General features: G+C 41.8%; 22 protein-coding genes and 12 long non-coding RNA genes across 50 annotated transcripts; 18 read left to right on the forward strand and 16 right to left on the reverse strand.

Annotated features, from left to right (window-relative positions):
- Window positions 1-47,436: 47,436 nt before the first annotated feature.
- LOC307022555 lies at window positions 47,437-52,878 on the forward strand. The gene is made up of 3 exons (XR_013803438.1): window positions 47,437-47,560; window positions 50,004-50,096; window positions 50,289-52,878. It is a non-coding gene; the product is annotated as an uncharacterized lncRNA (long non-coding RNA).
- On the reverse strand, window positions 52,203-69,001 carry LOC307022553 (syntaxin-12-like). 4 transcript variants are annotated; one of them, XM_079655382.1, is made up of 10 exons: window positions 68,809-69,001; window positions 61,465-61,601; window positions 58,505-58,574; window positions 57,824-57,923; window positions 56,123-56,260; window positions 55,953-55,996; window positions 54,486-54,591; window positions 54,314-54,386; window positions 53,063-53,145; window positions 52,203-52,984 (listed from the first exon to the last, which is right to left on the reverse strand). In XM_079655382.1, exons 1-10 carry the CDS (start codon window positions 68,934-68,936, stop codon window positions 52,892-52,894), a joined length of 972 nt encoding a protein of 323 aa, XP_079511508.1. In that variant the 5' UTR covers window positions 68,937-69,001; the 3' UTR covers window positions 52,203-52,891. The 4 variants fall into 4 exon arrangements, with proteins under 4 accessions (XP_079511508.1, XP_079511509.1, XP_079511510.1 ...); XM_079655383.1 differs by having other exon boundaries at window positions 61,465-61,605; window positions 68,809-68,946; XM_079655384.1 differs by having other exon boundaries at window positions 61,465-61,605; window positions 68,805-68,943.
- Window positions 69,002-89,060: 20,059 nt separating this feature from the next.
- On the forward strand, window positions 89,061-93,548 carry LOC307022554. Its single transcript, XR_013803437.1, has 3 exons — window positions 89,061-89,173; window positions 90,675-90,767; window positions 90,960-93,548. It is a non-coding gene; the product is annotated as an uncharacterized lncRNA (long non-coding RNA).
- Window positions 93,549-130,508: 36,960 nt separating this feature from the next.
- abcf1 (ATP-binding cassette, sub-family F (GCN20), member 1) lies at window positions 130,509-186,245 on the forward strand. The gene is made up of 25 exons (XM_079653135.1): window positions 130,509-130,729; window positions 132,330-132,379; window positions 132,471-132,548; window positions 133,883-133,997; window positions 134,076-134,110; window positions 135,420-135,512; window positions 159,032-159,088; window positions 159,182-159,256; window positions 159,330-159,425; window positions 162,022-162,144; window positions 162,263-162,363; window positions 173,329-173,414; window positions 173,700-173,839; window positions 176,067-176,215; window positions 176,292-176,375; window positions 177,362-177,486; window positions 177,821-177,933; window positions 178,716-178,890; window positions 179,517-179,588; window positions 180,118-180,188; window positions 180,266-180,298; window positions 183,104-183,272; window positions 183,359-183,423; window positions 183,511-183,583; window positions 185,879-186,245. Exons 1-25 carry the CDS (start codon window positions 130,669-130,671, stop codon window positions 186,043-186,045), a joined length of 2,406 nt encoding a protein of 801 aa, XP_079509261.1. The 5' UTR covers window positions 130,509-130,668; the 3' UTR covers window positions 186,046-186,245.
- mrps18b (mitochondrial ribosomal protein S18B) lies at window positions 186,227-191,330 on the reverse strand. Of its 2 annotated transcripts, none has more exons than XM_079653140.1 (7): window positions 191,232-191,330; window positions 189,203-189,368; window positions 188,289-188,386; window positions 188,142-188,210; window positions 187,489-187,555; window positions 187,345-187,404; window positions 186,227-186,490 (listed from the first exon to the last, which is right to left on the reverse strand). In XM_079653140.1, the coding sequence occupies exons 1-7, from the start codon at window positions 191,301-191,303 to the stop codon at window positions 186,294-186,296; spliced, it is 729 nt and encodes a 242-aa protein (XP_079509266.1). In that variant the 5' UTR covers window positions 191,304-191,330; the 3' UTR covers window positions 186,227-186,293. The 2 variants fall into 2 exon arrangements, with proteins under 2 accessions (XP_079509266.1, XP_079509265.1); XM_079653139.1 differs by lacking the exon at window positions 191,232-191,330 and adding an exon at window positions 190,784-190,969.
- Window positions 191,331-191,569: 239 nt separating this feature from the next.
- On the forward strand, window positions 191,570-207,309 carry ppp1r10 (protein phosphatase 1, regulatory subunit 10; the record flags this gene model as incomplete). 3 transcript variants are annotated; one of them, XM_079656276.1, is made up of 18 exons in its annotated part: window positions 191,570-191,875; window positions 194,899-195,007; window positions 195,118-195,204; window positions 196,120-196,255; window positions 196,341-196,392; window positions 196,484-196,570; window positions 201,584-201,724; window positions 201,810-201,915; window positions 202,025-202,122; window positions 202,202-202,329; window positions 202,690-202,852; window positions 203,350-203,493; window positions 203,599-203,845; window positions 203,956-204,031; window positions 204,286-204,495; window positions 205,246-205,369; window positions 205,459-205,818; window positions 206,254-207,309. In XM_079656276.1, the coding sequence occupies 17 exons, from the start codon at window positions 194,901-194,903 to the stop codon at window positions 206,412-206,414; spliced, it is 2,427 nt and encodes an 808-aa protein (XP_079512402.1). In that variant the 3' UTR covers window positions 206,415-207,309. The 3 variants fall into 3 exon arrangements, with proteins under 3 accessions (XP_079512402.1, XP_079512403.1, XP_079512401.1); XM_079656277.1 differs by having other exon boundaries at window positions 191,601-191,665; XM_079656275.1 differs by lacking the exon at window positions 191,570-191,875 and having other exon boundaries at window positions 194,886-195,007.
- A 7,441-nt stretch (window positions 207,310-214,750) lies between these two features.
- Window positions 214,751-217,331, forward strand: agr2 (anterior gradient 2). Its single transcript, XM_079655282.1, has 8 exons — window positions 214,751-214,892; window positions 215,415-215,536; window positions 215,627-215,690; window positions 215,776-215,828; window positions 216,006-216,082; window positions 216,537-216,600; window positions 216,938-217,021; window positions 217,099-217,331. The coding sequence occupies exons 2-8, from the start codon at window positions 215,428-215,430 to the stop codon at window positions 217,146-217,148; spliced, it is 501 nt and encodes a 166-aa protein (XP_079511408.1). The 5' UTR covers window positions 214,751-214,892; window positions 215,415-215,427; the 3' UTR covers window positions 217,149-217,331.
- Window positions 217,332-222,753: 5,422 nt separating this feature from the next.
- Window positions 222,754-225,813, reverse strand: LOC307021074 (zinc finger BED domain-containing protein 4-like). The gene is made up of 5 exons (XM_079652845.1): window positions 225,115-225,813; window positions 224,680-224,806; window positions 224,334-224,470; window positions 223,185-224,250; window positions 222,754-223,087 (listed from the first exon to the last, which is right to left on the reverse strand). The coding sequence occupies exons 1-5, from the start codon at window positions 225,385-225,387 to the stop codon at window positions 222,762-222,764; spliced, it is 1,929 nt and encodes a 642-aa protein (XP_079508971.1). The 5' UTR covers window positions 225,388-225,813; the 3' UTR covers window positions 222,754-222,761.
- A 5,637-nt stretch (window positions 225,814-231,450) lies between these two features.
- On the forward strand, window positions 231,451-237,278 carry LOC307021476 (uncharacterized protein). The gene is made up of 15 exons (XM_079653619.1): window positions 231,451-231,518; window positions 231,687-232,082; window positions 232,270-232,374; window positions 232,483-232,715; window positions 232,795-232,973; window positions 233,563-233,656; window positions 233,738-233,973; window positions 234,191-234,305; window positions 234,707-234,824; window positions 234,905-234,996; window positions 235,441-235,558; window positions 235,656-235,757; window positions 235,856-236,029; window positions 236,495-236,671; window positions 236,899-237,278. Exons 2-15 carry the CDS (start codon window positions 231,815-231,817, stop codon window positions 237,183-237,185), a joined length of 2,298 nt encoding a protein of 765 aa, XP_079509745.1. The 5' UTR covers window positions 231,451-231,518; window positions 231,687-231,814; the 3' UTR covers window positions 237,186-237,278.
- Window positions 237,279-245,127: 7,849 nt separating this feature from the next.
- LOC307021477 lies at window positions 245,128-899,399 on the reverse strand. 3 transcript variants are annotated; one of them, XR_013803163.1, is made up of 4 exons: window positions 899,382-899,399; window positions 247,731-247,925; window positions 246,207-246,367; window positions 245,128-245,377 (listed from the first exon to the last, which is right to left on the reverse strand). It is a non-coding gene; the product is annotated as an uncharacterized lncRNA (long non-coding RNA). The 3 variants fall into 3 exon arrangements; XR_013803164.1 differs by lacking the exon at window positions 899,382-899,399 and adding an exon at window positions 419,027-419,149; XR_013803165.1 differs by lacking the exon at window positions 899,382-899,399 and adding an exon at window positions 249,447-249,677 and having other exon boundaries at window positions 245,129-245,377.
- tspan13b (tetraspanin 13b) lies at window positions 251,640-273,348 on the reverse strand. 3 transcript variants are annotated; one of them, XM_079654328.1, is made up of 6 exons: window positions 272,955-273,348; window positions 263,314-263,481; window positions 258,122-258,202; window positions 256,248-256,355; window positions 256,027-256,137; window positions 251,640-252,285 (listed from the first exon to the last, which is right to left on the reverse strand). In XM_079654328.1, the coding sequence occupies exons 1-6, from the start codon at window positions 273,045-273,047 to the stop codon at window positions 252,211-252,213; spliced, it is 636 nt and encodes a 211-aa protein (XP_079510454.1). In that variant the 5' UTR covers window positions 273,048-273,348; the 3' UTR covers window positions 251,640-252,210. The 3 variants fall into 3 exon arrangements, with proteins under 3 accessions (XP_079510454.1, XP_079510453.1, XP_079510455.1); XM_079654327.1 differs by having other exon boundaries at window positions 256,248-256,361; window positions 272,955-273,344; XM_079654329.1 differs by lacking the exon at window positions 272,955-273,348 and adding an exon at window positions 272,114-272,322 and having other exon boundaries at window positions 256,248-256,361.
- On the reverse strand, window positions 319,858-321,453 carry LOC307023031. The gene is made up of 3 exons (XR_013803577.1): window positions 321,336-321,453; window positions 320,548-320,627; window positions 319,858-319,991 (listed from the first exon to the last, which is right to left on the reverse strand). It is a non-coding gene; the product is annotated as an uncharacterized lncRNA (long non-coding RNA).
- On the forward strand, window positions 393,160-814,925 carry LOC307021478. Its single transcript, XR_013803166.1, has 2 exons — window positions 393,160-395,228; window positions 812,263-814,925. It is a non-coding gene; the product is annotated as an uncharacterized lncRNA (long non-coding RNA).
- On the reverse strand, window positions 414,222-421,697 carry LOC307022030 (uncharacterized protein; the record flags this gene model as incomplete). Its single annotated transcript, XM_079654606.1, has 2 exons — window positions 421,510-421,697; window positions 414,222-415,715 (listed from the first exon to the last, which is right to left on the reverse strand). Exon 2 carries the CDS (start codon window positions 415,212-415,214, stop codon window positions 414,222-414,224), a length of 993 nt encoding a protein of 330 aa, XP_079510732.1. The 5' UTR covers window positions 415,215-415,715; window positions 421,510-421,697.
- On the reverse strand, window positions 467,912-470,852 carry LOC307023388 (piggyBac transposable element-derived protein 3-like). Its single transcript, XM_079656614.1, has 2 exons — window positions 469,080-470,852; window positions 467,912-468,926 (listed from the first exon to the last, which is right to left on the reverse strand). The coding sequence occupies exons 1-2, from the start codon at window positions 470,131-470,133 to the stop codon at window positions 468,196-468,198; spliced, it is 1,785 nt and encodes a 594-aa protein (XP_079512740.1). The 5' UTR covers window positions 470,134-470,852; the 3' UTR covers window positions 467,912-468,195.
- LOC307023110 lies at window positions 489,473-493,782 on the reverse strand. Its single transcript, XR_013803602.1, has 2 exons — window positions 490,113-493,782; window positions 489,473-489,890 (listed from the first exon to the last, which is right to left on the reverse strand). It is a non-coding gene; the product is annotated as an uncharacterized lncRNA (long non-coding RNA).
- On the reverse strand, window positions 578,741-581,319 carry LOC307022032 (uncharacterized protein; the record flags this gene model as incomplete). The annotated part of the gene is made up of 3 exons (XM_079654607.1): window positions 580,279-581,319; window positions 579,972-580,071; window positions 578,741-579,415 (listed from the first exon to the last, which is right to left on the reverse strand). Exons 1-3 carry the CDS (start codon window positions 580,716-580,718, stop codon window positions 578,741-578,743), a joined length of 1,215 nt encoding a protein of 404 aa, XP_079510733.1. The 5' UTR covers window positions 580,719-581,319.
- Window positions 584,956-588,714, forward strand: LOC307022880. 3 transcript variants are annotated; one of them, XR_013803499.1, is made up of 4 exons: window positions 584,956-585,002; window positions 588,005-588,086; window positions 588,193-588,352; window positions 588,651-588,714. It is a non-coding gene; the product is annotated as an uncharacterized lncRNA (long non-coding RNA). The 3 variants fall into 3 exon arrangements; XR_013803500.1 differs by having other exon boundaries at window positions 588,670-588,703; XR_013803501.1 differs by having other exon boundaries at window positions 584,959-585,002; window positions 588,019-588,086.
- LOC307022976 lies at window positions 589,113-589,605 on the forward strand. The gene is made up of 3 exons (XR_013803537.1): window positions 589,113-589,203; window positions 589,349-589,450; window positions 589,545-589,605. It is a non-coding gene; the product is annotated as an uncharacterized lncRNA (long non-coding RNA).
- LOC307021555 lies at window positions 597,938-599,721 on the forward strand. Its single transcript, XR_013803184.1, has 2 exons — window positions 597,938-599,401; window positions 599,622-599,721. It is a non-coding gene; the product is annotated as an uncharacterized lncRNA (long non-coding RNA).
- On the forward strand, window positions 604,430-606,265 carry LOC307022033 (uncharacterized protein; the record flags this gene model as incomplete). The annotated part of the gene is made up of 5 exons (XM_079654608.1): window positions 604,430-604,456; window positions 604,967-605,266; window positions 605,753-605,789; window positions 605,933-605,996; window positions 606,094-606,265. 5 exons carry the CDS (start codon window positions 604,430-604,432, stop codon window positions 606,263-606,265), a joined length of 600 nt encoding a protein of 199 aa, XP_079510734.1.
- On the reverse strand, window positions 612,429-615,409 carry LOC307022034 (uncharacterized protein; the record flags this gene model as incomplete). The annotated part of the gene is made up of 2 exons (XM_079654609.1): window positions 615,264-615,409; window positions 612,429-613,865 (listed from the first exon to the last, which is right to left on the reverse strand). The coding sequence occupies exon 2, from the start codon at window positions 613,752-613,754 to the stop codon at window positions 612,429-612,431; it is 1,326 nt and encodes a 441-aa protein (XP_079510735.1). The 5' UTR covers window positions 613,755-613,865; window positions 615,264-615,409.
- On the forward strand, window positions 672,502-674,917 carry LOC307022651. Its single transcript, XR_013803468.1, has 3 exons — window positions 672,502-672,693; window positions 672,823-673,158; window positions 673,470-674,917. It is a non-coding gene; the product is annotated as an uncharacterized lncRNA (long non-coding RNA).
- On the forward strand, window positions 730,893-735,019 carry LOC307021556 (zinc finger MYM-type protein 1-like). Of its 2 annotated transcripts, none has more exons than XM_079653762.1 (3): window positions 730,893-731,195; window positions 731,874-731,957; window positions 732,102-733,987. In XM_079653762.1, exons 1-3 carry the CDS (start codon window positions 730,961-730,963, stop codon window positions 733,178-733,180), a joined length of 1,398 nt encoding a protein of 465 aa, XP_079509888.1. In that variant the 5' UTR covers window positions 730,893-730,960; the 3' UTR covers window positions 733,181-733,987. The 2 variants fall into 2 exon arrangements, with proteins under 2 accessions (XP_079509888.1, XP_079509889.1); XM_079653763.1 differs by having other exon boundaries at window positions 730,912-731,195; window positions 732,102-735,019.
- LOC307021727 (uncharacterized protein) lies at window positions 756,725-762,844 on the reverse strand. 3 transcript variants are annotated; one of them, XM_079654108.1, is made up of 5 exons: window positions 761,587-762,844; window positions 761,278-761,457; window positions 760,964-761,172; window positions 759,121-760,870; window positions 756,725-759,015 (listed from the first exon to the last, which is right to left on the reverse strand). In XM_079654108.1, exons 1-5 carry the CDS (start codon window positions 761,849-761,851, stop codon window positions 756,791-756,793), a joined length of 4,629 nt encoding a protein of 1,542 aa, XP_079510234.1. In that variant the 5' UTR covers window positions 761,852-762,844; the 3' UTR covers window positions 756,725-756,790. The 3 variants fall into 3 exon arrangements, with proteins under 3 accessions (XP_079510234.1, XP_079510233.1, XP_079510232.1); XM_079654107.1 differs by having other exon boundaries at window positions 760,964-761,199; XM_079654106.1 differs by having other exon boundaries at window positions 760,964-761,457.
- LOC307022035 (uncharacterized protein) lies at window positions 851,550-856,213 on the forward strand (the record flags this gene model as incomplete). Its single annotated transcript, XM_079654610.1, has 15 exons — window positions 851,550-852,001; window positions 852,574-852,722; window positions 852,969-853,194; window positions 853,295-853,370; window positions 853,517-853,797; window positions 853,900-853,938; window positions 854,033-854,106; window positions 854,216-854,296; window positions 854,594-854,799; window positions 854,877-854,976; window positions 855,058-855,220; window positions 855,317-855,423; window positions 855,502-855,646; window positions 855,791-855,917; window positions 856,056-856,213. The coding sequence occupies exons 1-15, from the start codon at window positions 851,960-851,962 to the stop codon at window positions 856,211-856,213; spliced, it is 1,974 nt and encodes a 657-aa protein (XP_079510736.1). The 5' UTR covers window positions 851,550-851,959.
- LOC307022480 lies at window positions 857,380-861,421 on the reverse strand. The gene is made up of 7 exons (XR_013803415.1): window positions 861,198-861,421; window positions 860,816-860,876; window positions 858,902-859,578; window positions 858,751-858,796; window positions 857,936-858,027; window positions 857,677-857,787; window positions 857,380-857,551 (listed from the first exon to the last, which is right to left on the reverse strand). It is a non-coding gene; the product is annotated as an uncharacterized lncRNA (long non-coding RNA).
- LOC307022036 (E3 SUMO-protein ligase ZBED1-like) lies at window positions 880,893-883,170 on the forward strand (the record flags this gene model as incomplete). Its single annotated transcript, XM_079654611.1, has 4 exons — window positions 880,893-881,499; window positions 881,644-882,151; window positions 882,363-882,549; window positions 882,697-883,170. The coding sequence occupies 4 exons, from the start codon at window positions 880,893-880,895 to the stop codon at window positions 883,168-883,170; spliced, it is 1,776 nt and encodes a 591-aa protein (XP_079510737.1).
- Window positions 895,240-896,348, forward strand: LOC307022037 (uncharacterized protein; the record flags this gene model as incomplete). The annotated part of the gene is made up of 3 exons (XM_079654612.1): window positions 895,240-895,624; window positions 895,710-895,802; window positions 896,172-896,348. The coding sequence occupies exons 1-3, from the start codon at window positions 895,451-895,453 to the stop codon at window positions 896,346-896,348; spliced, it is 444 nt and encodes a 147-aa protein (XP_079510738.1). The 5' UTR covers window positions 895,240-895,450.
- Window positions 899,400-922,353: 22,954 nt separating the features above from the next.
- Window positions 922,354-927,029, reverse strand: LOC307021347 (uncharacterized protein). Its single transcript, XM_079653367.1, has 5 exons — window positions 926,764-927,029; window positions 926,159-926,477; window positions 925,649-925,703; window positions 925,148-925,301; window positions 922,354-922,958 (listed from the first exon to the last, which is right to left on the reverse strand). The coding sequence occupies exons 1-5, from the start codon at window positions 926,772-926,774 to the stop codon at window positions 922,832-922,834; spliced, it is 666 nt and encodes a 221-aa protein (XP_079509493.1). The 5' UTR covers window positions 926,775-927,029; the 3' UTR covers window positions 922,354-922,831.
- A 26,798-nt stretch (window positions 927,030-953,827) lies between these two features.
- Window positions 953,828-956,584, forward strand: LOC307022429 (uncharacterized protein). Its single transcript, XM_079655241.1, has 2 exons — window positions 953,828-954,195; window positions 954,322-956,584. The coding sequence occupies exons 1-2, from the start codon at window positions 953,830-953,832 to the stop codon at window positions 955,129-955,131; spliced, it is 1,176 nt and encodes a 391-aa protein (XP_079511367.1). The 5' UTR covers window positions 953,828-953,829; the 3' UTR covers window positions 955,132-956,584.
- Window positions 956,585-1,056,254: 99,670 nt separating this feature from the next.
- Window positions 1,056,255-1,059,709, reverse strand: LOC307022763 (uncharacterized protein; the record flags this gene model as incomplete). The annotated part of the gene is made up of 4 exons (XM_079655656.1): window positions 1,058,760-1,059,709; window positions 1,057,494-1,057,713; window positions 1,057,289-1,057,348; window positions 1,056,255-1,056,756 (listed from the first exon to the last, which is right to left on the reverse strand). The coding sequence occupies exons 1-4, from the start codon at window positions 1,058,929-1,058,931 to the stop codon at window positions 1,056,255-1,056,257; spliced, it is 954 nt and encodes a 317-aa protein (XP_079511782.1). The 5' UTR covers window positions 1,058,932-1,059,709.
- Window positions 1,059,710-1,114,630: 54,921 nt separating this feature from the next.
- On the forward strand, window positions 1,114,631-1,119,610 carry LOC307023389. The gene is made up of 3 exons (XR_013803693.1): window positions 1,114,631-1,114,975; window positions 1,116,500-1,116,694; window positions 1,119,133-1,119,610. It is a non-coding gene; the product is annotated as an uncharacterized lncRNA (long non-coding RNA).
- A 4,940-nt stretch (window positions 1,119,611-1,124,550) lies between these two features.
- On the reverse strand, window positions 1,124,551-1,132,096 carry LOC307022242 (uncharacterized protein). Of its 2 annotated transcripts, none has more exons than XM_079654933.1 (18): window positions 1,131,843-1,132,096; window positions 1,130,808-1,130,919; window positions 1,130,546-1,130,678; window positions 1,130,370-1,130,444; window positions 1,129,806-1,130,201; window positions 1,129,514-1,129,618; window positions 1,129,173-1,129,405; window positions 1,128,915-1,129,093; window positions 1,128,232-1,128,325; window positions 1,127,915-1,128,150; window positions 1,127,583-1,127,697; window positions 1,127,064-1,127,181; window positions 1,126,892-1,126,983; window positions 1,126,315-1,126,432; window positions 1,126,116-1,126,217; window positions 1,125,844-1,126,017; window positions 1,125,202-1,125,378; window positions 1,124,551-1,124,974 (listed from the first exon to the last, which is right to left on the reverse strand). In XM_079654933.1, exons 2-18 carry the CDS (start codon window positions 1,130,874-1,130,876, stop codon window positions 1,124,652-1,124,654), a joined length of 2,739 nt encoding a protein of 912 aa, XP_079511059.1. In that variant the 5' UTR covers window positions 1,130,877-1,130,919; window positions 1,131,843-1,132,096; the 3' UTR covers window positions 1,124,551-1,124,651. The 2 variants fall into 2 exon arrangements, with proteins under 2 accessions (XP_079511059.1, XP_079511060.1); XM_079654934.1 differs by having other exon boundaries at window positions 1,124,919-1,125,000.
- Between the last annotated feature and the right edge of the window lie 644 nt (window positions 1,132,097-1,132,740).

Raw genomic sequence — 1,132,740 nt, forward strand, 5'->3', positions numbered from 1 at the left:
CTTTTAAAATATTGAAGTTAGATGCATCAATCTGGTGCACTTTGAGAGCAAAATGAAGAGATATATGGATACCTCTCAACATCCATAATGAAACAACTGTAAACAGATTTACTTTTTCTTTATGGATATAAAAGAAAGTAAAGCTTGACTCCTACTGGCTGGTCAAATGATTCCTCGTCCCTGAGGCCACTACCAGTTTTTTGTGCCATTTTGCTGGATTTATTTGTCAATAGCGTTGCTGCACAAAGTGATAGCCCTCTAGTTTAAATCTAATACCCAAAAAGAAACGTATGGAGATGGGTTACTATTTAAAAGAAATTGCAAATCTTTTTGGGAACAGTGGGGCCGGGCCTCAAATCCTATAGGGGGGTCCGGGGGCCTGCTCCCCCGGTAAGATTATTTTTAAATGTTGGACTTAAATGCATCAATCTGGTGCATTTTGAGGGGGAAATAAAGAGACTACACCATATGAACAAAAATGTATACATTTAAATAATCATAAATCATAAGTACATGGCCATAAACAATAACATACAATATCCAATATGAAAAAACATTGAAACTTGTTTATTTATTTGTTTTTGGTTCATTTATAGTTGTGAGTGTGTCCTGGGCTCCTGAATCGGCCTCTCCTGTCTCCCTCCTCTCCCCCCGGCTCCTCTTTGAGGCAACAGCAAAGACTAGTTTTAGCTCTCAACAAGTTTATCTTACCTTTTTTCACCTAGTTAACATTTTGTTTGTATTATTCATGCATATTTTACAAATCACTAACCCCTCAAATGGAAATATGTGTTTACATAAATGGTGACCGAACCGTTTGAGACCCACTGAGATAACTTAAACTAAGTTAAACTATCTAAAGACTCAGAGAGTAATTTACCTCACCAGACCTGTAGTTATCAGCCTCTCAGTCTGACAGCAAAGGACTTTCCCTCCACCTTGTTGTTGAAACAGCTCCTTATATCCGTTAGCGCAGCTAGCTAGCACCAGATGCTAACAACAATACACGTAACCGGTGCACGCGCTTTCTCTCTCGCTTGCGCCACACATACACCAACACACACCCTCCCGAGCTTGAATGACACACAGAGACCAATCGAGGGCATTAGTATGATCTGTATGAAAGTGGCAATGTCGGCAGGCCACGTCATGTAGACAGCCAGTCACCCTCTGTGAGGCAGAGTCAGACCCACATTTGCGCTGCCTTGCGTTTACAATATATACGTATATTGCCGCGGCTGCCGGTATTCAGTAAGAAGTGGCCGGTACCACATGGGTAAAAATCAGAAGTGCCGGTACTGCGTACCGGTGAGTACCGGCCCAATTCAAGCACTGGGTGAGTGTATTGCAGTTTAATGTATAGGGAATGTATGGCAGCGAGTACAAGCAAAGTCATGTTAGTTACCGTGGTTGCTGTCCTGTTAGGTTTAGTACGGTCTATCCTTGAAGGTCGTAGGGGGGGCTGTTAGTGTGGTGTGAAAGTGGTTAGAGCTATTAGCTCGGGAGCACGCCGAGGCTACAGGTGCAGTTGCGGTTTGCTGGTCGCTTCGCTGAGGCCTACGGTATAAAGTGCGTAAGTACCCCGCCATAACTAGCACCTGAAGACTAGTTGGGGAGTTTAGCTAGTTTCCGTGAGGCAGTTAGAGGGACAGGCCGCGGTAGCGTATATGCTGTGTAAGTAGCGTAACGTGCCGCACAGTGTTGTCAACATGGGGAGTGTGGAGGATTTTTTTGAGGGCACCTTCAGAGGAGCAGCTGGACGTTCTCTCACGGGAGCAGCTGATCTATGTAGCTGAACATTTTCACTTGGATGTTGGGGATAAGAGAATGAAGGAGAACATGAGGGAGATTGTTAGAGCAAATCTGTTTGAGTTAGGTGTTTTCAAAGGGGGAAAAGCTACTGTTGGTCCTAGCAGAGACAGTGGCAGTACGTCTGGCTGCAGTGATACAGGCCTGACTTTTGAACAGAGAAAGGAGTTGCTGTTGTTGCAAACAGAAATGGAGAAGCTGGCAGTGGAAAAAATAAGGGGGAAGTAGAAATTAAAAGGCTTGAGTTAGAGGAGCGGAGGTTGGGTTTTCCTGCTGGTGGTGCAGGTCAGGCCTCTAATTTACCTGATAGAGCTACTCCATTTGACGTTGGCTGTAATTTGCGGGTAGTGCCTCAGTTTAGTGAACGAGACCCAAATCGGTTTTTTTCCCTGTTCGATCGTGTAGCTGAGACCAGAGAGTGGTCTGACGCTGAGGGGACCTTATTGTTACAGTGTGTGTTAACGGGTGAAGCCCAGGAAGCCTACTCTGCTCTGACGGTGGCAGAGAGCAAAGTTTATCGGACTGTTAAGACTGCTGTGTTGAAGGCATACGAGTTAGTCCCTGAGGCATATCGACAGAGGTTCAGGTCCTGGGAGAAGTCTAGCGGACAGACCCATGTTGAGTTTGCCAGGGATCTGGTTACCTTTTTCAGTAGGTGGTGTAAATCCCTGAATGTCGAAACGTATACTGCAGTATGTGAGTTGATGGTGTTGGGGCAATTTAAAAATTCTGTTCCCAGCCACATTGCGGTTTACATCAGCGAGCGCAAAGTGAAGACTGCTGCAGAGGCTGCTGCTCTGGCAGATGACTATGTGCTAACGCACAGGGGCGGTCGAGTTTACAGGGGCCAGGATGAAGCTGGTATGAGTCGTCCAGCAGGGAGATGGGAAGAGAAAGCTAATCCGCACTGGGGTAAACCTGGGCGTGAGATGTGAGGTCAGACACAGGGTGATTCGGAAATCTGTCATTTCTGCAGGGAGAGAGGGCACTGGAAGGCTGACTGTCCAAAAGCTAAGGCTAGCAGGGGGAACTGTGTAGGCCAGGTTAACTCTGCTGCTTGTGCTGTATCTGTGGTACCCTTACCTGTCATCTCTCTCTGTCAGCAGATTAATGAGCCATGCGGGTTGAAGGAACCACTGTTTCTGCGTTTTTTGTCAACCGGTCAGCGTACCGGTAAACATTTTGAGAGACACTGCATCGTATGACTCATAGATTCTGAGCTCTTTGTTACCGTTTTCGGACAAATCTAGAAGGGGGATTTTGTCCGAATGCGAGGTATGGGAATGCATGTTGTGCCTGTTCCTCTGCATTCTGTCGTGCTTAACTCTGGTCTGGTCCAGGGTGAGGTCGCCATGGGGGTCCGTCCTGTAATGCCGATTGGTGGTGTGGATGTTATCTTGGGTAACGGCCTGGCTGGCAGCCGTGTGTGGGCTGAGGGTTCACCACCTACCATGAAGTCATCTTCGCCCACTGTGACGGTGAACGCAGAGGAGAGTGTTAAGTGCTCTCCTGGAGTGTTTGTGGCTTGCTCTGTGACCGGGGATGCGAGCCGTGCACAGGGGGAGTCTGGGCAGGGTGAAGAGGTCATTGAGTTAGATTCTGTGGTTATTCCTGACTGGTTGTTGTCTGTATCCCGTAGTGAGTTGGTGGTAGAGCAGGAAGCGGATGTTTTCCTCAATCTGTTTTTGAGGCGGTTCTCTCCACCGAGGTTGGTAATGGTGTCACCAGGGGTTGTCAGCTGCAAGGGGGATTGCTGGTCAGGAAGTGGTGGCCACGTGGGAAAGGCTTCATGGGTGAGGCAGGGTATCGATTGTGGTTCCTGTCAGATTTCGGGAGGAGGTCCTCAGGAAAGCGAATGGGCACTCGGGACAGCGGGGGTTGCGTAAAACGTGTGGGTACATGTTGCGGTATGTCTTCTGGCCGGGTCTGAAGAGAGATGTGTCTCGGCACGTTAAAACATGTCAGACAGCTAAGCCGATTCAGCAGCGATCTGGGGTGCAAGTCTTTGGTTTGTTGCCAAGGGCTAGTTTGCAGTTTAAGGAAGAACATTCCGGGTTTTTCCAGGTGCTGGGTCAAGGGACTGACCAGAGTGGTTTTCTGTCCACGGGAAAATATCGGAGAAGAGCTCCTATCTATTTAGATGGTTAACGGTGTTCTCAGGAGAACTCCTTTCTTATGGGGGGGGAGTGTGACGACCCCTCCATTCCAAGTGAGGTGCCGTCTGTTTGTGTGTGTGGTTGTGTTGGTGTTCGCAGGTACAGGTGCTGATGAGCCGCACCTGTGGGCGGATGCCGTGCGGATGAGCTACACCTGGTCAAGCGGGATAAAGGAGGAGCCCAGCCGGTTGCGTGATCTCACTCTTCCGGGCATTCTCTCCGTGCCAGCCTCGGGGACCTGTGGCTGGTTTTTGCATTATTATTGTTTTTTGAGAATAAACAACTGTTATATTCTTACCCCTCGTCTCGTCTCCCTGCTTTTTGTTGCTGCCCAGGAGCCGGGTTGTAACAGTACTTAATTACCCTCATTTGGGATACAAGTTTTTAAGTTGATTACTCCAAAAATTAAGTTGTTCCAACTTGTTTTACCGCATGATTTAAAAGGAATTTTAAGTTGTATGTGCTTAATTACCATCATTGTGAACAACCATTTATAAATTAAGTTGCTTCAAATATATTGTATTAAATTGTTAGTTTTTTTTTTAGCTTTTTCCTTTTAGTTTTGCCTTTAAAGAAAGAAATTAATTGATTCCACAACAAAAATATTAGGCAATTCACTTTTTATTTTGAACTGCAGTTGTTTATTTCAACACATGATGTTTCAATCAGGAGAGACTTCATTTAGTTTGAACATTTATTGACACATGCCATATGATAAGGTGCATGAACACCTGAAATCACAGCTGACTGCAGGAGAGAGGAGAACCATTTTATAGTTTGGCTGCAGCACGTTGATTGGCTGCTGGAGAATGAGGTGAAATGTAATAGGTTAAAGAGAACGCCTGTGATGAGCTGATTATATGCAGCTGGGGAGTGAATGTATATACACCCAGTCTTCCTGAAAGAACTTGCGCTGAGCTTCATTTAAATCTTCAAAAAAAGAAGATAAATAACACATTTAAATTGCCCCACAAATAATAAATAAACACATTAGCCATATTACCATGGGAAATAGGGACACAGAAAATACATGCTGCCATCACAACGAAGTTAGAGGCCTTTGCATATTTAAAACCAGTGCCTAATATGTCAAATCTGTAAAGCTTTTGTAAAACTACTGTGACAAACTCTCAAAGGCCACCAATCTGCAGATTACACACATACACTTTACAAAAGATGTAACAAAGATGTTTACACTGCCGACAGTCATTATTTCAATCAGTATGAACACATTTAACTCAGAATGCTTGCTCATTCATTTGTTTCCCTCGACCACGATGGTTGCCATCGTATGGTCCGATCCTGCGGTGGACCGGTCACTGATGAAGGCGATATTCATGTCCTTTTGAAGCACATTCAATAATAGGTTAGCGCATAAGAGATAATGAATTAGGTAATTGCATACTTTTTAAACTGTCACTCTTAGCTAATTCAGAGCCATTATTACCAGCTGCTAAAGCAACGCTGGTATTGTTTTCACCTATTGAGTCTGCATGTGTGTGTTATCATGGAAATGTGGTCCTGAAGACACACAAAGGTGGTTTTGAGTACTTTGCCTAGTGTTTAAATGCACGTGGACAGATTTTGTCAATCACAACCGTGCAAGTTTTAGTGTATCTTCTCATCTTTTCTGCAGGTTCCATACACTATTTGAACTGGTTAAGTGAAGAGCAGAAGCCTCTTTTCAAATTGTACACAATCCTTTTCCCATGCCATTGCTGTCAGCACCTATGCTGAAGGTTGCTAAGATATTATTGATTGGGGTCGGGCCAAAAGTGCAATATGCTTCAAAATGTAACTGACAGAGAGCACTGCTTTTGTCCTGTGTTTTTACACTGTTCCCATGGATTTTATTTTATTTCAAGATTTTTTATTACGTCGCTAAACTCCTTGAAAAGGTCCTCTTCCTTTTCTCCAAGGTACACGACAAGGCAGTGGATGGCTATACAGTAGCTCTCTGCGTACTTCAATTGTATTGTGCTATTTTTGAAAAAGGAAAAAAAGATAAATGACCTAAATTAATATATTCTGAATGGGTGACATGCCAACAACTTGCATTTCAATGACAACTCTAAATAACGATCCTACCTCAAGAAGTATGTCCTTGATCTGCTTCACCAATATTTTCTTTTAATAAAAAGCGATATCACATTAGTAACCAAAGTATTTTTACTCTCACAGTAGCCTCTACTACTTTGTTTCCTCTCACAGAACTATTCACAGTTCAAAGGCTGCTCATTTTGGTCAAACAGCAATTTGCCTAATACAGTGCAACTACAAAGCTATCTACTGTATTTGAATGACAAAAGATGAAACTCACCTTAAAATATCCTTTGTATATTTCTATTTGTCTTAACTGTCGGAACTTGTCCAGGCATGTTAAGTGGGAGTGGACTGGAAATCCTTAACTCAAGGTGTAGAACAATTAAGTTATCAAGCCAATTGCATTACCTACTACTACTTGAATTTTGTTGTATGTCAATTAACGCAGAAATCAGAGTTCAAATTACACACAATATTAAGTTGATGTAATTACCAACATTATTACGTCAACACAACTTATAAATTAATGTTTGCAACTTAAAATGTTTATCTAAATCAATTAACTCACATTTTTATCTTGCAACCATGCATTTCATTAAGTGGAGGTGAAAGGTCGCCTGAAATCGTTTTTAGAGTGTACTACTTTGTAACCTCTCACATAACTATTCAGTTCAAAGGCTGCTAATTTTGGTCAAACAGCAATTTGCCTATACAGTGCAACTACAAGGCTATCTACTGTATTTGAATGACAAAAGATGACACTCACCTTAAAATGTTGTTTGTGTAGTATTTCTATTTGTCTTAAATGTCGGAACTTGTCCAGGCATGTTAAGTGGGAGTGTACTTGAAATCCTTAACTGAAGGTGTAGAACAATTAAGTTATCAAGCCAATTGCATTACTTACTACAACTTGAATTTTGTTTTAAGTCACTTAACGCAGAAATCCGAGTTTAAATCACACACAATATTAAGGTGATGTAATTACCAACATTATTACGTCAACACAACTTATAAATTAATGTTTGCAACTTAAAATGTTTATCTAAATCAATTAATCCAAATGTGTATCTTGCAACCATGCATTTAATTAAGTGGAGGTAAAAGGTCCCCTGAATGACTTTTTAGAGTGTAGACTCTCCATTAGCAAACTTTTACCTTTGTGTAAAAGTGTTTTGTGTGAAAACGTTATTTTGGTGTCTAAAAGTGAGGTTACATGTGTAGATGAATTAAATAATCCTTTACTCGTCTCACAACGGAAGCATCTACAGTGGCTATAGACATGTTTTTGCCATCAATTATTTTATCATACTGTGCTGAGACTTTGTCATAGATGTATTTATATGTGTGTCTGTGATTTTATACTGAATGTAAAGTAATTGGAGATACCTGTGAGAGAGAGAGAGGGTGTTTCTCAATCTCGAGTACGCTTGATTGGTAGTGTTAAAATGTGTTCTTTATTCTCGCGTCCAGGAGAGAAGCTTTAAAATGAGACTAAATGGAGTCTCTGAAAAGATTCAAATGGGATACTTTAATTAAAAAAGGCGCGGTAGTGTTACAGACAGAATATTGTTCCGTCAGACAAACAGCTGTGGTCCGGTTCTCCTGAGCAAGAAAGACAGCGGATCTCTCCCCCGGCGCTGCTATATATATCCTCTGCTGGCTCCTCCCCGCCAGCCGGCTCACCTCGTCTCCAATGTCCGTTATTGCATTTAAACAGAGGATAGGTTCTTTTCACATTCAATATATGCTTAACACGCCGTTTCTCCTCATATTCTCTTTCATCACTTTTCATTTAACACATTCTAAACGCTGTAATCAATACTCTAAACAATACTTCTCGGCTCGTTTGGTTGCCGGTCATTCCGGATGTTGTCACATGCTACTCGTCTGTAAACAATAATGTATTCAAATAAACTGTACCTTCATTTAATATTCAGCATGGTAATATCTCGACATCTATCGTTGTAGTGTTAAATCAGTAGGTTTCGGTTTTCACCACACCAAGTCATTTCGCTCCTCAATTCACCTCTTTAGGAAATCGTATATTAGCCACATGCTACATGCTAACCGTAGATGAAGGATTTTCAGAATAAAAGCTTAACTGCTTGTGCACAAGAATTTCTGGTTTTTCACTATAAAAGAGCGTTTGAACTGACGGTATGTTTAAGCTACATTATACCATCAAAACATTGATTTTAATTTCTAACAGTCCCTCCTTACACACCTAAAAGGTGTGTATAATACTGAAATCAATGAGTTCTTCATCTGAACTTTGCATATTACATATCTCATATTAACAAACATACAATCAAATGGAATGGTTTCACAGCCGGCTTTACAAAAATACAAAATAAATTCTTGTCTGTGTTCAAACATAAAAGTTGTCCCTTGTGCATAACTTCTAGTGTTTACATTCAATATCATTCTTCAAAATAGCAGCAATGGCTTGGTATCAGAACATTTCTTCCTCCCTCCTTTCACAGAAACCGTTCTCATACCACGCTCAGTGTTAAGGCACTTGTTTTTACAAAGTGAAAAGAAACAAACCATTTTAGAATAGCAATGATTTATACAACATGAAATCTACCATATTAGAATAGTATAAAGTAATAAAGTCAAATAAAATGGACTATCTTAGAATAGTGTAAAATTAATTGGAATAATAAAAATATTAAAAATATGCTATCTTGGAATAGTATGAAGTAAATTGAAATGGATTCACTCCATTTTAATTTTGCTCACTTCTTCACATGATTTCATCATTTAAAGAATCACATCGGCTGGACATTCATTGATCAATCTCATCTCCGAACATCCATATCATTTAAACTAACTCATCATTGTCATCCACATCTGTATACGGGGTGGGTCGTCTTGTTCTGCTAGCATTTGTAACCGTCTCCTCCTGAGAAATTTACCCTCCCTCCTTTCATACCATTTAAGGTATGAAAGTAATATGTTCTCTAGAGGGGGCCGTTGTGCGTTCTACTCTGGGGTACGGCATTCTAGACAGTCATTTCTGGGAGAAGATTTTGGTCAGTTACAACAGTTGTAGAGTTTCATCACTTAAAGGTTCCTACTCATTACCTTTGGGTGGTCTGTTCTAATGCAGTGATAAAGTCCCTGAAATGGTGTGAAAACCGGTGGAATATCAATAACTCATACTAATTTATTTTCAATTATGGTCTACTTAAATAGCTATGCTAACCCCTTTTACAGTGTGTGGAACCTTGGGTGCCCGAGCATGTGATAATTACTCCCTCCTTTAACAAGGATTTTAAAAACAGAAGTCATTTCATTAATGGTTTGTAGTTTAATTCAGGAATTTACACCTATGGCAGATATGTTTCTCCTTTAAATAACATCTCTAAATGTCAGGTCATCTGGTGAATGGATGACCTTTAGGAGCTGGTGGCGCTTGTCTTTTAAAACTCATACTCTGGTGCCGTGCGCTCCCTCTGAAGCTGCAAGTAAGATTTAAAACATCTGCAGGGTGGGTTGAGCGACCCCTTCTCCCTAAACGATGTTTGTTGTAACAAATATGTACCATCACAATGAGTGATCCAAGGCCCTGCATGTATTACTCCCAACTACATTAGTTTTTTTTTTTTTTAAATTAAACTTTGCTTTCGCTCTTTGCCCAGTGTCATTTTAAAACTCTACATCTTGGACGAAAAACAAATGTTATTTCCACCTTAATCTTCCCTCCTGAGGTAATAACCATGCTACAATGGAGAAATCAATACTCTAGATTGGAACACCATCTTTGGCTTGGTACTAGCTCTACCTTTAACATTTTCCATACAAATAAAGATTTGTCTGCTTTTATAGAGTGGTTACTAAAACCATCCCTTTAAACTGTAGGTCTATACTGTAACAAATTAAATCTTCCCCAAATTCACACATGAATAAAAAACTCTTAAAGAATAATTTGTTGATATGATGAAAAGATTGAATAATATGTTCTACCCTCAGTGTGTTTTTAGGGTTATTTAATAGTTTCCTCTTTTTTCTTTATAAATTCACCAATTGATTAATTCATGGCTGATAAATCTTTTTCTTTCCGTATTTCTCGTTGGTGAATAAGTGTGTTTATGTGTAAACTCACTCACTCCCGTTTTCCTTCTCTCCCCCTCTGGTTGTCGCCACGACCCCCTCACATTCTGCCGGACCATGCCAACTCCTCCGTTCTTTCCTCTCCTCCGTCCACCTTCTCCTCAGTCCATCCGCTCTTGGATCCTTCCGCTGTAACTCTTCTCAGTGTCCCATCTGCTTTGCTTTTCATCTCCTCCTTTACAGTCTCTACTTTGTTGCATGGAGGGCGTATTCCGCTCTCATGTCCCACACTCTGCTCTTGTGCCCAAATCTTGTGGCTCAGCTTGGAACTTCATGTCCTGTGGGGGACCGATGAGAGTGTGCCTTTTTATGTCACCTGGTTTTGGTTCTTGGTGCCTCAGGTGGAGATGGTTCTGGATGCAGCGTTGGAGTTGTTGGTTCAGCTCTGGTTCTCTGTCTGTTCTATGGAGGAGGAGGAGTCTTCCGTGGTGAGGTCTTTTGTCTGCTTGGACGATGGGGTCGTAGCGTTCTGACAGGTGGAGAGAGAGAGATCTCGGGAGGCATTACGTATAGTTAAATTCTAACACACTGAGGTAAAATAAATCCAACCTTTTCCACTCTATTTTCCTAACCATACTATCCATCTTAGTTGTTAAATGCCATCTAAACACAATTCATGTCTACTAATAATTTTACCATATCCCTAAACATTGCCTTCACCCACTGTAACATGTTTATTCCAATTAACTCTTTCAGGAAACCATTTTCTTCTATACATTTAAATACCTAGATGTTTCAAGCACCACATATTTCACACACTATAAAAGAACGTCTCCATATTTTCTCCATCACTTTAAATCTCACTGTTATTTAGAACCGTAGTAACTTTTGTGACTGGACATATCTGCAATGTCGCCACTATCTGCTGGGGAATCTTGTTCATAGAGTTTGTACGTACAAAGCTGTACTTGTGGGTTAGTAGCCTGTGTCTAACAATCATTTTCAATAATTGTGCTCAGGTCACCGATCGGTTGTTCATAGCTTAACAGGGGGTGTTTCTGGTACAGACTAAAACATGGATCCAGTGTATTTAGAGATTCCCCTAATCTGTAAATCCCCATCACTTACATATCCCAATCACTTAAACCCATCTCATCATTTGATACAAGAACTGCATATAAGGGGGTGAATCATCTTGATTATAACCGCCTCTTGTTTGGGACCGAGTATTTCTAACTCCTCCTCTTATTGCTCAGCTGATCTTTTGGCTCTGGGGATAAGTGAAAGTCTCTGAAACCCAGCTGGAGTCTTGTTAGTGATGTGGGCATTCTATGAGTGAACTAATGGATCCATGCCTTACATAATATTGTACTCCCCTTCCAACCAGAAAGGTGCCAAGTGTAATGAGCACAATCAACAATGCTATTCTGACTCTTATCCCTAGGGGACCCCACAATTGGTTTGGCTTTGTTCTCATCATCTCTATTTTAAACCTGGTTGTGTCCGTTACAGAATTTAAATAATGAGTACAAAAACAACATAACAAATTGGACTCTTTTTACAGATGTAAAACAAAAAATAGGTATTCACATTAATGTACAATCTATAAAAATCTATAGACAATTTGTCTTTTGAGCTGTTTCTATCTTTATCTTATTTCTATTTATTGTTTTGTTCCAGCTCTGCCAAATCAGTCCTAACTCCCAATAATGTTCTGGAAGTTGCCAGTGAAGGGTGACAATGTGTGAGGTGGTGTCAATTTGCTCCTTTTTCTTTACCTTTAAACCGGAGCGCGTGTGAAGTTTGTTACAACCTTTCACGCTTCCGTCCACCGGGGATGAGCCCACTGTCTTTTGTGAACTTTCACCCTCACCCAATCACCTGGCCGAACAGGAGTCTCTTCTGGTGTCTCGTCTGGTATCTCTGTAGTTTTCCTAGCCTGTGTAGACAAAACTTGCATAATATTACTCAGAGTTCTGACATATTCATCCACTTCTATTTGTCTAATATCTAAAACTGGACCACTCCCTCCTTGGAGAAGGCCCGAGCTTCGGCATACCTCTTGTTGACTACATGTTATTATTTATTAACTACAACGTCACTGAAATCAACATCTCTGTATAATCATGACACTCCCTCCTTTGAGCATAAAATGCTCAATTAATATTGCAATGATTACCCTATTCTGTACAGGACATGTAAAACTCATAACGTTGCATTAAATAAATATAACTTCTCCGTGTACCCACAAGGGGTACAAAAATATCGTATGATTTATGGTTTTCTGATGGTATAAATGCATATTCACTATAAAAAAATCAGCAATTAGCACTTCTAATAGTTTACTTGTTTCAATAATGGCTTTTGTAATGGTATTATGCGTCATCGTTGCTGCGAAAAACAATACCCCTGGTGTCGCTAATGCGTCTCAATAACTCTAGGATTAGAGGATTGGTTGACACTGCTGAACTAACATATGATAAAATAATATTTCTCCAAACTGGAGGGAAAATATGAACTATTCTCTCAGAGAGTGACCTGCATGAAGGGCTGGTGCCCCTCACTCAAATGAGATATTGCCTTACGCACAACACCACAAATCAGTAAAGTTACTCAAGAATAAATAAATAAAGACTGATTCTTGAAACTGTTAAAGCATCTGATCTGATTTTTACCCTTTCCTTGATATCTGCAGTTGAGCCTGGCCCTGCGTCTAGTCTCAACTTAGTTTGTTTTGGTGACATGTTCTCTAATTATTTATTAACCTATCAAAGATGAAGCACTAATCTTCTGACTAGCACCGTCGTTGCTGTTCGTCCGAACTTTAATTTTTTTTTTTTTTTTTTTTTTTTTCTTGCTCAAAGTTTTATTATTTTTATAGATTTTTTTTTTTTTTTTTTTAAGTTTAAGGTAAAATATTAATAAAGTTAATTAATATATAAAAATATGCTAAATTAAAATATGAAATGTTAAAATAAAGTTGTACCGTGTATGGTTTTGACTTTGAAATATGAATTTGGTTCAAAATCACAATGTTATGGTGTTTCCGCTATTTGGGTAATAATTCTGTACTACCACCAGAGTGCGCTATTTTAAATTCCAGCTTAATCCACTAGGGAATAGCTGTTTCAAAACTGACTCGTTTTTGACAAAGGAGAACGGTTGTTTCCTCAAAAATATCTTTAAAATAGGAATTTACACTATGGTTAAACAACACAACACATAACCGCCAATACACATTTGCCAGCAGAAGTACTTCCAATAGTTCTAACTCTAACAAGAAGTATGATGTTCTTTAGAAGATGGAATGCCCAGCCTCAGTGTGTTAAAGCAAACAGAGTACTTCAATTAGCATTTCATGAAATGGTGACTGCCGTGGCTCACCGTGAACATGAGGTCAAGACAAAATGGCAACTGGTTTTCCAACCTTTGACCTGAAGAACAAAGGGATTTGAGAAAACACCTGGAGTTGAAATTGGTGAGGTGATATTTTGTCTAGTAAATTCAACACACAACACTGTAGTTTAAAATAACATTTCCATTTAGTTTACAATGATAAATGGGCCTCATACCCTTACGTCATAGCCCTCTACCCATGTACGTAATTTTTTTTTTGACTTTAAGAGCCAGTATGGTCATTTCTTCTGTTTAAACACGCTATTTATGGGACAAATAGGACGCTAAGCAAACACAATTAGAAGAATATCGTCTATCTAACGCACGAATGTCGCACTTCCTGCCGTAATCCACAACGCAATGTCTTGAAAAACAGAATGGTGTAACCACTGAGAGCTTCAAACTGCTCAGGCCTTTTCCTTGAAATAGGACTTTTTTAAAACAGCCTCACGCTGTTTGTTACACAAAACACTCACTCCAATAACCTTAGCTTCAAACTTTGGCTGTGTCTTTCCCTCAAGCAGTCCCGACTGCTTAATGGCCTAAAACCATTCACGTAAAACGTAAAACGCCAAAAAAGACACATATAGTGATTGGCCTCTAGCCGACATGTACTAACAGACAAACGAATAGCATGCAGGGTTAAATAGAAAAAAAGAAATTGAACTCACCCTGCCTGTAACAAAGCAACGCCACGTGGTAGGCTACCAATATTTATCAATTTAGGCTTGTTTTAACTTAAATTGCACAGCTATTTTCAGGATCCGCTGGCCGCCGTCAAACACACAGAACTAACATTGTCCTACATTAACTATTGAAGAATTCGATATAACAGGTTTCTCCATACCTAGTTGATTTGAGCTCTCTGTGTGCTGAACGGATGCCAGCGGGTCCAGCAAGCAGCCTGCTGTAGTCTCTCCCGGTTTTGCGAGATCCTGGGCTAGCTCGCCAATTGTTAAAATGTGTTCTTTATTCTCGCGTCCAGGAGAGAAGCTTTAAAATGAGACTAAATGGAGTCTCTGAAAAGATTCAAATGGGATACTTTAATTAAAAAAGGCGCGGTAGTGTTACAGACAGAATATTGTTCCGTCAGACAAACAGCTGTGGTCCGGTTCTCCTGAGCAAGAAAGACAGCGGATCTCTCCCCCGGCGCTGCTATATATATCCTCTGCTGGCTCCTCCCCGCCAGCCGGCTCACCTCGTCTCCAATGTCCGTTATTGCATTTAAACAGAGGATAGGTTCTTTTCACATTCAATATATGCTTAACACGCCGTTTCTCCTCATATTCTCTTTCATCACTTTTCATTTAACACATTCTAAACGCTGTAATCAATACTCTAAACAATACTTCTCGGCTCGTTTGGTTGCCGGTCATTCCGGATGTTGTCACATGCTACTCGTCTGTAAACAATAATGTATTCAAATAAACTGTACCTTCATTTAATATTCAGCATGGTAATATCTCGACATCTATCGTTGTAGTGTTAAATCAGTAGGTTTCGGTTTTCACCACACCAAGTCATTTCGCTCCTCAATTCACCTCTTTAGGAAATCGTATATTAGCCACATGCTACATGCTAACCGTAGATGAAGGATTTTCAGAATAAAAGCTTAACTGCTTGTGCACAAGAATTTCTGGTTTTTCACTATAAAAGAGCGTTTGAACTGACGGTATGTTTAAGCTACATTATACCATCAAAACATTGATTTTAATTTCTAACAGTAGCACATATCTTCCGAGCGTGCTTCAGAAGCGAGGCAAGAATACTTCTGAAATTCGAAAAAGGAAGAGTGGAACAGGCGAGCAAGTGTGCAGGTGTGCGTCATATGAGAGGCTCGCCTTACATTTTTCGCCACAGATTAGGGGAAATTGGTCCGTGCGAAAAGCATTGTGGGGATTTTAAGACCGCGGAGTCTACACATGTGCAGCCTCGAAATTTCTCCAAACGAAGTACGCCTTGAAAGTATGCTTGAAATAGTGTTATAGTCACGACATTTAATCTATTGATTCGTGTTCAACAACACGCTTATCACCTTTTTTTCATGTCACACAAAACGATTTTAACAGCAATGTATTTCTATTGTAGTATTCTATAGTATGTTTCGTGCCTGCAACAGGTCTTTTTGTCCGGTCAGGTCTTGGAAGACCGGAAGCTGTGGTGTTATGACCGGCCCGTTGGCCACAACAGGAAACAAGGAGAGACGCTCAAAGTTTCCAAAAAACCACGGCACTTTATTGGCAACACCAAAAACAGGAGAGTATGGACGAGGGGAAAGGATCACGGTGGGAGTCCTTCTGCAGCAGGCTTGGAGAGTCAGGACCGCCACGTGACTCCGGGCAGCTGGGCTTAAATAGCACCTCGGCTCCGGCCAGGTGTTCCCGTTCACGCAGATTGGCCTCTTCAGCTCCTCCCCATCGCAGGACCTGCAACACACCTGCACACAGGCTCTGGGGCCGTCACAGTGTGGTTCATAAAAACATGTTCTTACTACATATCAAGCCACGATTATTGTTTTTATTTTAAATCGTATAATGTCTGACTTTTTTTGCCGTATGTGAGGAAAAGAAATGGGGCTCAGAGCCTCAGAATACTGAAATCTGTATTTTTTAAATATTTTTTTCCTTCTAATTTGTTAGTCTTTTCTAAATAACACACTGTTATTTACTCAACAATAACACACAATTATCCTTGTTTTTATTTATTTGGTTGATTCCATAATCTCTGGCTTTTTTGGCGTCCGTCAGGAACTGAATTTCAAAATAAAAATAACCGGAAACAGACGTAGGCCTATAAGGGACATTTCGAGCATCATTGCGATACACAGCCACTGAACTGATTACCCAAGATCCTCAGCTATGGTTTAAGCTCGGTATTTGGATGTTATAGCCGCAATGCACTTTGGGATATGGTGTTAATGCGATATGAAATCTGAAAAACATTTCGGAGTTTAGGATGGCCAAAGACACTACACTACCCATAATCCCCAGCTATCGTTTGGGACTACAGTCCCCGTGATTAATCTTCAAGCTCTGGGATTGGATGTTGGAGTGGCAGTGCGCCAAGGTTACGCCGAGCATCAAACAACTGTTTGAAATGGAACGAAACCACGGCAGACTATCCCAGACTGGATTTGAACGGGACCAGCAGATTCTGATTAATGATGTGAAATATAAACAAGTTTGAGTAAAATTCAGGGAAGGTGATTGTCAAGTTCCAAAAATCAGGAGAGATATTTGATAGTTGGTGCTTAAGAAGACTAAACATTTATCTGCAGATCCCTATAAAGTATATTGATTACTCATTATTCTCTACTAATAGTTAATTGAAGACTGTATATAATGGCTATTTTGCACATCCCTTTCAAGATTTCAAGATGTTCTAAGGTTTATTGACATATCATATACACAACTACTGTGTAGTTATGCAATGAATGAAAAACTTGGGTCACAGGTTCCTAAACAGTGCATTACAAGACATCTATCAATATGTGTGTATACCTTGAAGTATTATTTGAATTATTTGAAGGATTAAAGTAACGTGTTATGGCAGGAAAGTTCAATCTGGTATATTCATTTTAATGTCACCTCATATATAGAATGTGTGTTAAACTTGTGATTTCTGCATTGAGTGACTTCTGCCTAGCAGATACCAAGAAGAGGCCCCTAGGGTCTCTCTGTTAATTATCAATAGTCCTTGCAATCAACAGGGGAATTCCCGGATACATTTTCAGATATAAGGCAGTTAAGAGCTTATCAATAAAATGTATTCATTCCTAGTAAGCTGACTTTGGGGTGAAGGGAAGTTCAGGAAAGCCATTAAGCGATAAGAACAATTAAACTTCTGTTAATCTACCAAAACTCATGACTGTCAGGGGACAGGACATTCGGACCTATAACAAGGGTCACTTCATAGAGAATATGTGTGTGTATTCCTTACTGTGATCATATGTCCTGTATAATCATTTATCAACTGTTCCTGTATTGCCGTTTTATTTGATTCCTCTGTTTTTATTCTTTCATGTGTGGGTACTAGATGGCTACAAACATTGTGGAGAAATTAGCTTAAACATGTTTTATTACTCTATATGAAATGGAAGCAGCTTTTATGACAGGGACGAGAGAGCTGGGGGAGGGGACATTCTTCTTGAGATTTTCAGCATGTCAATAATCAGGGAAATCTACTTGTTTTAAATAGATGTGTGTGGTTGATTACTTTGTATTAATAATAACAGTATGTGTAAAGGAAGCTGGAAATATGCAATGTGAAACCTTTTATTTGAAATAAAGATTCTGCAGGGAATATTCTTAAAGAACAATAGCTCAAGTGTCTGGAAGAGCTGCAGGCTAAATGAGTGTGCGGTACTTTTTAACTGCTTGAGATCAGAGCTGATGTTTTCCTCTTGTTATTATTGTTTGAGGTTAAGGTAACTCACATGTGTTATTTGTATAATCCAACTATAAAAAACTATATCTTAAACCTATCTTTATAAAATGCCAAAAGTATGTGAAACTTGCAAGGAGGGGTTTGTTATCTTGAATGTAAGGGTCGCCTCTGGCTCGCGCTGATTGGCTGTCTTTTCTAAGTGGAGGACCCCTCGGGGGGGGGGGGGGGGGCTCCTCCTGGGGTTTTTGGATATAAGCCTGTGTTTTCTTTAGACCAGTCTCTTCTTTTCTTCAAACTGACCAGATCCGTAGGATTGGGGATTGGAGGAAGAGCAGGAAGTACTTCCTTTGTATTTGTATTGTTACTTTTTATCATTAAAACAAGATTATTGTTTAACTTGCATTCTGGTGTTTCTTAATCTCTTCCTTTTTTACGAATTTACCCAGTTTACCAAACGACACGCGGAGACGAGGTTGGTTTTAAACATCCTCCGATCTCCAACAACCTCCACCATTAAACTCTCATATTCTGTACATTTCTTATACTATCTACATACATCTTATAAGAGTATAATTAATGTGTATAATATCAGTTAAAATAAGTGCTTCAACATAGTTAACATAGCAGGAAAGCAATATATTAGAAGTTACATTTTTTTCTTATTTAAAAGAAGACCTTAATCTAAAGTATTATTTAATGTTTAAATAAAGGTTAATTCGTTTTTCTGTTCTGCACCTCCTCATATTAATATCTTTGTGCATCCTGCACTAAACTGTTTTATTATAGAGATCACTTACAGTATCTTCTTGATTTTTTATATTCTATATTTCTATCATTGACCTTCTAATTTCCCCCTAAGTATGTACTCTTAATATTTTGTTCATCGAATATAACACATTAAAACAATACATGACATGTCACTTGTTAGACGCTTTTATCCAAAGCGACTTACTTACTCAATACTGTTGGCAATCCCCACAGGAGCAAATTGGGGTGAAGTGTCTCAGGGACACAACGACAAGCTGACTGCAGTGGGATTTGAACCTGTTTGGGGAGAGATCTACTGGTACGTTTTCAGCAACCAGCATCAAACTTTTACAGCTATACAGCAACTCAATTTTGGAACAGGTAAATTATGATTAAAATACAAGGCCTGCCTAAATGGATATAGCACTTAAATGGTGCAATTTATCAAATACATATTGAAGAATTAACCTATAGAGTGAAAGGGATTTGGGGCAGTGTAATCTAGCCTTTCAACCACTTTTATCTTGTAAAATTATCTTTAAAGTTGCTTGTGTCTGAACTCTGTGTTACTGTCTGCGGCTCACACTTGTTTTTAAAGAACACATGCTGCGCCGTTTCATCTAAAATTCACATCTGCTGTTTTTAGAGCAGCAAAATAGGCATCAACTAGCACAAGCAAATTCACGCTTACTATTTTTAGCTACACAAACAAGTAAAGGATATATACAAATATACTTTATTATTGGAACAGATCCAAAAGTGCAACAGAAAAAAACTCACTCATATGTTATTTTAGGGGTTTCAGTGAAAAGAACACAAAAATATGACACAGTTACAGAATTATAACATTGTGATAAACAAGTTGCATAAATTATAGTACAAAACTGTACACAGTCTTTGTCCATCCACTTTATAAATATTCAGAACATTTTAGTAACATCAATTATTTAGTCATGCCATTTGTCTTTACCATAATGTCAGAAAGAAGTGTAATGTTTTAAATAATGTAAATAATGTAATTGTAAATAATGTCAAATATGATTTAAACACTGAACTAGATTGTTCAGCAGTCAGTGTGGGATATCATATCAAAGTCCAACTGAAATCAAATGGCTTATTTCTTGTGTGTTACAGCATACATACAGTAACTTGTCTGCAAATCATTAGTCCTGTGTTCTCTACCTAAAACAAATCTGAAACCAAAACAAGACAAGGGGGGGAGTGTGTGGGAAAGAAACTCCCTATAGAGAACCGCAGTGACGCGTCGTAAAACCCGGAAGTAAACTTCTTCCGGTTCCTTTGTCAAAAACCAATGCAAATTCTCCATAGGATTTTGGAAAATAGCTCGAAATAAGGTCTGTGGTTGACACACATTTAAGAGAGGGATCACGTTTTGTTCAGCGGGATAATCTCCACATGTCAACCCTACTTTTATAATTTTTGAATCATAAATCTAGTCTCCAGAAGCAAAATGCTAACGTTATGCTATAAACGAACTACAAGCCAGTACAGCAGCAGGGTCGCACGACTTCAACGTCACGCCAACTTAAGATCGTTTCAACTGACTTGCACTGAAACTGCACTTTAAATATATTAACATTTTAAACTGTATACCCCGGTTATCTAGGCCCTTTTTGTTTTGTTTAATGTGTACCACGTTTATCTAGGCCCTTTTTGTTTTGTTTTATGTATACATGTCACACTGTGGGAAACAATATTTCGATATTTCTGGATGTATAACACATGTCGAATTTTTGACAATAAAGCTGAATTTGACTTTCGCGTGCTTGCATATTTTAACACAGCTTTTCATTTTAGCCACACTGATTTAACTAGAAGTCATGGCTGTGTCAATTACCAGTCTGATATCGTTTTACAAAGATGACAAGAAGAGTGTAGATAGAGGAGAGAACCACTACAAGTCAGGACACGTAACAGTGCAGCCTAGATGAAGGTGTGCTTACCGGTGTTCTCAGGGCTAGCATGAGGGACAAGGTTTATAGTGTCGGTGAGTAGTGATAGCAAGAGTACCGTTAACCTAGAGTTAATTTATTCCCATTAATTCCCATCAACAAATCAATTGTATGTGTCACATGAAATCTTTATTAGGCAAGGCAAGGCAAGTTTATTTATATAGCACTTTTCAACACAAGGCAATCCAAAGTGCTTTACAAAAAATGAAAGACATTAAGAAAATGGCATTTAAAATCAGTCATTAAAAAGAAAAGCTCATAAAATAAACATTAAAAGAAAAAATACATGGATAAAAGTTACAGTGCAGTCTAAGAATAGTTCAATTAAAAGCAGCGACAAAAAGAAAAGTCTTCAGCCTGGATTTAAAAGTAGTAAGAGTTGCAGCGGACCTGCAGGTTTCTGGGAGTTTGTTCCAGATATTTGGAGCATAATAACTGTACGCTGCTTTACCATGTTTAGTTCTGACTCTGGGGACAGAAAGCTGAACAGTCCCTGAAGACCTGAGATATCTGGATGGTTCATAATTTAGCAGGAGGTCAGAAATGCATTTTGGTCCTAAACCATTCAGTGCTTTATAAACAGCAGCAGTATTTTGAAATCTATTCTTTGACACACAGGAAGCCAGTGTAAAGACTTCAGAACAGGAGTGATGTGATCCTCTTTCTTAGTGTTAGTGAGGACTCGAGCAGCGGTGTTCTGAATCAGCTGCAGCTTTCTAATAGATTTTTTAGTGAGACCTGTGAAGACACCATTGCAGTAGTCCAGTCTACTGAAGATAAAAGCATGGACATGTTTTTCCAAATCCTGCTGTGAGATTAGTCTTTTAATCCTAGATATGTTCTTTAGGTGATAGTAAGCTGATTTAGTAACTGTTTTAATGTGACTGTTGAAACCAATAACTAATTTAACCCGCTGACAAGAGAGCCCACCTCCGAAGATCGTGACTGGCTGAGGGACAGACTCGGGGGCAGGTTCTCAGGAATTTCTTGGCTTCTCTCCCCCGAGCCAGAAGAGGAACACTGCAGCTTGGAAACACTTACTGTTCCTGAAATTATCAAATCTGTTGGGCATCAGGGACCTGAGGCAATTGTGGCAAGCATGGCATTGTCTGAGGAGCAACAGAGGGCAATTCAGGTGGCTACCACTGGTCAGCGAACCGACCCAAACTGGCATTTGTTCAGGAAAGGAAGGTTGACTGCCAGCAACTTTGGAGCTGTCCTGAGGTCAAAGCGTGTGACTGCTTCCCTTATTGCCAGGGTGCTAGGGCAACAACAGGCCCTTGATGGTGTTTTGTCTGTACAGTGGGGGTCTATGAATGAATGTGAGGGCGTCAGGGCATTCACCACTGCAACCCTGATGCAGGTCCATGAGTCAGGTTTGTGGCTCTCCCTATCAGGATTGTTGGGGGCATCTCCAGATGGTCTGGTAGGGTCTTCCGCTGTGCTGGAGGTAAAGTGTCCCTACAGAGCCAGGGAAATGACAATTAGTGAAGCATTGCAAATCAAGGGCTTCTGTGTCAGTAAGGAAGGAGAAACATTCAGCCTGCGTGAGGAACATCCTTACTGGCACCAAGTGCAAGGTCAGCTTCACCTCACTGCAAGAAAGAAGAAGAAATAAAAAAATTGTGAATTTTTTTTAATTTACATTTACTCGCCTTTGCAATGTTGTGGTTGTTAGAGTGTTAGGTTTCCTGTCAGCTCGTCTGTTGGGAAGATATAAAATATTAGTTTCATGGAAGTCACACCGTCACATATAAGAGCATTAAGACATACAGTACATGGGCTAAAACAAAACATCTAAAGATATAACCTTGCACTTCGATAAGTCTCTGGAACATTTTCATTATTTTGACGTTTTTATAGATGAAAATTGAACTAAAGAAATAAATGGCTAATCCATATTGAAAATAGGTGTCAGCTGCTACACTAATTATAATAGTTATATTTCTTAATTAATTAAGATAAGATATTACTGTATTGATCCCAATTTGTGAAATGTTTGTGTTGCAGCAGCATAACAAGAAAAACAAAATATAAGTTATTATATATACAAAAGTATGTGAGGGATGGAATATTACATTGAATATAAATGTAAAATGTACATGTGATTTTATGTCCAAGAGAAGCTATGGAGCAGAGAGTTCTCTGCCAGCCAGAGGTGATTTGTTATTAGTTCAATATGTCAAACTGATTTCCCTGACTACAATCTTTAGTTACATTGTGAAACGTTATGCTGCTTGTACTAATTAGACTTATCATATAAGCCACACAGGTTTTAATAGGATGTATTCATTATCTTTACTTATGTTGCGGTCTTTTCAGCAGTGCCATCTCTAAAACGGAGATACAGTCACTACCCATCATTTACATTTCACCGTGACATGGACAAAAATGTAACGTCAGCTTACCTCATGACACGAATCCAGACTCTCCTTTGGAAAACATCGGCCGGGAAACGATAGAACAAGCACGTTTCATGCGAAGACCTGTGGCTGCAACCCGGAGCAAAGCAACAAACCATTGCGTAGCTAACTAGTAGCGCTAGCTTTAGCTAACGTTAGCTAACGAAACGAACTGCCGAGTAAAATTGGAAAACACTGGTAATTAATTATTCTATAATTTGTAAAACTATGGTGTTAAAAACGACAATTTCAAAAATGCAGATTCTAATGGTCAGATATAGATATACAGATACTAAAGATAGGCAGGTACTTGCTTTCAAGCAGAACACAGGGGAAAACAAACTTAGCCGGAGTGTTTACGTGTTCGGCGTAATGACGTAAAACGGCCTCGACAATTTCTGTAGTCCTATTCAGCCACTCGGTAACCAACCATCGTTTTTCAGACACGTAAACTCTTCAAAAATCCCCAGTGGGGTCACTGCTGATGTATTTAATGTCGTAGAACAAAACGTGATTTATCTCTTAAATTTGTGTCAACCACAGACCTTATTTCGAGCTATTTTCCAAAATCCTATGGAAAAAATGCATTGCTTTTTGAGGAAGGAACCGGAAGTGCTAAAAATGCTAACTTACTTCCGGGTTTTACGACGCGTCACTGCGGTTCTCTATAGAGGGAACACTTTTACACATAATGTACATGCACAAAAAACATATATAACACACTACAGGAGAGGGAATACCCCAGAAAGCACAATAAGGCCTCTTTAAAGTATATGGATTACATTTGATTTCAATTGGACCTTAAACACATCCCAACAATGTGTGTATTGTAATACTTTCAGAAATATGTACTGCATATATTTCAGGTGAACATGTCGCACAGGTGTGTAGCTACATTCCTGCAGCTGCACTTTGAGTCTCATGGCTGCTGTTCAGCAACAGTCAATGTAAAATCTTGTTATCTCAGATAGTGCTGTTGGAGTCTATATATTAATCTTTTAAGACCACAGTAACCCTTCTTTTATCGGACGTAATTATCTCGAGATAACAAACAATGGTCATACTGTGCTGTCAAAACTGTCCAGGCATTTAAAATCTGTTAAGATGGTGAACAACTTTGGACTTGATCAAATACTTTTAAAGGCATTATCTCAAGTTTACAGACACAATCTAGAAAATCAAGCTCTTGGCTCTTGTTTCATATTCAAATATCTATTCCTGCAGACATGTCTGCCTGGTCTGTTCTTAGTAACAAAATCACATTTATCTTTAGGAATGTCAATTCATTTTGATATATTGAAACGGCAGAACAATGTCAGCTAAAAGGTCAATTTACCTAACGAGCTCAGCGATCTAGGTGTGAAACTGAGGTCACATGATAACAGCTGGTTGTGATGTTCGGAAATAGTAAACCCCAGTCCCTGTTCAAAGATGTTCTCTAGCATCAGGTTTGTCCAACTGTCCACAACCCCTTGCAAAATTGCATTTTTGAACAGATGTGGAAGGATTTTGCCAAAATCCAACAATGAAACTAGAAGGTGGAGCTTTGAGACTAGATGATTTTGTAGCAAATATTTATATTTGGTGTGAATGCTGTTTACATTCACACCAAATTTAATAATCTTTTTGACCAAAAGAGCCATTTTGCTCCTTTTTCCCCCAAATTTTTTTGTCTGGAGCCGCAAAACATATTTCATAGCTTGATAGCTAATAAAGTTGTATTTATTCTTATATCAGACAAAAACTACAGTTTTTTTGCATTTATTAGGCTATTTATTACATTATATAAAACTGTTAACCTCTTATAAGAAACAAAGAACTCCTATAAGGAGAATTAAAAATAATACACAGTCCTACTTTAAAATAAATTAAACACAGCACTTGGGGAGTCCTCTGCACATTTGAAGGAAAAAAAATATTATTAAAATGGGCCCACTTTGAAATAAATAAAACATAAAGCTGCACCCTAAAAATAGTTAAAGGTAGGGTAGGTAAGAATGGAGAAACCAGCTCGAGTGCGCTAGAATTTGAAAATACACAACCGGAAAAAATAGGCCTCTTCCTTCAGACTTCCTCATAGAGCCCCTCCTCCAACACACACGAACGCGCACATGACCAATGAGGGCACGAGATAAATGTGTGCACAGATGGAAGGCTGACAGGCAGGTAGGCCATCCAGTTATTTTAGCCGGGCCGGCTCAGATGACTGGTCGTGCTTTTTACAGCGCTACGGCTTCCAGAGATTAATTTTTGTATGTATTTATTGTCAAAGCATTTAATATATTCATTGCTATCGGGATGTTAAGAGCATTCCATGGAATATAACAAAAAGTGTTTTCTGAAATAAATTACATACCCCATTGAATTATGACTGAAGATTGTCAGCTGTCTTCCTCTCCGTGTTGTTCCTCGATACGTAAAGGCTGCAGTGCAGCACCTTTGACAACTTCTCTCTACATATCAAACATACCGGTAAACCAGCATCGTTTGCTGTGAAAGTATATAACTCTGTCCACACAGAATTAAATCCTGTGTTCCTCCGGTACTTTTCTTTGATTTATCCAGAGTTCGCTCATCGAGCCGGGGTTCAGGTTATTCACCCGGAGGAAAAGGCGCTCGGCCGCTCGCGCGGGACCGTAGCAGGATGTGACGCATATTTTAGTTGACCTAATTAAAACCGTTTTGTTTTTTATTTATGTGTCACAGTATCACCTCAAAATACAAGATACGAAACATTTTCAACCATGCAACAAAATATAAATAGTCCTACAAATACTTTTATTTTATTTCCTTCTTATTTTTGTCTAAGCTCAAAGGAGCCAGAGCAGAGGGCTTAAAGGGCCGCATGCGGCCCGTGGGACGCGGGTTGCCGACCCCTGAGCTAGACACTTCATTCCAACGTTCAAATGATCACAAGACCTTCAGCTATTCCAAATTGACTTTTCTTTTTGATATCTTTTAAACTTTTTGAGATAAGTTAGTTTGGAGCTTGGTAGAGAGGCCTTTTGAGATTTTAACATTGGAGTGGATGGAGCAGCTCGTTAAGTCTAGAGTGCTTTGATCTCAAAATGTGCAGCAGTGCAGCAGGGCCTGAAATTCTCCCCCAAAAATATTTTTAAACTTGCCATAATTCCCAAACCCTACACTCCTCAGACATATGTTTTCATGAAAAACGTAGGAAAACCTCTCCTAGGTTGGAAAATGAAAAATAAATAAGAAAAAATATTAAACAAAATGCCTCTTGAGGGCATGAAGAGAGAAAAAGTCCAGCTAGCTCCCGATTGATTCCCATGTTAAATTGTTCCGGATCTTTCTTCAGAGCAGGGAGAAGTACACTTTAGATAAACTACTCCCATCTCCATATTTTACACACAAAACCCAAAAAAACAAATTTCAGTTCATTGGGGTTCCCTGATGCTCACGGTCTGGTAAAGAGCCATAGTTTTTTAACAGGTGGCAAAATTGTCAGATATAATCCCCAATGCATTCTTATGGGACTCAGTGCTGCAGTTGGTTATCATGGTGTTGCTGGGCAGATTGGAGCCCCACACACACACACACACACACACACACACACACACACACACACACACACACACACGTGAGTGACATCATCTGATCAGAGCAGACACCATGGAAACCTTTGATCTCTGGGTATACACACACAGGTGTTTGTAAACATTCAATCACTACTACTTACATTTAATATATTTATTTAACTCCTTCAGCCTAATTTCAGCTGCAGGAACCATTCAAATATCAAACTATTCAGCCTTTTCAACACATGATGGGAAACTTTCAACTTTTCAAAATATGTTATACTTTTTAAAATATTCAGCTTTTTAAAGTCTTTTTTTAACATGGAAGTTATTGCAATGCATTTGAGCTGTAACAATTAACTCTCTCTCTCTGCCTCTGAGTGAGTGAGTGTGTGAGGAACGGTTGGAGGAGCGTGGTATGAGTGAGTTACTAACTTTTTCACACGTTTTTCTACTAACATATTTCTTGTTTTATTTTGTAAGTTGTGTGTATTGTGTATATGGTTTAAACGTTTGATTGTTGGTGTTTTCTCGTGGTTTGGGTGTGTGTGGTGTGTGTTTGTTTGTGTGTGTCTGTGTGTGACGCAGTTGCGGCATGGACTATGCCCGGCTGAGCCGCAAACATGCTTTTCAAATTTCTCCGATGACACCGTGCTCGGTGGAGGAGTGCAGCCTGGCTGTGGGGGCATTAGTGGGGCACAGTAGCATCAGATCTGCGGCTCGGATGAACGGCGGGGTGGTGATATTTGTGGACACGGAGGGGAAAGCGAACAAGGTGGTGGAGACCGGGATCGTTGTCAATGAAACTTTCATATCCGTGTCTCCACTAACCATCCCTGCTACAAGGGTAATGATCTCGAATATCCCGCCGTTCATACGGGATGACTTCCTGGTGAGAGAGCTGTCTAAGTACGGCAAGATAGTGTCTTCCATCAGGAAGCTGTCCTCGGGCTGCAGATCTCCACTGCTACAACATGTTGTGTGTCACAGGAGAAGTGTCCTCATGATTTTGAGTGAAAGAGACGAGGAACTTAATCTGGTGTTAAGTCTAAAGTTAGATGATTTTAATTATGTAATGTTTGTAAACTCGGGGCCTGTCAAGTGCTTCGGATGCGGGGAGGAGGGGCACTTGGCCAGAGCGTGTCCGGGAAAAAAAAAAAAAAACAGGGGGAGGAGGAAAAAAAAAAAACAGGGGGAGGAGGAAAAAAAAAAAAAACAGGAGGAAGGGGAAAAAAATAAAAACCAGGAGGAAGGAAAAATAAATAAAAAACAGGAGGAAGGGGAAAAAAATAAAAAAATACAAAAGACACTCCTGCTGAAACAGCACCGGAGGGAACCCCCACTGAGGGGCCCCCGAAGCAGGGTGAGGGTCCCTCAAAGCAAGCTGAGAGTCCCTCAAAGCAAGATGAGAGTCCCTCAAAGCAAGATGAGGGTCCCTCAAAGCCCCGAACGAAGGCTGAGGGTCCCTCAAAGCCTCCAAAGAAGGCTGAGGGTTCAGAGCTCCCTAAGCAGGATAGGGAAAACTCTGGGGAAAAAAAGACTAATGGGAAAAGGAAAGAAAAAAGTGACCTGTGGTTGATGTGGGGAAAAAGGTAGTCCCGAAAGAAACAGTGGAGATGACAGAATTCTCTGCATCCGCTGCAAGCGAGGAGAACAGTGAAGTTCAAGGTTGTAAAAATAAAAGGAAAAACAGAGAGAAAGAGAATGGCTCTCAGGCCAAGAAAGTGGGTCCAGGCGAGGGAGAACCTTTATCGTTGGCTAGGCTGGACAGGTTTTATTGTTTTAAGCACCATTTGAATGTTTTTAAAAAGTGTGCTACATTGCCTGTTGGTTTCTCTGACCACTCCCTTGTATTGTGTGATGTTTTTATTGCCAACATAAAAAGCAAATCTGCGTATTGGCATTTTAACACTGCTCTGCTTTTAGATACACATTTTAGAGAGGTTTTTATTTATTTTTGGAAAGGTTTTAGAGAAAGGAGGGGGGATTTTAACTCATTGAAGCAGTGGTGGGATTGTGGGAAAGCCGACATCAAGCAGCTTTGTCTTCAGTACACTCTCAATGTTTCTCGTGACATCACCAAGTCTATGAGAGATCTGGAGATGGAAATAGTGGAACTGCAGAGCTTTGCAGAGTCCACAGGAAATCCAGGTTGTATTGAAGAACTCAAATCTAAAAAAAGCCATTTTGGCAGACCTGCTGGGTTCTAGAGCACAGGGTGCGCTGGTCCGGTCCCGATTCCAGAGCGCTTCCATGATGGATTCACCCACCAAATACTTCTTCAGTCTGGAGAAGAAGAACGGGCAGGGCAGGCTGATCCACGCTCTGAGGTCAGCAGGAGGACAGCAGCTGACAGGGAACAGCCAGATCCGGCAGAGAGCAGTGGACTTCTACTGCGACCTCTTCACCAGTGAGTACACAGAAGACGATGGCGGTTTTAATCTGTTCTGCAGGGGCCTACCAACGGTCTCTGACGAGACGAACAAAGAGCTGGACGGGCCGCTGACTGAGGAGGAACTGTGTGCAGCACTCAAGAGCATGCAGGGGGGGAAGGCCCCTGGAATAGATGGCCTCCCCCCAGAGTTCTACAAGACATTTTGGGACTTTTTAAAAGAGGATTTAATGGACCTTTTTAATGAAAGTTTTAATGACTCTTTCCTCCCTCTGAGCTGCAGAAGAGCTGTTTTAACCCTCCTTCCAAAAAAAGGCGACTTACAGGAAATAAAGAACTGGAGGCCCGTCTCTCTGCTGTGCACCGACTACAAGCTGCTGTCCAGGGCCCTGTCCTCCAGGCTGAGGAAGGTGATGGACCAGGTGGTAGACCGGTCCCAGACCTACTGTGTGCCCGGCAGGTCAATTGTTGACAATGTGTCACTAATTTGAGATATTTTGGAAGTCTCTGGTTCATTGGGTTTCGACACTGGTCTGGTTTCATTGGACCAGGAAAAGGCTTTCGACCGGGTTGAGCACCGTTACCTGTGGAAAGTGCTGGAGAGGTTCGGCCTCAGCCCTGGCTTCATCGCCAAGATAAAGGTGATGTATGTGCACATTGAGAGTGTGCTTAAGATAAATGGCGGTTTGTCCAGACCCTTTAATGTGACCAGGGGGATAAGACAAGGCTGCTCGATGTCAGGTATGATGTACACACTGGCAATAGAACCCATGCTACACAATATCCGCTCTTTTAATGAGGGCCTGGTTTTAATACACGTTTTATTTTAGCGGCCTATGCAGACGACATCATTGTTTTTATAAAAAATCAACAGGATGTTTTAAAGCTAGGGCAGGTAGTGGATACTTTCCAAAAGATCTCCTCTGCAAAGGTCAACTGGGCTAAGAGTGAGGCCCTAGCAGTGGGGGAGTGGACTGGTGGCCTCCCTCAACTCCCAGGTGGATTGACATGGAAGAGGGGTGGTCTAAAGTATTTGGGAGTCCATCTTGGAGATGAGGTCACACTGGGAAAAAACTGGGAAGGAGTTTTAGAAAAGGTGGAGGGGAAACTAAACAAGTGGCGCTGGCTGCTTCCCCACATGTCCTACAGAGGCAGGGTGCTGGTCATCAACAACCTGATAGCATCCAGCCTCTGGCATAAGCTCAAGTGTGTTGACCCCCCTGCTGGTCTTTAAAAAAAGATGCAAGGCAGTATTTTAAATTTCTTTTGGGATAAGTTGCATTGGGTTCCTCAGTGCACGCTGTACCTGCCAAAGGAAGAAGGGGGGCAAGGGTTGGTGCACCTGGAGAGTCAAGCAGCTGCTTTTAAACTACAGTTTTTACAAAGATACCTGACAGGAAACGATGATGTCGTCTGGAGGCCGGTAGCCAGCACCATTTTAAGGGGGGTAGCAGGCCTGGGTTTGGATGCGTCATTGTTTTTAACAAACTGTGATTTTACTCGTGTGTCTGTTTTGCCTCCGTTTTACAAAGGACTTTTTAAAGTATGGACACTTTTTTTAAATGGGCCAGAGTGGGTCCCACAGCATCTCTGTTCTGGCTCCTGGAAGAGCCTCTGGTGTGGGGGGCCCGGCTGGACGTCCAGGACGGCAGCAGACCTGCACTCATTGAGAGGCTTCAGTCCGTTGGGGTCGTGAAGCTGAGGAACATCGTGGATGCTGCAGGTCCTGGACTCCACAACACAGAGGCCGTGGCCTCTCTGCTTGGCCTGAAGTCGGCCCGCCACACCAGAACCATCCTGAACGAGTGGATTCAAAGGCTATCTGATGACGAGATGGAGATGCTGCGGGAGTATTCCAACAGGAAGGAAACCCCAGACGAAGGGGACCCTTTTCCGGACATTGGGATTTTAGCAGACCAGGATGGACCAGAACCCAGGAATCATGCAGACTTCCAAATGCAAAATGGGAAAGGTTTTTATAGACTCTGCACTCTGGCCCTGAACAAACAGAAACTAAGCGAGAGGAGGGACACGGTGTGGAAACAGAGGCTTAACGTCCCGGGGGGTTGTGAACCAGTGTGGAGGCTCTTCTACAAACCTCCACTGAACAAGAGGTCAGGAGACCTGCAGTGGAGGATCCTCCACGGGGCCCTGGGCATTAACGCCTTTGTGGCGAAGATAAACCCCACCGTGTCCTCCAAGTGTCCGTTCTGCACTCACAGAGAGACAATCACTCACTGCTACCTGGACTGTCACAGACTGAAACCTCTTTTTAATGTTTTAAAAACGGTGTTTTTAGACTGTGGGGAGGTTTTTACAGAGACTGCTTACAAGAAACGGAATGCAGGGAAGTGGGAACTGTTGAATTTTATTGTGGGGCAGGCAAAAATGTCGATCTACAAAAGCAGAAAAAACAAAATAAACAGTACAGCCGGTCAGCAACTCACTCACATGTTTTTATCTTTGGTAAAGGCACGAGTGAGTGTAGATTTTAGATTTCACTGTCTGATGAGAAGTATGGAAGAGTTTTTAACCCGGTGGTGTTTCACTACAGCTGTGTGCTCTGTGCTGGGGGAGGAGTTCGCTTTTAACTCTGTCTTTGTGTAACCAAAACAAAACAAGGGAATTTTCTCTCAATGTAAATAAGTAATTTAATTGTTTGTTGAAAATGTAAATAAAAGTGTTTTTAAAAAAAATCAAAAAAAGTTTTTTCTCTCTCAATTCAATGGGGCTTTATTGGCATGAAAGTTAAATTAAACAATGTTGCCAAAGCATCACAATGCAAAATAATTAACAACATTAACATACATTTCAAATGTTTACATATTATTGATGATATATATATATATATACAGTGGTGTGTGTGTGTGTGTGTGTGTGTGTGTGTGTGTGTGTGTGTCAGTCATTCACTCACTCACTGTCCCTCAGGTTGTGGCATGTGTATACATATTGGGCAGCAAGGTGTGCCTTGTCTCCTTCTCCTAGGAGTACTCTCAGTCTTGAGAGGTCATCAACCTCCTTGAAACCTGGGATTACAGAGTTCAGCTTGTTCCAGTAAATGCTCCTTACTTCGTTGAATGTTTGGCACTTCAGGAGGAAGTGCATCTCTGTCTCAGTCTCACCTGTCGTACAGTGACCACATATTCTGTTCTCTTTTGGTTACCAGGATCTTTTGGGTCTTCCTGTTTCGATTGCCAGTTTGTGGTCACTGAGCCTGTACTTGGTTAGGATCTGTCTCTGCTTTCTATTTCTGACAGTAGAGAGATACTCTGCCAGCTCATACTCTCTGTTTAGAGCCAGGTAACATTCTAATCTACTTTGGCTTTTAGTTTCTTCTTCCCAATGTTGTAAATAGTTGTCTTTACATTGTGTTATAATGCGTTTGACTGTGATTGGTGTTTGGAGAGCAGTGTTGTTGAGAGACTGGTTAGAGTGGCTCTGAGAGGGGGAAGCTAGCCTCAGCACCAGCTGACATAGGGGACTCTTCTCTGGGGTTAGCTCTTGGCTTTGGAGGGCTTTGGAGTGGAGGGTGTTTCGGGGGCTGGACCTAAGGTGGTTAAAGAATGTCAGTGTTCTCTTTTGAGTGTTGATGATCAGTGGGTATCTGCCTAATTCTGCTCTACATGCATTTGTTGGTGTTTTTCTCTGAACACGTAAGATGTATCTGCAGAATTCTGCATGTAAAGACTCTGTTGGATGTTTGTCCCAGCGGGTATAGCTCTGGTGACTGAGTGGACCCCATACTTCACTACCGTACAGCGCAATGGGCTGGATCACACTATCAAAGATTTTGAGCCAGATTTTAATTGGAATTTGGACATTATAAAATGTTCTCTTAATTGCATTTAGAGCTCTTCTGGCTTTTTCTTTGAGTGCATTCACTGCCATGTTGAAACTTCCTGATGCTGTTATGGTTAAACCGAGGTAGGTGTAACTCATACTATGTTCGATGATATGATTATTTATGGTAAACTGGTATTTGTTCTCCTGACATCTTGGGCATTTTTGGAAAACCATGACATTAGTTTTCTTCATATTGACTGCCAGGGCCCAGTTCTTACAGTACTGGTCTACTATGTCCAGCTGTTGTTGTAGTCCTTGTTCAGTAGGAGACAGCAGAACAAGGTCATCAGCATAAAGCAGACACTTCACCTCTCTCTCTAGGAGGGAGAGGCCGGGAGCAGCACAGTGATCCAACTGAACAGCAAGTTCATTTATTAAATAAAGTGGGACTTAAATTGCAACCCTGACGAACACCTCTTCTCTGGGTGAAGAATTCAGTTTGTTTGTCTCCAATTTTAACAGCACACTTATTCCCTAAATACATTGATTTAACCAGATCGTACATTTTGCCCCCTATACCACAATGTAGAAGTCTATAATAGAGCCCTTCGTGCCAAATAGAGTCGAAAGCTTTTTTGAAATCAATGAAACAAGTGAATATCTTACCATGTTTTGTTTGGTGTACATGTTTGTTAACTAAAGTGTGAAGGGTATATACATGGTCGGTGGTGCGGTGTTTTGGAAGGAAGCCAATTAGATTTTGACTCAAGATGGATTGTTGGTTAAGGAAATCTTGTATTCTTTTATTTAGAATACTACAGAATAATTTCCCCAGACAGCTGCTGACACAGATGCCACGGTAGTTATTAGGGTCTGATTTGTCTCCACTCTTATGAATGGGGGAAATGAGCCCTTTGCACCAGATGTCAGGAAAACATCCTGACTGCAATATGATATTGAACAGCTTTAACACTGTACCCTGCATCTCTGGGGTGCTGCATCTGAGCATTTCGTTTTTAATGTTGTCTGGGCCACAAGCTTTCCTTGGCCGGAGAGATTGTGTCTGTGTGGTCAATTCTTCCCAAGTCATTGGGAAATCAAGGGGGTTTTGGTTGTCTTTAATAGTTTCTTTTAATGTTTGGAGTTTGTCTTTTGTAATATATTGATTTGAATTCATTAGATTTATTGGTATTTCTTTGTACAAACTTTCAAAATGTTCTCTCCAGATGTCACCGTTTTGGATGGGTAATGCTTGTGGTTGTTTTGTGTTGAAGTTGCTCCACAGATCCCAGAATTGATTTTGATCAATGGCTTTCTCAATATCCTCAAGTTTCATGTGGGTATCATTTTGTTTTTTGTTCCTTATTGTACATTTATATTTGTTTAAAACGTCATTGTATCTAATGCGTAAGGCTGGGTTGTTTGGTTGCCGATGTTTTTCATTTGCTATTTTTCTCAGGTCTTTTCTGATGGTCTTGCATTCCTGGTCAAACCATTTGTCAGCGTTTTGCCTTTTAACAGGCTTCCGCTTTTGTTTTACAAGGTCAGCTTTAATAGCCGCCTTGTGAAATATCATATTGATATAATCAATGGCCATGTTTACACCATCTTTGGAAGGAACATATTGACTTTGGTCAAATAGTGACATGTCATTCATCAGATCAGGTGAGTTCAAGGCCATGGTGAATTTGTCTCCACTGTCTGGGGCCCATCTGTAAGTAGGATTTAATGTATACAGCTTACTGGGTTCCCTTGTTGTGTCACTCATTGGACCTGAGACTTTAAAGAACACATTGATTTGGTTGTGGTCTGAAAAGGGGGATTGCTGTCTGACAGTGAATGCACTGATAGTGGAGGGGTCCATGTCAGTGATTGCATAGTCTACTACACTAGACCCTAGAGCTGAGGAGTATGTGAATCTCCCTAAAGAGTCCCCTCTGAACCTCCCGTTCACCATGCACAGGCCTAAGGCCCGACAGAGATGCACTATCTCTTTGCCATTCTGATTGATTTCAGAGTCAAGGCTGTTCCGATGGCTGACGGTTGGTGTGGTAAACAGGGGGGGCTCACCAAATACATGGTGGCTGCCCTGTGGGTCTATGACATCACGTTCAATTCCTGTTCGTCCGTTCAGATCTCCAGTTAGAAGCACATTTCCCTGGGCCTGAAAATAGGCTATTTCTGAATGGAGAGTTTCAAAAATGTCTTCTTCAAAATAAGGAGAATCTACTGGGGGTATATAAATAGCACACACGTATAGATTCCTGTCAGTTATGCCCAGGGTTTGATCTAACCTTAGCCAAATGTGTGATTTACCTTGTTTTACTACTGAGATCTGATGGCAAAGATCTCCTTTATACCACACCAAGATCCCCCCCGATGTTCTGCCCTTGCGTATGTTTTTTGATTTTATAGAGGGCACCATTACTTCATTATAACCTGGAGGACAGTGAGTGAGCAGATCATTTTTACACCATGTTTCTGTTAATATAATTAGATCAACATCTTTGATAGATTCTAAGAACTCTGGATTCTCACTCTTAACCTCAAAGGTTGAGGAGTGGAGTCCCTGAATATTCCAACAGTTTATATGAAAAGAACGCATCTTTTTTTCAAAAACAAACAATCAAAATGAACCTGTATAGTGAGACAAATATATAAAAAAAATAAACAACTATTTTCACTAATATTGCTATTGTACTGATTACTACGATAACATATAAATGTAATGTCTTAGCTGGACAGAAGTCGGGTACACAGGGTGTGCAGCATCATCCTGATGTCTCCCAGTTCAGAGGTAGCAGGGGGAGGGAGGGTGGCAGCAGGCTGGGCTACAACTGCAGCATAGCTCCGCTGCTGTAGGCGGGGAGGGACACAAGGAGCAGCTGTTGCTGCATATCTCTGCTGCTGATGTTGTGCAGGTGTTGAACTGGGTGAAAGTAGCCTCCTCTGGGTGTGTTGGGGGCGTGGGGAGTGGGAGGTCCAGGCTGAGCTGTTGTGTCTCCTCACAGCAGGGGTGGTGATCCTGGGGTGGTGATGGGGAGGAAGCGGTGTGGGAGGGTCTATAAGGCCTCTAGAGGAGGGGGTGGGAGGACTGCGTCCCAGGGCTGCATCTTTGAGGGTCTTTGCAAATATCCCCACCCTCTCTCTGTGTAGGTGGAGTCCATCATAGAGGTCCCAGGGGCCAATGGTTGAGTGGAGGGCCAGGTGAACATTTGGTAAGGTGGCACATCCTTTTCTGATCTCCATATTAATGTCATGGATGACGTGAGGAGGGGTGTCTGTCCTTGGCAGCAGGGTGGAGACCACAATGCGGGTGTCGGGGAATTCCTTACTGGCCTGCTCCGCCATTTCCCTCACTGCCTCAGCAGTGTCCCTACGGAGGGTGTGCAGGTCATTTGTTCCCGTGTCGATCACCAGGTACTGAGGGCTCCTGAGGGTCTCCTTTTTCAACAGCTTCATGGCCTGGCCTGTGGTGCTGCAGTGTTTAGACAGCACCTTTTTATCAGGAAAAAGCTTTCTTGGGTCCAGGAACTTCCCGTTTGAGTCAGCCAGCAGGACCACTTGTGGGTCTTGTTCTTCCTGCTGAGTAGAGGGAGCCTGGGATGGGCAGAGCTGGCTGTGGGCAGCTGGCTGTGTGGGTGTATCAGGAGGGGCCAGGGTGTTGTTGGGCTGGGTGCTGAGCAGAGAGGGTGGGCCAGGGACACTGGCAGGAAGAGTCTGTGTCTCTCAACTCGTCATTGTGAGGACTGATGAGAGTTTCTCTGTCAGGTGCTGGACCTGCCTGGTGAAGCTCTTCTCTCTACACTCAGCATCCTCCCTCACCTTGGCTAACTGAACACGGAGCACACTGTTCTCCTGTTTGAGTGCCTCTACACTTCCTCTGAGGTCAGATGCCAAAGCCTCGTTGTTGCTCTTGAGCTGCTGGAGGTCCTCTTTAAGCTGCTGCAGAGTGTTGTCTGGGGGACCAGACTGCCTGGCCTGGGTCCGCTCTTTGAATTCTGCAAAGTCCAGCTCCAGCAGGGCCATACCCTCCTTCAGCCGATTGTTGGAGCTGGCCGGTGTGGGAGGGGCTGAGATGGACAAGGTGTTGGGGTTCTCTATTGGGCTCTCATCACCTTCGCTGTCAGAGGGGACATCAGAGGGGACATCAGAGGGGACATTGATCCTCTTTGTGTCCACCTCAGCTTTCAACAGGGGAAATGCCTCTTGGAATGACTCCAGGTTGGCTTCATTCTCTTGGACCATGACCTTTCCTTTGGTGTAGTATGTGCTGGTGAGCAGAGGGTCATCTTTGTCAAGGTGTTCATCTTTACAGATTTTTAATCTGCCTCCTGAGCCGATGCCCTCTCTGGATACGTATGCATAATTCCTGCCACTGGCGGCACATATCAGACCCGGGCCGGGGATGGGGCCATATGACCGGGCCCTTTAAACCCAATAAAGCTTGACAAAAATATCGGGAGTCCGGGGTGGTAATCTGACGCTCGTGCGTAAAAAGTCACTCAATCAGTAAGATTACAATTTAAAACAATGTTTGAAAGAGAAGTAACTAAAGAAAAGGTGTAATATTTAAGATTTCGTTTCTGCAAAGGGTATAGAAACGAAATATATATCAGAGATAATAATGATATAACATGACATAAAGTCCAACAAACCACAAGGACAACGAAAACATAGCCTAATAAAATGACTACATTTCTGACACACCATTCACCATGGACAGCCAGCCGCCACCATGAAAGCACAGCAGTGTAAAATTGGCATGGCGGCCCATACATTCACTTACAAGTAGGCTACTGTACAAATTCAATTTGAAGTGTACTAACCACTACTTGAAGGGCACTCGGCGAGCCTTGCGCTCCGCGAACTCGTCCACAATCCGCTGTATGTCCAATTTCTTGGCTCGGTCACTTTCGATGGACAGCAAAGCCAGTCAACTCAGTCTCTCCTGTCCCATCGTGCTCCTCAAATAGTTTTTGATGAGTTTTAATTTGGAGAAAGAGCGCTCGGCGGTTGCCACGGTGACAGGAAGAGTCAGAAATAAGATGAAGGCTGTGCAAACCTCACTGAATTTAGATGTTACTGCTGGGTTGTAAACAATGAGCATTTTTACCAGATCCGCGACAGATTTTAGTTTTTGTATTTGGTCCCTGAAACAGGTCCTGAAAGAAAGCAGCTGGCCAGGGAACCTGGCGGCGATGTCCCGACTGTAGTGCTCTCTAAGCCGCTGGGCAGCTTGGTGTAAATCCTCCTCCTTTGCTTGTAGTAGTGTGTTGGGGTGAATTGCCTCAAACATGTTCACAGTTGCATTTAAGCTGGTGAATCTTTGGGACAGTTGCTGGATGATTATATCGAGACATGCATTGAAAACGGTCACCCGAAAGTTGCTCTCTGCGTCAGTGAGGCGGCTGTCTTCAGAAAGTTCATCAAAGTGTCTCTTAACTTTCCTGGCCCTGGTTGTTTCAAACTGTGTTTGACTTCCCCATTTAGTAGCCAGGGCAAGAGTGGCGGACTTCGCCTCATCAAATTGTCCCCTATACTCCACCAAAACACTGATGGCATTTTACAGTAGAGTAGATGCTTTGAGAATATCCGCGTCTTCTGCTTGCAGTTAAAGTGAAGCACAATTTATGCTTTCCAAAATCTTGGTCTGCATGTGGACCAAAAATAGAAAGCTAAATTTGCTTATGGCATTCTTGAGTGCACTTGCTTCATTGCGCTCATCCTTTTTGTCACTGGTAAGGGATATTTTGACGAGGGCTTTTATAATGTCTCCATATCTGTGCCTTAACGCAACAAGCGCATCATGGCAAGATGACCAGCGAGTGGGACATAAGTGTTTTAATGTGATAGTTCTGCTCTCTGGCGTCATTAACTCACGCATTCACAATGCCCATCGTTTGATATATGTGACCAAACAAGTTGTAGAGCGTCTCTACAGTGTCATAGAACTGCTTCACTCCAGGGACATTTTTAACAGAGTCGTTGAGAGCTAGGTTTCTTGCTTGCACGCCACTCATATTAGCCGCCCCATCATAGCCCTGTCCGCGACATTTAGACAGATCTAATCCGTTTTTCTCTATAGAACCAAGGATTTTGTTTTCAAGCTCTGAAGCTGATGAACCTTCAGTCACTTCAAAACCCAAAAAGACTTCATTGATCTGTATATCTGTTGCAATATCCATGTCGTTCTTAACAACAGTTATGTAGCGGTAAACCTGACTCAACTGGTCTATCTTTGACACATCTTGCGTTGTGTCCATGATGACGGAATAAAATGGGGCTTCGTTTATTTCATCAATGATGTCAGCTTTCACACGTTGAGATAATATGTAAATAATCTCATCTTGAATCTGGTGACTGAGGTATTTCACTGACCCTTCTGGTCGGTTGATTAGCTCTTTCAAAACAGGGTCGTAGCGAGCCAATAATTATATTATTGACAAAAAGTTGCCAGCTTTTCCCTGACCTAGAACCTCTCGATGGCCCCTGAATGCCAAGTTGCTTGAAGCTAGAGTGAGAGTTACATTAACAATGCGCTCCACGACCTGTCTCCAAAATTAGGCGGCATTACGCACATTCCTCTCCATGTCAGCGTCTATTGTGCCGTTGGTTTTCCACTGCTCATATACTACGCATGCACCAAGGTGTATTTGAGTGGATTCATGCCTCTCAATTTTAGTAGAAATATGTTTCCAGTCTTTTATTCCGTTTACCCATGCATTGTTGTAGAACGGTGCCTTTCGGTTGGCAAAAAGCCAGCAAGGCTCACAGTAGCAGCAGTCCAATTTTGGGGAATAGCACATCCAGCTACGTGGAAATTTCATCCCAACTTTAGTGGTGGAAGTGTAATGGCTTTCTGAAAAGCAACGGTTATCCTTGTCTTTGGGAAATGGACCTTTGGGTTTGCATGGGCCCATTTTAAGGATATATCTTTTGATATTGGCGTCCTCAATGTTTTCAAAATAGTTTGCCCGATCAATCGGAAAACGCTCCAGAGGATAATTGCAGGACACATCATGATCCGTGGTCTGAGTTTCACCCGTAGGAGTAGCTTTTGGAGGAGACCTTTTGCTGCTTTCATTCCCAGTGTCCGGTACTCCTTCACCTTGCGGCGCAGCAGGTAAGGAGCCGGAGGGGGAGGGTTGCGGCTGGTCAAGCGTCAGGCCTGGCTCTCCTCTCGACGAGCAGCTAGCAGCTGCTGAGTCGTCCCTATTATTATTATTATTATTATTATTATTATTATCATTATCATCACTACAGCCGAGAGACAGAAAAGGAAATAAGCTAGGCGGCCGAGCTACACGAAGTAACAACAATCATGATATCAACATTTACCACAAACTCACATTTTCTTGCTGACAGACGTGTGTGTGTCCGTGATTGTAGCCTACCTGTAAATCTGGCTAACCCTCACTAACGTTGTTGGCGGGCTGGGGCTCGGGGATGAAACACGGCTGGCAGTGGCAAAAACTTCAGGTTCATCTCCCGCAGGAGGAGGAGTAGGGCGAAAAAAATATCCATCTAGCTTGGACAATTTGGCTTTTCCTTGGTCCTTTTTATCTTTTTCTTTGCGTTTTGTAGCTCCACTTTTGTGTTTATAACTGCTCATGCTTAGGTAGTGCTCTGTTGAATGACAAGTGATTGATGATGACGTTGACGTTCATTTACGTATGATGTTGATGGACGGCTGTTGATGACGATTTTACCCAAAATACATTTGGAGACAATAGAAGGGATTCACTTGCAATTTTTCATGTTTTAATGTTAAATGTGAGTGTGAAAATAGCAGCACAAGTTCAACTCATATTATAGGCTACAATGCTTTATACCTAATATGACCACGAACGTCAGTGCACTCAGTGGCGCGAGGCAGCAGGGCCCGCCGGCGAATATCTCGGGGGCGGAGCCTGCTACCTCGGCGACGGGCCCCCATTGGGTCCCGACCGTTCCGGGCCCGGGGAGCCCTGCCCCTACAGCCCCCCCTGAAGCTCCGCCCCTGATTCCTGCACAGAGTATCTTTCCAGATGTAGATGGAATCAGTGAAGAATATGAGGTTGTTCTTCTTCCTTCCTCCTTTTTGTTGGGCATAGTCAGTGAAGAGGACCTCTGGGTTTCCACACAGTGTCTTCTCCTTGTGTTTGTCCTTCGCATTTACACTCTTGCATTTAGCAGAATATTCAATCTCTCTTCCCTCTGCTCTGAGAGCTGAGAAGTTCTTTTTTGCCTGCTGGACAGTTTCCATGGCGACCACTTGTTTCGTTCCAAAGAGAGGCTAGGCTAATTAATTAGCTTACAAATACTTTTCTTTTCCTTTCTTTTTATCTTCATGAAATAATTCACAGTTTATAATGTTCCGCTACCTTCTTTGGTGCAGCTCCTTCCAACAGTGGCAGGTAACAGCTGGCAGCCCACAGCTAGCAGCCCACAGCTAGCAGCCCACAGCTAGACTGTTGACAGTTGTCAATTGGTAGTTGAAAGCTAGTTTGTAGTTTCAACTCAAAAATACATCCAAAAATTGCGTTTCTTCCTCTGGTTTCTGTCGATCAATGTCATTAACTCTTCTTTGGAGTTAATTCTGCAGATTTTCCTATAAAATGTCTCACTTTTTAGGTCCAATTTCGATTTTTTGTTCAGAACACGAAAATCGTGTTGGTGAACACGAATCAATAGATTAAATGTTGTGACTATAACACTAAATGCCGTGAGACTGGGTTGGGTAGCCTTATTGTTTAGCTCTGTAGCATACATGCTAGGAACGCCAACTATAATGTACTGACCGTACGGTAAATCACCCGGAGTATACTGTCTGAGTATTTCGTCTGTGATTGCCAGTGTTGGGACTAAAGCGTTACAAACTAACGAGTTACTGTAACGCAACTACCTTTTGCGGTAACTAATAACGTTAATAGTTACCTATTCCCATTCAGTAACGCCGTTATAGTTACTGTGATTGAACTGCACCGAATCTCCCTGCGGATGTAACTTACAGGCGAATACAGCGATGTCCTCTCACAGTACCATGGAAAAGTGAAAGTGACCAGAGAGGAGTGAGGATTGGTTAACGCGGGGTAACATTTCAGGGTAAGCCAATCAGAGACAGAGTTGGGCGGGACTTGCCTTATGGGGAAAATACACAGACATGCAACGCCTGCCCGCCCGCCCGCCCACCCACCCACCCACCCACCCACCCACCCACACACACACACACACACACACACACACACACACACACACACACACACACACACACACACACACACACACACACACACACACACACACACACACACACACACACACACACACACACACACACACACACACACACACACACACACACACACACACACACACACACACACACACACACGTATCAGCGAGAGCAGCAGCGCATTTACAACTTGGAGATTAATTATAAGCAGGGCTGCACATAACTGGTGCGCAGGTGCGCATGCGCACCTGCCGCCAAAAAAGGAGCACCGGATCATTTGAAAAAAGCGCATTTGCGCACCAACATTGAGAGAGACAGAGAGACATGAGAGAAGACAGAGATAGAAAAGAGAGGATGCGCACCAAGCAACATCTCCAGCTGCTCTTTTGAGAACCAGGGCAAAAAAGTTATGTGCAGGGCTGATTATAAGGCTGAAAACACCTCTTCTTAAATGTATCCACCACTATTGATTTTGTTTATGCTAAATGGCCAGATGCAGTGTTAATACTTTGTAACGCGTTACAGTAACGTAACTACTTTTTCCGGGTAAAAATTAGTGTAAAGCGCTACTACGGAAAATTTGGTAACCTAACGTAGTTTCTTCTTCAATTTGCCGCAACGTTACTTTTCCCAGGGACGAGTGACAGTGACACTGCCTACTCAGCTGCGTTCTTACGCATTAGGCACGAGCTCTCATTCCACACTGTACGTGATAGAGGCTGGCCGCTGGTGGTGGCATGAAGACTGAAGAGCAGTGATGGCAAGCGAGAAGCAGGTGCAGCCAACGCTAACATTAGAGGGATGGAGGTATTCCCATTACTTCAAACTTGTTGAAACTAAGGGGAAAAAGTGCTGTCCACCTGAAGTGGAGGGTTCTGTGTAATGTCCTTGCATGCTCTGCACTGTATATTTTCCTGCTTTTTGGTCCTTGGCCAATCATGAATGTTACTCGGATCTGGTATTGACATCTCTAGCTCAAGTATTATTTTTGTTTTGATTGATTCTAGGAATGTACCTATCCACAATAACGCATGACGGGGTATCTGTTCATTTCAGGTGACACAATGAAGCCTTCTGGGTGGATGCTATCCATTGAGGGACAAGTGGTAATGGGCCCACACCCATTTTTTTTGCATGGGGTAGCTGCTTTATTCAGCAGCTACTATGTCTTCAACCTTGAATATCCCGTTGGATCATGCACACTGGAGTTCATCCAAAGGTATTGTAACACTCAAACACATGATTAATGTCATCAGTAAGACTTATCATGCAAAGTTGTGTTTCACTATCTGGCTATTAAGTCTATGCCTTTCTAGATTAAATGCTTTGAGTATGAAGCCTGGAACCAATTATGCGAATTGGGACCACACCATCACTTGATGTTGCTGGGCTATCTTGTTAAAAAATTGACATAATGGTTTAATTCACATTTATAGTATGGCTTCAAAATTCGGATAAGTAAGTAAACCTTATGTTAGAGGTACCTGAGGCACTCTGCTAGGCTACAAATAAAGTTATTGTGAGAGGATGATCCAACAGGTTTGGACTAGTAACAGTCGGTGCGGGAAAAGACACAGGTGAACACCTTGATAAATGCTGCCTGCAATACATGAGTCTAATTAAAACTGAAACTTATCTTTGCTTATCAACAGGTGCTTCTTGGGCATCAACCCGGAGAAAGGCTCCAAGGCAAAGAAGCGAAGCTCCATTAACCCTCACGTGAGCACCCTTCACCGGAAGCTGATAGACTTAGAATGGTCTGCATAGACTGCATGGTGTGCGGGGACAAGTCCAGTGGGAAGCATTGCGGTCAGTTCACCTGCAAGGGATTATTTGTTTAAAGGATCCGTTAAGGGTTAATCTGTTTTTTATGGATAGTTGAGGTGAACTAGTTAATGTTCCTGTTTGTTTACTCTGTTGTTTACACTGTTGTTTATTTTGTCAATAAATATGCCAGTGGGCTTCCATTGATTTTACCTCATTTGTGCGTTTGGTGTTGTTTTTAATTGTACAATAAGATTACGTGCATTTTTGTAGTGCAGCTCCAGTACTTCCAGGAGGAAGCTCACACTTTGGTTTCCTGTTAAACTTGGACAGGAAACCATTGTATGAGCTTCCTCCAGGAAGTACTGGAGTTGGGGCTTACAGTTATGCACATGTATCATTGTAAATTCACAGTAAATTACTGGCTACTCCTGCATTACTTTCACAGTACACATTGTAAATTCACAGTAAATTACTGGCTACTCCTGCATTACTTTCACAATAGAAATGTAAAAGTACAGGCCCTTGTTGTAATGCATGTACAACAAAATGATGTAATTCCCCAGTAACATACTGTAATATCACAGTAATTGAAGCTGTGAAGTTACAGTATACAGTTGTACCTTTACAACAATGCATTGTAATATCATGGATGTGAAATTACAATACATTGCTGTGAAGACATTCACAGTAAATTGCTGTGAACCTTACTGTGAAAGTCATGCAACAAGTTGCCAGGTAATTATTGTGGATTCACAGTGGATATTTTTACAGTGTATGCACCCCCTGAGCCTAACGAGGAGGAGGATAAAGACGAGCAAGGTGTAGTTTTCACAGATGTGGAAGAGTTGCTTGGGACCACAGAAGGACAGTTTTCTCTTCCCCCGCATTTCAGGTGTGCTTCGCATACACTCAATTTGATCTCGGGCAATGACATCGACAAATGGCTGTCCTCCAACAGTGACTCAAAATGTGTGTACAGGAGTACAACGGCAAGTGCGCTGCTCTTTGGACAAAGGCGAGCCTCTCTATCTTGGCCTCTGAGATTGTCGATGAAATCTGTGGGGAAAAAATTATTGTGCCTACATCAACAAGGTGGAATTCCTTCCAAGATGCCCTGTCCCGCATCAGTGACATCCCGGCCCAAGATTTGAATACGCTTTGTACTAGACTGGACATCAGAGCCCCGACAGAGCGCGAACATCTATTCCTAAAAGAATACTGCAGTGTTTTGAAACCCCTGACAGTAGCACTGGATATATTGCAAGGGGAAGACAACTGCTACTATGGTACGGTAGTCTTCTACCAACCCTGGAGACCCTGATGTCCAGGACACTGGCACTCCAAAATGGACTGTCGAGGATGACAGCAAACCTACCGGGTGTAATTGTACAGGTAAGCCGATTCTTAATAGCCTATCTGAAAGTTAGTAGCCTAGGCATATACATCATATAGCCTACGATGTCTATGATATAAATGTATATGCCTATCCATTAACGGACATTTCTTGATAAATATTCTTAAGATAAATGCATTATGCTTCCCCTGATAGAGCTCTAGTGAGTCGTGTGTCTGAAAACTAGGCTTATTTCTTCTATATAATTTTGTCCTAGGCTATCAAGACGCGATTCGCACCGGTGTTGGAGAGCAGTGAAGCTTTATTGGCTGCCTTGACGTTGCCGAAATGTTAAGTTCGATGGATAGGGGGAGCGGAGCAGAGAGAAGCGGCGCGTGCGCTGCTCATCGCGGAGGGTCGCACTCTACCCCGTGATGAAGAGCCGGCTGATAATAAAAACCGAGAAGTTGCCGCACACATGAGGAAGAGGAAGACGCAATGTCCATTAGCGCAGACTCGGAGGTATTGAGTATGAGATCAGGCTCAGAGTTAGAAGTCCTCAACCGTTTCCCCCGAGTGAAAGCTGTGTCCATTAAATACAACACTGCCACTGTGTGCCAGACCATCCAGTGCACCGGTGGAGAGGCTGTTCAGCCTGGGAGGTATTGTGCTTACCCCCAGAAGAAACAGACTCTCAGATAAACGTTTTGAAAGACTGCTCCTGATGAGGTATAATCACACATTTTGTACTGATGTGGAATAGGTTGCCTGCCACCCATGCTGTAGACATAGCTCAAGCCTATGCCTAATATCCTCTTTTTTTATCTGCCATCATACTGTGAAGAAGGGCCAGCATATTCAGTGAACATAGCCTTTTAATTCTGAGGCCAGTCCTGCTTTAAGTTGTTCTTGATTTTATTTTGGCTAAAATGTCTTTGCTTCCAAGATGTATTATGCCATTTTATTTTATTTACACAAGCAATCGATATCAAGACATTTTGAAGTTATTATTTTTCTGTTGGATTTACATGAGGCATGTTTTATTTTGGGACACATGAGCCATTTTGAGGTTTTCATCATGTTGTTCCTAAGGAGCCTATTGATATGATTTGCACTAGCTTTGCACCTATTTTGGGGCTAGCCTGTTTAATGATTATGATTTTATATTGATATTGTTTGATATTATTGTTTAGTGGTGGTGTTGACGCCTATAGCCCAATGTTTTGTTAAGTGCTCTGTGGCATTTTTTTATAATAAGAGCACAAAAGAAATATCTGTCATGTCCTCCATAGTAGAACTTTATGTAAGCCTACACATTTAGGAACAGAGATGGGGTTCTGCCCAAAGTCGAGCAACATAAAAGTAACGAGTAACGTAAAAAGTTACTTTCCTTGGAGGGTAACTAAGGGATTACTTTTTTAAAGAAGTAACGAGTAACGAGCAAACACTACATTTTAAAAGTAACTTCCCCAACACTGGCCAGATGTGAGGTAAATTATTTCACTGTTAATTTGTTTGTGTGAGGCTGAAAATAGTTTGTTTGTCTTCATTGTCAGTCTGACAGTTTTTTATGTTTTTAATTGTTACTGCCAAAAGAGTGTAGTTCTTGTTTAATTGTTACACTGCCAAAATAGTGTAGTTGTTGTTAATGTGTGCACTGCCAAAAGAGTGTAGTTGTTTTTATATTTGTATATTGCACTACAAGTGTACTACTGAGAACTTGATTGTTGAGGCTACAATAAAGATGCCTGTCAAAATGTCTAAACATATCTTTTGTGTTTTATTGTTCCACAACATTTCATAATGATAATTTCTACAATGATGGGGAGTTGTATTTGTTCTTACTGTGCCACAGAACAACACAAAAACTTGTATTTTTATTGTTATTATTTTTAAAGTAAAGTAACTTGTTACTTTTATAATTTAGTAACTAAATAAAGTAACTAGTTACTTTTTTGAGAGCAGTAACTATTACTAGTTACTTTTTTAAAGTATCTTGCCCAACACTGGTGATTGCAGACATTCTCCAGCTATGAGATACACAGTGGCGTTTTTCTCCTGGAGGCCAAGGGAAGCAAGGCTTCCCCTGTTTATTCGGATTGTAATTATAATTTTAATAAATAAATAAAAACACTTCGTTTAGTTTCGGAAATTCTTTGTTCTGTGTTGCTGCCGGCCCATCTCTCCCCCATTCTCATTGAGTATTTTACAAAGAGTGAAACAACGCCCCTCTAGATGTTATGGTGAAACAGTAGATTGCACTCTCTGTTGCGAGAGGAGGCAAGCCGAAATTGGCTTCCCTTGGTGAAAAAAATGGAGGGATTGACCAATCAGATGAGGCTCACGTCATGCCCCTGCCAACCTGTGATTGGTCAGGGCCATGCCAAGGGAAGCCAGAGGCGGCTGGCTTCCCTTGCCTCACAATCCAATCAAATCGCATCAACTGAGTGGTGCAGTGACACGTTCTAAAACCCGGAAGTAAGCTGCGCTCGGTTTGGTTTCCCTCGACAAAAAAGCGATGGGATTTCTGCACAGGGTTTTGGAAAATAGATCGAAATAAGGTCAGTGGAAAACGAACCTGTTAGATAAATGCACGTTTTGTTCAGTCGGATAATATCTACATGTCTACCCTACTTTTATAATTTTCGAATCATAAATCTAATCGATAGAAGATAGATAGCGCCACTGCACCACTCTCACCGCCGTTAGAAAGTAGCAAGCAACTAAAGCAAGTGCAATTATGGAGGGTGGAGATTTTGAGTATTTAATCAAAAATAATTGTACTAAACTTCCGCTACAGCAGCAACAACAAATACAATCTGATGACAGGCCAGGCCAATGCCCAAACTGGAGCTGTTTACAGAGAGGAAAAAAGGAGCGAATCGGACGTAAAACGTTAAAGGTCTCCTGATTTAGTTTGTGAATGAATGCTTATTAGAGTTTCGGCTGGAGAGTGCGTGCGGACCTGTCGGTTAGATAACAGTCGTGTGTAAGTCCTGCATCTGTATGATACAAATGTGTGTAAAATGATACCGGGTGCTGTAATCACTCATCTGGTTACGTTATTACATTGACCACCACACCCCCGACCCAAAAGAAAGGACGTATTATTGGCTTCCCCTAATTTTTTCCCCATGCCACGCTACTTACTGCATGTAAGGCCATCTGCTCACATCGGAGTTTATATGTGGAAACGCTAGCAACTTAGTTAGCCCAGTTAGCACTGTGTCAATGGCTTAGCAGCCCGAAAAACGTTTGACCATTTACACAGTCGTGGACTCGTGGTAGATATACCTTGTTTGTTTTAAACATCATAAATACACAAACAACAATGAATACTTACAGGTTGTGTACCCGAATCTCCCGCTGGTCCAAACAAAGTAGGAACAGCATCGTTCTTCAGTGCCCTACACAGTGTTTTGTACAGTGTAGGCTACACTAGTGATGGCAGTTTGACACTGAAGCTTCGAACGGAGCTTCAACCCTGGACTTCCTATTCCATAGAAGGAGTGCTTCGAAGCTTGCTTCAAATCACGTGACATGTGACGTCCGAAGCAGCAACTGCTTCAAATCACGTGACATGTGACGTCCGAACCAGCAACTGCTTCATTTCCTGAATGAATCAACTCACTGGTTCGCCGTCCAATCAGGTGATTCAATGCACTGCCTCGTCTCGATTCTGAAAGGTGACAGGTTGAAACAGTATCAAATTTGAGCGCTTCAACACTTTATAACCGCTCTAAACAATGCGCAATGTGTGGGTTGTTGTCGTAGTTTGCATTGTTGCTGTTGAGTTGTTGTTGTCATTGCATTTGAATTGGATCATTATAGAGCACGCCAGGAAGAAAAATAGGTCGTTCTGGCTCGTGAAACACTTCGAAATGTGGAGAAGTTGTGAACAAAAAGACAATGAGTAATATAAAAACACTTCGATGGTTTAAGGAATTGATAGCCCAGTGGATAGAGCCGGCGGCCAGGATGCGGCGATATCCTCCGTGCAGCTGGTTCAAAGCTCGGAATAGTTAAACTTGTAATCATTGCTTTTCAACTTTAATAACTGATAAAAGGCCCTCTCCGCCCAAAAAAATGTCAAGCACTCTCTAGTCTCTTCTCAATAACCCAATACACACTATTATCAATCTTTAATTGCAAATAGAACATGATATTCAGTTTTAGTGTGTGTGTGTGTGTGTGCATCGAATATTTTTCAAGGCAAAGATACGTTAAACCCACTGCAGCCTTGCACTTCGCCAGGAGAGGTCGCTGTAACTGAAGCTTCGAGAAATGAACCTATTTCCGACACAATTGTCCAAGTGGTTCGACGCTTCATTCAAAGCTTCATTTTGCCATCACTAGGCTACACTGTACATATCCGGCATGAATGCTGAAAGGTTTGGGAAGCTTTGTTTCATGAAAGGCTGGCAGAGGGTGCGGCCATAGCTCTGGGCGTGGCTACTGGGTATCCCTACGTCACGATACCCAGGAAGAAAACATGAAATCTCCAACGAGGCGTTTTGGGGAGGTCTTTTCTGTGTTAGATTTGTACTCGCTACAGGGTGTACTTTGAGGGTTTTTGACTCTGCAGACCGTTTACATGCATAAAAACCTTCATAACACACAAGAGGGAGGGTAATAACCGGAAAAGCATGACATGGGACCTTTAATGGTCACACATGCAGAGCACACAGCATACACAGTGACATTTGGCCTCTGCATTTAACCCATCCTAGTACCAGGAGTCTAGTACTAGGAGCAGTTATGGCTACCAAAGGTAGGAATAACAGTTTTAAGGTGGTTTTATGGTCTTTTAAATTAACTTATGCAAGTGGCTCATTTAGTTTGGGTTTTATTGGGACGAGTGCAAGACGTGATTTTACCGTTGACGGAGGGAAACTCTCCCGACAGGCACGAGACCGGGTCTGTTACGAGCAATTTGCTTTTAAATGGCATTTTAAACAGACGTTTTTAATTGTGTTTTAAGCAACCTATTTATGTGTTTTACAGAGTTTAATACACACAACCGGCCCAGCAACCCGGGATATTAAGCGACCATTTCCCCGGCAGGATTGAGCTGAGTTGGAAAATAAGTCTGTGAAAGTATGCCTTGTTTTTAACTCTTTAATTTTATATTGAGTTGGTGAATGAGGCTGGCAACTAACATGTTATGTTTGTTTCCTTTTCAAAAGGAATAGGCCAGCCACTGTCCTATAGTGTTTTTTTGTATTTTCTTGTTCATTTTCTTCATGTGCAGTTTATGGCAATATAATCATTTTATTGTTTGTGTCTTAGGTTGCGTTCCTCTTCCTCGGCGGCGTAGGCCTGGGCCCGGGTGGAAAGCTGCCTGCCTTCAGTGTGACACTTTATTTTCTGAGTAAGAGCAGTGTTGGGTGTTTTGTCCCACATGGCTCTAAACAGCTCAATAGGCACACACTGTAGACACTAATTAGAAGAACACAGACTAAAACAGCAATGTACAGACGAATCAGATGATTAAACATGATCTTAAAATATATTTTGTTATTTATTTTTTGCATGTTTTTGTAATCATTATTTGTAATACTTTCTGCTGACACTAGGTGGGACTCACCTGCCCCTAATGACCAGTCGCCACTGTGTGTTCGGTGAAGCATGATATGCTTACAAATCCAATGTAGGATATAAACACGACTAAACTGCAATGATAGCAAAGCTGTGGCTTGGATTTTTGGGGTAATAAAGTCCAAGTCATTGCACTCATTGGTTGACAGCCAATGAGTGACGTCTGGGGAAGATGAAAAATGTAACTTAAACATTGTCGAGAAAATGCTGCATCTCTTGCAATTATTGACATAGAGGAGCCTTATTGTTTACCTTTTTAATATACTTTTTTGTATTTTTCAATTGCTTGGTTTTCGCGAAATTAGCCTGTTTTCCTATTAAAGTGTAACAGATTGATGCATCTCCACAGATCATCTTAAAGGCTTCGGAATCCCCCCCATTGTAGTTAAAAAACTGTCAAAACTAGGGCCCCCAAACAGCATCTTGCATAGGGCCCCCAAAAAGCTAGAAATGGCCCTGGCTGTTACCTTTAGTGTTAACTTCCTGTATGTCTTCTTCTGCTGTTTACTTCCTGTATATCTTCTTCTCCCGTTCCCATTAGTGTTTACTTCCTGTCTGTATTCTTCTGTTGATTTTCAGCAGACCATCACTCAGCGTGTTGACCTCTCTTTTCCTTTTCTTTACTTTCTTTACTGTTTAAAATCCAAAGTTTCATGCTCTCGAAAAAATATAAAAATGAATTATTTGTTTTTATGTATTGCATGGTCTTTCCTGATATATTAAAAAATAAATGTTTGTCCCTAACTGACGTTAAATTGACCGGACTTCTTTCGGCAGATTGATGACTGCAGTCTCCCTTGATCCTCCTTATCAACGGTCTGTTCTCCTTAGCAGTGGTGTGTTAGCGAGAATTAACAACAACTGATCAGAATGTAGTATTCAAATTAGCCGTGTAATAAGCATCTTTAATAACTGAAAGGTAGAACTTTTCAACAATAATTCTCTTTAATTGTTCTTACATTCTCCAGGCTGACCTTTTCAGTTTTACAATCTGGACAAAGTCACAGGAACATAACGAGCTGTACATTGTTGATTTTCTACAACATTGTGGCTGGGCCTGCTTCCAATGGCTAGGTCTTGTGAACAAAAATCAACCAGGACCGCCCGGCCCCCCGTGATTAAATCATGATTAACCCCAGATTATTATTGTGATCATCAGTTTGATTGTGATATGTACCTAATGTTGCTGTTGGGCAAGAGATGAAGATGATCTGGTAATGCTCCACTGTGCCACCATAGTCCACTTCATCCATGACACACTAGTTCACGACCCAATCAACAGTTCCCTGTCATGGTCTTGTTTATGTTTTTTCTCATTCAAACATTCTCCTTATGTCATGTCTGGTTTTACTTCCTGTCTTTTTGTTTTTTGTGATTTGTGTGTTTACCTGCACTGCCAGATATATAGTTGAAAGTGTGTCTGGGCATTGATGTGTATGTGTCTGTCAGCCATGCAGTATCCTACTGTTTTCAGTTTTTTTTTGCTATATCAAAACTGACATGACAGACAAAATTTGGAAATAAAAAGTAAATGCAGTAAGTTGCAGTTTAAATTTAAGAACCCCAGAGATTACATGTGGACACACAACTGATGACACCTCCAGACGTGTTTAAGACATTTATTATGCATACTGTCAAGAGTCATAGAAATCAATCTAAAAATGTGTTGTTTGAAGACGTGACTTTCATTGTTGAGATACTGTCATTATTTATGATCCATAGTGTACTTGGCAGAATATAATGCAGCGCTTTGTAGTATTTACAAACATGGATTAGATTGATATTGGTCATCTGTTAGAGCTTTACAACATGTATATTACAGACGTCACCACCAGGAGACATACAGGTCCCGTGTAATGCTACAGGGGATGCCAGGCACTCACACACTTTACATCATAAGAAACAAAGTTACACCCCTTAAATTAAAACAACACATGAATCCACTTTAACAAGTTGTGTGTTTCCTTTCTCGTTTTTCCTTTCATTGACAATAAGATACTTTTTTTTTTTAAATACAGTGAGAGCTAATGTTAGTGCAGTAAATAAGAAATGAATGATCGCTCCCCTTCATCACCTCAGTCCTTTATGTCAGTTTAAATAGGAGGTTTTTTCATTATAACATTTTATAAAAACAGGCGTGATCAGTTCAGATGCTTTGGACCATCCATCTGCACAGACCTAATCCTCGGTGATGTTCTCAACCTCTTCCTATTCTCATGATGCCGAGCAGGGACTTGCAAGTGGGAGGTGCAGAGTAAAATACAGAAGTGACACATCAGTTGTGCAGAATCAACTCACTTAGCCGCTTGCCAGATAATGATGGCAAGTATGACGAGCACTATGGAGCAAACCATGGCAATGATACACATCCTCTTCCGGGACTTTTGCTGTAGAATCAGAAGCAGAGACAGAGTGTTAGGGGCAGGGTCTCACCTCAGGGTTAGCACAGGGGGCAGCACACTCACCTGGTAGTGGGAGGCTCTCTGCAGCTGCTCTGTTCCTCGCTCCACATGAACTTCAGCATTCTCCACATTCGCCTCGATGCTATCTGCGAGCGGAACAAACAGCGAGGTCAGCTGGTGAAGTCAGAGGGCTCTTACGGTGAAAACAAACAGTTCAGGTCTTTACTTGAACCTTCCTTTCTTTTTTTTATAAATATTTGTATTAGTTTTCGCACAGATATCAAACAGACATTTTCAAGACATTACATGTAAAATACTGTGTTTTCCTAGTACAGTTGACCAACCTTCCTTTATTTTGGAATTTTTGTTATTCAACTTACAGTATATTCTTGCTATAGTGCGCTTCCACATTGCCTTCTTTTGTGATGGTACTTCTGTTAGAGTACAAGTGCTATTGCTTTGCTTAACAACAACAGCTTAATCAACCTTTACTTACCTTTTCATACTTTTGAATAAACTGCTTTTAAGTTATAATACTTTCTCAGGCGACGGAGTAACCATTTTAGTATGTGCATATTGGGGAATTCATGCAGTTTGAAACTGTAAGGAGCTGCTGGCTGTGTGAGAGCGGCCGGTTGACGTACAAAAAGCACATGGCGAAAATGTTTTAATAATTACTCTCATTGCCAGAATAATGAAAGAATCATAATTCAAATTATGAGAGACACCAATAAAACAACATGATTGGTCACCTTTGTTCCCATTATCCTGAGAAAGCATAACACATTTAGTTGAAGCGAATGATAAATGTCTGTCGAGAATAAAGGCTGCGCTAGTTTTAGTTTCCTAAACTTATTCTAATGTTGCGGCCTACGAGAAACAACCTAACTTTAACCTCACTGTAGAAGCTTTTTTCTATTTCTCTATACATTATTTCTGTGTATTCTGAAATTATTATGAATACACACAGCACACATTATTTTGAGTCTTATGCTTTTAAATCAAAACATTTGTTTTCCTCCTATTTACTCAGTATCATGTCTACATCATTGTGAGAAATATGAATACTTTGTCTGCTCTTTATATTCTGGTATAGTAAATACACACTTAATATCCTTCAAATTCTAGTGACAAAAATGGCCTGACATAATTATTCTTTATTCTGTAAACCTGTATGGCCACAGCAGCCAGTGTGGTAAAAGGTATATGCTCTCAAATGGTTTTACTTCAGTGGTGTGCGAGTTTAAAAGAAAATAAGTGGAACGGATGTGTTTGTGTGCATGGTCCCCTGGTGGTGTGTTCAGTGCCGCTCACCAATCATCTCTGCCTGATCGTGGATCATCACTGCCAGGTCCTTAAAGATCTGGTTTACATCCAAAATGTCCGACTGAAACACACAAACACACAGACATGAGGCTGGAGTCAGCTGTGGCAGGCGTGAAGGTAGACTAAGCAGAGGCAGGCAGCCATGGGATGTGAGGCTGACCTCCAGCTGTCTGATGTTGGTTTCTCTATCCTTGATGAGCTCCAGGTCCTCTTCTGTAATAGGTGCCTCCTCTGTCTGGGTGGTCATCTGACCCCAGTCCTCCTGGCTTTAAACAAACAGGAAGACACTTTTCAAAGAGAGTAACACGTTGGAATAATGAGCAGAAACTTCTTGTGTTCATGGACTAGAGCTGAGCTTCCTCGTGCAGTGATCATTGTACATTGCTGAGGCTCATTCTCTTTTTTTTTTACAATTCTATACATGAAAGAAATTCTACACAAACTGAAGTTATGTTAAGTACTTTATTATTAACACTTTCACACATTCTCTCACACTTTTTTGTTTGATAATTATGACTTTAATTATAAAACAAAAAAATGGTCAGAGCTCAAAAATGTTATGCCATTAGGATCCCCTAACCCTCTTCCATAAATCTGAGTTCACTTATTACTGGCTTGATTTTTGTATGGAAGACAAAATATGCATAAATAAAGTGAAATATAACATATTGCTTATAGAGGGGCAATTTCCTTGGACGAAGTATATCTTTCCCCTAAGAACTATCGTTGACTGCAAACAAAGACTTTTGTAACTTCTCTTTTGTGGAAAATTGAAACTCAATAGTATGTTCATGACCGCACATCAACTTTTAAATAACCAATTTAAACGCGTGGAGTGACATTTATAGAAGATAAGATATACTTTATTATCCAAGAGGGGAGGGCCAGAGTGCTACACATAGCTGCGTTCAACACATAACAGCACATGATATTAAAATGGAATTATTAGTTTTGATTTGTGTCATGCAGGAAGACTGGGTCGGCTATGTGTTGTCCCACAGACACGGTATTATTTCCATATTTATTTATTCTTTATTATAGTTTATTTATTTATTTGTATTATTATTAATCAAAAATGATGAAAAATTCATAATGGCCTCATTGTTTATACTTTTCTCAGGTTTTATTTTACAATTATTTAGACAAATTATTGAAAGCATTTTATATTTATCTTCCAAATGAAACAAACAGTTTCATGGGGGGGTGCAGAGGAGCTTTTTATTTTTTCAGATTGATAGACTTTGTCAATCAACCGTCCAATCACAGTTCTGTTTGGTGAATTTATATTTAGAAGGGTGGGGAATCTTTATTTCTTATTCTCGTTACCTGCATCTGTTCTTAGTTTGACTTTGTGATTGGTTTTAAAACTTAAATTACAATTTACTGGACTAATGTGATTTGTGAGGTAAATGTCACTACAATAGAACATATTAAAGATACAGCGAGGTCATTTCCTGCTATCAAAAATAATTAGACTGACTAAAATTAGAAGCTCACGTATATATTTTGTCTGTATTTTTATCAATGATCATTTATGAAATAATGTTTCAAATTATTAATATTATAGATATTATTATCTTGAAGACTTTGGGTTTCCATACAAACCTAATGAATGACAGTCACTTACTTATCAAAGGAAACGAGCCTCTCATCCCGAGAAGTGTCTTCGGCCTGTGGGGGAGGAGAAAATCCACTATTGCCAAAGTCATGTTAGCGAAACAAAGATGATCAAGTTTACACAGTTGACATGGATCTGACATTTCCTCCCTGGAGTCTTTATCTCCTGACTGTACTCACCGACAGGCGGGACCCGGCTCTGGCCCGAGCCACAGACTCCTTCTCCTTCTCCGCCGCGCTCCGCTGCACCGCCTGGAAGTTGTTGAGAGCCGCTGAGAAGTCGTTCATCAGCCGGTCCCTCTGGATCTTCTGCTGCCTCTGGACACCGCAGAGGGAGACATGAGGAGATCGGTTAGAAAGAATGTCCTTGAAAAATGTTTAACTGAATGCTCTGGCTTGGTAAAATGACAGGGAGGGGGGGCCGGGTGTGGCCTGCAAACGCACATTTTATAACTGGGCTTGCCTTCCTTATACTATCTGGGAATAGCTATAATCATAAATGGGGATATCACAAGGACTGATGCTCTCGTACCAAGTTGAAAATGTGAAACTACAGTTTGTTCTTACAGTACATAAGAAGCAACCAAGGCAATATCAAATGTGTTGGGTCACACTGAACTCACATGACGCACCCTATGATTCCCTGATACAGTACTACATAGTGAACAGATCCTTTTTACAATCAGCAGGAGGAGAGCTAGTTAACGTTAGTTCCTTAAAGTTTATAGAATGGTTCTATTAGGTAAAAGATACAAAATGGTGTTTGGTTAAATATATAATTAGCATGATGTGTTCCAGGGAGTGTTCTAAAATGTAGTTTTGTCGGAAAATACTCCTTTAAAGACTGTATAAATACAGTTGTTAAAAGGAGATGTTTTCCTAGCTAAATATACTAGACCCTAGAGAGGGCATAATGACCTGTAAATCCCTAAAAAACATTAAACAGAGTATTAAAGGAGAGTATTTCCAGCTACATGGCTGTTGACCTTTGGTCAAAGGGACTTTCTATCTCGACTTGGAAAGCTTCAGAACTAAATACTCACTCGCACTAAGCCTCGTCACATGGCCAGTGGTGGACAGGGAATTAGTGAAAGTAACTATATAGCCATACTATTTAATAAAACATTTAAGCTAACTATAGCTTAGATTTTCTCTCCATCCTTATGCAAGTAAAAGCCTACACTTTTTATATATGTTCATAGGCAACCTTTCATATCTCATCATAATCGTCTCTTGCATTCTCATCCTCAATCAATAGTAAAGGTTTCCCTCAATGTCTTCAAACAAACCTGTTTTATTAGTTCATGTGGAAATAGAACGCTGTTTCTTCTAACAAAACCGCTCTCTTTTGTAGAGCGTCATCACGGAACTATCAAGTACCCCCGAGGTGCCATTGAGCAAGGCGCCTATGATGATGTATTGTATCCTGAGACAACCGAATGCCACTGAGCAAGGCATCTTCCTCTACACTACTCCCGGGCACTGCGCGTTATAGCTGCACTATATAGGTCAAATGCAGAATCTGGGGACTTCTAGCTACTTGGCTTGGGAACTGAAGGGTTGCCGGTTCAAGTCCCGACAAGTAGCTGGAGAGGTGCCAGTTCACCTCGTTGAGCAAGACACTGCTGAAATCGGACAACCTGGCACCTCTCTAAACACATGCATTCCTATGCATGTGTGTATGTGTATTGTGTGTACTGTGTGTTTTCATCAAACGGAGTGAAGAACTCAATTTCCCCATCCTCTTCATCACCATCTTAATGAACATAAATTGTGGAGAGGTGTCATCATCAGTGCAGAGGCTGGAGCTTCCACTCTATCTCCAAAGCTGCTCATCCAGTAGTGATGCGTAATATCCTGATGTATTGAATCAACACATACCTGCTCTGAGGGGGAGATGGGCAGAGGGGTGGACCCCAACTCTTTCAGGTGCTTGTTGGTTTCTTTCGCCAGCTGGTTGGTGTAATGCTGTATCTGCTGCCTGTGGAAACATGTCTTATAGTTCATCCCTTTCAATGATCATAAACATTTGACATATATTTAACTCATGCTACCTCATTAGATTTAAATGTAAATGTTAACTAAGAAACTTAAGTTTTCACAGTTTGTAATGTATATAGTCTATGTTTGTCTGTTTTTGTAGTAGATTTGTATATAAAACATGAGTATTCTAATTGACTCAGTATTCTTTGTATTCTTCAGATACTCTAATGATATATAAAGCTCTGGAAAGAGACTACTCTTTTCTTGAATCTCTACAACTATTATATTTTTCTATATATGTTGCATTATGAACTTTCTGCTGCTGTAACAGAACAATTTTCCATTTGGGATAAATAAAGTCAATCTAATCTAAAAAGTGTAGTTCAAGCCACATCTGATGTGTTTCCTGGATGAAACTGTTGTTAAATTTGCATCCCTGATAACGTAATCATAGAGGTATGTGACCTTTTGGACAGTTTAAGATTATATTGGAGTATGACAGCTCTAAGGGCAGTTTCAACTGTCCATAACAGATGATTATAACAGGGGTGTGTGTGCGTGTGTGTCAGAGATACGTACAGTCGGTCCTGCAGCTGACTGGAGTCCTGACTCGTCCCCAGCTGGCCCACTATGCTCTTGATCTGAGCAGCTGTCAGGAGAACAACACACACTCTTTTAACAGAGGAACATATGTGTGTATGGAAATCCTGCAACACACTACAGTGAAGGAGCTACACTGTCCTGTGGAACAGTGCATGTGACAATGGCTTAAAACATCTTGTTTTGTATTAACGCTCATTATATAGAAAGTCATTTGATATGAGAGCAGACCAGCAAAACATTCTGTAATCAAACATGCTTCTGTTTTGTGGAATACTATAATTAAAATAAAAACTAAGTTAAAAATAAGATTTTGATTAAACTAATGCAGCATATTGTAATGACACACTGAACATGTTTCCTGTTTCCTCTCGAACATGTTAAAGGTCCCATGTAATGGCCATTTCTACTGATCATAGTTCCATTGTTGAGGTCTACTAGAATAGATTTACATTGTTCAATGTTCCAAACTCACATTGGTTTCTCATACAGCATCTCTGTATAGTATGTGTATTCACTCTCTGTCCTACACGGCTTGTTGGAGCTCCTGTCCCCCCCCCTCCCTGTGAGCCCAGTGGCCGTCTGCGAGACAGCGAGACACAGCGAAACCCAGCCCGAGCACACACACACCCGCAGCCTCATAATAATAATAATAATAATAATAATAATGGAGAGAGCTGTATCCTCTGGATCTAACTCACACAAAAAGATTCAAGTGTGTTACATGGGTCAGATTCAGTTTTGTCGTCATTATTTGACAGAATAGGTACACACATGCCTGAATGTACATTGAGACTTACAAAGAGATCAGTCCATAGAGTGATGCCAATGAGTGACAACACCAATATTCCCTGTCCTATGATAAATGCATTCTTACATTTAGCTGAAGTAAATAAAACATGTAAGCATCCTTATCAATTTCAGAAACTGTGTTTCCTTGGCGAATACAACAAAGCAGGAATTTGGTACCAAAACCACGTTTTGAAGATGCATCATTTGCTTTAAAAATGTTTTCCAATATATTTATTTAGAGCCAGCAAAATATGGGACCGGGATTGTTTCCACTCATCAATGATTGTATGTGTTTGATCAAATTGATGCCGACTTGACTTCAGCAGTTAGATCACCTTTGCCTGTCTAACTCTGCACATTCAAACAAACTACTCCAAATGAAGCCAATTCGAAAGTGAAGAATTTTCCTAATTGAAGGTTCAATTTTTAGACTAGAAAAAGTCATACAATGTGTGTTGTTTCTCAGAGAACAAGATGACATCATGAAATATGTTGTAGGTCCAACAGTCTGAAGCCCAACTTATTTAGATGTCAATGTAGAATAGTTTATATTCTATAATTGCAATCTATTTCGCTATAAATTACTGCTCTATTTTATTGCTATTTATCTATATTTTATTACAGTGTCCTTTAAGATTTTTTGTTTTATATTAGATTCTTTGTTTTATATTTTATGTATGCACCACGAAATCAAGTCAAATTCCTCATATATGTGAACCTACCTGGCAATAAACCCGTTTCTGATTCTGATAGAAAACAGAGAAGTACAAAACCTTACAGTGGAAGTATGAGCAACAACGGGATGTGGTTGGAATTGTGTCCTCCTGGATGTTCAGATGTATTCCATACACTGTGATATCAGCCTTCTGTTTGGTTCATATTCAGAATCCTATGAATTCTGGGTAGACTTCCTTAAGATCAGGGCCGGACTGGGACAGTAAGTCAGGCTGGGAATTATACACCCAGCCCGGCCACAACAAGTTTTTTTTGTGCCATTTTGCTGGATTTATTTGTGAATATTTACAGCGTTGCTGTAGCCCTAAATCTACCCAATAATAAAATAGGGGTTACTATTTAAAAAAATGTGCACATTTATTTGGGAACCTATCCATGGGAACATATTTTAAATGGGGGTGGACCTCAAGTCCTCTAGAGGGGTCCGGGGGCATGCCCCCCGGTTTTTTTAAATGTTGGAGTTAAATACATCAATTTGGTGCATTTTGAGAGGAGAATAAAGAGACTATATCTATGGAAACACCCATATGAAACTGATCTATAAAACAAATTGAAAGTTGTTTGTTTATTTTTGGTTCATTTATTTATTTTGGTTCATATAGACAAAATGGTCTATAGTTGTGAGTGTGTCTGTGCTCCTGAATCAGCCTCTCCCCCCAGCTCCTCTTTGAGGCAGCAGCAAAGACTAGTTTTAGCTCTCAACAAGTTTTAACAGTTTATCTTACCTTTTTTCATCTATGTACATCTTTCTCTTTTTATTCATGCATATTTTACTAATCACTCCCCCCTCAAATGGAAATATGTGTTTACATAAATGGTGACCAAACAGTTTGAGATCCACTGAGATAACTTAAGTTAACTATCTAAACCCTCGCGCTAGTGGAGCTTCGCAATCATGCCGCGCCACACTATGCGCCGCATAAGCGCATATGGTGCGCTGCATTTGCGGCTCCGTTGAGGCTCCCTCCGCGAGGTGAGGCCCCACACAGTCTGCGTGATCAGCCTGTAGGGAGGGACGGCCCTGTCGGCAGGCCACATCATGTAGACAGACAGTCACCCTGTGTGAGGCAGATCCACATTTGCGAAGCATTGCGTTCACATTACATACAAAAAAAAGAAAATCCTCAGGCCAGCAGGCCACTTAACAGGCCAGGCCATCGGGAAACCTCCCGGTCCTCCCGATGGCCAATCCGGGCCTGCTTAAGAGGCTATTCCAATCTGCATCCAGAGTGGATTTAAACTTTAAGCCTCTTGCAGACTTAATGCATTTTGAAAAGCCCTTGGTGCTCAGTGACTTTCCAAAGGAATTCAGATGTCCATACTTAGATCAAATATTGTATCTTTCCTGTTGGCCACAGCTTTTGCTCTCCTTGTATCAGGAAGAGCCACTGACGCTGCGATGGAGCACTTACTGTTCTGTGTGATCTTCTGGATGTTGGAGCTGCATGTCTGGATGAGGGTGTTGAAGTCCCGGGGGTCGGGGCGGTAGCTCTCTGCTTTGTCGTAAGACATGTCTGCCAGAGAGTGATGCTGCCTCAGGTGCAGAGCTCTGTCTGAACACAAACGGGAAGGGTTTCACAAGTTAGATGTAATTCAAACAAGCTTCTTCACTGCCATGTTTACTATAAGATTTAAATAGATCTGATTTGTTTGGGCCCATAGCCGCATTCACACGGCGGGACTTTCCCTGGTACTTTGGTTCTTTAGTTCCGTTAGTACCAATAATGTCGCGTTCACACCGCCGGGACTACTCAGTGCCGGGAACTCTTTTGGCCATTTTCAGTCCCTGCTAGAGAGGTGGTACGAACCCGGTGATAAAAGAGTGCCAATTTCTATTATATTTCTATTGGCTGGGCGAATTGCAAACCACGCCCCGTTAGTCTCTGATTTTTTTTGTTAGGCAGCCATTTTTTTCCTCGCTACAAAACCACATCCACACCTGAGCGAGTAGTTTTTTTGTACCTTAAAGCAGTTATGACCACACGTACTACATCACCGGAGCGGTGGAATGATGAGGAAGTGTCGGCGCTTCTGGCAATTTACTCTGAGGACGGGATGCAGCAGCTTCTACAGAAAGCAGTTCCCAACTCCAAATGTTTTGAGCAATGTTCACAAAAGCTACTTGAGCGGCGTGATGCCATTATTGTTATGTCTTGACTATGCAATAAAACAAACAAACTGGCGAAGCTTTATATATATATATATTCATTCCCATGCATCAAGGTTATTTTCATGTATGTAATTGTTTTTCCTGCACAGTGTAGAGTTTTGTTGTGATGAGAGGGATACAGGTATTTCATACAAAAAATGTGCTCCCTGGAGAATAGCTACATCAGAGGTGCCCAGTACGTCGACCGCGGTCGACCGGTCGACCGCGGGGGCAATGCTGGTAGATCGCGAGTCATTCATAAATTAAAAAAAATCCAGCTCCGTTAAAATAGACAAAACAGGTTTTGATCCCTCCTCCCTTGGCCTCCCTGCCACTTAATTCAGGAGTTGACTTGATTGACAGAAAAAGCGACCTATTGCTTTCCAGTCTGTTAACCCAGAATGCAAAGCGATACAAAATCAGTCAAGTGCCGGGAGAGACAAACAACAAAATGAGTGCGGGAACGAGCAAAAAGCTAAAGACATAACACTTCCACACAGAATGGGAGGGATAATCTTTTGTTGTGATGTCACATTCAAAGGTTATTTGCCTTATTTGTAAAGCAAGCGTCGCTCTGCCAAAGAAAGGTAACGTGGAGAGGCATTATCGGAGTGTACAAGGCATATGACAGCGACTTCCCTCCGAGTAGCGAGTTGAGAAAGGTCATGTATTATTGCTACACAAACATTATCTCTTAGTTTTAGTGTCGCCAACTCGTTTCTAACATGCAAAAAGACAAACAAATGCGTCTATGGTCGGTGTATTTTCGACCTTTCCAATCCAGAAGAGATCTCTCTCTCCCCCGTCTGTTTGCAAGGGGGCGGGGCAGTTTGCACACACGCAGCTGCTACATGCAGCAACACACGGAGGAGATGGTGGAGAGAAGCGCTCCAAGGTGTGGTTACATGTTACCCGTCTTGAGGTGGACAATGCTCGTCACCAAAAGTGTTTAGCATGTAAGGGCGGTAACACGAGCAATTTGTCTAAACATTTAGCAAAAGTGCACCACATTCAGACGGAGGAATGCACCGGGTTCGACTGTCTTTCTAGTAGCTCTGTAGCCCCATCCACGAGTAACGTTTCCACGTCAGGTGTTATGTATGCTAGCAGCAACACACGGGGTTAACTACAGTATACAAACATGGGTTAATGATTAGAGGTAACTGAGTTATTTATTTTGTTAAAGTTTCAGCTATTCTGTTTCCAGTTCTGTCATCACATTATTTAATAAGATTTGTTAAAACATTGTTGTTTCTTTTGATGTGAAATATTATTTATTTAATTCAAATAAAAAGCAATGTTAATTTTGTTCACAATTTGTTAAGTTAATTTAATAATATATGTATTTTTGAATCAAGTATTCATCTTTATTGTCTTCATTGTTAGTTTCCACATGCCTAAAACAACCTCAAACTAAATCTAAAAGTTGACGGCTAAATAAGAGCGTTTGAGAAATTGTGCAAGGCACACAGTGGTAGTCCGAATATTCGATTAATCGTTTCATTATTCTATAGATTAATCGATAATCAAATTAGTCGTTTGTTGCAGCCCTATTGTAGTTATCCCATGTAAAAATAAAACGTGTTATTCAGCAACCCTTGCAATTTGGGATTTTATTTTTGGTTGGTAGACCTCGGTTAGCTGGTCATTTCAAAAGTAGCTCACCAGCCAAAAAAGTGTGGGCACCCCTGAGCTACATAATTGATATCACAATTTAATCGGAGCTGATCACAAGTTGTCATAGACGATCCAGTCATCTCGATGAGCGTTCGGGCTGTGAATAAACAACTTGTGTTTTACTTTTAGGCTGTCTGAAGGTATGGACAGCTATCAAAGCTAGTATACATCACATTAAGAACGATGAACAAATGAAAGTCGGACACAAATATATAATTTAAATGATTTATTGAAGTTTGCAATGTTTTGAACAAGCATCCACACAGTCACCTAGGGCTGGGCGATATTGGTCTCTAAATGATATTGCGATATTTCCTGACTATATCGCGATATACGATATATATCGCGATATTCTGAAAAGTCCTCTAAAAAAAAAAAAACAGTCACGCCAGTATGATGATTCTAGTATTCCCTGCAACATATGTCTGCATTAAAAAAATCGACTAATAATGAAGAAAATTAACACATTTGTTGCAATAGTAATTTATGCACTAACTACATTACTACTTGTACTACAAAATTTGAATCATCAGTTCTTCCTAATTTTCCTCAATTGTTCATATTTGGTTTATTAAAATAATGATATTGTGGTCATTGTTCAAAAATGTCTGCTATTATTATGAGTAGTATTATTATTAGTATAATGCGCTTTCTGTCTTCCGGTCATTATCAGGAATTAGACATGTAATGGCTATGTATTAGATTAGATTAGAACCTTCATTCTCCTAAACTGCTGGGACATTTCCCTATAGCCAATACCTTTTATATTTTTTTACTCTTCACTTACTTGTCAGCATAGGTCGGCATTGATGTACAGTGCCGACAGAAGACCTTGTTTATATTGGCATCATATTGAGAGGTGCAGTGACGCGTCCTAAAACCAGGAAGTAAGCTGCTGGTCCCCTCGACAAAAAAGCAATGGGATTTCTCCATAGGGTTTTGGAAAATAGCTGGAAATAAGGTCTGTGGAAAACAAACCTGTTTGATAAATGCACGTTTTGTTCAGCTGGATAATATCCACATGTCTACCCTACTTTTATAATTTTCGAATCATAAATCTAATCGATAGATTATAAAAAGGGTTTTCGGACGCGTCACTGCACCACTAGAAAACAACTCCATCGATCAAGCTGGCTGAAACTTTCTCTCCCTCTTCTTCTCATGCTACCTGTCACTCTCCTTTAACTCCTCCGGTGACTTTCTTTTATTTGAAGATAGGTTTTTGCCCGGCGCTCACGGGCAAACGGGAGCCAGCGCGAGCAGGCTCCCGTTTGCCTTTCAACCAACAACGACAACCGCCTCACGAAACGCTATGTTGTAGCGTTAATAAACGAAACAATTTAACAACATTGCTTGTCAAAGTACCTATACCACTGGACAATTTTTTTTTTTTAAGCAATATTTTTAGTGGCCCGAGCGGGCAAGTGGAAAGTACGTTATGCTGGCCCGGGGTGTCTAAATAGTGCTTCCGAGCCAGCGGGCCATTTATAATGTCGAGCCCTGCTCTCTGTCACTGTGCATGTGTGTAATGTTTGTGTGCAAGTTAGACGGGGCCTGCGTGTGTGCCTGCGTGTGTGACTGTTTCTATGAGGGAGAAAGGAAAGCTCATTTTGGCCGTGGCAGGAAATAGATTTGACAACATAATACTCGATGTTCACGATGTGGTCATTTACGACATCGCATGGAGTGCAATCCACGATGTATCGTGTAAACTCGATATATCGCCCAGCCCTACAGTCACCTACTATGTAATGTTCGATACCTCCCTGTAAGCGTTACGACATCGGCCTCTCACCCACAACCTCACATACGAGTGCTGAATGTGCAGCAAAGTAATCTTAGGAAGGCAGATATAGCAAAAGATTAACGTAAACGACAAGCGAGGCGATCGACATGTTTCTTTCCTGGTAAGACAACAATGGGTCCTCAATGTACACGCCCCGGATTCCTATGACGAAAATAATAGAATGTCGCCAGTTGTCATGTCTCAACTTATACTGCAACACCGGTGTTGCAGTATAAGTTGAGTCATGACAACTGGCGACATTCTATTATTTTCGTCATAGGAATCCGGGGCGTGTACATTGAGGACCCATTGTTGACTTACCAGCAAAGAAACATCGTTTGTCGTTTACGTTCATCTTTTGCTATATCTGCCTTCCTAAGATCACTTTGCTGCACATTCAGTACTCGTATATGAGGTTGTGGGTGAGAGGCCGATATCGTGACGCTTACAGGGAGGTATCGAACATTACAAAGTAGGTGACTGTGTGGATGCCTGTTCAAAACATTGCAAACTTCAATAAATCATTTAAATTATATATTTGTGTCCGACTTTCATTTGTTCATCGTTCTTAATGTGATGTATAGTAGCTTTGATAGCTGTCCATACCTTCAGACAGCCTAAAAGTAAAACACAAGTTGTTTATTCACAGCCTGAACGCTCATCGAGATGACTGGATCAGTCATGACAACTTGTGATCAGCTCCGATTAAATTGTGATATCAATTCTGTAGCTAACCTCCAGGGATCACGTTTATTTTATGAAATACCTGTATCCCTCTCATCACAACAAGACTCTACACTGTGCAGGAAAAACAATTACATACATGAAAATAACCTTGATGCATGGGAATTAAAACACACAAACTATCTTCCGTGGCTATACTGATATGTCACAGTAACGGTAAACCACAGAAAAGTAAGTCCAGCGGGGCACAAGTTGAATACATATAATACGGTAGTTCTATTATGCCTTTAAGCCTATACGTTTAACCCATAAGAACCCGGACCCATTTCTACTTTTGGGGAAATTAAGGGGAACGTCATTTAGACTAAATAGACACATTTCTGACAAGTAACCCCCCTAGTGTCAAATATCTGGGCTTTAATGGTAAAGTAACTCTTATTTATAACTTAATTAACAAGGATGATGTTTTGGTTTGCATTTGTTTGAACATACTATGAATTGAAGAATAAAGCATATGTTAACTAAATATAATTGAATCAGCTAAATTAACTGACCAGACCATAATCATATTTCTAATTGTGCATATCTGTCACTCCGGGTTTACTGTGAATGTTTAGAGTTAAAGTCCCGATGTGACACCATGTGTCACAGCAATATTTATGGCATTTGTTTCATATCAATTTCATCAATAAATGTTTCCACAACAGGTTAAATGTAATCAGAATACCTTTATTCGTCCCACAGAGGGGACATTTACATTTGTTACAGCAGAAAAGAGCCGAAGACAGCCAATGACATGTCATGTAAGCATGTTTATTCTTAAATGGCTTGAATATTAACTTTAGCAACAAAAAACCTTTCCAAATCTAGCTAGTTCTGTCACATGTTTTAGCCTGACACATGGACATCTTGGACATGTTGTTATGGGAAGACAAAAGCAAATGACACGGACCATGACCCCAGACTGTTCAGTGTGTGTCACTTAGGGACTTCATGAGATAAAAAAGGCTAAAGCTGTATAAGGAACTTTCCAGAACATTAAAATGTCATGTGACACCCGTGTCTAAGCAATTCTGTCTGCCTTCCGTGTTCCTGTTGTTATTTACTTCCTCTCTGCCTTCTTCTGATGATTTATCTGTTAGTTTGTGTGTTTAATTCCCATGCATCAAGGTAATTTTCATGTATGTAATTGTTTTTCCTGCACAGTGTAGAGTCTTGTTGTGATGAGAGGGATACAGGTATTTCATAAAATAAACGTGCTCCCTGGAGGTTAGCTACAGAATTGATATCACAATTTAATCGGAGCTGATCACAAGTTGTCATGACTGATCCAGTCATCTCGATGAGCGTTCGGGCTGTGAATAAACAACTTGTGTTTTACTTTTAGGCTGTCTGAAGGTATGGACAGCTATCAAAGCTACTATACATCACATTAAGAACGATGAACAAATGAAAGTCGGACACAAATATATAATTTAAATGATTTATTGAAGTTTGCAATGTTTTTGAACAGGGATCCACGCAGTCACCTACTTTGTAATGTTCGATACCTCCCTGTAAGCGTCACGATATCGGCCTCTCACCCACAACCTCACATATGAGTACTGAATGTGCAGCAAAGTGATCTTAGGAAGGCAGATATGGCAAAAGATGAACGTAAACGACAAACGATGTTTCTTTCCTGGTAAGTCAACAATGGGTCCTTAATGTACACGCCCCGGATTCCTATGACGAAAATAATAGAATTTCGCCAGTTGTCATGACTCAACTTATACTGCAACACCGGCACTAAAGTACGGCAAGTCCTGCGGTGTGAAATCGGCTCATGATTGGCCAATTTTAGAAAACAGCATCAACACAGCTGATTTCAACTTACGGAAAAAGGGGGTATAAGTAAGTTTCCGTTATGTTTAAAGAAAAAAACATTACAAATACATGTTTTACTTTATGGTACACCAGTTTACTCACGATTGATACGTGTTACCTTGCCCGTTTACAGTTCAAGGAAAAGATGTCTGATTCAGACTCCATTGTTGTATTGCCTGAAGTGATTACGCTTGTGTAACTTGGTCTAAATAACAACTGTGTCTGTTAGCTTGCTAACAAGTTAGCTGGCTAATGTCCAATCATACAAGACGATCGAAATAAAAGAATACAGAACGTTGCGTTGACGTGTTTAGTTACCATGGTTTGTGTACACATTTGTGATCGACATACTAAGGCAGTTTCATTAAACCTCTTTATCTACGGTTTAAAATTGCCGTATGATACGTAGATGTAAATAACGGTACAACATTACGCTCAGCTGTTAGCTTGCTAGCTAACTTGACAGCTTTCAGTTGTTTAGTATGAACTGGCTATCGTCAAAAGGCTAAGCGTGTTGTTGACAGACTTAGATAAAGCTATATATTGTCAACAAGAGGAGATCGTTTTTGATATTAAATTAACGTTAGTACTTGCTTATTTTGGTGTTTGCTTATATTCCTCGTCCAGCCCTCAAAAACTGCTTTTCCTTTCCTGATCCCGAATCCTGGTTCTTCTTCTTCTGTTGGTTTATTGGCGGCTGGCAGCCTATCGTTTAGGCGCATTACCGCCACCTACTGAGCTGAAGTGAGGACCCGACAGGTGTCGTCGGTACCAGATGTGTTCGGGGTACCATGTGTTCGGGGGCCGTCTCTTACCAATGACGTCACGCATTGTACGCATTGTGATTGGCTGTACGGTAATTTACCCAGGGGGGTGCTCGGGGGCAAATCACATCTACAGATCATGACGAACCGAATTGAATTATTCCTATGCTCCTATTGTGTGAAAAACATGTTAAAAAAACATGAAAACGGAGCAATGGCTGTACGGCAACTAAAGAGGACCATCATACACGGTCAAATTCCAAACATTTAAACATAGCCTACACTTCATTCTTTACTTTGTCCGTTATGTAGAAGATGAACTACCTCTCTGAAAGGTCCCAATGTGTTCATTTTGATGGGCTGTCTTCTGAGTGGTTAAACATCACTAATGAATTTCTGACTTCTGACTGCTTTGGATATATAATTACAACACAATAAGATTTTACTATCATAGTGCACTGGGATTTGTGACAAACTGTAAAGCACTTACGCATCACTTTACACTGTAAACCAGGGCCGGCCCTAGACTTTTGGGGGCCCTAAGCAAGATTTTGTTTGGGGGCCCCCCTCACTCTAGCGCGTTCTCACTACACACAACACGGAACCAACTTTTGTCTTATGATGTTAGTATGAGCACACATATTGTACAAATAAGCATGTAAACACTAAAGTGGGACCTGAGAAGAGCAGCACAGTCTTTAAATTGACTACAAATAACTACCTAGGCTATAACTAATGACTATATAAACTCAGTGAACAGAAATATAGAAACTCCTCAGTCCTCAGTGACATATGTTTTGTTGTTGTGGCTCTGAGTCTGTACTCCAGCACATTATATTTGAAATGAAACAAGGACTATGAGGTTAAAGTGCATACTGTGACCAAGTATTAAATATGACTACTTTGTTGAAGTGTATGTTAATTTGTCCAATATTACATTTGATCCCCCATTTTAGGGGATCAAAAGTACTCTGACAAATGAACATAAACTTGAATAAAGTAGTCATATCAGATAGCACTGATGAACTGACAGTACAGAATAAAAAGACTGACAAAGTGACCATCACTGTTCAAAGATAGATATTTTTAATAAAAAACACTCAACACTAAATAGAATATATAAATAGATCCAAAAATACCTTTAAAGGATTAAATAATATGTGCAAAACAAACTGCTTAACAATGAAATGAAATGTAAAAAAACAAATGCAAATACAAATGTTCCTCTCGTACGTACAGTCAGAATTGTTCTCTTCTTGCTTTCCTGGAGGCAAAGTCATTGATGACCTGATCATAGGAGATCTGGCTGCCAATCTGGTGGTTTATGCTGATTATTGCCATTCCACTCAGGCGATCCTGGGCCATGGAGGACCTCAAGTATGTTTTTATCAGTTTGAGCTTCGAGAAGCATCTCTCTGCGGACGCCACTGTCACTGGAAGGGTACAGGCTATTCTCAGCGCTATCCAAAGATTTGGATAGATCTCACACAGCTCGTTTTCATTTAAGAAGGTGAGCATCTCCAATGTGGTCATATCTTCTTTGGGAAGCTCTGGAAGGCTTTGCATCTCCATGGCTAGCTCTCTCCAGTCAACGTCTGCCTCTTCGCCACAGGTCAATGTTTTTCCCAGCAGGGCACATTGGTCTGTAAGTGACTCATCATCCAGATTATGGAAGTTGTGAAGCACTCCAAACTTGTCTCTTACTTCCCCCAGGGACTTGAATCTGTCCTCCAAAGACTGGATGCCACAGTCCACCACAACATTAAAGAATCCTGTTTCCAGTCTCGTCATGGCATCAGCCACTGCCTCGTCAGCTGCCTCGTAGGCAAAATGCCTCTTTTTGCTCCGCAGCCTCTTTTCTTTCAGCACTGCCTCAACATTCATATTTCCACAGAGCTCTTTTGCTGTGGCCTGAGCATCTGTGAACCCAGTGGCCCTGTAGGTTACCAGCGATGCTTTGGTTTTGTCTAAGAGACTGACCGCAACATCCAGCTGCATGTTGACAGACTGAAGGAGCTGGCTAACTGTATTGATCTTTGACAGAATATCATACCAGACAACAGTGCAGATTTGGAATCTAAATGATCCAATTTCTTCTGCCAGGGATTGGGCCTCAATTCTGACCATGAGATCATTTGCGTTTTCCCTCACCTCTAGCAAAGCCTCCCTGACCTTATCCGTTTGGTAGCGCAACGGCTCGATGCTATTCACTCTGCTCTCCCACCGCGTCTCACTCCAGGACTTGAGAGTGATGTCCACATGTTTTTTCAGGATGGTCCACCTCTGGGGAGAACCTGAAAACAAGGTGTACAGCTTCTGAACATTACCAAAGAAGCAAGTAGCATCTATTGATCCTTTGGCTGAATCCGCCACCATCAAATTCAGTGTGTGGGCTGCACAAGGAACATACAGAGCTCGAGGATTCTTCTCCAACAGCCTGGCCTGCACCCCTTTATTTCTGCCCTTCATGTTTGCACCATTGTCATAGGATTGTCCTCTGCAGTCCTCAAAGGGGATCTTCAGCTCCTCCAGCCTGTTCAAAATGAGTGTAGACAAACCAAGCCCTGTGGATGCAGGGGCTATGATGAACCCCAGAAAGTGCTCCCTGATCTCAGTCCTTTTCTTCACACTCACTGTTCGAATTACAACAGTCATCTGCTCCTGGTGGCTGACGTCTGGGGTGCAATCCAAAATGATGGCAAAATACTTGGACTCTTTGATTTCAGCCACCATTGCTGCAAGTATTGTGTCACTGATACAGGACATGAGTTCATTTTGGATTGTTTTACCCAAGTATGTAGTGTAATTTCCTCCACTGTCAATGCGTCTGATGTGTTCTTTCAGAACAGGGTCAAACTTGGCAATTAGCTCAACTTCTTTGAGGAAATTCCCATTGTTGTGGTTATGCAGGGTGTCAACAGTCCCTCTAAGTCCCAGGTTCCTCTCTGCTAGAGATTGGATGATGGAAACCAACCGAATGAGCACCTCTCTCCACCTCTTCTTCTCTGCCTCCAGGAGGTACAACTCTGTTTTGTCTATTGTCTTCCCTTTTCTAAGACGGAGCTCTATTTCCTTCCAAGTCAACACACTTTTCACATGATCTGGGCTGTTGTCGTGTAGCTTCAGTAATGCGCCAATATTCACCCAGTCCTGTTGTCCCTCTGTTATGAGCTTTAATGATTTCTTGGAAAACAACTTGCAGCAAAAGTAGTACACTGAATCATTGTTCTTGGAGTATATTAACCAGCTTCGCTTAACTTTCTCACCATTTACAAGTGTTCTAAACATGTAATGATAATGAAAGCTTCTGTTGTTTGGTGTTTTCGGGAATACAAAATCTCTGTCCACCTGTACTGGCCCCCTAATCACCAGATCTGTACGTACGTGATCGTTAAGTACTGATGGCCACCCAGTTGGATCCATTGGTGAACCAGAGAGAAAAGGAGTAGAAGTTACAGAGGTAGGTGTAGTAGGCGTAATGGTACTGCTCTCAACTTCAATGGGTACAGAAATACCTATAGGGAAATTAATTTTAAAAAATAAGTTTTTGTTACTTGACATGTTTACAAGTTGATGTTCCTGGCAATGAACAACACAGTTGAATGATTGAACACAATAGTAATAATAATATTCATAATAATAATAATAATAATAATAATAATAATACCATGATTGATTGGACATATAGTGCTTTGCTTTTCTTGACAAACAAAGTTAAGGTCTCTTTGATGTAGGCCTAAACTTACCAGCATTGTCAGAGGTGGTTTCTTCAGTGATGGAAGTTGATGGAACTGCTATGGAATAAAGAAGTATATCATTGTTTAATATATGACTATAGGACTGTCTCTAGATCAGCTGTCTTTTCACCACGATGGCGCTGCTTTTGAGATAGCTCCAAAGTGCTGATCCAGAATCAGTCCTTAAAAACAGGTATCATCAAACTCCTGCCCCATGCATGACAGATATTTATTATAAGCAATGAACAGCGAGCTTGCTCAATAGAACTTCGACAAATGGCAATTGTAGCTAGCTCTATGGGCTTAATCTATACACTTAACACATCATTTACCAGCATTGTCTGAGGCGGTTTCTTGGATGACATCGGAGTCACTGGTGCCAACAGCTGACCTTGTGGTTTCACATTCACCAACAGCAGCGGTGGAGGTTGATTGACCTGCTATGGAATAAAGAAATATATGATTCGTAATGTAATGACTTAATATTCCAAATTCAGAAAGCTCTCACTTTGGGCCCATTTGAACTCACCAACAGTGTCCTCAGTGGACGTTGTGTGTGCTGGCACCTGCTGTGGGCTTCCAAAGTACTTCAGAAGTGCTCCTGAGGAGAGTATGTTAAAGAGTTAAGCTTTATGGAAACTGACTTGAAATGGAACATCAAATGGAACATACTAGCTTTATATAGCTAATTCAATATTCAGCCAATGAATACTTGCATTTACATGAACTTAGAACCCACACAATGATGTTTGGATAGTTCGATAGATAGATAGATAGATAGATAGATAGATAGATAGATAGATAGATAGATAGATAGATAGATAGATAGATAGATAGTACTTTATTAATCCCAGGGGAAATTGGTTTACTTGGTCAAAATATGAAACAAGCACATATACCTAGCTAACATTAGCTACGAGTGTGACTTGCTGCCTGAGCTAAACTTTTCTAAAGTAAATTAATCAGTAACGTTAATAGCATCGCATTATTCTACAGAAAGGCTGAGATAATAATGATAACTTGGCTAGTTAGCTAGCTGTAACGTTAGCTAGAAAGTAAGTAGTAGTAGTAAGTAAGTTAGAATACTCCCAAATCCAAGTTATCCAACTATTGTTAGTGGGACACAGGACAGGAGACAGAGCCATAATATGAAGTTACATACCTTTATTGTCTTGCCTTTTTTCTTCATTAAGTTTTCTATTTTTTCGTTTTTGATCACCAGAGGCGTATGTCCTTTTTTTGCCAGACATCATGCAAACTGAAGGCACCACAGTTGAGCGCTCAGCTTTTTGCCTGCCTGCTCGCTCAAGTTGTCACAGCGTTACAAATGTGCCACGAAACCAACCAATCGGAGAACTCGAGAAGGTCAATTCTGATTGGCTGGTCGTCTCCAATCATATCTTCTATCTGAGATAGATGAGAGTAACACCTACGCCACGACGATTGTTTTTGTACTCCAAATATTAAGCAAAATATGTCACATTATATAATGACTGTTACAGGTCATCATTTTGAGAAAAAGGCCTTCAAAGTTTCCTCTTCTCTGGATCGATCTGATTGATTATTAGCGGAGCAAATTATCAAAATAGTACGGAGGGAAGATATTTTCGTTTGGATTACTGGTCTGGGGGAAGCCCGCGAGTGTGTGTGTGTGTGTGTGTGTGTGTGTGTGTGTGTGTGTGTGTGTGTGTGTGTGTGTGTGTGTGTGTGTGTGTGTGTGTGTGTGTGTGTGTGTGTGTGTGTGTGTGTGTGTGTGTGTGTGTGTGTGTGTGTGTGTGTGTGTGTGTGTGTGTGTGTGTGTGTGTGTGTTTGTGTATTTTTGCATTTGTGTGTATTGTGGGAAAACACTCGAGAAACACCGGCTGTTGTTATGCCTGCTGTGACGTCAAGTTACTCCGTTCTCCGCTTTTAATTATGCCGTTACAAGCTTCAAAGTTGTATTTATCATCTGAATTTGCCGAAACAAGTTTAATATTCTGAAAGCCAATACTTTGTTTATTTGAAATCAGATGAAAACAAACTGTAACGGACCCTGCCGTGTTATCTATGATTACTATACACCTTACATTCATCATTTCAGCGGAGGGAGGGGAAGCGGCGCTGCGGAACAGCAGAGTGGCGAGTGAGAGCTGTCATCCTCCCTTTACAAGCTTCAAATGCCTGTAGCTAATGAGATTGAATCAGTGTTCGAATTACCCATTTGCTTTCGGGGGAGCCCTATTTATTTATTGTATTGCTAATCATATAGGCAGACCTGAAAGATCTATATGTTTCCTGCATTAGGTCAACATTGATCGCCAATAGCTTGTTTGGTAGGACATCTTTTTTTCTCCTCTCCGAAATCTCGATCGCTTTTTCGTTTGCCTGGCCCTTATGGTGATTATAAATCTTTTTCCGCAGGTTATTCTTTTAATCACTGCTGACTTTTCCCTGAATCCTTTCTTGTGAAAGGTGCACTCCGGTGGATTTTTCTGCGAGCGGCAGAGAGATCAATATACTTTTTGCCTCTTTGCAAATCTCATATCCACATTCATCAGAAAAGATGGAGTGAGTGGAATGAAAAGCCATGGATAGCTTTCATTCCACTCACTCCATCTTTTCTGTGTCCAGTTAAAAGGCAGGTCATGGGCATCGTCAGGTTTGCTAGTGCAGGTGGCGCCGGCGGCTGTGGCCGTTGTTGAAGCCTCTTCAGGCTCCGCATCGGCAAGCCTCTCCCTCGGTGTGGAGCTGTCAAACGCGACCCTAACGCCGCTTACAGCCGGCTAGCTAAAAGCTGTTCCGTTCACGTTGTCATTTTTAGAATCCTTCGCTTCTTTGCTTGTGAATCCAAAAGCTGCGAGGCTTGGCTGATTTCGTTTCGCCATATTTTTTATGAACATTTCAAATGTGCCGCCAGCATCGCCGCCGTAACCATAGCAACGTAAGTAGCGTAAAGAATGCAGCGCCGCCACGTACAGATGGCAACACCCAGAAATATTCACAAATATAAAACAAATATTCAGAAACTGTAATGAACAATGACTATTATTTATTTCAAGAACTGTTATTTACAGAAACTCAACATTTCTAATCTGTGTGACACAAATATGCAGCTCCCCCTATTTATCTCAAAGTCGGCCTTCAGGGGAGCTCCCTCCCTCTTCGGGGGAGCCAAGCTCCCCCTTGGCTCCCCCCCATTTCGAACACTGGATTGAATATAACAATCAAAAATAACAAAATATACACAGCTAGATCAGATCGCGTTTTAGATGCGACTTTAGAGTAGAGCAACGGTGTACTGAGATAAAAAAAAAAATTTAATTTAAAAAAAAAAAATTTTTTTTGCTAGGGGGCCCGTCAGTGGCTGCGGGGCCCTAAGCGGCCGCTTATGTCGCTTAATGGGTTGGGCCGGCCCTGGTGTTGAGAGATGTATCCATAGATCTCTTAATGTTGCCCTGAGACACAGAGTTCAACATTTTATGACTGAGCATGCTGCTCTCAAAACATGCTCAGACATAAAAAGTTGAACTCTTTTTTAGCCTCATTGTAGCCTGTGGCTTACTTAGAGTTTAAGCCTCGCCTAGCAAGCAAAGTTTCAATCACTCAATATTTTCATCAACACTACTCTGGATTTTAAAGGATTACCAAACTCTCTCTCCCTCTTCACAATGTTTACAGGTTCGCAATGTTTATAGGTTTGAAATGTTTATAGGTTATTGCAATGCGTAATGTTATTTCTCTGAAAACAAACATTTTTTATCTTATTTTATTTCTATACTATTCTAGCCTAAATTAGCTTCTACTTTTACCTGCATTTTGTACACTGTCCTGTTTTGCACTTTTCCTGTCTTGTCCCTGCACCCTGTCCAGTGTTGTCTTTATGTCAGTACCTACCAGCAACACATTTCTAGTATGTTGTAAAACTACATGGCGAATAAACAGATATTGTATCTTGTATCTTCCTCTAGGCCTACTGATTGCCTGCCTGGTGTTGACCGACGCGACGAGGTGTATTGCCTAAATCCTAAATCCAATCCACGGATTGGTTCCTAGTTGGAGGTAGGCCTAGTATGCAACACAGACCGTAGTTTATAGACGGTGCATAACTGCAGTCCCCAGCTCCAGTGCTTCCCTCCATGAAGTACTGAAGCTCAGACATTTGTTACCTGTGCAGCACACCTGAGATTAATCACTTCATCCAATACTGTTTGACAGTACATTTATGTGAGCTTACCTCTCTTGCTTCCCTGTGGTGGTTTTTTACTGCCTCTATTCCAGATTTGACATCCTCGTGATCCTGGTGCGCGTACGCCTCGAGGAAATTGCTAGTGACTGTTCGAGTGTTGTTGCAGCTAAGGTAGTTAACATTTCGATATGATTGTGTGACTGCGGTCTCGTCTAAATGGGATGCTCAACTACCTGACTGAATGGCTACACCTTTACAACATGCTCATGTTCATAATCTGCATACAAACTGAAAAATTCCTTTTGTTGGTTGCCTTTGTAATTTCTCCTTTCTCTGGTCTCCTTTTTTCTAGGTCATCAGAGAGGCCAACCATCCTCTTCAGTGTCAAGCAGCCAGGCTAACCATCCTCTTCAGTGTCAGGCAGCCAGGTTAACCATCCTCTTCAGTGTGGTGGAAAAAGAAGAGAGACCAATGCCAGATGAGAGAAGGGCCTTTGTGAACGCGTTGGTGGATCAAATGATGCAGCATGAGCGCAACCCAACCAGAGCCATGTGCCACAGCATCGTCCGATTAATAGTCATGAGCCACCCAAAAAGCTTTGCTGACATTAGCAGGCGAGGTGAAGTTGTTGGAGATGGATGCCCCTCTCTTCTCCAACAAGTTAAAACTAGAGTGGAATATAAAACTAGGAACAACACTCTGGCTCGACGCCGACGAAGCCAAGAGGGAAGAAGGAACACTGGAGTGGCAGGAGAGTCCAGACTGACGAGAGGTCCTGTCGACCAATACGGGTATGTGTAGGGGTGGACAAAATATAGATATTGTAATTATTGTACGTTGAAGGTTTTGAAGGTTACAGTAATAATAATTCCTTGCTTTTACATAGCTCTTTTAAGGACACCCAGTGCTTTACGATGGTCTTCTCATTCACACACTGAGAAGCGGCGAACATACAGCGCCAGTGTCCTCTCCATTCACACTCACACACTAATAGCGATCAGCAACCATGCAAGGCACTGACACGACCCGTTGGTAGCAATTAGGGGTTAAAGGGGCACTGCCATGCTAGACTAACTTAGGTTATTTGAATTGAATGTTTAAATTATGTGCGTAGATTTTGTATAATCGCCGTCAGTGTAACTGTGTCCATGATAATTGAAATGTTCCTACTCCAAAACCAGTCCAAATGATCGGCCCCAATAGTATTGATTTAACCTATGATTCCTATCCCTAGGTGTGTGAGGTGGTGCCCAGCAGACTTACCAGAGGGGGAGACCGAGGCAACGTTGGAGGATTCGAAAAGGGATCTGCGGAACATCTACTCAGGTATGCAATCTACTTTATTTTTGGTGAATTGACACCTAAATAAACATCCCACATTAAGCAAAAAGGCCACCTTAATATTCAGAATGAGTAATGATGAGAGCATGAAATTAAAGGTTTGACACTCAACATTTCCCAGAGGTGGGGACATTGAATTTAATTGTTGTTACTTGGGTACTCTCAAACATGTATTTGTATGTCTGTACACAGAGGAAGGGATGCGTGGGGCAGAGAGAGCAGAACCTCTGATGGTGAGGACCTACGTCATTCTGCGGAGGTACCTCAACAGAATGCCTGCTCCAGCGATGTTGGAGGTCAAAGAGGAATGGCCTTTTCTCTTTTCTCAGAGAGGGCTTTTCTCCCACTTTGGCCTCCTGACGGACGTCAACATACTTCAGAAGCTCCAAGAGGCCCTGGGTCAGAGAGGACAGACCATCCTGCATTTCTGCCAGAAACTGGACAACCCGAAGATCAGGGAAGTTCTGGCCAGCTATGATCCAGAGGGTTCGGAGAAGGCTGCCTGCATCTTCCAGCTCCTTATGGTCTACTTTAAGGAGCCTACGGAGAAACTGATGCTCGAAGTTGATGTACGTTATTTTTAATTTATTTAAAATGCTAAACGAGTGATTACATTAGGGGCGAGTGAAGCTCAGTTGGTAGAGCTGGTCTTTCATCGACCGTAGGGTTGGTGGTTCAAATCCTGGCTCTGACTGTCCGCATGTCGGAAGTATCCTTGAGCAAGACACTTAACCCCCAAGTTGCTCCAAATGGGCCGAGCTGATCTGTGTTGAGCTGTAGTGCGCGGATTAGCTGTTGCCTTAGCATCACCCAGGCGGGGGCTGCACATTGGTTTGCGGACGTCCATTTGTAAGCGCTTTGGGTGTCTTGAAAAGCGCTATATAAATGCAAGTAATTATTATTATTAGACCATTTATTATGTTCTGATTTACCTCTGACCAATGAACGATCTTCATCCTTGCATAATGTTAAATCTATGCTATTGTGTGTTACTTTGTTACAGACCTGTTCCACTGCTGCTGATGTAGTGAATACTGCAGCACTCCCAAGCACCCCCTGCTTGATCATTCAAGGTAATGTAATGTTCAGGGATGGGATTTTTCCTGTTTATACAGGATTTCCTGCTTTTCTGACCTGAATGGCTAGACTTCACTGCTGCTTTTATTCTTGTTATATAATTTAACTTAGGACATCCCTGTTCTGCTCCACCATCGATGAGGGATAGGATACTGAATGGTTACTCTAAAGAGCTTAAGTGTTCCTTTGCATCGAGGGGAGAATCTGACTGAAGGCCTTCCATCTCTCCTGCACTCCATTCAAGTCCAGTCTGTGAAACGACACTTACGATACTCTGACGCCACATGTTTCAGCGATTCGCGTTAGTTAAAATCTCTGGCCTGTTTCAATGATTCAGGGGTCTGACGAGTTGACATGTTCTCGTTCCAGCTGGGCTCGTAACCATCTACCCATAGAGGAATGAGGTTAAACCGCCTAGCCATAAAGGCAGAGGGAGGAGGGCTAGGGAGTTGCTTTGTCGTTCAGCCAGATTCTCCTATCTGCACAGAGACCTTTGATGCTTTTACAGTGACTGTTAAGTAGCCTACCTCACTGATGGTGGAGTAGAAAAGTGCTGTCCACCTGAAGTGGAGGGTTCTGTGTAATGTCCTTGCATGCTCTGCACTGTATATTTTCCTGCTTTTTGGTCCTTGGCCAATCATGAATGTTACTCGGATCTGGTATTGACATCTCTAGCTCAAGTATTATTTTTGTTTTGATTGATTCTAGGAATGTACCTATCCACAATAACGCATGACGGGGTATCTGTTCATTTCAGGTGACACAATGAAGCCTTCTGGGTGGATGCTATCCATCGAGGGACAAGTGGTAATGGGCCCACACCCATTTTTTTTGCATGGGGTAGCTGCTTTATTCAGCAGCTACTATGTCTTCAACCTCGAATATCCTGTTGGATCATGCACACTGGAGTTCATCCAAAGGTATTGTAACACTCAAACACATGATTAATGTCATCAGTAAGACTTATCATGCAAAGTTGTGTTTCACTATCTGGCAGAGTTGTGGACTCGAGTCACATGACTTGGACTCGAGTCAGACTCGAGTCATGAATTTGATGACTTTAGACTCGACTTGACAAAATCTAAAAAGACTTGCAACTCGACTTGGACTTTAACATCAGTGACTCGTGACTTCACTTGGACTTGACCCTTTTGACTTGAAAAGACTTGCTACTTTCCTCGAACGCAAAGATTAAAAAGTATGTTGACACGGACGTCTCTCTCTCTTTGCACCTGTGTGCATCTGTGTGCGGCACGACATCCAATCAAATTAGATCCACGTTGTTTCGATCTGACAGCATCCAACCAATCAAAGTACGGGACAACCAATGAAGAGGAACAAACTAAATGCGCGCGTCAGTTGGCAAAAATGATACCAAAGGTAGTTTCGTTTGGGTATAAAAATTATGAGGTGCTCAACAAAAAAAGAATTGCAGTATGTAAAACATGCGGGTCGAAGATTACAGATGGAGACGCGACAACTTCGAACTTCGTTCGACATTTGAAGTTGCACAAAGAACGGTAAGTTTTGAATGAAACATTAACACTAAACATTCGTTTTCAAAGATGAGCAACTCACCGAGTGGTAAGTGGTGTTCGTAGTTGTTTTTTTTTAAATATATCGGCGCAATATTTGGTTTCCATCCGTGTTATTTGCTATTGTGGAACTAGCTATGTTTTCAGATACCTCACCGAGTAGGCTATTAACTTGCGCTTGATATTTATCAAATTAAACACGACAGAAACTGTATTTCGCTAAGACACTCGTTTTGGAACATCAACGAACACCACTAACCACTCGGTGAGTTGCACATCTTTGAAAACGAACGTTTAGGGTTGATTTAAGGACCGCTTTATGAATGCCCGTACCTGAAGCATATGGGGGTGATTCTAAATTAACCAAAAGCTCTAGACTGGACCAATCGTCAAAATGTCGGAGTCAAACAGTCTCTTTCATCCTAGACAAACCAGAAATGGGTCTCAAAGTGCAAAATATTGAACTTATCCATACTTATATTGTAAAAGGATAGTTTAGGATTTTTTTTTAAGCGAGATTGTATGTGCTTAGCAGCTAGTCAGTGGATCATACACAGTAGACTGCTGCCAGCAGCAAAACTTAAGCAAGCCTAATCAAATCAAGGTCAGTTTAATGTACTTTATATTAAGAATATGTGTACCATTTTAGCTTGCTGCCAGACGATTTTTTTCCGATAGGAAAACTAAGTATATCTCACTCTCTCCAGCACACCAGATTCCATTGACAAAAATGGCCATTTTACTTTGCAGCACATGGGAGTTGCTAGCTGCTGGTCTACTGCTGCCTCATTGTGGTCGTTTATGTAATTTAGGTAAATCACAACTAAGCTGAACTATCACAGAAGACATAGAATAGCACAATTATACTTAATCATTGAGCCAGCAGTAGACCAGCAATTTCTGTGTGATGCAGGTAAAATTGCTGTTTTTGCCAATGGAATCTGGTGTGCTGGAGAGAGTGAATTAACAAGCATACTTCAGTTTCCTGTCGGAAAGGGCTGTTTGATGGCAAGGTACAGCAGTAAAAATATTATTAATATAGTAAGTGTACACTGAAAATGAAATTTATTTTATCAATGTAATGTTAAAACACACACACTCTTACAGTATACAATACAATTAATATTAACACAAAAATTAATATTAACACAATGTTAGCATTTTCTGACATCTGTTTTATATGCTTACCTGTTACAGATTTGAAGAATACCAGATGAATAAAAGCATCATAGATGACCCACAACAGCCTTCAATCTCACAATTCTTGGACAGTCGTGTAGGGCATTACAGCATGAGTCATCCACAGCAGAAAGCTATCACTAATGCAATACTGTCCGACTTGATTATTGATTGCAACTTTCCCCTGTCTATTGTGGAAAACAAGAGTTTTCGGCACTTTCTGACGGTACTTGACAGTAAGTACAGCCCAGTGTGTCGCAGAACATTGACATCAAAAACAGAGAGCCTCGCTGAGGAGAGACGTTCAAGATTAAAAACTCAATTGAGCAACACTGAGCATGTTTCAGTCACTGTGGACATTTGGTCTGACCGAAAGATGAGGGGATTCCTAGGTATCACTGTCCACTGGATAGAGAAAGAGACAGAGAGGATACAGCTAAAGACTAATCTCTTGGCCTGCAATCGCTTCAAAGGCTCACACACAGCTGAACGAATCTGTGACCAATTTGAGTCAATATGCGATGAATACAGCATCAAAGATAAATTGGACTACATTATTAGTGACAATGCGGCTAACATGCGAAAGGCATTCACTGTGTGCTTCCCCAGTGAACAAGAGGATGATGACGGAGATCATCTTGATGACCCTGATCTCTGGTGTGACTTAACCCTGGAAGAACAGCAAACGGTAGATGCTGCTATGGCAAAGAAACGGCGCCTGCAGTGTTTTGCGCATACGCTTCAGCTGGTGGTGGGAGACGGTTTGAAAGAAACAAAAGTGGCATGTCCTTCTCTTTCCAAGTTATCAAAACTTAGCTCACTGCTGCACACAAGCACAACATTCAAAGATGTGTTTGATAGTGAATTTGGGGAACAGAGAGGCATCCCTGCTGCAGTCAACACAAGATGGAACTCAACACTGAGGCAAGTAAAGGCAGTTCTCCACTGTGATCATATAAAGCTCTGTGCCGTTCTAGAAAAGGCTGGGCATAAGGAGTTGTCATTCACACCGCGAGAGTGGAATCTGTTGAAGGAGTTGGTGGACATCTTGAAGCCGTTTGGAGAAGCAACTGATTTGACACAGGGAGAGAAGGTCGTCACAATCAGTGCAGTTGTTCCATCCGTCTTGTCCCTCAATCACCACCTTGAGAAGCTGAAGCCTAAAGTGCGTTTCCTGAGTGGCCTGGTCAGAAGTCTCCAGGCATCCCTGAACAAAAGATTTCTTGGGATCTTCATTAATGTGAAAATGGCCAGGACTCAAGATGGGATCACTGCCCCCTTTTCAGACCCAGTCTACCTCAAAGCAGCCGCCTTGGATCCAGCCTTTTCTCTGCTGTGGGTGGAGCCCCATGTGCTGGTCAATCGTGACATCAAGGCAGAGGTGGCACAACGAGTTAAAGGTAAATACTATTGACTTCAATGCAACTTTTTTCCTCATAGTCTGATCTAATTGACAGCATCAATAATTGCATTTTTCAGTCTAACACTGTATCACCAACACCAATGGTAATAAGGGCTCTTTTGTTTCTGCTACTGTTGTTAAATGTTTTTCCAGAATTGATCCTGCAAGATGCTACAGAGACTGAGCAACCTGTGCTTCTGGTTGATGAAGAGCAAGATGACCTTGTAGAAGGAGAAGGGCTGTTTGCTGCATACCATAAGAGGCAGAAGAAGGATGTTGGGACCACTCCAGCACTACAGCTAAGTCACTACCTAGACATAGCCGAAGGACAGAACGCCCTTTTGTTCTGGGCACTGAACATGAAGACTCTTCCTTCACTCTTCCGAGTGGCCACCAGAGTCTTGGCAGTGCCTGCCTCTAGTGCTCCAGTGGAGCGAGTTTTCAGCCATGGTGGCATCATACTACGTCCCCATCGTGCACAAATGACTGACAGACTTTTGGCCAATTTGATCTTTTGTAAATGCAATGCAGCATAGGGCCCTGACATAGAAAAGCACAACTCTGTTCATTGTCATGTTCATGACACTTCCAATCCAGTCCCCTTCCAATCTCTCTCTCTCTCTCTCTCTCTCTCTCACACGCAGTCTCTCTCTCTCTCTCACACGCAGTCTCTCTCTCTCTCACACGCAGTCTCTCTCTCTCACCCGCAGTCTCTCTCTCTCTCACACGCAGTCTCTCTCTCTCTCTCTCTCACATGCAGTCTCTCTCTCTCTCACACACACACGCAGTCTCTCTCTCTCACACACACACACACACACACACACACACACACACACACACACACACACACACACACACACACACACACACACACACACACACACACACACACACACACACACACACACACACACACACACCAGTCTCTCTATGGATGCATGCCAATTGTTTATCAAGGGAGCAACAGGAACTGATAGAGGCATGAATGTATTACATGTAGATTATTTAGATAATTTTTTGGGAGCGAGGATATCTTTTATAAAGTGGTGACATGTTTGAAAAGGTTAAGGTTACACTTAGGTTTTGAAATGAGTTAAAAAGAGTGTTTGAACAATGTTCTTGCAAAAAAAGGTTTAATAAATGTATACAAATCTTAAAAGCATACATGATCTGTGTAAATATTATTTCCCTGTTGTTAAAAGGACTCGAAAGGACTCGAAACTCAAACGGTAGGACTTGGGACTCGACTTGAGACTTGTCGGTCTTGACTTGGGACTTGACTCTGGACTTGCCTGTCTCTGACTCGGGACTTGACTCGGGACTTGAAGGCAAAGACTTGAGACTAACTTGTGACTTGCAAAACAATGACTTGGTCCCACCTCTGCTATCTGGCTATTAAGTCTAAGCCTTTCTACAGAGGCCACAAAGTAGATTAAATGCTTTGAGTATGAAGCCTGGAACCAATTATGCAAATTGGGACCACACCATCACTTGATGTTGCTGGGCTATCTTGTTAAAAAATTGACATAATGGTTTAATTCACATTTATAGTATGGCTTCAAAATTCGGATAAGTAAGTAAACCTTATGTTAGAGGTACCTGAGGCACTCTGCTAGGCTACAAATAATGTTATTGTGAGAGGATGATCCAACAGGTTTGGACTAGTAACAGTCGGTGTGGGAAAAGACACAGGTGAACACCTTGATAAATGCTGCCTGCAATACATGAGTCTAATTAAAACTGAAACTTATCTTTGCTTATCAACAGGTGCTTCTTGGGCATCAACCCGGAGAAAGGCTCCAAGGCAAAGAAGCGAAGCTCCATTAACCCTCACGTGAGCACCCTTCACCGGAAGCTGATAGACTTAGAATGGTCTGCATAGACTGCATGGTGTGCGGGGACAAGTCCAGTGGGAAGCATTACGGTCAGTTCACCTGCGAGGGATTATTTGTTTAAAGGATCCGTTAAGGGTTAATCTGTTTTTTATGGATAGTTGAGGTGAACTAGTTCCTGTTCCTGTTTGTCTACTCTGTTGTTTACACTGTTGTTTATTTTGTCAATAAATATGCCAGTGGGCTTCCATTGATTTTACCTCATTTGTGCGTTTGGTGTTGTTTTTAATTGTACAATAAGATTACGTGCATTTTTGTAGTGCAGCTCCAGTACTTCCAGGAGGAAGCTCACACTTTGGTTTCCTGTTAAACTTGGACAGGAAACCATTGTATGAGCTTCCTCCAGGAAGTACTGGAGTTGGGGCTTACAGTTATGCACATGTATCATTGTAAATTCACAGTAAATTACTGGCTACTCCTGCATTACTTTCACAGTACACATTGTAAATTCACAGTAAATTACTGGCTACTCCTGCATTACTTTCACAATAGAAATGTAAAAGTACAGGCCCTTGTTGTAATGCATGTACAACAAAATGATGTAATTCCCCAGTAACATACTGTAATATCACAGTAATTGAAGCTGTGAAGTTACAGTATACAGTTGTACCTTTACAACAATGCATTGTAATATCATGGATGTGAAATTACAATACATTGCTGTGAAGATATTCACAGTAAATTGCTGTGAACCTTACTGTGAAAGTCATGCAACAAGTTGCCAGGTAATTATTGTGGATTCACAGTGGATATTTTTACAGTGTATGCACCCCCTGAGCCTAACGAGGAGGAGGATAAAGACGAGCAAGGTGTAGTTTTCACAGATGTGGAAGAGTTGCTTGGGACCACAGAAGGACAGTTTTCTCTTCCCCCGCATTTCAGGTGTGCTTCGCATACACTCAATTTGATCTCGGGCAATGACATCGACAAATGGCTGTCCTCCAACAGTGACTCAAAATGTGTGTACAGGAGTACAACGGCAAGTGCGCTGCTCTTTGGACAAAGGCGAGCCTCTCTATCTTGGCCTCTGAGATTGTCGATGAAATCTGTGGGGAAAAAATGATTGTGCCTACATCAACAAGGTGGAATTCCTTCCAAGATGCCCTGTCCCGCATCAGTGACATCCCGGCCCAAGATTTGAATACGCTTTGTACTAGACTGGACATCAGAGCCCCGACAGAGCGCGAACATCTATTCCTAAAAGAATACTGCAGTGTTTTGAAACCCCTGACAGTAGCACTGGATATATTGCAAGGGGAAGACAACTGCTACTATGGTACGGTAGTCTTCTACCAACCCTGGAGACCCTGATGTCCAGGACACTGGCACTCCAAAATGGACTGTCGAGGATGACAGCAAACCTACCGGGTGTAATTGTACAGGTAAGCCGATTCTTAATAGCCTATCTGAAAGTTAGTAGCCTAGGCATATACATCATATAGCCTACGATGTCTATGATATAAATGTATATGCCTATCCATTAACGGACATTTCTTGATAAATATTCTTAAGATAAATGCATTATGCTTCCCCTGATAGAGCTCTAGTGAGTCGTGTGTCTGAAAACTAGGCTTATTTCTTCTATATAATTTTGTCCTAGGCTATCAAGACGCGATTCGCACCGGTGTTGGAGAGCAGTGAAGCTTTATTGGCTGCCTTGACGTTGCCGAAATGTTAAGTTCGATGGATAGGGGGAGCGGAGCAGAGAGAAGCGGCGCGTGCGCTGCTCATCGCGGAGGGTCGCACTCTACCCCGTGATGAAGAGCCGGCTGATAATAAAAACCGAGAAGTTGCCGCACACATGAGGAAGAGGAAGACGCAATGTCCATTAGCGCAGACTCGGAGGTATTGAGTATGAGATCAGGCTCAGAGTTAGAAGTCCTCAACCGTTTCCCCCGAGTGAAAGCTGTGTCCATTAAATACAACACTGCCACTGTGTGCCAGACCATCCAGTGCACCGGTGGAGAGGCTGTTCAGCCTGGGAGGTATTGTGCTTACCCCCAGAAGAAACAGACTCTCAGATAAACGTTTTGAAAGACTGCTCCTGATGAGGTATAATCACACATTTTGTACTGATGTGGAATAGGTTGCCTGCCACCCATGCTGTAGACATAGCTCAAGCCTATGCTAATATCCTCTTTTTTTATCTGCCATCATACTGTGAAGAAGGGCCAGCATATTCAGTGAACATAGCCTTTTAATTCTGAGGCCAGTCCTGCTTTAAATTGTTCTTGATGTTATTTTGGCTAAAATGTCTTTGCTTCCAAGCTGTATTATGCCACTTTATTTTATTTACACAAGCAATCGATATCAAGACATTTTGAAGTTATTATTTTTCTGTTGGATTTACATGAGGCATGTTTTATTTTGAGACACATGAGCCATTTTGAGGTTTTCATCATGTTGTTCCTAAGGAGCCTATTGATATGATTTGCACTAGCTTTGCACCTATTTTGGGGCTAGCCTGTTTAATGATTATGATTTTATATTGATATTGTTTGATATTATTGTTTAGTGGTGGTGTTGACGCCTATAGCCCAATGTTTTGTTAAGTGCTCTGTGGCATTTTTTTATAATAAAGAGCACAAAACAAATCTGTTATGTCCTCCATAGTAGAACTTTATGTAAGCCTACACATTTAGGAACAGAGATGGGGTTCTGCCCAAAGTCGAGCAACATAAAAGTAACGTGAAAGTAACGAGTAACGTAAAAAGTTACTTTCCTTGGAGGGTAACTAAGGGATTACTTTTTTAAAGAAGTAACGAGTAACGAGCAAACACTACATTTTAAAAGTAACTTCCCCAACACTGGCCAGATGTGAGGTAAATTATTTCACTGTTAATTTGTTTTTGTGAGGCTGAAAATAGTTTGTTTGTCTTCAGTGTCAGTCTGACAGTTTTTTATTTTTTTTATTGTTACTGCCAAAAGAGTGTAGTTCTTGTTTAATTGTTACACTGCCAACATATTGTAGTTGTTGTTAATGTGTGCACTGCCAAAAGAGTGTAGTTGTTTTTATATTTTTATATTGCACTACAAGTGTACTACTGAGAAATTGTTGAGGCTACAATAAAGATGCCTGTTAAAATATCTAAACATATCTTTTGTGTTTTATTGTTCCACAACATTTCATAATGATAATTTCTACAATGATGGGGAGTTGTATTTTTTCTTACTGTGCCACAGAACAACACAAAAACTTGTATTTTTATTGTTATTATTTTTTAAGTAAAGTAACTTGTGACTAGTTACTTTTTTAATTTAGTAACTCAATAAAGTAACTAGTAACTTTTTGAGAGCAGTAACTATTACTAGTTACTTTTTAAAAGTAACTTGCCCAACACTGGTGATTGCAGACATTCTCCAGCTATGAGATACACAGTGGCGTTTTTCTCCTGGAGGCCAAGGGAAGAAAGGCTTCCCCTGTTTATTCGGATTGTAATTATAATTTTAATAAATAAATAAAAACACTTCGTTTAGTTTCGGAAATTCTTTGTTCTGTGTTGCTGCCGGCCCATCTCTCCCCCATTCTCATTGAGTATTTTACAAAGAGTGAAACAACGCCCCTCTAGATGTTATGGTGAAACAGTAGATTGCACTCTCTGTTGCGAGAGGAGGCAAGCCGAAATTGGCTTCCCTTGGTGAAAAAAAATGGAGGGATTGACCAATCAGATGAGGCTCACGTCATGCCCCTGCCAACCTGTGATTGGTCAGGGCCATCCCAAGGGAAGCCAGAGGCGGCTGGCTTCCCTTGCCTCACAATCCAATCGCGTTCTAAAACCCAGAAGTAAGCTGCGCTCGGTTTGGTTTCCCTCGACAAAAAAGCGATGGGATTTCTGCACAGGGTTTTGGAAAATAGATCGAAATAAGGTCAGTGGAAAACGAACCTGTTAGATAAATGCACGTTTTGTTCAGTCGGATAATATCTACATGTCTACCCTACTTTTATAATTTTCGAATCATAAATCTAATCGATAGAAGATAGATAGCGCCACTGCACCACTCTCACCGCCGTTAGAAAGTAGCAAGCAACTAAAGCAAGTGCAATTATGGAGGGTGGAGATTTTGAGTATTTAATCAAAAATAATTGTACTAAACTTCCGCTACAACAGCAACAACAAATACAATCTGATGACAGGCCAGGCCAATGCCCAAACTGGAGCTGTTTACAGAGAGGAAAAAAGGAGCGAATCGGACGTAAAACGTTAAAGGTTTCCTGATTTAGTTTGTGAATGAATGCTTATTAGAGTTTCGGCTGGAGAATGCGTGCGGACCTGTCGGTTAGATAACAGTCGTGTGTAAGTCCTGCATCTGTATGATACAAATGTGTGTAAAATGATACCGGGTGCTGTAATCACTCATCTGGTTACGTTATTTCATTGACCACCACACCCCCGACCCAAAAGAAAGGACGTATTATTGGCTTCCCCTAATTTTTTCCCACGCCACGCTACTTACTGCATACGGCCATCTGCTAACATCGGAGTTTATATGTGGAAACGCTAGCAACTTAGTTAGCACTGTGTCAATGGCTTAGCAGCCCGAAAAACGTTTGACCATTTACACAGTCGTGTTAGATATATACCTTGTTTGTTTTAAACATCATAAATACACAAACAACAATGAATACTTACAGGTTGTGTACCCGAATCTCCCGCTGGTCCAAACAAAGTAGGAACAGCATCGTTCTTCAGTGCCCTACACAGTGTTTTGTACAGTGTAGGCTACACTGTACATATCCGGCATGAATGCTGAAAGGTTTGGGAAGCTTTGTTTCATGAAAGGCTGGCAGAGGGTGCGGCCATAGCTCTGGGCGTGGCTACTGGGTATCCCTACGTCACGATACCCAGGAAGAAAACATGAAATCTCCAACGAGGCGTTTTGGGGAGGTCTTTTCTGTGTTAGATTTGTACTCGCTACAGGGTGTACTTTGAGGGTTTTTGACTCTGCAGACCGTTTACATGCATAAAAACCTTCATAACACACAAGAGGGAGGGTAATAACCGGAAAAGCATGACATGGGACCTTTAATGGTCACACATGCAGAGCACACAGCATAGACAGTGACATTTGGCCTCTGCATTTAACCCATCCTAGTACCAGGAGTCTAGTACTAGGAGCAGTTATGGCTACCAAAGGTAGGAATAACAGTTTTAAGGTGGTTTTATGGTCTTTTAAATTAACTTATGCAAGTGGCTCATTTAGTTTGGGTTTTATTGGGACGAGTGCAAGACGTGATTTTACCGTTGACGGAGGGAAACTCTCCCGACAGGCACGAGACCGGGTCTGTTACGAGCAATTTGCTTTTAAATGGCATTTTAAACAGACGTTTTTAATTGTGTTTTAAGCAACCTATTTATGTGTTTTACAGAGTTTAATACACACAACCGGCCCAGCAACCCGGGATATTAAGCGACCATTTCCCCGGCAGGATTGAGCTGAGTTGGAAAATAAGTCTGTGAAAGTATGCCTTGTTTTTAACTCTTTAATTTTATATTGAGTTGGTGAATGAGGCTGGCAACTAACATGTTATGTTTGTTTCCTTTTCAAAAGGAATAGGCCAGCCACTGTCCTATAGTGTTTTTTTGTATTTTCTTGTTCATTTTCTTCATGTGCAGTTTATGGCAATATAATCATTTTATTGTTTGTGTCTTAGGTTGCGTTCCTCTTCCTCGGCGGCGTAGGCCTGGGCCCGGGTGGAAAGCTGCCTGCCTTCAGTGTGACACTTTATTTTCTGAGTAAGAGCAGTGTTGGGTGTTTTGTCCCACATGGCTCTAAACAGCTCAATAGGCACACACTGTAGACACTAATTAGAAGAACACAGACTAAAACAGCAATGTACAGACGAATCAGATGATTAAACATGATCTTAAAATATATTTTGTTATTTATTTTTTGCATGTTTTTGTAATCATTATTTGTAATACTTTCTGCTGACACTAGGTGGGACTCACCTGCCCCTAATGACCAGTCGCCACTGTGTGTTCGGTGAAGCATGATATGCTTACAAATCCAATGTAGGATATAAACACGACTAAACTGCAATGATAGCAAAGCTGTGGCTTGGATTTTTGGGGTAATAAAGTCCAAGTCATTGCACTCATTGGTTGACAGCCAATGAGTGACGTCTGGGGAAGATGAAAAATGTAACTTAAACATTGTCGAGAAAATGCTGCATCTCTTGCAATTATTGACATAGAGGAGCCTTATTGTTTACCTTTTTAATATACTTTTTTGTATTTTTCAATTGCTTGGTTTTCGCGAAATTAGCCTGTTTTCCTATTAAAGTGTAACAGATTGATGCATCTCCACAGATCATCTTAAAGGCTTCGGAATCCCCCCATTGTAGTTAAAAAACTGTCAAAACTAGGGCCCCCAAACAGCATCTTGCATAGGGCCCCCAAAAAGCTAGAAATGGCCCTGGCTGTTACCTTTAGTGTTAACTTCCTGTATGTCTTCTTCTGCTGTTTACTTCCTGTATATCTTCTTCTCCCGTTCCCATTAGTGTTTACTTCCTGTCTGTATTCTTCTGTTGATTTTCAGCAGACCATCACTCAGCGTGTTGACCTCTCTTTTCCTTTTCTTTACTTTCTTTACTGTTTAAAATCCAAAGTTTCATGCTCTCGAAAAAATATAAAAATGAATTATTTGTTTTTATGTATTGCATGGTCTTTCCTGATATATTAAAAAATAAATGTTTGTCCCTAACTGACGTTAAATTGACCGGACTTCTTTCGGCAGATTGATGACTGCAGTCTCCCTTGATCCTCCTTATCAACGGTCTGTTCTCCTTAGCAGTGGTGTGTTAGCGAGAATTAACAACAACTGATCAGAATGTAGTATTCAAATTAGCCGTGTAATAAGCATCTTTAATAACTGAAAGGTAGAACTTTTCAACAATAATTCTCTTTAATTGTTCTTACATTCTCCAGGCTGACCTTTTCAGTTTTACAATCTGGACAAAGTCACAGGAACATAACGAGCTGTACATTGTTGATTTTCTACAACATTGTGGCTGGGCCTGCTTCCAATGGCTAGGTCTTGTGAACAAAAATCAACCAGGACCGCCCGGCCCCCCGTGATTAAATCATGATTAACCCCAGATTATTATTGTGATCATCAGTTTGATTGTGATATGTACCTAATGTTGCTGTTGGGCAAGAGATGAAGATGATCTGGTAATGCTCCACTGTGCCACCATAGTCCACTTCATCCATGACACACTAGTTCACGACCCAATCAACAGTTCCCTGTCATGGTCTTGTTTATGTTTTTTCTCATTCAAACATTCTCCTTATGTCATGTCTGGTTTTACTTCCTGTCTTTTTGTTTTTTGTGATTTGTGTGTTTACCTGCACTGCCAGATATATAGTTGAAAGTGTGTCTGGGCATTGATGTGTATGTGTCTGTCAGCCATGCAGTATCCTACTGTTTTCAGTTTTTTTTTGCTATATCAAAACTGACATGACAGACAAAATCTGGAAATAAAAAGTAAATGCAGTAAGTTGCAGTTTAAATTTAAGAACCCCAGAGATTACATGTGGACACACAACTGATGACACCTCCAGACGTGTTTAAGACATTTATTATGCATACTGTCAAGAGTCATAGAAATCAATCTAAAAATGTGTTGTTTGAAGACGTGACTTTCATTGTTGAGATACTGTCATTATTTATGATCCATAGTGTACTTGGCAGAATATAATGCAGCGCTTTGTAGTATTTACAAACATGGATTAGATTGATATTGGTCATCTGTTAGAGCTTTACAACATGTATATTACAGACGTCACCACCAGGAGACATACAGGTCCCGTGTAATGCTACAGGGGATGCCAGGCACTCACACACTTTACATCATAAGAAACAAAGTTACACCCCTTAAATTAAAACAACACATGAATCCACTTTAACAAGTTGTGTGTTTCCTTTCTCGTTTTTCCTTTCATTGACAATAAGATACTTTTTTTTTTTAAATACAGTGAGAGCTAATGTTAGTGCAGTAAATAAGAAATGAATGATCGCTCCCCTTCATCACCTCAGTCCTTTATGTCAGTTTAAATAGGAGGTTTTTTCATTATAACATTTTATAAAAACAGGCGTGATCAGTTCAGATGCTTTGGACCATCCATCTGCACAGACCTAATCCTCGGTGATGTTCTCAACCTCTTCCTATTCTCATGATGCCGAGCAGGGACTTGCAAGTGGGAGGTGCAGAGTAAAATACAGAAGTGACACATCAGTTGTGCAGAATCAACTCACTTAGCCGCTTGCCAGATAATGATGGCAAGTATGACGAGCACTATGGAGCAAACCATGGCAATGATACACATCCTCTTCCGGGACTTTTGCTGTAGAATCAGAAGCAGAGACAGAGTGTTAGGGGCAGGGTCTCACCTCAGGGTTAGCACAGGGGGCAGCACACTCACCTGGTAGTGGGAGGCTCTCTGCAGCTGCTCTGTTCCTCGCTCCACATGAACTTCAGCATTCTCCACATTCGCCTCGATGCTATCTGCGAGCGGAACAAACAGCGAGGTCAGCTGGTGAAGTCAGAGGGCTCTTACGGTGAAAACAAACAGTTCAGGTCTTTACTTGAACCTTCCTTTCTTTTTTTTATAAATATTTGTATTAGTTTTCGCACAGATATCAAACAGACATTTTCAAGACATTACATGTAAAATACTGTGTTTTCCTAGTACAGTTGACCAACCTTCCTTTATTTTGGAATTTTTGTTATTCAACTTACAGTATATTCTTGCTATAGTGCGCTTCCACATTGCCTTCTTTTGTGATGGTACTTCTGTTAGAGTACAAGTGCTATTGCTTTGCTTAACAACAAAAGCTTAATCAACCTTTACTTACCTTTTCATACTTTTGAATAAACTGCTTTTAAGTTATAATACTTTCTCAGGCGACGGAGTAACCATTTTAGTATGTGCATATTGGGGAATTCATGCAGTTTGAAACTGTAAGGAGCTGCTGGCTGTGTGAGAGCGGCCGGTTGACGTACAAAAAGCACATGGCGAAAATGTTTTAATAATTACTCTCATTGCCAGAATAATGAAAGAATCATAATTCAAATTATGAGAGACACCAATAAAACAACATGATTGGTCACCTTTGTTCCCATTATCCTGAGAAAGCATAACACATTTAGTTGAAGCGAATGATAAATGTCTGTCGAGAATAAAGGCTGCGCTAGTTTTAGTTTCCTAAACTTATTCTAATGTTGCGGCCTACGAGAAACAACCTAACTTTAACCTCACTGTAGAAGCTTTTTTCTATTTCTCTATACATTATTTCTGTGTATTCTGAAATTATTATGAATACACACAGCACACATTATTTTGAGTCTTATGCTTTTAAATCAAAACATTTGTTTTCCTCCTATTTACTCAGTATCATGTCTACATCATTGTGAGAAATATGAATACTTTGTCTGCTCTTTATATTCTGGTATAGTAAATACACACTTAATATCCTTCAAATTCTAGTGACAAAAATGGCCTGACATAATTATTCTTTATTCTGTAAACCTGTATGGCCACAGCAGCCAGTGTGGTAAAAGGTATATGCTCTCAAATGGTTTTACTTCAGTGGTGTGCGAGTTTAAAAGAAAATAAGTGGAACGGATGTGTTTGTGTGCATGGTCCCCTGGTGGTGTGTTCAGTGCCGCTCACCAATCATCTCTGCCTGATCGTGGATCATCACTGCCAGGTCCTTAAAGATCTGGTTTACATCCAAAATGTCCGACTGAAACACACAAACACACAGACATGAGGCTGGAGTCAGCTGTGGCAGGCGTGAAGGTAGACTAAGCAGAGGCAGGCAGCCATGGGATGTGAGGCTGACCTCCAGCTGTCTGATGTTGGTTTCTCTATCCTTGATGAGCTCCAGGTCCTCTTCTGTAATAGGTGCCTCCTCTGTCTGGGTGGTCATCTGACCCCAGTCCTCCTGGCTTTAAACAAACAGGAAGACACTTTTCAAAGAGAGTAACACGTTGGAATAATGAGCAGAAACTTCTTGTGTTCATGGACTAGAGCTGAGCTTCCTCGTGCAGTGATCATTGTACATTGCTGAGGCTCATTCTCTTTTTTTTTTACAATTCTATACATGAAAGAAATTCTACACAAACTGAAGTTATGTTAAGTACTTTATTATTAACACTTTCACACATTCTCTCACACTTTTTTGTTTGATAATTATGACTTTAATTATAAAACAAAAAAATGGTCAGAGCTCAAAAATGTTATGCCATTAGGATCCCCTAACCCTCTTCCATAAATCTGAGTTCACTTATTACTGGCTTGATTTTTGTATGGAAGACAAAATATGCATAAATAAAGTGAAATATAACATATTGCTTATAGAGGGGCAATTTCCTTGGACGAAGTATATCTTTCCCCTAAGAACTATCGTTGACTGCAAACAAAGACTTTTGTAACTTCTCTTTTGTGGAAAATTGAAACTCAATAGTATGTTCATGACCGCACATCAACTTTTAAATAACCAATTTAAACGCGTGGAGTGACATTTATAGAAGATAAGATATACTTTATTATCCAAGAGGGGAGGGCCAGAGTGCTACACATAGCTGCGTTCAACACATAACAGCACATGATATTAAAATGGAATTATTAGTTTTGATTTGTGTCATGCAGGAAGACTGGGTCGGCTATGTGTTGTCCCACAGACACGGTATTATTTCCATATTTATTTATTCTTTATTATAGTTTATTTATTTATTTGTATTATTATTAATCAAAAATGATGAAAAATTCATAATGGCCTCATTGTTTATACTTTTCTCAGGTTTTATTTTACAATTATTTAGACAAATTATTGAAAGCATTTTATATTTATCTTCCAAATGAAACAAACAGTTTCATGGGGGGGTGCAGAGGAGCTTTTTATTTTTTCAGATTGATAGACTTTGTCAATCAACCGTCCAATCACAGTTCTGTTTGGTGAATTTATATTTAGAAGGGTGGGGAATCTTTATTTCTTATTCTCGTTACCTGCATCTGTTCTTAGTTTGACTTTGTGATTGGTTTTAAAACTTAAATTACAATTTACTGGACTAATGTGATTTGTGAGGTAAATGTCACTACAATAGAACATATTAAAGATACAGCGAGGTCATTTCCTGCTATCAAAAATAATTAGACTGACTAAAATTAGAAGCTCACGTATATATTTTGTCTGTATTTTTATCAATGATCATTTATGAAATAATGTTTCAAATTATTAATATTATAGATATTATTATCTTGAAGACTTTGGGTTTCCATACAAACCTAATGAATGACAGTCACTTACTTATCAAAGGAAACGAGCCTCTCATCCCGAGAAGTGTCTTCGGCCTGTGGGGGAGGAGAAAATCCACTATTGCCAAAGTCATGTTAGCGAAACAAAGATGATCAAGTTTACACAGTTGACATGGATCTGACATTTCCTCCCTGGAGTCTTTATCTCCTGACTGTACTCACCGACAGGCGGGACCCGGCTCTGGCCCGAGCCACAGACTCCTTCTCCTTCTCCGCCGCGCTCCGCTGCACCGCCTGGAAGTTGTTGAGAGCCGCTGAGAAGTCGTTCATCAGCCGGTCCCTCTGGATCTTCTGCTGCCTCTGGACACCGCAGAGGGAGACATGAGGAGATCGGTTAGAAAGAATGTCCTTGAAAAATGTTTAACTGAATGCTCTGGCTTGGTAAAATGACAGGGAGGGGGGGCCGGGTGTGGCCTGCAAACGCACATTTTATAACTGGGCTTGCCTTCCTTATACTATCTGGGAATAGCTATAATCATAAATGGGGATATCACAAGGACTGATGCTCTCGTACCAAGTTGAAAATGTGAAACTACAGTTTGTTCTTACAGTACATAAGAAGCAACCAAGGCAATATCAAATGTGTTGGGTCACACTGAACTCACATGACGCACCCTATGATTCCCTGATACAGTACTACATAGTGAACAGATCCTTTTTACAATCAGCAGGAGGAGAGCTAGTTAACGTTAGTTCCTTAAAGTTTATAGAATGGTTCTATTAGGTAAAAGATACAAAATGGTGTTTGGTTAAATATATAATTAGCATGATGTGTTCCAGGGAGTGTTCTAAAATGTAGTTTTGTCGGAAAATACTCCTTTAAAGACTGTATAAATACAGTTGTTAAAAGGAGATGTTTTCCTAGCTAAATATACTAGACCCTAGAGAGGGCATAATGACCTGTAAATCCCTAAAAAACATTAAACAGAGTATTAAAGGAGAGTATTTCCAGCTACATGGCTGTTGACCTTTGGTCAAAGGGACTTTCTATCTCGACTTGGAAAGCTTCAGAACTAAATACTCACTCGCACTAAGCCTCGTCACATGGCCAGTGGTGGACAGGGAATTAGTGAAAGTAACTATATAGCCATACTATTTAATAAAACATTTAAGCTAACTATAGCTTAGATTTTCTCTCCATCCTTATGCAAGTAAAAGCCTACACTTTTTATATATGTTCATAGGCAACCTTTCATATCTCATCATAATCGTCTCTTGCATTCTCATCCTCAATCAATAGTAAAGGTTTCCCTCAATGTCTTCAAACAAACCTGTTTTATTAGTTCATGTGGAAATAGAACGCTGTTTCTTCTAACAAAACCGCTCTCTTTTGTAGAGCGTCATCACGGAACTATCAAGTACCCCCGAGGTGCCATTGAGCAAGGCGCCTATGATGATGTATTGTATCCTGAGACAACCGAATGCCACTGAGCAAGGCATCTTCCTCTACACTACTCCCGGGCACTGCGCGTTATAGCTGCACTATATAGGTCAAATGCAGAATCTGGGGACTTCTAGCTACTTGGCTTGGGAACTGAAGGGTTGCCGGTTCAAGTCCCGACAAGTAGCTGGAGAGGTGCCAGTTCACCTCGTTGAGCAAGACACTGCTGAAATCGGACAACCTGGCACCTCTCTAAACACATGCATTCCTATGCATGTGTGTATGTGTATTGTGTGTACTGTGTGTTTTCATCAAACGGAGTGAAGAACTCAATTTCCCCATCCTCTTCATCACCATCTTAATGAACATAAATTGTGGAGAGGTGTCATCATCAGTGCAGAGGCTGGAGCTTCCACTCTATCTCCAAAGCTGCTCATCCAGTAGTGATGCGTAATATCCTGATGTATTGAATCAACACATACCTGCTCTGAGGGGGAGATGGGCAGAGGGGTGGACCCCAACTCTTTCAGGTGCTTGTTGGTTTCTTTCGCCAGCTGGTTGGTGTAATGCTGTATCTGCTGCCTGTGGAAACATGTCTTATAGTTCATCCCTTTCAATGATCATAAACATTTGACATATATTTAACTCATGCTACCTCATTAGATTTAAATGTAAATGTTAACTAAGAAACTTAAGTTTTCACAGTTTGTAATGTATATAGTCTATGTTTGTCTGTTTTTGTAGTAGATTTGTATATAAAACATGAGTATTCTAATTGACTCAGTATTCTTTGTATTCTTCAGATACTCTAATGATATATAAAGCTCTGGAAAGAGACTACTCTTTTCTTGAATCTCTACAACTATTATATTTTTCTATATATGTTGCATTATGAACTTTCTGCTGCTGTAACAGAACAATTTTCCATTTGGGATAAATAAAGTCAATCTAATCTAAAAAGTGTAGTTCAAGCCACATCTGATGTGTTTCCTGGATGAAACTGTTGTTAAATTTGCATCCCTGATAACGTAATCATAGAGGTATGTGACCTTTTGGACAGTTTAAGATTATATTGGAGTATGACAGCTCTAAGGGCAGTTTCAACTGTCCATAACAGATGATTATAACAGGGGTGTGTGTGCGTGTGTGTCAGAGATACGTACAGTCGGTCCTGCAGCTGACTGGAGTCCTGACTCGTCCCCAGCTGGCCCACTATGCTCTTGATCTGAGCAGCTGTCAGGAGAACAACACACACTCTTTTAACAGAGGAACATATGTGTGTATGGAAATCCTGCAACACACTACAGTGAAGGAGCTACACTGTCCTGTGGAACAGTGCATGTGACAATGGCTTAAAACATCTTGTTTTGTATTAACGCTCATTATATAGAAAGTCATTAGATATGAGAGCAGACCAGCAAAACATTCTGTAATCAAACATGCTTCTGTTTTGTGGAATACTATAATTAAAATAAAAACTAAGTTAAAAATAAGATTTTGATTAAACTAATGCAGCATATTGTAATGACACACTGAACATGTTTCCTGTTTCCTCTCGAACATGTTAAAGGTCCCATGTAATGGCCATTTCTACTGATCATAGTTCCATTGTTGAGGTCTACTAGAATAGATTTACATTGTTCAATGTTCCAAACTCACATTGGTTTCTCATACAGCATCTCTGTATAGTATGTGTATTCACTCTCTGTCCTACACGGCTTGTTGGAGCTCCTGTCCCCCCCCCTCCCTGTGAGCCCAGTGGCCGTCTGCGAGACAGCGAGACACAGCGAAACCCAGCCCGAGCACACACACACCCGCAGCCTCATAATAATAATAATAATAATAATGGAGAGAGCTGTATCCTCTGGATCTAACTCACACAAAAAGATTCAAGTGTGTTACATGGGTCAGATTCAGTTTTGTCGTCATTATTTGACAGAATAGGTACACACATGCCTGAATGTACATTGAGACTTACAAAGAGATCAGTCCATAGAGTGATGCCAATGAGTGACAACACCAATATTCCCTGTCCTATGATAAATGCATTCTTACATTTAGCTGAAGTAAATAAAACATGTAAGCATCCTTATCAATTTCAGAAACTGTGTTTCCTTGGCGAATACAACAAAGCAGGAATTTGGTACCAAAACCACGTTTTGAAGATGCATCATTTGCTTTAAAAATGTTTTCCAATATATTTATTTAGAGCCAGCAAAATATGGGACCGGGATTGTTTCCACTCATCAATGATTGTATGTGTTTGATCAAATTGATGCCGACTTGACTTCAGCAGTTAGATCACCTTTGCCTGTCTAACTCTGCACATTCAAACAAACTACTCCAAATGAAGCCAATTCGAAAGTGAAGAATTTTCCTAATTGAAGGTTCAATTTTTAGACTAGAAAAAGTCATACAATGTGTGTTGTTTCTCAGAGAACAAGATGACATCATGAAATATGTTGTAGGTCCAACAGTCTGAAGCCCAACTTATTTAGATGTCAATGTAGAATAGTTTATATTCTATAATTGCAATCTATTTCGCTATAAATTACTGCTCTATTTTATTGCTATTTATCTATATTTTATTACAGTGTCCTTTAAGATTTTTTGTTTTATATTAGATTCTTTGTTTTATATTTTATGTATGCACCACGAAATCAAGTCAAATTCCTCATATATGTGAACCTACCTGGCAATAAACCCGTTTCTGATTCTGATAGAAAACAGAGAAGTACAAAACCTTACAGTGGAAGTATGAGCAACAACGGGATGTGGTTGGAATTGTGTCCTCCTGGATGTTCAGATGTATTCCATACACTGTGATATCAGCCTTCTGTTTGGTTCATATTCAGAATCCTATGAATTCTGGGTAGACTTCCTTAAGATCAGGGCCGGACTGGGACAGTAAGTCAGGCTGGGAATTATACACCCAGCCCGGCCACAACAAGTTTTTTTTGTGCCATTTTGCTGGATTTATTTGTGAATATTTACAGCGTTGCTGTAGCCCTAAATCTACCCAATAATAAAATAGGGGTTACTATTTTAAAAAATGTGCACATTTATTTGGGAACCTATCCATGGGAACATATTTTAAATGGGGGTGGACCTCAAGTCCTCTAGAGGGGTCCGGGGGCATGCCCCCCGGTTTTTTTAAATGTTGGAGTTAAATACATCAATTTGGTGCATTTTGAGAGGAGAATAAAGAGACTATATCTATGGAAACACCCATATGAAACTGATCTATAAAACAAATTGAAAGTTGTTTGTTTATTTTTGGTTCATTTATTTATTTTGGTTCATATAGACAAAATGGTCTATAGTTGTGAGTGTGTCTGTGCTCCTGAATCAGCCTCTCCCCCCAGCTCCTCTTTGAGGCAGCAGCAAAGACTAGTTTTAGCTCTCAACAAGTTTTAACAGTTTATCTTACCTTTTTTCATCTATGTACATCTTTCTCTTTTTATTCATGCATATTTTACTAATCACTCCCCCCTCAAATGGAAATATGTGTTTACATAAATGGTGACCAAACAGTTTGAGATCCACTGAGATAACTTAAGTTAACTATCTAAACCCTCGCGCTAGTGGAGCTTCGCAATCATGCCGCGCCACACTATGCGCCGCATAAGCGCATATGGTGCGCTGCATTTGCGGCTCCGTTGAGGCTCCCTCCGCGAGGTGAGGCCCCACACAGTCTGCGTGATCAGCCTGTAGGGAGGGACGGCCCTGTCGGCAGGCCACATCATGTAGACAGACAGTCACCCTGTGTGAGGCAGATCCACATTTGCGAAGCATTGCGTTCACATTACATACAAAAAAAAGAAAATCCTCAGGCCAGCAGGCCACTTAACAGGCCAGGCCATCGGGAAACCTCCCGGTCCTCCCGATGGCCAATCCGGGCCTGCTTAAGAGGCTATTCCAATCTGCATCCAGAGTGGATTTAAACTTTAAGCCTCTTGCAGACTTAATGCATTTTGAAAAGCACTTGGTGCTCAGTGACTTTCCAAAGGAATTCAGATGTCCATACTTAGATCAAATCTTGTATCTTTCCTGTTGGCCACAGCTTTTGCTCTCCTTGTATCAGGAAGAGCCACTGACGCTGCGATGGAGCACTTACTGTTCTGTGTGATCTTCTGGATGTTGGAGCTGCATGTCTGGATGAGGGTGTTGAAGTCCCGGGGGTCGGGGCGGTAGCTCTCTGCTTTGTCGTAAGACATGTCTGCCAGAGAGTGATGCTGCCTCAGGTGCAGAGCTCTGTCTGAACACAAACGGGAAGGGTTTCACAAGTTAGATGTAATTCAAACAAGCTTCTTCACTGCCATGTTTACTATAAGATTTAAATAGATCTGATTTGTTTGGGCCCATAGCCGCATTCACACGGCGGGACTTTCCCTGGTACTTTGGTTCTTTAGTTCCGTTAGTACCAATAATGTCGCGTTCACACCGCCGGGACTACTCAGTGCCGGGAACTCTTTTGGCCATTTTCAGTCCCTGCTAGAGAGGTGGTACGAACCCGGTGATAAAAGAGTGCCAATTTCTATTATATTTCTATTGGCTGGGCGAATTGCAAACCACGCCCCGTTAGTCTCTGATTTTTTTTGTTAGGCAGCCATTTTTTTCCTCGCTACAAAACCACATCCACACCTGAGCGAGTAGTTTTTTTGTACCTTAAAGCAGTTATGACCACACGTACTACAACACCGGAGCGGTGGAATGATGAGGAAGTGTCGGCGCTTCTGGCAATTTACTCTGAGGACGGGATGCAGCAGCTTCTACAGAAAGCAGTTCCCAACTCCAAATGTTTTGAGCAATGTTCGCAAAAGCTACTTGAGCGGCGTGATGCCATTATTGTTATGTCTTGACTATGCAATAAAACAAACAAACTGGCGAAGCTTTATATATATATATATTCATTCCCATGCATCAAGGTTATTTTCATGTATGTAATTGTTTTTCCTGCACAGTGTAGAGTTTTGTTGTGATGAGAGGGATACAGGTATTTCATACAAAAAATGTGCTCCCTGGAGAATAGCTACATCAGAGGTGCCCAGTACGTCGACCGCGGTCGACCGGTCGACCGCGGGGGCAATGCTGGTAGATCGCGAGTCATTCATAAATTAAAAAAAATCCAGCTCCGTTAAAATAGACAAAACAGGTTTTGATCCCTCCTCCCTTGGCCTCCCTGCCACTTAATTCAGGAGTTGACTTGATTGACAGAAAAAGCGACCTATTGCTTTCCAGTCTTTTAACCCAGAATGCAAAGCGATACAAAATCAGTCAAGTGCCGGGAGAGACAAACAACAAAATGAGTGCGGGAACGAGCAAAAAGCTAAAGACATACCACTTCCACACAGAATGGGAGGGAGAATCTTTGTTTGTGATGTCACATTCAAAGGTTATTTGCCTTATTTGTAAAGCAAGCGTCGCTCTGCCAAAGAAAGGTAACGTGGAGAGGCATTATCGGAGTGTACAAGGCATATGACAGCGACTTCCCTCCGAGTAGCGAGTTGAGAAAGGTCATGTATTATTGCTACACAAACATTATCTCTTAGTTTTAGTGTCGCCAACTCGTTTCTAACATGCAAAAAGACAAACAAATGCGTCTATGGTCGGTGTATTTTCTATCTTTCCAATCCAGAAGAGATCTCTCTCTCCCCCGTCTGTTTGCAAGGGGGCGGGGCAGTTTACACACACGCATCTGCTACATGCAGCAACACACGGAGGAGATGGTGGAGAGAAGCGCTCCAAGGTGTGGTTACATGTTACCCGTCTTGAGGTGGACAATGCTCGTCACCAAAAGTGTTTAGCATGTAAGGGCGGTAACACGAGCAATTTGTCTAAACATTTAGCAAAAGTGCACCACATTCAGACGGAGGAATGCACCGGGTTCGACTGTCTTTCTAGTAGCTCTGTAGCCCCATCCACGAGTAACGTTTCCACGTCAGGTGTTATGTATGCTAGCAGCAACACACGGGGTTAACTACAGTATACAAACATGGGTTAATGATTAGAGGTAACTGAGTTATTTATTTTGTTAAAGTTTCAGCTATTCTGTTTCCAGTTCTGTCATCACATTATTTAATAAGATTTGTTAAAACATTGTTGTTTCTTTTGATGTGAAATATTATTTATTTAATTCAAATAAAAAGCAATGTTAATTTTGTTCACAATTTGTTAAGTTAATTTAATAATATATGTATTTTTGAATCAAGTATTCATCTTTATTGTCTTCATTGTTAGTTTCCACATGCCTAAAACAACCTCAAACTAAATCTAAAAGTTGACGGCTAAATAAGAGCGTTTGAGAAATTGTGCAAGGCACACAGTGGTAGTCCGAATATTCGATTAATCGTTTCATTATTCTATAGATTAATCGATAATCAAATTAGTCGTTTGTTGCAGCCCTATTGTAGTTATCCCATGTAAAAATAAAACGTGTTATTCAGCAACCCTTGCAATTTGGGATTTTATTTGTGGTTGGTAGACCTCGGTTAGCTGGTCATTTCAAAAGTAGCTCACCAGCCAAAAAAGTGTGGGCACCCCTGAGCTACATAATTGATATCACAATTTAATCGGAGCTGATCACAAGTTGTCATAGACGATCCAGTCATCTCGATGAGCGTTCGGGCTGTGAATAAACAACTTGTGTTTTACTTTTAGGCTGTCTGAAGGTATGGACAGCTATCAAAGCTAGTATACATCACATTAAGAACGATGAACAAATGAAAGTCGGACACAAATATATAATTTAAATGATTTATTGAAGTTTGCAATGTTTTGAACAAGCATCCACACAGTCACCTAGGGCTGGGCGATATTGGTCTCTAAATGATATTGCGATATTTCCTGACTATATCGCGATATACGATATATATCGCGATATTCTGAAAAGTCCTCTAAAAAAAAAAAAAACAGTCACGCCAGTATGATGATTCTAGTATTCCCTGCAACATATGTCTGCATTTAAAAAATCGACTAATAATGAAGAAAATTAACACATTTGTTGCAATAGTAATTTATGCACTAACTACATTACTACTTGTACTACAAAATTTGAATCATCAGTTCTTCCTAATTTTCCTCAATTGTTCATATTTGGTTTATTAAAATAATGATATTGTGGTCATTGTTCAAAAATGTCTGCTATTATTATGAGTAGTATTATTATTAGTATAATGCGCTTTCTGTCTTCCGGTCATTATCAGGAATTAGACATGTAATGGCTATGTATTAGATTAGATTAGAACCTTCATTCTCCTAAACTGCTGGGACATTTCCCTATAGCCAATACCTTTTATATTTTTTTACTCTTCAGCATAGGTCGGCATTGATGTACAGTGCCGACAGAAGACCTTGTTTATATTGGCATCATATTGAGAGGTGCAGTGACGCGTCCTAAAACCAGGAAGTAAGCTGCTGGTCCCCTCGACAAAAAAGCAATGGGATTTCTCCATAGGGTTTTGGAAAATAGCTGGAAATAAGGTCTGTGGAAAACAAACCTGTTTGATAAATGCACGTTTTGTTCAGCTGGATAATATCCACATGTCTACCCTACTTTTATAATTTTCGAATCATAAATCTAATCGATAGATTATAAAAAGGGTTTTCGGACGCGTCACTGCACCACTAGAAAACAACTCCATCGATCAAGCTGGCTGAAACTTTCTCTCCCTCTTCTTCTCATGCTACCTGTCACTCTCCTTTAACTCCTCCGGTGACTTTCTTTTATTTGAAGATAGGTTTTTGCCCGGCGCTCACGGGCAAACGGGAGCCAGCGCGAGCAGGCTCCCGTTTGCCTTTCAACCAACAACGACAACCGCCTCACGAAACGCTATGTTGTAGCGTTAATAAACGAAACAATTTAACAACATTGCTTGTCAAAGTACCTATACCACTGGACAATTTTTTTTTTTTAAGCAATATTTTTAGTGGCCCGAGCGGGCAAGTGGAAAGTACGTTATGCTGGCCCGGGGTGTCTAAATAGTGCTTCCGAGCCAGCGGGCCATTTATAATGTCGAGCCCTGCTCTCTGTCACTGTGCATGTGTGTAATGTTTGTGTGCAAGTTAGACGGGGCCTGCGTGTGTGCCTGCGTGTGTGACTGTGTCTATGAGGGAGAAAGGAAAGCTCATTTTGGCCGTGGCAGGAAATAGATTTGACAACATAATACTCGATGTTCACGATGTGGTCATTTACGACATCGCATGGAGTGCAATCCACGATGTATCGTGTAAACTCGATATATCGCCCAGCCCTACAGTCACCTACTATGTAATGTTCGATACCTCCCTGTAAGCGTCACGACATCGGCCTCTCACCCACAACCTCACATACGAGTGCTGAATGTGCAGCAAAGTAATCTTAGGAAGGCAGATATAGCAAAAGATTAACGTAAACGACAAGCGAGGCGATCGACATGTTTCTTTCCTGGTAAGACAACAATGGGTCCTCAATGTACACGCCCCGGATTCCTATGACGAAAATAATAGAATGTCGCCAGTTGTCATGACTCAACTTATACTGCAACACCGGTGTTGACCTGAGGGGAGGGGGAAACCGGGGAGTTGTCGATGGTGAGAGTAAAACTGGGTTGCTTGGTGAGTGTGAGTTTTGAACCAATGAGGACTACCTCAGTTTTATCACTGTTGAGTTTTAGGAAATTTGAGGTGAACCAGGATTTGATTTCCTGTAAACAGGTACAGAGGGAGGGGGGTGGGAAGGTGGAAGAGGGTTTGGAGGAGACGTATAGCTGGGTGTCGTGCGCATAGCAGTGGAAATTGATGTTATGTTTTCGGAAAATCTGTCCAAGGGGGAGGAGGTAGATGATGAAGAGGATGGGGCCAAGGACAGAGCCCTGGGGGACACCGGAGGAGATGAGGGAGGGATGGGATGTGAATGATTTTAACTGAATGAACTGAGTACGGCCGGAGAGATATGAGTGAAACCAGTCTAGGGGTGTGTCAGATAAGCCAATGGATGTAAGTCGGTCAAGGAGGGTGGAGTGGGAAATGGTGTCAAAGGCTGCACTTAAATCAAGGAGGATGAGGATGGATAATTGTCCAGAGTCAGCTGCTATCAGGAGGTCGTTTGTGATTTTAATGAGGGCTGTTTCTGTACTGTGACGGGGGCGAAAACCGGACTGGAACTGTTCATAAAGGTTATTGTTGGTGAGGTGTGTCTGAATCTGTGATGCCACTGCTTTTTCTAGTATTTTAGCGAGAAAAGGTAGGTTGGAGATGGGGCGGAGGTTGTTGAAGATGTTGGGATCTAGACCAGGTTTCTTTAATAACGGTGTGACAGCTGCAGTTTTGAGGGCTGAGGGGACAGAACCAGAGGTGAGGGAGGAGTGAATAATGGCAGTTATCAGGGGCAGCAGTGAGGGGAGGGAGGCTATAACCAGGGAGGATGGGAGGGGGTCAAGTTGGCAGGTGGATGGCTTGGAATTCCGGATGATTTTGGATAAATCCGCAGCAGAGGGGAGTTCGAAGCAGGAGAGAGGTAGAGAGAGGGGGGGGTGGGGGACAAAAGGAGGTGGACAACTGGACGTGTGAGGGGTCAGTTGCTGGTGAATGGTGTCTATTTTTGTGTTAAAAAATGACATCAGGGAGTTGCAGTGGTCAGTGGAGTAAAAGTGTGGGGGGAGGGAATCAGGGGGGCGGAGTGATTTGTTGACCACTGAGTGCAGGGCCCTGGTGTTTCCAGCACCAGCAGTAATTTTTGCTGTAAAATATTGGGATTTGGCTGAGGAGAGGGCATCTTTGTATATGAGGATGTGGGTATGGTACATTTGTTTGTGTATGGTGAGTCCGGTTTTGCTGAAAAGCCTCTTCAGCTGACGACCTTCGGCTTTCAGCTGACGTAGGTGGGGGGTGAACCAGGGAGCAGAGTGGGGGAATGAAATCTTATATCTAAAAGGGGAAAAGCCGTGAGCATATAGGGAACCCCCCGGGGTCTAGACACTGGTGATGATGATGCTGAAGATCTGGATTTGAAGAGGAGATGGGATGAACAGGAGGTGTGATGAGGTCTTTGGATTAGCTCTCCTGGCTCTGGATATGATGAACGGAGGTGGGTGGAGAGGAGGCGGGCGGCAGCATGAACACCTGCAATCACAGCTGACTGCAGGAGAGAGGAGAACCATTTTAAAGTTTGGCTGCAGCACAGTGATTGGCTGCTGGAGAATGAGGTGAATGTAATAGGTTAAAGACAGCGCCCGTGATGAGCTGATTATAAGCAGCTGCGGGGCTATCGAATGTATACATACCCAGTCTTCCTGAAAGAACTTGCGCTGAGCTTCATATAGTGACAAGTGTTCAACAGTTCTTCCTGTTGACAGAAGATGGCACTTTTCTGAAAGGGAGCCAGCTGGCAGACACTGGACAGTGGCAAACCAACAGATGAAACAGTGTTTCCCCTAGGTTTACTGCCTTGGCAGGGTGCTGCTTGGGTACCCCGAAACATTTTTTCGGGGCCCCCGAATTTTTGTTATCCTCTGGAGCAGAGAGAGGAGCTGTGGATTATTGTTATTGATATCGTATAGTAACAAAGTATTTGTACATTAAAAAGTAATAAAGTACAGTGTTACACTGTACTTTATTACTTTAATTCAAACTGTATTCCCTTCTTATCATGTAGCCTACACTTCTTCCTTTCATTGATACATTTAAATCACCTGACTACAGCATATAACATACCTGCTGCAACCCTGTGCTGCTGCTGCTGCTGCTGCTTCTCTCTGCCTCATCGTCTATTGCTGGAGGCAGCTCCACCTCATCTGATCTCTGATATGAAAGCAATCATGTTATGATCATATTGAGCTATTGGTGTGAGTCTAACATTAAACCAGCAGTCTGCTTGTCATACATTGCTGACGATACATTTTAAGTGGCAATTTGTTGAATCACTGCTGCTAAATGCCGGTAGTTTCAAGCTAGCAAATCCTGCCTTAGCCTCACATCAACAGGTGTAGAAAGAACATCCAATTATCCTGAGCTAATTTACTGAATAAACCAACTCACATCTCCTGTCTTTTTTTTCACCCAATTCATTAGACTATTCTTCTGCTGGCATTTCATTGTTGTTTTCTGTCAAATTCAATACTGTAGTTCAAAACCGCGGTACCTGCTCACCATCTGTGAGCTATTTTTAGAATGTGCACGCTACGTTCGTTGTCGCGTTTGCGCGCGTCCACCTGGGCAGGCTGTTTGTGTCCTTCTCCCGTGACGATAACGGCTTGCGGTTAAAAAATAATAATAAACGAATTTGAAAATGGGGGGGGACACAAACGGGCAGACAGCAGAGCTGTTGTTATCCTCCTTTCCTCCGCTCTTGTCTCTGATTGTGAGTGTGTGCATTTGCGTGTGTGTGTGTGGGGGGAGAGGGAGCGGAGCCCCGCCCTTCAGAAACAGAGCGGAGGGAGAATGTGAATACGCAAGGCTGGACACTGAAACATGCACATTGGATAAATAACACAGGCGTTTAGTTTATTTAATAAAAAGAGCACATGTTCAATGTGAAACGTGACCGTAGATAGATGACTTCAGTTGCAATTTGGTGCTATATATATATTTATAAATAATATTTTTTTTTTTTAAAAACACCTTGAATTTCAGGCAGGGCGCGGGGCTCCGTTGGCAGGGCGCAACGCCCGGCCAAGACAATGGTAGGGAAAACAATGAACAGGAATCCATCTGAGAGGCTGAAAAGGATAACAAATAATGTCAGAATATATATATAAATATGATTTACAACAGTCATAAGGAAAATAAACACGTACAGAGCTCATACACATAGAGAAGAAGATATAGAATAAATATGTTTAACTACAACAGTCATAAGGAAAAGAAAACCCGTACAGAGCTACTAAGAGCTAATTACTAGCTAGCCGCTAGCTGTTAACTGCCGCGGCCGCCTCGTTCTTCTTCTTTTTCTTCTTTTCTTTAATGGCGAATCGCTTCCACTTGGAGCATATATCGCCACCTACTGTTGAGTTATTACATGTTCATTTTAGATCCTTGTCCTCAGACCAGTGCTTTTGAGGAATTTGAAGATCAGCTTGTTTGCTTCATTTCTTGATTTACTTTCATATATTGACTTGAAATCCATGTCCTTGACGTTGAGTTGTTCCAGTGCAGTTTTCAGAATGAATCTTTGTCTGTTATAATCCGGGCAGCTAAAAAATACATGATGTATTGTCTCTGATTGTTGGCAACCATCACAATTGCCATTTGGATGTTTTCCAATCAGATGCAGTGATGAGTTTAATCCAGAATATCCCAATTTTATCCTGCTGTTAATGCTCTGTTCTCTTCTACTACTCCCCCAAGTGCTTCCTGTTCCTACTTCCCTTTGTATCTGGTATAGATGTCTTCCTTTGGTGTTACTGTCCCATCGTTTTTGCCATTGTTGCTTGATAACCACTTTTGTAAAAGATGTGACTTCTGTTCTACTGATGGGTATCATAATATCAATCTGGTTTGCTTTCAAACCACATTTTGCCAGTTGATCCACTACTTCATTCCCTCTAATACCCACATGCGCTGGAACCCACACAAATTGAACAACAATTCCCAGATGAACTAACCTAAACATGATGTGTAAAATGTCATATAAAATATCCTGACGACATTCTGAAGAGAAGTTGTCTATACTCTCCAGTGCTGCACTGGAGTCAGAGCAAATGACCACTTGCATTGGCTGTATTTCTATGGGCTCAGAACAGTCTCATAATACACACATGCACACAGAAGGATTCACACTTGTATGTCATGATCCTCAAAAGGATTCACACTTGTATTTCCGGATCCACACTTGTGTTTTTCAATGCACACACAAATGTGTTCCGTTTCATATACATGTAAATAAAATCCAAATGCAGAAAAAAGTTTGTATTTTTGATCCTCACATATTTGTTTTCCGTTTAAATCCCCTGAACCTGCAAACACAAACCGCTTTCTGTGCACGGATCGCTGTGCATTCGTGTGTGGGTTTTTTGAGACTCCCCTGACGCTCACCCTATTCGTACTTGTAATTTTTTCTATCTATAGCCAATCAGATGTCTCCTTCTTCTAAGCCAATCACATGAGCGCGCCCCCACAAGGGTAGATTTATTGCGTTCATGACACTTCATATACGCATTTTGCGCTGTCCGGTCAGCTCGCTAAACAGAGGGCGGAGCATCAGGTGATCATGTAGAGTTGCGTGTCTCCGTCAGACTCAGCAGCTGATCTGATCTCTCTCTCGCGTCCGGTTACACTTCACTCGCGTTTATTTCCATATCGATCAGATCCAGCTCTCCTGATCGGCCTTTATAGAGAGCACCGATCAAACTATTAAGAGTGAATATCGGCCGATAATGACCGGCGGGGCTCCCCCCGTTGATAGTTCACTGACTAGCACTGGCTTCGTAGTGCACTGATCGATTAGGCTAAGCTAACCTGTAGCTGCTCCCTCTACACTCACAACAACTTCATACAGACGTAAATAAAGCAGCTGTATTCGCCATACAGGAAACACACATTTAAAACGGTTTTGTGTACACACAAGCATTCATCAATGGTTCGGAAAGTGGCAATGTACCTTAATAATATAAAGGCTTGTATTTGCGTGCATTTCCTGTTCGGAAATTGGCAATGTACTGAGAGTGGAGGTGTCCGGAGATTAGCGCCTGCAGGCAGGCTCCATGGACCTGTCCGCTCCGGACTGCGCAAAATGCGTACATGAAACGCTACGTCATGAACGCAAGAAATCTACCCTCGTGGGGGCGCGCTCATGTGATTGGCTTGGAATTGAGGAGACATCTGATTGGCTATAGATAGAAAAAATTACAAGTACGAATCGGCTGACCGTCAGGGGAGTCTCAAAAAACCCACACACGAATGCACAGCGATCCGTGCACAGAAACCGGTTTGTGTTTGCAAAATCAAAAATAATGTACAATGTAAAACTTTTTTCAGTATTTGGATTTTATTTACATGTATATGAAACGGAACACATTTGTGTGTGCATTGAAAAACACAAGTGTGAATCCTTTTGCGGATCATGAAATACAAGTTTCAATCCTTCTGTGTGCATGTGTGTATTATGAGACTGTTCTGAGCCCATATATTTCCTCTACCCACTGAAGTGCTAGAGAGATAGCCATCATCTCTACTGTATATACTGCAATGTGATCACTTTTACGCTTTCCCACTTTGACTTTTAATTCAGGAACATAAAATGCACAACTAGTTAGACCATTTTCTGCATTTTTGGATCCATCAGTAAATATTTGTATAAAGTGCCCATTTTGTTCATGTTGAACAGTGTTCACATAAGCCTGGACATTGATTTTGTTTTTCATTGAATGTATATATATTATCAATAATGATAAATCTACTATAGGTTGAGGTAGCAACCATGGTGGAACAGCTGATAACAACACCGTCGGACTAATATTCCATTCTTTAACTTTGAATTCCTTACATATTTCCGAAACACAAACACAAAAACTTTCTTTTTTTATTTTGTTACTTTCCCAACTTGTTTGTAGAGTTTGTTTAGTAGGGTGAGTATCTTTATGGCCCCGTAGATTTGCCCCGTAATTAACAATTAACTGTTTTCTCTTCAAAGAAATTGGTATTTCTCCGACCTCTACCTGAAGTGCCGACACTGGTGTAGATCTTACTACCCCACAGCATATCCTTAGTGCTTGTGCTCTATCTAATTTTTGAAGAGAAGAATATGCAGCTGAACCATACACTATTAGTCCATATTCTATGGCTGATCTTATTAAGGCTGTGTATACGTTCCTCAAAGCAGCTTTATCAGCCCCCCACTTAGTGCCTGCCAAGCACCTCATAACATTTAAAACCCTTTTACATTTATCTACTACTTTATCAATGTGAATACTCCATGTGACTCTCTCGTCCAACCATATTCCCAAAAAATGTAAATGTCTTCAGTTTCTTTAGATCTTGTCCATAAAGTTTTAACCTAACCTCCTCATCTATCCTTTTCCTCGTAAAAAATAAAGTTTCAGTTTTTTCCACCGACAATCTAAACCCCCATGTCAGAGACCAGCTTTCAATTTCCGTAATGGCTTCCTGAATCTTAGCTACAATATATTTTACATTTATGCCCCTTTTCCAAATAGCTCCATCATCTGCAAAATATTACTTACCAATATCAGATCCTACTTGACTGATGACACTCCCCTGCGGGGTTCCATTTTCAAGTTCATGCCTTCGAGAATATGAATTGCCAACTCGGACTCTGATGGCACGGCCAAACAAAAAATCCATAATCCAATTATATACATTACCTCCCAGACCCATAATGTCCAGTTTTATGAATAATCCTTCGTTCCACATCATATCTTAAGCTTTTTCCACATCAAAGAATACAGCTACAACACACTCCTTATTCGCTTGGGCTTTCCTGACTTCAGACTGCAGGCACAGCAGTGGATCTAAAGTACTCCGCCCTCTTCTAAACCCACTCTGATAAGGAGTCATTAGTTCATTTTTCTCAATGTAGTATGTTAGCCTTTCTGTTATCATTCTTTCCATAACTTTACACAAGTGCGATGACAGAGCTATAACTGCCTGGACTGGTTGGATCTTTCCCAGGTTTTCTAATAGGAATAATGACAAGAGTCTTTCCATATTATTGGCAGCTTCCCTTTCTCCCAGATCTTATTGTACATCTCCAGCAGCTTTCCTAATGCAAAATCACTTAATTTGGTCAACATTATATAACATACATTATCTTTCCCAGGAGCAGTCATTTTACACTTACTTAAAGAGCATCTTGCAGGTTTTTATTTTTTCTACATTTATGCTTAAACTTGCTTGAAAATTACAATTAAAAAAGTTAATGCAGGATTTGATATGTTTTACGAGACATAAGAGCAGGAATTCAGAAGGAAAGGAGCAATTTTGAGCTCTGGTCTTAAAAACGGCTTTTTTTTAAGGTCATACGTCAAACGCGTCATATTACATCACACAGGGGACACATCTCCGCTCTCTGACTGCGGGTATAGTAGAGTTGCGTTGAGTAGAGCGGTTGTGTTTTAAGGAGCTGGTATTTTCCGGTAGTTTTACATTGTATTTCACCATTTGTAATCATGGTGCAGTATTGTGTTTGTGCAGGTTGCACAAATACCAGCCTGTCAGGACATCGAGTCCACAGTAAAAAGGACCGGAGCTAGCGTTCGTTCCTGGGTGCGTTGTGCATCCACCTCCCTGCAGCACATACTCTCAAAGTGTGGAGTTTCATTAGGTAACGCTGTGGTGGCTGTACTGCTCCAGCCGTCTCCTTTGTGTTTCCCCCTGTCTGTGTTGTTTGTGTGTGCGTGGTGGCTGTCACTCCTGGCTCTTGGCTCAACCTCCACTCACCTGCTGCAATCAGCTGTGCACCCTCCCCGACTACACACCTGCTTTCCATCAAGCCATTTACAACGACATATCAACGGAGGCTCCACAACCTTTGTCCGCCAGATCGTCAAGTATCAGCCGTATCTCGCGTCTCTCCTCCGGTACACAGCACCGTAGTGTGGAGTTACATTAGGTAACGCGAGATACGGCTGATACTTGTGCATTAGTTTCTGTTATGGATCAGTATCAACAGTCCTGCCAGTAACGTTACTATATTATCAATGCTACTTTAGTTATAGCCTGATATATGATAGCTAACTTTACAATGTTGTGATGTGACGTTAGCTAACATTCTGTAGCTAACGCCGGTCACTCACCAAGATAGCTGCCCAGTTCTCCACTGGTTCTCCTCACACCACAGCTCAATTTCTCTCCGATGGCCGTTATTTCTTCTAATCCTTGGCTGCTCCTGGTCTCTTGGACGCCTAGAAGGCTCATAATTATAAGGTTGTGGTCCGTCATATGCATTCGAATATTCATGTTCAACTTCTTCTGTGTCTCCTGTGTCGAAACTAGCATTGGGATCCATGTTTACTAATACGTTACACCGGCCGCTCTCCCCCTTGTGTCCCCCGTGTTACGTCACACGCGGGAGGTCACGTGCCGAGGCTTTTTTGTGCGGAAGTGAACATTTCTTACAAAAACGATGCCAGATGTCACTGTAGTGTATATTTCTGTATATTTTTTTGAAAATCTAGTGTATTCATCATTTTCCTACACATTTATTCACAGGTGTCTTTAACCTGGAAGTTGCTCTTTAATGCTCTTCTCAACTCTTGAATAGAAAAAGGTATATTTACAACACTCTGCGACGAATGTCTTTCTTCATATACATTAGGATGTTTATCTAACACTTCCTGCCTCCTGATCTTACCTTCTTCTGTCAAATTTTCCAAAGAATGAACTTTGACAACATTTTTAGCTAGAATTTCTGCCTTCTCCATAGCACCAGTGGCAGTTTCCCCTCCATTCTCTAACACTGGCAGGTTACTCTGCTGTCTTATTCCCCTCATCTTCTTAACCATTCCCCATAATTTATCTAACGGCGTAGTTCTCCCAATACTTGAACAGAATCCTCTCCAACAGTCCCTTTTTGCTTAACAATGTTCCTTACCTGAGCCTTTTTATATTCTAATAAATTGTGTAGTGAATGTGTCTTTCTTAGCTTTCCAAACAGCCTGATTTTGTTTCGGATTGCATCATTACATTCTTTGTTCCACCACGGTACCATCTTAACACATTTACTAAGTTTACCAGTTTTATTCCCAATAGTTTGATTAGCGCTTTTAATTATATTTGAAGTAAATTGCTCATTTATTTAATCAATACTTCCTGCCATATCAATCTGATCAAATTCATTATCACACAATTTAGCAAACATCTCCCAATTTGCTTTAGCATCTCATGACTTAGTGCACTAAGTCGCCCGCAGGGGGGAAATTGGTCGCCCCCGTGCATGTTCTAAAAATAGCACAAGTCACCATGGAGCTCCGTCTAAAAAAATTATTGAATACATTTTTTTTTTTTTAAATGACAATATTGAATATAACATTTTAAAAGCACACATTTTGTATGCACATATGTAAGTGAAATGGAGATTTGGTGCGTGAAATTGAACTCTGATCCCAGATAGGTTCAGAGTTGAACTTTAGCTGAGACAAGATAGCATGAGCAGCTACGATCATGGGCCTCATCACCACACCGCAACACACACACACACACACACACACACACACACACACACACACACACACACACACACACACACACACACACACACACACACACACACACACACACACACACACACACACACACACACACAGAGAGAGCAGTGGTGAGGATCTCAGCCTGCAACTGACGTTCAACCAGAAAACATCGCTAACAGAGATCACAGCTCCTCATATCTTTTCAGAAACTGGACAAAAGTTAAACAAGTACAAACCACAGACTGTCTGTGTCATGGCGAATACAGTCACTGGTTTATTTATGTCTGTAGGCCGTTGTTATGAGTGTGGAATGAGCATATACAACGTTAGCTTAGCCCGGTCGACCCAATCTCCATTCAGAAAACAAGCATTTTAAAAGGTTTTTCGCCTGCAGTCTTTTCTGCAGACTTGTCAAGCATTAATTCATGGTTTTTACTAAACGGTATCAGTATGTTGTTCCTTCGGCATCATTTAGAAACGTGTATTACAATTTAATCACGGTAAAATATGTTCATTTTGTTGTAGTTGTAGCTCCCGAGCCAGCGCGTCTTGTTTGAATGATGCGAGTAAACACAGCTGGCAGCAGCGGTGAAACTCAAGCGATTAGAGCGAAGTCGCGTCCGGTGTGAACGCAGCATTACAACGACCCCTGATAGATCTCGCGAGAATGTGTATACATATAGATACATTTTCATAACAAAACAATGGGGTTGCTATAGCAATGGTAAATCATTGTTAATAATTATTGTGAGGAATAATTAACATTAACATGTGATCAGACAGTCCTTCACATACAGTAAATTAATATTTATTCTGATTATTATTAATAATAATATTATCATTAAAGGTGAACCGTGCAATTATGTTATTCAGGAAGTTTGTATCAAACAAGTAGCCCTTCGTATTACTCAGTACCCTTGAAGTAGCCCTCGGTGACAAAAAGGTTGGTGACCCCTGGTCTAGCTCAACCACATGACTTATATCAAACTTGATTATAATCGGAAGATGATCACTCCCAATACTGTTATTTGCCAATACTTCCCAACTGCTACTAGAAGCTAATTCACTTGTTACAAGAGTTAGGTCGATCGCAGACTCTGTTCCATCTCTAAAATTGAGTCTTGTACCTTGCCCATTATTTAAACAAACTAATTCCTTTGCCTCCATTAAGTCCTCCACCACCTGTCCATTGTAATCTGTTGATCTCCCTCACCACATTGTATTATGTGCATTAAAATCACCATATTATCTCATTTCCTTGGCAAAGACTGCCTAATTCCTCTATTTTGAGTTTATTACATGGATTATAAAAATTCAGGACACTAATTTTCCTTTTATTAATCCAAACTTCTACACCCACTATTTCTAAATCATGACTGTTCTTAAATGTTAGCCTACTATAAGACATGACTTCTCTGATAAAGATTGCACATCCCCCTCCCTGGCCATCATTTCTATCCTGTCTTATAGCAGTATATCCCCCAATTATGAAGTCCAAATGAGTCTTCAGCCAGCCTCAAATTTGTACTTATTAACAATCAATGCATCCTCTCCTATCACACACTTATGTGAACACTTTGTGGACCTTTCCTTTGCCTGTGGGAGTTTGGGAAAATCTTTTGAAGAGAACATACTTGCTGCTACTTGGGATTTCCTAGCTATGTTTAGTGAAACCTTTTCTGTTGCTTCAGCATATGAGACTTTATTTTGCACTTCGTATCTCTGCACCTCCTTGGCATTTTTCTGCATTTCACAGCCCTGATACGCAGCACTATGTTCCCCACCACAGTTACAACATTTCACCTTAGCACCTGCAGTACAACTACCATATTCATGTTCCCCCGCACATGTTGGACACCTGGGCTTAGTTGCTTTGCACTTGTCTGCCACATGCCTAAACCTTTGGCATTTAAAGCACCGCAGAGGTTTAGGGATAAATTCTCTTACTGGAAAGCTCATGCAACCGATCATTATCTTCTGTTGAATTGTTTCTTCAAACTGAAGAAGAACAGACAAACTATCCACTATCTTACCCTGATACCTAGTAGGAAGACGCTTAACTACAGTCACTTTTCCCCCTTTAATTTCCTTCTTGAGTTCTTCTATGCCGATTTCTATGGGAACTCCACTGATAACTCCAAGTATTTTCCGATTTGCTCCAGGAACATGGCATTTAATTCGAACTTCATTCAGGGTCTTCATTTTCAGTAACTTTTGCTGTTGTTTTGCATTAATCAATTCAACCAACATCCGTCCTTTGCTCAAAAATCTTGCTTGTTTTATCGATCCAATTTCTTTGTGAATTGCTTTAGTCAGGGCCACTGGATGTAGCTTAGCTGCGGATTGCTCACCAAACTCTACAATCACTTTCCACTCTTCATTCTCAATCCTTTTCTTTACTCTCTTCAATTCATTCTGTGAATCAGATTCACTAAGACTGTCACTTGACATGTCTATCTTCTTTCTTGAAGACTTTTTCCTTACTTCATTCCATCCTCCTTCTCCTTCAGATGGACTTTCCATATCCTCCTCTCCAGGACTCAAAGACGCCATTCCACCAGCTACTCTCAATCTCGCACTCACGTCAACGTTCACTCCAATCTCCGTCTACTCAGTCTCAGACCCAGCCAATCGGTCAGTCATGTGTGGAAATACAGCACGCCCAAGAGCTTCAGCCTCATGAGAACTCTTTAGTTCTCATGAACAGATCGCGTTCACACCGGAATAAGTCCCTGAGGGAGGATTAGGAAAATGAAGCCGCTGACGTCACTTCTTCTTCTTCTGCTTTGGGTTTACTGGCAGGCCGCAAACCACTTCACGGCGTATACTGCCACCCGGAGTCCCCGGCCGGAAGTCCCCGGAGTTGGGGAAGGCTACTGAAGCCTTCAGAGTAAATCGCTGAACGCCGACACCTCCTCATCTCCACCGCTCCCATGTCTTATTTTGGTGTTGCCATAAGTTAGTCTCTCTGCGTTTGTGCTAATGCTAATGCTAATGCTAATAATGCTAATGCGAGGATAATAAAATGGTGGCTTTTCACAAAACTTTTTGAGAGTTTTACGGGGCGTGGTTTGCAATCCACCCAGCCAATCAGACATAGGAACCTTTTTCTCCCATGAAAGTCTCTGCTCTCTAGCAGGGACTGAAAAGGGGGTAAAAAAGGTTCTGATGAACTCATTTTAGTTCCGGCTCTTTTTGGTGTGAACGCAACATTTCGGAACTATATCGGAACTAAAGTGGGAAAAGTACTGCGGTGTGAATAGGCGCTTTCACACCGCAGTACTTTTCCCACAAAGGTTCATGAGAACTTAGTTCATCAGAACTCTTTAGTTCTGATGAACTAAGTACAGATCACGTTCACACCGGAATAAGTCCCTGGTGGTGGATTAGGCAAATGAAGCCGCTGACGTCACTTCTTCTTCTTCTGCTTTGGGTTTACTGGCAGGCCGCACACAACTTCACGCCGTATACTGCCACCCAAAATCCCCGTCCGGAAGTCCCCGGAGTTGGGGACTGGCTTCAGTAGAAGCTGCTGGGACTCCCAGCAGCATCTACTGAAGCCTTCTGAGTAAATTGCCAGAACGCCGACACCTCCTCATCTCCACCGCTCCCATGTTTTATTTTGTATTGCCATAAGTTACTCTCTCTGCGTCTGTGCGCTGGGCTAATGCTAATGCTAATAATGCTAATGCAAGGATAATAAAATGGCGGATTCACAAAACTTTTATGGAGTTTTACGAGGCGTGGTTTGCAATCCGCCCAGCCAAACAGAAATAGGAACCTTTTTCTCCCACGAAAGTCCCTGCTCTCTAGCAGGGACGGAAAAAGGGGGTAAAAAGGTTCTCATGAACCCATTTTAGTTCCGGCTCTTTTTGGTGTGAACGCGACATTTCGGAACTATATCGGAACTAAAGTGGGAAAAGTACTGCGGTGTGAACGCGCCTAATGCGCCTATCTCACTTTCCCTCATCACTTGAGAGAACCAATAATTAGTGCTGGAAAGTAACTAAGTACATCTACTCAAGGATTGTACCATTTTACTTGTGTATTTCCATTTCAAACCAGTTTATACTTGTTTATACATTTCAGAAGCAAATATTGTACTTTTTACTTCATTTATATTAACACTCAGGGGCGGATCTAGACACATATTCATGGGGTGGCAAGAGGGTGGCATCCCCTGGTAGAAGTAAATGCTGATTTAATCGCAGTCATATCAATTACTGTAATGTTAACTTGGAAAGCCACAATATTTATTTTAACTGAATAACATTTGGTGACATTATTGTGGCACATCAGTAAAGCCTTAAATATAAATACTGTATATAAGGTGGCAGAATTAATTTAACCCTCTATGGCAGGGGTTCTTAACCTTTTTGACCTTGAGGCCCAATTTTTATAGTACAAAGTGGCCCGGGGCCCATTAAATATTAACACTGTATAGGTTTAATTGACCTCATTCTCGGTTTGATTTGTATTCAATAATAAACCAAATCCACTAACTGTTTAACAAGCAAAAACCTTATCAAATAAAATGACATGATAAAATGGGATCATCACAAATACTTTTATTAAACATGTGTATGTAAACCTACACATACTGTATCAAGACACCGAACAGGCTGATAATTCCTGGACCAAATCAAGCTGTGACAAGAAAAAATGTCAAGGATCAAGTCAGGCTTTTAAATAATAATAAAAAAGACCAATATTAGGATTTTACTTTAAATTAATAAAAAAAAAATATATATATATATATATATAAATAATCAATCAATCAATAAAAGGGGGTGATAAAATAAATGCATTCAAATAATATAAATCTATTTTTAAATTAAATAAATAAACTAAATGAAATTGAAATAAAGTGCAAATGAAACTATAGCCTTATAATCTGCAAAGCTATTTGAAAATTGCTTCAGCAGTCTCCATTTTTGCATGGCAGAACCAGAATAATCTTTATATCTGTGACAAATGAACAATGACACAAATAATAACAACAATGAACAACAATAACAACAATAATACAACTCCCTTTTTATCTTGACCTCTTAATGAGACACTTGGGCCTGCTTCTGAGACATAATCAGATCCAGTCTGGGTGGAATGGGAGAAAGGCTCACTCTCAGAGTAGACTCCAGTGTTGCTCTGAGTCTGTTTCGGGCTTTGGTCTTAGTTGTGGCCACAATGGAGAATCCTGATTCACACAGGTACGTAGTTGTGAATGGGAGAAGGAGTTTCACAGCCCTCAGTGCAAGACATGGGTACTCCTTTGAGACAGCAACCCAGAATGAGCCCAGGTCCAGTTTGCCCCACTGCAGCTTTAAAGTGCTGTCAGTGGAAACGTCCAGAAGCTGGGATTCCAGGTGTGAGGGCAAAGCAACATCATTTGCAGTGGGATCCACTGAAAATGGGTCCAAAATCCACATGTTTCCCTCTCTGGGATCCTCAGGAAAGTAGTCACCAAATTTCTCTGCCAGTTGTGAGAGGTGCTGGGAGACTGAGTCGCTGATCTTCACCTGAGGGGAGTTTTCCAAAATGTCAGACAAAAGTGGAAACATGTCCATCCTATTTTCCTGGGCCCTCTTGGTCCACAAAGCAAGTTTCCTCTTGAAAGCTTCAACTTTGTCTGCAACACAAAATATGTCGCTGTTTCTTCCTTGAAGTGAGGTGTTCAGTTGGTTCAGTAGTGAAAAAATGTCACAGAGGTAGGCAAGTTTTGCTGTGAACATTGTGTCAGCATAGTAATCTACAAGATTAGATTTTTTCTAATTAATTTTTTCTTTTTTCGAAGACCTCATTCCTCAGTTCAAACAAACGATTGAGGACCAGTCCTCTGGAAAGCCATCTCACTTCACTGTGATATAGCAGTTGGACATGATCTGCTTCTATGTCCTCACAAAGCTTAGCAAAAAATCTGGAGTTCACAGCATTGTTTTTAATAAAGTTTATGGTTTTCACACTTACATCCATCACCTGGTGGAGGTCTGGTGACATCTTTTTTGCTGCAAGGCTTTCACGGTGGAGAAAACAGTGTGTCCATTTAGCTTCTGGTGCACGATCAAGGATCTGTCTAATGACACCATGATGCCTGCCAGTCATTGATGCTGCACCGTCACTGCACACCCCGACACAGTTCTGCCAGTCCAGGCCGTTCTCAGTGAAGTAGTTATCCATGCAGCGGAAACATTCCTGAGCCGTAGTTCGTGTTGGTAGCTCTCCACAAAACAGTATGTCTTCGTGCAAACTACTGTCCCAGCGATAGCGAACAAAAACAAGCAGCAGTGCAGCATTCGTGACATCCGTGGACTCATCTAATTGCAAAGAAAAAAAAGGGCTGCTTTTTATTCTTTCTATAAGTTGATGCTGTATGTCTGATGCCATGTCCGCGATACGGTGACTCACAGTGTCGTTTGAGAGTGGGATGGTCAGCAGCTTTTTTGCAGCGGCCTCTCCGACCATCTCACGGCACATATCAACAGCGGCAGGCAGAACCAACTCCTCCGCTATGGTGAATGCTTTCTTACTCTGTGCCACACGTCTGGCTACGAGGTAGCTCGCTTTCAATGCACATTTAGAGTTGCTTGTCAGTGACACGACAGACCTTTTCTGCATCTGCAGCCCACTTTCCTTCCTCTTAAAATATTCCACCGGCTTTCCCACGAGATTCGGGTGCTTGGTCTCTAGATGCCGCTGTAGTTTTGAGGGCTTGAGGGCTTCGTTGGACAGCATTAGCCCACACTCCACACACTGGGCTTTTGGCACTGCCTCTGTTCCTCCATTTACGAAACCGTATTTAATGAAGTCGAGATTGTATTTCCGTAAAAACTTTGTCTTTTGGGTGGGGGGGTTGGCAGGACATTCGTCTTCATTTTTTCTTTTTAAAAACTTCTCAATTTTTGCCGCTTCATCTATGTGTATTGGCGCTTGTTAACAACTGAGTGGTAATAAAGATACATTGACAAAAAAAAAAACGCCACCACGTGGTCGAAAGCTGCACGCAGTCTCGCGGCCCTTGAGGCCCACAGGTGCAAAACTGAAAGTTTTTTGTGGCCCTCTGGGGGGCGCTGGCGGCCCAAGTGTGGGCCGCGGCCCTATGGTTAAGAATCACTGCTCTATGGTATGATGTTGCCTCCAGGCAACATACCCATTTTTTGCCTTTTGCATTCACACAATACATCTCAAATTATGATGCAATACTTTAAAAAAGAGGCAGGACCATAAGGAACCAATTAGGGGTGCACCGAATGGGAAATTCTTGGCCGAAACCGATACCGAAAATAGGAAACAGTTGGCCGAAAACCGAATGCCGAAAGGCCGAAAATGATTAATAGAAATATATATATATATATAATGTATACATTTTTTACCAATGTTGTTCAGCTACCTGATTATGGAAAAAGACATGATTATGGCAAAACTTAACTCAAATAATAATCACTATTATGGGTCCATAAAACATTTATTCAGCACTTTTGAATGCATACAGTACATTAATTCCAAGTCAAGTGCATTTTCTTTTCTCTGTAGGATAACTACAACAAAGCGCATTCAGAACAAAGCCAAATTGCTTTAAAACTGCATAAACATCTAGGCCAGGCCTACAACAAAATAGTGTAAATAAAGACTGTAACAGCCAGGCCTTCAACAACAACAAATGCACCTATAAGTTTGGTAACCTAACGTGTTGTTGTGATGACGTAATCAAAACGCGGCTACAAGCACGGCGCGCGACCATGCTCGCGGCTGGCTCACAGCCAACATGTCTCCCGCTTGGAGATATTTGAAAATATCAGAGAAAGAGGCGCGGATTGCGATTTGTAAAACGTGTTTAGCTGACATTTCTCGAGGGGGTGTAACTGCAAAGACTTTCACCACTTCGGGATTATTCCACCACTTGAAATCAAAACACCCGGACAAATATCCGGAGTATGATCAACGTAACCCTGTTCTCTGACATTCAGTGACATTTTTTCGATGCTAAAACCCTTTCGGCCGAAAGGGCCTTTTTAACCATTTTCGGCCGATAATTTTCGGTGGCCGAATATTCGGTGCATCCCTAGAATCAATAGTAGTGTTTGAATTTGTCCCATGACTCTCTGGCGGCCAATTTGAAGACCCTGTTTGCTGCCTTTCCAACAAGGATCAGCTCAGCCATTTCTCTCCAAGAAATGTGTCTAAAAACGTAATTTCCTGCGCATTTCTTGTCTGGAAAAAAATGTATTCACAATAATAGGCGAGTAAACCTTAATTTCTAATAGTTTAATATACTTAATTTGCTAATTAGGTAATGGAAACTTGTATAAATGCAAATGTTCCCTGGAGGCAACATCGTACCATTATGGTCAATTGTACCATTATGGATTCACCATGATATTGTGGTATTGTGTGTTTAGGTATAAACTGTTCAAAAGCATACCATTCATCATAGATCTCTACAATTTAACCAAGATACATTTGATGTTAAAGCCAACCCAACGATCTGTGCAAAGATGGGATAAGAAAAAGAAAGAAACATTGCAGGTTACCTGCCCAACTGTCGTGCATGCATACAATAAAAGTACGGGAGGAGTTGATCTTCTAGACTCGCTGATTACTCTCTACAGAACAAAGATCAGGTCAAGGAAGTAGCATCACAAGATCGTGTTGCACATGATGGATTTCACTCTAGTGAATGCGTGGCTCTTGTACCCCAGGGACTGCAAGGACTGTGGCATCCCCAAGAAAGAAGTGTACAGCCTGCTTAAATTCAAAGCTGAAGTTGCAAGTTGCCTTTGCAACAGGAGGAAAGTTTTGAAGAAGAGGGGGAGACCATCTCATAATGTTGACAGAGACCTGGCTGAGAAGAAGCACAGAGGTTCTTCCTCATCAGTGCCATCAACACATGTGCATCATGACCACACTGACCATTGGCCTGTGTGGGTGGAGAAAAAGGGCCGGTGCAAATACCCTGGCTGTAAGGGTAAAAGTGCAGTGATCAAAGTGTGTCACGTACCTGTGCTTCACTGCTGACAATAACTGCTTCATGAACTTCCACAATAGTGAGTCTATTTTGTCAAATGGCTCAATGAAGTTTGATGAAAGATGCCTTGGCTCTTTGCGTATTTATTCCTAAAGGTTGTTTCACAATGGTACAATGTTGCCTGCAGGCAACATTCAGACATGTAATCTTGTTAAAATATAAAAAATAACGATTTTCACATTTTAATTGGCAGACAATTTAACCTGTTGAGGCTATTTAGTATTTTCCATGTATTTTTAAATACATTTTGTTCAAATTTGAAACAATAACTCTCTTTTTTCATAATTTACCATTATGGTACAGTGTTGCCTCAAGGCAACACACCCCAAAAAGTACCCCCAAATAATTATTTATTTGAAATGTCTTTAGATTATGTTTATTTGGTCTATTATATGACAAAAAAACACTCCAAACATTTTGTTCATAAAATGGCATCATAGTGCGAACCATAGAGGGTTTTAATGAATTTTAACTGAACAATAACTTAATGATTTTGTCTCACTCTTAGACCAGCTGCAATAAGTATATTAATTAACTGTCTCGTCGATGTTTGTCTAAATTAATATGATATTAGCTGTCAATCACTGTTATGATTCACATATTCAGTGTTGTTATTAAATAAACTATATTTTTTGGAGGAGTTAATGATGAATGTTCCACAAGATGCTTGCTCACCCTCCTTCAAATTTTAAAGACAAGTAATTATTATCATATATCAAAATAATCAAAAGAACAGTTCACCGCCGCACAACTTCATTGCAAACAGTTACAACCTTGACTTTACATCAGAAAGAACAAACATTAAAGAAGTGACTAACTACATCAGTTAGGGTTAAAAAACGTGTATTCAGCTCAAACATAAACATCGCTGCAGTAAGTTATTTTCCAGTGGAAAGTCCTTACCTACTGGCCTAGTTAAATCAAAGTGGTTACTTTTTTTTGGCTGGGCAGTGAAGTTTTACACACCGTCTTATTTGACTTTCTCAGGACTTAAAACAGAAAAAAATATATAATTACACACGTAAGGTTCTTAACAGTTTATTATGCTCATTGAGTCATCCGTGAGCAGAGCATCAAGTTGGCATGCCTATAACAGCTGAATGTGGCGATTACCATCTTGCTCAGCAAAACGCCTCACAAACTTATTAAGATTTAAAGCGATGGTGCATTTTTATTCAATGCTGAGTACAGCCTGAAGAACATATCAAGGATTAAAAAACTAATGTCACAACAGGACTTAGAAAAGCTTGTCCATGCTTTTATCTTTAGTAGACTCGACTACTGCAATAGTGTATTCACAGGGCTGACAAAAAAATCCATCAGAAAACTGCAGCTGATTCAGAACGGTGCTGCACGTGTCCTCACTAATATTAAAAGAGTGGATCACATCAGTCCGGTTCTGAAATCTTTACATTGGCTTCCAGTCAGCCAAATAATTGATTTTAAAGTACTATTGCTAGTTTTTAAATCATTACATGGTTTAGGACCAAAGTATATTGTTGAACTCCTACATAATTACGAGCCATCAAGGTGCCTCAGGTCTTCTGGGACGGGTCTGCTATCGGTTCCGAGAGTAAAAACAAAACATGGAGAGGCAGCATTTAGCTATTATGCCCCGACAATCTGGAACAAACTACCCAAATCATGCACGTCCACAGAAACGCTTACTATTTTTAAATCGAGACTAAAAACATATCTCTTTGCCGCTGCTTTTAATTGAGCTCAGGGGCGGACTGGCCATTGGGAATACCGGGAGTTTCCCCGGTGGGCCGGTGCTGTGTGTGGGCCGGAGGGCCAAAAAATAAATAAATTAAAAAATGTAAAAAAATATTATTATTTTTTTGCCTAAATCCTACCGGCCCACATTTGTAAGTTTTCCGGCCACTCCCTTTCTTTTTTTTTGCTTACCTAAATCCTACCGGCCCACATTAGTAAGTGTTCCGGCCCAGCCCAGCCCAGTGGGCCACACCCCACTGTGCTGGGCTGGGCCGTTTTGATAGGCTACCTTTGTTCTATCTATCAGTTTCAATTTCACACATCAGGCCCGTAGCAGCTGTCACTGCGCAGTGAACGATCAGGAGTGAGTGACTGAGAGACCTAGCTGGCAGTTGCTTACAGATGGATAAGCAAGCTCCAAAGCGTAAAGGCGCTTTTGTATAGTTTGTATATACAGTATTGTAGCGAGCCCTGGGTTCAGAGGGAGGGGCTTGCATAGGGGAGGGGGTTGGCAGGGAAACGGGGTTCAGGGGGCGTGGCTGTACGGCTGTACCCGTAGGATAGAAAAGGGGGATAGTGACGTCTGACTCAGAGGTTGGTCTGTGGAGAAGAACGTGTTGCCCACATTCTATTACTGAGTTTAGGCTAGTTAGCTAGCAGGTTTATTGTTTTGGGTGCAGTCACCTTTGCCTCCACTTGCTGTTCAAATAAATGTTGAAAGAAAAAGTAAATCTGTTTACAGTTCTGTTTTATATGGGTGTTGAAGAAGAAGAATTGGGAGGGATGAAACCCTCTTTAATGGTCACACATGCAGAGCACACAGCACACACAGTGAAATGTGTTCTCTAATTATAACCCATCCTAGTACCAGGAGTCTGGTACTAGGAGCAGTGCGAAGCTATTGTACAGCGCCCGGGGAGCAATGGGGGAAAGGGGATGTCCGGTGCCTTGCTCAAGGGCACCACGGCAGGACAGGAGGTGAACTGGGACCTCTCCAAGTAGAAGTCCACACTCCAAATGTAGGTCTGGTTGGGGACTTGAACCGGCGACCCTACGGCTCACAGTCCAAGCCCCTACTGACTGCCATAGATTTAGTCCCTAATTTTGCTCTAAAAGTCCACCAGATTGATGCATTTAACTTCAACATTTTAAAAAAATCTTCCCGGGGGAACCTGCCCACGGACCCCCCTAGAGGAGGTGAGGTCCACACCCCCTGTTTAATGGTCTCACCCACATTGAGGATGCTTGAGGATGCTTCCTACGACCATGTTTTATTCCATGTGTCAAGTCAGGCAAATTGGGTCAAAATGTTATTGCATCAATGATCTGTTAACATTAAAATCACTAAATATATGCAGTAACTATTTTTGCTCTCGGCAACTCAAGGGCTCAGGTAATGTGATTACTATATGAATAATGGTCCAAAATAACATAAAATGCATAGGGTTTTTTGTTAAGTAACATACTTTCGTCGCCAGGCCAGCCGATACATGCCGCGCATTAAGTGGGCCTGTCTGTCAATTAATCCCCGGGCCACTTTCCCCCCCCTGTCCGCCCCTGATTGAGCTGCTCATATTCGCTCTCCAGTATGCCTTTTAAACATGTATTGTATACCTGTGGTGTTTATTTTAATTATTTTATTATATTTGCTTTGTAATGCCTGTTGTAAAATGCCATTATATATGTGTTTTTACTGTATGTATTCCTAAAAAGTATTTTAATTTGTTTTGTAAAGCACTTTGAATTGTCGTGTACAGAAAAGTGCTATATAAATAAACTTGCCTTGCCTTGCCTTGCCTTACGGCCAAACTTGACAGTCTCTTCTCTGTCATTGGAGACCGCAAATACCTCATTCCTTCCGTCTACTTGGATCCGAAATGCTTCTCGTTTTGCGCTGTCCCCCCGTTCAAAGGAAATCGCCGCCAATCATATTTCCAGGCTCGCGCCAGGGCCGGGGGAGGGGTTGCAAGGCGCGTCTTGTGCTGCATTCACTTGCACTCGGACATTAGAGACTTTCTCTCATAAATGCCCGATGAGCCACAACTTTTCTTTCAAAACTAAGCTGCCAACTGGGGTGGCAGCTGGGCCCCTGCTGCTGGGGCGGCAAGGCATTTTTCTGAGGTGGCAGCTGCCACCCCGTGCCACCCTGTAGAACCCCCACACACTCACATACAGTATATAAACACATGACATATTCTTTTTACAACACTGCATAATAACTCAATGTCACTCCTTATGTTTTCCTCTCTGTGTTTCATATATCTGGAAGTGACAGATAACAGGTTCAACCCTTTCATCCTCCAATATTACATCTGAAGCTACCTTTATAGCTGATTTTGCTCACTCAACTGCAGTTCATTTACAACAGCCAACAAATAAAAATATATAGTTTACTGATAAGTGATCTGATGTGTTTTCTTAATGTTTGTAATCTGGCAGAAGAAAAGCAAACCCAGCACATCCGTTTGGTCTCATTTGATTCTTATTATGAATTCATTTTTGGTGTGATGTTAGGATAAGATGGACCTTTATTGATTTCGTAGAGAAATTCAAATGTCAAGACAGCAACAGAATAAGACAGAAACACAGATAGTACACTTGGGATAATGAATAAAGTAAGATAAAATAAGAATAAACATGGAGTAATAGTATGAATCATAATAACAAAAATGAAATGAGTTAAAGTTAAACTCTGAATTTTAACATGTGAATGTTAATAGAGATATGTATAAAGGTTAAATATATATATACACACACAAAAAAAAAAAATATATATATATACACATGTGAATGTGCAGGTAGCAGTGCGGCAAAAGTCTTGTTTACATACAGTGCAAATATTATTCATATGAATTTTGTTGGCATTTCCCACCAGCATACAACAATAAAGTAGAGCCCACAGCCACAGGCCACCACAGACTGGTAGAACATCTGCAGCAGCCTGAAGGACCTGAGCCTCCTCAGGAAGATCAGCTCTGTCCCTCTCTAAAGAGAGCCTCAGTGCTGTCCCTCCAGTCCAGTTTATTGTTCAAGTGCATTGAATTAGCTCCAACTTTACCAGCTGTGATCACAACATTGATGCATCAATAATAATAATCCTGTAATATATAATATATGATTCTAAAATGGGAACCTACGCACAATAAAAAAATATTTGTACTTTTGGTATATTTTGATGCCAATACTTTTGTACTTACAAAATACTTTCAATGCAGGACTTTTACTTGTAACAGAGTATTTTTACACTGTAGTATTTGTATGTTTCCTTCAGTAAAATTATCTGAGTACTACTTCCCCCTCTGGGGACAGACATGGATAGGGATTTCTTTTTGTATTTCATTTCTAAGTGGTTGACCAATCACAACGGAGACGGCCAGCTAACCAATCAGAGCAGACTGGACTCTGGTTTCAGACAGAGGTTGAAAAGAGGTGCTGCAGCACAGGCAGTATGAACAACATAAAGAGCTTTTGAACATCCAAGTATGGAGACATGTCTCAGTAGAGACACTAAATACAAATATGAACCTGAAAATGAGCAGAATATGTCCTCTTTACGGGATTTAAAATGTAAATGTGATCAACACTCCGGTGCAGCAGGTGGTGCTAATGCGCCAATTAGTTGCATGCCAACCGTGGTAAACCAGGAATCAGAAGAATTAACCTGTGTTGATGACCCGGCATCACCCGGCATGTGCCTCACGTCGCTGGGCCGCATTACCTCTGTGGATGACAACACTTACTGAATCGAAAAAGGACATAGTTTTAGCTGAGTTATTTGAAAGATTCATAGTTATAAAATGCCTAAGAAAACGAAAGAAGGCGCAGAGTGGGTGGACGATGATGTGGCCCCGGCAGCTGGTGAGAGCAAGCTAACGTTTAGTTAGGAGTTAGCTAGCAGGCTAAGTAGCTACAGCTAGTGTTAATCATGCAGTGGTCCGCATACACTGTTACTTATGCCAAACTCCATTAAATATCTTGTATAGTTGCTCTTACATGCCAAGTCAAACATGTATATGTGGTCATACACAACTTGAACTCTTTCATGAATCTTCAGAATGTTTAATTCAATTCGGATGTAAGACATTTCATCTAGGCATTTCTTTGATTAAAATCCAGATGATACACCTGAAGAAGTAACGGTAAATAGCTACCTAACGTCATGATACACAGTGAAAAGCCTTTATATTAATATCACTCAAATGTCAAGAGGGAAAACAACACTTAATAAACATCTGGTTTAAAGAAATGTTGACTGTATGAATAGTTTAGCGTTTGCAATCAATAACAAATATAGTATTTGACCTTATTTTCAGTGATAGAGAAACCTAAATCACAAGTGAACGGCGTCATGTTTAACAGTGACTTGAACAAAGCACAGTTCAGCTAACGTTGCCCATTTAAAAAAAGTGATGCAATGCTTTTGTCTGCTCTGACATGTGACAGTGTGGCAATGTAGTCTCAGTTTGAAGGTAAAACACATGCTTTTAGACAAGAGCTGGAGTCCTGCATAGCAAATGTTACTCAAGTAAAAGTAGAAAAGTATGAGCATTAAAATATACTTAAATTAGTCACTGTGCAGATTGTCCATTTCAGAATAATATATATGATGTGTTTTATAACGATTGATCATGAAAGTGTTCTCAAAGCTGGTCAAGGTGCAGCTAGTTTGAATGACTTTGTATACTGCAGGGTAGCTTGTGAATTTACTCCAGGTGGAACTAAAGTCTGATTTAACACTTGATTATATTTCACATCATTCATCCACATCTGTAAAGTAACTAAAGGGATTAAATACATGTAGTGGAGGAAAAGTACACCATTTACCTCTGAGTTGTAGCAGGGTTAAAGTAAAACATAGTTCAAATTAAATATATTTACATTTTTAATTTAAATTTTACCGGCAGTGATGAACACATTAATGCATGAACAAAAATAATTGAATCAATTTATGAATATTATTTTAAAGTGGGACCTTACTTACTTACAATAAGTAATTTTACTTTTGGTGCTTTAAGTATGTTTTGATGCTAATACTTTATTACTTTTTACTTGTAACTAGTATTTTTCTACTGTCACTTAAATAACAATTCTGAGTTCTTCTTTCACCTCTGTATAAACAGATAAAATGTAAAATAAATGAAACAATGACTCGGAGGATAAAAGTGCTGAGTCACAGGTTCATGGTGTTTGAGTGTAGAACTCTTAGCTCTGGATACAGATGATGTTGGCTGACGTATTTCTCCGTCTTTGTTGACTGTTAAAAATTGTAATGGCTTTATTGAAGGTTCATTTAACTCGTCCAGTTACATTGTGTCTGTATTGAGTATACATTTTATAAAAGGGCAACAAGTTTATCTACGGATGTGAATGCTGTTCTATGAGGTTCACACTTCATACGTATATGAACCTCATAGCTTCCCACTGATTTTTTGAAATGTAAAGATTTTTTTTCTTACAGCTGAAAAAACTGTGAAAAAGGGCAAGAAAGATAAAAAGGGGAAAAAAAGTGTGAGTAATTATTTGTATCGTTTTTTAAATTATTACTCAGTTGTTAAATGCTCCGCCTCACTGGATTTGTTGTGCTCATGTTTTTCTCCAGTTCTTTGAGGAGCTAGCCACAGATGTCAAACCTGAGAAGGAAGATGAGGTGGCTGTGAAAGAAACGCAAGGAAAACAGGTAATCCTCCCTCTGACAGGAGAGGCAAACTGGCCTTGAGTCTTCAGCTATGATGTATGCAGCTCACTTTGATGGCAGTCCAAACAAAAGAGAAGAGGATCAGACGTATTTGAAAATCAATTTTTTAATTGTAAAGCAAAATATGTCATGTACAACAGCCCCAACAGCTGACTATAATTACCAAAGAAAGAACTAAAAGAAGAATTATTTCTGACAAAGTGTGGTCAATGAACTGTGAAACCGCTCTACCTGGAGCTCTGCATTTGTGCCCTTATATGTAAAGGAGAAAAAAGGGGGTGAAGGCCAGTAGGCAGTATTGGCTTCTCAAAACTAATTTAATCCATTAACTTAAACCGAAGCACAAAAAGGCAATAACATGATAATATAATGGGGCAAAAAAGATACAATTAATATGCTGTAAACAAGACATTTAAAGTCAGACATTTCGCCCAAAGATTCGAAATACGAGGAGCCAAAAATGTAAACTTCATTCAAATCCAAAACAAGTAATTGGTGAAAATGTAATGGTGGGCACTAGGAACCGGTGTGAGTACGTGTGTTTAGATGGATAATGATAGCATGTTAGCGCTCCACTTCTGTGCTGTTGATGGCAAGTTTGTTGGAATAAATAAACATACTGCATTTACGTACATCAAGATGAGTGTGTGGATGTATTTAAACACACTGGTTCTCAGTAGATATGGAAACCCAACATCTTCTATATCTCAAATAAATGAAAATATTTGAATAAATTATCTTTAATGCTAATGAAAGACTACAACTTGTGAAATAAATAAATAAATAATCAAATACAACTTTATACATAAATAAAATTAAGAAAAATACTATGATTAAAAAGACAAAATACTTTTTAAAGGCACTTTTTAACATTTCTAATAAAACATTTTTTTAAACACATTCAATGAGTTTAGTCATACTTTAAGACATTTAAGACTTTTAAAAAAATATTTTACAGATATGTTTATATCATAATTGCTCTTATTTATTTAATATAAAAGTTTCTGTAGCTTTATTAATAAAATATTCTGTGTAACTCTTATTTCTGTCTTATTGACCCCGGTTGGCTAAATGTGATAAATCTACAGGAAAGACAGTTTATTTGTCAATGCCATTACAAACTTTGGTTACATTAATTTAGCCACTGGCTCGTTTCCTATTGTCACAGCATATCTGATGCTTTCTACTATCATATTTATCCATATTTCCCGGGCATGCATTGATACTGGGTTTTTCTACTCAACATCGATGTTTTTAAAACGATTTCTCCACCAACTCCAAGACTTGCATCACATTTGATCTACTTGTTATCCCAGAAAAAGAAGAAAGACCGGCGGAAAGGAAAAGGCGGGAATGTAGCTGACGATGAGGACGTCATGCTGAAGCTGAAGAAGCTCTCGATGCAGGCCAGTGATGAGGAAGACGAGCCAGGTATGATGTTTGAACACTGACCCAGAATCAATGTTATTCTCACATGTGTACTTATTCAGTGGTTTTGTTTTCTTCCAGTCATCGCCCCCAGCAAAGGAAACAAGAAGACTAAGGTTCGTTCTTTACTTTTCATTCTGTCCTGACTCCTGACATGTTGCAGTGTAAAGTATCTGTTCCTCAGGGTTCGTACGGTCATTGAAAACCTGGAAAAGTCATGGAAATTCAAAATGCAAATTCCAGGCCCTGGAAAAGTTATTGAAAACAATATTTTGCCCAAAGTTTTGGAAAAGTCATGGAAATGTAACTAAAGTTGCGTCAAATATAATTTACATTTTATCTAATCGTCGAAATAATCTGCGGTCGCGAGCTGTTATGTGCCATCATGACGCGCATGGTGTTATTTTTTAATATATGAAGTGCGAGCTGTGTGCTCGAGTCTTCCTGCCTGTCGGGCCGGCTGAACTCTGCTGCTCCGGGATGAGGGTCAGCTACATTATCTACGGTGCGTTCGTTAACTGTGCGGAGTCACTGTGGCACAGACTGCACCGCTGTTGAGCAGCTGTTAGAACGGGCCGTTCAGGTGTTCAGAGCAGAGCGGCAGAGCGTGTCATTTCTCGCAATATCATTTAAGGAAGCGTTGAGCTAGCTAGCTAGCATACATTGTCACTATCTGCTAACGTTAGCTTTAGCCTTCGTTTTCTAATAGTTTTTTTCATAGGCTATAAACAGAGGACGTATAAGTATAGATATTGTACTAGAGTAAAAGTAGAAGTACTCAGATCTTGTACTTTAGTAGAAGTACTCAGATCTTGTACTTTAGTAGAAGTACTCAGATATTGTACTTTAGTAGAAGTACTCAGATCTTGTACTTAATAAAAGTAGAAGTACTCAGATCTTGTACTTTAGTAGAAGTACTCAGATCTTGTACTTAATAAAAGTAGAAGTACTCAGATCTTGTACTTGAGTAAAAGTAGAAGTACTCAGATCTTGTACTTTAGTAGAAGTACTCAGATCTTGTACTTAATAAAAGTAGAAGTACTCAGATCTTGTACTTGAGTAAAAGTAGAAGTACTCAGATCTTGCACTTTAGTCGAAGTACTCAGATCTTGCACTTAATAAAAGTAGAACTACTCAGATCTTGTACTTGAGTAAAAGTAGAAGTACCAGAGGAATACTCTATCACAGTAAAAGTCCTGCATTCAAGCGTGTAGAAGCTAGTAAGCCTACTATTTGATTTGTTTTAGATAGGCACAACATGTTTCATATGCAGACCTTATTTTCCTGTTCCATGTTAAAATAAACCATTTACAGTGGTCATTTTTTTTTGGTCATGGAAAATTAGGTAAAGATCATTGAGAAGTCATGGAAAAGTCATTGAAAATCATTGGTGAAAAAGTGTATGAACCCTGGTTCCTCCTGCAGGGTGGAAACATCTTCGCTGCTCTCAGTCAGTCCCAGAGCGACGAGGAGGAGGAGGACGCTGATTTGGACGAAGAAGATAAACCAGCAAGAAAGGTACAGTGCCTTTAGCTCATGGCCTCCAACAACCACAGATGAAATTATGCTACCTTGATTCATAGCTTTAACTACCTGAAAATGAATCAAACTAAGAAATGATGCGAACTGAAGCTCATGTAAAACATAATTTAAGCCGAGTTTCTTCTACACTTCCACAGTCCGAACCAGAGTAAACTAAGCCTGCAACACATTTTCCACAGCAGCGCATTACAGCATCACTCCTTCTGTTCTTACCCCTCATACAAAAAGACAACTTAAATGTACTCTCAAGGCCCTGACACACCAAACCAATTTTGTGTGTGTGTGTGTCAGTGCCAAACCCGGCCTGTTTTTTTGTTGCGTTTCCACTAGTGGTAGTTCGGCTAACGGGTGTTTTTTCACAGTTTTTCTGGCCCTCCAAACTCGTGGTTCTTTCCGGGCCAACAACCGGACTGAGTATGCTAAACTAGTGAGAGAATCGCTGGCAAGATGGCTACAACTACCACAAAATGAACAAAAAATTGAAAAATTGTGCCGAAGTAACAACATACTGATACCGGTTAGTAAAAACCATGAATTAATGCTTTGACAAGTCTGCAGACAGACGGCAGGCGAATAACCTTTTTTAAATGCGTGTTTTCTAAATGGAGTTCGGCTAAGCATTGAAGATGACGTCACTGCTCCGCCTACACTGCGTTACTATAGTTACTGCCCCAGTTCCTAAACTGTAATGGAAATGCAGCATAAAGTGAGCCTGGTCTACCAAGGCCTAACTGTACCGTACTAAGCCGTGCGAGGCCCTGCAGTGGAAATGCGCCATAAGGGAAAACAGCTTATATTAGCGGCACTAGAGCGTGCTGCCCAAGCTAAGCAGACCAGGCAGCAGCTCTTGGGTCTACGTAGGTCTGTGCCTACTCCCAGCAGGCCCAGGGGCCCATCTAGCAGCCGCACTCTGCCACTGGCTTACAGTGGTGGTCTGCGGAGGTCCCAGCGGTCCACTCAACCGTCTCCCAATGACTTGAGTGCCCCCGGTCGCCGGCCCTCTAAGCAGCCCCCTGCCCCAGAGCCTTACCGCCGCCCCCCAAAGGGCCGGGGGGCTAGGCCCTGAAGTCCCGGGGCCGGTCGTCGGCTGCTTTTCCCAGCAGCAGCTTAGCTACTGGTCTGCCTGTACTTCCGACCCTTGGGTGGTTTCCACCCTCACCCAGGGATACGAATTGCAGTTCCAATGCTGGGTCAAGATGACAGTTGTCAGCAACCCGGCAAAGGCCTTAGCTCTGGCCCAAGAGCTGTCCGTCCTCTTGGCCAAGGGCACAATCGAGCCAGTAGACCCCCTGCTTCAGTCCGGGGGGTTCTACTTGGCGTACTTTCTGGTGAGCAAGAAAGTCGGCGGATTTCGTCCAGTACTGGACCTCAGAGGAATCAATTCCTGAAGGTGCTGCCCTTCCACATGCTGACCACAGCAGATACCCTCCGTGTTGTCACACAGGGGGAGTGGTTCACAACCGTGGACTTGAGGGACGCCTACTTCACTGGCGGCACATATCAGACCCGGGCCGGGGGGCGGGGCCACATGACCGGGCCCTTTAAACCCAATAAAGCTTGACAAAAGTATCGGGAGTCCGGGTGGTAATCTGACGCTCGTGCGTAAAAAGTCGCTCAGTCAGTAAGATTACAATTTAAAACAATTTTTGAGAGAAAAGTAACTAAAGAAAAGGTGTAATATTTAAGATTTCGTTTCTGCAAAGGGTATAGAAACGAAATATATATCAGAGATAATAATGATATAACATGACATAAAGTCCAACAAACCACAAGGACAACGAAAACATAGCCTAATAAAATGACTACATTTCTGACACACCATTCACCATGGACAGCCAGCCGCCACCATGAGAGCACAGCAGTGTAAAATTGGCACGGCGGCCCATACATTCACGTACAAGTAGGCTACTGTACAAATTAAATTTGAAGTGTACTCACCACTACTTGAAGGGCACTCGGCGAGCCTTGCGCTCCGCGAACTCCTCAACAATGCGCTGTATGTCCAATTTCTTGGCTCGGTCACTTTCGATGGACAGCAAGGCCAGTCCACTCAGTCTCTCCTGTCCCATCGTGCTCCTCAAATAGTTTTTGATGAGTTTTAATTTGGAGAAAAAGCGCTCGGCGGTTGCCACGGTGACAGGAAGAGTCAAAAATAAGATGAAGGCTGTGCAAACCTCACTGAATGTAGATGTTACTGCTGGGTTGTAAACAATGAGCATTTTTACCAGATCCGCGACAGATTTTAGTTTTTGTATTTGGTCCCTGAAACAGGTTCTGAAAGAAAGCAGCTGGCCAGGGAAGCTGGCGGCGATGTCCCGACTGTAGTGCTCTCTAAGCCGCTGGGCAGCTTGGTGTAAATCCTCATCCTTTGCTTGTAGTAGTGTGTTGGGGTGAATTGCCTCAAACATGTTCACAGTTGCATTTAAGCTGGTGAATCTTTGGGACAGTTGCTGGATGATTATATCGAGACATGCATTGAAAACGGTCACCTGAAAGTTGCTCTCTGCGTCAGTGAGGCGGCTGTCTTCAGAAAGTTCATCAAAGTGTCTCTTAACTTTCCTGGCCCTGGTTGTTTCAAACTGTGTTTGACTTCCCCATTTAGTAGCCAGGGCAAGAGTGGCGGACTTCGCCTCATCAAATTGTCCCCTATACTCCACCAAAACACTGATGGCATTTTGCAGTAGAGTAGATGCTTTGAGAATATCCGCGTCTTTTGCTTGCAGTAAATTTGAAGCACAATTTATGCTTTCCAAAATCTTGGTCTGCATGTTGACCAAAAATAGAAAGCTACATTTGCTTATGGCATTCTTGAGTGCACTTGCTTCATTGCGCTCATCCTTTTTGTCACTGGTAAGGAATATTTTGACGAGGGCTTTTATAATGTCTCCATATCTGTGCCTTAACGCAACAAGCGCATCATGGCGAGATGACCAGCGAGTGGGACATAAGCGTTTTAATGTGATAGTTCTGCTCTCTGGCGTCATTAACTCACTGAGCAATGCCCATCGTTTGATACTGTGACCAAAAAAGTTGTAGAGCATCTCTACAGTGTCATAGAACTGCTTCACTCCAGGGACATTTTTAACAGTCGTTGAGTGCTAGGTTGAGATTATGAGCAGCGCAATGAACATAGTGGGCAAGGGGCTCCTTCTCGGCTATTCTTGCTTGCACGCCTGAATACACACCACTCATATTAGCCGCCCCATCATAGCCCTGTCCGCGACATTTAGACAGATCTAATCCGTTTTTCTCTATAGAACCAAGGATTTTGTTTTCAAGCTCTGAAGCTGATGAACTTTCAGTCACTTCAAAACCCAAAAAGACTTCATTGATCTGTATATCTGTTGCAATATCCATGTCGTTCTTAACAACAGTTATGTAGCGGTAAACCTGACTCAACTGGTCTATCTTTGACAAATCTTGCGTTGTGTCCATGATGACGGAATAAAATGGGGCTTCGTTTATTTAATCAATGATGTCAGCTTTCACACGTTGAGATAATATGTAAATAATCTCATCTTGAATCTGGTGACAGAGGTATTTCACTGACCCTTCTGGTCGGTTGATTAGCTCTTTCAAAACAGGGTCGTAGCGAGCCAATAATTCTATTATTGACAAAAAGTTGCCAGCTTTTCCCTGACCTAGAACCTCTCGATGGCCCCTGAATGCCAAGTTGCTTGAACCTAGAGTGAGAGTTACATTAACAATGCGCTCCACGACCTGTCTCCAACATTGGGCGGCATTACGCACATTCCTCTCCATGTCAGCGTCTATTGTGCCGTTGGTTTTCCACTGCTCATATACTACGCATGCACCAAGGTGTATTTGAGTGGATTCATGCCTCTCAATTTTAGTAGAAAGATGTTTCCAGTCTTTTATTCCGTTTACCCATGCGTTGTAGAACGGTGCCTTTCGGTTGGCAAAAAGCCAGCAAGGCTCACAGTAGCAGCAGTCCAACTTTGGGGAATAGCACATCCAGCTACGTGGAAATTTCATCCCAACTTTAGTGGTGGAGGTGTAATAGCTTTCTGAAAAGCAACGGTTATCCTTGTCTTTGGGAAATGGACCTTTGGGTTTGCATGGGCCCATTTTAAGGATATATCTTTTGATATTGGCGTCCTCAATGTTTTCAAAATAGTTTGCCCGATCAGTCGGAAAACGCTCCAGAGGATAATTGCAGGACACATCATGATCCGTGGTCTGAGTTTCACCCGTAGGAGTAGCGTGAGGAGGAGACCTGTTGCTGCTTTCCTTCCCAGTGTCCGGTACTTCTTCACCTTGCGGCGCAGCAGGTAAGGAGCCGGAGGGGGAGGGGTGCGGCTGGTCAAGCGTCAGGCCTGGCTCTCCTCTCGACGAGCAGCTAGCAGCTGCTGAGTCGTCCCTATTATTATTATTATTATTATTATTATTATTATTATTATCATCATCATCATCATCATCACTACAGCCGAGAGACAGAAAAGGAAATAAGCTAGGCGGCCGAGCTACACGAAGTAACAACAACCATGATATCAACATTTACCACAAACTCACATTTTCTTGTTGACAGTGTGTGTCCGTGATTGTAGCCTACCTGTAAATCTGGCTAACCCTCACTAACGTTGTTGGCGGGCTGGGGCTCGGGGATGAAACACGGCTGGCAGTGGCAAAAACTTCAGGTTCATCTCCCGCAGGAGGAGGAGTAGGGCGAAAAAAATATCCATCTAGCTTGGACAATTTGGCTTTTCCTTGGTCCTTTTTATCTTTTTCTTTGCGTTTTGTAGCTCCACTTTTGTGTTTATAACTGCTCATGCTTAGGCAGTGCTCTGTTGAATGACAAGTGATTGATGATGACGTTGACGTTCATTTACGTATGATGTTGATGGACGGCTGTTGATGACGATTTTACCCAAAATACATTTGGAGACAATAGAAGGGATTCACTTGCAATTTTTCATGTTTTAATGGTAAATGTGAGTGTGAAAATAGCAGCACAAGTTCAACTCATATTATAGGCTACAATGCTAATACCTAATATGACCACGAACGTCAGTGCACTCATTGGCGCGAGGCAGCAGGGCCCGCCGGCTAATATCTCGGGGGCGGAGCCTGCTGCCTCGGCGACGGGCCCCCATTGGGTCCCGACCGTCCCGGGCCGCCCTGCCCCTACAGCCCCCCCTGAAGCTCCGCCCCTGGCCTACTTCCACGTGTCGATTGCGTCCCACCACCGGAAGTTCCTGAGGTTTGCCTTTCAGGACCAGCATTATCAGTTCCGGGTACTTCCCTTCGGTCTCTCCCTCTCTCCAAGGGTGTTTACCAGGGTCGTGGCGGCAGCTCTCGCACCCCTGCAGGCACACGTCATGAAGGTCCTGCCGTACCTAGACGACTGGCTGGTTTGTGCGCCGTCCCGGTCCCAAGTGTCCCAGGATACGGCGCGTCTCTTATGTCACGTAGCCCGGTTCGGCCTGACAGTAAACACCGGGAAAAGCTGCCTGGTCCCCTCCCAACGGGTCACTTACCTGGGGTTGGTCCTAGATTCGGTCGCCATGAGGGCCTACCTGACACCTCGTCATGTGGACGACATTTCCCACCTTCTCCCCATCTTCAGACTGGGCAAGAGTGTGCCTTACATTCAGTTCCTCCGGCTCTTGGGCAGACAGACGGCTGCCTCAGCCATTGTGCCCTTAGGCCTGCTGTCGCTGCGCCCTTTGCAGATGTGGCTGAACAGCCTTCTCTTGGATGCCAAGTGGCACAGGCACAGGAAGGTCAAGGTGTCACACCAGTGCCTTCACTCTGTCACGCTGGAGAAACAGGGCCTATCTTCTGATGGGCGTGCCCATGGGTGCCATCCCATCCCGCCGGGAGACTGTCACTGTAGATCAGTGGTTCTCAAAGTTGGGGGCGTGACCCCCCTGGGGGGCGCAGCGGCATGCCAGGGGGGGGCGTGAGAGACCAGGAGGAAAAATGGTTATAACAAAATTGAAAACAATTCATAATTTGAAACATTATTGATTCTAAAATTGTGTGTGTGTGTGTGTGTGTGTGTGTGTGTGTGTGTGTGTGTGTGTGTGTGTGTGTGTGTGTGTGTGTGTGTGTGTGTGTGTGTGTGTGTGTGTGTGTGTGTGTGTGTGTGTGTGTGTGGCAGGCAGGCAGGCAGGCAGGCAGGCAGGCAGGCAGGCAGGCAGGCAGGCAGGCAGGCAGGCAGGCAGGCAGGCAGGCAGGCAGGCAGGCAGGCAGGCAGGCAGGCAGGCAGGCAGGCAGGCAGGCAGGCAGGCAGGCAGGCAGGCAGGCAGGCAGGCAGGCAGGCAGGCAGGCAGGCAGGCAGGCAGGCAGGCAGGCAGGCAGGCAGGCAGGCAGGCAGGCAGGCAGGCAGGCAGGCAGGCAGGCAGGCAGGCAGGCAGGCAGGCAGGCAGGCAGGCAGGCAGGCAGGCAGGCAGGCAGGCAGGCAGGCAGGCAGGCAGGCAGGCAGGCAGGCAGGCAGGCAGGCAGGCAGGCAGGCAGGCAGGCAGGCAGGCAGGCAGGCAGGCAGGCAGGCAGGCAGGCAGGCAGGCAGGCAGGCAGGCAGGCAGGCAGGCAGGCAGGCAGGCAGGCAGGCAGGCAGGCAGGCAGGCAGGCAGGCAGGCAGGCAGGCAGGCAGGCAGGCAGGCAGGCAGGCAGGCAGGCAGGCAGGCAGGCAGGCAGGCAGGCAGGCAGGCAGGCAGGCAGGCAGGCAGGCAGGCAGGCAGGCAGGCAGGCAGGCAGGCAGGCAGGCAGGCAGGCAGGCAGGCAGGCAGGCAGGCAGGCAGGCAGGCAGGCAGGCAGGCAGGCAGGCAGGCAGGCAGGCAGGCAGGCAGGCAGGCAGGCAGGCAGGCAGGCAGGCAGGCAGGCAGGCAGGCAGGCAGGCAGGCAGGCAGGCAGGCAGGCAGGCAGGCAGGCAGGCAGGCAGGCAGGCAGGCAGGCAGGCAGGCAGGCAGGCAGGCAGGCAGGCAGGTGTCAGTATCAATCAATGTTTATTTATATAGCCCAATATCACAAATGTTACATTTGTCTCAGTGGACTTCACAGTTTGTACAGAATATCAGTATGACAATACGACACCCTCTGTCCTTAGACCCTCACATCGTACAAGGAAAAACTTCCAGAGAAAACCCCACAGTTTAAAGGGAAGGGAGAAACCTCAGGGAGAGCAACAGAGGAGGGATCCCTCTCCCAGGACGGACAGACATGCAATAGATGCCGTGTGTAAATTGAAAAGATAATACATTTGCAACATAGGTAGTCCAAATGTTTTGAAATGCATGTGTGTATAATAAGAAGATGAATCCACGAGGATATCCATCCAGGACTTATGATCCAGGACCGCAGCCACGACTCAAGATCCAGGACTCGCAATCCATGACACAGGACCGCAGGATCATCCATGACTCCGGATCCCGGCGTATATAGACACCAAAAAGAAAGAAATTTGGGGAAGCTGGGTTAATCGGAACATGAGAGTACACAGGTATAGACAGAGAGAAGGAAGAAGTAAGATGTCCCCCGACAAACTAAGCCTATAGGTTATCTGACATATAAATTGTCAAAAAAGGTACATTCTCCGTTAGCTTACAAGCTCCCCGTTTGAGCTAGCAACTATTTTCTTCGCAATTTAGCATCATATTGGATAGGGGTTGAATTTGTCCTGGATTGGAATTTTTCCGATCATACCCCTAGGAGGACTTTGCAAAAATGTCCTTAAAATGGCTGAAAAACGCACATTTTTCCAAATGGCCGACTTTCTGGGGGGCGTGGCTCATGAAAAGCAATTTGAAATATGTGTGCAATTATAATAGCAATATCTATACAGCGTTTCATGAATATCGGAAAAAATATATGTGAGTAGTTTGTAGTAGTTTGTGACATGTAAATCGTCAAAAATTGAACATTCTTCGTTCGCTTACGAGCTCATCGTTTGAGCGATCAATTATTCCTTCGCAATTTAGCATCAAATTGGAAATGGGCTGAACTTGTCCTGGATAGGAATTTTTTTGATCATTCCCCTAGGACAGGGGTCGGCAACCCGCGGCCCTCGAGCCGCATGCGGCCCTTTAAGCCCTCTGCTCTGGCTCCCTTGAGCTTAGACAAAAATAAGAAGGAAATAAAATAAAAGTATTTGTAGGACTATTTATATTTTGTTGCATGGTTGAAAATGTTTCGTATCTTGTATTTTGAGGTGATACTGTGACACATAAATAAAAAACAAAAAGGTTTTAATTAAGTAAACTAAAATATGCGTCACATCCTGCTACGGTCCCGCGCCAGCGCCTTTTCCTCCGGGTGAATAACCTGACCCCCGGCTCGATGAGCGAACTATGGATAAATCAAAGAAAAGTACCGGAGGAACACAGGATTTAATTCTGCCTGGACAGAGTTATATGCTTTCACAGCAACAATTGCTGGTTTACCGGTATGTTTGATATGTAGAGAGAAGTTGTCAAAGGTGCTGCAGCCTTCACATGTCGAGGAACAACACGGGAGAGGAAGACAGCTGACGATCTTCATTCATAATTCAATGGGGTATGTAATTTATTTCAGAAAACACTTTTTGTTATATTCCATGGAATGCTCTTAACATCCCGATAGCAATGAATATATTAAATGCTTTGACAATAAATACATACACAAATTAATCTCTGGAAGCCGTAGCGCTGTAAAAAGCACGACCAATCATCTGAGCCGACCCGGCTAAAATAACTGGATGGCCTCCCTGCCTGTCAGCCTTCCATCTGTGCACAAATTTATCTCGTGCCCTCATTGGTCATGTGCGCGTTTGTGTGTGTTGGAGGAGGGGCTCTGTAAGGAAGTCTGAAGGAAGAGGCAGATTTTTCCTGGTTGTGTATTTTCAAATTCTAGCGCACTCGAGCTGGTTTCTCCTTATCTACCCCACCGTTAACTCTTTTTAGGGTGCAGCTATATGTTTTATTTATTTCAAAGTGGGCACATTTTAATTATATTTGTTTCCTTCAAATGCGCAGAGGACTCCCCAACTGCTGTGTTTAATTTATTTTAAAGTAGGCCTGGGTATTCTCCTTATAGGAGTTCTTTGTTTCTTATTAGAGGTTAACCGTTTTATATAACGTAATAAATAGCCTAATAGATGCAAAAAAACTGTAGTTTTTGTCTGATATAACAATAAATACAACTATTAGCTATCAAGCTATGAAATATGTTTTGCGGCTCCAGACAAAAACATTTTGGGGGGAAAAGCATCAAAATTGCTCTTTTGGTCAAAAAGGTTGCAAACCCCTGCCCTAGGAGGAGTCCGCATAAATGTCTTTAAAATGCAGGAAAAATGCAAATTTTTCAAAATGGCCGACTTTTTCGGAGGCGGGGCTAATGGAAAGCAATTTGAAATATGTCCGCAATCATAAGAGCAATGTGTATACAGCGTTTCGTGAATATCAGAAAAACTATATGCGAGTAGTTTGGAGTAATTTGCGACATGTAAATCGTAAAAAATGGTGTATTCGCTGTTAGCTTACGACCTCCACGATTGAGCTATCAAAAATGTTCTTCTCAATTTAGCATCATATTGGATAGGGGCTGAAGGTGTCCTCGATTGAAATTTTTCCGATCATTCCCCTAGGAGGAGTTGACAAGAATGTTCTTAAAATGCATGAAAAACGAACATTTTTGAAAATGGCCGACTTTGTCGGGGGCGGGGCTTATAAAAGCCAATTTGAAATATGTCCGCAATCATAAGAGAAATGTGTCAGCGTTTCGTGAATATTGGAAAAACTATACGCGAGTAGTTTGGAGTCATTTGGAGTAATTTGTGACATGTAAATCGTCAAAAATTGAAAGTTCTCCGTTCGCTTACGAAGTCCTCGTTTGAGCGATCAACTATTCCTTCCCAATTTAGCATCATATTGGATAGGGGCTGAACTTGTCCTGCATTGGAATTTTTCCGATCATTCCCCTTGGAGGAGTTCGCAAGAATTTGCTTAAAATGGCTGAAAAACGCACATTTTTCAAAATGGCCAACTTTCTGGGGGGCGGGGCTAATGGAAGGCAATTTGAAATATGTGTGCAATCATAATAGAAATATGTATACAGCGTTTCGTGAATATCGGAATAACTATATCCGAGTAGTTTGGAGTAATTTGCGACATGTAAATCGTCAAAAATGGTGTATTCGCTGTTAGCTTACGACCTCTACAATTGAGCTATCAAAAAAGTTCTTCTCAATTTAGCATCATATTGGATAGGGGCTGAACGTGTCATGGACTGGAATTTTTCCGATCATTCCCCTAGAAGGAGTTCGCAAGAATGTGCTTAAAATGCATGAAAAACGTACATTTTTCAAAATGGCCGACTTCCTGGGGGGCGGGGCTAATGGAATCTATTCACAAATATATCCGCAATTCTATGAGGAATGTCTGTGCCAAGATTCGTGAAATTCTGAGAAACTATATGTGACTAACACACATTAGGGGGCACTAGTGAGCAGTTTTTTTGAAAAATTACGTTTTTTACATTCTCGAAAAGGGCGTAGGCTCTAACGTGTGTCCCAAGTTTTGCGTCCGAAGCTCATTTTATGCTATCGTAATAAAAAAAAAATGTATAGGCCACGCCCACATTCTGAATTTGTTGCGACACTTTAAATCTGAGTTCATAGTCACCCCGAGAGTATGTGTAAAAAAAAAAAAAAAAAAGATTAGTCCATCCGCTCTTGAGTTATAAATTGGTGGTGTTTTTGGCCCCCCCTATAGTCCAAAATGAATGGTGTGCCTATTTCCCAAGACAGTTTGAACCTATCTCCCAAAATCTGTGATGTTTGAATACATTGTTGATGAGTTATGAGCATTTATTTCTAAGCCCCGCCTTTTTGCGAGAACGTTTTGATTGACGGCGGCAATATTTATCGTCCTAACATGCTCATTTTCTACGGTAATGTGTCTGACCCTCCACCGATGCTGTATACGAAGTTTGGTGTTGAAAAACTGAAAATTGACATTTAAGTGAATATTTAACTGTTTTGAACATTATGCTAATTTAGAAGAAAAGAAATGTAGGCGGAGCTTAGGGTTCCAAGAGGATTATTTGTAGAACAGGTCCACCCGGATATGTGTGCGAAGTTTCAGGTCATTCGGAGTTACGGTGCGACTTTGTAAATGTATTCCAAAATGGGACTTTGATAGGTGGCGCGAGCGAGCAAGTTGGAATATTTTAATCCATTGACTCCAGAATATCACATTTTTCACCGGTCCTGGCGTCCGTGCAAAATTATACAACTTTTTAAGCATCCTAAAGGCCTGAAAATAACCATTCCAATATGGAATAATAATAATAATAATTCCACCAATAACAATAGGTTTCCTCGCACTTCCTGCTAGGACGCCGTTGGGTCCTAGCGCTCCGTGCTCGGGCCCTAATAATAATTCCACCAATAACAATAGGTTTCATCACACTCTGTGCTAGGACGCCGTTGGGTCCTAGCGCTCCGTGCTCGGGCCCTAATTAAAAACCCAAAACTAATATTTTATGAGTAGCCTACTACTACAGTAAAGTTAAAATACAGATTATTTCAGTTCATCGAAATGTTGCACCTTAATGTCTATTTTATTATATTTTGTATTTATTTGAGTGAATACATTATTCAGTTTAATAATAATCAGAAAACCCCAAAAAATATTTTATGTTTTGTCATCATTTATTCTGCTGTACCGAAAACGTACCGAACCGTGACCTAAAAACCGAGGTACGAACCGAACCGAAATGTTTGTGAACCGTTACACCCATATATATATATACACAGTCACATTTATTTCACATGCAGGATGATTAAGAGGTATGACTTCCAGGAGCTAAGAGCAATGATGGCTCTTGGGAAATAACTGTCTTTGAGTCTGTTTGTTTTAGATTGTATCCACCTGTAGCGCCTGCCAGAGGGCGGAAGGTTCAACAGGTGAAAGCCGGGGTGTGAACTGTCCTTAACAATGTTTTTGGCTTTACTGAGACAGCGGGAGGTGTCTATGTCCATCAGGGAGGGGAGAGGGCAGTAACGAAGTTACTAGGTAATGTTTAAAACATAAAAACACATAACGTGTATATGATATAATGCAGTACTGTACGACCAATATATCCAGTATTTTAAAATAAACATCTCAAATTGGCTCAATAATGACAAAGTACTTTGTCAGCAATTCAAACTGAATAATGGTTCTTGCACCTTTTCCAAAGTCAAATTAAATTTTCAAGGTTTTCAAGCATCTTACAGCTGTTTATATATTATATACACACACTTATACTCAAATGATTATTTCACTACCTCACATTAAATCAGATGTTCTTTATGCTATAAACAACCAAGGACTTGGACAACCAAGGACTGTTGACCTCTGGGTGAGTGCTGCTTCCTACCTTGACTGGACTAACAATGGCTAAACCCAAACTGTACTGCTTTTTCCTTGCGTTATTCGCCGCCTCCCTACCCCCTCCTGTGCATAACAAATGCAAACCGCCACTACTATCATGTGTGATTATGAGGTCTCTACACAAGATGATTACGGTCATCCGGGACTCATAGAACTGTAGTTAAAGAGGTAACTATCGTTCTATTTCGTCCCTATTGACCGCCAGAGGCAGTGCTTTAGCACTGGATGACTTATACTAGGCCTGTCGCGATAATCGATAAATTGACTTATCGTACGATAAATAAAAATGGACTCGATAACTTTTCTGAGCTCGATAAATTGCCGTTTATATGCGTGTTTGTTTACATAAGGATGTGACCAGCATTTTAGCTAGGAGCGCTGTGGCTGCCAGCCATGCGCGCTGTGAGGGGCGGGGCTGACACACAGCCAGTTCAGGACAATCTGTGTGCACGTACAGCAGCATAGCAGCCAAATTAATAATATAGCGACAAGCGGGAGACAACCTGTGACTTACTCGCGGGGAATTTAAAGTGAAATGGAATTGGTTACAAAACATACACATCTCGATTCTCCGGTGTGGCAGTATTTTGGATTCAAGCCAAATCAACGAGGCCAACCTACAGACTTGAATGAGCCGGGCGGTGTGTCGCATTTGTTTAAAAAAGGTAGCGACAAAAGCAGGCAATACCACGCATTTTAAACTACACCTAAAACACAACCACTCCATTCCGTTTTCCCAGCTGGTAGCAAACACGGCAGCTGGAGATGGAGAGCCCCCACCTTCCCGACAGTTTACAATCAAAGATGCATTTGCCCGACAATGCAAACATGTTGGTGTTCCTTGCTCGAAAACTTTGAAAAACAGATTTGGATATGGCCTGTTGAGGCAGCTGGGTCTTTGTATGGACAGTGGACTGAACACATGAATGTTGTTTTCAGGAGATTTTTTTTGCTTGTGAGAAAATGTGTGCTCATATTGATTTATTTATATATAGAGATGGATAGATAGATGGATTGAGAGCTCTGTTTTCCAGCCTGAGTCTATTTAATTTATTGTTTTGGTTGTGTGTGATTTAATTAATTTATTATAATTTAATTAATTTGTTTTATTTATTATATATCATTTATATATTTTAATATTATTTCACATTTCATTTGCAATGTTGAATGTTCAATAAAAAGTTCTGTTTGAAAGGATGTACTAGAATTATTATTATATATTATCATTATGCCAGTGGTTTAAAATGGTCTTACAATGGTGCCGGCAATATTATCGTTTATCGCAATAATTTCCAGGAACATTTATCGTCCAACAAAATTATTTATCGTGATAGGCCTAACTTATACCAACCATGTCATGAAGAAACCAATACTCACCTAGCTGGAAGCAGTGGAGCTTGGCAACAGGACCACGCCCAAAGGATGGGGGGTGGCAACATTGACCCGGTAGAACCTGGAGAATGTGCCAGAAGACGCCCAAGACGCCGCGGCGCAGATGGTCTCCAGGGGCACTCTCAGGGCGGCCCAAGACGTTGAGACGCTCCTTGTAGAGTGGAATCTCACCCCTGATGGCAGGGGGCGGCCACTGGCCCCATAGGCATGTGCGGTTGTATCAACAACCCAGTGGGACAGCCACTGCTTGGAGAGAGAACAACCCTTCCTAGTGCCGCCATGGCAAACGAATAGCTGCTCTGACTGCCTTATACAGGCCGTAGCATCGAAATACGCTCTTAGGGCACGCACAGGGAACAGCAACTCGGGCGTGCGGATCTCCTGTGGGACGTTAAAGCGTGCCAGCTGGAAGGGCCGATTGGAGTGGGCAAGTGGAAGCACCTTGGGTAGGAACGCCACATTCGGCCTGAGGGCAACACCCGAGCCATCGGAGTTTCACCTCAGGCATGTATTGCTCACGGTGAGGGCATGCAACTCCCCAATTCGCTTCCCTGAGGTTATGGCAAGCAGAAATGCTGCCTTCAGGGACAGCCACTTAAGCCCGACCTGGGCCAGGGGCTCGAAGGGAGGAGATGATAGGGCATCCAGCACTAGGGGCAGGCCCCAAGCCGGGGCCCTTGGGGTGCTAGGGGGACGCTGCCGTAGAGCCCCTCTTAGAAAGAGGGATACCAACCTGTGGCGCCCCACTGTGGCGCCATCGACTCCGACATGTCGGGCAGAGATAGCAGCCATATACACCTTCAAAGTGGAGTGAGAACGTCCACTATCGAGAAGGGACTGCAGGAACTCTAAAACGGTGGCCACGGAGCAATGTCCCGGATTCTCAGCCTTACTCAAACACCAGTGGGAGAAGAGCTTCCATTTGGACTCATACTGTGCTCGGGTGGACGGAGCTCTGGCATTCAGGATAGTTTCCCTGACAGATGCCGTGAAACCGCTCAACAGTGGGTTGGGCCCTGCAGAGGCCAAACCCAGAGCTGAAGGCGGTGAGGGTTTGGAGGCCAAATCTGACCCTTGAGCTGTGACAGAAGGTCCTTCCTGTCAGGGAGACGCCATGGTGGGCTGCAGCAGAGACTGTGCAGCAGTGGGAACCAGACTCTCCCCGGCCAGTGGGGGGCGACCAGAAGGAGCCTGGTCCCCTGAGTCAGGACCCTCTGAAGCGTCTGAAGTATCAGAGGCAGCGGCGGGAAGGCAAACAGGAGAGCCTCCGGCCAGTCGTGCGCCAGGGCGTCCTGACCCATCGGGCTGGTCACCTCTGTCCAGGAGAACAAGAGGGGGCAGTGCCTCGACTCTTCCGAGGCAAAGAGGTCCACCTCGGCCCTGCGAAAAAGCTTCAGATTGTCTGCACCACTTCTGGGTGAAGCCTCCACTCCCCTGGTGGAAGTTTGTGCCGAGAGAGGAAATCTGCCACTTGATTTCGGTCTACTGGTAGAAAGACTGCTCAAAGGCTGGCAAAGCGGGGAGACGCCCAAGACAAGAGGCTCTGTGAAACCCGGAGCAGCTGTGCGGATCAGGTGCCCCCCTGGTGGTTGATCTGGGAAACCACAGACATGTTGTCCGTCAGTTGTGGTAAAAAAGTGCCTGAGCGCAAGCAGCACAGCACGAAGCCCTAGCACGTTCATGTGATATGCACCTTCCTGGGCGGACCACAGACCCTGAACAGTCCTGCCCTGCCACATTGCACCCCACCCTGAGAGACATCTACAGCAGTGGTTCTCAAACTTTTTTTGTCAGGCCCCCCCTTTGGAGAAAAAAAAGTTGGGCCACCCCCAACACAAATAGTCAGGCTCAGTGTCGGTGTCAGAGATTTATTTTGGGGCTGCTGTGGGGTAGCTTGACGTTTCATAGAGGGTTCTCAAACATTTAGGGTTTCCCATTAATGAACCGGGCGCTACAGTTGAATTTTCTACTGCAACGCTCCCCACGCAAATACACAGTGTACCCACGATTGTTACAATGAAGGCTCGATAATCAGCTCATGGCATATAGGCGTAAGCAGGGGAAAAGTGCTATTTTTATAGGTGGTGTGTGGACCTCACATAGGGGCTCCCCCGGGAAGATTTATTTTTAAATATTGAAGTTAAATGCATCAATCTGGTGTACTTTGAGAGCAAAATGAAGAGACCTATGGATACATCTCTCAACACCCATTTGAAACAGTACTGTAAACAGATTTACTTTTTCTTTATGGATACTTTATAGACCCTCCAGAGAAACGCGGGCAAAAATCCTTGATTATGCGGGCTAAATTCCTTGATTATGCGGGCTAAAATTCTTGATATGCGATTAAACATGCGGGGTTTTTATGTGATTTTATGCGGTGAAATTGCGGGAAGTTGCGAAATATGCGGAAAGTTGCGAAATATGCTAAATATGCTGGAAAAAAGAATAAAACATTTTTAAAATATTGGGCTGTCTTATTTATTCTCTCTCACACACAACCTGCCACTAACGTTAAACCCCTTTACTATTCAATTAAACACATTCAATGTTTATTTATTGCAAAAGCAATTGGGCTATTTTAATCTCACACACACACACACACACAACCCCCCTACACACACACACACACACACACACACACACTTCTCCGCCTCATTCTGTTTTCATTTATTCGTTCGTTATCTGACCAGCTTCTATCTTGTAGGCTACTCACTTCGTTTCTTGTAGCCCTCGAAAGGGTTTTGGAGACTGATGCCTCGGTGAACGTGAGTTTTTTGGCTTTCTTGTCCGCAGCAGCAGAAAGCATTTTCGAATGTTTGAATGAATCTAAGTGGGTCGTCACCGTCGATTTTCTCTTATGCTCCAACACACAGTTGCACGGGGTGCAGAATAGTTTCCCCCCACTTTTTGCCCGGTCTTTAGTATAAATGTTTGTCGGTAAATGAGATGGATTAGATTTTTTCATCTTGGTGTTTTCTCTATCGTGTGAGCTCCACGCGTTCACTCTATACAGTGTTGTTTACATTCTGTGATGCGCGAGCTGATGACGTCACGTCAAGACGAGTTAACTTTTTTTCCCCTCAACTTTGTGTGGAAAAATGCGGGGATTATGCGGCCTTTTGATAAATATGCGGCCTTTTAAAAATCTGCGCCATTTTGCTGATTATGCACTAAATTCTGCGATCGCAGAATCGCGTTTTATTCCTCTTTTACTGTCATACTATTTCATACCTGTTTTTCATTTATTGTCTCGTTTTTTAATAACTATAATGATCATATAAACGTGTGCCTCGGAAATAATTGTTTACATTAATGGTGACCAAAACATTTGAGACCCACTGAGATAACTTAGACTAAAGTTAACTTTTAGCTCACTGAGTCTGACAGGAGAGGACTCTCCTCCACTTTGTTATTGGAAAAACTCCTAGCCAGCCAGCCAGCCAGCCAGCCAGTCAGCCAGCCAGCCAGCCAGCCAGCCAGCCAGCCAGCCAGCAAGCCAAAAAATTCCTATCCAGGACAAGTTCAGCCCATTTCCAATTTGATGCTAAATTGCGAAGGAATAATTGATCGCTCAAACGATGAGCTCGTAAGCGAACGAAGAATGTTCAATTTTTGACGATTTACATGTCACAAACTACTACAAACTACTCACATATATTTTTTCCGATATTCATGAAACGCTGTATAGATATTGCTATTATAATTGCACACATATTTCAAATTGCTTTTCATTAGCCACGCCCCCCAGAAAGTCGGCCATTTGGAAAAATGTGCGTTTTTCAGCCATTTTAAGGACATTTTTGCAAAGTCCTCCTAGGGGTATGATCGGAAAAATTCCAATCCAGGACAAATTCAACCCCTATCCAATATGATGCTAAATTGCGAAGAAAATAGTTGCTAGCTCAAACGGGGAGCTTGTAAGCTAACGGAGAATGTACCTTTTTTGACAATTTATATGTCAGATAACCTACTGACACCTGCCTGTCTGCCTGCAACACACACACACACACACACACACACACACACACACACACACACACACACACACACACACACACACACACACACACACACACACCACACACCACACACCACACACCACACACCACACACACACACACACACACACACACACTCTGCTCCGCGCCGTTCCTATATGAGCGGGTTCTCAAAAGAAGGAAAAATTCAAAGCAGCCAGGATTAGGGTTAAACAATAATCTGCTTTAATGGTGGAAACAAACAAATACTTCACCTAAACACGAAGCACTCTGCAGAGTACTCCGGGCTCAGGTTCTACCACCGTGTGAGACACGTCTCAGGAACGGCCTGTCAAAAACAAGAGCCCCGATCTTCAAAATGATCACAACATTTATACACAGAGTTCACTTCTGAGCAAGCTAGACAGTGAGTTGGTAGTGTTTCATTGGTTGGTTTCCCTTCTGGGCGGGACTCCAGGTAGTAAGTCCGCAGTTGTTGATTCCATGTTGCTTCTGTGCGTGTGTGTGTGTGTGTTTGTCCCTCTGCCCTCAGGCAGATCCCCCAATCAATGATTTGGAGTCATGACAGAGGACTATTTGACAGGACACATACTCATTCCCCCTAAACATCTTCAACACACACAAACATCGTATCATGTATCTTATCACACAACAGTCACCTGTTTTTCTTTATGAAAGCCATATTTGTAAATATCCAAACGCCATCGTCCCATGACAGTCCCCGCATCAGTCAACCAACATAAGTTAATTGTTCTTGTGGCGTAATGGCTTCCCTGAACTTCCCTTCACCCCAAAGTCAGCTTACTAGGAATGAATAGATTTTATTGATAAGCTCAAAAGGACGTTTATCTCGTTTACTGCTGGGTGACCCAAGTCTCAAGGCCTGCAGGATGTGTAGGAGATAAATCATTAATTCTACAAGACTTGAACTGCCTTATATCTAAAAATGTATCTGGGAATTCCCCTGTTGATTGCAAGGACTATTGATAATTAACAGAGAGACCCTAGGGGCCTCTTCTTGGTATCTGCTAGGCCAGGGGTCTGCAACCTTTTTGACCAAAAGAGCCATTTTGCTCCTTTTTCCAAAACATTTTTTTGTCTGGAGCCGCAAAACATATTTCATAGCTTGATAGCTAATAAAGTTGTATTTATTGTTATATCAGACAAAACTATTTTTTTTTTGCATTTCTTAGGCTATTTATTACATTATATAAAACTGTTAACCTCTAATAAGAAACAAAGAACTCCTATAAGGAGAATTAGAAATAATACACAGGCCTACTTTAAAATAAATTAAACACAGCACTTGAGGAGTCATCTGCACATTTGAAGGAAAAAAAAATATTATTAAAATGGGCCCACTTTGAAATAAATAAAACATATAGCTGCACCCTAAAAAGAGTTAAAGGTAGGTAAGAATGGAGAAACCAGCTCGAGTGCGCTAGAATTTGAAAATACACAACCGGAACAAATATGCCTCTTCCTTCAGACTTTCTCACAGAGTCCCTCCTCCAACACACACGAACGCACACATGACCAATGAGGGCACGAGATAAGTTTGTGCACAGATGGAAGGCTGACAGGCAGGTAGGCCATCCAATCATTTTAGCCCTCGTGCTTTTTACAGCGCTACGGCTTTCACAGATTAATTTGTTTATGTATTTATTGTCAAAGCATTTAATATATTCATTGCTATCGGGACGTTAAGAGCATTCCATGGAATATAACAAAAACTGTTTTCTGAAATAAATGACATACCCCATTGAATTATGACTGAAGATCGTCAGCTGTCTTCCTCTCCCGTGTTGTTCCTCGACACGTAAAGGCTGCAGCACCTTTGACAACTTCTCTCCACATATCAAACATACCGGTAAACCAGCATCGTTTGCTGTGAAAGCATATAACTCTGTCCGCACAGAATTAAATCCTGTGTTCCTCCGGTACTTTTCTTTGATTTATCCATAGTTCGCTCATCGAGCCGGGGGTCAGGTTATTCGCCTCCAAGAAAAGGCGCTCGCGCGGGACCGTAGCAGGATGTGACGCATATTTTAATTGACCTAATTAAAACCGTTTTGTTTTTTATTTATGTGTCACAGTATCACCTCAAAATACAAGATACGAAACATTTTCAACCATGCAACAAAATATAAATAGTCCTACAAATACTTTTATTTGATTTCCTTCTTATTTTTGTCTAAACTCAAGGGAGCCAGAGCAGAGGGCTTAAAGGGCCGCGGGTTGCCGACCCCTGTGCTAGGCAGAAGTCACTCAATGCAGAAATCACAAGTTTAACACACATTCTATATAAGGTGACATTAAAATGAATATACCAGATTGAACTTTCCTGCCATAACACGTTACTTTAATCCTTCAAATAATTCAAATAATACTTCAACACACACACACACACACACACACACACACACACACACACACACACACACACACACACACACACACACACACACGCACACACACGCACACAAACAGCTCCTAAAGCATAACTAAATATCAGGCTACAGCCCTTGTATATTTTATTATGTGAAGCACTATATGGTTTCATGAAAAATATCTACTGTTTATTGGTAGATATCTCCTAAAGCCTACAAATAAAGTGTGAAATGTAGGCCTGTTACATATATTATTGAGCGATATATATTATACACACTGTTCTGCTTTCTGCACTGACCTCAGCAGCTTTTCTCACTGTAAACATCGCCTCACAATGAAAGCATAACCTAACATCCAGGGCAGACGTGATTAGTGAGTAAACAAACAAACGGTAAAGGGCAGAAAGTCTGATGGACATTTGATCATCTTGAATAACTTATCACAACGGGAACAGTTTGCAGAGCTGTGCTTCGTTGACATCCAGCCATGCGTCACGCCTCTTTTAAACATCACTTTTGGCTGAAATCGTCTCCGGAGAATACTTCAGTGTACCCTCGGTTGTAGCTCCTCCAGAGACAATCCTCTCTCCTCTAAATCAGTCTATCCTCGGTCACGGCTCCTCCAGACAGCCTCCTCGATAATCGATCCTTGACGAGCCTTTAGAGAAATTAGTTTTCCTTCCAGACGGCGCGCCGACATCCGTTTCCCGGTTGCTGCCGGAGGACCTGGGAGTCTGGGACGTGAAATTAGAGAAATGACAAACGGCTCATTTCCGAGGACTCGCGCGCGTCTGCTTGACGCCGGGACGACCGGCCGCCCTCCCTGACAGGCGCACGGACGCAAGGGCCCGCTCATCACTGCGCGCACAAGTGCGACCGCAGTTTTAATTATTATTAAACTGTGAATATTCACTCAAATAAATGCAAAATATAATAAAACAAACATAAACCTGTTAAGCCCGAGAGGCCCCGGTACCGGGGCCCTCCTGCAACATCTCGCAGGAAACAGTGTCTGAGGGCATGTTCATTTAATAAACTATGAATGTATTATATCCATGAAACGGGAAGAAACTCATCTAACTGATCTTTTTTTTCTTCTTCTTTTTTTTAAACCCCACAATGCTAACGCTGATCCTCTGAACTAGCAACGAGCGAAAAATGCTAACAGATGACTGCACCGAAATTCACTCAACCTTATTATTTATATTTTCACATCCAACAACACATCGTTTCACATCGTGAGGAGACACAGAATTGAGGAGTACCCTTCATTATCACTCAATTATACGAACTCTCAGAGATAATAACAAGAACAGACATCAAAACATATGGAGCTAGGTAGCTAAAAACGCTAACATGGCTCACCTGTGTGGTAGTCTGGTCAAAAGTGGTCTTCAATGGCATTAAAACGATAAAAACGTTGCTGAAGTTAATCCATAGGTTAATCCAATGTGTCTGTGTCCCCTTGAAATGATTTCTGATAATCCATGAGCAATAAACCTACTTTTCGGTTTTCAGATGTCAGACCTAGAGACAGCTTCACTCTGGTGCAAAACTGCGTTCGCGAAGCCCCCACCTTTTTGTTTTAGCGTGTGTGTGGAGAGATGCCCCTTCAATTCTATTGGCTCTAACGGTCAGAAAGAGATGTCAATCACCAAAATCGACCAATGGGTTCCAGAGAAACGGTAAAACCCCCATTTCCACCCAAATCACCTCAGAGGTGGAGTTTTTTTCTGTTAAACCTCTCTAAAAAGGTCAAATGTCACTTGTTTTGCATCAATCTTGATACAGGGTACTTATTATATTTTGTACTTTGGATTCCTAAAGCTCTTAGTCTACCTTACCATCATCCAAGGGTAGTTTTCACTATAAGTAAAAAAGAATTTTTGGACAGACACTATAATTTACAGTTTTTTTTTACTATGTTCAATCTGAATTTTCTTTAAAATAAAAAAACATCTATATTGATTCTGACTTCTCTACATCCAACTCACAGGTGTATAATTATTTTGAGAAAAAAGATTATTAATTTAACCCTTTTAGAAGGGAAGATATGGTCATTTGTTCTGAGAATGTCATTTTCGAGCCTGAGACCTGAAAAACAGGCTCAGGGCTAAACTGGTTAAAGTGCAGCATTTCGATGAACTGACATAATCTGTATTTGAACTGGCCTGTACTAGTACCTAAGCAGCCAGATGAACATTAGCTTGTCATTGTATTTTCATGCTTTTTTTAAAGAAAAATTAAGTTGTCCACATTGCTTGCCGAAAGGGCAGATCTGCTGGCACTAACAATGTCTCCTGCTGTGGAGAACACCCTCTCGCTAGGGACAGAGTTAGCAGATACAGCCAGGTAGCGCTTTGCTAACATGGCAACATAAGGATATTTAGCGTTTGTAATAGCTTTGGCTCGGTCTGAACTTTTTGCGAGTGGTGGAGGCTTAAATGCTATTGGGAGTTGGGTTTGCACTTCAGTCTTTTTTCTTTTGGTACCGGTGATATTCACGTTCGGGTGATACCTTTTCAAATGAGTGTGCAAGTTTGATGTATTGCCAGCCGAGTAACCAATTTTAGTTGAACAATGCCGACAAACAGCTTTGGTTCGCTCAAACTGTCTTTGACATTTGAACACATCCCTGTGACCAGCTCTCATAGTATTCCTCTCGTCCAATGAAATTACTTGGTCGCTCTATGACTCGTTGAACCCAATGGGAGCAAATTACACTGAATGCTGCGACGCAGCACCTGAGATTACTTCCAAAAAGTTTTTCACGTTCTAAAATGTTTACGTTTAACTTTATATTCGTTCGGTACACTTCGGTACACACGTGTACCGAACCGAAGGGCCCATACCGAATAATTTCGGTACGTATACCGTTACACCCCTACATATATATCATTATTATTATTATAAATACATACCTACTATTATTATTTATTACATTTCAGATTTTTTTTTTTTTCCACTTTATTCCTTATTCCTACATAAGTATGTATGCTGCATGTCTTATGTTGTGATATTTTTTGTTTTGATGGCACCTTTTAAAAGGGAGAAGTATTTCGTTCTCTCATTGTACATTTATAATAACATTAAATGATTCTATTCGTGTGTGTTAAATATGAGTAAAAAGTCAAATAAATGCTTCCATAATGTAGTGGTATAGAACTAGAACAAAAAATGGAAATAGTCAACTAAAGGTAAAATATAGCAAATGTACTGATTTACCTTCCACCTCTGGTTTGTAATGATGGAATACAGATGCCGTGTGCTCAGGCCTTTCTCATTCTATTGATCTAAACATCTTCTCTAATTACATGCATCTGCATTTCTTCCTTCAGTCGCCAGATAACGATGAGGACAACAAGCCTAAGAAGGGGAAGAAAGAGCAACAGAAGGTAAGAAAGGAGCACTGTTGTTAGCTTAGCACTTCCATCCAGTTTTCAGCATTGTCCAGGTAATCATCATGTGATTCATCTGTGTCCCTGTAGAAAGGAAGACCTGCTAAAGCATCACGCAGCGAAGATGAAGAGGAGGAGGACAGTGACGAATGTGACACCATGAAGGTGTGTTTGTCCTCCATAATCTGTCTATTGTCCTCCTCTGCTCTGGATCAGTGCTAACGGTTCTGTCTCTCAGTGTGCAGAGGATGTGATCGCAGAGCAGGCCCAGCAGCAGGACGACGACCCGTTAGCTAACCTCAGCAAGAAGGAGAAGAAGAAGATAAAGAAACAGGTGATAACATGTGCCGATGATGCATTCATTATGTGTGACTTACTCATCATGTTCACATTGACTCTGAAACTCATTGAGTGCACTGTTGGGAAGAGGAGATTCCTGGCTTTCTTATAGTTCTATTGTTTCTCAAACTATTAAGCAATATACGTCACATGACTGTTGGCCAGCCATGATTTTCAGACAACGGAATTCAGAGTTTGCATACATTATTTTAGTGTTTATTCAGAATAATCTGAAGACTGAAACCTAAACAGGGTGTCCGCGGGGTCTTAAAAAAGTATTAAAAGTTGATAAATCAATTTAGCAAAAATTAAGGCTATTCAAAAGTATTAAACTGCATTTTCCAAGGTATTAAGAAGTCCCAAAGCAACGACAACATGAAACACCCTTTAATTTACTGAAACGACATGTCGGGAAACCCCCTCAAGGCGGCCCCATGTATAGCGCGCCGTAAAATGCTGCTTCTTATTTTAAGTTTCGTTGCCTTGCTCCGCTCTGGGGGGGGGGGTCCCAAGGTGGGTAGACCGACATACGCAACGCTCTGGGGGTCCAACGGCTCCGTGTGGAAGCCCTATATGATCATTTTCTGATAACGATGAAATAGCCCGCCTCCCTCTCCCCACGTCTCTTGCTGCTGCTGGGCTGTCAGAAGAGGGGGAGGAAAAGAGAGGCAGGCACCGTTTATTAAATATTATTATACAGAGAACAGAGTCGTTATCAATTTGTTTTAAAGCTCAATAAATAACAAAGAAGACTTCTGATCTGCACTTTTCTAATTTTGTACAGAAGATTTAAACTTTAACGGACATGTTGACCGGCCGAACATTTTTTTTAACGGAAACTCTGCCGCACGGTTTCCTCGTCCTCTTCGGAGAGGTGGGTGTTTTTCATCTGCTGGTGGACTACCTGAGAGATATACAGCAGGAGAACACGCCGTCCACCGCGGAGAATAAACAGAAGGGCAACCATGGCAATCATGCCCCGGGGTCTTCTTCGCTGCTTTTGGTGTATTTTGTGGTGGCAGCAGCGCCACTTACAGGCCTGGCATATGTACTACAGCGTTTCCAGCATCTCCAGCGGTCTAGTGTGAACGGACACATTAATGAATCGAATGCGTGTGAACGGAATACTTTTTTGCCTTTGCGTATGCGTTTTACAGTATGCGTCCTCGTGGGGCCGGGGTCTAAGCCTCAAAGTTGCGATGAGGTCTTAAAATGTATGGAAAGGGTTTAAAAAAGGTCTTAAAAGGTATTACATTTGACCTCAGGATTTCTGCATATACCCTGCTAAATCTAATTCATCTAGATTTGTTTGCACACATGCACATGCACCCTCATTCTCACAATCGTATAAAGACAAATTCAAAGTTTAACTTGTGCATTTCATGTCATGTCGGAGCACATGCTTACGTGCACACCCAGAGCCATGTGAGCGCCTGTACTCACGTACGAAGTTACGTCTACGTTTTTCATAAATGTAATCTCTCTTTTTACTCTCAAAGTTCACCATGGATACATTTGAATGTAAAATGTTCAAAACGTTCTTCCGGTGTGAGCAACACACAAACCCATATGTTCTTATCTTTCTGTGTCATTACTATGACAACTAGAAGTCCTACCTGACCAATTTGAGCTGCGCAAGATCAGCATTTGTAGCAAGGTGTTCAGAACAAAAGCACTTTAAAGAAAGAATGTGCACAAAATAGAGATGATTGTATAAACCTAATAAGCCAAAGTATAATGTAATAAAAGTCCCAGGGGAAAATTGGGTTTGTGACATTTGCTTCATTTAAGATAAAATGAATACAAAATGTAAAAACAAACATAATACATTCTAGTAACAATGTGCTATAAGACATTTAAATAAATATGTTTGTATAAACATAAAAATTAAAAGTAAAATGTTCAATAAAAAAGAAGATCAAAATCTTGGGGGGAAAAATTACTATTAAAAACATAAGAAGTTCAAGAGAGAAGTTGAAATCAAATAAATAACAAGATGTTTAAATAATCATGAGAATTAAAATAAATTAATAAAAGATAAAATAAGTTTGAATAAAAATGTTCACATTGTATTAATATATATATGTGTGTGTTTGTGTATTACTTAGTAAACAATGGTGTATTAATAAAATGTATGGACTGTTTATAAGGGTTTGGTGGTAATGGTGAAGTCCTATATTGATTCACATGTTTACAGAGTTAAACAACTGGACGACTAGTCTCTTAATACAGTCCTGTCAATCATAGGTGTTCCAAATGTCACTTTAAAAGTAACATTTAGTGTGTGTGTGTGTGTGTGTGTGTGTGTGTGTGTGTGTGGGTGTGTGTGGGTGTGTGTGTGTGTGTGTGTGTGTGTGTGTGTGTGTGTGTGTGTGTGTGTGTGTGTGTGTGTGTGTGTGTGTGTGTGTGTGTGTGTGTGTGTGTGTGTGTGTGTGTGTGTGTGTGTGTGTGTGTGTGTGTGTGTGTGTGTGTGTGTGTGTGTGTGTGTGTGTGTGTGTGTGTGTGTGTGTGTGTGTGTGTGTGTGTGTGTGTGTGTGTGTGTGTGTGTGTGTGTGTGTGTGTGTGTGTGTGTGTGTGTGGGGCGCGCGCAGCTGGAGTACGAGCGTCAGGTGGCCAGTATTCGCGCTCAGAATGCTTTGGAGGGAGATTTCTCCATCTCCCAGGCCGAGATTTCCTCCAGACAGGCCATGCTGGAGAACGCCTCTGATATCAAGGTTCATACTCACCATCCTCTTCTCTGTTCTCTTAAATTCTCTTCGCTTACTTTCCTACATGCAATGCAGAGACAGTTTTACTCTCTGTTAGTGACGAGGTTTTGTTTTGTGCCTTCAGCTGGAGAAGTTCAGCATCTCTGCTCACGGAAAGGAGCTCTTTGTTAACGCTGACCTTCTGATCGTGGCAGGAAGGAGATATGGTTTAGTCGGACCAAATGGGTAAATATGTTTTAGTTATTTTCAAAGAGACTTCCATTCCTTTTCTTTTTTAAAACATGTAGCGTTAGCTAGTGCAGCGTTAGCTAGTTCAGTAGCTCCCGCAACAACACCGGGGGACCTCCGGGCGACGTTTGGGTCTACGTCAACCCTAAAAGCGGAGTTGCTGTAGACGCTAAATACCGTAGCTAAAAACCAATCATACAACAGCAACGATGAAATAGTGTAGCCAAGGCAGCAGAACTCTGAATATAGCTCTTGTTACTCACACACACACGCACACGCGCGCGCGCGCGCACACACACACTAGGGCTGCTCAATTATGGCAATAATCACGATTATGTTGGTCGATAATTAATATCATGATTATTAAATACGATTATTCATTGACTTTGAAAACATCCATTTATTGAACTTCAAAAACAAATAATAATTTCAACAATATATTTTTAACTGTTGGATACCCTGAACGTATAATTCAACTGAAAAACCAATACAAAAATTAATTAAATAAATGATATATTTAAATAAATGATATCAAAAATAATAAATACCAATAAACAAGATCAACAAATATTTTGGAGCGCACTTCCACAAGCTACTAAACATATATAAATATGATAAATAAATTAGACTAAAATTAATTAGGTCAAATATGTTGTAGTGCACTGTCACAACCTAGCAAAGCTAAATAATCGTTTTTTTCGATTATGTTGTTTTCGTAATTGTGGCAGGCCAAAATCGTAATCGCGATTAAAATACGATTAATTGCACAGCCCTAACACAGACACACACACACAGACACACACATACACACTTTTTGTCTAACACGCTAAGACAGTTCTGTGCTGTTATGCTGTTATGTTCAGTCATTGTTCTTATGTTGAACATGAATACATTTACTTTGTAAGTAATTATGGGACGTATTTCTTCTTTCATAGCAATTTTCCTTCATACTTTATTGCCGTGAAATAGGCAAATCTTAAATTCTATTCAAAGTGGTCTTAAAAAGGTCTTAACAAGTCTTAAATTTGAGCTGGCGAAACCAGCAGGAACCCTGTCAATAATCCAGACATCTTTAGAATAGGATCACAACCGATAACAAATCATTTAAACTTGTTAATTCTTATCTTATGTTACCTAGTTAGCATTCTTTCTTTCTATTTATGCATATTTTACTGATCACTCCCCTTTTAAACTTTTTTTTACCAATGACACATTGGAATGATTTCTTACTTTTAATTTTTTACAACTATATTAAAGGTCCCATGTCATGCTTTTCAGTCCCCTTGTGTGTTATGAAGGTTTTTCTGCATGTAAACGGTCTGCAGAGTCACAAACCCTCAAAGTACACCCTGTAGCGAGTAAAACTCTAACACAGAAAATACCTCCCCAAAACGCCTCGTTGGAGATACGTCATTGTCCATTGTTTACTTCCTGGGTATCGTGACGTAGGAATGGCCAGTAGCCGCGCCCAGAGCTATGACGCGATACGGCCATGCGGTACCCGGAACCAAATGGACCAATCCGTGGAGCCGTTACGTTACGTCCGCGGAGCCGTTACGTTAAGCCCCCGCTGATTGGTCCAAATTGACCAATCCACAGACTTCCTCACACACGGCAGCTCTGCTGATTTCTCCTCCCTGGCTGCAGGCTGATAACAGACCCATTTTATAGAACCACCAATAAAGGGTCAGGAAGGATAAAGGATCCCTGTTGTATTTATACTAGGACTGTCAAGTTAAAGGTGGGGTAGGTAATTTTGGAGAAACCAGCTCGAGTGCGCTAGAATTTGAAAATACACAGCCGGAACAAATCTGCCACTACAGAGCCCCTCCTCCAACACACACGAATGTGCACATGACCAATGAAGGCACAAGATAAGTTTGTGCACAGATGGAAAGCTGACAGGCAGGTAGGCCATCCAGTTATTTTAGCCGGGCCGGCTAAAATTATTGGTCGTGCTTTTTACAGCACTACGGCTTCCACAGATGACATTTTTTAATGGATTTTTTTGTCAAAGCACTTAAGATATTCATTGCTATCGGAATGTTAAGAGCATTCCATGGAATATAACAAAAAGTGTATCTCGAGCCGGTTCCTCAAACTTACCTACCCCACCTTTAATGCGTTAATACCGCATTAACACACATTTTTTTTAACGCCACTAATTATTTTAACGTGCGATTAACGCATGTATATTTGTCCTCGGCCCTCCCCGTAGTTTCAGAGCCCAAAGGCTTGATGTTGTTGTTGTTAATAGTTGGATGATGGGAGATTCTAGCAAGAGATATGGATACAGAAAAAGGTGTTTTAAACAGCAAGACAAGCACACAGCTGATGCTGACAGCCCCGCTCCTGCCGCTCGCTTGCGGCAGACCACGCTTGAAAGTTTGCCGGGGAGACGCCTGGACACGGCGTCTACGAGCAGCAACCTTTCAACAGCAATAGCTAAATGGGTGGCGGTGGCTACAGCTTGCAGGACAATTAACATTGTGGAGGACGAGGGGCTGTGTTAGATCATTTGGTTAGCATCCAACGTGTCGACTGCACATCACAGCGCATTATTTTGACCCACAGTGGGAACTTCAGTCTCAGGCTTTGACTGTTATGAAGACAGAGGAGCGGCATTTTGCCGACAACTGTAAACAGGCTTGTCTGTTTGAGCAACTGGCTCGGTGCAAAGAAGTAGACAGGGTTGGGAGAGAGTGAAAGAGAGAGAGAGATAGGTTCCAGGTTGTTGTATTGAAAATATTCAGGAGAATATTTGTCATTGTTCCAATGATAATAAACAAACATTTGCATAAAGCATATTTGTCCACTCATATGTTGATAAGAGAATTAAAAACATGACAAATATTCCTCTAAGGTACATTTAGAACAGATACAAATGTGCGATTAACTATGGACATCATGTGATTAATCGCGATTAAATATTTTAATCGACTGACAGTCATAATTTATACATCTTCTGATTGGATCATTGCAACTTTTATTCTGGGCTGTTGTTTACAGTCAAGGCTGGCTGGTTGATTATAAAAATAATAAATGTTTCATAAGATTTGTATAGGGCATTTCCAATTGCTCAAATATGCTTTACAAACAAATACAGAATATAACAACAAAATAAAGAAATAAATTACCTCTTTAGAAATTCACAGAAAAGGACATTTGATTTTGTATTTCTAAAACTCTCCCTACACCAGGGGTCACCAATCTTTTTTAGAATGAGAGCTACTTTCCAAAACTAAAAGAGTCATCATGAGCTACTTTTACTTTTACTCCTCTTTTTTGTGTGTTTTGCAGTGTATATATTTAGCACATTTTAACATTATTATATGCTTACCTTTAACCTTTGTGTGCTGTTTGGGTCTGTGGGACCCGTTTTCAGTGTTTACTAAAAGAAAATGTATGCAATTTAATTATTTGAACCTGCTTTATTTGGGGGTGGACCTCACATCCTCTAGGGCAGTGGTTCTCAAATGGGGGTACGCGGACTCCTAGGGGTACGTTGGGGGTACTGCAGGGGGTACGTGAGATTTATTTCATGTTAATAAAAATAAAAAATAGATAAATATACCAATTTTTGGAAAAGTAACGAAGTTTGGGCAGTGTGGGTTTTATATTAATAGACTAGACTTACACATATTTCAAAACGCGAAGTGTAATAACTGCAGTTAGCCTCCCCGTCAGAAGGACAAAGATCCTCAGTGAAGCACAAGCCCATGTTTCTCACTACTTTCTAAATACAACTTATTAAAAAGATCAGTTCAATGCAACTAATGTCGTCTTAGTGTTATTGCATGATGTTAAAATTGGTTTGCCATGAAGTTAGTGATGGATTGTAAACATTTGAAATGTAGCATTTAAGTGTTTCTCAGTTACAATGGTGTTGTTTTAATAAATCAGACACTGATGGTGCAGCGCTGTACTGTACCTCTTTATATAGGCTTTTTTCCCCTAACAAATAGTTTTTGCGCTGATCAGGGGGTACCTGGCTGAATTTCTTTTTCAAAGGGGGTAAATTATTGAAAAAAGTTTGAGAATCGCTGCTCAAGGGGGGTCCGGGGGCATGCACCCCCGGGAAGATTTTGTTTTAAATGTTAAAGTGAAATGCATCAATCTGGTGCACTTTGAGCACAACATGAATTTATGGATAGAGCTCTCAACACTCAATTTTCAATAATCCAAACATCTATAGAATATGATCACAACCAATAACAAATCCTTTAAACTTGTTAATTCTTCACTTATGTTACCTAGTTAGCATTCTTTCTTTCTATTTGTGCATATTTTACTAATCACTCCGCTTTTGAACTGTTTTTAGTTTTTTTTACTGTCCTATTGTACAGGGGTCCCCACCCCCCGGTCCGCGGCCCGTTACCGGTCTGCGGTGGTGTTACTGCCGGGCCGCGAAATAGCTGTGAGTTTATCGTAATATTTGCAGAATTATAAATATATAAAAATGTTTTATCAAAAAAAAAAAAAAAAATGTTTAATTTAATTTTATACCAGTCATATTATTTCATCCAAAACATACAAAATAAATCAAAATTGGTTAGCATAAGGTCTCAGCCTCTCGTGTGCAGATAAAGTTACAGGTGGTGCGCCAACAGGAAGTGGAGCAAACAGGAGACAACCGTTTAATCGCAGACTGTTATGTTTGTGGGGGAATGGCAGTGCATACATTACATACATTTGAGATATATTTCGAACTCGGACTTCATTTTAAGGACATTGCGGCCAGGGGTGTAGAGCTATTTTTTTTTTATTGTAAAGCCTCCTTCACTTCATGAAATGGCTGCAGCATCAGGAGGCAGCTTCTGAGAAGTGCAGCACCAGCGTGTACTAGTGTTGCACGGTGTACCGATACTTGAAAGGTACCGCGATACCCTGCCGTTAAAAACGTTACGATTCCTCCGTTTCATTAGTATCGGTACTTTAAGAATGACGGGGGAAAGTACTCCGGTGAGAAAGCGCCGTTTTAATAAGAGCCGTGTGTGTTCAGCGCTCTGCTTCCAATCCCTGCACTGCAGCCGTGCCTGCAGTCCCTCCCCTCTCGTGCACGCTCAAGTGCCTGCCCTCTCTTGTGCACGCGCTAGCTGCCAGAGCATGTGAGAAAACGAGAAGCATGGCTGCAAGTGGGAGTGCAACTGCCGCTGCGCCTCGGTTTGTTGACAAAAAAGACGCCAGAAGCGAAATTGATGTATTTTAGCTATATCTCTGACAGTGAGGGCAAGCCTACGGACACCACGAGGCCTGTCTGTAAGAAATGTATTAATTTTATTTAATACGAATTCTTGTCATTTATTTTATTTATTGTTCTCATTGTTTAAAATTGTGTGTTATGGTTCTGGTGTGAAATAAAGCACAATAATTACATGTAAGACTGTTTCCCTTTTTTAAAGAAAAGTATCAAAAAAGAATCGGAATCGCAATTCTTGACTTGGTAATCGAAACCAAAATGTTGGTATCGTGACAACACTAGCGTGTACACACCGCCTTCACTGTGTTCCCCACTGCAGGTGTGTGTGTGTAGAGGTGTGTGTAGAGGTGTGTGTGGTTGAAACGTTGCTACGTTTCAACCACACACACCTCTACACACACACACATTGAACGGCCCGATTATTCCCCCTATTACTCGTTGTATGAAGGAAATGTCCGGTCACAAAGGCGCATGATGTGTGTGTGTATGTGCTCTGCTCAGCTCCGCTGTGTGTGTGTATGTTCGGTGTGTGTCCAACAACGGCATTTGTTTTCAAATTACCATGAACAGTAATTTACAGAGATCTGGCTCTCACTCCATAGGTATGTGGGTGTTCCCAAAATAAGTTACCGTAATTTTCGGACTATAGGCCGCACCTGAATATAAGCCGCAGCAGCGGCATACCACTCTCGGTTCCACTTTTACTTTTGCGCGCTACCTGTCTCACTCTTTTCCGGCCTCCAGCTTTTCCTGCTGGAACCCGCCGCTTAAAGGTGGGGGTCCGCGGACCGGCCATAGAGCCCATAGAGTTAAAGGTGTTGGCCGTTAGCTGTAAAAATCCATAGATTAGCCGCACCGTTATATAAACCGCAGCGTCGAAAAATAGGGAAAAAGGCGCGGCTTATAGTCCGAAAATTACGGTAGTTTAATCTTAATCTCGATGTAGTGCTAAATGCTGTCGGAGTGCACCGGAACGACGTTATTATTGCTGGCAAACAAGCCCAGGGGTCTCACTGACATTTCAGTTATATCAATATGTGTACAGTGGTCCTAATTTGTTTTAATTGTATCCTGGTTTTAAACTGTTAATATGTTATGGATGCATATTGTTCTATTATTTGTTCAGGCTGTTACATACAATTAGCCACTGTTGCCACCTATATTAGGCTATATTATATGATATATTATATTAATATTTGTAAAGCGGTCCTAATTTTTTTTTTTTAATTGTATCATGGTTTTAAACGTTAATAGGTTTTGGATGCATATTGGTATTTCTTCAGGCTGTTAAATACAATTAGCCTCTGTTGCCACCTGCTGGTGAGTAAATATTGAAATCAGTTAAAATTGACAACAGGTCCGCACATTTTTTTTAATGTATCTACCGGTCCTTGGCACAATAAAGGTTGGGAACCCCTGCTATAGTACACATTGGAATGATTTCTTATTTTATTTTTTACAACAAACATTTTTTAATATGTATTTAATTGTTTATTTGGCAGGGACAATGCACAGTAGTGAACACTTAAGACATTCAAATGTGTCAAGTGTAACAGGGCCAGATTTAGCTTTGAGCTAATTTCATCCGCAGTCCCTCACATAAAACATTTAATGAAATTACATTTTACAAACATAGCAAAAAAAACACCATGATATGCAAAAAGAGCAAGAGCAGCAACCACGAGTATTTACCACATGGCAGTACACTATAGCAGCTACGACATATAAGGTGCAAGAGAAGATAAACGAGCTACATAAAGTGCAAGAGGAGATCCCCCTGTGTTAAAGTGCATTTAGCGGTGATTGCACGTTTGTTTGTTTCTCAACCATTCTTTGAGTTGACCTTTGAAGCTATTGAGAGTGGGACAATCCCGTATCTCAGTTGGGAGGCTATTCCACAAAGAGCTGCCTTTAATGGAGAGGAGATTTTGTCCAACAGTGGTCCGTCTGCGGTGGACTTCACAGTCTTCTCTGGTTTCTGACCTAGTGCAGCGTCCAGTGTGTTTTTTGTGGATGAATTCCCCTAAGGGAGGGCGGGGCAGTCCATGTAAACATTTATAAAAAAAACACATACTTTTAAAAGACTTAAAATGGTCAAAACTCAAGAAATTGTGTTTTTCCAGGATGGTACAGTGGTGGTATGAATGTGGCTTTCTGTCAAACACCTTGATAGGTCTCTTGTACAGCTGGTCTATGGGTTTAAGGCACAAGCAAACGACCAGTTTGTCAAACAGTATTCAATGTGGGATAGAATCATACAGTGGAGGTATGACTTTGCAGCATTGACAGTTAAGAAAGGTCTGATTTGTTTAACATTTTGCAAGTTGAATTGAATACTTTCTTAATATGTTTCTTAAAAGTCAAGTTCGAGTCCAGTATGACTCCAAGATACTTGAAGTGGGGGACTTGTTCTATTTCTGCTCCGTTTAAAAACACATTGGATCCTTCGATTTTGACTGGTCGTTTACTGAACATCATGCTTACTGTTTTTTTTTTGCATTTAACTAGAAGCAAATCTTGTTCAGCCAGTGTTGAACCTTGTCCAAAGCATTAGAGAGACAAGATGAGATCATTTCAGTGTTTTTCCCTTGTATAAAGATGACCGCATCATCGGCATACATTTGTACATTCAACTCAGGACATACATTAGGCAAGTCATTGATGTACAGAAAAAACAGTAATGGTCCAAGAATGGAACCTTGTGGTACCCCAACAGGGTTGACAAGGTAGGGGGATTTGGTACCGTTGACCAAAACACACTGTTTTCTGTTCAATACGTAAGACTTAATCCACTGTATTGAATCTGCCGAAAAATAGAAATGTGTCAGCTTTGTAAGGAGTTGTCAACAGTGTCAAAAGCCTTCCTGAGATCAAGGAAGACAGCACCTACATGTTTGTGTCCAACATACATTTAACCTTTTCCACAAAGACACAGTTAGCTGTGTCAGTGGACTGGTGAGCACGAAAACCAAACTGCATTGGGAGGGGTGGAGCGAAACCTTTATCTAAATGTTTGGTGATTAGTTAAATAATAAAGGTATGCTCTCTCTAGCTCGCTCGCTCTCTCTCTGTCTCGCTCGCTCACAGACGCTGTGTGCTCCTCCGTGGCAATGGCGGCTTGCGTAAATAATAACTTCGAAAAGGGGGGGGGGACATGTCTCCAGTGCGTCAAGTGCGATATACATGCAAGTTGCAACACACACAGAGTAAAGCTTTGCCCCTCATGTGCTGTATAGGCTGCACGACTAGGCTGTTCAATGGGGCTGATGTGTTGGGTAGATTCTGCCAGAAGGAAAATCACGGTCACACTCCTTTTTATGAAGTGTGCGGTGAGATGCCGCTCCACATTGCTTTTCTTCCCGACTGCAACGCTGGTCCCGCAAATCAAGCATTACATTACATTACATTGCATTTAGCTGACGCTTTTATCCAAAGCGACTTACAATAAGTGCATTCGACCAGGAAGATACAACCTTGAAGAAAACAGAATCATATAAGTACATCAGATTTCATAGAGCCAAACATTTCAAGTGCTACTCAACTGGCTTAAGATAAGCCAGCCCTTTATTAGTATATAAGTGCTTTGTTAGTAATTCGATCGCTCGAAGTGGAGTCGCAAGAGATGAGTTTTCAGTCTGCGCCGGAAGATGTGTAAGCTTTCTGCTGTCCTGATTTCAATGGGGAGCTCATTCCACCATTTTGGAGCCAGGATAGCAAACCCACGAGTTTTTGCTGATGGGAACTTGGGTCCCCCTCGCAGTGCGGGTGCAGCGAGCTGTTTGGCTGATGCAGAGCGGAGTGCACGTGCTGGGGTTGACGGTTTAACCATGTCCTGGATGTAGGAAGGGCCAGATCCATTCGCAGCATGGTACGCAAGTACCAGTGTCTTGAAGTGGATTCTAGCAGTTACTGGAAGCCAGTGAAGGGAGCGGAGGAGCGGCGTGGTGTGGGAGAATTTTGGAAGGTTGAAGACCAGATGAGCCGCTGCATTCTGGATGAGCTGCAGAGGTCGGATGGCACATGCAGGCAGACCAGCCAGGAGGGAGTTGCAGTAGTCTAGGCGTGAGATGACGAGAGCCTGGACCAGAACCTGCGCTGATTTCTGGGTCAGCTGGGGACGTATCCTCCTGATGTTGTAAAGAGTGTATCTGCAGCAGCGGGTTGTAGCAGCAATGTTTGCAGTGAAGGACAGTTTGTTATCTTGGATCACACCCAGATTCCTTGCAGTCTGAGTCGGGGAAACAACAGAGTTGCCGATGTTGATTGTTAGGTCAAGAGTGGGACAATCTTTTCCCGGAAGGAAAAGCAGTTCAGTCTTGTCAAGGTTGAGCTTGAGGTGGTGAGCAGACATCCACTGAGAGATGTCTGCTAGGCAAGCAGAGATGCGTGCGACGACCTGGGTCTCTGAGCGGGGAAAGGACAGAATTAGTTGGGTGTCGTCAGCGTAGCAGTGGTATGAAAAACCATGCGGGCTAATGACAGATCCGAGCGAGTTTGTGTACAAGGAGAAGAGGAGGGGACCAAGTACAGAGCCCTGAGGGACCCCTGTAGTTAATTGACAAGGGTCGGACTCGGACCCTCTCCAAGTAACCCTGTAGGTGCGGTCTTTGAGGTATGAGGTGAGGAGGGAAAGTGTAGTGCCTGAAACTCCAAGTTCTTGGAGAGTGCGAAGGAGGATCTGATGGTTCACCATGTCGAATGCAGCAGACAGGTCCAGAAGGATGATGACAGAGGAGAGGGAGGCTGCTTTAGCCGTGTGCAGTTCCTCAGAGACAGCAAGGAGAGCAGTTTCTGTTGAGTGACCTGCGTGGAAACCAGACTGGTGCGGATCAAGAAGGTTGTTCTGATGGAGATAACAGGCGAGTTGTTTAAAGACAGCACGTTCAAGTGTTTTAGACAGGAACGGTAGGAGAGAGACAGGCCTGTAGTTTATAACATCAGATGGGTTGAGAGTGGGTTTCTTTAGGAGAGGGTTTACTCCTGCCTCCTTGAGACTGTTTGGAAAGTGACCAGAAGTTAGAGAAGTGTTAACGAACTGGGTGAGAAACGCTAGAATATCAGGAGCGATAGTCTGAAGGAGGTTTGAGGGGATAGGGTCCAGAGGACAGGTAGTAGGACGGGCAGAGGTAATGAGGGTAAGAACCTCACTTGGAGAGAGAGGGGAGAAGGAGGTCAGCAAGAACGTGATTGGTCGATATTCATTGTGGGGGGAGGAGGGGTGTTAGATAGATATAGAGTTGTAGTAAGTAGATAGAGTTCGCTATGATTGAGGTGTCGTTTATGCATATGGGTAGATTCTTTTAATTATATTTCCTTTTTTTTGTTGTATTTTTACATTTTGGATTTGCTTGGCGAGTTACTTATTGAGGGCTTGTGATCGACGTGTTGGAGACCCCTGCCCTATACAGTAAATGAAAAAAGGAGGATTAGAATGATTTCCTCTTTAATTGTCACACACATGAACACAACAGAGAAATATATACCGTGCCCTTAACCCATCCTAGTACAAGGAGTTATGGGCAGCTCTTACACAGCTACCGAGGAGCAATATGGGGGATTGGTGCCTTGCTAAAGGGCATCTCAGCATTGCCCATTAGGCTCTCAAAGTACCAGTTCACTCTCTGTTCTTTTTTTTTTACAGAAAAATAAAATCGTAAGTGTAGAGAACCCACTGCAGGTTGTCTCGTGCTGTTGTTACCAAAGCATGTAATATTTCTGATGTTCCCTGCACTGAATCTGTGTTCACCCGTCTCGTGTTTCAGCAAAGGAAAGACCACATTACTGAAACACATCGCCAACAGAGCCCTCAGTATTCCCCCCAACATCGACGTGCTGCTGTGTGAACAGGGTGAGTGACCTCCATCATTCCTCTCCCCTCTGTCCATGTTGTAGTCTCCCACTGACTCTGTGTGTGTGTGTGTGTGTGTGTGTGTGTGTGTGTGTGTGTGTGTGTGTGTGTGTGTGTGTGTGTGTGTGTGTGTGTGTGTGTGTGTGTGTGTGTGTGTGTGTGTGTGTGTGTGTGTGTGTGTGTGTGTGTGTGTGTGTGTGTGTGTGTGTGTGTGTGTGTGTGTGTGTGTGTGTGTGTGTGTGTGTGTGTGTGTGTGTGTGTGTGTGTGTGTGTGTGTGTATATAGAGGTGGTAGCTGACGACACGCCGGCGGTGCAGGCGGTGCTGAAGGCGGACACCAAGCGCCTGAAGCTCATGGAGGAGGAGAGGCAGCTGCAGGCTCTGCTGGAGAAGGGAGAGGACAGCGTGGCTGACAGGCTGGACAAGGTGCAAAAACTCACCTAGATCCTTCGCCTTGTGCGTTCTTATGGTGTTGTTTCATGCAGGCCTTATAAACGTGGAAAGATGTATAACCCTCCTGTCCACTTGTAATGAATAACATGAATCCCAATTAGAATGATTGTATGAAACTACTGTGCATCATTTAAACACAGTGTATAAAAAACAATAGCATATGAACCCAACTTATAAAACACATTTATTTAATCATTGTACAGTAATTAGCATAACGTTCATCTAACATCTTATTGAACGTTTAAAACCTAAAAGTACTTTGGCTGATATTGCATTGGGTGGAAAATGCTTAATATCCACCATAACTTTCATTTGCGTTTTATGGTCTCAGTCGGTTGTTAACGTGAACGGTGCCTCACTTAAGATGTTGCGGTCGCAAAGAATTGTGCGACCGTATTATCTCCCCAGTGTATCCTACGCTTAAGGAGATAAAGGAAGCATTTAAGCTCCTTTCCTATCATCTAAAGAACTGTTAGAAAAATATCACTCGTCACCGGCTTGGTCTTCAATATCAGGATACATGTATTTATTATTCTTGCAAGAATGGAAGTAGTCATCACATACAAAGCTGCATGGGACAAATAGTTCCCTGAATAGTGTCCTTGACATGTTTATATACAAGAGAGTGTTGCAGTCACAAGATGCAGAATACCGGATCAAAGCAGTATTCAATGTTTAGTTCAGATTAGCTAAGGCCTGCGTAAGCAATAAACATGACAGTCATATGCCTATCTCCATAGAGGCTGAATCATCATGTTAATCGTTGTCACATAGCCAGTGGCGTAACAAGGTTGTGATTGGCCCCGGTGCAAATATTGTTTTGGCTCCCATCGCCCCAAACATAAGCGCTCACACACGCACGGACATACACAACCACTCAGAGACGCCACATGTAGGCTATCAACAACTGCCTGCCCTGGCCTCAGACCACCACAGCCTGACAACGGCACAGCGAACTAAGAAGAGGATTACACCTGTTTCCTTGATGTTTGTCTCTGGGGAATGGGCCGGAAGGCCTACATGGACATGTTGCTATAATATAGCTTTTATCTTGGCGCCGGGGGTCTCAATAGCGCCATAGAGTCCCCTAGCGGTTGGGGCCCTTGGGGGAACTGTTGGATCTCCGCCGCGCACAGCCAAATCCAGCATCTCCTCCTCCTGGCTGGCTGGAGAAGAAGGTTGCACGGCCACGGATACAGCTTCACTTGTGGAGCGAGATGGCAATGATGAATGTGGTAAGGCAGGTGAGCTATCGTTAGCCTCCGGCTCCGGATCAACATTGCTAACATTAGCGCTCGATTTCGAGGACGATGTATGACAAAAGAAACTGTCTAACTTTGTCAGTTTATCAAATCAAGTTTTATTTATATAGCACATTTAAAAGCGATTTTTGGTCGAGCCAAAGTGCTGTACATGTAATAAAAACACATTACTACAAATAGAAATATAAAAAACAAAAACAAAGGGAATAGTCAGGTGTCATACTCCACTCTGACTAGAAGGCCAGAGAGAAGAAGTGTGTCTTTAGTGTCGACCTCACATGGAGGGGCAGAGTGTTCCAGAGCCTAGGGCCAGCTGCTGCGAAGGCTCGGTGCCCTCTGGGTTTTGAGCCTAGCTGTTACATCTCCTTACATCTCCTACGTTCTCTCTTGTCCTTTCTCTTTTGAGCGCTGCTCTTGTGCTTTGGTTTGCTGTACATTATAAATGCAAGCTATTAAAAATGTTTATAATGCTACCGAACTTGCTGCTGCTGCTAGCTACAGTACAGGTTGATTAAACGGTTCGCTCGTCACGCAAGGTATCACATGACATGAAAGGGAGCAAGGCCATTGTACAGACAAATTACACATTAATTTAGGTTGCTTGGTTACTTTGAAGACTGCGTGAACCGGTCAATGCCATTGGGGCTGCACCGTCGATAGATACGCCACTGCACATAGCTATCATATGCCTAAAACAGGGTGTCCTGACGCTCTTCTAGGTAATCATACATCCTGTTACGTACACAGCTACATAGGGCCTTTGTTATCATGTGCTACTCTGATATTAGAAGAGTACATTCAGTATTTTCTTAACAAGAACAGAGCTAATCATGGCTGACACTGAGGTACTTCCCGCTCATACCCTCAGTTAGAAATCTTCCTGGGGACAAAAAACTCTTATGACTGCAACCCTCTGGTTTCTCTGCTCTCCTCTGCAGGTCTATGAAGAGATGAGGGCCATCGGAGCTGCAGCAGCGGAGCCCAAGGCCCGCAGAATCCTGGCCGGTCTGTCCTTCACCACCGAGATGCAGAACCGACCCACCAAGAGGTTCTCCGGAGGCTGGAGGATGAGAGTCTCCCTGGCCAGGTACAGCCTCACTAAAGTCATGGATGGAAGTGATCAGAAGTTCTGTTTCACTCACTGTTCACATGTGTTCCCATAGAGCCCTGTTCATGGAGCCCACACTACTGATGCTGGACGAGCCCACCAACCACCTGGACCTGAACGCTGTCATCTGGCTCAACAAGTAAAGAGCCACTTTTAATCTCCATCAAACCTTAGTGGTTAATATTGGTTGTTTTAAATCAGAAGGAATCATGTTGTTGGTCTGCAGCTAATCACATTGCTCTCTATGGCCTCCCAGTGTGGGCCAGGAAGTGCCCACCCCTCACTGAGGATATTTAGTTATGTATATCTGGTTCTGAAAGGGGATATTATACAAGCGTTGGGTGCTCCTTGGCTTCAGTCAGTGTAAAGATGAGTGTGTCAGAATCAGAATACTTTATTTATTATAATATAGACTTTTGGGTAACATGCTCCAGTTGAGAATTACAAAAATAAAATATAAAAAATATATATTTATACAAACACTAAGATTTAGTATGGATGGATGGATAAATAAATACAATTATGAATAAATACAAGATATTTATGTTGACATAAGCATTCAATAATATAATAAAGGTCTAAAAGATTAAATAAATTAAAATCAAAATAGTTTATGTAAAAATGTTCACATTGTACTACAATAATATAATTTATATACATTTGAATAAGATCCATCTTGCTTGGAACTGTGTAGACTGCTGTTGTTGCTAACTAGCCTTCATGGCTCCTGCATTTTTGGTTGGTTTGAGGCCCACCGTGGTAACCGATAGCAACCAAACAAACAGCCTGACCACCGACTAATAAGATAACTGGTAAACTAAGTTTTTGTTCCTACAGAATACATGCATGGATAAAATGACTGAATTGACCTTAAAGTGATAAGTAATAAAGAGAATGACATGTTTTGTATATCTCCTGACAGGACAGTAAAGAGAGCTCCTGTTCCATCACTGCAGCTCAGAATAACACAAGCCCAGCTTGGGCGATCATTTGAAATAAAAAGCTGTATACATGATGTGTGCATCATTGGATCATATGGCCGCTTCAACTTTTATACATTTATTAGAAATTCAAAATACTATATATTTTAAATGCTTTATTCAAATGATCGTCTCTCTTCCACAGCTACCTTCAAGGCTGGAAGAAGACCCTCCTCATAGTTTCCCACGACCAGAGTTTCCTTGACGAGGTGTGTACGGATATCATCCACTTAGACTACCAGAAGCTCTTCTACTACAGAGGGAACTACTGTAAGTATTATTTTTAGATCTATTTAGATGCCAAAAATGTCTTTATTGTTTTTCCTCACAATATTTCATTCAAAAATATTAACACAAATCTAACCTTTAATTGAGGCAACATAATTGAAAGAAACATTACATTCTTATCATGACACAAATAAAGAAATATTTTGCATCTTGTTTTGCTAATTTTTACTAAAGGGGTGCCAATAATTCTGGAGGGCACTGGATATTGTGTTTAAGATAACATCACTCTTTACTTATGCGATTCCCCTTTTAAAACGTAAGGGGTTCTTCTAGTTACTATTATTTATTTTGCAACTATTTTATATTCCTTTTTCAGTGACCTTCAAGAAGATGTATGTGCAGAAGCAGAAAGAGATGCAGAAACAGTATGACAAGCAGGAGAAGAAGCTCAAAGACCTGAAGGCTGGGGGCAAGTCCACGAAACAAGCTGTGAGTATCACTGTTCCCCCAGAGTGCAGCTTTCTAAACATGGAAGCCAAACGGCATGATTTACAGAGAAAAACAATCTTATGCCGACTGGACAAAAGCTCTGTTCCTTCAACAATCCCCCACTCTAAATTGTCACATTAGTCCGTTTGCCAGCTCATAGAGTCCTATTGTGAACCCAGAAATGTTGAGTACTCCAAAGTTTTATGTTAGAAATGTATAGTATTGTCCCCAGCACATAGAAACTGCCGGATGTTAACTTCCATATGTTGGGCAATTTAGACCATTAGCACAAGTTGAGTAAATTAGCATTAATTGCCATTATAGCATATGTGGACAATAGTTCAAAAATAAAGAGTGGTTTTGGTGATTATGAGGATGCAGAGTCCATTTCTGACAGTTTCAGTTTCAAAAATGTGAGTTTTTACCAGAAAGTGGCCACATTTTTACTCTCTGTGGGATGATTTTAATACATTATGGGTCGATTTTGAAGATTTATGGGACTATGGATGTTTTGAATTGGAATTGTGCAAATTGCCAAACATATGCAGGTTAGCATCCGGCAATTTCTATGTGCTGGGGACCCTACTATACATTACAAACATACAACTTTGGGGTACTCAACATTTCCGGGTTCACAGTGCTGGAAACTACACTATAAGCTTTACGACTTTGGCAAACTTACAGCATAAAACTCTGGAGTTATAGGATATGGCGTCACACTTTGCCATCCTCAGTTGGCCGCAATGATTAACCCTTCTGTTCTGTCTTGTGACTCCTCTCAGGAGAAACAAACAAAGGAGGCGTTGACCAGGAAGCAGCAGAAGGGCAAGAAGAAGGGCCCTCAGGAGGAGGAGAGCCAGGACGCCACGGAGCTGCTGAAGAGGCCCAAAGAGTACACCGTCAAGTTCACTTTCCCCAACCCCCCGCCCCTCTCTCCACCCATCCTGGGACTTCACTGTAAGAACTCGAACTCGATGCTCACAACCAGGCGTCGCAGTGACCCTATTGAACATTTCTAATAAATAATGACGGAAAAATCTTAAAGCAATTTGTTGTTATGAAGAATTAGAACTCTGAATAAGGGCGATCGGCTGTAGCTTTCAAATGATTCACAGTGTGACGATCTGAACTGCATGCTGCAGTATCCCGTGTGGTCAGGTTTTCTTGTAAACTTCTGATCACCTCCCTGGGGAACATGTTTTCCAACTCCAAATTGTATCTGATGCGGCGTTGCTTATTCAGTCTCCACAGTGTCAGCTGAGTGCCGTAGGTTGAGCCGTCAGAACACGGCCCCGAGAAATATGTCTGTCCACGGCAAAGACACAGAAACCAATTTAGTCAAATAGATTTTGTTTAAGCTGCACTGTTTTTAAAGGCCTTTCTCAAATCTTTTATTTGCTTTGTGTGTTGACATGAAAAGTGAGAGCACAGTCTCTGTTCATCTTTATTCTCTTTGCATGTATACATTCATCATCTCAAACCTTGGCTGTATATTAACAATCATTTTGAAACTTCTTCAGCCTCTTCCTTTAGATTCAGAAAGTGGTTCAACATTCTGACTCCATGCTCTTTCCTCTTTACAGGTGTTGACTTCGGCTATGAAAATAAGCCTCTCTTCAAAAATGTGGACTTTGGAATCGACATGGAGTCCAGGAGTAAGTTTCCTGCTTTATTTAATGGTTAACCTTTAAATGCTTTCTGGATCCTTGGGGATACAGTGATTTGAGTGAAATGTGTGTAATAACAGTGTAATAAGGGTGTCATGTTTGTGTTACTTGGGTGAAATATGGTTCTAATAACATGTAATATAGGTGAAACAGTTTAACATGGGTGTAATAGCGGTGTAATGTGGGCGTAATATAGTATAATAACAGTATATTATGGGTGTAATATTGGTGTAATAATGTAGCAAATAGTAATCAAGTAAATATTTAAATGTGATTGCCAATTTAAGGGTTAAGAACACCAAAACATGTGAAGGACGTCTACAATACAAATAAAAAAAGTTCAGTTTGCATTTTAACATAATTAAACATGGAAGTAGGTAAGTATTTTCTTAATGTGGAGATTATGGCAGAGAAGCAAGATCTTCACCATCATAGACAAGTTAATCTTCCAGTCTCCTCTTGCTGTGGTACGTTCAGGCTGCTGATACTTCACTTCCCTTTCTTCTGCTCCCATCAGTCTGTATAGTGGGACCCAATGGTGTGGGGAAGAGTACCCTACTGCTGCTGCTCACTGGGAAGCTGCAGCCTGTAAGTGTAGAGACGCTGACATTTGAATATTACTGAGATATCTGTGCTCCGGAGCTAACGGATGATCTGTGTTTCAGACCAAAGGAGAGATGAGGAAGAACCATCGCTTGGTGAGTAACTTCCTGTTGATCTCTGACTCTGTAAACTGTTGGCCATCTGCTCATCAGGGTTGGGAGGGTAAATTTAAATATGTTCCGTTAATATTAATAGACAATAAGCGTCCCTCTCGATGTGGCTTTTATATTGTGATAGATACATCTATCACAATATAAAAGTAATCCAACCTAATTCATTTGCGGTAATTTAGGATTACCTCGATATCAAAATTCCACGCAAAGTAAGAGAAATCAAGGGTTTTACTTTAGTGTATGATGTAAAACGATATAACTATGTGACCTTAGAAAAGAAGAAACCAAGATATTTAGGATCAGAAATGTTTCTTTGCTAGGCCTGCAAAATAGTTTAGTTTACAAATGCTGTTTTAGTTTAACACATGAACACAATATTTTTGTTTTATAAAGCAGCTGTTCACCTATTGTTGGTAAAGAAAGAATGTTTAATAAAGAGAATGAAAGTAGCCTAAATGAAAACCAAAAAGAAAGCGCAGGCCGTACATCTACCTATAATATTGACCTTTTTATTTTATCTTAAAAGGTATTGTAATATTGTAATTCTGCTAGTAATCCCCATTTTTAACAATGTAACAGTGATCCGGTTACGCCTTTTTTTTAATGTAACTGTAAGTGTGGGGGAAACTTCTGAAGCAATGGGAGTCAGGACTCAGAGAGACACGAGGAGAGCTGGAGCTTTGATGTTTGATGGCAAACACTGAAGGTTTATTTGGAGCCTCGGCCGGAGAATTTACAAGACAAGTCACGGGCCACGAGTTGTCCACACGGTAGAGATGAACCGTCCTGTAGCTCCAGATTTGAACTAGTTCAGAGTGTAATAATCAACATTCTTCAATAGATAGCCTAAACAGCTGAGGACACTGAATAACAATTGTTGCCTCTTATGGCTCGGGGTCAGCTACACCCCGAGAAGGATGTGCTCCTGGTTTCCCACAACAATACCTATCTCTGACAGAGAGTTGCCCGGTCACAAACTGGCAACCACAACAATATGCTAGGGCAGCCCCTCCTTAAGGGAGATAACGGCTGCTCAATGTTGGTCAGCTGTGTCAGAGGCGAAGGAGGACATGCAGGGCAAATGATTCCCCAACAGTAAGGAAATTCAGTTAGAATGTATCCTTATCACATGATCCTTTACATGCAACCCATTACTCCCCAGCCTGTGGGGAGTAATGGGTTGCATGTAAAGGATCATATGTCTCTGCTCTGACCCTCTCTCATTTTGCAGACTTAATACTCTGACAGAAAGTGAACAGAAATATTTACTGTTCTAGCATTGTTTTTCATAATGTTTTTGCATCGTAATTCTCTATCCATCCCAGGGGAAATTGATCTCTCCATTTTTGAATGAAATAAACATTAGCCGCCTTTAGCTTAGCGGTGGTGATGCGCAGCCATGCAACCGTAGTGGTTCTTTTATAGCCTCACGTTAGTAATTTGCTGTTCGTTTACGCTACAATTATAAAAGTGGTGTTATTAAGTGGAGATCACCCTGCTGAACAAAATGTGGAAATATCATGAACTTGCAAAAGATTACAATATTCCGAAAGGCAAACAAAGTCTCTCATATTTGCAGCCTGCAAACTGAAGCAGTAATGGATAACACAGGCTCTGTTCCCAATTGTATGTACACTTAAAAAAAAATCAAGGATGCTTAATACTTGCCGTAAATTGAAGTGTTCAGTGACGAATCATAATGAAATTAAACATAACTCAAAATTATACTGCCGCTGGGGCACCAGTAAGCAGATCCTACGCAGGAGAAATGAGAAGTCCAGGCAAGAATATTCTTTTAGCATTTATTTCCGATTGATCCAATATAATAATATATATAATGGCGTATTAACCTCGCCTTCCTGTGGCTCTCTTCGTGCTAACTCTGATATCTGTTCATTCTGGTGTGCCAATCCCACCACCGCCCAAAACTACCTTAAAAATAAAAGCATAAAGAATTACTTTAATTTCTACTGATCATAATTCCATTGTTGAGGTCTACTAGAATAGATTTACATTGTTCAATGTTCCAAACTCACATTGGTTTCTCATACAGCATCTCTGTATAGCATGTGTATTCACTCTCTGTCCTACACGCCTTGTTGGAGCTCCTGACCCCCCCTCCCCTGTGAGCCCAGAAGCCGTCTGCGAGACACAGCGAAACCCAGCCCGAACACACACACACACCCGCAGCCTGGCTGGGAGACTCACAGCCTCACCGCGGCCCGCCGTCTCAAGGAGGAGAAATCGGCGGAGCTGCAGCTGACAAAAGATTGAGTGTGTGTGTGTGAGGAAGTCCGCGGATTGGTCCACGGTCACTGTACCCAGGAAGAAAACAATGGAAAAAGATACATCTCCAACGAGGCGTTTTGGGGCAGCATAGACTGTTAGAGTTTTACTCGCTACAGGGTGTACTTTGAGGGTTAGTGACTCTGCAGACCGTTTACATGCATAAAAACCTTCATAACACACAAGGGGACGGGTAATAACCGGAAAAGCATGACCTTTAACTTAAATAATTACACTAATTAATACATTTACTATAAACAAAAACAGCAAGAAAATAAATGGTTGCCCATTAAATAATATAAATCAATTTATATATTTTTCTTTCTTGAACCATTTCTTATGTCAGACTACACAGCAATTTCAGAAAACAAGATATTTAAAATAAATAAAAGCAACGCTATGGAAAAACAGAATTCATTAAAAGTGTTTTTCTGGAACCTAGTTTATGTCCTATTGAACAGTTGATGAAGAGTTGTAACCGGGGTCTCTGGTGTCCTGCAGAAAGTGGGCTTCTTCAACCAGCAGTACGCTGATCAGCTGAACATGGAGGAGACGGCCACAGAGTACCTTATGAGAAACTTCAACCTCCCCTACCAGGACGGCAGGAAGTGCCTGGGACGCTTCGGCCTGGAGAGCCACGCCCACACCATCCAGATCTCCAAATTGTCCGGTATGAACATGGACCGTCAGACAACATGTCAGCTGACAGGATGTAAATATCTTCTGTAAACATTGTGTCTGGGTGTGTCTCCGCAGGAGGTCAGAAGGCCAGAGTAGTATTTGCTGAGCTGTCCTGTCGGCAGCCTGATGTCCTCATCCTTGTACGTGCCTGTGAGACTTATATCCACGCTGAACCCACAGAATACCTGGATGAATTCTACAACTGACTGACCTAATTTCTCTTATAGGATGAACCTACCAACAACTTAGATATTGAGTCCATCGATGCCTTATCGGAGGCCATCAATGAATATAAAGGAGGTGAGAAGCATGTGTTCTGTAAGACGTGTGTGACCATACTGGTTATTAGTGGAGAAACCAGTTAATAATAATAATAATAATAAATGGGACTTTTATAGCGCTTTTCATGAAACTCAAAGACGCTTTGACAGAGAATTTAAGAAAACACAACAAAAAAAAGACAAAGAAATACAAAAAGAGATAAACAAAACAGAAAAAATACGGTATTAAATGGTGTGGCATGTACAAGATAGAAATAGTAGTTATCTGGATGTAGGTCCAGAGCCCTCTACCTTAAGGCCCAGCAGGCAGCAGTGGTCTGTACTGAGGAGGGTTTAAGGTGATTGAGGGAACTTCAGGTTAACGCAGGTTTTAGTCCTACGATGGCGGTTCACTTCTTTTCGGGAGATTACCATCCTAATTTATGCTGCACACCTAACCTGCTCCAGTTATATTCCAGATAACAGCTCTCATGTCCTGCTGACCAATCAAAGCTCAGTGCACGGGTTGTTGAATAATATTACACAAATAAGAAGTTTAAGGCAATTAAATCATATTCCAGGCTCAAAGCAAACCATTTGATACCGCCAAATGCAGGATGGACAGCTGGCAGTAAATTGCAGACTGTGAATTGTTTTAATAATTGGACTGGCTGACCATCTAGAGATGGATCTGACTATTATTACATTTGAAAGTTATGATTTTAACTTTAATATCTTAGTCCTAATCACCTTTTTCCCCCAGCTTCCCTTCCTCTGTTCTTTCTTGCTTTTATCCAGGATTATGTGATTAGCTCATGGACATGTAACTTCTCCTAACTTGTCTAATATGAAAGTTTACTCTTAATTTGTGAATTATTATGCTGTCAGGGCTAGGATTGGTCATATTCTGTAAACCCCGCCTCTTTCATGTGAACCGCTCTCAGCGAGGCTGAGAAATCGTGGGTTAATTTACTGAGTTTATAACCAGCGTTGTAGCACTGTTTAATGTTTATTAAGCCAGGTAACACAATAACATCCTGGGTTTGTCATACTGGGCACTGGTTGGTTCCTGTTGAGTTCAGATAGTTTAAAAAATCAGCTCCTAAGTTCTAACCCTATCTCCTACTCCTTGACCTCTGAGTGAAACGTCACGGGGTTAAGGATAGTGGATAGGAGAATTCAAAAGGACTTAGGAGAAGAGACTGCGGTACTTTAGAGAATCCGAATGCACTTTCACTATCCGACGTGTTTATGATGCGCCAGCGGACGTCATTGTGTGAGTTTGCTGCTATGGGGAAACTATGGAAACTACAGTTTTCTATACAGCGGACTACAACATGGATGTATAATAAGAACGACGGACTCATCTAGAGACTGCACCGTGCTCTGATGCTTTATGAACTACAGAGAAACATATTCTTCATGACCAAAGTTGGAATTGAAATAAAAAAGTGAAACTTATGCTCATCACCCTCTCACTCCAGTCCACATTAATACAAATGATCCCAATACGTATGATTGTATGAAAATATCTTAAAATCAATACAAATGTATTTATTATAAACGTTAGTCTTTAACACCTATCACTGTGTATATCACCATTCAAACATCTTTTAAAAGTTGAACAAACCCCACACAGCTCAGTGAAATGTTGACTTTATTTGATCATTTCAGTAAAAACTAACGTTCATATTTCTCTTTTTGATTATAATACTGATGAACGTTCAAAACAAAGCACTTTGGCAACTTACCACATACGTTTTAAAATGCTTTATAAGCACCGTAACTTTCTTGATATAATTTCTCCGTCATAATCGTTTGTGTGACGTCAAATGCTGCGGCTGCAAGGCCTTGTGGGGCAGCATTTTCTCCTCTCCTTTCGGTTAGGGAGGTCCAGTGGTTCCTAGGCTAAAGGAGGTTATAAAGGAAGTTTGAAACCTCCTTTCCTATCATTCTAGAGAAGTCGAACGGCACTTATCATGGCTGCCACTGAGGGACTTCCAGGTCATTTCACTCGGTTAGGAAGGTTCCTAAGCTAAATGGACTATTCGACCGCAACCCTGGTGTTTTACAGTGTGTGGTTGAATTTGGAACAGCAAGGCAATGTTTTGTTTGAAAAGTATAAATAACCGAAAGAGTGAAAGTTGACTCCAAACCAAAGACATTCAGTCAGCAGCTGCAGAGCTGAACTAAAGGAGACTGGGTTCTGATCGTATGTCCTCAATTGAAGTTGTTTAAAAGCTTGACAATGCGAACAGACTGAATTAAAATGCTCAAGATCTTTAAAACACCGTCTTTCCTTCAGTACTAACAGATTTCCCCCCCCCCCCTGCAGCAGTGATCATCGTGAGCCACGACGCCCGGCTCATCACAGAGACTCAGTGCACCATGTGGGTGGTGGAGGACCGCTCCGTCGTCCAGATCGATGGAGACTTTGACGACTACAAGAGGGAGGTGCTGGAGTCTCTGGGAGAGACCATGGTCAACAAGGTCAACCCATGAGACCCTCGTCACATCCTCAATACACTTCATGTGGAGCATGTCCTCAGAGCGGCACGCATAATAAAACCTATCTATCCCCTTTATACTGGACTGTCACATCTTTAAGGCATGGTGGTGGAGTGTACATTTCTATAAATATCAAGGGAGGTCAAGATGTACTAAAGGAAAACAATAAAATAAAAACATTTTTCATGATGCAATTTTTATTTTGGTGTACATGGTCCAACAGACGAACACCCACTCAACAGTCACTTCAAATATGCCTTGTATGTCTTCTTCACTTTGGCCACTTCCTGCTCATCAGGTGTTATTTCACTGTACCATTTATACCAGGTGTCTCCAGAGGTTAGGGACGGGGGAGGTGGTGTGCACCCCACGGCATCATGGGAGTTGGAGTAGTCCTCTCCAGAAAACTCCACATATGGAATCTGAAAGGGCAGTAGGCCTGAAAGAGAGAGCAGTGTTTGAGTGCCGGCTTCTGTTATTTACAAAAAAATCTAAGTTTTGAAACCCTTCAACACAAAGCTGTATCTTAAGTCGCCTAACCAGCTGGAAGACATTCATGAGTGCGTGCTCCAACAGGTTTCTCCTCTCTGAATGTGTGAGGACTCCCGGGTTTCAGGAGAGACCTTTAATTACAATATCTATATTGGCTTAAAAACAAACACTGAAAATCCTGCTAAATCTGAATTACAAAGCATACTTTCCATCTCAACATGGATGGCCCCAGGACAGCAAAAGTCATTCAAATTGCAATAAAGACTAGTCAAATATCCAGCCGCAGAAAGCACGATATTTGGCAATGGCAAAATATCTAAATTAAGTATTGTGGAGCCGAGCATACAATCTTTTTTCAACAGACTTGATGAAAAATCCTTTTTTGGTGAAGATACTCTTTTCCCCCTTTACCATTAGGTATTTTTTCCAAATGATGCAGCCCTAGATGGGCAAATCAAAATAATATGAAAAATCAACTTTTCATAATTCTTTGGCAGTTATCAAGAAAATTGAACAATAATAACTAACAATCGCTGGTTGCATTATTGTTAATCATTAGTTTTTAAATACTGAAGAAACTTACAGAAGCACAAGATTGGACAACAACCTTCAATGATTTACTATGTCACCTTTTAGAGGTTATTTACAGACAAACAAGTATCTGGGAGAGAACTTTGAGATTTTAGCCTTTGCAGACCATTCACATGCACAGAAACCTTTAAAAACACAATACAGTGAAGGGAACACTTGAAGAAAAAAAAAGAATAGGACGTATTTAGAAAGGGGTCTTGTGGTACGTACCGTGATCTCTCGCCGTGCCGACTGCCTCATTTAGCTTCTTCTGCTGTTTCATACACACACCTGCAGACAGTCCACAAACACAACATGAGCAGTCTGGAAGAATAGACAGGATTCAGCAGCAACACACACTCACTGTGGACTCACCAGTGCGAGTGGGATCGTACAGCATCCCCGTCTGGGGACTGATGAACTGCTGCAGCAGCTTCACATTCTGTAAGAGAGGACAACAAAATAAAGCTCATTAATTGTAATATCAATCTCCCTGGGATCTCAACACCACAAAGTATCCACCAAATGTACATTATATACGCTGCATTTATTATCTATTTATGTTTTGACTATCAGCTTTTGGATTTTTCTGAATTTTCTAAAATAGTCAAGAAAATATTGAGAAGGTTGTTCAATAACATTAACAATCACTGGTTGCAGTACTAGTTTATTTCTTTAAAAATACTGAACAAACTTGACAGAAGCACAAACCAAGATGTAAAATGTTTCACTTTCTTGCTTATTTCCTTTATTCATTTTGAAGGGAAATGTGCCAGTTTATTTGAGAGAACAATGCAGCCAGAGGCATGAGATTAGAATAAAGTCATAAGGTATAATAAGGTTGTTATACATAGTACATTTATTGATATGTATTTAGCACTTTGTGTTACCTTTTGTATCTAAAGAGTGTTCAATATTTCAACAATTACATTTCCATGCAAACAGCATGTAGTTCAGGTGTGGTGAGGGATGTATAATAGAACCCAGTGTATCTTTGTTTATGGTGCTGTAAGGAGATGCTAACCCACCTGATGGTGGACCACGATGTTTGAATCCCGACACACCGGACACGGGTTTCCAGATACCTTGTCTCCTCTCTACACAAACAGAAGCAGTGTTAGGGTGATTTACACATGTGATGCTCAGACCTAATGAAAGACGGATTATCATATTACAATGCAGGTCTTGCGTGTCTTCTGTGGTGGGATTCCCCCTTTGTGGTTCCTCCTGTAGTCGGCCCACACTGGATTGGTTCCATACCTCTCAATGTACTCTGTCATGGGGAAAATAATATTGTAACAGCAAGTACAGGTAATAGTCTGTTTGCCAGCTCATAGAGTCCTGTTGTGAACCCGGAAATGTTGAGTACCCCAAAGTTTTATGTTAGAAATGTATAGTAGGGGTCCCCAGCACATAGCAACTGCTCAGACAATAGTTAAAAAAATATCTTGGCCAATTCTGACAGTTTTGGAGGGGTTTTGGGGGTTATCGAGAATGCTGAATCCATTTCTGGCATTGTCAGGATCAAACAAGTCAGTTGTAACCGGAAAGTGGCCATATTTGGACTCTCACTGGGTTGATTTTGATACATTTTGGGACTCTGGATCATTTGGATTGGACCTTTCAATATTTGATTTGGGTTTCCGGATGAATATAGTCCAGAGATAATAAATACAATTATTCTTCTGGGTAAAATACTTATTTAAAGTTGAAGCGATCCTATGGACTGGTTTCTTCTGTCTTTTCTTTATTCTATTTCTTTTTTTGAAAAGCTAATTCCTTGTATGTGTTATTACACATACAAGGAATTTGCTTTTCAAAAAAAGACAAATACTATATTGAAAGTGGAGAGCTGTGATAGGTAATAATAAAAGAACAGTAAAAACACTCATTAGATCAAAAACAAAAACACAAAAATGAATAAAGGTAGTAAAACTGATTCTGATTAATTTATTTGTGGTGAGATGGGAATATCATATCCCCTTTACTGTTGTTGTGTCCTTGTTTGTGTCTCTGGACTGTACTAAATAAAAACTAAGATAATAATAAACAATGAATAAAAAGGATGTGACAGACTGCTTTTAAGTACCTTCACACTCCAGATAGTCCCAGGGTCTGTCCTTGTAGCGGTACAGGGTCTCAGCCTGAGCAGCAGCATTATTCTGGAGCGATGCTGCCTGGCAGTAAAAGCGACTGGGGGGTGCAAATGGAGAGAGGGCCCCGTATGATCTGACAGGAAGCCTCTGCAGACATGACTGAAAGCAAGAGAAAAGCAGCTGAGCATCGTCATCATCACAACAACAAAAACCCTAAGAGCTTCATCTAAATGGTTATGGATGCATGAAGCCACTGACTGCCAATGTATTTAAGTCAAGACAACCATAATCCATTTAGAGACCCTATCCAGAACTCACTGCTTCATAGTGTGTTCAGGTTCTCCCTCTCTATAAGCATGAACAATGTTCACATAATGTACTTGCATATTGCAGCCTACTTGCACTACCTCACAGGATATATTTAAAATTAAAATGTCAAGCTACTCTTCCCATTTTTTTTTTTACGCATATAGAATCAGAATACCTTTATTCGTTCAACAGATGCGAAATGTACATTTGTTACGGCAAGTAAAGAGCCAAAGATAGCTTAATATCAATCAAGAAGCCTACATAAAAATAATGCATGAAAAAAAAACTAGAAATGACACAATTTACAAAATACACAGCGAATACACAGAATACAAAGTGCAGTATGTTTATATGTTCTGTAGATTGGTATATTTGGGAGTAATCTATTTTAATCAGTATATTGTTTAGATACTCCTGAATATTATTTTGTTACTGAGGATATGTTTATATTGTTTTTTACATTTTAAATTGTTCATATTAATCTTTGTTTTATTGTATTTTTAAGTAATATTGTTAATTTTGTAGATTGACTGTCCATTTGCTGCTGTGACACAATAATTTCCCCAACTTGGGATAAATAAAGTATCTATCTATCTATCTAATATATATCATATTGGCATACGTTTTTTTTAGTATATTTTGTATATTTATGTTTTGTGTAAATAATTTATTCATTTCTAAAATGTTAGTGTTTTCGTAATATTTTTCTTTGCATAACAGATATGTTTTTGACCTCCTCTTACAACTTATTTCCTTATGTTGTTTATGTTTGCACCAACAAACACCAAAGCAAATTCCTTGTAAACGTACCGGGCAATAACGTCGATTCTGATTCAAAAGGAAAGTGTTGGCAGTGCATAAGAGTGCAAACCAAACCAAACATAAACACATGGTATAAAAAACAATTGGACAAATTCGGCTGTCCTTTCGGACACCCTAGCTAAATGCATATTAAATAACCTGTAAACACGACCTACACATGGCTATCTTGCCTGACATTAAGCTGCTTTGACAGTAATACTACTCTTGTTTTCAATGCAATAAATGCTATTTGGCAATGTGCAACATGTCTTTGGTTTTACAGAGAGGGTATTGTTGAGAAAATCTTATCAAACACAGTAGCGCTACATTGGATTCAATTTACATGGCACGTTAGCTCACTGCGCGACAAACCTTTACCATATGTAAACCTTATTACAAACAGCGTAGACATATGTACATGAATCGGATGATCTGTATATCATCTGTACAGTAGATTAAAATACCTGATACTGCCGTAATTGTTGTAAAATTGAAGGCGAAAGACGGCACAGAATCTTCGCGATGCTTGTTAAGGAGGCAGCCATTTTTTTCTGTCACAGTTCTGGGTTGTAGGTGAAAGGTCAGCTATTTTGTAGTATTTTGTGTAAAATGTCATATTAAAATGGTATGATTCCTACGTATATTATTAATAAGTATGTGGATGTGTGTAAATCCACATTCTGTCCTTTTTAATTGTACTATATTATTAACATTATGAGTGACGCATGTGAGTATCAAGCATCGACAGACAGACAGACAGTCGCCATTTTGAAGAAATATAATGAACTAAATATATATACAATATGATAACCGAAATCCAGCTTAATCAACAAAATACGTTGAGGGTTTTAAGTATCTACGAAATTATACAAATATGCAACACTTTGAAGGTGAATCTGTGGAAGTAATCACAATATTAGTATCCATCACGTGTGATACGCCATTGTGCCCATGGTAGCTCAGTGAAGGACGGTTATCCACCATTTTGTTTCAGTGCTAACACAAAGGAAAACGTTGTTCGTGACGTAAAAAGCGTCACTTGGTATAAAACCCAAGTCCCTCCCGCCCGAGCTCATTCCTGGATTTGTTCAGAGGTAAGTGAAGTCAGAAAGAGAGCAAAACTTATTTATAACATTTTCTCCGTCTAAAAATGCGATTTTTTTATTGAATGTTTTAAACAACCAACAGAGGACTTTGATAAAGACGGAGGACGATGACATTTGTCGAAAGAGTCGACATTGAATGTGTGTTTCTTTGTGTGTTTTGCAGGTATGAATTTGCTTTGGCGAAGACTGATCCGTCGAGGACTTTGAACAACTCTACTCAAATTCATATTTTTTCTTCAAGTATTGGACATTTGATTACTATTTTTGCCTCAAGTTTGTTCCTGAAGGAAAGGCTAGCCTTTAACTATAACAGTCCCACCCATAAGAAGTATTTCAGTTGATATTAAAACCATGAAGGTTGACGATATATACTTGATGAAATAAGAGACATAAGTGCCTGAAAAGCACACTCTAATACACCCGAAACGCTGAGGATCTATAGTGTCAATAGTAAGTTGATTTTAAAGTTAAATTGAATCGAGATACATTTAGGTTAAAAAATCGACAAATTACTTAGCGGTAGCTGGTTAGCCGGTACCGTAAGTTAGCTTGTTTTTGGCAAACAATTTGAATATAGACAATGTTATAGTATGAGCTCACACAGGAAAGTGGACGGAGGCACCAGGCTCCGTTTCTTTGTGTGTGAGACGGAATGGACGGGTTGTACAAAAACGAAATAGTCAGTCTATTAATAAAATAACCATAAGCAATCTACTCATAAAGATTGCCGTAGGCATAGAAATTTAATTACTGCTTAATGAAGTCGGACTTTTTGCTTGCCAGGTTTGTTTAGTAGGGGCTGCTCCACGGAACGAATACCCACAACAATCTATACATAAAGATTGCGTTAGCTTGAGGATTGTGGACATATTCTATGAAGCACTGTGTGTTGACATGTCGAAAACCAAAGCACAGGGACTCGGCAATCTGTGGATAAAGATTGCAGGATGACTAGCGAAGTGGTCTCTCGAAGCACAAACAGTCGGAATTGTCAAACATGGCGGATTGGTTGTGGTTTGATTTTCGCCTTCGGACAGCTCCGGGGGCTGGCGGTGTTCTTGGAGCAACATTTGGGAGTTATTTTTTAAGAAAACCGAAATGCAGATAAAGTACATTTAGCTTTTTGTTGCATTGGTTGGTTCGGTAAATATCTGGTCCTCGCCGACTTGTTTTCCTTCACACCAGCACGGGTTTTGCCAGAAATAGGGAGAGCCATTGTTGCTTGTGTCGACATTGGGTCGTCGTCGAAGTGGTTAACGGAGGGAGGCTGTGATAGCCGCCCCTCCCCCTCTGACAGGAGCAGGCCTGTTTAAGCTATGACACATGACAGCTTAAGCGCGTGCCTTTTATAGGCTGCTTGAACTGCCCTTATATAACCAAGGGCGTCTAATATTGTTCTTTGATTCATTCAGTGTCTATATGATGAGTGTTCCTTAGTCATAGCCTGTTGTTGCTCAGCTATAACGAAAATACAGCAAATCTTTGTTTTCTTTCTAGAAGAGTAGTTTGTTTACAAAAATGTACCAGTTATATATATCTGAACACCCCAGTAGGACACAAATAATGTTCTTTCCCCCACTGAACCAGGGCCATGCTCAAAACAGATTTTGTGTATATGTGTAACTACTGTGATATTTGCAGGAATTGGGTTATTTGCAGTTTTTTGGAGGTCTGAGACTAGATAAAACTTCTACTACAGTTACACGGGTAAGACCTAACTGATTCCTCACATCATTTCCAATGAATTGAACTCCGTCAGAAATACAGGTTCTTCATACGTGTTGTGGCAGGGTGAAGGTTTAATCAGAAAACGCATAAAACATGCGGAAAATATGTGCATGCTTTATATGACACGAGCAATTCACTCATGAAGCAGTTTTATTATATTTAATCAGACCCCCTTTGTTAGGATACTTGTTTAATAATTTTAATTGAGATATACATAAAGACAAATTAACCCTTTGTTGGCTGTCTATTTGGGTCACTTTGGACTTTTTAAAGATAACAAGTACACTGATTGAATTGATTACACATCCAACACCTTTTATTCATTAGTTTGTTATCCGTCAGATTACCGTGTGACTATTTTTCACTCTTGTCATGTGATATTGCACTTACCATTCTATTAATTTGTAATGCATTTCTCTATTGTGTAAGTCCACAGTCAGTTCAGTGTCAGTGTGATCATAAGGCGTCCTGTAGGGGGCCGATAGTGTCCTGCTGGCAGTGATGTCCTTAAACATATCTGAGGATATAACAAACTCATTTTACGGTTTAAAAGCATTTCATTGTTCATACAGTTACCTTTACCCCATTTTAAATGTTTTGGGTTGTATAAGAATTATTTTTTAATTGTTTTCGTCATTTCATCTGATTTCTCATGAGGGTTTTATACTGAAGAAGTTTCTGTTCCCATTGTTTTTGTTTGACTTGCAGTTTTGCACAAATGTGAATGATTGTGATAGAAGTGTGGTATTAAAAATGTGATCAATCATTACCGGTAACATTTCTTTCACTAAGTCATATCTATTTTTATTCTAACCAAACTTCGACATTTCAACTTTTTTGTCTTTTTTGTGTCTTGATTCAATACATGTAGTAGTACATCATAGTTAAAGCTATTAATACATCGTATTAATTTACTTTATGATTAGGGAATCACTGTTCCATTTAGTGATAAGTTAAATAAAACAAGTGGATTTGCAGTGAATGTGTAACATTTTGTATGTCAGTAACATGCAGTTGTGTTCTGTGGTCGCTGCTGCCTCTTAAAGAGTCTGTACTGGAATAAACCGTGTTGCATCACTCTTAAATGAGATCAGTCTCCTCTACATGTCTCAGAGAGGGGACACTGCTCATCTGGTGAACTGCTCCAAGCGGGTGGCAGCAGCTGCTCTGTGGAGGTCTGGCTGCAGGAGCAACATGGAGCTGTAGCAGGGGGGAAACGCTGCTGCCTGTGAATAGTAATATGTATGTGGCCATGTCACTAAACTACCATGCTTATTTCTTCTGGCCTGATGTTCAAATTATTCATCAGATTGTCTGTCAGGGTGAGACATGTCGGCCAGCTCCAGTTGTTCCCTCCTGGTTTGAGTGTAGAGCATCAGTTTTTTGGACCATGTTGTTGGAGTGACTTTGATAAGCTCAGGTGGCTGGTGTTGGATTGAGCTGATTCAGTCTCAGTGGTGAGGGGAATCTGAGCCCTGTCAGATTGTTGGCATGAGAGATTGTTGTCTTGTCTAGTGTGACAGTTCCTTGTTGGAAACTTTTTGGAGCAAAACAAGTCTGAAATCCTAACGATAGGCTGGTTGTGTTTTTGTGACGTGTAGCTCCCCTTTCCATTTGGCAGGCAAAAAGTCCCTTCTAGAAACAGTCTGTCTATACCTTCCAAATATTTGCTGTTCATACTAGAAACTATAATACACCCATGCTGTGTTGCCATGTGTATTAACAATTTGATATGTGTTTTTCAGATATGGCAGGGGGACCCGTGGACCCCAGGGAGATCCTGAAGGGAGTGGAGTCTCTGTTGGGGAAGGATGGAGAGCTCCGCAGCCTGGAGGGAGTCCCCAAGGTGTACAGGTGAGCAACAGGAAGTAGCTCTGACACATTGCTGTGACTTTACTGTGGAACCTTCTCTTTTGAATCGTCTTCTACTCATGATATCCTAACACATGCTTCTTTTCATGCAGCCTGATGAAAGCTACTACTAAGATGGTCAGTAGGTGTATGTACCTGAGCATCCTGCTGCAGACCAAATCCCATGATATCCTCAACAGGTAGGCCTCGCTTCCACTCTGCATGCTGTATATATCAATGTATACGTTTGAAATGTTTCCATTCAATAAACTCTTAAAAAATAAAAAAGTAATACAGGGTGTCCGCAGGGTCTTCAAAAGTATTAAAAGTTGATAAATAAATGTAGCGAAAATTAAGGCGATTAAAAAGTATTAAGGGGTATTTTCCAAGGTATTACATGTTGTAGCTTGTTTTCAATAAGTACATAAATTGTCCAAAGAGGCTGTATTCTGCAGTTTGCCTGAATGTAATCATTGTGTAGGTGTGCAGTGTGATTCTGTGTAGTTTATTTATGGCATCCCGTTGGATTTGACGTCATCTGAACAGGACATTGCACGCTCACTGCTTGATAGCGCGCAAAGGTCCGTTTACGCCGGTTGTTAAACAACATCGTTATGGGGAAATGCAAGTTTGCGTCCAAATGGTTGGAAGATAAGGAGGAAGGACAATCAATACTGTATATAATCAATGTGAGGTAAAGTGTGTCGCCAATGTAACCGGTTAAAACTCAAAGTGGCGATGAGGTCTTAAAATGTATGGAAAGGGTCTTAAAAAAGGTCTTAAAAGGTATTACATTAGTCTTCAGGATTCCTGCATATACCCTGTAATAATATTTGTTCAGAGTTTTAAAGTGCTTGTAATATTTAGTTGTCTAAAAATGATTTGTTAAACATTCAAACAGCTGTTTTGCAGGCAATTCTCAAGAAACAGGACGTTATAGAATTGACTACATTAGTGGTTTCTTGAATCATTTCTTTTTTTTTTTTTAATCACTTTTTTATATATGTTATTTTTATGGCTTCCTCATGGCAATAATTCTTACACCTTCCAAACTTCTCCCTACACCAAGTGTTGCCCATCCTCCATTATTAATCATTTGTTCCCGTTTCCATCAGGTTTATCAGAGTCGGGGGCTACAGGATGCTCAACGCCTGGCTCACCTACTCCAAAACCACCAACAACTCCCCCGTGCTGCAGCTCATCTTGCTCACCCTCCAGAAGCTCCCTCTCAAAGTGGACCACCTCAAACAGGTGGGTGTTGGGCAGTAGTAATGTCTGCAGGACTCTGTTGAAATATAGTCTCTAACTTCCTGTTTGTGCCTTAATCTTCCCCCAGAACAACACCGCCAAGCTGGTGAAGCAGCTGAGTAAGACTGCAGATACAGAAGGTTAGTTTGCTTGCACATTAAACACGAAATGTATCCTGATATATCAGTAGTGTGTATTATGTATACTAATAAACCTGTCTGTCACCCTTAGAGCTGAGGAAGTTGGCGACCGTGCTCGTGGACGGCTGGATGGCTACCATCCGCTCCCAGAGTGTGTCCAGCGCTAACTCTCCTGCAGGTACACACCCATCATTTACCTGTCAAATGTCTGTCTGTGCTCACCATGGCTCCCATCTGCTATTACACTAATCATTTCCAGAGGTAGAAGAAGTACTCACATCCTGTACTTTAGTAGAAGAGCCTGAGTGTAGAAATACTTTGTTCAGGGTGTCCCCGGGGTCTTTAAGGCTATTAAAAAGTATTAACCTGTTAAACCCCAAGGTCCCCGTCGGCGGGTACTTTATTTTTTTTTTCATGACACCGTGTCTCAGGGGATCTTAATATTTAAGAAGCTATTAATGTGTTTTACCAGATTAACGGGAATAATCTCAGCTAACTGACGATAGAAACAATCTTTACCAAAACAAAGCACAAGTCTCATAAGAAGCATCTAAATGACCCCTGAGCGAAAAAATGCTAATCTATTACTGCACCGACAATCACTCCTAGCTCCCTTATTACTTATCCTAGGTGCACATCCAACACATCGTTTATGATCGCAAGGAGACACAGAGTCTAACGGTGCCCACCTCAACACTGAAAGATACAAACTCGTGACGTTCTCAACAAAAATGTACATCAAAGAAAAGTGGCTAGGTAGCCCACAACGCTAACATGGCTTACCTTCGTCTTTGTCTGGTCTTCAATGGCATTAAAACGATAAAAACGATGCTGTAGTTAATCCATAGGTTAATATCCAATGCGACTGTGTCCCCTTTGAAATGTTCTGATAATCCATAATCAATAAAACAGCTTTTCCATTGCTTGATATTAGAGCAGGATATTTCTCCCCTCTGCTGCAAGCTGGCATGCGCAGAGACACCACTTTTTTTTTAACATGAGTGTGTGCGGGACGCTTTCCCTTGGATTCTATTGGCTCTAATGGTCAGAAAGAGATGTCACATGTCAAAATCGAACAAGGGGGGCCAGAGATATGGGAAACCCACCCAAATGGCCCCAGAAGAGTTTTTTTTTGCTAAATCTGTCTAAAAAGGTCAAATATCACTTGTTTTGCATCAATCTTGATACAGAGGACTTATTATATGTTGTACTTTGGATTACTAAAGCTTTTAGTCTACTAACCCATCATCCAAGTACAACATATTTTTTGGACAGACACTATAATTTACAGTTTTTTACCATGTTCAATCTGAATTTTCTTTAATAAAAAAACATCTATATTGATTCTGAATAAATCGGGAAACCCCCAGGCGGCCCCATCCATAGCGCGCCGTAAAATTCTGCTTCTTATTTTAAGTTTTGTTGCCTTGCTCCGCCTGGGAGGCGGGGAGAGTGTTTTGGGGCGCCACTGATGGTGATGAAAGCTGGTTCGAGGGGCCCACAGACTCTAGAATCGCCACTGTCGATGGGGATCAAAGCTGTCCGGTCCCACATGCTAAGTGCTAGCCAGAAAGCCGCAGCGTTTAAGTCCCGACTCTCCCGATAGCCAATCCGTGCCTCCCCTGACTGCAAGTCGCTGACACGCACCGCTGCAGACTCTGCACGGAGGAGCAGCGGAGTCCGGCCGATGCTGCTCCTCCAAGGAAGAGACACATATTCACTAAGCCGAACTATATTCGGTCACAGTGATCTGCTATTTTAAAGTAAAGTACATATCGATCCTAAATATAGTCTATATTAAGAACGAAAAAAGTCTTAACATATATATCGTTTTTTGTTTTATCTCTTGGGAACAATACTACTTTCTAATGGTTTATTTTTCTAATAAACCTTGCATTGGGTTAGTCACACAATTCATTCTCTTGTGCTTTGTTCTATCTGAATTATGATTTTCATTTAATTTCAAACCTTTATTTATACAGATGAATCCCATTGAGATCATTGATCTCTTTTTCAAGGGAGACCTGCTCAAGTAGTTCCACATGAAACATAAAAACATAAATAGAACAACAAAAGGACATCATACAGCATCATTTACATAACTATCCACATAAACAGGTACCAATAGCTTCCGATTGAGTAGCATCCAACCGAGCTTTAAAAACATTTAGTGGCACCAGATTGCTCAGTTTCCATTTCATTTGCAGACTATTCCAAGACAGAGGAGCTGCGCATCTAAAATATGTCTTCCCTAAGATAGTCCCGGCAGTTGGCACATTTAATAAAACCACAGCATTTGATCTCAGGCAGTAGCCACTTACAATTTTCCGTGAGATCAGGGAGCAGATATAAGATGGAAGTTTCCCTAACATGGCTTTGTATATATAAAAATGTACCAGTGACTGAGCCTCCGTACAGTTAGTGAAAGCAAACCAGCCCTTGCATACAGGGTACAGTGATGGGTTAATGCTTTACAGTTTTTCACAAATCTCAGTGCACTGTGATACGCAGCATCTAACTTGACCAGGCAATTGGCAGGTGCATTCATATAGATCAAATCACCATAGTCCAGCACAGGTCAAAAGGTCACAGTGACTAGCCTTTTCCTGGCTTCAAGCGAGAAACAGGACTTGTTCCTGTAGAACAGGGGTGGCCAACCAGTCAGAGGTTAAGAGCCACATTTTTTCTATTTTACTGCAAAGAGCCACATCAAACACACAGTCACTGATACCGCTTGTTTCAGTTTTTTGTTTTCTGGAGACAAGATTTCAACCACGTCACTGATGCATTTTTGTGGAATTGGGATATATATTTTTTAAATCCTCTGGAGCAGAGAGAGGAGCTGTGGATTATTGTTATTGATTAATGCATCAGTGTTTGGTCAAAAACACTAAACTCACAACTTAAAATGAAAGTGTTTAGTTTATTTGATAAAAGAGCACATGTTCAATGTGAAAAGTGACAGTATTTATAGATTATTTGCAATTTGGTGCTATATATATTTAAAAAAAAAAAAAAAGATATATATTTTTTAAACACCTTGAATTTCAGGGGGGGGCGCGGGGCTCCGTTGGCTGAGCGCAGCGCCCCTCCAAGACAATGGTAGGGGAAACACTGGATAGTGTTGAATCAACGATAGGTTTCCCCCCCTCAAAGGTGATTGGTTCACTGCATCGCAGGTATTATTGTGATTGGCTCTCGGGCCAAATCAAAATTAGACGCGCTGTCATCCTCTCATACTGACACCTGACACCACACATACACGTAGGGAGAGCCGGGACGAAAGTAACACGGGACGAAAGTAACACGGGACGAAAGTAACACGGGACGAAAGTAACACGGGACGAAAGTAACGGAGCGATTTTATCCGAGCCCAAACAACTTTGACCGGCCAAATTACGTCCGAATTATCAGCATTCGATACTTAACAGACCTACTAAATATCAGGTTTAACTGTCAGGAGTAGTGTTGTCACGATACCAACATTTTGGTTTCGATACCAAGTCAGTAATTCCGATTCTTTTTCGATACTTTTCTTTAAAAAAGGGAAACAGTCTTAAATGTAATTATTGTGCTTTATTTCACACCAGAACCATAACTACAACACAAACTTTTAAACAATGAGAACAATAAATAAAATAAATGACAAGAATTCGTATTAAATCAAATTAATACATTTCTTAAAGACAGGCCTCGTGGTGTCCGTAGGCTTGCCCTCACTGTCAGAGATAGAGCTAAAATACATCAACATTTCGCTTCTGGCATCTTTGTTGTCAACAAGCCGAGGCGCAGCGGCAGTTGCACTCCCACTTGCAGGCTTCTCGTTTTCTCACATGCTCTGGCAGCTAGCGCGTGCACGAGAGAGGGGAGGGACTGCAGGTACGGCTGCAGTGCAGGGATTGGAAGCAGAGCGGTGAACACACAAGGCTCTTATTAAAACGGCGCTTTCTCACCGGAGTACTGTCCCCCGTCATTCTTAAAGTACCGATACTAATGAAACGGAGGAATAGTAACGTTTTTAACGGCAGGGTATCGCGGTATACCTTTCAAGTATCGGTACGCCGTGCAACACTAGTCAAGAGTCAGTGTCTCTCCCCCAAACTCACACATATAAAATTCGATATGAACTGAAGAGCCGCATGAAACTAGGCAAAGAGCCGCATGCGGCTCGAGAGCCACGGGTTGGCCACCCCTGCTGTAGAAGAAACCTAGCCTAACCCTCAGCTTTTTAAGCAGGTTATTGACATGAAGTTTAAAAGTGAGACAATCCTCAAGCCAGATACCAAGGTATTTGTAACAGGTAACCACTTCAAGTTTTATTCCTTGCGTAGTTACAATATCTAAAACAGGCTCTGGTGTCTTTTTAGTTTTAGAAAAGAGCATTACCTTGGTTTTCTCAACATTTAAAAGAAGCTTTAGTTCAGAGAGCTGAGTCTGAATAATGTTAAAAACAGCCTGTAATTTAACACCAGCCTCCTTAATGGAGGGACCTGCACAGTACATCACGGTATCATCCGCATAAAAATGTAAAGTAGCTTCAATGATAAGGCGTTATCACAAGCTGTTTAGTTGTGCTATCTTACAATCCATACTGTATATAGTAGATGTGAGGTGAAGTGTGTCGCCAATGTAACCGGTTAAAACTCGAAGTGGCGATGAGGTCTTAAAATGTATGGAAAGGGTCTTAAAATGTATTACATTTGACTTCAGGATTCCTGCATATACCCTGTTGTTACAGTAGAAGTCCTGCAATCAAAGTGTTACTCAAGTAAAAGTAGAAAAGTATTCTCATCAAAATATAGTGAAAGTAGCGACAGTAAAAGTAGTCATTGTGCAGATTGGTCCATTTCAGAATAATATATATGATATGTTTTATAATGATTGATCATGAAAGTGTTCTCAAAGCTGGTAAAGGTGCAGCTAGTTTGAATGACTTTGTATACTGCAGGCAGGGTAGCTTGTGAATTTACTCCAGGTGGAACTAAAGTCTGATTTAACACTTGATTAGATTTCACATCATTCATCCACATCTGTGAAGTAACTAAAGGTATTAAATACAGGTAGTTCACTAAAAGTACACAATTTACCTTTTCAAAAAATTGAAATACTCAAGTGAAGTATAAGTACCTTAAGTACAGTACTTGACTAAATGTACTTGGTTACTTAACACCAGTGATAATTTCTCTTGCAGATAAGAAGAAGAAGAAAGAGGAGGCCAAGGTGGCAGTAAAGGAGGTGAAGGAGGTGAAGGAAAAGATTGTGGTGGAGGAGGAGAAGAAGAAGGAGAAACCCAAAGCTCATGCTCCCAGCCACACCAAGATCCGCTCCATAGGTAAACCTGACGCTGAGCACTGAGGAAGTGAATTCTGTTTTTATAAGTTCTGTATGAGAGATGAAATATGTTGTGTGTTGAGTAGGATTGGAAATAGACACGCCCAACCCAGCCCCTGCTAAGAAGACGCCCGTCGCCCCTCAGCTGGGGGACAAGTACAACATCAAGCCCCCTGTCCTCAAGAGGCCAAGGTACTGCTGCCCCCCCATATCTGCTTGTCTGTTGTGTATTCTTGCAGCTGTCTCGTCGCTGCCCTCCGGTGGCGGATCAGACTACTGACATGTTTCCTTTATTTTTCAGCTCTGGTCCAACAGAAGCCCCGCCCCTGGAGAAGAAATACAAACCCTTAACCATCAACTCCGCCAAAGAGATCAAGATCAAGATCATTCCAGCTCAACGTACGTTCAGACACACAATGATATATAAAAGAAATGATAGTGATGTAGCTGTGCTCACCGCTCCTGTTTCTCCCTGCAGCCATGGAGTGCACCGGGTTCCTCGATGCTCTGAACTCTGCTCCAGTGCCCGGGGTCAAAATCAAGAAGAAGAAGTCTGCTCCGACCAGTCCAGCTGGGAACAAGGCTGTGTCCCCCACGTCTAACAAGGTACCGTCAGTCTGTATTCTGGCTATTGTCAGTCCACGCACTCAGAACATTTTCCTTCCAATTTCATTTGCAGTCATTATGGCCAATGTTAGTCCAAAATAGCCTCTGCACGTTTTTATTTTGTATCTAATAATAACATTTTCAGTCCAAAACATCAAGAATCATTGTCTATCATTTAATTTGTATTCATTATAGCCAAAATGCCTCAGAATGTTTTTATTTGAATCTTTTATGGTGATTGTCAGTCCAAAACTTCCTCAGAATTTGTATATATTTTATTTTGAAGGTATCATTTTAGTTTTTTTCACAGGTTCTCAGAAAATGTAACCAAACGTCCCTCTCTTCCTTCTTTGTTCTCAGGCAAACCCCTTTGACAGCAGCAAACCCGCTGTGTACTCTTCATCTCCGACTAAACCTTCATCTCCTGAAGGAGCTGCCTCCATCACGCCTGCGGATGACAACCTGGAGCCAGATCGGCCGGGGACCCCCGTCCCCTCGGAGGAGCCAGAGGCCTTTGACAACGGTCAGTCCTCCTCACACAGACTCACATGCTCTGTGATGTTTTTATATAGGTTTTTCTTTGGTTTAATTCAAAGGTCCAACGGGGTTCAAAGGGCTTTATTGTTATGTGTACAGTGTAGACATGCAAGGACACACTTAAGTTACCAGCTCCTCCAACAATGCAACATAAATATATATCAGACCTACAACTATATAAAAAGATCAATAGAAATAGTGCCAAAAATAAAGAGAGTAGAAATAAAATAGTGCAAGAGAATGCTGCAAGACTAATGCAGGAGAAGTTCAATATATGCAAGTAAAATAGGATAAGATGTAAATCGAATGTTAAATGAAATGCTGTAGAGTGCAATAAAATACTGCTTAATGTACAAATAGATAAATATGTGAGATGTAAACAGAGGAATTGCATGAAGTTGTGAAGACAAAGAGCTCAGGAGTTCAGCAGCATTTGTTCAGAATGAGGGTGTGCTCAATGTTATTGTGTCTTATTGTTTGTAGGTGAGACGCCTAACGCGCTGGCAGAACCTCGGGGGGAGGAGGAGAGTCTGACCAAGAAGGGCAAGAAGAAGAAGACGGTCCACTGGGCGGAGGAGGAGCAGCTCAAACACTACTTCTACTTTGACCTGGATGAGACAGAGCGAGGTGCGGCGCATGCTTCCTATCGCACAATGTCCAGTGGTGATTGCTGTAAAACACAGTTATTACAATATGACAAAATGATGAACCTAATTTTCATCTTACTCACAGTCAACGTCAACAAGATTAAGGACTTTGGTGAGGCCGCCAAACGGGAGCTGATGATGGACAGGCAGACGTTTGAGATGGCCCGCCGCCTCTCCCATGACACCATGGAGGAGAGGGTCCCCTGGTCCCCGCCGAGGCCCCTGACGCTGACGGGCTGCCTGGTCAGTGCCGGGGCCAACAGCACAGAGAAACTGACCCAGAGAGACCGCGAGATGTGCATCCTGCAGGAGATCTTCCTCACCAAAGACAGGTAGGGAACAGGATTAGATGCTTCCAGGCTCATTTGTTTAAAAAAGATGTGCTATAAAGTCAGGGGGTGAGTCGCAGTATTAATCACTTCCATCTTTCTCTTATCACTAGTGTGCCGGACAGTCCACATGAACCAGACCCAGAGCCGTATGAACCCATGACCCCCCGAATCATCCCACTGGATGAGGTCAGTACACACACACACACACACACACACGCACACACACACACACACACACACACACATACACACACACACACACACACACACACACACACACACACACACACACACACACACACACACACACACACACACACACACACACACACACACACACACACACACACACACACACACACACAGAGACAGTAACTAATACAAACACTGTATCTCATTAGACACATTGTGTAATGTGTGTGATACTGTGTCCGCTGCAGGACTCTTCCATGGGGGATGATGGCTACGCGGAGCCCATGGACACCACCCAGCCGGGCTCCATGGCCCCGGGCGAGAGCTCCAAGCTGCCTCCTGTCCTTGCCAACCTCATGGGCAACCTGAATAACAGCTCCCGCAGCCCGCAGACCAACCCCGTCAGCAGCCCTGTGGCCCCCACCGTCAACGTGCAGGAGCTGCTCACCTCCATCATGGTGAGAACCGTCAGGAGAAGCTTTCACATACTATTTTACAATCATGATCATGGTTTCCTTTTTTAACGTGCTAATCAAAATACAAATTCAATATGTAGTCTAGGAGTCTCCAACTCATTTTAGATTAGGGGCCACATGCAGCCACATTTTTCCTCAGGTAAAATCCCAGCATAATAACCTATTACCACAACTCAACCGGTTCGCTTTGTTTAGGAGCAAAAGACTACATTCTGAAGATGTTCACATTTAATGAACTATCTTTTTACAAACTTTATGAACAACCTGAAACTTCTTTAGAAAAATAAGTGCAATTTCAACAGTATTATGTCTCAGTTTATCCTTTACATATGTGCATTACGACGTACAGATCAGTGTAGAAAAACATCTAGACACAGGTACCTCAAACTGATAATGAAGATATAGTATATTACTTTCCAAACAACTATTTTACATTAACTTCCACATCTGTACAGTAATCCTCACACACCAGCATACAGACTAAAGTGGGGGCTATTCAGGAAGAAGGTGCCTTGTGAAGGAAATGTATGCATACAAAAAACATAAAAGTCGGGAAAATAGCAGTTAATGTCTTCTCTGTGATCTAAAGTCACCCGTGGGTCGGATTGGACCCTCTGCCGGGTCGGTGTTGGCCTAAGGGCCGTATGTTTGACACCACAGACCATCAAATATGTGCACAGTTGTGTTTCTAGCTGTATTGTGTATCTAATGTGTGTTTGTGTGTATCTTTAGGGTGCCTCTGGTAACCAATCGACTGAAGACCTGATCAAGCAGCCCAACTTTTCTGACAAGATCAAACAGCTGCTGGGCTCCCTGCAGCAGACCCAGAACCAGAACCCCAACGGACCTCCACCAGGTAAACTTCCCATCTAATTCTCCCATCTTTTCTTGCTGTCCCAGCATGCTTTGCTTGTTCTGTGACTCATCATTATTGTCTCTCTCTAGTCAACCCGGGTCTGCTGGGTCACGGTCCGGGTATGAACAACATGAACATGCACATGCCGATGCCCATGAATGGCGGATACCCCCCCAACAACCCCCCCGGCGCTCCCCGCTTCAACCACCCTCCACCTCCGCACAACCACGGCCCCCCGTTCAACAGCGGCGGGGGCCCGCGCATGATGGGGCCGCCGCCGGGCCAGGGCCGAGGAGACAACGGGAACTACTGGGGAGACGACTCCATGAGAGGAGGGCCGCCCAGGGGGGGCCACTTCCACAGAGGAGGGCGGGGCCGTGGGGGGGGAGAGCCGGGCTTCAGGGGCCGAGGACGAGGGGGGCCCAGAGGAGGACACAACAACATGAATGGTATGTGGGACAATTTTCTCAGATGTTCTCAGCACAAAACAACAAAGGCCAATTGCAAAAGGTCAACACAAATATTTATAGTAATGATGACTCGGCAACTTGTGCAGTGCAGAGTTCCCGTTAGCTGGTAATTACCGGACTATGACCGGTAAAATATGCTGAAGACCGGCAAATCTAAATCTCTCCGGTCAAAATGTCCTGTCAAAAATAATGATCCCTTTCGGGAAAACCCTCCCAGTAAAATAAAGGAAGATTCAATACAAAATGAATAAATACAATATAATAAATAACTAAAACAATGATAATAATACACTTACGCTGTCATTTAAATATGTCCACTGAGATGGCCTGATGTTTCCTGGTAGGGTGTTGCACAGTTTGGAAAAGTGTGAGTTTTTGATGTGATGCTAACGCTGTTCTCTCTCCTCTCGTCAGACATGTCCAAGAGGCCTGTGTGTCGTCACTTCATGATGAAGGGCAGCTGCCGGTACGAGAGCAACTGTGCTTTCTACCACCCTGGTGTCAACGGACCCCCACTGCCCCCAAACCACCCCGCCAACAACCAACACAACCAGCACCCGCAGCACGGACACTAGCCTGGGAACAATGGTTGGCCCCCGGAGGAGCCGTTCATTGATCAAACTGCAGCTCTGTGAGAGCAGAGAGACTGATCCTGCAGGGCCTCAGCTCTGACGCACTGTGTTTTTAGCGGCATCATTTTAACAGTGAGACTGAAACATGCCACCACTTGACCACTATGTGTGAGCTGCTTCATCAACATGGTCCACCAAAGGAGTGTCCTTAGCTCTTCTTCTCATTGTGGCTGTTGTACTGTGTACTTACCTGATATTGCTTCATATTCCTTCATGGGTCGGTTTGTACAGAAGTCGGCAAGTTTGACCTTTCTGTGTGACACTGGGAGCACTTTATAAAGAAAAAGGCCAATAGAATTTAGACACAGTCATGATTCCTTAAAATGGACCTAAGGAAGAATTGCACAGAATCGAAACTGCTTTCTTAACTTGAACTCTGCTGACCTTTGAGACTTTTTTCCAGCATTGAAGGTGATAAGATTAAGAAGAACGGCAGTGTGTGTGTTATCAAGCTTTCTTCTGTGCACTCGCTTCAGTCAGAGCATTAGATGGACGTGTGTGTGGCGGGAAAATCATGAGCTTCTAACATGAACGCTTCGGAAGCAGCTGCTGCTGCGTGTGCTCTGTGTTATCTGTGGGTCAGATATGTGGAACGTTTTCTGTGAAAACTTTAACCTTTGTGTCTCTTGTGGGACGGTAAGAATGTATTGGTTCTTGTTGCTCCCTCCACCCTCTGTGTTTTTTTATTTTATTTTGATGCAATCTTGAGACCTTTGGCCCTTTTTAGATGGGTTCATTATGAGATGATGATATGAATACCGAAATACACATTCATACAGTCATATTTTCAGTTGAATTTTTTTGTACACAGTGTATTGAATAAACGTCCAAACATAAATATGCCTTGTTTAATTTGAAAGTGGGACAGCTGGAAACAAGAAGCAGTTGGGATGAGTGGAAACATTCTGCAAAGAATAATTCCATGGAAAACAACTTTACAACATGCAACACTCGCATGCAATGGGTACATCGAAAGTGATCTCAATCATTACCTCTGCCCATACTGACTCTACTGTCAAATAGTTTATATACATTTTTGTATCATTTATTGGGGAAAGATAAAATATTACATTACGTCTATAGAGCAAGCTCTTCAAGATAGATTCTTAATGATTGCATGACTAACACAGTGTTTGTGTCCACCAACAGAGGGAGCCATGGAGCTGCTGGTCACAGCTAAACTCTAGAATGAAATAAGTAAGCAAAGTGGCTGAAATGTTCAATACTCCCCACTATATCAATATCAGAGTAGACGTCAGGAGTCTCTATGAATGAGTAATGGACCCCCTCAGGCCTTACAGTTTCACCTCTCATGTGATGTGTCTGCTCCCCCTTTCAGCTGTACAGAACAACATGTGACATTGGGCAAACAAAGAATTTTCAGGTCATTTAAGTTGAGGTTTATTTGAAATTGGTTAATCATCTCTAGATCTCAGCACTAAAGGGATAGTGTAAGGAATTTGTCTGCATCTAGCGTTCAGATTGCTAAATGAATCCCCTCAGTTTAGCCCTGCGGTTAGCCCACAGTGTGGTTTCTTTCTTACTGAACCATCATCTCCCTGAGGCCATCCTCACCTCAACTCTACTCATTCAGGCAGAGGCTGGAGTTACTGCAGTTGGTTATTGTGCCGAGAAATCAAATAGAAACATAAAAGAGGCTTCTTGGAGTGGTGCAAAAACGAGGCCTAAAACCTAATATTGAGTTAGGGATTTAAAATTAGATACCCCATTGGTATGCGCAGATCTAAGATCCAGTAGAAATGATAAAAAAGTAAAAGTCTGCTGCTTATTGTTCTACTAGGCCAAAATAGAGTCAAATAGTATATGAGAGTGAGAGTGTGTTAATTAATATATTTGGCAGTTTGGAGTAAGTCTGTAGATTTGTTTGTGTGTGTGTATTTCATGTATAGGCCTCTCACGAGAATTAATTTTGTTGGATACATTTTCCCGGAAATTATTGCGATAAACGATAATATTGTCGGCACCGTTGTATGACCATTTTAGACCACTGACATAATGATAATATATAATAATAATTCAAGTACATCCTTTCAAACTGCTCAACAACATCCTCATGTAAATGGCAATTTATCGAGGTCAGAAAAGTTATCGAGTTCATTTTTATTTATCGTACGATAAGTCAATTAATTGCACACAGGCACACAATAAAACAGTTGAAAAAAACATCTGTTTTGACTTTCATTAGTGAATGAAACTTTGTGCCCTTTATATTCTGTGTCCAATATTGTGTATTTGTATATATTGTTATATATATCCTATATATATGCTAAGGTCCCGCTACTGACACTATAGCAGTCATTTAGTGCGCATATGTGTAATTAAACCCATGATATCAAAATCTCACTCCAGACAGGTACCCAAAGTTGGCAACCCTGGTCTAAATGAGACTTCTAATCTTTTTCATGCTGAACGCTTTAAGCCTTTAGTTTAGCAGAGGTGATGTTGAGTCATTACAGTTTGTTTATTGCCTAATGTTAGCGTTTTACTTCTGGAGATTGCCTTTTTATGCTTCAGAAATGACATGAGTGGTGTTAATACTTTGTTCTAAAACGAAATGCATGAAGAACTGATGACATTCCATCTGCTTTGGCAAGGTTTACTACTAATATCTAATGTTAGCTTGCTCACACACATGATTTACATGGTTACATGATACCTGATTAGCTTCAGAATGTTAGAGTTGTGAACCTGTTATCCTCACAGGGCTGCTAACATGCTGCTCCCAGACAGGAAGTGGAATTATAAGAACATATAGGACTGTTTAGGAGGAAGTGACAATGCTGCAAAAGTTGTGATGTACTAAATTGAACAGCCCTGAAATCTGTTTAACCTTTAAGAATGTTGTAAGTTGTGTCACCAATGTTTAAAGACATATTTGTTTAATACATTTTGCTTTGCATTAAATGAATATATTGTCACAGAAGCAAAAATGAAGTAGTTACTGTCTCTCTGTGTGGTGTTTTTGTGTGTGTGTGTGTGTGTGTGTGTGTGTGTGTGTGTGTGTGTGTGTGTGTGTGTGTGTGTGTGTGTGTGTGTGTGTGTGTGTGTGTGTGTGTGTGTGTGTGTGTGTGTGTACGTGTAAGTGTGTAAGTGTAAGTGTACATTTACATGATCTGAAAGCAATAGATATGTGTGTTTAGTTAACACAACGTGTGTGTGCCGGTATTTCTCAGCTTTATCTAAGGTGAGTGCATGAGCAGCTGCATTGTGCTTCAGTTAAAACCAGGAAGTTGCATCCTATTCAAGCAGCCAGCCAATAGCATTGTGCGTGTGGGGGAACGGCGTCAGATCCGTGTTATCAGGGCGGAGTGCAGCTGCTCAGTGTGAGTGTGAATAGGAGCGGCCTTTCACCCTGCCCTCTAGTTCAAATATTGATCCTAGTGCTGGGACAACAGTGACCGGGAGACGCAGTGAAAGCCAACACAGACGGAGCGGGGGGTTAGGACACCTCAGCACTAACTGCTCCCACATCCTGGTTAGAGCTTACACCACAACACTGTTATTTATTCAGGGCTCCGGGACGTTGGGTTTCTCAAACAATGCAATGAGTGTCAAACAAGAAAATGCTTGATACTTGAAAATGCTTTAAGAAACACAACAGCCTACATCACACCTCTCCATAGGGAAAACGAATACTGTATACACTTAGGTAGTTTATGTACAACATATAATATGATGATAGTAAAGATGTGTGTCTTAAGTGTTTATTTATTGATATTCTTGGCGACAGTAGCTGAGTCTGTAGGGACCTGGCCTTGGAACCGAACGGGCCTCGGTTCTAGTCCCGATCGGACCAAAATAATAATAAGAGTGTGGGCTGGTAGCTGGAGAGGGGCCAGTTCGCTTCCCCAGCAAGTAAGGAGTAATGTTTTTATACTGTAGCTATGTACATAGACTTGCTCCTGTTTATTGTTTTAATTGTTATTTTAGTTCATTTAATTTGATTATGTTTATGCTTTCTTCCACCTTTAAAGATTGCCTGTACACTTACTGCTGCAACAAAATCATTTCCCAATTTGGGAGGGAAAGATAAAGTGCCTATCTATCTTTCTATCTATCTAACTTTCTTTCTATCCATCTATCTATCTTTCTTTCTATCCATCTATCTATCTATCTAACGTTGGTCAAAATCAACATTTGTTTTATATAGTGGTGGTCTAATGGATAGTGAGGTGGGCTGAAGATCGGAAGGTTGTGAGTTCAAATCCCGCCAGGAACACCACCACTAGTGTGCCCTTGAGTAAGGCACTTAGTCCTTAGTTACTCCAGGGAGAATGTCCCTGTAATTGGTAATTGTAAGTCGCTTTAGATAAAAGCATCAGCTAAATGAAATGTAATATAGCATAATATCTCAAAATAAAAATGTGCCTCAGGGGTCTTTACAGTCTTTACAGCATAAGTCATCCTCTGTCCTTAGACCTTCCCAGTGAAGGAAACAATCCCGAATGAACAACACATTTAATGGAAGGCAAAACTATTAGAGCTATGGAGAGCAACAGAGGTGGCATGAACAGGTAGATGTCAACATTGAAATAAACAACATCAGATCAACAGATGCTCTCTGATTGATTTGACTGATTGTCAATGACCTTTGGAGTTCAGTTCCACGTAACTGTAAAAAATAAAATAAATGTCCTTCGGAATCCACGCCCGCTAACGAGTCGTGTCTGTATGGTTGTTTCCGCAAAATAGCAGGCCTGTCCCTGCTATCATGTTACAGCTGATAGACTGGTGTAATTGATGACGTATTTTTGTAGGACGACCCGGAAGTTAGCATGGCAAGACTTCCTCAACATAAAGCAATTAGATTTTTCCATTGTATTTCGGTATATTGCAGAAAATAAACTCTGTATCGAACACACGTTATGGTACATTACATGTTTGTTCAGTAGGATAATCTCCACACAAATAACACAACTTTTAGATCAATCATCATTAAAAAGCTAAACTAACTAACTCGAGGTTGCACGGCTGCACATCACCCCCGCTAAGCGAAAGGCGGATTTGTGATGCCATGATGATGTTTAGTAGTTTAGTTTAGCAACTGGCTTTTTTAAGCAGAGAAGCTTCAGACATTCACCAGTGGCGTATTTATTGATGTATTTAATGTCCTAGACAAAAAGAGAAAATATTGTAAGCTTATGGTAACCACAGATCTTATTATGCTTCTAACCAAAAACATGCTCCAAAAAACATTGACTTCAAGAAAAGGGAACCGAAAGTGGTAAAATGCCTATCTTTTCTGGTTTAAGGAATCATTCCTGCACCACTCTATAGAATTGTCAATGAAAACCATCAATCCATCCATACATTCATCCATACATACATACATTTACATTATAGTTGAAAATGTATTATAGCTTATTACAGGGCTTAGTTGAATACTCGATTCTGATTGGTCAATCTGGACATTTCAGAGGCTGTTAATACTCCATAACATACCGCTGCTAAGCAATATAATGACGGTTTCTAAGGAAGATCAAGGGAGAGAAGGAAAGAGTTAAAAAGACAGAGCGTTGGACTTCAGAGAAATCAACAGAAGAACAGACAGGAAGTAAACACTAAAGGGAACAACAGTGTCACTACCCGATCTGCCCATGGATGTATAATAAGAACCTAATAATAAGCCTGCAGTTACGGTTTCATGTCATCTGTTTTTCTTTATACCACTACAAAGTACACACATATTAAACTCATTAACATCAATAACAGAGATAAATAAAGTTCATTTACCGTGCTTATTATTGTTGATAAATCAATATTCAACATCCCATAAAATGTGCACTTGTAAATATGAATCAGTGCTTGAACCCTCCATTCAAGGGGTTTTCCTGATGGATTAATAAACAACTAAAAAGCAGGTGGATGATTTTCTCACAACTGGCTACCCTAGCGATTTTATATTTATGATTGATAAATAAAGGATTTAATAATAATTGTTAAAAGTCCAAAATAACATTATAAAAACAAAACATCTTAATTTCAACATAAACCCTTATTACAGATGGCTTTACACAAGCAATACCATGTCTGAACACTTTAATCTTGAATATCTGTTAAGAACTCAGGCATTTAGGAGGTAGGACCCAATTGCACGACCCGGAAGACAGAGGTAAAGTATTGGAAAGATACTTTATTTTTCCAAAAGCAGGCAAGATGAACAAAAAAGTCACTATTGAATCTCAGGTTGAGATGACAAAAAAAATAAGAACAAAAAGAAAATCGCTCAGGTGGTGAGGAACAAAACTTTTCAATAGCACAAAAAGAGCATAGACCTGACTGTGGCAAGAGACAAGACCTTTCCATGGCAATACACCAAACGCATAGGCCTGAACATGACAAGAGACAAAAGCAAAGCACTGACCATGGCAATAGACAAAAACGAACTGACACTGAACACTGGGAGACAGGGGAATTTAAACACAGGGTAACAAGACACAGGTGGGAACAATCAGGGGCAGGGCTGACGCTGATCAGCACAGGAGACACAGAAGGGTTGACAGGTGAAAACAATCAGGAAATTAGACACACCAGGGAAACTAACGACAGACAGGAAAACATGACAAGGAGAAAAGCAAAAAACCCACTACCAGACACACAAAACTAAAAACGTGAGACAACACAAGAATCGTGAAAATATGTTAACAATATTCATATATTAAAATCATCCACCTGCTTTTTCTTTTTAGTTGTTTATTAATCCATCAGGAAAACCCCTTGAATGGAGGGTTCAGGCACTGATTCATATTTACGTGCATATAAGTGCACATTTTATGGGATGTTGAATATTGATTTATCAACAATAATAATGACGGTAAATGAACTTTATTTATCTCTGTTATTGATGTTAATGAGTATAATATGTGTGTACATTGTGGTGGTATAAAGAAAAACAGATAACATGAAACTGTAACTGTAGGCTTGAAACGTACCTTTATTTTTGTTAATCATTAATAATGGTAAGGACTACGTACCCTTGGCAACCTTCAACAAAAATAACAAAGTGATGAACAAATATTGGTAATATTGGTAAAGCTCACCAACACCTTTTGGCATGCGTTCATTGAGTGTAACAATTAATAAGCATTTTTAAGCATTTTGGCTGGTGAAAAAGTTGAATTCATTAAAAGAGTTGAAGTAACCAGAAAAAGTCCATTGAAAAATAAGAAGCAGATTCTTAATTCAAAAGACACAAATGAAAGCATGCGTAATCGGCATTAGATATAAGTTTATCATCCTTGTGTTTCCTGATTCCACTTCCACTGCGAAGCACTGTCCCTTCGTTGTCATGCCCCAGTGAGCAGAGAGGTGATGAGCGTCAGCCGAGGAGAGTCTCCACATGCTAACAGCAGCATGTTAGCGCCCCCCCCCCCCCTGCTGCAGGATACAGGAAACTGAGATACAGCTCAGGCACAAAACACCTGACAAATTCCCTGAGAGCACAACTTTAGATGCTATAATCTTCTAATCGGCAAGTTTTCGAAACATGTCTTATATATTATGGTCCTTGTCTGGTTATTGTAATCATTAATAATATATGTTATGCAGGTGTTATGGAACTTGGATGTCAAACTTTTTCATCCTTATGACTGAACCACTGTGTTGACTTTGCATTCAGTTGCACCTTTGTGTCTGAGCCAATCCCATGCAGCCTAATCATCACTAATGTGCTGACTGGTCCTTGGGCCAAAGCCAAGCATCCCTTCGTTCCAAAAGCTATCCCACAAAGATGAATTCAGCTGATTATTAATTATCCAGCACAGTGTCCAAATTGCCTCAAAATGTATATAAAGATGTATAAACCCAGACTGAGCCGCTCATTCGTATTTGCAGAAAACTGACTATTTGTTTCTGACAATTCCATTTAGAAATCTTTTAAGAGTGTGCTGCAGATGTGAAAACATACATTAATGGTAGAACAGAGAAAATGCAGGTTATAACTTGCTATACTGTTCTGATACATTCAACAACTTCAGAAAGATTTCAATCTTAGTTAAAAATGTGTTTATAACTTGCATTTGGAAGAAGACAGACAACATCAAATGCCTTAAAGCTAAAGCTTATATTATGTACAATATGCCCTCCCTGTAATTATGACTTATGCTGATTTCTTTATGTATTCTAACTTAAATATTTAATAGTGTGATCTTACACCAAGATGTAATGGCATGGAAACTTCAAATCACACATTTTCACAATGGAGTTTGGTTGGCAAACAGAAATACAATTTAAATCAACGTAGTATTCCGGTTAGGGGATGGTAAGAGGGCGGGACCACAGGGCAGCAGGTGTTTAAATACCAGGCAGGTGCGAGTGGAGGAACAGCAGATCCTGGAGCTGCGGCTGATACACACACACACACACAAACACACACACACACACCTGAGCCGTCGGAAACAGGTAAGACCCCGGGCAAACTCACTCTACAAATTGTTTTCACTTTCACGGCTGTGTAACTACAGCCAAGTCATTTTAATGTGTGTATATATCCACGTCTCTGACTGTTACTCAAACCATAGGCTGTAACTACTTTGTGATAACTTTTAATAACTTTATTTGGATGAATAGGCAAAGTGCAGGTTGGCATACTGCATCAGTGAATGCAGATGGAAAATAGCTAATAGCAAATTCTGGCATAAATCATCTCTTCTCTTTTGATGTATTTTCATTCATGGTCCCAGGTCAATCAAAACTAGTTTTGGGACAACTTCCACGGTTAGAGTCTGATAGTCATACTTTTTTCGATGTTTCCTGTCCATTACATATTTCAACAAAGTCATCTTTTATAATAGTGATTTTTCTTTCTCACCACTTTTTTTATCAAAGGGAAGGAAGATAAAGTGTATGCCTTTCCTGACAAAATGCCACTTTATACTGTTCCTTAACACAGTTTGACCTTTTACTCTTTCCATTTTGTTCCAGTAAGTCTATAAAGATGATCAAAGCTTTGTTGTCAGCACTCTTGGTCCTGGTGGCCGTGTCCTCCGCCTTTGGGAAATACATCCCCAAAACTGGGAAGAGGATCCCTCAGACTCTCTCCAGAGGTGCGTAGCATCATCTGAGCAAGTGAGAGTGAAAGAGAGTTTTATAAATGTTGAGTCGGTGACTTATCCATAATGTATCCATGTTGCCAGGTTGGGGTGATCAGCTGATCTGGGCGCAGACTTACGAAGAGGGTCTCTACTGGTCCAGGTCACGGTAAGAAAATAACAGTTATTAAAATGCTTTTCCTTTGACAGAGTTGATCTTTGATTCTGATGATTAATGGTATGACATGTTTCAGGAACAAGCCTCTGATGATCGTCTTTCACCTGGCGGACTGCCCACACAGCGCGGGTAAGTCTGACCCCGGATGTAGCACTTATCAATCTTATTAATCTCATTAATCACAGAAGAGAGCCCAACCTGTTTGGACAGCCAGCCGTCATGTGTTTGCTCAAGTGTGACGTCACATCCTGGTTGTACTTCAGGGTTGTGGAGTTTTAACTGTAACACAATGTGTTTCTCCTGCAGCACTGAAGAAGGTTATCACTGAAGACAACGACATCCAGAAAAGGCTGGATGAGGACTTCATCATCCTCAATCTCATGGTAGGTTACATCAGACATCACTGCTTTAAAAGGCGCATTCCACTGAATGTATATGCAAGTTTCCAAATATTTTTCTAACAACAATGTCAAACTCTGAGAACATATAGGTTTGTATTCACTTTACTGTAAACTTGGTGTTTATCTAGTATATTTGATATGCATCACTAAACTAGCTACAATTAGCTTGAAACTTTTGTTTAGTTATTGTTTGTTCAATAATTATCCAAAGTGAACAACCAACCTTTCATCACTTTGAAATGTAAATGTGTCTAAATTTGGATTGCTGCACATATATTATTGTGACATTAACTTTTTTAAACAGCCAGTGAGAATAACTCAAGATGGAAATACAAAAATATCATATAATAACTAACACTTTTCAACCATTGTTCCTGTGGCTCAGTCATTTGTTGACACATCTGTTTGATGATGTGTTTCTTTTTCTCTCCGACAGTATGAAACCACAGACAAACATCTCTCTCCTGATGGACAGTATGTTCCCAGAATCCTGTTTGTCGGTAAGAGCTGTCTTCCTATTAGCCTGTTATCCCGTTAGCATGTTAAGGTTGTGGATGAGGTTACTCAGCTTTTTCTGGTATAACTAAATCATTAAAGTCAAGGCAGTAAGTCATCCGGCTCCGACACGAAGCTGCTTTTGACCAACTTTGTCAGTTTAGTTAACTGTAAGTAGGTTTTTAGTATGCTAATAATGTTTGATTTATTAAAGCTAAGATTGCTTTGTACAGTAATAGCATCCAGCAGCGAAAGACATATTCCGATCCTTTACTCAAGAAAAGGTAGCAATGTATGACTTAAAGACTTAATTCAAATGAAAGTCCAATAATGTCTTTACAGACCCTTCAATGACGGTGAGGGCGGACATCAACGGACGCTACAGGAACCGCCTGTATGCCTACGAACCAGCTGACCTCACACTCCGTAAGTGCTAAGCTAACACACTGAGCTTCGTCTGTGTCCATGAATCAAAAATGTAATGTTTCCTGCCTCTCCCACAGTGAAGACCAACATGGATGCAGCTAAGAAGCTCCTGAAGTCTGAGCTGTGAGCCCAAGGAGTCACATGCGGTCCCTTCAGTTTACACGTGGAAAATTACGCACTGCAAAATTCCTTGTATTCAACTTCACTTGTTTCCGCCTTAAATTCCCTTTCTGATCCTTCCCTTTATTAATATTATTGCTGTACATCCAGAATGTCTTTTAAATAAATATGGAACTGTTCATTCGTACAATATGGGTAATGCTTTTTCATTTGCCAACACATTGCAGGGAATGATAACACTCAAGAGTAAATATGAATAATAAACTAAAGAATAATGCTAACTTAGTGTGCTAATGCTGCTACTACTACTAGTTAACAGGATAGGCTATAGATATATAATATAAATATATAATTCATGCACTGTTGTGCTAATACATCAATGAAATGTAATACTACAGATACTTATGCAGCAACTAAAATCCTGGATATGTTTATAACTTATTTGCCATATCATTGAATCCAGGCTATGATATAAGGGAAATATGAATGTAAAAGTCCCATCCTATATGGTGGTGCAGGGATCAGTCCTAAACTGGAAAATTTGTTTATTTCAGCACTTCCAAAATCCCTTGTTGCGAAATGTTTTTTTTTTAACTTGGTTCATAAAAAACGACAGTAAACCCTAACGTATATGTGCCTGACGCTGTGTTAGCTAAGTGGCTAAATGACACTTATAAACATCATCACTTTAAACATTAGCCGCCTTTAGCTTAGCGGTGTTGTCGCCGGAGCTTATTTTCTGCAGTATTCCTAAATCAAATGAAAAAAATCCCATTGGCCTTGTCTTGGGAGGCTAACTTCCAGATTGACCTACAAAAAAAAGTCATGACTGCACACTATGAAATATTTGTTAAGCCTCAAAGCTAGTTTGCAGTAAGTGGTGGAGAGTTTAAGGATCTATATTCCATCAGTAAGGCCTGCAGGGAACATTAGTGTCTTCAAGGTTACCTGAGGGCAGTGGACACCATATTTGACAGGAAGCAGTTTCCTGCTAAAGCATCCAGCTTTAGCTTCTTTTTTTAATTTTTTTTATCCAGTGCATCGTTCATATGGGGTTGAGTGGAGTGAGCTGCTGCTCCACAATGTTCAGTGAGTCTCTAACAGTGGGTGTTTAGACTATATACACCTGATTAATAAATCCATTGCTAATATACACCTATATAAACACATCGATTAGTATAGCTTTAAAAAGGCATCTTTAAATGTTCAGACTAAAAAAGAAACATAAGAAAAGTTTGATTTTTCATTGGCCCAGGAGTTCCCAATGGTACAGTAAGCCCACCAAATTCTGCAGGACGTATTCTAGACATGGCTTGAGCAAAAGCAAAGCAATCTGGGAAGTATGCCAAATTATTAACAATACAGTTGTTGTTCATTTGTTAAGCAGTATTGTTACGGTGTGTGTAGGAAGCAGGACGCAAATGCAGATTAAAGTAACAAAATAACTCCTTTATTTCAAGGCTAAACTCTTAACAAAGACTGAAAAGAACACTCACCGAGGAACAAGCCATATCACAAGACGAACCGGCAAAGACAGACAGAAAAACCAGAACTTAAATACACACAAGACTAATCATACAAACAAGACACAGGTGAGGAGGGAGGAGAAAACACAGGGACACCAGGTGAACACAATCGGGTAAATTAGACACACCAGGGAAACTAACGACAGGCATCATGATTAATGATATATTTACATGCTTAGACACATGCATACAATCGGCTCTGTACGCAGATGATGGGGCTATAGACAAGTTTACGCGCCAAAACACGGGTAGCGCCATGACACTACACAAATGCACTTCATTTCCGCCGGAAGTCTTTTGCACAGCGTCTGTCGGTGTAAACCGATGTAAACAGTCAGACGGGCACTGGTGTAAACACAGCGATTTCGATGCTAACAGTGATGCTAGCTTGGGAACACGATTCTACTTCTTTGACTGGAGATGGCGTTACTCTCCCCCACCCGAATTCAGTGCAAAACTGGGAGGATAACATGACGACGTGGCCCAGCATAAAACCAAAATAAACTGCCTTATTTAGGTCATGCCCACAGGAGCCAACAGTTGTCTGTTGTTTACATAATGCACAATTTACATGATCTCTTTATGCTGTGCAATATATCATATGTGCCTGTACTGTTTGAGTGAAAATAAAGTTTGATGTAATTTAATTTCATTATTGCACTGTTATTGCATTATTGCATTTCATTTGTTCCTTAGAGTGCTACAATTTCTTTTAACACAGTTCATCATTCATATTAAGCTCATACTGTACATAAATAACACTGAATGAATTAATTGTTGAGAGGAAACTAAAGAAATGGCTTCAACAAGAAAGATCACATGTTTAATCCTAACAGGTATTACAAATTAAAATATAAAAGCAGCCCACACAATTACATCACTATGAAAATATTCATATATAATATTAAAAAATACAATGCATGCAGTATTTGTTGTGTTTATCTGTATTTAATGAACAACATGGCTGGGTGCTGGGTGCTGGTTTGTGGTCGTAGCACTCTCTATCTAACCACTCGTTCAGGTGCTTTCTCGAGTGATTGCAACCAACTACCGCACACGTAGTTCCCGAACCACTTTTCTTCATGTTGTAATTGTTATATCCTCTTTGTCTCTGCGATATCAGTGCTTTGTCGGCACAACGGAGCTAGCTAGCAAAACAAACCCAGTCCGCCAAAACGGAAGTGCATTGCATCGAAGGGAGGAGTTCAGGATGTAGAGCGGAAACGGCTCAATAACTTGTGTATTTGGATGAGGGGAAGAAATGCCCCATACGTAATGGAGAATATAGCTAGAGCGATTACAAAAGTGGAGAGGTGGTCATATAACTGGGGATTCAAAATGTTAGAAAGCAAGTCATGCTACATGGTATTTACAAACAAACGCAAGATTGATGGCCAACAGCTAACACTATATGAGCGTCCAATGACAAAGGTGAATGAGTTCAAATACCTAGGACTGTGGTTTGATAGCAAATACACATGGAAAATGCATATTAATCAAGTGGAAACAAAATGCAAAAAAGTATTACATTTATTGCGAGCTGTAGCTGGATGCAACTGGGGCGCAGATAAACAAGCATTAATAGACATTTACAGATCAATTATGAGGTCCACAATAGACTATGGTTGTATAGTATATGGAGCAGCAGCAAAAACATCGCTTTTAAAAATTGATAGAATACAATATAAAGCATTGCGGCTGTGTATTGGAGCAATAAAGTCATCCCCTATTAATGCAGTTCTGATAGAAGCAGGAGAGACACCTCTGGAGATCAGAGGAGAGAAACTTGCTCTGTCATACTGGGTCAGACTACAAGGTAGTGCAGAAGAAAATATTTCAAACAGAATATTACAGGATTGCTGGGAATATGCAAAATTCCAGGGACGTGGGTTTGGCTGGACGAGTAAGGAAAGAACGAGGGCATATGGAGTAGAGAATATCACGTTTGCCAAAGCAACTCCATTTAGCAGTGTTCCCCCATGGCTGTTCCCAGAAGCTAACATAGATATGAATATCATAGAAAGGAAAAAAGAGTGGCAAATAAATGAAGTGGGAATTAAAACAAGCATGTATCTGAACGAAAAGTACTACAATTACCTACAAATTTATACAGATGGCTCTAAGAACAAGGAAGAGCGTGTTGGAGTTGGCATATACATCCCAGACTTTAAAATATCTATTTTAAAAAGAACATCTGATCAATTATCAGTGTATACAGCAGAAATGCTTGCTGTAATAATAGGATTGCAGTGGGTTGAAGAGGTCAGACCAGATAGGGTGGTTATATGTACAGATTCATTGTCCATATTACAAAGCATACAATCAACAACAACTACTAGAGAAGACATTCTCATAGAACTGAATCATAGCCTGTTAAGACTGCACAGAAGCGGCATAGATCTGCAGTTCTGCTGGGTGCCTGCACATGAGGGGGTGAAAGGGAACGAGTGTGCTGATAGATTAGCAAAAACTGCACTACAAAAGCAAATAAAACTACCAGTTCAACTTGGTAAAGGAGAAGGAAAAGCAGTCATTAAGAAGAAAGGGATGGAGATCTGGCAGAAAAGGTGGGAGAAAGACCAGAAAGGCAAGGACTATTACAAAGTACAAAATACATTTACAATTAATATTCATAAAGAAAGAAACAGAAGGGAGGAAATCATGATGGCTAGACTCCGAATAAATCACACGGCTTTGAACAGTACGCTGTATATCATGGGGAAAAGTGACAGTAACAAGTGTGGGAACTGTGCAGTAAAAGAAGATGTAGAACATATATTGTTAAATTGTGACATCTATAAAGCGGAAAGAGAACAATTAAAGGCTAAAGTCTTAGAGGCAGAGAGGGAGTGGAGTGTGGTTGGTGTTTTGGGAACAAAAGGAGAGGGAGTAAAAGCTACCAGAAAGGCACTGTTTAAATTTTTGAGTGAAACTGGGGTAGGAAAAAGAATTTAACATTAGGTCAGGAAAGAACATAGATTTGTTTTGTTTTGTTTTATTTATTTAATGGTTTTATTAATTTATTTTAATTTTATTTTGATTAGAACATAGGTTAATGAGTTGGAATGATGTGATGATGCATACTCATGTACAGTAGGTGGCGGTATGCACCTTTTAAGTTGTTTGCAATCCGCCAAAAGCAAGAGAAGAAGAAGAAGAAGAAGAAGAAGAACTAACGACAGGGAACCACAGACAGATCTAAACAAGACAAAACACAACGCAGACAGAAAACCAAAGACAGATCTAGACAAGACACAACACAGATAGAAAACCAAAGACAGATCTAGACAAAACAAAACACAACACAGACAGATTGTGACAAGTATTATCAGTATAGTGAACTCCAACAACAATCCACAGCTCATGGTTATCATTTTAACTTTGGTTTGACCAACATAGTGTATATTTAAGTGAGTTAAGCAGTGAAAATGCTTTGGCAAGGAATTTGTTCATAGAGCACATTGTGTTCAGTGTGTGTGTGTGTGTTCCACATCCTGGATGGGCGGGTTTACACTGTCAGCACTGAAGGCTTGTTCCTGTTGCTAGGTTACTGAGGCTCCACGCAGACTGTTAGTAGGCTTGTTTGAGACAAGCGAGATCTGCGCAGACCTGCGCAATTTCGATCAACGTCTTGCTCGTGCGTTGCATGATGGTTAGTCATTTTGTCCGACTTGATCGGTTATGGCTAGAAAGGATCCGTCTTTTGTAAAACTCTCGCGAGAGTTTAGCTGAATGTCACATAGCTGAATGTTTACGTTTGGCCGGCAGCCTTTCAGTTCGTTAACATCAGTGGGCCACAGCAACTAGTGATGGGATAATGATACCTCAAGGAGTGTATTGACACACTATACAAACTGTGTCGGCACTGTATTGATACTGCGCCGGTCACCCAATAGTGCCCCCTGCAGTTGTTAGAAAATCATTGCAGGTAAAGAAATTCCTTGTTTATGTAAATGCTAAACTGAGTTGGTATGTAAAATTTAGCAAATTTGAGTTACAATTCAGAGTTACAATTTGTGACTTATGTACACAATTTTGTTAACTTAACTGTTCAATCATATGAAATAAAATACTTGAGAAAAGAAGTGATTTGTTTATGCATTTTTATTGAGGAGCAACAGCTTTTGTAGTGTCTTTGCTCCAAGGCGATTTCTCCTCTTTGATACCAGTTCCCCCGCCTTAGAAAATACTCTCTCACACGGCACAGATGAACATGGTGAGCAGAGACATTTCAGTGCAAGTTCATGAAGGTGTGGATACGCTCTTTTGTTGCTCTTCCAATATTGCAATGGGTCTTGTTTTCTGGGTAAGTTGCTTTCTGCCAGGTAGCGTTGGACTTCTAGTATCGAATCAGCTGTGGCATTAGAGATCCTCTTGTTCTCCTCAACCTCCATGTCAAATGTTTCCCAGAGATTGTGCCCTAAAAAAAATATAATAATAATAATCACAAGTATATTATCACATGACAAAGTGCCACAGAAATATACAAATAAACAGAAAGAAATGTGTTTTCATACCTGAACTGGGTTCTGATCCATGTGAAGAGCTAGGCCCTTCTTCTGCTGGGTCAGGCTCTTGGCTCCTCATTTGGTCAGCACACTCCAACTTCAGTCTTTTGACAGCTTCAGTTGCCTTCAGTGAGCTGACGAATCCAATTGTTTTGAACCTAGGATCCAAAAGTGTTGCCAGTGTCATCACACTGAGTGATTCCATGCTAGAGATGCATTCTGTTAGCCGCTTTCTCAGATTTTCTGCAAGCTGTTTAGCAGCTGTTTTTCTCACCGTTGACGCTTGACGGTGAAGCTCAACGTGGACCATTTTCAGCATGGGAATAACCTTTGACCCAGAGACTCTTTTTTCCTCAGACAGTTCAGTTGTTGCTTGGTCAAAAGGAGCAAGCACCCTGAGCATCTCTTCAATGGTTTCACAGTCTTCCGTAGTCAGTGGAGTGATGTCCCTTTTTAATGAGGCCAGTGACACCCAGACTGCCTCCTTCTGCTCAGCCATTCTTTCAAACATGTGGTAGGTGCTGTTCCATCTTGTTGGCACCTCATTGATTAATTTATGGACCGGTGTTCCCAGCTGCTGCTGTATTTGAGTGAGCTTCTCTTTGGCAGTAGTGCTCGATCGAAAGTACGTCACTATTTGTCGTGTTTTGTTGCGTATTTCTGTAAGTGTTTCGACCTGATCACATGATTTCCTCACCATTAAATTCATGGTATGGGCTATACAAATGGTATGGCGTATTTGCAGCATCCGAGCCCATGAAATCATGTTTGCTGCTGCATCAGTGACAAGACACCTGACCTTTGCAGCTATGCCCCACTCCTCCATGAGGCTCTTTTTAACTGTGGCCATGTTTTCAGCAGTGTGTTTTTCAGGAAAATGCTGCACTCCCAAGACTGACGTATGGAGTTCATGGCTTTCTTTGTCCACATAGTGGCAAGTAACCGCTAGATATGCCTCCATATTCATGGATGTCCACATATCAGCTGTTAAACTAACAGCAACGGCGCTCTGGAGGTCCTTTTTTGTTTTCTCCTCTTCCTTCTCATACCTCTGGCTCACCAAATCCTTGATGGTCTGAAAATAACCATACAAATATTCTTATACCAAAATATAGTTATATAGTACAAAAACATAATAATAACCTTTCTTAAACATACCTTCCTGCTTGGTAGAACATACAAGAGTATGATGAGCTCCAAGAGCTCCCTGAATCCCTCATTTTCAACCAAGCTGAGTGGCTGACAGTCTTTGATGATCATGTTGACCACTGCCTCATCCACTGCTTGCTTAGGAACTGCAAGCCAAAAGGAAATATTTCGTTAAAAGCTTATTTAAGGTCTGTATTTTTTTTTTTTACAAACAATGTTAATCTAGCAGAGAAATGCAATAGAGGAAAACTTCCCTGATCGGGAATTGAACCGAGGTCACTGGGGAGTGAGCTCTGAATCTTACCCACTAGACCACCAGGGCTGTAAAGTGAATAAGGAGAACATGTCAACATACCTGGGGTATTCTCACGGGTATCTGCTGATTCTTCATCGCCACCATGCCGAGCTCTATAATGCCTCAGCATTGATGAAGTGCTCTTATTGATGTAAGATAGCTCCGTAGAACAGAGCCGACACTTCACCTACAATGACATAAACATTTAATTTATCAGAAAACTATTCAAACCACTTACCAGAACAGAGTAAAAACTAAGGTGGCGCACTGCATTCACTTGTCAAAGAAAAATGACAATGACATAGGGTATCTATCAGGATCTCGTAATAACAAGATAATATGAATAAAGCAACTGTAAGGCTATTTCACTGACTATCATATGTATCACAGGTGACGTTGTGACGACAAAGTGAATGCAATGCGCCACCCAAAAAACATATGGTATATAATGGAAAAACTAACAGTAAACAGTGCTCAAAGGAGAAAAAGATTTACCTTGTTTAGCGTCAGAAGATCAAAATTATTCCACACTGGGGAAAACTTCCTTGAACGATCCATTATAACGCAACAGCAAAACTCCATCCAACAAACCCACGACATGTTGATGCAGTTTGATACCTTATAAACACACTTTGGCGCAACAAATTCAACCGATACACTTCCTGTATCGGTCACGTGATTAGTTCTTAAAGAAATACACGCACCAATACGGGGTTTCACTCTTGGGCTCTCGGCACAGTGCTGACGCACCAGTGTTGCTCGTCCCATCACTAACAGCAACTGATGATGAGAAGCTAAACTATCTATTAATTATGTCAATTACAGGGAGTGTGGTTGTTGAAATAGGGTGTTAGCGGTCTTGCTGGTGTTCAAAGAAGAATGACAACACTGTAGATCACCAACACTATGGTTTATTTTTTATTCACAGGCAAGTCAACGTTGTCGCAGTAAAAGTCCCAAGATAGCTCCTGGTGCAATAAAATGTTCCCTTGCAGTGTTTTACTATTATGTCTGATGTTTCTCTATTAATATTGCTGCTGCATTAATGTGTATGTTGCATCATGTTACTGCTGTAGATGTGTTTCCGAGCCGCTCCGATTACAACGAGAGTTACAACGAGAACGAGACGTCATATTTACACTAGACGGATCCTTTCTAGCCATAACCGACTTGCTCTGGAGGCTCACTCACATGAGACGTTGAAATCTCGTGGGACAAAGACGCCCGCAGCCTTGAGAGCGAGGCGCCGCAGTTCCTCTCCACGGGCTGCGGAGGCGAAATGCTTGATGGGAAACGACTCGCTGGTATGTCGAGCTGAGCGCTCATTGGTGGTTTTTACCCCGTGCTGCTGATGAAGCTCTCCAACTGGCTCGGCAAAAGTTTGTTGTTGTTTTGTGTCAGTTTTACGTCGCCACTTCCTTTCACATTTTTCATCATTGTTCCACAATGTTTATCATCATGAAATTAATATCTATATATTTTATACTATACTTGCACTGCTTACCGTTTTCATACTTTATATATCTTAGCATATTCATACACACTGTTCATACTGCTCACAGGCTGCTGTGTATATTCCTACCCCTCACTGTTTATTCATCATTCAATTACCGTAATTCTATATTTTATTCTGTAGATTGTGTACATTACTTTTCACTTTACTGCTTGTTGCACTCCTGGTTGGAAGCTAAACTGCATTTTGTTGTCTCAGTACCTGTAATATGTGCAATAACAATAAAGTTGAATCTAATCTTGAGCGGGAACAAATGTATTTACTTAGTACATATCTGACATTAACGATTAAACACATGTGTGCATTCTTTATAAATGCAAACCGAGTCAAGCCGACTCCGGAGGTGGCGGTATGCACCTTAAAGTGGTTTGCAATCCGCCAAAAAACCGAGAGAAGAAGAAGAAGAAGTAGAAGAAGTAGAAGAAGAAGAAGAAGAAGCCGACTCGGAGCTGTCCGACTTCAGGCGAGCTTTTTGAGACCTCCCCCGGCTGCGATCGGCTATTCTCGTCTACTTTCGAGGCGAGCCGCAACGCGTCTCAAACAAGCCTATAGAGCTCCTGCGGATGATGTCACATATGCTGGTCACGTGACGAGAAACGAAGGGGGCAGCCATTTTGGCAGTAATCGCGTCAGTAAATTCATTGGCAGGCACTGGCAGACTGTCGAGGATGGTGGATAACTGCTGTGCACCAGGTTGCACAAATAGGCGTGGGAAGAAGAAAGGTGTATCTTATTATCGCATTCCAAAAGACGCGGAGAGGAGGGAAAAGTGGATCGCAGCGATTAAAAGAGCCAGGAGCCGTCTGAACAAGACTGAAAGATGGGACCCCCCGGCCGTTTGCTTTCGCTTATGCAGTGATCACTTCATATCAGGTGGGTGAAGGAATACAGTACAATGCTACAAAAAGTTTTCAAAAAGCAAAAATACAAACTAGTTTCAGACGCACTGCAGTAGCTAATAAACAAACATGCTAACGTGACACTGCCGTAGCTAGACAAGCTAATAAACAAACAATGCTAACGTGACACTGCCTATCAAACTGGAATAATTTAATACTTACCCTTGCAGTGATGATGCCGAAGTTTTTGGATGTAAGACTCCACAGTTGAATGTTGTTTACGAAGCCGGACTGACACCATTTGTAAGCCTCCAAGCTTTTGTAAGCTCTGAGGGAGTCTCCTGAGTACACTGATGGAAAGCTTACAAGATAGCTGTGGATGTCCGCGTAGCGCAAGTCGGGTACATCGTCTTCAGAGCAGGAGGTTATGCTCTTGAAAAGCACACCGGGTGCATTCTATGGGTCGCTTATATTTAATCTTTCTAATTTTGTACTATAAAGCCGAATTTCACTTGAATTAAAATGAGATGTATACTCGCACGGTAGGAAAACGCTGGCGCCGGTCGTCATGTTTACTGCCAAAATGGTGGCTGATAACCAAAAGTCACGTGACCGCAGGAGCTCTATTCTGTGTCCTGAGCTGCTAAGAGCAGGAGAACGTGGCACGAGGTGGTTGGTCAGGACTTCAACTAACATCCTGGGAGTCCTGGTTCAGAGGATGTTAGTTGAAGTCCTATGCTAAGGCAGATTCAGGAAAGGAAAACCAATGTCAAGTCAGCTTTTCTGTGTAGATATATCTGTAACATACTTATCCTTTCACGTTTTCACAGAGCTGATATCGTTTGAACGACAGTAAGTGAATGCATCACTATTCATGGCCCTACTCCTCATAATTCAGTTTAAAGCCAATTTATGACTGAGTTATTTGATTATGTTTCTGTGGTTTTGACTTCAAATGAACTATGTTAGATTTTGCTTGACATTCCACCAAAAACTAGATCGCAATCCCAAAACTATGAAGGGTAACAATTATTAAATCTAATGTAGCTCTCAGTCTTCTTTTATGTATGTAAAGATACTGACTGTTAAGATACTGAATACCAGAGGTGGGAGTAAGTACATGTGCAAGTCATGAGCAAGTCTCAAGTCTTGACCTTAACCTAAGTTTCAAGCAAATCCTAAGTCACTGTGGTGAGACTCAAGCAAGTCAAGTCATTGCTCAGGTCAAGCAAGTCAAGTCAAGTCATACGAAATTCTGATGAATAAGCCCAGTTTCCGCATTTAAATCAGTTAAAAGACAGTGGTTATGAAAATGGATTCAACCCACACTATGATCATATATGGCATTTGGAATTACACATATTTAATTAAAATGTCTGTTAACACTAGAACCGCCAACAGCGTCAGCACCTACATAGATATAATTTTCAAATCATTGAGTGGGAATGCTGTTATCAGCATTCCAACTAACTGTTATTCTACGCACAAAGTTTATTGTTATTATTCCGCCGGTATTTTGCCGCGCTTCTTCTCCCGCATTGAACATCGCAGAAACTCCGTTCAAACATCAAAACGTTCAGCTCGGTCGGGAATCAATGGCTATTACTTTTCTCATTCATAATTTTCATAATTCCAGAGATACATCCCATAATTCATCAAATCTTTAAAATTGAAGTCAATGGAGAAATTCTTCAGACTTCAACAAATCTTCATGCGATTCAACTGCTAACTGTTCATTCATACTTTCACTCAGAAACCTCATTCCAACTTTAAAATGTTACACATCTTTCAGACATTATTCTTGTAAAACAACTTTTAAATCGGATTCTTACTTTTAGAGATATTAAACATTGTTCAGACCTTGTTTTAGAGGTTTTCTTCACATTTTAACATTAACTGGAGTGTGTGATGTCACAGTGAAGGACAGCTTGAAATTCGCATTCATATATTTTTTTAAAACTGCCATAATTCCCAAACCCTACATTCCTGAGACATAATTTATTATGACAAACGTAGGAAAACATCTCGTAGCTTGAAAAATGACAAATAATTAAGCAAAGATAATTAAACAAAATGCCGCTAGAGGGCATGAAGTGACAAAAACATTCAACATCTCTCCATTAAAACCCATTGTAATTTCAGGCTCATATTTCCTCACAGCAGCAGTCACACACCTTTAGTTAAACTGCCAAAAAGGCCATATTATTAACCCGAAAGTACACAAAAATTACACTTCAGATACTCAACTTCCTTGACATGCTTCACGTTTTGAAATTTCACAGATATCTGTTACGGTTCTTCCACAAAACGTTCACATGTAAGAGGTGTATCTCTCATTCAGAACCATGCAAACCTTTGATCTCTTCAGAGCTCGTTAGCTCAACTATAAACACCTGTGTAATGGAACACGATGATGTCATCACTCCAACTGACATGCTCAGAGCAGCAGACTTCAGATAAAGGTTAATGGTACTGCCCTCAACAGCTCTACGTCAATTATGGGGTGTCATCATCATATGCCGAAGAGGGAGAGAAGAGAGAGAGAAGAGAGAGAGGGCGATCAAGAGAAGAGAGAGAGTAATGTAATAAAACACGGTTTTCTCATAACTTCAGTGAAAATACTCCAAACAGCCCAAAACTTCATAGGTTTGGTAAAGATGCAGCCTTCAACGCATCTAAGCGTATTATGGGGTGTCATCAAATGCCGTTGCCATGGCGACAGACAACTCGCCATGAAACAGGATGTCGCTGTAAGTCCAATCGACACGGTCCAATCGTCCCCCAATCTTCACTTGTATATCACCGGTCCAGCCTGTCCTCCTACAAAAAACGACCAAATAGGTCGATTGTTTAAGCAGTGTTGATCACGATATTACGACCCATAGCCACGTAGCTTTCCCATTATTCATTTCTAGCAGCAGTTTATTACAACCTTTTGTCACGTTTTGTCACGATCGTAATCCCGTGAACTTTAACCTTGCGCATCAATAAAAGTGCGACGAGCCAAGAAGATGAAGATGAAGAAGAAGATGAAGAAGAAGAAGGATTGTTAAAGAGCGTCAGAGCTTTACAAGTGGTAAATCTGATTTCTGTATTTCATTTGATTTGTTTACGCTTTTAATTAATCCTGTCGTTTTTCTACTAAGCATGTTTAACCACGATATTTCAGTTTTACGTTTTAGGGCTGGCCCGTGGCATAGGCAGTATAGGCGAATGCATGTTGTTAGCAATAGCATGGCTGTAAAGGTTAGCGCTTAGCGCTTAGCTTATATGCGCTAACGGATATGTATTGCAATATAAGAAGGTTCGTCTACAACAAGTTGTAGGGAGAGTTTTCTCCTTCGCACAAAAGGAGCTAAAATCTTGCGTAAAAACAAAACCCTTGGTAGCACGTGACATAACACATAACAATGGCAAAAGTATGTATATTCAGCTAACCAGACCAGGACATGATATGAACGTAAACAATGCGAAAGGAAATGGCACTTTAATAATAATAATAATAATAGTTGACATTTACATGGCGCTTTTTATAATGCACACACTTTTTCTTTCTTCGAAATGTCACCTAACATGTTGCATTAATGATAGTTAGGGTAAGTTCAACACTTGAATATCATCAGGTCATAGTTGTTTTACTACTTTAAACATTCGCTAATTCAACTTAAGTTTTGTGAAAGCATCACATCTAGTTAAAAAGAGAAATATATTTCCCTGTAATTACTGATTTACCTGGGACTTGATTGATTTTGGTGCCTGTAGTTTTATTTTGGCGAATGCTTATTTATGAAGCAACAATTAAATTACATGGTAGCACAGCTAATCTGAGTTCATCTGTTTGGTTTTTTTCAGGTCATCTATCAATTCAATTATATGAAGTAGCCTATTATCATAAAAAAATCAACGGTTCTTTTCAGAGCCATATTCCTCTTCCTACTCTCTTTCACCCCTCTCGTTTTCTTGTCTTTTGTTTTGTTTTTCTCCCTCCCTGTATGTCAGTTCATCCTTTGTTTGTTGTTGCCCTTTTTATCCTCACTTAAAAATGGCATCCAAGCAACTGAATGAATGGCTAGAGATAGGGAATGCCCTCGCAGATGAGTTGGCAAATAAGGCAAGTACAACATTATCCAAAAATGTATTATAACATTTACTCAAATGATAACAGACACACACATTACAAAGATGTGTGTGCAACAATTAAGGGAAATATATAATCTCTTTTATATATTTATATATTAAGATACCAAAGAAACCAAAGAAACCGAAGATACAGAAGATACCAAAGAAAATAACGCAAGGATCAAATGTTTCCTGGAGGAAGAGGGACCTGGATGGGAACATTATAGCCCAACATTGGAATAAGAATCGATCTGGTCTGTAAAATATAATCTAGTTCTAGTGTTTCATTAAGTTTTAATGTCGTTGGTCGGTCCTCAATAATGTTTCCCATATCATCGTACTTTGTTTTATGCAGTTAAACCTTCCAGCTCAGAAGTCCCCAGAGGTCGAGGAGACACATGAGATTCCTCTACAGGTCCCAAGTCTTGGTATGCACAATGAATTCTTAAATTATCCTTCAACTTGAAATGTAGGTAATTGTTTGTAGTATGTAATAGCTTTGTTCATGATACATTGTAAAGTGAAAAGCCATGTATGGAATATCTTTTTTAAATTAAACTAAATTCCATGATTTGTTTTATATTTTGTTATTTTAGATCAACATCTTCAGACACTGAGAAACCTGTTGGGTTCTCTCACTGTCCCTGCATCATCAGAAGAAACACCCACTGCATCAACATGGACCCAAAGACAGTTGAAACGTGAACAAAAATTCAGAGCTGCAATGCCAGAGCTCCTTCATTTGAAATTGGCTGCAGAGATTGTCACTACACGTTCCTGTCTCCAATGCAAAACTGCTGATGCTGTGGTCCGGTGCTTGGACTGTGTTCCACCAGGAACTCCCTTTCTTTGTCCGGCATGTGACCCTATTATCCATGGTAAACATGTCTTCCATGACAGGGAAGCCATGTTTGATGGGTTTTACAGACCTATTCCTCCCACATCCTTAGTGGTTGTGGATGAAAGTGGCCAATATGGACTCTGTGAACAAGGTGGGTTCAAATAAGGTATTACATATTCCCTTACCATGGTTTCCTAATGTGCACTACATATACAGCGGCATCATTTTCACCATGTCGGAAGTTTGCTTTAACAGTTAAAATGTCTCAATTTGTATTGACTACATTTCCTAACATGTCCTAACATGCATATGAATCTCTGAAATTGTCTTTGCTGCAGTGTGTCTGCTTCCAATTCCTCCGCCATCCCAAATCTGCTTCTGTGGTCCAAGCCAAGATTTCACCATCATCCCAGGAAAGCAGACCGTGTTGGTGACTATCAATGGTTTGTTGCCACCAGAAGACGATCAAGCAGAAATACAGGATTACTATTATACTTTTGTCCTACATTGCATAGATAGCTGTCAAATTGCACATTTATATTTTTTCTCAGGTCCATACAACGTTCGTCTGCCTTCTGTGTGCTGCCCAATTTGTTCCGCCAAATGGTCCCCGAGCATAGGTGACTTGCTGGGATACAAATACTGGCCAGCAACCGACAGCTGCAAAATTATTTTTAACTTTGATGTGTTCACATCATTCGAGCAAATGAAATTGGCCAGCCCAGCATTATCCCAGCAAGTATTTATAAAAATGCTTAAACATCGATCGTTTTCCACAGGAAGGGTAAGAATAAAATGTGGTTTTCAAGATTTTTGAATACCAAACTTTTAATTAACCAAATGAATACCATTCTTGTTTCCAGACAGGCAGAATCTGTAGCGATACCTTCCACAGAGTCTTTCGGGAGTTTGCCTTCTGTAATTACAGACAAGAAGATCTATGCCTGGTGGAGCCCTTTAAATGCCCAGCATGCACACCTGACATGCTGGCTATTGCTGTAGATGGCAATAGAAAGCATTATCGCTTCAAGAAGTCCAGAGGGTCAGTGAAATCATATTCTCATTTTAGTTGTTGTTTTATTGACTAAGCTGAATGTCTTTGCTGAAATGTCTAACTTTCCCCAACTCTGCAATTTCTTTTTCCAAAGTTTGTAGACCATCAGAAAACAATAGTTGGTTTGAAATTACACATAATTATATAAATCCAATTCATAAAAATTATTATATATGACGCCTGTAAAGTTAACTCAACTTTAAAATGTTAAATGGTTGACGTTAGTTGGATATGTTGGAGCTAAGAACCAGTTTTGGATATAATCGCTTCATGAAAAATGTATTAAATTGCCCAGGAACCTTTTTCTATGCCTTCCTCTGCCCTATTCCATGCCCATCAATATAAAGGATGTACTTTTATTTTTACCTTTTTACAAGAAGTCAGTAAACTTTTCACTAATGTTAAATAATGGTGGCAAAAGACTTTACACAGAATTACAGATCAAATTCACAAAGACCTTTTCCACATTTATGAAAATGTTATGGCAAAAGCAAATTGGCCACATTAAATAGAGGACACAATCAAACTTATGTATGTATGATAATGTTGCTTACAATGTCTTTCTCGAATTTCGCAGGACAGATGAACCGTCTCTATTTGATGGACTGTTCATTGCCCAGGACAGTAAAGTGTCTGCCTTTGTCGACAAAATCAGGAGCCAGATGACGATTGTAAGAATCTATTCAATCCCCTAACCCTTTATTTATTTTTCTTAGCACAGGGTTAAATGTAACAGATTGTGTCTATTTCAGAAAAGTGGTCGTGATGTTTGTGGACCGGCAACATTCACAGCTTGCAGAGAAACCTCACACAAGTCCAGGGCCAAGGTGGATGAGGAAGGACTGCAAATAGCTGTGTGCAGACATGGCATCTTACTACAAGGCCTAAATCACTACCGTGGTGAAATATATGCCTACCCAATGTTCCTGCAGAAGGAGCTGGCTGAAGTTGCGAATGCAACATTCTTTTGTATGGATGTTGCCTGCAGGTAGTTATAACTATTGCAAAATTGGAAGTGTTTGTGGGAAACGTGTTATCTATTTAATTCTTGCACATCCAGTAGATGTAAAGCAAAAAAAACATTCATTTGGATAAATGCTGATGTTGGTTACAAGGATTGTACTGGTAATTTTAAGGACCTGGTTTATCTTTTTACTATTATGCCATCATGCAACTGGAAAAGCTAATTGATTTTGTCATTACAGGTACTGGCCTTATTTGGAGAAGATGGCAGCAAAGTTGCCTGAGCTCCAACCACTTACAGAGATGAAACCTTTTCTCTCTGTAATGCACGCCAAGGCCCACACAGGCAAATGCGAGGTACAGTATGCAAGTTAAACATTTGTGTCACTAGATTCAAATGTTTTAGAAATTGTAGTGCACATAAGAATATCATGTAGTATATTCTATTCAAGCCTGTGGAATAATTGTAATAGTTACAAATGTTGACAAAATTGTTAAAAAACAGACTGTCACAAGGATAGGCTTCCAAAACCCATTATGTTTATTTTAGTAAATATATCCGCACTGTAGAAATAATGAATGAATAGAGCTTCAAATAACTGCAGTTGTGACATTGTAGTTCAAAGCATAATTCAATATCAGAACATTTTAACTTTCTGAAATTGTTCCTGACACTGATGATAACTAAAGATGTACAGTACAAGAAATTATAATATTGAACTAAATAGCTAGATCTCATTGTTTATGATTCTGAGCAGGTGAAGTGGGGTGGCAGAAGCCAGGAAGGTGCTGGAAATACTGTCGGCGAGGAAGTGGAACAGGTTAACAGCTTCCTCTCAAGGGCAGCTCTGACAACAAAATACATGACCAAATCAGGTTGGTAGAGGAAAACAAATAGTTTGAAGTAGTGCCACATTGTAAAGCTCATATGAATTTTCATGTTTTTGTGTTTACAGCTAGAGCAGATATGATAACCGTGCTGGCTATGCAATGGAACCACAGGAAGGTGGAGAATCTCCACAAGACACTCTCAAAGAGATTTGTCAAAGTAAGACGTCCATGCTGCATTTCAAAATGTATATTAAGACTATCCGAGTTTGTTGTTGTAGTAATTTAACACCATCCTTAGCTACATGTTGTTGAATTGAATGTATTCTGCAATCATTTCATTATGATGGCGCTGCCATGGCACACTGTTCTGCCAAGAGAGTCTCTGTTCTGTTTGTTTTTAATAAAGCACTATAGGTTGATTCATCTGAATTTCTGGATAATAATAATAATAATAATAATAATAATAATAATAATGTTAATCCTGCTTGATCTTGAAAAAAAAGGGAAACTAAGGTGATACTTGCCAACCTTGAAGAGAAGGTGTTTAGCATTTCATGTTGTTGTCTGGTCAGTTAATGTGCATAAAGGAATTTAGTAAAAAACAACCTTCTCAACCAACTGGAACGCATATTCACTTTTTCCTTTTAAACATTCTAACCAGACTACACAGAGAGCACAAACTGAAGTGGACAATCTTGAGAGTCTCAAGCAAGAGCTGAACATCTCCCTGGAGGACACGGAGCAGTGGGTGTTGGAGGTCAAGCAATGGGCAGCCACTGGTATGTTATATGATCACTGTGGTATAGATTTGGTTCCATATTTCCAAACATTTGGCTTCATGTTTTATGATTACACCTTGTTGTTTCTGTTTTCAAGAGAAACATGGAGCCCAGAGTAGCCAAGAGGAGCTCCAGAGAGAAATAGATGAAATTATTTATTCCCTCCGAAGAAAGAAACACGACCTCTATCGACAAAATGGTATTTATTATTACGTTATCTAGAAACAATATTTGTTTCTTGTTGTTGTTGTTTGTATTATTAATATTAGTTTATTTGTATTTTGTTTTACTTTACAGACAGCAACCAAACAAGGCAACGCAAACGGAGAAGACTGACAGAGCTCAAGAAGAAACTCAGAGAGAGGATACTGCAGTACAACACCATTGATGCCTGTTCAGAGAAAATTGACACAGAAGCAGCATGCGGTCTGTCTGAGGATGTCATTCTGCCCTGGGAGGCGCAAGGAGATGGTAAGAAACAACTTGTTTTTGTTTGCCCTAGATATTCCATAAATTCAGTTGAAGTACTAGAATACAATCACCAATGTAACACAGAGCTATCAACATAGGTGTCACAAATCATCATGATCACAACAAATCATTTTAAAATAATGATATTGAAAGGTCTGTATGATGTTGCCCTATCAAGTCTTAATAGTCTAGTCTCACTGGGACAGGCATATCTATGGAAACAGTAAAACCCTTCCTGACCACCCTGAACTGCATACTAATGTTGAATCTCAAGACATACTGAATGTAATTCTGCCAACATAGACAGAATTGAAAAAATTCAGCAAGCGGCGAGGTTGAATTTTTTTTTACCAGATTTTAAGGTTTTGGTCAATTTAATTAAAAAAGATTGAATACAAACTGATATTATTTGTTTTATTAGCCTTACCATTGTGGTTGTTATATTTTGTGTTTTTTCCATTATAGTGGTGAACCTGCGCACAAAGAGGCGACTTTTTGACCAGGTTATGCTGGTCAGGCGTATGGAAGAGGAGAAAGTCATCATTGTGAAGGAGATGACCCAGCATTGTCAAAATCTGAGGCAGGCACTGGACAAACTGGACCACCTCCTTCATCAGACAAAAGACGACATCAGGAACCAAAGTATGTTCCACAAATACCGATTTATAACATTTGCCACTGCCCCCCTCCCAGTGTCAAATGTCTATCACTGAATAGCATCTGTAATGATTGCATTTTTTCTGAATCACAAATCTTTTTAGCTAATATACAGCCTCGGAGTTAAACATTCAAATTGCTTATATGGAACCAACATCAATGCTAACTAAAAGTTGCCTTACATAGACTGTCATTTTGTCTTTTTATTTTAGTTTCTCCAAGCGATATAACAGAAGAGGGATACAGGGGACTGCACTGCTGTATTTTACACCATCAATATCTTCTGGAGCAGAAACTGAGCAGAGTCACCAGCACCTACAGCTGTATTGGCTCGGACTCGTCTTTTCTCATGATGGAGGAAGACATTGAAGACGGTAATGAGGACGACGAACAGGACGGTGATGAGGACGGTGATGAGGACAACGAACAAGACGGTGATGAGGACGGTGATGAGGACAACGAACAAGACGGTGATGAGGACGGTGATGAGGAAAACTAACAGGACGGTGATAAGGACAACAAACAGGACAACGAACAGGACTTAACAAGTCTATTGTGTTGTATGCATGTCAATGTATTAAAACGAGTATTACGATTGAATGGCTTGTTTATTACCTTTTTCTTTATATGATCCTGCTTTGCATTTACTATGTCTGGTATTCAAGTAAATGCCATTAGCAGTTATCAGTCACCTTCAGATCCGAGTTACCTCGAGGGCCAGAGGTTCCCCACCCCTGGTATAAGGTTTTGGTGATCACCCTTATTATCATCATGTCATTTAATCATGATCTGTTTAATTAGCCAATGCTTACATCCAAAGAATGTGTCTAGACTTTACTCCTACAGACACACACTAACAATACAAATTGAGCTAAGTAATACACTCACGAGCCACTTAATTAGGTACACCTTGCTAGGATGGGTTGGACCCCCATCTGCTTTCAGAACTGCGTTAAGTCTTCATGGCATAGATTAAACAAGGTACTGGAAGCATTCCTCAGAGATTTCACTCAATATTGACCTGATCGCATCACACAGTTGCTGCAGATTTGTCGGCTGCACATCCATGACGCAAATCTCTCGTTCACCATATCCCAATGGTGCACTGTAGGATTTGGATCTGATGACTGTGGACTGTGACATTTGAGTAAAATTCATTGTCATGTTCAAGAAACCAGTTGGAGAATATTTGAGCTTTGTGACACGGTGAGTTATCCTGCTGGAAGTAGCCATCAGAAGATTGGTACACTGTTGTCATAAAGGCATGGACATGGTCAGCACAACCCGGTATCACGGCAAGACGTGAACATGTGACGATTTACCATGATGGGAGACGTGAAGCTGTCACGATTTCGTCCCTTCAAACGTGACAATTACACAGTATTGTTAACGTGGCCCAACCAGTGGAGATATACCCGGAAATGCCAAGCAAATGCTACCCCGACGGTCGGTTGTTATTATTATCAATATTAATATAATAATGATTTCATTTGTAATAGTCACACTCAATTTCGCAAATGTTCTGTTGCCCCAGCTGGTCGGCACCTCTTTTAGCAGATACAAAGGCTATATTCATTTATTAAATCGATGTGTGTGGATGTGGAATTAACGGACGTGACGTTGCACGATTGCGTTACCAGGCAACAGCTTCGGTTCATGTTAATTTATAAACTCTTCAACTCGAACCGTAGTTATATTTTAAAACATTTTAGAAAGCCTCATGAAATATTTTAATGTACATTTTAATTTAAATGTGAAGGAATGTGTGTATAACAAAATACATCCGTCAAAAACAATACCGGAAACAGACGTAGGCAAGATCCTCGGTTATGGCTAGAAAGGATCCTTCTATTGTAAATATGACGTCACGTTCTCGTTGTAACTCTCGTTGTAATCGGAGCGGCTCGGAAACACATCTACAGCAGTAACATGATGCAACATACACATTAATGCAGCAGCAATATTAATAGAGAAACATCAGACATAATAGTAAAACACTGCAAGGGAACATTTTATTGCACCAGGAGCTATCTTGGGACTTTTACTGCGACAACGTTGACTTGCCTGTGAATAAAAAATAAACCATAGTGTTGGTGATCTACAGTGTTGTCATTCTTCTTTGAACACCAGCAAGACCGCTTTTCAACGATCACACTCCCTGTCATTGACATAATTAATAGATAGTTTAGCTTCTCACCATCATTTGCTGTGGCCAACTGATGTTAACGATCCTAACTGAAAGGCTGCCTGCCAAACGTAAACATTCAGCCACGTGACATTCAGCCGAACTCTCGCGAGAGTTTTACACAAGACGGATCCTTTCTAGCCATAACCAAGATCCTCAGCTCGGTGATTCATGGTTTAGCCGCAATGCACGTTGGGAAATGGTGTTTATGCGATGTGAAATCCGAAAACATTTAAAAAAAAAATAATAATACTTTATTCCGAGTTTGCTTGCTTTTCTCTTTGGAGCTAATCACATAACGGCATTGTAATACATGGTTCGGCTGCATTACATATTACATATCTGCCGTAGTTATCTATTTATAGAGCCCTGATGAGAAGACTTCTGTACAAACAGGAAGAACTGCCGCCAAAACTGAAAACGTGACGTGGATCACAAATATATCAGCCATTTAACAACATCTTAGATTTATTTTCACACAATATGTCTCCTTGCAATATCAACAGTAATTCGGCTGACTTTTATATTGGATCCAATTGGTAGATAGGCAGTATTTACACCATAACGGCGCACAGCTGATAAACGGGCACCTAGTGGTTAAAGCATGTTATTGAATTTTATTATTATTATTAACTAACAGAATAAGAGACCTGACAGGTGATGGTCAGACGTTGACCTGGCTGCACAGTCACAGAAGCTGGCTGTGTCAACTGTTCACACTTCACACCTGTACAAATACAAAAAAAAGTTATATGACAGATTATCCTGTTAAACAGCAGTATAATAAGTGTTGACTCACTTCCAGCTGCCAGCAGCAGCAGCAGCAGCAGAGAGAACATGATGATGATGACTCTCATTTCATTTCATTTCAAACCTTTATTTATACAGGTGTATCCCATTGAGATCATTGATTTCTTTTTCAAGGGAGACCTGCTCAAGTAGGTTCCACACGAAACATAAAAACATAAACAGAACAACAAAAGGACATCATACAGCACCATTTACATAACTATCCACATAAACAGGTACCAATAGCTTCCGATTGAGTAGCATCCAACCGAGCTTTAAAAACATTTAGTGGCACCAGATTGCTCAGTTTCCATTTAATTTGCAGACTATTCCAAGACAGAGGAGCTGCGCATCTAAAAGCTGTCTTCCCTAAGACAGTCCTAGCAGTTGGCACATTTAATAAAACCACAGCATTCGATCTCAGGCAGTAGCCACTTACAATTTTCCGTGAGATCAGGGAGCAGATATAAGATGGAAGTTTCCCTAACATGGCTTTGTATATAAAAATGTACCAGTGACTGAGCCTCCGTACAGTTAGTGAAAGCAAACCAGCCCTTGCATACAGGGTACAGTGATGGGTTAATGCTTTACAGTTTGTCACAAATCTCAGTGCACTGTGATACGCAGCATCTAACTTGACCAGGCAATTGGCAGGTGCATTCATATAGATCAAATCACCATAGTCCAGCACAGGTCAAAAGGTCACAGTGACTAGCCTTTTCCTGGCCTCAAGCAGAGAAACAGGACTTGTTCCTGTAGAAGAAACCTAGGCTAACCCTCAGCTTTTTAAGCAGGTTATTGACATGAAGTTTAGAAATGTGAGACAATCATCAAGCCAGATACCAAGGACTCTGAGAAGACGTGAGCTCCTGATCCCCTTTAATCTCCACTGACAGTCTCTTGTGAAGGCCTTATAACTGTATCACAATGGATATTACTGAGTTTGCATAGAACCAAACGTGTTCACGTGTGAATGTGAACATTAATAGAATATCACCTCCCATCTTCAGAGCAATCTGACTATTATAACATTAGCGTTAAGAAAGCTTAATTAAATATCTGCCACAACATAAGTAACTGGATCAAAGTAACAGTACAGTCCGCGGCATCACATCATAATGTATCATATATCTCCTTATCTGAGTCAGCTGAGCCGTATCTGGCCGTGCAACACTTACAGTGTCACATACTGTATGCAGAAGTATTATTTTAAGCAACACATTACGAAACACTCGAGTCAAATGTAATTAAAGTCAGATCGTGTCTTAGACGTGGCATATCATAAACCTGTTAATGTACGCATTCAAACACTTTTTCTTTTACCAGCTGTGTTCACCTTGCAGGTGCAGCTATGTGGCTTTTATCCTGGATAAAGTGTTTGAGTCATGGATGTTTAAAGTCTTCATATTTGTCTAATTATATAGTTGACTTTTCATTCAGGAAGTATACGCGCTGCGCTGTCAGTACGCTTCTCCATGTTTGTGATTGGTCGAATGCTCCAAATACTACCCCTTTTATGTGAACGCGCACCTAACTAGATAGGCACGGCTGGCTTGAGCGATCCACTTGATAACCCGTGTCGTAGTGCCGTTTAGCGAGAGGGCGTATGTTTTGGATTAGGCCAACCGGCTAACTCAAACATATCCAGGTTAGGTTGAACCAGTTTCGTGGTATACCCCCCAGGTCTTGTCCTGACTGAGCACAGGCACCTGTAGCCTTGGCTACTGTGCTCTCAGTGTTTTGTCTCCCTGTTCCTGCCTATTGGCGTCAGCTGATAGAGGTGTTGGTTTTATCTTGTTATGCACAATGTTGATTCTTCTCTCAGAACTAGCTAAATATGGGTCTGGGGTAGAGATCTTCAGAATTGGTTTGGCATCTTTTGTGTCAATTCGTGGCACACAACATGTCTTGTGAATAAACCATCAGTTTGCCATCAAAGTTCCTGCTCTCCTCGTGTCTCTCTGACTCCTGTTTCCATTGCTTCAGAAGTTTCCATCGCATATGAAAGATTTTCACATGTTTGTAAATTATTTTGGTTTCAGTGTGTGTGTTTCACATGGGTGAACAGTATATTTATATGTTATGGAATGAAATACAATGTCAGATTAGGGGAAAGTTAGGGGAGTGCATGTTAATGTGTCTGGAGGTGGCGTGTTCCAAAAGTGTTTGGGTTTGTCTGCCGTGTGTGGGCTGCGTTCCATTTCAAATTGCCGCCTGTACAATGTATGCACCAGTCTGTGATATGCCGATGTGCAGGCCCGCCCCTCCATACACGCCGATCACACAGACTGCGTCTGCCTCTCGCCCTCATCTTGTGGAGGGAGCCTCATCTGATGCGCAAATGCGGCGCAATTGAGCGCGCCACAGTTTCTGCTGCGAGGCTCCACTAGCTGTAATCGGCTTGGTGTGTCCAGGGTTTACACACCACCCCCCCGTCGACGCTCGCGAGGGCCTCATCACATCACAGCCCTGCCGATGTGATATAATGTATAGGACCTTTTTCCTCATGGGTGTCATTCACAACAGACCAATCATGACAGTTTTAGAGAATGAGTTTGTATGGATACACTTAAAACATATTTGTATTTGTCTTGGCTTCAGCTCACTGATAACATAAGAACACAAATAGGCACAACACTTACATAGATGTTTTTTTATATGTATTTTATTACTCCAAAATAGAAAAAAAAAAGTCAGCCATATTTAACTGGAAAAGTTTTCCTTCGGCTCCCAGGAATTTTTCCACTTCGCCCCACTGTAAAACAGAAACAGTCAATCAATCAATCAATCAATCAATCAATGTTTATTTATATAGCCCAATATCACAAATGTTACATTTGTCTCAATGGACTTCACAGTTTGTACAGAATATCAGTATGACAATACTGACACAGCAAAAAGTATTACTTTTTGGAATATGTAGTTCTACAGTATGTTGACAATGCTATTTCAAATGAGAAGATATACTAAGTCACTCAAAAATATCATGATGAAAGTGCAGTATAATGTATATATTTATATATAACACGTACATCATATATAATACAAGGTACATTTTTTATTTCAAAGTCAATGTTTCATTTGACCAATTCTTTGAATTTGCTGTCTTATCAATGCCCAAACATACAGCACTAAACTTAGACAACTGCCTGCAAGACTGCACACAGAAATAATACTACTTATTACTACTAACTATACTTATAGTATAATTGTTAAGAACAAATGTAACAAGTCAGTAATTACAAAAGAGATCAAATACCATCCAGCCTCACATATCAATCATTTAACCTTTAGTGATATTGATCAATGATAAACTCTATTGTATATTTTAATTTCTATTTCAATGTAGGCTACTTCCCTGCTTATGTGTTACAATCAGACAGCGTTTCTAGGGCGCGATGTCTGAATGACGAAGGGCAGAGAACTTGGATGTCTTACTTTACGGCGCAAACGTCTGATAGAGCCATTGATGACATGGCTCCCCACCCCCATGTGATCAACTAAATTCAATTTACTGCTGAGGAACCCAAAATGTTTAAGTTAGTGATCTCAGGGTTGATGAAGTTGGTTGGTAAGACTACTTTGTGGCCCCTGTTCTGCCAGACCCATCAGCTACACTGAAGGAAACTTCAGATTAGATACATACCATCCAGAGCAAGACTGCCACTGCACCAACACCTCGGTATGGCCCTGAGTAAAGAAACACAGATTTTAGGTAAACTTCATTTTTTTCAAATGTCATACATGTAAATACAAAAAGTCCAGTGAAATCAAATGATAATTTGAAATAATAGTAGGTACGATTAACTCAAACATATGAAGGACTGTAACATAGTCAATAGCATTTTCCCCATCAGTTTAATATTTTGGAATACTATTATTATTTAAAAAAATATTTGTACTGCCAAGAATAGGAATTCACCTACAAAGGATTACAAGAAAAAATGTAATATACAAATAAATGGCTGGACATGATGCATTAATGCGACATGAAGCATTACACAAGTACCTCAACCTTAAATTAATAATAAATTATTGTTACTGTCATTTCAATATTTACATTAGCAGTCATGCTTAAGACTGAAACACTCCTTTTAAACAAAGTATACGAAAATCCAATAAGATAAGACTTGGTTCCACGGAAACATTATTGTCATTGTTTATTTATTTAAAAATATTTTCTAAACAAACCTCCCTGATTCGTTCCCTCAGTAGTTTTTTGTAGGGGAAAGTGTCTGACCCTTGATGAATGGGACATTCTGCAAGGAATTAAAAGATGGTAATAAGTTGAAGTTCAGCAATAACCTCCTAAACATTGCCTAACATCACATTGTGCTCAATTAAACTGTTCAAAATGGCACTGAGACTTTTGATACTGCAAAGTCTTAAACAAAACAAAAGGTGGTGTATTCTAATTGTACCGATGATTGTTTTCTCTCTCTTTAACTAATTCAATGTGCAAAATCAAACACAGTTTCAGTCGATGTAAATAAGATAATTACTAATTAACCCGCACATACCATTAATTGCCACTTTATTCCTCGTTGGTCTTCTTTTCTGTGAGGAAGACACTGAGGAGAGAGCAGGAGTCAGCCCGGAGGAGAGAGCAGGAGTCAGCCCGGAGGAGAGAGCAGGAGTCAGCCCGGAGGAGAGGGCAGGAGTCAGGCCGGAGGAGAGAGCAGGAGTCAGCCCAGAGGAGAGAGCAGGAGTCAGGCCGGAGGAGAGAGCAGGAGTCAGCCCGGAGGAGAGAGCAGGAGTCAGCCCGGAGGAGAGAGCAGGAGTCAGGCCGGAGGAGAGAGCAGGACTCAGGCCGGAGGAGAGAGCAGGACTCAGCCCGGAGGAGAGAGCAGGAGTCAGCCCGGAGGAGAGAGCAGGAGTCAGGCCGGAGGAGAGAGCAGGACTCAGGCCGGAGGAGAGAGCAGGACTCAGGCCGGAGGAGAGAGCAGGAGTCAGCCCGGAGGAGAGAGCATGAGTCAGGCCGGAGGAGAGAGCAGGAGTCAGCCCGGAGGAGAGAGCAGGAGTCAGCCCGGAGGAGAGAGCAGGAGTCAGGCCGGAGGAGAGAGCAGGAGTCAGGCCGGAGGAGAGAGCAGGAGTCAGGCCGGAGGAGAGAGCAGGAGTCAGCCCGGAGGAGAGAGCAGGAGTCAGCCCGGAGGAGAGAGCAGGAGTCAGCCCGGAGGAGAGAGCAGGAGTCAGGCCGGAGGAGAGAGCAGGAGTCAGGCCGGAGGAGAGAGCAGGAGTCAGGCCGGAGGAGAGAGCAGGAGTCAGCCCGGAGGAGAGAGCAGGAGTCAGGCCGGAGGAGAGAGCAGGAGTCAGCCCGGAGGAGAGAGCAGGAGTCAGCCCGGAGGAGAGAGCAGGAGTCAGGCCGGAGGAGAGAGCAGGAGTCAGCCCGGAGGAGAGAGCAGGAGTCAGGCCGGAGGAGAGAGCAGGAGTCAGGCCGGAGGAGAGAGCAGGAGTCAGCCCGGAGGAGAGAGCAGGAGTCAGGCCGGAGGAGAGAGCAGGAGTCAGCCCGGAGGAGAGAGCAGGAGTCAGCCCGGAGGAGAGAGCAGGAGTCAGCCCGGAGGAGAGAGCAGGAGTCAGGCCGGAGGACACAGGAGTGAGGAAGAGAGTGAACTCAGTGTCAGTCTCGGTGGTAAGAGGTACAGACAAGTCTGATCCTGGGTCTGCGGCCATTTCTGCCTGTGTGGTACAAGGGCCCTCAGGTTCAACTGCCAAAGTCACTATTGAGAAGAAAAAAAAGTAGACGCATGGTGAATAAATGACCAAGTATAATCCGCCATATACATTTATAATCTGAGTAATTACAGCTAAAAATGAAACAGCGGAACATCAGTGATTCTGTGTTACAATGGCGTTTGTTAGCAACCAGGAAATGACACCAGTAAGGACAAACAGATGAGAATGCTGCGTGGGGTCTGGGTGCCGTGTTGGCGGGACGTTGGGGGGCTCGCTGCTCCGCCCTTTGAGGCTCGAGGAGCAGACAGTGTGAGCTGGATTACTGGTGTTGTTTCCTGGTTGCTGTGTGGGGTCTGCGAGACAGCGAGGAACTCAGCCTGAGCGCACACACACACACACACACACACTCACATCCAGGCTGTGAGTGTGTGTGCGTGTGTGCGTGAGGAGATCCGCGGAGCCTCGGCTGAGAAAAGATAAGGCTGAGTGAGTGTGTGTGTGTGAGCCGGTACGTCACTATGCCCGTTACGTCACTATACTCAGGAAGAAAAAAATAGAAAAAGAGCAGCATAGACAGGTATTTTCTGTGTTAGAGTTTTACTCGCTACAGGGTGTACTTTGAGGGTTTGTGACTCTGCAGACCGTTTACATGCAGGAAAAGCTTCATAACACACAAGGGGACGGGTAATAACCAGAAAAGCATGACATGGGCCCTTTAACTGACAAAACAAGACATAACGACATATTTGTACTACTTGGTAAACAGTGATTCACATTTTTTTACATTTAAAACCAGATAACTGAGCAACTAATTTACAAAACATGTTAACAGATAAATTGCTGAAATATAGCATGCAGATTTGTATACTTTACCATTAATTAGGCTTTCGTAAATCCTCTTTATGGTAACAAGTGCATTGTTACCATCTTCTGTCTCGATTTGCCATGGACAGATGCAATCGGCAAAAACCATTTGTGCCTCTCTTGGCAAGAAGGAGGATGGGACGCCGATCTAACATTTTCCATTTGTGGAGCTGGAACACAATGGACACAAAAAAACAAGAAATATTATGTACACAACAGCTCTAAACATCATCACACACCTAAAGCCATTATAACTCCATTTATTTTGCATAAGTGAAAAATGCACTGAGGTGATACGTGTGCACATTGAGGAAGGCACCCCACAATTAACCAGGTGTGATTTTAGACCCCTTTTAGGGGAGCCCCTAAAAAAGAACTGTAAAAAAAAAAGAAGTTTATCGAGCTCGGGTTCACTTTGAGTTTTTTTTACATGGGCATAGTTATTTTTATATGGGTTAGGGATGCCAGCGATTATTCTATTTTTCGAATATTCGTTACAGTCTCCATAATCGAAAATTATTTTTAAAATTCGATTTTATTTATATATATTTTTATTATTATTTATGTATTTCTTTTTTTTCCTGGCTTAGTTTCAATTCGGCGGCGAATAATCAATTAATATTCGCCAGGGCTGTCCGATTTTGATCATGGTCAGTTTCTGGCATCCCTAATATGGGTCCATTTAATTCTCACATTCAGATATCTGAATAAGCTACATTTAGCTTTGAAACATGTCAGCAAGCTATAACCTATATCATTTCAGGTTCAAAGTTCCGCATTAACAGCACTTCAGATGTAAAGCTGGTGTTACAGGGGAATTTTGAAATGACTGTTCGAACACGGCTCAAAGTCAGAGACTCTGGTAAGCTTAATGAAAGTGCTTTTAAGGGCCTCTTTATTAATACTAACTCTTTCCAGGTCTTGATTGTCTTTCAAGCACTATATTAATATGGGCTGGTTTTGATTCTGTGACATTCTTGGTTTTACCATTTATTCAAAAATGTATATGATATTTCATTTATTTTACTTTTGGAAACCATAGTCACATAATTATGTGTTTTCCATACCATGAAGTTCCAAAATAAAATATAAAACACCAAAATGCAGGTTTTTTTGTAAGATATAATTAGAAAAACATGTACATTGAAGCTCTGATTCTAGGAATTACCACTGGCCTGAACTATGTTACTTCTGGTTAAGAAATAATGTTTTACTAAAACTGGGTGCTTGCAAGTACAAACACTATCTAACATCAGTTCGAAAAAATGTGTTATGCCTTTACAGCTTTAAATACAACGGTGACAACAATTTTGCTTAACACATTACATGAAGTGCAGTAATCGTGCACTAGTCTGTACTTCTCACATAAACTTACTTAAGAAATTAGGATTATTTTTAAAAAGTAAATGAGGGCGACTGTTGGAAAGTATAAATCAATTCAGTAATTTAACAATTTGTATAAAAAGATTAAGATCAGGGATTATTTACACACTTTTTTATGATAACTGACATCTGCAAGAGAAAAAAGCTTACCAGTAAATGTGTCGAGTCATACACTTTGTTGACACTGTGGTTTTTCTTTTGCGTGGCCTTCCACTCCTGTGCAACCTTTTCTTTTTGCTTGGAGAGTTTCTCTTTGTAGGGTTGGATGGCACCACATTGTTTGCATTTTTTACTTGCTACTCCTATGCTTTGCCTGCATGTCTGGCACACTTTTTGAGTAGGCATCTGTAACAGAAACACAGATAATGTCAGGGAATACCAAAAATAAGAATACTATACTACAAATGTTTACAGGATTCATGTATTTTATTATATCGTGAAAAATCTTGTTAAAACAATGAACTCATGTTTTTTTATCTTTTAGATAGGATGAACAAAAATCACAAGAGTAAGGAAAACAATGTTATACAGAGTCAGTCACATGTTTAAATTGACTGTTATGGACAACCCTAATCTGTCAATATCTGGTTGATCCAAAAGTTGATGCTCCATCATCACAGAAAATAATACTAAAATCATCATTAGCAGGGGTGTATTGCTAATTCTATAAGTTCTGCACGTGTGCACGCGCAGTTGTGGCTTGTTTTGAAGCTTATGTAACTACTGTCAATTAACACTCCAGCCAGAATCAACAAAGAATGGTCTTTTATTAAGTCTGCATTATTGAATAAATGTGTGATTCTTACAGTAAATGCTGCACACAGCTGCGTGATAGTTAAGTGATCAGTGAAGGACCTTTATAAACTAACTCCCTCCTGCTGAGGTACAAAGGTTACTATATAAAAAGTGTGCACATGTATTTAGTATCCTATCCATGTGAATATGTTTTAAGTGGGGGTGGACCTCATGTCCTCTAGGGGGGTCCGGAGGCCCCCGTGAAGTTAAATGCATCAATCTTGTGCACTTGAGGGCAAAATTAACTAAATCTATGGATACATCTGTCAACACCCATATGAAACTTAACTGTATACATTTCAATAATAAAAAAAATGATAAGAATAATACTTTTTTTAAATGTATCTTTGTGCATATTTAACTATTTACTGTTTTGTTTTTTTATGCATTTGTTGTATGTCCAATAGTATGAATTGTAATGATTTCATCGATGTTTTAGATTCATTCGATTTTTTTTAGGGTGCTATGTGACGTTGAACCTGCGACCTGCAACCTGTGACCTATGAACCTGTATTTGTATACTACCAAAGGAGCTATTGAACCTAAGAACTTGAATTTCCGACTCCTATTGTGGAACATTACAATAATATAAAAGTGTGCCTTGGAAATATGTATTTCCATATATGGTGACCAAACTGTTTCAGACCCACTGAGATAACTTAGACTAAAGTTAACTGTGTAAACATTACATTAGGTACATTAGCCTCTTAGCCTATCCGTTATCATAGCTAGCTAGCACCAGATGCTAACAACCATCCCCGTTTTAGGTGCCGGAGCGGTGTTCCGGCAGTATTACACCCCTGGTCACTCTTCACTTAATAGATAAATAGTATTTAATATAGTTATAAAGAATGTGACGTTTGATAACATTTGGATCAACCGCATGAACCGATGGATCACATAACTTCCATGCTCACGTTAACGTTAGCTGATTCTACTTTTGGCTAATTTAGCTTTGCTATCATTATTCCTAGGTAAACATAGTAATCTTAGTCACTGTACTAGACGACAAAATAAAACAACATAATACATATCCCAAAATGAATATACTTTTGATATCTGACTACTCACGTTTATTAGCTTGTCTGGGAAATAAATGGATGTTGTCTGATGCAGTGACGAGTCCAAAACCCCGGTGAGTTAGCATTTGACCACTTCCGGTTCCCTCGCGTCAGAACCAATGAGATTTCTCCATAGGATTTGGGAAAATAGCTCGAAATAAGGTCTGTGGTCGACACAAATTTAAGAGGCGGATCACGTTTTGTTCTACGACAGAAAGCCGTGATTTTTGAAGAGTGTACGTTTCTGAAAAACGATGGTTGTTAACAGAAGTTGTCGAGGACGTTGTACGTCATTACGCCGCCTCCCGTTGATTTAAAACGCGCCCGTGGGTCGTAAAGGTATACAGGCTGACGCACCCGTTGATTGAAAACGCTGCTCTGGGTCGTATTAATGGGTCGGAAAACGAGGAAAACAATCGACCTATCTGGTCGTATTAGTTGGAGGACTTGTTGCACCGGTCCATGCCTCAACAGCTCTAGGCCAAATCTGAGGGATTAGCCAAATTAGTTCAGAAGTTTGCAGTTTAAATATTCTGCTGCTTTTCCAAGCCTTTTTACTTTCTTTTCTTCTCTCATCACACATTCAAGCCCCCAGTGTTCATTTATCATTTCAATCTAAATTCTTCACTTTCTTCTTTCACATTTCATTTCAATCTAAATTATTCACTTTCTTCCTACACATTTCATTTTAATCTAAATTCTTCACTTTCTTCTTACACATTTCATTTCAATCTAAATTATTCACTTTCTTCTTACACATTTCAATCTAAATTCTTCACTTTCTTCTTACACATTACATTTCAGCATAGCAGTTTAGCGTCAGGTTTTCAGCATAAAGCATTCCCACTAGGAATTTCTTAAGGAACTGCATTCTCTAGTTTAATTTGTTCCTCTTCATCATTTCCTTATAAACTAAGGACGATTTAAAACTCACTTAATTGGGTTCATTTAGAAATTGCTTCAGTTTATCATCATAACAGATCAAAAACTTCAGATTCATTTTACAATAAATCAAGGACTGATGCACTTCTACAAACAAAAACAACATAATTAAAACATTTAAACAAACTACTAAACGTAGATGAACTACATTATTCAACAGTTTACAGTAACTTCTGATAATAACACAGGGGAAATAAACGAGGCATCTCTTTTCCTCTCTCTCTCTCTCTCTCTCCTGGCAGCACGTCAGTATCAGGGTTAGTCAAAATGAATCCCTTGGCGGTTGTAGTGTTCATTTACCGTTTTGTCTTCTCTTTGCAATGCTTAATCGATTTGAAACCAAGTCTAACGTAGCTTAAACTTAACGTTAGCTTTCTAGCTAACACAACATATGCAAGTACCTTTCTCTGTGGGTTTTTTTGTATTGACAAATTAAGTTGGATGTTGTGGAGGTCATGTCACTGATCTTTATGCTGCAGACCCTGCATACCGCTGTTCTCTTCTTATTACCGTCGTCGAAAAAATAATCCTTGAATCCAAACTTCACTAGTTTTGGAGTAACGCTAGCCGCTGCCATGTTAACACTCCTGCCTTCTAGTAGGTTGCCAAGTTTGCACGCATGGCGCTATAATCACCCAAAAAACTAAATGTAATCTCAATACAAAAACAAACGCAAATATTTAATTAAAAAAAGTCAAGTCCTTTCAAGTCATCTGTCTCAAGCTTAAGTCAAGTCTCAAGTCATGAATACCAAGTCAAAGTCAAGTCTCAAGTCATGAATACCAAGTCAAAGTCAAGTCTCAAGTCATGAATACCAAGCCAAAGTCAAGTCTCAAGTCATGAATGCCAAGTCAAAGTCAAGTCTCAAGTCATGAATACCAAGCCAAAGTCAAGTCTCAAGTCATGAATGCCAAGTCAAAGTCAAGTCTCAAGTCATGAATACCAAGCCAAAGTCAAGTCTCAAGTCATGAATGCCAAGTCAAAGTCAAGTCAAGTCTTTTATTAATGTTAGTCCCGCAAGTCTCAAGTCAAAAAATATGCGACTCGAGTCTGACTCGAGTCAAGTCATGTGACTCGAGTCCCCACTTCTGCTGAATACTGACTTGGTATTTAAAACAACGAAAAATGAACTTATTGTGCTGAGCAACTTGTGCTTTGTATTTAAAGAAAATCTGACCTTTAAGACTGAATAATACACAACAATGTTCCCTATTGTTTTGAATTGAAACAATTTTACAGAGTAGAAACAGAAGACAAGAAGCCAGAGAAATCAGTGTTTTATTCAGATTTACAGTAAAAACGCTCAGACAGGTGCAGCTCTCATACAGGAGCTGATATCTTAATATCTGCAGAAGAATCATGCAGAAGGCCACACACACACACACACACACACACACACACACACACACACACACACACACACACACACACACACACACACACACACACACACACACACACACACACACACACACACACACACACACACACACACACACACACACACACACACACACACACACACACACACACACACACACACACACACAGTGTTACATGAGGCAGGCTGCATAAGTACTTTATAATACACAGCAGACGGCTATACACTATAGGGTCAGTGAACTAACTGTAAATGTTTCTGATGCATATCTGTCACACTGGAGGCAACGTGTGTGCTGTTCCTTCACACACAAACACTTCAGAACACACTCCACTCCAAACATAATAACAGCATGTTGCAGCCCTCAGTGGAAACACAACGATCAGTGTTTTATTTGCAAAGTCCATAAAAGGAGGGCAGAGGTGGAGGTGAGGGAGCAGCCGGAGCTCACTCACAGGAAAGCACTGGGGTTAGCTAGGGGGTCTTTCTGGTTCCTGTAGTGGTACGTCAGCCACACTCCCAGAATCTGAAACAGGACGAAGAAACAGTGAGACTGAGAGCAAAACAATACCCTCTGTGAGTTAGAGAATAACACTCAATGTTTTCTCTTGATCATGAGGAGACCCACACCCAGGGGCGCCGTAAGGGGGTGAAAAGTTAGGATGATTCTAAGGGCCCGTGACTGACAGGGGCCCCAAAAAATGTTAGAACATTAAGAAAAAATGTTTAAGTAACCTTTCATCTATTATCAATAATTAACATTAATATAACGTCATATTGATAATGTACTCACTAAACTTATGATTCATTTAACTTATTTTCTTCCAAAAGTTAATTATCCAAAGCATCAAACTATTTACATGTAATGGTTTGGTCCTGCCTCCAAACGCTGTGCAGCAACAGCCCTTTCTAGCAGAGAGAGAGAGACTAGTGAGAGCATGTGAGGAGGGATGATAGTACTTACGTGGGCGCCATGTCTCAACGACTAACAAAGTCAGGCTTTCAAAAAAGAAAAGAAAGGAGAGAAAGACAAGAGAGAGGGACTAAAGGGCGACAGTATGTCACCCAGTTTTTCAAAAGAAAAGGTGGGTGTGGTCCATGAGTGGTGGAAATTAGTCTGTTAGCTAAGCTTAGTCCATTGTAAATAATAATTGTAATGTTTTGCTGACATGAAATGTTTGTACTGTTAATATCTTCACAGAAAATTCAGAGGTTTTTCATTTCACTCTTTTAGCTGACATTTAATAAATGCAGGTACATTTTTAGCAGCTATTCATACTAAATCAGTTGTCCCTCCCCCTGGTGCCAGGACCAACAGATCCATATTTAGGCTCCGCAGCCCTGTCCCCCCATAAGGCTTTGCAGTCTTGCCATGCTGTCCATTGAAAGCCAGTTGGCTAGAAAGCTGGACTTCAAAGACTTGATCAGTGACTTTGCCTGTAAGAAGGCTAGGCGCTGGGCTCTTGGTGAGTAATGCTGAGCAAGGCCTCGTAATAACTGTTAAAGGGCAAGGCTATGGTAACGATATTGGATCACACAGAAGATGCATGATGTGAAAAAGACTGACAACAGGCTCTGATTTAGCACCACCATCAGGCCTTTTCACTTCCATTTCCGTTTTGTTGTCCGTTTACACTTTAATACCCGCTTATTTTGTAGTTGGTATATTTAATAAAAAAATCTGCTGCTTATGTTTTTTTTTTTGTTATAGCATTTTATAAATGATAATATTGGTGTTAATGTTCACTTTATTTTAATTTAAGAAGTCATGTATATTTAAGTTATATTTATTTTGATTTATGAATGGTCCATTCAAAAATGTTATTAAAAAGGCATGTAAACCATAAGAGATGACTATTGAGGTCTATTGTCCGGAATGTTAGTGTTATATCAAATAGGGAATTCTACTTTAGTAGAATGTTGCACGTCTGCACAGTGTTATATGTTCACCGCTCAGTGTCAGTAAATATTGTGCGGTTAGTATTGGACTACAAGATAGATGCAAGCCTGTCCAGGTAGAGTTATTTAAAGCATAAATGAGTCGGTTGGGTTCTGGAAGTGTAGTTACAGCAATTGTGCTTGGTTTAGCGTGGCCTGGGTCTGGTGGTGGGGCCCAATCGTGATATCTTTTCATGGGGCCCCAAATCCCTGGCGGCGCCCCTGCCCACACCCACAGTGAATGTATCTGCTAAGTAAGCTTTTTACATGGACACACATTATATAAACCACCATCTCGACATTGATATCAATGAATTTGTTGGTTTAGAGAAATTATTGTATTGCTTCTGTTAAGAAAACATTTTCCTTTCTACAGTGTTTCCATTAACCAGTCTTCAAACATTGACAGAGCCCGTTAGTGTTTACTTCCTTTCTGTCTTCTTCTGCTGCTGCTGTTCCCTTTAGTGTTTACTTCCTGTCTTCTTCTGTTGTTCCCTTTAGTGTTTACCTCCTGTCTTCTTCTGCTGTTCCCTTTAGTGTTTACCTCCTGTCTTCTTCTGCTGTTCCCTTTAGTGTTTACTTCCTGTCTGTCTTCTTCTGCTGTTCCCTTTAGTGTTAACTTCCTGTCTGTCTTCTTCTGCTGTTCCCTTTAGTGTTTACTTCCTATCTTCTTCTGTTGATTTATCTAACGTCCAGCGCTCGGTCTTTTAACCTCTGTCCTTCTCTTGTTTTGTTTGCTCTCCATCGAAGCATTTCGATAAATATAGATGGATAAATAAATAAAGCTACCAGGAAAAAGTAGTTCAAACTATTTTGAAAGTAGTTGGAATGGGATTACGGTATCAAGATACAAAAAAAACATATTTTTGATATTTATTTTCTTGTGTATTTATTTGCATTTCATTTGATATTGAGGTCATCCAAAAGTAACAGAAAGTAATAAGGTTAAATTACTTTGATATTTGATACTCAGATTCGGTTACCGATTAGGTTTTTTGAACATGAAACTAGTAATTGTAACGGAAAACATTCTTAAAGTTGTGTGTGTGTGCTTTCCTCCCTACTCTAACTACTGCTTCTTCTTACATCTGCCTTTTCTACTACGGTTCCAAATACTTCTAATAGCACCGCTGCTAATGCTCATTTAGTTTGACTGAGCAAAGCATGGAGTAACTCCTTAGTGTCATAGCCGTGGGAACATGTTTCAAATGGGGGGTGCTGTGGGAAGACACCAGGGCTGGTTCTGACCAATGTGCTGCTAGGCAAGATTTTAGCTGGCAATGAAAAACCTCTACAAAAGACCAATACACTGCAAAAAGAGAAATATATTGACATGGTGCACAGCTTATATAACAAGGCTTCAAATTTATTATATATTATAACATGTTTTAATTGGGGGGGTGGACTTCATATCCTCTAGGGGGGTCCGGGGGTACCCCCCCGGGAAGATTTTTTTAACATTTTAATGTAAAATGCTTCGATTTGGTGCACTTTGAGCGCCCAATTAGAAACTGATCTAGGGGGTACAACTCTAAACACCCATATGAAAAAGATCGGTTTGCATTTTATTAATCAAATAAGTAGGTATGTGAACATTTCCAATAATCTACCATAGCCAATAACAAATACATGTAACTTATTTTATTTGTGTTGTTCATTCATATCTTATTTTACCAGTTAACATTTATTTATTTATGTATATTTTAAAATCTCTCCAGTTTTAAACGATATTTTTGGTTTACTGTCCTATAGTATACATTGGAATGATTTCAAACCTGTTTTTATTTATCCTAATAATTATAAAGGTGTGCCTTGGAAATATTTGTTTACATAAATTGTGATCAAAACGTTTGAGACCCACTGAGATAACTTCGACTAAAGTGAACTATCTAAGCCCTCAGAGTCCTTTACCTCACTGAGCCTCTCAGTCTGACAGGAGAGGAATCTCCCTCCACATTATTGTAGAAACAGCTTCTTATATCAGTTAGCACAGCAGAAGCTAACAACAATCCCCGCCGGTACCGCAGTATCCCCTCTCTCTATCTCTCACTTTGGCTGTGAGCTGCGGGCGCCTGCTAAGCCAACATCCCCCACTTTCATCACTTACAGCGCCCATCGTACAGGGCAAATGGAAAATGTAACCGGGGTGAAAAGGGTGTTATCTTTACTTAATTATGAATGTTGTTACATCAAGGCTGAAAATTCGTTTTTTTTTTAATTATATCTTGTGGAAGTGCAGATCCCCTATCCTCCACCAGGGCGTGCTGCAGCACCCTCAGCACCCCTACTTCCCACGGCCCTGCTTAGTGTTGTAGGTGTGATGGCTCACCTCAGTAAAGCTGAAAAAGAGTCCGATGCCTCCAACGAAGCGGAGCACCTCTCCTGCATGCTCCTGGATCTTCTCTGCACAGAGCAGACACGAGTGGTTGGGGAAACACGCCTGCAGGACGACAACACACACAGCGAAGCAATGACTCAGGCTGCAGGGAGAGGGGATATTATGATCTTATATCAGTTCAACCCTCTGAACAGGTCCAGGATCAGACTCACAGCGTCACAGGTGCGGTTGGGCTCCAGCTGCCTGAAGCCACAGCAGTTGAGGCTCTTCTCCACGTCCCTCTGAGTGCTGCGGGAGTTATTCCAGCCCACCTCCAGCAGCTGGTCCTGCAACACACACCCACCCACCCACCCCCCCACACCCACCCACCCACCCCCACACCCACACCCACACCCACCCACACACAACTGAATCCAGTGTTATGGATGAATACTCAGATATTAGTGAAAGTAGTACACTGTAATACCACAGTGTACAAACATTCATTTAAGTACTTAAAAAAACAAACATAAAGTACCAAAACTAAAAGTATATTTTATGGAGAATGGCCATTTTTGTAGTTTTCATATTATTACATCAGAATACATTTGTTAATTTATACTATGTTTTAATAATATAAGATTTAAAATGAATTATTAACCAATGTTGTAGCATAAAGTAGAAATGCTCCAGTATTGAAAAAAAAATTGCTGAAACTTGTAGATAATGTGAATTCCAGATTATTTTTAAAGAGGCTTTTTGGGGGGGGGAAATATGTCATACATTAATTAATAACCAAAGCAGAAGCTTTTTCATATGTCCCAAACATATCTGGATCAATACAAGATATGGGCTGTGAGTAGTTTTGAATGTAGATTGGCAGAATAAGTATGTGTGATCCTCTCAGTCTCACAGCAGTTGAGGACCTTATTGTAGAGCCTTCTGTCTAATAGCTGCTGCACACAGACCTTTAAATAAGGATCAATGATCCGTCTGATCTAATGGTTTAGATGTCAGCAGCATCAGAAAGGCTTTAAACAGTGACCACAAATCACTTCCACTTCATTACTGACACCACAAATACAAGGAGAGCCACTTATTGTGAAGGGAAGATGATCTTCACCACTGCCAGCAATCTGTGCTGATGGTAGTGATGGATGATATCCCGAGGTGTTCAACAGGTTTTCCTGCTGACCGCTGCAGCTCTGTTCCTCTGAGACAGGAAGCCTGTATTAAAGAGCTTCCGTGTTTAATCACTTCTGGAATGAACCCCCTTCCTGTCGATCTGCCTTGTCCTCTTCTACTTCTCTTAGTCATTTCCTACATGACACACAATGCCTTTCAACAACTACAGGAAAACAGTTCAATAATCATGCTGCTAACAATCACAAGTTACATTTAGGGCCTCTGCAGGCTTCGAGAGTAACACATTACATGCAACTGGATTATGAAACCTAGATTTAAAAAAAAAAAGGTAACTGTATTCCCTAACACCAGCGTTTCTCAAAGTGTGGGGAGCGCCCCACTGGTGGGGCACAGAGATATGATAGGTGGGTCGCGAATGGACGTGATGAACGGGATTTTTTTTTTTATTTAAAAAAAAAAATGTTTTAATTAATTTGTTGGTCCTCAGGCCAGAATCGAACCTGGGTCCTTGCGGTACCGGCGCTGTGAAAGTCCACAGCCCACCTATGTAAGAGCCAGCGGCCCACCAAAGGCAGCGGCCCATCGGGAAAAGTCCCGAATCTCCCGATGGCCAAATCGAGCCTGCTCACACACACACAACTGAAACCAAAATCATTTACAGCGTTGCAGTCGAGAAGAAAAGCAATGTGGAGCGGCACCTCACCACTTCACAAGGAGTTTAACTGTGACACTTTTCAAAATCCCGTTTGTGTCCCCCCACTTTACAAATAGGCCTATTTTTATTATAATTTTTTAACACAAGCACACAGCCTCTGTGAGCGAGCGAGACAGAGAGAGAGAGCGAGAGAGCTAGAGAGCTAGAGAGAGCACACATTTATCTATTTAAATTTAATTTGATTTCTAGTACAGTTGTCAGTGCACCCAGCTGAATGTGATTCTTCTAGGCTGCTGTGTATCGTACCTGCTGCTCTCTGTTGATGGCCAAGCAGGCGCTGGAAACAGAGAACTGCACGATGAACACCATGAACAGGACGATCATGTACTGAGCTTCACTGTCAAGGAGCAACACACACACATGTCCAGCAGAAACAACAACCCTGCTCATACACACTGTAACTCCACGCCTGATTTAAAGCTGAGCGTCAGTTAGAGCCTGGCTGAGCACGGTGTGTAACACGAGGCCGTCTGGGTCTTATTGCACTGCATACATGAATAGATTTTCCAAATCACTGAGGGGAAGAGAGGGCACTGTCCAACATTAAAAAACATTCACAGATCCATAACATACGTACAGTGCTGCTCATATACATATCTACATATTTTGTAAGGGAAGTGGTAAGTCATGTTTGGTATAAAAACAGGAAACAGCTGGTCTGGCTCTGTCACCTGGCAACACCTGTGGCGCTCACCAATGACATACTGTATAACATAACATAACAACACTGTATTCTACTTTGTTTGATCCAAAAACACAAAGCTCTGAAAGAGTCATGTTAGATGGATGATGTGCATTTTGCGTTCGTATGTGATATTTAATATTTATATATACATATGACATTATAAGAGTAGCATTTTACTGTACACAATAAAAGATCTGATTCAGAGATAATTATGTTCACAGCTTTTTTCTTCAACCGAAAATGGTTCCTGTGGGTAATGTCCACAGTACTGATGTATTACATGTCTAATATATCTCATATATTGTAATGTAAAGCGCTTTGAGCCCTTGGAAAAGTGCTGAAATCAATTATCATTATTATTATTATTATTATTATTATTATTATTATTATTATTATCTCAAACTGTTATTCCACTGGTTTAATCTTTAGAGATCCATCGTGTTAAACCAATGTTTAATCTTCATCTGAATAGTTACTAAAGCTTTAAAATAAAATGTAGTCGAGTTACATACATTATATCCCTATTAAATGTAGTGCAATAGAAGTATAAAGTAGCATCAAATGGAAATATTAAATTAAAAGGGGACCTATCATGCAAATGCATCTGATACAGATTTGAATTTTTCTGACGTCAGAAAAGGGGTGCTCCGCCTATATGGGCAACTCTCCACCTATCAGGGGAATGGGGGGTTGGGCCACGGCCATTGCCATGGCCGCTCGAAAGCGCTAGAGACGCTGTAGTACATATGCCAGGCCTGTAAGTGGCGCTGTAGTCTGCCACAAAAGCAGAATCAGCCCTTGCAAAAACAGGGCTGGAAAAGAGCAAATAGAGCTAAATGAGGCATGGCTAAAATGCATGATCCGTTTGGTATTTTGAAAAAAAAAATGTTTTATATAGGTATGGCCCTACAATATATGTTTCAAATACAGCATGATAGGTCCACTTTAAAGTAACTTAAAATTGTACTTAAGTACAATAATTTAGTAAGTGTAGGTAGTTACTGTCCACCACTGGTCTTTATGCTAAGCTAGGCTAACCCTGTCCTGACTGCAGCTCTGTAATGAACTCTGTAAAAGCTGACATTTAGAAAAAATAACTTGTAATTAATTTGACTGATATTGCAATGTGATTTACGATATCGGAGGAGTTGATCATTTGTGCGTAATTTTCTAAAAAGGTACCAAACTATGAAGATAGATATGGTGCAAAATGCGAGAGCGTGTAAAACCTGATGTGAGCACTTGCAGAAAAAAGATCTGCGCTTCTGTGCATACATTTACACTTGTATAAAATATCCACGTATCTGTGAGCCAAATTTGAAGTCACAGAAGAAGAAAAAAAGTTTTTTAGCTTGTAGGAAAAAAATGAACTTAGTGATGAAATGTTCACTTGCAGAAAAATATATATTTTTTAAATATATTTTCCATTACATTACATTGCATTTAGCTGACGCTTTTATCCAAAGCGACTTACAATAAGTGCATTCGACCAGGAAGATACAAACTTGAAGAAAACAGAATCATAAAAGTACATCAGGGTTCATAGAGCCAAACATTTCAAGTGCTACTCAACTGGCTTTAGATAAGCCCGCCCTTTATTAGTATATAAGTGCTTTGTTAGTAATTATATCGCTCGAAGTGGAGTCGAAAGAGATGAGTTTTCAGTCTGCGCCGGAAGATGTGCAAGCTTTCTGCTGTCCTGATTTCAATGGGGAGCTCATTCCACCATTTTGGAGCCAGGATAGCAAACCCACACATTTTTGCTTATGGGAACTTGGGCACCCCTCGCATTGCGGGTGCAGCGAGCTGTTTGGCCGATGCAGAGCGGAGTGCACGTGTTGGGGTGTACGGTTTAACCATGTCCTGGATGAAGGAAGGGCCAGATCCATTCGCAGCATGGTACGCAAGTGCCAGTGTCTTGAAGTGGATTCTAGCAGTTACTGGAAGCCAGTGAAGGGAGCGGAGGAGCGGCGTGGTGTGGGAGAATTTTGGAAGGTTGAAGACCAGACGAGCCGCTGCATTCTGGATGAGCTGCAGAGGTCGGATGGCACATGCAGGTAGACCAGCCAGGAGGGAGTTGCAGTAGTCTAGGCGTGAGATGACGAGAGCCTGGACCAGAACCTGCGCTGATTTCTGGGTCAGCTGGGGACGTATCCTCCTGATGTTGTAAAGCGTGTATCTGCAGCAGCGGGTTGTAGCAGCAATGTTTGCAGTGAAGGACAGTTTGTTATCTAGGGTCAAACCCAGATTCCTTGCAGTCTGAGTCGGGGAAACAACAGAGGTGCCGATGTTGATTGTTAGGTCAAGAGTGGGGCAATCTTTTCCCGGAAGGAAAAGCAGTTCATTCTTGTCAAGGTTGAGCTTGAGGTGATGAGCAGACATCCACTGAGAGATGTCTGCTAGGCAAGCAGAGATGCGTGCGACGACCTGGGTCTCTGAGCGGGGAAAGGACAGAATTAGTTGGGTGTCGTCAGCGTAGCAGTGGTATGAAAAACCATGCGGGCTAATGACAGACCCGAGCGAGTTTGTGTACAAGGAGAAGAGGAGGGGACCAAGAACAGAGCCCTGAGGGACCCCTGTAGTTAATTGACAAGGGTCGGACTCGGACCCTCTCCAAGTTATCCTGTAGGGGCGGTCTTTGAGGTATAAGGTGAGGAGGGAAAGTGCAGTGCCTGAAACTCCAAGTTCTTGGAGAGTGCGAAGGAGGATCTGATGATTCACCGTGTTGAATGCAGCAGACAGGTCCAAAAGGATGATGACAGAGGAGAGGGAGGCTGCTTTAGCAGTGTGCAGTTCCTCAGTGACAGCAAGGAGAGCAGTTTCTGTTGAGTGACCTGCCTTGAAACTCGTGCGGATCCAGAAGGTTGTTCTGATGGAGATAACAGGAGAGTTGTTTAAAGACAGCACGTTCAAGTGTTTTAGACAGGAATGGGAGGAGAGAGACAGGCCTGTAGTTTATAACATCAGATGGGTTGAGAGTGGGTTTCTTTAGGAGAGGGTTTACTCTTGCCTCCTTGAGACTGTTTGGAAAGTGACCAGAAGTTAGAGAAGTGTTGATGAAATGGTTGAGAAATGGTAGAATATCAGGAGCGATAGTCTGAAGGAGGTTTGAGGGGATAGGGTCCAGAGGACAGGTGGTAGGACGGGCAGAGGTAACGAGGGTAAGAACCTCACTTTGAGAGAGAGGGGAGAAGGAGGTCAGTGTGTGGGTGAAGGGAGGGTCTGGTGACCCAGCGGTGAGTAAAGGTGAGTCAGAAAAAGAAGAGCGAATATCATCCACCTTCTTTTCAAAGTGGTTAACAAAGTCGCTTGACAGAAGGGAGGAGGGGGGAGGGGCTTTGGTCCATTACAACTGCAACTTGGTTATTACAACCTCTCAAATCAGTCATTACAACGTCACGAATCTGCTCTGTGGCAGTATAAATCGACGAATCTGCGGCCTTGACTTTTGCTACACTTCTTGCGATGAATGTGTCACAAAAGTAATTTTCACCTGTAGATGTGGGGGGAGGGAGGGGGGTTGGAGCGAAGGGGCGGAGCTATCAGAACGACGCAGCCCCTTTCAAACCAACGCAGCTCCCGTTCTAGCTCCTGCACGGGGCGATTTTAATCATACGAAGCCATATTCAATTAAAGAACTACTTCTCCAACCTTGTACTTTTCCGTGCCGTGGGTCATTGTTTATTAATGTGTTACAGCGGCATTCACCGACAGCTCCAACCCCCCTCCCTCCCCCCACATCTACAGGTGAAAATTACTTTAGCGACACATTCATCGCAAGAAGTGTAGCAAAAGTCAAGGCCGCAGATTTGTCGATTTATACTGCCACAGAGCAGATTTGTGACGTTGTAATGACTGATTTGAGAGGTTGTAATAAACAAGTTGTAATGGAAAATATATTAAAAAATATATATCTTTCTGCAAGTGAACATTTCATCACTAAGTTCATTTTTTCCTACAAGCTACACAACCTTTTTTTTTCTTATGTGACTTCAAATTTGGTTCACAGATACGGGGATATTTTATACAAGTGTCAATGTATGCACACAAGTTCAGATTTTTTTTTCTGCAAGTGCTCACATCAGGTTTTACATGCTTTCGCATTTTGCACCATATCTACCTTCATACAAACAAAGACATTTTGTTTAGTCCGTAGAATATGACTCTCCAGAGGGAACACTATGAAGCACAACAATCCCTAATTCAGAATAATATTCAAACATATTTTTCCCGTACAAATATTGCGTTTCTGAAATTGTGTAGCCCTTGTAGTACTCAGTGTTGGAATCAGACTATTATCATCAAAATATACTTAAAGTAAAAAAGAAAGTGCTCATTGTGCACATTGTTCCATTTCAGAATAATATGATATGTTTTATAATGATTGATCATTAAAGTGTTCTCAAAGCTGGTAAAGGTGCAGCTAGTTTGAATGACTTTGTATACTGCAGGATAGCTTGTGAATTTACTCCAGGTGGAACTAAAGTCTGATTTAACACTTGATTATATTTTACATCATTCATCCACATCTGTGAAGTAACTAAAGGTATTAAATACATGTAGTGGAGTAGAAGTACACCATGTACCTCTGAACTGTAGTGGAGTAAGAGTACAAAGTAGGACAACATTGAAATACTCCAGTAAAGTACAATTTCCTGTTAATTGTACATAAGAACATTACTTGATTAAATGTACTTAGTTACTCGTTTACACCACTATCGGTGAGCAGTAGTCTGAGCGGTGAGAAGGATACGAAGAAGAGCAGGACCTGGTGATGCTTCATGGCTCCGATCAGGCCGGCCCCAGCCACGAAGAAGAGGAAGACCCCCACGGCGATGATGCCCCCCACCACCTGGAAACTGGAGACCAGGCCGAACCACTTCCCCCACGCCGCGATGCCGATCATCAGCAGGCTCACCATCTGCAAAAATGTCACATATTGGTACAATATTTTATCCCTACATTCATTTAAATTGAATCCCAATATTAAATACAAATATTAAGTGCATCTTCAATCAGAAGAGGAATAAAAACATCTGGATTATGTTCATGTAACCTTTGTCCCGGTTTATTCAAAACCAGAATCAGAAATCAAAATAATATAGTAGTATACCAACATATTACACATCAATACTAAAACTAAAAGTAAGCTAAGTACACATACTGTATAACTAGGGATGCACCGAATATTCGGCGACCGAAAATTATCGGCCGAAAATGGTTAAAAAGGCCCTTTCGGCTTTCGGCCAAAGGGCGAACCCCCCATTCCCCTGATAGGTGGAGAGTTGCCCATATAGGCGGAGCACCCCTTTTCTGACGTCAGAAAAATTCAAATCTGTATCAGATGCATTTTGCATGATAGGTCCCCTTTTAATTTAATATTTCCATTTGATGCTACTTTATACTTCTACTCCACTACATTTAATATAGGGATATAAGTATGTAACTCGACTACATTTTATTTTAAAGCTTTAGTAAAAAAATATCACTGAATGTCAGAGAACAGGGTTACGTTGAGCATACTCCGCATATTTGTCCGGGTGTTTTGATTTCAAGTGGTTGAGTAATCTCGAAGTGGTGAAAGTCTTTGCAGTTACACCCCCTCGAGAAATGTCAGCTGAACACATTTTACAAATCGCAATCCGTGGCTCCTTCTCTGATATTTTGAAATATCGCCAAGCAGCAGACATGTTGGCTGTGAGCCAGCCGCGAGCATGGTCACGCGCCCTGCTTGTCGCCGCGTTTTGATTACGTCATCACAACAACACGTTAGTTGTTGTTGAAGGCCTGCTGTTACAGTCTTTATTTACACTATTTTGTTGTAGGCCTACTGGCCTAGATGTTTATGCAGTTTTAAAGCACCTTGGCTTTGTTCTGAATGCACTTTGTTTTAGTTATCCTACAGAGAAAAGAAAATGCACTTGACTTGGGATTAATGTACTGTATGCATTCAAAAGTGCTGAATCAATGTTTTATGGACCCATAATAGTGATTATTATTTAAGTTAAGTTTTTCCATAATCATGTCTTTTTCCATAATCAGGTAGCTGAACAACATTGGTAAAAAATGTATACATTATATATATATATATATATATATATATATATATATATATTTTTCTATTAATCATTTTCGGCCTTTCGGCATTCGGTTTTCGGACAAATGTTTCATATTTTCGGTATCGCCCAAGAATTTCCCATTCGGTGCACCCCTATGTATAACATTCTGGAAGACATATCTGCTATCTGCTACCATTGCAGTGCAGTAGGGAAATGTATTCAGATTCAGTTGACCAAATACAAGTACTATATTTAAAGGGGAAATCACAATAACCAGTAAAGGTTGTGCATTTCACAGAACAGCAGGGAAATATGCTGACATTTTAAAAGCAAACATGCTAATTGTTTATTATTTTCTACTGTCTACTTTTAAGATTTGATTAATATTACCTCTGCACTAGTTTATGAAAATGCCAACTAATGTATAAATCAGTCCGCAAAGTAATTATGAGTGATAGCTTTCTGATAGATTCAGTGGAGTAATAGTATATAAGTATATTATATATCATAAATGTGCATGAGTAGTATGGATATAAATCCTTTTATAAGTGTACAGGTTGAAATGTTCAGTGGTTATGTCCAGCATACTACACACATTAGGACCCATAGTGCCCTGTGAACCAGAGGGCTGTGATGGTTGTAGAAGAGACAGTAATAATAACTAGAGAGGAAGAGGAGGATTTAAAGTGTCTCTCTCCAGCAGCTGGATGAGGTGTTGAGCAGTGATTTTCACACTGTGCCGTATCACCCCAGTGTGCCGTCAGAGATGGGCAGGTGTCCGTAGGAAATTGAGCAAACTTAAATCGGTCAAAAAATATAAATTTAGTTGCTGCAAATAAGTTGCTGCAAATAAAGTCCAACAGTGCCAGGGTCCCAAGCAAGCTTAAACTCTAGGGATGTAACGATAGACTCAACTCACGATTCGATACGATTCACGATTTTAAGTTAACAAAACTATTTTCTCACGATTTTTATTTTTTCTCAACAGAGTGAGCTGCGGACAAATGATTTGACAAATATTTCTGTATTTATATAAACTGTACAAAACAACGTACATGTTGATACGGTGAGTGAAGCAGGTAGGACCCAAACGCAGATAACATTTGATAATACCTTTATTTCAAGGTCTAGAGTAAACTTGGAACAAACAAATCACTCTCCGGTGAACTAAGTCACGAACAAAAGAAGCACCAACACTGAACACAGGAGGAGACAAGACTAAATACACAGAAGGGTAATCACAGGACAAGAAACAGCTGGGCAGGGGAGGAGAAACACAAGGGCCACAGGTGAACACAATCAGATAACTAGACACACCAGGGAACTAATGACAAGAGGAAAAACACAGGGAAAAGGACCAGACAATAACCCAGAGGAAAACATGACAAGGAAAACAGCAAAAACACCCAAACCTACAAAACTACAACCGTGACATGAACCCAGGAGCGTGACATAACCCCCCACTCAAGGGACGGATTCCAGACGTCCCAAAAAACAAAGTCCAACAGGGTGGGTGGAGGGGGTCTGGAAGACGGGTCTCGGGCGGACGGCCCGGGGACAAGGCAGAAAACAAGGAGGGGAACTCGTGCGGACGGCCCGGGGGCAAAGCAGAGTCCAAAGTGGGGAACTCGGGCGGACGGCCCGGGGGTAAGGTAGAGACCATGGATGGGTCTCGGGCGGACGGCCCGGGGGCAAGGCAGAGTTCAAAGAGGGGAACTCGGGCGGACAGCCCTCGGGTAAGGTAGAGACCATGGATGGGGTCTCGGACGGACGGCCAGGGGGCAAGACAGAGTTCGAGGCGGGGGTCTCGGGCGGACGGCCCGGGGGCAAGGCAGAGTTCGAGGAGGGGCGAAGACCACAGTGGGCGAACTCAGGGGATCGGCCTCGAGGGCGAAGACCGGACAGCTCCGGAGGCCGGCAGGAGCCGGTGTCGGCAAGATCCCCCACGGAAGAGGACACAGGGCCGGCAGGACCCCCGGCAGGAGAGCAGTAGGCGGAACCTCCAACGGCACAGGACCTAGGGTTGGCGGGACCCCCGGCAGAAGAGCAGTGTGCGGGACCTCCAACGGGACAAGACATGGAGTTGGCAGGACCCCTGGCAGGAGAGTAGTCTGCGGGACCTCCAACGGCTCAGGACATGGGGTTGGCAGGACCCCCGGCAGAAGAGCAGTCTGCGGGACCTCCAACGGCTCATGACATGGGGTTGGCAGGACCCCCGGCAGAAGAGCAGTCTGCGGGACCTCCAACGGGACAAGACATGGAGTTGGCAGGACCCCCGGCAGAAGAGCAGTCTGCGGGACCTCCAACGGCACAGGACATAGGATTGGCAGGACCCCCAGCGGAACCTCCAATGACACAGGACAAGGGACTTGAGTGGAGACTCGAGAGGAAACTTGAGAGATGACTTGAGAGGGATCTTGACAGGGAACTTGAACGGAGACTTGAGAGGGGACTCGAGAAGAGACTCGAGAGGGAACTTGAGAGTTGACTTGAGAGGTGACTCGAGAGGTAGCTCGAGAGGAGACTTGAGAAGGCAATGGAGAGGAGACTTGAGAGGTGACTTGAGAAGTGTCTTGAAAGGGGATTCGAGATGGGACTCGAGAGGTAGCTCGAGAGGAGACTTGAGAGGGAACTGGAGAAGAGACGAGAATTGACTCGAGAGATGACTTGAGAGGGATCTTGAATGGAGACTTGAGAAGGGACTCGAGAGGAAACTTGAGAAGGCACTGAAGAGGAGACTTGAGAGATGACTCGAGAGGGGACTCGAGAGAGGGCTTGAGAGGGAACTTGAGAGGAGACTTGAGAGGAGACTCGAGAGGAAACTTGAGAGTTGACTTGAGAGATGACTTGAGAAGGATCTTGAGAGGGAACTTGAACGGAGACTTGAGAGGGGACTTGAGAGGGAACTTGAGAGTTGACTCGAGAGGTGACTTGAGAGGGGACTAGAGAGGGAACTTGAGAGTTGACTTGAGAGGGAACTCGAGAGGATACTTGAGAGTTGACTTGAGAGGGGACTCAAGAGAAGACTTGAGAGGGAACTCGAGAGGAGACTCGAGAGGGAACTTGAACGGAGACTTGAGAGGGGACTTGAGAAGGGACTCGAGAGGAGACTTGAGAGGGAACTTGAGCGTTGACTTGAGAGGTGACTTGAGAGGGATCTTGAGAGGGAACTTGAACGGAGACTTGAGAGGCAACTTGAGAGGTGACTCGAGAGGGGACTCGAGAGGGAACTAGAGAGTTAACTTGAGAGATGACTTGAGAGGGATCTTGAACGGAGACTTGAGAGGGGACTCGAGAGAAGACTTGAGAGGGGACTAGAGAGGGAACTTGAGAGTTGACTTGAGAGGGAACTCGAGAGGATACTTGAGAGTTGACTTGAGAGGGGACTCGAGAGAAGACTTGAGAGGGAACTCGAGAGGGGACTTGTGAGGAGACTCGAGAGGGGACTTGTGAGGAGACTCGAGAGGGGACTTGTGAGGAGACTCGAGAGGATACTTGAGAGTTGACTTGAGAGGGGACTCGGGTAGGAACTTGAGAGGAGACTGGAAAGGGGACTTGAGCAGGGACTTGAGAGGGGACTTGAGAAGGGACTTGAGAGGGAACTAGAGAGGTAACTAGAGAGTTAACTTGAGAGATGACTTGAGAGGGATCTTGAACGGAGACTTGAGAGGGGACTCGAGAGAAGACTAGAGAGGGAACTTGAGAGTTGACTTGAGAGGGAACTCGAGAGGATACTTGAGAATTGACTTGAGAGGTGACTTGAGAGTTGACTTGAGAGGGGACTCGGGTAGGAACTTGAGAGGAGACTGGAAAGGGGACTTGAGCAGGGACTTGAGAGGGGACTTGAGCAGGGACTTGAGCAGGGACTTGAGAGGTGACTTGAGAGGTGTCTTGAAAGGGGACTCGAGAGGGAACTCGAGGGGATACTTCAGAGGTGACTTGAGAGGGGACTCGGGTAGGAACTTGAGAGGAGAATGGAGAGGGGAATTGAGAGGAGACTTGAGCGGTGACTTGAGAAGTGTCTTGAAAGGGGACTCGAGATGGGACTCGAGAGGTAGCTCGAGGGGAGACTTGAGAGGAGACTTGAGAGGGGACTCGGGTAGGAACTTGAGAGGAGACTTGAGAGGGGACTAGAGAGGGAACTTGAGAGTAGGCCTGTCGCGATAATCGATAAATTGACTTATCGTACGATAAATAAAAATGGACTCGATAACTTTTCTGAGCTCGATAAATTGCCGTTTACATAAAGATGTGACCAGCATTTTAGCCTGGAGCGCTGTGGCTGCCAGGCGCGCTGTGAGGGGCGGGGCTGACACACAGCCAGGTCAGGACACTCCGCGTGCACGTGCAGAAGCGTAGCAGCCAAATTAATAATATAGCGACAAGCGGGAGACAACGTGTGACTTACTCGCGGGGAATTTAAAGTGAAATGGAATTGGTTACAAAACCTAACTACACATCTCGATTCTCCGGTGTGGCAGTATTTTGGATTCAAACCAAATCAACGAGGCGAACCTACGGGCTTGAATGAGCCGGGCGGTGTGTCGCATTGGTTTAAAAAAGGTAGCGACAAAAGCAGGCAATACCACGCATTCTAAACCACCTAAAACACAACCACCCCATTCCGTTTTCCCAGCTGGGAGCAAACACGGCAGCTGGAGAGCCCCCGCCCGACAATGCAAACATGTTGGTGTTCCTTGCTCGAAAACTTAGAAAAACAGATTTGGATATGGCCTGTTGAGGCATCTGGGTGTTTGACAGTGGACTGTACACTTGACTGTTGTTTTAAGGAGGTTTTTTTTGCTTGTGAGATAATGTGTGCTCATATTTATTTATTTATTTATTTATTTATTTATATATATATATATATATATATATAAAGAGAGAGCTCTGTTTTCCAGCCTGACTCTATTTAATTGATTGTTTTGGTTGTGTGTGATTTAATTAATTTATAATAATTTAATTAATTTGTTTTATTTATTATATATAATTTATATATTTTAATATTATTTCACATTTCATTTGCAATGTTGAATGTTCAATAACAAGTTATGTTTGAAAGGATGTACTTGAATTATTATTATATATTATCATTATGTCTAAAATGGTCTTAAAACGGCGCCGACAATATTATCGTTTATCGCAATAATTTCCATAAAAATGTATCGTCCAACAAAGTTAATTATCGTGACAGGCCTACTTGAGAGTTGACTTGAGAGGGAACTCGAGAGGATACTTGAGAGTTGACTTGAGAGGGGACTCGAGAGAAGACTCCGAGAGGGAACTCTGGGGGAGACTTGAGAGGGGACCTGAGCAGGGACTTGAGAGGGTTGGTTCGCCAACAGGAGATGAGGTGCTGGAGTCGGCCGGTATGCCGACAGGACACGGGGAGCTGGCGTCGGTCGGACAGCCAACAGGACACAGGGAGCTGGCGTCGGACGGACAGCCAACAGGAGACGAGGTGCTGGAGTCGGCCGGTATGCCGACAGGACACGGGGAGCTGGCGTCGGAGGGACAGCCAGTCCTATAGCCAAAACTGGAGTCGGGACCATGGTTTCTGGGCCCGGTTCAGTAACCGGAACTATGGCTGCTGGGGCCTGTACTGGAGCCTGAACCATGGCTGCTGGGGCCAGAACCAGGGCTGGAACCATGGTTGCTGGGGTCAGAACTGGAACCAGCTGGGGCCAGGGCTGGAACCATGGTTGCTGGGGCCACAACTGTGTGGGCCGGTTCTGTAGCCGGAACCATGGCTGCTGGGGCTCGGGCTGCTAGCCTGGCCTTGCGACTCCTTCTCTTCGCAGCCGCCTGAATACTCCGTGGACCTCCATAAGCCCAACGAGTTCCGGAATACGACTCCTGGACAGGAGCAGGAACTGGGGCAGAAGCATGGGTTGACTTCAGACGGAACCCACAGGGAGCTAGCATGCCTGGGGCTAGCAGGCCGGGAATCACACACCGGGAGGATCTTTGAAATCCATCCAGGTAAAAACTTCACCAAACCTGGTTTCTCTCTAGCCATCTGGCACGCCTCCGACAACACAGCCTCTCGCTGCTGAACTACGGGTGCTCTCTTCCATCGATCTGAGCAGTTAGCCAAAAAAAAGGAAAAGTTCAATACTTCCAGCTTGAACGGATCTGCTGGGCCCATTTCAAGGTTGGTGCTTTCTGATACGGTGAGTGAAGCAGGTAGGACCCAAACGCAGATAACATTTGATAATACCTTTATTTCAAGGTCTAGAGTAAACTTGGAACAAACAAAACACTCTCCGGTGAACTAAGTCACGAACAAAATAAGCACCAACACTGAACACAGGAGGAGACAAGACTAAATACACAGAAGGGTAATCACAGGACAAGAAACAGCTGGGCAGGGGAGGAGAAACACAAAGGCCACAGGTGAACACAATCAGATAACTAGACACACCAGGGAACTAATGACAAGAGGAAAAACACAGGGAAAAGGACCAGAGGAAAATGGCAAAAACACCCAAACCTACAAAACTACAACCGTGACATGAACCCAGGAGCGTGACACATGTTCTCATCAAAAGTGAACTGAAACTGTGCAGCTGTATTTTATCTTAACTAACAAAAATATACATAATTGGATTTTGAAAACAATCCCTTCAAATAAAAAAAATTAAAAAATTCCGTTTTCTTTTCCATATTTTACTGCACTCAGTGTATATTATATTTTGTGTATTATTATTTTGAATAGCTTTTATAATTATGCCATTTTCTATTTTTGGTCAGTATTCTCCTTTTTGTGTCTCTGTATGCACCAGAAAGGCTAATTCTCAGTATGTGTAAACCTACTTGGAAAATGAAACTAATTCTGATACGATACCTCTATATTCATATTGAGTGAGTTGAATAACATATGTACAGGAGTTTACCATTAATTTAGTATTAAACTTCCAAGAAGATGGTACAGATATATAAATTCAGAATGGTCAATGTTAATTTACTCTCAAATCCACAATCTCACACCAACACAAAACAACATCGCTGTTTCCTTATGCTTAAAATGGGTGGGGTGGCCCTTTAAAATGATTGAAAATCAGACCTTTTGGACCTTCAGGTGACACACACCGCGCTCGCAGGTGACACACACACACACACACACACACACACACACACACACACACACACACACACACACACACACACACACACACACACACACACACACACACACACACACACACACACACACACACACACACACACACACACACACACACACGTTGCAGGCAGAGGAAGGGCGTCCTCTGTAATTCCATAACATGTGATGGCAGGATTCAAAGACTTCAGAGCTGGGCTTATTAATAATGCATTAAAAGAAAGCAGGCAGTAGGCTATTTTTTGAAGATATATTTTCTCATGCACTGATCCCACAGTGAATCTCTGATTAAGTCTGCCCTCATCACTGGGATGAGGGTGAATAATGGCAGCAGGCTTATGATCCATATCTCAGCCTTCTCATATACTCACAACATAGAGGATGTTGAGCGCACACAGGCAGTGTTTCGAACAAGTGAATCCCAAGCAGCCCATCTTGATCAAAAAATAAATAAATAAACAAATATAATTAAGCCTCAAAGGGTTTCAAAAGGTATTCCGGCTCCAGGGGAAATGCAGAACAAAGGCTCGCAGGAATAAATCGTCGCTCGGCAGCATGTCCAACCTGGAAAGAACAGGGCTTTATGCGACCCGGTGCAGACCGGAAGTTATGTAACACGCCATCAAAATAAAAGCAAGTCATTTGTCGTTGAATTGCAATTCCTATGTTACCTTGAATTTAGGTAAGCTAACAATGAAAACAGTGACGAACATTGAGCATACTTTGTCAATTAGACCCTCCAGAAAAACGCGGGCAAAAAAAGATCCTTGATTATGCGGGCTAAATTCCTTGATTATGCGGGCTAAAATCCTTGATTATGCGATTAAACATGCGGGGGTTTTATGTGATTTTATGCGGTGAAATTGCGGGAAGTTGCGAAATATGCGGAAAGTTGGGAAATATGCTAAATATGCGGGGAAAAAGAATAACAATTTTTTTAAATATTGGGCTGTCTTATTTATTCTCTCTCTCACACACAACCTGCCGCTAACGTTAAACCCCTTTACTATTCAATTAAACACATTCAATGTTTATTTATTGTAAAAGCAATTGGGCTATTTTAATCTCAAACACACACACACACCCCCCCCACACCCCCCCCCCCCACACACACACACACACACACACACACACACACACACTTCTCCGCCTCATTCTGTTTTCATTTACTCGTTCGTTATCTGACCAGCTTCAATCTTGTAGGCTACTCACTTCGTTTCTTGTAGCCCTCGAAAGGGTTTTGGATGTTGATGCCTTGGTGAACTTCAGTTGTTTGGCTTTCTTGTCCGCAGCAGCAGAAAGCATTTTCGAATGTTTGAATGAATCAAAGTGGGTCCTCACCGTCAATTTCTCTTATGCTCCAACACACAGTTGCACGGGGTGCAGAATAGTTTCCCCCCACTTTTTGCCCGGTCTTTAGTAGAAATGTTCGTCGGTAAATTAGATGGATTAGATTTTTTCATCTTGGTGTTTTCTCTATCGTGTGAGCTCCACACGTTCACTCTATACAGTGTTGTTTACATTCTGTGATGCGCGAGCTGATGACGTCACGTCAAGACGAGTTAACTTTTTTTCTTCTCAACTTTGTGTGGAAAAATGCGGGGTTTATGCAGCCTTTTGATAAATATGCGGCCTTTTAAAAATCTGCGCCATTTAGCTGATTATGCGGTAAATTCTGCGATCGCAGAATCGCGTTTTTCTGGAGGGTCTAGTCAATACCCTGGGCTTAAATTATTCAGCAGCCTGGCCGTACACATTAATACTCGATAACTCTAGATTTGAGTACTTTGTTGACAAAGATATACCCAAATGAATTCATGAATCAATCAGTTTTGGTCTACAATAATTGTAATAATGGTGGCAAAGACGAAGTTTTCAAACAGCTGACCCTGAGTGTGGGGGAAATAAAAAGCAGCTTACGCTTTATTTTCCCAGTTGTAAGATCATTTGTTGGTCCTTTTCTTGATAAGAACCGTTTCAGCTAGTGCTGATTATTTAAATTCACACAGAGCTTGTCTTATTACAGTACATCTCTTTATAAAAAACAAGAGGGTATGTTGTTGTGACAAGAAACCTTGATTTTGTAACCGCAGGTGAACAACGAAGTTACAGCCTTCAGAACAGATGTTGTCACTGTCGTGTTGTTCAATAATACACGTGAGTTCAACTTTCACAATTACGTGTCTCTTTATTGCTAGCTCACATGCTACAACACACCTAGCTCAAATGCTCCGTTACCCTAACATGTCGTCTCCCTATGACGTCACTGAACCGTGCCCGTAAGGTTTCACTCCTATTGGCTAACACACACACATATATACAATAAAGGCCCGTCTACACTACAGGCATCAAAAAATCTTGAAGCTGCCTTTTGGATCTTCTCCAGCACAGCATACAGACGAGCGTCGTGCTCCTCCTGTGTTTGGCCCCACACCAGTACATCGTCCATGTGACAGACAACCCCCTCTAGTCCCTCGGTTACCTCAGTTGTCATCCTGTTTTGGAAATGCTCAGGTGCTGAGGCTATGCCGAAAGTCAGCCGATTGAAGTGGTATCGGCCAAAGGGTGTAATGAACGTTGTGTACTTGGCTGAGCCTTTTGTTAAAGGTATTTGCCAAAACCCCATGTTCGCATCCAACTTGCTGAATATTTTGGCTCCAGCCAGCTTTCCCAGTGTTTCTTCCACTGAAGGTAGAATGTACTTTTCTCGACACACAGACTCGTTCAGTTTAGTTAGATTCACACATATGCGAACAGCCCCTGTCTTTTTAGGTGCCACCACCATGCCAGCACACCAATCTGTAGGCTCCTCAACTCTGCTGATCACCCCCAGGTCTTCCATGCGGGACAGTTCCTCTTTGACTTTGTCCATCAGTGGCAGTGGAATCCTTCTAGGTGTCTTCAGAGAAAACGGTTGAGCACCTGGTTTTGGCATATGGCTTCCGCACCTCTCCAAGACAGCTGCATACTGTTGGGTAATTAGTCTTTAGCGTGTCCATAGTGACTTTGTCTAGTCGTGCCACTGGCTTCAGCGCTACACTGGTAGGCCTCCCAAGCAATGCTGTTTCCAAGCGTTGAATGACATACACATCCTCCATAAGTTCTCTCTCTCCTTTCTTCAGCAGCATACTAGCAAAGCCCACTACGTCTAAAGGATTTTTCCCTGGACCCCAAAGTGGCTTCCTTGGCTTTTGAAGAGCTGGTGGAGCTTTGTGCTTATAGACCTCCTTAAACACGGAGTGAGGAATGACTGTAACATCAGCCCCAGTGTCAATTTTGAACTGCACACTTTGGTTGTTAATGTCAATGTCTGCCATTAGTGCTGCGTACCGGTACGCCGAACCTGTACTGGACTTGTAAAAAGTTTCGGTTCAAGTCCGGTTAAAACCGGAACGTCGGGAACCGGTACTTACGTATATTCTCCTTTTTGTTCTAAACCATCTAAAACCTTCCATAGATCAAGAAATTTGCGCTGAGAAAAGACGAAAAACATTGTTTTGGCTTCTGATATGGCGGCCATTACTGAACTCACGAAGTCTCGCAAAATATCGCAACTGCTCGCGAGATCTGTGTGACGTCAAGGGAAGCTGGCTTAGACATAGTGGACACTGACAGCGTGGGATGCTGGTTGCCATATTTGGTAGTGTAGCTTACTGACAGCATGGGATACTGGTTGCCATATATGGTAGTGTAGCTAAGCTAACTCCTTTGTATGTATGGTGATATAGTGTCTGCCGAAAGAGCAACACTTCACCCAGACAATGTCAATATGCTGTTGTTCTTGAACAAGAACATTTAGACTTGTACTCTTGCATATTGAGTCTTGTATGTACATCACTATGTATGTCGTTTTTTTGTGTAGTTAGTAACACATGTAGAGTTCTAGAAAAGACATGGTGTAGACCAGGGGTCGGCAACCCCTGGCACGCGTGCCAGCATTGGCACGCGGCACCGTAACCAGTGGCACACTAGGAATAAGTGGAATAAGTGTGCAAAAATATTTAAATTGTATTTTCGGATCCTGAACGAGACCGCCGCCAGAGCGCGTCTCCCCGTTACCTGCAGAAGGAAGCCATGCACGCAACGCAGCCCCGTTCTCTTTATCTCCAGGTGACTTTCTGCCGCTTTCCTCCGTGGTGCAGTGCTGATCGTTTCACCACGGAGGAAAGCACTTCACTAATTGCCACATGCATGGCATTTTACATCCTTGGCTGGACACTCAGTCTTTACATGTGAAGGAGAACAACCAAAGTTATAACACTTTGCATCATTACCCTTGTTGTACTGTGGCTTGGCTTGGTAGCTATTAGCAGATTGAGCTTTGTTTTTAGCATATTTGCTACTGCTCTTAATCACTCTGTCCACTGATTTAGCGTCACATGCCTCAGTTCTATCGTCACCTCGCAGAGAAGATTGTTGCCGTTTCACCTCTTCACTCTGCCGAGCCATGGTAATAGCTTTTCCCAAGGTAAGGTCTGAGTCGAGTTACATCCGTTCAGACAGCCGCTTATCCTTCAATCCGACAACAAGCCTGTCTCGAATGAGTTCAACATGTAGCACGCCGTAGCTACAATGCTCCGCTAGTGCATATAGAGCTGTGACGAACGAGTCCACTGGTTCACCTTCTCCCTGTTTGCGCATATTAAACTTTGCCCGCTCATATATGACATTTTTCTTGACAACGAAGAAGCCTTGAAAGCCATCTCGCATACCTTGGTAAGTGTCTCTCTGAGCCACTGTGAGAGTCAATCCACGTAAAATATCATCTGCTTCATCTCCCATGCAGAATATCAATGTGTTGACTTGATTCTCTTCTGAGCTACTGTTCAGATTAATTGCCAGGCGAAATCTCTCGAACCGCCGTATCCATTTGGCCCATTCCAGCGGTCTTGAAAAGTCGAAAGGCTCCGGTGGCTGGAGGCTAAACGTAGCACTCGGTCCTGCCGCGGGTCGCGCTGCATCTCCGTTAGCATTCTCGTCTGCCATGTCCTCTTTCTTCCCTTTTCACCGTCAATTGGCTCCAAACAATACTTTTTCCCGGTCACACTCCACGTACTGTCGACAGGACTTCTGACACCATGTCGTGTTGTTCAATAATACACGTGAGTTCAACTGTCACAATTACGTGTCTCTTTATTGGTAGCTCACATGCTAGAACACACCTAGCTCACATGCTCCGTTACCCTAACATGTCGTCTCCCTATGACGTCACTGAACCGTGCCCGTAAGGCTTCAATTTCCCTGAATAAATGGATGAGAAGAACAATGACTGCGCATACTTTATTAGTTTAACAGGTTATGGGCCCAGGCAAAGTTGGACTCATGTTAGTTTTCCGGAAGAAGTTTAACGCAAAGTATTACACAGGACTTCTACAAACTATGTGGACCAATAAGTAAAGAAGTGGCGGGAGATATTACACGAGACGTATTACGTGAGAACCCAATGCTAACAAGCTAGTTTAGCAAGCTAATCGCTGTGCTAACAAGATGGCAAGCAGAGCAACGGGAGTTTTCGCGCCACAGCTTTTGTTCGATGGAACCGGTGATAAATATAACCTTTGTGAAATGTTAGAAATTAAAATCAATGTTTTGATGGTATAATGTAGCTTAAACATACCGTCAGTTTAAACGCTCTTTGATACTGAAAAACCGGAAATTCTTGTGCACAAGCAGTTAAGCTTTTATTCTGAAAATCCTTCATCTACGGTTAGCATTTAGCATGTGGCTAATATACGATTTCCTAAAGAGGTGAATTGAGTAGCGAAATGACATAATGAGCAGTGGCGTTTTCTCCTGGAGGCCAAGGGAAGCCAGGCTTCCCCTGTTTTTTCGGATTGTAGTCATAATTTTAATAAATAAATGAAAACACTTCGTTTAGTTTCGGAAATTCTTTGTTGTGTGTTGCTACCGGCCCGTCTCTCCCCCATTCTCATTGATTATTTTACAAAGAGTGAAACAGCGCCCCTCTAGATGTTATGGTGAAACAGTAGATTGCACTCTCTGTTGTGAGAGGAGGCCAGCCGAAATGTGCTTCCCTTGGTGAAAAAAAATGGGGGGATTGACCAATCAGATGAGGCTCACGTCATGCCCCTGCCAACCTGTGATTGGTCAGGGCCATGCCAAGGGAAGCCAGAGTCGGCTGGCTTCCCTTGCCTCACAATCCAATCAAATCGCATCAATTTAGTGGTGCAGTGACGCGTCCCAAAAAGCGGAAGTAAGCTACGCCCGGTTTCCCTCGACAAAAAAGCAATGGGATTTCTCCATAGGATTTTGGAAAATAGCTTGAAAAAAGGTCAGTGGAAAACGAACCTGTTAGGTAAATGCACGTTTTGTTCAGTCGGATAATATCCACATGTCTACCCTACTTTTATAATTTTCGAATCATAAATCTAATCGATAGAAGATAGATAGCGTCACTGCACCACTCTCACTGCCGTTAGAAAGTAGCAAGCAACTGAAGCAAGTGCAATTATGGAGGGTGGAGATTTGGAGTATTTAATCAAAAATAATTGTACTAAACTTCCGCTGCAGCAGCAGCAACAACAAATACAATCTGATGACAGGCCAATGCCCAAACTGGAGCTGTGTACAGCGAGGAACAAAGGAGCGAACCGGATGTAAAACGTTAAAGGTCTCCTGATTTAGTTTGTGAATGAATGCTTATTAGAGTTTCGGCTGGAGAGTGCGTGCGGACCTGTCGGTTAGATAACAGGCGTGTGTAAGTCCTGCATCTGTATGATACAAATGTGTGTAAAATGATACCGTGCGCTGTAATCACTCATCTGGTTACGTTATTACATTGACCACCCCCCCAAAAGAAAGGACGTATTATTGGCTTCCCCTAATTTTTTCCCCACGCCACGCTACTGATAATGAGTGGTGCAAACCGAAACCTACTGATTTAACACTACAACTATAGATGTCGAGATACTACCATGCTGAATATTAAATGAAAGTACAGTTTATTTGAATACACTATTGTTTACAGACGAGAGTAGCATGTGAAAACATCCGGAATGACCGGAAACCAAACCAGCCGTGAAGCATTTTCTGTATGTTTTAGAGTATTGATTACAGCGTTTAGAATGTGTTACATGAAAAGTGATGAAAGAGAATATGAGGAGAAAAGGGGTGTTAAGCATATGTTAAAGGTGAAAAGTACCAATCCTCTGTTTAAATGCAACAACGGACATTAGAGGCGAGGCGAGCCGGCTGGCGGGGAGGAGCCAGCAGAGGATATATAAAGCACCGAACGGGGGATTCGTGCTTCTCTTCTTGCTCAGGAGAGCCAGATCACAGCTGTTTTCTGCCGGAACAATATTCTGTCTGTAACACTACCGCGCCTTTTTTAATTAAAGTATCCCATTTGAATCTTTTCAGAGACTCTATTTAGTCTCATTTTAAAGCTTCTCTCCTGGACGCGAGAATAAAGAACATATTTAACAATTGGGACCCGGACGTGATCTCGTTTCACCGGGAGAGCAGTTGCAGTTTTCAAAGGAGCTTGAACAATGCTGGCAGACATACACTCGGGCCCATACAGAAAGGTAAAGAAGTACCTGTTTATTCAAAATCTTCAATAGATTACATAGTGAACAATAGGAGTGTGTGTCTGTCTGGTAAATTGGAGTCCTGAGAAAGACTGCCTAAATTTAATTTAAAACAAGCCTAAATTGATAAACATTGGTATCCTACCACGTGGCGTTGCTTTGTTACAGGCAGGGTGAGTTCAATTTCTTTTTTTCTATTTAACCCTGCATGCTATTCGTTCATAGCCGTGGGAACATGTTTCAAATGGGGGGTGCTGTGGGGATGACACCAGGGCTGGTTCTGACCAATGTGCTGCCCTATAGGCAAGATTTTAGCTGGCAATGAAAAACCTCTACAAAAGACCAATACACTACAAAAAGAGAAACATATTGACATGGTGGACAGCTTATATAACAAGGCTTCACATTTATTTAGTATTATAACATGTTTTAATTGGGGGGGGTGGACTTCACATCCAGGGGGTCCGGGGGTATCCCCCCAGGAAGATTTTTTTAGCATTTTAAAGTAAAATGCTTCAATTTGGTGCACTTTGAGCGCCCAATTAGAGACTGATCTAGGGGGTACAACTCTAAACACCCATATGAAAAAGATCGGTTTGCATTTTATTAATCAAATAAGTAGGTATGTGAACATTTCCAATAATCTACCATAGCCAATAACAAATACATGTAACTTGTTTTATTTGTTTTGTTCACTCATATCTTATTTTACCAGTTAACATTTATTTATTTATGTATATTTTTAAATCTCTCCAGTTTTAAACAATATTTTTGGTTTACTGTCCTATAGTATACATTGGAATGATTTCAAACCTGTTTTTATTTATCCTAATAATTATAAAGGTGTGCCTTGGAAATATTTATTTACATAAACTGTGATCAAAACGTTTGAGACTCACTGAGATAACTTAGACTAAAGTGAACTATCTAAACCCTCAGAGTCCTTTACCTCACTGAGCCTCTCAGTCTGACAGGACAGAACTCTCTCTCCACATTATTGTAGAAACAGCTTCTTATATCCGTTAGCGCAGCAGAAGCTAACAACAATCCCGCCGGTACCGTGGTATCCCCTCTCTCTATCTCTCTCACTTTGGCTGCGGGCGCCTGCATCCTCCACTTTCATCACTTACAGCGCCCATCATACAGGGCAAATGGAAAATGTAACCGGGGTGAAAAGGGTGTTATCTTTACTTAATTATGAATGTTGTTACATCAAGGCTGAAAATTCGTTTTTTTTGTATTGTGGAAGTGCAGATCCCCTGTCCTCCACCAGGGGGTGCTGCAGCACCCTCAGCACCCCTACTTCCCACGGGCCTGTATTCGTTTGTCTGTTATTACATGTCGGCTAGAGGCCAATCCCTTATATAGGTGTCTTTTGTTGCGTTTTACGTTTTACGTGAATGGTTTTAGGCCATTAAGCAGTCGGGACTGCTTGAGGCAAAGACACAGCCAAAGTTTGAAGCTAAGGTTATTGGAGTGAGTGTTTTTTGTTAACAACAGTGTGAGGCTGTTTTAAAAAAGTCCTTTTTCAAGGAAAAGGCCTGAGGAGTTTGAAGCTTTCAGTGGTTACTTTATTTCTGTTTTCAAAAAGACATTGCGTTGTGGATTACGGCAGGAAGTGCGACATTCGTGCGTTAGATAGACGATATTCTTCTGATTGTGTTTGGATAGCGTCCCATTTTGTCCCATAAATAGCGTGTTTAAACAGAAGAGATGACCATACTGGCTCTTAAAGTCAAAACATTTACGTACATGGGTAGAGGGCTATGACGTAAGGGTATAAGGCCCATTTATCATTGTAAACTAAATAGAAATGTTATTTTAAACTACAGTGTTGTGTGTTGAATTTACTAGACAAAATATCACCTCACCATTATTTCAACTCCAGGTGTTTTCTCAAATCCCTTTGTTCTTCAGGTCAAAGGTTGGAAAACCAGTTGCCATATTGTCTTGACCTCATGTTCACAGTGAGCCACACGGCAGTTGCCATTTCATGAAATGCTAATGAAAGTACTCTGTTTGCTTTAACACACTGAGTTTAGGCATTCCATCTTCTAAAGAACATCATACATCTTGTTAGAGTTAGAACTATTGGAAGTAATTCTGCTGGTAAATGTGTATTGGCGGTTTTGTGAATATTCTTGTTTGCAAATGTGTTTTGGCGGTTATGTGCTGTGTTGTTTAACCATAGTGTAATGTTCTTCCTATTTTAAAGATATTTTTAAGGAAACTAAGTTTCTCCTTGTTAAAAACGAGTCAGTTTTGCAACAGCTATTCCCTAGTGGATTAAGCTGGAAATTAAAATAGCGCACTCTGGTGGTAGTACAGAATTATTACCAAAATAGAAGAAACACCATAACATTGTGAAGTATAATTTTAAGTGTTATAAATAAACACATGCTTGATCGCCAAGACAGAATTGCAAGTGGTTTCTAATAATAAGAGAAGAAACTTTACATAATACTTTTTCAAACACCAATTTATTGAAGCTAACAGAAGTGGTGACATTAGCATAATTTCATACATTTCGGTATGCACTGTACACAGGAGATTTGGATTTGAACCAAATTCATATTTCAAAGTCAAAACCATACACGGTACAACTTTATTTTAACATTTCATATTTTAATTTTGCATATTTTTTATATATTAATTAACTTTATTAATATTTTACCTTAAACTTAAAAATAAAATTAAAAAATCTATAATTACATTTTTTTTAATAAAACCTTGAGCAAAACAAAAAAAAACAACAAAAAAAAGATTTAAAGTTCGGACGAACAGCAACGAAGGTGCTAGTCAGAAGATTAGTGCTTCATCTTTGATAAGTTAATAAATAATTAGAGAACATGTCACCAAAACAAACTAAGTTGAGACTAGACGCAGGGCCAGGCTCAACAGCAGATATCAAGGGAAGGATACAAATCAGATCAGATGCTATAACAGTTCCAAATCTTAGACAAAAGACATGGAACCACATGGAGAAACTGTTGGAACAATGGCAAACGAGAGGACTGTATCCAGCTGATGATCAACCAACACCAACGAAAGCCCATAGAAAAGCAGTAATTGACCATGAAAATTGAAAATACTTGCGAAAACAACAAGCATGGATCAAAGCCGGACAACCCCCTTGGTATGGACCTGCTAAAAGCGCTATAAACAGAGCTGAAAAAAGAAAATCTAGAGTTACAAGTCTGGTACTCCATCTAAAATATGTCAGCCAAGAATCAACGAACAGCATGTATGTGGCTCAAGGAGCAGAGCTCACAGCAAAGGAAGATAAGAAAGAAAAGACAGAAGAAGCTCTAGTAATCCAACCTTCAAAGCTCCTTCCAAGCCTGAAAGATGCGCCTCCTCCCTACATGACAGAAGAATACAGTTTCTTTCAACCCCCAATACAAGCTCCAACTCTAGGTGTTTTAGGAGGAGTATTGGAGTTGGACGGTCTCCCCACAGCTACACGTGTCAAAGACTTGGAGTATGAGGTAAGACTCCTATCTGGTGAGCTCAACAGAAGATTGGAAGAACTAGGCAGAAGAAAGGAATAGGAGCTCAACAGAAAGATGGAAGACCTCAGCAAACGTATGGAAGCACAACTCAAGAGAAGAGAAGGCGAAGGTTCTCCAGACACCACAACCGTAACTGAAGCTGGAAGACTCAAGAACTGCTCAACACTCACGCTACCGGTGATAGCGGCTGGAGAAGGAGGATTGAAATACCAATCATGGACTCACAGAGACATGGAAGCATTAGCGGCCAAACTACCTCCACTTACACAAGGAGGTCAGAAGTGGGTGAATGATCTGGAGAAATACACAGTCCAAGACCACCTGTGCTTGGGAGACATGAGGGCACTGCTTGGACGGATAGAAGGAAGACTAAAGACAAGAGCAGTGGATTCCAAGGCCAAATGCACCAACTCTCCAGATTACATTTTCTTCAACAAAGTCAGGTCGAGGTATTGGGCTGCCATTCGTCAAATCTACCCAACAACACGGAGTTTACATGCTCTCAACAGCCTGAGAAAAGAACCGGGGGAAGAAATGTATGCCTTCCTGAAGAGATGTGAAGGAGTGAGGGAGGACTGCACTGGAGAACGACATGACGTTTCACCGTCTGTCGTAATGCTGTGGAAGAACGCAGTCATTAACGCCCTTCCCCAATCAGTGCAGGCAAGCCTGGGAGATGTGGTGGCATTAGACGCTAAACCCATTGAAGAATGGAGACAACATCTCATTTACCACGATATGAAATACCAAGCAACCCAGAGATGTCAAAGACGTATAGGATTTCCAAACATGAACCAAATGCCACAGACAGCCTGGTATCAACCACAACAATGAGGAAGCTTAGAGGACCAGACCATCAGGTGATGCATCTTCAGCACTAGAGTATTTTGAAATCCAGCTACATAGAGCCACATATGTCACCACAGGAGGGAGAGGTTGAATGTTATTTAAAAGATAGTGAGTAGAATATTGCATTTACACAGAGCATCCACAGATTAGAAGTAGCAGAGTAGAACATTTAGCAGACTATTTTTGTAATTATGAGAAGGATACAGATTACAAGTGATGTTGTTCCCCCACACAGAAAACTATTGTGTCGACACAGCGAGTGAGGTCAAGACGATGGGCTTCCACCCAAAATATGCAAGGGGCGGCGATACACCTGACGTGAAGCTGTCCAGACCTGAAAACAGAAATTCTGCTGTGGTGAAGTCTGGCTACAAAGGGAGGTGTTCCAATAGGGTCGCTTGTCTCAAACCAGTGAAGAAGTCAACAAGAACCCAGCAGAACTAGAGAGTGACTGTTAGCGGGAGAACTGTGACGGAGCGACAGAGACTGGCCCAACATTTTCCAGCCAGTACATAGGTAGACCCCGTCAGAAGACCGGGGCTGTGTTTAAAGGGGAACTTCATTTATTCTTAGCCAGAAGTGCAGTTTTTAATCAAACAATTATGTGATTTATGGAGTCAGATTACATTTTTCTCATAAACACAATTTTATAATCGGTCTGAAGTATCTGTTTTAAGGCAGGAGCTGCAGATTAAATAACATAACACTGATTAAGAGCTTGGATGAAGAAGTTGTAGGGTTTTTGCAACAGTTTCAAGAATCAGTCTTTATTTATTTATTCTTGAGTAACTTTACTGATTTATAGTGTAGTGCGTAATAGTTGGGGGCCTAGGGGTGAAAAAAGGACCGTTTGGTTCAGATTCTCGCAAATTCGCCAAATTTGGCACAGATGTTGTCCATACCGTACTTAATCATTTTAAGATGGGTGCCAAGATTGGCGCCCCATGGTACTGCCATATTGCGCAATCCAATATGGCTGCCACCCGAAAAAAACAAAAAGGCCTAGAATCATAAATGATACCACTTTTTAGGGGTTTTCTGGGCCGTAAAATCTGATTCTGGTGTTATTTAAATGATTTGAGGTCAAGATTACCCCTCAAGGTCAAGTTTACTCATCAAAGTTAGTATATAAAGGTAATATCGGGGTAAAATTCAGTATTTCTGGTGCAACATGCCAGATTCTACCCCCATTTTTTTTTCTCATTATAAGCTATACTTGTATGTATCAATGTTTTATTTCACAATTCAAAACAATCTGATTCTGGTTTCATCTCAATGATATGAGGTCAAGTTTACCCCTCTAAGTTAACATAAAGGTCATTTTGTGTCATAAAAAATAAAATGGTATCATTATTTATTGGAAATAATGTTTTGCCATTTAACCTATTTTCAAACTTGTTTGAGAGACAAGGCAGGAGTCAAACAGTAACAACATGTGCTGTGTTTGCTGAATCAGCCTGCCAGTTAAACCAGGTGAAGGTAACCTAATGAGGCTGTACTGGTGATTCATGGTCCACATACAAAAGACAGGTAAGTTGTAATGTTAGCAAAAGTGCATGCATTTTCTGATAGACAACATAATGAAATTAGTGTGCTGTTATAGTTTCATGGTGTGAATACTGTCAAAGAACATGTAGTTGATGTTTTCAAGCTAGCTAACATTAGCTATATTAGCTCTGACTAACATTAGCTAACAATTGCTCAGAGATTAGAAGCTAGCTAGCTCAGTGATTGTTGGTGAATGATATCTTGCTGAGCTAAGGTTAATCTGCCTGTACACTTGCCAGCTAATAAGATAACTAATGTCATTTTGAGAAATTTCATTATTAATTCATTATTTTGCCCAAATAAAGTCATCAATAAATTAGAACAATGATATGAAGTGAATTAAATGAAGTCCTGGGGATACTAATATTGCTATCATTTTTGCATGTGCACTCTGCTCTCTGGTCCCAACCAACGTTGATACCAAACCTATGTCCTTGTTTTTAGGTGCCTGCTATGTCACCTATAAGACGGGATGGCAAGTGAAAGTTCTTTGTGTCGACGAGCCTACATCATCATAATGGACTAGAACAAGAGTGTCAAGTCAAGCATGTCTTCTATCAAAATTATGAACTGGGAACTCTGTTGTCTTTGTCAAATGGTCAAACCTGGAGAAAGCTTGACAACTCCAAAGACAGAGGGACTTGTATCACTTGAGAGGGATCTAAAAGACTTCAATGATATCAATGCCAATGATCTTCCTTGTAACGTCACGATTAGTCAGTTGAATGATGGTTCAGGCATTGCAGCAACTCTTACATTGCATAAGGCTGTGTATCACAAAACGTGCAGGCTTTATTGTAGTAGTTCTCGGGTTAAACGGGCGAGAGAGAAGCAAGACAAAGAAGCTGCCCCCAGTGCAGAGACTGGCCCTAGTCCCAAAAAACTCAGATCATCTGGGAATTTTCAGCAACAAGGCAATGTCAAATATTGTATCATCTGTGAGGGCGTGGATCCAGCTAACCTCCACAGGGCAACATCTGATGATGTAGATAACAAGCTAAAGAGTTGGGCGAAGACCAACAAAAACTTTGCTTTACTTGGCAGACTAGTTGCCCCAGCTTCTGATGCACATGCGGCTGATTTCCATACTCACCATAACTGTTATGTAAGTTTAAGAAACACCGCTATCGCTACTGAGAAACGTGATTCGGTGCGGCCTGCACCTTCGCCCTTCAATACGATCATCTGCGCTCAGATAATAGCCCTGATCGAACATTCAGAGAACACTTTATTCAAGCTCTCAGAGCTACGCAATATGTATCGAAAGTTTACGAGTGATCAAGGTCATCAATGCCAAGATGAAAAAGTGCCACACTCAACCCGATTCAAGGATCACCTTCTCAAGTTTCTACCTGAATGGGTTGAGGTTTCCAAGGAAAATAAAGGCCGGAAGGATATTTATCTATCTCACAAGTTTAAGGTTGCTGATGAGCTTGCCAAGACATATAGCGCACAAATTGGTCAAGAAGATGCTCTTATTTTCATGCGGGCTGCCATGATGATGCACAACTTTATACAGAGTCAACTGCCTTTTGATGGCTCCTTTCCTGCTAACTGCCTCACAGCTCCAGTTAGTGAAGAGATGAGGAGTTTCTTCAATGTAGTGCTCCAGGGCCCATCAGCTCTTGAGAAGATTAGTGAAGACAGCAATCTGAATGCAAGGGAGAGAATTGCATGCAACATCTCACAACTGCTTATCTACAATACTAGTAAGGGTACACACCACGCTGTGAAGACGGATACAATACGCCACAACAAGGAGCGAGAAACCCCCTTTCCCCTGTATCGTGGCCTCAGGCTGCATGGACATGGACGGAACAAAAAACAGATTGATATTGAACATGCTCAAGGCATGTCAGTATCATACAAACGGGTCATGCAAGTTAAGCGAGGTATTGCTCAAGCGGTGTGTGCTCGCCATGTCTTAGATGGAGTGGTACTACCAACCAACAGCCGTCTCAATGTCTTCACCACCCATGATGTGGATAATTTAGACAGCAAGGCTCAGGGCAACTTCTCACTTGATGAGTTCCACGGATATGCCCTTAGCGTGACCAACCATCTCTCGCATGAGAACCTAGGTGTGAAGCGGGATCCAATTAAGCTTGACCCCTCTGACACGTCGACTCCAAAGCTACCAGACTCTTACGTGATCCAGCCCCCAGTCCAACTTACTCAAACAGATGTCTTTGCACCAAAATATGGCAACAGCAAAGTCAGACCACCGCTTGATGTGCAAGGTGCCACGGTCAAGGATGAGGTATGGATGGCACACGTTAACAGTGTGCTGAAGCAAGGCACGTTAGCAGAGGGTGACATCATCACTTGGTCGGGATACAACTCTATGCTAGCCAGCGAGCAATCAGTGAAGCCCCCAGCTGAGATCGGCATCTACCCCCTATTCCCAGACAAGGCCGCATCCGCATCTTCAATGAAGCACGCGATGGAGCTGACGATGCAAGGCACAGAGTTCCTCAACCCAGGCCAGACTAGCGTACTCGGTGCAGATCAGCCACTATTTGCTATCATCAAACTGCTCCAATGGCAATACCCCAACACTTTGGGAGAAGACAAGTTGGTTGCCATGATGGGTGCGCTGCATATTGAAGACAAGATGCACCTAATGATTGGGAAGCTGCTGCTCGACTCCGGGTGGGCCACCATCCTCGCTAAGGCTGAGGTCCTGACATCCGGTCGCGCACAATCTGCGCTCAATGAGCATCACATCAAACGCACAAGGTATGCCCATCAAGTTTCTCTCATGTCACTTTATGAGCTCAAACAGACCGCCTACGCAGAGTATTGTGAGAGTATAATGGGCCCACCTGAGTCATTTGATATGTGGGATCAACGTTCACAAACTGTTCCCCAGTTCAAGTTCTGGTCAACCATAATGAAGCTGGAGCTTCTGATGTGTCGCTTTGTGCGGTCCCTGCGGGAAGGGGACTTTCCACTATATGTGCAAGCATGTGACGAACTTTGCGGCTGGTTTCACGCCCTGGACCACACAAACTACGCACGTTGGATGCCAGTCCATGTCCGTGACATGGTTCAGATAGCTGATAAACACCCTCAAGTACATGCTGAATTCATGAAAGGCAACTTTGTTGTGCAGAAATCAGCTAGAAAGTTCAGCCTCATGGCCAAGGACCAAGCACATGAGCAGTCCAACAAAAGCCTCCAGGCGCATGGCGGAGCCGTTGGACTCTATGAGAATCCTGAAGCCCTTACATTGTTTATGCTGGCTGGACCTGATTGCACACGGATAGTTGAGGAGTTTGAGGCCATCAATGACCCACCAACGTCATCCACTGCTCATCATGAGGAAGGACATAACTTGCAAGTAAAGTTTCGCAAGGATGTACTCTCGTTCATCGATGTGGTACAGCAGCTACGCAACCCCTTCCTTGCTACAAGCCAGGAGCTTATTGCACTCGATACACAGAATGTCATGGAGCCGGCAGTTGTTGCTTCTTTATCTCAAATCCATGAAGCTGGCCAGACCCTTCATGCAGCATATGTCAAGGAAAGATTGGAAATGGCTTCAGTACCAGTATCTCATACCGTCAAGCAGAAAAACATGCTAACATTCGCCAACCGAACTGGCCCCAAGAAAAAAGGTACAAAGGACGGTGGCATACAGAAGCAGAACATGGTTTTAATCACACAACTGTTCCTTTCACTCCAGTCACGTCCCAATGCTGACATGACAGACTTCTTTCAATTCGAAAATCAGAGAGAGCCACCGAGCCTGGCGGACAGAGGGTCTCTGCGATCTGGGACAAAGTCTGACATTCTTCAATGCCTCAATGCTAGCACAGGTCGTGCAGCTTCTGCCAAACAATCTACCGTTGTGGTGTTGGATATGGCAGCAGTCATCCACATGGTGCGCCCCACAACAGCAAAGACATTCAGCGAGTATGTCTTGCTCAACATTACACCATTTCTGGAGGCCCAAATGACAACTAGTACCCACCGCATTGATGCTGTATGGGACAACTACCCAGAGGAAAATAACCTAAAATATCTTACACAGAAACGGCGTGGGAATGGTTCACGGACAAAAGTCGGTGATGGTAGCACTCCAATCCCTAAGCATGAATGGAGTGGCTTCCTAAAAAACGAGGACAACAAAAAGGAGCTCTTCTCATTCATCAGCACACAGATCTCAAAGAATGACATGCGTGGAAAGCTCCTTCTGACTACCCACTTTGAGACTGTGCTCTCCAACATGCCTTGTGATGTCACAAAACTACAGAAGTGCAACCATTCTGAGGCAGACACCAGGATCCTCCTGCATCTGGCACATGCAGCAGAGCAGGGTCATACAACAGCCTTTGTTCGCACCGTAGACAGCGATGTTGTCATTTTGGCAATCCGGTTTTTCGAGACCCTTGGCCTAACGGAGCTCTGGGTGGGTTTCGGTACTGGTCGAAAATATCGTGACATACCAGTCCATACCATCTACTCTGATCTCGGTCCATCAAAGTCATTGGCACTACCCCTCTTCCACAGCTTAACAGGGTGTGACACAACTTCCCAGTTTCTTGGATGTGGCAAGAAGACAGCTTGGGCAGCCTGGAGAAGCATACCAGACCTCACCAACACACTAGTTGCTCTCACAAACACCCCTGACCTCTTCAGTCTTGAGTCTGTGCATATGCAGAACATTGAACGATTTGTCGTGCTCATGTACAGCAAGGGGTGTGGTGCAGCTGGTGTCAATGAGGCCAGACATTGCCTCTTCACCACTGGAAGTAGATCCCTGGAAAACCTCCCACCTACCCAAGCTGCACTGTTCCAGCATGTCAAGCGAGCGCTACTGCAGGCAAGTTTCTACTGGAATCAGGCAACCTCGGTCCAGCAGGAAATTCCTGACTTCAGTGAGTGGGGCTGGCACAAAGATGGCACTGGCACATGGCAACCACTGTGGACCACTCTTAGTGATGCATCAGCAGCATGTGACCTTCTTGTGCGCTGTGGCTGCCTCAAGGGATGCATGGGAAAGTGCAAATGCCACTGTATCGGTGTCCGATGCACAATCCTCTGCAAATGCGAAGGTGGGTGCCTTAATAATGAAGATGACAGCCAGTAACTCCACACCTTGCAAGGGATTGAGACACAAAGAATGTGAAAGACAACATTGTGATCTAACTTTTTGATTTTAGCAAGTTTTACGGAGTAACTATTTTGATTACATTGTCCCCTACTGTTGTTTACTGTTGTTGAAGTTGGACTTGTATTAGTTTGTTGTTTATAATAAACAATCTACTGTTTTGAGTTGTGAAACATTGATATATATACAACTACAACTTATAATGGAAAAAAATAACTTTTTGGGGGTAGCATCTGGCATGGCGCACCAGAAATACCGGATTTTACCCCAATATTACCTTTATGTACTAACTTTGATGAGTAAACTTGACCTTGAGGGGTAATCTTGACCTCAAATCATTAAAATAACACCAGAATCAGATTCTACGACCCAGAAACCCCCTAAAAAGTGGTATTATTTATGATTCTATGACTTTCCGTTTTTTTCGGGTGGCAGCCATATTGGATTGCGCAATATGGCAGTACCATGGGGCGCCAATCTTGGCACCCATCTTAAAATGATTAAGTACGGTGTGGACAACATCTGTACCAAATTTGGCGAATTTGCGAGAATCTGAACCAAAAAATCCCCTAGGCCCCCGACTATAAGGCAATATCTCATTTGAGTGAGGGGCACCAGCCCTTCATGCAGGTCACTCTCTGTGAGAATAGTTCATATTTTCCCTCCAGTTTGGAGAAAGATTATTTTATCATATGTTAGTTCAGCAGTGTCAACCAATCCTCTAATCCTAGAATTATTGAGATGCATTAGCGGAACCAGGGGTATGGTTTTTCGCAGCAACGATGATGCATAATACCAAGACAAGAGCCATTATTAAAAGAAGCAAACTATTTTTTGTGCTAATGGCAGATTTTTTTGTGAATATGCATTTATACCGTCAGAAAAACATACATCATACGATATTTTTGTACGCCTTATGGGTACATGGAGAAGTTATATTTATTTAATGCAACGTTATGGGTTTTACATGTCCTGTTCATAATAGGGTAATCATTGCAATATTAATTGAGCATTTTATGCTCAAAGGAGGGAGTGTCATGATTATACAGATATGTTGATTTCAGTGACGTAGTTAATAAATAATAACATGTAGTTAACAATAGGTCTCATAACAACAAGAGGTATGCCGAAGCTGGGCCTTCTCCAAGGAGGGAGTGGTCTAGTTTTAGATATTAGACAAATAGAAGTGGATGAATATGTCAGAACTCTGAGTAATATTATGCAAGTTTTGTCTACACAGCAGGCTAGGAAAACTACAGAGATACCAGACGAGACAACAGAAGAGACTCCTGTTCGGCCAGGTGATTGGGTGAGGGTGAAGGTTCACAAAAGACAGTGGGCTCATCCCCGGTGGACGGAAGCGTGAGAAGTTGTAACGAACTTCACACACGCTCCGGTTTAAAGGTAAAGAAAAAGGAGCAAATTGACACCACCTCACACATTGTCACCCTTCACTGGCAACTTCCAGAACATTATTGGGAGTTAGGACTGATTTGGCAGAGCTGGAACAAAACAATAAATAGAAATAAGATAAAGATAGAAACAGCTCAAAAGACAAATTGTCTATAGATTTTTATAGATTGTAAATTAATGTGAAAACCTATTTTTTGTTTTACATCTGAAAAAGAGTCCAATTTGTTATGTTATTTTTGGACTCATTATTTAAATTCTGTAACGGACACAACCAGGGATAAAATAGAGATGATGACAAGAACAAAGCCAAACCAACTGTGGGGTCCCCTAGGGATAAGAGTTAGAATAGCATTGTCGATTGTGCTCATTACACTTGGCACCTTTCTGGTTGGAAGGGGAGTACAATATCAAGTAAAACATGGAACCATTAGTTCACTCATAAAGAATGCCCACATCACTAACAAGACTCCAGCTGTTTTTCAGAGACTTTCACTTATCCCCAGAGCCAAAAGATCAGCTGAGCAACAAGAGGAGGAGTTAGAAATACTCGTTCCCAAAGGTGAGGCGGTTATAATCAAGATGATTCACCCCCCTATATGCAGATCTTGTATCAAATGATGAGATGGGTTTAAGTGATCGGGATATGTAAGTGATGGGGATTTACAGATTAGGGGAATCTCTAAATATACTGGATCCATGTTTTAGTCTGTACCAGAAACACCCCCTGTTAAGCTATGAACAACCGATCGGTGACCTGAGCACAATTATTGAAAATGATTGTTAGACACAGGCTACTAACCCACAAGTACAGCTTTGTATGTACAAACTCTATGAACAAGATTCCCCAGCAGATAGTGGCGACATTGCAGATATGTCCAGTCACAAAAGTTACTTATGTTCTAAATAACAGTGAGATTTAAAGTGATGGAGAAAATATGGAGACGTTCTTTTATAGTGTGTGAAATATGTGGGTATTTAAATGTATAGAAGAAAATGGTTTCCTGAAAGAGTTAATTGGAATAAACATGTTACAGTGGGTGAAAGCAATGTTTAGGGATATGGTAAAATTATTAGTAGACATGAATTGTGTTTAGATGACATTTAACAACTAAGATGGATAGTAAGATTAGGAAAATAGAGTGGAAAAGGTTGGATTTATTTTACCTCAAGTGTGTTAGAATTAACTATAGATAATGCGTCACGAGATCTCTCTCTCTCTCTATCTCTCCGCCTGTTAGAACGCTACGACCCCAACTTCCAAGCAGACAAAAGACCTCACCACGGAAGACTCCTCCTCCTCCATCGAACAGACAGAGAAGCAGAGCTGAACCGTCTCCACCTGAGGCATCCAGAACGACAGGTGACATAAAAAGGCACACTGTCATCGGTCCCCCACAGGACATGAAGTTCCAAGTTGAGCCACAAGATTTGGGCACAAGAGCAGAGTGTGGGACATGAGAGCGGAATACGCCCTCCATGCAACCAGTAGAGACTGCAAAGGAGGAGATGAAATGCAAAGCAGATGGGACACTGAAAAGAGTTACAGCGGAAGGATCCAAGAGCAGATGGACTGAGGAGAAGGTGGACGGAGGAGAAGACAGGTTGGAGGAGTTGGCATGGTCCGGCAGAACGTGAGGGGGTCGTGGCTTGACAACCAGAGGGGGAGAGAAGGAAAACGGGAGTGAGTGAGTTTACACATAAACACACTTATTCACCAACGAGAAATACGTAAAGAAAAATATTTATTAGCCATGAATTAATCAATTGGTGAATTTATAAAGAAAGAAAGAGGAAACTATTAAATAACCCTAAAAACACACTGAGGGTAGAACATATTATTCAATCTTTTCATCATATGAACAAATTATTCTTTAAGAGATTTGTATTCATGTTTGAATTTGGGGAAGATTTAATTTGTTACAGTATAGACCTACAGTTTAAAGGGATGGTTTTAGTAACCACTCTATAAAAGCAGACAAATCTTTATTTGTATGGAACATGTTAAAGGTAGAGCTAGTACCAAGCCAAAGATAGTATTCAAATCTAAAGTATTGATTTCTCCATTGTAGCATGGTTATTACCACAGGATAACTGTTAAGGTGGAAATAACATTTGTTTGTCGTCCAAGATGTAGAGTTTTAAAAAGACACTGGGCAAAGAGCGATAGCAAAGTTAAAAAACATTTAAACTAATGTAGTTGGGAGCAATGCATGCGGGGCCTTGGGTCACTCATTGTGATGGTGCATATTTGTTACAACAAACATCGTTCAGGGAGAAGGGGTTGCTCAACCCACCCTGCAGATGTTTTAAATCTTACTTGCAGCTTCAGAGGGAGCGCACGGCACCAGAGTATGAGTTTTAAAAGACAAGCGCCACCAGCTCCTAATGGTCATCCATTCAATCAGTGATGACCTGACATTTAGAGATGTTATTTAAAGGAGAAACATATCTGCCATAAGTGTAAATTCCGGAATTGAACTACAAACCATTAATGAAATGACTTCTATTTTTAAAATCCTTGTTAAAGGAGGGAGTAATTATCACATGCTCGGGCACCCAAGGTTCCACACACTGTTAAAGGGGTTAGCATAGCTATTTAAGTAGACCATAATTGAAGATAAATTAGTATAATTAGTTATTGATATTCCACCGGTTCTCACACCATTTCAGGGACTTTATCACTGCATTAGAACAGACCACCCAAAGTTACTGAGTAGGAACTTTTAAGCATAGGCGAAGTTTGGGGGGGTTCCCGGGGTGCCCGGCACCCCCTGGTGGCCGGAGTCTTTTTTTTTTTTTTTTTAGTTATGATGTACAGATAGTAGGTGGCCGAGATAAATATAACTCTGGAACGCTATATCAATAAATGCAAACTCAATAAACATAATAAATTGAAATCCACAAACATATTGTCTCAGTGTGTACTGCTGTCAGAGACAGAACATTACTCAAAAATGAGTCTACACAGACGATCTGTGCAGCTGCTGCGCCCTCACACGCTGCACGCACATGCGCACTTTGAGCACTCAAATTCCGACAAGTCGAGTCTGCCAGCCGCCAAAACCTGACAGGAGAAGACAAAAAAAATGGATATACGCAGGTTCTTCGCAACCAAAACAACTCCAGTTTCGGATTCAAGTTCCAGCGCCACCGTTGCTGCCACCCAAGCTGCACCTGCTCCGGACCCGCCAGTCCCGCCTCGCCCGTCGACCAGCCACCACATCTTGGCGCCGGTCGGCACCGCAGCTCCCGCCGCTTGCAATCCCTGTGAGACAGCCTCTGATGGCGGTCAACTTCCCAGTGACCTAGGAGATAAAAGTGTGGGCCCCAAACAGCCAGTGCTTCCCGTTTTCCCAAGACACAAAATTGGAGATAGAAATCGTTGCTTTTCTGCATTCTTTTATAACAAGCATCCGTGGCTGGAGTACTCGGTTTCAAGGGACGCAGTGTTTTGTTTTTGTTGCCGCCACTTTTCCAAGGAGATTGGAGAGGAGGAAGACACACTAGCTAAACAAGGCGGGCGATATTAGAGTAAGCTAACTGAGAGGCTGATAAAGCATAGCTCTTGTGAAAAACACAAGGCCTGCATGAGACTGTGGGAGGGCTACAAGGAAACTGAAAAGCATGGATCTGTCAGAGTCCACTTGTCAACCAGTCACCAGAACACAGTGGATAAAAACAGGGAGTATTTGACAAAGGTCGTGGATGTCGTTAAGCTGCTGTCTCAACTGGGCCTCCCTTTCCGTGGACATCGGGAAATACAATGGAGAAAAAAGGAAATACAAGAAAATAAAAATGAAAAAAAGCACACAAATACAGTCGATACAGAAACAGATAAAAGCAAGCCGGATGATGATGATGAAACAAAGGGAAACTTTTTGAGTCTGTGCGACTTCCTCGGCAAGTATGACCCAAGTTTCCGCAAATATGCAGGATGAGAAGTACTTTAATTGTACAAGTCCAGATTTTCAAAACGAGGTCATCTCTTTGTGTGCAGAGCTAGTCAGAGAGGAAATAGCAAATGCAGTGCGTGAGACTGTTTTTTTCACGGTTATCGCGGATGAGGCCAAATCATCAAAGTCTGAACAACTGTCTGTGTGTATCAGATATGCAGAAAAGCTACAGGTTAAGGAGCGATTAATCTGCTTCATTGACTGCTCTGCCTCCCGAGATGCTGCTGGGATTGTTGAGAGTATCAAGAAGGGGTTGGAGTCATGTGGACTGCAGGACGTCCCAATAGTCGCACAGTCGTATGATGGGGCCTCAGTTATGTCTGGGCATTTAACTGGAGTGCAGCAGCGTATCAAGGAAGATTACCCCTTTGCCATCTACGTACACTGCATGGCCCATAAACTTAATCTGGTTCTGGTGGAATCATGCACAGTCAACAGAGACATCAAAATGACGTTAAATGTTATTGATAAGCTGTACTCCTTGTTTTCAGAACCAAGCAACCACCACAGGTTTCTGGCGATGCAGAAAACACTCGAGATGAAGGCAAAGGAAGTTGGGCAACCCAGTGACACGCGTTGGGCGAGCAAATGGCGATGCGTCTTTGCGGTTAAATCACATTATGTGCCTATCACACGCTGTCTGAAGGAGATGGTGGATGAAGGAGAGAAATGGTCAGTGGAAGCAAGTGGGTTGTATAATCACATGACCACACCTGGCTTCATCGCCTGCCTCATTATCCTTGAGGACCTACTGCGGGTTGTGCACGTTGTTCACAAGAAACTTCAGTCCAAATCCACAACACTTGCAGATGCTGCCTCCACGATCAACAGTCTGAGAGCACACTTGAGGGAACGCAGAGGAGAGGAGGAAGGTTGGCAAGACATATATGGAGCCAGATCAAGCAGTTTGGCGAGGACGTCGGCATGCCAGTTGCCACTGCAGAAAGTGAACCCCCCTCCATGGCAAAGCGAAAAAGAAGTTCAAGACCCCCTTTGTTGCTTTACCAGTATGTAGTGGGGGCCACACTTGGGCAGCGCCAACGAGATGAAAGGAATGAGGAAATAGACGGACAATTTGAGGCTACGCCATCTACTGTCATTTATATCTCCCTGTGCTGGACAATATGATGGCCGAGTTGGACAGACGGTTTTCAGGTGAAGCCATGGAGCTTGCAGCGGCATGTGATGCTGTGATAAAGTGTGAGAAGAAAGGCATTGAACCACTTCTGAGAAAATATGCAAGCCTCAAGATCGTCCATCCACAGCTGGTGACAGCAGAAATGGACCTGATAAAATGTGCTGTCCAATCTCCCATTAACCTGAAGGACCTGCAAAACGAAGTGAGCAAGGAGAGCTATCCAAACTTCTTCCCATTACTCCAGCTTGCACTGACACTGCCCATTGGATCAGCGACATCAGAGAGAAGTTTCTCAGCAATGAGGAGGATCAGAAACTGGCTGAGAACTACAATGATCCAGGAGAGATTTTCTGATCTGGCCCTGCTGCACATTGAGGGAGATTTGACTGCAAAACTGTCAGTTGAGAAGATAGTGGACATCTATGCCAGCCGGAAAAAGAGGCGCCTGATGCTGCACTAGGTAAGCCATTCATTCAAATTATTTCGTTTTGTTGAGCTTAAATGCGTAATTGCGCAGCATCTGCATCCGGGGATAGCCAGCTGCAGTAAGCAGCAGACACCGCTCCACGCTCAAACCAAAATCCTCCAAATCCTCCCGTTTGCGTTGTGCTCACATGCTTCGGTCCTGCTAGCGGCCGCTGCTGACAGTTGTGGGGCAGAGACGCTGAATGCATGGAGATCATAATCACTAGATGACGGTGAACAAAAGTCATTACTTTGTTGGTTGGCTTTGTTTTCATCGCTGAAATTAGGTCAAAATGTGATAAAACTGCTGTGCTTATATCCTACAGTTATTAGTTAGTATGCCTATACAGTTCATTAAAAAGTGTGTGAGCATTGGGGAACATTGATCCTACAGACCTCTGTGTTATAGCCAGGGGTGCACATAACTTTTTTTGTGAGTTACTCAGATGAGTACCAGGAGACAGCGTTTGGTACTCACCCCATACGAAGCATGGTCCTCCTCAGTGTCTCCTTCACTGTCCTCTATTGACACTTATTGCATGCTAGATGATGAAGATGCACCTCCCTGTCTCTTTTTAAGCCTCCGATTTGCTTTCTCCAAAACTTCTTGCCAAAACTGTGAAGCCCTAGCATTTCCTGAGGCCAAGTGGAAGGATCAAATACTAAGAAATGATCACATGACTTGAAGTCATATCTGATTTCAGATGTGGGAAGTTACTAAGTACACTTCTTCAAGTACTCTACTTAAGTACAATTTTGAGATATTTTTACTTTACTTGACTTTGATCTAATTTAACCAGCTTTGAGAACACTTTAATGATCAATCATTACAACACATATCATATATATTATTCTGAAATCGACCAATCTGCACATTGACTACTTTTACTTTTGGTACTTTGGGAACTATATTTTGATGATAATACTTTTCTAATTTTACTTGAGTAACATTTTGAATGCAGGACTTCTATTGTACAGAGTAACACTCTACTTTTACTCAAGTACAATATCTGAGCACTTCTTATACCTCTGTCTTATTTAAAACTCTTCCATAACACCCTGAGTAAGTTTGCAACTGTGTGTTTTACTCCACTTTGTTGGAAATAAAATTGCAGCAGCTTGACCACAGAGCGTGAACGTTGTGATCAGCTGATTTTGCGCAGTTCTCCAGTGTGTGCGCGGGGCACAGAATGTGCACAGAGGAGTCTCCCACTGCAGCCAGTTGGCAGAGTTTTGGCACAATTCTGTTGTTCATACCGACGTTAACCCTTTCTGTCACACGGCGACCAACTCTGTAGTCCGGTGATCTAAGCCTCTGCCTCCTGTAAGCTTCACAGGTCCGTCGGTTATGTCCTGCGCGGCTCGGCCAGCACCCAGTTCAGTCAGCCACAGAAAGTCCGAAGATTTTTTGCAGGGAGCGAAACGGCAACGTAGCTGCTTAATGTCTTTGTTTTTTTTTAACATGTCTCGTAGTTTACTTGTTTAGATGTTTTGAGGTACGCAAAGGCGCGTAGTGACACAAGTGACGTTACGCAATTCAGATTTTTGCCGCGCATGCGTACCTGCGTACCAGTTATGTGCACCCCTGCCTAATTATAGCAGCAGTATGTGCCGCAGCAGCCGTTTTATTTTGCGGCGAGTTCCGCTGCCATAGTAATTTCATCTATTGGGCATATTAGTTATGAAAACACACCTGCAGTAGCCTGTAGGCTATCCTGATCAATTTTCATGTATGAATCCTTGTGTTGCAGCCTATAGCTATACATTACATTTGTAGTTATTTTTTGGCACCCCCAACCTTAAAGTTCAAACTTCGCCCATGCTTTTAAGTGATGAAATTCTACAACTGTTGTAACTGACCAAAATCTTCTCCCAGAAATGACTGTCTAGAATGCCGTATCCCAGAGTAGAACGCACAACGGCCCCTTCTAGAGAACATATTACTTTCATACCTTAAATGGTATGAAAGGAGGGAGGTTACATTTCTCATGAGGAGACAGTTACAAATGCTAGCAGAACAAGACGACCCACCCCGTATACAGAAGTTGATGACAATGATGAGTTAGTTTAAATGATATGGATGTTCGGAGATGAGATTGATCAATGAATGGCCAGCCGATGTGATTCTTTAAATGATGAAATCATGTGAAGAAGTGAGCAAAATAAAATGCTAAAATGGAGTGAATCCATTTCAATTTACTTTACACTATTCCAAGATAGTATATTTGTATTATTCCAATTAATTTTACACTATTCTAAGATAGTCCATTGTATTTGACTTTATTATTTTATACTATTCTAATATGGTAGATTTCATGTTGTATAAATCATTGCTATTCTAAAATGGTTTGTTTCTTCTCACTTTGTAAAAACAAGTGCCTTAACACTGAGCGTGGTATGAGAACGGTTTCTGTGAAAGGAGGGAGGAAGAAATGTTCTGATACCAAGCCATTGCTGCTATTTTGAAGAATGATATTGAATGCAAACACCAGAAGTTAAGGGACAACTTTTAGGTTTGAACCAGGCAAATAATTTATTTTGTATTTTTGTAAAATTAAGCCTATTAAACCATTCCATTTAGATTGTATGTTTGTAATGAGATATGTACTATGCGAAGTTCAGATGAAGAACTCATTGATTTCAGTATTATACACACCTTTTAGGTGTGTAAGGAGGGACTGTTAGAAATTAAAATCAATGTTTTGATGGTATAATGTAGCTTAAACATACCGTCAGTTTAAACGCTCTTTTATACTGAAAAACCAGAAATTCTTGTGCACAAGCAGTTAAGCTTTTATTCTGAAAATCCTTCATCTACGGTTAGCATTTAGCATGTGGCTAATATACGATTTCCTAAAGAGGTGAATTGAGTAGCGAAATGACATGGAGTGGTGCAAACCGAAACCTACTGATTTAACACTACAACTATAGATGTCGAGATACTACCATGCTGAATATTAAATGAAAGTACAGTTTATTTGAATACACTATTGTTTACAGACGAGAGTAGCATGTGACAACATCCGGAATGACCGGAAACCAAACCAGCCGTGAAGCATTTTCTGTATGTTTTAGAGCAGTGGTAACCAACCTTTTCAAGCCCAAGATCACTTTTTATTCCAAAATGTAAACCGAGATCTACCAATCCGATATCTTCCAAAAAAAACACTTAGGAGTAAGACTATTCATCGTCATATTTATTTGTTGCAATCAATTTATGTTACAACAGGCTCAATGTACGTGTAAAGATGCACACAAAGAAAGACACAGTTATGCACATTTATCTGTGCAATGTACAATATTCATATTTACGTTAGGCATATCTGTTCAATACAAACTATTAATATTTACAGTATCTGTTGAATGTACTATATTTAGTTTCTCAGTTCAATTAGTAATATTCACATGTACAGACATTAGCCTACAGTTCAATGTAATCCATATTAAGTTTCTCTGTTCAATGCACAATATATTTTCAATGCTCAAGTTGCTCTATCAGCCTGCCTTTAATGAGACTGCTGTGACTGCACATTATCTGTAAGCCTTTTGAAATCTGGCTGATAGTTAGTGATTGCCAGCTGGAGGCAGTCAGTAAGATGTGCGTCAGTCATACGAGTTCTATACTTGGATTTAATTATTTTCATTTGTGAAAAGGCCGTTTCACATAAGTATGTGGAGCCAAAGTAGGCCTTCAGTTTAAGCGCACATGACACAATCAGTGGATACCTCTCTCTACTCACGAATGACCAAAAGTCCTGATCTCTTGCTCTGGCCTTCAATTCAATGTTGCTTTGCATTCCAATGATCTCCATGATCTACCCATAGGTAATTTAAACACCTCCTGCATTTTAGCTGACAGTTGTTCAATGTCAACGCTGAGGAAAGGGTTTGATACAAAACCAACTACTTGCCCCATGTCTTGTACTGTAGCTCCACAAATCGAGCACCAAATTCTGATTTCAGTTTGTTCAAATGGGCGCAGAATTGTTCAGGATGGAAAGCCATTTTGTCTGTGAGGTTTTGTGACACCTTTTCAAGATTTGGGAAGTGTGTCAGCCTCGCATGTCTTAACTGAGTGGTCCACAAACTGAGCTTCACTTTGAATGCCTCCACTGCGCTAATCATGTGACCAAGCTCTCGGTCTTTCCCTTGCAATTCTTGGTTAAGTCATTGAATTTTGCAGTCAGATCGGTAAGGAACCCCAAGTCCAATAACCAAGTATCATCGGACAGCTGCTCATACTCCTCGTCCCTCGACTTCAGAAAACGGATGATCTCTGGCAGCAAATCCAGAAAACGCTGGAGGACCTTGCCCCGACTGAGCCACCTTACATCTGCGTGAAGGATCAAATCTCCATACACAGATTCGACCTCGTCCAATAAAGACTTAAATAGCCGGTGCTGGAGTGCTTTTGCACGAATAGAGTTGACAATCTTGACAACAACATTCATTACATGTGACATGTCAATTGCTTAGGCTCCCAATGCCTGTTGATGAATCACACAGTGATAGTTTACAAATGGTGGAAATTCTGGGTCTTTTCTGCACAGCGCAACAAATCCTGAACGAACACCGAGCATCGCTGGTGCCCCATCGGTTGTGAAGGACACTATTTTATGAATGGGAATCTTGTACTCATGAACATAGTCCTTGAATGCCTTGTACACATCCTCACCCCTGGTTCTTTCTTTCAATGGGATAAGGGCAAGAAAGGCCTCCTTGACAGTAAAATCCGTGAAAACCATTCGGACAAACACACCTAGCTGGGCTGTGTCTGTGGCATCGGTAGACTCGTCAAATTGAACTGAAAAGTATTCCGAGAGAGACAAGTCTTTTAATACTTTCTGGGATACATCTTCGGACAATGACTCGACTCTTCTGGCTACAGTAGGTGCACCAAGTGGTACACTTTTTATCCTTGCTTTTATGTCCTCTTTGTTTTTGAAATCCGCAAATAAGGCGTCAGCTGTGACGCTCATTGGTTTTTTGTGCTGAGCCAAAATATGGCTAATCCGGAGGGACGTTTCTGTAGCTGCTCTTTGCTGTAGGCGCGATGAAAAGCGACTGCTGTGCTTTTAGTCCTCTTTTCAGTTCATCAATTATTTTGGTTCTTAATGCGCTGTTGAGTGGATATGAGTCTTTGAATTTACCATGGGTGCTCGCATGATGGCGCTCCAGGTTGCCCCGTTTCGCCAAGGCTACCGCCTGTTGGCATATGAGGCATATAGTCTTCTCTTTCGCTGAAGTGAAAAGAAATTCATGCTCCCATTCCGGGTAGAAATAATACGTTTTTGATTTCTTTTTCGCCGGACCCTCAGCCATATCGATGTTGGTTAAATATTAGCAGAGCTTGGTACAGTTTAAGTTACTCCTCAAGATGACCTTTAAGATACGATTGTTAACCCCACCCACAATTGCATGCAGCAATTCATAGGTACGTCAACATATCTAATAACCAATTGGCGTTTGTAAAATTACCTGTGCGTGATTCAAATCAACAAACCAGAGCTAGGTCTAAAAAGATTGTTTAAACAACCAACCAACGAGAGCATGAACATTTTCTTTTTTTTTGGAAAATATTTTGTTTTGGGAAATATTTTTTGGGGAAAATATATATATATATTTTTTTAAATGCCAGGGATTGACAGTGAAGGCTTTGAAGATCGACCAGTCGATCGCGATCGACCTGTTGGTTACCCCTGTTTTAGAGTATTGATTACAGCGTTTAGAATGTGTTACATGAAAAGTGATGAAAGAGAATATGAGGAGAAAAGGCGTGTTAAGCATATGTTAAAGGTGAAAAGTACCAATCCTCTGTTTAAATGCAACAACGGACATTAGAGGCGAGGCGAGCCGGCTGGCGGGGAGGAGCCAGCAGAGGATATATAAAGCACCGAACGGGGGATTCGTGCTTCTCTTCTTGCTCAGGAGAGCCAGATCACAGCTGTTTTCTGCCGGAACAATATTCTGTCTGTAACACTACCGCGCCTTTTTTAATTAAAGTATCCCATTTGAATCTTTTCAGAGACTCTATTTAGTCTCATTTTAAAGCTTCTCTCCTGGACGCGAGAATAAAGAACATATTTAACAGAAACAAGATTCTTAGGCTGCCTACATATCCTGAAATTAAAATAAACTATTCTCCATGAACCCACGAAATAGTCCTGAACAGCTAGCAGAAGACAAATAATGCTGATTGCTATGCTGAGCTAATAAGACTGATAGATGATAAAAGCCTATCACTGATAAGACACGATGCCGCTGATGATGGCAAGAAGGCTCTAAGAATATTGAAAGAACATTATTCTGGAAAAAGTAAACCACGTATAATAAACCTCTACACGTCATTGACCAAGCTACACATGACAAACAGCGAAAGTGTTACCGACTACCTTATACGGGCGGAGAACCTTATCAGGTGAGACCATGAGCGACAGACTCAAAATCGCCATGATAATAGGAGGACTACCAAACACCTTTAAGCCACTGGCTGTTCATGTAACGCAGAATGAAGATAACGTTACATTCATAGACTTTAAAAGGAGACTGCGTGTATACGAAGAGGCAGAAACATTTAAGATAAAAGAAACCACAGATAACGTGATGAAAACTAATGTTAGACAAGGCAGAGGCCCCGGCAGGATGTCTGCTAACAATAGAAAATAAGAATATACTAACGTTATATGCTACAAATGTGGAATAAGAGGGCATAAGTCAAGAACATCTTACAGAAAAGTGTGGTGTGGTTACTGCAAAAATAACACACACAAAGAATCCCTGTGCAAGAAAAAAGGGGGACAAGATGGTGTCAGAAAAGTGAAAGAGGAGGAAAACAGCGAACAAGACCAATTCTTCAAGGCTAAGCATGCGAAGAGCGGGAGACCTCCAGACAACGTAGAGATGAGAGGCATCATGGTGGACGCTGGAGCAACATCCCACACCGTGAACAATATTGAAAAGTTTGACGGCTTTGATGACTCATTCCTTTCAGGGACATATTCAGTGGAGTTAGCTGACGGGACCAAATGCAGCGGAATAGCACAACGCAGAGGAATAGCGATCGTGTATCTGCTAACAACACTGGACGACAGCACAGAGCACAGCTACGGGATGCACTGTACATACCTTCATACCCACATGACATCTTCTCTGTGGCAAGAGCTGCAAATGGAGGAGCGACAATCACCTTCAAGAAAGGAGAAAGCCACATGGTTACCAAGGACAGTAGCAGGTTTGACATCCACAAGAGTGGACATTTGTATTACTTGCCAACTGTTAAAGAAAATGTTGAAAAATGTAAAGGGTGTCATGATATGCAAACTTGGCATGAAATGTTGGGTCATTGCAACTATGAAGATGTACAGAAATTACAAAGTGTAGTGACAGGCATGGAGATAAAAGGAACAGCAGTTAAGCCTAGTCAGTTATGTGAAGTGTATACACAAGGACAATTCACACAGACTAGAAATAGGGAGCCAGACAGAAAGGCTGAGAAACCCTTAGAGCTAGTACATACTGATTTAGCTGGTCCCATGTCCACACTGAGCAGGGAAGGCCACAGATATGCACAGTGATTTACAGATGACTATTCAGGCACCGTGATGGTATATTTTCTGAAGTCAAAAAGTGATACGGTGCAAGCCACAGAAAGGTTCTTGGCAGACATAGCACCTTATGGAGAAGTCAAGTGTATTCGTTCATACAACAGCACTGAGTTTACAAGCCGAGACTTTCAGGCACTCTTAACTAAAAATAGGATTAGACATGAAACGTCTGCACCCTATTCACCACACCAAAATGGTACAGCAGAGAGAAGCTGGCAAACTCTATGATATGAGCAGATGCCTACTGATAGAGAGTGGGTTACCAGACAAGCTATGGAACTACGCTATGCAGACTGCAGCTTTTGTAAGAAACAGGTGCTACAGCAGGCGCACAAAGAAAACGCCATACGAGTTGTTCACAGGCAAATAACCAAATGTATCCAAACTGCAAAAATGTGGTACAACATGTTTTGCTTACAAACAAGAAAAAGGGAAGCTAGACTCTAGATGTGAGAAAGGGGTTTTCATTGGCTACGATAAAAACAGCCCCGCTTATCTGGTGTATTACCCAGAAACAGAGAAGGTGCAAAAGCACAGGTTGGTGAAATTCACAACCAAAAGCGCAAAAGAAAAGGAAACACAAACATCTGAATCACACATAGAATGTTGTCATGAGGATGCACACTCCAGGGCCAGAGGCAAAGATATAAATGTGGAACATGTATCAAGTCATGGTATTCAGATGTGTGTGCCTGAGACTTTACTTGAAGAGACTGAATGTACAAAGTTAACTTTGGAGTACTGCCCTACTGAGTTAATGATTGCTGATGTCATGGCCAAGCCAGCTACAAAGCTTCAACTAAAGAGGTTTGCTCAAGACATGTTTGGCACTTAAAAGTGCAGGAGTGTATTCACATTGTTAAGGCAAAAGAAAAGCCTTCACCTCAAAGTGACTCAATCACCTCAGCTAGGGTCAGCTGAAAATCTCATAATATTGTAAAGTATTGATAACAATTTTTTACAACAGAGAGTTTATGACACATTATCACCTCAGTAGCGTTAAATATGATTCACCTCAGCTGAAATGCAGTTCTTTATCTTAAGTGAATCATACTGCGATACATCTGTGTAACATGTGCATTTCATGTTATAGTCACGACATTGAATCTATTGATTCGTGTTCACCAACACGATTTTCCCCTTTTTTTCGTGTCACACAGAACAATTTTTAAAAGCAATGTATTTCTATTGGTAGTATGTTTCGTGCCTGCAGCACGTCTTTTTGTCCGGTCGGGTCTTTGAAGACCGGAAGCTGTGGGGTTCATAAAAACATTTTCTTACTCAATATCAAGCCATGATTATTGTTTTTATTTTAAATCGTATAATGCCAGTCTCTACTGGGAACGTTTTCATTTTCCCACCATTAGAAGTTGCCAGTATTAAACACATTGGTGTTATCAAATGTAAAACATATAATTAATAAATGGGTGGAAATCGCTTGTGTCCATAATGCGCAGCAATAATATACCCACATGACAGCTCATTGTTACTTTGTAATTCTACTCCACTACAATTCAGAGGTTAACCTGGTATTTTTACTCCACTACATTTATTTGAGTTACTTTGCAGATTCTGATTAATGATGTGAAATATAAACAACCCTTAAATCAGACTTTAGTTACACCTGAGTAAAATTCATGGAAAGGTGATTGTCAAGTGCCAACAATCAGGAGAGATATTTGGTAGTTGGTGCTTGAGAAGACTAAACATTTATCTGCAGATCTCATAAAGTATATTCATTACTCATCATTCTCTACTAATAGTTAATTTAAAACTGTATATAATTGCTATTTTGCAGATCCCTTTCAAGATTTCAAGATTTTCTAAGGTTTATTGACATATCATATACACAACTACGGTGTAGTTATGCAATGAATGAAAGTCTTGGGTTACAGGTTCCTCAACAGCGCATTACAAGACATCTATCAATATGTGTGTGTACCTCCACCATTAAACTGTCATATTCTGCACATTTCTTATACTATCTACATACATAAGAGTATCATTAATGTGTATAATATCAGTTAAAATAAGTGCTTCAACATAGTTAACATTGCAGGAAAGCAATATATTAGACGTTAAGTACTTTGTCAGGCTTAATATTTATCTGTAGATAGATACCCCCAAAGTTTTTTTCTTATTTAAAAGAAGACCTTAATCTAAAGTATTATTTAATGTTTAAATAACGGTTAATTCGTTTTTCTGTTCTGCACCTCCTCCTATTAATATCTTTGTACATCCTGCACTAAACTGATTTTTCATATTCTATATTTCTATCATTGACCTTCTACTTTCCCCCTATTTTGTATTTTTATTTTGTTAGACCTATATCATGTCTCGGGTCTGATCTTGACCAAAACAGTACCAATGGGTGCAAATTGTGAACATAATACAAGGGTTAAAGTTTGATTTCTGCTGTGTCACTTCTTCAGTGTGCTGCTCCATGTTATTGGTTCTTTCCAGGGTCAAATCTGAGTCCAGCTGGTTCAGCTTGTTCGCCAGTCAAACAACAAGCTTGTCTCAAAAGAGTATGCCATGTAGCACAGTGTAGCTGCAATGCTTGGCTGGGACATAGGGCTGTGACATCAACACATTCTCACTCCCAACTCGTACTATAGTGACATTATGTCAGGATCCCTTGGCGTCACTATGAAACGCAGTTGGGGCCCTATAGCGTCGATTTTCAACTATCAGGGCGTCCCATTGACTTGCATAGAGCTCCCTGAGCGTTGGTAATAGACGAGTTGGGATCGAGGAGAAATGCTCTCCGCAGATCCATTCTCACAGCGTTTATCAGCCACACTTATTGTTTTTACTTCTTTATTTTAATTGTATAATGTCAGACTTTTGTTGCGGTCAGTTATGGGGAGAGTAGGGGCTTAGAAAACTGAAATCTGCATTGTTTCATCTTTTTTTTCCTTCTAATTTTGTATTCTTTTCTAAAACAAACACTGTTATTTACTCAACAATAAGACACAATTATCCTTGTGTTTATTTATTTGCTTTATTATATAATATCGGACTTTTGGAGTCCGTCAGGACCGAGGGTCGGACGGAGCAGCTCATAGTAGTTGCTTTAAAGAATTTTACACCCGGAAGTAAGTATTCTCTCCACTTTGCTTGACAAACCCCGTGATTAGTCCTCAAGCTCTGTGATTGGTACCCACATGCCAGCCAAGGTCAGAAGAGCTTTATTTAACAGCTGGTCTCATGTCTGTGACCCCTCCTGTTGTTAATTGATAAGCCTGAAACATGCACTTGTCAAGGTTCAGAGGCACATTTAGCAAATATGGCAGTAGCCATCGATCATTTTAAGATAAGATATACTTTATTGATCCCAAGTTGGAAACATTTGCGTTACATCAGCATGTCTAACAGTTGTAAATGTGCAGTGGTGTTTATTTTTAAATCATTTAGTATAATCACACACATTCTGTGTTTTATATTTAATAATTCTGTGTTCTTCATTTATTGAATACCTGACAAGGTCGGAGATGAAAAAGGTCGGAGATTAAAAACTTTAATTTCTTTCTCTTTAATGTTTAAATAAAGCCTAATTAGTTTGTCTGTTTTGAACATCCTCCTATTAATATCTTTGGAAATCCGGCACTAAACTGTTTTATTGTAGAGATCACTTACAGTATCTTCTTGATATTTTCTATTCTATATTTCTATCATTGACCTTCCACTTTCCCCCTATTTTATATGTAGGCCTACTCTTAATATTTTTATGTTTTCATCAAATATAACATATTCAACCAAAACATTCAATAATGTGCTTTTACCACTAGGTGGTGCGGGTTAAAAAACTGTCAAGTTTACAGTGTTAACACAATACAATATACTGCTGTTTCCAGTTTAGTTTATGATGGCTGTATTTTCTTATCCACACATATATTGTTTTGATATTTGTAACACCAAACCGACAGAAAAGATGGTCTTGACATGACCCAGTGGTCTAGTTAATAAAAAATATATGATCAAACATAATAAAAACAAACTCTTATTTTGAAAATACAGCTTCCTTTGTTCGAATGAGCTGCTCCGACCCTCGGTCCTGACCAAGCGGCAAACTCTGGGCCACTTCCGGGATGCGAATCAGGAAGTGCCTCAAACTGCAGTTCATCTAGTGGCCAGTAGGAGCAGTCTGCAGAAGGGAGCAATTTCCATAGACCCCAATGTTAAAATGCCCAACTTTACAGCAGAAATAAACATGTTTACATCGTGGTTTCAAAACATTTTATTCTCAGTATAGTTAGATTCCCCCTTCCTGTCTATGGATCCTGGAGTGAATCTTTTCTCAACTCATCTGTTTAATTAATATTCAGTCTTAAAGTTATGCATAAATTAGGGCGTGGTCACATTGAGTGACAGCTCCGTTCAATGACTGCTGCTGCTAGCTTCTTGTCTCTCTGCTAGCTGCTCCGTGAATCTAGCTACAGGGACACTGCATCAAGCCCCCAGGAAGTGCACCGGACTCATTTGTGGTGGCCAAACGGCGGTACTACACTTCCATTTGGTTGCCAGGCCCGGAAGCGTCTATCGTTTTTCCAACCCAGTTTAGATTTAACCACGCCCACTTCCGCATTACGCAAGGATCGACGTAGCTCTACGCGATAGCGTCATAGACTTCATCTTCGGCAGTTATAGCGGTCGCGTTAAAGCAGGATATTGAATAGTTGTTTTTTGTCTTTCCAAAGGATTTGTTGACTGAAAGTAAACGATCCTGTAATCAAAGCCATATCGAAGAGTCCTGAGATTGTATTACTGGTGTTTTATCATCTATAAATAGCCTGTGTGTATCCTGAAATTTCGTTTTCAGGACAAATGTTGGAGATTTGGAGGATGTTTAAAACCAACCTCGTCTCCGCGTGTCGTTTGATAAGCTGGGTAAATTCGTAAAAAGGAAGGGATTAAGAAACACCAGAATGCAAGTGAAACAATAATCTTGTTTTAATGATACAAGGTAACAATACAAATACAAAGGAATCACGAAGCACTCTGCAGAGTACTCCGGGCTCAGGTTCTACCACGTGTGAGACAGGTCTCAGGAACGGCCGGTCAAAAACAAGAGCGCGAACCAAAGGAAAACACAGGCTTTCATACTAAAACACAGGAGGAGGTGTGTGCGTGCTTTCCCCCAGAGGTCATCTTATTGGGAGAGACCAACACATGGCCTGTCGCACCCAATCAGTGCGACACAGCAGAAGAAACCCGGAAACAAAAAGTCTCTTTCAGTTTGACGAAGACCAGACACCTTTTGGTGTCTGGTACGAACCTGCTCTAAACAACAAGTTTCCTTATCTTATTTCACATCTTGCAGCCAGCACACACACATCCCCTTTATGGCCCTTTGTCCCTGAGTCCATCTTCCCGCCTCAGGTTACCACACACAAGTTAAAAGTATGTTTTAAGATATAGTTGTTATAGTTGGCTAAATATACGTAATACATGTAAATCACTTTCATATCAATAATAACGAGGAACACATTACCTATGCTCTTAAGCAGTATGAGAGATGCTTTTCAAATAGTCAAACTTCACACAGGCCTAATATAGAGAACACACTCATTTGTCCTACCGCCTTTCCATTTGTTTGAGCTATTGTTCACATCTTTACTTCAAATAAAAGGTTTCACATTGCATATTTCCAGCTTCCTTTACACATACTGTTATTATTAATACAAAGTAACTAACCACACACATCTATTGAAAACAAGTAGATTTCCCTGATAATTGACATGCTGAACATGCTCTCTCGTCCCTATCATAAAAGCTGCTTCCATTTCATAGAGTAATAAAACATGTTTAAGCTAATTTCTCCACAATGTTTGTAGCCATTTAGTACCCACACATGAAAGAATAAGAACAGAGGTATAGTTGAACAGTAATCATGTAGCACATATATTTACTGCAATGAAAACACACATATTTGCCCCAAGCATGTGTAACGCACACTCTTCTTTTATGAGGGAAACATTCCAGAGTCTTGGAGCTATCCCCAAATTAGGATGTCCCCTGCTCCCATCCTTCTCTAAACACAAAGACTTCACCTCAATATATTGGGGAGGGAAAATATACTTTGTCCCTTCAAATTTAACACACATGAATATATATAAGGTGACATTAAAATGAATATACCAGATTTAACTTTCCTGCAATAACACGTTACTTTAATACTTCAAATAATTCAAATAATCCTTCAATTCCCCCTTTTTGGTCTCGCCTCACGAGACCAACACACATAAGACGTTTGAAACAAAACTACTGTCATTCTTTGATACTGTGTCTGTCCCCCTTCATTAAACCTTTGGGAACAGAAAACAACCTCCAATGACAGTAAAGAAACTATCAGAGTGAGAGCCTGAGTGCCAGAAAGCAGCATCCTTGCGTGTTGTTGAATCATCAGGCCCCCCCCCCCTTCAGCGGAATACACCAACAACGGCAGCTGATAGGGAGGGGGAGATGCGGCCTTTCCTTCAAAGGTGGAACTGATGAATCTGATCAGAGAGAAGTAGACTCCTCTGTTGCCTCGAGAAGTCCCCCAGCCCGCTGACGCCTCCTTCCAAGTCGTCTGCTGTCGGGATGTCCGCGAGGTCCTTCTCCTCCAGTCCGCTGATGCCTGCTTCCGAGTCGTCTGCTGTAGGGATGTCCGCGTTGACGATAGCCAGGTCCATCCTGATGTCCTCCAAGGTCCTAGCCGGAGTGTTCCTCGCCGCACACTGGCTCCAGTAGTACCAGATGTCCCTCTTTGCTCCTCGGTGGACGGCATGAGATGTCCTCTGGGTCACTCTGTAGAGGCCGGAGAACCTGGGGTTGAGTCACGTAGGCCTGACGAACTCCGCTGTGTCGGCCTCCTGCTCCTCGGGTCCCCCTTTTGGCGTCAGCAACCTGTGTGGAGAAATCTGATACCCACCCCTCAAGTCTACGCTCAGGGCTTCTGGGCCCTCAGGTGTTTGACCCACCACTGGTAGGCCACTTCAGAATTCTAATACTTGGCCTGTGTCAACAAAATAAACCCCAACATCTTCAGGTGAACTAAATAACATATCTCAATAGCTCTGAATTCCTGACAAGCATCTGTGTTATTATAAATGAAATCCTTGAGATCCCATTTAAAATCTAAATATAATATGAACTGCTAATGTTTCTGGTAAAGAAACACACTAATGTTATGGATTAAAAACAACTAAAATCATGATACTGACAAAGTGAATAATTTCCAGGCGAGACTGCTTCTACCTGTCACTGCTTGGATATTATCAAGCTGAAAAATGAATACAGAAATCCAACATACTGTCATCAAATGTCTTTCTATTATGACTTTAAATTAAATGTACATCCCCATAATGATCTAAACAGTCTATGGCTTTTACTTCTTTACCAGGCTAGTTACAAGATGTTGTCTAAATTAAATTCTATCTCATTACATTACTATGTTTTAACTTAGCTGTAATATGTTCTTTCTACATTTCAAACCTCAGTTACTTTAATACCTGTTGAAATATTACAAAATTGTTTTCATTATCACCGTTCACCTTCTCATTCTCATTCTGGAATTACCTCTCACAGTAGCCCCTTGGCCACTGATTCTGCATCTGTGTTACCTGTTATAACTCAATCAATATTAGAAACATGTCAACATTAATCAAACATTATCTTATCCCCAGATATGGAGCAGGTTAAATCTAAAACTGTCAATCAATGGTCAGATTGAACATCTGAGTTGGAGCGGCAGGTTTCTTCCAGTCCCTAAATGAAAATATCCCACACTCCCCCTTTTTACACATGTATACATGTGTAACAAAATCCTGTATGGAAAGAAAACCTTCAGGTAACCAGTGGTTATAAGAAAATACCAAACATCATTCACAAAAGTATATCCATCATCTTTCACAGTAAACACTCCAGGGAAAATAAGTGTTCATTTCCAGCTGGCAGTCCTAAAAGAAACAGAATCTTTAGATTTTAGTTTGAGTTTTACATTTGCAAACCGCCAACTCCTGTGGGAATTAGAAACGGGTCACATGTGCGTTTTTCCAAATGTGTGGAATTGTAGGAAACCTGTGTTTCCCATGGAGCTCCAAAATAATGTATTAGTCCAAAGACATGCTCGGTTAGTTATTGTTTTAGAATCATGCAGTTACACTGATCACATGCAGAAATTCATTCACACTCACACTGTCAGGTTTTAAAGTCAAGTTTGGTCAGCCCCAGAGTCAGTCATTGATAGTGCTGTTCTCAAGTCACACTGTCAGTCAGGGTCAAAGGTCATTTGTTCTCAGTTTCATTGGCCATGTGTCGTGCTCTGCAGAGACTTTGATATTTCAGCATAGGCCAGTATCCTTTGTCTACAAAAATCAGTCATATATGGAGCGCCATCATTTATCAATTCACGATTACCACCTTAAGTCAGATATCTCTAACTTGTCATCGGGACGGCTGCTTCCCACATTTCCTGCAACTTGGTACAAAACTCACTTCATAATAGTACTACTACTACTGCAATTTATTTACACCTAAGTAGTATTAAAATGTCTAAGAAATCTAATTCAGAAACTTGTGTACATAACTATTATCTTAAGTCAAAACATTACTAGGATCTGTGTAGCTCTGCATTTCATAGCTCATTATACTCATTTATCTTCAATTCCGGTCTACTTAAAAACAATGTTAAACTCTTTAGCAGTGTGTGGAACCTTGGGTGTCCGAACATGCAACCATCACCCTTTACTTTACCAAGGATTAAAAACAGTTTCCATCCTAAAGCCCTCCTATGGTAATAACTATGCCACAATGGTGAAATCAATATTGTAACAAATGAGATCACTACTTTATTCACACATGAATAAAAATCTCTTGAAGAATGATTTATTAATATGATGGAAAGATTGAAGAATATGGTTCTACACTGTGCTACTCCAAAACACCCCCTGCTTAAAGTGTAGTGCATATTTCCCTCATGTCTCCCCCTTTAACCCTCAGTGTGTTTTTAGGATGATTTTCTCATTTTACATTAATAGTTTCCTCTTTACTGCTATTTTGAATTTACCAATCGATTAATTCATGGTTAATACCTCTTTTTATCTTTACTTATTTATCAAGTCAATTCAAGTTCTTTAAATGTGGTGTCTTCTATGTGCGTTTTGTGAATAAGTGTGCTTATGTGTAAACTCACTCATTCCCGTTCTCCTTTTCTCCTCCCCTGGTTGTCTCAAGCCGTGACCCCGGCCTCCTCACTTCCAATCGATCATGCCAACCCCTCTGATTCTGTCTTCTCTTCAGTCCATCAGCTCTTGAATCCATCCGCTGTAACTGTTTTAGGCAGCCTTTGGACCAGTCACATCTGCAGCCCACATCATGCCACTGTTCTTTGCACTGCTTTGCATTTCATCTCCTCCTTTACAGTTTCTCTGCTGCTTTATTGAGGGCGGATTCTGCTCTCATGTCCCCCACTCTGCTCCTGTGCCAAATCTCGTGGCTCAGCTTCATGCCCTGTCTGAGGGACTGATGAGAGTATTTCTGTATGTCAGCAAGCGGTTTGGTTCTGGATGCCTCAGGTAGAGACGGTTCAGCTCTGGTTCTCTGTCTATTTGATGGAGAAGGATGAGCCTCCTTTTGGGTTAGGTCTTTTGTCTGCTTGGAGGGACGGGGTCGTAGCCTTTCTAACTCAGAGGGGGAGTCCAGGTCCCGGGACGCATTATCCATAAGAAATCTAGCACACTGAGATTGAATCAATCCAACCCTTTCCACTCTGTCTCTTTCTAATCATACTATCTGTCTTAGTTGCTAAATGCCATCTAAACAACACCATTAATGTCTACTAATGATATTACAAAAACTCCCTCTATAAATCGTTTCATCCATTGTTACATATCTACCCAACCTGACTCTTTCAGGAAACCATTTTCTTCCATAAATTGAAATACCTGTTTCAAGCATCACATATTTCACACACTACGAAAGAACATCTCCATACTTTCTCCAATATTTTAAATCCCACTGTTACTTAGAACAATAGTAAACCTGCAGAGCACACTGATCAGATCACAGTAATATAATTTGACTCAAGTGTAGGCCTATGTCTACTTTCCATTTTACTTATTACTTTTGGTGAACATTTATTCATATTGTCTAAATACCTTGTCTATGATGTGCAAAAAGTTAGAGTATAAAAATGTGTTTTTCTCAATGTATTTACACTCCACGGATTCTTGAGTTTACTCATCTCCCGGTGTTGTCGTTCCTAAAAATGTTAGCAAACACAAAACTCCCACTACAACATTTATAGATAAATTGATCTAGCAAAATGAACTCTTTTCTAATTCAAAATGTGACAAAAGAACAATGATTTGTCTTTCAGAAGATGGTGGTCTAACAGAATGACTCTTGACCTCATGGGGTCAAATAGATTTAGCCATGAGGCGGCTGACTTTAAAATGAACTGGGACAAAGAAACCACATGCATGTGGGTACTTTATAGTTAAGACAAATACCATGAAATTCACAACGCAATGCAACGGTATCAATCAGTTCTCAAAGACTATATTTAAATAACAGCAAATCATTGTTTCTTATTTATTTCAATATATCTACCACTTCAAATCACACCTTGATCTGTTCATTTTCTATGTATTTCCTTCCAACTTCAGATCACTAGAGAAAAAAGCAAGCAGACACACTCCGGGCTGCTGCTGCTGCTCTCGAGAGGAAAAAGGGTGGGGGGAACTCTCACAGACAAATACTGACACCCCCTTCTCTCTCCCCTGCTGTGGCTCTCAGCCTCCTTTGGAAAAGGGGGGCTTCTTTCAACAATTAACACTTCTGCTATCCTTTTATTCAATTTTTCTGCTTGAACCCACTGTCCTCGTAAGCTCTTAACTCACGCTCCTCTCGTTAAAATTCTCCCTTCATTATGACTTCGTATCTATTCATCTGACTTAGGCTGTTTCTGTTACCAGTAAATATTCACAGACTTCATATCTATTGATCTGACTTACTGTCCTTGTTACCAGTAAATATTCACAGAAAAAATTCCCCGTACAGTCTATTCAGCTTTTATTGTCCGATGTTTATTTCAACAAGTTTAGCAAGCCTCTCAGCGCGCTTCAACACCGTCTTTCAACGATGTGAAGCTGACATGGAGCCGAAACTCAGGCCTACAGAACTCTTTATCGTGACATTTGGCTTTATAGATTCAACCCCACAGAACAAAGGATTAATGAGGTCCGGTCACTTCAAAATTGGTTTTCGAAGGTTGCGTTACTCTCCTTTGGATTTTACTTATAACTCAACTTCGATTCCTATGAACCTAAGAATTGTTATTCAGATTCGTCTCCCTGGATGCCGTCTGAAAACGGTCACTGGACGTCCCCCAACGAGTCTTCAGCCGTCTCCTTTCTGAAAAAAGTACGGGGCCTTTCACCTTCGTCTTACATACCTCATTGATTCACTTTTATGTTATATAACTTTCCTACCTATCTAAAATATGTATTTGTATATTCCACCGCAACAACTATGACACCGGAATATGTCTCTGACAACTCTAAAATTTAGTTCAGCCAATTACAGACCTTCGATAGAAACAGGCTTGTCTGCTCACCTTTCAATTGTAGGATCCTCGTTTTAGTTATCAGAGATTATTCTAGGCCTCTTCTCCGGACCATTCGTCTGCTTGCCGCTGGTGGTCTCTTCCCCGAAAACACCCCACTCAGACACGTCGGGTCACCACTTGTTGGAGATTTGGAGGATGTTTAAAACCAACCTCGTCTCCGCGTGTCGTTTGATAAGCTGGGTAAATTCGTAAAAAGGAAGGGATTAAGAAACACCAGAATGCAAGTGAAACAATAATCTTGTTTTAATGATACAAGGTAACAATACAAATACAAAGGAATCACGAAGCACTCTGCAGAGTACTCCGGGCTCAGGTTCTACCACGTGTGAGACAGGTCTCAGGAACGGCCGGTCAAAAACAAGAGCGCGAACCAAAGGAAAACACAGGCTTTCATACTAAAACACAGGAGGAGGTGTGTGCGTGCTTTCCCCCAGAGGTCATCTTATTGGGAGAGACCAACACATGGCCTGTCGCACCCAATCAGTGCGACACAGCAGAAGAAACCCGGAAACAAAAAGTCTCTTTCAGTTTGACGAAAACCAGACACCTTTTGGTGTCTGGTACGAACCTGCTCTAAACAACAAGTTTCCTTATCTTATTTCACATCTTGCAGCCAGCACACACACATCCCCTTTATGGCCCTTTGTCCCTGAGTCCATCTTCCCGCCTCAGGTTACCACACACAAGTTAAAAGTATGTTTTAAGATATAGTTGTTATAGTTGGCTAAATATACGTAATACATGTAAATCACTTTCATATCAATAATAACGAGGAACACATTACCTATGCTCTTAAGCAGTATTAGAGATGCTTTTCAAATAGTCAAACTTCACACAGGCCTAATATAGAGAACACACTCATTTGTCCTACCGCCTTTCCATTTGTTTGAGCTATTGTTCACATCTTTACTTCAAATAAAAGGTTTCACATTGCATATTTCCAGCTTCCTTTACACATACTGTTATTATTAATACAAAGTAACTAACCACACACATCTATTGAAAACAAGTAGATTTCCCTGATAATTGACATGCTGAAAATGCTCTCTCGTCCCTATCATAAAAGCTGCTTCCATTTCATAGAGTAATAAAACATGTTTAAGCTAATTTCTCCACAATGTTTGTAGCCATTTAGTACCCACACATGAAAGAATAAGAACAGAGGTATAGTTGAACAGTAATCATGTAGCACATATATTTACTGCAATGAAAACACACATATTTGCCCCAAGCATGTGTAACGCACACTCTTCTTTTATGAGGGAAACATTCCAGAGTCTTGGAGCTATCCCCAAATTAGGATGTCCCCTGCTCCCATCCTTCTCTAAACACAAAGACTTCACCTCAATATATTGGGGAGGGAAAATATACTTTGTCCCTTCAAATTTAACACACATGAATGTATATAAGGTGACATTAAAATGAATATACCAGATTTAACTTTCCTGCCATAACACGTTACTTTAATACTTCAAATAATTCAAATAATCCTTCACAAACAAAAGACGTTTTAAATATCTTATCAGAATAGCCTGTGTGTATCCTCAAATGTCGTCCTGAGATTCTATTACTGGTGTTTTATCATCTATAAATAGCCTGTGTGTATCCTCAAATGTCGTTGTCAGGACAAACAAAAGACGTTTTAAATATCTATATCTATATAGTGCAGAATATTGAATATAACCTTGACTATTACGGTGTACTTCATTTATCTGACAGCATTATTTAATGATACCTAGATATATACAGATGTTTGCTAATGTATCCCTCTTATATCCATCAGGAATTAATGATGAATTAACATTACCTCAGCACTGTATAAATGTGGTCGTCAGTCATATTGACAAAGAAGCACTATTATATTGAATATTGCATATTATGCTGTGTTTAAAAAGGACGGTATTTCGCTTGTGAGATTCAGATTTCGCGGGTGTGCCGCGTGAGACAGTGATGTAACCCAGAGCCCTAGAGAGAAAGAGTTACGACACTCTTTGATATCGCCGCCAGCCGGTCACGTGGTTTATGTATGCCGGGATAGTTCAAAACGCACTTCCGGGGCAATGCTTCTCTATGGCAAAAACAGCAGGAACATGGTCAAAATAGTCATAGATTAAACCAATGTGTTATTTTTTAAAGATTGCTTTCATATGTACATGATGTGGTTACACTTTGTATGGATTGGCACTATTTCCAAGTTTCGTTATTTTATTTTGTTATTTTGAGGGGAAAGTGTGGTAGCACAAGCAGGCTATGTTGATGTCACTGCCAGGGCAGTCACGTCCGTAGTATAGTTGCGCTGCGCTGTCATGTTCTTCTATGGGACAGACATGTAACGATCAACTATCTAAAAATAGCTGGTTAATTAAACGCACAAGGGGTTCTTGAATGAAATATTATATAAGGTAAACAGAAATAATAAACGGATAATCTGCTCTTCCCACAAAATAGTCCCCATGGAAATGTATTAACTGAAGTCTATATGCACACTATATGCAAATATTAATATGTTTGCATGATATTAGTTATTTTGTATTTTGATATCACTTAATTATACGTTTAATACATTTAAGTCAAGCTAAGGTACATGTGATGGTGGCTAGTTAGTGCTCTTACCTGTGAGGCCTCCTCCAAACAGCATAATAACCAGACTGTATCATTAAAACTAAGTACCAGTTCTAGATCCTTGACTTTAGACAAACAATTCAAAAGACAGCATGTATTTAAAGACCAATCTTTATTTGAATGTGCCTCTTAACCTGATACATTAGTTATACAGTAATAGTATTGACAATCTAAAAAAATTGAGCAACTCAACAGTCAACTTTATGTTTCTTATTGTCTAAAGCATTTGTTATTTTCATTTTCCCCCTCTCATATTCAGTGTGGACGGATTGAGACAGCGTGGTGTCCAGAAAGTTGCAGAGACTTCAGGGAGAAACCTCCGTGTGATGGACGTCCTGTCTGTTTGTTTGGAGAGGACTGAGGGTCTTTCCTCTGTGAGGAGGTCCAGGCCTGATGGAGGAGCCCATGCTGGGCAAAGCTGATACCAACTGCACAGGCCTAATCTGTCACTTTATTTGACTAAATGTTTTTACTTTAATAGTTTTACACATTCTGTCCATATGTGCTTTTTATTAAAAAAATGTTTGATTAAGTTTTGGTTCACATTTCAATAAATTGTATTTGTATTTGCACTCCTTTCGTCCATTATTCTTACTGAAGATTGGCCCCATTTATTTGTGACGTTGCAAACTCTGCGGTACAAGGCACAAGTGATGTGAAGCTCATAAAGCGAGGCAAATAGAAATAATCAGCTGATGGAGTGTAGATGTGGAAATGGGTGCATTCGATCAGCTGACTGTTTTTACAATAAAAGTAGTGTACTGGTCTTAAAATCTCATAGCATCAGCTTTTAATGTTCCTCTTGGATGTTATTCTTGACCCTCAGAGAAGGAGAACATTTCGTGTCTTTCAGGCATGTCCTTTCCTAACAAAAATGACAGGAAACATAAAACATATTATTGCAGAACAAGTGTGTTATTTATGAAAGCGGTGTGTTTTTGTGTTTAGGGGCTGTAGATATAATTATTTTGTAATTGTAATGTTTTTTTTTTTTATTCCAACAGTGAGCTACAAAGACGATCAGATTATGAATGAACAGTATGAAGTTCATCAACATTGAAATATATGTTATTATCAAAATAATATTTAACTGTTATCAAAACGTAGTGCAACTGTAGAAGCTAGCTCTGTTGTCTCACTGAAAGAATAAGTTTTACCACGTTTTTTACAGACAATATTGAGAGATAAATAGTAGCAGTTCTCACTATGTGTTAAATATATTTGCCTTTAATACATTAAATTAGAAAGCTGACAAAATCATATTGCTTGTTAACATCTAAATGTAACTTTTTGCACAGAAAAAACCCTCAACTTCACTAGTGTGTAGGTGATCTAGTATTGTTTAATGGAATGTATATCAGTGTATTAAAGTCAATACTTTCTTGATTCTTTGTACAGTATGAAAAAAATAGTATTTGTACCTGTGCTGAAGTTCACTGCTGTGAGGAGTCCAGTTCTGTCTCTCACTCTCTGATCCAGCCTGTCTGCATCACCTGGACACCTTAAACAAACAGATATATATGTAAAGTACCATGTGTACAAACAATATAACTGATTCTCTTCTGTTGAACATGTTGGATTGTGTATTGTCCGAGTCAGGGTCCTTTTTATTTTACTGTAACTTTGGAAGTTGTGTTACCAATGCTTGCTGTTTATTTGATACCCATTTGGTAATGCAATTCATAAAAACAACAAGGTTTGGATTTGTTCTTCAGATGACTGTGATGTTAACGTGTAAGCTCAATAATGAACTCCAGCTCAACCAACCATATTGTAATATCTATATAATCATCTTGAAATATGACATTAATAATTGTAATATACACACATCTTGTTGTGAGGTTGATTTCACATACACTACTTCGACATTAGCTTGTCTACATACTTGAGCATAGCCAATTTAAATTAACCTTAGCGATGCATACAGTTCCTACCTAAATAATAATCATCTCTCTAAGTTACAAGGATGACCTTATTTTATCAACCTCAAACAGAAGCCGTTTGTTGTACAGTATTATCCCACTTAACACTTGTCTATTTCGTTTTAACCTTTATAAATATAGTCTATGATTTTAACTTGGAGGCTACTATTAGCATCGTTAGCACCGATGTAGCTATCACTCGCTTACACGCTAACCCAAGCCGTAACATTAATTACGTAGCTGATTAAAATCATTAACAAATAAATAAGTACTCGAATTTCACTTACCGCAAAACCGCATTCATGCACCGTCTGTTTCAACCGCAGAGCGAGTCACAATAGTCCGATATATAAGCATGAAGAACAAACAAACACGGCCGGGGGCAAGTTGTGTTCCTTGGATGAGCTGAACAGGCAGAGTGCCTGTAGCTTCACGGAGCAGCTAGCAGAGAGACAAGAAGCTAACAGCAGCAGTCACTTCACAGAGCCGTCACTCAATGTGACCACGCCCTAATTTATGCAAAAACTTTAAGACCTAATATAAATAAAAGGGTCGTGTGAGAAAACAATTCACTCACAGATCCATAATCATGAAGGCGGAATCTAACTATATTCATAATAATATTTATTGCATCCATGGGTAGAAACATGTTTTTTTCTGCTGTAAAGTTGGGCATTTTAACATGGGGGTCTATGGAAATTGCTCCTTTCTGCAGTCAGTTCCTATCGGCCAATATATGAACTGCAGTGTGTGCCACTTCCGTGTTGGCGTCCCGGCTCTTCCACAGAGTTTGCCGCTTGATATAGACATGCTGAGGAAATTTAAATATCCCGCTGAATACCCGCATTCACCACACATACGCTTCCTCCTCCCGTGAGAACCACCCCTGGCATCCCGGTGACGCACCCACTAAAAAGCCTCTGGGCGCGCCGCGACAGGTGAATCTGCAAAAGAGGCTTGCAGAACCACACCCTCAAACCTTACACAAAAGTGGACATTTAATGACTGTATTTGCGAGGATAATACACATGCATCATAGATTTTTCATTTCATTCTAAACTACATGTCTTAACCTTTTCCCCTGCCCCTACAGTTTATAAGACACACTGAGATCAAACTGCGACTGTCACAGACAGATCAGCAGCGATTACGTTATTGAATGGTAAATATATATATAAAAAAACACTTTAATAATATTTACCAACAACTATTTACAAAAAAGCAACTATTTATAAAAAAGCAATACTATTTACAAAAAAGGGTTAGGGTAAGCAACTATTTACAAAAAAACCCCATCTGTTTCAGGGCCTGAAGATCGGTCCCAAGGGCAGCTGGAAACCAGTCCAGACAGGACTGGTGATGGCCACAACAACAATCCTGGAGGCCCAGCATGACCTGTTGAGACAAGGGCACAAATTTGTTCTCCCAAGCCGCTTCACTCAAGACTGCCTGGAAAACACATTTTCGTCCATTCGTCTGAGGAACTCTGTCTCAACACCTGTAGAGTTCCAATATGCACTGCGTGCTGTCACCTACGCCAGCAGCAGCAGCAACAGCCATGGCTGACATATGAGGCTGAATAAAAAAGTGCTTATTCTTTTTTTTAAAGTGTTTATTTTGTTAAAAATAAACATTTTGGATGCATGACCATGTTTTAGGCTCATCCTTCATTCAGTGCTGTAGAGTAGCCTGTTCAGTAGGCTATTATGTTTTTAAGACTGAATAATACCTTTGAGGAACAATCATTAAACTAGTGTGTATATTACAATACAAAGGAATCTATCCTAGCATGCCATCAAGCATTAAAAAGTAGCGCTAGGCTAGTTGTACAGTACAGATGAGTTAACACAGAACAGTACAAAAAAAAACTAAGGACAGTCAACATGTCACATAATGAAATGTTAGTATATCCCAAAATTCAATTACATATTAGATGAAATATTTATCACAAACGCCACCTCATTTCTACTAGTGCTAGCAGTTAAGTCATATCATACAGAAAAAGCCGACTTAGGATGGCTGACACGGTCAGGTTCAACAGATAAAAGCCAAAATAACAAAAAAAAAACATAATCAATCTAAATCCTGCTTGTTAGTTACCCAGCATCAATGATATATAAGCTGCTAGCGATTCATTACTGAAATCTTACCTTCAAAGCTGACGAAGTCGCGCTAGCTAACTAGCAGGCAATGCTAGCAAAATTGGTTGTAACAACCAAGATAAAATATAGATAATTACGCTGTGCATATACAAATGAAGACCAGTATAAGCATCATAAAGGGCCTCTGAGACAATATAGACAGTTGACCATTCAAAAGAGTTCGATATTTCAGCAACTTACCTCTGGAACTAATCGACGCGCCGTAATGTAAGTGAATGAGGTCCAACGCCCAAATGAGAATATTTGGAACTATTTCGATGTCCATACCCCAGAAGTAGGCTCCGCCATTTTTTACAACGGAGGTTTATGGGAGTGTCCTAACTTTTATCTCTCTATGACTCTGGTTTTTCCAACCCAGTTTAGATCCCACTTCCGCACTACGCAAGCATCGACGCAGCATTACGTCACAGCATCAACCTGGCGTTACATCCCTATGGTTACATCACTGTCTCAGGCGGTACACCCGCAAAATCTGAATCTGACAAGCAAATACCGTCCTTTTAAACACTGCATAATATGCAATACACAATATAATAGTGCTTCTTTGTCAATATGACTGACGACCACATTTATACAGTGCTGAGGTAATGTTAATTCATCATTAATTCCTGATGGATATAAGAGGGATACATTAGCAAACATCTGTATATATCTAGGTATCATTAAATAATGCTGTCAGATAAATGAAGTACACAGTAATAGTCAAGGTTATATTCAATATTCTGCACTATATGTCATGTCCAAGAAACTTATAGTGAAAGTTTATTCTTTATGTTAGAGTTGTCATGTCCCTTTGTCTTGTGCTTTATGTCTATGCCCTTAATTATTTCTTCCTCTCATTTCAGGCCTCCACGCTGCCCGCCCCCTTCTGTCTCCTGCGTCCTTGATTATTTTCCCCGCCCTGATTGTTTCCAACTGTGTCCCCTTTACCTTTGTATATATTGTGTTAGCTCCCTCCTGTTCATTGTCAGTTCGTTGTCTCTCGATGACCTACGTGTCGGCTTACCTCACGGACCTTTCACGGATCTATGATATAGATCACGATTCTAGTTTTCCTCGAAAGAGTGTTTTGTTTTCCTTATTTTTATTACTGTCCAAAATTCCAGTAAAGTCTTTATTTTGAAACGCTATCTGAGTCTGAGTTTTGAGTCGTGCAATTGAGTTCATGCCTCAGTGTTCACCCCTTGACACTATATAGATAGATATTTAAAACGTCTTTTGTTTGTCCTGAAAACGACATTCGAGGATACACACAGGCTATTTATAGATGATAAAACACCAGTAATACAATCTCAGGATGACATTTGAGGATACACACAGGCTATTCTGATAAGATATTTAAAACTTTTTTTTATTTGTCCTGAAAACGACATTTGAGGATAAACACAGGCTATTTATAGATGATAAAACACCAGTAATACAATCTCAGGACTCTTCGATATGGCTTTGATTACAGGATCGTTTACTTTCAGTCAACAAATCCTTTGGAAAGACAAAAAACAACTATTCAATATCCTGCTTTAACGCGACCGCTATAACTGCCGAAGATGAAGTCTATGACACTATCGCGTAGAGCTATGTCGATCCTTGCGTAATGCGGAAGTGGGCGTGGTTAAATCTGGGTTGGAAAAAACGATAGACGCTTCCGGGCCTGGCAACCAAACGGAAGTGTAGTACCGCCGTTTGGCCACCACAAATATTTTCATCTGAGTCCGGTGCACTTCCTGGGGGCTTGATGCAGAGTCCCTGTAGCTAGCTTCACGGAGCAGCTAGCAGAGAGACAAGAAGCTAGCAGCAGCAGTCATTGAACGGAGCTGTCACTCAATGTGACAACGCCCTAATTTATGCATAACTTTAAGACTGAATATTAATCAAACAGATGAATTGAGAAAAAATTCACTCCAGGATCCATAGACAGGAAGGGGGAATCTAACTATACTGAGAATAAAAAAATGTGAAACCACGATGTAAACATGTTTATTTCTGCTGTAAAGTTGGGCATTTTAACATTGGGGTCTATGGAAATTGCTCCCTTCTGCAGACTGCTCCTACTGGCCACTAGATGAACTGCAGTTTGAGGCACTTCCTGATTCGCATCCCGGAAGTGGCCCAGAGTTTGCCGCTTGGTCAGGACCGAGGGTCGGAGCAGCTCATTCGAACAAAGGAAGCTGTATTTTCAAAATAAGAGTTTGTTTTTATTATGTTTGATGATATATTTTTATTAACTAGACCACTGGGTCATGTCAAGACCATCTTTTCTGTCGGTTTGGTGTTACAAATATCAAAACAATATATGTGTGGATAAGAAAATACATCCATCATAAACTGAACTGGAAACAGCAGTATATTGTATTGTGTTAACACTGTAAACTTGACAGTTTTTTAACCCGCACCACCTAGTGATTAAAGCACGTTATTGAATGTTTTGGTTGAATATGTTATATTTGATGAAAACATAAAAATATTAAGAGTAGGCCTACATATAAAATAGGGGGAAAATGGAAGGTCAATGATAGAAATATAGAATAGAAAATATCAAGAAGATACTGTAAGTGATCGGGCTCTGGGAAAAACGATAGACGCGGCCCAATCCCCCAGGAAGTGCGCCGGACTCAGATGAAAATATTCATGGAGGCCAAACGGCGGTACTACACTTCCGTTTGGTTGCCAGGCCTGGAAACACTTTTTCCCATTGACTTACATGGGGAAAGAATGGTCTGTAAATCGTTGGATAATTTTTTTTCAACTAAATAAACCAACCAGTATGAACACTTGTATAGCCCTTATTAAAAACATTCGTTCCTCAAGTTGTAAAAATGTGCGAATAACATTATTCTGAGAGTTATTTCCCTCTGCATTATGAACGCGCCTCTAACCCACGGGGCCGCGCAGGGGTGGGCGATACCACAAAATCTGGATTCGATCCGATACCAAGTATTTCAGGGCAAGTATCGCCAATACCGATATCGATATCGATACCGATACTTTTTTAAATGAAAAGCGTCTTATGTACTTTCATATAGGGGAGAGCTGCATGACACGATTTTTGAGCTGAAATCATCATAAATAGACTAAATCTGAATTCATTTTCATGAATAAAGACAGGACATTTTTTATAGACAAATAAACGTTTTTACTTTTGCAAATTTAAAGTGCAAACATGAAAAAGAACAATACAAAGTGGCCAGAGTAGCGAACTGTCTTCTTGCACACATCACAGTTCGCTAAGTTTGAATTGAAAAAAAAAGAAAAAAGGATGCAGCACAATTGGTACCGGCAAATCTTGATATGAGCCTGAAGTGGCCAACAACTGATGCACCAAATGTTGCACGGTTATCTTAAAACATATCTGGGCCACTTTTGGTAAATATACGGCACACTTTTGGCGAGGATGCAACACTTTTGGCACAGGCTAATCTAGATGTGAGCCTGAAAAGTCCTGCATGTGACATAGTATAAATTGTGGATTGCACTGCTGTGTGATCCGAGATAGGGTTAGGGTATGGTCAGCAACCTTTACTATTTTAAGAGCCAATCTGCCCTCACTTCCATCAAATAAATGTTGTCTGGAGCCGCAAAACATATTTATACTACATTATACTTTACACAATATGTACAAAAACTAAAGTTTGTTGCATTTACAAAATTATAGAACGACTATAAAGAGAACTCTTGACATGTGTGTATTTACCCATTAAAACAAATCAAATCAACAAACTCTTATGAAGAGAAAGTTTGCAATAAATTATACACTTTCCAGAACTTTCTGCATATTTGTGAAATATTAATACAATAGAAATTGATCACTTACAAAATTATCCAACTTATTTTACTGAGACTTTTTCTTATTCTTAGTAAGTAAAGAGAAACATTAATGCAGGGTTAGCTCACTGAGCCGCTCTGGAGACAGATGTGACTTGTATTTCACTCATCGTAGGCCGGATACTCAAACTCTTTTTTACTTTCAGTGTCACAGTATCACCTAGATGTTCCCTTTGAATGTTTGTACCCTGCTTAAACACATATCAAAAAACTAACTGCTACTAATGTCCATGTTATTTATTGTCAGAGCTCCAGGGAGCCGCTGTAGATGGGAAAAGAGCCGCATGAGGCTCTGGAGCCGCAGGTTGCAGACCCTCGGGTTAGGGTTTGTAGGGACCAGAAGTTTATCATTGTGAAGGTTCCCTGATGCTAAAAAGAGAATTGTTACAATCAGTGTTCTTTTTTTAAATTATTATTTTGGGTAGGCCTATTGCTGCTTTAGACAGGCGCAGTGGAAAGAGACATATGCAGCAAAGCGCCTGTGAAATGTTTTATTGTAAATTAGCTTGCGACAGATGCAAGTAGGCAAACAGGCAGGCAGGTGAACGGGTAACGGGTAGATAGACAAGATGCAGGGAGGTAAGCAGGTTCTGGTCTATGATCGGGTGACAGAAGTTCAAAAGCAAAAACTCAAGACAGCTATATAGCAGCTGGAATGAAATGGCAAAGAAAAAAGGAGTGATTGGCTGATGAGAGAAGTGAGAAAAGGTGAGCAGGGGAATGATGAAGTCTGGTGAAAAAGTCTGAGGGCATCAGATGGCTCGAGTATGGCAGGTCTAGGGAGAAAGTTCATGGCCTGGGAGGTGAGCAGGGGCTTGAGACAGGGACAGATCGTAAAGCAGAGGGCATGGGATGAGAGAGTGTGGCTGGAGGAAGGGACTTGGAGGCAAACTGTGAAATTTTTTTGATCCTGAGGTTGACATTCTAACACCAATAAATACAAAATAAAACAATGTTTTAATTTGTCTTACATTTGGGTTAAATATTGTCATTTAAATAACTATTATCATTTTTATTAATAATGAATAACAATACCTTTCTTAAAGAAAACAGTTGTTAAGGTTTTTCTGACATTAACTTTTTCATCCCATATTTAAACTATGCTGCATTAATGGGAACTAGGAAGTCCCAATGTTGAGTTGTAAAAAGCCTATTCATAGCCTTCAAGTTCTTTGTTAGAAATACAGATTTTTTTAATTTTTTTGTTCAAATCAAATCAAATATTTTCAATACTACTATGGGTCTTTAGCCCTATTGTATTTGTAGTTGTATCTTCTTGCTGTCTTGTGGTTATGTATCCGCGGGAATTAGCATAATTTCAAGTTGGAGTTTTCCCATTTCTGGGGCCTTTTGAACGCAGCATATCTGACTTGAAGCAAGCGCGAAAAAAAAGCGCCATAGAGACCGAAGTCAGTTGGAAGGATTGTCGGTGGAAAACTGTGCAAAAGTGGAGTCGCGTTAAGTTTTAAATGAAATGATAAACATGACTTTCTGCTGGCAATCGGTATCTTACTAAGCTATATTCTCAGTCTCAGTGGAGCTAACTCAAGTTAAGCTAATATTCTCAGTTGGAGCTAACTCCAGTTAAGCTAGTATTCTCAGTTGGAGCTAACTCAGATCTTTATGCAAATATTTTCAGTTGGAGCTAACGTCAGTTAAGCTAATATTCTCAGTTGCAGCTAACTCCAGTCAAGCTAACATTCTCAGTTGGAGCTAACGTCACTTAAGCTAATATTCTCAGTTGCAGCTAACTCCAGTCAAGCTAATATTCTCAGTTCGAGGTAACTCCAGTTAAGTTCATATTCTCAGTTGCAGCTATCTCCAGTTAAGCTAATATTCTCAGTTGTTATGCTGTAATATTAGAGTTAGCTACAAACTGAAAATCCAACAGGTAGCCTAGTGAAGTAAAGAGAATCGTTTTTTTTTTATCCCCCAGCAATATCTTACTTGAAGCAAGTGTGAAAAAAAGGCGCCATCAAGATCGAAGTCAGTTGGAAGGATTGTCTGTGGAAAACTGTGCAAAAGTCGAGTTGCCGTAAGTTTTAAAGGAAATGATAAATATGACTTTATGCTGGCAATCGGTATCTTACTAAGCTATATTCTCAGTCTCAGCGGAGCTAACTCCAGTTAAGCTAATATTCTCAGTTGGAGCTAACTCCAGTTAAGCTAATATTCTCAGTTGGAGCTAACTCCAGTTAAGCTAATATTTTTAGTGGGAATGCTGTTAACAGCATTCCAACTAACTGTTCTTCTACGCCCGAAAAGTTTATTATTCCGCCGACTTATTTTGCCGCGCTTCTTCTCCCGCATTGGAAACTCCGTTCAAACATCAAAACGTTCAGCTCGGTCGGGAATCGATGGCTATTACTTTTCTCATTCATAACTTTCATAATTCCAGAGATACATCCCATAATTCATCACATTTTTAACATTTGAACTTTAACATTGCGCAGCTCGTTAAGGCAGAGTGCGTGATGTCAGAGTTACAGTGGAGGACAGTTTGAAATTTGCCTTCATATATTTTTTTAAAACTGCCATAATTCCCAAACCCTACATTCCTGAGACATAATTTTTCATGACAAATGTAGGAAAACATCCCGTAGCTTGAAAAATGACAAATAATTAAGCAAAAAATAATTAAACAAAATGCTTTTTGAGGGCATGAAGTGACAAAAACGTTCAACATTCCTCCATCAAAGCCCATTGTAATTTCAGGCTGATATTTCCTCATGGCAGCAGCCACACACCTTTAGATAAACTGCCAAAAAGGCCACATTATTAACCCGAAACTACACAAAAATTACACTTCAGATACTCAACTTCCTTGCCATGCTTCACGTTTTCAAATTTCACAGATATCTGTTACGGTTCTTCCACAAAACGCTCAAATGTAAGAGGTTCATCTCTCATTCAGAACAATTAAGCCTTTGACGTCTAGGCACCTCGTTAGCTCAACTATAAACACCTGTCCAATGGAACACGATGATGTCATAACTTCAACTGACATGCTCAGAGCAGCAGACTTCAGATAGCATTGTGCAAACGGTCCAGCCGTGAAGACATCTACGGGACAGTTTTGAGATTTCTTCAAATGCCGTTGCCATGGCAATGCTCGCCTTGAAACACGGTTTTCTCATAACTTCAGTGAAAATAATCCAAACCGCCTAGAACTTCACAGGTTTGGTAACGATGCAGCCATCAACACATCTAAGTGTAGTATGGGGTGTCATCAAATGCCGTTGCCATGGGGACGGACCACTCGCCATGAAACACGATGTGGCTGTAAGTCCCATCGACACGGTCCAATCGTCCCCCAATCTTCACTTGTATATCACCGGTCCATGCCTCAACAGCTCTACGCCAAATCTGGGATCTCACCATATGCCGTTGCCATGGAAACGCATCCCTCGCTATAAAACATGATGTCGCTATTACTCCTATGAAAATGTTCAAAAAGTGCTCAAACTTCACAAGTGTGCTAACAGTCCAGCCGTGAAGACATCTACAGGACAGTTTTGAGATTTCTTCAAATGTCGTTGCCATGGCAACACAATGCTCGCCTTGAAACACGGTTTTCTCATAACTTCAGTGAAAATACTCCAAACAGCACAAAACTTCACAGGTTTGGTAACAATGCAGCCATCAACGCATCTAAGCGTATTATGGGGTGTCATCAAATGCTGTTGCCATGGCAACAGATCATTCGCCATCAAGTTATTTCAGGAGTCTGCGGTTCAAATATTCTGCTGCTATTCCAAGCTTTTTCCCTTTCTTTTCTTCTCTCATCACACATTCAAGCCCCCAGTGTTCATGTATCATTTCAATCTCAAGTCTTCACTTTCTTCTTACACATTACATTTCAGCATAGCAGTTTAGCATCATATTTTCAGCATAAAGCATTCCCACTAGCAATTTCTTCAGGAATTGCATTCTCTAGTATTTATATGATATTCTACAACACTTTTTTTTGTACCTTAACTCCTTCCACATTTTTCCACCCTCAAAATCCGTTCAAACATCAAAATGTTCAGCTCGATCGGGAATCGATGGCTATTACTTTTCTCAGTCATAAATCTCATATTTCCAGAGATATATACCATAATTCATCAACATTGAAGTCAATGGAGAAACTCTTCAGACTTGAAAAATCTTCATGCGACTTCAACTGCTAACTGTTCCTTCATAGTGATGACACGATGATGTCATAAATCCAACTGACATGCTCAGAACGCCACCAAACATCACAGGATGGTTAAGACTGTGGCCCGGAACAGCTCTACTTCAAATCTGATGTTACATAATGTGGTGTTACCATGGAAACGCATCCCTCGCCATGAAACACGATGTTGCTGTAACTCCAATGGACACGGTCCGATCGTCCCCAAACTTCGCTTGTATATCACCGGTCCATGCCTCAACAGCTCTACGCCAAATCTGAGATCTTACCGTAGGCTGTTTCCATGGAAACGCATCCCTCGCCATAAAACACGATGTTGTTGTGATACTTATGCAAATGGTCCAAACACCACCAGATTTCAGATGACAGTTAATGGTCCAGCCCTCAACATGTCTATATACCATTAGTGAGTTTTCCTCAAAAGCTGTTGCCATGGCAACGCATCCCTTGCAATAAAACACGATATTGCTATAACTCCTATGAAAATTGTCAAAAAGTGCTAAAACTTCACATGTGTGCTAACAGTCCAGCCATGAAGACATCTACGGGATAGTTTTGAGATTTCTTCAAATGCCGTTGCCATGGCTACAGACCACTCGCCATGAAACACGATGTCGCTGTAAGTCCAATCGACACGGTACAATCGTCCCCCAATCTTCACTTGTATATCACCGGTCCATGCTTCAACAGCTCTACGCCAAATCTGAGATCTCACCATATGCCGTTTCCATGGAAACGCATCCCTTGCAATAAAACGTGATGTCGCTATAACTCCTATGAAAATGTTCAAAAAGTGCTCAAACTTCACATGTGTATTAACAGTCTAGCCGTGAAGACATCTACGGGACATGCCGTTGCCATGACAAGACAATGCCCGCCTTGAAACACAGTTTTCTCATAACTTCAGTGAAAATGCACCAAATGGCCCAAAACTCCACAGTTTTGGTAACGATGCAGCCATCAACGCATCTAAGCGTATTATGGGATGTCATCAAATGCCGTTGGCATGGCGACAGATCCTTCGCCATCAAGTTAGTTCAAAAGTTTGCATTTCAAATATTTTGCTGCTTTTCCAAGCCTTTTTACTTTATTTTCTTCTCTCATCACACATTCAAGCCCCCAGTGTTCATGTATCATTTCAATCAAAATTATTCACTTTCTTCTTACACATTACATTTCAGCATAGCAGTTTAGCGTCAGCTTTTCAGCATAAAGCATTCCCACTAGCAATTTCTTCAGGAATTGCATTCTCTAGTCTCAGTTGTTATGCTGTGATATTAGAGTTAGCTACAAACTGAAAATCCAACAGGTAGCCTACTGAAGTAAAGTGAGTCCCTGAACACTACACTAATTGTTTATCCCCCAGAAATATGTTTAATTCTGTGAATGTAAAACCCACACACCTCAAACTTTCATTATTCCTGTGTTATTTTCCAAAGATAATGTACACTTTTTAATATTGTAGTTAATCTCCTGTAAGCAGTTTGTTTAAATGTATCAGTCATGTTGTTGTTTTGTTTGTAGAATCATTTATTGATTTGTTGTAAAAACGAATCGGAACTGATCTTGATCACAATAATAGATACAATTCATACCAATTTTGGGAGGGAGTAAGGCATCACATGTTTTTATTTATAGGGAGTTAAAATAGCAAAAACCCTGTTACACATTTTGGTTTTGTCATGTAATTAGTTTGTATCATGATGTTTTTTTTACCATAACAGTCATACACTATGTTACAGAAATTTGAAGGTGGGCAGAAAATAGTGGTAGAGTGGCAAGTGCACTATCACCATTAAGGTAAGCTGTTTCCATGTGATACAATTCGCTATACTATATGAAGTATCAATGTTAAATGTTGTTTCTTCTTTCTTTTTCAGAGTACCTGGCTGTTAAATTAAACCAAATTACTCTTGGTAAAAAAAGACATATAAAATAATATTTTGTTTAACATGGTTTGCCACATAAAGAGTTAAAAAAGAAACTCTGAAAGGAGGCTGGAAGCACATCTACTCTTTCTCCCTCTGTGACGCAGGGAACTGCGTCACTATGGACTGATGGCTTTGGGCCGGGTGATTGTGCGCACCTGGGGCCCTGGGTTGTCCCTCCCCCCTCACCTGTGTCTAATTGTTTTCCCTCACCTGTGTTTGATTCCTCTGTGTATTTAAGTGCTGTCTTTTGTTGTGCTGGAGTCAGTGTGTGAGAGCTGCTGGTGGCCGCAGGCTTGGCACGATAGCAGTTTATTGTGGCTGTGTCATTGTGTGTGATCTAACATTGGGTTGATCAGTTAATAAATGCCCCGCCGGGTTATATTTTTGGATTCTCTGCCTCTTTCTCCTTGCTTGGTCGGGCCGCTCAATGGTCAGTCTCACAAATGGTGTGTCAGAAGTGGGATCTGACCAAGTAAGGAGAATTATGGGAGGAAAGAAGAGGGACCAAGGAGAGGAACCGCGGCTGGGGGTGGCTGTGCCTGGAACTGACCAGGGGGCCACAGCTGATGAGGCAGCAGGAGACGAGAAACAGGCAGCACGAGCTGAGAGACAGAACGGACGAGCTACCGGAGTAGCTAACGGAGTAGCTAACGGACGAGCTAACGAACTAGCTAGCGGAACCACGAGGGGTCGACGGAACCTGGGTTGGAGTAGGGGCAGACCAACTCCTTGCAACGGGACAGAGCAGCTTCCGGATGGCGGCGTTGGGGCCGGGTGGCTGGCTGGTGGTCCCGAAACCGAGACTATAGGACACTGCTTCCTGGGGAGAGGAGGAAGGAAATGTGACGCAGGGAACTGCGTCACTATGGAGTCCGGACTGATGACTTTGGGCCGGTTGATTGTGCGCACCTGGGGCCCTGGGTTGTCCCTCCCCCCTCACCTGTGTCTAATTGTTTTCCCTCACCTGTGTTTGATTCCTCTGTGTATTTAAGTGCTGTCTTTTGTTGTGCTGCAGTCAGTGTGTGTGAGCTGCTGGTGGCCGCAGGCTGGGCACGTGAGCAGTTTATTGTGGCTGTGTCATTGTGTGTGATCTAACATTGGGTTGATCAGTTAATAAATGCCCCGTCGGGTTATATTTTTGGATTCTTCTGCCTCTGCCTCCTTGCTTGGTCGGGCCGCTCAACGGTCAGTCTCACACCCTCATTGAGAAATTCTGGATCAGCTGCAGTCCGATTTTACTAGCGGGCATTGAACTTGTTGCTGTTGGGCAGCTGAAGGCAAAGCGCGTCCTCTGCCATGGCCAGAATTTTCTCAAAGTGCCGTCACCACTGAATTCGTCGGACACAGCACGCCATGCACTTCGCTGATCCTTAGGTCCCCAGATTGCGTCCTAAGTTGTGCAATCCATCCAATGGCTTTACAATGTTCTCTATTTTTAGGGACTGTCAGAAACAACAGGCTCACAGCGACAGCAACAGACCAAGAGGTAGAATCCTACATAAAAAAATGGCTTCACCTTGCGTGCGACCGAGATGGAGGTAGAAGAGAGAGAGGAATGAATAAGAGCTGTCCAAGAAACCCGTAAGTCAGTTACAATATCTATTTTGCAATATATGTATAATATATAATATAGAAATACATAAGGAATTGTATTTTGTTTCCGGTTTTGTAAGTTTGTTTGTAGTTTCAAAATAGTTTTTTTTGTTTGTGCATTCCTTATAGGCCTTAAAGAGTCAAGGAGGTCGATAAATTCATCAATAAAATATCCAGGTTGTTCCCGTGCGTGCCAAGGTCGGCAAAAGTTTGTTCATTTTGGTTGAGCAGGGTTAGGCTTAACCCTATGGTTCTACAAGTATTCTGTGCTAGTTCTGTTTTCAAAAGAAAATCAATCAAATAAATCTGAAATGTCACTGAGTCTGAAGAAGAGTTTGTTTATGTTTGGGGAGCTAAGCTTTTTTTTTTTTAATTGCGTGTTTTTTCAAAGTTGCTTTACTATACAGCTATTTTGTTTTTGTTTATTATTCTGGCATGGTTGGATTGTATCCCAGTTATTTTTTAAATGTAATGATGCAGTGGGTAGTTCACCAATATTAATAAATTATGATACAGTCATTAAAAAAAACGTTTTGTTCATCTGTTGTAACTTATTTGAACATTTATTGATGCAACTTTTCGGAGGCCATTTCGACATTTGTGTTTACTGTATGTTGAATATTGCTGTTGCAGAATCCACAGTGTCATCGATATTCAGTTACTGAGTCACCAAAGTGTTAATGGCTTTTTAGGGCTAGCTCTGGTTTATTTGGTTCATTCTTGGCTGACATGTGGCCATGCTTTGAACTGCATGTGGCACAGATCTGGTAAACATCACCCGACCATCAAAGTGCCATAATTCCATGCAGCATTTGGGCCGGATTAAGATACGGAATGTGGGCCGGATCTGGGCCAGAATTAAAACTAACCGTGGCCCAGATTAGGGCCAGTTCTGGTTTTTGTGGTTCGTTTTTTGTTGACATGTGGCATTGCTATGGCTTGCTTGTGGCCCAGATCTGGCAAACAGGGGCGGAGCGCCCAAGTGCCATCATTCCATGCGGTATATGGGCCAGATAAGGATATGGAATGTGGGCCAGATCTGGGCCAGAATGAAAACTAACCGTGGCCCAGATTAGGGCCAGTTCTGGTTTATGTGGTTCGTTTTTGGTTGACATGTGGCATTGCTATGGCTTGCTTGTGGCCCAGATCTTGCAAACAGGAGGTGAGCGCCCAAGTGCCATCATTCCATGTGGTATTTGGGCCGGATGAAGGTGTTTTGTGTGGGCCGAATCTGGGCCAAACCTTTTTTGCTATCTGGGTGCTGTATAGTTCTTAAAAGCATTTGTATTCATTTTGTTTCAGTAATTTGTTGATTGCATACCCTTTAATTTCATATCAGTGATGCAAATTAGTCGCTTTTCGGCACCTCCCGCTTTTTTAACGCTGATTTGGGTGACTTGTGTAATTCGTGGAGAACCGAAGAGTTTTCGTTTTGGGGGAGGGGGTCCGTCAGTCCGTCCGTCCGACTGACGGACGGACAACTTCTCACTTCAAAAAAGAAGAAGAAATCTAGATCGCAAAATAATTAAACAAGCGAGTGCCTGTTTTTCCTGGCCAAGGACAGGTTCATTGAACACAACACGAGCGTAACGTGTCTTCACCATAGGTCTTCACGTGGTTATGTCTCGTCTGAAAGGAGTAACGGAGTGCATTGGAACGCCACTCCAACTCTTCAAATATTGCAGTACCCATAAGGAGCCGTAGACATGCCGCAGTGTTTGCGAGGCTGTGTCTTTAGTTGTAAGCACAGTGGCGATCTGTTGTTATTTGCATCTGGTTAGCTAGTTATGCTAACGAATTTAAAGAGCTTTTCTACAACCAGGTGGAAGAGAGCTCTCTCCTGAGAGGCTCAAATAACCTCAGCTCAGTGAGGTTAAGGCACACCTTGATATGATCATTATAGCTATTAATGAGACATTAGAGACTCAATTATTAACAGGTATAAAATACTATATGACAGTAACAAAAAAAAATTGTTAAAAATAACAAGAATAGAGTTTGAAAGGGGAGTGATTTGTAAAATATCCAAAAAGAAAAATCTGTCAGTGTCAGATGGTATATTACGCTGTTTTTTTTCTGCTTCGAATAGTTCTCTCTTTTTTCACCATACCTGTGTTTGCATCACTGCATATGTACCTTATTTTTACATCTGATAAGTGAAATCAGTTGATTGTGACCTTATCACAAAAAGTCAGTGACTTAATACATCCTGCTTCCTAATAATGCATGCAATCGTCATGAGTCATGCATTAATTAATGTAATATTAATATATAATCTTAATCCTTATAAAGTTCCATCATGATTCTATAGACAATTATAGAGTTATATGTAATATAATTAGGGCCGGGACTTTAACGCGTTAATTAAGATTAATTAATTACACAAACATTAACGCGTTAAAAAAATTAACGCATTTTAATCGCACTTATTTTTGCCCTGCGGAACGTTTCTCACTGGATGAGTTTCAGGCGTACCGAATATACTGGAGCACCAACTAACGTTCATGACTTCAGACAACAACAAACCACAGTGAGCAATAGTCAAACATGAACGAAGAAGCTGATGAGAGCGCTTTGTTTGGCCCCGTGGATGGGACATTTTGTTTTAAAAACGGACGTGTTACCATAGAAACCAAACAATGGTGTAGCTGTATTAAAGTCCGAGTGGAAACAGTCGTGTGTAAATCTGATTTTGTCAGAAATCGGGAGAAATGCGGGAGAAATATGACCCCGGGAGGAAACCGGGAGAGGGCAGTGAAATCGGGAGTCTCCCGCGAAAATCGGGAGGGTTGACAAGTATGACCCACACCCAACCCACACTCAACCAGATGACTGGTTTCAGGGCCAGGATAACTAAGTCCACGTCTGAAAAAATAACCAGCTCACTGTTGCACTCGACTGTAGACCACTTGGAGTGGTAGAAGATAAGGGGCTGCAAAAGGTACTACAGATCGCATCGTCTGACACAACATATGAGCTGCCATGCTGAAAGACAGTGACAAAAAGAATCCAGCAGCTTTATGACAATGAAAAGGAAGATAAAGATAATTTATTGGAGAAAGCTGAATGTGTTGCCCTGACTGGGGATCATTGGACCTCGGTAAGCAATTCAAATTACCTCTGTGTGACGGCACACTTTATTGACATCTTCTCACTGTTCTCAGGTCAAATATTTATATGTGATTAAAAATGCGATTAATTTCGATTAATTAATTACAGAACCTCTAATTAATTAGATTAATTTTTTTAATCGAGTCCCGGCCCTAAATATAATATAAAGTCTTCTTAAAACAATATGACAACTCGCCTTTTTCTAAAAGATGATCACCAGTAACCACTTTTTTTTCCTTTTACAATATATTTTATTCTATTTAGGTCCCAATGTGGGGATAATAGGGAGCAGCTACGTACGACGTTGGGAAGAAATAGCCAGACACAGCATGGGAAGCAACCTGGGTCTCAATTGCCGTGTGTGGTGGTTTTGCAAGGGTGGTCTGAGGTGGAGGAACCTTCTTCCCTTTTTCTATCAGTCCTTGAGAGGAAGAACAGTCCCGGATGTCCTGCTCATCCACTGTGGCGGCAACGACCTTGGCAATATCAAAGGTGTGGAGCTTGCCACAGCGATGAAGCAGGATTTTGGATTCTAGCCTCAACAGGATATGTATATTTAACAAAAATAACTTTTAAATTTGACAGGGCAGTCCTCCTTGTAAGGATGTCTTCACTTACTTACACTATTTTTTTTAAATGTGTAATTGAATTAAACTGTTCACTCACATTCTGTGTTCTTCCTTTCTCTTAAACTTTAGTCCCCCTGTTTTGTTTCTGTCTTTCCCTCACTCATCTTCCCCAGCCTCATCCAGCTGCGGTGTGTCTGTTCTCTTTCTTCTCAATTTTGGATGTGGCCCAGGAGGAAGCGCAGCCACTTCAAGACACTGGTACGGGCCTGCATGCTGACGACACGACCGTCATCGGCCATATCACAGACGGCGACGAGACGGTGTACAGAGAGGAGGTCGAAAACCTGACATCTTGGTGCCAGGATAACAACCTCCATCTCAACCTAAGCTAAACCAAGGAGCTGATTGTGGATTGCAGGAAGCAGCAAAGAGAGGGACACGCCCCCATCGCCATCAATGGGACTACGGTGGAGAGAGTCAGCAGCTTCCGGTTCCTCTGGGTCCATCCCGGACACAGCTGCATCACGGCCTGGTACGGCAGCTGCACCGCCCTTAATCGTAAGGCTTTACAGAGGGTGGTGAAAACTGCACAGCACATCACCAGGACGGAGCTGCCATCCATGGAGAACCTTTACTCCCAGCGGCTCAGGAAGAAAGCCCTCAGTTTATGTTTATGTAAGAAATATTTTGGCACATTTGTTCCTATTGCAGGATATTTAAGTTTCCCATGTACTTTTTAAATTAATAATAGTATGTTCATCTTGATGTGTAACTTGTAATATTTTAATCATCTTAGTTAGAAATGCTGTTTCCACCCCAACCTCTGCTGCTGAATGATTTTATATATTGTTACTGAAAGTGCTTGTCTTTTTCATTTCATTTCAACCCTTTATTTATACAGATGAATCCCATTGAGATCATTGATCTCTTTTTCAAGGGAGACCTGCTCAAGTAGTTCCACATGAAACATAAAAACATAAATAGAACAACAAAAGGACATCATACAGCATCATTTACATAACTATCCACATAAACAGGTACCAATAGCTTCCGATTGAGTAGCATCCAACCGAGCTTTAAAACAGTTTAGTGGCACCAGATTGTTCAGTTTCCATTTAATTTGCAGGCTATTCCATGACAGTGGAGCTGCGCATCTAAAAGCTGTCTTCCCGAAGACAGTCCTGGCAGTTGGCACATTTAATAAAACAACAGCATTCGATCTCAGGCAGTAGCCACTTGCAATTTTCAGTGAGATCAGGGAGCAGATATAAGATGGAAGTTTCACTACCATGGCTTTGTATATAAAAATGTACCAGTGACTGAGCCTCCGTACAGTTATTGAAAGCAAACCAGCCCTTGCATACAGGGTACAGTGATGGGTTAATGCAGTGGTTCTCAAACTTTTTCTGTCAGGCCCCCCATTTGGAGAAAAAAAAATGTCGGGCCCCCCCAACACAAATAGTCAGGCTCAGTGGCCAACACAAATAGTCGGGGTGCTGTGGGGTAGCTTGACGTTTCATAGAGGGTGCTCAAACATTTAGGGTTTCCCATTAATGTACCGGTCGCCACAGTTGAATTTGAAACTACAACAATCCCCACGCATATACACAGTGTACCCACGGCTGTTACAATTAAGGCTTGATAATCAGCTCACGGCATAGGTGTAAGAAGGGGTAAAGTGCTATTTTTATAGGTGGTGTGTGGACCTCACACCACCTAGACCGGGGGGTCCGGGGGCATGCTCAACACCCATTTGAAACAGAACTGTAAACAGATTTACTTTTTCTTTATGGATATTTTACAAATCACCCTTTTAAACTTTGTTATTTGTTTACTGTCATATTGTATTTCATACCTGTTTTTAATTTAATCTCTTATTTTTTTATAACTATAATGATCATATAAAGGTGTGCCTCGGAAATAATTGTTTACATTAATGGTGACCAAAACGTTTGAGACCCACTGAGATAACACTGAGAGAGTCCTTTAGCTCACTGAGTCTCTCAGTCTGACAGGAGAGGACTCTCCTCCACCTTGTTGTTGAAAAAACTCCTTATATCCGTTAGTTTAGCTCGCTAGCACCAGAAGCTAACAACAACGATCTCCGGTACCGGTGCGCTCTCTCTCTCTCGCTCGTGCATGCACACAAAATGGCTCGTTCCACACACACTTAGAGCTGAGCTTTAATGAAACACAGAGACCCAGACGTAATAGTACTGTACTGTATCATATTATTTTCGAATAAATAATTTTTCAAATTATGATTTTAAAAAATAATAATTTTATAACCATTTTTCCTCCTGGTCTCTCGCGCCCCCCCTGTCATGCCTCTGCGCCCCCCAGGGGGGGCCCACCCCCCACTTTGAGAACCACTGATTTAAATGATGGGTCTTATCATTGTGGAGGGTCCCCGACACAATGCACATAGTCTGGAGCTTGCCGGGGTCCCGCATATGCTTTAATCCCACTTTTGTCCATTTGCCTATCAGTTTGTTAACGAAGTGGACAGAGGCTGTTTTTCGCCCCTAAAAGTTACTTTTAATGGTGGTTTTTGCATTTAAATCAGTGGTTCTCAAACTTTTTCTGTCAGGCCCCCCATTTGGAGAAAAAAAAATGTCGGGCCCCCCCAACACAAATAGTCAGGCTCAGTGGCCAACACAAATAGTCGGGGTGCTGTGGGGTAGCTTGACGTTTCATAGAGGGTGCTCAAACATTTAGGGTTTCCCATTAATGTACCGGTCGCCACAGTTGAATTTGAAACTACAACAATCCCCACGCATATACACAGTGTACCCACGGCTGTTACAATTAAGGCTTGATAATCAGCTCACGGCATAGGTGTAAGAAGGGGTAAAGTGCTATTTTTATAGGTGGTGTGTGGACCTCACACCACCTAGACCGGGGGGTCCGGGGGCATGCTCAACACCCATTTGAAACAGAACTGTAAACAGATTTACTTTTTCTTTATGGATATTTTACAAATCACCCTTTTAAACTTTGTTATTTGTTTACTGTCATATAGTATTTCATACCTGTTTTTAATTTAATCTCTTATTTTTTTATAACTATAATGATCATATAAAGGTGTGCCTCGGAAATAATTGTTTACATTAATGGTGACCAAAACGTTTGAGACCCACTGAGATAACACTGAGAGAGTCCTTTAGCTCACTGAGTCTCTCAGTCGGACAGGAGAGGACTCTCCTCCACCTTGTTGTTGAAAAAACTCCTTATATCCGTTAGTTTAGCTCGCTAGCACCAGAAGCTAACAACAACGATCTCCGGTACCGGTGCGCTCTCTCTCTCTCGCTCGTGCACGCACACAAAATGGCTCGTTCCACACACACACAGAGCTGAGCTTTAATGAAACACAGAGACCCAGACGTAATAGTACTGTACTTTATCATATTATTTTCGAATAAATAATTTTTCAAATTATGATTTTAAAAAATAATAATTTTATAACCATTTTTCCTCCTGGTCTCTCGCGCCCCCCCTGTCATGCCTCTGCGCCCCCCAGGGGGGGCCCGCCCCCCACTTTGAGAACCACTGGGTTAATGCTTTACAGTTTGTCACAAATCTTAGTGCACTGTGATACCCAGCATCTAACTTGACCAGGCAATTGGCAGGTGCATTCATATACACAAGGGTGTAACTTTGGTTTGAGAAGTGGAGGGGACACAAAACAGGGGTCCTCCACAATGAAACATTTTCTCAATTTAATTCCATTTCCTGCCTTTCTACAAATATATTAGGGATGGTGTTAACAAATCCAAGAAAAATGTGTAGTGCATATAATGAGTGTGCACACTTATCTAGTATCCTATCCATGTGAACCTGTTTTATTTGTGATGACCTCACATCCTCTAGGGGGGTCCGGGGGCATGCATCCAGGGAAGATTTTTTCTTCTTTAAATTGAATCTAAATGTATCAATCTGGTGCACTTTGAGGGCAAGATTAAGAGATGTAAGGATACAGTTCTCAACACTCATATGAAACAGAACTGTATATATTTCAATAATCAAAAAAGCCATTACAATAGGCTCACTAGCAATAACACATCATTGATAAATCATTGATATACTCCTCCCATATCTTTATCTTAGTCTGCATTCTTTCTTTTTATTTATGCATATTTGACTAATTACTCCCCTTTCAAACTGTGTTTTTTATTTTTGTACTGACCTATAGTACACATTGGAAGGATTTCTTAACTTATTTTATATACAACTAATATTACATAGATGGAAATATTTATTTGTTTATATTTGATTCGCACATACAGCAGCAGGTTGCAGCAAAACGTTTCTTTCTACTGACTTTTCTCCTGACTTGACAAAAATCCACCAGACTTCTAGAAGGTAAGTCGTATACGTTTGTTGCCTGTTAAGCTCCACAACACTTTAGGCTTTAGTGTGTTAGCTTTAGGTAGCAAAACACGGAGATATGCTTACCTTTAGCTGTTATTCTGATCAAAGTGTGTGTTCAATGGCATTAAAACGAGAAAACCGCTGGAAGAACTGGAAAACAGGCTCGGGGCTCAGTAAAGGCTGGCTTGACTTCAGTTATAATTCGTCTGTAAACACACTTTGGCAGCTATCCTAGTTAGCGTTAGTTTAGCTTGTGTTGGAGATTTGGAGGATGTTCAAAACCAACCTCGTCTCCGCGTGTCGTTTGATAAGCTGGGTAAATTCGTAAAAAAGTTTTAATGATAAAAAGTAACAATACAAATACAAATACAAACACAAAGGAAGTACTTCCTGCTCTTCCTCCAATCTCACGGATCTGGTCAGTTTGAAGAAAAGAAGAGGCTGGTCTAAAGAAAACATCGGCTTATATCCAAAACCCCAGGAGGAGCTATGCGGCTGAGAGACCCTAGGGGCCTCTTCTTGGTATCTGCTAGGCAGAAGTCACTCAATGCAGAAATCACAAGTTTAACACATATTCTATATAAGGTGACATTAAAATGAATATACCAGATTGAACTTTCCTGCCATAACACGTTACTTTAATACTTCAAATAACTCCAATAATACTTCAATCCCCCTTTTGGTCTCCCCCCCACGAGACCAACTCACATAAGACATTTGAAACACAACTAATGTCATTCCTTGCCACTGTGTCTGCTCCCGAACAGCATATACATCCATTAGAAGCTGGGATTTAGAGCACTCCAAACATTTGGGAACCGCTCCTCATAACAGTTTCTCGTGTCAGGGGAGGAAGATCAAAATACGCTAACAAACTGCGTCCTTGTCTGCCGCTTCATCATACTCATCCTCACCCTCTGCCCAAGCCAACAAGGGCATTTGGTACAGTGGGGGAGGAGCAGCTTTTCCTTCAATGGTGGAACTGATTAGTTTGACACACAAGGAGCGGATGCAAGGCACACAACAACAACCACATGTTATTAAAATGGCCATAAAAGTAGCTACAGAAATACAAAGAGACATTATTAAACCTTTCCATTGACCAAACATGTTAGCAAACCACTCCTCTAAGAAATTGTGTACCCCCGATTGTTCATGCATAGTTTTAGATAGGGTGCGAAGGCCTTCTAAAGCCCTTGTGACGGAACCGTCCGGAGCCGTGTTATTGGGAATAAATGTGCAGCACATCTCCCCAAACATTGCACAAACTCCACCCTTCTCTGCAAGAAGCATATCCAACGCCATCCTATTTTGCACAGCCATAAGGGACGTTGGACCCAATTGTTCAGCCAGGCCGTCTACCGCGTCCCTAGTGAGATTGGCCAATCGGAGTATGTTGTAATGTACATAGTTGATCCTTTCTACATTTTTGATAGGGGTCACAGGGAAGAAGGCAGAGATAATTGGCAAACTTTCAAACCCTGCAGCGATTTGATCCGCTAGTTTGTATTCGTTAGGGACCCCTCGTGGGATTCCGATGGAATCGATGTAGGTGGGAGAGTCGACAGACAAATCGAAGGAGCCCGGGGCGTGGCGTTTGGACAGCGCGTGTCTCCTACGTCGAGTGATTAGGTTGGTGTTAAGGGTGGCTTTAGGGTCTGTGGGCCCCAGTTTTTTGCCTAATAACATTAGGGGTGCCTGGAGGCGCACCATAGCACACAATCCCACAGATAGTTCGGGAATACGGGTGAACAGGCGGTGGCCCCCACAATAATAGTAGAGCCCAGCTCTGGCCCAATGTCCTATATTAGTGCTAGACAGGGTGAGGTTACACCAATCCGTAGAGACATTTCCTAGGTCAAAACGTGGGGACTTTTCAACCATGGAAAAACATGTGTACCCACCGGCGCCTATGTCAGGCGTAAATGGGCCTGTCCTAGTGTCATTATCAATTGGAGGGAAAAGTTTGGCTAGGGTGGCACAGTTAGGAGGGCTGGCCATCCTAGTCAGTTGTAACATACAGTTGTACCCCAAGGTATCTGTGGGAAACAGGGGCGCAGGGTCAGTGACTAATTGCGGGCGGGCCGTAGCACAGGCTAGGCAATCCCCTGCCATTTGTTCTTGGGCTGTTTGGGCAACCCATTTTAACCATAGGTTGTCATCTGTGTATCCTGTGGCCATTTGGATGACGTCTAGAGGTTGAAGTTGGCTATAATCCCCCGTGCATTTATCCGTACATGTAATTTTAGACAGGTATTTAATATTAGATGCTGCACGAGGAAGGTTTCGTTCCACCTTTGGTTTAACTTTAATTTCGAAGAGGCCTTGTGGCGAACCCCCCCCTGCATGTACCGCGAGGACATAAAGTCCAGCGTCGGAGAGCACTACATTTTTTAGCGTTATGCGTACTGGATTACAAAACCTGACAACGCATGGGACGTTTGGGTTTCTCCTAATCACTTTCATTCTATGTTTGAGGGATCTAACAATTTCCGCCGATCGGTAAGGTGGCATCTATCCCCAGTCATCAGGACCCGAATTTGCTAGGACACCGGACCAGGACTCGCAGGTGCACCCGTATGTGTATGTGACGGACACATAAGGGTCGCCTTTGGTCCTGTATGTACTGCCTCTGTAAATGTAAGGAGCACCTTTAACCGTATCTGTGACGGTTCTGTTACATACCGCAGGGGCTAAGCAGACATATTTGGCTAGGTAGGAATAGGTCCTGTCGAGGTCTCTGCAGGGGGCAATTTTGCACAGGTCGAGTTGTATTATTCCATCACTACCTGCATGGAGAGTGAAGGTTTGTCTAGGAGACATTGGGGTAACTACTGTCTCATAATGGCCCCGTTTGACTCTAGTTACGGATTCATTTGGCGGAGGAGTGGAGTCTGGGTGGTCAATGGAATCACATAAGATTAAAATAATGGTAACAATCACAGTAGAAACCAGGGCTAATCCTGCTAACCATTTCCAGTTACCATACATAGTTATATTGTGAGCTCCAACCCTTCTAGTGTCAGTATACGTCTATTCTAACCCCCAAGTTACTAAAAAATGCTGTGAACCACTGGGTCACTCAACCATGATTTTAAAGGTTACAATGTACATACAGCAGGGCGAACAAGTAGATTATTACTCCTAACACTAGTAGTGACCAACAAGTTATCAGGAAATTCAGGGCTCCTTCAGACATTTTCTATTCTTCTCTGAGAGGTTTTGGTCCCTGTGTCAGTATTACATGAGGTAAAAAGAAAGACAAATCCCTTAAATATAGATTTTTTAGAAAACAACTCCCTAAATTTGGGTTTATAAATGGGGTCTTCTTATAGGTTAATAAATGACTTTAACCTGTGGATTAAGATACCACTTCCCTCAAAAATGAGTTATTAAAATAACTTTACACTGTGGGTTAAGATACCACTTCCCTCAAAAAATGGGTTATTAAAAGAACTTTAAACTGTGGGTTAAGATACCACTTCCCTCAAAAAATGGGTTAGTAAATGAGGTGCTATGTGTAGCTTATAGCAACCTGATCAGAGGGGAGCGAGTTCCTCTGTCTTCCCGTGAAGTCCTGTGTCTTCGTGCTCCGGCCTGCTGATGGCGACTTCTGGGCCGTCTGTTGTAGGGATGTCCTTGTTGTCCTTCTCCTCCAGTCCGCTGATGCCTGCTTCCAAGTCGTCTGCTGTAGGGATGTCCTTGTTGTCCTTCTCCTCCAGTCCGCTGATGCCTGCTTCCAAGTCGTCTGCTGTAGGGATGTCCGCGAGGTCCTTCTCCTCCAGTCCGCTGATGCCTGCTTCCAAGTCGTCTGCTGTAGGGATGTCCGCGAGGTCCTTCTCCTCCAGTCCACTGATGCCTGCTTCCAAGTCGTCTGCTGTAGGGATGTCCGCGTTGATGATAGCCAGGTCCGTCCGGATGTCGTCGAGGGTCCTTCCAGGTGATTTCCCCGCTGCACACTGGCTCCAGTGGTACCAGATGTCCCCCTTTCCTTCTAGGCGGACAGCATGGGATGTCCGCTGGGTCACTCTGTAGGGGCCGGTGAACCTGGGGTTGAGCCACTTGGGCCGGATGACCTTCAGCCAGACGAACTCCGCTGTGTTGGCCTCGTGTTTTTCGGGTCCCCCTTTGGCATCAGCAACCTGTGTGGAAAATCCTGACACCAATCCCTTAAGCTGCTGGAAATAAGGTTTCGGACTCAGGACCTCTACTTCCTTTCCTACACTCAAGGCTCCTGGGCCAGGAAACTGATGGCCATGTGTCAGCTCAAATGGGGAGAAGCCTGTCCCTTTGTTTATAGAGCTCCTAATTGACATGAGAGCCAGAGGCAAGGCCTCTAACCATTTCATGCCTGTGTCCTCACATGCTTTGCTGAGTTTCTGTTTGATGTTCTGGTTCATCCTTTCTACCTTTCCCTGAGATTGGGGGTGATAGACAGCTCCAAAACTGTGTCTTAGTCCTAAAGACTGTTCTACTGTGCGAAGGTCGTGGTTCTTGAAATGGCTGCCATTGTCTGACCTCACTTTCCTAGGAAACCCATGTAGTGGAATGTAATGAGTGACTAAGAACTTGATCACTGAGTCTGCATCTTCTCTCCTGCATGGCATAGCTTCTGGCCAACCTGTGTATGCATCGACTACAACTAGTAAGTATCTGAACCCTCTTACTTTGTCAATCATGTCAGTGTAGTCAATTATGATTTCTTCTCCTGCCATCTTAGGTAAAGGAAACTTTCCCTGGTGCGGTTTTACAGTGGCTCTGATGTTATGGGTTAAGCAAATTACACATTCCTCTAGGTAATTAGCTATCATGTCAGGTAGGTAAGGGTGCCACCAGTGAGTCAGGTGTCTGTTCATTTGAGTTTTGCCGCAATGTGTTGGGCCGTGTGCTTCTTTAAGCATTGATCTTATCCATCCTGGGGGTATCACTGGTCTCCCATCTGGGGAGTACCATATCCCGTCTTTGTTGGTAGCTCCTCTGTCTAACCATACTGTCTTGTCTTGAGGAGACCCTCTTGCTTGAGCTTCTTTAAGAGTATCATCTGTTACTGCGGGCAGTAAGTCAGCAGATTTTAAGACCAGCATTTGAAACTGGGGCATATACCCTGCTTTGGCTTTGGCTGCCTTGTCTGCTGCATTGTTACCCCAAGCCAAATAGTTGTCCACCGTGCTGTGACCTTTACATTTAAGTAAAGCTAGTTTGTTGGGTAACATTACTGCTTTTGCAAGCCTTTTGATCTGTTTTTCGTGTTTGATGGGAGTATTGGTGGATGTTACAAATCCTGCTCGCATCCATTGGCGCATCTCCACATGTATGACACCATGAACATATGCTGAATCTGTATAGATGTTTACATCTTTTCCCTTTGATAGCTCTAATGCTGCAATGACTCCCATTACTTCTGCCAACTGTGCTGAGACTTTCCCTGTTACTTCTCCTGTTGATCTTTCCTCAAACTCTCCCTCAGCTTTTTGACTCACGACTGCGTAGGCCGCTTGGAGCCCTTTGGTGGGGTGTCTAAAACAACAGCCGTCTGTGAACAGGTTTTCTGCATGTGGCATAGGCTCGTCTCTGAGATCTATTCTTAGCTTCACATCCTGGACGATTCTTTCCTCACACCTATGGGGTTCTCCGCTGCCAATGGTGTCTGCGCTGTTAACTCCTTCATGTGTGTAGGTGATGTGTGCTTGCGTTAGAGTTTTCTCTAACCTGGTCTGTCTTGTGGAAGTCATTGTGAATGCACTTGAGTTCACAAAAGAGACAATGCTGTGTGTTGTCAGTACTGTCAAAGGGTGTCTCATCACAATGTGTGAAATTTTGTTTAAGATACGTGCTGTACCTGCTGCATGTCTTGTACATGGAGGTTCCCTGTTCTCCACTCTGTCCAGTGTAATACTAATGTACATCAGTATTGACCTACATCCCCCCCTTTTCTGAAATAGAACACCATTTACTGTGTTTTCATTTTCAGAAACATCAAGGAAAAATGGCAATGCATAGGATGCAGAGGCGAGAGAGGTGACCTGAGACATGGATTGTTTGAGAGAAATGAACGCAGCTTCTGCAGCTTGTGTCCAGTCCAGTGTGACAGTGAGATTGCGCATGCCTTTCTCATTGATCAGTGTCCTCAGTACAGCTGTTCTTGGGTTATACTCTGGGATATAGTGTCTGCTGTAGCCTGTGAGACCCAGAAAAGATAACATGTCTTTGACTGTCCTGGGTTTTGGGTGATGCAATATAACCTCCTGATGTGTTGCTGACATGCCCGTACCTGCTGGAGAGATAACTCTGCCCAAAAATGTCACCTCTTTACGGGTGCATTGTAGCTTTTTCTTGGAGACCTTGAACCCTGTTGCATGGAGGCGAACCAGTAGGTTCCTGGTGGCCTCCAAACAAGAGGCTGCGGAGGGTGCTGCAATGAGAAGGTCATCTACATACTGGATCAACACCACCCCCTCTGGTAATGAAACGCCATCTAGCTGTTCCCTGAGTATTTTGTTAAATATTCCTGGAGACAGACTGAAGCCTTGGGGTAGTCTCGTGTACTGTAGTTTTTCCCCTCCCATTGTAAATGAAAAAATAGGCCTCATTTTCTCCGCCAGAGGTATGCAGAAGAAAGCGTTGGCCAGGTCAATACAGGTGAACCAGGTATGCTCAGGTGTGATATTACAAATAGCCGTGTATGGGTTAGGCACTGGTACCAGAGCTGTAGTTGTAATAGCATTAATGGTCCTTAAATCATGAGCCATTCTGTACTCCCCGCTAGGTTTTGATACCGGGAGTATTGGAGTGTTCCACTCGCTTTGTGAGGGTTCCAACACCCCTGCTCTCTTCAGACCCTCAACTGCCTTGCTGATACCCCCTTTTGCCTGTGGTTTAACAGGGTACTGTGGTTGATATACAGGCATAGTGCTGCTCACCTCAAATGTTATTGGTGCAGCCTTTGAGCAGAAACCTACGTCATGAGAGTCAGATGCCCACAGGTCAGGTGGGAGGTCACGCAACATGTCTTCAGTAAATGAATGGTCAGTCTTTTCTCTACCGTGATGTCTCTCCACTTCGTGTCTCTCCATGAAGATGCATTCTTGTGTGCAGATTTTTAGAGCATAAGCCTTGTGTGAGGGAGAGTATGTGAGTGCTGCTATTTGTGTTGGTTCCCAATCCTCGACTTCTAGCAGTGTCTTTACCATAGGACCAAGTTCCCTAGCTTCATAGCCCCTCCTGATAGCTAAGGAAATGTGTGGTGTGGCTTCAGCTGACATACGGTACCAATAGAGTTGTTCATCAGTGAGTTCAACAGATGCCGCCACCCCCGCTTGTCCCACAAATAAATTGGTTGTGGCTACGTCCCAAATGGACATAGCCACCTCTGCGTCATACGCATATGCATACATTTGGTCGTCCATTCTATCATAATTCAGCGTCAGATGGGGAGGATCTGGAGGGGAACCATAAGGCCTGAGGAGGTTAATCCACGGCTTCCATTGTTGAAAAATGGAAAATAGTCCTGGTGTTTTGTCTTGGGGCCGGTCCAGCAACCCCCAATATATAGTGGCATGCTGAGTTGCTTCTGCTGCAGTGGATTGGGCCAACATCATTTGAGAAGCTGATTTTATGGTTGATAGTGAACAATTGAGGCGAGTGCCATTTGGGAATGATATTATTAGTCCGTCGGGGGAACAGAGGATGGAGGCGTTAGCTTTGATAAGAACATCCCGCCCCATGAGGTTAGCCGGACTTTGGGGTGCCAGAATGTACTGATGAAGAAATAGCTGGCCCGCTATTCTGGTGGTTAATGGCGTAGTGAGCGGCACCTGCTCTATTTCTCCCGAAAACCCTATGACTGAGACTGTATTACTGGACTTGGATGTGTTGAAAACGGGGGAGTTGATAGTTGAATATCTAGCTCCTGAATCAACAAGGAATGGTAATTTCGCGTTTTTTACAGTCATGTCCATGTAAGGGTCCGCCAGGCCCGTACATTCAGGGTTCCCTGGGCGACCTCATTGTGGTGGGTAACAGTCCTGTTCGTACTGGACAAACTGGCCATAGGGAGCAGCCATCACATTTGGTGCAACGTGACCCTGGTCATGGTGTTGGGCCTGTGGGGCTGCCTCTTGGGGTTTCTGGAAATACTGCATGTCTGCTCTGTACTCTTGTACATGCCCTCTCTGTCCCCCTTGTCCCCGCCCTTCCTGTGGAGGGGTTCCCTTCGGGCACAGCTTGTACCAGTGGCCGGTCTGTCCACAGATGAAACACGCCCTCTGTTGATATGGGTACACTCCTGGAGCTGTTTGAAACCCTCCTCTACCCCTAGCTCTGCCTCTGAACCCGCCCCTCTGTTGCTGAAAACCATTATTGTAGCCGTATTGGGGCTGGTTATAGAATGGACCTTGGTTGGGAAAACCCCCATTTGGGTTTTGCGGCCCCGGTGCCTGCTCTGCTGGCGCCACAGGATGAACAATCAGCTGTTTGGCACTTTTCTTCTCATTTTGAACTGTTTTACGGGCTATTTCTAGCTGAGTACGGAGTAGTTGCACTCTCAACTCTTCTTCCTCAGTTTTATTCTTCGTGAGTTGTTTGTTAAATTTGCCTAAATGATGGCCCAGATGACGCTCCCATGTCTGCGTGTTTAGTAGATCCACTTCTGGGTTGTCCTCCATAAGATCTTTAATCTCGGCAGGTACTGCTGCTAATATTGCTTTACGGAACATCTGCATATGTTGGTCACTATTTTCTGGACTATAGTCAGTAGCTACTATGTATTGTTGGTGTACTGTCTATCTCCCGACAGTATGGGTGGAATCAAGATGGACGGAAACAACTCCTAGGTTTGATAATTTAATCAAATCCAAATAGGTTGTTAACCTTAGAAGAAAAAAGGACAACAACAATACAACAATTAGGATCACACATATCCCATACAACTTAAATCAAATTCAATATAATAATCACACTTACTAGTGGCCTCTCCTGATTCCTCAATCTCAATGACGTTCATTTATGTATCCCCTCTACACATCAATAAACCCTGTGAAGCTCCACCCAGATTTACAGTATCACACACATAAACTGAACCCCATTAATTGAACCCTCATACACCCAGCACAAACATGAGTTTACAGCACACCTCCCACTTGGCACCCTGGTCGGATGACCCAAGGAGGCCACCAACCTAAATAACCTTGCTCTGGTGGTGGTGTCTGAGGAGGTTCTTCTCCTTAGTTCTCTACTTCGGAATCTTCCACGACCCCGAAGCCAGGTCCCCCCGCAGAGGCACAGGTTTGCCTTTTCTTTTGTCCAGGACTCTTGCCTCCCACTTTGCTTGACCCGTCGCTCGGCCTCTTCTAGTCAGCCATTTCTCTGCAGCTCGCCGGACCCATGCGACCACTCCACATAGCCTAGCCAGACTGCTGAACCTCTCTGGTTTTACCAGGTTCACAACAGCAATGCTTCGAAACTTTCCTTCCGGTCTTCTCTCTGTCAAGACTGAAGCTTCTTCCCTTTCGGAGGTTTCTGGGGATCCACCAACCTTAACTAGGGACTCCTCAGCCTCTGCGTCCTTTCCACTGGTGTCGTCAGGGATAGGGGTTTTGGTTGACTGGGCTCTGGTGAGTATTGCCGAGAATGCTTTTCTTTGAAGCTTGCCCACACTCTCTCTGGCACCAGTTGCCACCTCAGCGGCCGACTTCATGGGCCATTCTTCTAGCGGCCTCACCAGGAACTCTGGTCCCCTCTGCCACTCTGAGCCCTCTCCCAGGTCTTCAGGAGTTGCTCCTTTTGTTACGATGTCGGCGATGTTAAGTGGCCCTGGGATCCACCACCAGTCTGCTACTGCTCCAGCTTGGACCTGCTCTGCAGTCCTCTGCCTCCCACTTTGGCCTGACCTGACCCATGGTTTGAGGGAGAAGCCTCCGGCGCTCAGGATCTCTTCTACCCCCTCTGTGATTTCCTCCAGTCTCTTTTGGTCATTGTGGGATGTTAAGATATTGTCCACATAACTGTCCTCCTCCAGGACCCTGCGTTCTTCCACCATATGCGCGAACCTGGGCAGCCGAGCAGTCTCCCTCATTGCCAACTGTGCGATGCACCCAGCGGGTCGGTCGCCAATATTTACCCTGGTGATGGCGTACTCACCGATGTCCTCTTCTGGGGTGTCTCTCCAGAGGAACCTGTGCAGGTGGACTTCGCGCTCTTTTAGCCAGACTGAGTTGTACATCTTTCGGATGTCTCCTAGGACTGCATGCTCTCCCGCCCTGAATCGGAGTAAGACCGATCTGATGGGGTTCAGCACATCCGGCCCCTTAAGCAGAAGGTCGTTCATGCTGACCCTCCTGAACTGTTGACTGCTGTTCCAGACCAGTCTCACTGGTGTCGTCACTGAGTGGGGGTTCGGCGCGGCCATGTGGCTCACGTACCACACTGGTCCTCTCCAGCCGTCTATCATCTCCGTGGTGAGTTTTACTGCCGCGCCTCTCTCCACCATCTCGTGAATCTGACCTTTGTAGGCGGACTGCCACTCAGTTTCCTTCCTGAGCTGCTTCTCTGTTTTCAGGAAGGTGGCCTCCACTCCTCTTCTGTTGTTTGGAAGTGAGGCTGGGTCCTCGGTCCATGGGTAAGATGCGTCCCAGTGCGGAGTCAGGCAGTGTTCATCTTTGGCCATGTAGGACAGCCCCTCTTTAATCACTTCCAGCTCCCTTTCTTCTGCCAGGGTCATTTCCTTTCCTCCTGGCTGGCATGTCCCGCAGCGACACCCACCACACCTGGGTTCACAGGCCGCACCGATGCTGTCCCACTTCCACCGCTCGAGAACTTCTCTCCTTGTTGCAGTTGTATTCCTGGTCTCCGCCTTTACTTCCTGAGTCAGGCTCTTGGTCTCCTCTTCCCTCAGAATCTCAGGACTCTCAACTACTTCTCTGTACCCCACTGCAGCTGTCCTCATCGAGCGAGCGAAGTGCGTGTCAGACTGGTGCATTGCCACTTTTACATCCTCGAACAGACTGGGATGTGCTCCGCCCACGGTTTTACCCAGTGGGCCCTCCCATAAGACGAGGTCTCCAACTATCCTCAGTCTTTGTGGAGCGAGTCTCCCCTCTCTGTGACTGATGAGAAGCTCGACATGGTCTGGTCTCTTCAGTTCCTCCGTTGCAACCTCCGGAAAGAACCTCTTTAGCTGTTCAGGTCTGACGCTCCGATGCACTTTAGCGATCTCCTCCAGGCCATAACAAACCAGCTTGTGAGCCCTCACAGTACCTTTGGGGGTCTTGACTCTTACTCGCAGGAGGTACCTCTTCGTCTTGACTGTCACGGTCATTCCTCCAACTCCATGCACAATCAGAGTGACTTCTTCTCTGCTCAGACCGAGCCTGTCAGCCGCTGCATGAGTGATGTAGTTGGTGTCTGATGCGAGGTCAATCAGAGCTCCGATCTTTTGCCCCGCGTTGGCAGTGACTTCCAACAGCATCATGATGACAGGGTGCTCGGTCAGTCTATTTTCTTCCAGAAGTCCACCTTCATCCTTCCTAGCGCTCCTTGTCACTGAAGTCTTGTTGCTGTTACTGAAAGCTTTCATGATCTCCGCCGCCGCCTCTGGGGAACATTTGGACAAGGCTAGCTTTTGTTCTTCTGTTAGCTCCCTTACCCTCTCACTGCCTTTTCCAAGTTTCCCCTTTGGTAGCTGTTCCCATTTTGGACAGAGGAGGTAGTGGTGGTCCGAGGAGGTCCCCTCTTGGCAGTCTTCCCTGTTGCAGAGGAACCTGTCTGTGCACTCTTCTACCACGTCGTGACATCCAAGACAAACGCGGCATGCTCCTACCTTCTTCACAGCAGTCTTTCTCTCAGCCAAGCCAAACCCCTTGAACTTCTTGCAGAAGAATAATTTGTTATTGTGTTTCTCCTCTCCACACACGACGCACTCCCCTTCTGGAGTGTCCCTTCTGGTGGCTTTTGTGTAGGCATACTTCCTCTCGAACCTGTTTTGCGGCTTTTCCATTTTTTCAGATGTCTCTGTTATTTTCAGTTGTTCCAAGCTCTCTAGAATTTCTTCTTGCTCCTTCAGGAACTTCAGAAGCGCATTGAAATGGTTGACTGGGGTGACACCGTTTTCGGGCTTAGCCTTGAAGATGACCCACTCTCGCTTCACCTGGTCGGGCAGCTTGCTTTCTATAGACCTAATCATCAGCGGGTGGTTGATGGCTCCAGGGTTCCCGAGGTCTGTGAGGTCTGCCAAAGCCTTTTCCACAGCTTGGATGAGGTCTATCACCTTCCTCGGCTGGTCTCCTTTCACAGCTGGTATCTTCTCCAGTTCTGCGACGATCTGCAGTGCAATCGTGGACCTGTTCCCGTAACGGTTCTCCAGAACCCTGAACATGTCTTCGACTGTACTGTAGCTGGCCAATGTGACATCCTTTTTTACCTTCTCTTCCATGCTGTCTAGAAGCTGGAACTTCTTGACTTCAGGCGACCCGGACGGTTCTCCCTGCTTCTGCAAAGATTCCCAGTCCTTTTTCCAGCGGTGAAACTCCCTCATACTGCCACTGAACTTGGGAAGGCTTACCGGCTTGAGTCGTATCTTGCGGTGCGTGCCAACTCTGCTGCACCGCGTGCTTTGTTAAACTCAGCTTCCTTTTGACGCTTGAGTGCATTTTTTCTTGTCTCCAGCTGCCGCACTATCTCTTCCACATCTGTTTTAGCAGTCTCAGGAGCCCATCCCCTCCAGGTGCTGTGCACTTCTTTTAATTCCTTAATGAGTATTTCTAAATTATTTAGCTGCTTTTCGTAACTCTCATAGCTCACTAGGTCAATTTGTGTCGCTTCTGCCTCCTCATAGACGTTTTCAGCTTCCCCGACAGCAAACATCACTTTCCTTTCTCCATGCCTAGACCAAAGGTTTGCTTTAATCACTTCACTGATCTCTTCAAGCCTTTGGCTGGTTTCTCCATCTGTCTTTTCCACGTCTGCCCTCAGCTCTTCTGATACTTGGTCCTCGTCGCTATCAGCGTTCAGAATTAATTTCATCAGGTATTCACTGTTGGCCTCTGTGACTTTGGTGGCGGCCTTGTGGACTTCACCATATTCTTTCATCAACTCCTCCTCTGACATAGTGTTCACCATCTTTGTTACTGAGTTCACCTTACGACCTAGAGCCACCTTCGCCCTCGTCCGCAGGTCTTTCAGATGCTTCACTGTTTCCTCCCACTTAATCATCTCTCTGAATTTAAGGCTGAGTTTAGCTCAATCTGTCTTATCCTGGCTAGCTAGCTGGATACCTAGCTGGTTGGCTTCGTTTTCTAGCCAATAGCTTGGTGTCTTTGACTTGGATAGCTAGCTTGGTTTCGTATGCTAGCACCCTTCAGTGTGCTAGCTAGCTAGTTATTGTCTTCTTGCTGGTTAGCTTTGTTTCCTGGCAACCTTCAGTCTGCTGTCTAGCTACTGCTTCGTCTTTGCTATGCTACCGCTAGCTTCTTTGGCTAGATAGCGCCGAAAATAGCCTTGTCACTCACGTGTTCCAACCACGTTAGCTCCGCTAGCTTTGCTAGCCTCGGGCCTTCACTTTCCGCCGACCGTTGCGACCACGGGGTTTCCTAGTCGTCCGATCGTCAGCTCTACTTGCGGAACGGCGTCCCTCGGTGCTTCGCGAGCTCCGCTAGCTTCGTTAGCTCCGCTAGCTTCGCTAGCTCCGTTAGCTTCGCTAGCTCCGTTAGCTTCGCTAGCTTCGTTAGCTCCGCTCCGCTAGCTTCGACGGTCCTTGATAGCTTTGCTAGCCTCGGGCATTCACTTCCCGCCGACCGTTGCTGTAGTCTATCTTCCTAGCTGTCTCTCGCCATCGGTTGAAACCTTTATTCCTCCCGATGCAGTTAGTTAACAACTGTACTGTCTATCTCCCGACAGTATGGGTGGAATCAAGATGGACGGAAACAACTCCTAGGTTTGATAATTTAATCAAATCCAAATAGGTTGTTAACCTTAGAAGAAAAAAGGACAACAACAATACAACAATTAGGATCACACATATCCCATACAACTTAAATCAAATTCAATATAATAATCACACTTACTAGTGGCCTCTCCTGATTCCTCAATCTCAATGACGTTCATTTATGTATCCCCTCTACACATCAATAAACCCTGTGAAGCTCCACCCAGATTTACAGTATCACACACATAAACTGAACCCCATTAATTGAACCCTCATACACCCAGCACAAACATGAGTTTACAGCACAGTTGGCGTGACCTTAGCAACATGGTTGCTGCGGCCTCTCCAGGTGTGAACGTGAAAGATAGTGAGCCGTAACCTCCTCCCGTCTGTGGGAAATGTTCTCTCATTGCCAAGCTCAGCAAGCTGTGTATGTTGTTGGAAGAGATAGGCTGGTTATCGTTCATTCTTACTGTTCCTGATCTTTCCTCAACTTTCTTTACGTCATGGCTGGAAGTCTGTTGTGCTAATATCCTCCTGAAATCTCCAAGGCAGATTGTTTGTCCTACTGACATATCAGCAAACTTTCTCATCCAATGTCTCCCTCCCTCAGTAGGTAGCGGCATTTTGTCAACCAGTGCATGCACATCTCCTAGTGAGAAAGGGTGGTAAGCGGTATTCCCATTGGGGAGTGCCACCAAAGGAGCCTGTAATACTGGAGCAATAAAGGGAAAAGGTGTGGGGTCTTCTGAGGTGTGTTGGGATCTCAAACTCATACGGGGAAGTGCAAGGACCTGTGTAGCAGTCAGTTCAGAGATTGTTCCTGTCATATTTATGTACTTAACCTTGCTCTTGCACATCCTGCCGTTGACATCTCCCTGTTTTGCTCCAGAGGAACACTCACCACTCTCATCCCCCGATGCCCCTCCCTTGCTGGTGGAGTAATGGCCTGTTTGTGCCTGCCGTTCTTGGAACGGCAGGTCACTCAAACTGCCCTCGCCCTTGGGAGAACTTTCACTTTACCCTTCCCCACCTGTTTGTTGTTGGCTACCGCCCTCCTGCTCTCTATTCATTCTGTCCTGACTTACTTGTTCTATTTCTTCCTTCTCTCTTCTCAGTAATTCTTCCGCTTCCTGACAATGGACCCCCTCCCTATCCCGATGGTCCGCACCACCATAAGCTCTTTCCCTCTCCTCATATTTTTCTACAATGGCGATCAATTCTTCCGGTGTGGGGCTGCTCTCGCCCTTTTTAATGGAGATCTTCCTTAAAGGGGTTAGCGAAACATTACCCACTATTTGAAAGTTACCCCCCCTTACACCTGCTTGTTCTTGGGCTGACCCAGAGCCCACTTTTGTCAGTGTCATTTGTAGACTATCCCTGGGGGGTGCGTTCGGGACAGGGGAAGAGTAAGGAGGCGGTTGTGGAGATACACTGGATAAATCCGGATAAATCAGGGGGGATTGAATTGAGACATCCTGATCCCCTACATTTCCTGTCTGAGACCCCTCTCCTGAACTAGCCGTTCTTGCAGTGCACCCGTTATTTACAGCACTGCTGAGATTTCGTCTCCTCCTGTCTGAGGCAGAGGTGTCCTTTTGAGTCATATCCCTATAAAATGCGATACGTTCTGCAACATATTGATGTATGTCGTCATCTGTGGGTGGTGGTGTCAGCACGCATGCGTCCCTACTGTCCTGGGGGAACAGGAGAGTGCCAACGTCACTAGAGTGTTGAAACTCCCCCCCCTGTGTTTGGGCTGCTACCATGACTGGGGGGTTGTTGACTGGGGGGCGAACCACAATCATCCCCTTCCTGACAATTGCTGCGTTGTGGCAAATCCTCCTTAATTTATCAACCGCCTCTTTCTCTTCCTTTAGTTTCTGACGGGCAAATAATCCGGGCTTCTGCTCGTTTAGGTTACCCAGTTTCTTTACAAGCTGTCGCTCATACTGATTCAGAGCTGAGCCTAAATTTCCTAGAGTGTCATCCCCTCCCACTCTATCTTCTTTTATCATTTTATCATGGAGGAACCTAAGGTCGGCACAAACCTTCTTCTTGTCCCCCTGTTTTGTCCCACTTAGAATCAATCCCTCAATCTGTCCCCATTGTTCTCGGAAACTCCCGGGAATTGGGACGTCTAAATCACTTTTGTTGAACTGCCCTTCCATATTGACTTCGCGTGTATTTATCTGACTAGGTTAATATGTGTTCACTAGTCATTTGTGATATACAGGACAATGCTCGTCGTCACTCCTAATGTAGTTATTGTATTTATTTAACTTCCCTGCCCTTGTCTAGACGTGTAAATAGTTTGAGTGTATAAACACATGTATTTGAACTCCACCTTGAGTGATAAATGTAATAACAGAAAAGTACCAATAAAGCGCTTATATAGGAGCAGCGGACTGGCTTATTGAAAGCCAGTTGAGTAGCACTCGAAATGTTTTGGCACCTATAAACCCTGATTATAATTTAATGATCCTGTCTTCTTTGATTGTATGTTCCTGGTGAAACGCAGTTATTGTGAGTTGTTTTGGATTAAAGCGTCTTCCAGGTGTAACGCAATATTGCAAGAGATACTACAAAATACGTCCAGCAGATGGAGCCAACAAACTATACTATTAAGCAATACTCGAACCGCTAGTCTGTCCTTTCTGTGCCACACCTTGTTTGCCACCAGATGGCGGCACCCGACCAGGAATGAGCTCCACCTCACTGAGGGGAGAAATGATTTTGGAAGCAGCAGGCTCAAACTTTGCTTCTTTATCTGACCAGTAAATATTCACAGAAAAATTCCCCATACAGTCTATTCAGCTTTTATTGTCCGATGTTTATTTCAACAAGTTTAGCAAGCCTCTCAGCGCGCTTCAACACCGTCTTTCAACGATGTGACGCTGACATGGAGTAGTACCCAGGCTCACAGAACTTTTTATCGTGACGTTTGGCTTCATAGATTCAACCCTCACAGAACAAAGGATTAATGAGGTCCGGTCACTTCAAAATTAGTTTTTGAAGGTTGCGTTACTCTCCTTTGGATCACTTATAACATAAATAACTAGTCCCCCGCCCCGTCGAGCTGTGGATTCGTTATTTTGAGTGAGTCTGATATGGAGACTTAATACTACTAAGTGACTACTCCAGGCAGTCTAACTGTGGGGACTCGATACCTCCACTTCTCAAGCCAGGGACTTTAATGCCCTTCTGGCCCGTTAGGAACTTAATATCCTATTTCAACTGTGGGGACTCGATACCTCCACTTCTCAAACCAGGGACTTTAATGCCCTTCTGGCCCGTTAGGAACTTAATATCCTATTTCAACTGTGGGGACTCGATACCTCCACTTCTCAAGGCAGGGACTGTAATACCCTTCTGGCCTGCAGGCACTTAATATGCTATTGTAACTAAAACACGCATTTGCATTGTTACTATAAAAACACTGTAAACTTCGTCTGACAACCCTAAAATTTGGAATATGGTCAAATCACAGATTTCGAATTAAACTGGCATCTGTTTACCTGTTATTGTCAGAGCTCTGTTGTTAGTTGTCAGAAGAAGCCGAGATGTTTAGCCCTAGACTATTCCGTCCGCTTGCTGCTGGTGGTCTCTTCCCCGAAAACACCCCACTCAGACACGTCGGGTCACCATTTGTTGGAGATTTGGAGGATGTTCAAAACCAACCTTGTCTCCGCGTGTCGTTTGATAAGCTGGGTAAATTCGTAAAAAGGAAGGGATTAAGAAACACCAGAATGCAAGTTAAACAATAATCTTGTTTTAATGATAAAAAGTAACAATACAAATACAAATACAAATACAAATACAAATACAAACACAAAGGAAGTACTTCCTGCTCTTCCTCCAATCTCACGGATCTGGTCAGTTTGAAGAAAAGAAGAGGCTGGTCTAAAGAAAACATCGGCTTATATCCAAAACCCCAGGAGGAGCTATGCGGCTGCCCCCCCCCCCCCGAGGGGTCCTCCACTTAGAAAAGACAGCCAATCAGCGCGAGCCAGAGGCGACCCTTACATTCGAGATAACAAACCCCTCCTTGCAAGTTTCACATACTTTTGGCATTTTATAAAGATAGTTTTAAGATATAGTTTTTTATAGTTGGATTATACAAATAACACATGTGAGTTACCTTAACCTCAAACAATAATAACAAGAGGAAAACATCAGCTCTGATCTCAAGCAGTAAAAAGTACCGCACACTCATTTAGCCTGCAGCTCTTCCAGACACTTGAGCTATTGTTCTTTAAGAATATTCCCTGCAGAATCTTTATTTCAAATAAAAGGTTTCACATTGCATATTTCCAGCTTCCTTTACACATACTGCTATTATTAATACAAAGTAATCAACCACACACATATATTTAAAACAAGTAGATTTCCCTGATCATTTGACATGCTGCTTCCATTTCCCATAGAGTAATAAAACATGTTTAAGCTAATTTCTCCACACTGTTTGTAGCCCTCCAGTACCCACATATGAAAGAATAAAAGCAGAGGAATCAAATAAAACACCAATACAGGAATAGTTGATAAATGATTATACAGGACATCTGATCACAGTAAGAAATACACACACATATTCTCTAGGAAGTGACCCTTGTTATAGGTCCGAATGTCCTGTCCCCTGAAAGTCATGAGTTTTGGTTGATTAACAGAAGTTTAATTGTTCTTGTGGCTTAATAGCTTCCCTGAACTTCCCTTCACCCCAAAGTCAGCTTACTAGGAATGAATACATTTTATTGATAAGCTCAAAAGGACGTTTATCTTGGTTACTGCTGGGTGACCCAAGTCTCCAGGCCTGCAGGATGTGTAGGAGATAAACATTAATTCTACAAGACTTTAACTACATTATCTGAAAATGTATCTGGGACTTCCCCTGTTAATTGCAAGGACTATTGATAATTAACAGAGAGACCCTAGGGGCCTCTTCTTGGTATCTGCTAGGCAGAAGTCACTCAATGCAGAAATCACAAGTTTAACACATATTCTATATAAGGTGACATTAAAATGAATATACCAGATTGAACTTTCCTGCCCTAACACGTTACTTTAATACTTCAAATAACTCCAATAATACTTCACTTGCTAAGCTAACGTTAGCTGATGTCGGTATGCTGGGCTGGTGTAATGCGTAGGCTACTATTAATCACTGATGTGTGTAATGTCAATTTGCAGAAAATGAAGAGAAAGTCAACAGACATCTCCTTATTTTAAGAAGAAGATGAGTAAAGGAGAGACAGAGCTGGCAGGGGAGCAGCAGCATAGGGCTAGTGAGGATATGGCCATACATGCTAGAAAGTAGCTACATGTGGAACTCTGTTTTGTAAAAGTGAAACTAAAACCTAAATACAGTTTTATTAAAGTGATTGTGACCTTTTGAATCATTTAACGGTACTTCTACACTACAGGCATCAAAAAATCTTGGAGCTGGGCGTGTCTGAAGCTTGGCGATTTTTTGCGAGCAACCAATCACATGAACCTCCCGCCCCCGACATACAAAGCAATAGCAATGTTAAAACGAAGTAAACTGGATATAAACTCTCCAAACAGGCGAAAAAACTATCAGTTTCACCCACTGTCTCTGCCACCTCCCTCCATGCCTGGTTCCTCCGGTTTGTATCCCGGTAAATAGTTCCGGTCGTAAAGAACCGGGTGATTTGCTACCGTAATATCTTGTTTGGAATATGAGGAAATGAACTGCGGTCGTGATGCTTGCATTGTTGAAAGCATTTTTTGATGCCTGTAGTGTAGACGTACCGTAACGGTACGTCTACACTACAGGCATCAAAAAATGCTTTGCAAGCATCACGAGCATCTATCGGCATCAAAAGTTGAACAATGTTCAACTTTTGAGGCTCGATGCTTGGCATCAGCCAATGAAATCCCGTTTATGCAAATCCCGCCAGTGCAAGCGCAGCCAATCAAACCGCGTGCAAGCTGGGAGAGCCAGACCGCAGTTCATTTCCTCATATTCCAAACGAGATATTACGGTAGCAAATCACCCGGTTCTTTACGACCGGAACTATTTACCGGGATACAAACCGGAGGAACCATGCCTGGAGGGAGGTGGCAGAGACAGTGGGTGAAACTGATAGTTTTTTCGCCTGTTTGGAGAGTTTATATCCAGTTTACTTCGTTTTAACATTGCTATTGCTTTGTATGTCGGGGGCGGGAGATTCATGTGATTGGTTGCTCGCAAAAAATCTCCAAGCTTCAGACACGCCCAGCTTCAAGATTTTTTCATGCCTGTAGTGTAGACGGGCCGTTAGTCTTCTACACACTTTAGGTCTGCAGCTCCTTCAAAATGAAACGAGAATCTATGCAGTTTTTCCTCTTCTTGTGTTCTGAGGTTATGAGCCGACCATTAGTCAAGTTTGTTTTCATATGTTCTGTATGGTAATAAAAAAAAAAGGGTAACTAGTTTGTTTATAAAGTATAAATATACATTTTCAAAACAAATGGAATACAAGCTATATGCATTACTCTCACCACAGTGGCCTAATCTAAAAAAAATTGAAATATGTCTCGTCATCTATTTTCTGTCAAATGTTTTGAATTTGCTATAAAGGTCAATAATATATGGTGTTTTTGTGTTCAATCACAGTATGTATTTACCATTTTATACCCCTTGTGTTTTTGGGTCCTGTTGAAATAAAATAGTCATGTTTTAAAACTTGATTTAATAAAGTCATGTCAATCATCTTTGATCCCAGTGTGACACAAACACCTTGGCTCAGTCTAAAACCATTTATAACCTAGAGACATAATATAACTGAAGAACATGTTGTGTTGCTGTTGTGTATTGTATGTGTTGAGAATGCTGAACATTTTGTGCCTCACAATAAAGGAACTTATTTAAATTAAGCTGTATTTGTCTTTTTAAAAGGAAAGAACAACTAGCATATATAAGAAACAAAACAATAAATCACCTAACACATGTATACATAACACAAAACAAGGTAATTTTAAATGTTGTTTGAAGTAAAATGTTAACTATCCGTATTATATTCACTTCAGATGAATAGTATCAGAAAATGGTTTTGGTGGGCCACCCCAAGATTTTCAGTTGCCCCATTTGGCCACCCCTATGAAACATTTCTGGAGGCGCCACTCTGTCTGTCTGTCTGTCTGTCTGTCTGTCTGTCTGTCTGTCTGTCTGTCTCTCTGTCTCTCTCTCTCTCTCTCTCTCTCTCTCTCTCTCTCTCTCTCAAAGTCAGACAGGAAAGAGCTCTCCCTCTCCTTATTGTTGAAACAGCTACTAATCTCCGTTAGCTACGAGCTAGCACCAAATGCTAACAACAACCTCCGTAACTCTATGTCTCTCTCTCTCTTTCTCTGTCTCTCTCTCTTTTTATCTCTCTCTCACAAGATGCGCTCATGCCCCGCACACACACACACACACACACACACACACACACACACACACACACACACACACACACACACACACACACACACACACACACACACACACACACACACACACACACACACACACACACACACACACACACACACACACACACACACACACACACACACACACACACAGACGCTCCTCCGTGACAATGACCGTTTGCGTAAAAAAAATAAAATAATAAACATTTAAAAAGTGGGGGGGACACAAATGGGATTTTGAAAAGTGGGGGGGACATGTCCCCCCTGTCCGCAGTGGAAATTACGCCCATGCATATACATCAAATCACCATAGTCCAGCACAGGTAAAAAGGTCACAGTGACTAGCCTTTTCCTGGCCTCAAGCGAGAAACAGGACTTTTTCCTGTAGAAGAAACCTAGCCTAACCCTCAGCTTTTTAAGCAGGTTATTGACATGAATTTTAAAAGTGAGACAATCATCATATCAGATACCAAGGTATTTGTAACAGGTAACCACTTCAAGTTTTATTCATTGCGTAGTTACAATATCTAAAACAGGCTCTGGTGTCTTTTTAGCTTTAGAAAAGAGCATTACCTTGGTTTTCTCAACATTTAAAAGAAGCTTTAGTTCAGAGAGCTGAGTCTGAATAATGTTAAAAACAGCCTGTAATTTAACACCAGCCTCCTTAATGGAGGGACCTGCACAGTACATCACGGTATCATCCGCATAAAAATGTAAAGTAGCTTCATCAACATTTTCACCTAAACTGTTGATGTAGATGGAGAATAAAAGTGGACCTAAAACAGAACCTTGGGGAACACCATTTGCAATGTTCAACCACTCAGCTTCACCACTCACCCATCAAAATGAACACATTGGGACCTTTCAGAGAGGTAGTTCACAAACCACCCTCCTGCATAGCTGGACATGCCTATACTGGCTAGCCTCTGCTTTAAAATGCGATGATCGACGGTGTCAGATGCTTTGGAAAGGTCAATAAATAGAGCTGCTCAACTCTACTTGTTATCTAAAATACTTGCCACATCATTCACCACTTTCATTGTGGCAGTGATGGTGCTGTGTTGGTTTCTGAAGCCTGACTGATGTTTAGACAGGATTTCATTTGTACATAAAAACACCTTTACCTGTTCACTCACTAAGCGTTCAAGAACCTTAGCCAGAACTGACAACTTAGAGATTGGCCTATAGTTATTTAATAAGGTGGCCTCCCCTCCTTTTAGCAAAGGCAGGACATACGCTGACTTCCACAATTTTGGAATTGTGTTTGTGCTGAGGGAGAGGTTAAAAAGAGTAGTGAGAGGTGGAGCAATAAAATCTGTAGCTATCTTTAAAAAGAAAGGTTCTACGTTGTCCGGGCCAGCCGGTTTCTTAGGATCTAACTTGGTTAAAGCTTCACGAACAACATCAACAGTAAAAGGAGTAAAACTAAAAGGGTTTTCCAACTCACGTTTTTCAGAGTCACAGACTGTAGTGTTCACAGAAGCAGAGTTAGTGACAGAATCAAATAGAGAACCACAGGACACAAAATGCTCATTAAAGCAATTTAGCATAGTAGCCCTGTCCGATATAGAGCCAGATGCTGTGGTAATGCACGGAGGTAGCTCATTACGGATATCACCGGTGGATAACGATTTAATGGCTTTCCAACATTTTCCAGGATTATTCAGATTCTTTGTGGTTACTGACAGATAGTACTTTGATTTAGCACTTTTGATATGTGAAGTGAAGCTATTTCTTAGCTGCCTAAAACGCAGCCATTCTACCTCTGAGCCTGATTTCCTAGCCTTTGCCCAGGCCTTGTTTCTCTCATGAATGAGACTGGATTGTCTCGTCCCTTTACTCTAAATGTACGCAGGGGTGCATGTCTATCAATGATCTCCATAAAACCAAGATAAAAATAAGACCATGCAGTTTCTACACCAGCACACAGATCGATTTTTCCCCAATCAAAATCAAACAGATCATGAACAAAACCCTGCTCCACAAAATGTTTTTTGTCTCTCTTGATAATAATACGAGGTTTAACCTTTTCAACCTTAGTGTCCCTAATTGTGGCTACAACACAGTGATCACTCAGATCATTCGCAAATACTCCCACAGATGAGTATTTATGGGGAACATTAGTTAAAATGAGATCAATTAGGGAGGATTTATTAGGGGACTTAATGTTAGGGCGAGTAGGACTGTCAACAATCTGAGTAACATTTAAAGACATACAAAGTTTTTTTAAATCCTCTGACACTGCAGTTAAACATTTGACATTGACATTATAATGATTACACCAGAAAGTCACTCTTTGTGAGATTATTGTGAGATTATTATTTGTTCACATTTTTCCCAGCCACAAGATGATTTCATTCATTGGAGGCCTCAAAGCTGGGTGAAGGTATTGATGCACGGATCAATGCAATCCTTTACAACAGCATTCCACTATGGTTGGGGATGTCTGTAAAAAAAGGAGAAATAATCTTAAACAAAACAAGTGTCTCAATATAGGGAAACAAACTGACAAAAACATATCAATTAGATCAGAATCAGAATACATTTACATTGTTACAGCAGAAAAGAGCCTAAGACAGGCTAATGTTAATTAAAGTATGCATAAAAAAGTATTAAAGATTAAAAACAAGACATTATAATAAAAAAAGTTACACATTTTGCAAAATACACATCCTGTAACAGTTTGGAGGATTTAGCAGCCAGCTATATTACAGAGTTTTAGTGGCATATATATATACAAGGCCGTTTCTTCCTATAGGCGGACTATGCAGATGCATAGAGCCCCCGCGGCCACTAGGGGGCCCCCAAGCTGAACGTTTTTTGTTTGTTTTTTTTATTCATCCAAAAAACAAAAAAAGGATAATTCATACACACAAAGATGAACAAAATTAGTAGAAGCGGGAGGGCTGAATCATAGCTTATGGAAAGTAGCCTTCCCGTGCATCATCCTAATACAACATCGGCATTATTGCGTCAAAAACGTATAGAAATGAAGGAGTACAAAGAAATAAAGAAAACAGGAGAAAAAATGTAATAAAAGTTAGAGCAGGAAAACATTAAATGCATATATATATATGTATACAGTATATATATACGAAAACTAGATATAGGGTCATTTTCTGCACAGGTCAATAGCAGTTTTACTATCTTTTTTGGGAAATGAAAATACTATCTATAAATATATACATATGTACACATGTACTTGGCAAATTAATAATAATAATAATAATAATATATGCATTATTGCATATAAACATTGTGTTATTTTCAAGTGATTTTTTTACATTCATATTTTCACGCTGTGGTTTGGAACTGCTTTTGAATGTTATTAGGCATTTTGTTATGGAAAATGTTGTGCATAACCAGTACTGTTTTAAGCTGTTCTATGTCAACAGATTTTAATAGATTGAGGTTTTTTTTAAATATGGGAGTTGTGTGTTCATATTTACCAACACCACAGACTATTCGTAATACTTTTTTTTGGGATGTTATTATTTTTTGTAGATTTGTTGAGTACGTGTTTCCCCATATTTCGTAGCAGTAGTAAAGGTAAGGGAGAAATTATAAAGAGTATTTTTTCTTCAAGAATGTTCTTAGTATGATACAAAATACCTATTGTTTTTGACAGTTTAGTCTGTACATAATTTATATGGTGCTTCCAATTGAGTTTTTCGTCAACAAGCAGTCCTAAAAATGTACATGCACCAACTTTTTCTTTCTCGGTATTGCAAATCCGTATAATGCAGTCATTTCTACTCTCAAACTTTGTATTGAATAACATCTCATTTGTTTTGGCCACATTAAGGGATCATTTATTAACTGCAAACCAGTTACATAGTATTTCTAATTCTGCATTCACAATTTTAACAAGATCGCCAAGATTATGATGGGAGCAGAGAATTCAAAGTTCAGGTTCAGCCTCAATATATTTGAGGAGAATTAAAATGAGCCGTCTTTATTTGTAGGCAGCCAAGCCCCCTCCTGTGTTCGGTGAAGCATTATATGCTTAAAAATCCAATGTAGGATTTAAACACGACTAAACTGCAATGATAGCAAAGCTGTGGCTTCTGTTTTTGGGGTAATAAAGTTCAAATCATCATTGGGCTGTCAACCAATGAGTGACGTCTGAGGAAGATGAGAAATGTAAATTAAACATTGTTGAGAAATGCTGCATCTCTTGCATCTATTGACACAGAGGAGCCTTATTGTTTACCTTTTTAATATCATTTTTTATAGTTTTCAATTGCTTGGTTTTCGTGAAATTAGCCTGTTTTCCTATTAAAGTGTAACAGATTGATGCATCTCCACAGATCATCTTAAAGGCTTCGGAATCCCCCCCATTGTAGTTAAAAAAAATGTAAAAACTAGGGCTCTCAAACAGCATCTTGCATAGGGCCCCCAAAAAGCTAGAAACGGCCCTGTATACATGGTTGGTATTTAACAACAAGGGGTGTTGTACTGTGATATCAGTGGCGTTTTCTCCTGGAGGCCAAAGGAAGCCAGGCTTCCCCTGTTTTTTCGGATTGTAGTTATCATTTTAATAAATAAATGAAAACACTTCGTTTAGTTTCGGAAATTCTTTGTTGTGTGTTGCTGCCTTGTTGTCTCTCCCCCATTCTCATTGAGTATTTTACAAAGAATGAAACAGCGCCCCTCTAGATGTTATGGTGAAACAGTAGATTGCACTCTCTGTTGCGAGAGGAGGCCAGCCGAAATTTGCTTCCCTTGGTGAAAAAAAATGGAGGGATTGACCAATCAGATGAGGCTCACGTCATGCCCCTGCCAACCTGTGATTGGTCAGGGCCATGCCAAGGGAAGCCAGAGGCGGCTGGCTTCCCTTGCCTCACAATCCAATCAAATCGCATCAATTTAGTGGTGCAGTGACGCGTCCCAAAAAGCGGGAGTAAGCTGCGCTCGGTTTCCCTCGGCAAATTAGCAATGGGATTTCTCCATAGGATTTTGGAAAATAGCTTGAAAAAAGGTCAGTGGAAAACGAACCTGTTAGGTAAATGCACGTTTTGTTCAGTCGGATAATATCCAAATGTCTACCCTACTTTTATAATTGTCGAATCATAAATCTAATCGATAGAAAGATAGATAGCGTCACTGCACCACTCTCACTGCCGTTAGAAAGTAGCAACCAACTGAAGCAAGTGCAATTATGGAGGGTGGAGATTTGGAGTATTTAATCAAAAATAATTGTACTAAACTTCCGCTGCAGCAGTAACAACAAATACAATCTGATGACAGGCCAATGCCCAAACTGGAGCTGTGTACAGCGAGGAACAAACGAGCGAACCGGATGTAAAACGTTAAAGGTCTCCTGATTTAGTTTGTGAATGAATGCTTATTAGAGTTTCGGCTGGAGAGTGCATGCGGACCTGTCTGTCAGATAACAGGCGTGTGTAAGTCCTGCATCTGTATGATACAAATGTGTGTAAAATGATACCGGGCGCTGTAATCACTCATCTGGTTACGTTATTACATTGACCACCACACCCCCCTCCCACCCCAAAAGAAAGGACGTATTATTGGCTTCCCCTAATTTTTTCCCCACTCCACGTTACTGTGTGATATTGGTATTTATGGAAACATTTTACACTTTTCCTTCAAGTATTATACGTTTTAGTTACTTGTTGGGTACTTAACATGAATAATCACAGTTACTATCCTTTTACTCCATCACATTTCAAAGACAAATAGGCTATGTTATTTTAACTCCACCACAGTAATCCATCATCAGCTTTACTTTTTAGATAAAGATTTAAATCACAATTGATCATAATTCAAAATACATATATTTTTATATATTACCAAGTGGTTTCATTTAAAACCCACACAAGTATCATGCTAAATTCAGCTTTGTTGCTTGGATATCACTAGATCCTGTTACATCAGCGTAATATAAAAGTACATAACGATTGATGTGTACATTAGCATAATTACTAGCTAGCCGCTAGCTGCTAACTGCCGTGGCCGCCTCGTTAATATCAAACTCCATCATATAACAATCCAGTGCCATGCTGTCATGAACGCGCGGTGCTGTTACGTGTACGCAAATTGACGTGCTTGATGTGAACAAGCATTTTGGGGGAATGGTTAAGGTTACGCATGCACTATGAGCGCACATACCCAGGCACGCTGGGTAATCTGTGACGTTTCGCTCTCTCGAAAGTTGGGCCATTTTATCATCATGCGCTAATGAGCAACTCTCATAGGAATGAATGAGGCCCCGCCTCCCACGCTGTATCCAGTTCTTATTATACATCCATGACGCGGCCCGGAAACACTTTTTCCCATTGACTTATATGGGGAAAGAGTGGTCTGTAAATCGTTGGATCATTTTTTTTAAACTAAATAAACTACCCAGTATGAACACTTGTATAGCCCTTATTAAAAACATTAGTTCCTCAAGTTGTAAAAATGTGCGAATAATGTTATTCTGAGAGTTATTTCCCTTTGCATTATGAACGTGCATCTAACCCACGGGACTGCGCCGCCTGTACGTTCATGTTACGTGTTCAGCATGGTCCCGACCAATCAGAGCACACTGTACTCACAGGGAGGGTGGGGGCTGGAGCTATTGGAGCTAAAAGAGCCGTTAAATACGGTGGCCCCTGAAGTGCAAGACACCACAGCATTTCAGAAAACGCCACAGCATTTCAGAAAACGCCGCAGCATTTCAGAAAACGCCACAGCATTTCAGAAAACACGACAGCATTTCAGAAAACGCCACAGCATTTCACAAAACTCCGCAGAATTTCACAAAATGCCACAGCATTTCCGAAAACACTACAGCATTTCACAAAACGCAACAGCATTCCACAAGACGCCGCAGCATTTCAGAAAACACAACAGCATTTCACATTGGACGGAAAGGGTATTCCTTTAGGGAGAACACTTCTTGTTTGTGATTGGACAGAGCCAGCCAGAGAAGCACTGCTGTGATTGGTTGTTTTTGCTGCCAGTCAAGAAATGACGCTTCGTGATTGGACAGTGCAATATGTCCCAACCATAGACTGTATATATAAATGGACGTAGGGTCCGTGACGTCACCCATAGGATTCTGCAGAGTTGCCGAGAAGCCCTTAGTAGGCGGAGCCGGCCACTAACGGCTCGACAGTGACGTCAGAGTTCAACTCCCGCCTACTCCAGCCTGCTCCAAATAAGGGTAAAGAGGTGGAGCCGAGGCGGGACCTGCTGCCACCGAGCTGAAAGTTCCAGAGCTAGCTGAAGCTACCAAGCTAAGCTAACATGCTCCCCATCTGCACACTGCTGTGGCATTTTACGTTTCTAAGGTAAGCGGACATGAAACTATTCAGCAAAACTATAAATAATAATCTAAGTTATTGAGATTTTAGCATAATACTTCAGAATCTTAAAATCCCTTAACGTTTGTATGCAATTGTGCTAAATTCAACACTGGAATCAAGCAAATATTAATATGTTTGCATGAAATTAGTTATTTATATTTTGATATCACTTAATTATAGGTTTAATACATTTAAGTCAAGCTAAGGTACATGTGATGGTCGCTAGTTAGTGCTCTTACAGTACCTGTGAGGCCTCCTCCAAACAGCATAATAACCAGACTATCATTAAAACTAAGTACCAGTTCTAGATCCTTGACTTTAGACAAACAATTCAAAAGACAACATGTATTTAAAGACCAATCTTTATTTGAATGTGCCTCTTAACCTGATACATTAGTTATACAGTAATAGTATTGACAATCTAAAAAAACTGAGCAACTCAACAGTCAACTTTATGTTTCTTATTGTCGAAGCATTTGTTATTTTCATTTTCCCCCTCTCATATTCAGTGTGGACGGATTGAGACAGTGTGGTGTCCAGAAAGCTGCAGAGACTTCAGGGAGAAACCTCCGTGTGATGGACGTCCTGTCTGTTGGTTTGGAAAGGACTGAGGGTCTTTCCACTGCGAGGGGGACCAGGCCTGATGGAGGAGCCCATGCTGGGCAAAGCTGATACCAACTGCACAGGCCTAGTCTGTCACTTTATTTGACTAAATGTGTATACTTATACATTTAATAGGTTTACACCTTCTCTCCATATGTGCGTTTAATTTAAAACATTTGATTAACTTTTGGTTCACATTTCAATAAATTGTATTTGTATTTGCACTCCTTTTGTCCATTATTCTTACTGAAAATGTTAGATTACACATTCACATCTGACTGAAGATTGGCCCTATTTATTTGTGACGTTGCAAACTCTGCGGTACAAGGCACAAGTGATGTGAAGCTCATAAAGCGAGGCAAATAGAAATAATCAGCTGATGGAGTGTAGATGTGGAAATAGGTGCATTCGATCAGCTGACTGTTTTTACAATAAAAGTAGTTTCTTAGTGTACTGGTCTTAAAATCTCATAACATTAGCTTTCAATGTTCCTCTTGGATGTTCTTCTTGACCCTCAGAGAAGGAGAAAATGTTGTGTCTTTCAGGCATGTCCTTTCCTAACAAAAATTACAGGAAACATAAAACATATTATTGCAGAACAAGTGTGTTATTTATGAAAGCGGTGTGTTTGTGTGTTTAGGGGCTGTAGATATAATTATTTTGTAATTGTAATGTTTTTTTTTTATTTCAACAGTGAGCTACAAAGACAATCAGATTTTGAATGAACAGTATGAAGTTCATCAACATTGAAATATATGTTATCAAAATAATATTTAACTGTTATCAAAACGTAGTGCAACTGTAGAAGCTTGCTCTGTTGTCTCACTGAAAGAATAACTTTTACCACGTTTTTTACAGACAATATTGAGAGATAAATAGTAGCAGTTCTCACTATGTGTTAAATATATTTGCCTTTAATACATTAAATTAGAAAGCTGACAAAATCACATTGCTTGTTAACATCTAAATGTAACTTTTTGCATGGAAAAAACCCTCAACTTCACTGGTGTGTAGGTGATCTAGTATTGTTTAATGGAATGTATATCAGTGTATTAAAGTCAATACTTCATTTATTTAAACCAATATCTTTCTTGATTCTTTGTACAGTATGAAAAAAATAGTCTTTTTACCTGAGCTGAAGTTCACTGCTGTGAGGAGTCCAGTTCTGTCTCTCACTCTCTGGTCCAGCCTGTCTGCATCACCTGGACACCTTAAACAAACAGATATATATATAAAGTACCATGTGTACAAACAATATAACTGATTCTCTTCTGTTGAACATGTTGGATTGTGTATTGTCCGAGTCAGGGTCCTTTTTATTCTACTGTAACTTTGGAAGTTGTGTTACCAATGCTTGCTGTTTATTTGATACCCATTTGGTAATGCAATTCATAAAACAACAAGGTTTGGGTTTGTTCTTCAGATGACTGTGATGTTAACGTGTAAGCTCAATAATGAACTCCAGCTCAACCAACCATATTGTAATATCTAAGTAATCATCTTGAAATATGACATTAATAATTGTAATATACACACATCTTATTGTGAGGTTGATTTCACATACACTACTTCGACATTAGCTTGTCTACATACTTGAGCATAGCCAATTTAAATTAACCTTAGTGATGCATACACAGGGTATATGCAGGAATCCTGAAGTCAAATGTATTACCTTTTAAGACCTTTTTTAAGACCCTTTCCATACATTTTAAGACCTCATCGCAACTTTGAGTTCTAACCGGTTACATTGGCAACACACTTTACCTCACATTTACTATATTGATTGTAAGATAGCACAACTAAACAGAGTGCAGACAGACTACTGAAGCCTCCTTTCCACATGCACTTCAACCTCTCTGTGAAGGTCAGGTTTAATGCAGTATGCTGCTTTGTTGCTTCTGTACTCTGTGCTCTTTCATTCCAGTAAAACTCCTCAGAAACCATTAGAAACCAGTATTTGACCAATAAACAAAGCAATTGACAAAACTTTGAACTCTGAAATATGTTAAACTTTGGTGAGCTTCAGCGGGGTAATGCCATATAGGAGCTCCCTCACAAATACCCAGGGGTTAAATTGGGCTGGGGCTGTCCGGGGCTAAGCCCTGGCACATAGGACGATGCTCTGACGTCATCACACTCACACATTTTTCATATGTTTACAGAAAAGGATATATATGTTATGACTTTTCTCGTTCTTAATATAGACTATATTAGGGTCAATATGTGTTGACTTTACTTTAAAATAGCAGATCTCTGTGACCGGATATAGTTTGGCTTAGACCCCGGCCCCACGAGGACGCATACGGTAAAACGTATACGCAAGAGCAAAAAAGTATTCCGTTCACACGCATTCGATTCATTAATGTGTGCGTTCACACTAGACCACTGGAAATGCTGGAAACTATGTAGTACATATGCCAGGCCTGTAAGTGGCGCTGCTGCCGCCCGAAATACACCATAAGCAGCGAAGAAGACCCCGGAGCATGGTTGCCATGGTTGCCCTTCTGTTTATTCTTCGTGGTGGACGGCGTGTTCTCCTGCTGTATATCTCTCCGGTAGTCCACAGCAGATCAAAAACACCCACCTCTCCGCCTCTTCCAAGGAACGAGGGGACCGTGCGGCAGAGTTTCCCTAAAAAAAATGTTCCGCCGGTCAACATGTCCTTTAAAGTTTAAATCTTCCGTACAAAATTTAAAAAGTGCCGGTCAGAGTTCTTCTTTGTTATTTTTTGAGCTTTAAAACAAATTGATAACGACTCTGTTCTCTGTATAATAATATAATAATATTTAATAAACGGTGCCTGCCTCTCTTTTCCTCCCCCTCTTCTGACAGCCCAGCAGCAGCAGGAGATGTGGGGAGAGGGAGGTGGGCTATTTCATTGTTATCAAAAAATGATCATATACTAGGGCTTACACACGGAGCCGTTGGACCCCCAGAGCGTTGCGTATGCCGGTCTACCCACCTTGGGAACCGTTACCGTAGTCGTTTAGTTCCCCCCCCCCCACAAAGTGGAGCAAGGCAACGAAACTTAAAATAATAAGCAGCATTTTACGGCGCGCTATGCATGGGGCCGCCTTGGGGGGTTTCCCGACATGTCGTTTCAGTAAATTAAAGGGTGTTTCATGTTGTCGTTGCTGTGGACCTTCTTAATACCTTGGAAAATGCCGTTTAATACTTTTTAATACTTTTTAATAGCCTTAATTTTTGCTAAATTGATTTATCAACTGTTAATACTTTTTAAGACCCCGCGGACACCCTGATACAGTTCCTTCTTACATAATAATCATCTCTCTAAGTTACAAGGATGACCTTATTTTATCAACCTCTAACAGAAGCCGTTTGTTGTACAGTATTATCCCTTTTAACACTTGTCTATTTCGTTTTAACCTTTATAAATATAGTCTATGATTTTAACTTGGAGGCTACTATTAGCATCGTTAGCACCGATGTAGCTATCACTCGCTTAAACGCTAACCCAAGCCTTAAAGAGCAACTTCCAGGTTAAAGGCACCTGTGAATAAATGTGTAGGAAAATGATGAATACACTAGATTTTTTTTTTTTTAAACACAGAAATATACACTACAGTGACATCTGGCGTTGTTTTTGTAAGAAATGTTCACTTCCGCATAAAAAAGCCTCGGCACGTGACCTCCCGCGTGTGACGTAACACGGGGGACACAAGGGGGAGAGCGGCCGGTGTAACGTATTAGTAAACATGGATCCCAATGCTAGTTTCGACACAGGAGACACAGAAGAAGTTGAACATGAATATTCGAATGCATATGACGGACCACAACCTTATAATTATGAGCCTGCTAGGCGTTCAAGAGACCAGGAGCAGCCAAGCATTAGAAGAAATAACGGCCATCGGAGAGAAATTGAGCTGTGGTGTGAGGAGAACCAGTGGAGAACTGGGCAGCTATCTTGGTGAGTGACCGGCGTTAGCTACAGAATGTTAGCTAACGTCACATCACAACATTGTAAAGTTAGCTATCATATATCAGGCTATAACTAAAGTAGCATTGATAATATAGTAACGTTACTGGCAGGACTGTTGATACTGATCCATAACAGAAACTAATGCGCAAGTATCAGCCGTATCTCGCGTTACCTAATGCAACTCCACACTACGGTGCTGTGTACCGGAGGAGAGACGCGAGATACGGCTGATACTTGACGATCTGGCGGAGAAAGGTCGCGGAGCCTCCGTTGATATGTCGTTGTAAATGGCTTGATGGAAAGCAGGTGTGTAGTCGGGGAGGGTGCACAGCTGATTGCAGCAGGTGAGTGGAGGTTGAGCCGGGAGCCAGGAGTGACAGCCACCACGCACACACAAAACACACAGACAGGGGGAAACACAAAGGAGACGGCTGGAGCAGTACAGCCAACACAGCGTTACCTAATGAAACTTCACACTTTGTCTTACGGTGCCGTGTACCGGAGGGGAGAGAGAGAGAGCAGCGAAGGGAGGGGGGGAGAGAGAGAAGTAATACGGTTTCCTGATAAAGCTGTGGAGAGTATTTGCTGCAGGGAGGTGGATGCACAACGCACCCAGGAACGAACGCTAGCTCCGGTCCTTTTTACTGTGGACTCGATGTCCTGACAGGCTGGTATTTGTGCAACCTGCACAAACACAATACTGCACCATGATTACAAATGGTGAAATACAATGTAAAACTACCGAAAAATACCAGCTCCTTAAAACACAACCGCTCTACTCAACACAACTCTACTATACCCGCGGTCAGAGAGCGGAGATGTGTCCCCTGTGTGATGTAATATGACGCGTTTGACGTATGACCTTAAAAAAAAGCAGTTTTTAAGAGCAGAGCTCAAAATTGCTCCTTTCCCTCTGAATTCCTGCTCTTATGTCTCGTAAAACATATCAAATCCTGCATTCACTTTTTTAATTGTAATTTTCAAGCAAGTTTAAGCATAAATGTAGAAAAAATAAAAACCTGCAAGATGCTCTTTAACATTAATTACGTAGCTGATTAAAATCATTAACACATAAATAAGTACTCATATTTCACTTACCGCAAAACCGCGTTCATGCACCGTCTGTTCCAACCGCAGAGCGAGTCACAATAGTCCGATATATAAGCATGAAGAACAAACAAACACGGCCGGGGGCAAGTTGTGTTCCCTGGATGAGCTGAACAGGCAGATGTCCTGTATCTTCACGGAGCAGCTAGCAGAGAGACAAGAAGCTAACAGCAGCAGTCACATCACAGAGCCGTCACTCGATGTGACCACGCCCTAATTTATGCAAAAACTTTAATACCTAATATAAATAAAAGGGTTGTGTTAGAAAACAATTCACTCACAGATCCATAATCATGAAGGTGGAATCTAACTATATTCATAATAATATTTATTGCATCCATGGGTAGAAACATGTTTTTTTCTGCTGTAAAGTTGGGCATTTTAACATGGGGGTCTATGGAAATAGAGAGGCGAAGTCCCGCCCATCTACTTCCGACCCATGGGACCCCGGAAACGGAAAATTATACATTGAAGTCAATGGAGAGAGAAAAGTCATCTTTCGATCCAGTTTGAATTGTGCCACGAATGACACATATGATGTTTGTCAAATTAAAAGAAAATTTTGCAAGTAAAAAAAAAAAAATGTGTCGTAAAACTGTAAAGTTACACATTTTTTTGTGTGAAACCGCTCAGTGAACTACAGGTCTCTGGTCTCGCGTAATACGCGTCACCATCACAAAGATGGCCGTCACGTTAGCAAATTTCACCTGTTTCTTTCAGAATGAGGTGAAAAAGTATAAAACGAGGTGAAAATCACTACAAGTCTGGGCGTGTTGAGAGCTGTACATACACGAAAGGGGAGTTAGTCGGTTCTGTAAGAGCCAGCATGCGGGACCGGCTTTACAAGGTTTCAGTGAGTAATATGAGTGCAATGTTTAACGTTAATGTCAGCTAGCTAACATTAGCTAACAAGGTACACTAACGTGTTTTGTTTTAGCAACTAGTTTTCTCCTTAAGAACTTTGTGATCTCTGTATGCTGTGGATAACATTAGTGTTCACAAGAACAAGATACACTCCCGTGTTTTGTTTTATTTGCTCTGAAGATTGAAGCGGACAGTTTTATATCGACTACATCTCGTTGTGTCATTTGAGTTTATTTGCTGTGTGTAGATTCAAGGATTTTGGTTATTTTGTCAATTTGTTTGGTTATCTAGGCACAGCTGTGTGTGACTCCCTCTGGTACACTGGTATGTGTTTTCCTAATGTAGAGAGCATTGATTAATTAATAAACTACACACTGACTCTAGATCCTGACCAAATCCTTTTTTGTTGATCAAATGTTTTTCAAAAATGTATTGTATATTATATAACAGCTGCACATCACAGACCGGAGTCTCTGCTACTGTGGACCACGAAGGAGGCGATCATCATCATCCCCATCCCCAAAGACCCTGCATGGCATGGAATTCATCTCCTCCTCCTGGAACAATTCTACACCCAGCATATGCTCCCTGTGTTGGCCAGTAGAGCAGAGGACATTTAAATAAACATACTCTTAACACCCTCGGACTCTGCGTTGTGTTTCGTATGTGTGATGGGGTGTTATGCAGAGGGGAGGAAAACAGGACACAGCAGATTGGGATTGTGGTGGAGATGCTGAGCAGTTATTTAATTGTTGCATATAATTATTATTATTATTATACTGCATGCTTCTTAGTTATTCATCTTTTGCTGTAACATGGATCTGTATGTAACTCTATATTTACTTGTTATCTACCACACTTCCTTCTACATCATACACCATCATTATACATGGTGTATATAGGATATATATATTTGTATACATATCTGTAAATTGTATAATTTTATTTTTTGTATTTGGGATTTCTCTTTTGTCCACTCAAATACACGTGGCCCATTCTCTTTTCCATGTGGAAAATGGCAGCTGCATATTCTGCTTTTCTCATCTGGCTCCCTGTCTGCTCGTCTACAATGAGAAAATTATATAATTAATTACTAATAATCATTTAAACCTGTTATTACCAATATTTCACAAATTCTTCATGTAAACTTAAGAGCACAGCTGTATGTTGAGTGTCAACTTTGCTTGGTTCATCTTACTGGGGGGGGGGGCTGCTACATGGATGTCGGTGCAGTCCACAATAATTTTGCAGCTGAAGGCAGAATGAATTTATTATTGACTCAGAATGAAGCACAACTTCATGTCATACAATACATTGACTTTATTTGTAATTGTGTCAAAATATATGAATATTGATTAGCAAGCAGGACCTGCAGGAACAGAGAAGGGTGATGGATGGAGCTGGGAAGAGAGAAGAATAAAGAAAACAGATCAACTTTATTATCGGATATTAAAAATTCAATTTCAAAACAAGTTGCCGCTCCTACAGTTTTCTAGTATGTAAAGATGATTTCACATGACCAATGCAAAATATCACACTCAATACATGTGTGTCTCTGGGGGGTGCATTGTGCCTTTGATGTATATAAATAATATACCATAACCAAATACTATTACGTACAGTGGAAATCAGGTTGCCAGAGCAGGTCAGTCCAGTGTGCATGTTCCTCAGGGTCTCAGCAGTTACAGGTGAGGTAAAGAAAATAAAAGAGAAAAAGGTCAGTAACAACACTTTAAAGTAACAACACTTAATAATTATCTCTTTTAATAATTTTCTCTCAGTAATCACTCAACTACTGTCTTTCCAACAAACAGATTGACTCACTCTCACTATCATCACAATGAAACACGTCCAGAAGAAAGTCATGCAAAGCTGCCTGCCTTCCTTCCTTCGACTCTCCCTGAACTGCCTGATCTTTTAATGTGCAATGTTAACCATTTGTGCAGATAGCATTAAGTAGAAAATATGCTAATGTGGCGTTAGGCTACCTCCCGCCCCCTTAGCACCTGGTGGAGGGGGTGATAGGCTACTCTTCAAATGTTTCACAAAATACTTACCATCATGACTACTCTTACTGTTTAACATTTTGGTTTACTTCATGTTAAGGCTAATACAAATGACAAGGCTAAGTAATGTAATGTAATGCTAACTAACGTGCTCGCTACTAGCTAGGTAGCTAACTTGACTATGTTCCATGCAAAACATGTATATTACCTGATATGTTTGGTCCTGGTCCTTTCACCAGACGGGAAGCGACAGAACGAGCATGATCACTTTTGTGATTACAACCTGGTACAAAGCACACAGGCATCTTGTAAAAGTGAATTTATTGGAGCAATCTCTTATATTTATTGGAGGGAATAAATCAGTTATGAGATCTTTTTCTTCTTCTTTGCTTTAATTGCGAGTCGCAACCAGTCTTGGAGCATTATCGCCTATGACATCACTTACGCGACCCAGAATGCGATTTGGGATTTGTAGTCTTTCTAGTTGCGTATTTTTCATAGTCTTATATTTCAACAGTTTTACGACAAACTGTGACTTTTTTTACATGGAAATGATTGTTTAACATTGACAAACATCATATGTGACCCGCTCTATCGAAATCAGTCGGAAGCCGCAACGGCTCATTTCAAATTAAACGTGGATTTGCGTAAAAAACTATTTTTTCGGGGTTCGGGTGTTTTGTTTGATTTCAAACAAACAAAGTCTTGGCTTTCAGATTATGAAACTTTTATTTCCAAACTCATACGATAAATACATTCTTTAAGCTCGTAAAGGGAAGATGACAGGCAATCTGCTCTTCCGCAGCGCCGCCCCCCCTCCCTCCGGCTGACATTATGAATGTAAGCGTAGAGTAATCATAAATAACACGGCAGGATCCGTTACAGTTTGTTTTCATCTGTTTTCCAATTAAACAAAGTCTTGGCTTTCAGAATATTAAACTTGTTTTGGCAAATTCAGATGATAAATACAACTTTGAAGCTTGTAACGGCATAATTACAAGCGGAGAACGGAGTAATTTAACGTCACAGCAGGCATAACAACAGCCGGTGTTTCTCGTGAGGGTTTTCCCCGGGAAACAAACGCAATACACACAAACGCAAAAATACACAAACACACACACGTATACACACACACACACTCGTGAGCTTCCCCCAGACCAGTAATCCAAATGAAAATATCTTCCCTCCGTCGTATTTTTATCATTTGCTCCGCTAATAATCAATCAGATCGATGGATTCCAGAGAAGAGAAAACTTTGAAGGCCTTTTTCTCAAAATGATGACTCAATGACTGTCATTATATAATGTGACATATTTCGCCTAATATTTGGAGTACAAAAACAATCCTGATATCCAGTGGCGGCTGGATGAACATATTTTTGGTGGGGCTATGGAAATGGTGACAAAACCATACTAGGGCATTTAAAATCAGGAGACTAAATACGAACATTGTGTGTGTGTGTGTGTGTGTGTGTGTGTGTGTGTGTGTGTGTGTGTGTGTGTCATACTTGCCAACCCTCCCGATTTTTGCGGGACAATCCCGCATTTCTCCCGATTTCTGACAAAATCAGATTTACTCACGACTGTTTCCACTCGGACTTTAATATAGGTACACCATTGTTTGGTTTCCATGGTAGCGCGTCTCTTTAGCAGCGCGCGCAACTCAAAGTCTGAGAGGGTGAGGAAGATGACAACTGAACAAGAATCGACAACTCGACCCTCTGATCACTCCTTTCCTGTAAAATACAGGTCCAGCCCACACATATGCTCCATGGTGCTACAGGCATTACCCTTACAGCTACAATAAGCATGCAAATGTTAATCTACAGCTCCGGCGATCCACTAGCGCCGGAGTCTACACCTGCAGACGCAGCCATCCCCTACTGTAGCGTCACCTTGGATACGAGTCTAAACAGACACACAGGCCAGGGCGCTGAAAGGGCGCCCTTTGAGCATCAGATCTGACGACGCTGATTGGCTGAAATTATGTTTCGGCGGCATAGTTTACAGATAGCAACAGTCAGCTTGTTGGTTGCAGCTGCTCTGGCTGAGGGCTCTTTTCTACCGCCCGGACGAGAGAGGGTAATGATACTCGCTGCGGCCAGGCAGGAAACATGTCACTTATCAGTAACTTTAGACATCGTAAAACAATTTTAAACGAGATTTTATTGTAGATTATACATTTTACTGATACCATCTAGAGTGACCATAGACTGTATGTGACAAGCTTACAGTTAGTGACGTAACAACACCATAAAAGCTGGTGGGTTGAAAGCAATACGGGAGGTAAAAATAACTAGAATAATTGTGATTTATTTATTGTGGCTTTTATGTTTTTAGGTATAAAATGTTATGTAATTCAGGCTTATAGTTCACCCTTCTCTAAAAGCCTTCAACAATGACAATATTCATTGTAATTTAATAAATCCTTCCAACACACATTGTAAAAAATAGCCGACTGTAAGTTAAGAAATCATTTCAATATGTATATCTTCTGATGTAACAACAATAACATTATAAATAGTAACATAGCTGAACATGGTATTGCACATTTAGCTTTGAGTGTTACTGACCTGAGATGTTTTTATTAGATGAATTAAAGAGCCTGTGACACGAACCCAACAACTGTTGTGCAATGAAATAGTGGGCTACTAGTAATCTCGAAACGTCAGTTTAAAAAAGAAAAAGCGATACCGTTCCGATAAATATCAATAATTTCGAACATCGCGGGAAAATTCCTTCGACTCATTTTGAGGTTTTGGGGGAAGCCGGAAGTGACGTCAATGCGGGAACGCTTCACTGTGCGGCGAGAGAGCCAAACACGGACAAAGTGTGTTGTCATGCGTAGAAATGGTGAATTACTGAGTTTAGGCACGTTAATAACGTTTTAATGAAGTTGACTACAGTATATTCATATTTGTCAGTGCTTTCATGTCAATTCGGCGAACATAAACATAAATGATCGTGGTGAAGATGATGATTAAATTAGGATTACAAATCGGTAGTGAGAGCTGCTGAATTTCCTCCCGTCGGATGTGATATAAAAACAAATCGATTATTTTTGTAAACTCAAGTGGATGAAACTACATTTATTAGTGCTTTCATGTCAATTCGGCGAACATATGATACATTAAATGATCGTGAGGCTGATGATGTAAAAATCTTTAGTTTGAGCCGGTCTGCATTTCCTGATGAGAAAACAAACCTTAGCTTTTTGTAGTTGCAGTCAGTGGTGTAGTGGGCGTTGAATGCGGGGGTACGCCGTACCCCCACTTATTTGAAGCATGATTTCTTTTTTAAATAGTCTAATACATCTAAAATCATTGCCAGTGTTATCAGTTGCAAGTGTGTGTTTGTTGTAATAATGACGAAAACATAATAGACAGATTTCACAGTAATTATAATAAAAACGTAGCTCAAGCATTTATGCAACTTGATTTGAAGCGTGTGTGTGTGAGGGGCAGAACTGTGTGTGTAGGGTGACCAGGTGTCCCGCACTGTGCGGGACTGCACACACAGCATTTGTATTATTTGTCCCGCGTCCCACACATTGAAACTATGTCCCGCATTTGAGTGATAGTTGCGCAGAAAGGCCGGATCGGTTCGCTGACAGCCGGCACCGCCCTTTATTATTATATTGTCTAAACGGCATCATGTAAGTTGCGCTGACAGGCGACACAGAGGTCCCCAAGCCCCCCCCCCGTTGACAGTTCACGAGCGCGTCCATAGTGTCTCCCGTCCACCCACCACCCCGTCCACCCAGTTAAACATCCCCACTACACCACTGGTTGTAGTAGTACACCAACATGGATTAAACCTGTGTTTTATTTTACCACAATGTTGGGGAAATTAATGGATAAAATGCACAGATTATTATTATTATTATTATTATTATTATTATTATTATTATTATTATTATTATTATTATTATTCCCACTCCGATCGGGACACTAGGTCCACCGTTTCCCCGCAGCGAGGCTCCCCCCGTTGACAGTTTACGTGGGCTGCAGTGGCGGACTGGCCATCGGGACGAATCCCGATGGGCCGGTACCGAAGTGGGCCGGTCGGATAAGTCACTAGCACATCCCCCACTCCCCCCGTTGACAATTTACTAGTTGTACCGAAGTGGGCCGGTCGAGAGTCCCGGGCTGATTTTTAGTCCCAGTCCACCACTGGCTACATGACCGCATGATCGCCCATATTGACGCACGTAATTCCTAAACTTCTAACAGATACAAAATAAACCGATCCTTCAGCCTCATATGAGCTCTCAGACACGTTCAAAATTAAACTGTCATCGCTGTCTGAGCTTGCTGCTGTGTGCGCCATCGTGCGTTTACATGCAGATGCTGGGATCCTGAACGGTGCAGCTGGAGCGCTGTGCCCGCATTGACGTCACCCATAATTTGGCGGGACTTGAAGAATCCCAGAGAAGATCCAGGAAATGGTCAACATTGAAGGGCAGATTAATGGTTATCAAAGTACAAATATCCAAAATCAGTTCAGTAACGGTTTTCAAGGGGACAATATTTACTCAAATTGATGGGTTTGGATGATGGGGGAAAATCGTGTCACAGGCTCTTTAAGGTGACTGAGGCTTTTTAACATACAGGGATGCAAACTCATCAGGTATGAAAAAGGTGACAAGGATCCGAGCCCCCGGCTCCCCCACCCCACGGAATGACAGAGGATTTTAGCAGTCAGAACAACTAAAGCAGCAGTGTTAATAATAACAGAAACGCCAAAGAGTCACATCTAATATAAATATATAAAAGCATTTATTTTAAATTGTGTAGCAGTCAGTTTATAATTTTGGCAGCACTGTTGAGCATTTTGAAAATGTATTTTCATGCCTCTGTGCAGGGCTTAGTCTTTCTATCTTTATAGCCACATGGTGTAAAGTAACTAAGTTCATAAACTCCACAAGTAGGCTACTATACTTGGGCACAATTTTGAGATACTTGTACTTTATTTAAATATTTCAATGTTTTGCTACTTTGTTCTTCTACTCCACTACAGTTCAGAGGTACATGGTGTACTTTGACTCCACTACATGTATTTAATACCTTTAGTTACTTCACAGATCTGGATTAATTAAGTGAAATATAATCAAGTGTTAAATCAGACTTTAGTTCCACCTGGAGTAAATCCACAAGCTACCCTGCAGTATACAAAGTCATTCAAACTAGCTGCACCTTTACCAGCTTTGAGAACACTTTCATGATCAATCATTATAAAACATATCATATATATTATTCTGAAATGGACCAATCTGCACAATGACTACTTTTACTGTCGCTACTTTCACTATATGTTGATGATAATACTTTTCTACTTTTACTTGAGGAACATTTTGAATGCAGGACTTTTACTGGAACAGAGTATTCCTACACTCTGGGACTATTACTTTTACTCAAGTACAAGATCTGAGTACTTCTACTTTTACTCAAGTGCAAGACCTGAGTACTTCTACTTTTACTCTTGTACAAGATCTGTGTGCTTCTACTTTTACTCAAGTACAGTACAAGACCTGAGTGCTTCAACTTTTACTCAAGTACAAGATTTGAGTCCTTCTACTTTTACTCAAGTACAAGATCTGAGTACTTCTACTTTTACTCTAGTATAAGGTGACCAGATTTTCAAATTTAAAACCGGGGACAATTTGAGTTTTGCGTTCAATTATATTAACATAACCAATTTTCTTCACTGTTAAAGAAAAAAGGGGGACAATTCTGGTTCAATGTAATTCGAACATTTGAACTGTTGGATACAAACAGAAGGACGATAGCTCATATATGAGACTTCATAGGTCTTTTATTTTGAAACTGTATATCAGAATGTCCAGATTCTCTCTGAGTGATTAGATGGGGTGTCCTGCTATCACCTTGGAGTGAAATAAGTCTTTGATACCGGACAGTTTTTGTTTTATTCTTATCTAAAAACAGAAGAGGGATGATAGCTCATATATGAGACTTCAAAGGTCTTTTATTTTGAAACAACATATCAGATTGTCCTGATTCTCTCTGAGTGACTAGATGGGGTGTCCTGCTATCACCCTGGAGTGAAATAAGTCTTTGATAATTTTACAGTTTTTTTTTATTCTTGTATAAAAACAGAAGGACAATAGTTCATATATGAGATTTCAAAAGTATTTTATTTTGAAATTCTATATCAGATTGTCCTGATTTTCTCTGATTGATTAGATGGGGTCTCCTGCTATCACCCTGAAGTGAAATAAGTATTTGATTGACTTTGAATGACCCTTTGATTATGGACAGTTTCCATTAAATAATAATCAAAATATAGATGGACAACAATAGATCTAATTTCAGATTTTAAACAGCATACATTTTAAATAGTCACCCAGTGGAAATGTCAGATATGTCTTCATAACTGTATCCTTACATTTTACATTCACTCAGTTATAATGTTGTAGTTATACGTAGTTTGTTTTAAATTATTATCGATCACATTATATAGTACATATTTCTTAATTTAAGCTCCAGTATATATGAATATGTTTGGTGTGCTTTTTAGGTATATTTGTTATTGACCGAGTAAACGCTTTTATTTTGAAGGCAGCTTTTACAGGCCTCTACCGTAATGCATATTCGCGCACCGCAATATAACGTGCGGGCTGGCTTTTCGAAGTGGGGGCTGGCTGGACCACAGTCTGTTTACCCAGTGTTTCCTGACATGAAACGTTTGATTTCACCTTGCTATGTGTTTTTAACGTATACTAAAAAACGGGGACATTTCCGGGGACAGTTTCAACCGGGGACAGGCCATTACAAACGGGGACTGTCCCCGGAAAACGGGGACGTCTGGTCACCCTACTCTAGTACAAGATCTGTGTGCTTCTACTTTTACTCAAGTACAAGACCTGAGTGCTTTACTTTTACTCAAGTACAAGATTTGAGTCCTTCTACTTTTACTCTAGTACAGGATCTGAGTACTTCTACTTTTACTCAAGTACAATATATATATACTTATACCACCTCTGTTTATAGCCTATGAAAAAAACTATTAGAAATAGAAGGCTAAAGCCAACGTTAGCAGATAGTGACAATGTATGCTAGCTAGCTAGCTCGCTCAACGATCCCTTAAATAATATTGCCACAGAAAAACTTTTCAGTTCACATCACGCTCTGCCGCTCCGACAGGGAGCTCTGCTCTGAACACCTGAACGGCCCGTTCTAACAGCTGTTCACCAGCGGTCCAGTCTGTGCCACAGTGACTCCGGACGCACAGTTATTATTAACAAACGCACCCGTAGGTAATGTAGCTGCTGAAGCTAGACCATCATCTCGGAGCAGCAGAGCCTTATTATACATCCATGAGCAGAGCCGACAGGCAGGAAGACTCGAGCACACAGCTCGTACTTCATTATAATATATAAAAAAAGAACACCATGCGTGTCATGATGGCACATAACAGCTCACGGCCGCAGATTACTCCGGGTCCCAGCCCCCCCCATACCCCAAAAATATTTGTATTGCAGATCTACATGAATCACACAAACTACTTATTTTGGATTCAAAACGGCGAATTTCGCCGAAAGGTGACAAGTTTGCATCACTGAACATAGACAGAGAACAACTGAAACATAACATCTGAGATGTAACAACATAATACGCTTTTCGGGGATGCTTGGGATGTGAGGAGTGAGGGACACGGCTTAGAACGGGCGTGTCGCCTGGCAGGACAGGAGAGTGTGTGCACCAGTCTGCCTTGATCTATGAATTCATGTCCGTGGCACTCACTGCTGCCCACAGCTGTTTTATAGAAGGAAATTCCTTCACTTCATGAAAGTGTTTTAACCACACACACCTCTACACACACATGACGGGTGTTATTTTCCCCATAAGGAACAAGTCGCTGCAAATTATCCCGCTTATTACACGGCCACATTCTCAACAAAGTAACGACATGACTCCCAATATTAGCCTAATTGAAATGCTTTTATGGATTTAGAAAATGTTTTTATTGATTTAAAAAATAGTTGTATGTATTGATTTAAAAAATAGTTGTATGTATTGATTTAAATTGACATGCATCCGCTAAAAAAAATAGTCCGTTGTTACAGTTTTTTAAACAGTCTGAATGAAACGGCAGCTCTCAGCTGTGTATTTACACAACTAATGGCCCATCAACCACAGCTCTCTCCCCCCCTCCCCCCTTGATCTTTCTTCTCCAGCAGCTACATTAACGGTAGGTTACTCTGAGTGACAAGCTTACAGTTAGACACAACACTGTCATTGCAAGTGACCCTCAGTTAGTTGACTTTTATGTTCAACTGCTAAATTCGTTACTGATAAAAAAGGGCTTCTACTGTACCTAATTACCTTAACACTAGAACCGCCAGAGGTTTTTGTATAGGCCTACCTAAACCCGTCAAATCCCGCTATTAGAATGCAATTTTTAACAACATAGGGTGCTACATAACACACTTTCAGGAAAAGTCACGGACTGGGAGACTTTAATATTTTATTGAAAAAAAGTTACATTGCACACACACAACACACATCACACAAATTGACCCGATTGGCGGTTCTAGTGTTAAATAAACTCACTAATTAATGAAACCAGTTCAATACGCATTATTCTTATTCTTATCATTCTTTATGAGCGCAGAAATAGTCTTAAAATCAGATCTGTTTTTTAAATGAAATCTGACGGCAGGCAGTTAGCTCTGATCACCTATGATAAATGCGCCGCACCTAATCGCTGGCCATTCAGCCACAGACACTGTTCGATATGGGGGGGAGCTAGGGGGAGCTCCCCTGAAGGCTGACTTTGAGATAAATAGAGGGAGCCCAAAACAATCGTGCATATTTGTGTCACACAGATTAGAAATGTTGAGTTTCTGTAAATAACAGTTCTTGAAATAAATAATAGTTATTGTTCATTACAGTTTCTGAATATTTGTTTTATATTTGTGAATATGTCTGGGTGTTGCCATCTGTACGTGGCGGCGCTGCATTCTTACTTACGTTGCTATGGTTATGGCGGTGATGCCGGCGCGGTATTTGAAATGTTCATATTGATATTTTTTTAACTCTGGCTGTGTAATAAAAAAATATGGCAAAACGAAAACAGCCAAGCGTCACAGCTTTTGGATTCACAAGCAAAGAAGCGAAGGAGTCTAAAAATGACAACGTGAACGGAAAACAACTTTTAGTTGGCCGGCTGTAAGCGGCGTTAGGGTCGAGCTTGACAGCTCCACACCGAGGGAGAGGCCTGCCGATGCGGAGCCTGAAGAGGCTTCAACAACGGCCACATCCGCCGGCATAGTGACACCGTCTGTATTAGTAGAAGAGTGTTTTTATAGCAATTGATCGCATCCGCGCTGCTGCGCCAGTCAACAGAGCGTGCGTGTGACATATTTGGGTCATTCTATGAAAACGTGCCATTTTCCATTCTGAAAATCAGATTTTCAAAGTATTACTTTTATTGTCTTTAAGGACTTGTTTGGTTTGAGTAGACTCTTACCTGTCAGAAAAATATGTGGTGCCATCTCAGGCTATCTTATTATTTAATTATTTTCTGAAAATAATCAACATACAAATATGTGTTTTGTCAATCGCGTTACCAACACCAAATTGTATTGTAAAGTATTTGAAGTGACATTTCAAATTAAATCTGGTGTATTATGAAAGATACATCATCCCTGTTCACATTCAGAGTGTGTATAAATGAAAATAACAAGGAATATATTTTTTTTACATGGATGGATATGCTCAAACGCATATTGGCCAAGCCACTGTAAGTAATTTTTTAGGAAAAATCATGAAAAAGGTAATATGTTTAAAATCTTATCCAAAATCCTCCTAATGGGGAGTATTGTTATATTTTACTTAACCTTAAAATAAGATATTTATATTTGGCTCTTTTTATTTATTATATATTTAGAGTATTCTAAGAGTAACAGGTTTGACAATAGAATATTTTTTCAGGAGACGTGCTTATTTTAAGACTGTATGTAGGTGGATTTGGCAGGGGAAATTATTGAATCCATACATATAAAAAATGTTATTTAATCACAGGATCATGTCGATAACATTTCATCTCAGGAATATCTGACGAAAAACAGCAGAGCAGCCTCTCCTTAAGCAAATAGCTGCAAATAAGAAGTAACACAGGAACAATAACAGGTAAATAAACAGGATATCTGATGAAAAACAGATAACAACAAACTTAACAAACTGATAACATCAAACTTAACAAACAGGAAGAAACACAGGATCATAACAGGTAAATAAACACATAAGTAATGATTTAATTAGACTTAGTTAGTTCTGCCCAGATGTCTTTCTGAATTTCGACATGCCGACATGTGACGTTCTGGGGTGCAGGAATGAGCCTCACAATATCATCCAGTAGGTACCAAATTTGATCGTCGCGGGTGGGCCAGTAAAACCTGTTTTTTCCCAGACCTGCATGGTGCATGCACTTCACTTGTACATTGGCTTCATCTTTTGCCAAAATGATTCCAGGGTACAGCTCTTGATCATATGTAATGACGCACCAGCTTCCAACCATGTCATTTTGACTCCAGTCAATGTCCTGGGTTCCTTTGTGTGGCTCTTTTTGGGGCCTCTCAGAGATGACTGGTTGAGGGTTTGAGGGTCCAGGTTCCTCAGCCTGGATAATCTGGAATCCCCTCGACAGAGTGGGGAAGATGAACATTCTTTTTTGTCACATGTTCATTATTAAGTTGATGTGTAACTGTATAGTGGGGTACAGTCGTGGGTGAAGATGGAGTAGAGGAAGATGGACGCTGGCACTGCTTGTTCACCGCTTTCTCCTCACTAGCTCCAGTTTAAGTTGTTTTGTTTTGTTGTTGCTGTTACCTTTCAACGACTAACTTTTATATTTAGCTGACTGTATCCCTTCCTCTACCATCGCTACTGTGAAGTATCTCCCGGACAGCCTTTCAGCTATCCTGGTGCGGTTAGCCCTAGTGCAGCTGCCTCCACAGCTAGCCGGCTAGGACAGCTGCCTCCACAGTTAGCCTTCGAACAGCCTGCTGACTAACCTGCTTTGACACAGACTGCTTCTCCCAGCTTCTTCTCCTCCTGCCATGCTATGGATCAACATCTCATTCTACCAAACAGTCTTCAACCTCTGTCTATGGCTAACGGCTAGTTCTAGGCGAGAACCTGCGGCCACCGGCATGATGTCAAAGTATTCCATCCCGCAACTGCTGAGTCTCAACAACTACACAACCCCAACGTGTATCTCAGCCATCAAACAACTTGGAATACTACGCCGACCTCGTTACATCCACAGAAGCTCTCGTAGAAAGTTTGTTTACAACCAACCGTGCCCGCCTGTATCATCCATTCCTTCCATCTGGACCACTGTTGCACGTCTGCCGCGTCATCACAGCGCTGACGCTCTCGGTGTAAATTGCATGGGAAATGCCGCGAGACTACTACACACTGAGCTGTGCGGAAAACGTGGAGTGGATCATAGTTTACTGCGGACCCTACAGAAACCCAGCATTTCATCTACAGCCAAAATATAACTATTTAATGCACAATCCCTTACAAATCGGCATTCATACAAGACCACATCATGGACAAGGGAATAGACTTTATGTGCCTCACAGAAATGTTGCAACAGCCAAAAGTTTACTGTGCCCTAAATGAAGCCTGTCCCACTGGCTACAGCTACCTGGAAACATTTCGCAGCACTGGTCGTGGTGGTCGGCTTAGCAATAATACACAGAAAATAACTGGAACTGTCCCCCCTGCCTCTGCCTGTACTATTCTCATTTGAATGCCTTGGATTGAAATGTAAACCCCCCCTCTCACTGACAATACTTATCATCTAGGGGACACACACTGGACCTTGCAATCACAAACTCTGCCCCCATTAGTAAACTATCAGTTTACGATCTAGTTGTGTCGGATCACAAGGCCATCTCAATGGAGCTGCCACTGCTGCTACCCCACACCAAACCCAAGCGTCAAATCCGTTTCAGAAATCTGAAAAACATCAACCCGGACACCATGACCTCGGATCTAAAGCATCTCTCCACAATAACTCCAACATCAGTAAATGAATCTGTGGATTTTTACAATAAATCTCTGAGCAGTCTCTTGGATCTTCACGCCCCTGTCAAAACCAGAACAGTCACTTTCTCACGCTCAGCCCCCTGGTACACCTGCGAGCTGAGAAAAATGAAGACAGCGGGGCGTGTCCTCGAGCGGCGCTTCAAGGCTTCAGGCCTCTCTGTTCACAGACAGGCATACCGGGACCACCAAAATGCCTACGCAAAGTCCCTCAGAGACACACGGTCAAAATTCTACTCCACCATCATCAACAATAGCCCTGGCAACTCCAAGCTACTTTTTTCCACCATAAACCATCTCCTCAAACCTCAGACTCCGCTACACAAAGACACCACAGAGGAGCAGTTTGATCATTTCATCACATTTTTCAGGAAAAAAGTAGAGACCGTCCGCTCTCTCCTCTCAAACTCCGCTGCTCTGCTAGTCCTGACTGTCAGGGGATTTAAACGGAAAACAAATATGTGAGGATCAAAAATACATATGTAAAACTTTTTTCTGTATTTGGATTTTATTTACATGTATATGAAAGGGAACACATTTGTGTGCGCATTGAAAAACACAAGTGTGGATCCGGAAATACAAGTGTGAATCCTTTTGCGGATCATGAAATACAAGTTTGAATCCTTCTGTGTGCATGTGTGTATTATGAGACTCTTCTTAGCCCATATGATTATGCTTCAGTATTACACGTAAAAAGTATCCTGTAGTAATTGTAGTAACCCTTGAGAACGTAATAGCTCAAGGATTTCTAACAATATTTACATTTTTTTTTAAATTAAAAAACAGAACCTTATACTTTATAAACTCTATATAAGATATTGAAGCATAAAATACAATATTTCCCTTTGATTTGTAGTGGAGTATAAAGTGCAACGAAAAGAACATTCTCAAGTACCTCAACATTACACCACTGCTGATGCAAAAACGTGAACTTTAAAGAGACATTTTGAGGAAATTAAGTTCAAGAAAGATTTTTGCAAACGACAGAAGCGTATTTCAACTTTCATTTCATTTCATTTTTATTTGTCCCGCTCATGATAAGCAAAAACAAATGTACAATAATTGCCAAAAAACATGACTCTACCATTGAGCGAAAAGAAGCAGGGAGAAGAATAAAATCTTATGTGACCTGCCCCTTTCTAAAAAAAACAAAATAAATACAATTAGATGGTCTGCCCCTTCATAATAATAACATTTTTTTTTCACAGCCAAACATAACAGTATCTTAGAATACTAAGAGGAACACACAAAAAATATACTTATTTCCCACTTGACGGTTAACGGAAAGAAACCAAACAACACCAAAACATCAAACTTTGATGTGTTACTTAAGTTCATTGCATGGATGATGTCCGTGAGCAGAAGGCAGGCGTTCACCCTCATCAAGCACCGCCGATCCCTCGATGGAGATGGACAAGTTGGGAGGTGTGGCGTCTTCTTTTGCTGCACTTCATGGGGGACATGGAGCTTCATGGCACTCAGCATAACACTTGTCACGATCTGTCTGTGTTGTGTTTAGTCTTTTTCTGTCTTTGGTTTCATGTTTTATTTTGAAAAGTGTTCACCCCGTCTTGCCTGTTGCTTTCTGTCTGTTTTCCCTCCTACCTGATAACCCAATTGTGTTCACCTGGTGCCCCTGTGTTTTCTCCTCCCTCCTCACCTGTTGCTTTCTGTTTGTTTTCCCTCCTACCTGATAACCCAATTGTGTTCACCATGTTGCCCCTGTGTTTTCTCCTCCCTTCTCACATGTGTCTTGTTTGTGGGATTAGTCTTGTGTGTATTTAAGTTCTATTTCATATAAGGCTTCGCCCTCTAAGGCTATCGCTATTGGGTAATCCCACTGCACGTGTGCAGCACTGACATACTTAATCCATGCCCACCTATGAAGTGGGCCCCACTTACGGACTCACTTCCGTATAAATAGGAAGTAGTCCCTACAATCTGCTCCCACTTTTCTTCAGCACTCCGTTGCAGAAGCACTGTACAGGCACAAGCTCTTTTCAGAGCTGTTTACCAGAAAGCAAACATTCCTAGTGGTTCCCCTGGCCCCATCCTCCCTCTCCTCCGGACGGGGGACAGGGACAGGGCGGGGGCCCGGTGTCAACCCGACATATGAGTTACGACCGGAGCTCACGGTGTGAGTCCTGCCGGGGGTTGGAGCATGCAAACGCGGCTCTCACTCCCCAGGTGTCGTGCACTCATTGTGTCCGTCTCCCTCTGGCCCACAGACAATGGAGAGCGGACGCTCTCGCTGCTGAAGCCGAGGATGATTGGCTAGTCCGGGAGTCTTACTCTGTGGACCAAGCCCTTGATTTAGCGACTGTAACTCCACAGTTGCCTACACTCTTTTCGGGTTTGCTAACGGTAGCTACTTTAGCTTGATAGCTAGCCATGGCTCTTTCCCCACCCTCGGGTGCTATTTGGTTACTTCCCTACCTCCTTTATTGGTACCGATACATGTGTTAAATGTAGAATAGTTGTTAGGTTGGAGGCGGGAATCATAGCCATAGAAGCCCGGCTCCGCATCTTAGAAAATAACTCAGCGACAGTAAAGCCCATGTTAGCCGGTGCGGACCGGCAAAAGGTAGCTCCTCTTAGCCGTCCCCCGGCAACTCCCGAGCAGCAGGGAGATTGGGTGACTGTTCAGAAGGGGCATAACGCGAAACCCGCAGGTCCCCACCAACCCGTTCACGTATCCAACAGATATTCCCCACTCAGCGAGACACCCGCTGAGAAGCCAACTCTGGTTATTGGTAGCTCTATTATGAGACACGTGAATTTAGAGACCGAAGCCTCCACAGTCACATGCATCCCGGGGGCCAGAGCGGGCGACGTTGAGGCGCATCTTAGACTGCTGGCTAAAAATAAACGTAAATACAGTAGGATTGTTATTCACGTCGGTGGTAAGGATGTTCGTTTACGCCAATCAGAATGCCCCAAACTTAATGTGGCGTTGGTGTGTAGTTATGCTAAAACAATGTCGGACACCGTAATCTTCTCTGGTCCCCCCCCCAATCTGATCAATGATGACATGTATAGCCGCATGTCATCATTTCAGCGCTGGTTGTCTTGGTGGGCCCCAGCAAACAATGTGGGCTTCGTAAATAATTGGACAGCCTTCTGGGGAAAACCTGGTCTGATTAAGAGAGATGGCATTCATCCTACTTTGGAAGGTGCAAATCTCATTTCGGCAAACATTTCAGGGTTTTGTGGACTTAATCCATGATAAACCGGAGTTGAGACCAGGAGGCAGAGTCGCAGTCTTACACGCTTCTCTGCGCTCTCTCCTAGGCAGTCATCCATAGGAATCCCGAACCCGATAAAATACCCAATATTAACGGTGTGTGTGTCTGCCCAAGGACAATTTAAGGTAAAACATAATAGAGGTGTCATACATAATAACCTAATAAAAGTAAATGTAACAACTACTACAGTGCAACAAAACAGGAAGATTAAATGTGGTCTCTTATACATAAGATCTCTAGCATCTAAAGCAATAATGGTAAATTATTTAATATCAGATTATAATATTGATATATGCTGTCTCACTGAAACTTGGTTAAGACATGAAGAATGTGTCAGCATAAATTAGGCCACTCCACCCAGCCATATCAATACTCATATTGCCCGAGGCACGGGCCGAGGAGGTGGAGTTGCAGCAATCTTTGACTCAAGTTTACTTATCAATACTAAACAAAAATTTAATTATACCTCCTTTGAAAGCCTCGTTTTTAGTCTTACGCATCCGACCTGGAAAACTTTGCAGCCAATCTTATTTGTTTCAGAGTACCGTGCACCAGGTCCTTATTCAGAATTTTTATTTTTTATCAACTTTAGTACTTAAAACAGATAAAGTAATTATCGTAGGTGACTTTAATATTCATGTTGACGATGATAAAAATAGCCTTACTGTTGCATTTAACTCTATATTAGATTCTGTTGGTTTCTGTCAGAGTGTAAATAAACCAACCCACTGCTATAATCACACTCTCGACCTTGTTCTGACCTATGGTATTGAAATTGAGCAACTATTAGTCGAACCGCATAATCCTGCTTTATCCAACCATTTCTTAGTAACTTTTGAAGTACTGTTACTAGACTACAAAGCATTAGTCAAAAGCTCCTGCAGCAGAAACTCTGTTAGTGCTATAGCCAAATTTAAGGAAGAGATTCCACCAATACTTAACTCGATAGCATGTCTGCATGTAAGGGAGGAAACTTATACAAAATGTACACCACCCCAAATTGATCATGTTGTTGATAGTGCTACAGATGCGCTGCGAATAAAATTAGACTCTGTTGCTCCTTTGAAAAAGAAGAAAATAAAACAACATAGATTAGCTCCATGGCATAATGCCGAAACCCGCAAAATAAAGCAAAAGTCGAGACAACTTGAAAGGATATGGCGTTCCACTAAACTTGAAGAATCTCGTTTAATTTGGCATATTACTCTCAATGAATCTAAGAAAGCTCTGCGTAAAGCGAGAGCAGCCTACTACTCTTCATTAATAGATGAGAATAAGAATAATGCAAGATGTATTTTCAGCACTGTAGCCAGGCTGACAGAGAGCCACAGCTTGACTGAGCCTTCTATTCCCATAGCACTCAGTAGTAATGATTTTATGTGCTTTTTTAACGATAAAATGTTTACTCTTAGAAACAAAATCAATGACCTCTTGCCTTTGACCAGTATAGTATTATCAACAGCTCCCGGAAACGTAAGTTCTAATATTACACTAAATAGTAAACTAGAATGCTTTTCAGCCATAAACCTTGAACAATTAAATTCAATGATTCTCTCTTCTAAACCATCAACGTGTATCTTAGACCCGATTCCAACTAAGCTGTTAAAAGAAGTTTTTCCATTAATTAGCACTTCTTTATTAAATATTATGAATATGTCTTTATTATCAGGCTATGTTCCACAATCATTCAAAGTAGCAGTGATAAAACCGCTTCTTAAAAAGCACAACCTCGATCCAGAGGTTTTAGCCAACTATAGACCTATTTCTAATCTTCCGTTCCTCTCAAAAATTCTTGAGAAAGCAGTCGAAAAACAGCTGTGTGATTACTTAAAAAACTATGATTTATTTGAAGATTTTCAGTCTGGCTTTAGAACACAACATAGCACAGAGACAGCTCTGGTTAAAGTCACAAATGACATTCTAATAGCCTCAGACAAGGGACTTGTCTCTATTCTTGTCTTGCTCGATCTTAATGCTGCATTTGATACTATCGACCATGATATCCTATTGCAAAGACTAGAGCACTTAGTTGGCATACAGGGAACTGCTTTAAGCTGGTTTAGGTCCTATCTATCTGAACGCTCTCAGTTTGTACGTGTCAACGATGAATCTTCCATGCAAACCAAAGTTAGCCATGGAGTGCCACAGGGCTCAGTGCTTGGACCTATTTTGTTCACACTATATATGCTTCCGTTAGGCAATATTATAAGGAATCATTCTGTAAACTTTCATTGTTATGCGGATGATACTCAACTATATTTATCAATCAAGCCTGATGAAATTAATCATCTAAATAAAATTCAAGACTGCCTCAAGGACTTAAAAACGTGGATGACCTTACATTTTTTGATGTTAAACACGACCAAAACTGAAGTTATTGTACTTGGCCCGAAGAATCTACGAAACAAATTATCTAAAGATATACTAACTATGGATGGCATTAATTTGGCCTCCAGTGAGACTGTAAGGAATCTTGGTGTTATATTTGATCAGGATTTATCCTTTAACACCCACATAAAATCAATTTCAAGGACCGCCTACTTCCATCTACGTAACATTGCAAAAATCAGGCATATCTTGCCTCAAAACGATGCAGAGAAACTAGTCCATGCATTTGTTACTTCAAGGCTGGATTATTGTAACTCCTTATTATCAGGGTGTACAAAGAAGTCAGTCAAGTCGCTTCAGTTGATTAAAAATGCTGCAGCTCGTGTACTAACCAGAGTTAGGAAAAGGGACCACATTATTCCTGTTCTGGCTGCCTTACACTGGCTCCCTATAGAACACAGGATATAATTTAAAATTCTTCTTCTCGCCTACAAAGCCCTTAATGGGCAGGCGCCATCTTACCTTAAAGAACTCATTATACCCTACTGTCCTACTAGGGCATTGCGTTCCAAGAATGCAGGGTTGTTGGTTGTTCCTAGAGTCTCTAAAAGTACAATGGGAGCCAGAGCCTTTTCTTATCAAGCTCCACTTTTGTGGAATCAGCTTCCAGTTTGTGTTCGGGCGGCAGACACCCTATCCGTTTTTAAGAGTGCGCTTAAGACCTTTCTTTTTGATAAAGCTTATAGTTAGGGCTGATTAGATTCAGCCCCTAGTTTTGCTGATATAGGCTTAGTTTGTCGGGGAACATCTTACTTCTTCCTTCTCTCTGTCTATACCTGTGTACTCTCATGTTCCGATTAACCCAGCTTCCCCGAATTTCTTTCTTTTTGGTGTCTATATACGCCGGGATCCGGAGTCATGGATGATCCTGCGGTCCTGTGTCATGGATCGCGAGTCCTGGATCTTGAGTCGTGACTGTGGTCCTGGATCATAAGTCCTGGATGGATATCCTCGTGGATTTATCTTCCTATTATACACACATGCATTTCCAAACATTTGGACTACCTATGTTGCAAATGTATTATCTTTTCAATTTACACACGGCATCTATTGCACGTCTGTCCGTCCTGGGAGAGGGATCCCTACTCTGTTGCTCTCCCTGAGGTTTCTCCCATTTTTCCCTGTAAACTGTGGGTTTTCTCTGGAAGTTTTTCCTTGTACGATGTGAGGGTCTAAGGACAGAGGGTGTCGTATTGTCATACTGATATTCTGTACAAACTGTGAAGTCCACTGAGACAAATGTAACATTTGTGATATTGGGCTATATAAATAAACATTGATTGATTGATTGATTGATTGTGTGGAGGCCCCCTCGCAGCTTTTCGGTCCGGGCCCCTCTGGGCACGGGCGGACTGGCCATCGGGACGTTTGGGACGAGTCCCGATGGGCCGGTACTGAAGTGGGCCGGTCGGACGATGTGGGCCGGCCGGTAACTGGCAGGGCTCGACATTATAAATGGTCCGTTGGCCCGGAAGCACTATTTAGACACCCCGGGCCAGCATAACGTACTTTCCACTTGCCCGCTCGGGCCACTAAAAATATTGCTTTAAAAGAATTGTCCTGTGGTATTGGTATTTTGACTAGCAATTTAGTCAAATTGTTTCGTTTATCAACGCTACAACATAGAGTTCCGTGAGTCGGTTGTCGTTGTTGGGTGAAAAGCAAACAGCTGTTTGCTGCGGAGCGCAGCGCGAGCAGGCTCCCGTGAGCGGGAGCGCGCTCCTTTACGACAGACTATCGCGCCACCTAACCATTCGCCAAAATGTTTTTAATACCAGCGGTAACCGGCCAAGCGCCGGGCAAAAAACAATCTTCAAATAAAAGAAAGTTACCGGAGGAGTTAAAGGAGAGTGACAGGGAGCATGAGAAGAAGAGGGAGAGAAAGTTTCAGCCAGCTTGATCGATGGAGTTGGCTTCTAGTGGTGCAGTGACGCGTCCTAAAACCCTTTTATAATCTATCGATTAGATTGATTATTTGAACATTATAAAAGTAGGGTAGACATGTGGAGATTATCCGGCTGAACAAAACGTGCATTTATCAAAAAGGTTTGTTTTCCACAGACCTTATTTCCAGCTATTTTCCAAAACCCTTTTGAGAAATCCCATTGCTTTTTTTCGAGGGAACCAGCAGCTTACTTCCTGGTTTAGGACGCGTCACTGGCTGCACCTCTCAATATGATGCCAATATAAACAAGGTCTTCTGTCGGCTCTGTACATCAATGCCGACCGATGCTGACAAGTAAGTGAAGATTAGACAATATAAAGGTATTGGCGAAATGTCCCAGCAGTTTAGGATAATGAAGGTTCTAATCAAATCAATTACATAGCCATTACATGTCTAACTCCTAATGACAGGAAGGCAGAAAGTGCATTATACAAATAAAAATACTCATAATAATAGCAGACATTTTTGAACAATGACCACAATATCATTATTTTAATAAACCAAATATGAACAATTGAGGAACATGAGGAAGAACTGATGGTTCAAATGTTGTAGTACAAGTATGTAGCTTGTGCATACATTACTATTGGAACAAATGTGTTAATTTTTTCATTATTAGTCGATTTTGTTTTGGACGAATGCTCCGGGCCAGTGGTTACAATGGTGGGGCCAGTGATTATATAATGCCAGTGGCATTTTACCCTTAATGTCTACCTCTGCGGTAAGTCACTAGCACCGCGGCCTGTCATGCTATATTGCACGCACGGCTGCTTTACGTAGTTCCCAGCGTCTGTTTGTGCATTACAGAGAGCGCTCATTAGGGCAGCCTCTGTCTGCACAGCGCCTGTCACACGGGCTGTGTGAGGCTGTGTCACAGGCGTATGTCTCCTCTGGGGTGGATCCCGCGGAGAACATCAAAGCGCACGGCACCAGAGGAATTTCACGGAGGAATGTGTTAGAAATTAAAATCAATGTTTTATGGCATAATTTAGTTTAAACATGCCATCAGTTAAAATGCTGATTTATACTGAAAAAACTGAAGTTTTCGCGCACAATGTCTGATGTCAAGCTTTTATTGTGAAAATACTTCCGGTTAGTTTCCGCTTGTGATTAGAGTTTATTTTGAAAAGTTATTTCGGAAGGGATCTCCGAAATACCAACAGTAGCTTGACTTCAGGCTTTACGGAAAACACGATTTATAGCCGGTAAAATGTGTTAAATGAAAAGTTATGAAAGAGAATATGAGGAGGAGAGGCGTGTTTATGTACATGTTGAATGTAAAAGGTCTGAATCCTCTGTTTAAACGCAATAACGTGAGTGATTAAGACGTGGAGGACCGGCCCCCAGCTGCGCCAACCGGCTGACAAGGAGGAGCCAGCAGAGGAGATCTAGCAGCTGGAAACCAGGGGCTCGCTCTCTTCTCTTCCCTAACGAGGAGCGGATCAAAGCTGTTTGTCTGACTGAACAATATCATGCTTGTGACAAACCCGCGCCTTTTTGAATTAAAGTACCCAATTGAACTTTCACAGGCACTCAATTTAGTCTCCTTTTAAAGCTTCTCTCCTGGACGGGAGAATAACGAACACAGTTTACAATCTGGTGACCCAGACACGTGATTCCGCGGACCGAGGAGAGAAAACCAGCCGGCTGTTTCCTGGAGACGCTTGCAGCCATTCGACACAAAAGAGCTCAAATCAATCGGTAGGAAGATGCCTGTTATGACAAAGATTCTTCACTAATTAAACTAGACAATGTTAGATTTGTGTGTTTGACGGCAGCCGGCGGATCCTGAAAATAGCTGTGCATTTTAATGTTAAAACAACCCAAATTGATAAAATAATCACTCGAAAACCACGAGGCGTTGTTTTGTCACAGGCACGGTGAGTTCAAATTCCCTTTGTTCCATTAACCCTGCATGCTATTAACCATGTGTGAGTGTTGAATTTTAAATATAAATGTGTGTGGACATTGTACTTCGGATAGGTGCCTTGCTGTTTTCACGTAGGTGTCTCTTGTTACGTTTGTAGTTAGTCTATGACGTAAGGGTATATAGCCCATTTGACGATTTTTGTTAAGATCTGGAGACATAGCGAATCGGTTAAGGGCCGAGTAAGTGAAAGCCAGCAGGGCATAGCGAATTAACTCAGGGTTAAGTAACCGAAGTCAGTGCTTTAAAGAAAGTCCCTTTCAAGAAAAGGCTTGGTTAAGGTCTAAGCCTTTATCAGTGGTTAAAACTGTTCTGTTTTTAAATAAGATATTGCAGGTGGGTTACGGTAATCGGAATTACAACAGCAGTGCAGTAATAAGACGACGGTCTATTATTAGTTGCTGATAGGTCTCCATATTGGTCCCGGTTTGGCGTGTCCAAATAGCAACAGTTAACCAATAGTAGACTATAAAGTCAATTATTACGTGGACAGGTTTATAGCTTGTGCGTAAGGGTTCCTAACTTTAAGTGATGATATCAATAAAAAAAAGCCAATTTTCTCATAGTAAACTAAATAGAAATGTTATTTTAAACTACAGTGTTGTGTGTTGTATTTACTAGACAAAATATCATCCCACCATTATTTCAACTCCACTGTGAGAGCCACGAGGTGTTTTTTCAAATCCCTTTGCTCTTCAGGTCAAAGGTTGGAAAACCAGTTGTCATCTTGTCTTGACCTCATGTTCAAAGTGAACCACACGGCAGTCGCCATTTCATGAAATGCTAATTAAAGTACTCTGTTTGCTTTAACACACTGAGGCTAGGCATTCCATCTTGGAAGTACTTCTGCTGGTAAAAGTGTATTGGCTGGTTTTGGGCAAATGTGTTTTGGTGCTGTGTTGTTTAACCATAGTGTAATGTTCTTCCTATTTTAAAGATATTTTTAAGGAAAATAAGTTTCTCCTTGTTAAAAACAAGTCAGTTTTGCAACAGCTATTCCCTAGTGGATTAAGCTGGAAATTAAAATAGCGCACTCTGGTGGTAGTACCTAATTATTACACAAATAGAAGAAACACCATAACATTGTGAAGTATAATTTTAAGTGTTATAAATAAACACATGCTTGATCGCCAAGATAGAATTGCAAGTGGTTTCTAATTATAAGAGAAGAAACTTTACGTAATACTTTTTCAAACACCAATTTATTGAAGCTAACACAAGGAGTGACATTAGCATAATTTCATACATTTCGGTATGCACTGTACACAGGAGATTTGGATTTTAACCATATTCATATTTCAAAGTCAAAACCATACACGGTACAACTTTATTTTAAAATGTCATATTTTAATTTTGAATGATTTTTATATATGAATTAACTTTATTAATATTTTACCTAAAACTTAAAAAAAAAAAAAAAAATCTATAACTTAAAAAAAAAATAAAACCTTGAGCAACTAAAAATAAAAAAATAGATTTAAAGTTCGGACGAACAGCAACGAAGGTGCTAGTCAGAAGATTAGTGCTTCATCTTTGATAAGTTAATAAATAATTAGAGAACATGTCACCAAAACAAACTAAGTTGAGACTAGACGCAGAGCCAGGCTCAACAGCAGATATCAAGGGAAGGATAAAAATCAGATCAGATGCTATAACAGTTCCAAATCTTAGACAAAAGACATGGAACCACATGGAGAAACTGTTGGAACAGTGGCAAACGAGAGGACTGTTTCCAGCAGATGATCAGCCTGGACCAACGAAAGCCCATAGAAAAGCTGTAGTTGAACATGAGAATGCTGAATACCTACAACAGGAAAAAGCATGGATCAAAGCCAGACAACCCCCTTGGTGTGGACCTGCTAAAAGCGCTATGAACAGAGCTGAAAAAATAAAATCTAGAGTTACAAGTCTGGTACTCCATCTAAAATATGTCAGCCAAGAATCAACGAACAGCATGTATGTGGCTCAAGGAGCAGAGCTCACAGCAAAGGAAGATAAGAAATAAAAGACAGAAGAAGCTCCAGTAATCCAACCTTCAAAGCTCCTTCCAAGCCTGACAGATGCGCCTCCTCCCTACATGACAGATAGCGGCTGGAGAAGGAGGATTGAAATACCAATCATGGACTCACAGAGACATGGAAGCATTAGTGGCAAAGCTACCTCCACTCACGAAAGGAGGTCAGAAGTGGGTGAATGATCTGGAGAGATACACAGCCCAAGACAACCTGTGCTTGAGAGACATGAGGGCCCTGCTCGGACGGATTGAAGGACGACTTGAAGTGAGAGCAATAGATTCCAAGGCCAAATGCACCAACTCTCCAGATTACATTTGCTTCAACAAAGTCAGGTCGAGGTATTGGGCTGCCATTTGTCAAATCTACCCAACAACACAGAGTTTACATGCCCTCAACAGCCTGAGAAAAGAACCGGGGGAAGACATGTATGCCTTCCTGAAGAGATGTGAAGGTGTGTGGGAGGACTGCACTGGAGAACGACATGATGTTTCACCGTCTGTCGTAATGCTGTGGAAGAACGCGGTCATTAACGCCCTTCCCCAATCAGTGCAGGCAAGCCTGGGAGATGTGGTGGCATTGGACGCTATACCCATTGAAGAATGGAGACAACATCTCATTTACCACGATATGAAATACCAAGCAACCCAGAGAGAAAGAGACGAAGAAATTAAAACATTACAACTAAGACTCTTGAAGATACAAATAGCTGAGAAAGATACCGAAGCTAATAAAAACAAGAAAGCGGCAAGGCAAATGGCAGCTACATCAGAGAAGGCAGGGCAGATACCTCCAACAATTCAAGCTCAGGAAGAACCAGAGAATGCAGGGCAGACATCTCATACAGTTAAATCTCAGATAGTGCCAGAGAATCAGATGCAGAACCAACAACCAGGAGGTTTCCTAGGAGGCTGAGGCAGAGGAAAAGTTCTCCGGTTTGAGGGATGCTACATATGCAGTCAGCTGGGCCATTGGGCAAGAGATTGTCCACAACAACAAATGAAATACCCACCACATGCACCAAACTACGGCTCACCATGCAGTTTCCATGATGACGACGGAGGCAGGGGGTCCCAGAGATGTCAAAGACGTACAGGATTTCCAAACATGAACCAAATGCCACTGACAGCCTGGTATCAACCACAACAATGAGGAAGCTTAGAGGACCAGACCATCCGGTGATGCATCTTCAGCACTAGAGTATTTTGAAATCCAGCTACATAGAGCCACATATGTCACCACAGGAGGGAGAGGTTGAATTTTATTTAAAAGATAGTGAGTAGAATATTGCATTTACACAGAGCATCCACAGATTAGAAGTAGCAGAGTAGAACATTTAGCAGACTATTTTTGTAATTATGAGAAGGAAAATACATTACGAGTGATGTTGTTCCCCCACACAGAAAACTATTGTGTCCACACAACTAGTGAGGTCAAGAAGACGGGCTTCCACCCAAAATATTTAAGGGGCGGCGATACACCTGACGTGAAGCTGTCCAGACCTGAAAACAGAAACTCGATTCTGCTGTGGTGAAGTCTGGCTACAAAGGGAGGTGTTCCAATAGGGTCGCTTGTCTCAAACCAGTGAAGAAGTCAATAAGAACCCAGCTGAACTAGAGAGTGACTGTTAGTGGGAGAACTGTGACGGAGCGACAGAGACTGGCCCAACATTTTCCAGCCAGTACATAGATAGACCCTGTCAGAAGACCGGGGCTGTGTTTAAAGGGGAACTTCATTTTTTTCTTAGACAGAAGTGTAGTTTTTAATCAAACAATGTGATTTATGGAGTCAGATTAAATTTTTCTCACAAACACAATTTTATAATGGGTCTGAAGTATCTGTTTTAAGGCATGAGCTGCAGATTAAATAACATAACACTGATTGAGAGCTTAGAGGAAGAAGTTGTAGGGTTTTTACAACAGTTTCAAGAATCAGTTTTTATTTATTTATTGTTGAGTAACTTTACCTATTTATAGTGTAGTGCGTAAGGCAATATCTCATTTTGAGTGAGGGGCACCAGCCCTTCATGCAGGTCACTCTCTGTGAAAATAGTTCATATTTTCCCTCCAGTTTGGAGAAATATTATTTTATCATATGTTAGTTCAGCAGTGTCAACCAATCCTATAATCCTAGAATTATTGAGACGCATTAGTGACACCAGGGATATTGTTTTTCGCAGCAACGATGATGCATAATACCATGACAAAAGCCATTATTCGAACAAGTAAAATGTTTTTTGTGCTAATGGCAGATTTTTTAGTGAATATGCATTTATACCATCAGAAAACCATACATCATACAATATTTTTGTACGCCTTATGGGTACACGGAGAAGTTATATTTATTTAATGCAACGTTATGGGTTTTACATGTCCTGTTCATAATAGGGTAATCATTGCAATATTAATTGAGCATGTTATGCTCAAAGGAGGGAGTGTCATGATTATACAGATATGTTGATTTCCGTGACGTTGTAGTTAATAAATAATAACATGTAGTCAACAATAGGCCTCATAACAACAAGAGGTATGCCAAGGCTTGGGCCTTCTCCAAGGAGGGAGTGGTCCAGTTTTAGATATTAGACAAATAGAAGTGGATGAATATGTCAGAACTCTGAGTAATATTATGCAAGTTTTGTCTACACAGGCTAGGAAAACTACAGAGATACCAGACGAGACACCAGAAGAGACTCCTGTTTGGCCAGGTGAATGGGTGAGGGTGAAAGTTCACAAAAGACTGTGGGCTGATCCCCGGTGGACAGAAGCGTGAAAAGTTGTAACAAACTTCACACGCGCTCCGGTTTAAAGGTAAAGAAAAAGGAGCAAATTGACACCACCTCACACATTGTCACCCTTCACTGGCAACTTCCAGAACATTATTGGGAGTTAGGACTGATTTGGCAGAGCTGGAACAAAACAATAAATAGAAATAAGATAAAGATAGAAACAGCTCAAAAGACAAATTGTCTATAGATTTTTATAGATTGTACATTAAAGTGAAAACCTATTTTTTGTTTTACATCTGAAAAAGAGTCCAATTTTTTGCATGTTATTTTTGTACTCATTATTTAAATTCTGTAACGGACACAACCAGGGATAAAATAGAGATGATGACGAGAACAAAGCCAAACCAATTGTGGGGTCCCCTAGGGATAAGAGTCAGAATAGCATTGTTGATTGTGCTCATTACACTTGGCACCTTGTTGGTTGGATGGGGAGTACAATATCAAGTAAAACATGGAACCATTAGTTAACAGATTAGGGGAATCTCTAAATACACTGGATCCATGTTTTAGTCTGTAGCAGAAACACCCCCTGTTAAGTTTATGAACAACCGACCGGTGACCTGAGTAGAATTATTGAAAATGATTACAGTTGAAACAGGCTACTAACCCACAAGTACAGCTTTGTATGTACAAACTCTATGAACAAAATTTCCCAGCAGATAGTGGCGACATTGCAGATATGTCCAGTCACAAAAGTTACTTATGTTCTAAATAACAGTGAGATTTAAAGTGATGAAAATATGGAGACGTTCTTTTATAGTGTATGAAATATGTGGTGCTTGAAACATGTAGATATTTGAATTTATGGAAGAAAGTGGTTTCCTGAAAAAGTTAATTGGAGTAAACATACAGTGGGTGAAAACAATGTTTAGGGATATGGTACAATTATTAGAAGACATTAACTGGGCTTAGATGGCATTTAACACCAAAGAAAGATAGTATGGTTAGGAAAATAGAGTGGGAAAGATTGGATTTATTTTTACCTCAGTGTGTTAGAATTAACTATAGATAATGCGTCACGAGATCTCTCTCTCTCTCTATCTCTCCGCCTGTCAGAACGCTACGACCTCAACTTCCAAGCAGACAAAAGACCTCACCACGGAAGACTCCTCCTTCTCCATCGAACAGACAGAGAAGCAGAGCTGAACCATCTCCACCTGAGGAATCCAGAACTACAGGTGACATAAAAAGGCACACTCTCATCGGTCCCCCACAGGACATGAAGTTCCAAGCTGAGCCACAAGATTTGGACACAAGAGCAGAGTGTGGGACATGAGAGCAGAATACGCCCTCCAAGCAACAAAGTAGAGACTGTAAAGGAGGAGATGAAAAGCAAAGCAGTTGGGACACTCAAAAGAGTTGAAGCGGAAGGATCCAAGAGCGGATGGACTGAGGAGAAGGTGGACGGAGGAGAAGACAGGACGGAGGAGTTGGCATGGTCCGGCAGAACGTGAGGGGGTCGTGGCTTGACAACCAGAGGGGGAGAGAAGGAAAACGGGAGTGAGTGAGTTTACACATAAACACACTTATTCACCAACAAGAAATACGTAAAGAAAAAGATTTATTAGCCATGAATTAATCAATTGGTGAATTTATAAAGAAAAAAAGAGGAAACTATTAAATAACCCTAAAAACACACTGAGGGTAGAACATATTATTCAATCTTTTCATCATATGAACAAATTATTCTTTAAGAGTTTTTTATTCATGTGTGAATTTGGGGAAGATTTAATTTGTTACAGTATAGACCTACAGTTTAAAGGGATGGTTTTAGTAACCACTCTATAAAAGCAGATAAATCTTTATTTGTATGGAAAATGTTAAAGGTAGAGCTAGTACCAAGCCAAAGATAGTATTCCAATCTAGAGTATTGATTTTATTTTACAACAAATATCGTTCAGGGAGAAGGGGTCGCTCGACCCACCCTGCAGATGTTTCTTACTTGCAGCTTCAGAGGGAGCGCACGGCACCAGAGTATGAGTTTTAAAAGACAAGCGCCACCACCTCCTAATGGTCATCCATTCAATCAGTGATGACCTGACATTTAGAGATGTTATTTAAAAGGAGAAACATATCTGCCATAAGTGTAAATTCCTGAATTGAACTGCAAACCATTAATGAAATGACTTCTGTTTTAAAGTCCTTGTTAAAGGAGGGAGTAATTATCACATGCTCGGGAACCCAAGGTTCCACACACTGTAAAAGGGGTTAGCATAGCTATTTAAGTAGACCAGAATTGAAAATGAATGAGTATAATGCGTTATTGATATTCCACCGGTTCTCACACCATTTCAGGGACTTTATCACTGCATTAGAACAGACCACCCAAAGGTACTTAGTAGGAACATTTAAGTGATGAAATTCTACAACTGTTGTAACTGACCAAAATCTTCTCCCAGAAATGACTGTCTAGAATGCCGTACCCCAGAGTAGAACGTACCGATTGATCACGACGGCCCCTTCTAGAGAACATATTACTTTCATACCTTAAATGGTATGAAAGGAGGGAGGGTACATTTCTCATGAGGAGACAGTTACAAATGCTAGCAGAACAAGACGACCCACCCCGTATACAGATGTTGATGACAATGATGAGTTAGTTTAAATGATATGGATGTTCGGAGATGAGATTGATCAATGAATGTCTAGCTGATGTGATTCTTTAAATTATGAAATCATGTGAAGAAGTGAGCAAAATAAAATGCTAAAATGGAGTGAATCCATTTCAATTTACTTTACACTATTCCAAGATAGTTTATTTTTATTTTTCAATTTACTTTGCCAATCCAAGATATTTTATTTTATTATTTATTACTTTATACTATTCTAATATGGTGGATCTCATGTTGTATAAATCATTGCTATTCTAAAATGGTTTGTTTCTTTTCACTTTGTAAAAACAAGTGCCTTAACACTGAGCGTGGTATGAGAACAGTTCCTGTGAAAGGAGGGAGGAAGAAATATTCTGATACCAAGCCATTGCTGCTATTTTGAAGAATGATTGAATATAAACACCAGAAGTTATGCACAAGGGAAAACTTTTATGTTTAAGCACAGGCAAATAATTTATTTAGTATTTTTGTAAAGTTAAGCCTACTGAACCATTCCATTTAGATTGTATGTTTGTAATATGAGTTATGTATTATGCGAAGTTCAGATGAAGAACTCATTGATTTCAGTATTATACACACCTAGGTGTATAAGGAGGGACCGTTAGAAATTAAAATCAATGTTTTATGGCATAATTTAGTTTAAACATGCCATCAGTTAAAATGCTGATTTATACTGAAAAAACTGAAGTTTTCGCGCACAATGTCTGATGTCAAGCTTTTATTGTGAAAATACTTCCGGTTAGTTTCCGCTTGTGATTAGAGTTTATTTTGAAAAGCTATTTCGGAAGGGATCTCCGAAATACCAACAGTAGCTTGACTTCAGGCTTTACGGAAAACATGATTTATAGCCGGTAAAATGTGTTAAATGAAAAGTTATGAAAGAGAATATGAGGAGGAGAGGCGTGTTTATGTACATGTTGAATGTAAAAGGTCTGAATCCTCTGTTTAAACGCAATAACGGGAGTGATTAAGATGTGGAGGACCGGTCCTCAGCTGCGCCAACCGGCTGACAAGGAGGAGCCAGCAGAGGAGATCTAGCAGCTAGAAACCAGGGGCTCGCTCTCTTCTCTTCCCTAACGAGGAGCGGATCACAGCTGTTTGTCTGACTGAACAATATCATGCTTGTGACATACCCGCGCCTTTTTTTAATTAAAGTACCCAATTGAACCTTCACAGAGACTCCATTTAGTCTCCTTATAAAGCTTCTCTCCTGGACGGGAGAATAACGAACACAGTTTACAATCGACAGTGGAAGACATTTGCACGGCTGCATCTTGGTCTTCCCCCTGTTCTTTTATTCGTTTTTATTTGAGGGATGTCTCCCATTCCTCTCTGACACACTCAGTGTCCTGTCAGAGTGAGTAATGTCGGGGACTCAACTGCGTGCCCTCTCTGCCTGTCGGCACTTAGAGAGCTGCCCTTTCTCCCCTCTTTGATCGTTTTAACAAGTGGGACTTTGGTCTCTACTTTTTATAAACAACAGGTAGCCTATTTAGCCTACCTTTCTTTCCCGTATGGAGAATATTCATTTTTTAAATGCTATATTCCCTGGGAATGTGATGCTCCATTACGCGTGGCGAAATGGACATGGGTTATTAATTGAGTAGGTGTGTTTTTGTGATTCTGGTAACGGACGGACCAGTGGGGCGTGGACTACAACCTGCTTCGCCCTTAACCCAATAGCGATAGCCTTAGAGGGCGAAGCCTTATACGAAATAGAACTGGGGTTATGTACTGTAACACAGCTTCTATGAGTATTGGCGCAGCCTTCTAAGGTTCGGGCCTCACTGGCTCCGCGAATAGCTGAAGAAAAGCTGTTTGTGTGGGAGCAGATTGTAGGGACTACTTCCTATTTTTACAGAAGTGAGTCCGTAGGTGGGGCCCACGTCATAGGTGGGCGTGGATTAAGTCTGTCAGTGCTGCACACGTGCAGTGGGATTACCCAATAGCGATAGCCTTAGAGGGCTGCGCCTACACTCATTACATTACATTACATTACATTGCATTTAGCTGACGCTTTTATCCAAAGCGACTTACAATAAGTGCATTCGACCAGGAAGATACAACCTTTAAGAAAACAGAATCATATAAGTACATCAGGTTTCATAGAGCCAAACATTTCAAGTGCTACTCAACTGGCATTTAGAAAGCCAGCCCTTTATTAGTATATAAGTGCTTTGTTAGTAATTTTATCGCTCGAAGTGGAGTCTAAAGAGATGAGTTTTCAGTTTGCGTCGGAAGATGTGTAAGCTTTCTGCTGTCCTGATTTCAATGGGGAGCTCATTCCACCATTTTGGAGCCAGGATAGCAAACCCACGTGTTTTTGCTGACGGGAACTTGGGTCCCCCTCGCAGTGCGGGTGCAGCGAGCTGTTTGGCTGATGCAGAGCGGAGTGCACGTGCTGGGGTGTACGGTTTAACCATGTCCTGGATGTAGGAAGGGCCAGATCCATTCGCAGCATGGTACGCAAGTACCAGTGTCTTGAAGTGGATTCTAGCAGTTACTGGAAGCCAGTGAAGGGAGCGGAGGAGCGGTGTGGTGTGGGAGAATTTGGGAAGGTTGAAGACCAGACGAGCCGCTGCATTCTGGATGAGCTGCAGAGGTCGGATGGCACATGCAGGTAGACCAGCCAGGAGGGAGTTGCAGTAGTCTAGGCGTGAGATGACGAGAGCCTGGACCAGAATCTGCGCTGATGTCTGGGTCAGCTGGGGACGTATCCTCCTGATGTTGTAAAGCGTGTATCTGCAGCAGCGGGTTGTAGCAGCGATGTTTGCAGTGAAGGACAGTTTGTTATCTAGGACCACACCCAGATTCCTTGCAGTCTGAGTCGGGGAAACAACAGAGGTGCCGATGTTGATTGTTAGGTCAAGAGTGGGACAATCTTTACCCGGAAGGAAGAGCAGTTCAGTCTTGTCAAGGTTGAGCTTGAGGTGATGAGCAGACATCCACCGAGAGATGTCTGCTAGGCAAGCAGAGATGCGTGCGACGACCTGGGTCTCTGAGCGGGGAAAGGACAGAATTAGTTGGGTGTCGTCAGCGTAGCAGTGGTATGAAAAACCATGCGGGCTAATGACAGACCCGAGCGAGTTTGTGTACAGGGAGAAGAGGAGGGGACCAAGAACCGAGCCCTGAGGGACCCCTGTAGTTAATTGACAAGGGTCGGACTCGGACCCTCTCCAAGTAACCCTGTAGGTGCGGTCGTTGAGGTATGAGGTGAGGAGGGAAAGTGCAGTGCCTGAAACTCCAAGTTCTTGGACAGTGCGAAGGAGGATCCGATGGTTCACCGTGTCGAATGCAGCAGACAGGTCCAGAAGGATGATGACAGAGGAGAGGGAGGCTGCTTTAGCAGTGTGCAGTTTGTCAGAGACAGCAAGGAGAGCAGTTTCTGTTGAGTGACCTGCCTTGAAACCAGACTGGTGCGGATCCAGAAGGTTGTTCTGATGGAGATAAGAGGAGAGTTGTTTAAAGACAGCGCGTTCAAGTGTTTTAGACAGGAACGGGAGGAGAGAGACGGGTCTGTAGTTAATAACATCAGACGGGTTGAGAGTGGGTTTCTTTAGGAGAGGGTTTACTCTTGCCTCCTTGAGACTGTTTGGAAAGTGACCAGAAGTTAGAGAAGTGTTGATGAAATGGGTGAGAAATGGTAGAATATCAGGAGCGATAGTCTGAAGGAGGTTTGAGGGGATAGGGTCCAGAGAACAGGTGGTAGGACGGGCAGAGGTAACGAGGGTAAGAACCTCACTTGGAGAGAGAGGGGAGAAGGAGGTCAGTGTGTGGGTGAAGGGAGGGTCTGGTGACCCAGCGGTGAGTAAAGGTGAGTCAGAAAAAGAAGAGCGAATATCATCAACCTTTTTTTCAAAATGGTTAACAAAGTCGCTTGACAGAAGGGAGGAGGGGGGAGGTGCTTTGGGGGGGTCCAGGAGGGTGGAGAAGATAGAAAATAGTTTTTTGGGATTGGAATAGGAAGATTGGATCTTATCTTGAAAGAAAGTGCTTTTTGCCTGAGAGATGGAAGCAGAGAAAGAGGAGAGGAGAGCCTGATAGGTTAGGAGGTCGTCATGGTGTTTGGATTTCCACCATTTCCGCTCTGCTGCCCGAAGGATGGTTCTATTAGCACGCAGTGCATCATTTAGCCAGGGAGCAGGAGGGGACTGACGAGCCGGCCGCGATGTGAGAGGACAGAGAAAGTCCAGAGAGGATGAGAGAGTCGAGAGGAGAGTTTTTGCAGCAGCATTTGGAGGCAGGAGTTGGAACGAGTCAGAGGAAGGGAGGGCTGAGAGCACCGATGAGGTAAAGGTAGAGGGGGAGAGGGAACGGAGGTTACGGCGGACAGGAGCAGAGTTAGAAGAGATGAGGTTGTTATGTTTGGAAAGGGGTAGAGAGAATGAAATGAAGAAGTGATCGGAGGTGTGGAGCGGGTTTACAGAGAGGTTAGAAGTAGAGCAGTTCCTTGAGAATATGAGATCAAGGACATTGCCAGCTTTATGAGTTGGTGGGGATGGAGACAGTGAGAAAGCAAAGGTGGTTAACAGAGATGTTAGTTCAGATATCTTCCCTGTCTGGAGGTTGAAATCGCCGAGAAGTACAGCGGGAGGGCCAGTTTCAGGGATGTGTGAGAGGAGATTATCTAACTCCTCCAAGAAGTCCCCCAAGGCGCCTGGTGGACGGTAGAGAACAACAATGGTTAATTGTATAGGATGGGTTACTGTGACGGCATGGAATTCAAAGGTGGAAGGAGTGAAATTAGGTAGCTTGAAGAGGGAAAAGCTCCATTTGGGAGAGAGCAGGAGACCAGTGCCACCTCCTCTGCCAGAGGGTCTGGGTGTATGGGAGAAGGAATATGCTGTGGAGAGAGCTGCTGGGGTGGATGTGTTGGATGGAGTGATCCAGGTCTCCGTGAGAGCAAGGAAATCCAGAGACTGCAGGGAAGCGTAGCCAGAGATGAAGTCAGCCTTAGGAACAGCTGACTGGCAGTTCCACAGGCCCCCTGAAACGAGATGTTGGATCTCAGTGGAGCATGTGGGATAGACGAGAGCAGGCCGGTGAGATCTAGGAGAAACACGGGGCCAGTGATAATTGCGAGAAGACACATGAACAGGAATGCAGAAAATACACATGATTAAAGCATGAGGGGCTAGAGAACCCAAGAGAATTGAATAAAACTAAATAACACCAGCGATACTTGGCGCAATCAGAGTAGGATTTGCCTCCTCTTTGCCTCCCACGTGACTCACACAGGACTCTTAATGTCTTTGTCAGTCTTCGTCACTCATAGAGGCTGGGTTACAGTACGTAACCCCAGTTCTGGTTTTTCTGTCTGCCTGTGCCGTTGGAGGTCCTGCCGACTACTCTCCTGCCGGGGGTCCTGCCAACCCTATGTCCTGTCCCGTTGGGGGTCCCGCCGACTACTCTTCTGCCGGGGGTTCTGCCAACCCTGTGTTCTGTGCCGTTGGAGGCCCCGCCGACTACTCTTCTGCCGGGGGTCCTGCCAACTCCATTTGCTGTCCCGTTGGGGGTCCCGTCGACTGCTCTTCTGCTGGGGGTCCTGCCAACTCCATGTCCTGTCCCGTTGGGGGTCCCGTCGACTGCTCTTCTGCTGGGGGTCCTGCCAACTCCATGTCCTGTGCCGTTGGGGGTCCCGCCGACGACTCTTCTGCTGGGGGTCCTGCCAACCCCATGTCCTGTTCCGTTGGGGGTTCCGTTGACACCTGCTCCGTCGGCTTTCCTGCCAACACTGTGTCCTGTCCCGTTGGGGGTCCCGCCGACTGCTCTTCTGCCGGGGGTCCTGCCAATACTGTGTCCTGTGCCGTTGGAGAACCGCCAACTACTCTTCTGCCGGGGGTCCTGGCGACTCCATGTCCTGTCCCGTTGGGGGTCCCGCTGACGACTCTTCTGCCGGGGGTCCTGCCAACCCCATGTCCTGTTCTGTTGGGGGTTCTGTTGACGCCTGCTCCGCCAGGGTTTCCTGCCAACACTGTGTCCTGTCCTGTTTCGGGTCCCATCGACACCAGCCCTTGCTCCGTCGTGGGTCCCACTGACACCAGCCCAGGTTCCGTCCAGGGTCTCGTCTACGTCTGACCCGCCAGGGGTTCCACCTGCTCCTGCCCGTCCTCGAGCCCGGCCCCCGAGTGCCGCGGTCTTCGCCCTCGAGCCCGGCCACCTGACTTTCCCGGCCGTGGCCTTCGCCCTCGAGCCCGGCCCCCTTACTTTCCCGGCCGCGGTCCTCGCCCTCGGGCCCGGCCCCCTGACTCTTCCAGCCGCTGCGTTCGCCCTCATGCCCGGCCCCCTTTGTTCGCCTGCTGTGGCCTTCGCCTCTTTGTGAACTCTGCCTTGCCCCCGGGTCCTCCGCCTGAGACCCCCACCGCAAACTCTGCCTTGCCCCCGGGCCGTCCACCCGAGATCCCTTCGGGGTCCTCCGCTGTGCTCCTGGGCTGTCGGTCATATCATCAAGGATTGCCTTATTCGACTCCATGCCATCGGAGCTCGTGTATTTTCATTGACATGTGATGGTCCATCATGCTACTTTGCAATGTTGAGAGCCCTGGGAGCAAACATGGATGTACTTAACATGAAGCCATCATTTCCACATCCAGCTGATCCCTCAGACACAATCCATGCAGTACTTGATGTGTGCCACATGCTCAAGTTAATCCGAAACACATTGGCTGATGGAAGTACATTGCAAACTCCAACAGGAACAATCAGTTGGAGATTTCTACAGGAGCTGAACAAACTTCAGGAGGCACAAGGACTTGCAAGTTGAAAATGGCACACATACTGTGGGAAAAAAAGAAAATAAAAGTTAAGCTTGCAACCCAGGTTTTCAGCAGCAGTGTGGCAAATGCTTTGTAGTATTGCAACACACAGCTCCATCTATCACAGTTCAGAGGATGTGAAGAGACTGTTGAGTTCCTGAGAACTATTGATGCTGCCTTCGGTGCCCTGAACAGCAGGAATCCCCAAGGGAAAGGGTACAAAGCACCCATGAGGACATCCAAGAAAGAGCGTGCAGAACAAATCCTGCTGAAGGCAGCCGTTGCCTTCTTACTAATAAGCTGAGCCAAGATCACCTTGAGCTGTTATTTTCGTCTGTCAGAGCACGTGGTGGATTTGACAACAACACTACTGCAAGACAGTTCACAGCTGCATACAAGCGTCTTCCAATGAAGTTGCAAGTGAGGACTGGAACAGGCAATTGCATCCTCCGCGATAACACATCCATCTTGGGGGCGACACCTGCAGCAGCTAACACCTTGTGCAGGTATGACTTGAAGCCTGTTGAGCATGCAGAGTCAGAGCATGATTACCACCTATGCCCAAATATTGATGCTTTTTCTGAGTACCGGGAAGCTGCTATCAACCACATTTCTGGCTTTGTTGTCAAAAAGATCAAGCAAAAGCACAACTGCATGCCTTGTGCTGAAGCTTTGACCTCAGAAACCACCGTGCATCCCTTTGTTCTCCTGAAGACTTGAGGAGGTTTGCAAAAGCCATCACCTGGGATAATTGCTGTTTGCATGGAGTCGGAGCGTTGCTTTCAAAGGATTTTGATAACAACCTCTGGCAAACTCCCCAGGGACATGGCTTAACATCAGCCATCACAAATCAAGTCCCGATTTACAGTGCAGACAAAGTCTTGTTCCCAGAGTTGCATTTCCACATGTTCGAAACCAATCACGTACATGTACTGGTGAAAATAGCATCCTCCATATATTGTAAAGTGAGGATGCACCACTTAGCCTGACATTGTCATACATCAATACGCCAAGTTGGTCCATTTTCATCACCAGTAGTTCAGTGTTGCTTGTTGTAATAGGTTAATTTATTTATGTCTGTGTGTGTTTGTATGAGTTCTGTGCGTGTTTGTTTTCCTTATGTCTGTTGTAAGTAAACATATGTATTCTAAATCTTCTTCTATATGTGTATGAGCTCTGTACGTGTTTGTTTTCCTTATGACTGTTGTAAGTTAACTTATTTATTCTATATCTTCTTCTATATTTGTATTTGAATGTATGTCACAGTCCTCTGTTTATGTATTGTTAAGCAACGCAACCCATGGTTTTCAACAGTGGAACGATTTATGTGAATGTCAACAACAACATCCCAAGCTTCTTTCTAGCCAATATTCATTATGTTGTATCTGTACCTTCAACTGTAACTGAAAGTTCAATTTGGTGTATTTTGTTTGCAAGTCTGTGTTCAACATACTACTTGGAGTACGCTTAACGCGGCACCAGTCTCACTAAAAATTCTCAACAAGTCCGTTTTTTTTTCATATCTGATACCAAATCTTGCAGCAATATTGCCACACTGAAGATCTATAGTTTATATAGTTAAGAGTTCAGTTATTGTATAATTCAATTGTGTTATTTGTGTTAAGGCGAGACACGGCAGGCAAAAACATCGTTTTTCTTGCACTGGTCAATTTTGCGATTTTGCGCTATTTTGATTCCATAACATGTTTTCTTTCAGGCTTTTGGAAGGAAAACGTAAAAAATACACATTTAGATATTTTTACTATAGTTTGTCTATTTGCGTCGGTAGATTTCTCCTAAATTCACCAAAAGTTAGCTTTCTAACGTAACATAAAGTACCGCGACCGCTGTTTGCACCATGTAATCAGAGGTATCGTTGGAAAGCTCCGTCTCTCCTGCACAATCTCATCAGATCCAAATATGGTCATTTCCTTTGTATCAGCAACCAATCGTGGAAGTACAAAGGTGTCTTAAACCAAAAAACGAAATCTCATTGGCTGGTGATTCGTTCAGATGCGTCACGTGGTGTGCTAAAACACTTCCTGGTTTAGCTTTCTGCTGGAAATTTAAATCTCAAAATCCCTCCCTCTCGCCAAAAATACCAGCCTAGTGGGAACCATCAAGCGCAACAAGCGGGAGTTCCCACCCTCTGTGCAAGGGAGATCTGAGCTGTTCAGCACCAAGGTGCTGAAGAGCGGCAAAATGGTGCTCTCAGTCTACCAGTGCAAGCCGAGGAGAAACGTGACAATACTCAGCACGCAACACCAGCATGTGGCCATCTCCACAGAAAGAAAGAAAAAGCCAGAGACTGTGGAATACTACAACCACTCAAAAGTGGGGGTTGACGTGTTCGATCAAATGGCTCGCCAATATTTGGTGAAAGGTAGGCTATTATTGTTATTATTATTATTATTATTATTATTATTATTATTTTAGGACTATAGAAAACACTGTATTGGTCAATCGTTTTTACTAAATCCTATGCTTCCCTCAGGTGGCACGCGTAGATGGCCCGTTGCTGTCTTTTATAATGTGCTGGATCTCGCTGCTATCAATGCCCGGGTGCTGTACAGGAGCTGCATGAGCCATGAGAACATACCGAGAAGGGACTTCATGCTCCAGCTGGCACACGAGCTGCGCGTTGAGTGGATGGCATCAAAAGCGCCACCACTTGCGGACCTGCCCTTCAGCGGTGCTGGTGCAGAAGAGCGCAGGAGAATAACCTGCATCAGAGGCGCGGGAAGGTATTTTGAGTGGGGGTGCTGAGGTGCTGCACTCCAGTGAACACTATTACGGGCACTATAGAGCATGCACAAAAAAACTCCCCACACACAGTAAACCCGCGACTGTTACAATGAAGGCTCGATAATCAGCTCACGACATATAGGCAGGGGTAAAGTGCTATTTTTTACGAGTGGGGAGCGGACCTCACCTCCTCTAGGGGGGTCCGGGGGGATGCTCCCCCGGGAAGATTTTTTTTAAATATTGAAGTTAAAAGCATCAATCTGGTGCACTTTGAGAGCAACATTAAGAGATCTATGGATACATCTCTCAACACCCAGATGAAACACAAGTGTAAGCAGATGTTCTTTTTCTTTATGGATATTTTACAAATCACTCCCCTTTCAAACTTTATTCTTGTTTTACTGCCATATAGTATTTCATAATTGTTTTTCCTTTATTCTCTTATCTTTTTTATAACTATAATGGTCATATGAAGGTGTGTCGCAGAAATAATATTTTGAATAATTTTTGACCAAACCGTTTGAGACCCATTGAGATAACTTAGACTAAAGTTAACTATCTAAACACTCAGAGAGTCCTTTAGCTCACCTGAGCCTCTCAGTCTGAGAGGAGAGCTCTCCTCCAGCTTGTTGTGGAACAAACAGCTCCGTATGTCCGTTAGTGCAGCTAGCTAACCAGATGCTAACAACACGGTCCCTGCTGCTGGCACCGGTCCCCCTCTCTCTCTCTCTCCCTCTCTCACACACACTAAATGCGCTATTTCCGCACACACACAGAGCCGCGAGCTTGAATGACACAAGCACACTTTTATTTCCATCCAACTCTCTGATTGGTCTGGTGTCTTGCCTCTGTTGCATTCACTGAACACGGGAAATCACAGTCCTGCCGTCCTTTCTAGTGTCTTGATGAGGTTCAGGTAAAGCACGGTTAATGTATTATATTATTGAGGTAGAATTGTCCGGGGCTACAGAAAAAACATTCGGGGCAGGCCAAAATATCATTTTACCAACAATGTGGAATTTATTGGCTACATATTACACAGATTATGCACAGCGGGAGCAGCAATAACCGTCAAATAATAATTCAGACAGGGGAGCTCCGCACCCCCTGCCTGCCGCTAGGGGGTGCTGCAGCGCCCTCAGCACCCCCCTTCCCGCGCCTATGACCTGCATGGTGAAGGCGCACTGCATGCAGAATAAAACGTTCTGCAAATGTGTCAAGTGTGGGGATGCTGTGTGTGGCAAATGCACAGCCAAGGTGCTCAGTGTTTGCAACAATTGTGTTTGAGTGTTTGTGAAGCGTTGTGATCGATGTGTTCGTTCTTATTTTTCTTCTTCTCTGATATTTTTTGTTATTTGTATACGTTCTGTGTTATCTGTTGTTCAATTATATAACAAATACATTATTATATTAATTTATATTATTTTCATGTTGTTGTTTTTTTATGAGTAGAAGGCTATCAGAAGATATGAAGCATTTTTACCTTTACGAAACACAAGCCTAACATCAAGCGTTTATTAGCGAGAGTGGGTAATATTTCTACCATAGAATATGCAGCGATCGTCGCGCTGTTGATTTTGCGCGTAAACATAAACATGACGTGTTGCTATAGCAACGCCTTTTGTCTACTGCTGTTCCTATAGATAGAGATATAGATGGATATATATATATATAGATAGAGAGAGAGATAGACAGATAGATAGTTATAGATAGATAGAGAGAGAGATAGAGATATATACCTAAACAAAACACAATTCTAACACCAAGCATTTAAATCAGCACTGTAGCGATATTTTATACTTCATGCTATCTGTACAAACTATATAATATGAAAAGCTGAAAGTCCACAGATTATATTGGCATACATATCATCCCTGTGTTATCAAAACTCACTGTTCTGTATGGTACATTGTACCTTGGAAATCAATAGCGGGCAAACTTTACCCGTTGGCGGTTTTAGGTATACAGCGACCTCTGGCGGTTCTAGTGTTAAACAGAAAATGAAGATGAAGAGAAAAGTGTAAATGAAAGAGCATGTTTGACATGTGAAAGTATGAAATGGTACTAAAATATCTAATGAACAATCAAAGGGCTGTAACTCAATCTTAAATGAAGCATACTCGCAGAACACCCCACAGACAGCAGAACTAAATGGTCCGAGGAGGGAGTTTTTAGCGAAAGACAGCATTAGGGTGCCTCCTGATGAGTTAGAAACCAAATATCAGCAGGTTTTGAATTAATGTTCCTCTGTCCCACAATCAACAAGGATGTGGATGGGGTGAACTATATCTACTATAACCAGCATAGATTCATAAATTACACCAGAGACGCAAAGCATTGCTCCATACTGTACAGAAATAATCCTTGATGTGGTTTGGAACATGATATGGCGTTTTAATCACTGCAGCATTTAGCTGTATATGAGCAGTTCAGCCAGTCTTCTCTCTGCAGCTCACAGCTTGCCTTGCTGTGCTCAAAAGGGGGCGGGGCCAGCACTTCTCTAAAGGGGCTGAAATAGAGGGATATGAGGGATGTCTAAAATGCATGATCTGTTTTGTATTTTGAGCAAAACACATCTTAGACATGTTTTTAATATATTTTTATATATCTGAGACCCATAATATATGCCTAAAAAAGCGTGATAGGAGATCTTTAACCTGTAAAGCCCGAGAGTATACCCTGATCCGGGTCCGGCGGGTATTTTTTTCATGAAACTGTGTAACAGGGCTTCTTAATATTTAAAAACCTATTAATGTGTCATCCTCACTTAACGGTTAGAAACTCAGCTAACTGAAGATATGAACAATTTTTACCGAAACAAAGCACAAGTCTCACAAGTCTAAATGACCCCTGAGCGAATAAATGCTAATGCACTTAGCACAGAACTCAAGGTAGAAATACCCTTATTACTTATCGTAACTGCACATACAATATATCAGATTAAAGCTGAGATTCCACAGATTATATAGTTATTGGTATCATCACTGAGCAATCAGAACTCGCGACAGGGGAAGCAAACACAGATATCGCAACACGTAGCATTACAGAGCAAACACGGGAGATCGTCTCACCTTAGCTGTTATTCTGATCAAAAGTCGTGTTCAATGGCATTAAAACGATAAAAACGCTGCTGAAGGTTAATCCATAGGTTAATCCAATGTGTCTGTCACTTTGAAAAAATTATTGATAATCCATAATTAAATTTGTATGTAAAAATCGGAGATTTTATATTAGCTGCTAATGGTAGCCACCAGAGTGTATCGCAGCTTCCGGTTCCGGGGCATTCTGGCTGCGCAGCACTCATTCACCAATGGGTAATGTTTAGATGGATTTTAGGAACTCCCCCTCAATTCTATTGGCTCTAACGGTTAAAAAGAGAGGGGGGGGCAAATATATGGAAAATGCACCCAAGTGAACCTAGAAGTGTTTTTTTTTTTTCTAAATCTCTCTAAAAAGGTCAAACCTCACTTGTTTTGCATCAATCTTGATACAGGGTACTTATCTTATGTTATAGTTTGGATTCCTAAAGCTTTTAGTCTACTATCCCATCATTCAAGGGTGGTTTTCCATCCATCCATCCATCTTCTCCCGCTTATCCGTGGTCGGGTCGCGGAGGTAGCAGTTCCAGCAAAGAGCCCCAAACGTTCCTTTCCCTGGCCACATCAATCAGCTCTGACTGGGGACTCCCAAGGTGCTCCCAGGCCAGCCAAGAGATATAATCCCTCCACCTGGTCCTAGGTCTACCCCTTGGTCTCTTCCCAGCCGGACGTGCCTGGAACACCTCCCTAGGGAGGCACCCAGGTGGCCTCCTTACTAGGTGCCCGAACCACTTCAACTGGCTCCTTTCGACGCGAAGGAGGAGCGGTTCAACTCCGAGTCCCTCCCGGATGACTGAACTTCTCACCTTATCCCTAAGGGAGACGCCAGCCACCCTGCGGAGAAAACCCATCTCGGCCGCTTGTATCCGCGATCTCGTTTTTTCGGTCATGACCCATCCTTCATGACCATAGGTGAGGGTAGGAACGAAAATGGCCCGGTAGACAGAGAGCTTTGCCTTCTGGCTCAGCTCTCTTTTCGTAAAGCGACTGCAGTACCGCTCCCGCTGCTCCGATTCTCCGGCCCATCTCACGTTCCATTGTTCCCTCATTCGAGAACAACACCCCGAGATACTTGAACTCCTTCACTTGGGGTAAGGACTCATTCCCTACTTGGAGTGGACAGTCCATCGGTTTCCTGCTGAGAACCATGGCCTCAGATTTGGAGGTGCTGATCCTCATCCCAGCCGCTTCACACTTGGTTGCGAACCGATCCAGTGAGTGCTGAAGGTCGCAGACCGATGAAGACACGAGAAGGGTGGTTTTCACTATGAGTAATTTTTTTTTTTTGGACGGACACTATAATTAATTTTTTTTTACTATGTTCAATCTGAATTTACTTTAAAAGGTGATCTATCATGCAAAATCCACTTTTGTACGTCTTTTATACATGAATGTGTCCCCAGTGTTCCAGGGAACTCACCAAGAGTCAGAAAACACAACCCTCTCTATTTTCCCTCATACCCAAATCTCAAAAAATGCTGGCTGCAACGGATCTGATACAGACTGATCCAGATTTGAACACTTCTGTGACGTCACAGAAGTGGCGCTACGGCTATTGGGCCAACTCCACCAATCAGGAGGAGACAGCCACGGACATTGCCGTTCGAAAGCGCTGGAGACGCTGTAGTACATATGGCAGGCCTGTAGATGGTGCTGTTCTCACAGAATCAGCCATGCAAAGACAGTGTTAAATTGAGCGAAATGAAGAATGGCTAAAATGCATGATCTGTTTGGTATTTTGAAAAATAAAAATTATAAATATGCCTTATATAGGTATGGTCCTACACTTTATTATTCAAATATAGCATGATAGGTCCACTTTAAAATTAGGGCTGTCAAGTTAACGCATTATCCGTGCGCGCTACATGATTGCAGCGTCCAAGCAGCTCCCGTTCGAGCATATGCCTTGAGTTGCACATAGCATGTCAATCAATCAATCAATCAATCAATCAATGTTTATTTATATAGCCCAATATCACCAATGTTACATTTGTCTCAGTGGTCTTCACAGTTTGTACAGAATATCAGTATGACAATACGACGTCCTTTGACCATCGAATCGTACAAGGAAAAACTTTGAGAGAAAACCCCACAGTTTAAAGGGGAAAATGGGAGAAACCTCAGGGAGAGCAACAGAGGAGGGATCCCTCTCCCAGGAAGGACAGACGTGCAATAGATGCCGTGTGTAAATCGAAAAGATAATACATTTACAACATAGGTAGTCCAAATGTTTGGAAATGCATGTGTCTATAATAAGAAGATGAATCCACGAGGATGTCAGCAATCTTGTGGGAGCCATCAGGGAAGTAGTATGGTGAGAGTCTGGCAGGACCGCAGAGACAGGTGTGATTTGACACCGGCGTGTTATAAGCCTCTGATGTTAATCTAGGTGTTGATTAAGGCAGTCTCTTTGAAGTTGTGCGAGACTGTCTCGCCCCGTCCCCTCACAGCCCTTTGTTGTCTAATCTAATTAGCCTTTGATGTTTGTCCTTTGATGTGAGGGTTGAGGTGTTATAACAGGCAGGTGTGATTTCTTACCGGCATGTTATAAGCCTCTGATGTTAATCTAGGTGTTGATTAAGGCAGTCTCTTTGAAGTTGTGCGTGAGACTGTCTCGCCCCCGTCCCCTCACACCCCCGGCCTCTCCCCCTTTCTCCACCCCTTCCTGTCACACCCACCTTCCTTTGGCTGTGAGGCCAGAATATAGTGGGGGTGGAGTTAGGTGAAAAAAAAGAAATCCGTGCAGACTAAATAAAAAGCCAGTCATTTCCAATAATCAAGTTACCTTTCAAAAAAGAAAAATGGCCAAGAGACGCATCGATATGGGTTTAATCAGCGAGACGCCTGTGACAACTTACCGCCATCCGTCGGGAGAGCCAATCAAGAAACGGATGCACTATATGTGCCGGGTTCACCTCCAGCTGAACATCTGTGCACAAACGTATCTCGTGCCCTCATTGGTCATGTGCGCGTTCATGTGTGTTTGAGGAGGGGCTCTGTAAGGAAGTGGCAGATCTTTTCCGGTTGTGTATTTTCAAATTCTAGCTGGTTTCTCAAAAATTACCTACCCCACCTTTAAGTACAACACACACACACACACACACACACACACACACACACACACACACACACACACACACACACACACACACACTTTGTATTGTATTATTGTATTGTATGAGAGAGGTTCCAGGTTGAATTGAGGCGAATATTTTTAATGTTCAGAGGTTGTTGTGTTTAATATTCATGTGAATATTTGTCATTGTTCAAATGATAATAAACAAACATTTGCATAAAGCATATTTGTCCACACATATGTTGATAAGAGTATTAAAAACTTGAAAAATATCCCTCTAAGGCAGTGTTTCTCAAAATGTTCATACCAAGGACCACTTAACCAATAAAAAAACACTCGCGGACCACCTAACTCCACAAATATAAAAAAACACATCGTTTTTCTAGAACAGATTACAAATTCCCTTAAAATGTTACAAACAAGTGGCAACATGTGTGATGAAGGTGTTTCGCTGGGCAATATCATGCAATCGAAAGTGAAAGTTAACCTCGCTCCATTGCGGAGATATTCCCGCGAGAGTGCGGAAAACTGAAATGTATTTATTTATTTCAAATGTGAATGTTACCAATATGCTCACGGACCACTAGGGGGCGCCCACGGACTACCAGTTGTCCGCGGAACACACTTTGAGAAGCACTGCTCTAAGGTACATTTAGAAGAGACAAAAAATGTGCGAGTAATTTGTGATTAATCGCGATTAACTATTTTAATCAACTGACAGCCCTATTTAAAATAAAAACACCTATATTGATTCTGACACTTCTACATCCAACTCACAGATGTAACCTTGCTTTGAGAACAAATATTATTAATTTACCCCTTTTAGAAGTGAAGATTTGTCCTGGGAATGTCATTTTCGAGCCTGAGACCTGAAAAATAGGCTCAGGGCATAACAGGTTGAATCTCACCTATTATACAAAATCCACTTGTTCATGTCTTTTTAACATATAAAGAGGAGCACACTGTTAAGGATTAACACCCGAAAGTCCTCTGGGCCTGACAACATTCCTGGTCGTGTGCTAAAGGACTGTGCAGCTTAGCTCACAGATGTCTTCAAAGACATCTTCAACATCTCACTGAGCCAGGCTGTTGTTCCCTCATGCTTCAAGGTATCAACCATCATACCAGTGCCGAAGAAGTAATCTCCATCCAGCTTCAATGACTACCACCTCGTAGCACTGACCTCCACCATCATGAAGTGCTTTGAGAGGCTGGTCATGAAGCAAATCAAATCCGCCCTCCCCCCATCGCTGGACCCGTTTCAGTTTGCATACCGAGCGAAGCGGTCCACTGAGGATGCCATCTGCTCTCCACCCAGCCCTCACCCATTTAGACACTAAAAACTCATATGTTAGAATGCTGAATAGACTTTAGCTCAGCGTTTAACACCATCACCCCCCAGCAGCTGGTTTTTTAAACTAACAAACCTGGGCCTCAGCCCCTTTCTCTGCAGCTGGCTGCTAGACTTCCTCACTGCCAGACCCCAATCTGTACGGGTTGGCAACAACACTTTAGACACCAACACACAGAGTACGGGTTCCCCCCAAGGATGTGTGCTCAGTAGGGGTCTAACGGTATACTTATTCGTACCGAAATTATTCGGTATGGGCCCTTCGGTTCGGTACAGGCGTGTACCGAAGTTTACCGAACAAATATAACGTTAAACGTAAAAAATTGAGAATGTGAACAACTTTTTGGGAAATAATCTCAGGTGCTTCATCGCAGCGTTCAGTGTAATTTGCTCACATTGGGTTCAACGCGTCATAGAGCGAGCAAGTCATTTCATTGGACGAGAGGTATTCTATGAGAGCTGGGGCCTCATTTATAAAGGGATATACGCTCAAAAAATGGCGTGCGGCAGTTTCTACGCATTGTTTGCGATTTATAAAATACTAACTTGACAGGAAAACGTGCGCTCCTCCACGCAAACTCTAACCCATGGGTGCACTAAGCAAGCACAAAAACGGGAGAGACGAGAAACCGCGACACCGTTGGCAGAAGGAAGAATGGAGAGAAATATGTGGAAATAATACCATAAATAAAATGTTACCTCTCATATATCATATATGAAGAATTCATTTTCTAACATTTATTAAAGCCAATCTTAAAATGATTTAACAAACGCCTGTTTGAGACTCCTCAGTGCACACAAAAACATAACTGGGAGAAATAAATAAATACGGATATGTTATTTAAAACCACCTCGAATATGTTGTGTTAATGTTATGAAATGTTTTCTCATAAATGATGCGGTAAGTAGGAGGACAGAATTACGTCTAAACTGACGCCGTTTTGCATTTCTATAGGTTGCAGATACGAGCATGGTTTTATATTCAATGACCTCCTCACCTCTGCTGACACTGGTTCCCTCAATATTCTCATCCTCCTCGACCTGAGTGCAGCCTTCGATACCGTGAGCCACAACATCCTGCTCACCCGACTCAGGGACATTGGTATTGAAGGTATTGCACTCAGATGGCTCCAGTCCTACCTCACTGAACGATCCCACTTCATCTCCCTCCCCAACCACTCCTCTGCCACAGCTTCAGTCACCCAAGGTGTTCCTCAAGGATCAGTACTTGGACCCCTCCTCTTCATCATTTACATCCTGCCCCTCGGTCAGATACTCCGCCACTTCAACCTGGACTTCCACTGCTATGCTGATGACACTCAGATCTACCTCAGCACCAAATCCCTCCATAACCCACCCCTTACCCACATCGATTCCTGTCTGACAGCTATTAAAACTTGGATGCAACATAACCTCCTCAAACTGAACAGCAACAAAACAGAACTCCTCCTAATTGGCTCCAAATCCACCCTCAGCAAGGTCACTAACATAACACTCACCATCGATGGCACCATTGTTTCCCCCTCCAATCAGGCACGCAACCTTGGCGTAATCTTTGACCCCACCCTCTCCCTCGAACCTCACATCCGCCAAACAGTCAAAACCTCATTTTTCCACCTCCGCAATATTGCAAAAATCCTACCCTCTCTCACCCGCCCCGCAGCCGAACGACTAATCCATGCCTTCATTTCCTCCCGCCTTGACTACTGCAACTCACTTCTTTACGGCATCAGCACTACATCCCTCAACAGACTCCAACGGGTTCAAAATGCAGCTGCACGTCTCCTCACACATACCAAATCATGGCATCACATCAGCCCAGTCCTCAAAGAGCTCCACTGGCTTCCTGTCTCCCATCGCATCAATTACAAAATGATGGTCCTCACCTACAAAGCACTCCACCATTTGGCCCCCCCTTATCTCACAAACCTTCTCACTCCTTATCAACCCCCACTGTCCCTCAGATCCACCGCAGCCGGACTCCTATCCATTCCCACATCCACACTCTGCAGCTTTGGGGACAGAGCCTTCTCAGTGGCAGCTCCTAGGCTCTGGAATTCCCTCCCCCAAGATCTCCGTGACTCTGAGTCCCTCACAGTCTTTCAGTCCCGCCTCAAAACACATCTTTTCAACTCTGCCTACCCATAAGCCCCCCTCCTCTCAATCAATTTCCTCTTGACTGCCTTTTTATTTATTTTACTATACTTACTTGTTTGCCTGTCCTTGTTTGTCTACCCTCCCTCATATTGTAAAGCATCTTTGAGTCGTGAAAAGCGCTATATAAATCAAATGCATTATTATTATTATTATTATTATATGTTTAATACATGTTTAATCGTGTTTTATACCGTTTGCCAAGACTTGATAAGTCGCTCGTCAAACACAGGAGGTATGGAAACTAAGAGCACCATATGTGGTAAATTGTACAGCTAATATAACACAACAGATTAGTTGTATTTCCTTTAACTGGTGGATATAGAGTTGCTGCGGAGGGGGGGGGGGGTTGAGATGCACGGGCTGCAGTGTTGCTGCGCACAGCTGATCGACAGCTGGGACACAAACCACCAAATACAAAAACATAATTCAGATCCAGTCGTCATGACTCCACTCCGGAGATCATTTCTTACAGTTTCTCATCAAGGGGGGGGTCTCCTGTCCCCGGTACAAACACACTGCCTGAGGAAGGCTGTGTATTTTTTTTGTCATTGACCTTTTTCGGACCACTTATTTATTTATTTTGGTGACGATCCGACCTCCATGCTGCTACTCTGGTTCAAACTGCATCCACCAAACAATATGATTTATCTCGACCTAACCAAAATAACCAAAATCTGACACGGTGTGAGATGTTTTTTTTAGCTGTTCTATCGTCATTTCCTGCGATCTTCTCCATGAAGTCAGTCAAAATGAATGAATGAATGGGCGTTTCTAGGCAAATATGGGCGTTACGTGAAGCCCGCAAAAGCTGCACCGCATTTCGAGTCGGTTGTGATTTATAAAGGGAAACCGGCGTAGGAAGTGCCATACGCACTTTCCTCGCCGGTACGCAATGTTTGGTGAATCGGAAAGTGGCGGAAAATGTATGGACCTATTTTTCGGAATTCTACTACGTAAGCAACCTTCCCACATCAATCCTACGCACGGCGTTATACATGAGGCCCCTGGTCACAGGGATGCGTTCAAATGTAGTCAGTCATTTGAGGAAATGGCGAACGCAGAGAAAGTTGAGCTCGAAAATCCTCCAGCATCATTGAAGTCTCCGGTTTGGAAACATTTTGGTTTTGCAGTTACGTACAAGGATGACAGACAAAGACAGGTGGACCGAACCAAAGCTGTTTGTCGGCACTGTTCAACTAAAATTGGTTACGTCAAACTTGCACACTCATTTCAAAAGGCATCACCCGAACATGAATATCACCGGTACCAAAAGAAAAAAGACTGAAGTGCAAACCCAACTCCCACTAGCATTTAAGCCTCCACCACTCGTAAAAAGTTCAGACCGAGCCAAAGCTATTACAAACGCCAAATATCCTTATGTTGCCATGTTAACAAAGCTCTACCTGGCTGTATCTGCTACCTCTGTCCCTAGCGAGAGGGTGTTCTCCACAGCAGGAGACATTGTTAGTGCCAGCAGATCTGCCCTTTCGGCAAGCAATGTGGACAAGTACATTTTTCTTTAAAAAAACATGAAAATACAATGACAAGCAAGTCATAATGTCAAACTGGCTGCTTAGGTACGAGTACAGTAAGTTCAAATACAGATTATTTCAGTTCATCGAAATGCTGCACCATAATGTTTATTTTATTATATTTTGTATTTGAGTGAATATTCACAGTTTAATAATAATTAAAACCCCCCCAAAGATATGTTATGTTTTGTGATCATTTTTTCTGCTGTACCGAAAACTTACCGAACCGTGACCTAAAAACCGATGTACGTACCGAACTGAAATGTTTGTGAACCGTTACACCCCAAGTGCTCAGCCCCTCCTCTTCACCCTGCTGACCCACGACTACACAGCCACATATAGCTCCAACCACTTCATCAAGTTTGCGGATGACACAACCGTGGTGGGTCTCATCAGCAACAACGACGAGACCCACTACTAGAGGAAGGAGGTGAACCAGCTGGCCACGTGGTGCATAGACAACAATCTCTTCCTTAATGTGGAGAAAACAAAGGAGATAGTTGTCGACTTCAGGAGAACCGCAACCCAACACCCCCATCCCCTGACAATCAATGGGGCCACAGTGGAGCAGGTGAGCAGCACCAAATGATTGGGAGTGCACATCACGAGAATCTTTCCTAGAGCAACAACACAACGTCACTCGCCAAGAAAGCCCAGCAGCGCCTCTACTTCGTCCGCAAACTGAAGAGCAGCTGCATCACCTTGTGGTTCGGAAGCTGCACAGCATCCAACCGCAAGACCCTGCAGCGCATCGTGAACACTGCTGAGAGGATCATCGGTGCCTCACTCCCATCACTCCTGGACATTTACAACACAAGCCTCACCCGCAAAGCACTCAGCATTGCTGGTGACCCCTTCCATCCCTCCAACTGCCTCTTCACCCTCCTGCCTTCAGGGAGAAGGTTCCGCAGCCTGAGGTCGAGCAGAACCAGACTAAAGAACAGCTTCATCCACCAGGCTGTCAGGATGCTGAACTCTCTCCCACCTCTCCCCTCTCTCCCTTCTCTCCACCCTGTCCTCACTGGACCGGGACTTTAACATCCCCCCCCCCCCCCACACACAGACACAAGAAATCCAGCACCAGTCACAGTCACTTTTATGCTGCTATGGACCATTTTTCCACTCCCATTTGCACTATGTACATCATGTTTTATATATATCCTGCTGCTATGGACAATGTTGCACTCCTTTACACTATGTACATCATCTTTTATATATATCCTGCTTAATTACGTAAGTAAACGGTTATTTTGGGATTCTTTGTAAATTATTGAGTGCTCTTGCATTTTAATGTGAGTTTCTTATTCCTCGGGACTGTGGGAAACAGTATTTCAATCTTTCTGTGTGTACAAACATATTTTGAGATTGACAATAAAGTTGACTTTGATACATATGTGTTCCCTCTGCGTAAAGAGATTCTGAAAGTTTCAGGAAAAAAGATTTGCTCTCTTTTTGTCCTTATCTAGTTATATAAAAACCTGTCTGAAAATGAGCTGATCAGATTTTGGCCACTTTGTGATGTCATAATGTTGGGTTGTGTAAGCCAATAACCAACCAAGGTAACCCCCCCGCCACACACCTTATCACCTGAATCTCCTCCTAGAGCACAATTGAGTTTTTTTTAACCAAATATCTCTCAGAGGGGCGTGGGGAGGGGCTCCTTATTTTCATCTAAAGTAACAGACAGAGAATCAGCACTTTTGAAACAGGGCTGAAACAGAGGGGATTATGGGATGCTACAATGCATGATCTGTTTGGTATTTCGAGCAAAACACTTCAGAGACATGTTTTGTATATATCTGAGACCTATAATATATTGATGTAAAAGAGTATAATAGGGGAAATTTAATATGAAATAAGACCTCATTATAATGAGGCATGTATAACTGTCTTTTTGCTGAAACGTTTACCTTTACCTAAAGGGCTCTTTCATTTTAATGTTATGTAATATTAAGTGTAAGAGGAACATACAGTAATATTTAATAAACAAATTAGCACAAACTTTTAGCCACACGGTGAACATGAGCCGTGCAAGGAACTTCATGAGGGCTCCATGAGGGCCGTGAGAGCCCGGGGAAGTTCCTTGCTCTGCCTTGTTTCTGTGAGACCTTGGATTATTTCTAATTAGTGGAATATGTCATTTGTAAAAGTGTTTCACGTTTAAACATGACATGCCTAATTATATGTTACCATGCTCTGTATATATACATAGTTGTTTCCAGTTGCCTTAAACCTGTTGTGTATGTGAATGTTGCAGAAATAAAATTAGTCTCTGCCTTTTACATGAAGGTGTACATTCTTCCACTCATCATCATGTACTGTTGTATAGAATGTCATGAGGGTATTCAGTCAATAGGGTGCAGTCTTGCCTCACAAACAAACCTGTTAGAACTATCACATGAGATAAAATAGATGAGATAGAAAAATATCAGCATCAGTGTGTCAGTATTGTGGAGACTGGATAAATGATAAATGGCTTAGATACGTTTAGGAGGACTGTCTACATCAGGGGTGGCCAACCCGCAGCTCTTGAGCCGCATGCGGCTCTTTGTCCAGTTTCATGCGGCTCTTCAGTTCATATTGAATACTATATGTGTGAGTGTGGGGGAGAGACAAAGACTCCTGACAGTTAAACCTGATATTTAGTAGGTCTGTTAAGTATTGAATGCTGATAATTCTGACGTAATTTGGCCGGTCAAAGTTGTTTGGGCTCAGATAAAATTGCTCCGTTACTTTCATCCCGTGTTACTTTCGTCCTGGCACCCCCTACGTGTGTTGTGTCAGGTGTCAGTATGAGAGGATGACAGCGCGTCTAATTTTGATGTGGCCCAAGAGCCAATCACAATAATACCTGCGATGCAGTGAGCCAATCCCCTTTGAGGGAGGGGGGGGGGGAAAACCTATCGTTGATTAAACACTATCTGACCATGAACTGAGTTTGATCCTAAAATGGCAGGGAAGAAATGCACAGCTGAGCGAAAATATGAAGACGAACATAGGACGTTTTTAGTAGAGTGGGAGAGTTCATGTTTTTTTATCGAACGCAATTGCAAGCCATTTTGCCTTATATGCCAGACAGCATTAACCCAATTCAAGGCTTCAAATGTTCAGCGCCATTTCACCTCACTCCAAGCTAACATCAACCAGGACTTCCCAAAAGGTACGGAACTTCGCAAGCAGAAGATAAACACCTTGAAAAGTCAGGCAGAAAAGCAGACACAGTTTTTCAAAGAAATAACGAAGCACTTTTAAAGTAAGATAAAAAAGTAAGATACAAAACGTTTTCAATTTTGTTTACTGAGAGTTTGTGTGTGAGTGCACACAATGTTCATTGTTGTGTTGTTATGTTAACTGGCCTCTGAATACTGGTAGAAGAGGTTTGATTCAATTTCTTTCAATATTATGGTGTGTGACATTTAAAATAAATCTGTCTGAGCAGAGCTATGTGTGTCAGGGTTCTTCCGGTCATTAAAAACCTGGAAAAGTCATGGAAATTCAAAATGCTAATTCCAGGCCCTGGAAAAGTTATGGAAAACAATATTTTTCCAAAAGTTTAGGAAAAGTCATGGAAATGTAACTAAAGTTGCATCAAATATGATTTTTATTTTATCTAATCGCCGAAATAGTAATACTATAATGATAATACATACTGTATCGTATAGTAATGAAACGTAAAATGGCATTTAACTTTCGGTATTTTTCTTATTTTCCTGTTCCATGTTAAAATAACCCATTTTCAGTGGTACCGCTGAGAAAGAGTATTGTTTTGGTCATGGACAATTAGGTAAAGGCCATGGAGAAGTCATTGAAAAGTTATTTAAAATCATTGGTGTATGTATGAAACCTTGTGTGTCTCTCTGTGGGGAGTGTCTTTGAGTGTGTGTGTGTGTGTGTGTGTGTGTGTGTGTGTGTGTGTGTGTGTGTGTGTGTGTGTGTGTGTACATAAAGTTTTAGATTTTCATTGTATCTCTGTGAGAGAGAGAGGGGAGGAAGAAAGTAAAGGACCACATAGAAAGGCTGAGAACAAAAGAGAGAAGGAGGAGGGGTGCACGCGCATCTGTTACCTCATTCACACCAACGCAACTCCGGTTCAAGCTCCGTGCTAGAGCTTTTCAGGTTCAGAACCGGTTCTTCGGTTTAGCTCCGGCTCTTTTCACACTGCCCAGAGTCCGATTGCATCATCATTTGCGTCATGACGTAACCGTTTGCGTGCCTGCTTCCTAAAGTAAAAATATGCATAAATAAAATAGTAAAATAAGATATGAATGAACAACAAAAATAAAAGACGTTACATGTATTTGTTATTGGCTATGGTAGGTTTTTGGTTATGACATACTTATTTAATTATTCAAATGTAAACCGAACTTTTTCATATAGGCGTTTAGAGTTGTACCCCTTACAGATGTAGCACTCCAGATAGGACTCACATGGGTGTGTCCCAGTCAAAAGCCCAGCGGATCCCAGTGGCTGGGGGTGTTGCCAAATTGCTAGAGGGCATTGCCCAATTTCCCCATTTGCTCAATTACAGGATTTAACCATGAGATGGCGCTTCATTCACAAAGACAACTGGGTGTTGAAGAACTTAGTCTGTTTGCAATGTTTGCAGCTCTGCAGTTGTGTTTGCTGAATACTGTAGCATTTCATCATTTATTTGTTATGGTTTTCACAGGCTACTATAATGAAAAAACATCAATATTTTAGATCAAATAAAGTATATAGTTTGCTTTATGCAGTATATTTTTTGTAATATTGTTGGGGTGTTTTTACACAGTAGTGAGAGTGAATAACAGGATAGCACAGATTAATAAAATCAAAAATAAGATGAGCGATACAAATAATAATAATGAGAAACTATGAAATAAGAAATGAATAAAACTCAAATATAATTATCATATCATATATTCTAATGTATTGTATTATTAAGTAATATTATACATTAACCCCATTATAGCAGATGCCACATTGAATGGATGAACACATTTATGCATCAATAATTACTACAGAGTATTTCTAAATACAAGTTGTAACAATACTTATATGTATTTAATATTAATAACAATGATTAATTTCAGATGATAATACTTTTCAGGGTTAGGTCCGGTCTGACAGTGCTTAGCTCTCTGCTGCAGAGACCTAAACAAAGTCAAAAATCCTACATCCAAACGGAATAAATATAATTAATTATTAGGGTCCTCAATGTACACGCCCCGGATTCCTATGACGAAAATAATAGAATGTCGCCAGTTGTCATGACTCAATTTATACTGTAACACCGGGACACGGCTAATTACTGGCAGGAACACACACAACCTCACCGAAATACGTTCATTTAGCTTAAATATTTAACCGAACAGAGCCGGGACACGGCTAATTACTGGAATGAACAAACAAAACCTCTCTAAATTAAGCTACAAATATAGGCAGTTACCATTTAAACCTTTTAAAAATTCATAAGCGCCATACATAAGAGTAAGAATACTTGAAACTTATGTATTTAATAAAAGTTTAGATAATCATAATCCTGTAAAGTTAGCTTGGTTAACCGACATTTTCTTAACACTGCCCTGAAATAAAATCTCTTTAATAAACATTCAAACACCAGTTAGGTGTGGATTTAACTCCATTTAGCTACTTTTCGTTTTGCCTGAAACCATTAAATATGCAACCACTCACCTGACTTTGCCTGTCCGTCAGTGGTTCATCAGCCGAAATCACTGTCATATCGCTTCACAAAAACGTATTCATCCGCCGCTTAGCTTTTCGTAGTCATCAATCTGTCCGGTGGAAGTTCTTCTTTTGATAATGGCAAATCAAACTCTGTGGTTCACTTGCTGTATATCGTAATAATAAAAAAAAAAACTCATGTCCCTGTTAAGTGCATTCAATTAATGAAAACAACTATGAGACCGGGACTATTTTCACCGGGCAGGAATATGTCAACACTACTGCCATGTTAAGATAGACCCTCCAGAAAAACGCGATTCTGTGATCGCAGAATTTACCGCATAATCAGCAAAATGGCGCAGATTTTTAAAAGGCCGCATATTTATCAAAAGGCCGCATAATCCCCGCATTTTTCCACACAAAGTTGAGAAAAAAAAAAGTTAACTCGTCTTGACGTGACGTCATCAGCTCGCGCATCACAGAATGTAAACAACACTGTATAGACAAGTTTACGCGCCAAAACACGGGTAGCGCCATGACACTACACAAATGCACTTCATTTCCGCCGGAAGTCTTTTGCACAGCGTCTGTCGGTGTAAACCGATGTAAACAGTCAGACGGGCACTGGTGTAAACACAGCGATTTCGATGCTAACAGTGATGCTAGCTTGGGAACACGATTCTACTTCTTTGACTGGAGATGGCGTTACTCTCCCCCACCCGAATTCAGTGCAAAACTGGGAGGATAACATGACGACGTGGCCCAGCATAAAACCAAAATAAACTGCCTTATTTAGGTCATGCCCACAGGAGCCAACAGTTGTCTGTTGTTTACATAATGCACAATTTACATGATCTCTTTATGCTGTGCAATATATCATATGTGCCTGTACTGTTTGAGTGAAAATAAAGTTTGATGTAATTTAATTTCATTATTGCACTGTTATTGCATTATTGCATTTCATTTGTTCCTTAGAGTGCTACAATTTCTTTTAACACAGTTCATCATTCATATTAAGCTCATACTGTACATAAATAACACTGAATGAATTAATTGTTGAGAGGAAACTAAAGAAATGGCTTCAACAAGAAAGATCACATGTTTAATCCTAACAGGTATTACAAATTAAAATATAAAAGCAGCCCACACAATTACATCACTATGAAAATATTCATATATAATATTAAAAAATACAATGCATGCAGTATTTGTTGTGTTTATCTGTATTTAATGAACAACATGGCTGGGTGCTGGGTGCTGGTTTGTGGTCGTAGCACTCTCTATCTAACCACTCGTTCAGGTGCTTTCTCGAGTGATTGCAACCAACTACCGCACACGTAGTTCCCGAACCACTTTTCTTCATGTTGTAATTGTTATATCCTCTTTGTCTCTGCGATATCAGTGCTTTGTCGGCACAACGGAGCTAGCTAGCAAAACAAACCCAGTCCGCCAAAACGGAAGTGCATTGCATCGAAGGGAGGAGTTCAGGATGTAGAGCGGAAACGGCTCAATAACTTGTGTGAACGTGTGGAGCTCACACGATAGAGAAAACACCAAGATGAAAAAATCTAATCCATCTCATTTACCGACGAACATTTCTACTAAAGACCGGGCAAAAAGTGGGGGGAAACTATTCTGCACCCCGTGCAACTGTGTGTTGGAGCATAAGAGAAAATCGACGGTGGCGACCGTCCAAAACCCTTTCGAGGGCTACAAGAAACGAAGTGAGTAGCCTACTACAACATTGAAGCTGGTCAGAAAACGAACGAGTAAATGAAAACAGAATTGGGCGGAGAAGTGTTTGTGTGTGTGTGTGTGTGTGTGTGTGTGGGGGGGGGGGGGGGGGGGGGGTGTGTGTGAGATTAAAATAGCCCAATTGCTTTTACAATAAATAAACATTGAATTTGTTTAATTGAATAGTAGGCTAAAGGGGTTTAACGTTAGTGGCAGGTTGTGTGTGAGAGAGAATAAATAAGACAGCCCAATATTTAAAAGAATTGTTATTCTTTTCCCCCGCATATTTAGCATATTTGGCAACTTTCCGCATATTTCGCAACCCGCAATTTCACCGCATAAAATCACATAAAAACCCTGCATGTTTAATCGCATAATCAAGGATTTTAGCCCGCATAATCAAGGAATTTAGCCCGCATAATCAAGGATTTTTGCCCGCGTTTTTCTGGAGGGTCTATTAAGAGGCCATGGAAAGTTTCAGAACATTATTACACATCACAACTCACTGTTCAGTCAAATTGACTTCATAGAATGTAGAACTCATTGAACTGGCTTACAGAGCTGAGTTGAAATAATAACAACTTATGAAATTAAGTAGAAATTGCATAAATTGATATGTTAAGTGAAAGTAACTTAAAGACAAAAGTTTCAATAACTTAATGATCAAATCCTTTTTTATAGCGGCTCCATAATATAACTGGCAAAAATGTAAGAATTTCATGCATTGAACAGTGGGAAAATGGTTTAAACTGTTGGAATAGAGTATAAATATCAAATATCACTACTTTTCTTCTAAATGAAATGCTGACATTACAAAATGCATGGTTTCAGGGGTTCTCAAAGCGCGGCCCGCGGGCCAATGGCGGCCCTCGGAAATGTTTCTGGCGGCCCGCGATAGTTAACCTGTTAAACCCCAAGTACAGTAAACATTGTTTTTTTTTTTTTTTTTTTTTTTTTAACAGACATTGCTCCAGATAACAAACCGTACATCAAAACATGTAACAACAAACAACTAAACAAAACGTAATGGGGGAGGGGGGGGGGGGGGGTGGATGCAAGGATGACTTCCTAAGACAGCTGATTGTGACATACACAGGACATTACATACACAATACATTATACATTACACAGGAGATGCCATATTGACAGGGTTAGATAGGAGAGCTGCGGACAGTGAACCGCAATCCTCCTGTCTCCCCTCAAAATCCCCCAGCAGAGAAGCTGCACGCTCCATGTTCAGTAGGTCCAGATACTCCCTCAGCCATGAGTCCCTAGTAAAGCAGGCTGGTTTGCGTTCCTTCCAGTTTAATAGGATGAGTCTTTTTGTGGCTAAACAGGCCAATGTCCAGAGCCGATCGGTAGTCCTTGCAGGATTGCCATCTGGCTTGAGACCCAGTAGACATGCAATGGGACATGTAGGGAAATTAACTTTTAAAGATTCAGACAATAAGGATATTACTTCTGACCAAAGTTTTTTTTTACCGCTGGGCATTCCCAGAGTAGGTGCAACAATGTACCTCGCTTGCCACATTCATGCCAGCATAAATCTCTGTGTTTATTGTCCGTCTTGGATTTTGTAACAGGGGTGGTGTAAGCTCTATTGAGAATTTTGAACTGTATGATCCTGAATCTTACACATTTAGAAGAGAACATAGCTGACTGCCAAATGGAGTTCCATTGCAAAGCAGACAGAGAGATATTCAAGGTATGCTCCCAGGACAGTTGGACAGGAGAATAGGTATTCGGGGCAGCCCTAGATAATAATTTATAAATGTTAGGGACCACACCTGATGATATGATTGCTTTCTTGAGGCGCTGGTCCTCTTCCATACATGAAGCAGGCATGGCTTATTTATTGATGGTCCATCAATCCATTTTTGTGCAAAAATCGGAGAAACTAAATGATAGCATTATGGTAGCCACCGGAGGCTAGCGCAGCTTCCGGTTCCTCTACGCGTCACTCTCACTCCTTATTTGGTAACCTGAATCTCGCAAATCTCGCAAATCTTGCGAGTTGCAGTTAAGCGGAACATTTGTTGTAAGTTATCAGAAACGGGAGTTAGCTAGCGATTTTAGCTAGTCACTGTCTGTAGATAACCCAACTTTGTGTCCTCTGAGACTGAAGGAGATGTTGCATTGTTTTTGTTGCCTTCGTTGTAGTTTTATGTGTATTTTGGATTTAATTTAGGTTAACTTCCAGTTCCGTTTGCATGCTTTTATTTTGAAGGCGAGATAACGTGTTTGACAGGAAGTTGTGGTGGCATCGGAGACAACTTGACAGATAAAGTAGTGTCTGCTATGTAACGGCAGAGAAAGAGTGTGTGTGTTTGCGTGTGTGGTTAAGTATATGAACGCACACAAAAGTCCGGTTATACAATAATAAAACAACAAGCTGTCTCTCCCAACGTCCACACTCAGGCACACTGTTATTTCCACTGAATACCCCCAGCGCGAGCATCCCCAAACTCACTCCCTGATTGGATGCACGTCCCAAAGGCGGCAAAGTGTTCACGTGAACATCGGAAACAAAATTTGTTGGAAGTTTTCGTTGTGTAAGCGAGATGGAGGAGCCAGGGCCGTCGCGTAAAAAACGTTTTGTCAGTGAGGAGAAAAGGAAGTTCCAGGAGAAATGGAGCAACGCTTACTTCGTTTTACCTCAGGGGTCGGATAAAGTGATATGCCTCATCTGCAAGCAGGTGAATGCAATGCTCAAGGAGTATAACATAAAACGCCATTATGATACCAATCATAAAATGTATGACAAGTTCATGGGCAAGGAGCGCAGAACTAAACTTGAACAACTTCAAAGAGGTTTAACTGCCCAGCAGTCAGTTTTCACAAATCTTGCAAAATCCGGTGAAGCTGTAACACAGGCTAGCTATGTGGTAGCTCACGAAATTGCCAGGCGGAGCAAGCCGTTCAGTGATGGAGAATTCGTGCGAGACTGCATTTTACAAGTGGCTGACATTGTATGCCCTGAACAAAAGTCAAAGTTCCGTGACATAAGTTTATCGAATGACACAGTGACACGACGAATCGAAGATCTGGCCAATGATCTCAAAGAGCAATTGGGACTACGTGTGGAAGGCCTAGGCAAGGGGTCCTTTTCTATAGCACTGGATGAGAGTACAGACATTTCTGATACTGCACAACTGCTGATTTTCATTCGAACGGTCACGGAGGACTTTGAAATAGGCGAGGAACTGCTAAGCATGGAGAGTATCAAAGACAGAACAAGGGGAATCGACATTTGTGATGCTGTGTGTCGTAGTCTCGATGCATACAATGTGGAGCTGACATCCATGGTCGGTGTCACAACAGATGGAGCGCCAGCCGTGGTCGGGAGAAAGGCGGGCGCTGTCTCTTTGCTCAGCGACAAAGTGGCCAATAACGGAGGTGAGAACCTAATCAAATATCACTGCATAATTCACCAAGAAGCCCTTGCTGCTCATACGCTTGAAATGAAACATGTCATGGACATTGTTGTCAAGACAGTGAATTTCATAAAGTCCAGAGGTCTGAATCACCGTCAATTCAAAACTTTTTTGGTGCAATCAGAGGCTGAATTTGGTGACGTCATATACTTCACTGCTGTCAGGTGGCTGAGCAGAGGTGCCACACTGAAGCGTTTTTTTAATTTGAGGAAAGAAATCGCTGAGTTCATGCAATCAAAAGGACAAGATCTGCCACAGTTAAGTGACACTGAATGGCTTTGTGACCTAGCGTTCCTTGTTGACCTGAACACCTTTCTCAGCGATCTCAATGTGAAGCTGCAGGGCCATGGGAAGCTCATTTCCACATTGTTTGAAAGCGTCAAAGCTTTCCAGCGAAAACTTCAACTAGTGCAGGGACAGCTCAGAGAGGGGGATCTAACCCATTTCCCCACCTGCAAGGTGCTCGCAGGTGAATGTGACGTTTTACATCACCTGTGTTCAGACAAGAACCACAACCTCATGGAAAAACTCCAAGAGGAATTCCACCACCGTTTCTCGGACTTCAGTGACCACGAGAAGTCATTCAACCTATTCCAAGATCCCTTCACATGTGCACCCGAAGAAGAGCCTGCAGAAATGCAGTTCGAGCTCATCGACCTGCAGGAGAGCTCTGAGGCCAGAGCAGCATATCGAGACAAGAATCTCATCGAGTTCTACAAAGGACTTTCCCCATCTACGTACCCTGCACTTCGCCAACATGCCATCAGAATGGCCTCTCTGTTCGGAAGCACATACATTTGTGAGAAAACCTTCTCCACCATGGCCATCAACAAATCCCAGCTGAGATCCAGGCTGACGGATGCCCATCTACATGCTGTCCTTCGTATAGCAACAACGGAGATGGAACCGGACATCAAAGGAATAGTAGCCAACAGACGACAGCACCATAAATCCCATTCAAAGTAGGAAAAGGTATGTTGATGACAGGCAATAATAGCCGATTTGTGTTACAAATACAACAACAATAATAATAACAATGATGATGATGAATACTGTGTTATTGTGGTCTTTGGTAAGCTTCTATTTTAAAAGTCTCTTTCTCTCCCTCCCCCCTCTCTGTCTCTCTGTATTTGTCTTGCAGAGACTATCCTGTGGTGCTTGAGTAGCTGGAATTGGTTCTGAAACAGGGCCCTGCTGATAAGACAGGAAATCCACAGCATATCACTAACTCCAGCGCAATACTCTCTGTGTGTGTGTGTGTGTGTGTGTGTGTGTGTGTGTGTGTGTGTGTGTGTGTGTGTGTGTGTGTGTGTGTGTGTGTGTGTGTGTGTGTGTGTGTGTGTGTGTGTGTGTGTGTGTGTGTGTGTGTGTGTGTGTGTGTGTGTGTGTGTGTGTAATAAAGAAAAGATTTGTTTTGGAATTTTGTGTTCCGTTTTTTCTTGGGCGGCCCTCAATCCAATATTGGGTACCTAAATTGGCCCTCACTCATCAAAACTTTGAGAACCCCTGGTTTAATGTAATGTAAACATTTACATTATTATCATGATTATTTCATATATAAAGACTATATTTTCAAATGCTCTTCAAAGCAGTTTCTGTCAACTACGAAAGGCAACATAATTTCTGTATTTGTGAATGAAGCGCCATCTCCCGGTTAAAACCTGAAATTGAAAATCTGGCAACGCCCTCTTGGAAAATAGTGGGAGGGCTTAACATTCCTTTATACTGGTTTTAGGCAGGTCGTAGGCAGGAAGCTGTAAGCTGGAGTCTGAAATGAAGTGCTACATCTGTACATGAACCACGTGACGATAACCGTTTTTGGACTGCCGTTGTCGTAACTCTTCTATCTAGATGGCGCTGGTATGGTGGAGTCACAAACTCTGCTACATTTACGCGTCTGCACCACGCAAACAACCCCAATGTAAAGTGAATGAGGCTCCTTTGTCATGGTGCACACACGCATTTCTACAACGTCCTGCAGTGAGCTTTTATTCTATAAAACGTTTTTAAAATCTACTTTATAGCTTGTAGTAACTCACGGGAGGCTTGTTTTATTTTATTTGTAATCATAATCATTTGTATTTTTCGTCAGAATGTATTATAGCAACCCTGTCTCCTAAAAATTACGTTCCCACAGAACTAAACTGCATTCTCAATGACGTTTAGCTAGAAACTTATTTTCTCCCACGTTACGTTTGTTATGAACGTATCTCAAATACGTTTATTTTCTACATATCTTTGCCATTTATTGTCTTGCTTATGATAATGATAATGGTCATTTATAAATATCACTTTAGAGCACACATTTGAAATCAGTAGGCGAGGCTGTAATTTCGCCAGCTGTTGAGCGAGGCAGAAAATAATAGTTTTATCATGCCAAAAAGCTGCTGTGTCGTTTATTGCACCTCAAACATTAAAACAAATCCAGAGTTACGTGTTTCTGTACTTCCTCTAAGAACAAAGGACACTAAAAGAAGATCTCTGGCTTAAGGCTTGATCGCCGTTCAAATGACAGCGTTGGTTTCCCCAAAAATGGGCGGGGCTGTAAAGTGACGTAGATTTTACTCTCATATATTATTCAAAACCATTCTATTTATTCTAACGTAAATTACATGCCAGTGTTTTATCTTTTTATTTATTTGTTTTTATTTTAAATCGTATAATGTCAGACTTGTGTTGCCGTCTGTGAGGAAAAGCAATGGGGCTTAGAGCCTAGAAATATTGAAATCTGTATTTTTTAAAATCTTTTTTTTCTTCTAATTTGTTATTCTTTTCTAAATAACACACTGTTATTTACTCAACAATAACACACAATTATCCTTGTTTTTATTTATTCGTTTAATTCTATAATTTAGCTTTTTAACATGCTTTTTAGCCGTAAATAAAGTCACCGGAAACAGACGTAGGCCTACAGATGTAGCATCTCATTTCAGACTCCAGCTTACAGCTTCCTGCCTACGACCTGCCTAACGGCCCGTCCACACAGCGGCGTGTGTTGAAGCTTCAACGCTTCTGCCCATTCACTTTGAATGGGGTGACGTCACGCTTCGCCGAACTGCATTGTAAGTTTTTGAAGCTTCGACGGAAGCGTCAACCAATCAAATCCCGTTTATGAAAATCTGCCAGTACAACTGCTAGCCAATCAAACCGCGTGTATGCTGCGAGTAGTGAATCACCCGGTGCTGTATGATTAGTCTCTGTTCATCTACCGGGATACAAACCGGAGGAGCCAGGCATGGAGGGAGGTGGCAGAGATAGTGGGTGAAACTGGTAGGTTTTCGCCTGTTTGGGGACTTTATATCCAGTTTACCTCGTTTAAAAATTGAATAGACAGCTAGCAGGCATAGACAGTATATATAGCTAGCATGGAATGCTAGCATTTTGCTTTGTATGTTGGGGGCGGGAGATTCATGTGATTGGTTGTTGGTCACGTTGCTCGAGTTGACTCCCCAAGGTTCAGACACGCCCACTGTCAAGCGCCAACGCACGCTGCTGTGTGGACGTTCCCTAAGACCAGTATCGAGGAATGCTAAGCCCTCCCACTATTTTCCAAGAGGGCGTAGCCAGATTTTCAATTTCAGGTTTTAACCAGGAGATGGCGCTTCATTCACAAATATAGAAAGACAAGTTTCATGGACTTTCAGTTGTGTTTTGAAGAGCATTTGAACACATCAATATTTTAGATCAACTAAAGTATATCTAATCTTGTAATTCAATAATATATAGTCTTCATAAATTAAATAATCATAATAATAATGTAAATGTTTACATTACACTTCTTTATTTGTCATGCTCATACTTTTACCTTTACAATCGTTTGCTTTAATATGCAGTATATTTTTGTTGTATATTTTCCTCCTGTTCCCTTTCGGACACATACCGTATGATTTATTATTATTATTATTATTAATATGAAGATATTATTAAGATAAGATAAGATGTTACTTTATTGATTGAACATTTTAGTTTAGAATGTGCTGTCCCACGGTAATTCAGAAGGCTCAGAGGTCACATTCCGATCATTATTTAAAACAATACTGTAGGTGCTTCCCACCGTCTACAGTTTGATTTGCATAGAGGGAGCTCTGTGGCTGAATGGCCAGTGATTAGGTGTGGCGCATTTATCACAGGTGATCAGAGCTAACTGCCTGCCGTCAGATTTCATTAAAAAAACAGATCTGATTTTAAGACTATTTCTGTGCTCATAAAGAATGATAAGAATAAGAATAATGCGTATTGAACTGGTTTAATTAATTAGTGAGTTTATTTAACACTAGAACCGCCAATCGGGTCAATTTGTGTGATGTGTGTGCAATGTAACTTTTTTTCAACAAAATATTAAAATCTCCCAGTTCGTGACTTTTCCTGAAAGTGTGTTATGTAGCACCCTACGTTGTTAAAAATTGCATTCTAATAGCGGGATTTGACGGTTTTAGGTAGGCCTATACAAAAACCTCTGGCGGTTCTAGTGTTAAGGTAATTAGGTACAGTAGAAGCCCTTTTTTATCAGTAACGAATTTAGCAGTTGAACATAAAAGTCAACTAACTGAGGGTCACTTGCAATGACAGTGTTGTCGTGTCTGTAAGCTTGTCACTCAGAGTAACCTACAGGTAATTTAGCTGCTGGAGAAGAAAGATCAGGGGGGGAGGGGGGGAGAGAGCTGTGGTTGATGGGCCATTAATTGTGTAAATACACAGCTGAGAGCTGCCGTTTCATTCAGACTGTTTAAAAAACTGTGACAACGGACTATTTTTCTTAGCGGATGCATGTCAATTTGAATCAATACATACTATTATATACTATACAAACTATTTTTTAAATCAATAAAAACATTTTCTAAATCCGTAAAAGCATTTCAATTAATGTTGGGAGTCATCTCGTTACTTTGTTGAGAATGTGGCCATGTAATAAGCGGGATAATTTGCAGCGACTTGTACCTTATGGGTAAAATAACACCCTTCATGCTGATCAAGATCCCTCCGCTACGCGTCCTGATCTGCCGACGAGGCTCCATTAAAATATAAATATTTTTAGTGAATTACTGAGTTTAGGCACGTTAATAACGTTTTAATGAAGTTGACTACAGTATATTCATATGTGTCAGTGATTTCCTGTCAATTCGGCAAACATAAACATAAATGATCGTGGTGAAGATGATGATTAAATTAGGATTAAAAATCGAGAGCCGGGCTGCATTTCCTCCCGTTCGTTTTTTTTAGACTAAACAACATTATTTTGTTAAATAACAACATGGTTATGTTTTGTAAATGATTACATGTCTCTTATTTAGCACAGTAGTATGATATCCGTGACATATGGATCTTAACAAAGTTCCGCTGTACATCCAGCTTACTGTATCTGACTTTATTTCACATGAGCTCCAGTGTGGAACCCCACTGCACTCCCTGGTGGATCAATGATCCATTGCAGCTGGCTTCATTATAATTACATTTATTTATCACGGGGGAAGTCTCAAGTCAAGCTGGAGGTTTTCCCTTGAGCGAGGGCAGATCACGTACCAATCAGGGCCCTCGCGTTTCAAACTGTCTGAAATGAAGCGCTACATCTGTATAAGGGACATTTCGAGCGATACACACCACAAACACACTGAACTGATTACCCAATATCCTCAGCTTGGAGCTTGTTGATTGGATGTTTTAGCCGCAATGCATGTTGGGATATGATCAGGGGTGCTGTAAACTGTGTTCGTTATTCTCCCGTCCAGGAGAGAAGCTTTAAAAGGAGACTAAATGGAGTCTCTGTGAAAGTTCAATTGGGTACTTTAATTAAAAAAGGCGCGGGTTGGTCACAAGCATGATATTGTTCAGTCAGACAAACAACTGTGATCCGCTCCTCGTTAGGGAAGAGAAGCCCTGGATATCTCCTCCGGTGCTGTTATATATCCTCTGTTGGCTCCTCCCCGCCTGCCGGCTCGCCTCGTCTCCAATGTCCGTTGTTGCATTTAAACAGAGGATTGGTTCTTTTCACATTCAATATATGCTTAACACGCCTTTTCTCCTCATATTCTCTTTCATCACTTTTCATTTAACACATTCTAAACGCTGTAATCAATACACTCAAAAATACTTCTCGGCTCGTTTGGTTTCCGGTCATTCCGGATGTTGTCACATGCTACTCTCGTCTGTAAACAATAATGTATTCAAATAAACTGTACCTTCATTTAATATTCAGCATGGTAGTATCTCCACATCTATAGTTGTAGTGTTAAATCAGTAGGCTTCGGTTTGCACCACTCCATATCATTTCGCTACTAAATTCACCTCTTTAGGAAATCGTATATTAGCCACATGCTAAATGCTAACCGTAGATGAAGGGTTTTCAGAATAAAAGCTTAAATGCTTGTGCACAAGAATTTCTGGTTTTTCAGTATAAAAGAGCATTAAAACTGACGGCATGTTTAAACTACATTTCCCCATTAAAACATTGATTTTAATTTCTAACAGTGCACACAACTTTCTCAGTGAGGTACTCAGATGAGTACCTGGAGTCAGTGTTTGGTACTCCAACTTCTGGCTCCCCTCAAAGTTCCCATGAAGCCCTCAGTATCGCGAATGTCAGCGGGGGTAGTGGAGTGCAGAACTTCGTGACCACAGAGCGTGTGAACGTTGTGATCAGCTGTTTTAGCGCAGTGCTGCTGTACAGACCGACTTTAACAGCAGCCCTGTCTGTGCACACGGAAACCGACTCTGTCGTCCGGTGATCTAACCGCCTTCTGGAAAAGCTTCACAAGTACGTCGGTACGCAAATGCGCTTTGTGACACAAATGACAGTACGCATTTCAGATTGTTGCCGCGCATGCGTACCTGCGTTCCACTTATGTGCACCCCTGGATATGATGTTATATGATATCCGAAAACATTTTTTAAAAACAAAATAATACTTTATTCTGAGTGTTCTTGCTTTTCTCTTTGGAAGTCATCACATAACGGCATTGTAATAAACGGTTCGGCTGCATTAAAGAGCAACTTGCAGGTTTTTTTTTTTATAGATTTATGCTTAACCTTGCCTGAAAATTACAATTAAAAAAGTTAATGCAGGATTTGATATGTTTTACAAGACATAAGGGCAGGAATTCAGAGGAAAAGGAGCCGTTTTGAGCTCTGCTTCTAAAAACTGCTTTTTTTAACGTCATACGTCAAACGTGTCATATTACGTCACATGGGGGAGCAACTTTCTCGGACTCGTTCTCTGCCCAGTCCGCGGTAGTTTGTAGTGGTTGTGATTTAGTAAGCAGGTCTTTTTTCGGTAAATTTACATTGCATTTCACCATTTTTAATCATGGTGAGCTGGAGTTTGTGCAGATTGCACAAACTCCAGCCTGTCAGGACATCGAGTCCACAGTTTCCCTAGCAGGAAAAGGACCCGGAGCTAGCTTTCGTTCCTGGGTGCGTTGTGCGATGTGCATCCACCTCCCTGCAGCACATACTCTCCACAGCTGAAGCCTATCAGGAAACCGTATTACATCTCTCTCCCCCCATCGCTCCTCTCTCTCCCCCCCTTCGCTCCTCTCTCTCTCTCTCTCCCCTCCGGTACACAGCACCCAGAGCCATATAATATATATGGCGCTGACAGCACCGTAAGACATAGTGTGGAGTTGCATTAGGTAATGTTAGAAATTAAAATCAATGTTTTATGGCATAATTTAGTTAAAACATGCCATCAGTTAAAATGCTGATTTATACTGAAAAAACAGAAGTTTTCGCGCACAATGTCTGATGTCAAGCTTTTATTGTGAAAATACTTCCGGTTAGTTTACGCTTGTGATTAGAGTTTATTTTGAAAAGCTATTTCGGAAGGGATCTCCGAAATACCAACAGTAGCTTGACTTCAGGCTTTACGGAAAACATGATTTATAGCCGGTAAAATGTTTTAAATGAAAAGTGATGAAAGAGAATATGAGGAGGAGAGGCGTGTTTATGTACATGTTGAATGTAAAAGGTCTGAATCCTCTGTTTAAACGCAATAACGTGAGTGATTAAGATTTGGAGGACCGGTCCCCAGCTGCGCCAACCGGCTGACAAGGAGGAGCCAGCAGAGGAGATCTAGCAGCTGGAAACCAGGGGCTCGCTCTCTTCTCTTCCCTAACGAGGAGCGGATCACAGCTGTTTGTCTGACTGAACAATATCATGCTTGTGACAAACCCGCGCCTTTTTTAATTAAAGTACCCAATTGAACTTTCACAGAGACTCCATTTAGTCTCCTTTTAAAGCTTCTCTCCTGGACGGGAGAATAACGAACACAGTTTACAATCTGGTGACCCAGACGCGTGATCCTGCGGACCGAGGAGGGAAAACCATCCGGCTGTTTCCTAGAGACGCTTGCAGCCATTCGACACATAAGAGCTCAAATCAATCGGTAAGAAGATGCCTGTTATGACAAAGATTCTTCACTAGTTAATCTAGGCAATGTTAGATTTGTGTGTTTGACGGCAGCCGGCGGATCCTGAAAATAGCTGTGCATTTTAATGTTAAAACAACCCAAATTGATAAAATAATCACTCGAAAACCACGAGGCGTTGTTTTGTCACAAGCAGGGTGAGTTCACACTTTCTTTTGTTCCATTAACCCTACATGCTAGTAACCATGTGTGGGTGTTGAATTTTAAATATAAATGTGTGTGGACATTGTACTTCGGATAGGTGCCTTGCTATTTTCACGTAGGTGTCTCTTGTTACGTTAGTAGTTAGTTAGCCTATGACGAAAGGTATATAGCCCATTTGACGATTTTTGTTAAGATCTGGAGACATAGCGAATCGGTTAAGGGCCGAGTAAGTGAAAGCCAGCAGGGCATAGCGAATTAACTCAGGGTTAAGTAACCGAAGTCAGTGCTTTAAAGAAAGTCCTTTTCGAGAAAAGGCTTGGTTAAGGTCTAAGCCTTTATCAGTGGTTAAAACTGTTCTGTTTTTAAATAAGATATTGCAGGTGGGTTACGGTAATCGGAATTACAACAGCAGTGCAGTAATAAGACGACGGTCTATTATTAGTTGCTGATAGGTCTCCATATTGGTCCCGGTTTGGCGTTTCCAAATAGCAACAGTTAACCAATAGTAGACTATAAAGTCAATTATTAAGTGGACAGGTTTATAGCTTGTGCGTAAGGGTTCCTAACTTTAAGTGATGATATCAATAAGATAAAGCCCATTTTTTTCATAGTAAACTAGATAGAAATGTTGTTATTTTAAACTAAGTGTTGTTTTGGCTTGGATTTCAGGGTTTATAATACCACACCAGTGGTTTACTTTGTTACGGTTCGTTTAAAGATCACCTCGCCATTGTTTAAACTCCCACCTGAGAGCCGCATGGACAAATCTCTTTGTCTATAGGTCAGAGTGCGAAATAATCGGGTGCCATCTTGTTTACACCCCACATGTGGAAAAACAAAGACAGGGCAATCGCCATTTTGTGAAATGCAAATGCAAAGCACTCCTTTCTTTGTTCTTATGCAGCTGGTTTCACTCCAATGAGGCATTTTCCTGACCTCCATCTTGTGAAGAACGAATAATACTTCTTGTCACAGTTGGAACTAGAAGGCTGAATCAATTTTTGGATATTAAAGGGAAGGATTGTTGTATTTTCAAAGTTTTGAAGTACTTCTGCTGGTAAAAGTGTATTGGCTGGTTTTGGGCAAATGTGTTTTGGCGGTTATGTGCTGTGTTGTTTAATCATAGTGTAATGTTCTTCCTATTTAAAGATATTTGTAAGGAAAATAAGTTTCTCCTTGTTAAAAACAAGTCAGTTTTGCAACAGCTATTCCCTAGTGGATTAAGCTGGAAAGTAAAATAGCGCACTCTGGTGGTAGTACAGAATTATTACACAAATAGAAGAAACACCATAACATTGTGAAGTATAATTTTAAGTGTTATAAATAAACACATGCTTGATCGACAAGATAGAATTGCAAGTGGTTTCTAATTTTAAGAGAAGAAACTTTACATAATACTTTTTCAAACACCAATTTATTGAAGCTAACACAAGTAGTGACATTAGCATAATTTCATACATTTCGGTATGCACTGTACACAGGAGATTTGGATTTGAACCATATTCATATTTCAAAGTCAAAACCATACACGGTACAACTTTATTTTAACATTTCATATTTTAATTTTGCATAATTTTTATATATTAATTAACTTTATTAATATTTTACCTAAAACTTAAAAAATAAAAATAAATCTGTAACTTAAAAAAAATAAATAAAAGATTAATAAAACCTTGAGCAACTAATAAAAAAAAAACAGATTTAAAGTTCGGACGAACAGCAACGAAGGTGCTAGTCAGAAGATTAGTGCTTCATCTTTGATAAGTTAATAAATCATTAGAGAACATGTCACCAAAACAAACTAAGTTGAGACTAGACGTAGAGCCAGGCTCAACAGCAGATATCAAGGGAAGGATAAAAATCAGATCAGATGCTATAACAGTTCCAAATCTTAGACAAAAGACATGGAACCACATGGAGAAACTGTTGGAACAGTGGCAAACGAGAGGACTGTTTCCAGCAGATGATCAGCCTGGACCAACGAAAGCCCATAGAAAAGCTGTAGTTGAACATGAGAATGCTGAATACCTACAACAGGAAAAAGCATGGATCAAAGCCGGACAACCCCCTTGGTGTGGACCTGCTAAAAGTGCTATGAACAGAGCTGAAAAAAGAAAATCTAGAGTTACAAGTCTGGTACTCCATCTAAAATATGTCAGCCAAGAATCAACGAACAGCATGTATTTGGCTCAAGGAGCAGAGCTAACAGCAAAGGAAGATAAGAAAGAAAAGACAGAAGAAGCTCCAGTAATCCAACCGTCAAAGCTCCTTCCAAGCCTGACAGATGTGCCTCCTCCCTACATGACAGATAGCGGCTGGAGAAGGAGGATTGAAATACCAATCATGGACTCACAGAGACATGGAAGCATTCGTGGCAAAGCTACCTCCACTCACGAAAGGAGGTCAGAAGTGGGTGAATGATCTGGAGAGATACACAGCCCAAGACAACCTGTGCTTGGGAGACATGAGGGCCCTGCTCGGACGGATTGAAGGACCACTTGAAGTGAGAGCAATAGATTCCAAGGCCAAATGCACCAACTCTCCAGATTACATTTGCTTCAACAAAGTCAGGTCGAGGTATTGGGCTGCCATTCGTCAAATCTACCCAACAACACAGAGTTGACATTCCCTCAACAGCCTGAGAAAAGAACCGGGGGAAGACATGTATGCCTTCCCGAAGAGATGTGAAGGAGTGTGGGAGGACTGCACTGGAGAACGACATGACGTTTCACCGTCTGTCGTAATGCTGTGGAAGAACGCTGTCATTAACGCCCTTCCCCAATCAGTGCAAGCAAGCCTGGGAGATGTGGTGGCATTGGACGATATACCCATTGAAGAATGGAGACAACATCTCATTTACCACGATATGAAATACCAAGCAACCCAGAGAGAAAGAGACGAAGAAATTAAAACATTACAACTAAGACTCTTGAAGATACAAATAGCTGAGAAAGATACCGAAGCTAATAAAAACAAGAAAGCGGCAAGGCAAATGGCAGCTACATCAGAGAAGGCAGGGCAGATACCTCCAACAATTCAAGCTCAGGAAGAACCAGAGAATGCAGGGCAGACATCTCAAACAGTTAAATCTCAGATAGTGCCAGAGAATCAGATGCAGAACCAACAACCAGGAGGTTTCCTAGGAGGCAGAGGCAGAGGAAAAGTTATCCGGTTTGAGGGATGCTACATATGCAATCAGCTGGGCCATTGGGCTACAGATTGTCCACAACAACAAATGAAATACCCACCACATGCACCAAACAACGGCCCACCATGCAGTTTCCATGATGACGACGGAGGCAGGGGGTCCCAGAGATGTCAAAGACGTACAGGATTTCCAAACATGAACCAAATGCCACTGACAGCCTGGTATCAACCACAACAATGAGGAAGCTTAGAGGACCAGACCATCAGGTGATGCATCTTCAGCACTAGAGTATTTAGAAATCCAGCTACATAGAGCCACATATGTCACCACAGGAGGGAGAGGTTGAATGTTATTTAAAAGATAGTGAGTAGAATATTGCATTTACACAGAGCATCCACAGATTAGAAGTAGCAGACTAGAACATTGATTAGACTATTTTTGTAATTATGAGAAGGATACAGATTACAAGTGATGTTGTTCCCCCACACAGAAAACTATTGTGTCCACACAGCTAGTGAGGTCAAGAAGATGGGCTTCCACCCAAAATATGCAAGGGGCGGCGATACACCTGACGTGAAGCTGTCCAGACCTGAAAACAGAAACTCGATTCTGCTGTGGTGAAGTCTGGCTACAAAGGGAGGTGTTCCAATAGGGTCCCTTGTCTCAAACCAGTGAAGAAGTCAACAAGAACCCAGCAGAACTAGAGAGTGACTGTTAGCGGGAGAACTGTGACGGAGCGACAGAGACTGGCCCAACATTTTCCAGCCAGTACATAGATAGACCCCGTCAGAAGACCGGGGCTGTGTTTAAAGGGGAACTTCATTTATTCTTAGCCAGAAGTGTAGTTTTTAATCAAAAAATTATGTGATTTATGGAGTCAGATTACATTTTTCTCATAAACACAATTTTATAATCGGTCTGAAGTATCTGTTTTATGGCATGAGCTGCAGATTAAATAACATAACACTGATTGAGAGCTTGGATGAAGAAGTTGTAGGGTTTTTACAACAGTTTCAAGAATCAGTCTTTATTTATTTATTCTTGAGTAACTTTACTGATTTATAATGTAGTGCGTAAGGCAATTTCTCATTTTGAGTGAGGGGCACCTGCAGGTCACTCTCTGTGAGAATAGTTGATATTTTCCCTCCAGTTTGGAGAAATATTATTTTATCATAATTTAGTTCAGCAGTATCAACCAATCCTCTAATCCTAGAATTATTGAGACGCATTAGCTGAACCAGGGGTATTCTTTTTCGCAGCAACGATGATGCATAATACCATTACAAAAGCCATTATTGAAACAAGTAAACTATTTTTTGTGCTAATGGCAGATTTTTTTGTGAATATGCATTTATACCATCAGAAAGCCATACATCATACGATATTTTTGTACGCCTTATGGGTACATGGAGAAGTTATATTTATTTAATGCAACGTTGTGGGTTTTACATGTCCTGTTCATAATACGGTAATCATTGCAATATGAATTGAGCATGTTATGCTCAAAGGAGGGAGTGTCATGATTATAAAGATATGTTGATTTCAGTGACGTTGTAGTTAATAAATAATAACATGTAGTTAACAATAGGTCTCATAACGACAAGAGGTATGCCAAAGCTTGTGCCTTCTCCAAGGAGGGAGTGGTCCAGTTTTAGATATTAGACAAATAGAAGTGGATGAATATGTCAGAACTCTGAGTAATATTATGCAAGTTTTGTCTACACAGGCTAGGAAAACTACAGAGATACCAGACGAGACACCAGAAGAGACTCCTGTTCGGCCAGGTGAATTGGTGAGGGTGAAAGTTCACAAAAGACAGTGGGCTGATCCCCGGTGGACGGAAGCGTGAAAAGTTGTAACAAACTTCACACACGCTCCGGTTTAAAGGTAAAGAAAAAGGAGCAAATTGACACCACCTCACACATTGTCACCCTTCACTGGCAACTTCCAGAACATTATTGGGAGTAAGGACTGATTTGGCAGAGCTGGAACAAAACAATAAATAGAAATAAGATAAAGATAGAAACAGCTCAAAAGACAAATTGTCTATAGATTTGTATAGATTGTACATTAATGTGAAAACCTATTTTTTGTTTTACATCTGAAAAAGAGTCAAATTTTTTGCATGTTATTTTTCTACTCATTATTTAAATTCTGTAACGGACACAACCAGGGATAAAATAGAGATGATGACGAGAACAAAGCCAAACCAATTGTGGGGTCCCCTAGGGATAAGAGTCAGAATAGCATTGTTGATTGTGCTCATTACACTTGGCACCTTGTTGGTTGGATGGGGAGTACAATATCAAGTAAAACATGGAACCATTAGTTAACAGATTAGGGGAATCTCTAAATACACTGGATCCATGTTTTAGTCTGTAGCAGAAACACCCCCTGTTAAGTTTATGAACAACTGACCGGTGACCTGAGTAGAATTATTGAAAATGATTACAGTTGAAACAGGCTACTAACCCACAAGTACAGCTTTGTACGTCCAAACTCTATGAACAACATTTCCCAGCAGATAGTGGCGACATTGCAGATATGTCCAGTCACAAAAGTTACTTATGTTCTAAGTAACAGTGAGATTTAAAGTGATGGAGAAAATATGGAGACGTTCTTTTATAGTGTATGAAATATGTGGTGCTTGAAACATGTAGATATTTGAATTTATGGAAGAAAGTGGTTTCCTGAAAGAGTTAATTGGAGTAAACATGTTACATTGGGTGAAAACAATGTTTAGGGATATGGTACAATTATTGAAGACATTAACTGGGCTTAGATGACATTTAACATCAAAGAAAGATAGTATGGTTAGGAAAATAGAGTGGGAAAGATTGGATTTATTTTACCTCAGTGTGTTAGAATTAACTATAGATAATGCGTCCCGAGATCTCTCTCTCTATCTCTCCGCCTGTCAGAACGCTACGACCCCAACTTCCAAGCAGACAAAAGACCTCACCACGGAAGACTCCTCCTTCTCCATCGAACAGACAGAGAACCAGAGCTGAACCAATAATGACAAGACTTTATCCAGAACCATCTCCACCTGAGGCATCCAGAACTACAGGTGACATAAAAGGCACACTCTCATCGGTCCCCCACAGGACATGAAGTTCCAAGCTGAGCCACAAGATTTGGACACAAGAGCAGAGTGTGGGACATGAGAGCAAAATATGCCCTCCATGCAACAAAGTAGAGACTGTAAAGGAGGAGATGAAAAGCAAAGCAGTTGGGCCACTCAAAAGAGTTACAGCGGAAGGATCCAAGAGCGGATGGACTGGGGAGAAGGTGGACTGAGGAGAGGACAGGACGGAGGAGTTGGCATGGTCCGGCAGAACGTGAGGGGGTCGTGGCTTGACAACCAGAAGGGGAGAGAAGGAAAACGGGAGTGAGTGAGTTTACACATAAACACACTTATTCACCAACGAGAAATACGTAAAGAAAAAGATTTATTAGCCATGAATTAATCAATTGGTGAATTTATAAAGAAAAAAAGAGGAAACTATTAAATAACCCTAAAAACACACTGAGGGTAGAACATATTATTCAATCTTTTCATCATATGAACAAATTATTCTTTAAGAGTTCTTTATTCATGTGTGAATTTGGGGAAGATTTAATTTGTTACAGTATAGACCTACAGTTTAAAGGGATGGTTTTAGTAACCACTCTATAAAAGCAGACAAATCTTTATTTGTATAGAAAATGTTAAAGGTAGAGCTAATACCAAGCCAAAGATAGTATTCCAATCTAGAGTATTGATTTCTCCATTGTAGCATGGTTATTACCTCAGGAGGGAAGATTAAGGGGGAAATAACATTTGTTTGTCGTCCAAGATGTAGAGTTTTAAAAAGACACTGGGCAAAGAGAGAGTGCACATTTTAATTTTAAAAAACTAATATAATTGGGAGTAATACATGCGGGGCCTTGGATCACTCATTGTGATGGTGCATATTTTACAACAAATATCGTTCAGGGAGAAGGGGTCGCTCGACCCACCCTGCAGATGTTTTAAATCTTACTTGCAGCTTCAGAGGGAGCGCACGGCACCAGAGTATGAGTTTTAAAAGACAAGCGCCACCAGCCAGCAGAGGAGATCTAGCAGCTGGAAACCAGGGGCTCGCTCTCTTCTCTTCCCTAACGAGGAGCGGATCACAGCTGTTTGTCTGACTGAACAATATCTTGCTTGTGACAAACCCGTGCCTTTTTTAATTAAAGTACCCAATTGAACTTTCACAGAGACTCCATTTAGTCTCCTTTTAAAGCTTCTCTCCTGGACGGGAGAATAACGAACACAGTTTACAGTAACACGAGATACGGCTGATACTTGCGCATTAGTTTCTGTTATGGATCAGTATCAACAGTCCTGTCAGTAACGTTACTATATTATCAATACTACTTTAGTTATCGCCTGATATATGATTGCTATCTTTACAATGTTGTGATGTGACCGACGTTAGCTAACAGCTGTCTGTTGCTAACGCCGGTCACTCACCAAGAGAGCTGCCCTGTTCTCCACTGGTTCTCCACATACCAAAGCTCCGTTTCTCGCCGATGGCCGTTATTTCTTCTAATCCTTGGCTGCTCCTGGTCTCTTGGACGCCTAGCAGGCTCATAATTATAATCATATGCATTTGAATATATATTTTCAACCTCTTCAGTGCAGGGGCGGATCTAGAAAAATGTTCATGGGGTGGCAAGAGGGTGGCAGGAGATTTTGAGGGGTGGCATCCCTGGCAGAAGTATATTCTGATTTAAACGCAGTCATATCAATCAATGTTGACTTGGAAAGCCACAATATTAATATTTTAACTCAATAACATTTGGTGACATTTTTGTGGCACATCAGTAAAGCCTTAAATATAAATATATAAGGTGGCACACGTAATTTAATGAATTTTAACTGAATGAGTTTGCCTCACTCTTAGACCAGCAGGGGTACCAAATCTATGCAGACTGCTGCAATAAGTACATTAATTAACTGTCTCATCGATGTGTGTCTGTATGAATATGATCATATTAACAATCATATTATACCTATCAGCTGTCAATCCCTTTTATGATTCACATATTCAGTGTTATTATTGAATAAACTATATTTTTTGGAGGAGTTAATGATGAATGTTCCTCAAGATGCTTGCTCACCCTCCTTCAAATTTGAAAGACATCATATATCAAAAGATTCAAAGGAACAGTTCAGCGCCCCACGACTTTACAAACAGTTACAACCTTGACTTTACATCAGAAAGAAAAATACATTAAAGAAGTGACTAACTGCATCAGTTAGGGTTACAAAACGTGTATTCAGCTAATACATACACATCGCTGCAGTTATTATCCAGTGGAAAGCCCTTACCTACTGGCCTAGTTAAGTCAAAGTGGTTACTTTTTTTGGCTGGGCAGTGAATTTTTACGTCTTATTTGACTTTCTCAGGACTTAAAACTGTTTTTTGGGGGCAGACCCCCACAAAGAAAAAATATATATTTACACACGTAAGGTCATCATCTTAAAAGTTTATTATTCTCATCGAGTCATCCGTGAGCAGAGCATCAAGTTGGCATGCCTATAACAGCTGAATGTGGCGATTACCATCTTGTTCAGCAAAACGCCTCAGAAACTTATTAAGATTTAAAGCTATGGTGCATTTTGATTCAATGCTGAGTACAGCCTGAAGAACCTATCGAGGATTACAAAACTAATGTCACAACAGGACTTAGAAAAGCTTGTCCATGCTTTTATTTTCAGTAGACTTGACTGCTGCAATAGTGTATTCCAGTGGTTCCCAACCTTTTTTTTACCAAGGCACCCCTGAAAATATTTCTCGACCCCAAGGCACCCCAACTTTTTGTAGATTTAAAAACCACTTCAGAGCTTAAATTTAAAAACCATAAATACACCATAAATTGGTTTTCAAATGTGTATTTAATTGAATAGAACATTTTATATAACAAATAATGTATTCACACATAATAACAAGAACCAGACTAAAAATGTCAACACCATTTCTATGATGAATTCAATATTATAAACAGGCCTACTAAGTAGGCTCTTTTGTTTTGGCTGAAAATAGTAGGCCTACCTGTGTAAAAACACAAATACATATCAATACAGTTATTATTTTACATTTGGATTTCAAAAGAGGCAGGCCTATGATCACTTAGATTAAATAATAACTTAATAGAATTGGAGGGATGAAACAATGCCCTCTGGCCTGACTGTGGTCATGTGACTCATCAACCACATCCCAAATATGAAACATTCTGCATTTCGCTATCCAGATAATACTGATTGACAAAATCATAAATCATACATTTATAAGAAAGGCACACAAATTAACATCCAAACATAAACATTTCTCAGACCGTTACACGGTGCAACACTTGTGCCTGCTTTTGTGAGCAGAGTCTCTTGATGCGTGGGGGGATAGTGGACAGCGCAACGCGGAGGTCCTGCTCCACTGACAGCCGGGTCCGGGTCTTGTTTTTGACATAATGCGAGTGAGGAAAACGCCAGCTCGCACAAGTAGGAGGTTGGAAACTGTAAAAGCACCTTGATGGCACTCTCTGAGAGGGATGGATACTCGTGTCCCACAAGCAGCCAAAAATATATCCAGACGTAGTTCCCCGTGCTTCAGTTTCAGGGAGCGGTCCATAGATAGCTCTGCGAGTTCATCCTGAGCTCTGCTGTTTAAACTTGTGGCTGATATTAATGTTATTTTAGAGTTATTTTGCACTGCTGTTCCATCATGTTCTGTCATCCCTGCCTGTGTTGTTGAGGGCTGGGGTGCTTCTTTATTTATTGTCACTACGTAACGATCCATCTTGAAATTATTTGGCGCCAGGATAAAAAGCTGCTCTGCACACCGTAAACAATGACGACTGACGTAAATACTGAGAATTTAAACTGTTTAATATTTCTAAATCGGAGCAATATATGTTTTATTAGCTTATGAACTCCATTGTACATGTAATAAAATAAAGTGTATATGAAGTGAAGTTTATTAACTGAGAAAAAAATGTGGAACATAAAAATACATTTTTTTGCGGCACACTTGGACAGTGCTCGCAGCACCCCAGTGTGCCGCGGCACACCGGTTGGGAACCACTGGTGTATAGAGAGCCGCAGTGACGCATCCTTAAACCCGGAAGTAAACTCCTTCCGGTTCCTTCGTCTAAAACGCAATGCAATTTCTCCATAGGATTTTGGAAAATAGCTCGAAATAAGGTCTGTGGTTGACACATATTTAAGAGATGGATCACGTTTTGTTCAGCCGGATAATATCCACATGTCAACCCTACTTTTATAATTTTTGAATAATAAATCTAGTCGGCAGAAGCAAAATGCTAACGTTATGCTATAAACGAACTACAAGCCAGTACAGCAGCAGGGTCGCACGACTTCAACGTCACGCCAACTTAAGATCGTTTCAACTGACTTTCGCGCACTTGCATATTTTAACAAAGCTTTTCATTTGAGCCACACTGAATTTCACTAGAAGTCATGGCTGTGTCAATTACCAGTCTGATATCATTTTACAAAGATGACAAGAAGAGTGTAGATAGAGGAGAGAACCACTACAAGTCAGGACACGTACAACAGTGCAGCCTAGATGAAGGTGTGCTTACCGGTGTTGTCAGAGCTAGCATGAGGGACAACGTTTATAGAGTGTCGGTGAGTAGTGATAGCGAGAGTACCATTAAGCTAGAGTTAATTTATTCACATTAATTCCCATCAACAAATCCATTTTATGTGTCACATGAAATCTTTATTACAAATATTACACACCAGAAAACACAGAAATATCCATGAAATAAACATACAGTAGGCTATAAACAATTAAAGGGATCATTGGGAAGGCATTACAAATGTAAATATATTTTAAATAATAAAACAATCCCACCACCACAGGTATCTACAGGAGAAGAGGGAATTCTCTCCACAAAATGTGAATGCCCACGTGGAGAATGGAAATGCAGTCATGCGGCTGCATTATCCATCTTTGCCATCCACAATTTCAGCTGCACTGACACCCCCTGTCAGTGGAAGAAACCAAAGGCAGCTAAACGTACACATTCAGTGGAGGAGCTATTTCCTCCAACCAATAACTCATTCAACCCGCTGACAAGAGAGCCAATCAAGGGCTTCTGTGTCAGTAAGGAAGGAGAAACATTCAGCCTGCATGAGGAACATCCTTACTGGCACCAAGTGCAAGGTCAGCTTCACCTCACTGCAAGAGAGACTTGCTACTTTGTGGTCTGGACTACGAAAGACAGTCTCATCATTCCGATAGCCCGAGATGACAATTGGCAGCCTAACCTGTTGGCTCTTGAGGACTTTTTCAAGGCCCACATGCTTCCAAAGCTGGCACTGCCGGAATAATCACCTTTGTCACTGTTGTGGTTATTTTCTGAAAAAGACAGAAAAACAAAAAGGCATATTAATTTACTTGTTCTGAGTTCAGAGAGCACTGCTGTTAAAATTAAAAAAAATCTTTTAGAGAAAACACAGCTTCAGGATGTTATGGTTCCCCTTTGAAGATCTTTCTTGTAGCTGCTGCGATCCTTGTTTGAGTCGTTCATATGTTCGATGAAAAAGATCATAAATCTATCATTTTCAAATATAGTAATTTTAAGAAATTGTGAATAGTTTTTAAATGTAATTTACTCACCTTTGCAATGTTGTGGTTGTTAGAGTGTTAGGTTTCTGACTACAGACAATAACATATTTACAAAATAATATTTCTTTATAAAAAAAGGCAGTCCATGCAGAAAACTATTGTGGTTTCTTGATTCAAGCCTGCCTCTGAATCCCAAATCACAAACCATTCTTTGGAGTAACGTTTTTGATAGAGAAAGACAGAAAAACAAACATGAGCCTACCCCGAGAGGCCAGACTTTTCAAGGTAAAAAGACAGTTTAAAGATTTATATTTGCAGATATTATCAGCACATCTGAGTCAAATTAATATGTGTATTAAACAGAACCTAAATAAAAGAAATACAATGCACCCAGTTTAAAGACATTGTTTGAGTTTAATGATGAACTCAAAATGTAAAACAAAGTATGAAACATGTTTCTGGATTGATTAAAAAGCAGAATCGAAATAAAAGAAATAAAATGCACCCAATGAAAAGACAGTTTGAGTGTAATGATGAACTCAAAATGTAAAACAAAGTATAATAATAATACATTTTATTTATATAGCGCTTTTCTACAACTCAAAGACACTTTACAGTATGAGGGAGGGCAGACAAACAAGGACAGGCAAACAAATAAATATAGTAAAATAAAATAAACAGAAAAGTCAGTCAAGAGGAAGTTGATTGAGAGGGGGGGAGGGGGGCTTACAGATTTGAAAAGATGTGTATGAAACATATGTGTTTACATGTGAAAAGACACTATTTTTCTCCCACCTCTTTTATGAGAGGACGTTGGAAGTTCACTAGTGCGCAACATACCTGCACCAGTTTATCTGCGAAGGGCCTCAGGTGAGATGGAATGAACTTTAGGATCCTAAATTCTTTCAAACGAGCATTTGCTCTCTCGACGTGAATCCTATTTTGTGCGATAAGCTTTGTAGCCTGTGCTTCGCTGTGTGTCAGTTGGCCATGACAGAGGAATGGGGGAATGTTGACAGTGACTCCTTCAGGAAGAATGTTCTGGATTAAGAATCCCTTGTCAGCCAATATCAGATCTCCAGGTTTGAAATGCTGAAGAACACCAGAATCCCGTACTATCTCTTTGTCACTTGTTGATCCTGGGTATAGTTTGCTGCAGTATGTGATCACAGCATTTGGTGCTACCCCTAGCAGTAGTTTGAAGGAGTGCATGCCACGGTAAGCAGAGTAGGTCTCTTTCTGGACATCTATTTGCTTGGGGATAGCAATTTTGATGTCCGTACAATCCACTATCATTCTGCAGTTTTGGATGTGCCGAAATGAAGAAGGCAAGCTGGTTTTATTTTTCTCCCGGCTGGGAACAGTACTCATTATTTCCTTAAAAAGTAATTTGTGGAGAACCTCTATAAATGTTGCAATCACATTTCTGACAGTGCTTTCACCACAGTGAAAGAGTGCAGCCAGATGAAGGTGTGTGTAATTATGACGCAGTTTCATGAGGGTCATGAAAACTTGGTCTTCAAGACTCAGTGCTTTGGGGAACCAACCTTCTGGGTATGTAATGGAACCCTCAAAACGAGCAACATACTCACACACAGCACTGAATGTGTCTCTATCTGGCAATCCTGTCTCCACCCGAAGAACCTTTTCACTCAGCTGAGAGGCAGAATACTTGTCACGGCAGTAACTCTGCTTTGCCTTGGACTCCTCTAGCTGGATCTCTAGCTGCATTATGTGTCTTTGCTGAGATTGAAGTTTTTCTTCTACCGTGGTTGCTTGCTCCTCGGCATTCTCAGATAGTGGTTGAGGATCTTCATTAGCAGCCGCCTGTGTTGATGGACCTGCTTCCTCCTCAGTCATTAGACACGCAGCTTCTTCCTCCATTCCATCAATTATCCCTCTCAGACAGTAGGAATGCTCTTCTACATTCTGTGCTTCAAATGAAACAGGCCTTTTTCTCTTTTGTAAAAGAAAATGACAGCTGCAGATGCGGGAACAGGCATTGAGCTTCCTGTCAGCTCGTCTGTTGGGAAGATATAAAATATTAGTTTCATGGAAGTCACACCGTCACATATAAGAGCATTAAGACATACAGTACATAGGCTAAAGCAAAACACCTACATATATAACCTTGCACTTTGAAGTCTCGTGAACATTTTCACTATTTTGACATTTTTATAGATCAAAATTGAACTAAAGAAATAAATGGGAGATTAATCCATACTGAAAATATGTGTCAGCTGCTACACTAATTATAATAGTTATATTTCTTAATTAAGATAATATATTACTTTATTGATCCCAATTTGTGAAATGTTTGTGTTGCAGCAGCATAAAAAGAAAAAGAAAATATAAGTTATTATATATACAAAAGTATGTGAGGGATGGGATATTAAATTGAATATAAATGTAAAATGTACATGTGATTTTACGTCCAAGAGAAGCTATGGAGCAGAGTTCTCTGCCAGCCAGAGGTGATTTGTTATTAGTTCAATATGTCAAACTGATTTCCCTGAGTACAATCTTTAGTTACATGGTGAAACGTTATGCTGCTTGTACTAATTAGACTTATCATATAAGCCACACAGGTTTTAATAGGATGTATTCATTATCTTTACTTATGTTGCGGTCTTTTCAGCAGCGCCATCTCTAAAACGGCGATACAGTCACTACCCATCATTTACATTTCACCGTGACATGGACACAAATGTAACATCAGCTTACCTCATAGCACGAATCCAGACTCTCCTTTGGGAAACATTGGCCGGGAAACGATAGAACGAGCACGTTCCATGCGAAGACCTGTGGCTGCAACCCGGAGCAAAGCAATAAACCATTGCGTAGCTAACTAGTAGCGCTAGCTTTAGCTAACGTTAGCTAACGAAACGAACGGCCGAGTAAAATTGGAAAATGCTGGTAATTAATTGTTCTATAATTTTTAAAACTACGGTGTTAAAAAAGACAATTTCAAAAATACAGATTCTAATGGTCAGATGTATATATACAGATACTAAAGATATGCATGTACTTGCTTTCAAGCAGAACACAGGGGAAAACAAACTTAGCGGGAGTGTTTACGTGTTCGGCGTAATGACGTAAAACGGCCTCGACGATTTCTGTAGTCCTATTCAGCCACTCGGTAACAACCATCGTTTTTCAGACACGTAAACTCTTCAAAAATCCCCAGTGGGGTCACTGCTGATGTATTTAATGTCGTAGAACAAAACGTCAATTACCTCTTAAATATGTGTCAACCACAGACCTTATTTCGAGCTATTTTCCAAAACCCTATGGAAAAAATGCATTGCTTTTTGAGGAAGGAACCGGAAGTGCTAAAAATGCTAACTTACTTCCGGGTTTTACGACGCGTCACTGCGGCTCTCTATTCACAGGGCTGACAACAAAATCCATCAGAAAGCTGCAGCTGATTCAGAACGCTGCTGCACGTGTCCTCAATAACACTAAAAGAGTGGATCACATCAGTCCGGTTCTGAAATCTTTACACTGGCTTCCAGTCGGCCAAATAATTGATTTTAAAATAATATTGCTAGTTTTTAAATCATTACATGGTTTAGGACCAAAGTATATTGTTGAACTCCTGCATAATTACGAGCCATCAAGGTGCCTCAGGTCTTCTGGGACGGGTCTGCTATCGCTTTCGAGAGTAAAAACAAAACATGGAGAGGCAACATTTAGCTATTATGCCCCGACAATCTGGAACAAACTACCCAAATCATGCACATCCGCAGAAACGCTTACTATTTTTAAATGGAGACTAAAACATATCTCTTTGGCTGCTTTTAATTGAGCTGCTCATATTCGCACTACAGTATGCCTTTTAAACATGTATTGTATACCTGTGGTGTTTATTTGTATTATTTTATTATCTTTGCTTTGTAATGTCTGTTGTAAAATGCCATTATATATGTGTTTTTACTGTATGTATTCCTAACAAGTCTTTTAATTTGTTTTGTAAAGCACTTTGAATTGTCGCGTACAGAAAAGTGCTATATAAATAAACTTGCCTTGCAGCCAAACCTGAAATGCTCTTCTCTGTCACTGTAGACCCGCAAATACCTCATTCCTTCCGTCTACTTGGATCCGAAATGCTTCTCGTTTTGCGCTCGCCCCCCGTTCAAATGAAATCGCCGCCAATCATATTTCCAGGCTCGCGCCAGGGCCGGGGGAGGGGTTACAAGGCTAACGTCTTGTGCTGCATTCACTTGCACTCGGACATTAGAGCTTTTCTCTCATAAATGTCCGATGAGCCACAACTTTTTTTTCAAAACAAAGCTGCCAACTGGGGTGGCAGCTGGGGTGGCAAGGCATTTTTCTGAGGTGGCAGCTGCCACCCCGTGCCACCCTGTAGAACCGCCACTGCTTCAGTGTCAAAACTAGCATTATGATCCATGTTTATTACTACGTTAGACCGGCCGCTCTCCCCCATGTTACGTAACACGCGGGAGGTCATGTGGGGAGGCTTTTTGTATGCGGAAGTAAACATGTCTTACAAAAACGACGTCAGATGTCACTGTGGTGTATATTTCTGTATATATTTTTAGGAAAATCTAGTGTATACATCGTTTTCCTACACATTTATTCACTGGTGTGTCTAACCTGCAAGTTGCTCTTTAAATATTACACATCTGCCGTAGTTCTTTATTTATAGAGCCCTGATTAGAAGACTTCTGGACAAAAAGGAGAACTGCCGCCAAAACTGAATAGGTGACGTGGATCATAAATATATCAACAATTAAACAACATCTTGCATTACTTTTCACAAAATATGTCTCCTCGCACTATCAATAGTAATTCGGCTGACTTTTATATTTGATCCAATTGGGAGATAGGTTATATTTACACCATAACGATGCACAGCTGATAGAAAAGGACTTGTAGTTTTTAAAGATATTGCTGATTTTTTTTAATATAAGAATGTAAATACTGAGTTGAGAGAATAGTCAGGGGATTTGGGTGATGGGAGACACATCTATGGAATCACAATTTCAATAGCTTACCATTAAATGACGGATATACCTTTCTATCTGTGATGTTTTACAAATCAGATATTAATGTGTAGAAGTCAAACATGAAAAATAGTATAGCAATATCCTGTAAAATTATGTAAAAACATGAATAAAACTCGTAAACTACACATCTTAATATTAAGAGTACATACTTTCATAGGGCGAAAGTAGAAGGTTAATGATAGAAATAGTGTAGTGGTGGTCTAATGGATAGTGAGGTGGGCTTAAGATCGGAAGGTCGTGAGTTCAAACCCCGCCAGGAACAACACTAGTGTGCCCTTGAGTAAGGCACCTAGTCCTTAGTTTCTCCAGGGAGAATGTCCCTGTAATTGGTAATTGTAAGTCGCTTTGGATAAAAGCGTCAGCTAAATTTAATGTAAATGTAAAGTAAATATGGAATATAAAAAATCAAGAAGATACTGTAAGTGATCTCTACAATAATAAAGCTTAGCGCTGGATGTACAAAGATATTAATATGAGGATGGGGCAAAACAGACAAACAAATTAACCTTTATTAACAAATGTAAGAATACTTTAGGTTAAGGTCTCTCTTCTTCTTTCAAATAAGAAAAACGCTTTGGCGGTATCTATCTACAGATAGATATATTAAGCCTGACAAAGTACTTAACGTCTAATATATTGCTTTCCTGCAATGTTAACTATGTTGAAGCACTTATTTTAACTGATATTATACACATTAATGATACTCTTATGTATGTAGATAGTATAAGAAATGTGCAGAATTTGACAGTTTAATGGTGGCGGTACACACATATTGATGTCTTGTAAAGCACTGTTGCATAACTACACTGTAGTTGTGTATATGATATGTCAATAAACCTTAGGAAGGATGTGCAAAATAGCAATTATATACAGTTTTTAATTAACTATTAGTAGAGAATAACGAGTTATTAATATACTTTATAGAGATCTGCAGATAAATGTTTAGTCTTCTCAAGAACCAACTATCAAATATCTCTCCTGATTGTTGGCACTTGACAATCACCTTTCCTGAATTTTACTCAGGTGTAACTAAAGTCTGCTTTAAGGGTTGTTTATATTTCACATCATTTATCAGAATCTGCAAAGTAACTAAAATAAATGTAGTGGAGTAAAAATACCAGGTTAACCTCTGAATTGTAGTGGAGTAGAATTACAAAGTAACAATGAGCTGTCATGTGGGTATATATTAACCCATAAGAACCTGGACCAATTTCTGGCTCAATAAAAATTAGTGGGAGCATAACACAGGTTGAATAGAGCACATAGAACACATGTCTAAAAAAAAATCTAAATTCCACCACCAGATGACAGAGATCTGAAAAGTGACATCAGTGTCACTGCAGTCTTATTTGATTGTTAAATTAAATTATTAAATGTACAGTGTTTTCTGACATTTCTGACATTCCTGAGCACATTCCATTAACTCTGAAGCTTCCAAAGATGTTACCATAGGCATATTATGTATGGTTGGAAAGCTGAGAAGGAATGGAATCCATTTCAGATGACTTAGTCATGGTCAAACCATCTCAGAAAGAGCACAGAGAGAGAAAGGAGTATTTGCATTTCCGATTGCCCCCAAAAGGGCCCGCATGCCATTATTGGCCCCAAAAGTGCCCCCACCAAACATCTCTACACCTAGGCATGCCATATGTTTTTTAACATCTACATTTCCCAAGGAACAATTATATCAAGTCCATTCCCCAAGGTCCATAAGACCTTCCCAGAAGGAGTTATCATCAAATAAAGGTCAAGTGTTGTCGCCAGAGCATCACATCTGCAGCAAGGGACTGATCATTAATGCTCACCTGACTCACCTGTGTTGATAACGCAATTGCACTCTATTCAAAGACCATGTCCATGTCCCACACTGTCCTCAAGAGACAATACAATATGTATTATATCTATTATATGTAATATGCCATGTATTACTAGTGTAGAACAAGTGCCATTCATTCATTTTTCACACCAGGTGTCTGACATTTCAAAATGGACCAGGTGAGAGGTGGATCTTTGTCTGTTAGGTCAATGTCAATCTTCATTTGTCTAAAATTAATCAGACTGAGAATGTAGCTGACTTTTTATTTTTATCAACATCCAATGCCACTTGAATAATAAAAAAAACAATGTCCGGCTAGAAATTATTTCAGATCAACAGCAGGAAAAGTACAATCTGAACAATAGAAAACATGTTGCCTGGTAGATTTGGAACCATTTGGAACACGTGAAACAGAGTGTCAATAATCACCAGGAATATTTTTAATTCCACAACACCTAAATCTCAACAACTTCCCGTTCCTCTTCTCCTCCCAGTCATCCTACACTATCCTTTCCAAGCCTACTGCTGGCTGTTTAGAAATGGTAGCCTTTGAAGCAGTTTCTCTCTTCTGTGAAGCAGAGATGCACGTCGCATTTCTCACACAGGGTGGTGGTTGCATTTGTTTTGCAGACTGTGCAGCGGCCACGCTCGGTAGATTTCACGGGCCAGTGTCCAAAGTGGTCCTTACGGACATCATCAGGAACTCCAACACGGACTCTCTTTCTCGTGGGAGGTGCTGAAGGAGATGGAGTGTTCATGTCAAGTGATGGGCGCCCCCTTCTTGCCTGGATGAGGATGAGGCAAGTTGCCACCTCTGCCTGGAATCTTCTTAGATTCAGTGCTCTCTCACCGATCAGCTTGCAGTCGTTCTTGTAGATCAGCCACGCGTTGACCAGGGCTACCATGATGGTGTGCCAGAAGAGGTAGATGTACCATCTCCGTGATCTCATGTGGTATTTGTACCGGAGAAGGCATCTATCCATGAGATCCACCCCCCCCATGAAGGTGTTGTACTCTTTGACGACATTAGGCCGGATGACGTCAAGGAATGCCTTCTGGGGTTTGCTCCAGCGCCTAGCTTTGTCTTGTGGTTCCACTGCTGTTTGAGAGGAGATCAAGGTGACAGGTCTGTTGTCATGCCACTTTACTATGGCCATGGACCCCTCTTTCTCCACCGGGCAATCGAAAGATCCTCTGCCTCTCTTGGCAAGACTCTTGTCATCCTCAAGCTGACATCCAGCCAGGCGATTGCTGCGGACTGTTCCTGTAATACATAAAGAATAAGACAAGATGAGTCAAAACTAGAAACAAAGGAGAATGAGACCATAGGTATGTTGTTATTACCTGTGTGTGTGTGTGTGTGTGTGTGTGTGTGTGTGTGTTTGTGTGTGTGTGCGTGTGTGTGTGTGTGTGTTACCTGTGTAGAAGATCTGCCGCTGACGAAGCTCTCGCACCAGTGCGGCTGAAGAGAAGAGGTTGTCGGCGAACACTTTGTAGTTCTGGCCTGATGGAAGAGTTTCACACAACTTGACGACCACATCTCCTCCCATTCCAAGTGTGGTTCTTTTCCCAGTGCCACCTTCATAGACCTGGAAATCACATAGGATTCCGTCGGATGAGCAACGGGCCCAGATCTTGAATCCCCAGGGGTGGGGTTTGCCCTTCACATATTGCCTGATGGGGCAGCGCGTTCCTCTGAACGAGACCATCTGTTCATCGATGGAGTTGTGCTCCATCGGGGTGATCTGGAGACATTGTTTGCGGAACATGTCAAGCCATGGACGGATCTTCCAGCACTTATCCCCTTTTTGCCTGTTGGATGGAGCCTCGTTGTCGGTGAAGTGGAGAGATGTGAGGAGGGTCTGGAAACGGTCGCGTGACATGTTGTCAGCGACCATGCCAATCCTTGTGTCGTTTTCCCAGTAGACACGGTTTCCTGGAAGCTGGCAAAGTCCCATGCGCAGGTACATGCCGATTAGGATTTCCAGCTCCTTTACTGTGGTCTGCACGTTCTTGTGGGTGGCAGAGGTTTGAACGCTGTAGAGGTTGGTTTGCTCCATCATTGCCACAAGCATCTCATCTGTAATGAACCTCCTGAAGTACTGCAGGGGAGTGGGGAGCTCATCTGGAGGTTGGACCCTCTCTCCTTTGAAGGTGTGGTCTGGTGTTTCAAAAGCTTTTTTTCGCCATGAGAATCTTTCTTGGCCAGTAGAACGGTGGGATGCTGCAGTCGGAGGTTCTTCATTAGGAGGTTCTTCTCCCTCTGGTTGAGGTGGTTCCTCTTCCCCTATGTCGCTTTCCGACTCATATGGCTCCTCCTGATAATCAGGATCTAAGACAGGATCATCAAATTCATCCTCATCTTCATCCTCACCACCTAATCCCTCCACCTCACTTTCGTTTCCATCCAGGATTATTTCCAGGATCTTCTGGATGTCCTTGTCTCCATCCCACCTATTTTTCCTGTTCATCTAGAGAAGAAAATATGGAAAATAATCATGACTTTCAGCTGATGTCATCATGTAACGTTGGTAGCACTTTACCCTACAGCACGGTAATTATCATTTCCAGCTGTGAGGTAAAGTGCCACATGACGTTAGTCCTAAACCTGCCATGTTGTAGGTAGCTAGCTAGATAGTAGTATAAGTAACTAGTTATTACTAGTTATAGCTAGCTATATATATATAATATAATAACAATATATTACTGAGTATAATTGAATTAAGTAAACTGATCAGATAATGACAAGTTTTCTAATTGTGACATATAGGTCACAACACTTATTTTTTTTACCAGTTTAGTCTAAATGCCTGCAGTGACGTCTATGTCACACACATATTTACTTGCTCTTTTACCACAGAATAAAAAATAAAAAGTCTAAACAATGATTTATATTCGACAAACAACATGTTATCCAATATTTCAACCATAGGATTTGATGGATCTTACCTTTTATCCTCAGGATGGGCAGAGGGGCAAATTAGCTGGCAGACTGAAGTTACCTTGTGGAGAAAACAGTCAGGAAAGGTGGCTGCTAATTGAACATGAGGTCATCCCAATGGTCACATGACCTTTCAGAAATGTGACTTGGGTGTCGCTTCAGGACTATATGAGTTGAAATTAAGGGTATACTTGAAGTGACACCCCTGCTACACCCTAAAATTGTGTGTGACATGCGCGTCACCTCAGGTTCTTATGCTGCCCATTATGGATACAAGCGATTTTCACCCATTTAGTAATTACATGTTTTACATTTGTACACACCAATGTGTTTCCTATCGCCTAAACCTCCAGGGCTGTATACAGTTTAATACTGTCAACTTCTAATTTTGGGAAAAACAAAAACGTCTTTTAAGACTACAATTCCCAGTAGAGACGTGCCATAGAGAACATGTTGCGAAACACAATAGCCAGCATGTGTAGTTCTGGGAGGGCGTTCAAGTCCAGTTTTGAATAGTCTGCCGTGGTTTCGTTCCATTTCAAAGAGCTTGACGCTCGGCGTAACCTTGGCGCACTGCCACTCCAACATCCAATCCCAGAGCTTGAAGATTAATCACAGGGTTTGTCAACGGGACTGTAATCCCAAACGATAGCTGGGGATTATGGGTAGTGTAGTGTCTTCGGCCATCCTTAACTGATTTTTTTTCGGATATCATATCGCATTAACAACACCACATCTAGCATCATAGAGATCTTCTGTTACTGTCCTTTCTTCTTAGAGGAAGTACAGAAACACGTAACTCTGGATTTTTTTTAATTTTTGAGGTGCAATAAACGACACAGCAGTTTTTTGGCATGTTAAAACTATTATTTTCTTCCTCGCTAATGAGAGTAACAGCTGGCGAAATCACAGCCTCGCCTACTGATTTCAAATGTGTGCTCGAAAATAATATTTATAAATGACTATTATCATTATCATAAGCAAGACAATAAATGGCAAAGATATGTAGAAAATAAACGTCTTTAAGATACGTTCATAAGAAACGTAACGTGGGAGAGAATATGTTTCTAGAAGATATGTAGAAAATAAACTTATTTGAGATACGTTCATAACAAACGTAACGTGGGAGAAAATAAGTTTCTAACTAAACGTCATTGAGAATGCAGTTTAGTTCTGTGGGAACGTAATTTTTAGGAGACAGGGTTGCCATAATACATTCGGACGAAACATACAAATGATTATGAATGCAAATAAAATAAAAGAAGCCTCCCGTGAGTTACTACAAGCTATAAAGTAGATTTTAAATAGGTTTTATATAATAAAATACTCACTGCAGGACGTTGTAGAAAAGCGTGTGTGCACCACGACAAAGGAGCCTCATTCACTTTACATTGTTGTTGTTTGCGTGATGCAGACACGTAAATGTAGCAAAGTTCGTGACTCCACCACGCAATGCGGTGTTAAGGAGTCGTGGTGGGGTCACGCATTCTGGTGAGATCAGGTTGCATTGGTCATATGGTGGTACTTGGAGAGACAACTATTTTCTCAGGTGGTACTTGGTGTAAAAAGGTTGAGAACCACTGCTCTAGGGGCTCCGTACAATACAAACAAGTCCTTTCGAGTCATCTTTCTCAAGTCAAGTCTCAAGACATGAATACCAAGTCAAAGTCAAGTCAAGTCTTTTATCAATGTTAGTCAAGCAAGTCTAAAGTCCAAAAATATGCGACTCGAGTCCTTCACCTCTGCTGCTTAGTAATTGTCTTCCAAGACTTCATCAAAAGCCAACCTTAGCCATGAACTTCCCAAACACAGACGGTTTAGTAAATGCACGACCAGAGAGGAGTATTCGATCACTGTTACAGTACCATAATCGTAAAATAAAAGACTATTTAAAATGACTAGAATACTAATTTTTACTTTTACAAGGTAAAAGCATTCACGAAAAAGACAAAGCATATTATCTAAGATAAACAGCTGTGTTTGCTTGGTCACTTTCCTTTACTCATCTTGTTATGAGGCGTTGAACAAAGTCTTCCTCTCATGGCCGGCGTTCCCCGTCTAAGTTGGGAACGCCGCTCCAAGCGCCGCTCTGCTCCAAGTTGTGTCCTCCCCTCTGCTTCATGGTTTATTTTCCATGGTTCTCTGATCGCTTGAAGAGAAAAACACTGTTCGCTACCGACCAATCATGCGCCATGGGGGGTGAGTTGTCCATTTATGCCCCTTTTCACACCAACGCAGTTCCAGGTTCGGTTCGGAAAAGCACCGGTCTCTAAGCTCCGGAATCCGGTTCGTTTCAAGCACCAAAAAGTTGTCTAGAAAGCAAGCACCGCATACGTCACGCTTACGTCGGAGGCGGGGGCAGGTGCATCAGTTTTAATGTTATACCATAGTAATTAATGCTGCAAAGCTGGGTGTTTTGAGCTTGGCGCATGCAGAGGCTAACAACAGCTAGCTCTAACGCCATCGAATAGGACGTATATTTACCTTCTTTCTCCTACGGAGTCGTCGTTGAAGTTGATGATGATGATTGTAAAGAACTTTCAAATGTAGCATGTAACGACTGTAAAGTTGGTAGTAAAGTCCTCCCATTTCTTCCATTTCGTTTCCAAAGAGCAAAACCAAAACGAGTAGTGCTTCAATACAATCGGTCATTGAAGAGATCCGGATCATACGAGTCCTTTGAGTCATATGAGTCATGTAGATCTAATCATATGCTCCCCCCTCTGGCCCCCTCTTTTCTCATGGACTGCGTAATCATTGCAGTACTGGTATTTTTATGTGTTATATTTGTGTAAAGTGGTGTCTTTTGCTTTAATAAAACATGTTGATCACAAAAAAATGGTTATTTTGTGAATCTGAGCCTGCTGTTGACTCTTGCATGACGACGAGTCTGGATCTCTGTATCTGCTGCTATACGGTTACGGCTCTGAGTCCGCTATGTTTTGCAAATCTGAGTCTGCTGTTGACTCATGCACATAGCCGCGGGAAATAGGGGTGCTGGAGGGGCTGCAACACCCCCTGTTGGCGAATGGTGTACATTTGAAAAACGTCATGTTACTGTTGAAATCTCTCCCCACTTTTGGCCGCACCCCCTAAGTAAAATGACTTCCCGCGGCTATGCTCGTGCATGACAAGTCGGGATCTCTGGATCTGCTATACGGTTACGACTCTGAGTCCCCATGAGTCTGCAGGAAGTGAAGGAAGTTCCCTCGATTCAGTGAGTCAGGATTTGCGAATCTGAGTCTGCTGTTGAGTCGTGCATGATGAGTCTACCTGGATCTCTGGATCTGATACGGTTACGGCTCTGAGTACGCACGAGTCTACAGGAAGTGTCACTGATCCGCGTCCCCTGAGCCAAATCAATCAATCAATCAATGTTTTTTTATATAGCCCAATATCACAAATGTGACATTTGTCTCAGTGGACTTCACAGTTTGTACAGAATATCAGTATGACAATACGACACCCTCTGTCCTTAGACCCTCAAATTGTACAAAGAAAATCTTCCAGAGAAAAATCCAACAGTTTAAAAGGGAACATGGGAGAAACCTCGGGGAGAGCAACAGAGGAGGGATCCCTCTCCCAGGACGGACAGACGTGCAATAGAGGCCGTGTGTAAATTGAAAAGATAATACATTTGCAGCATAGGTAGTCCAAATGTTTGGAAATGCATGTGTCTATGTCTACGATGAATCCACGAGGATGTCAACAATCCTGTGGGAGCCATCAGGGAAGTAGTATGATGAGAGTCAGGCAGGACCGCAGAGACCGGTTCAGCCACGATTCGAAATCCAGGACTCAGGATACAGGACTCAGAATCCAAGACTCAGGATCCAGGACCATAGCAACAGGCACAGCCACGACTCAGGATCCAGGGCTCAGGATGCAGGTTCCAGGACTCAGGATCCAGGACCACAGCAACAGGCACAGCCACGACTCAGGATCCAGGGCTCGCGATCTAGGACTCAGGTCCACAGCAACAGGATCATCCACGACTCAGGATCCGGGCGTAGATAGACACCAAAAAGAAATGTGGGGGAAGCTGGGTTATTCGGAACGTGAGAGTACACAGGTACAGACAAAGAGAAGGAAGAAGTAAGATGTCCCCCGATATTTTAAGGGTACATTCACACCAGCCTTTTACAGTCCGGTTGAATCGATCCCTGGTGCGTTTAGCCGCTTGGTGCGGTTCATTTTGGTCGGTGTGAACACAGTCCGAGACCTCTTAAGTGAACTAAACAACCGGACTCTGGTCCGCTAAAATAGGTGGTCTGGGAACGCTTGCTTGCGAACTCTGGAGCGGTTAATTGCTGGTGTGAACGCAGTCCGCACCAAAACATAGGAAGCGTAGTATTTACGTGTCACAAGAACACGGATCTCTTCAAAAATCTTTAGCGAAAGACTCTTTCAAGACATCCGCGGTTGTTCATTTAAAGAGTGAAGCAGAATGAAGTGTTGAACAGTGTCGTGTAAAGTAAAAATGCTCTGTCAACTACATAAAATTAAGAACACCTGTCGTCGGGGAAACGCCCCTCCTTACTGCAGAACGTCTCTCATTTTATGTGTTATAATGTTTTTTAACAGACGTTGTCTGATTATATAATCATATGCGTGGGCCGCTAGTGTCTGTTGATCTCCAGATAAACAGCAGTATACGAATAACCTGCCGAAAGTGCCGATGCTCCATGGCGGAGGCTCCGGCAGAAATTGCCGAAATTTAAGTTTTTACCCCCTTAATGTCTGACCAATGGTTGAACAGCATTTCCGTGCACATGACTTGTGTTTAAAGTTTATAGTCCGTTTGAGTTTTGCCTTTGTGAACGCAAACCGAACCATCTGAAAAATGAAACAATGTAACAAACTGTGGTCTGGTGCGCACCAGAGAAGCGGACTATTAGGTGTGAATGCACCCTGAGCCTATAGCAGCAAAACTAGGGGCTGAATCTAATCAGCCCTAACTATAAGCTTTATCAAAAAGGAAGGTCTTAAGCGCACTCTTAAAAACGGATAGGGTGTCTACAGCCCAAATACAAACTGGAAGATGATTCCAAAAAAGTGGAGCTTGATAAGAAAAGATTCTGGCTCCCATTGTACTTTTACAGACTCTCGGAACAACCAACAACCCTGCATTCTCGGAACGCAATGCCCTAGTACAGGGGTCGGCAACCCGCGGCCCTCGGGCTGCATGCTGCCCTTTAAGCCCTCTGCTCTGGCTTCCTTGAGCTTAGACCATAGGCTTAGACAAAAATAAGAAGGAAATAAAATAAAAGTATTTGTAGGACTATTTATATTTTGTTGCATGGTTGAAAATGTTTCGTATCTTGTATTTTGAGGTGATACTGTGACACATAAATAAAAAACAAAACGGTTTTAATTAGGTCAACTAAAATATGCGTCACATCCTGCTACGGTCCCGTGCCAGCGCCTTTTCCTGCGGGTGAATAACCTGACCCCCGGCTCGATGAGCGAACTATGGATAGATCAAAGAAAAGTACCTGAAGAACACAGGATTTAATTCTGCGTGGACAGAGTTATATGCTTTCACAGCAAACGATGCTGGTTTACCGGTATGTTTGATATGAAGAGAGAAGTTGTCAACGGTGCTGCAGCCTTTACGTATCGAGGAACAACAAGGGAGAGGAAGACAGCTGATGATCTTCAGTCATAATTCAATGGGGTATGTAATTTATTTCAGAAAACACTTTTTGTTATATTCCATGGAATGCTCTTAACGTCCCGATAGCAATGAATATATTAAATGCTTTGACAATAAATACATACAAAAATTAATCTCTGGAAGCCGTAGCGCTGTAAATCGGCCGGCCCGGCTAAAATAACTGGATGGCCTACCTGCCTGTCAGCCTTCCATCTGTGCACAAACTTATCTCGTGGCCTCATTGATGATGCGCATTCGTGTGTGTTGGAGCAGGGACTCTGTAAGAAAGTCTGAAGGAAGAGGCATATTTTTTCCGGTTGTGTATTTTCAAATTCTCGCGCACTCGAGCTGGTTTCTCCATTCTTACCTACCCTACCTTTAACTCTTTTTAGGGTGCAGCTATATGTTTTATTTATTTCAAAGTGGGCCCATTTTAATAATATTTTTGTTCCCTTCAAATGTGCAGAGGACTCATCAAGTGCTGTGTTTAATTTATTTTAAAGTAGGCCTGTGTATTATTTTTAATTCTCCTTATCAGAATCAAATCCCTTTATTAGTCCGACAGAGGGGAAATTTGCAGCGTTACAGCAGGAAAGAGCCACAGACAGCTTAGTGTTGCATATCCGAAATGCATTAAAAAAGTACTAGGTTATAATATAATAAACAATAAACAATATGCTAAAAAAGTACTAAGTTATAATATAATAAACAATAAACAACATGCTTAAAATAAAAAAGTTACATCATTTTCAAAAATACAGATCAAAAACAAATCAAATCTACAAATCAAATCCTGTAGCAGTCCTTATAGGAGTTCTTTGTTTCTTATGAGAGGTTAAAAGTTTTATATAATGTAATAAATAGCCTAATAAATGCAAAAAAACCTGTAGTTTTTGTCTGATATAACAATAAATGCAACTTTATTAGCTATCAAGCTATGAAATATGTTTTGCGGCTCCAAACAAAAAAATGTTTGGGAAAAAGGAGCAAAATGGCTCTTTTGGTCAAAAAGGTTGCAGACCCCTGCCCTAGTAGGACAGTATAATGAGTTATTTAAGGTAAGATGGCGCCTGCCCATTAACCCTCTGAGACCCACCGGGCCGTATACGATCCCAGTGTTTCCCCTACCATTGTCTTGGAGGGGCGCTGCACCCCGCCAATGGAGCCCCGCGTCCCGCCTGAAATTCAAGGTGTTTAAAAAGAAAAAACTAATTATTATTATTATTTTTTTTAATATATATATAGCACCAAATTGCAACTAATCTATATCTACTGTCACTTTTCACATTGAACATGTGCTCTTTTATTAAATAAACTAAACACTTTCATTTTAAGTAGTGAGTTTAGTGTTTTTGACCTTAAGAAACACTGATGCATTCATCAATAACAATAATCCACAGCTCCTCTCTCTGCTCCAGAGGATTTAAAAAATATATATCCCAATGCCACCCCCCGCTCAGGCAGCACCCCCCCAAAGCAGTAAACCTAGGGAAAAAACTGGATCCCAAATATCACGTTGTGTTCGAATGTGCGTAGAGTTTTAAAAGATGCGGATAGTCTTACCTTGATTCTGGCGCATTGCTTATCGCTTTCTCTTTTATAGCTCTATTCTCATCCACCTCTTTGTTTGTGACATAAAGAGTGTAAGAGTCACATTTCTGAATCGGATACTCTGAGTGGATGCAGTCACAGCCAATCGGAGTCTGATTCAGAGGGTTGCCTGTCTGTTCCGTTGTTATGTGTACTGAAACGAGAGCCGGTATAATTCCACGCTCAAACACAAAATACAAGTTGGAATACGTTCTTTTAGTGTTTTGAAAGTAAACTGAGGTATGGCAAGGAAGTATACAGCTGAGGCTTTGGAGCAGATTTTTCAAGGGGACGATGTGAATGAAAATTCAGACGAATCTGCTCAGCATGCGATGTGATTGTGGACATGATAAATATCATGTGTACTCTTGAAAATTGGCAATTCGGTTTTTACTCAGGATATAATTTCAACATAAATAAGATCCAAACTCTTTCTTACCACTACTCACCACAGGGGAACGTACGGTAAATGTACACTTTTAAGTGGAATACCTCCAGTATCAAACACCTCGGTATTACTATACCAAAGAATTTGGCCAATATTTACAATATGAATTACAGTAATATCACAAAGGAACTTCAAAAATATTTGGATAGATGGAGCCTTCTGACCCTTAACATGCACAATCGGATTGATATCGTAAAGATGAACATTTTACCACGCCTGCTGTTCCTCTTTCGGTCACTGTCTTTAGAGATACCAACAAAACAGTTCAATGATTGGAATCGAATGATATCCAGATTTATATGGAAAGGTCAGAAACCCAGAGTGCGACTAAAAACACTGCAGTTATCGAAAGAAAAGGGAGGAATGTCCCTTCCATGCTTTGAAGACTACTATAAAGCAGCACAATTAAGGTATTTAGTTTGCTGGTGCAATTTTGACTATGATGCAAAATGGAAAGACCTTGAACTGAGCCAACTGAACATACCCCTTCAATGTATATTAGGCACGTCTCTACTGGGAGTTTTAGTTTTAAAAGACGTTTTCGTATTTCCCATAATAAGAAGTTGCCAGTATTAAACTGTGTACATCCCTGGAGGTTTAGGGGATAGGAAACACTCAAATTTAAAACATATAATTAATAAATGGGTGAAAATTGCTTGTGCCCATTAATATATACCCACATGCCAGCTAAGGTCAGAAAAGCTTTATTTAACAGCTAGTCTTATGTCTGTGACCCCTCCTGTTGTTAATTGATAAGCCTGAAACATGCACTTGTCAAGGTTCAGAGGCACATTTTGCAAATATGGCAGTAGCCATCGATCATCTTAAGATAAGATACACTTTATTGATCCCAAGTTGGAAACAAGTTCATTTGCGTTACATCAGCATGTGTAACAGTTGTACATATGCAGTGGTGTTTATTTGTAAATCATTTAGTATAATCACACAAATTCTGTGTTTTATATTTAATAATTCTGTTTTCTTTATTTATTGATTGTTCAATACCTGACAAGGCCGGAGATGAAATATCTATATACATCTTATAAGAGTATAATACATAATGTATAATATCAGTTAAAATAAGTGCTTCAACATAGTTAACATTGCTGGGGGTATGCACAAATATTGATAGATGTCTTGTAATGCACTATTGAGGAGCCTGCAACCCAACTTTTAATTCATTGCATAACTACACCGTTTGTGTATATGATATGTCAATAAACCTTAGAAAATATTGAAATCTTGAAAGGGATGTGCAACATAGTAATTATATACAGTCTTTAATTAACTATTAGTAGAGAATAACGAGTAATGAATATACTTTATAGGGATCCTATTAATATCTAATAATGAAATGCAAAACATGCTTTAACCACTAGGTGTCCCTTTTATATCAGCTGTGCACCTTTATGGTGTAAATACAGCCTATCTACCAATTGGATCAAATATACAAGTCAGCCAGTGTTGATACTGCAAGGAGACGTATTGTGTGAAAAGAAATGCAAGATGTTGTTTAATTGCTGATATATTTATGATCCACGTCACGTTTTCAGTGTTGGTGGCAGTTCCTCATGTTTGTCTAGAAGTCTTCTCATCAGGGCTCTATAAATTGAGAACTACGGCAGATATGTAATATTTAATGCAGCCGAACCGCGTATTACAATGCCGTTATGTGATGACTTTCAAAGAGAAAAGCAAGCACATTTCTCGCATCAAATGACATCAAAACGCATTTTAATGGCCAAACTAACTTTAAAATAGGCATTTTCCACCGAGAATAAAACGAAGTTCGGCCATGTTTTTTTTTTCTGCAGGGAGAAATTTGAAGATCACGTGACATAGACTCCAACCATTGGAATGAATGGAATGCAGTTGGAGGTCAACCAATCCCGGAGCTTGAGAACTAATCACGGGGCTTGTCAAACAGAGCACATGGTGTAGTCCTAAACGATAGCTGGGGATTCTGGGTAGTGTAGCGTCTTCTGCCATCCTTTACTCCGAAGAAATATTTGTTTCTCCGAATCGAAGGGGAAAAATACAAAAGCATTGCACACAATTTAAACCAATCAATGTTGTGTAATTAACAAGGATAATCTGGTGTTTTTTAGTCGATGAGTAGTGCAGATATCACTGTCAAATCAATCGACAGTAAGGGGAATACTTACTTCCGGGTGTACAATTCTCCGTTATCCAATGGGAATGGACGCTCACATTGCCTTTAAGGGCAGCCGACACAAACGAATGCCGTGCTTCCATGAGCGTCAAATCCCGCCGCAGATGGGAATACATTGCAATCAGTTGAAAGCTATTTGCGTCCCTTTATGAAGCTGAAGGAGCCTAGGAGCGTCACGGGACCCTGACCAAGCATCGCTCCTGGACGATTATGGAGTGAGAGTGTGTTGATGGGGTGAGTACCAAACGCTGTCTCCTGGTACTCATCTGAGTAACTCACTAAGAAAGTAATGTGCACCTCTGCTTATTGATAATAATAATACTAATAATAATGCATTTATTTTATAAAGCGCTTTTCCGAGTGCTCAAAGAGGCGTGACACATGACAGTATTGGTTGGCTGCATTGCATATTGTATGTTCTGGGTGGGATGACAGATTAATAAGCAGACTTGCTTATTATAACTGTATGCAGCTTTTCATACTTTGCGGTATAAGTGGCTCTCCTATTGACTTTTTCCTATCAATGTTGTGACTCGAAAGATATGTTAGGTTTAGTTATGTTTTACTCTAGTTTTGTGTTTTGATCTGTTCACTTCCTGTTTTTATTTTGAAAGTAATCTTTCCTTTCATTCCATATCCCACATTTCCTGCCTTTGTGTGTTTCCCGCCCTTGAGATTGCTTGGCCCTGCCCTGATTGTTTTCACCTATTGCCCATCCTCCTCACCTATATATAGCCCTGGTGTTTCTTTGTTCCTTTGTCAGTTCGTTATGTTTCATGTCGTGAGAACCTGGGCCTTTTTGACTTCTGATACCTACCTTGAGATTTAGACCTTTTGCCAAGTGAGTTTTTTGTGTTGCTGTACAACTTAGCTTTGGCTATTAACTACTTCCAATTTCTGAAAGTACAATTTAAGTTTTGTTATTAAAGAACATTCTATTTTTGGACTACTGTCTTCGAGTCCTGCTTTTGGGTCCTACGTCCTGTGTCTCGGTCCATAACAGTACGAACTGACCAAATTATGGACCCAGCGGATTCAGAGACAGTGAAGATAGCTCTGCAAGCTCAAGGATCGAGACTACACCAGCATGAGGAGCAGCTGGGCGCCATCAACCTGGGGGTGAGGGACCTGACCGGCCGTAAGGAAAATATTCAAGCCTCCGTCAATACTCAGGTGAATCACCTTACCGAACAGCTGCACCGTGTCCTCGCTCACCTGGAAGCTGATTCATCCCCTCAGCCTCCTGCTGTTGCTTACACACCAACTGCTCCAGCTGACCATGTGCCACTCCATGCTCCCCCGCCTCGTCTGGCATCTCCAGAGCGATTCTCCGGAGATTCCCGTGACTGTCGCCCTTTCATTGTTCATTGTGATCTCCATTATAAATATAACCCTGCTGCATTCCCCACTGATCACTCTAAAGTGGCCTTCATGGTGAGCCACTTAACAGGGAGAGCAGCGGCCTGGGCTACGTCCGAATGGGCGAGAGATTCACCTGCCTGTAATTCTCCGGATGTATTTACAGACACTCTCACCAAGGTGTTTAATCGCACGGCTCCTGGAAGGGAGGCAGCCAGAGCACTGATGCAGATTAAGCAAAGCCAGTGCAGAGTATCGGACTATGCCATTGAGTTCAGGACCCTTGCAGCAGATAGTGGCTGGAATTCGTCAGCACTGCTTGACGCCTTTTTGTCTGGTCTTTCGGATTGCATTAAAGACCACTTAATACCTTTGGACCTCCCAGAAGACTTGATGATGTCATTGCACTGGCAGTTCGAATAGACAATAGACTGGCCGAAAGACAAAAAGAAAGGTTCAAGAATGTGGCACGTCTGCCTCGACACCAAGGGGACACACCAAGCCATCGTCCCGCCTGGAGAACTCCTGCCGATACTCCTCCTGGGAGAAGACTCCTCCCTAGTGTCTCAGAGGAGCCCATGCAGTTGAGTCGGGCAAAGTTGACTCCGGAGGAACATTTTCGGCGCATTCAGGAGGGCAGGTGTTTTTACCGTGGGGAGCAGGGGCACCTCGTGGCTTCTTGTACAGCAAAAGATCGGGCTCATCAGGGACGAGGAGGACCCTGGTGAGCCGACTGTCATCTGGATTCCCTCCTCGTACGTTGACACAGGTACAAGTAAAAGTAGACAGACATGTTTTAACTCAGGGGGTTCTCATAGACTCTGGTGCAGATGAAAGTTTAATGGATTGGGGGTTGGCCAAGAAGTGGAACTGTGTGGTAATTCCTTTGAAGCAACCGTTAAAGTCCTCTGCTCTGGATGGTCGATTATTGTTCACCGTTACCCATTGTACTATGCCCATTGAAATAACCGTAAATGCAACACATACTGAACACATGGCTTTCCATTTATTTGACTCTGCTCAGCATCCACTTATTCTTGGTTACCCATGGTTAATCAAGCACAACCCACACATAGACTGGAGATCTGGGAGAGTTAAGGGATAGGGAGAGGACTGCAAGCATTTCTGTTTGAGAGACAATAAGACTGGTGACAACACTCCCCATGCTAGAAGGATTGAGACCCAAGCTGTTGTTCAGATTGCATGTACAGAAATGACTGAGGCTATCCAAGTACAAGAGCAAGATTTCCCTGACAAGTCCAAGGTGCCCAGTTGCTATTGACACCTGAAGGAAGTTTTTAGTAAAGCCCGAGCCACTGCCCTGCCACCACATAGGCCTAATGACTGTGCTATAAACTTGGTACCTGGCTCCCCCATTCCCAAGGGTTGCCGCTACTCTCTTTCCGGACCTGAAAGGGAGGCCATGAACAATTATATTCAGACCTCATTGCAGTCCGGACTCATTCGCCCTTCCTCGTCACCGGCGGGAGCGGGCTTCTTTTTCGTCGACAAAAAGGATGGATCACTCCGGCCCTATGTAGACTACAGCCCTCTGAACGCAATCACCATCAAAAACAGGTACCCTCTCCCACTCATAAAACACACCTGAGCCACATCACAAACAGGTATGGCGAGGAGCCCCGGTCTCTACGCTGCCACAGCCGCGAAGTTATGCTGGAGCTATAATGCGATCGGCCTCCTATGAATACACCAAGCCACATGTGTTCTTCGTTATTGGATGACATCCCTTTGGAGCTGCTTAGACACATCAGAAAAAAGAGACGAGGAAGGAGGGGAGGCGTTTGGAATCGCCTATGGCGGAGATTTAGCCGGCCACCACTTCCATCCATCATTCTCACAAACCTGCGCTCATTGAGCAACAAAGTGGACACACTAAGGACATACACAAGGTACTGTCATTAATTTTGTGAGGCCTCTTTACTATGTTTCACGGAAAGTTGGCTACAATCTACGATGCCTGAATCTCTCTTTGAAGTACCCGGATTCACCTTTGTTCGAGCAGACAGGGATGCGAACTCGGGGAAAACCAGAGGAGGCGGTATTTGTGTGTATATTAATGATCTGTGGTGCCGATCATAGTCAGTAAAATGTAAAACCTGTGATCCCAACGTAGAAATTCTCGGCATGACGTTAAGACCCTTCTATCTGCCTAGAGAATTCGGGTGTATTTTACTGTCTGTTGTTTACTTGCCTCCCAGCGGCAGAGCGTCACTGGCGGCCGGCTCCATCGCTGACTGTGTTCACGAGCTGCAACTCAGCCACCCCGATGCACCGGCAATAGTGCTCGGGGACATGAACCAATGTCGCCTAGAGACTGTGTTACCTGGGTTCCAACAGTATGTTAAGGATCACACCAGAAAAGACAATATCCTGGAAAAATGCTTCGTAAATGTTAAAGGAGCCTATGTGACTAAATGTAGACCACCAATACTGAACTCTGATCATAATGTTGTGAATATCATACCAGTGTACAAGACCAAACTAAAGAGAAGTAAACCGGAAAAGAAAGTAATAAGGACATGGACAAATGAAAGTAGGGAACAGTTGAAAGCTTGTTTTGATTGGACAGATTGGGACATTTTTCAGGTCAACAGATGAAATAACTACTGTTACCAATGACTATATTAACTTCTGTGTAGAACTAGTTGTTCCCACTAAAGAAATACAAATCTATCCAAATAATAAATGTTATGTGACTAAGGACATTAAAACCGTTATAAATACCAGAAAAATAGCTTTCAAAAACAAAGACTATGGAGCATTTAAACAGACAGAGAAAGAACTGAAAGTCAAATTGAGGGAATCAAAATTGGCACACAGAGAGCTTTTGGAAAATGCTTTTAAAGCAAAAAAACCCAAAAAGGTATGGGACACCATGAAAACCTTGACAGGAATGTCATCCTCAGCTAAACCTATGGTGACGAATAATGCATTTTGTTTTGCTAACGAACTAAGCACGTTCTTTACCCGTGTTTAGTCACTGGATAATTCTGCAAAGTGCACTGAAATGCTCGAAACTATAATACCTGCTTCCTCCGACAAAATTACCATCAGTGTCGAAGAGGTCAGAAAAACATTTCAGTGCACCAACACCAAGAAAGCGGCTGGGCCAGATGGGTGCAGCGGTTTTCTGCTGAACAACTTTGCTACTGAGCTGGCTCCAGTGTGGCAACCCATCTTTCAGGTTTCTATTGACATGCACACCATCCCTCTGTCATGGAAAACTTCACACATCAAACCGCTACCCAAAATTCCATGCCCAAAAGAACATAATGACTACAGACCAATAGCCCTCACCTCAGTGATTATGAAATCACTAGAAAGAATCCTGCTCCAATTTCTTATCAGTACAATACAAGACAAATTGGATCCATACCAATTTGCCTATAAACAAGGGTGCGGTACGGAAGATGCTGTGGCCACTCTGGTTCACATCATCACTAAACATTTAGATAAACGCAACACCTATGCAAGAGCCCTCTTCCTAGGCTTCTCATCAGCATTCAACACAATACAAGCAGACATCTTGTAAATCCATACCTGATTTACTCGTATGCTGCTTTCCTCACTAGTAGAGAGCAACTTGTGAAGGTTAACAAAACCCTATCATCTGCCATCACAACCAATGTAGGGGCCCCCCAGGGCTGCGTGAGTTCAGCTGTGCTCTTTACTCTATACACTGATGATTGTCGTACCAACACACCAAATCAAGTCATCATTAAGTACTCTGATGACACTGCAATAATATCTCTGCTCAGTAACATACTGATATTCTGTACAAACTGTGAAGTCCACTGAGACAAATGTAACATTTGTGATATTGGGCAATATAAATAAACATTGATTGATTGATAACACAGACGACCCTGAGCTGCACCAACAGGCTGTAAATCAGGTGGTTGAGTGGACTGATAGCAATGCTCTTGAGATCAACACCAAGAAAACTGAGGAAATCATTTTTGGCTCACCATCTGACTCCCATAAATTCCCCATTGTCATCCATACAGATGAAATCAAGCAGGGAGCTTCATACAAATAATTGGGTGTAATGATTGACCACCTGTTGTCATGGAAGGATCACATTGAATATCTGTGCAAAAGGACAAAACAAATAATTGATTTTCTCCGCCGTCTTAGGTCTTTTGGGGCGAGCAGAGAAATTCTTCTGTTGTTCTTTACATCTGTGATCATGTCTATTCTGCAGTACTGCAATACTACCTGGTACAAATGTTTGTCAGCAGCTTTAACATCAAAACTGCTCCACCTGTTAAAAATCTGCTCAAAGATTGTTGGTCAACCCTGTCAGAGACTCTATGACTCAGCCTATCATAATAACCTAGTGAGGCTGTCCAACAACATCATCTCTGACCCAAACCATGTTCTGAATATGAACTGCTACCATCTAATCGGAGATACAGGGTCCCACGATTCAATAAAGTCAGACTTAAGCACTCCTTTGTGCATCAGTCAATCCTCACAGTAAATACAGAGCTAAATCCCAGGTCAAATGCACGCTAAAGGTTCTTTGAGCATGTTTTCTCTCACTGATTGTGCTGTTATGTTAAATGTTTGTTGTTTTTGTTTCATGTATTGTGTCTGGATACTTGTCTGTTGATGTTGCACATGGAGCTGCTGTGACGCAAGTCAAATTTCAGACTCGATCTGACAAATAAAGTATTATCGTATCGTATCATTTCCTCCGCCTTTGAACTTTTGCAAGACGCCAACATTTTCACCAAACTGGATTAAAGGAATGCTTATCATTTGGTGAGAATCATGGAGGGGGATGAATGGAAGACTGGATTTAACACACCTAGTGGACACTATGAGTACCTAGTGATGCCTTTTGGCTTAACAAACGCACCGGCAGTGTTTCAGGCCCTCATAAATGAGGTGTTGGGGGACTTCCTGAATAAGTTTGTGTTTGTATATCTTGATGACATTTAGATTTTTTCTCCTGACAACATATCCCACCAGCAGCATGTCCGTCAAGTCCTCGAATCCTGCTACAGAACCAACTTTATGTTAAAGCAGACAAGTGCGAGTTCCATGTCCAAATCACATCGTTCCTGGGTTTCATCATTGCCCCCGGTCAAATAAAGATGGACCCTGCCAAGGTCAGTGCCGTGGCCGAGTGGCCAGTTCCTGTTAACAGGAAAAAACTACACCAGTTCCTGGGGTTTGCACATTTTTACAGACGTTTCATCAGAAATGTCAGTTCTATTGCTTCCCCGCTACATGTACTTACCTCTCCTCATGTCCCTTTTGAATGGAACTCCAAAGCTGCTAACGCTTTTCAAGGCCTAAAGGAGATGTTCACCTCTACTCCCATCCTCACCATCCCAGATCCACTTCGACAGTTCGTGGTAGAGGTGGATGCCTCTAACCTCGGTGTGGGGGCAGTTCTCTCTCAGCGGGCTGCAAAGGATAATAAGCTCCATCCCTGCGCTTATCTCTCCCGTAAGTTGTCCCCAGCGGAAAGGAACTACGACGTGGGCAATCGTGAACTACTGGCAGTGAAACAAGCCTTGGAGGAGTGGAGACATTGGCTAGAGGGGGCTGCTCAGCCTTTCCTGGTATGGACGGACCATAAGAACCTCTAATACATAAAAAAGGCTAAGAGACTGAATTCACGCCAGGCTAGATGGACACTTTTTTTCAGTCGTTTTGATTTTACCTTTTCATTTAGACCTGGCTCCCACAACACCAAGCCAGATGCCTCGTCCCGTCTGTTTGACCCTGAGCCTGCTGTCAAGGAACCAGAACCCATCCTACCACTGAACCGTGTGGTAGGAGCGGTGAACTTGGCAGATGGAAAAAGAGGTGCAACAAGCAAATGTTGAGAGCCCCACACCTAGTGAGTGTCCGCCTAATAGACTGTTTGTTACAGTGCCCTTACGCTCCAAGATCATTCACTGGGCTCACACGTCCTTGCTCACTTGTCATCCTGGGGTTAGAGGAACCATGTTCGCACTTGAGCAGCGTTTTCTGGTGGCCGTCCATGGCTAAAGATGTTGGTGAATATGTGAATTCCTGTCCTGTTTGTGCTTGCAGCAAAACTTCTTCCAGGTCTCAGGCTGGGTTGCTGCAGCCGTTGCCCATTCCTCAACGGCCCTGGTCTGACATATCCATGGACTTTGTTACTGGACTCCCGGTATCTCAAGGTAATACCACTGTGCTAACAGTGGTAGATCGTTTTTCTAAAATGACTCATTTTATTCCATTGACCAAGCTACCCTCGGCCAAGGAAAGGGCAGAAATTATGATGATCAATGTGTTCCGGATACATGGATTTCCCAGGGATATTGTGTCAGACCGGGGCCCACAGTTTGTTTCCAAGTTCTGGAAAGAGTTCTGCAGTCTTATTGGAGCCACCACTAGCCTCTCCTCTGGGTATCACCCCCAGTCCTATGGACAAACGGAGAGATTAAATCAAGTGTTGGAGACATGTCTGAGGTGCTTGGTGGCTCAGAATCCCTAGTCGTGGAGCAAGCATCTAATCTGGGTGGAATACGCACACAATTCTCTTCCTACCTCTGCCACAGGTCTGACTACCTTCCAGTGCGTCTTTGGCTACCAACCACCCGTGTTTGCTGAGACTGAAAAGGAGGTCTTGGTCCCTTCTGCACATGCCCTGGTCAGACGTTGCCACCGCATCTGGGCGGCTGCCCGTCGAACCCTTCTAAGGAGTTCTTCTTCAATTAAAAGGGGGGCTGACCGACACCGCCGGCCAGCTCCAGTGTACCAGCATGGGCAGAAGGTTTGGTTGTCCACGAAAGATCTACCCCTCCATGTCGCTTCAAGAAAATGAGCACCCAGGTTTGTTGGTCGCTTTCCAATAACGAAGATTGTGAACCCTGTTTCTGTGCGCCTGCGACTCCCCAGGTCCCTGCGGGTCCACCCTACATTCCACGCTGGGAAGATCAAGCCTGTCAATGAAAGCAGTTTGGTGCCCGCAACCAAACCTCCGCCACCCTCGAGAGTTGTTGATGGTGGCCTTGTTTATACGGTCAAGAAACTGTTGGCAGTCCGAAGAAGGGGACGTGGCAGGCAGTTCCTCGTTGACTGGAAAGGCTATGGAGCAGAGGATAGGATGTGGATTCCTTCTCGCTACGTTGTGGATCAGGAGTTGATCAGGGATTTCTACAGGCAACATCCTAATCTGCCTGGGCTGTCAGGAGACGTCCCTAGAGGGGAGGGGGGGGGGGGGGGTAATGTTGTGACTCGACAGATATGTTAGGTTTAGTTATGTTTTTACTCTAGTTTTGTGTTTTGATCTTGTCACTTCCTGTTTTTATTTTGAAAGTAATCTTTCCTCTCATTCCAGATCCCACATTTCCTGCCTTTGTGTGTTTCCCGCCCTTGAGATTGCTTGGCCCTGCCCTGATCGTTTTCACCTGTGCCCATCCCCCTCACCTATATATAGCCCTGGTGTTTCTTTGTTCCTTTGTCAGTTTGTTATGTTTCATGTCGTGAGAACCTGGGCCTTTTTGACTCCTGATACCTACCTTGCGATTTATACCTTTTGCCAAGTGAGTTTTCTGCGTTGCTGCTGTAAACTGTGTTCGTTTTTCTCCCGTCCAGGAGAGAAGCTTTAAAAGGAGACTAAATGGAGTCTCTGAAAAGGTTCAATTGGGTACTTTAATTAAAAAAGGCGCGGGTATGTTACAAGCAGGATATTGTTCAGGTGAGGAGAGAAAAGCTGCAGCTTCCTCTCCAGTGGTCGGCCAAGCAGAAGAGACCCCACAAAGCTCCGTCACCTCTCTATATATCTCATTTGGCTCCTCCTCTTCAATGGCGGCTGTGGCGTAATCTTCCGCCCTCCTTTCACCAATGTCCGATATCGCACATAACAGAGGATTTTTTAACATTGTACATTCAATATATACTTAAACACGCCTTTTCTCCTCATATTCTCATTCATCACTTTTCATTTAACACATTCTAAAAGCTGTAATCAATACTCTAAAAAATACAGAAAATACTTCACGGCTGGTTCGGTTTCCGGTCGTTCCGGATGTTGTCACATGCTACCCACGTCTGTAAACAATAACTTTATTCAAATAAACTGTACCTTCATTCAATATTCAGCAATAATAATATCTCTAAGTCTATAGTTGTAGTGTTAAAATTAGTAGGTTTCGGTGTGCATCACTCCATGTCAAAATCTACAAGAGATTGTACAGTGCAATCAGAGAGATACAGTATGTCCACGTTTTTGAGCAAGTCCACGAATCCAGTCTTTGTCAAGTCTGTCACCACCTTCGCGCAGCTGCTGGCGCCACTTCGTCCGGTCCTCCGCCAGCCTCTCCCAGTTATCCGTCGCAATGTCCAGGGCCTTCATGTCACGTTTTACGACATCCTTGAAGCGCAGCAGTGGTCGTTCTCTGCCTCTGGAACCAGCGCTCAGCTCGCTGTATAAGATGTCCTTTGGCAGGCGGCCATCTGGCATTCTGCGAAGGATGTTTGGAAATGGTAAATTAGCCACATGCTAAATGCTAACCGGAGATGAAGGATTTTCAGAATAAAAGCTTAACAACTGGTTGTGCACAATAATTTCTGGTTTTTCAGTATAAAACAGCATTTAAACTGACTGCATGTTTAATCTACATTATATCATCAAAACATTGATTTTAATTTCTAACAGTCCCTCCTTACACACCTAAAAGGTGTGTATTTAATACTGAAATCAATGAGTTCTTCATCTGAACTTTGCATAGTACATAACTCATATTACAAACATAAAATCAAAATGGAATGGTTCAATAGCCTTAACTTTACAAAAATACAAAAAAATACTTTGACTGTGCTCAAACCTAAAAGTTTTCCCTTGTGCATAACGTCTAGTGTTTAGATTCAATATCATTCTTAAAAATAGTAGCAATGGCTTGGTATTAGAACATTTCTTTCACCCTCCTTTCACAGAAACCGTTCTCATACCAGGCTCAGTGTTAAGGCACTTGTTTTTACAAAGTGAAAAGAAACAAACCATTATAGAATACTAATGATTTATAAAGCATGACATTTACCATATTAGAATAGTATAAAAATAATAAAGAATAAAATAAAATATCTTGGATTGGCAAAGTAAATTGAAAAATAGAAATAAACTATTTTGGAATAGTGTAAAGTTAATTGAAATGGATTCACTCCATTTTAGCATTTTATTTTGCTCACTTCTTCACATGATTTCATAATTTAAAGAATCACATCAGCTGGACATTCTTTGATCAATCTCATCTCCGAACATCCATATCATTCAAACTAACTCATCATTTTCATCAACATCTGTATACGGGGGTGGGTCGTTTTGTTCTGCTAGCATTTGTAACTGTCTCCTCATGAGAAATGTACCCTCCCTCCTTTCATACCATTTAAGGCTCAATTAATATTGCAATGATTACCCTATTATGAACAGGACATGTAAAACCCATAACGTCGCACACAATAAATATAACTCCTCCGTGTACCCATAAGGCGTACTAAAATATCGTATGATGTATGGTTTTCTGATGGTATAAATGCATATTCGCAAAAAATCTGCCATTAGCACACAAAATAGTTTGCTTGTTTCAATAATGGCTTTTGTCATGGTGTTATGCATCATTGTTGCTGTGAAAAACAATACCCCTGGTTTTGCTAATGTGTCTCAATAATTCTAGGATTAGAGGATTTGTTGACACTGCTGAACTAACATATGATAAAATAATATTTCTCCAAACTGGAGGGAAAATATGAACTATTCTCATCAAGGGGGACATGCGTGAAGGGCTGGTGCTCCTTACTCAAAATGAGATATTGCCTTACGCACTACATTATAAATCAGTAAAGTTACTCAAGAATAAACTAATAAAAACTGATTCTTGAAACTGTTGTAAACCCTACAACTTCTTCATCCAAGCTCTCAATCAGTGTTATGTTATTTAATCTGCAGCTCATGCCTTAAAACAGATACTTCAGACCGATTATAAATTGTGTTTATGAGAAATATGTAATCTGACTCCATAAATCACATAATTGTTTGATTAAAAACTACACTTCTACTAAGAATAAATGAAGTTCCCCTTTAAACACAGCCCCGGTCTTCTGACTGCGTCTATCAATATACTGGCTGGAAAATGTTGGGCCAGTCTCTGTCGCTCCGTCACCGTTGTCCCTCTAACACTGTAGTCACTCTCTAATTCTGCTGGGTTCTTGTTGACTTCTTCACTGGTTTGAGACAAGCGACCCTATTGCACACCTCCCTTTGTAGCCAGACTTCACCACAGCAGAATCAAGTTTCTGTTTTTAGGTCTCAACAGCTCCACGTCAGGTGTTTCGCCACCCCTTGAACTGCAGTCGGTGTAAACAGGAGGACTTGGTAAGGATTCTCCTTCTTGGGCGAGTACTAGGTTCCCGTCGTCATATTTTGGGTGGAAACCCCTAGTCTTGACCTCATTCACTGTGTGGACACATTAGTTTTCTGTGTGGGGGAGCAACATCACTCGTAATCTCTTTCCTTCTCATAATTACAAAAATAGTCTGCTAAATGTTCTATTCTGTGGATGTTTTATATGTAAATGCAATATTCTACTCTCGATTTTTTAAAATAACATTAAACCTCTCCCTCCTGTGGTGACAGATATGGCTCAATGTAGCTGGATTTCAAAATACCCTTGTGCTGAAGATGCATCACCTGGTGGTCTGGCCCTCTGAGCTTCCTCATTGTTGAGGTTGATACCAGGCTGTCAGTGGCATTTGGTTCATGTTTGGAAATCCTGTTCCTCTTTGACATCCCTGGGACCCCACGCCTCTGTCGTAGTCATGGAAACCTCCCCTGGGGTAACTGCATGGAGGGCCGTTGTTTGGTACAATGTTCTGCGGACACTCTCTTGGCCAATGTGTCAGCTGACCACATTTGTAGCAGCCTTCATCTGTTCTTCGTCTTTATCGTGGCTCTCCTCTCCATTGTCCCTTTTGTTGATGCTGTATGGGAGTAGGAGGATATGCAGCTGTTTGCTGTTGCCGAAATTGTGTGGGAAGATATTCTGGTACTTGCAACATCCTGTGTTGCGGACAATATCTGGCCCAATGTGAGAACTGACCACATATGGAGCATCCTCCACATTGGAAACCTTGTCCTGTTGGTCGATTATGTCCTTGGAAACGTCCTCTTCCTCTGCCACCTTGTCTTCCTCGGAAACCTCCTCCCCCTCTTTGTTGATTCTGCACCTGAATCTCTGGCGTGTCGGGAGGAGAGTCTTCGGTCAGGCTTGGATACTGCCTTGGTGTTTGGATAACTGGAGCGGCTTCTGTTATTCCTGCTATGTCTTCCCTCATTGGCAGGTCTGCTTCTTGGAACACATCCATGCTGTCTGCCGGTCCAATACTGACATATTTTAGATTATGTAACAGACCTATGACTCTTGTTTTCCTTTGGTCAGCTTTCACCCATGCGCTTTGCTGTTGTAGGTGTTCTTCATGTTCACAGTCAAACACTGCTATTACATGGGCTTCTGTTGGTCCAGGCTTATCATCAGCTGGAAACAGTCCTCTCATTTGCCACTGTTCCAACAGTTTCTCAATTTGGTTCCATGTCTTCTGTCTAAGATTTGGAACTGTTATAGCATCTGATCTGATTTTTATCCTTCTCTTGATATATGCAGTTGAGCCTGGCTCTGCGTCTGGTCTCAACTTAGTTTCTTTTGGTGGCATGTTCTCTTCCTATTCGAATTCAATTATTAGGTTATCAAAGATTGAAGCACTAATCCTCCGACTAGCACCTTCGTTCCTGATAAATAATATCCTACATATGTAGCACTTCATTTCAGACACCAGCTTACAGCTTCCTGCCTACGACCTGCCTAAGACCAGTATAGAGGAATGTTAAGCCCTCCCACTATTTTCCAAGAGGGCGTTGCCAGATTTTCAATTTCAGGTTTTAACCAGGAGATGGCGCTTCATTCACAAATACAGAAAGACAAGTTTCATGGACTTTCAGCTGTGTTTTGAAGAGCATTTGAACACATCAATATTTTAGATACTATACTAAAGTATATCTAATCTTGTAATTCAATAACATAGTCTTTATATACTAAATAATCATAATAATAATGTAAATGTTTACATTACACTTCTTTATTTGTTATGCTCATACTTTTACCTTTACAATCGTTTGCTTTAATATGCAGTATTTTTGTTGTATATTTTTGTGTTTGCTTCCTCCTGCTCCCTTTCGGACACATACTGTATGATTTATTATTATTATTATTATTATTATTATTAATATGAAGATATTAAGATAAGATTAGATGTCTTTATTGATTGAACATTTTAGTTTAGAATGTGCTGTCCCACGGTAATTCAGAAGGCTCACAGGTCACATTCCGACCATTATTTAAAACAAAAGGTGCTTTCACACCGTCTATAGTTTGATTTGTATAGAGGGAGCTCTGTGGCTGAATGGCCAGTGATTAGGTGCGGCGCACTTATCATAGGTGATCAGAGCTAACTGCATGCCGTCAGATTTCATTTAAAAAACAGATCTGATTTTAAGACTATTTCTGCGCTCATAAAGAATGATAAGAATAAATATAATGTGTATTGAACTAGTTTAATTAATTAGTGAGTTTATTTAACACTAGAACCACCAATCGGGTCAATTTGTGTGATGTGTGTTGTGTGTGTGCAATGTAACTTTTTTTCAATAAAATATTAAAGTCTCTCAGTCCGTGACTTTTCCTGAAAGTGTGTTATGTAGCACCGTATGTTGTTAAAAATTGCATTCTAATAGCGGGATTTGACGATTTAGGTAGGCCTATAAAAAAAACTGGCGGTTCTAGTGTTAAGGTAATTAGGAACAGTAGAAGCCCTTTTTTATCAGTAAAGAATTTAGCAGTTGAACATAAAAGTCAACTAACTGAGGGTCACTTGCAATGACAGTGTTGTGTCTACTGTAAGCTTGTCACTCAGAGTAACCTACAGTTAATTTAGCTGCTGGAGAAGAACGATCAGGGGGGAGGGGGGGAGAGAGCTGTGGTTGATGGGCCATTAGTTGTGTAAATACACAGCTGAGAGCTGCCGTTTCATTCAGACTGTTTAAAAAACAATAACAGACTATTTTTCCGCTACGCTTTGGGATCCTGATCTGCAGACGAGGCTCCATTAAAAGATAAATATTTTTAGTGAATTACTGAGTTTAGGCACGTTAATAAAGTTTTAATGAAGTTGAATACAGTATATTCATATTTGTCAGGGATTTCATGTCATTTCATGTAGATCTGCAATAGAAATATTTTTGTGGAATGGGGGGGTCTGGGACCCGGAGTAATCTGCGGCCGTGAGCTGTTATGTGCCATCACGACACGCATGGTGTTCTTTTTTTATATATTATAATGAAGTGCGAGCTGTGTGCTCGAGTCTTCCTGCCTGTCGGCTCTGCTCTCATGGATGTATAATAAGGCTCTGCTGCTCCGAGATGATGGTCTAGCTTCAGCAGCTACATTACCTACGGGTGCGTTCGTTAATATTAACTGCGCGTCCGGAGTCACTGTGGCACAGACTGAACCGCTGGTGAACAGCTGTTAGAACGGGCCGTTCAGGTGTCCAGAGCAGAGCTCCCTGTCGGAGCGGCAGAGCGTGATGTGAACTGAAAAGTTTTTCTGTGGCAATATTATTTAAGGAATCGTTGAGCTAGCTAGCTAGCATATATTGTCACTATCTGCTAACGTTACCTTTAGCCTTCTATTTCTAATAGTTTTTCATAGGCTATAAACAGAGGTGGTATAAGTATATATATATATATTGTACTTGAGTAAAAGTAGAAGCACTCAGATCTTGTACTTGAATAAAAGTAGAAGTACTCAGATCTTGTACTTGAGTAAAGGTAGAAGCACTCAGGTCTTGTACTTGAGTAAAAGTAGACGCACACAGATCTTGTAGAGTAAAAGTAGAAGTACTCAGATCTTGTTCTTGATTAAAAGTAGAAGTACTCAGGTCTTGTACTTGAGTAAAAGTAGAATTACTCAGATCTTGTACTTGAGTAAAAGTAGAAGCACTCAGGTGTTGTACTTGAGTAAAAGTAGAAGCACACAGATATTTTACTAAAGTAAAAGTAGAAGTACTCAGGTCTTGTACTTGAGTAAAAGTAGAAGTACTCAGATCTTGTACTTGAGTAAAAGTAATAGTACCAGAGTGTAGGAATACTCTGTTACAGTAAAAGTCCTGCATTCAAAATGTTCCTCAAGTGAAAGTAGAAAAGTATTCACATCAAAATATAGTGAAAGTAGCGACAGTAAAAGTAGTCATTGTGCAGATTGGTCCATTTCAGAATATATATGATGTGTTTTATAATGATTGATCATGAAAGTGTTCTCAAAGCTGGTAAAGGTGCAGCTAGTTTGAATGACTTTGGATACTGCAGGGTAGCTTGTGGATTTACTCCAGGTGGAACTAAAGTCTGATTTAACACTTGATTATATTTCACATCTGTAAAATAACTAAAGGTATTAAATACATGGAGTGGAGTAGAAGTACACCATGTACCTCTGAACTGTAGTGGAGTAGAAGAACAAAGTAGCAAAACATTGAAATACTTAAATAAAGTACAAGTATCTCAAAATTGTGCCCAATTATAGTACTTGTTGAGTTTATGAACTTAGTTACTTTACACCATGTGGCTATAAAGATAGAAAGACTAAGCCTTGCACAGAGGCATGAAAATACATTTTCAAAATGCTCAACAGTGCTTCCAAAATTATAAACTGACTGCTACACAATTAAAATAAATGCTTTTATATATTTCTATTAGATGTGACTCTTTGAAGTTTCTGTTATTATTAACACTGCTGCTTTAGTTGTTCTGACTGCTGAAATCCTCTGTTATTCCTAATTTTAAAGCCGATATTCCATGGGGTGGGGGAGCCGGGAGCTCGGATCCTTGTCACCTTTGTTATACAGAAGAGTTTGCATCCCAAAGCCTCAGTCACCTTAATTCACGTAATAAAAACATCTCAGGTCAGTAACACTCAAAGCTAAATGTGCAATACCATGTTCAGCTATGTTACTATTTATAATGTTATTGTTGTTACATCAGAAGATGTACATATTGGAATGATTTCTTAACTTACAACTATTTTTTACAATCTGTGTTGGAGGGATTTATTAAATTACTATGAATATTGTCATTGTTGAAGGTTTTTAGAGAAGGATGAACTATAAGCCTGAATTACATAACATTTTATATCTAAAAACATAAAAGCCACAATAAATAAATCACAATTGTTGTAGTTATTTTTACCTCCTGTATTGCTTTCAACCCACCAGCTTTTATGGTGTTGTTACGTCACTAACTGTAAACTTGTCACATACAGTCTATGGTCACTCAGAGTTAACTACAGTTAATTTAGCTGCTGGAGAAGAAAGATCAGGGGGGGAGGGGGGGAGAGAGCTGCCGTTTCATTCACACTGTTTAAAAAACGGTAACAACGGACTATTTTTCTTAGCGGATGAATGTCAATTTAAATCAATACATACAACAATTTTCTAAATCCATAAAAGCATTTAAATTAATATTGGGAGTCATGTCGTTACTTTGTTGAGAATGTGGCCATGTAATAAGCGGGATAATTTGCAGCGACTTGTTCCTTATGGGGAAAAACACCCGTCATGCAGACCAAGATCCCTCCGCTGCGCGTTGGGATCCTGATCTGCCGACGAGGCTCCATTAAAATATAAATACTTTTATTGAATTACTGAGTTTAGGCACGTTAATAACGTTTTAATGAAGTTGAATACAGTATATTCATATGTGTCAGTGATTTCATGTCAATTCGGCGAACATAAACATAAATGATCGTGTTGAAGATGATGATTAAATTAGGATAAAAAATCTAGAGCCGGGATGCATTTCCTCCCGTTCGTTTTTTTCGACTAAACAACATTATTTTGTTAAATAACAACATGGTGATGTTTTGTAAATGATTACATGTCTCTTATTTAGCACAGAGTATGATATCCGTGACATATGGATCTTAACAAAGTTCCGCTGTACATCCAGCATACTGTATCTGACTTTATTTCACATGAGCTCCAGTGTGGAACCCCACTGTACCCCCTGGTGGATCAATGATCCATTGCAGCTGGCTTCATTATAATTACATTTATCTATCACGGGGGCGGTCTCAAGTCAAGCTGGAGGTTTTCCCTTGAGCTAGGGCAGATCACGTACCAATCAAGGCCCTCGCGTTTCAAACTATCTGAAATGAATCGCTACATCTGTATGTCATCCGAATTTAACTTTAAATCTGGGTTGTTTTTTTTTTGTTTGTTTTTTTAGTTGCTCAAGGTTTTCCTTTTTAAAGTTTTAAATATTTTTTAAGTTATACATTTTTTATTTATTTTTTAAGTTTTAAGTTTTTTGTAAAATATTAATAAAGTAATTTAAAATATAAAAATTGCTAGTGAATTAATTTCAGAAGAAAAAAAAAAAAGTTTGAGAAACACTGCGCTAGTGGACTGTCAAAGAAAAAAATGTCTATGCAAAGTTTATTATTAATAATAATAATTTAAAAAAAAAGATTTTAAGTTTCGATTTTTATTTTGTAATCATCTCACGACCCCCACTTTGGGAACCCCTGCACTAGGGAATAGCTGTTGCTAAACTGACTTCTTTTTACAAGAAGAATGGTATTTTCCTTCTTAAAATGGGAAGAAAATTACGCTATGGTTAAACAACACAGCACATAACCACCAAAACACATTTGCAAAGAGGAATATTTCAAAAACCGCCAAAGCACATTTGCCAGCAGAAGTACTTCAAAAATCAGCCAATACACTTTTGCCAGCAGAAATACTTCAAAACACAGTTTGGATTTATTTATTTTTTAAATACAACAATCCTTCCCTTTAATATCCAAAACCTGATTCAGCCTTCTAGTTCCAACTGTGACAAGAAGTATGATTCGTTCTTCACAAGATGGAGGTCAGGAAAATGCCTCGTTAGAGTGAAACCAGCTGCATAAGAACAAACAAAGGAGTGCTTTGAATTTGCATTTCACAAAATGGCGATTGCCCTGTGTCTGTTTGTCAATATGTGGTGAAAACAAAATGGCAACTGGTTTTTCCAACTCACCACGTGGCTCTCACAGGGGAGTTTTGAATAATGGCGGTGTGATATTTACTGTAGCATAAGGAGTCACTGGTGAGATATATTGTAATCTAGAGCGTACAACACAACCCAACACTGTTAGTTTAAAATTATAACACTTCTTTGTATTTTACAATAAAAAATGATCCTTAAACCCTTTACGTTATAGGCCTTAAACCGAATTACGTAATATTTGACTTAGTGTCACTATTTAATCCGTTTCTATTAAGACACCAGAGCTCTCCAGTGTCACGCATTTGGCGTGAGACACACGCATTTCACTCCATTCACACGCTCACACGCCACACCTTGTATTTCTCACGCAGAGATTTCTTTCCAGGGTACCGCCCATTTTGTAAGCAAACTAGGCTTGTTTGAGACGAGTGCACTCCACTAGCACCCCCCCCCCCCCCCCCGTTGACATTCGCGATACAGACGGCTTCATACTCAACTAGCACCCCCCCCCCCGTTGACATTCGCAGTACAGAGGGCTTCATGAGGGGAGCCAGAAGTTGGAGTACCAAACACCGCTGGCAAAATCTCACTCTGAACTCTGTTCAAAACTTGAGAGCCCTGAAGACACGCTGTAATGGGACAAAGTAAGACGCTAATCAAACACAATCAGGAGAATATCGTCTATCTAACGCACGAATGTCGCATTTCTCGTCGTAATACACTCGCAATGTCTGGTTGTAAATAGAACAGAATAAACACTGATAAAGCCTTAAACTTTACTCAGGCCTATTACAAGAACTTTTTTAGAACAGCCTTAAACTGTTGCTAGACAAACACTCACTTCAATTTCCTCAGCCTTAAACTGACTCGCGATGTCTCCTTTATTCTAACAGCCTTAAACTGTTTAATGACCTTAAATCATTTACGTTATAGGCCTTAAAACCTAAAAACGTAAGAAGAGACACCTCCTTGAAGTATGAGAAGTATGATCAGCCTTAAACTGAGTACACACACCTTAATACAAAACACACACAAATTAATAACATGCAGGGTTAATAGAACAAAATAAATTGAACTCACCTGCTTGTGACAAAACAGTGCCACATGGTATAGAATTGTTATTGTTATAAATTTGGTTGTTTTAAGATTAAATGCACAGCTATTTTCAGGATCCGCCGGCAGCCGTCAAACACACAAATCTAACATTGTCCTACATCAACTATGAGGAATTCGATATAACAGGTTTCCTCTCACCGAAGTTATTCGAGCTCGCTTGTGTGTCGAACGGATGCCGCTTCCCCGGAAAACAGCTGTTTGTAGTCTCTCCCGGTCCGACGAAGATCACGTCACGGGTCACCAGATTGTAAACTGTGTTCGTTTTTCTCCCGTCCAGGAGAGAAGCTTTAAAAGGAGACTAAATGGAGTCTCTGAAAAGGTTCAATTGGGTACTTTAATTAAAAAAGGCGCGGGTATGTTACAAGCAGGATATTGTTCAGATGAGGAGAGAAAAGCTGCAGCTTCCTCTCCAGTGGTCGGCCGAGCAGAAGAGACCGCACAAAGCTCCGTCACCTCTCTATATATCTCATTTAGCTCCTCCTCTTCAATGGCGGCTGTGGCGTAATCTTCCGCCCTCCTTTCACCAATGTCCGATATCGCACATAACAGAGGATTTTGACATTGTACATTCAATATATACTTAAACACGCCTTTTCTCCTCATATTCTCATTCATCACTTTTCATTTAACACATTCTAAAAGCTGTAATCAATACTCTAAAAAATACAGAAAATACTTCACGGCTGGTTTGGTTTCCGGTCGTTCCGGATGTTGTCACATGCTACCCACGTCTGTAAACAATAACTTTATTCAAATAAACTGTACCTTCATTCAATATTCAGCAATAATAATATCTCTACGTCTATAGTTGTAGTGTTAAAATTAGTAGGTTTCGGTGTGCATCACTCCATGTCATTTCGCTACTAAATTCACCTCTATAGGAAATGGTAAATTAGCCACATGCTAAATGCTAACCGGAGATGAAGGATGTTCAGAATAAAAGCTTAACAAATGGTTGTGCACAAGAATTTCTGTTTTTTCAGTATAAAACATCATTTAAACTGACGGCATGTTTAAGCTACATTATATCATCAAAACATTGATTTTAATTTCTAACACTGTACAACTTAGCTTTGGCTATTAACTACTTTCTATTTTTTGAAAGTACGATTTAAGTTTTGTTATTAAAGAACATTCTATTTTTGGACAACTGTCTTCGAGTCCTGCTTTTGGTTCCTACGTCCTGTGTCTCGGTCCATAACAATCAATGCAGCTTGCATGTAAAAAATAGTGAAGACCACTGCACTAGATAAAGAGACAAGATGGATCTGACTCAGCTAATGGAATGACCATCATTTCTTGATTGATTACATTTGCATCACTGTGATGAATCGGAGCACAATGTACCCAAGTAAGGAACAATTAAAACAAACTTGTGGTGCTTGCACACCAGCTGGACTCATGTTGTAGCCACCTTAGCCTTCATCGAGCCTCATCACATTTTAATATTTTACTGTAGTGCCTGAGTGATTTAATCGGCCAAATGTTTACTTGAGACTCCTAACGTTCTCCATGCTGTGGAACAGTACCACATAATGGACTCAGCCTTCCCCCCATCCCAGTTTGGGATCCACTGAGTTTAGACCATAGGTGGACTGAATATATTTTTCAACATTTTTATTTCAATGGCTGTATTTCAATTTTAGACAATATTGGTACTGTGTTGAAGGTAAAGGAATGAGAGAAAGTAAAGTTTCTTCAACTTCCAAAACCTTCTGCACTTTCATGTCAGCCAATTCAACAAAACACTCAGGAGTCCACACCATGTGGAACTCACAGAGCTCTTTGTTGATGTGGCATTTTGAATGCAATATGGAGAGTAAGAAATAGGGGTCATTTTATGACTCCGTATGAGAAAACAAAATGTGTTCTTGTCTGAGCAGCACAACTCAAGTCTGGGAATACAAATGGAGAGGGAGGTTTGAGAAGAATACTGCTCCGGCTCCTCTGATTCCACCAGGATTGGATGTGCCGTGTTTTAAAGTGAAGGGCTCGCTACTACTATTCTCTGCCCTTCGGTTCTTCCCCTGCTATCTCACTTTCAATTATTAGTTTTCTTCCTCTTTTTGCAATGTGGGGGAGGGTCTGTTAAGAAGGGAGAGATGTGGTGACCTGATATATATCAAATCAGCCCTAACAGAGGACAACTCATCGTCAGATTTCCTTTTGATTAGACTCAGGCACCGGAACAAAAGAAGAAAATTGCTTGAGAGGCCCAGTGGAGCTCACACACCTGATAACAGGCAATCAGTCTTTACACCTTCATGTCAGGGTAATAGTGCTGAGACTGCGGCATACTTCCACTCCAGTTGGTGTCTTGGAAATAAGGCTACACATACTCACAGAACAAAGACATACTACACGTAGAATAAGAAAAGAGGAACAATGAGCAGCATGTATGATCATGCACTCCCTCAATGATTTCTGCAGCATTGTTCATTGTTCAGCTTGTCTTACAATGTTTCACGGCTCCAGTTTCTGAAGCACAGTGTTGTTCCTGTACTGTTATTTGAGAATTCCCATTGTAAGAAAATAAATGCACCGTTTTATTTTGAAACTTTATTTTGAAGAAACCGGATGTTCACACACTCGACTTCCGGTTTTGCAAGTATTAGCTTTACTTCCTATTGAGTAAGTTTCTTTGTTTTTAGCCATTAGAATGTAACTAACAGAATGTTATGAATTAGAATATAAGGAGAAGTGACCTGTCTAATCCTCCTTATTGACGACATATTAATCACTCGCGGGAGAAATATAATGCCACGTCAGCAAGGAGCCAAGAGGAAGACACACCCCTCGTTGATGCAACCAATGAGAAGAGGGTTACTGAATGATATTAGAGTGTACGGGGAGACGCTCTCTCTCTCTTTCCTGCTCACAGCTGTGAAAACTTTGTAAGATCCACTATAACGCTACTTTATTAAATATTCTTTAAACTTCCTGAGACGTCACCTTGTCTCCTTTTTGTTAACTTACTCCTGGACTTTGAACAAAAGAACATTTACAATCCTCATCATGCCATACAGAGCCTTTAAGGCAGGGGTATTCAACTAAAATTCAACAAGGTCCAGTTAGAGAAAATGTCCCCATGCAAAGGTCCGGAACATCAAAATGTCTAACTTGCTTTATGAATTAGTGTGATATATATTGAAGTAGCCTGTAGCTTTATCAACGTCTGCATGTAATCAACAACTGACTGCCAATCAGTCATGCGGCCCTTTAAGCCCCCCCCTCTGGCTCCCTTGAGCTTAGACAAAAATAAGAAGGAAATAAAATAAAAGTATTTGTAGGACTATTTATAATTTGTTGCATGGTTGAAAATGTTTCGTATCTTGTATTTTGAGGTGATACTGTGATACATAAATAAAAAACAAAACGGTTTTAATTAGGTAAACTAAAATATGAGTCACATCCTGCTACGGTCCCGCGCGAGCGCCTTTTCCTGCGGGTGAATAACCTGACCCCCGGCTCGATGAGCGAACTATGGATAAATCAAAGAAAAGTACCGGAGGAACACAGGAATTAAATTCTGTGTGGACAGAGTTATATGCTTTCACAGCAAACGATGCTGGTTTACCGGTATGTTTGATGTGTAGAGAGAAGTTGTCAACGGTGCTGCAGCCTTTACGTATCGAGGAACAACAAGGAAGACAGCTGACAATCTTCAGTCATAATTCAATGGGGTATGTAATTTATTTCAGAAAACACTTTTTGTTATATTCCATGGAATGCTCTTAACGTCCCGATAGCAATGAATATATTAAATGCTTTGACAATAAATACATACAAAAATTAATCTCTGGAAGCCGTAGCGCTGTAAAAAGCACGGCATTTTAGCCGGCCCGGCTAAAATGATTGGATGGCCTACCTGCCTGTCAGCCTTCCATCTGGCACAAACTTATCTCGTGGCCTCATTGATGATGCGCGTTCGTGTGTGTTGGAGGAGGGACTCTGTAAGAAAGTCTGAAGGAAGAGGCATATTTTTTCCGGTTGTGTATTTTCAAACTCTAGCGCACTCGAGCTGGTTTCGCCATTCTTACCTACCCTACCTTTAACTATTTTTAGGGTGCAGCTATATGTTTTATTTATTTCAAAGTGGGCCCATTTTAATAATATTTGTTTTTCCTTCAAATGTGCAGAGGACTCCCCAAGTGCTGTGTTTAATTTATTTTAAAGTAGGCCTGTGTATTATTTTTAATTCTCCTTATAGTAGTTATGTGTTTCTTATTAGAGGTTAACAGTTTTATATAATGTAATAAATAGCCTAATACATGCATGTCTGATATAGGCCTAACAATAAATACAACTTTATTAGCTATCAAGCTATGAAATATGTTTTGCGGCTCCAGACAAAAAAATGTTTGGGAAAAAGGAGCAAAATGGCTCTTTTGGTCAAAAAGGTTGCAGACCCCTGCGTTAACCGAATATTTTATTTAACAATGACGGGAAAATCTGAAAGCAGTCTGTCATTTTTGACAGATTAGAACAAACTCGGAACAGAGCCAACGTTTCCCCGCAGCAAGGCTCTGGTGTTATGCCGTGTTATGCATGCCCTCCTAAAGGAAATGCCATAGTTTCCAAACCGTACTTTGCCGTACAGATCAATACATGTCTGGGAGGTTTTGCTGTACGCTTTGCGCGCTCTCGCGAGGTGCATGCACCCCCCCCCCCCGTTGACAGTTCACGAGCGTGCTCTCTCGTGAAACTGTTCAGACCCGACGGGTAATAAGGGATTATGACGGATATTTTACGATCCTGTCTGTCAAAATGACGGACAGCGAAAAAGTCTAACGCTACCTCAGTGGGACGGAGAGATATGCTTTGGCCAAGGGTGACAGCAGTGGGTCAAACTGTGCATTGTCTCTTCACCACTTTAAAAACAATACAGTTTTTGCCAAGAAGGTGAGGCTTATTGACAGGGCGAGATATAAATATATTGTTGGTACTTATCAATGTCTCTAGGTGTGTAAATGTAGCCCTGTAAATACGATGTCCTTTTGTGTTATCTGTTGTTTTATGTTCATGTTGTAACCTACTTGCGGCCATGTTGGACAGGTCTCCCTTGAAAAAGAGATCGATGATCTCAATGGGACCACCTGGTTAAATAAAGGTTTTAAAAAAAAAAGTGTTTACATTTTTTTTGAAAAAATAAAATAAAAAATGAGCTGCAGAGGTCGGATGGCACATGCAGGTAGACCAGCCAGGAGGGAGTTGCAGTAGTCTAGGCGTGAGATGACGAGAGCCTGGACCAGAATCTGCGTCGCTTTCTGGGACAGCTGGGGATGTATCCTCCTGATGTTGTAAAGTGTGTATCTGCAGCAGCGGGTTGTAGCAGCGATGTTTGCAATGAAGGACAGTTTGTTATCTAGGATCACACCCAGATTCCTTGCAGTCTGAGTCGGGGAAACAATAGAGGTGCCGATGTTGATTGTTAGGTCAAGAGTGGGACAATCTTTTCCCGGAAGGAAAAGCAGTTCAGCCTTGTCAAGGTTGAGCTTGAGGTGGTGAGCAGACATCCACTGAGAGATGTCAGCTAGACAAGCAGAGATGCGTGCGACGACCTGGTATGGGTCTCTGAGCGGGGAAAGGACAGAATTAATTGGGTGTCGTCAGCACAGTGGTATGAAAAACCATGCGGGCTAATGACTGATCTGAGCGAGTTTGTGTACAAGGAGAAGAGGAGGGGATCAAGAACAGAGCCCAGAGGGAACCCCTGTAGTCAAGGGTCGGACTCTGACCCTCTCCAAGTTACCCTGTAGGTACGGTCTTTGAGGTATGAGGTGAGGAGGGAAAGTGCAGTGCCTGAAACTCCAAGTTTTTGGAGAGTGCGAAGGAGGATATGATGGTTCACCATGTCGAATGCAGCAGACAGGTCCAAAAGGACAATGACAGAGGAGAGGGATGCTGCTTTGGCAGTGTGCAGTTCCTCAGAGACAGCAAGGAGAGCAGTTTCTGTGGAGTGACCTGCTTTGAAACCAGACTGGTGCGGATCCAGAAGGTTGTTCTGATGGAGATAACAGGAGAGTTGTTTAAAGACAGCGCGTTCAAGTGTTTTAGACAGGAACGGGAGGAGAGAGACAGGCTTGTAGTTTATAGCATCAGACGGGTTGTTGATCACTGTAAGTAAAAAATAAGTTTTGTACGGACACTATAATTTACAGTTTTTTACTATGTTCAATCTGAATTTTCTTTAAAATAAAAAACATCTATATTGATTCTGACTTTTCTACATCCAACTCACAGGTTTATCATTACTTTGAGAAAAAAGATTATTAATTTAACCCTTTTAGAAGGGAAGATATTTGTTCTGGGAATGTCATTTTCGAGCCTGAGACCTGAAAAGCAGGCTCAGGGCATAACTGGTTAACTCAACTTAATTTTTTTAGGTTGACAAAACAAGTCGGAATAAATAAAAAAAATTAGCTGTAACAAATTACAAGATTTTTTTAAATTAATCCAAAGTATCCATTTTTTCAGTGTACATCAGGTTTGTGATTTGAAAAAAAAATGTGCCTGCCTTAATCTTAGGTACAGTTCAAATGGTTTGTTGGAGTGTGTGTGATACTAATTAATTTTCCCTCATGTCATAAATCTTTTTTTTAACATTTATATTTTATTAAACATTTTCAAAGACAAAAACATACGGACAAGGACATGGCTCACACACATCACAAATAGGACAGGACAATAACATGAAGCAGTGTTTCCCCTAGGTTTACTGCTTTGGGGGGGGGGGATTTAAAAAAAAAAAATCCTCTGGAGCAGAGAGAGGAGCCGTGGATTATTGTTATTGATTAATGCATCAGTGTTTCTTAGGGTCAAAAACACTAAACTCACAACTTCAAATGAGAGTGTTTAGTTTATTTAATAAAAGAGCACATGTTCAATGTGAAAAGTGACAGTAGATATAGATTAGTTGCAATTTGGTGCTATATATATTTTTTTTTATAAAACACCTTGAATTTCATGGGAGGGTGCGGGGCTCTGTTGGCGGGGCGCAGCGCCCCTCAAAGACATTGGTAGGGGAAACACTGATGAAGGGTGGGGGGTAGGGGGATTACAGTGTCAGTTACATTATATGGATGCATATGGCATTGTATTTATACATAATTTGCTTCATAATATAGATATACTTCATTGTTTCCAATTTTTTATTATAAAACAAAAAAAATGTGTAATTAGATAAATAAATATATAAATATATATATATATATATATATATATATATATATATATATATATATACACACACATACACATCTCTTCCTTTTCTGATTAATTCACCTATTCATCCATTTCCCATTTATTGTAACTTCTTTCATTATTATTACCATTATATTTCTGTTTCTTCATAGCTTATTTATATTTATTTATTAATATTATTAATAAGAATTAATATTATTATATTATTATTATTGTTGGCAGCCGAGATGGTTTGAGTCCAGGAAAGCCTTTATCTTATCCCAAAGCCTGTTGTCTGGCTTAACCAAATATAACAGGGAGAAAGCAGCTGCATGTCACAAATATATTAATATAGATATCTAATTTGTGATTCTTCATTGCTCTGGTAAATGTGCATATATCATTTATAAGGATCTGTTTCAATTATAATAATAATAATAATAATAATAATAATAATAATAATAATAATAAACATATTTATTTGCGTTATCTTTCTCCACAGATATCAGAAAATGCAAAGAAGAGCCACCAATGCAACCACACTTTAAATTGTTTCCAAGGGCCTTGATGGGCGACCGGAGAAGGAGTTTCAAGGCTGACTGGTACAAGATTCACTCCTGGCTTGAGTACTCCAAAATGTCAGACTCTGCTCATTGTTACGCCTGCAGATATTTTAGCCCTCCGAATAGCACAGACACTGTATTTGATTCACCTTCAGGTTTCAAAAACTGGAAGAAGGCAACATACAAAGAGGGGGGATTTGCAATCCATGCCAAATCTGAGTGGCACACGCACGCAATAATTGCATGGAAAGACTACCAGAGCTGTGACATCTAATGCAACATTGGCAAATGTACTTAACGAAGAACATAACAAACTGGTTCAAGAAAATTGGGAATATATAAAAACCATAGCCGAAGTGCTGCTACTTACTGCGACACAAAACATTGCTCAAAAAGGACACAATGAGTCTGCAGGCTCAGATAATAAAGAGAACTTCATGACAATTCTAGAGACAATTGCTAACCATGACAAAGCTGCTAAAAAAAGTTTGACTTCCATTCATAATGCAAAGTACACAAGCAAAACCAATCAGAATGAAGTTCTGGGTTGTCTTGCAGACATGGTTCGATCTGAAATAACAGAGGAAGTGAAAAACAGTGAAGTCTTTAGCATCATGGCAGATGGAACAAAAGATGTTTAAAAAAAGAACAGATTTCTCTTGTAGTCAGGTACTACTTCAATGGTGCTATCCAGGAGAGTTTTCTCCATTTTGAGTCAGCAGAAAGGCTAGATGCAGCAGGGCTTACTGAAAAAATAATTCACATATTGGAAAGTAACGGTCTGGAATACAAAAACAACTTTGTAGGCCAAGCATATGATGGTGCTGCTGTCATGAGCAGTAAGCACTCAGGTGTCCAGGCTAGAATCAGAGAGCAAGCTAAACATGCTTTGTATGTTCATTGCAATGCTCACTGTCTAAATCTAGTTTTAGTAGATACAGTCAAAGCTGTCCCAGAAGCAGAGCAGTTATTCTCCTTACTAGGAAAGCTATACGTCTTCACATCTGGGTCGTATGTCCAACCCAAATGGCTAGATATCCAAAGAGAGATGTATGAAGGTGCCCCAAGACAACTCCAGCGATTGGGTGACACTAGATGGGCATGCAGATTTATATCTCTCCGTAAAATTATGATAAATTACCGGCCCTCAAGCGAGTACTGCAAGACATAGCCCAAGAACGCAATGGTGAGAGATCTATTGAGGCACGTGGTCTGCTGGCACAGTTGGATCTAGAATTCATTGTGCATCTTGTAACACTCTGTAAAGTGTTAGGACAGGGTGTCCGCGGGGTCTTAAAAAGTATTAAAAGTTGATAAATCAATTTAGCGAAAATTAAGGCTATTAAAAAAGTATTAAACGGCATTTTCCAAGGTATTAAGAAGGTTCACAGCAACGACAACATGAAACACCCTTTAATTTACTGAAACGACATGTCGGGAAACCCCACAAGGCGGCCCCATGCATAGCGCATGCTGCTTCTTATTTTAAGTTTCGTTGCCTTGCTCCGCTCTGTGTGTGTGTGTGGGGGGGGGAAATAAACGACTACGGTAACGGGTCCCAAGGTGGGTGGACCGGCATACGCAACGCTCTGGGGGTCCAACGGCTCCGTGTGTGCCCTATATGATCATTTTCTGATAACGATGAAAGAGCCCGCCTCCCTCTCCCCACGTCTCCTGCTGCTGCTGGGCTGTCAGAAGAGGGGGAGAAAAAGAGAGGCAGTCACTGTTTATTAAATATTATTATATAGAGAACAGAGTCGTTATCAATTTGTTTTAAAGCTCAATAAATAACAAAGAAGACCTCTGACCTTTACTTTCCTAATTTTGTACAGAAGATTTAAACTTTAACGGACATGTTGACCGGCGGAACATTTTTTTTACGGAAACTGCCGCACGGTCCCCTCGTTCCTTGGAAGAAGCGGAGAGGTGGGTGTTTTTCATCTGCTGGTGGACTACCTGAGAGATACAGCAGGAGAACACGCCGTCCACTGCGGAGAATAAACAGAAGGGCAACCATGGCAACCATGCTCCGGGGTCTTCTTCGCTGCTTTTGGTGTATTTCGGGCGGCAGCAGCGCCACTTACAGGCCTGACATATGTACTACATCGTTTCCAGCATTTCCAGCGGTCTAGTGTGAACGGACACATTAATGAATCGAATGCGTGTGAACGGAAGCCTTTTTTGCGCTTGCGTATGCGTTTTACCGTGTGGGGCCGGGGTCTAACCTAAACTATATCCGGTCACAGAGATCTGCTATTTTAAAGTAAAGTCAACACATATAGACCCTAAATATAGTCTATATTAAGAACGAGAAAAGTCTTAACATATATATCCTTTTTTGTAAACATATGACAAATGTGTGAGGGTGATGACGTCAGAGCATCGTCTTATGTGCCAGGGCTTAGCCCCGGACAGCCCCAGCCCAATTTAACCCCTGGGTATTTGTGAGGGAGCTCCTATATGGCATTACCCCGCTGAAGCTCACCAAAGTTTAACATATTTCATTGTTCAAAATGTTGTCAATTGTTTTGTTTATTGGTCAAATACTGGTTTCTAATGTTTTCTGGGGAGTTTTACTGGAATGAAAGAGCACAGAGTCTACAGAAGCTAAAAAAGCAGCATACTGCATTAAACCTGACCTTCACAGAGAGGTTGAAGTTCATGTGGAAAGGAGGCTTCAGTAGTCTGTCTGCTGCACTCTGTTTAGTTTTGCTATCTTACAATCAATATAGTAAATGTGAGGTAAAGTGTGTTGCCAATGTAACTGGTTAGAACTCAAAGTTGCGATGAGGTCTTAAAATGTATGGAAAGGGTCTTAAAAAAGGTCTTAAAAGGTATTAAATTTGACTTCAGGATTCCTGCATATACCCTGTAGGAGAAACAACATTTCTCTCTGACATGTTACAGTCTTCATCCCTTGACCTTTCAAAGGCTGTTGACTTAGTTGGATCTTTAGTTCAGACATTGAATGACTTCAGGTAGGAGTAATTTTTTGATAACTTGTGGGATGAAGTGTTTCATTTCTGAGCAATGTGATACTGCAATACAGCCAGCAGCAAAACGACAAAAACGGCTGAGCTCTAAACTTGCTGAAAGCTTCGTACTGACTACTGTTGGACAGAGAGAGACAGAACAAGATAAACACGGGTTTCGTACAGCCTTTTTCTACCCTGTCATTGATCAGATGCTCAATGAGCTTAATAGACGGTTTTCAAACACAAACTGTGACATGATGAATAGCATCCAAGCTCTTAACCCCAAAAGTGATGCATTTCTGAAGGAGACAACTATGTTGTACATGCTCAGTTGTATGATGCAAATATTGAGGACTTGGGGCATGAACTACATCAGTTCAGCAGAATTTTAGATCGGAAAATAAAGACTGGGATGCAGAGACCTGATAGTACAGTGGAGCTGGTTCAGTTCATTGAGCCTTATAAAGAAGTGTTTTTTTCTGAGCTCTTCAGACTCTGCAAAATAGCAGTCGCAATCCCAGTCAGTTCTGCTTCATGTGAGCGTAGTTTTTCTACATTGAAGCTGGTCAAAACTTTTCTCAGATCCATCATAACTGATGAGAGACTGAGCAATCTGGGTGTGCTTAGTATTGAGTCAAGGAGGTCAAAGGCTTCGAATCTTTACTTATTTGTTGATCGGTTTGCCAAAAACCGCAGGATTTTGTTGCTGTAATGTGACATTTTGGCAAGGAAACTACAGCCTGGGATGCAGACACCCTTATGTAAAGTAGAGATGTAACTGTTCATTGCCTTTATTTTTATATAAATATGATATGGTGTTAGTGCAAAAATTGTACTATAACTTAAGCTGAAGCTAACAGTAACTATAACCAGGGGTAGACATCACCTTTTTAGTGAGTTACTCAGATGAGTACCAGGAGATAGCATTTGGTACTCACCCCACGCGAAGCGTGGTCCTCCTCAGTGTCTCCTTCCCTGTCCTCTATTTACACTTCAATCAGGAGAGACGTGATGTATGGAATACATGTTTATTATCGGGTCACATTATATAGATGAAACATAATGATGACAGTTATGACAAGTGAATGAAATGGTGTTTGGCGATTAGGCCCAGGTTTTGTAGGATGTCATTCGGGAAGGGAAGAACCGTTTCCGATGAACCCCCCGGGTCTAGACACTGGTGGTGGTGATAAGTGGTTAGGTCCGGTTGGAAGGGAGAAGGTTAAGCTTGGCCCTGAGTTGGAAGCAGGAGGCGAAGGGGTGGAGGAGGGTTGCGCGTTGACACTCGGAAGACAGCTGATGGAAAAGGGGAGAGCATATATAGAGGGATTAACAGGTGCGATAATTAGGCTTGTGAATGGAGGGAAGTGATAGGTTAGCTGAGAAGTGGCGCTCCCTCTCATTTAGTGAAGGGAGCGAGTATTGCCATGACGTGCAATACAAAGTTATAGGTCTTCCTGCCTGAACTTGCGCTGAGCTTAATTTCTTGCATGCTAGATGATGAAGAGGATGAAGATGCACATCCCTGTCTCTTTTTAAGCCTCTGATTTGCTTTCTCCAAAACTTGTTGCCAAAACTGTGAAGTCCTTGTATTTCCTGAGGCCAAGTTGAAGGATCAAATACTAAGAAATTATCACATGACTTGAAGTCATATCTGATTTCAGATGTGGAAGTTACTAAGTACACTTATTCAAGTACTTGATATAATATATATATTTGTACTTTACTTGACTTTGATCCTACTTTGTACTTCTACTCCACTACAGTTCAGAGGTAAATGGTGTACTTTTACTCCACTCCATGTATTTAATACCTTTAGTTACTTTACAGATGTGGATTCATGATGGGAAATATAATAAAGTCTTAAATCAGACTTGATAAATATAAATAATATATATGATAAAACATATCATATATATTATTCTGAAATGGACCAATCTGCACAACTTTTACTTACTTCTGTGCACACGGTGAACAACTCTGTCGTCCAGTGATCTAAGCTTCTGCCTCCTGCAAAGCTTCACAGGTCCGTCGGTTATGTCCTGCGCGGCTCGCCCCGCTCCAGTTCAATCAGTCATAGAAAGTCCGAAGATTTTTTGCAGGGAGCGAAACGGCAACGTAGCTGCTTAATGTATTTGTTTTTTGTCACATGTCTCGTAGTTTACTCCATTGAGTGTTGACAAGAAACACGTGTAGATGAAATATGGGTTTTGTTTTGAGGTACGCAAAGGCGCGTAGTGACACAAGTGACGTTACGCAATTCAGATGTTTGCCGCACATGCGTACCTGCGTACCAGTTATGTGCACCCCTGACTATAACTATAAGATCTATCTGAAATAAATGTGTACTGAAACAAATACCAATAACTGTATTGCATTGTTTTCTTATGCACAATTACTTCATACTGTCTTTCTCTTTTTCGTCCTGCATTTATTGTGCCCCCCTCAGAAAATAACTGGCCCCAGCCTGGCCCCCCCAGTCAAATTTGTCTAGAACCGCCACTGCTGCTGCGATAGCTAGTAACTATAGTGTATGACAGCTTCCGGTTCCGGGGCATTCTGGCTACGCATCACTCATTCACCAATGGGCAGTGCTTGAACTGGGCCGGTACTCACCGGCGCTGACTAGCGTATACCGGGAGTCTGATCAAAGACGAATGAGTGTAGGTAGAGACAGAACCATATAATATTGGAGTTACGACATCTCCGTTCACTCCAATGGACCAGCTTTTTTACAGCAATGGCGGATCGTGGAGCCCTCAGTAGTTCCCCGGAAGTTAGCTTGCCGCTGACTTCCGGGGAACTATTGAGGCTATCTGCATCTAGCAGCGCAGTAGTGTTGCAGCATTATAGACCGTTCGTGTTGGACTTTTAAAGGTAAGAAGACGTTTAAAGATTTTATATTGCGGATATTATCAGCACATCTGAGTCAAATTAACATGTGTATTTAAGGATGTTTGTGGTTTATCCCTAAATCAATATATTTAGGGAACGTTTACAGATAACAGATTAGGCTAGGATACCGGATAAAGTTAGCAACACACGTTAACCATGAACAGCCTATTAATCCGTTCTCCTAATGTTATTTCAACCCAACGTTGTGGAATTAGAGAACAGGGGCTTCTTAACATGCTTTTATCCGGGGTGGAGGGAGTTACATATTAGTTAAATATAACATTCGGGTGTGTGATTGTAGTGGGTGGAGGTGGTGAAATGAGGATATCCATCTCAAAGTTCAAGCTAGTATAATATAGTTAACGTTACACAATAATAAGGAAGAGAGCTATTTTTGTGATACATCGCTATTGATATGGATTTAGAGTGCATATTTGAGACTTCCAAACAGTAAACAAAAACGTAACTTATGGGTGAGTGTTTTTAGCAGTCATATTATGTCCTTGTGATTCTGTTGATTATTACCTGTCTGTGTTATGTTGAAGCTCAGCTGATTTTAGATTGATGGCAAAGGGAGAGGGACTAAAGTGAGAGTGAAAACACAAGGTAAGTTTAAAATAGGTCAGCAATTTCCCATCCTGTAGGTTGCTATATAGATGTAATCCAACCCTTTCTGCTGTCTTTGTCTACCTCTTTCAGCACAAGAACCCCAGGGGGATTCAATGGAGCCTGAAGACCTGCAATGAGACCCTGCACCTGAGTCTGAACTCCCAGAGTTTTGCAAGCCTTTCCCTGTTTCTTATTTTTGATTAAACAGACGTTAAGCTTCCCAATGGTGTGGTCTTCGCTTTGTGAAAAATATGATTATAAATATGTTGTTGTTGCTGTTGTTGTCTTTTGTGATAGTTAAATTGCTCCTGCTGACTTGAGCCAGCCATTCTTTCCTCCTCTCTGTGTCAGTGGGGAAGCCGTACTTCTTTCTTTGAGCGATTGGAGCAGGACAACACAGAGGAAAAGGCACAGACAAACTGCATGACATGCTATTCAATGTTTATTGAATTCCATTTATTTACAATGGATGTTCCTAAAACAACACATTTAACATCATCATCATGCTGCTGCTAGTCCTTTGACTCATTGTGCTGTCAGTTGACAATCATTGATAGGCACCTGTGGGTCTCCTGTCCTTTCTGAAAGTCATAAAGATTACATTAGTCATTTAGATGATGGATTACTGAAACCACCATGAACAGGCACGGCTGTCACTACCCGATCTGCCCCTCTGCCCGATCTGTACTGCGCATGTGCAAGATGGTCCGCCATAATGGACAACTACATACGGCAACTCTAATAGGACACTTCACACAGTGGCGTTTGGCAAAGCAGAAAAAGAACACAAAAAACCGGGAGAGATGAGTTATTGTTATGACAACATGACTTCACTATTATTTAACAACTCTTTTTATTGGGTTCTTTTATTTGGGGTTAAGTACATTGTCAGAATAAGTGAGACATGGATTCAACTTCTGTTAGACAGCTATATGCCATACATTTTTGCATACATTCACAGTAAATATTTATTCAGTACGATAGCTGCCAAACAGAAGTTAAATCCATTTCTCACTTATTCTGACAATGTACTTAACCCCAAATAAAAGAACCCAATAAAAAGAGTTGTTAAATAATAGTGAAGTCACGTTGTAATAACAATAACTCATCTCTCTCGGTTTTTTTTGTTTTCTTTTTGTGCTTTGCCAAACGCCACTGGGTCAAGTGTCCTAGTTGGATTGCCGTACGGAGTTGTCCAGTATGGCAGACCATCTCGCACATGCGCAGTACAGATCGGGCAGGGGGGCAGATCGGCAACAGCGATAATTAAAGTTTCAACGTTTTGGGGGGTCGCAAATTCCAACAGGAGTCATTTGGGCAGGCCCTAGGTGAAAAAGGTTGGGAACCCCTGGGCCCAGACGACTCGAAAAAGCATCAGCAAAGATATTTTATTGAGAAGATGATCACTACGTGACAGAAGTTTTCAAAAACGTTTATAATCTCCAGTACTTCCAGTCCAACGCCGACTGCATGCACAGCGTTAGAAAATCGGGCCTTCAAAATAAAAGTTAGACTTTTTCAACTTTTTTTTTCTTCACTCACACATCCGCGACCCACTCGAAACTGGTGTTGCGACCCACCAGTTGAGAACCACTGCTCTAGAAAGCCCGCTAGTTAACTGACTCGAGACAGAGTATCTAGATGAATGTGACGAAGCAATTCATGCTGTTTTATTGTTTTTAACATTGAAATGACAAGTGCAACAGGTGAAGATGAAGTTGTTGCGGAATTGTTGTGAGTACCCTTTTCAAGACGAAAATTCAGTGAAAAGACGGACATTATAATGGCGGGGGTGTGTGTATCTACAGAAGGTCCAGTTGTGATAGACACGGTTCGCCGCTGCCAATTTGTCATGTTCTTTTATTCCAGGAAAGAAAAACAACGTCAAGAGAGTAAAATATATATTTCACTTGGCCAAGGACTCTATCAGGTCATAGAAATCACAGGCAGCAAAGCTGTTATCTGTAACTCTATTTCCGGAAAAAAGCATTGAACCTCGTGCATGCATACATTTTTATTATTCAGGGCTCTGCCCGTACATTCATGATTGGTTGAAAAGCATGACATGGGACCTTTAAAATGTATTACCTTTTTATAGAAGTGATTATATTTGTATGCCAATATTTTCCTTTGGTAAAGTTTTCGTTTGCACTTTTATTTTGGTAGTAATAAGATTGGGACCCTTATTTTGAAGGAACTTTTAGTGAATGGACAACGGAGCAGAATGTACTTAACCCACTAAAACTATTTCTTCTTAGAATAAGTGAGAAATTGATTTTAGTTTGACAGCTATCATAATGGAGAAATAAGAAACTGTAATTGAATGCAATCATTAATGGCATTAATAATTCATATCTAATTCTTAACTGTGAATGGTTTTCATTTATTTAACATTAGAAATGTATTAGTCTGGCCAAACTTGATGGCAAACTAAAATCTCTCTCTTTCCGTATCTCAGATATAAGATATTATTGGAGACACACATTTGTTGCACATTTGTAACGCTGTGCCAACTTGAGCAAGCCTTCAGGCAAACCTGAGCGCCTGAGCGGTTGAGCGAGGGAGAGAGAGCGTGTGCAGGAGATTGTGAGAGGGCTTGAAAGTCAATTTCTCTTCAAAATATAATTTTTGTGCTTGCAAAATATATATATCAAATATATCAATAACATTGTCTATGCTCAAAATGTTTCATTGCGTGCTCAGGATAGGCACACAAAATAACGCCATATAATTCGCCTCCCAAGACTTTACCCATGTCCTCTTTTGCTTTTCGTTCGGGTTTATCTTGCGCTTCATCAGTTCAATCACTTTGAACATTATTTTGAGATGTTGACGGGTTGGCCAAACTTTTCACCCCACAGTTAAACAACTTAATTTGCCTCGCCATTGTTTGTAAAACAAACACACGGCGCACCGCGCACGGGAGTAAACGTGCATCGCTTTCTGGCTCCGTAATCACACCAATGCACCTGCAGCTTAAGTATCAGGTTGCGACTGGTCAAAACAATAATTAAATATCCCTCTTAATACAACAAATAATTAACATTTATCTATTTTGGGGTGCACATTTTGCTGTTTGCTGTCCTTATTTCTTCAGGTTAAAAACTGATTGCCACTGATGGCAACCAAAGGCCAAAAGGTGGTTGACATTTTTTCTGAATGGTACCAATGGCAACCTGGCAACCATTACTCAGGGTTCCCGCGGGGTCTTAAAAAGTCTTACATTTGATAATCTGAATTTAAGGCCTTAAAAAGGTCTTCAATATGACCACAAAAATAAGAAAGGTCTTAAATATGATTTAGAAGATCTTAAAAGTGATGGGATTTGAAAGGTACTTCTGTGTTGTGATAGCGTCTAAATGTGTTTTGGGGGAAATGTCCGGGCTGCAAAGTAACCAGTACGGTAATAGCCTTTCAGTTCCCACCAACAATTTGTATTGAAATAAATCAACATGGAACCAGTAATCACTAACTTTGTTTCCCCCGGCCCCTTATCGGAGAACATCCAGCTAGTAACCAAGCAACCAAGCTTCAGATAGCGGCAGTCAAAAACTCATGTCTCTTCGAATCTACTTACAAATAAATATGGGGAAGTGTAAGTTCAACCGTATTTGGTTGGAAAACATCAAATTTAGTGCTTGGTTGAAACCAGTGGAGGGAACGTGTTTGAAGCCCGCTGCACCTTTTGCAAAATAAATTAGCATTTGTTTTGCTAATGTAGCGTTAGCTAATGCAGCGTTAGCTAGTGCAGCGTTAGCTAGTGCAGCAGCTTCTGTAACAAAACCGGGGGACCTCCGGGCGACGTTTGGGTCTACGTCAACCCTAAAAGCGGAGGTGCTGTAGACGCAAAAATCATAATCACGATTATTTTGGTCAATAATTGATATCAAGATTATTAAATACGATTATTCATTGACTTTGAAAACATCCATTTATTGAACTTTAAAACAAATAATAATTTGAACAGTATCTTTTTAACTGTTGATTAACCTGAACGTATAATTCAACTGAAAAACCAATACAAAAATATTAATTAAATAAATGATATATTTAATAAATAATATCAAAATAATAAATACCAATAAACAATATCCACAAATATTTTGGAGCGCACTTCCACAAGCTACTAAACATATATAAATATTATAAATACAAATTAATTAGACTAAAATTAATTAGATCAAATATGTTGTAGTGCACTGTCACATTCTAGAAAAGCTAAATAATAGTTTTTTTCAATCATGTTTTTTTTGTAATTGTGGCAGGGCAAAATCGTAATTGCGATTAATTGCACTGCCCTAACACACAAACAAGCACACACAGAGACACACTTTTGGCTAACAGTTATGTACTGTTATGCTGTTATGTTCAGTCATTGTTCTTGTGTTGAACATGAATACATTTACTTTGTAAGTAATTATGGGACGTATTTCTTCTTTCATAGCAATTTTCCTTAATACTTTCTTGCCGTGAAATAGGTCTTAAATTATATTCAAAGTGGTCTTAAAAAGATCTTAAAAAGTCTTAAATTTGAGTTGGCGAAACCTGCAGGAACCCTGATTACTGTCGAGCCCTGCTTGTTGAGTACCCCTCTGAGTCTGTTGGGATTATGGAGAGCTTGCGATGTCCACTACCACCTATTTTAAAATGGAAAGAGGAACAACAGAAAGTTTCCTTTAAAACAGTCTTACCATTTGTACATTAATGCATACAGATGTAGCACCTCATTTCAGACAGTTTGAAACACGAGGGCCGTGGCCGACAAAGGGGCTGCCCTCGCTCAAAGGAAAACCTCCAGCGTGACTTGAGACCGCCCCCTTGATAAATACATTTAGTTATAATGAAGCAGGCTGCAATGGATCATTGATCCACCAGGGGGTGCAGTGGGGTTCCACACTGGAGCTCATGTGAAATAAACTCTGATACATTACGGTAGATTTATGTCTGGTACTACTGTATAGCGGAGCTTTGTTAATATCCATATGTCACGCATAGGATCATACTCTGCTAAATAAGAGACATGTAATCATTTACAAAACATCACTATGTTTTTATTTAACAAAATAATGTTGTTTAGTCCACAACTACTGTACAAAAAACATCAGGAAGCCCGCCGGCTCCAAAAACGAATGGGAGGAAATGCAGCCCGGCTCTCGATTTTTAATCCTAATTTAATCATCATCTTCACCACGATCATTAATGTTTATGTTCGCCAAATTGACATGAAAGCACTGACAAATATGAATATACTGTATTCAACTTCATTAAAACGTTATTAACGTGCCTAAACTCAGTAAATCACTAAAAATATTTATATTTTAATGGAGCCTCGTCAGGCAGATCAGGATCCCGACGTGTAGCGGAGGGATCTAGATCTGGATGAAGGGTGTTATTTTCCCCATAATGACCAAGTCGCTGCACATTATCCCGCTTATTACATGGCCTGCCACGACATTCTCAACAAAGTAACGACATGACTCCCAATATTAATTGAAATGCTTTTATGGATTTACATTTTTTTTTGTATGTATTGATTTAAATTGACATGCATCCGCTAAGAAAAATAGTCCATTGTTACCGTTTTTTAAACAGTCTGAATGAAACGGTAGCTCTCAGCTGTGTGTTTACACACCTAATGGCCCATCAGCCATAAGTTAACTGTAGGTTACTCTGAGTGACAAGCTTACAGTTAGTGAAGTAACACTTTTTTTTTGTGAGTCACGACCTGACTGTTTCACTCTTAAATAACGCTCCAAATGTTACTGTTTCCACTCGGACTTCAATACAGCTACACCATTGTTTGGTTTCCATGGTAGCACGTCTCTTTAGTAGCACGCAACTGAAAGTCTGAGAGGGTGAGGATTGTTCAGAGAAAACAGAACAAGAATCGACATCTCCACCCTCTGCTCACTCCTTTCCTGTAAAATACAGGTCCAGCCATGCAAAACAGTGCACTTCTCTTTCCCGCACTACTATGACAGACCATGGGGCTGGGTCAGCCACTAACATATTCATATTTCTCTTCTCAAAAATATGTTTCACAAACATTGACCATACCGTTCACCAGCCCCCACCCCCCTATGCCTCTGTATGTTGCGAACTCTTTGTTTAAAAAGTAATAGGCCATCGGAATGTGTGTGTCCCAACTCCCCCCCCCCCCTGTGATCTCTGTTCTCCAGCAGTCTGGTTTGTGTTCGCATATTTATGAAAGTGTCTGTGCCGGGAATATCAAACATTTAATAAAAGTGAAAAACAATGAACAAAACTTAACGTAGTAATAATAATTAATTATATTTATTCCGTTTGGATGTACGATTTTTGACTTTGTTTAGAGCAGTAATCTTCTCTTCCTCTGCAGAGAGCTAAGCGCTGTCAGACCGGACCTAACCCTGAAAAGTATTATCATCTGAAAGTAAAATGAATCATTGTGTTATTAGTATTAAATACAAGTATTTTTACAACTTGTATTTAGAAATACTCTGTTGTAATTATTGATGCATAAATGTGTTCATCCATTCAATGTGGCATCTGCTATAATGGGGTTAATGTATGATATTACTTAATAATACCATACATTAGGGGTGTAACGGTTCACAGAAGTCATGGTTCGGTTCGTACCTCGGTTTGGGGGTCACGGTTCGGTACGGGTTCGGTACAACAAGAAAAAGCAAAAAAAAGTCCCAAATGCATAATTCCAGGTTTGTTGTTATTTATTTTTGAACAGTAGTGCAAGTTTCAGTTTAAAAATAAGGAATTCTCAAATGTTGAATAATTAACTGTATTAAACAGTTAAAAACAAACCACACACAGTACCACAAACACTCAGATGGCCATATTATCTATAATGGCTGATGTCAAACAAAAAGGTTTCATCAAGCTGTAAAACTAAAAAGAATGTCTTGAAAATATTACATCATAAATAATAAGCCAAAAGCTTCCTTTATTTATTTTGGTCTCACTGCTTTCATGTCTATTGGTTTATTAAACACAGCAGGGATAAGCTGTTGAACTGCTGTTGTCTTTTGCCGGGCTCCGGTGTTTGGCAAATCTGGGTGATGCCTTCTGATATGATTTAGCATGTTTGGCGTGTGTTAGTACCATTTAGCAAACCGCACAGCTGTCTAACAACGCTGACACACCGTCCTCGTCCGATCCACCACTCGCACACTTCATCGTTATTGTAGTCCACAGGGAACCCGAAATGTTCCCACACAGCTGATTTAAAAGAAGCAGGTGGGTTCTAGCTCCTGTGTGTTTTCTGAAATCACCATACAAACTTTTCTTCTTCTTGTATTTTGTTTGTTTTGTTGTGTTTTCTTCTTGTTCTTCATTTGTTGTTTAAGGGCGGCTGGCAAACAGCTTTTAGGCGCAATACCGCCCCCTGGATTATATATAGTGTAGTGGATACTGCCCTGAATGACAGACTTTTTTCTCACTCGTAAAAAAAAGACGTATTCGTCGTGTGACTGCATGTGCCGAACCGTGACGTCTGAACCGTGACGGTACGGGACGAATACGGATACCGTTACACCCCTACAAGACATTATAATATATCATATGATAATTACATTTTAATTTGATTCATTTCATATTTCATAGAAACTTATCAAACATGTAATTAAAGAATGGTGATATACACAGTGATAGATGTTAAGGACAAACGTTTATAATAAATAGCCTAGTATTTATCCATATTCATAATAATATTTATAAAACAAATTTTAATGTAAAAGGTTCATAAAATAAAAACACAAGACTGTCATTGCAAGTGACACTCAGTTGACTTTTACTGTATGTTCAACTGCTAAATTCGTTACTGATAAAAAAAGGGCCTCTACCTAATTACCTTAAATAAAACACATTCTTCTTGGATTTTTTTAAACACCATAGTCCCTAATATATTTGTAGAAAGGCAGGAAATTGAATTAAATCGGAAAAATGTTTTAATTGTGGAGGACCCCCCCCCCCCACTTCTCAAACCAAAGTTACACCCTTGGATTTTAAACAAAGTCACGTGACCACAACAATATTAGAAAAAGAAAATATTTGTATTTATTTTAGGATCTTAAAATCAGACCTGTTTTTTAAATGAAATCTGACGGCAGGCAGGCAGCTCTGAGTCTGCACGAGTCTGCTGTGTGTTGCAGAGCGAGTCAGGATTTGGCGAATCTGAGTCTGCTGTTGACTCGTGCATGACGACGAGTCTGCTGGATCTCTGGATCTGCTGCTTTATGGCTCTGAGTCCGCACGAGTCTGCTGTGTTTTGCATAGCGAGTCAGGATTTGCGAATCTGAGTCTGTGAAGTTCCGCTGACTAACTCGTAGGCTACTGGTCTCTCTCGATCATTGTCCTGGATACACGGATCCCGCAATTTTGATTAAGTCCATTATGTTTCCGTCTCTAAAGGAAGTTTCAGTGTAGACTTCTAACAAAATTGTCATGTTGTGCAACAGTCTCCTGCCTGTAATAGCTGCATTTCCAATAAGGATCTTACTTGGAAAAACGTTTATTTAGAACATAGCACACAAAAAGAAATAAACAATGACAAATGATAGAAAATTGCAAAAACAATTAGAATATATAAAATGTCTTAATTATACAATTATTATTAAATTAAAACACAATTGTGCAAAATTTGCTTTAGTACAGGAACATAAAATAACTATATACATATAATGCAAAACACCTATTTTTTAAAATGCACACACAAAGAAATCAAGCATATATTCACCCAGTATCTACACCCATGATAAAATAACTATGAAAAATAAGAAATTAATTAAAATTAACATATATACATATTTGGGTCATGAGTACAGTGTGTATGTAGGCCTAGATCTAATCATATGCCCCCCCCCCCCCCCCCTATTTTCTCATGGACTGCGTAATCATTGCAGTACTGGTCTTTGTAGCCTATGTGTTAAATGTGTGTAAAGTTGTGTCTTTTGCTTTAATAAAACATGTTGATCACAAAAAAAAGGGTCATTTTGCGATTTTGCGAATCTCAGTCTGTTGTTGACTCCTGCATGACGCGAGTCTGCTGGATCTCTGGATCTGCTGCTACGGTTACGGCTCTGAGTCCGCACCAGTCTGCAGTCTGCACAGTGAGTCAGGATTTGCGAATCTCTCGAGTCAGCTGTTGACTCGTGGGCTCCCAACGAGTCTGCAGGAAGTTTCACTGATCCGCGTCCCCTCCCCTGAGCCAAACGACTTCTGGAAGCTATCCTACTTGCTAAAGGGTAGGCGGATGGACTGGGGTACGTTGTAATGTTATTTTACATGTTATAAAGAGAGTAGCGAGTGACGCAATTTATAGTTTTAATTTGTACGTCATACCAGGTGTAGGACTCAAAGGACTCTGGTTAATGGAGACGGGAGACTCGTCACGACCAGCTAATTTCTAGGATCCGGGTTAATGATCCGGATGAATCAGGACTCGCCCATCTCTAGTTCTGACGGAGAGCACCAGAATGTCGCTCCGGCACTTCCAAGCAGTACCCATAAGGAGCCGTACACATGCCGCAGTTTCTGCGTGGCTGTGTCTTTAGATGAAAGCCCAGTGGCAATCTGCTCATCTGTCATACTGATCATACAGTCAATAACTTTGTTGTTATTAGTATCTGGTTAGCTAGCTATGCTAACGAATATAAGAAGCTTTTGCTCCCCCCGGGAAGATTTTTTTTTAATGTTGAAGTTAAAAGCATCAATCTGGTGCACTTTGAGAGCAACATTGAAACAGAACTGTAAGCATATTTACTTTTTCTTTATGGATATTTTACAAATCACTCCCCTTTCAAACTGTATTTTTGTTTATTAATAACAACTTTTTTTAACTTTCATATAGTATTTTATACCATTTTACTTTATTCTCTTATTTTTTTATAACTATAATAATCATATAAAGATGTGCCTTTACCTCACTGGTTGGAGCATGCTCCCCGGACCACCCTAGAGGAGGTCCCCCCACTTAAATCATGTCCACATGGATAACTAAATACATTTGCACACATCTTGTGTCCAATATCTTTCTGTTTTGGTGGTCATGCCACAACCGTGCACGTCCATGCATGCGCGAGTCTTGGTAAGATATCTGGATTAAGAGGTTGCTTTTTCTTTGCACAGCATGAAAGAAAGGCCAAATGAATGGGCTGTGATTTTAGTATTCTTAAGCGGTCAGTAATTTGTACGGCCCTCGGAGGATGTTGAAAAAATTGATATGGCCCTTGAGGGAAAAAGGTTCCCCACCCCTGCTGTAGACGGTGTGAAAGCTCGTATTGCAGGGCTCGACAGTAACGGTTGCCAGGTTGCCAATGGCAACCATTCAGAAAAAATGTCAACCACTTCTTGGCCTTTTTCTTGCCATCAGTGGCAACCAGTTTTTAACATAAAGAAATAAGGACAGCAAACAGCTAAATGTGCACCCCAAAATACATAAATATTAATTATTTTTTGTATTAAGAGTGATATTTAATTATTGTTGCGACCAGTCGGAACCTGATACTTAAGTTGCACGTGCATTGGTGTGATTACAGAGCCAGAAAGCCATGCACATTTACTCGCGTGCACGGTGCGCCGTGTGTTTGTTTTACAAAAAAATTGCAAAGCAAATTAAGTTGTTTGACTGTGGGGTAAAAAGTTCGGCCGACCCGTCAACATCTCAAACGAATGTTCAAAGTGATTCAACTGATAAAGCGCAAGATGAACCCGAACGAAAAGCAAAGACGAAATGTTTAAAGTATTGGGAGGCGAAACATTATGCTGCGTTGTGCATTCACTTCCGGTAAAAGTTCCTTCAAAATAAAAGTGCAAAACAAAACTTTACCATATGGAAAATATTGGCATACAAATATAATCACTTCTATAAAAAACACATTTTAAATATAGTTAGACATATAAAAAGGTAATTTAGGCAAAACTTCAGTAGTCTTCTACGACTTTAAAAGGTGATAGTAATATTAATTTAAAAGGAGGATATCACATAACACTTATTAACAACAATATATTTTATCATTGGAGATTAACACTAGGACCGCCAGAGGTCGCTGTATACCTAAAACCGCCGGGTAAAATGTACCCGCTAAAGATTTTCAAGGTCCAATGTTATTTTATTTATCATACAGAACAGTGAGTTTTGATCGCACAGGGATGAAACTTATACCAATAGAATCTGTGGACTCTCAGCTTTTCATATGATATAGGTTGTGCAGATAGCATGAAGTTTAAAATATCGCTAAGAGTGCTGATTTAAATGCTTGGTGTTAGAATTGTGTTTTGTTTAGGTACAAATCTCTCTATCTCTCTCTATCGATATACTGTATCTGTAATGTTCTGTTCTATGAACATATAATTGTCTACATAAATAGACAACGCGGACTACTTCTCTCATTCCGAGTGTCCATCTTTATTCAACTGGCACGTAACCTGCACACATGCATTACGTCCTCAACGTGAGCTCAGTCATCCAAGATCTTGTATTCTCCAAGATTTTACACTCTCTATAACTGTCTATCTCTCTCTCTAGCCATCTATCAATATATCTATCTATCTCTCTATCTATAGGAAACCGCAGTAGACAAAAGGCGTTGCTATAGCAACACGTCATGTTTACGCTGCATTTTCTATGAGATAAATATTACCCGCTGGCGGATATAGGTATAAATGGCATTTTTTTTGGCGATTTTTTCAATCTGACTTCATATTGACAATTGTTAACAACAGAGGGTGCTACATAACACACTTTCAGGAAAAGTCACGGACTGGGAGACTTTAATATGTTATTGAACAAAAGTGACATACAATCAAAAAACAGCTGCGGGTAAAATGTACCCGTTGGCGGTTCTAGTGTTAAAAATGGCTACCTGTCGACTTGTAAAACCTCCAGCCTCCTTTTAACGTATTGAGTTTAGGAAATTCCTCTTGAACTAGAGCCACAATCTTTAAAAAAAAAATGAAATAAGATTCACTATACAGCAAATTATTAAAATTGTTCAATTATTGAGCATTCTAGAATATTATATATATATGTATATTACCTCACTTTGTATCAAGTTTTCTTGTAGGCTGAGCATCCTCTTCCGAAGGCCAGCGTGTGCAAGTTCAAGCTCCTCTGAGGCCTTCGGTGTCAATTGAGTGGGTCCCGCAAGTACATAAACATACAAGTCTGTGCTTTTGATCAGAATACAGGCAGGGGTTGGGAACCTTCTTTTCCCTCTCGGCTGAACAGTATTAAACATACTTGGGAACTGTCTGATGTAGGAATGACAATATCAATTGTTAGAGAAAGGAGATACTCCAATAACTCTATACAGATTTAGCACCTCATTTCAGATTCCACTTTACAGTTTCCTGCCTCATTTCAGGATTTAACCAGGAGATGGCGCTTCATTCACAAATACATAAAGACAAGTTTCATGGACTTTCAGTTGTGTTTTGAAGAGCATTTGAACACATCAATATTTTAAATCAACTAAAGTATATCTAATCTTGTAATTCAATAATATATAGTCTTTATATATTAAATAATCATAATAATAATGTAAATGTTTATATTACACTTCTTTATTTGTTATGCTCATACTTTTAGCTTTACAATCGTTTGCTTTAATATGCAGTATATTTTTTGTATATTTTTGTGTTTGCTTCCTCCTGCTACCTTTCGGACACATACTGTATGATTTATTATTATTATTAATATGAAGATATTATTAAGATAAGATAAGATAAGATGTTACTTTATGGATTGAACATTTTAGTTTAGAATGTGCTGTCCCACGGTAAGTCAGAAGGCTAGGTCACATTCCGACAAACAATAGGTGCTTTCACACCGTCTACAGTTTGATTTGTATAGAGCAGGGGTCGACAACCCGCGGCCCACGGGCCGCATGCGGCCCTTTAAGCCCCCTGCTCTGGCTCCCTTGAGTTTAGACAAAAATAAGAAGGAAATAAAAAAAATAAAAAAAGTATTTGTAGGACTATTTATATTTTGTTGCATGGTTGAAAATGTTTCGTATCTTGTATTTTGAGGTGATACTGTGACACATAAATAAAAAACAAAACGGTTTTAATTAGGTCAACAAAAATATGCATCACATCCTGCAACGGTCCCGCGTGAGCGCCTTTTCTTGGAGGCGAATAACCTGACCCCCGGCTCGATGAGCGAACTATGGATAAATCAAAGAAAAGTACCGGAGGAACACAGGATTTAATTCTGTGTGGACAGAGTTATATGCTTTCACAGCAAACGATGCTGGTTTACCGGTATGTTTGATATGTAGAGAGAAGTTGTCAACGGTGCTGCAGCCTTTACGTATCGAGGAACAACAAGGGAGAGGAAGACAGCTGACAATCTTCAGTCATAATTCAATGGGGTATGTCATTTATTTCAGAAAACACTTTTTGTTATTTTCCATGGAATGCTCTTAACGTCCCGATAGCAATGAATATATTAAATGCTTTGACAATAAATACATACAAAAATTAATCTCTGGAAGCCTCAGCGCTGTAAAAAGCACGACCAATCATTTGAGCCGGCCCGGCTAAAATAACTGGATGGCCTACCTGCCTGTCAGCCTTCAATCTGTGCACAAACTTATCTCGTGGCCTCATTGATGATGCGCGTTTGTGTGTGTTGGAGGCATACTTGTCAACCCTCCCGATTTTTGCGGGAGACTCCCGATTTCATTGCCCTCTCCCGGTTTCCTCCCGGGGTCATATTTCTCCTGCATTTCTCCCGATTTCTGACAAAATCAGATTTACACACGATTGTTTCCACTCGGACTTTAATACAGCTACACCATTGTTTGGTTTCCATGGTAACACGTCTCCTTAGTAGCGCGCGCAACTCAAGCCCACACATATCCTCCATCAAGGACGGTGCTATAGGCCGCAAGGCAGCGCACTTACAACTACAATAAGCATGTTAATGTTAATCTAACAGCTCCGGCGATCCACTAGCACCCCCCCCCCCCCATTTTGCATTTTGAAATGCTCCCGATTTCTGAGGTCTAAAGGTTGGCAAGTATGGTTGGAGGAAGGACTCTGAAGTCTGAAAGAAGAGGCATATTTTTTCCGGTTCTGTATTTTCAAATTCTAGTGCACTCGAGCTGGTTTCTCCATTCACTCGAGCTGGTTTCTCCATTCTTGCCTACCCTACCTTTAACTCTTTTTAGGGTGCAGCTATATGTTTTATTTATTTCAAAGTGGGCCCATTTTAATAATATTATTCTTTCCTTCAAATGTGTAGAGGACTCCCCAAGTGCTGTGTTTAATTTATTTTAAAGTAGGCCTGTGTATTATTTTTAATTCTCCTTATAGGAGTTCTTTGTTTCTTATTAGAGGTTAACAGTTTTATATAATGTAATAAATAGCCTAATAAATGCAAAAAATCTGTAGTTTTTGTCTGATATAACAATAAATACAACATTATTAGCTATCAAGCTATGAAATATGTTTTGCGGCTCCAGACAAAAAAATGTTTTGGAAAAAGGAGAAAAATGGCTCTTTTGGTCAAAAAGGTTGCAGACCCCTGGTATAGAGGGAGCTCTGTGGCTGAATGGCCAGCGATTAGGTGTGGCGCATTTATCATAGGTGATCAGAGCTAACTGCCCTCAGATTTCATTTAAAAAACAGATCTGATTTTAAGACTATTTCTGCGCTCATAAAGAATGATAAGAATAAGAATAATGCCTATTGAACTGATTTCATTCATTTATTTAACACTAGAACCGCCAATCGGTGTGATGTGTGTTGTGTGTGTGCAATGTAACTTTTTTTCAATAAAATATTAAAGTCTCCCAGTCCGACTTTTCCTGAAAGTGTGTTATGTAGCACCCTATGTTGTTAAAAATTGCATTCTAATAGCGGGATTTGACGGTTTTTGGTAGGCCTATACAAAAACCTCTGGCGGTTCTAGTGTTAAGGTAATTAGGTACAGTAGAAGCCCTTTTTTTATCAGTAACGAATTTAGCAGTTGAACATAAAAGTCAACTAACTGAGGGTCACTTGCAATGACAGTGTTGTGTCTAACTGTAAGCTTGTCACTCAGAGTAACCTACAATTATTTTAGCTGCTGTAGAAGAAAGATCAGGGGGGGAGGGGGGGAGAGAGCTGTGGTTGATGGGCCATTAGTTGTGTAAATACACAGCTGAGAGCTGCCGTTTCATTCAGACTGTTTAAAAAACGGTAACAACGGACTATTTTTCTGAGTGGAAGCATGTCAATTTAAATCAATACACACAACTATTTTCTAAATCCATAAAAGCATTTAAATTAATATTGGGAGTCATGTCGTTACTTTGTTGAGAATGTGGTAATAAGCGGGATAATTTGCAGCGACTTGTTCCTTATGGGGAAAATAACACCCTTCATGCAGATCAAGATCCCTCAGCTACGCGTTGGGATCCTGATCTGCCGACTAGGCTCCATTAAAATATAAATATGTTTAGTGAATTACTGAGTTTAGGCACGTTAATAACGTTTTAATGAAGTTGAATACAGTATGCATATTTGTCAGTGATTTCATGTCAATAACGTCAACTTCATTTAAAGATAATACTTGATAGCAGTACAACCAAATTAGCATGCAGAAACTTTAGACAGACTTAGCAGCGCTAGCTAATGTTAGCTTATTAGCTACATCACAATTAAACCTTCTGAACAAGTTCCAAATATTCTCAAACTAACTGAGCTTCCTTCATACTGAAGCAAACGTACTTATTTATAGTTTGAGATTATTGCATGACTAACGACAAGATATGAAAGTATTATACTTCACTTACACTGTTAGCGGGAGCGCCACTTCCAGAAGCCATGTTCATGGAGATGAACTCTGAACTGTCAGCCTCCCGGACTCTGTCACACCCCCAGACTCCGCAAACCGCGTAGATGTTACGCTACGTTGGAAACGCATTCGGCACACCCTCGTGGACACACACACATGTGATTGGCTTAAAATGAAGCAGACATCTGATTGGCCGAAGACACTCGCCTCTTAAAAAAGTTGTGTTTGTGAATCTAGCGGCGTCAGGGGTGCAAATGCAGAGAAATTCACACACAGAAAGCGTTTTTTATATAAATGTAATAAACTCAAATGTGTTTTTGATGTAACTATTTGTGTGTGGATCAGAAATATATTTGTGAAACTTTTTTACATGTATAAAATGATACGTTTTTGTGTGTGCATTGAAAAATATCTGTGTGGACGGAGACATTTATATATAAATCCGGAATGACATTTGTGTATCTTGTGTGTGCGCCTTTATTTATTTTTTAGCCCTGATTCCGTATGTAACAGCGTGTTTTCATGACGGACACATACAGGTGTAGGGGGCGGTTTGGAACAGGGTCGCAGTCTCCTGAGCAGGCGCCCAATGTATGGTTGCCTCTGTTTGAATGTGTGTGGATGAGTGAGTGCTGACTTGTATAAAGGTCACATGTCATAGCCTTTTCCACTGATCATAATTCCATTGTTGAGGTATACTAAAATAGAAAAATACTGTGCAATTTTCCAAACTCACATTGGTTTCGCATACAGCATCTCTGTAAAGTATGTGTATTCACTCTCTGTCCTAATCGGCTCGTTGGAGCTCTTGCCCCCCCTCCTTTTGAGGCCAGTGTGCTCCGATTGGTCAGCTCGGCCACTCTGTTCTGATTAGTCAACCACCAGAGAGGCTCCGCCCATGTCTAACAGTACTTTTTTCGGCTCGCTCTGAGCTGAACATCAGGCGTCGGCACAGCCATATATTTTATACGCTAACTAACCAAACTGTACCTACAACTGTTGTTATAGAAGAGTAAGTTATTTTTACCTGTAATAAACTACTACTGTTTGATGAAAAATCAAATCATGGTTTGCTATATATGAATGATATGTTATCGGAGCAAATGATTCAGGGAAGAAAGGCTACTAAGTATTTCCATCAAACTTTATTTTTAGAAATGTACAAAATGAACATGTGTAAATATACATATATACACTGTGTATCATCCATTCCTCCCCTTATAGGCGTTTTCGGCATCTTGCCTATCGCAGCTTTGCAAGCTGCTGCCGGGGCTTTTTAGGACGAGGCATCAGAGTGGTCATCCCGTGTGTGTGTGTGTGTGTGTGTGTGTGTGTGTGTGTGTGTGTGTGTGTGTGTGTGTGTGTGTGTGTGTGTGTGTGTGTGTGTGTGTGTGTGTGTGTGTGTGTGTGTGTGTGTGTGTGTGTGTGTGTGTGTGTGTGTGTGTGTGTGTGTGTGTGTGTGTGTGTGTGTGTGTGTGTGTGTGTGTGTGTGTGTGTGTGTGTGTGAGAAACGCTAGCAACTTAGTTAGCCCTGTTAGCACTGTGTCAATGGCTTAGCAGCCAGAAAAACGTTTACCCATTTACACAGTCGTGGTAGATATACCTTGTTTGTTTTAAACATCATAAATACACAAACAACAATGAATACTTACAGGTTGTGTACCCGAATCTCCCGCTGGTCCAAACAAAGTAGGAACAGCATCGTCCTTCAGTGCCCTACACTGTACATATCCGGTATGAATCGCTCCATGTTTTGTGAAGCTATGCTCCATGAAATGCCGCGCAAACAGTAAAATACCAGCTCGAACATCTGAAGGAACAGTGTTAAAAAGGAATGTCAACCACTGACTGAATACAGTTTTGAACCGAACCTGAGATTCCAACAGTATATATGCTAGGCTGGCAAGGGCGGCCATAGCTCTGGGCGTGGCTACTGGGTGCTTCTACGACACAGCACTCAGGAAGTAAACAATGGACAATGACGTTTCACCAACGAGGCGTTTTGGGGAAGTATTTCTGTTTTAGAGTTTTACTCACTACAGTGTACTTTGAGGGTTTTGACTCTGCAGACCGTTTACATGCATAAAAACCTTCATAGCACACAAGGGGACGGGTAATAACCGGAAAAGCATGACATGTGTCCTTTAAGTCAGGGGTTCCCAAAGTGGGGGTCGCGAGATGATTACAAAATAAAAATGGAAAATAGGGCCGTGTGAAGCTGGGGCTCCCAACTGGACCTCACCGTGGTTCCACCCGCGGAGGATGTACTGGAGCTGGACTATACGGAGGAAGATGAAGAGGATACCCTCTGAGTTCCTCTTATCCGACTCGGATGAGCACGAAGATGACATCTTCGTTTCATCTGCTCAGGCTGCAAAGCCGGAGGCGATATCCGCTCCCCCGGGTGAAAGCACACCAGCTTCGCCCTGCCTCAGTATGTACTTGCAGGCCGTGTGCCAACGCGCTGCGTCCAGGCTGGACATGCCCTGGCCTGAAGTGGCCAAGGAGACCTGATTGCAATGTATTCCCATCTGCGGCGGGATTTCCATTCCATTTTTCATGGAAGCACGACATTCGTTTGTGTTGCCTGCCCTTAAAGGCAATGTGAGCTGAGAAACAAATATTTTTTCGGAGTAAAGGATGGCAGAAGACACTACACTACCCAGAATCCCCAGCTATCGTTTAGGACTACACCATGTGCTCTGTTTGACAAACCCCGTGATTAGTTTTCAAGCTCTGTGATTGGTTGACCTCCAACTGCATTCCATATGAAAAAAAACGTTTCGGAAAAGATAAAATCATACTTTATTCAGCAGTGCTTGCTTTACTCTTTGAAAGTCATCACATGAATGCATTGTAATAAATGGTTCGGCTGCATTAAATATTACACATCTGTCGTAGTTCTTTATTTTTATTTATCTACAGAGATCGGGCTCAGAATAGATCGGAAACTATTCTTTTACCGTTCAGTTTGAATTTCACAATAAAGTTAGTAGTATGTTTCCTCACTGACCCGCAACTGTTTTTTCCACATCCGCAACATCGCTAAACTCAGGTCCATTGTGTCTCATGCAGAGCTTGAAATGGCTGTCCACGCATTCCTATCATCCCGGTTAGACTACTGTAATTCACTTTTCACCTGTCTCAGCAAAGCCTCTGTTCACCGTCTGCAGCTGGTTCAAAACGCTGCCGCCCGCTTAATCACCAGGTCTAAAAAATCCTGCCATATCACCCCCATTCTAGCCTCCCTGCACTGGCTACCAGTTCATTTCAGGATCCAGTACAAGATCCTGATTATCTCATACAAAGCTCTAAACGGCCAAGCCCCAGCCTACATCAGCGAGCTCATTCCACCACACCAAAACACTCGTTCGCTGAGGTCCTCTGACCAGGGGCTTCTGGCAGTGCCCAGGACCCGACTAAAGACCAGGGGGGACCGGGCGTTTGGGGCGGCCGCCCCTAGACTCTGGAACGCACTTACCCCGGTCCTGAGATCGGCTCCCTCCCTCAACCTGTTCAAGGGACACCTAAAGACGCACTTATTTAAGCAGGCGTTTGAGCAGTCTTAGGCCGTTCATCACGTCACTGTCCTGTCACTGTCGATCACTGGTCCTCTTGCACTTGGTTTCATGTTTGTATATTGTTTTTAAGTTTTTATTCTATTTTCCTGTCATGTTATGCTTTGTTATTATTATGCCTTAGTGCCATATTGGCCTAATTGTTTTGACTGCTATATTTTGTACAGCACTCTGTGCATTCGTGCTGGGAGGGGTGCTTTAGAAATAAACTTTTACTTACTTACTTACTTAGTAATATTTTGTTTTGATATTATTGTTTTTTATTAAGTACTAGACCCCTGGGTCATGTTAAGACCATCTTTTCTGTGTGGCTGTTGGTTTTTTCCATCAACGTTTTTGGTGTTACAAATATCAAAACAATAACTAAATATATCCGTCGTAAACTAAACCAGAAACAGCAGTATATTTTATTTTGTTAACACTGTAAACTTGACAGCTTTTTAACCCAAACCACCTACTGGTTAAAGCACGTTATTACACGTTTAGAGTAATGCAATACAGGTAGATTGTGTTGCTTTTTAATGACTGTTTAAAATGCCTTTTTCTTAATGTCTTTTATTATCATTAACTACTTGTTACTTGTTGCTAGGGAAAGTGCTATCGATATTATTTCTGTTATGTTGTGTAACTGTTTAATGGTGTTATCTTTATTGCTAACCCCTTAATGTGTAGTGTTGGTCCACAGCGCAAACGTATTAGTTTAACAACATCCGCATCTAAAATTGTGCCATATATAGTCTACGTTATTTTCCCCTGTGCAATTCTCAATTTACTCAACAATAACATAATTATCCTTTTGTTTATTTATTTGTTTGATTAATAAACGCAAGTTGGAGTCCGTCAGGACCGAGGGTCGGAGCAGCTCATTTGCTTTAGAGAATATTACACCCGGAAGTAAGTATTCTCTCCGCTTCGCTTGACAATCCCTGTGATAGTCTTCAAGCTCTGTGATTGGAGAGTGTGCTCCGAGGGTTACGCCGAGCGTCGAACAGCACTTGAAATGGGATGGAACCACGGCAGACTGTCCAAAACTGGATTTGAACGGGTCCACTGCGTCCCCCCCTCCCCCACCCCATCCCCAAAACTACACATGCTTGCTATTGTCTCTTGTCATCGTCTCTACTGGGAGTTGTAGTTTTAAAAGACGTTTTCGTATTTCCCATAATAAGAAGTTGCCAGTATTCAACTGTGTACATCCCTGGAGGTTTAGGGGATAGGAAACACTTCAATTTAAAACATATAATTAATAAATGGGTGAAAATTGCTTGTGCCCATGGGCAGCATTAATATATATACCCACATGCCAGCTGTCAGAAGAGCTTTATTTAACAGCTGGTCTTATGTTTGTGACCCCTTCTGTTTTTAATTGATAAGCCTGAAACATGCACTTGTCAAGGTTCAGAGGCAAATTTTGCAAATATGGCAGTAGCCATCGATCATCTTAAGATAAGATATACTTTATTGATCCCAAGTTGGAAACATTTGCGTTACATCAGCATGTGTAACATTTGTAAATATGCAGTGGTGTTTATTTGTAAATCATTTAGTATAATCACACAAATTCTGTGTTTTATATTTAATAATTCTGTGTTCTTTATTTATTGATTGTTCAATACCTGACAAGGCCGGAGATCAAATATCTACATACATCTTATAAGAGTATAATACATATGTATAATATCAGTTAAACATAGTTAACATTAATGGAGGTATGCACAAATATTGACAGATGTCTTGTAATGCACTATTGAGGAACCTGCGACCCAAGTTTTTCATTCATTGCATAACTACGTTTGTGAATATGATATGTCAATAAACCTTAGAAAATCTTGAAATCTTGAAAGGGATGTGCAAAATATTCATTATATACAGTCTTTAATTAACTATTAGTAGAGAATAACGAGTAATGAATATACTTTATAGGGATCCTATTAATATCTAATAATAAAAATAATGAAATTCAATAACATGCTTTAACCACTAGGTGTCCCTTTATATCAGCTGTGCACCTTTATGGTGTAAATACAGCCTATCTACCAATTGGATCAAATATAAAAGTCAGCCGAATTAGTGTTGATACTGCGAGGAGACGTAGTGTGTGAAAAGAAATGTAAGATGTTGTTTAATTGCTGATATATTTATGATCCACGTCACGTTTTCAGTGTTGGCGGCAGTTCCTCATGTTTGTCTAGAAGTCTTCTCATCAGGGCTCTACAAATAGAGAACTACGGCAGATATGTAATATTTAATGCAGCCGAACCGTGTATTACAATGCCGTTATGTGATGACTTTCAAAGAGAAAGGCAAGCATACTCGGAATAAAGTATTATTTTATTTTTTAAAAATGTTTTCGGTCTGTTTCCGGTATTTGTTAATGACGATGTGATGTGAGATGTGAGACTGGAATTGCACAGGGGAAAATAACGTATCTATGCCACAATTTTAGATGCGGATTTTGTTAAACTAATACGTTTGCGCTGTGGACCAACACTATACATTGACGGGGAAGGGGGTAGCAATAAAGATAACACCATTAAACAGTTACACAACATAACAGAAAGAATATTGATAGCAGCGTACCTAGCCACCTTGGTAACAATGAAAACGTTCTATGGACGCAATTTCCTGAAGTAATCTTCGTAATAACTAGCAAACTAAAGATCATGTACATCCACTGCACACATAATCTGAAATAAAAACTCATATTTCTCGCATCAAATGACATCAAAACGCATTTTAATGGACAAACTAACTTTAAAATAGGCAATTTCCACCGAGAATAAAAACGAAGTTCGGCCATGTTTTTTTTTCCTGCAGGGAGAAATGTGAAGATCACGTGACAGACGCCAGCCATTGGAATGAATAGAATGCAGTTGGAGGTCAACCAATCACAGAGCTTGAGAACTAATCACAGGGCTTGTCAAACAGAGCACATGGTGTAGTCCTCAACGATAGCTGGGGATTCTGGGTAGTGTAGTGTCTTCCGCTATCCTTTACTCCGAAAAAATATTTGTTTCTCCGAATCGAAGGGGAAAAATACAAAAGCATTGCACACAATTTCAAACCAATCAATGTTGTGTAATTAACAAGGATAATCTGGTGTTTTTTAGTCGATGAGTAGTGCAGATATCACTGTAAAATCAATCGACAGTAAGGGGAATACTTACTTCCGGGTGTAGAATTCTCCGTTATCCAATGGGAATGGACGCTCACATTGCCTTTAAGGCTAGCCGACACAAGTGAATGCCGTGCTTCCATGAGCGTCAAATCCCGTCGCAGATGGGAATACATTGCAATCAGTTGAAAGCTATTTGCATCCCTTTATGAAGCTGAAGGAGCCTAGGAGCGTCACAACTGCACACCACGGGACCCTGACCAAGCGTCGCTCCTGGACGTTTATCGAGTGAGAGTGTGTTTTGGATACGAGTCAAAACAACTCACAGACTGCACCGGGCGCTGCGTAGGCGCCCTGTGACCATCAGATTTGACGACGCTGATTAGCTGAAATTATGTTTTGTCGGCATAGTTTAAAGATAGCAACAGTCAGCTGCTAGTGGCTGCCGCTGCACTGGTTGAGGGCTCCTCTCTTAGTGCACAGACGACGAGAGAGAGAGGGTAATGATACATGCTGCGGCCAGGCAGGAAACATGTGACTTATCAGCAGAGTTGGGTGTAACGCGTTACAAAGTAATATTACTTCTGTCGGTAACAGAGTGGTTTAACGCGCTACTTTTATAATTCAGTAATCACACTACAGTTACTAACATTGCCCCGACACGCGTTACTTCGTTACTTACTAAAATCAGTCATCACACTGACAGACAAGAGAAGTTTCTGCCGCAAGTTTATATGCACGTAATCTGCGCGACTTGCACATCTCCACGTGCAGTGCTGCATAAACATGGCTGAGTCAGCGATAACTTTCGAGGGGTGGAGGTATGCCCATTATTTTGAGTTCTTCCGAATAATAGACAGGAATGTGACGGTGAGGTGCAAACTGTGTCCAGGCCAGAAGCTGTTATCCGCTGCTGTAAACACCTCGTCAAACCTCCACAAACACCTGCAAAGAACACATGCTAAGGTGAAGCTAACGCACACGCTATTTGTTGTTTGTTTATATCACGTAGTCTGTTCTTCTTCTCGGTTTTCAGGTTGTTGCCTGTTTTGAATGACGAATACAGACTACCGCCGCCTGCTGGTAAGGAGAGTTATTGCCACTCACACATGCGCAGTTCGTACGTGCTCGGCGAGTAAAGTGATGAGTAAAGTAACGAGTTACTTTATGTAGAGAGTAACGAAGTAGTGTAATATATTACGTAATATGTAATATGTAATATATTACATTTTTTAGTAACGACCCCATCTCTGCTTATCAGTAACTTTAGACATCGTAACACAATTTTAAAAGATATTTTATTGTAGATTATACATTTTCCTGATACCAATAACATATTTACCTTGTTCATAAAAAAAAAAAAAAATTTTTTTTTAATATATCTTTTATTTTATTTTTATTTTTCATGTGGGAAGAGGTGGGGCGGCGCCCCTATGGACCGGCCGCCGCTGCTTAGTACATATCTGACATTAACGAGAGGTGGCGGTATGCACCTTAAAGTTGTTTGCAATCCGCCAAAAAACCGAGAGAAGAAGAAGAAGAAGGCGAAGCAGCAGAAGAAGAAGAAGAAGAAGAAGAAGCCGACTCGGAGCTGTCCGAGAGAGAGAGAGAGAGAGAGAGAGAGATAGAGATAGATAGAGGGGGTGCACCGGTACCGTCGGGGAATGTTGTTAGCTTCTGCTGCGCTAACGGATATAAGAAGCTGTTTCTACAACCAGGGTGGAGGAGAGCTCTCCTGTCAGACTGAGAGGCACAGTGAGGTAAAGGAGTGTTTAGATCAGGGATGGCAAACATACGGCCCGCGGGCCAGATCCGGCCCGGGAAGCATTTCAGCTTGGCCCACGGAGCTGAAGGACTTTGCTAAGTAGGCTGTGAGAGGAGGAAAAAAAACTGCTATTTTGAATCCTTCCACTAGTGGGCGCACTACCGCACCGGTACCAGTGAGAGCGCAGCCAGACTGTAAAACAAGTGATGAGTAAGAGTAGTGAATGCAGTCAATAACCTCTGACACCCTCATCCCCAAATGTCTCTGTCAAAAAAGAGAAAAGTGGACACGGAGTGCCGAGTTTTCCAAGAAAAATGGACTGCATCCTATTTTTTTACAGAGGTAAATGGAAAACCTGTATGCTTGGTGTGTTCGCAGCAAGTTGCTGTGCTCAAAGAATATAATATTCGCCGCCATTATGAGACTCACCATGGAGAGAAATACGACTGCTTGCAAGGACAACGGAGAAAAGAAAAGATAAATGACCTGCTATCAGGTCTAAAGAAACAACAGGCCATTTTTACCCGGAGCCGAGATATAAGTGACGCAGCAGTGAAAGCCAGCTATCTCATCGCTAACGTAATAGCATCAGCCTCAAAGCCATACTCTGAGGGTGAGTTTGTGAAAACATGCATGCTGAAGGCTGCAGAAATGGTGTGCCCTGAGAAGCGACAGGCTTTTGCCAACATTAGTCTAACGAGGAATACAGTGAAGGATAGGATTGCCAATCTTTCAGCAGATTTGGATAGCCAGAAAAAAACAAAAGTCAAGTCATTCGTAGCATTTTCAGTTGCAATCGATGAGAGCACTGACATTACAGATGTTGCTCAACTGGCCATATTCATTCGTGGTGTTGATGAGACTTTGACGGTCACCGAAGAGTTCCTTGAGTTGGTTCCTATGACAGACACCACTAAAGCGGATGACATTTTTAGCGCTCTCGTTGAAGCACTGGACAGGGTTGGAGTGGACTGGACCCGTGCTGTCAGTCTGGCTACAGACGGCGCGCCATCAATGATTGGGAAAAAAGCAGGTGTTGCAACGAAATTCAGGGAGAAAGTACAAGCAGCAAATGGAGGAGATCGTTTTTGGACATTCCACTGTATTTTGCACCAGGAGGCATTGTGTTGCAAGTCGTTAAAAATGGATCACGTCATGAAAGTGGTTGTTCAAACGGTTAATTTCATCCGAGCCAGAGGGCTGAATAACCGTCAGTTCGACAGCCTCCTCAGTGATAAAGACATCACCTGTAGCCTACCATATCACACTGAAGTAAGGTGGTTGAGCCGAGGTGCCGTGCTGAAGCGTTTTTCTGATCTACGCAAGGAAATTGGACAGTTCATGGAGAAAAAGGGTAAGCCAGTGCATGAATTAAAAAACCCAGAATGGCTGCAGGACCTTGCATTTATGGTGGATATTTCAGAGCACTTGAATAATCTGAACATAACGATGCAAGGTCGCAAAAAAGTTGTCACAGAATATTATGACAGCATAAGCGCATTTAAGTTGAAGCTGGCTTTGTGGGAGACACAGCTGTCAAGTGGTGACTCTGCTCATTTCCCTCATCTAAGAAATGTGCATACGACCGGAGTTACTTCTGACATGAGACGGTACAAAGACAAAATTACGGAATTGCTGCGGGAGTTTGAGCGGCGGTTTCAGGTCTTTGGTGAGCTTGAGACAGAGTTTGCAGTTTTTCGCTCGCCATTTGCAGTTAAGGCTGCTGATCTGCCCGTCGACATACAACTTGAGATAATCGACTTACAATGTGATCAGGATTTAAAGGACAAATTTGCCTCGTCGGACTTGTCCACATTTTATCGGTATCTTTTGCCAGGATACACCAAATTGACAGCCCTGGCAGCAACGGTTTTGAGCATGTTTGGGACCACCTACCTTTGTGAACAGGTTTTCTCTGTAATGAACATTACTAAAACAAAGCTGCGCTCAAGACTCACACACAAGTGCCTGAATGAAATAATTAAATTGGCTGCTAGTCAGGATTTTAAGCCTGATATTGATGCCCTTGTGAGGGCTAAAAGATGTCAAGTTTCAGGAGCAAATTAATCAGTTCTGTGACCTCAGTTCTGTGAAAATAAGAACCTACTGAAATATTTGAAAATGTTATATTATTCTGTCACTGAACATTGTGTATTATAATGTCAATCAGCAGCTTCAATAGGCAAAAAAAAGTTTGATTTGATGTGACACTGTGGCTGCACTGCCAATATAAAAATTCTATATTTTCAAGGCAAGGGAGGTAACTCAAACTCCTCACTTAATAGCTCCCACGTTTTTATTTGCATTTTGTGGTGAGTCAGTTCAGGTGGAAACTGTGATCTGTTGTAAAGAACATGTGTGTAGCACTTGAAATTGCACTTGTTTGTCTTAATACAGTACATTTCAGTTTGTTCATAACGTTTTGCGTCTCATTACATGTGGACATTTTCCGAATACTTGTAGCTACTTATTTGACTTAAACAGAAATATTGTCGTTATGTAGGGCCTGTGGGTTATTATGCTATGATGTTACTGGTCCGGCCCACTTTAGATCAAAGTGGGCAGTATGTGGCCCCTTAACTGAAATGAGTTTGCCACCCCTGGTTTAGATAGTTCACTTTAGTCTAAGGGTGCATTCACACCTAATAGTCCGCTCTCTGGTGCGCACCAGACGACAGTTTGTTACATTGTTTCATTTTTCAGAAGGTTCGGTTTGCGTTCACACGGGCAAAACTCAAACGGACTATAAACTTTAAACACAAGTCATGTGCACGGAAATGCTGTTCAACCATTGGTCAGACATTAAGGGGGTAAAAACGCAAATCCCGGCAATTTCTACCGCAGCCTCCGCCATGGAGCATCGGCCCTTTCTGCAGGTTATTCTCATGCTGCTGTTAATCTGGAGATCAACAGACACTAGCGGCCCGCGGATATGATTATATAATCAGACAACGTCCGTTAAAAAACATTATAACACATAGGCATATAATGAGAGACGTTCTGCAGTAAGGAGGGCGTTTCACCGACGGCAGGTGTTCTTACTTTTATGTAGCTGACGGAGAATTTTTACTTAAAGAGCCTGTGACACGAACCCAACAACTGTTGTGCAATGAAATAGTGGGCTACTAGTAATCTCGAACCGTCAGTTTAAAAAAGAAAAAGCGATACCGTTCCGATAAATATCAATAATTTCGAACATCACGGGAAAATTCCTTCGACTCATTTTGAGGTTTTGGGGGAAGCCGGAAGTGACATCAATGCGGGAACGCTTCACTGTGCGGCGAGAGAGCCAAACACGGACAAAGTGTGTTGTCATGCGTAGAAATGGTGAATTACTGAGTTAGGCACGTTAATAACGTTTTAATGAAGTTGACTACAGTATATTTATATTTGTCAGTGCTTTCATGTCAATTCGGCGAACATAAACATAAATGCTCGTGGTGAAGATGATGATTTAAATTAGGATTAAAAATCGGTAGTGAGAGCTGCTGAATTTCCTCCCGTCGGATGTGATATAAAAACAAATCGATTATTTTTGTAAACTCAAGTGGATGAAACTACATTTATTAGTGCTTTCATGTCAATTCGGCGAACATATGATACATTAAATGATCGTGAGGATGATGATTTAAAAATCTTTTGTTTGAGCCGGTCTGCATTTCCTGATGAGAAAACAAACCTTAGCTTTTTGTAGTTGCAGTCAGTGGTGTAGTGGGCGTTGGAAACGGGAGTACGCCGTACTCCCACTTATTTGAAGCATGATTTCTTTTTTTAATAGTCTAATACATCTAAAATCATTGCCAGTGTTATCAGTTGCAAGTGTGTGTTTGTTGTAATAATGATGAAAACATAATAGGCAGATTTCACAGTAATTATAATAAAAACGTAGCTCAAGCATTTATGCAACTTGATTTGAAGCGTGTGTGTGTGAGGGGGCAGAAGCATTTTTATTATTTGTCCCGCGTCCCACACATTGAGACTATGTCCCGCATTTGAGTGATAGTCGCGCAGAAAGGCCGGATCGGTTCGCTGACAGCCGGCACCGCCCTTTATTATTATATTGTCTAAACGGCATCATGTAAGTTGCGCTGACAGGCGACACAGAGGTCCCCAAGCCCCCCCCCCCCCCCCCCCCCCGTTGACAGTTCACGAGCGCGTCCATAGTGTCTCCCGTCCACCCACCTCCCCGTCCACCCAGTAAAAACATCCCCACTACACCACTGGTTGTAGTAGTACACCAACATGGATTAAACGTGTGTTTTTTTTCCCACAATGTTGGGGAAATTAATGGATAAAATGCACGGATTATTATTATTATTCCCACTCCGATCGGGACACTAGGTCCACCGTTTCCCCGCAGCGAGGCTCCCCCCGTTGACAGTTTACGTGGGCTGGGCTGGGTGCAGTGGCGGACTGGCCATCGGGAGGAATCCCGATGGGCCGGTACCGAAGTGGGCCGGTCGGATAAGTCACTAGCACATCCCCCACTCCCCCCGTTGACAATTTACTAGTTGTACCGAAGTGGGCCGGTCGAGAGTCCCGGGCAGGTTTTTAGTCCCTGTCCACCACTGGCTACATGACCGTATGACCGCCCATATTGACGCACCTAATTCCTAAACTTCTAACAGATACAAAATAAACCGATCCTTCAGCCTCATATGAGCTCTCAGACACGTTCAAAATTAAACTGTCATCGCTGTCTGAGCTTGCTGCTGTGTGCGCCATCGTGCGTTTACATGCAGATGCTGGGATCCTGAACGGTGCAGCCGGAGCGCTGTGCCCGCAATGACGTCACCCATAATTTGGCGGGACTTGAAGAATCCCCGAGAAGATCCAGGAAATGGTCAACATTGAAGGGCAGATTAATGGTTATCAAAGTACAAATATCCAAAATCAGTTCAGTAACGGTTTTCAAGGGGACAATATTTACTCAAATTGATGGGTTTGGATGATGGGGGAAAATCTTGTCACAGGCTCTTTAACACGACACTGTTCAACACTTCATTCTGCTTCACTCTTTAACTAAACAATCGCGGATGTCTTGAAAGACTCTTTCGCTAAAGGTTTTGAAGATATCCGCGTTCTTGTGACACGAAAATACTACGCTTCCTATGTTTCGGTGCGGACTGCCTTCACACCAGCAATGAACCGCTCCAGAGTTCACAAGCAAGCGCTCCGAGACCACCTATTTTAGCGGACCAGAGTCCGGTTGTTTAGTTCACTTAAGAGGTCTCGGACTGTGTTCAGACCGACCCAAATGAACCGCACCAAGTAGCTAAACGCACCAGGGTTTGATTCAACCGGACTTTACAAGGCAGGTGTGAACGTAAGTTGTCTCAGTGGGTCTCAAACGTTTTGCATTCAGTGGAGGATGTTGCAAAATGCATTGTTTTGATCACAATTTATGTAAACAAATATTTCCAAAGTACTCCTTTATAATTATTAGAATAAATAAAAACAGGTTTGAAATTATTCCAATGTATACTATAGGACAGTAAACCAAAAATGTTGTTTTAAAACTGGAGATATTTAAAAATATGCATAAATAAATAAATCTTAACTGATAAAATAAGATATAAATGAACCACAAAAATAAAACAAGTTAGCCTACATGTATTTTGTATTGGCTATGGTAGGTTATCGGTTATGTTCACATACTTATTTGATTATTAAAATGCAAACCGATCTTTTTCATATGGGTGTTTTAGAGTTGTATCCCCTAGATCAGTCTCTAGTAATTGGGCGCTCAAAGTGCACCAGATTGAAGCATTTTACTTTAAAATGTTTAAAAAAATCTTCTCGGAGGGTCACCCCCCGACCCCCCTAGAGGATTTGAAGTCCACCCCCCAATTAAAACATGTTCATGCAATACTAAATACATTTGAAGCCTTTTTATATAAGCAGTCCACCATATCAATACGTTTCTCTGTTTGTAGTGTAGTGGTCTTTTCTAGAGGTTTTTCATTGCCAGCTAAAATCTTGCCTAGGGCAGCAAATTGGACAAAACCGGACCTGGTGTCATCCCCACAGCACCCCCCATTTGAAACATGTTTCCACGGCTATGCGAGCCGCAACGCGTCTCAAACAAGCCTGTTTGCTGTCTGCCAGTAAACCCAAAGCAGAAGAAGAAGTGACGTCAGCGGCTTCATGCTTCGGGACTATTCCGGTGTGAACACGATTTACTAGTTCCAACGTTCTTATTATACACCCGTGGTTCCAACTAGGAAAAGTACTTGGTGTGAAAGTGCCGCTAATGTGCCCCGCCACACCTCCAAGCAGCCTGCATTGTGAATTGCCAAATATCTAGCGCTTAGTCCGCTAGCTCAATGCTAACATATAATGGATAACGTCATTGACACGCTAACTGAAATTAGCATTTAGATATCGGTAATGTTAAACAACAGTCAACATGCTTAAAATAACCGTAATACTTACAGGCATTCATTTCCTGTGCTCTGAGGAAATGACTGATATTATTGATGAATTAATATTACCTGTAAATGTATTTCATCCAGCTGAACAAAGATAATTTGCTCCTCTCAAAAAGGGACAAACACCTCACTGACTTCTTCGTCGTTTTCTCTCAGTGTTTTTTACGTCGGCACTTCCTACAAAAGACAAATCGTAAATTCCTAGTCCTTTTTTCCTGATAAATAACTTATCTTTGCAACATTGCATATCAGTAAACAGAGGAAGTCATCGTTAAAACCCGTGCTAAAAATGTAAGACTTACCACTGCAGTCCGTCGACGTTTGAGTTTCTCCAGTTTCATCCTCTTTTTGCAGTTTGCATTTAATTTTTCCTTCAAGCAACTCCCTTTTCATTAGCCATTCAATTAATTTTTTCTTTTTTTTTAAAAGTCTGTCTTCGGTCAATAAGACTGAGTACTTTGGTGTGCAGTGTCATGATAACCTAAAACCATAGACTACTGCGGGGTTACTACTACGTTAGTGCGGCCCGTCCGCGTCTATCGTTTTTCCAACCCAGTTTAGATCCCACTTCCGCATTACGCAAGCATCGACGCGGCGTTACGTCACAGCATCAAACTCGCGTTACTTCCCTATGGTTACATCACTGCCTCACGCGGCACACCCGCAAAATCTGAATCTGACAAGCGAAATACCGTCCTTTTAAACGCCGCATAATATACAATATTGTGGTGACTCTAGTTAACCATAATTCACTTTTGGGTTACAGTTCCTACACGGACCTTGTTTAGTGTATCACCGGAGATATAGGTTGCCAAGCTAGAGCTAGAAACGCACTCCAATTTTGACTCTCCTCATTGAGTACATGTCTGATACTACTATTGCTTGATGGAAAATAAAGAGTGGAAATCCATCTTAAATACTCCACCTCCGACTCCTTCTTACCGGCACTATACTGGTGACCCTGCGTTTTTGGAGATAGTTTCGGAAAAATATTTTGAACATGGCTGAACGAGATATTTTCGTTAAGCTGCCGGAGTTTTGGGAGCATGCCGCGGAGGCATGGTTTGCACACATGGAGGCTCACCTCGCTTGCAAGCATCTCCACGACGAAGAGCTGAGATATTACCACGTGGTGGCTTCGCTGGGGGTTTCTACTTTAGCCAGCTTAGTGGGTTTCATCGCAGCACCCCCATGCCTCAGCAAATACGAGGCTATCAAGGCTCTTCTCCTGAAGACATTTGGTTTATCGACGAGAGAAAGAGCCCGCCAAATGATGGAAATTCCGGGCCTCGGAGATGGCAAGCCATCTTAGTTGATGGAGAAGATGCTAAGCCTGCTAGGAGGGGAAGATACCCAGATTTTGTTCATGGAGATGTTTCTTCAACACTTACCTCCCCGGGTCCAGACGTCGTTGGCCAACACACGGAGCCCCGCGCGCTGGCCGGAGAAGCGGACTGTTTCTTCCTGGCTACACTACAGTCTGGTGCGGAGGCGTTGGCTATGGCGCCAGCGGCCCTTCTGCGGTCAAGAAAAGCATGGCGGAGGCCGGACACAGCGACGCCAAGTCAGCGAGGGGATAGCGGTGAGTGCTTCTACCCTGCACGTTTCGGGACGATGGCAAAGAGGTGCATCGCTCCATGCAGTTACAAGCCTCCGGGAAACGCAGGTGCCGACGCTCAGTAGTGGCTCTGAGCGTCGGCGGCACGGGCAGGTTCCTTTTCATCAAAGACAGTGTTTCAAGGAGCCTGTTTCTGTGCGACACGGGTGCGCAGCGGAGTGTGGTTCCCACGTGGAGAGAAAACATCACTCGAGGCGGGCACGGTCCACGGCTAACAACAGCCAACGGCGGGCCCATTCGCGCGTACGGATTTTGGCTTATGTGTTTGTGCATCGGTGGACAGCGTTTGAGCTGGGAGTTTGTAACAGCGGACATTTATTTTCCTCTTCTTGGGGCAGATTTTGTGTGTGCTCATGGGCTGTTGGTGGACATTAAAAATAAACGTTTAGTGGATGCCTTAACGTTTTCTTCTCTCGTGTGCACACTCGGCAGCATACGACGGGCTGTCGGGCTCGCTGTCGGGGGAGAACATTTTTCTCAGACTTTTGGCCGAGTTTCCTGATCTGTCACTGCCCACTTTCTCCATGCTCACCAAAAAACATGGCGTCACCACCGAGGGGCCTCCAGTCTACGCTAGGGCCCGACGGTTGAACCCTTCTAAGCTAACCGTAGCGAGGGCGGAATTCGCAACCATGGAACGCCTGGGCATCGTCCGCCGCTCCGACAGCCCTTGGGCCTCTCCTCTGCACGTTGTGCCCAAGCCGAACGGCGGTTTTCGCCCGTGCGGGGATTACCGCCGACTCAACGATGCCACTACACCTGACCGCTACCCGGTGCCACACATACAAGACTTTTCAGCGCATCTGGCCGGCACAAAGGTTTTCTCCAAGGTGGACCTGGTGCGTGGATACCAACAGGTGCCCATGCACCCCCTGGAGATTTCCAAAACGGCAGAAATAACGCCGTTTGGACTTTTGAGTTCCTGCTGATGCCTTTTGGGCTCAAGAATGCCGCCCAGACGTTCCAGCGCCTGATGGATTCGGTGCTGCGGGACCTGCCGTTCGTGTTCGTGTACCTGGACGACATCCTCTTTTTTTCCAGCGTTTCAGTGGAGGAGCCCCTATCTCACCTCCGGGCCCTGTTCACGCGGCTCAGTGAACATGGATTGATCATCAACCCTGCAAAGTGCCAGTTCGGGGTGTCTGACATTAACTTCCTCGGGCACCGCGTCACCAAGGACGGTGCAACACCCCTGCCGGCGAAGGTGGAGGCTGTTGCGGCTTTTCCTCGCCCGCTTAAAGCCCGGTCGCTGCGTGAGTTCCTGGGGATGGTGACTTTCTACCACCGTTTCATCCCCCGGGCCGCCCACATCATGCGGCCATTTTAGCTGCACTGACACCCCCTGTCAGTGGAAGAAGCCAAAGGTAGCTAAATGTATGCATTCAGTGGAGGATGTTGCAATGTTGTGGTTAGAGTGTTAGGTTTCCTGTCAGCTCGTCTGTTGGGAAGATATAAAATATTAGTTTCATGGAAGTCACCCCGTCACATATAAGAGCATTAAGACATACAGTTCATAGGCTAAAACAAAACATCTAAAGATATAACCTTGCACTTTGATAAGTCTCGTGAACATTTGTACTATTTTGATATTTTTATAGATCAAAATTGAACTAAAGAAATAAATGGTAGATTAATCCATATTGAAAATAGGTGTCAGCTGCTACACTAATTATAATAGTTATATTTCTTAATTAATTAAGATAGTATATTACTGTATTGATCCCAATTTGGGAAATGTTTGTGTTGCAGCTGCATAACAAGAAAAACAATATAAGTTATTATATATACAAAAGTATGTGAGGGATGGGATATTAAATTGAATATAAATGTAAAATGTACATGTGATTTTACGTCCAAGAGAAGCTATGGAGCAGAGAGTTCTCTGCCAGCCAGAGGTGATTTGTTATTAGTTCAATATGTCAAACTGATTTCCCTGACTACAATCTTTAGTTACATGGTGAAACGTTATGCTGCTTGTACTAATTAGACTTATCATATAAGCCACACAGGTTTTAATAGGATGTATTCATTATCTTTACTTATGTTGCGGTCTTTTCAGCAGCGCCAGCAGCGCCATCTCTAAAACGGCAATACAGTCACTACCCATCATTTACATTTCACCGTGACATGGACAAAAATGTAACGTCAGCTTACCTCATGACACAAATCCAGGCTCTCCTTTGGAAAACATTGGCCGGGAAATGATAGAACAAGCACGTTTCATACGAAAACCTGTGGCTGCAACCCGGAGCAAAGCAACAAACCATTGCGGAGCTAACTAGTAGCGCTAGCTTTAGCTAACGTTAGCTAACGAAACGAACTGCCGAGTAAAATTGGAAAACACTGGTAATTAATTATTCTATCATTTGTAAAACTACGGTGTTAAAAACGACAATTTCAAAAATACAGATTCTAATTGTCAGATTTAGATATACAGATACTAAAGATAGGCATGTACTTGCTTTCAAGCAGAACACAGGGGGAAACAAACTTAGCGGGAGTGTTTACGTATTGGGCGTAATGACGTACAACGGCCTCGACAATTTCTGTAGTCCTATTCAGCAACTCGGTAACAACCATAGTTTTTCAGACACGTAAACTCTTCAAAAATCACCAGTGGGGTCACTGCTGATGTATTTAATGTCGTAGAACAAAACGTGATTTATCTCTTAAATTTGTGTCAACCACAGACCTTATTTCAAGCTATTTCCCAAAACCCTATGGAAAAAATGCATTGCTTTTTGAGGAAGGAACCGGAAGTGCTAAAAATGCTAACTTACTTCCGGGTTTTTGGACGCGTAACTGCGGTTCTCTATGAGGCCACGAGATAAGTTTGTGCACAGATTGAAGGCTGACAGGCAGTTAGGCCATCCAGTTATTTTAGCCGGGCCGGCAAAAACTAATTGGTCGTGCGTGCTGAAGGATTATTTGAATTATTTGAAGTATTAAAGTAACGTGGTATGGCAGGAAAGTTCAATCTGGTATATTCCTTTTAATGTCACCTTATATATATTCATGTGTGTTAAATTAGAAGGGACAAAGTATATTTTCCCTCCCCCAATATATTGAGGTGAAGTCCTTGTGTTTAGAGAGAGAGGTGAGCAGGGGACACCCTTATTTGGAGATAGTGCCAAGACGCTGGAATGTTTCCCTCGTAAAAGAAGGGTGTGCGTTACACATGCTTGGAGCAAAGGTGTGTGTGTTTTCATTGCAGTAAATATATGTGCTACATGATTACTGGTCAACTATACCTCTGTTCTTATTCTTTCATGTGTGGGTACTAAATGGCTACAAACATTGTGGAGAAATTAGCTTAAACATCTTTTATTACTCTATATGAAATGGAAGCAGTTTTTTATGACAGGGACGAGAGAGTTGGGGGAGGGGACACATTCCGAAGAGTTTCAGCATGTCAATTATCAGGGAAATCGACTTGTTTTCAATAGATGTGTGTGGTTAGTTACTTTGTATTAATAATAACAGTATGTGTAAAGGAAGCTGGAAATATGCAATGTGAAACCTTTTATTTGAAGTAAAGATGTGAACAATAGCTCAAACAAATGGAAGGGCTGTAGGACAAATGAGTGTGTTCTCTGTATTAGGCCTGTGTGAAGTTTGACTATTTGAAAAGCATCTCTAATACTGCTTAAGAGCATAGGTAATGTGTTCCTCGTTATTATTGATATGAAAGTAATTAACATGTATTACGTGTATTTAGCCAACTATAACAACTATATCTTAAAACATACTTTTAACTTGTGTGTGGCAGCCTGAGGCGGGAAGATGGACACAGGGACAAAGGGCCATAAAGGGGATGTGTGTGTGCTGGCTACAAGATGTGAAATAAGATAGGGAAAACTTGTTGTTGAGAGCAAGTTCGTACCAGACACCAAAAGGTGTCTGGTCTTCGTCAAACTGAATGAGACTTTTTGTTTCCGGGTTTCTTCTGCTGTGTCGCACTGATTGGGTACGACAGGCCATGTGTTGGTCTCTGCCAATAAGATGACCTCGGGGGGAAAGCCCGCACACACCTCCTCCGGTGTTTTTAGTATGAAACACTGTGTTTTCCAGGGGTTCGACCTCTTTTTTCTTCAGGCTGACCAGGAGAGTAGGACAGGAGAAAGAGCAGGAAGTACTTCCTTTGTGTTTGTATTTGTGTTTGTATTTGTATTTGTATTGTTACTGTTTATCATTAAAGCAAGATTATTGTTTAACTTGTATTCTGGTGTTTCTTAATCCCTTCCTTTTACGAATTTACCCAGCTTATCAAACGACACGCGGAGACGAGGTTGGTTTTCAACATCCTCCAAATCTCCAACAAGTGGTGACCCGACGTGTCTGAGTGGGGTGTTTTCGGGGAAGAGACCACCAGCAGCAAGCGGACGGAATAGTCCAGGGCTAAACATCTCGGCTTCTTCTGACAACTAAAAACAGAGCTCTGACAATAACAGGTGAGCAGATACCAGCTTAATTCGAAATCTGTGATTTGACCATATTCCAAATTTTAGGGTTGTCAGACGAAGTTTACAGTGTTTTTATAGTAACAGTATAGATACATATTTTAGATAGGTAGGAAAGTTATATAACATAAAAGTGAATCAACGAGGTATGTAAGACGAAGGTGAAAGGCCCCGTACTTTTTTCAGAAAGGAGACGGCTGAAGACTCGTTGGGGGACGTCCAGTGACCGTTTTCAGACGGCATCCAGGAGACGAATCTGAATAACAATTCTTAGGTTCATAGGAATCGAAGTTGAGTTATAAGTAAAATCCAAAGGAGAGTAACGCAACCTTCAAAAAGCAATTTTGAAGTGACCGGACCTCATTAATCCTTTTGTTCTGTGGGGTTGAATCTATAAAGCCAAACGTCACGATAAAGAGTTCTGCAAAGCCTGAGTTTCGGCTCCATGTCAGCGTCACATCGTTGAAAGACGGTGTTGAAGCGCGCTGAGAGGCTTGCTAAACTTGTTGAAATAAACATCGGACAATAAAAGCTGAATAGACTGTACGGGGAATTTTTTCTGTGAATATTTACTAGTCAGATAAAGAAGCAAAGCCTGCTGCTTCCAAAATAATTTCTCCTCTCAGTGAGGTGGAGCTCATTCCTGGTTGGGTGCCGCCATCTGGTGGCAAACAAGGTGTGGCACAGGAAAGACAGACTAGCGGTTCGAGTATTGCTTAATAGTATAGTTTGTTGGCTCCATCTGCTGGACGTATTTTGTAGTATCTCTTGCAATATTGCGTTACACCTGGAAGACGCTTTAATCCAAAGCAACTCACAATAACTGCGTTTCACCAGGAACATACAATCAAAGAAGACAGGATCATTAAACTAATCAGGTTTTATAAGTGCCAAAACATTTCGAGTGCTACTCAACTGGCTTTCAATAAGCCAGTCCGCTGCTCCTATATAACTGCTTTACTGGTACTTTTCTGTTACTGCATTTATCACTCAAGGTGGAGTTCAAATACATGTGTTTATACACTCAAACTATTTACACGTCTAGACAAAGGCAGGGCAGTTAAATAAATACAATAACTACATTAGGAGTGACGACGACCATTGTCCTGTATATCACAAATTACTAGTGAACACATATTAACCAAGTCAGATAAATACACGCGAAGTCAATATGGAAGGGCAGTTCAAAAAAAGTGATTTAGACGTCCCAATTCCCGGAAGTTTCCAAGAACAATGGGGACAGATTGAGGGATTGATTCTAAGTGGAACAAAACAGGGAGACAAGAAGAAGGCTTGTGCCGACCTTAGGTTCCTCCATGATAAAATGATAAAAGAAGATAGAGTGGGAGGGGATGACACTCTAGGAAATTTAGGCTTAGCTCTGAATCAGTATGAGCGACAGCTGGTAAACAAACTGGGTAACCTAAACGAGCAGAAGCCCGGATTTTTTGCCCGTCAGAAACTAAAGGAAGAGAAAGAGGCGGTTGATAAATTAAGGAGGATTTGCCACAACGCAGCAATTGTCAGGAAGGGGATGATTGTGGTTCGCCCCCCAGTCAACAATCCCCCAGTCATGGTAGCAGCCCAAACACAGGGGGGGGAGTTTCAACGCTCTAGTGACGTTGGCACTCTCCTGTTCCCCCAGGACAGTAGGGACGCATGCGTGCTGACACCACCACCCACAGATGACGACATACATCAATATGTTGCAGAACGTATCGCATTTTATAGGGATATGATTCAAAAGGACACCTCGGCCTCAGACAGGAGGAGACGAAATCTCAGCAGTGCTGTAAATAACGGGTGCACTGCAAGAACGGCTAGTTCAGGAGAGGGGTCTCAGACAGGAAATGTAGGGGATCAGGATGTCTCAATTCAATCCCCCCTGATTTATCCGGATTTATCCAGTGTATCTACACAACCGCCTCCTTACTCTTCCCCTGTCCCGAACGCACCCCCCAGGTATAGTCTACAAATGCCACTGGAAAAAGTGGGCTCTGGGTCAGCCCAAGAACAAGCAGGTGTAAGGGGGGGTAACTTTAAAATAGTGGGTAATGTTTCGCTAACTCCTTTAAGGAAGACCTCCATTAAAAGGGGCGAGAGCAGCCCCACACCGGAATAATTGATCGCCATTGTAGAAAAATATGAGGAGAGGGAAAGAGCTTATGGTGGTGCGGACCATCAGGATAGGGAGGGGGTCCATTGTCAGGAAGCAGAAGAATTACTGAGAAGAGAGAAGGAAGAAATAGAACAAGTACGTCAGGACAGAATGAATAGAGAGCAGGAGGGCGGTAGCCAACAACAAGCAGGTGGGGAAGGGTACAGTGAAAGTTCTCCCGAGGGCGAGGGCAGTTTGAGTGACCTGCCGTTCCAAGAACGGCAGCCACAAACAGGCCATTACTACACCAGCAAGGGAGGGGCATCGGGGGATGAGAGTGGTGAGTGTTCCTCTGGAGCAAAACAGGGAGATGTCAACGGCAGGGTGTGCAAGAGCAAGGTTAAGTACATAACTATGACAGGAACAATCTCTGAACTGACTGCTACACAGGTCCTTGCACTTCCCCGTATGAGTTTGAGATCCCAACACACCTCAGAAGACCCCACACCTTTTCCCTTTATTGCTCCAGTATTACAGGCTCCTTTGGTGGCACTCCCCAATGGGAATACCGCTTACCACCCTTTCTCACTAGGAGATGTGCATGCACTGGTTGACAAAATGCCGCTACCTACTGAGGGAGGGAGACATTGGATGAGAAAGTTTGCTGATATGTCAGTAGGACAAACAATCTGCCTTGGAGATTTCAGGAGGATATTAGCACAACAGACTTCCAGCCATGACGTAAAGAAAGTTGAGGAAAGATCAGGAACAGTAACAATGAACGATAACCAGCCTATCTCTTCCAACAACATACATAGCTTGCTGAGCTTGGCAATGAGAGAACATTTCCCACAGACGGGAGGAGGTTACGGCTCACTGTCTTTCACGTTCACACCTGGGGAGGCCGCAGCAACCATGTTGCTCAGGTCACGCCAACAATACATAGTAGCTACTGACTGTAGTCCAGAAAATAGTGACCAACATATGCAGATGTTCCGTAAAGCAATATTAGCAGCAGTACCTGCCGAGATTAAAGCTCTTATGGAGGACAACCCAGAAGTTGATCTACTAAACACGCAGACATGGGAGCGTCATCTGGGCCATCATGTAGGAAAATTTAACAAACAACTTACAAAGAATAAAACTGAGGAAGAAGAGTTAAGAGTGCAACTACTCCGTGCTCAGCTAGAAATAGCCCGTAAAACAGTTCAAAATGAGAAGAAAAGTGCCAAACAGCTGATTGTTCATCCTGTGGGGCCGGCAGAGCAGGCACCGGGTCCGCAAAACCCAAAGGAGGGTTTTCCCAACCAAGGTCCATTCTATAACCAGCCCCAATACGGCTACAATAATGGTTTTCAGCAATGGAGGGGCGGGTTCAGAGGCACGGCTAAAGGTTTGGGAAGGGGTGGAACAGCTCCTGGAGTGATCCAATATCAGCAGAACGGGTGCTACATCTGTGGACAGGCCACCCACTGGTACAGGCGATGCCCACAGAGAGGGCGGGGACAGAGGGGGCAGGGACAAGGGAACAGAGCAGACATGCAATATGTCCAGAAACCCCATGAGGCAGCCCCACAGGCCCAACACCAAGACCAGGGTCACGTTGCACCAAATGTGATGGCTGCTCCCTATGGCCAGTTTGTCCAGTACGAACAAGACTGTTACCCACCACAATGAGGTCGCCCAGGGAACCCTGAATGTACGGGCCTGGCGGACCCTTACATGGACATGACTGTAAAACACGCGAAATTACCGTTCCTTGTTGATTCAGGAGCTCGATATTCAACTATCAACTCCCCCGTTTTTAACACATCCAAGTCCAGTAATACGGTCTCAGTCATAGGGTTTTCGGGAGAAATAGAGCAGGTGCCGCTCACTACGCCATTAACCACCAGGATAGCGGGCCAGCTATTTCTTCATCAGTACATGTTGGCACCCCAAAGTCCGGCTAACCTCATGGGGCGGGATGTTCTTATCAAAGCTAACGCCTCGATCCTCTGTTCCCCCGACGGACTAATAATATCATTCCCAAATGGCACTCGCCTCAATTGTTCACTGTCAACCATAAAGTCAGCTTCTCAAATGATGTTGGCCCAATCCACTGCAGCAGAAGCAACTCAGCAGGCCACTATATACTGGGGGTTGCTCGACCGGCCCCAAGACAAGACACCAGGACTATTTTCCATTTTTCAACAATGGAAGCCGTGGATTAACCTCCTCAGGCCTTATGGTTCCCCTCCAGATCCTCCCCATCTGACGCTGAATTATCATAGAATGGACGACCAAAGTTATGCATATGCGTATGACGCAGAGGTGGCTATGTCCGTTTGGGACGTAGCCACAACCAATTTATTTATGGGTCAAGCGGGGGTGGCTGCATCTGTTGAACTCACTGATGAGCAACTCTATTGGTACCGTATGTCAGCTGAAGCCACACCACACATTTCATTAGCTATCGGGAGGGGCTATGAAGCCAGGGAACTTGGTCCTATGGTAAAGACACTGCTAGAAGTCGAGGATTGGGAACCAACACAAATAGCAGCACTCACATACTCTCCCTCACACAAGGCTTATGCTCTAAAAATCTGCAGACAAGAATGCATCTTCATGGAGAGACACGAAGTGGAGAGACATCACGGTAGGGAAAAAACTGACCATTCATTTACTGAAGACATGTTGCGTGACCTCCCACCTGACCTGTGGGCATCTGACTCTCATGACGTAGGTTTCTGCTCAAAGGCTGCACCAATAACATTTGAAGTGAGTAGCACTATGCCTGTATATCAACCACAGTACCCTGTTAAACCACAGGCCAAAGGGGGAATCAGCAAGGCAGTTGAGGGTCTGAAGAGAGCAGGGGTGTTGGAACCCTCACAAAGCGAGTGGAACACTCCAATACTCCCGGTATCAAAACCTAGCGGGGAGTACAGAATGGCTCATGATTTAAGGACCATTAATGCTATTACAACTACAGCTCTGGTACCAGTGCCTAACCCATACACGGCTATTTGTAATATCACACCTGAACATACATGGTTCACCTGTATTGACCTGGCCAATGCTTTTTTCTGCATACCTCTGGCGGAGGAAATGAGGCCTATTTTTTCATTTACAATGGGAGGGGAAAAACTACAGTACACGAGACTGCCCCAAGGCTTCAGTCTGTCTCCAGGAATATTTAACAAAATACTCAGGGAACAGCTAGATGGCGTTTCATTACCAGAGGGGGTGGTGTTGATCCAGTATGTAGATGACCTCCTCATTGCAGCACCCTCCGCAGCCTCTTGTTTAGAGGCCACCAGGAACCTACTGGTTCGCCTCCATGCAACAGGGTTCAAGGTCTCCAAGAAAAAGCTACAATGCACCCGTAAAGAGGTGACATTTTTGGGCAGAGTTATCTCTCCAGCAGGTACGGGCATGTCAGCAACACATCAGGAAGTTATATTGCATCACCCAAAACCCAGGACAGTCAAAGACATGTTATCTTTTCTGGGTCTCACAGGCTACAGCAGACACTATATCCCAGAGTATAACCCAAGAACAGCTGTACTGAGGACACTGATCAATGAGAAAGGCATGCGCAATCTCACTGTCACACTGGACTGGACACAAGCTGCAGAAGCTGCGTTCATTTCTCTCAAACAATCCATGTCTCAGGTCACCTCTCTCGCCTCTGCATCCTATGCATTGCCATTTTTCCTTGATGTTTCTGAAAATGAGAACACAGTAAATGGTGTTCTATTTCAGAAAAAGGGGGGATGTAGGTCAATACTGATGTACATTAGTGTCACACTGGACAGAGTGGAGAACAGGGAACCTCCATGCACAAGACATGCAGCACGTATCTTAAACAAAATTTCACACATTGTGATGAGACACCCTTTGACAGTACTCACAACACATAGCATTGTCTCTTTTGTGAACTCAAGTGCATTCACAATGACTTCCACAAGACAGACCAGGTTAGAGAAAACTCTGACGCAAGCACACATCACCTACACACATGAAGGAGTTAACAGCGCAGACACCATTGGCAGCGGAGAGGTGTGAGGAAAAAATCATCCAGGATGTGAAGCTAAGAATAGATCTCAGAGACGAGCCTATGCCACATGCAGAAAACCTGTTCACAGACGGCTGTTGTTTTAGACACCCCACCAAAGGGCTCCAAGCGGCCTACGCAGTCGTGAGTCAAAAAGCTGAGGGAGAGTTTGAAGAAAGATCAACAGGAGAAGTAACAGGGAAAGTCTCAGCACAGTTGGCAGAAGTAATGGGAGTCATTGCAGCATTAGAGCTATCAAAGGGAAAAGATGTAAACATCTATACAGATTCAGCATATGTTCATGGTGTCATACATGTGGAGATGCGCCAATGGATGCGAGCAGGATTTGTAACATCCACCAATACTCCCATCAAACACGAGAAACAGATCAAAAGGCTTGCAGAAGCAGTAATGTTACCCAACAAACTAGCTTTACTTAAATGTAAAGGTCACAGCACGGTGGACAACTATTTGGCTTGGGGTAACAATGCAGCAGACAAGGCAGCTAAAGCCAAAGCAGGGTATATGCCCCAGTTTCAAATGCTGGTCTTAAAATCTGCTGACTTACTGCCCGCAGTAACAGATGATACTCTTAAAGAAGCTCAAGCAACAGGGTCTCCTCAAGACAAGACAGTATGGTTAGACAGAGGAGCTACCAACAAAGACGGGATATGGTACTCCCCAGATGGGAGACCAGTGATACCCCCAGGATGGATAAGATCAATGCTTAAAGAAGCACACGGCCCAACACATTGCGGCAAAACTCAAATGAACAGACACCTGACTCACTGGTGGCACCCTTACCTACCTGACATGATAGCTAATTACCTAGAGGAATGTGTAATTTGCTTAACCCATAACATCAGAGCCACTGTAAAACCGCACCAGGGAAAGTTCCCTTTACCTAAGATGGCAGGAGAAGAAATCATAATTGACTACACTGACATGATTGACAAAGTAAGAGGGTTCAGATACTTACTAGTTGTAGTCGATGCATACACAGGTTGGCCAGAAGCTATGCCATGCAGGAGAGAAGATGCAGACTCAGTGATCAAGTTCTTAGTCACTCATTACATTCCACTACATGGGTTTCCTAGGAAAGTGAGGTCAGACAATGGCAGCCATTTCAAGAACCACGACCTACGCACAGTAGAACATTCTTTAGGACTAAGACACAGTTTTGGAGCTGTCTATCACCCCCAATCTCAGGGAAAGGTAGAAAGGATGAACCAGAACATCAAACAGAAACTCAGCAAAGCATGTGAGGAGACAGGCATGAAATGGTTAGAGGCCTTGCCTCTGGCTCTCATGTCAATTAGGAGCTCTATAAACAAAGGGACAGGCTTCTCCCCATTTGAGCTGACACATGGCCATCAGTTTCCTGGCCCAGGAGCCTTGAGTGTAGGAAAGGAAGTAGAGGTCCTGAGTCCGAAACCTTATTTCCAGCAGCTTAAGGGATTGGTGTCAGGATTTTCCACACAGGTTGCTGATGCCAAAGGGGGACCCGAAAAACACGAGGCCAACACAGCGGAGTTCGTCTGGCTGAAGGTCATCCGGCCCAAGTGGCTCAACCCCAGGTTCACCGGCCCCTACAGAGTGACCCAGCGGACATCCCATGCTGTCCGCCTAGAAGGAAAGGGGGACATCTGGTACCACTGGAGCCAGTGTGCAGCGGGGAAATCACCTGGAAGGACCCTCGACGACATCCGGACGGACCTGGCTATCATCAACGCGGACATCCCTACAGCAGACGACTTGGAAGCAGGCATCAGCGGACTGGAGGAGAAGGACCTCGCGGACATCCCTACAGCAGACGACTTGGAAGCAGGCATCAGCGGACTGGAGGAGAAGGACCTCGCGGACATCCCTACAGCAGACGACTTGGAAGCAGGCATCAGCGGACTGGAGGAGAAGGACCTCGCGGACATCCCTACAGCAGACGACTTGGAAGCAGGCATCAGCGGACTGGAGGAGAAGGACAACAAGGACATCCCTACAACCGACAGCCCAGAAGTCGCCATCAGCAGGCCGGAGCACGAAGACACAGGACTTCACGGGAAGACAGAGGAACCTGCTCCCCTCTGATCAGGTTGCTATAAGCTACACATAGCACCTCATTTACTAACCCATTTTTTGAGGGAAGTGGTATCTTAACCCACAGTTTAAAGTTCTTTTAATAACCCATTTTTTGAGGGAAGTGGTATCTTAACCCACAGTTTAAAGTTCTTTTAATAACCCATTTTTTGAGGGAAGTGGTATCTTAATCCACAGGTTAAAGTCATTTATTAACCTATAAGAAGACCCCATTTATAAACCCAAATTTAGGGAGTTGTTTTCTAAAAAATCTATATTTAAGGGATTTGTCTTTCTTTTTACCTCATGTGATACTGACACAGGGACCAAAACCTCTCAGAGAAGAATAGAAAATGTCTGAAGGAGCCCTGAATTTCCTGATAACCTGTTGGTCACTACTAGTGTTAGGAGTAATAATCTACTTGTTCGCCCTGCTGTATGTACATTGTAACCTTTAAAATCATGGTTGAGTGACCCAGTGGTTCACAGCATTTTTTAATAACTTGGGGGTTAGAATAGACGTATACTGACACTAGAAGGGTTGGAGCTCACAGTATAACTATGTATGGTAACTGGAAATGGTTGGCAGGATTAGCCCTGGTTTCTACTGTGATTGTTACCATTATTTTAATCTTATGTGATTCCATTGACCACCCAGACTCCACTCCTCCGCCAAATGAATCCGTAACTAGAGTCAAACGGGGCCATTATGAGACAGTAGTTACCCCAATGTCTCCTAGACAAACCTTCACTCTCCATGCAGGTAGTGATGGAATAATACAACTCGACTTGTGCAAAATTGCCCCCTGCAGAAGCCTCGACCGTACCTATTCCTACCTAGCCAAATATGTCTGCTTAGCCCCTGCAGTATGTAACAAAACCGTCACAGATACGGTTAAAGGTGCTCCTTACATTTACAGAGGCAGTACATACAGGACCAAAGGCGACCCTTATGTGTCCGTCACATACACATACGGGTGCACCTGCGAGTCCTGGTCCGGTGTCCTAGCAAATTCGGGTCCTGATGACTGGGGATACATGCCACCTTACCGATCGGCGGAAATCGTTAGATCCCTCAAACATAGAATGAAAGTGATTAGGAGAAACCCAAACGTCCCATGCGTTGTCAGGTTTTGTAATCCCGTACGCATAAAGCTAAAAAATGTAGTGCTCTCCGACGCTGGACTTTATGTCCTCGCGGTACATGCAGGGGGGGGTTCGCCACAAGGCCTCTTCGAAATTAAAGTTAAACCAAAGGTGGAACGAAACCTTCCTCGGGCAGCATCTAATATTAAATACCTGTCTAAAATTACATGTACGGATAAATGCACGGGGGATTATAGCCAACTTCAACCTCTAGACGTCATCCAAATGGCCACAGGATACACAGATGACAACCTATGGTTAAAATGGGTTGCCCAAACAGCCCAAGAACAAATGGCCGGGGATTGTCTAGCCTGTGCTACGGCCCGCCCGCAATTAGCCACTGACCCTGCGCCCCTGTTTCCCACAGATACCTGGGGGTACAACTGTATGTTACAACTGACTAGGATGGCCAGCCCTCCTAACTGTACCACCCTAGCCAAAGTTTTCCCTCCAATTGATAATGACACTAGGACAGGCCCATTTACGCCTGACAAAGGCGCCGGTGGGTACACATGTTTTTCCATGGTTCAAAAATCCCCACGTTTTGACCTAGGAAATGTCTCTCCGGATTGGTGTAACCTCACCCTGTCTAGCACTAATATAGGACATTGGGCCAGAGCTGGGCTCTACTATTATTGTGGGGGCCACCGCCTGTTCACCCGTATTCCCGAACTATCTGTAGGATTGTGTGCTATGGTGCGCCTCCAGGCACCCCTAATGTTATTAGGCAAAAAACTGGGGCTCACGGACCCTAAAGACACCCTTAACACCAACCTAATCACTCGACGTAGGAGACACACGCTGTCCAAACGCCACGCCCCGGGCTCCTTCGATTTGTCTGTCGACTCTCCCACCTACATCGATTCCATCGGAATCCCACGAGGGGTCCCTAACGAATACAAACTAGCGGATCAAATCGCTGCAGGGTTTGAAAGTTTGCCAATTATCTCTGCCTTCTTCCCTGTGACCCCTATCAAAAATGTAGAAAGGATCAACTATGTACATTACAATATACTCCGATTGGCCAATCTCACTAGGGACGCGGTAGAGGGCCTGGCTGAACAATTGGGTCCAACATCCCTTATGGCTGTGCAAAATAGGATGGCGTTGGATATGCTTCTTGCAGAGAAGGGTGGAGTTTGTGCAATGTTTGGGGAGATGTGCTGCACATTTATTCCCAATAACACGGCTCCAGACGGTTCCGTCACAAGGGCTTTAGAAGGCCTTCGCACCCTATCTAAAACTATGCATGAACAATCAGGGGTACAACATTTCTTAGAGTGGTTTGCTAACATGTTTGGTCAATGGAAAGGTTTAATAATGTCTCTCTTTATTTCTGTAGCTACTTTTGTGGCCATTTTAATAACATGTGGTTGTTGTTGTGTGCCTTGCATCCGCTCCTTGTGTGTCAAACTTATCATTTCCACCATTGAAGGAAAAGCTGCTCCTCCCCCACTGTACCAAATGCCCTTGTTGGCATATGCGGAGGGAGAGGACGAGTATGATGATTCGGCAAACAAGGACACAATTTTTTAACATAGTTTGGTCTTTCTTAACTGTCATTGGAGGTTGTTTTCTGTTCCCAAAGGTTTAATGAAGGGGGACAGACACAGTATTAAAGAAGGACAGTAGTTTTGTTTCAAATGTCTTATGTGTGTTGGTCTCGTTAATGCGAGACCAAAAGGGGGAAATGAAGGATTATTTGAATTATTTGAAGTATTAAAGTAACGTGGTATGGCAGGAAAGTTCAATCTGGTATATTCCTTTTAATGTCACCTTATATATATTCATGTGTGTTAAATTAGAAGGGACAAAGTATCTTTTCCCTCCCCCAATATATTGAGGTGAAGTCCTTGTGTTTAGAGAGAGAGGTGAGCAGGGGACACCCTTATTTGGAGATAGTGCCAAGACGCTGGAATGTTTCCCTCGTAAAAGAAGGGTGTGCGTTACACATGCTTGGAGCAAAGGTGTGTGTGTTTTCATTGCAGTAAATATATGTGCTACATGATTACTGGTCAACTATACCTCTATTCTTGTTCTTTCATGTGTGGGTACTAAATGGCTACAAACATTGTGGAGAAATTAGCTTAAACATCTTTTATTACTCTATATGAAATGGAAGCAGTTTTTTATGACAGGGACGAGAGAGTTGGGGGAGGGGACACATTCCGAAGAGTTTCAGCATGTCAATTATCAGGGAAATCTACTTTTTTTCAATAGATGTGTGTGGTTAGTTACTTTGTATTAATAATAACAGTATGTGTAAAGGAAGCTGGAAATATGCAATGTGAAACCTTTTATTTGAAGTAAAGATGTGAACAATAGCTCAAACAAATGGAAGGGCTGTAGGACAAATGAGTGTGTTCTCTGTATTAGGCCTGTGTGAAGTTTGACTATTTGAAAAGCATCTCTAATACTGCTTAAGAGCATAGGTAATGTGTTCCTCGTTATTATTGATATGAAAGTAATTAACATGTATTACGTGTATTTAGCCAACTATAACAACTATATCTTAAAACATACTTTTAACTTGTGTGTGGCAGCCTGAGGCGGGAAGATGGACACAGGGACAAAGGGCCATAAAGGGGATGTGTGTGTGCTGGCTACAAGATGTGAAATAAGATAAGGAAACTTGTTGTTGAGAGCAAGTTCGTACCAGACACCAAAAGGTGTCTGGTCTTCGTCAAACTGAATGAGACTTTTTGTTTCCGGGTTTCTTCTGCTGTGTCGCACTGATTGGGTACGACAGGCCATGTGTTGGTCTCTGCCAATAAGATGACCTCGGGGGGAAAGCCCGCACACACCTCCTCCGGTGTTTTTAGTATGAAACACTGTGTTTTCCAGGGGTTCGACCTCTTTTTTCTTCAGGCTGACCAGGAGAGTAGGACAGGAGAAAGAGCAGGAAGTACTTCCTTTGTGTTTGTATTTGTGTTTGTATTTGTATTTGTATTGTTACTGTTTATCATTAAAGCAAGATTATTGTTTAACTTGTATTCTGGTGTTTCTTAATCCCTTCCTTTTACGAATTTACCCAGCTTATCAAACGACACGCGGAGACGAGGTTGGTTTTCAACATCCTCCAAATCTCCAACAGTGCTTAATACAGCGCTACGGCTTCCAGAGATTAATTTTAGTATGTATTTATTGTCAAAGCATTTAATATATTCATTGCTATCGGGACGTTAAGAGCATTCCATGGAATATAACAAAAAGTGTTTTCTGAAATAAATTACATACCCCATTGAATTATGACTGAAGATCGTCAGCTGTCTTCCTCTCCCGTGTTGTTCCTCGATGCGTAAAGGCTGCAGCACCTTTGAAAACTTCTCTCTACATATCAAACATACCGGTAAACCAGCATCGTTTGCTGTGAAAGCATATAACTCTGTCCACACAGAATTAAATCCTGTGTTCCTCCGGTACTTTTCTTTGATTTATCCATAGTTCGCTCATCGAGCTGGGGGTCAGGTTATTCGCCTCCAAGAAAAGGCGCTCGCGCGGGACCGTAGCAGGATGTGACGCATATTTTAGTTGATCTAATTAAAACCATTTTGTTTTTTATTTATGTGTCACAGTATCACCTCAAAATACAAGATATGAAACATTTTCAACCATGCAACAAAATATAAATAGTTCTAAAAATACTTTTATTTTATTTCCTTCTTATTTTTGTCTAAACTCAAGGGAGCCAGAGCAGAGGGCTTAAAGGGCCGCATGCGGCCCGTGGGCAGCGGGTTGCCGGGTTGCGGGTTAGGCCTACTTAACATATTGAAATAAAAAAGTAGGGTTCTTGTTGCAAAGTTTGCGAATGAACATGAACCCAAGCTGTTGCTTATTTATGTACCCTATAAATGTATTTAATGTGACTTAAACTATATCTTTAGATAATGTGTTTCTGATGTGCAACAACTTAACTCTATTTTAGATCGAAAAGTTGCAGGTCATCCAAATGTATATTCCTTTAGGCATGATTGAATGCTCATGGTCAATGATTGCAGCACTGAGGTCTAACATAACAAGCTGAGACTGGTCCTTTGACTGATGCTATTAAAAGGTAATCTTTAACCAATGCAATATATCTACTAACTCCAGACTAAATATCTTCACATGATCTAATGTTATGTAGACAATCACACAGCTGTTTTGTGACTGTGAACTGTTGGATTTCAGATAATAGTTGACTTACACCTTGTGGTCAAGACTGAGCATTTTAAGAACAGGTTTCAGTCCAGTTATGTTATTTGGAAGAGCATTCTTATATATGTTAAGCCTATCTAGCCAAACTAAACAACATTTTTCTAGTTTGGAAGAACGCCATTTCCTAAATGTTCTCAACTTTTACTTAGCAGGTATTTCATAGACAGCGATGCAAACGGTGAACACTGTTACGTATTGCACTGAGGCTTCGGAGTGTGTGTCGAGTAATCCCCAAAGCTTTTTGTGAAGCTTGTATCGAGGCTTGTAACAGTATGGTGAAAAAAGAGAGAACTATTCGAAGCAGAAAAAAAACAGCGTAATATACCATCTGACAAAGGCCTGTGCTATAATGCTTAAATTAACTGGCTATTCTTTATAATATACTCAGATCAATAGGAGACAGATATGTTAAGTTATAAATCAAGGGTTTTTATTATTATTTACAGCAGGGGTGGGGAACCTTTTTCCTCTCAAGGACCATTTACATTTTTACAACATCCTCCGAGGGCCGTACAAATTATTGAACTCAACCTCTGCTTAAAAAAAGCCGGGAAGATCTTTTTTTAAATGTTGAAGTTAAAGCATCAATCTGGTACAATTTGAGAGCAAAATGAAGAGATCGATGGATACATCTCCCAACACCGATATGCAACAGAACTGTAAACAGATTTATTTTTCTTTATGAATATTTTAAAAACAGTCCCCTTTTAAACTGTATTCTTATTATTTTAAAACAACTTTTTTGTTACTATCACATTGTATTTTATATCTGTTTTTCATTTAGTTTCTTATTTTTATATAACTATAATGTTCATATCAAGGTGTGCCTTAACCCCACTGAGCTGAGGTTATTTGAGCCTCTCAGTCTGTCAGGAGAAAGCTCTCTTCCACCTGGTTGTAGAAAAAGCTCTTTATATTCGTTAGCATAGCTAGCTAACCAGATGCTAATAACAACAGATCTTCACTGGGCTTACAACTAAAGACACAGCCGCGCAAAAACACTGTGGCATGTGTACAGCTCTGTTAGGCTTCCCGTGGAAAGACCGGAAATGAGAACCCGCTACGCAAGCACTTAGACAGCAACTGTGGTGGAGAGTCAAAAAAATTGGCCTTATTTAGACCACGGCACAGTCAAGGAGTTGGAGAGGACGTAGAGTGGGAATCCTGGAACCGAGGTTCAGACCGGGACGAGGAACTCAGAGAGGGGAGACGAGGAGCAGGACAGACCAGGAAGGTGGCTGGACGAGGCAGGTGTGTGGATCTGGAAACAGGAAAAAACAGGAAACAGGAAAAAAGCAGGGTTAGGAAGTTAAATCATCTGACTAAGAGCATCAAAAAGTTTACTAGGCATAAAATGCTAAGTAGGCCTGGACGTTAGTTTACCACTATAGAATAAACGAAGAACTGGCAACGACTGAGGATGAGAACCATTGTTTTAAGTAGTGATGTTACGTATTGCACTGAGGCTTCGGAGTGTGTGTCGAGTAATCCCCAAAGCTTTTTGTGAAGCTTGTATCGAGGCTTGTATCGTTTTGGGCCAGTGACGTCATCGATGACGAACGAAGCCTCGCTGCCTGTCGATACCACGTGACTGCTTCAGGAAGCGATTCAGATTGGTTGAACCACAACGCTCATATTACCCATGGATGTATAATAAGAAAGATATTACCCTTCCTGTACCTGAGCCCGCTGACACGATAGAATTAAGAGAGCTCAGACCCTCACTTATATAGAGATCGGAACATGTCATAAGTATAAATAAATAAAAGCATAAATAAATTTTGGAATAAACACATCAATAAATGAATAAATACAGGAATAAATAGTCTACAGTGTTTTCAGATAAATTCTGAGGGTGTGCTGTGGCTCAGCTGGAAAGCAGTTGACTCACGACCGCAGGGTTCCTGGTTCAACGACTGGTCAATAAGTCTTTTTTTGTTTATAAAAGCTACAGCTAACTGAGATAATGCAATTAATAAATGTATTCTTTGATATGGTTTAGCCTTTCTCAGGCTACAACATGGTTAAGTTTACGAATATTATTAAGGAATACAAATTTATCTTTGTAATGTTTACCAGCCTCTTTGGGCTTTTCAATCACAATCATTAAACTGGAATAAATACAATATTGTTAACATGAAAATATGATTTTATGTTCGTTTTTTAGAGTTATTCTAAGGCTTTACTCATTGGGAACTCGGTATGAGATACAGCACACTGTTGAGATGTCCAATCTGCCTGTTTTACACACTTTGACCAACAGGGGGGTTTGTGTTCAGATGAAGCCCATGATGAAGCCTCATGAGATGAACCCTTTTGCAAACCAATTGGCTGGAAAGCTTCAAAGCTTCATAAGGCTTCATCTCGCCATCACTAGTTCTAAGCAGGTGCAAGTGAAAGGTGGCAATCAGCGAGATGATCAACAGCTGGAGCGGTGTGGAGACGGAAATCCAAATATAGGTCAACACGCCCAGCCGGGAAGACAGACAACAACAGAGGAAAAAGAGGTAGGCCGCACTGTGGATCCTCACAAGCTCCTCACTGCAATATTTGAAGAGCTGGAGCGGCGTTCCGATGCAATAATGACACGTTACGCTCGTGTTGTGTTCAAGGAACCTGTCCTTGGCCAGGAAAAACAGGCACTCGCTTGTTTAATTATTTTGCGGTCTAATTTTTTGAAGTCAGAAGTTGTCCGTCAGTCCATGAGTTGGACCCCCCCCCCCCCACAAAATGAAAACTCTTTGGTTCTCCACGAATTACATAAGTCACCCAAATCAGCGTTAAGAAAGCGGGAGGCGCCGAAAAGCGACTAATTTGCATGCATGCATAGAGCTAGCAATATGTTTTACTTCTTAAAGAATGCTTAATATCCATAAAAACTGCATCTTATATCTTAAAAATAAATATACGCATCAGAAGTAGTATATTATGTTGTTCATGCCCATAACTCTATACACTGACCAACAATCACACACAGTAACTGATACGATGGCCTCGTAAGAACTCAGATGCTCAATTCCGTTGCTTGGTAATCTTCTTTATTGTTAAAAAAACGAAAGCTATCAATAATGACTCCTAGGCTCTACTAGGATTCTCCATATAATCACTAGGTTCAACTAGGTAATGTAACATGAATCTCTGGTAAACAGGCATAGAGATAACGACATCACAAGACGAACCGACACTGGACAAAGGGAGAGAAGGACTAAATGTATACATTAGGCAATGGGGCACAGGTAGACACAATCAGGGGTGGGAACAACAATCACTCTAGTAGGTGCCACACGGACAGGAAGTGCCGACACCTGGAGAGAGAGAGTAGAGTAATTAACATCAAAAGACAGATATACAAAACACTAAAACACAACAGCTAACAGGATACTATCGCTAAAACCTTACAGTAACAAGAGAAACGATGATGTAAAACTGCAACTGCAACTGCACCGCGAGGCCTAAGCTAACGCCTCATGTTAATGCCAACCTAATACTAATCTGTTAGCATTTTAGCTCATTGTTAGCTTAGCGCCGTTAGCGTTTTTGCTAACCTCTTGATCCCTCTTCACTAAAAACGATGAGTTGGTTCGCTTTTTAAGCTTCGTTAGCAATGATAAACTAGCCTAGCATTAGCATAGCAGGGTCTTTATTTTGTGTTTCTGTATACTTGTCATGTAACACATACTTGTATCCTTATCTCATTGAAACTGTAATGTAAACATGTCATTTTATTTTGTAGTGCGGTTTTACAAAATATTAAAGCGCTTCAATTAATCGTCAATACAGAATCCCGTTCTCCTGGAGTTATTTGAGTTCATGTTTATGCTGGCTCAAAATCTAGATTCTGGAACATCTATTGAGATGAGTACACTATCGTTAAATTATTAAATTGCAGGTTGGTCATGCTCACTGAAGGGTGTATGGAAGCAAACAATTGACAGAAAGATTTGAATTTTATCAGACACCAAATATTTAGCATTGAAAATAATTACTTTGAAAATCATGTATCTGAATTTTTTTGCTCTGAATTTACCTATGTGAAATAAAAATCTGAAATATCGTGATATGCAATTTCAAAAGCTGAATTTCAATGTATTTGTTTCAGTGTTCACAAATTCAGATCTAAAAATTAAAGTTAAAAAAATTCGAATGGTCAAATTCGGTGCTTAAAATTCGATGTAAACATTTTCGAGGGAACATCATCCGGGCTACCCATACAGGATAAGCAATCGAGCCTGAATGCAATCGAACCGACTTCTGGCCTATCAGAGCCATGCGGCGAACTCCGGGGCAGTGCCGTGAAGCCCAATGCTGCAAACTGTAGGTGATGGATGCAGATGGGAGCAATCCCCGTAGACCCTATGTTAAAATGTCCAACTTAACATCAGAAATAAACATGTTTCTAGCCTGGATCCAAAAAAACACATTATAAACAGTAGTTACCCATTACCTAATGATTACCTTACCGTTACTAAAACAGTAGTTACCCATTAACTAATGTTTACCTTACCATTCCTTAAGCAGTGTGTGTCCCCTCAAGTAAAGTAATGCATCCAAAACAGTAGTTACCAATTAACTAATGATTACCTCACCATTATCTTACCATTAGTTAAGCAGTTTAACAAACAAACAAACAAACACTGTTGATGACAATGACGGATCTACAGCCACTGAAGTTTTACATTTTTATTCAAACAAGTATGAACATAAAAAAATAAAAATAAAATAAAAACGACTTTTTATTAAAAAAAAACATCCATTCCTTCCTCACTTCCCCGTTGGATGTATGGATAAAAGTCTTCCATTTGTCTTCAAGTCCTGGACCTTCCCCTCTAAATGTTGTTCCTTTATGGCAGATTTGCACTTTTCCGAGAAACGGAGAAGGGTTTCCCCCTTCTTCAGTGTTCCCCGGATTTCTCACGGCATGCAGTTCTGCAATTCCTGCAGTGTCAGCAATGGTTTTGCGGTCCACTCCTACCGCTCTGTATGCCGCCGTTTTGTTGTTGCCCTTGTTTACAGCCTCAAGAACACGCTTGTAGCGGATTATGGCCTCTTCTGCACTGTCAAATATTACCATGATTTCACAATATTTAGCTGTAATATTTTACAATAAATTACTGTTTTACCACTTTACAGTCTTTACCTGTAATGTTCACAATATAATACTGTCATTTTGAATTTCACAGTAAAATCAATGCAGGCACAGTTAATTACTGTGATTGTACAGGATAAATGATTACCAGGATTTCACAACATGTTACTGTATTATTTCACAGTAAAATACTGTATTCAGACCATCCTCTGTGATAACAGATCAAATTAAGTGAGTTTCTTGCTTTTATCGCCCTTACTTGGCTTTAAATACTCGTTTCTTTCTTTGGTGCAGGTTTTACTTAAATTGAAAGGGGCACCGCTGCATGTGCCTTAACATAAACGATGCAACATATACATCTATGTAAAGTTGAAATTGTTGTCTTGGCTTAGCGTTTTCAGGTGCTTCCTGGGCATTAACCCTGAGACGGGCTCGAAAGCCAAAAAGAGGCATGGCAATTTAAACCCCCATGTCAGCACATTCTTCAGAAAATTGTTGACTTTGAGTGGATGTCTGTGTAGACATGCGTTAAGTGGTCCCCTCCTTGTTTTCTTTTCTGTCTCCCTGCTGCCCAGGTGCACCTGGTCTGGCTCCGCCTCTGCCCAGGTGTTCCAAATTCCACTCAGCCGTGTATATATAAAGAGAAGCTACGAGAAAGATGTCTCGCCTATCCTAATGCCGGGAGACACTCTCCTTAGAATAACTCCTTGCCATTTTGAGCTGTAGGCCATATTTTTGCAGATGTGTTTATGTTTAGCCTGGAGGACCTGGTAGTCCAGTTTTCGTGGCTTTATTTTGTTTCCCATAGGGTTTATAATTGATTTCTGGTTGGGGGGGGGGAGCTCTGGGTCCTACGGTCCGTGGTGTGGCTGGCTCGGGTTCCCTCCTTCTGTTTGTTCCTTTTGGCCAGTCCTCCAGACCTCTTTTTGTTTCCCGTTTTGCTTGTGTGAGCAAACGGCTGATTATCAAAAAATGCTTGTTACCAAGTACCGGTTATTGCATGTATTCTTTCATGTTGCGGGTCTCAGCACGAACCACTACCGCGGAGCAGAGGTTGGGGCAGTAACAACGTGTCGAAGACACTGCACTTCAATGGAGTAATACAAAGTTAAAATGGGCATTTTCTTTGTTTTTCTTTGTTGATAGAGCTGATTGAATTGTGTAGTTATGGTAAAATCCCAGTTAACTAACATTTACAATATATTATCGTATTATTTACATTTACAGTAAATTACTGGCTACTGCGTTGCATTACTTCTACAGTAAAAGTGTGAAAATACAAGTAATTACTCTAATTTATGTACAGCAGGGTATAATACCACAGCTCTGTACTGCTATATCACAGTAAGTCCATGGGCATGGCAACTGTAAAGTCACAGTATTTAGTTGTACATTTATTCTAATTTACTGTAAAATATCTACAGTAAATAACTGTGAAATCCATGCAACTAGTAGCCAGTAATTTACTGTAATTTTACATCCAAACATTTTACAGAGTGGGTTCAGGACTGAAACAGAAAAAAAGACAAATATCTAACTATTTAATAAAAGTACTTAGTTGCTGCCTATCCTAAGGATGTCTGTAGTGCAGAAATCAGTTTGGATATGGGTTTATTATTATTGATAATATTATTGTACTAGTGTTATATAGTGGTAGTGTAATCCTTACATACAAAATTGTGTAGTGAATTTGTGTAGTGTAAAGGTAATAGTAGTCGTGTAGCTTTGCTCAAAGTAATGTTTAAATGTTAGTTATTGTGTTTGGGGTGTGTACCTTTATATACAGGAGTTAGGTTTGGGCAATCAACTCTAGTTTTATCCAATCATGTTTAATAGAGATAACTGATAAGACGATACACAATGTGGATTTAACGCCAGGGGCGGAGGCCAAAGTAAAAAAAGTTTAAATCTTTTTTTTTTTAAATCTTCTTTTTTTTTGCCTAAATCCTACCGGCCCACATTTGTAAGTGTTCCCGCCACTCCCTTTTTCTTTTTTTTTTGCTTACCTAAATCCTACCGGCCCACATTTGTAAGTGTTCCGGCCCAGCCCAGACCAGGGGGATAACTTCAACATTTAAAAACAAATCTTCCCAGGGGAGCTTGCCCCCGGACCCCCCTAGAGGAGGTGAGGTCCACCACCTGCCCACACCCCCTGTTAAATTGTCTCACCCACATTGAGGATGCTTCCTACGCACATGTTTTATTCCATGTGTCAAGTCAGGGATAGTGGTGGTCTATTGGATAGTGAGGTGGGCTGAAGATCGGAAGGTTGTGAGTTCAAATCCCGCCAGGAATACCACCACTAGTGTGCCCTTGAGTAAGGCACTTAGTCCTTAGTTACTCCAGGGAGAATGTCCCTGTAATTGGTAATTGTAAGTCGCTTTGGATAAAAGCGTCAGCTAAAATGAAATGTAATGTCAGGCAAATTGGGTCAAAATGTTATTGCATCAATGATCTGTTAACATTAAAATCACTAAATATATGCTGTAACTATTTTGCTCTAGGCAACTCAAGGGCTCAGGTAATGTGATTACTATATGAATAATTGTCCAAAATAACATTAAATGAATAGGGTTTTTATTAAGTAACATACTTTTGTCGTCGGCCGGCCGATACATGCCGCGCATTAAGTGGGCCTGTCTGTCAATTAATCCCCGGGCAACTTTTTCCCCCCAGTCCGCCCCTGTTTAACGCTATATCGAGATTGCCCCTTTTCTAATTTATAACGCATCAATATTGCCAAGTTTTAGCCTGGCATCCTCATGTCTCAGAAGCCTTTAAATGGAACAGTTTGGAGAAGCTGCTCTCCCTGTATTTTGGGAAAAATCTGACACTGCAGGTTAATGTAAGCGTGCAGAGCCAGAGACCAACAGAGATGGAGTTGTTTGGAAACACTGGTGTCGCTCTGAACACAGCGACATCACAGCATGTTCTGTTTAACATTATAGGCCTACTTATATTCAGGGATGCAAACACACGTATGGTGAAAAAAGAGAGTACTATTTGAAACAGAAAAAACAGCGTAATATACCATCTGACAAAGGCCTGCGCTATAATGCTTCAATTAACTGGCTATTCTTTATAATATTCTCTGATCAATAGGAAACAGAGATGTTAAGTTACAAATCAAGGGTTTTTATTATTATTTACAGCAGGGGTGGGGAACCTTTTTCCTCTCAAGGGCCATTTCAATGTACAACTTTCTCCAAGGGCCGTACAAATGATTGAACTCAATCTCTGCTAAAAACAAACAAAAATCACAGCCCATTCATTTGGCCTTTCTTTCATGCTGTGCAAAGAAAAAGCAACCTCTTAATCCAGATATCTTACCATTACTCGTGCATGCATGCATACACGGTTGTGGCATGACCACCAAAACAGAAAGATATGAACACAAGATGTGTGCAAATTTGTTTTTAAATGTTGAAGTTAAATGCATCAATCTGGTGCACTTTGAGAGCAAAATGAAGAGATCTATGGATACATCTCCCAACACCCATATGAAACAGACCTGTAAGCAGATTTCTCTTTATGGATATTTTACAAATCACTCCCCTTTTAAACTGTATTCTTGTTATTTTTAAAGACGTTTTTGTTACTGTCAAAGTATTTTATACCTGTTTTTCATTTAGTCTCTTTTTTTTTTTTTTTTAACTAATGATCATATCAAGCTGTGCCTTAACCTCACTAAGCTGCGGTTATTTGAGCCTCTCAGTCTGTCAGGAGAGAGCAATCTTCCACCTGGTTGTAGAAAAAGCTATTTATATTCGTTAGCATAGCTAGCTAACCAGATGCTAATAACATCAGTGGTTTAGCTGGCAACCTCAAATCAGCAATCCCTTAGTGACTAATTTGGCTAACAAGCACAGAACAAAAAGTGTAATACATGTGTCAATTGAGTTGATTTCGTGAAGCAGTGTTACTAATTGTTCAAATAAAAAAAACATTTCAATTCATACTTACATTCTGACAATAAACGCTCGCGGGGCGCCATCTTCTTTCGTTTGCTTCTCCTCATCTCCATGTTGAGTTCCAAGCGTGTCTAGCCGAGATGCACGTGACAGCCTCATGGCCAATCGTAGCACTTGAATGCTATGAAGGGGAATGTCTTGCGTAGTGCTCCAGCCGGATCCCGATTTGCAGCGCATTAACACTTTATTACGGTGTTAATATTTTAATTGTATATCAGTGAAGATACAGAAGCTGTGCTTTGTCAATTTAACAAGAAAGATTAAATAGCTGATTCAAATCATCAAAACTATTGGTTTGAATCGTGTGAACAAGAAATGAGGATCAGGGTGCTAGGGCGCTAGTGCACTCCGCGGAGTTCGCTGTGCTTCCACTTCCGGTCTGGCCCAGCGGCAGCACATCTTGAACTACGCTGGGTGTTAGGGTTAGTGAACTTAGTGTGGACGGGCCGCGTCTATCGTTTTTCCAACCCAGATTTAACCACGCCCACTTCCGCATTACGCAAGGATCGACGTATCTACGCAATAGCGTCATAGACTTCATCTTCGGCAGTTATAGCAGTCGCGTTAAAGCAGGATATTGAAGTTGTTTTTTGTCTTTCCAAAGGATTTGTTGACTGAAAGTAAACGATCCTGTAATCAAAGTAATCATCTATAAATAGCTTGTGTGTATCCTCAAATGTCGTTTTCAGGACAAACAAAATACGTTTTCAATATCTTATCAGCTGGTGTAAGTGCATGATATTGAATATAACCTTGACTATTACTGTGTACTTCATTTATCTGACAGCATTATTTAATGATACTATTTTATATATATATAAACACATTTATTCATTTATAAACATATATATATATATATAAACACACACTTATATGTACTCACACATGTATTTATTCATTTATACACACACTCACATATATACACGTTATATTAATTCATTTGTACACACACATATACATATATATATATATATATATATATATATATATATATATATATATATATATATAAACAAAACACAATATAATAAAAACAGTTGCAATAATAAAATAATATGGTATGATAAATTCTACCCTTTCGTTTTTGCTCCCATATTTCAATTAAAAGATATTTTTCAAAATCAATATTGGTGGGGGCTCTTTTGCAAAGATAATCCAACCCAGTCTCACAAAAAAACTTGTAATAACTATGTTGGTCCACAACGTAGGACGTAGTATTTCTACAAAAACGCCTCTGAAATTGTAAGATCCCTACGTTTTTTTTCACCATTCATTCCAATGGCTAGCGTCTATGTCACGTGATCTTCACATTTCTCCCTGCAGAAAAAAAAAACATGGCCGAACTTCGTTTTATTCTCGGTGTAAAATGCCAATTTTAAAGTTAGTTTGGCCATTAAAATGCGTTTTGATGTCATTTGATGCGAGACATATGAGTTGTTATTTCAGATTATGTGTGCAGTGGATATACATGATCTTTAGTTATAGCTAGTTATTATGAAGATTACTTCAGGAAATTGTGTCTATACAACGTTTTCATTGTTACCAAGGTGGTTGCTAGGGACGCTGCTATCGATATTATTTCTGTTATGTTGTGTAAAATGGTGTTATCTTTATTGCTGCTACCCCCTTGCCCGTCAATGTTGGTCCACAGCGCAAACGTATTAGTTTAACAAAATCCGCAATTGTGGCATAGTGTGCTGCCGAGAGATGGGAGTCGGAGGCGGGGTATTAAAGGTACAAGCTAGACTTTTATTTAGCAAAAACAGACCGGCGGAGACAGGAAGTCCGGCTCACTAAAATGTCCGTGCAGAACAATAGATACCCATAGATCCGGGGGGGAATAATGTCAATCACCACAATAGATACGTTATTTCCCCCTGTGCAATTCTCAATTTACTCAACAATAACACATAATTATCCTTTTGTTTATTTATTTGTTTGATTAATAAACACAAGTTGGAGTCCGTCAGGACCAAGGGTCTGAGCAGCTCATTTGCTTTACAGAATATTACACCCGGAAGTAAGTATTATCTCCGCTTCGCTTGGCAAACCCGTGATAGTCCTCAAGCTCTGTGATTGGAGAGTGTGCTCCGAGGGTTACGCCGAGCGCCGAACAGCACTTTGAAATGGGATGGAACCATGGCAGACTGTCCAAAACTGGATTTGAACGGGTCAAATAAAGTATATTTTATCTTAAGATGATCGATGGCTACTGCCATATTTGCAAAATGTGCCTTTGAACCTTGACAAGTGCATGTGTCGCCAGCAGTGGCGGCTGGTGGAAAATATTTTTGGTGGGGCTGTTGACATCGTGAGTAAAACATTTTTTTTTCGGTAACGGAGTAGTGTAACGCGCTACTTTTATAATTCAGTAACCACACTACAGTTACTAACATTGCCCCGACACGCATGACTTCCTTACTTACTAAAATCAGGCATAATCAAACCTCAACACACCTGCAAAGAACACATGCTAAGGTGAAGCTAACACACACAAATGGAAAACAGAGAAGAAGAACAGACTACGTGACGTAGTCCGTTCTTCTTCTCTGTTTTCGGGTTGTTGCCTGTTTTGAATGACGAATACACACTACCGCCGCCTGCTGGTAAGGAGAGTTATTGCCACTCACGCATGCGCAGTTCGTACGTGCTCGGCTGAAGTCGTGCGGTGTGTTCCAGTGCGAAGCTTTATGTAGAGACTAGAATAACGAAGTAGGGTAATATATTACTTTTTTTGTGGAAAATATTATTTATCAACCTGAACATCTACCACTGTACTAGGAATGTGTATTTTCAGAACTGGTCTTTGTTTTTTTCTTTCTTAAAACTGTTCATGTTTGACCCAACACCTCCACCAGGTGGCTTTACAGTGAATTGCATGTGGGATATAAAAACTTTGGAAAATGTGTTTCTGGTCATTAATAGCATCTTTTCAGTAGCATTAATTATAAATATGTAAGTGGTTAAATACAAGTCACTTCAGCATTTCAAAATGAACTGTGAATAAATGCAATTAAAAAAAAAATTAGAGCTTTACATTTGTATAAGATTTATACAAAAAGAAAAAAACACATTAACCAAGGCATGTCATACATTGTGTTTTTTCTTTGTTTCTCTGAGGATTATTTACAAACAGGCTTATTTACATACAGCAATAACTCAGAAATGAAAAAGCTACATCGTCTAACACGAACAACCAGTTAGCATAATGATAATATATTTGTACAATGTAACTGGCGAGGCTAGAGCAAGAAAGGTTTAAATAACTTCAAGTATCTGTCTTCAGATTACATGGAGGTTTTAGTCCGATGGGAAGCAGATTTTAAGCGACACCGAAGATAAACCAAAAATGTGGTGGAGCTGCAAACCGTGTAGTGTTGCTGGGACAGGACAGGAGGAGCTATAACCGTTGGAAAATACATCACAGACAATGCAACAAAGGTGGAGACAGAACAATCACTTCTGTGATAAATACCCACTTATTAATAAACTTCTAACACAACCATGGGAAAACTCCTCTCTACATATAAAGTGATATCCAGCTCATTGGCCTAGAACACCTTTTTTACTGCTTTGAATAGCAAATGTGCAACAGGCAGAAAAAAGACAAAAACAAAAGGAAACAAGAAATGACTTCCTCTGGGGAAAATGAGTCGAACGCAACAGGTTTCCAAACAGTCCTAATGTTCCTAGACTTTGTGTTTGAACAAAACATCTTAGGTATCCAAAAGTAACTTCACAACATTCTGCGGCCGTTTAATTGTCTCTCTAATGAAACGCATTGCTTTAAGGGTCGGCCATCTGTGTGTGTGTGTGTGTGTGTGTGTGTGTGTGTGTGTGTGTGTGTGTGTGTGTGTGTGTGTGTGTGTGTGTGTGTGTGTGTGTGTGTGTGTGTGTGTGTGTGTGTGTGTGTGTGTGTGTGTGTGTGTGTGTGTGTGTGTGTGTGTGTGTGTGTGCAGAGGCACGGGAAGGTATTTTGAGTGGGGGTGCTGAGGTGCTGGACTCCAGTGAACACTATTACGGGCACTATAGAGCACGCACAAAAAAACTCCCCACACGCAAACACACAGTAAACCCGCGACTGTTACAATGAAGGCTCGATAATCAGCTCACGGCATATAGGCAGGGGCAAAGTGCTATTTTTTACGAGTGGGGAGCGGACCTCACCTCCTCTAGGGGGGTCCGGGGGGATGCTCCCCCGGGAAGATTTTTTTTAAATATTGAAGTTAAAAGCATCAATCTGGTGCACTTTGAGAGCAACATTAAGAGATCTATGGATACATCTCTCAACACCCAGATGAAACACAACTGTAAGCAGATGTTATTTTTCTTTATGGATATTTTACAAATCACTCCCCTTTCAAACTGTATTCTTGTTTTACTGCCATATAGTATTTTATAACTGTTTTTCCTTTATTCTCTTATTTTTTTTTATAACTATAATGATCATATGAAGGTGTGCCGCGGAAATAATCTTTTGAATAATTTTTGACCAAACCGTTTGAGACCCACTGAGATAACTTAGACTAAAGTTAACTATCTAAACACTCAGAAAGTCCTTTAGCTCACCTGAGCCTCTCAGTCTGAGAGTAGAGCTCTCCTCCAGCTTGTTGTGGAACAAACAGCTCCGTATGTCCGTTAGTGCAGCTAGCTAACCAGATGCTAACAACACGGTCCCTGCTGCTGGCACCGGTCCCTCTCTCTCTCCCCCTCTCTCACATACACTAAATGCGCTATTTCCGCACACACACAGAGCCGCGAGCTTGAATGACACAAGCACACTTTTATTTCCATGCAACTCTCTGATTGGTCTGGTGTCTTGCCTCTGTTGTATTCACTGAACACAGGAAATTACATTCCTGCCGTCCTTTCTAGTGTCTTGATGAGGTTCACGTAAAGCACGGTTAATGTATTATATTATTGAGGTAGAATTGTCCAGGGCTACAGAAAAAACTTTCGGGGCAGGCCAAAATATTATTTTACCAACAATGTGGAATTTCTTTGCTATATATTACACAGATTATGCACAGCGGGAGCAGCAATAACCGTCAAATAATAATTCAGACAGGGGAGCTCCGCACCCCCTGCCTGCCGCTAGGGGGTGCTGCAGCGCCCTCAGCACCCCCCTTCCCGCGCCCGTGTGTGTGTGTGTGTGTGTGTGTGTGTGTGTGTGTGTGTGTGTGTGTGTGTGTGTGTGTGTGTGTGTGTGTGTGTGTGTGTGTGTGTGTGTGTGTGTGTGTGTGTGTGTGTGTGTGTGTGTGTGTGTGTGTGTGTGTGTGTGTGTGTGTGTGTGTGTGTGTGTGTCTTTATTTGTAGAGGAATTTTGCCCTTCTCAGGAATGCTCATAATGAGTTTTTTCTCAATTGACAGCATAGCCAGAGCATTCAGGCGATCCTGTGTCATGCTGTTCCTCAAGAAAGTCTTTATTCTTTTCAGAGTGGAAAAGCATCTCTCTGCCTCAGCCGTAGCCATGGGTGTGGTTACCAGAATCTTCAGAAGACTGACAGTCTCTGTGAATGTCTCCTGGAGATTGTTGTCAATAAAGAACTGGAGCAGAGTAACAGCACCACTGCAAGCCCTGAACTGGTCATTTTCATAGACGAGGGACAGTTCCGTCTTGAGCTTTGCCTTGTCCAGTCGAGGGTAGGCTTCCACAGTTGTTTCCAGCGCTGCTTCAGGGAATGTTCGGCTGTGCTGCTGGAACAGGTCTCCTTGCAGGAGGGTGGAGCTGATGAGGTGTTTGGTGAAGGAAAATCTCTCCTTTGCGTGACTCAGTATGGTATCACATACCTATGAAATAATGCACAATGAAAAAATGAAGACATAATAAATAACAGAATCACCTTTTCACATCTATCACTCATAATATCATTAGTGTCCCCTCATAAGATGTGTAACAAACAAAGAACTTTCTTGTGAATGGAACTGAATCAGAATAACAGGACATCTATCTGAGCGTCAACAGAACAATATTACTGTTTAAAATTAAGTCACTACAATATATACATTTCATGACTATGTTTACACTTCATTCATTCATTGTTGGGCCCTTTCTGTCTACAGTGGTTGCTTCTGGAGGCCTAAACTTTTCCTGATCTGTCTTGATCCCCTTTGAAATGTAGAGACTGTGGGACACTTTTTGCAGTTTAGGCCTTGTTAAGTGTATACAATTCAGAATGTAATAAGCAATAGGCCTTTCCATTTGGATATTTTAACTAGCCTACCTATTTATTGAATTTACAGAAAATGGGCTTTCTTGTGAAATGTATCATTATTGTGATATGAAATTACCTATATATTATGAAAGGAGCTTTTGGTCATAGAACACGTTCCTATTACTGCTTACCTCTCTAGCCAACAGCTGTTGCTCTTCATGTCCAAGTCCCCTCCTCTTTGTGGGCAGCTGCTGCACAGATCCACTGTTTTCACCAGAAGGAATGGAGTCCCTGATCCAAACCACAAGTACTCATTGTGGCAAGAATTGACAAATTAGGTTTGACTATTTGAAATAGTAGTCAGAGATACACCTTATAAACGTTATATAATATATACATTTCCAGTAAGTATGAGTTGGTCTATTGTGTTCAATCACATTTAGGTTTCACAGATTTCCTATAATAAGCACATCTCAGCCATTGCAAATAATGATTTACCTGATTGTTTGTATGCTGCTGGTGAACCTCTTGATGAGTCCTGTGATGTAGACAGAGTCGATGTTCCTCTTCTGCAGTTGGCTAAACAGCATGTCTACATGTGGCATGATCTTGTGGAACAATGTCAGGAAAAAGCTAAAAACTTCATCTTCCATCATTCTCACAAAGCCCCCGGCTTCTCTCACTGTTATGGGATCAAAGTCACCTGAGTCTCTGATTGTCTGGAAACACCTCAGGATGTTCTCCTTGTGCTCATAGACAGTGTTAACAGCACGACTGTGAAAGTTCCATCTTGTTGTGGAAGTGCCAGGAAGTCTGTGTGCCACCACTTGATCCAGGATCGCAGTTCGCTTAAATGACCTGGAGAAAAATGCAGCAAATCCACCAAGGTCTGAAAAAAATGTTCTTATCTTGGGGATGTGGGATGTTGCCTGCTGCATAATGAGGTTCAGCTGATGAGCATAGCAGTGGATGTAGTGCGCACTAGGGGTTTCACAACTACCAATATTTACTAGTCGACTAGTTTTTCAAAATAGTAGTCGACTAGTCGACTAGTCGTTACGTCATAATAGAGACACACAAAGAGAGGTTTACAACTGTATTTTCTATTGGAACTCATACAGTAACATTAAACACTGCATTTTAATTTGTGTTACATGGCTGAGTAAATAACAAACACTGGACTCACCAAAATCGACAGCAAAAAACTCTTGTTTACATAAATGCCACGTAAATCCAGTGCGCAACAGCGCATTGCGCAACACTTCGCTGTCCTCCACGATAACGTCCACCTTTCCATATTTTTGGTTTGAACACCAACACATCGACATGTGAGGGAAGGAGGCTTGACTGCTTTCGGGTGACAGTGTTGCCTGCCAGGGAAAAAACCCTCTCACTCGGGGTGCTTGTGGCTGGAATAGCCAGGTAGCTCCTCGAAAGCGGGGGAAGCGGTGCACGTTTTCTGCCCACCACTCCAGTGGATTATCCATTGTGGGGATATGCGGTGTCCGCTGGCAGTAATCCCGTAGCTCATCATCCGCATCACTGTTTATCCGTGTTTTCTTGCTGTTCGTTTGCCTCTGTTCAGTGCTGACGCCGGTCCGTTGCTCACTGGTGCTAGCATTAATGCTAGTGCTAGCTGTCGGCAGCGGGTGTTTCATCTTCAGATGGTTGCGCATAGCAGATGCATTTGTATTGTACTTCAGTACAGCTGTACACAACTGACACTTCACTGTGGAGTTGGTTACATCTTCGTTGAAGTACTGCCATACATAAGAATGTCGGACGTGTTTTGTAGCATTTTGCAGCACCTCGTTTACCTCCATTTTTTCTCCATGACTAGTCGACTAGGGCCTACAGCGCCGACTAGTGGTAAAGGTAGTCGACTAGTCGACTAGTCGATTAGTTGGTGAAACCCCTAGTGCGCACTACTGTACACATCCTTCACTTTCCGCTGAACTCCACCTTTAGCTCCCCTCATCACCGGTGCACCGTCATAGGCTTGGGCGATTAGTTTGCCCTGTTGTCCATCGGGGAGGATAGTGCCCAGCCTCTCCATCAGCGCGGTGGCAACTGTGTCAGCATTTGCATTCTGAAGAGGGATGAACTCAAAAAAACGCTCCTGGACGTTGTTATGCGGGTCAATGTAGCGTAGCACAACCACTAACTGGCAGTGGGTGGAAATGTCAGTTGTCTCATCCGCCTGAATAGATAAATAACTGGCATTTTTTACTTCCTCCAGAATGTAGTCTTTACAAACTGATAACATGCAGTCCAAAAGTTCATTTTGCACTTTCTTTGAGGTGCATTTGAAAACGGTAGCCGTTTTAAGGTGCTCCTCCAACACGCTATCTAACGAGGCCAGAAGATTAACTAAACGCCGGGGTTGTCGGATGTGTCAGTCTCGTCGTGGCCACGCAAAGCTAGGTCAAAGCCCCCACAAAATGCCACACAATCAATTATTTTAGACAAGACGTGCCTATTCTTGTCCACTTCTTCATTGTGTTTTTTCAATGAGATATTGTACCCTTGATCTAGCTGCGCGGCTATGTTAGCTTTGCCTAGCATAGCTAGCTTGAAGGTACTTGTCATATGTAACTTTGTACACTCGTGCTTTTAAAAAATTTCGGACAAATGCCTCATATCGTTCACCCCCGTCACAGTCCACGGGCACATCGTATCTGTCCCCGGCTGTTTGAAGAGCAAGCATGGGAAACAAAAGACAGCATTCACCTGTTTGCATCCAGTTAGCCATGCCTTCCTTTCTGGTGTACCAGCTACGTGAGAAGCCTCGTTGATAGGTTTAGTTTTTTTCACGAGCTTGCTGCGATATATTCAAATCGGGTTGGTCCGGTCCAAGATCTTTTAGCAACTGTTTATCTCCCAAACTTCTCCTTTCGAAAGGATTGGAGATTAGCTCTTGAATTGAATTGGGTGGGGACAGAGGTCCGGAGACTCCACCTGCACACGAAGCCATCCTCTGCTCTAGTGCGTCACCCGGATACAAGTCACTGTCCAAACTACTCACAGATTGGACCAGGCGCTGACATTGGCGCCCGGTCAAAATCAGATTTGACGACGCTGATTGGTTGAAATTATGTTTCGCAACAGTCAGCTGCTAGTGGCTGCTGCTGCACTGGATGAAGGCTGATTTCTTAGCGCCCAGGCGAGAGAGGGTAATGATGTTGATACATGGGCAAGGCCAGGCAGGCAGGAAACATCTGACTTATCAGTAACTTTAGACATCGTAACACAATTTTAAACAAGATTTTATTGTAGATTATACATTTTACTGGTACAAATTATATAATATTTACCTTTTTTATTAAAAAAGAAAAAAAGAAAAAAAAAGAATTATGTGGGAAGAGGTGGGGCGGCGCCCCTAGCCCCCCCATGGACCGGCCTCCACTGATACAGTCTATGGTGCGGACCCGTCGGTTAGATAACTGGCGTGTGTAAGTCCTTCATCTGTATGATACACATGTGTGTAAAATGATACCGGGTGCTGTAATCACTCATCTGGTTACGTTATTACATTGACAACCACACCCCCGACCCAAAAGAAAGGACGTATTATTGGCTTCCCCTCATTTTTTCCCCATGCCACGCTACTGCACATAACAGGATTTAGACGTAGTGTCTTCATTGTATAACTCCACATGCCTTTTTTCCTCATACTCTCTTTCATTACTTTTTATTTAATGCATTTTAACGGCTGCAATCGTTTGTCAACAGAAAACCAGAAGTCAAGCTAACTAGTGATATTTCGGAGAATTCTTCCGGAATAGCTTTTCAAAATAAACTTTAATCAAAGGAAACTATGCTAACCGGAAATGTTTTCACAATAAAACAGTTATAAAATTAATGTATGTTTAAACTACATTACATCATTAAACATTGATTTTAATTTCTTACAATCCCTCCTTACAGATCCTTTAGGGTATGAAAATAATACTGAAATCAATGAGTTCTTCATCTGAACTTTGCATAGTACATAACTCATATAAAAAACATATAATCAAAATGGAATGGTTCAATAACCGTCATCAAAAATACTTTGGTTGGTCTTCAACATAAAAGTTCTTCTTTGTGCATAACTTCTAGTGTTAACATTCAATATCACTCTTCAAAATAGCAGAAATTAGCTTGGTATCAGATCATTTCTTACTCCCTCCTTTCACAAAAATCGTTCCTTTACCACATTCAGTGTTAAGGCACTTGTTTTTACAAAGTATAAAAAGAAACAAACTATTTTAGAATAGTAAGTACTACTACTACTTTGTAGCTGGTTCTTCATTCTAATGATTTCATCATTAGAACTATCACATAATTTAGACATTCTTTGAACAATCTCATCATCGAACATCCATATCATTTTAAGAGAGGCGACAGGATCCAATCAATTCTAAATCTTACTGTTTTGCTTCTTCACTTGTGTTTACATTGTTTCTTAGGCTGCATTATACAATGGCATACAGTTGGTACAAATGTAATGACATTAAATACAATTGCCAATTCAATATTTTGGAAAAAAACGAATAATTTAGATTGTTGTTAGTTGATTGATCAATTAAATGTCAGTCGACTAAGGTGTCCTGCCACCACAAACCTCCAAAACTGCATACGCCAACTATTCCCATTGAGTTCTGAGTCTGAGTTTTGCGTGCATATGAGACGCATGGATACGGTCGTGTCTGAGAAGACCGGAAGCTGTGTGGTCCATAAAAACATGTTATTACTCAATATCAAGCCACGATTATTGATTTTATATGTAATCGTATAATGTCTGACTTTTTTTGCCGTCCGTGAGGAAAATAAATGGGGCTCAGAGCCTCAAAATACTGAAATCTGTATTGTTTTTAATCTTTTTTTCCTTCGAATTTGTTATCCTTTTCTAAATAACACACTGTTATTTACTCAACAATAACATACTATTATCCTTGTTTTTATTCGTTTAATTCTATAATATTGGGCTTTTTAGCCGTCCGTCAGGAACTGATTTTCAAAATAAAGTCACCGGAAACAGATGTAGGCCCGGTTCAAGCTCGATGATTTGGATGTTGTAGCCGCAATGCACGCTGGGATATGGTGTTTCCCACAAAGCACGTGTCGTTAAAGGTCCACTGGACGCAGCGCAGTCCAATTCGAGAAGGCGATTCACCATTAAAAGAAGAAGAAGAAGAAGAAGAAGACATTGAACCCTCCTTGACACGAAGTTCCTCGAGGTAAACCCGTTTTCTGTAATGTAATAAAGACATTTACAGTGTTTTTTAAATGATTCCAGCTTTTGCATCACTTTACACAGCACCATGTGTCGACATACAAGCTTACGCGTGCAAATTATTTGCTAGTTAAACCGTGAACTGCTCAGTTAGCATCATTGAGTTAGCCTTAACTAATGTCTGTCGTTTTACGGAGCTGTTGCAGTTTAAAATCAATCGATAGTAACATAGTTGATCATGTTGTAAATATAATGGGGCTTCTTCAGTTTTTTGACAGTATTTTGGGTTTTAAAGCTTAAATTCACTCTTCGAGCTGATCTGAGATCTGCTCAGATATTTGTCCCATTGATATTTAAACAGACATTACTAAGCGCTAGCCGATACATGATCCAGTATATTCTGTGCATTAACCAAAAGTAAAAACGCATTAGCAGGTACAGGTTACCAAAACACATGCATCTGAAGATGATATGTTATACATTAGGAATTCATAATAACAGAATTATTGTTAAAACCAGGGGTGGGGTTTCAAAGGAGATCTACATACTCTTGTTCCTCCATTGCTAATAGACAAGTTTACGCGCCAAAACACGGGTAGCGCCATAACCCTACACAAATGCACTTCATTTCCGCCGGAAGTCTTTTGCACAGCGTCTGTCGGTGTAAACCGATGTAAACAGTCAGACGGGCACTGGTGTAAACACAGCGATTTCGATGCTAACAGTGATGCTAGCTTGGGAACACGATTCTACTTCTTTGACTGGAGATGGCGTTACTCTCCCCCACCCGAATTCAGTGCAAAACTGGGAGGATAACATGACGACGTGGCCCAGCATAAAACCAAAATAAACTGCCTTATTTAGGTCATGCCCACAGGAGCCAACAGTTGTCTGTTGTTTACATAATGCACAATTTACATGATCTCTTTATGCTGTGCAATATATCATATGTGCCTGTACTGTTTGAGTGAAAATAAAGTTTGATGTAATTTAATTTCATTATTGCACTGTTATTGCATTATTGCATTTCATATGTTCCTTAGAGTGCTACAATTTCTTTTAACACAGTTCATCATTCATATTAAGCTCATACTGTACATAAATAACACTGAATGAATTAATTGTTGAGAGGAAACTAAAGAAATGGCTTCAACAAGAAAGATCACATGTTTAATCCTAACAGGTATTACAAATTAAAATATAAAAGCAGCCCACACAATTACATCACTATGAAAATATTCATATATAATATTAAAAAATACAATGCATGCAGTATTTGTTGTGTTTATCTGTATTTAATGAACAACATGGCTGGGTGCTGGGTGCTGGTTTGTGGTCGTAGCACTCTCTATCTAACCACTCGTTCAGGTGCTTTCTCGAGTGATTGCAACCAACTACCGCACACGTAGTTCCCGAACCACTTTTCTTCATGTTGTAATTGTTATATCCTCTTTGTCTCTGCGATATCAGTGCTTTGTCGGCACAACGGAGCTAGCTAGCAAAACAAACCCAGTCCGCCAAAACGGAAGTGCATTGCATCGAAGGGAGGAGTTCAGGATGTAGAGCGGAAACGGCTCAATAACTTGTGTATAGAATAACATCAATGCCCTACCAAAACCAGGGCTCGACATTAAGGGCTGCCCGATGGCCCGGGGCCATCTAGTATTTAGCTCGGGCAATGAAGCCTCACCTGCTGGTTGCCCGATCGGGCAATCTATTATGCCAGTATCATGCAGCTCGCGGATCCAGTAATGAGTGACCCGACATTAAAACTAAACATATCTATAACTAGTTTAGGTGGTTTGAGTAATTAAAAATAGCTACGTGTGTTATTCTAACCTGAAGTGTGAGTTTTGTCCGCTCACTGCTGCATGTGATCATGCAGAGCTGCGTGTCGACTCGTCAGCAGCAGCTGATCTCTCTCTCCCGTCAGATTAGACTTCACTCGCGTTTATGTCCATATTGATCAGATCTAGCTAGTTCTAGCTTGTGATATGACTACCTGCTTATTAAAAGACACCTAAACAATAAGTGTCGCTATGCAACCGGTTGAGGCCACAAAGTATAGCGCAGCATTATGCATTTGTTCACATACCAACCGGAACCCTGAGGCATTATCAACAGATCAACGCACAATCAACCCATACAGGACATCTCTTTCTCCACATTAAGTGTTAGACATTAGAATTGACTATTCTTTTCTGTCACATACTCTTCTTGTCTGTCACATAAGTGGCGCAACTGAAGCGGTATTGCCCAAAAGGGAAATTATTTTGACCGAAGAGATTTAGATTTGCCGGCTCTGACTTCGCAATTTTGTGTGCTTCGCGGATGCGATCGGCTCCTCTCGACTGCTGCTCGGGCAGCTCAGTCAGCTTCCGGATGAGGAGGCATTCGTTCGACCAACTTACATTAGATAACATTACAAACATTTTTAACAGGGGCCATAATAGTGTAAATAATGTTTGCTTTGGCAGTTGCAACTGAATGTAATGTTTTCTACTTTTTTACATCTGGGAAGGCATTTGCCTTCATCAGATGGAAAGTATCTTGACCAACAATTTAAGTATTTCTCATAGCTATGCAGGGCATGTAAGCGAGCAAACACAAACAAGAACAAACAAACAAGTGAAATGAAGAATACAATTGAAATTGTACAATATAATATTGTGGTGGTTCATCTTATAATTCAGTCGAGAGAATGCCCCAGACAGCATCTAAAACCTGCAAAAATCTAAATGTTCTAGGGGGAGGCCCCCCAAACCCTTCGTGCCATTTCGTCCATGCGCATTTTTCAGGGCAATCTCTATTGGGATCTGTAAATTAGCTTAGATGGCCCACAGGGCCATCTCCCAAAATCCTTAATGTCATGCACTGAAAACATTTTAATCATACCTTTCCCTCATAATGCTGATGTTGGTCTAAACTTTAATTCACTTAATATTAGGCTAGTTTAAATTACAGCTACATCTATGATCTAACTAACACCTTCTTTTTTTGTTTCAGCACAATGTCGAAAGAAACTGAAAAAACCAACAAACTAGAAGCTCTTCTTCTGCTTGGGGATGCATATGTTGAGGACACACAGGCACGTTTCTTGTTTTTTTTATACCCAAAGTGTCATTATTTAAATCCAGTTAGTTAATGCCCATTTTTTCTCCCTCTGTGTTTCATTACATTCCATGTCCATAAAGAAACTCAACAAGGAAACTCAACAAGGAGACTCAACAAGGAGACGCAAAAAGAAGACGCAAAAAGAAGACGAACCACGTCCAAAAGTGACCTGGTGGAAGAGAGACCAAGATGGGCAACGTGTGGCCAGCAGCAAACGAAGGAAAAAAAGTTATTCTAATGGTTAGTCTACATTTTATGAATTTAATCAAAGTCAGTATATGTGATTTAAAGTAGCCACTGGTTTAATAATGCTGTTGATACTTCATATTTCTATATATTTGCACATCAATTTTGTCAGAGGACTAAGGACTAAAACCAATAAGCGGATGTAAATGACATGATATCGCAAAAAAAATACATTGAGCTTTGATATTTTTCATGTTTGCTGAAGGTTGGTGTTTTTGTAACATTTCTTTAAATCTGTCAATTAGCTAAAATAATCTGTTTGATGGGTTTGAATCATTTCCCCCCCAAACAGATGGTAGTCCTCCATGCAGTAGTTCCACCATAACAACACCATGTCTAAGCTACCAAGATCCTGGTAAGAAAAAGCTACTTTTGAAGACTTTTTCTAGATAAGGTATGTTTCATATGAAATGTTTTCTTCATGGTATGTATTTATATTTCTGTATTTAAAGATTTTAAAATGCAGAGAATATAAGACCTTCTACGGGACTCTGAGACCATTAAGGAGCAAGATGTTGGCGATGTGCCACCATTGTCACCTTGGACTCAAAGGCAAAAAGAGTTTCAACAGTGTTGGCAACAGGCGAGGCCACAGAACGTTGACAACTTATTAATAACTAAGAATATCGTCAAGATGACCTGCAATCACTGTCTCCTGGAAGAAGCTGTCATCCGCTGTGAGGAATGTATGCCATCAGAGTGGTTTTGTGCAGAGTGTGATATCTTGGTTCATACAAAACACACTCTGCAAAGTAGGCAAACCACCTGTAATGGATTTTACAAGTACATCCCTCCAACAGAGTCTGTGAAACTCCAGGATGGCAAATACATCATTTCTAAACAAGGTTAGTGTCCCATTTTTTTTAAATGGATCAGCCTTTTTTCCCCCTCACCAAAAAAACTCATTTTAATCTCAAATTGCATTCTGTTATCATAGTGCTTGCTTACAACATTGTTAAATCTCATCCTGATTGTACTTTGACCTTGCAGACCGTTTGCTTCCAACATCCTTTCCTTCAAGGATATGTTCTTGTGAAGTTTTCGATGTTGCAGTCTCTGTTGGTAGACCTATCATATTGGTGTGCATAAATGGTAGGTTTTGGTGAAATTGTTTTTTTTAAAGTATTTTTTAACTAATACATTACTCTAATTCATTGATATTGTTTTTTTCTTTATGTGTTCTTAGGCCGTTACGATCTTAATGTTCCAGAGCTAACGTGCAAACATTGCACTAAGAAATGGGGTCCAGAATTCAATGACTTGGTTAGGAGTGGATACTGGCCAGCTACCATGCAAGCACTGTTCCATTCCTTTGAGGCTATGAAGACGGTAGCTCCAGGAATGTCTAGACAAGCCTTTACTGCAATGTTGGACCAGAGAACAAAGCAGTTTGGAAGAGTAAGTACAAATATGAAGCTGAAAGACAAATACATGTATTATCATAATAAATATATTTATGGCCAAATATGGATGAGCGAGATATGATACAAAATATGATAACATATATAATGTATTTTTATTTCAGACTGGCAAGGTGAATGCAGCTTTCTGCAGTATGTGTACTGCACATTTGAAGAGAATAAACTTCTGGGTAAAGAGCCATTTGTCTGTCCAGCCTTTAGCCCTGAAATGGTGGCTGTTTCAGTAGATGGCAATAGGAAACTTTACAGGTTCCAGAAAACAAACCAGTACGTTTTTTACATTGACACAGCAATTGTCCTTAGTCCTTGTATTTTCATTTGACATTGGGATTGCTATTTTTATTTATTTTTTACATTACATGTCATTTGTTAGACGCTTTTATCCAAAGCGACTTACAGATGTAGCGATTCATTTCAGACAGTTTGAAACGCGAGGGCCGTGATTGGTACGTGATCTGTCCTCGCTCAAGGAAAAACCTCCAACTTGACTTGAGCCGCCCCCGTGATAGATAAATGTAATTATAATGAAGCCAGCTGCAATGGATTATTGATCCACCAGGGGGTGCAGTTAGGCCTGTCGCGATAATCGATAAATTGACTTATCGTACGATAAGTAAAAATGGACTCGATAACTTTTCTGAGCTCGATAAATTGCCGTTTACATAAAGATGTGACCAGCATTTTAGCCTGGAGCGCTGTGGCTGCCAGGGGTGCTGTGAGGGGCGGGGCTGACACACAGCCAGGTCAGGACACTCCGCGTGCACGTGCAGCAGCGTAGCAGCCAAATTAATAATATAGCGACAAGCGGGAGACAACGTGTGATTTACTCGCGGGGTATTTAAAGTTAAATGGAATTGGTTACAAAACCTAACTACACATCTCGATTCTCCGGTGTGGCAGTATTTTGGATTCAAACCAAATCAACGAGGCGAACCTACGGAGTTGAATGAGCCGGGCGGTGTGTCGCATTGGTTTAAAAAAGGTAGCGACAAAAGCAGGCAATACCACGCATTTTAAACCACCTAAAACACAACCACCCCATTCCGTTTTTCCAGCTGGGAGCAAACACGGCAGCTGGAGATGGAGAGCCCCCGCCCGACAATGCAAACATGTTGGTGTTCCTTGCTCGAAAACTTAGAAAAACAGATTTGGATATGGCCTGTTGAGGCATCTGGGTCTTTGACAGTGGACTGAACACTTGACTGTTGTTTTAAGGAGGTTTTTTTTGCTTGTGAGATAATGTGTGCTCATATTTATTTATTTAGAGAGAGAGCTCTGTTTTCCAGCCTGACTATTTAATTTATTGTTTTGGTTGTGTGATTTAATTAATTTATTATAATTTAATTAATCTGTTTTATTTATTATATATAATTTATATATTTTAATATTATTTCACATTTCATTTGCAATGTTGAATGTTCAATAAAAAGTTATGTTTGAAAGGATGTACTTGAATTAATATTATATATTATCATTATGTCTAAAATGGTCTTAAAACGGTGCCGACAATATTATCGTTTAGCGCAATAATTTCCAGAAAAATGTATCGTCCAACAAAATTAATTATCGTGACAGGCCTAGGTGCAGTGGGGTTCCACACTGGAGCTCATGTGAAATAAAGTCAGATACAGTACGCTGGATGTACAGCGGAACTTTGTTAAGATATGTCACGGATATCATACTCTGTGCTAAATAAGAGACATGTAATCATTTACAAAACATCACCATGTTGTTATTTAACAAAATAATTTTGTTATTCGAAAAAACGAACGGGAGAAAATGCACCCCGGCTCTCGATTTTTAATCCTAATTTAATCATCATCTTCACCACGATCATTTATGTTTATGTTCGCCGAATTGACATGAAATCACTGACACATATGAATATACTGTATTCAACTTCATTAACACGTTATTAACGTGCCTAAACTCAGTAATTCACCAAAAATATTTATATTTTAATGGAGCTTCGTCGGTCGATAAGGATCCCAAAGCGTAGCGGAGGAATCCTCATCTGCATGACGGGTGTTATTTTCCCCATAAGCAACAAGTCGCTTCAAATTATCCCACTTATTACATGGCCACAATCTCAACAAAGTAACGACATGACTCCCAGAATTAATTCAAATGCTTTTATGGATTTAGAAAATGTTTTCATTGATTTAAAATATAGTTGTATGTATTGATTTAAATTGACATGCATCCGCTAAGAAAAATAGTCCGTTGTTACCGTTTTTTAAACAGTCTGAATGAAACGGCAGCTCTCAGCTGTGTATTTACACAACTAATGGCCCATCAACCACAGCTCTCTCCCCCCCTCCCCCCCTGATCTTTCTTCTCCAGCAGCTAAATTAACTGTAGGTTACTCTGAGTGACCATAGACTGTATGTGAAAAGCTTACAGTTAGTGACGTAACAACACCATAAAAGCTGGTGGGTTGAAAGCAATACGGAAGGTAAAAATAACTAGAATAATTGTGATTTATTTATTGTGGCTTTTATGTTTTTAGGTATAAAATGTTATGTAATTCAGGCTCATCCTTCTCTAAAAGCCTTCAACAATGATAATATTCATAGTAATTTAATAAATCCTTCCAACACACATTGTAAAAAATAGCCTACGGTAAGTTAAGAAATCATTCCAATATGTACATCTTCTGATGTAACAACAATAATATTATAAATAGTAACATAGCTGAAAATGGTATTGCACATTTAGCTTTGAGTGTTACTGAGCTGAGATGTTTTTATTACATGAATTAAGGTGACTGAGGTTTTTTAACATACAGGGATGCAAACTCATCAGGTATGAAAAAGGTGACAAGGATCCGAGCCCCCGGCTCCCCCACCCCATGGAATATCGGCTTTAAAATGAGGAATAACAGAGGATTTTAGCAGTCAGAACAACTAAAGCAGCAGTGTTAATAATAACAGAAACGCCAAAGAGTCACATCTAATAGAAATATATAAAAGCATTTATTTTAAATTGTGTAGCAGTCAGTTTATAATTTTGGCAGCACTGTTGAGCATTTTGAAAATGTATTTTCATGCCTCTTTGCAAGGCTTAGTCTTTCTCTCTTTATAGCCACATGGTGTAAAGTAACTAAGTTCATAAACTCAACAAGTACTATACTTGGGCACAATTTTTAGATACTTGTACTTTATTTAAGTATTTCAATGTTTTGCTACTTTGTTCTTCTACCCCACTACAGTTCAGAGGTACATGGTGTACTTCTACTCCCCTCCATGTATTTAATACCTTTAGTTACTTTACAGATGTGGATGAATGATGTGAAATCTAATCAAGTGTTAAATCAGACTTTAGTTCCACCTGGAGTAAATCCACAAGCTACCCTGCAGTATACAAAGTCATTCAAACTAGCTGCACCTTTACCAGCTTTGAGAACACTTTCATGATCAATCATTATAAAACATATCATATATATTATTCTGAAATGGACCAATCTGCACAATGACTACTTTTACTGTCGCTACTTTCACTATATTTTGATGATAATACTTTTCTACTTTTACTTGAGGAACATTTTTAATGCAGGACTTTTACTGTAACAGAGTATTCCTACACTCTAGTACTTCTACTTTTACTCAAGTACAAGATCTGAGTACTTTTACTTTTCCTCAAGTACAAGATCTGAGTACTTCTACTTTTACTCAAGTACAAGACCTGAGTACTTCTACTTTTACTCAAGTACAAGACCTGAGTACTTCTACTTTTACTCTAGTACAAGATCTGAGTACTTATACTTTTACTCAAGTACAATATATATATACTTATACCACCTGTGTTTATAGCCTATGAAAAAAACTATTAGAAATAGAAAGCTAAAGCTAACATTAGCAGATAGTGACAATGTATGCTAGCTAGCTAGCTCAACGATTCCTTAAATGATATTGCCACAGAAAAACTTTTCAGTTCATATCACGCTCTGCCCAGTGCTTGAATTGGGCCGGTACTCACCGGTACGCAGTACCGGCAATTCTGATTTTTACCCATGTGGTACCGGCACTTCTTACTGAGTACCGGCAAGGTGCCGGTACTCAGTAAAATGCCGGTACTCAGCCGACGGCAATATACGTATATATTGTAAACGCAACGCAGCGCAAATGTGGGTCTGACTGCCTCACAGAGGGTGACTGGCTGTCTACATGACGTGGCCTGCCGACATTGCCACTTTCATACAGATCATACTAATGCCCTCGATTGGTCTCTGTGTGTCATTCAAGCTCGGGAGGGTGTGTGTTGGTGTATGTGTGGCGCGAGCGAGCGAGAAAGCGTGTGCACCGGTTACGTGTATTGTTGTTAGCATCTGGTGCTAGCTAGCTGCGCTAACGGATATAAGGAGCTGTTTCAACAACAAGGTGGAGGGAGAGTCCTTTGCTGTCAGACTGAGAGGCTGATAACTACAGGTCTGGTGAGGTAAATTACTCTCTTGAGTCTTTAGATAGTTAACTTAGTTTAAGTTATCTCAATGTGTCTCAAACGGTTCGGTCACCATTTATGTAAACACATATTTCCATTTGAGGGGGTAGTGATTAGTAAAATATGCATGAATAATACAAACAAAATGTTAACTAGGTGAAAAAAGGTAAGATAAACTTGTTGAGAGCTAAAACTAGTCTTTGCTGTTGCCTCAAAGAGGAGCAGGGGGGAGAGGAGGGAGACAGGAGAGGCCGATTCAGGAGCCCAGACACACTCACAACTATAAATGAACCAAAAACAAATAAATAAACAAGTTTCAATGTTTTTTCATATTGGATATTGTATGTTATTGGTTATGGCCATGTACTTATGATTTTATGATTATTTAAATGTATACATTTTTGTTTCATATGGGTGTAGTCTCTTTATTTCCCCCTCAAAATGCACCAGATTGATGCATTTAAGTCCAACATTTTAAAAAAAATCTTACCGGGGGAGCATGCCCCCGGTAAGACTCCGCTATAGGATTTGAGGCCCGGCCCCACTGTTCCCAAATAGATTTGCAATTTTTTTTAAATAGTAACCCATCTCCATATGTTTCTTTTTGGGTAGTAGATTTAAACTAGAGGGCTATCACTTTGTGCAGCAACGCTATTGACAAATAAATCCAGCAAAATGGCACAGGTAGTGGCCTCAGGGACGAGGAGTCATTTAACCAGCCAGTAGGAGTCAAGCTTTACTTTCTTTTATATCCATAAAGAAAAAGTAAATTTTTTACAGTTGTTTCCTTATGGATGTTGAGAGTTATCCATATATCTCTTCATTTTGCTCTCAAAGTGCACCAGATTGATGCATCTAACTTCAATATTTAAAAAAAAAATGTTCCCGGGGGAGCATGCCCCCGGACCCCCCTAGACTAGAGGGTGTCAGGTCCACTGCCCACTTATAAAAATAGCACTTTACCACTGCATCCCCTCTAATCTCAGATGCACCCTGAGTCATTTTGTTTAAGTACAGTGAGCCTTTCTAAAATATACAGTAAAGAGACAAACCCACCAGCATTATAGGATATACTATGACTTTGTGCCAAATACTTGTTGCTGATTTAGAGTACTGGCACCTTTTTTATTCCAATTCAAGCACTGGTTATATCAGACAAAAACTACAGTTTTTTTCCATTTATTAGGCTATTTATTACATTATATAAAACTGTTAACCTCTAATAAGAAACAAAGAACTCCTATAAGGAGAATTACAAATAATACACAGGCCTACTTTAAAATAAATGAAACACAGCACTTGGGGAGTCCTCTGCACATTAGAAGGAAAAAAAAATATTATTAAAATGGGCCCACTTTGAAATAAATAAAACATATAGCTGCACCCTAAAAATAGTTAAAGGTAGGGTAGGTAAGAATGGAGAAACCAGCTCGAGTGCGCTAGAATTTGAAAATACACAACCGGAAAAAATAGGCCTCTTCCTTCAGACTTTCTTACAGATTCCCTCCTCCAACACACACGAACGCGCATCATCAATGAGGCCACCAGATAAATGTGTGCACAGATGGAAGGCTGACAGGCAGGTAGGCCATCCAGTTATTTTAGCCGGGTCGGCTAAAATGATTGGTCGTGCTTTTTACAGCGCTACGGCTTCCAGAGATTAATTTTTGTATGTATTTATTGTCAAAGCATTTCATATATTCATTGCTATCGGGACGTTAAGAGCATTCCATGGAATATACCAAAAAATGTTTTCTGAAATGAATTACATACCCCATTGAACTATGACTGAAGATCGTCAGCTGTCTTCCTCTCCCGTGTTGTTCCTCGATACGTAAAGGCTGCAGCACCGTTGACAACTTCTCTCTACATATCAAACATACCGGTAAACCAGCATCGTTTGCTGTGAAAGCATATAACTCTGTCCACACAGAATTAAATCCTGTGTTCCTCCGGTACTTTTCTTTGATTTATCCATAGTTCGCTCATCGAGCGCCTCCAAGAAAAGGCGCTCGCACGGGACCGTAGCAGGATGTGACGCATATTTTAGTTGACCTAATTAAAACCGTTTTGTTTTTTATTTATGTGTCACAGTATCACCTCAAAATACAAGATACGAAACATTTTCAACCGTGCAACAAAATATAAATAGTCCTACAAATACTTTTATTTTAGTTCCTTCTTATTTTTGTCTAAACTCAAGGGAGCCAGAGCAGAGGGCTTAAAGGGCCGCATGCGGCCCGTGGGCCGCGGGTTGCCGACCCCTGAGTTAGACACAACACTGTCATTGCAAGTGACCCTTAGTTAGTTGACTTTTATGTTCAACTACTAAATTCATTACTGATAAAAAAGGGCTTCTACTGTACCTAATTACCTTAACACTAGAACCGCCAGAGGTTTTTGTATAGGCCTACCAAAACCCGTCAAATCCCGCTACTAGAATGCAATCTTTAACAACATAGGGTGCTACATAACACACTTTCAGGAAAAGTCAGGGACTGGGAGACTTTAATATTTTATTGAAAAAAAGTTACATTGCACACACACAACACACATCACACAAATTGACCCGATTGGCGGTTCTAGTGTTAAATAAACTCACTAATTAATGAAACCAGTTCAATACGCATTATTCTTATTCTTATCATTCTTTATGAGCGCAGAAACAGTCTTAAAATCAGATCTGTTTTTTAAATGAAATCTGACGGCAGGCAGTTAGCTCTGATCACCTATGATAAATGCGCCGCACCTAATCGCTGGCCATTCAGCCACAGACACTGTTCGAAATGGGGTGGAGCCAGGGGGAGCTTGGCTCCCCCGAAGAGGGAGGGAGCCCCCCTGAAGGCTGACTTTGAGATAAACAGGGGGAGCCCAAAACAATCGTGCATATTTGTGTCACACAGATTAGAAATGTTGAGTTTCTGTAAATAACAGTTCTTGAAATAAATAATAGTTATTGTTCATTACAGTTTCTTAATATTTGTTTTATATGTGTGAATGTGTCTGGGTGTTGCCATCTGTACGTTGTGGCGCTGCATTCTTACTTACGTTGCTATGGTTATGGCGGTGATGCCGGCGCGGTATTTGAAATGTTCATATTGATATTTTTTTAACTCTGGCTTTGTAATAAAAAATATGGCAAAACGAAAACAGCCAAGCGTCACAGCTTTTGGATTCACAAGCAAAGAAGCGAAGGAGTCTAAAAATGACAACGTGAACGGAAAACAACTTGTAGTTGGCCGGCTGTAAGCGGCGTTAGGGTCGAGCTTGACAGCTCCACACCGAGGGAGAGGCCTGCCGATGCGGAGCCTGAAGAGGCTTCAACAACGGCCACATCCGCCGGCATAGTGACACCGTCTGTATTAGTAGCAGAGTGTTTTTATAGCATGGGATCGAATCCGCGCTGCTGCGCCAGTCAACAGAGCGTGCATGTGACATATTTAGTAGCAGGATGTGCTCTGAAAAATAGGGCTCCCCGAAAGCTAATGGGTAATTCGAACACTGACAGAGCTCCCTCTATACAAATCAAACTGTAGACGGTGTGAAAGCACCTATTGTTTTAAATAATGGTCGGAATGTGACCTGTGAGCCTTCTGAATTACCGTGGAACAGCACATTCTAAACTAAAATGTTCAATCAATAAAGTAACATCTTATCTTATCTTAATAATATCTTCATATTAATAATAATAATAATAAATCATACAGTATGTGTCCGAAAGGGAGCAGGAGGAAGCAAACACAAAAATATACAAAACATATACTGCATATTAAAGCAAACGATTGTAAAGGTAAAAGTATGAGAATAACAAATAAAGAAGTGTAATGTAAACATTTACATTATAATTATGATTATTTAATATATAAAGACTATATATTATTGAATTACAAGATTAGATATACTTTAGTTGATCTAAAATATTGATGTGTTCAAATGCTCTTCAAAACACAACTGAAAGTCCATGAAACTTGTCTTTCTGTATTTGTGAATGAAGCGCCATCTCCTGGTTAAAACCTGAAATTGAAAATCTGGCAACGCCCTCTTGGAAAATAGTGGGAGGGCTTAACATTCCTCTATAGAGAGGCGAAGTCCCTCCCCTTCCGGGAGCCTCCATGGGACCCCGGAAGCGGAAAATTATACATAGAAGTCAATGGAGAGAGAAAAGTTATCTTTTGATCCCGTTTGAATTGTGCCACGAATGACACATATGATGTTTGTCAATCTTAAACAATCATTTCCATGCAAAAAAAGTCACAGTTTGTCGTAAAACTGCTGAAATATAAGACTATGAATAATACGCAACTAGAAAGACTACAAATCCCAAATGCATTCTGGGTCGCGTAAGTGATGTCATAGGCGATAATGCTCCAAGACTGGTTGTGACTCGCAAAGCAAAGAGGAAGAAGAAGACTGATTTATTCCCTCCAATAAATATAAGAGATTGCTCCAATAAATTCACTTTTACAAGATGCCTGTGTGCTTTGTACGAGGTTGTAATCACAAAAGAGATCATACCACTTGCTCGTTCTATCGCTTCCCGTCTGATGAAAGGACCAGGAGTCGTTGGACCAAACATATCAGGTAATATACATGTTTTGCATGGAACATAGTCAAGTTAGCTACCTAGCTAGTAGCGAGCATGTTAGTTAGCATTATATTACATTACTTAGCCTTGTCATTTGTATTAGCCTTAACACGAAGTAAACCGAAATGTTAAACAGTAAGAGTATTCATGATGGTAAGTATTTTGTGAAACATTTGAAGAGTAGCCTATCGCCCCCTCCACCAGGTGCTAAGGGGGCGGGAGGTAGGCTAACCCCACATTAGTATCAGCGATCTTTTCTACTTAATGCTATCTGCACAAATGGTTAACATTGACCATTAAAAGATCAGGCAGTTCAGGGAGAGTCGAAGGAAGGAAGGCAGGCAGCTTTGCATGACATTCTTCTGGATGTGTTTCATTGTGATGATAGTGAGAGTGAGTCAATCTGTTTGTTGGAAAGACAGTAGTTGAGTGATTACTGAGAGAAAATTATTAAAAGAGATAATTATTAAGTGTTGTTACTTTAAAGTGTTGTTACTGACCTTTTTCTCTTTTATTTTCTTTACCTCACCTGTAACTGCTGAGACCCTGAGGAACAAGCACACTGGACTGACCTGCTCTGGCAACCTGATTTCCACTGTACGTAATAGTATTTGGTTATGGTATATTATTTATATACATCAAAGGCACAATGCACCCCCCAGAGACACACATGTATTGAGTGTGATATTTTGCATTGGTCATGTGAAATCATCTTTACATACTAGAAAACTGTAGGAGCGGCAACTTGTTTTGAAATTGAATTTTTAATATCCGATAATAAAGTTGATCTGTTTTCTTTATTCTTCTCTCTTCCCAGCTCCATCCATCACCATTCTCTGTTCCTGCAGGTCCTGCTTGCTAATCAATATTCATATTTTTTTACACAATTACAAATAAAGTCAATGTATTGTATGACATGAAGTTGTGCTTCATTCTGAGTCAATAATAAATTCATTCTGCCTTCAGCTGCAAAATTATTGTGGACTGCACTGACATCCATGTAGCTGCCCCCCAGTAAGATGAACCAAGCAAAGTTGACATACTCAACATACAGCTGTACTCTTAAGTTTACATGAAGAATTTGTGAAATATTGGTAATAACAGGTTTAAATGATTATTAGTAATTAATTATATAATCTTCTCATCGTAGATGAGCAGACAGGGAGCAGATGAGAAAAGCAGAATATGCAGCTGCCATTTTCCACATGGAAAAGAGAAAGGGCCAAGTGTATTTGAGTGGACAAAAGAGAAATCCCAAATACGAAAAATAAAATTATACAATTTACAGATATGTATACAAATAAATATATATCCTATATACACTATCATGTATAATGATGGTGTATGATGTAGAAGGAAGTGTGGTAGATAACAAGTAAATATAGAGTTACATACAGATCCATGTTACAGCAAAAGATGGAATAACTAAGAAGCACGCAGTATAATAATAATTACACGCAACAATTAAATAACTGCTCAGCATCTCCACCACAATCCCAATCTGCTGTGTCCTGTTTTCCTCCCCTCTGCATAACACCCCATCACACATACGAAACACAACGCAGAGTCCGAGGGTGTTAAGAGTATGTTTATTTAAATGTCCTCCTCTCTACTGGCCAACACAGGGAGCATATGCTGGGTGTACAATTGTTCCAGGAGGAGGAGATTTCCATGCCATGCAGGGTCTTTGGGGATGGGGAGGATGATCGCCTCCATCGTGGTCCACAGCAGCAGAGACTCCGGTCTGTGATGTGCAGCTGTTATATAATATACAATACATTTTTTTGAAAAACATTTGATCAAAAAATAAAGATTTGGTCAGGATCTAGAGTCAGTGTGTAGTTTATTAATTAATCAATGCTCTCTACATTAGGAAAACACATACCAGTGTACCAGAGGGAGTCACACACAGCTGTGCCTAGATAACCAAACAAATTGACAACAGGGATGCAAACTCATCAGGTATGAAAAAGGTGACAAGGATCCGAGCCCCCTGACCCCACAGAATATCGGCTTTAAAATTAGGAATAACAGGATTTTAGCAGTCAGAACAACTAAAGCAGCAGTGTTAATATTAACAGAAACGCCATAGAGTCACATCTAATAGAAATATATAAAAAGCATTTATTTTAATTGTGTAGCAGTCAGTTTATAATTTTGGCAGCACTGTTGAGCATTTTGAAAATGTATTTTCATGCCTCTGTGCAAGGCTTAGTCTTTCTATCTTTATAGCCACTGGTGTAAAGTAACCAAGTTCATAAACTCAACAAGTACTATACTTGGGCACAATTTTGAGATACTTGTACTTTACTTAAGTATTTCAATGTTTTGCTACTTTGTACTTCTACTCCACTACAGTTCAGAGGTAAATGGTGTACTTTTACTCCACTACATGTATGTAATACCTTTAGTTACTTTACAGATGTGGATGAATGATGTGAAATATAATCAAGTGTTAAATCAGACTTTAGTTCCACCTGGAGTAAATCCAAAAGCTACCCTGCCTGCAGTATACAAAGTCATTCAAACTAGCTGCACCTTTACCAGCTTTGATAACACTTTAATGATCAGTCATTATAAAACATATCATATTATTCTGAAATGGACCAATCTGCAAAATGACTACTTTTACTGTCGCTACTTTCACTATATTTTGATAATAATAATTTTCTACTTTTACTTGAGGAACATTTGGAATGCAGGACTTTTACTGTAACAGAGTATTCCTACACTCTGGTACTTCTACTTTTACTACTCAAGTACAAGAACTGAGTAGCTACTTCTACTTTTAATCAATTTCAAGATATATACTTATACCACCTCTGTTTATAGCCTATGAAAAAAACGATTAGAAAATGAAGGCTAAAGCTAACGTTAGCAGATAGTGACAATGTATGCTAGTTAGCTAGCTCAACGATAATATTGCGACGGGGAAAAAAAACTTTTCAGTGCATATCACGCTCTGCCGCTCCGACAGGGAGCTCTACTCTGAACACCTGAACGGCCCGTTCTAACAGCTGTTCACCAGCGGTCCAGTCTGTGCCACAGTGACTCCGGACGCACAGTTAATATTAACGAACGCACCGTAGGTAATGTAGCTGCTGAAGCTAGACCATCATCGCCGAGCAGCAGAGGCTTATTATACATCATGAGCAGAGCCGACAGGCAGGAAGACTCGAGCACACAGCTCGCGCTTCATTATAATATATAAAAAAAAGCTCGCGGCCGCACATTAATCCGGGTCCCAGACCCCCTCCCATACCCCAAAAATATTTTTATTGCAGATCTACAGGAATCATAAAAACGACCTATTTTGGATTCAAAACGGAGAATTTCGCAGAAAGGTGAAAAGTTTGCATCCCTGGACAAGATAACCAAAATCCTTGAATCTACACACAGCAAATAAACTCAAATGACACAACGAGATGTAAAAAGGAGATCACACATATAGTCGATATAGAACTGGCCGCTTCAATCTGAAGAGCAACTAAAACAAAACACGGGAGTGTATCTTGTTCTTGTGAACACTAATGTTATCCACAGCATACACAGACACCACAAAGTTCTTAAGGAGAAAACTAGTTGCTAAAACAAAACACGTTAGTGTACCTTGTTAGCTAGCTGACATTAACCTTAGACATTGCACTCATATTACTCACTGAAACCTTGTAAAGCCGGTCCCGCATGCTGGCTCTTACAGAACCGCTCCCTTTCGTGTATGTACAGCTCTCAACATGCCCAGATTTGTAGTGATTTTCACCTCTTTTTATACTTTTTCGCCTCATTCTGAAAGAAACAGGTGAAATTTACTAACGTGACAGCCATCTTTGTGATGGTGACGCGTATTGTGCGAGACCAGAGACCTGTAGTTCACTGAGCGGTTTCACACAAAAAAAATTGTAACTTCACAGTTTTACGACACATTTTTATTTTTTTGACTTGCAAAATGTTCTTTTAATTTGACAAACATCATATGTGTCATTCGTGGCACAATTCAAACGGGATCGAAAGATGACTTTTCTCTCTCCATTGACGTCAATGTATAATTTTCCGCTTCCGGGGTCCCATGGGTCGGAAGTAGATGGGCGGGACTTCGCCTCTCTATACTGGTTTTAGGCAGGTCGTAGGCAGGAAGCTGTAAGCTGGAGTCTGAAATGAAGTGCTACATTTGTATATCACTTTATTTAATTATTTTTCAACATACATGAAGGTGGCACACCTTAACCAAGTCAATAAACAATAGCTTGTGGCAAAGCCAGGGTGACAGCTAGTGATGTGACGAGCCGAGGCTTCGGAACACGGTTTGAGTTATCCAGGAAGTTTCTGGTGAAGCGCGTATCGCGGCTTGAATCATTTTAGGCCAGTGATTGCTTCAGATAGTGGTTCAGAGGGTTCAGATGTGTTAAACCACTGACACTTCACAGTTGTATTACACTCATATGGCCCCTCCTGTTACCGGACCCGGTCAAGAGGACTCAGACCCACCCTCTGAAGATTGTTTGTTTGCACCTATATAACTTGCTGATGTTTGTATTGTGTGCCTTCAGTGTGTGTCCCATCCCTTAGTTTGGTTTCTAAACCTGCTTACTTTTCCTGGTTTTCAATAAAGGTTCTGCACAAAATTGCACATCCCCATTGAAGCTATCCACATCTACTTGAGATCTGATATGCAGCATATTTTCGAGCCGAGCATGCCTATCTTCCTTTTTCATTAATCCAGGTAGTATGGGTGTTCTTTTTTTGTTTAGAGTATCAGACATTTTATGAAGGGGGTTATTAAGATTATTTTTTAAATTGATGACAGACTGGTCTCTACCACTGAAAATGTTGTAACAAAGTATAATTTCTTTTTCATTTAATAAGATGTTCACAGGTTTTGTTTTTCAAAAATAAGTTATCTTTGAGTCATCTAGATCTCACCCTCGGGATAAGAATAATTGACAGATGAGTGTAAAAATACCCATAATTATTGAGATAACAGGGTGTTTTTGTGTTTTTTTGTTGTATCCATCCTTAGACCTCAAGGTTGCTCAAACACTCTTACACAAGACTATTTTTACACTCATTTTTGTTTGAGCAACCCAGAGTTTTCCCTGAAGTTAGCTCGCTAAGCGAAAATCCGGCTTTGTAGTACAGGCCTCTGGTGCAGCCTCTCCCTCAGGTGCTCCCAATCCCCAATCAGGGCCTCCATAAAGGACCTGAGAAAGGCTGCAGTCGCTCTCTTCCTTCTCCTGTGAGCTGCATTGATGGCAGTGGAGCAGTATAGTAGTTTGTTGTTGTCTACGTGGGAAGTGCAACTTGTAGAAGTTCCCTCCCGGTTATTTTATATTTTGCTACTTCCCTTTGTACCCCTAATCCAGGAGAGAACGTAACATTGAGTACATTTGAATGTTATAATACAATATATTGCATCCACACCTTTACTTTGGGGCAACACCAGAGGCCTGTAGTACGAAGCAGGATTTTTGCTTAGCAAGCTAACTTCTGGGAAAAATCTGGATTTCCGGTCTTACGACGCTGGTTCACTTCTTAGCGGGCTAGATCTCCAAGGTAACTTATGCTGAACGGCTAGTCTGCCAGGTTAGGTTCCGGGATAAGTGATCAGTCTATAAAAGCTCTGCGAAAATGACGTCGCCATTTGTCGATGACACTGTGGAGCTCAGATTTTCAGAGGCGCTCTCAGGCGGGAGAAGATCTTTAGGGACAGACTAAACCAGGGGTGTCAAACTCAAGGCCCGGGGGCCAAATCCGGCCCGCGACTTCATTTCATGTGGCCCCACAAGAGCTTACAAAGAACATAATATGTTTATTATACAGTTACATGCTACTTTACAAAAGCACGTTGCCCATAAACTATATGTCCCTCAATGCTTCTCAAATTTGACTTTTTTCTCAGAATGTTACTTTTTATTTCAAAATGTCACTTCTTTGTTTGTGTTTTTCCAGAATTTGGCTTTTCTTTTTTGATCACTTTGTGACATTCTTACTGAAGAGACTTGCAATTATTTGACCTAGACTTCTGCTTTCAGAAGTAGTTAATTATGAAGTTATTACCCTATCCGATAATAATCCAATGCAGAGGCAATAATATAATATTATTTTATATATATTAAATATTTATGTATTTTTATATTGTCTTAAACTTTCAACCGGCCCTTTGAGTGCAACCATAATGCTGATGTGGCCCGCAATGAAATTGAGTTTGACCCCCCTGGACTAAACCCTTTGGCTTTCTCTGATGGGTATTTGTATGAAAGATACAGGTTCTCGTCAGAAGGGCTGACTTATCTGTGTCAGCTCCTCGAGCCATATATTGCTAATGCCACACATCGGAGTTGTGCACTTACAGTGCCGCAGACTGTATGTATTGCTTTGCGCTACTTTGAGAGTGGTAGTTTACTGTATGCTGTGGGGGATGCAGAGAACCTAAGCAAGAATACAGTCTGCAGTGCTATTCATAAGGTCGCACATGCTCTGACAGGGCTTGCAGATTGCTTTGTTGTGTTTCCTGGCACATGTCCCACGCAGACGATCTAAGAGGGATTTTACAGAATGGCAGGTATGTGATTATATCTTTACAGTGAATGTTGTTCCTATGACGTACACTGTTGTATAATAAATGCAGCCTACTATTTCATAGGGTTTCCCAGGGTGCTTGGCTGTATAGACTGTACACACCTACCGATCTCTGCGTCGCTGGGAGAAAATGAAGGTGAATATGTGAATCGCAAATCATTCCACAGCCTCAACATTCAGGTAAATCTTGCACATTCACTTATAGAACACACATTGAAGTCTGGGTGATTAAAGGAAATCACACATTTAAATATTCACACTTGGACTATCTTTCTCTATAACATGGACTCATTTCAAATGAACTTTGATGCTACACTGACTATGGTGCTCTTATTGTGTAAGTAGGCTTGTTAACCCCAAATGCTTTTGCAGGCCACATCATCACAAGCCTTGAGGCAAAGTGGCCTGGGTCAGTCCATGACTCAAGGATCTTCTCTGAGTCTTCACTGTGTCACAAACTCGAGCAGGGTTTGGCAACTGTACATTCTTATTGTTTTATGCTTCTTAAACTGCCTTTTGTGTATACTTATGGAAATGATCCTTTATCTTCAGGGCTCTTCAGTGGAGTGCTGCTCGGGGACAAGGGTTATGCCTGCCATCCTTTCCTGATGACCCCGTATCCTAACCCTGGTGAAGGGCCACAAACCAGTTTTAATGTGGCCCATGCCAAAACCAGGGTCAGGATTGAAATGACCTTTAGTGGCCCCTGAAAGAGCATGCCGCATCATAACGGCCTGTGTTGTGCTGCACAACATTGCCACAATGAGGAAGGAGAGGGCCCCTCCTACAAACCCCCAACCTCCTGATGTGGTAGACCCCATCACCCTGGACTACCCTACTGGCAGGGCTGTCAGAGAAGCTATCACGTTGTTATTTGCTCAATAAAAAAAGAACACACAGAGAGAGAGGCCTTGGATGATTTATGTATTTTTCCAGCCATTCATTCCTGAAGGAAAAAGAGAAAAAAACATATTTTTTGGTTTACTTTTTCTGTAAAGAAAAAAGGGATTTCTCTTTTAGGTATCCGAAAAGATGTAAAGGTCACCTTATGCACCTTTCATTTGACTTGAAAATAAATTACTGAATGTTACAAAATGACCTGTCTTTCTCTGTCCAATTGTTCCACCTCCAACTTGTTTTTTTATCAACAGCTCTATGACAGTGCTTCTCAAAGTGTGGTCCGCGGACCACTGGTGGTCCGTGAGCGCCCCCTAGTGGTTCGTGAGTATATTGGTAACATTTCACATTTGAAATAAATAAATAAATTTAAGTTTTCCGCACTCTCGCAGGAATATCTCCGCAATGGAGCGAGCTTAAGTTCAACTTTTGATTGTATGATATAGCCCAGCGCAACACCTTCATCACACATGTTGCCACTTGTTTGTACCATTTTCAGGCGATTTGTCATTTGTTCTAGAAAAACGATGTGTTTTTGGATATTTGTGGAGTGTTTTTTTATTGGTTAAGTGGTCCTTGGTATGAAAAAGTTTTGAGAAACGCTGCTCTATGAGGAGGTCGTTCAATTGAATGCTTTGGACTAGGGTCCGTTTGTACAGGGCCCTCACAGTGTCTGCTTCAACCTGAAACACATATATATTGCTTTAACATTCAAGCATGGCGCACAGCAAGAAATCTGACCATTTTATACTTGATTATACTTTTGAGTTTTGTTTAATGAATTACTTGTCGTGATGAGGGCCTATATGTCGAGGGCCTAGATGTCGAGGGCCTAGGCTGCGGGGGAGGAAGAGTTCCTTCTTCCTGCAAATTGAGAAAGGCAAATATATTTTCAATAGACAGTAGTTATCTCCTCCATGTGCAGACCACCACCATGTGCAAGTAATCAGAAAGAATCAAATAAAGCAACATGTCCACACCCTCTCTATCTGTGTTAGGGCAAATTTAAAACTTCATATGATTGGTAACAAAATACTAAAGTGTACCGCCAGAGCGCTCTCTGAGTAGACCGACAGCGTCTCATCATCATCTAGGCCAGGGGTGGGCAAACCTTTTGGCTCGGGGGCCACTATGAGTTTTACATTTGACAGACGGGCCGGTAATACAAAACAAAAGGAAAACGTCTGCCTCTTCACAATGGTCAATAACAGTGAACGGATGATTATTAAAGTATTGTAAAATAAACAGAATCACACTAAGCCTGTTAGTGTTGCCTGACTTTATAAGTGTGTGGTCGCGTTCTAGTCACTTTGCTCAGCGATACTGCTTGTTACAACTTGTATTCGCCGATCTTGCCGGGTTGCCGAGTGGGGCCAGCTGAGAGAATAGACCAGACTCCAGCAAAGGTAAATTGTGTCTAGAGTGCGCCATCTAGTGGGATCAACTGAAATGCCAGGTATTGCAGGAAAAAGGCAAAATGAATGCGCTCTTTACTATAATTTGGACAATTTTGTACCAATATTCGGCGGGCCGGATTCAAAAGCCCAACGGGCCGTATATGGCCCGCGGGCCTTAGTTTGCCAATGCCTCATCTATGCACTAAATGAAGACATGTAAATGGTCTATTTTATCCATATTCAGCGACCATATAGGTGACATACCAAAGGTTACGTTACCTCTGTATGAGGTAGTTGTTGATTGGGGAGGGGCAGCAACACCACGTTCTCCCCATCATCTGCAGAACAATAAAATACATGTTACTTACTCCCACAAAAATAGATATTATATATTTATGTTTTATAGCATCCCAGCTGTTTAAAGATCCCTCACTCTTACCCTGTATAAAAATGTGGTGGGAGCCGCTGCCACCAGGGTCTGTAGAAAACCCCACTTCCACCCCTACCATAAAGGGCCGACCTTCATTGTTGCTGAGGGCCAGCTCCTCGGCAGGGCTGAATTCTGCTGGAGGAAGGCCCCCTCCTGTCTTCCTCTGGTCCTTTTTTTTTCTTGTTGGCTGCAAGAATTGGGAAAAAATTGGACTGCTTTATGGAGCTATTTCAGGGTCATAAGTTTTGATCATTCAAAAAAATATACAATTTATTTGAAAGTCCAAGTTTTCATCCTGAACTTTGAAAAATACAATGTTGTATTCAAAACAAAAAAAAGTATTTGAAATCATTTTTCAGGTTGAATATTATTTTGATTCAGTTCAGCAATTTTTTTTAATAAAATATTTATTTTCAGATTTCACTTTTATACACATTTTGATATTTGAATACTTGTTTTTTAGCAGCCAGGTATATATTGCACAGTTTTTAACGGCATATATATATATTGCACATACTGCAAATATTGCACATAGTTGGTATTAAAGATTAAAGTTAATTTTTTTGTTCCAAACTGTTTAAAGTAAACATGTATTATTTTGAACTGTTTTGAAGTAAACATGTATTATTGGGGACTGTTTTCAAGTAATCTTATATATATATATAACCTTCTCACTCACACTCACTGACCTAGATATCAGCACACACACATATTCTTTTCAAGGTCCTTTCTGGGCACCAATATATCTGTGTACAATGTTTGATTGTCTGGGAAAGAATAGTTTGTGTGAAATATTCCTTGGGAAAGTAAAGGAGTGAATTCAGGTGCAAGATAAAAGATTGACTCTGTCCGAAGCTCTCACGCTCTGTTCAGAAGTAAAATACATTTTTCCAAGAACTCTGATTCGCTTAGGAGTGAAATCGACTGCCTCCAAATCTGTCTATGTAGGCCTATACTGATGTTTAGTCATCCACGGGGCTTCCTGTTTCTGACTGGCTGGTCCCGATGCTTGTATCGCACGGCAGTAGAACTGGAAGTCCAGAGTAGGCCTACTCTGTATTTCTTATTGTATGTTTTTTTTACCATTAAAATCAGATTATTGTGATAACTTTTATGCCGGTGTTTTGAACTCCTTCTCTCATTAATGTGACCAGGCTCATCTAACGGACGGCGCGGAGCAGAGGTGGGCTTTAAGCCACCACCACTGTGGTGTTTGCTCCAACAGTATTTATCAACAAGAGGTGTTATAGTCTGTGTTGTTTTGTGCGAGGCCGGCTGTGCTGGTTGTATAGTGTGACCGCTGGAGGAAGAAAGGACCTGCGGTATCTCTCCGTGAGACAGCGGGGGATGGCGTCAGGTCCACCAGAACAACCTGCTGGCTCGTTGCGGATACGTAATTTCATTTTCTAACACAGTTTATTTGTACTTGATTGTTGCCAACTACGATGCTCAACAGCTCGCTTAACGGAACTTTGACGCTGGTCTCAGTTTTCTAACATCCATGAAGGCAACATGACAGAGGGAGGCCTGTCACTCAGGATGCCAAACTACTCTTTGGTAAGCCCCGCCCCCCCAAGCAATATCAGGGCTAAAAGTTTGAAAGCGAAAAAAAAAGATCTGAAAGTGAAAAACGATCTGAAGGTGAAACGCAATGTGAAACCTGAAAAAACAAGATTTGAAACTGAAAAAATAATTGTTTTGAATCTGAAATTGAAAAATCTGTGCTGAAAAAAACAAGGATTCAAATATCAAAATATGTATAAAAGTTAAATCATAAAATAAATATATTATTCAAAAAAATTGCTGAACTGAATCAAAATAATATTCAACCTGAAAAATTATTTCAAATACTTTTTTTTATTTTGAATACATCATTGTATTTTTCAAAGTTCAGGATAAAAACTTGAACTTTAAAATAAATTGTATTTTTTTGAATGATCAAAACTTATGACCCTGAAATAGCTCCATACTGCTTTCCTATACAGTTATGAAACACAGACCAATTGAAGCAATACAAAACGTGTATGTGTTTTTAAGATCTCAAAAGAGGGAAACTTATCAGATTGAATTATGTTTTTATATTTAATTTTAGTTTGTTCCCTGGTCCTTTTAGACCCGCTGGGGTTACATCTGAAATACGAAACAAAAAAGGTAATGTACAGCTTGAATAAAAAAAAATGCTATAAATGAAAAGGATTAAAAAATATATTAGGCTTAAAGCATGGCTTAAAGTCCACTTGTGACCCTCGGGCGATGATATTATAAAGGCAAAAAGGCTGCCACTCAATGATCAATTTGGTATTTTAATGACTATTTATCCGCTAAACTAGAAAGTTAATCTGGAAGCGCCGGATTTATTTTTGTTCATGACTGCCGTGCATCCAATACACTTTTTAAAGATGTGCAGCTGTGCACGCTGTTACATAGGACGTATTTCACTTACGCATTCACGGAGTCAGCAATCTTTTGGCAGCCGCAACCGTGCTGCTTTTCGCCTTAATAATGTGCTTTAGATCCTCAAAGCGGCTCATGAAGACAGTTTGTTCCTCCGCTGTGAAGTACGCTGCTCTAGGCTTCTCCATTATTCCGATTGGTCGAATGCTCCAAATACCACCCATTTTATGTGAACTCGCACCTAACTAGATAGATTTTTTTGCTCGTGAATTGTTGTTACGGAAAAAAGAGGGGTTTTAGGTTGCCATAAGGCTGTTGACGGTCTTATTATAGGCTACATCCATTGGTTGGTTTTGTGGCACATTTGTAACGCTATGCCAACTTGGGCAAGCACGCAGGGTGGAGAGGTGGAGTGAGGTTGAGCGATGGAGAGAAAGGGAGAAAGAGAGGCAGAGAGCGTGTGCAGCGGTCTGTTTGCACACAGAGCAGGAGTTTGTGAGAGCCGGCTTGAGTCAATTTCTCTTCAGAATATAATTGATTGCCAGCCTCCCTTGTCCCTGGCTGGCTTGCTAGCTCGTTGGTAACGTAACTGATGTGCCTGCATCTGGCGCTGAGTTGCCATATTCCTTTCATGAACCACTTCCTGATATCCATTGTTGCAGATAAATATAAATGATAATAGCCAAACTAACCTAGCAAGAGTAAACTGACAGGCTGCTGTGCCGCATCTCACTCAAAAACCCAAACGACTCAACCCAGCAAAAAACCAGTCTCGCGTGCAGCCTTTCATTCAGAATTTCATAGCAAAATAAAAAAATGATATTAAACTAATCTTTCAACATAGTTTAAAACTAAAATAAATATTAGGACAAAGCCCTACAGATAACAACAATAAACATAATACTAAAACAATTAAAATGTTGTATTCAGCCCTGATTAAAACAGCAAGCCCAAATCCTGGATGTGCGAGCCCGGCCATGACGCCGGGTCTGTGTAACTTATACATTCAGGTTTGCTTTTCCTCATTCAAGTCAGCCAACTGACTGACATATTTTAGTAATAACCTAGCCACTTAGAGTTAATCAAATCTGATAGCAGGATGTTGTTTTAAACCCTTCAAATGTAAAGGTAGGTCGACTTGAAAAATGGAAACTTACTTTTTCTACAGCTGTTGGGTTTTTAGCCTAGTTAAATTGGGTTTAGCAAATGGTTAAATTAATATCAATGTCCAGGTAAAGCAATCGTTTACTCACTTTAAAATGACTACTTCTATAGTGTGGTACAGTAATGAGTCCATAAATCTGGAAAAGACTCCGCTTTTTCCACTTCCGGTTCCCTAGTCTCAACGTCAAGGGTTTACTGAATGTGTTTTTGGTTGAAGAAGCTTGACATAGGGGAGAGCGGGGTAATGTGAGACATTTTTTACATTTGCTCTCCTGTAGGCGAGCTAAAATGATATATCAGTAAAATTTACACATTTCCCATTAATTCAGGATGTTTCCTAGCACTGGAAATGATCAGAATGTCTTCAGGACAAAGGGCAGTGAAAATATGATTGTTTTTTAAAAAGTGGTCTTGTGTCTCACTTTACCCCAGCTAAGGGGTGAACTGAGACAGACTAGAGAAATCAAGGGGGTAAAGTGAAACACTTACCTTTTCCACTTTTAAACTACAAAAACAACACATGTTGTAACAGTTAGAATCCTGACAGATAGATTGACAACCACACATTCCAAAAATAATGTCGGATGCGCAACATAATCATGGGGATTGGTCAATTTAGCACATTTTTTAAACAAAGTAACTCCAAACAAAGTCAAATACAACATAATATATTTCAAAGTGCTTTAATAAACATTCAATTAACCATTTAACCAGTTAGATTAGAACACGATATGATATGAACATCAGCCGCATATTTAAACAAGGCCTACTCTACATTCCAGCCCTGAAGGTTACAGGGAAAGGTGAAGAGTTGCTCTCTCCGTGTTGTTCCTCCAGGCCTATTAGGTTGAGGCAGCTTCTTCCCCACATCACCTTTAGGAACATGTGCCACATCCTTTTCTTTCATAGCAAACGTGGGTCTCTCCCACTCTCTGTTGTTTCCCTGGATTTTTCTGAGGAATTGGGTTAGTATTTCGTCCCCCTCAACCTTCTCAACCATGCCAACATAACGGATACTTCGGTGTTTTGTGGCAAAATTGACGAGGACGAAGTCACCCACGGACAGATCTTTGTTTCCGGGGTCACTCCTCTCATCTTCAGAGCTCTCAAAATCATCCTCAAATGGGACAGGGTCATCACTCTCCTCCGAGCTGCTATCTATGATTTTCTTCTTGGGTGCCTTCTTTTTCGGTTTTCCCTTTTCTTTGCTATTTTGCTTTTTCCCTGCCAGTTTCTTTTGTCTCTCTTCATAAGCCTGTTCTATGATTTGCTTCTCTGGAGTATCTGTTAAGATGGCTGTCTTCACACGCTTTCGTTTTGTTTGTCCTCTGGGGGGACATTTTGGAAGTGGTATGATTTCCTGAGGAGACACATATCCAGGTCGTGAGACAGCTGGCGAGGCACATCCATGTGGACCATGCAAAGTGGATGGAATAGCATCAGCGAGTGGAATAGCATCTGCAGCAGGTGGTTCATCTGCAGGGGGTGGATCATCTGCAGGCCGTGGACCATCCGGATCATCTGAAGTGGATGGACCAGTGGATGCAGGCCGCAGCTCAGGGTTTGGCCGGTCTGACACCATGGATGGTGCAAACGCCTCCTCAGGGAAAATATCTCTGTTATATGGGAAGATCCCAGTGGACTTGAAGCCAGAGGTGATATTGCGTGGTGTCACTGCTGACAAGAAGGCCTCGTTCACAAATCCTGCAATCTGATAGATGGAGACTGTTTTACCAGGGTTAGATCTCATCCACCCATCAAGAGCTCGGCTGTATAGGGTCTTGAACGGACCATACACCGTCACGTCGAGAGGCTGCAAGCGATGGGATGTGTGGGGTGGGAGGGTGAGCAGAACAATACCATTACTCTTTGCTTTCTCCACTGCCTTGAGTGAGATGTGAGCTCTCAGATTATCCAGGATTAGCAGCATGGGATGGTCAGGAGTGCACTTAGTGTGCTTTATCAAGTGATCGAGGAACTCAGGCCAGGTGTCTTCGTTCATCCATCCTGTTCTGGTGGAGGCACCTTTGGCTCCTGGAGGTGCTCCTATCATGAAGTCGTCCTTAAACCTAACTCTGGGGAAGACAAACATGGGAGGTATGGCATTCCCAGCAGCATTCACTGCACACACCACAGTCACCAGTTCTCCTCTCTCAGCTGATGTGATAGAACCAACTTGCTTTTTCCCTTTCTCTGTCACAACCTGAATCAAGTAGAAAGTTTAGAATCAATGGCATGTGCAATCAGTAGGCTACTATTGGTCTAAAGGTACATTTTATTTTGTTGCAGTCCATTCATTTTTTTCTAGTTCACAGGCTCACAACATTACTAATAGCATTAGTTTCAGCATTCTGCCAATAGCTAGCTGGTCATTATCACAAGCCACTCAGTATCAGTCTGCTGCTCTCTAGTAGCTTACCTTCCGTGGCTTTTGTACTGTAAAGACGCCTGTTTCATCCACATTGTAAATCATGTGTGGAGGAAATGTGTGTCTGTTAAAGAAGAGAGGCAAGGGAAGAACCTTATCAGAATCAAAACCAAATCTTACAGGTAAAACCTCCATAAAACATTTGCAACTAAAGAATTAATTCTGTCACCTGTCCATCACTACAGCCAGATTTGTAAAGAACTCCCCCACTGTAGTCTTATTGAAGGCTGTAGCCCTTCCCAGGGATGTTGCCTCCGGAGTTCGGACAAAGAGATGGCGACGGGCTAGAAAGCTGCCAAACCACTCTACTCCTAAAGAGTGGACAATTCGTTATTATAAGATAAGCTTTGTGGCAAGATCAGTTGGCCTAAGTTGACCTACAGAATCATGTGATCTCTTGCGCACCCTAGCCTACCTGCACATTGTTCCTCCATCCAATTGGCAGGGACAGGGATATGGTTTTTGTCTGCATATTCAAATGCCAGTTCACGGCACTTAACTGGAGCAAGGCCATGGAACTGGTCAGCCAGTTGTTTTAAATGTTGGGCAAGCTCCTCCTCCATCTCATCTGTCAGTATTCTTTTTGCCTCAGCTACTGCACCCCAGGCTACTGATTTAACTCTCCCTTTCTCTATTTTCTTAATGAATCTTTGGAGGGTTGTCTTGTCGATATTTCTTTCCTTTCCTGCTTGTCTTAAGGACTTCTTTCCTTGCATGACCTCTGCAGCTGCACTCTCCATCTCTGTGAGGGGTGTTTGGCCCCAAGCTGTCTTCCTGATGTATCGTCTTGGCATGATGACTTTTCTACAATGTTTATGACATTAAAATTAAAACATATGTATTGTAATATTACACTAAAATATATATAAGACTAAACTTAACTTGTGCTTCATGTCGGGGTAAAGTGAGTCAGCGTCTCACTTTACCCCACAGCATCTGTCTCACTTTACCCCACAGCCACCATTTTAGAAAAAACAACATCTCTAGGCAATTCAGGCTAATCTTTAACTAGCATCAATCACATGGTTTTATATGTTGGAAGTTCATCAACATGTATGATATAAGTTTTTCAACCTGAATCAATTTGCTTTGATATTACAGTTGATTACGTTCGCAGTAAGAAAATTTACTTTTACATGCAACAAACACATTTTTGTGAAAAAAAATACTTACCACAGAACCAGCACCAACTTCTCCTTCATGACAAGTGGGGGGTGGGAGGGGCTTGAAAACATTATGGTCACATGACCGCAAATTTGTTTCTTTGCCTAGTTACAGCGGGTGTCTCACATTACCCGGTGTCCCACATTACCCCGCTCTCCCCTACTGTGGTTAACGCAAGCTTACAATAGTTTCATCTTTTGCTCTGTGATATAAAATATGTCAGTAATTACCTCACTCCTGAATGTCCAATACTTCTTTGGGTCATAAAAACGGTTAACAAGTGGCTAAATGAGACGACACGATGCGTCTTCAGTTTAGCACTGGTGATGCGATAGCCATACGACCATGATGGAGTTCATTTCTACTTCTTCTTACTTTTGACTTTTTTTTACTGGCGATTGCATCCACACTTCAAAAATAATAAAGTGGCAAAAATATGAGGAGATTATCCTGCTGAACAAAAACATGTAAAGTATCGCCAATGTTTGTTTGACACAAAGCTCATTGTGTGCAACATTTCTAAATTAAATGGGAAAATCCCATTGCTTTCAGCCGAGGGATGCTAACTTCTCGCTTGGCCTACAAAAATAATTTTCATCACTGCACCACCCTATTGTTTACACTTATCTTGACTTTGACAAAAGTTTGACAGTTTTTCTCCAACCCGTTATCCTAATGTAAAAAAAACATAATATTTTGCTTCTAAACTTTATATTTGTTCGTTTTTTTCTCTGTGAACCTTAAAAGTCCATTTGTAAATTTCTCCATTAGGCAGAAGGCAAACAGAAGCATTATCAGTGTTTGCGACTTGTTTATAATCTAGCAGGTGTCTCTGTGGTAATGAATTCTTCTCCGCCAGCGCCCCATGTACACCATTACTCTTATCCCTCAGACCATGGCATGCTAATTAACATTTATAGAATACAATTTGGTTCAGAGAGCGTGAGAGAAGAGAGAGTGAGAGGAAGGAGGATGAGCAAATGAGGGGGGAGGCTATTTGATGGAATAACTTGACAGGAACAAACAGGCAGGAGTAGCAAAGGCGTACGAGCCAAATAAAAAAAAGCCAATGCATTGCATAATATAAACAGAGCAAATGAACTGTTATACACAAATAAGATGAAGGGAGAGGCAAATCATGCTGACAGCCATGAAAACACGTCGTAGTAGAGTCAGGACCCTGAGAAAATCTTTAAATAGTGATGGAGCCATATACGGACTTATATTATTTAATAATTATCCATTTATTTTATTGTTGTTTTTTGTTTATAGTACCATAAAATAATACCATAAATAAAATGTTATCTCTCATGTATTATATATACGAATAATTAAAGGTGGGGTAGGTAATTTCGGAGAAACCAGCTCGAGTGCGCTAGAATTTGAAAATACACAACCAGAGAAAATCTGCCACTTCCTTACAGAGCCCCTCCTCCAACACACACGCAGGTAGGCCATCCAGTTAATTTAAGGGTCATGCTTTTTACAGTGTTACGGCTTCCAGAGATGACATTTTTTAACGGATTTTTTGTCAAAGCACTTACGATATTCATTGCTATCGGGATGTTAAGAGCATTCAATGGAATATAACACAAAGTGTATCTCGAGCCGGTTTCTCAAACTTTTAATTTGCAAAAATTGATTAAAGCCAATGATTAAACAAACGTCTGTTTGAGACTCCTCAGACAGTGCACACAAAAGCATAACTGGGAGAAAAAAATAAATATGGATATGTTATTGAAAACCACCTCGAATATGTTGTCTTAATGTTATGAAATGTATTCTCATAAATGATGCGATAAGCAGAAGGACATAATTACGTCTAAACAGAAGTCACCATGCAAAAAATGAAAACATATTCTTGGAATATTAAAGGCTTGGAAAACCCCATAAAAAGGAATAAAGCACTATCTCTTCTTAAAAAAGACAAAGCTGATGTGGTCTTCTTACAAGAAACCTTTCTCTCAGATACTGAACATTTAAAATTGAAAAGAGATTGGATAGGTCAGGTGTATTTTTCATAATTTAAAACCCATAGTAGAGGGACAGCTATTGTGATAAACAAAACTTGTCCATTCGAATTAGAAAAATTAGTTACGGACCCAAATGGTCGGTTTGTTTTGGTTGTTGGTTCTATTTCTTATCACCTTTTTAAATATATATGCTCCCAACATACAGTTGAGGCCAAAATAATTAGCCCCCCTTCTGAAATCAGACAAAACCCTGGATTTCTCCATGGAAATTACCATTAACAACAAGTGCTTATAGTGTATTTGTTTCCAAAATGATAAATACAAAATGTCCACCAAGTTTTATTAGGATATTTTATTGATGCACTGAGTTGAAACCAGAAACGGCAAAAATGACACGTCCAAAATTATTAGCCCCATGGCCATTAATAGTCAATAGTGTACCCTTTCTGTGCCACAACTGACAACAACCTCTTATGGCGCGTTTCCACTGCAGCGCGGAGCTCGCTTTAAGCGTGCCGAGCCATGCGGGGCCCGTTTTTGGTTGCATTTCCACTTGGCCTAGTACCGGCTAGCGCAGGGGTGGGGAACCTTTTTCCTCTCATAGTGGCCATTTACATTTTTCCAACATCCTCCGAGGGCCGTTCAAATGATTGACCTCTGCTTAAAAATACTAAAATCACAGCCCATTAATTTCGCCTTTCTTTCACGCTGTGCAAAGAAAAAGCAACCTCTTAATCCAGATATCTTACCATGACTCGCGCATGCATGCACGTGAACGGTTGTGGCATAAACACCAACACAGAAAGATATGGACACATGATGATTTAGTTTCCTATCCATGTGGGCATGATTTAAGGGGGGGGGGAACCTAACCTCCTCTAGGGGGGTCCGGGGGGCATGTTCCCCTGGGAAGATTTTTTTTTTTAATATTGAAGTTAAAAGCATCAATCTGGTGCACTTTGAGAGCAACATTAAGAAATCTATGGATACATCTCTCAACACCCATATGGAACAGAGCTGTAAGCAGATTTTCTTTTTCTTTATGGATATTTTACAAATCACTCCCCTTTCAAACTGTATTTTTGCTTATTAATAACAACTTTTTTTTACTGTCATATAGTATTTTATACCTGTTTATTTCATTCTCTTATTTTTTTTATAACTATAATGATCATAAAAAGATGTGCCTTTACCTCACTGGTTGGAGAAAAAGCTTCTTATATTCGTTAGCATAGTTAGCTAACCAGATGCTAATAACAACAAAGTTATTGACTGTATGATCAGTATGACAGATGAACAGATCACCACTGGGCTTACAACTAAAGACACAGCCACGCAAAAACTGCGGCATGTGTACGGCTCCTTATGGGTACTGACATTTTGTGAAGTCCCGGCCCGGTCCTGGTGCTCTCCGGCAGCTCTAAACCATAACCCTGTTGGACGAGACATATACCACTTGATGACACGTTAGGCTCGTGTTGTGTTCAAGGACCCTGACCTTGGCCAGGAAAAACAGGCACTCGCTTGTTTAATTCTTTTGCGGTCTAGATTTCTTTTTTTTCTTTTTTTTTTTTGCGTGAGTTACCTAGAGGGCCGTATCAAATTGTCTCGCGGGCCGTATACGGCCCGAGGGCCGGAGGTTCCTCGCCCTGGGCTAGCGGGTCCTAATTCACAGTTTTTCTGGCCGCATAAAATCGTGGTTCTAGGGCCAGGAACAACCAGTCTGAGTCGGGCTGAGTATGCTAAATTAGAGAGAGAATCGCTGGCAAGGGGGCTACAACTACAACAAGATGAACATATTTGACCGTGATTTAATTGTAATACACGTTTCAAAATGATGCCGAAGTAACAACATACTGATACCAGTTAGTAAAAAACATGAATTAATGCTTTGACAAGTCTGCAGACAGACGGCAGGCGAAAGACCTTTTAAAATGTGTGTTGTCTAAATGGAGATTGGCTAAGCTAACGTTGTAAATGCTCCGACCGTCCACACTCACGACAACGGCCTATACAGACATAAATAAACCAGCGACTGTATTCACCATGACACAGACAGTCTGTGGTTTGTACTTGTTTAACTTTTGTCTAGTTTCTGAACAGATATGAGGAGCTGTGAGCTCTGAGGGCTAATGGCTGTGTTGTTTTTCTGGGGCTCTCATTGAAGATGACGTAACAGCTCCGCCTACACTGCGTTACTATAGATACTACCCCAGTTCCTAAACTTGAATGGAAATGCGCCATAAAGTGAGCCAGTCCTAACGAGGCCTAGCCATACCGAGCGAGGCCGTGTAGTGGAAATGCGCCATTAGAGTACTTCTTTACTAGGTTGGCACAGGTCACTTGAGGGATTTTGGCCCATTCTCCCATTTTTCCAGCTGGTCCAAATTGCGTGGTTTCCGGGCATGGACATTCAGTTTGAGCAGATTCCCAATAGGATTCAGATCTGGGCTCTGTGCGGGCCACTCCAGCACAGCAGAGATGCGTGCGACGACCTGGGTCTCTGAGCGGAGAAAGGACAGAATTAATTGGGTGTCGTCAGCGTAGCAGTGGTATGAAAAACCATGCGGGCTAATGACTGATCCGAGCGAGTTTGTGTACAAGGAGGGGACCGAGAACAGAGCCCTGAGGGACCCCTGTAGTTAATTGACAAGGGTCGGACTCGGACCCTCTCCAAGTTACCCTGTAGGTACGGTCTTTGAGGTAGGAGGTGAGGAGGGAAAGTGCAGAGCCTGAAACTCCAAGTTCTTGGAGAGTGCGAAGGAGGATCTGATGATTCACTGTGTCGAATGCAGCAGACAGTTCGAGAAGGATGATGACAGAGGAGAGGGACGCTGCTTTAGCCGTGTGCAGTTCCTCAGAGACAGCAAGGAGGGCAGTTTCTGTTGAGTGACCTGCCTTGAAACCAGACTGGTGCGGATCCAGAAGGTTGTTCTGATGGAGATAACAGGAGAGTTGTTTGTTGAGCGCGTTCAAGTGTTTTTCAAGCTCGCTGCACCCACACTGCGAGGGGGACCCAAGTTCCCATCAGCAAAAACTTGTGGGTTTGCTATCAGGGCTCCAAAATGGTGGAATGAGCTCCCCATTGAAATCAGGACAGCAGAAAGCTTACACATCTTCCGGCGCAGACTGAAAACTCATCTCTTTAGACTCCACTTCGAGCGATTGAATTACTAACAAAGCACTTATATACTAATAAAGGGCTGGCTTATCTAAAGCCAGTTGAGTAGCCCTTGAAATGTTTGGCTCTATGAAACCTGATTGTGAGCCTCTCCGCTCACACAGGGTTCAAACCAGTGGCGTTTTCTCCTGGAGGCCAAGGGAAGCCAGGCTTCCCCTGTTTTTTCGGATTGTAGTTATAATTTTAATAAATAAATAAAAACACTTCGTTTAGTTTCGGAAATTCTTTGTTGTGTGTTGCTGCCGGCCCGTCTCTCCCCCATTCTCATTGAGTATTTTACAAAGAGTGAAACAGCGCCCCTCTAGATGTTATGGTGAAACAGTAGATTGCACTCTCTGTTGCGAGAGGAGGCCAGCCGAAATTTGCTTCCCTTGGTGAAAAAAAATTGAGGGATTGACCAATCAGATGAGGCTCACGTCATGCCCCTGCCAACCTGTGATTGGTCAGGGCCATGCCAAGGGAAGCCAGAGGCGGCTGGCTTCCCTTGCCTCACGATCCAATCAAATCGCATCAACTTAGTGGTGCAGTGACGCGTCCCAAAAAGCGGAAGTAAGCTGCGCCCGGTTTCCCTCGACAACATAGCAATGGGATTTCTCCATAGGATTTTGGAAAATAGCTCGAAAAAAGGTCAGTGGAAAACGAACCTGTTAGGTAAATGCACGTTTTGTTCAGTCGGATAATATCCACATGTCTACCCTACTTTTATAATTTTCGAATCATAAATCTAATCGATAGAAGATAGATAGCGTCACTGCACCACTCTTACCGCCGTTAGAAAGTAGCAAGCAACTGAAGCAAGTGCAATTATGGAGGGTGGAGATTTGGAGTATTTAATCAAAAATAATTGTACTAAACTTCCGCTGAAGCAGCAACAACAAATACAATCTGATGACAGCGAACCGGACGTAAAACGTTAAAGGTCTCCTGATTTAGTTTGTGAATGAATGCTTATTAGAGTTTGGGCTGGAGAGTGCGTGCGGACCTGTCGGTCATATAACAGGCGTGTGTAAGTCCTGCATCTGTATGATACAAATGTGTGTAAAATGATACCGGGCGCTGTAATCACTCATCTGGTTACGTTATTACATTGACCACCACCCCCCCCCCAAAAGAAAGGAGGTATTATTGGCTTCCCCTAATTTTTTCCCCACGCCACGCTACTGGTTCAAACAGGGACGGAAAGAGCAGGTTGGTTGACCACAGGCGTTTATTATCTCCAAACAACAATATGCGCGGGTCTCAAATGTTGCCCGGGTGGGAAACTTCACAGGTCCTTTCGCGACCTTCCAGGATCCCGCCTACTGCATAACAGAACAGAACCAGGTAACGACATGCTTTTCTTCCCGCACTGATTACCTGATTCCGATCAGCTGTCTGGCCTCCGGCCGAGCCACTCCCTTCACTCCAGCAGCCAGCGCCCAAACCAAACCCCGCTGCCACATACCCCCACCGCCCGACTCAGGCCGGGATCCCGCCGGCCGCAAGCTGACTCTCCCCCCCCCCTCCGCCGAGCGAGAGAGGAAATCAGCCACGACCATCCGGTTACCCGGCCTGTGGATCACCTTGAAGTTGAAAGGCTGTAACGCCAGATACCACCGAGTGATCCGAGCGTTGGCATCCTTCATGCGGTGGAGCCACTGGAGCGGGGCATGGTCCGACCAGAGGGTGAAAGGGCGCCCCAGGAGGTAGTATCGCAGGGCGCCGACCGCCCACCGTATGGCGAGGCACTCCTTTTCCACCGTACTGTAGTTCACCTCCCTCTGGGCGAGCTTACGGCTAATGTACAGTACGGGGCGGTCGACCCCCTCTATGTGCTGGGACAAAACGGCCCCCACCCCACTGTTTGAGGCGTCGGTCTGCAACACAAAAGGGAGAGAGAAGTCAGGAGAATACAGAAGCGGCTTACCACAGAGGGCTTTTTTAACCCTCTCAAACGCCAGCTGACACCGCTCCGTCCACTGGACCGGATCTGAAGCACCCTTTCGGGTCAGGTCGGTCAGGGGACTGGTCAGCTCCGAAAAGGACGGGATGAACCACCTGTAGTAGCCGGCCAGCCCCATGAACCTCCTGACCTCTTTTTTCGTCTTGGGCGCCAGACAGGCTGAAATGGCGGTTGTTTTCTCTATCTGTGGCCGCACCTGCCCGCCGCCCAAGTGGTACCCCATATACCGTACCTCCCTCCGTCCAACCGCACACTTCTTCGGGTTGGCCGTGAGCCCCGCCTGCCTCAGGGACTCGAGCACCGCCCCCACCTGCTGCATATGCTGCTCCCATGTCTCACTGTAAATGATGACATCATCCAAGTAAGCAGCAGCATATGCAGAGTGGGGACGCAGCACCCGGTCCATGAGCCGCTGGAAGGTGGCTGGAGCTCCGAACAACCTGAAAGGAAGTGTGATGAATTGGTATAAACCATACGGAGTGGAGAAGGCCGTTTTTTCCTTAGACTCTGGAGAAAGGGGAATCTGCCAATAGCCTTTGGTTAAATCCAGCGTCGTGTAAAAGCGAGCAGTGCCTAGCCGATCCAGGAGTTCGTCGACCCGGGGCATTGGATAAGCATCAAATTTGGACACCTCGTTCACCCTGCGGTAGGCCACACAGAACCGGATTGACCCGTCGGACTTACGTACCAGCACGACGGGGCAACACCAGTCACTGGTGGACTCTTCTATCACTCCCATCTCTAGCATAGCCTGAAGCTCCTCCTGAACAATTTTCCTCCTGTGTTCAGGCAGCCGATAGGGCCGTGAACGAATGGCCACGCCCGGGGGCGTTTCTATGCGGTGGTGTATGAGAGAGGTGCGCCCTGGCAGCGTAGAGAACACGTCGGCAAACTGCCTTTGCACCGAAGCAACGTCTGCTCTCTGGCCCGGTGAGAGATTGTCGCCACAACAGACCGGGGCTACTTTGTTGCTTTTAATGACCTCCGGTCCCAACTCATCTCTCTCAATCACCGTGGTGGCCAGAGAAACCGACGCCACCTCCCTCCATGCTTTCAGGAGGTTAAGGTGGTAAATCTGTGTTGCTCCCCCCCTGTCAGAACGTAACACCTCATAATCTACGTCCCCCACTCGTCGTGTGACCACGAAGGGTCCTTGCCACTTGGCGAGTAGTTTAGAGCTAGAGGATGGGAGTAATACAAGCACTTTATCTCCCGGTGAAAATTGTCTCAGTTTTGACCCTCTGTTGTACAGGCGCTGCTGACATTCCTGAGCCTGGAGCAAATTCTCCCGTGATATCTGCCCCAGTGAGTGGAGTTTTGCTCGCAGGTCCATAACATACTGTATTTCGTTCTTACTGGTGCTTGGACCCTCCTCCCAGTTTTCCTTAACTAGGTCCAAAACACCCCGGGGCTTCCTACCAAATAACAGCTCAAAGGGAGAAAATCCCGTGGAGGACTGGGGCACCTCCCGCACTGCAAACAACAGAGGATCTAGCCATTTATCCCAATTACGGCTATCTTCGTGAACAAACTTACGAACCATGTTCTTTAGTGTTTTGTTAAACCGTTCCACCAGGCCGTCGGTCTGCGGATGTTAAACACTAGTCCGTATTGAATGGACGCCCAATAGTTCATACAGCTCGCGTAGTGTGCGTGACATAAACTGTGTGCCCTGATCAGTCAGGATCTCTTTCGGGATCCCGACTCGGGAGATAATGTGAAACAGTGCCTGCGCGACGCTCTTTGCAGAGATATTACGCAGCGGCACTGCCTCGGGATATCGCGTTGCATAATCCACTAGGACTAGTACAAAGCGATATCCCCGTGCACTCCGGTCTAATGGCCCGATGAGGTCCATTCCAACTCTCTCAAAAGGCACCTCAATCAATGGTAACGGGCGCAAAGGCGCTCTGGGGATGGCCGGCGGGTTAACCAGCTGACATTCACGGCAAGATGCACACCACCGCTTCACATCTGCGCGAATGCCCGGCCAATAAAATCGGGCCATTATCCGGTGTAGTGATTTGTCGTACCCTAGGTGACCTGACATGGGGTTATAATGAGCCGCCTGGAAAACCATTTCCCGACGGCTTTTTGGCACCAACAACTGGGTATTTATCTCTCCTGTCTGTGTGTCACGGCTTACACGATACAGCCTGTCCCTAACCACCGTAAAGTGTGGGTGAGTGAGTGCTGCGTTTGGGTGTAGCTGGGAGCCATCAATAGCCTACTCACCACCTGGCCGAAGGCGTGCTGAAGGGTCTCGTCCCTCGACTGTTCGAGGGGGAAATCTTCCACGGGAAACACCAGCAGGTCCAGAGGGACCTCCGGAAAAACCCAGAAAATCTCAAAGAAAAGATAGAAAAAAAAGGCAAACCAAGCATTTACCCTAAATTGTAAAGCTGCATTATAGACTTTTCTAAATTTGAACAGAGAACTACACAATTTCAAATCATCACTAAGATTATTCCATATTTTTACTCCCAAAACTGAAACACAACAATAATTAACATGTATTCTTGCTTTTCATGCTTTAAAAACACATAACCCTCTTAAATTATAATTTCCTTCTCTTAATTTAAACATATTTAGAATACAAACAGGCAGGCTTTTGCTCCCAACACGAAAAACTATTTCTAAAGTTTTACTATAAAATATATCTGCAAATTTTAAGGTGCAAGACTTTATGAAATAATGGATTGGTTCAATCAAAACATTATTTGAGTAAGGTACAGTATTGCATTTTTCAAATAGAAAATTGAATAACAATAATTATGAAATTGAGAGAGGTGAGAGAGGGAGAGAGGGGGAGAGGGAGACACACTTACCAATTGCAAGATGCAGCCTGTGTCCAAAGCACTGAAGCCTTGTCCAGTGATTCAGTTCCAGAGCTTTTACAACATTGGATCCATTATCAGTGGTGATGCACGTCTGATCCTCTTCCTTCAGACCCCAGTTGGACAAGGACTCTCTTAGTCCATGCGCAATATTCTCTCCCGTGTGGTCAGCAGGAAAGTATATCGTTTGCAGGCAATGACTCTTCAACTCAAAGTCGTCATTTATGAAGTGCACGGTGAGACTGAGATACGGCTTGGTCGTTCTGCTCGACCACAGATCGGTTGTTGTCGCATACTTAGTACTCAAACATTTTTCAGCTCAGTCTCAAGTTTATTCCTACATTGCGTGTGCATTTCTGAGATGGCCACTTGACTAAAGTACGTGCGGGAGGGAATAGCATGTCTTTTATCCAGCGTTCGGATTAGTTTTTTAAACCCTTCGTTGCGCACAGTGTTAATAAAAACCATGTCTTTAGCGAGGTAGTACGTTATCTAATTAGTTATCTCACGGTGCCTTCGTGAGCCCTTTTCATACGGCGTAACAGCCGCAAATGACTCTGAAACAGTAGCTTGCTTAGCGCTAGACTGGGCTACAGGACGAAACACTGCCTTTTGTTGGAGCACCACCCATCGAGTGGTTGGAAGGTTCACCTCTGCTCCACGCGTCCCTTGATGAGCTGGTTAAATTATAAGAGAAGGAATTTGAAACACCAGGATAAAGGTTAAACAATAATCTGTTTTAATGGTAAAAAAAACAACAATACAAAATACAGAGTACCCTGCAACAGCACAAAATACAGAGCACTCCGGGCTGAATTCTACCACCGTGTGATAATGCGTATCACGACAGTCAGTCAGAAGACAGCCCCGTGTATAAGAATATCATAATATGTATACACACAAGTGGGGAGGAGTTGTGTCGGTTGCTCCTCCCTTGGGGTCATCTTATTGGGAGATACAAAAATGATGGCCTGCAGCAGCGAATCAGCGCGAGCCAGCCGAGGCGACCTGGTATGGGCTCAGAATGATCCGCAAAAGGATTCACACTTGTGTTTTTCAATGCGCACACAAATGTGTTCCGTTTCATATACATGTAAATAAAATCCAAATACATCTATTGATAATTTATAACGACCATTGTCTCTCTTACTGTGTGACACAATCGTCTCATGCTCTTTAGGAGTCTTGCAGGATATGAACCACTAACTAACAAGACTTTAACTGTATTATATCTGAGGAAGCCCTCTCTTGGTGTTCCTCTGTTAATTGCAAAGACCATTGATATTTAGCAAAGAGATTCATGGGCCTCTTCTAATATCTGGAAACTGTAATTAAATTATTGTTATATTGAGAAGGTCCAAGACTCAAGAGATCGACTTACACAAGGCATTCGAAACATAACCACTGTCATTATTTTCTACTGTGTCCGTCCCCCAACATTATATAAATCCATCAGAAGCTGGGATTTAGAGCACTTTAAACATTTGGGAACAGCCCATCATAATAACTTCTTAAGAAAGTGGAGAGAGACCAAAATATGTTAAACTGCGTCCTTGTCTGCTGAGTCATCATACTCGTCCTCCGCATAAGCCAACAAGGGCATTTGGTATGGAGGGGGAGGGGCAGCTTTTCCTTCAATGGTGGAACTGATGAATCTGATCAGAGAGAAGTAGACTGCTCTGCTTACTCGTGATGTCCCGTGTTGTTGTCCCCCAGCCCGCTGACGGCGGTTTCTGGGCCGTCTGCTGGAAGGATGTCCTCAGGGTCCTTCTCCTCCGGTCCACTGATGGCGGCTTCTGGGTCGACCTCCTCGACGAGAGCCAGGTCCGTCCTGATATCGTCCAAGGTCCTAGCAGGAGGTTTCTCGACCGCACACTGGCTCCAGTGGTACCAGTTGTCCCCCTTTACTCCTAGGCGGACAGGATGGGAGGTCCTCTGGGTCACTCGGTAGGGGCCGGAAAACCTAGGGTTGAGCCACTTAGGCCTGATGACTTTCAGCCAGACGAACTCCGCTGTGTTGGCCTCGTGCTCCTCGGGTCCCCCTTTGGCGTCAGCAACCTGTGTGGAGAAGTCTGATACCAACCCCTCAAGTTGCTGGAAATAAGGTTTCGAACTCATGACCTCTACTTCTTTTCCTACGCTCAGGGCTCCTGGGCCCGGGAACTGATAGCCATGGTTCAGCTCAAATGGGGAGAAACCTGTCCCTTGGTTGATAGAGCTCTTGTTTGAGATAAGGGCCAGAGGCAAGGCGTCTAACCATTTCATGCCTGTCTCCTCACATGCTTTGCAGAGTTTCTGTTTGATGTTCTGGTTCATCCTTTCTACCTTTCCCTGAGATTGGGGGTGATAGACGGCTCCAAAACTGTGTCTTAGTCCCAAGGTCTGTTCTACTGTGCGTAGGTTATGGTTCTTAAAATGAAATTACTAAATTGAACAATAAACCCATTATACCCCTCCTGGAAACATTGTCCTCCAAACTATAGAGACCATGTTTCCCAAATAAGATACTTCAGAGTACTCATTTTCACATACAAAGTTATTTCAAAGTCCTATGACTCATCATCAGGAAAACGTTCACCTGTCAAAAAGAATCAGCAATGTTACAAATCAAGTTACATAGTCATCAAGCCATGCAGGGATCATGCAGAGTCATACAAAGTTCATGCGTCATGTCTCTCAATGGTTCAACTATAATATAATATGGCATAGTCAAACATCCATTGCCAAAATAAAATCACCTTTTGTCGGTGTTGCTGTAACAGTCAGGAATTGACAAATCAATTCACATTCATTTATTTTTCTTTGCAAAGTCTTAAGTCAGTCCCGAGATCTCATGTCCTATAGTAGTGCACTTTGATATTTTACCAGATGGAGTTTTTACTAGTGACATCATTGTGTTGATGTCAAACAATGCAACAAAGTTTTTCCTGTGTTCGCAGCACAATTTTCTTCAGATGTTTAAACAAACAAATTATCAATAAACTTTATTTATGTACTGCCCCTAGGAAACACAAAGCCTGACAAATGTTCATGCAAGCATTCCTAAGCAGTGGTGTAGCGGGCTTTGGAAGCAGGGGTACGCCGTACCCCCACTTATTTGAAGCATGATTTCTTTTTTTAATAGTCTAATACATCTAAAATCATTGCCAGTGTTATCAGTTGCAAGTGTGTGTTTGTTGTAATAATGACGAAACATAACAGGCAGATTTCACAGTAATAATAATAAAAACGTAGCTCAAGCATTTATGCAACTTGATTTGAAGCGTGTGTGTGTGAGGGGTAGAACCGTGTGTGTAGGGTGACCAGGTGTCCCGCACTGTGCGGGACTGCACACACAGCATTTTTATTATTTGTCCTGCGTCCCACTCATTGAGACTATGTCCCGCATTTGAGTGATAGTCGCGCAGAAAGGCCCCCCGTTGACAGTTCACGAGCGCGTCTATAGTGTCTCCCGTCCACCCACCACCCTGTCCACCCAGTAAAAAAATCCCCACTACACCACTGTTCCTAAGTGAACCTGTAGATAACGGCCTTTTTAATGAATATTCAAAATTAATCAATAATAATAACAATAATCAATTTGTTTACGACATGCAAATCACTAACACATTTGTCCAATTTCAGCATCAGCCTTCTTTACTCTAAAATTACTTTTTTAATGAGGAATATTTAGAAATTGAACAAATATTCAATCTTCAGAAATGTTCTTAACAAATGGAGAGAAATGCCATCTCTCCGTCTAGTGTATAGCCAACATATTTTAAAAATGTCAGATATACAAAAATAAGCCTAAATACTCCTTTACTATCAAAGTCTAAAGCTAGACCCAAGGTGAACAGTTTTGGTAATGGACAATTTAATCTAAAAACAAAACAAAATTGGACTTGTGTCTTTGTTATTTGTTCTTCAAAATACATTAGTAAATACCTTGTGAAGTATTCACAATATAACTAACCCTCTCTAGGATATGAAATCCGTTAATCTTTAACCAGATACTATTTCCCTATTTATCTTTTGTTCATGATAACAATGGTATAACAACCACACGTTTTACCCATAGCTAGTTTCTATGTCAAGATTATTACGTGTGACATAATAATCAGATGTCTTGTTTGCTAAACAAGAATATTAAACTTTAATATTTTCAGTATTCCAGACCATCGTTAACAATCAGCCTATTTTCTTAAACACTAAGCATAATGTTCTACACCACCCTCTGGAAAACTCTTGCACAGTTATGCTGTAAAATCATTGCGTAATTTCTTCAGAGTCTGACCAGTCTGAGACAAGCCTGTCTCAAGATCTTGTCATAATGAGAACAGTCATTGATTTGTTGGCCCCTGGAGCTGTAGTCAGTGGGATCAAGGAAGCTCTTGTTTTGGCACTGGGATGTCCTGAGGGGGAAGGAACCTCTGGATCAATGTGGTACAATCAGCAGACACACGTTGTCCTCTGCACAGCAGGAATCCCCAAAAACTGCAGTTCCTCTTCACACCACTGTTGCCTTGACAACGAGGCACAAGCAAAATGTCAAAACCTCCTCAGAGATGCGTTCTTTGCACAGTTCTTCTGTTTCTGTCATGAGCAACAGTTCACCAACACACTGATTCAGAGTACAACCCAAAGGTGGTGCAGAACTATCCAGTGCTGCTGTAATCACAGCAAATCAGCAACTAGAGAAAAACTCAATTTAAATCTCTCCCCCAACAGGTTACAAAATAAAATGGCTGAGTGTCTATATGGTCAGGAATGCTGAAACATGTTAATGTTAAAAACAAACTAATGGTAGTAGTCTACCTATTCTTCATTACTTCAGTTCTAAGTTAATAGGCAAAACAAGGAAACCCTCCTTAACCACTATAGATTTATCTTTAATCTTCTTGCTTATTCTATTCCTTTTCAAATTATTTATCTAAGTTGTGTGTTACAAGCACTATATTTGAAAAACAAGTAATCTGATTGCAGTTAATGAATATATTTTTGGAACACTTAAAAGGAATTATTGGTGGAAAAGTTTCCTCACAAAATGTAATCTTCATTACTAAAGCTAAAACCTAAAGAAATCATCACGGAACAGTTTTCTGTCCTTACCACTTAATTGTTTCAATAAAAACAAAAAAGTATTGTGAAAACTCCCACTCTTGAGAACATCTCAACACTTTATTCCATCTGAGCACGAATGTTTATGACAGACACGCCCTATTAATCCAAAACAGTCTTTAGTGGTATGAATTGTGAACTTTCTTAATATTGATTGTAAATTCAACGTATGTTCTCTTTAGAACAAAGATAGGATAGTTGCAGCTGAAACTGGTTAATAGCAACTTTCTGTTAACCTAGATAAGAATGTTGTTCTTATATCTAGGAAATATATATTTATTTTATGTTACTCATAAAACAATATGAAATTTTCCAGAATAGTAGTTAACTTTATATCACTTTTACTCTCTCTAGACCAGGGATGGCAAACATACGGCCCGCGGGCCGGATCCGGCCCGGGAAGCATTTCAGCTTGGCCCACGGAGCTGAAGGACTTTGCTAAGTAGGCTGTGAGGAGGGAAAAAAAACTGCTATTTTGAATCCTTCCACTAGTGGGCGCACTACCGCACCGGTACCAGTGAGAGCGCAGCCAGACTGTAAAACAAGTGATGAGTAAGAGTAGTGATTGCAGTCAATAACCTCTGACACCCTCATCCCCAAATGTCTCTGTCAAAAAAGAGAAAAGTGGACACGGAGTGCCGAGTTTTCCAAGAAAAATGGACTGCATCCTATTTTTTTACAGAGGTAAATGGAAAACCTGTATGCTTGGTGTGTTCGCAGCAAGTTGCTGTGCTCAAAGAATATAATATTCATCGCCATTATGAGACTCACCATGGAGAGAAATATGACTGCTTGCAAGGACAATGGAGAAAAGAAAAGATAAATGGCCTGCTATCAGGTCTAAAGAAACAACAGGCCATTTTTACCCGGAGCCGAGATATAAGTGACGCAGCAGTGAAAGCCAGCTATCTCATCGCTAACGAAATAGCATCAGCCTCAAAGCCATACTCTGAGGGTGAGTTTGTGAAAACATGCATGCTGAAGGCTGCAGAAATTGTGTGCCCTGAGAAGCGACAAGCTTTTGCCAACATTAGTCTAACGAGGAATACAGTGAAGGATAGGATTGCCGATCTTTCAGCAGATTTGGATAGCCAGAAAAAAACAAAAGTCAAGTCATTCGTAGCATTTTCAGTTGCAATCGATGAGAGCACTGACATTACAGATGTTGCTCAACTGGCCATATTAATTTGTGGTGTTGATGAGACTTTGACGGTCACCGAAGAGTTCCTTGAGTTGGTTCCTATGACAGACACCACTAAAGCGGATGACATTTTTAGCGCTCTCGTTGAAGCACTGGACAGGGTTGGAGTGGACTGGACCCGTGCTGTCAGTCTGGCTACAGACGGCACGCCATCAATGATTGGGAAAAAAGCAGGTGTTGCAACGAAATTCAGGGAGAAAGTACAAGCAGCAGATGGAGGAGATCGTTTTTGGACATTCCACTGTATTTTGCTCCAGGAGGCATTGTGTTGCAAGTCGTTAAAAATGGATCACGTCATGAAAGTGGTTCTTCAAACGGTTAATTTCATCCGAGCCAGAGGGCTGAATCACTGTCAGTTCGACAGCCTCCTCAGTGATAAAGACATCACCTGTAGCCTACCATATCACACTGAAGTAAGGTGGTTGAGCCGAGGTGCCGTGCTGAAGCGTTTTTCTGATCTACGCAAGGAAATTGGACAGTTCATGGAGAAAAAGGGTAAGCCAGTGCATGAATTAAAAAAAAAACAGAATGGCTGCAGGACCTTGCATTTATGGTGGATATTTCAGAGCACTTGAATAATCTGAACATAACGATGCAAGGTCGCGAAAAAGTTGTCACAGAATATTATGACAGCATACGCGCATTTAAGTTGAAGCTGGCTTTGTGGGAGACAGCTGTCAAGTGGTGACCCTGCTCATTTCCCTCATCTAAGAAATGTGCATATGACCGGAGTTACTGCTGACATGAGACGGTACAAAGACAAAATTACGGAATTGCTGCGGGAGTTTGAGCGGCGGTTTCAGGTCTTTGGTGAGCTTGAGACAGAGTTTGCAGTTTTTCACTCGCCATTTGCAGTTAAGGCTGCGGATCTGCCCGTCGACATAAAACTTGAGATAATCGACTTACAATGTGATCAGGATTCAAAGGACAAATTTGCCTCGTCGGACTTGGGCACATTTTATCGGTATCTTTTGCCAGGATACCCCAAATGGACAGCCCTGGCAGCAACGGTTTTGAGCATGTTTGGGAACACCTACCTTTGTGAACAGGTTTTCTCTGTAATGAACATTACTAAAAAAAAGCTGCGCTCAAGACTCACACACAAGTGCCTGAATGAAATAATTAAATTGGCTGCTAGTCAGGATTTTAAGCCTGATATTGATGCCCTTGTGAGGGCTAAAAGATGTCAAGTTTCATGAGCAAATTAATCAGTTCTGTGACCTCAGTTCTGTGAAAATAAAAACCTACTGAAATATTTGAAAATGTTATATTATTCTGTCACTGAAAATTGTGTATTATAATGTCAATCAGCGGCTTCAATAGGCAAAAAATAGTTTGATTTGATGTGACACTGTGGCTGCACTGCCAATATAAAAATTCTATATTTTCAAGGCAAGGGAGGTAACTCAAACTCCTCACTTAATAGCTCCCACGTTTTTATTTGCATTTTGTGGTGAGTCAGTTCAGGTGGAAACTGTGATCTGTTGTAAAGAACATGTGTGTAGCACTTGAAATTGCACTTGTTTGTCTTAATACAGTACATTTCAGTTTGTTCATAACGTTTTGCGTCTCATTACATGTGGACATTTTCCGAATGTACTTGTAGCTACTTATTTGCACTTAAACAGAAATATTGTCGTTCTGTAGGGCCTGTGGGTTATTATGCTATGATGTTACTGGTCCGGCCCACTTTAGATCAAAGTGGGCAGTATGTGGCCCCTTAACTGAAATGAGTTTGCCACCCCTGCTCTAGACTCTTCAAAACATCTTAATTCTCCTGTCTCTCTCTTTCCTCACTCTGCCCTGCAGCTGCCTGCTCCTGCGCAAGCTTCTCCTAAATCACACTGGACCTCTTGTGTTATCCAACAGTATGAGAGGGCTTGAGCAAGCATCGTACAGCACCTCTAAACATGAACAGATTCCTTCTGACTGACAAACTTATAAAAACTAAGTAAAGTAAAAACTCTTTTTACTTTCCCTTAACGTTACTGTATGTAATATAATTGTTTCCCTTGAAATATAATTAGGTACAATTCTTAGTTAATGACAAATACCATGAAATTCACAATGCAATGCAATGGTAACAATCAGTTCTCAAAACCTCTCATAAAAACCACAATGTGACGTAACTGTATCCTACAAAAACTATGCTAAAAACAACAAACTATAGTTTCTTATTTATTTCAATATATCTACTACATAAAATCACACATTGATCTATTAATTTTCAATGTATTCACTCCAACTTCAGATCACTCGATCTTTCACTCCTTGTTTTAAATCCAACACTCAGCAGCCTTCTTTCAGGCAGTAGACAAAAGAACAGGCAGACACACTCCGGGCTGCTGCTCTCACAATTAGAGCAGCATCGAGACAGGGGGAGACACTTTCACAGACAAAGACAGACACACCCCGGCTGGAGCTCTCAGCCTTTTCAGGAGAAGGGGGGCTTCTTTGAACAATTAACTATGGTATACCAAAACATTTATCAACATAAAACAAGACCTTTACGAATCAACAATGACAACCAACAGCCAGAACAATCAACAAACAGATTTCTGAATGTCTCGTCGGTCCCCTACTCTGTCTTTCCGCTATCATTTTATTGCGTAGGAAACGGAGATCTGTGGAGGATTTTTGACGATCCGCCGGTTTAATCCCACTGCTAATCAATTTTTCTGCTTGAGCCCATTGGTCCCTAGGGGTCCCTGGTACTGGGGCTCCTAACTCACGCTCTTCTCGTTCAAATTCCCCTTCCATTATGACTTCGTATTTGTTATCTAACTAAGGTTATTTGTGTTCACCTTTTATACTATTTATTCACAGAACATTATTCCCCGTACAGTCTATCCAGCTTTTATAGTGCGATATATATTTCAACAAGTTGAGAGATTTTTGAAGGCGCTTCGACACCCCCTTTCAGCGATGTGGCTTTCACATGGATTCGGAACCCAAATCTGCAGAACCTCTTTGTCGTCACATTTAGCCTTCTAGATTAACCCAACAGAACAAGAGATAGTGAGAACGGGTAGTTTCAAGTGGCTTTTTGAAAGTTGCGTTTCTCCTCTTGGAATATACATATAACACAACTGCAGCTCCTACGAGACTGGAAAGTGTTATTCTGTTTTGTTCTGGATGGAGTCTTTAGAAAACCACTGAACTTCCCCAGCAAGTTTAGCCGTAGGGACTCGATACCCAACGCTGAAATACTTTGCTGCTTCACTTTTATGTTATATAACTTTCCTACCTATCTAAAATATGTATTGTATTTTTAACGTCAAGACTATGAAACTGGGAAATGTCCCTGACAACTCTAAAAAAGGTGTTTTATAGCCAATCACAGATTTTGATTGTAACAGGTATCTGCTCACCTATCAGTTGTAGGGCCCTGGTTTTAGTTGTCAAAGATATTCTAGGTGTCTTCCCTGGACCATTCGTCCGCTGGCTGCTGGTGTTCCTTCTATATGACCCTACTCATCACGTCATCACCACTTTGTTGGAGCACCACCCAATCGAGTGGTTGGAAGGTTCACCTCTGCTCCGCGCGTCCCTTGATGAGCTGGTTAAATTATAAGAGAACGAATTTGAAACACCAGAATAAAGGTTAAACAATCATCTGTTTTAATGGTAATAAACAACAATACAAAATACAGAGTACCCTGCAACAGCACAAAATACAGAGCACTCTGGGCTGAATTCTACCACCGTGTGATAATACGTATCACGACAGTCAGTCAGAAGATAGCCCTGTGTATAAGAATATCATAATATTTATACACACAAGTGGGGAGGAGTTGTGTCGGTTGCTCCTACCTAGGGGTTATCTTATTGGGAGATACAAAAACGATGGCCTGCCGCAGCGAATCAGCGCGAGCCAGCCGAGGCGACCCGGAAACAAGAGTCTCTTAAGTTTGAGGTAAAGCAGACATATTTGGTGCCTGGTACGAACTGCTCCGAATAACAAGTTTGTTATCTTGCATCTGGCAGCCTGCACACACACACACATTCTGCATAGACTTCCTTCTCTCCTGCCCCCTCCCCCATCAGTTTAATACACACACAGTTCCCATACTTTTGGCCTCTTTAAAAGCTATACTTGTATATGTTTAAACGTCATCGTCTCATGACATTCTTAGGATTAGTTAACTAACAAAGGTTAACTTTTCTTATACCCTAAGGCCTTCTCTGAACTTCCCCCAGCCTCAAAGTCAGCTCACTTAAAAAGAATACATCTATTGATAATTTAGAACGACCATTATCTCTCTAACTGTGTGACCCAATCGCCTCATGCTCTTTAGGAGTCTTGCAGGATATGAACCACTAACTAACAAGACTTTAACTGTATTATATCTGAGGAAGCCCTCTCTTGGTGTTCCTCTGTTAATTGCAAAGACCATTGATAATTAGCAAAGACACTCATGGGCCTCTTCTAATATCTGGAAACTGTAATTAAATTATAGTTATATTGAGAAGGTCCAAGATTTCCTCCTTTTATTAATTTAAGTTTCCAGATCATACAAAAACTCTTACAGATAACCTACTGAGTTCCGCCCTTGAAAGCCCAAAATGACTTTCTGAAAAATACTTATCAACGGGTAATCATTTCACTCTACATGTACCTTACCTACTCACAAATAGCCAAAAAACACCTTCTGATTATAACACAAAAGTGGAAAAAAAAGACCATTTGCGCTAATCTACTTCTACTTAAAATGGGACATAAATTTAGGAATATATATAAAAAAAACTCTATAATTAAGAGGAAAAAATTGACTTGTCCATTCAAGTTTAACGCACATCCTATATATCAGGTGACATTAAAATGAATATACCAGAAATACGCTGTATTAAACTTTCTGCTATAGCACGTTACTTTAGTTTCTGGCTGTGCACTCGCCTTTTCAAGTGCTGATAAAGGTTTGTTGTGTTGCCTCGGGATGTAGCAACTTTTGCCTGACATGTCGTGCACAAAACCTGCTTTTGTCCCACATCTGTCATCCTAAACCCGAAATATGTCCAGACCACTGAAGTGCTGCTTTTTTTCGGGTCTAAATTATCCAACGTTTCTTCTGGCGCGGCTGCAGCCATTTTTGAATCCACACATGTGTTAGGAATGTCTTCACACATGGGCGTTTCACGTGCAGTGTTGTTGTTGGGCGTATGCTTAGTTACCTTGGGCCATTTCCTGATTGGTTAGCAATGGCTGGTACATGTGGAGCACAGAACTTCTGATTGGTGTGGATGACTGACACACAAGAAGAACACAAAAAAAAAGAAATAGTAAAAGAAATCGCAGGCTTTGCGATTTGATAATCGCATCATTTAAAATTTTGATTTTTAAAATCGATTAATCGTTCAGCCCTACTCCAGCACCTTGGTGTTGGTGTCCTTTAGGAACAGTTGAACCAATTTTGATGTGCGCTTTGGATCATTGTCTTGTTGGAAGACCTTGCGACGACCTAAGCGAAGACTAAGAGCAGATCTTTTCATGTTATCCCTCAAAATGTCAAGATAATTACATTTTTTCATGATGCCTTGCACCTGAACAAGTCTCCCTGTGCCTGAGGCTGCAAAACCAATGTTCATGTCAGGTCCTTGCTGCAGTATGTAGTCCCCACATGTTTAAAACACTCCACCATCGTTCCAGTCCACAAAAAAAATCACCAGCCCAAACGACTACCGCCCAGTAGCACTCACTTCCATCATAATGAAGTGCTTTGAGCGGTTAGTCAAATCATTCATCACCTCCTCCCTCCCTGACTCTCTGGACCCCCTGCAGTTTGCCTACAGTGCAAACAGGTCCACAGACGACGCCATAGCCCTCACCATCCACACTGCCCTCTCACACCTGGAACAGAGGAACACATATGTGAGAATGCTGTTCATTGAGTACAGTTCAGCCTTCAATACCATTGTGCCCTCCAAGCTGGTCATCAAGCTCAGAGACCTCGGGTTCAACAGCGCCCTCTGTGACTGGATCCTGAACTTCCTGACGGGAAGACCCCAGGTGCGGGTGGGAAACATGAAATCCTCCTCACAACTACACTTTGTATAATGTCAGTTAAGAAATTAACTAAAGGTAGTAAAATAAAGGTATGGTTTGCATTATTGGGTGGTTTATGGAATTTGTTTGTCCAAGCTACCACATTTAGTATTATTTCATAATAATATAACATAATTGGTGTGTCAGGTACTACCCCTGCTGCTGTGTCTGCCGAAGCAGCTGTGCGGAATATTCTCTCGATAATTAATCAATCTCTGGCCACATCCACCAGCTCAGAACAAGGTCAGGGACAGAGTTTGGGGCGACGCCCAGGGATACAGCAAGTGATGGCCAGGTCTAACACTTGAAATCATGATGAACAAACACTACATATGTATCACCAATTACTCCAGATTACAATATTGTAGTAGTTCTCCGAATAAATCCCATATTCGTAAAAAATAAAATAAAACTTACTTTTTACTTGTTTATACTGTAAAGTTTTGTTTATTTACTAAAAGTATTTTATTGCAGGTTTTTCCCTGGATTTGTTAGGCGCGGGAACAGAGGCAAAGCTGGCTTTAATAGGCCAGCAAAGGTTGCAAAACAGTGGACCACCTTTAATTTTACAATCTTCCTTGTGCATAAAAATGTGGAAAGAACATCTGCAGGCTGGACTTGGAAAGAGAATGCTGTCCACGTCTTCAGACATGAACCATGCAGAGGTGATCTATCTTTCTCTCTCTAACACTGCCTCCAATCAATCAACTTTTTTCTATCAAATACAATTAAAGAAACTGTGGAAAATTCACAATATAAACTTGTTTTTTAGGTCTGCAGCTTGTTTGAAAGGGCTTACCCGAAGCTCATCCCTATAACAGGAGGATGGCTTCTTTACAAGGCTTCCAGTATATATGAAAAAAACTCAGACACATTGCGGAATTATAGTTTGAACCAGCTGCAACCTTAAAAAAAAAAAAGATTTCTTTCAACAGGTGGAAATGGAAGATCAGTTGTACCCCCAGATTCAGAAGGGTACACTGGTAGCACCATCAGATGTGCCTCTGGAGGGGGAAAAACGATGATCTACATTCTCCCTCTCCAGGAAGAATTTGATCTGACCTTCCCCATGATGCTGAAGAGTTTATGCAACTGCCAAGGCAGAATGCAAAACCTGCCACAAGGTCATGCCCGTGCAGCTAGTGTTAATTTCGTTGACTAAAACTATGACGAAATATGTTCGTCAACGACCTTTTTTTCCATGACTAAAACGAGATGATGACGAGAAGGCACCGACGGCAGTAAACATTAACTCTAACGAAATCAACATTATTAGAAGTATTCATTGTTCTTGCCTCCCAGGAGAGAAGCTTAGAATAAAGAGACCAATGGAATCTCTGGCATAAGGTTCAAATGGGTACTTTAATTAAATGGCACGGTAATGGGACAGACAGAAGATGGTTAAGAAAACAGCTGTGAGTCCTGGGTCTGCAGCGGAGAAGAGAGGACGATCAACACTCATCAGCTGGTTATACAGGACTGTCTCAGAAAATTAGAATATTGTGATAAAGTTCTTTATTTTCTGTAATGCAATTAAAAAAACAAAAATGTCATACATTCTGGATTCATTACAAATCAACTGAAATATTGCAAGCCTTTTATTATTTTAATATTGCTGATTATGGCATACAGCTTAAGAAAACTCAAAAATCCTATCTCAAAAAATTAGAATAGTTCCTCAGACCAAGTAAAAAAAAAAGATTTATAACAGCAAAACACAATCAAACATTTGAAAATGTCCATTAATGCACTCAGTACTTGGTTGGGAATCCTTTTGCACGGATTACTGCATCAATGCGGCGTGGCATGGAGGCAATCAGCCTGTGGCATTGCTGAGGTGTTATGGATGCCCAGGATGCTTCAATAGCGGCCTTTAGCTCATTAGCATTGTTGGGTCTGGTGTCTTTCAGCTTCTTCTTCACAATACCCCACATATTCTCTATGGGGTTCAGGTCAGGGGAATTTGCAGGCCAATCGAGGACAGTAATGCCATGGTCAGTACACCAGTTACTGGTGGTTTTGGCACTGTGGGCAGGTGCCAGATCATGCTGGAAAATGAATTCCTCATCTCCTTAGAGCTTTTCAGCAGACGGAAGCATGTAGTGCTCTAAAATCTCTTGGTACACAGCTGCATTTACTCTGGGCTTGATGAAACACAGTGGACCAACACCAGCAGCTGACATGGCTCCCCAAACCATCGCTGACTGTGGGAACTTCACACTGGATTTCAAGCAACTTGGATTTTGCTCCTCTCCAGCCTTTCTCCAGACTCTGGCGCCTTGACTTCCAAATGAAATACAAAACTTGCTTTCGTCTGAAAAGAGGACTTTGGACCACTGTGCAACTGTCCAGTGCTTCTTTTCCTTAGCCCAAGTCAGACGCCTCTTCCGTTGTCTTGAGTTCAGAAGTGGCTTGACCATGGGAATACGGCTATTGTAGCCCATTTCCCGGACACGTCTGTGAACAGTGACTTTTGATACCTGGACTCCAGCTTCAGTCCACTGTCTTTGAAGCTCCCCCAAATTCTGGAAGCGACTCTTCTTCACAATGCTGTTAAGGCTGCGGTCATCTCTCTTGGTTGTGCAGCGTTTCCTGCCACATTTCCCCCTTCCAACAGACTTTTTGTGGATGTGCTTTGAAACTGCACTCTGTGAACAGCTTGCTCTTTGAGAAATTTCTTTTTGTGTCTTACCCTCCTGATGGAGGGTGTCAATGACGGTCCTCTGGACAGCAGTCAGATCAGCAGTCTTCCCCATACTTGTGATTTAGTTTACTGAACCAAGCTGAGTGTTTTTCAAGGCTCAGGAAACCCTTGCAGGTGTTTCGAGTTAATTAGACGATTCAAGTGATTCGTTGAACACCCTACTAGTATACTTTTTCATGATATTCTAATATTTAGAGATAGGATATTTGAGTTTTCTTAAGCTGTATGCCATAATCAGCAATATTAAAATAATAAAAGGCTTGCAATATTTCAGTTGATTTGTAATGAATCCAGAATGTATGACATTTTTGTTTTTTTAATTGCATTACAGAAAATAAAGAACTTTATCACAATATTCTAATTTTCTGAGACAGTCCTTTATATCCTCCATTGGCTCCTCCTCACGTGCCTGTTGGCGATGCGGGGGGACCTCCCACCTCGGTCTTCAATGTCCGTTATCGCGCATAACAGAGGATTTAGACGTGTTATATTCATTGCATAACTTCACACGCCTTTTCTCCTCATACTCTCTTTCATTACTTTTTATTTAATGCATTTTAAGGCTGTAATCGTGTCTTTTGGTAAAACCGGAAATCAAGCTTGCTGTTGGTATTTCGGAGATCTCTTCCGGAATAGCTTTTCAAAATAAACTTTAACCACAGGCAAATGCTTATCGGAATTTTTTTCACAATAAAACAGTTGTAAGATTTCTGTATGTTTAAACTAAATTACATCATTAAACATTGATTTAATTTCTTACAACATGCAATATCGTTGACGAAAAGTGACGAGACGAAAATGTAGTTTACTAAATAAAAACTATGCCAAAATCTCTCTTTACTTTCGTTGACGAAAAATGAGGAGACCAAATATGATCAAAGATAACGTTACATCTCTGATAGTCAGTTTTTCTCCCAGCAGTTCCATTTCCGGTGCTGCGGTTGGGCAGCAGCTGTGTGTCTGTGCTGGTGTCTGTGTCAGAGCTGATTGCAGCAGGTGAGTGGAGGTTGAGCCGGGAGCCAGGAGTGACAGCCACCACGCACACACAAACAACACAAAGGAGACGGCTGGAGCAGAACGCTAGCTCCGGTCCTTTTTACTGTGGACTCGATGTCCTGACAGGCTGGTATTTGTGCTACCTGCACAAACACAATACTGCACCATGATTACAAATGGTGAAATACAATGTAAAACTACCGAAAAATACCAGCTCACTAAAACACAACCGCTCGACTCAACGCAACTACTAACTATACCCGCGGTCAGAGAGCGGAGATTTTTACCCTTTGTTATGTAATATGACGCGTTTGACCTTAAAAAAAAGCCGTTTTTAAGAGCAGAACTCAAAATTGCTCCTTTCCCTCTAAATTCCTGCCCTTATGTCTCGTAAAACATATCAAATCCTACATTCACTTTTTTAATTGTAATTTTCAAGCAAGTTTAAGCATAAATGTAGAAGAAAAAAAAAAACCTGAAAGATGCTCTTTAACCCTTCTCTTGCGTTTCGGGTCAAAAGTGACCGAATGACTTTTGTTTTAATCATAAATATTTTGTTTTTCATCCAAATGCCTCAATACCTTATGTTATCATCCACACTAGGCCTCTGAACATATACACTTGATGATCACCACTTGCATTGAATTTTTGAGTGATTTATTCAACAGTGAAACACCCATGACGTTTTCTGTCAGAATTGACTGCCATAGAAAATGAATGAAAACCCCTCCTGTTGTTAATTGATAAGCCTGTAACATGCACTTGTTCAGGGGCAAATTTTGCAAATATGGCAGTAGCCATCGATCATCTTAAGATAAGATATAATTTATTGATCCCAAGGTGGAAACATCTGCGTTACATCAGCATGTGTAACAGTTGTAAATATGCAGTGTTGTTTATTTGTAAATCATTTAGTATAATCACACAAATTCTGTGTTTTATATTTAATAATTCTGTGTTCTTTATTTATTGATTGTTCAACACCTGACAAGGCCGGAGATGAAAAACTTGGGCCGCAGGTTCCTCAACAGTGTATCACAAGACATCTATCAATATTTGTGTATACCTCCACCATTAAACATATTCTGCACATTTCTTATACTATCTACATACATCTTATATAAGAGTATATTACATATAATATCAGTGAAAATAAGTGCTTCAACATAGTTAACATTGCTGGAGGTATACACAAAGTTTTTCATTCATTGCATAACTACACCGTTTGGGTATATATGTCAATAAACCTTAGAAAATCTTGAAAGGGATGTGCAAAATAGTCATTATATACAGTCTTTAATTAACTATTAGTAGAGAATAACGAGTAATGAATATACTTTATAGGGATCCTATTAATATCTAATAATAAAAATAATGAAATTCAATAACATGCTTTAACCATTAGGTGTCCCTTTATATCAGGAGGGCACGTTTATGGTGTAAATACAGACTATCTACAAATTGGATCAAATATAAAAGTCAGCCGAATTAGTGTTGATACTGTGAGGAGACGTATTCTGTGAAAAGAAATGTAAGATGTTGTTTAATTGCTGATATATTTATGATCCACGTCACGTTTTCAGTGTTGGCGGCAGTTCCTCATGTTAGTCTAGAAGTCTTCTCATCAAGGCTCTATAAATAGAGAACTACAGCAGATATGTAACATTTAATGCAGCCGAACCGTGTATTACAATGCCGTTATGTGATGACCTCCAAAGAGAAAAGCAAGCACACTCGGAATAAAGTGTTTCCGGTATTTGTTTATGACAATGTGATGTGAGATGTGAAATGTGAGACTGGAATTGCACAGGGGAAAATAACGTATCTACGGCACCATTTTAGATGCAGATTTTGTTAAACTAATACGTTTGCGCTGTGGACCAATACTATACATTGACGGGGAAGGGGGTAGCAATAAAAATAACACCATTAAACAGTTACACAACATAACAGAAATAATATCGATAGCAGCGTCCCTAGCAACCACCTTGGTTACAATGAAAACGTTGTATCGACACAATTTCCTGAAGTAATCTTCGTAATAACTAGCAAACTAAAGATCATGTACATCCACTGCACACATAATCTGAAATAAAAACTCATATTTCTCGCATCAAATGACATCAAAACGCATTTTAATGGCCAAACTAACTTTAAAATAGGCATTTTACACTGAGAATAAAATGAAGTTCAGCCATGTTTTTTTTTTCTGCAGGGAGAAATGTGAAGATCACGTGACATAGACGCCAGCCATTGGAATGAATTGTGAAAACAAATGTAGGGATCTTACAATTTCAGAGGCTTTTTTGGTTGTGGACCAACGTAGTTATTACACGTTTTTTTGTGAGACTGGGTTGGATGAAGAGGAGATTGAACCAGATGCAGAGGAGATAGAGGAAGATGTCTCAGAAATGGAAGACAACAGCGATCCAGACTATGAGCCTACAACAGACCAGGAAGAGGCACCTGAGGGAGAGGAGGGAGAGGCCCCTGAGATAGAGGCCCCTGAGGGAGAGGAGGGAAAGGCCCCTGAGATAGAAGCCCCTGAGGGAGAGGAGCCTGAGGTGACATTCCAGTCCAAGAATGGCAACCTGCTCTGGCATTCATCCCCCCGGGAGAGAGGAGGCAGAGTAAGAGTGGAAAACATAGTGAGGATGATACCAGGGCCAACTCGGTATGCAGTATCTCGTGGGGATGAAATCAAATCCAGCTTTCAACTGTTTCTACCAGTCCATTGAAAAAATGATAATTGACATGTCGGCGTGTGTTTGGAGACAAGTGGGAAGAATTGGACCAGGCAACCCTCCAAGCCTACATTGGTCTGTTGATTATGGCAGGATTATATAGGTCAAACCATGAAGCTACAATGAGTCTGTAGGATGCAGAGTCCGGGAGGCCCATATTCCGGGCAACTATGAGTTTAGGGCAGTTTCATGTCATCTCAAGAGTCACCCGTGTTGACAACAGGGATACACGCCCTGCCCACTGGAGTAATGACAAGCTGGCTGCCATCAGGGATGTTTGGGACAGGTGGGTGGAGCGCCTGCCACTGATGTTCAATCCAGGCCCTGAGGTGACAGTGGACAAGCGTTTGGTCCCCTGCAGGGGGCGTTGCCCATTCAAACAATACATACCCAGCAAACCTGGCAAGTACGGGATCAAGATCTGGGCAGCTTGTGACTCCAAGAGCAGCTATGCATGGAAAATGCAAATTTACACAGGGAAACCCACTAATGGAAGGCCAGAAAAGAACCAGGGAATGCGTGTGGTGCTCGACATTACGGCTAATCTCAAGGGGCATAACGTCACTTGTGACAAGTTTTTTACATCCTACGCACTAGGTCAGTAGCTGTTGAAGCGCAAGCTCACCATGGTGGTGACGGTGAGAAAATGTAAGCCAGACCTTCCTCCTGCACTTGTGTCCACCGGAGGACGAGAGGCGCTCTCCTAAAAATTCGCATTTACAGACATGCACACTCTGGTGTCATATTTCTCCCAAAAAAACAAGAACGTTATCTTGATGAGCACCCTGCACAAAGATGCTGCTGTCAGCACCAGGGACGATAGGAAGCCACAGATGATCCTGGACTACAACAGCAACAAAGGTGGAGTTGACTGCCTGGATAAGGTATAGTAATTTGTTCATCTTTCATGCATGTTGATTCATGTAAAACATTTAGTTTTACGTAAAACAGATAACATATTGCTTGCAAGTTTCTAATCTCTTATTCCTTTATTTCAGTTTACTGGTACCTACACCTGTAAGAGAATGACAGCCCGGTGGCCGTTGGCAGTGTTCCACAATATGATAGACATCTCTGCCTTCAATGCATATGTGGTGTGGACAGCAATAAATCCGGCCTGGAATGAGAAGAAGCACTACGTGAGGAGACTCTTCCTGGCAGAGCTTGGGAAAGCTCTGGTGACTCCATTCATCCAACGGCGCCAGTTCCTTCCCCACACACCAGCCTCTGCCAGTCTGGTGAAGAGAGTGCAGAATACTCCAGACACTCCACCAGTAGCCTCCCCCCAAGGTCAGAAAAGGAAGAGGTGCGAGCTCTGTGCCCCTCGAGATAGAAAAACTAGCCATGCCTGCCAGAAGTGCCATGCCTACATCTGCAAGGAACATTCCACCACAATTTTGCATTGCCAACTATGTGCGTGAACACGCGTGAACACACGTGAGCGCACGCACGCACGCACGCACAAACACACACACTGTTCTGTTATGGCATATTTTTCTTTCAATATATGTTCATTAAGGTAAACAGTATCAGTGTCTTATTTTATATTCATCACAGTGAGTGCAGTGAATGCTGAACTTGATGGGCCCACCTGTGGGTCCGCACCATGACATGAAACACTGGCTTGCTTGTATCAAATCAATACATCCCATACATCATTGGAATGGGAAGAATCTCAGCTACAACACTAACGAAAGCATTTCCATCTCCAGTAAACACAGCCTACATGGCAAGCATTATTATAATATACAGTAATGTAAAATAAGCACTATCTTTGAACTTACTGCATAAAATAATATGAAATTCACCCCTGGTGTCATTCTATCTGTCACCCCTTGATTGTACTTGCTTTGACTGTTCAAATGAGATGTCAACCATCAAAATTGGATAAGGGTTTTCCAGAGATATCACTGTGCAAAACACACCGGTCAATTTTGACCGAAGTTAGCATGGGAAGGGGGATATGACCTAACGCAAGAGAAGGGTTAATTACACCAGGCAGTGGCACACTGAACTGTCAGGAAGACTCGGCTCTAACTAACCTCATTTAACAGAAAATAAAATGGCAACAACAGGGCTTGGGAGCAGTGGTCGCGTTAACCAAATACCCCCCCCCCGTCAGCGCGCGAGTGAGTGACGAGTTGTGTACAGACCCGACGGGTAATAATGGATTATGACGGAAATTTTACGATCCTGTCCGTCAAAATGACTGACAACGACAAACTCTAACGCGACCACTGCTTGGGAGAAAGAAATAATGTGATATCTGGGCCCATTTTCACTACAATGAGGCGGAGAAAAAAAGTAAATGCATTGTTTTATCAGAAGGGAAGCAATGTGGCCATAACACAGCAGGTAAAAACACCACAAACCTGACCAGATACTCTCTGCAAAGCTGCATTCTTAATCATTCAACCTGTGATTTTCATCAAATAAGGACAAGATATAATCTTATTGTGAAATAAGTGTGACTAAAATGACAAATTATTGGTTTTGGCTAGACTAGTTTGACTGAAATGTTCTATATAATCTGATGACTAAAAAAGACTCAACAGTTTTCATTGACAAACTAGACTAAGATAATTAGTTTTCTTTGACTAAAATGCTCAGACTTTTAGTCGACTAAATCTTGACTAAAATAGTTACTGTTTTCTTTGACTAAAATAAGACTAAAATGCTCAGACTTTTAGTCGACTGAAACTTGACTAAACAAAAACAGGATGAAGGTGACTAAATATGACTAAAACTAAAAAGGAAATTTAACACAGGACTAAGACTAAAACTAAATAAAAAAATAGCTGACGAAATTAACACTACTTGCAGCTCTTGGCACTCCATGTGCAAGATTGTGAGGCCCTGTCGAGTTCGGACCCAGAGGTAAAAATAAGTGTTCTTGTTGCTTGTGTAACTGTCTTCACTTTCTGTTGTTCATTTGTTCCACGTTGTATTTTTGGTTCCTACCTTTTTATGTGCAACATTATTAGAGGCGGTGTAGGTACCATATCTGCACGGGGTCCGTTACGCTTACTAATGACGTCACGCATTGGCTGTACGGCAACCCAAGAGGACATTTTACACGGCCAAATTCCGCAAAGAATATTAAAAAATAACAATCGACAGTGAATGTATGTTAGTGGAACTGTGTCAGGAAAGTGAAGTGTTAATTAAGTAATGTTATTAAAGAACTGAAATGCATAAAATTGAAAGTTAATATTTAGCATATCCCTCCGAAATATGGTCGTAGACTTTACTGATGATTTAGAATTTATTGAAACTCCAGACTCAACGTAAGAGCTTGTGCCTCTTCGGGGGATGCTAACATTTAAACAAACTTTATTATTTACTTTCTCCGTCTTTATGATATCAGATACCGTCATGTTGTTTCCATAGCAACAACAACTTCCTGTCAACAGCTCCTATTTTTTAATATTCTTTGCGGAATTTGGCCGTGTAAAATGTCCTCTTGGGTTGCGGTACAGCCAATGCGTGACGTCATTAGTAAGCGTAACGGACCCCGTGCTGATCTGGTAGGCCGTGCAGATATGGTACCTACAGCGGAACTAATCAACAGTTTTTTGTGTTACATCTGCTGGTTTAATCAGCACACATGATAGTCACAACTGCAGAGCAACGCAGAATGTAAAGAAAACCGAAGGAAACTAAGGAAAAATACAGTTAAAGATATCAGCCCCTCTAGATGACTAGTAGCCAACGAGTTCTCACGGGTTGGAATAGGCCCAGGTGCTTTAGTGTAAATGTAGGTGCAACAAAGAGACTTTACAGTGCCATACAAAGAAAATGGGACATTTGCATTGTTCATATAATCTGTGTTAATGTTATTTACTTACCTTTCTAATGGAAGTTGTTGGAGATTTGGAGGATGTTTAAAACCAACCTCGTCTCCGCGTGTCGTTTGATAAGCTGGGTAAATTCGTAAAAAGGAAGGGATTAAGAAACACCAGAATGCAAGTTAAACAATAATCTTGTTTTAATGATAAAAAGTAACAATACAAATACAAATACAAATACAAATACAAACACAAAGGAAGTACTTCCTGCTCTTCCTCCAATCTCACGGATCTGGTCAGTTTGAAGAAAAGAAGAGGCTGGTTTAAAGAAAACATAGGCTTATATCCAAAACCCCAGGAGGAGCTATGCGGCTGCCCCCCCCCCCCCCCCCCCCCGAGGGGTCCTCCACTTAGAAAAGACAGCCAATCAGCGCGAGCCAGAGGCGACCCTTACATTCGAGATAACAAACCCCTCCTTGCAAGTTTCACATACTTTTGGCATTTTATAAAGATAGTTTTAAGATATACAAATAACACATGTGAGTTACCTTAACTTCAAACAATAATAACAAGAGGAAAACATCAGCTCTGATCTCAAGCAGTAAAAAGTACCGCACACTCATTTAGCCTGCAACTCTTCCAGACACTTGAGCTATTGTTCTTTAAGAATATTCCCTGCAGAATCTTTATTTCAAATAAAAGGTTTCACATTTCATATTTCCAGCTTCCTTTACACATACTGCTATTATTAATACAAAGTAATCAACCACACACATATATTTAAAACAAGTAGATTTCCCTGATCATTTGACATGCTGCTTCCAATTCCCATAGAGTAATAAAACATGTTTAAGCTAATTTCTCCACACTGTTTGTAGCCCTCCAGTACCCACATATGAAAGAATAAAAGCAGAGGAATCAAATAAAACACCAATACAGGAATAGTTGATAAATGATTATACAGGACATCTGGACTAGGAATGAATACATTTTATTGATAAGCTCAAAAGGACGTTTATCTTGGTTACTGCTGGGTGACCCAAGTCTCCAGGCCTGCAGGATGTGTAGGAGATAAACATTAATTCTACAAGACTTTAACTACATTATCTGAAAATGTATCTGGGACTTCCCCTGTTAATTGCAAGGACTATTGATAATTAACAGAGAGACCCTAGGGGCCTCTTCTTGGTATCTGCTAGGCAGAAGTCACTCAATGCAGAAATCACAAGTTTAACACATATTCTATATAAGGTGACATTAAAATGAATATACCAGATTGAACTTTCCTGCCATAACACGTTACTTTAATACTTCAAATAACTCAAATAATACTTCAATCCCGCTTTTGGTCTCCCCCCCACGAGACCAACTCACATAAGACATTTGAAACACAACTACTGTCCTTCCTTGCCACTGTGTCTGCTCCCCAACAGTATACCTTTGTGAACAGAACACAACTTTCAATGTCAGTGAAGGAACTATCAGAGTGCGAACCTGAGTGCCAGAAAGCAGCATCCTTGCGTGTTGTTGAATCCTCAGGGCCCCCCCCCCCCTCAGCGGAAAACGCCAACAAGGGCAGCTGATAGGGAGGGGGAGATGCGGCCTTTCCATCAAAGGTGGAACTGATGAATCTGATCAGAGAGAAGTAGACTCCTCTGCTGCCTCGAGAAGTCCCCCAGCCCGCTGACGCCAGCTTCCGAGTCGTCTGCTGTCGGGATGTCCGCGAGGTCCTTCTCCTCCAGTCCGCTGATGACAGCTTCCAAGTCGTCTGCTGTAAGGATGTCCGCGAGGTCCTTCTCCTCCAGTCCGCTGATGGAAGCTTCCAAGTCGTCTGCTGTAGGGATGTCCTCGTTGACGATAGCCAGGTCCGTCCTGATGTCCTCCATGGTCCTAGCCGGTGATTTCCTCCCCGCACACTGGCTCCAGTAGTACCAGATGTCCCCCTTTGCTCCTCGGCGGACTGCATGAGATGTCCTCTGGGTCACTCTGTAGAGGCCGGAGAACCTGGAGTTGAGCCACGTAGGCCTCTTGACCTTCAGCCAGACGAACTCCGCTCTGTCGGCCTCCTGCTCCTCGGGTCCCCCGTTTGGCGTCAGCAACCTGTGTGGAGAAATCTGATACCCACCCCTCAAGTCTACGCTCAGTGCTTCTGGGCCCTCAGGGGTTTGACCCACCGCTGGTAGGCCACTTCAGAATTCTAATACTTGGCCTGTGTCAACAAAATAAACCCCAACATCTTCAGTTGAACTAAATAACATATCTCAATAGCTCTGAATTTCTGACAAGCATCTGTGTTATTTTAAATGAAATCTTTGAGATCCTATTTAAAATCTAAATATAATATGAACTGCTAATGTTTCTGGTAAAGAAACACACTAATGTTATGGATTAAAAACAACTAAAATCATGATACTGACAAAGTGAATAATTTCCAGGCGAGACTGCTTCTACCTGTCACTGCTTGGATATTATCAAGCTGAAAAATGAATACAGAAATCCAACATACTGTCATCAAATGTCTTTCCATTATGAATTTAAATTAAATGTACATCCCCATAATGATCTAAACAGTCTATGGCTTTTACTTCTTTACCAGGCTAGTTACAAGATGTTGTCTAAATTAAATTCTATCTCATTACATTACTATGTTTTAACTTAGCTGTAATATGTTCTTTCTACATTTCAAACCTCAGTTACTTTAATACCTGTTGAAATATTACAAAATTGTTTTCATTATCACCGTTCACCTTCTCATTCTCATTCTGGAATTACCTCTCTCAGTAGCCCCTTGGCCACTGATTCTGCATCTGTGTTACCTGTTATAACTCAATCAATATTAGAAACATGTCAACATTCATCAAACAGTATCTTATCCCCAGATATGGAGCAGGTTAAATCTAAAACTGTCAATCAATGGTCAGATTGAACATCTGAGTTGGGGCGGCAGGTTTCTTCCAGTCCCTAAATGAAAAAATCCCACACTCCCCCTTTTTACACATGTACACATGTGTAACAAACTGCTGTATGGGAAGAAAACCTTCAGGTAACCAGTGGTTATAAGAAAATACCAAACATCATTCACAAAAGTACATCCATCATTTTTCACAGTAAACACTCCAGGGAAAATAAGTATTCATTTCCAGCTGGCAGTCCTAAAAGAAACAGAATCTTTAGATTTTAGTTTGAGTTTTACATTTGCAAACCGCCAACTCCTGTGGGAATTAGAAACGGGTCACATGTGGTTTCCCCCTTTTGCAGAATTTTTAGGAAACCTGTGTTTCCCTTGGAGCTCCAAAATAATATGTTAGTCCAAAGACATGCTCGGTTAGTTATTGTTTTAGAATCAAGCAGTTGCACTGATCACATGCAGAAATTCATTCACACCCACACTGTCAGGTTGTAAAGTCAAGTTCGGTCAGCCCCAGAGTCTGTCATTGATAGTGCTTTTCTCAAGTCACACTGTCAGTCAGGGTCAAAGGTCATTTGGTCTCAGTTTCATTGGCCATGTGTCGTGCTCTGCAGAGACTTTGATATTCTACTAGCTGGAGTTGTACTAGTGACATCATTGTGTTGATGTCAACCAATGCAACAAAGTTTTTCTCGTGTTCGCAGCACCATTTTCTTCAGATTTTTAACAAACAAATGATCAATACACTTTATTAATATACCGCCCCTCGGAAACACAATACCTGACAAATGTTCATGCAAGGCATTCTTAAGTGAACCTGCAGAAAACGGCCTTTCAAATTAATATTCCAAATTAATCAATAATAATAATAATCCATTTTATCAATTTGTTTACCCTTAGAAGTGAACATACCTCATAATGTTACATCAGGATGTTAAACTAAGCTTTGGCCAAATCAATCATTATTACTGTTTCAAATCTAACTGGAGGTTGAACAAACAAAACCTTTTTTTGGTTACATCATGCAAACCACTAACATATTTTCCAATTTCAGCATCAGCCTTGTTACTCTCAAATTACATCCTAAATAGGAATATTAGGAATGAAACAAATATTTAATCTTCAGAAATGTTCTTAACAAATAGAGAGTAATGCCATCTTTCTATCTAGTGAATAGCCAACATATTTAAAAAATGTCAGATATACAAAAATAGTTTATACAAAACAGTTTTGGTAATGGACAATTTAATCTAGAAACAAAACAAAACTGGACCTGTGTTCTTGTGTGTTCTTCAAAATACATTAGTAAATACCTTGTGAAGTATTCACAATATAACTAATCCTCTCTAGGATATGAAATCCATTCATCTTTAACCAGATACTATTTCTCTATTTATTTTTAGTTCATGATAATAATGGTATAACGTCCACACGTTTACTCATAGCTAGTCACTATGTCAAGATTATCATGTGTGACATAATAATCAGATGTCTTGTTTGCCAAACAAGCATATTAAACCTTAACCCTTTCAGCATTCCAGACCATCATTAAACAATCAGCCTCCCTTCCTAAACACTAAGCATATCGTTCTACACCACCTTCTGATAAACTCTTGCACAGTTATGCTGTAAAATCATTGCATGATTTCTTCAGAGTCTGAACAGACTGAGACCAGCCTGTCTCAAGATCTTGTCATATTGAGAACAGTCAATGATTCATTGTCCTCTTCAGCTGTAGTCAGTGGCAGGGCCCCCAAAAAGCTAGAACCGGCCCTGGTCAGTGGGCTCCAAGGAAACTCTCTCTGGCATTGGGATGTCCTGAGGGGGAAGGGACCTCTGGATCAATGTGATACAATCAGCAGACACACGTTGTCCTCTGTGCCGCAGAAATCCCCCAAAACTGCAGTACCTCTTCACACCACTGTTGCCTTGACAACGAGGCACAAGCAAACTGTGAAACCCTCCTCTGAGATGTGTTCTTTGCACAGTTCTTCTGTTTGCAATGAGCAACTTTTCACCAACACCCTGATTCAGAGTACAACCCAAAGGTGGCGCACAACTATCCAATGCTGCTGTAATCACAGCAAATCAGCTACTGAGAAAAACTCAATGTAAATCTCTCCCCCAGCGGGTGACAAAATAAAACAGCTGAGTGTCTATATGGTCAGGAATGCTGAAACATGTGAATGTTAAACCCATTAAGGGTAACAGTCTTCCTATTCTTCATTACTTCAGTTCTCAGTTAATAGGCAAAACAAAAAACTTTTCTTAACCAATATAGATTAATCTTTAATCTTCTTGCTTATTCTATTCTTTTCAAATTGTTTATCTAAGTTGTGTGTTACAAGCATGGTTAGATGTGTAACAGAATACAAAACTAACTGTATCCAGCGCTATATATTTAAAACAAGTAATCTGACTACAGTTAATGAATATATTTTGGAACACTTAAAGGAATTATTACAAAATGTAATCTTCATTATTACTAAAGCTGAAACCTAAATAAATCATCACGGAACATTTTTCTGTCCTTATTACTTAATTGTTTCAATAAAAACTAAAAGCATTGTGAAAACTCCCATTTTTGAGAACATCTCTCAACACTTTTATTCCATCTAAGCACGAATGTTTATGACAAACTCGTCCTATTAATCCCAAACGGTCTTCAATGGTATCAATTGTGAACATTTCTTAATATTAATTGTAAATGCAACGTACGTTCTCTTTAGAACAAAGATAGGATAGTTGCAGCTGAAACTGGTTAATAGCAATGTTCTGTTAACCTAGATAAGCCTGTTGTTCTTATATCTAGTAAATATATTCTTATTTCATGTTACTCACAAAACAATATGACATTTTCCAGAATAGTAGTAACTCTATATAACCTGTACTCTCTCTATACTTCTTCAAACCGTCTAATTTCTCCTGTCTTTCTGTCTCACTGCGCCCTGCAGCTGCCTCCGCTCCAGCCCCTCACAAATCACCCCTTTGTGAAACTGTGTGAGATGGCTGGAGCAAAACCTCGTGCAGCACCTCTGTCATGCTTAAACATGAACAGATTCCCTCTGACTGACACATTTACAAAAACCTTATTTTTACTGTCTACTTCTTCTTCATAAACTAAAAAACACCATTGTGGTGAATCGTTTACGTTTTCCGTTTCCTATCTACTTTAAACAACCATCAACTGAGAGTAACTGTATATGATAACAACTCCTAAATAACCTCACAATATATATATTTCTTCCAATGAGTTCGTTATTTCATGTCTAACAAATGTTCCTCTTTCCATGTCGTATTCTAGATGGAAAAATCCACCTATCATATTTAATTTGAATAAAACCTTAACTTTAATGTACTTCATATTCTCAGTAAATCTCTTTTTACTTTCCCCTAAGGTTACTGTATGTAACATAATTTTCCTTGAAGTATAATTAAGTACAATCCTTAGTTAATGACAAATACCATGAAATTCACAACGCAATGCAACGGTATCAATCAGTTCTCAAAGACTATATTTAAATAACAGCAAATCATTGTTTATTAATTTCAATATATCTACCACTTCAAATCACACCTTGATCTGTTAATTTTCTATGTATTTCAGTCCAACTTCAGATCACTAGAGACAAAAGCAAGCAGACACCCTCCGGGCCGCTGCTGCTCTCGAGAGGAAAAGGGTGGGGGGAACTCTCACAGACAAATATTGACACCCCCTTCTCTCTCTCCTGCTGTAGCTCTCAGCCTCCTTTGGAAAAGGAGGGCTTCTTTCAACAATTAGCACTTCTGCTATCCTTTAATTCAATTTTTCTGCTTGAACCCACTGTCCTCGTAAGCTCTTAACTCACGCTCCTCTCGTTAAAATTCTCCCTTCATTATGACTTCGTATAGAGCTATTCATCTGACTTAGGCTGTTTCTGTTACCAGTAAATATTCACAGACTTCATATCTATTGATCTGACTTACTGTCTTTGGTACCAGTAAATATTCACAGAATTTTTTTTCCCCGTACAGTCTATTCAGCTTTTATTGTCCGATGTTTATTCCAACAAGTTTAGCAAGCCTCTCAGCGCGCTTCAACACCGTCTTTCAACGATGTGACGCTGACGTAACCCAGGCTTACAGAACTCTTTATCGTGACGTTTGGCTTTATAGATTCAACCCCCACAGAACAAAGGATTAATGAGGTCCGGTCACTTCAAAATTGGTTTTCGAAGGTTGCGTTACTCTCCTTTGGATTTTACTTATAACTCAACTTCGATTCCTATGAACCTAAGAATTGTTATTCAGATTCGTCTCCTGGATGCCGTCTGAAAACAGCCACTGAACATCCCCCAACGAGTCTTCAGCCGTCTCCTTTCTGAAAAAAGTACAGGGCCTTTCACCTTCGTCTTACATACCTCGTTGATTCACTTTTATGTTATATAACTTTCCTACCTATCTAAAATATGTATCTGTACTGTTACTATAAAAACACTGTACACTTCGTCTGACAACCCTAAAATTTGGAATATGGTCAAATCACAGGTTTCGAATTAAATCGTGTCTGCTCACCTGGTAGCCTATTGTACAGAGCTCTGTTTTTAGTTGTCAGAAGAGGCCGAGATGTTTAGCCCTGGACTATTCCGTCCGCTTGCTGCTGGTGGTCTCTTCCCCGAAAACACCCCACTCAGATCACGTCGGGGTCACCATTTGTTGGAGATTTGGAGGATGTTTAAAACCAACCTCGTCTCCGCGTGTCGTTTGATAAGCTGGGTAAATTCGTAAAAAGGAAGGGATTAAGAAACACCAGAATGCAAGTTAAACAATAATCTTGTTTTAATGATAAAAAGTAACAATACAAATACAAATACAAATACAAATACAAACACAAAGGAAGTACTTCCTGCTCTTCCTCCAATCTCACGGATCTGGTCAGTTTGAAGAAAAGAAGAGGCTGGTTTAAAGAAAACATAGGCTTATATCCAAAACCCCAGGAGGAGCTATGCGGCTGCCCCCCCCCCCCCCCCCGAGGGGTCCTCCACTTAGAAAAGACAGCCAATCAGCACGAGCCAGAGGCGACCCTTAAATTCGAGATAACAAACCCCTCCTTGCAAGTTTCACATACTTTTGGCATTTTATAAAGATAGTTTTAAGATATACAAATAACACATGTGAGTTACCTTAACCTCAAACAATAATAACAAGAGGAAAACATCAGCTCTGATCTCAAGCAGTTAAAAAGTACCGCACACTCATTTAGCCTGCAGCTCTTCCAGACACTTGAGCTATTGTTCTTTAAGAATATTCCCTGCAGAATCTTTATTTCAAATAAAAGGTTTCACATTGCATATTTCCAGCTTCCTTTACACATACTGCTATTATTAATACAAAGTAATCAACCACACACATATATTTAAAACAAGTAGATTTCCCTGATCATTTGACATGCTGCTTCCATTTCCCATAGAGTAATAAAACATGTTTAAGCTAATTTCTCCACACTGTTTGTAGCCCTCCAGTACCCACATATGAAAGAATAAAAGCAGAAGAATCAAATAAAACACCAATACAGGAATAGTTGATAAATGATTATACAGGACATCTGATCACAGTAAGAAATACACACACATATTCTCTTTGAAGTGACCCTTGTTATAGGTCCGAATGTCCTGTCCCCTGAAAGTCATGAGTTTTGGTTGATTAACAGAAGTTTAATTGTTCTTGTGGCTTAATGGCTTCCCTGAACTTCCCTTCACCCCAAAGTCAGCTTACTAGGAATGAATACATTTTATTGATAAGCTCAAAAGGACGTTTATCTTGGTTACTGCTGGGTGACCCAAGTCTCCAGGCCTGCAGGATGTGTAGGAGATAAACATTAATTCTACAAGACTTTAACTACATTATCTGAAAATGTATCTGGGACTTCCCCTGTTGATTGCAAGGACTATTGATAATTAACAGAGAGACCCTAGGGGCCTCTTCTTGGTATATGCTACGCAGAAGTCACTCAATGCAGAAATCACAAGTTTAACACATATTCTATATAAGGTGACATTAAAATGAATATACCAGATTGAACTTTCCTGCCATAACACGTTACTTTAATACTTCAAATAACTCAAATAATACTTCAAAGTTAAAGGTTGTTAATATTGATTTGTGTATTAAAGTATCTGCAGTAAGTATTTGCAGACTAAGTAACAAAGTACATTTAAAGGAAAATATTTTTCAAGTAATAAGTGTTGAAGAAATGTACCAAGTTTGTTGTTTGCCTATATCATTATCACTTGTGATTTTCATTTAAATAAGGCTCAATAGCTGTGTACAAGCTTAAGATAACTCAAAGCTAATATCTACATTGGCTAACTACTTAGCTTTACAAATAATTAAATATTAGAGTTAAAAACAAACCTAATTTAATAAGTAAAATGTCAGATGTTGAGTCTTAGACTAAGACTGATGAAGTGAGTGTAGTCGAAACCGAGCAACCACAGGCAAATGAAGACCCGAAAATGGATAGCCTTTCCACACAAGAGCCACAAAGGAGCCAAAGAGTCCGGAAGTTAACGGAAAAGGGCCAAGAACTGCATGATGAACAAGTAACAAGACTTTTACACCGTTTCAGTGTGAGGTACAAAAGGTGGAAAGATATCACAAAGGAAGCCAAACAAGCGCTGAGTGGTCAATGCTCTAATGACCTGCTGCATGAATACATCACTAAGGTAAGCAAGACCTCCAATGATGTGAATATTGCTAATGAAGAGTTGTGGCTCATTGACATTCCCGACCATGACATACGTCGCAGAGAAGACACCTGTGAAACAGTAACAAAGAAAATCATTGACACTGCAAGAGAACGAATAGACACAAGAAAGGATGAAAGTCATTAGGATGAAAAAATTGGTAAAAACCAGACAATCTGTTGCCTCTGTTAACCTTTTAAGCACTGAGCCTGTTTTTCAGGTCTCAGGCTTGAAAATTACATTCCCAGAACAAATGACCATATCTTCCCTTCTAAAAGGGTTACATTAATAATATTTTCTCTCAAAGTAATGATAAACCTGTGAGTTGGATGTAGAAAGTCAGAATCCATATAGATGTTTTTTATTTTAAAGAAAATTCAGATTGAACATAGTAAAAAACTGTAAATGATAGTGTCCGTCCAAAAATTAATTTTTACTTATAGTGAAAACCACCCTTGTATGATGGTAAGGTAGACTAAAAGCTTTAGGAATCCAAAGTACAACATATACTAAGTACCCTGTATCAAGATTGATGCAAAACAAGTGACATTTGACCTTTTTAGAGAGGTTTAGCAAACAAAACATACTTCTAGGGTCATTTGGGTGGATTTTCCATATATCTGGCAGCCCTTGGTCGATTTTGCTGATTGACATCTCTTTCTAACCATCAGAGCCAATGGAATCGAGGGAAAGTACCCCATACACACACAGCTTACCAAATAAGGAGTGAGAGAGACGCGTAGAAAAACCGGAAGCTGCTCTAACCTCTGGTGGTTAGCATTAGCAGCTAATTTTCTTCTCCGATTTTTGTATAAAAAATGGAATTGTGGATTATCAATAATTTTTTCAAAGTGACAGAGACATGGATTAACCTTCAGCCGCATTTTTTCTCGTTTTAATGCCATTGAACATGACTTTTGATCAGAATAACAGCTAAGGTGAGCATATCTCCGTGTTTTGTTACCTAAAGCTACTTGTGTGTTGTCTTTGCTTTCCCTGTCACGAGTTCTGATCGCTAAGTGATGATCCTTATATTTCTATAATCTGTGGACTCTCAGGATGTTAGCTAAGCTTGTTTGTGCAGATCCAATAAGTATATCCAGGGGTGCACATAACTGGTACGCAGGTACGCATGCGCAGCAACAATCTGAAATGCGTACCGTCACTTGTGTCACAAAGCGCATTTGTATACCAACGTACTTGTGAAGCTTTTCCAGAAGGCGGTTAGATCACTGGACGACAGAGTCGGTCTCCGTGTGCACAGACAGGGCTGCTGTTAACGTCGGCCTGTACAACGGAATTGTGCCAAAACTACGCCAACCGGCTGCGGAGGGAGACTCCCCCCCTTCACTGGAGAACTGCGCTAAAACAGCTGATCACAACGTTCACACGTCCCCCCCCCCCGTTGACGTTCACGATACAGAGAGCTTCATCAAATAACTTTGAGTGGAGCCAGAAGTTGGAGTACCAAACACTGACTCCAGGTACTCATCTGAGTACCTCACTAAGAAAATTAACCCCTAACCCCCTCAGCTAACCCCTGAGTATATCGATCGGTGTTGCGAGAGTTCTGTGCTAACAGTGCTAACAGCCTTAAGATTGTTTCGCTCGTAGCTAATTCAGAGGGTCGGCGCTAGCTTTGTGTTTTTTTTTGAAAAAATAAATTAAAATGATCAGTTAGCTGAGTTTCTTCCCGTTACATGGATATAAAACATAAAAAACATAGTTTATTGAATATTAAAAGGGCCCCAGATGCTGTTTCCTGCAGATGACGCGTTTTCCCCCCCGGTATCGGGGGTGCGGTGTAGAAGGTCAATATTCTAAAAACCAAGACTTTGTTTATTTGAAATCAGATGAAAACAAACTGTCACGGACCCGGAAAAATAGTTTTATTCCACTGTTAAATACAAACATGCCACTTGTAAAAATGAAATAACATTTCTGTGAACTGATATTTGTTTAGTGAGCTTATTGGAGGATGTTCCTTGAAAGATTGTAAAATGTCAATGAAGATGTCAGACTTAGTATATTTGTTAATAATTACATACAACACATGGAATTTGTGTGTGTGTGTTCCAAGTGAATCTGCGGCCCCCTGGTGGCAAGTACATCAATGATGTGGCCCCCACCACCATCAAAGTTGCCCATCCCTGGTCTAGGTTATTAATTGTTTTGCCTAATAGTTGCTTAACATGCTACAATAACATTTGCAATTCGTTTTTAATCTGCCATGTACGGTATCAATGTCTCTCAGCCACCGTCGTGTCGTGTAAGGTGGGCGAAGTCCCTCCCTTTACGGGGGAGCTCCTTATTTCGGAAAAATTATGTATTGAAGTCAATGGGGAGAGAAAGATTATCTTTCGATTCCATTTGAATGGTGCCACGAATTACACATATAAAAAGATTATTTTGCAAGTCAAAAAAAAAAAAATGTGTCGTAAAACTGTGAAGTAACTTGTTGTTGTTGTTTTTGTGTGAAACCGCTCAATTAACTATATCTCCTGTCTCGCACCACACACCAAGACGGCCGTCACGTTAGCACATTTCACTTCTTTCTTTCAGAATGAGGCGAAAAGTATTAAACGAGGTGAAAATCACTACAAGTCTGGGAGTGTTGAGAGCTGTACACAAAAGGGGGAGTTAGTCGGTTCCGTAAGAGCCAGCATGCAGGACCGGGAAAATTGTATAAGAATGCAAACTTAAATTGATTATAGTATATTATCAATTCAGGTTAAGAAACTAGTGTTGCTTGCATCCTATTTTAAAGGCATTTCTTTTTATACTCTACTAAAATGCAACAAAAAAAAGGTTTGATTCTATTAATTTGATCTTTTTTATTGCACTTTGGCAGCAGATTCATGTGTAGCTTCAGATCTAAGTTGTCTTATTAGTAAGCCTAATTTATACTTTTGTAGCAACACTATTTTTATATAATGGCAAAGAAAGGGTTCAGTGTCTTTTCTTTTTTTCCTGTTTCATATGTGGCAGCACTGTTTAATGTGTCATGGCCTGGCTCTTGGCCATAACAAAAAGCGTGGGAAGGACAAGAATATGTATATAAAAAGGTATTTATTTGGCAAAACGTTATGTGGCCAAAAAACAAACATAAGGCAAGGCAAAAATAAGAATAAGCGCTGCTGCTCTCCGAGGTCCAGTCCTCTGGCGGGTAGCGAACACGAAGCTCTGGCTCAGGCCTTTTAATCCTCCGGTGCGAGCTGTCAGGTGTCCTCAATCAGTGCGTCAGGTGTCCTCAATCAGTGTGGGCACAAGCAGAGGAGGATCATTAAAGGGCCAGACGCACCACAGGAGACCTCCATGCAGGGGTCGTCACACCCCACCCCTTAAAGTCGGTGTCCCCAGGACCACCGGCATAACGAATTAACCCTATCCCAAACAAAAAAAAAAGTCACAGAACACAACAAATATATAACACCCTCTCTTAGCGAACCCTAATTGTAATATACCACCTTATCACAACATCTCTGGATGTGACCAAGGCCACCGCAGGAGTAGCACCTCCGGTTGTTGGCACGCCCACAGTCACGAGCCATGTGGCCTGGTTTGTTGCAGTTGTAGCACACATCCTCTGTTTTTTTTTCACAGTCCCTAGCCATATGTCCTTGATCTCCACACCGATAACAGAACATTTCCTTGCCACTTCCTCGACCCCTGCTGCCGCTGCCGCCACGACCACCATCAAAGCCGCCGCCACCACCACTTTGACCAGTGGAGCAATGCTTGGCCTTCTGGTTTCTACGCAACATAGTTTTGGCCATAGCCTGCGAGATCACGCAGGAGGACGTGACCTCTGGCACCACTGTAGAGCTCTCCTCAAACCCAGACTCAATCAGCCCACCATTCACTAAAAATGCCGGAAGAACATCAGCCCAAACTCTGCTAACTGCCAAACCGTTGCCCAGAATAAAATGTATCCCCTCGATTGGCAAAGCTGGACGTACACCAACAGCTATTTCACCTTTAACAAGGTCACAGTCAATATACACCCTATGAAAAGGCATAGGAAGAACTTTTAATCCCATTCCCCAACTCAGAACTGTGTCACCTGTGTCACTTTCATCCGACAACGGCAAAACAGAGTCAACAATATAGGAGTCGAAAGCCCCTGTGTCCCGCAAGATTTTGATTGGAACTCTGACATTACTACCTAACAATGACACCAAGCCGTCTCGTATAAATGGAGTATAAGATGCCAAAACCTCAGATCCACATAAGTGGGATTTAAGCACATCGGCACCACAGCAGCTTTTCACAGGAGCAGCCAACGCAACAGGCCCAACAAAACATCTTCCTCCCTCATATTTTGCTCTAAGCGCAGGACATTCTTCCTTCCAATGGGGTCTTTCACGACAGTAGTGGCAATCATCGTTATTAACCACATTAGATTTGATCAAACTCGATTTCCCTGGATCCATCCCAACATCCTTCTATTTCCTTCACAAACAGTTAGTGCCCCAGAGCGCCCTCCGAACCTGCTCTTATGAAGCAACACAAACTCATCAGCTGCCACTGCAGCTCCAGCCGCGGAAGTTACCTTCTGTTCTGTTATGTGAGTAGCAATCCTGTCAGGAAGAATATTTTTGAACCGTTCCAAAATCATGAGTTCACATAAATCGTCAAAAGAAGCGATTACAAGAGCAGTTAACCAACGTTTAAAATGAACCGACAAATCCCTCGCCATCTCCACATACGTCCGACCTTGTTTCTGCTCAAAGGACCTAAAACGCTGTCGATAGGCCTCTGGCACCAGTTCATATGCCCTAAGTACCGCCGATTTTATCTTACTATAGCTAGAGCTATCCTCAAAACATAGGGAGGAATATGCAGACTGTGCTTTTCCTGTGAGAACACACTGAAGCATCAGTGCACAGTCTGCATCAGGCCAATCTCTAGCCCTAGCTACACGTTCAAACAACAACAAAAAACGTATCAGGATCACTTTCATTAAAGTGCGGCAGCAAGCGCAGGTTATTAATGTCAAAACGATGAGACCTGGGCACCTGTTCACCCTGCCCCTCACCATCTCTGAGAATAGACAGACGATGTGTCTCCAACTCTATCTTGGCTTTCGCAGATTCTTGCCGTATCCGCTCCACTGTGATTTCCTTTTCAATTCCCAACGCATACTTTACTCTGTCATGTTCCAGCTGCAACAACAACAATTCTTTCTGCTGCTCAAAAGAAAGTGCACTAGCCTGAAAAAGAGGTTTTAACAAAACCCCCTCTTCCTTTGCAGCAAACACTCCTGTCTCACTCAATGTCGACACTATAGAGTCTTTGATGTTCTCCTTCATCCTCCTATCACAGACAATAGTCACCGAGAAATGCTCAGCAATCAAGAGCAGCTGCTCTCTTGAAAAAGTGCCAAGAGACTCCTGAGACAGAACTTCAATAAATGCCTCTACGTCAGCCACATTAATTTAGACCGGGCCCTCACCGGAATACAACACCGAACCTTTTACGCCGAGAGAAGAAAAAAAACAAAAAACAAACCGGACCGACACCACAACGTTTGCTATGCGTCCAAAGTGGAACAACACTAACTTATTGATTGGAGTTTCCCCACTAACTATTACCATCCCACTGAGTAATCTCCTCCCTAGTCTTCATGCAGTTACTTGTGGTGGGTATTTATGCACTGGAGACCGCTGGCCCAGCAAAGCGACTAGCAGGCTAGCAACACTACTGAGACCACGGCCATGCTCCCAAGCCGAAGCTTCAACCACTTTCTCCGCAACACTACACACCCCGCTCAACAATCCGAAGGGGACCGCCGCTTAACCTGCCAGGGAAAACTCTGCACCGCTCCGCACTGCTCCACATACAACGCACCCAACAAACTTTATACACGCGCACCAACTCCCAACACAAATCTTACCTATCCGTTGCTGTATCACAGATAAAAGAAGTGGACGAGCCCCCCATCTGTCATGGCCTGGCTCTTGGCCATAACAAAAAGCGTGGGAAGGACAAGAATATGTATATAAAAAGGTATTTATTTGGCAAAACGTTATGTGGCCAAAAAACAAACATAAGGCAAGGCAAAAATAAGAATCAGCGCTGCTGCTCTCCGAGGTCCAGTCCTCTGGCGGGTAGCGAACTCGAAGCTCTGGCTCAGGCCTTTTAATCCTCCGGTGCGAGCTGTCAGGTGTCCTCAATCAGTGCGTCAGGTGTCCTCAATCAGTGTGGGCACAAGCAGAGGAGGATCATTAAAGGGCCATACGCACCATAGGAGACCTCCAAGCAGGGGTCGTCACAAATGTTTCTTGAAAACATTACCCACTGTAGTATGTGACCTGTGAATAAACTCCAACTCTGTATCAACAACACTGTTGTGTAACTTCAGTTAAATACTTGTATGTGTGTAGATTAGAAAGAGGTAAGATAAAGGATCTGCAGTATTTTATGAAGTATTCATCGTACAAAAGTCAGTTTTATACAAGTACAGATGTGGCGATTCATTTCAGACAGTTTGAAACGCGAGGGCCGTGATTGGTACGTGATCTACCCTCGCTCAAGGGAAAATCTCCAGCTTGACTTGAGACCGCCCCCGTGATAGATAAATGTAATTATAATGAAGCCAGCTGCAATGGATCATTGATCCACCAGGGGGTGCAGTGGGGTTCCACACTGGAGCTCATGTGAAATAAAGTCAGATACAGTACGCTGGATGTACAGCAGAACTTTGTTAAGATCCATATGTCACGGATATCATACTCTGTGCTAAATAAGAGACATGTAATCATTTACAAAACATCACCATGTTGTTATTTACCAAAATAATGTTGTTTAGTCGAAAAAAACGAACAGGAGGAAATGCAGCCCGGCTCTCGATTTTTAATCCTAATTTAATCATCATCTTCACCACGATCATTTATGTTTATGTTCGCCGAATTGACATGAAATCACTGACACATATGAATATACTGTACTTCATTAAAACGTTATTAACGTGCCTAAACTCAGTAATTCACTAAAAATATTTATATTTTAATGGAGCCTCGTCAGCAGATCAGGATCCCAAAGCGTGGCGGAGGGATCCGGATCTGCATGACGGGTGCTATTTTCCCCATAAGGAACAAGTCGCTGCAAATTATCCCGCTTATTACACGGCCACATTCTCAACAAAGTAACGACATGACTCCCAGTATTAATTGAAATGCTTTTATGGATTTAGAAAATGTTTTTATTGATTTAAAAAATAGTTGTATGTATTGATTTAAATTGATATGCATCCGCTAAGAAAAATAGTCCGCTGTTACCGTTTTTTAAATAGTCTGAATGAAACGGCAGCTCTCAGTTGTGTATTTACACAACTAATGGCCCATCAACCACAGCTCTCTCTCCCCCCCCCCCCCTCCCCCCCTGATCTTTCTTCTCCAGCAGCTAAATTAACTGTAGGTTACTCTGAGTGACAAGCTTACAGTTAGACCAGGGGTCTGCAACCTTTTTGACCAAAAGAGCCATTTTGCTCTTTTTTCCCCAAACATTTTTTGTCTGGAGCCGCAAAACATATTTCATAGCTTGATAGCTAAGTTGTATTTATTGTTATATCCAGTGCTTGAATTGGGCCGGTACTCACCGGTACGCAGTACCGGCACTTCTGATTTTTACCCATGTGGTACCGGCACTTCTTACCGGTACTCAGTAAAATACCGGTACTCAGCCGCCGGCAATATACGTATATATTGTAAACGCAACGCAGCGCAAATGTGGGTCTGACTGCCTCACAGAGGGTGACTACCTGTCTACATGACGTGGCCTGCCGACATTGCCACTTTCATACAGATCATACTGTCATTCAAGCTCGGGAGGGTGTGTGTTGGTGTTTGTGTGGCGCGAGCGAGCGAGAAAGCGTGCGCACCGGTTACGTGTATTGTTGTTAGCATCTGGTGCTAGCTATCTGCGCTAACGGATATACGGAGCTGTTTCAACAACAAGGTGGAGGGAGAGTCCTTTGCTGTCAGACTGAGAGGCTGAAAACTACAGCTCTGGTGAGGTAAATTACTCTCTGAGTCTTTAGATAGTTAACTTAGTTTAAGTTATATCAGTGGGTCTCAAACGGTTCGGTCACCATTTATGTAAACACATATTTCCATTTGATTAGTAAAATATGCATGAATAATACAAACAAAATGTTAACTAGGTGAAAAAAGGTAAGATAAACTTGTTGAGAGCTAAAACTAATCTTTGCTGTTGCCTCAAAGAGGAGCAGGGGGGAGAGGAGGGAGACAGGAGAGGCCGATTCAGGAGCCCAGACACACTCACAACTATAAATGAACCAAAAACAAATAAATAAACAAGTTTCAATGTTTTTTCATATTGGATATTGTATGTTATTGGTTATGGCCATGTACTTATGATTTTATGATTATTTAAATGTATACATTTTTGTTTCAAATGGGTGTAGTCTCTTTATTTCCCCCTCAAAATGCACCAGATTGATGCATTTAAGTCCAACATTTAAAAAAAAATCTTACCGGGGGAGCATGCCCCCGGACCCCCCTATAGGATTTGAGGCCCGGCCCCACTGTTCCCAAATAGATTTGCAATTTTTTTTAAATAGTAACCCATCTCCATACGTTTCTTTTTGGGTAGTAGATTTAAACTAGAGGGCTATCACTTTGTGCAGCAACGCTATTGACAAATAAATCCAGCAAAATGGCACAAAAAACTGGTAGTGGCCTCAGGGACGAGGAGTCATTTAACCAGCCAGTAGGAGTCAAGCTTTACTTTTTACAGTTGTTTCATTATGGATATTGAGAGTTATCCATATATCTCTTCATTTTGCTCTCAAAGTGCACCAGATTGATGCATCTAACTTCAATATTTAAAAAAAAATGTTCCCGGGGGAGCATGCCCCCGGACCCCCCTAGACTAGAGGGTGTCAGGTCCACTGCCCACTTATAAAAATAGCACTTTACCACTGCATCCCCTCTAATCTCAGATGCACCCTGAGTCATTTTGTTTAAGTACAGTGAGCCTTTCTAAAATATACAGTAAAGAGACAAACCCACCAGCATTATAGGATATACTATGACTTTGTGCCAAATACTTGTTGCTGATTTCGAGTACTGGCACCTTTTTTATTCCAATTCAAGCACTGGTTATATCAGACAAAAACTACAGTTTTTTTCCATTTATTAGGCTATTTATTACATTATATAAAACTGTTAACCTCTAATAAGAAACAAAGAACTCCTATAAGGAGAATTACAAATAATACACAGGCCTACTTTAAAATGAATGTATATTATTAAAATGGGCCCACTTTGAAATAAATAAAACATATAGCTGCACCCTAAAACAAGTTAAGGTAGGGTAGGTAAGAATGGAGAAACCAGCTCGTGTGCGCTAGAATTTGAAAATACACAACCGGAAAAAATAGGCCTCTTCCTTCAGACTTTCTTACAGATTCCCTCCTCCAACACACACGAACGCGCATCATCAATGAGGCCACCAGATAAATTTGTGCACAGATGGAAGGCTGACAGGCAGGTAGGCCATCCAGTTATTTTAGCCGGGTCGGCTAAAATGATTGGTCGTGCTTTTTACAGCCCTACGGCTTCCAGAGATTAATTTTTGTATGTATTTATTGTCAAAGCATTTCATATATTCATTGCTATCGGGACGTTAAGAGCATTCCATGGAATATAACAAAAAATGTTTTCTGAAATGAATTACATACCCCATTGAACTATGACTGAAGATCGTCAGCTGTCTTCCTCTCCCGTGTTGTTCCTCGATACGTAAAGGCTGCAGCACCGTTGACAACTTCTCTCTACATATCAAACATACCGGTAAACCAGCATCGTTTGCTGTGAAAGCATATAACTCTGTCCACACAGAATTAAATCCTGTGTTCCTCCGGTACTTTTCTTTGATTTATCCATAGTTCGCTCATCGAGCCGGGGGTCCCCGCGCGAGTGCCTCCAAGAAAAGGCGCTCGCGCGGGACCGTAGCAGGATGTGACGCATATTTTAGTTGACCTAATTAAAACCGTTTTGTTTTTTATTTATGTGTCACAGTATCACCTCAAAATACAAGATACGAAACATTTTCAACCGTGCAACAAAATAAAATAGTCCTACAAATACTTTTATTTTATTTCCTTCTTATTTTTGTCTAAACTCAAGGGAGCCAGAGCAGAGGGCTTAAAGGGCCGCATGCGGCCCGTGGGCCGCGGGTTGCCGACCCCTGAGTTAGACACAACACTGTCATTGCAAGTGACCCTTAGTTAGTTGACTTTTATGTTCAACTACTAAATTTGTTACTGATAAAAAAGGGCTTCTACTGTACCTAATTATCTTAACACTAGAACCGCCAGAGGTTTTTGTATAGGCCTACCTAAACCCGTCAAATCCCGCTACTAGAATGCAATTTTTAACAACATAGGGTGCTACATAACACACTTTCAGGAAAAGTCACGGACTGGGAGACTTTAATATTTTATTGAAAAAAAGTTACATTGCACGCACACAACACACATCACACAAATTGACCCGATTGGCGGTTCTAGAGTTAAATAAACTCACTAATTAATGAAACCAGTTCAATACGCATTATTCTTATTCTTATCATTCTTTATGAGCGCAGAAACAGTCTTAAAATCAGATCTGTTTTTTAAATGAAATCTGACGGCAGGCAGTTAGCTCTGATCACCTATGACAAATGCGCCGCACCTAATCGCTGGCCATTCAGCAACAGACACTGTTCGAAATGGGGGGGAGCCAGGGGGAGCTTGGCTCCCCCGAAGAGGGAGGGAGCCCCCTTGAAGGCTGACTTTGAGATAAATAGGGGAAGCCCAAAACAATCGTGCATATTTGTGTCACGCAGATTAGAAATGTTGAGTTTCTGTAAATAACAGTTCTTGAAATAAATAATAGTTATTGTTCATTACAGTTTCTGAATATTTGTTTTATATTTGTGAACATGTCTGGGTGTTGCCATCTGTACGTGGCGGCGCTGCATTCTTACTTACGTTGCTATGGTTATGGCGGTGATGCCGGCGCGGTATTTGAAATGTTCATATTGATATTTTTTTAACTCTGGCTTTGTAATAAAAAATATGGCAAAAGGAAAACAGCCAAGCGTCACAGCTTTTGGATTCACAAGCAAAGAAGCGAAGGAGTCTAAAAATGACAACGTGAACGGAAAACAACTTTTAGTTGGCCGGCTGTAAGCGGCGTTAGGGTCGAGCTTGACAGCTCCACACCGAGGGAGAGGCCTGCCGATGCGGAGCCTGAAGAGGCTTCAACAACGGCCACATCCGCCGGCATAGTGACACCGTCTGTATTAGTAGAAGAGTGTTTTTATAGCAATGGATAGAATCCGCGCTGCTGCGCCAGTCAACAGAGCGTGCGTGTGACATATTTAGTAGCAGGATGTGCTCTGAAAAATAGGGCTCCCCGAAAGCTAATGGGTAATTCAAACACTGACAGAGCTCCCTCTATACAAATCAAACTGTAGACGGTGTGAAAGCACCTATTGTTTTAAATAATGGTCGGAATGTGACCTGTGAGCCTTCTGAATTACCGTGGAACAGCACATTCTAAACTAAAATGTTCAATCAATAAAGTAACATCTTATCTTATCTTAATAATATCTTCATATTAATAATAATAATAAATCATACAGTATCTGTCCGAAAGGGAGCAGGAGGAAGCAAACACAAAAATATACAAAACATATACTGCATATTAAAGCAAACGATTGTAAAGGTAAAAGTATGAGAATAACAAATAAAGAAGTGTAATGTAAATATTTACATTATAATTATGATTATTTAATATATAAAGACTATATATTATTGAATTACAAGATTAGATATACTTTAGTTGATCTAAAATATTGATGTGTTCAAATGCTCTTCAAAACACAACTGAAAGTCCATGAAACTTGTCTTTCTGTATTTGTGAATGAAGCGCCATCTCCTGGTTAAAACCTGAAATTGAAAATCTGGCAACGCCCTCTTGGAAAATAGTGGGAGGGCTTAACATTCCTCTATACTGGTCTTAGGCAGGTCGTAGGCAGGAAGCTTTAAGCTGGAGTCTGAAATTCAGTGCTACATCTGTAGAAGTGTGTATTCACCTGGTAGTAGGCTGTCAGTAATGGCTACGCCTCTATTTAGACTGGTAAATCTCGGCAGACTGGCAACATTAAAAGTAGCTCTCGGGTTCAAAAAAGGTTGGGCACCTATAGAGTGTCACAGTGCACCTATAGAGTGTCACAGTGACACTCTAAAACCCGGAAGTAAGTTAGCATTTTACCACTTCCGGTTCCTTTGAAAAAAAAACATGCAATATCTCCATAGGATTTTGGAAAATAGCTTGAAATAAGGTCTGTGGTTGACACAAATTGAAGAGACAGATCACGTTTCGTTCAGCCGGATAATATCCACATGTCTACCCTACTTTTATAGTTTTCGTATCATAAATCCAATCGATAGATTTAGGATTCGAGGAGAATCAAGGAGAACAATCAATGATTTATAACGTTATAACCAACACACTCTCACTCCATAATCGTCCAGGAGCGACACTTGGTCAGGGTCCCGTGGCGTGCAGTTGTGACGCTCCTAGGCTCCTTCAGCTTCATAAAGGGACGCAAATAGCTTTCAAATGATTGCAATGTATTCCCATCTGCGGCGGGATTTGACGCTCATGGAAGCACGGCATTCGTTTGTGTCGGCTGCCCTTAAAGTCCAACTTGTAGGTTTTTTTTTTTCCTACATTTATGCTTAAACTTGCTTGAAAATTACAATTAAAAAAGTGAATGCAGGATTTGATATGTTTTACGAGACATAAGGGCAGTAATTCAGAGGGAAAGGAGCAATTTTGAGCTCTGCTCTTAAAAACAGCTTTTTTTTAAGGTCAAACGCGTCATATTACATCACAAAGGGGACACATCTCCGCTCTCTGACCGCGGGAATAGTTAGTAGTTGCATTGAGCGGTTGTGTTTTAGTGAGCTGGTATTTTTCGGTAGTTTTACATTGTATTTCACCATTTGCAATCATGGTGCAGTATTGTGTTTGTGCAGGTTACACAAATACCGGCCTGCCAGGACAAATGTTTATCAGGAAACCGTATTACATCTCTCTCTCCCCCCCGCCCGTTACTATATTATCAATACTACTTTAGTTATAGCCTGATATATGTGACCCGCTCTATCGAAATCAGTCGGAAGTCGCAACGGCTCATTTCGAAATAAACGTGGATTTGTATAAAAAACTCGTTTTTCGGGGTTCGGGTGTTTTGTTTGATTTTAAATAAATAATTGTCTTGGCTTTCAGAATATGAACATTTTATTGTCAAAATCACACGATAAATACATTTTTGAAGCTTGTAAAGGGAAGATGACAGCTCTCACTCACCACTCTGCTGTTCCTTAGTGCTGCTCCCCCTCCCTCCGGCTGACATTATGAATGAAAGGTGTATAGTAATCATAGATAACACGGCAGGGTCCCGTGACAGTTTGTTTTTATCTGATTTCAAATAAACAAAGTCTTGGCTTTCAGAATATTAAACTTGTTTCGCCAAATTCAGATGATAAATATAACTTTGAAGCTTGTAACGGGAACATGACAGGCGGAGAACGGAGTAACGTAACGTCACAGCTGATATAACAACAGCCGCTGTTTCTTGTCAGTGTTTACCCGGGAAACAAACACAATACACACAAACGCAAAAATACACAAACACAAACACACACATACTATATAAACCAACATTATTCCTCGCGACCTCCCCCCAGTAATCCAAAATGAACATGTTTTTCCCTCCGTACTACTTGATAATTTATTAGCCGCTAACTTTTAATCAGGTCAATGGATTCCAGAGAAGAAGAAATTGCAAGACTGTTGAACTCCAACATTGCGAGAGGGACAGCCTCTGATGAGCAAGGGGTTCAGCTGATCACAGATTACTTTCTGACGGCACCGGTTGAAGTTGCCCCATTATCCGGCTCCGATTCAGAGTCAGACAGCCCTGACAGCAGCCCTCAGACCACAGATGCTGAAGATGAGGAAGACACCACCGAGGACGGACCACTTGTTAGCAACCCGGTGGCTGAGAACCTTCAGACAGCGGCAGGGTATTATGTGAGCGAGGACAGCGCCAATGAAACTGAAAAAGCCTGTGCGTATAGGTGTAGCTGCACTTTTAATAATGGTGTTCCCTGTTACACTCGTTTCACACCCTAGGAGATGGTCAAGACACAAGATCAGATGAATGAGATGACAAGTGGTAAGTAATGTGAAGAAAGAAAAAGCTAAATGGGCAGTGATAAATCTTTGGTAGGCCAAACCTATGTGTCGAACATTATACAAGGGCAATGTGTGTACGATGGGCCTGTGTGTTTTGTAATACAAGTTAACTTTACATTTTCAGTGATGAGTGATTAACACAAAAAATAATGCAATATTTAAAATATTTCCAGGTGAAAAGCATGTGGTCCTCATTGGAAAAATAAGCACCAACATGAATCTCTCCAAGATGACCAGCTGTTCAAAGAGAGGCCACCAAAAAGACAGGAAACAGCAGAGAACGTCTTATTACATAGATGGGCAAAAAATCTGCCGGGAGACATTCAAGTTTTTACATAGGTGAGTTTGATTTTGAATAGACATCAATTTCTGCAGTATTGCTATTTTCAAATGAAGTAGTCAGTTGAATTAGAATTGAACTGAGTTCGAGTTTATCAGCTCACAGTTAACAACAGAATAGAAGCAGAATATGTTAACATTAACAAATTGAAAATACGTGATTGTACATAATACAACATATAAAATCTATAAATGTATCTTTGTGCACCTGAACCCATACATTTATACTCATACATAAAAATGTACAAATAAAAACATAGACTTACCTACATTTTTGCATACATAAAACTAAAGCAATGATAAATACAAAATATAACACAAACTACGACCAAAACCTAATTATAATCTACTGTAACCTACATTATCCCTTCAAATACTTGTATTTTAAACGTTTTCAGAATTTCTCAAGACAAGCTGACCGCGATCATTCGGTTCTATAAAGAACATGGCTTGGCACCAAGGCTGAGGCGTGGTGGTCGTGTGATAAGCAGAAGGGTGCTGTCCTTTGAAGACATCCAGCGAATCGCACATTTCATCAATAACTTTGCAGATGTATTTTCCATGCCACTTCCTGGACGGATACAAGGATTTAAGAGGACAGACATACGTGTTGTTCCAACAACCGAGACCATGTCCTCTGTGTGGCGGAAATACAAGGCCCAGATGCAGGAGAATGGTGGGTATTTTCTTGCATCTTAATTATTTGTTTGTTTTTTACACAGAGAAGCCAGTTTTTTTTTTTTCAATGAAAAACTAATGATGAGTAATCTAACAATACTATCTTTCTCTTTAATCACCTTCCCAGGTCACTGTGCTGCTGGTAACAGCACATTCAGGAAGCTGTGGAAGGAGCTCATTCCCAGTGTGGTGATTGGGAAAAAAAATGACAGACCTTTGTTGGTTTTGCCCTAAAAATAACATGGCAATTTACTGTTGCTCCAATCTTCCAGACTGCGTAAAATCTGCTAAACTGAGGAAGCAGGAAGAACTCCTCCGCACCGTGGGTATAGAGCGACAGGCTTACCAGGAGTTGGTTGCTAGCTGTAAGCAAACAGTTAGTGAGCTGGGAGGGAAACTAGGACCCAACCCACCCTGTAGCAGAGAAACTACCATCCACTACAGCTTTGACTACGCACAGCAGGTGAGGCATATGATAGTGACGAATAATGGAATAATGATACATCACTTCAGGCCCCAAAACAGATTTGTTGGGTTTGTATCAATATGTATGTTCACATACATTCTTGAAGAGTGATATGTAGATGGGGAAATAAACTTATTAGGATTTTCTTAACAAATGAAGTCGGAGTATCTGTTTTTCCTCTACTGTTTATAGACATCACCAACACAAAAGCAAATGTACAGTCACAAAATACTGCAAATAGAATTAAAAAAACTTGTTGTCTTCCTCATTACTCATTACTCCATACATCTGTTGGACTGATGTTACAGGTCCGCTACCCCAGTGACCCTCTCCAGCGGGGGCCCATTTACTTTCTGGTTCCCAGGAAGTGTGGAGTATTTGGTGTCTGCTGTGAAGGTGTTCCTCAGCAGGTCAACTACCTCATCGATGAGGCTCACTGCAGCAGCAAGGGCTATATTGCTGTCATCTCGTACCTCCACCACTTCTTCTCCCAGTATGGGCTTGGGGAAAAACATGTCCTTCTGCACTGCGACAACTGCTCTGGGCAAAACAAAAACAGGTACCTTATCTGGTAGCTAGCTTGGCGATGCATGGTGGGACTCCATGCAACGATACACTTTCTGATTGCTGGCCAAACCAAATTTGCGCCTGACTGGTGTTTTGGCCTATTTAAGCAGCGGTTCCGCCGCACACCAGTGTCCTGCCTGGAGGACATCAGCCAAGCTGTCAGGGCCAGTACAGAGACTGGAATCAACATCCCCCAGCTGGTTGGGAATGAGTCAGGGGAAACCTTTGTCAAGACAGACAACTGGCATGACTTCCTTGCCCCCGGCTTCAGACCTCTGCCAGGTATCAGAAGGTATCATCACATCCGCTTCACAAGTGCCGAACCTGGAGTGGTTTATGCCAAGGAGCTAGTGGAGAATCAGGAGGAGTCCAACATGCTGCTTCGTTAGTGACCGTGTAGCACGTCCTACTGAGCTAAGTCCTCCTGGGCTTGATGGAAAACGGCAGTGGTACCTCTATGAGAGAATCAGAGAGTTCTGCACGGAGGAGGCCAAAGACATCACCTACCCCCAAACCCTCAACACTTTATTGCTAGAGAGTGAGCTAGTGAGTGAAGGCATAATTAATCATTATTATGTCATTCTTAATATACCGTAAATACTGTAGTGATTTGTAAATATATTTCAAATTGGTTTAATGTATTTGTTTTTACTATGTTGCTTGCTTTTGCTATATTTGAATGCTGTTTTCTGCTTTTTCACTTCACTTTCACTTCATTATTCCAGATGGGAAACTTGATTTGCAGTCAGAAGCGCATGATCATTTTGATTGATAATCGATATTGTACATTTTATTTATAAATTATTTTGCTTGTGTGTTCACATGCAGCTTCTTTCTGAATGAACGTGTGCCAAGTTGTTGAACTGTATATCATTTGACATATTCATCCAAGTATTTATTAATGCCAACTAAGTGTGCTTTTTTTTTTTTTTTTTAATACAGGTTCCAGAATGTTATATGTACATATCACCTCGTGCACACCCATACCCACGTGCATGCCCATTATCACGTGCACGCTCATTAGTATACAATTTGAATGTTTGTGTGCTCAAACATGACCACTAAAATGTACACAAGTTCAACTTTGCATTCAAATTGTATATTGATGAGCGTGCACGTGACAATGGGCGTGCACGTGGGTGTGGGCGTTAGTTCTAGGGATTGCCTTAGTTCTAGGGATTGAAGTGTGCATGTGACAAAGGTGGAAAAGTATAGTCTGTGTATGTGTTTGTGCAAACATGTCATGGTACATTTGTTTTATTGTTCATGGTTAATTTGAATAAATACCTTAAAATTGACTGCAAACTTTGAAGGCCTTTTTCTCAAAACGATGAGATGGTGATAGTCATTATATAATGTGACATATTTTGCTTAATATTTGGAGTACAAAAACAATCCTGATATCATTTGAAAGCTAGGAATCTCCTCTTTCCAACAGTGTATCTAACTCAAAATGTGTCTTCGGGTCAATGTGACTGATTTGGATAGAGCAGGTCACATATGATATCTAACTTTACAATGTTGTGATGTGACGTTAGCTAACATTCTGTAGCTAACGCCGATCACTCACCAAGATAGCTGCCCAGTTCTCCACTGGTTCTCCTCACACCACAGCTCAATTTCTCTCCGATGGCCGTTATTTCTTCTAATCCTTGGCTGCTCCTGGTCTCTTGGACGCCTAGCAGGCTCATAATTATAAGGTTATATATAAGGTATTTTTCCCCTTCGATTCGAAGAAACATATTTTTTCGGAGTAAAGGATGGCAGAAGACACTACACTACCCAGAATCCCCAGCTATCGTTTAGGACTACACCATGTGCTCTGTTTGACAAGCCCCATGATTAGTTCTCAAGCTCTGTGATTGGTTGACCTCCAACTGCATTCCATTCATTCCAGTGGCTGGAATGTCACGTGATCTTCAAATTTCTCCCTGCAAAAAAAAAAAACATGGCCGAATTTCGTTTTATTGTCGGTGGAAAATGCCTATTTTAAAGTTAGTTTGGCCATTAAAATGCATTTTGATGTCATTTTATGCGAGAAATATGAGTTGTTATTCCAGATTATGTGTGCAGTGGATGTACAATGGATGAAAAACGCGATTTATCACAGGTTTGATAATGATGCAGCCCTCAACACATCTAAGTATATCATGGGGTGTCATCAAATGCCGTTGCCATGGTAACGAAATGGTCGCCATGAAACACGGTTTTCTCATAACTCCAGTTATTGCTCCAAACGGCACAAAACTTCACAGGTTTGATAACGATGCAGCCTCCAACGCATCTACGCGTATTATGGGGTGTCATCAAATGCCATTGCCATGGCGACAGATCACTCGCCATCAAACACAATGTTTATGTTACTGCTGTAACTCAAAGACATTGTCCGATCGAACTGAAACTTCCCACGTTTGCCAACGGCCGAGTCATCGAGACACCTAGACACACACGTCGACGTGCAGACAACATCGTCGAAGACCCGCTCAACGCTGCTTGCAGCTTTAATTATCCTTGTGTTTATTTATTTGTTTGATTAATAAACACAAGTTGGAGTCCGTCAGGACCGAGGGTCGGAGCAGCTCATTTGCTTTAGAGAATATTACACTCGGAAGTAAGTATTCTCTCCGCTTCGCTTGACAAACCCTGTGATAGTCCTCAAGCTCTGTGATTGGAGAGTGTGCTCCGAGGGTTACCCCGAGCGACGAACAGCACTTGGGATGGAACCACGGCAGACTGTCCAAAACTGGATTTGAACGGGTCCACCCTGTCCCCCACCCCGTCCCCAGAACTACACATTGCCTGAGCGCTGAGGACGGTGGTCTGAAGCCCACCTCTGCTCCGCGCGTCCCTTGATGAATTGGTTAAATTATAAAAGAAGGAATTCGAAGCACCAGGATAAAGGATAAGACAATAATCTGTTTTAACGGTAAAAGCAACAATACAAAATACAGAGTATTCTGGGCTCAATTCTACTACCGTGCGATATACCAACCCAGTCTCATGGCATTTCGTGTTCACCAACACGATTTTTTATCTATTGATTCGTGTTCACCAACACGATTTTCTCCTTTTTTTCGTGTTGCACAGCACGATTTTAAAAGCAATGTATTTCTACTGGTAATGTGTTTCGTGCCTGCAGCACGTCTTTTTCTCCGGTCGGGTCATTGGAAGACCGGAAGCTGTGTGGTTCATAAAAACATGTTCTTAATCAATATCAAGCCACAATTATTGCTTTTATTTTAAATCGTATAATTTCGGACTTTTGTTGCCGTCTGTGAGGAAAATAAATGGGGCTCAGAGCCTCAGAATACTGAAATCTGTATTTTTAAATCTTTTTTTCCTTCTAATTTGTTATTCTTTTCAAAATAACACAATGTTATTTACTCACCAATAACACACAATTATCCTTGCTTTTATTTATTGGTTTGATTCCATAATCTCTGGCTTTTTTGGTGTCCGTCAGGAACTGAATTTCAAAATAAAAATAACCGGAAACAGACGTAGGCCTCTAGGAGTTTAGGATGGCCGAAGACACTACACTACCCATAATCCCCAGCTATCGTTTAGGACTACAGTCCCCGTGATTAATCTTCAAGCGCTGGGATTGGATGTTGGAGTGGCAGTGCGCCAAGGTTACGCCGAGCGTCAAACAGCTGTTTGAAATGGAACAAAACCACGCCAGACTATCCAAAACTGGAATCGAACGCCCCCCCCCAGAACTACACATGCTGGCTATTGTGTTTCGCAAAATGTTCCATGGGACGTCTCTACTGAACGTTTTCGTTTTTCCCACAATTAGAAGTTGCCAGTATTAAACACATTGGTGTTATCAAATGTAAAACATATAATTAATAAATGGGTGAAAATCGCTTGTGTCCATAATGCGTAGCATTAATATATACCCACATGACAGCTCATTGTTACTTTGTAATTCTACTCCACAATTCAGAGGTTAACCTGATTGCCAAGTGCCAACAATCAGGAGAGATATTTGATAGTTGGTGCTTGAGAAGACTAAACATTTATCTGCAATTGACATGAATGGAAACGAGTAATAAAGTATATTCATTACTCGTTATTCTCTACTAATAGTTAATTAAAGACTGTATAATGGCTATTTTGCACATCCCTTTCAAGATTTCAAGATTTTCAAAGGTTATTGACATATCATATACAAAACTACGGTGTATGCAATGAATGAAAATCTTGGGTCACAGGTTCCTCAACAGCACATTACAAGACATCTATCAACATGGGTCTGTACCTCCACCATTAAACTGTCATATTCTGCACATTTCTTATACTATCTACATACATAAGAGTATAATTCATATGTATAATATCAGTTAAAATAAGTGCTTCAACATAGTTAACATTGCAGGAAAGCAATATATTAGACGTTAAGTACTTTGTCAGGCTTAATATTTATCTGTAGATACCCCCAAAGTTTTTTTCTTATTTAAAAGAGGACCTTAATCTAAAGTATTATTTAATGTTTAAATAAAGGTTAATTCGTTTTTCTGTTTTGCACATCCTCCTATTAATATCTTTGTACATCTGGCACTAAACTGTTTTATTGTAGAGATCACTTACAGTATCTTCTTGATTTTTTATATTCTATATTTCTATCACAGACCTTCTACTTTCCCCCTATGAAAGTATGTACTCTTAATATTTTTTTAATCAAATATAACACATAAAAACAATAATTCAATAACGTGCTTTAACCACAAGGCGGTGCACACAAGGTGCACACAGCCATAATAACTTTTTATTATTAGTGTAGGACACTTATGTATGTACAACATCTGAAGATGTGTAGTTTTATTCATGTTTTCACATAATTTTATAGCATATTGCTATACTATTTCAGACTCAGTATTTACATTCTTATCTTCAAAGAAAATCAAAGTCCTTTTATATCAGCTGTGCACCGTTATGGTATAAATATAACCTATCTGCGAATTAGATCAAATATAAAAGTCAGCCGAATTAAGGTTGATACTGCAAGGAGACGTATTGTGTGAAGAGAAATTGAAGATGTTGTTTAATTGTTGATATATTTATGATCTACGTTAAGTATTCAGTTTCGGTGGCATTTCTTCCAGTTTTTCCAAAGGTCTTCTCATCAGGGCTCTATAAATAAAGAACTACGGCAGATCTGTAATATGTAATGCAGCCGGACCGTGTATTACAATGCCGTTATGTGATGACTTTCAAAGAGAAAAGCAAGAACACTCGGAATTAAGTACTATTTTATTCTTTTAAAATATTTTCCGGATTTCATATTATATAAACACAAAATCCCAGCATGCATTGCGGCTAAAACATCCAATCAGCGAGCTTAAACCATAGCTGAGGATCTTGGGTAAGCGCTCGAAATGCCTACGTCTGTTTCCGGTTATTTTTATTTTGAAATTGAGTTCCTGAAGGACGCCAACAAAGCCCGAGATTATGGAATCAAACCAATAAATAAAAGCAAGGATAATTGTGTGTTATTGGTGAGTAAATAACAGTGTGTTATTTTGAAAAGAATAACAAATTAGAAGGAAAAAAAGATTTTAAAAATACAGATTTCAGTGTTCTGAGGCTCTGAGCCCCTTTTATTTCCCTCACAGACGGAAACAAAAGTCCGAAATTATACGATTTAAAATAAAAGCAATAATTGTGGCTTGATATTGAGTAAGAACATGTTTTTATGAACCACACAGCTTCCGGTCTTCCACGACCCGACCGGAGAAAAAGACGTGCTGCAGGCACGAAACACATTACCAGTAGAAATACATTGCTTTTAAAATCGTGCTGTGCAACACGAAAAAAAGGGGAAAATCGTGTTGATGAGCACGAATCAATAGATTAAAAATCGTGTTGGTGAACACGAAATGCCATGAGACTGGGTTGGACATACGTATCGGGATGGTCAGTCAGAAGAGCGCCGAGCATGATTATTGGACAGCTTACATACAGTTTTTGGGGGAGGAGTTGTGTCGGTTGCAAACTCCCTTCATATTTCTAATTGGTTGCTTCACTCCTGGGCGGGGCCCTAGGCAATGAGTCAGCAGTCGTTGATTCCGTCTGTTTCGCCCCATCTCCTTACAAGGAGATGTTGACAGATGACCAATGTATCGCTGGGATCACACACACACACACTGTGTCCTTATAGGGATGTTTCACTATATCGTTGCACATAACAGGTATAGTTGATCAATGATTATTTCATTGTACAACAATCAATAGTAACGAGGAAAACATTACCTCTGCTCACAAGCAGTCCTACAGCAATGCTTTGGAGTAGTAGAATTTTACATACATAGGACTCTTTGACAGAACGCACACACATTCCCCTTAAACATATTTAACGCACACACATCTTAGACATGTAGCCTTCCAGATGCTTGACATGCTGTGTCCAAATAAGGATGTCTCATCTCCTACATCTCTAGTCTCCTGCCATGCAAACTGCTCCTACTTCATACAGAGTAATTAAGCACACACTATATGTTTAAGCCAACTACTCCAAAATGTTGTGGCAATTTAGCACGCACAACATGAAAGAATAAAACAGAGACGAATCAATAAAACATAAAGACAGGTATAGTTGAGCAGTAATCAAAGAGCATATAGCCACTGCAATGAACACACACACATTTTCCCTATGCAGCCTACCACACAAATGTCACATGTTTATCTTTCCGAAAGCTATACTCGTATATGTTTAAACGTCCTCGTCTCATGACATCTTTAGGATTAGTCAACTAACAAAGGTTAACTGTTCTTATACCCTAAGGCCTTCTCTGAACTTCCTCCAACCTCGAAGTTAGCTCACTTAAAATGAATACATCTATTGATAATTCAGAACGAACATTGTCTCTCTAACTGTGTGACCCAATTCAGTAACACACATCTTATGGAATATCAGGTGACATTAAATGAATATCCCAGAAATACGCCGTATTAAACTTTCTGCTATAACGCGTTACTTTAACATGCTGGCTATTCTGTTTCGCAACATGTTCTCTATCTATGGCACGTCTCTACTGGAAGTTGTAGTTTTAAAAGACGTTTTCGTATTTCCCATAATAAGAAGTTGCCAGTATTAAACTGTGTACATCCCTGGAGGTTTAGGGGATAGGAAACACTCCAATTTAAAACATATAATTAATAAATGGGTAAAAACTGCTTGTGCCCATAATGGGCAGCATTAATATATATATACCCACATGCCAGCTAAGGTCAGAAGAGCTTTATTTAACAGCTGGTCTTATGTCTGTGACCCCTCCTGTTGTTAATTGATAAGCCTGAAACATGCACTTGTCAAGGTTCAGAGGCACATTTTGCAAATATGGCAGTAGCCATCGACCATCATTAGATAAGATATACTTTATTAATCATCCCAAGTTGGAAACATTTGCGTTACATCAGCATGTGTAACAGTTGTAAATATGCAGTGGTGTTTATTTGTAAATAATTTAGTATAATCACACAAATTCTGTGTTTTATATTTAATAATTCTGTGTTCTTTATTTATTGATTGTTCAATACCTGACAAGGCCGGAGATGACATTTCTACATACATCTTATAAGAGTATAATACATATTTATAAAACGGACAAGTCAAATCAAGCAATCTGATTGGTTCTTAGCCGTGATATACTGAGCGTATACCACGGGTAGAATTGTAAGTTACTTTTCACAACAAGTCAGTATCCCTCCGCGTCTGAGAAAAACAGAATACCGTTGGGTTGAAAAGCAAACTGCCTGCCTGGAACAAGAAAGCAGCGGAGAAGTAACGGGGCAGAAAGCCTCCTTTTTACGCAGCGGTCCAGACGTAGATATCAAAGGGCAAAACATATTCAGTGTGCAGTTCCTTTGGCATTAGGGCAGGGATATCTAGTGTTGGGGCTGAATCTCTGCTCCGCGCCGTTCTTACTGTATATGAGCGGGTTCTCAAAAGAAGGAAAAATTCAAAGCAGCCAGGATAAGGGTTAAACAATAATCTGCTTTCATGGCACAAACATACAAATACTTCACCTAATCACGAAGCACTCTGCAGAGTACTCCGGGCTCAGGTTCTACCACCGTGTGAGACACGTCTCAGGAACGGCCAGTCAAAAACAAGAGCGCCGATCTTCAAAATGATCACGACATTTATACACAGAGTTCACTTCTGAGCGAGCTCGACAGTGAGTTAGCAGTGTTCCATTGGTCGGTTTCCCTTCTGGGCGGGATCCCAGGTAAAAGTCAGTTTGTTGATTCCATCTGTTGCTTCACAGTGTATGTGTGTGTGTGTGTGTGTGTTTCTGTCCCTCTGCCCTCAGGCAGATCCCCCAATCAATGATTTGGAGTCATGACAGAGGACTCTTTGACAGGACACATACTCATTCCCCCTAAACATCTTCAACACACACAAACATCCTATCATGTATCTTTAACAGAAGTTAATTGTTCTTACCGCTTAATGGCTTCCCTGAACTTCCCTTCACCCCAAAGTCAGCTTACTAGGAATGAATACGTTTTATTGATAAGCTCAAAAGGACCTTTATCTCATTTACTGCTGGGTGACCCAAGTCTCAAGGCCTCTTTTGGGGTCTGTAGGAGATAAATCATTAATTCTACAAGACTTTAACTGCCTTATATCTGAAAATGTATCTGGGAATTCCCCTGTTAATTGCAAGGACTATTGATAATTAACAGAGAGACCCTAGGGGCCTCTTCTTGGTATCTGCTAGGCAGAAGTCACTCAATGCAGAAATCACAAGTTTAACACACATTCTATATAAGGTGACATTAAAATGAATATACCAGATTGAACTTTCCTGCCATAACACGTTACGTTAATCCTTCAAATAATTCAAATAATACTTCAATTCCCCCTTTTGGTCTCGCCCCACGAGACCAACTCACATAAGACATTTGAAACACACCTACTGTCATTCTTTGCTATTGTGTCTGTCCCCCAACCTTAAACCTTTTGGAACAGAACACAACTTTCAATGTCAGTGAAGGAACTATTAGAGTGAGAACCTGAGTGCCAGAAAGCAGCATCCTTGCGTGTTGTTGAATCCTCAGGCCCCCCCCCCCCCCTCAGCGGAAAACGCCAACAAGGGCAGCTGATAGGGAGGGGGAGATGCGGCCTTTCCTTCAAAGGTGGAACTGATTAATCTGATCAGAGAGAAGTAGACTCCTCTGCTGCCTCGAGAAGTCCTCCAGCCTGCTGACGCCAGCTTCCGAGTCGTCTGCTGTAGGGATGTCCGCAAGGTCCTTCTCCTCCAGTCCGCTGATGACAGCTTCTGAGTCGTCTGCTGTAGGGATGTCCTCGTTGATGATAGCCAGGTCCGTCCTGATGTCCTCCAAGATCCTAGCGGGTGATTTCCTTGCAGCACACTGGCTCCAGTAGTACCAGATGTCCCCCTTTGCTCCTCGGCGGACGGCATGAGACGTCCTCTGGGTCACTCTATAGAGGCTGGAGAACCTGGGGTTGAGCCACCTAGACCTGATGACCTTCAGCCAGACGAACTCCGCTGTGTCGGCCTCCTGCTCCTCGGGTCCCCCTTTTGGCGTCAGGAACCTGTGTGGAGAAATCTGATACCCACCCCTCAAGTCTACGCTCAGAGCTTCTGGGCCCTCAGGTGTTTGACCCACCACTGGTAGGCTGCTTGGAGCCTGTTGGTGGGGTGTCTTAAAACAACAGCTGTCTGTGAACAGGTTTTCTAAATTAGTTGCAGACCTCCTATCTGCCAGTGCAGCTTCAGAATGTTAATACTTGGCCTGTGTCAACAAAATAAACCCTAACATCTTCAGGTGAACTAAATAACACATTTCAATAGCTCTGAATGTCTGACAAGCATCTGTGTTATTTTTAAATGAAATCCTTGAGATCCTATTTAAAATCTAAATATAATATGAACTGCTAATGTTTCTGGTAATGGAACACACTAATGTTATGGATTAAAAAACAACTAATTTCATGATACTGACAAAGTGAATAATTTCCTGGTGAGACTGCTTCTACCTGTCAGTGCTTAGATATTATCAAAAAATGAATACAGAAATCCAACATACTGTCATCAAATGTCTTTCTATTATGAATTTAAATTAAATGTACATCCCCATAATGATCTAAACAGTCTATGGCTTTTACTTCTTTACCAGGCTATTTACAAGATGTTGTCCAAATTAAATTCTATCTTAATACATTACTATGTTTTAACTTAGCTGCAATATGTTCTTTCTACATTTCAAACCTCAGTTACTTTAATACCTGTTGAAATATTACAAAATTGCTTTCATTATCACAGTTCACCTTTTCATTCTGGAATTACCTCTCTCAGTAGCCCCTTGGTCACTGATTCTGCATCTGTGTTACCTGTTATAACTCAATCAATATTAGAAACATGTCAACATTTTTTAGGAAACCTCTCGTTTCCCTTGGAGCTCCAGAATAATGTGTTAGTCTAAAAACATGCTCGGTTAGTTATTGTTTTAGGATCATGCAGTTACAATGATCACATGCCGGCATTCATTCACACTCACACTGTCAGTCAGGGTCAAAGGTCATTTGGTCTCAGTCTTTTTGGCCATGTCGTGCTCTGCAGAGACTTTAATATTCTACTAGCTGGAGTTGTACTACTGGCATCATTGTGTTGATGTCAACCAATGCAACAAAGTTTTTCTCGTGTTCGCAGCACCATTTTCTTCAGATGTTTAACAAACAAATTATCAATAGACTTTATTAATATACCGCCCCTAGGAAACACAATACCTGACAAATGTTCATGCAAGGCATTCTTAAGTGAACCTGCAGAAAACAGCCTTTTGAATTAATATTCCAAATTAATCAATCATAATAATAATCAATTTGATCAATTTGTTTACCCTTAGAAGTGAACATACCTCATAATGTTACATCAGGATGTTAAACTAAGCTTTGGCCAAATCAATCATTATTACTGTTTCAGATCTAACTGGAGGTTGAACAAACAAAACCTTTTTTTTGTTTACATCATGCAAACCACTAACACATTTTTCAATTTCAGCATCAGCCTTGTTACTCTAAAATTACGTCTTAAATAGGAATATTAGAAATGAAACAAATATTTAATCTTCAGAAATGTTCTTAACAAATGGAGAGTAATGCCATCTCTCTATCTAGTGAATAGCCAACATATTTAAAAAAGGTCAGATGTACAAAAATAAGCCTAAATACTCTTTTACTATCAAAGTCTAAAGCTAGACCTAAACTGAACAGTTTTTTAATGGACAATTTAATCTAGAAACAAAACAAAACTGGACTTGTGTTTTCGTTATGTGTTCTTCAAAATACATGAGTAAATACCTTGTGAAGTATTCACAATATAACTAATCCTCTCTAGGATATGAAATCCATTCATCTTTAACCAGATACTATTTCCCTATTTATTTTTAGTTCATGATAATAATGGTATAACGTCCACACATTTACCCATAGCTAGTCACTATGTCAAGATTATCATGTGTGACATAATAATCAGATGTCTTGTTTGCCAAACAAGGATATTAAACTTTAATCTTTTCAGTATTCCAGACCATCATTAAACAATCAGCCTCCCCTCCTAAACACTAAGCATATCGTTCTACACCACCTTCTGGTAAACTCTTGCACAGTAATGCTTTAAAATCATTGCATGATTTCTTCAGAGTCTGAACAGACTGAGACCAGCCTGTCTCAAGATCGTGTCATATTGAGAACAGTCAATGATTCATTGTCCTCTTCAGCTGTAGTCCATGGCAGGGCCCCCAAAAAGCTAGAACCGGCCCTGGTCAGTGGTCTCCAAGGAAACTCTCTCTGGCCTTGGGATGTCCTGAGGGGGAAGGAACCTCTGGATCAATGTGATACAATCAGCAGACACACGTTGTCCTCTGTACAGTAGGAATCCCCAAAAACTGCAGTACCTCTTCACACCACTGTTGCCTTGACAACGAGGCACAAGCAAACTGTCAATACGTCCTCAGAGATGCGTTCTTTGCACAGTTCTTCTGTTTCTGTAATGAGCAACTTTTCACCAAAACACTGATTCAGAGTAGAACCCAAAGGTGGCGCACAACTATCCAATGCTGCTGTAATCACAGCAAATCAGCTACTGAGAAAGTCTCAATGTAAATCTCTCCCCGAGCGGGTGACAAGATAAAACAGCTGAGTGTCTATATCAGGGGTGGCAAACTCATTTCAGTTAAGGGGCCACATACTGCCCACTTTGATCTAAAGTGGGCCGGACCAGTAACATCATAGCATAATAACCCACAGGCCCTACAGAACGACAATATTTCTGTTTAAGTGCAAATAAGTAGCTACAAGTACATTCGGAAAATGTCCACATGTAATGAGACGCAAAACGTTATGAATAAACTGAAATGTACTGTATTAAGACAAACAAGTGCAATTTCAAGTGCTACACACATGTTCTTTACAAAGATCACAGTTTCCACCTGAACTGACTCACCACAAAATGCAAATAAAAACGTGGGAGCTATTAAGTGAGGAGTTTGAGTTACCTCCCTTACCTTGAAAATATAGAATTTTTATATTGGCAGTGCAGCCACAGTGTCACATCAAATCAAAATATTTTTTGCCTATTGAAGCCGCTGATTGACATTATAATACACAATTTTCAGTGACAGAATAATATAACATTTTCAAATATTTCAGTAGGTTCTTATTTTCACAGAACTGAGGTCACAGAACTGATTAATTTGCTCATGAAACTTGACATCTTTTAGTCCTCACAAGGGCATCAATATCAGGCTTAAAATCCTGACTAGCAGCCAATTTAATTATTTCATTCAGGCACTTGTGTGTGAGTCTTGAGCGCAGCTTTTTTTTAGTAATGTTCATTACAGAGAAAACCTGTTCACAAAGGTAGGTGTTCCCAAACATGCTCAAAACCGTTGCTGCCAGGGCTGTCCATTTGGGGTATCCTGGCAAAAGATACCGATAAAATGTGCCCAAGTCCGACGAGGCAAATTTGTCCTTTGAATCCTGATCACATTGTAAGTCGATTATCTCAAGTTGTATGTCGACGGGCAGATCCGCAGCCTTAACTGCAAATGGCGAGTGAAAAACTGCAAACTCTGTCTCAAGCTCACCAAAGACCTGAAACCGCCGCTCAAACTCCCGCAGCAATTCCGTAATTTTGTCTTTGTACCGTCTCATGTCAGCAGTAACTCCGGTCATATGCACATTTCTTAGATGAGGGAAATGAGCAGAGTCACCACTTGACAGCTGTCTCCCACAAAGCCAGCTTCAACTTAAATGCGCGTATGCTGTCATAATATTCTGTGACAACTTTTTCGCGACCTTGCATCGTTATGTTCAGATTATTCAAGTGCTCTGAAATATCCACCATAAATGCAAGGTCCTGCAGCCATTCTTTTTTTTTTTAATTCATGCACTGGCTTACCCTTTTTCTCCATGAACTGTCCAATTTCCTTGCGTAGATCAGAAAAACGCTTCAGCACGGCACCTCGGCTCAACCACCAGTGTGATATGGTAGGCTACAGGTGATGTCTTTATCACTGAGGAGGCTGTCGAACTGACGGTGATTCAGCCCTCTGTCTCGGATGAAATTAACCGTTTGAAGAACCACTTTCATGACGTGATCCATTTTTAACGACTTGCAACACAATGCCTCCTGGAGCAAAATACAGTGGAATGTCCAAAAACGATCTCCTCCATCTGCTGCTTGTACTTTCTCCCTGAATTTCGTTGCAACACCTGCTTTTTTCCCAATCATTGATGGCGTGCCGTCTGTAGCCAGACTGACAGCACGGGTCCAGTCCACTCCAACCCTGTCCAGTGCTTCAACGAGAGCGCTAAAAATGTCATCCGCTTTAGTGGTGTCTGTCATAGGAACCAACTCAAGGAACTCTTCGGTGACCGTCAAAGTCTCATCAACACCACAAATTAATATGGCCAGTTGAGCAACATCTGTAATGTCAGTGCTCTCATCGATTGCAACTGAAAATGCTACGAATGACTTGACTTTTCCTTTTTTCTGGCTATCCAAATCTGCTGAAAGATCGGCAATCCTATCCTTCACTGTATTCCTCGTTAGACTAATGTTGGCAAAAGCTTGTCGCTTCTCAGGGCACACAATTTCTGCAGCCTTCAGCATGCATGTTTTCACAAACTCACCCTCAGAGTATGGCTTTGAGGCTGATGCTATTTCGTTAGCGATGAGATAGCTGGCTTTCACTGCTGCGTCACTTATATCTCGGCTCCGGGTAAAAATGGCCTGTTGTTTCTTTAGACCTGATAGCAGGCCATTTATCTTTTCTTTTCTCCATTGTCCTTGCAAGCAGTCATATTTCTCTCCATGGTGAGTCTCATAATGGCGGTGAATATTATATTCTTTGAGCACAGCAACTTGCTGCGAACACACCAAGCATACAGGTTTTCCATTTACCTCTGTAAAAAAATAGGATGCAGTCCATTTTTCTTGGAAAACTCGGCACTCCGTGTCCACTTTTCTCTTTTTTGACAGAGACATTTGGGGATGAGGGTGTCAGAGGTTATTGACTGCAATCACTACTCTTACTCATCACTTGTTTTACAGTCTGGCTGCGCTCTCACTGGTACCGGTGCGGTAGTGCGCCCACTAGTGGAAGGATTCAAAATAGCAGTTTTTTTTCCCTCCTCACAGCCTACTTAGCAAAGTCCTTCAGCTCCGTGGGCCAAGCTGAAATGCTTCCCGGGCCGGATCCGGCCCGCGGGCCGTATGTTTGCCATCCCTGGTCTATATGGTCAGAAATGCTGAAACATGTGAATGTTAAACCCATTAATGGTAACAGTCTTCCTATTCTTCATTACTTCAGTTCTCAGTTAATAGGCAAAACAAAGACACCTTTCTTAACCACTATAGATTCATCTTTTATCTACTTGCTTATTCTATTATTTTTCAAATTGTTTATCTAAGTTGTGTGCTACAAGCATGGTTAGATTTGTAACAGAATATAAAACTAACTGTATTCAGCGCTATATATTTAAAACAAGTAATCTGACTACAGTTAATGAATATATTTTTGGAACACTTAAAGGAATTATTACAAAATGTATTCTTCATTATTACTAAAGCTGAAACCTAAATAAATCATCACGGAACATTTTTCTGTCCTTATTACTTAATTGTTTCAATAAAAACTAAAAAGCATTGTGAAAACTCCCATTTTTGAGAACATCTCAACACTTTTATTCCATCTAAGCACAAATGTTTATGACAAACTCGTCCTATTAATCCCAAACGGTCTTTAATGGTATCAATTGTGAACTTTCTTAATATTAATTATAAATGCAACGTATGTTCTCTTTAGAACAAAGACAGGATAGTTGCAGCTGAAACTGGTTAATAGCAATGTTCTGTTAATCTAGATAAGCCTGTTGTTCTTACATCTAGTAAATATATTCTTATTTTATGTTACTCACAAAACTGTATGACATTTTCCAGAATATTAGTTAACTTTATATAACATTTACCCTCTCTATACTTTTCAAACCATTTACTTTTCTCTCTCTCTTCCTCTCTGCGCCCTGCAGCTGCCGGCCCAAGCTTCTCTCATCAAAACCTCTTTTGTTCTCCAACTGTGTGAGATGGCTTTTAGCCTCGTGCAGCACCTATGTCATATTTAAACATGAACAGATTCCCTCTGACAAACTTACAAAAACCTTCTTTTTACTTTCTACTCCTTCTTCATAAACTTAAAAACACCATTGTGGTGAATCGTTTACGTTTTCAGTTTCCTATCTACTTTAAACAACCATCAACTGAGAGTAACTGTATATGATAAAAACAACCCCTAAATAACATTACAATATATATTTCTTCCAGTGAGTTCGTTATTTCATGTCTAACAAATTCTCCTCTTTCCATGTCGTATTCTAGATGGAAAAATCCACCTATCATATTTAATTTGAATAAAACCTTACCCTTAATGTACTTCATATACTCAGTAAATCTCTTTTTACTTTCCCCTAAGGTTACTGTATGTAATATAATTTTTCCTTGAAGTATAATCAAGTACAATCCTTAGTTAATGACAAGTACCGTGAAATTCACAACGCAATGCAACGGTATCAATCAGTTCTCAAAGACTATGTTTAAATAGCAGCAAATCATTGTTTCTTATTTATTTCAATATATCTACCACTTCAAATCACACCTTGATCTGTTAATTTTCTACGTATTTCACTCCAACTTCAGGCATTAGAGAAAAAAGCAAGCAGACACACTCCGGGCTGCTGCTGCTGCTCTCGAGAGGAAAAGGGGGGGGGGGGGGTGTCTCACAGACAAATACTGACCCCCCCCTCTCTCCCCCGCTGCAGCTCTCAGCCTTTTTAGGAGAAGGGGGGCTTCCTTCAACAATTAACACTTCTGCTATCCTTTTATTCAATTTTCTGCTTGAACCCACTGTTCTCGTAAGCTCTTAACTCACGCTCCTCTCGTTCAAATTCTCCCTTCATTATGACTTTGTATCTATTCATCTGACTTGCTGTCTTTGTTACCAGTAAATATTCACAGAAAAAGTTCCCCTTACTGTCTGTTCAGCTTTTATTGTCCGATGTTTATTCCAACAAGTTTAGCGAGCCTCTCAGCGCGCTTCAACACCGTCTTTCAATGATGTGATGCTGACATGGAGTCGTAACCCAGGCTTACAGAACTCTTTATCGTGACGTTTGGCTTTATAGATTCAACCCCCACAGAACAAAGGATTAATGAGGTCCGGTCACTTCAAAATAGCTTTTTTAAGGTTGCGTTACTCTCCTTTGGATTTACTTATAACTCAACTTCGATTCCTATGAACCTAAGAATAGTTATTCAGATTTTTTCCGGATGCCGTCTGAAAACAGGCACTGAACATCCCCCAACGAGTCTTCAGCCGTCTCTTTTCTGAAAAAAGTACGGGGCCTTTCACCTTCGTCTGACATACCTCGTTGATTCACTTTTATGTTATATAACTTTCCTACCTATCTAAAATATGTATTTGTATATTCCACCGCAACAACTATGACACCGGAATATGTCTCTGACAACTCTAAAATTTAGTTTTTGCCAATTACAGACCTTCGATAGAAACAGGCTCATCTGCTCACCTTTCAATTGTAGGATACTCGTTGTAGTTGTCAGAGATTATTCTAGGCCTCTTCTCCGGACCATTCGTCCGCTGGCTGCTGATTTTCCTCTCAAAAACCCTACTCATGACGTCACCACGTCATGACGTCATCACGTCGGGGAAACACCATTTGTTGGGGCAGAATCTCTGCTCTGCGCCGTTCCTATATGAGCGGGTTCTCAAAAGAAGGAACAATTCAAAGCAGCCAGGATAAGGGTTAAACAATAATCTGCTTTCATGGCAAAAACATACAAATACTTCACCTAATCACGAAGCACTCAAGCAGAGTACTCCGGGCTCAGGTTCTACCACCGTGTGAGACACGTCTCAGGAACGGCCAGTCAAAAACAAGAGCGCTGATCTTCAAAATAATCACAACATTTATACACAGAGTTCACTTCTGAGCGAGCTCGACAGTGAGTTGGCAGTGTTCCATTGGTCGGTTTCCCTTCTGGGCGGGATCCCAGGTAGTAAGTCAGTTTGTTGATTCCATCTGTTGCTTCACAGTGTGTGTGTGTGTGTGTGTGTGTGTGTGTGTGTGTGTGTGTGTGTGTGTGTGTGTGTGTGTGTGTGTGTGTGTGTGTGTGTGTGTGTGTGTGTGTGTGTGTGTGTGTGTGTGTGTGTGTGTGTGTGTGTGTGTGTGTGTGTGTGTGTGTTTCTGTCCCTCTGCCCTTAGGCAGATCCCCCAATCAATGATTTGGAGTCATGACAGAGGACTCTTTGACAGGACACATACTCATTCCCCCTAAACATCTTCAACACACACAAACATCCTATCATGTATCTTTAACAGAAGTTAATTGTTCTTATCGCTTAATGGCTTCCCTGAACTTCCCTTCACCCCAAAGTCAGCTTACTAGGAATGAATACATTTTATTGATAAGCTCAAAAGGACCTTTATCTCATTTACTGCTGGGTGACCCAAGTCTCAAGGCCTCTTTTGGGGTCTGTAGGAGATAAATCATTAATTCTACAAGACTTTAACTGCCTTATATCTGAAAATGTATCTGGGAATTCCCCTGTTAATTGCAAGGACTGTTGATAATTAACAGAGAAACCCTTGGGGCCTCTTCTTGGTATCTGCTAGGCAGAAGTCACTAAATGCAGAAATCACAAGTTTAACACACATTCTATATAAGGTGACATTAAAATGAATATACCAGATTGAACTTTCCTGCCATAACACGTTACTTTAATCCTTCAAATATTTCAAATAATACTTCACTAGACACTTTCAAAGGTTTGACAGAATGAATTGTGCTACTTTTAAAGCAAGCAACGATGTTTTCAAATCTGTAATCAAAGAGGTCCGCAAAAACACTATCGACCAATCAGATTGCTTGATTTGACTCAGTTTTATAAATATATTTAAATTTCTTCCGTTTCGAAACAAACTTACAAAGCATTAGATGGAAACATTTAAGATTAACTTTGACCTCCGGGGGGGTCTTACTATGGAGGAGTGGATTTAGCAGTGCCTATCTCCAGAAAAAAAAAAAGCACCTAAACGACGGCATGCAGAGCTACGTGAAGAGCAGGTAGACCAACTGGAAAAGTACCACCATTCAAAAGCTTTCTGATGCGGGTCTTGAAACAAAGCAGAGAAATTATGACCGTTAGTGGCCACAGGTGCGAAAGCTCTCTCCAGAGCTACTGGAAGCCCAATCTCGGGGACCGGAGAAAGTGGAGCAATATTCTCGCCACACCAAGCAACAGCCTAGAACAACCTCAACTTATACAAGTTACCACGTAAGCCATGCTCCGTCGGGCCGAACCATGCCCATTAGCTGTGATATAATGAGCATATACCACGGCCTGTCGTGAGCTATTGCTTAAGTATAATATCAGTTAAAATAAGTGCTTCAACATAGTTAACCTTGCTGGAGGTATGCACAAATATTGATAGATGTCTTGTAATGCACTATTGAGGAACCTGCGACCCAAGTTTTTCATTCATTGCATAACTACACCGTTTGTGTATATGATATGTCAATAAACCTTAGAAAATCTTGAAATTTAAAAAAAGGGATGTGCAAAATAGTCATTATATACAGTCGTTAATTAACTATTAGTAGAGAATAACGAGTAATTAATATACTTTATAGGAATCCTATTAATATCCAATAATAAAAATAATGAAATTCAATAACATGCTTTAACCACCAGGTGTCCCTTTATATCAGCTGTGCACCTTTATGGTGTAAATACAGCCTATCTAGCAATTGGATCAAATATAAAAGTCAGCCGAATTAGTGTTGATACTGCGAGGAGACGTATTGTGTGAAAATAAATGTAAGATGTTGTCTAATTGCTGATATATTTATGATCCACGTCACGTTTTCAGTGTTGGTGGTAGTTCCTCATGTTTGTCTCGAAGTCTTCTCATCAGGGCTCTATAAATAGAGAACTACGGCAGATATGTAATATTTAATGCAATCGAACCGTGTATTACAATGCCGTTATGTGATGACTTTCAAAGAGAAAAGCAAGCACACTCGAAATAAAGTATTATTTAAAAAAAATGTTTTCGTTCTGTTTCCGGTATTTGTTAATGACGATGTGATGTGAGATGTGAGACTGGAATTGCACAGGGGAAAATAACGTATCTATGCCACAATTTTAGATGCAGATTTTGTTAAACTAATACGTTTGCGCTGTGGACCAACACTATACATTGACTGGGAAGGGGGTAGCAATAAAGATAACACCATTAAACCGTTACACAAAATAACATAAATAATATCGATAGCAACCACCATGGTAACAATGAAAACTTTGTATGGACACAATTTCCTGAAGTAATCTTCGTAATAACTGGCAAACTAAAGATCATGTACATCCACTGCACACATAATCTGAAATAACAACTCATATTTCTCGCATCAAATGACATCAAAACCCATTTTAATGGCCAAACTAACTTTAAAATAGGCATTTTCCACCGACAATAAAAAGAAGTTCGGCCATGTTTTGTTTTTTTGCAGGGAGAAATTTGAAGATCACGTGACATTCCAGCCATTGGAATGAATGGAATGCAGTTGGAGGTCAACCAATCATAGAGCTTGAGAACTAATCACGGGGCTTTTCAAACAGAGCACATGGTGTAGTCATAAACGATAGCTGGGGATTCTGGGTAGTGTAGTGTCTTCTGCCATCCTTTACTCCGAAAAAATATTTGTTTCTCCGAATCGAAGGGGAAAAATACAAAAGCATTGCACACAATTTAAACCAATGAATGTTGTGTAATTAACAAGGATAATCTGGTGTTTTTTAGTCGATGAGTAGTGCAGATATCACTGTAAAATCTATCGACATTAAGGGGAATACTTACTTCCGGGTGTAGAATTCTCCGTTATCCAATGGGAATGGACGCTCACATTGCCTTTAAGGGCAGCCGACACAAACGAATGCCGTGCTTCCATGAGCGTCAAATCCCGCCGCAGATGGGATTGCATACATTGCAATCAGTTGAAAGCTATTTGCGTCCCTTTATGAAGCTGAAGGAGCCTAGGAGCGTCACAACTGCACGCCACGGGACCAAGCGTAGCTCCTGTACGATTATGGAGTGAGAGAGTGTTGTTATAACAATTTATGCATTAACCAGTTAAGTCCCATGCCCCCGGTACATGAAGCAACATCTTGCAAAAACAGCGTCTGAGGGCTTCTTAACATTTAAGAAACTATGAATGTGTCATACTCACTTAACGGGAAGAAACTCAGCTTTCAGACAATATTGACAATTTTTTGCTAAACTAAACAAAAGGGTAATAAAAAAGGCTCTGAATTATCCCTTAGCGAAAAAATGCTTACGCACTTAGGAAAGAACACACAGTAAAATACCCTTATTACAAGATATCGATTAGCAAGCTGAGATTCCAGACATATAAGTATCATCACTGAGCGATCAGAACTCGCGACATGGGAAGCAAAACCAGACATCACACCACGTAGCTTTAAGGACCAAACACGGCCAATTTGTCTTACCTTTTGCTGTTTCTGATCAAAAGTTGTGTTCAATGGCATTAAAACGATAAAAACGCTGCTGAAGGTTAATCCAATGTGTCTGTGTCACTTTGAAATGATTATTGATAATCCATCATTCCATATTAGCTGCTACTAGAGTGTATGACAGCTTCCGGTATTGGGCATTACTCATTCACCAATGGGTAATGTTTAGATGGATTTTATGAACTGCCCCTCGATTATATTGGCTCTAAATGTTACAAAGAGGTGTCAATCATCCAATTTGACCAATGGTTTCCAGAGATACGGCCATACGTAATGCATGCCCAATGACTGGCAGCTGGCGCAGCATTACACATGTGGCCAAAAAGGGGATAGAGGTCAGGCTGAACTTTCCAAAAAGGTCAAAAACAGTTGTATTTGGATGGAATAAATACCTATAATGATATTTCAATTAAATAAAATGAGTTTTACAGTGTGGTACCTGAGAAGGGTCAAATGCCATCAAGGAGTTTATCCTAATAAATAAATGTCTATATATATGTAATTTATTTTTGATTGGCAGCTGCTTTAATAATTGTGAAAGAAAACACGAAAAAAGTTTGATGTCTTAAAAGCTTCAGATTTTTTTTTCTCCAGAAAGTTTTGCCAGTGCCCTTAGAGCAGAGGTGCCCAGTACGTCGATCGCGGTCGACCGCAATGCTGGTAGATCGTGAGTCATTAATACAAAAAAAAATCCAGCTTTGTTAAAATAAACATGATCCCTCCTCCCTTGGCCTCCCTGTCACTTAATTCAGGAGTTAATAACAGGATAAACACGAAATATCCAGACGAGATCTCTCTCCCCCGTCTGTGTGCGAGGGGGCGGGGCAGTTTACACACACGCGGCTGCTACATGCAGCAACACACGGCGGGGATAGCGGAGAGAAGCGCTCCAAGGTGTGGTTAAATGTTACCCGTCTTACCCGTTACCCAAGAGTGCAATAAGAGTGTAGCATGTAAGGGCGGTAACACGAGCAATTTGTCTAAACATTTAGCAAAAGTGCACCACATCCAGATGGAGGAATGCACCGGGTTCGACTGTCTTTCTAGTAGCTCTGTAGCCCCGTCCACAAGTAACATCTCCACGTCAGGTGTTATGTATGCTAGCAGTAACACACGGAGTTAACTCAATGATACAAACATGGGTTAATGATTAGAGGTAACTGAGTTATTTATTTTGTTAAAGTTTCAGCTATACTGTTTACAATTCTGTCATCACATTATTTAATATGACTTGTTAAAACATTGTTGTTTCTTTTGATGCAAAACATTATTTATTTAATTTAAATAAAAAGCAATGTTAATTTTGTTCACAATTTGTTAAGTTAATTGAATAATATATGTATTTTTGAATCAAGTATTCATCTTTATTGTCTTCAATGTTAGTTTCCACATGCCTAAAATAACCTCAAGCTAAGTCTAAAAGTTGATGGCTAAATAAGAGCGTTTGAGAAATTGTGCAAGACATACAGTAATAGTCCGAATAGTCGATTAATCGTTTGATTAATCGATTATCAAATTACCGTAATTTTTGGACTATAAGCCGCGCCTTTTTCCCCATTTTTTGATGCTGCGGCTTATATAACGGTGCGGCTAATCTATGGATTTGTACAGCTAACGGCCACCACCTTTAACTCTATGGGCTCTATGGCCGGTCCGCGGACCCCTACCTTTAAGCGGCGGGTTCCAGCAGGAAAAGCTGGAGGCCGGAAAAGAGTGAGACAGGTAGCGCGCAAAAGTAAAAGTGGAACCGAGAGTGGTACGAGAGACAGAACGAGAGCAAGACAGACAGACATTACGAGAGCGAGACAGTTCGTCCCCGTACCACTGGTTGAAAACCGCTGCTGTAGATCACTGCCGGTACGTGCGCTGGGAGCGCACCGTTTAAGTTTGAAAGTTGAAAAGTTTGTGTGTCTGAAACGCTATGTGATACAGTACAGTTTACACAGCACATTACATGTTCTGTAGCTACTATTGCACTAAATGGTAACACTTGAATACGTTATGCAAATATGCAACTTGTTTGTTGAAATGTTAATAAATGGGAGCTTCCTCAAACAGCCATCTCTTTCCCGACAATCCCCTCTGTGCACGAACCCTTACATATGGTAATTAAACATTAAAACACCTGCAGCTTATAGTCCAGTGCGGCTTATATATGTACAAATCATTCAATTTAGCTGCTGCGGCTTATATTCAGGTGCGCCTTATAGTCCGAAAATTACGGTAGTCGTTTGTTGCAGCCCTATTGTAGTTATCCCATGTATAAATAAAACGTGTTATTCAGCAACCCTTGCAATTTCAGATTTTATTTTTGGTTGGTAGACCTCGGTGAGCTGGTCATTTCAAAAGTAGCTCACCAGCCAAAAAAGTGTGGGCACCCCTGCCTTAGAGTGTGAACGCTATGTTACCCCCTTCATGTTGGTGTAACTCGGGGAGAAGTTGCTTCCTTACAGCCCTGAGAAACATTTGCCTCGGGGCGTTTTGTCAAACTTCTACTTCAAAGTCTCTTGGTATACACCAGAGACGCTACTGGAGCTTTGGCATCAATGTTAGATCACAAAGACAGCAAGGAGTAGAGAGACTACAATTTTAACAACAAATCACCAAGAGCATTGGGGTTAGAGGCTGGATTTGGCCAGGCCGAACCCCTGAAGGTGATTCTGATTAACAGTGTCCCGGTTTAGCTTGTGTTTAGGAGGAATAAAATGCCGTTTAGACCCTGCTCATTCTCACAGTTGACATTACTGTATGTAACATTATACCAATAACTGTCTTTTACAACAGGAACCAACATTTGAGCTTAATGATATATTTTAAATGTAAGGGCTTTATTGTCATTATTGACAGCAGCTACAGAGAAGATATGACAATGACAATCTAAAGTCCCACGCTCCTCTAACAATGCAACATAATATACCGTTTATGAAACATAAAACAATAAAACATTGAAAATAAAATAAAAATAGTAAAAGAAGAAAGAGTAGAATAAAATAGGGCAGATTATGTTGCGAGACCAATGTGTAAGTAATGCATATGATGTTAACTATATACATATCAGAAAATAAAGAAATATAATAAGCTAAATAATGCAGAGAATGTTTTAAGTGACCAATACCATGTGTTGTTATGTATTATAAGTAAATGCAGGGGTCTATATACATATGATAAGATAGATAAGAACACAATGTAAAATAAATATTGTACAGTGAAATCAAATAAAATACTGTTTATAATAATAATAATAATAATAACAATAGTAATAGATTTAATTTGTTAGCGCTTTTACAGGTGCTCAAAGACGCTTTACAGATATAGTGAAGAGAAAATAAAAGCAAAAACAAATACTATACTATTTTTGATCTTTCCAATCGAGACGAGATCAAGCGCTACAAGGTGTGGTTAAATGTTACCCGTCTTGAGGTGGACAATGCTCGTTGCCAAGAGTGTTTAGCATGTAAGGGCGGTAACAATTTGTCTAAACATTTAGCAAAAGTGCACCACATCCAAACGGAGGAATGCACCGGGTTCGACTGTCTTTCTAGTAGCTCTGTAGCCCCCCCATCCACGAGTAACTTTTCCACATCAGGTGTTATGTATGCTAGCAGTAACACACGGAGTTAGCTCAATTATACAAACATGGGTTAATGATTAGAGGTAACAGAGTTACTCTTTATTTTGTTAAAGTTTCAGCTATTCTGTTTACAGTTCTGTCATCAGATTATGTAATAATATTTGTTAAAATATTGTTGTTTCTTTTGATTTGAAATATTATTTATTTAATTTAAATAAAAAGCAATGTTAATTTTGTTCACAATTTGTTATGTTAATTTAATAATATATGTATTTTTGAATCAATTATTCATCTATATTGTCTTCATTGTTAGTTTCCACATGCCTAAAACAACCTCAAGCTAAATCTAAAAGTTGATGGCTAAATAAGAGCGTTTGAGAAATTGTGCTAGGCATACAGTAATAGTCCGAATAGTCGTTTGCTGCAGCCCTATTGTAGTTATCCCATGTATAAATAAAATGTGTTATTCAGCAACCCTTGCAATTTGGGATTTTATTTTTGGTTGGTAGACCTCGGTGAGCTGTTCATTTCAAAAGTAGCTCACCAGCCAGAAAAGTGTGGACACCCCTGCCGTAGAGGATGCTATTGCAGTAGTCGAGTCGTGATGTGATGAATGCATGAATCAGGGTTTCAGAAGCAGAGGAGGAGAGTGATGGGCGGAGACGGGCAATGTTTTTGAAGTGGAACAAGGCGGTACTGGTGATGTGATTTATGTGGGGGTTGAATTTGAGCTGACTGTCGAAGATGACTCCGAGGTTGCGGATATGAGGGGGGTAGATAGAGTGTTGCTGTCAATGGTGAAGTTGATACTCTGGATGGCTTTGGTACGGGATGGGGGGCCGATGATGATGATGTCTGATTTGGCACTGTTCAGTTGGAGATAGTTTGTTTGCATCCATGCTTTTATTTTTGAGAGACAGTTGGTGAGAGTGGAGTGTGTTTTGGGGGTGATGGTTTTTGTTGAGATATAAAGTTGGATGTCATCGGCGTAGCAGTGAAATTGAAGGTTGTGGCGACCAATTATTTTGCCAAGGGGGAGCATGTAGAGGATGAAGAGGAGGGGGCCAAGCACCGAACCCTGGGGGACGCCTTGGGACAGAGGAGCAGTGGAGGAGGTGCAGTTGTTGATGTTGATAAACTGATGTCTGTCGGTGAATAATGAATGAATTATAACAACATGTATTTCAAACAAAGTGCCTTACACTGCAGTTTTCATTAGTCATTTGTGTTCTACAGTATGTGGTCTATGAAGTCTAAATTAGTGGGCCGGAGGCATTGCAAGTGGACCGCCAAATAATGTCTTTATTTTTTATTTATTTTTTTCTACAGGCTTAAGACACAAACATGGACACAATAATAACATATAGGAGATGACATTCCCATCTCAGACAAAGACAAAACAAAAACAGAATAAATAAAGATACAGTCAGTAGGATCACTTCAACATTTCACAAACACAAATAGGTTGACAACCAAATACCACCAAATACACAACATGGCAAGCATGTTTATTGTTGCTTTGAATCCACTCTTCGTTAGAGCTGATTATTTCCCATTTCATGGCTTGTGAAAAACCTCAAAATAAATTGTATTTTTAATCTACTCTTCCAACACCTTAAATTAAGATTACTCCTTGATTGACTTTTAAAAATATGTATTTCAGTCCACGTTTACACGGAGACGGAACGGGTTGTATCCGCTACAGATCTCTATCGTATGGACGGTTCGTTCACACGAGGCCCGCGGAACCGCGGAAACGGAGCCCTCAAACGATAACGGCTCCCAAGGTGGGTAGATCTGCGGACGGAATGCTCTGGGGGGGTCAAACGGCTCCGTGTGTACACCCTATACGCCATAGCTCGCCTCTCCCCAGCTCTCCTGCTCACCCCCGCGTCATTGCTGATGTGTTTGGCCAACAACAACAGTGTTCAGAGTGTTTCGAGCCAGGTCCCTGCCTTTTACAGCAGGAGCACACGCTCGCCTCGGGGAGGGAGAAAAAGAGAAGCAGAGGCCGCCGAAACAGCCTGCCTCTCCCCACCTCTGCTACTCACCCCCGCGTCACCGGAGAATAAACAGAAGGGCTCAGAGGTTAACAGGTTGAGCTTAATACATTAATCAAAAGCATTAAAAAAGAATAATAATAAATGGAGCCTAAATATAATGTATAGTAACACTAATCCTGATAGTAATCTCTATTTCTTTAAGTAATCTGATTTTATTACTGTAATTTTAATCGAATACAGTTACCTTTTTTTGTATCCTGATTATGTAATCTTGTTACATGTAATCGGTTACTCCCCAAACCTGTTCATGTGCTCGTGTGTTATTGGCTGCTAATGACCATCACTCTGCCTCTGACTGCAGACATATTGCCGCTAACCACTATCATCCTCTGGTCCTCACCCTCCACGCCACATATTACAATCAATCACAATAACAGCGGCTCCTCGCTCGCACACACACACACATACAGCGCACAATAATAAACATTGTGGAGCCTGAGGCGGGGTGAAGAGGGGCCTTTAAGTTTGATTTATTTGTTGCTTCTCCCACGACGATGGGGGCTTAATGACATGGGCTGACAAGGTGTGCACTTACCACGCCACACCAAATAATAAGAGACATATAATTGCAGCCTTCGATCTAATTGACTTAAACCAATTCATTAGATGAATTCATCCCATACAGAAAATTGCTTAGAGGGTTGTTTAAACCCCTCAACAATCACCCATGTTGACTCAGGGAGCAGTGGGAGCTCGTGAAACGCATCCTGGTTAAACTAAAACAAATATGCACAGATTAATGGGGAACAGGTTTGAATAACACAGGTCAATGTTATGCAAGCTAGCAGCCACTCAGCTCCATGATGCTGTTCTGCTGTAGGAATACAGAGGCTGCAGGACGGAAGCATGTGAGCTACATCTAGAGTACTGAGAACTGCAGGGGAATTCATTGGCAGAACATTATACAGATGTTTTGATGTGTTTTTAAGCCTTGAAAACTATAATCACACAGTATTTTTGTAAATAATAGGTTGTTGGGAATAGCAGAAAATAGATAATAGAAGAGTGACAGTATAACAAAAAATATATTCATCACTGAAATCTCCCACATTCAGACATATTACACATTCAAATGACACATCTATAGAGATCTACAAAATAGAAAAAAAGATAACCATAAATAAACAGCTTGCAGAAAACGTTTTAAGTGTACGTCTGTATTACACCACTGAAACTGCACAGGCATCATAGGTGTATAAAAACGTTCATTTATTAACTCACTCGCTAACAGACACAGGCAAGATGTCAGCATCTACAGCAGCAGCGCAACACACTTCTTCTGTTCATTTCTATAATTGAACAATGATGAACAGAAGCATGACCTGCCCCATTGTGACATAAACATGCATGTGCAGGTAGACAACCTTGTGCTCTACAGCCACTGTCAGACTCCCCATAGGCCAACAAACAATTTATCAAATGAATTAATTTAATTGTAAATAAGTACAAATGTATTCCAATATATCTTAAAATAATTAACACAATAACACAATAGATCAAAGAAGTCATCATATGCTACTACTTTTTGACCATTAAATCCCTAAACAATGCCATTTGTATTGCTAATGTGAATTTTGACTCTTGAAACATTCATTATGGCCACTAAGTCTCATACAGAGGAGGTCAGGTAGGATAGATGTGTGTGTGTGTGTGTGTGTGTGTGTGTGTGTGTGTGTGTGTGTGTGTGTGTGTGTGTGTGTGTGTGTGTGTGTGTGTGTGTGTGTGTGTGTGTGTGTGTGTGTGTGTGTGTGTGTGTGTGTGTGTGTCGGTGTGTGTGTGTGTGTGTGTGTCGGTGTGTGTGTCGGTGTGTGTGTCGGTGTGTTGGTAAACTTCCCATTCTTTACTTTAGAGTTCAGCGTGTGTACTGCATGCTTTATATTTCTGTGGCATAGCCAACAATCTAATGTAGTGTTTTCTGTTCTGTTTTCCAGTCTGTACATTTCCATGATTGCAACTTGTTCCTTATGTTCAGTTTTAAGAATGTGCATAACATGGAAATCTATACAGAAAATCAGTAATGGCTTTTCATTAAAACACAGGGTCTGACCGGTCTGACCTGATTGTTACAGTGTGTTTTGTCTGAGAGTCCGTTCACGTCTTTATATCTCCTTCTCTGCTCCAAAAGTATACATTTGATTGTGACCTTCAACTATTTGGACTTTTTCAAATATGGAAAAGTGCAGTGTGTTTGTTGGTTTTACAAGAGTTTGAAAAAAGGACATATGTCATGGGTTTATTTTTGTAACTTTAAAGCTAAAAAAGCTATTGTTCTCCAGAAATATCTCAATTTGCAGAATGAACAAGAGAGTCTGATTGTACTTTCCTTCATGCTCTTTAAACGATTGTCTCTAAGTTCCCTCTCTAGACTTATCTTACCCAGTTTAACAAATAAAATGAAAGATTGTTTCAGAGTAAAGGAACTATGTGAAGTGAGTGTGTATTCACCACACTGCTGATACAGCGAAAAGCAGTAATATGAGTTTCTAGACAAATTAAGCTTTGACAATAGTGCTGGTTTTCATCTTCAAAACCAAAAGTAAAATCAACATCTCTGTTCTGCAAATTAATTTATAAATCAGAGAGAGGCATTTAGGTATGTAATCGTCCGTGAAAGCAGTGACTCCCTGAAAGTCAACAACACAAAGCTTAAATTAGAAAAAACTACTGATGGGCCTTTCTCTGCTTCCTCAGTGTCTCCATACCCACACACAAATAAGACCTATCTATTTCAGGAGGGACAATGAGACACAGGCTTTGTTTTGATTAAAGTTGCACTTCACCAATTTCTAATTGCATTATTCAAGAGGTTAGTGTTTCAGTAACCAAAACAGAGTTCTGTGCTTCACTGCTGAAAACCAGTTTACCTCTGCCATCCACTGACTGGGGATCAGCAGAAGGGGCATCTGAAACAAAACAGTCAACAAAAATAAAAAGTCTAAGACAATATAGGCCAGGTAAAAATGAGAATGTTCCACAATATGTCATTTAACCTGTTAACCCCTGAGCCTGTTTTTCAGGTCGAAAATGACATTCCCAGAACAAAGGACTATAACTTCACTTCTAAAAGGGGTACATTATACTTTTTTCTCAAAGCAATGATAAACCTGTGAGTAGGATATAGAAAAGTCGGAATCAATATAGAATATTTTTATTTTAAAGTAAATTTAGATTGAACATAGTAAAGAAATGTAAATTATAGTGTCTGTCCCAAATAAAACACATTACTTATAGTGAAAACCACCCTTGAATGATGGGATAGTAGACTAAAAGCTTTAGGAATCCGAACTATAACATATCATAAGTAGGCCTACTCTGTATCAAGATTGATGCAAAAAAATTTTGGGTGCATTTTCCATATCTCTGGCCCCCCTCGTCGATTTTGATGATTGACGCCTCTTTTGAACAGTTAGAGCCAATTGAATGCCCAAAACCGAAAGCTGGGTTGTAGCTCTAATAGCAGCTAATATGAAATCTCTGTTTGACAAAAATGGAATGATGGATTATCAGTAATCATTTAAAATTGACACAGACACATTGGATTTACCCAGCGTTTTTCAATGTGTGGGGCCCGCCCCACTGGTGGGGTGCAGAGATGTGATAGGTGGGTCGCGAATTAATGCGATGAACAGGAGATTATTTTTTTATAAATGTTTTGGACCTCAGGCTGGAATCAAACCTGGGTCCTCGCGGGCGGTAGTGGACTGTTACAGCCGGAGACTCGCAACGGCGGTGGACTTTCACAGCGCCGCTGTGCCTGTTGTGTTCAAAATTCCAGGAAAGACAATAACTTCTAAGTTTAACTATTTATTATGAGAGAGCAACATATATATATTCACTTGGACAAGGACTTCATAGAAATTACAGGCAGCAAAGCTGTAATCTGTAACCACTATTTTCAGGAAAAAGCTGCAAACCTTGTGCGTCAATACATTTTTATTACACAGGGCGTTGCCCGTACATTTATGATTGGTCAAGACTAGCTGAAGAGATTCCATGGTTGGACTTGGTTCTCTTTGGTAGGTGCACAGACTTTGAAAAAAGTCTCTTGGCAACACCATCCTCCAATCAGCATTCGGCCGGCCTGTGGAAGTCCCTCTCTACTCTGGCACCATCATACGTAATTTGTTTTCGCTAACGTTTCTACAGAAAAAGTGGAATCTTCATAATGCTGCTTCCTAGCTATGTGTGGGAGTGGAGTTCACCCAAAGCTCAAGGCCGGAGTGATGTCCTGTTAATGAATAACTCTTTGTATTCTTTCAGTGTCTGCACCTGACCTTGCTACATTAGTATTGCAGGCTAAAGACTTCTATTTATTCCAAAGTCACCGACACATAAATGAGTACAATAAGCTTATAATGTAATAATAAGAATTAGTCTTTCTAATGTTGTATAAAAATAGCCTCCAAGCGGAGCCTCGCAATCGCGGGTGTTTGCGGCGGCGGTACTTTAGATCGTGATCGTTGTTCTTGAACCCACACTGTAAAACCCAACATCGTGTTGAATAAGAAGGAATAAGTAAGCCTTACTTAGTTTATATTAACTAGTTATGAACACTCTTTTTAAATAATTAACTAGTAGTCGAAAAAGTTAAATAACTCAATGTAATTGAGGTGAGCTAATTTAGAAAAACTAAGTTAGTGGACTTTTTTTTCAACATTAGGACATGCGCAGATCACTCCTTAACCACTTGGCGCTCAAAGTTACTTTCTGGAACTTTCTGGAACATTTACGAACAAGCCCTGCAGCAGATGGACGTTTCCCCAACATTGGCATTGTCGCATTACAGTGAATCTTGTGCTTGGCACAATGCTTTGGTGAGTACATATTAACATCCCAACCGTTTTGCTGTCTTGTTGTATTTAATCTCAAGGTTTATATGCTTGCTAGTATTAGGATGTTCCTTGTCCTCGCGTCCAGGAGAGAAACTTAAAATAAGGAGACCAATGGAGTCTCTGAGAAGGTTCAAGTGGGTAGCCTACTTTAATTAAGTGGCGCGGTAATAAAACAAACAGGAGGTAGTTGGGGAGAGAGAGACTGCAGCTCCCTCTCGCAGCGGCGGCCGTGGAGAAGTGCCCGACACACATTCGTTCTTCCCGCCTGCTTGCATCCCCCTTTGCTCCTCCTCTCTGGGGCTGTGACGTAACCTTCCGCCCTCCTTTCACCAATGTCCGATATCGCACATAACAGAGGATTTCGACATTTACATTAATTGCTTACTTCCACACGCCTTTTCTCCTCCTTATCTCTTTCATAACTTTTTATTTAATACATTTTAACGGCTGTAATCGTGTTTTCCGTAAAACCTGAAGTCAAGCTACTGTTGGTATTTCGGAGATCTTTTCCGGAATAGCTTTTCAAAATAAACTTAAACCACAGACGAAAGCTAACCGGAAGTATTTTCACAATAAAACAGTTATAAAATTCCTGTATGTTTAATATATCTTATATTATTAAATATTGATTTTAATTTCTAACAATCCCTCCTTACAGACCCTTTAGGGCAGCGGTCACCAACCTTTTTTAGGATGAGAGGTACTTAAAAAAAAATAAAACAAGTCGTGAGCTACTTTTACTCCTCTTTTTTTTGTTTTTTGCAGTGTATTAGCACATTTTAACATTAGTATATGCTTACCTTTAACCTTTGTGTGCTTTTTGGATCTTTGGGACCCGTTTCCAGTGTTTACTAAAATAAAATGTATACAATTTAATTATTTTTAACCTGCTTTATTTGGGGGAGAGCTCCTCAAGGGGGGTCCAGGGGCGTGCACCCCCGGCAAGATTTTTTTGTTAAATGTTGAAGTGAAATGCATCAATCTGCTGCACTTTGAGCACAAGATTAATTTATGGATACAGCTCTCAACACTCAGATGAAAAGGGAGCTGTATACTTTTCAATAATCCAATCATCTTTAGAATATGATCACAACCAATAACAAATAATTTAAACTTGTTTATTCTTATCTTATTTTAACTAGTTAGCATTCTTTCTTTTTATTTTATGCATATTTGAGTAATCACTCCCCTTTTAAACATATTTTTGTACTGTCCTATAGTACAGGGGGTTCCCAGGGGGTGCTAGTGTATTAATTTCAGTTTTCCGCACAAACACTGCGCTAGTGGATTGTCAAAGGGGGGAGGCTCGTTGCGGGGAAATCGTACAGATGGCTAGTCCGCCCCTGTGTGTCTATGCAAACGTTATTATTAATAATAATTAAAAATTATAAAAAAAATTATACATTTTTTATTTTTTTTATTTTTTTTATTTTGTAATCAAGGTCGCGACCCCCACTTTGGGAACCTCTGCTATAGTACACATTGGAATTATTTCTTACTTTATCTATATTAAATAGATAAAGGTGTGCTCTCCCTAGCTCTCTCTCCCTCCCTCCCTCACTCTCTCTCTCACTCGCTCACAGAGGCTGTGTGCTCCTCCGTGGCGATGACGGCTTGCGTTTAAAAAAAAAGAATAAACATATTTGTAAAATGGGGGGACACAAACGGGACCTCGAAAAGTGGGGGGGACATGTCCCCCCTGTCCCCAGTGGAGATTACGCCATGCGTGTGTGTGCGTCAAGTGGAATATATATATATTCAAGTTGCAACACACAGAGTAAAATTCTGCCCCTCATGTGCAGTATAGGCTAGCATGACTAGGCTGTGTTCAATGGGGCTGATGTGTTGTGTAGATTCTGCCAGAGGGAAAATCAGCAGGGAGGTGCCGCATTGCTTTTCTTCCCGACTGCAACGCTGGGCTGAAGTCGAATAGTCAATTTAGCTTAGGAACCTTCCTAACGGAGTGAAATTACCCGGAAGTCGCTCAGTGGCAGCTAGGGATGGGTACCGAGAACCGGTACTAAGTCAATACCGGTACCTGATTGGACGGTATCGGTATACCGTTAAGCCGCTGGACAAACGGTGCTGCTATCGGTATATCTGTTACGTCTACTTCCTTAGTTTAACTTTAAACCATTCTGGTTGGTTGGGAACCGTCATCCCGTGTGATGTATCCAGTTTGAGACCCCTCTGATTGGCCTCTGTAAATGCCACTCCTCATCTCTCTCAACAGCGCTCTTATTATTGTTGTGAGACACCCGCAGGCATGACGGACAGAGCGAAGCGATCAAAGGTCTGGATGCACTTTAAAAGAAATTAGTGGCGATAGTGCAAGGTGCAATCTATGTACTCAATTAGTTGCTTGTAAAGGGGGTAACACAAGCAACTTAATGAAGCATTTGCAAACGAGACACTCATTGAATCTTAAACGGTGCTAGCGATACTGCTAGTGCTAATAGTGCTAGCGGGCTTCAGCCACGCCATGTGTAAATGTGACCTGAGTGAAGGCTCGCAGGCAGGTTAGCTGCTGCGCACGGGTAATATGTTTTGTTTACCTGGTTGCAGTCTTGCAGGCACATCACAATGTCTTTTTTTAGTTTATTAACACCAAATTATTGAAAAGTATCGATAAGAGTATAGAAAAATACCGATACCGATAAGCAGTACCGGTACCGGTATCGATAAAATCCTAACGATACCCATCTCTAGTGGCAGCCATGATAAGTGCTGTTCGAATTCTCTAGATGATAGGAAATGAGGTTTCAAACTTCCTTTATAACCTCCTTTAGCTTAGGAACCACTGGACCGCCCTTGACGAAAGGAGAGGAGAAAATGCTGCCCCACAATGCCTTGCAGCCGCAGCACCGATTATGACCGAGAAATTATATCATGAAAGTTACGGTGCTTATTAAGCTTTTTAAAACGTATGCGGTAAATTGCCAAAGTGCTTTGTTTTGAACGTTCATCAGTATTATAATCAAAAAGAGAAATATGAACGTTAGTTTTTACTGAAATAATCAAATAAAGCCAACATTTCACAGTGTTTACTGAGCTGTGTGGGGTTTGTTCAACTTTTAACAGATGTTTGAATGTGGATATACACCGTGATAGATATTAAGGACTAACGTTTATAATAAATACTTTTGTTTTATTTTAAGATCTTTTCATAGTTCATACAATCAATGAATGAAAATTAAAATCATACAAATGTGTTGTGGATATTGTTGACAATGTCTTCGACATTCCCACAGACTCCGTTTACCAAGCCATCAGACACATCAATATTTTTAATCAACATCACCCGTGCACCCTTTCAGGTAAATACATATTGTCAGGGGTGCACATAAGTGGTACGCAGGTACGCATGCGCGACAACAATCTGAAATGCGTACCGTCACTTGTGTCACTACGCGCATTTGCGTACCGACGTACTTATGAAGCTTTTCCAGAAGGCGGTTAGATCAGCGACGACAGAGTCGGTTTCCGTGTGCACAGACAGGGCTGCTGTTAACGTCGGTCTGTACAGCAGCACTGCGCTAAAACAGCTGATCACAACGTTCAAACGCTCTGACATTCGCGATACAGAGGGCTTCTTGGGAACTTTGAGGGGAGCCAGAAGTTGGAGTACCAAACACTGACTCCAGGTACTCATCTGAGTAGGCCTACCTCACTGAGAAAGTTGCGTGCACCCCTGCATATTGTACACATTTGTGCCCTTTTTTCAATTCCATGCGGCCGGATTGTTGATTTTTCTCATAATCCAGTGCCTCCACAGAAAAGTTCTCTGGACATGATGTTGACAACTGTCTGATATTGTGTTCATTAACTTGTGCATTTGTTGCAAAAATATGCAACGCTGAAGTGCTTTCCCTGGTTTCACACTTTTTCAAGATAGCTATGTCACTGGCAACGAGCGCCGTGGTCTTAGCTCGTGTCCGCAACCTGTTCAACAGTTCTGCAAAGACAGTATCCTTTTGACGTACAATGGTGTTTAAATGGGCAATAGAGAATTGTTCAGTCCAGAAATCACATAGCATGTCCTCCAAATACAAGGATTTGCCTTGAACAGGCTTGAGTTGGAAAACATTCGCCGACAGCTATGACGCTGACTTTTCCAAATGGTGAGTGATCACTAATTTGCTTAATCTGCCTAAGTCTACTGTGAACATAGACTAGCAAGTTATGATTCACCATTGAAATCTCATCAATCACCAGGATCTGCAGATTCAACCCTATAGAAAATGTGCTATGTATTGTGCTGGCTCCTAAACTATAAGCAGCAATGCCAGTCGGGGCAGTTAACAACACAGACACTTTATCAGGTGAACTTGCAACTTGTGACAACAACCTAGATACTTCATAGTGGATTGCTTTAACGAGGTGCGATTTCCCAGTCCCAGCACCACCTGTAACAAACACATTGAAGGGTTTTGGGTTCTTGCCGTTTACCTTTTCAATGCACCATTGTCTAACTTGATAACAAATCTCTCTCTGTTTGACATTCAGAGATCTGAGAAGATGAAGTGCATCAGATCTACACATCATGCATCAAAACGATTTCCCCCTGCACCAGCATCGGCCAAGTCTGGAATGGCATCTGTATGTTCATCGGGAGCTGGCACTCGTTCCTTCACTTCCTGTTCACATTCCAAGCGTTCCAATTGTTGCCCTGGACACATTTCACACCAGGCTTCTTCAAGAGCACCTGTGTCTCCTGAAACATTGTCCGAATGTTCTATCACTTCAGATTCTTTCTCAAATGTTTGCCTGTTTACATCAACAGTAGTTTTAACACTGTGAACCACAGTGTCTAGCTGCAGGAAAAGCTGCAAGATGTGTATTTCTCGGGATCCATGTCATGTGAAAACTGTACATAGCGCACCACTGCAGCGTTTCCCCTAGTCCTTTTCAGGACGAATCCTAGGTCCTTGCCTAGTTTCACTCTATTAACAGAAGTCTGTTTTTTCCACAGAACTCTGTATTCCGAAACAAATGTAGCTAAACACATCCGATGAAATATGTCTTAATTTTGATCAAGCTAAATACCTAGTGAACCAGTCGGGAATTTTTTTTTGAATGCATCTGGGTCAATCTGTAAACGGCCTCGTGTGCGGAAACATCACGATTAAGCAGATAAACGCTGCCTAACCTTCACAAGGACTTTTTAGCATCCATGTTGCCCTCCTTTGTCGCTTCTCGTTGAGCGTTGCTGAGCAGTAATCCCATTTCACGTCCAGCTTTTACGATGTATGATATAATGTACACAATGCAGGCATATGCTTTTACTACAAACTGAATGTCCATGTTAGCATTACAAGTGCTAAGTAAAGGTTTATTGTATGGATTCACCCATACGTCTGTAGGTTGTCGCTTCAGTACAACCTGGGTTTTCTTACCAATGCATTCAAATTCAAACTGTTCCTGGTTAATACCCAGACTTCCAAACAGCTCTGACACTGTTTTGAAAGTAGCCGTCTCATCAGTGACTGCCTCTTTGACCGTGGACATGATCTTATGTGCCTATTCTTTGGTCATTTGGTTGCAGACGCCTTCCTGTTGTGAACACGACTTATCTGTTTTCCCTACTCTGGAAACAAAGGACCGTTCACTTGGTGGTCGTGGGAAGTTGAAACGACACACAGTGTTTTTCTTTCTACACAATTTTGAATGTCTTTTACTATGCGTTTGCACAGTTCACACCATTTCCTCAAGTAGCTCATCATCTTCTGGAAGTTCACAAGAAATGTACTTTTCTACAAACCGCACCACCTCCTCATCAGTCTCTCGATCAATTTGTGGGCTGTCTTCAATCCAGAAAATTGCATGTATATGAGGACTCCCTCTGTTGAAACTCAACACGATAGAAGTAATCTACCACTTTCCCAATTGGTTGACTTGGTGATCGTATGACATATTTCAAAAAGGTTTCCCATCTGTGTTGAAACATGCTTGCAGCCGTTACAGGATTGCGACGCAAAAGACCACATTTCTCATTCCAGTCCAAATCCTCCACATTGTCACACCTAACCTCTTGAAGCATCATGCTGGTCAATAAATTCTTCCACAGAATTTTCCACAGCAGCTGAAAAGGAACAGAAGAAAGTGGGCAACCCAATCTGCCTGACCATAACGAACAAATCCTCTTGGGCTCCAGCCCAAAAAGCCGGTGTGCCACGAATTGGCTTCAGAAATCTGTATCCTTCATTTGATTGAAGAAGTATTTTCAGAGAATCAGTGTTGTTTACCATGTTCGCTGAAATTTTACCTGTATTTCTCCCTGAATGTCCTTTCCGTAAAGCGATGGAAATGCATGACGACACCTTCTGTACTTCAGTCATTTACTGAGCATAGAATATATACTCTGAATTACGTGCAAACCTGCTACCTGCATGCATGATTCGGTTCTTAAAGTAACTGGCCAAAGTCACCTTGTTGTTTCTGAATGGGAAAAGGCCAGGGAAACTTTTGGCCTCGTTGGCTTCATCACAAAGAACTATAACTGGATTGTTACCCTCAGCAGGTGCAATGTTAAGGGTTGTATCGTAATGGTCTAAAATGTCCTGACCTAGGTCCACCAAATTACCACTTGCTTTCTGAAACAAAGCCTAATGCAGGAACAACACACAAAATCAGGACCGTTCTTTATGGTGTCATGAAACTGTTTCAAAACAAAATCAAAGGAAAGCTTATTGCGTTTTGCCTGAATGGATTTGTTTTTATTAGCCAGTTGCAATGACAATCTATGGTTCGTGTTTGTGGAATACTTTTTCGTGCTAGCTGCACATTTACCAAGTCTATGCTTGTCATTTTCGGTATATTAATTCTTATTAGCTTCACACACAGCAAGTCTATGGTTCTCGTCTTCGGTATATTTCTGCTTGCTAGCTTCACACACAGCTGATTTGTGCTGGTCATTATTTCGATATTTTTTGATGCTGGCTTTCTTCAAACTGAGTTGGTATGGTTCATCATCATAATATTTGTCAACCGATGCCTTGTTCTTAATGTCTCGAAATTGTGTATCCTCATACTTCCGTTTTTCAGACCACCTTTTTTTGTTTTTCATATACTTTGAATCTGTTCGTAGTGGAGAACTACTCTTACTTGAACAAGAGCTGTCAATCTCTGTGGACTTTGTCTCAGACATATCATTGCCAACCTTTTTCTCAACATTGGCCCTATTAGCATTCCTCGTTAGCATTGTTTTCGCGTAGCACTTTGGCCAGTGGCGGATGGCCCATAGTGGCGCCGCCCCACCTCTTCCCATATACAAAAGAAAATATTTTAAAAAATATTAAATTAAAAAATATATATTTCAAAAAATATATATTTAAAAAATATATATATTTTATATTTTTTATTTTGAATGAACAAGGTAAATATCATAAAACTGGTATCAGTAAAATGTATAATCTACAATAAAATCTTGTTTAAAATTGTGTTACGATGTCTAAAGTTACTGATAAGTCACATGTTTCCTGCCTGGCCTTGCCCTTGGCATTAGTTTATCATCACGGGGCGCTGCCCCCGAGCCAAACAGCAGCAACCAGCACGTTGCAAAAGTCTCAATAGTAAACTGTGCCGCCGTAACATAATTTCAGCCAATCAGCGCCGTCAAATTATTTTGGTCACGAGAGCGCTCACGTTGGCGCCCACGTTGGGGCCCACGTTGGCGCCCACGTTGGCGCCCACGTTGCTTACGTGCGTTGACGTGAGTTGTTTTTTAGACTCGTGAGGAACTGGGGTAGTATCTATAGCAGGGGTGGGGAACCTCCGGCCCCCGGGCCGTATACGGCCCGTGAGACCATTCGCTACGGCCCTCGAGGTAATTTATAAACACACGCAAAAAAGATCAAATTAAAGAAATCTAGACCACAAAAAAATTAAACAGGCGAGTGCCTGTTTTTCCTGGCCAAGGTCAGGGTCCTTGAACACAACACGAGCCTAACGTGTCATCACGTGGTATATGTCTCGTCTGAGAGGGGAGCATGGCAGGGGAGCACCAGAACGTCGCTTCGACACTTCCAAAAATTGCAGTACCCATAAGGAGCCGTACACATGCCGCAGTTTCTGCGGCTGTGTCTTTAATTGTAAGCCCAGTGGTGATCTGTTTATCTGTTATACTGATCATACAGTCAATAACTTTGTTGTTATTAGCATCTGGTTAGCTAGCTATGCTAACGAATATAAGAAGCTTTTTCTCCAACCAGTGAGGTAAAGGCACATCTTTATATGATCATTATAGTTCTAAAAAAACAAGAGAATAAAGTAAACAGGTATAAAATACTATATGACAGTAAATAAAAGTTGTTATTAATAAACAAGAATACAGTTTCAAAGGGGAGTGATTTGTAAAATATCCATAAAGAAAAATACATCTGCTGCCAGTTCTGTTTCATATGGATGTTGAGAGATGTATCCATAGATCTCCTATTGTTGCTCTCAAAGTGCACCAGATTGATGCTTTTAACTTCAACGTTTAAAAAAAAAATCTTCTCGGGGAGGTGAGGGCCCCCCTAGAGGAGGTTAGGTTAGGTCCCCCCCCCCCACTTAAATCACGTCAACATGGATAGGAAACAAAATACATTTGCACATATCTTGTGTCCAATATACTTTCTGTTTTGGTGGTCATGCCACAACCGTGCACGTGAATGCATGCACGAGTCAGGGTAAAATATCTGGATTAAGAGGTTGCTTTTTCTTTGCAAGGCATGAAAGAAAGGCGAAATGAATGGGCTGTGATTTTAGTATTTTTAAGCAGAGGTCAATAATTTGTACGGCCCTCGGAGGATGTTGAAAAAATTGAAATGGCCCTGGAGAGGAAAAAGGTTCCCCACCACTGATCTAAAGTAACGCAGTGTAGGCGGAGCCGTGACGTCATCTTCAATGAGCTCCCCAGGAAAACAACACAGCCGTTAGCTCTTAGCACTCAGAGCTCACAGCTTTTCATATCTGTTCAGAAACTAGACAAAAGTTAAACAAGTACAAACCACATACTGTCTGTGTCATGGCGAATACAGTCGCTGGTTTATTTATGTTTGTATAGACCGTTGTTGTGAGTGTGGACGGTCGGAGCATTTACAACGTTAGCTTAGCCAAATAGGCTATCCATTAGAAAACACGCATTTTAAAAGGTTTTTCGCATGCCGTCTGTCTGCAGACTTGTCAAAGCCTTAATTCATGGTTTTTACTATCCGGTATCAGTATGTTGTTACTTCGGCATCATTTTGAAACGTGTATTACAATTAAATCACAGTCAAATATGTTCATCTTGTTGTAGTTGTAGCCCCCTTGACAGCGATTCTCTCTCTAGTTTAGACTGCGGTCAAGCCAGCCCTCACGTGATATTGTGGTGCGCGAATATCCTATGCATTACGGTAGAGTCAAAAAAAATCCTCCCTCTGTGTTTAGATGAAAATATCAAAGACTCATTTCACTTCAGGGTGATAGCAGGACATCCCATCTAGTCACTCAGAAAAAATCAGGACATTCTGATGTACAGTTTCAAAATAAAAGACCTTTGAAATCTCTATTGTATGAGTTATCATCCATGTTTTTAGATGAGAATAAAACAAAAACTGTCCAGTATCATAGATCCATCTCACTCCAGGTTGATAGCAGGACACCCCATCTAGTCACTCGGAAAAAATCAGGACATTCTGATGTACGGTTTCAAAATAAAAGACCTTTGAAGTCTCATATATGAGCTATCATCCCTGTTTTTAGATGAGAATAAAACAAAAACTGTCCGGTATCATAGATCCATCTCACTCCAGGGTGATAGCAGGACACCCATGTAGTCACTCAAAAAAAACAGGACATTCTGATGTACAGTTTCAAAATAAAAGACCTTTGGGGACAGGGATGATAGCTCATATATGAGACTTCAAAGGTCTTTTATTTTTGAAACTGTACATCAGAATGTCCTGATTTTTTCTGAGTGACGACATGGGGTGTCCTGCTATCACCCTGGAGTGAGATGGATCTATGATACTGGACAGTCTTTGTTTTATTCTCATCCAAATACAGGGATGATAGCTCATACAATAGAGATTTCAAAGGTCTTTTATTTTGAAACTCTACATCAGAATGTCCTGATTTTTTCTGAGTGACTAGATGGGATGTCCTGCTATCACCCTGAAGTGAAATGAGTCTTTGATACTGCACAGTTTTTGTTTTATTCTCATCTAAACACAGAGGGATGATTCTTTTTTTTTTTACTCTACCGTAATGCATAGGATATTCGCGCACCGCAATATCACGTGAGGGCTGGCTTGACTAGGTTTTCCAGAGTGGAGGCTGGCTTGACCGCAGTTAGTTTAGCATACTCAACCCGACTCAGCCTGGTTGTTCCTGGCCCTAGAACCACGATTTTATGGGGCCATTACATCACCAGAAGTCCCAATTTAAGGGGTCATTTCTCCCCAAAAAATGTTTTTACTCACTATATCAACAGCCCCACCAAAAATATTTTCCACCAGCCGCCACTGGGAGCACATATATGTGTGAACAGCTCTTCTCCACCATGAACTTCAATAAGTCAAAGTACAGGTCCAGACTTACTGATGCACATCTTCAAGCCATACTGAGGGTTTCAACTGCTTCCTCCCTCAAACCAAATGTGGCTCAGCTGTGTGAGAGGAAGCGCTGCCAGGTCTCTACCAGCAAGGAGTAGGCAAGAAAGAGCAACTGTACATAGTTATGTTGTGAAGAACAGTTCATGTTAAGAAGATGTTGAAGAACTGTTAATGTTGTATTTTTTAATAAATGTTTTGCGGAATACTTGAAGCGGCCCAGACTTGCCCAGACTCTACATCCAGCGGCTCCCAGGTAAATTACATTACATTACATTACATTGCATTTAGCTGACGCTTTTATCCAAAGCGACTTACAATAAATTGAGTCTGAGACCCCTGCTTTAAGTTCTCTAGGACAGGGGTCCCAAACCCCGTACCGGTCCGCGGAGGTGTTACTGCCGGGCCGCAAAATAGCTGTGAATTTATCGTAATATTTGCAGAATTATAAATATATACAAATATTTAATCAAAAAAAATTCAATAATTTTAATTTGTTATTTTATTTTATATCAGTCATATTATTTCATCCAAAACATACAAAATAAATCAAAATTGGTTAGCATAAGGTCTCAGCCTCTCGTGCGCAGAGAAAGTTACAGGTGGTGCACACAGGAGACAACCGTTTAATCGCAGACTGTTATGTTTGTGGGGGAATGGAAGTGCATACATTATTTGAGATATATTTCGAACTCTGACTCCATTTTAAGGACATTGCGGCCAGGGGTGTAGAGCTATTTTTCTCCTTTACTTCATGAAATGGCTGCAGCATCAGGAGGCAGCCTCTGAGAAGTGCAGCACCAGCGCGTACACACCGCCTTCACTGTGCAGGCTTCTACGTTTCAACCACACACACCTCTACACACACACACATCGAACGGCCCGATTATTCCCCCTATTACTCGTTTTATGAAGGAAATGTCCGGTCACAAAGGCGCATGATGTGTGTGTGTGTATGTGCTCTGCTCAGCTCCGCTGTGTGTGTGTTTGTTCAGTGTGTTTGTGTGTGTCCAATAAAGTAACCTTTGTTCACAGTGTCCAGCTATTTGTTTGCTTAAACATATGTGTGTGCTTAATTACTTTGTATCAAATAGTAGCAGTTTGTATAACAAGAAGCTGGAAATAGGTGAGGTGAAACAATTGTATAGAGAGGCGAAGTCCCTCCCCTTCCGGGAGCCTCCATGGGACCCCGGAAGCGGAAAATTATACATTGAAGTCAATGGAGAGAGAAAAGTTATCTTTTGATCCCGTTTGAATTGTGCCACGAATGACACATATGATGTTTGTCAATCTTAAACAATCATTTCCATGCAAAAAAAGTCACAGTTTGTCGTAAAAATGCTGAAATATAAGACTATGAATAATACGCAACTAGAAAGACTACAAATCCCAAATGCATTCTGGGTCGCGTAAGTGATGTCATAGGCGATAATGCTCCAAGACTGGTTGTGACTCGCAAAGCAAAGAGGAAGAAGAAAACTGATTTATTCCCTCCAATAAATATAAGAGATTGCTCCAATAAATTCACTTTTACAAGATGCCTGTGTGCTTTGTACGAGGTTGTAATCACAAAAGAGATCATACCACTTGCTCGTTCTATCGCTTCCCGTCTGATGAAAGGACCAGGAGTCGTCGGACCAAACATATCAGGTAATATACATGTTTTGCATGGAACATAGTCAAGTTAGCTACCTAGCTAGTAGCGAGCATGTTAGTTAGCATTATATTACATTACTTAGCCTTGTCATTTGTATTAGCCTTAACATGAAGTAAACCAAAATGTTAAACAGTAAGAGTAGTCATGATGGTAAGTATTTTGTGAAACATTTGAAGAGTAGCTTATCGCCCCCTCCACCAGGTGCTAAGGGGGCGGGAGGTAGGCTAACGCCACATTAGTATCAGCGATCTTTTCTACTTAATGCTATCTGCACAAATGGTTAACATTGACCATTAAAAGATCAGGCAGTTCAGGGAGAGTCGAAGGAAGGAAGGCAGGCAGCTTTGCATGACATTCTTCTGGACGTGTTTCATTGTGATGATAGTGAGAGTGAGTCAATCTGTTTGTTGGAAAGACAGTAGTTGAGTGATTACTGAGAGAAAATTATTAAAAGAGATAATTATTCAATGTTGTTACTTTAAAGTGTTGTTGCTGACCTTTTTCTCTTTTATTTTCTTTAACTCACCTGTAACTGCTGAGACCCTGAGGAACATGCACACTGGACTGACCTGCTCTGGCAACCTGATTTCCACTGTACGTAATAGTATTTGGTTATGGTATATTATTTATATACATCAAAGGCACAATGCACCCCTCAGAGACACATGTATTGAGTGTGATATTTTGCATTGGTCATGTGAAATCATCTTTACATACTAGAAAACTGTAGGAGCGGCAACTTGTTTTGAAATTGAATTTTTAATATCCGATAATAAAGTTGATCTGTTTTCTTTATTCTTCTCTCTTCCCAGCTCCATCCATCACCCTTCTCTGTTCCTACAGGTCCTGCTTGCTAATCAATATTCATATTTTTTTACACAATTACAAATAAAGTCAATGTATTGTATGACATGAAGTTGTGCTTCATTCTGAGTCAATAATAAATTCATTCTGCCTTCAGCTGCAAAATTATTGTGGACTGCACCGACATCCATGTAGCTGCCCCCCCAGTAAGATGAACCAAGCAAAGTTGACACTCAACATACAGCTGTGCTCTTAAGTTGACATGAAGAATTTGTGAAATATTGGTAATAACAGGTTTAAATGATTATTAGTAATTAATTATATCATTTTCTCATCGTAGATGAGCAGACAGGGAGCAGATGAGAAAAGCAGAATATGCAGCTGCCATTTTCCACATGGAAAAGAGAAAGGGCCAAGTGTATTTGAGTGGACAAAAGAGAAATCCCAAATACGAAAAATAAAATTATACAATTTACAGATATGTATACAAATAAATATATATCCTATATACACCATCATGTATAATGATGGTGTATGATGTAGAAGGAAGTGTGGTAGATAACAAGTAAATATAGAGTTACATACAGATCCATGTTACAGCAAAATATGGAATAACTAAGAAGCACGCAGTATAATAATAATTACACGCAACAATTAAATAACTGCTCAGCATCTCCACCACAATACCAATCTGCTGTGTCCTGTTTTCCTCCCCTCTGCATAACACCCCATCACACATACGAAACACAACGCAGAGTCCGAGGGTGTTAAGAGTATGTTTATTTAAATGTCCTCCTCTCTACTGGCCAACACAGGGAGCATATGCTGGGTGTAGAATTGTTCCAGGAGGAGGAGATTTCCATGCCATGCAGGGTCTTTGGGGATGGGGATGATGATCCCCTCCTTCGTGGTCCACAGTAGCAGAGACTCTGGTCTGTGATGTACAGCTGTTATATAATATACAATACATTTTTTTGAAAAACATTTGATCAAAAAATAAGGATTTGGTCAGGATCTAGAGTCAGTGTGTAGTTTATTAATTAATCAATGCTCTCTACATTAGGAAAACACATACCAGTGTACCAGAGGGAGTCACACACAGCTGTGCCTAGATAACCAAACAAATTGACAACAGGGATGCAAACTCATCAGGTATGAAAAAGGTGACAAGGATCCGAGCCCCCTGACCCCACAGAATATCGGCTTTAAAATGAGGAATAACAGAGGATTTTAGCAGTCAGAACAACTAAAGCAGCAGTGTTAATAATAACAGAAACGCCATAGAGTCACATCTAATAGAAATATATAAAAAGCATTTATTTTAATTGTGTAGCAGTCAGTTTATAATTTTGGCAGCACTGTTGAGCATTTTGAAAATGTATTTTCATGCCTCTGTGCAAGGCTTAGTCTTTCTATCTTTATAGCCACTGGTGTAAAGTAACTAAGTTCATAAACTCAACAAGTACTATACTTGGGCACAATTTTGAGATACTTGTACTTTACTTAAGTATTTCAATGTTTTGCTACTTTGTACTTCTACTCCACTACAGTTCAGAGGTAAATGGTGTACTTTTACTCCACTACATGTATTTAATCCCTTTAGTTACTTTACAGATGTGGATGAATGATGTGAAATATAATCAAGTGTTAAATCAGACTTTAGTTCCACCTGGAGTAAATCCAAAAGCTACCCTGCCTGCAGTATACAAAGTCATTCAAACTAGCTGCACCTTTACCAGCTTTGATAACACTTTAATGATCAGTCATTATAAAACATATCATATTATTCTGAAATGGACCAATCTGCAAAATGACTACTTTTACTGTCGCTACTTTCACTATATTTTGATAATAATACTTTTCTACTTTTACTTGAGGAACATTTGGAATGCAGGACTTTTACTGTAACAGAGTATTCCTACACTCTGGTACTTCTACTTTTACTCAAGTACAAGAACTGAGTACTTCTACTTTTAATCAATTACAAGATATATACTTATACCACCTCTGTTTATAGCCTATGAAAAAAACGATTAGAAAACGAAGGCTAAAGCTAACGTTAGCAGATAGTGACAATGTGTGCTAGTTGGCTAGCTCAACGATAATATTGCGACGGGAAAAAAAAACTTTTCAGTGCACATCACGCTCTGCCGCTCCGACAGGGAGCTCTACTGTGAACACCTGAACGGCCCGTTCTAACAGCTGTTCACCAGCGGTCCAGTCTGTGCCACAGTGACTCCGGACGCACAGTTAATATTAACGAACGCACCGTAGGTAATGTAGCTGCTGAAGCTAGACCATCATCGCCGAGCAGCAGAGGCTTATTATACATCATGAGCAGAGCCGACAGGCAGGAAGACTCGAGCACACAGCTCGCGCTTCATTATAATATATTAAAAAAAGCTCGCGGCCGCACATTAATCCGGGTCCCAGACCCCCTCCCATACCCCAAAAATATTTTTATTGCAGATCTACAGGAATCACAAAAACGACCTATTTTGGATTCAAAACTGAGAATTTCGCCGAAAGGTGACAAGTTTGCATCCCTGGACAAGATAACCAAAATCCTTGAATCTACACACAGCAAATAAACTCAAATGACACAACGAGATGTAAAAAGGAGATCACACATATAGTCGATATAGAACTGGCCGCTTCAATCTGAAGAGCAACTGAAACAAAACACGGGAGTGTATCTTGTTCTTGTGAACACTAATGTTATCCACAGCATACACAGACACCACAAAGTTCTTAAGGAGAAAACTAGTTTCTAAAACAAAACACGTTAGTGTACCTTGTTAGCTAGCTGACATTAACCTTAAACATTGCACTCATATTACTCACTGAAACCTTGTAAAGCCGGTCCCGCATGCTGGCTCTTACAGAACCGCTCCCTTTCGTGTATGTACAGCTCTCAACATGCCCAGACTTGTAGTGATTTTCACCTCGTTTTATACTTTTTCGCCTCATTCTGAAAGAAACAGGTGAAATTTACTAACGTGACAGCCATCTTTGTGATGGTGACGCGTATTTTGCGAGACCAGAGACCTGTAGTTCACTGAGCGGTTTCACACAAAAAAAATTGTAACTTCACAGTTTTACGACACATTTTTATTTTTTTGACTTGCAAAATGTTCTTTTAATTTGACAAACATCATATGTGTCATTCGTGGCACAATTCAAACGGGATCGAAAGATGACTTTTCTCTCTCCATTGACGTCAATGTATAATTTTCCGCTTCCGGGGTCCCATGGGTCGGAAGTAGATGGGCGGGACTTCGCCTCTCTATTAGGGGTAGTGGAGATGTGAGAGATGAGATATCCTTATTTGGACACAGCATGTCAAACATCTGGAAGGCTGCATGGTAAAATGAGTGTGCGTTCTCTATATATGTTTATGTAAAGTTCTACTATTTCAAAAGCATTGCTGTAGGACTGCTTGAGAGCAGAGGTAATGTTTTCCTCGTTATTATTGATATTAAGGTAACTCACATGTAATACTTATATTACCCAACTATAAACAACTATATCTTAAAGATGCCAAAAGTAATTGAAACTGTGTGTGTATTAAACTGATGGGGGAGGGGGCCGGAGAGAAGGAAGTATATGAAAAATGTGTGTGTGTTTGTGTGTGCAGGCTGCAAGATGTAAGATAACAAACTTGTTATTCGGAGAGGTTCGTACCAGGCACCTAATGTGTCTGCTTTACCTCAAACTTGAGAGAAACTTGTTTCCGGGTCGCCTCGGCTGGCTCGCGCTGATTCGCTGCGACAGGCTATCGTTTTTGTATCTCCCAATAAAATGACCCCTCGGGAGGAGCAACCGACACAACTCCTCCCTACTTGTGTGTATAAATATTATGATATTCTTATACACGGGGTTGTCTTCTGACTGGCTGTTGTGATACGCATTATCACACGGTGGTAGAATTCATCCCGGAGTGCTCGTATTTCGTACTGTTGCAGGGTACTCTGTATTTTGTATTGTTGTTTTTTACCATTAAAACAGATTGTTGTTTAACCTTTATTCTGGTGTTTCAAATTCCTTCTCTTATAATTTAACCAGGTCATCAATGGACGCGCAGAGCAGAGGTGAACCTTCCAACCACTCGATTGGGTGGTGCTCCAACACCAACAAAGGCATTTGTTTTCAAATGACCATGAACAGTAATTTACACACATCTGGCCAACTCCATAGGTATGTGGGTGTTCCCAAAAGAAGTTAGTTTAATCTTAATCTCGATGTAGTGCTAAATGCTGTCGGAGTGCACCGGAACGAACGTCCCGGTATGACGTTATTATTGCTGGCAAACAAGCCCAGGGGTCTCACTGACATTTCAGTTATATCAATATGTGTTCAGTGGTCCTAATTTGTTTTAATTGTATCCTGGTTTTAAACTGTGTTAATATGTTTTGGATGTACATTGTTCTATTATTTGTTCAGGCTGTTACATAAAATTAGCCACTGTTGCCACCTATATTAGGCTATATTATATTATATATTATATTAATATTTGTAAAGCGGTCCTAATTTTTTGTTTTAATTGTATCCTGGTTTTAAACGTTGTTAATATGTTTTGGATGAATATTGGTATTTCTTCAGGCTGTTAAATACAATTAGCCTCTGTTGCCACCTGCTGGTGAGTAAATATTCAAATCAGTTAAAATTGACAACCGGTCCGCGAATGTATCTGCCACTCCTTGGCACAATAAAGGTTGGGAACCCCTGCTCTAGGATCAACAAATGACATATCGCTACCTGGTTGATAGAGGAAAAATGGTACCAACACAACTGGCGCACATGCCTAAGATTTCCTGGTCAGAAACGAGGGAACGCAAAGTCAGGTAAACAATTTAGAGGGATGACAAACGGCTCATTTCGGAGGACTGGGGGGGACAACCGGCGACCCTCCCCGACAGGCGCACGGACACGAGGGCCCGCTCATCACTACGCACACCACTCCTGTGACCGCAGTTTTAATTTATTGTTATTTTTTTATTTACATTTTGTATTAATAGTTTTAATCTGCAGAGTAACTAGTTATTAAATCTGTCAAATAAATGTAGTGGGTAAAAAGTACAATTTCCCCCAAAATGTTGTGGAATAAAAGTATAAAGCGGAGACTTCCAGTGACATGCAGTGAAGGCGTCTAGCTCGCAGCCAACTACCCCTCAAAATATGCATTAAGTGACTTTTTCAGAAGGATCTAACAGCTCTAAATAAAGTGTTCGGAAATATTAATATCGAAGAACATTTCGGCGTGTAATTTGTTTTTACCACACGTCTAGTCTGATCACACCGGGCCAATTGTTTGTTCAGCCTCGCGGATGCCGACCACGCGCAGCACCCTGATGGATCCTGAATCGCTTGGAAAACTCATAAGAGATATCATTCGAGAGGAGATCACTTCTGCATTGGAGGATAAATTAAAACCAATATAGGACTCCCTATCCAAGCTCCAAGTGACAGCGGCGAACAGCGTCTGCAAAATCCGAGATCTGGAGGAATCGGCTAACGAAACAGACAGGCAACCGGTGTATCACCGCATGGCTCAACAGTTTTGAAACGAAGAGGACTATTCAACGCCTCGTCAGTGAGAAGGGAGGGAAACTCCAGTACCGCGACCAGAGGATTAATATATACCCGGACCTGAGTGCCAAACTACAGGAGCAACGGGCTGAATTCAACGCCGTAAGAAGTCTCCTGCGCTCTGCTAATATGAAGTATGGACTGGTCTACCCAGCTAAATTCCTGATAACGTTTGAGAAGGTTACCCACGCCTTTGCCAAGGCAGAAGAGGCAATGGACTTTTACCAAACACAAATCAAACCAACTCTGGAAAGCGTCCAGACCACCGGCAACAAGTCCGCTGAATAGGCAGGTATGATGATAGCTGCAACTTGCTCCTGTGTTCAACTGTTTCTCATTTCATTATAATTTAACTCTTATAAACCGGTGACTGATGTTCAAGTTACAATTTGCTTTGATGATTACCAAGCGGATTATTGTTTCATATTAATGGACTAATTGAACACAAGCGGGAGGGGTGTTTAGAAAAAAAAAAAAAAACTATATAATAATAAAACCAATGTGGTCTGTAATTTTTTTTTAATTGAATTAGGTTATTGTGACTAGTGTTTATATAATCCATGTATCCTTAGCTTTTAAATTATCTTTTTCAGATTACTGCATTGAGTGTCATTGGAGGACTGGACATTACCGTAGGGTAGGTAAGAATGGAGAAACCAGCTTGAGTGCGCTAGAATTTGAAAGTACTCAGCCGAAAAAAATCTGCCCCTTCCTTCAGACTTTTACAGAGCCTGTCCTCCAACACACACAAACGTGCACATGACCAATGAGGGCACGAGATAAGTTTGTGCACAAGATGGAAGGCTGACAGGCAGGTAGGCCATCCAGTTATTTTAGCCGGGCCGGCTAAATAATTTGTCTTGCTTTTTACAGCGCCATGTACGGTGGCCGGCAGGTGCAAACGCGGAACAACGGCCAAAAACGCATACATAAGCAGGAAACAGCTGCAAATCCTGAAAACAAATACAACCAAAAAACGCTGCATTTACAGAAATGATGCAAACGAAATACAACACACAAACCCTGAAAACAAACGCAACAAAAACACGCTGCAAATACCAAAACGATATGCATCATCACATAACTTTGCATGGGGCCACAAGTTGGCCAGGGGCAGCCCTGTGTGTGTGTGTGTGTGTGTGTGTGTGTGTGTGTGTGTGTGTGGGTGTGGGTGTGGGTGTGCGTGCGTGTGTGTGTGTGTGTGTGTGGGTGGGTGGGTGGGTGGGTGTGGGTGTGCGTGCGTGCGCTAACAGGTGTCACAAAAAAAAAAGGAGATAAAGAAAAATGTTCTCTCTCCGATATTTTACAGCTATTTATTCATATGCAACTGATATTTTTTGGAGTTTTTCTCTGAGTATGCAACTGTTGAAAAACAAGAAAGCAATTGTTCTTCAGAAAAATGACACAACAGACTGTGCAGTGATGGATTATAGGATTAGATCAGGGATGGGCAACTTCGATGGTGGTGGGGGCCACATAATGTATGTACTGGCCACCAGGGTGCCGCAGATTCACTTGGAATACACACACACACACCAAAATTGCATGTATTGTATGTAATTGTTGTCTAACTTGAACGTAGCTAAGACACTCTGCTGTTCCTCAGCGCCGCTCCCCCTCCCTCCCGTTGAAATTATGAATGAAAAGCGTATAGTAATCATAGATAACACGGCAGGGTCAGTGACAGTATTTGTTTTCATCTGATTTCAAATAAACAAAGTCTTGGTTTTTAGAATATTAAACTTGTTTCGCCAAATTCAGATGATAAATACAACTTTTAAGCTTGTAAACGCGTCACCGATTATTATTTTTTGGCTGCCGAACGAAATCATGTACGCAGCTCGCGACATAACTCGGAGTCTAGTGGACGATATCAGTACTACAAGTAAACAAATAATCTTTTTTTATTACGTTGTTTATAAATTAATCTGAGGACCGCAAAAAGAGGAGGTGGCCCCCGGGCCGCCATTTGCCCATTCCTGGATTGGATTGACAAGAATATCTGCCGGCGGGATACTTCATGCAATATGATGGAGCTTGTTCCTGAATGGGAGTCAATGAGCAGTGAAGGTGAGGCTGGAGTATTCCTCAGAGTATGCTATGAGTTGAACAGCCTTTGTTGAACAGGAATTAGTTAATAGAAATGATAAATGTTTTTGGTAGTTTTTCAAACACAAATCCAGTTGGATTATAAAATAAAAAAAGTTACAATGTAATACTTGGAGAAGTTTTTTTTTTAAAACAAGACCCTTTAAGGTCCCCTATAATATTATTTTACAACAATATATTATAGGTCTCAGACATACAGAACATGTCTCTGAAGTGTTTGGCTGAAACACCAAACAGATGATTGTAGAATCCCATAAACCCCTCTGTTTCAAAAGTGCTGATTCTTTGTCTGTAGCTTTAAATGCTAATGAGCTGCTGCTGGCCACGCCCCTCTGAGCAGTGATTGGTTTAAAAAACATAATGACGCCCTAGGAGGAGATCCAGGTGATAAGGTGGTAACCTTGGTTGGTTATTGCCTAATGTTTTTTTTGGACACAATCCAAAAAACATTGTGACATCACAAAGTGACCACAATCTGATCAGCTCATTTTCAGACAGGTTTTTAACCTGTTAAGCGCTGAGCCTGTTTTTTAGGTCTCAGGCTCGAAAATGACATTCCCAGAACAAATGACCATATCTTCCCTTCTAAAAGGGTTAAATTAATAATCTTTTTTCTCAAAGTAATGATAAACCTGTGAGTTGGATGTAGAAAATTCAGAATCAATAAAGATCTTTTTTATTTTAATGAAAATTCAGATTGAACATTCTTTCTTCTTTTTTTGTTTTATACCTCATTCACACCAACGCAACTCCGGTTCAAGCTCCGTGCTAGAGCTTTTCAGGTTCAGAACCGGTTCTTCAGTTTAGCTCCGACTCTTTTCACACTGCCCACAGTCCGACTGGTGCTGCGTCATTGCTTCATCGTTTGCTTCATGACGTAACCGTTCGCGTGCCTGCTTCATAAAGCCAAACCGTGCAGAAACCCCTCACAGCTCACACAGACAACAACAACAATGGCCGATTGTGCTCCAGCTTCCTCTCTACCTCTTCGGAAGACCAGATTCCCAGTAGGTAGCTGGTCTCTTCAGTGGACCACTGGTGCTTGTTAAGTTTCTCCATCGTTGTGTACAAACTGGGTAAAACGCCGGCTTTTTGTTGTTGTTCAGGAGTTGATCCCGCCCCTGCCCCTGCCCCTGCCCCCGCCTCGATGTAAGCGTGACGTATGTGGTGCTTTTGCTCTGGCCGGACAATTTTTTGGGGCCCGAAATGAACCGGAATTTCAAAGGGACACAGACACATTGGATTAACCTATGGATTAACTTCAGCAGCGTTTTTATCGTTTTAATGCCATTGAAGACCACTACGACCAAGGTAGGCCATGTTGCCGGTTTTAGCTACCTAGCGCCATCCCATCATGTCTCTTCTGAGCAATCAACGGTCTCCTTGATGTCACTCTCGCTGCTGGGCTCCCGTTGCCTGAAGATGGTCGTCCTCTCTTTGGTGTTTTCATGGGAGTTGTGTTCACCTGATTAAAGCAAAAATACATTAGGATACAAGTCAAAAATATTACAGTGAAATATAAAAAAATATTACAAACGGCAAATAGCAGAAATGCATTCTTACCAGGATGAGAGAGGATGCTAGATCTGCCTGAAACTGTCTCCTGTTCAGGATCTCCTGCTTTGCCATCACTAGAGCTCCGCAGTCCCACTTGTAGAGGAGCAAGGCATTGATCACAGCAAGGATGATGGTGTGCCAGAAGATGTACACGTACGAGCGTCAGGACTTCATGGGGAACTTATATTTGGCCGTAAACAAGTCCAACAAATCCACATCTCCAATGTATTTGTTGTACGTAGCCACAATGGAAGGCCTCTCAACTTCTACGTAGGTTTTGTTGGCTTTGTCCCAGCGTTGAATGTTCTACACAGGGTCTGGTCCAGCAAAGGATGACACAAGTGGGACCGCTCTGCTGCATGGGCGCGGGAAGGGGGGTGCTGAGGGCGCTGCAGCACCCCCCCAGCGACAGGCATTTCTCTCTGAATTTATCAAGCCAGGGTCTGAGTTTCCAGAGTTTGTCTTTCTTTTCCATCTCTGACACTGTCAAGTTGTAGTGAAAAAGTAATTAATAAATATGTATCAATAATACATATGCTTATTATATTGTAATAGATTACCTGAAGGAATAGATTGGTGGGACAAGTGTTCATTCTGCCTGGCTTAACCTATTATAAAAGGAATGCATGCACCACCCCCTTAGGTGTCCCGATGCAACAAGTATCTGAATCCTATTTACATTGTACACTTGAGTCACACAATACTACCTACTACCTGGCTTAGCCTATTATCATAATAAAAGCAATACCTACACCCATACATGCAGGTAAACCAGTTCAACAAGTCACACAATGCTGTGTGGCTCATGATAACAGGCTAATTATCATACTAAAAGGGATCCATCCAAGTGTCCCAACACATTTCAGAAAGAACTGTTTCTGCCAGAACCAGAGAAGAGTTAAATGAATTGTTGTAACTAATTAACTGATAAGATAAAAGTAGAGTTTAAAATATTGCTAGAGATATAATTTCACATACTTTTATCAGAAATAATGTATTAATTTATTCAATTCTGGTCTTAATTCAAAATCTTAACAGAGGATACATGTATAACTTAGTTATAGTGAATTATCAAAGACATCATATTTCTATTAGTGTTTTATTTCCATATGTGAACATATAAGAAGGGCAGGGTCCATGACAGGTGCTCAAGCTATTTTGACTACCACACTGACCCAGTGTTGTAATGTTACAACAAAGGCATAAGCTACTCAAAATCAAATTTGATGAATGTATTCTACAAAACTAAATATGTACATGTTCTAGACATTGTAATAATCACAAAAGAAAATACTTGAGGCATTTTACTTACTTGAATCTGACAAATCCAGTCCAATAAAACAAAGAGATGTTGCTCGTTTGAAGATTCTGAAGTTTTGTGAGTGTATGGCCAGAGGGCAGGACCTATAAACACATTTACTACCCAATAGCATTGTGAGGCTGAACAAAAGGACCTTTTGACTATGTAAATGTAGTCTTTAAAGAAAAAATAATAATTTACTGACTTTTTTAGGATAGCTTAAAGTAATGTTGTAAACTTACAACAGTGGGCCTTAAATGCTCAGAGGCTCCAACAGAGAAGAGGCCAGCTTCAGAGAGGTCACTGACAAACACCAACATGTAGATGCTAACCCACCAGTGCTGTGAAATAATGCCCTGCAAATATTCATTTAAATGAGCTTCTTGTACGCATATCAGATGTAGCTGAAGAAGAAATTATCACACTCAGCTATGCATAGATTACTGTGAATAATTAATATTCATGGCAAAGGGAAGTGTTATTAAAAAGTTGTTTGGAGGCTGATTCCCGTGATTTATTGTAAGCGTTGTAAAAGCCATTTCTTTTTTTTCCATTACCGTGCCCAATCTAATGAGTAATTGCACTGCGTTTTTGGGTTAGTGTATTCTAAATATCTGCACTCATTAGAATTTCCCATTAGAAAGTGTGATGTGTGATGCTCAGGCTGCTACTCATGAGCGAGAAGATCCGGCCCCGCCAGGAACCCCAGCCTCTTCAATAATACATGCAGAAAATACCTTACGCTTTGAAATCCTACTGAGATGTTGATTTTACTCTTCTCTTTTTATTAAATGCATTTCCAAGATTGACTCCGCTGTCAGCAGACCATCGTTTTCTCTGTAAAACACTAAATTAGGCTCCCACCTTTATAACATATATCATATATATTCCCAATCAGCCAGGAGAGAGAGAGGTGGGATTTGGTAGAAGTAGTCAAACTTTTTTAAATGTATCCAAACTATGAATGTAATTTATCACACTTATCATATCACTCAAGGACAAATTGCAAGAGAAATAACAAACCATTATTGAATTATTTAACTGTCTGTAAGTTTCGAATGAATGACATTTTCTTTTCTTTTTTTGAACACTGAATCAAGTCAAACACAGAACTAAAATATCATAATTTTAAGGCTGATATGAAAATGGCTGTTAAATGCTTCACCATGTTTACCATGCAAACATGAAATGCTCTGATTCACACTGTACAACCACGACTGTAGTGAAGATGAAGAGAACACAAAGAGAACCCTACTGTGAGATTTGAAGATCACACTACCATCATTGACAAGATTTCAAACAACTATGAGAGAGGAAATCCCCTTTCTTTCAGAGTCCTAAACTTTATTTACATGTATATAAATTATGAAGCATCAGTTGGGTTACAAACATCAGCATGAGATCATTAAATCTACTTTTCTGGTAACCTATTGGCTATTTTTTATTGTTGCGTCAAAATTAATTTGCCTGCTTTGATCCTGTAGCTCCTGTAGTGTGTTATTGTCAGTCAGTTTAGATAAATGCTGTTAACAATAAGCTCTTAAATAAAGTATAGGGTGTCAGAACATAGCCTCATTTTTAGCCTGCTCTGCATTCATCAGTGTTTTATACAGGAAAAGTCATGTTCACTTTACTACACACTGACTGTACATCTCCAAAAGATGAGTCTACCTGCATGTGCCATCCGACCTCTGCAGCTCATCCAGAATGCAGCTGCTCGTCTGGTCTTCAACCTTCCTAAATTCTCCCACACCACACCGCTCCTCCGCTCCCTTCAGTGGCTTCCAGTAACTGCTAGCAGGGCCGGCCCTTCCCACTGGCGAACTAGGCGGTCGCCCAGGGCGCCAGATCTGGAGGGGCGCTGCCGTGCTGCGCTGGGAGAAAAAAAAAATTAATAAAAAAAATTAAAATTATTTTTATTCTGCCTAATTTTCTGCCCTTGATGTAATACATTTACAATAATTGAACAAATTAAACACCCTTTGCACCCCGGGCCGGCGGCAACATTTTGCATTTGCCCTGTACGATGGGCGCTGTAACTGTAAGTGATGAAAGGGGGGGATGGTCGCTTATTATCAGGCACCCACAGGCCGTGGCTCACAGCCAAAGTGACGCGGCAGCTCCAGTTGAAAGTGTCGGAGATCGCAACGATCGCAACAGCAAGAGGCAAAACATTAGCATTATGAAAAGGTCCAAGCCTTCTGGGGCAACGGGAAGGAAACGGAAAAAAGAACAGGAGGAATCGAAAGTCAAAGACAGAGGTAAGTCGGCTTGTGTAAAAAAAAAAATTCAGTATGTACTGTACCGTTAGACATTTGATTTTAAGCTAGCTAGCTAGCTAAGGAGGTAGCCATGATACAGCTTTGATGCCATGCTAGCAGCGAGCCTCTGATACAGAATGATAGATACAAATGATTTTAAGTTTTTATTTATGTGTTATTATTCCTATATAATCTTTTTGTAAATAATATCCTACTTTTATATTGTGATAGCTGTAAATTGATCCTCCAATAGTGTTTAATTTGTCAGATAGTTTATTTTCACTGTCAACTTGTGTGTATATATATATATATTTATTTTTCTGTTTATTTTCTATTATATTTTTTTTATTTTCTGCACTTTTTAATGTCTAATTATTGTGCAATGCTTTGTTTTATATGGTGATGTAACGAAATAATGTTAATGTTAGCCAGAAGAAAGCTATCTGGATAACTGCTCCTTTGTATAAAGTGAGGCTGACCAACCAATATGGGCATGTGTTATTATTTAGTTGTTACTTATGTTTGCAAATGATCTCCTGGGGCAGCAGAACCTCACTTTGATATAGGCCAGTTGTGAACTTGCATACAGCTGAGGCAGATTGCAGCAGTTATTTTTGCCTGACTGTATATAAATGTTTTTGCTTGTAATGTGCTAATATCTACCCTATAAATGTCCAGCTGCACTTGAGAAATACCTCAAAAAGCCCCCAGTTGCTGGAGAAGGAACATCTGATCTCCCATGTACATCACACTCTGAAGAATGTAAGTTTTGCCAAACATTTATGATCTCTGTGTAATCGTTCATACACTACTTTTTTGTCATTATTATTATTGTTATTATTATGATAAATAATGAAAACTGAAGCATGAATAACTTCTTTGCATGTTTGGATTGCCTGCCTGCAGGTGAAGGAATAACGAGCATAGTATGTGAGTCCACCATTGCAGCCCCCTCAGATCCTGCTGACTACCCAGGCCCATCTGAGTCCACCATTGCAGTCCCCTCAGATCCTGCTGACTGCCCAGGCCCATCTGCAGTCCCCTCAGATCCTGCTGACTGCCCAGGCCCATCTGAGTCCACCATTGCAGTCCCCTCAGATCCTGCTGACTGCCCAGGCCCACCTGAGTCCACCATTGCAGTCCCCTCAGATCCTGCTGACTGGCCAGCACTGAGTGATACAGTGAGGATGGAGTTAGTCAGACGTGGGCCATATCATTTAAAATCCGACTTCACTTTTCCTAAAAAGGAGGGAGGGAGAAGTTGCCATCATCACTACTTTTACAGAAGATTAGTGAATGGAGAGACAATCAAGAGGAGCTGGGTTGTGTATTCCAAGAAAAACAAAAGTATTTACTGCTTTTGCTGCAAGCTGTTCTCCCAAAAAGAGTACCAACTAATCAGCAGTGGACTAAATGACTGGAAAAATTGCACTGACAAACTAAAAACAGATGAGAACAGCCCAGAACACTCTAGGCACATGACGTTGTGGAAGGAACTGGAGACTCGACTTGAAAAGGGCCTAACTATAGACAAGGTAGAAATGGCACTTATGGAGGCTGAAAAGAGGAAGTGGCGTGAAGTCCTGACCAGGTTGGTGGCAATAATTCAGTCGTTGGCAGAGCGAAATATTGCCTTTAGAGGGACGACAGAAACACTTAACCAGCCAAATAATGGCAACTTCCTGAAGGAGGTAGAGCTCATGGCGAAGTTCGACCCAGTCCTCAAACAGCATGTTGCTGAGGTCCAAAGAGGAACCACCAATATTTCCTATTTGGGAAAAATAATTCAAAATGAACTGATAGATTGCATCAGTGGGAAGATTGGGGACCATATGGTCAAGGAAATCAAACAATCCAAATACTTTTCAATTATTTTGGATTGCACCCCAGATTTGAGCCATACAGAGCAACTATCAGTCATTATTCGACTAGTTACAACCCAGGACACGCCCCAAATAAAAGAACATTTTATGGGGTTCCTTTAGGTAGAACAGTCCACTGGAGAAAGCCTTTCAACCCTGATTCTAAAGAGATTAGAACAGCTTGATATCCCTTTTGAAGACTGTAGAGGGCAGTCTTATGACAACGGTGCAAATATGAAAGGAAAGAGGAAAGGAGTCCAAGCCAGACTTGTTCAAATCAATCCAAGGGCTTTATTTGTGCCATGCGGAGCACATACATTGAACCTGGTGGTAGCTGATGAAGCAAAAAGCTCTGCAGAAGCCACTAGCTACTTTGGCTACCTGCAGAAGCTTTTCACACTCTTCTCTGCCTCCACTCAGAGATGGTCCATCCTAAAAAGCCATGTGAACATCACATTGAAATCATGGTCTGATACCAGATGGGAGAGTCGGATCAACAGCATAGAGGCTGTAAGGTATCAGGCTGCAGAAGTCAGAGATGCACTTCTAGAGGTGAGGGATAAAGCCACAGATGGAGTCGTAAAAATTGAGGCACAATCTTTGGCTGAAGAGGTTGGATCATACCGCTTTGCAATATGCACTGTGGTATGGTATGACATCCTGACCAACATCAAACATGTCAGCAAAATGTTGCAATCAGTGTCAATGCAGCTGGATATTGCTGTTGACCTCCTGAGAAAAACAGAAGTTTCTTTGGTCAGCTACAGAGGCAATGGATTTGCTTCTGCCCAAGCATCTGCCAAAGACATCTGTGGCCAAATGAATGTGGAAGCTGTTCTCAAGCAGAAGAGGCTGAGATCAACCAAGAGACAGTTCTCCTATGAGTCCCAGGAGGAGCAAGTGAGTGATGCACGAAAGAAACTCGAAGTTTCTTTTTTCAATATGGTGGTGGATGTTTCCATTGCATCACTGCAGGAGCGATTCAAGGCCTTAGGTGAAGTAGAGAAAAAGTTTGGGGTGCTACTCAACTTCCCTGACCTGCCAAAGGAAGATCTGATGAAGCAGTGTGAAACACTCAGCAACACCCTGAGCTGGGGTGGGCAGTCAGACCTGGATAAGAGGGAACTTGCACTGGAGATGCAGAATTTCCCAGCTTTGCCAAAAGCCAACATGACTACCCTGGAACTTCTGACTTTCCTACAGGAGAAGAAAATGAACGAAGTGTATCCAAATATGTGGGTGGCCCTCAGGATCGCTGTCACTATTCCAGTGACAGTTGCTGCTGGGGAGAGGAGCTTCTCCAAATTGAAGCTCATTAAAACATACCTGAGGTCGTCAATGGCTCAAGAACGCCTCAATGGATTAGCTTTAATAAGCATCAATCGCAAGGTTTCGGGGCAAATATCATTTGACGACACAATAAATGAATTTGCAGCAAGGAAGTCCAGACGTGTCCGACTTTAAGGATGTGGACTAATTAAAGGACACAATAACATAGCAGAGACTTGTTGTTCTGATTGCCTGTTTCATTTGATTTATAGTGTGTGTAATGTTGTTCATTATCTTAATTTATTTGCAATAACCTCAGTTGTAAGAGCTCCGTTGGCTATATTTTTGTCCACGTTTGCACTTTCTTTTCTTGAAGTTTTAAGAGAAGCTACTTTTGTTTGATGAGTGATTTTCATTTAATAACTACAATAATAATAATAAGGATAAAATAAATAAAAAATATGTTACATTTATTTGTTATTGGCTGTGGGTTATTGGTTATGTTCACATACTTATTTGGTTATTAAAATGTAAACCGATCTTTTTCATATGGGTGTTTAGAGTTGTACCCTCTAGATCTAGTCTCTAGTAATTCTGCTCAAAGTGCACCAGATTGAAGCATTTTACTTTAAAATGTTAAAACAAATCTTTCCGAAGGGGGCATACCCCCGGACCCCCCTAGAGGATGTGACATCCACCCCCCAATTAAAACATGTTCATAATGAATACATTTGAAACCTTCTTTATGTATATTACCTATGTCAATACGTTTCAGTTTTTGTAGTGTATTGGTCTTTTGTAGAGATTTTTCATTTATTCTTTATATATTCTATTGTGTATTGCTTGGAGGCGGGGGGGTGGGGGGGCACCAAATCATAATCTCGCCTAGGGCACCAAAATGTCTAGGGCCGGCCCTGACTGCTAGAATCCACTTCAAGACACTGGTACTTGCGTACCATGCTGTGAATGGATCTGGCCCTTGGTTAAACCGGACACCCCAGCACGTGCACTCCGCTCTGCATCGGCCAAACGGCTCGCTGCACCAGCAATGAGAGGGGGACCCAAGTTCCCATCTTCAAAAACACGTGGGTTTGCTATCCTGGCTCCAAAATGGTGGAATGAGCTCCCCATTGACATCAGGAAAGCAGATAGCTTGCACATCTTCCGGCGCAGACTGAAAACGCATCTCTTTCGACTCCACTTCGAGCAATATAATTATTAACAAAGCACTTATATACTAATAAAGGACTGGCTTATCTAAAGCCAGTTGAGTAGCACTTGAAATGTTTTAGCTCTATGAAACCTGATGTACTAATATGATTCTGTTTTCTTCTAGTTTGTATCTTGTTGGTTGAATGCACTTAATGTAAGTAGCTTTGGATAAAAGCGTCAACTAAATGCAATGTAATGTAATGAATAAACAATATTACCACAGCCCACACAACCCATTCATTAACATGGCTCAGAGCATACTGCAGTCAATACTACTTAAAATATGTATATTAACTATTTATGCAGCTACTGCACACACCTTGCTTTACAGTATTTATTATGTATGAGGATAGCGCTGTTGCTCCGACAAAATAGTAGGAGAAAAATGACCTGATGGGATAATCACAGAATAATCACACATACAAAAACATGCACGCAATGAAAACCCAACAGAAAAAGAACAAAGCAGTAACATGCAGATGGGGGGGTGGACAGGGGTGTTAATGGACAACATAGAGTAGCTTGATATGTCTATCCACGCTGTCACCTGCTGAGAGTTACGGCCCGTCCACACAGCAGCGTTAAAAAGATCTTCCAACGCTTCTGCCCATTCACTTTGAATGGGGTGACGTCACTTTGCCTCACTTTTTGCCGAACTGCATTGTGGGAAGCAAAGCGGAGATTTCCAGGCATCAGGCTTCAAAAGTTGAGCAATGTTCAACTTTTGAAGCTGAGGTGGGAAGCATCAGCCAATCAAATCCCGTTTATGCAAATCTGACAGTACAAGCGTTAGCCAATCAAACCACGTGTAAGCTGGGAGTGACATACCGCGGTTCATTTTCTATATTCCTAACAAAATGGAGGAGAAATTAGTTATTGCGGTAGCAAATCACCCGGTTCTTTATGACCAGTCGCTAATAACTTACCGGGATACAAACCGGAGGAACCAGGCATGGAGGGAGGTGGCAGAGACAGTAGGTGAAACTGGTAGGTCTTCGCCTGTTTGGGGATTTTTATATCCAGTTTACTTCGTTTTAACATTGCTATTGCAATTGCCATTGCTATGTCGGGGGCGGGAGATTCATGTGATTGGTTGTTGGTCGCGTTGCTCGCAAAAATGTCCCAAGCTTCAGATACGCCCAACTCCAAGATTTTTTTTAGCGCTGCTGTGTGGACGTCCCGTTACATCAATGTTTTCCTCAATCTGACAACATTTAGCCCTCCCTCATCAACCTGGGCTGCCACACCAGCAGCCACGGTGCTGCAAGTGAGGCTAAACTTCAAGGTTGATGAGGGAGGGGTAAATGTTGTCAGATTGAGGAAAAGATTCACCACAAGAGTTTTCTTGACCAATAAAAATGAATTCTGGGGGTTGGAGCTTAGACTTTCCGACTTTCAATTTTAAGGACCACCCTTGTGATGATGTATTAGATCAGCCTTTCCCAAACTCAGGGTTGCAACCCAAAATGGGTCGCGGACCCGTTTTGATTGGGTCGCCAGTTAAATGCATTGCCAAACACACACAGCGTCAGAGCTGATGGCTGCGTTGCAAATACAATCTTTTTATAATTTTTGTATTTTATTTTTTATTTGGAAAATGAAATTATGCAATATAGCATTGTATATTGAATGATTTAATTTTCTAAATCCAAATAAACCAAAAATAAAAGATTGTATTTGTATCAGCTCTGACGCGTCCCCCGCAAACGTTTTCGCGCTGTCTGTTTATTGTCTGTTGATTAATCCCGATCGTACATGATGGCAAAAAGACGATACAAAGAGGAGTTTTTAAACGTTGGCTTCTCAAAAGCTGTTAGAAATGGAGAGGAGCGGCCTCAGTGTGTTTTATGTGGAGAGGTGCTCAGTAACGAAAGCTTGAAAATGAACAAATTGGACCGGCATCTCCAAACAAAACATCCTCTGCATCGGGACAAATCGAAGGATTTTTTCATCTGCAAAAAAGAGTCTTTCAAGAAGCAGTGTTTTGACGGCGGAAAAGTAAGTCACTCATTTTAATCATTTGTTTTGTGTTTTTGTGAGTTTGTCAGGGTCTGTTGTGAAATTGTTTGGTTAATGCAAAGTTGGATGAAATGCAGACTGAGCCCCGGCGCGGACCGCCAGCTGCGCGCTCCCGCGAGTCCACTAAAACACAGAGCGGTGTTTCAAAACAATAACTACAGGAAGATTAGAGGGAAAGTGACAGGCAGTATGAGAAGGAAAGTGAGAGAAAGTATCAGCCGCACGGACGTGACTGCTGCAGTGTGATGCACATCGGAATACATATGGGGGTTATTCCCTATCTTTATTCAAGAGTGTGGTCTTTAAATTTGAGAGCATACTTTATTGATTTCACGTTCAGAATATGTATTTATTTCCCTCAAACCCTGTCCTCACACTCAAATAGTGCCTGCTTGCGCTTAGATTTGCTCGGCTTCTGCTCAAACTGTACGCTTGCACTCAGATATATTGCTGCGCTTACAGGTTTCCTGTGTTCCAGTTTAAAACCTTCTCCTTGCACTCAGGCTGTTTCTGTGCACTCGTGAAATGTCTGCTCTCAGATTTCTTCTGTGCGCGCTTGGGTCTTTTGTGCAACAACCCTGTCAAAATCCCTCCGTGGGGATTCCCCACAGTATTGAGTATGTAGTCGCTTTGGATAAAAGCGTCTAACAAGTAACATGTAATGTAATGCGCTATAAATGCGGTTGCCAGGTCCACATTGGGTATATAGCGTACGCCGGCTGGTATTAAAAATCACCCAATAACCCAGCAATGTTAATAATAAGATCTTCTCTGTTATTTTCAGGCATTCAAAGGGAACAGAGGGGCTCTGAGGGCATCATATCAAGTCAGCCTCCACAAAAAAAAAGTTAATCAGTTGCCAAGTGTTGGAGTTTCTTTGTCTCTTAAAGTGTTTTAAAACAGCTCTGTTCATTTAAAAGTGTTTAAAAATTGTGTGTACATAGTTTTTGATCTGGTGACAAACTTAATGTTGCACTTCTGATAATTGTATAATTTAAATTTGATTTGTACTGTATATACTTGACTGCACTTCTCATGTTTTTTCTTTTTGCTTTGATCCTTATTTTTTCTGGGCAAGCTCAAAGGGAAGTTTGTTATGGTGAGAATCCTAATTGCTGCGATGCACTTTTATAATTAAATAAATATTTTCATTTACATTTTAAATTCATGGTGTGTTGCATTCTTTGTTTATAAATGTACATATTATGGAAAATCATTACATTTTTTTAGCTTGGGTCCCATAGGACCACAACATTTCTGTTTTGGGTCTCATGCGGAAAAAGTTTGGGAACCCCTGTATTAGATAGACCCTCCAGAAAAACGCGGGCAAAAATCCTTGATTATGCGGGCAAAAATCCTTGACTATGCGGGCAAAAATCCTTGATTATGCGGGCTAAAATCCTTGATTATGCGATTAAACATGCAGGGTTTTTATGTGATTTTATGCGGTGAAATTGCGGGAAGTTGAGAAATATGCTAAATATGCGGGGAAAAAGAATAACAATTTTTTAAAATATTGGGCTGTCTTATTTATTCTCTCTCACACACAACCTGCCACTAACGTTAAACCCCTTTACTATTCAATTAAACACATTCAATGTTTATTTATTGTAAAAGCAATTGGGCTATTTTAATCTCATACACACACACACACACACACACTTCTCCGCCTCATTCTGTTTTTATTTACTCGTTCGTTATCTGACCAGCTTCAATCTTGTAGGCTAATCACTTCGTTTCTTGTAGCCCTCGAAAGGGTTTTGGAGGTTGATGCTCACCGTCGATGTTCTCTTATGCTCCAACCAATATACAGTCTGTGGCTCCAACATACAGTTGCAGGGGTGCAGAATAGTTTCCCCCCACTTTTTGCCCGGTCTTTAGTAGAAATGTTCGTCGGTAAATGAGATGGATTAGATTTGTTCATCTTGGTGTTTCTCTATCGTGTGAGCTTCACACGTTCACTCTATACAATGTTGTTTACATTCTGTGATGCGCGAGCTGATGATGTCACGTCAAGACGAGTTAACTTTTTTTTCTTCTCAACTTTGTGTAAAAATGCGGGGATTATGCAGCCTTTTGATAAATATGCGGCCTTTTAAAAATCTGCACCATTTTGCTGATTATGCGGTAAATTCTGCGATCGCAGAATCGCGTTTTTGACTGCAGAAAGGAGCAATTTCCATAGACCCCCATGTTAAAATGCCCAACTTTACAGCATAAAAAAAACATGTTTCTACCCATGGATGCAATAAATATTATTATCGATATAGTTAGATTCCACCTTAATGATTATGAATCTGTGAGTGAATTGTTTTCTAACACAACTCTTTTATTCATATTAGGTCTTAACGTTTTTAAATTAGGGCGTGGTCACTTTGATGGACATGTACATGCCTCACTGTCAGCTAACAGCAACTTGTCCACTCTGCTAGGCTACAACCATAGAGGCTACAACGTTAGTTAGTCATAGTACTGTACTTGACCCTTTAGCTTTAGCCGTGTTCGTGGTGATTGTGCCTTTTAGGGAATATTGTTACAAATACCAGACAATTAAAATGTTGTGCTGTGCGCTTGAATTTACTAACAGAACTTCCAAGAAGTCTAAAATGATAATATTATACATCTTAATCCCGTTCGCAGGTGTTTGTGTGCTTGGTAGCTTAGATTGTTACTTATCAGCTAGCTAAGGACGTAACCCTTTATACATATACATTTTAGTTTATGATTCAGCCTTGGGTAAGACTTTTATAGTCTATGGCTATGACGCCCATAAGGCTAAATGGGAGCAAATGTTAATAGGGGACCCAATTATCCCAGTGTTCGCCGCTGTAGCTAACGGAGCCGCAGGGGGCTAGCTCCAGCCGGTGTCCCGGAGCTAGCCCACTGCGGCTCCGTTAGGTCCGGGCGGCGGAGTCCGGCGTAATAACTGGAGATCAAGGAATGCAGCGAAACGCAGACTTGGTTCGCCTGCTGTAGTATTAGCTAAATAAATTATGTTGAAAAAGGCTTATTAAGCTGAACATCGCCATAATTGTTCTGCTATGTATCAGTACTTCTTTTCTTAACGTGTGAATGACAAGCATTAGGAATAATATAAAAAAATATATAGCTAATTCTCTTGCAGATTGTCTCATTTGATTATGAATGTAACGTTTATATAGGGGAACTACACTGTTAGCAGTAACTTGGTATGCATGTATTTCAAGTTAGCTTAGCTTATTAGCCTGAGCTAGCTCTGTTTACTTCCAGTTCGGAGGCAGCAGGTCCCGCCTCGGCTCCGCCTCTTTGCCCTTATTTGGAGCAGGCGGGATTACTCTGACGTCACTGTCAAGCCGTTAGTGGCAGACTCCGCCTACTAAGGGCTTCTCGGCAACTCTGCAGAATCCTATGGGTGACGTCACGGACACTACGTCCATTTATATATACAGTCTATGGGAGTACCTAAATCCATCTAAACATTACCATTGGTGAATGAGAGTGATGCGCAGCCAGCATGCCCAAAACCGGAAGCTTCGTTAGACTCTAATGAAAAATCAGTTTATTGCCAAAAATGTTATGATGGATTATCAGTAATCATTTCAAAGTGACACATACACATTGGATTAACCTTCAGCAGCGTTTATATTGTTGAGCATATTTAGTTATATGACAAAGCCATGTTAAGCCAATCACATTAGTTACATTTGGAACATGTGTTGCCTGCGTGCACACTGGGCACACTGGGATGCTGTTGTGAGCATGCGCACAATAAACGGTCTTGTGAACTCCGACCAAAGAGATGATGGTTGTGTGTGATTTCTCTCCGTGAATATAGCTAGCTAACCACATTGGTGACTGATATAACGTGCTGCAGAAATGTCTCACGCTACAGGTTATGGGCCCAGTCATGCAGGCCAAAGGTGGTTCAGACTTTTATTCGACGGTGAAGAGAAAAGTTACGAGCTCTGGGAGACGAGGTTCCTCGCGCACATGGAGTTACGTGGTCTCAGAGAAGTTATCTCGGAAGACCCGGAGATAGATGGGTATGACGAAGAAACTCTCGCGGAAGATGAAACCAAGAACGGTGAGGCATATGCAGAGCTAGTGCAATGTCTGGACAACAAGAGCTTGTCGTTAGTAATGAGGGACGCGAAACGTGATGGAAGAAAAGCACTGAATATTCTTCGCGAGCACTATGCAGGAAAAGACAAACCCCGCGTGGTGAGTTTGTACTGTGAACTTTCCTCGCTCCATAAGGCTAGCAATGAAACGGTCACTGACTATATTATTCGAGCAGAAACTATATTCACGTCATTGAGAAGAGCAGAAGAGCACATTAGTGATGGGCTTCAGATAGCTATGGTAGTTAAGGGGCTACCTGATTCATACAAGCCATTCGTCGTGCACATCACCCAGACGAATGACACTGTAACGTTTGGCGAGTTTAAAACGAAACTGCGAAGTTATGAGAGTACAGAAAAATATGGGAAGAGTGACGTGAATGTTGAAGAAGACAACGTGATGAAATCTAGCGGGGCAACGAGGTCACGAGGACGAGGAAGAGGAAAGAAAATGGACCTGGCTGATGTTGAGTGTTACACGTGCGGTAAAAAGGGACACATGGCCAGAATATGTCCTGACGGGTACCACGTGAGAAGAGAGGAACGAAAATGGGACACACCACAGCGAGGAATGGGGCGCAGTCGAGGACGAGGCCGTGACCATGTGAAGAAAGCTGATGAAGAGACGGGGGCAGAGCCAACATCTTTCAGTTTCTTCAGGATGAGTGACTGCCCTACACAGAGAGGGAACAAGAAAGGTCTAATGGTCGACTGCGGCGCCACAGCACACATGATCAACGACGCCACAAAGTTCAAAACAGTTGACAAGAGCTTCAGACCCGAGGACCACATGATCGAGCTGGCCGACGGATCCAAGGTGAGCGGGATGGCGAAGATGAGGGGAGACGCTGAAGTCTGTTTGCTGGACAGCGAAGGACGACAGGTGAAAACGAGGCTCAAGCAAGCGCTCTACATCCCATCTTTTCCACAAAACATCTTTTCAGTCAAAGCAGCGACAGCCAACGGAGCTGAGGTCCACTTCAAGGACGGTAATGACTGGCTGGTCAACAAGAATGGTACCAAGTTCAAAATGGACGTGTATGGTAGGCTGTATTACCTTAGCACAGTAGAGGATGAAAATGTTGATGAAATGTATGGGTGTCATGACATTCAAACGTGGCATAGGATACTTGGTCATTGCAATTTTGATGATGTTGCAAAATTAGAGAAGGTGGTTGAAGGGATGTCTATAAAAGGGAAACATGACATGTCCAATCAAAACTGTGAAATATGCACACAGGGCAAATTTACACAAAGCAGAAACAGGCATGCAGATGCTAAAGCTACAACTGTGTTAGAGCTAGTTCACACAGACCTATGCGGTCGTATAGAACCAGCAGATAAAGATGGGTACAGATATGCAATAGCATTTACTGATGATTACAGTGGGATGATTTTTCCATACTTTATCAAAGCAAAGAGTGACGCGACAAAAGCTACTGAAAAATTCATAGCAGATGTAGCGCCATATGGAAAGATAAAGTGCATAAGGTCTGATAACGGCACAGAGTTTACGGGACAAGAGTTCCAGTCTCTACTTAGGAGTAACGGGATAAGGCATGAGAAGAGTGCACCCTACTCACCTCATCAGAATGGAACTGCCGAAAGAGGTTGGAGAACCTTATTTGAGATGTCACGATGCATGCTATTGGAGAGTAACCTCCCAAAGCAATTATGGACATATGCTGTACAGACAGCAGCTCAAATCCGCAACAGGTGCTACAGTAAGCGGCTAGAGCAGACACCTTACTGTGTTTTCACAGGAAAAACACCTAACCTATCTAACATGAGGATATTTGGCTCTGAATGCTATGTATATAAGCAGGATAAAAAGAAGCTGGATTCTAGATGTGAAAAGGGGATCCTTGTAGGCTATGACAAATACAGTCCAGCATACAATGTGTATTATCCTGAGACAGGAAAAGTCCTAAAACATAGGCTGGTGAAATTCATCACCAAAGGTAGCGCAGATAGACAGACTCAGACAGATTGTGACATGGGGGAAGACTTTGAGAGTTATGCAGATACACCACCAAAGAGAGTCAACCAGGTACAGGGACAGCCTAAGGAGCGTAAAGAGTCCAGTGGTGAAGAGACTGCTGAGGCAGGTCCTACCCAGATAGATAGTACTGAGAGAGAAGAGGGAGAAAGGAGATACCCTACGAGACAGAGAAAGGCTCCAGAATACTTTAAGGAGTACCAGTGTAAAGCTGAGTGTGATGGTGACGAAAGTGAGAATGTAGATTATTTCTACAGAGTAGCTTATGGTGTACCTAATACACTTAAAGAGGCAATGGACTCTAAGAAGTCAAAAATGTGGGCTGATGCGATGAAAGAGGAGATTAATTCTTTGACCGAGAATGAAACTTTCACTCTGACTCCACTGCCAAGAGGCAAACAAGCAGTGGGAGGTCGCTGGGTATATGCAGTGAAAGAGAGCCCAGATGGATCTGAGATTTGTAAAGCCAGATATGTTGCAAAGGGGTATAGTCAAGTTGAAGGGATTGATTATAAAGAGACCTTTTCACCAACAGCCAACATGACCTCTGTACGAGCATTAATGCAGGTGGCTGTACAGGAGGATCTTACTTTACACCAAATGGATGTGAAGACTGCTTACCTCCATGCTCCAATCGACTGTGAGGTATATATGGAGCAGCCGGAAGGTTTTGAAATCAAATCAAAAACAGGGGAACACTTAGTGTGTAAACTAAACAAGTCATTGTATGGTTTAAAACAGTCCGGACGTAACTGGAACATGTTACTGCATGATCACCTTACAGAGAACGGTTTTGTGCAAAATGATGCTGATCATTGTGTCTACAGCAGAAATACTGAGAATGAGAAAGTGATTCTGTTAGTATGGGTGGATGACTTAATCATAGCAGCGAGTGACAACACCTTACTCACTGATGTCAAAGAAATGTTGAACAAAAGTTTTAAGATGAAGGATATGGGTCCACTTAAACACTTCCTGGGTATCGATTTCAGACAGAGTGATGGAGAGATCAAAATGACTCAAAAGAGACCTATAGAGAAGATGTTAGCAAAATTTGGAATGTCTGAATGCAAACCGAGATCCACCCCATGTGAGCAAAAGTTAAACTTTGACAGTGAGGGTGAAGTGATTGATTCAACAGGATACCGAGAGATAGTAGGTAGCTTGATATACATTATGACATGTACTAGACCTGACCTGAGCTGGGTGGTTAGTAAACTATCTCAATACCTAGCAGAACCAAAGCAGCAGCATTGGGCTACAGCCAAACACCTACTGAGGTACTTAAAGGGTACTATAGATCAAGAGCTACACTACCAGAAATGTGAGGAAAGCGTTCTAAAGCTGGAGGGGTACAGTGATGCTGATTGGGCAGCCGATAGGGATGATAGGAGGAGCACAACTGGATACTGTTTCAGCTTAACTGAGAATGGTCCAGTTATATCGTGGAAGAGCAGGAAACAGCCAACGGTGGCATTATCCACCTGCGAAGCTGAGTATATGGCACTAGCAGCCACTACTCAAGAGAGTATGTACCTTGTACAACTACTAAGAGGAATAGATAGTTGTAACCAGCATGTACCAGTCAAGATATATGAGGACAACCAGGGGGCGATAGCTTTATCTAAGAACCCAGTATGCAGACAGAGAAGCAAACATATTGACATAAAGTATCACTTTGTACGGTCTGCACACACAGAAGGGAAAATATGTATAGAATACTGTCCTACTGCAAACATGGTAGCGGATGTCTTTACCAAGCCAGTGACAAAGGCTAAGTTTGAGAGTTTCAAGGGATATTTGTTTGGAGAGTAATGTGAACTGGCAGATGTAAATGTTTTGAAGTCTTAAGAACACTGCCAGTATGCCAAATGTTTTATTTTTTTGGAGTTTTGTATTTTTGGTTTTATTTACCATTATAGAGAGCTATACACATGTCTTTGAGTGGGAGTGTTGAGCATATTTAGTTATATGACAAAGCCATGTTAAGCCAATCACATTAGTTACATTTGGAACATGTGTTGCCTGCGTGCACACTGGGCACACTGGGATGCTGTTGCGAGCATGCGCACAATAAACGGTCTTGTGAACTCCGACCAAAGAGATGATGGTTGTGTGTGATTTCTCTCCGTGAATATAGCTAGCTAACCACATTGGTGACTGATATAACGTGCTGCAGAAATGTCTCACGCTACAATATGCGTTTTAATGCCCTTGAACACAACCTTTGATCAGAAAACAGCAAAGGTAAGACGTATTTGCTCTTTGGCTCAGTAAAGTCAAGTTGTGTGTTGTCTTTGCTGGATTTCGCTGCCGTGAGTTTTGGTCGCACAGTGATGATACTTATACCATTGGAATCTGTGGAATATCAGCTTTCATATGATATCTAATTTGTGCAGATTGCATGACGTATAAAATATTTGTAAATTAAGTTATGTTCTAAGTGCGTCAGCACTCTTTCGCTTAGTGCTAATTCAGACGCTCGACGTTAGACTTGTGTTTTGTTTCGGTAAAAATTGTAAATATCGTCAGTTAGCTGAGTTTCTTCCCGTTAAGTGGGTATGACACATTAATAGGTTGTTAAATGTTAAGAAGCCCTGAGACACAGTTTCGTGAATATTGTTGTTCGACCCCGCCGGCGGGGGCTATTGGGCTTTACAGATTAAGGAAAGATTTGGGGACCTGGACAATTTTGTTTTGTAAGAACATTTTGAACTGATTGATGTTGGTTTTTAAAAATCAAACAGATCACTTTTGAGTGTCAACGCGCAGCCGGTCGTGCTGTCACTCCTCTGTAACATGCTCACATTGAGTCAAGTCTTTCTCTCCAAACACAAAACGCCTCCCTCACACTAACACAGATTAGCAGAGAGAGAGAGAGCTGGAGATATAGTCAGGACTTTTGAATCTGGACCCCCGGATAACTAGTTCTGATCAACACTGACAGATATAAAGAGGAAAGAGTTGCAGTTGTGACTACAGAAGTACTGCACTACACAGGAAACACTACGGGACAAAGGAGTCAATTATACTAACAAAGGCAATATCATGGGTGGTTTTATTATTAATGCTTCTGATCTGAAGCTGTCAGCTTCAACATGTCATATTTGAGAATAGCAGGAATATGCTATTCCCAAAAAAGCCTGTTTTATCAGGTCAGACTTCAGGAATGATTCAAGCTCAGAAAGAATAGACATTAGACAATCTGTCGGGACTCTCCTATGATTGCTTTTTGCAGTATATTTGAAATGTTATCCATGCAGTTGCAGTGTTTATGAGCATTAAAAACATCACCACTTGTGTTTCCACCGCTCAGAGCCCGACTGGTGCTGCGTCATGACATGATTTCGTACCATGACGACTGATTTTCTCCCAAATGCAACAGGGGACTGCGTCGGGTCGACGATCGTGTTGCTTTTAATCATACAAAACCAGATTAGATTAAAGAACGACTTCTCAAACGTTATACTCTTTCCCAGAATGCAATGGTTCATTGTTTATTAATGTGGTTCAGTGGCATTTACGGACCGCTGCAGGGATGCTGGTCCACTGGAGTTTATTCTCGCGTTAACTCACGGCAGCGGCTGGAAAGTATTCACTGTCTGACTGTAGCTGATAAATATCTCCCCCCCCCATAACTGAATGTGTTTCAGTTTGAATTGATGCTGTTTGGCGTCACATCGCTGTTATGAAAGTTTCTCTGGTATAAAATGGGTGATGTTAGCATTATAGCAACCGAAGCTAATCTGACTATCTTGCCTATTTGTTGCTATCCTATTGTGGCCTAAGCCGTTTTCGACAGGCATATTTTACCGGCGTATTTTTCATAATGATTCGACTTGTGGTAGTCGGACATGAGAACCTGTGTAGCCCATGTATTGATTCCAACCGATAGCTGTAATAATACAAAACAAAACGTCTGCCTGCTCTCTACAATGATCAATAACAGCGAATGGATGGTAAAAATAAACAGAATCACACTAAGCCTGGTTAGTGTTGCCTGACTTTATAAAGTGTGTGGTCACGTTCTAGTCACTTTGCTCAGCGCTACTGCTTGTTATAACTTGTATTTGCTGTACTCGCCATGAACTGTTATTGTTCAGGTTAATCTCGCCCCCCTCCGACATAAGCGTGACGTTTTGGTTCTTGGATCTTGACGGGCAGTTGAGTGGGGCCAGCTAAGAACCGGTTTTTGGTGCTTAGAGCCGGCCCACTGCGGTGGAAACAGGAAGATCCTGGGCTTGATCAGGCTCTAGCCTGCAACCGGCCCTAGAACCGGTTTGGTGGAAAAGGGGCATGAGTGTAACAGCACAGAGCAGCAGGGCCTGACCTGATTCTCTTTTATTGCAGTGCTTTACTGCCAAGTCCCAGAGAACAGGCTCCTGTATTACCATGTCATCACTTATTCATGACAGCCTCTAAATAGAGCGCCTGGATCCACACACACACACACACACACACACACACACACACACACACACACACACACACACACACACACACACACACACACACACACACACACACACACACACACACACACACACACACACACACACACACACACACACACACACACACACACACACACACACACACACACACACACACACACACACAGGTACCCCGCAGGTTCAGGTTCATGACACTATAGGTTAGCCTTGCTTATTATTTAATACACAGACAGACGGCACTCAGATCTTGGTCTTGAGTAAAAGTACCAGAGTGTAAGAATACTCTGTTACAAGTAAAAGTCCTGCATTCAAAATGTTACTAAAGTAAAAGTATTAGCATACACTCGTAATCACAGCAAACATGGTAACGTGACTCTCGCCGGCTCATGCTCCCCTCTTCTGCAGGGGGGCGTGGTCAGCTGCTGCTCAGAATTTTCAAAGACAGGCTTGGAGTAGAGCAAAAATGAGCGAAACGAGGCATGGCTAAAAAAATGATCTGTTTGGTATTTTGAAAAATAAAATCTATAAATATAACTTATATAGGTATGGTCATACACTATATCATTTAAAGATAGCATGATAGGTCTCCTTTAAGTTCAATGACTGCCAGGCTAGGGTAATGTAACAAGATTACGTAATCAGGATACAAAAAAAGGTTACTTTATTCCCTTACAGTTACATTTAAAAAAATATGTACTCAGATTACTGGTACATTTTTTGAAAAAAGGTGAGGATTACAACCAGGATTGCAATGTTACATTACATTTTCAAATACAAATATTCAATGTAATTATAGGTAGGCGTACTGCTAATTGATTATTCTGTTTGGCTACTCATTAAGGCTACTTATAATCTTCTTTATTTAAAAAAATAAATAAATTGCATTTGGTGAACACCTCATCTGAAACAAGAATACTGTATTTAATTATTGTATTAAACTAAACCAGCATTTGTCACTTTTCTCTAGGCCACATTTTGATACTAAATATTTTAGTTTCTGCGTTTCTAACGTTGCATTGTTAGCATAATACACTTTAATAGAAAACATTTGATTTTTTTTTCTTTCCTCTTTATTTATTTGCATTGCATTTGATATTGAGGTCATCTAAAAGTAAAGGAAAGTAATCAGAGTACATACATTTTTATTAGGGGTGCACCGAATGGGTAATTCTTGGCCGAAACCGATACCGAAAATAGGAAACAGTTGGCCGAAAACCGAATGCCGAAGGCCGAAAATGATTAATAGAAATATATATATATATATAATGTATTACCAATGTTGTTCAGCTACCTGATTATGGAAAAAGACATGATTATGGCAAAACTTAACTTAAATAATAATCACTATATGGGTCCATAAAACATTTATTCAGCACTTTTGAATGCACACAGTACATTAATTCCAAGTCAAGTGCATTTTCTTTTCTCTGTAGGATAACTACAACAAAGTGCATTCAGAACAAAGCCAAATTGCTTTAAAACTGCATAAACATCTAGGCCAGTAGGCCTACAACAAAATAGTGTAAATAAAGACTGTAACAGCCAGGCCTTCAACAACAACAAGTGATGACGTAATCAAAACGCGGCGACAAGCACGGCGCGCGACCATGCTCGCGGCTGGCTCACAGCCAACATGTATGCCGCTTGGAGATATTTCAAAAATATCAGAGAGAGAGGCGCGGATTGCGATTTGAAAAACGTGTTCAGCTGACATTTCTCGAGGGGGTGTAACTGCATTCTACAGAGAGCTCCCTTTAATCACATCTTGTTCTCTCTGACAATACCAATAATAGTTTAACCTCTCCTCATCCCTCTAAACTATTTATGACCACTGTGATTTTTTACAACATCAGCGCTGCTTGATAGTCAGTCAACACCCGGCAGGGATTGATGTGAAATCTATTTACACAAGTGACGTTGTGCATTAGCGCTGTGATGTCAGAGTGTGTTCTGGAGCGGGATTCCTTTCAGAGATTCAATTCTGGCTCTCACAGTTAATTTAGAGGATTTAAAGATGAAGATGGATTTCCTCATCAGGCATTGTTTGAGTGTTTTAAATGAGAGGCATGGTAATGTGGAGCGGTGTAGCTTAGATGCTGTACAATTATGAAGACTAATCACACTGCGACATGGACTCATGGCTGCAAGCACCAGAGTAAAATGGACCCAATCAGTGCAGGAACAAGCTGGACTGGAACAGTCTGACCTTCTTATAATAGTGGGCAGGAACAGAATGAGAGGACATGAGATAAAAACATTGAACTCACAATGTGTTCTATTTTCTAGATAGCAGTTGGCAGAGTTATTAAAACTAGGGCTGTCAAACGATTACAATTTTTAATCAGATTAATCACAGCTTAAAAATTAATTAATCATGATTAATCACCATTCGAACTATGTCCAAATATGCCATTTCTTTATGTATATTTTTGTGGGAATGGAAAGATAAATGAAAGAAGGCGGATATATCCATTTAACATACAGTATGTATGTTTATTATACACATTTTCTGTGTGTCAAAATGAAAGACAGCCCATACACCTATCAATCATCAAACCTTGGGTCTTAATTCATTACGTGTTGATTTCTATGAACGGGGGAGTACTTCAGGAAAGTCGACAGGGGGGGGGGGGGGGCTTTGTGGAGTACTTCGTGACCACAGAGCATGAACGTTGTGATCAGCTGTTTTAGCCTCAGTTCTCAAGTGAAGGGGGAGTCTCCCTCCGCAGCCGGTTGCGTAATTTTTGGGCACAGTTCCGTTGTACAGACGGACGTTAACAGCAGCCTTGTCTGTGCACACGGAGCGGAGACCGACTCTGTCGTCCGGTGATCTAACGCTCCTTCTGGAAAGCTTCACAAGTACGTCGGTACGCAAATGCGCTTTGTGACACAAGTGACGGTACGCCATTTCAGATTACGCACATAACCTGCGTACCAGCTATGTGCAGCCCCTATACTACAGCAAAAGTATTCTCCGTCGGGACTTCCTGCAACAACACCACGCCGTTATCTTGATTCTGATTGCCAGAAGACATTATCAAAGATGTTCTATTGAGGAGACGATCACTACGTGAGAAACGTTTTCAAAACCGTTTCTGGTTCTTCCGTATTTCCAGACAAGTGGCTACTGAAATCAATCTTACTAATTGCTGAAATTCTCGGCGCGAGTTGGCAGACTTTATTTTGCTTACTTTACATCATTTTTCATGGTGGGGCTAAGCCATTTCTTGGTATGGGTGTAGCCAGTGGTTAATTTGAGCCGGATCCTGCCGGAACAGGATCCGGCACCTCTTCATTTTGGCCACTCTGTGTTCCGGCACCTATTTGGGCAGATCCGGTACCTCTCACAAAAAATAAAAATGTAAATGGTTAAAATGAAATAAAATATGCAGATATTAATTTACAGAAAAAATCCCAAGAATTTCATGTCGTTTATTAAGATTAAGATTTGAAAGAGTCGGAGATCTGTGTTGACGCACTGAAAAGCTGGACCAACGGACAAACGTCTTTCACTTTTGAAATTCGCCACATGAGGAGCACGTCGCAGAGAGGAAGAAACGGTGATTCAATGCAAGCATGTCAAAAAGACAGTTAAATTGACTGTCTTTCTTCAAAAAGAAGGAAGAGGTAATAGACACTTCAAAACGAGTCAGAAAAGCCTCCACAAGCAGCGACGAGGGCAGCTGCAGCGGTCATGTTGATGGTCAAAACCAGGAGGAGGTTAGCGCCGCAACAGCTAGCCAGCTAGCTAACCGACAGCTAGCCAAGCCCGGGCAGCGGGTCAGGTTCACCGCCAGCCGGAACAGGAGCCAGCTACCGTCAGCCAGGTGGACCACCAACAGCAACGGGTGGGTACCCTGGCATCAACTAGCCCGGTACAACAGCCGGAGCAAGAGGCGAGCGGAACCGCGACATCAGCTGGTTTACAGCAGGAAGATTCAGTAGGAGAGGAGAGCGCATTGAGCGTAGAAGAGTGTGGGACGTCCAGCGACAGGTCAGTTTTTTCTAACTGTGGCCAAGAACTTGGAGGACCGTATGTTATCTCAAGGAGGCCGGATGCCAGATAAAACTGGATATAACAAGTTCATTGAGGAGTTGAAGGTGCTTTACGCACAATACTGGCCCGAGGACGCAGGTGCGCTGTATGGAGAGACTGAGGTCGAGTCACTGTGTCAGCGCTTCAATATTGCCAACCCGCGCGCAGTCATACGGGCCTACAGAACGTACAGAGACTCAGATGGTAAAGACACCCCCGATGAGCTGATGGAGTTACTTGTTGCTGTCAACAGCATTCCCATTGCAAGTGCTGAATGTGAGCGCGGATTTTCTCAAATGAACTTGATTTGCACTCCCAACCGTAGCTCTTTGCTCACATCCACCATGTCATCTTTACTCTTCCTAAATCTTGTTGGACCCCCCCTGGCTAAATTCAATCCAGTCCCGTACGTGAGGTCCTGGGTGGCCAAAGGACACAGAACTGCCACAGACACACGCAGTAAAAGCAGAAAAAAAGAGATAGAGGACAATCCGGACATGCTCGTGATGTGGGGTGTTTTAAACAACTAAATATGGTGAGCAAACATACTGTCTATTAATAGGCCGCCGTGCCAATCTTTGAATAGGCCTAATAAATATTTTTTTTACACGTTAAACCTGTTGAGAAATTAATTGCTGGCTGTATACTGAAGTCCCACCTGTGGTGATGTGGGCATTTGCCTATGTTGTGCGTACTAGCCTAAACAATTATAAATTATCGTCATAACATTTATACCATGGATACTATTTGAAATTGAGGCTTGTAAGTCCCACAGCGTTGCATGTGGACATTTTCATGTTGTTTTCAGCACCTTTTCTGTACGTTTCGGGACCTGTACGCGTCTCGTCATCCCTGAGCTGTCATATGTACTTTGCGTTCCGGCACCTTATGATTTACAAATTAAGCACTGGGTGTAGCCTACCCCAGCCATACCCTGGCACTGCCACTGGTGGGATGTATGGGGCGGGCCATTCTGCACATGCGTTAAATGCGTTAAATATTTTTACGCAATTAATTAATTACCGCCGTTAACGCGATAATTTTGACAGCATTAATTAAAACACATCTTTTTTTTTACTTTTATGAGTACAAACTATGAATTAGTGCACATCAGAGAGCCAGAGTGGGAAAATGCTATAGGGTCATATGCTCTGTTGGTTCCACAAACATTTCCCACCACACGCACCAGTTTCCACCCTAGGAGGCTAACCCTTGGCATGTGCATGTGTGGAGTGTTTGTTTTCAGGCAGACAAAGACATGATTTGAACTTTTTCACTTCAGTATGAAGTCATAGCGCACAAAAAACTAAAATAACATTATTGTTTTTTGTTTTAATAACAGTTTGCTTCAATGTCTTAGTTACCATTTTTGTTCAGTCATAGCGCACAAAAAACTAAAATACCATTATTGTTTTTTGTTTTAATAACAGTTTGCTTCAATGTCTTAGTTACAATTTTTGTTCAGTTACTTGCCAAACGCAGTTTTTATTTCATTTCTTAATATTTGTTGGTATTTCTTTTAGTAACAGAATTTGTTTCATTAACTGAGTTTCAATTTGTTTAATTACATATCTGAAAGAAGCCCACTGCAGCACTATCTCATATTGCATTATCATAAGGATATCTCCCCGTTGTCTGTGGGGGCCAGACAGTGGGAGGGATAGAGTGGCGTCCCTGGATGGATATAGGGAGGCTGAGGCCCCGTCCACACGGACACGAAACTGGTTGTATCTGCTACAGTTCTCTATCATATGGACGGTTCGTTCACACAAGGCCATAACGCAACCGGTACCCCCGCGTCATTGCTGATGTGTTTCGCTTCCCTCGTCCCTTGGAAGAGGCGGAGAGGTGGGTGTTTTTCATCTGCTGGTGGACTACCGGGGAGAACGTCCTGCTCGGGTGCCAGGGTCCGAGTTAGTGGCAGTGGGTGCTGTGCACCTGCCTTTTACAGCAGGAGCACACGCTCGCCTCGGGGAGGGAGAAAAAGAGGAACAGAGGCCGCCCAAACAGCCAGAGCCCTGCCTCTCCCCACCTCTGCTGCTCACCCCTGCGTCACCGCTGAATCCACCGCGGAGAATAAACAGAAGGGCAACCATGGCAACCATGCTCGGGAGATCTTATTTGCTGCTTTTGGTGTATTTTGTTGCGGAAGTACAACGCCACTTACAGGCCCGGCATATGTACTACAGCGGGTCGAGCGGTCTCGTGTGGACTGACACACTTCATGAGGCGATACCGTGTGGACGGAAGACTTTTTTGATATCGAATTCGGTTCTTTCTCCGTTTCGTCTCCGTCTAGATCAGGGGTCGGCAACCCCTGGCACGCATGCCATCATTGGCACGCGTCACCGTAACCAGTGGCATACTAGGAATAAGTGGAATAAGTGCAAAATATTTAAATTATATTTTCGGATCCTGAACGAGACCGCCGCCAGAGCGCGTCTCCCTGTTACCTGCAGAAGGAAGCCATGCACGCAACGCAGCCTCGCTCACTTTATCTCCAGGTGACTTTCTGCCACTTTCCTCCATGGTGCAGTGCTGATCGTTTCACCACGGAGGAAAGCACTTCACTAATTGCAGTACCCATAAGGAGCTGTACAAATGCCGCAGTTTTTGCGTGGCTGTGTATTTAGTTGAAAGCCCAGTGGCGATATGCTCATTTCTCATCGAAATAATATGCTACAAAGGGGCGGACTGGCCATCTGTGTGTTGAACTTTCCTTTCGGCTCCCAGACCGTAGTCGAGGAGGGCAGAAGCAACAAGCTTCAGGTTCAATAACCCACTTTAGCTTAAATGACTGGAGAAAGGCGAGCTCTTCTTGGGAGGCCGTTGCATTTATTTAGCTGTTCTTCTGTTTCACAACATCAGAGACCTTTGTTTTTCTGCTTCCTCGTTTCACTTCCAGAAACATACACACGTTCCCTCACTGTCGCCCTACCATCCACAAACACACATGCACAAGCCACACCTCTCTCTCTCTCTCTCTCTCTCTCTCTCTCTCTCTCTCTCTCTCTCTCTCTCTCTCTCTCTCTCTCTCTCTCTCTCTCTCTCAAAGGGACAACGATCTCATCTCACTCTGCATGACCCTATCACAACGAGTGTGCTCTGGAGAATCACAGAACGGACGATCGTCCTTATTATTATATCGTTTAAACCAATTATTTAAATGTATTTGTTAAATTCGGCATCATGTAAGTTGCGCTGACAGGTCCAGACACTGCTTCCCCGCCGCGAGGCTCCCCCGCCCTCCTGCTGATAGTTGACGAGCGTCAAGCTCCTCAAGCTCCTCAAGCTCCTCAAGCTCCTCAAGCTCCTCAACCCCCCCCCCCCCGTTGATAATTCTCGATCGTTGGCACGCTGATAACCATTTATTTTTTTTAAATGGCACTTCATATCAAAAAGGTTGCCGACCCCTGGTCTAGATGCAGCCTAAGAATAGAGTGGCGAAGTCACGCCCATCTACTTCCGGTCCATTTCGGAAAAATTATGTATTGAAGTCAATGGAGAGAAAACTTATCTTTCGATCCCGTTTGAATTGTGCCATGAATTACACATATGATGTTTGTCAATCTTAAAAAATCATTTCCATGTCAAAAAAGTCAAATTTTGTCGTAAAACTGTTGAAATATAAGACTATGAAAAATATGCAACTAGAAAGACTACCAATCCCAGAGTTGCGTAAGTGATGTCATAACTGATGTCACAATTGTTTTCCTCCACTAAATAAGAGATAGCTAAGAAAAGATCACTTTAACAAGATGCCTGTGTGCTTAGTACCAGGTTGTTATCATACCAGCAATGGGTCTTGTTCATTCTTTCGCTTCCCGTCTGATGAAAGGACCAGGAGTGGCTGGATCAAGTTACAGATGTAGCACTCCAGATAAGACTCGCATGGGTGTGTCCCAGTCAAAAGCCCAGCGGATCCCAGTGGCTGGGGGTGTTGCCAAATTGCTAGAGGGCGTTGCCAAACTTCCCCATTTGTTCAATTACAGGATTTAACCATGAGATGGCGCTTCATTCACAAATACACAAAGACAACTGGGTGTTGTAGAACTTAGTCTGTTTGCAATGTTTGCAGCTCTGCAGTTGTATTTTTTGAATACTGTAGCATTTAATCACTTATTTGTTATGGTTTTCACAGGCTACTATAATGAAAAAACATCAATATTTTAGATCAAATAAAGTATATAGTTTGCTTTATGCAGTATATTTTTTTGTAATATTGTTTGGGTGTTTTTACACAGTACAGTAGATTGAAGTAAATCTATTTATACATTAATAGTTAGGGAAAGTTAGGTATTTTTTTAGCCATATCGTGAAATAATTTATTACCAATAGCTTTTTTTACCATATGTTCCTATAGGTGTCTAGTAACACCTCCCGATTTATCCACAGCCAAATCCTCTGGGAATTGCCTTGAGAGCCAATCAAAGTTAGGGTGCCCATAGGGCGTGGGTAAAAATAGTGAAAAAAATGTTTCTACCAAAAGTGACTTTTGAGATGTCTAACTAGGGGTTTTTAGGGGTGCTGAATCTGTCCCAGTCATTGGTTTTGAGTAAAAATGACTCCAACTCCATAAACAATCCATAAAAAGTGGTTTTATTGAACAATTGCAAATCAAAACTAGCGTTATTAGTTGACATTTTAACAAACCTCATCAAACTCCCCTGCATCTCCCTCACTATTATTATCATCTGGCTGGTTGATGTTCTGGCAAGAGTTACCATGACAGTTCCCACAAGCAGAAATACATTTGACTCCTTGCTTTTTACAGCAGCACCTGAGAGTGCCACAGTCACCTGCGCAGTTGCAGCAGACTAACTTCAGAAGGTAATCTGGTGCCATGGGATCTGTTGTAGGGACTGGTTCATAACCATGTTTTCCTTGTTTCCATCCATACTCAAGGACATCCAAAGATGGACTTTGTAGCATTAGCCAATCTCTGGTCTGGAGATATGCCCGCAGTGAGTGCTGTGCTGCAGCTCCTGTAGTTGGAGGCAGTTTCTCAGGCTTGATGCTCCCAGCTGCCGCCCGCTTGCTGAAGATATCAAATCTTAAATCTTCCAAATCTCCAGATGGATTACCACGGAATATGTTCTTGAACAGTTCGCAGCCAGCTTCGATGATGTCACTTTTCTTGGCTCTGATGTCACAGAACACATCCATGGCCCGCTCTGATTTGTCAGTCTGGCAGAGCTTGCTGAGCAACGTTGGTTTGCTAAACCCAGAAATTGCTGATACAGTATCACAGCCAGAGAAGCTATGTAGGAATATAAGGTATTTACGGTACCTCTCCGGGAGTGCCTCTCGAATCTTTCTGACATCATAAGATGTATCTTTAGCTGTCGTGAGGAAGACCGGGTGGTTTGCCCTATGATGGACCAGCATAACCAGGACGTCTGTGTCCTCAGCCCTCACCTCAACAGAAGACTCTATTGCCTCATTTAGTGCTGCAGACACGATGGAGGTGTCAGCATCATCAGAGCATAGTTGAACACTGATCCTAGCTCTTTGGAAGGTCTCAGCAAGGAGCAGAATGAGCTGAGCCTTGTTGTTCTTGTTGTCAAGAAACCTTTCCCGCGGAATGATGTTTTTTAAGTCTGGACGAATCTGAATGTCACAGCATGCATTCTTGGTTCGTCTCAGGTGGTCATGGTCCTTGGTGGAGCTACCATATCCATCAAAGACCACAGTGATCCGGACGTGCTGGCTACCCATGGACATCACAAACCGGAGGTAGCTCTCAGTGATGTCCTTCCACGTGAGGTTAGCCTCCCATTTGACGCTGTGCAGGAGCCAACCGCCATCAACCACCAGGCTTGTGCAGGTTAGTTTTTCAACAGGCTCCACAAAAGCCTTCAGGAACTTTGCTAGGGCAGCCTTGTCTGGCTTTCGCAACTTCTGATTCTTGTCAAATAGAGACATTGGTGTTGGCGTCAACTCAAAGCGCAAAGCTTCTTTGGTCTTGACTTCACGCTCACTAATGATGATGAGGCGGTTGAAGAGCTTGAGTGAGTCAGTGATTAGCTTCTCTCCATTGATTTTAGGAGCAGATCTGAGGCTTGCCAATGACTTGACCTTGTGCTTGGTTTCCATTGCATCCAGAACAGTTTTCCCATCCATCTTGGCCTGTATGGCTCTGCCAACCTCCTCTGCCTGATCAGCATTGACTGAGTCCCCAGGAGTGCTGCTGAACCCCGTCGAGAAAGATACCAGGGTCTTACTGTCCCGTATGGAATCAAAGGGGTTGACTTCCTCCAACCATCCAACTATGGCATTAACAGAGTCATTGTCTTTCTCCATCTGGGCTTTTGTGATGTCTGTGTGGATAGGTACCCTACGTTTGTTCATTACTCCTTCAAGCTCCTGGTGAATGAATGAGAAGTGGTTGAGAGTCTGAACCCAACACTTGTGAGCAGATTTGTTCCGGAACCGCCCTCTGCTTAAACCACCTGAGGATTTGGCCTCACGCATGAGTGTGGTTTCTATTGTGATGTCAGTCCATGTGCCTGACCACTCATGGTCTGAGAACCGGACTACATGGTTGCCATACACAGTAAACTTGGACAGAGTTTCCTGGAACATGGGACAGTCCTGTCGCTGCTGCATTAGTTGTACATAGAGCCTTGCTCCCTTTGCGTACTGATGGTGCCCTGCTGCTGCAAAGGTGTTCAGCATTCCAATGATGCAGCTGAGGTGACCTGTGTGGTCTGGGACACGCTCACTCCTGATAAATACCTTGATTAGATCGATTCTGCCATAGTACCAGACCCAGAGTGCAGGTTTTCTTCCAGCCTTAGACAAAGTCTTCAACCTCTCCTCCATCCTCTCCTTGAACACAGTGACTATCCTTGGTGTGTCCATGGAACCTGTTAGAGATAGACAGTTTTAATTGTATTACTACATAATGAGAAAATATAATTCGGCATACTCCGAGATAGTTTGAGACACAGATTAGGGAAAGGTCAAATTACCTCTTTTCATTTCTTTTGCAGTCCTGATGAAGTTCTCCATGTCTTCATAGTCCTGCTCGCTGAACGCAACATCTTTCAGCAAAAACTTGGTAATTGCCGCTGATGCAAGAAGGTGGAACCGGATGGCCTTAGCATAAGCCCTGCCTGAGAGAATGTGTTCTGCAGTGTTGCTGCCTGGGTAAACTAGCTGTATCAGCTCTTGCAGCCCTGAGTCTGCCATAATAACCCCAATAGAGCCCAGGAAGCTTTTCAGGAGATGAAACCCTCCTAGTCTAGTGATGATGGGCAAGTCAGACTGGAGAACTATCTGAGTTGCTTTCAGCCATATTGGCATGTCAAATGTGATGACAGCAGGAGACTGACCGCTGCGTAGGCACTCCATTAGAGTAGTGTAGATGGTTCTGTACTCGTTTGGGTCACCCTCAATGATTGGAAGAAACTCAATGAGGGACTTTTTCCTGCATTCAGTTTGATGTATGGATTTCATGAAGCCATTCCAGTTCGGATGTTCAAATGTGGCGTTGTAATTCTTGATAGCCCATCCTGCCATCCAACCAATGTCCCCTGACTTCAAAACCGGAGGGTCTTGGTGGAGATCAGCTATGGGAACCAAACGGATGTCTGCCAATCCTGCTTTGTTTTTTGGTACAAAGGACAGTATTTTCACCTCTGTTGCTTTGAGAGTTGCTACCTTTTCCTCAACTGCCATGTTCCTCCTTGGTATGGTTGTGTGAAGCTCATGTTGTCTTGTTGCTGGAGCAGGAGAAGTTACTCTGATCATGCCCATTGCATGGAATGCTGTGTTTCCTTGTAGTGAGGCAATGTTGAGATCTATATTATCACCAACACATTGATGAACAGTGCTATCGGCAGGAACAAAGAGGGCAAATGTTTGCTGATTCTCTTCATGCATTCCAGAACCACTCTCCTCTTGCTCCTCTGGCTGTTCTGCAGATAGGACTGCATCGACCTCTGCTTCCTCATGCTCCACAACATCTATACCATCTTCATCTGTGATTATGGTATCCTGGTCCATGCTACCACATCCATTTTTCACGTTCAAGTAACAATACTTGTAGTGATGGAGCTCAACATATGATTCAGAGTATCCTAAGTGATGAATACGGTCAATCAACCACTTTGATCCAAACATGTGGTCAAGCTGAATTGTAAGTCCAAGTTGGGAGGGCATAACTCCTGATCGAGGGCGGTATGCTTTCAGCAGGTTCTGTCCCCACATTGCCACCTTTTCGTCAGTTTTTACAATTGCCTTCAGCAACTGCTTGAGGCTGTCAGGAATCAGAGCAAGTTGGCTCTGTGTATTGGTCATGCTGTCTACTGAGGGATACTGCTTTGTGTCGAGTGAAACTCTTGCCAAGTCTCCACAGATCAGATGAATGGCAGTGGAAATTATGAGGTCTTTAAGTGCAGAATCATCCATGGTTTGTGAGGGGTTGATGACCTGCTGATGGTAGTCTCGGAGGATTGCCTCTGTAGTGTCTTTTAGCCACACAATGAATCTTCCTCCCTCATCTAATGTGAAACAGAGAGACTCCTCATAATGTTCCTGAAGCTTTTTTTTAAGATACATCCGTCCATATGTGAGACTTTTGTCCTCCGTGGGGTCAAGTTCTTCCATCTTCATGTGGATCTCAGCGAGACTTGTTACACCATGCTCCACTTCTTCATCCATCCATTTGCACAGTTTCTCAAACAGCAACTGCCTCTCCTCATCTGTAGGCCGTCCGACCTGTGGGGGAAAAACAACTTTTAATTGAAATGATTGGCTTCAGAACCTTGTCTACAGAGTCTGGGACTTCTGGTCTTGAAAAAAATATATTACCCCAGAGTTTGTAACTGGGTTCTCGAACTGGGACCTGCACCGAAGATGATACAGTGCCTCTTCAGCTACCAAATCTATTATTCCAGACAGGCGACCAGCAACTTCAACTCCCCAGGCATCTCCTCGTCTCACAGCTGTCTCCAACAAATTCCTTTTCAGTCTGTCCTGGAAGCGATTGTCAGGTGCACGATACAACTTCCGGGCTGTGTCTGGGTTATAGCCACATATATGATTTACTAAAGAGAGTTTTAATTTGAAAAAAAAGAAAGACCTTTCAAACTCATTCATGAGAATGTAGAAGACAGGCAACTTACTAGGGTATTTTACAAGCATTTCAACATTGATGCTCTTATTGCAGAGGATACAAACATCACGGTAGACCAGGTGTGCTGATGGGGTTTGGAATGTGGAGCTACCAGCACTTGAAGTACTTGGCCCAGACAGTACGCTGCGTCTTTTCATCCTGTCTGATCGTTGGTCTTGAGCATCTTGTCCTTTGGATGGATGAAAGACAATTTCGTGAGCTTTTATTCATGCCACAAAATGTATTGGATTGAAATGATGAGTTGAACGGAATGATTGACAGAAAGTGGCAACAACATTGACATAATGAAAAAGAAAACCTGAACGTTTCGCAATGGATACACTTCTCGAACGATGGTACAACTCGGTTCTACAATCCAAATGGTACTTCAGCTTGGGGTCATCTCCATCATTCCAGTCCTCATGTAGTCTGTTGATCAGCATTGCATCATCTACGATCTCAGAATAAGATAATAGCTGCTGATAACCTTTGTGAGTGACTTTTGAGAGTTTTTGCATTTCAGTCCCAGGACCACCACAGATGAAGCACCTCAAACCATGACAATTTGTGGTATCAACTTCCATACTGTCCTAAAAAGACAAGACAGCTCGGTGAACAATTACTTTTTCTTTTTGTTTACTAGGCAAGGCAAGGCAAAGGCAAGACTTATCAAACATATCATGCAGAATGGGTCCACACAGCCACATTAATAGATTATGTGTAACTATGAACAATAATCTCACTTTGAATCATATAGTGAGCCCACTATAAAATGACACAATTTACAACACAATTAATGTTGATCAATGACACAGAGACTATTTATAATGGTTTATTTAGCTAAGGTACTAGATTTGATATTAGCCTAATGTTAGCTAACTTAAGCTGGATGCTAGCTAGCAACATTCATTTTAGGCTGTAACTAAGAGATAAAAATGATGCATGGGCCTATAAATAAATGTATAGCCAACTAAACTTTAGAAAGCAAAATTATTTACTTACCATGTCAGAAAGTAACTTTGTTGTGGGCGTGTTGGAGCAGTGGTTAGTGTCTTCGACTGGTATACGGGAGGCCTGGGTTCAATCTGCACGCTTTGAATAAAAGCAGCTGCAAAATACCTCTACCTTGATATTCTCCACGTGCAGAGAAGTAATTATACTGAGCACGTACCTAGCAGATGTCATTACTGTAGTGTCTTTTAAATTCAGAGTGGATTATTCAATGTGTAGAATACATTTTTCACCCCAAATCCATAGGTTAAATTTGACAGATCAATATTTCAGGGTTAAGGAGTCATTTTGACTCAAAACTAATGGCTGGGATAGATTCAGCACCCCTAAAAAACCATAGTTAGACATCTCAAAAGTCACTTTTGGTAGAAAAAATGTTTTCACTATTTTTACCCAGGCCCTCTGGGCACCCCAACTTTGATTGGCTCTCAAGGCGATTCCCAGAGGATTTGGCTGTGGATAAATTGGGAGATGTTACTAGACACCTATAGGGACATATGGTAAAAAAAGCTATTGGTAATAAATTATTTCACGATATGGCCAAAAAAATACCTAACTTTCCCTAACTATAAGATAAGATGGACCTTTATTAATCCCCGTGGGGAAATTCAGTAGTTCAAACAGCAACAGGGTAAGAGTGAAAAACAGGATAGCAAAGATTCACACAGATTAATCAGATCAAAAATAAGATGAGCGATACAAATAATAATATTGAGAAACTATGAAATAAGAAATGAATAAAACTAAAATATGATTATCATATCATAGATGGCCAATTAGTTTTAAACAAAGAGTTTGCAGCATACAGCACAGGCAACATGGGAGGTGGGGGCTTCTAAAAAAAGAGAAAATGCAGATATAATTCACTCTCGACTCGCTGGTATCTCGAGCTGAGCGCTCATTGGTGGGTTTTACCCCGTGCTGCTGATGAAACTCTCCATTGGCTCGGCAAAAGTTTGTTATTGTTTTGTGTCAGTTTTACGTCGCCACTTCCATTCACATTTTTCATCATTGTTCCACAATGTTTATCATGAAATTAATATCCATATATTTTATACTATACTTGCACTGCTTACCGTTTTCATACTTTATATATCTTAGCATATTCATAAACACTGTTCATACTGCTCACAGGCTGCTGTGTATATCTAGTGTATTCATACCCCTCACTGTTTATTCATCATTCAATTAATTCTATATTTTATTCTGTAGATTGTGTACATTACTTTTCACTTTACTGCTTGTTGCACCGTTAGAAGCTAAACTGCATTTCGTTGTCTCAGTACCTGTAATCTGTGCAATAACAATAAAGCAGGCATCTTTATTGTAGCCTCAACAATCAAGTTCTAAGTAGTGCAATATGAAATAAAAAGAACTACACTCTTTTGGCAGTGTTGTGGTGCCGAGAGATGGGAGTCGGAGGCGGGGTATAAGCTAGACTTTTATTTAGCATCTGACAACCATTGTAAACAACTTCATGCCCGGGAAGCGAAGACCGGCGGAAACAGGAAGTCCGGTTCACTAAAATGTCCGTGCAGAACAATACCCCAACCGATAGATCCGTGGGTGAATAATGTCAATCACCACAGTGTACACATTAACAACAACTAAACTATTTTGGCAGTGTAACAATTAAACAAGAACTACACTCTTTTGGCAGTAACAATTAGACAAATAATAAACTGTCAGACTGACACTGAAGACAAACAAGCTATGTTCAGCAATCAAGCTATTTAGTTGACTCTGGGTGACATGTGGCGATTAAAAAAAAAATCGTTTTTTGGCTGTTTAGATGGTGTTGCTCCATCTGGGTCACTGCCGGTTGTTGAGACGGTGGGGTCTTTGACGACTAGTTTTATAGCCCCATGTACATTAGTTAGGTGCTTCAGGAGATTGGCATGTGGACAATGTTTTCTGTCCTGCACACAGTTTACATTTGACCGTAATATTTTGTGCGTCCTTTATCCCCACAAATTGAAAATAGTGGTTATATCTCCAAGTTGTAAATGCGCTGCTGCTCTCGCTGATACTTGCGTGTGTGTGTGCTGGTGGTGGGCGTTGCCGTGTATTAGGGGTGGGCGGATCGATCTCAAAATATAGATACTTCCGATATTACGTTACGTTTCAAAATATCGATACTAGAGCCAATCCAATAGGATCGATACTTTTATACTTTTTTTCCCGTCTCCTCTACTCGTCAATTTCTTCAAAAAACTATGTGCAGACGAACACAAGTATATGCTCTTTTCTTCTCTCTCCACTGCTGTCCTCCGCTCCTTGAGGTTCGTGCACGCGCAGCGCACTCCCTGCCTGAGCGCCGATTATCAAGCTGACTGACGGCAGCCGGCAGGACAGCAGCAGCCAGCGACTCGCGAGTGCAACACACGTGCATGATGGCTGAAAGAAAGAGCGAATTGTGATGTGTGCAAGAAGACAGTTCGCTATACTCTGGCCACTTTGTATTGTTATTTTTCATGTTTGCACTTTAAATTTGCAAAAGTAAAACGTTTATTTGTCTATAAAAACTGTCCTGTCTGTATTCATGAAAATTAATTCAGATTTAGTCTATTTATGATGATTTCAGCTCAAAAATCATGTCATGCAGCTCTCCCCTATATGAAAGTACATAAGACGCTTTTCATTTAAAAAATCGGTATCGGTGTCGGCGATACTGGCCCTGAAATACTTGGTATCGGATCGAATCCAGATTTTGTGGTATCGCCCACCCCTACCGTGTGTGTGTGTGTGTGTGTGTGTGTGTGTGTGTGTGTGTGTGTGTGTGTGTGTGTGTGTGTGTGTGTGTGTGTGTGTGTGTGTGTGTGTGTGTGTGTGTGTGTGTGTGTGTGTGTGTGTGTGTGTGTGTGTGTTAGCAAGTGTTTGTGTGTCTGTGTATTTTCCCCATAAGGCAAGACCCGCCCAACTCTGTCTCTGAATGGCTTACCCTGAAATGTTACCCCGCGTTAACCAATCATCACTCCTCTCTGGTCACTTTCACTTTTCCATGGTACTGTGAGAAGACATCGTTGTATTCGCCTGTAAATTACATCCGCAGGGAGATTCGGTTCAGTTGGATCAAATAATGTTACGCAGTAACGCACCCATTTAAATCACAGTAATTATAACTGCGTTACTGAATGGGAATAGGTAACTAGTAACGTTATTAGTTATCGCAAAAGGTAGTTGCGTTACAGTAATGCGTTAGTTTGTAACGCGTTAGTAACACTGTACCAGTAACCAGTAACACTGGTAAACACACACCTGATCACCTGAGAGCTGCCGTTTCATTCAGACTGTTTAAAAAAAAAACAGCGGTCTGATTAATGTGTTGCTTAAAATAATACTTCTGCATACAGTATGTGACACTGTGAGTGTTGCACGGCCAGATACGGCTCAAGAAGCTGACTCAGATAAGGACATATATGATACATTATGATGTAATGTTATAAGAATGATAATGGGACACATCGACGTCTGGACTGTACGTACTGTTACTTTGATCTGGTTACTTATGTTGTGGCAGATATTTAAGTAAGCTTTCTTAACGCTAATGTTATAATAGTCAGATTGCTCTGAAGATGGGAGGTGATATTCTATTAATGTTCACGTTCACACAGTCGGTGATTTTTGACGGCCATCTTTCCTGCAATGGAGGTTTAAACTGTATTTCCTTTCTCCTGTAATATGACTTGATTGCTTTAAACTCTGCACACGGAGCTCTGATTAGTCAGCAGGCGGTGCTTTCTCTGAGTTGATCTCTTAGCCTGCAACCTAACCTGCTCCGGAGCAGGTTAGCCGCACAGCATAAGTTACCATGGAGATCTAGCCCGCTAAAAAGAGAACCAGCGTCGTAGGACCGGAAAACCAGAGTTTTCCCTGAAGTTAGCCAGCTAAGCGAAAATCCTGCTTCGTAGTACAGGCCTCTGGTTAACTACGCTGAAGTATCAAGCTATTTTTACCAGAACACAAATAACGAACTAACCCACGGTCTTTCCCCCTCACTTCCACCAGCTTAGAGGCAACTTCACTGGGGGGTGAGTCCCACCTTTGTTGTTTATCCTCTAAAATCCCGAGCTGTTTGGCTAAATATTGTTTCATGCATTATTATCCTTTAATCCAGTGGTTCCCAACCATAGACTGTATATATAAATAGAAGTAGGGTCCGTGAGGTCACCCATAGGATTCTGCAGAGTTGCCGAGAAGCCCTTAGTAGGCGGAGTCGGCCACTAACAGCTCGACAGTGATGTCAGAGTTCAACTCCCGCCTGCTCCAAATAAGGGCAAAGAGGCGGAGCCGAGGTGGGACCTCCTGCCACCGAGCTGGAAGTTCCAGAGCTAGCCATGGCTGCGGGAAGGTGGGAGCATCCCCCTGGACCCCCCTGGAGGAGGTGAGGTCCGCCCCCCACTAATAAAAAAATAGCACTTTACCCCTGCCTATATGCCATGAGCTCATTATCGAGCCTTCATTGTAACAGTCGCGGGTGTACTGTGTGTTTGCGTGTGGGGAGTGTTGCAGTAGAACATTCCACTGTAGCACCCCTGGTGCTCGCGCTTTTGTGCGTGCTCTATAGTGCCCGTAATAGTGTTCACTGGAGTCCAGCACCCCCTCTCAAAATACCAGCCTCTGGCTGAAGCTACCAAGCTAAGCTAACATGCTCCCCATCTGCCGTCGCATTCTACGTTTCTAAGGTAAGCGGACATGAAACTATTCACTAAAACTTTATAGTTTAGTTATTAAGTTTTTAGCATAATACTTCAGAATCTTAAAATCCGTTTGTATGCAATTTTGCTAAATTCAACACTGGAATCAAGCAAATATTAATATGTTTGCATGACATTAGTTATTTATATTTTGATATCACTTAATTATACGTGTAATACATTTAAGTCAAGCTAAGGTACATGTGATGGTAGTTAGTTAGTGCTCTTACCTGTGAGGCCTCCTTCAAACAGCATACTAACCAGACTGTATCATTAAAACTATAAGTTCCAGTTCTAGATCCTTGACTTTAGACAAACAATTCAAAAGACAAAATGTATTTAAAGACCAATCTTTATTTGAATGTGCCTCTTAACCTGAGATATTAGCTATACAGTAATAGTATTGACTAAAAAAACTGAGCAACTCAACAGTCAACTTTATATTCCTTATTGTCTAAAGCAGGGGTGGGAAACCTCCGGCCCCTGGCCGTATACGGCCCGCGAGACAATTTGATACGGCCCTCAAGGTAATTTATAAACACACACAAAAAAGAAATCTAGACCGCAAAAGAATTAAACAAGCGAGAGCCTGTTTTTCCTGGCCAAGATCAGGGTCCTTGAACACAACACGAGCCTAACGTGTCATCACGTGGTATATGTCTCGTCCATGGTCTCGTCTGACAGGCAGGGGCGGACTTGGGGGGAAAAAGTGGCCCGGGCATTAATTGACAGACAGGCCCACTTAATGCGCGGCATGTATCGGCTGGCCTGCGACGAAAGTATGTAACTTAACAAAAAACCCTATGCATTTTATGTTATTTTGGACAATTATTCATAGTAATCACATTACCTGAGCCCTTGAGTTGCCTAGAGCAAAATAGTTAGAGCATATATTTAGTGATTTTAATGTTAACAGATCATTGATGCAATAACATTTTGACCCAATTTGCCTGAATTGACACACGCATTAACACAAAACATGAATATTCAACACAATGAAATGCCTTATTTTGTATCATACTCTTGTATAAAATGCTGGAGGTGCATGTGTTTTTTAAGCTTTGCAGATGATGTAACTGTAATGGAGATAAATGTGTTATGAAATGATGATGGTGGTGCATTTTGAAAAGAGAGGAAGGAAAGTAGGGAACCTCTGGGATGATTTGTAATGTTCATCCCAGAGATGAAGATAAATGTGAGATGTGCGGAGTTTAAAGCAATCAAGTCATAGTACAGGAGTAAGGAAATACAGTTTAAACCTGCAGGAAAGACGGCCGTCAAAAATCACCGACTGTGTGAACGTGAACATTAATAGAATATCACCTCCCATCTTCAGAGCAATCTGACTATTATAACATTAGCGTTAAGAAAGCTTACTTTAATATCTGCCACAACATAAGTAACCAGATCAAAGTAACAGTAATAAAACATGGGCGTAGGAAGCATCCTCAAAGTGGGTGAGAAAATTTAACAGGGGGTGTGGGCAGGTGGTGGACCTCACCTCCTCTCGGGGGGTCCGGGGGCAAGCTCCCCCGGGAAGATTTGTTTTTAAATGTTGAAGTTAAATGCATCAATCTGGTGCACTTTGAGAGCAATATTAGGGACTAAATCTATGGCAGTCAGTAGGGGCTTGGACTGTGAGATGTTCTTGCAAATCCATTATTTAAATAGTAACCTGCTGATATGAAAGGGCACTTTAATGCAAAAAAGCAATGGTATTGCTTTGGAAAAATACATGAAAGTATAATAATTGCCTGGTTTCTCACCACATATGCACTAAAGAAAGTATTACAAATAAAAACAAGAACTGACATTTTGAAGTAGCGCAATTAGTACATTCTGAAACACATGACAAGTGGGACATTCTGAAAACACATGACCCCAGGAAAAACGCACATTTCTGAAACATGCAAATCAAGCAAAAAGCATGAGCAAATGTAATGCAAGACAGTTGTATCGATGAAAGTCCAGTATGAATTCTGTAAAAGTGCACAATGGTCCATGGCAACAGCTCACTCAAACAGTTTTTTTTTTTAAACGCTTGGGCTTTCTTGGAGAGCATGTTGCCGTCTAGCTCCGTTAACATTTGCTGGAGCACTTTGAACGTGCACTTCAGTTTAGGGGGGTAGTTCACGTTCATTGCACACATTAGTCCCAACAGCATGGTAGCAGCTAATGCAATGTTGTCCACATCAGTTAGTAGGCTACCTGTTGGCCTTCCAAGAAAATCTGTCCTCTGGTCTCATCTGTCCTCTGGTCTCATGGTGGAATTGTGTTTGACAACATAAAGTCCCACTGTAATCCCCTGAATGGACCGCAGAATGACGTCTTCATCTTCTGCCGAGTACATTTACAAGTACATTTTGTCAGATTTCTGTATTTTTAAGCCTCCTTGTTATCTGATATACTCCTGTCTATATCATATTACAGGAGTAAGGAAATACAGTTTAATCCTCCGTTGCAGGAAAGACGGCCGTCAAAAATCACCGACTATGTGAACCTTAACATTAATAGAATAACACCTCCCATCTTCAGAGCAATCTGACTATTATAACATTAGCGTTAAGAAAGCTTACCTTAATATCTGCCACAACATAAGTAACCAGATCAAAGTAACAGTAAAAAAACATGGGCGTAGGAAGCATCCTCAATGTGGGTGAGAAAATTTAACAGGGGGTGTGGGCAGGTGGTGGACCTCACCTCCTCTCGGGGGGTCCGGGGGCAAGCTCCCCCGGGAAGATTTGTTTTTAAATGTTGAAGTTAAATGCATCAATCTGGTGCACTTTGAGAGCAAAATTAGGGACTAAATCTATGGCAGTCAGTAGGGGCTTGGACTGTGAGCCGTAGCGTCGCCGGTTCAAGTCCCCGACCAGACCTACATTTGGAGTGTGGACTTCTACTTGGAGAGGTCCCAGTTCACCTCCTGCCCTGCCCTGGTGCCCTTGAGAAAGGCACCGGACATCTCCCTTCCCCCCTCACTCCCATTGCTCCCCGGGCACTGTACAATAGCTGCCCACTGCTCCTAGTACTAGACTCCTGGTACTACGATGGGTTAAATGCAGAGAACACATGTCACTGTGTGTGCTGTGTATTCTGCATGTGTGACCATTAAAGAGGGTTTCATTCCACCCAATTCTTCTTCAACACCCATATAAAACAGAACTGTAAACAGATTTACTTTTTCTTTCAACATTTATTTGAACAGCAAGTGGAGACAAAAGTGACTGCACCCAAAACAATAAACCTTCTAGCTAACTAGCCTAAACTCAGTAACAGAATGTGGGCAACACGTTCTTCTCCACAGCCGCGCGACCTCTGAGTCAGACGTCACTGCCTCCTTTTCTATCCTAAGGGTACAGCTGTACAGCCACTCCCCCTGAACCCTGTTTCCCTGCCAATCCCCCCTCCCCTCCCCTGTGCAAGCCCCTCCCTCTGAACCCAGGGCTCGCTACAATACTGTAGCTTATACTGTATACACAAACTATACAAAAAAACGCCTTTACGCTTTGGAGCTTGTTTATCCATCTGTAAGCAACTGTCAGCTAGGTCTCTCAGTCACTCACTCCTGATCGTTCACTGCGCAGTGACAGCTGCTACGGGCCTGATGTGTGAAATTGAAACTGATAGATAGAACAAAGGTAGCCCATCAAAACGGCCCAGCCCAGCCCAGTGGGCCACACCCCACTGGGCTGGGCTGAGCTGGGCTGGGCTGGGCTGGGCTGGGCTGGGCTGGGCTGGGCTGGGCCGGAACACTTACAAATGTGGGCCGGTAGGATTTAGGTAAGCAAAAAAAAGGGAGTGGCCGGGATACTTACAAATGTGAGCCGGTAGGATTTAGGCAAAAGAAAAAAGATTTAAAAAAAGAAAAAATGTAAATCTTTTTTTTTTTTTTTTTTTGGCCCTCCGGCCCACACACAGCACCAGCCCACCGGGGAAACTGCCGGTATTCCCAATGGCCATTCCGCCCCTGCTGACAGGGGTGCATTTCTGACGGAGAGCACCAGAACACGGCTCCGGCACTTCAGATAAGGAGCATGCCACATGCCGCAGTTTTTGCGTGTCTGTGTCTTTAGTTGTAAGCCCAGTGGCGATCTGTTCATCTGTCATACTGATCATACAGTCAATAACTTTGTTATTATTAGCATCTGGTTAGCTAGCTATGCTAACGAATATAAGAAGCTTTTTCTACAACCATTGAGGTAAAGGCACATCTTTATATGATCATTATAGTTATAAAAAAATAAGAGAATAAAGTAAAACAGGTATAAAATACTATATGACAGTAAAAAAAAGTTGTTATTAATAAACAAGAATACAGTTTGAAAGGGGAGTGATTTGTAAAATATCCATAAAGAAAAATAAATCTCCTTACAGCAGAGTCCTGCACGGGTCTAATTTTCACGACCCGCTCCCGCCCCGCACCCGCGACGTGCAATACCGAACCCGCCCCGATACCCGCACATATTGCCAATTAGTTCCGCAACCCGACCCGACCCGTCGGCAGAGGATCCGCAACCCGACCCGAACCCGCATATATATGAACAGTGAAAACATGCAATTATTAAAACACGCAGTTGCATGTTTGTCTCAAGAAGCATGGGATGTTGGTTATTTTCTTCATCTAGGATGACACCAAAAGCCTCCCAGACGTTGGATTTCGCTCTTGAGGAAGTGTTATTGAAAATGCTGTATTCTCTGCTAGAGAGCTTCACCTCAGCCATTTCGAATGTTGCACGCTCAACAGCAGATTGATGCGCTGCAGAGGTTAAGATTATGCGCGGTCCCGCGGGGGAGAGGTCTGAAGATTTAAACATTAAACTAAATTATTATTATTTTAATATATTTATTATGCAACACCCGCGACCCGGCCCGCATCATCTTTGTTTTACCCAGAACCGAACCCGGTACCCGACCGGATGCAGGACTCTGCCTTACAGGTCTGTTTCATATGGGTGTTGAGAGATGTATCCATAGATCTCTTAATGTTGCTCTCAAAGTGCACCAGATTGATGCTTTTAACTTCAACATTTAAAAACAAATCTTCCCGGGGGAGCATGCCCCCAGACCCCCCTAGAGGGGGTTAGGTCCCCCCCACTTTAAATCATGTTCACATGGATAGGAAACTAAATTGCACACATCTTGTGTCAATATATTTCTGTTTTGGTGGTCATGCCACAACCGTGCACGCATATGCGAGTCATGGTAAGATATCTGGATTAAGAGGTTGCTTTTTCTTTGCACAGCATGAAAGAAAGGCCAAATGAATGGGCTGTGATTTTTGTATTTTTAAGCAGCGGTAAATAATTTGTACGGCCCTCGGAGGATATTGAAAAAATTGAAATGGCCCTTGAGAGGAAAAAGGTTCCCCACCCCTGCACTGAAATAAAAAGCTGTTGGATTCACATGATTTTAACATGGATATCGGTTGCACATATTACAATTGTGTGCTTAAAACTATTCCATTATGTTAGAGACACACAACTATGTTATGTCAAAGAAAAATGAAATTGTTATGTTCATTTGAATATTTCCTTTAATATGAGGTATATTAATTCACCCTATGTTTAAGCAACATGACTTTTTATGTTCATTTTAGGCTTTTAATATACTCAGTATATTTCATGTGTACCTGTTAAAGCCACATTAATGTTTTGTTTAAACTACATGCTATAGTTTTCTGTTTAATCTACCTAGTGCTCAAGGGGTGCATGATTATTTATTTCATGTGAATGGAAGCATGTCGTACATTCTTCAACAGGATACATCCTAATCTCTTATATCTACAGCATTTATCATAACATTTTAAAACAAATAGTCAATAAATGTATTTTTCTCAAAAAATAAAACAATATTAACAACCACCACACATCCAGGTGAGCTTTTGGTTTCTCCATCATGCAGCCCCAGGAGAATTAACAAATACATTGAAAATAAAGAAATAGAAAATGTTTGTGATTTATATATACATTATTGTGTTAGAACACAGCAAGGAAGCTTAAAGGAAACTATTCTCCCGACCAAAATAAAGGTTTATTGGGCCAAATGGCAAAGAAAGGCTTATTTTTGTAACTCATTCATAGTAAACAATTAACAAAAAATGTCAACGCCTAGCCAAAAAAAAGAAATGTTCTTGCAAATCCATTATTTAAATAGTAACCTGCTAATATGAAAGGGCACTTTAATGCAAAAAAGCAATGGTATTGCTTTGGAAAAATACATGAAAGTATAATAATTGCCTGGTTTCTCACCACATATGCACTAAAGAAAGTATTACAAATAAAAACAAGAACTGACATTTTGAAGTAGCGCAATTAGTACATTCTGAAACACATGACAAGTGGGACATTCTGAAAACACATGACCCCAGGAAAAACGCACATTTCTGAAACATGCAAATCAAGCAAAAAGCATGAGCAAATGTAATGCAAGACAGTTGTATCGATGAAAGTCCAGTATGAATTCTGTAAAAGTGCACAATGGTCCATGGCAACAGCTCACTCACACAGTTTTTTTTTTAAACACTTGGGCTTTCTTGGAGAGCATGTTGCCGTCTAGCTCCGTTAACATTTGCTGGAGCACTTTGAACGTGCACTTCAGTTTAGGGGGGTAGTTCACGTTCATTGCATACATTAGTCCAAACAGCATGGTAGCAGCTAATGCAATGTTGTCCACATCAGTTAGTAGGCTACCTGTTGGCCTTCCAAGAAAATCTGTCCTCTGGTCTCATCTGTTCTCTGGTCTCATGGTGGAATTGTGTTTGACAACATAAAGTCCCACTGTAATCCCCTGAATGGACCGCAGAATGACGTCTTCATCTTCTGCCGAGTACATTTACAAGTACATTTTGTCAGATTTCTGTATTTTTAAGCCTCCTTGTTATCTGATATACTCCTGTCTGACCTGATAAAAAATGTTTCATTTCCTGTATCCGTTTTAAATTAAAAGCCCTCTAGCTTTTCAGTGTAGTCTGGCTATTAAACAAAAAACAGGGATGTTAACATACTTTAGGGTTTAGGCTATATACTATGTGGTGTTTCAATAAATGCATATTTTAAAGCCCAACAAAAAAATCAAAAGTTCAAATATTACTTCTACTGACCACAAACTCTCTCATTGAGGTACACACACAGCCCCTTGAGAAGACAATCGCGGCCTAAATCAACATCATCAACCTAAGTGAAGGAGAATAAGAAAATAAAGAATCTATTTTGCTCAATGAAATGTGTACACTATTGACTCGATGTATAATTTCCTTAAAATGAATTCTTACTTGAGTCATGTTTGACACAATACAATTCAGACGCTGGCCTATCTGCCCTCTTCTATTCTCAAAAACCTTCAGAAGTTTGTCAGATAGCACATCCAGCGGAGAGAGAAATCTTAATTGGAGGGGCAGGGTTGTTATACGGTTAAACTTTGCATTTATCAAAGAAAACAAAATATCTCAGTCATAAAAATCATGAAATCATTTCATTTTCTAATGATGTTATGATTGTAGTTGTGTGCTTGCCTCAAAACGATGCAGAGAAACTATTCCATGCATTTGTTACTTCAAGACTAGCTTAATGTAACTCTTTATTATCAGGGTGTACCAAAAACTCAGTTAAGTTGCTTCAGCGGATTCAAAATGTATTGACCAGAGCACTGAAAAGGGACCACATTACTCCTGTTTTGGCTCTATAGTGAGAATAACTTTTTACATCAAGTACGAACAACCAGGTTAGACTACATTACAATTCATTTAGTTTACGTTTTTTTCCAAAGCGACTTAAAATAAGTATTACTGTAATATAAGACTATATATAAGAAACACCCTTATAGCCATTTCAACAAACAAAACATTATCACTTTTGTGAAGGAGGCTTTATCGCAGAATGTTTGGCTTTTGCCTCTCACTTTCTGAATAACTTTTGCCTAATAAATCAGAAAATGTGTATATCCCTGCACTGTTTGCAGTATGTAAATGTTATGAATAAATATTCAGAAATTGTCAGACTAATACCAGTTTTCAATTAGTTAAAGATCAAATTTAAGTTAGTTAGTTAAGTAAATCACACAAAACATTTGAATACTCACCATTTACTCCAGAGCCTTTGGAACAATGTTCAAAGCAAGGCTGAGGTCAATATTTTCCACACCAATTACCTATCACAGAAAACATATTTGAAATTATTTCATTATTCACACACAAATAAAACAAAAATGTTCTGCTCCTTAAAGGCGACATTTACCATTTAATTATGTACCTTTAGGTTAATATGAACCGACTTTGGCCGAGATGGGTGCCTCCAGTGTAAAAAGCTAGAGTAGCCTATACTAATGCAATGAGTACAACTTTGTACGGAGCAATACACATCAGCGTTGAGAGCTCATTTCCATTGGTTTCAATGGAGACGTGCACTGCAGCAGCGCGCACCGCTCGTCATGTGACGAGGAACAACCAATCACAACCGAGAAACATCTCAACTTCCGTAAACACAAGTGTACGGCAAATATGGAAGATAAGTTCATTTCACAGCGGGTGGATCGTAATCCTTACTTTAAGATCTGTCCGGCATGTCCCCCATATTCATGGTATGTGCACCGCTGCTAAAATGTAACACAATCATTAATATCCTCCACTTTCCAGTATCAAGTGTCGCTTTCCGGGACACACCCCCACACACAATATTGTGTCTCTGTTTTGATCTGTTTTGCTCTGTGTGTATTTACGGTATTTACATGAACACAGAGCGGATCAAAGCAGAGACATAAACACAGATTTTTAGGGAAAACACTGCGGTCCAACAGACAATATTGTATCTTTAACAATCAACACCTTAAATGGGTAAAGATGGTCGCTTAACGTAAGGTAGGCCTACAACCTGCATCAGCGCCCTTAAACGTCGGCACAAGAGTAGACATGCAGAGCCGGACCGACGCAGTAAAGTTCTACACCGCCTGACAGCAGACATGAAACAATCATTTAAAACAAGACGTATAGACATTCAAACATGCCGCAAGCTCATCCATCAGCTATGACTCCCCCTCCCCACTGAGCTCGGTTTAATGTGCATAACTTTGGGCAAGGTTCATAGTTTTAAATAGGCCTATTGTAAATCAAGCAACTGCCGGATTTACGCTCTACAGATACTCACAGTATAAAAACACGCTAAACACAAGTCAATCAATATAAAGTCACCTTATGATTTTCATGGCTTTATCCTAGCTAACACAAGTGAATGACAATGTTTACACATTGACAGCTGTATTTACGTTGCTCGTTGTAACGCCAAATGTTAACTCTGCTTTTTGCAAACAATGCGTCTTGTGATAACCTGTAACTATGACTAACATTTGATGACATTAAATAACTTTAAATAACTTTTACCTTGTAGAGATTTTCTCGGGAGAGAACCAGCTTACTCCTCCGATGCGGGAAGAAAATATGGTAGAACCCCTCCCCCCCCCCCTCCTTTGTTTAAAAAAGAAAAAGCTTCAAATTTTTTTAAATAAATATATATTGCAATTTTTTTCTGCTTTACATCTTGTTCATTAAAGTGCCATATTGTTCAGGTTCAATTACGAAACTATTAAAGTATGGGTATGAGTCCGACCATATTAATTTGTGAATAAAATATTTGTAAATAATAATTAGAAGCTGAGTAATCGGCTGCTGCAGAGCAAGCTCCTGACGTATGTGCTCAGTGGGCAGAGTTACAGAGATAAACATAACTTTTTTCTTATTTCTTAACATGATTGAGACTTATAGAACGTACAGCCCTCAAGATTAAAATAGTTCTATGATTGATCTAAATCTAATGATTGTTCTAATGATTGATTCATGTTTTGACAAGAAGCATGAATAAATTATGTCTCATATATTAACTGCATATTTGCAAATTGAACAACCCCACTTTCCCCTTTTTTTCAGTGTGGTCTAAGGCATTTATTATTTTAATTTCCCCCCTCTCATATTCAGTGTGGACGGATTGAGACAGCGTGGTGTCCAGAGAGCTGCAGAGACTTCAGGGAAACCTCCGTGTGATGGACGTCCTGTCTGTTGGTTTGGAGAGGACTGAGGGTCTTTCCTCTGGGAGGAGGACCAGGCCTGATGGAGGAGCCCATGCTGGGCAAAGCTGATACCAACTGCACAGGCCTAGTCTGTCACTTTATTTGACTAAATGTGTATACTTATACATTTAATAGATCTACACCTTCTGTCCAAATGTGCTTTTTATTCAAAACATGTTTGTATTGAAATGTGAACCAAAACTTAATCAATGTATTTACATTCCTTTTGTCCATTATTCTTACTGAAAATGTTAGATTACACATTCACATCTGACTGAAGATTGGCCCCATTTATTTGTGACGTTGCAAACTCTGCGGTATAAGGCACAAGTGATGTGAAGCTCATAAAGCGAGGCAAATAGCTATTTCCACATCTACACTCCATCAGCTGATGGAGTGTAGATGTGGAAATAGCTGCATTCAATCAGCTGACTATGTTTTCACAATAAAAGTAGTTTCTTAGTGAATGTCCTGTACTGGTCTTAAAATCTCATAACATCAGCTTTTAATGTTCCTCTTGGATTGACTTTCAACTCCCTCCAAAGATTTTCTATGGGGTTGAGATCTGGAGACTTGCTAGGCCACTCCAGGACCTTGAAATGCTTCTTACGAAGCCACTCCTTCATTGCCCGGGCGGTGTGTTTGGGATCATTGTCATGCTGAAAGACCCAGCCACATTTAATCTTCAATGCCCTCGCTCATGGAAGGAGGTTGTCACTCAAAATCTCACGATACATGGCGCCATTCATTCTTTCCTTTACACGGATCAGTCGTCCTGGTCCCTTTGCAGAAAAACAGCCCAAAAGCATGATGTTTCCACCCCCATGTTTCACAGTAGGTATGGTGTTCTTTGGATGCAATTCAGCATTCTTTCTCCTCCAAACACGTCTAGTTGAGTCTCCAGATCTCAACCCCATAGAAAATCTTTGGAGGGAGTTGAAAGTCCGTGTTGCCCAGCGACAGCCCCAAAACATCACTGCTCTAGAGGAGATCTGCATGGAGGAATGGGCCAAAATATCAGCAACAGTGTGTGAAAACATTGTGAAGACTTACAGAAAACGTTTGACCTCTGTCATTGCCAACAAAGGGTATATAACAAAGTTTTGAGATTAACTTTTGTTATTGACCAAATACTTATTTTCTACCATAATTTGCAAATAAAGTCTTTAAAAATCAGACAATGTGATTTTCTGGATTTTTTTTTCTCATTTTGTCTCTCATAGTTGAGGTATACCTAGGATGAAAATTACAGGCCTCTCTCATCTTTTTAAGTGGGAGAACTTGCACAATGGTGGCTGACTAAATACTTTTTTGCCCCACTGTATATGTAAAGTACCTTGTGTACAAACAATATAACTGATTCTCTTCTGTTGAACATGTTGGATTGTGTATTGTCCGAGTCAGGGTCCTTTTTATTTTACTGTAACTTTGGAAGTTGTGTTACCAATGCTTACTGTTTATTTGATACCAATTTGGGAATGCAATTAATAAAAACAACAAGGTTTGGGTTCGTTCTTCAGATGACTGTGACGTTAACGTGTAAGCTCAATAATGAACTCCAGCTCAACCAACCATATTGTAATATCTAAGTAATCATCTTGAAATATGACATTAATAATTGTGATATACACACACACCTTATTGTGAGGTTGATTTCACATACACTACTTCGACATTAGCTTGTCTACATACATTTTAATTAACCTTGGCGATGCATACAGTTCCTACCTAAATAATAATCATCTCTCTAAGTTACAAGGATGACCTTATTTTATCAACCTCAAACAGAAGCCGTTTGTTCTACAGTATTATCCCGCTTAACACTTGTCTATTTCGTTTTAACCTTTATATATACTGTTACGAACTCCGACACTTAGGAGGTAGGACCCAATTGCACAACCCGGGAGACAGAGGTAAAGTATTGGTAAGATATTTTATTTTCCAAAACAAAAAGCAATATGAGCAAAAAATTGTCACTTTCGAATCTCTAGCTGAGATGACAAAAAATAAGAACAAAATGAAAATCGCTCACGTGGTGAGGAACAAAACTTTACAATACCACAAAGAGAGCATCGACCTGACTGTGGCAAGAGACAAGATCTTCCATGGCAAAAGACAAAAACGAACTGACACTGAACACTGGGAAACAGGGTAACAAGACACAGGTGGGAACAATCAGGGGCGGGGCTGACACTGATGAGCACAGGAGACACAGAAGGGGTGACAGGTGAAAACAATCAGGAAATTAGACACACCAGGGAAACTAACGACAGACATGAAAACACAGGGGAAAAGACCAGACAATACATAGGGAGGAAAACATGACAAGGGAGGAAAACATGACAAGGAGAAAAGCAAAACACCCACTACCAGACACACAAAACTAAAAACGTGACACAACACAAGAATCGTGACATATACAGTCTATGATTTTTAGTTTTTAGTTTTTATTAGGATCCCCATTAGCACTAGCATGAGCATTGGCTATTCTTCCTGGGGTCCTCACCCTCACAAAACATACATAATACAAACCAGAATTCATCATTTCATGAAAAGTGCATGGTAAGGAAGTGAAAGCAAAAACAAAACAGAAAAAAATAGTCATCACATTTTAGCCATCATCAAGTCAAAACCTAAACAAAATTTTACCAACAATATAATTTACATGATAATACTAATTACTAATTACTAATTGACCCACAAGTACAGTTCAAATTTAATTTGTAGTTCTCAGATATTGTTTTAGCAAATGTTTGAAATGTATGTTTGAGTTGTCTTGAATGATATGGACCGGTAACGAATTCCAGCTGACCATTGCTCTGTATAGTACTGTTTTCTGTCTGATATTTGATCTTGATTTGGGTAAAATGAACCTTTTTTCTATTGCATGTCTGGTTTGATAGTTATGTGTAGAGTACTGTGCTGTGAACTTTTGTGACAATATATGTGGTAAGTGTGTCACTGTAATATTCTTTACAAAATTTAACAGAGAATAAATGGACCTCTGTCTAACACTCATCCATTTCAGTGTCTCCAGCATTTCAGTCACTCTGGTTCTGTAGGAGCACTGCAGAACACATCGTGCTGCCTTATTCTGTGCTACTTGTAGTTTATTTAAATCGTTTTCTGAAGCACTAGACCAAACAACAAAACAGTAATCAAGCTGTGATAGCACCAAAGCATCCAAGACTTGTCTCCTGACATCTATTGGCAAATGTTTTACAATTCTTTTAACGAGTGACACACCCCTTCCCATTTTACACACAACATTATCAATTTGTTTAGACCAAGACAGTGTTTGATCTAGAGTTATCCCTAACAACTTAGTTTCCTTGACTTGTTTAATGTCAATATGGTTTAAATGTAACTGCAATTTAGGTTCACATTTTAACTGATGATTTGACCCAATTATTAAAGATTTAGTTTTTCCTGCATTAAGTACCAACTTATTATTTATTACCCACTCTGAAATCATTTGTAGATCCTTATTTATACAGTGACTCAGCTCCCTTGTAGATGAACCTGCTCCATATATTGTCGAGTCATCTGCATACATAACAATTTTGGATTCCTGTAAGACCAATATTAGATCATTTGTCCATCCATCTTCTCCCGCTTATCCGTGGTCGGTTCGCGGAGGTAGCAGTTCCAGCAGAGAGCCCCAAACTTTCTTTTCCCTGGCCACATCAACCAGCTCTGACTGGGGGATCCCAAGGCGCTCCCAGGCCAGAGAAGAGATATAATCCCTCCATCTGGTTCTAGGTCTACCCCTTGGTCTCTTCCCAGCTGGACGTGCCTGGAACACCTCCCTAGGGAGGCGCCCAGGTGGCATCCTAACTAGGTGCCCGAACCACCTCAACTGGCTCCTTTCGACGCGAAGGAGGAGCGGTTCAACTCCGAGTCCCTCCCGGATGACCGAACTTCTCACCTTATCCCTAAGGGAGACACCAGCCACCCTGCGGAGAAAACCCATCTCGGCCGCTTGTACCCGCGATCTCGTTCTTTCGGTCATGACCCATCCTTCATGACCATAGGTGAGGGTAGGAACAAAAATGGCCCGGTAGACAGAGAGCTTTGCCTTCTGGCTCAGCTCCCTTTTCGTCACAACGGTGCGGTAAAGAGACTGCAGTACCGCTCCCGCTGCTCCGATTCTCCGACCCATCTCACGCTCCATTGTTCCCTCACTCGAGAACAAGACCCCGAGATACTTGAACTCCTTCACTTGGGGTAAGGACTCATTCCCATTCTCATAGATCATTTGTGAAAATAGAAAATAAAAGTGGTCCCAAACAACTCCCCTGAGGAACTCCACAACTGACTTTCTTAATAGTTGACAGACTTCCATTGAAAAAAACAGTTTGACATCGATTGGTCAAATAACTTTCTATCCACCTCAGTGCATTCAGATGAAAACCATATTGCTCTAGCTTGTTCAACAACAATGGATGATCGATGACATCAAAGGCAGAACTAAAATCAAGTAGTACCGTTCCCACTAACTTCCTATTATCTACCTCCACCTTCCAGTCATCGGTCATTTGTGTTAAAGCAGTGCATGTGGAATGGCCCGGTCTGTAGGCATGTTGATAAGCAGTATTAAGATTGTTACCTTCAAAGTATTTCTGTATTTGATTAAACATTATTCTCTCCATTATCTTTCCTAACGCTGGTAATAAACTTATCGGGCGACTATTTGTTCCAGAAAATGATCCAGCTGGATTTTTTGCAAGTGGAATAATTTTTGCTATTTTCCATGCCTGTGGGCAAATACACTTTTCAATACTTACATTGATGATATGGCAGATAGGCTCCGCAACCAAATTAGCAACATATCTAAGAAATGTACCATCTAGATTATCAACACCCGGTGGTTTATCATTACATTTACCTAGTAGACATTCAACATCTGCAATTGACACTTTCTCTATTTTAGATTTACAATTCTTATTTTCCATGATTAAATCATTTATTAGAAAAGTGGAATTCCTGTTAATAGGTTGCTTCATATCTCTCCTCAAAGTATCCACTTTATCAAGAAAATAATCATTTAAATAATTAGCAATTTGTACCGGTTTAGTCAAAAATGTCCCTTCCACTTCAAGATATGTTGAGGTGGATTTGGGCTTACGGCCCATCATGCCATTGACTAAATCCCACATCTTCTTCTTATCATCATTAATAGCTTTAATTTTATTTCCATAATACACTCGTTTTTTCTTTTTATTTAATGCTGTAACATAATTCCTCAATTTTCTATAAATGTGCCCGTCTGACTCATAACTTGATGAGATAGCTACAAGTTTTGCATCATCTCTTTGTTTCATTAGTTCTCTTAGCTCATCATCTAACCAGGGCGTTCTAAGGTTCCTTACAGTCTGCTTTCTAAGTGGTGCATGTTTATCAATCACTTGCTTGAATAAGAAATTAAAGCCATCAAGAGCATCATCTGGGTTTAGTTTCTCAAGAACTTGTTTCCAACATATCTTTTGAACATCCTTTATAAATGACTCTTCACAAAAATATTTCATTGATCTTCTAACTATTACTTTTGGTCCTGGTTTTGGCACCTTTGTCTTTCTCACAATGATGATTAGATTATGATCAGTGCACCCTACCGGGATTGAAATTGCTTGTGAACATAAATGGCTGAAATTAGTAAATATATGATCAATACAAGTTGCACTATTTGATCCATCTTTCTTTCTGATTATCCTAGTAGGTTTAGTCACCATTTGTACTAAGTTACATGTGTTAGTAATTGTCAGCAACTTATTTTTTAGGGCACAGTGCGACATATTCCAGTCTATGTTTAAATCACCTGTAAAATAAATCTCTCTATCAAGATCACAAACTTTATCTAACATTTGACATACTGTTTCTAAATAAGCAAGGTTAGCATTAGGAGGTCTGTAACAGCATCCCACCAACAAAGGTCTTAAGTGTGGTAAATGAATTTGCAACCAAAGTACTTCAATATCAGGAGACATTAAATCGTATCTCACTTTAGCTGGTATTTGCTTTTGAATATACACTGCCACCCCACCTCCATGTGCATTCCTGTCTTTTCTAAATATACTATATCCCTGAATGTCAACTGCTGCGTCATTAAATGTGTCATCTAAGTGAGTTTCTGATATAGCTAAACAATGAATACCCGATGATAGTATTTCCTCTATCTCAGTAACTTTATTCCTTAAACTACAAATATTGATATGAGCCAATTTAAACCCTTTCTTTGGTAACTTATTTGACATTAAGATGGCAATTTAAAATGTGTTTCTCTTTCACTACTTTTTAAATTGAGAGCTGAACCAAAACACACATGTAACACAACTAAAACCACACATACAACCCACCACCTAACTGCACATAAAGGATTACTATCCCTGTGCATACTCACTCACTCAATCACCTATACGAGCAGCATGTAGCTCCCAAACATTTTAGATCGTTGTCAATGTGTTAGATACATTCATGGTAATGTCTATTACACACGATCTTATTTATGAATCAATAAATCAAAAAAATGAATAAATCAAAATGACATTTTAGGAGGAATGAACAACCCCAGAGACCAGTAAGAATTGGTCTCTATTCAACATCTTTAAACAAAAAAACAAACACCTTATATAGCCCAATAATAGCAATAAACTCATAATCGCAGTTGATGAAATAACTAATTTAAAATAAAATAGTAGATAACTCATAGACCAGAGGATATTGGTCTAAGAGAACAATCAAAAACACAATTCATCAAACCTGCAGCAATTCCCTTTGTATAATATAATTAATTTCAACTCCTAATGGGCTATAATAATCACAATAAACTCATAATCACAGTTGATGAAGTAAATCATTTTAAATAAAAAGTAGATCACTCATAGACCAATGGATATTGGTCTAAGAGAACAATCAAAAACACAATTCATCAAACCTGCAGCAATTCCCTTTGTATAATATAATTAATTTCATCTCCTAATGGGCTATAATAATCACAATAAACTCATAATCACAGTTGATAAGTAAATAATTTTAAATAAAAAGTAGATCACTCATAGGCCAGTGGATATTGGCCTAAAAGAAAACAATCAAATACACAATTCACCACAACTGCAGCAATTCCCTTTGCATAATATAATTAATTTCATCTCCTAATATGCATAACCATACCATCTGATACGTCATGTCCATCAGTCCTTTCCCACCTTCATTTCAGATCTTAGTTGAACTCGGGCTTATCACTGTTTTATAGAAATGTTCAGCTTCACTACAGTCCCGATACAGTTTTGTCTGTCCATTGAAGGTTACAATAAGTGTTGCGGGGAACAGTAGTCCATGCCTCACCTCAGCCTTACGCAGCTTCATCCTGAGTTCATTGAATAGGGCTCTCCTCCTGGCAATATCCGCAGTGATATCAGGAAATATCTTCAGTCGCATGTCTCGGAACATGATCTCTCCCTTGCTTCTTGCCAACTTCAAGATAGCTTCCTTTGCTTGATATCTCTGCATTATGACGATCATAGGTCTGGGTCTCAAATCAGTCCCCTGGCCAATCCTGTAGGCAATCTCTACTGCCGGCTCACACGAGAGCGCATTTCCGAATACCTCCTTTAAAAGGTTTGTCATAAAGGCAATGGGATCGCTCTTCTCTATATCCCTTCTCAGTCCAAAGACACGTAGATTACATTTTCTGGTTTGAATCTCCATTCTCTCCATTTTGTCTTTAATGTCTTTGTTTTCCTTCATTAGATTTTGGTTTGCAGTTTCGAGTATAGCAACCTTAGAATCCACATCAGTCAGTCCCACCTCCATATCACCGATCCTCTGACAACATGAGTCGAGTTCTCCCTTTAAAGTATCAAGCTGCGGCTGGAATCTCTCAAAAGCAGCCCCTATCTCCTCTCTCATTATGGAGCGTATTAGTGCCGACAGCTCCGAGTGGCTCACCTGTGAGGACCCGCTGTCCATGGCGCACTCATCAGCTGTTTGTGTTTCATCCACTCCAGACAGATCGCTGCTCTCATTTAACGCCACTTTAGCCTTTCTTCTTGATTTCTTCGACGGCATTACATTCCCCACATTATACTCTCCTGTGGACTTTGACTGAACAACTTGATCATCCGTTCATAACCAGATTTTTTCAAAAAGTTTGAGACGGGAGCTACACGCTTTCAAAATTCACACACTACTTCCGCGCATCATTTTAACTTGGAGGCTACGATTAGCATCGTTAGCACCGATGTAGCTACCACTCGCTCAGTGTGCGAACTATACCACGGTCTCCGGGGGAGCAGGGATTATTTATTTTTTTGCGGGGGGGGGGGGGGGGGGTAAATGCTGATCCGTGCATTAATAGCAACAGCACAGACATAGGCCTATTATAAAGAGAAAATATGTTGCGCACGGGGTGCTGCCATACATGAAACGTCCCGATGGATCATGTTCATGTCAACAGATTTCCCGAGCATGTATGGGCTATGCAAACTTCAATCAACTTGATAATAAATAATCCACGGGTTGCGATGAGGAGAAGAGTTTTAGCATCCCTGCAAAGAGTACAGCCTATGCATCCATCCTTGGAGAACTGCCATGGGAGGCATCTGATCCACTCACTCCACTTTTGGCTGGTCCAGCCAGCCGGCGGCCGCGGGACCACCGCAGCAACTTCGCCCCCCCCATCTCGAGCAGCAGGCAGGGAGGAAGAGGAAGAACAGCTGTGGTGGTCATCAGCATCATCATCATCTTCTTCCACATCTCCTTCGACCTCTACTATGGTAGTTGTAGTCATCAAGTTAGCTTCTCTTGGCTCGTCTTCTTGTGTCTCTTCAGCCCCCAAGTTAATGTTAGCTGTCAAGTTAGCAGTCAAAACGTACAATGTGCTACCACCAGCTACATTCGGTTGGTCTTCTTGATCAGGTTGTTTGGCCGTCTTTTTAAAGAAATTGCCGGAGGTAAGTTGTTTTTTTTCTTTTCGACATGTCAGCAGCAGCAACAATGCCTGGTAAACATGCAGTGCTAACTAAACGAGCTTGTGAGTGAGTGGGTAGTGGGTGGAGCTGCGGGCAGCGTGCAAGCAGGCGACACTTTTTTCATGAATCCTAAACTCTAAATATAATTTTATTTCACTTATTTTACACCTTTGAAAAAAAGAAACATGCCCAAAATGGAATTTATTTGGTCATCGTATCAGTATTTTAGAGAGCTCCCCCCACATTTCACAAACCATGTTCCCAGGGGAGCTCATGTCACCACTAGGGGAGCTATAGCTCCCCCTGCTCCCCTCCAGTTCGTACCCTGCACTCGCTTACACTAGGGTGACCAGACGTCCCCGTTTTCCGGGGACAGTCCCCGTTTGTATTGGCCTGTCGCCGGTTGAAACTGTCCCCGGAAATGTCCCCGTTTTTTAATATACGTTAAAAACAAATAGCAAGGTGAAATAAAACGTTTCATGTCAGGAAACACTGTGGTCAAGCCAGCCCCTAATTCGGAAAACACAGTCAAGCCAGACCACACGTTGTATTGCGGTGCGCGAATATCCTATGCATTACGATAGAGGCCTGTAAAAACTGCCTTCAAAATAAAGCGTTTACTCGGTCAATAACAAATATACCTAAAAAACACACCAAACATATTCATATATCCTGGAACTTAAATTAAGATATATGTACTATATAATGTGATCAATAATAATTTAAAACAAACTACATATAACTACCACATTATAACTGAGTGAATGTAAAATGTAAGGATACAGTTATGAAGACATATCTGACATTTCCACTGGGTGACTATTTAAAATGTATGCTGTTTAAAATCTCAAATGAGATCTATTGTCCATCTATATTTTGATTATTATTTAATGGAAACCGTCCATAATCAAAGAGTCATTCAAAGTCAATCAAATACTTATTCCACTTCAGGGTGATAGCAGGAGACCCCATCTAGTCAATCAGAGAAAATCAGGACAATCTGACCTAGAATTTCAAAATAAAATACTTTTGAAATCTCATATATGGGCTATCGTCTTTCTGTTTTTATACAAGAATAAATAAAAAACTGTCAAATAATCAAAGACTTATTTCACTCCAGGGTTATAGCAGGACACTGCATCTAGTCACTCAGAGAGAATCAGGACAATCTGATGTAGAGTTTCAAAATAAAAGACCTCTGAAGTCTCATATATGAGCTATCATGCCTCTGTTTTTAGATAACAATAAAACAAAAACTATCCAGTATCGAAGACTTATTTCACTTCAGGGTGATAGCAGGACACCCCATCTAATCACTCAGATAGAATCTGGACATTCTGCTGTACAGTTTCAAAATAAAAGACCTTTGGAGTCTCATATATGAGCTATCGTCCTTATGTTTGTATCCAACAGTTCAAATGTTTGGATTACATTGAACCAGAATTATTTCCCTTTTTTCTTGAACAGCGAAGAAAATTGGATATGTTAATTATATATTGACCGCAAAACTCAAAATGTCCCTGGTTTGATTTTTGAAAATCTGGTCACCTTAGCTTACACGCTAACCCCAGCCTTAACATTCATTACGTAGCTGATTAAAATCATTAACACATAAATAAAGCACTCAAATTTCACTTACCGCAAAACCACATTCATGCACCGTCTGTTTTAACCGCAGAGCGAGTCACAATAGTCCAATATATAAGCATGAAGAACAAACAACCACGGCCGGCTTCAAGTTGTGTTTCCTGGATGAACTGAGCAGGCAGAGTCCCTGTAGCTAGCTTCACGGAGCAGCTAGCAGAGAGACAAGAAGCTAGCAGCAGCAGGCACTTGACAGAGCCGTCACTCAATGTGACCACGCCCTAATTTATGCAAAAACTTTAGGACCTTATATAAATAAAAGGGTCGTGTTAGAAAACAATTCATTCACAGATCCATAATCATGAAGGTGGAATCTAACTATATTCATAATAATATGTATTGCATCCATGGGTAGAAACATGTTTTTTTCTGCTGTAAAGTTGGACATTTTAACATGGGGGTCTATGGAAATATCTCCTTTCTGCAGTCAGCCCCTATCGGCCAATATATGAACTGCAGTGTCTGGCACTTCGGTATTGGCGTCCCGGCTCTTCCCCAGAGTTTTGCCGCTTGATCTCAACCTGGGGGGCGCGCCCCCCCTTTTTTTTCTTTTTTTTTTTACATATAATTGTAATGCAATACATGATTGGCACGAAAAGCCTTGTCTCTACATTACAATAAAATATAAAAAATTATTGATTAATTTATTTGAATAAACATTCAAGTTAGTAGCTATTAAATGCATAAAAAGACAGAAATGTATATTTTTTTCTTTAATAGAAATGTTTCTTCTGCCCCTAAAGTGTCCAAACCAGGCTTTTCTGGATAAGCACGTTTTTTCTCCCGCAGGGTCTTAAATATTCTTACATTTGATAATCAGAATGTAAGGCCTTAAAAAGTCTTAAATATGATTAAAAAAATAAGAAAGGTCTTAAATATAATAATAATAAATTATATTTCTATTGCGCTTTTCTTGAACCCAAAGACGCTTTACATTTGGGAGGGAGGGTAGACAACAAAAAAAAAAAAAAAAACAGAAAAGCAGTCAGGAGGAAATTGGTTGAGAGGGGGGGGGGCTTATCGATATACAGAGTTGAAGAGGTGGGTTTTGAGGTTGGACTGGAACAGGGTGAGGGACTCAGACTCACGGAGGGAGTTCCAGAGCTTCGGGGCTGCCACAGAGAAGGCTCTATCCCAGATGCTCCTGAGTTTGTCCTTAAAATATGATTTAGAAGGTCTTAAAAATGATGGGATTTGAAAGTTAGCTATACTTCTGTGTTGCGATCACGTCTAAATGTGTTTTGGGGGAAATGTCCGGGCTGCAAAGTAACCAGCACGGTAATAGCCTTTCAGTTCCCCCCAACAATTTGTATTGAAATAAATGAACATGGAACCAGTAATCACTAACTTTGCATCTCCCGGCTCCTTATCGGAAAACACCCAGCTAGTAACCTAGCAACCAAGCTTCAGCTAGCTGCAGTCAGAAACTCGGGTATCTTCAAATCTACCTAGGCTACAAATAAATATGGAGAAGTGTAAGTTCAACCGTATTTGGTCGGAAAACATCAAATTTAGTGCTTGGTTGAAACCAGTGGAGGGGAATGTGTTTGAAGCCAGCTGCACCGTTTGCAAATGTAGCGTTTACTAATGCAGCAGCTCCCACAACAATATCGGGGGACGTTTGGGTCTACGTCAACCCTAAAAGCGGAGGTGCTGTATAGACGCTAAATATCATAGTTAAACACCAATCCCCATCTGGCCGGGGACAACAGCTGGAAATTAGCCATGTCGGCTAAAGTTTCGCCATTTACTGTTTTTGTGACAGTTCATCAATGGGGACTGTCCACGACACTATAAATAAATAAACTAAACTAAACAATCCTACAACAGCAACGATGAAAGATTTTAGCCAAGGCAGCAGATCTCAGAAGATACTCTTGTCACACACACACACACACACACACACACACACACACACACACACACACACACACACACACACACACACACACACACACACACACACACACACACACACACACACACACACACACACACACACACACACACACACACACACACACACACACACACACTTTTTGTCTAACACGCTAACACAGTTCTGTGTACTATTATGCTGTTATGTTCAGTCATCGTTCTTATATTCAATCAACATGAATACATTTATTATTACATTTACAAGTATTATGGGACGTATTTCTTCTTTCATAACAATTTTCCTTCATACTTTCTTGCTGTGACATAGGTCTTAAATTCTATTCAAAGTGGTATTAAAAAGGTCTTAAAAACTCTGACATTTGAGTTGGTGAAACCTGCAGGAACCCTGATTAACACGGGAATCTGAAAACTGTGTCAGATATGCGTGAAGTGCCCTCACCCTGTAACATGGATAGAAATAGTAGCGTGGCGTGGGTAAAAAATTAGGGGAAGCCAATAATATGTCTTTTCTTTTGGGTCGGGGGTGTGGTGGTCAATGTAATAACGTAACCAGATGAGTGATTACAGCACCCGGTATCATTTTACACACATTTGTATCAACCAGATGCAGGACTTACACACGCCTGTTATCTAACCGACAGCACTCTCCAGTCGAAACTCTAATAAGCATTCATTCACAAACTAAATCAGGAGACCTTTAACGTTTTACGTCCGATTCGCTCCTTTTTTCCTCGCTGTACACAGCTCCACTTTGGGCATTGGCCTGTCATCAGATTTTATTTGTTGTTGCTGGCTGCTGTAGCGGAAGTTTAGTACAATTATTTTTGATTAAATACTCCAAATCTCCACCCTACATAATTGCACTTGCTTCAGTTGCTTGCAACTTTCTAACGGCGGTGAGAGTGGTGCAGTGACGCTATCTATCTTCTATCGATAAGATTTATGATTCGAAAATTATATAAGCAGGGTAGACATGTGGATATTATCAGGCATAACAAAACGTGCATTTATCTAACAGGTTCGTTTTCCCTGACCTTATTCCAAGCTATTTTCCAAAACCCTGTGGAGACATCCCATTGCTTTTTGTCGAGGGAAACCGAGCGCAGCTTACTTCCGGGTTTTAGGACGCGTCACTGCAACACTAAGTTGATGCGATTTGATTGGATTGTGAGGCAAGGGAAGCCAGCCGCCTCTGGCTTCCCTTGGCTTGGCCCTGACCAATCACAGGATGGCAGGGGCATGACGTGAGCCTTGTCTGATTGTTCAATCCCTCAATTTTTTTTCACCAAGGGAAGCCAATTTCGGCTGGCCTCCTCTCGCAACAGATAGTGCAATCTACTGTTTCACCATAACATCTAGAGGGGCGCTGTTTCACTCTTTGTAAAATACTCAATGAGAATGGGGGAGAGACGGGCCGGCAGAATAATTAACGAAACTAAACGAAGTGTTTTTATTTATTTATTAAAATTATAGCTACAATCCGAAAAAACAGGGGAAGCCTGGCTTCCCTTGGCCTCCAGGAGAAAATGCCACTGGATAGAAAGTGGCTAAGTAGTGATGGCAGGCTTTAAGATCTATCTCATTGGTAGCCCAGTTGGTTTGGTGAGGTAAGTAGACAGAATGATCAGTCAACATTAGCATGGCGCGGATATGTTGACAGATTATTATTACGCAGCTCAGAGTATTTGTTCTGCTGATATTGGTAATGACTTCATTTAGAGGTTTCCATCAGAATGAATATCTCTCAGATTTTAGACACCATTATGCTTGAGTCCACAATTATCCCAATTGAATCTGTCTGTAAGTGGCAAACAGCAATAAGCTCTCCGCCAGCCATTTGTGTGTATTTGTCCAGTGCAATTTACTCAGATGGATTTAGTCAATAAAAATGTTCTCTCCTCTCACCCATTCTCTGGGGCTCTTTTTATGACAGGATTAAATTGTCCAACCCACAATTAGGAGAAAGTAATTTCCTTGGCGTGCATTTCTTTTCACTTCTTTTTAAATCCATCCCCCAACTCCACACAAGCTTACTCTCTCCTTTCTCATCCCCATTAAGTGGTAGAAAAAAATATTTTTCTATTTCAAAGAGATAAATCTAATTTTGTTGCGCCAGCTGCAAACTCCAATCTACTCTGGCCCCACACAAAGGATAATAGACTTGCCGAGACGCACAAAGCATTTCCTAGTTCCTGTGCCAGCCGGCCCTAATGCATTTGAAGTGACTAACTCAGCCGTTAGTCAGCAAGCCAAGCGACTACATCACCCACGGCAACAACGTAAGACACGCCCTGCTCCAGGCAGTCAGAGTTGATGAAACTCTACAGAAAGTAGCTAGCAGCACTGGCTCCTGACAGCCCGTCCCTTCAGGACTCCCTCCAAACCCACTCTCCCAAAATGACCATTATGAACTGAACATTGAACATGGCTACTGTCAGAGCTCACTGATGTTGAGCTAGCAGCTAGCAGTGACTTGTTGGGGCAGCAGTCCACAGTCCTGCCTCAGATGCCTAATGTCAGGTTATTGATTTATTGACTTTGTTGAGATTTCAACAAATATAACAACAGTGTTAGCGTAGCTTAAACAGAATGATGTTTACCAAATGAAATGTATGAACTTTAAAAACAGATAAATATTTAAAGGGGTGTTAGTAGCTTTAGTGCAACACATGTTTGTTGGTTTGTTGAAATGCACATACGTAATTCCTCAGCAAACCTACAAACAGATTCACAATATAAGAATCTTTCCCTTTGAATAAAGACCATAAACTTACCTCTGCTTACCCGGGGGGGGGGGGGGGGGGATCCAGACATCCCTCTGCTCAGCACATTGAAAGAGATAGCACCCAAGTCAAAAACATAACATAATGTTACACAATAATACAAAGAAAAGCATTAATATAAATCCTCAACTAATCAGCCGCGGCAGAACATTAAAACAGGCTGGAAAAACATTAAGTAAAAGGCAGACATGACACAAGATCAAATCAAAGTTTATTCATATAGCCCAATATCACAAAACACGTTTGATTGTTATTCTGTTCAGCCCACTGAGATATAGATTACAGTGTAACATATAGTTAAAAATGAATAGATACAAATAAAACAAGATAGAATACAACAGAAATAAAGTAAAGTAAAAATACAATAAAAACAATAAAGGAAATATCATAAACTGTAGGAGTCAGGATTACAAACATAGGGACATCTTAAACCAGCTCATGTGAGGACTAAGTTTCAAAGCCCTGCTTTTCTCTTCAGATCCTGTAGATCCTTGGCCTGCACACTGCAGACAGACAAACTCCCCTATATGCTTGCACTCTAAAAACAAATGCCTTGGCTTAACAAAGAAAATCAACGCAACAGTTTGCATCGATGTTTATTGAGTTAAGACAACTTCTAATGAAATGTTCTTAAAGCAACAAAGTTATTTGAGTTAGGGGAGAAGGCTTTTCCTCTTCAATCAGAGGTGTTTTTAATTACCACTTACTTAATAATTGGTAGCATAAACATACGTTTTGAAGTTGTTTCGACTAGTTTTAACACATGATTTAAAAGGATTTTGAAGTTGTATGTACTGAGGGAGGCAGAAAGTTTAATATAGTGTATTTCTGGTATATTCATTTTAATGTCACCTTATATAGAATGTGTGTTAAACTTGTGATTTCTGCATTGAGCGACTTCTGCCTTGCAGATACCAAGAAGAGGACCCTTTAGTCTCTGTTAATTATCAATAGTCCTTGCAATTAACAGGGGAATTCCCAGAGACATTTTCCTCAGATAATACAGTTAAATTCTTGTTAGTTAATGATGCACATCCTGCAGGCCTTGAGAATTGGGTCACACAGTAAACGAGACAAAGGTCCTTTTGAGCTTATCAATAAAATATATTCATTCCTAGTAAGTTGACTTCAAGGTGAAAGGAAGTTCAAAGAAGCCCTTAGGCTACAAGAACAATTAACTTCTGTTAAGGGTGAAAATGCGTGTGCGTGAAAGACGTTTAGGGAAGAAGTCTGTCTATTGCAGTAAATATATGTGATTATTGCTGAACCATATCTGTGTTGGTGTTTTATTTGATTTCTCTGTTTATTCTTTCATGTGTGAGTACTAAATTGCTACAAACATTGTGGAGAAATTAGCTTAAACATGTTTTATTACTCTGTATGAAGAGAGAGCAGTTCTGCATGGCAGGAGACTAGAAGAGCTGGGGGAGGAGACATTCTCCATTAGATACAGCATGTGAAAATATCAGGGAAGTCTATATATCTTGAAATATATGTGTGTGTTTGATTACTTTGTATCAATAATAGCAATATGTGTAACAAGAAGCTGGAAATAGGAGAAGTGAAACTTTGTATTTGGATGTATTCATGATCTTTGTGAGTGAGACTCATTTACACCCAGAGGGGATATTCTTGTGTAGATAACAGCTCAAGTGGCTGGAAAGGCTGCAGGACAAATTGGTGTGTGTTCTCTATACTGGGCCTGTGTAAAGTTGGACTATTTGAAAAGCATCTCTAGGACTCCTTGAGAGCAAAGGTAATGTTTTCCTTGTTATTATTTGATATGAAGGTAATTTACATCTATTACGTATATTTAGCAAACTATAACAACTATATCTTAAAACATATTTTTAACTTGTGTGTGGTAACCTGAGGGGGGAAGGTGGCAACAGACAGGGAACCATATAGAAGAATGTGTGTGTGCTAGGGGTTTTACCAACTAATCGACTAGTCGACTAGTCGACTACCTTTACCACTAGTCGGCGCTGTAGGCCCTAGTCGACTAGTCGTGGAAAAAAATGGAGGTAAACGAGCTGCTGCAAAATGCTACAAAACACGTCCGACATTCTTATGTATGGCAGTACTTCAACGAAGATGTAACCAACTCCACAGTGAAGTGTCAGTTGTGTACAGCTGTACTGAAGTACAATACCAATGCATCAAGCGTCTTTGAGTCGTGAAAAGCGCTATATAAATAAAATGCATTATTATTATTATTATTATCTGCTATGCGCAACCATCTGAAGATGAAACACCCGCTGCCGACAGCTAGCACTAGCAGTAATGCTAGCACCAGTGAGCAACGGACCGGCGTCAGCACTGAACAGAGGCAAACGAACAGCAAGAAAACACGGGTCAACAGTGATGCGGATGATGAGCTACGGGATTACTGCCAGCGGACACCGCATATCCCCACAATGGATAATCCACTAGAGTGGTGGGCAGAAAACGTGCACCGCTTCCCCCGCTTTCGAGGAGCTACCTGGCTATTCCAGCCACAAGCACCCCGAGTGAGAGGGTTTTTCCCCTGGCAGGCAACACTGTCACCCGAAAGCGGTCAAGCCTCCTTCCCTCACATGTCGATGCGTTGGTGTTCAAACCAAAAATATGGAAAGGTGGACGTTATCGTGGAGGACAGCGAATAAAGTGTTGCGCAATGCGCTGTTGCGCACTGGATTTACGTGGCATTTATGTAAACAAGAGTTTTTTGCTGTCGATTTTGGTGAGTCCAGTGTTTGTTATTTACTCAGCCATGTAACACAAATTAAAATGCAGTGTTTAATGTTACTGTATGAGTTCCAATAGAAAATACAGTTGTAAACCTCTCTTTGTGTGTCTCTATTATGACGTAACGACTAGTCGACTAGTCGACTACTATTTTGAAAAACTAGTCGACTAGTAAATATTGGTAGTTGTGAAACCCCTAGTGTGTGCTGGCTGCAAGATGTGAGATAAGATAAACACACTTGTTATTCAGAGTCGGGTCGTGCCGGACACCGAAGGTATCTGTTCTTCATCAAACTGAAGAGACAATTTTGTTTTGCGGGTCTCCTAGCTGGCTCGCGCTGATTGGGTATGACAGGCCATGTGTTGGTCTCTCCCAATGGGAGACCCCTCTGGGGGAAGCATGCACACACCTCCTCCTATGTTTTTAGTATGATAGCCTGTGTTTTCTCTAAGTTCGGCCTCTTCTTCTTCATGTTGTCCAAGGAGTAAGACCTCTCCAAGCGAGATGAACTAGAGCCGGAGTAATCCGGATTACTTCGTGATTGAGGTTGTATTTGTGTTGTATATTTTACCATTAAAGCAGATTATTGTTTAACCCTTATCCTGGTGCTTTGACTTTTCCTTCTTTTAAAACAAACTCATAGAGGAACGCGCGGAGCAGAGGTTCTGCCCCAACAGTACTTAATTACCCTCATTCGGGATACAAGTTTTTATGTTGATTACTCCAAAAATTAAGTTGTTCCGACTTATTTTACCGTATGATTTAAAAGGAATTTTAAGTTGTATGTACTTAATTACCATCATTGTTAACACACATTTTTAAGTTGACAACCATTTATAAATTAAGTTGCTCCAAATATATTGTATTCAATATATTTTTTTCTTAGCTTTTTCATGTTTTTGCCTTTAAAGAAAGAAATTAATTGATTCCACAACAAAAATATTAGGCAATTCACTTTTTATTTTGAACTGCAGTTGTTTATTTCAACACATGATGTTTCAATCAGGAGAGAATTCATTTTGTTTGAACATTTATTGACACATGCCATATGATAAGGTGCATGAACACCTGAAATCACAGCTGACTGCAGGAGAGAGGAGAACCATTTTATAGTTTGGCTGCAGCACGTTGATTGGCTGCTGGAGAATGAGGTGAAATGTAATAGGTTAAAGAGAACGCCTGTGATGAGCTGATTATATGCAGCTGCGGAGTGAATGTATATACACCCAGTCTTCCTGAAAGAAGTTGCGCTGAGCTTCATTTAAATCTTGAAAAAAAAGATAAATAACACAAATATTACCATGGGAAATGGGGGACACAGCAAATAAATGCTGCCATCACAACGAAGTAAGAGGCCTTTGCATATTTAAAATCAGTGCCAAATATGTAAAATCTGTAAAGTTTTTGTAAAACTACTGTGACAAACTCTCAATGGCCACCAATCTGCAGATCACACACATCAATTTTACAAAAGATGTAACAAAGATGTTTGCACTGCCGACAGTCATTATTTCAAACAGTATGAACACATTTAACTCAGAATGCTTGCTCATTCATCTGTTTCCTTCGACCACGATGGTTGCCATCGTATTGTCAGATCCTGGGGTGGACCGGTCACTGATGAAGGCGATATTCATGTCCTTTTGAAGCACATTAAATAATAGGTTAGTGCATAAGAGATAATGAATTAGGTAATTGCATACTTTTTAAATTGTCACTCTTAGCGAATTCAGAGCCATTATTACCAGCTGCTAAAGCAACGCTGGTATTGTTTTCACCTATTGAGTCTGCATGTGTGTGTTATCATGGAAATGTGGTCCTGAAGACACACAAAGGTGGTTTTGAGTACTTTGCCTAGTGTTTAAATGCACGTGGACAGATTTTGTCAATCACAACCGTGCAAGTTTTAGTGTATCTTCTCATCTTTTCTGCAGGTTCCATACACTATTTGAACTGGTTAAGTGAAGAGCAGAAGCCTCTTTTCAAATTGTACACAATCCTTTTCCCATGCCATTGCTGTCAGCACCTATCCATGCTGAACGTTGCTAAGATATTATTGATTGGGGTGTGGCCAAAAGTGCAATATACTTCAAAATGTAACTGACAGAGAGCACTGCTTTTGTCCTGTGTTTTTACACTGTTCCCATGGATTTTATGTTATTTCAAGATTTTGAATTACGTCGCTAAACTCCTTGAAAAGGTCCTCTTCCTTTTCTCCAAGGTACACGACAAGGCAGCGGATGGCTATAGTTCTCTACGTACTTCAATTGTATTGTGCTATTTTTGAAAAAGGAAAAAAAGAGAAATTTCCTAAATTAATATATTCTGAATGGGTGACTTCAAACAACTTGCATTTCAATGACAACTCTAAATAACGATCCTACCTCAAGAAGCATGTCCTTGATCTGCTTCACCGAGATTCATTTTTAATACAAAGTGATATCACAATATAACCAAAGTATTTTTTACTCTCACAGTAGCCTCTACTACTTTGTATCCTCTCACAGAACTATTCACAGTTCAGAAGCTGCTCATTTTGGTCAAAGAGCAATTTGCCTACAACTACAAGGCTATCTACTGTATTTGAATGACAAAAGATGAAACTCACCTTAAAATGTCCTTTGTATATTTCTATTTGTCTTAACTGTCGGAACTTGTCCAGGCATGTTAAGTGGGAGTGGACTTGAAATCCTTAACTCAAGGTGTAGAACAATTAAGTTATCAAGCCAATTGCATTACTTACTAAAACTTGAATTTTGTTTGAAGTCAATTAACGCAGAAATCAGAGTTCAAATTACACACAATATTAAGTTGATGTAATTACCAAAATTATTACGTCAACACAACTTATACATTAATATTTGCAACTTAAAATGTTTATCTAAATCAATTAACTCACATTTTTATCTTGCAACCATGCATTTAATTAAGTGGAGGTGAAAGGTCGCCTGAATTCGTTTTTAGAGTGTGCAACTTGCTGATTAAGGTGAAGGTGGTTAGCCCCCAAATTAGCACCAACACCCTCCAAACTGGTGGGCTGACCTTGAAGGTTCACAAAGTATTTTTATGTTAGTGACAAGCTGCTGCTCCTCCTAATGATTGGATGGGGTTTATTGAGTCATGCCACTATGAGCCAGGCAGTATGTTACATTGTTATATATTTCTAGGTTCTTTTGTAAGAGACTTTAAACAATACCGAACAGACTGATGCCTATTTTGTATAGTTGGAGAGATGTTTGGAAATCGTTTCACTGGGAGTTGTTCGAAGAATAAGCATATGAAAGGACTTTGAGTTCTTGGAAATAAAGTGCATTAGAACAATGGATTTCCATAATTCTAAATACTTCTGAATGGTTTATAGGAGAGATGGATTTCTGGAAAAGCTGCGAGAAGACAGAAGCTACCATTAAACGGCAGGATAACTACGTCCCTGATTGGTCCCTCAGAGATTTCACAGGGAGATGGGAAGCAGAGAAGCTTCTACAATTATCCTTTTTAAACTCACTAATAAGGTGAAGGGATAAGAGATAGCCTGCAGTGAGAGGAGGGAAAGCTGAGAATCTGTTTTGTGTTTATACATACATCCATTTTTCATTTATAAAAGGTTTTTCCATGCATCTAGGGCATCTACTTTCTAAGACCAAAAAAATAAAAAGGACTTCGCAAAGGCATACTTTCATTTGGTGAAGTGATATCTAAAAGCAGCGGACTCTTGTAGCATGTAGTATATCTTTGTTTTGTCCATTTGCAAGACAAATGTGTCTTTCAGGATAGCAGATGGTCTTTCATTTCACCCAGTATGTATATGAAGTATCTGCTTGATTTTTTGAGAGTCAGATGGTGAAATCAAATTTCCTTTGTGTTCTTTGTGTTATTCTGCAGAGCGTTATTATTACTCCACTCAAGAACTGTCCAGCCCTGTTGGTGCAACCAAGGTTGAGTTACTTAACAGAGATAATAACACAATATCAACAGAGAAATGAAGAGGGTATTGATTTGCTGTGCCTGTATGACAATCATTTGTATGGAAAGTGAAAAGCAGAGCTAAACTCGCACACCCCTGGGGGGGGCTACATTGGCCGTGATGGCGGGTGACATGGTTTGGTTCACCTTCAAAAGCTGAACTTGGTGAGAAAAGAGGCACACTGATGAATCATGTATGGATTCAGTTCCTTCTGATCCGTTTCTGACACCAAAACCAAAAATCAAAACCAAAATCCATAAATAAAAGCAATCAGAGGAAATACATGTAAAGCTTACATTGATTTCATATATCTCTTTTATTAGATCACAACAAAACCTGTTCAACCAGCTCAGGACTCTTTCCTGTGTCCGGTGATCAAGTAAATATAATCTGCTGAAAGACCCTCACAGCTCTTCAGCTTCCTGTCACTCTCTGGGTTTCTCTGAGTTGTTCTGCACAAACTCGTGCAAATATCCAAGGGGTTTACAAATGGAGCAGATATTTCTGGCAGGTGATAATTCTGAAGAACTTGTGAACGTTTATTACCCGCCTACAATGAAATATCATTAAAGTACTGTTTTTAATAAACTATCAAATTCAATCAAATTGTATTAATTTATACAGTGTTATTGACTCAAAGTGCTTTACAAAGGCCTGCCCCTAAGATCAGGGGTGTCAAACTAATTTTAGTTCAGGGGCCACATACAGCCAAATTTAGTGGGCCGGACCAGTCAAATCACAGCATAATAACCAGGGGAGGATCTAGGAGTGAACAAGATCAGGGGCTAAGCCCAGAGAGGCCTGGGCGCCTGCAACGTGCGCACAGCAAATGTTTTAGGCTTGTTAACACGCAACACATTTGTTTTTATTGTGTATTGTGTGGGTATTGTGGGAGATGCACCTGCTTTGGGCCGCTTTCTGGAGTCCCTAAATCAAAAATTGCTGTCCCTAGCTGAGTCATCTGTGTGACAAAAAATATATTCACCTCACAAAAATATATTCACCTCACACACAATCAAATCAGCTAATGTTTGTTTTGTAGCCAGAAATTCATTGCTGTGTCTCAATTTGGATACTTATGTTGCATCAATTTCGAGAAAACACATTGTTTGTATACAGATGTAGCACTGAATTTCGGACTCCAGCTTACAGCTTCCTGCCTACGGCCTGCCAAAGACCAGTATAGAGGAATGTTAAGCCCTCCCACTATTTTCCAAGAGGGCGTTGCCAGATTTTCAATTTCAGGTTTTAACCAGGAGATGGCGCTTCATTCACAAATACAGAAAGACACATTTCATGGACTTTCAGTTGTGTTTTGAAGAGCATTTGAACACATCAATATTTTAGTATATCTAATCTTGTAATTCAATAATATATAGTCTTTATATATTAAATAATCATAATTATAATGTAAATGTTTACATTACACTTCTTTATTTGTTATGCTCATACTTTAACCTTTACAATCGTTTGCTTTAATATGCAGTATATTTTTGTGTTTGCTTCCTCCTGCTCCCTTTCGGACACATAATGTATGATTTATTATTATTATTAATATGAAGATATTATTAAGATAAGATAAGATGTTACTTTATTGATTGAACATTTTAGTTTAGAATGTGCTGTCCCACGGTAATTCAGAAGGCTCACAGGTCACATTATTTAAAACAATAGGTGCTTTCACACCTTCCACAGTTTGATTTGTATAGAGGGAGCTCTGTCAGTTTTCAAATTACCCATTTGCTTTCGGGGAGCCCTATTTTTCAGAGCACATCCTGCTACTAAATATGTCACACGCACGCTCTGTTGACTGGCGCAGCAGCGCAGATGCGATCAATTGCTATAAAAACACTCTTCTACTAATACAGACGGTGTCACTATGCCGGCGGATGTGGCCGTTGTTGAAGCCTCTTCAGGCTCCGCATCGGCAGGCCTCTCCCTCGGTGTGGAGCTGTCAAACTCGACCCTAACACCGCTTACAGCCGGCCAACTAAAAGTTGTTATCCGTTTACGTTGTCATTTTTAGACTCCTTCGCTTCTTTGCTTGTGAATCCAAAAGCTTTGACGCTTGGCTGTTTTCGTTTTGCCATATTTTTTTATTACACAGCCAGAGTTAAAAAAAATATCAATATGAACATTTCAAATACCGTGCCGGCATCACCGCCATAATCATAGCAACGTAAGTAAGAATGCAGCGCCGCCACATACAGATGGCAACACCCAGACATATTCACAAATATAAAACAAATATTCAGAAACTGTAATGAACAATAACTATTATTTATTTCAAGAACTGTTATTTACAGAAACTCAACATTTCTAATCTGTGTGACACAAATATGCACGATTGTTTTGGGCTCCCCCTATTTATCTCAAAGTCAGCCTTCAGGGGAGCTCCCTCCCTCTTCGGGGGAGCCAAGCTCCTCCTAGCTCCCCCCCATTTCGAACAGTGTCTGTGGCAGAATGGCCAGCGATTAGGTGCGGCGCATTTGTCATAGGTGATCAGAGCTAACTGCCTGCCGTCAGATTTCATTTAAAAAACAGATCTGATTTTAAGACTATTTCTGCAGTCATAAAGAATGATAAGAATAAGAATAATGCGTATTGAACTGGTTTAATTAATTAGTGAGTTTATTTAATACTAGAACCGCCAATCGGGTCAATTTGTGTGATGTGTGTTGTGTGTGTGCAATGTAACTTTTTTTCAATAAAATATTAAAGTCTCCCAGTCCCTGACTTTTCCTGAAAGTGTGTTATGTAGCACCCTATGTTGTTAAAAATTGCATTCTAATAGCGGGATTTGACAGGTTTAGGTAGGCCTATACAAAAACCTCTGGCGGTTCTAGTGTTAAGGTAATTAGGTACAGTAGAAGCTCTTTTTTATCAGTAACGAATTTAGCAGTTGAACATAAAAGTCAACTAACTGAGGGTCACTTGCAATGACAGTGTTGTGTTTAACTGTAAGCTTGTCACTCAGAGTAACCTACCGTTAATTTAGCTGCTGTAGAAGAAAGATCAGGGGGAGGGGGGGAGAGAGCTGTGGTTGATGGGCCATTAGTTGTGTAAATACACAGCTGAGAGCTGCCGTTTCATTCAGACTGTTTAAAAAACTGTAACAACGGACTATTTTTCTTAGCGGATGCATGTCAATTTAAATCAATACATACAACTATTTTTTAAATCAATACATACAACTATTTTTTAAATCAATAAAAACATTTTCTAAATCCATAAAAGCATTTCAATTAATATTGGGAGTCATGTCGTTACTTTGTTGAGAATTTGGCCGTGTAATAAGCGGGATAATTTGCAGCGACTTGTTCCTTATGGGGAAAATAACACCCGTCATGTGTGTGTAGAGGTGTGTGTGGTTAAAACACTTTCATGAAGTGAAGGAATTTCCTTCTATAAAACAGCTGTGGGCAGCAGTGAGTGTCACGGACATGAATTCATAGACCAAGGCAGACTGGTGCACACACTCTCCTGTCCTGCCAGGCGACACGCCCGTTCTAAGCCGTGTCCCTCACTCCTCACATCCCAAGCATCCCCACAAGTGTATTATGTTGTTACATCTCAGATGTTATGTTTCAGTTGTGCTCTGTCTATGTTCAGTGATGCAAACTTGTCACCTTTCGGCGAAATTCGCCGTTTTGAATCCAAAATAAGTCGTTTGTGTGATTCATGTAGATCTGCAAAAAAAATATTTTTGGGGTATGGGGGGGGCTGGGACCCGGAGTAATCTGCGGCCGTGAGCTGTTATGTACCATCATGACACGCATGGTGTTCTTTTTTTATATATTATAATGAAGTACGAGCTGTGTGCTCGAGTCTTCCTGCCTGTCGGCTCTGCTCATGGATGTATAATAAGGCTCTGCTGCTCCGAGATGATGGTCTAGCTTTAGCAGCTACATTACCTACGGGTGCGTTCGTTAATATTAACTGTGCGTCCGGAGTCACTGTGGCACAGACTGGACCGCTGGTGAACAGCTGTTAGAACGGGCTGTTCACGTGTTCAGAGCAGAGCTCCCTGTCGGAGCGGCAGAGCATGATGTGAACTGAAAAGTTTTTCTGTGGCAATATTATTTAAGGAATCGTTGAGCTAGCTAGCTAGCATGCATTGTCACTATCTGCTAACGTTAGCTTTAGCCTTCTATTTCTAATAGTTTTTTTCATAGGCTATAAACAGAGATGGTATAAGTATATATATTGTACTTGAGTAAAAGTAGAAGTACTCAGATCTTGTACTTGAGTAAAAGTAGAAGTACTCAGGTCTTGTACTTGAGTAAAAGTAGAAGTACTCAGATCTTGTACTTGAGTAAAAGTAGAAGCACACAAATCTTGTACTAGAGTAAAATTAGAAGTACTCAAATCTTGTACTTGAGTAAAAGTAGAAGCACTCAGGTCTTGTACTTGAGTAAAAGTAGAAGCACACAGATCTTGTACTAGAGTTAAAGTAGAAGTACTCAGATCTTGTACTTGAGTAAAAGTAGAAGTACTCAGGTCTTGTACTTGAGTAAAAGTAGAAGTACTCAGATCTTGTACTTGACTAAAAGTAATAGTCCCAGAGTGTAGGAATACTCTGTTACAGTACAAGTCCTGCATTCAAAATGTTCCTCAAGTAAAAGTAGAAAAGTATTATCATCAAAATATAGTGAAAGTAGCGACAGTAAAAAGTCATTGTGCAGATTGGTCCATTTCAGAATAATAGATATGATATGTTTTATAATGATTGATCATGAAAGTGTTCTCAAAGCTGGTAAAGGTGCAGCTAGTTTGAATGACTTTGTATACTGCAGGGTAGCTTGTGGATTTACTCCAGGTGGAACTAAAGTCTGATTTAACACTTGATTATATTTCACTTAATTAATCCAGATCTGTGGAGTAACTAAAGGTATTAAATACATGTAGTGGAGTCAAAGTACACCATGTACCTCTGAACTGTAGTGGAGTAGAAGAACAAAGTAGCAAAACATTGAAATACTTAAATAAAGTACAAGTATCTCAAAATTGTGCCCAAGTATAGTACTTGTTGAGTTTATGAACTTAGTTACTTTACACCATGTGGCTATAAAGATAAAAAGACTTAAGCCTTGCACAGAGGCATGAAAATAAATTTTCAAAATGCTCAACAGTGCTGCCAAAATTATAAACTGACTGCTACACAATTTAAAATAAATGCTTTTATATATTTCTATTAGATGTGACTCTTTGGCGTTTCTGTTATTATTAACACTGCTGCTTTAGTTGTTCTGACTGCTAAAATCCTCTGTCATTCCGTGGGGTGGGGGAGCCGGGGGCTCGGATCCTTGTCACCTTTTTCATACCTGATGAGTTTGCATCCCTGTATGTTAAAAAGCCTCAGTCACCTTAATTCATGTAATAAAAACATCTCAGGTCAGTAACACTCAAAGCTAAATGTGCAATACCATGTTCAGCTATGTTACTATTTATAATGTTATTGTTGTTACATCAGAATATGTACATATTGAAATGATTTCTTAACTTACAGTAGGCTATTTTTTACAATGTGTGTTGGAAGGATTTATTAAATTACAATGAATATTGTCATTGTTGAAGGCTTTTAGAGAAGGGTGAACTATAAGCCTGAATTACATAAAATGTTATACCTAAAAACATAAAAGCCACAATAAATAAGTCACAATTATTGTAGTTATTTTTACCTCCCGTATTGCTTTCAACCCAGCAGCTTTTATGGTGTTGTTACGTCACTAACTGTAAGCTTGTCACATACAGTCTATGGTCACTCAGAGTAACCTACTGTTAATTTAGCTGCTGGAGAAGAAAGATCAGGGGGGGAGGGGGGGAGAGAGCTGTGGTTGATGGGCCATTAGTTGTGTAAATACAAAGCTGAGAGCTGCCGTTTCATTCAGACTGTTTAAAAAACTGTAAAAACGGACTATTTTTCTTAGCGGATGCATGTCAATTTAAATCAATACATAAAACTATTTTTTAAATCAATAAAAACATTTTCTAAATCCATAAAAGCATTTCAATTAATATTGGGAGTCATGTCGTTACTTTGTTGAGAATGTGGCCATGTAATAAGCGGGATAATTTGCAGTGACTTGTTCTTTATGGGGAAAATAACACCCTTCATCCAGATGAGGATCCCTCCGCTACACTTTGGGATCCTGATCGACCGACGAAACTCCATTAAAATATACATATTTTTGGTGAATTACTGAGTTTAGGCACGTTAATAACGTTTGAATGAAGTTGAATACAGTATATTCATATGTGTCAGTGATTTCATGTCAATTCGGCGAACATAAACATAAATGATTGTGGTGAAGATGATGATTAAATTAGGATTAAAAATCGAGAGCCGGGCTGCATTTCCTCCCGTTCGTTTTTTTCGAATAACCAAATTATTTTGTTAAATAACAACATGGTGATGTTTTGTAAATGATTACATGTCTCTTATTTAGCACAGAGTATGATATCCGTGACATATGGATCTTAACAAAGTTCCGCTGTACATCCAGCATACTGTATCTCACTTTATTTCACATGAGCTCGAGTGTGGAACCCCACTGCACCCCCTGGTGGATCAATGATCCATTGCAGCTGGCTTCATTATAATTACATTTATCTATCACGGGGGCGGTCTCAAGTCAAGCTGGAGGTTTTCCATTGAGCGAGGGCAGATCACGTACCAATCACGGCCCTCGCGTTTCAAACTGTCTGAAATGAATCGCAACATCTGTATGTGCTCATTCTGATCAGAATTTAGTACTTGTGGTACGCAATCACAAAGTTCTTGAATTGATTTATCACTTTAAATCACTGTAATATTTTTGTTCAAGTTTTCCAATTTCATTACGTTTCTTTTAGTAGATTTAGAATAGGACTGTACAATATTATTATTATATTAGGAAAAGAAATAGGAAGAAAATGAGATCACTCAATTGTAGTGCAGCCTTTAAAACACTGATACCATGTCACAACATTGGGACATCTAAAACCTAAGGTGATAGTCTAATATCACAATAAAATATAATATTGATCCATTGCCCAGCCCGATTGTATAGCTTTTATGACATCATTTCACAGGCACTTTACTGAATGTGCCAGATCAGCTTCAACACAACTCCCTGGCAATACTGTGACAAAAACCTTTTATCCCAAAATATTACCTTATTGATGAGAGATTCAATAAATTACTCCAACGAGGTATTTCATTTCATTCATTTTTATTTGTCTCGCTCATGGTACGCAAAACCAAATATACAATAATTGCCACAAAAGTTGACTACCAAAACACCATTGAGCGAAAAGGAGCAGGGAGAAGAATAAAATCTTATGTGACCTGCCCCTTTCTAAAAAAACAAATAAATACAAATAGATGGTTTGCCCTTCATAATAATAATTGTTTTTTTCTTTTTCATAGCCAAACATAGCAGTATCTTAGGATACTAAGAGAAACACAAAAACAAATACTTATTTCCCACTTAACGGTTAACGGAAAGAAACAAAACAACACCAAAACATCACATGTATAAGGAAAAGAAAAGAAAAAGAAAAGGAAGTGCAACACCCTCATCTGAGTCCTACTGGAGAAGAAGGTGGAAAGTGACGCATGATGATAATAATAACAATAACAATTAAAACTGCGGTCGCACTTGTGCGCGCAGTGATGAGCGGGCCCTTGCGTCCATGCGCCTGTCGGGGAGGGCGGCCGGTCGTCCCGGCGTCAAGCAGACGCGCGCGAGTCCTCGGAAATGAACCGTTTGTCATTTCTCTAATTTCGCGTCCCAGACTCCCAGGTCCTCCGGCAGCAACCCGGAAACGGATGTCGGCGCGCGGTCTGGAAGGAAAAATAATTTCTCTGAAGGCTCGTCGAGGATCGATTATCGAGGAGGCTGTCTGGAGGAGCCGTGACCGAATATACACTGATTTAGAGGAGAGAGGAGTGTTTCTGGAGGAGCTATAACCGAGGGTACACTGAAGTATTCTCCGGAGACGACAGTGATGTTTAAAAGAGGCGTGACGCATGGCTGGATGTCAACGAAGCACAGCTCTGCAAACTATTCCCGTTGTGATTATAAGTTATTCAAGATGATCAAATGTGCATCAGACTTTCTGCCCTTTACCGTTTGTTTGTTTACTCACTAATCACATCTCCCCTGGATGTTAGGTTATGCTTTCATTGTGAGGCGATGTTTACAGTGAGAACAGCTGCTGAGGTCAGTGCAGAAAGCAGAACAGTGTGTATAATATATATCGCTCAATAATATATGTAACAGGCCTACATTTCACACTTTATTTGTAGGCTTTAGGAGATATCTACAAATAAACAGTAGATATTTGTCATGAAACCATATAGTGCTTCACATTATAAAATATATAAGGGCTGTAGCCTGATATTTAGTTATGCTTTAGGAGCTGTTTGTGTGGTTGTGTGTGTGTGTGTGTGTGTGTGTGTGTGTGTGTGTGTGTGTGTGTGTGTGTGTGTGTGTGTGTGTGTGTGTGTGTGTGTGTGTGTGTGTGTGTAAGTTGCCCTAGATTGGAATTATTCAGATCATTTCCCTATGACGAATTAGCACAAATGTGCTTAAAATGCATGAAAAACGCCCATTTTTCCAAATGACCAGCTTTCTGGGGGGCGGGGCTAATGAAAAGCAATTTGAAATATGTGTGCAATCATAATAGCAATGTGTATAAAGCGTTTCGTGAATATCGGAAAAACTATATGCGAGCAGTTTGGAGCAATTTGCGCCATGTAAATCGTCAAAAATTGTGTATTCGCTGTTAGCTTACGGCCTCCACGAGTGATTTTTCAAAGATGTGCTCCACAATTAAGTATCATATTGGATAGGGGCTGAACTTGTCCTGGATTGGAATTCTTTCGATCATTCCCCTAGGAGGAGTTGGCAAGAATGTGCTTAAAATTGCTGAAAAACGCACATTTTTCTAAATGGCCGACTTCCTGGGGGGCGGGGCTAATGGAAGGCAATTCTAAATATGTGTGCAATCATAATAGTAATGTATATACTGCGTTTCATGAATATCGGAAAAACTATATGCGAGCAGTTTGGAGCAATTTGCGCCATGTAAATCGTCAAAAATTGTGTATTCGCTGTTAGCTTACGACCTCCACGATTAAGCTATCAAAAATGTTCTTCTCAATTTGGCATTATATTGAATAGGGGCTGAACTTGTCCTGGACTGGAATTTTTCCGATCATTCCCCTAGGAGCAGTTTGCAAGAATGTGCTTAAAATGGCTGAAAAACGCACATATTTCAAAATGGCCGACTTTTTGGGGGGCGGGGCTAATGGAATCTATATACAAATATGTCCGCAATTCCATGGGGAATGTCTGTGCCAAAATTCGTGAAGTTCTAAGAAACTATATGTGACTACCACACAATAGGGGGCGCTAGTGAGCAGCTTTTTGGAAAAATTACGTTTTTTTTTTACATTCTCGAAAAGGTCGTAGGCTTTGACGTGTGTCCCAAGTTTTGCGTCCGAAGCTCCTTTTATGCTATCGCAATTTAAAAAAAATGTATAGGCCACGCCCACATTCTGATTTTTTTGCGACACTTCAAATCTGAGTTCGTAGTCACCCTGAGAGTATGTCTAAAAAAATATATATATATTTAGTCGATCCGCTCTTGAGTTATAAAATGGTGGTGTTTTTGGCGCCCCCTATAGTCCAAAATAAAAATGCTTTGTTGTGCCTATTCCCCAAGACAGTTTCAACCTATCTACCGAAATCTGTGTTGTTTGGATACATTGTTAATGAGTTATGAGCATTTCTTTCTAAGCCCCGCCTTTTTGCGAGTACGTTTTGATTGACGGCGGCAATATTTATTGTCCTAACATGCTCATTTTCTACGGTAATTTGTCTAACCCTCCACCGATGTTGAATATAAAGTTTGGTGTTGAAAAACTGAAAATCAAAATTTAAGTGAATATTTAACTTTTTTAAACATTATGCTAATTTAGAAGAACAAAAATGTAGGCGGAGCTTAGGGTTCCAAGAGGATTATTTGTAGAACAGGTCCACCCGGATATGTGTGCGAAATTTCAGGTCATTCGGAGTTACGGTGCGACTATGTAAATGTATTCCGAAATGGGATTTTCATAGGTGGCGCTAGCGAGCAGGTTGAATAATTTGAACCCTTTGACTCCAGAACGTTGCAATTTTTACGGGTCCTGGCGTCCGTGCAAATTTATACAACTTTGTCAGCATCCTAAAGGCCTCAAAAACAGGAAAGATGGCGACTAAAAATAATAATAATAATAATAATTCCACCAATAAAAATAGGTTTCCTCGCACTTCGTGCTAGGACGCCGTCGGGTCCTAGCACATCCGTGCTCGGGCCCTAATAACAACAATGGCAATGGGATCCGCAAATACAGAGTCATCACATCAAAGACATCAAAAACATGAAGGACCAGAGTACATAGACTTATTCACATTCTGCTTCATATAGTTCCATCTTTCTTAATTTATACAACTTCTTTAACTGAAAAATACATATACAATTCTTTAGATTCTTTTGTTGAGAATTCCACAATTGTACACCAACCACCGAAATACACATTTGTTTAAGAGTATTCCTTGCGCATGGATGCTTAAAATTGAATTTCCTTCTGTGGTCTTCCTTGTCTGATCCAAAAACAAAAGACTGTTGTAAATATGCTGGTAACATTCTGCTTTTTGCCCTGTGCATTACTGATAATGTCCGCAGCTCAGCTATGTCTTTGAGTTTCAAGAGTCCTGACTTAAAAAACAGTCTGTTGGTGTGTTCTCTTGAGTCAGCTTTATGAATTATTCGTACTGCCCTTTTCTGTAATGTTGACAATGGCTTTATGTTGCTCATATACGTGTTGCCCCACACTTCTATACAATAAATGAAAAATGGCAAAATAAGTGAACAGTACAACATCCTCAATGCCTTGTAATCTAGCAAATACTTTGCCTTGTTTAGAACAGAAATATTCCTAGATACTTTCGTTTTAACATGTACTATGTGTGATTTCCATGTCAGGTTTTCATCCAGCGTCACACCTAAGAATCGAAATTCAGAAACCCTTTCAATGAAAACTCCATCAATCGACAGTGAAATGTTTTCATCTTTTTTTCTATTAGCAAAAATCATAAACTTCGTTTTATTCAAATTTAGGGTTAACTTATTTTCATCAAACCATCTTTTAAGTTTGACCATTTCATGTCCAATACACTTTAATAAAAAGGGTAAAATCATCTCCTGAACAAAATAAATTTGTGTCGTCTGCAAACAACACAAATTGCAATAATGTTGACATTTCACATATGTCATTGATGTACAAAATAAAAAGTTTAGTCCGTAAAACCGAGCCCTGCGGGACACCACATTCTACGTTCATACACTCTGATGTACTACCAGCAAATTCCACATATTGTTGTCTGTTATCTAAATAACTTTTTAACCAATCTAGAACTATTCCTCTCACACCATATGTATGTAATTTCGAAATTAATAGGTAATGGTCTATGGTGTCAAATGCCTTTTTTAAGTCAATAAATGTACCTATTGTGTATTTCTTTCTTTCTATAGCTGTTGTAATTTCTTCTGTTATTTTCATTAAAGCTAAAGCTGTAGATCGATTTTTCCTAAATCCATACTGACTCTCACTCAACTCATTTTTTTCAATAAAATTATCACATTTTTGGACAAACAATTTCTCAAGGACCTTTGAAAATTGTGAAAGCAAGGACACTGGTCTGTAGTTGGTAAATTGGCTTTTGTCCCGTTTTAAAAAGTGGGATAACTTTAGCTATTTTCATACTAACTGGAAAGATACCTGTCTGAAATTAAAGATGTAGCTTATCGGTTTAATTATACAGTCAATAGTCGTTTTCACTATTGTCATGTCGATCCCATCACTATCTGTCGAAGTCTAATTTTTGCATTTGTCTACAATGGATCTAATTTCAATTTTGTGTATCTCTCCCAGAAACATTGACTGCAACACTTTACTTACCCCAATTCCGCCATCCTCTTTTTGCCCATTGTGTTGTTTTGGAAGTCTTTGCAAGATTAGGTCCGACATTTACAAAAAAAGAGTTAAATTCATGTACCACTTCATTCATGTTTTTCACAACCTTATTTTTGTCATCAATGAAGTGACTGGGCAGGCCAGTGGATACAGATTTATTTCTAATAACATTATTTAAGATTTTCCATGTGCCCTTGATATATTTTATTTTTTATTTTAACATATTATTATAATATTCTCTTTTTGCTTGTCTCATTATAACTGTCAACTTATTTTGATATGCCTTGTATTGCTTTTCAATTGCCTTTGTCCTAAATTTTATGAAGTCTTTATAAAGGTTATTTTTCTTCTTGCAAGCATTTTGTAAGCCCTTGGTTATCCAAGGCTTTTGATGATAAGTACCTTTATATGTACGGAGTACAGTGGGACAATGTTTGTCATACAGTGATATGTAGATCTTTAGGAAGGACTCATATGCAGCATTTACATCTTCTACATAAACCCCTCTCCACTCTTCCTTTAAGAGGTCACTCCTAAATGTGTCTTTTGCTTCAGCAGTCCTTACCCTGACATATATACTGCGAGTCTCTTCCTTCTTTTTCTTTAATTGCCAATCATATGCTACAAATACAGGTAAATGGTCGCTTATGTCATTTATTATTAGCCCACTCTTAGCACTGTTTTCCATGACATTTGTAAAGATATTGTCGATCAATGTTGCACAAGTTGATGTTATTCTACTGGGCTTAGTTATTAGGGGATAAAGCCCCCTGCTGCACAATGCATCCAGGAAATAAGAAGTTGTTTTGTGTTTAGATACATTTAGAAAGTCGATGTTAAAATCCCCACAAATAATACATGTTTTATTTTCATTTAGGCCATCCATTAATACTCCTAAACTATCTTTAAAAAGCTCTACATTTGATCCTGGTGCTCTATATGCACAAGTCACAACAACATTTCTCTTCCTTTCCATTTCAATTTCTATAGTTATGCTCTGTGGACTTAATCCATGACAAACTGGAGTTGAGACCAGGAGGCAGAGTCGCAGTCTTACACGCTTCTCTGCGCTCTCTCCTAGGCAGTCATCCATAGGAATCCCGACCCCAATAAAATACCCAATATTAACGGTGTGTGTGTCTGCCCAAGGACAATTTAAGGTAAAACCTAATAGAGGTGTCATACATAATAACCTAATAAAAGTAAATGTAACAACTACTATAGTGCAACAAAACAGGAAGATTAAATGTGGTCTCTTAAACATAAGATCTCTAGCATCTAAAGCAATACTGGTAAATGATTTAATATCAGATTATAATATTGATATATGCTGTCTCACTGAAACTTGGTTGAGACATGAAGAATATGTCAGCATAAATGAGGCCACTCCACCCAGCCATATCAATACTCATATTGCCCGAGGCACGGGCCGAGGAGGTGGAGTTGCAGCAATCTTTGACTCAAGTTTACTTATCAATACTAAACAAAAATTAAATTATACCTCCTTTGAAAGCCTCATTTTCAGCCTTACGCATCCGACCTGGAAAACTTTGCAGCCAATCTTATTTGTTACAGTGTACCGTGCACCAGGTCCTTATTCAGAATTCTTATCAGAATTCTCTGAGTTTTTATCAGCTTTGGTACTTAAAACAGATAAAGTAATTATCGTAGGTGACTTTAATATTCATGTTGACGATGATAAAAATAGCCTTACTGTTGCATTTAACTCTATATTAGATTCTGTTGGTTTCTGTCAGAGTGTAAATAAACCAACCCACTGCTATAATCACACTCTTGACCTTGTTCTGACTTATGGTATTGAAATTGAGCAACTATTAGTCGAACCGCATAATCCTGCTTTATCCGACCATTTCTTAGTAACTTTTGAAGTACTGTTACTAGACTACAAAGCATTAGTCAAAAGCTCCTGCAGCAGAAACCTATCTGTTAGTGCTATAGCCAAATTTAAGGAAGAGATTCCACCAATACTTAACTCGATAGCATGTCTGCATGTAGGGGAGGAAACTTATACAAAATGTACACCACCCCAAATTGATCATGTTGTTGATAGTGCTACAGATGCGCTGCGAATAAAATTAGACTCTGTTGCTCCTTTGAAAAAGAAGAAAATAAAACAACATAGATTAGCTCCATGGCATAATGCCGAAACCCGCAAAATAAAGCAAAAGTCGAGACAACTTGAAAGGATATGGCGTTCCACTAAACTTGAAGAATCTCGTTTAATTTGGCATATTACTCTCAATGAATATAAGAAAGCACTGCGTAAAGCGAGAGCAGCATACTACTCTTCATTAATAGATGAGAATAAGAATAATGCAAGATTTCTTTTCAGCACTGTAGCCAGGCTGACAGAGAGCCACAGCTCGACTGAGCCTTCTATTCCCATAGCACTCAGTAGTAATGATTTTATGTGCTTTTTTAACGATAAAATTGTTACTCTTAGAAACAAAATCAATGACCTCTTGCCTTTGACCAGTATAGTGTTATCAACAGCTCCCGGAAACGTAAGTTCTAATAATATTACACTAGATAGTAAACTAGAATGCTTTTCAGCCATAAACCTTGAACAATTAAATTCAATGATTCTCTCTTCTAAACCATCAACGTGTATCTTAGACCCGATTCCAACTAAGCTGTTAAAAGAAGTTTTTCCATTAATTAGCACTTCTTTATTAAATATTATGAATATGTCTTTATTATCAGGCTATGTTCCAAAATCATTCAAAGTAGCAGTGATAAAACCACTTCTTAAAAAGCACAACCTCGATCCAGAGGTTTTAGCCAACTATAGACCTATTTCTAATCTTCCGTTCCTCTCAAAAATTCTTGAGAAAGCAGTCGCAAAACAGCTGTGTGATTACTTAAGAAACTATGATTTATTTGAAGATTTTCAGTCTGGCTTTAGAACACAACATAGCACAGAGACAGCTCTGGTTAAAGTCACAAATGACATTCTAATAGCCTCTGACAAGGGACTTGTCTCTATTCTTGTCTTACTCGATCTTAGTGCTGCATTTGATACTATCGACCATGATATCCTATTGCAAAGACTAGAGCACTTAGTTGGCATACAGGGAACTGCTTTAGGCTGGTTTAGGTCTTATCTATCTGAACGCTCTCAGTTTGTACGTGTCAACGATGAATCTTCCATGCAAACCAAAGTTAGCCATGGAGTGCCACAGGGCTCAGTGCTTGGACCTATTTTGTTCACCCTATATATGCTTCCGTTAGGCAATATTATAAGGAATCATTCTGTAAACTTTCATTGTTATGCGGATGATACTCAACTATATTTATCAATCAAGCCTGATGAAATTAATCATCTAAATAAAATTCAAGACTGCCTCAAGGACTTAAAAACGTGGATGACCTTACATTTTTTGATGTTAAACACGACCAAAACTGAAGTTATTGTACTTGGCCCGAAGAATCTACGAAACAAATTATCTAAAGATATATTAACTATGGATGGCATTAATTTGGCCTCCAGTGAGACTGTAAGGAATCTTGGTGTTATATTTGATCAGGATTTATCCTTTAACGCCCACATAAAATCAATTTCAAGGACCGCCTACTTCCATCTACGTAACATTGCAAAAATCAGGCATATCTTGCCTCAAAACGATGCAGAGAAACTAGTCCATGCATTTGTTACTTCAAGGCTGGATTATTGTAACTCCTTATTATCAGGGTGTACCAAGAAGTCAGTCAAGTCGCTTCAGCTGATTCAAAATGCTGCAGCTCGTGTACTAACCAGAGTTAGGAAAAGGGACCACATTACTCCTGTTCTGGCTGCCTTACACTGGCTCCCTATAGAACACAGGATAGAATTTAAAATTCTTCTTCTCGCCTACAAAGCCCTTAATGGGCAGGCGCCATCTTACCTTAAAGAACTCATTATACCCTATTGTCCTACTAGGGCATTGCGTTCCAAGAATGCAGGGTTGTTGGTTGTTCCTAGAGTCTCTAAAAGTACAATGGGAGCCAGAGCCTTTTCTTATCAAGCTCCACTTTTGTGGAATCAGCTTCCAGTTTGTGTTCGGACGGCAGACACCCTATCCGTTTTTAAGAGTGCGCTTAAGACTTTCCTTTTTGATAAAGCTTATAGTTAGGGCTGATTAGATTCAGCCCCTAGTTTTGCTGATATAGGCTTAGTTTGTCGGGGGACATCTTACTTCTTCCTTCTCTCTGTCTATACCTGTGTACTCTCATGTTCCGATTAACCCAGCTTCCCCAAATTTCTTTCTTTTTGGTGTCTATATACGCCGGGATCCGGAGTCATGGATGATCCTGCGGTCCTGTGTCATGGATTGCGAGTCCTGGATCTTGAGTCGTGGCTGCGGTCCTGGATCATAAGTCCTGGATGGATATCCTCGTGGATTCATCTTCTTATTATACACACATGCATTTCAAAACATTTGGACTACCTATGTTGCAAATGTATTATCTTTTCAATTTACACACGGCATCTATTGCACGTCTGTCCGTCCTGGGAGAGGGATCCCTCCTCTGTTGCTCTCCCTGAGGTTTCTCCCATTTTTCCCTTTAAACTGTGGGGTTTTCTCTGGAAGTTTTTCCTTGTACGATGTGAGGGTCTAAGGACAGAGGGTGTCGTATTGTCATACTGATATTCTGTACAAACTGTGAAGTCCACTGAGACAAATGTAACATTTGTGATATTGGGCTATATAAATAAACATTGATTGATTGATTGATTCCATTAAATCATCAGTCACAATTGACATTTTATTAACCAGTGTGCATTTTAGGACGCTGTCCACATAAAGAGCCACACCCCCTCCTCTCTTATTGGTTCTGTTGATATGGTGTAGCACGTAACCCCTCAATTTGGAAATCAGTGACTTCGTCTTTATTTAACCAAGTCTCCGATATGGCAATTACTTTGAATTTACTTTTAAATGTATGTAGGTATTCAGCAATCTTATTAAAGTTTGCATACAGACTCCTGCAGTTGAAATGTATTAAAGAAAATGTATTTTCAAGTCCAACATTGTCATTAAATTGATCATCGGTATAATATTTACACGAGTCACTTATATGATTAAACACATGATTCTCTGAATCTACATCATAATCAAAATTGTACATGTTATACTCTGTGTTGTCAAATCTGGAAAAGATTCCGAGTGGCTCAGTCATTTGTGTTGTTATTGTTTTCCATGTACGTCTGCAAGGAGTCTCCCTCCACACATACCTGTTCATTCCTTTGCTCTTTCATGCCGATCAAGCGAGTCAATTAATGTCTTTACGTCCGACATCAGCTCACATCCTGGGGTTCTCCGGTTCCTGGAGCGGTGAGTCTGCCATCCTGAAGCCTGAAGAGTAGACTCCAAGTCCGGTTCTCCTGCTGGACTCTCCATGTTGACACCATACTCCAGTAGACCCTGTGCCGCATCTTGTGGGTTGTTAAACACCCTGACTTTTCCATTTTTCTCGAATAATTTCAGTTTAGCAGGGAACAGAATGCGGGATTTGATGTTTCTTTCCTGGAGCTGCTTCCTTACTTGTCTGTATTTTGCGCGCTCCTTGAACACTTGGGTGGTGAAGTCCTCATCAAAGAAAATCCTGCAATCTTTCACCCTAATGTCCTTCTTTGCCCAGGCGGCTTGTAGCACCCTTTGCCTCACGTTGTAGTTTTGGAAGCGGACTATTATTGACCGGGGACGGTCGCTGTGCCCAGTGAGATGCCCCGTTGCCCGGTGCGCTCTCTCAATGGGAATTTCGCCGCTAACATCCAGTTTCTCGCGTATTAAGTTTTCCACAAAGTCCATCATGCTATTTCCCTAATATTTTTCGGGCACTGAATAAATCCTCAGGTTGTTCCGTTGTTCCCGGCCTTCAAGTTCCTCACATTTATTTTCCAGTTGCTTTTGCATGCGTAAACTGTGAAGGATTACTTTTGTCATAACGATTTCACGGTCTTCATTTTCTGCGATTCTTAATTCTGCTGCATCCGCTCTTATTTTCAGCTCTCCAAAGCCTTCTCTCAAGTCGTTTATTTCCTCCTTCAATATTCCAAAATTCCCAGCAGTTTCCATGCGGAATTCTCTGATTTCTTTTAATATTTCAGAGAGGCCTTCCCCTCCCTCCTCAGGTATATTTGCCTCAGGCGGATTCATTGTGCCGGCCTGTTTCTGTTTTTCTTTCTGGCTGAAACGTGTTGACATTTCCCTTTCCTTTTTCTTTACCTTATGTAAGAAAAAAGTATTTGCGCAGTCAACCCTCCCTTTTGTTACACTCTCAGTTCCCAAATTCCTACAAAATAACTAAATTCTTTACAGCGTGTTTTTCACCTCCGCACCAGCTAGGCAGCCATCTTTCTTTTTAGTGACAATAGTTTGAATAGGTATGTATCTTTATACAACTTTTATTTAAATTTGACTTATTGGTTTATGTTAGTCTGATAAAAAACATGAAGCATAACTTTACTGAATCTTTTAGATATCATCTGTGAGAATGATGCAAGCAATTTGAGACAGAGCATATGTATAAAGCTTTTCAAACTAAGACATACTCAATGCAAACTAAGGTCAGTTAGCATTGAGTTTGTGAGATGCTATAACCTCACAATAATCATTAAAGACTGTTATGAAAAGAGTGTTACAGCTGCGTGATTTACAAACCTGACACAACATTGGTCTGTGGTTCACTGCCTGATGCTGACGCAGTGTTCTGTGGTGTGCTACTCTTAACAAATGTTCTTATGTCCATAACTGACAGCTGCTGCTCACTGAATAACTGAAAGTCGAGCGGTTAATGCTGGTATAAATCAAGCACTTCTTCTTCTATTAGGGTACATTTCTGTTCATATACTGCTTCTGCCTCTCATGGTGAAGAGTAGTACTACAGCACAAGAATCACGCAAACTGGCAGAGCCCAATGCCATACAAAAATGATCTGGGGCTAATTAAAAAAAAAAAAACGGTGGCTGCAGCCCCAGAAGCCCAGCCCTCCCTCCGCGCCTGATAATAACAACTCCTAATTGTTTCCTTTGTTTCAGTGCAAAAAGTACGTCCTAAAAATGTTCACATTTGATAAACTGTTTATTTTTACTAAACATTATGAACAACCTGACATTTTTTAAGAAAAATAAAGCCAATTTCAACAATTATATGCCTCAGTTTATCATTTACACATGTGCATTACAATTGTCAGATCACAGTTTATCTACAAAGACACAAACCATTAATGGAGCATGTAGCCCCGTTTAAGCGTCATTAATCGTTCTCAAGCGGCCAGGCCAGTTTTTGGTGGCCTTTCCATAAAGCGTAGCACCGGCTAGCGGGTACTTTTCCCCTCTTTTTCGGCCCCATAAAATCGTGGTTCTATCAAGCCAGGGCCAGGGCTGAACTAGTGACCTCAACACTCTCAACTGCTGATTGGTCAGAGAGAATCCTCACAAGATCGCGCGCGAGATCATCCCGAGCATCGCATATATATCTAGAAGCAAGCTTGCAGCATTTTTATACACAGCATTTTTGTAAACGGAGGAGCTACAAAAATGGCAACGTCAAAGAAAAGCACACCATGGTCGACCGAAGAGGTGACGACGTTCCTAAATCTCATTGGCCAGAAAAAAGCCGATCGCCCCGCCTACACTGCGTTGATACCCCAGGTCCTAAACTGTAATCGAAATGCGCCACGGCCTCGGACGGCCAGCGAGGCAGCCCGAGGCCTGAGCGAGGACGCTTAGGGACGCTTAAACGGGGCTACCCCGCTGCAGTGGAAATGTGCCATTAGTCACCGGTATCTGGAACTGAACAATATAGAATTGTACTCTATGATCGAAACAACTTCTCGAGATTTAGACAGGGGGGATGGGGTACTGGTTCCATCCCCCTGCATATCGTTGTGTCCCTGGGTAATGAAAGTATGTAAGTCACTTTGGATAAAATTGTTTAACAAGTGTTTAATAGGTTAGAAAACATGTAATCCTGACACACACTCATAGGCGGAGTTTGACATTTGCGCTTGGGGGGGCAAACCTTTTTCACTGACGTCAGTAAACAGTCCCAACTATTGTGTGGGGTGCTACGGATACAATAGCAATAAAGCCAGCGTTCACCGCACTGAGTATGACTTTTCCACATACGAACACAATTCATCATGCACGCCTAATGCCCACCGTACACACAAACTCATGTGGAAGAGGCGGTCTCTCCCCCCAACAACAGTACATTACATAACTGTAAAACGTATCATAACTGCGCACATCTGATACTTATTTGATAACTACTATATCCCTTGGTTACTTGAACACGCTACAATATTATTAGCCAGTGTCCTAACTTAGTGCAGAAGTAGACGCCTTTTATACGTTCCGCTTATTTATCCATTATCCCCTCAGGTGACAGCTATGCAGTTATGTCGTCCTCAATGTGAAGAACAGCAAGTGAGGAAAATCTTGTTCCTCCCATCGTTGACCGCAGCCAGTTCCGAATTCTCCTCATTGCAGAAAAACGTCTCTCTGAGGTGGCAGATCCGATAGGCAGAGTCAGTGCCAACTGGAGCATCTTGTATACATTTGGATAGCTCTCCTTTTTAAAAGTCTTTCGAAGATGCTCAAGTGCAACAGGTGGAACAGCAGAGACTTTAACAAGGTCCATCTCTGCTCCAAAAAGGAGAGGGTGAATTTTGAGCGGCTGTGCGTATTTTTGTACGAGAGGTTCAATTACATTTTTGTAACATTTCAACAGTGCTGCACATGCTCGTGCCAGGTCTATGGACTCTCCCGTGAATCGTCTGTCTAGTTCGTTGATGAGGGTGTCTAGCACAGGGAGATATAGGTGCTGCTGAAATCCAGCTCTATCACTCTGTGACCTTTGTGCGCCACTTTCATCAGTTTCTCTTTGGCCCAAAGTAGTTGTAACCAGGAAACTGTCGAGGGAGGTCGGGGGTTTTGTAGCCCGTTTTCTTTTGGGTGCAAGGGGACTCGGAGTCTGACACTCAATATCTGCATCCACAGGTACTGCCACATTGTTGTCCCGGCAGAACTGTTTCACTGATCCCCACATATTGCTCCACGTATCTGCTTGTCTCTGAGATTTGAAGTGCGCCTTCAGGTTGTCGGTAAGCGCTGCAGCTTCGGAGAGTGTGCAGCTGGAGGACTGTAGGGCCTTGTGAGTAACATGAATCACACGCAGTATGTCTTCAAATACAATAACACATGTAATGAAAGACATTCTGGTCATGTGGGCATAAAGGCCACTGGCCTCCACAGACCACTTGTCTCCCTCGTCAGTCATTTCTCTCAGGCACCCTGTAATTGCAGAGTAGTGAGTTTTAACGGAATTCACAGATCGCCACTTGTACGCCCATCTTGTCTCACTTGGCTGTATTATTTCAGTGTGTTTCAGATTCAGTGATTTCTGCATTTCAATGAATCGATGATGGTTTGAGGGCTCTGCAAATACAGAGTACGGTTTGTCAATGACGTTCAGGAATGTTTTCACGCTGCGGTTGACAGCACAACACTCCACAAGCACCAGATTTAGTTTGTGTGCCAAGCAGTGCACGTACACTGCGTATGGGTTGGTCTCTTTGATGCACTGCTGCACACCAGAAACGTGACCAGACATGACGGAGGCACCATCGTAACTCTGGGCAACAATTGGGATATGTTTCAGTCCACACATCTCAAGTCCTTTGTTTATTGCTTCCACAATCCCAGCCGCGTTGCGAGATGCTGAGCAATCAATAAAACACAAAAAACGCTCCTTGATTTCAAGCTGCTCTGCATATCTTAAACACACAGATAATTGTTCCATTTTGCAAGACCTGGCCTCATCTGTAATTATAGAAATAAATCCAGTTTATCTACAATTTCTGCACAAACGAAGTTTGCGCATATGTCAATGACTTGGTTCTGGAAATCTGGGATAGTCGCATTGAAATAGTTGGACTGCATGTTTTTAAAAACAGAATCATACTTGGAGAAGAAGCCACAAACCTCAAGAAAATTCCCACGCGACTCTGACTAGCTTCCCTCCCGATGCCCACGAAAATGCTTGAACAAATAAGATCTGTTCTTCTCAACAGAATCTTCGTGGCTTCGGGAAAGTTTAGCTGCAATAGATCCAGAAGATGCAGTCACTTTATAGTTATCCCATTTAACCATGCAGATCAGATGGGCCTGGGAGTGTGCATGTTTCTCCAGTTTGCTACTTAGTTTTTTCCAGTCACTCAGGCCCTTTCTAAAGGAATCCTCCACACCGTTGTCAGTCTGGAAGTGGCAGCATGAAAAACAGAAGACGGCATCAATTTGTACTGAATATTCCAGCCAGTGATAGTTCTTGTAATAGTACGTGGAAAAGTATCGTTTTGTTTTACCAATCATTTTTGAGGGTAATTTGGATAAAGTAGGCTGCTTGGGACAGCTGTGTTTTTCCCCAAGATCATCATGACCCACTGACGGCCCCGGCACCGGTGGTCTCCCTGCTGTGGGGTTAATGACGTTAGCTAGTCCTGCTAATCCAGAGCTCTCCGCTGTGGGGCTAACGTTAACTGGTTTAGCTAATCCAGAGCTGCTTGTTTGTGTGTCTGCCACTTCACATTCTGACGGCTGCTGGTTGGTAAGGTTAGGCTCAGTCGGTGGCTCTTCTGTTGTTGAAGCTTTACAAGACGAAATTGGACGTTTTAAAAATCGCCGAATACCCATTACTGCTAATACAATAGCTGTATCACTTGAATACAAAAAAAAGCGAGGCAACTTGTGTCCTTAACAACACACGTCACACACACACACACGTCACAACATGCGACTGCTCAAAAATGAAATTATTTTAAAAATACATGATATTATTCAGATTTGTATTGTAACAATCATTTTATTACATCTATTAAAATATTGATAAACGAAATATTTGTATTCAGGGGCGATGCCAGGGATTAGCTTGGAGTTGCTATTGGCCTAGCAACGGCATAGCAACCCCATTGTTTTCTCATGAAAATGTATATATATTTATACACATTCTCGCGAGATCTATCAGGGGTTAAAGCGCAAACTGTTACTTGGCTAATGTTGTTATAATTCTCAGTATGTGAACACAGATCGAAAATGGAAAGATTTCTCACAAGTCAGCGTAAACGACCGCAGCCGGGCAACCCTGTGTGTTGGTGTGTGTGTGTGTGGGGGTGTGTGTGTGTGTGTGTGTGTGTGTGTGTGTGTGCCTGTCTGTTTGCGGCGTGTTGATGAGGTTAAATGCCACAGCAGGGTCGGCTCTAGACAATTTGCAGCCCTAGACGAGATTTGAGTTGGCGCCCCAGCCAGAGAATCGTACAATAGAAAACATAAAGATCAATAGAGTATCCAAGGAATACACAATAGAATGGGCAAATCCTCTAGGGGGGCCCGGAGGTATGCCCCCCCGGGAAGATTTTTTTAACATTTTAAAAGGTCACATGTCAATATCAAGCCACAGTTATTGTTTTTATTTCGGCTGTGACTTTGTGTGTGATCAGGTTGAGTTTGGCTGTGTTTGGCTGTGTATCGCTAAACAAGGAAATCACGGAGGGGCGGGGGGAGGGGAGGGAGGAGCTGCAGTGAGCCGTTTAGTGGAGAAAGTGAATACTGCTGAATACACATACTTTACAGAGATGCTGTATGCGAAACCAATGTGAGTTTGGAAAATTGCACAGTATTTTTCTATTTTAGTACACCTCAACAATGGAATTATGATCAGTGGAAATGGCCATGACATGTGACCTTTAAAGTAAAATGCTTAAATCTGGTGCACTTTAAGCAGAATTACTACTAGATCTAGGAGGTACAACTCTAAACACCCATATGAAAAAGATTGGTTTATATTTTATTAATCAAATAAGTATGTGAACATAACCAATAACCTACCATAGCCAATAACAAATAAATGTAACTTATTTTATTTGTGTTGTTCATTCATATCTTATTTGACCTTTTAACATTTATTTATTCGTGCATTTTGTTTAATCTCTCCAGTTTAAAACAATATTTTTGGTTTACTGTCCTATAGTAGGCCTATACATTGAAATAATTTCAAACCTGTTTTATCCCAATAATTATAAAGGAGTGCCTTGGAAATATTTGTTTACATAAATTGTGACCAAACCGTTTGAGACCCACTGAGATAACTTAGACTAAAGTTAACTATCTAAACACTCAGAGTCCTTAACCTCACTGAGCTGTAGTTATCAGCCTCTCAGTCTAACTGGAGAGGACTAGCCCTCCACATTATTGTAGAAACGTCTTCTTCTAATATCCGTTATAGCAGCTAGCGCACGATTCTAATAACAACAGCGCCGGTACCGGTGCACCCTCCCTCTCTCCCTCATTCGCTCCCAAGCTCACTCGCACTTTGGTTGTGAGCTGCGGGCGCCAGATAAGCTAACATGCCCCATTTTCATCACTTACAGCGCCCATCGTACAGGGCAAATGAAAAGTGTAACCGGGGTCAAAAAAGGGTGTTACATTTACTTAATTATGAATGTTGTTACATCAAGGCCGAAAATTAGGATGAGCACCAACGGTCAAAAATGTTTTTCTACCAGCGCAGCGCCTCCCCAGATCTCGCGCCCTAGGCCTAGGCGAACATCTATAACGCCAGTGCTACGGGCCGGCCCTGTGCCACAGCATGCCAGTTGAAACAGTGAACGATCGCTATTGTGTACTTGTACGCTCAGGGTGTAATGGTATTATACAAAATATTGTAGGAGCACAGAAACAGTGTTCAAATTCTGCTTTTACAAACTTATTTTGGTTGTGCTTACCTTTCAAAGTAATGTTATCAAGTGTCAAAGGAATGTTTTCATGTAAATATGAATGATAATATTGTAGCGTGTCCAAGTTGTTATTTCAGTTATCAGATGTGCACAGTTTAGTATATTTGTAAAGTGTGTGGGTTTTCTGGTGTGTGTGGAGGGAGTACGAGACGGTAGGAGTTGTCTTCGAGTGTGGGGAAAAATCATAATGAGTGTTATACTATTGATTGGTTCTGTAAGGTGTGGCTGTGGCCGTCAATACCAGAAAATAAAGAGAACGTTTTCGACATTGAAGGTCGAGTGATCTGTGATCTTGAATAGCGGTGAACGCTACAATATGAACAGTAGTGATGTGTCGGTCGCGAGCCGGTGAGCTGGCTCTTTTAACTGAACGACGGGAGCTGGCTCGCGCCCGCGAACGAGCGGTTTTGTATTTATTTTTTGCTGAGGGATCTAGGTCGGCATGAAGGCACATTATGCAATGTGCAATGTGCACATTATTCCGCTTATTACATGGCCACATTCTCAATAAAGTAACGACATGACTCCCAATATTAGTTGAAATGCTTTTATGGATTTAGAAAATAGTTGTATTGTTGCGTGCTTTAAAAGTAGCACAATTCATTATGTCAAACCTTGGAAAGTATCTAGATATCCCTGCCCTAATGCCAAAGTAACTGCACACTGAATATGTGTCGCCATTTGATGTCTATGTCTGGCCTGCTGCGTAAAAAGGAGGGTTTCTGGCCCATTACTTATCTTCTTACTTCTATAAGAATAAAGCACGGAGGAGGGAGATCTCTTTTTCTCCCCCTCTTCTGACAGCCCAGCAGCTGATCTCAAAGCACGCTCCCCTCTCCTGCAGGGGGGCGTGGTGGTCAGCTGCAGCTCACAGAATCAGCCCCCTGCAAAAACAGCGCTGGAAAGAGCAAATGGAGCGAAATGAGGCATGGCTAAAATGCAGGATCTTTTTGGTATTTTGAAAAGAAAACTATATGTATATACTTTATATAGGTATGGCCCTACAATATATCGTTCAAATATAGGTACTTTAAGTAATACAAGACATAATGATGATGATGATGATGATGATGATGATGATGATGATGATGATGATGATGATGATGATGATGATCTCCGCGCTACAACTGCTCCGTGCATGCATGCAGTGACATGTAATATCCAAGGATTAGAGACGGTTGGATGCTGCTGTTTTGAGCATTGCAATATATTTATTTTCACTATGTTATTTATTTATGATTATCCTTAGGCTCAGCAAAGATTTGATGTCAGCTGTTGCTGTCTTTTTTTCTATTGCTAATAGTTACTGAAATAGAGCCCTGCTGTTTTGTCAGGGCCTTTTCTTTAAATATAATTTTAAAATGTCGATACAGTAGCCCCTTTTTTAAAATAATTGTTATAGGTGTTGCTATCTGTTTTGTGTAACGTGGTTCTACAAGCAAGTCAGTGCATTCATTGGGTGGTATCAGAGTTACAAGGGTCTGTAAATGCAATGAAAACATTTGGCCTCAGCAAATCATTTATATTAAACATGTAATTTTTACTTTTGAATACTTCAGTACAAAGGATGTATTGAATAATTTAAGTAATATATGTGTACACATATACATCATTCATTAGTCGAAACAGGGCTACATTTGATTTAATTAAAAGGTATAATATGTGGTAAACTGAAGAGCCGTTTGGGAGCCGAAAGAGCCGGCTCTTCTGGGTGAGCCGAGCCAAATGATCCGGCTCACCACGAAGAGCCGGAATTCCCAAGCCAAAGGAACAGGCTCATGCTTGGCACACTGGTATTGTTTGTTTCTTCTTTCTTTTTTTAAGTTAGCTTATCATCCATCCTTACTATGGCATTTGCCACTCGATTGATGTGCAGGTAAGCCAGTCTGAGTTGTATTGTGCAATACGGGTTCATGCAGTTGTGAGGGGGCCTCACCTCCTCATCTGATGCGCTTATGCGGCACAATTAGTGTAAGTGCGCCACAGTTTATCTGCCGTTTAGTCCACTAGCACCCCTCCCCACGCTCACAACACAGATTGGGCAGATCTACCTACCCTGTAGGTAGATCATTTGGGCGAGGAAAAAGGCACTGGGCAAATCAGTGATCCTGGCTTGGCCAAAGGTTCTGGTAGTCTGCGTGATATTACAAGACGAACTGGCACAAGACAAAGGGAGACTAGGGATATATGCGAGGTGAGGGGGCACAGGTGGACATAATCTGAACAGGGTAGACAATCACAGCCAAGGGTGACACACGAGGGTGGGGTGCACAGAGACCTGAAACGAGAGGGAGAGTTACTTTTCCAAACAAACCAGGGAGACACGAAACAACACAGACAGGACAACACAAACTTAAATAACCTTCAGAGACATGGCTGCGGGCCTGATTGGACCCTCTTGGCCGGTTCTGACTCGCGGGCCGGATGTTTGACACCCCTGATCTAGGGCATGGTCAGAGCAGCAGTCACAGTGTGTGTAGAGTGTGTGAAACACCGGTTCTGAGCGGGCCAGCAGCGTTAACCCTGCCGCTCCCTCTGTTTGTGATAGTATGGTATTTCCATTTGGACTATGGATGCTAATATTCAGCCTGCTGATTCATTTGCCTGAGCGCTGCAGCTCCGCAGTGAGTGAGCTTGTTCATCTGCATTGAACTGAGGCAATCTCTCAGCAGAGGCCTGGTACAGAACTTTAATCAAGTTTACTGCCACAGAGAGGAAGCGCAGTGCACAGCATTTACATATTGATATCGGCCCATCCTGGCGGAGAGGACTTTATTGAACGAGCCTCATAAACATTTTAATCTACCACAGGGCATGTTGATATTGTCACAGTTTAAAATAGCTTTGAGTGATCATCTCACTATGAAACGGTTATTGATTGTGGAAATGAATGACTTCATACTGGGTAAAAGGGCTATGGAGCAGCAACCACACTGGATAGTAAAATGTTTAAGTGTTGCCATATTGACATGTTGTTGCTCAGAGGAAATGATCACTAGCCTACATTCTCCTCTCTTTCAGAATCAGAAACAGATTAATTGACAAGCAGGTTTATACTTACGAGGAATATGCCTTGGCGTATATGGTGCAGACATTAAAACAGTAAAAGCAGATACAATTTAAGAAAAAACGCAAACAAAAAAACTATTATATATTATGTTATATGGACAGATATTTACATTAAATCTGGATTTACCAAAAAACGACATACAGTATACCATGAAAAAATCATCAAAATAATAAAATATGTGCAGTTGTTAGGAGAACTGGAAAGCTGTGCAGATACTGATATTGTTGATTTACCGCCGGACTGATATGGCGACATAACATTACCACAGGCACCTACAAAATACTTTGTCCGTATGGGAACATCTATTTGGGGACAAAGCAGTTGCCTGTACTACGAAGAAGGATTTGGGGTTAGCGAGGGGGTAACTTCAGGGTTAACTCTGAATTAGCGAAGTAACTTCACGGTTAACTTTGGGTTTCCAGTCCTACAATGCTTGTTCCCTTCTTACAGGGGTAGATCTCCATGGTAACTTATGCTGAACGGCAAACCTGCTCCGGAGCCGTATGCAGGAAATAGGTCCGGCAAAAATCCCCGACTGTGTGAACATGAAAATGAATTGAATGTCACCTCTCATCTTCAGAGCAATTTCACTATTATTACAATTGCAGCAAGCAGAGCATTGCGTGCAGTCCAAGACACTGTGAGTGCAGACCATAGGCGGCGCGTGAGTTTCAGGTTTGGGAAGGCTAAATAACTTTTTTTACCTGACGCTGCCCGCCCCCGGCATCTAGAGAGTGGCGAAGTCCCTCCCCTTCCGTAGGACCTCCATGGGACCTTATTTCGAAAAAATTATGTATTGAAGTCAATGGAGAGAGAAAAATTATCTTTCGATCCCGTTTGAATTGTGCCACCAATTACACATATGATGTTTGTCAATTTAAAAGACAAAAAAAAAAATTGTCGTAAAACTGTGAAGTAACACTTTTGTTTGTGTGAAACGCTCAATGAACTACATCTCTGGTCTTGCAGAACAACACACATCATAACACACATCACCAAGATGGCCGTCACTACTGTCTTGTCAACAAAACGATTGACTACCCTCACTATCACCACAATGAAACACGTCCTGAAGAATGTCATGCAAAGCTGTCTGCCTGCCTTCCTTTGATTCTCTCTGAACTGCCTGATCTTTTTAATGTTTAATGTCAACCATTTGTGCAGATAGCATGAAGTAGAAAAGATTGGCGATTACCGATGCAAGCGTTAGCATTTCTCCCCCGGGCTTAAATTGTGTATTATAGAATGATCACACCGGTGACAGTAGGCCTACTCTTCAAAGGGTTCACGAAATATGACTACTACTCTTACTGTTTAACATTTTGGGTTACTTAATGTTACTTCATATTAAGGCTAATAAAAATGTCAATGCTGTAATGCTAACTAACGTGCTAGCTACTAGCTAGGTAGCTAACTTGATCCAGCCACTCCTGGTCCTTTCATCAGACGGGAAGCAAAAGAATGAGCAAGACCCATTGCTGGTATGATAACAACCTGGTACTAAGCACACAGGCATCTTGTTAAAGTTATCTTATCTTAGCCTGCGCCATATTGATAGATTATATCTATATGGTGCTGATCTTAGCTATCTCTTAGTGGAGGAAAACAATTGTGACATCACTTACTTTGTAGTCTTTCTAGTTGCGTATTTTTCATAGTCTTATATTTCAACAGTTTTACGACAAACTGTGACTTTTTTGTCATGGAAATTATGTTTTAAGATTGACAAACATCATATGTGTAATTCATGGCACAATTCAAACGGGATCGAAAGATACGTTTTCTCTCTGTCACGATTCTCTTGTTGTCACGTTTTTAGTTTTGTGTGTCTGGTAGTGGGTGTTTTGCTGTTCTCCTTGTCATGTTTTCCTCCCTGTGTATTATCTGGTCTTTCTCCCTGTGTTTTCCTCTCTGTCGTTAGTTTCCCTGGTGTGTCTAATTTCTTGATTGTTTTCACCTGTCACCCCTTGTGTGTCTCCTGTGCTCATTAGCGTCAACCCCGCGCCGGATTGTTCCCACCTGTGTCTTATTATCATGTGCTTAAATTCCCCTGTCTCCCAGTGTTCAGTGTCAGTTCGTCTTGTCTATTGCCATGGTAAGGTCTTTGGTCTTTTGCACGCTTGATAGTTTAGTTCCTCTTCGGCAGATGCCAGCTTCCTGTGTCCTGTCGGCTTACCGACCGTCTCAAGTTCCCTCTCGAGTCCCCTGTCAAGGTCCTTTTCAAGTTCCCTCTCGAGTCCCCTGTCAAGGTCCTTTTCAAGTTCCCTCTCGAGTCTCCTTTCGAGTTCCCTCTCAAGTCACCTCTCAAGCAGTGGCGGCCGGCCCATAGGGGCGCTAGGGGCGCCGCCCCATCTTCCCACATAGAAAAAAAAAAAATTAAATAAATATTAAATTAAAAAAAAAATATTTCAAAAAATATATATTTCAAAAATATATATATATATTTTTTTTTTTTTTTTTAATGAACAAGGTAAATATCATACAATTGGTATCAGTAAAATGTATAATCTAAAATAAAATCTTGTTTAAAATTGTTTTACGATGTCTAAAGTTACTGATAAGTCACATATTTCCTGCCTGGCCTTGCCCTTGGCATTAGTTTATCATTACGGGGCGCTGCCCCCGAGCCAAACAACAGCAACCAGCACGTTGCAAAAGTCTCAATAGTAAACTGTGCGCCGAAACATAATTTCAGCCAATCAGCGCCGTCAAATATTTTGGTCACGAGGGCGCTCACGTTGGCGTCCACGTTGCTTACGTGCGTTGACGTGAGTTGTTTTTTAGACTCGTGAGGAACTGGGGTAGTATCTATACTAACGCAGTGTAGGCGGAGCCGTGAAGTCATCTTCAATGAGCTCCCCAGAAAAACAACACAGCTGTTAGCTCTTCGCACTCAGAGCTCACAACTCTTCATATCTGTTCAGAAACTAGACAAAAGTTAAACAAGTACAAACCACATACTGTCTGTGTCATGGCGAATACAGTCGCTGGTTTATTTATGTCTGTATAGGCCGTTGTTGTGAGTGTGAATGTTAGCTTAGCCAAATCTCAATTAGAAAACACGCATTTTAAAAGGTTTTTCGCCTGCCGTCTGTCTGCAGACTTGTCAAAGCCTTAATTCATGGTTTTTACTATCCGGTATCAGTATGTTGTTACTTCGGCATCATTTTGAAACGTGTATTACAATTAAATCACGGTCAAATATGTTATTCTTGTTGTAGTTGTAGCTCCCTTGACAGCGATTCTCTCTCTAGTTTAGCATACTCAGCCCGACTCAGCCTGGTTGTTCCTGGCCCTAGAACCACGATTTTATGGGGCCATTACATCACCAGAAGTCCCAATTTAAGGGGTCATTTCTCTCACTATATCAACAGCCCCACCAAAAATATTTTCCACCAGCCGCCACTGCTCTCAAGTCTCCTCTCGAGTTCCCTTTCAAGTCTCCTCTCGAGTTCCCTCTCAAGTCACCTCTCAAGTCTCCTCTCGAGTTCCCTCTCGAGTCATCTCTCGACTTCCCTCTCGAGTTCCCTCTCAAGTCTCCTCTCGAGTTCCCTCTCAAGTCCCTACCCAATGTTCTGTGCCGTGGAAGATCCCGCCGACTACTCTTCTGCCGGGGGTCCTGCCAACCCTATGCCCTGTGCCGTTGGAGGCCCCGCCGACTACTGTTCTGCCGGGGGCCTGCCAACTCTATGTCCTGTGCCGTTGGAGGTCCAGCCGACACCTGTTTCGTCGGGGGTCCTGCCAATCCTATGTTCTGTGCCATTGGAGATTCCGCCGACTACTCTTCTGCCGGATGTCCTGCCAATCCTATGTTCTGTGCCGTTGGAGACCCCGCCAACTATTCTTCTGCCGGGGGTCCTGTCAACCCTATGTCCTGTGCCATTGGAGGTCCAGCCAACACCTGTTTCGTCGGGGATCCTGCCAACTCCATGTCCTGTCCCGTTGGGGATCCCGCCGACACCTGCGCCATAGGGCCCGGTCTCCTGAGTTCCCCAGCCGAGGACTCCACCATGAACTCTGCCTTGCCCCCGGGCCGTCCGCCCGAGAAACCCATAATGGACTATGCTTTGCCTCTGGGTTGTCGTCCCTCTCCACCCACCCTTTTGGATTTCAGAATTATTTTTTGGACATCTGGAATCCATCCCTTGGGGGGGGGGGGGTTCTGTCACGATTCTTGTGTTGTGTCACATTTTTTGTTTTGTGTGTCTGGTAGTGGGTGTTTTGCTGTTCTCCTTGTCATGTTTCCCTCCCTGTGTATTGTCTGGTCTTTCTCCCTGTGTTTTCCTCTCTGTCAGTTTCCCTGGTGTGTCTAATTTCCTGATTGTTTTCACCTGTCACCCCTTGTGTATCTCCTGTGCTCATCAGCGGGGTTTAAATCTATCAAGTCATATTATAGGACAAAGGAAATACAGTTTAAAATGCCGTTGCAGAGGAGACGCCGACGTGTCGCACTTATAATATCACACTATTTCCTTATCTGAGTCAGCTTTTCGAGCCGTATCTGGCCGTGCAACACTTACATTGTCACATATACTCTATGCAGAAGTAATATTTTAAGCAACACATTAAGTTGACGAAACATTCAACTCAAATGTAATTAAAGTCAGATCCACTCGTGTCTTAGATGGGGCAGTATCATAAAACTGTTGTAGGCCTGCGCTTTCAAACACTCGGTTTATTTATTTTTTAACCAGTTGTTATATATTCACCTCGCAGGTGCAACTATGTGGCTTGTATCCTGGATTATATAGTTAAGTCATGGATGTTTAAAGTTGATATTTGTCTAATATTAGTTTGCTTTTCATTAATGAAGTATGACGCTGCGCTGTCAGTACACTTGTCCTCTTGGTCGAATATAGCTAACCCCGCCCTTTTCACGTGAACGCTCTCAGCTGGAGAGAGAAATCCTGGCTTGCTATCAAAGGTTTTTATCAGTGTCTGACCCATCCATCAAAATATGATGTGTACTTATATTTGTGTTTATTGTTATCTCACAGTCATCTCCAGCCTTCAGGAGTTCCAGTGGAGGCAACCCTACATCCTAGCAGTTGGGACCACAAGAAACAGCTCCATGAGTACTACATTGCGTTGGATGGTGAGCTCCTTCCCTGCAAGGCCAAGTCTTCCCTGTCAGTTTTGATGAACTTTTTAAAGCACATTATGTGTTTGGGATCTCCTATGACCAGGCCTTAAATGGCATGTACACATTTTTGCAGACCACCATCTACAACATTGATGTAAACTGGTTGCCATGTACACTTTTAGATTTTGGTCATCCTGCTCGGTGATTGTTAGTCTTTCAAAACACTATTTTTTCTCAGTTTACTTTGCACATTAGCACTAGTGTATTGTATTTTACGTTGGCCATTTGTTATAACAGGATTTTGGAATGATGACCTCTAAAGTGTTTCCCCAGGCTAAAGAGGCCTAATGAGCAAATGTACACACATTTCCACCTATGACCAATGTATTTTGTGGGTTGTTTGATGTTGCTACTGATTAGATGTTATATTTAAAACACATCAAAATCACATTTTTTTAAATAAACCCATGTTTTCAAGAATCTGATGTGTACTTTATTTCCTGAAGTGTTTATGATTCACCCCAAAATTGTTTGTTTGGTGTACATCAGCTAAACAGCACTGAAACAGTGTGAAAAATGACCATGGAGTACATTTTCTCTCTCAAAGTGAATAATCAGCTCTGCACAGTGACACTAAAAGACTGACTAAGAGTACATTTTAACTCTCTGAGGATTCTAGGTTTACACTGTATGTGTTGGAAAGCACTCAAAGAGTGTCAAAAAAGTTATAGTTATAGTGTATATTTTGACTCCCAAAGTGTTCAAATCTAACTCTTTATTTGGAGTTTATATTTTACACTTTTGACAGTGTTCAGAGAACACCAAACTCTTGGACCTATATACACCCCGGGTGGTGTTAAATGTACTCTTATAGAGTACAATGTACACTGTGGTTTTTGCTGTGTAGCAACATAATCAACAAATAGATAATAATCAACTGCAAATTGATGTAGGTTAGGTTTATCAGAATTGGGAAATGTGTTCAGATTTGTGTTCTACACGCCAAAATACATGATTTGAACACCCCTCTTGATCGATTTACAAAAATAAATAGTATGGCCCGCCCTACTGTGACATGGTGTTTCTCAGGAAGGTCTTGATCCTCTTCAAAGTAGAGAAGCACCTCTCACATTTAGCTGTTGTCAAGGGTGTAGTGATGAGGATCTTGAGAAGACGGACAGTCTCTGTGAAAGTGCTCTGATGGTTGTTCTCCATTAACCCTTTGGAGTCGACCGTCACGCCGGCGTGATCAGATCACATGACCTGTTCAAGCCAGTGCCACATAACAACAACAGTCTGGACAACATTGCTGTGTGTTTCTGTCGAAAGTACTGGCTTGAAACTATATGCCAATCTTTGTTTCATGCAAAAAGACCCAATAAATACGGAGATACGATGATATAAAGTTAATACAAATATATTTCAAAAGTATGAATAATGGAAGCACATATTTTTATATCTTCGCCGTATTTGATCATTTTACGAAACGGAAAATACTGGAAACTAGTTTCTGCTCAAAAGGATGTATTTACCAGGGAGGGGTGAGGTAATCAGGTAAACGGAGTGATAACGAGCGAGACGAAAAGAGACGAAGAGGGACGGCGGGAAATGGAGAGAAACGAAGATATACGAAGACAGGCGGCGGGAGACAAAGAGAGACGGCGGGAGACTGCGATTGAAGTAAAGTGACAGACAAACATTGAGAATTTAGATAGTTAGATAGATTTAGAGTTTTGAAGATTCAACTATGATGAAGAGAACTCTGAACGTGAGTCAAGCTATGAGCTTGTTTTTTGACATGGAGGAGGAGGAGGAGCCTGTGATGTTGCCCTCTGTGTCGTAGTTGACAGAAACTGCTTTGAAGCGTGGCACAGATAAAGACAGAAAAAACAGATCTTTGTACATAATGTGTATATATATATATTTGTATTATATTTATAATAACACTTTTGCCTTATCAGAATGAAATCCCATGTACATTATTTAAGCTTTTAAATGTTTTGTTGTGCCTACTGTTTCACTGTTGACAGAACTTGAGAAATTAGGAAAAAAAGCCTATGGATACACCTGTTATTTGTTCATAAAATGTGTATATAGGTTCATGCTACCTCAATCAAACTTTCACATTATCATTGTGACATCCCATGTATATATTTCCAGCTTTCAAATGGTTTCGTTGTGTATGTTTGTGTTACCTATATGAAAAATAATATCATTTTCTAAATCTGTTTTTACGTTTTTTTTTGTGATTTTGGGTTCAAAATATTCATATAGTATCTACAAATGAAAGAAATAACTATCAGGTTATATAGGCGAGGTTGTCCTTAAAAAAAAGATACCAAATATTGACATGCCAAACATTTCTTAATGGGGTTTAGTAAGACACATCAAAAGTATGCGAAAAAAGCCAAATTAGCCCAGGACTCCAAAGGGTTAAAAACTGGTACAGAGACACTGAACCAATGCAAGCCTTGAACTCACTGTCATCATAGATGAGGGACAGTTCCGTTTTGAGCTTGGTCGTTTCAAGTGCTGCATCACTAAATCATTATCTAAAATTGCAATAAAGCTGTGAAAGTGATGCTGAACACATACCTATTTCCAAGTCAAGTATATGACTACTAAGGTTTTAACACCATTACCCCGAATTGTACTTCACAGCATGTTTCCTTCTCCTGATTTTTAACTCTCTATTGCTTTCCACAACAAAACAAGGTTTACAGTGGCATTTCAATAAATAAACCACATATTTTCTGTTACATGTGAGGATGCCTTATCCTTTTTGTGACTGCTCTGACATAAACCTGTAATCTACAAAAATAGTAAACAAAAATATGAATGCCAATATATAAATTGCAGACTGCATCATTCGACCATTGTGGCAAAATGCCATCTTGTGTGCAGTGTCGGTTTAGGTTTTATTTTGGCTACATACCACAATCACTGACAAATATTCCAGGGCAAACACTGACAGATCACAACTTACCTCTGTAGCCAGCCTCTGTTTTTCTCCTGCTCCCAGCGTCCTCTGTCTCACGATGGGCTCCTGCGGCTGGTCAGATGCACTGTCCGCAATCAGAGAGGAAATGGAGGCCCTTGTCCAAAACATAAAGTTTAGGCTGCTAACTTGCCATCAAACTCATTAATGTGCAATTATATTCATTTTGTGCAATATACTCATTGTTGTTTACTAGACCCTCCAGAAAAACGCGATTCTGCGATCGCAGAATTTACCGCATAATCAGCAAAATGGCGCAGATTTTTAAAAGGCCGCATATTTATCAAAAGGCCGCATAATCCCCGCATTTTTCCACACAAAGTTGAGAAAAAAAAAAGTTAACTCGTCTTGACGTGACGTCATCAGCTCGCGCATTACAGAATGTAAACAACACTATATAGAGTGAACGTGTGGAGCTCACACGATAGAGAAAACACCAAGATGAAAAAATCTAATCCATCTCATTTACCGACGAACATTTCTTCTAAAGACCGGGCAAAAAGTGGGGGGAAACTATTCTGCACCCCGTGCAACTGTGTGTTGGAGCATAAGAGAAAATCGACGTGACGACCCACTTTGATTCATTCAAACATTCGAAAATGCTTTCTGCTGCTGCGGACAAGAAAGCCAAACAACGCACGTTCACCGAGGCATCAACCTCCAAAACCTTTTCGAGGGCTACAAGAAACGAAGTGAGTAGCCTACAAGATTGAAGCTGGTCAGATAACGAACGAGTAAATGAAAACAGAATGATGCGGAGAAGTGTGTGTGTGTGTGTGTGGGGGGGGGGGGGGGTGTGTGTGTGTGAGATTAAAATAGCCCAATTGCTTTTACAATAAATAAACATTGAACTTGTTTAATTGAATAGTAAAGGGGTTTAACGTTAGTGGCAGGTTGTGTGAGAGAGAGAATAAATAAGACAGCCCAATATTAAAAAAATCTTTTATTCTTTTTTCCCGCATATTTAGCAAATTTCGCAACTTTCCGCATATTTCGCAACTTCCCGCAATTTCACCGCATAAAATCACATAAAAACCCCGCAGGTTTAATTGCATAATCAAGGATTTTAGCCCGCATAATCAAGGATTTTAGCCCGCATAATCAAGGAATTTAGCCCGCATAATCAAGAATGTTTGCCCGCGTTTTTTTTCTGGAGGGTCTAGTTTACAGTATATGTACAGTATATAATTAACCAGTCAAAATCGAAGGATCCAATGTGTTTTTAAACGGAGCAGAATTAGAACAAGTCCCCCACTTCAAGTATCTTGGAGTCATACTGGACTCAAACTTGACTTTTAAGAAATATATTAAGAAAGTATCCAATACTATTAAATTCAACTTGCAAAATGTTAAACAAATCAGACCTTTCTCAATGCTGCAAATTCATACCTCCACTGTATGATTCTATCCCACATTGAATACTGTTTGACAAACTGGTCGTTTGCTTGTGCCACACACCTGAAACCCATAGAACAAGTGTACAAGAGAGCTATCAAGGTGTTTGACAGAAAGCCACAGTCATACCACCACTGTACCATCCTTGAAAAACACAATTTCTTGAGTTTTGACCATTTTAAGTCTTTTAAAAGTATGTGTTTTATTTATAAATGTTTACATGGACTGGCCCCCCCTCCCTTAGGGGAATTCATCAACAGAAAACACACTGGACGCTGCACTAGGTCAGAAACTAGAGGAGACTGTGAAGTCCACCATAGACGGACCACTTTTGGACAAAATGTCCTCTCCATTAAAGGCAGCTCATTGTGGAATAGCCTCCCAACTGAGATACGGGATTGTTCCACTCTGAATAGTTTTAAAGGACAACTTAAAGAATGGTTAAGAAACAAACAAACTTGCAATCACCGCTAAATGCACTTTAACACAGGGGTATCTCCTCTTGCACTTTATGTAGCTCTTTTTTTGCACTTTATGTAGCTCTTTTATCTCCTCCTGCACTTTATATGTCGTAGCTGCTACTTTGTACTGCCTTGTGGTAAATGCTTGTATGCTGCTCTTGCTATTTCTGCATATCATGTATTTCTGTTTGCCATGTATATAAATGTTATGTTCATAAATGTTGTATGTGACTACGGATGGAAATTAGCTCAAAGCTAAAATCCGCTTCATTTACATTTGAAAGCATTATTTTATTTAAAATGTTCATTAATGTGCACTGTCCCGGTTCAAATTATTAAATAAAAAAAAAACTTTAAACCATTTCATTTTTACTTTTGTCATTTAAACCAAAACATATTTATATAACATTCATGAGCCAGATGCAATGTAATTTTGTTCTGCTGTGCACTTGTCCTGTGTATAGTATGAATAACAACTAGGCCTAAATTAACCTTGAATCAATTACAACTAGGCCTCCTCTAGAAATTGACCTGGTTGACACCTGAATAAGCCTGTTATTACAAACTGTGTTTATTAACTACTTTACCTGCATTATTATCCAAATCTGAGTGTCTTCTCTTTCCTTTTTAAATACTAAAACAAATATAATTGTGATTTGATACATGATATTCATTCACTTTGATGACATGGCACATTTAGACTTTTGGAAGGGAGGAAGTGATCTTTTCTAAAAGTTTTCTCAGCCAAAAATATAGTTATTTACCTGATCGTTTGCATGCTATCTGTGAACTGCTGGACAAATGCTTTAATGAAGACGGGGTCGATGTTCCTCTTCTGCAGCTGGTTGAATAGCATGTCCACGTGTGGCATGATCTTGTGGAACAATGCCAGGAAAAAACAGAAAGCCTCGTCTTCAAGCATCCTCACAAAGCCCCCAGCCTCTCTGACAGTTACAGGATCCAAGTTCACAGAGTCCTCCCTGATGGTCTGGAAACCCTTTAGGAGGTCATCCTTTTGCTCATGCACAGTGTTTACTGCACGATTGCTCTGGGGAGTCTGTGTGCCACCACTTGGTCGAGCACTGCGGTTCGCTTGGGTAACCTGGAGAAGAAGGCAGAAAATCCACCAATATTTGAAAAAAAAGTGCCGATCCTGGGGATGTGTGATGTTGCCTGCTGCATGATGAGGTTCAGCTGATGCGCATAGTAGTGCACGTAGTGTGCATTCCCGTAAGCTTGGGAGATACGTTTGGAAATATAGCCTCTCCAGAAGCACTGTAGCGATTGTGTCAACAGTTGAGTTCTGGACAGTAATGAACTCGAAAAACCGCTCTTGTATTACAATTTTAGCGTCGATGTAGCTTAGCACAAGCACCAGCTGGCAGTAGGTAGAGACGTCCGTCGTCTCTCCGGCTTGAATGGCGATAAAATCAGCGCTGTTCACCTCCTCCAGAATGTAATCCCTTAGCACTGACAACATGCAGTCCAACAGTAGCGGTTTGTACCGTCTTTGAGGTGCCTTTTAAAAAACGGTGGCGGTCTTCAGGTGCTCCTTCAGCACGGTGTACAGGGAGGAAACAAAATCCACCAAAACCCCTGAAAATGCCAGGGTTGACTAAAGAATCAGTCTCGTCATGCCTATCGTGGCTAGCTTCATAGCATTGTCCATGTGTGCTCTGGGCTGAAGTCAATTTAGCTTAGGAACCTTCCTAACGGAGTGAAATGACCCGGAAGTACCTCAGTGGCAGCCATGATAAGTGCCGTTCAAATTCTATAGATCAAGGGTAACCAACAGGTCGATCAAGATCGACTGGTTGATCATCAAAGCCTTCACTGTCGATCCCTAGCATTTAAAAAAAAATGTCATGCTCTGGTTAGTTGGTTGTTTAAACAAACTTTTTAGAGCTAGCTCTGGCTTGTTGATTTGAATCACGCACAGGTCATTTTACAAACTCCAATTGGTTATTAAATATGTTGACGTCTATGAATTGCTGCTTGCAATTGTGGGTGGGGTTAAACAAATCTTATCTTAACGGTCATCTTGAGGAGTAACTTAAACTGTACCAAGTTTTGCTAATCTTAAACCAACATCGATATGGCTGAGGGTCCGGCGAAAAAGAAATCAAAAACGTATTATTTCCACCCGGAATGGGAGCATGAATTTCTTTTCACATCAGCAAAAGAGAAGACTATATGCCTCATATGCCAACAGGCGGTAGCCTTGGCGAAACGGGGCAACCTGGAGCACCATCATGCGAGCACCCATGGTAAATTCAAAGACTCATACTTCCCCGACTGGCCGTCGGTTCCTGATCAGCCTGTCGGTGTTCTTTTCCCATAATGACCGCGTCGCTGCACATTATCCCTTACATATGATTATATTGATCATTATTCATTTGTTTTAAAGCAGGAGGCGCAAACGCTTGCCTCGGGGAGGGAGAAAAAGAGCCAAAGCGGAGAATAAACAGAAGGGCAACCATGGCAACCATGCAAGGGAAGTCTTCTTCGCTGCATTTGTGGCAGACTACAGCGCCACTTACAGGACTGGCATATGTACTACAGCGTCTCCAGCGCTTTCGAGCAGAAATGGCCCGCCGTGGCCCAACTTCTCATTCCCCTGATAGGTGGAGAATTGACCAATAGCCGTAGCGCCACCGTCCTGACGTCAGGACAGTGTTCAAATCTGGATCAGTCTGTATCAGATCCGTTGTAGCCCCTTTTTTAGAGATTTGGGTACGGAGGAAAATAGAGAGGGTTGTGTTTTTGACACTTGGTGAGTTCCCTGGAACACCGGAGACACATATTCATGTATAAAAGACGTACAAAGGTGCATTTTGCATTATAAGTCCCCTTTAAGGTGTCCAGAAGGTCCAATATGTCCACAGATGATGAGAGAGGAGGAGGTGAATCCATTGGAGTGGTTTCCGTGGTGTTTACTGAATCATCAATAAACACAAAACAATCTGCACAAAGAGTCATTGGCCCGCCATCATGGATCTCCTCTCTCAAGCTTTTGTATCATGTCACCTTTCGGCGAAATTCGCCGTTTTGAATCCAAAATAGGTCGTTTGTGTGATTGATGTAGATCTGCAATAACAATATTTTTGGGGTATGGGGGGGTCTGGGACCCGGAGTAATCTGCGGCCGTGAGCTGTTATGTGCCATCATGACACACATGGTGTTCTTTTTTTATATATTATAATGAAGTACGAGCTGTGTGCTCGAGTCTTCCTGCCTGTCGGCTCTGCTCTCATGGATGTATAATAAGGCTCTGCTGCTCCGAGATGATGGTCTAGCTTCAGCAGCTACATTACCTACGGGTGCGTTCGTTAATATTAACTGTGCGTCCGGAGTCACTGTGGCACAGACTGGACCGCTGGTGAACAGCTGTTAGAACGGGCCGTTCAGGTGTTCAGAGCAGAGCTCCCTGTCGGCGCGGCAGAGCGTGATGTGAACTGAAAAGTTTTTATGTGGCAATATTATTTAAGGAATCGTTGAGCTAGCTAGCTAGCATAAATTGTCACTATCTGCTAGCGTTAGCTTTAGCCTTCTATTTCTAATAGTTTTTTTCATAGGCTATAAACAGAGGTGGTATAAGTATATATATATTGGACTTGAGTAAAAGTAGAAGTACTCAGATCTTGTACTTGAGTAAAAGTAGAATTACTCAGATATTGTACTTGAGTAAAAGTAGAAGCACACAGATCTTGTACTAGAGTAAAAGTAGAAGTACTCAAATCTTGTACTTGAGTAAAAGTAGAAGTACTCAAATCTTGTACTTGAGTAAGAGTAGAAGCACACAGATCTTGTACTAGAGTAAAAGTAGAAGTACTCAAATATTGTACTTGAGTAAAAGTAGAAGCACACAGATCTTGTACTAGAGTAAAATTAGAAGTACTCAAATCTTGTACTTGAGTAAAAGTAGAAGCACTCAGGTCTTGTACTAGAGTAACAGTAGAAGCACACAGATCTTGTACTAGAGTAAAAGTAGAAGTACTCAGGTCTTGTACTTGAGTAAAAGAAGAAGTACTCATATCTTGTACTTGAGTAAAAGTAATAGTCCCAGAGTGTAGGAATACTCTGTTACAGTACAAGTCCTGCATTCAAAATGTTCCTCAAGTAAAAGTAGAAAAGTATTATCATCAAAATATAGTGAAAGTAGCGACAGTAAAAGTAGTCATTGTGCAGATTGGTCCATTTCAGAATAATATATATGATATGTTTTATAATGATTGATCATGAAAGTGTTCTCAAAGCTGGTAAAGGTGCAGCTAGTTTGAATGACTTTGTATACTGCAGGGTAGCTTGTGGATTTACTCCAGGTGGAACTAAAGTCTGATTGAACACTTGATTATATTTCACATCATTCAGCCACATCTGTAAAGTAACTAAAGGTATTACATACATGGAGTGGAGGAAAAGTACAGCATGTACCTCTGAACTGTAGTGGAGTAGAAGAACAAAGTAGCAAACATTGAAATACTTAAATAAAGTACAAGTATCTCAAAATTGTGCCCAAGTATAGTACTTGTTGAGTTTATGAACTTAGTTACTTTACACCATGTGGCTATAAAGATAAAAAGACTTAAGCCTTGCACAGAGGCATGAAAATACATTTTCAAAATGCTCAACAGTGCTGCCAAAATTATAAACTGACTGCTACACAATTTAAAATAAATGCTTTTATATATTTCTATTAGATGTGACTATTTGGTGTTTCTGTTATTATTAACACTGCTGCTTTAGTTGTTCTGACCGCTAAAATCCTCTGTTATTCCGTGGGGTGGGGGAGCCGGGGGCTCGGATCCTTGTCACCTTTTTCATACCTGATGAGTTTGCATCCCTGTATGTTAAAAAGCCTCAGTCACCTTAATTCATGTAGTAAAAACATCTCAGCTCAGTAACACTCAAAGCTAAATGTGCAATACCATGTTCAGCTATGTTACTATTTATAATGTTATTGTTGTTACATCAGAAGATGTACATTTTGAAATGATTTCTTAACTTACAGTAGGCTATTTTTTACAATGTGTGTTGGAAGGATTTATTAAATTACAATGAATATTGTCATTGTTGAAGGCTTTTAGAGAAGGGTGAACTATAAGCCTGAATTACATAACATTTTATACCTAAAAACATAAAAGCCACAATAAATAAATCACAATTATTCTAGTTATTTTTACCTCCCGTATTGCTTTCAACCCACCAGCTTTTATGGTGTTGTTACGTCACTAACTGTAAGCTTTTCACATACAGTCTATGGTCACTCAGAGTAACCTACTGTTAATTTAGCTGCTGGAGAAGAAAGATCAGGGGGGGAGGAGGGGGAGAGAGCTGTGGTTGATGGGCCATTAGTTGTGTAAATACACAGCTGAGAGCTGCCGTTTCATTCAGAATGTTTAAAAAACGGTAACAACGGACTATTTTTCTTAGCGGATGCATGTCAATTTAAATCAATACATACAACTATTTTTTAAATCAATAAAAATATTTTCTAAATCCATAAAAGCATTTCAATTAATATTGGGAGTCATGTCGTTACTTTGTTGAGAATGTGGCCATGTAATAAGCGGGATCATTTGCAGCGACTTGTTCCTTATGGGGAAAATAACACCCTTCATCCAGATGAGGATCCCTCCGCTACACTTTGGGATCCTGATCGACCGACGAAGCTCCATTAAAATATACATATTTTTGGTGAATTACTGAGTTTAGGCACGTTAATAACGTTTTAATGAAGTTGAATACAGTATATTCATATGTGTCAGTGATTTCATGTCAATTCGGCGAACATAAACATAAATGATCGTGGTGAAGATGATGATTAAATTAGGATTAAAATTCGAGAGCCGGGCTGCATTTCATCCCGTTCGTTTTTTCGAATAACAAAATTATTTTGTTAAATAACAACATGGTGATGTTTTGTAAATGATTACATGTCTTTTATTTAGCACAGAGTATGATATCCGTGACATATGGATCTTAACAAAGTTCCGCTGTACATCCAGCATACTGTATCTCACTTTATTTCACATGAGCTCCAGTGTGGAACCCCACTGCACCCCATGGTGGATAAATGATCCATTGCAGCTGGCTTCATTCTAATTACATTTATCTATCACGGGGGCGGTCTCAAGTCAAGCTGGAGGTTTTCCCTTGAGCGAGGGCAAATCACGTACCAATCACGGCCCTCGCGTTTCAAACTGTCTGAAATGAATCGCTACATCTGTACACATTTGCTGAATATGAAAAGACTCTCTCAGTGTGTGCCCACTGTGCGACTGTCAAGGATAAACAACCTGTGGCCGCCGAGCCAGTCATGTGTAGGGATGGGTACCGAGCCCCGGTATTAAACGGGCCCCAGGGCTGAATTATTAAAGACCGTGGTACCATTAAGTTCCGACGTTATTAGTCGGTACTGGAGAGAGACATGTAAAACATATCTGTAATATGTATTATTGCTACAGAAACATTATATTGCAGTTTTAGTGTCGCCAACTCCGTTTCTAATATGCAAAAAGACAGCAAAATGCGTCTATGATTATTTTTAGTATTTTAGATTTTTCCAATCCCCGCCTGCTTGCGAGGGGGCGGGGCAGTTTACACACACGCAGCTGCTACATGCAGCAACACACACACACGGAGGAGATGGCAGAGAGAACGCGCTCCGAGGTGTGGTTAAACTGTACCCGTCTCGATGCCATACTTGTCAACCCTCCCGGTTTTTGCGGGAGACTCCCGATTTCATTGCCCTCTCCCGGTTTCCTCCCGGGGTCTTATTTCTCCCGCATTTCTCCCGATTTCTGACAAAATCAGACACATGACTGTTTCCACTCGGACTTTAATACAGCTACATCATTGTTTGGTTTCCATGGTAACACGTGTCTTTAGTAGCGCACGCAACTCAAAGTATGAGAGGGTGAGGCAGATATTCACAGAAAACAGAACAAGAATCGACAACTACTCTACTCACTCCTTTCCTGTAAAATACAGGTCCAGCCCACACATATGCTCCATCAAGGACGGTGCTACAGGCCGCAAGGCAGTGCACTTACAACTACAATCAGCATGTTAATTATAATCTAACAGCTCCGGCGATCCACTAGCACACCCAATGCTCCTGATTTCTGAGGTCTAAAGGTTGGCAAGTATGCTCGATGCTGGTTACCAAAAGTGCAATAAGAGTCTAGCATGTAAGCACGCCGGTAACACGAGCAATTTGTCTAAACATTTAGCAAAAGTGCACCACATTCAGATGGAGAAATGCACCGGGTTCGACTGTCTTTCTAGTAGCTCTGTAGTCCCGTCCACGAGTAACGTTTGCACGTCAGGTGTTATGAATGCTAGCAGCGACACACAGAGTTAACTCAATTATGCAAACATGGGTTGATGATTAGAGGTAACTGAGTTATTTATTTTGTTAAAGTTTCAGCTATTCTGTTTACAGTTCTATCCGATTATTTAATACGATGTATACGATTGTTGTTTCTTTTGATGTCAAATATTATGTATTTAATTTAAATAAAAAGCATGTTAGTTTTGTTCACAATTTATTTAGTTAGTTTACCTTCTTTTTTTCTCCAAAAAAAACGATAAAAGTACCGTTAAAGCACCGGATCGATAAGCGGTATCGATAAAAGTAGTAGATAATAATCAATCATTATTACTGTTTCAGATTTAACTGGAGGTTGAACAAACAAACTTATTTGTATAGCACCTTTCATACAGGGGATTGCAGTTCAAAGTGCTTTACATCAGTAAGAAATAAGATATAAAATCAGTGTAAAACAAGCAGCAAGAGCAAAGTATAAAATAATGCAGATATATATTGCGTTAACGGCGGTAATACATTTGTTGAATTAATTGCGTTAAAATATTTAACGCATTTAACGCATGTGCAGAATGGCCCGCCCCATACATCCCACCAGTGGCAACGGTGGGATAGATAGTGGTATAGTGGTATAGTGGTAGGCTACAGCTATACCAAGAAATGGCTTAGCCCCACCTTAGCCCCACCATGAAAAATGATGTTAAAGTAAGCAAAGTAAAGTCCGCCAACTCGCGCCGAGTAAATTGCACAGACAGCAGTTAGTAAGATTGATTTCAGTAGTCTGGAAATACCGAAGACTAGAAACGGTTTTGAAAACTTTTGGCACGTAGTGATCGTCTTCTCAATAGAACATCTTTGATAATGTCTTCTGGCCAATCAGAATCACGATAACGGCTTGGTGTTGTTGCAGGAAGTCCTGACGGAGAATACTTTTGCTGTAGTACATCTCTATAGCCTATGCATCGATACAACATTACGTGTTGATAGAATCAGGCTGATCGAACCTCTAAAGGCCCTGACACACCAGGCCGATTTCTGCATTTTTCGTTAGTCGGAAGACGAGGCGTGTCGTGTCGCCCAAACTCAATTTGGTGTGTCCCACACCGTCGGCCGTGACACGCCTTATTTGGACTGCCTGACATGTTGAATCGGCCATGCATCGAGTCAGGCAGTCGGACCAAGCAATCACTCTGATTGGCTGTTCAGCTAGCGAATAAGTGCATGAGAAGCGAAACGGAAGTGAGGGACGTAAACAAACGATTTAGGAAGGCACACACAGACTGCTATTCATTTTCATCTCATCATGGCGATCTGGAATGACGGAAAAGAAGACCTGCTCATCACCTTGATCCAGGAGAGGCCAGCTCTGTACGAAATCACAGAGAAAAGGTACTCGAACCGAGTAGTGAAAACCGGACTCTGGCGAGCGATTGAAACGCAACTTGGTTTCTCGGGTAAGATTATCTTTTTCATCAATTGAGCTCTTTAGCAGATACTGTTGGCTTTTTATTGTTTGCCAGCATACAGTGACGTTAACGTGAAATGTAATTAGTTATTTCAACCTTGTGTTTTGTTGTTATCTTGTTGCTAGCTGTTGCTAGCTGTGCAGTTTGGCACTGCATATAGATATGAATTGGACATGCTAACTAGCCACAATGCTTACATCGTTTATTTGTGTGCTTCAGAGAAAGAGCTGAGGAACAAGTGGGATTCTCTGTGAACCCAGTACACCCGGTACAGGAAACTTGCCCCTTCAGGTAGTTGTGGAGCACAAAGGACTGGCAGACAGCAGTGGATCCTGACCAGGCTGCAGTTTTTAGAGCCCTACACAAGAAGGAAGGAGAGTACTTTGACCTCACCATCACGGTAACTATTTTATTTCGTGAGTACAAATAAGTGTTTCTTGCTTCTTTCGTTTACAAAAACATTATTTTCAATCATTTGGTGGTTACAGTGGTAAATATAACAGAATAATATATATATATTATTGTATTATAATTATTGATGTGCTCATCACCTTAAAGAGCCTGTGACACGAACCCAACAACTGTTGTGCAATGAAATAGTGGGCTACTAGTAATCTCGAACCGTCAGTTTAAAAAAGAAAAAGCGATACCGTTCCGATAAATATCAATAATTTCGAACATCGCGGGAAAACTCCTTCGACTCATTTTGAGGTTTTGGGGGAAGCCGGAAGTGACGTCAATGCGGGAACGCTTCACTGTGCGGCGAGAGAGCCAAACACGGACAAAGTGTGTTGTCATGCGTAGAAATTGTGAATTACTGAGTTTAGGCACGTTAATAACGTTTTAATGAAGTTGACTACAGTATATTCATATTTGTCAGTGCTTTCATGTCAATTCGGCGGACATAAACATAAATGATCGTGGTGAAGATGATGATTAAATTAGGATTACAAATCGGTAGTGAGAGCTGCTGAATTTCCTCCCGTCGGATGTGATATAATCGATTATTTTTGTAAACTCAAGTGGATGAAACTACATTTATTAGTGCTTTCATGTCAATTCGGCGAACATATGATACATTAAATGATCGTGAGGATGATGATTTAAAAATCTTTCGTTTGAGCCGGTCTGCATTTCCTGATGAGAAAACAAATCTTAGCTTTTTGTAGTTGCAGTCAGTGGTGTAGTGGGCGTTGGATGCGGGGGTACGCCGTACCCCCACTTATTTGAAGCATGATTTCTATTTTTAATAGTCTAATACATCTAAAATCATTGCGGGTACAAGCGGCCGAGATGGGTTTTCTCCGCAGGGTTGCTGGTGTCTCCCTTAGGGATAAGGTGAGAAGTTCGGTCATCCGGGAGGGACTCGGAGTTGAACCGCTCCTCCTTCGCGTCGAAAGGAGCCAGTTGAGGTGGTTCGGGCACCGAGTTAGGATGCCACCTGGGCGCCTCCCTAGGGAGGTGTTCCAGGCACGTCCAGCTGGGAAGAGACCAAGGGGTAGACCTAGAACCAGATGGAGGGATTATATCTCTTCGCTGGCCTGGGAGCGCCTTGGGATCCCCCAGTCAGAGCTGGTTGATGTGGCCAGGGAAAAGAAAGTTTGGGGCTCTCTGCTGGAACTGTTACCTCCGCGACCCGACCACGGATAAGCGGGAGAAGATGGATGGATGGATGTGTGAGGGGCAGAACTGTGTGTGTAGGGTGACCAGGTGTCCCGCACTGTGCGGGACTGCACACACAGCATTTTTATTATTTGTCCCGCGTCCCACACATTGAGATTATGTCCCGCATTTGAGTGATAGTCGCGCAGAAAGGCCGGATCGGTTCGCTGACAGCCGGCACCGCCCTTTATTATTATATTGTCTAAACGGCATCATGTAAATTGCGCTGACAGGCGACACAGAGGTCCCCAAGCCCCCCCCCCCCCCCCCCCCCCCGTTGACAGTTCACGAGCGCGTCCATAGTGTCTCCCGTCCACCCACCACCCCGTCCACCCAGTAAAAACATCCCCACTACACCACTGGTTGTAGTAGTACACCAACATGGATTAAACGTGTGGTTTTTTTTACCACAATGTTGGGGAAATTAATGGATAAAATGCACGGATTATTATTATTATTATTATTATTATTATTATTATTATTATTATTATTATTATTATTCCCACTCCGATCGGGACACTAGGTCCACCGTTTCCCCGCAGCGAGGCTCCCCCCGTTGACAGTTTACGTGGGCTGGGCTGGGTGCAGTGGCGGACTGGCCATCGGGACGAATCCCGATGGGCCGGTACCGAAGTGGGCCCGTCGGATAAGTCACTAGCACATCCCCCACTCCCCCCGTTGACAATTTACTAGTTGTACCGAAGTGGGCCGGTCGAGAGTCCCGGGCTGATTTTTAGTCCCAGTCCACCACTGGCTACATGACCGTATGATCGCCCATATTGACGCACCTAATTCCTAAACTTCTAACAGATACAAAATAAACCGATCCTTCAGCCTCATATGAGCTCTCAGACACGTTCAAAATTAAACTGTCATCGCTGTCTTAGCTTGCTGCTGTGTGCGCCATCGTGCGTTTACATGCAGATGCTGGGATCCTGAACGATGCAGCTGGAGCGCTGTGCCCGCATTGACGTCACCCATAATTTGGCGGGACTTGAAGAATCCCCGAGAAGATCCAGGAAATGGTCAACATTGAAGGGCAGATTAATGGTTATCAAAGTACAAATATCCAAAATCAGTTCAGTAACGGTTTTCAAGGGGACAATATTTACTCAAATTGATGGGTTTGGATGATGGGGTAAAATCGTGTCACAGGCTCTTTAATGTTGCAGCTGGTAAAGGAGGAGCTAATTTAAATTACATGATATACTGCTGGGTAGGTTATGAAATTCACCATGGGATCAATAACTCTTTTATCTTAACCTATAATAATACATGATAAAATATGTCTTGATTATATTTTGTAGTGCTCTGAATCTTCTAGAAGTATCTCTTTAGCATCTGAATAGAGCCATCACAATGTGTCTACAATGTACTCTCACACTTGACCACACCCCGAACTAATAGCACACACATTTCAGGGTATTTTTTTGTTATGAATGCTTAGTAAACAGTTTTAAGAAGCCATGGTATTAAATCCAACTAACTGTGAATTTATTTTTTTTAAATTAAGGAACGTCCGGTGGCTGCAGAATCAACCCCCGGTGGCACCAGCAGTGAAACCTTGACCAGCACCACCGAGGAGTCCTTCCACTTTGATGCTGAGCCCTGCACTCCCCTGGCAGAATCCACCATCTGCACCTCGCCGGCACCGCTCGGAGAGAGGCCTAGCACACTCAGCACTCGAAAGCCTCCGGCGAAGCGCAGGATGATGATAATAAATGAGATACTGTCTACCGCTGTTCATTGTTCAAGATTGAAATGTAAATGTGCAAGCCGGTTTTCTGCCCCTCTATTCACATGTAGCCTTTCATACGTGATGGTTTCTTCATTCTCGAACTGTTGTGGAGCAGAACTATAAAGTTGCAGGATTATTTAGTCAGCCACCAATTGTGCAAGTTCTCCCACTTAAAAACATGACAGAGGCCTGTCATTTTCATCCTAGGTATACCTCAACTATGAGAGACAAAATGAGACAAAAAAATCCAGAGAATCACATTGTCTGACTTTTAAAGAATTTATTGGTAATTTCCTCGGTAAAATAAGTATTTGGTCACCTACAAACAAAAAAGATTTCTGGCTCTCACAGACCTGTAACTTCTTCTTTAAGAACCTCCTCTGTCCTCCACTTGTTAACTGTATTAATGGCACCTGTTTGAACTCGTTATCAGTATAAAAGACACCTGTCCACAACCTCAAACAGCCACACTCCAAACTCCACTATGACCAAGACCAAAGAGCCGTCAAAGGATACCAGAAACACAATTGTAGACCTGTACCAGGCTGGGAAGACTGAATCTGCAATAGGTAAGCAGCTTGGTGTGAAGAAATCAACTGTGGGAGCAATTATTAGAAAATGGAAGACATACAAGAACACTGATAATCTCCCTCGATCTGGGGCTCCACGCAAGATCTCACCCCGTGGGGTCAAAATGATCACAAGAACGGTGAGCAAAAATCCCAGAACCACACGGGGGGACCTAGTCAATGACCTGCAGAGAGCTGGGACCAAAGTAACAAAGGCTACCATCAGTAACACACTACGCCGCCAGGGACTCAAATCCTGCAGTGCCAGACGTGTCCCCCTGCTTAAGCCAGTACATGTCCAGGCTCGTCTGAAGTTTGCTAGAGAGCATTTAGATGATCCAGAAGAGGATTGGGAGAATGCAGATGAAACCAAAATATAACTTTTTGGTAAAAACTCAACTAGACGTGTTTGGAGGGGGAAGAATGCTGAGTTGCATCCAAAGAACACCTTACCTACTGTGAAACATGGGGGTGGAAACATCATGCTTTGGGGCTGTTTTTCTTCAAAGGGACCAGGACAACTGATCCGTGTAAAGGAAAGAATGAATGGGGCCATGTATCGTGAGATTTTGAGTGACAACCTCCTTCCATCAGCAAGGGCATTGAAGATGAAACGTGGCTGGGTCTTTCAGCATGACAATGATCCCAAACACACCGCCCGGGCAAGGAAGGAGTGGCTTCGTAAGAAGCATTTCAAGGTCCTGGAGTGGCCTAGCCAGTCTCCAGATCTCAACCCCATAGAAAATCTTTGGAGGGAGTTGAAAGTCTGTGTTGCCCAGCGACAGCCCCAAAACATCACTGCTCTAGACGAGATCTGCATGGAGGAATGGGCCAAAATACCAGCAACAGTGTGTGAAAACCTTGTGAAGACTTACAGAAAACGTTTGACCTTTGTCATTGCCAACAAAGGGTATATAACAAAGTATTTAGATGAACTTTTGTTATTGACCAAATACTTATTTTCCACCATAATTTGCAAATAAATTCTTTAAAAATCAGACAATGTGATTTTCTGGATTTTCTTTTCTCATTTTGTCTCTCATAGTTGAGGTATACCTAGGATGAAAATTACAGGCCTCTCATCTTTTTAAGTGGGAGAACTTGCACAATTGGTGGCTAACTAAATACTTTTTTGCCCTACTGTATATATATATATATATATATATATATATATATATATATATAATATATCTGCATTACTTTATGCTTTGCTCTTGCTGCTTGTTTTACACTGATTTTATATCTTATTTCTTACTGATGTAAAGCACTTGCAATCCCCTGTATGAAAGGTGCTATACAAATAAAGTTATTATTATTCAGATGGATGTTTCTGCCCCTCTGTTCATTCTCCCATTATCCTCCTCAATCTGCCTAGAAGTATTTTAATGTTGTAGCTGTTACTATAACCAATACTAATGCTAGGGCTGCAACTGACAGTTATGTAGGCACATTGTTATTGTTTCTTATCGCTGTGTGATTAAAAGAATAAACACAAATAGCACGATAGGCAATGCAAAACTTAATTTCGTACCTTCATACACAGAACACAACATTAGAATTAGCTTTTATCAACGCCTACATGATGATAACCTGTCAACATGACAGGAAAATCCACATAACATTAATACAGAGCGGGCAGAACCCAAATCTAGCTCCAGTGCCGCACGAAACATGTTTTCGATGGACGAGAGTGAAAATGGAACGCACACGCTATTTGTTTGTTGATATCACGCAGTCTGTTCTTCTTCTCTATCTTCCGGTTGTTGCCTCTTTTGAATGACGAATACACACTACCGCCGCCTGCTGGTAAGGAGAGTTATTGCCACTCACGCACTGAAGTCTTTGCGGTGTGTTCCCGTGGGACACATGGCCAAGACGCAGGAGAACACGGCGACGCAACAGCCGGCGTCGGCGTCGGCGAGTCCTCTGGTGACTGCTTGGGTATGGCGTTATATTTGTGCCTCTATCCTGAGCACGCAATGAAACATGTTGAGCATAGAAAATGCTATTGAGCGCGCACTTGAACACTTTTGAGCACAGAGAAATATATTTTCTCTCATAAAACTCCTGCTCCGTGCGCAGGCAGACCGCTGCACGCGCTCTCTCTCCCTCGCTCGCTCGACCTCTCCAGCCTGTGCGCGCTCAACTTTGCCTGCGCGCGCTCAACTTTGCCTGCGCGCGCTCGCTCAAATTGTCACAGCGTTACAAATGTGCCACAAAACCAACCAATCGGAGAACTCGAGAAGGTCAATTCTGATTGGCTGGCCGTCTCCAATCATATCTGAGATGAGAGAAGAGAGGGATTTTCATTTTCGGTTGCCATCAGGCTGTTGGCGTTCCTATTATCGTTGACATTTACAGGACATGACAGACTCGAACGAAGAGATTACTACGCCACAGTGTCAGGTGAGTTATACATTTCTAGTTTTCTGATATCACGTTATTGTTTGTAATACCTTTGACGAAACCTTTTATCCGATCGTTTCAGATAAGGGCGAGTTTGCTAGCCGGTAACATAGCTATATGGATAGTTTAAGCAAACAGCTAACAAACCGTAGCCTAATATTAGCGCTAGTATTAGACAAATATTGTCAATATAAATTGCCATTTATACCCATCTGCGCCAGCCGGTAATATTTACCTTATAGAACATTCAGTGATTTTCGCGCCATTGATCTTGTGCGAAGCAACGCCTGTTGTTTATTGCGGTTCCTAATAGAGAGAGAGAGAGAGAGAGAGACACTTTGCACATAACTCACGGTAGCGATCTTTCATGCAATCTGCACATACTAGATGTCATATGAACGCTGAGAGTCCACAGATTCTATTGGTATACGTTTCATCACTCTGCGATAAAAACGCACTCTTAACCCTGTGTTCTAGTATCATAAATAAAAGAACATTGTACCTTGACCCCTGGCGGTTCTAGTTTAACTGAAAATATGATCATGTTAATGTTACATCCTGAATTGATTTAGGGCGATGGTGCAGTTGAGTCAGCAGCCAGAAACCTGGTGTCTTTGCTCCTTAACACTATGGCCGCAAGCGGCTCAGGAAGGCCGACGGAGACAGAGCCTCCTGCACCTAGGAATGTAGTGCCAGTGACAGTGCCGCAAGAGATGGCAAGGTTCGTATTTCAGCCACATCATTATATTTTCGTTTTGCTTAAAAAAATTCAAAAAATCAATGTTGTTTTCTTAAGTCCAGTAGTCACATCGCTGACATGATTAAATTAAAATATGAACTTGGACTTGAACAAGACTTGGTTTGTAATAGCATTGGAAAATATATATAGCCAACATGTACTATTTAGATTTTTTGTGCAACACTTGATTGTTATAAATAAATATAAAACATATAATTTATTCCACAGATCTTTTCCAGGATATTTCAAACCAAACTTCCGTCGTGGTAAAAAGAGGTGTTTGACTGCCACCAAGCATCTTGTTAAGACAACAAGTAAAACAACTGCTTTACATTTTTATCTGTTGCCAAAAAATATCGCCCACACACCGTTGCCAACTGAGGAGCTTGAACTCCTCCAGGCAGGCATGGGAAGACAAACACTGACTCTTCCTGAAGATGGTGATCACACAGAGGTATCGTTTGTCAGTTCATTTGTTTGACTTATCATTAAAGTCAATTATTGTACTTCAGCGTATTGTCACCATCAATGCTTTTCTCTCTCTCTCTCTCAAGATTTTAAGGCTCCTGGCTGACACATTTCCAAAAATGGAGGGTCTATGTGGAGGATGGCTCTTGCATAAGGCTACAGGTTTGTGGGATTTTGTTTTGTTGAGTTTTCATATTACTGTATTACTTGTTGGTGTGCATGAACCCTTCTGAGGCATTGATTACTTGTAGTAAGCATTAGAGGTGGCAGAATGACAAAACATGTTCTCTCTCTTTCTCTCAATTAAGGTGGCAGTGGAAGACGAAAGCTCACTGTCTTTCCACCAGAAGCAGAGGGGTATTCTGTCAAAGCTCTGCGAGCTATGTCAGCAGGTGGCAAAGCCACTTTTTACATAGTACCACTTCAGGAGACATTGGACACCGCTCCACTGCCTCCTGACTCGCACTGCTTTGCAAAAATGCCAAAGAAGACATGTTTCCAATGTCATGAAGTGATGCCTTTGCAGATGCTTGCAGTACACATTAGGACATGCAGTGGAAAACTGTCCTCTGATGAGACTGTTGATGAGGTGAGAGCAAATTCTTTTTGTATTTGGTAAATTGCCTTTAGAAAAAGACGAGGAAAATATAAATTGTTTATTGAAATGAATGACTTTTTTGTTAATCTGCAGTCCTCTGATGAATTGTGTATCGTGGAGAACGCTTGCAAGGTACAGTAGAACAGCACACAACTAAACTGCACAATCAGTTTAGTTTAGTGTTTCAGCTGTTTGTAACATGGAGCATATTTCTTTCAAACTTTAGGTGGTGTGTCCAATTTGCACCAAAGAATTCCCAGACGATGAAATCACAGTCCATGCTAGTCTATGTGGAGAGAGGTTATCTGTCTTATTCTGCTCTTTGTATCATAAACATTATATTTGATAGATGTACCACCTGTAGAATGTCTACATATTCAGTGTTTTAAACTGCATATTGTTTGTGCAGCTTTGAATGTACAGGGACTCCTGCATCAGAGAACAATAGTCCAAGTACAGCTGCTCAACCTCCAGTATGCAAACCAAAAAGGTACGTTTTATTAAGATGACCTTTGCATGAGTTTATATCAAATACAGAATAAATAATGAGCACCATCATGCAATCCACATGCTTTAATGTCTCCCCCAAAAGCTAGCTCTCAAATTATTTTAACAGGCTATTCAAAACATAGCACATGGTGCACTCTTTTCTAATTACGCCATTTGATAGCCCTTTCTTTCCCAAATATTGTTCAGCATAATAATAGGACAGTTATATGGCAATAATGTATAAAAAATGTTTGGAAAATTGGGATAGTCTTATATTTTCTCTGTCCTCTTCCTTAAGCACGGAAGATGTATTGCGCTTACTTGAACACCAAGTTGACAACACAACAGAGTTCAAACTGTGTGTGGACAGAGACGGCCTTCCAGACAGGGGCATTCTCCAGTGGAAACGAAAAAAAGCTGCATCTCCTGCCAGTGCTCTTAAGGTGGTCTACATAGGAGAGGCAGGCATTGACACTGGAGCAATAAGGAAAGAGTTTTTGACTGGTAAGTTCATTTAACTGTTTAGTTTTGATATTAAACAAAACCAAAGGATCATTGCTTATTTGATTTTTTTCTGTAAGACATGGTTTCAGGTATTGAAAACAGATTCTTTGAAGGAACTGGGAGCCAGGGGAAAAATCCTAAGTACTCTTTGACAGACCTTGATAATGACAACTTCAGGTTGGTAACATACTGTTTTTGTACACGTTGTCATTTATGTAAGGAGTTTTTTTACAAAGACTTTCTCTACCTTGCACACAGAACTATTGGTGAAATAATGTCAGTAAGCATTACACAAGGTGGCCCACCTCCTGCCTTTCTGAGAGCGTGGTGCTACAACTTCCTCTGCACAGGAGAGGTGGACATTCATTCACTTTCAAAGGAGGATGTTTCTGATATAGAATCCGGTCTTCTCATCAGCAAGGTGAGTACTCTGTTGAGCATTGTTAGATATGAATTAGATATATGTTTTAACACCTATTGTAAATCTGTCCTTTATTTCAATGTTGCACATTCTCAGGTCGAAGATTCTGCAGATGAGCAGTCTCTGATGTTGTGGGCTGATGAAATTGTCAGCTGTGGATATAAAAGCCAGCTCAAACTGGACAATAAACACAGCATCATTCGGTAAGAGTTGTACAATATTAATTTTACAATGTTTATTTTTCAAACCAGTGTGTAATTTCTTTCTGCTTTTCTTCAAAGAGCAATTGTCTTACATTCCACAACAAGACTGATTCCAATGCTGCAGCAACTCAGAAAGGGCATGGAGCTGTATGGCCTGGTGGATCAGATGGCTAGAAACCCTGAAGCTTGTCACTCCTTATTTGTTCCAGGGAAGATCACCAAAGTAAGAATTTTAACTGCCACTATTTATTTATTTTTAGACTCTATTCTTCTTTTGTATTGTACTTTTCATTCTGTATTGCCTTAATAGCTTTGGTTTGAACACTTGCAAGATATTAAACTAAATCTGCATTCACTCTCTTTATAGCCTGATGCAGATTTCATCATGATGAACTGCCAGCCACGTTTTAGCGAAAAAGGGACGTCTAAGGAGAGAACTGAGAGGAAGGTGATCAACTTCCTGCAAGATTTCTTGCAGGAAGTTGAAATGTCAGGTATGATATACTGTAGAATGCAGTACACATATGAATGAATGCTTTACTGATTTGAATGTACTGAGCACATACCTAATAAATGTTCTTGGATATTTGCTTTTCTTAATTTGTGTTATTTAAAATATACATCCGTCACAGATGGGGAGACAGACAGTGCAGCTGGTGACAAGGAGCCTCTTGCAGTGCCACACGTGCTCCAGTGGATGACAGGGCAGGCCCACATCCCCATCCTCCCTGATGAAAAGAGACATTTCAAAATAACATGCAAATTTGACCATGACTGCAGGGAGGGCTAGGAGATCACTTAATTTGTTACCCAATTGTGAGTGCGTGCACTAAAACTGTGACTTTTCCAGTAAAGCATCTCAGCACTTACACTGACTTTAGAAGAATCATGGGTGAAGCAGTGAGATATGGTGGTGGATTCCACAGAGTTTAAAACAACTAGCTCTACTCAAACTAAGGCAAGAGCTGAGTGTATATATGTTTAAATATATTTGTTAATGTTTGATGAAGTCATGCTTTTATTAGTTGGGAACGCATACATTGTTACAAAGTTTTTTAACAAAACATCAGACAAGCAGAAAGGCAAATAAGGACCAATGGTTGGGCTCTGTGTATTCTCAACAGATATCTGTTAAACAAGGTTGTTGTAATCAGCTAATGTGTCAGTTTAAGAGTTCACGTTCAATTGTCATTGTACACACTGTGCAAGAATCATGTGTACAAGTCACGGCCATGTGACTGAGAATGTTCCAGAGGATCAACAGTTCTCTGAAGTTCTTCTAGGTCTTCGACATCCAGGGGGCACACAACTTCAGGAACCACAACTGCCCCGTTTGAGTCTTCTTGCAGTATGGTACTCTCCCAGTTGATGCCTGGGTCTTGAAGTTCCTAAGGATCCAGGAAAACAATCAAAATACGTTTAGTACATGATGTATTTTCATACACTTATGTAACGTGTGATTTTAAAAAATAAACATGTTACATAAAGGTGATTTTGTTTACTCAAAGTTGTATTATTCTAGAAATACTAGTTATTGAACAGGTTGCTGTTTCCAATAATGTTATACATCTGTCAGATATGCCTCTCATCACTCAATGCAACAGAACTGTAAGGTTTGTAGATGGAAAAAAATTGAATTACAGCATATCTATGCACAATTGAAGACAGAAGCTCACATTGATTCAGACCTTTTAACCATGTTGTTTAGAAATAAATATTTTAAAAAAAATGTTTGGCTTTCATGCTCCATTGTCCAATTGGCATTGATGTCTATTATGTCTCAAAACTAGATATATCTGCCTACAACTCAATTGTTTTTTAAAATATATTTAATGGGAACTCTATAACTGTTACCTCAAGTCTCTCCCCTTTGTCTAGATCTTGTAGATGTCCCATACACCACAGCTGTTCAGGAGTGAGACCTCTCTCTGTCCTTAGAGTGTGATTATTCCATCCTTGGATAAAGGCGTCAAGGTCTGCTCGAAGTCGAGGGACAAAGATGTAGTGCACACCAAAGAGGTGAACCACATCAGAGATATCAAGCAGACCATCTTCCTCCAGAGAGTGAAGAACATCATGGTACTTGCTGCTGACTGCAACCCAGACGTCACGCCAAAGTCGCTCTATCCTAGAATTGCATTTTAATTGATTTACTTGGATTTATACAGCTATTTGTGCTTTCATTGAACAAACAAACTGCTACAGTTACTAATAATTATACAGTCAACATTTCAAGACAAAAACACAACTAACCTCTGATTGTGGACACTCTTTCCAGAGATAAAGCTGGCTCTTCCTGTGCCCGGTGTGGCAAACATGTATTGTGCGATGTCCACGTTTTCGACTCCCTGATCCGCCCTTACCCTAAGATCAAAATACATTTTAATAATAAATAATTGAATAATTAATTTAACAAGGTTTACTTTAACTTCAGTAGATGAAATGAAAGATATTGTAACTAGTATATTTGTGTAAAAAAACATCCACTTTTTGTTTTGTCAGGGCAAAATACCTTGATGGTAAGCCATGAAGCTGGGTTGATCTCAGGAAGAATGAGTATGCAGTTGATGCTCTGTTATTTGTTGCAGCATCCAAGTACATGATCTGCATAGAAACCAGATGAAATCATTTACATCTGCTTTCAGCTATGGCTAGCCTTAGAGCTTTTAGTGTTGTATTATACCATAAAAGAAAGATTGGCACGTCCTAAATCTTTACACATAGTTTCATTTCATTTCAACAGAACCATCAACAGGATTTGGTATTTCAATTATTATATAGGTAATTTTCAAAAATATCAACTTGGTATATTTTACATACTAAAATGCAGCTTGATTTATTACAGCTTCCTCAGATATATTTTCTTTAAGGCAATACATTATTGCTCCCTTAAGATGCTTTGTATTAAAAAAGTATAACCAGATTGGATAATAATAATTGGATCTAAACAGGAATCATTACCTTCTAGCTCAATAATTATTCCAAGGAGCAGGAGAAAAAATATACACTTTTTGATCAAACTAACGATAAGAACTACATGTCTTAAGCAGCAGATTATGATTCCATGCATAGGTCAGCTATGTCGTCGTGTGGATGTTGAGATCTTCATACAATATGCATTTTAAGCTCTAATTATACAATCAAAACAATCTGCATCAAGCTAATAAAATTGATGATTCCCCCCCTAGACATGTTTTAAGATGTGTATAACATAATCTATAAATATGCAAATAAGTGTTATTTCAGAAGTATAACTGCTGGTCACAAGAGGCTTTGTACTTTAAGCTGCATTTCTTTAACAATAATAAGCAACAACACATTAATTACCTTCCTTGAGTAGCCATCCACTCCACCAAAGACCACAATATTGTACCTGTTCAAAAGGGAAAAAGGTTACTATATAACTAAGGTTGTTCTTATTATATACTCCCAACATTCACTGTGTAGGTAATTGCATAAACAGGATATTTTACTCTACCTTATCAGTTTATGATTTGTGTCAATGTGGACCAGGGAGAGAGGGCCTCGCACGGAATAACTTCTTCGCACAACACACCCTAGTTCTGTGATCCGTCTGAAGATCCCAGCAGCATCAACCCGATGCATAGAGGCCATCATTCTCCACCACTGAACACGGAGGCCCATTGAAACCAAATGGCCTTGAACCATTCGATAACCAGCATTTGGCATCTGACTTTTAATACCTAAAATTACGTTGTCAAGTTCTTGGTCAGTCATTGTGCTGTATGATCCTCTTATAGACAAGCCAAATTCTTGCATTCTCCTGTAAACCGTTCTTCTTGAAACGCAGAGGCATTTTGCAATGCAGGAGACTGGTAGATGTGTGTTCAGCAAATGTGTTAGTTTTTCTCTCTCTATCACAATTTTGGGTTGACCAGAACCTGGACCAACTTCTGTTTCCTGTTCTACAATGGGCATAGACCTTGCGTTAATTTCCAACCGGACAACATGATGTAGGTTTCGTATTGCTTCTGTAATCTCTGATACACCTCCTATCTGCTCATGGAACGATTAAAACATAATCAGCTCATGGCGAGTCAGGAACTCCAAATAATCCACATTTAGTGGTTGCTGGTTCAAGGCTGATTGCAGTTTGGTGAGAAGTCTTTCCATCAACTGCTGTCTCAATACGTCCTGTTGGACAGACAGAGCTCAGATTAGTTAAGAAGAGGGACTCGTTGTTAGTCATCAATCAATCAATCAATCAATCAATCAATGTTTATTTATATAGCCCAATATCACAAATGTTACATTTGTCTCAGTGGACTTCACAGTTTGTACAGAATATCAGTATGACAATACGACACCCTCTGTCCTTAGACCCTCACATCGTACAAGGAAAAACTTCCAGAGAAAACCCCACAGTTTAAAGGGAAAAATGGGAGAAACCTCAGGGAGAGCAACAGAGGAGGGATCCCTCTCCCAGGACGGACAGACGTGCAATAGATGCCGTGTGTAAATTGAAAAGATAATACATTTGCAACATAAGTCATATAGGTGACTGATAACGAGCTATGAGATGTGGAAGCTAGTAATAACGTTACATTTACCCCTTATATAATAACAAATAATAATTAGTTTGATAAAGTTTATCCACAAAACAAGATAAATTATCTCCTTAAAATTACATCTACTCCTCCCTCCTTAAAAATGTCAGAACCTATAAATATGCAAATATTTTTCATTTCACAAGTTTAACTGCAACACGATGCCTCCTAGTTCACTGTAAAGTCAATTCTCAGTATTTGTGCACCAGAGGCTTTATATTTCAACATCCAAATCTTATTTTCAATGAGCACAAAGCAACACTTTCAGCAGATTAATATGAAGCCTCTCTCTCTCATCATCTGAGAGCTCAAAATCTGAATCTCCCTGAACTATCTGGTACAGAAAAAGTCTGCTTCAGTTCCGTCTCCTGCAACAATATTGAGTCATTAAGTCCATGAAGATGGTCCTGACGTCCACTAGAATGGACATTTATAAAAGGGCTGTTATTTGAAAACTTGAATTATTTAATTGCTTTCAGAACTAATTATATAGTTCCTCACATGTTAATAAACAAGAATATATATGATTTTCATGGTAAAAATTACAATTATTCAACAATATTTGACTTCTCCTCCTGATTCTATAACATTTTGTTTTTGGTATGCCAGCCATTTTGGATGAAAAGAAAGAGGGACTTCCCAGCATGCAATTTTAACCAATGACACATCACTGGAAAGACCAGGATGTCCTCTGTACAGTACATCAGGGATTGATAGAGTAGCTCAAAAGAGTAAAAGGAGATGCGTGTTAACAAAATGTCCACTACAGAGGACATTTTCAATGGGCTGGGTCCCAGGAGACAACCAAATCAAAAACGACTTACATGTGGCCTTGCTGTGACATTTTGTTGCTGTTCATTCGACATTGTCGGATGTTGTGGCCAGCTGGGATTGATAGAGAAGGATGAGTCAAACTTTAGTTACTCACACAACAGCCGATGTCTCAAGATAATAAGACATATAGGCTAATGTTAATCCTACAGCCCTATAATACAGAAAAATAAAAAGCATTTCTGAAATTCGAGTCAATAATTACAAGAACAAATCTACTATAATCAGTCATCTTTTTATTTTTTATATAAAGAACATATAGCTATGTTGCCGGCTAGCAAACTCACCCTTATCTGAAACGATCGGATAAAAGGTTTCGTCAAAGGTATTACAAACAATAACGTGATATCAGAAAACCAGAAATGTATAACTCACCTGACACTGTGGCGTAGTAATCTCTTCGTTCGAGTCTGTCATGTCCTGTAAATGTCAACGATAATAGGAACGCCAACAGCCTGATGGCAACCGAAGATGAAAATCCCTCTCTTCTCTCATCTCAGATATGATTGGAGACGGCCAGCCAATCAGAATTGACCTTCTCGAGTTCTCCGATTGGTTGGTTTTGTGGCACATTTGTAACGCTGTGACAATTTGAGCGAGCGCGCAGGCAAAGTTGAGCGCGCGCAGGCAAAGTTGAGCACGCGCAGGCAAAGTTGAGCGCGCACAGGCTGGAGAGGTCGAGCGAGCGAGGGAGAGAGAGCGCGTGCAGCGGTCTGCCTGCGCACGGAGCAGGAGTTTTATGAGAGAAAATATATTTCTCTGTGCTCAAAAGTGTTCAAGTGCGCGCTCAATAGCATTTTCTATGCTCAACATGTTTCATTGCGTGCTCAGGATAGAGGCACAAATATAACGCCATACTTGGGGTGTCAGGGCCTTAAGTGATCAGAGCAGACTGGGCTCTGGTTTCAGGCAGTATGAGAAAGTTAAAGAGCTTTTTGAACATTAAAGGTCCCATGTCATGCTTTTCTGGTTATTACCCATCCCCTTGTGTGTTATGTAGCTTTTTCTGCATGTAAACGGTCTGCAGAGTTACAAACACTCAAAGTACACCCTGTAGCGAGTAAAACTCTAACACAGAAAAGACCTGTCTATGCTGCCCCAGAACGCCTCGTTGGGGATTTCTCTTTTTCCATTGTTTACTTCTTGGATATAGTGACGTATTTCGGGTATAGTGACGTAACGTAACATGGGACAGTGTGAGATGGCTCACTGGTGTGGGGTCGGCGAGACAGCGAGACACCGCGGAACTCAGCCTGGGCACACACACAAACTCCCAGCCAGGCTGCGGGTGTGTGTGTGTTTCGGGCTGGGTTTCGCTGCGTCTCGCTGTCTCACAGACGGCCACTGGGCTCACAGGAAGGGGGGGGGGGGGGGGGGGGGCAGGAGCTCCAACCAGCCATTTAGGACAGAGAGTGAATAGACATACTATACAGAGATGCTGTATGAGAAAATCTCTCAGCCAAACTACTACTCAAGCAGAATGTGTAAAGCCAGTGATCACCAACTGACATGAGACATGAGAATGTCTGGCGGGCCACATCCGGCCCGCCAGACATTCTCATCCGTCCCGCACGACGGGAGTGACTGTGGCGTTGGCTACTTGGTTACTGCGTTTGCCCCCCACCCATTTTTTTTTTAATACAACGGCTCGTGAGTAAGGTGCAGTACCGGAGTCCAACAGAGAGGCGGCAGCTGCGGGTCAGTAGACTGCGTACTGCGAAACCTTCCCTGCCTTGAACAAGAATTGATCCTTCGTTGTGAAGAGTCTGGTTAATGCGCTTCGCACCACAGCAGTCGCCCCGCTTCGACAGAGTCCAACAGAGAGGCAGGAGCTGCGGGACAGTAGCCTAGAAGCAGGGTTGGGTTGTAACGGAATACATGTAACGGCGTTACGTAATCAGAATACAAAAATCATGTAGGCTAACTGGATTCAGCTGGCGTCACATTTGAAAAACGAGTAACCTGATTACAGTTACTTTCGTAAACCTGAAGTGAATACATTTTGGAATACTTATTGGAATTATTGGTGGAAAAGATTCCTCACAAAATGTAATATTCATTACCGGCAGAACTGTGTGCACACTGCACAGCGCTGCAGCATGTCTGTGAGCGAGAGAGAGATGCAGCGTGTCTGTGAGGCCCTGCACCCGTACGCAGATGAGAGAGAGATATCTTTTAAAATATATTGAAAGTTAGAAACGGAGATGGTTAGATAAAATGTGCAAGATAACGTTTATGGAGCATTTATCTATTGTCGAAATTATAACATTTCATAACGGGATCAAATCAAAGTGAATGGCCAGCTGCTGCTGAATGCATGGGGCAAGTGACTGGAAAAAGTTTTAAAAGTTATTACTAGGGCCGGGACTCGATTAAAAAAATTAATCTGATTAATTACAGGCTTTGTAATTAATTAATCGCAATTAATCACATTTTTAATCGCATATAAATATTTGACCTGAGAACAGTGAGAAGCAATTTTTTTTCACATGGATTTTAGTATACCATTGAATAATGACTGAATACATAAGCTTAAGCAACAAAACATTGTTTATTTTTTTCAAGATGGTAATTAACCAAGACCAACAGAAAAGTTCAATTTTTGCCATAAAGTGTAGCAATAGAATATTTAGGAATATAGTACATTTCAGAGATTCAGGTAGCCTATAGGTAGGTAGACCTTCTGTAAACTATAACACTTTGTTTTTTAAGTAAAACACAATACTTTCAAGTACATTCACAACATTGGAAACCCTGACTATTAGAAAACATCTCTCTGTTGCTTCAGAGGCCATAACAGACTTTGTTGATTTACCAACAGTTGATTTAAAAAATCTAATACATTTCAGTCCAACTCTCTCAATAACCTTGGCCAAAACAATAAACAGTTCAACATAAAGTGCCAGTTGCGCCAACAACGTAATAAATAGTTCAACATAAAGTGTACCATTTAAAATAAAATAAAAAAGTGCCAGTGATTGACCTCAATCCCTCCTATTCTTCCAATATCCTGATGAAAAATAAAATCTCTCTGTTGCATAGGCCACTGTTTGATCAACGCAAATTGGGTGTGGGTCCCTCGGGCTAACGTCCACGCCAGCTTCCACGCTAGCTGCTATATGTTTTGCATTGAGGTGATACTTGAGGCTTGATGTGCTGCGGTGATATGCAAATTCCTTTTTGCATAATTTGCAAATAACCATGCTCTTATTGACGCTTCCATCCGTCCGTTTTTTAAAACAAAATGTCCCATTCACGGGGCCAACCAAAGCGGTCTCATCAGCTTCTTCGTTCACGTTTGACTATTGTTCACTGTGGTTTGTTGTTGTCTGAAGTAATAAACGTTAGTTGGTGCTCCACTATAATCGGTACCCCTGAAACTCATCCAGTGAGAAACATTCCGCGGTGCAAAAATAAGTGCGATTAAAATGCGTACATTTTTTTAACGCGTTAATTTTTGTGTAATTAATTCATCTTAATTAACGCGTTAAAGTCCTGGCCCTAGTTATTACATCTTTTCAGATAATAAATAATAAATAATAATGATGATTCATTCTATTTAGGGGTGCCTTTCAAAGCACCCAAGGACACCTTACAATTCATAACATATTCCAAGGAAAGGTTTTAAGACAGTACAAAGAATGCAGTCTGGGTGATGTTTTGTATGTGGGGTGCAGATGAGAGAGCTGTCCGGAATGACACCAAGATGTTGTGTTTGAATTCTTGATAAGACATTAAAACAGTAAAATAAGTGTCTCTGTTCACCAAAACATACCCATCTTTTATGGAAAAAGAAAGTATTCTAAAAGTAATCTGAATACATTTTTAAGACACTTAACTGTAACTGTATTCTGATTACTTTCAGAGCATGTATTCAGTAACTGATTACATTTACAAAGTAACCCTCCCAACCCTGCCTAGAAGTGATCCTTCGTTAGCGTGAAGAGTCTGCTAAGCTTGTACAAATGTAGTTGGTGATCCCCGCGTTAAGCCATCATCTATGGCAAATTTTCATTCAGGAAAGCAAGTTCCCGTATAGCAGGGGTGCCCAACCTTTTTTTTCAACCGAGAGCTACTTTTAAAGTTGCCAGTCTGCAGAGATCTACCAGTCCAAATAGAGAGGCGTAGCCATTATTGACAGCCTACTACCAGGTAAATACACACTTCTACTTGTATAAAACTGACCTTTGTACGATTAATACTTCATAAAATACTGCAGATCCTTTATCTTACCTCTTTCTAATCTACACACATACAAGTATTTAACTGAAGTTACACAACAGTGTTGTTGATACAGAGTTGGAGTTTATTCACACGTCACATACTACAGTGGGTAATGTTTCCAATAAATATTGAACAGTGCTGCCACATATGACACAGGAAAAAAAGAAAAGACACTGAACCCTTTCTTTGCCATTATATAAAAATAGTGTTGCTACAAAAGTATAAATTAGGCTTACTAATAAGACAACTCAGATCTGAAGCTACACAGGAATCTGCTTCCAAAGTGCAATAAAAAATAAAAAATTAATAGAATCAAACCCTTTTTTTGTTGCATTTTAGTAGAGTATAAAAAGAAATGCCTTTAAAATAGGATGCAAGCAACACTAGTTTCTTAACCTGAATTGATAGACTATAATCAATTTAAACAGAACAGATCTTAATGTTTGCATTCTTATACCATTTTGAACAATAATTATAATGAATAAGTTCAGACAAACTAAAACTTACAGCTGATTAATAACGGTATCTAACTTGAGTTTTTATTATTTCAAAAACCTGTTGAAATGCTACTGTTACTTTTACTGTCCCCCAAAAGCGCGTCGGCAGCCTCCAGGAATGCTTCTTTCACAACTTTGCCGTCTTTGAAAGACTTCATGTGTTTCGCAAGAACGTGACTGACACGATAAGATGCTTTGGTAGCACCCTTGCTCTTGTTGTAGGGCCTGGTGAAAATGGACTGCTGTGCATTTAGCTTTCCTCTCCGGTCCCTCACCTTTTGGGAGCGTAGGGCAGAATTAGGAGGGAATTTCATCTCGTATCGTTTGTGCACTGTTTTGAAATGCCGCTCCTAAATTGCCCTTCTTCGATAAAGCCACGCTTGCATTGCAAATGAGACAGATGGACTTTGAATTGGAATAGATACAAAAATAATCATCCTCCCACTCGGAGTGAAAATTATATATTTTGTTTTTTTTTGCTTCTGCCATAATTGCGGTCTTGTGTGTTTGCGGACTGTCACTCCTGTTGACACGGACAACGTCAGCTAAATAGTGCCCACTGCCCACCAGCCACGCCCCGACACATGGGGTCACGCCGGCTAATCACAACGCTTTGATGCGTTCAAGTGCATTATTCTGGCACAGGAAGATTATGTTATCGGACATTAACGATAAGACTGAATATTGTTGTTCTATTATTAGACACATCTCGCGATCGACTGGTTGCGCACCCCTGCCGTATTGGCTAGTGGATTTATTGCAGGCAGTGAAACAGCGATAAAAAGAACGGCTCTCACCAAGTACGACTCGGTTCCCTTAGTTCTTACCAAAGAGCCGTTCAAAAGAATGGGATCGTTCGCAAATGTAACATCACTTATACTGATATACACCTGAACATCAGCAGGAGAGGATTCGTTAAAGTAGAGACACTACATACTGATATACACCTGAAGATGAATAGGGTTGAGCACCTTTAATTAAGAGCCAGAGAGTGTATTTGGTGATTTTAAAGCCTCTACAGTCTGAAACTTCACGAAATGTCATCCTTTGCAGTCACTCAGTACTTGGCAGAGGTAAACACTGACATCCGAATATATTGTCAATTCATATAAGCCCCTTTTCATCTCCCCCTGCCATTATCTCTTTCTCTGCTTCCCTGTCTCTGGGAGACCATCCACTCTGTCCTGGCCTGCCTGCAGTCTGCTGCTGCTCTCAGATCTGCAGGTCCGGTGGCTTTTCATGAGCTCACACAACAGGAAGTAGTAGGTGGAGGCGATAGCCCTGCCCAGACCAGGCCTGTGTCTGCATTACAGAGTAGGAGGCTGAGGAGATGGAGGTGGTGGGAGGAATGTTGCCCTGAGACAATGATTTCAGGTCAGTTACATAACAGGGCTCTCTAAACTGATTTTGGATGGAAGCTTTGGAAGACCTCAGAGGCAGGTAATGTGATGATTAGTGCTGCGTACCTGGACTCACATTTAGGTTCAGGTCCGGACTCAAGTCCAGAGGTTCAGGTTCAGGTCCGGACTTATAAGTCTGGACCTGAACCCATGGCTTGTGTCAAGTTGTGGGAGTAACTAAAGTGAACATATTGTGAGCTAATCATCAATTGAAAATAAACTCATAATCAACTCAAATTCAAACTCGTCAGGTTTATTGTGCTCCCTTCCAACTTGTGTCTACATTTCTCTACAAAGTACAAATGTAAAGAAAACACTTTTTGCCACTTAGTCTACAAATGACTTATGACAGCAGCTACAGTGAAGTACTACAAAGTTCAAACATTTATTTCATTTACCAAACAAAAGTAACCAAACAGTCCCTGACCTGACTGAGCCTAAATCCCTAAAACTTTGCTGAAAGGTAGAGTGAAGGGTAGACTATACGCATTACACTGTTACACACCTAGTATACAGTATACACACTGTATTGACTGTACAGTCAGAGTGTACTGTACTGTCTGTACACCATGTCTTTTCTACAACTCTACATGTGTACATTATACAGTACATACTACATACATAGTGATGTACATCCATACATACAATTTTGATACAAATGTCATACATACACTGTAAAAAAAAACCCGTTGTTTTTACGGTAAAAACCTGGCAGCTTTGTTGCCAGAATAATGATGTAAAAAATACAGTAAACTGTAAACACCTTTACAGAACAACGTGTATATTTTACGGTTTAAAACTGTTGTAATTTACATTTTAAATCTGTAATTTCAACAGCCCTTTTCTGCTGAATTAGCATGATCACGTTGCTATTAAACTGATTATTTCAGTAAGATTTACATGCAGATGTTGTATATTGTACATTGAATCGCATTCAATTTTACAGAAAAATACCAAACAAATAACACTGTTTAACTGTAAAAGCATCAGTGTAATGCGGTGTTTTACGGTGAAAGCAACATCTAAATACTGCAATTTACATTTTCTGTAAAACATATTTATTACAATTAAAATGCAGAAAAAACTGTTCTATGAATATCAATCTCAAATATATAGTATATAACCGCCTGTAAGATTACTGCTGAGTGCAAAAAAAAGGTTTTCCAATACATTAGTCAGATTGAAAGATTTCATTTAAACTACACTGCCTTCGTATATATATGTTTGACTATTACCAGAAATGTGAAGAATGTAATCCAGGGTACACAGATTAAGCACTTAAAAATGCAAAGCTAGATAAACCTCAAGAGCCACTGTATTAAAAGTTGAACAAATTCCAACAAGAACTTGCCTTTCCAAGAATGTATTATATATAATAGCAGTGATCAAAAACATCTGTCATTTCTCAACATACATATTGGTAAAACATACAAACTAAGGCTGCACAATAAACAAACAGCTCACATTGTCCAGGAAATTCAAGCTGAACAAAGTTAAGAGGTTACTTACATCAAATCAAATGATTTATGGGAAATAATGTTTTTAAATATTTTAGTACTTTATATGTCTCATCTCTTATAGTGGTCACCTGTTTAATATAATACTCGACTGTCACAGCCACAGACTGAGCTGTAACTTAGCCAAAATAAGGGATTGTCTTGTTCATTGCTAAAGGAAGTGTGTACGTGATGAAGCTACAGTTGCAAAACACATGTGAGTGTGTGTCTAAGTGAGATAGGTGAAGAGGTAGGGTCAGCAGAGACCCTTCACTTCAGAAGCAAAAACCCAAGTGGAAAGCAAAACAAAACAAAACCACCCAGTGGAGTGTAACACGTCAACGTTTTTACACTCAACAGTAAGGTCCTGAGCTTTTACATCCACATAAGCCAACCGAAGATTGTTTAAGCAACTTCACTTTGTAACAGCAAACCCCAAGAGTGGCTACAATGACCTTAAAAGAATAGTTTGACATTTTGAGGGTTACATATTGCATATTTTAAAATTAGTTAAAAGAACATAAAAAAAAAGGCACTTCAAATTTTAAATACGATTTAAACAATCAAACAAACTGTAACTTGGGCACATCGCCACATGCCATTGATCTTACTGTCCATATTCAGACATCACGCCACTCATGGTCGGAAAGTTCCTGTATCAAGGTGAGGACTCTCGGGTTCACCTGAAGACGGGATGCGCGTGTCTTCTCCACTTTGGTGCCCTTCTCTGGGTTGATGGAGAAAAAACACCTTAAAATAAAAATACAAACAAACAACAGAATTAATAATAAAATAGCTTGCCTAACAACAAAAAACGTCACATCAATCTTATTTTGAAGCCAAAATGACAATTATCTTAACCCCCAATTCACTGAAGCAGCTGCTTTAGATTTGTTGCAGTTTAATAAAAGAAATTGTTGGATATACCAATCCCAAAAAACACATACCTCTGGACAAACTCCAGGGTGGACGCCAGCTCTGACGGGTAGGCGATGTTGAAGCAATAATAGCTCCCAAACATCATGGATAGGGCAGAAACCAAGGAGGGGATGTTGTCCTGTACTATGTTTCGATCCACACTCAGCATGAATCGCCTTGAAGAATAGCATGATCGTCCTAAAAAAGAAGAAAAACACAATTAAAACTAAATTAAAACAAGACTTGTCTTCCTGAAACATTTCACAAAACAATTTTAGCACACATGTTATTACATTTTAAGGTCTGTTAAATTGCTCACCATCAATACAAAAATGTATTTATGTGTATTTGCAGGTTAAGGGGAGATACATGTCATGTCAATTTGACTTGCTTTTAGGGGATAGTTCATATTGTTTGAAGGGGGGTTGTAGGAGCTACAGGAGAAACAGAGAGGAGAACCAGCAGACAGCTAAGCAATGCACTGCTGTGGACATAGTTAAGCCACCAAAAAAACTAAAACAATATTACTCTTAGTGTATGCTATATTAAAGAATATTTTCAAAGCTCTACCTTGCTGTCAGACAGCTATACAGTTTCTGATTCAGTTGTTTCTGATAGGGACTGAAGCAGCAGGGTACATTTGTGACAATATTATAAATATGACGTACACGTAAACTGAATTTTTAGGTGGCTAAAATACGTTTCGCTGCTGCACCCATCCACAGCTTTACATACGTACCCGTACTCCTGCCTGTTCCTCCAAAGACATGTAAGTAATACACTGACTACAAATTCCGTGTGAAAGTTTGTTGAAGCTCACTTCCTGTGAGTTCCTTGAAGTGGACTGCCATGCCAAAGTTGTCGAACCAAAACGGCCACTCTTGCAGGAGGGATTTTATATTTTTCCCCTGGTTGACTTGTTTACGCTGCGTGTAGAACGTTGACTTCATTAGAAGTTTGACCTCCTCTGGATTTGCATCAGTTTGCTTGGACATCACCCTCAGTTTTTCCTTTTTCTCCTGCTGAAAGGAGATGACAGTAATGCCTCACATCTCAGTGCTGCACCCAGGGGTTAAATTGGGATTTGATATGCAGGGGGGCTCAAAGACATTTGGAGGTGCGGAGGGGGTGTCTCATTATTAGACCTTAAGGCGAATGTGTCAAACCAGGCCCTTGGTGGATTTAATTTCGGCCCGCTGGTATATTGCACGCACACCTTCACACAATCCTGAGGGTCTCCTCAGCTCAGAGCCTGAGCCCACACATTGATGAACTTGCACCCAAGTATCTGGCTTGAACTAGCATCACCGAGCAGCATACTGAGTTTCAATGTTTCCTTCTGCACTTTTTCTCTCACGACAACAGGGCATGTTTGTCTTCCTCTTTGAGGGAAATAGTGTTTTTGAAGCTGTTGTTGGCCTGTGGAAAAATGTAATCATAAGAAATGACTCTGGAAAAGCTGCAGATAGAGCCATAAGAAATGAATGCAACTGATTATTTAATGTTTAATGTTGTTTTTATTGGCAATAATTTAAGCTTTGTTAGTTCCAGGTTTAATATGTGCAATAAATTCATTTCAATATGTTTTGCAATAAACATTGAACCAGTCCTCCACTAGTACCCATTTTTTCATTTTGGCCCACTGTGTATTTGAGTTTGACACCCCTGCCTTAAGGGCTATACTGTATATGAGGCCCTCAAGCATGGGTCGGCAACAGGCGGCTTTCTGGCGGAGTTATAACCAAGGATACACTAATGGCTCCTCCGCGCAACCTCCGGGGATGTATTTCCGGCAACAGTGATGTTTGAAAGAGTCGTGACGGACTTATCTCAGCCAATGACAGCTCTGCATGCATCCCCTGGTTATTATTTTAGTAACTGCTTTCATCGCGACACGATGTTTACAGTGAGAACAGCTGTGAGGTCCGTGCAGAAAGCAGAGAAGTGTGCATAATATATATCACTCAGTATAACAGGCCTACTCTCTGTATTTGCTGTAGTTTAGTAGATATCTACAAACAAAAAGTTGATATTTTTCTAAGACCATTTCGTGCTTCACATAATAAAATACAAAACGGCTGTAGCCTGATATTATATGCTTTAGGACAGTGGTTCTCAACTGGTCAGGCCTCGGGCCTTGGTCAATAAATCGCGACCCAACATTTTTAAACACTCAAATCTATTCAACAAAAAATCGTGCTTTAATATATACGCTTTTCAGCATTCAATATTCATTAAAGTGAAGTACAGTGCATATATCCGTTATATCCCTTCACAGAACTAAAGTATGCTTTTAAAAAAGGTTTATGAGTTGATGGAATCAAAGCTGAACTGTATAAAAAGGCACACGTGCTGAAAACCAATCCCCAGAAGGGGGGTCTGGTGGGATTCTCCCCAAGGAGATTTTTAGAAATACTAACATAAACTACGCATTCTGGTACACTCTGAGAAAAACATAAATAAATGTATCACAACCCGACATATTAATAATATGTTATGCCATTGTTTGTTTTTCACTTTCTTTTGACCGCTGAACTTGCTGCTCCTCACAAAGAGAAGAGTAAAGAGGAGATAGTCTGTGTGTATTACTTTAAATTGTGGGTAAGTGTAGATAGCTCCCATTGTTCTGTGACCTGTCAATCATCAAACCGGGGGTCATATTTCATTATGTGTTTATTTTTATTTGAAGTTGTACCCATGGATGTATAAAGAGTAGTTCTACCGCAAAGTTATTCTCCGTGGGGACTTCCGGCTACAATCTTGATCAGCAAAGATGTTCTATTGAATGTATGATCACTACGTGACAGAAGTTTTCAAAACCGTTTATGGTCTCCGGTACTTCCAGTCCAACGCCTACTGCAGGGGTCGGCAACCCGGGGCCCTCGAGCCGCATGCGGCCCTTTAAGCCCTCTGCTCTGGCTCCCTTGAGCTAAGACAAAAATAAGAAGGAAATAAAATAAAAGTATTTGTAGGACTATTTATATTTTGTTGCACGGTTGAAAATGTTTCGTATCTTGTATTTTGAGGTGATACTGTGACACATAAATAAAAAACAAAACAGTTTTAATTAGGTCAACTAAAATATGCGTCACATCCTGCTACGGTCCCGCGCCAGCGCCTTTTCCTGCGGGTGAATAACCTGACCCCCGGCTCGATGAGCGAACTATGGATAAATCAAAGAAAAGTACCGGAGGAACGCAGGATTTAATTCTGCGTAGACAGAGTTACAGTATATGCTTTCACAGAAAACAATGCTGGTTTCCCGCTATGTTTGATATTTAGAGAGAAGTTGTCAACAGTGCTGCAGCCTTTATGTATCGAGGAACAACACGGGAGAGGAAGACAGCTGACGATCTTCAGTCATAATTCAATGGGGTTTGTAATTTATTTCAGAAAACACTTTTTGTTATATTCCATTGAATGCTCTTAACATCCCGATAGCAATGAATATATTAAATGCTTTGACAATAAATACATACACAAATTAATCTCTGGAAGCCGTAGCGCTGTAAAAAGTACGACCAATCATCTGAGCCGGCCCGGCTAAAATAACTGGATGGCCTACCTGCCTGTCAGCCTTCCATCTGTGCACAAACTTATCTCGTGCCCTCATTGGTCATGTGCGCGTTTGTGTGTGTTGGAGAAGGGGCTCTGTAAGGAAGTCTGAAGGAAGAGGCAGATTTTTTCCGGTTGTGTATTTTCAAATTCTAGCACACTAGTGCTGGTTTCTCCATTCTTACCTACCCCACCGTTAACTATTTTTAGGGTGCAGCTATATGTTTTATTTATTTCAAAGTGGGCACATTTTAATTATATATTTGTTTCCTTCATCTGTGCAGAGGACTCCCCAAGTGCTGTGTTTAATGTATTTTAAAGTAGGCCTGTGTATTATTTGTAATTCTCCTTATAGGAGTTCTTTGTTTCTTATTAGAGGTTAACAGTTTTATATAATGTAATAAATTGCCTAATAAATGCAAAAGAAATGTAGTTTTTGTCTGATATAACAATAAATACAACTTTATTAGCTATCAAGCTATGAAATAGGTTTTGCGGCTCCAGACAATTATTTTTTTGGAAAAAGGAGCAAAATGGCTCTTTTGGTCAAAAAGGTTGATACCCCTGGCCTACTGCATGCACAGCGTTAGAAAATCGGGCATTCAAAATAAAAGTTTGACATTTTGACCAAAAAAAAAAAAGAAGAAAAAATTCCAAATTATTTTTTCAATTGGTTTGGCTTCACTCACACATCCGCGACCCACTTCAAACGTGGGTCGCGACACACCAGTTGAGAACCACTGCTTTAGGAGCTGTGTGTGTGTTGTACAGTGTGTACAGATGTAGCACTGAATTTCAGACTCCAGCTTACAGCTTCCTGCCTACGACCTGCCAAAGACCAGTATAGATGGAATGTTAAGCCCTCCAACTATTTTCCAAGAGGGCGTTGCCAGATTTTCAATTTCAGGTTTTAACCAGGAGATGGCGCTTCATTCACAAATACAGCAATGATGTTGCCTTTCGTAGTTGACAGAAACTGCTTTGAAGAGCATTTGAAAATATAGTCTTTATATATTAAATAATCATAATAATAATGTAAATGTTTACATTACATTAAACCATGCATTTTGTAATGTCAGCAATTCATTTAGAAGAAAAGTAGTGATATTTGATATTTATACTCTATTCCAACAGATTAAACAATTTTCCCACTGTAGGCCGATGCATGAAATTCTTACATTTTTGCCAGTTATATTATGGAGCCGCTGTAAAAAAGGATTTGATCATTAAGTTATTGAAACTTTTGTCTTTAAGTTACTTTCACTTAACATATCAATTTATGCAATTTCTACTTAATTTCATAAGTTGTTATTATTTCAACTCAGCTCAGTCAGTTCAATGACCTCTACATTCTATGAAGTCAATTTGACTGAACAGTGAGTTGTGATGTGTAATAATGTTTTGAAACTTTCCATGGCCTCTTAACATGGCAGAAGTGTTGACATATTCCTGCCCGGTGAAAATAGTCCCGGTCTCATAGTTGTTTTCATTAATTGAATGCATTTAACAGGGATATGAGTTATTATTTTTTTTACGATATACAGATGTAGCCATGGGCGCGGGAAGGGGGGTGCTGAGGGCGCTGCAGCACCCCCTAGTGGCAGGCAGGGGGTGCGGAGTTCCCCTGTCTGAATTATTATTTGATGGTTATTGCTGCTCCCGCTGTGCATAATCTGTGTAATGTGTAGCCAATAAATTCCACATTGTTGGTAAAATAATATTTTGGCCTGCCCCGAATGTTTTTTCTGTAGCCCTGGATAATTCTACCTCAATAATATAATACATTAACCGTGCTTTACGTGAACCTCATCAAGACACTAGAAAGGACGGCAGGACTGTAATTTCCCGTGTTCAGTGAATGCAACAGAGGCAAGACACCAGACCAATCAGAGAGTTGCATGGAAATAAAAGTGTGCTTGTGTCATTCAAGCTCGCGGCTCTGTGTGTGTGCGGAAATAGCGCATTTAGTGTGTGTGAGAGAGGGGGAGAGAGAGAGGGACCGGTGCCAGCAGCAGGGACCGTGTTGTTAGCATCTGGTTAGCTAGCTGCACTAACGGACATAGGGAGCTGTTTGTTCCACAACAAGCTGGAGGAGAGCTCTCCTCTCAGACTGAGAGGCTCAGGTGAGCTAAAGGACTCTCTGAGTGTTTAGATAGTTAACTTTATTCTAAGTTATCTCAGTGGGATTCAAACGGTTTGGTCAAAAATTATTCAAAAGATTATTTCCACGGCACACCTTCATATGATCATTATAGTTATAAAAAAAATAAGAGAATAAAGTAAAAACAGTTATGAAATACTATATGGCAGTAAAACAAGAATACAGTTTGAAAGGGGAGTGATTTGTAAAATATCCATAAAGACAAAGAACATCTGTTTACAGTTGTGTTTCATCTGGGTGTTGAGAGATGTATCCATAGATCTCTTAATGTTGCTCTCAAAGTGCACCAGATTGATGCTTTTAACTTTAATATTTAAAAAAAATCTTCCCGGGGGAGCATCCCCCCGGACCCCCCTAGAGGAGGTGAGGTCCGCTCCCCACTCGTAAAAAATAACACTTTACCCCCGCCTATATGCCGTGAGCTTATTATCGAGTCTTCATTGTAACAGTCGTGGCTTTACTGTGTGTTTGCGTGTGGGGAGTTTTTTTGTGCGTGCTCTATAGTGCCCGTAATAGTGTTCACTGGAGTCCAGCACCTCAGAACCCCTACTCAAAATACCTTCCCGCGCCTCTGGATGTAGCACTGAATTTCAGACTCCAGCTTACAGCTTCCTGCCTACGACCTGCCAAAGACCAGTATAGAGGAATGTTAAGCCCTCCCACTATTTTCCAAGAAGGCGTTGCCAGATTGTCAATTTCAGATTGTAACCAGGAGATGGCGCTTCATTCACAAATACAGAAAGACAAGTTTCATGGACTTTCAGTTGTGTTTTGAAGAGCATTTGAACACATCAATATTTTAGATCAACTAAAGTATATCTAATCTTGTAATTCAATAATATATAGTCTTTATATATTAAATAATCATAATTATAATGTAAATGTTTACATTACACTTCTTTATTTGTTATGCTCATACTTTTACCTTTACAATCATTTGCTTTAATATTCAGTATATTTTTGTGTTTTCTTCCTCCTGCTCCCTTTCGGACACATACTGTATGATTTATTATTATTATTAATATGAAGATATTATTAAGATAAGATAAGATGTTACTTTATTGATTGAACATTTTAGTTTAGAATGTGCTGTCCCACGGTAATTCAGAAGGCTCACAGGTCACATTCCGACCATTATTTAAAACAATAGGTGCTTTCACACCGTCTACAGTTTGATTTGTATAGAGGGAGCTCTGTTAGTTTTCGAATTACCCATTTGCTTTCGGGGAGCCCTATTTTTCAGAGCACATCCTGCTACTAAATATGTCACACACGCATGCTCTGGTGACTGACGCAGCAGCGCGGATGCGATCAATTGCTATAAAAACACTCTTCTACTAATACAGACGGTGTCACTATGCCGGCGGATGTGGCCGTTGTTGAAGCCTCTTCAGGCTCCGCATCGGCAGGCCTCTCCCTCGGTATGGAGCTGTCAAGCTCGAACCGAACGCCGCTAACACTAGAACCGCCAATCGGGTCAATTTGTGTGATGTGTGTTGTGTGTACGCAATGTAACTTTTTTTCAATAAAATATTAAAGTCTCCCAGTCCGTGACTTTTCCTGAAAGTGTTTTATGTAGCACCCTATGTTGTTAAAAATGGCATTCTAATAGCGGGATTTGACGGGTTTAGGTAGGCCTATACAAAAACCTCTGGCGGTTCTAGTGTTAAGGTAATTAGGTACAGTAGAAGCCCTTTTTTATCAGTAACGAATTTAGCAGTTGAACTTAAAGGTCAACTAACTGAGGGTCACTTGCAATGACAGTGTTGTGTCTAACTGTAAGCTTGTCACTCAGAGTAACCTACCGTTAATTTAGCTGCTGGAGAAGAAAGATCAAGGGGGGAGGGGGGAGAGAGCTGTGGTTGATGGACCATTAGTTATGTAAATACACAGCTGAGAGCTGCCGTTTCATTCAGACTGTTTAAAAAACGGTAACAACGGACTATTTTTCTTAGCGGATGCATGTAAATTTAAATCAATACATACAACTATTTTTTAAATCAATACAACTATTTTTTAAACCAATAAATACATTTTCTAAATCCATAAAAGCATTTAAATTAATATTGGGAGTCATGTCGTTACTTTGTTGAGATTGTGGCCGTGTAATAAGTGGGATAATTTGCAGCGACTTGTTCCTTATGGGTAAAATAACACCCGTCATGTGTGTGTAGAAGTGTGTGTGGTTAAAAAACTTTCATGAAGTGAAGGAGGTTTTCCTTCTATAAAACAGCTGTGGGCAGCAGTGAATGTCACGGAAATGAATTCATAGATCAAGGCAGACTGGTGCACACACTCTCCTGTCCTGCCAGGCGACACGCCCGTTCTAAGCCGTGTCCCTCACTCACGTCCCAAGCATCCCCAAAAGTGTATTATGTTGTTACATCTCAGATGTTATGTTTCAGTTGTGCTCTGTCTATGTTCAGTGATGCAAACTTGTCACCTTTCGGCGAAATTCACCGTTTTGAATCCAAAATAAGTCGTTTGTGTGATTCATGTAGATCTGCAATAAAAATATTTTTGGGGTATGGGGGGGTCTGGAACCCGGAGTAATCTGCGGCCGTGAGCTGTTATGTGCCATCATGACACGCATGGTGTTCTTTTTTTATATATTATAATGAAGTACGAGCTGTGTGCTCGAGTCTTCCTGCCTGTCGGCTCTGCTCATGGATGTATAATAAGGCTCTGCTGCTCCGAGATGATGGTCTAGCTTCAGCAGCTACATTACCTACGGGTGCGTTCGTTAATATTAACTGTGCGTCCGGAGTCACTGTGGCACAGAATGGACCGCTGGTGAACAGCTGTTAGAACGGGCCGTTCAGGTGTTCAGAGCAGAGCTCCCTGTCGGAGCGGCAGAGCGTGATGTGAACTGAAACGTTTTTCTGTGGCAATATTACTTAAGGAATCGTTGAGCTAGCTAGCTAGCCTACATTGTCACTATCTGCTAACGTTAGCTTTAGCCTTCTATTTCTAATAGTTTTTTTCATAGGCTATAAACAGAGGTGGTATAAGTATATATATATTGTACTTGAGTAAAAGTAGAAGCACTCAGGTCTTGTATTTGAGTAAAAGTAGAAGCACACAGATCTTGTACTAGAGTAAAAGTAGAAGTACTCAGATCTTGTACTTGAGTAAAAGTAATAGTCCCAGAGTGTAGGAATACTCTGTTACAGTAAAAGTCCTGCATTCAAAATGTTCCTCAAGTAAAAGTAGAAAAGTATTATCATCAAAATATAGTGAAAGTAGCGACTGTAAAAGTAGTCATTGTGCAGATTGGTCCATTTCAGAATAATAGATATGATATGTTTTATAAAGATTGATCATGAAAGTGTTCTCAAAGCTGGTAAAGGTGCAGCTAGTTTGAATGACTTTGTATACTGCAGGGCAGAGTCCTGCACGGGTCTGATTTTCAAGACCCGCTCCCGCCCCGCACCCGTGACGTGCAATACCGAACCCGCCCCGCTACCCGCATATATTGCCAATTAGTTCCGCAACCCGACCCGACCCGCCGGCACAAGATCCGCAACCCGACCCGAACCCGCATATATAAGCAGTGAAAACGTGCAATTATTAACACACGCAGTTGCATATTTGGCTCAAAAAGCCTGGGATGTTGGTTATTTTCTCCATCTAGGATGACACCAAAAGCCTCCCAGACGTTGGATTTCGCTCTTGAGGAAGAGTTATTGAAAATGCTGTATTCTCTGCTATAGAGAGCTTCACCTCAGCCATTCAGAATGTGGTGCGCTCAGCAGCAGATAGATGCACTGCAGAGGTTATGATTATGCTCGGTCCCGCAGAGGAGAGGTCTGAGGATTTAAACATTAAACTAAATTATTATTGTTTAAATATATTTATTATGCAACACCCGCAACCCGACCCGCATCATCTTTATTTTACCCAGAAGCGAACCCGGAAAAAAGCGTTTGAAAAAATACCACCCGCAAATCACCTTTTTTGCGGGTCACCCGTCGGGTACCCGCGGATACCCGACCCGATGCAGGACTCTGCTGCAGGGTAGCTTGTGGATTTACTCCAGGTGGAACTAAAGTCGGAATTAACACTTGATTGTATTTCACATCATTCATCCAGATCTGTAAAGTAACTAAAGGTATTACTACATACATGGAGTGGAGGAAAAGTACAGCATGTACCTCTGAACTGTAATGGAGTAGAAGAACAAAGTAGCAAAAGATTGAAATACTTAAATAAAGTACAAGTATCTCAAAACTTTGCCCAAGTATAGTACTTGTTGAGTTTATGAACTTAGTTACTTTACACCATGTGGCTATAAAGATAGAAAGACTAAGCCTTGCACAGAGGCATGAAAATACATTTTCAAAATGCTCAACAGTGCTGCCAAAATTATAAACTGACTGCTACACAATTAAAATAAATGATTTTATATATTTCTATTAGATGTGACTCTTTGGCGTTTCTGTTATTATTAACACTGCTGCTTTAGTTGTTCTGACTGCTAAAATCCTCTGTTATTCCTCATTTTAAAGCCAATATTCCGTGGGGTGGGGGAGCCGGGGGCTCGGATCCTTGTCACCTTTTTCATACCTGATGAGTTTGCATCCCTGTATGTTAAAAAGCCTCAGTCCCCTTAATTCATGTAATAAAAACATCTCAGGTCAGTAACACTCAAAGCTAAATGTGCAATACCATGTTCAGCTATGTTACTATTTATAATGTTATTGTTGTTATATCAGAAGATGTACATATTGGAATGATTTCTTAACTTACAGTAGGCTATTTTTTACAGTGTGTGTTGGAAGGATTTATTAAATTACAATGAATATTGTCATTGTTGAAGGATTTTAGAGAAGGGTGAACTATAAGCCTGAATTACATAACATTTTATACCTAAAAACATAAAAGCCACAATAAATGAATCACAATTATTCTAGTTATTTTTACCTCCCGTATTGCTTTCAACCCACCAGCTTTTATGGTGTTGTTACGTCACTAACTGTAAGCTTGTCACATACAGTCTATGGTCACTCAGAGTAACCTACTGTTAATTTAGCTGCTGGAGAAGAAAGATCAGGGGGGGAGGGGGGGAGTGTTAAATATGTTCTTTTTCTCGCATCCAGGAGAGAAGCTTTAAAATGAGACTAAATGGAGTCTCTGAAAAGATTAAAATGGGATACTTTAATCAAAAAAGGCACGGTAGTGTTACAGACAGAATATTGTTCCGGCAGAAAACAGCTGTGATCTGGCTCTCCTGAGCAAGAAGAGAAGCCCCATCCCCCGTTCGGTGCCGTTATATATCCTCTGCTGGCTCCTCCCCGCCAGCCGGCTCGCCTCGCCTCTAATGTCCGTTGTTGCATTTAAACAGAGGATTGGTACTTTTCACCTTCAACATATGCTTAACACGCCTTTTCTCCTCATATTCTCTTTCATCACTTTTCATGTAACACATTCTAAACGCTGTAATCAATACTCTAAAACATACAGAAAATACTTCACGGCTGGTTTGGTTTCCGGATGTTGTCACATGCTACTCTCGTCTGTAAACAATAATGTATTCAAATTAGTGGTGGGCCGTTATCGGCGTTAACGTGTTGCGTTAACGTGAGACTCTTGTCGGCGATAAAAAAAAATATCGCCGTTAATCTATTCTCAAAGGTGGGTTGGGAGCTGGGTCTATACTACGCAAGCTATGATGACTTTCACCTTCATAATTTAGCGCGGATGTATACCTAGCCGAATTGCACTGTAGGGGGCGAGATCGAGTCTTTGACCTGTGTTTCTTCTACTGTCTATGGATCTGACCCCGGTCAAATCAGCCACATTAAACGTGACATGCTAACATGGATACAGCAGGTATGAAGCCGCCGGGTTTGTTTCAGGGGAAATTTATTTTTAAGAAGCTTCCCGATGGAAACCTCGACAAAAATAAGGTTGTTTGCACCTTGTGCAATGCGGAATTAGTTTACTTTAGGAGTTCATCCAGTCTCAAGTACCACCTAAACGCAAAGCATCCCTTAGCTAATGCGGAAGATGCCGGGCCAAGCACTGATGTAGCGCGGGGGAAGACTCGTCGTCAAACAACTATGTTTGAGTGCAACCGAGGCAAGCCCGTCAGCACAGCTCTATCAGCCAAGCTAACTAGTCTCCTCGCTCAGTGGATTGCCACCAGCTGCAGGCCCATTAGCGTGGTTGAAGATGACGGGCTCGAGCTTGTTCTCCAGGCGGCCACAGGTGACCCATCTTACAAACTACCTGCGAGGCGAACTATCATGAGGAGAATACATGACCAGCACGCAGAAGAGAAAGCTACGAAAGTTGAGAAGATGGTAGAGGCCAGGTCTGTAGCACTGACTGGGGACCATTGGACGTCCGTTAACAACGACAACTACCTCGGCGTTACAGTACACCTCATCGATGCTAGCTGGGAACTTCACTCCTTCGCTTTAGGTATGCTACGTTATGTCATTTTAAATTACATAATTTAATTTCGTAGCCTTTTAATTACCACAACGTTATGTTTGCTTCTTGATAATTGCTAGTTGTTTACTACTAGTAGTGAAATTATTCTAATTTACTTTGTCTGTCCGTTAGGTGTGATGAAAACAGAGGAGCGTCACTTTGCAGAAGCGTGTGCAAGGCAGTTCCTCGACGTCGCTAATCAGTGGCGGATAACTGACAAAATAAGCACTATTGGAACAGATAGCGCGCCTAATATGGTGGCAGCAGGGAGGATACTTCCATTCGAGCACTTGCCCTGTGTTGCGCATGTTGTACAGAGAGCTATTGTAATGTCATTTCGGGAAGGTGGTTTTGATGGTGCACTGGCCAAGTGCCGTAAAGTGGTCGGACATTTCAAACACAGTCCGGCCAACTCAGACGAGCTAAATATCCAACAATCCTCCCTTGGACAAGTTAAGGAGTCACTCGTGCAAGATGTTCCAACACGTTGGAATTCCACTCTTGAGATGATAAAGCGCGTGAGGCGCAACAGAGACGCACTGCACACAACGCTATCGCTGCAGAAGCACAACCTGGCCCTCCCGACAAATGCGGATTATGAGAAGTTGGCAAAGCTAGAGAAACTGCTGGAGCCATGCAGGTATGGTCTACAAAGATAGTGTGTTCATGAATTGGCATACAAGTTTTTAAATGTCACTTTGTATGTAAGAAACACCTGCCCTTAAATGTGTAATCTGAGTTAAATTAATCTGTCACTAATAATTTTTTGCTGTGTGTCTGTCTGTGTGTCTGTCTGTGTGTCTGTCTGTCTGTCTGTCTGTCTGTCTGTCTGTCTGTCTGTCTGTCTGTAGGTACATCACTGAGCTCCTTGGTGGAGATAAGTATGTATCCTGCTCTGTGGTTCTACCTGCCCTGTGCCACCTCCAGCACGCGATGAACATCTCAGATGATGATCCTGCCTATATTGTGCGATTCAAGGCTGCCTTCATCAAGGACCTCAACCAGCGGAGGGAGAAAATAAACCTGGAATGGCTTAAGGTATGTCAGAGTGACCAGAAGATAACTACATTGTATGACCATAATAGACTGTAAAGCCAGATGAATAAGTCATGAAGAAATATGGAGGTTGGATTTGGAAAGTGACATTTTCATCAATCAATAATTATTATTTATTATTCATCAAAGGTGGCGACTGCTCTAGATCCACGATTTAAGGACCTCAAGTGCTTGCCCAGAGCAGAGAGGGAGCCAGTGTGGGCAAAGCTAAGTGCGTTGAAGAAGGGAGAAGAACCTGCTCTGCAGCCACTCAGGGAGGAGAACCCTGAGTCACCCAAGAAGAAAACAGCCCTGCTACTGATGGGATCCGACTCAGAATCAGATGAGGAGACACCAGAAGATAGTACAGTGGAGAGGTACAAGGTAGAGCCCAGTGCCAGTCTAGATCAGTGTCCACTGAAGTGGTGGTCGGAGCACACTGCTGTCTATGGTAAAATGGCCCAAATTGCCCGTAAATACTTGGGGACTCCTGCCACAACTGTCCCATGCGAGAGACTTTTTTCTTTAGCAGGCCATATTGTGCAGAAGAGGAGAGCTTGTTTGTCAACAGAAAATGTGAACAAACTGGTCTGCCTGAGTGACTGGTGGAAGAAGGAGAAATAGAGCTTTGACTGACACAAAGCTACTGACTGTAAACAGTTCATTACAACCGGTTATATAGGCCTACTGTTCAACTAAAAATAAACAGTTAATAAACACAAGTACATCTCATTGTCATTGATTTATTTTCATCACCAATTATCATAGAACAGCTTTCTCAAGCAGTTTGTGATGCATTTTGGAAACTGGAGATGAGCCCCTGGTCTAATGCACCACCTGGCTTGAGAAACCCGTTCTCAAAGACTTACTTTTAGTCATTATTTGGGTAGCACACATATTCTGAATGCCTTCGGCAGAATTCAAATGAGCCATTTTAATCTAGATTAATCGAATTAATAGATGAATTCCAAGAATACAGTGAGATTAATCTAGATTAAAAAAATTAATCTATGCCCACCACTAATTCAAATAAACTGTACTTTCATTTAATATTCAGCATGGTAGTATCTCGACATCTATAGTTGTAGTGTTAAATCAGTAGGTTTCGGTTTGCACCACTCCATGTCATTTCACTACTCTATTCACCTCTTTAGGAAATCGTATATTAGCCACATGCTAAATGCTAACCGTAGATGAAGGATTTTCAGAATAAAAGCTTAACTGCTTGTGCACAAGAATTTCTGTTTATTCAGTATAAAAGAGCGTTTAAACTGACGGTATGTTTAAGCTACATTATACCATCAAAACATTGATTTTAATTTCTAACAGTCCCTCCTTACACACCTAAAAGGTGTGTATAATACTGAAATCAATGAGTTCTTCATCTGAACTTCGCATAGTACATATCTCATATTACAAACATACAATCTAAATGGAATGGTTCAATAGGCTTAATTTTACAAAAATACAAAATAAATTATTTGCCTGGTTCAAACCTAAAAGTTGTCCCTTGTGTATAACTTCTAGTGTTTGCATTCAATATCATTCTTCAAAATAGCAGCAATGGCTTGGTATCAGAACATTTCTTCCCTCCTTTCACAGAAACCTTCTCATACCACGCTCAGTGTTAAGGCACTTGTTTTTACAAAGTGAGAAGAAACAAACCATTTTAGAATAGCAATGATTTATACAACATGAAATCTACCATATTAGAATAGTATAAAATAATAAAGTCAAATAAAATGGACTATCTTAGAATAGTGTAAAATTAATTGGAATAATACAAATATACTATCTTGGAATAGTATGAATTAAATTGAAATGGATTCACTCCATTTTAATTTTGCTCACTTCTTCACATGATATCATTTAAAGAATCACATCGGCTGGACATTCATTGATCAATCTCATCTCCGAACATCCATATCATTTAAACTAACTCATCATTGTCATCAACTTCTGTATACGGGGGTGGGTCGTCTTGTTCTGCTAGCATTTGTAACTGTCTCCTCATGAGAAATTTACCCTCCCTCCTTTCATACCATTTAAGGTATGAAAGTAATATGTTCTCTAGAAGGGGCCGTTGTGCGTTCTACTCTGGGGTACGGCATTCTAGACAGTCATTTCTGGGAGAAGATTTTGGTCAGTTACAACAGTTGTAGAATTTCATCAAATAAAAGTTCCTACTCAGTAACTTTGGGTGGTCTGTTCTAATGCAGTGATAAAGTCCTTGAAATGGTGTGAGAACCGGTGGAATATCAATAACGCATTATACTAATTTATTTTCAATTATGGTTTACTTAAATAGCTATGCTAACCCCTTTAACAGTGTGTGGAACCTTGGGTGCCCGAGCATGTGATAATTACTCCCTCCTTTAACAAGGACTTTAAAACAGATGTCATTTTATTTAATGGTTTGTAGTTCAATTCCGGAATTTACACTTATGGCAGATATGTTTCCCCTTTAAATAACATCTCTAAATGTCAGGTCATCTGGTGAATGGATGACCATTAGGAGCTGGTGGCGCTTGTCTTTTAAAACTCATACTCTGGTGCCGTGCGCTCCCTCTGAAGCTGCAAGTAAGATTTAAAACATCTGCAGGGTGGGTTGAGCGACCCCTTCTCCCTGAACGATGTTTGTTGTAACAAATATGCACCATCACAATGAGTGCTCCAAGGCCCTGCATGTATTGCTCCCAACTACATTAGTTTTAAAAAAATTAAACTTTGCTATCGCTCTTTGCCCAGTGTCTTTTTAAAACTCTACATCTTGGACGAAAAACAACTGTTATTTCCACCTTAATCTTCCCTCCTGAGGTAATAACCATGCTACAATGGAGAAATCAATACTCTAGATTGGAATACTATCTTTGGCTTGGTACTAGCTCTACCTTTAACATTTTCCATACAAATAAAGATTTATCTGCTTTTATAGAGTGGTTACTAAAACCATCCCTTTAAACTGTAGGTCTATACTGTAACAAATTAAATCTTCCCCAAATTCAAACATGAATACAAATCTCTTAAAGAATAATTTGTTCATATGATGAAAAGATTGAATAATATGTTCTACCCTCAGTGTGTTTTTAGGGTTATTTAATAGTTTCCTCTTTCTTTCTTTATAAATTCACCAATTGATTAATTCATGGCTAATAAATATTTTTCTTTACGTATTTCTCGTTGGTGAATAAGTGTGTTTATGTGTAAACTCACTCACTCCCGTTTTCCTTCTCTCCCCCTCTGGTTGTCAAGCCACGACCCCCTCACGTTCTGCCGTACCATGCCAACTCCTCCGTCCTTTCCTCTCCTCCGTCCACCTTCTCCTCAGTCCATCTGCTCTTAGATCCTTCCGCTGTAACTCTTTTGAGTGGCCCAACTGCTTTGCATTTCTTCTCCTCCTTTACAGTCTCTACTGGTTGCATGGAGGGCGTATTCCGCTCTCATGTCCCACACTCTGCTCTTGTGCCCAAATCTTATGGCTCAGCTTGGAACTTCATGTCCTGTGGGGGACCGATGAGAGTGTGCCTTTTTATGTCACCTGTAGTTCTGGATTCCTCAGATGGAGATGGTTCAGCTCTGCTTCTCTGTCTGTTCAATGGAGAAGGAGGAGTCTTCCGTGGTGAGGTCTTTTGTCTGCTTGGAAGTTGGGGTCGTAGCGGTCTGACAGGCGGATAGATAGAGAGAGAGAGAGATCTCGGGACGCATTATCTATAGTTAATTCTAACACACTTGAGGTAAAATAAATCCAACCTTTTCCACTCTATTTTCCTAATCATACTATCTTTCTTAGTTGTTAAATGTCATCTAAACACAATTCATGTCTACTAATAATTTTACCATATCCCTAAACATTGCTTTCACCCACTGTAACATGTTTATTCCAATTAACTCTTTCAGGAAACCATTTTCTTCTATAAATTTAAATACCTACATGTTTCAAGCACCACATATTTCACACACTATAAAAGAACGTCTCCATATTTTCTCCATCACTTTAAATCTCACTGTTATCTAGAACCGTAGTAACTTTTGTGACTGGACATAATCTGCAATGTCGCCACTATCTGCTGGGGAATCTTGTTCATAGAGTTTGTACATACAAAGCTGTACTTGTGGGTTAGTAGCCTGTGTCTAACAATCATTTTCAATAATTGTGCTCAGGTCACTGATCGGTTGTTCATAGCTTAACAGGGGGTGTTTCTGGTACAGACTAAAACATGGATCCAGTATATTTAGAGATTCCCCTAATCTGTAAATCCCCATCACTTACATATCCCAATCACTTAAACCCATCTCATCCTTTGATACAAGAACTGCCTATAGGGGGGTTAATCATCTTGATTATAACCGCCTCACCTTTGGGAACGAGTATTTCTAACTCCTCCTCTTGTTGCTCAGCTGATCTTTTGGCTCTGGGGATAAGTGAAAGTCTGTGAAACACAGCTGGAGTCTTGTTAGTGATGTGGGCATTCTCTATGAGTGAACTAATGGTTCCATGTTTTACTTGATATTGTACTCCCCTTCCAACCAGAAAGGTGCCAAGTGTAATGAGCACAATCAACAATGCTATTCTGACTCTTATCCCTAGGGGACCCCACAATTGGTTTGGCTTTGTTCTTGTCATCATCTCTATTTTATCCCTGGTTGTGTCCGTTACAGAATTTAAATAATGAGTACAAAAATAACATAAAAAATTGGACTCTTTTTCAGATGTAAAACAAAAAATAGGTTTTCACATTAATGTACAATCTATAAAAATCTATAGACAATTTGTCTTTTGAGCTGTTTCTATCTTTATCTTATTTCTATTTATTGTTTTGTTCCAGCTCTGCCAAATCAGTCCTAACTCCCAATAATGTTCTGGAAGTTACCAGTGAAGGGTGACAATGTGTGAGGTGCTGTCAATTTGCTCCTTTTTCTTTACCTTTAAACCGGAGCGCGTTCTAAGTTTGTTACAACTTTTCATGCTTCCGTCCACCGGGGATGAGCCCACTGTCTTTTGTGAACTTTCACCCTCACCCAATCACCTGGCCGAACAGGAGTCTCTTCTGGTGTCTCGTCTGGTATCTCTGTAGTTTTCCTAGCCTGCTGTGTTGACAAAACTTGCATAATATTACTCAGAGTTCTGACATATTCATCCACTTCTATTTGTCTAATATCTAAAACTGGACCACTCCCTCCTTGGAGAAGGCCCAAGCTTCGGCATACCTCTTGTTGTTATGAGACCTATTGTTGACTACATGTTATTATTTATTAACTACAACGTCACTGAAATCAACATATCTGTATAATCATGACACTCCCTCCTTTGAGCATAAAATGCTCAATTAATATTGCAATGATTACCCTATTCTGAACAGGACATGTAAAACCCATGACGTTGCATTAAATAAATATAACTTCTCCGTGTACCCACGAGGGGTACAAAAATATCGGATGATTTATGGTTTTCTGATGGTATAAATGCATATTCACTAAAAAAAATCAGCAATTAGCACTTCTAATAGTTTACTTGTTTCAATAATGGCTTTTGTAATGGTATTATGCATCATCGTTGCTGCGAAAAACAGTACCCCTGGTGTCGCTAATGCCTCTCAATAATTCTAGGATTAGAGGATTGGTTGACACTGCTGAACTAACATATGATAAAATAATATTTCTCCAAACTGGAGGGAAAATATGAACTATTCTCACAGAGAGTGACCTGCATGAAGGGCTGGTGCCCCTCACTCAAATGAGATATTGCCTTACGCACTACACTATAAATCAGTAAAGTTACTCAAGACTAAATAAATAAAGACTGATTCTTGAAACTGTTGTAAAAACCCTACAACTTCTTCATCCAAGCTCTCAATCAGTGTTATGTTATTTAATCTGCAGCTCACGCCTTAAAACAGATACTTCAGACCCATTATAAAATTGTGTTTATGAGAAAAATGTAATCTGACTCCATAAATCACATAATTGTTTGATTAAAAGCTGCACTTCTGGCTAACAATAAATGAAGTTCCCCTTTAAACACAGCCCCGGTCTTCTGACGGGGTCTATCTATGTACTGGCTGGAAAATGTTGGGCCAGTCTCTGTCGCTCCGTCACTGTTCTCCCGCTAACAGTCACTCTCTAGTTCAGCTGGGTTCTTGTTGACTTCTTCACTGGTTTGAGACAAGCGACCCTATTGGAACACCTCCCTTTGTAGCCAGACTTCACCACAGCAGAATCGAGTTTCTGTTTTCAGGTCTGGACAGCTTCACGCCAGGTGTATCGCCGCCCCTTGCATATTTTGGGTGGAAGCCCGTCTTCTTGACCTCACTAGTTGTGTGGACACAATAGTTTTCTGTGTGGGTGAACAACATCACTCGTAATGTATTTTCCTTCTCATAATTACAAAAATAGTCTGCTAAATGTTCTACTCTGCTACTTCTAGTCTGTGGATGCTCTGTGGAAATGCAATATTATACTCACTATCTTTTAAATAACATTCAACCTCTCCCTCCTGTGGTGACATATGTGGCTCTATGTAGCTGGATTTCAAAATACTCTAGTGCTGAAGATGCATCACCTGATGGTCTGGTCCTCTAAGCTTCCTCGTTGTTGTGGTTGATACCAGGCTGTCTGTGGCATTTGTTTCATGTTTGGAAATCCTGTACGTCTTTGACATCTCTGGGTTGCTTGGTATTTCAATCCTCCTTCTCCAGCCGCTATCACCGGTAGCGTGAGTGTTGAGCAGTTCTTGAGTCTTCCAGCTTCAGTTACGGTTGTGGTGTCTGGAGAACCTTTGCCTTCTCTTCTCTTGAGTTGTGCTTCCATACGTTTGCTGAGTTCTTCCATCTTTCTGTTGAGCTCCTCTTCCATTCTTATGCCTAGTTCTTCCAATTTTCTGTTGAGATCCTCTTCCATTCTTATGCCTAGTTCTTCCAATCTTCTGTTGAGCTCACCAGATAGGAGTCTTACCTCATACTCCAAGTCTTTGACACGTGTAGCTGTGGGGAGACCGTCCAACTCCAATACTCCTCCTCCTAAAACACCTAGAGTTGGAGCTTGTATTTGGGGTTGAAAGAAACTGTATTCTTCTGTCATGTAGGGAGGAGGCGCATCTGTCAGGCTTGGAAGGAGCTTTGAAGGTTGGATTACTAGAGCTTCTTCTGTCTTTTCTTTCTTATCTTCCTTTGCTGTGAGCACTGCTCCTTGAGCCACATACATGCCGTTCGTTGATTCTTGGCTGACATATTTCAGATGGAGTACCAGACTTGTAACTCTAGATTTTCTTTTTTCAGCTCTGTTTATAGCGCTTTTAGCAGGTCCATACCAAGGGGGTTGTCCGGCTTTGATCCATGCTTGTTGTTCTCGCAGGTATTTTCAATTTTCATGGTCAATTACTGCTTTTCTATGGGCTTTCGTTGGTGTTGGTTGATCATCAGCTGGATACAGTCCTCTCGTTTGCCATTGTTCCAACAGTTTCTCCATGTGGTTCCATGTCTTTTGTCTAAGATTTGGAACTGTTAAGCATCTGATCTGATTTGTATCCTTCCCTTGATATCTGTTGTTGAGCCTGGCCCTGCGTCTAGTCTCAACTTAGTTTGTTTTGGTGACATGTTCTCTAATTATTTATGAACTTATCAAAGATGAAGCACTAATCTTCTGACTAGCACCTTCGTTGCTGTTCGTCCGAACTTTAAATCTTTTTTTTTTTTTTTTCGCTCAAGGTTTTATTAATTTTTTTTTAATTATAGATTTTTTTTTTTTTTTAAGTTTAAGGTAAAATATTAATAAAGTTAATTAATATATAAAAAATATGCAAAATTAAAATATGAAATGTTAAAATAAAGTTGTACCGTGTATGGTTTTGACTTTGAAATATGAATTTGGTTCAAATCCAAATCTCCTGTCTAATGTGCAATTGGTGTTTGAAAAAGTATTATGTAAAGTTTCTTCTCTTATAATTAGAAACCACTTGCAATTCTGTCTTGGCGATCAAGCATGTGTTTATTTATAACACTTGAAATTATACTTCACAATGTTATGGTGTTTCTTCTATTTTGGTAATAATTCTGTACTACCACCAGAGTGCGCTATTTTAATTTCCAGCTTAATCCACTAGGGAATAGCTGTTGCAAAACTGACTCGTTTTTAACAAGGAGAAACTTAGTTTCCTTAAAAATATCTTTAAAATAGGAAGAACATTACACTATGGTTAAACAACACAGCACATAACCGACAAAACACATTTGCAAACAAGAATATTCACAAAACCGCCAATACACATTTACCAGCAGAAGTACTTCCAATAGTTCTAACTCTAACAAGAAGTATGATGTTCTTTAGAAGATGGAATGCCTAAACTCAGTGTGTTAAAGCAAACAGAGTACTTCAATTAGCATTTCATGAAATGGCGACTGCCGTGTGGCTCACTGTGAACATGAGGTCAAGACAAGATGGCAACTGGTTTTCCAACCTTTGACCTGAAGAACAAAGGGATTTGAGAAAACACCTGGAGTTGAAATAATGGTTAGGTGATATTTTGTCTAGTAAATTCAACACACAACACTGTAGTTTAAAATAACATTTCTATTTAGTTTACAATGATAAATGGGCCTCATACCCTTACGTCATAGCCCTCTACCCATGTACGTAAAATGTTTTGACTTTAAGAGCCAGTATGGTCATCTCTTCTGTTTAAACACGCTATTTATGGGACAAAATGGGACGCTATCCAAACACAATCAGAAGAATATCGTCTATCTAACGCACGAATGTCGCACTTCCTGCCGTAATCCACAACGCAATGTCTTTTTGAAAACAGAAATAAAGTAACCACTGAAAGCTTCAAACTCCTCAGGCCTTTTCCTTGAAAAATGACTTTTTCAAACAGCCTCACACTGTTGTTAACACAAAACACTCACTCTAATAACCTTAGCTTAAAACTTTGGCTGTGTCTTTGCCTCAAGCAGTCCCGACTGCTTAATGGCCTAAAACCATTCACCTAAAACGTAAAACGCAACAAAAGACACATATAGTGATTGGCCTCTAGCCGACATGTAATAACAGACAAACGAATAGCATGCAGGGTTAAATAGAAAAAAAAGAAATTGAACTCACCCTGCCTGTAACAAAGCAACGCCACGTGGTAGGATACCAATGTTTATCAATTTAGGCTTGTTTTAACTTAAATTTAGGCAGTCTTTCTCAGGTGTCCAACTTACCAGACAGACACACACTCCTATTGTTCACTATGTAATCTATTGAAGATTTTGAATAAACAGGTACTTCTTTACCTTTCTGTATGGGCCCGAGTGTATGTCTGCCAGCATAGTTCAAGCTCCTTTGAAAACTGCAACTGCTCTCCCGCTGAAACGAGATCATGTCAGGGTCACCAATTGTTAAATATGTTCTTTATTCTCGCGTCCAGGAGAGAAGCTTTAAAATGAGACTAAATGGAGTCTCTGAAAAGATTCAAATGGGATACTTTAATTAAAAAAGGCGCGGTAGTGTTACAGACAGAATATTGTTCCGGCAGAAAACAGCTGTGATCTGGCTCTCCTGAGCAAGAAGAGAAGCCCCATCCCCCGTTCGGTGCCGTTATATATCCTCTGCTGGCTCCTCCCCGCCAGCCGGCTCGCCTCGCCTCTAATGTCCGTTGTTGCATTTAAACAGAGGATTGGTACTTTTCACCTTCAACATATGCTTAACACGCCTTTTCTCCTCATATTCTCTTTCATCAATTTTCATGTAACACATTCTAAACGCTGTAATCAATACTCTAAAACATACAGAAAATACTTCACGGCTGGTTTGGTTTCCGGATGTTGTCACATGCTACTCTCGTCTGTAAACAATAATGTATTCAAATAAACTGTACTTTCATTTAATATTCAGCATGGTAGTATCTCGACATCTATAGTTGTAGTGTTAAATCAGTAGGTTTCGGTTTGCACCACTCCATGTCATTTCGCTACTCAATTCACCTATTTAGGAAATCGTATATTAGCCACATGCTAAATGCTAACCGTAGATGAAGGATTTTCAGAATAAAAGCTCAACTGCTTGTGCACAAGAATTTCTGGTTTTTCAGTATAAAAGAGCGTTTAAACTGACGGTATGTTTAAGCTACATTATACCATCAAAACATTGATTTTAATTTCTAACAGGAGAGAGCGGTGGTTGATGGGCCATTATTTGTGTAAATACACAGCTGAGAGCTGCCGTTTCATTCAGACTGTTTAAAAAACGGTAACAACGGACTATTTTTCTTAGCGGATGCATGTCAATTTAAATCAATACATACAACTATTTTTTAAATCAATAAAAACATTTTCTAAATCCATAAAAGCATTTCAATTAATATTGGGAGTCATGTCGTTACTTTGTTGAGAATGTGGCAATGTAATAAGCGGGATAATTTGCAGCGACTTGTTCCTTATGGGGAAACTAACACCCTTCATCCAGATGAGGATCCCTCCGCTACACTTTGGGATCCTGATCGACCGACGAAGCTCCATTAAAATATACATATTTTTGGTGAATTACTGAGTTTAGGCACGTTAATAACGTTTTAATGAAGTTGAATACAGTATATTCATATGTGTCAGTGATTTCATGTCAATTCGGCGAACGTAAACATAAATGATCGTGGTGAAGATGATGATTAAATTAGGATTAAAAATCGAGAGCCGGGCTGCATTTCCTCCCGTTCGTTTTTTTCGAATAACAAAATTATTTTGTTAAATAACAACATGGTGATGTTTTGTAAATGGTTACATGTCTCTTATTTAGCACAGTAGTATGATATCCGTGACAGATGAATCTTAACAAAGTTCCGCTGTACATCCAGCGTACTGTATCTGACTTTATTTCACATGAGTTCCAGTGTGGAACCCCACTTCACCCCCTGGTGGATCAATGATCCATTGCAGCTGGCTTCATTATAATTACATTTATCTATTACGGGGGCGGTCTCAAGTCAAGCTGGAGGTTTTCCCTTGAGCGAGGGCAGATCATGTACCAATCACGGCCCTCGCGTTTCAAACTGTCTGAAATGAATCGCTACATCTGTACAGCAAGTGAACCACAGAGAGTTTGATTCGCCATTATCAAAAAAAGAACTTCCACCGGAGAGATTGATGACTACGAAAAGCTAAGCGGCGGATGAATACGTTTTTGTGAAGCGATATGACAGTGATTTCGGCTGATGAACCACTGACGTAAAGGCAAAGTCAGGTGAGTGGTTGCATATTTAATGGTTTCAGGCAAAACGAAAAGTAGCTAAATGGAGTTAAATCCACACCTAACTGGTGTTTGAATGTTTATAAAAGAGATTTTATTTCAGGGCAGTGTTATGAAAATGTCGGTTAACCAAGCTAACTTTACAGGATTATGATTATCTAAACTTTTATTAAATAAATAAGTTTCAAGTTTTCTTACTCTTATGTATGACGTTTTTGAATTTTTAAAAGGTTTAAATGGTAACTGCCTATATTTGTAGCTTAATTTAGAGAGGTTTTGTTTGTTCGTTCCAGTAATTAGCCGTGTCCCGGCTCTGTTCGATTAAATATTTAAGCTAAATTAACGTGTTTTGGTGAGGTTGTGTTTGTTCCTGCCAGTAATTAGCCGTGTCCCGGCTCTCTGTTCGGCTAATAATTGTAGCTTGTTAGCCCCCGCCATGGCTTTGAAATGGATGTCATTTGTGGATAAGTATAGGGGACTTGAAGATTGTTTTTTGTTAAGGCCGAGCAAGTGTTAAAGTGATTCTATCCTTGCAACGTTTTTCTGGTTCAGCTCACGCTAAACCTGCTCAGATACAGAGGGGGTGCCTCGCGCCATTGAACGAGTAAAATGCTAACTGTGTTCAGAAATAGCATTTTATATTGTGTACAAATGCTATGTTCCACTCTTGAAATGGAGACAAATTTGTATTTCTGCTTTTTAGAAAATATTTTATAGAAAAGAAAGGAATATATTTATTTTATTTTATTGAACTATTGTGCCCATAAACTACATTTCCCACAATGCATTTCGTTCTGTGACTTGCGCACTGAAGTGTCTTAATATCAGCCGTTTCTAGCAGCGGGAACAGTTGGTGCTCAAGGCACTTACAAATGTTGATCTTTGATTGATGAGATTATTGTTATTTAATCTAATAAATTAATGGGATGTATGTAATTATAAAACAGGGAAAGGTTACTGTTCACCCACAATAATAAATAAGATGTGCAATGGTTGTAATTGTTAGATATTTATATTATAATAAAATAAATAATATTTATACATGAACAATAATTTTTCCTAAACTTCTGCTTTCAGAGGTAGTCAAGTTATTACTAAAAAACCAATAATAATCCACTGAATAGTCTATGGAAAATAACTGCAAGCAAATAATCAACAATTACAACCATTGTACAATTTATTTTAAGTTTGGTTAAAACAAATAGTTTTTTCATTGATATATTTGGCATGCACGTAGACACAAAAATGCTCTATGTGGATGCACACTAACCTTTCCCTGTTATTATTACATGCATCCCATGAATTTATTAGATTGAATATGCCTCATCAATCAAAGATGGACATTTCAAGTTGTTCATTTATTTAAATGAAGTACTGTTTAAGTCTTTATCATATGAATTCAGGGATAATATTGTAATTGTGAAAGCCAAGGCTTGTAGTTTATGGGCAACGTGACTTTTGTAATTGTGTGCATCTTATTCTTTGTCATGTTCTCAGTTCTTATTACTTTATTAAGGCCTGCTTCATAATGTACCTAAATGTGTGTTCTCTATTACAGACAGATTTTCAAAGATTTCCGTTTTGCTGCAACTGGATGAAGTGGACTTGTAAGTTGTGCAGGTTTTCCAGTTACAATGAGAAGGCAACATGCACAGTTGCAGACTGTTGGTAGAATATTTTCTATATGTCTGTGTCTCCTCAGATTCAGGCAGAGTTCCAGAGAATTGTCACTACGGACCTGCTTTCATCGTTTCTGGATGGACTTGATGGCCTGGCATTGCTGGAGGTCTACAAAGGTGCATCCAGGACTGGAAAGAAGCCGGCACTAAAAGGCCTTTTGGACTGCCTTGAGAAAGATGTAAGTGGAGATGCTGATGACCATAATTTAGCCACCATTTGTTTGCTACAAATGTTTATATCCCACTGCATTTGTTGTCCTGCAGGACACAAATGAGAGGAGGAGGACTGCTGCTCTCTTGGGACTATCACACTACATGTCTGGCGAAAATCAGGAAAATGTCATCAGGATGTGTGATGTAAGATCATAACTGTCTTGAATTACTTTATGTAAATGTACATTTTAACATAAATCACCCTGTGCCCAAAGTTTCCTTCAAAAGTAATGTTTACAATTACCTTAATTTAACTAAAAGAATTGCAATAAAGAATGATACATTTAATATAAACAAACAGCAAGAAAACGTAACTATTAAATAATATAAATACATATAAAGCTCAAACTGTGAAAAGAGAGGCAGTTGAAATTATGTTCCATCACATTGCACTTTTACATTGTGAACTGTAGATTTTAGCTTCTATGTTTATAGCAGAAGCCTCTTAATTAGCTTTGTAGAGAAAAAGTACTTGTAGTACACTGAGCTCACTTTTATTTCTCCTTTTTTAAGGCTCATGGAGACACTCTCGAGGAAGCCATGAAGGTGATGCAAGTTGGTCTACTCATAGGCTACGAAGGTGGATGGGATGCCTTTCCTCAGAAGATCTTCAATGTGGCAGTTGTGGTCGAGGAGACAATTGTGTTCCACAACCTGAAAGATGTGGCTTTGCGATGCTTCTTGGACTAATATATTGTTTCAATCTTCAGTATCCTCTGGAAATGAAATATTCATTTGAGTTTATCCAGAGGGTTGTTATGAAGATACAGCCAGACCAAGCCTCTGCCAAAATACATGGACTAAAAAACAAACTAGGTAGGAGGTAGATCATCAAAGAGTGTAGAAAGTGAGCTCAATTTGGTGTTGTTCATTCGTATGTTCAAGTATTTTGTGTCTCTAACAGTGACATGTTTTTAAAAAAATTAAATGTTTTAGGCTAGTGAGAATTCCATTTATGTTGGAAGTGTCACGAATAAACTTGCATTTTAATAGGACATTTAATGTTCATTTCAGTATTTACTAGTGTCTTGAAAGAGTCCTCTCCTGCTGATGTTCAGAAAGCACTCTATTTGTTTCGTACTGTTTGTGCTGCACCCTCTGTCCTATTTGTAAAAGTAATAACATAAATGTGATGTTATAATTTGTATGCATGTATATCTGTTGTATACTGTATGTTTATACTTGAAAAATAAAAATATTTCAGCATCTGAAATAACTTCAAGCCTTATAGGTGATCACAGCTAACTGCCTGCCGTCAGATTTCTTTTAAAAAACAGGTCTGATTTTAAACTTGTATCTTCAGTAGACTCGACTACTGCAATGGTGTCTTCACAGGCCTCACTGCTTTCACACCGTCTAGTTTGATTTGCATAGAGGGAGCTCTGTGGCTGAATAGCCAGCGATTAGGTGTGGCCCATTTATCATAGGTGATCAGAGCTACGTGTGATTCTCATGGGGGGATGGGCACATAAGGCACACACGCACGCGCACACACACACACACACACACACACACACACACACACACACACACACACACACACACACACACACACACACACACACACACACACACACACACACACCAGTAACTGCCTGCCGTCTGATTTTAAGACTTTCTGCGCTCATAAAGAATGATAAGAATAAAGCGTATTGAACTGGTTTCATTAATTAGTGAGTTTACTTAACACTAGAACCGCCAATCGGGTCAATTTGTGTGATGTGTGTGTGCAATGTAACTTTTTTCAATAAAATATTAAAGTCTCCCAGTCCGTGACTTTTCCTGAAAGTGGGTTGTGTAGCACCCTATGTTTTTAAAAATTGCATTCTAATAGCGGGATATGTTCATGGCCATGTTACCATTTGAAACCTATGAGAACATGGTCAGAATCACAAACTGGAGCGGGAGCAAAGGGGAAATGCCCCTTCCCCTCAATGTGAGGCAGACAATGTGAGGAAGTGCGCCGGATTCTGAGTAGAATATTCGTCGTGGCCAAACGGCGGTACTACACTTCCTTTAGGTTGCTGGGCCCGGAAACACTTTTTCCCATTGACTTAGATGGGGAAAGAATGGTCTGTAAATCGTTGAATTTTTTTCTTTTAATTAAATAAACCACCCAGTATGAACACTTGTATAGCCCTAATAAAAAAAATTAGTTCCTCAAGTTGTAAAAATGTGCTAATAACGTTATTCTGAGAGTTATATCCCTATTATGAACGCGCATCTAACCCACGGGACCGCGCCGCCCGGCACGTTCATGTTACGTGTTCAGCAGGTTCAGCACTAAATGCTTTTATCTTTACCCATGGATGCACAATAACAACGGACCCATATCGTCTCACTGCCATCCCACGGAGCTGTAATAATGGATATATTGCACATGTTTGCTGTAATTCCTCATTTGTAAAATATTATACTACATGGGCTGTATGATTAAATCTTGTACCGTAAATGTTGTATTAAATAAAGTTAATATTACCGACGTTAGATTAATGTCCCTGTAGCTACTTATTGCACTAAGAAGCTTATTGCACTGTATATGTATATTAATATAAATATATATATACAGTTCAATAATTCTTTGCATTTTGGTTAAAGTTGTGCATGCGCTATGAGCGCACATACGGGTACTTCTCAGGCATGCCGGGTAATCTGTGACGTTTCGCTCTCTCAAAAGTTGGGTCATTTTATCATCATGCGCCAAGCAACTCTCATAGGAACGAATGAGGCCCCGCCTCCCACGCTGTATCCAGTTCTTATAGAGAGGCGAAGTCCCGCCCATCTACTTCCGACCCATGGGACCCCGGAAGCGGAAAATTATACATTGACGTCAATGGAGAGAGAAAAGTCATCTTTCGATCCCGTTTGAATTGTGCCACGAATGACACATATGATGTTTGTCAAATTAAAAGAACATTTTGCAAGTCAAAAAAATAAAAATGTGTCGTAAAACTGTGAAGTTACAATTTTTTTTGTGTGAAACCGCTCAGTGAACTACAGGTCTCTGGTCTCGCAAAATACGCGTCACCATCACAAAGATGGCTGTCACGTTAGTAAATTTCACCTGTTTCTTTCAGAATGAGGCGAAAAAGTATAAAACGAGGTGAAAATCACTACAAGTCTGGGCATGTTGAGAGCTGTACATACACGAAAGGGAGCGGTTCTGTAAGAGCCAGCATGCGGGACCGGCTTTACAAGGTTTCAGTGAGTAATATGAGTGCAATGTTTAAGGTTAATGTCAGCTAGCTAACAAGGTACACTAACGTGTTTTGTTTTAGAAACTAGTTTTCTCCTTAAGAACTTTGTGGTGTCTGTGTATGCTGTGGATAACATTAGTGTTCACAAGAACAAGATACACTCCCGTGTTTTGTTTTAGTTGCTCTTCAGATTGAAGCGGCCAGTTCTATATCGACTATATGTGTGATCTCCTTTTTACATCTCGTTGTGTCATTTGAGTTTATTTGCTGTGTGTAGATTCAAGGATTTTGGTTATCTTGTCCAGGGATGCAAACTTGTCACCTTTCGGCGAAATTCTCCGTTTTGAATCCAAAATAGGTCGTTTTTGTGATTCCTGTAGATCTGCAATAAAAATATTTTTGGGTATGGGAGGGGGTCTGGGACCCGGTGTTACAGTATAAGTTGAGTCATGACAACTGGCGACATTCTATTATTTTCGTCATCGGAATCCGGGGCGTGTACATTGAGGACCCATTGTTGACTTACCAGGAAAGAAACATCGTTTGTCGTTTACGTTCATCTTTTGCTATATCTGCCTTCCTAAGATCCATTTGCTGCACATTCAGTACTCGTATGTGAGGTTGTGGGGCAGAGGCCGATATCGTGACGCTTACAGGGAGGTATCGAACATTTCAAAGTAGGTTACTGTGTGGATGCCTGTTCAAAACATTGCAAACTTCAATAAATCATTTAAATTATATATTTGTGTCCGACTTTCATTTGTTCATCGTTCTTAATGTGATGTATAGTAGCTTTGATAGCTGTCCATACCTTCAGACAGCCTAAAAGTAAAACACAAGTTGTTTATTCACAGCCTGAACGCTCATCGAGATGACTGGATCAGTCATGACAACTTGTGATCAGCTCCGATTAAATTGTGATATCAATTCTGTAGCTAACCTCCAGGGATCACGTTTATTTTATGAAATACCTGTATCCCTCTCATCACAACAAGACTCTACACTGTGCAGGAAAAACAATTACATACATGAAAATAACCTTGATGCATGGGAATTAAACACACAAACTATCTTCCGTGGCTATATTGATATGTCACAGTAACGGTAAACCACAGAAAAATAAGTCCAGCGGGGCACAAGTTGAATACATATAATACGGTAGTTCTATTATGCCTTTAAGCCTATACGTTTAACCCATAAGAACCCGGACCCATTTCTACTTTTGGGGAAATTAAGGGGAACGTCATTTAGACTAAATAGACACATTTCTGACAAGTAACCCCCCCTAGTGTCAAATATCTGGGCTTTAATGGTAAAGTAACTCTTATTTATAACTTAATTAACAAGGATGATGTTTTGGTTTGCATTTGTTTGAACATACTATGAATTGAAGAACAAAGTATATGTTAACTAAATATAATTGAATCAGCTAAATTAACTGACCAGACCATACTCATATTTCTAATTGTGCATATATGTCACTCCGGGTTTACTGTGAATGTTTAGGGTTAAAGTCCCGATGTGACACCATGTGTCACAGCAATATTTATGGCATTTGTTTCATATCAATTTCATCAAGAAATGTTTCCACAACAGGTTAAATGTAATCAGAATCAGAATACCTTTATTCGTCCCACAGAGTGGACATTTACATTTGTTACAGCAGAAAAGAGCCGAAGACAGCTTAATGTTTAACAAATGACATGTCATGTAAGCATTTTTATTCTTAAATGGCTTGAATATTAACTTTAGCAACAAAAAACCTTTCCAAATCTAGCTAGTTCTGTCACATGTTTTAGCCTGACACATGGACATCTTGGACATGTTGTTATGGGAAGACAAAAGCAAAGGACAAGGACCATGACCCCAGACTGTTCAGTGTGTGTCACTTAGGGACTTCATGAGATAGAAAAATCTCATGAGGAATCTGTATAAGGAACTTTCCAGAACCTTTAAATTTCATGTGACACCCGTGTCTAAGCAATTCTGTCTGCCTTCCGTGTTCCTTTTGTTATTTACTTCCTCTCTGCCTTCTTCTGATGATTTATCTGTTAGTTTGTGTGTTTAATTCCCATGCATCAAGATTATTTTCATGTATGTAATTGTTTTTCCTGCACAGTGTAGAGTCGTGTTGTGATGAGAGGGATACAGGTATTTCATAAAATAAACGTGATCCCTGGAGGTTAGCTACAGAATTGATATCACAATTTAATCGGAGCTGATCACAAGTTGTCATGACTGATCCAGTCATCTCGATGAGCGTTCAGGCTGTGAATAAACAACTTGTGTTTTACTTTTAGGCTGTCTGAAGGTATGGACAGCTATCAAAGCTACTATACATCACATTAAGAACGATGAACAAATGAAAGTCGGACACAAATATATAATTTAAATGATTTATTGAAGTTTGCAATGTTTTGAACAGGCATCCACACAGTCACCTACTTTGAAATGTTCGATACCTCCCTGTAAGCGTCACGATATCGGCCTCTGCCCCACAACCTCACATACGAGTACTGAATGTGCATCAAAGTGATCCTATGGAGGCAGATATAGCAAAAGATGAACGTAAACGACAAACGATGTTTCTTTCCTGGTAAGTCAACAATGGGTCCTCAATGTACACGCCCCGGATTCCGATGACGAAAATAATAGAATGTCGCCAGTTGTCATGACTCAACTTATACTGTAACACCGGATTAATGTGCGGCCGCGAGCTTTTTTTATATATATTATAATGAAGCGCGAGCTGTGTGCTCGAGTCTTCCTGCCTGTCGGCTCTGCTCATGATGTATAATAAGCCTCTGCTGCTCGGCGATGATGGTCTAGCTTCAGCAGCTACATTACCTACGGTGCGTTCGTTAATATTAACTGTGCGTCCGGAGTCCCTGTGGCACAGACTGGACCGCTGGTGAACAGCTGTTAGAACGGGCCGTTCAGGTGTTCAGAGTAGAGCTCCCTGTCGGAGCGGCAGAGCGTGATGTGCACTGAAAAGTTTTTTTTTCCCGTCGCAATATTATCGTTGAGCTAGCTAACTAGCATACATTGTCACTATCTGCTAACGTTAGCTTTAGCCTTCGTTTTCTAATCGTTTTTTTCATAGGCTATAAACAGAGGTGGTATAAGTATATATCTTGTAATTGATTAAAATTAGAAGTACTCAGTTCTTGTACTTGAGTAAAAGTAGAAGTACCAGAGTGTAGGAATACTCTGTTACAGTAAAAGTCCTGCATTCCAAATGTTCCTCAAGTAAAAGTAGAAAAGTATTATTATCAAAATATAGTGAAAGTAGCGACAGTAAAAGTAGTCATTTTGCAGATTGGTCCATTTCAGAATAATATGATACGTTTTATAATGATTGATCATGAAAGTGTTCTCAAAGCTGGTAAAGGTGCAGCTAGTCTGAATGACTTTGTATACTGCAGGGTAGCTTTTGGATTTACTCCAGGTGGAACTAAAGTCTGATTTAACACTTGATTATATTTCACATCATTCATCCACATCTGTAAGTAACTAAAGGTATTACATACATGTAGTGGAGTAAAAGTACACCATTTACCTCTGAACTGTAGTGGAGTAGAAGTACAAAGTAGCAAAACATTGAAATACTTAAGTAAAGTACAAGTATCTCAAAATTGTGCCCAAGTATAGTACTTGTTGAGTTTATGAACTTAGTTACTTTACACCAGTGGCTATAAAGATAGAAAGACTAAGCCTTGCACAGAGGCCTGAAAATACATTTTCAAAATGCTCAACAGTGCTGCCAAAATTATAAACTGACTGCTACACAATTAAAATAAATGCTTTTTATATATTTCTATTAGATGTGACTCTATGGCGTTTCTGTTAATATTAACACTGCTGCTTTAGTTGTTCTGACTGCTAAAATCCTCTGTTATTCCTCATTTTAAAGCCGATATTCTGTGGGGTCAGGGGGCTCGGATCCTTGTCACCTTTTTCATACCTGATGAGTTTGCATCCCTGTTGTCAATTTGTTTGGTTATCTAGGCACAGCTGTGTGTGACTCCCTCTGGTACACTGGTATGTGTTTTCCTAATGTAGAGAGCATTGATTAATTAATAAACTACACACTGACTCTAGATCCTGACCAAATCCTTATTTTTTGATCAAATGTTTTTCAAAAAAATGTATTGTATATTATATAACAGCTGCAAATCACAGACCGGAGTGTCTGCTACTGTGGACCACGAAGGAGGGGATCATCATCCCCATCCCCAAAGACCCTGCATGGCATGGAAATCTCCTCCTCCTGGAACAATTCTACACCCAGCATATGCTCCCTGTGTTGGCCAGTAGAGAGGAGGACATTTAAATAAACATACTCTTAACACCCTCGGACTCTGCGTTGTGTTTCGTATGTGTGATGGGGTGTTATGCAGAGGGGAGGAAAACAGGACACAGCAGATTGGGATTGTGGTGGAGATGCTGAGCAGTTATTTAATTGTTGCGTGTAATTATTATTATACTGTGTGCTTCTTAGTTATTCCATCTTTTGCTGTAACATGGATCTGTATGTAACTCTATATTTAATTGTTATCTACCACACTTCCTTCTACATCATACACCATCATTATACATGGTGTATATAGGATATGTATTTATTTGTATACATATCTAAATTGTATAATTTTATTTTTCGTATTTGGGATTTCTCTTTTGTCCACTCAAATACACTTGGCCCTTTCTCTTTTCCATGTGGAAAATGGCAGCTGCATATTCTGCTTTTCTCATCTGCTCCCTGTCTGCTCATCTACGATGAGAAAATTATATAATTAATTACTAATAATCATTTAAACCTGTTATTACCAATATTTCACAAATTCTTCATGTAAACTTAAGAGCACAGCTGTATGTTGAGTATGTCAGCTTTGCTTGGTTCATCTTACTGGGGGGGGGGGGGGCTGCTACATGGATGTCGGTGCAGTCCACAATAATTTTGCAGCTGAAGGCAGAATGAATTTATTATTGACTCAGAATGAAGCACAACTTCATGTCATACAATACATTGACTTTATTTGTAATTGTGTAAAAAAAATATGAGCATTGATTAGCAAGCAGGACCTGGCAGGAACAGAGAATGGTGATGGATGGAGCTGGGAAGAGAGAAGAATAAAGAAAACAGATCAACTTTATTATCGGATATTAAAAATTCAATTTCAAAACAAGTTGCCGCTCCTACAGTTTTCTAGTGTGTAAAGATGATTTCACATGACCAATGCAAAATATCACACTCAATACATGTGTGTCTCTGAGGGGTGCATTGTGCCTTTGATGTATATAAATAATATACCATAACCAAATACTATTACGTACAGTGGAAATCAGGTTACCAGAGCAGGTCAGACCAGTGTGCATGTTCCTCAGGGTCTCAGCAGTTACAGGTGAGGTAAAGAAAATAAAAGAGAAAAAGGTCAGTAACAACACTTTAAAGTAACAACACTGAATAATTATCTCTTTTAATAATTTTCTCTCAGTAATCACTCAACTACTGTCTTTCCAACAAACAGATTGACTCACTCTCACTATCATCACAATGAAACACGTCCAGAAGAATGTCATGCAAAGCTGCCTGCCTTCCTTCCTTCGACTCTCCCTGAACTGCCTGATCTTTTAATGGTCAATGTTAACCATTTGTGCAGATAGCATTAAGTAGAAAAGATCGCTGATACTAATGTGGCGTTAGCCTACCTCCCGCCCCCTTAGCACCTGGTGGAGGGGGCGATAAGCTACTCTTCAAATGTTTCACAAAATACTTACCATCATGACTACTCTTACTGTTTAACATTTTGGTTTACTTCATGTTAAGGCTAATACAAATGACAAGGCTAAGTAATGTAATATAATGCTAACTAACATGCTCGCTACTAGCTAGGTAGCTAACTTGACTATGTTCCATGCAAAACATGTATATTACCTGATATGTTTGGTCCAACGACTCCTGGTCCTTTCATCAGACGGGAAGCGATAGAACGAGCAAGTGGTATGATCTCTTTTGTGATTACAACCTCGTACAAAGCACACAGGCATCTTGTAAAAGTGAATTTATTGGAGCAATCTCTTATATTTATTGGAGGGAATAAATCAGTCTTCTTCTTCCTCTTTGCTTTGCGAGTCACAACCAGTCTTGGAGCATTATCGCCTATGACATCACTTACGCGACCCAGAATGCATTTGGGATTTGTAGTCTTTCTAGTTGCGTATTATTCATAGTCTTATATTTCAGCATGTTTACGACAAACTGTGACTTTTTTTGCATGGAAATGATTGTTTAAGATTGACAAACATCATATGTGTCATTCGTGGCACAATTCAAACGGGATCAAAAGATAACTTTTCTCTCTCCATTGACTTCAATGTATAATTTTCCGCTTCCGGGGTCCCATGGAGGCTCCCGGAAGGGGAGGGACTTCGCCTCTCTATTATACATCCATGGGGCAGAGGTCAACGTGTATTAAAGTTTAAATCTTCCGAACAAAATTATAAAAAGTGCCGGTCAAAGGTCTTCTTTGTTATTTGTTGAGCTTTAAAACAAATGAATAACGACTCTATATAATAATAAAATACGTGGAGCCTCTCTTTTTCCTCCCTCTCTTTGGACAGCGTCAGTGTCTGTCTCATGCAGCAGCTGATCCAGTAATGAGTGACCTGGCCGACAGTAAAAATAAACATATTTATAACTAGTTTAGGTAGTTCGAGAGGTAATTAAAATAACTAAGGGCGATGATCTGACTGAAGTGTGTGTTTTACTCCGTTCCCCGCTGCATCACAGCGGGAGGAGCTGCAGGTGAGCAGAGCTGCGTGTCTCCGTCCTGTCAGATTAGACTTCACTCGCATTTATGTCCATATCGAGAGAAAGATAAATAATCTGAATTCAGTGTGCAGTTTACTTTGACGCGGGGGTGAGCAGCAGAGGTGGGGAGAGGCGGCGCTATTGCGTCATCATTATCAGAACATGATCGTATAATTACTGTGTTTAGGCACGTTAATAACGTTTTAATGAAGTTGAATACAGTATATTCATATGTGTCAGTGATTTCATGTCAATTCGGCAAACATAAACATAAATGATCGTGGTGAAGATGATGATTAAATTAGGATTAAAAATCGAGAGCCGGGCTGCATTTCCTCCCGTTCGTTTTTTTAGACTAAACAACATTAAATTCCGCTGTACATCCAGTGTACTGTACAGTATCTGACTTTATTTCACATGAGCTCCAGTGTGGAACCCCACTGCACCCCCTGGTGGATCAATGATCCATTGCAGCTGGCTTCATTATAATTACATTTATTTATCACGGGGGCGGTCTCAAGTCAAGCGGGAGGTTTTCCCTTGAGCGAGGGCAGATCACGTACCAATCACGGCCCTCGCGTTTCAAACTGTCTGAAATTAAGTGCTACATGTGTAGGTGCGTGTTCTACAGTGTGTAGGTTCGTGTGGTACAGTGTGTACAGGCTACTGTGTGTAGGTGTGTGTGTGTGTGTGTGTGAGTGTGTGTCTGTGCGGCGAAGTGGCGAACAGACAGGTCTCAGTTGGTTTGGTGTCCTCTGCTCATGGCCGTATCCACCATTGAGGTCACCGAGGTCCGGACCTCGGTAATATTTTTCGAGCTCTGTTTATAACAAAACTTGTGAAATAATTGCACTAAACTGGGTATTTTGTAGTACTTCCATTTGCTGCCGATGGGGGCGCTGCATAACTACGTAGCCTCGATTAAAGCAAACAGAAGAAGACAACATGTATCAACAAACCACCGCAGCACGGACTTGTATCGGAGCAGCGGAGGAGTGATGAGGTATCTAGAGATCTGAGTCCAGCGGGCTGCTTGTGTTTCTGTTCATCAGGACATCATATGACCAGCAGATCCTGTGTGAACGCTCTAGTCAGTGGACGTACGACAACATGCACACTAACTTATACTACAGCTATAGGCTATACTTTGGTTTAAATTGTGTGAATAAACTAGCTAGAGAGCTAAAGTTAATTACATTCATTCAATGTCAGAAGGATTACCTTTTGACAAACGATCTAATGCTTTTATTTCATTTCAATTTGAGTAAAACATTGAAAATATAACATTGTATTGATTTCTTTTTACACTGACTCAGATATACTGAAAAGACTACGTCAGTCGAAGCTCAGCTTTGGTAAGGAAGAGACAGGACAGGCAGAGAGAAAGAGAGAGACACAAAAGAATGTAGGCTTAATAACCCCATCTATCTATCTATCCATCCATCTATCTATAACTTAGTCTTCATTTACAATATAGACAATAGGCATGATTTTTAAACAACATATCTATTGCAGTTATGATGTCATAATAACATACAATTGTATAAAACACAATTTGCTTACATCTTTGTTCTCTTTTAAGAATCAAACAAAACAGATTTAAATAAAACAAAATGCAAACAAACAAGTGAAATGAACTAAAATGCTGAATTGCTTTGAATTCACTGGCAGGAGCGACAAGTGAGGAGGAGCAAAAAGTGAAAAACGACGAGGGAGAGATTGAACAAAGAGAAAGAGTAGAGGACAGAGAGAGTAATGAACAGGAAGAAGATAGAGAGACTAAAGAAGATGGAAGAGAGGCTGCAGGTTATGGAAAGGAGAGAGATATGGAAAATGAATGTTGACAATGTTTTGTGATCATTTTAGCCTCTTCTGCATGTCCAGATCATTAATAGTAACAATCAACTGATTCTTATGCATTACAGTTTCAAAAATAATTTATGCTGACATTGTCAGCCCACTGACATGGTTTGAAATCAATATATTATCCAATTTGTGACCCCCCACAGGACTTAAAAACCACCGAACTAGATCATAAAAATCCCAAAAATCTCGGGGGATATCCCCCGAACCCCCCAAGCATGTTTGGACCTCTGTATTTAGGAAATCCTGGATACGGCCCTGCCTCTGCTTACTTTTAATACAACTTTTGGCCCGTAGTCTCAATTCCCCATTGTAGTGGCCAGAGGGGGGGGGGGGGGGGGGGGGGGGAAGAAACGTTACAAATGTATTGAACATGTACGGGTTTCCCATTAATGTACCGGGCGCTACAGTGGAATACCTCACTGAGTTGTAGTTATCTCTCTCAGTCTGACAGGACAGAGGTCTCCCTCTCCTTGTTTTAGAAACAGCTTTTAATATCCGTTAGCGCAGTTAGCTAACCAGATGCTAGCAACAACAATGCAAATAGTGAGTTTGGTAGAAATATACTGTATAATAGTAAGGTTATTTAAGATGATGCCATATTTATTGAAGATTTTACATTATAAATATTCCCCAAAATTATTTAAAAGCATATTCTTCCAAACTCCTTGCTGTAGTATGACACACAGGAGACTATTGATGTGTGTAGTGAGTTTGGTAGTAATAAGATGTATAATAGTGATTGAATATTATTGTATTCTCTTTTTTCGGAGTTGCACTTTGCAGACGGTCCCTGAGCACTCGTTTCGTCTCCGGCTGCGGATAAAGACCAATGTAATGTGCCTAGCTCGGAGGACGGCGCGTATTGGCTTTTTTTTTATCAACATGTGATTGTAGTTCGTTGTCAACCTTACCACTGTACTGAGGAGACGTCATTTGTGTCTGAAAAACGTTTTGTTCATGAGTTATTGATCCGTGAAATCAGAATCTCCCAATATCGTTCCAACTTTACTGAACTAAGCCAGAAGACTGTCTCATTTCGTAGACCGCTCGGTTTGCTGTTCCTTCACTTTATTTTATATTTATATACATTTATTTTGGACGAAAACTTAGCGTGAGGAAAGGCAAGTGTGGCGTGAGTGCGTGAGATATGGGTTAATTGCGTGACTCTCACGCTCAATGCGTGAGTGTTGGCAGCCCTGTGTATAATGTAATATATGATCTTTTAACCACATTGCATACTATCATAGTGTGACAGGAGGTTTTCTCCCTCCGCACCGCTGCACGGCACTGTGCCATGCGCCTCCGCATTTGTCACTGCTGGGCGCGCCGGAAGTATAAATACAGGGGTGTGGCGTAGCTCGTGACTTACCAGTCAACCCCTTCGCTGGTGGCTGTAGCACGGCGTGGCCCGAATGAATTGTTTGTCGTGGCAGCCGTTTCGCAACACTCGCATCTGGACAGCGCATCTGACTGCCGGTGCAGTGGCGGAGAAATTGCTCCGCTGAGGACTCCCCTGGGCGCAGTGTTGTTATCACCTGCAGGATTTTGCCATGGCCTGTGCGCCTCTCTCCCCTGACGGCTCGGGTGCTATGCTGTGGCTGAATAGATTGGGTGCTATTAATTGCTAGGCCCACCTTCGGACAACTGGTCCTCCTGTTTTGGCTCTTTGCAGTGACTCACTACTGGAATAACTTGCCGTTGCTTTGCCAGCTCCGTGTCTGGTGACGTGCCCCCCCCCTTCGGGACTCTGGAGCGGTTCGGGCTCTCAGGGAACTCGCCAACCAAGTCTCCCTGATACAACTCACTGTTTACTTTGAGAAACTGTTATTTTGGTTTTGTTATTTTCTTTTGTTAATTTAGTTTATATACTAGTGTTTTCCTTATTTTATATTAACCATTGTGCACCGACTTTATTTGGATACCTTAATTCATTTGGTTTTGTATGTTTGGTTATTTATTTAGTTGTTTATTTGAGTGTAATACTGTGTGGAGGTTTTAACCGTCTTCCTCTTGTCAGACAGGTGCTGTGGGCCTGAGGCGGCAACCCCAGTCCCTGGTGGTGGTGGTCTTCAGAAGTCCTATTGTTTGGTTTGCGGTGTCACGGGTGGTTTTGAGTTGGACCCTTCCCCCCTATTTATTTATTGCCGCCCGGTAAGCCCCAGCCCTGTCTTGTACCTCCTATGCCCCAGTATGAACTTTTAGCTAATTGTATTATGTGGATCTGGTGTTTTTAGAATAGTTAATTGATTGTTATAAAATAAAGTAATTGTGTTAACTGTAACTGAAACTGTCTCTTTATGTAAAACGAACCTGTGTTCCTTGTGTGGTAAATCTTTTATAATCAATAGTTAGTTCCTAGGGGTGAAACTCCCTTAGGTGGCGTTGTAGGCAACACAAACTCTTACCTACACTTACCAACTCCTCATAAAATCAATCCATCACACAGACCCTCACACTCGTCTACATGTGATGTTGACTTTCACTGCAGTTTTATAGAGAGGACAATTGCAGAGTTAGCATTGTGGTAAATAATCAGAACCGAAATCATCAAGCATCTGGACAGATCCAATATTTCTTTATTAAATGACTCCTGGGCGAATAATTAGGGTTAAAATCAGCTTAGCCCATAGTGTCTGCTCAGCTGTGTGAATGCATACTTTTTATTATTCCTCTTTCTCTCCTTATGCTTGCTCCTTAACATTCTTGGTATCGCACAGAATCAGCAGCTCTTTCCCTCTCTGTGTTTTCAGTTTTAGAAGCTTTCTGCCTCCCTCAGCATTTCCACAACGGCCCCCCGAAGGCACTGGAAGCTCATTCTCTCTGCAAAGAGTTAACAACCCCCCTTGGGGTTTCTGACAATGCAATCAAGCAACGCAATATGTCTACAGCACGGAGAAAATACAGAAGGAAAATAAAGAATGAAGAAAGATTGTCCGCTGTCCGTCCCCCTCGTCCACGGCATCCCTCTCAATAGTTTATTAACTTTTGGAGCTGTCTTTGACAGAGAAACAGGCCGAGTGCAGAGAGAGGAATAACTTTGGATTTCCAGACCCATGTGTATATCTGTGTTATGCTCAACACAACTGAGCACTTGTGCAATTCTAGCTCCTCTTTACGTTTACCAGTGGTGCAATGTAAAAAAGTACATTTACTATAGTGTACTTAAAACTCCTCCATATTGATTTGACATTTACTTGTTCATTGCCAAATTACATTATTAATACAAAACACAAATCAGCTACTAATTTATGATATCTTATTAAAGGTTAAGTTACACAGTAATACAACAAAGTAATTCAAATTAACGCCCCTTTTAGTAAGTGCAACATCAAAGGCATGAAAACATTGATGCATCAATAATTATGAAACAATCATGTAAAATATTTGTTGCTTAAACGGGCCAATCTGCATAATGAGTACTTTTGGCACTATAAGTATATGTTAATGCTTTTTTACTTTTACTTTAACAATTCAGACGACAGGACTTTTAATTGTACATTTGTATTTTTCAAACTGGAGTATTGCTATTTTTACTTCAGTAAAAAAAAATGAGAATGAGTGCTTGAGTAAGCCTTTTTTTGACAAAATAAAACTTCACATTACAAAACCTGTGATCTGCAAAAATGTGTCCTATAAAAATGTAGATCTTAATTTGTTTACAATGAGTGGGAATGTGCTAACCATGTGCAAACAACACAACAGATCTTTCTACTTTCGTCAACCACGGCTGCTCAATGGCCTTCACTTAAAGTCTTTCATTCATCACTGTTGTCTTGGAGCACTGGGCCTCTTGTATCCCTCGCTGCAGAATTTTGAGGGCCGACTTTCAGTATTGACTTACCTGTCACGTTATGAATCAGAATATAAATACATACAAAGCAGAGACAGTAGGGAAGATATCAGAATCCTTCATGTTTGCCTGAGAGGTGAGAGGGTGCTGACAACAGCTTTGTCATTTCGATATGATGTAATGATTATCATACAGAGTAGTGCCATTAATACAAAATAAAATAAGAAAAATGTCTATAATGAACATATTTATTTTTAAAAGAATTTCATAGTGAATTGAGTTTTAATAATGTATTCAGATATTTTATAGACATTTTACTAAATGTAATCGTGGGATTATTTTTATTTTTAAATGTAGCAATAAAACACTGTTATTAACCTTTAACACTTTATAATATGGACTGGCATTTAGACAATTACAGTTGTTTCAGCAACAATACATATAATACAGCAGTCCACCATTAAAGCAATGTATTAGAAATCATGATCATTTTGAGTTTAGATTTTTTTCACCATTCTCAACATGACTTCCAGGAAGAGGCCACATTGACACTTAAGAAAAAGGCAAAACGGAGGATATCCATTTTCTACTGTCTCTTTTTTTATTAGAGATGAAAGGTGTATAAATAGCGTGTGGTGCCAGGACGAAGTGAAGTAGCCTCAATAACATAGCCAGAAGTCGCGTGGTATCTCAGTGTCAGCAAAGTGTTAGCATTCCCCCCGGGCTCCTGAATCTCAAATGGGTCTTCCTGGAAATAAGTTCCACACATGAGGCCAATAAAGTGGGTGTGGTAGCAGCATCCTCATAAATATGACCTGAATCAATGCTAATATGGCTGTATGGAGGAAGGAGGGGGGTGAAAGCACGAGTGTAGGCTTTAACAGGAGTCCTGCTGCTGTATGTCCCGCCTCCACTGCATGAGTTGATCAAACAGCTTCAACTGATGTGTGAAGATGAAAAAGGACAGGGCTAAAATGATAATATAATCCAGCAGTACTGCAATAATGTCTTCCACCATTGTACTGTCTATCTCCCGACAGTATGGGTGAAATCAAGATGGACGGAAACAATTCCTAGTTTTGATGATTTAATCAAATCCAAATAGGTTGTTAACCTTAGAAGAAAAAGGACAACAACAATACAACAATTAGGATCACACATATCCAATACACATTAAATCACATTCAGTACAATAATCACACTTACTAGTGGCCTTTCCTGATTCCTCAAGCTCAATGACGTTAATTTATTTTCCCCTCTATTTATAACACATCAATTAACCCCCCTGAATCTCCACCCAGATTTAAAGTCACACTCACATAAACTGAACTCCATTAATTTAACCCTCATACACCCAGCACAAACCATCAGTTTACAGCACACCTCCCACTTGGCCTCCTGGTCGGATGACCCAAGGAGGCCACCAACCTAAATAACCTTGCTCTGTTGGTTGTATCTGAGGTTCCTTCTTAGTTTTCTACTTCGGAATCTCCCACGACCGAGAAGCCAGGTACCCTCGCAGAGGCACAGCCAGCGTTACGGGGTCGCTCTCTCATGATCTCCTTGCTCCTCCACAGGCAGGAGAACAACCAACCTCCTCACGTCCCTGTGAAGCAAGGTGGTGAGTATCCGGTCTGTACCCTTCCTACCGAGTCTTCGGGATCCTCCTGTTCCTCCAAGGAAAGCGGGACAGCTAGTGCATGTCCTCACCGTAACATCTCGGTCTACTCCTTTCTCGTCGGGATTCACGCCCTCAATCCGACCTAACATGAACTGACCTCTCAGGGCATTCTGATCGGCTAACCAAACCAGGTCTCCTACCGCCACGTTCTGCGTTCTTTGATGCCATTTAGGTCGGATAAACAGGTTCGGCCCAGCCAACTGGCTCAGCTGCCTCCAAAACCTGTCCACTTCACCCTGGATGACCCTCAGCCGCTTGTACGAGTAGGTTGAAAACTCAAACCCTCGCAAGTCTCCTCGGGGCCCCACTCGCCCTAGCAGCAGGGAGTTGGGGGTGATGACCTGCACAACATCCTCCTGGACTTGAGTCCTGGCGTCGATCGGCCTCTCGTTGGCGAGATTAGCCGCCAGGTAGAGCAGGGTCTGGAATTCCAGTCCCGTGAGGCAGTCGCCTTCCCCGACGTTCCCCAACGCCTTCTTCACTATTCGGACGGCTGCTTCCTTTCCTGATTCCCCATTCCGATGAGGCGAATCGGCCGGTTGGAGAATCCAGGCCCACTCTGTGCCATTCCTTGCAGCCTTGCCCACGACTTCCTGCTGGTCCAATCAACTCAATAAGTCATGCAGGTCCTTCAAGGCGTGTCTGGCCCAACAAAATTGGTCCCCCGGTCAGACCACACCTTCTTTGGATGACCTCTCAGTGACGTAAACCGCTGATAAGTCCCCAGGAAGCCACAATGTCTGTGTGCATAGCCCGTGATGCCATGCAGCAGAACACCAAGCCCCAGACCTTCAGCTTGGTACTCCTTTTCGCCATGTCCCTCACCGTGTAGGGGCCGAACAGGTCTACGGTGGTGTACTCAAAAGGTGCGGCAGGCTCTGTTCGCTCGGGGGGGGGGTCTCCCATCTCCTGCTGGCACATATTCGCCTTCGCTTTGCGACAAGTGACGCAGACATTGACAATCCGCTTGGCCACCCTCCGGCCCTGCACCACCCACGCCTTTGATCTCATCCTCAGAAGAGTACCAGCGAGTCCTTCATGATTTATTTCATGAGCCTCTCGGGCTAGCAGAGTCCCTAACCACGCTCTGTAGGGGTCTAATGCCACCCCCGACACTCTTCCGTCCAGGGTCTGGACTATTCCGCGGCACAGCAGAAGCCCTGATACTTCCTCCCTACTGACCACAAGCCTGTCCAGCGTTGTCCCAGGGAAGACCTCACCTTCCTGATCTGCCAAGAATAAATCCTGGAGTGCAGTCTTTAACTCTCCCACTGTCAGCACAGGTTTGCCTTTTCTCTTGTCCAGGACTCTTGCCTCCCACTTTGCTTGACCCGCCGCTTGGCCTCTTCTAGTCAGCCATTTCTCTGCAGCTAGCCTGGCCCATGCGACCACTCTTCATAGCCTAGCCAGACTGCTGAACCTCTCTGGTTTCACCAGGTTCACAACATCAATGTTCCGAAACGTTCCTTCCGGTCTTCTCTCTGTCAAGACTGAAGCTTCTTCCCTTTCCGAGGTTTCTAGGGATCCGCCAACATTAACTAGGGACTCTTCAGCCTCTGTGTCCTTTCCACTGATGTCGTCGGGGATAGGGGTTTTGTTTGACTGGTCTCTGGTAAGTATTGCCGAGAATGCCTTTCTTTTAAGCTTGCCCACACTCTCTCTGGCACCATTCTTCTAGCGGCCTCACCAGGAACTCTGGTCCCCTCTGCCACTCTGAGCCCTCTCCCAGCTCTTCAGGAGTTGCTCCTCTTGTTACGATGTTGGCGATGTTAAGTGGCCCTGGGATCCACCACCAGTCTGTTACTGGTCCGGCCTTCTGGATCTCACCGACCCTGTTTGCGAAGAAAGTCTGATACCCGTAGCTCTCTAGCTGGATGGCTCCCAGGACCGTCTGAGTGTCAACAAAGTTGAACCAGCGCTCCACCTCCAACCGCCCGTGCTTCTGCAAATACCCTTTTAACCGAGCTGCAAAGACTGCACCGCACAACTCAGCTTTGACTACGTCACCCTTTTGGTCGAGAGGTGTTAGCTTGGCCTTTGACTCCACCAACCTGACCTCGACCCCTTGCTTTGACTCCCATCTCAGGTACATCATGGCACCGTATGCATTATCGCTCCCGTCTGAAAACGTGATCCCTCACGGTTTGCCTTTCCACCCGGATGGCGTGAGACTCTGGTGGAATTTGAACTTACTCAGCCTCACATACTCCTCAAACAGCTTGATAGCATCTTCTCGGAGGTTCCCTGAGAGTGGGCTGTCCCAAGTCTCCTTTGTCAATCTTCCTCTCTCTGCCTCTTGGAAGGCCCTTCTGACGAGGATATTCCCCTTCTGCTTTGCAGGCGTAACCAGGCCAATTGGATCATAGAGTCCACTAACTTGACTCAGTAGCTCCCTTCTAGTCAAAGGGTTAGGCATTTCTGGTTGTACCTCGTCCTCACGAAGATTCAGTCCCACTCTCATCTTTTTCTTCTTTCTTGAGAAGTTGATCGAAGTCATCAATTAAAGTTGATCTTTGTCCACATGATATCCAATCCCCAGAGCCTTGTTGTCCTCGTTGCTTAACTAGTTTGGGAGTACCAGTGTCTTGACCCCTGGCTCTGCTACTGCTCCAACTTGGACCTGCTCCGCAGTCCTCTGCCTCCCACTTTGGCCTGACCTGACCCATGGTTTGAGGGAGAAGCATCCGGCGCTCAGGATTTCTTCTACCCCCTCTGTGATTTCCTCCAGTCTCTTTGGGTCATTGTGGGACATTAAGATATCGTCCACATAACTGTCCTCCAGGACCCTGCGTTCTTCCACCATGTGCACAAACCTGGACAGCCGAGCAGTCTCCCTCATCGCCAACTGTACGATGCACCCAGCGGGTCAGTCGCCAATATTTACCCTGGTGATGGCGTACTCACCGATGTCCTCTTCTGGGGTGTCTCTCCAGAGGAACCTGTACAGGTGGACTTCACGTTCTTTTAGCCAGACTGAGTTGTACATCTTTCGGATGTCTCCTAGGGCTGAATGCTCTCCCGCCCTTAATCGGAGTAAGACCGATCTGATGGGGTTCAACACATCTGGCCTCTTAAGCAGAAGGTCGTTCATGCTGACCATCCTGAACTGTTGACTGCTGTTCCAGACCAGTCTCACTGGTGTCGTCACTGAGTGGGGGTTCGGCATTTCCGGTCTCCGCCTTTACTTCCTGAGTCAGACTCTTGGTCTCCTCTTCCCTCAGGATCTCAGGACTCTCGACTACTTCTCTGTACCCCACTACAGCTGTCCTCATCAAGCGAGTGAAGTGCGTCTCGGACCGGTGCATAGCTCTTACATCCTTGAACAGACTGGGATGTGCTCCGCCCACGGTTTTACCCAGTGTGCCCTCCCATAAGACGACGTCTCCAACTATCCTCAGTGTTTGTGGATCGAGTCTCCCCTCTCTGTGACTGATGAGAAGCTCGACAATGTCTGGTCTCTTCAGTTCCTCCGTTGCAACCTCTGGAAAGAACCTCTTTAGCTGTTCAGGTCTGATGCTCCGATGCACTTTAGCGATCTCCTCCAGGCCATAACAAACCAGCTTGTGAGCCTTCACAGTACCTTTGGGGGTCTTGACTCTTACTCGCAGGAGGTACCTCTTCGTCTTGACTGTCGCGGTCATTCCTCCAACTCCATGGACGATCAGAGTGACCAAACCTGTCAGCCGCTACATGAGTGATGTAGTTGGTGTCTGAAGCGAGGTTAATCAGAGCTCCCATCTTCTGCCCCGCATTGGCAGTGACTTCCAACAGCATTATGATGACAGGGTGCTCGGTCAGTCTATTATCTTCCAGAAGTCCATCTTCATCCTTCCTAGTGCTCCTTGTCACTGAAGTCGTGTTGCTGTCACTGAAAGCTTCCTTGATCTCTGTTGCCGCCTCTGGGGAACATTTGGACAAGGCTAGCTTTTGTTCTTCTGTTAGCTCCCTTACCCTATTTAGGGGCAATGGATGTCCACTTGCGGGAGACGACAGACAGTGGTGCGGTTAGCCAAAGTGACAATGGATGTCCACTTGCGGGAGACGACAGACAGTGGTGCGGTTAGCCAAAGTGACAGACCTAATGTTAGACCAATTTACAGGCAATGGACGTCCACTCTCGGGAGAGAGACCTCCAGCATGTGTCCCTGACATGGAGACTCTGTTTATTTCACTCATCCAGGACAGAGACCGGGGAAATCTCCTCTCTGTGGCCCCTCCAAGACCCCCAAAGGACGGACCACAGACCTCCAGCATGTGTCCCTGACATGGGCACCTCCATAACCTTGCACACCGTGAGTCCCCGGACTCCCGGACTTAAGCACTCCCCCACGGACTAAACCCAGATGTTCACACCCTACAGAACTCCATGCCCCTGGTTAACCTAAAGGGGGTGGATTTTGCGGTGCTTTACCGTCGGCACATCGGTATCCATATTCGGCCTTATTCACGGCACCACCACCCCTTCTGTGGAGGATATTCTCATGCTCCTGGTAACCCTTTAAATAGTCTGATACTGTCAGGGCTCATCACCGCACTTTACAAGCCATAAATAATGTTTAAATGGTCGGGGAAAGTGTTTTTAAACGTCTGGAAGAGAGTTGTAGCCTGTCATTTTGCAGGATATCATTTAACATGTAACCTCTCCTGGAAATGCACAGAATATGTCCATTTCCAGGAGAGGTTCCATGTTAAATTATATCCTGCAAAATGACAGGCTATAAGCCAGGAAAAAGTGTTTGAAAGGCGGGGAAAAGTTGTTTAAAATAGTCGGAAAAGTGTTTTTAAACGTCTGGAAGAGAGTTGTTGCCTGTCATTTTGCAGGATATAATTTAACATGGAACCTCTCCTGGAAATGCGCAGAATATGTCCATTTCCAGGAGAGGTTCCATGTTAAATTATATCCTGCAAAATGACAGGCTATAAGCCAGGAAAAAGTGTTTGAAAGGCGGGGAAAAGTTGTTTAAAATAGTCGGAAAAGTGTTTTTAAACGTCTGGAAGAGAGTTGTTGCCTGTCATTTTGCAGGATATAATTTAACATGGAACCTCTCCTGGAAATGCGCAGAGTATGTCCATTTCCAGGAGAGGTTCCATGTTAAATTATATCCTGCAAAATGACAGGCTATAAGCCAGGAAAAAGTGTTTGAAAGGCGGGGAAAAGTTGTTTAAAATAGTCGGAAAAGTGTTTTTAAACGTCTGGAAGAGAGTTGTTGCCTGTCATTTTGCAGGATATAATTTAACATGGAACCTCTCCTGGAAATGCGCAGAGTATGTCCATTTCCAGGAGAGGTTCCATGTTAAATTATATCCTGCAAAATGACAGGCTATAAGCCAGGAAAAAGTGTTTGAAAGGCGGGGAAAAGTTGTTTAAAATACTCTGATACCTCCAGGGCGCATCACCGCATTTTACAAGCCAGGGAAGGTGTCGGAATCCTGGGTAAACATTGTTTAAATAGTCTGACACCTGGCACTGTATTTGCCCCTGGGAGAGGTTCCATGTTAAATTATATCCTGCAAAATGACAGGCTATAAGCCAGGAAAAAGTGTTTGAAAGGCGGGGAAAAGTTGTTTAAAATACTCTGATACCTCCAGGGCGCATCACCGCATTTTACAAGCCAGGGAAGGTGTCGGAATCCTGGGTAAACATTGTTTAAATAGTCTGACACCTGGCACTGTATTTGCCCCTGGGAGAGGTTCCATGTTAAATTATATCCTGCAAAATGACAGGCTATAAGCCAGGAAAAAGTGTTTGAAAGGCGGGGAAAAGTTGTTTAAAATACTCTGATACCTCCAGGGCGCATCACCGCATTTTACAAGCCAGGGAAGGTGTCGGAATCCTGGGTAAACATTGTTTAAATAGTCTGACACCTGGCACTGTATTTGCCCCTGGGAGAGGTTCCATGTTAAATTATATCCTGCAAAATGACAGGCTATAAGCCAGGAAAAAGTGTTTGAAAGGCGGGGAAAAGTTGTTTAAAATACTCTGATACCTCCAGGGCGCATCACCGCATTTTACAAGCCAGGGAAGGTGTCGGAATCCTGGGTAAACATTGTTTAAATAGTCTGACACCTGGCACTGTATTTGCCCCTGGGAGAGGTTCCATGTTAAATTATATCCTGCAAAATGACAGGCTATAAGCCAGGAAAAAGTGTTTGAAAGGCGGGGAAAAGTTGTTTAAAATACTCTGATACCTCCAGGGCGCATCACCGCATTTTACAAGCCAGGGAAGGTGTCGGAATCCTGGGTAAACATTGTTTAAATAGTCTGACACCTGGCACTGTATTTGCCCCTGGGAGAGGTTCCATGTTAAATTATATCCTGCAAAATGACAGGCTATAAGCCAGGAAAAAGTGTTTGAAAGGCGGGGAAAAGTTGTTTAAAATACTCTGATACCTCCAGGGCGCATCACCGCATTTTACAAGCCAGGGAAGGTGTCGGAATCCTGGGTAAACATTGTTTAAATAGTCTGACACCTGGCACTGTATTTGCCCCTGGGAGAGGTTCCATGTTAAATTATATCCTGCAAAATGACAGGCTATAAGCCAGGAAAAAGTGTTTGAAAGGCGGGGAAAAGTTGTTTAAAATACTCTGATACCTCCAGGGCGCATCACCGCATTTTACAAGCCAGGGAAGGTGTCGGAATCCTGGGTAAACATTGTTTAAATAGTCTGACACCTGGCACTGTATTTGCCCCTGGGAGAGGTTCCATGTTAAATTATATCCTGCAAAATGACAGGCTATAAGCCAGGAAAAAGTGTTTGAAAGGCGGGGAAAAGTTGTTTAAAATACTCTGATACCTCCAGGGCGCATCACCGCATTTTACAAGCCAGGGAAGGTGTCGGAATCCTGGGTAAACATTGTTTAAATAGTCTGACACCTGGCACTGTATTTGCCCCTGGGAGAGGTTCCATGTTAAATTATATCCTGCAAAATGACAGGCTATAAGCCAGGAAAAAGTGTTTGAAAGGCGGGGAAAAGTTGTTTAAAATACTCTGATACCTCCAGGGCGCATCACCGCATTTTACAAGCCAGGGAAGGTGTCGGAATCCTGGGTAAACATTGTTTAAATAGTCTGACACCTGGCACTGTATTTGCCCCTGGGAAACTTCAAGGTTATATTCATGTTTTATTATTTATTTAATAATCACATGATTTTTACAAAAACAGTATACACAGTATACATATATACAATAATAATAATAATAATAATATAACAATATACATAATAAAAACATGAAAAGTGGTGAAAATGAGAAAATGTATCCGAAAATAGTGCCTCCTAATGCGGGCATGTGGACAGTAGCCACAGACTCACAGGCACACACACACATGCAGAGATCCAGGGGGCGGAGCACATGGCTTTTTTTACCCAGAAATAAGTCTATGAGAGGCGGGGAGACTCAGAGGACAGGCTGCGTCACCTCACTTTGTAACCCAGGAAAAGAGCAGGAATTCTGGCTGCGTGAGTGTTAAAAGTGCATTCATCTGTGTTAATCCGACAGCCGCAGAGGTGCTGACGCAAAGCAGGCGGAACAAATTGATTATTTGAACCAGGAATAAATGTTTGCAAGGCGGGGAAAGTGTTCCTGCAGCCCCTCCATAACGGTAATAATGATTAGAAATGATTTCCAGGGCAGAAAGCGTTTTTTAAATGTGGAAAAAAATATGTTAAACTGTTTAAAAAGCACAAAGTGATTTGAGTGCAGTTCTCATGTGTCCCCACAGGAGGGCGCGTCGTCCCAGGGAGCACAGTGCATGGTGACAAGGTACGATTTATACCCTAAAATAGCATGCTAAGTGTGGGTGGATTAGTTTCAAAGCATGCACACTCTGCTCGTGTCAGACTTCCATCAAATAGACCGGGGAAAACACCTCTCATTAGCCCCTCAAAGACCACCAAAGGACGGACTAAGCAGCTCCAGCACGGCTCCCTCACATGGAGCTCAGGTTATTTCATACCTCCAGGAGAGGGACCGGGAAAACCACCTCTCTGTAGCCCCTGACAGAGCCCCAAAGGACGGACTAAGGACCTCCGGCAACAGTGGCACTTCCATAACCTCGTGCACCGTGAGACCCCGGGCCCCCGGACTTAAGCACTCCCCCACGGACTAAACCCAGATGTTCACACCCTGCAGAATCTCATGCCCCTGGTCACCTTTAAGGGGGGGTGGATTTTGCGGTGCTTTACCGTCCGAACACAAGCATCAATATTCGTCCTCCTTCACAGCAGCAGCAGCAGCAGCAGCAGCAGCAGCAGCAGCAGCAGCAGCAGCACCTGCCCTGCTGCACTTCCATAACCTCGTGCACCGTGAGACCCCGGGCCCCCGGACTTAAGCACTCCCCCACGGACTAAACCCAGATGTTCACACCCTGCAGAATCTCATGCCCCTGGTCACCTTTAAGGGGGGGTGGATTTTGCGGTGCTTTACCGTCCGAACACAAGCATCAATATTCGTCCTCCTTCACAGCAGCAGCAGCAGCAGCAGCAGCAGCAGCAGCAGCACCTGCCCTGCTGGAGGTTCACACTTTAACTTATTTGTATTCGTTTTTTTTTGTTCCCCTCCTCTGCCTTACACATCCTCCCATGCTCGAGCACTCCTCACTCGGACTAAACCCCTCCATGCACACCGCCAGAACCAGAACCTCACGCCCCTGGTGACCTTAAAGGTGTTTGTCTTTGTTTGTTTTTGTATTCCACACTGTAAAAAAAAAATCCGTTGAAAAACGGACAAAGTGCTGGTAATTTGCTGCCAGGACATTGTCCGTTATTCTACAGACACTTCCGTCAACCCTTTAACGGATATTTCTGTAGATTTACAAGACTTTGTCCGTAATATTTACGGACACTTCTGTTAATCCTAATACGGACAATTCCGTATTTTAACAGTCCTTAGTATGTACTATTTACAGACACTTCCGTTAATCCCAATATCTTTTTTTTTTAATCTTGGGATAAAAAAAATATATATATCCTAATCCTAAATAAATAACAATCATTACACTTTCAAGCAAACTGAATAAAGCACAATATATAGAAATTGAACAAAATGTATACCATTTTTTCCATAAAAGTGCATTTATTTCCTTTTTGCTAATGTATAAAGTGCATTTAATGATGAAATGAAAAAACTGAACTTTTCTCCCACTGCTGTTGCACCCTACTGGCTCACCTGTCAGTGAGGAAGGAGGAGCCCCCTCCAGGAGGATGTAGCGACTCCGTCCTACACCTCCCACTCAACATTCCCCGCTGACAGGCACTGCCCCAACCTGTAGGAGAACATGCAGTGACAAATATCACCCTCCCAACTTCCCTCCCCCCGAACATGGGGGATTTGAACCCAAAGAATCTGTGGTGGTGGGCAATAATTTTACCCCTCGCTACCTGAGTGCCATACAAATGTTTTTTTTTTAAGACATTTCCATACAATTGTAAAACCCTAACATGAACATACATTCAAGTATGTAAAATAACAGCAACAATAACCTTTTTCTTAACACCATGATGTTAGAGGTCGGGCTGTGTGTACATGTGCACCTCAAGATCAAATTAGTAGTTATAAATTCCTCCCAATGTTTGCCACTGCTGTTGCACCCTACTGGCTCACCTGTCAGTGAGGAAGGAGGAGCCCCCTCCAAGAGGATGTAGCAACTCCGTCCTACACCTCCCACTCAACATTCCCCGCTGACAGGCGCTGCCCCAACCTGTAGGAGAACATGCAGTGACAAATTAAAAAAAAAGTAAACTTTTTTTTTTTTTAAGTGTGTGTGTGTTGGTATGTTTAGTCCAAAAGTCCAGTCCAAAAAGTTCGGTTTTGAGCTTTGAGGAAAGCTCACATGTGCCAGTCAAATTCCTTCAGCTCAGTCACGAGCTTCGACAGTTTTGGAGGAATGTGATGCTGTTTCTTCCCCTTCATCTCAGCCTTGGACCCTCGGTCAGGATTCATTCCAAAGAAAACTCTAAGGAAACAGAAATATGTTTAGCTGCACATGCAACTAAATGAATGAAACTGAACTAAAGAGTAACATGCAGACAAAGCTGAGATACTACTTGTAGTGTGGCTCTACAGGAGTGGAGCCGTCTAAAATAGCATACATTTGTTTTCTCCACCATGCCCGTGTGTGTGTTTCCATCTACAGCTAATGTTGCAAAATACTACTACTACAATAACACTTTGCTCCTGTAAGCTGAGCAACTCAGACAACGTGCTGTTAAAGTCTGCTCATCACCAACATACTATACTGGAAATCTCAGCATAACCCGTGCACCTGTGACTTGTGTGGATATACTGTACGTGCAATGAACGATCTCAGGGCACCGTTAACTCAGTGCATGAGTAGCACAGCTAGTAGTAGTCGCTAGTAGTCACGAGTGCTGAAAGAAGTTGTGACGATTGATAACAAACTTTTAATCTGAAATGTATGTCTAAAATTAATGAACAATGAGTAATGGTCTATTTTGTGACAAAAAAATATATAATTTACATGAGCCGTCAAAAATGGCCGGCGAGTCTGTTGTAAACAGTCCTGTCCGGGAAGATTGTTTCAATGACAGTGGGACCTCTTTCTGGTCCCTCTGAACCCGTTCTGGATCACCACTCCTCGGTGGTGGTAATAGGTTTGCATTTGAGAATACAAACATTATGCACCTTTACAATATGAATTAACAAAACTATTATTTTGTGCTGACAAACTAGGCTATATAGTGTATTTAGTGACTTTTCCTGTCATAATCACCACTGTGACATAGCCTACAGCAGCCTACTGTAGCAGCCTCTATATTTTATATGTAAAATGTCTTGGTATTTGCTACATTTATCGTGGAGTTGTGTGTTTGTTAAACATACATATACAATTTAGAGGTGACAGTGTGCGGTGTTATAGTTTGTTAAAGGCACAAGTGAAAATTTGACAGGAAGAGTTACTAAATCCACAATGGTTTTGGTTATTGGCTACATACTATAGGTGGATCATGTTTGTTTGTATTCTCATAATGCAGACCAATCCACATAATCACAATAGGCGAGTTGTGATCCAGTGCACAAAGACGGAGGTCCAGATTTCATTGCAGCAGCTTTACAGGCAACCAAGGTAAAGAGGGTTGATTTATTTGCATCAATTATGATTGTACACAGTCTATATACATTTTAGTCACAAAATAGATAACATAGTTGCTCAATTTTGATTTCACACATACAACCACTGCATTAAAACTGCATCTAAATTTGCTACTTTCAATATCGCAGTCTACTTGTCAGATTTCAGTCAATCTTAAGTGTGACACAACCACTAAGCTCATCTGCAACAAGAGCACAGGCGTCAAACGTTGAGTGGAGTGGTAACTGTGACACTCGGTGCAAATGTACACGTTACACAACAAGTATTAACATTGGGGCATGAATCCTGGTATGGATTTTGTTATATTAGTCACAAAAGCAGCTCACATAGAATAGCCTAAATGTGTGTCTTTGGTTAAAGAGATAGCTCAGAGATAGTTGTTAGGAATATTCTACATGTTTTCCCAATCACCCAGTGTCAGAGCCTAATAAATGCCAAATGCCTTAGGACAGACCTTTTCTATGTACTTGGTGTAGTCTGAAGTTATATGAAAGAGCATGGGCCTTCAACAGGAAGCTGCAAAATGTGCTGCCTGTGTTATAGGAACATTTATTAAGTATTGAGGGTTTAAGTGATTATATGTTTGATAATACACATTAACATGAAACAAACAATAGAAAAGATCATGTGTAAGCAAACAAACTTTACACAACACTGGTGATAGTGCTGTCAAACAGGTCTATGAACTCTATGAAAAAGTTGAATCTGCAATACAATTTTAGGCAGTATTTGGGTCCCTGGTTCATCTCTCTCAGCTAAGGGGTCCTTGGACTGAACAACATTGAAGACCCCTGTCAAAGAGCAATGAATATCTTGGCTCGATTGTAGAGTGTCAATGGGATCAAAACATATAATATATATTATATTTAATAATCATGATCCCATAAGCATCCTGGAATTGAGCACAACTATGCTAGTAATCTAAGGGACGATGAGTGGATACCTTTTTACATGCTTTGTCTGGTGGGAAGCCCTCAGTCTCAGAATTTGAATACCCCAGCTTATACATTTCAAAACAATGAGCTGCTTACCTTTGCATGAATTCCAGGGTAAGAGACATCTCCTTTGGATATTCAATGTTGCAGACATAAAACAAGCAGAAAGCATAGCTCAGGGCCACAATGGGGGAGGTGATGTGGTCATTCACAACTTCCTGATCAACAGCAATCTGGAATAGATGGTCACCTTAAACATAGATCACAAAAACAATATGTATTAGTAATTTTAAAAAATAATAACGTACACACGTGCCAAATCTTCCATACTCAGCCCAAACACAGGTTATGGTAAGAACAAGCAACAAATACTTTGAAAAGGTATTCTGCATTTAGTTTGTCAGACTTTACATACAAGTGTACTTAAATTTAAAGATTTTGGCCCTAATCAACATAGTTCTGAGCACCATTTACAAAACAAAATCAACCAACTCTATACCTTTTCATCACAACAAATCGTCTCATCAGTAAACCTAAGAACAAATGGAGAACATATCTCCAAGCTTGCTGGGATGCAAAAATGATTCAACTACAAACCTCTGATTAGGATGCATGGGGTACAGGGGAGGCTGAGTTCAGCATCTGCGGAGTACTGTTTTCGGAAAATAAAACAACAAAGATACACATATGAATGTGTTGATTTTATGTTTCCAATGTACGCAAACACACAGTCAGGCAGGCAAATAGACCATCTGCCAGCGTCTGTATCAGAGGCAACCATAGACAATAATGTTAGTAGTAGTTATAAAAAAATATTGTTTACACAAACATAATCGATTAATGTTAGGATCAGAATCCTTTTCGGTCAGGGGGGGAAAGTCTGTCCTTAAAAGACCTTGTTCTATTAGGGGACAGCATTTGGTCCTCCAAGACAGAGGAGCTCTGCCGGGATGGAAGTGTATAATTATATGAGGGATTTTCTCCTGGTCGGGAAAATAAATCAAGGATTTTACTGATTTCCTTTTATCTTCGTTTCCAGGAGAGATGGTTTACCAATTTCGATATTATCAGCAGCGCAAAGTGGGGTTTAAAATCCATAAAATGTACCTCATTTTTGCAGAAAAGGTGATCAGGGTTTTCCTTGAAGTATCTCACAATGCCACAGATCAGCTGTACTGGACCTTCACCCATCTTCATCCCTTTGGTGTCAAGGAAGTTGTTGATGCCCGGTTCTTTTTTGGAAAGCTCCTGTGCCAGCTTGTTTTGTAACGAAAAGCCAAGGAGTCTAGATGCATGATCAAACAGGTGAGCAGCTTCAAAAAGAAATGGCCACTCTTCCTTTAGGACCTTTACATTGGTTCCGTCGTTGATGGTTTCACGCTGGATGGGATATGTTTCAGCCATCAGTTTTCGAAACAGATGACTCCTAAAGATATGAGGCAACAGTTAATCAAACTAATAAATTCAATCAATAATAAAACAAATGATCAATATAAATACAGATAAATCAATTTCGGGTGAAAATAGCTGATATACAAGCGCACAACGAGTCCCATTGTGAACTTGTAGATCAGTTATTTTTTGTTAGTTATACAAAACCAATTTGAATTGATATACCAAAAATAAATCAAACTCAAATATTAGCCTCTCAATTACTCAATCAAAAGTAATCCATACATACACAAGAACATAATGGATGGTTGGAGCCCTACCTGAGGATCATGGGTTTTGAAGGCACTTTTCAATTCATTTCGTTTTGACAGCAGTTCTGCTCTACTCTCAGTTCCCTTGACAGCAACATCCCACTCCACACATCCATAACGATCGGAATTTCTTGACTTTTTCTTCCGCTGAACTTCACCCTCTCCACCCTCTGCTCGCCTCTTTCCTGGGGTTGATGTTCTCTTAATATTTTCAACTCTGTTTTCTAGCTGGGTAAAGAGAGGACCACAACCATCTTTTGCAAACGGCATATTTCCAAAAGGCTCCGTCTGTTTGAAAGACAGAGGATATTGTCCTACAATGTTCTTGGCGATTTCCATCAGCTTGGATCTACCAGGTCTTCCAGGGTGTTTATGGAGGTAATCATCAACAACGATCCGAACCATCTGTAGTCTTTCTTTCGACTTTACCCATTTCTTTTCACCCAACACATCCATGAGCTTTGAGGGCATTTTGTGCCATGGTATGGAATATGGCTCACAGGATGGGGAGTGGGCAGATGGGGTATGGGCAGGTGGTGCTTCAGGTGGTGTTGGGGACAGATCATCACTCTGTGGCAGAGGTGTAGATGTAGGGCCAGGGCCAGGGCTTCTGAACTGTGGTGCAGCTTGTGAATCTATGGATGACATACCCCATAAATTAACCACATCACCAATGCTACTAATTAATTAATACACTGGTTTTCAATGTCCGTTGGAGACCACCAGGGGTACAAATGGACCCTTAAGGGTCTGTGAATTTGTACAGACAGTATACAGGGTTGGGCAATATATTGATATATCATATGAGATTATTGAATAGGATTTTGGGTATCATATTGTGATACCTGTTGTGTTTTCCTGATTTTAAAGAATGAACTGAACTTACCCAACTGTTAACATTACATAGTCATAAATACATAATGGTGATATTTGATTTTGTCGGTGTTGTCCACCCCTCAGTACTGTGCAGATTAGGGTTACAAATAAAAAAACTTACCTCCTTGGAAAGCCTTAACGAGTCTTCTGCACTGAATGAGTGGCAGAGTGTCCTGAATGTCCGGGGCATCCACAAGGATCAGGTCATCTTCACATTGAACTCCTAATTCCACCAGTCTAGCCATGAGTGCATCCATCTTATCACTACTGAGCGATGGTATGGCTTTCTTAACCACATCTTTCACAAGCTCCATGTTGGCATGTGTTTAAGAGGAATGAGCAACCTCGCACCTCTCTGGTAAGAAGAAAGTGGATAATAATCATTAAGTTTGTCCAGATTTTGGCAGCTGTATTGACCGCAGTGTTTGGGGGGAAAACACTGTGCCAATGGAAGCTAACGGGAAGCTAACGTTAGCCCGCGTCCTTTTGCAATACTACTTTTAATCCAGATGTAAGCACAACATAACACACACACCTTCAAATGTCAACGAAGCCTATCGAATATATATTAGTCGATATGATACTATTATAGCTGTATTGACCGCAGTGTTTGGGCGGAAAACACTGTACCAATGGAAGCTAACGGGAAGCTAACGTTAGCCCGCGGCCTTTTGCAATACTACTTTTAATCCAAATGTAACCACAACATAACACACACACACCTTCAAATGTCAACGAAGCCTATCGAATATATATTAGTCGATATGATACTATTATAGCTGTATTGACCGCAGTGTTTGGGGGGAAAACACTGTACCAATGGAAGCTAACGGGAAGCTAACGTTAGCCCGCGGCCTTTTGCAATACTACTTTTAATCCAAATGTGACCACAACATAACACACACACCTTCAAATGTCAACGAAGCCTATCGAATATATATTAGTCGATATGATACTATTATAGCTGTATTGACCGCAGTGTTTGGGGGGAAAACATTGTGCCAATGGAAGCTAACATTAGCCCGCTGCCTTTTACAATACTACTTTTAATCCAAATGTAACCACAACATAACACACACACCTTCAAATGTCAACAAAGCCTATCGAATATATATTAGTCGATATGATACTATTATAGCTGTATTGACCGCGGTGTTTGGGGGGAAAACACTGTGCCAATGGAAGCTAACGTTAGCCAGGTTGGAAAGATACTAATAAAACAACAACACACAAACCTGCGAAAATAAACTAACCATAAATACAAACTTTACCTATCAATTCAATGAACTGGCCAACTTTTGCACGGGGGGATACTGCTTAAGGACTATATTCTAACTGGGGCCAGTTAGAAGAGAGTTACCTGCCAGACGTACACGTAATAAAACAAATATTTAACATTAACACAAATGTTATGTTTACCATAAATGTCCTTTTTGATTAAGAAATGAGGTTCCATTCCCAAATTAAACACAATGAACCAACCTACCGAGCAGACTTTCAGGTTCACTTTCAGTGCGGGATTCCTGTAATGGCGGCCACAGATATTTTTTACCGTGCAAAAGCACCCACAATGCAATGCGCAACCAGTGTTGCCAGATTCTGTGAGGGACACAAACAAGCCACAAGGTCTAGAGAAAATAAGCCCAAAAGAAGTGAAGTGGGCCACATGAGCACTTTAAACCTATACAGCAACTATTAGAAAATAGCAGATCACAACGTGCCGCGACGCGACGCGTTGTGAGCTTGTAGACCTGCTATTTTCAAATAAAATCTTGGGGGAAACTTATAATAAGCAGACCTGGCAACGCTGTTTTCAACGGCAAAAGTAATGTAAAAGTCGATTACAGTACTTAAACAGTAAAATTTTACACCACATTGGCCATCATTTTACGGATTTTTCTTAGAGTGCACATAGACAGGCAGGTGTTCAGCACCACGGACAGAGCCTGCCCGCTGCTGCTGCTGCTGCTGGAAGGTGGAACACTTTGAGGCTTTTTATTTTCTCTTTTCTCCCTGCTCCTGCACACACCTTTTGTTCCCCTCCTCTGCCTTACACATCCTCCCACGCTCGAGCACTCCTCACTCGGACTAAACCCAGATGTTCACACCCTACAGAACTTCATGCCCCTGGTTACCCTAAAGGGGTGGATTTTGCGGTGCTTTACCGTCAGCACATCGGCATACATATTCGGCCTTATTCATGACACTACCACCCCTTCTTTGGAGGATATTGCAGGATATAATTTAACATGGAACCTCTCCTGGAAATGCACAGAGTATGTCCATTTCCAGGAGAGGTTACATGTTAAATTATATCCTGCAAAATGACAGGCACTGTATTTGCCCCTGGGAACCTTCAAGGTTATACTAATGTTTTTTTTTTATTTTTTATTTAATTATCACACCACTTTTACAAAAACAGTATACAAAATAAACATAATAACAACATGATTAACAGGGGCCTGGGGGCCATATTAGCCGTCTAACTTGTACAGTGCACCGGGGAAAAAAGGTTGAGTCCACGGCCCCTTTCCCCTCATCAGGAGTACCAATCGGTCCTGAAGAAGAGGTATCGCTGCTCTCCGCCCCTGAATCCTCTTCGGAGGTAGCTGACGGTGGTAGACCTCCTTCTGATGATGATGCTGCTGCAGCTGCTGCCGCCGCCCTGAACATGGAGCGGATCTTCAATGCCTCCTTTATTCCAGGCGTATTCGCGTAGAACCGGTCTGCAGTGCTTACGTCGTGGCACATAAACCTAGCCAGAATCGACCTGCTTTCTGGATCTTGGTGATGCTTGATATTGTCAGCCAGGGCAGTGCGCAAGATGGTGAAGGTGACGGCTGTTTCTAGCCCAGCATCAGCCCAAGCCCTCTTCAAGTGAGCGTTCAGGTTCTTGGAAGCCTGCTTCCCCGATGTGAAAAGGAAGAATTCATTCTGAGGACCCGACAAGCCCTCTTTTATCCCCATCCACCGCATGACCCAGCTAAACTCCTTTATTGTAAGCACCAGCTGTGCTTCACCAAATGTCTTGGCAGTCTTGTGATCCTGCACGTGGATGATGTAGCCCTCAGCAGTGCCCCTTCTGTCCGCCTCAAAGACCTCCGTGTTGGTCATGTTTGCATACACACCCGGACGGTGGCCATACAGGAGGCTCCAATGGAGGGTTAGATAGCCATATAGCAGGTACTGGGTCATTGTGGTCGGATTGCTAGCCATCAGGTCAAGGAGATCAGGGATGCGCTTCTCAGCGGCCGCCATGGCGGCGAGAAGCTCCGCCTGGCTCGGCAGACGATCCAGCTTGTCCCTCTTCACCTTAAACTGGTGGAGAGTGACAGACTTTTTCAAATCGTTAATGTTGGCTTTCACCTCTCTGATGATGTTGGTCATATCAGACTGGGTGAGCCTGCACCCCCGGAGCTTTGATGCAGACAAGTACCTCAGGAAATGGTTCACAGTCTTCAGGAACAACAGCGATGTTGTGACTGTCCGGCCCGACTCTGAAATATACTTGCTCCAGCCACGGACCCTCTTTGTGTCTTTTAGAAACAGCCAGTCTGACAGCCGGTCAAAACCATGGGCCATGAATACTATGAAGTTCTTTATCCGGCTGACATTGGACATACAATTCTCTTTCCGTTTTACTGTCGGTGCAAGACCCTCACAATGACCTCTGTATGTCTGAATGTACGTCTCCATGCTTTTAGGCAACGTGATTTCACGCATGGTATTCCGCAGTCCCTTCCCAGTGCACCATTGATTTTGGGAAGAGGGCCAGTCCTTAGCCAGATTAGCTTTCAGCTTATTGGAGACAGACGCACGGGTCTTCTGGCATACAGGGGTCTCACTACAGGAGGCTTCTACGGACCGCATGACAGTCTGCATCGGGGTCTTGCTTCCGGAGGCTTCTGGGGACCGCATCACAGACTTGAGAGGGATCTCACTCGCAGAGGCTTCTATGGACCGCATGACAGTCTTCACTGGGGTCTCACTACCGGAGGCTTCTGGGGACCACATGACAGTCTTCACTGGGGTCTTGCTTCCGGAGGCTTCTGGGGACCGCATCACAGACTTGAGAGGGGTCTCTCTACCGGAGGCTTTGTTGGACCGCATGACAGTCTTCACCGGGGTCTTGCTTCCGGAGGCTTCTGGGGACCGCATGACAGTGTTCACCGGGGTCTCACTACCGGAGGCTTTGTCGGACCGCATGACAGTGTTCACCGGGGTCTTGCTTCCGGAGGCTTCTGGGGACCGCATCACAGACTTGAGGGGGGTCTCACTCGCAGAGGCTTCTATGGACCGCATGACAGTCTTCACCGGGGTCTTGAGAGGGGTATTGCTGCCGGAGGCTACTGAGTTCATGTCGGGGGTACTTGGGATTGCTACGCCCTTAAATCGTATACATTCTTCGTCTTCCTCAAGCAGAGCAGCAGTGGCATTCTGCTTCCTGGGTTTTAGACCCTGTTTTAGCCTGGAGCGCAGGGTCTTCACCTCATCAATGAGGGCATCCTTCTGAGCCCTCAATGCCACATTGTCCAGCCTCACCTGCATGCAGTCCTCTTCGTCACACTCGGTATGTGGGGAGAAGGGTGGAGGGTGCACCGGGTATTCCTCCTCATTGTCTATATCCAATGATGTAGCCATTCCAATGATGGGATTAGTCTCTCGGAGGTCATGGAGCAACTGCAGGGCCACACTATGCTTCAGCCTTGCCATGACCTGATGTGCCTCATCTCGGGAGAACTCAGGGTGGTCACGAGTTACATGACGGTGTAGTTTCCTCCCAGCATACGAACACCCTGTGATGGGACAGGGTTTGGTCCGAACATTTATTCTACCACTGGCCATTTTAAGAATGATGCCTCTTTCATCCAGGTTCCGCACTGCATGTTTGTGCTTAAGGTGCTTATTCAAAGCCAGATAGCGGAGGCTGCACACCGGGCATTCGGTCAACATCCTTCCAAAAACACACACAATGAATTATATTTAAATGGTTTTCTGTTTCTCCGTTTATATGCGTTAGCCAACTGCTGATTGCAACCATGGGTCCGATGCTTCAATGCAGGGAACACGGACCAAGGGGAGGACTTGGGTTACCACCTGGTTAAAATGGTCCCACCTCCGCACCAACGCGACTGGCGATGGGTCCGATACATTGATTGTTTTTTGTTTCATGGTTCTGCCACGAACTCACAAGACAGTTTTGGGTACAAAACGTGGGGGTAACAGTACCTCAGGAGGCATTGAACCCCTCGCACCTGCCCCCGGAGGAGGCAGGGGAGTCAGGTACCCGGAGGCGCACGGTGGACGGCCAGGGCGAGACCGCCACACCGCACTGGAGTCAGAGTTCCGAGTTTTTCGAGCCAGGTCCCGGTGAAACGCAGTACGGAGCACCCGGCAGGAACCTCCAGCAGACCCCCCCGCGCGGTTCCCTCGTCCCTCGGAAGAGGCGGAGAGGTGGGTGTTTTTCATCTGCTGGCGGACTGCCGGGGAGAACGTGCTGCTCGGGAGCCAGGCTCAGAGTTAGTGGAAGTGGGAGCCCGTGCACCTGCCTTTTACAGCAGGCACGCGCTGGTATCGGGGTGGGGAGAGAAGGTAGATGCAGAGGCTGCAGAAACAGCCAGAGCCTTTCCCCTCTAACACACCCCTCATTTGGTTCATGAGCACTGGGCAGAGTCCCCTGTCAACTCTCCTTATATTCCTCCGGAGACCAGTTGGGAAATGGCAGCATCCCACTTCACCTGGTAGACCAATATCGTTAAATGAGCTCAGTAATGTACTGCACAACATCACATGGGTAAAATGAGCTATATCATGCACTGCAAAATCACATTTGGTTTATTTCCAAAAAGCCTGGAAAAAACACATATCCATCATGTCCTGTAAAATATCATTCTTTGTTTATGTCCGCTCCAGGATTACCCGTAGTTTGGATGAACCGACCGCCAAGCACCGGAAGCTGGACCCGGGGAGGAGGCCCTCCGATGGCGGGTCAAAGTTGATGATACCGCAGCTGGCTGGACACTAGCCGTAGAAGAACACCTGGGCGGGACCAGGCATGTCCCTCTTTGCAGACAAGCATATGTGCTCCCAGGAGCAGAGTCAATCACACAGTTTGGAGGAACCGACCGCCTAGCACCGGAAGCTGGACCCGGGGAGGAGGCCCTCCGATGGCGGGTCAAAGTTGATGATACCGCAGCTGGCTGGACACTAGCCGTAGAAGAACACCTGGGCGGGACCAGGCATGTCCCTCTTTGCAGACAAGCATATGTGCTCCCAGGAGCAGAGTCAATCACACAGTTTGGAGGAACCGACCGCCTAGCACCGGAAGCTGGACCCGGGGAGGAGGCCCTCCGATGGCGGGTCAAAGTTGATGATACCGCAGCTGGCTGGACACTAGCCGTAGAAGAACACCTGGGCGGGACCAGGCATGTCCCTCTTTGCAGACAAGCATATGTGCTCCCAGGAGCAGAGTCAAACCCACAGTTTGGAGGAACCGACCGCCAAGCACCGGAAGCTGGACCCGGGGAGGAGGCCCTCCGATGGCGGGTCAAAGTTGATGATACCGCAGCTGGCTGGACACTAGCCGTAGAAGAACACCTGGGCGGGACCAGGCATGTCCCTCTTTGCAGACAAGCATATGTGCTCCCAGGAGCAGAGTCAAACCCGCAGTTTGGAAGAACCGACCGCCAGAGCACCGGCACGAAGCCGGGCCGGCGGAGGCCTTCCGATGGCGGGTCACGTTTGCCATTCGATCAATGTCTTTGCAGACAAGCATATATGTGGTTGTTACGCAGGATCAAATAGGTAGTTTGATGAAGTAGGGTCCTGTGCCCGGAGCAAGGCCAATTGCTGAATGCCGCAGCCGACTAAGGCCGCTATGCCACAGTGGAGGATGAGAGAAACAGGTGTTTGTTTTGCATTCCGCGGCAAAGAGGGGAGGTGGAACTTCCACCCCGCTACGGAACCTGTGGTGGGACCCCTGAGTCAGACGGTTCGTCTTGGAAACGCTTCATATCGGTCGGCCTGGGAGGTAAGAGACACGCAGGGTAACGGACACGCAGGGTTACCCCCACGCAGCCCACGCAACACGGAGGAGGCAGGGGAGTCTGGTACCCGGAGGCGCATGGCCGCAACACCGCACTGGAGTCAGGGTTTCGAGTTTTTCGAGCCAGGTCCCAGTGAACGCAAGACTCCAGCAGGAGCCTCCAGCAGACCCCCCCGACGTTTCCCTCGTCCCTCCCGGCCATCAGAGTCGAACCCGCAGTTCGGAGGAACCGACCGCCAGAGCACCGGCACGAGGCCGGGCCGGCGGAGGCCCTCCGATGGCGGGTCGCGTTTGCCATTCGATCAGTGAGAAATCAGAAGAGGAAGGGGGAAGAAAAAAGACTAACTTGTCTTTTTGGAGAACCATCAAAAATGGGTGAAAATGAAAAAATGTATCCGAGAATAGTGCCCCATAAGGCGGGTAAAGTCCCCTGTCAACTCCCCTCACCTTCCTCCACACTCTGAAAAAGTCAGAGTTATTTTTTGGAGAACCATCAAAAATGGGTGAAAATGAAAAAATGTATCCGAGAATAGTGCCCCATAAGGCGGGTAAAGTCCCCTGTCAACTCCCCTCACCTTCCTCCACACTCTGAAAAAGTCAGAGTTATTTTTTGGAGAACCATCAAAAATGGGTGAAAATGAAAAAATGTATCCGAGAATAGTGCCCCATAAGGCGGGTAAAGTCCCCTGTCAACTCCCCTCACCTTCCTCCACACTCTGAAAAAGTCAGAGTTATTTTTTGGAGAACCATCAAAAAGGGCTAAAAGTGTTGAAATGTATCCGAGAATAGTGCCCCATAAGGCGGGTAAAGTCCCCTGTCAACTCCCCTCACCTTCCTCCACACTCTGAAAAAGTCAGAGTTATTTTTTGGAGAACCATCAAAAAGGGCTAAAAGTGTTGAAATGTATCCGAGAATAGTGCCCCATAAGGCGGGTAAAGTCCCCTGTCAACTCCCCTCACCTTCCTCCACACTCTGAAAAAGTCAGAGTTATTTTTTGGAGAACCATCAAAAAGGGCTAAAAGTGTTGAAATGTATCCGAGAATAGTGCCCCATAAGGCGGGTAAAGTCCCCTGTCAACTCCCCTCACCTTCCTCCACACTCTGAAAAAGTCAGAGTTATTTTTTGGAGAACCATCAAAAAGGGCTAAAAGTGTTGAAATGTATCCGAGAATAGTGCCCCATAAGGCGGATTGAGTCCCCTGTCAACTCCCCTTACCTTCCTCCACACTCTGAAAAAGTCAGAGTTATTTTTTGGAGAACCATCAAAAAGGGCTAAAAGTGTTGAAATGTATCCGAGAATAGTGCCCCATAAGGCGGATAAAGTCCCCTGTCAACTCCCCTCACCTTCCTCCACACTCTGAAAAAGTCAGAGTTATTTTTTGGAGAACCATCAAAAAGGGCTAAAAGTGTTGAAATGTATCCGAAAATAGTGCCTCATGAGGCGGATTGAGTCCCCTGTCAACTCCCCTTACCTTCCTCCAGAGCCCAGTTCAAAAACTTTAAGTTTGGTAAGAACCATGCTGGGGGGTCTCCAGGCAACAAAATGTATCCGAGCCAAAGTGCACATACAGCGGATGAATTCCTCCATGAAGTTACACAGCCGTTTTTTTTCTGAGTCCTCTCAAAAACCGGGTTTCCGATTTCGTGCAGAAGGTAGCTTGTAAAACATGACCGGTTTTTTACAACGGAGGAGGGGAAGTCTGGATTCCCCTCTCCGTTGTACCTTGCAACGGGGTAGGGGAAAAGTGTTCGGCGCTTCGTCCCGAAGTGCCGAACACTTTTCCCCTTCTCCAATTTTTCAGATCCCCTCTCCCATGTAATTTTAAAAGTTCATTTTTTGATTATTTTAACATATAATTGACCGTTTTCTTTCATTTTTTTTTCATTCCACGGGTGGGGGCCTATGGCAGGCTGCCTATGAGCTCCCAAATTTGGCCCGGATCATCCGGGATTTGTGGGATAAGCTCCATAAACTGACAAAGTCATCCAAATATGTCGCTTTTATCGCCCAAAGATATATCATGCAAATACATTAAAATAGTAAAAGGTACAATTGTGCTCGGCATTAACCGGAATTTGATTTATATAGCCCCCAAAAAATAATTAAAAATCATTTTCGTGGGAAAAAGTGTTAAAACGCCTGATTAAAGCATTTTGCGGGACCCCAGCGAGCTCCAGACTATGTGCATTGCGTCGGGGACCCTGGAGAAAGATAAAACACATCATTTAAATACAAAAAACACCATTAAAAGTCACTTTTAGGGGCAAAAAACAGCCTCTGTCCACTTCGTTAACAAAGTGATGGGGAAAAGGACAAAATCGTGATTAAAGCATTTTTCGGGACCCCAGCGAGCTCCAGACTAGTTTCATTGTGTCGGGGACCCTGGAGAAATATAAAACCCATCATTTAAATGCCAAAAACACCATTAAAAGTCACTTTTAGGGGCAAAAAACAGCCTCTGTCCACTTCGTTAACAAAGTGATGGGGAAAAGGACAAAATCGTGATTAAAGCATTTTGCGGGACCCCAGCGAGCTCCAGACTAGTTTCATTGTGTCGGGGACCCTGGATAATGATAAGACCCATCATTTAAATGCCAAAAACACCATTAAAAGTCACTTTTAGGGGCAAAAAACAGCCTCTGTCCACTTCGTTAACAAAGTGATGGGGAAAAGGACAAAATCGTGATTAAAGCATTTTGCGGGACCCCAGCGAGCTCCAGACTAGTTTCATTGTGTCGGGGACCCTGGATAATGATAAGATCCATCATTTAAATGCCAAAAACACCATTAAAAGTCACTTTTAGGGGCAAAAAACAGCCTCTGTCCACTTCGTTAACAAAGTGATGGGGAAAAGGACAAAATCGTGATTAAAGCATTTTGCGGGACCCCAGCGAGCTCCAGACTAGTTTCATTGTGTCGGGGACCCTGGAGAAATATAAAACCCATCATTTAAATGCCAAAAACACCATTAAAAGTCACTTTTAGGGGCAAAAAACAGCCTCTGTCCACTTCGTTAACAAAGTGATGGGGAAAAGGACAAAATCGTGATTAAAGCATTTTGCGGGACCCCAGCGAGCTCCAGACTAGTTTCATTGTGTCGGGGACCCTGGATAATGATAAGACCCATCATTTAAATGCCAAAAACACCATTAAAAGTCACTTTTAGGGGCAAAAAACAGCCTCTGTCCACTTCGTTAACAAAGTGATGGGGAAAAGGACAAAATCGTGATTAAAGCATTTTGCGGGACCCCAGCGAGCTCCAGACTAGTTTCATTGTGTCGGGGACCCTGGATAATGATAAGATCCATCATTTAAATGCCAAAAACACCATTAAAAGTCACTTTTAGGGGCAAAAAACAGCCTCTGTCCACTTCGTTAACAAAGTGATGGGGAAAAGGACAAAATCGTGATTAAAGCATTTTGCGGGACCCCAGCGAGCTCCAGACTAGTTTCATTGTGTCGGGGACCCAGGAGAAATATAAAACCCATCATTTAAATGCCAAAAACACCATTAAAAGTCACTTTTAGGGGCAAAAAACAGCCTCTGTCCACTTCGTTAACAAAGTGATGGGGAAAAGGACAAAATCGTGATTAAAGCATTTTGCGGGACCCCAGCGAGCTCCAGACTAGTTTCATTGTGTCGGGGACCCTGGATAATGATAAGACCCATCATTTAAATGCCAAAAACACCATTAAAAGTCACTTTTAGGGGCAAAAAACAGCCTCTGTCCACTTCGTTAACAAAGTGATGGGGAAAAGGACAAAATCGTGATTAAAGCATTTTTCGGGACCCCAGCGAGCTCCAGACTAGTTTCATTGTGTCGGGGACCCTGGAGAAATATAAAACCCATCATTTAAATGCCAAAAACACCATTAAAAGTCACTTTTAGGGGCAAAAAACAGCCTCTGTCCACTTCGTTAACAAAGTGATGGGGAAAAGGACAAAATCGTGATTAAAGCATTTTGCGGGACCCCAGCGAGCTCCAGACTAGTTTCATTGTGTCGGGGACCCTGGATAATGATAAGACCCATCATTTAAATGCCAAAAACACCATTAAAAGTCACTTTTAGGGGCAAAAAACAGCCTCTGTCCACTTCGTTAACAAAGTGATGGGGAAAAGGACAAAATCGTGATTAAAGCATTTTGCGGGACCCCAGCGAGCTCCAGACTATGTGCATTGCGTCGGGGACCCTGGAGAAAGATAAAACACATCATTTAAATGCCAAAAACACCATTAAAAGTCACTTTTAGGGGCAAAAAACAGCCTCTGTCCACTTCGTTAACAAAGTGATGGGGAAAAGGACAAAATCGTGATTAAAGCATTTTGCGGGACCCCAGCGAGCTCCAGACTAGTTTCATTGTGTCGGGGACCCTGGATAATGATAAGACCCATCATTTAAATGCCAAAAACACCATTAAAAGTCACTTTTAGGGGCAAAAAACAGCCTCTGTCCACTTCGTTAACAAAGTGATGGGGAAAAGGACAAAATCGTGATTAAAGCATTTTGCGGGACCCCAGCGAGCTCCAGACTATGTGCATTGCGTCGGGGACCCTGGAGAAAGATAAAACACATCATTTAAATACAAAAAACACCATTAAAAGTCACTTTTAGGGGCAAAAAACAGCCTCTGTCCACTTCGTTAACAAAGTGATGGGGAAAAGGACAAAATCGTGATTAAAGCATTTTTCGGGACCCCAGCGAGCTCCAGACTAGTTTCATTGTGTCGGGGACCCTGGAGAAATATAAAACCCATCATTTAAATGCCAAAAACACCATTAAAAGTCACTTTTAGGGGCAAAAAACAGCCTCTGTCCACTTCGTTAACAAAGTGATGGGGAAAAGGACAAAATCGTGATTAAAGCATTTTGCGGGACCCCAGCGAGCTCCAGACTAGTTTCATTGTGTCGGGGACCCTGGATAATGATAAGACCCATCATTTAAATGCCAAAAACACCATTAAAAGTCACTTTTAGGGGCAAAAAACAGCCTCTGTCCACTTCGTTAACAAAGTGATGGGGAAAAGGACAAAATCGTGATTAAAGCATTTTGCGGGACCCCAGCGAGCTCCAGACTATGTGCATTGCGTCGGGGACCCTGGAGAAAGATAAAACACATCATTTAAATGCCAAAAACACCATTAAAAGTCACTTTTAGGGGCAAAAAACAGCCTCTGTCCACTTCGTTAACAAAGTGATGGGGAAAAGGACAAAATCGTGATTAAAGCATTTTGCGGGACCCCAGCGAGCTCCAGACTAGTTTCATTGTGTCGGGGACCCTGGATAATGATAAGACCCATCATTTAAATGCCAAAAACACCATTAAAAGTCACTTTTAGGGGCAAAAAACAGCCTCTGTCCACTTCGTTAACAAAGTGATGGGGAAAAGGACAAAATCGTGATTAAAGCATTTTGCGGGACCCCAGCGAGCTCCAGACTATGTGCATTGCGTCGGGGACCCTGGAGAAAGATAAAACACATCATTTAAATACAAAAAACACCATTAAAAGTCACTTTTAGGGGCAAAAAACAGCCTCTGTCCACTTCGTTAACAAAGTGATGGGGAAAAGGACAAAATCGTGATTAAAGCATTTTGCGGGACCCCAGCGAGCTCCAGACTAGTTTCATTGTGTCGGGGACCCTGGAGAAAGATAAAACACATCATTTAAATGCCAAAAACACCATTAAAAGTCACTTTTAGGGGCAAAAAACAGCCTCTGTCCACTTCGTTAACAAACTGATAGGCAAATGGACAGAAGGGGGAACACGGCCCAGCCGCTGCTCCGCTGCTCCAGACTATGTGCATTGTGTCGGGGAGCCAGGTCAAACCCCTCCATGCACACCGCCAGAACCAGAACCTCACGACCCTGGTGACCTTAAAGGTGTTTGTCTTTGTTTGTTTTTGTACTCCACATAGACAGGCAGGTGTTCAGCACCGCGGGCCCGCTGCTGCTGCTGCTGGAAGGTGGAACACTTTGAGTCTTTTTATTTTCTCTTTTCTCCCTGCTCCTGCACACACCTTTTGTTCCCCTCCTCTGCCTTACACATCCTCCCACGCTCGAGCACTCCTCACTCGGACTAAACCCCTCCATGCACACCGCCAGAACCAGAACCTCACGACCCTGGTGACCTTAAAGGTGTTTGTCTTTGTTTGTTTTTGTACTCCACATAGACAGGCAGGTGTTCAGCACCGCGGGCCCGCTGCTGCTGCTGCTGCTGCTGGAAGGTGGAACACTTTGAGTCTTTTTATTTTCTCTTTTCTCCCTGCTCCTGCACACACCTTTTGTTCCCCTCCTCTGCCTTACACATCCTCCCACGCTCGAGCACTCCTCACTCGGACTAAACCCCTCCATGCACACCGCCAGAACCAGAACCTCACGACCCTGGTGACCTTAAAGGTGTTTGTCTTTGTTTGTTTTTGTATTCCACATAGACAGGCTGGGGTTCAGCACCACGCACAGAGCCTACCCGCTACCTCCAGGGCGCATCACCACATTTTACAAGCCAGGAAAGGTGCATGGATCCTGGGTAAACATTGATTAAGTGTTTTTAAATGTGTGGAACAGTGTTTTGTCACTTTCAAAACTCTCCTGTCATTGACCGGAGAATTTGGGTCGATTTTGTATTCAATCTGGCCATTAATATTCCAGTGAGACGAAGTACGTACATTGACCGGAGTGATCCCATGTTAATGTTGTCCAAATACCGGAACATTCCCTAACCCTCTCGCTGCCTTTTCCGAGTTTCGCCTTTGGAAGCTGTTCCCATTTTGGACAGAGGAGGTAGTGGTGGTCCGAGGAGGTCCTCTCCTGGCAGTCTTCCCTGTTGCAGAGGAACCCGTCTGTGCACTCTTCTACCCCATCGTGACATCCAAGACAAACGCGGCATGCTCCTACCTTCTTCACAGCAGTATTTCTTTCAGCCAAGCCAAACCCCTTGAACTTCTTGCAGAAGAATAACTTGTTATTATGTTTATCCTCTCCACACACGACGCACTCACCTTCTGGAGTGTCCCTTCTGGTGGCTTTTGTGTAGGCATACTTCCTCTCGAACCTGTTTTGCGGTTTGTCCATTTTCTCAGATGTCTCCATTATTTTCAGTTGTTCCAAGATCTCTAGAATTTCTTCTTGCTCCTTCAGGAACTTCAGAAGCACATTGAAATGGTTGACTGGGGTGACACCGTTTTCGGGCTTAGCCTTGAAGATGACCCACTCTCGCTTCACCTGGTCGGAAAGCTTGCTTTCTATAGACCTAATCATCAGCGGGTGGATGATGGCTCCAGGGTTCCCGAGGTCTGTGAGGTCTGCCAAAGCCTTTTCCACAGCTTGGATGAGGTCTATCACCTTCCTCGGCTGGTCTCCTTTCACAGCTGTGTAAGGAACTGAGAGGCAGAGTAGTGGGAGGCACCTACATTCCCAATAGGTGGCTCCACCCGCTTCCAATTAACAGTATTGGAGACCTCACACCTGGTGCTAATCACTCCCTCAAGGGAGACAAAGCACGTAGAGTTGCAGAGTTGTGTGTGGCACATGGAGGGAGCAGGAAACTCCCAGCATGAGGAAAGATTTTGTAAGCAGGTAAGTTGGTTAGCGGCCCGGCTACGTTAGCCTTTGTATAGTTAAAGGTATTTTTGAGTTTAACAGCAATAAAGCCTCTTTTCTGGACTTGAACACTGCCTCTGTCGTGATTGCTACACTACCACTTGTCTCTTTATCTTCCCAGTCCTGTTACACTGGTGGAGGATGGTATAAGGACTCTAGTGGTGGTGTTGCAGTCAGAAAAAAAATAGTTTTTTTGTTTTCAAGATGGAGGATGTACTAAGGGATTTGTTGCGTATTTCTACTGAGCAGCATACTCTGCAACGGCAGATGATACAGGAGCAGCAGAAACAGAATACGCTTCTCCATGTGGAGGTCCAAAAAGGCCTAACAGCAGCCCCTCCTATCCAGAGGGAAGCAACCGTGCAGCCTAACCCAGGTCAATTCATCCCCAAAATGACGGAGAGTGATGAGATAGAGGCCTACTTAACAGCCTTTGAGCGCACAGCTGAAAGAGAGGGCTGGCCAAGGGACTCCTGGGCTGATCTGGTTGGACCATTCCTCCTGGGCCCGGCACAGCAAGCTTACTTCGTCCTGAACAAGCAAAGGATTACGTCGTCTTGAAGAGGGAAATCCTTGCGAGGTATGGCTACAGCTTAGCAGCAACAGCCCAGCGGTTCCATGACTGGAAATACAAGCCAGAGTTGTCAGCCAGGGCCCATATGTATGACCTATGCCGGGTAACCAGAGCATGGCTGACATGCAACCCCGAAAAGTTGAGTGTTTTAGAGAGGATAATGATGGACAAATATATTCGGTCTCTGCCCTATGAGACCAAGAAAATGGCAAGCCAGCAGAATCCAGACAGTCTGGATGAGTTGGTTAACGTAGTGGAGAGCCACGTGGTCACACACCTGCTTAAGTCCACACGACCAGACACCGAGTGGGGCCGGAAAGTCAGTGGGGAAGCATCACGGACTAGACGGGCACGAGAACCGTGATGGGAACCAGAAGAGGTAAGGCGACTACAGTCCTACCTGCCAGAGGGCCAACCGCGTTGCTACCAGTGTGGGGAGACAGGCCACATTGCCCGGGACTGCCCAGGGAATGATGAGCTAATGCCGACCGCCAAATCATCTGGTGCAAGGCCCTGCCACCTTCTTGACTCTCGCTGGGTACAGGAAAGTTCCCTGGCTCAAATGATACCAGTCAAGTTAAACGGAAAAGATGCAGAGGCGCTAGTGGACTCAGAAAGTGTGGTGTCCCTCATTCAACCTCCTCAACCATTTGCCATCTGAAGAGACTGTGCCAGTCTCCTGTGTCCATGGGGACACTCAATTATACCCCACTTGCCTCATCCACCTTACCACAGTTAAAGGCAGCTGTGAGCTGAAAGTGGGGGTGGTTCCTTCCCTACCAGTCCCAGCATTGGTGGGGCGAGTCTGCCCACTGTACAAGCGCCTGCGGCACCAGAAGAAGCTGAGTCCCAAAAAGCCCAAGCATACCAAAGGAAAGCGAGAAAAGGACAAATTGCCACCCAGGGTGAGTCTCCTCAGCAGTCTCCCAAAGTTGTGTGTGCTGTGCCGGAGGAGCAGAGAGGCAACCGATCTTCCAGTTCAGACGAGGCAAATGATAACCCTTTTGTTGCTTTCCCGGGAGACCTAAGCACAGGTGATGAGGAGGGTGAAGTCGCATGGGCTAGTTCGGGACCGCCCAGATGGAAGACCCCAATCTGTTGCATGCACGCAGCAATGTTACGGAAATAGAGGGAAAACCAGTTCCAGGAGTAGGTGAGCTTACATGTCCTCATTTCCTAATAAAAAAAATGCTGTTATACTATGCCAAAGAGGTTGAAGGTCAGCGAAGAGACTTGTTGGTTGTCCCAAAACAATATGTGTCCACAGTGCTGCATCTGGCTCACAGCCATGTCCTAGGGGCCCACCTAGGGGTTGAGAAGACAAGGCAGCAGATTGGGAGCCGGTTCCACTGGCCAGGGGTGGTAAGAGCTATAGAGGATTATTGTCACACCTGTGTTGAGTGTCAAAAGATTAATCCCAAGCCACACTTTAAAAATCCCCTAATACCTCTACCGATAATCGAGGTACCGTTTTGTCGCATTGCCATGGACTTAGTGGGACCGCTGGTGAAGTCTGCCAGGAGACATCAGTATATTCTTGTGATCCTTGACTATGCAATCAGGTACCCGGAGGCCATTCCCTTGAGGAACATGACAACGAGAGGGATTGCACGGGAGCTGCTTCACCTGATCAGCCGAGTTTGGATTCCTAAAGAGATGCTAACAGACCAAGGCACTCCCTTCATGTCCAAGATAATGAAGGATCTCTGCAGGCTCTTCAAGGTAAAGCAGCTTCGTACATCTGTCTACCATCCTCAGACAGACGGATTGGTAGAACGCTTTAACAAGATGTTGAAATCCATGTTAAAGAAGGTTGTTGACAAGGATGGTCGTAACTGGGACCATCTTCTGCCCTATGTCCTGTTTTCAATCAGGGAAGTTCCACAGGCTTCAACCGGTTTCTCCCCCTTCGAGCTGCTGTATGGCCGACAGCCCAGAGGACTTCTCGAAATCGCGAAGGAAGCCTGGGAGGAGCAAACAAGCCCCCATCGGAGCCTGATTGAGCATGTAGAGACGATGCAGACGCATATGAAAGATGTTTGGCCCATGGTCAGAGAGCACATGGCTCAAGCCCAAGAAGCCCAGAGGAAAGTGTATAACAGAGGTGCTAACCGCGTGAGCTCCTGGTCCCCACCACACAACACAGATTCCTGGCATCGTGGCAAGGTCCATATGAAGTGGCAGAGAAGGTGGGACCAGTCAACTACAAGGTACGCCAACCTGGCCGTTGCAAACCATCCCAAATATACCATGTTAACCTGTTAAAGAAATGGTATGCCCGAGAGGCACTGCTGTGTTGTTGTTCCCCAGTTGTTTCCTCCTCTTTTCCAGACCATGAGGTGGCCGAAGTTGAATACGGTCCAGGGCTTTCCAAAGCTCAGTTACAGCAAACCAAGGAACTGGTTCAGCAGAGTTTGGATGTGTTCCCACTACGACCTGGACGCACAACGATGGTGGAACATCAAATCCACACAGAGCCTGGCCAAAAGGTAAAGATGCGGAAGATGGGCGGCCATTGAGCAAGAAGTGCAGAAAATGCTGGCTATGGGGGTGATTGAAGAATCTCACAGTGAGTGGACCAGCCCTGTCGTTCTGGTTCCTAAGCCAGAACAGGTTCTGTAATGATTTCAGAAAATTGAATGAAATCTCCAAGTTTGATGCGTATCCTATGCCCAGGATAGATGAGCTAATTGATCGGCTTGGGGAAGCCAGGTATATCAGCACTCTGGACTTGATGAAAGGGTATTGACAGGTCCCACTTGAAGCAGCCTCAATAGAGAAGACGGCCTTTGCCACCCCCACAGGGCTGTACCAGTATAATGTGCTTCCCTTCGGGCTTCATGGAGCACCAGCCACGTTCCAGAGACTGATGGACAAGGTTCTGAGGCCACATCGTGAGTATGCAGCTGCCTATTTGGATGACGTTGTTATCCAAAGTGACTCATGGGATAGCCATCTCATAAGGCTTGCAGCAGTGCTGGAATCTCTCCGCAGGGCGGGCTTGACAGCCAATCCAAGAAAATGCAAGCTTGGACTGGAGGAAGCCGAATACCTGGGCTTCACCATTGGGCGGGGCAACGTTAAACCACAAGAAAGGAAGGTTCAGGCGATCCAGGACTGGCCACTTCCGTCAACAAAGAAACAGGTGAAAACCTTCTTGGGTCTGACGTCCTACTATTGCCGTTTCATCCCGAACTTCTCCACAGTAGCCTCTCCCCTTACAGACCTGACCAGAGACTCACAGCCGCTAATGGTCAAGGGAACAGGAGAGGCTGAACATGCCTTTAAGGGACTGAAGAGGGCTCTCTGCGCACGGCCGGTGTTGGTGACCCCAGACTTCAGCCGGGGGATGATTGTACAGACGGATGCGTCAGAGGTGGGCATAGGAGCAGTACTATCCCAGGAGGTTCACGGTGAGGAACACCCCGTCATTTAAATCAGCCGGAAGCTGAAAACAAGGAAACAAGGGCATGCTACTATGGAGAAAGAAGGCCTAGCAATAAAATGGGCGCTTGAGCGCCTCCGGTATTACCTCTTGGGATGTCACTTCACTCTGGTAACTGATCATGCCCCACTGATCTGGATGGCAAATAAAAAAGACACAAACGCTAACGTAGGAAGGTGGTTTGTCTCACTACAGGAGTTTAACTTCTCTATCATCCACAGAGCCGGAGCCAAGCATGGGAATGCAGATGCCCTGTCCCGTAGAGATGCCCTGTGGACCATGGTCACCTCTCCTCGGCCAGAACTGAAGGCGGGGGGTGTGTAAGGAACTGAGAGGCAGAGTAGTGGGAGGCACCTACATTCCCTATTGTGGCTCCACCCACTTCCAATTAACAGTATTGGGAGCAGGTGTGGAGACCTCACACCTGGTGCTAATCACTCCCTCAAGGGAGACAAAGCACACAGAGTTGCTCAGTTGGGTGTGGCACATGGAGGGAGCAGGAGACTCCCAGCGTGAGGAAAGATTTTGTAAGCTGGTAAGTCGGTTAGCGGCCCGGCTACGTTAGCCTTTGTATAGTTAAAGGTATTTTTGAGTTTAACAGCAATAAAGCCTCTTTTTTGGACTTGAACACTGCCTCTGTCGTGATTGCTACACTACCACTTGTCTCTTTATCTGCACAGTCCTGTTACAGCTGGTATCTTCTCCAGTTCTGCGACGATCTGCAGTGCAATCGTGGACCTGTTTCCGAAACGGCTCACCAGTACTCTGAACATGTCTTCGACTGTATTGTAGCTGGCCGACTTTACATCATTTTTTACCTTCTCTTCCATGCTGTCTAGAACCTGGAACTTCTTGACTTCAGGCGACCCGGACGGTTCTCCCTGCTTCTGCAAAGATTCCCAGTTCTTTTTCCAGCGTTGAAACTCCCTCATACTGCCACTGAACTTGGGAAGGCTTACCGTCTTGAGTCATATCTTTGATATCGCTCCCATCGGGTTGTCTCTGGGTTCCGTGCCTGCCACACCAGTAGTGTGCGCCTCTTCCACTGCTTTATGCTGCACTTTCATGAGGTCAAACCGTGCTTCTTCTGCTGCAATTTGAACCTTGGCGAGCTTCGCACGTTGGGCCTTGGCTAACTTGGTGCGCTCATCCTCTGCTGCGGTGCGTGCCAACTCTGCTGCACCGCGTGCTTTGTTAAACTCGGCTTCCTTTTGACGCTTGAGTGCATTTTTCCTTGTCTCCAGCTGGCGCACTATCTCTTCCACATCTTTTCCAGCAGTCACAGGAGCCCATCCCCTCCAGGTGCTGTGCACTTCTTTTAATTCCTTAATGAGTATTTCTAAATGTTTAAGCTGCTTTTCGTAATTCTCATAGCTCACCAGGTCAATTTGTGTCGCTTTTGCTTCCTCATAGACCTTTTCAGCTTCCCCGATTGCAAACATCACTTTCTTTTCTCCATGCCTAGACCAACTGACCTCTTCAAGCCTTTGTCTGGTCTCTCCACGTCTGCCCTCAGCTCTTCTGGTAATTGGTCCTCATCGCTATCAGCATTTAGAATAAATTGCATCAGGTATTCACTGTTGGCCTCTGTGACTTTGGTGGCGGCCTTGTGGACTTCACTATATTCTTTCATCAACTCCTCCTCTAACATAGTGTTCACCGTCTTTGTTACTGAGTTCACCTTACGACCTAAAGCCACCTTCGCCCTCGTCCGCAGGTCTTTCAGATGCTTCATTGTTTCTTCCCCCTTAATCATCTCTCTGAATTTAAGGTTGAGTTTAGCTCAATCTGTCTTATCCTGGCTAGCTAGCTGGATCGCTAGCTGGTTAGCTTCGTTTGCTAACTAATAGCTTGGTGTCTTTGACTTTGATAGCTAGCTTGGGTTCGTATGCTAGCAACCTTCAGTCTGCTAGCTACTTATTGTCTTCTCGCTAGTTAGCTTTATTTTCTGGAAACCTTCAGTCTGCTTCGTTTTCGCTATGCTAATGCTAGCTTCTCTGGCTAGATGGGCGCCGAAATATTGTCCGTGTTACTCACGTGATCCGACCACGTTAGCTCCGCTAGCCTCGGGCCTTCACTTTCCGCCGACCGTTGCGACCACAGGGTTTCCTTGTCGTCCGGTCGTGAGCTTCGCTAGCTTCGACGGTCCTTGCTAGCTTTGCTAGCCTCGGGCCTTCACTTCCCGCCGACCTTTGCGACCACTGAGTTTCCCTTCTCGTCCGGTCGTCAGCTCGACTCGCGGACCGGTGTTCCTCGATGCTCCGCAAGCTCCGGTAGCTCCGCTCCGCTATCTTCAACGGCCCTTGCTAGCTTTGCTAGCCTCGGGCCTTCACTTCCCGCCGCTCGTTGCGACCGCGGGCTTTCCTGCTCGTTCGGTCGTGAGCTCCGGTAGCTTTGTTAGTTCCTCTAGCTTCGATGGTCCTTGCTAGCTGTCTCTCGCCATCGGTTAAAACCTTTATCCCTCCCGATGCGGTTAGTTAACAACTGTACTGTCTATCTCCCGACAGTATGGGTGAAATCAAGATGGACGGAAACAACTCCTAGTTTTGATGATTTAATCAAATCCAAATAGGTTGTTAACCTTAGAAGAAAAAGGACAACAACAATACAACAATTAGGATCACACATATCCCATACACATTAAATCACATTCAGTACAATAATCACACTTACTAGTGGCCTCTCCTGTTTACAGCACAACCATGAAGGGGGGCAGAACTGATAAGACGAGAGGCAGATATCAATACCAACAGCATGTCCATTATACAAATATCCAACCCAGTCTCACATCTAAACGTGTAATAACTACGTTGGTCCACAACTTGGGACGTAGTATTTCAACAAAAACGCCTCTGAAATTGTACGTTTTTTTTCACCATTCATTTCCAATGGTTGGCGTCTATTTCACGTGTTCTTTAAATTTCTCCCTGCAGAAGAAAAAGAAACATGGCCGACCTTCGTTTTATTCTCCGTGGAAAATGCCTATTTTAAGGTTAGTTTGGCCATTAAAATGCGTTTTGATGTCATTTGATGCGAGAAATATGAGTTGTTATTTCAGATTATGTGTGCAGTGGATGTACATGATCTTTAGTTTGCTAGTTATTATGAAGATTACTTAAGGAAATTGTGTCCATACAATGTTTTTATTGTTACCAAGGTGGTTGCTAGGAACGCTGCTATCGATATTATTTCTGTTGTGTAACTGTTTAATGGTGTTATCTTTATTGCTACCCCCTTCCTGTCAATTTATAGTATTGGTCCACAGCGCAAACGTATTAGTTTAACAAAATCCGGATCTAAAATTGTGGTATAGATACGTTATTTTCCTCTGTGCAATTCTCCAACCCTGTCTCACATTTCACATTTCACATCACATCGTCATAAACAAATACCAGAAACAGACGTAGGCAAGATCCTCAGCTCGGTGATTTTTATGGTTTAGCCGCAATGCACGTTGGGAAATGGTGTTTATACGATGTGAAATCCGAAAACATTTAAAAAAAATAATAATAATACTTTATTCCGAGTGTGCTTGCTTTTCTCTTTGAAAGTCATCACATAACGGCATTGTAATACACGGTTCGGCAGCATTAAATATTACATATCTGCCGTAGTTCTCTATTTATAGAGGCCCGATGATAAGACTTCTATACAAACAGGAAGAACTGCTGCCAAAACTGAATACGTGACGTGGATCATAAATATATCAGCAATTAAACAACATCTTACATTTCTTTTCACACAATACGTCTCCTAGCAGTATCAACACTAATTCGGCTGACTTATATATTTGATCCAATTGGTAGATAGGCTGTATTTACACCATAACGGTGCACAGCTGATATAAAGGGACACCTAGTGGTTAAAGCATGGTATTGAATTTCATTATTTGTATTATTAGATATTAATAGGATCCCTATAAAGTATATTCATTACTCGTTATTCTCAACTAATAGTTAATTACAAACTGTATATAATTGCTATTTTGCACATCCCTTTCAAGATTTCAAGATTTTCTAAGGTTTATTGACATATCATATACACAACTACGGTGTAGTTATGCAATGAATGAAAACTTGGGTCGCAGGTTCCTCAACAGTGCATTACAAGACATCTATCAATATGTTCCATAGGAATCCCGAACCCAATAAAATACCCAATATTAACGGTGTGTGTGTCTGCCCAAGGACAATTTAAGGTAAAACCTAATAGAAGTGTCATACATAATAACCTAATAAAAGTAAATGTAACAACTACTACACTGCAACAAAACAGGAAGATTAAATGTGATCTCTTAAACATAAGATCTCTAGCATCTAAAACAATATTGGTAAATGATTTAATATCAGATTATAATATTGATATATGCTGTCTCACTAAAACTTGGTTGAGACATGAAGAATATGTCAGCATAAATGAGGCCACTCCACCCAGCGATATCAATACTCATATTGCCCGAGGCACGGGCCGAGGAGGTGGAGTTGCAGCAATCTTTGACTCAAGTTTACTTATCAATACTAAACCAAAATTAAATTATACCTCCTTTGAAAGCCTCGTTTTTAGTCTTACGCATCCGACCTGGAAAACTTTGCAGCCAATCTTATTTGTTACAGTGTACCGTGCACCAGGTCCTTATTCAGAATTCTCTGAGTGTTTATCAGCTTTGGTACTTAAAACAGATAAAGTAATTATCGTAGGTGACTTTAATATTCATGTTGACGATGATAAAAATAGCCTTACTGTTGCATTTAACTCTATATTAGATTCTGTTGGTTTCTGTCAGAGTGTAAATAAACCAACCCACTGCTATAATCACACTCTCTACATTGTTCTGACCTATGGTATTGAAATTGAGCAACTATTAGTCGAACCGCATAATCCTGCTTTATCCGACCATTTCTTAGTAACTTTTGAAGTACAGTTACTAGACTACAAAGCATTAGTCAAAAGCTCCTGCAGCAAAAACCTATTTGTTAGTTCTATAGCCACATTTAAGGAAGAGATTCCACCAATACTTAACTCAACAGCATGTCTGCATGTAAGGGAGGAAACTTATACAAAATGTACACAATAAAATTAGACTCTGTTGCTCCTTTGAAAAAGAAGAAAATAAAACAACATAGATTAGCTTCATGGCATAATGCCGAAACCCGCAAAAGTCGAGACAACTTGAAAGGATATGGCGTTCCACTAAACTTGAAGAATCTCGTTTAATTTGGCATATTACTCTCAATGAATATAAGAAAGCACTGCGTAAAGCGAGAGCAGCCTACTACTCTTCATTAATAGATGAGAATAAGAATAATGCAATATTTCTTTTCAGCACTGTAGCCAGGCTGACAGAGAGCCACAGCTCGATTGAGCCTTCTATTCCCATAGCACTCAGTAGTAATGATGTGCTTTTTTAACGATAAAATTGTTACTCTTGGAAACAAAATTAATGACCTCTTGCTTTTGACCAGTATAGTATTATCAACAGCTCCCGGAAACGTGAGTTCTAATATTACACTAGAGAGTAAACTAGAATGTTTTTCAGCCATAAACCTTGAACAATTAAATTAAATGATTCTCTCTTCTAAACCATCAACGTGTACCTTAGACACGATTCCAACTAAGCTGTTAAAATAAGTTTTTCCATTAATTAGCACTTCTTTATTAAGTATTATGAGTATGTCTTTATTATCAGGCTATGTTCCACAATCATTCAAAGTAACAGTGATAAAACCGCTTCTTAAAAAGCACAACCTCGATCCAGAGGTTTTAGCCAACTATAGACCTATTTCTAATCTTCCGTTCCTCTCAAAGAATTATTGAGAAAGCAGTCGCAAAACAGCTGTGTGATTACTTAAAAAACTATGATTTATTTGAAGATTTTAAGTCTGGCTTTAGAACACATCATAGCACAGAGACAGCTCTGGTTAAAGTCACAAATGACATTCTAATAGCCTCAAACAAGGGACTTGTCTCTATTCTTGTTTTGCTCGATCTCAGTGCTGCATTTGATACTATCGACCATGATATTCTATTGCAAAGACTAGAGCACTTAGTTGGCATACAGGGAACTGCTTTAGGCTGGTTTAGGTCCTATCTATCTGAACGCTCTCAGTTTGTACGTGTCAACGATGAATCTTCCACGCAAACCAAAGTTAGCCATGGAGTGCCACAGGGCTCAGTGCTCTGACCTATTTTGTTCACATTATATATGCTTCCGTTAGGCAATATTATAAGGAATCATTCTGTAAACTTTCATTGTTATGCGGATGATACTCAACTACATTTATCAATCAAGCCTGATGAAATTAATCATCTAAATAAAATTCAAGACTGCCTCAAGGACTTAAAAACGTGGATGACCTTACATTTTTTGATGTTAAACACGACCAAAACTGAAGTTATTGTACTTGGCCCGAAGAATCTAAGAAACAAATTATCTAAAGATATACTAAACTATGGATGGCATTAATTTGGCCTCCAGTGAGACTGTAAGGAATCTTGGTGTTATATTTGATCAGGATTTACCCTTTAACACCCACATAAAATCAATTTCAAGGACCGCCTACTTCCATCTACGTAACATTGCAAAAATCAGGCATATCTTGCCTAAAAATGATGCAGAGAAACTAGTCCATGCATTTGTTACTTCAAGGCTGGATTATTGTAACTCCTTATTATCAGGGTGTACCAAGAAGTCAGTCAAGTCGCTTCAGCTGATTCAAAATGCTGCAGCTCGTGTACTAACCAGAGTTAGGAAAAGGGACCACATTACTCCTGTTCTGGCTGCCTTACACTGGCTCCCTATAGAACACAGGATATAATTTAAAATTCTTCTTCTCGCCTACAAAGCCCTTAATGGGCAGGCGCCATCTTACCTTAAAGAACTCATTATACCCTACTGTCCTACTAGGGCATTACGTTCCAAGAATGCAGGTTTGTTGGTTGTTCCTAGAGTCTCTAAAAGTACAATGGGAGCCAGAGCCTTTTCTTATCAAGCTCCACTTTTGTGGAATCGGCTTCCAGTTTGTGTTCGGGCGGCAGATACCCTATCCGTTTTTTGACGGGGTGGACCCATTCAAATCCAGTTTTGGACAGTCTGCCGTGGTTCCATCCCATTTCAAATTGCTGTTCGACGCTCGGCGTAACCCTCTGCGCACACTCAAACATCCAATCACATAACTTGAGGACTATCACAGGGTTTGTCAAGCGAAGTCGAGAGAATACTTACTTCCCGGTGTAATATTCTCTAAAGCAAATTAGCTGCTCTGACCCTCGGTCCTGACGGACTCCAACTTGTGTTTATTAATCAAACAAATAAAGATAAGGATAATTATGTATTATTGTTGAGTAAATGGAGAATTGCACAGGGGGAAAATAAGGCATCTATGCCACAATTTTAGATGCTGATTTTGTTAAACTAATAAGTTTGCGCAAAATATGAAGCATTTTAATTGTGGGTTATACAGGAATATATTTGATTATGTTAACTTATAACTAACTTTCGTTTTAAGAGAGTTAGTTTGATGATGAGTAATCTAACAATGCTATCTTTGTCTTTAATCACCTTTCCAGGTCACCGTGCTGCTGGCAACAGCACATTTAGGAAGCTGTGGAAGGAGCTGACTCCCAGTGTCATTATTGGGAGGCCGATGACAGACCTATGTTGGTTCTGTCAGAAAAACAACATTGCCATCTACCGCAGCTCCAACTTTCCCGACTGTGTCAAGTCAGCGAAGCTCAGGAAGCAGGAAGAACACCTCCGCACCGTGGGGGTGGAGCGTCAGGCTTACCAGGAGATGGTTGCCAGCTGTAAAGAAACAGCTAGAGAGCTGGGTGTCAAATTAGGACCCAACCAACCCTGTAGCAGAGACATCACCATCCACTACAGCTTTGACTATGCACAGCAGGTGAGGTGTGTGAATGCTGTGATAATCCAGAATGTTTGGAATGTAACAATATGAATATTCACACATTTTTAGAATTAGAGTATAGATCACTCATTAGTTAATTCATCTGTTGGTCTGGTGTTACAGGTTCACTACCCCAGTGACCCTCTCCAGCCCGGGCCCATTTACTTTATGGTTCCCAGGAAGTGTGGACTGTTTGGTGTCTGCTGTGAAGGTGTTCCTCAGCAGGTAAACTACCTCATAGATGAGGCTCATTGCAGCAGCAAGGGTTCCAATGCTGTCATTGCCTACCTCCACCACTTCTTCTCTCAGTATGGGCTTGGGGAGAAACATGTTCACCTGCACTGTGACAACTGCTCTGGTCAGAACAAAAACAGATACCTCCTCTGGTACCTTGCTTGGCGGTGCATGGTGGGACTCCATGAAGATATCTCCCTCAACTTTCTTATTGCTGGCCACACCAAATTTGCACCTGACTGGTGCTTTGGCCTGTTTAAGCAGCAGTTCCGCCGCACACCAGTGTCCTGCCTGAAGGACATCAGCCAGGCTGTCAGGTCCAGTGCCGTCACTGGAGTCAACATCCCCCAGCTGGTTGGCAATGAGTCAGGGGAGACCTTCGTCAAAACAGACGACTGGCACAACTTCCTTGCCCCCAGCTTCAGACCGCTTCCAGGTATCAAGAGGTACCATCACCTACGCTTCACCAGTGCCGAGCCTGGAGTGGTCTACGCCAAGGAGTTTGAACGTAAAGAAGAAGAATCCTTCAAGCTGCTACGCACAGGGTGCTTTACTGACCAGGAGGCACGTCCCACTGAACTGACTCCCCCTGGGCTTGATGAAAAACGGCAGTGGTATCTTTTTGAGAAGATCAGAGAGTTCTGCACTGAGGAAACCAAAGACATCACCTGCCCCAAACCCTTAACACCTCATCCTTAATGAGTGAGAGTGCATAATACATCAACACTATGTAATTCTTCTATAAATGCTGTAAATATATATTTCAAATTGGTTTTAAGTATTGTTAGCTACTCTGTTGATTGTTTGCTATTTTTATATTGTGTAGTATATTTATCTGTTCTGTTGCTTGCTTCTTTCTCTAAATTAGCTTTTGTGCCAAATGATTCTAATGTTGTTAGAGGTTAACATGCAATCAGTTCATTTAAGTATTTATTCATAGTGTTTTTCATAAAAATTGTATATTGATGATTCTGCACGTGGGTATGGGTGTGCACGTGAGTACGGGTGTGCATGTGGTCTGGGTGTGCACATGGCCATGTACATGGGAATAGATGTGTGCGCATAAGCATGTGCTCAAACATGACCAAAATACATACATAAATTGATGAACGTGCACGTGAGTTCGGGAGTGTACGGGAGTGCACGTTGGTACGGCGTGCATGTGTATGTGAGTGCCTTTGTTCCATGTATTGATGTATGAAAGTGACAACAAGAGAACAGTATATTGTGTGTGTGTGTGTGTGTTTTTGTGCAAACAGCTCTAGATGAAGTCGTTTTATGGTATGGTTCATTTGAATAAATACCTAAGAAAGTACTGCAAACTTTGAAGGCCTTTTTCTCAAAATCATGGTTCGATGACATTCATTATGTAAAGTGATGTATTTTGCTTAATATTTGGAGGACAAAAACAATATTGATATCATTAGAAAGCTAAGAATCTCATCTTTCCAACAGTGTATCAAACTCAAAATGTGTTTCAGGGTCAATGTGACTGAAAATGATAGAGCAGGTCACATATATCCCACCCCTGAGGCTATGGACACACCCCCAAACATTGTCAAATGTCCTTCCCCCCTCTCCCCAGGAAGCACAGTGTCTTTACAGTCTCGGTTTCGGGACCACCAGTCAGCCACCCGGTTTCACCGCCGCCTCCTCCGCCACCTTCAGCGGGGCCGCTGAAGCCAGTGAAGCCGTTTATCCGGAAGCTGTTTTGTCCTGTTGTAAGGCGTTGGTCTGCCTCTATTCCAACCCAGGTTCTGTCGACTCCTCGTGGGTCCGTTAGCTCGTCCGTTAGCTCGTCCGTTAGCTCGTCCGTTAGCTCGTCCGTTAGCTTCTCCTCCTTGTCTCTCGTCTCCTGCTGCTTCAGCAGCCGTGGCCCCCTGGTCAGTTCCAGGCATAGCCACCCCGTCATCGGGCTCCTCCATTTGGTCGTTTTGTTTTCCTCTCTGCATTGTCAACTCCTTACTTGGTCGAATCCCACTTCTGACACCATTTGTGAGACTGACCGTTGAGCGGCCCGACCAAGCAAGGAGGCAGAGGCAGAACGTCCAAAAATATAACCCGACGTGGGCATTTATTCAAAACATGTGCACAAAGTTCACACAGCCTCAATCCTGCTGCTGCTGTTCATGTGAGCTCAGCCTGCAGCCACCAGGATCTCACACACACTTCCAGCCCAACAAGAAACAGCATTTAAATACACAGACATTAACAAGACACAGGTGAGGGGGAGCAATTAAACACAGGTGAGGGGAGCAAACACAGGGCACCAGGTGAACACACTTGGGTAATCAGTAGGAGGGAACACAGAGACGACCGGAAGCAACAGACAAGATGGGGGTGAACACTTATACAATTAATGCCATTTAATAAATACTACATCAATAAATTATATCTATTAACGGCGTCTCGTCGTTACAGTCCATTATACTCCAAAGTGTAAACATTTCTACTCTGGTCATCAGTAATCTGGGATTTTAACACTTTGGTATTTTCTGTGTATCTCTCGAATTTCTTTGTTGAACGCGGAGTGAATTTCTGGGTTGAATGAGTGAAATTAATTGATTTGTGTTGTGAATGTTAGTCTCCCGCCACCTGTGAGGAATCTTCCTCCGAATTCATGCGGAATAAAGGTATGTGTTTGTGAATGTTAGTCTCCCGCCACCTGTGAGGAATATTTCTCCGAATTCATGAGGAACATAGGTATGTGTTTGCAAATGTTAGTCTCCCGCCACCTGTGAGGAATCTTCCTCCGAGTTCATGCGGAATATACACTGAACAAAAATATAAACGCAACACTTTTGTTTTTGCTCCCATTTTTCATGAGATGAACTCAAAGATCTAAAACATTTTCGATTTACACAAAATAACCATTTCTCTCAAATATTGTTCACAAATCTGAAAAGATCTGTGATAGTGAGCACTTCTCCTTTGCCGAGATAATCCATCCCACCTCACAGGTGTGGCATATCAAGATTCTGATTAGACAGCATGATTATTGCACAGGTGTGCCTTAGGCTGGCCACAATAAAAGGCCACTCTGAAAAATGCATTTTTGCTTTATTGGTGGGGTCTGGGGGGGTCCGAAAACCAGTCAGTATCTCTGGTGTGAGGGTTAGGATCAGGGGTAGGGAATGTTCCGGTTTTTGGACAAAATTAACATGGGATCACTCCGGTCAATGTACGTACTTCGTCTCACTGGAATATTAATGGCCAGATTGAATACAACATCGACCCAAATTCTCCGGTCAATGACAGGAGAGTTTTGAAAGTGACAAAACACTGTTCCACACATTTAAAAACACTTAATCAATGTTTACCCAGGATCCATGCACCTTTCCTGGCTTGTAAAATGTGGTGATGCGCCCTGGAGGTAGCGGGCAGGCTCTGTCCGTGGTGCTGAACCCCAGCCTGTCTATGTGGAATACAAAAACAAACAAAGACAAACACCTTTAAGGTCACCAGGGGCGTGAGGTTCTGGTTCTGGCGTTGTGCATGGAGGGGTTTGACCTGGCCCCCTGACACAATGCACACAGCCTGGAGCAGTGGAGCAGCGGCTGGGCCGTGTTCCCCCTTTTGTCCATTTGCCTATCAGTTTGTTAACGAAATGGACAGAGCCTGCGTTTTCCCCCTAAAAGTGACTTTTAATGGTGGCCCTTGCGTTTAAATCATGGGTCTTATCATTCACAAGGGTCCCCGACACAATGCACACAGCCTGGAGCAGTGGAGCAGCGGCTGGGCCGTGTTCCCCCTTTTGTCCATTTGCCTATCAGTTTGTTAACGAAATGGACAGAGCCTGTTTTTTCCCCCTAAAAGTGACTTTTAATGGTGGTTTTTGCATTAAAATGATGGGTCTTATCATTCACAAGGGTCCCCGACACAATGCACATAGTCTGGAGCTCGCTGTGGTCCTGCATATGCTTTAATCACACTTTTGTCCATTTGCCTATCAGTTTGTTAACCAAATGGACAGAGCCTGTTTTTTCACCCTAAAAGTGACTTTTAATGGTGGTTTTTGCATTTAAATGATGGGTCTTATCATTCACAAGGGTCCCCGACACAATGCACATAGTCTGGAGCTCGCTGGGGTCCCGCATATGCTTTAATCACACTTTTGTCCATGAAATGGACAGAGGCTGCGTTTTCCCCCTAAAAGTGACTTTTAATGGTGGCCCTTGCGTTTAAATGATGGGTCTTATCATTCACAAGGGTCCCCGACACAATGCACACAGCCTGGAGCAGTGGAGCAGCGGCTGGGCCGTGTTCCCCCTTTTGTCCATTTGCCTATCAGTTTGTTAACGAAATGGGCAGAGCCTGTTTTTTCCCCCTAAAAGTGACTTTTAATGGTAGTTTTTGCATTTAAATGATGGGTCTTATCATTCACAAGGGTCCCCGACACAATGCACATAGTCTGGAGCTCGCTGGGGTCCTGCATATGCTTTAATCAGGCGTTTTAACACTTTTCCCCATGAAAATGATTTTTAATCTTTTTTTCGGGGCTATATAAATCAAATTCCGGTTAATGCAGAGCACATTTGTACCTTTTACTATTTTAATGTATTTGCCTTATATATCTTTGGGCTATAAAAGCGACATATTTGGATGATTTTGTCAGTTTATTGAGCTTATCCCACAAATCCCGGAGGATCCGGGCCAAATTTGGGAGCTCATAGGTAGCCTGCCATAGGCCCCCACCCGTGGAAAGAAAAAAAAATGAAAGAAAACGGTCAATTATATGTTAAAATAGTCAAAAAATGAACTTTTGAAATTACAACGGAGAAGGGGCTCAGAAGAAGGGGCTCCGATGCTCAAGTGTTCGGGGCTTCGGGACGAAGCCCCTAACACTTTTCCCCTCCCCCGTTGCAATGTACAACGGAGAGGGGAATCCAGACTTCCCCTCCTCCGTTGTAAAAAAACGTTCATTTTTTCCAAGCTACTGTCTGCACGAAATCGGAAACCCGTTTTTTGAGAGGACTCAGAAAAAAAACGGCTGTGTAACTTCATGGAGGAATTCATCCGCTGTATGTGCACTCTGGCTCGGATACATTTTGTTGCCCGGAGACCCCCCAGCATGGTTCTTACCAAACTTTAAGTTTTTGAACTGGGCTCCGGAGGAAGTCAAGGGGAGTTGACAGGGGACTCAATCCGCCTCATGAGGCACTATTCTCGCATACATTTCAACAATTTTAGCCATTTTTGATGGTTCTCCAAAAAATAACTCTGACTTTTTCAGAGTGTGGAGGAATGCAAGGGGAGTTGACAGGGGACTCGATCCGCCTCATGAGGCACTATTCTCGGATACATTTCAACACTTTTAGCCATTTTTGATGGTTCTCCAAAAAGTAAAGTGTTACTTTGTGAATGTGGAGGAATGCGGGGGGAGTTGACAGGGGACTCTACCCGCCTTATGGGGCACTATTCTCGGATAAAAAAAAATTCATTTTCACCCATTTTTTATGGAACTCCAAAAAGACAAGTTAGTCTTTTTTTTCCCTTCCTCTTCTGATTTCTCACTGATTGAATGGCAAACGCGACCCGCCATCGGAGGGCCTCCGCCGGCCCGGCCTCGTGCCGGTGCTCTGGCGGTCGGTTCCTCCGAACTGCGGGTTCGACTCTGATGGCCGGGAGGGACGAGGGGGTCTGCTGGAGTCTCCTGCTGGAGTCTTGCATTTCACTGGGACCTGGCTCGAAAAACTTGAAACCCTGACTCCAGTGCGGTGTTGCGGCCATGCGCCTCCGGGTACCAGACTCCCCTGCCTCCTCCGTGTTGCGTGGGCTGCGTGGGGGTAACCCTGCGTGTCCGTTACCCTGCGTGTCTCTTACCTCCCAGGCCGACCGATATGAAGCGTTTCCAAGACGAACCGTCTGACTCAGGGGTCCCACCACGGGTTCCGTAGCGGGGTGGAAGTTCCACCTCCCCACTTCGCCGCGGAATGCAAGACAAACACCTGTTTCTCTCATCCTCCACTGTGGCATAGTGGCCTTAGTCGGCTGCGGCATTCAGCAATTGGCATTGCTCCGGGCACAGGACCCTACTTCATCAAACTACCTGTTTGATCCTGCGTAACAACCACATATATGCTTGTCTGCAAAGACATTGATCGAATGGCAAACGTGACCCGCCATCGGAAGGCCTCCGCCGGCCCGGCCTCGTGCCGGTGCTCTGGCGGTCGGTTCATCCAAACTGCGGGTTTGACTCTGCTCCTGGGGCGGACAAAGTCAGCGGCGAATGCCGGAAAGCATATATGCTTGTCTGCAAAGAGGGACACGCCTGGTCCCGCCCAGGTGTTCTTCTACGGCTAGTGTCCAGCCAGCTGCGGTATCAGCAAATTTGACCCGCCATCGGAGGGCCTCCTCCCCGGGTCCAGCTTCCGGTGCTTGGCGGTCGGTTCATCCAAACTGCGGGTGCTCCTGGAGCGGACAAAGATATGTGTATTTGCCTGAAGGATGGAAATAAACAAAGAATGATATATTACAGGACATGACGGATATATGTTTTTTCAAGGCTTTTTGGAAATAAACCAAATGTGATATTGCAGGGCATTACGTAGCTCATTTTACCCGTGTGATGTTGTGCAGTACATTACTGAGCTCATTTAACGATATGGTGTACCAGGCGAATTGGGATGCTGCCATGTCCCAACTGGTCTCCGGAGGAATATAAGGAGAGTTGACAGGGGACTCTGCCCAGTGCTCATGAACCAAATGAGGGGTGTGTTAGAGGGGAAGGCTCTGGCTTTTTCTGCAGCCTCTGCTTCTACCTTCTCTCCCCACCCCGATACCAGCGCGTGCCTGCTGTAAAAGGCAGGTGCACGGGCTCTCACTGCCACTAACTCTGAGCCTGGCTCCCGAGCAGCACGTTCTCCCCGGCAGTCCGCCAGCAGATGAAAAACACCCACCTCTCCGCCTCTTCCGAGGGACGAGGGAACCGCGCGGGGGGGTCTGCTGGAGGCTCCTGCCGGGTGCTCCGTACTGCTATTCACCGGGACCTGGCTCGAAAAACTCGGAACTCTGACTCCAGTGCGGTGTGGCGGTCTCGCCCTGGCTGTCCACCGTGCGCCTCTTGGTACCTGACACCTCCGGGGGCAGGTGTGAGGGGTTCAATGCACCAAATGAGGGGTGTGTTAGAGGGGAAGGCTCTGGCTGTTTCTGCAGCCTCTGCTTCTACCTTCTCTCCCCACCCCGATACCAGCGCGTGCCTGCTGTAAAAGGCAGGTGCACGGGCTCTCACTGCCACTAACTCTGAGCCTGGCTCCCGAGCAGCACGTTCTCCCCGACAGTCCGCCAGCAGATGAAAAACACCCACCTCTCCGCCTCTTCCGAGGGACGAGGGAACCGCGCGGGGGAGTCTGCTGGAGGTTCCTGCCGGGTGCTCCGTACTGCGTTTCACCGGGACCTTGCTCGAAAAACTCGGAACTCTGACTCCAGTGCGGTGTGGCGGTCTCGCCCTGGCCGTCCACCGTGCGCCTGACTTCCCTGCCTCCTCCGGGGGCAGGTGCGAGGGGTTCAATGCCTCCTCTCCCCACTGCGGCGAAAGCCGGAGCGGGATGGAGCGCCCGGAGGTACTGTTATCCCCACGTTTTTGTACCCAAAACTGTCTTGTGAGCTCGTGGCAGAACCATGAAACAAAAAACAATCAATGTATCGGACCCATCACCAGCCCTGCGTTGGTGCGGAGGTGGGACCATTTTAACCAGGTGGTAACCCAAGTCCTCCCCTTGGTCCGTTTTCCCTGCATTGAAGCATCGGACCCATGGCTGCAATCACCAGTTGGCTAACGCATATAAACGGAGAAACAGAAAACCATAAATATAATTCATTGTGTGTGTTTTGGGAAGGATGTTGACCGAATGCCCGGTGTGCAGTCTCCGCTATCTTGCTTTGAATAAGCACCTTAAGCACAAACATGCAGTGCGGAACATGGAGGAAAGAGGTATCATTCTTAAAATGGCCAGTGGTAGAATAAATGTTCGGACCAAACCCTGTCCCATCACAGGGTGTTCGTATGCTGGGAAGAAACTACACCGTCATGTAACTCGTGACCACCCTGAGTTCTCCCGAGATGAGGCACATCAGGTCATGGCAAGGCTGAAGCATAGTGTGGCCATGCAGTTGCTCCATAACCTCCGAGAGACTAATCCCATCATTGGAATGGCTACATTATTGGATATAGACAATGAAGAGGAATACCCGGTGCACCCTCCACCCTTCTCCCCACATACCGAGTGTGACGAAGAGGACTGCATGCAGGTGAGGCTGGACAATGTGGCATTGAGGGCTCAGAAGGATGCCCTCATTGATGAGGTGAAGACCCTGCGCTCCAGGCTAAAACAGGGTCTAAAACCCAGGAAGCAGAATGCCACTGCTGCTCTGCTTGAGGAAGACGAAGAATGTATACGATTTAAGGGCGTAGCAATCTCAAGTACCCCCGGCATGAACACAGTAGCCTCCGGCAGCAATACCCCTCTCAAGACCCCGGTGAAGACTGTCATGCGGTCCATAGAAGCCTCTGCGAGTGAGACCACTCTCAAGTCTGTGATGCGGTCCCCAGAAGCCTCCGGAAGCAAGACCCCGGTGAAGACTGTCATGCGGTCCCCAGAATCCTCCGGAAGCAAGACCCCGGTGAAGACCGTCATGCGGTCCGACAAAGCCTCCGGTAGTGAGACCCCGGTCAAGACTGTCATGCGGTCCCCAGAAGCCTCCGGTAGTGAGACCCCGGTGAAGACTGTCATGCGGTCCCCAGAAGCCTCCGGAAGCAAGACCCCGGTGAAGAATATCATGCGGTCCCCAGAAGCCTCTGGAAGCAAGACCCCGGTGAAGACTGTCATGCGGTCCCCAGAAGCCTCCGGAAGCAAGACCCCGGTGAAGACTGTCATGCGGTCCCCAGAAGCCTCCGGAAGCAAGACCCCGGTGAAGACTGTCATGCGGTCCCCAGAAGCCTCCGGAAGCAAGACCCCGGTGAAGACTGTCATGCGGTCCATAGAAGCCTCTGCGAGTGAGACCCCTCTCAAGTCTGCGATGCGGTCCCCAGAAGCCTCCGGAAGCAAGACCCCGGTGAAGACTGTCATGTGGTCCCCAGAAGCCTCGGGTAGTGAGACCCCGGTGAAGACTGTCATGCGGTCCGTAGAAGCCTCCTGTCGTGAGACCCCTGTATGCCAGAAGACCCGTGCGTCTGTCTCCAATAAGCTGAAAGCTAATCTGGCTAAGGACTGGGCCTCTCCCCAAAATCAATGGTCCACTGGGAAGGGACGGGGGAATACCATGCGTGAAATCATGTTGCCTAAAAGCATGGAGACGTACATTCAGACATACAGAGGTCATTGTGAGGGTCTCGCACCGACAGTAAAACGGAAAGAGAATTGTATGTCCAATGTCAGCCGGATAAAGAACTTCCTAGTATTCATGGCCCATGGTGTTGACCGGCTGTCAGACTGGCTGTTTCTAAAAGACACAAAGAGGGTCCGTGGCTGGAGCGAGTATATTTCAGAGTCGGGCCGGACAGTCACACCATCGCTGTTGTTCCTGAAGACTGTGAACCATTTCCTGAGGTACATGTCAGCATCAAAGCTCCGGGGGTGCAGGCTCACCCAGTCTGATATGACCCACATCATCAGAGAGGTGAAAGCCAACATTAACGATTTGAAAAAGTCTGTCACTCTCCACCAGTTTAAGGTGAAGAGGGACAAGCTGGATCGTCTGCCGAGCCAGGCGGAGCTTCTCGCCGCCATGGCGGCCGCTGAGAAGCGCATCCCTGATCTCCTTGACCTGATGACTAGCAATCCGACCTCAATCACCCAGTACCTGCTATATGGCTATCTAACCCTCCATTGGAGCCTCCTGTATGGCCACCGTCCGGGTGTGTACCTAAACATGACCAACACGGAGGTATTTGAGGCGGACAGAAGGGGCACTGCTGAGGGCTACATCATCCACGTGCAGGATCACAAGACTGCCAAGACATTTGGTGAAGCACAGCTGGTGCTTACAATAAAGGAGTTTAGCTGGGTCATGCGGTGGATGGGGATAAAAGAGGGCTTGTCGGGTCCTCAGAGTGAATTCTTCCTTTTCACATCGGGGAAGCAGGCTTCCAAGAACCTGAACGCTCACTTGAAGAGGGCTGGGCAAGAAACAGCCGTCACCTTCACCATCTTGCGCACTGCCCTGGCTGACAATATCAAGCATCACCAAGATCCAGAAAGCAGGTCGATTCTCGCTAGGTTTATGTGTCACGACGTAAGCACTGCAGACCGGTTCTACGCGAATACGCCTGGAATAAAGGAGGCATTGAAGATCCGCTCCATGTTCAGGGCGGCGGCAGCAGCTGCAGCAGCATCATCATCAGAAGGACGTCTACCACCGTCAGCTACCTCCGAAGAGGATTCAAGGGCGGAGAGCAGCGATACCTCTTCTTCAGGACCGATTGATACTCCTGATGAGGGGAAAGAGGCCGTGGACTCAACCTTTTTTCCCCGGTGCACTGTACAAGTTAGACGGCTAATATGGCCCCCAGGCCCCTGTTAATCATGTTGTAATCATGTTGTTATTATGTTTATTTTGTATACTGTTTTTGTAAAAATGGTGTGATAATTAAATAAATTAAAAAACATTAGTATAACCTTGAAGGTTCCCAGGGGCAAATACAGTGCCAGGTATCAGACTATTTAAACAATGTGTACCAATGATTAAGACACCTTCCCTGGCTTGTAAAATGCGGTGATGCGCCATATTCTGTGCATTTCCGGGAGAGGTTACATGTTAAATTATATCCTGCAAAATGACAGGCTAAAACGCTCTTCCATACGTTTAAAAACACTTTTCCGACTATTTTAAACAATTTTCCCCCGCCTTTCAAACACTTGTTCCTGGGTTATAGCCTGTCATTTTGCAGGATATCATTTAACATGGAATCTCTCCTGGAAATTGACATATTCTGTGCATTTCCAGGAGAGGTTACATGTTAAATGATATCCTGCAAAATGACAGGCTACAACTCTCTTCCAGACGTTTAAAAACACTTTCCCCGACCATTTAAACATTATTTCTGGCTTGTAAAGTGCGGTGATGAGCCCTGACAGTATCAGACTATTTAAAGGGTTACCAGGAGCATGAGAATATCCTCCAAAGAAGGGGTGGTAGTGTCATGAATAAGGCCGAATATGGATGCCGATGTGCGGACGGTAAAGCACCGCAAAATCCACCCCCTTTAGGGTAACCAGGGGCATGAAGTTCTGTAGGGTGTGAACATCTGGGTTTAGTCCGTGGGGGAGTGCTTAAGTCCGGGGGCCCGGGGTCTCACGGTGCACAAGGTTATGGAAGTACCACTGTTGCCGGAGGTCCTCAGTCCGTCCTTTGGGGCTCTGTCAGGGGCTACAGAGAGGTGGTTTTCACGGTCCCTCTCCTGGAGGTATGAAATAACCTGAGCTCCATGTGAGGGAGAGAGGCTGGAGGTCATTAGGCCGTCCTTTGGGGCTCTGTGAGGTGCCCAAGAGAGGTGCTTTTCCTGGTCCCTCTCCTGGAGGTGTGAAAAAACCTGTTTGCCGTATTAGAAAGCCGAGCTGGAGGTCATTAGGCAGTCCTTTGGGGCTCTGTGAGGTGCCAAAGAGAGGTGCTTTTCCCGGTCCCTCTCCTGGAGGTGTGAAAAAACCTGTTTGCCCGTATTAGGAAGCCGAGCTGGAGGTCATTAGGCTGTCCTTTGGGGCTCTGTGAGGTGCCAAAGAGAGGTGCTTTTCCCGGTCCCTCTCCTGGAGGTGTGAAAAAACCTGTTTGCCCGTATTAGGAAGCCGAGCTGGAGGTCATTAGGCCGTCCTTTGGGGCTCTGTGAGGTGCCAAAGAGAGGTGCTTTTCCTGGTCCCTCTCCTGGAGGTGTGAAAAAACCTGTTTTCCCGTATTAGGAAGCCGAGCTGGAGGTCATTAGGCCGTCCTTTGGGGCTCTGTGAGGTGCCAAAGAGAGGTGCTTTTCCCGGTCCCTCTCCTGGAGGTGTGAAAAAACCTGTTTGCCCGTATTAGGAAGCCGAGCTGGAGCTACTTCGGGGGTCTGTGAGCAGCCACAGAGAGGTGCTTTTCCCGGTCTATTTCATGGAAGTCTGACATGAGCAGAGTGTGCATGCTTTGAAACTAATACACCCACGCTTAGCATGCTATTTTAGGGTATAAATCTTATTTTATCACCATGGATGTACCTGTATTTAAATAAAGCTTACAGCACCGGGTATTCCCAGGCGGTCTCCCATCCAAGTATTGACCCGTCCCGATCCTGCATTACTATGGGTCTCTGACACAATCATACTTTTACCATACTGTTAGCCGGCTTTAATCAGATTGTTAGCACTCTTTTCCCCGCAGAAACTAGTTTAAATCACCGTGGTCACCATGGTGGGGATTTAGGAATGTACCTGTGTGTGGTGCGGAGCTTCCCTGCACTTTAAATCTATTGATTTGCCCTGTTTTTGTTGTATTTTTTACTATTAATGCACTGTGCTCCCTGGGACGACGCGCCCTCCTGTGGGGACACATGAGAACTGCACTCAAATCACTTTGTGCTTTTTAAACAGTTTAAAACATCGGATTAAACCCTGCTCACAGTGTGGTAAAAGTCAGATTGTTTCAGAGACCCATAGTAATGCAGGGTCGGGCCGTGTCAGTGCTTGGATGGGAGACCGCCTGGGAATACCCGGTGCTGTAAGCTTTTTTTAAATGCAGCTACATGCATGGTGACAAGGTACGATTTATACCCTAAAATAGCATGCTAAGCGTGGGTGGATTAGTTTCAAAGCATGCACACTCTGCTCATGTCAGTCTTCCATTAAAATAGATCGTGAAAAAACACCTCTATTTAGCCCCTCACAGAGCCCCAAAGGACAGACTAAGCAGCTCCAGCACGGCTCCCTCACATGCACACTCTGCTCATGTCAGACTTACATTAAAATAGACCGGGAAAAACACCTCTTTTTAGCCCCTCACAGAGCCCCAAAGGACGGACTAAGCAGCTCCAGCACGGCTCCCTCACATGCACACTCTGCTCATGTCAGACTTACATTAAAATAGACCGGGAAAAACACCTCTTTTTAGCCCCTCACAGAGCCCCAAAGGACGGACTAAGCAGCTCCAGCACGGCTCCCTCACATGCACACTCTGCTCATGTCAGACTTACATTAAAATAGACCGGGAAAAACACCTCTTTTTAGCCCCTCACAGAGCCCCAAAGGACGGACTAAGCAGCTCCAGCACGGCTCCCTCACATGGAGCTCAGGTTATTTCATACCTCTAGGAGAGGGACCGGGAAAAACAGTCAAGGACGGACTGAGGACCTCCAGCAACAGTGGTACTTCCATAACCTCGTGCACCGTGAGACCCCGGGCCCCCGGACTTAAGCACTCCCCCACGGACTAAACCCAGATGTTCACACCCTACAGAACTTCATGGCCCTGGTTACCCTAAAGGGGGTGGATGTTGCAGTGCTTTACCGTCCGCACATCGGCATCCATAGTCGGCCTTATTCATGACACCACCACCCCTTCTTTGGAGGATATTCTCATGCTCCTGATAACCCTTTAAATAGTCTGATACTACCAGGGCTCATCACCGCACTTTACAAGCCAGAAATAATGTTTAAATGGTCGGGGAAAGTGTTTTTAAACGTCTGGAAGAGAGTTGTAGCCTGTCATTTTGCAGGATATCATTTAACATTGAACATCTCCTGGAAATGCACAGAATATGTCCATTTCCAGGAGAGATTCCATGTTAAATGATATCCTGCAAAATGACAGGCTATAACCCAGGAACAAGTGTTTGAAAGGCGGGGAAAAGTTGTTTAAAATAGTCGGAAAAGTGTTTTTAAACGTATGGAAGAGCGTTTTAGCCTGTCATTTTGCAGGATATAATTTAACATGTAACCTCTCCCGGAAATGCACAGAATATGTCCATTTTCAGGAGAGGGTCAATGTTAAATGATATCCTGCAAAATGACAGGCTAAAACACCCAGGGATACGTGTTTGAAAGGCAGGGAAAAGTTGTTTAAAATAGTCTGATACGTCCAGGGCGCATCACCGCATTTTACAAGCCAGGGAAGGTGTCTTAATCATCGGTACACATTGTTTAAATAGTCTGATACCTGGCACTGTATTTGCCCCTGGGAACCTTCAAGGTTATACTAATGTTTTTTTATTTATTTAATTATCACACCATTTTTACAAAAACAGTATACAAAATAAACATAATAACAACATGATTACAACATGATTAATAGGGGCCTGTGGGCCATTTTAGCTGTCTAACTTGTACGGTGCACCGGGGAAAAAAGGTTGAGTCCACGGCCTCTTTCCCCTCATCAGGAGTATCAATCGGTCCTGAAGAAGAGGTATCGCTGCTCTCCGCCCCTGAGTCCTCTTCGGAGGTAGCTGACGGTGGTAGACCTCCTTCTGATGATGATCCCGCTGCAGCTGCTGCCACCCTGAACATGGAGCGGATCTTCAATGCCTCCTTTATTCCATGCGTATTCGTGTAGAACCGGTCTGCAGTGCTTACGTCGTGACACATAAACCTAGCGAGAATCGACCTGCTTTCTGGATCTTGGTGATGCTTGATATTGTCAGCCAGGGCAGTGCGCAAGATGGTGAAGGTGACGGCTGTTTCTAGCCCAGCATCAGTCCAAGCCCTCTTCAAGTGAGCGTTCAGGTTCTTGGAAGCCTGCTTCCCCGATGTGAAAAGGAAGAATTCACTCTGAGGACCCGACAAGCCCTCTTTTATCCCCATCCACCGCATGACCCAGCTAAACTCCTTTACTGTAAGCACCAGCTGTGCTTCACCAAATGTCTTGGCAGTCTTGTGATCCTGCACGTGGATGATGTAGCCCTCAGCAGTGCCCCTTCTGTCCGCCTCAAAGACCTCCGTGTTGGTCATGTTTGCGTACACACCCGGACGGTGGCCATACAGGAGGCTCCAATGGAGGGTTAGATAGCCATATAGCAGGTACTGGGTGATTGAGGTCGGATTGCTAGCCATCAGGTCAAGGAGATCAGGGATGCGCTTCTCAGCGGCCGCCATGGCGGCGAGAAGCTCCGCCTGGCTCGGCAGACGATCCAGCTTGTCCCTCTTCACCTTAAACCGGTGGACAGTGACAGACTTTTTCAAATCGTTAATGTTGGCTTTCACCTCTCTGATGATGTGGGTCATATCAGACTGGGTGAGCCTGCACCCCCGGAGCTTTGACGCAGACAAGTACCTCAGGAAATGGTTCACAGTCTTCAGGAAAAACAGCGATGTTGTGACTGCCCGGCCCGACTCTGAAATATACTCGCTCCAGCCACGGACCCTCTTTGTGTCTTTTAGAAACAGCCAGTCTGACAGCCGGTCAACACCATGGGCCATGAATACTAGGAAGTTCTTTATCCGGCTGACATTGGACATACAATTCTCTTTCCGTTTTACTGTCGGTGCGAGACCCTCACAATGACCTCTGTATGTCTGAATGTACGTCTCCATGCTTTTAGGCAACGTGATTTCACGCATGGTATTCCCCCGTCCCTTCCCAGTGGACCAGTGATTTTGGGGAGAGGGCCAGTCCTTAGCCAGATTAGCTTTCAGCTTATTGGAGACAGACGCACGGGTCTTCTGGCATACAGGGGTCTCACTCGCAGAGGCTTCTATGGACCGCATGACAGTCTTCACCGGGGTCTCAATACCGGAAGCTTCTGGGGACCGCATGACAGTCTTCACCGGGGTCTTGCTTCTGGAGGCTTCTGGGGACCGCATCACAGACTTGAGAGGGGTCTCACTCGCAGAGGCTTCTATGGACCGCATGATAGTCTTCACCGGGGTCTCACTACCGGAGGCTTCTGGGGACCATATGACAGTCTTCACCGGGGTCTTGCTTCCGGAGGCTTCTGTGGACCGCATCACAGACTTGAGAGGGGTCTCACTCGCAGAGGCTTCTATGGATCGCATGACAGTCTTCACCGGGGTCTTGCTTCCGGAGGCTTCTGGGGACCGCATGACAGTCTTCACCGGGATCTTGCTTCCGGAGGCTTCTGGGGACCGCATCACAGATTTGAGAGGGGTCTCACTCGCAGAGGCTTCTATGGACCGCATGACAGTCTTCACCGGGGTCTTGCTTCCGGAGGCTTCTGGGGACCGCATGACAGTCTTCACCGGGATCTTGAGAGGGGTATTGCTGCCGGAGGCTACTGTGTTCATGTCGGGGGTACTTGAGATTGCTAGGCCCTTAAATCGTATACATTCTTCGTCTTCCTCAAGCAGAGCAGCAGTGTTATTCTGCTTCCTGGGTTTTAGACCCTGTTTTAGCCTGGAGCGCAGGGTCTTCACCTCATCAATGAGGGCATCCTTCTGAGCCCTCAATGCCACATTTTCCAGCCTCACCTCTATGCAGTCCTCTTCGTCACACTCGGTATGTGGGGAGAAGGGTGGAGGGTGCACCGGGTATTCCTCTTCATTGTCTATATCCAATACTGTAGCCATTCCAATGATGGGATTAGTCTCTCGGAGGTCATGGAGCAACTGCATGGCCACACTATGCTTCAGCCTTGCCATGACCTGATGTGCCTCATCTCGGGAGAACTCAGGGTGGTCACGAGTTACATGACGGTGTAGTTTCTTCCCAGCATACGAACACCCTGTGATGGGACAGGGTTTGGTCCGAACATTTATTCTACCACTGGCCATTTTAAGAATGATGCCTCTTTCCTCCAGGTTCCGCACTGCATGTTTGTGCTTAAGGTGCTTATTCAAAGCCAGATAGCAGAGTCTGCACACCGGGCATTCGGTCAACATCCTTCCCAAAACACACACAATGAATTTCTATTTAAATGGTTTTCTGTTTCTCCGTTTATATGCGTTAGCCAACTGGTGATTGCAACCATGGGTCCGATGCTTCAATGCAGGGAACACGGACCAAGGGGAGGACTTGGGTTACCACCTGGTTAAAATGGTCCCACCTCCGCACCAACGCGGGACTGGTGATGGGTCCGATACATTGATTGTTTTTTGTTTCATGGTTCTGCCACGAGCTCACAAGACAGTTTTGGGTACAAAAACGTGGGGATAACAGTACCTCTGGGCGCTCCATCCCACTATGTGCATTGTGTCGGGGACCCTTGTGAATGATAAGACCCATCATTTAAACGCAAGGGCCACCATTAAAAGTCACTTTTAGGGGGAAAAACGCAGGCTCTGTCCATTTCGTTAACAAACTGATAGGCAAATGGACAAAAGTGGGAAAACGGCCGAGCCGCTGCTCCACTGCTCCAAGATGTGTGTGCATTGTGTTAAGGGACCCTATGAATGATAACACCCATCATTTAAACGCAAAAACCAACATTAAAAGTCACTTTTAGGGGGAAAACGCAGGCTCTGTCCATTTCGTTAACAAACTGATAGGCAAATGGACAAAAGTGGGAAAACGGCCGAGCCGCTGCTCCACTGCTCCAAGATGTGTGTGCATTGTGTTAAGGGACCCTGTGAATGATAACACCCATCATTTAAACGCAAAAACCAACATTAAAAGTCACTTTTAGGGGGAAAACGCAGGCTCTGTCCATTTCGTTAACAAACTGATAGGCAAATGGACAAAAGTGGGAACACGGCCCAGCCGCTGCTCCACTGCTCCAGGCTGTGTGCATTGTGTCGGGGACCCTTGTGAATGATAAGACCCATCATTTAAACGCAAGGGCCACCATTAAAAGTCACTTTTAGGGGGAAAACGCAGGCTCTGTCCATTTCGTTAACAAACTGATAGGCAAATGGACAAAAGTGGGAAAACGGCCGAGCCGCTGCTCCACTGCTCCAGGCTGTGTGTGCATTGTGTTAAGGGACCCTGTAAATGATAACACCCATCATTTAAACGCAAAAAACTACATTAAAAGTCACTTTTAGGGGGAAAACGCAGCCTCTGTCCATTTCGTTAACAAACTGATAGGCAAATGGACAAAAGTGTGATTAAAGCATATGCAGGACCCCAGCGAGCTCCAGACTATGTGCATTGTGTCGGGGACCCTTGTGAATGATAACACCCATCATTTAAACGCAAAAAACACCATTAAAAGTCACTTTTAGGGGGAAAACGCCGGCTCTGTCTATTTCGTTAACAAACTGATAGGCAAATGGACAAAAGTGGGAACACGGCCCAGCCGCTGCTCCACTGCTCCAGGCTGTGTGCATTGTGTCGGGGACCCTTGTGAATGATAAGACCCATCATTTAAACGCAAAAACCACCATTAAAAGTCACTTTTAGGGGGAAAACGCCGGCTCTGTCCATTTCGTTAACAAACTGATAGGCCAATGGACAAAAGTGGGAAAAAGGCCGAGCCGCTGCTCCACTGCTCCAGGCTGTGTGTGCATTATGTTAAGGGACCCTGTGAATGATAACACCCATCATTTAAACGCAAAAACCACCATTAAAAGTCACTTTTAGGGGGAAAACGCAGCCTCTGTCCATTTCGTTAACAAACTGATAGGCAAATGGACAAAAGTGGGAAAACGGCCGAGTCGCTGCTCCAGGCTGTGTGCATTGTGTTAGGGAACCCTATGAAGGGTGTACATGAGTGTATACATGTTTTAAATAGTAGGATACCTCCAGGGCGCATCACCACATTTTACAAGCCTGGGTCCTGGGTAAACATTGATTAAGTGTTTTTAAATATGTGGAACAGTGTTTTGTCACTTTCAAAACTCTCCTGTCATTGACCGGAGAAATTGGGTCGATTTTGTATTCAATTTGGCCATTAATATTCCAGTGAGACGAAGTACGTACATTGACCGGAGTGATCCCATGTTAATTTTGTCCAAAAACCGGAGCATTCCCTAGCCCTATTTAGAGCCAATGGACGTCCACTCTCGGGAGACTTCCGAGAGTGGTGCGGTTACCCAAAGTGACAGACCTAATTTTTCCCAGTGAGCTCCAGACTATGTGCATTGTGTTAAGGAACCATATGAATGATAACATCAATCATTTAAATGCAAAGATAATGATTAAAAATCATTTTTAGGGGGAAAACGGTGGATCTGTCCATTTCGTTAACAATCTGATAGCCAAATGGACGGAAATCCGTCCGTTTCGTTAACAATCTGATAGCCAAATGGACAAGCAGGTAAAAACAGCCGAGTCGCTGCTCCAGACTATGTGCATTGTGTTAAGGAACCATATGAATGATAACAATCAAAAATCATTTTTAGGGGGAAAACGGTGGATCTGTCCGTTTCGTTAACATTCTGATAGCCAAATGGACGAAAATACGTCCGTTTCGTTAACATTCTGATAGCCAAATGGACAAGCAAGTACAAACGGCCGAGTCGCTGCTCTCAGGGCCTCAGACTCACAGGCGCACACACACATGCAGAGATCGAGGAGCAGGTATCCGGGGCACATGAGTGTTAAAAGTGCATTAAACTGTTTTAATCCGACAGCCGCAGGTGCTGACGGAAAGCAGGCGGAAACAAATGGATTATTTTACCCAGGAATAAGTGTTTGCAAGGCGGGGAAAGTGTTCCTGCAGCCCCTCCATCACGGTAATAATGATTAGAAATTATTTCCAGGGCAGAAAGCGGTTTTTAAAAGTGGAAAAACTATTTTAAACCGTTTGAAATGACTCCCAGGGTGCTGATTAGACTTCTCTGTTTCATTTATTATACTCTGTATAATTGTTCTTTAGTTATTGTAGCTAAAACGGCGATTTCTGAGAGATTTTAAATCTCAGATCTGCTCAACTCAACCTGTAAGACAGGTCTCAGTGGGTCACGCGCCTCAACCCTGCATTACAATAGGCAGGAACACTCTGCTGTCGCCCACCAGCTGAAGAGAGTTAACTAATTAGAAGGGCGTGCCCCCACAGCTGTGAGAACTCAGCAATCAGGTATCCATCTTAGGTGGCTCTTTCCTGGAGCATCAGCTTCAGCTTCAGCCAGACGAAGACTGACAAAGACATTGGAGTCCTGTTGGAGCAAGACTGACAAAGACATTGTAGTCCTGTTGGAGTCACGAGGGAGGCAAAGAGGAGGCAAATCCTACTTTGATTGAGCTAAGTATCGCTGGTGTTTTCTTTTGTTTTATTCAATTATCTTTGGTTCTCTAGCCCCTCATGCTATTATCATGTGTATTTTCTCCATTCCTGTTCATGTGGCCTCTCGCAATTATCACTGGCCCCTAATCGATTTAACCGGCCTGCTCTTGTCTATCCCACATGCTCCACTGAGATCCAACATCTCGTTTCAGGGGGCCTGTGGAACTGCCAGTCAGCTGTTCCTAAGGCTGACTTCATCTCTGGCTACGCTTCCCTGCAGTCTCTGGATTTCCTTGCTCTCACGGAGACCTGGATCACTCCATCCAACACATCCACCCCAGCAGCTCTCTCCACAGCATATTCCTTCTCCCATACACCCAGACCCTCTGGCAGAGGAGGTGGCACTGGTCTCCTACTCTCTCCCATCTGGAGCTTTTCCCTCTTCAAGCTACCTAACTTCACTCCTTCCACCTTTGAATTCCATGCCGTCACAGTAACCCATCCTATACAATTAACCATTGTTGTTCTCTACCGTCCACCAGGCGCCTTGGGGGACTTCTTGGAGGAATTAGATCATCTCCTCTCACACATCCCTGAAACTGGCCCTCCCGCTGTACTTCTCGGAGACTTCAACCTCCAGACAGGGAAGATAGACAAACTAACATCTCTGTTAACCACCTTTGCTTTCTCACTGTCTCCATCCCCACCAACTCATAACGCTGGCAATGTTCTTGATCTCATATTCTCAAGGAACTGCACTACTTCTAACCTCTCTGTAAACCCGCTTCATACATCCGATCACTTCTTCATTTTATTCTCTCTACCCCTTTCCAAACATAAAAACCTAATCTCTTCTAATTCTGCACCTGTCCACCGCAACCTTCATTCCCTCTCCCCCTCTACCTTTGCCTCATCGGTGCTCTCAGCCCTCCCTTCCTCTGATTCGTTCCAACTCCTGCCTCCAAACTCTGCTGCAGAAACTCTCCTCTCTACTCTCTCATCCTCTCTGGACTCTCTCTGTCCTCTCACATCTCGGCCGGCTCGTCAGTCCCCTCCTGCTCCCTGGCTAAATGACGCACTGCGTGCTAATAGAACCATCCTTCGGGCAGCAGAGCGGAAATGGTGGAAATCCAAACATCATGATGACCTCTTAACCTATCAGGCTCTGCTCTCCTCTTTCTCTGCTTCCATCTCTCAGGCAAAAAGCACTTTATTTCAAGTTAAGATCCAATCTTCCTATTCCAATCCCAAAAAACTATTTTCTATCTTCTCCACCCTCTTGGACCCCCCCAAAGCCCCTCCCCCTCCTCCCTTCTGTCAAGCGACTTTGTTAACCACTTTGAAAGAAAGATTGATGATATTTGCTCTTCTTTTTCTGACTCACCTTTACTCACCGCTGGGTCACCAGACCCACCTTTCACCCACACACTGACCTCCTTCTCCCCTCTCTCTCCAAGTGAGGTTCTTACCCTCATTACCTCTGCCGTCCTACCACCTATCCTCTGGACCCTATCTCCTCAAACCTCCTTCAGACTATCGCTCCTGATATTCTACCGTTTCTCACCCATTTCATCAACACTTCTTTAACTTCTGCTCACTTTCCAAACAATCTCAAGGAGGCAAGAGTAAACCCTCTCCTAAAGAAACCCACTCTCAACCCGTCTGATGTTATAAACTACAGGCCTTTCTCTCTCCTCCCGTTCCTGTCTAAAACACTTGAACGTGCTGTCTTTAAACAACTCTCCTGTTATCTCCATCAGAACAACCTTCTGGATGCGCACCAGTTTGGTTTCAAGGCAGGTCACTCAACATAAACTGCTCTCCTTGCTGTCTCTGAGAAACTGCACACTGCTAAAGCAGCCTCCCTCTCCTCTGTCATCATCCTTCTGGACCTGTCTGCTGCATTCGACACGGTGAACCATCAGATCCTCCTTCGCACTCTCCAATAACTTGGAGTTTCAGGCACTGCACTTTCCCTCTTCACCTCATACCTCAAAGACCGCACCTACAGGGTTACTTGGAGAGGGTCCGAGTCCGACCCTTGTCAATTAACTACAGGGGTCCCTCAGGGCTCTGTTCTTGGTCCCCTCCTCTTCTCCATGTACACAAACTTGCTCGGGTCTGTCATTAGCCCGCATGGTTTTTCATACCACTGCTACGCTGACGACACCCAACTAATTCTGTCTTTTCCCCGCTCAGAGACCCAGGTCGTCGCACGCATCTCTGCTTGCCTAGCAGACATCTCTTGGTGGATGTCTGCTCATCACATCAAGCTCAACCTTGACAAGACTGAACTGCTTTTCCTTCCGGGAAAAGATTGTCCCACTCTTGACCTAACAATCAACATCGGCACCTCTGTTGTTTCCCCGACTCAGACTGCAAGGAATCTGGGTGTGATCCTAGATAACAAACTGTCCTTCACTGCAAACATTGCTGCTACAACCCGCTGCTGCAGATACACGCTTTACAACATCAGGAGGATACGTCCCCAGCTCACCCAGAAATCAGCGCAGGTTCTGGTCCAGGCTCTCGTCATCTCACACCTAGACTACTGCAACTCCCTCCTGGCTGGTCTACCTGCATGTGCCATCCGACCTCTGCAGCTCATCCAGAATCCAGCGGCTCGTCTGGTCTTCAACCTTCCAAAATTCTCCCACACCACGCCGCTCCTCCGCTCCCTTCACTGGCTTCCAGTAACTGCTAGAATCCACTTCAAGACACTGGTACTTGCGTAACAAGCTGTGAATGGATCTGGCCCTTCCTACATCCAGGACATGGTTAAACCGTACACCCCAGCACGTGCACTCCGCTCTGCATCAGCCAAACAGCTCGCTGCACCCACACTGCGAGGGGGACCCAAGTTCCCATCAGCAAAAACTCGTGGGTTTGCTATTCTGGCTCCAAAATGGTGGAATGAGATCCCCATTGAAATCAGGACAGCAGAAAGCTTACACATCTTCCGGCGCAGACTGAAAACTCATCTCTTTAGACTCCACTTCAAGCGATTGAATTACTAACAAAGCACTTATATACTAATAAAGGACTGGCTTATCTAAAGCCAATTGAGTAGCACTTGAAATGTTTGGCTCTATGAAACCTGATGTACTTATATGATTCTGTTTTCTTCAAGGTTGTATCTTCCTAGTCGAATGCACTTATTGTAAGTCACTTTGGATAAGCGTCAGCTAAATGCAATGTAATGTAATGTAATGATGGAAAGCAGGTGGAACAAATGGATTATTTTACCCAGGAATAAGTGTTTGCAAGGCGGGGAAAGTGTTCCTGCAGCCCCTCCATCACGGTAGTGATGATTAGAAATGATTTCCAGGGCAGAAAGCGTTTTTTAAATGTGGAAAAAAATATGTTAAACTGTTTAAAAAGCACAAAGTGATTTGAGTGCAGTTCTCATGTGTCCCCACAGGAGGGCGCGTCGTCCCAGGGAGCACAGTGCATGGTGACAAGGTACGATTTATACCCTAAAATAGCATGCTAAGCGTGGGTGGATTAGTTTCAAAGCATGCACACTCTGCTCATGTCAGACTTCCATTAAAATAGACCGGGAAAAGCACCTCACAGAGCCCCAAAGGACGGACTAAGCAGCTCCAGCACGGCTCCCTCACATGCACACTCTGCTCATGTCAGACTTACATTAAAATAGACCGGGAAAAGCACCTCACAGAGCCCCAAAGGACAGACTAAGCAGCTCCAGCACGGCTCTCTCACATGCACACTCTGCTCATGTCAGACTTCCATTAAAATTGACCGGGAAAAGCACCTCTTTTGGGCCCCTCACAGAGCCCCAAAGGACGGCCTAATGACCTCCAGCCTCTCTCCCTCACATGGAGCTCAGGTTATTTCATACCTCCAGGAGAGGGACCGGGAAAACCACCTCTCTGTAGCCCCTGACAGAGCCCCAAAGGACGGACTGAGGACCTCCGGCAACAGTGGTACTTCCATAACCTCGTGCACCGTGAGACCCCGGGCCCCCGGACTTAAGCACTCCCCCACGGACTAAACCCAGATGTTCACACCCTACAGAACTTCATGCCCCTGGTAACCCTAAAGGGGGTGGATTTTGCGGTGCTTTAACGTCCGCACATCGGCATCCATATTCGGCCTTATTCATGACACTACCACCCCTTCTTTGGAGGATATTCTCATAGTCCTGGTAACCCTTTAAATAGTCTGATACTGTCAGGGCTCATCACCGCACTTTACAAGCCAGAAATAATGTTTAAATGGTCGGGGAAAGTGTTTTTAAACGTATGGAAGAGAGTTGTACCCTGTCATTTTGCAGGATATCATTTAACATGTAACCTCTCCTGGAAATGCACAGAATATGTCCATTTTCAGGAGAGGGTCAATGTTAAATGATATCCTGCAAAATGACAGGCTAAAACACCCAGCGATACGTGTTTGAAAGGCAGGGAAAAGTTGTTTAAAATAGTCTGATACGTCCAGGGCGCATCACCGCATTTTACAAGCCAGGGAAGGTGTCTTAATCATTGGTACACATTGTTTAAATAGTCTGATACCTGGCACTGTATTTGCCCCTGGGAACCTTCAAGGTTATACTAATGTTTTTTTATTTATTTAATTATCACACAATTTTTACAAAAACAGTATACAAAATAAACATAATAACAACATGATTAACAGGGGCCTGGGGGCAGAGTCCTGCACGGGTCTGATTTTCAAGACCCGCTCCCGCCCCGCACCCGTGACGTGCAGTACCGAACCCGCCCCGCTACCCGCACATATTGCCAATTAGTTCCGCAACCCGACCCGACCCGCCGGCACATGATCCGCAACCCGACCCGAACCCGCATATATATAAGCAGTGACAACGTGCAATTATTAACACACGCAGTTGCATATTTGGCTCAAAAAGCCTGGGATGTTGTTTATTTTCTCCATCTAGGATGACACCAAAAGCCTCCCAGACGTTGGATTTTGCTCTTGAGGAAGAGTTATTGAAAATGCTGTATTCTCCGCTATAGAGAGCTTCACCTTAGCCATTCAGAATGTGGTGCGCTCAGCAGCAGATAGATGCACTGCAGAGGTTATGATTATGCTCGGTACCGCGGAGGAGAGGTCTGAGGATTTAAACATTAAACTAAATTATTATTGTTTAAATATATTTATTATGCAACACCCGCAACCGGACCCGCATCATCTTTGTTTTACCCAGAAGCGAACCCGGAAAAAAGCGTTTGAAAAAATACCACCCGCAAATCACCTTTTTTGCGGGTCACCCGTCGGATACCCGCGGATACCCGACCCGATGCAGGACTCTGCCTGTGGGCCATATTAGCCGTCTATCTTGTACAGTGCACCGGGGAAAAAAGGTTGAGTCCACGGCCCCTTTTCCCTCATCAGGAGTATCAATCGGTCCTGAAGAAGAGGTATCGCTGCTCTCCGCCCCTGAGTCCTCTTCGGAGGTAGCTGACGGTGGTAGACCTCCTTCTGATGATGATGCTGCTGCAGCTGCTGCCGCCACCCTGAACATGGAGCGGATCTTCAATGCCTCCTTTATTCCAGGCGTATTCGCGTAGAACCGGTCTGCAGTGCTTACGTCGTGGCACATAAACCTAGCGAGAATCGACCTGCTTTCTGGATCTTGGTGATGCGTGATATTGTCAGCCAGGGCAGTGCGCAAGATGGTGAAGGAGACGGCTGTTTCTAGCCCAGCATCAGCCCAAGCCCTCTTCAAGTGAGCGTTCAGGTTCTTGGAAGCCTGCTTCCCCGATGTGAAAAGGAAGAATTCACTCTGAGGACCCGACAAGCCCTCTTTTATCCCCATCCACCGCATGACCCAGCTAAACTCCTTTATTGTAAGCACCAGCTGTGCTTCACCAAATGTCTTGGCAGTCTTGTGATCCTGCACGTGGATGATGTAGCCCTCAGCAGTGTCCCTTCTGTCCGCCTCAAAGACCTCCGTGTTGGTCATGTTTGCGTACACACCCGGACAGTGGCCATACAGGAGGCTCCAATGGAGGGTTAGATAGCCATATAGCAGGTACTGGGTGATTGAGGTCGGATTGCTAGCCATCAGATCAAGGAGATCAGGGATGCACTTCTCAGCGGCCTTCATGGCGGCGAGAAGCTCCGCCTGGCTCGGCAGACGATCCAGCTTGTCCCTCTTCACCTTAAACTGGTGGAGAGTGACAGACCTTTTCAAATCGTTAATGTTGGCTTTCACCTCTCTGATGATGTGGGTCATATTAGACTGGGTGAGCCTGAATCCCCGGAGCTTTGATGCAGACATGTACCTCAGGAAATGGTTCACAGTCTTCAGGAACAACAGCGATGTTGTGACTGTCCGGCCCGACTCTGAAATATACCCGCTCCAGCCACGGACCCTCTTTGTGTCTTTTAGAAACAGCCAGTCTGACAGCCGGTCAACACCATGGGCCATGAATATTAGGAAGTTCTTTATCCGGCTGACATTGGACATACAATTCTCTTTCCGTTTTACTGTCGGTGCGAGACCCTCACAATGACCTCTAAATGTCTGAATGTACGTCTCCATGCTTTTAGGCAACGTGATTTCACGCATGGTATTCCCCCGTCCCTTCCCAGTGGACCATTGATTTTGGGGAGAGGGCCAGTCCTTAGCCAGATTAGCTTTCAGCTTATTGGAGACAGACGCACGGGTCTTCTGGCATACAGGGGTCTCACTACAGGAGGCTTCTACGGACCGCATGACAGTCTTCACCGGGGTCTTGCTTCCGGAGGCTTCTGGGGACCGCATCACAGACTTGAGAGGGGTCTCACTCGCAGAGGCTTCTATGGACCGCATGACAGTCTTCAGCGGGGTCTTGCTTCCGGAGGCTTCTGGGGACCGCATGACAGTCTTCACCGGGGTCTCACTACCGGAGGCTTCTGGGGACCACATGACAGTCTTCACCGGGGTCTTGCTTCCGGAGGCTTCTGGGGACCGCATCACAGACTTGAGAGGGGTCTCACTCGCAGAGGCTTCTATGGACCGCATGACAGTCTTCAGCGGGGTCTTGCTTCCGGAGGCTTCTGGGGACCGCATGACAGTCTTCACCGGGGTCTTGCTTCCGGAGGCTTCTGGGGACCGCATGACAGTCTTCACCGGGGTCTTGCTTCCGGAGGCTTCTTGGGACCGCATGACAGTCTTCACCGGGGTCTTGCTTCCGGAGGCTTCTGGGGACCGCATGACAGTCTTCACCGGGGTCTTGCTTCCGGAGGCTTCTGGGGACCGCATGACAGTCTTCACCGGGGTCTTGCTTCCAGAGGCTTCTGGGGACCGCATGACAGTCTTCACCGGGGTCTTGCTTCCGGAGGCTTCTGGGGACCGCATGACAGTCTTCACCGGGGTCTTGCTTCCGGAGGCTTCTGGGGACCGCATCACAGACTTGAGAGGGGTCTCACTCGCAGAGGCTTCTATGGACCGCATGACAGTCTTCACTGGGGTCTTGAGAGGGGTATTGCTGCCGGAGGCTACTGTGTTCATGCCGGGGGTACTTGAGATTGCTACGCCCTTAAATCGTATACATTCTTTGTCTTCCTCAAGCAGAGCAGCAGTGGCATTCTGCTTCCTGGGTCTTAGACCCTGTTTTAGCCTGGAGCGCAGGGTCTTCACCTCATCAATGAGGGCATCCTTCTGAGCCCTCAATGCCACATTGTCCAGCCTCACCTGCATGCAGTCCTCTTCGTCACACTCGGTATGTGGGGAGAAGGGTGGAGGGTGCACCGGGTATTCCTCCTCATTGTCTATATCCAATAATGTAGCCATTCCAATGATGGGATTAGTCTCTCGGAGGTCATGGAGCAACTGCATGGCCACACTATGCTTCAGCCTTGCCATGACCTGATGTGCCTCATCTCGGGAGAACTCAGGGTGGTCACGAGTTACATGACGGTGTAGTTTCTTCCCAGCATACGAACACCCTGTGATGGGACAGGTTTTGGTCCGAACATTTATTCTACCACTGGCCATTTTAAGAATGATGCCTCTTTCCTCCAGGTTCCGCACTGCATGTTTGTGCTTAAGGTGCTTATTCAAAGCCAGATAGCAGAGACTGCACACCGGGCATTCGGTCAACATCCTTCCCAAAACACACACAATGAATTCTATTTAAATGGTTTTCTGTTTCTCCGTTTATATGCGTTAGCCAACTGGTGATTGGACTTGGGTTACCACCTGGTTAAAATGGTCCCACCTCCGCACCAACGCGGGGCTGGTGATGGGTCCGATACATTGATTGTTTTTTGTTTCATGGTTCTGCCACGAGCTCACAAGACAGTTTTGGGTACAAAAACGTGGGGATAACAGTACCTCTGGGCGCTCCATTCCGCTATGGCTTTCGCCGCAGCGGGGGGAGGAGGCATTGAACCCCTCGCACCTGCCCCCGGAGGAGGCAGGGGAGTCAGGTACCCGGAGGCGCACGGTGGACGGCCAGGGCGAGACCGCCACACCGCACTGGAGTCAGAGTTCCGAGTTTTTCGAGCCGGGTCCCGGTGAAACGCAGTACGGAGCACCCGGCAGGAACCTCCAGCAGACCCCCCCGCGCGGTTCCCTCGTCCCTCGGAAGAGGTGGAGAGGTGGGTGTTTTTCATCTGCTGGCGGACTGCCGGGGAGAATGTGCTGCTCGGGAGCCAGGCTCAGAGTTAGTGGCAGTGAGAGCCTGTGCACCTGCCTTTTACAGCAGGCACGCGCTGGTATCGGGGTGGGGAGAGAAGGTAGAAGCAGAGGCTGCAGAAACAGCCAGAGCCTTCCCCTCTAACACACCCCTCATTTGGTGCATTGAACCCCTCGCACCTGCCCCCGGAGGTGTCAGGTACCAAGAGGCGCACGGTGGACGGCCAGGGCGAGACCGCCACACCGCACTGGAGTCAGAGTTCCGAGTTTTTCGAGCCAGGTCCCGGTGAAACGCAGTACGGAGCACCCGGCAGGAACCTCCAGCAGACCCCCCCGCGCGGTTCCCTCGTCCCTCGGAAGAGGCGGAGAGGTGGGTGTTTTTCATCTGCTGGCGGACTGCCGGGGAGAACGTGCTGCTCGGGAGCCAGGCTCAGAGTTAGTGGCAGTGAGAGCCCGTGCACCTGCCTTTTACAGCAGGCACGCGCTGGTATCGGGGTGGGGAGAGAAGGTAGAAGCAGAGGCTGCAGAAACAGCCAGAGCCTTCCCCTCAAACACACCCCTCATTTGGTTCATGAGCACTGGGCAGAGTCCCCTGTCAACTCTCCTTATATTCCTCCGGAGACCAGTTGGGACATGGCAGCATCCCAATTCGCCTGGTACACCATATCGTTAAATGAGCTCAGTAATGTACTGCACAACATCACATGGGTAAAATGAGCTATGTAATGCCCTGCAATATCACATTTGGTTTATTTCCAAAAAGCCTGGAAAAAACACATATCCGTCATGTCCTGTAAAATATCATTCTTTGTTTATTTCCATCCTTCAGGCAAATACACATATCTTTGTCCGCTCCAGGAGCACCCGCAATTTGGATGAACCGACCGCCAAGCACCGGAAGCTGGACCCGGGGAGGAGGCCCTCCGATGGCGGGTCAAATTTGCTGATACCGCAGCTGGCTGGACACGAGCCGTAGAAGAACACCCGGGCGGGACCAGGCATGTCCCTCTTTGCAGACAAGCATATATGCGCTCCGGCATTCGCCGCTGACTTTGTCAGCCCCAGGAGCAGAGTCAAACCCGCAGTTTGGATGAACCGACCGCCAAGCACCGGAAGCTGGACCCGGGGAGGAGGCCCTCCGATGGCGGGTCAAATTTGCTGATACCGCAGCTGGCTGGACACGAGCCGTAGAAGAAGTAAGTAAGTAAAAGTTTATTTCTAAAGCACCCCTCCCAGCACGAATGCACAGAGTGCTGTACAAAATATAGCAGTCAAAACAATTAGGCCAATATGGCACTAAGGCATAATAATAACAAAGCATAACATGACAGGAAAATAGAATAAAAACTTAAAAACAATATACAAACATGAAACCAAGTGCAAGAGGACCAGTGATCGACAGTGACAGGACAGTGACGTGATGAACGGCCTAAGACTGCTCAAACGCCTGCTTAAATAAGTGCGTCTTTAGGTGTCCCTTGAACAGGTTGAGGGAGGGAGCCGATCTCAGGACCGGGGTAAGTGCGTTCCAGAGTCTAGGGGCGGCCGCCCCAAACGCCCGGTCCCCCCTGGTCTTTAGTCGGGTCCTGGGCACTGCCAGAAGCCCCTGGTCAGAGGACCTCAGCGAACGAGTGTTTTGGTGTGGTGGAATGAGCTCGCTGATGTAGGCTGGGGCTTGGCCGTTTAGAGCTTTGTATGAGATAATCAGGATCTTGTACTGGATCCTGAAATGAACTGGTAGCCAGTGCAGGGAGGCTAGAATGGGGGTGATATGGCAGGATTTTTTAGACCTGGTGATTAAGCGGGCGGCAGCGTTTTGAACTAGCTGCAGACGGTGAACAGAGGCTTTGCTGAGACAGGTGAAAAGTGAATTACAGTAGTCTAACCGGGATGATATGAATGCGTGGACAGCCATTTCAAGCTCTGCATGAGACACAATGGACCTGAGTTTAGCGATGTTGCGGATGTGGAAAAAACAGTTGCGGGTCAGTGAGGAAACATGTTTGTCCATGTTCATAGCCTGGTCGAAGAACACCCCAAGATTTCTGATGTGGGGGTGAACGTTGGTGGTGAGGGGCCCCATTAGGTTTTTTACCTTGGCTGCTAGGGAGTCTGAGGCAATTATAAGTACCTCTGTCTTCGCCGCATTTAGCTGGAGGAAATTTCTCCCCATCCAGCCCTCAATGGCAGCTAGACAGTCCAGTAGGATGTTAATTTTCTGCATGTTTTGCGGAGTGAAGGACACATACAGCTGGATATCATCAGCGTAGCAGTGGTAGGACACACCCTTAAAGCTGCTGATGATAGAGCCAAGGGGGAGCAAATATAAGGCCCAGAGGAGCGGGGCCAAGATGGAACCCTGTGGTACTCCACAGGGTAGGGGAGCAGGGTCAGAAGTGAACGGACCAACGGCCACTGAGAATGACCTTCCTCCGAGATATGAGGAAAACCAATCTAGGGCTCTCCCTGAAATGCCCACCCACTCTCTAAGCCTATCCAGCATGATGCTGTGGTCCACAGTGTCAAATGCTGCGCTGAGGTCTAACATGATCAGCACAGCGCATTCACCCGAGTCTGCAGCCATCAGGATGTCGTTAGAGACCCTGAGGAGTGCAGTCTCAGTGGAATGCTTCGTGCGGAAACCAGATTGAAATTTATCTAGGGTGTTAGTGTTGGCCAGAAAAGCGTTGAGCTGGTTCGCAACAACCTTTTCAAGCACTTTGGAGGTGAAAGGCAGCTTAGAAATAGGTCTATAGTTTTTTGGGAGAGAGGGGTCCAGGTTAGGTTTCTTAAGGAGGGGCTCGACAACCGCCTGCTTAAAATATGAAGGGACAGAGCCAGATTCAAGAGAAAAGTTAATGATGGAAACCAAACCGGGGCCAACAGAGTTGATTGCTTCTTTCAGGATGGAGGTGGGGATGACATCTAGTGGACTGGAAGAGCGTTTCATGGAATTAACTATGTCAATGAGATCTTGAAGGGAAATAGGGGCAAAACAGTTCAAAGTTGAATGCCTGGCTGGGCAGGTGGGGAGGGGGGAGAGGGAGGGGGAAATGCTGGCTCTCACATCCGCAACCTTGTTTACAAAGAACAAGAGAAAGTCATTACAATCCTCATTTGAGAAAACAGGGATGGGGGGGAGAGGAGAACTAACAATGTTGTTGATGGTCTTAAACAGGATGCTAGGATTGTGTTTACTGGATGTAATGATATCAGAGAAGTAGGCTGCCCTGGCATCTCTAACCATGTTGTTGTATTCAGACATAAGGTCCTTTAGGTAAAGGCGGTGCACCTGGAGATGGGTAGATTTCCAGAGACGCTCTACTTTACGGCATTTTCGTCTAAAATTGTAGATGTTTTCATTTAACCAGGGGGAGTGGTTAACTGCTAACAGCTTTCTAGTAACCATGGGGGCGACCTCGTCTAGAATACTAGAGCAATGGGTGTTAAAGGAGTTAACCATGAGATCTATGTCGACATGGGAGGGGTTTACTATGTTGCTGTCAAATTTAGAGGCGAATTTATTCGCTGTCAGGCTGTTGATAACGCGCGAGCATTTAACTCGCTTCCCCAGAACAACGTCATTATCAAACAGTGTGTTAAACAGGACACAATAATGATCAGAGACAGTCAACTCTTCAGTGCAAATCGAATTAATCTTTAAACCAGTAGTAAATACAAGATCAAGCGTATTACCTTTTGCATGGGTGGGACCAGAAACATGTTGCGTAAAGTTAAATGATTCTGTGACATTCAAAAAGTTTACAGCAAAGGAGTCCGAGCTATCGTTGACGTGAACGTTAAAATCCCCAACCATCAAAACTCTATCAAAGCGGATGATGGAAGCTAAAAAATGTCCGAAATCCGTAATAAAATTTGCGTTTCTGCCCGGAGGGCGATAGATCAAAATGCAGTAGAAAGGGTTGGCGCGACCAACTTTGGAGACTGAGACCTCAAAAGTGGAGAAAGTTCCGCAGCTCACTGAACGTGTAGAGAAGCCGTCCCTGTTTATTATGGCAAGGCCCCCGCCTCGGCCTGTTGTTCGCGGGACACAGGAGTAAGAGCAGTCCGGGGGACATAGTTCGTTGAGAGCAGCAAATTCCTCGGTCTTCTGCCACGTCTCCGTGATGAACAGAAAGTCCAAGTCCTTAGATGTGAAGAGATCATTCAGAGCGAACGATTTGTTAGCGATTGAACGGGCATTCAACAGACCCACGCTGATGTTATCGGAGCCGGCCCTCCCGATGGTGGAAGCCCGAGGTAGAGAACGCAGACACCCAGGCACTGAAGCCACACTGGAGAACACTGCGCGTCTTCTTACCGGGACGAAAGCCGGGAGCTGCATCGAGGAGGCAGGTAGAATTGGACGGAGACAGGACGGTCTCACAGTACAGCCAGCCGCCGTGGATACGGCGAGGAGTGCAGACCAGGGACGATCACAGGTAAGATTTCTCAGTCTCACCGAAACGCCCGCTCGTCTACCCCGTCTTCGCGTACGCTTCGTCCGGGTGCAGCCAGGGCAGGGAGCCCAGACAGCCCGAGGCAGATGTTGGCGTAGGGCGCCATGAGCGCTCCAGAAATCATAGTGGTGTTGCACGGGGGATAACGCTGAGAAACCGATATCCAGCAGAGTCTGACGAGCATAAACTCTAGCCGATTTGGCACTTTTTAGAAAGGACGTTACAAACAAAACCACGAAAAACAGAAGAGGTAGGAAGCGAAAATGACGAGCTGCCAACACAGGCGCGGCCATCTTTACCCACGACACACCCACGGTAAAAGCAACGACATGTGAGGTGTGTCCAAAGCTGGACTTCTGTAGCTGTCTAGTCAGGATGTAAGGAGACACTAATCCAAAAGAACACCCGGGCGGGACCAGGCATGTCCCTCTTTGCAGACAAGCATATATGCGCTCCGGCATTCGCCGCTGACTTTGTCAGCCCCAGGAGCAGAGTCAAACCCGCAGTTTGGATGAACCGACCGCCAAGCACCGGAAGCTGGACCCGGGGAGGAGGCCCTCCGATGGCGGGTCAAATTTGCTGATACAGCAGCTGGCTGGACACTAGCCGTAGAAGAACACCTGGGCGGGACCAGGCATGTCCCTCTTTGCAGACAAGCATATATGCGCTCCGGCATTCGCCGCTGACTTTGTCCGCACCAGGAGCAGAGTCAAACCTGCAGTTTGGATGAACCGACCGCCAGAGCACCGGCAGGAGGCCGGGCCGGCGGAGGCCTTCCGATGGCGGGTCACGTTTGCCATTCGATCAATGTCTTTGCAGACAAGCATATATGTGGTTGTTACGCAGGATCAAACAGGTAGTTTGATGAAATAGGGTCCTGTGCCCGGAGCAAGGCCAATTGCTGAATGCCGCAGCCGACTAAGGCCGCTATGCCACAGTGGAGGATGAGAGAAACAGGTGTTCGTCTTGCATTCCGCGGCGAAGTGGGGAGGTGGAACTTCCACCCTGCTACGGAACCCGTGGTGGGACCCCTGAGTCAGACGGTTCGTCTTGGAAACGCTTCATATCGGTCGGACACGCAGGGTTACCCCCAAGCAGCCCACGCAACACGGAGGATGCAGGGGAGTCTGGTACCCGGAGGCGCATGGCCGCAACACCGCACTGGAGTCATTGTTTCAAGTTTTTCGAGCCAGGTCCCAGTGAAACGCAAGACTCCAGCAGGAGCCTCCAGCAGACCCCCCCGACGTTTCCCTCATCCCTCCCGGCCATCAAAGTCGAACCCGCAGTTCGGAGGAACCGACCACCAGAGCACCGGCACGAGGCCGGGCCGGCGGAGGCCCTCCGATGGCGGGTCGCGTTTGCCATTCAATCAGTGAGAAATCAGAAGAGGAAGGGAAAAGAAAGACTAACTTGTCTTTTTGGAGTTCCATAAAAAATGGGTGAAAATGAAAAAATGTATCCGAGAATAGTGCCCCATAAGGCGGGTAGAGTCCCCTGTCAACTCCCCTCGCATTCCTCCACACTCACAAAGTAACACTTTACTTTTTGGAGAACCATCAAAAATGGCTAAAAGTGTTGAAATGTATCCGAGAATAGTGCCTCATGAGGCGGATTGAGTCCCCTGTCAACTCCCCTTGCATTCCTCCACACTCACAAAGTAATACTTTACTTTTTGGAGAACCATCAAAAATGGCTAAAAGTGTTGAAATGTATCCGATAATAGTGCCCCATAAGGCGGGTAGAGTCCCCTGTCAACTCCCCTCGCATTCCTCCACACTCACAAAGTAACACTTTACTTTTTGGAGAACCATCAAAAATGGCTAAAAGTGTTGAAATGTATCCGAGAATAGTGCCCCATAAGGCGGGTAGAGTCCCCTGTCAACTCCCCTCGCATTCCTCCACACTCACAAAGTAACACTTTACTTTTTGGAGAACGATCAAAAATGGCTAAAAGTGTTGAAATGTATCCGAGAATAGTGCCCCATAAGGCGGATTGAGTCCCCTGTCAACTCCCCTTGCATTCCTCCACACTCTGAAAAAGTCAGTTATTTTTTGGAGAACCATCAAAAATGGCTAAAAGTGTTGAAATGTATCCGAGAATAGTGCCTCATGAGGCGGATCGAGTCCCCTGTCAACTCCCCTTGCATTCCTCCACACTCTGAAAAAGTCAGTTATTTTTTGGAGAACCATCAAAAATGGCTAAAAGTGTTGAAATGTATCCGAGAATAGTGCCTCATGAGGCGGATCGAGTCCCCTGTCAACTCCCCTTGCATTCCTCCACACTCTGAAAAAGTCAGAGTTATTTTTTGGAGAACCATCAAAAATGGCTAAAAGTGTTGAAATGTATCCGGGAATAGTGCCTCATGACGCGGATCGAGTCCCCTGTCAACTCCCCTTGCATTCCTCCAAACTCTGAAAAAGTCAGAGGTATTTTTTGGAGAACCATCAAAAATGGCTAAAAGTGTTGAAATGTATCCGAGAATAGTGCCTCATGAGGCGGATTGAGTCCCCTGTCAACTCCCCTTGCATTCCTCCACACTCTGAAAAAGTCAGAGTTATTTTTTGGAGAACCATCAAAAATGGCTAAAAGTGTTGAAATGTATCCGAGAATAGTGCCTCATGAGGCGGATCGAGTCCCCTGTCAACTCCCCTTGCATTCCTCCAAACTCTGAAAAAGTCAGAGTTATTTTTTGGAGAACCATCAAAAATGGCTAAAAGTGTTGAAATGTATCCGAGAATAGTGCCTCATGAGGCGGATTGAGTCCCCTGTCAACTCCCCTTGCCTTCCTCCGGAGCCCAGTTCAAAAACTTAAAGTTTGGTAAGAACCATGCTGGGGGGTCTCCGGGCAACAAAATGTATCCGAGCCAGAGTGCACATACAGCGGATGAATTCCTCCATGAAGTTACACAGCCGTTTTTTTTCTGAGTCCTCTCAAAAACTGAGTTTCCGATTTCGTGCAGACAGTAGCTTGGAAAACATGAACGGTTCTTTACAACGGAGGAGGGGAAGTCTGGATTCCGTTTTTTCAGGATTTGTGGGATAAGCTCCATAAACTGACAAAGTCATCCAAATATGTCGCTTTTATAGCCCAAAGATATATAATGCAAATACATTAAAATAGTAGTAATAACGGTTGTGCTCTGCATTAACCGGAATTTGATTTATATAGCCCCCAAAAAATAATTAAAAATCATTTTCGTGGGGAAAAGTGTTAAAACGCCTGATTAAAGCATATGCAGGACCCCAGTGAGCTCCAGACTATGTGCATTGTGTCGGGGACCCTGGTGAAGACCCATCATTTAAATGCAAAAACCACCAAAAAAAGTCACTTTTAGGGGAAAAAACAGCCTCTGTCCACTTCGTTAACAAACTGATATGCAAATGGACAAAAGTGTGATTAAAGCATATGCGGGAACCCAGCGAGCTCCAGACTATGTGCATTGTGTCGGGGACCCTCGTGAATGATAAGACCCATCATTTAAATGCAAAAACCACCATTAAAAGTCACTTTTAGGGGGGAAAAACAGCCTCTGTCCACTTCGTTAACAAACTGATAGGCAAATGGACAAAAGTGTGATTAAAGCATATGCGGGACCCCAGCGAGCTCCAGACTATGTGCATTGTGTCGGGGACCCTGGTGAATGATAAGAACCATCATTTAAATGCAAAAACCACCATTAAAAGTCACTTTTAGGGGGAAAAAACAGCCTCTGTCCACTTCGTTAACAAACTGATAGGCAAATGGACAAAAGTGTGATTAAAGCATATGCGGGACCCCAGCGAGCTCCAGACTATGTGCATTGTGTCGGGGACCCTGGTGAATGATAAGACCCATCATTTAAATGCAAAAACCACCATTAAAAGTCACTTTTAGGGGGAAAAAACAGCCTCTGTCCACTTCGTTAACAAACTGATAGGCAAATTGACAAAAGTGTGATTAAAGCATATGCGGGACCCCAGCGAGCTCCAGACTATGTGCATTGTGTCGGGGACCCTGGTGAATGATAAGACCCATCATTTAAATGCAAAAACCACCATTAAAAGTCACTTTTAGGGGGAAAAAACAGCCTCTGTCCACTTCGTTAACAAACTGATAGGCAAATGGACAAAAGTGTGATTAAAGCATATGCGGGACCCCAGCGAGCTCCATACTATGTGCATTGTGTCTGGGACCCTGGTGAATGATAAGACCCATCATTTAAATGCAAAAACCACCATTAAAAGTCACTTTTAGGGGGAAAAAACAGCCTCTGTCCACTTCGTTAACAAACTGATGGACAAAAGGGGGAACGCTGCTCCACTGCTCCAGGCTGTGTGCATTGTGTCGGGGACCCTTGTGAATGATAAGACCCATCATTTAAACGCAAGGGCCACCATTTAAAGTCACTTTTAGGGGGAAAACGTAGCCTCTGTCCATTTGGTTAACAAACTGATAGGCAAATGGACAAAAGTGTGACACCCCCCTAGTCAGCCCTGATTCTCCAGTCGACCCTCAACCTGGGACGTTAAGGTTAGGATATTTATAAGTTGAGGTTATTGAGGAATACAAGTTTTACTGTGAAAAGGTCCATGCAGGTGAAATGGTCAAGTGACAATACACGTATGTTTATGTATTATGTTTCTTTTAGGCAACGTGATCTTGGAAGAAAGAATAGGAAGGCTACCAAAGCAAAAATAAACAGAGAATTTCAGGAACTACAGGACAAGTTGAAAAAAGCCAAACAGAAGGCCGAAAAATACAAGAAACGCCTCCAAAGTTAATTCAGAATATTTCGGGCGCATCACTAAGGAGAACCTTGTTGTTCCATACAGCAGTAGCTGAGGAAGTACGTAACAAGTACGCACATTCAAGAAGAGAGAGTGACAGACAAGTCATTGCAGGAATTGTCACCAACAAAATCTTAAAGAAATACAGGCTGCAGATATTGGCGCAGCAAGTTTTTAGTTTTTCAAGAAGGAGGTGGACGAAACTGGCAAATGAAAATGTCTGCTTGTACCAACGGAAAAAACACAAGGGGAAAGCTGCCATGCTGAGATCAACAGTGAGGTTGTTCTTTTCACGTGACGATGTCAGCAGGATCACAACTGGAAGAAAACAAACAGTGACAAAAGAAAAAAAGAAAATGCAAATAAGATTGCTTACGGATTCAATGAAGAACCTCCATTTGAAGTTCCTGGCTGAGCACTCCAACCACCGTCTGGCATACTCTCTGTTCTGCACACTTCGCCCCTACTGGATTGTGCATCCAACATTAGTGGATCGTGAAACTTGCATGTGTAAACAACATGAAAATCTAGGCTTCATTGCCAAAAAGCTTCATCAGATGCACATAATTGATACATATAATCTGGAGAGCCTTACAGAAGTCATCACATGTGACACTACAGACAAGCATTGCATGTATGGGGAGTGTGAAAAATGCAGCAAAAAAGAATACGAACTCACAAGCCACTACCGAGCAACTGATCGTGTCTCCTATATTCAGTGGGCCACTGTGGACAAACACCATAAAGATAATCCTGGAGTATCCTCTAAAACAGGTGTCTCAGACTCCAGGCCCGCGGGCCACATCTGGCCCGCGAGACAGTTTCTCATGGCCCCTTTGTTGATATCATGTAATAGTGTTAATCTGGCCCGCGCGTTTACGTTTGCGCTTTATATTTCAATTTTATTTTTCCCGCTGCTGCTGCTGCTGCTGGCAGGGAACTGCTGCGTGGAGTTCCCTCGCCCCTCCCCCCTCCGAGGGAACTCCGCCACACGTCAATCAAATGCGCGCAGCGGAATCAATCCAGAGTGATCCAAAAGTATATCGCCATATCTTCATCAAAACTTTCAGGGATAAGAAAAATCGATGATGACCACAGAACATTTCAGGAGAAGTGGGAGACTGAATATTTTTTTGTTGAGTACAGGGGAAACGCAACGTGCCTTATATACACAGAGAAAATCGCTGTATACAAGGAGTATAACGTCAAACGTCACTACTCAACTAAACATGCAGAGTATGCAAAATACCTGGGAGATGAGAGAGAGAAAAAAGTCACAGAGCTAAAAAACATTCTATGGAAGCAACAAAATCTCTTCAAGAAAGGAAGCAATGAGGCTGATTTAGCAGTCGAAGCTAGCTATGTGGTGAGTGAGATGATTGCTAGAGCGGGAAAGCCGTTTACGGAAGGAGAGTTTGTAAAAAAATGCATGTTACAGGCTGCAAGTATAGTCTGTCCGGAAAAGAAGGGTCAGTTCAACAACATCAGCCTGTCAGCTAACACAGTGGCAGAGCGCATTTCTGACTTATCAAGTGACATATATGAACAGCTGTGCGACAAAGCCAAACTTTTCCGTGCATACTCTGTGGCTCTTGATGAGAGCACAGACATCACTGACACCGCTCAGCTCGCAATGTATGTCCGTGGTGTTGATGACAATTTTGAAGTGACAGAGGAGTTGCTTACAGTGAAACCAATGCATGGCCAGACCACCGCTCAGGAGATATTTCAGCAACTGTGTGATGCCATTGCGGATATCGGTCTGCCATGGAAGAGGTATGTTGGAATTACGACGGACGGAGCGCCATCAATGACAGGGAGAAAAAATGGGCTGGTGGCACTTGTTCAAAGAAAACTGGAGGAGGAGGGTGTGGAGGAGGCTATTGCTCTGCACTGCATTATCCATCAGCAGGCCCTTTGCAGCAAATGCTTGAAGTTTGACAATGTGATGTCTGTCGTTGTGAAATGCATCAACCATATCAGATCCAGGGGCTTACAGCACCGCCAGTTCCGTGATTTTTTGGAGGAAATTGAGTCAGAATATGAGGATGTGCTCTACTTCACAGAGGTACGTTGGCTCAGCAGGGGAAACGTCCTGAAGAGGTTTTTTGAGTTGAGAACAGAACTGAAAGTATTCATGCTGGAGAAGGGTGGGATGGCTGTTCCCGAGCTGAGTGATCCCAAATGGCTCATGGACTTAGCTTTTCTTGTTGACATCACGCAGGAGCTGAATGCTCTGAATAAGAAGTTGCAGGGCCAGGGCCAGCTTGTTAGTGCAGCATATGACAATGTCAGAGCATTCTCTACAAAACTGATGTTATGGAAAGCCCAGCTCCCTCAGAAAAACCTCTGCCATTTCCCAGCATGCAAGGCTCTCATGGACAGGGGCACAGCATTCAGTTGTTAAGCTACAGGAGGAATTCGATCAGCGGTTTGCAGACTTCAAGACACACAGAGCCACTTTCCAAATGTTTGCAGACCCCTTCTCCTTTGATGTGGAAAATGCCCCTGGTGTGCTTCAAATGGAGCTCATCGACCTGCAGTGCAATTCTGAGCTCAAAGCCAAGTTCAGGGAAGTGAATGGGAAAGCAGACAAGCTTGGACAGTTCATGAGAGAATTGCCCCCCTCCTTCCCTGAGATTTCCAGGATGTTCAAGCGGACCATGTGCCTTTTTGGGAGCACATATATGTGTGAACAGTTCTTCTCCACCATGAACTTCAATAAGTCAAAGTACAGACTTACTGATGCACATCTTCAAGCCATACTGAGGGTTTCAACTAATTCCTCCCTCAAACCAAATGTGGCTCAGCTGTGTGAGAGGAAGCGCTGCCAGGTCTCTACCAGCAAGGAGTAGGCAAGAAAGAGCAACTGTACATAGTTATGTTGTGAAGAACAGTTCATGTTAAGAAGATGTTGAATAACTGTTAATGTTGTATTTTTTAATAAATGTTTTGCGGAATATTTGAAGCGGCCCAGACTTGCCCAGACTCTACGTCCAGCGGCCCCCAGGTAAATTGAGTCTGAGACCCCTGCTCTAAAATAACTCTAAAAAAAGAATTTGAATGCTCCCAAGAAGAGCTGGTTGAAAAATGGGCCATTCTTCTTCAGAATTTCAGGCGCCATCTCTTCAATCTCAGGCAGCAATATGCTTTCTTACGGGCCCTGAAGCTGAACCTCCCTGTAAATGATTGTGTAGTCCATGTTGACTTCTCTGAGAACTACGGCTGCAAATACAGCGCTGAAGTGCAAGCTGTCCATTTTGGTGCATCACACCAACAGGCCACTTTGCACACTGGGGTTTACTATGTGGGGGGGGGGGGGGTCTGCCCCTACCTCCTTCTGCACTATATCGGAATCCAGAGGGAAGGGGCCGCCTGCTATCTGGCAACACCTGGAGCCCATCCTGGTGGAAATTCGAGACAATTGGCCCCATGTGTCAACCATCCATTTTTTTAGCGACGGTCCCTGCACACAGTACAAGCAGCGTGGCAATTTTTACCTCTTTTGCACCGAGATCTACAAGAAAGGGTTCACAAGAGGAACGTGGAACTACTTTGAAGCCAGTCATGGGAAAGGTGCCCCAGATGGTGTGGGTGGAGCATTAAAGAGAAGGGCAGACAAGCTTGTCAGTCAAGGATTTGATATCCCAACGGCATTGTCCCTATACCAAGCTCTGAGTGAGGGGAAATCTAAGGTAAAGTTGTTTTACATTCCAGAGCAAGCTGTGGAGGATGCAATAAAACAAATGCCATCTGACATCCCAGCCGTACCAACCACAATGAGGATCCATCAGGTTGTCACTCTTTCTCCTGGTAAGATTCGCTACCGCAACGTCAGTTGCATGTGTTCCTCAAATGGGAATCTTGAATGTGATTGCCAAAAAACCAAGTCATTCACATTCAATGCCACAGATGACCTAACTGAAGACCCCAACCACATAACACCAGAAGTGGTGCAGTGGAACAGCCCAGAGGTTGTGGGGAAATGGTGTGCCCTGGTGTACGACCACATCATCTACCCAGGGATCATCCAAGAGGTTAATGAGACCCACTGCCAGGTAAAATGTATGCACAAAGTGGGGTCAAACCGTTTTTTCTGGCCGTCCAAGGAAGATCTTCATTGGTTTCCCTTACAGGATGTACTGACCCTTATTCCTCCACCAGAGAACGTCACATCACGCCACATGGCCATTGCAAGGGAGGTATGGGATACTCTGGCCAGCCACGAAAAGTGAAAATGTGTACTACAGCAGGGGGGGGACCCATCAAATTCTTGATTAGTTCATGTTTAGTTTAAAAGATTGGTCAGTTCCTGACTCTTTTTTTTTTTTGACAAGTGGACAACACATTTCTTTATTCCAATGCTGTGATTAGAGAATGTATTTTACTTATTGTAGTTTGTTCTGGATAAAAGCATCAGCTAAATTAAATTAATTTAGCTGATGCTATTAATAATATTAATAATATAATAATATCTTAAGAAGCAACTAACTAACTAAAAGCAATTAATAATATAATAATATCTTAAGAAGCAACAATGTTATCAGCCAATGTTAATTATCTGTTTACACTAGACAATGTAACATTAATCAGTAAAACTGCATCAATTAAACGTCTAAAGAATTTAAATGACACATTTTAGCCCTGAACATTAATAAATGAATTAAATTAATCAGTGTTACATAGTAAATCTGTTCCCAGGCAACATGATGAGTGAGAACAATCTAATTTGTTTAAAACTTGAAAAACAGCCCGTTAATACATTTGCCACTGAATATTTTAACTAGGGATGCACCGAATATTCGGCCGAAAATGGTTAAAAAGGCCCATTTTAGCTAACGTGTTGTTGTGATTACGTAATCAAAACGCGGCGACAAGCACAGCGCACGACCATGCTCGCGGCTGGCTCACAGCCAACATGTCTGGCGCTTGGAGATATTTAAAAATATCAGCGAAAGAGGCGCGGATTGCGATTTGTAAAACTTGTTCAGCTGACATTTCTCGAGGGGGTGTAACTGCAAAGACTTTCACCACTTCGGGATTACTCCACCACTTGAAATCAAAACACCCGGACAAATATGCGGAGTAAGATCAAATCACAAGCACTGACAGCGAGAGACTGTTCAGCGCTGCCTCTCATGTGCTTGATGAGAAGAGGAACAGACTTATGGCTGATAAAGCAGAGAAGCTACTGTTCATTAAAAAGAACCTCCCACTTTTCCTTAATAAGTAGACAAGGCTTATCATAAGCTTATCTAGTTCTACATGTCTACTCTATACCCACTTTCCTGAACAATTTTCATTGTGAGTTATAATTCACCATCTCAAGTTATCATTAGTGGGAAATGACAGCAGCACAGTGTTCAATATATTGTACTTTCGGTATCTAAATGATACAATGTTGTTTACATTGCTCATGAGGACAGACCACCTTATTTGCAGATTCTTGAAATTGTAATTTAATTTGTAATTGATTGTGGATTTTGTATCCAGTTTTCACTTTATGTATCTTTATACAATGTTTACTACTTTGCTTATGAGGACAGACAGCCTTATTTACAGATTCTTGAAATTCAATTGTAATTTCATTTGTAAATAGTTACATTCATGTGGATTTATCCAGTTTGCACATTTGTATGCATACACTTATAGGTGCATTTGTTGTTGTTGAAGGCCTGGCTGTTAGTCTTTATTTACACTATTTTGTTGTAGGCCTACTGGCCTAGAGGTTTATGCAGTTTTAAAGCACCTTGGCTTTGTTCTGAATGCACTTTGATGTAGTTATCCAACAGAGAAAATAAAATGCTCTTGACTTGGAATTAATGTACTGTATGCATTCAAAAGTGCTGAATAAATGTTTTATGGACCCATAATAGTGATTATTATTTAAGTTAAGTTTTGCCATAATCATGTCTTTTTCCATAATCAGGCAGCTGAACAACATTGGTAAAAAATGTATACATTATATATATATATATATATTTCTATTAATCATTTTCGGCCTTTCGGCATTCGGTTTTCGGCCAACTGTTTCCTATTTTCGGTATCGGTTTCGGCCAAGAATTTCCCATTCGGTGCACCCCTAATTTTAACAAGTTTGTTGTTGTGTTGACATGTTTGATGTTTATCATTGATACTCATCCTGTTCATCTTTTATTAAAAAATATCTACAAAATATGATCAAACAACGTTTCTGTGATCCTGAGTATATATTTGTCACATTTATGTCATGATCTATAAATCAAAAGTAATGTAGCCATTCAACCCTGTTACTCTAATTTCAAACCTGTTACTATATGATTTTCTATTAAAATAACCTTAAATTATTTTCTCAGCTCCCAAGGGTTACAACTATTGTCCTTTTAATAGTTTGAGTAATTGTATATATAATGTATTTGAGCAAATATTTTTAATTAAATACAGAAATGTGTAAAAAGAAACGTGTGACTATTGAAAAGTTGGGCAAGACAGATTTAAAAAGCTACTTAAATTAATAAATTAACACGTGTTATCCTAAATAACATGAGTATTTAACTTGAATGTCACTTTCTTTACATAATAGAAAAGGATTTTATTTAACAATATTTTGAAATGTACTTTTTTCAGTTTAATGAGTATTGGTAACAGGGTTGAACAATGCATGGCACACAACAAATAAAACATCTAATAAAAACTATACCTTTGATGCCTGAGCTGGGCCAATCACTTTTTCTGATGGTTTAATACCTGTTTTTCTCAATTACATAACAAAAATATATAAAATAAAAGGTTCATTTTTCAAAAGTGTTGATGTCTAAATTGTCCTCCAATTCTGGAATGACCCAAAAGGTACAATTGTGCTCTGCATTACCCGGAATTTGATTTATATAGCCCCATAAAAGTGATTAAAAATCATTTTCGTGGGAAAAAGTGTTAAAACGCCTGATTAAAGCTTATGCAGGACCCCAGTGAGCTTCAGATTATGTGCATTGTGTTAAGGAACCATATTAATGATAACATTAATCATTTAAATGCAAAGATAATGATTAAAAATCATTTTTAGGGGGAAAACTGTGGATCTGTCCATTTCGTTAACAATCTGATAGCCAAATGGACAAGCCTGATTAAAGCATATGCAGGACCCCAGTGAGAGCTCCAGACTATGTGCATTGTGTTAGGGAACCCTATGAATGGTGTAAATAAGTGTATACATGTTTTAAATAGTAGGATACCTCCAGGGCGCATCACCACATTTTAAAAGCCAGGGAAGGTGCATGGATCCTGGGTAAACATTGTTTAATTGTTTAAGTGTTTTTAAATGTATGGAACAGTGTTTTGTCACTTTCAAAACTCTCCTGTCATTGACCGGAGAAATTGGGTCGATGTTGTATTCAATCTGGCCATTAATATTCCAGTGAGACGAAGTACGTACATTGACCGGAGTGATCCCATGTTAATTTTGTCCAAAAAACGGAGCATTCCCTAACCCTAACCCTCACACCCTATACTGACTGGTTTTCGGACCCCCCCAGACCCCCCCAATAAAGCAAAACTGCACGTTTCAGAGTGGCCTTTTATTGTGGCCAGCCTAAGGCACACCTGTGCAATAATCATGCTGTCTAATCAGCATCTTGATATGCCACACCTGTGAGGTGGGATGGATTATCTCTCCAAAAGCTCTCCGGAAAATGTTGACTTACTGTTCGACATGAAGCAAGAAGCTACCTTAGAGTACACAGTTGATCCTGAGTCCTGTCAGTTAAAGTGTTTCGTAGTTAGCTTAGCTAATCATCAACGTAGCACTGAAATATATGGATGTTACGTGACAGTATTTCTGAGAAAAAGTCAGCTGAAATGATGGCATAGTTGCCACTGCTTTATGTGTCGACAGCATGTTTGAACGTATTTGCAGCAGTAAATGTGGCTTTTTGGCCACTGAGGTTGCCATAACAACACCTGAATTGAAATGTGCAACCTCTATTTGTGACATATTTTTGCATGAAATTATAATTATTCTGAATGATATTCCTATTGGCAGCTAGTTTCTATGTGCACATTATGAGATGAACAGCCAGAGAGAATAAATGAAAAACAGTTATGAAATACAATATGACAAAACAAGAATACAATTTAAAAGGGGAGTCATTTGTAAAAATATGTTTACAGTTCTGCTTCATATGGGTGTTGAGAGATGTATCCATAGATCTCTTAATTTTGCTCTCAAAGTGCACCAGATTGATGCTTTTAACTTCAATATTTAAAAAAAAATCTTCCCTTGGGAGCAGGCCCCCGGACCCCCCTCGAGGAGGTTAGGTCCACGGTGTTTACATGCTTATTGATACAATATGTGTGCTTATACTGACATCAAAAGACAAAAGTTGGTTCCGTGTTGTGTGTAGTGATAACGCGCTAGAGGGAGGGGGGCCCCCAAAAGTCTAGGGCCGGCCCTGCCCCCAGCATCTATGAACAACACTGCAAATGCTGCTGAATACCCGCTCCCTTAACAATAAAGCACTACTCATCCATAACATTATCACTGGCAGAAGCATTGACATCCTATGCTTAACAGAGACATGGCAAAATCAGCAGGACTTTGTGACACTCAATCAAGCCACACCCCCAGGCTATGCCTACATCTAGAAGCCCCGCTCCCTGGGTTGTAGCGGTGGACTGGCTGTTATCCACCGAGCTGGCATCCTGGTTAAAAAATTCCCAGTACCTACTACCACCAGGGTTTCCGTTAGCCGGTGATTACCGGTTATTAGCTGTTCAAATTTAATAAAAACCGGTAAACCTGCCGGTCAAAATGTCCGATGCTCCGATCGATTGGCCGTCAATCATTTTCGGCCGATATTCACTCTTAATAGTTTGATCTGTGCTCTCTATAAAGCCCGATCAAGAGAGCTGGAACTGATCGATATGGACTTAAACGCGAGTGAAGTGTAACCGGATGCGAGAGAGAGATCAGATTAGCTGCTGCGTAATCACCTGAAGCCCCGCCCACTGTTTAGCGCACTGCATGAGAAACTGACGGGCTGTCAGGAGAGAGAGGGAGAGATGACCCGTTTCTCCCGTGTTATTATTCAAAGTTAATTTAAACTTTTGAATAATGTACTTTATCTATTACAAGTAGTTTCTTTGAATGTAATAATTATGTTGTTTGTGGAATCATTTATTGAAAAATGAATCTGAATTTGGTGGGTGGGTGCACCTGGCAAAGCTGTGTACCCAAACTTAAGCACTCTCATTCTGACTAAACACATAAGGACATCCGGGCAAGACCTTAGTGCCCCTTAGTGCCCCTGGTACTCCATGTCGTTAAATGAGCTCAGTAATGTACTGCACAACATCACATGGGTAAATAAGCTCTGTAATGCCCTGCAAAATCACATTTGGTTTATTTCCAAAAAGCCAGGAAAATACACCTATCTCCGTCATGTCCTGTAAAATATCATTCTTTGTTTATTTCCATCATTCAGGCAAATACACATAACTTTGTCTGCTCCAGGAGCTTCAAAGTGCAGACTCCTGAGCTCCGTCATGTCCTGTAAAATATCGTTCTTTGTTTATTTCCATCATTCAGGCAAATACACATATCTTTGTCCGCTCCGGTAGCAGATTCGAACCCGTAGTTTGGAGGCACCGACCGCCAAGCACCGGCACGTGGAACCGGAGGGGGAGGCCCTCCGATGGAGGGTCAAATTTGCTGATACCGCAGCTGACGGCTGGACACTAGCCGTAGAGGAACACCCGGGCGGGAACCAGGCAGTTCCCTCTTTGCAGACAAGCACATGTCGTCTCGGTGTTACGCAGGATCAAACAGGTAGCCCATTCATCAGCAGCTCCTGGCGTCTGGCCCTCCCCCCCCTACCTGCACCTCAGCCACATGGCAATGCACCCCCAGCGCCGCCCCTCTCCCTTTGCAACCTCTCCTCCTTATCCCCTGTGGATGCTCGCTAGGTGGCCAAGCTGGTCAGCTCGGCCAAGACCTCCAACTGCTCCCTGGACCCCATGCCCACAGCCTTGGTCAAGGTTTGCCTACCCACCCTCTGCCCCTACATGTTGGTCATCATCCACGCTTTTCTGGCTCCTGGTATAGTCCCCACCAGCTTCAAAATTGCCTCAGTCACCCCCATCCTCAAAAAACCTGGCCTGGACCCCGACGACATCCACAACAACCGGCCGATCTCCAACTTTCCCTTCCAATGGCTCAAATTCCCCCCCGGCCCCAGTCAATCACGGTGTACCCCAGGGCTCTGTGCTTGGTCCCTTCCTGTTCACCATTTACATGCTCCCCCTCGGCTAGATCATCCGCCATCATCGACTCCACTTCCACTGCTATGCTGATGATACCCAAATATATCTCAGCACTACTCCATCCTCCATGCTCCCCCCTCAATCTCTTGTCAACTGCCTGCATGACATAAAAACCTGGATGTCATCCAATTTCCTCAAGCTCAACAGCAGGAAAACAGAGCTCGTGGTTGTGGCCCCCAAGGCGCTGCTCCAGAAGGTTGGTGACTTCATCCTTGAGGTTGACAGCTGCTCCATTTCCCCATCTCCTGAAGTCTGCAACCTGGGTATCATCTTTGACTACACCCTTTCCTTCCACTCCCACATCAAGTCTGCCTTTTTCCATTTAAAGAACATTGCCAGAATCCGACCGTAACTCTCGGAGTCGGTTGCAGAAACCTTAGTCCATGCTTTCGTCACCTTCTGCTTGGACTACTGCAATGGTGTCCTGTTTGGAACCCAACAAAACTCTGGACAGGTTCCAGTATGTTCAAAACTGTGCTGCTAGGGTACTCACACATGCAAAGCCGTTGCAGCACATCACTCCCACCCTCATCCACCTCCACTGGCTGCCGGTCAAGTCCCGCATAACCTATAAAGTCCTCCTCCTTACCTACAAGTCTCTCCATGCCTATGCCGCCTAGTACTTATCGCCCCACCCCGGAACCTGCGAACCTTGGGGGACAGATCCTTCAGTGTGGCAGCCCCCACCCTCTGGACCCCTGTGGAGATCTGCAACATCCCCACGCTTGACGTCTTCAAAAGGGCCCTTAAGTCCCATCTGTTTGACAAGGCCTTCGGCCCCTAATTTATTTGTTGTTTTGTTGGTCTGATTGCCTTTTGTTTTTACTCCTGTTTTTCTCTGTAAAGCGACCTTGGGTCCCATGAAAGGCGCTATATAAATCTAAGCTATAATTATTATTACTATATACCGTATATCACATATACATACACTATGAAGGCCTAATTACAGCTAACACAATTTAAAAAGTAGGATATTATTTACATTAAATCAGCAATGAATAGCATATGCACAATAGCAAAAAAAAATATTATTGCATTAAAGAAACTTAACAGAAACATCTCTGTGAAACGATGCTGCCTGCTTAAAACTGTCAGCAGCGAGGCTGCTGCTGACACCAGCTGCCGGAAGGCTACTACTGCTCACTGTTCACCAAACTGCAGCCACACACGTTTCACCACCTCTGTGTTCTGTCAATTGTTCAAAATCATATTCTGTCACAGCAATCTGTGTCTAGTGAGTGAATACACACACACACACACACACACACACACACACACACACACACACACACACACACACACACACACACACACACACACACACCCAAATGTCAACTGAGCCAAATTATTGTTCTCTTACACAATGCTGTACTGAGCTGGCGTGTTCTGCAGGAGCTTAGTTGAAAACAAGATTGACAATGAACACACTATGCACTACACTGTACACACTCACACACACACACACACACACACACACACACACACAGAGAGAGAGAGAGACTGGGCAGCAGAACATAAACAGCTCTCAGCGGTGCAGCTTGGCAGACCTGCAGGTGTGCCCAATCAGGCGTCTAACCAAATAAAGAGAGAAAAGGTGGAAGCACGATCGGCCACAGATGCCTCCCTGTGTGTCCAAACACAAACAAACCCTGGCTGTTCCAACACAAACACTGTCAGAGCTGTGTTAGATGATACACACACGTTACACACACGTTACACATTCACACCTGATCAGCAGGCCCAGCAGGATTCAGACAACACTGAATCTGCTCTAGAGTTTAATAGGACCCTACTCAAAAACAAATTAAAGAGCCTTTTGAACGTTTTATCCACAGCACGAGCTCTGCTGGTGAATCTGCTCAGGCTGAGGCATTTTGACACGGCCATGTGTTGCATGTCTTTTGGGTGAATAGCTTTAATTTGTGACCTGCTACTTACTATTATATCTCTGCGCTTAATTCATCCTGTCGTCCCCTGTCATGCTGCACCACATCCACCCCCCCCTTCACCTTCCTACTCAAGCGTCTGAAGCGCTTTGTGATCGATCCAAAGTGCCCTTCCGCGGATACGGAGGCCCCAAGGAGATCATCACGATCCTTCCTGGAGAGAGCCATGAGTCCCAACCAGACATGGCGTGATCCCACCGTGGCCAGGGACATCACACGGCCAGCTTTGGCGGCCAGACCATGGATCAGATTATTCATCTGCCCAATGCTGCGGTCCAAATAATCATTCTGATCCTGAGATGGAGAGGTGGGGGCAGGGCCGGCCCTGACTAATTTGCTGCCCTAGGCAAGATTTTAGCTGGTTAGAAGCTAAACTGCATTTCGTTGTCTCATTTTGTTCGTTGCAATAACAATAAAGTTGAATCTAATCTTGAGCAGGAACAAATGTATTTACTTAGTACATATCTGACTTTAACGATTAAACACATTTGTGCATTCTTTAAACCGAGTCAAGCCGACTCCGGAGGTGGCGGCACATTAAGGCCACGGCCCCACGAGGACGAAAACGGTCGTTTGCGTTACTGTTTAGTGTCATATAGACCGTTCTGCCACACTAGGACGACCGAATATGACAGTAAACAACTGCGGAAACGATAACGGGTCCCAAGGTGGATAGAACGGCATGCGCAACGCTCTGGGGGGTCCAACGGCTCCGTCTGTAAGCCCTATACGATCATTTTCTGATAATGATGAGGCAATAGCCCCGCCTCTCCCCACCTCTGCTGCTCACCCTCGCGTCAAAGTAAACTGCACACTGAATTCAGATTATTTATCTTTCTCTCGATATGGACATAAACGCGAGTGAAGTCTAATCTGACAGGACGGAGACACGCAGCTCTGCTCACCTGCAGCTCCTCCCGTTGTGATGCAGCGGTGAACGGAGCAAAACACACACTTCAAGTCAGATCATCACCCTTAGCTATTTTAATTACCTCTCAAACTACCTAAACTAGTTATAAATATGTTTATTTTTACTTTCGGCCAGGTCACTCATTACTGGATCAGCTGCTGCATGAGACAGTCACTGAAGCTGTCCGAAAAGAGGGAGGAAAAGAGAGGCTCCGTGTGTTTTATTATATTATATAGAGTCGTTATTCATTTGTGTTAAAGCTCAATAAATAACAAAGAAGACCACTTTTATAATTTTGTCCGGAAGATTTAAACTTTAACAAACGTTGACTGGCGAAAAACTCTGCCCGGTTCCCTCTGCCCCCACCCCGGAGAATAAACAGAAGGGCAACCATGACAACCATGCTTCTTCGCTGCTTTTGTGGAGGAAGTTACAGCGCACGTACAGGCTCCTGCATATGTGTAACCGGCTGTGTCTGACTCTGCGTTGTGTTGTGTAGAAAGACGACGACCCAGACGTGTAGCTTCATTCAGGATGTACATTTATTTTCACTCCTGACGAAACAGCGACAGAAAGAAAACATTTCTCCAGTCAGTACTCTCTTTAACGTGCCCCTCTCCCACAGAGATCAGTATCAAAAGGGCATAACGTAAAAAGTAACACAACATACCTGACGAAACAGCGACAGAAAGAAAACATTTCTCCAGTCAGTACTCTCTTTAACGTGCCCCTATACAAATTAAACAACACAGAAATACATTGTGAACACCCGTGAGACACTACAACAAAAATAAGTAATAAAAAGTAACTTAAAGTGCATAAAGTCGACACTAAAACACGGAAATTGCTTCTGGCTGAAGAGCCGCCTACCTCTCCCACAGAGATCAGTATCAAAAGGGGAGAACGATGCATGAACCCCGCGAAAAAAAGGGGAACAGTGTCACATACATAAGGAACGTAGGGGTACACGCTAAAATTATAGTTCCACATACTGATGTGAGTCCTACTGCGTCAGGTATTAACACAAGATGAAACAAGAATAAACACAGATTTTGTGTAATTATATAGACATATTTACATAATATATTATATACAAATGAGACATAACTGTCCCTGTTACACTCACCCCGCTAGAATTATGCAAAATTCTGGGTCGCAAAACAATCCACATATAAACACACTGGCCATTACAACAAGCAACAAAACCATATGAAACGGCAATAAGAGCTTCCTACCTAAAGGATAAGAGAATGAGGGACTCGCTTGGGCCCAGCAAGAACCCACAGTACTCTACAGACAAGGTGAGGTGCAGTTTACACCCCACACCCTGGCCAAACGATGTGGATGAGCGAAAAATAAAATAAAAAAAGGCTCAATACAGCAGTATATCACCAGAGCACAAATAATGGCTAACACGCCACATTTCACACATTAATAACAGCACGCGGCCTTATCTCAACCCTCAAGAAGGGACTCAAGTTGTGCCATGGACTCAATGAAGCGGCGCACAGGTCTAATGACTCTGCCGAATCGTGAGGTAACCTGGCCATCTACATGTGATGCTTGACGCTTATTGGCAGGGGGCCGTTGTGGCAGAGGAGCTGGGAAAGCCATTGGGGTCTCTACAGCAGTTGCAGGGTCACTAGAAACGGGGGTGACCAACACAGAAGGAGGTGGTGGGTGGTCTGGATGAACAGAGTCATCAACAGGGGACTGCTCAAGGACCCATGAGGCGGTGCGGCCATCCTCCCCGTCAACATCCGAGAGGGAACCAGCTAGGGATGGCCCAGCTGTTGCAGCTGCTGTGTCTAACTCGGACACCTCTGTCCCATGCCAATCAGATGCCGGAGCGGTATCGGTCATGCTAGGGGTAGGTGCGGGCACAGGAGCATCATCTTCACCATCCGAGGCCTCCTCCAGCGGAAGGAAGTTGACTTGCAGCAGCAGGTTTCGGTGAACAACACGCTCATGTCCCTCTGGATCCCTGATCCGGTAGATATGGAAGGCTGGTTTTGAGGCCACCACAGTGTGCACAACAGTCATCCACTTGTCAGAAAGCTTGCATTTTCCCTTGGCGCCTTTGTTCGCCAGCAGCACCTGGTCACCGACAGACAGAGGTTGGCCCCTGACCCGTTTGTTATACTGGTCACTCTGATGTCTCTGCTCCGCTGTGCAGTTTTTCTGGGCCAGTGCCATGGCACAGTGCAGGTCTTCCAAGAGGGATTTCACATAGGCATTGTAGTCACACACAGTCACATCATGAAGTACATTCCTGAACAGAAGGTCCACTGGCAGCCTTGGGATTCTCCCGAACATCAAATAGAAGGGCGCGAACCCAGTGGTCTCATGGACAGTGCAATTGTACACGAAAGTCATTGTCTGTATCATCTGCGGCCACTTCTGTTTGGAGCGAAGTGGTAGAGACCTCAACATGTTGCCCAGGGTGCGGTTGAACCTCTCTGTGCCGCCGTTCCCCATAGGGTGGTAAGGTCTGGTGTGGGACTTGTCAACCCCTGACAACTGCAAGAGCTCAGCAATCAGCTCACTTTCAAAGTTTGCTCCCTGGTCAGAATGAAGGCGCTGAGGGAAGCCATAAACACAGAAAAAGTTGTCCCACAGCTTCTTGGCTACTCTCTTAGCTGTCTGATCCTGGCAGGGGAAAGCATGTGCCAACTTTGTATAGTGATCGGTGATCACAAGAACATCCACAGACTTGTTGTGACGGTCTTCAGCTGACCAGAAGTCGATGCACACAAGCTCCAGAGGGGCAGAGGTCTTAATGCTCTCCAGTGGGGCTCTTGCGGAAGGTTCAGGAGTCTTGCTGAGAACACATCTGTGGCAGTGCTTCACATGATTGCGGACATCCTTCTCCATGTCGTACCAGAAGAAACGCTGGCGGGCCAGAGACAGTGTGCGGGGCTGACCTTGATGGCCAGCATGGTCGTGAACACCAGATAATGCATCTGCCTTTAGCAACTCCGGCACCACGAACTGGGACCTCTTCTGTCTAGTCAAGGGATCTTTCGTGACCCTGTAGAGAACGCCATTCAGAAGAGTCAGTTTATCCCACTGCTTCAAGACTCTCAGAGTCGGCTGACTCTCATTGTAGCGTTCCCGTCTGGAAGGCCTGCGCTTCCTGTCGACATAGAGAGCGACCCTGGAAATTACTGGGTCCTGTTGCTGGTGTGACTGCAGCTCAGAAAGAGATAGGGAATGCAACGTGTCCTGGCCAGGTGGTTCAAAGGTGGTGAGGTGATCAACCAGGGAGGCTGCACGCTGCCTAGGAGCAGAGTCCCACTCGTCCAAGGAGGAAAGAAGAGAAGAGACCTCATCCTCAGACATTGAACCTTCAATGGCGTCAGAGTGAGATGGACCCTCCAGTGACTGTGGTTGGCAGGTGAGGCGGAAGGCATCTTGCACAGACCCATCACTGACGTCACAGACCTGGTCCAGTAGCTCCAAGTAGGGTTCACGCAGCAACCGTTCCCTCAAAGGTTTCACGAAAGGGTCTCTGCTGAGGGCATCCGCCACCACGTTCAACCTGCCGGGAATATGTTTGATTTCGAAGGAATACGGAGCCAACTTAGCAACCCACCGCTGCTCACAGGCGTCAAGTTTCGGCTTGGTCATGATATATGTGAGAGGATTGTTATCTGACCAGACGGTGAATCTGTGACCCTTGAGCCAGTGGCTAAACTTCTCACAAACCGCCCACTTTAGAGCCAAGAACTCCAGTCTGTGTGCAGGATAATTGAGCTGGCTGCGACTGAGAGTTTTGCTTGCAAAGGCGATGGGTCTTGCCTTCTCCTCACCAGCAGAAATTTGGGACAGTACAGCACCCAGACCATCAAGGGAAGCATCGGTGGAGAGGATGAAAGGCCTATCAAAGTCTGGGTGTGCCAGCACCACGCTGTTGAGGAGTGCGTGTCTCAGATCATCAAATGCCTTCTCACAGGCAGGGGTCCAATCCTGAGGAGTCAGTTCTCGAAAGGTGCCAGCTCTTCTCCGACCGAAAGAGCCCTTGGCTTTCCTCTTCTGCCCTGCAGTTAAGGCGTAGAGTGGCTTTGCGATGGAAGAACAGCCAGGAATGAAGTGTTGATAATACAGCACCATCCCGAGGAAAGACCTGACCTTCCGCTGAGATGGGGTGCAACCGTCGTCGTTCATGAGATCCTCCTTCCCGAAAGCTGAGATGACCCTCACCTTCTCTTGGTCGACTGAGACGCCACTGCTGTCTATCACGTGACCCAGAAACCCCACAGTCCTGCGAAGGAAGTAGCACTTCTTCTGAGACAGCTTCAGGTTGTTGGCTCTGAGCCGCGAGAAGACAGTCTCCAGCCGTTTCAGGGCTTCCTCCTCGGATGGAGCAAAGACAAGCAGGTCGTCCAAATAACAGAGGAGGCTGGAGAAGTTCAAATCACCAAACACACTCATCATCATCCGCATAAAGGACGCGGGACTGTTGCAAAGACCTTGGGGAAGTCTGTTGTACTCATACAGGCCTAAGGGTGTTGTGAATGCCGAGTACTTCCTGTCAGACTCATGGAGGGGGATGTTGTAGAACCCCGATGTGAGATCCATGGTGCTGAAAAAGGCGTTTCCACCAAGGGCAGCAAGACAGTCGGCCTGGTGAGGCAGCGGGTGGGCGTCCTTGACGGTCTTGGCATTAAGCCAGCGAAAGTCAGTGCAGATCCTTAACTCTCCTGACTTCTTCCAGACAAGGACCAGCGGCGATGCATACTCACTGACTGATTTACTGATGATGCCTTTCAACTCCATCTCAGACAGCACCTCTCTCAGTTTGTGATAGTGTGCTGGAGGGACACGGCGATAGGGTAGCCTGAAGGGGTGATCATCAGTGAGATGAATCCGGTGGACGAACTCTTTCGCTTCCCCACAGTCCAGCTTGTCTTTGGAGAAGACATCCTGGTAAGTGAGCAACAGTTCAGAGAGTCTCTTTTTCCATTCATCTGACACCGCACAGCCTTCGAGGTCGATGTCTGCCAATCCACAGTCTTTAAGCTGCTGAGTGTGGGTAGAGCTGGCATCTGAGTTGGGAGGAGGGTCAGCTGCCTGACTGGTCTGTGGCCTATTCACACCCTGAGAGAGGGGAAGGTCTTCCATCGCGACACAAGTAAACACATCGGCCACTTTAGCATTGCGGCGTAGTGTCACGGGACTCTTGGTTGGGTTAAGGACCTTCATAGGGACCCAACGATCTCCCCACATGGGTGCCACAACCCGTCCCACAATAATGTCTTTGGGGGCTGAACGGGAGGAGGTGGGCTCCACAATGACAGTGCTCCCAGGGGACACAGGAACACTGCCAGGTAGCTTTCCCCACACCAGATACTCCTTCTGTGGTGCTAGAGTGATAGCTTGCCGTAGCTTGACCGTGCCAACCTTGTCAGGCAGTTCAGGACCAGACCAACGAGTGATGCAGCTGAGCAACTGAAGAAACTGCTCACAGTCGGGGTCTGAGGTGTTGGACTGGATGAGCTCCCAGTACTTCTCATCAGACTTCATCCTCTGTAATATGGGCCTGATGACGTTGCTACCAATAATGAGTTTGTCTCTCTGCCCTGGGACAAGGAAAGTTGGCACAATGAATTTAGAACCGTAAACCTCAATCTCCAGGTCATAGATACATCTGGGTTGTGTCATAAGGCCACCACAGCCAACTAGGACCACCTTCTCTGGCACAGGCTGAGGACAAGGGAGGACACCAGCAGCTCTAAGATTGGACTCTGCCTCTTCGCTGAGTGTGCATGACATGCTCCCTGAATCAAGCATCCCCCTTAAAGTTGACTGACCCCCTACTAACACTGGGGTATAAAACAAGTCATTGGCTCCTTCAACTCTATGTGAACCCACAGCAATCACAGTTTTGTCATCAGGAAGATTACTACAGCAGTTCACATAGTTGATCTTAAGTCATTTTCCTCACTGAGGGTGTCACTAGTGCCGCCCATGCTATCCCTCTCACTGCACGGGCGGGCTAGTTTAAACCAGCATTGGAGGGAGAAGGTGGCATGGCTGAGGAAGGAGAGGCCTGTGGGCACTGATTTCTTATGTGACCAGGACTGAAGCAGTTAAGGCATAATCTGTAAAGCCTGCAGTGTGCATGGGTTGAATGGTCCCTGGAGCCACAAACCTTGCATGGAAAGGACTCAGATGCCTGCTGGTAACGGGGTCGACCATTCTGACAGTGGACTTGTTGGTGGTTGCCTGGCTGATCATTCTGACGGTGGGCTTGTTGGTGGTTACCTGGCTGATGGTAGTCTGGCCTTTGACTGGTTGTAAGGGAAGCGTTGCACATAGCCAGAACTCTGTCAAACATTGCAACTACCTGTTGAACACCAGCGTCGGTAGTAGGTGGGTTGACGGTGGTAGGGGCTGGGTCAGAGACAGCAGAGAGAGGCAGGGATAAGGGGGACACTTGGGGACTCACCCTAGCATGGTCTGGCTGAGGCTGACTGTAAGCAAGGGCAGTGGCCGGTAGAGAGTTGGGAGGGGGGTCTGGTTGGTGTGCTTATGAGGCCTGAGACATCCCCAGATTGACAGGGCGAAAAGAATCAGTCACAGGGCTCTGACTATAAACTGACAGACCCACCACATTATGAGACTGCGCTGCTGTTTTTCTCACATTTCTCATATGGGCGTCCAGACGCTCCTGAACCTCAGCCGTGGTCCACCGCTCAGGTGCCTTCAGTTGGAATGATATGGCGAGACTGGGGTCAGGATAGTGATTAATGAAAATCAAGACCACTTCTGCACTGGGGTCATCTACACATTTACCTCGCCTCCGGAGGCACTCGTCCGCAGCATCTATTGACTTGTTAAGGCGTATCCAATAGTCCATAGCACTTTCACCAGCACGTGGAACAGTGCCGTAACAATCTTTCATGGGCAAGTTAGAGTATGACAGCTCACTAAAGTTACCCTTTAATATGTCAAACACAGCTGTGGGCAGGTCGGTCGCACTCAAGTCAGGTCGGCTGCGGATTGACACTTTCACCACATCCCTGGCTTTACCTGTTAGTCTTGACATAATCAGATCAAACCTTTCTACGTGAGTGTCACATTTCACTCTATTCAGGTAACATCTCATCATGTCCTCCCATTCATGAATAGAAAATACATCAGCACGATCACCCCTGAAGTAAGGCGGAGCCTTGGTGTCTGACTGCACCACAACCTTCAATTGAGACAAATCAGCCTGGTGGGACGGGTGTGGATTGGTGGGAGACTGAGGCTGGGCAGCACTGGGCTGGTGCATGGTGCTTGATATGTTCTCACCTATCTGTTTAGCCAAACTTGTTATCATTTCCCCAAAAGCTTCAACAGATACTACTTGTGTAAGTTTACGGTCTGGCTGCATAATAGGTGTGGAGCTTGCAGCAGGTGTTAATGTCGGGTTGAAATCACTAGCGAACCCAAATCTTTCACTACCTTTAAGTCGCTGGCCCCTCCCCAACCCAAATGTGACATCATGCCCACTAACATCCATATTGTTAATGACAACAACAAAAAAATCCCACAAAGCAATCAAAACACAGTTTAAAGCCACCCACAAGAAATAAAACACTAAAATAAAATAAAATGATAAAACACAGATAGACAGATATACTCAATGATAAGTGTACTCTCAGACTCAGTGCATCTCTCAATTTGAATATGTACACTGTCCCTTTAACGCACCTGCCGTCGCAGCAAGAGAGGGGGAAAAAAAAAAAAAAGAGGAAAAAAAAAAACACACACTCCAGTCTTTCCTTCTTCCCGCCGGTGGGCAGCAGCTTTACCCCGGGGACCAGACGGCGCTGGTCGCGGATACAACGGGTCGTCACGGCACCAAGAGTAACCGGCTGTGTCTGACTCTGCGTTGTGTTGTGTAGAAAGACGACGACCCAGACGTGTAGCTTCATTCAGGATGTACATTTATTTTCACTCCTGACGAAACAGCGACAGAAAGAAAACATTTCTCCAGTCAGTACTCTCTTTAACGTGCCCCTCTCCCACAGAGATCAGTATCAAAAGGGCATAACGTAAAAAGTAACACAACATACCTGACGAAACAGCGACAGAAAGAAAACATTTCTCCAGTCAGTATATACTCTCTTTAACGTGCCCCTATACAAATTAAACAACACAGAAATACATTGTGAACACCCGTGAGACACTACAACAAAAATAAGTAATAAAAAGTAACTTAAAGTGCATAAAGTCGACACTAAAACACGGAAATTGCTTCTGGCTGAAGAGCCGCCTACATCTCCCACAGAGATCAGTATCAAAAGGGGAGAACGATGCATGAACCCCGCGAAAAAAAGGGGAACAGTGTCACATACATAAGGAACGTAGGGGTACACGCTAAAATTATAGCTCCACATACTGATGTGAGTCCTACTGCGTCAGGTATTAACACAAGATGAAACAAGAATAAACACAGATTTTGTGTAATTATATAGACATATTTACATAATATATTATATACAAATGAGACATAACTGTCCCTGTTACATATGTACTGCAGCTTCTCCAGCGGTTGGAGCTAAACGGAGCTGTCTCTTGTGGATTTGTTTGAGACGCGTTGTGGCTCGCCTCGAAAGTAGACGAGAATAGCCGATCGCAGCCGGGGGAGGTTTGGCGGATTGCAAACAACTTTAAGGTGCATGCCGCCACCTCCGGAGTCGGCTTGACTCGGTTTGCATAAATAGAATGCATACATGTGTTTAATCATTAATGTCAGATATGTACTAAGTACATACATTTGTTCCTGCTCAAGATTAGATTCAACTTTATTGTTATTGCACATATTACAGATACTGAGACAATGAAATGCAGTTTAGCTTCTAACCAGGAGTGCAACAAGCAGTAAAGTGAAAAGTAATGTACACAATCTACAAAATAAAAGATAGCATGAATTGAACGATGAACAAACAGTGAGGGGCATGAATACACTAGATATACACAGCAGCCTGTGAGCAGTATGAACAGTGTGTATGAATATGCTAAGATATATAAAGTATGAAAACGGGAAGCAGTGCAAGTATAGTATAAAATATATAGATATTTATTTCATGATGATAAACATTGTGGAACAAACAAATGACCATACTGTTCACCAGCCCCCCAGCCCCCATGTTGATGTGAACTCTTTGTTTAAAACAAATTGGCCATCAGAATATGTGGAGGAATTCCCCCAAGGGGGATGGTCGCATTCCACAGCTCTCCCCCCCAGCCAAGACACACCTTGAGTCCAGAAAATGAATGTTATTAAGAGCTGTAAATATAATAAGCCATTCTTCTCTTGCATACATATATTGTCTTCAGACATGCATATATTTTGTTTAATTTTAAATGTAAACATTGAAAGAATCTGCATGAGAGCAAATGTATAAATATGAGCATTAAAATATATGAATATGAGAACAAAATGCATGAATGTGTGAGTTACAATATGAATGTGTGCTGTCCGATAGTCCACCATTTCCACCGGAAATATCAAACATTTAATAAAAGTGAAAAACAATGAACAAGACTTAACCTATTAATAATAATTTATTATATTTATTCCGTTTGGATGTATGATTTTTGACTTTGTTTAGAGCAGTGATCTTTTCTGCAGCAGAGAGCTGTCAGACCGGACCTAACCCTGAAAAGTATTATCATGTGAAATTAATCATTATGTTATTATATATACATTATGTACAATAATATGTATATCTTCGTCTCTTTCCATTTCCTGCCGTCTCTCTTCGGTTCCCGCCGTCCCTCTTCGTCTCTTTTCGTCTCGCTTCGTATCACTCCATTTACCTGATTACCTCACCCCTTCCCTGGTAAATACATCCTGTTGAGCAGGATCTACAGTTTCCAGTATTTTCCGTTTCGTAAAATGATAAAATACGGCGAAGATATTAAAAAATGTGCTTCCATTTCTCATACTTTTGAAATGTATTTACTTTATATCATCGTATCTCTGTGTTTACTGGGTATTTTTGCATGAAACAAAGACATGCATATCGTTTCAAGCCATTGGTTCGACAGAAACACACGGCAATGTTGTCCTGACTGTTGTTTTTATGCGGCACCGTCTTGAACAGGTCATGTGATCTGATCACGCCGGCGTGACGGTCGACTCCAAAGGGTTAATATTACATACATATAAGTATTGTTACAACTTGTATTTAGAAATACTATGTTGTACTTATTGATGCATAAATGTGTTCATCCATTCAATGTGGCATCTGCTAAAATGGGGTTAATGTATGATATTACTTAATAATACAATACATTATATATATGATATGATAATTACATTTGAGTTTTATTCATTTCTTATTTTATAGTTTCTCATTATTATTATTTTTATTTTTATTGCTCATCTTATTTTTGATTTTATTAATCTGTGCTATCCTGTTTTTCACTCTCACTACTGTGTAAAAACACCCCAACAATATTACAAAAAATATACTGCATAAAGCAAACTATAGACTTTATTTGATCTAAAATATTGATATTTTTTCATTATAGTAGCCTGTGAAAACAATAACAAATAAGTGATTAAATGCTACAGTATTCAGCAAGCATAATACAGAGCTGCAAACATTGCAAACAGACTAAGTTCTACAATACCCAGTTGTCTTTGTGTATTTGTGAATGAAGCGCCAGGTTAAATCCTGTAATTGAACAAATTGAGAACTTTGGCAACGCCCTCTAGCAATTTGGCAACACCCCCAGCCACTGGCATCCGCTGGGTTTTTGACTGGGACACACCATGTGAGTCCTATCTGGAGTGCTACATCTGTATGGACACAAGATGTGTGCAAATGTATTTAGTATCCTATCCATGTGCACATGATTTAAGTGGGGGTTGGACCTAACATCCTCTAGGGGGGTCCGGGGGCATGCTCCCCGGGAAGATTTTTTTTTATATATTGAAGTTAAAAGCATCAATCTGCTGCACTTTCTGCATTTCTTTTTCTTTATGGATATTTTACAAATCACTCCCCTTTTAAATTGTATTCTTGTTTATTAATAACAACTTTTTTTACTGTCATATAGTATTTTATACTATAAGAGAATAGATGAAAACTATTATCTTATTTTTTTCTAATTATAATGATCATATGAAGGTGCGCCTTTATCTCATTTAGCTGAGGTTATCAGAGCCTCTCAGTCTTTCAGGAGAGAGCTCTCTAAAGCTCTCCCCCCGCGGCCGCTTACACAGTAAATTCCAATGTTCATAAAAGCTGTATACGTTTTTAGGGAGTTTGATTTATTTTAATTAACACAAATACAAAATTAAAATCTATAATTGCACACTAAAACAATTATTTCAAAAAAAGAACTATTTCACATAAACCTCTGGTTTTTACTGGGGCTGGGGCAGTTTAACTTGATTTTTTCCGTGGGGGGGGGGGGGGGGGGGGCGCATAGTTTATGGGCGCTGTACGCAATATAGGCGTAGTTCTGTTTGTATAAAATGTACTTTGTTGATCCAAAATTGGGAAATTGTGTTATGAAATTAAAAAAATATATATATTTTTAGTTTATAACTTTTTATTTAACTTTTTATTTATTTTTTGGCCCCCCCCCATAGATTGATGCGCCCTTAGCATTCGCCTATACTGCCTATGCCAAGGGCCGGCCCTGGGTGGGGACGTCCTGGTGAGAAGTAATCAGCGACCCGCCCAACACACCCAGATTATTTGCCGCCATCTTTGCTCCGAGCCGGAATATTTAATCAAAATACTCCAGCGTTTCTCGGTCACGAGGCAGCGGGGGTAGAGGCTTTTTATCCTGCTGCCTGTGGGAGCAGATGGGCTGCCAGGCTCTCATCAAGGGGGGGCACGCCGGGACACGCTGTGTCCGTGCGTCCTCCACCCTGAGAATTCCCGCCATACAACCCACTGGAGCCTTCGTCTTCAGCGACTGTCGCCACGACGCCTCCACATACTGCTTGATATCTGCCAACGGGGGCAAAACGAAGGCTGGCTGCGCCGGGCGGACCAGGCCGTAGAACCCCTGACGGAGGCGGCTCACTGGTTTCGGCGTCAGTGGTGGGGGAGCGGTAGCCCTACACACTCTGCCGCAATGGCCATCAAAAGGGGGAAGTCCTGGCGGACAAACTTGGGCGGTGGACTTCCATGGACGCAGGACCCGGAAGTGCCCGATAACGAGAAGTCCTCCTCCTTGACAAACGGAGCCATCCGCGCTGGAATGGTGAACGTAAAATAGAGAACCGCAGTGACGCATCCTAAAACCCGGAAGTAAGTTAGCATTTTTAGCACTTCCGGTTCCTTCGTCAAAAAGCAATGCATTTTTTCCATAGGGTTTTGGAAAATAGCTCGAAATAAGGTCTGTGGTTGACACAAATTTAAGAAATGAATCTAGTTCTGTTCTACGACATTAAATACATCAGCAGTGACCCCACTGGTGATTTTTGAAGAGTTTACGTGTCTGAAAAACAATGGTTGTTACCGAGTGGCTGAATAGGACTACAGAAATTGTCGAGGCCATTGTACGTCATTACGCCGAACACGTAAACACTCCCGCTAAGTTTGTTTTCCCCCGTGTTCTGCTTGAAAGCAAGTACCTGCCTATCTGTAGTATCTTTAGTATCTATTAATCTGTATGTTTGAAATTGGTGTTTTAACACCGTAGTTTTACAAATTATAGAATAATTAATTACCAGTGTTTTCCAATTTTACTCGGCAGTTCGTTTCGTTAGCTAACGTTAGCAAAAGCTAGCGCTACTTGTTAGCTACGCAATGGTTTGTTGCTTTGCTCCAGGTTGCAGCCACAGGTCTTCGCATGAAACGTGCTCATTTTATCGTTTCCCGGCCAATGTTTTCCAAAGGAGAGTCTGCATTCGTGCCATGAGGTAAGGTGACGTTACATTTTTGTCCATGTCACGGTGAAATGTAAATGATGGGTAGTGACTGTATCGCCGTTTTAGAGATGGCGCTGCTGAAAAGACCGCAACATAAGTAAAGATAATGAATACATCATATTAAAACCTGTGTGGCTTAGATGATAAGTCTAATTAGTACAAGCAGCATAACGTTTCACCATGTAACTAAAGATTGTAGTAAGGGAAATCAGTTTGACATATTGAACTAATTACAAATCACCTCTGGCTGGCAGAGAACTCTCTGCTCCATAGCTTCTCTTGGACGTAAAATCACATGTACATTTTACACTTATATTCAATTTAATATTCCATCTCTCACATACTTTTGTATATATAATAACTTATATTTTGTTTTTCTTGTTATGCTGCTGCAACACAAAAATTTCCAAAATTGGGATCAATAGAGTAATATCTCATCTTAATTAATTAAGAAATATAACTATTATAATTAGTGTAGCAGCTGACACCTATTTTCAATATGGATTAATCTACCATTTATTTCTTCAGTTCAATTTTGATCGATAAAAATGTCAAAATAGTGAAAATGTTCACGAGACTTATCAAAGTGCAAGGTTATATCTTTAGATTTTTTGTTTTAGCCTATGTACTGTATGTCTTAATGCTCTTATATGTGACGGTGTGACTTCCATGAAACTAATATTTTCTATCTTCCCAACAGACGAGCTGACAGGAAACCTAACACTCTAACAACCACAACATTGCAAAGGCGAGTAAATGTACATTAAAAACGATTCACAATTTCTTCTTCTTTCTTGCAGTGAGGTGAAGCTGACCTTGCACTTGGTGCCAGTAAGGATGTTCCTCACGCAGGCTGAATGTTTCTCCTTCCTTACTGACACAGAAGCCCGTGATTTGCAATGCTTCACTAATTGTCATTTCCCTGGCTCCGTAGGGACACTTTACCTCCAGCACAGCAGAAGACCCTACCAGACCAGCTGGAGATGCCCCCAACAATCCTGATTGGGAGAGCCACAAACCTGACTCATGGACCTGCATCAGGGTTGCAGTGGTGAATGCCCTGACGCCCTCACATTCATTCATAGACCCCCACTGTACAGACAAAACACCATCAAGGGCCTGTTGTTGCCCTAGCACCCTGGCAATAAGGGAAGCAGTCACACGCTTTGACCTCAGGACAGCTCCAAAGTTGCTGGCAGTCAACCTTCCTTTCCTGAACAAATGCCAGTTTGGGTTGGTTCGCTGACCAGTGGTAGCCACCTGAATTGCCCTCTGTTGCTCCTCAGACAATGTCATGCTTGCCACAATTGCCTGATGCCCAACAGATTTGATAATTTCAGGAACAGTAAGTGTTTCCAAGCTGTAGAGTTCCTCTTCTGGCTCGGGGGAGAGAAGCCAAGAAATTCCTGAGAACCTGCCCCCGAGTCTGTCCCTCAGCCAGTCACGATCTTCGGAGGTGGGCTCTCTTGTCAGCGGGTTCAATGAGTTATTGGTTGGAGGAAATAGCTCCTCCACTGAATGCGTACGTTTAGCTGACTTTGGCTTCTTCCACTGACAGGGGGTGTCAGTGCAGCTGAAATTGTGAACGGCAAAGATGGCTAATGCAGCCGCTTGACTGCATTTCCATTCTCCACGTGGGCATTCACATTTTGTGGAGAGAATTCCTTCTTCTCCTTTAGATACCTGTGGTGGGGGGATTGTTTTATTTAAAATATATTTACATTTGTAATGCCTTCCCAATTATCCCTTTAATTGTTTATAGCCTACTGCAGGGGTCCGTAACCTTTTTGATATGAAGTGCCCTTTAAAAAAGTTTTTGTTATTAGCGTGCCAACGATCGAGAATTATCAACGGGACGGGGGGGTTGAGGAGCTTGACACTCGTCAACTATCAATAGGAGGGCGGGGGAGCCTCGCTGCGGGGAAGCAGTGTGTGGACCTGTCAGCTCAACTTACATGATGCCGAATTTAACAAACACATTTAAATAATTGGTTTAAACGGCATAATAATAAGGATGATTGTCCATTCTGTGATTCTCCAGAGCACACATGTTATGATATTATATGGCGATATATTTGTGCCTCTATCCTGAGCACGCAATGAAACATGTTGAGCATAGAAAATGTGATTGAGCCCGCACTTTAACTTTTTTGAGCACAGAGAAATATATTTTCTCTCATAAAACTCCTGCTCCGTGCGCAAGCAGACCGCTGCACGTGCTCGCTCGACCTCTCCAGCCTGTGCGCGCTCAGCTTTGCCTGGGCTCGCTCAAGTTGTCACAGCGTTACAAATGTGCCACAAAACCAGCCAATCGGAGAACTCGAGAAGGTCAATTCTGATTGGCTAGTCCAGCGGCCAGTTGCGACAGCGGAAGTCCAAAATGTTTGATCGTCACGTGGTTCAGGGAGACTCAATAGTTCCCCGGGAGTTCGCGACGGGCCATTTGAATCACGATTTGAATGCATTAATAACAGGATAGAAATGCAATTGTTGGTAGTTAGTGGTCAATAAAGGTTTTGATATGCAATATGTATACAACATATCGATATGTATGTAGTTACATCAATGTGTTTTGTTTTTTTTAAGTAAAATGTGCCAATATTTGAGGATTAAGATAAAATAAGAAGTACTTTATTGATATCAATTGGGGAAATGTTTACGCTTCAGCAGCAAAAGGCAAGGCATTGTACATTAGACAGTTAAAAGACTAGAATCAAACAATCGAAAATGTAAACATCTTAAATAGAAATAACATAGCATTACAACAAGTAGAAAATATACAGTGTGAACAGCCATCTTACCTGTTAACATATACATGTTAGGCTAACGTTGCCTTGGTTAAAGAGAATGTTTATTGCTTTGAATTCTTTAAAACAAATATTATCTTCTTAAACCTGTATGGTAGTCAGGAGCATCACATCCTATTTTATATTGATATATTTAGAGGGAGGGGATGGGAAGGAAGGTTTCAAAATTCTGATTAGATACATTTCTACCATTTCTTTAGTTCATGGTGGTTTCAGCAATCCTCTGATAATTGAGGACATAAGTAATCTAAAGTACTAATGTAAACTTTATGACTTTCAGAAAGAGCAGGAGACCCACAGGTGCCTATCAATGATTGTCAACTGAGTCAAAGCACTGGCAGCAGCATGATGTTGATGTTAAATGTGTTGTTTTAGGAACATCCATTGTAAATAAATGGAATTCAATAAAAATTTAATAGCATGCATGCAGTTTTCTTTGCCTTTTCCTCTATGTTGTCCTGGCATATCGTCTCCCCCATGGTTTGCTGTGTTGCCTGGGGAGGCTCCAAGCGCTCAGAGAAAGAAGTACACATGTAAAGGTTCCCCACTGACACAGAGAGGAGGAAAGAATGGCTGGCTCAAGTCAGCAGGAGCAATTTAACCATCACAAAAGACAACAACAGCAACAACATATGTGAGGTAATCATATTTTTCACAAAACAAAGACCACACCATTGGGAAGCTTAACGTCTGTTTAATCAAAATAAGGAACAGGGAGAGGCATGCAAAACTCTGGGAGTTGAGACTCAGGTGCAGGGTGAGGGTCTCATTGCAGGTCTTTAGGCTCCATTGAATCCCGTTGGGGTTCTTGTGCTGAGAGAGGGAGACAGGAGAAAGGGTTAGATACATCTAGCAACCTATAGGATGGGAAATTGCTGACCTATTTGAAACTTACCTTGTGTTTTCACTCTCACTTAAGTCCCTCTCCCTTTGCAATCAATCCAACATCAGCTGAGCTGCAGCATAATACAGACAATAATAATCAACCGAATCACAAGGACATTATTGCTCTGCTAAAAATACTCACCCATAAGTTACGTTTTTGTTTACTGTTTGGAAATCTCAAATATGCACTCTAAATCCATATCAATAGCGATGTATCACAAAAATAGCTCTCTTCCTTATTATTGTGTAACGTTAACTATAATATACTAGCTTGAACTCTAAAATGGATATCCTCATTTCACCACCTCCACCCACTACAATCACACGTCCCAATGTTATATTTAACTAATATTTAACTCCCTCCACCCCGGATAAAAGCAAGTTTAGAAGCCCATTTTCTCTAATTCCACAACGTTGGGTTGAAATAACATTAAGAGAACGGATTAATAGGCTGTTCATGGTTAACGTGTGTTGCTAACTTTATCCGGTATCCTAGCATAATCTGTTTAGTTTTCCGGTTGAAAATTAACGCAAACTCTATGCCCATTGTAGAACAGGAAACAGAAGTTGTTCAAGGTTCTGGTCAACCCAAAATTGTGATAGAGAGAGAAACATGTTTTGTCATTCTGCCACCTCTAATGCTTACAGCAAGTAATCCATACCTCAGAAGGGTTCATGTACATGTAGGCTACGGTTTGTTAGCTGTTTGCTTAAACTACCCCTATAGCTATGTTGCCGGCTAGCAAACTCAGGCATTGACAATAACGTGATATCAGAAAACTAGAAATGTATAACTCACCTGACACTATGGTGTACTATTCTCTTCATTCGAGTCTGTCATGTCCTGTAAATGTCAACGATGGATGTGTAATAAGAACGTCAACAGCCTGATGGCAACCCGAAAATCTCTCTCTCATCTCAGATAGAAGATATGATTGGAGACGACCAGCCAATCAGAATGGACCTTCTCGAGTTCTCCGATTGGTTGGTTTTGTGGCACATTTGTAACGCTGTGACAACTTGAGCGAGCGCAGGCAAAGCTGAGCGTGCACAGGCTGGAGAGGTGGAGCGAGTGAGGGAGAGAGAGCGCGTGCAGCGGTCTGCTTGCGCACGGAGCAGGAGTTTTATGAGAGAAAATATATTTCTCTGGGCTCAAAAAAGTTCAAGTGCGCGCTCAATAGCATTTTCTATGCTCAACATGTTTCATTGCGTGCTCAGGATAGAGGAACAAATATAACGCCATAATATTAGGGTCATGCAGAGTGAGATGAGATCGCTGTCCCTTTAAGAGAGAGAGACAAAGAGAGAGAGAGGGGTGTGGCTTGTGCATGTGTGTGTGTGTATGGTAGAGCGAGAGTGAGGGAACGTGTGTATGTTTCTGGAAGTGAAACGAGGCAGCAGAAAAACTGAGGTCTGTGATGTATTTTGTGAAACAGAAGAACAACTAAATAAATGCAACGGCCTCCCAAGAAGAGCTCGCCTCTCTCCAGTCATTTAAGCTAAAGTGGGTTATTGAACCTGAAGCTTGTTGCTTCTGCCCTCCTCGACTACGGTCTGGGAGCCGACAGGAAAGTTCAACACACAGATGGCCAGTCCGCCCCTTTGTAGCATATTATTTCGATGAGAGATGAGCAGATCGCCACTGGGCTTTCAACTAAAGACACAGCCACGCAAAAACTGCGGCATTTGTACACCTCCTTATGGGTACTGCAATTAGTGAAGTGCTTTCCTCCGTGGTGAAACGATCAGCACTGCACCACGGAGGAAAGCGGCAGAAAGTTACCTGGAGATAAAGAGAGCGGGGCTGCGTTGCGTGCATGGCTTCCTTCTGCAGGTAAAGGGGAGACGCGCTCTGGCGGCGGTCTCGTTCAGGATCCGAAAATACAATTTAAATATTTTGCACACTTATTCCACTTATTCCTAGTGTGCCACTGGTTACGTGCCAGGGGTTGCCGACCCCTGGCCTACTGTATGTTTATTTCATGGATATTTCTGTTTTCTGGTATGTAATATTTGTAATAAAGATTTCATGTGACACATAAAATGGATTTGTTGATGGGAATTAATGTCACTAATGTGAATAAATTAACTCTAGGTTAACGGTACTCTTGCTATCACTACTCTCCGACACTATAAACCTTGTCCCGCATGCTAGCTCTGACAACACCGGTAAGCACACCCTCATCTAGGCTGCACTGTTTTACGTGTCCTGACTTGTAGTGGTTCTCTCCTCTATCTACACTCTTCTTGTCATCTTTGTAAAACGATATCAGACTGGTAATTGACACAGCCATGACTTCTAGTTAAATTCAGTGTGGCTAAAATGAAAAGCTTTGTTAAAATATGCAAGCGCGCGAAAGTCAAAGTCAGCTTTATTGTTCTACATGTGTTATAAATCCAGAAATCTCGAAATATTGTTTCCCTTAGTCCCACACAAAACAAAAAGGGCCTAGATAAACGTGGTATACATTAAACAAAAAAAAGGGCCTAGATAACCGGGGTATACAGTTTAAAATGTTAATAATATATTTAAAGCGTTCAAAGTGCAGTTTCAGTGCAAGTCAGTTGAAACGATCTTAAGTTGTCGTGACGTTGAAGTCGTGCGACCCTACTGCTGTAGCTTGTAGTTAGTTTATAGCATAATGTTAGCATTTTGCTTCTGGAGACTAGATTTATGATTAAAAAATTATAAAAGTAGGGTTGACATGTGGGGATTATCCGGCTGAACAAAACGTGATCCCTCTCTTAAATGTGTGTCAACCACAGATCTTATTTCGAGCTATTTTCCAAAATCCTATGGAGAATTTGCATTGGTTTTTGAGGAAGGAACCGGAAGAAGTTTACTTCCGGGTTTTAGGACGTGTCACTGCGGTTCTCTATCTGGATCAGTCTGTATCAGATCCGTTGCAGCCCCTTTTTAAGAGATTTGGGTATGGAGGAAAATAGAGAGGGTTGTGTTTTCTGACACTTGGTAAGTTCCCTGGAACACCGGGGACACTTATTCATGTATAAAAGACGAACAAAAGTGCATTTTGCATGATAGGTCACCTTTAAGTGCTGTTCCAAACCAACGAGTGAGGAGCGGTGTGGAGGGGGAGTGGGCTATCAAGCCTTCAAACAGTGAGTCTGCTATAGCCTCGTTCACACCGGAGTACTTTTCCCACTTTAGTTCCGATATAGTTCCGAAATGTCGCGTTCACACCAAAAAGAGCCGGAACTAAAATTAGTCCATGAGAACCTTTTTACCCTTTTCCGGCCCTGCTAGAGAGCAGGGACTCTCATGCGGCTCTCTTGTGAGAAAAGAGCTATATTTCTGATTGGCTGGGCGGATTGCAAACCACGCCCCGTAAAACAAAAAAAAAGTGTTGTGAAGCCACCATTTTATTATCCTCGCATTAGCATTATTAGCATTAGCATTAGCCCAGCGCAGAAACGTAGAGAGACTAACTTATGGCAACACAAAATAAAACATGGGAGCGGTGGAGATGAGGAGGTGTCGGCATTCTGGCGATTTACTCGAAAGGCTTCAGTAGAAGCTGCTGGGAGTCCCAGCAGCTTCTACTGAAGCCAGTCCCCAACTCCGGGGACTTCCGGCCGGGGATTTTGGGCGGCCTGCCAGTAAACCCAAAGCAGAAGAAGAAGAAGAAGTGACGTCAGCGGCTTCATTTGCCTAATCCACCCCCAGGGACTTATTCCGGTGTGAACGCGATCTGTAGGCTACTTAGTTCATCAGAACTAAAGAGTTCTGATGAACTAAGTTCTCATGGACCTTTGTGGGAAAAGTACTGCTGTGTGAAAGCGCCTATTGGTGCTGACTTGAGACGGGTCTCTTCCTGACCGGTCTCAATGCTGTGTGTGTCCGTCAGGAAACACGCTGTTTACAAGTAGTTCCAGCAAACATCCACTGATAAATTGCGATGTTAAAGGTTCCATGTCATGGCCATTTCTACTGATCATAATTCCATTGTTGAGGTCTACTAAAATAGATTTATACTGTGCAATTTTCCAAACTCACATTGGTTTCTCATACAGCATCTCTGTAAAGTATGTGTATTCACCGGTATTCACTCTCTGTCCTAAACGGCTTGTTGGAGCTCGCCCCCCCTCCCTGTGAGCCCAGTGTGCTCTGATTGGTCAAGCGACGTGCAGCTGCTCGTGAGGAGCTGCTGTGAGGACTAGACAGGGCTTCCGTGTCGGAGATAGATACGGCTAGAACAAGCAAAACTCATCCTGAGCACACACAAACACTCACAGCCAAAGTAAAAACAATAAGTGTGGCTTGATATTGAGTAAGAAAAAGGTTTATAACGCTGTGAGCATGGGTCTGCGGAGAGCATTTCTCCGCCATCTCAACTTACTCCGAAAAACGTTTACCCATTTAAACAGTCGTGGTAGATACCTTGTATGTTTTAAACATCATAAATACACAAACAACAATGAATACTTACAGGTTGTGTACCCGAATCTCCCGCTGGTCCAAATCACCTCAGAGGTGGAGTTTTTTTTGCTAAACCTCTCTAAAAAGGTAAAATTTCACTTTTTTTTTATCAATCTTGATATAGGGTACTTATCACTGAAAAAAGTGCAACGACTGTGTCATTTAATCAAAGTACATTTTTTAATTGGTCTAATTAAGAATTATGGTTTCCGTTTTTGACATGATTTTTTCCGTTTGCCCAGAAGCAAAACACACCCCCCCCTGAAATAACTTAAAAACAATATTCAACCTAAATCCAAGTCTTTGAGAGTGTCTGACCCAAAAACAATTTTAAATAAGGTAAGGATTTGAAATGGTTGCTTTTTTAGTTTTAAACTATGTTTAAATGTGTATCCATTTAGTGTCGTGTCAAGATAAACAACTAATTTACAATCTGTCTTTGTATTTGGCTATGTGTTAGCTAGCAACGTTTAACCACGTGTAACCATTTTTGAAGGATGGCTTAATCAGATAATGTTCATACATTTATCATGCAAGTGGCGATTTTTTGTTGTGTCGGTTTGACTAGTGAAAAGTTTAAATAGTTGCAAATGTTATATTGGTTTCACATAAGGTATTTTATATGGGGCTATGCAAGTTTAGCTACGTGCTAGCTAGTTTTTAAGCTGTTAAACCAGGTCATTTTCAATGCTTGCTCCGCCCCAGCGTTAGAGATGTTTATACTTTTGGCGAGCCGTTATTAAAGCTCCGGGGCCGCTATAGTTATGTGGCTGAAGGTGTATCTCTGCTCCGCAGCAACCCGCACTCGGACCACTCCGCTCCGGAGAGAGGACTGTAAACAGTGGGGAGGGGGAAACATCCCGAATCTCCTTGTAACACGCTGCCCGTCTTGTTGACCATGCTTTGAAGGTGAGGGTGTGTGATTTATGCTGGGTTAAAATTGTTTAAATACACCTTGTTTATTTATTTATTTCCTTCGTGTTTACAGGTTTGCTGTTTCCACTGAAGGTCACAATGTATGCTGATTTGGTAAGTTCCAAAATGAACTGCAAGTAGTTTTCATGTACGTTTAAAAAGGATTGAAAAACTCAAAAGGGAGACTTACGGCCTGTCCCCACGGCAGCGTGCGTTGAAGCCAGGGTTCAAGTTATGTGGGAGCCAACGGACGCAGTGAAATCATACATCTGTTTGGGTCGCTAATACATTACCAACAACCATTATTTGTATCAAAAATAATGCATGTGTCAATGTAATGAGTATTATTTATGCTAACGAGATGAATAGGCTAAACTCAAAACATGTTTTCCAAAAGAACTACGCATCTCTTGAATGACAATATGCCTGTACTGCACTTCCAAGGTTGCGCAATCTATGCTTGTGAGCGTGCTGCGCGAGCCAAGATGATGTGTATAGTTTAACCTTTTCATATTTAAGTTTGTGTGTGTGTTGTTGTTGTTTAAAGACCCCATAGAGCTCAGTTTATAACTTGAACCCTGGTTGAAGCTTCAACGCAGCTTCCCATTCACTTTGACGTTACGCTTTGCCGAACTGCATTGTGCTTCCGTCGCTTCACTTTGCCTCCGTTGCTCGGAGGAAGCGTCAGCCAATCAAATTATATGCCAGTACAAGCTCTAGCCAATCAAACCGCGTGCTTGTGTGTCCGGGGCAGGAAATTGATGTGATTGAATTTAGCTTCAACGCACGCTGCCGTGTGGACGCTGCGTTACTCTACTCTAATCTCAAGTGATAATATATCTAGTTAGGTACCCAAATGTTAAGTAAGGTAATTTAACATTTTAAAGTTAAATGAGAAAAAGTAAATAAAAAATACTAGACTGCAATTCATTAATATTGTTGCATGTAAAGTCAATCCTCACATCTGTATGTTTATTGAGAGCTATTGGTGGCAATCATTTGCTCTGTCATTCCAGGCATGTCACTATTATGAGACATACACTAACATTCAGTTGTCAGTCATTGCACTATTACTAATATCATTGTTTATGTTCTTGTTTTTTCTAGTTCCTTTTGGGTTGCCTGAGATGACCGTGAAAACGCCAGCCAAGTAACAAATTATTTTGAATCCCGATGAAACCAGGAAGCTAGTTCTGCCTAATGGAATTCCAGAGACAATGGCGCAGCTCACTGATGAAGTCAGGAAAGTGTGTGAAATAGAGTGCCACAGTGACGCGTCCTAGAACCCGGAAGTAAACTCCTTCCGGTTCTCTCTACAAAAAGGCAATGCAATTTCTCCATAGAATTTTAGAAAATAGCTCGAAATAAGGTCTGTGGTTGACACACATTTAAGAGACGGATCACGTTTTGTTCAGCCGGATCATTAATTGATAGATTTATGATCAATAGATTTTTTATTCGAAAATTATAAAAGTAGGGTAGACATGTGGATAATATCATTAGGTTGTTAAAGGTCCCATGTCATGCTTTTCCGGTTATTACCCGTCCCCTTGTGTGTTATGAAGGTTTTAATGCATGTAAACGGTCTGCAGAGTCAAAACCCCTCAAAGTACACCCTGAAGGGAGTACAACTCTAACACAGAAAATACCTCCCCAAAACGTCTCGTTGGAGATTTCTCATTTACTTCCAGAGCGATGGCCGCACCCTCTGCCAGTATTTCACGAAACAAAGCTTCCCAAACCTTTCAGCAATTCATGCCGGACATGTACAGCTTAGGCATACTTGCCAACCTTGAGACCTCAGAAATCGGGGGCATTTCGAAACCACCGCGGGGGGGGGGGGGGGGTGGGGGGTGCCAGTGGATCGCCAGAGCTATTAGATTAAAATGTACATGCTTATTGTAGTTGTAAGTGCACTGCCTTGCGGCCTGTAGCACCATCCTTGATGGAGCATATGTGTGGGCTGGACCTGTATTTGACAGGACAGGAGTGAGCAGAGGGTGGAGTTGTAGATTCTTGTTCAGTTTTCTGTGACTATCTTCCTCACCCTCTCAGACTTTCAGTTGCGCGCGATGCTAAACAGATGCGCTACCATGGAAACCAAACAATGGTGTAGCTGTATTAAAGTCTGAGAGGGAACAGTCGTGAGTAAATCTGATTTTGTCAGAAATCAGGAGAAATGCGGGAGAAATATGACCCCGGGAGGAAACCGGGAGAGGGCAGTGAAATCGGGAGTCTCCAACGAAAATCGGGAGGGTTGGCAAGTATGAGCGTAGGGCACTGAAGAACGATATGTCATATTTATTATGCTACACAAACATTATATTGCAGTTTTGGTGTCGTCAACTCCGTTATCTAATACGCAAAAAGACTGCAAAATGTATCCATGATTATTTTTAGTATTTTCGATCTTTCCAATCCTGACGAGAGATCTCTCTCTCCCCGCCTGTGTGCGAGGGGGCGGGGTAGTTTGCACACATGCGGATGCTACCGTTTCTCTGGAACCCATTGGTCGATTTTGGTGATTGACATCTCTTTCTGACCATTAGAGCCAATAGAATCGAAGGGGAATCTCCCCACACACATATGGTAAAATAAAAAGGTGGGGGCTTCGCACACTCAGATTTGCTCCAGAGTGAAGCTGTCTTTAGGTCTGACATCTCAAAACCGAAAAGCAGATGTATTGCTCATGGATTATCAGAAATCATTCAAAGTGACACAGACACATTGGATTAACATCAGCATCGTTTTAATGCCATTGAAGACCACTTTTGTCCAGACTACAACAGAGGTGAGCCATGTTAGCGTTTCTAGCTAACTAGCTCCATATGTTTTGATGTGTGTTCTTGTTATTATCTCAGAGAGTTCATATAATTGAGTGATAATGAAGGGTCCCCCTCGATTCTGTGTCCCCTTACGATGTGAAACGATGGGTTGAGATGTGCAGCAAAGATAAATAATAAGGTTTTGTGAGTGAATTTCGGTGCAGTCACCTGTTAGCATTTTTCGCTCGTTGCTAATTCAGAGGCTCAGCGTTAGCATTGTGGGTTTTTTTTTTAAACAAAAATGTAAATGATCAGTTAGATGAGTTTCTTTCCGTTACATGGATATAAAACATTCATAGTTTATTAAATGAACATGCCCTCAGACACTGTTTCCTGCAAGATGATGCAGGAGGCCCCCGGTAACGGGGTCTCTCGGGCTTAACACTAGAACCGCCAGAGGTTGCTGTATACCTAAAACCGCCAACGGGTAAAATGTGCCCGCTATTGATTTTCAAGGTACAAAGTTATTTTATTTATCATACAGAACAGTGAGTTTTTATTGCACAGGGATTCAATTTATACCAATATAATCTGTGGCCTCTCAGCTTTTCATATGCTATAATTTGAGCAGATAGCATGAAGTTGAAAATATTTTGCTAAGAGTGCTGATTTAAACGCTTGGTGTTAGACTTGTGTTTTGTTTAGGTACAAATCTCTTTATCTCTCTATCCATCTATAACTATCTATCGATCTATCTGTAATGTTCTGTTCTATGGACATATAATTGTCTACATAAACAGACAACGCGGACTACTTCTCTCATTCCGAGTGTCCATCTTTATTCAACTGGCACGTAACCTGCACACATGCATTACGTCCTCAACGTGAGCTCAGTCATCCAAGATCTTGTATTCTCCAAGATGTTACACTATCTATAACTATCTGTCTATCTCTCTCTCTATCCATCTATCAATATATCTATCTATCTATCTCTCCCTCTCAATCTATCTCTCTATCTATAAGGAACCACAGTAGACAAAAGGCGTTGCTATAGCAACACGTCATCTTTTACGCTGCATTTTCTATGAGGTAAATATTATTCGCTGGCGGATATAGGTATAAATGGCATTTCTTTTGGCTATTTTTTCAATCTGACTTCATATTGACAATTGTTAACAATAGAGGGTGCTACATAACCAACGTTCAGGAAAAGTCACGGACTGGGAGACTTTAATATGTTATTGAAAAAAAGTTACATACAATCAAAAAACAGCTGCGGTTAAAATGTACCCGTTGGCGGTTCTAGTGTTAACAGGTTAAAGGCAATGTGAATAAAAGAGCCTTCTTTCCACCTTTCTTAAGCTCTTTTCTGTTCTTTGGTTTTAGCGCCTGGCAGACGCGCTCACACATCACTCAGAGATATATTGTTTGTCATTTCAGCACTGTTCGTTCTCTTCTTTAAACACACAAATGAAGGTATCTTACCAGGCGATGTTGAAACAGTTTTCATCATTTAAATAAACAAATCTTCTCTTCTCTGCAGTGCAATGCAGCGGTCAAAAAACCGTGTGGCTTCACAACTAAAATAGAACCCAGAGTATAATCAGCAGGACTCTTTTAACCAGCTGGAGGCAATCGCAGCACCAATTAGCTGCTCCGCCCCACCGTGGCTGCGGATCCCGATCAAATTACACCAATCAATTATGCTCCATTACATGATTGAATAATCAAAATAATAAATCAACGTTTTGGCTCCTACACTCCGGCCCCTAATTGTTATGGAATCACACATGACAATTACTAATAAACATAAAATGGAGAGCCAAGACAAAATATTTGTTTTTTAACGACTATAATTCATATGAAGTCCACTGCAATATAGTGTTCATCTTCAGGGCTTCTGACCCTTTGTGGGGCGAATGTGTGTAAATGTGCTTGTGTGGTGCAAGAGGGGAAGGGGGCTAGAGCTCGTTTTGGGACTCGACCAGCAGTATTAGCTTTGTGATGGGTCGACAGTGTGCTGGTTTTTATTTGTACTTCCAGTTGTCATACACAATTGGCAAGACTTGCGTTATTCGTCCCATGAGCCAGGAATTTCTTGGAGCATTTTCGTCAGGACAATGTCTCCGGTAAGACTTTTGGTTAAATCTGGGCCTTGGAGAAGACGTGCATTCTGTGATGTGCCCTGGTAAGTTGCACCACAATCAAAAACCACCCTGAGTTTACGCCTTTTTGGATGGTACGCGCCGTGGTGTGGAATATACCGCTTCCTTTTGCTTTGATTTGCCTTGTCTTTTTTTTCAGGTTTCATTTTGATGGCAAAACTTTTATCAACAACGTCCGCCATGAACTCTTTGTACTCCTTGTAGAATTATCTGTTTAGGTTCAAAGCTCTTTGTTCAGCAACTAGTCTATTATTGGGAAAATCAAGTCCTTTTTCCTTTAATGGCAGCCCAATACTGTAGTGTCCGTCTACCAACTTGACAGAATTAGAGAAACTTTCCATGAACTTGTGATCCTCTCTTGACATTTCCAGACGTTCCTTGTGTTGATGTTCTGGAAAGTCCAGCTTCACTTGCTGCTTCAACAATTCCTCGATTTCTATAACAGAAATTCTGTTTGCTGTAACGACTGGCTTAATCCAACGAGTCGTATCTGACCTTCCTAGAGTTCCATTTATTGTCCAACCTAAAATGGTCTTAACAGCACACGAGCCATTCCCCTGGCTGTTTATGACTTTGTATGGCTCTAGAGCTTTTGGCACGTTGCACACAATTAGCAAGCCAACCTCTGCATCAATTTTTGGTATATTGACCTCTTTCAGGTATTCCCATTGTTCCACGTCCTCCTGAGAGGGAATATTTGCCTTTCGTACTGGTATTTTGTTTTGGGAATAAACAGGTGGAAGTGCTACATACTGGTTACTTTCAAGACCACATATTTCAAGGTCACATGCAACAGCATTTTTAGCTGACTCCTCTTTTTTCATTGTTCGTAGGAGTATCTCCGTGTTGCGTCCAGTCACTTGAAGCTGCCGTAGAATGGACAAAAGGTAGCCATACTACCTGGGTCCAGAAAGGCGTATGTTGTTGTGATGGTATTACCCTTTTTTGTTTTCACCTTCACAGGAACGATAGCCAGGGTGCCTTCAGGCTCACCGGCCCCAATATCCTCCTCCCGTGAATCATCTTTATCCATATCCACTAAAGCATTTGCAACAGTTTTTACCTTTCCTTTGCTCGACTCTATATTACTGACATGCAAAAGAGTGGGGTGTGTGAGATTGCACTCTTTGCAGGTATGTCTTTGTTTGCATCCTTTACTCATGTGGCCCTTTTCCAAATATCCAAAGCAAAGTCCTTTGCCTCTGAGGAATTCCAACTTCTCTTTGTGGGTGTTTTTAAGAATCTGATTGCAAGCAGAAAGATGATGTTCTCCTTTACAGTAGATGCATCGGTTTGATTGGGATGTGTCACTGTGTCGGTTACTGTTTTCTTTCTGAGGTATTGGGGATACACTAGTGGCAAAACCACTTTTATATAACTTTATATAACTGGAGATCTCTGTTTGAACCTTGGGCTGGGAGTAGCAGGAACGAATGTGTAGCTTGTCTTTGCGGATGTATTTGGAATTTCCTTTAAGTTTCCGAACACTGGATGAGAAAGGATTCTAGTATGATGGTCGACAAACTAGATCTAACTTCAAACTTAACTCTTATGTTGTTTCTATCTTGTATATCACAAGCTTTAGCCCTCCAATTTTCTCTCAGCTTATATGGGAGTTTAGAACAGCTCGCATGTTGATTGGGTTATCCATTTCCTACATGTATTCCACGCTATCCATTGTATTGAGACATCCATTAAGAAACACAGCAAAGGTTTTTAAAGCTTGTGGATCCTCAGGTTTAATAGATGGCCAATTGAGAGCCTTGTCGATGTAGGCTGTCGCGATAAGATATTCGTCTCCATAATGATGCTTCAACAACCTTTTTGCTTCCGTGTATCCTTTGTCAGATTGCATATATTGGCAACTGCGCACAAGCTCCCTTAATTGGCCAATAGTGCATTGCTCCAAAAAGTAAAGCCTGTCCTTACTGATTTCTGTTTTCTCTTCAATACCATGCTCAAATGCTCTTATGAATGACCGATAGTCCAAAGTGTTTCCGTTGAAGGTAGGAATGCTGAGTGGGGGTAATGAAGAACGTTTCTGTTGCTTTACCATTGTTTCTGTTATTATGGTCTGTTTTTCCATGATGCTTATTAAGCTGTTCATATTGCCCTCTCCCGTGCTAGAAGACGTGCTAGATGAAGATGAACTTTCGGGACGTTGTGGTATGAATTGTGTTTTACTATTAACGGCATTTTCAGTTTTATTGACGTTTGGTTTATGCTTGTTAGCATTCAAATGAGCATTGTCTTGCTCTAATGCTGTACTCACAAACTGTGAGTTATCCCAATATTCTCCTGCTTGGTACATGCCTGCATGAGAATCCTCCATTTCTTTGATTACACTTAATTTTGCAGTGTTTGCTGCAATATCTATTTCAACTTCCAGCTGTTCCTTTCTTGCCTTCAAACCAGCTTCCTCCCTTTCCAGTGCTTACTTCTGAGTCAGCCTAGCAGCTCGTGCTAACAATTCTGCATTTCGACTTTGCAACTTTATTTTAGCAGATGTGATCGAAGACCGAGAGGATCTCCTTGAACTTTGTGAATGAACAATCTTTACGTTTGAAATACTCTCCTGAGGTGCAACACTCATATGTCCTTTTTATTTTTGTCTGGACCACATTGGACACAGGAGCATCAGCGTTCCAGTTTAAGACCTCCTGAGTAAACTCTTCCAAGGTATCCATTTCCACCTCTTTCTCCTCCTGAGTGGACATTAAAGCTTGAACAAAATCATTTAACTGTTCCATTTCCTTGCGTAGTTGTGTAAACTCACTTTCCATTTTCGACTTAACCAGTTCCACATTGCAGACATTTTCCATTAATATTTTAATATTTTCCTTGTCAATGCACCCAATTTTGTACTCCTTGATGATTTCACAGTCAATGTCACTGTGAAAACACACTCCTTCACTAACATGTTGGTCTTAACTATTTGTTTGTTAAGAAAGGTAGTACATGTTTTTTCAGAGTTGTCTTTATTTCAGTTAAAGTTATAAAAACAGTTTACATAGACAAACTAATAAAATGCATCTAAATTAATTTGTCAGTCTGTAAAATACACAAGCACCAAGTAATCACCATTTCCTTTGTTCAGACCTGGAGGCCATCTTGTCCCAGTGCTCAAAGGGGGAGCACACCTCCAAAGTACTCCTTATATGTGCCGTATGAGTAGGCGGAGTCTTGGACGCGATTGGTCAGGAAATGTGTGATTTTATGAGTGTCAATTAGGTTAAAAACTATCTGTTTTAAGCAGACCTTGTTGTTTTTGAAGGTATAATATGTATGTTGATGCAATAATGAATTTACTTAAGCCTTTAGGGTTTTATTAAATGAAGACAACAGTGTTTAATTTTGTATTTAACCCTTCACTCCGCTTTCAGAACCATGACCTGATTGGCCAGGTTGGAGTGGGAAGGCGGGCAGTCTCCTATAAATGTTGTTGGGAAGAGAGGGGAAGGGGTATTTTGTGTTTGTTCCTTGCTGGTGAATGCAGCACCAGACATACAGTTTGTGTTTCTGGGGAATAATGATGAAGGCTAAGAATAAAACGCCTGTTTATTTTTTGCAAGAAAACCCTCTTTCCACGTATCGTTCTTTCACCTGCACCTCACATCGTAACAGTCACTTTCCAAGTCTGACATTTGTGTTCAAGACAACACATTTATTCCTTTTGAATTTTAGTTCATTGTTTATGGACTTTCATTGTCTTGCCTTGATTTCCATTGCGTTTTGTACTGTTTTTTTGTGCTGTCCCGTAGCCGCCTTCTTGCCCAACCTTGTGCCCAGCCTCCTGAGTTCCCCAGCCGCGGCCTTTTTGAACTCTGCCTTGCCCCCGGGCCGTCCGCCCGAGACCCCCTCCTCGAACTCTGCCTTGCCCCCGGGCCGTCCGCCTGAGACCCCCTCCTTGATCTCTGCTTTGCCCCCGGGCCGTCCGCCTGATTCCCCCTTCTCGGCTTCTGCTTTGCCCCGGGATGTCCGTCGGAGTCCTGCCTCCGGTCCCCCTCCACTCACCCTGTTGGACGTTTTGGCCTTTTTTTTTTTTTTTACGGACGTCTGGGATCCGTCCCTTGAGGGGGGGGGGGGGGGGTAATGTCACGGTCTGTCTGTGTTGTGTTTTGTCTGTCTCTGGTTTCCTGTTTTATTTTGAAAAGTGTTCACCCCCTGTCTTGTCTGTTGATTCCTGTCTCTGTGTTTGCCCTCCTGTGTCTGATTTCCTGATTGTGTTCACCTTGTGCCCCTGTGTTTTCTCCTCCCTCCTCACCTGTGTCTTGTTTGTGTGATTAGTCTTGTGTGCATTTAAAGAGCAACTTGCAGGTTTTTTTTTTTTACTACATTTATGCTTAGCCTTGCCTGAAAATTACAATTAAAAAAGTTAATGCAGGATTTGATATTTTTTACGAGACATAAGGGCAATAATTCAGAGGGAAAGGAGACGTTTTGAGCTCTATACTAAAAACTGCTTTTTTTAAAAACGTCATACGTCAAACGCTTCCTATTACGTCACATGGGGGAGCAACTTTCTCGGACTCCTTCTCTGCCCAATCCGCAGTAGTAGTTTGTAGTTGGTTTAAGCGGTTGTCATTTAGTGAGCTGGTATTTCTTCGGTCATTTTACATTACATTTCACAATTTTTAATCATGGTGAGGTTGTGTTTGTGCAGGTTGCACAAACTCGAGCCTGTCAGGACATTGAGTCCACCGTTTCCCTAACAGGAAAAGGACCGGAGCTAGCTTTCGTTCCTGGGTGCGTTGTGCAAGGTGCATCCACCTCCCTGCAGCACATACTCTCCACAGCTGAGGCCTATCAAAACGTTTATCAGGAAACCGTATTACATCTCTCTCCCCCCTTGGCTCCTCTCTCTCTCCCCCTTCGCTCCTCTCTCTCTCCCCTCCGGTACACAGCACCGTAAGACGTAGTGTGGAGTTGCATTAGGTAGCGCTGTGGTGGCTGTACTCCTCCAGCCGTCTCCTTTGTGTTTGTTTGTTTCCCCCTCTCTGTGTTGTTTGTGTGGGCGTGGTGGCTGTCACTCCTGGCTCCCGGCTCAACCTCCACTCACCTGCTGCAATCAGCTGTGCACCCTCCCCGACTACACACCTGCTTTCCATCAAGCCATTTACAACGGCATATCAACGGAGGCTCCACAACCTTTCTCCGCCAGATCGTTGTAAAACCACAGTGGTATAACTTCAAGGCTACTTGGCATTATAGCTATTTTCTCATACCTGGATGTTTTAGCGACGCGAGATACGGCTGATACTTGCACATTAGTTTCTGTTATGGATCAGTATCAACAGTCCTGCCAGTAACGTTACTATATTATCAATACTACTTTAGTTATAGCCTGATATATGATTGATAACTTTACAATGTTGTGATGTGACTGACGTTAGCTAACATTAACTGTAGCTGACGCCGGTCACTCACCAAGACAGCTGCCCTATTCTCCACTGATTCTCCTCCCACCACAGCTCCATTTCTCTCCGATGGCCGTTATTTCTTCTAATCCTTGGCTCCTGGTCTCTTGGACGCCTAGCAGGCTCATAATTATATAGTTGTGGTCGGTCATATGCATTTGAATATTTATTTTCAACCTCTTTTGTCAAAACTAGCATTGTGATCCATGTTTATTACTACGGTATTACTATGGCCGCTCTCCCCCATATTACGTCACACGCGGGAGGTCACGTGGGGAGGCTTTTTTTATGCGGAACTAAAATTGTCTTACAAAAACGACGCCAGAGGTCACTGTAGTGTATATTTATGTATATGTTTGGGGAAATCTAGTGTATACATCATTTTCCTACACATTTATTCACTCGTGTCTCTAACCTGCAAGTTGCTCTCTTAAGTTCTGTTTTTTCTGTCTGTCATTGTTGGATCCTTGTTTGTCTTGACTGTGTTCACTTGGAACAGTTCTGTTGTTCATTAGCCTTGAAATAAAGGTATTTTCTGTTTAAATCTGCATTTGGGTCATGCCTGCTTCACTCAACCCTGATACAATGTCTGTTAAACCCTAGCCCTAACATTCACCCATTGAGCATGTTTGGGATGCTCTGGATCGGCGTATACGACAGCGTGTTCCAGTTCCTGCCAATATCCAGCAACTTCGCAAAGCCATTGAAGAGGAGTGGACCAACATTCCACAGGCCACAATCAACAACCTGATCAACTCTATGCGAAGGAGATGGGTGACATGTTAGGGTTTAACCCTAGGGTTTTCTGACCCCCCCAGACCCCCCCAATAAAGCAAAACTGCACGTTTCAGAGTGGCCTTTTATTGTGGCCAGCCTAAGGCACACCTGTGCAATAATCATGCTGTCTAATCAGCATCTTGATATGCCACACCTGTGAGGTGGAATGGATTATGTCGGCAAAGGAGAAGTGCTCACTATCACAGATTTTTTCAGATCTGTGAACAATATTTGAGAGAAATGGTTATTTTGTGTATATAGAAAATGTTTTAGATCTTTGAGTTCATCTCATGAAAAATGGGAGCAAAAACAAAAGTGCTGCATTTATATTTTTGTTCAGTGTATATCATATTCTAATCACTTGTATATAGACTCTTATTGCACTATTTCACTTTTTACAATTTTTCTTTTTGTATTTACTTACACTATTTTTTCTGTGTATCTGTTTTATTGTGTTGTACTGTTGGCGGAGCCTGTGACCTAAGAGGGGGGGGGGGGGGAGGAGACGTCCTGTTTGGTTAGTGTGCCGTCGATGGGATTCATTCCATTTCAAAATGCTGTTTGACGCTCTGTGTAAACTTCACGCACTGCCATTCCAACATCCAATCACAGAGCTTGAGGACTGATCACAGGGTTTGTGGAGCAAAGCACATGTTGTAGTCCCAAACGATAACTGAGGATTTTGGGTAGTGTAGTGTCTTCTGCCATCCTAAACTCCGAAAAAATACTTGTTTCTCCGAATCGAAGGGGAAAAACACAAAAGCATTGTACACAATTTAAACAAATCAATGTTGTGTAATTGACAAGGATAATCTGGTGTTTTTGAGTTGATGAGTAGTGCAGATATCACTGTAAAATCAATCAACAGTAAAGAGAATACTTACTTCCGGGTGTAAAATTCTCCGCTTCCCTGAGCGTCAAATACCGCCGCCGATGGGAATACATTGCAACCACAAAGCTCTTTGCGTCGGTTTATGAAGCTGAAGGAGACTCGGCGCGTCACAACTGCACGCCAGGGGACCCTGACCAAGCGTCGCTCGACCTTCAGGGAGTGAGACTGTGTTGGCTATTTCGTGATTTCCATGTCAGGTTATCATCCAATGTCACAACAAAAAATCGAAATTCAGATTTCAATATGAACTCCATCAATAGTCAGTGAAACGTTTTCATCCTTTTTTCTATTTGCAAAAACCATAAACTTAGTTTTATTCAAATGTTAGGGTTAACTTATTTTCATTAGCCATCTTTTAAGTTTGAACATTTCATGTCCAATACATTTTGCTGACATTTTTAAATCGATGTACAAAATTAAAAGTTGAGGCCCTAAAACCTTGCCCTGTGGGACACATTACATTACATTAAATGTCACTTGTTAGACGCTTTTATCCAAAGCGACTTACATACTCAATACTGTGGACAATCCCCACAGGAGCAATTTGGGGTGAAGTGTCTTGCCCAGGGACACAACAACATGCTGACTGCATTCTATGCTCATACACTCAGATGTACTATGTTAGAAATTAAAATCAATGTTTTATGGCATGACTTGGTTTGGACGTACCGTCAACTTAAAAGCTATTTTATTCAGAAAAAAAACTGAAGTTCTCGCACAATCTTAATGCCAAGCTTTTATTCTGAAAATCCTTCATGACGACATCCGGGGCTACCGTCCAGTATTATTAAAGTGGTTATTGAAGCCATTATAAAGTATTAAATAAAAATTGATGAAAGAGATAAGTAGGAGAAAAGGCGTTTGGATGTAAGCGATGAATGTAAAATGTCGAAATACTCTGTTTTACGCGATGTCGGACATTGAAGACTGAGGCGGCCGGTCCCCTCCTCCACAGCACGAGAGAGGATATAAGGCTGCGGGTGAGCACAGCTCTGCCCTTCCTTCTTGGCTGGAGCCACAGCGAGGCAACGCCGGCAATTGTCTCTTCATTACCTGCTGCTTGTTCTATTACCACGTTACTTAATTAAAGTACCCATTTGAACCTTATGCCAGAGACTCCATTGGTCTCTTTATTTTAAATGTATCTCCTGGACGCGAGGACAATGAATATCCTAATAACCACCAGAAAATTGTACAGATTGTTGTCTGTTATCTAAATAACTTTTTAACCAACCTAGAACTACTCCTCTCCAGTGTTGGGCAAGTTAATTCCAAAATGTAATATATTACTTATTACTGTCTTTTTTAAATGAATAAGTTACATTACAATATTACGGAATGGGCTCTGTACTATTTGTTTAGTATATGGCCGTGCAATAAACCGGATAATGTGCAGCGCGGCGGTCATTATGGGGAAAAGAACACCCGACAGGCTGATCAGGGACCCCGACGCAAAGCAGAGGGATCTTGATGAGCCTGAAGGGCAGGCCCGGTTCCAGAACAAAATGAGTCAGGGTGCATCTGAGATTACAGGGGGCGCAGCAGTAGTAGGTTTACGTGAGCAATAGCGGCCGGCAACAGCAATGGAAAATAGCATTGATGTTATGGTGAGTGAGAACATTTCAAGTGTGTTAAAAGTGCAATCCTGAAATATTTCATCCAGTCCAAAGTGGACTGTGGCAAAGAAAAGCACAAAAGCTTCAAAACTGTACTGATAAAACAAATGAGAACATATTGTAAATCAAGCAAATATGATTTGAACCAGCTCATGGTTTGAAATGGCAAAAATTGAAAGGCAAAAGTATTATTATTAAAACCATGTAAATCATCACCTTGGTCCCATCATATACTCTGGGAAGAGAATATTTACTGTGATTGAAAACTGGTATCACATCATCATGTGAGGTTGACTTTGTGACCTGGAGAACATTTCAGCTGCAACATCAGCTCGTTGATAAGCTTGTGATAAAAAGATCTTAATCTTTTTGTAGCCATTCGTGGTGAAGGCATCTGTGCTATTGTATGCATTATTTTTGACCCAACATTTCTACAGGCATGGCAGAATATGGCACTATTTTCATATGAATATTCTAGCCATTGTCTATTTTTATACCACGAAATGACCGCCTAACCCCACTGTACAGGCGGGTACTTGTTTAGATATACCTGGGTAGGCTCTGTTTTGCTGTGGTATCCTGGCACCTGCGGCCCGCAGAGGGGCGGCCTGGTTTCGGATGACGAAGACTGCTGCTCCGGGGGCGAGGGCGGCGAGTCAGGCGGGAGGGAGTAAGCTAGTGTCCACAACGGAGGGTAACGTGATGTCCCCATCTGACCTGTTGCTACTGTCTGCAGTAGATGCAGTGTTGCTGGCGTTTAGTGATGGTTGCTTTAACCATTTTTGTATAAACGATTTTCAACAGATGTGTGTCACTGCTGTGGAAGAACTTTTGAAATGATGCACGCGCAGCGGAGCAGCTCACGCGCACCTGACACAATTTGTTGTTTGTATTTTTCGCTCCGTTCTCTTTTTTGAATAGAGGGTGCATAACATTCAACTGGGGGTTGAAGTTTTTTTTTTATATTAAGCGACTACTCAAGTTCTTTGGTGAAAGCAGAACTATTGGAAAAGATCTCCCTGTTGACAGGGTGGAGACTATGCCTTTGAGGAAACTGCTAAATCCAGCTGTCACTGCCCTTTGCTAACTCCTGATGCTAGCCGCACACTGACTCACTCTGAGGCTGCAGGTGTTTGCATGGCTCCCATAACTGACTGTCTCAATGACTCAAGTGATAAACAACCATACAGAGTGCCTGGAACTCCTCATCAGTCAGTCAGAACGGAGTCCTGGATACAAGTTTGAAAGGTCTAAAGCAGGTACACCAACCCTTAAAGTGCAATCAACATCAGCCGTTGACACCCAGACTTCGTAATATTTGTACAGAGACAAGACGAAAATCTATATTTATAAATGTATACCATCGATTTTCTAAGGCCTGACAAAGAAACTACAACTTATTGGTGGACAAACCTAATGGGGCTAAAAAATGCCCCAAATCTTTTTATTCATTTGTTTGAAATGTATGCATCTGTATATGGGGTTTGTTGGAGATTTGGAGGATGTTTAAAACCAACCTTGTCTCCGCGTGTCATTTGATAAGCTGGGTAAATTCGTAAAAAGGAAGGGATTAAGAAACACCAGAATGCAAGTGAAACAATAATCTTGTTTTAATGATACAAGGTAACAATACAAATACAAAGGAATCACGAAGCACTCTGCAGAGTACTCCGGGCTCAGGTTCTACCACGTGTGAGACAGGTCTCAGGAACGGCCAGTCAAAAACAAGAGCGCGAACCAAAGGAAAACACAGGCTTTCATACTAAAAACACAGGAGGAGGTGTGTGCGTGCTTTCCCCCAGAGGTCATCTTATTGGGAGAGACCAACACATGGCCTGTCGCACCCAATCAGTGCGACACAGCAGAAGAAACCCGGAAACAAAAAGTCTCTTTCAGTTTGACGAAGACCAGACACCTTTTGGTGTCTGGTACGAACCTGCTCTAAACAACAAGTTTCCTTATCTTATTTCACATCTTGTAGCCAGCACACACACATCCCCTTTATGGCCCTTTGTCCCTGAGTCCATCTCCCCCCCTCAGGTTACCACACACAAGTTAAAAGTATGTTTTAATATATAGTTGTTATAGTTGGCTAAATATACATAATACATGTAAATCACTTTCATATCAATAATAACGAAGAACACATTACCTATGCTCTCAAGCAGTATTAGAGATGCTTTTCAAATAGTCAAACTTCACACAGGCCTAATATAGAGAACACACTCCTTTGTCCTACACCCCTTCCCGCCATTTGAGCTATTATTCACATCTTTACTTCAAATAAAAGGTTTCACATTGTATATTTCCAGCTTCCTTTACACATACTGTTATTATTAATACAAAGTAATTAACCACACACATCTATTGAAAACAAGTAGATTTCCCTGATAATTGACATGCTGAAAAACTTAGGAAGAATGTCCCCTCCCCCAGCTCTCTCGTCCCTGTCATAAAAGCTGCTTCCATTTCTTATAGAGTAATAAAACATGTTTAAGCTAATTTCTCCACAATGTCTGTAGCCATTTAGTACCCACACATGAAAGAATAAAAACAGAGGTATAGTTGAACAGTAATCATGCAGCACATATATTTACTGCAATGAAAACACACACATTTGCCCTAAGCATGTGTAACGCACCCTCTTCTTTTGTGAGGGAAACATTCCAGAGTTTTGGAGCTGTCCCCTGCTTGCATCCCTCTCTAAACACAAAGACTTCACCTCAATATATTGGGGAGGGAAAATATACTTTGTCCCTTCAAATTTAACACACAGGAATACATATAAGGTGACATTAAAATGAATATACTAGATTTAACTTTCCTGCCATAACACGGTACTTTAATACTTCAAATAATTAAAATAATCCTTCAATTCGTAGTCCTTTGGAACTGGTTAACAGTCATTACTGTGAGAGTTGAACCACTTCCAGTCATCTCTATGAAGCAATCCACTGTTGTTATGGCGGATACGCTGAACTGGTTTACTAGGTTAATTGGTTTGTCAGACTAATATGACAAGTAGAAGAGGCCATGGTGATTCATCATGCCCACAAGTAAATTACCCACCTGGTGTCCATGGTTACCACCGCCCCTTACACTGCAGTAATTGATCAGTTAGCACTCGCTCTCTTACGGTGAGTCTCCCTGACAGAAACTGTAAGTATAATTAATGAAGCGGACATTAAGTGGAGAGCAGTTCTGTTCTGAGGCGGTGTGCTGAGCAAAGCTACTGGGAATGCTTCCTCTGGTCTATCCAATCATAATCTGTTAACAGCACTTTGCCATAGTACCAGCTGCTCCCTGTCCATCAAAAAGTCCTAAATGATATTGTTCGGCATGATTTTCATATGCTCTTTTTTATAGCTGCATTAAAGCCTACCTTAACAAGCATCTAATCCCCTTACACAGTTTCATTAGTATGGCTTTAAGTGCTTTGTGGCATATTATGGTGTTCTTAGCAGCTGTTTAAAAGGATTGAGTGAATATCAGAATAATCTTTTATTTCTCGAATATGTTTAGGCGTTCAGTCAATTTAAATAATACAGCAGAACAAGACCATGACATTTTATCCATCGCAGTCCGTCTCTCCCCCTACGCAGGGCCCCTCACTATCATCCATCCAGCAGGTACAATGTGAGACACATTCCTTTGTTTCCTGTCACCTGACCGCTCTCACTTCCTCCATCTGCTCTGACGTTCGGCCTGGCTTCACCATACTTGCCAACCTTGAGACCTCAGAAATCGGGAGCATTTCAAAACAACCGCAGGGGGGGGGGCTAGTAGATTGCCGGAGCTGTTGGATCAACTATAGCCGCTTTCACACCGCAGGACTTGCCGTACTTTAGTGCCGGCACTAAAGTACCACGGCACTGAATCCGCCAGCGGGCTAGTGCCAATCGGATTCACACCGCAGTACTTTCCCTGAGGCAAGATTACAATGACGTCACTTCGTCTTCTTCTTCTCTGGGTTTACTGGCAGGTCACAAAACCACGTCACGGCGAGTACAAAAAAAAACGAGGGAAGAAGAACTACACGGGGGAGGGGGTATAGCCACCCGCTGTACATGAGGAGTTTGTTTACTTTCCGACCTCAGACATGATGGAGTTCACTGAGCTTGTTGTCTTTGTGCTCATGTTATACAGCTTTGTAACTGGGTTATTGCAGCCAACTTGGGATTTGACCCACTCGTCGGATGCTGTAAGTGCAATGCTGATTCGGAATCGAAGGCGGTTAAAAAGCTTTCGGAAAAGGATTAGACGACGAAAGGCACACACTATAGCCATGTTTCGCCGTAGGATGGCTGATGACGATCAGCGTATTCACGCCCTAAGAACAGCGATGGTAAGTTCAGTAAAATCACATGAATACTACGTAGGATTTGTGGAGTTATGTAGAGCTAATTTGTGCCTTTGTATGTGTTCCAGATATACCAATACTACGGAGCGCGTTGTGTCCCGCGCTCTCTCTGGGTGAACAATAGAACATCGGCCTTGTGGTGCCAACGTACACCGATGAGCAGTGGATGAAAGATTTCCGAATGTCCAAGCAATCTTTCAAATACCTAATTTGTCGCCTGGGAGCAACGTTGGGGAGAAGCGACACCAATTCCGGGAGTTTGTCGCCATGGCATCGCCATGGCACTGTGGAAACCTGCAACCAACTCAGAGTACAGGACCATCTCTCATTTGTTTGGAGTCGGCATCTCTACGGTGTGTTGCTGTGTGCAGGAGTTCTGCTCCTCTGTTGTGAGCTTACTCCTTCCTTAGTTTATGCCATGGCCGAACTCTGAGAAGTTAGAGGAGATGGCGTTAACTTTTGGGCGGAAATGGGGTGTGCCACAGTGTGTTGGTGCAGTAGATGGATCACACATCCCCATTATGAGACCAGAGGAATACCATAATGAGTATTTCAACCACAAAGGCTGGCACTCGCTCGTCCTGCAGGGTGTTGTGGATGCTAGGGGCCTCTTTTGGAGTGTTTTTGTTGGCTTACCAGGTAGCATGCATGATAGCAGAGTTTTCAACATTTCCTCACTGGTTAGTTTTGTGGATAGGGGTGGTCTACTTCCTCATGTAACAAGGGATATTGGTGGACATGATGGGGGTTACTATATCCTTGGTGACTCAGCCTACACCGTGCAAAGATGGCTGATGAAACCTTTCCAGGACAATGGAAGGCTCACACCCGAGCAACGTGTGTACAACTTCAAAACAAGCCGAGCACGAGTGGTGGTGGAGAATGCTTTTGGCAGACTGAAGGGAAGGTGGCGCTGCTTGATGAAAAGAAACGACTGCAACATTGACAAGATCAGAACCCAGGTGGTAGCATGTTGCATATTACATAACCTGTGTGAGAGTAATGGTGATGAGTACAGGGATGAATGGACTGCCTTACCAGCGGCGACCCAGCTTGATGTGCCAGCCAATATTGGCGAGGCTGGGGGGAAAGAAATGCGCACAGCCCTTATGAGGCATCTCAACATCGATTAAATTGTATATTGTAAATTGACAATAAAATCTTTTGATCTTTTGTACAGTGCATTTGGTTCTCTCTTTTATTTACCACATTCAAGACGGGCACAATTACAATAGTGCAGACACACCTTTGTGCAAAGATAATATGTCAGTATCAAAACAGTGTGGCAATATAAAAAAAGTTAACACACCTTTATTATATATCCTCCTGAGAGGAACTCGGTACACTAACTGACTAACTAAGATGTTCCCTTACTATAATTAATTAAAATATTGAACTCACAACACTGGTAATTACAAACTTAACCATTTCTCTTTCAATAAATAAATAGTGCTTGTGTTGATGGACGCCATTTTGAAATACAATGAAATTATCTATTTCAAAGCCACATATTGTGAGTGGAACACAATAACTAAAGCTTCGCCATTTTATAACCGATGAAACATGATGGTATCAGAATAATCACTTAAATGTGATGTATAGGATGCTACACAGGTCACTATAAAGATAGTGTCAGAGGAGAAATAAGCAAGATACATTATCTGTTAAATCGCCATGGAGGTTATCTTTTATTTATCAGCAGCAGATCAATAAGTGTCAGTATCAAAACATAACAGTGGCAATATATATATACAGGACTGTCTCAGAAAATTAGAATATTGTGATAAAGTTCTTTTTTTTCTGTAATGCAATTAAAAAAACAAAAATGTCATACATTCTGGATTCATTACAAATCAACTGAAATATTGCAAGCCTTTTATTATTTTAATATTGCTGATTATGGCATACAGCTTAAGAAAACTCAAAAATCCTATCTCAAAAAATTAGAATAGTTCCTCAGACCAAGTAAAAAAAAAAGATTTATAACAGCAAAACACAATCAAACATTTGAAAATGTCCATTAATGCACTCAGTACTTGGTTGGGAATCCTTTTGCACGGATTACTGCATCAATGCGGCGTGGCATGGAGGCAATCAGCCTGTGGCATTGCTGAGGTGTTATGGATGCCCAGGATGCTTCAATAGCGGCCTTTAGCTCATTAGCATTGTTGGGTCTGGTGTCTTTCAGCTTCTTCTTCACAATACCCCACATATTCTCTATGGGGTTCAGGTCAGGGGAATTTGCAGGCCAATCGAGGACAGTAATGCCATGGTCAGTACACCAGTTACTGGTGGTTTTGGCACTGTGGGCAGGTGCCAGATCATGCTGGAAAATGAATTCCTCATCTCCATAGAGCTTTTCAGCAGACGGAAGCATGTAGTGCTCTAAAATCTCTTGGTACACAGCTGCATTTACTCTGGGCTTGATGAAACACAGTGGACCAACACCAGCAGCTGACATGGCTCCCCAAACCATCGCTGACTGTGGGAACTTCACACTGGATTTCAAGCAACTTGGATTTTGCTCCTCTCCAGCCTTTCTCCAGACTCTGGCGCCTTGACTTCCAAATGAAATACAAAACTTGCTTTCGTCTGAAAAGAGGACTTTGGACCACTGTGCAACTGTCCAGTGCTTCTTTTCCTTAGCCCAAGTCAGACGCCTCTTCCGTTGTCTTGAGTTCAGAAGTGGCTTGACCATGGGAATACGGCTATTGTAGCCCATTTCCCGGACACGTCTGTGAACAGTGACTTTTGATACCTGGACTCCAGCTTCAGTCCACTGTCTTTGAAGCTCCCCCAAATTCTGGAAGCGACTCTTCTTCACAATGCTGTTAAGGCTGCGGTCATCTCTCTTGGTTGTGCAGCGTTTCCTGCCACATTTCCCCCTTCCAACAGACTTTTTGTGGATGTGCTTTGAAACTGCACTCTGTGAACAGCTTGCTCTTTGAGAAATTTCTTTTTGTGTCTTACCCTCCTGATGGAGGGTGTCAATGACGGTCCTCTGGACAGCAATCAGATCAGCAGTCTTCCCCATACTTGTGATTTAGTTTACTGAACCAAGCTGAGTGTTTTTCAAGGCTCAGGAAACCCTTGCAGGTGTTTCGAGTTAATTAGACGATTCAAGTGATTCGTTGAACACCCTACTAGTATACTTTTTCATGATATTCTAATATTTAGAGATAGGATATTTGAGTTTTCTTAAGCTGTATGCCATAATCAGCAATATTAAAATAATAAAAGGCTTGCAATATTTCAGTTGATTTGTAATGAATCCAGAATGTATGACATTTTTGTTTTTTTAATTGCATTACAGAAAATAAAGAACTTTATCACAATATTCTAATTTTCTGAGACAGTCCTGTATATATATATATATATAATAGGTAGGCTCAGCAGACAGACCGTAGTGCAAAGATAAAGTGTCACATGATCAGTGGCGTAGCGGAGGCCCCCGCACTGCCCACGGAGCGGGGGAGCCCCGGAGCTTAGGGGGCCCCGCCCCCACTGTAGGCTATCCTCTTAGATATCGTAACGCGGGAACAGGGCGCAGAGGGCGGGGCCCCCCCCTCCCTGCTATGTTGCTAGGCACCCCGTCCCCGTCATGTGTACGCTGCCTGTAGTAGTACAACAGTGTATCATTATAATTCTTTGCTCACCTGCGATAGGGCTAGCCGGCAGATAACTAATGTTCATTGGCAGGCTGTGCAGCGTTCAAAACAAAGCGGGAAGCATCGCTCATATAAATAACGTTCATTAGTTGTGTTGCCGGTAAACATGAAAAATGAAGCGCCACTACCCAAGCGGTGCTCAGAAAAGCAAAATGAGAACGAAAGCCGAACAGGAGAGGGCAAAACTACCTAAAATAACGTAATTGTTCCGGGAGGCAGCAAAGGTAGACGTAGACTCTAACGTTACTGCAGATAGACCGCTAGCAACCCCCCCGGCCCCCGGCCCCCAGCTCAGAGTCCAGGCAGACAGCCCAGCAGCCCCGTTACAGCCGAGCCAGCTAGTCGTGCCTCGCGCTTCGAGACAGGTTAGACATTTGAATAATAGAAAGTTTTATTCACCATAACCAGTAAGAGTATGCTACAGGTTACATTGCAATTGGAATCTAATCCGTTCATTTTTGCAGGTCAGCAAGAAGTCAGCTGTGCCCCCTCCGAGGCCAGTTCAGACATAGCCAAGGTTGCCCAGCCAGCTAGCCGTGCCCCGACAGTGACAGCAGCTCCCACCCAACCCAGGGACACGTTGGCCAGCGACAACTCTGTGCATGGGCGCGGGAAGGGGGGTGCTGAGGGCGCTGCAGCACCCCCTAGCGGCAGGCAGGGGATGCGTAGCTCCCTTGTCTGAATTATTATTTGACGTTTATTGCTGCTCCCGCTGTGTATAATCTGTGTAATATGTAGCCCATTGGTTCCCAACCTGTGGGCCGCGGCCCCCTGGTGGGCCGCGAAGGTATTGCAAGTGGGCCGCCAAATCTTTTCCAAAATAGTATGATTTTTGTGGGGGGGAAATCAGATAAAAATATACAGAATAATATTTAAAATGATATAAAAAATGTAATTATTCTTTTCATCATTGCATTTTTCCTTAAAATATTAGATATGTGACGAGCAGAGAGATAGGAACATTTGTTGTAATCGGCCGGACTACTTTGCTGCGGGACCGGCGGGACAGCTCTGCACTTGATTGATGCTGATTGTGTAAACTGTAATTAAGTTAGAGTAGAGCAGAGTATTAAAATGGATAGCTGGCTAGCAACAGGGAGTATTAAAAGGAAAGAGAGACCAGAGGCTGTCAGTGAATCGACCGGTGATCTCCTGGCCGTCAAACAAAAAAGAAGAGTTCGAAGAAAGTACAGTGCTGAGTTCTTAGCGCTGGGATTTTTTTGGACAGGCACAGAAGCTGAGCCGTTACCGCTGTGTTTCGTGTGCTTTGAGACTTTGTCAAACGAAGCCTTGAAGCCATGTAAACTGCGCCGTCACCTCGAGACAAAACATGGACAATATGCGACCAAGCCGCGGGATTTTTTTCAGAAAAAGCTCAGGGAGTATCAGAGCAAAAAGAAGGTAATTGAGCATATGGGCTGTGAGAACACAAATGCTGTGGAAGCGTCTTTTCGGGTCTCCCAACTCATTGCCAAAGCTGGAAAACCACACACCATCGGCGAGGATTTAATTCTTCCTGCTGCAAAACAGATCGTTCAGGTGATGTTGGGAGAGAAGGCAGTGCAGCCTATCAACCTCGTTTCATTGTCGGATAATACGGTCAAACGAAGGATTGATGAAATGGCAGATAATGTGTTGGAGCAGCTGATCCAAAGCGTAAAAGAGAGCCGCTTTTACGTGCTCCAACTGGATGAGTCAACCGACGTCGCAAGTCTGTCAAACCTGCTTGCTTATGTGCGATACGAAAATGGTGGCGAGATAAAAGAGGAGTTTTTATTTTTGTAATCCTCTGCCTACCCGTTCAACTGCTGAGGCCATTTTTCACACTGTGAACACTTTTATTGTTTCCAATGGGATTGACTGGTCCAAATGTGTTGGATTGAGCACTGACGGAGCCCGTGCAATGCTGGGACAGCACAGCGGGGTTGTCCGACGTGTGAAAGCGGTGGCTCCGCGGGCAACATCTGTCCACTGCAGCATACACCGTGAAGCACTTGCTACAAAGAAAATGCCCCCGGATCTGAAGACGGTTTTAGATGAGGCGGTCAAAGCTGTCAACTTCATCAAGAGCCGTCCACTGCAAACACGTTTATTTGCGGTGTTATGTGGAGAGATGGGCAGTGATCATCACCAGCTACTGTTACACACTGAAGTGCGGTGGCTCTCCCGAGGCAAAGTCCTGACGCGACTGTTTGAGTTGCGTGATGAAGTGCATGTGTTTTTTCTCGACACAACGTTTGAACTCGCACACCGCTTCAGGGATTTTGAGTGGTTGGCTAAGTTGGGTTACCTGGCTGATATTTTCAGCCACTTAAATGGACTCAACCTCGGTCTTCAAGGGATAACAGTGAACATATTCAATGTCCAGAATAAAGTTGAAGCAACCATAAGAAAGCTGGCGCTGTGGGCTAAGCGTGTCGAGCAGTCAAACTATGACTCGTTTGAAAATATGGCTGATTTTCTGACAACGGAACAGAGTCCACTTCCCATCACCGTGAGCAACGCTGTCAGAGAGCACCTGCAAGGTTTGAGGACCCAGCTGCGCGCATACTTCCCCATCCCAGATGTGCAGTACAACTGGATAGAAAACCCATTCGCCAGCCACAGTGATGAGGCTCTCGCTGCTTTGAGTGCAAAAGAGCAAGACAGTCTCCTGGATCTCTCTTGTGACACCGCGCTGAAGCTGATCTTCTCACAGAAGCACCTGACAAACTTCTGGCTTCATGTTGCTTCTGAGTACCCTGATCTGGCTAACAGAGCTGTGAGATTCCTGATGCCTTTCCAAACGACGTACCTCTGTGAGACTGGATTTTCTGCACTCGTGGGATTAAAAACTAAGTACAGAAACCAACTGAATGTTGAGCCAGATCTTCGACTGAAACTTTCATCCATTGTGCCAGACATCAAACATCTGGTTGCCGCCATGCAACACCAGCCGTCTCATTAGGTGAGTCAACATATTGTGGGCCTGTTGTTGGACTGATCCACTGCAGCTTTATAGAAGCTTTAATTTTATTTCGTTGCAAGTATTGCTTTTACTTGTATGTAAATATTTTTCTGCTGTCGAGGCTTAACATTACATGCATAGTTTTGAACTTTATCTGTGCACTGGTTTGTTTGTTTGTAGGCAGATGATTTAATGTTAAAATACAAAGTGTAATTTTTCATTAATGAGCCCAAGCAGAATTTACATCATCTTTACAACGGATTTGTGTTTATTTGTAGGCCTATCGATTTAATGGGCTTACTTTTGATATTTGGATTTTGTTTTGATTTGATTTTGGATGTCAAATTGTTATATATGAGAATGCATTTCTCCATTGTTGATGGATATAGTTATTTATTAATCATTTGATAATTAGCCGGTTACAGACAGCCCATTGCTTGTCATTTCTGATATCTGTGTGGTGTTGATGGACAGCTCCTTTAATAATTGTGTGTGTGTGTGTGTGTGTGTGTGTGTGTGTGTGTGTGTGTGTGTGTGTGTGTGTGTGTGTGTGTGTGTGTGTGTGTGTGTGTGTGTGTGTGTGTGTGTGTGTGTGTGTGTGTGTGTGTGTGTGTGTGTGTGTGTGTGTGTGTGTGAGAGAGAGAGAGAAAGCGAAAGAGAGAGAATGTGTGTGTGTGTGTGTGTGTGAGAGAGAGGTGTGTGTGTGTGTGAGAGAGAGAGAGAGAGAGAGAGAAAGTGTGTGTGTGTGTGTGTGTGTGTGTGTGTGTGTGTGTGTGTGTGTGTGTGTGTGTGTGTGTGTGTGTGTGTGTGTGTGTGTGTGTGTGTGTGTGTGTGTGTGTGTGTGTGTGTGTGTGTGTGTGTGTGGGCTTCCAACATGTTCCTCCTGTATTCAGTGCTCCATTTAGGTTCAAATTTTAATAATTTGGATGTCAAATTGTTATATATGAGAATGCATTTCTCCATTGTTGATGGATATAGTAATTTATTAATCATTTGATAATTAGCCGGTTACAGACAGCCCATTGCTTGTCATTTCTGATATCTGTGTGGTGTTGATGGACAGCTGCTTTAATAAATGTGTGTGTGTGTGTGAGAGAGTGAGTGAGTGAGTGAGTGAGTGAGTGAGAGAGAGAGAAAGTGTGTGTGTGTGAGAGAGAGAAAGTGAAAGAGAGAGAAAGTTTGTGTGTGTGTGTGTGTGTGTGTGTGTGTGTGTGTGTGTGTGTGTGTGTGTGTGTGTGTGTGTGTGTGTGTGTGTGTGTGTGTGTGTGTGTGTGTGTGTGTGTGTGTGTGTGTGTGTGTGTGTGTGTGTGTGTGTGTGTGTGTGTGTGTGTGTGTGTGTACAGTTCCTCACTGCTGTGTTAGCGACTGTAGAGCTTCCAACATGTTTCTCTTGTATTCAGTGCTCCATTTATGTTCAAATTTTAATAAAAAAAAGTGCTTTGAGAACGCATTATATGGCCTCTGTATTTATGGGAAGGTGGGCCTCGAAAAAATGTAAGACTTAAAAGTGGGCCCTGAGTTGGAAAAGGTTGGGAACCACTGTAGCCAATAAATTCCACATTGTTGGTAAAATAATATTTTGGCCTGCCCCGAATGTTTTTACAGTAGCCCCGGACAATTCTACCTCAATAATATAATACATTAACCGTGCTTTACGTGATCCTCATCAAGACACTAGAAAGGACGGCAGGACTGTAATTTCCCGTGTTCAGTGAATGCAACAGAGGCAAGACACCCGACCAATCAGAGAGTTGCATGGAAATAAAAGTGTGCTTGTGTCATTCAAGCTTGCGGCTCTGTTTGTGTGCGGAAATAGCGCATTTAGTGTGTGTGAGAGAGGGGGAGAGAGAGAGGGACCGGTGCCAGCAGCAGCGACCGTGTTGTTAGCATCTGGTTAGCTAGCTGCACTAACGGACATACGGTAGACCCTCCAGAAAAACGCGATTCTGCGATCGCAGAATTAACCGCATAATCAGCAAAATGGCGCAGATTTTAAAAAGGCCGCATATTTATCAAAAGGCCGCATAATCCCTGCATTTTTCCACACAAAGTTGAGAAGAAAAAAAAGTTAACTCGTCTTGATGTGACGTCATCAGCTCGGGCATCACAGAATGTAAACAACACTGTATAGAGCTCATTTACCAACGAACATTTCTACTAAAGACCGGGCAAAAAGTGGGGGGAAACTATTCTGCACCCCGTGCAACTGTGTGTTGGAGCATAAGAGAAAATCGACGGTGGCGACCCACTTTGATTCATTCAAACATTCGAAAATGCTTTCTGCTGCTGCGGACAAGAAAGCCATTCAACTCACGTTCACCGAGGGATCAACCTCCAAAACCCTTTCGAGGGCTACAAGAAACGAAGTGAGTAGCCTACAAGATTGAAGCTGGTCAGATAACGAACGAGTAAATGAAAACAGAATGAGGCGGAGAAGTGTGTGTGTGTGTGTGGGGGGGGGGGGGGGTGTGTGTGTGTGTGAGATTAAAATAGCCCAATTGCTTTTACAATAAATAAACATTGAATGTGTTTAATTGAATAGTAAAAGGGGTTTAACGTTCGTGGCAGGTTGTGTGTGAGAGAGAATAAATAAGACAGCCCAATATTTAATTTTTTTTTTATTGTGGTTCCCCCGCATATTTAGCATATTTCGCAACTTTCCGCATATTTCGCAACTTCCCGCAATTTCACCTCATAATATCACAGAAAACCCCGCATGTATAATCGCATAATCAAGGAATTTAGCCCGCGTTTTTCTGGAGGGTCTAATACGGAGCTGTTTGTTCCACAACAAGCTGGAGCAGAGCTCTCCTCTCAGACTGAGAGGCTCAGGTGAGCTAAAGGACTCTCTGAGTGTTTAGATAGTTAACTTTAGTCTAAGTTATCTCAGTGGGTCTCAAACAGTTTGGTCAAAAATTATTCAAAAGATTATTTCCGCGGCACACCTTCATATGATCAATATAGTTATAAAAAAAAGAGAATAAAGGAAATACAGTTGTGAAATACTATATGGCAGTAAAACAAGAATACAGTTTGAAAGGGGAGTGATTTGTAAAATATCCATAAAGAAAAAGAACATGTGCTTACAGTTGTGTTTCATCTGGGTGTTGAGAGATGTATCCAGAGATCTCTTAATGTTGCTCTCAAAGTACACCAGATTGATGCTTTTAACTTCAATATTTAAAAACAATCTTCCCGGGGGAGCATCCCCCCGGACCCCCCTAGATGAGGTGAGGTCCGCTCCCCACTCGTAAAAAATAGCACTTTACCCCTGCCTATATGCCGTGAGCTGATTATCGAGCCTTCATTGTGACAGTCGCATGTTTACTTGTGGGCAGTTTTTTTGTTCGTGCTCTATAGTGCCCGTAATAGTGTTCACTGGAGTCCAGCACCTCACCCTGGTGAAATAGACCATGGTTGACCATGGTTGACCATGGTCAACCATGCTCTCCGAACCATGGTTGTACCATGATCAACCATGGTCAACCATGGTTGGGAAGTGGCATCACGGTTTGAGACCATGGTAAAATGGAAACCATGGTTAACCATGGTATCAAACCATGATTCTTGACCATGGTTAGGAAGGAGAATTTGGTTGATCAAACCATGGTAGACCATGGTCAAACCATGGTCAAGCCATGGTCGACCATGGTTAAACAATGGTATGGTTGACCATGAAAACAATGGTCAAGCCATGGTAGACCATGGTCAAACCATGGTCAAGCCATGGTCGACCATGGTCAAACCATGGTCGACCATGGTTAAAATGGTATGGTTGACCATGAAAACAATGGTTGATCATGGAACAATGGTGGACTGTCGGTACAAAATGTCAAAGAACAATGGTTGACCACAAATAATAAAACAATAGATTGATGCAGACATAATGGTGTTGTTTATGAATGACACATGGTTTACAAAGATGTACATTTGAACTTCAAATTAGAAAAGTCTGGTTAATACAAGTTCATAATTCTCCAATATATTTGCCCAGCTGGGGCCAGACTTTTTTATTTTGTGTTTTATTGATCCACCGACATTAAAACAGACAATTTGGGCAATTGCGACAAATTGTTAAGCAAAGAATTTTTCCTTTTCTATTCCCTCTCTCCATTCAGAAAAAAATACCAATGTTCACACCCCCCCCCCCCACCCCCGTCTGACCATTGAAGTGAGGTTATCCCCCCCCCCTTCCAAAAATCTAAAAAGTTGAAGAAAATATGTAAAACACAAAATAAAAAAGTCTGTCTTGAAGAGCATGATCACCTACTTGTTCATGTTGTACTCTTGGTCAAGCATTTCTGTACAGCATGAACAAGTGGGGTGATCATGCTCCTCTTCAGCTGGGGAAATTTCCCCATCACAACCGACAGCATTCTGCCAAAAAGTCGCAGATCAAAGGGTGGCTTGGCAATTGTTTTGCTGTTTGAAGCCTTCCCCGAGACGCTGTGGCTTAAAATGTAAGCCTGGGGGAACAGCTGGCACAAAACAATTTTGACAGCCAGGAATGGTTTTTCCTCGTGCCGAATCAACTCATGAAGGGCCTCCTCCGAAGGTGATGGTGACGGTGATTTTGGCGACGGTGATTTTGGCGACGGCGATGTTGGCGACGGTGATTTTGGCGACGGTGATGCGACCTCCAATGTTGGCAGTGATGGTGATGGTAAAGAGCTGCCATGTTCGGCAGGGTTGCAGTGGCGCCTAATTCTCTTGATCTGCGCCTTCAGCTTCCTCACCTCCTCTTCCATTTCCTTAAACTCTTTACGAGTTACAAAGCTGGAAAACAAAATGCGTATTTTTTAGGAATCATTTTGTATTATTTTTAGGAGGAATAATTAAGTACACATTTTTCATGAAAATTAATTAACATATAATGTCAGTAATTTTGTAGTTCTTTTTTTTAATTATGAGAACTGTACCTTAATCCTAAAAGGTATTCAAGTGTAGCATAGGGCCTACTTGTTTTAGCTTAATTTTCCTTTTGGCTAAACATCAACTCATTAGACTCCTGAGAAATAGTTCTCATCTTTCGGGCTACTCGTCTTCTTGCCTGAAATCGGACTCGTTTCATGTTGTTTGGTGTCACCATAGCTGTACAAAATGCATGATTTTTTTACAAGGAATACTAACAGATCAAATGTTTGTAACCATGGTAGTATTGTCAGTATTTTTCTAAATTGTTAGAACTGTTACCTTAATCCTAAATAGTATTCAAATGGTCCAAAATTAAACATACTTGTTTTAGTTTAGTTTTCATTAGACATAAGACTCCTGAGAATAAGCAATTAAGCATGATATAAGTTCTTACTCGTCTTTGGGTCTACTTGTCTCCGTTGAACTCGTTTGAGGCTGTTTGGCGTCACCATTGCTGTACAGAAAAATAATATTTAACTGAATAAAATATAAACAGAAGAACAAGACACTAAAGTCTAAAGTAACATGTTTAATTAAATATTTTTTTAAATACAAAATTAACATATTTCATGATTTACAGTATTTATCTTGAAACCTACCCATTGGTCTTCTCTGCAATTCTTTGGGCCATGTCGGCCACCACAGGGACATTCACTGGTGTCTTCTTTGTTGGCTTTTGGCCTTGGGCTGGCTTTGGTTGATCAGTGTCACAGACCCTGGTGACCTCCTTCGGCTTTGGTTCCACCTCCTCCTGCATGACCAGGGCCTTTTCCAAAAAATTTGGATCCTTGGAAAGAATATCCAAGTCTTTCTTTTGCCCTGTAAATAAATTAGATCAACAAATATAAATGTTAGCACTGGTTAGAGTGTAATTTTTAGACCAGTGAAATACAGACAGATTTACAGTAGAAATGGTTATGCCATATGGCCTGTCTAAAAAAATAATGCTCCACAAGTGTGACGGAGGGGTAAAAAATAAAAAGTTGTATAAATTGTTTTTTGGTGTGAATACTATGAAAGTTGATATATTAAATATTTGAAAAATCACATATAATATTGCCAGTTTCTTCCGAATTATGTGTAATGTGTATGTTTCTATTGTGTTTCGCGGTTTTCTAGAAACACACCTTAATTGGTATAAAGTGTCAACACAGCAAGTCATATTAATTACATACACATTTTTATCTCTCAAATTACCTTAACCAATACATGTATCTAACAGTTATAAAGGTAAAATTTGTATAAAGCCATGATTATAAAAAATATATTTACTGCAAAAATTGTATACATTTTAATTCAAATAGATAAGGAGGGTAGACTACCTTGCACTTAGCATCTTTAAAAAGGTACTAAAACTTAATATTTTCTGAAGAGAAACTATCAAAATTCTTCACAATATACTAAGGCCCTAGCCTAGACTAGTTGAACATTTATCAATCTCATTTGTATAATATGAGTGTCAAATTAGTTATGAGATCACAAAGTCAGAATTTGTATTTATCCACTGATGCATAATGTGGCAATACATTCACGCAAAGGTAGCTTATATACTCAAATAATGAGATTTTTGCATTTAAAATGGTTTCAAATAATTCTCAAGATCAAGCTCTTATGATTTAAAGGTTAAACAGCTCCAAGGAGACTGGAAATGAAAAAGATATAGGCCTACTGTCACACAAAAAGCGTAGCGTATGTTATAGGTCTAACACTCCTGACATTTTGACGTGCATAAAAATCATTTATTTCGCACAAAATTGTACATATATGTATTATATATATATTCTACATATATCCTCTAGGCTAGTCTAGGCCTATAATAATAATCATTGTCAACATATACACAGTGATAGTCATAGTTTACATACCTATACTGTACACTATGGCCCGGTGCAACCCAGGGTAGCCAGGGCACTGAGCTTGTACTTCTTCCCCAACGTGGTACTCTGACAGCTCTTTCCTAGGTATTTTTATCAAGTTCAGGCTCACGACCGTCCCCTGTCGGTCTGCAGGCCACCACATCAGTGCGTGTGTCGTCATCTTGAGTATCTTGGCTGAGTTACACTTTAATAAATGACTTGCAGATGTAGAATTAAAATCTAGGCAATTTGGCCGATCGTGACGCTAACTGGCAAGATCGGAAAAGGTTGCCTTCGCGCCAACGGTTATGGAACAGCGAATGGCATCATCTGGATCATCTGGGATTTCTGGAGACCAATCAAAACACTTGACATTCGGCCAGTCTGAGGAAATTTCCGCGGGAGACTGCTCCATAGACTCCAATCGCCCGCCGAGAAAATACGAGATTTCGAATGAGACTTCGAGAGCAAGACAAGATGGCGTACTGTGCACGCAACACGAGTTCATATTTACTTTTAGGCTGAACTCGTACTCCTAAATGAACAAACTGGACTCATTCAGCAAACTACAAAGATGTCAAAGGAAGACTGCTACTCGATCCAGACTGACACTGATGGAAACACAAGGTTTAAGTGTTCTGAATGCGGGAGGATTCTATCACGGAAAGAACCTATCCTGTCTCATCTCGTCAGTGCTCACAACAAAAGTAAGTCTGCCAGATGAAATTCGATTTTTGCGAGATAAGCTTAGTCTACAGGGCTCGACATTAAGGACTGCCCGATGGCCCGGGGCCATCTAGTATTTAGCGCGGGCCATGAAGCCTCACCTGCTGGTTGCCCGATCGGGCAATCTATTATACCAGTATCATGCAGCTCGCGGATCCAGTAATAATGAGTGACCCGACAGTAAAACTAAACATATCTATAACTAGTTTAGGTAGTTTGAGAGGTAATTAAAATTGCTACGTGTGATATTCTAACCTGAAGTGTGTGTTTTGTTCCGCTCACCGCTGCATGTGATCATGCAGAGCTGCGTGTCGACTCGTCAGCAGCAGCTGATCTCTCTCTCCCGTCAGATTAGACTTCACTCGCGTTTATGTCCATATCGATCAGATCCAGCTAGTTTTAGCTAATGATATGACTACCTGCTTATTAAAAGACACCGTGACCTAAACAATAAGTGTCGCTATGCAACTGGGTGAGGCCACAAAGTATAGCGCAGCATTATGCATTTGTTTGCATGCCCACCGGAACCCCGAGGCATTAGCAACAGATCAACGCACAATCAACCCATAAAGCACATCTCTTCCTCCACATTAAGTGTTACACATTAGAATTGACTACTCTTGTCTGTCACATACTCTTCTTGTCTGTCACATAAGTGGCGCAACTGAAGCGGTATTGCGCTAAAGGGAAATTATTTTGACCGGACATTTTGACCGAAGAGATTTAGATTTGCTTGCTAACGGGAACTCTGACGTCGCCATTGTGTGTTCTTCGCGGATGCACTCGGCTGCTCGGGTCTGCTCGGTCAGCTTCCGGATGAGGAGGCATTCCTTCGACCAACTTACAGTAGATAACATTACAAACATTTTTAACAGGGGCCATAATAGCGTAAATAATGTTTGTTTTGGCAGTTATAACTGAATGTAATGTTATCTACTTTTTTACATCTGGGAAGGCATTTGCCTTCATCAGATGGAAAGTGTCTTGACCAACAACTTAAGTATTTATTATAGCTATGCAGGGCATGCAAGCGAGCAAACACAAACAAGTGAAATGAAGAATACTATTGAAATTGTAATATTGTGGTGGTTCAACTTATAATTCAGTCTATAGAATGCACCAGACAGCATCTAAGAAGACCTGCAAAAATTTAAATGTTCTAGGGGGAGGCCCCCCAAACCCTTCGTGCGTCATTTCGTCCGCGCGCATTTTTCAGGGCAATCTCTATTGGGCTCAGGGCCATCTGTAATAACAACAACAACAGCCTGGAAGTGTGTGTGTGTGTGTGTGTGTGTGTGTGTGTGTGTGTGTGTGTGTGTGTGTGTGTGTGTGTGTGTGTGTGTGTGTGTGTGTGTGTGTGTGTGTGTGTGTGTGTGTGTGTGTGTGTGTGTGTGTGTGTGTGTGTGTGTGTGTGTGTGTGTGTGTGTGTGTGTGTCATCGAAGCTAATTTAATTTACTTTATTTATTTAATTTAATTTAATTTATTATTTATTTATTTAATTTAATTTACACAAGCTAATAATTTAATTTTCTTTCTTCAATTTGTTGTTTATATTTGTGACCCCATTTAAGGCAGGTTTAGAACAAGGGTACATGTAGACCATGGTTGACCATGGTTTCTAGAAACAAAAGTACGATGTACAAATGTAGGCCATGGTCTACCATGGCTGACCATGGTTTCTTGAAACATACATTTAGATCATGTTCTACCATGGTTGACCATGGTTTCTTGGAACAAGGTACATGTAGACCATGGTCTACCATGGTTGAAACCATGGTTGAAGGAAACCATGGTTAGACCATGGTTATAAAAACATGGTAGACCATGGTTGACCATGGTAGAATTTGGTTACCATGGTCAGGCACCATGGTATTTCATGGCCGACCATGGTTTTACCATGGTTGGCCATGAAATACCATGCTGACCATGGTCAACCATGGTCAGATTTCACCACCCCCACTCAAAATACCTTCCCGCTCCTCTGACTCTGTGACTGAATACCCTACTGATAGGGGGAAATTCCCTGTAGATTTAGAAGACGATGATGTTAAACGGTACATTCTGAATAACGGGCCATGCAAGCCTGAAGGGCCATTCAAAAGGGATGGGAAGAGAAGGTGCTTTTCAAAAGAGTTCTATAACAAAACATCTAAAATTGGATGTAGAATTCCGCGCAAGTGGCTATGTTACTCGCCATCTATGGACCGGGTGTACTGTGAGCAGTGCTGGCTGCTCGGTGACAGACCGTCTGCCCATTACCTCCACCAAGCATGGAGAATAGGAATAAATGATTGGCAGGCTCCCTCTAAAAAGATTAATGAACACAAATTCTCTCGCTCTCATTTGGCAGCATGTGTCGTGTATGATACGTGGAAAAATAATCTGACCATTGAGGCGCAAATATCATCTGAGTTTAAGAGAGAGGTGGGGTTTTGGACCGAGGTCCTAACCAGAATAACTGATGTTACACTAACACTGGCCTCTCGCAACTCTGCTTTCCGGGGTCACAGACAGAAAATAGGTGATATAGATAATGGTAATTTCTTATCTACCATACAACTTATGGCGCATTATGATCCAGTTCTGCAAAGGCCTATTGAAAGCAAAAAAAAGGTGCACTACCTAAGTCCTCAAACTCAAAACAAAATAATTTCATTGCTATCGAAAAAAGTGCAGGACACAATCATTACAGACATACAGAATGCAGAATTCTATTCGATTATAATGGATACTACCCGGGACATTTCAAAAGTAGACCAACTGAGTCAAGTGTTCAGATATGTTAATATAGCAAATGATGAAAATGGAAACCCTACAGAGGTGAAAATAAACTAAAGTTTTTTGGGCTTCCATGCAGTCACAGACCAAACTGCTGCAGGTCTAGAGAGAGAAATTCTCGAATCGATGAAGAGAAAGGGGATACTACTTGGGAAGTGCCGCGGACAAGGATATGACGGGGCTAGCAATATGAGTGGTGTCTACTCCGGTGTACAAAAACGCATAAGGGATAAAAAGCCCAACGCAGTGTACATTCATTGTGCTGCGCACAATTTAAACCTTGTACTCAATGACGCATGCCAAAATATACCTGAGATAAAAGACTTCTACGACACTGTTGAAAGGCTATATGTATTCTTTAGTGGAAGCATCAAACGATGGGAGCTTTTGGAAACACACCTCTCAGTGCCCAAGGCTGGCCAGCCTACACTGAAGAGACTATGCCATACACGATGGGCATTAAGATAAGACTCCATCCAATCATTGCGGTTCCGTTATGCTGACATTATGCAAGCGCTAACTAAGATAGACTTGCTCTCCAAAAAAAGCGAGGAACGTGCCTAGGCGATTGGCTTGAAAAAGGCTATGGAGAGCTTTGAGTTTGTTTTAATGACTGTAATACAGGGCAAGGTCCTTGAAACATTCAACATTGTGTCCCAAGCTCTCCAGCGCAAAGACGTGGACCTCTTACAGGCGACAGCAATGCTTGGTAACACAACCGATACACTTGCCCAACTCTGAGGAGAGTTTGATGGCTTAAAAGCCCACGTGCAAGACCTGACATCCTCATGGGGTGTCCACAGTCTCTTCAAAGACAGACGCGCAAGGCGCACAAAGAGGCACTTTTCAGAGCTTTGCGAGGACCAGCGGCTCCAAGACCCAGGGGAGCATTTAAGAGTTGCGGTATTTTACGCAAATAGCGATATTGTCGTTGCCCAACTCAAAAATCTTTTTGTTGGAATGAGCGAAGTTGCACAGCGGTTTTCTTTTCTGCTTCCCCGCAAACTTTTGCGCCCAACAGACAAGGATCTGTCTGAGTCCGCAAGTGCTTTATCAGTACAGTATAAAGACGACCTGTCAGCCGAGTTTCCTTTCCAGATCCTGTCCCTCCGTAATGCTCTTGCCTACTATAAAGAAAATTGAGCGTGGAACAATGAAAGACCTTGCACAAACCCTGCTCATTGAAAATCAGTCAATTTTGCCAAGTATCCCCGATGTTGCCACAGCACTGAAATTGTTTTTAACTATACCCGTGACTGTTGCCAGTGCTGAGAGATCTTTCTCAAAACTTAAATTAATAAAGACATATTTGAGTAGCACAATGTCGCAAGAGAGACTGTCTTGGTTAGCAGTCCTTAGTATTGAGAGCCGAGGCGCGCGCAGTATAGATTTAAAGACTGTTATACAGGACTTTGCGCAGAAGAATGCCAGGAGACGCGCTCGTATAAAATAATAGGCCTACAAAGCAGCTCCTGATTGCATCCTCTATGTAGCCTATAGGATGTTTTATTTGTTTGTTTTTTGTAGGCTACTTTTCTTTTATACAGAATGTTATATATATCTGAACCGTTCCGTTGTGTGAACTCCAATGATGGTAGGCTATAACGTTATACAATATACCTTCATGTTACAAAAAAATACACATTCACTTGTTTTTATTTGTCAATGATGTTTAAATCAGATGTATATTATTATACAGTTCCGACTGAAACCTACTGTTTAAATCAGATGTATATTATTATACAGAAAGTTCCTACTGACCCTACTATTTAAATCAGATGTATCTTTATACAGAAAGTTCCTACTGACCCTATACTGTTTAAAGAGCCTGTGACACGAACCCAACAACTGTTGTGCAATGAAATAGTGGGCTACTAGTAATCTCGAACCATCAGTTTAAAAAAGAAAAAGCGATACCGTTCCGATAAATATCAATAATTTCGAACATCGCGGGAAAATTCCTTCGACTCATTTTGAGGTTTTGGGGGAAGCCGGAAGTGACGTCAATGCGGGAACGCTTCACTGTGCGGCGAGAGAGCCAAACACGGACAAAGTGTGCTGTCATGCGTAGAAATTGTGAATTACTGAGTTTAAGCACGTTAATAACGTTTTAATGAAGTTGACTACAGTATATTCATATTTGTCAGTGCTTTCATGTCAATTCGGCGAACATAAACATAAATGATCGTGGTGAAGATGATGATTAAATTAGGATTACAAATCGGTAGTGAGAGCTGCTGAATTTCCTCCCGTCGGATGTGATATAAAAACAAATCGATTATTTTTGTAAATTCAAGTGGATGAAACTACATTTATTAGTGCTTTCATGTCAATTCGGCGAACATATGACACATTAAATGATCGTGAGGATGATGATGTAAAAATCTTTTGTTTGAGCCGGTCTGCATTTCCTGATGAGAAAACAAACCTTAGCTTTTTGTAGTTGTAGTCAGTGGTGTAGTGGGCGTTGGACGCGGGGGTACGCCGTACCCCCACTTATTTGAAGCATGATTTCTTTTTTAAATAGTCTAATACATCTAAAATCATTGCCAGTGTTATCAGTTGCAAGTGTGTGTTTGTTGTAATAATGACGAAAACATAATAGACAGATTTCACAGTAATTATAATAAAAACGTAGCTCAAGCATTTATGCAACTTGATTTGAAGCGTGTGTGTGTGAGGGGCAGAACTGTGTGTGTAGTGTGAACAGGTGTCCCGCACTGTGCGGGACTGCAGACACAGCATTTTTATTATTTGTCCCGCGTCCCACACATTGAGACTATGTCCCGCATTTGAGTGATAGTCGCGCAGAAAGGCCGGATCGGTTCGCTGACAGCCGGCACCGCCCTTTATTATTATATTGTCTAAACGGCATCATGTAAGTTGCGCTGACAGGCGACACAGAGGTCTCCAAGCCCCCCCCCCCGTTGACAGTTCACGAGCGCGTCCATAGTGTCTCCCGTCCACCCACCACCCCGTCCACCCAGTTAAACATCCCCACTACACCACTGGTTGTAGTAGTACACCAACATGGATTAAACGTGTGTTTTTTTTTACCACAATGTTGGGGAAATTAATGGATAAAATGCACGGATTATTATTATTATTATTATTATTATTATTATTCCCACTCCGATCGGGACACTAGGTCCACCGTTTCCCCGCAGCGAGGCTCCCCCCGTTGACAGTTTACGTGGGCTGGGCTGGGTGCAGTGGCGGACTGGCCATCGGGACGAATCCCGATGGGCCGGTACCGAAGTGGGCCGGTCGGATAAGTCACTAGCACATCCCCCACTCCCCCCGTTGACAATTTACTAGTTGTACCGAAGTGGGCCGGTCGAGAGTCCCGGGCTGATTTTTAGTCCCAGTCCACCACTGGCTACTTGACCGTATGATCGCCCATATTTACGCACCTAATTGCTAAACTTCTAACATATACAAAATAAACCGATCCTTCAGCCTCATATGAGCTCTCAGACACGTTCAAAATTAAACTGTCATCGCTGTCTGAGCTTGCTGCTGTGTGCGCCATCGTGCGTTTACATGCAGATGCTGGGATCCTGAACGGTGCAGCTGGAGCGCTGTGCCCGCATTGACGTCACCCATAATTTGGCGGGACTTGAAGAATCCTCGAGAAGATCCAGGAAATGGTCAACATTGAAGGGCAGATTAATGGTTATCAAAGTACAAATATCCAAAATCAGTTCAGTAACGGTTTTCAAGGGGACAATATTTACTCAAATTGATGGGTTTGGATGATGGGGGAAAATCGTGTCACAGGCTCTTTAAATCAGATGTATCTTTATACAGAAAGTTCCTACTGACCCTATACTGTTTAAATCAGATGTATCTTTATACAGAAAGTTCCTACTGACCCTATACTGTTTAAATCAGATTTATCTTTATACAGAAAGTTCCTACTGACCCTATACTGTTTAAATCAGATGTATCTTTATACAGAAAGTTCCTACTGATCCTATACTGTTTAAATCAGATGTATCTTTATACAGAAAGTTCCTACTGACCTATACTGTTTACAAAAGATGCCTGAAAAAATAAACATTTAAAAAAGTGGCCGCGATGTCTATCCCATGTCACTCTATTATTGATTTAGGGGAGGGGGCGGGGCCCCATGATCCGACCTGCGGGGGAGCCCCGAAATATTGCGCAACGCCACTGCACATGATTATCTACTAAATAGTGAATTCAGCATCAACTTCACCAAGATGAAGTTCATATCTTCCTAAGATACGTGTTACTTTATGTCCCTACTAGAATCCAAGCTCAAATGACTCAAACCAACAACATTTCCAAGCAAAGAATCATGTGCACCATGAGGCTGGGTTATAAGGGTAATTTACAAATAAAATACCCCATTATAACAATGGACTTTATCTTTATGTATTTATTATATATTACCCCCTCAGGCTGATTTTGGAAAAGGACATTAACCGTTGTTTGGTGTTTTTCCCTTATTTATCTAAAACAAATGACATGATAAATTACTTGTGTTTATGTGTGTAAGACTTGTGTTTCTGCCCCTGCCATTGCTGCACAAGGTTGCAACATTGTAGATAAATTCAACCACCGACACCTGTCTGCTCTCACATTCTTCTATTCTGCAAATTTGGGGTGGGACACAATAAATAAAGCTAATTGCACAGTCAATACATAACAATAATGGCATCACACTGTTCCAGGTGTGTCGTATGCATGTAAATTGAAGTTAAATAAAAGTGTGAAATGTAAAATAAAGTGTAAGTAGTTTCAAAACAATGTAACAGTGGCAATATATATAGCAGCAGACACACCTTAGTGCAAGTTAGTTGTCAGTATTAAAAAACAGTGGCAATATATATATATATATATATATATATATATATAATAACAATAGAAAATCAACTTAAATAAAATGTACCCAACAAAATTAACTTATACAAAAAAAAAAATATATATATATATATATATAAAATATATAAAAATAGCACTGTAAGAGTTGAACTTTGGGCTAAGCCCTGAATGTTTCCGGGTCCAGGAAACCCCGCTGTGTGTCAATATTTAAAACAATACTACAGGGAGGAACGCCTGTTGGACTTCACTAGCTCTGAAAGTACTCCCAGAAACCCCTGCTGAAAAGCCTTTTGTTGCTCCATTTGCTGCCCCATTTGCTGTGCCAAGACTGCGTCCCGTTCATCCTGGCGCTCCATCATCCCAATCACCCTGTCCTCTGTTTCCTGGGCCTTGTGTAAAAGCATCATCTGATCCTCTTGCATCGCCTTGCTGGCCATGGCACGCCTATCCTCCATAGTCTCGACGCTGGCAAAGAAGTTCTCATCATGTGTGTCCTGTGCGCGCTTTCCTAAGAGGAAACATTATTTAATCACCATGTAGTTTTACAGGCAGAAGGGACACGGTCAGGCTGTTAGGGCTATTCCGTCTGATAGGGTTAGGCACACAGACACACACAGAGACACACACACACATACACTCACACTCACATACACAAAGACATAAACACACACACAGAGAGTGAGAGACCCACACATACATGTTACGTTTTCTTACCGGAAGTCATGTGACCTAGCCCGGATGTTTACAATTTTTGTGAGAGTAAAATGGGCGCGAAAAGTGTAAACGCCTGCCTAGGCAAACACGTTTTCCACGGTGTTTCATAATTCATAATTGTACCATGAAGGAAGTAAATGTGATTGTGAAGCTACAGTGTGTGTGAACGTACTTTTGCGTTTGGTTGATGAAAAGGGAGACGAGCAACGGCTGCTGTTGCGATCCGGAAAGGAAAGTCCACTACATTACATTATTACATTACATTGCATTTAGCTGATGCTTTTATCCAAAGCGACTTACAATAAGTGCATTCGACCAGGAAGATACAACCTTTAAGAAAACAGAATCATATAAGTACATCAGGTTTCATAGAGCCAAACATTTCAAGTGCTACTCAACTGGCATTTAGAAAGCCAGCCCTTTATTAGTATATAAGTGCTTTGTTAGTAATTCTATCGCTCGAAGTGGAGTCTAAAGAGATGAGTTTTCAGTTTGCGTCGGAAGATGTGTAAGCTATCTGCTGTCCTGATTACAATGGGGAGCTCATTCCACCATTTTGGAGCCAGGATAGCAAACCCACGTGTTTTTGCTGACGGGAACTTGGGTCCCCCTCACAGTGCGGGTGCAGCGAGCTGTTTGGCTGATGCAGAGCGGAGTGCACGTGCTGGGGTGTACGGTTTAACCATGTCCTGGATGTAGGAAGGGCCAGATCCATTCGCAGCATGGTACGCAAGTACCAGTGTCTTGAAGTGGATTCTAGCAGTTACTGGAAGCCAGTGAAGGGAGCGGAGGAGCGGTGTGGTGTGGGAGAATTTGGGAAGGTTGAAGACCAGACGAGCCGCTGCATTCTGGATGAGCTGCAGAGGTCGGATGGCACATGCAGGTAGACCAGCCAGGAGGGAGTTGCAGTAGTCTAGGCGTGAGATGACGAGAGCCTGGACAAGAATCTGCGCTGATGTCTGGGTCAGCTGGGGACGTATCCTCCTGATGTTGTAAAGCATGTATCTGCAGCAGCGGGTTGTAGCAGCGATGTTTGCAGTGAAGGACAGTTTGTTATCTAGGACCACACCCAGATTCCTTGCAGTCTGAGTCGGGGAAACAACAGAGGTGCCGATGTTGATTGTTAGGTCAAGAGTGGGACAATCTTTTCCCGGAAGGAAGAGCAGTTCAGTCACTAGTTTCTAATCCAGCGAGTTTTCCCGCCTCGCCTGAAACAAACACATGTAGTGCCATGAGTTAGTGAAGCACATTACAGAAAACACTGCCCACTTATTCACAAGTCAAAACGTTTTCATGGCGGCCGAGAATAGCTAGTTAGATGTTATGTTATTAGCCAGCTCAGGGCCGGCTAACAGTGTTAGCCAGTTCAGCCTGCTCATGGCTACCTCGATCTACTGAGCAAATAAAAGTACATCTGAGACCAGTAATGTGCATATTAAAAACCCCAGTACAAGTAGTTTATTTTACCTTTGTCGTTGTCGTCGTTGCTCACGTCACAGCCGACTGAATCCGCCGTTTCAGCGAGCTCCCACAGCAGCGTGCCCGAGTCGATGGTCGCTGTTGTCCCGGAGAACGAGGGTCTCTGGCCGAGCAGATCATCCAAGCGCTCGTACCATTTACTGGTGTTTCGATCGTTACCACTCTTATTATTATGTTCTTTAATTTTTTTATAGTCCTGCCTGAGTTTCTTTATTTTTACCCGGCATCCGTGTGCACTGTGCACGATTCCCAGCTCAAGTAGCTTTTGCGAACATCGCTCAAAACATTTGGAGTTGGGAACTGCTTTCTGTAGAAGCTGCTGCATCCCGTCCTCAGAGTAAATTGCCAGAAGCGCCGACACTTCCTCATCATTCCACCGCTCCGGTGTTGTAGTACGTGTGGTCATAAGTGCTTTAAAGTACAACAAAACTACTCGCTCAGGTGTGGATGTGGTTTTGTAGCGAGGAAAAAAATGGCTGCCTAACAAAAAAAACTCAGAGTCTAACGGGGCATGGTTTGCAATTCGCCCAGCCAATAGAAATAGAATAGAAATTGGCACTCTTTTATCACCAGGTTCGTACCACCTCTCTAGCTGGGACTGAAAGATGGCCAAAAGAGTTCCCGACACTGAGTAGTCCCGGCGGTGTGAACGTGACATTATTGGTACTAACGGAACTAAAGAACCAACGTACCAGGGAAAGTCCTGCGGTGTGAATGCGGCTATTAACATGCTTATTGTAGTTGTAATTGCACTGCCTTGCGGCCTGTAGAACCATCCTTGATGGAGCATATTTTTGGGCTGGACCTGTATTTTACAGGAAAGGAGTGAGCAGAGGTTTGAGTTGTCGATTCTTGTTCTGTTTTCTGTGACTATCTGCCTCACCCTCTTTAGACTTTCAGTTGCGCGCGCTACTAAAGAGACGCGCTACCATGGAAACCAAACAATGGTGTAGCTGTATTAAAGTCAGAGTGGAAACAGTCGTGAGTAAATCTGATTTTGTCAGAAATCGGGAGAAATGCGGGAGAAATATGACCACGGGAGGAAACCGGGAGAGGGCTATGAAATCGGGAGTCTCCCGCGAAAATCGGGAGGGTTGGCAAGTATGGGCTTCACCCGCTCGACCGCACCATATTCCCCCATCAGCCCCTCTCCACATGTACTGGTTCACTTCCTTTGGTCCCTTGTCGTATCACTGTTGTTGCCCTGCGTTTTTTGTTGCCTGTTACCTGCCTTATTTGGACTCTTGATACCTGTACGCTCTACAATAAAATACTGACATAACAACTGAAAAACGCTGCTTCCTGTGTTGTGGTGGGCATGTTAAACATATCCAGCAAACACAGAGCAACATTGGCATTCATTTTTTGAGTCAAGGCCATCTGGCTAAAACTGTACTTTCGGCTGTTTTACTTTTTTTATTGTCCACCTAATCCTGAGAGAAATTCACCAGCTGGCTGTCATCTGTGTGCTGTTTAATGTTGGGCAGGTACATGGCTGCTTGCTACTGCAAACAAAGTTGAGATCAGTGTTACAAAAAGTAAAGTTGCTTAAACCAAAATAAATAGATGAAAGACGCTTACACACTCAGCTGCATCCATTATTTTTGGGTCATCCCACAAGCAAATCCTGTTTATTACAAATAGTCATCTGATCCGTTGTTTAATAAAAATATTGAATGCAGCACTAAAATAGTGAAGAAAAACTTCAGGAGAGGAGAATGCACAAAGTGAATGGAGTCAAACAGATGCAGATGTAGCCTAGTTTCTCAACATGTGTTCCATGAGCAAAAAAAAAGTGGGTTACTCCGGGTTTTTAACAATTCTTTATGAATGTTCTGAAATCAGCCTCTCTGAGCTGTCTCCCACACAAACACACACACCAGCCAGTGTGCAGAACAGTACAGTCAATCTGTTACGGCTAACTACAAGTCTCACACACTAACCGGTATCTTCAAATATTTCCAAAATTGGAATCAATAAAGTATATCTTATCTTAAAGGTTATGTTGTCTGTATCAGTTTAACATCATACATACTTTTTTAACCATCTTTATTTGGCCAGAAGGCAGTGGCTCTTGATTAATATTTTGTTTTGTCATATGTATGCTTTGGCGCTAGAGCATTTCTGTTTATGTTATACCTTTTTTGATTTAGGTACCTGTTGTGTTAAACATTTCAGGAAAGACAGACAACTTCTAAGTTTAACTATTTATTATAAGAGAGCAAAATATATATATTCACTTGGCCAAGGACTCCGTCACATCATAGAAATCACAGGCAACAGAGCTGTAATCTGTAACCACCATATCCGTTAAGAGCTGACAGCTGATCCTCGTGCGTCAATACATTTTATTACACAGGGCGTTGCCTGTACATTTATGATTGGTCAAGACTAGCTGAAGAGATACCGCGGTTTAGACTTGGTTCTCTTTGGTTGGTGCGCAGACTCAGATAGTCTCTTGGCAACACGATCCTCCAATCAGCATTCGGCCGGCCTGTGAAGGTTCCTCCCTACTCTATCCTACGTAATTTGTTTTGATGAAGCTTCTACAGAAAAGTGGAATCTTGGTTATACTGATTCCCAGCTATTCCCATTGTTTCTACAGTGCCTGCACCTGGCTTCTGCTACTTTCTATTGCAAGCTAATACTTTCTTGCTATGACTTTTTCCTTCGTTCCTATCCAACCCATCAAAACTTGGGGTTGGTGATTGTGTCTGTTTATTCCAAAATCAAAGCAACATCTCATGAGCACAAATAAGCAAATAATGTAATAATAAGAATCAGTCTTTCAAATGTTATATAAAATAGACTCCACATGCCCATGCTGAAAAACGATTTACTTTGGTTAAGGAAAATCACCACTTTTTTCAACCTTTACTGTACCTGCTGTCCCAGTATTTTTGAAACCCTGGTCTTTTACACAATCCAAGGCCTGTTCCCTCTGTTTGTGAAAAGACTGGGACAGTCAAACCCTGTTTGTATAACTTGTCTCAAACACAGGGTCTACACTAGGGCTGCCCTCAAATAATGGATTAATCACTAGTCGACTTAATCAAGCAATTTTTCATTAGTCGATTGGTTGAAAAAAAACGAGTTTCACAAGGTGACATGCAAACTACGAGAGCAAAAAGTCTCCTCCATATCCACGCCATCACAGCGCAGCTTCCTGAATGCTGGCTTCGTAACGAAACATGGAGCTTTATTATCCAGACGACAACATGTGAAAACAGCAGCAGTGAGTCAGGCAGTACTTAGCTTTGTATCAACATATTTAGACCTATAATATATAATCATTCTGACCTCAGAAAACGATAACGTTTTAATTTCATGATGAGGTATTTTTGCAGACGTTCATATTTTCAGTGTTTCCGTTTCCTGTGTGGTATTTATTGGGTTGTTATATATTCAGATATGAATAATATAAACTACAACTAAATGTTCCGTGTGTGTCCTCGCCAGTGGCGGCGCCAGAGTACTTTTGTTGGGTAATCTATGGTAGGCAGTGCTTGAATTGGAATAAAAAAGGTGCCAGTACTCTAAATCATTAACAAGTATTTCGCACAAAGTCATAGTATATCCTATAACGCTGGTGGGTTTGTCTCTTTACTGTATATTTTAGAAAGGCTCACTGTACTTAAACAAAATGACTCAGGGTGCATCTGAGATTAGAGGGGGTGAAGTGGCAAAGTGCTATTTTTATAAGTGGGGAGTGGACCTGACACCCTCTAGTCTAGGGGGGTCCGGGGCATGCTCCCCCGGGAACATTTTTTTTAAAATATTGAAGTTAGATGCATCAATCTGGTGCAATTTGAGAGCAAAATGAAGAGATATATGGATACCTCTCAACATCCATAATGAAACAACTGTAAAAAGATTTACTTTTTCTTTATGGATATAAAAGAAAGTAACGCTTGACTGGCTGGTTAAATGACTCCCCATCCCTGAGGCCACTACCAGTTTTTTGTGCCATTTTGATGGATTTATTTGTCAATAGCGTTGCTGCACAAAGTGATAGCCCTCTAGTTTAAATCTACTACACAAAAAGAAACATATGGAGATGGGTTACTATTTAAAAAAAATTGCAAATCTATTTGGGAACAGTGGGGCCGGGCCTCAAATCCTATAGGGGGGTCCGGGGGCATGCTCCCCCGGTAAGATTTTTTTTTAAGTGTTGGACTTAAATGCATCAATCTGGTGCATTTTGAGGGGGAAATAGACTACACCCATATGAAACAAAAATGTATACATTTAAATAATCATAAAATCATAAGTACATGGCCATAACCAATAACATACAATATCCAATATGAAAAAACATTGAAACTTGTTTATTTATTTGTTTTTGGTTCATTTATAGTTGTGAGTGTGTCTGGGCTCCTGAATCGGCCTCTCCTGTCTCCCTCCTCTCCCCCCTGCTCCTCTTTGAGGCAACAGCAAAGACTAGTTTTAGCTCTCAACAAGTTTATCTTACCTTTTTTCACCTAGTTAACATTTTGTTTGTATTATTCATGCATATTTTACTAATCACTACCCCCTCAAATGGAAATATGTGTTTACATAAATGGTGACCGAACCGTTTGAGACCCATTGAGATAACTTAAACTAAGTTAACTATCTAAAGACTCAGAGAGTAATTTACCTCACCAGAGCTGTAGTTATCAGCCTCTCAGTCTGACAGCAAAGCACTCTCCCTCCACCTTGTTGTTGAAACAGCTCCTTATATCCGTTAGCGCAGCTAGCTAGCACCAGATGCTAACATCAATACACGTAACCGGTGCACGCGCTTTCTCGCTCGCTCGCGCCACACATACACCAACAAACACACTCTCCCGAGCTTGAAGGACACACAGAGACCAATCGAGGGCATTAGTATGATCTGTATGAAAGTGTCAATGTCGGCAGGCCACGTCATGTAGACAGCCACTCACCCTCTGTGAGGCAGAGTCAGACCCACATTTGCGCTGCGTTGCGTTTACAATATATACGTATAATGCCGGCGGCTGAGTACCGGCAAGGTGCCGGTACTCAGTAAAAAGTGCCGGTACAACATGGGTAAAAATCAGAAGTGCCGGTACTGCGTACCGGTGAGTACCGGCCCAATTCAAGCACTGATGGTAGGGCTAACCCATACAGTGGTGGGGCTCAAGTCAGTATTTGCAATGTAATTACATACACGCTCCCCTTGACAGTGAAACGCCACGCGTGAGGTTTAGATTATTTCCCTTTCTCAATCCAATTTGAACTGTATGAAATAAAAAGGCACATTTGTCTTGTAGTAAATAAAAAAGGCGGCCTGGAATCCTGCAATTTACCCACAAGTGAAAGAGTTGACATGCTGAAAACCCAACCCCTGCAGGGGGGTCTGTGGGGATTCTCTCCCAGTAGATTTGTTGAAATACTAACATAAAATACACATTCTGGTACTCTCTTGAGAAGAAAAATAAATAAATCTATTCCTACACATTTAAAAAAATGAATGCCATTTTAGTTTTTTGTTACTTTGTTCTGAAAGCTGAACCTGCTGCTCCTCACAGAGAGAAGAGGGAAGAGGCTGTGTGAATGACTTTACATTGTGGATAAGGGTGGATAGACCCCATTGTTCTGTGTGTCAAAATGAAAGACAGCCCACACACCTATCAATCATCAAACCGTGGGGTCTTATTTCATGTTGATTTCTATCAACACGTAATGTTGTATCGATGTACTACAGCAAAATTATTCTCCGTAGACAAGTGGCTACTGAAATCAATCTTACTAACTGCTGTCTGTGCAATTTACTCTGCGCGAGTTGGCGGACTTTATTTTGCTTACTTTAACATCATTTTTCATGGTGGGGCTAAGGTGAGGCTAAGCCATTTCTTGGCTAGCCTACCCCAGCCATACCCTGGCGCCGCCACTGGTCCTCGCTGCTTGTTCACACACACAATAAGAATTCTAACGGGAGCTTCTGCTGTTTACACCTCTGTGTCCGTGCGCCGTGACTCTCATGCTCTCTATATTTAATTTATATTTAAAAGGTTAATTATTAGTTTTATTTGATATTGTATGTGAAGCACAACACTCTTTATCAGCCTTTGAAATTGAAACCATTTTGGGAGAAAACAAAATATATATTTATAATCGTTATGTATCATAAACGTGTGACGATTAGTCGACTAATCACTTTAATTGGCAACTAGAACAATCTTTAGTCGAGGGCAGCCCTAGTCTACACAATCAGAACTACAGGAGGAACAAATACACCGGTCACATGCACAGTTGATAAACACAGAGCCCCGGATTCTGGATGCTATGTAGCTAGCCTGAGACGGACACATGGACAGACAACTGCTAACTCATATCACAAGCCTATTGGACGCTGGCCCTTGCAGGCTCCTAGTTTTACCTATCGAGGTTTTAAGTGGTGAATAATTTAACTTCAAACATACTCTTGTTTATATGATTTTTTCTTCCCTGTCTTAGGGCCCGTCTCCACATAGCGCCTTTTTCTGGCAGAAAGGGGCTGGCGGAGCGTTGGGCAGCGGCCCCTCCCAGCGTTTCATCAAGAAAACCATCCAAGCCTTTTTTTTGTTGTCAATAACATATCACTGTTGGAAGACAAGCATGGATTTTATCCGTTGTTTATGCTACTCTATATTTTCACAATGTTTTCTCACTATGAGCAACGCCACATCAAACGGCATTCGTTCAGTTCTCATTGGAATCAATTGAAAAAAGACGCTGATGCTCAGAAAGAGGACAACAGCTCTATCATGGTTTGATGTGATGACAATTCTGTCATTTGTATAAAGAATTCTAACAGTACTAGGACTAATCCCAGTTAATGATTACAATTTCTCGTTTCTGATGAAAATGGAGAAAGAAGCACTGCAGGTGGTAAAGGGCATTGATCAGCCCTGTGATATTAGAATACAAAAACTGAAAATGAGAGAAAAAGTTAATGTTTAAGATTTAATTAAATGTTAAGCCGGTGAAAATCAAAACCTAAACAAGCTTCAACCTCTTACGACCCTTACAGGTTAAGATGTCGAAAAGCATTTACTGAGGGGCCTATCCAGTACAACTTAAATCATGTTGAATCAATAACAGGAACATCTATAAAACATCTGCCTCATGCTCCTCAAGTCTGGAGAGCTAACAGAAAACCACATTTACTTTCACAGAGGAGGCTGTTCAACGATTCAAACACTGAATAGAAACAAAGTGAGGGCTCGAAAAATATGGACCGATCTACATGAAAGATTGATTTTGTCTGAGTGCAGGTTTTCCAGAGGATCACCTCAACTTAGATATTTGAAGCATAAATGACGCAGTGCAGAAATAAAGTATTCCTCCTGTTAAAGGTTTGTGTTAGGAAATTAATGTGTTAAGCTGAATAGATACATAAATAAACTAATTAGGTAATGATGTTGTATTATAATACAATGTGCTTGCTCATAAGAGAATATCTATGTACTGCAAAGGTTTAAAGCGCTCTAATTTCCAGACTTGGATTAACTTATATGAGGATATAATCAAACAGACATAGTCAGTGATAAATGCATTTAGCTTATGTTAAGAAGTGTGAGCCTGCAAACTATAATCATGAAAATAGGAACTGTGCTAGAAAAACAGGAAACGGTTGTGTCTGACATTCATACACCCACCGCCCCCATGCACTTGAATTTATGCACTGGATGACACTATACATGGTTTGTTGTACAACACTCTGCAAGATCGTTCGCATGATCAAAGATGATTGGATGGATGGTGTTGCCAAGGGGTGTGGACCAGAGGTTGCGCTAGACTTTTTCGCTGCCCGTCATGGACAGGATCGTAAAATTTCTTCTCAACATGTGGGGTGGGGGTAGGGGGGAGCGAACGGTCAACCGGGGGGGTTGTGAACTGTTGCATGCCCACTGCACCTCACGGGAGCGCGCAGTGTAAAGCCAAAACTCACAGACATTTCAATGATTTTTTCGGCAAAGTTAGGTTTGGAAACTGTATCATTTCCTTTTTGGCGGGCATGCATAACACGGCATAACACCGGAGCCTCGCTGCGGGGAAACTTTGGCGCTGTTTTGAGTTTGTTCTAATCTTTCAAAATGACGGACTGCTTTCAGATTTTTCCATCATTGTTAAAAAAAAGATCTGTCATAGATGGAAAATATTCGGTTAACGCGACCTCCGTGCACCAACAAGAAGCCTATGAGTGATAGACTCGTATGGCGCCAAACCCTTCTATAGGCCAATAAGAAAAGACTAATAGAATAAAATGTATCAACAAACAAAGTTTGAGTTTTTCTCAGCTGAGAAAATATATATTTTGCTATATTAATAAAAACCTTAAAATCTAGAAGTAGTTAGTCTTTCCTGGGATAAAAGAATGCAACATTTGTCTGCTTCACTTTGAATTTCAGTGACACGATTCCACTGTCAAAGTGCAGGTCAACAAATCTCCATTATGTGCATGTTCGATGTCTGACAGACGACCCGGAATCACCCGTTAAGCTATTATGCAAGTCATTCATTTTCTTTCGATTTCCTTTATGTATTTTCTTGAGCACAGGCCTGGGATACAGCCTTGTGCAGAAGAAGGCTGCAACACAACATTATCTGATCGTGGTAAAGTATAATTCAAAATCAGTTTTTCCCATCCTATAACAAGATCTCCTTTATTATTATTATTATTATTATTATTATTATATTAGACCGTCCAGAAAAACGCGATCCTGCGATCGCAGAATTTACCGCATAATCAGCGAAATGACGCATATTTTTAAAAGGCCGCATATTTATCAAAAGGCCTCATAATCTCCGCATTTTTCCACACAAAGTTGAGAAAAAAAAAAGTTAACTCGTCTTGACGTGATCAGCTCGCGCATCACAGAAGGTAAACAACACCGTAGAGTGAACGTGTGGAACTCACACGACGAACATTTCTGCTAAAGACCGAGCAAAGCAGTACCCCGATGTCTTTCACGGAAGTGGGGGGAAACTATTCTGCACCCGTGCAACTGTGTGTTGGAGCATACGTCTTAGAGAAAGGCGACGGTGACGACTGTTAGAAATTAAAATCAATGTTTTAATGGTGTAATATAGTTTAAACATACCATCGGTTTAAATGCTGTTTTATACTGAAAACCCAGAAATTATTGTGCACAACCAGTTGTTAAGCTTTTATTCTGAAAATCCTTCATCTCCGGTTAGCATTTAGCATGTGGCTAATTTACCATTTCCTATAGAGGTGAATTTAGTAGCGAAATTACATGGAGTGATGCACACCGAAACCTACTGATTTTAACACTACAACTATAGATGTCGAGATACTACCATGCTGAATATTAAATGAAGGTACAGTTTATTTGAATACATTATTGTTTACAGACGTGGGTAGCATGTGACAACATCCGGAGCTCCACCGGAAACTAAAATGCCGTAAAGTATTTCCAGTATTTTTAAAGTATGAATTACAGCGTTTAGAATGTGTTAAATGAAAAGTGATGAAAGAGAATATGAGGAGAAAAAGACATGTGGAAGTAAGCAATTAATGTAAAATGTCGGAATCCTCCGTATAACGCAATATCGGACTCAGAAGAACGAGGGGGGAGTCCCCTACGTCACTACAGCTCCCTGAGAGGAGGAGCGAACAGCCAGCAAGCGGGAAGTACGAAGACTTGTGTGCTCTCGTCTTCACGGCCGCCATTGCGAGATGGAGCTGCAGCTTTTCTCTCCTCACCTGAACAATATTCTGCTTGTAACACTACCGCGCCTTTTTTATTTAAGTATCCCATTTGAATCTTCTCAGAGACTCCATTTAGTCTCATTTTTAAAGCTTCTCTCCTGGAAGCGAGAATAACGAACATAGTTAACACGACCCACTTTGATTCATTCGAACATTCGAAAATGCTTTCTGCTGCTGCGGACAAGAAAGCCAAACAACTCACGTTCACCGAGGCATCAACCTCCAAAACCGTTTCGAGGGCTACAAGACACGAAGTGAGTAGCCTACAAGATTGAAGCTGGTCAGATAACGAACGAGTAAATGAAAACAGAACGAGGCGGAGAAGTGTGTGTGAGAGAGAGAGAGAGAGATTAAAATAGCCCCATTTATTTTACAATAAATAAACATTGTATGTGTTTAATTGAATAGGAAAGGGGTTTAACTTTAGTGGCAAGTTGTGTGTGAGAGAGAATAAATAAGACAGCCCAATATTTAAAAAAATAATCTATTATTTTTTGCAACTTTCCGCATACTTCACATCTTCCCGCAATTTCACCGCATAAAATCACATATCTATATAATCATATAATCGCATAATCAAGGATTTTAGCCCGCGTTTTTCTGGAGGGTCTATTATATATATATATCTATATAGATATATATATATCTATATATCTATATATATGGAAAAGAGAGAGGGACTAAAGGGCGACAGTATGTCACCAGGATTGGATTTTCGTCATTTTAGGAGCAAGGCCATTTGGTGTCACACATTTTTTTAGGGCGCAAAGGCCATTGAGGGAAACATTTGGATTTGGAGCTTACAAATAAATAACTTCACTTTATGATAAGAAAAACACACGAATGAAATGGAAAACAAATCCCTTTTTTAATATCAATAATGTCAAACATTATATCATCATAGGCCTTATGCCTCCTTAGTATTACCGTATATAACATGAAATACTCTACTATGAATAATTAGTGTTTGGTATTTTTTCCAACTACTACTTCTCCCATTCACAAATCCAAAATCAAATAAAGAAATCTAAAATTCTATTAATATATAACAAATATATTCAATTTCAGAGCAGAAGAAACAGCCTCCAAGGGTCCAACTCTGCACATACATCATTCAGCTCAAACATTCATTTGTATGAACAAGCAAACTTTGAAATGCAAAAGTGTGTGTGTGTGTGTGTGTGTGTGTGTGTGTGTGTGTGTGTGTGTGTGTGTGTGTGTGTGGGGGGGGGTGTGTGTGTGTGTGTGTGTGTGTGTGTGTGTGTGTGTGTGTGTGTGTGTGTGTGTGTGTGTGTGTGTGTGTGTGTGTGTGTGTGTGTGTGTGTGTGTGTGTGTGTGTGTGTGTGTGTGTGTGTGTGTGTGTGTGTGTGTGTGTGTCTTTCTTTAATCAACTCCTCAAAGTTCCGTTCAGAAACTAGACACAAGTTAAACATGTACAAACCACAGAATGTCTGTGTCATGGCAAATACAGTCACTGCTTTAATTCTGCCTTTAGGACGTTGTTGTGAGTTTGGACGGAGCAGATACAGGTTAGTTTCTGATCTGATCGAATGGAGATTGCTCCATTCAGCGAACACGCATTTTAAAAGTTGTTCGCCTGCCGTCTTCTCTGCACACTTGTCAAAACATGTTTTTCACTAACCCTTATCAGTATTTAGTTACTTTGGCATCATTTTGAAACGTGTATTACGATTAAATCACGGTAAAATAGGTTAATTTTGTCGTAGTTGGTTTCCACCACAGTATTGTAGCGACCCTGATAGGATGCTGAGGGTGTCACTCAGGCATCCCCCGTCTCTCTGCCAATCAGAGAGCTGCACATTGATGCTGGTCTAGGTGCGGGCCTGTGGTTGGGGGAGCAGACGGGGGAGGGCGGGAAGTTGTGACGTAGTCTGGGTTATAAATAGGAGTGTGTGTGTGAGTGAAGAGAGAGTGTGTGAGGTTGAACCCACAAGCTATCCCTGTACCTGTGATCATCTAGAAAATAAGAGTTATTAAAGCCTAATAACTGGAAGCCTGTTTCCGACTCCATCTGTGAACGTTACATTGGTGTCAGAAGTGACTTTTCGAACGGAGGACGTCTATCCGGACGGGTGTTCGTAACTGCGTCACGGAGCTAGCAGGTAAGCTAGCGGAGATGGAAAAGTTCAACAAGATGGGAGTGAAGCAGGAAAGTAGGGATGGAGAGGAAGAAGGAGCATGCGGGTGGTCGAAGGACATGAGTGGGGAGTTTGTGAAGGCACGAGAGGCGAGAGAGCGCCTGAGGGAGTCGGCGGTGAGGATGGCTAGAGACGCGGGAATGTCGCCATCTTCAGCTGCGTTTCGCGCCAAAACTGAGCGGGATGTAAACAACAATGGCGGCGCCCATCAACCGGTAGCAGCCGCTGTGTCCGTGAAGACACCCAAGTACTCGGGTAAGGCTGACTGGGAGGCTTTCCATGCCCAATTTGAACTGCTTGCACATGCCGGGGGGTGGTCAGTAGAGACTAAAGCACTACAGCTAGCTTTGTGCCTCACAGATGAGGTTCTGTCATGTCTGCTGCTGCTTAGCCCTGAGGACCGGCACAACTATGAAGCTTTAGCAGGGGCTTTGAAGAGGCGGTTTGGACAGTGTTTCCCGCCAGAGCTGCTCCGGAAAAAATTGAGTAACAGCTGTAGGAAGTCTGGGGAGACGCTGCGTGCGCCGGCTAATGATGTGGAGAGCCTGACGCGGCGGGCGTACGCGCACATGCCGCCCGGAGTGCAGAGTGAGCTGGCCCGTGATCAGTTCATCAGGGCACTCCTCCCTGTGGAATTGAGGGTAGAGGTACAGCTGCAGCATCCGCAGTCCTTGCAGGCGGCCTTGGAGATGGCTGTGGAGAGAGAGGATGTGTGGAGTGTAGCTGCGAGGAGCAACGCAGGGCCGGTACCATCGGCTGTGAAGAGCTGCAGGGAGGAGAAGCCTGCATGGGTTACCGAGATGACGGAAATGATAAGGGCTGTTTCTTTGCAGCCAACACGCGGAACAAGTACCAGGGTCTGCTGGGGGTGTGGTCAGCCGGGACATTTGGCCAGAGACTGCCCCAAGGCACGCCGGTCCCAGGGAAACGACAGGGGGTCCGCATAAAGGGGAAGATGCGGAGCCAAGCCCAAAAACTCCTCAAACAAACCACCGTTTTATTGTCATCAACACAGACATCAGAGGAAGGGGCCCGGCAGCACCAGACGCTACGCCTTCCTGAAGAAGATGACGGCATGGGCTTGGAGCCTGTCGTCGCGGTGGGCCGTGCTGGGGGTGGGGATTTCTGTTATGTCGCTGTGGAAGGGTTGCACTGGTGGACACAGGCTCTACAGTAACCATAGTGAGACCAGAGGTGTGGCCCAGTGGGACTATGTTGGAGCCGACAGCGGTGCGTCTGGCTGCCGTCTGGATTTTCTAGCAGGCACAGTGAGTTTCCATGGGGGGCCGGTGATCACTATGACCCGTATCCACGTCCCTGCTGAACCTGTGGGGAGACCCCCTATACACACTGTGAGTACTCTAGGAATGGAGGAAAATCCTATGTCCTTTCCCGTATCCACGGTGGCGCCCACTCTGGACAGTTCCGCACCGGTCACCCCCGGACGGTGCCACCCGATCGCAGCCCTCCCTCAGTTACCCCAGAGTGGGGTGGAAGAGGCAGGCTTCGTCTGCAGTATTGGAGGTGTGGAGGAAGAACTGTGGCGGCCTAAATCCAGAGCAGCAAGAGCAATTGTGGCAGCTAATGCTAGAGTTCCAGGGCAGTTTTGCAATGAAGGAGGAGGAGGTGGGCCGAACGCATCTGGTCGAACACGAGATTGATACGGGGGACGCGCGTCCCATCAAGTGTCGCCCGCGCCATCTTCCCCTAGCTCGTCAGCAGGCTTGCGACGAGGCAGTGCAAAGCATGCTGCAGGCAGACATCATCGAGCCCTCCAACAGCCCGTGGGCCGTTCCAGTAGTCATGGTCCCGAAGAAGACAGGTGGCTGGCGGCTGTGACCGGTGAACGGGGTCACTAAGAAGGATTCATACCCCCTTTCCCGCATCGATGAGTCCCTGGACCTGGTCGCAGGGTCGTCATGGTTCTCTTCCTTGGACCTCCGCAGTGGGTATTACCAAGTTCCTCTGGCCCCAGAGGCTAGACCAAAAACGGCTTTCTGTACCGGCCGGGGACTATGGCAGTTCAAGGTCCTCAGTTTTGGGCTTTGTGATGCCCCGGCCACTTTTGAGCGGTTGATGGACAGGGTGCTGTCGGAGATTCCCCGCCAGCAGTGCTTGGTTAACCTGGACGACATCCTGGTGCATGGTAGCTCGTTCGAGGCGGCCCTAGGATCACTACGAGTGGTGCTGGAAAGGATCAGAGCCGCTGGTTTGAAGCTACATCCAGAAAAGTGTCATTTCATGAAGAGAGAGGTCACTTTCCTGGGCCACAAAGTGGGGGCTAAGGGCATCGGCACCCTGCAAGAGAAAGTGCAGGCGGTCGCGGGCTGGCCCAAATCCTCGCAACCAGAAACAGCTGAAGAGCTTCCTGGGCCTGACTTCGTACTACAGGAAGTTTGTACGGGGTTTTGCTTGCACGGCTGCACCCCTATTCCAGCTGCTGCAGAAGGACAGGGATTTCCTGTGGTCGGAGCAATGTCAAGCAGCGTTTGACAGCCTTCAGCGTGCCTTGTGAGTCCCCAGTTCTCGCCCCAGCCATCCCCAGTCTGCCGTTCACCCTGGACACAGACACTAGCGGTGTGGGTGTAGGTGGAGTGCTCTCCCAGACTACTTCAGAGGGGGAGCGGGTGGTGGCATACTTCAGCCGGGCGTTCAACAAAGCAGAGCGCCGATACTGTGTCACTCGCAGGGAACTTTTGGCAGTGGTGCTGTCCATCAGGCACTTTAAATACTACCTGTGTGGTCAGGCGTTCACGGTGAGGATGGATCACTCTGCATTACAGTGGCTCATGACGTTCAAAGAGCCCGAAGGGCAGGTCGCCAGGAGGATAGAAGAGCTCCAAGCCTTCGACTTCAGGGTGGAGCACCGGGCGGGGGTGCGCCACACAAATGCGGATGCTCTCTGCCGCCGCCCGTGTGCTGCTGGCTGATGCCACTACTGCGAGAGGAGAGAGACTCGTGAAAAGGAGTTGCTGGAGGAGGACGTTGTCTGTGCGGCAGCAAGGCAAGCGGAAGAGGTTGTCTGCCGGGAGCTCCGGTCAGTGGACGGGGCCGAGTGGAAGCAACAGCAGGAGCTGGACGCTGTTCTACAGCCTGTACTGCAGTGGGTCGAGTCGCAGCAGTGGCCACAGTGGGAGGAAGTGGCCGTGCTCTCTAAAGCGACCAAGGGGCTGCGGCGCAGTTTGAGGCTCTACGCCTGTGTCAGGGCGTGCTACAGCGGGCGTGGAAGGAGCCAGCAACGTGGGAGAAGAGGTGGCAAGTGGTGGTCCCGAGGGGTCTGCAAGAGGCCGTACTCAAGGCCATGCATGGAACGGCAGGTTCCGGCGCCTTCGTCAGGGCTGCTACTGGGGGCAGTGCCGGAGGGATGTCGAAGACTTCTGTCGCCGCTGTGACCCGTGTATGGCTCGGAAGGATCCCCCTGGACATTCCCATGCTCCACTGCAACAGTTTCCCGTGGGTTCTCCGATGGAGAGAGTAGCGGTTGATGTGGTGGGTCCTCTGCCTTTGTCAAACAGGGGTAACCGCTACGTGCTCACGGCCATAGACTATTTCACAAAATGGCCAGAGGCGTATGCCCTCCCCGATGAAGAAGCAGAGACCGTCACAGATGCCTTGGTGGCCGGCATGTTCAGCCGGTTTGGAGTACCGGAGACCCTGCACAGTGACCAGTGGAGACATTTTGAGTCCCGGGTGTTTGCCTCCATGTGCACAGAACTGGGCATGCACAAAACACGCACCTCCCCCTTGCGACCTCAGAGTGAGGGACTAGTCGAGAGATTCCATCGCACCATGGGACAACAGCTGGCCATCCTCACATCTCAGCATCAGCGCGACTGGGACAAGCATCTGCCCCTGGTGCTCATGGCATGTCGCTCTGCAGTCCAGGAGTCCTCAGCCTGTTCTCCTGCCCTCCTCATGTTGGGGAGAGAGCTGCGAACCCTGGCTGTTTTGGCGTTTGGTCAGCCACCAGATTCCCTGGACACGCCTTCAGGGCCTGAGTACGCCCGGAGACTTCAGGACCGCCTTGATTCTGCTCACGCCTTCGCCCGAGATCAGCAGAAAAGTGCTGGGGTGGGACAAAAGCGGAACTACGACACCCGGACAAGAGGGCAGCATTTCCGTGCAGGGGAGCTGGTTTGGGTCTACAGCCCCCAATGCAAGAAAGGCTGGTGCCCAAAACTGGACAGCCAGTGGGTTGGTCCGTGCATAGTACTGGAGAGGGTGGGGAAATGGTTTACAGGGTGCAGCTGCCATCAAGGGGGAGAAAAGTGGTTCTCCACAGAGACATGTTGGCTCCGTACCGAGCTTCCCCACAGGCCCCAGGAACACCGGAGCCCACAGCCGGCCCTGCAACATCCTCACTCAGGTCCCCCGGCGAGCGGAGCAGCAGTGCCTCCTCAGGGACTGAGTGTCCCCCCATTTTCTTTCCCCTTTCCCCGCCTGGGCCGGAACCGGCCACCCCAGTCCCCCTGCCGAGAAGGCAGTCACGACCCCCGGGTCGTTTCAGAGACTTTGTGTGTTGGTAAAGTTTTTTATTGAGACCCCTTGTTTACGGTAGAGGGCAATAATACGCCCTGGTCTCACTGGAAGGGATGGTAATCCACCCAGACCTTCCTAGTTAAAGTTCAGTGCGTAGTTGTAGTGTTGTGCTGGGTTTTGTTTGTTCCTCGTGGGCGAGGAACTTTGTAGTGGGGGGGTAGTGTAGTGACCCTGATAGGATGCTGAGGGTGTCACTCAGGCATCCCCCGTCTGTCTGCCAATCACAGAGCTGCACAGTGATGCTGGTTTCTGATCTGATCGAATGGAGATTGCTCCATTCAGAGAACACGCATTTTAAAAGTTGTTCGCCTGCCGTCTTCTCTGCACACTTGTCAAAACATGTTTTTCACTAACCCTTATCAGTATTTAGTTACTTTGGCATCATTTTGAAACGTGTATTACAATTAAATCACGGTAAAATAGGTAAATTTTGTCGTAGTTGGTTTCCACCACAGTATTGTAGCGACCCTGATAGGATGCTGAGGGTGTCACTCAGGCATCCCCCGTCTCTCTGCCAGTCACAGAGCTGCACATTGATGCTGGTCTAGGTGCGGGCCTGTGGTTGGGGGAGCAGACGGGGGAGGGCGGGAAGTTGTGACGTAGTCTGGGTTATAAATAGGAGTGTGTGTGTGAGTGGAGAGAGAGTGTGTGAGGTTGAACCCACAAGCTATCCCTGTACCTGTGATCATCTAGAAAATAAGTTATTGAGTTGTTAAAGCCTAATAACTGGAAGCCTGTTTCCGACTCCATCTGTGAACGTTACAGTATTTACATGGATATAAGCCCCGCCCCCTCTCCAGTGTGTCCTGTTTGAATGACAGGAGTAAACACAGCTGACATCTGCGGTGAAACTCCAGCGGTTAGAGCGATGACAATATTCGCATCGCGTCCGTTGTGAACGCAGCATAATGCAGTTCAGAAACCACTGTTCTGATGCTTTTAAAGCAACTTCGAGATGTTAACAGTATCAGGGGCACACAGGCCATGGTCGCCGTAGGACATGCATATAATTATTTTCGGGGCTTCACGGCCAGACCGAGGGCCATGACGGCATGGCCGGTGAAAATCCTACCCTGTATGTCACCCAGTTTTTCAAAAGAAAAGGTGGGTGTGGTCAATGAGTGGTGGAAATTAGTCTGTTAGCTAAGTTTAGTCCATTGTAAATAATAATCTACTAAAATGACATTAAGTATTGTTTTCTTTTTGGGTTGGTACATTTTTCTTTTATGTTTTTAAAACTCCCAAAATACAGTAAGTCCTGTAGTGCACATTTTGATAATGAGGATTCAATATCCAACCATGTAGAAGAGACATCATTCTTTATCCATTGAGATATTGCTGTGAGGTGAGCACAGAGCTGATACACCCATAGAGCCAGGCAGCTGCAGCACTGACATTTTTATTCTAGGTCTACGATTGTCCCATATGAAAGAGCTAAGCCAGCAGTTCAGATCCTTAAGCACCCTGTTTGAAAATAAAATAGGAATCTGAATGGGATAAAGCAACCTGGGTAATACATTCATTTTAATCAGAGCTATTCGCCCAAGCCAAGAGATAGGGAGTGAGGTCCAGCGGTCTAAATCTTGTTTTACCTTACCAAATAATGGAGTAAAATTGGCTTTGTACAATTGAATACCTAAATATACAAAACCGGATGGAGACCATTTAAAAGGAAAGGATGGCATTGTATTTGGTATAGTCCTAAGACTACCCAGAGGCATAGCTTCGGATTTATTTAAGTTGATCTTATACCCAGGAAAATTACTATAAACCAATCTACCCTCTCAATGAGAGCTGGGACTGATATAAAAACAATATGACATCGTCCGCATATAAACGTATCTTATGACATATCTCTCCAAGCTGCAAGTCATGTATGGAAGGCGTTGCTCTAATGATCTCAGCCAGTGGCTCAATGGCTAGCGCAAAGAGGAGAGGAGACAGTGGACAGCCCTGCCTGGTGCCTCTATGTGTTGGAAAGTACTCTGATCTTAATCCGTTTGTTACAATGGCCGCTTGTGGGTTGGCGTACAGTATTCTCACCCATTTCAAAAAGTTATTGCCAAGACCAAATTTGTCCAATGTGTAGAATAGGAAGGACCACTCTACACAGTCAAATTCCTTCTCTGCATCCATGGAAAGCACCAATCCATCTATAGAATCATTTTCAAAGGCCTGTATAACGTTCAAAAGACGTCTTACATTGTTTATAGAATTACAGCCTTTTATAAAACCAGTTTGGTCCTCTCTAATTAGTATAGGCAAAAGGTCCTCCAAACCAGTTGCTAGAATCTTAGAAAGCAATTTTCGGTCTGCATTCAAGAGTGTTATTGGCCTGTAGGAGGCACAAGATTCTGGGCATTTCCCCTTTTTTAATATAAGAGATATGTATGCTTCTTTCAAAGTCTGCGGTAATTCTGTCTTAGTAAATTAATGATTAATCAATCAATCAATGTTTATTTATATAGCCCAATATCACAAATGTTACATTTGTATCAGTGGACTTCACAGTTTGTTCAGAATATGACAATCCAACAGAATTATTCCAACAGAATATTCCAACAGAATATGACAATCCAACACCCTCTGTCCTTAGACCCTCACATCGTACAAGGAGAAACTTCCGGAGAAAACACACAGTTTAAAGGGAAAAATGGGAAAAACCTCAGGGAGAGCAACAGAGGAGGGATCCCTCTCCCAGGACGGACAGACGTGCAATAGATGCCGTGTGTAAATTGAAAAGATAATAAATTTGCAACATAGGTAGTCCAAATGTTTGGAAATGCATGTGTGTATAATAGGAAGATGAATCCACGAGGATATCCATCCAGGACTTATGATCCAGAACCACAGCCAGGACTCGCGATCCAGGACTCGCGATCCAGGACACAGGACCGCAGGATCATCCATGACTCCGGATCCCGGCGTATATAGACACGAAAAAGAATTGTTTTTGGGGAAGGTGGGTTAATCGGAACATGAGAGTACACAGGTATAGACAGAGAGAAGGAAGAAGTAAGATGTCCCCCGACAAACTAAGCTTATATCAGCAAAACTAGGGGCTGAATCTAATCAGCCCTAACTATAAGCTTTATCAAAAAGGAAGGTCTTAAGCGCACTCTTAAAAACGGATAGGGTGTCTGCCGCCCGAACACAAAATGGAAGTTGATTCCACAAATGTGGAGCTTGATAAGAAGAGGCTCTGGCTCCCATTCTACTTTTAGAGACTCTAGGAACAACCAACAACCTTGTATTCTTGGAACGCAATGCCCTAGTAGGACAGTAGGGTATAATGAGTTCTTTAAGGTAAGATGGCGCCTGCCCATTAAGGGCTTTGTAGGCGAGAAGAAGAATTTTAAATGCTATCCTGTGTTCTATAGGGAGCCAGTGTAAGGCAGCGAGAACAGGAGTAATGTGGTCCCTTTTCCTAACTCTGGTTAGTACACGCGCTGCAGCATTTTGAATCAGCTGAAGCGACTTAACTGACTTCTTGGTACACCCTGATAATAAGGAGTTACAATAATCCAGCCTTGCATAAAAAAACGCATGGACTAGTTTCTCTGCATCGTTTTGAGGCAAGATATGCCTGATTTTTGCAATGTTACGTAAATGGAAGTAGGCGGTCCTTGAAATTGATTTTATGTGGGCGTTAATGAATAAATCATGATCAAATATAACACCAAGATTCCTTACAGTCTCACTGGAGGCCAAATTAATGCCATCCATAGTTAGTATATCTTTAGATGATTTGTTTCGTAGATTCTTAGGGCCAAGTACAATAACTTCAGTTTTGGTCGTGTTTAACATCAAAAAATGTAAGGTCATCCACGTTTTTAAGTCCTTGAATTGTATTTAGATGATTAATTTCATCAGGCTTGATTGATAAATGTAGTTGAGTATCATCCGCATAACAATGAACGTTTACAGAATGATTCCTTATAATATTGCCTAACGGAAGCATATATAATGTGAACAAAATAGGTCCGAGCACTGAGCCCTGTGGCACTCCATAGCTAACTTTGGTTTGCGTGGAAGATTCATCGTTGAAACGTACAAACTGAGAGCGTTCAGATAGATAAGACCTAAACCAGCCTAAAGCAGTTCCCTGTATGCCAACTAAGTGCTCTAGTCTTTGCAATAGGATATCATGGTCGATAGTATCAAATGCAGCACTGAGATCGAGCAAAACAAGAATAGAGACAAGTCCCTTGTCTGAGGTTATTAAAATGTCATTTTTGACTTTAACCAGAGTTGTCTCTGTGCTATGATGTGTTCTAAAGCCAGACTGAAAATCTTCAAATAAATCATAGTTTTTTAAGTAATCACACAACTGTTTTGCGACTGCTTTCTCAAGAATTTTTGAGAGGAACGGAAGATTAGAAATAGGTCTATAGTTGGTTAAAACCTCTGGATCAAGGTTGTGCTTTTTAAGAAGCGGTTTTATCACTGCTACTTTGAATGATTGTGGAACATAGCCTGATAATAAAGACATATTCATAATATTTAATAAAGAAGTGCTAATTAATGGAAAAACTTCTTTCAACAGCTTAGTTGGAATTGGGTCTAACATGCACGTTAATGGTTTAGAAGAGAGAATCATTGAATTTAATTGTTCAAGATTTATGGCTGAAAAGCATTCTAGTTTACTATCTAGTGTAATATTAGAACTTACGTTTCCGGGAGCTGTTGATAATACTATACTGGTCAAAGGCAAGAGGTCATTAATTTTGTTTCTAAGAGTAACAATTTTATCGTTAAAAAAGCACATAAAATCATTACTACTGAGTGCTATGGGAATAGAAGGCTCAATCGAGCTGTGGCTCTCTGTCAGCCTGGCTACAGTGCTGAAAAGAAATCGTGCATTATTCTTATTCTCATCTATTAATGAAGAGTAGTAGGCTGCTCTCGCTTTACGCAGTGCTTTCTTATATTCATCGAGAGTAATATGCCAAATTAAAAGAGATTCTTCAAGTTTAGTGGAACGCCATATCCTTCAAGTTGTCTCGACTTTTGCTTTATTTTGCGAGTTTCGGCATTATGCCATGGAGCTAGTCTATGTTGTTTTATTTTCTTCTTTTTCAAAGGAGCAACAGAGTCTAATTGTATTCGCATCGCATCTGTAGCACTATCAACAACATGATCAATTTGGGGAGGTGTACATTTTGTATAAGTTTCCTCCCTTACATGCAGACATGCAATCGAGTTAAGTATTGGTGGAATCTCTTCCTTAAATTTGGCTATAGCACTAACAGATAGGTTTCTGGTGCAGGAGCTTTTGACTAATCCTTTGTAGTCTAGTAACAGTACTTCAAAAGTTACTAAGAAATGATCGGATAAAGCAGGATTATGCGGTTCGACTAATAGTTGCTGAATTTCAATAGAATAAGTCAGAAAAAGGTCGAAAGTGTAATTATAGCAGTGGGTTGGTTTATTTACACTCTGACAGAAACCAACATAATCTAATATAGAGTTAAATGCAACAGTAAGGCTATTTTTATCATTGTCAGCATGAATATTTAAGTCACCTCCGATAATTACTTTATCTGTTTTAAGTACCAAAGCTGATAAAAACTCAGAGAATTCTGATAAGAATTCTGAATAAGGACCTGGTGCACGGTACACTGTAACAAATAAGAGTGGCTGCAAAGTTTTCCAGGTCGGATGCGTAAGACTAAAAACGAGGCTTTCAAAGGAGGTATAATTTAATTTTGGTTTAGTATTGATAAGTAAACTTGAGTCAAAGATATGCTGCAACTCCACCTCCTCGGCCCGTGCCTCGGGCAATATGAGTATTGATATGGCTGGGTGGAGTGGCCTCATTTATGCTGACATATTCTTCATGTCTCAACCAAGTTTCAGTGAGACAGCATATATCAATATTATAATCTGATATTAAATCATTTACCAATATTGCTTTAGATGCTAAAGATCTTATGTTTAAGCGACCACATTTAATCCTCCTATTTTGTTGCACTGTAGTAGTTGTTACATTTACTTTTATTAGGTTATTATGTATGACACTTCTATTAGGTTTTACCTTAAATTGTCCTTGGCAGACACACACACCGTTAATATTGGGTATTTTATTGGGTTCGGGATTCCTATGGATGACTGCCTAGGAGAGAGCGCAGAGAAGCGTGTAAGACTGCGACTCCGCCTCCTGGTCTCAACTCCAGTTTGTAATGGATTAAGTCCACAAAGCCCTGAAATGTTTGCCGAAATGAGATTTGCACCTTCCAAAGTAGGATGAATGCTGTCTCTCTTAATCAGACCAGGTCCAGCGTTTCCCCGCAGCAAGGCTCCCCCCGTTGACAGTTTACGTGGGCTGGGCTGGGTGCAGTGGTGGACTGGCCATCGGGACGAATCCCGATGTACCGGTACCGAAGTGGGCCGGTCGGATAAGTCACTAGCACATCCCCCACTCCCCCCGTTGACAATTTACTAGCGGTACCGAAGTGGGCCGGTCGAGAGTCCCGGGATGATTTTTAGTCCCAGTTCACCACTGGCTACATGACCGTATGATTGCCCATATTGACGCACCTAATTGCTAAACTTCTAACAGATACAAAATAAACCGATCCTTCAGCCTCATATGAGCTCTCAGACATGTTCAAAATTAAACTGTCATCGCTGTCTGAGCTTGCTGCTGTGTGCGCCATCGTGCGTTTAAATGCAGATGCTGGGATCCTGAACGGTGCAGCTGGAGGGCTGTGCCCGCAATGACGTCACACATAATTTGGCGGGACTTGAAGACTCCCCGAGAAGATCCAGAAAATGGTCAACATTGAAGGGCAGATTAATGGTTATCAAAGTACAAATATCCAAAATCAGTTCAGTAACGGTTTTCAAGGGGACAATATTTAGTCAAATTGATGGGTTTGGATGATGGGGGAAACTCGTGTCACAGCCTCTTTAAGCTTTAAGTCCATAACCACGGCGGCATGGTCGGATATAATTATACTCCCAATGTCACAAGATAGTATGGAATGCATGTCAGCTTTAGGGTTTACAAAAATAGTCAAGCCTAGTCTGACACCCATGGGGAGCTGAGAAGAAAGTTTCCTTGTTAGCGGGGTGGAGGTTCCTCCATACATCCTCAAATCCAAAATCTTTGCAAATAGAACGAAGAGCATTTGCTTGATGAGAGAGAGCATTAGTGCTATGAGGGAACCTGTCTATTAGTGGGTTCATTATACAATTAAAATCACCTCCAACAATGACTGTATCAGCTGTCATTTCTGCAAGTTCCATAAACATATTTGTAACGGTATCTGGTGGGTGACCTGGCGGATGATAAACATTCATAATAAGAATATCTTGCCCTTGTACATTGCCCTTAATTATCACATAACGACCCTTCTTATCTTTTAAACATTTTACAATTTTAAAGGGCAGATTCCGTTTAATAAGTATAGCGACACCCCTACTTCTAGTTGTAAATGATGAATAAAATATTTTCCCATATGGTCCATGTTGAAGCCTTGAGTGTTCTGTGTCATCAAGGTGAGTTTCTTGGACTAATGCAATGTCTATATTTTCCTTCTGCAGAAAGGTAAATACTTTTCTGAGTTCTCTATGAATCCCTCGTATGTTCCATGTACAAATCATAAGTTTATTTGCCATTATCTAAACTTTTTATGTAGTTATGTGACTGGGAATGTCCTGACACCTTCTCCTCAATAAACATAATGATATAGTGACTGAGCTGTGTAACACAAAAAACTAAACTAACACATAACAGAAAAGGGGAAAAGTCCCGACTAAGCATGAAGGGAATGTCACTCTTCCTCCTTCCCACAGCCGACAGCCATGGGACAAACCAAGCGTTATACTCACGCCTATCCATAGAAACAGAACACGTTTCATTTTGCACACGGTAACATAACATGGCAAGTTAAATAAGAACAAAATCAAAACAACGCCATGGAATTGTGTGAGTACTTACTTCACAACATTAGACCAAAAAGACACATTTTCGAACCTCTGGTTTTACAGTCCAGTTATCAGAGGCAGTGGTAACATCCCTCGTGTAAAAGTACCAGCTGCGGATCAGCAGTCTGCGCACCGCAGTGTTTTCCCCAACAGTATCAATAACAATACCCATCTTCCTCAAGTCAAATGATCAGTGCCCGCTTATTACTCTTTGCAAGAACTGAATTGTCCAGCATTGGGGTATATGTTTTTGTTGGTTCCATCAATCGATTCAGCAAATGCCGCGGCACCCTCCGGTGTATCAATCCTCTTTTCCGTGCCGTTGATCATCACCTTGAGCGTTGCCGGGTGTATCAGCGCGTAATTGATACTCTTTTTCCTCAGCCGGTATTTAATCTCATCGAAGGATTTGCGTTTTTTTACCACGGCCGCTGAGTAATCATTGAAGAAAGAAATCCTTGGACCCGTGTGGGCGAGGCGCTCCGTCTCCGAACCAAGCTTGCGGGCAGCATTCTTAACCAGTTGTTTGTCGGCAAAGTTGTGAAACTTCGGTATGATCGGCCTGGAGCGTTGTTCGGGGCCGGGCTTCGGTGCCATGGAGCGGTGTGCACGATCCAGCTTGATTCTCCCCTTCTTGGTCGTCATTTTAAGATAGTCTGGTAACCACTTTTCAATGAATCTGACAGGATCCGGTCCTTCAGTACCCTCCGGTAGTCCAACCAAACGTACATTACACCTCCGTCCTCGGTTATCTAAATCATCGATGTGCTCCAGCATTCCCCTCACCTGCTTCTCCAGACGAGTCACTTTAGACTGTAACAAATCAGCCGCAGATTCCACGTTTACAGTTCTGTCCTCAGCCTCGCAAACACGGGCTCCAAGCGCCTGAATTTTAGTTGTTTGATCCTTTATGGCTGCAAGCACTGTGTCTATTTAAGCGTTGAGAATCTTAGTAATGTTTTCTGTAATGTTGTCCATTGCTTTTAGAATATTTGGATCCGTGTTACCGCTGCTGCTAGCATGTTCAGGTGCGCTAGCTTATGCTCCCTCGCCATGCTCCTCCTCCTCCGTCTCGGTCGTCTTTGCTTTCTTTTGTCTGGTCATGTTGTCCGAAGTTTTTGAAAAGTAGTACTCCAGGGTCATTATAGTAACAGCGTTCATAAACTGTGATAATTTTGCCATGAAATGTGATTAATAAATGGATTATTTAACATTTATAGCCGGAGCTCAATGAAACACGTCTCTCCTCTACGCCGCCATCTTAGTTTCCTCAACATTAAGTACTGTTAAAGAGCATCTTGCAGGTTTTTTTTTTTTCTACATTTATGCTTAAACTTGCTTGAAAATTACAATTAAAAAGTGAATGTAGGATTTGATATGTTTTACGAGACATAAGGGCAGGAATTCAGAGGGAAAGGAGCAATTTTGAGCTCTGCTCTTAAAAACGGCTTTTTTTTAAGGTCATACGTCAAACGCGTCATATTACATCACAAAGGTTAAACATCTCCGCTCTCTGACCGCGGGTATAGTTAGTAGTTGCGTTTAGTTGAGCGGTTGTGTTTTAGTGAGCTGGTATTTTTCGGTAGTTTTACATTGTATTTCACCATTTGTAATCATGGTAAAGTATTGTGTTTGTGCAGGTTGCACACATACCAGCCTGTCAGGACATCGAGTCCACAGTTTCCCTCACGGGAAAAGGACCGGAGCTAGCGTTTGTTCCTGGGTGCGTTGTGCATCCACCTCCCTGCAACACATACTCTCCACAGCTTTATCAGGAAACCATATTACATCTCTCTCCTCCCCCCCCCCCCCCCCCCCAACCCCCCCCCAACCCTTCGCTGCTCTCTCTCTCTCTCCCCTCCGGTACACGGCACCGTAAGACGTAGTGTGGAGTTGCATTAGGTAACGCTGTGGTGGCTGTACTGCTCTAGCCGTCTCCTTTGTGTTTGTTTGTTTTGTCTGTGTTGTTTGTGTGTGCGTGGTGGCTGTCACTCTTGGCTCCCGGCTCAACCTCCACTCACCTGCTGCAATCAGCTGTGCAGCCTCCCCGACTACACACCTGACTTCCATCAAGCCATTTACAACGGCATATCAACGGAGGCTGCACAACCTTTCTCCGCCAGATCGTCAAGTATCAGCCGTATCTCGCGTCTCTCCTCCGGTACACAGCACCGTAGTGTGGAGTTGCATCAGGTAACGCGAGATACGGCTGATACTTGCGCATTAGTTTCTGTTATGGATCAGTATCAACCGTCCTGCCAGTAACGTTCTATATTATCAATGCTACTTTAGTTATAGCCTGATATATGATAGCTAACTTCACAATGTTGTGATGTGACGTTAGCTAACATTCTGTAGCTAACGCCGGTCACTCACCAAGATAGCTGCCCAGTTCTCCACTGGTTCCCCTCACACCACAGCTCAATTTCTCTCCGATGGCCGTTATTTCTTATAATCCTTGGCTGCTCCTGGTCTCTTGGACGCCTAGCAGGCTCATAATTACTGTATAAGGTTGTGGTCCGTCATATGCATTCGAACATCATGTTCAACTTCTTCTGTGTCGAAACTAGCATTGGGATCCATGTTTATTAATGTGTTACACCGGCCGCTCTCCCCCTTGTTTCCCCCATGTTATGTCACAAGCGGGAGGCTGAGGCTTTTTTATGCAGAAGTGAACATTTCTTACAAAAACGACGCCAGATGTCACTGTAGTGTATATTTCTGTATATTTTTTTGAAAATCTAGTGTATTCATCACTTTCCTACACATTTATTCACAGGTGTCTTTAACCTTGAAGTTGCTCTTTAATATCTTCACAGAAAATGCTGAGGTTTTTCATTTCACTGCTCTTTTAGCTGACATTTAATAAATGCAGGTACATTTTTAGCAGCTATTCATACGAAATCAGTTGTCCCTCCCCCTGGTGCCAGGACCAACAGATCCATATTTAGGCACCGCAGCCCTGTCCCCCCATAAGGCTTTGCAGTCTTGCCATGCTGTCCATTGAAAGCTAGTTGGCTAGAAAGCTGGACTTCAAGAACTTGATCAGTGACTTTGCCTGTAAGAAGGCTAGGCGGTGGGCTCTTGGTGAGTAAGGTTGAGCAAGGGCTCATAATAACTGTTAAAGGGCAAGGCTATGGTAACGATATTGGATCACTACACAGAAAATGCATGATGAGAAAAAGACTGAGAACAGGTAATAGGCTCTGATTTAGCAACCCCCATCCGGCCTTTCACTTCCATTTCCGTTTTTGTTGTCCATTTACACTTTAATACCCGCTTATTTTGTAGTTGGTATATATATTTAATTTAAAAGTTTTCTGCTTATGTTATTTTTTTTGTTACAGCATTTTATAAATGATAATATTGGTGTTAATGTTCACTTTATTTTAATTTCAGAGGTCAAGTATATTTAAGTTATATTTATTTTTGATTTATGAATGTTCCATTCAAAAATGTTATTAAAAAGGCATTTACACCATAAAAGATGACTATTGAGATGTATTGTCAGGAATGTTAGTGTTATATCAAATAGTGAATTATACTGCAGCAGAATGTTGCAGTAGAATTTGCAGTCTGCACAGTGTTATATTTTCACCGCTCAGTGTCAGTAAATATTGTGCAGTTGGTATTGGACTACAAGATAGATGCAAGCCCGTACAGGCAGAATTATTTAAAGCATTCCACTCTCTGTATTCCAGTTTACAATAGCCTAGTTTGTGTAATTAGAAATGCATGTACATAAGGAATGGCACCCAGCCATGCTAGGTTCACCTGTCTGGAGCTCCAGGCCATATGGCACACTTTAAAATCAAATCTGAATTCAGACGTGAGCCCCAAATTGGAGAGTGCTCTGTGAATGTGAAGTACGGGAGAGGATGCATGGCGGGTCAGATCCCTGGATCCGGCTTCCATCACTGAAGTGCTGCCAACTAGTCAATTCTCCAGAGAAGAAGCAACGAAAGAAACTTTGAGGCAAACAGCTGGGACCTGACCCGGCTTCTCACATTCCTCAAGTGGAACCATAAAAAGAATATGATCCAATACACCAGAAAGATGGCCAGCTAGATGTTAGCTGTACTTTGCTATTACTTAAAATATGCTCATGAATAGGGGAGCGGCCCCATTTCTATTTTTGTTTTGTAAAATGTCGAAGTTAAAACATTTACTAGAAATGTTGGAATTTAGGAAATGGTTGCTTTGATCTTTTCCAATAAATCATGACTAATGGACTGAGACAATTGCTGATCACTGACCACTGTGTGTTTCGGAGAGAGGGTGGACTAATGGCACATGTTTCTGCAAGTTATTAATATTAACTTGAATTTCAAATAGTAGGCTATATCCCTAATTAAAGATAAAGTTGCCTCATAATGTTAAACGGAACCTGAGATTATTGTACCAACCACACAGCCTTTACAAAGTAAACAGTTGCTTAAAAAAAGGGAACATCGCTATTTTATAGATTTATTTTTATGTCCACATCCTGTTAAAAACATGTATTAACATAACTTTAGCTTACTGCTTGCAATAAGATTAAATGTTCCATTATTTACAGTGTTTCCCCTAGGTTTACTGCTTTGAAATCCAAGAAAATGTGTAGTGTATAATGCCTGGCAAACTTATCTAGTATCCTATCAATGTGAACCTGCCTTATTTGTGAGTGGACCTCACCTCCTCTCTCTGAAGACTTTTATTTAAATGTTGAAGTTGAATGCATCAATCTGGTGCACTTTGAGCACAAGATGAAGATATGTATGGGTACAGCTCTCAACACTCATGAAACAGAACTGTCAATATTTAAATAATCCAAACATCTTTAGAATATGATCACAACCAATAACAAATAATTTAAACTTGTTTATTTTATAAACTCCTCTCTTATCTTATGTTACCTAGTTAGCATTTTTTCTTTTTATTTATGCATATTTTACTAATCACTCCCTTTTTGAACTGTTTTATTTAATTGTTTTACTGTCCTATAGTACACATTGGAATGATTGTACAACTATATTAACTAGAAAATGCATTTCCTGCAGAAAATGCGAACATTTATGGCAGAATTTAGCTGAAAATGCAGAAAAAGCTGAATGGTAGCTGCTTTTAGCTACAAAAATGTAGAAAAAGCTGTTATTAGCTTAATGGTAGCTGCTTTTAGCTACAAAAACGTAGAAAAAGCTTAATATTTAAAAGAAAAGGTTTAAAAAAGGTATAAACAATTATAGCCTCATTGTCCTGAAATAGCTGAATAAGTTAATAGTTGAATAGTTTGTGCAGCTGAAAGTAGGCTGAAGGAGTTAAATATCAGATGTACGTAGTAGCAGAGGCGCGGGAAGGTATTTTGAGTGGGGGTGCTGAGGTGCTGGACTCGGACCGTCTACACTACAGGCATGAAAAAATCCTGAAGCTGGGCGTGTCTGAAGCTTGGCGATTGTTTGCGAGCAACCAATCACATGAATCTCCCGCCCCCGACATACAAAGCAATAGCAATGTTAAAACGAAGTAAACTGGATATAAACTCTCCAAACAGGCGAAAAAACTATCAGTTTCACCCACTGTCTCTGCCACCTCACTCCATGCCTGGTTCCTCCGGTTTGTATCCCGGTAAATAGTTCCGGTCGTAAAGAACCGGGTGATTTGCTACCGTAATATCTCGTTTGGAATATGAGGAAATGAACTGCGGTCTGGCTCTCCCAGCTTGCACGCGGTTTGATTGGCTGCGCTTGCACTAGCGGGATTTGCATAAACGGGATTTGATTGGCTGATGCCTAGCATCGAGCCTCAAAAGTTGAACAATGTTCAACTTTTGATGCTCGTGATGCTTGCAAAGCCATGCTCCCCACAATGCAGTTCGTTGAAGATTAAAAATCTTCTACGTCACCCCATTCAGGTGAATGGGCGAAGCGTTGAAAGCATTTTTTGATGCCTGTAGTGTAGACGTACCAGTCTGAGAGGAGAGCTCTCCTCCAGCTTGTTGTGGAACAAACAGCTCCGTATGTCCGTTAGTGCAGCTAGCTAACCAGATGCTAACAACACGGTCCCTGCTGCTGGCACCGGTCCCTCTCTCTCTCTCCCTCTCTCACACATACTAAATGCGCTATTTCCGCACACACACAGAGCCGCGAGCTTGAATGACACAAGCACACTTTTATTTCCATCCAACTATCTGATTGATCTGGTGTCTTGCCTCTGTTGCATTCACTGAACATGGGAAATTACAGCCCTGCCGTCCTTTCTAGTGTCTTGATGAGGTTCAGGTAAAGCACGGTTAATGTATTATATTATTGAGGTAGAATTGTCCGGGGCTACAGAAAAAACATTCGGGGCAGGCCAAAATATCATTTTACCAACAATGTGGAATTTATTGGCTACATATTACACAGATTATGCACAGCGGGAGCAGAAATAACCGTCAAATAATAATTCAGACAGGGGAGCTCCGCACCCCCTGCCTGCCGCTAGGGGGTGCTGCAGCGCCCTCAGCACCCCCCTTCCCGCGCCCATGCGTAGTAGTATAAGTTAAAGTAGCATTACATCTATAGGGCTTTTCTTTTGAAGGGGTGTTTGGTTTTGGAGAGTGTGAGGTGTAGAAAAACTAAATGAGATGTCTGACATCAATCAGTGGGAGGTTCACCCATAAAAACAATGGTTAGGTGGGCAAAGGCCTTTGGCCTGTGTGTGTGTGTGTGTGTGTGTGTGTGTGTGTGTGTGTGTGTGTGTGTGTGTGTGTGTGTGTGTGTGTGTGTGTGTGTGTGTGAGAAACACAGTGTGTGTGTGAGTGAGTGAGTGACATAGAGAGAGAGAGAGAGAGAGAGAGAGAGTGTGAGAGAGATATAGAGAGTGTGTGTATTTGTGTGTGTGTGTGTGTGTGTGTGTGTGTGAGAGAGAGAGAGACAGAGTGTGTGTGTGTGTGTGTGTGTGTGTGTGTGTGTGTGTGTGTGTGTGTGTGTGTGTGTGTGTGTGTGTGTGTGTGTGTGTGTGTGAGAGAGAGAGAGAGAGAGAGTGTGTCTGTGTGTGAGAGAGAGAGAGAGAGTGTGTCTGTGTTTGAGAGAGAGAGAGAGAGCGTGTGTGTGTGTGTGTGTGTGTGTGTGTGTGTGTGTGTGTGTGTGTGTGTGTGTGTGTGTGTGTGTGTGTGTGTGTGTGTGTGTGTGTGTGTGTGTGTGTGTGTGTGTGTGTGTGTGTGTGTGTGTGTTTAATTGTTAAAGCTCAAATGCATTGCAATGATTTCCATGTTAAAAAAAGACTTTAAAAAGTATAACATATTTTGAAACATTTGAAAGTTTCCCATCATATGCTGAAAAGGCTGACTAGTTTGATATTTGAATGGTTCCTGTAGCTGAAATTAGGCTGAAGGAGTTAAATAAAGATATCAAATGTAAGTAGTAGTGATTGAATGTTTACAAACACCTGTGTGTGTAAACCCAGAGATCAAAGGTTTCCATGGTGTCTGCTCTGATGATGTCACGTGTGTGTGTGTGTGTGTGTGTGTGTGTGTGTGTGTGTGTGTGTGTGTGTGTGTGTGTGTGTGTGTGTGTGTGTGTGTGTGTGTGTGTGTGTGTGTGTGTGTGTGTGTGTGAGAAACACAGTGTGTGTGTGAGTGAGTGAGTGACATAGAGAGAGAGAGAGAGAGAGAGAGAGAGTGTGAGAGAGATATAGAGAGTGTGTGTATTTGTGTGTGTGTGTGTGTGTGTGTGTGTGTGTGTGAGAGAGAGAGAGACAGAGTGTGTGTGTGTGTGTGTGTGTGTGTGTGTGTGTGTGTGTGTGTGTGTGTGTGTGTGTGTGTGTGTGTGTGTGTGTGTGTGAGAGAGAGAGAGAGAGAGAGTGTGTCTGTGTGTGAGAGAGAGAGAGAGAGTGTGTCTGTGTTTGAGAGAGAGAGAGAGAGCGTGTGTGTGTGTGTGTGTGTGTGTGTGTGTGTGTGTGTGTGTGTGTGTGTGTGTGTGTGTGTGTGTGTGTGTGTGTGTGTGTGTGTGTGTGTGTGTGTGTGTGTGTTTAATTGTTAAAGCTCAAATGCATTGCAATGATTTCCATGTTAAAAAAAGACTTTAAAAAGTATAACATATTTTGAAACATTTGAAAGTTTCCCATCATATGCTGAAAAGGCTGACTAGTTTGATATTTGAATGGTTCCTGTAGCTGAAATTAGGCTGAAGGAGTTAAATAAAGATATCAAATGTAAGTAGTAGTGATTGAATGTTTACAAACACCTGTGTGTGTAAACCCAGAGATCAAAGGTTTCCATGGTGTCTGCTCTGATGATGTCACGTGTGTGTGTGTGTGTGTGTGTGTGTGTGTGTGTGTGTGTGTGTGTGTGTGTGTGTGTGTGTGTGTGTGTGTGTGTGTGTGTGTGTGTGTGTGTGTGTGTGTGTGTGTGTGTGTGTGTGGCTCCAATCTGCCCAGCAACACTGAGTCCCATAAGAATGCATTGAGGATTATATCTGACGATATCTGTTCTGAAGACAGATCCGGATGTTTTTAACATTGGAATCAATTGGGAGCTAGCTGGACTTGTTGTCTCTTCATGCCCTCAAGAGGCATTTTGTTGAATTTTTTTTCTAAATCTTTTTTTATTTTCCAACCTAGGAGAGCGTTTCCTAAGTTTTTCATGAAAAAATATGTCTGAATGTCAATATCTCAAAAAGTTTAAAAAATATCAAAAATCTTTTATACAAGTTTTATAGCTGAAGGTATTGTGATCATTTGAAAGTTGGAATGAATTGGTTTAAATTGTGTACAATGCTTTTTTGTTTTTAACCTTCGATTCTAGCTATCGTTTGGGACTACAACATCCGCCTTGCTTTACAAACCCCGTGATTAGTCATCAAGCCCTGTGATTGGATGTTGGAGTGGCAGTGCGACAAGGTTACGCTGAGCGTGAAACAGCTCTATGAAATGGAATGGAACTCTGGCAGGCTTTCCAAAACTGGAATTGGACGGGTCCAGCCCCCGGCTCCACAGCAGCATATTACTTTGTACAATTCAGACATGGTATTTTTACTCCACTACATTTATTTTGGTTACTTTGCAGATTCTGATTAATGATGTGAAATATAAACAACCCTTAAATCAGACTTTAGTTACACCTGAGTCAAATTCAGGGAAGGCGATTGTCAAGTGCCAAAATAAACTATGGTTAAACAATATATTGGACGTTAAGTGCTTAGTCAGACTTCATATTTATCTGTGGATAACCCCAACGTTTTTTTCTTATTCAAAAGAAGACCTTAACTTAAAGTACCGTAATTTTCGGACTATAAGCCGCGCCTTTTTTCCCATTTTTCGACGCTGCGGCTTATATAACGGTGCGGCTAATCTATGGATTTTTACAGCTAACGGCCACTAGGGGAGCTCCTAAATCTATGGATTTCACAGGTTACATTCCACCACCTTTAACTCTATGGGCTCTATGGCCGGTCCGCGCCCCCCACCTTTAAGCGGCGGGTTCCATCAGGAAAAGCTGGAGGCCGGAAAAGAGGGAGACAGGTAGCGCGCAAAAGCAAAAGTGGAACCGAGAGTGGTACGAGAGACAGAACGAGAGCAAGACAGACAGACATTACGAGAGCGAGACAGTTTGTGCAAAGGTGAGCGCACCGTTTAACAGTTTGAAAAGTTGAAAAGTTTGTGTGTCTGAAACGCTATGTGATACAGTACAGTTTACACAGTACAGTACATGTTCTGTAGCTACTATTGTACTAAATGGTAACACTAGAATACAATATGCAACTTGTTTGTTGAAATGTTAATAAATGGGAGCTTCCTCAAACAGCCATCTCTTTCCCGACAATCCCCTCTGTGCACGAACCCTTACATATGGTAATTAAAAATTAAAACACCTGCGGCTTATAGTCCAGTGCGGCTTATATATGTACACATCATTCAATTTAGCTGCTGCGACTTATATTCAGGTGCGCCTTATAGTCCGAAAATTACGGTATTCTTTCATTTGTAAATAAAGCCTTATTAGTTTGTCTGTTTTGCACATCCTCCTGTTAATATCTTTGGACGTCCTGCAATAAACGGTTTTGTTGTAGAGATCACTAAAGTATCTTCTTGGTATTTGCTATTCTATATTTCTATCATACCTTCTACTTTCCCCCAATTTTGTATGTAGGCTACTCTTAATATTTAAATGTTTTCATCAAATAAAACGATTTCAACAACAAAATTCAATAACGTGCTTTAACCACTAGGCAGTGCGGGTTAAAAAACCAGTGGTGTAGTTAATAAAACATAATATCAAACATATGACTATTAACTTTATTGTGAAATTAAAACAGAACGGTAAAGGAAAATACAGTTTCAGTCTCTCGATTTGAAGCTTATGCATTGTACCATGAACCTGTATAACTGCAACAGTCAACTGCATGAGGAGTTGGAAAGGGAGTTCAGTGAATAATATCTTTAAAAACTACAAAAAAAATCCCTTTCTATTAGCTGTGCACCGTTATGGTGTAAATATATCTACCAATTGGATCAAATATAAAAGTCAGCCGAATTAGTGTTGATAATACCAGGAGACGTATTGTGTGAAAATAAATGGAAGATGTTGTTAAATTGCTAATATATTTATGATCCACGTCACGTATTCAGTTTTGGCGGCATGTATTACAGTTTGTCAAAAGGTCTTCTGACCAGGGCTCTATAAATAAATATCTACGGCAGATATGTAATATTTAATGCAGCCGAACCGTTTATTACAATGTACAATACTGTTTTCAACCCGTAACTTTACATGGAGGCTGCCGCATACCTAAAATCATCTTGGTAATATCTATCAAACTATATATCGACTGGACGTGGATTCTAAAAGTACAATATACACTTCTCGCTAGAAATCTAATCAAAAAGTGTTTTAATGGCCAAACTATCCTACAATTTAGGATTTTACAGAGAGGGTTATTTGTGAATAAACGACCACTCGGAGCACTAGTGGGCAAAAGCTTTAAAACGTAATTATAGGAGTTATTAAGCGCTTGAACAAACAACATATTTGGTCGTAATAAGGGCATGAACAATCGGCCCATTTGGTCGTATGAGTTGGAGGACTTGTTGTTTGATAAACCTCACCCTTGAAGTATTATTCTTTAATTTCTGCATGTATTTGGGAAATAAATGTCCTTGACCATAACAAAAAAAAGTTGTACTAGTATAACCTGTGCACTGAAAGTACTGTATATAACAATTAAAGATCAGAGACGGGTGGTGTCCTGCATGATGGGGCATACAATCATAATTTACCCATATGGATGGTTTTGGGACGCAATACTAAAGTACATATGTTGTCTTCTTTCAAACAAACCACAGCACAATAGGAGGAAGCTGGGAGAACAGTGAACACACCTTGGAAAACAGAATACTGCTATGATAATGATGAGAGAGAGCCTGTAGGCCAGTGACCACCAACTGGCGGCCCGCGGCCCACATCCGGCCCGCCAGACATTCTCATCCGGCCCGCACGACGGGGGTGACTGTGGCGTTCGCGGAGTGGGTACAGCTTTCGCCCCCCACCACGTTTTTACAACGTCTCGTGAGTAAGGTGCAGTACCGGAGTCCAACAGAGAGGCAGCAGCTGCGGGACAGTAGACTGCGTACTGCGAAACCTTCCCTGCCTTGAAGAAGAAGTGATCCTTCGTTGTGAATCTGCTTTTTGCGCTCCACAGCAGTAGCCCAAGCCCCCAGGAAGTGCGCCAGACTCTGAGTAGAATATTCGTTGTGGCCAAACGGCGGTACTACACTTCCTTTAGGTTGCTGGGCCCGGAAACACTTTTTCCCATTGACTTACATGGGGAAAGAATGGTCTGTAAATCGTTGGATAATTTTTTTTAAACTAAATAAACCACCCAGTATGAACACTTGTATAGCCCTTATTAAAAACATTAGTTCCTCAAGTTGTAAACATTTGCTAATAACGTTATTCTGAGAGTTATATCCCTCTGCATTATGAACGTGCATCTAACCCACGGGACTGCGCCGCCCGGCACGTTCATGTTACGTGTTCAGCAGGTTCAGCACTACATGCGTTTATTTTTTCCCATGGATGCACAATAACAACGGACCCATATCGTCTCACTGCCATCCCACGGAGCTGTAATAATGGACATATTTCACATGTTTGCTGTAATTCATCATTTGTAAAATATTATACTACATGGGCTGTATGATTAAATCTTGTACCGTAAATGTTGTATTAAATAAAGTTAATATTACCGACGTTAGATTAACGTCCCTGTAGCTTCTTATTGCACTAAGAAGCTTATTGAACTGTATAAATATATATATATATATATATATATATGTATATATTAATATACATATAACGATTTATGTGCACATTAGCATAATTACTAGCTAGCCGCTAGCTGCTAACTGCCGCCTCGTTAATATCAAATCCATCATAAAAACAAGCCATTACCATGCTGTCATGAACGTGCGGTGCTGTTACGTGTACACAAATTGACGTGCTTGATGTCCATCCATCCATCCATCTTCTCCCGCTTATCCTTGGTCGGGTCGCGGAGGTAGCAGTTCCAGCAGAGAGCCCCAAACTTTCTTTTCCCCGGCCACATCAACCAGCTCTGACTGGGGGATCCCAAGGCGCTCCCAGGCCAGCGAAGAGATATAATCCCTCCATCTGGTTCTAGGTCTACCCTTTGGTCTCTTCCCAGCTGGACGTGCCTGGAACACCTCCCTAGGGAGGCGCCCAGGTGGCATCCTAACTAGGTGCCCGAACCACCTCAACTGGCTCCTTTCGACGCGAAGGAGGAGCGGTTCAACTCCGAGTCCCTCCCGGATGACCGAACTTCTCACCTTATCCCTAAGGGAGACACCAGCCACCCTGCGGAGAAAAACCCATCTCGGCCGCTTGTACCCGCGATCTCGTTCTTTCGGTCATGACCCATCCTTCATGACCATAGGTGAGGGTAGGAACGAAAATGGCGCGGTAGACAGAGCGTTTTGCCTTCTGACTCAGCTCCCTTTTCGTCACAACGGTGCGGTAAAGAGACTGCAGTACCGCTCCCGCTGCTCCGATTCTCCGACCCATCTCACGCTCCATTGTTTCCTCACTCGAGAACAAGACCCCGAGATACTTGAACTCCTTCACTTGGGGTAAGGATCCTTCCCTATTTGGAGTGGACAGTCCATCGGTTTCCTGCTGAGAACCATGGCCTCAGATTTGGAGGTGCTGATCCTCATCCCAGCCGCTTCACACTCGGTTGCGAACCGATCCAGTGAGTGCTGAAGGTCGCAGACCGATGAAGCCATCAGAACCACATCATCTGCAAAAAGCAGTGGTGCAATCCTTAGTCCACCGAACTGCAGACCCCCTCCCCCACGACTACGCCTCGAAATCTGATCCATGTATATTACAAACAGGATTGGTGACAACGCGCAGCCCTGGCGGAGGCCAACCCTCACCTGAAATGGGTCCGACTTACTGCCGAAGACCCGGACACAGCTCTCGCTTCGGGAGTACAGAGATTGGATGGCCCTGAGTAGAGACCCCCTCACCCCATACTCCCGCAGCACCTCCCACAGTGACTCCCTGGGAACCCGGTCATACGCCTTCTCCAAGTCTACAAAACACATGTAGACTGGATAAGCGTACTCCCAGGCCCCCTCAAGGATCCTTGCGAGAGTAAAAAGCTGATCCGTCGTTCCACGACCAGGACGGAATCCGCATTGTTCCTCCTCAATCTGAGGTTCGACAATCGGCCTGACCCTCCTTTCGAGTACCTTAGAGTAAACTTTCCCGGGGGGGCTGAGAAGTGTGATGCCTCTGTAATTGGCACACACCCTCTGATCCCCCTTTTTAAAAAGGGGAAACACCACCCCGGTCTGCCACTCCTTCGGTACTGTTTCCGACTTCCACGCAACGTTGATGAGACGTGTCAACCATGACAGTCCCTCAACACCCAGAGCCTTCAGCATTTGTGGGCGGATCTCATCCACCCCCGGGGCTTTGCCACTGTGAAATTGTTTGACGACCTCAGTGACCTCCCGCCGGGAGATTGGTGTCGATCCCCCGTCATACTCCAGCTCTGCCTCTAACATAGAGGGCGGAGTTGTCGGGTTCAGGAGTTCCTCAAAGTGCTCCTTCCACCGCCCTAACACTCCATCAGTTGAGGTCAACAACGTCCCATCCTTACTGTACACAGCTTGGATGGTTCCCTGCTTCCCCTTCCTGAGGTGTCGGACAGTTTTCCAGAACAACTTTGGTGCCGCCCGAAAGTCTTTTTCCATGTCTTCTCCAAACTTCTCCTACACCCGCTGCTTTGCCTCGGCCACGGCTGAGGCTGCTGCCCTTCGGGCCTGTCGGTACCTTGCAACTGCCTCGGGAGTCCCCCGGGATAACAAATCCCTGAAGGCCTCCTTCTTCAGTCGGACGGCTTCCCTGACCACCGGTGTCCACTAGGAGGTTCGAGGGTTACCGCCCCTTGAGTCACCTAGGACCTTGAGACCACAGCTCCCCGCCGCGGCTTCGGCAATAGAGGCTTTGAACACCGACCACTCTGGTTCAATGTCCCCAACCTCCACAGGAATGCCCGAAAAGCTCCGCCGGAGGTGTGAGTTGAAGGCCTCCTGAACTTGGGCCTCCTCCAGACGTTCCCAGTTCACCCAAACTACACGTTTGGGCTTACCAGGTCTATCCAGAGGCTTCCCCCGCCACTCGACCCAACTCACCACCAGATGGTGATCAGTTGACATCTCCGCCCCTCTCTTTACCCGAGTGTCCAAAACATACGGCCTCAGGTCCGATGATACGATAACGAAATTGATCATGGACCTTCTGCCTAGGGTGCTCTGGTACCACGTACACTTATGAGCATCCTTATGTTCGAACATGGTGTTTGTTATGGCCAATCCATGACTAGCACAGAAGTCCAGTAACAAACCACCACTTCGGTTCAGATCAGGGGGGCCGTTCCTCCCAATCACTCCCCTCCAAGTGTCTCCGTCATTGCCCACATGTGCGTTGAAGTCTCCCAGCAAGATTAAAGAGTCCCTTTCAGGAGCCCCATACAGGACTCTTTCCAGGGTCTCCAAGAAGGCCGTATACTCTGAACTGCTGTTGGGTGCATAAGCACACACAACAGTCAGAGTTTTACCCCCCATAACCCGCAGGCGTAGGGAGGCAACCCTCTCGTCCACTGGGGTAGACTCCAACAACGAAGCACCCAACCGGGGACTTGTGAGTATCCCCACACCCGCCCGGCGCCTCACATCTTGAGCAACTCCGGAGAAGAATAGAGTCCAACCCCTATCCAGAAGGTTCCTGAGCCGACGCTGTGCGTAGAGGTGAGCCCAACCAGATCCAACTGGTAAAGCTCCACCTCCCGCACAAGCTCAGACTCCTTCCCCCCCAGAGAGGTGACGTTCCACGTCCCCAAAGCCAGCTTCTGTCGCCCGGGTCTGGTCCGTCGAGACCCTCTGCCTTCACTGACTTGCTTGATGTGAACGAGCATTTTGGTTAAAGTTGCGCATGCGCTATGAGCGCACATACGGGTACTTCTCAGGCATGCCGGGTAATCTGTGACGTTTCGCTCTCTCAAAAGTTGGGCCATTTTATCGTCATGCGCCAATGAGCAACTCTCATAGGAATGAATGAGGCCCCGCCTCCCACGCTGTATCCAGTTCTTATTATACATCCATGCAGTAGTCCATGCGAGAGGCAGGAACTGCGGGATAGTAGCATAGAAGCAGGGTTGGGTTGTAACCATAGACTGTATATATAAATGGACGTAGGGTCCGTGACCTCACCGATAGGATTCTGCAGAGTTGCCGAGAAGCCCTTAGTAGGCAGAGTCGGCCACTAACGGCTCGCCAGTGACGTCAGAGTTCAACTCCCGCCTGCTCCAAATAAGGGCAAAGGGGCGGAGCCGAGGCGGGACCTGCTGCCACCGAACTGAAAGTTCCAGAGCTAACTGAAGCTACCAAGCTAAGCTAACATGCTCCCCATCTGCACACTGCCGTGGCATTTTACGTTTCTAAGCTAAGCGGACATTAAACTATTCAGCAAAACTATAAATAATAATCTAAGTTATTGAATTTTTAGCATAATACTTCAGAATCTTAAAATCCCTTAACGTTTGTATGAAATTGTGCTAAATTCCACACTGGAATCAAGCAAATATTAATATGTTTGCATGACATTAGTTATTTATATTTTGATATCACTTAACTATACGTTTAATACATTTAAATCAAGCTAAAATACATGTGATGGTAGCTAGTTATTGCTCTTACCTGTGAGGCCTCCTCCAAACAGCATAATAACCTGACTTTTGACAAACAATTCAAAAGACAGCATGTATGTAAAGGCCAAGCGTTATTTGAATTAGCCTCTTAACCTGATATATTAGTTATAGAGTAATAGTATTGATAATCTAAAAAAATGTAGCAACTCAACAGTCAACTTTATATTTCTTATTGTCTAAAGCATTTGTTATTTTCATTTTCCCCCTCTCATATTCAGTGTGGACGGATTGAGACAGCGTGGTGTCCAGAAAGCTGCAGAGACTTCAGGGAGAAACCTCCATGTGATGGACGTCCTGTCTGTTGGTTTGGAGAGGACTGAGGGTCTTTCCTCTGCGAGGAGGACCAGGCCTGATGGAGGAGCCCATGCTGGGCAAAGCTGATACCAACTGCACAGCCCTAGTCTGTCACGTTATTTGACTAAATGTGTTTACTTATACATTTAATAGTTTTACACCTTCTGTCCATATGTGCTTTTTATTTAAAACATGTTTGATTAAGTTTTGGTTCACATTTCAATAAATTGTATTTGCACTCCTTTTGTCCATTATTCTTACTGAAAATGTTAGATTACACATTCACATCTGACTGAAGATTGGCCCTATTTATTTGTGACATTGCAAACTCTGCGGTACAAGGCACAAGTGATGTGAAGCTCATAAAGCGAGGCAAATAGAAATAATTAGCTGATGGAGTGTAGATGTGGAAATAGGTGCATTCGATCAGCTGACTGTTTTTACAATAAAAGTAGTTGCTTAGTGTACTGGTCTTACAATCTCATAGCATCAGCTTTTAATTTTCGTCTTGGATGTTCTTCTTGACCCTCAGAGAAGGAGAACATTTCGTGTCTTTCAGGCATGTCCTTTCCTAACAAAAATTACACGAAACATAAAACATATTATTGCAGAACAAGTGTTTTATTTATGAAAGCGGTGTGTTTAGGGGCTGTAGATATAATTATTTTTTAATTGTAATGTTTTTTTTTTATTTCAACAGTGAGCTACAAAGACAATCAGATTATGAATGAAAAGTATGAAGTTCATCAACATTGAAATATATTTTATTATCAAAATAATATTTAACTGTTATCAAAACGTAGTGCAACTGTAGAATCTAGTATTGTTTAATTGAATGTATATCAGTGTATTAAAGTCAATACTTCATTCATTTAAACAAATATCTTTCTTGAGTCTTAGTAAAGTATGAAAAAAAGAGTCTTTGTACCTGAGCTGAAGTTCACTGCTGTGAGGAGTCCAGTTCTGTCTCTCACTCTCTGGTCCAGCCTGTCTGCATCACCTGGACACCTTAAACAAACAGATATATGTAAAGTACCATGTGTACAAACAATATAACTGATTATCTTCTGTTGAACATGTTGGATTGTGTATTGTCCGAGTCAGGGTCCTTTTTATTTTACTGTAACTTTGGAAGGTGTGTTACCAATGCTTGCTGTTTATTTTATACCCATTTGGTAATGCAATTCATAAAAACAACAAGGTTTGGGTTTGTTCTTCAGATGACTGTGATGTTAAGGTGTAAGCTCGATAATGAACTCCAGCTCAACCAACCATATGTAATATTTAAGTAATCATCTTGAAATATGACATTAATAATTGTAATATACACACATCTACATACTTGAGCATAGCCAATTTAAATTAACCTTAGTGATGCATACAGTTCCTACCTACATAATAAAATATCTCTCTAAGTTACAAGGATGACCTTATTTTATCAACCTCAAACAGAAGCCGTTTGTTCAACAGTATTATCCCACTTTACGCTTAACACTTCTCTATTTTGTTTTAACCTTTATATATACAGTCTATGATTTTAACTTGGAGGCTACAATTAGCATCGTTAGCACCGATGTAGCTACCACTTGCAACCCAAGCCCATTCATTACGTAGATTAAAATCATTAAAACATAAATAAAGCACTCAAATTTCACTTACCGCAAAACCGCATTCATGCACCGTCTGTTTTAACCGCAGAGCGAGTCACAATAGCCCGATATATAAGCATGAAGAACAAACAACCACGGCCAGCTTCAAGTTGTGTTACCTGGATGAACTGACCAGGCAGAGTCCCTGTAGCTAGCTTCACGGAGCAGCGAGCAGAGAGACAAGAAGCTAGCAGTTACTAGACAGAGCCGTCACTCAATGTGACCACGCCCTAATTTATGCAAAACACTTTAATAACTAATATAAATAAAAGGGTTGTGTTAGAAAACAATTCACTCACAGATCCATAATCATGAAGGTGGAATCTAACTATATCTATAATACAATGTATGGAGCCAGGAGTAGAAACATGTTTTTTTCTGCTGTAAAATTGGGCATTTTAACATGGGGGTCTATGGAAATTGCTCCTTTCTGCAGCCATCGCCTATCGGCCAATATATGAACTGCAGTGTGTGCCACTCCCATATTGGCATCCCGGCTCTTCCCCAGAGTTTGCCGCTTGGTTGTAACGGAATACATGTAACGGCGTTACGTAATCAGAATACAAAAATCAAGTAGGCTAACTGTATTCAGCTGGCGTTACATTTGAAAAACTAGTAATCTGATTACAGTTACTTTCGTAAACCTGAAGTAAATACATTTTGGAATACTTATTGGAATTATTGGTGGAAAAGTTTCCTCACAAAATGTAATATTCATTACCGGCAGAACTGTGTGCAGACTGCACAGCGCTGCAGCATGTCTGTGAGGCCCCGCCCCCGCACGCAGATGAGAGAGAGAGATCTCTTTTAAAATATATTGAAAGTTAGAAACGGAGATGGTTAGATAAAATGTGCAAGATAACGTTAATGTAGCATTTATTTATTGTCGAAATGATGACATTTCATAACGGGATCAAATCAAAGTGAATGGCCTGCTGCTGCTGAATGCATGGGGCAAGTGACTGGAAAACGTTATTACATCGTTTCAGATAATAAATAATAATGATAATTCATTATATTTAGGGGCGCCATTCAAAGCACCAAGGACACCTTACAATTCATAACATATTCCAAAGAAAGGTTTTAAGACAGTACAAAGAATGCAGTCCGGGTGATGTTTTTTATGTGGGGTGCAGATGAGAGAGCTGTCCAGAATTTTTTTTATTTTTCTTTTTATTTAACCTTTATTTAACCAGATAAAAAGCATTGAGATAAAATCTCATTTACAATGCTGACCTGGCCAAGAAGGCAGCAACGTTACACATAACACATAACACAAACATATAAAATACAGAGAACATAACTAAGAAAACAAAAGACGAAAAAAAGCAGTTACTACATTGTGCACATTAGGACAGTAAGAAAGGCACTACTTATTACTGCAAGAGCAGCTAGTGGTAAGGACTTCTGACAACTTCAATTTAAAACAGGCTATAGAAACAAGTGCCGTCAGTTTGAGGCGTGATTGAAGGTCATTCCAAGACCAAGGACCATAATAAAAGAGACTCCTTTTTCCAGCCTCAGTCCGCACAGCAGGAACCTGGAACCGCATCAAGGCACTGGATCTGAGGTTGTAAAATTCACAAACTGGAGCAAATCTGGCACATACTGTATGTAGAGTGGAAGATTTCCTAAAATGGCTTTATACATTAATAAAAACCAATGCTGCATCCTACGCATAGTGAGTGAGGACCATCCAGTTAGGCTATACAGTGTGCAATGATGAGTCCTATAGGGTGCAGAATGACACCAAGATGTTGTGTTTGAGTTCTTGATAAGCCATTAAAACCCTCCGGTATCACTGTGGACGTTTTTGTCCATATGGGTCATTTTTCACTTTTAATTTTGCAATAACTTTGGTTGTGTTGGTGAAAATTGCCTAATTTTTTGTAACAAGGCTATTTTCTCGATCTATTTCGGAATTCCAATTTAAATTTTTCAAATCGGTCTTTAATTCACTGTGTAACAAATCGACTACGCAAATTAGTTATTCGAGACAAAAATGTCCACTGCAAAATACTTTGATAAAAACATAATATTAAAAGGTTTTTTTCACAACTGTTTTGGGTTCAATCTTTAAAGCAACTTCCGCCCTAATAGAAAATACCAAAAATGTAATCATTTTCAGGATTTGAACCCTTTAAATGCCATTTTGAAAACATGAAACCGCTGTTTTTTTTTATGATGAAAACAGAGAAAATTAGTTATTTTCCAAAAAATACATATCTGGTGACTGGCTCTTTTTTTTTTATAACAGTCTTGGATATCTCAAAGATTAGCAGGAAAATTGATTTTTTTGCATTATCAGTTTTTGCAAAAAATCAGATTGCACCAAAAAGTTACCTATTAGTCATTTGGGACAAAAATGTCCACTTCCAAAAACTGCTCTAAAATGACAACAGATTAATATTTTTAAAAACTTTTTGGGGTTAAATCTTTCAATCAACTTCAGCCCTGATCAAAAATACGAAATGTTAAATTATGTTCAGGATTTTAACCCTTGAACTGCCAGTTTGAAAACATGAATTTGCGTTTTCTATGAAAAACATGCACAAAAGGCAGTTATTTTCCATATAATAAATGTTGGGGGGGTCAGCTTTTTTTTATCACAGTCTTGGATATGTCAACGATTAGCAACAACATTGATTTTGGTTGATTATTAGTTTTTGCACAAAATCAGATTAAACAAGAAACTCACATTAGTCATTCGGGACAAAACAACAAGTCCTCCAACTAATACGACCAAATAGGTCGATTGTTTTCCTTGTTTTCCGACCCATTAATACGACCCAGAGCAGCGTTTTCAATCAACGCGTTTTAAATCAACGGGAGGCGGCGTAATGACGTACAACGTCCTCGACAACTTCTGTTAAAAACCATCGTTTTTCAGACACGTACACTCTTCAAAAATCACGGCTGTCTGTCGTAGAACAAAACGTGATCCGTCTCTTAAATTTGTGTCGACCACAGACCTTATTTCAAGCTATTTTCCCAAATCCTATGGAGAAATCTCATTGGTTCTGAGGCGAGGGAACCGGAAGTGGTAAAATGCTAACTCACCGGGGTTTTGGAGTCGTTACTGCATCACTGACAACATCCATTTATTTCCCAGACAAGCTAATAAACGTGAGTAGTCAGATATCAAAAATATATTCATTTTGGGATATGTATTATGTTGTTTTATTTTGTCGTCTAGCATAGTGACAAAGATTACTATGTTTACCTAGGAATAATGATAGCAAAGCTAAATTAGCCAAAAGTAGAATCAGCTAACGTTAACGTGAGCATGGAAGTTATGTGATCCATCGGTTCATGCGGTTGATCCAAATGTTATCACACGTCACATTCTTTATAACTATATTAAATACTATTTATCTATTAAGTGAAGAGTGACCAGGGGTGTAATACTGCCGGAACACCGCTCCGGCACCTAAAACGGGGATGGTTGTTAGCATCTGGTGCTAGCTAGCTATGATAACGGATAGGCTAAGAGGCTAATGTACCTAATGTAATGTTTACACAGTTAACTTTAGTCTAAGTTATCTCAGTGGGTCTGAAACAGTTTGGTCACCATATATGGAAACACATATTTCCAAGGCACACTTTTATATTAGTGTAATGTTCCACAATAGGAGTCGGAAATTCAAGTTCTTAGGTTCAATAGCTCCTTTGGTAGTATACAAATACAGGTTCATAGGTCACAGGTTGCAGGTCGCAGGTTCAACGTCACACAGCACCCTAAAAAAAATCGAATGAATCTAAAACATCGACGAAATGTTTACAATTCATACTATTGGACATACAACAAATGCATAAAAAAAAAAAACAGTAAATAGTTAAATATGCACAAAGATACATTTAAAAAAAGTATTATTCTTATCTTTTTTTTTTATCATTGAAATGTATACAGTTAAGTTTCATATGGGTGTTGACAGATGTATCCATAGATTTAGTTAATTTTGCCCTCAAAGTGCACAAGATTGATGCATTTAACTTCCCGGGGGCCTCCGGACCCCCCTAGAGGACATGAGGTCCACCCCCACTTAAAACATATTCACATGGATAGGATACTAAATAAATGTGCACACTTTTTATATAGTAACCTTTGTACCTCAGCAGGAGGGAGTTAGTTTATAAAGGTCCTTCACTGATCACTTAACTATCACGCAGCTGTGTGCAGCATTTAATGTAAGAATCACACATTTATTCAATAATGCAGACTTAATAAATGACCATTCTTTGCTGATTCTGGCTGGAGTGTTAATTGACAGTAGTTACATAAGCTTCAAAACGAGCCACAACTGCGCCTGCACACATGCAGAACTTATAGAATTAGCAATACACCCCTGGTAATGATGATTTTAGTATTATTTTCTGTGATGATGGAGCATCAACTTTTGGATCAACCAGATATTGACAGATTAGGGTTGTCCATAACAGTCACTTTAAACATGTGACTGACTCTGTATAACATTGTTTTCCTTACTCTTGTGATTTTTGTTCATCCTATCTAAAAGATAAAAAAAACATAAGTTCATTGTTTTAACAAGATTTTTCACGATATAATAAAATACATGAATCCTGTAAACATTTGTAGTATAGTATTCTTATTTTTGGTATTCCCTGACATTATATGTGTTTCTGTTACAGATGCCTACTCAAAAAGTGTGCCAGACATGCAGGGAAAGCATAGGAGTAGCAAGTAAAAAATGCAAACAATGTGGTGCCATCCAACCCTACAAAGAGAAACTCTCCAAGCAAAAAGAAAAGGTTGCACAGGAGTGGAAGGCCACGCAAAAGAAAAACCACAGTGTCAACAAAGTGTATGACTCGACACATTTACTGGTAAGCTTTTTTCTCTTGCAGATGTCAGTTATCATAAAAAAGTGTGTAAATAATCCCTGATCTTAATCTTTTTATACAAATAGTTAAATTACTTAATTGATTTATACTTTCCAACAGTCGCCCTCATTTACTTTTTAAAAATAATCCTAATTTCTTAATTAAATTTATGTGAGAAGTAGACTAGTGCACGATTACTGCACTTTAGGCTTGGGCGGTATTACGGTATACCAGGGTATTTCGAAATACCGTCGGTATGATTTTCAATACCGTGACTTCACAGACTGTGCGCCAAATCACAGATGCGTTTCATTCTATTACACTGACACGGAGTTTTGACAGGGACGACATTGATTGTAATGCACAGCACGCGCCAGCAGAGGGCAGGGGAGGGCAGTCTGTCTTTCCCGCTCTCAGAGCTCAGCACAGAGCTGAGCTGAGCAAGATGGCGGCAGCATTTGCCGGCCCCGAACTCGGACAACTAGTAAAAAAGAAAACTGCCTCTGCGCCTGTTTGGGACTATTTTGGGTTTACTCGTCGCCAGTGACTTCATCCAGCACAACGAGAGACAGAGGCACTTCTTTGGGAATGTTTAAGACGGGGTGAGTGAGTGTTGACATTTTTTAATCCTATGCAACTGGTTGATGGTTTTGTAGTCGAGGTCGGACGGTTTTAAAAACGAAAGCATTTACGTGCTAAACATTCACGCGAGTAATCCAATGAATCAAATGGAAATAAGGTTTTTAACACATGCACGGAATAATATTGCCAAACTAGTTCGTGAATATAGCAAACTTTATTCAATAAGTCAAGTATTTACTCCCGGAAAATGTTTATGTATGATGATATATTGTTAACTTAGCTCACTATGGAAACAACGTCGGACATCTACAAACGCGTCCTGTATTCGATCTCAAAATGTGCCATTTGCACAATGTGTCATGTATGCAGCCCTTGTTTTGCACTTGCGCGCACGTCGCGGCACTTTGCGAGCGTCTACCGGCTCGGGCTGCATTTTACACCGAACATATAATATACCGTTCGAAACATCTATTTGCCGCCGAACGCCACCTCACTCAAGTCGACCCAAGTCATACCGTCAGTGGCGGCTGGTGGAAAATATTTTTGGTGGGGCTGTTGATATAGTGAGTAAAAAAAATGTTTTGGGGAGAAATTACCCCTTAAATTGGGACTGATACCGTCATATACCGTATACCACGGTATGATGTCAGCAAGGTATGACGGTATGAAAAAGATTATACCGCCCATGCCTAATGCACTTCATGTAATGTGTTAAGCAAAATTGTTGTCACCGTTGTATTTAAATCTGTAAAGGCATAACACATTTTTTCGAACTGATGTTAGATAGTGTTTGTACTTGCAGGTACCCAGTTTTAGTAAAACATTATTTCTTAACCAGAAGTAACATAGTTCAGGCCAGTGGTAATTCCTAGAATCAGAGCTTCAATGTACATGTTTTTCTAATTATATCTTACAAAAAAACCTGCATTTTGGTGTTTTATATTTTATTTTGGAACTTCATAGTATGGAAAACACATAATTATATGACTATGGTTTCCAAAAGTAAAATAAATGAAATATCATATACATTTTTGAATAAATGGTAAAACCAAGAATGTCACAGAATCAAAACCAGCCCATATTAATATAGTGCTTGAAAGACAATCAAGACCTGGAAAGAGTTAGTATTAATAAAGAGGCCCTTAAAAGCACTTTCATTAAGCTTACCAGAGTCTCTGACTTTGAGCCGTGTTCGAACAGTCATTTAAAAATTCCCCTGTAACACCAGCTTTACATCTGAAGTGCTGTTAATGCAGAACTTTGAACCTGAAATGGTATAGGTTATAGCTTGCTGACATGTTTCAAAGCTAAATGTAGCTTATTCAGATATCTGAATGTGAGAGTTAAATGGACCCATATTAGGGATGCCAGAAACTGACCATGATCAAAATCGGACAGCCCTGGCGAATATTAATCGATTATTCGCCGCCGAATTGAAACTAAGCCAGGAAAAAAAAGAAAAACATAAATAATAATACAAATATATATAAATAAAATCGAATTTTAAAAATAATTTTCGATTATGGAGACTATAAAGAATATTTGAAAAATAGAATAATCGCTGGCATCCCTAACCCATATAAAAAGAACTATGCCCATGTAAAAAAAACTCAAAGTGAACCCGAGCTCGATAAACTTCTTTTTTTTTTACAGTTCTTTTTTAGGGGCTCACCTAAAAGGGGTCTAAAATCACACCTGGTTAATTGTGGGGTGCCTTCCTCAATGTGCACACGTATCACCTCAGTGCATTTTTCACTTATGCAAAATAAATGGAGTTATAATGGCTTTAGGTGTGTGATGATGTTTAGAGCTGTTGTGTACATAATATTTCTTGTTTTTTTGTGTCCATTGTGTTCCAGCTCCACAAATGGAAAATGTTAGATCGGCGTCCCATCCTCCTTCTTGCCAAGAGAGGCACAAATGGTTTTTGCCGATTGCATCTGTCCATGGCAAATCGAGACAGAAGATGGTAACAATGCACTTGTTACCATAAAGAGGATTTACGAAAGCCTTATTAATGGTAAAGTATACAAATCTGCATGCTATATTTCAGCAATGTATCTGTTAACATTTTTTGTAAATTAGTTGCTCAGTTATCTGGTTTTAAATGTAAAAAAATGTGAATCACTGTTTACCAAGTAGTAAAAATATGTCGTTATGTCTTGTTTTGTCAGTTAAAGGGCCCATGTCATGCTTTTCTGGTTATTACCCGTCCCCTTGTGTGTTATGAAGCTTTTCCTGCATGTAAACGGTCTGCAGAGTCACAAACCCTCAAAGTACACCCTGTAGCGAGTAAAACTCTAACACAGAAAATACCTGTCTATGCTGCTCTTTTTCAAAAAAAAATCTTCCTGAGTAAAACTGTCATGATTGGTCTGTTGTGAATGACACCCATGAGGAAAAAGGTCTTATACATTATATCACATCGGCAGGGCTGTGATGTGATGAGGCCCTCGCGAGCATCGACGGGGGGGTGGTGTGTAAACCCTGGACACACCAAGCCGATTACAGCTAGTGGAGCCTCGCAGCAGAAACTGTGGCGCGCTCAATTGCGCCGCATTTGCGCATCAGATGAGGCTCCCTCCACAAGATGAGGGCGAGAGGCAGACGCAGTCTGTGTGATCGGCGTGTATGGAGGGGCGGGCCTGCACATCGGCATATCACAGACTGGTGCATACATTGTACAGGCGGCAATTTGAAATGGAACGCAGCCCACACACGGCAGACAAACCCAAACACTTTTGGAACACGCCACCTCCAGACACATTAACATGCACTCCCCTAACTTTCCCCTAATCTGACATTGTATTTCATTCCATAACATATAAATATACTGTTCACCCATGTGAAACACACACACTGAAACCAAAATAATTTACAAACATGTAAAAATCTTTCATATGCGATGGAAACTTCTGAAGCAATGGAAACAGGAGTCAGAGAGACACGAGGAGAGCAGGAACTTTGATGGCAAACTGATGGTTTATTCACAAGACATGTTGTGTGCCACGAATTGACACAAAAGATGCCAAACCAATTCTGAAGATCTCTACCCCAGACCCATATTTAGCTAGTTCTGAGAGAAAAATCAACATTGTGCATAACAAGATAAAACCAACACCTCTATCAGCTGACGCCAATAGGCAGGAAAAGGGAGACAAAACACTGAGAGCACAGTAGCCAAGGCTACAGGTGCCTGTGCTCAGTCAGGACAAGACCTGGGGGGTATACCACGAAACTGGTTCAACCTAACCTGGATATGTTTGAGTTAGCCGGTTGGCCTAATCCAAAACATACGCCCTCTCGCTAAACGGCACTACGACACGGGTTATCAAGTGGATCGCTCAAGCCAGCCGTGTCCTATCTAGTTAGGTACGCGTTCACATAAAAGGGGTAGTATTTGGAGCATTCGACCAATCACAAACATGGAGAAGCGTACTGACAGCGCAGCGCGTATACTTCCTGAATGAAAAGTCAACTATATAATAAGACAAATATGAAGACTTTAAACATCCATGACTTAAACACTTTATCCAGGATAAAAGCCACATAGCTGCACCTGCAAGGTGAACACAGCTGGTAAAAGAAAAAGTGTTTGAATGCGTACATTAACAGGTTTATGATATGCCCCGTCTAAGACACGATCTGACTTTAATTACATTTGACTCGAGTGTTTCGTAATGTGTTGCTTAAAATAATACTTCTGCATACAGTATGTGACACTGTAAGTGTTGCACGGCCAGATACGGCTCAGCTGACTCAGATAAGGAGATATATGATACATTATGATGTGATGCCGCGGACTGTACTGTTACTTTGATCCAGTTACTTATGTTGTGGCAGATATTTAATTAAGCTTTCTTAACGCTAATGTTATAATAGTCGGATTGCTCTGAAGATGGGAGGTGATATTCTATTAATGTTCACATTCACACGTGAACACGTTTGGTTCTATGCAAACTCAGTAATATCCATTGTGATACAGTTATAAGGCCTTCACAAGAGACTGTCAGTGGAGATTAAAGGGGATCAGGAGCTCACGTCTTCTCAGAGTCCTTGGTATCTGGCTTGATGATTGTCTCACATTTCTAAACTTCATGCCAATAACCTGCTTAAAAAGCTGAGGGTTAGCCTAGGTTTCTTCTACAGGAACAAGTCCTGTTTCTCTGCTTGAGGCCAGGAAAAGGCTAGTCACTGTGACCTTTTGACCTGTGCTGGACTATGGTGATTTGATCTATATGAATGCACCTGCCAATTGCCTGGTCAAGTTAGATGCTGCGTATCACAGTGCACTGAGATTTGTGACAAACTGTAAAGCATTAACCCATCACTGTACCCTGTATGCAAGGGCTGGTTTGCTTTCACTAACTGTACGGAGGCTCAGTCACTGGTACATTTTTATATACAAAGCCATGTTAGGGAAACTTCCATCTTATATCTGCTCCCTGATCTCATGGAAAATTGTAAGTGGCTACTGCCTGAGATCGAATGCTGTGGTTTTATTAAATGTGCCAACTGCTAGGACTGTCTTAGGGAAGACAGCTTTTAGATGCGCAGCTCCTCTGTCTTGGAATAGTCTGCAAATTAAATGGAAACTGAGCAATCTGGTGCCACTAAATGTTTTTAAAGCTCGGTTGGATGCTACTCAATCGGAAGCTATTGGTACCTGTTTATGTGGATAGTTATGTAAATGGTGCTGTATGATGTCCTTTTGTTGTTCTGTTTATGTTTTTATGTTTCATGTGGAACCTACTTGAGCAGGTCTCCCTTGAAAAAGAGATCAATGATCTCAATGGGATACACCTGTATAAATAAAGGTTTGAAATTAAATTAAATGAGAGTCATCATCATCATGTTCTCTCTGCTGCTGCTGCTGCTGCTGCTGGCAGCTGGAAGTGAGTCAACACTTATTATACTGCTGTTTAACAGGATAATCTGTCATATAACTTTTTTTTGTATTTGTACAGGTGTGAAGTGTGAACAGTTGACACAGCCAGCCTCTGTGACTGTGCAGCCAGGTCAACGTCTGACCATCACCTGTCAGGTCTCTTATTCTGTTAGTTAATAATAATAATAAAATTCAATAACGTGCTTTAACCACTAGGTGCCCGTCTATCAGCTGTGCACCGTTATGGTGTAAATACTGCCTATCTACCAATTGGATCAAATATAAAAGTCAGCCGAATTACTGTTGATATTGCAAGGAGACATATTGTGTGAAAATAAATCTAAGATGTTAAATGGCTGATATATTTGTGATCCACGTCACATTTTCAGTTTTGGCGGCAGTTCTTCTTGTTTGTATAGAAGTCTTCTCATCAGGGCTCTATAAATAGATAACTACGGCAGATATGTAATATGTAATGCAGCCGAACCATGTATTACAATGCCGTTATGTGATTAGCTCCAAAGAGAAAAGCAAGCAAACTCGGAATAAAGTATTATTTTATTTTTTAAAAATGTTTTCGGATTTCACATCGCATAAACACCATTTCCCAACGTGCATTGCGGCTAAACCATGAATCACCGAGCTGAGGATCTTGGTTATGGCTAGAAAGGATCCGTCTTGTGTAAAACTCTCGCGAGAGTTCGGCTGAATGTCACGTGGCTGAATGTTTACGTTTGGCAGGCAGCCTTTCAGTTAGGATCGTTAACATCAGTTGGCCACAGCAAATGATGGTGAGAAGCTAAACTGTCTATTAATTATGTCAATGACAGGGAGTGTGATCGTTGAAAAGCGGTCTTGCTGGTGTTCAAAGAAGAATGACAACACTGTAGATCACCAACACTATGGTTTATTTTTTATTCACAGGCAAGTCAACGTTGTCGCAGTAAAAGTCCCAAGATAGCTCCTGGTGCAATAAAATGTTCCCTTGCAGTGTTTTACTATTATGTCTGATGTTTCTCTATTAATATTGCTGCTGCATTAATGTGTATGTTGCATCATGTTACTGCTGTAGATGTGTTTCCGAGCCGCTCCGATTACAACGAGAGTTACAACGAGAACGTGACGTCATATTTACAATAGAAGGATCCTTTCTAGCCTTAACCGAGGATCTTGCCTACGTCTGTTTCCGGTATTGTTTTTGACGGATGTATTTTGTTATACACACATTCCTTCACATTTAAATTAAAATGTACATTAAAATATTTCGTGAGGCTTTCTAAAATGTTTTAAAATATAACTACGGTTCGAGTTGAAGAGTTTATAAATTAACATGAACCGAAGCTGTTGCCTGGTAACGCAATCGTGCAACGTCACGTCCGTTAATTCCACATCCACACACATCGATTTAATAAATGAATGTAGCCTTTGTATCTGCTAAAAGAGGTGCCGACCAGCTGGGGCAACAGAAAATTGGCGAAATTGAGTGTGACTATTACAAATGAAATCATTATTATATTAATATTGATAATAATAACAACCGACCGTCGGGGTAGCATTTGCTTGGCATTTCCGGTTATATCTCCACTGGTTGGGCCACGTTAACAATACTGTGTAATTGTCACGTTTGAAGGGACGAAATCGTGACAGCTTCACGTCTCCCATCATGGTAAATCGTCACATGTTCACGTCTTGCCGTGATACCGGGTTGTGCTGACCATGTCCATGCCTTTATGACAACAGTGTACCAATCTTCTGATGGCTACTTCCAGCAGGATAACTCACCGTGTCACAAAGCTCAAATATTCTCCAACTGGTTTCTTGAACATGACAATGAATTTTACTCAAATGTCACAGTCCACAGTCATCAGATCCAAATCCTACAGTGCACCATTGGGATGTGGTGAACCAGAGATTTGCGTCATGGATGTGCAGCCGACAAATCTGCAGCAACTGCGTGATGCGATCAGGTCAATATTGAGCAAAATCTCTGAGGAATGCTTCCAGTACCTTGTTTAATCTATGCCATGAAGAATTAATGCAGTTCTGAAAGCAGATGGGGGTCCAACCCATCCTAGCAAGGTGTACCTAATTAAGTGGCTCGTGAGTGTATTACTTAGCTCAATTTGTATTGTTAGTGTGTGTCTGTAGGAGTAAAGTCTAGACACATTCTTTGGATGTAAGCATTGGCTAATTAAACAGGTCATGATTAAATGACATGATGATAATAAGGGTGATCACCAAAACCTTATACCAGGGGTGGGGAACCTCTGGCCCTCGAGGTAACTCGGATCTGAAGGTGACTGATAACTGCTAATGGCATTTAGTTGAATACCAGACATAGTAAATGCAAAGCAGGATCATATAAAAAAAAAAGGTAATAAACAAGCCATTCAATCGTAATACTCGTTTTAATACGTTGACATGCATACAACACAATAGACTTGTTAAGTCCTGTTCGTTGTCCTGTTTGTTGTCCTCATCACCGTCCTGTTAGTTTTCTTCATCACCGTCCTCATCACCGTCTTGTTCGTTGTCCTCATCACCGTCCTCATCACCGTCTTGTTCGTTGTCCTCATCACCGTCCTCATCACCGTCTTGTTCGTTGTCCTCATCACCGTCCTCATCACCGTCCTGTTCGTCGTCCTCATTACCGTCTTCAATGTCTTCCTCCATCATGAGAAAAGACGAGTCCGAGCCAATACAGCTGTAGGTGATGGTGACTCTGCTCAGTTTCTGCTCCAGAAGATATTGATGGTGTAAAATACAGCAGTGCAGTCCCCTGTATCCCTCTTCTGTTATATCGCTTGGAGAAACTAAAATAAAAAGACAAAATGACAGTCTATGTAAGGCAACTTTTAGTTAGCATTGATGTTGGTTCCATATAAGCAATTTGAATGTTTAACTCCGAGGCTGTATATTAGCTAAAAAGATTTGTGATTCAGAAAAAATGCAATCATTACAGATGCTATTCAGTGATAGACATTTGACACTGGGAGGGGGGCAGTGGCAAATGTTATAAATCGGTATTTGTGGAACATACTTTGGTTCCTGATGTCGTCTTTTGTCTGATGAAGGAGGTGGTCCAGTTTGTCCAGTGCCTGCCTCAGATTTTGACAATGCTGGGTCATCTCCTTCACAATGATGACTTTCTCCTCTTCCATACGCCTGACCAGCATAACCTGGTCAAAAAGTCGCCTCTTTGTGCGCAGGTTCACCACTATAATGGAAAAAACACAAAATATAACAACCACAATGGTAAGGCTAATAAAACAAATAATATCAGTTGGTATTCAATCTTTTTTAATTAAATTGACCAAAACCTTAAAATCTGGTAAAAAAAAATTCAACCTCGCCGCTTGCTGAATTTTTTCAATTCTGTCTATGTTGGCAGAATTACATTCAGTATGTCTTGAGATTCAACATTAGTATGCAGTTCAGGGTGGTCAGGAAGGGTTTTACTGTTTCCATAGATATGCCTGTCCCAGTGAGACTAGACTATTAAGACTTGATAGGGCAACATCATACAGACCTTTCAATATCAGTATTTTAAAATGATTTGTTGTGATCATGATGATTTGTGACACCTATGTTGATAGCTCTGTGTTACATTGGTGATTGTATTCTAGTACTTCAACTGAATTTATGGAATATCTAGGGCAAACAAAAACAAGTTGTTTCTTACCATCTCCTTGCGCCTCCCAGGGCAGAATGACATCCTCAGACAGACCGCATGCTGCTTCTGTGTCAATTTTCTCTGAACAGGCATCAATGGTGTTGTACTGCAGTATCCTCTCTCTGAGTTTCTTCTTGAGCTCTGTCAGTCTTCTCCGTTTGCGTTGCCTTGTTTGGTTGCTGTCTGTAAAGTAAAACAAAATACAAATAAACTAATATTAATAATACAAACAACAACAACAAGAAACAAATATTGTTTCTAGATAACGTAATAATAAATACCATTTTGTCGATAGAGGTCGTGTTTCTTTCTTCGGAAGGAATAAATAATTTCATCTATTTCTCTCTGGAGCTCCTCTTGGCTACTCTGGGCTCCATGTTTCTCTTGAAAACAGAAACAACAAGGTGTAATCATAAAACATGAAGCCAAATGTTTGGAAATATGGAACCAAATCTATACCACAGTGATCATATAACATACCAGTGGCTGCCCATTGCTTGACCTCCAACACCCACTGCTCCGTGTCCTCCAGGGAGATGTTCAGCTCTTGCTTGAGACTCTCAAGATTGTCCACTTCAGTTTGTGCTCTCTGTGTAGTCTGGTTAGAATGTTTAAAAGGAAAAAGTGAATATGCGTTCCAGTTGGTTGAGAAGGTTGTTTTTTACTGAATTCCTTTATGCACATTAACTGACCAGACAACAACATGAAATGCTAAACACCTTCTCTTCAAGGTTGGCAAGTATCACCTTAGTTTCCCTTTTTTTTCAAGATCAAGCAGGATTAACATTATTATTATTATTATTATTATTATTATTATTATTATTATTATTATTATTATCCAGAAATTCAGATGAATCAACCTATAGTGCTTTATTAAAAACAAACAGAACAGAGACTCTCTTGGCAGAACAGTGTGCCATGGCAGCGCCATCATAATGAAATGATTGCAGAATACATTCAATTCAACAACATGTAGCTAAGGATGGTGTTAAATTACTACAACAACAAACTCGGATAGTCTTAATATACATTTTGAAATGCAGCATGGACGTCTTACTTTGACAAATCTCTTTGAGAGTGTCTTGTGGAGATTCTCCACCTTCCTGTGGTTCCATTGCATAGCCAGCACGGTTATCATATCTGCTCTAGCTGTAAACACAAAAACATGAAAATTCATATGAGCTTTACAATGTGGCACTACTTCAAACTATTTGTTTTCCTCTACCAACCTGATTTGGTCATGTATTTTGTTGTCAGAGCTGCCCTTGAGAGGAAGCTGTTAACCTGTTCCACTTCCTCGCCGACAGTATTTCCAGCACCTTCCTGGCTTCTGCCACCCCACTTCACCTGCTCAGAATCATAAACAATGAGATCTAGCTATTTAGTTCAATATTATAATTTCTTGTACTGTACATCTTTAGTTATCATCAGTGTCAGGAGCAATTTCAGAAAGTTAAAATGTTCTGATATTGAATTATGCTTTGAACTACAATGTCACAACTGCAGTTATTTGAAGCTCTATTCATTCATTATTTCTACAGTGCGGATATATTTACTAAAATAAACATAATGGGTTTTGGAAGCCTATCCTTGTGACAGTCTGTTTTGTAACAATTTTGTCAACATTTGTAACTATTACAATTATTCCACAGGCTTGAATAGAATATACTACATGATATTCTTATGTGCACTACAATTTCTAAAACATTTGAATCTAGTGACACAAATGTTTAACTTGCATACTGTACCTCGCATTTGCCTGTGTGGGCCTTGGCGTGCATTACAGAGAGAAAAGGTTTCATCTCTGTAAGTGGTTGGAGCTCAGGCAACTTTGCTGCCATCTTCTCCAAATAAGGCCAGTACCTGTAATGACAAAATCAATTAGCTTTTCCAGTTGCATGATGGCATAATAGTAAAAAGATAAACCAGGTCCTTAAAATTACCAGTACAATCCTTGTAACCAACATCAGCATTTATCCAAATGAATGCTTTTTTTGCTTTACATCTACTGGATGTGCAAGAATTAAATAGATAACACGTTTCCCACAAACACTTCCAATTTTGCAATAGTTATAACTACCTGCAGGCAACATCCATACAAAAGAATGTTGCATTCGCAACTTCAGCCAGCTCCTTCTGCAGGAACATTGGGTAGGCATATATTTCACCACGGTAGTGATTTAGGCCTTGTAGTAAGATGCCATGTCTGCACACAGCTATTTGCAGTCCTTCCTCATCCACCTTGGCCCTGGACTTGTGTGAGGTTTCTCTGCAAGCTGTGAATGTTGCCGGTCCACAAACATCACGACCACTTTTCTGAAATAGACACAATCTGTTACATTTAACCCTGTGCTAAGAAAAATAAATAAAGGGTTAAGGGATTGAATAGATTCTTACAATCGTCATCTGGCTCCTGATTTTGTCGACAAAGGCAGACACTTTACTGTCCTGGGCAATGAACAGTCCATCAAATAGAGACGGTTCATCTGTCCTACGAAATTCGAGAAAGACATTGTAAGCAACATTATCATACATACATAAGTTTGATTGTGTCCTCTATTTAATGTGGCCAATTTGCTTTTACCATAACATTTTCATAAATGTGGAAAAGGTCTTTGTGAATTTGATCTGTAATTCTGTGTAAAGTCTTTTGTCACCATTATTTAACATTAGTGAAAAGTTTACTGACTTCTTGTAAAAAGGTACAAATAAAAGTACATCCTTTATATTGATGGGCATGGAATAGGGCAGAGGAAGGCATAGAAAAAGGTTCCTGGGCAATTTAATACATTTTTCATGAAGCGATTATATCCAAAACTGGTTCTTAGCTCCAACATATCCAACTAACGTCAACCATTTAACATTTTAAAGTTGAGTTAACTTTACAGGCGTCATATACAATAATGTTTATGAATTGGATTTATATAATTATGTGTAATTTCAAACCAACTATTGTTTTCTGATGGTCTACAAACTTTGGAAAAAGAAATTGCAGAGTTGGGGAAAGTTAGACATTTCAGCAAAGACATTCAGCTTAGTCAATAAAACAACAACTAAAATGAGAATATGATTTCACTGACCCTCTGGACTTCTTGAAGCGATAATGCTTTCTATTGCCATCTACAGCAATAGCCAGCATGTCAGGTGTGCATGCTGGGCATTTAAAGGGCTCCACCAGGCATAGATCTTCTTGTCTGTAATTACAGAAGGCAAACTCCCGAAAGACTCTGTGGAAGATATCGCTACAGATTCTGCCTGTCTGGAAAAAAGAATGGTATTCATTTGGTTAATTAAAAGTTTGGTATTCAAAAATCTTGAAAACCACATTTTATTCTTACCCTTCCTGTGGAAAACGATCGATGTTCAAGCATTTTTATAAATACTTGCTGGGATAATGCTGGGCTGGCCAATTTCATTTGCTCGAATGATGTGAACACATCAAAGTTAAAAATAATTTTGCAGCTGTCGGTTGCTGGCCAGTATTTGTATCCCAGCAAGTCACCTATGCTCGGGGACCATTTGGCGGAACAAATTGGGCAGCACACAGAAGGCAGACGAACGTTGTATGGACCTGAGAAAAAATATAAATGTGCAATTTGACAGCTATCTATGCAATGTAGGACAAAAGTATAATAGTAATCCTGTATTTCTGCTTGATCGTCTTCTGGTGGCAACAAACCATTGATAGTCACCAACACGGTCTGCTTTCCTGGGATGATGGTGAAATCTTGGCTTGGACCACAGAAGCAGATTTGGGATGGCGGAGGAATTGGAAGCAGACACACTGCAGCAAAGACAATTTCAGAGATTCATATGCATGTTAGGACATGTTAGGAAATGTAGTCAATACAAATTGAGACATTTTAACTGTTAAAGCAAACTTCCGACATGGTGAAAATGATGCCGCTGTATATGTAGTGCACATTAGGAAACCATGGTAAGGGAATATGTAATACCTTATTTGAACCCACCTTGTTCACAGAGTCCATATTGGCCACTTTCATCCACAACCACTAAGGATGTGGGAGGAATAGGTCTGTAAAACCCATCAAACATGGCTTCCCTGTCATGGAAGACATGTTTACCATGGATAATAGGGTCACATGCCGGACAAAGAAAGGGAGTTCCTGGTGGAACACAGTCCAAGCACCGGACCACAGCATCAGCAGTTTTGCATTGGAGACAGGAACGTGTAGTGACAATCTCTGCAGCCAATTTCAAATTAAGGAGCTCTGGCATTGCAGCTCTGAATTTTTGTTCACGTTTCAACTGTCTTTGGGTCCATGTTGATGCAGTGGGTGTTTCTTCTGATGATGCAGGGACAGTGAGAGAACCCAACAGGTTTCTCAGTGTCTGAAGATGTTGATCTAAAATAACAAAATATAAAACAAATCATGGAATTTAGTTTAATTTAAAAAAGATATTCCATACATGGCTTTTCACTTTACAATGTATCATGAACAAAGCTATTACATACTACAAACAATTACCTACATTTCAAGTTGAAGGATAATTTAAGAATTCATTGTGCATACCAAGACTTGGGACCTGTAGAGGAATCTCATGTGTCTCCTCGACCTCTGGGGACTTCTGAGAGCTGGAAGGTTTAACTGCATAAAACAAAGTACGAATTTATGGGAAACATTATTGAGGACCGACCAACGACATTAAAACTTAATGAAACACTAGAACTAGATTATATTTTACAGACCAGATCGATTCTTATTCCAATGTTGGGCTATAATGTTCCCATCCAGGTCCCTCTTCCTCCAGGAAACATTTGATCCTTGCGTTATTTTCTTTGGTATCTTCTGTATCTTCGGTTTCTTTGGTTTCTTTGGTATCTTAATATATAAATATATAAAAGAGATTATATATTTCCCTTAATTGTTGCACACACATCTTTGTAATGTGTGTGTCTGTTATCATTTGAGTAAATGTTATAATACATTTTTGGATAATGTTGTACTTGCCTTATTTGCCAACTCATCTGCGAGGGCATTCCCTATCTCTAGCCATTCATTCAGTTGCTTGGATGCCATTTTTAAGTGAGGATAAAAAGGGCAACAACAAACAAAGGATGAACTGACATACAGGGAGGGAGAAAAACAAAACAAAAGACAAGAAAACGAGAGGGGTGAAAGAGAGTAGGAAGAGGAATATGGCTCTGAAAAGAACCGTTGATTTTTTTATGATAATAGGCTACTTCATATAATTGAATTGATAGATGACCTGAAAAAAACCAAACAGATGAACTCAGATTAGCTGTGCTACCATGTAATTTAATTGTTGCTTCATAAATAAGCATTCGCCAAAATAAAACTACAGGCACCAAAATCAATCAAGTGCCAGGTAAATCAGTAATTACAGGGAAATATATTTCTCTTTTTAACTAGATGTGATGCTTTCACAAAACTTAAGTTGAATTAGCGAATGTTTAAAGTAGTAAAACAACTATGACCTGATGATATTCAAGTGTTGAACTTACCCTAACTATCATTAATGCAACATGTTAGGTGACATTTCGAAGAAAGAAAAAGTGTGTGCATTATAAAAAGCGCCATGTAAATGTCAACTATTATTATTATTATTATTAAAGTGCCATTTCCTTTCGCATTGTTTACGTTCATATCATGTCCTGGTCTGGTTAGCTGAATATACATACTTTTGCCATTGTTATGTGTTATGTCACGTGCTACCAAGGGTTTTGTTTTTAGGCAAGATTTTAGCTCCTTTTGTGCGAAGGAGAAAACTCTCCCTACAACTTGTTGTAGACGAACCTTCTTATATTGCAATACATATCCGTTAGCGCATATAAGCTAAGCGCTAAGCGCTAACCTTTACAGCCATGCTATTGCTAACAACATGCATTCGCCTATACTGCCTATGCCACGGGCCAGCCCTAAAACGTAAAACTGAAATATCGTGGTTAAACATGCTTAGTAGAAAAACGACAGGATTAATTAAAAGCGTAAACAAATCAAATGAAATACAGAAATCAGATTTACCACTTGTAAAGCTCTGACGCTCTTTAACAATCCTTCTTCTTCTTCATCTTCTTCTTCATCTTCATCTTCTTGGCTCGTCGCACTTTTATTGATGCGCAAGGTTAAAGTTCACGGGATTACGATCGTGACAAAACGTGACAAAAGGTTGTAATAAACTGCTGCTAGAAATGAATAATGGGAAAGCTACGTGGCTATGGGTCGTAATATCGTGATCAACACTGCTTAAACAATCGACCTATTTGGTCGTTTTTTGTAGGAGGACAGGCTGGTATGGTACTATGGTATGGTATAGCTTAATCTGTTATCTGTAAACGTTCCCTAAATCCACTAATTTAGGGATAATCCACTGACATCCTTTAATACACATGTTAATTTGAATCAGATGTACTGATAATATCCGCAATATAAATCTTTAAGCTTCTTCTTACCTTTAAAAGTCCGTCACGAACGGTCTATTATGCTGCAACTCTACAGCTCTGCTAGCCTTGGCGCTAACTTCCGGGGAACGATTGAGAGGCTCCACGATCCGCCATTGCTGTAAAAAAGTGGTCCATTGGAGTGAACGGAGATGACATAACTCTCAGTCTATACGGCGCTGGGCCTAACGTTCCAGAGATTGACAGCGTGTCCTCGTTTTCGCAGATCCGTTTAACCGTTTGTAGGTCGCTGAACGGCAGTAATTTTAACCAGCGCTAGTGGGGGCATCGAGGGACAGGAAAGGGTGTCGAACTGGGAAAAACGATCGAATAACTGTCTGTTTTGCAAAATACATCCCATCTTCTGGGAGAATAGATGGATATTTGAGGGACTATATAATTTGTATGCGTATGGATCGACCAGGATGTGAAGTGGTAAATCCAGAACACTGAGAAAAGGCGCGAACGAAATTTGCCGTGAT

The sequence above is a fragment of the Notothenia rossii genome, assembly GCF_949606895.1.
Source record: "Notothenia rossii genome assembly, chromosome: 10".
NCBI classification, from domain to species: domain Eukaryota; kingdom Metazoa; phylum Chordata; class Actinopteri; order Perciformes; family Nototheniidae; genus Notothenia; species Notothenia rossii.

What these genes read in the sequence shown, in the direction of transcription:
- LOC307021727 (XM_079654106.1), bottom strand. Translation starts at nt 761,851, where the DNA reads ATGGAAGTTGATACCACAAATTGTCATGGTTTGAGGTGCTTCATCTGT. An exon ending in ATCCATTGCGAAACGTTCAG is followed by an intron (nt 761,458 to 761,586) that starts GTTTTCTTTTTC and finishes ATCCATCCAAAG; the next exon opens with GACAAGATGCTCAAGACCAA. An exon ending in ACCCAGTTACAAACTCTGGG is followed by an intron (nt 760,871 to 760,963) that starts GTAATATATTTT and finishes TTTCCCCCACAG; the next exon opens with GTCGGACGGCCTACAGATGA.
- agr2 (XM_079655282.1), top strand. Translation starts at nt 215,428, where the DNA reads ATGATCAAAGCTTTGTTGTCAGCACTCTTGGTCCTGGTGGCCGTGTCC. An exon ending in CTCTACTGGTCCAGGTCACG is followed by an intron (nt 215,691 to 215,775) that starts GTAAGAAAATAA and finishes GACATGTTTCAG; the next exon opens with GAACAAGCCTCTGATGATCG. An exon ending in TCATCATCCTCAATCTCATG is followed by an intron (nt 216,083 to 216,536) that starts GTAGGTTACATC and finishes TCTCTCCGACAG; the next exon opens with TATGAAACCACAGACAAACA.
- tspan13b (XM_079654327.1), bottom strand. Translation starts at nt 273,047, where the DNA reads ATGCTTTCTGCTGCTGCGGACAAGAAAGCCAAACAACTGAAGTTCACC. An exon ending in CGAGGGCTACAAGAAACGAA is followed by an intron (nt 263,482 to 272,954) that starts GTGAGTAGCCTA and finishes ACATTTTTGCAG; the next exon opens with ATGGTGAGCCTGCTGATGAT. An exon ending in ACCAGGTCCTGCTCTTCTTC is followed by an intron (nt 258,203 to 263,313) that starts GTATCCTTCTCA and finishes AGTGAAGCTCAG; the next exon opens with TACATGATCGTCCTGTTCAT.
- LOC307022553 (XM_079655382.1), bottom strand. Translation starts at nt 68,936, where the DNA reads ATGCGCCTAAACGATAGGCTGCCAGCCGCCAATAAACCAACAGAAGAA. An exon ending in AGTCAGCTGCAGGACCGACT is followed by an intron (nt 57,924 to 58,504) that starts GTACGTATCTCT and finishes ATGTTTCCACAG; the next exon opens with GCAGCAGATACAGCATTACA. An exon ending in AGAGAGCCTCCCACTACCAG is followed by an intron (nt 52,985 to 53,062) that starts GTGAGTGTGCTG and finishes CTGATTCTACAG; the next exon opens with CAAAAGTCCCGGAAGAGGAT.
- LOC307021476 (XM_079653619.1), top strand. Translation starts at nt 231,815, where the DNA reads ATGCCAGAGCTCCTTCATTTGAAATTGGCTGCAGAGATTGTCACTACA. An exon ending in AAAATACATGACCAAATCAG is followed by an intron (nt 234,825 to 234,904) that starts GTTGGTAGAGGA and finishes TTGTGTTTACAG; the next exon opens with CTAGAGCAGATATGATAACC. An exon ending in AGACGACATCAGGAACCAAA is followed by an intron (nt 236,672 to 236,898) that starts GTATGTTCCACA and finishes TTTTTATTTTAG; the next exon opens with TTTCTCCAAGCGATATAACA.
- LOC307022429 (XM_079655241.1), top strand. Translation starts at nt 953,830, where the DNA reads ATGCTATCTTTGTCTTTAATCACCTTTCCAGGTCACCGTGCTGCTGGC. An exon ending in GCTTTGACTATGCACAGCAG is followed by an intron (nt 954,196 to 954,321) that starts GTGAGGTGTGTG and finishes CTGGTGTTACAG; the next exon opens with GTTCACTACCCCAGTGACCC.
- mrps18b (XM_079653139.1), bottom strand. Translation starts at nt 190,864, where the DNA reads ATGGCTGCCTCCTTAACAAGCATCGCGAAGATTCTGTGCCGTCTTTCG. An exon ending in AACAATTACGGCAGTATCAG is followed by an intron (nt 189,369 to 190,783) that starts GTATTTTAATCT and finishes TCTTGCTTTCAG; the next exon opens with TCATGTCTGCAGAGGCTTCC. An exon ending in GTACGATCCCACTCGCACTG is followed by an intron (nt 187,405 to 187,488) that starts GTGAGTCCACAG and finishes GACTGTCTGCAG; the next exon opens with GTGTGTGTATGAAACAGCAG.
- LOC307021556 (XM_079653762.1), top strand. Translation starts at nt 730,961, where the DNA reads ATGGGCGCTGTAACTGTAAGTGATGAAAGGGGGGGATGGTCGCTTATT. An exon ending in ATCGAAAGTCAAAGACAGAG is followed by an intron (nt 731,196 to 731,873) that starts GTAAGTCGGCTT and finishes ATAAATGTCCAG; the next exon opens with CTGCACTTGAGAAATACCTC. An exon ending in TACATCACACTCTGAAGAAT is followed by an intron (nt 731,958 to 732,101) that starts GTAAGTTTTGCC and finishes GCCTGCCTGCAG; the next exon opens with GTGAAGGAATAACGAGCATA.
- abcf1 (XM_079653135.1), top strand. Translation starts at nt 130,669, where the DNA reads ATGCCTAAGAAAACGAAAGAAGGCGCAGAGTGGGTGGACGATGATGTG. An exon ending in CGTGCTGCTGTGTGAACAGG is followed by an intron (nt 173,415 to 173,699) that starts GTGAGTGACCTC and finishes GTGTGTATATAG; the next exon opens with AGGTGGTAGCTGACGACACG. An exon ending in AATCGACATGGAGTCCAGGA is followed by an intron (nt 179,589 to 180,117) that starts GTAAGTTTCCTG and finishes TGCTCCCATCAG; the next exon opens with TCTGTATAGTGGGACCCAAT.
- LOC307021074 (XM_079652845.1), bottom strand. Translation starts at nt 225,387, where the DNA reads ATGGGACGAGCAACACTGGTGCGTCAGCACTGTGCCGAGAGCCCAAGA. An exon ending in TACCCGTGAGAATACCCCAG is followed by an intron (nt 224,471 to 224,679) that starts GTATGTTGACAT and finishes TTTGGCTTGCAG; the next exon opens with TTCCTAAGCAAGCAGTGGAT. An exon ending in TGGATCAGAACCCAGTTCAG is followed by an intron (nt 223,088 to 223,184) that starts GTATGAAAACAC and finishes TATTTTTTTTAG; the next exon opens with GGCACAATCTCTGGGAAACA.
- LOC307021347 (XM_079653367.1), bottom strand. An exon ending in ACCTTTTCTGCAAAAATGAG is followed by an intron (nt 925,704 to 926,158) that starts GTACATTTTATG and finishes TTCCGAAAACAG; the next exon opens with TACTCCGCAGATGCTGAACT. An exon ending in CCCATGCATCCTAATCAGAG is followed by an intron (nt 925,302 to 925,648) that starts GTTTGTAGTTGA and finishes TCTATGTTTAAG; the next exon opens with GTGACCATCTATTCCAGATT.
- LOC307023388 (XM_079656614.1), bottom strand. Translation starts at nt 470,133, where the DNA reads ATGAACAGGAAAAATAGGTGGGATGGAGACAAGGACATCCAGAAGATC. An exon ending in GCGGCAGATCTTCTACACAG is followed by an intron (nt 468,927 to 469,079) that starts GTAACACACACA and finishes TATGTATTACAG; the next exon opens with GAACAGTCCGCAGCAATCGC.
- LOC307022242 (XM_079654933.1), bottom strand. Translation starts at nt 1,130,876, where the DNA reads ATGGCATCCAAGCAACTGAATGAATGGCTAGAGATAGGGAATGCCCTC. An exon ending in CAGATGAGTTGGCAAATAAG is followed by an intron (nt 1,130,679 to 1,130,807) that starts GCAAGTACAACA and finishes TTATATATTAAG; the next exon opens with ATACCAAAGAAACCAAAGAA. An exon ending in TCTACAGGTCCCAAGTCTTG is followed by an intron (nt 1,130,202 to 1,130,369) that starts GTATGCACAATG and finishes TTGTTATTTTAG; the next exon opens with ATCAACATCTTCAGACACTG.